A 1,071,926-nucleotide genomic window follows, 5' to 3' on the forward strand; every position below is an offset into this window, starting at 1 on the left:
CTAATTATATTTTCTTCAATTTGAAGATGTTGAGATTGCCAAACATAGTTTAATTAGCACTATGACATTATTAATGATTTGTACTTTTCCTGATATCCTGTCTACCTAGTTTCTGTATTGCTTTATATAATTATCAACTAGTTAACTATGATGACCTTTCTATTTAAAATGAAAGAAAGAAGGAAAAAGGAAGGGAGAAAAGAAGCAAGGAAGTAAGAAAGGGTGGGAAGGAGGGAAGGAAGAAAAAAAAAGAAAGAAGGAAAGGAGGGATGGAGGGAGGAACTTAATTATCAAAGTTTTTATCCTCAGATTGGTTTTTAACTTTTCTCTAAGGTACCATGGACTATTATAAACAATTAAAAATTTTACGTTGATACTTTTCAACAAATGCTTTTAAAGAGATTTAATAATTTGTCATGTTTCCTTACTTTATCACATTATGCTAATTTTTCTTAGAAAATGGGCACATCTATTAAAGAATGCTAAGTTATTTAATCTTCATCTCATTGATATACTGTGACTGTCTTTGCTGTTACTTTCTGATTATGAATAAGTAAAATATTGTTTTCATTTTTCTTTTCATCCTGTTTTCTTATCTACTATAAACCACATTGTATTTTGGATTCTAATCTTGATTTTTTTTCTTTGAAGAGATGGTGACCTCTGTAATTTGCCCTTTTCAGCAGGAATTTATCCCAAGTGAGATTTGTAGTCATTAAATACTATATATTTAAATCATGCGGGTACAGGATTTCATCTTACAATGACAAAGAAAGGACACATTTTCCAAGGCCAAGAAAACCAGTTCAGCTGCACCCTGAGACAGACAACATATCCATACAAAATGGGAGAAAAGTTTAGAAACATTATAACAAGGCCTTTAAAAATTATGTAATGTGCATTCTATGCTGCTGTGTCCATCTCTTCATGACTCAGTGGACCAACTATCCAGGGATCGTCTTGTCAAAGACACTGCGGTAATTTGCCATTTCCTTCTCTGGTGGATCGTTTTGTAAGGAAGTCAGACATAAAGTGACTTGCCCAGTGTCACACAGCTAAAAAGTGTCTGAGGCTGAATTTGAACTTATATCTTTCTTATTTGAGGCCCAGCACTCTATCCTCTGAATTACCCACTACTTCAGTAGTAATAACAACAAAAAGTTCTATATAAATGTGAATAGTAGTTTAGTTCAAAAAAAGAGAGCACAGAAGTTCTGAGCAGGAATAGAGAAAAAGAAGTTGGTTTTCCACACTAAGTTCAATACTAGTATGGTGACTCCTTGAGAGTGGGAGACTACCAAACTACTTAAGGAGGGACAAACTCATCCAGATCAGAAATGGAGCATATCAAAGCTTCCATGGAGACCAGAAATGAAAACAGTCTTGGGAATGGCTGCTGTGCTTCTAGTCTGAGCAAAATAGAAAGACCCAGGGTTCAAAACACTCAGTTCAATAAATATCACTAAGCCCCTACAATACAGATGGTTTGGGGCTAAGCACTGGGGACACTGAAATAGTTATAACAGACAGTGCTCTCAAGGAGCCAATAATTCAATATGAAGACAGACTCAGAATTTCACTAGTCTAAAGGGTTTTCTTGTTAAGAGTTCAAATGTTGGAGTTTGTTCTTCTCAGAGCGCAGCCGGTTTAGAGGCTTGGAGCCCTTCGGATGTCTCCAAATCCAAAGGTTCTGTCCTTCAGCCTCTGCCTCTGCTTTCTTCTGCCTCCAACCAAGACAGAGATGGAAGGTCTCTCTTATCTCCCTCTGGGGAGCCCAGCCACCAACTTGCCACGGAGAGAGGGCTTCTGGCGTCCAGCCACCAACTTGCCGCTGAGAGAGGGCTTCTGGCGTAGCTCCCCTGGAATCCGTCAAAAGTGTTCTCTGCACCAGAGTCGTTCCTCTCGAGTCCAGCGCGATCAGCCAGCCAAGAGGAAAAAGTGTATTCTGGAATGGCTGTCTTGCCTTATATGTGAACCTTCTGAAAGAATGGGATTATGGGTTTTCTCCCATAGTGCTCTCTGGCCCAAAGAGCTTTAAGGTGTGGACTCTCTTGAAGTTAGAAAGTGTACTTTGTGAAGCTAGCATACTTGTGGACTCCAATGAGTAAAGGTGGGAACACAAGCCTTGTCTTGATTAGTTCTACTTAGTACCTTGTTTCAGGTTCTGGCCAAAACAACTTCTTGTAAGATTAGATCAACTCTAATTACTTAGCAGTTAGTAAGGATTCCAACATTTTCTATTTCAAAGTTTGGGATAAGAATTCACTATATTACAAAAACTGCTGGAAAAATTAGAAACTAATATGGCAGAAACTAGGCATTGACCCACACCTAACACCATAAACCAAGATAAGGTCAAAATGGATTCATGATCTAGGCATAAAGAATGAGATTATAAATAAATTAGAAGAATATGAGACAGTTTGCCTCTCAGACCTGTGGAGTGTAAAGGACTGAAACTCCAAAAAGGTATGCTTGAATCAGACAACCAAACACTTAAAGCTAATTATTTATTCAATATAAGACTATGACTCTATTAGCATATGTTTGGGAAAATGGCTCTTCTCACTGTTTGGTGCTGGCTCAGTGTTTGGAGTTAAGGTAATCGTAGGCAAGGATGAGAGGGTGGGGTGATAGAGTCCAGAGACTCACTTGGCAGCAGGACAAGGGGAAAGGTGGAGATTCTGGACTTCAAAATCAAGAAGAGATCTTTGGCTAAACTCATGGCAGTTTGCCTGCTTCTCCCCCTAAAGACCAAGGACTTTTACTTATCCTGACTCTGGCTGATCCTGAGGCCTCCAGGGAGATAGCCCAGACTTAATAGTGGAGGAAGAAGGAATTTGTTGACCAAAGAAGAACTAGAGGTCATTATTGATCACAAAATAGAAAAATTCAATTATATTAAGTTTAAAAGTTTTTGTACACAAAACCAATGCAGACAAGATTAGAAAGGAAGCAATAAACTGGGAAAGCATTTTTACATTCAAAGGTTCTGATAAAGGTCTCATTTCCAAAATAAATAGAAAATTGATTCAAATTTATAATTGTCCAAGCCATTTTCCAATTGAGAAATGGTCAAATGATATGAACAGACAGTTTTCAGATGAAGAAATGGAAACTCTTTCTACTCATATGAAAGGGTATTCCAAATCACTATTGATCAGAGAAATGCAAATTAAGACAATTCTGAGACCACTATATACCTCTCAGATTGGCTAAGATGAGAGGAAAAAATAATGACAAATGTTGGAAGGGATATGGGAAAACTGGAACACTGATGCATTGTTGGTGGAATTGTGAACAAATCCAACCATTCTGGAAAGCAATTTGGAACTATGCTCACAAAGTTATCAAAATGCATACCCTCTGATCCAGCAGTGTTTCTACTGGGCTTATATCCCAAATAGATCTTAAAAGAGGGAAAGGTACCTGTATGTGCAAAAATGTTCATGGCAGCCCTCTTTGCAGTGCCCAGAAACTGGAACTGTTTTTGCTATTCTTTATATTTCCATAACTTTTCATAATGCCTGGCACATGGTAAGCACTTAATAAATGCTTGCTGATTAACTTTTTTCAGTCATGAAATTCCCTGAGGAAATCTATTATGCTACATTTAAAGGGATTCAATTTACTTGATTATACAAAATTATTATAAAGATTTAGTAATTCTTCTCCCCCACAACAGTTGTGGGAAAGAAGAAAAAACATACTCTTGTAAGTTGAAAAAAATGCTTAAAAATAATAAATACTTGCTAAATAAATAAATAAAGTCACAGTAAGGACAATAACATAATGATGATCAGCTAGGACATACTTAATCCGATCAATGCAAACCTCTAAGACAATTCAAAAGAACTGAAGAACTACCTCCAGAGATATCACTGATGAAATCTGAATGAAAATTTTCTTACATTTTTTACATCACAGTTAATATGGAAATGTATTTTGCGTGGCTTCATATGTAAAATTGTTGTCATATTTCTTGCCTTCTCAATGAGTAGGGAAAGGGATGGAGAGACAGAAAAATTTTCAACGAATGTTAAAAGTAAATAAATAGTGACTTTTAAAAAATTGAAAATCAAATTTAAAAAATAAGTGCTGTTTGTACTTTAAACTCTTGTGCCTTAAAGCAAAGCTCCATTTATCCTTTCCTAGTTATATCTCTGATTATTTTATGACTATCTTTCTTCATATTTGTACACAGAGATGTAAGAATGTAAAATTACAAAAGGTCAAATACATGGAGGACTAACAATACATACATGAGAATAATGCTAGTTAAGGAAGCTTATAGAGCTCAAAGAATTATGGCATTATAGACCTAGAACTAGGGATCTATCAGAGGTCATTTAAATCTATTACTTCAAGAACCTGAGAAATTTGAGAACTTTCCTTAGTTGCACAGCTAGCAAATGCCATTAGTAGAAATCAAGCCAGGCTGGTAGTTGGAAAAGGAGATAGAAACAAGAATCATTCTGAAGCAGGAATGCAGGACTTGAGCCACAAGCTTATACGGGAAATCTTCCTGACCTGTGATTTACTGAATGAATGTCCCAGAAAAAGACAAAAAACATGACAGTAGCACAATGAAAAGGAGACATTCTTATTGAAGAATATTTTAATAGAGTTCTTTTTCGCATGTGTAAGAAAGAATTGTTCCTACAATATAAATAGTTTAACTCCCAAATTCCAGGCCTGGTTGCCCAGATAAAACATTGTAAGAGGTGCTCTATCAGGAGAAATCAGCTTTGAAGATGATGAATACAAACTGTCTCAGCCTGTGCCAAATCATAATTCAGTTCGGGTTTTGTGTGCGTGTATGTGTGTGTGTCTGCAAAATTAATCTGAGAAAATATCCAAATAGAATCACTGTTTAACATAGAATGCTATCCTCTGTGAGTTTCAAAGACTAAGTATTAAGGTTAAGGTTATATCAAACAATAAGAATGTACTTTGGGGAGGAAAAAAATGATTAAAGCAAATCTCCCTGACTGGCAGTTTAAATCGATTTAATTTAAACCAAATCCATCCTAAATATAGTCAATTCCTGAGTAACTGTGGGTGGATTATCCAAACTGCAAATTATTTATGTATTGGAGACACCGTGATGGAGCTGGAAATGTTGTGCTGGAGCTTCAGTCCTATTTTATGGCCTTTTATTCTTTGTTAAATGTAGCATAAATACTCTCAGATTATTCACAGACATCCATTCATTAGGTAAAAGAAGGCAACTGCCCAGGGCCCCAAGTTTCAGGGTATACAACATCTGGAACTGACCAGGAAGCAAGAGAGCTGAGATGATCTAGTACAGCCAGAAAATCTAAGGAAAGGTCTGAGAAGCTTACATATTTACATTGATGGGACTTTGGAGCTAGCTACCTGGCCACAACCCCCTTCCAAACTCTCTCTTTCCTTTTTTTTTCCTTTCAGTGATTTCTTCGACGTTCATGTTAACTATCTTTCCCTGGCATAAAAATATTTAGAAGAAATAAGGAACTTTGGAGTTTGACTGAGGCCCTCACACCATTAGGGATTCATTAATGAATTCAATGACAACAATAACAAATCTAACCTAAACTTTAATTATAATGACCAAGCTTGGCCCTGAAGATCTATGACAATAAACCTCCATTCCTTCTTCAAAGGAAAGAAACAGTAGACTAGGGTGTGGAAACCTCCTATAACAAAACATCGGACTTGGATATCGTTTTGATTAGTTTAGCTGAACTGTTTTTCCTCCTCCCCTCTTTCTTTTCTATATGTTATAAGAAATGGTTCTTGAAGCAAGGTTGCCCACTATCACCATTATTATTTAATATCGTATTAGAAACACTAGCCTCGGCAATAAGAGTCGAGAAAGAGATTAAAGGAATTAGAGTAGGCAATGAGGAAACCAAACTATCACTCTTTGCAGATGATATGATGGTATACCTAGAGAACCCCAGAGATTCTACTAAAAAGCTATTAGAAATAATTCATAATTTTAGCAAAGTAGCTGGCTACAAAATAAATCCCCATAAATCCTCAGCATTTTTATACATCACCAACATAACCCAACAGCAAGAGATACAAAGAGAAATTCCATTCAGAATAACTGTCGATACCATAAAATATTTGGGAATCTATCTACCAAAGGAAAGTCAGGAATTATATGAGCAAAATTATAAAAAAGTCTCCACACAAATAAAGTCAGACTTAAATAATTGGAAAAATATTAAGGGCTCTTGGATCGGCCGAGTGAACATAATAAAGATGACAATACTCCCTAAACTAATCTATTTATTTAGCGCTATACCAATCAGACTTCCAAGAAAATATTTTATTGAGCTAGAAAAAATAACAACAAAATTCATATGGAACAATAAAAAGTCGAGAATCTCAAGGGAATTAATGAAAAAAAAAATCAAATGAAGGTGGCCTAGATGTACCTGATCTAAAATTATATTATAAAGCGGCAGTCACCAAAACCATTTGGTGTTGGCTAAGAAATAGATTAATTGATCAGTGGAAAAGGTTAGATTCACAAGACAGAATAATCAACTATAGCAATCTAGTGTTTGATAAACCCAAAGACCCTAACTTCTGGGATAAGAATTCATTATTTGATAAAAACTGCTGGGATAATTGGAAATTAGTATGGAAGAAATTAGGCATGGACCCACACTTAACACCATATACCAAGATAAGATCAAAATGGGTCCATGACCTAGGCATAAAGAACGAGATTATAAATAAATTAGAGGAACACAGAATAGTTTATCTCTCAGACTTGTGGAGGAGAAAGAAATTTGTGACCAAAGATGAACTAGAGACCATTACTGATCACAAAATAGAAAATTTTGATTACTTCAAATTAAAAAGCCTTTGTACAAACAAAACTAATGCAAACAAGATTAGAAGGGAAGCAACAAAAGGGGAAAACATCTTCACAGTTAAAGGTTCTGATAAAGGCCTCATTTCCAAAATATATAGAGAACTGACGCAAATTTATAAGAAATCAAGCCATTCTCCAATTGATAAATGGTCAAAGGATATGAACAGACAATTTTCAGAGGATGAAATTGAAACTATTACCACTCATATGAAAGAGTGTTCCAAATCATTATCGATCAGAGAAATGCAAATTAAGACAACTCTGAGATACCACTACACACCTGTCAGATTGGCTAAGATGACAGGAAAAAATAATGATGAATGTTGGAGGGGATGTGGGAAAACTGGGACACTGATGCATTGTTGGTGGAGTTGTGAACGAATCCAACCATTCTGGAGAGCAATCTGGAATTATGCCCAAAAAGTTATCAAATTGTGCATACCCTTTGACCCAGCAGTGTTTCTATTGGGCATATATCCCAAAGAAATACTAAAGAAGGGAAAGGGACCTGTATGTGCCAAAATGTTTGTAGCAGCCCTATTTGTAGTGGCTAGAAACTGGAAATTGAATGGATGCCCATCAATTGGAGAATGGCTGGGTAAATTGTGGTATATGAATGTAATGGAATATTATTGTTCTGTAAGAAATGACCAGCAGGATGAATACAGAGAGGACTGGCGAGACTTACATGAACTGATGCTAAGTGAAATGAGCAGAACTAGGAGATCATTATACACTTCAACAATGATATTGTATGAGGACATATTTTGATGGAAGTGGATTTCTTTGACAAAGAGACCTGAGTTTCAATTGATAAATGACGGACAGAAGCAGCTACACCCAAAGAAAGAACATTGGGAAACGAATGTGAACTATCTACATTTTTGTTTTTCTTCCCAGATTATTTATACCTTCTGAATCCAATTCTCCCTGTGCAACAAGAGAACTGTTCGGTTCTGCAAACATATATTGTATCTAGGATATACTGCAACATATCCAACATATATAGGACTGCTTGCCATCTAGGGGAGGGGGTAGAGGGAGGGAGGGGAAAAATCGGAACAGAAATGAGTGCAAGGGATAATGTTGTAAAAAAATTACCCTGGCATGGATTCTGTCAATATAAAGTAATTATTAAATAAAAATTTAAAATCAAAAAAAAAAAAAATAAGGAATGGTTTTGGAGGAGGTTGGGAGAGGTAATTTATTGGGAAATTAAGGTGATGTAAGAGCAAAAAAATATTAATGACATTTTAAAATTCATGGACATTTTTTTTAAATATTGATTTTATATAATTGCTTTATTAGGCACTGGAATATACAAATGATGAAAAAAACATGGTACCTACTGTCCCAGAACTTAGCATTCTACAGGGATCTTTAGCCTAGGGCCTGTAAATTTTAAGTATATGCATAATACATATGTATATACATACATGTATATGCACACAAACTTAAATGTGTATATGTATATACATATATACACAATATATATATGCATGTGTATATATATATATGTATATATAATATATATGTGTTGAAATAGCTACATTCTAATATAATTGGTTTTTTATTTTATGTTTTAGAAAGTTCATATGTTTCACTAGACTGGCAATAATGTTTACTGCCAAAAAAATAAAAGTTTAAGAAACAGGCATGTCAAAAGATATATCTGTGGTAAAGAAGAGGAAGCAACTATTACAAAAGGACTTGGACAGATAGTTTGTTTTGTTTTGCTTCTGCTATTTCTTCACATAGAAATGAGCCAATTAGGAATAATAAGAGAAACCCTATGCTGTAGTATAAAGAGGCATGGATCTGGAATTAAAGGGACAGGGTTCAAATCCAGACTCTGACACTTACTAACTTTATGGCTTTGACTTTCTATAGTTTTCCTTTTATAGCTCCCAGCTTCCTTATGTGTAAAATTTTGGCAATTGTTCTATCTAATTCTCTTCTAGGTCTGAATACTATGACTGAAGCCATATAACTTTTTAGCAAGTTCAGTTAATTATCTTCAGCAAGTGGTTCCATGTATAAGTGAAGAACTTGGTCAAAACAAGAATTGTGGATGTAGCTCAACTAACAAAGACTCCTTGAGTTTCCAGTTTTTGGTCATGACAAAAACAGCTCCAGTTCCTACCTAATTAGCTGACTCCTTCAAGACCCTTATGCTTCTTAAAGAAATGAGTCGCTGGAGATTTTTCATAGATGAGATTCTAGGGGAGCACTACATCCTATAAATAAAATTACTTAGTTCAAAATTATTCCTCCCTTGCAATAGGAGTAAGAGAAATACAATCAGATAAAAAGGACCCTCTCTCTGTGTTTGTGATCTTTTCTTGTCATTCAGACAAGTAGCAGGGGCCAAAATGTTCCTTCACCTGAGGGACAGTCCAAAATTTAGAAAATTAAGAGGTACTAACAAATTCACTTTGGGACTCCAATGATGTAGAATGGGAAGCCTTGTGCCTTCACAAACACATACACACATGTATTTGTATGTGTGTGTGTGTGTGTGTGTGTGTGTGTGTGTGTCTGTCTATCTATCTACCTCCCCAAGATAGAATTAAAAGTCATTGTAAATCCATTTCTTTTAGTGGCAAATGTTTATGGTTGATAACTTGTCCTGTAGAAAAGGAAAACCAAAGAAAGAAGAACAGATAGATATCTATCCCTGTAAGGATATGGCATTTTCCATTTCATTTTGTTTTATGTAAATTACTATGGTCTCATATTGAGTATGTATATGAGTGCTAAGGGAAGAGACCTGAGAGAATGAATCATCTCAAAATGATAAGGGGCTATCATTTTATCAATACCTGTTCTCATAGACTAGACTCAGCACAGCAATAGGTTAAATGTTTCTCAGTCAATAGCAAAGGTAGACATGGGGACAGAGGAAGGTATATTTCAGACACTTCTAGGATTTTGTACTGTCTGGTGGCTAGTGAGGAGGTTGTAGTTTATTACAAAGCAGCTAACTTACCTCTAATTAAATACCAAATAAGAAATTCTGAAACTCAAAAGAGAGATTAATAAAATTGAAACTAAGAAAACTAATGAACTAATTAATAAAACTAAGAGTTTGTTTTGTGAAAAAATAGATAAAACTTTGATTAATTTAATTTAAAAAAAAGAAAAAAAAACACCAGCATCAAAAATGAAAAGGGTGAAATGAAATTAGGTGAAATGAAAGAGAAATTAGATCAATAATTAGAAACTATTTTGCCCAACTGTTATGGCAACAAATCTGACAATCTAACAAGAATAGATGAATATTTACAAAAATGTAAATTGCCCAGATTAACAAAAAAAAAAGGAAATGCATTACTTATATGGTTCCATTTTAGTAAAAGAAATTGAACCAGACATTAATGAACTCCTTAAGAAAAAATCTTCAGGAGCAGATGGATTTACAAGTAAATTCTATCAAACATTTAAATAACAATTAATTAATAAAATATTTGGAGGTCTACCTGCCAAGACAAATCCAGGAATATAAATATAGTAATTACAACAATATATAAATTATTGGAAAAATAGGTAAAGAAGGAGCTCTGCCAAATCCCTTCAATGACATAAATATAGTACTGATACCTAAATTAGGAAGAGACAAAACAGAGAAAAAAATTACAAACCAATCTTTCTAATAAATATTGATGCAAAAATTTTAAATAAAATTTTAGCAAAGAATTAACAGCAAATTATCATCAGGATAACACACTATGATGAAGTGAAATTTAAAACAGGAATGCAGGGCTGGTTAAATATCAGGAAAACTATTACCATAATCAACCATATCAATAACAAAACCAACAGAAATCAAATCATAGTTGCAATAGATGAAGAAAAAGCTTTTTACAAAACACAGCACCTAATCTTATTTAAAAACATTAGAGAACAGAAGGATAAAGGGAGCTTTCCTTAAAATAATAAGCAATATTTATCTAAAAGCAACAGCAAGCATTGTTTTCAAGGGAAAGAAGCTAAACACATTCCTAACAAGATCAGGAGTAGAATAAGGATACCTGTTATCACCACTATTATTTAACATTGTACTAAAAATGTTGGCTTTAGCAATAAGAAAAGAAAAAGGAATTAGAATAGGTAATGAGGATCATTCTTTGCAGATGCTTTGATGACATATTAGAGAATGCTAGAAAAGCACCCAAAAGCATACTAGAAACAATTCATGTTTTAGCAAAGGTGCAGGATATAAAATAAACCACAAAAATCATCAGCACTTATATATATATATATACACATATACATACATATGTTACTGACAAAGTCCAGCAGCAAGAAATACAAAGAGAAAATCTATTTAAAATAACTGTAAACATAATAAAATATTTGGGGATCTACCTGACAAGACAAATCTAAGAACTATGTGACCACAATTACAAAACACTTCAACACAAATAAAGTCAGATTTAAACAACTGGAGAAATATTAATTGCTCATGGGTAGGCTGAGCTTATATAATAAAAATGGCAATTCTGCCTAAATTGGTCTACTTGTTCAGTGCCATACCAATCGAATTTCCAAAACTTTATTTTACAGAACTAGAAAAAATTATAACAAAATTCATCTGGAATAACAAAAGGTCAAGAATGTCAATGGAATTAATGATAAAAAAAATACAAAGGTTGATGGCTTAGCAGTACCAAACCTAAAACTATATTACAAAACAGCAGTCATCAAAACCATTTGGTGCTGACTAAGAAATAAAGTGGTAGATCAGTGGAATAGATTAGATACACTTGACACAATGATCAAGGCCTATAGTAACCTAGTATCTGATAAACTGCCAGACTTCAGCTTATGGAGTAAAACTCACAATTTGACAAAATTGCTGGGAAAACTAGAAATCATATGTCAGAAACTCAGTATAGACCACATCTCACACCCCATATCAAAATAAGATTAAAATAGGTACATGATTTGAGCATGAAGGATGGTACCATAAACAAATTAGGAGAGCAAGAGATAATTTACCTATCAGATCTTTGGAGAAGGGAGAAATTGATCACCAAAGAAGAACTACAGAAGTTTATGAAAGGGAAAATGGACAACTTTAATTACATTAAATTTAAAAAGTTTTTCACAAACAAAACCAAGAGAAACAAGATTAAAAGGAAAGTACAAAGCTGGAAAAATATCTTTACAGCCAGTATTTCTGATAAATGTTTTCTTTCTAAAATTTATAAAGAACTGTGTCAGTTTTATAAGAATGTAAGTCATTCATTCCCCAATTGATAAATGGTCAAAGAATATGAACAGATAATTTTCAGATGATGAAATTAAAGCCATCTAGAGTTATATGAAAAAAAGTTCTAAATTGTTACCATCTCACACCTCTTAGATTGTCTAAAATGACAGGAAAAGAAAATGATAAATGTTGGAGGGGATGTGGGAAAATTGGGACATTAGTGCATTGTTGGTGGAGTTGTGAAGTGATACAATCTTTCTGGAGAGTAATTTGGAACTATGCCCAAAGGACTATAAAACTGTGCATATCCTTTGACCCAACAGTGCTGGATCTGTATCCTAAAGAAATTGTAAATATAAAAATGTTTGTAGCAGCTCTTTTTGTGGTAGCAAAGAATTGGAACATGAGTAGATTTCTGCCCATCATTTGGAGAATGGCTGAACAAATTGTGGCATATGAAGGTAATGGAATATAGTTGTTCTATTAAAAATGATGAGCAAGTTGATTTTAGAAAAGCCTGCAAAGATTTACACAAACTGATACTGAGCAAAACAAGCAGAACCAGGAGTACATTGTAAACAATAACAGGAAGAATATGTGATGATCAGCTTAAAAGATTTGGTTCTTCTCAGTGGTTCAGTGTTCCAAAGCAATCCCAATAGACTTTGGATAGAAAATACCATCTAAATCCAAAAAAAAATAACTATAACACATGTTATGTTCACTACTTTTTTCTGTGCTTTTTTTTTCTCTCTCTCTCATGGTTTTTCCCTTTTGTTCTGATGTTTCTCTCTCAACATGATTCCCAAAGCAATGTGTATTAAAAATAAACTAATTAATTAATTAATAAAAAGAAGCAGCTAACTTGCTTAGGTGCCCTGAAGAACAGGGAGAATTAAAATTAATTAAAATTAAAAATTAATTAAATTATTAAAAATTAAAAACTATTACTACATGCTATGTGATGGCCATCATGTTAGGTAATGGGGAATGTATTACCAGAAATCAAACTGTGCCTGACCTGAAATAAAGGACTTATATTCTAAAAGGATAAATGTTCTCCATTCTCTCTCAATATGTATATATGTGTGCATATATATATATATATATATATATATATGTGTGTGTGTGTGTGTGTGTTTGTGTGTGTGTACATATATATAGCTAGTGATAATTTATGACAGCAAGTATATATGTATGTGTATATATATATATATATATATATATGTATGTATGTATATACACATATATCTGGAGAGAGAGAGAGAGAGAGAGAGAGAGCAAGTGATAATTTAAAATCATCACTTGCAAATTAAAATATCACTCTCCATATGTCATTGGTCCTCCTCAAGAATGAAAACTCAACAATGACAATACCAATTATGTATGTCTATGTGTGTGTGTGTAAATATAAACATAGGAGAACTTATGTAGATATAAATATATGCATGTATATGTATATATGTGTATGGGTGTATACATCTGTATTTAGAGAGAGACAGAGATGATAGATGATAAATGATTGATTGATAGATTGTATATAAGGCAGCAGTAGCTAAGGGGATAAGACTTCATAGGGAATATTGTATTTGAGCTAAATATTGAAAGAAATCAAGAAATTTAAGAAATAATGACATGAGAGAGAATAAAGAAGAATGAGGAATTGAGGATAACTATGGGATTGCAAACCTGTATGATTGTGGTGCATTCAAACAGAAATGAGAGTTCAAGTAGGGCAAAACCTCATAGTTAACTCAGGTAGCCACTGGCTGGAATTTTATCTTATTTTTTTTATATGACTACACTTGAGAGTCAATACTCCATGTGAATATTCCTTTTATTTATGGATGTTTATCACATAAAAAAGTGTTATTCTTACATAAATATAGTATGTCATAGAATTTGGGCATCAAATTTCTGTACTATATTCTAATATTAAATCATTTGAATTAAAACAGAATAGGAAGTGGGGTCTATATTGTAATAGATTGACATGACTGAACAACTTATATTGTGCATTAAAGCATCCTGGCCACTTTAAAAATGTATGCTGCTGAATCATCCCAGTCACTGCCTCCAAGAGAGAGAAGTGATTAATTGGAAACAGCTGAGAAAGAGGCAGCAGGGATAGGCAAAAGACCATGAAGAAATAGCCTGCTTTGCTTCATACTGTTTCAGAGAGGACCCTTGCTCCAGAACTACAGCCAAAGGGGAAATGGAGAGAGTTTTGTTTTTCACTGTTGAAGAGAAAAGAACATAGATGATTGGTTGCTCTGAGAACTAAGAAAGTTGAATTCTTGCAACTATTATCCAAATAATGTTAATGTAATAGTTAAGCCAAGATATTTTATTTAAAATCTTTTAGAACAAGCTGAGATAAAATGGTCCAAAGATTACCACATTCAAATCCTACAGTAGATACACTACTTGTATAACACTGGGCAAGTCACTTAACATTATGAGATCTCAATTTCTTCATGTAAATTTAAAATAAGTGACTGTCTAGACGCTATGTTTTACTTCTGTGATTGGGCTAATTGTATTGGTTGAGGGGTGATTTGGTTACAAAATGAATAAAATGCCAGTTCTGGAGTCAGAAAGACTTAAGCTCAAATCTGGTCTCAGAAAGCTGTGTGATTCTGGGTTAATCACTTAACAATGTTTGCCTCAGTTTCCTCATCTGTGAAATCAGTTGGAGAATGAAATAGCAAACCATTCCATTATCTTTGCCAAGAAAACCCTCCAATGGGGTCATGAATAATCTGATACAACTGAACGACAGAAAAAAAAATCAACTTAAGCAATGTAAAATGATTACATTTTTCTCCATTGATTTTAGTACTGGTTGGTTTATCTATTTAATATTACTACAATTATTATTTTCTTTTTACATATTTTATTAATATTAATATAATTTCCCTTTAAAGTATGTCAAATGATGTTTACATATCAATTGATTTGATCACAATGAGAAATCTCTTTTTAAAACTATTAATATTATCCTCATTTTACCAATCTCATTTAGTCTCAGAATAGGTGATGGACTTGACCAGTTCACATATAAGAGTAAGAGGCAGGATTTTAATTCCTTATCAGTGATATGATGATGATGATGATGATGATGATGATGGCGGTGGTGATGGTGATGATGATGATAAGGCAATTAATACCTGGCTTGCCTTTAATCAAAACTTTGGAATAACAATTATTTATTATCCCTTCTTAATAGATGGAGAAATTCAGGAAGAAACTATTTGATTCATACCATATTTTTTTGTATGAACACTGGTGTTGTTTTATTGCTTTATAGGTGGTAAAACTGAAGAATATATAGATAAATAAATTGTTCATATCAAATTTTTGTATGAACAGTGTATCAAATTTTTTCCTTGACAGTCTTTATCCAAATCCAAATGATTGTTGACTTCTATGTGCCTTATACTATCCAAAATTGTGGCATCCCAAATTACCTAATGGTAACAACAGAAATAAGATTCTATTTCAAAAGAAGCAATTAAAATATCTGGGACCTGAAAAATGTCACACACACACACACACACACACACACACACACACACACACATACACAAAGCTTGCTATATACTGGTTAAGGAGGGATAATTAACTGAGGTTTGGGTTCTGAATCACCCTGTCCAGAATCAATTTTTACATCTTATTTAAACCATGAAAAACTGAGAAAGCAGATTCTTCTCCATGAAAAAATACTGAGAGGACATAGAGGTGAACATTGGTCAGTATCATGAGGAATAGCATGGCAATCAACAAACAGTTGAAAGGTGCTAAGATTTTAGTGTTTGGACTGAACTAGTATTTCAGAATCATAGCCAAGTTCTACAAAAGCCAAAGAAGAGTGACTTGTTCCACTCAACCTCAAAAATCAAATCAGCTTTTGATTAAGTAGTGATTGTATTTATAAATTAGGGAGGAAAGATATCAATTTTTTTTTCCTGGGGTGTCTACTGAGAGAAGAGCTCGATAAATATTTATCAAATAATACCTATCTGCAATACTAGACTTTACAAGAGTTAAGTAGTTTTTTTTTTAAGTTTAAAGTTTTAAAAGTATAATTATCTTCAAGCAACTTAGTAAGAGTATGCACCTAAGGAAAGGAAGCAACTAGCAGACTTGTTTCTACTTTGCTATCCATTTCCTTTTCTCTTTTTTTCCAAGTAGCAATCAAGAGGCAAGATTATCTTTTTTAGATAATAGCTTTACTTACAGAATCCCAGAAAAGCAATGAAAAAAATTTGAAACAATAACTTCACTGAAATTTACAAATATATAAACAAACTCACAAAAGCTATTAACTTATTTGTATATTAAAAAAAAACACGCAGAAGCTAGAAAGAGAAAAACTATTCAAAATAATTATAAAATGGACACTATATTTGGGAATTAAATTACCAAGACACATAAGACAAATAAAACCACAGAAAAGTTATACAAATAAAGGAAGATTTTAATACGACACTTCAGAGTTTCAATGTTCCTAGTTGGGCTATGCCAGTATAATAAAAATTATAATAGTACAGAAATGAATTCATACATTTGTTGCTATATCAACCAAACCTCCTATTTGGAGTTAGAGAAAATATTTGAAAAATTCACTAGAGGAAAAAAAAAAAAAGAAAAATTCACTAGAGGAATATGAAAGAATTTTTAGGGAAATAGTAGGTAGGAAGAGAGAAATTTAAAATAAAGGACCCTAATATTAATAAAATTATAAAGCATTAATCACCAAAACTATTTGATGCAAAATTAATATACAGAAAAAATAGTTCAGTGGAACAAATGAAAGAAACAAGTTTCAGAAACAAAGAGATATTATAGCCCAATATTCAACAAATACATTTTACAATACAGCAATACAAATCATTGAGGACAAGAGTCACTATTTAATAAGAACTACTGTAAAAAAACTAGAAATCAAGTAAGCAAAATTTAATTTAGTTCAATATTTTATACCATGTACCAAACTGTATTTATACCATGTATCAAATTTAATCAAAAGGCTACATTATTTAAAAGAAATTTAAGAAACAGAGGAAAGTACTTTTCAGATATGTATTTGACAAAAATAATAACCAAATGAAGGAAAAAGGATTTCACATAAGAGCAAGTTATGATTATATAAAAATGGAAGTCCTACATGAAATATATATACATATATACACATATATTGTGTACTTTGTATATATTATGTTACATATTTATATATACATATGTTTATATTATATATTATATATAACAAGATAAGTAACAATCTTCATACTAACTGGCTGAATATCTATTATCTAAGATATAGAAAGAATTGGCATAAATTTGTAACATCAAGAGCTGTTTCCTGATTAATAAGTGGTCCAAAAACAGATTAAAAAGAAGAAATACAGATTTTTGCAAATCATATAAAAAATTCTAAATCACAAATGAAAAAAGAAAAAATATTGAAACAACCCTGAGATTCATTATCTATCTGGCAAACTAGCATGCATATACATATGTGCATGTATTTTACAGAATGTTTTTCCTAATTCCTCTTTATTCCCATGCTTTCACTTTATTAATTATTTCATATTTATATTATATGTAGGTTGCTTTTTGTGTATTTTTTTGTATGTTATCCCTTCCATTAGGCTATAAATCCCTTAAGGAAAAATACTGTCTTTTGTTCTTTGTGGAGAAAGGTTGGAAAATGTCATTACATCCAGAAAGAGAATTATGGAGACTGAATGTGGGTCGAAGCATAGCATTTTCACCATTTTCTTTGCTTTTTCTTTCTTGTGTTTTTGCCCTTTTGTTCTGATTTTCCTTGCACAACTTGACAAACATGGAAATATGTTTAAAAGGATTGCACATATTTAACCTATTTCAGATTACTTACTATCTTGGGGAAGAGAAAGGTAAGGGAGCAGAAAATTTTGGAACACTAAATTTCAGAAAAATAAAAATTGAAAATTATCTTTACATGTATTCAGAAAAATAAAATACTATTGATAATAATATTTGCCCATGTTTTCTATATATATCATATATTGAATGGACAATATATACGCACATACCTATATGTATATGCATGTTTACATATATTTATTGTTTATGTGTCATATATGTATATATACTGAGTGGTGCATGTACATATATACATTTATGTATGCATATCGCCAAACATGGTATAATTCAGAATTGTTTTAATTTGTTCTTTTGTGATTTGGAATATATTTTTATAAGATTAGTGAAAGTTTTAGGTTCTTTTCAAATTTTTTTAGTCAACTGTATTTTCTTTTTATTGTATATTTTAATTATTCATATTTTCATTTATTCAATTTTGTCTCTCTCTTCCCCTCCCCATTGAGAGGTCAAGAAACGAAATGCTCATTATACAAATGAAGTTATTCCTTCTTTTTAAATATGCTTTTTCAAATCTTTTGACCATTTAACAATTGTATGATTCTTAATATCACATATTTACATCAATTAATTCTCTATATATCTTAGATATCAGATTCATTTGGTATAAAGATGTCCCCTAATTTTATTATAGTTACATTGGTTTTGTTCATGCAAAAAGATTTTAATATTGCACACACACGCACATATGTGTGTGTATTCATATGTGTGTATATTCATATGCAAAAATATGTATGCACGTATGTTGATATATAATGTATGTATTTGTGTACATGTGTATGAACACAAAGAAGAAATTAGTTTATATTGCAGAGGCCTTAGGAAAATAGGCACACTAATGTGCTGCAGATTTAACTGTAAACTGCTTTATCAGTCCTGCAAAACAGTTTGGAACTATGCTAAATGGTCAATACCATTTTAAATCAATGATCATACAACTTAGTCTATTCTCCAATGGGACAAAAACAGAGAGAAAGACATATGTACATATACATACACATTGTGTATGTATGACATGTGTGTACATGTATAGGTATGTACACACACATATGCATATATATACACATAGAGGTCATTGTGTCTATATATTCCAAAGTACTATTGCTATTGGTTTGCTTTAGCAAATAAACTAAGGGGAAATGAGAATGTCTGAATTATTTATGGAATATGAACATAATAGAACATTATTTTTCCCTAATCAATATGACATAAAATATATTCAGAGAAACTTGGTAAGACTTCTTAGGTGTCTTTTAATTCTGTCTCATTCTGCACACTTGTGATCTATGAAATTGTACAGAGCAAACTCAAATAGAAATGGTTCCCTGAAGGCTGAAAAGTGACTTAAAACCCACAAATTAACATTATTTGTGTCATAGATGTTTTTTATTTTGTTAAACATTTCCCAATTATATTTTAATCTGGTTCATGTGATTTTGCTCACTGCTGAAGAGCTTCTAATTTGACACTATTGCGCTAAGGACTTAGGATGCAATACATGTAACTCTTGTTAAGAGAGATTGGAGACAACAGGTGTGAAATGAGGCCTACACAGTCAAATATAATCAATATCTTTTTTTGGGGCCTCACAGTACTTTGTTAGAAGAGATATTTCTATGGAGTGGAGAGGATCATTACAAAGTGGCAGCAATGTTATTTGTTTTATAGTATCAATAAAACAATTTTTAAAGTGGCAAAAACATTTTGCAGAAATGTTCTTCAACAAATGAATTATAATCCTCTCCCCCATATACTCCTGATTTATAGGATTTTGTCAAAATGATTGTTTGGTAGATAAAGATAGTGTTTCTGCAAGCTTTGGGGTTCAAGTTGAGAGGAAAGCTTCTCCTCATATATTTGACAACAATAACTTGATTAGTTGGCAAAATCTTTTTGAATATAGGTACTATTACCCAGTATAATTTTTCTAAACTATATTTAAAGGGAATAATGATTCAGATTCAATAATTATTATTATTTTGTTGATTTAATCATTACTATTGAAACTCTCAAGTAATAGAAATTATGAGTTAATTTATCATTATATTATCATAATTCTCAAGCTTGCCTAGCCCTTTGGATCACATGGTCACATTCTAAACATCACTACTTATCTACTGGGAGCTTGTCTTAGTAGGATTAAGTCTAATATATGTTGTTCTTATATCTTCATACTTATAAAGTGATGATATATCATATGGGGAAACAAGAAGACAAATATACTACAGCAAAGAAGAATGAGGCTCTGGACAATGAGGAATTATCATGAGATTTGGAATTCAAACTTACTTTAAAGTTCATCTTGTGCAACCTTTTAATTTTACAAATTAATTGAGAATAGATAGTTAATGGTGCAGCAAGCTGGTTCAGTAGAGAGGGACTAGAGGGTTTGGAGGCAGGAAGAGTTAAGTTCAAATCTGCATATTTATGTATACATTTATTTGTATACATATGTATACATATTTATACAGTTATCTTGTTGCACAAAAAAGATCAGATTTAGAAAGAAGGTAAAAATAACCTGAGAAGAATAAACAAAAATGCAAGCAAGCAATAACAGAAAAAGTGGAAATGGTTTGTTGTGATCCATACTCATTTCCCAGTGTTCTTTCTCTGGGTGTAGCTGGTTCTGTTCATTACAGATTAATTGGAAGTGATTTTGATGCTCTCATTGTTGAAGAGAGCCACACCTAACAGAACTGATCATCATATAGTATTATTGTTGAAGTATATAATGATCTCCTGGTTCTGCTCATTTCACTTAGCCTCAGGTAAGTCTCTCCAAGCTCTCTATATTCATCTTGCTGGTCATTTCTTATAGAACAATAATATTCCATAACATTCATATACCACAATTTACCCACCACTCTCCAATTGGTGGACATCCTTTCAATTTTCAGTTTCTAGCCACTACAAAAAGGGCTGCCACAAACTTTTTGCACATATGTTTTCCTTTCTCTTCTTCAATATCTCTTTGGGATATAAACCCAGTAGTAACATTACTGAATCAAAAAGTATGCAAAGTTTGATAACTTTTTGAATATAGTTCCAAATTGCTCTCCAGAATGGTTGGATCCATTCACAACTCTACCAACAATGCATCAGTGTCACGGTTTCCCACATCCCCTCTAACATTCATCATTATTTTTTTCTGTCATTTTAGCCAATCTGGCAGGTATATAGTGGTATTTCAGAGTTGTCTTAATTTGCATTTTTCTGATCAATAATGATTTGGAGCATCTTTTCATATGACTAGAAATGGTTTCAATTTCTTCATCTGAAAATTGTCTGTTCATATCCATTGACCATTTATCAATTGGAGAATGGCTTGATTTCTTATAAAGTCAATTCTCTATATATTTTGGAAATGAGGCCTTTATGAAAACCTTTAGCTATAAAACTGTTTTCCCAGTTTATTGCTTCCCTGCTAATCCTGCCTTCATTAGTTTTATTTGTATAAAAGCTTTTTAACTTAATATAATAGAAATTTTCTATTTTGTGATCAGTAATGAACTCTACTTCTTTGGTCACAAATTCCTTTCTCCTCCACAGACCTGAGAGGTAAATGATCCTATGCTCTTCTAATTTATTTATAATCTCATTCTACATGGCTATATCATGAACTCATTTTGATGTTATCTTGGTGTATGGTGTTAAGTGTGGGTCAATGCCTAGTTGGTGCCATACTACTTTCCAATTTTCCCAGCAATTTTTGTCAAATAATGAATTATTATCCCCAAAGCTGGGGTCTTTAGGTTTGTCAAACACTACATTGCTATTTTATTGACTATTTTGTCCTGTGAACCTAACCTATTCCACTAATCAACTATTCTATTTCTTAGCCAATACCAAATGGTATTGGTGACCACTGCTTTATAATATAGTTTTAGATTAGGTACAGCTAGGCCAGCTTCATTTGATTTTTTTTTTCCTTAGTTTCCTTGAAATTCTTGACCTTTTGTTTTTCCATATGAACTTCGTGGTTATTTTTCCTAGGTCATTAAAATAGTATTTTGGAAGTCTGATTGGTATAACACTAAATAAATAGATTAGTTTAGGTAGTATTGTCATCTTTACCTATCCAAAAGCACTTATTTTTCCAATTGGTTAGATCTGACTTCATTTGTGTGGAAAGTGTTTTGTAGTTTTGCTCATATAGTTCCTAATTTTCCCTTGGCAGATAGATTCCTAAATACTTTATACTATTGGTAGTTACTTTAAATGGAATTTCTTTTTATAACTCAACTGTTGGATTTTGTTAGTGATATATAAGAATGCTGATGACTTATGTGGGTTTATTTTGTATCCCACAACTTTGCTAAAGTTGTGGATTATTTCTAATAGCTTTTTAATAGAATCTCTGGGGTTTTCTAAGTATACCATCCTATCATCTTCAAAAAGTGATAATTGGTTTCCTCATTACCTACTCTAATTCCTTTAATTTCTTTTTCATCTCTCATTGCCGAAGCTAGCATTTTTAATACAATCTTGAATAATAATGGTGATAGTGGGCAACCTTATTTCACTCCTGATTTTAATGGGAATGGTTCCAATTTATCACCATTACATATGATGTTTACTGATGATTTTAAATAGATGCTACTCATTATTTTAAAGAAAATTTATTTCTTTTATTCCATTTATTTCTATATTCTACAGTGTTTTAATAGGAATTGGTATTAATTTTATCAAATGCTTTTTCTTCATCTATTGAGATAATCGCATGGTTTTTGTTAATTTGGTTATTGATACAGTCAGTTGTGCTAATAGTTTTCCTAATATTGAACCAGCCCTACATTCTTGGTATAAATTCTACTTGGTCATGGTGTATTATCCTGGGGATGATTTTCTGTAATCTCTTTGCTAATATTTTATTGAAGATTTTTGCATCAATATTCATTAGGGAAATTGGTTTATAATTTTCCTTCTCTGATTTTGTCCTACCTGGTTTAGGTATCAGTACCATGTCTGTATCATAAAAGGAGTTGGTAAGAGTCCTTCATTCCCTATTTTTTCAAATAGTTTATATAGTATTGGAGTTAATTGTTTTTTAAATATTTGGTCAAATTCACATGTAAATTGATCTGGTCCTGGGAATTTTTTCTTAGGGAGTTGATTAATAGCTTGTTCTATTACTTTTTCTAAAATGGGATTATTTAAGCAATTTACTTCCTTGTCTGTTAATCTGTGCAACCTATATTTTTGAAGGTATTCCTCTATTTCATTTAAGTTATCAAATTTATTGGCATAAAGTTGGACAAAGTAACTCCTAACTATTGTTCTAATTTCCTCTTAATTAGCGGAAATTTCTCCCTTTTCATTTTTAAGACTAATAATTTGATTTTCCTCTTTCCTTTTTCTAATCAAATTTACCAAGGGTTTATCTATTTTGTTATTTTTTTCATAAAACCAAATCTTAAGTTTTATTTATTAATTCAATAGTTTTTTTTTTTTACTTTCAATTTTATTGATCTCTTCTTTTATTTTTAGAATTTAAAGTTTAGTATTTGGAGGTTTTTAATTTGCTCTTTTTCTAGCTTTTTTTAGTTGCAAGCATAATTCATTGATTTTCTCTTTCTATATTTTATGCAAGTAAGCCTCTAGAGATATAAAATTTCTTCTTATTACCACCTTGGCTGCATCCCACACATTTTGGTGTGATGTCTCATTATTGTCATTCTCTTGGGTGAAATTATTAATTGTATCTATGATTTGCTGTTTAACCCAATCATTCTTTAGGGTGAGATTATTTAGTTTCCAATTTTTTTTTGGTCTATTTTCTCCTGGCTTTTTATTGAATGTAATTTTTATGGCATCAAAGAACACTGGGAAACGAATGTGAACTATCTGCATGTTTGTTTTTCTTCCCGGGTTATTTATACCTTCTGAATCCAATTCTCCCTATGCAACAAGAGAACTGTTCGGTTCTGCAAACATATATTGTATCTAGGATATACTGCAACATATCCAACATATAAAGGACTGCTTGCCATCTAGGGGAGGGGTGGAGGGAGGGAGGGAAAAAAAATCGGAACAGAAACGAGTGTCAATATAAAGTAATTATTAAATAAAAATTTTAAAAAAAATTTATGGAATAAAAAAAATTATGGCATCGTAATCTGAGAAGGATACATTTACTCTTTCTGCCTTTCTGCATTTTAATTTGAGGTCTTTATATCCTAATACATGGTCAATTTTTGTATAGGTTCCATGAACTGCCAAGTTCCATGACTCCATGAAAGAGTTTTCTGTCTCCTTTCACTTCTCTCCAAAGATCTATCATACCTAACTTTTCTAATGTTCTATTTACCTCTTTAACTTCTTTCTTATTTATTTTGTGGTTTGATTTATCTAGTTCTGAGAGTGCAAGGTTGAGATCTCCCACTATTATAGTTTTGCTGTCTATTTCTTCTTGAAGCTCTCTTAACTTCTCCTTGGGGAATTTAGATGCTATACCACTTGGTGTATATATGTTTACTATTGATATTGCTTCATTATCTATGCTACTCTTTAGCAAGATATAGTGTCCTTTTAGTTAGATCAATTTTTGCTTTTGCTTGATCTGAGATCAGGAAGGCTTCCCCTTCTTTTTTTTTTACTTCACCTGAAGCATAGTATATTCTGCTCCAGCCTTTTACCTTTATTCTGTACATATCACTCTGCTTCAAGTGTGTTTCCTGTAAACAATATATTGTAGGATTCTGACTTTTAATCCAGTCTGCTATCTACCTCTGTTTTATGGGGGAGTTTACTCCATTCACGTTTATGGTTAAAACTACTAATTCTGTATTTCCTGCAATCTTATTATACCCAAATTATACTTTTCTCTTTCCTTTCCTCTTTACCCCCCTCACCAGAATTAGATTTATGAGCACCACTTGCTTCATGCAGCCCTCAGGGAATAGCAATTTTAAAATTATTGAACTACCTGAAAGGCATAATCTAAATAAAAGCCTGGACATCTTTTTCCAAGAAATTATCAGAAAACTGCCCTGGTATCCTAGAACCAGAGAGAAATATAGAAATTGAAAAAAATCCACTAATGACATCCTGAAAGAACTCCCCAAATTAAAACTCTCAGGAATATTATACCCAAATTCCAGAGCTCTCAAATTGAGGAGAAAATATTACAAGCAGCCAAAATTAAACAGTTTATACATTATGCAAACACAGCATCACAGAAGACTTGATAGTTTTTTGTTGAAGGATCAAAGGGCTTGGAATATGATATTCTGAAAAGAAAATGAGCTAAGATTACAATCAAGAATAGCCTACCCAGCAAAACCAAGCATAATTCTCAAGGGACAAAATGGGCATTTAATGAATTAGAGGACTTTCAAGCATTTGTGATAACAATATCAGAGCTGAATAGAAAATTTGATCAAAAGAACACTCTAGAGAAGCATAAAAAGATTAAAATTAAATAGTAATTATAAAGGACTCAATAATGTTAAATTATTTTCATTCTAAACAAGAAAATGAAAGATATAACTCCTAATTCATTCTTAACTCATTATTATGGCAATTAGAAAGAATCAACATAAACAGAGGGCATCAATATGAATCAATTATATTGAAGCATCTCAAAAGGGAGGAAATGAAAAACAAGAATATACTGGGAAAAGGGGAAAGGGGAAATAAATGTGGAAATTTTTCTCACATAAAAGAAGTGAACATTTATTGGTGGGGTTTGGGGAACTACACTTAAAGGAATATATAAAACTCTGCATACCCTTTGATCCAGGGATACTACTATTAGGTCTGTATCCCTAAAGAGAATAAAGAAAAAGAAAAATGCCCTATATGTACAAAAATATTTATAATAGATTCTTTTTGTGGTGACAAAGAATTGGAAATTGAATGAAATGCTCATCAGTTAGGGAATGGCTGAACAAGTTGTGATATATGATTATAATGGAATATTATTTTGCTATAAGAAATGACAAACATAATGATTTAAAAAAAAACCTGGAAAGCTTTCCATGAATTGATGCAAAGTGAAGTAAGCAAAACAGAACATTTTTTCATAGTAACAGCAATGAGAAACTTTGAATGACTAGGCTATTCTCAGCAATATAATGATCTAAGAGAGTCCCAAAGGACTCTTGATAGAAAATGCTATCCATCTCCAGAGAAAGAAGTGATATTGTCTGAATGTAGACTGAAGCATATTATTTTCCCTTCCTTCCTTCCTTTCTTCATTCTTTTCTTCCTTCCTTCCTTCTTTCCTTCCTTCCTTCATTCCTTCCTTCCTTCCTTCCTTCTTTTTTCATTCCTTCTTTTTTCCTTCCTTCTTTCCTTCCATCCTTCTTTCCTCCCTCCCTTTCTCTCTAGCTTTCTTTCTTTTCTTCCTTCCTTCCTTTCTTTTTCAGTATTCTTTTGTGGAATGATTAATATGGATGTGTTTTACATGACTGCATGTGTATGACCTATTTCATATTGCTTACAAGGAAGAAGGTTAAAGAAGAAGGAAAGGATAGAATTTGGAATTCAATTAAAAAAACTGATGCAATAAATATTAAAAATTATTTTACCTATAATTTGTAGGAAATAAAATATTATCTTAAAAAGGTGTATAATGAAGAGCTTTTATTGTGGAGATGAAAATGGCATATGGTAGGAGATGACAGACAATGCTTGAATGTTATGACAATGCTCTCATTTAAATTGGTTCAAAGAGGGAATAATAGACACAGTCACATATACTCAATTGGGTATTAAAAGTTATCTTACCTGATGGGAAGATATTAAAGAAAGGAGATAAGATATATAGGGAGTGAGTAAAGATGATAAAAAGGAAGATGGATTAGGGAAGCTAGTGGTCAGAAGCAAGATAGACTTTTAAGCAAGAACAGAATAAAAAGAGAGAGAGAAGAAGAAGCAAAAGAAAATCAGATTGAAATAAATACTCAGTTAGTTAAAATAACTATGAACGTAAAACAGAAGCAGATACAGAATGGATTAGAAATTAAAATCCAATAAGATGTGTTTATAAGACACTCTGAAGCAAAGTCCTGTTAAAGCAGAATCTATTATGCATTGGTTGAAGTAAAAAAGGCATGAGTAGCAATCATGAATTCAGACAAAGAAAAAGAATATATCTAATAAAATAGATAATTTAAGAAACTATATGTGACTAAAAGTTACCATAGTCAAGGTGCATAAATCAAGAAAACAGTATTTTAAAATTATAGCAAGTTTTTCTATTAGAGACTTTATTTCTCAAACACATAGGGAACTGAATTGAATCTATAAAATAAGAGCCATTTCCTGATTGACAACTGTTCAAAAAATATAAATAGGCATTTTCAGAAGAACAAATCAAGGCTACTCATAATCATATGAAAAAATGCTCCAAACCATTATTAATTAGAGAAAGGCAAATTAAAACAAAACTGAAAAAAACTCTTCCCATCCATGAGAATTGACTAGTGCTAGAGGGAATATAGGAATATAAGTACACTAATAAACTGGTGGTAGAATTGTGAACTGCTCCAAATATTCTGGAGCATTAGGAACTGTGCTCAAAAAGGGCTATAAAATTGTGCATACTATTTGATCCAGGAATACCACTACCAACTCTGTACCCCAAAGAGATCAAGAAAAAGGAAAAAAAATCTAGATATACAAGAGTATTGTGAGTAACTATTTTTATTGTTGGCAAAAAAAAATGAAAATTGAAGGAAACACCAAATGGAGAATAACTGAACAAAGTGTAACGTATGATTTTGATGGAGTACTATTGTTATTTAAGAAATGACAAGGGCAAATAGTTTCAGAAAAAAACAGGTAACACCAATATGAACAGATGCAGAGTAAAATGAGAAGAGTAATGATGATCAACTCTTAAAGCTTTGACTATTCTGATCAGTGCAATAATCCCATATAATTCCAAAGGATTCATAATGGGAAAAGGCTCTTCTCCTCCAGAGAGAGAGAAACTTAATGAATTCTGAGTCTAAACTGATGTAAAAGTTTCTCACTTTATCATTATTTAAGATATAGTTAATCTAGAAATATATTTTGATTTATTTCAAAGAATAACGGACTTTATTTACTTGCCTTCTTAGTGGGTGGGAGAAGTGTGAGAGGGAGGGAAAAAATTTGGAACTGAAAATTTAAAAAAAAGGTTTAAAATAAATAACTTTTAAAAAAAGAAAAGGTTATTTGTGGCTTATTATTTGGATTTTCTTGTTTCTTTTTAGTTTAAGCTATTAGTCATTATTCCACAGTATTTTGTTGATAATAATTAATGTGGTTAGTGTGCTCTTCTGTAGTCCTGCCTTGGGGCAACTGTACAACCAGTTGTCATTTTCAATATGGAACAAATAAGTAAATGCCAACTAGTAATTAAATCCAAATGTCATGGATGAATGTGGACGGTGACTAGTAATGCCTGCAAGGATATTTTAGTTGCTCAGTTACCTTGGGATATCTGAATTTTTAGAAGAAATTCAAATGTTTTAAATATATAACTATATTGTGATTAAATTTTGAGATGGGTTTTCTTGCTAGTTTGAATAAAATATTCATATAATGCTAATAACTAACATTTAATGACATATTTTATGATTGGCTTAGTGTTTTACAAATACTAAATCATTTGAATCTCACAAAAACCAAATGATATAGATATTACTGATTAGTATCCCCATTTTGTAGCTGAAGAAATCTTAGTCAAAACAGTTGTGACTTGCTCAAAGTCACCTAAGTCATGGATTAGATTTGAACCCATATCTTTCTGACATCAAATTCAGAACATTATCAGCTATTCTCAAAGTGTGGCCTGCAGATTCCTGGGAGTCCTCCAAATTCCTTTTGGGCATTTTAAATTCTAATTTAGTAAATAACAATAGATGTAAAACACATAAACTAAAGTTCTTGGACAGGAATTTTCAAAAATGTTTAAGGTATAAAATAAACCTGAAACCCAAAATTTGGAGAACAAGTTCCATATACCAAGATGCCTCACAAGTCAGTTAATAAGCTTCATTGAGCACCCACTGTGTCTTAGGCACTGTGCTCAATGCTCAGGTAAGACAAGGAAAGGCAAAATCAGTTATGCTCTCAAAGAAGTGATACTCTAATGGACATCAGTATTCTGCCAATAGTTCTATTAAAGTCAAAGTGCAGTCTATTTGAACAAAATATATTTGTTTATTTGCTTGTTTGTTTTGGGGGAGCTACTTCCCTTGTAGTTTCTTTATTGAGCTATCCATCCCTCTTCCCTCAGATATAAATTCAGGTATTTTTTTTCCTCCTTTCCTTTACACTTTTTCTCCATCTCAGATTCTTGGACTCTCCCAAAACACAGGATTATGCCCCCAGTGGCTTACTTACCTCAGAGAGAAAAGGTGATTTGGATTTAGTCAGACCAGTGTCTAAATCCTGGTTATGTTCTTTATTAGTGGGTTATCAATGGTTGACTTACTTTACTCTCTCTGTTACTCCATTTCTTCATCAATAAGATGATCTTTAATAGTTCCTCCTCTTCTATAACCTGCCATTTACCATCCAGACTATTATCAATCACTGTCTCATAAGGTAGCTTAGGTGGTTAAGTGGAAATCCAACCTCAGATATATATTAGGTGAGTGCTTCTAGGCAAGTCACTTAAACCCTATTGCCTCAATTTCTTCAATAATATAATAATAATACCACCCATTTTCCAAGAGGCAACTAAATGATTCTGTGGAGAATATTATGTAGAGTCAGGAAGATTCATCTTTCTGAGTTAAATCTGACCTTTGACAAGGCATTTAACCCTGTTTGCCTCAGTTTCTTCATCTGTAAAATGAGGTAGCAAAGGAAATAGCAAACTATTCTAGTATTTTTGCCAAGAAAATCCCAAATAGGATCATGGAGAGTTGACATAACTGAAATGATTGAACAAAAAAAAATCCAAAGGTTGCTGAGAGGATGAAATGAGATGATATTTGTAAAGTACTTACTGTGGTACCCAGAACATAGTAGGTAAATTATTAACTGATATTATTGTTGTTGTACTTGTTATTGTATTTACGGATCTAGATAGAGATATAAGTATTAGGAACCTGAAATTTGAGACTCTTTGTTCATAGTATCTTTTTTTTCCCCCTGAGGCAATTGGGGTTAAGTGACTTGCCCAAGTCACACATCTAGGAAGTGTTAAGTATCTGAGTCCAGATTTGAACTCAGGTCCTCCTGACTTCAGGGCTGGTATCCTATCCACTGCATCTATGTTCAACTAGCTGCATCTCTATGTTCATAATTTTAAAGATATAAGGATTTACTCTTTAAAGATATATTAGGAAAGAAAAATCTAGCTGATCTGTGAAGAAATATTTTTGCATTTTCATATTACATTAAAATTTACATGCAAACACAAAATGACTTTTGTGAAAATTAAGGTGCCACATATTGGCAGGGATAGGAAGCTATTGACAATTATGGTCATTTTAAATATAAATTCATTATTTCTCTCACACATGCATCAAATTCTTAAGCAATATGGTGCACTGGAAAGAGCACTGACTAAAGTCAGAAATCCTGGTTTGAATTGTGTTTCTGTTTATAAATTTTTTTTTAAATCCTTCAAAACCTATGTATTTGAAATTTGAAGAAAAACAAATAACTGGGATGAAAGAAAAGAAGCTTTGCAGCAGATTTCTTGGTTAACATTTAATTTCCAAAATACTTAAGAGATTGATTCACATTTATAAGAATGAGAGCTTTTCCACAATTGACAAATGACCAAAGGAAAAGAATAGATAGCTTGTAAAGACATTCAAACTAGCTACAAGTTTATGGACAAAAAAGCTCTAAATTACTGATAATTAGAGAAAGACAAATTAAAGCAACTTTGAGCTTCTATCTCACACTCATCTAGCTGACAAAGGTGATAGGAAAGGGAAAATGATAAATGGGACTGTAGGATATCAATCAGATTAATGATCACTGGGTGGAGCTGTAGATTGGTCCAGATGATCTAAAAAGCAATTTAGAAATATGTTCAAAAATTCACTACACTGTGCATGCCTGTAAAACCTGGTAATAACTTTAGGAGACTTATACCCCCAAAGAGAATAAAGAAATAGGAGAAAGGGCCATATGTGCAATAATATGTATAGCAGTTGTTTGTGTAATAAAAATGAACTGGAAACTAAGAGAGTGCCCATCACTTGAGGAATAAACAAATTATGGTTTGAAAATGTAAAGGCTTACAAGAGTGTATTTGGAAATGACAAAAGCAATGGAGTCAAGAAACCTGAGGAAATCCATAGAAATTGTAGCAAAATTATGAAAATTTGTATGAACCAATGAAGAACAAAACCAAACCATTTACATAGCTACATTGTAAAGACAACTAACTTTGAAAGACTCAACATTTCTGATCAGAGCAATGACAAATCATGATTCTAGAGCACTGATTAGCTCCTCCCAGAGGTAATAGATTCAAAATGCAAAATAAAAAACATATATGGCATAGCCAATCTCTTCCCCTTCATTTTTGTGTCTTTTTATGATTTCCCTTGAAATTTTTGCCCTTCTTATCTCCAGGTAAATCTAATCATTTCTTGTTTTGTAAAGTCATCTTTTAGTATTTTCATTGCTAAGGCTTTGATTAAGTAATTTAGGTAATGCCTTTTTATTATATTGACTCCTCCCACCCATGAACAATTAATTTTTTACCAATTATTTAGACATCTTCATCTCTGCAAATAGTAATTTGTAGTTGTATTGATGTATTTCTTGAGGGCTTCCTGGTATATCTACTAAATACTTTATATATTCTTCAGCAATTTAATATTATTTTAAATGCAATTTTGTTTTCTTTCTCTTTTTGTTAACTTTTGATATTATATAGAAATATTGATAATTTCTGATTTTGCCACAATTAACAAGAATTCATTGAGTTGAACAGAGTTATACTGTATTCTTGCTTTTGTTCTTTTGTTTTCAAGCTAATAATTGTATGGTGGTGACATGCTCAGATGACCTTTTGCTAAACTAAAATCCATTAAAGAAGACAATTAAATGAATCATTTTTAATAGACTTGCCAACACAAGCAAAGTCTACTCACTTATTAATCACTGAAGAACATTAGTTTATAGACTATTAGAAAAATATGTATATCAAAAAATAAGATAATGAAGTTTCTGTCATGAAAGAGAAAATTGACTTAAATTACTGCAAGATGCATTCGAGTTGTATCTTTTAAAAATTATTCCTTTCCATTATTTATGTTTCATAATACATCTTTCTCCTTCCTATTATCCTGAAGATGCTCCTTATAACAAAGCATAAAATAATGGGGGAGAGGTAATTCATCAAAACTAAACTATTGAGATAGTCCGGCATTATTTGAAGGTATCATGTTTCTAATCCCTTATCACTAAATCACACGTCAAAGACTAGGAATATGACACACTGCTTTGCACTCTCTCCCTTGCTTTGCTATAAGGGATGCTTGCTTGTTCATATCTCTTTTTGTCACCAAGCTTGATTACTATATTTCACAGCATTGAGTGGATTGTTTTGTTGTCCTTTCTATTTTTATCACTATATATTACTTTCCTATTTTTGCATGCCTCAGTTACTATTAGTTCAAATAATTCCTTTTATACTTCTCTGAATTCTCTATAATCTTTGTTTCTTGAAGCACAGTGACATTCCATTATATTCATGTATCACATGTTTGGCCATTTCATAACATAGCTATTTCTTTTGGAATTCAGGTTAAATCATAGTGCCAACTAGTTGGAGAAAATTGTATTGAAGAAATATTCAGTCATAGCATCAAAGATGATCTAGTGAACACGAGGCATAAACTTTGAAACTGTTAATACACACTATCAAAATAAGTGATAACTTTCTTGTTTTATTATTCTGTGTAATAATAAAACACAGAACTTTATAAACATTTCCTTCTGTTCCTGCAATAATTCTGTGGGGTAGGTACCACAAGTATTGTATCCAGATAAGAAAACTGAGGTACCCGGAGGAAAAATGACTCCCCTAAGATCAGGCAGCCAGTAAGGGTCCCACAGAAAAAGGATTTTAAAACTCAAGTCTTCTGACTTAAGTCTCTCACTTCTTATTCTGTGGGATCCTTTTAGGTCCCTCTGTAAGCATTAGTTATTACTTTACAAGGTTGGTTGACAGATTTCTGGAAGTTAACAGGAAACTCCATAGATACAAACTCAGATGCTTATACTTTAACCCACACCAACATTTTTGCTGCCTCCATCATACTGAAATACACTTCTCCTAAAAACTGCAACATTGAGCTTTTTTGGCCCTTTTTTTTTCCCATCATGTCTTCCTCCCACCCTCCAGCTGTTCAATTGAGTTCTCTGTTAAATGTTCATACAACTGAATTTTGAGTATCTCATTTCCCCAAATGCTGTCTCCATCTCCAAAATCCATATTAATCACTGCCACTCACTTCTGTGTCTTTCCTACTCATTTACCCCCCACACATCTTAGCTATCCTTGGCTTCTACTCTGTGAGATTCTAGGCTCTATCTTCCCCGATAAGCCTAGAAAAACAGAAAAACAGATCCACAGAAAGACATAGAGTGGCAGAGAAAGAGAGGGAGGGAAGGAGGCAAAGAGAGAGGAAGTGGAGCATGGATATGATACAGAGGACATAAACATAAAAAATATGCCTTATAAATCATCTCTTGTAAATATATAGTTTTCTTTGGGAAAAATAGTCCTAGGTGTTGTTTACTCCTATAAAGCCTTTTTTTCTCTGAACCAACTAGAATAGCAGAGATTCTTAACCTAGGTACAACAAATTTGTGTGTTTTTAAACTTCAATATACTTTCATTTGTAATTTCTTATATTTTACATATTTACAAATATTATGCTGAGATAATAATATTTACAAATATTATGTATGCAGGTTTCGAAAGGGTCCAAAAACAGCGAGTGAGGGAGAGAGAAAGAAAGAGGTGGGGGGGAGGGAGGGAGGGAAGAAAGAAGGGAAGGAGAAAGAAGGAAGGAAACTTAAGAAACACCATATTAGAGATTGTGATCTTTTCATTTCTACTTTATAAGATGTAGAAATAAGAGGGCTTTATGCAGTCAAAGTTCCTTATTTAGATGAGAACAATCTGAGGCAAATAAAGATTAAATTACTTGTCCAAAGTCAGTCACATAGTAATGAGCAGACTTAAGATTTGCACCCAAATCCTGGAACTCCAAACTTGCTGATTTTTCCATGAAACCCCACAAGGGTTAGGAAGAAGGAGAGGAGGGAAAGCTTTTTGATCTATTTATCCAAAAAAAGAATAGCAGGAAGGTGTCAAGAGTGGATAGAGTGCCAGGCCAGAATCCAGGAAGATGATTTAAACTCAGAAAGAGTTAAAATTTGGCCTCATGCACTAGCTATGTAACCTGAACCAAATCACTGAACCCTGTTTACCTCAGCTTTTTCGTTTGTAAAATGATCTGAAAAAGAAAATGCCAAGCCACTCCAGTATTTTTGTCAAGAAAACCCCAAATGGAGTCACAGATAGTTGAGAGTGACAACTGAACAACAAGATTTTTAAAGAGAAAAGGTTTTTTTTTTGTTTTGTTTTGTTTTGTTTTGTTTTTTTGCAGAGGCATTTGGGGTTAAGTGACTTGCCCAGGTCATACAGCTAGGAAGCGCTAAGTGTCTGAGGTCAAATTTGAACTCAAGTCCTCCTGACTTCATTACTAGAGTTCCACCCACTGTTCCACCTAGCTGTCCCCAACAGAAAACTTCTTAAAGAAACCCTCTGTTTATTTGTATTGGTTCAAATACCATTGTTTCTTTTCTGGGTCAATGAGCTTTAAAACTTTGGGAGGGAAGGGGAAAAGCATATTAAATATCTGAAGAAGTATCCAAATCTGTTTGTCTGAAATAACTAGCTGTTGCAAAAAAGCCCAATTTTCTAATACTCTACCATATTAATAGAAATTTTTCTTTTTAGACATCTAAATTGTTTAGTTGTCCCAAGTCTGCACCATGATACAATTAAGTCTAAGAAATTTGGCAAGTATCAAAAATTCAGGTAGGTTTTGGCTAAGATAATAGCACCTTAAATACTTTTATCTCAAAAATGCTATTTTAGAATGAGTTTAGGGGTTTATATAATCCATAGTTGAACTTTGTATAAATATATAATCTCATGAAAACATGAAAGAATTGTAAAGAGAAAAATAAATAAGGCCAAGTATGTTTTTGATCCATAGTTACTTCCTAAACCAAAATGGCTAAAATTACCATATGGGGTCTCTTATTCCCACCCACTCAAGCCGCAGCCTCAGCCCTTGTATTCTCTTGTGCTTTATAAAGTATTCTTTTGTTAAATATGAACCTAATTCTCAGTAAGGTTTTGAGTGGGTGTTATAATTTGACAAGTTTGATTTCATGTACTCATATACAAACTTTAAAAGAAAATTAACTATGGATTTTTATTTTTTACTTTTTTGACTGGGTGAATAATACAAGAGAAAATTCAGTGAGAGACATGCATGTTTGTATAGGAAACTCAAATTCACCCCCTTCAATCTCTTGACTTTATCAAGGTTTAATTTGTATTGAAATCTGTATTTAAGAAAATAGTAAACAGCAGTTATTTCTGTGATTTTTTTCTACCCCTTCTTCCTACTACTTCCTCTACTCCTTCCTTCTCTCATTTTTTAGTTAGCAGCATTTTTATGAAAATTTTCAGAAATACTGTTATAGTTCTTTCTTCAAGGTCAAATCCCCTAAAGAATAATTTATTTTCCTATTTCTGAATAAAATGTTTAGGGGAGTGGGGAGTAGTAGGAGCGATCGAAGTGAATAACAAGTGATTAGAAACTGAACCACATGTAATCTACTTCACTGTGGAATCAGCAAAGGGAAATCTTTTGACAATTTCCTGCCATATATTTTTTAAAATCTTGCCTGATCTAGCAGACACTTCTCAGAAAATAAGAAGTTATCTGGGATCTGACTAAAGGCCCATTTCATAGAAATACTGTGCTGAAATTCCTTTTTTTAAAAAGCAGTTCCTTTAAGAAAAAAAATCTTGAACTCTGTTTTAATTAATGGAAAGATATATTTCTGGTTGAAGCATCAAATGATGCTTGAAATGCACATTAAAATCTATGATTACACAGGCCTAGGTGGACAAATATGACTGCTTCTCATAAAAAGAGTAACAGCCATTGTAGGTCTTCTAAATTTATTGGCCTTAATTAAGTGTTTGTTCTAAACCAATACAATTTAAATGGAATGCATTCCATAAGCAAGAGTGCACTGGATATTAAGCACTGACTTCTTTTCTGTGCAAAGAAATCTGTTTCTTAGCAAGAATACCCACAAGACCCAGCATACTTTTAACAATGTGATTTTTTTTTAATTTTAAAACAATGGTTTATAATTCATTTTGACCTTCAAGCCTGCCTTCTTGTTAACTTACATATCATTAATTACTTGCATTTAGACAGCCTCTTCAGGAATTCCTTTATATATTTATATATAAAAGGTAATCTAATTTAAGCAGTGATGAGTGGTAAATTGCCTTACAATTGATGATGTCGGGGTCCTGTATCAGGTGTCGGAAAATCAGTATTGCATCTTCTAATTTTATGATACCAATTACAGCCACCATTCAGGAACTCAATCTTGGAAAGCATTTTGTTCATTAAAAGCTCTAACAAATGTATATGAGAATTTCCAAGTGATTTAAGACCTAAAACAGAAAGTATTCTTCACTACTATATCAGGAAGAAAGAGGCTTGCTTAAGATCATTTAAAATGAAGCTAGAGTTTCTCAGGAATCCTTTTTGCTCTGCAGAATGGTAACAGCCTTAGTAGGGCCAACTGGAAACAGTTTTCTTTTCCTAAACATTATCTTATATTCTGAAGTTTTTAAATTTATTTTCTAATGAAAATAATATGAATATTAACTTCTGAGCTTCTGATAAAGCTTGAAGTGATTTTAAAAAGGGAGAGCAGATAATCTTTCTTAAAACAAAAAGAATGTAAGCAGATACTGCAGATGTCAGATCATGGATAAGGACATTTTAAATTGTTCTGTTGGCTGCATTGTGGAATTGATTTCCTAAATTACAAAAAAAAGATCATGCAATTTTTGTATCTTGGAGTACTTTCTGATCTCTTTCTAGTAATGTGAAGTTGAGCTTACCTTTGCAAACCAAAAAAACTCCCCATCAGGATTCTTTACTGCTCTGGACTTATAATCAACAGGGATGAATGTGTTGGTGAAAGCAAGAGAATTCTTTTGCCTCTAAAGAGATTATCATCTGACCTCTCCTCATAGAACTTCATGGTGGCGTATTCTCAGTGGCAGTTCATTCATGCTTTGACCAAACATGTATTTAGTGCCTGCAGTATGCAAAGTACTCTTTGTAGAAATATCTTGTTCTTGCTATTAAAGAGCTTAGAAGTGGTTGGAGGTATATGAACAGGGAAGAGATAAATACACTAGATAGATTTAGGAAAAGATCACTTTCCCAAGGACAAAGAAGGTAATGGTCACCTAACATTTATGTAAAATTTAAAGGTTTACGTTTTTTTTTTTAATTTGGACCTCACAGAAACCCTGAGAGGGCTTAAGAAACTTGCCTAATGCCATACAGCTTAGTGAGTATCTAAGACAAGACTTTAACTCACATCTTCCTGAGTCCAAGTCCATCTATGTATATAGGAAGCAGCGGTATAGAATGATGGATCTGGAGAAAGGACAATCTGAGTTCAAATCTAGCCTCAGCACTTACTAACTGGGCAAGTCATTTAAACTGCGTTTGCCTAAGGGTCCTCAACTGAAAATGTGGATAATAATCATACTTCTCTTGCAGGATAGTTGTGAGCTATTTGTAAAAAATAAAATAAGAAGTTTAGCATAATTCCTGGCTGCATATAAATGCTTCTTCCCTTCCCTTCCCTTCCCTTCTCCTCTCCTATCCACTGGGACACTTAACTACCCCAGAGATCCAAGAAGTGATAGGACCTGAATTAGTTCTTAAAGAAAGAACTTCCAGTAACCAGGAAATGTGGATTAGTACTTTGTCAAATATGTTTTCTCCAAGGCTCTTTATTGTTCTACTCAATAGGCAGCGGTCACTCTCCATTGGACCTATGTATACCTATAGGACAGTGTGTCCTGAACTTCTGGGAGATTATTATATTTTCAATATATATTACATGGTTTTCATATGAACTACTTGTGCCCAACCAGTGGTAGAGTCTTCTGAGCTCACGTTGGTCTAATCACCCATCGTTGGTTGGACATACTATACCTTGACCCCAATATAATATGTCATTTTGGTCCTCTTCTAAAATAAAGGACCCAATATGAATATTATGGAATATTATTGTTCTGTAAGAAATGACCAGCAGGATGAATACAGAGAGGACTGGCGAGACTTACATGAAGTGATGCTAAGTGAAATGAGCCGAACCAGGAGATCATTATATACTTCAACAACAATACTGTATGAGGATGTTTCTGATGGAAGTAGATTTCTTGTATAAAGAGAAGATCTAACTCAGTTTCAATTGATCAGTGATGGACAAAAGCAGCTATACCGAAAGAAAGAACACTGGGAAATGAATGTAAACTGTTTGCATTTTTGTTTTTCTTCCCAGGTTATTTCTACCTTCTGAATCTGATTGTTCCTGTGCAACAAGAGAATTATTCAATTCTGCACACATATAATGTATCTAGGATATACTGTGATATATTTAACATGTATAGGACTGCTTGCCATCTGGGGGAGGGAGTGGAGGGAGGGAGAGGAAAAATCGGAACAGAAGCGAGTGCAAGGGGTAATGTTGTAAAAAAAATTATCCTGGCATGGGTTCTGTCAATAAAAAGTTATAATTATGAAAAAAAGAGGAAATGAGGAAAAAATAAAATAAAGAACCAAAACAACCAACCAATAAATATACTTATCTAAAAGCTAATGGAAGTCTAACTAGCTAACTAGTGATAGGAAGCGTAACGAATAGGTGCTCATAAGTGACATAGAAACCTAAGCTCTATAGGGTTATGACTAGATCCACAAGTGTGATATTTAAAAACCATCCTCTGGGGAACTGGCCTGCTACTGAGAGTGGGATTTGAGGAAATAGTCAAGAGAAGATTCTACATATATAAAATAAAGAGCTGGTGTCAGGGGTATTATAAACCAAGAATTTGTTACACGATTAGGATGTACTCAAGAATTTTGAATAGAAAAGTAACATAATCAGAGTACTGTATTAGAAACATTATTTGTGTGGCAATATGAAGAGCACAGAGAGAATAGATTAGAGGCAGCAATATAGGTTAGGTGATCACTAGATTAATTCTAGCTGAGATGAAATTAAGACCTGAATCCATACTGAATTTAGATACCATATTGCATTGGGGTAGGATCCTATAAAGGTGAGAGGAGGAGGAGGAGGAGGGACAGAAAGGTAACAATTGATTCCAATAGTCCCCGTAAGAGTGTCAGTCTCTCTATTGCTTTGAAACTGCTTATAAGCAGCATATAAAAGGTAGGAGGAAAGAAGACTTTGGATAAGTGCCTAAACTGGCATGTTGAAATGTGTTTTAGAAAAAAAAAAAAAAGACTAAAAAAACTATGAATTCTCACTATGCGGCTCTGAAAGTATGGTGTTCCCTGAGGGATTTACTTGGTATCTGCCTGGGTGCCCTTGTGTGTACAAATCCTCCGGATATCTTGGACACAGTCAGTCTGTTGTATTAACAATTTGCAGTACTGGGCATAGAGAACACAGGAAGAAAAAGACTATGATGATTCATTATTTCACGAGGTCAAGGTTTCTTTATCATTGACATTACCTTCTAAGACTTCAATTTCCTCAAACATGTGAGGGTCAGAAATAGCTGCAGCGCAGCAATCAGAAGTTATAGTACTCTCAAACCTGGCACTTTTCAACTTCTACACACTACCTGAACCCTCCCTTAACTAGCTACCCCAGTATTTTCTGTCCCAGGCTCACCCTCAGCTATATCTCCACATTACTGCTATCACCTATCAAAGGAATCATGTCTGCTCCTGCATAGTCAGGAAAATCCTATTGGCTTAGTCTGTTTGAAAGAGAACAACTAGCAATTGATGTTGGGAATAATATACCAGAATGGAAGCTTTAGCTGATGGACAATAGAATTAAAATAACCTCAAGGGGGAAATGTAACTGTCTTCTAGTGACCTGATAACAGTGTGACTAGAAAGCAGAATCAGTATGCTTCCAGTGTAGGTTATATGTGGGAGCTCATTCAGGATAAATAAATTTTGAGACCTTCCCATACATCTGAGGGTATTGTTGTGGGGACTCAATGAGATAATGTATTCAAAGTACTTCACCTGGCAGGATAAGATACCATACACTGAGGTCCTTTCTCAAACTAAACTACCAAGCATTCAAACTGCTTCAGAGAGTATGACTCCACTGGGCTAGCTGCGTTGTTCTAATGCCAAATGTAGGCTGGCCTAAAAGGCTATTTTATGGAGCATTCATGTGGTGACCAGAAAAAGCAACATAAGGACATCCTCGAATTCTCTTTTAAGAACTTTAGAATTGATTACATGACATGGGAGTCACTGGCACAGGACCACCCAGCATAATATGCCCTCATCTGAGAGGGTATTGTACTTTATAAGCAAAGCAGAATTGAAATAACTCAAAAGATGCAAAATGCGAAGAGAAAGAATCCATACATGCAAAAATGTTTGTTGCGGCTCTTTTTATGATGGCAAGGAATTGGAAATTGAAGTGATGTGCATCAATTGGGGAATGACTGAATAAGTTATGGTAAATGTAAGTAATGGAATACTATCTTTCTATAAGAAATGATGAACAGGCAGATTTCAGAAAAACCTGGAAAGGACTTCTATAAGGTAATACTGAATGAAGCGAGCAGAACCAGGAGAATATTGTGCATAGATAGTTATGATCAACAGTGATAGACTTAACTCTTCTCAAGAATATCGTGAGCTAAGACAATTCCAAAAGATGAGTGATAGAGAATACTATCCACTTCCACAAAAAAAACTATTGTGTTTGGAAGCAGATGGAAGTATATTGTTTTCATTTTTGTTGTAGTTTTTTTTTTTTCCCTTTCTTGTGGTTTTTCCCTTTTGTTCTCATTTATCTTTCACAACATTACTAATATGGAAATATGTTCAAATGATTGCACATGTGTAATATATAAGATTGCTTAGAGGAAGGAAGGGAGGAAAGGAGAAAAATTTGGAATTCAAAATATTGCAAAAATGAATATTGAAAACTATCTTCAAATATAATTGGAAAAAATAAAATACTCTTAAGTGAGAAAAAGGAATAAAAAGCTTGAGAGTCTATGTATATATGTATGTGTGTATGTATATATATATATATATATATATATATATATATATATATATATATATATATATACACACACACACACATCATTAAGTTAGACTCGAATCACGATATTTCTGATTGTGACTAATCAGACCAACCTGAGCTTGGAATGCTTTCTCACAGGCTGGGCACAAATAGGCCATCTGATAGATTCTCTATCTTTGCACCTCTCATTTTTACTTATGTATATATGTACTGATTTGATCAGCCACAGTCAGACAAACTGTGACTTGGCTCTACCATACAGTGATGTCATTTTGGGCCTCTTCAGAAAAGAGGGACAACAACTACCCATCTTGAAAAGTCTAATACATGCTTAAAATATTACTGATATCTCATGTTCTTTGTTTCATTTTCACATGGAATTTTCTTTTTAAGTAGTAAGTTTTTTAAATTTTAGATAAAGGCATTTCTAAAATCACTTGGCACATAACATATACATGTAATGAGGAGCTGTCCTGAGATACAACTATGTTTACTCTTCAGTGAGGTATTTTACATTTTCTTCTATTTTTTTTTCATTCTTTTGATTTTATCTGACTTACTCTTGATTTCTTATAGAATCATTAGTTTTCAATTGCCCATTCCTAATTTTTAGGGAATTATTTTCTTCAGTTAACTTTTGTACTTTTTTTTTTTTTCATTTGGCCAATTCTACTTTTAAAGGAGTTATTTTCTTCAATGGATTTTTTTCTATTTTTTAAGGAATTATTCTTTTCAGTCAGTTTTTGAGCTTCATTTTTCAACTTGTTGACTCTTTTTTCATAATTTTCCTGCATAATTCTCACTTCTTTCTTCAATTTTTCTCCTATTTCTCTTATTTAATTAAAAAAAAATTTGAGCTTTTCCAAGAGGACTTTTGGAGCTTGAGACCAATTTTTATTCTCCTTTGAGGCTTCATATATAGATATTTTGACATGGTTGTCCTCTTCTGAGTTTTCTATGACCAGAGATATGTTTTCCTCATTTCTTCAATCTAAGCTCTTCTCCCGAAGTACAGGGGCCACTGTCCCAAGCTTCTTGAACTGGGGACTAGGAGTCTGGTCATGGGCTTTGTGCACTAGGGTCTCTGAGGCTGGTAATAGGGGGCCTAGCCTAGTCATGGCTGTTGTGGTCTGGATTCTAGGCTAGCAGTCTGCTTGTTGTGCTGTAGTTGGAGGCCTCACAGCTGGTCTGCTTTGCTACTGAGGCAGAACTCAGGGACTTTGGTTGCTGATCTGTACTGTGGCTAAAAGCCTCTCACTGGCTTACACAGACATTGCCTGCCCTGGGCTGCACTCCCTTTTTACCCAAGTGAGACAGACATTTCTTGAAGTCTTTCTAAGTTATCTTGGGCTAGAAATTGTTTCACTCCATCTTCCGGGGACTTCTGTCACTCCATAATTCCTTTGAAAGTTTGATTAACATTGTTTCTGAGGGAAAATGGGGAGAATTCAAGCAACTTATTGGCTTCTCTCTACCATCTTGGATCCTACTCTCCATGTTTATTCTCTTAAGTTTACTCTCTTAGAATTTGAACATATGGAGGAATATCACACAATAATATTCTATTGTGTTCATAATGTAATAATAAAGTTAAAAAAAATTTTAAAAGATAGCATGACTTCATAAAATACATTAGTTTAGTCCAGCAATTGCAATAGTCATTAATCCTTCTTATTTTCAAATTCTAAAGATCTTCCCCCAACTTAAGAAAGCTTGAACCTTGATGAATTAGAACCAATGGTGCCAAATGTAAATAGAAATAAGAGCCCCTAATCAATACAAAAGGATCTTTGCAAATCTCATACTGACTAACTTTTTAAATGTAATTTTTGTTTTTTATTGTATTTTTATTTATTTTACATTAAATATTTACAAACCACACTTTAATATGGAATGAAATCCCCATAATTGGAAATGTTAAAGGCCTGTGGGCCATTCTTGTGACATGGCTGAATTAAACAGTCTCAGTTCTGGAAAAGAAATAATGAAACATCTTCTCCCTTTCAGCAGGGAGGGGAGACTATAGATTTAAAATGCAATTGATAGTTAGATATGATTTCTCCCAATAGTATTTTTTTGTTATAAGAAATAATCAATGTAGGTTAATAAGGGGAAATAACCATAGTATAAAATTAAAAGAGAATAATAAAAGTTTTTAAAGTTATTCAATAAAAAATAAATTCGCAACAATTGTAGCAGAAATGACAAAGGCATTGGTGAATAATAACACCCCTTTATGAAAAGTGTAAGTTCTATAACAGTTCAATTAGACCAAGGGAACTATCTATCTTTGGAATAGGGAGAAATTTCTACAGTTATTTTTTTTTTTAGTACCTATAGATGTATGAAGAAGGGCTCACAATTTCCCCAAGTATTCTTAATATTCATTTATCCTTGTATAATATCACATGACTAGTGAGTACATCTCTTTTTTCAAAAAAAGGTGAATCCATTCTTGCTGTTTATGGCAACACAGAACTGAAAATCAAGTGGTTGATCATCAAGAAAAGAATAGTTGAATAAATTGTGTATATGAATGTAACCACAATGTCACCAGTCCATAAGGAATGACAAACATACTGGGTTCAGAGAAATTTGGTTTTAGGATACTCATATGAACCTATGCAGAATGAATTGAGCAGAAGCAGGAAAACAATGTGCAAAATTACTATAATAATACAAAGGAAAATAATTTAAAAAGAAAAACAAAAAACTCTTAATGGGACATAAACAGTGTGTCACTACCTTGTTAAATTTAATACAATTTAAAAAAATAATAATAACAACCAATGTAAATGAAGATCATAATTCCATATATAAACATCTTTTTTTTCCTTTTATTTATTGAGGTGTCTTAAGTGTAGATTATTATTATTATTAAATTAACAATATAAAAGTTTTTTTTGTTGTTATTGTTTTTTAAACCATTTTCTCTAGCTCCACCTCAGTATTCCAAATCTTGAGCCCTTAATCTTAATCCTTTGAATTTAATGCAGGTAAATTGAAGTTAAGAGTAAGGTTAAAAAGCCCTTTCTTAAGAGATGATAAAAGCCTCTTTCCCTGATCCTTCCCCTCAAAAAGTGAACCTTAGACATACTTGCCTATAGCCATCCTCCCAAGGGAAATATGAGAGTAGATAGGACCTTACTGCAATAAACTTTTTTAAAGGATTCTAAATAAGACAAAGAAAGAGAGAAGGATGAACTTGTGATTCTTGTCACATAAAACCAAATAAAACTCCAAACACATATCTCTTCCGGGATTTTTAATTGTGAAGATTTTGCAAAAGAAAGATAGTCAGAAGTAATCACATGCCTAATACATGAATCAATAAGATCTTGGTCTAATCTTTAACTTCTCAAGATTTGATGTTATTTAACTGTCAAGAAAGAAAAAAAAATCAATCTGGAGTTAAATTTGTCCCATTATCATGGAAACTGTGAAATAAATCTGCATTTCAGTAGAATTTCAAATCACATTGAAGAATTAAGGCAGTATCTATGCTAAGCAGCAAAGGCTATAGTCATCAACTTATGTGGACTAAGAAATAAAGTCAGTGAACTTGAATTAAATATCCCTAATTATACCAACAGGAGTAATAGAGAAAAAGAACACAGATCTTCCACTCAGACAGTCCTAAAATAGATCCCAAACTGAAATTTTTAAATAGTTTTTAAAGGGTCCAAAGAAAAAAATTTTAAAGGCAAAAATTTATGTCAGTAGCAACTTACAGATCATTGAGATCAGAAAGCAGAACCAAACTATCCATTCATGCTATTAAAAATGATCTTCTCTAGAGTATAATTCATGCTTTCATTTTCCTAGTGATAATTATTCTATCAAAAATCTATCTAAAGTCAAGGAAAGTTTTGATTACAAAGGACTTGGAATAGAGTTTATGAAAACATTTCTATGTAGGACAGTATTCTCCAACTTATAGATATCTATTTCTTTTCATTAACTTAGGAAACAAAACAAAAAAGTTAACTTACAGATTGGTCTGTGTTTTTTGAAAGACTGATTTATTATTTTTCTCTGTATCTCAAAGTAAGACCATATAACTTGTTCAAGTAATTTTTTTTTCCTTGGGACAATTTATCTTGTTTGACTAAAAATTAAGGGAAGGCAATGATTTGATTTCTTCTTTTTTTTTTTTTTTTGAATTGTATGTTATAATTTAACAACCTTATACAAATAATAATTCTTAAAGAAAAGATCCTCATATCTGACTAAATTTTAGGAAAGATAATGATCAGATTGCTTTTTTGGCCTGTGTACTACAATTTGATACAAAAATAAATTGAAAAAAAAATCTCTCAGGAATTAGATAGATATAGATATGAATATAATATATAGATATAAGAGGGATAAAGAAAAAAAGTAAATATCAACTAAATAAACACTTTGAGCTGGGAGTCAGCACAAATGACCAGTGAGCCCAGAAATGCTTAGCAGAGAAAGCACATGTAAGGAGACTCAAAGGAAGTCAGGGACTCTGAAAAGTGGAGGTAAGGAAAGAGTAACTAACACACATGGGGGACAACCTATGTAAAGGCACAGAGATGAAATATTTAATGTAGGGAACAACAAATAGATCCATTTGAATAAAAAATAATTAGCAAAGGAACAAGGTGCATCGTATTTGATGATAAGGACTCAACTTTTTGTTCCTAAAGCCAGATTATTTACAATTCAATAAACAGTAAATCAATCTAACATTTATGAAAGGTCTGCTATATACAAAGGCCTGTGTTAGGCTATGGAGATGCAAAAAAATAAAGATACAATTTCTATCCTAAATAGGAAGCATCCAGGTGTCATAGTGATTAATGCACAAGCCTAGGGTCAGTAAAACTCAAATTCAGCCTCAGATACTTAGATATGTGTTACCCTGGGCAAAGCATTTAACCTCTATAATGTCTGTAAAATGGAGATAATAACAATACCTACCTCACAGAATAGTTGTAAGGATCAAATGAGATAATTTGTATTAAGTACTATACATGGTACCTAGCAGGTACTTAACAAATGCTTGTTTCCTTCTTAAATAGTAATAAAAGTTGACACTTTATATAGGCCTTTACAAACCATTTTGAACACATGATCTCACATGATGCTTACAATTACCCTGTGAGTTAAGTAATGTGGCTATAACCATCCCTACTTTAGAGATAGAGATGTCTTTTTCACAAAACATCCTTCTTCTGTGAAGGATAAATTCACCTATCTAGTTGAAGTGACCTGTCCACAGTCACAGAGCTAATAAGTTTCTAAGGCAGGAATCAAACCCAGATTTGCTGACATCAGGGCCAGCACAATAACTCAAGAAATTTCGAATCTCTAGAGGTAGATTGACAGGTAAACAGACTGAGTGTGGGAACAGGTAGAGTGGGATGAGAGGACAGGATCCAGTCAAATAGGGCTCATGGATATTTGGTATCCTGGGTCATCGCCAGGAACCTTGACTATTGTTTTGTCACTGAACTCTGGTGACACTGAAAGAGAGAGTGATCCTGAGGATTTTGTCCAACTTTGCCTTATTTAAATTTAATTCACAGTCAAGTCAAGACATCTCCCTCTCTCAATACCATTGGCCCTTTTTCAAGAATGAAGGACAAACAACTACAACATCTTGGATAATTAGAGAAGTTGAGATCATTTCCATATGGGTGATGTCAGGGACTTTATAAAAGAGGTAGTACCTGAGCTGAGCCTTGTAATAGGAGATGGTATTTAACAGGCTGAAGTGAGGGGGGAGTGCATTCCACTTATTTCCTTAATATTAAGTTTAAGGCAATGATATTGATAATGTTAGTACAAAAATTTGACAGTTGATAAAATGATCAGACTGTAATCTTACCTCCATTTGGGACTCAGAAAGACAAAGTTCACCAAATAAATGAAGGTGCTGTATTTCACTTCAATATCTTATGTGTAACTCAAGATAAAAGAGGGCACTTTGGGTTACAGAAACAAAAATGCATTGAGAGCTTTGGTTAGCAATACCTCTTTCAGGTATTTCATTTGTGCTTTAACTGAACTGAGCCCTAGTTGTAATTTAGATTCATTGCTGGAGCCTTAATCTGTTCCTTTGTTTGCTTTGCACTTAATTGCTTTAATATGTTATTTCGATTATTTGTGAAAATTCCCAGGAAGAATCCTTTCATGCTGCTGCAAGACACCCCATTTACAAGGTGCTAGAAATATTTTCTTTAGTTGAAACCTTTCCATTGAGTTTCTTCAGTTTCTAAAGAAAATGGCCTAGTTTAATAATGGTTTGCCTTAACATCCTATTCCTGGCTTATATGCCTATGTCTCTTCTAGCCTTAATGAAAAGGCTTTGCTCATCTTTCAAATGATGGATAGTACAGGATTGATTCAATCCTCATTGACCAGGGTACACAACTGCGGCGGGGAGGGGAGGAAAGAAATCATGTCTTCTTGTTGTTGTTGCTGTTTGTCCTTCAATGAAGGGTGACTAGGACATCAGGGAGGGAATGTCATGATAAGCAGGTGAATTGGATTTAAATGAGGAAGGGCTGGGCAAGATCAGCTGCCTCACTTTCCCCTCCAGAGCCATCTGGATCCAGTGGCCAGATATAGGTCAAGATGACTGGAAAAGGCTCTGGATGCAATGGAAGACCTTGGTCTTTTTAAGCTAAAGTCTTTAACACGTCTCAGTTTGACTGAGGCAAGTAACTATTCAATTGGTAATAAAGAAATGAGGCAAAGGAAACAATCCATTAAACCATTGCTTCAAAATGATTCTTCAATTCAAAATCCCAGCTAAATATTCATTTCTTTATCATTTTATAGGTTTGAATGATTTTTGTCTTCAGTGCCACAGGCCTCTGTACAAAGCAGGCTTTCAGTCCACAGCTGATTGATTTGCTCCCATTGATGACACGTATAGGAATCTGATTTCATACCCAGCAAGCTAGGAATCATAATAATAGTGATAATACCATACCACTTTCCTGATGAGCTCAAAGTATCACCTCATTAATCCTTACAACATTCCTACAAAGTTAAAAGGGGAGATATTATCTCTATTTTATGGAAAGGAACAGGAGATAAGTAACTTGGCTAAAGAAGCAAAGCAGGCAAGAGGAGTCAAGTCTCTTAACTCTTACTCAATTTGCTCAATATGTCCTAGTGTGTATTTGCATGGGTTAAGAGAGAAATGTAGTTACTATATGGGAATAATATGAATTTAAATATGAAAGATATTCAAAGGAATCAGATGAGGTCATCTGAAAAAAATATTATTCTCAAGGAAAATTAACTGTTATAGCTACTTCTCCTAGAATTAAAGTTGAAATGGATCTTAGAGGCCACCCAATCCAAAATACCCCAATTGTAACTAGTGAGAAAACAGAGATTCAGAGGCCAAATGACTTGCCTAAGAGGAAATAATAGTGTTAGAGATATTGTAAACCATAGCGCTTAGTTATTTTCTGACAGGATAGAGAGCCTAAAGAGGAAACCCATAGAATAACAAAAATTTGTGAACTATAGAAAGGAGATCATTTCATTCAATGCCCACATTTTACAGATGAGAAAACCTGGCTTGGAAAATATAAGTAATGTGTATAGGGTCACAATTATTATAGGTGGTAGGGCCAGAATTTGCATCTTATATCCTCTATTTCAAATCCACGATTCTTTCCATCAAGGTCAAAAGAGTTAATAGATATACAGATTCTCTCTCTCGCTCTCGCTCTCTCTTTTTCTCTCTCCTCTCTCTCTTTTTCTCTCTCTCTCTTTCTCTCTCTCTCTTTCTCTCCTCTCTCTCTCTCTTTCTCTTTCTCTCCTAACCCTATAAAGAAGTAGCAAGAGAAAAAGGAAAGAAAAGGGACTGATAGAATAAAAGGAAGGGCAGAAACACTAAAGGGAAAGGTAAGAGAAGGGGGGAAAGGTGATAGAAGATACTTTAGTGGATATGGTATATTAAAAACCACTAATAAGAGAAGGGAGAGAGTGATAGGAGATAAGGTAGTGAGTAGGGTAAGTAAAAAAAAAAAGAAACATGACTAAGGATAGTGTGGAAAGAAAGAACAAAAGTATATAAAAGAGAGAAAATAAGATGGAGGGAAATAAAAGTTAGTAATCATAACTGTTAATGTGAATGGGATGAACTCTCATAAAACAGAAGCAAATAGCAGAGTGGATTAAAAAATAAAATCCTGCAATATGTTGTTTATAAGAAACACATTTAACACAGAGAGACACAAACAGAGTAAAAGTAAAAAGACTGGAGAATTTATTATGCTTCATCTGAAGTAATAAAAATCAAGAGTAGCAATTCTGATCTCAGATAAAGCAAAAGGAAGATTAGATCTTATTAAAAGAGATAAGAAGGGAAAGTATATCTTGATAAAGGGTGCTGAAACTAAAGAAGTAGTAATGATATTAAATGTGTATGTCCCAAGTGGTAGAGCAGGCATAATCTTAGAGAAGATTTCAAGCCATTTATAGGAAGAAATTGTTCTAGTGGTAGACGTCAATCTTCCCCTCTCAGAATCAGACAAATATAATCACAAAAAAAAAAAAAAAGAAAGAAAGAAAGAAACTAAAGAAGTTAATAGGATCCTAGAAAAACCTAGATATGACAGACCTCTGGAGAAAATTGATTAGGGACAGAAAGGAATACAGCTTTTCCTCAGCAATACATGGCACCTACACAAAAATTGACCATGTGGTAAGGAATTAAACCCTCAAAATCAATTGCAGAAAAGCAGAAATAGTAAATTACTCCTTTTTAGATCACAATGCAATAAAAATTATATTCAATAAAGAAGGCTAAAAACCAATTGGAAATTAAATAATCTTATTTTAAAGAATGATCATGTCAAACAACAAATCAGAAACAATCCATAATTTGGTCTAAGAGAATGACAATAGTGAGACAACATCCCAAAACCTATGGGCTACAACCAAAGCAGTTCTTAGGAGAAATTTGATATATAACTCTCTATATATAACTCTAACTAGCTACATAAAGAAAATAAAGAAAGAGGAAATCAATAAATTTGGCTTATAATTTTAAAAAGAACAAATTAAAACCCCCCAATTAATTACCAAATTATAAATTCTCATTATTGAACTAATAAATGAAACTGAGAGTTGGTTTTATGAAAAAACCAACAAGATAGATAAGGTTTTGGTTAATTTGATTAGAAAAAGGAAAGAAAAAAGCAAATCAGCATCAAAAATAAAAGGTTGAATGTATTACCAATGAAAAAAGAAATTAAAGCAATAATTAGGAGCTATTTTGCCCAACTCTATGGCAGCAAGTCTGACAATCTAACTGAAATGGATATATATTTATAAAAATATAAATTTCTCAGGTTAACAGAAGAGGAAATAAATTACTTAAATGATACCATTTTAGAAAAATAAATTGAACAAATCATTAATGAACTCCCTAAAAAAAAAAAAATTCTCCAGGGCTAGATGGATTCACAAGTGAATTCTACCAAACATTTAAAGAACATTTAATTCCAATAATGTGTAAACTATTTGGAAAAAAAAAACAGATAAAGAAGGAGTACTATCAAATTCATTCTATGACACAAATATGATACTGATACCTAAACCAGGAAGAGCCAAAACAGAGAAAGAAAATTACAAATTTCCCTAATGAATATTGATGCAAAAAAGCAAAGATACTATTAAAAAACAATTTCATATTTCATCAATTCAAGTGGGTATACTTATTAAATAAGTATTGTTCTGCAAGGATCACACATGAGGTCATCCTGTGGAATTTGTTCTGAGCTTGTATTCTCCTCCCTGTCAGGGAAAATTCTCATTCCTCTATAGAGTATCCTCAAATTCAATTACAATTTCAATACTAATAGTTAAATATTTATATTATATATATAAATAAAAATTTATATTATATAAATATAATATTTATAGCAGCTCTTTTTGTGGTGACAAAGAATTAGAAATTAAGAGAATGTCCAACTGATACATTGTTGGTGGAATTGTGAATACATCCAGCCATTCTGGAGATCAATTTGGAACTATGCTCAAAAAGCTATCAAACTGTGCATACCCTTTGACCCAGTAGTGTTATTACTGGGCTTATATCCCAAAGGGATTTTAAAGAAGGGAAAGGGTCCTGTTGTGCAAGAATGTTGTGGCAGCCCTCTTTGTAGTGGCCAGAAACTGGAAACTGAGTGAATGCCCATCAATTGGAGAATGGCTAAATAAATTGTGGTATATGAATATTATGGAATATTATGTAAGAAATGACCAGTAGGATGATTTCAGAAAGGCCTGGTGAGACTTACATGAACTGATGCTGAGTGAAATGAGCAAGGCCAGAAGATCATTATATACTTCAACAACAATACTATATGATGATCAATTCTGATGGACCTGGCCCTCTTCAACAATGAGATGAACCAAATCACTTCTAATGGAGCAGTAATGAACTGAACCAGCTATACTCAGAGAAAGAACTCTGGGAGATGACTATGAACCACTACATAGAAGTCCCAATCCCTCTATTTTTGTCCACCTGCATTTTTTATTTCCTTCACAGGCTAATTATGTACTATTTCAAAGTCCAACTCTTTATACAACAAAATAATTGTTTGGACTTGTATACATATATTATATTTAATTTATACTTTAATATATTTAACATGTATTGGTCAACCTGCCATCTGGGGGAAGGGGATGGGGGAAGGAAGGAAAAAGTTGGAACAAAAGGATTTGCAACTGTCAATGCTGAAAAATTTATGTATGCAATTTTCTTGTGAATAAAAAGCTATAATAATAAAAAATAAATAAATAAAGAGAATGTCCATCAGTTGGGCAATGGCTGAACAAGATGTGAATATGAATATAATGGAATGCTGTTACTCTATAAGAAATGATGAGAAGGCTGATTTCTGAAAAACCTGGAAAGATTTACATGAACTGATTCTGAATGAAGTAAGCAGAACCAGGAGAACATTGTACACATATTTTGTGTTGATAAGCAATTATAAAATTAGCTTTTCTAGGACCTGTATGTGAACAAATGTTTGTGGCAGGTCTCTTTGTAGTGGCCAGAAACTGGAAATTGAGTAGATGCCCATCAATTAGAGAATGGCTGAATAAATTATGGTATATGAATATTATGGAATATTATTGTTCAGTAAGAAATGACTAGTAGGAGGATTTCAGAAAGGCCTGGAGAGACTTACACGAACTGATGTTGAATGAAATGAGTAGGATCAGGAGATCATTATATACTTCAACAACAATACTATATGACAATCACTTCTGATAGACCTGGCCATCTTCAGCAATGAGATGAATCAAATCAGTATCAATGGAGCAGTAATGAACTGAACCAGCTACACCCAGTGAAAGAACTCTGGGGGATGACTAAGAGCCATTACATTGAATTCCCAATCCCTATTTTTTTGCCCACCTGCATTTTTTATTTCCTTCACAGGCTAATTGTACAATATTTCAGAGTCCGATTCTTTTTGTACAGCAAAATAACAGTTTGGACATGTATACTTATTTTGTATTTTATTTATACTTTAACATATTTAACATGTATTGGTCATCCTGCCATCTAGGGGAGGGGCTGGGGGGGAAGGAGGGGAAAAATTGGAACAAAAGGTTTGACAATTGTCAATGCTGTAAAATTACCCATGCATATAACTTGTAAATAAAAAGCTAGTTTTAAAAAAATTAGCCTTTCTCTGCAATACAATGATCCAAGACAATTCTAAAAGATTTGTGATGGAAAATGCCATCCACATTCAGAGAAAGAACTAAATGCAGAATAAAGCATGCTATTTTTATTTTTTTTTAATTCTTTTTTTTTTTATTTCTCTTTTTCATGGTTTTTCCCTTTTGTTCTGATTCTTGTTTCACAACATGACTAATATGGAAATATGTTTAAGATTATATATGTAAAGTATATGTTAAATTTCTTGCTCTCTCGCAGAGGAGAGAAAGGAGGGAAGAAGGGATAGAAAAATGAAACTCAAAAGGTAAAAAAAATGAATGTTGAAAATCATCTTTACATATACATACCCAGGGAAAAAATAAGATACTATTAAGTGGGGAAAAAAATATACAAAAAAAAAAAAAAACAACAACAATTCTTTAACGTAGTAGAAGTAGTCTTATCCTTATTTTACAGATGAAAAAACTGAGTCTTAGTGACGTTACCTAATTTGTCTATATCTAAAAAGTATATGAAATAGGGTGAAAACAATTTTCTCCTGACTTCATTTCATAAATATTACGGACATGCTTGTATATGTTTGTGTCTTCATTCCCATTAACAAATCAGTTCCTTGAAAACAAGGTCTGTATCTTAGCTCAATGATTGACTCAGAGTAAGCATTCCATTGCTTGATGAAGTAATAATCAGTATCTCTGAATCGTTGTAGTCTATACAGGATTCAAAGTCAGAATTAAACTGACTTAATTAATTAATTAATTAATTAAACTCTTCAATAATAATTTGGATCAAAGTATATCTTACCTAGAAGTTTAAAAATGGTTGAGATCACTACAACTTCCCTTTTATTTTTGCATCACATTCTTCTATTCTCTTATTTCCTAACACAGATAGATATTCCCATCTCTTCAGTTTCTTTTTCTTCTTTATATGCCCTGAGAAGTATTTCTCCTTTTTTGTTGTCTTGATATAGTTTTTTTAAATATATTTTATTTATTTTGTTAAATATTTCCCAATTATTTGTAAAAAAATTAACACTAGTTTTCTAAAATTTTGAGTTTCAAATTCTCTTCCTCCTGCCTTTTCCTCTCCCTTGAGAAGACAAGCAATATATCAAATATACATGTGACATAATACAAAATATATTTCCATGTTAGCCATGTTGCAAAAGAAAATACACATATACAAAATAAGAAAAATTTAATTTAATTTAATTTTAAAAGTATGCTTCCAGGGGGCAGCTAGGTAGTGCAGTGGATAGAGCACTAGCCCTGAAGTCAGGAGGACCTGAGTTCAAATTTGGCTTCAGACACTTAACACTTCCTAGCTGTGTGACTCTGGGCAAGTCACTTAACCCCAATTGCCTCAGGAAAAAATAAAGTATGTTTCCATCTTCAGATTTCATCAGTTCTCTTTCTGGAGATGAATAGCATTTTTCACCATGAGTTGTTTACAATTGTCTTGGATCGTTCATTTGATCAAAATAGCTGAGACCCTCACATTTGGTCCTCATTATAATATTGCTGTTACTATGTACAGTATTCTCCTGGTTCTGTTCACTTCACTTTACCTCTCCATTTCTTTTAAGGGACACTTCATTCTCCCTTATAAACAAAAGAATAGGAAAGATATTTCTTCATTCCTATTACTGAGAACACTCAGGAACATTTCCAAACTTCAATTTTGAGTCAAGGAAATGAGTTACAATTCTTTATTCCCTCAAACATAAATAGTGAAAGTCCAATATAACAGAGTTCATTGGTAACACAAGCTAACATCAATCTTCTAACACTATTGTTATAAAGGGGTCCCACTGTACCTTGAATCAGCAGCATTAAAAAAAAATAACAGACTGAAAGTCTTCCCCATGAGATGTTGTATGGAAACTTCTTTCCTTTGGTTTATAGAAGATGTGACTTTTTTTTTTACTAAGATCTAACAGCTGGTCTCTCAAAAGAGGGCAGTGATTGTCATGACAGTGACCTTAGAGAAGGCCTGGCTGCCTGCTCAGTCAGCTGGAGACTGAATGTTGTAAAACTGCCAGTTACTGAAGAAAGGTTGAAAAGTAAAGATCGGGGGAGAAAAAAAGAATTAACAGCAGAAGGGAGGAAATGGGGAATGACAGTGTGAGACTTTGGCAATTAAAGCTGGAAGTCACGGCATTTGCAGTAAGTGGCAGAGATCCTGCACATATTATTCCTAGGAAACAAAGAAAAAGACCGTGTATATCACCATGGAAATGTGAATGGTACCACTCTAACAAACATACAAATGTCTCCCATTCCCTTATGTTTAAACAGGTTCTTTACAGATATGCTGGTGGCAGAAAGGAGAGATCAGCCTATTGTTAAAAAACAAAAAAAGAAAAAGATATGAAAATACTATTATGTGAGTTTATTATGCAACATTCTGGTGTCTTAATGATATTAGCATTCAATGTGAAATGCAGACTTCAGCAACTAGATGATCAGAGTTTTCTCACTTTTTCAAAAATATGAAATAACTCAACTGAAAAATGTAGTCAACAATGTTTGAGGCTCCATAAATGTTACTAGCAACTTTCTTTTCCTATACTAACACTTTCTAAAAGTCATTGTTTTTAAAGTATTATTATTTTAAAATACAACCAACAATTCAAAGGTACATATTTGATAATGCAGTGTGTAATGTTAAATCTGTGTGTGTGTGTGTGCGTGTGTGCGTGTGTGTGTGTGTGTGTGTGTGTGTGTGCGTGTGTGTTTTAGAAGTAGGGACTGGGGGAGAAATCTGGTCAAAGGATAAAGGAATAGTCTGGTTTCCTGGGTACTCTGCCTGATGCAATCACCCAAATAGATGTTTGGTGAGTCTGCCAATCAATTAAACAGACTCCACAGAAGATTTTGTTGGCTTTCGACTTTCAATCCATTGAAACAAAAATTAAAAATAAACAAGGAAGGGATAAACTAAGGGCAAAGAAAAGCATCCTCAAAGGCAATGCTGAAAAATTGATCCAACCTTTATCTCAGTGGGTCAATTGCCATTCCCTCAGTCTACCTAAAGCTTCTGCATAGACAGAGCAAGATTAACCACAGAGGAGAGAGGAAAGGGGAAGGATAGGGAGGTAAAGGAGAGGACAGGAAAACAAAGAACAGGTTTGAGACAAAGGGGAGGAGGAGAAGGAGCGAAAGCCATGAATAAGGAGAGGAAAGACAGGAGAAACACGGAGGAAGAAATAGGGGAGAAGGAATAAGGAGAGAGGGAGAGGGAAAGTGAGAGAGGGAAATAAAAGAGAAGAAAGAGAAGAGAGAAAGAGATCCTTCTTTGTATGGGCAGATTGAGAGGAAAATAGAAAATAAACAGAGCCAACCCCTCAAATTCCAAAGCACCCTAAAGTTGCAAAATACTAATTGAAACAAAAAAATAAAATATAACCCTTTGAGAAAGCCCAATTGGAAGATAAAGCAGTCTTAATCTTACCAGTATGCTTTCCTTTTATATCAAATCTTCAATTAAAAACAAATAATGCAGTATTAAATGAAGCCCATTACATAAAGAATTCTAAATGTGACTAGAGTTTTAAATATTTTTTCTATTATATTACTGTTGTGATGACCAAGTATGAAGTTAGAAATGCTGTTATATTTCAATTGAAATTTATTTTATAACATTGACATTCCCTCCATTTCACATTCATTTTCTAATCCTTGTTAAGATTTCTAAGTATTCTAGATTCTGTGAAGAACCTAATTTGAGTTACTTTGAAAAATTTGTAATTTTGAAATAAATACTTAATTTAGTTTTATTAGAGTGAACTATCACATACCCAACAATGTGCTCATTCCTTTTGATATATAAATGTAAAGATATGGTTTACAGAAGTAAATAGCCATATCTGAGCAAGAGATCAAGGATTGAAGAGACAAGAAAAGCAAATCACTACCTTATTCTCCCTCTTCAACCCTTCCTCCCATTGAATGGAAATGCAGAATCCTGACTGACTAAACTAATGTCCAAGTGCTGTGGGAAGCAGATAGTTCCTTTGGAACTTTGGTGTGTATGGAGGGAGAAGGGGAGAAGGGAGTCCAGAGCCTCATCATCCTTTTGTGTATGGAAATGGGAAAGCTATTTTATTTATGATTCTCTTGTTGCTTTTGAGACCCTCCAGCAAGCCCCCACTTATAAATCAATTCAATGTCAGCACAGCATTGCTGAAAAGAAATGTGATTTGTAATTAGGAGAGCCATGTTCAAGTCTTGATTTTTGTCACTGAACGTTTCTAAGCCTTTTTTTTTTCATTTATAAAACTGAAGTAATAGTCCTTTCAATACATATAAATAATTTCGATACAATACAATAAATTCCAGTGGTTTCTCATTGCCTCCATAGGTAAATATAAAATCTTCTATTTTGAACGCCTTTAAAAAATTTTTGAAAGGAAAGTGCTTTATAAACTGGAGCTTTCCTATCATCTTAACACCTTACTCCTGTCTTCTCAGTGACTCTGGTGTCCTTTCTGTTCTTCCCACAGACCATGCCATCACCCAGTTCCTGACATTTTCACTGAGCATCTCTCTTGCCTGCAATTTCTTATATCCACTTCCTGGTTTCCTTCAAGTCTCAACTAAAATCCCACTTTTCCGATCTCCCATAATGTTGCTGTCTTCCCTCTGGGATGATCTTTAGTTTATCTTATTTATATCTTGATCATACACCGTTGCTTTTATGTTGTCTTCTACATTAGGCTATGAGCTTTGTAAGAATAGGCACTTTTAAAATCTGTTTTGTTTGTTATCTCCAGCCCTTAGCACAAGGTCTGGCACAGAGCAAGTGATTAATAAATGTTTACTTACTTGACTTTCAATACTGACATTAAGATCTTCTTGTGGGAAAAGTATTTTGTGTGATTAAAAAACTATAAATATGAATTACTATTATTCATTTTTCTTTATTAAAATATGATATAGTAGAAAAATGATTAGACAGAGTCATAAGGACTATATTCAAATCTCAACTGTATCACTAATTAGCTATGTGGCATTGAATAATACATTTAATAGCAATTAAACAACCTAACCAAGTTATCCAAAACTGGAATTGGAATAAGGATCTCTCCTCAACTATGGCTTCTCACAGATGGCTTATCCAGGTCAGAGCATATACATCCTTTCTTCTATGTTCAAAACATTCTCATTGAAGCTAATCCTCCAATATAACAGTTCTCTCCAAGTTAAACCCATTCAGATTTGTAATGATTCTCATTTATATATTCTCATTATAGCCATATATTTCCCTATAGCATGTTCTTCCCTGCTGGAAAAAGTTTCTTCATTCTGCAAACCCATCCATAGTCTCTCAAAATCCATCTCTCTTCTTCTAGCTTACTCATGCTCTTAAACCCCAAACCCTTTTTTGCTTTGACATGAGAAGAATCATTATGCCTTCATTTTTACCCATGGACTTGTTAGAAATACATTGTTCATTTTCCTAAGACGTCCTCTTCTTATTCCCAGTTTATACACTCACTCACTCAATTATTCTGCCCCACAAAATACACTCACCTGCTGGGGACTGTAGGGTTTAGTTTATAATGTTTAAGTCTTTTATTCTATCTATAATTGGGATAGGAGTCTATGGCCCCAGAGATGAAATGGCATGGCCTTTGGGAAGGAAAATGATCATGGGGAGGACAGGTGGGTGGTATGGTTGGATTGAATGTTTAGGGAAGTAATGTAATTTCTGTTACAGAGCACTGCTTCTTTTCAACATTGTTTTCCTCACAAATTGATACTTTTGAGAGCAAGGCACAGCAGGACATAAAAAAGGTATTTTATAACAAGTTCTGTAAAGGAAACAACATAGAAATTGGCTAATAGTAGTCATATAGTCATATGTACAAAACCTCTATGACTGGAATGGTTATGAGGATCATAATAATACAAATAATAGCAAGAATTATTATAATGTCGACTATGTTCCAGACCTGGAGTAAGGAAAAGTTCATGGTTTTGAACACTCACTAGCTCTGTTTCCCTGATCAGGTCATTTAACCATGTTTGCCTCAGTTTCCTCATTTATAAAATGATCTGGAGAAGAACAGAGCAAACCATCCCAGTGTTGTCAAAAAAATCCAAAGAGGATCAAACAGTACTGAAGCATCAAACAATACTGAAACACTTAAATAACAATAATAATATTAAAAAAAATACTCTTAGGAGGTAAGTGTTAATATCATTCTTATCTTAGAGTTGAGGAAGCTGAAACAGGACTTAATGACTTGTCCAGAATTATAGTTATTAAGTGTCTGAGGCTGCATTTGAATTCAGGTCTTTCTGATACTAGACCCAGTGCTCTATCCACTGTACTACCTAGCTACATGAAATGTTATGTAAATTTATAAAACATGATATAATGACTGTTAAGACAATTATTACTTTTCAATCTGCACCATTTTTAGTATTACTTCCATAATTCCATTTCTCATTTTACATAGAATTTCTTTATCTGCATTCTCATTGCTGACTTCTTTTTTCTCTTTATTTTTAGTATTTTTCTACTATTTTTCTACTAATTTAGTATACGAGTAAATACTTTAGTACTTAGTATAATATTCTAGTATTTTCAATATTTTTCCACAATTATTTCAAGAAAATTTTTAGCATTAATTTTACAAGATTTTGAGTTCCAAATTTTCTTTCTTTTCTTTCCAATTTCATTTTTTTTGAAAATGGTAGACAATTTGATATAGAGTGTATATGTTATCATGAAAAACATATTTCCACATTAGTCACAGCTGTAAAAGAAGAAACAGATCAAAAGAGAAAAAAAGTGAAAAAAGATTTTTTTTATAAAAGCTTTTTATTCACAAAGCGTATGCATGGGTAATTTTTCCAACATTGACCCCTTCATCCCCCCTATGCCCTTCCCAACCCAGCAGGCAGTCCAATACATGCCAAATATGCCAAAATACATGCCAAATCCAATATGCCTATAAATATTCACACAGCCATCTGGTTGCACAAGAAAAATCAGATCAAAAAGGAAGAAAAAGAAAAACTCAGAAAAAAGAAACAAAATGCAAGCAAAAAATAACAGAGAGATTGAGAATGCTATGTTGTGTTCCACCCTCTGTTCCCATGGTTCTCTCTCTGGGTGTAGATGGTTCTCTTCATCATTGCACAAGTGGAACTAGTATGAATCATCTCATTGTTAAAGAGAGCCATGTCTGTCAGAACTGATCATTGTATAGTCTTATTCTTGAAGTGTATAATGATCTCCTGGTTCTGCTCATTACACTCAGCATCAGTTCATGTAAGTCTCTCCAGGCCTTTCTGATAACATCCTGCTGCTTGATTCTTACAGAACAATAATATTCCATAATATTCATATACCACAATTTATTCAGCCATTCTCCAACTGATGGGCATCCACTCAGTTTCCAGTTTCTAGCCACCACAAAAAGTGTTGCTACAAACATTTTGGCACATACAGGTCCCTTTCCCTTCTAGAATATCTCTTTGGGATATAAGCCCAGTAGTAACACTGCTGGATCAAAGGGTATGCACAGTTTGATAATTTTTGAGTATAGTTCCAAATTGCTCTCCAGAATGGTTGGATCTGTTCACAACTCCACCAACAATGCATCAGTGTCCCAGTTTTCCCACATCCCCTCCAACATTTGTCATTATCTTTTCTTGTCATCTTAGGCAATCTGACAGGTGTGTAGTGATATCTCAGCATTGTCTTGATTTGCATTTCTCTGATCAATAGTGATTTGGAGCACCTTTTCATGTAGTTACAAATAGTTTCAATTTCTTCATCTGAAAATTTTCTGTTCATATCCTTTGACCATTTATCAATGGGAGAATGGCTTGAGCTATTATAAATTTGAATCAATCCTCTATATATTTTAGAAATGAGGCCTTTATCAGATCCTTTGGATATAAAAATGTTTTCCCAGTTTATTGCTTCCCTTCTAATCTTGTCTGCTTAAGTTTTGTTTGTATAAAAACTTTTTAACTTAATATAATCAAAATTATCTATTTTATGATCAACATTGATTTCTAGTTCTTCTTTGGTCACAAATTCCTTCCTCCTCCACAAATCTGAGAGGTAAACTATCTTATGTTCTTCTAATTTGTTTATAATGTCATTCTTTCTGTTTAGATCATGAACCCATTTTGACCTTATCTTGGTATACAGTGTTAGGTGTGGGTCTATGCCTACTTTCTGTCATACTAGTCTTCAATTTTCCCAGAAGTTTTGTCAAATAGTGAGTTCTTATCCCAAAAGGTGGGGCTTTTTGGTTTGTAGAATATTAGATTGTTATAGTCATTGGCTATTTTGTTCTGTGAGCCTAACCTATTGCTCTGATCAACTTCTCTATTTCTTAGCCAGTACCAAATAGTGTTGACCACTGCTTTATAATATAGTTTTAGACCTGGTACAGCTAGGCCACCTTCATTTGCTTTTATTTTTATTAATTCCTTTGAAAGTCTTGATCTTTTGTTCTTCCTGATGAGTTTTTTTTTTTTGTCATTTTTTTCTAGTTCAGTAAAATATTTTTTGGGAATTTGATTGTTATAGAACTAAATAAATAGATTAGTTTAGGGAGTATTGTCATCTTTATTATATTTGCTCAACCTATCTAAGAGCACTTTACATTTTTCCAATTGCTTAGATCTGACTTTATTTGTGTGAAAAGTGTTTTTTCTTTTTTTTTGTAGTTTTGCTTATATAGTTCCTGACTTTCCCTTGACAGATAAATTCCCAATTCCTTTATGTTATCCACAGTTATTTTTAATGGAATTTCTTTTTGTATCTCTTGCTGCTGGATTTTGTTAGTGATGTATAAGAAAGCTGATGATTTATGTGGATTTAATTTGTATCCTGCAACTTTTCTGAAGTTGCGGATTATTTCTAATAGCTTTTTAGTAGAATCTCTGGGGTTCTCTAAGTATACCATCATATCATCTGCAAAGAATGATAATTTGGTTTCATCATTACCTACCCTAATTCCTTTCATCTCTTTTTCTTCTCTTATGGCTAAGGCTAGCATTTCTAATACAATATTGAACAGCAATGGTGATAGTGGGCAACCTTGTTTCATCCCAGATCTTACTGGGAATTGTTCTAGTTTATCCCCATTACATATGATGCTTGCTAATGGTTTTAAATAGATGCTACTGAAGATTTTAAGGAAAAGTCATTTTATTCCTATACTCTCTAGTGTTTTTAATAGGAATGAGTGTTGGATTTTATCAAATGCTTTTTCTTCATCTATTGAGATGATCATATGTTTTTTGTTAATTTGGTTATTGATATAGTCAATTATGTTAATAGTTTTCCAGATATTGAATCAGCCCTGTATTCCTGGTATAAATCCTACTTGGTCATGGTGTGTTGTCTTGGAGATGATTATCTATAATCTCTGCTAATATTTGGTTTAAGATTTTTGCATCAATATTCATTAGGGAGATTGGTCTATAATTTTCTTTCTCTATTTTCGTCCTACATAGTTTAGGTATCAGTGCTATGTCTGTATCATAAAAGGAGTTTGGTAGCATTCTCTATTTTTTTCAAATAATTTCTATGCTATTGTAGTTAATTGTTCTTTAAATGTTTGGTAGAATTCACATGTAAATTCACCTGATCCTGGGGATTTTTTCTTAGGGAGTTGATTAATAGCTTGTTCTATTTTTTTCTAAAATGGGACTATTTAAGTAATTTATTTCCTCTTCTGTTAATCTGGGGAATCTACATTTTTGTAGGTATTCCTCCATTTCATTTAGGTTGTCAAATTTATTGGCATAAAGTTGGGCAAAATAACTCCTGACAATTGCTCTAGTTTCCTCTTCATTGGTAAATAGTTTTCCCTTTTCATTTTTGAAACTAACAATTTGATTTTCCTCTTTCCTTTTTCTAATCAAATTAACTAAAGGTTTATCTATTTTGTTGTTTTTTTCATAAAACCAACTCTTAGTTTTAATTATTAATTCAATAGATTTTTTTTTGTTTCAATTTTATTGATCTCTCCAATTTGGTGTCAGATTGAGTTTTTTAAACTTATTCTTTTTCTACTTTTTTAAATTGTACACTCATTTCATTGATCTGTTCTTTTCCCATTTTGTTGATATAAGAATTTCAGGAAATATATTTTCCCTAAATATTACTTTGGCTGTATCCTATAAATTTTGACCTGTTGTTTCAGTGTTGACATTATCTTTAATAAAATTGATTTTTCTATGATTTTTTTTCTTTCACCCATTTATTTTTTTAGGATTAGATTACTTGATTTCCAACCATTTTTAAATCTCTATTTCTACTGCTCTTTGCTGACTATAGTTTTATGGCATTATAAACCTGAAAAGAATAGTTAATATTTTTGTCTTTCTACATTTGATTTTGAGATTTTTATGTCTTATAGACAATTTTTGTGTAGGTTCCATGTGCTGCTGAGAAAAAGGTATATTTCTTTCTGTTCCCATTCAGTTTTCTCCAAAGGTCTGTTATATATAACTCTTATAATATTCTAATTATCTCTCTTTTTGTTTATTTTTGTTTGGATTTATTGAGTTCTGAAAAGGGACAATTGCGATCTCTCACTAGGATACTTTTTATTGTCTATTTCTTCTTCTAACTCACTTAACTTCTTTAATAATTTGAATGCTATGCTAACTGGTGCACTTATGTTTAGTATTGATATTGCTTCATTATCTGTAGTACCCCTTAGCAAGATGTTATTTCCTTCCTTATCTCTTTTAATTAGGTCTATTTTTGCTTTCACTTTGGCCAAGATCAGAAATGCTACCCCTACTTTCTTTACTTCAGCTGAAGCATAATAGATTTTGTTCCAGCACTTCACCTTTCTTCTGTATGTGTCTCTGTGCTTCAAGTGTGTCTCTTGTAAACAACACATTGTAGAATTCTGTTGATCCATTCTGCTATCTGCTTCCATTTTATGGGAGAGTTCATCCTATTCACATTACAATTATGATTACTAACTTTTGTATTTCCTACAAGCCTATGTTTCCTCCTGTTTGTCCTTTCTCCTTTCACCCTTTCTTTTGTGTTTTCCTTCTATCACTTCCTTCAATTTGTCCCTCCCTTCTGTCAACTGTTTCTCCCTTTATTTAATATCTTTCTCCCATACTTCTCTATATGGTAAAACAGATTTTTATATTCAACTGATTTTACATATTATTCCCTGAGCCAATACTGATGAGAGTAAAATTCAAGCAATGCTTATCATCCATTTTCCCATCTTTGCCTTCAGTATAACAGGTCTTTTGTACCTTTTCATGTGAAATAATTCATACCATTCTACCTTTCCCTTCCTTCTATATCCATTTTACTCTTTCTCATACATTGTTTCTATTCCCTCAAGTCCATCTTATATTTATACTCTCTATTCATTTTTTTTTTAAGAATTACAACTATCATTTTCCCATTCAGGGAGTTTCGCTCTATTGAATCCCTGATGTTTTCTTGCCCCTTTTTACCTGTTTATAATTCTCTTGAAATTGAAGTCAAATTTTGGATTTTATTACAAGTTTCTCTTTATGAAAGTTTAAAATTCATCTATTTTGTTAAATGATCATTATTTTCCTTTGATGTACTCTGTTTGATTTTGTACAGTAAGTGATTCTTGGTTGTAATCCTAGATCCTTTGCAGAATATCATATTTCATGACCTCCTATGTTTTAATGTTACAGCTGCCAAGTTCTTTGTAATCCTGATTATGGCTCCTCAATATTTGAATTGTTTCTTTCTGGCCACTTGCATTATTTTTCTTAACCTGATAGTCTGGAATTTGATTACAATGTTCCTTAGAGTTTTATTTTAGGCTTCTTTCCTGAGGTAATTGGAGGATTCTTTCAATGCCTGCTTCTCCTTCTAGTTCCAGGATACTTAAGCAGTTTCTCTTGATAATTTATTGAAAGACAATGAGGTGATTCAGGCCAGTTCTAATAGACTGGATGAAGAGCCATCTGCAACCAAGAAGAGGACTATGAGGATTGACTGTGGATCATAACATAGTATTCTCACTTTTTTGTTGTTGTTTGCTGTTTTTTCTTTCTCATTTTTGGTCCTTTTTGATCTGATTTTTCTGCAGCACAATAATGCGGAAATATTCCTAGAAGAATTGCACTGTTTAAACTATATTGAATTACTTGCTTCCTAGGGGAAGGCAGTGAGGGAAAGGAGAGAGAAAATTTTGTAATGCAAGTTTTTGCAAGGGTGAATATTGAAAATTATCTTTTCATCTATTTTGAAAATAAAAAGCTATTATAAAAATCACTTTTAAAAGTTTTTACTAAAAAAAAAAAAAGGTAATTTCTTGAAAGATGCTGTCCAGGTTGTCCTTTTGATTATGGCTTTCTGTTAGTACAATAGTTTGGATATTTTCTCTCCTGGATCTATTTTCCAGGTTTGTTGTTTTTCCCATGAGGTATTTTACATTTTCTTCTATTTTTTTTTTATTCTTTTGAATTTGTTTGATTAATTCTTAATGTCTCATAGAATCATTAGCTTCCACTACCCCAATTCTAACTTTTAAACTATTGTTTTCTTCAATTCACTTTTCTAGTTTTTTGGCCAGTTCTACTTTTTAAGTTTTTTTCTTTTTCCACATTTTGACTCTTTTCCCCCCACAATTCTCTTGCATCTTTCTCATTTCTCTTCCTGATTTCTCTTCTCCTCTCTTATATGATTTTTAATTTTCTTTTTGAGCACTTCTATAAGTTCTTTCTCAGTTGAGACCACTTCCCATTTTTCTTTGGGGTTTTGCCCATAGATGTTTTGACATTGTTATCCTCTTCTGATTTTATGTTTTGCTCTTTCCTGTCACCATAACTTCCTATGGTCAGAATTGGTTTTTGTTATTGGTTTTTGCTCATCTTTTTTGGCTTTTTTTCCCCCTATCTTATGAATTTGATCTCTGCCCTAAGGAGGAAATGACACTATTTCAGGCTCCTTGTATCAGGGATTATAGGTACTGGTTGTTTACCTGCTGCTGCACTGTTATCCTGGCAACTCTTTTATCTGGTGCTGAGAAGAAAGGGTGCAGTGGGGCTGTCAAGTATTGCTAGAGGCCATCGATATCTTGCTGCTTACCTGATGCTGAGTCTGTGTCTTAGCAGTAGTGACTAACATGTACTGAGGCCAGTGGGGTATTTCTGCATTTCTGTAAAGCTACATTGAAGTAGGTGGAAGTCTGTTGCTTTTTGCCAGGAACTACACTGAAGTTAGCGGCAGTTCTCAGGGCCAGAATCTGCCTGTTCCCCTGTCCCTGCTGGGACATGTGGGAGATCCTGCTGCTGGTGTTTGCCTTTTCCATTGCACAGGGGTTCAGAATCTACTACTGTTTTGCTTAGAGGGGTGGGCTTGCTGCTGGCTTTCTGGAATGCTTTCTGTCCTAGATTGCAATCCCATATTACTTGAATAACTCAAACCTTCCTGCCAATATTCCAAGTTTCTTGGACTCAAAGATTGTTAAATCCTATCTTTTTGCTGGATCTGCTAGTCCAGGATTTGTTTGAGGGCACTATTTTATGAATGGTTGGAGATGAACGTGGGAAAGTCGAGGTGATTTACTGCTTATTCTGCCATCTTGGCTCTTGAAAGTAATTCTCATTTTTGACTTTTTCATTCTAAACTTACCCCTTTAGACCTCAGAATATTTTGTACATTCTAGTATAAAGGAGAAGTGATTTGGTTCCCTTCCAATGTCCAGATAATGTAGTAATAAGATATAATCAGAGATGATGAAGTATTAATGTGTTAAGAAAATGTTAACACCCTGTTATACCTTTACTACACTGCCTCAATTTCCAAACTGATACATAGGGATATCCTCTACTGGTTGGCACTGCATTGCTTGATAATATGCCTCATGGGGCAACTAGGTGATGCAGTGGATAAAGCACCATCCCTGAAATCAGATGCTCCAAGTCAGGAGCACCTGAGTTCAAATCTGGCCTCAGACACTTAACATTTTCTGTCTGTGTGATCCTGGGCAAGTCACTTAACCCCAATTGCCTCAGCAAAAATAATAGTAGTAATAATAAAAATATGCCTCATGGTCTGAGTTAAGGATTAAGAGTAAGAAAAATCTATTCCCCTCCCCCTAGCAATTATTTCTTGGGGCCAGGTTCTGCCTCCACTGCTGAGCTGAACTGAATTGTCACTCTCATACTGTATCTTTTAAGTTATTTTTTATTGTCCTATCCAATGATGGTCTCTCCCTTATAATTAAATTAGAGAGGTGTTTGTAGCTTGTTAACACATTAACACCTATGTTAAAAATCATGATCTGTTATTATATCCTGGGAATATATCTAGTGATTTGAGAAAGACCCCAAATTACCTTTTCTTATACAAGGAATCTAGTTCACATTCACCTTATCCAGTTCTGGATTCCATAGCTTTTGATTGAATACTTCCAGACCTTTGTCTTAATAGACCAAAGAGTCCTGAGCTTTTAAGTCTATCCTAATATTAGTTTTCTCTGTCCTTAACCATTTTAGTTGCTCCTTTGATGCTCCTAGTTCCATCTTGTCTTTCTTTAAGATGGATGATTAAAATTGTACACAATCTTCCAGACTTGGGCACGATATAGTTTTATGCAAAGGAAAAATATATTTTTCTAGTTTATTGCTAAGTGTTCTTTTTGATGGTGTTAAATATTGTGTTTTGTTTTGTTTTTTAATTACAACAACATACTGGGTAAATCCCTTTTGAATAACTAAAATTTTATTAATTCTGTATTTTCCTAATACTACTTTAAAGAGAAGATTAAATGATTCATAATAGAGCTGGGTAAGGTAGGAAAGCCTGTTTTCTGACAGCTTGGACTTTTGTGGAATAGCAGCAACTCTAAACCCTATCAGACTGTAATAGTATTTTCCAACTCCGGAATTTTTCTGAGAGGAGTAACTCCCAATTTCAGTGCATTTACAATTAATGTGAGTACTATTTGCATTGCTACAGATTACTATAAAGCCACAACTTTTTTAACTCACATAATTGTCCACATCTGTCTCTCTACATACTTCCATATAGGATCCATGAACATGCTAGGTCCCCTTCTTTGGGACATTTTCATATTTATCAGTGAAACATTTCTTTGATAGTTCATCTGAGAGGAAAGGGAGTGAAGCCTGGGACTAGGGGTGCTGAATGAGGAGGTAAATTGGTCAGACAGAAAATACTAGCTTTTAAAATGATGAACTACCAATTAATCAGCCATTGGATTTTAAAGTAAAGCTTTCATCTTTGTCTCATAGATACTATTTCATTAAAACCACAAGAGGAAGAAAACGACATAGTCTTTATTATTCAAATTTTGAGAAAACGTTTATAGTTAAGGAGTTCCATGATGGAGCAAATTTTTTTTGCAATTTTTTAAATGAATAAAAAAGGTCTATCGACACTGTTTTTCTTGATTTTGAAAAGAACTGCCACACGGAAAAGTCAGTTCTGGGAAAAGAAATTAAGCTTCCTGAAAAGTGTTATACTCCAAGGGATCAAAGGATGTAAGAGTTGAAATGACATTTTTCTCATTGTCCACTTTACCTGTGTGATTCAACTCTACATCATTAAGTCAGGCCTGAAGATCTAAATAATTCTTAAGAAACAAATATTAAGTAAATGCATTATAGTATCCCAAAAAAATGACAACAGAAGGAGATTAAATCTATTAAAATATACATCTGCAGACATGTCAGTGTGCAAATTGCTTTTAGAATTGGGAGAAGTGGGAAACTGTACATCAATTCTACTGGGTATTTTTCTGTAAAAAAAAAATCTTTATGTTTATAACTGGGCTGGTGTGAATTACAGTACATTTCAAATTACAGGGGAAATGGAAGAATATTCCTTTGTTGTTCCAGGTCAGTGAGTGACACATCCTTTATTTAGTGTGTGTCCCTAAATTCTATGATTTATGAATAATTCAGACTGAAGATATTGCTTATTTTTTCTCAGTTGAATTTGGCAGTTTTCCACTTCTTTCTTTCCTATAAAGACATAGCCCACCTTTCTATGAATGAGGCAAAGGAATAATAACATTTGGTGTGATGGTAGTTTTGAATAATGTTAAGGAGTTGACTAAGAATCCAGGATTTCCCAAATGGTTGTTATCTAAATCTTAGCATTCACTGCCAAAGCTACTCTGTGGCTGGAAAAATTTCCCCTGGGAAAAAAGGGTCTGGCTATAGAAATTGGCACCCTGTCTCATTGGCAGACTGCTATCTTGCTCACGAAGAATTTTATTTTATTTTGTAATTTCATATGGAATTGTAACTTTATCAGTCTATGTAATTCCCAAGAACAGAATTCCTTATATTTCCACCTACTGCAACTTAAGAATTTTAAAATGTTACTTGGGGTCTTTGGAGACGAAGCAGCTCTAGATGGTATAATAGATAAGAGTGCTGAGCCTGGAATCAGGAAGACTCATCTCCATGACTTCAAATCTGACTTCAGACACTTACTAGCTGTGAGACCCTGAGCAAGTCATTTAACTCTGTTAGGCTCAGTTTACTCATCTATAAAATGAGTTGTAAAGAAAAGGAAATAGCACACTATTCCAGTATCTTTGCCAAGTAAACCCCAAATGGGATCACAATAAGTTGCACATGACTGAAAAATGACTGACCAGTAATCACACAGGCAGTATACCTCAGAGCCAGTTCTTGAGTCCAGGTTTTCTTAACTCTGAAGCCAGACTGCTTCTCATACTGAAGTCATAATTAGAACCTTAAGTATCACATTTAAATGGCAGCGGAGAGAATTGAAGGACCAGTGTAACAAAGATGGTAGCGGGATTTTCTAAAGATCTCATTGTTTTCCTCTTCTGAAAGAGATAAACATTCCTTTATTGACCATAGAACTCCTCTTGCATGGTACAAAGAAATTGTTTAAAAGCAGATTAGAAACTATCTTGTTCTGTCTCTCCAGGAGTTCCAACCTATTCAAACAACAATGCTCTACTAGATTGATGGAAAAGGTAATTATATTCTCTGCCCTCTCTTCCCTAAAGTCCCTTCAGGGCAAGCTAGCAACCTTCAATTCCTTCCCTTTTATTTTCTCTGTATTCCCTTCTCTTCATAGATGGCAAGAGTGAGAGAGGAGTTGGCTCTTTCCTTGCCATCATCACTCTCTCTCTCTTTTCTACCCAGGAAATGAGTAGAAAAAAAGACTAGTTGAAGAAAGAAAGGAGCTTTGATTGTTGGCAATTCTGCCCTTCCTATTTTTACCTTCTCAGATATAGATTGTAATTACTCCTCCCAAGTCTGGGAGAGAGGTGAATTTTCCACCCTCTAAATTTGGAATTGGCTAGGGTAAATGGTCCCTGAATGATATCAGGCAAATGAAATCTCTTCTGGTTGTGTTACTCTTCTGCCTGACTATAATATATTAGAAGTTAAGTTTCAAATGCAAAGTAATAATCTGATTGAGCTAATATTCTCTCTCTCTCTCTCTCTCTCTCTCTCTCTCTCTCTCTCTCTCTCTCTCTCTCTCTCTCTCACACACACACACACACACACACACACACAAACCCCACATCTGTATGTATTTTGTTTGTATGTTCTCTCCCATTACACTTTGAGCAGGGAGTTTTTGTTTCCTTTTTTTATTTCAGTTGGAGGTTTTTGCTAATTTAATCAGGTCAGAGTTACAAGTCTATCATTTTCAAAATATTGTATATCTAAATTCACAAACAGCTTTCACTATAATTTTTGTTTTAAAACAAATCATTCAATCTATTAAATACTTAATTTTTGCAATTTTTTTTCTTTTTCTTTTAGCACCCAAAAGATGCCAACAACTTATTTTAAATAACACTATGCATTCAGTAGAAACAGAAAAAGCAAGATGATTGATAACTTAGCAAACTCATTGACTCATCAGCATAAACACTGGTTGCTTTCTTCTACCAGTTTTCTCTAGTCTCTTTTATACATGAGCCTGGCAAGAATTTTAGATAGAAGATCGCAATACAATACTAATTTTTCTTCCCTGTTTCCCTAATGCCTTTGACTTTGTCCAATCTTTATCTTTGTATGTCCACGTAGAATATAAGTAGTATCATATATGGTATATCTTCAGTTTCTATGTACAGTTTCTGTATAGAGGTCAGAGATGAATTAGGTAAGTTCCAAATGATTGTAATTAATCTCATGATTAGTCATGTTGATCACTTAGTTCCTTTGTCTTCTAGGTTATTAGTATCTTGTTTTCTAGGCAATTGTCCATCTTTTTTATATTTAACATTTATGAACAGCACTACTTATACACATGCCATCAGCCTCAGTACTTTAAATACTAATATGGCTTGTTTGTCTACATTTTTTTATTTTCCTTTTATTTTTTTTAAATATTCTAAACTTTTTTGTGGGATCAGTCCTTTACCTCAGTTCTGTTTACTAATAAAAATGAAAAAGTTATTATAAATTGTCTGTATATATTTCCTCATCTAGTGTAAATGGGAACTGCTGCTGTAAATCCTTTTTTCATCGATAGGTACAGAGTGCGTGGCACATTTCTTAATTCATTATTTCCATATACTGTAGTAAATGCAGTATTGGAAAAAAATGATGCAGGTGTGGACACATCTGTAAATTACAATTGCAACTCCTTTGTCAAGGGTAAAAAAATCATCAATGAGCTTTGTCACAGATTGTTTGTCACAAGAATAACTGTATCAAGAGGTTCCAACTCATTGAATCTTGCATTCCCATATGCCTGAACATCTGGAATACAAAGAAGTTGTGTTTATATGCTAATAGGCAAAACAGTGGTAATGACTTCTACCTACTAGAAGTTGTTATCCATTTTCATTTTGATGTTTAAATTTTTCAAGAAAATACTTTAGACAAATCCTGATAAAAATTTGATGTCTACTTAGATTTATGGTTTATGCCAAAATAAAATTAAGATAGTCTGAGGAAAATAGGGTTTGAATGTTTTCATAAGGACAAATTTTCCCTCCTAAAGTTTAAGTCACTGCAGTAAACTAAAATTAAAAGAGTCGTACTGGTTTTATTTCTAGTCAATAAATAAAAATCATGGTTACAGTGCTAATGCAATATCAACTTTATTTCTCTGTCTGCCCCTGATGTCAATTTTTGGAAAGTCAAATAAATATCACTTACCAAGAGATAAGTACAGAGTCACAATTGATTCAACTTCTCAAGCATTATTAAGTATCTCAACAACAAAAAAATAAGATATCATCCCTCCTAGGTAATCCCCATTATCCCTCAGACCATGGGTTTATGTGTCTATAAAATTCTTAGACACTACCTGGACCTTGGAACTCTATCTTCCAATATCTCTTCTTTGCTTTTAAAAACACAGATTGAGGGATTAAAAGGACCTGAGAGACTGTTTAGTACAATTACTTCTTTTACCATTGAGTAAATTGAGAACCAGAGAGGTAAAATTTCTTGTTCCAGGTCAAACAGTAAATATGATGGGTAGGATGAATGCAATCAGGTCCCCTGACTTCCCAAGTCAGCACTCTTTCCATCCTGCCACAGTTCAGTTGCCTGAGCTGCTTGCTCACTGAAATAGAGTCTCCTACCCTTTTCAAGAATCACAGGATAAAATTTAAAGTTGGAAAAGACATTAAAACATGTCTATTCCCCCTTATTGTACAAAGAAGGCTCATACTATGATTTTGATCTCCTCCTCATCAGGTAATCTAATATCACTGATTATGTCCAGGTATTCTATAAAATATTAGAGCTATAAAGGATCTTGATGATTCCTTATTCTAGCTCCCTCTTTTACATCAGAAGTCTGGACTCAAGAGAAATAAAATATTTGTCCAAGGTCATATGATGAGCTAGTGACAAGGCTTAGAAGCAGAACTTATATCTTCTGCCTAGAAAAAATGTCTTTTTCCTTACACTACATTGCCGAAGAAGCACAACAGCTAAAAGGCTAGTTCCACTGTCCCATCCCCATAGAGTATGTCAAGACAGTTAGCATTTCCTAGAGTTTAATAACTCATTTCTCCTGCCAACAAAATTAAGCATCTATTGTGTACATAATGCTTTACTATGTTCCAAGGAAAGACACAAAAGCAATACCTTTCTAGTTGTTGACATCATGGAACTTAAACTCTTGTTGCAAGCACAAGATATATACATATACATGTACATACATGATATAACTACTCATACAAAATATTAAATCTTTGGATCAATAATCCTTCAGCACACATAGAGAAGATTCATAGGAATCTACCAATAGCAGTGTTCTAAATTGTATTATGTGTATCATACTCTTCTTTTAATGCATAAAGTAAACTAAACATATAGTTTTCAAAGTTTTCCACTTTGTATTTTTTTCTGGCTTTCCTTCTATTCTTTTTGCACACATATATACACACAATTGTAAAAATAAGAAAACAAAGCACTTATAACAAATATGCAGTATAAACAGAAGAAACCAGTATTTTTGGATATATCCGAATGTGTAAGTAATATCTGGCATCTTGAATCTATCACTTCTCTATCCAGGATTGGCTTGCTGAGCTTTTTTTGAAAAAAAAAAGTTAATCTGCACCTTATGTCTTCATTTTCTCTCTATTAATCTAAGCCTAAATAGGTTCTGGCTTTGGTCCCAACTACTGCACTGTAATTGTCCTCTCAATTGACTTTCAAGTTACTAAATCCAATGATATATTTTCTACTCTCATTCTCCTAGATCTCTCTCTAGTTATTGATTTTAAAAACCACTTCTTTGTGAAACCACACTCTCCCTACTTTTCTTCTACTTTTCTATTCCATTTCCATTTTTTGTTGTTTTCTCATCTCCTTCCTCTCCTCTTTAAGTGTGTTCTTCAAGCATTAGTCTAGGTTCTTTAATCTCCTCTGTGTATATTCTCCCTTGGCAATTACCTTCTTTCCCATTGGTTCAAACCCTTATTTAGATGACTCCCAAATTTCTTTAGCCCTGACTTCTTTTCACAGCTCCAGAGTCAAAACTTGATCTATAAAATATCTCCACATAGAAGTTCCATTAGCATCTAAAACACATCATGTCTCCAAACTGAGTTGATTATCCTTCTCACTAAACCTGCTCCTAGTTCTGACCCAAATTTCCTATATTCAGTCCTTAGAGCCTTGTTTCACTATTTTTTTTCTTCATTTCTCAAATAGTTGCAAAATGTTGTCAGTTTTATTTCTACTGCATCTCCTGAATGCATATTCACTGTTCTGTTCCCAGATCCACATTGCCACCCAATAGAACTGAAGAAATAGCCTCTAATAGACATTCCAACATCTGGTCTATGTCCACCACAGTCTACCCGTAATTTCACTACCAGAATAATATTTCTTTGTTATTCAGTTATTTCAGTCAATCCTTTTGGACTCCTTATGAGTCCAATTAAGAATTTCTTGATAAAGATACTAGAGTGATTTACCATTTCCTTCTCTAGCTCATTTTACAGATAAGGGAACTGAGGCAAACAGGGTTAAGTGACTTGCCTAGGGTCACAAGCTAATATCTGAAGCCAGATTTGAATTCAGGAAGATAAATCTTCCCGATTCCAGATCCAGTGTTCTATCCATTGAAGTATGTAGCTTCCCCTAACCTTAATATAATCATATCATCATTTTTGCCCCATAAATATTCTTTATCTAAGAAATAGAATTCAAATTCCTTTGGCTGGCAAGAATCTTTACAATGTAGCACCACCCTACTTTTCCAAAACTTATGTAATTCCCCATCTAAAGTTCAATTAATTTGAAATATTTTTTGTTCCTCAAAAAAAACTTATGCTGATAACCTGGAGCCCCTTTAGTCATATAATACGCTCAGTGCTTAGAATGGGTTCTCTTTCCATTTTTGCCTATGGCATTTTGCCTACCTGTTCTTTAAAGCCAAGTTTAAATGGAACCTTCTCTACAAAACAATCCTTCATCTCTTCAAAAGTTAATGACCCTCATTTCATTGTACTTCAAAAAAACATTTTATTTTGCAACTCAAATGCATTTATCATGCAATTGCTAATGTCCTCCCTCTTACAGTACCTCATCCTTAATTACTATACACACACACACACACACACACACACACACACATGTGTGTGTAATGGGCTGAGGCTCCAGTTGATGCACTGAGGTCCCAAGCATGTGAGATTAAATAGTAATTGGACCATACTCTATTAATATATATGCTTGGAGAAAGAATGACCCCGCCCACTCTTTGTGCAAGTCCTGATGTGTTGTATAGGAAAGGACGATTTTGGTGGGTGAAAGCAGAGGGGCAGAGAGAGGCAGAAAGAGAGACTGCTGGCTGGGTTCCTGTTGTGGCTGCTCCCATTGCGAATCCCCCTTCACCTCCATAGAGAATAAAGATGGAAGATTTTCCCTTAATCTGAATTCCAGACTCAGGCTGATTTTAAAATATGTGATCATCACACATATGTACTTAGGTATTAAAGTTATATTTAAGCTGTGTATAAAAGTTATATTTAAGCTGTGTATATATATATATATATATATATATATATATATATATATATATATATATATATATATATATTACATGCACTTGTCTTCTCCATTAGCATATAAACTTATTAGAAGTAGGGATTGTTTCATTCTTTGTTTATGTTCTCAGCAACTAACACAGTACTTGGCACATAATAGGCACTTCATACTTAGTTACTGTTTAGGGTTGCATTATTGTGAATTTTCAGCTTGGTATATGGATATAGAGATGTCCTGGAAGCCAAGAATGCAAGGCTTCAAGTCTTTCTCTAATATATAGTGTCTATGGAACACTGAACAAATAAATGAGTATTTTACAGTTTTCTAGACAACTCTTTAAGAATGTAAGTTGCAGGAAAAAAAGTGCCATCATGGACTACTGGAGGAAGTTAACGCACCTGAGAGTTTCCTATACTGATGAAATATAAGATACAATTCCTAATCCTTTTATTATCTAGTTTAATGCTTTACTTACCTATAAGACTATAAACTCCTTGAGGACAACAATCATATTTTCTCTCAACTTTGTATATCTTACAATAATTAGTGTGGTGCTTTGGATATAGTAAGCATTTAATAAATGTTTGTTGGATAAGTGAACCGATATACAAATTAATACAATATAAAATAAGACACAAGGATGTAGGAGAGAACTTGAACAGGGTTGATAATTGAGAATAAGTTGTAGAAGAAATGAATCTTTAGCAAAGTGTTAAAGAGAAGAAACATGAATTATTGGAAAGGACACAGGGGATATCATTTCAGATGGGAGTTGTAGAACAGGCAAAAGTTTTCACTCAGGTATAAGCAAGTTGATGTGAGATGGATATCAAGAAGATTATCTTGGCTGAGAATGTATGTCCAGGAGTAGTGAAAAATGAGGTTGAGTAGGGCTGGCGTTCCAAGGACACCAAGGCAAAGAAAGTTTGTACTTGACATGACTGGTAATAGGGATCCTCTGCGGGTCCTTGAGCATAGTAGTGAGATGATTAAAATGGTATCTTAAGAATGATTTTTTTTATCAGCTCTGTAGAGGATGGATTGTTATAAAGGATAAGTAGGGAAGTTATGGCAATAATTCAAGCTTCTCTCATTGCCCATCATAGAAAGGGCAAGGTGTTATATCTTATAAGATTTCTAAGTACATTAAATAATAGAAAGCACTGAACAGGAAGCCAAAAGACTTGGCTCTAACTCTATCATTATGTGACTTTGGCAGGGTAATTTTAACCATCTATAAAGCAAGGTCTTGGGCCAGATTATACCCATCATCATTGTCATCTCTAGAGTTCTATGATTCAATATCCCATTTGTTGCTGTTGTTGATACCATTGTTGTTCAGTTAATTCAATCATGTAAAACTCTTCATGGGTCTATTTGAGGGATTTTTAGCAAAGATATTGGAGAGACATTTCCTTTTCTGGTTTACTTTATGAATTAAGAAATTGAGGCAAACATAGTTAAGTGGCTTTCCCAGAGTCATAAAGTTATTAAGTGTCTGGGGCTGATTTTGAACTCAGGAAGATGAATCTAGACCTGGCACTCTTATCTACTGCACCTCCTAACTGCCATCAATATTCTATGAGGAACATAAAGCAATTATCTGATGTAAATAATATGCCTTGGATTTCTTCTATAACCTAGTGCAGTAAAATCCAATTAAGAACGCACACAGCAAAAGTGCATTATTTTGCAGATAGGAAGGCAATGTATACTATTCTCTAAAGTAAGAGCCCTCCTAACTGGTCTTCCTGATGCAAATTTTTAACCACTTTAATTCATACTGCATTCTGCGGTCAAGATATTATTGCTAAAGCATCAATGTGATCATGTCATTTGCCTAATTAAATCATTTCAGTGGGTGACTATTACCCCTAAGGTCAAATACAAACTTCTCTGATTAGCATTTTAAATCCTGTATACCATGATTCTCAACTTTCTTTTCAACCTTTATTACTTCCTTTCACCCATTCTTTAGTCTTGCCACAATGTTTTTCTTGTTTTATCTCCTAAGGGCATATAGGTGGTAAAGTAAATAAAGCTTCAGGCTTAAAATCAGGAAAACCAATCTTTCTTAGTTTAAATCTGGGCACTTACTAGTTCTGTGACCCTGGAGCAAGTCACTTAATTCTGTTTGCTTCAGTTTCCTCATTTGTAAAATGAGCTAGAGAAGGAAATAGCAAACTGCTCTAGTAACTCTGCCAAGAAAACTCCAAATGGGGTCAGGAACAGCCAAACAGGACTGAAAAATGGCTAAACAACACCAGAAATGCACAGCCTATTCTGATGTCTGGAATGTGTTCCCTCTTTATCTCTACCTCTTATAACCATTAGTTTTTGATCAAACCTCAGTTCACATATCATCTCCTGATTGAAGACTTTTCCGACTGTAGCTAATAGTGCCTTCTGTCAACAACTTGTTTTGTTGTGTGTGTGTGTGTGTGTGTGTGTGTGTATGTGTGTGTGTGTGTGTTCTAATAGAATATGGACTCACTGAAAGCAGAAATCATATATACATATATATGTGTGTATATGTATACATATATGTATATCTTTGAATGCTAATGGGTTCTTAAATATTTGCGATCTTCCACACTCCATAATGAAGCTTCCATTATGCAGTATCATTCTGTCTAAAAGTTTTCCTGGCTTCCATTACATTCACATATCTATCCTTCACCACCAGCTTCAAATGCCCACTCAGCTGTTCCTTTGTTTTCAATATTTCTTTATTTGGATTTCTCCTATTTCTGTTTAGTCTCCATCATTTTTTGAGATGCAGTGTTGATTTTTCTCCCTGTTGCTAATATTGATGTTGTCATTATTAAGTCAGACCCTGTTGCTCCTCACCTGTCTTTGCATCTAGCCTATTCTTCAAACAAGTCTTTTCTACTCAAGATTCCAACTTCCTCCTAAATTGCCTCTGATTGCTGAGAAGAAAAAAAAAAACAAAAAAAACAGCCTTTTTTCAGTTCATTCCCTCTGCCAAGGGCTACATCAGTGGTATCAAACTCAAATAAAATCAGAGACACTAAACCATATATAAGGCTCCCTATGAGTGCATATTGACTTAGAAAACCAAATATTAACATTACCTCTAGTTTGTTGTATTTTCATTTTTTTTTTTTACAAATATTTCCCAGTTGTATTTTAATCTGGTTTAAGCAGCACTTAGAAATGTGCTAGTGTAACTCCATTTTTTAATATTTCTGGGCTAAATGATATCTTATTATTACAAGGTTAAACACCAATTCTCAATCTGTTGGGGATTTCTAGGCTTTAAAATTATTCTCCTTCACTCCCAAATGTTACTTTGGGAACTGATAATTTCTTCATTATATGAATAACGTACCTAACTCTTATATTGGACTAACATGTAAAAGATATTAGTCCCATCTACATACACCTCTGATCAATCTGGGAAAGAGATATTGACATGGTCTTTTTATTATTATTTTAATAGCTTTTTATTTACAAGATATATGCATGGGTAATTTTACAGCATCGACAATTGCCAAACCTTTTGTTTCAATTTTTCCCCTCCTTCTCCCCACCCCCTCCCCTATGATAGGATGACCAATACATGTTAAATATATTAGAGGATAAATTAAATACAAAATAAGTATACATGTCCAAACAGTTATTTTGCTGTACAAAAAGAATCGGACTCTGAAATATTGTACAATTAGTCTGTGAAGGAAATCAAAAATGCAGGTGGGTAAAAATATAAGGATTGGGAATTCAATGTAATGGTTCTTAGTCATCTCCTAGAGTTTTTTTGCTGGGTGTAGCTGGTTCAGTTCATTACTGCTCCATTGATAGTGATTTGGTACATGTACATATACATATATATATATATATATATATATATATATATATATATATGTGTATATATATATATATTATATATATATATATATATATATTTACAGAGAGTGTATATGTGTGTGTGTGTGTGTGTATATATATATATATATATATATATACATATATATGCCTTCTAACTACCCTAAAAATGAAAAAGTTCTTACAAGTTAAAAGTATCATCTTCCCATGTAAGAATGTAACAGTTTCACCTTATTGAATCTCTTATGATTTATTTTTCGTGTTTACCTTTTTATGTTTCTCTTGTCTTGTATTTGGAAATCAGATTTTCTATCTAGGTCTGACCTTTTCATCAGGAATGCTTGATATTCCTCCTTTTTTCCCCTTTTAGGATTATAATCAGTTTTGCTGAGTAGGTGACTCTTGGATGTGATCCTAGCTCCTCTGCTCTCTTGAACATTATATACCAAGTTCTTTAATCCTTTTATATAAAAACTGCTAAAGCTTGTGTTATCCTGACTCTGGCTGCATGATATTTGATTTTTTTTTTCTTTCTGGTTGCTTATTTTATTTTCTTGTTCACATAGATGGTCTAGAATCTGGCTATAATATTCCTAGGAATTTTCATTTGGGGATCTCTTTCAGAAGGTGATTGCTAGATTTTTTTCAATTTCTATTATACCCTCTGGTTCTAGAATATCAGGATAGTTTTCCTTGATAATATCTTGAAAAAATGATTTCTAGGCTCTTTTTTGAGCATGGCTTCAGGTATTCCAATAATGTTTAAATTATTTCTCATGGATCTATTTTTCCAGATCAGTTGTTTTGTCAAAGAGATATTTCACTTTGTTTTCTTTTTTTAAATTTTATTTTGTTTTTTTGTTTGTTTATTTGTTTTTATTTCTTATAAAGTCATTAGCTTCATAATTCTATTTTTTGCTCAATTCTATTTTTAATGAATTGTTTTCTTCAGTGAACTTTTGCACCTCCTTGCCCATTTGGCCAATTCAACTTTTCAATGCATTTTTCTTCTCATTGTTTTTTTTCTTTTGTTTTATTAATGTACCTCTTTTACAATTTGACCTAGTCAGTTTTTTAAGGTATAACTTCCTTCAGTATTTTGTGTGTCTCTTTTATCACACTTTTGACTATTTTTCATGATTTTCTTGCATCACTCTTATTTTTCTTCCCAATTTTTTCTCTACCTCTCTTAGTTGATTTTCAAAATCCTTTTTAAGCTCTTCCATATCCTGAGGTGAATTTTTAATTTTCTTGGAGGCTTTGGCTGTAGAAGCTTGTTGTCATCTTCTGAGTACATGTTTTGATCTTCCTTGTCACCATAGTAATTTTTTATGGTCAGAATTTTTCTGTTGTTTGCTTATTTTTCCAGTTTATTTCTCAATTTTTAATTCTTTGTTAAAACAGAGCTCTGCTTTCAGAGTGGAGACTGCATTGTTTGAAGCTTCAAAATTTTTGTGCAGCTATTTTCAGAGATATTTCAAAGGACCTGTAAATTTTCAGTTCTTCTAAGGTAATATGTATGATCAAAGAGAGTTGTCCACTACTCTCCTAGTCTATGCTCAGGTCTATGATTGACCATAAGCACTCTTTTCTGCCCTTGAACTATGAGGAAGCTGCAAGTTCTGGAGTAGTAGTGCATCTTCTTGCCATTGAACTACCAGCCAAGGCTACAACCTGCTCCCAGTGCCAGCAAAGATACCTCTGTAATCTTATCATCAGTTGTTCAATCCCCCTTACTGTCTGTGGGCTAGGAGCTCTAGAAGTACTTATTACTGCTAACTCAGTGGCTTCCAAGGCCTGCTCCTGGTTTGCTAAAGCTGGGTCTGTGCTTGTACAAATCTGTGCTGGACTCTGCTACATTCTCACCCTGGCAGCATAGGCCTTTCCTATCAACCTTCTAAGTTACCTTTGGCTGAAAAATTATTTCTTTCCATATTTTTATGGATTCTGCCATTCCAGAAATTGTTTTATGGCATTATTTAAAGGTGTTCAGAGAGGTTTTGGAGAGAGTGCAAGTGAATCATTCCCTTTTCTCTGCCTCCTAACCAGAAACTTTCAAAGCTGTCCTGCTTATCTGTGATCCATTCCAGCCTTCTTTCTGTGCTTTTCTGTGCATTAAAAATGTTTCAGTGATCTTCTTTCCTTTTTCCTTTCATTTATTTTCTCCTGTAATTTAATTGTCATGGGGAATTTTTGAAGAAGATACTTCCTCTACAAATGTAGATCTTCACCTGCTCTTCAACTTAGAATCTTAGACAGTTGCCTGGGGCACTAAAAAGCTAAGTGTCATGTTCAATGTCACACACCTCTTATTTGTCAGAAACAACATCTGAACCCACGTATTGAACTCTTTGAGCATTTTTCTAGTTGATCCCCTAGGCCCAAAATGATCTTCTTCCTTATCTCCCCCTACTGGCTTCCCTAACTTCCATTAAGTCTCAACTAAAATCCCATCTTCTAAGAATGTCTTCCCTAGTTGCTCTTCTAACTTTATTTATTTCTGTCATTTAATAATTGCCTATTTATCCTATATGTAGCTTGCTTGTGCATATTTGTTTATATGTTATCTCCTCCACTAAGTTGTAAATTCCCTGATGGCATGTATCATATTTGCACCCCTTTTTTTTGTATCCCCATGGCTCAGCACCATGTCTGGAACATAGTGAGTGCTTAATAAATGTTTATTGGTTTAATTTCTTGATTACAGCACCATGTCTCTATCCTTTTTGCTATGTTGTCTTGCTATGTGAAAAGCAAAGAGTAAGAGGGTAGTCTTTTTTTTTTAATACTTTACATCTTTTCTTTTGATGTGATTAAAGAACAAGGTAATAAGATATTACTATGTTTAAAAGGTGCTGAACTAAATGTAAAGATTAATCTATTCCATATATTCCTAGACAAAATATAAACAAGTTGTTTGAATAAATTAGAACTAGAATCTGGACAATGACTGGACAAAAGCTTGGTCAGACTCTAGGTGACACTTAAAATACAATTAAGCAATTGGAAAATTCATCATTCCAACTTGGAAATTTGTAGATCTGAAACAGTTATATGGAAAAGATCTCTGTGTCTATACCAAAAGAAAAGGGATAGGTGTAGAAGAAAAATATTGTCAAAGACAAACCCCTTCCACTTATATAGAGCTAGAGTTAAGGATATTGGTAGATCTCAAGTTACTATCTGCTGATAGATCTGCAAGATAGTAATTTGGGGGGCGGGGAGAGAGAGAAGAGTAATTATCTATTCCAAAATGTTACTGATATGGTATCCATGACTGATGAGGTCCTATATAACTTTTTGGAATAGTGATGTTAGCATTACTGGTGAAAATTAAGCTATTTGTTTCATAGAGAATAAATATAAGCTACATAGAAAATTTTATATAGAAAATATCATGGGATCCACAATATCATATATCATGAAGAGTGGTAAAATTCTTGAGTTATCAAATATTAAACCTACTTACCCTAAATTTGAATTGTGAAGATTATAAGCCAAATCCTCAAGTCTTTCTTTTCTACATTACTATTTTTTAAACTTTAGTCACTTCACCTTTTTGAGATTATCTTCTTACTGTCAAAATGAATCAAAATCCCAACATTGCTCATTTTATTATCCAGTGTCTTTTCTATTGGAGATAGATCTATCTGATACCAATTATGCATTAAAAAAAAAAAAAAGATGATTGGACCTTGCTTAAATTTGGAGCAAAGAGTTCATTTAATTCAACATTTTTTGATTAGGAGTAGTGTTTTCTTTTTATGTGCAAAGAATAATTAAAAGTTTTCCTAAGTAATTTCCTTTGTTCCTAAGTGAAAATGAGAAAAGAAAAGGTAATATATTAGTAGGATTATTAATAGTGATAGAGCTTATTTCAAGATGGTGGAGCAGGTTTTCAATTAATCTAAGTATATTAGACCAAAAAAGAAAAAAAAAAAAGAGAGAGAGAGAAAGAAAAATCTCATTCTACTCTAGCTTTCAATCTTCTAGTACATTTGATTACAGACAAGTCTCATATATCAAAAAATCACTTCACTTTTGAAGTATAGTAAGTTCACCTGAATCTAAACATGTCAAAACTAAACTTTCAAGCATTTTAGATATCCAAGAAGGGACCAAAACTGTACAAAAAAAAAAATTGAACTAGTTTTTTCCAAGGGCAATTTTTGTTGTCCAATTTTTAAATCATTCAAAATGACCTGAAATGGCTAAAGGGAATTTCCCTTTGTGGCATAAATAAAACAAAGAGTCTCTAGGACCACAGTAGCAAAACAGATTATGGTGCTATTGTTGTTAAGTCATTACTCAGTCATGTCTGACTCTATGACTTTCTTTAGGGTGTTCTTGGCAAAAATACTGGAGTGGTTTGCCGTTTCCCACTCCAGCTCATTCTACAGATGAAGAACTGAGGCAAACAGGGTTAAATGTCTTACCCAAATTCATATAACTAATAGGTGTCTGAGGTGGGATTTGAACTCAGAAAGTTGAATCTTCAGATCTGACAATGTATCCACTGCATCATCTAACTGCCCTCCAAGTAGGCATTATAGTCATTTCTAAATTTAACCCTAATATTTTGGGATAGTTGAAAAATAGGCACTTGAGAATAGGAGTTTCTTGCATTTAAATATCTGCACAGAAGACGAATTTTATCCAATCTAAGCCAATCCAATAAGAATCTATTAAGTAGCAAGAGAGCTGTGTCAATGATCAATAGAAGATAGACCAGATAGTCATTTGATTGGGAATAAGAATGGAGACTATAGTGTCTTATCATTTCTTTCATAGGAAGTATTCTACAAAGACAAATGCTTTAACTCTAGCTCTTTCCAATGTTTCAGTAACTCAATTACAAACTGTTGCACAGAAGTAGTACTTGATAAAATAATACTAATTTCATTTGTTGTTCTTCCTAAGTCTCTGACCTTTCCTTCCCCATTGATTCAATGTGTATTTTATCTGCATAAAGACTATTAAAGAAGTGCTTGTTCAGGCATATACTTTCTCTCTACTGAAAAAAAAAAAAAAAAAGGTTATGCAACTTTGAAATGTGAGTTGTAGATATTGGGAAAACCAAGTGAATTTTGCATTTGTATAAATCTTTAAAATATGAACTTTAAGGAATATCCAGAAATCATTTAGTGCCTCTCCTTTCAATCATTTAGCTATTCAAGTAGAATTCTGTTTTTCTTTAGATGGCTTTAGCCCTCTTCCCTTCAGTAAGGAGATCTTTTAACAAACAGCTTCAAATGTTTTGCATAGATCAACCAAACTCCCCTGAAAAATAGTTAGGTAGAAAAGCAAGCAATAAGAAGCTGGGAGTTTCCATCTACAACTCAAAGCTCAGTTGCTGCAATGAGAAAGGACTTCATCATGGGAAACCAGGGGAGATAGGAGATAAATAGTTATAGATTCACAGTGACCCAACTCAGAGTGGAAAGATGAGACCTTTCTGAGCTTAATAAGATAGGGTATCCCTATAACCAAAAGAAAATATTCTTCTGAGTGGATGGTAGCAGTAATGGAATTCAAGCATAAAACGATAGAAACTTTAAATAGTCTAGAGGCAATTGATTCTCAAGAGTTGTAAAAGAGGTATGGGCTGTCATCAAAGAGCAATGAGCCAGGTCATCTGTTCTTCTCATAGGTAGCTTTAGTTATTTACTGCTTCTAATCTATAGGGACCATATGGACAATTCTCTTCTTTTTTTCCTAAAAGATATGCTACTCAGTTACTGCCTTTTAAGAACTAATCCTTGAACCCTTGGACTTGATGCTCTGCAAGAAATCACTAAATTGTCTCTGCCCAAGAAATTTCCCTTCTCTACTAAAAGAGGAGATTCTGGACTCACGCTGCCCAGGATATTGATCTTTAAATTGGAGACAGGTTTTGGAACATTTTTTTATGAATTCTTCTTTTAGGGCCAAGGTAAGAAAAGTGTGGCCAGCTTACTGTGCGCTTCTTGCCCAAACCTGCTCTTAATAGTTCCTAGTGGAAGTAATAAGGAAGAAATCCTCTCTTCACTCTAATATATTCCAGAAGAGAGGTGCACGGGAAGTGGTGAAAAAGCTGAGAACAGTTATGAAATCTCTTTTATAGGTCAACAAAGGCTACCGCCTCTTTCAACTGCCTCTTTCAACAAGAACTCATCCTCCCAACAGTCTTAACCAACACACTCATCTTGAGAGCAGCTTTAGTCATTGAAATCCATCCCCTAGATGCCACCAAGTGATTGCTCCAAGCATTCAGTTGTGAGTAATCTTCAGTCTTTCCGTCAGGAATTATCTTTTTCCTCTTAATATAAAAAACAAAGGGACCGTTTGCATTCCACTGGGAGAGGTGCTTTCAAAACCTCCAAAGGCACAAAAGCCTGATTAGATAAGACTCCAATCAGTCCCTCTTACACTTGTGAAAATTGTATAAGATGCTTTAAAGAGAATCTCATTCATAGACCATTGGTATTAGATGAGGCATAATGCAGGGAGGTAAGTTTGTCACTATCATGGAGACCTAACAAAAAATTGAAGATAAAGAGGAATTCCCTATGGGTCAAGGATTCTTTAAATTGGATTCATGAACTTAATTTTGTGGGGGGGGGGGGGGGGACCGTACAATATACACATATATGCATGCACAGCAAGTAAGCAACTTCCTGACCTTATCTTCCTATGTTCAAAGTTGGCCAAAGACACTCAATAGCTATGTGACCCTGAGCAAGTCAATAAATTCCCTAATTTGTAAAATAAACTGGAGAACAAATGCAAGTATTTTTTGCCAAGAAAATGGAGATCATGAAAAGCTCACAGATGAAACAACTGAATAGCAACAAATATATTACACATAGGTAGATATAAAATAATATATATAGCACATATAAAAATATGCATATGCAACATATATCATACATACGTATAATATTTTGTGTTTGTGCATATTATGATGTGTACATAGAACACTCTGAACATTTAGCATGTATATGTATGAATATACACAAACATGTATATAAACTATATTTCAATATAGTGTCACTTGTAATCCTATACATTTTATTTTATGCAATTAAAAACAACACTGAGTTCTGAGAAGGGTTCCATAGGCTTCACCAGATTGTCAAAGGACCATGACAGATGAAAGGTTAGGAACTCTTATTATACATAGTGGAGTTTTCTAGATCTTCCTATTTGCAGATAGTGTGTTGATTCAATCAAGATCCAAAAGATTGCATGAGATACATAATAACTCAAAAGATTTTGACCAGAGTATCTACATCTGGATACTTTTAGGAAAAAAATCAGATGAATTAAGAATGATTTTTTTAATCCAGAATATGATATAAAATTGAAGGAACAGCTTACAATACTCATTTGTTTTTGAAATATTGATAGATATGTGTTTGAAATCCAATAGTATAGTAAGTAAAGGTCCTCCTTATTGCTTCTTTAGTGTACTATATTCACACTACAAATACATCCATATGTGTGGATTGTATATCCTTCAGTTTCATTTTTGGTCTTTCTATTATTGTTATGATTGTTGTATATTTTTTCATTGGTTCTGGTCATTTCACTTTGCCTTAAGTCTTTCCAAGATTTATTGGTTTTTTTTTTCATATTCATCATTTCTTGTGATACCAAAATATCCCATTATATTCATGATCCACAGTATGTTTAGTTATTCCTTGGCTATGAGAATCTACTTTAAAAAAAGATATTCAACACCTGCTACAAGCTAGGCACTGAACTATGTATTAGATAAAAAAGAAGGAAAAAAAATGAATATGGTATTGCCCTCAAGAGGGTGGAAAAGATACAGCTTATACATGAATAAGTCAATGCAAGGTGATTTGAAAGAGAATCCTGGCAACTAATGTGGGGAGGGAGAATATTGGGAAAGGTTTCCCATTAAAAAGGAGCAATTGAATCTTAAAACAAGTTCAGGATTCTCAGGGGGTGGAATATAGTGGGGTATGCATTGCATGTGAATTTTGGGAAACATCCTATATTGCTCTTTGGTGCAAATATAGAGTTGATATAAAAAATGTGAAATAATCACATAAAAGTAGATGGAAACCAGATTGTAAGTAGATTTAAATGTCATATAAAGAAGAATATTTATAAGTAAAGTGGAGAGCCATTGAAATTTTATGAAAAGAGTGACATGGCCATAGCTAGATTTTAGTATGTTAATTTAATAGTTGTGTAGAAAATGTTTTGAAGAAGCCAGACAGCAAAATTTGTTTTATTTTTTCTTTTCTAGGCACTGATTGGTCAAAAGACCCAGAACACTCAAGTATTACCATTAGTAATTCATAAATGAAGATCTAATGGAAATGGTGGTACTTTTCCAGCCACTGAAAAGCATATTTGCCTTCTTGGGAGAATCTGTTAGAGATTAAGTGGGACAACAATTTTTGAAGACACTATGTGGAGCCCTGATGGAATATAGATAGAAATCCAAACTTCAGTCCTTTTCAAAAGGAAGCCTATGAACATTTTAGAGTGTCCTATAAGTTTTCCATATCTGTATATCTTCCTGATTTTAAATCCAGGATTCTGTCAACTAAGTCAGGAAGACATACATTTATATCCCACTTTTCATAACATGTGGAGAGTACTAGGCAAGTCACTTAACATCTCCCCCCATTCTAGCCTCAGTTTTCTTCTCTGTAAAATAAGGAAAGAACACTTCTAAACTCCACATTATAGAACTGTTTTGAGACTAAAATAAGATGATTTTAGTAATGTACTTCGCTTAAGATCATTTTAGAACAACATGTACATGTCAATTATGATTAATATTATTCTAATTTTTTCTTTTTCAATTTTAATGTGGCTATAAAAATAGCTACATACTAATTAAAAATTATAGCAGAAAAAAAAGAGTGTAAATATTTATAAAAATCAATGATTTGTTTATTTTCCAGTTGTGAAGGATAATTATTTGTTAGTTTCAATAAGTTATTTGAGGTGTTGACACATGAAAGTATTAGTTGAACTTGTGTCCCTGCTGTGAAATGAATGGTCCAATAAAGATCAAACATTTTTCACATCATGGGTCTAATCAAAAAAAAAAAAAAAAAAAAAAAAAAAAGTCATGAACTGCTGGAACCTACACTCAAAATCAATAAATTATGAACTTTGACAATAAATTAACCTAGACAAAATAAACAATATGACCAGCCAAGCACCTTTGTCACTATTTGACTATAGGAACATACTTCATGACTCTTGTCCACTTAGACTGTATATTTAAGTATACTAAATATGCTTAAATCAGATCAGAGAATACCTAATTTCTTTTGATAAATCATTGGTAATAGTCCTCTTATACCTCTTGTATGTATCTACTTACTAACTGCAAATTCTTAAATATTTCAGTTCACCTGGTAGAGTCAGAATAGCATTTCAATTCAATCCAACAATTCAATAACAAGTCAAGTTTCAACCCTAAAGTTAAGGAGGCCTGAGTTAACCTCCCCTCTATTAGTTGTATGGCCCTAGGTAAGTCATTTAACTCCTAGGAGTCTCAACTTCCTCATATTAAAAACATAAGGTTAATGATCATAATTACCTCACAGTATTAGGGGAATCAAATGAGAAAATGTATAGAAAGCACTTTAAAAACCTTAAATAATACTATAAATGTGAGATACAATTATATATTTGGAATTGTGCCCCTCGAAGTTTTTCCTGTTTCTTGATTTATTGAACTTTAGTAATCCCTCTAAAGTAGTAGATTTTGGGGGCAGATACTGTGTCAGCAAGAATTTCAGCTTAACAGACCCAGGAATGTGATAATGAGAGCTGATTATTAACTATACAGTATGAGCAAAAAGTCCTCAAAAATAACAAATGCTACAAATCAGTTTGATTTATTATTTTATTGATTATCTAGATTTTTTAAAGTAATAGAAAAAACAAAAATAGTGAACATTAGCCTTAAAAGAAATCTATCAGGCATATATACATTTATATTTTTTTCCTTTCAGAAAGCCTCTAGTCAAACATTTATCAGCACAGTACTAGATGGACTGCAGTACTGGTTGTATTTCCTTTCCTGGCCTACCTGTACAAAGTAATACCCAAATTAAATGTTAACAAGATACCTGAAAGGCCTTCTTTCAGTTGTTTTCAAATTGTTCTTGCTCCTTCAAGATTTAAATCCTCTTCTGAAGTACTGTGAATACTTCCATTGACAAAAAATACAAGTGTTCTTTACTGTTGATCACCACAGGTATGATAACAGACATGAAAGAAGTAGAGTTTGGTGTACGTCAGAGTAGAAACATATTGGTAATTTTTATATGTCAATAAAAAAGAAATTAAATTTGGCATGCAAAATTTCACTTTACAGAAAGCAATTTTTTCTATATTATTTGTTTTTTAAACATATACAAATTTATCAATATCACGCTAGTATTCATAAATTATTTTTTATTACATTATTATGTTTGCTGTTACCTTGTATGGAATCAACTATATATTTGTTTAGATTCTCTTTTGGCCTCTGGGTATACATGTCTACAGTTTCATAAAGGCACCACTAGATGGGGCTCGTTTTAGCAATGGAACTACACCATTAAGATCTGGAAAAGATTATCAAGTGTAGTGAAAAGCTCTTGGATCTAGAGTAAAAAGAATTTTGAATGCCAATTAATTCCAAACCTCCATTTTATCAATGAAGACACTGAAGCCTAAAAACTAATTATTTCTAATATTTAGAAATTAAATATTAAAATTAGCTTTAATACCTAAGTATATATTAATTAAACTAATTAAATATTAATTAGGATTCATATTGAATTTAGATTTAATTTTAATAACTTGCCTAAGGTCATACAGGTCATAAATATCAGAGGTAGGATTTGAGCCTAAATCGTTTCTCTCTAGAGCTTATAAAAAGTGGGAGAACAGATTTTCCCAATCACAAACAATAATAATATATTTTTCTAAAGCATTTGAAGATTTATAAATTAATTCATTTCCTATAGTTCTACGCAATACATAATAAAAATTTTATTATCTTTCTTTTACAAGTGAAGAAACTGCGTCAGAGAGATTAAGTCACTTGCAGATTAGTAACCACTAGTTAGTATAAAAGACAAGATTTGGATTCACATCTTCTAACTCCAAAATTATACATTTCACCTCTTCAGATGCAAGGTATTAAGGATCCAAAGATATTTATGAACAACTATCAGAATGTTTGTCTAAACATATTAGAAAAAAATAACTCTATTGATAAGATATAACTAATTCATATTCACAAATGAACATAGAAAAAATCATAATTTGGGACAAATTTACTAAAGAACAAAAAAGTACATATATTATCTTAAGTTCTTATCTTGTATTACACTCATTTCTTTAAATTACATATATATTTATATATGCTAGAATAACACAAATACATATATACATATATAAACATGAGTATATATGCATACATATTTATGTATATGTATGCATATATATATGTACACACATACACAGACACACACACACACATAAATATATGTTTTATTTTAGCGTAAACTTCCAGCTCCCTTTATAGTTACATCAAAGATTCTAACTCTTCTAGTCCCCAGTTCCTCATAGTTATCTCCACTTGCTTGTTGACTTATTTTTGGAGCTGAGAATGAGAGCCTTTATCTCTTAATTAGATACTTAAGATTTAATTCATTGATTAATGATCAAAATTTGAAGCCTTCCTTTGCTTGTCTACACAGCCTATAAATAAACCTTAGCTTTACATAGTATTTTAAAGTAGCCTTAACTTGCCATCTGGTCCTTCCTTCAATCAGGGTTCTTTACTATTTTTGAGTGATGGACCCTTTTGGCAGTCTGGTAAAGCTTACCTAAAAGTAGCATAGTTTTATGCCCATATTCATAATTTAATTAAATGCTAAATTTTAGACAGAGGTTAGTAAGAACAAAGATAAACTTTTCTTTTTCCTATTCCTATTTCCTATTTTAATAGGATAAATTCCTATTTATAAAATTCTCCTTTTACCACCATCCCTGCCCTGTTCCCTAGTGCAATTTAGTTCTCACTTATATCTGCTCTTTCTGTCTTAACCATTATCCAGATGACTTCCTCTTTAGCTTAGATTATTAGATCATAAATGTACACTCGAAAAGGGCCCAAGAGGTCTTCAAGTCCACCTCTCTCATTTTATAGAGTAAAGGGAGGCCCAGAGATGTTAAATTTCTTGCCCATACTCATACTCTAAGGACCCGAGACAATATTCAAACACTGTCTACTATACTACAATACCTTTAGCAAACAAAGCATCTTTCTTCAAAGAGGCCCTTTGAAGGGGATGCTGAAGGTAGCAGTCACCATTTGCCTTTTTTATTGGTGGAAATCTCTTTTTATTATGGAGGATTGAAAAGGGGAAAAAATTCATCTCCTCTTCAGTGACTTCTCCTAGACCTAATTCCACCTATTACATTTATTCATCAGACTTGCCTTTCTCCTAACATGTTTAAAAATATGAATAAATGACATTTTTGTTATTCAGTTATGTCTGAGTCTTAATGACCCCATTTAAGTTTTCATGGCAAAGATACTAGAGTAGTTTGCAATTTTCTCAAGTTCCTTTTATAAAGGAGAACACTAAGGTAACTTGACCAGAGCCATATATCTAATATGTTTCTAGGTCAGATTTAAATTCAGGAAGTTGAGTCTTTCTGACTCCCACCTGGTGCTCTATCCCCTGTGCCTTCTAGCTCCCAGATGGACCATTAAGAGAGAGTAGAATCTACTGAGTGAAAAGCCAAAGATAGTGCTATAAAGAAGCAGTCCTTCAAAGTCCAGGACCTAATCAGAGAAAAGATACCATGGCACTATGGTGTCAATTATAAAGATGATCAAACCAAAAGGTCTCTTTAATGAGGTAAGAATGAGTACTTTAAATGAATAAAAAGTAAATAAATAAATGGAAACAACACTGGAGAATTGTAGGTAAAGCCTTTTGCAAACCTCTGTCAGTTTCCTGGGACCAGGAAACAAAAGAATCTGTCAGTTAATCAATAAATATTATTAAATGTCCACTACATACTAAATATTAACTATTATTAGCTATTATTATTACTCTGTGCCAAGCACTGTACAAGTGTGAAGTACTGGATATATAATAAGAAAAAAGAAAGACTATGACCTCAAGGGACTTATAGTCTAATGGTGGAAGACAACCCACAAACAAACAAAACCTGCAAGTGGGTGGGGAGAAGGTATACAGCATATGGACAGGAGGAAGTCTGGTCCAAGGAATGCAGCTGGTAATCAAGGAAGAATTGCATAGCCAGAGAATCCTTTTTAAATGGAGTTTGGAGGAGGAATTCTTTACTCTGCTCTCCAACATACCCCTCAGAAGGTACTGATGCAATCTCTTTGGATGATATTTCCTGGTAATGAAAGCAGTAGAGTCCACTTCCATTTTTGAAGGAATGCAAATGGAAAAGAAGAAACAGGTTGAGAACATGTGGAAAAGAAGAATGGGAAGTTTCAAGAAACTATGGGGAACAGGAGATCTGGTAACGACAACACAAAGAAAAGGCACTCCGGGAAGGGAAGATGGTTGGGTTAATCCAATACTTGAACCCAAGCTTCTCTCCCAACCACCATCACAAGAATAGACAATAATTCTGTATCTCCTTTGTCTTTTTGGGCATTCACTGAAAACTTTCTTTGCTATAGACATTCCCTTTCTCTTTTTAAAAAGTGACAAATACAGATTTTTGCTAGTCTGGGTTATTTTATTGAAAAAAGCAGTAGAAAGAAAGTAACTAAGGGGGAAACATCCCCAAAGGAAAAAAGACAGTTAAGTCTAATAATGCTAAAGGATTTTTTCTTCTAGAAGCATAGACTATGTCTGATAGCTGAGATGTAACAAAAGGATAAAGAAAATTATGGATCCTTGGATACTACATCTTATAGTGGAGAAGGAACAATTTATACTGGAAAATCCATCTATGTGACAAGGTTGTCATAGAGTGAAGGGCAAACTAGAATAGTTAAACATTTCTGCTCATTACCCCATACTATCATTTCTAAACTTGAAACCACAGAGTAAAATTAAGAAAGAAGAAAGTTGAGCATTCTCTCAAGTAAAACTTTCAGATTGTGAGAAACTCAGCCAAAGATGTGGCAGGAGCCAAACAGCTTGAAGCACTGAACTCAGCAAAATACTTAGATATCCAACTGCAATGAGCAATATTTTTTTGGCAGGGCTTCGGCCTAGGTGATCTAATAGGTGTTTTCCATCATCATTTTCATGCTTCTCTGATAATTATAACTTTTCTTTCCCTTTCTATATTCTTCTCCCTATTCTGAGAGACTACTTAATATTCTTGAGTGAATTTCTGTGGAAATCAACCTGAAAGAACTTTGAGAGGAAACGAAGAATGCTGAGTTATTCAGCCACTTATGATTATTTTATTTAAAGCCAAGTATTGCTGAAATTTTGACTGGCTGTCACTGTACTATTATTAAAATTCTCCTCAAGGAATTTCAAAATGAGAGCAAGCATAAAATTGGAAAAGAGAAATGTGTGATGGTGGGAAATGCCATATCCCATAACTGAGTACACGGATGGGAATCTCTCAAGAGATTCAACTGTGGACTATACATTATCTGTCTAGATAGCAAGAGTCATGTAAAAGCCAAAATATATTCATAAATCCTTGATGGATCTTGATGCACTTTGTGACCTTATTCAGGGTTTTCATGGCAAAGATACTAGAATGGTTTGCCATTTCCCTTTTCAGCTTATTTTACATATGAGGAAACTGAGGCAAAGAGTTAAGGGACTTGCACAGGGTCACACAATTTGTAAGTGTCAGAGGCTGGATTTGAACTCAGTTTTTCCCAATCCAGAACCTGCATTCTATCAACAGTGTCACCTAGCTTCCTGAAACCTCAATAAAAGTACCTTTCGCTTTTACTATAGGTAATATCAAGACCATTTGATCAGCCAACTTAACTGAACACCAGAGATAGAGTTCCCTGTGTCCTTGCCAATGACCCAAAGATTTATTTACCCAAACAGAATCATAGTATAAACCAAATCCAATAGCAGTCTAAATAATCGGCTTCTGGTAGACCTCTCACTCAAGAGATGTGTTCCATTTTATCTTCTTGTTATTTTTGTTCTCCAGGAAATGAATAAACCTTAAAATGGGTCCAAAACAAAGGGGTTGTTTTTATCTTAAATTCTAATGCATGACCAAAAGTAATATTGTGATGATCATATTAGTTTGAGGTCCATGGGAAACACTGGTCAACACTTAACCTTTCTAAGAAAACTTTCTAAATGATATTTGGCTTAAAGTTATTTGGTTCTGTTGCTAATTGGTAGTTAGATAATTATAGCTAATACATTTATATGGTGATATACACAAATATATACATGCGTGTGTGTATATAATTTTTAACAACTCCTGAGGTGATTTATATTAATATTATTACCCTTTCATATACATGCATTAATATACATGTATATATACATATGTGTGTAGATACACACACACACACACACAAAATGAGCTTCAAAGAGCTTCAGTGACTTCTCCAAAGTCACACAGCTACTAAGTGACAGAGCTCGTATTTCATTCAGCTCTATAGATCTATGGTCATAATCAAATGAATCCTTCCTTCCTTCCTGACTCTCAAGAACTAGTTCTCCCAAAACCTTCTGAAACATATGCTATGCTTATATTCATACATTCCTTTGCTCAAGCAATTCCTTTCTCCTCCCTCTCACCACTCCCGTCTTACTGGTCATGTTTTACCTTTCCTTGAAGTCCAAATCATAAACATAAAAATGTTATACTTTCTCTGAAGCTCAGAATATGATAACCCATGAACAAATTCTCCTTCCCCATCACTATGAGAGCTCATATAATCTATGCCATTCACTTGGCACATAACAATTACTATTTTGTATGTGTATGGCTTATCTCTCTATAGCTATAATGTGAAATTTCTTAGACTACAGAGACTATTTACATTTATATCTTTATATTACAGATGAAGCAAACCTTTTAGTGGTACATGAAGTTAGAAAATGGAATGTAGAGTCTCGGAATAGTTCATGACCTGTTTTTAATGGAGTAAATAGAAAGGACTAAAGGGGAGAGCATGAACTAAGTTCAGAACTTAGGAGGTTGGGACTACATTTTGGAGAGCATTAAATACTAGGCTAAGGAATTTGTATATTATCCTAGAGACAATAGTGAGCTACTGAAAATAGAAATAATGTAGTTTGAACTGTACCTTAGGAAGATCATTTTGGCTAGTATGTAAAGAAATATAGGAAAAAGCAGAGACTGAAAGTTAAAAAAAACAAATTAAGGGGGAATTAAAACAGGTTCAATTAAAAAAGAGGAATTAAAACAGTTAAAAGACGATAAATTGCAACTAAGGGGCTTAGTGGATAGAGTACCTATCCTGGAGTCAAGAAGATTCATCTTCCTAAATTTAAATCTGGCTTCAGACACTTCTTGCTGTGTGATCCTGGGTGAGTCACTTAATACTGTTTGCCTTGGTTTCTTCATATTTAAGTTAAGCTGAAGAAGGAAGTGGCAAATTATTCTAATATTTTTGCCAAGAAAATCCTAAATGAGGTTTTAAAAAGTGGGGCATGCCTAAAATTGCCTAAACAAAAGAGGAGACAAAGGAACAAAAATGACAGGTATTATGGAGGTAAAACCCAGAAGGCTTGACAACTATTTGGATTGGGGAAAGGGTGGGGGAGAAAACAAGGAAGAATACAGCATGACCCTGAGTTGTGGAATGAGGGAACCTGGACAATGGTAGTATTCTCCATGGAAAAAAAGAGAACCTTGAAGAAGGCCATATTTCAGGGGAGAGATGGTCAATTCTCCTTTGGACATATGTAATTTAAGAGTCCAAAAGGGATGTGCAGATAGAGATATAACAAGATATTAGCAATGTGTTACTAGTGTGCAAGATTAGGGATGAATATAATGAAGTTTTACAATGATCTGCATAGAGAAGGCCAAATCCATGAAAACTGATGAGATATCAAGAGAGTGAAAAGAAAAAAAAGGGGGGGAGGGGGAGATTCAGTAAAGAGCTTTAGAGAACATGTTGCCTAAAGTGAGTGAGAGAAGTGGCTGATGAAACAGTGAAAGAAGGTGAGCAGGATCAATCACAGAAGTAGGAGACAAGAAAAGGGAAAGAAGATCCAAAAGTGTTTAACTGCCAAAAATTGCAGAGAGATTAAGGAATAAAACTAAAGGCCACTGTCTTTAGCAGTTGAGAGATTTTTGATTAACTGTGAAAGGAATGCTTCCAGTAGAATTGTGAGGTCAGAAGCCAGATGGTAAGGGATTGAAAAGAGAGTAGTGAGGAAGAAATGGATGCAGTAAGAGTAAAGAATTATTTCAAGGAGCTTAGCAATGAAAGAGAGGAAAGTTATAGGACAATTGATCTTGAGGGTATGGATGTCAGTCAGGTGAAAAAGGTCATCTGTTTTTTGTTTTTGTCTTAAGCATGGAGTGACCTCAACATGTCTGTAGGCAGTGAAGGACTCACAATAAAAAATAAGGAAAAGGGAATAAATGGGTCAAGCCTTCAGAGGAAAGGAGTGAATATGGGAACAAGAATATATAAGGGCAGGATTGGTTTTGACAAGAAGAGCCACCTCTTACTCAGAGTTTGGGAACCCAGGGAAAGAAAATAGATTATACTATAGAATATATAGTAGAGAGGAAATGAAGAGACTCATGAAAGACTAATTTTGTCAGTAAAGTAGGAGGCAAGGTCATCTATTGGGAGCCAGTAGAGTGGATGTTTCATAGAATATTTGGAGAGACAGGAGAAATTTTAGAACTGCCAACACAGATAGATGATAGGGAGTCCATCAGTGATAGCAGTAGGATCTTGGGCAAATCAATTATCCTCTTTAGATTACTTCTCCTAAAATGGAAGATGTGTTTCATCCTTAGAGAATTTATGGGAATAAATTATATTGGTAACAAGGGCATAGCAAAGTATGAAAAGGATTTTGCAAACATTATTGCAGAGTTTGCCACAAATAGATGCTATAAAAATAGGTCTGAAGCATTGATTATTGGACCAAATAGTCTTGTATGTTATGGAATTGTGTATGACTTTTGAGAGATAAGAAATGCATTTTGTTTAAAGAGTGTCTTCAAAGCTGTACTTTTTTTTTTAATATAACATTTATAAACAATAAAGTTAAGAGGATCTAAAAATAGCATAAAATTGAGTGGGGCTGGGCAAAAATAGTCTGCTAGGTCTGTAGTATTATAAAGTTCACTTTTTAAAATGCTATGTTTAAACCATTTTGGGAAACTAAGAAAAGCCTAAGTTCCTTTAAAAAAAAATTTTTTTAAGTGATAAGTGGGATCGCTAAGTGGTGCAGTGGATAGAGCACCAGCTCTGAAGTCAGAAGGACCTAAATTCAAATTTGACCTCAGACACTTAACACTTCCTAGCTGTGTGACGTTTTATGAAAGTCATTTAACCCCAATTGCCTCAGCTAAAAAAAAAAAAAAAGGAACAAGAACCAGGAGACCAGGCCTTTTTGTTTTTATCCTCCTCAAAATCTTTTTCCAGGATATTATTCTATAGGTAATTTGAAAAAGAGCTTTCCCTTTTATTATTTAAATAATTCTTCACTTTGAGGAAGACTTCTTGATTAAGTGAGAAAAGACAAGGTCATTTACCCCAATATGGAATTTTGGAGAGTATTTTCACTAAAATTAATAAACAAGTAAATAATCAACTGAGCAAATTATGTGACTAATTAAAAAAAAAAAACAACTAGATTTTGAAGGGGAAAAAGTATAACTTTTTAGGCCAAAATCATTCCCCAAATTATATTAAGCATTAAGCAATGCCCGAAGGCATTTAAGAATTTGGCAACAAAACATAATTAAAATCTCTATCATTAATCAAATGAAATGTTAATGTGTAGCTAAGCTCAATTTTGATAAGATAGACCTATAAATTATAATGATAGGGTTTAAGAGCCAAGACTTCCTTTCCTTTGTGGGGCTAGGAAAGTGGATTTCCCAGGAAGCCATTTTAATGAAGGTAGATTTTTTTTATCACCATGACTCATATACTTCAGGTCCAATCTAAAAACATTTTCAGTTTTAGAGGATAGAACCAAGATGGTGGAAAGGAGCCAGGAAATTGTCTGACCTTTCCTCAATTTCCCTCAGAAATGTTAAATCAAGTCTCTAAATGAAGTGATAGAACCCACAAAAAAACATAGTGAAACAATTTTCTAGCTTAAGACAACTTAGAAGGACTTTAGGAAAGGTCTCTCATTTAAGTAAATAGAGAGCACAGCGCAGAGCAGATAATCTCTGAGCAAGCCAGGGGGAGCTCTTAGCCACTGCAACCAAAGTCCCTCAATCCCCGCTCATCAGTCCAGCTGTATCAATATAGAAGCGTGTGGGACGGGAAGCGCAAGACCCCCACACCCAAATTAACTAGTCAGAGACATCTCAGGTACCAAGAGAAAACATTTATTTAATCCTGCAGAGAGAGGTCCAGACACACCTGGGAGTCATTCCAAGTCCACGTGTGCTCCGGGAACCTGACCTGCTTCCAGCTTGTCCAGGCCCTAAAAGCAAAATACTGGAGCCTTCTCATTGGATAGACCAACAGGATGTAACCATCCTTGACCAATGATCGCTAATGCTGGCTGCCTCCCACAGGTCACGTCACTTCCTGCAACTTCCTGTACCTCAGGTTCAAAGTTCATTCCTTCAGCGAGCAAATGACCTCCCAAGGTCTCAAAGTTCTGGGAACAGGGATCATGTGACAATACTGAGGTACACTTCATCCAATCAGAACCATTCAGAAGGCAATGTGAGCCCCAGAATCCAGCACTACAGGCTCAACCACGCCCAGTTCAGTAGGAAGCTACAAGCACCTAAAATCCCCAAAATACGATTCTGATGACAGGGCTCTGCTCCCAGAACAAGAAGTTTGGATCAATGCCCCCTGTGCCCCAGGAGCAGAGCTCAATTAGAAAAGTCATAAATTAGGCTAAAAATTGGGTAAGAAACAGAAAAGAGCCCTGACGGTAGAAAACTACTATGTAGACAGGGAAGACAGCACTGTCAAAATGACTACAAATGCCAAAAAATCCAATAATCTAAGTGAAATATATGAATATTTACAAAATATAAATTGTCCAGATAACAGAAGAGGACATAAAATACTTAAATAACCCCATGTGAAACTCAAAATCTCACAAAGATAGATGCTTAAAAAAAAAAAAAACAAACTATATATGTAATTTGAAAAAAATGATATTAAGTCTAGAAAATTTTAAAAAATATTTTCACATGAAAACTTGGTCATTGAGGTATATTTCCACGTGAATTATTGCAGTTTTACTTGTTAACTGTGTTAATTGTGTATATGTGCGTGTGTTGATCAGGGTTATAGGTAGAATGCTTCTAGTCTGGAGTAGGCTAGATGATCACTGGTCTTTTTCAACTTTGAAAATTTAAGATTTTATGTACATAACTGAGATTATGAAGAGCTCTTCCACCTGAGGGACAATCAGCACGTGTGTTAGAAAAACTTAATGCCCTGGAAGATCAGGTGTACTTCATTTTATACAATAACAAATAAAAATCACATTTTCCTGTTAATTTATGTTATCATTTTAAAGTTGTTTTAGCTTCATGTCTGGTATGCTCTCAGTGAATGGCAGCTCCTAATGCCTCTTCAGTCTTTCTGTTAAGTGGTTATTGACTTACACATGCCTAAATAAAGGCAATTTAAAAAAAAAAAATCTGTCATCGTCACCATAATTGACATTTACTCTTTTAAGGATTTACAAAGCACTTCATATTCTACTATTTCAATTGAGTCTTACAACAATCTTACAATAATAGAGATACCACTAGCCCCATTTTGCAGATGAGGAAAATTAGGCTTAAGGAACTGAAGTGAATTAAACAGCAAATCTTTTTTTGTCATTAAATGATCATCAGCCAAGTTCTTTTGCTTTGGCTCATAACTTTCTTCTTTAAAATCTGTTAATCTAAATTCCTAATCCTGTCTTGAGTTCCTTGATTCTAAATTTTACCTGTATAAATCTACAATAAGTTTGCCTCTGTGGACATGATCAGAGAGGCCCACATGACTTACAATAATTACCATTCACAATTTCTTTTTCTTTCTCTTTTTTTTTTTTTTTTTTGAGACTGGGTCTCCCTATCTCACCCAGACTGGAAATAAGAAGCCACACATAATCATAAATTCTACTAATTGGCATGGGAGTTTTAATCTATTCTATTTTTTAACCTAAGCCACTTCACACCCTCCCTAAGCTGTGTGGTACACATGACTCCCCTCTCCTGAGGGCTCACATATTTGTAATTTAGCCTATCCCAGCTGCAAACTTCTGAGCTTAAGCAAACTATCAGTCTCAGACTCCTTGATATTAGGGATTACATGCATGTGCTACCACACACATGGACACAATTCCAATTTTGATGAACACATGGAGGGTCCTGATCCCTTGCAGTCTGGCCAATCTACTGCTCAGATCCCATCATACAATTTCATTGACCAAAATTATTTTTTTTCATTAAGTACCTACTATATTTGCTGTGCTATATGCTAGGAAAGGTACAGGATTCAGATAAAACATGATATCAACATGATATTTGACCTTTTAGACAATTCCATCTGGTAGAAGACAGATATAAATTATGACATGAGCTTTTGGACCTCTTTTTTTTTTTTTTTTTGGTATTAGGCTCAGAACCAGTTTTGTAAGGCACAGTGGAGAAAATCAATCAGTCGTTGTATAATCAGAACTTAAAAAAATCAGAAACAATATTCCCTAGCTTGATTACCCACTTTATTTTCCAAACTTGGTTTCAAATTACTTTTTGGGATAATTCAGAATGTAGGCGACATTCTATGAAGATAGTTCCTTTAGATGGAAGCACTGAGTTAATAGAATTGAATCATAATTTCAGAAAGTGATTCCAATAAATGAATGGAAAATGTAACAGAAATTTGAGCCCATAAAGAATGAATTTAAGTCTTAAAAAGAAACAGCAGCTGTCCTCTCTCAAGGAAATATAGGCACTAGTAAATGAGAGCAATCCTGCTACTAGCCCAAGGAAGAAGATTGCATTTTGTTAGTATGTACAGTTAGTTATATGTAGACTTAACATGGCTAATCAGTAACCATGTCCTCTTTCAAGAACATGTATTTAAAACATGACAGGGCCTGTCTCATGATGCACCAAATATGCTGAACACTCACTATTTCTTTTTATTTACATATAAATAAATGATACAGCCAGAAAAATCCTTGAATGTATCTCTATTTGACTTTGAAGTTTTGTGTAGGAAACTGAAGCATTTAGGGGCAGTGGTGATATTTTCATTTCTTCCTCTAGTCATCTCATTGAAAGAGAAAGAAGAACATATGAAGGGAAGAGTCAGCTACCTAAATAGTTTTAAAGATAGTTATTTTTTCTATGAAAACTATAATAATAGGTTTTTGGCAAAATATAGGATGCATCTGATAGGGATCTGAAAAATTCTCATGTATATATAGTACTTTCTCCAAAGGCAAAACAGTTAAATAGTACAGTGGATAGAGTGCTGGGTCTGAAGTCAGGAATACTCATCTTCCTGACTCAGATATTTCCACACAGGAGACCCTGAGCACATCACTTAACCTTGTTTGCCTCAGTTTCTCATCTATAAAAAGAGATGGAGAATGAAAGAGTTGGACATGACTGAAATGATTGAACAACTTCTAATGAAGAAATCTAGATTAAGAGACATTAAAGCACCTGCCCATGATCACATGAATAAAAACTGGCAAGATTTCTGACTTCAAGTCTAGCATTCCATTACTTTATGTTGATATAGACTATTTGGTAGCAGGCTCACTGAGATGAACAAGAGGGCTTTAAATTGATATTTGAAAATCAAGAAGGCAACCCAGATAAAAATACAAAACAAGCTGTGCTGATGAAGAAAGGGGATATTTGAGCTGAATCTTGAAGGAAGTCAGGGAAATTCAGAGACCAATATTATTAAAAGATAACCAAGGAACAGTTCAGTGCAAAATAAAGAAAGGATGAGTATTATGTTGGAAGACCAATAAATAAGCCAGTACCACATATTATAGTGAAATCATAGAGTGAATGACAAAGAAGAAAATGCACAAAGACTGGAATGGCAGGAAGGGGTCAGATTATGAAGAACTGGAAATGCCAAACAGAGGACTTAATTTTTGATGAAGTCATAGGGAGCCACGGAAGTTTATTGAGCAAGGGATGGGGGAGAGAGTGTGAAATGGTCAAAGACTGCATCTTAGAAGAATTGCTTTTGAAGCTAATTAGAAAGGAGACCTGGAAATGAAACCAGTTAGAAGGTTACCCCCATAATTCAGGTGAGAGGTGAGGGGAACCTATACAAGGGTATTCCCTGTGTGAGTGGAAAGAAAGGATTGTAAATGAGAACTGTTGCAAATACTTATTATAAACAGCTTAAGTATAGTATGAATCTCTCCATTGTATTTGGGCCACTGAAAATCTGATTATTTGTACATCATGTCTGTTGGCTTATATATTTTATGTCTCAGCTGGATATTATCACTCACTCCCCTTTGCATTGCATATCCACTCAGGGAAGTATACTCAAAAATCTTGTCAATTTTGCCTAACTAGCAATATAGTTGATCAAAAAAATGGAGAAAAGAAAAGGGACATTATTTTTTTTAAAAAAAGTAGGAGGTAAAACAGAAAGGGAAAGGTGGAGTATGGGATGAACATTTATTAAATACCTACTACTGATGCTAAGAGCTTTGCAAGCATGATCTTATTTGTTCTTCACAACAACCATGGGAGATATTGTGATTATAAGACCCATTTTATAGGTGAGAAAAGTGAAGCAGACAGGGTTCATTGATTTTCCCAGAGTCAACTACAAGGAAGTATAAGAAACAAGATTTTAAACCAGATCTTCCCAACTCCAGGTTCAATGTACAATTTCACTCACTCAGTAAAGGTAATATAGACAAGCAGAATAACATTAAATACTTTAATTACCCAAAAAGCAAGCCTGGTTTTATAGAAAATCATGTTTGCATGTGTAATTTTATTCCACTTTTTACATAGAAATAATCAGGATTTTTTGTATTAAATTCAGAAAAAAAAAATTTTAAGTAAACAGAAAAAGAATGTATATTTTGTCTTAGCTGAACCTTGGAGGAGACCATCATTTATAAGAAAATTTATTAATTCATAAGAAAAAATTATAGAGAAGAAATTGGAAAACAAAGTTTTGGCCTCTTTTGCTATATGACAATGGGAGGTTCAATATTGCAATCGTTTGATTCTTATATCCACCCTGTATGTAAGCAGCACAAGTATTAGACTTCCCATTTTACAGATAAAGAAATAGTTTCAATGAGTGGTTAAAGTTAGGTCTGCAACCAAGTAGCCTGAGTTATAACACTGCTATATCAATTGCAACCCAATATCCTGAGATCAGCAAAATTTGTAAGGTGGGAATTTGTAAATGATACATGGTAATGGTATAGTACCCTTTGTTTAAAACAAATGTTTTAATAAGAGATAGGGAGTAGCACCATATGTTCATAAGTAGACAGACTACTGTATGGAAATCCATAAGTCTAAGGATAGAAGCACAGTGCAGACTACAAGAAGAAAAAGAAAAAAAAGTAATAGTGTTCAAATTAGCTCCATAAACATTAAGTACATATTATATGCTGAACCCAAGTTGGGAACTGTGAATGGACAGAAAGTTCAGATAATATTCATTCTGTTCTCATGAAATTTACAGACAAATTAAGAAGTATGTCTGATATACTGAATAATTATAACAAATGAGCATTTGTGATGTGTCTACTTTGTACTTAACATTGAGGATACAGATAATGAAACAATTTCTACTTTCAAGTAATTTATAGTAATATATGATAATTGCATTGTAGAAGCAAAGTTGGACCAAATGGAGAAAACTCTTGCATAAGGAAGATTATTTCTGACAGTAGTATGAAGTTTAAGTTAGAGGGGCCAGATAGTAGTGGAAGAAAGATGCATTTGGAGAATTGCAATAATTTACTTCAGTAATTTCAAGGATCTCTGGTGCCAGGTGATGCTAGTGGGAACAGATAGAAAGGCCTATGCATCAGAAGGGGTTCAGAGGTATAATTAATAGAAATTCTTGATAGCTTGGTTATGACATTTGAGGGAAGGAGAAGCATCACAAATAACACAATTCTTTTTGAGAGAATAGTTATTTCCATTGGCAGAAACAGTGCTATCATAGAGGGACCTTTTTTAGGAGAAAAATGATAAGATTGTTTTGGAAATGTTGAGTTTAAGATGGCAATAGGACTTCTATTTAGAAATATCTTATAAGCAGTTGAGAATAATAACAGTAGCATTCATACTTTAAGGTGTGCTAATTTTTTACATATACCCTCTCATTTAATCAGCTAAAGTTGTATCTCCAAAGCTCAGAAAAGATATCAGTGCTGGTGACATAGATTTGAGAGTTATTTATATACCAATGAGGTAGTTAGGAGAAAAAGCGAAAGAAAGAAGGGGAAAACAAAGAAGGGTAGTGGCAAAGGGTATTTTTTTTTACTTCTTCAAGAAAACCAATTTTTAAGCTAGGAAAGGTAAAATAAGCATTAATAAGAAAGAATTGAATTTCAAGACAGGAAAGAAAATAGCAATAGAATACCTGGCCACTTTAAATTAGTTCAAGTTTTTATTGCCTGATGAGTTATAGCCATGACAATTAAAATATTTTACAGTCAAGATCACAGCATGATTGTCAGGAATATTTTATAAATCATGAAGAGAAAATATACAAATTTTGCCTCACTTTTTTCAAAGGGGTAGAAAATGAATTTTGGAAAATAAAGACTCATAAACTTGGTATTAGCTAAATTTTAACTATAGACAGATGTTGGAGAGGATTTGGGAAAACTGGGCACTAACACATTATTGGTGGAGTTGTGAACTGATCCAACCATGCTGGAGAGCAATTTGTAACTATGCTCAAAAGGCTACCAAACTGTGTATATCCTTTGATCTAGCAGTGTTTCTATTGAGCCTGTATCCCAAAGAGAGCATTAAAAAACGGGAAAAGGATCCACATGTAAAAAAAATTTTATAGTGGCAAGGACTTGGAAACTGAGTGGATACTTATCAATTGGAGAATGGCTGAATAAGTTATGATATATGAATGTAATGGAACATTATTGTTCTATAAAAAATGATCAGGAGGATGATTTTAGAGAGCTCTGGAGAGAGTTACATGAACTGATGCTGAGTGAAATGAGCAAAGCCATGAGATCATTGTACATAGCAACAAGAAGATTATATGATGATCATTTCTGATGGATGTGGTACTTCTCAACAATAAGGTGATTCAGGCCAGTTTTAATGGTCTTGTGATGGGAGAGAGCCACCTGCACCCAGAGAGTAGACTGTGGGAACTGAGTGTGGATCACAATGTCGTATTTTCTCCTTTTTTGTTGTTGGGTGTTTTCATTTTGTTTTCTTTCTCATTTTTCCTTTTTGGACCTGATTTTTCTTGTGCAGTCTGATAATTGTGGAAATATGTACAGAAGAATTGCACATGCTTAACATTTGTCGAATTACTTGCTTTCTAGGGGAAAGGGTGGGAGGAAGGGACATAGAAAAAAGTTTGGAACATAAGATTTTGTATAGGAAAGTATTGAAAACTATGCATGTGTGTTGAAAATAAAAAACTTTATAAAATAGAATAGATTACTATAGAGACAGCAACTAATTAAAAAATAAAGTCATGCTATCAAGGAGACAAAATGGGTTCACAAAGAACAATCTATACCAAAATAAGCTCATTTTTTTTATGCTTTTATTATATTTTTAGATAGTTGCTCTTCAATTATTTTCTGTCATGTCCAATTTTTTGTAACCCAATTTGGGGTTTTCTTGACAAAGATATTAGAGTGATTTGTCATTTTCTTCTCTGGTTCATTTTAAAGCTGAGAAAACTGAGTCAAACAGGATTAAGTGACTTCTCCAAGATCACATAGCTGGGAAATAACTGAGACCAGATTTGAACTTCGGTTCTGGCACTCTTTTCACTGTATCACTTAGCTACCCTGAAGTTTAACTAAATTTAAAAGACATGCTCTATCAATCAAGTGATAACCATTCATTAAGCACTTATTATGTGCCAAATGCTGTACTAAGCAATGAGATTATGGTAAAAAGCAAAAGACCATCTCTGCCTGGAATGAATTCATAGTCTATATTACAATCTATGTCTTCATTTTAGGAAAATATTTGGCAAAATCTCATTATATGCTTAATGAAGAAACAGAGAAACATAGCACATATAATTGAGTTAGGTAAATCAGTGATTGATTAAATAACTATACCCAAAGTCAGTTGAATCTAACCTTGGGTAGTTTTTAATAGTATTCCACAAGGCTCTGTTTTTTTTCATCTATTGCATCCCATCATCATAAAAGTCATAATAAATCATAATAGTCATAAAATATCATAATTATTATAATAGATCTACAAAGAATCTTAGAAATTACTTTACTTGATCCTGTTATATGACAGTCCTGGAAAACTGAACAAGCTTTATACTAATGACTATTGAATCCATGTAAACCATAAACATCATCACTCTGTGGATAACACAAAGATAGGAAAGATAATAATTTGATTAAAACATCAAGTTCTCAATATACAAAAAAGACAAGAATAAGACCAAATCAGTAAAGAATCAAATAGGTATGAATGCACAGTCTCACTTTGCTTTAGTTTTGTTGCTGTTTTTCTTCATTTTTGAAGAGGACCAATTACTTAACAGGGTAATGCCTTGAGTTGTGCATGAATTGGATTTAAGCTGGACAGAGCTGCACAGTCATTTCTGAAATGGTTTGTCATTTCCTTCAGCTTATTTTACAAATGAAGCAAAATAGGGTTAAGTGACTTGTCTAGGGTCACACAGTAAGTACCTGAGGTCAGATTTTAATTTAAATCTTCCTGACTCCAGGTCCAATGCTCTATCAACTATGCCATCTAGCTGTCCCAATGAATGATGATACTTGCCTATAATTCTTGATAAATTTGGTAGATTGCTTGAGTTTGGGAGTTCTGAACAGCAAAAGGGCTAATGGCAATTGAGAACCCATGTTAAGTCCAGTCCAGATAGATTAATTTCTGATGTCATTATTTTTTCTTTGGGATGTGGGAGAGACGGCGGGGAGAGGGAGAGAGAGAGAGAGGAGAGAGAGAGAGAGAGAGAGAGAGAGAAGGGGAGAGAAGAAGGGAGGAAGAAGAGAAAGAGGGAGAGAAGAAGGGAGAGAGGGAGGGAAGAAGGGAGGGAAAAGGAGGGAAGGAGAGGGAGAGAAAAAGAAAGCAATACAATTTTACCCTTTTTACTTTCTGAAATTGGTTAACTTTTCAATTTTAGTCAAGAATAAGAAGTCAGCCTTAGTGCATTGATTCTAAATATATAGGGTGTGTTAACAATCATTTACTATCTTTTTCCCCTTCAAATTTAAGTCATTCAGGGCTTGTCATGAAAATATCAATGTAGAATTCTAGACTCATTTTAGTTAGGAACAGTTCTTCACAGCCTCTGGTCTATATTTTTTGTAAATGAATTCCAACAGCAAAGTAACCATGTAATCATACATTTCTAACTAAACACTCATGTAATTTAAAGGGGGTATTTTCCCATGGCAGTCATAAATTGGAATGATATATTGCATTAGGCAATTACGGTTTTGAAGAATGGATAGTGTCACCATTCAAAATGGTTACTTAGGACATATAATAGCAGTGTCACATTCATCACAGCATCCAAGAGACAAGATGCTTAAATACAGTGGAAAGGCCATTAATGTAGAAAGGTTTTAAAACTGTCATTGGATCCATTATAGCTGATACTAGTGTTTTACATAAAAATTGCCTTGCTGCAGATAAGGTAAGTTATCTAAGATAGGATCATCTGAGGACAATCAAAGAAGATAAATGATTATCAAGTATTCTACTGCTTAAGAGTACTGGGCAAAAATATATATCAATAAACGTAAGATACAGCAAGATGAAGAAGTCAAGAGAAAAGCCCACCTTTGAATGTTCAGTGATTCCTGGCAATTAGCCAAACGAAAAGGAGATCCATCTTTTAGAATAACCCTGTGTGTAATCTCATTTGTAGGTCCTAGAAAAATATATTAATCCATTTGACTATATACCGTAAGCTCACTCAATGGAAGCAAGTAATTTATTCTTTTAGCAGTTTCTGTTCAAAGCCTGTACAGGACATTATTATGGAAAATACTATGGGGAAATTGAAACATGGCTTCTAAAGGATAGCTTTCAACCTGTATCATGCTTTTTTCCTTCTTGGCATGTTTTTCCTTAGTGACTAAGATTTGCACATTGATAAAGATATGAGTAACAAGTTATAATGCGTGTCTTAACTGCCATTTTAATGTCAAATATGTAGTCAAATACATTAGCATTCAGTATAAAATTATGCCCCATTTCCCAACATTCATTCATTCCCCAACCCCCTAATCTGGCCTTTCCCTTGAAAGCCTGCAGTTCTCGAGGTTTAGACTAAAGTCTATTCCAGAAAAAGTGATCCCAGTTTTGCTCAAAGTGGCAGGACTTCATTATCACATGATCCATATTACTCAATGAATAAAGCACTGACTGGAGGAAGACTTGAATTTAAATCCTGCCTCAGATGCTAATTAACTGTGGTACCTGAGCAAGTCACAAACTCTATCTCAATTTCCTCATCTATAAAACTGGGATAAAAATAGCATCTATCTCCCAGAGTTTCTATGAGGACCAAATAAGATAATATTTGTAAAGCACTTTTCAAATCTAAAAGCATTATGTAAATGCTAGCTATTATCACTGTGGTTGCAGTTGAGGGTTTTTTTGTTTGTTTGTTTGTTTTGTTATATTTTGTTTTTATCACTTCTTTCATCTATGTTTTAGAATTGTTTTTTGAACCCTGAAGAAAAATATTTTTTAATGTGAATGTTATGGTTGTCCAAATAATGATCACGACCCATAAAAATGGTCAAGAGGCATCAACTCAAAGGAAATATTATTAAAAATTTTCTGAATAATATATAATACAACTTAGCTCAGAACAGGACAGAAAGAGTACCCTCTGGTCAAATTAATTGTATATCCCAGAGAGAGAAGCCAGTGGATAAGTGTAAAGGTATAAAAATGAGTCTAGATGTAGATGTAGATGAGTAAGACTGGAACCAGAATAAAATGTAATTAGGAAAATTTTAATGAAATAATAAAATTATAATAAAAAATAAACAAAACAACATCTTAGAACCAAGTCAATATGTAGACCATAGGGATCCTTTTGTTCAGATTAGTGGACCTTGATTCTGAGTTTGATACCATTGGATTAGTGGTTAGAGAACTGAAGTAAAGTCAGGGACTTCAAACCCTTTCTCTGATGTCTACTGGCTGTGTAACCCTGAAAAAGTCTGTTAACCTCTCAGTGCTTTCTAAGATTATAAATTGCCAAAAATATGCCAGTCTTTATTAAAAGAGGAAATTCCTTCACTTGGGATTTTTCGTTAGCAATAATATAACAGGTTTAATCCCTATCCCTCTTTCTGGGAAAAATTTCTAACTTTGATTTCCTATTTCACACAATTAGGTCTTTCAGTTTCACTCTCCCTTGTACAGTTGTTTGTTCCATACTGCAAAAGTTATTCATTTTTACCACTGAGGTCATTCTCCAGTGTTCTATTCTCTGAGCCATCTGATATTTTAAAAGATATTGCACCCAAACTACACTACAAAGACATTTTCTTCCTCTTTATCCTATTCTTTGGTTTACAAACCAGCTGAAATATTAGGCTCTTTCAGAATTAAGTCAGTAATACCCCCCAACAGTTTGACCATCTTGTTTAAAAACTCCTATGTGACTTACTATGCATTTTTGTCTTATTAGGTCATATAATTAATTGTTGGTGCTGTGACAGACCACAAGCATTTATTGAGCAATGTTTGCTATTTGCCAGGAATTGTGCAAAGAAGTGAGGGCAGAACAACAGACAAAAACATGGTCAATATGCAAACAAACTATATTTGTAAAAGATATATACAGAAAATATGCATACATATATTGCATTTAATATATACTTTAACATATTTAATATGTATTGGTCTACCTGCCATCTAGGGGAGGGGGTGAGGCGAAGGAGGGGAGAAGTTGGAACAGAAGGTTTTGCAAGGGTCAATGCTGAAAAATTACCTATGCATATATCTTGTAAATAAAAAGCTATAATTTTAAAAAAGGTATATACAGAACAGATGAAAAGTAATCTCAGAAAGAAGACAATAAAAGCAGGAAAGTTGTCCTTTCAGTGTTATAAGGACTAGAAAATAATAATAGTTGATATTTATGATGTGTTTAAAGTATTTTAAACATACTATAAATATACACAAATATACTAACACACACATACATACATACATACATATATATCATGATTTTATCAGTGTAGTAAGCCCCTTGTGAAGAATATTTTTAGCAATACAAAACAGCACCTTCCTTTTAGCTTATAACCTGGGAGAGTTGGTTTGGGTCCTAAGGGATAAGTGATAGGCAGTCTACATCAAAGGAGGAACTAGAACATAGTTCTTCATAAATCTAAGATTAGCTTTCCACCTGCCTCTCCCTTCTCTCTCTCTTTCCCTTTCCTTTCTCTCTCTCTCCCTTTCCTCTCCTTCCCTTCCTCCCTTCCTCTTTCCCTCCCTCCTTCTCCTTCCCTCTCTCCCTCTTCTTTCCCTCCCTCTGTCTCTCTCTCTCTATCTCTGCTTCTTTGTTTCTCTATCTCTGTCTCTCTATCTCTTTGTCTCTGTCTCTGTGTGTGTGTCTCTCTCTCTTTCTGTTTCTTTGTTTTTCTTCCTCTGTTTCTCTGTCTCTCTTTTTTTCTCTCTCTGTATGTCTCCCTCTCTCTGTCTCTGTCTCTGTACACACACACACACACACACACACACACACACACACACACACACACACACAAAATCTTTATTTGGTCTTCACAAAAATCCCATGAAGTTTTTGTTATTTTTCAGTCATGTCTGACTCTTGTGATCCCATTTGGGGTTTTCTTGACAAGGATACCTGGAGTGGATTGCCATTTCCTTCTCCAGCTCATTTTATAGATGAGGAAACTAAGGCAAACAGGCTTAACCTACTTGCCTAGTCCCACAGCTAGGAAGTGTCTGAGTCTGGATTTGAACTCACAGAAATGAATCTTCCTGACTCCAAGCCTATGCTATCCCCCTGTGCCACCTAGCTGCTCCTGTGAAGTCTGTGCATCCATTTCTACAAATATGGCCACTGAAACTCAGAAAAATCAAGTGATTTCTCATAGACTCAGATTCTAGATGAAATCCAAAGCCAGGTCTTACAATTCTTGAGTCCAGTGCTCTGTGAAATATGACAAATTCTAATATGTCTCCAATGAGAAGTCTAAATCTTACTAGAACTCCTTTCTATCACTTTTAACCAATTCAAATATTGTTTATTCTAGATTGACATAAAATTCGGGGAGTTAAATTGCATTAATTTATTTCCGAATTTCCATTCAACAATGATCTCCTATACAGCAAAGATTTCCAAATTCCTGCACCTAAAATAATGTGTGCAGCTAATAGAAAAGAATTCTGAGTATAGAAACTGCCTCTAATGATTCTGATCACCAGCTCTTTGGCAATTTACAATCATAGAGATTTGCCAAGGTTACTGAGAGGTTAAGTGACTTAACTGGGAGTTAGGTTTTTCTGCCTTCAAGGCCATTCTTCTATTCACTATACCTCACTGACTCTCCCATTCAAAATACTTTCTAAAAATGCAACAAAAATAATGAATTCCCCACTTTTTCCATGTTTAACTAATTTTTTTTCTGGAAACTCTTACTTGTAAATGTACTCATCTGCCAAAGGCTGAAAATACTCCTAATTTTAAAAAAAGAAAACACCTGTTTTGGGCCCAATTATGAATTGCAGAGAACTATCAGTCCTAATTACTAAATAGCTACAGGATTCTCATTTAAGTCAAATCAACTACACTTGAAAAAATAAACCTAGAATTTAAATGTTATAATCACTTATAATTCATTCTGCTCCTGTACACAAAAGCTTCAATTCAAATCCAAGCTAGAGTAGGACATGCGCTTTGCAAATCTTTCTGGATGGCCTAAATGCAGCTGACACCCAGTTTTAAAAAGTTTAAAGAGAGTGAGAGCTTCTGGGATTCATTTTTTTCTCAAAGCATATTTTTGAATTAATCTTAATTTCACCATGTCTTTTGTTTTCAATTAAGCAAATACAAACAATCTTCTCTTCAGTGAGTCTAAACAGTCTTTGTTCAAAAACATTACTATTTCATTCTATTAAGAAACTCAGTTAAATCCCAACATTTTTGGAATTTCAGGTCCTATGGTACCTACAAACTTGTTATTGATAACACTGGGTACAATTAGATCTCAAATAAATGCTACAGATATTATCTGCTACTTTGACATTAGCAGAATCAATGGTCTAAGATAATCTAAAGATAATTTATCAGGCAAAATAATAGAGGATCTGATCTCAAAAGTCCAATGCAGGTAGTTTTACTGAGAAAAACCAAAAAAACAATCTTTTATTTGAAGGTGTCATCCAGTTTCCTTTTTGGAACTCCAAATCAGCTGTCCTAAGTATGATAGCATATTGACTATCAGAAGTGTTCTATAATACAAGGACATTTTTGTTACAGTTATTCATTCCAACTCTTCATGATCTCATTTGGAGTTTTCTTGGCAAAGACACCAGAGTAGTTTCCCATTTACTTCTCCAGTCTGTTTTACAGATGAGGAAACTAAGGCAAACAGGATTAAGTGACTTGTGCAGAGTCACACCTACCTTGAGGTAGGTATCTGAGGCTGGATTTGGATTCGGAAGATGTCTTCTTGACTCCAGGCAAGGCATTCTATCTACTGTACCATCTTGCTGCCATACAGGGACATTAATTGAGTTTAAATAGCCTTGGCAATTGTACACATAGTTATTACACACTATTCAGAAAGTATACTTTCCCAAATGATTGGTAATTTTACAGTGGATTCTAAAGTAAGGTAGCATTGGCTAATGCCCACTCCTTTCCATAATTATTTCATTGCCTTTCCTATTCTTTATACACATCTGGAATATATATATATTTGCTACTATGGAAAAATATGATAATGATGAAACAACTGACATGTAGAAGGAAGGAAATAAACATTTATTATGCTCCTATTATATGGCAGGCACCACCTCACTTGATTCCCACAACAAACTTGGGAGATAGATGATATTATTATTCCCATTTTATAGTTGAAGAAACTGAGGCATTAAGAGTTTGTGATTTGTTCAGTAACATAGGAAATAAAAGTTTGAAGCAATATTTGAACTGAGGTCTTCCTAAACTCTAGGACCATCATTCTATATACTGAGCCATATGTCTGTCTTTAGCTTTAAAGTTTACAAATTGCTATATATTTTTTTCATTTCAGTTCAATCAATCAAGAAGTATTTACTAAGCATCTTACATTTGGTAGGCATTGTGAATGTAAATACAAAGAATGAAATAATCCCTACTCTCAAAGAACTTACATTCCAATGGAACCTGGAAACCCTGGGAAGTTAAGTGTTTTAGCAATTTTAACCCCTATTTACAAATGTGAATAACTAAAGAAATGGAAAAAAAATGACATGACATCATGGCAAAAACAGATAAAAGAAAGTTTACTTTTTCTCTGGGCACAGGAGATAATAATGTGCCTTACCTGGAGTCAGGAAGCTTATCTTCCTGAGTTTGATATTTGTTCTTTGATCCTGGACAAGTCATTTAACCCTATTTGACTCAGTTTGTTCATCTTTAAGAAGATCTGGAGAAGGAAATAGCAAATCATTCCAGTCTCTTTGCCAAGAAAACCCTAAATAGGGTCATGAAGAATGGAATATGACTGATGCAAATCAACTACCAAAAACGTTTTTCTGTAAAAGATTAAACATTTTTTCAGAAAAATAATTAAAATTTATACTGATGTTGCTATGCTGACTTTTATGTCCCTATTTTGAAATGACTCAAATATTCAAATAATTATTTGAATGAATACATAAAATAATCTTTATTCACTTAATACATTTAGTAAAGATATAAAACAGTTATCCCTTTCACATTGTGATAATTAGAGATACAGTACCCTCATGATCCAGAAAATTCATGTAAAAATCTTTGGCCCTCCAGAGAAGGAGCCTAAATTAATGTGTCATTAAAAGATAAAACATCTTGATATTAGATAATAATATATATATATATATGCTTTTCTGAGTTTCTCAACTTTCTGGATTGTCTACTAGCCTTTACAAATCATTTGTGGCTTCTGTAAAACTCCCCAAAATTTCTCATTTAATTTATTTTGCCAACATTCAATATATTGAAATCATGATGAGGAAAGTTGTGATGTGGAAGAAATAACTAGACAGACTATGGAGAGCTGGTCTCAAAGCCAGAACATCTGTGTTCAAATCATCTCTGACACATCCTTACTACTTAACCCTGGGCAAGTCTCTTAACCACTCAAGGCTATAAATAAGACTAAGATTATCACTAGCAGAGAAGATGCTTACCTGCCTTCACAAAGGGAAATTCCCTATCTAGAAATTCCCAGCACCAAATTGATTCACAAACCCAACCCTTTTCTCTTTTGAGATGAGGAAAGTAAGGCTATGAGAATCTGAGGGGTTATTCCATGGACATCTAACTACCAAATTGAGGCAAGTAGAGTTGAGTAACTTGCCTAGTATCATGCAGTTAATAAGTGCCTAAGGCCAGATTTGAATTCAACAAGATAGTTTTCCTGAACTTAAGCCCAATACTCTTTCCACTCCACCAGCTACCTGCCCAATGGGGCACTGGCAGATATATCCAAATATGTAAAGGCTGAAAAGGTGATCATGATGCATTTTATGGATCATTGTAAAATGATGAAATAATCCCTATAGTAATTGTCTTGTGACCAGCCAGCATTAATGCTTTACTGACTATGATAAAGGCCAATTTGGTGCCTTGCTTACAAGTTCAGTTAAACATGTTCATATCCATAAGCATAGCTTTAGGCAGAAACAGAGATAAAGGAGAGTATTTTTTTTTTCTCTAATAGGTTAAGGATTTTTTTTCCAGGAAAAAGGATTCTCTTGAAATTTATTATGATGTTGCTACACTGTCAGGCCATGGGTCTCTCTATTTTGAAGTTACTTGAATGTTGAAAAAAATGACTTGAAGCACTATGTGAACATAACCATTATTCCCCTTTGGGTACTGATGGTTTACTTGATAGGTTTAGTACTGATATAGCATTTCTATATACTTCTCATGAAATCTTTGCAATGTAAGTCAAATTCTGTACACAAGGGAGAAATGAAGTGAAGAATAAAAGCAATTATCCAGATAATTCAGGCAAAAACAAGCTCCTAAAACAAAACAGAGAAAGAAGTCCTGATCTGTTTTCATTAGCTGGCAAATCTACTGGATACTTGCTTACCTATTTCCTTTATTTTTCCTGTAGTGTATGTAATACCTGTTTTCCAATGTCATCTCTGTGTCAGAGATATCTTGCTATGAATACTCTGAATTTCTTTGAGGAAGTTGGAAACTTTCATTGGCTCAACTAAAAGCTCATTTCTCTCACTTGCAAGGATACTAAATCTAATAAGATGATAAGAATTTTTAGTAAAATGTTAAAAGCCCATTCCCCAATTGATAAATAGTCAAAGTATATAAACAGACAATTTTCAAATGATGAAATTAAATCAGTCTATAGTCACATAGAAAAAAATATCTAAATCACTATTAATTAGAGAAATTCAAATTAAAACAACTTTGAGGTACCATTTCACACTTCTCACATTAGCTAAGATGACAGGAAAAGGCAATGATAAATGTTGGAGGGGATGTGGGAAAACTGGGACACTGATTCATTGCTGGTAGAGTTGTGAAATGATGCAACTGTTCTGGAGAGCAATTTGGAACTATGCTCAAAAGACTATAAGAGTGTGCATACCCTTTGACCCAGAAGTGTCACTATCAAGTCTATGTCCCAAGGAAATCATAAAGGATTTTAAGCAAAAAATGTGCAAAAATGTGTATGGCAGCTCTTTTTGTTGTGGCAAAGAATTGGAACATGAGTAGATCCATCAATTTGGGAATGGCTGAACAAGTTCTGTTATATGAAGGTAATGGAATATTATTGTTCTCTAAAAATGATGAGCAAGCTGAATTTAGAAAAGCCTAGAAATATTTACATGAATTGATGCTGAGTGAAACAACAGAACCAGGAACACATTGTACACAACAACAGCAAGAATGTGTAATAATAAACTATGAAAGATTTGATTTTTCTTAGTGATTCAGTGATCCAAGGCAATCCCAATAGACTGGATAAAAAATGCCATCTGCATCCAGAAAAAGAATTATGAAAATTGAATGTAAATCAACACATGCTATGTTTATTTCTTTTTTCTGCTTTTTTTCTCTGCCATGATTTTCCTTTTTGTTGTGATTTTTTCTCTGCCAACATGATTCATAAAGCAATGTACATTAAAAATTAATAAATAAATATATTAAAAATTGAAGAAGTCCAACTTCTCAAAATTATAAAATTGAAAAACCACAGTTCTTCCTAGTCCTACAATATTGCTCACTGAACAAGCTCCAATTAAAACCCACTAGGTGGGTCATTTCACATTGAGTCATATATATATATACCAACATTAAGCTGATGCAGTCATGTCAGTAAACTGTGCTACACAGCTTTCTACTGGTCAGTTTGCTATCCAGGAGAGATATCCAGTCATGTTGGCAACAAAACCTGATCCTGGATGAAAAAAAAGGGGAAGGAAACAAGAATTTATTAAGTGTATATACAATGTGCCAAGCACTGTGCTAGGCACTTTACAAATAGTCTTGATGCTCACAACAATCCTGGGTAAAAGTGATATCATTATCCCCATTGTACAACTAAAGAAATTGATACAGACAATAGTTAAGTTAATTGCCCAAGTAGTATATGTTAGCAAGTGCCTGGAACTGAATTTTTTAAAATTTATTTATTTAAAAAAATCTATTATTTATGAATCATGAGAAAAATCAGAGAAAAAGGGAAAAACCATGGAAGAGATTAAAAAAAAAAAAAAACAGCAAATTGTCTTGGATCACTGAACCACTGAGAAGAACCAAGTCTTTCATAGCTGATCACTGCACATTCTTGCTGTTATTGTGTACAATGTATTCCTGGTTCTGCTTGTTTTGGTAATTTGATTGGTATGGCACAGAACAAGTAGACCAATTTAGGCAGAATTGTCATTTTTATTATATAAGCTCAGCCTACTCATGAATATTTCATATATTTTGAATTGTTTACATCTGACTTTATTTGTGTGAGAAATATTTTGTAATTGTGTTCATATAGTTCTTGGGTTTGTCTTGGCAAGTAGGCCTCCAAGTAGTTTATTTTGTCTCAAGTAATTTTAAATGGAATTTTTCTTTCTATCTCTTGCTGATTGGCTTTGCCAGTAATACAAAGAAATGTTGAAGGTTTCTGTGGGTTTATTTTATATCCTGCAACTTTGCTAAAGCCATGAATTGTTTTGAGTAAGTTTTTAGATAATTTTCTAAGATTCTCTAAATATATCATCATATCATTTGTAAAGATTAATAGTTTGGGCCATATTTCTATTACAATGTCAAATAATAATGGTGATATTGGGCATCCTTATTTCACCCCTGATCACATTGGGAATGCGTCCAGCTTCTATTCATTACAAATTGGCTTTATTGGCTGTTGGCTTTAGATACATATTGCTTATTATTTTAAGGAAAGTTCCCTTTATTCTATGCTCTCTAGTTTTTTAATAGGAATGGGTGCTGTATTTTGTCAAAAGCTTTTTCTGAATCTCTTGAGATTATCATATGATTTCTATTGATTTTGTTATTGATATGGTCAATGATGGTAATAGTTTTCCTGATATTGAATCAGCCCTGCATTCCTAGTTTAAATCTCACTTGATTATAGTTTTATCTTCTGCTGATAAGTTGTTGTGATTTCTCTGCTAATGTTTTATTTAAAATTTTTCCATCAATATTCATTAGAGAGTTCATCTGTAATTGTCTTTCTCTGTTTTGGCTCTTCCTGGTTTAGATATCTGTATTATATTTTTGTCATAAAAGGAATTTGATAGTACTCCTTCTTTACCTATTTTTTTTCTAAATAGTTTCCAAATACTTTTTCCAAATAGTTAGAATTAATTTTTCTTTAAATATTTGATAGAATTCATTGTAAATCCATCTGGCCTTGGAGATTTTTTTTTTTTAGGGAGTACATTAATGACTTGTTCAATTTCTTTTTTTCTAAAATGGGACTATTAAAGTAATTTGTTTCCTCTTTTGCTAACCTGAATAATTTATATTTTTTGCAAATATTCATCCATTTTGGCTAGATTGTCAGACTTGCTGCCATACAGTTAGGCAAAATAGCTCCTAATTAGTGCTTTAATTTCTTTTTTATTGGTATAAGTTCGCCCTTTTCATTTTTGAAGCTGGGGTTTGTTTATTTTTTCCTTTTTCTAATCAAATTAACCAATGGTTGTTCTATTTTTTTTTTCATAAAACCAACTCTTAGTTTTATTTATTAGTTCAATAGTTTTCTTAATTTCAATTTTATTGATCTCTCCTTTGAATTTCAGAATTTCTAATTTGATATTTAAATGGGGGAGCTTATTTATTCTTTTTCTAGCTTTTTTTAGCTGTATGCCTGATTCATTGATGTCTTTTTTTTCTATTTTATTCATGTAGCCATTTGGAAATATAAAATTTCCTTTAAGAATTGATTTGATTGCATCCCATAGGTTTGGGGATGTTGTCTCATTATTGTCATTCTCTTGGATGAAGTTATAGATTATTTCTGTGTTTGTTATTTGACTCATTCATTCTTTAGAATAAGATTATTTAATTTCCAATTGGTTTTTAGTCTATCTTTCCCTGGCCTTTTATTGAATATAATTTTATTACATTGTGGACTGAAAAGAAAGCATTTACTATTTCTGTCTTTCTGCATTTGACTGTGAGGTTTTCATGCTTTAATACATGGTCAATTTTTGTGTAGGTGCTATGTACTGCCAAGAAAATGGTGTATTACTTTATGTCCATATTCAATTTTCTCCAGGGGTCTATCATATTTAGGTTTTGTAGAATTATATTAATCTCCCTAGTATTTTTTTTCCTTGTTTATTTTGTAGTTAGATTTGTCTGATTCTGAGAGGGGAAGGCTGAGTTCCCCACTAGTATAGTTCTGCTGTCTATTTCTTCCTGTAACTGGTTTAAAACCTTCTCTAGGAATTTGCCTGCTCTAGCACTTGATGCATACACATTTAGTATCATTACTACTTCATTGTTCACTATATCCTTTATCAAGATGTACTTTTCTTCTTTATCTATTTTTACTTTTGCTTTATCTGAGATCAGAATTGCTACCTTTCTACCAGTTCTATTTCACTCCATCCTATTTTCTCCCCTATATATACTTTTGTTCTCTTTTTTTACCTGGTCCTTAGTGGTGTGGGTTTTTTTTTTAACTTACCCCATCCAAAAGATTATCTCCTATAACCCTTCCTTCCTTCTCTTACCTTTTTTCCTAATATTTCTGCCTTCCCTTCTATCTTGTCCCTCCCTTCTCTTTCCTCTTTATTCTCCAAGTTCTATTTTAGGGTTAGATAAATTTCTATATTCAACTGAATGATTAAGTCATTCCCTATTAGAGCCAAAACTGATGACATCAATTTTCAGACAATGCTCATCCTCCTCCCTTTTCTCTCAGTTGTAATAGATCTTTTGTGCTTCTTCATGTGATCTAATTTATCCCATTATACTTCTTCTTTCATCTTTTTCCAATACAGACCTTTTTTCAGCCCTTAATGTCTTTTTCTTTTATATCATCACATCAAAGACCATTCACAATCACCCCCTCAGTCCATGTGATGCCCCCCTCTGTATGCCCCAGTGACAGAAACAGTTCTCAAGAGATGGGACTGAATTTTAAAATCAGATCTTTAGGTCTTCAGTCCTGAATCCTTTATTTTTCCATTTGTCATTGTTTGACTCACTCCTGTTGCAAATCTGCCTTTTTTCTTCCTTTTTTCTTTTTTCTTGATAATGTGTCCACATGGGATCCAGATGGCCCAATAGATAGAGTACCCAGTATGGAGTCAGGAAGACGCATCTTTCCCAGTTGAAGTCTATCTTACTTAAAGACACTTAAAGTGACCTTTAGCAAGTTACTTAACTCTGTTTGCCTCAGTTTCCTTATTGTAAAATGAGCTGGAAAATGGCAAACACTCCAGTATCTTTGCCAAGAAAACCCTAAGTGGAGTCACAAAGAGTTGGACACAACTGGAAAATGGCTCAACAACAAAAATATCAATATTTCCACTTAACCTGGATCCTAATCTAATGCCCCTAGACTCTGTTTTGGCCAATGAATCAAACTTTTCTCCATCCAACACAAACTGCCAAAACAATAGGATGACCAACCAGATATTAGCTCAACTTGGTCACAGTAGGTTGGCTATGCCCAACACCCACATCCCTATAATTCATTATAGTTACAGAGCTGCAGCACCATTTCATCCAAATATCTTGGCTATATTTTGAGGGTGAGCATGGTGTGGTGGTTAGACTTAGGTACTTGAAGGTCACAGGCAAAAGCTTATGTCCTCCAGATGCCACTCATTGGAGATCTTCAAGCAGAGGTTAGTTGGTAATCAATGAACAAAAAAATTATTAAGTATTTACAATGTTCCAAGAACTCTGCTAAGTGGAAACAAAGAGAGAAAAAAACAGTCCCTGTTCTCATGGAGCTTACAATCTAATGGAGGTGCTAACATGCAAGCTATATAAGTACACATATATACTTACAGAGAGAAAGAGAGAAACAGAGAGAGAGAGAGAGAGAGAGAGAGACAGAGACAGAGACAGAGACAGAGACAGACAGAGAGAGACAGAGACAAAGAGTGACAGAGAGAGACAGAGACAGAGAAACAAAGCGAGACAGATAGAGAGAGAGACAGAGACAGAGAAAGAGACAGAGAGACAGAAACAGACATAGGGACAGACAGAGAGTCAGAGGAGAGAGAGCCCGTGCTTTGGGAGCTTTGAAGTATTTTACATCTATTTTTGATTGTTTTGACGTTAATCTAGAATCTAGAGCTTCTGGTAGCTATTTTTTAATGTCTTCACACCTCTCTCTCTCTCTCTCTCTCTCTCTCTCTCTCTCTCTCTCTCTCTCTCTCTTTCTCTCCCTCTTTCTCCTCCAATATCCATTTCAAACTGCAGAAATATCATGGTCACTGAATCTGTGAATATGGCCACACATATTCGCTTGCTTAGCCCAAGGCCTAGTATCCTTCCAACCTCTCTAGAATGATTTGAAGGTTCTTTTCCTAGGACCTATACTCTCTTCAACCAAGGGATCTTCAGTGTTTCTTATAGCACAATAGTTTTCTATCACAATCATATGCCATTTGTTCAACCATTCGCCAATTGATGAGAATCTCCTCAACTGCCAATAGGAATGGTTATTTTAAAAGGCTTGAAATCACAAAGGAAACTATCTCCCTTCTCTGATGAAATTCTTTCCAAAACATATTTCTAGGTATGAAAGCCTTAATGAATTTATTCATAGCTTTACAAAATTTGAGCACTTTGTGGAAGTTAGTTTTCAGAATTCTTATATAAGGGGATGGTTCTTGAAAGCCTAGGGCTTCAACACAAAGAAAGGGTTTAAAGTATGTTAAACTAACTGTAAAAGATGTAGTTTCCCCATCCCCACATGATCCCTTTCTGATGGATGAAGTAGCCCTTTAAGTGAATCAGAAAGGCAGAAACTGATAGGAAAAAGAATGTGCCTCAAGGTGAGCTTTCAGTTACTTCACTGAGTCCAAAGAGGAATTCACTTACTAATAATATGTATAGATGAAGCTCAGAGAAGGAGAATAGGAAGATGAAAGAAGTTTCACAGAGCTTGAAGGCAAAGGCAGCTGACACAAAGAAAAAGTCCTAGGAAGCTGGGAATGAAGTTATGTGGGCTGATCAGGAAGAAGGTTTATCAAGGTGGAAATATACTAATGAGAATTTGAATTATTCTTTTTTTTATACAAGTCAAATTTTTGCAGAGTCATGACTTCAAAATTGGAAGGGAGATGAGAGACATAGCATAATGTAATAGAGGGAATAATGGATTTGATATCTGGGTTAAAATCCTTGCTCTGGCATTTACTACCAATTGGCCCTAAGCAAGTCACTTCATTTCCTTAAAATGCAATTCCTTCTCGGTTAAAAAAAAGTGGAGGGGTTTGGATTAGATGACTTTTAGACATCTATAATATGTATAAGTACACATATATACTTACAGAGAGAGAGAGAGAGAGAGAGAGAGAGAGAGAGAGAGAGAGAGAGAGAAACAGAGAAACAGAGAGAGAGAGAGACAGAGACAGAGACAGACAGAGACAGAGACAAAGAGTGACAGAGAGAGACAGAGACAGAGAGTGACAGAGAGATATAATATGTATAAAATGCTTTATTTAATCTCCATATGTTGTAGACAAGAAAACTTCATTTGTTTCAATAGAGGACAATAACAGAGGAGTTCACAACAATGCAAAAGAATGTAAGGAAAAGTGGAACTAGAATTAAAACTCTGGATTTGCTCTAGTTCTATATACACTACACTATGTAACTTCCCCCTCCCAACAATTGTTCAGCTCCTTGCTTTTCTTCACCAGTGCAGACATCTTTGTTATACCGGGAGACACTTAGCTCTTCCTAGTCTAGAATCATTTTGCTCATCTAGTATAACCTTGGGTGGAGGAGAAAGGGTAATAGTTGGGGGTGTGGTGTGGTGACTGGAGTCATTCAAGTATTCCTACTTGCTCCCTCACCATACCATTAACTCATTTGGGTTTCCAGGTATAAATATTCCTCCTCAGGACTTGTATCAAAGGACCTGTAAAATTCTCTAGTTTTCAGCTGCAAACCCCCAGTAAGAGACAGTGTTCTGATAAAACACTACCTTAGTTCAAACCCTCATCATTCCTTATTGCAATGGTCTCCTAATCAGTCTCATTACCTCAGTTGTCTCCTCTTCAATTCATCTTTCACAAAGTTAGTGAAAGGAATCAGTAGGTCTGACCATGTCACCTCTCACCCTCTTCCCACTCAATTTCCAGTCGTCCCAGGGGAAAAAACGAAACATAAGTGATTGCAAGGGATAATGTCGTGTAGAAATTATCCTGGCATGGATTCTGTCAATGCGAAGTTATTATTAAATAAAATAAAATTAAAAAAAAAAATTTCCAGTCGTCCCCTATTGCTTTTAAGAAAATATAGACTCGTCTGTCAGACACAAATTTGACTACAACTTGGTCCTTTCCTACCTTTTCTAGTTTTCTTACATATAAATCTCACCCATGAATTCTTTACTCTTACTATACCAGCCTTTTTAGTGTCCATTCCCTCTCCTATCTCCATCCTGATTATCTCTTCATTCCTGGAATGCACTCTGCCTTTATCCCAACTCTTAGAATTCCTAGTTTTCTTCAAGACTTAGCTAAAGTCTTATTTTCTTCATGCTTGTATCCTTCCCCCCAAGTTGCTGTTATACCTCCTTTCCAAATGACCTTATATTAAATTTTTGATAAGTGTATCTGTGTATTGTATATGTATGTATATACATGTATACACATATATATATTTATAAAATGATGTATATGAATATATGCACATGTGACATAAGCTATGTGTATGTATTTCTATATAAATATGTTGCCTCCTCATTTGAATGTAGCCTCCTCAGGGAATTGTTTCACTTTTGTTTTTATAATCTCAGTATATAATACCATACCTGGAAAAATAGTAGGGAGTTAATACATGTTTATTGATTTATTATAATATTGGACATTTTAATTTTTTCACACTCCTAATCCATAACATGAAAGGACTGCAATAAATGATCACTTGTCCCTTTCACCTGGAAAGTTCAGGGAGTCTGTGATTTATTGAACATATAAAAAGGAAAGACTTTTAAAAAAAAAGCCCAAAACTTTCATCTAAACTTTGTATATTCTTCAGTTCCCAGCAAACTAAGAGTTCTACATGTTTATCAAATGAACAAATTGAGATTTGATTAATTATGAGCAAAAATCATAAACAAAATGGTAAGAGAGCTAGTAGCAGTTAGGATCTCTGAATTGGAAACCATGGAGCGATTTTAAGTGAATTAAACTTGAGTAGCTTTGTAATGTCTCTGTTTACACAACTAACATTAGTAATAACAGCTCGACTATTACCTATCAACTACTAGAGGGCAGCAGCTTTAGGGATTGCATTAGAGAGGCAGCAGAATGATATTTCCAGCAGCATAATGTTATTGCAAAAAGAAAACCAGTCATTTTATGGGCAGGTAACCAAAGGGAGCTAGAATTATGTAAATGCTTTCCTAGGTAGCAAATGCACTAGCAAAAGGACCTTCTTATGTTTCCCCTACATTTTAAATTCTCCTGTGTGTTTTATTTTCTTTTCTTCTTTCTAAAGCCTACAATATTATTGGAAATGCTTCAAGGCACCATAAAATCCTGCATTACATATAATACTGCAGCTAAAAGTACATGAGGTGCCCCCTACGTCAGGATGGGCAGTAACTCAGACACATAAGGTGACCTCATTGTTCATGATGTTGTCTGATAACCTTATTTTCCTAAGGCAAAATAGAGACACATTATCCTAGTAAAGACATTCCCTTTGTTTGCTTGTTTGTTTATTTTTTGGTAAAATTTCATTAAATCCCACAAGTTTTTTGGTAAAATTTCTAACCCTAACCCACAATAGGTTGTTGAGTCATTTTTTGGTGTCTGACTCTTAGTGACTTCATCTGGAATTTTCTCAGTAAAGATACTAGTATAGTTTTCCATTTCCTTCTCTAGCTCATTTTGCAGAGGAGAAACTGAGGTATAGAGGGTTAAGTGACTTGCCCAGAGTCACACAGCTAGTAAATGTCTGAGATTGGATTTGACTTTATGAAGATGAGGTTTCTTGATTCCAGGCCAAAGCTCTATCCACGTGTATGAAGAATTTTCTTCTAGATCTCTTGAAATTATATTGAATAGGTCATCAGCTTTATTTTCCTTTTGCTCATCTTTTTTCTGATTTTTCTACATTTTTCTAATGATATCCTTTGTTGCATAGTATCATTAATGAAATGCCCACCTCATTCCAAGAAGACATGGTTTCAAGATTTGTTCTGAAACCGAAAGTCTGTGAGACACTGGACAAATGAATTAATCCCTTGGTATTGTACATGGGTAACACTCTGTGACTATAAATTACAGAGCAGGTGTTAATCTCCCATAGGAATTCCCTACACCAACAAAATTATAGGTCCAATTCTCATTCCTTTTCTGCCCTTATAATACAAAATAAATAAACAGAACAACACATTACCTCAAAGTGATTACAATTTAAGTCTAGTCAGGATGACAAGTTATCTATATGTTTAAAAAAATTAATAAGAATATAATTGTCACAAATGGAATATGCTAAATAAAAAGTATACTTGACAAATACTATACAGTCATAGTTTATCAAAGATTTTACAGTCCAATGGGTGTTTAGAAATCACTTAGTCTAATTTCATTAATAATTGGAAATTTTTCATTCTGATATTTACCATGGACCTAAATAAAAAGAATATAATAATAATAATAATAATAATAATAATAATAAAACAGTTTCTATGAATATAAGACTCCAAGGTTTGTGAAGTGCTTAATTCACAACCATTTTGGAAAGCACTCAACAAAATTATTATCTCCGTTTTATGCATAAAGAAAGTAAGGTTCATAGAGGTCAGATTATTGGCCATAATAGAAGGAAGCTGATTAAATTAAGTTGTTATACTTGAATTAACCAAAGTGACTAACCAACATTCTTAATTAACCAGAATTTGTTTGGTTATTCTCTATTTTTAAAAGAGAATTTATCCAGCTGTCATGACACTGCTGAAGACTTATTTAAAAATGTGTTTTTAAAAAATACAACTGACCAGAATTTTCTAGGATTCACTACAGCCCAGTCCCCTTTACTCTCTCTGGCTATAAGACCTTATGATAGAACTGGTGTTTAGAATAATTATTTTCAGGCATTTGAGATCTTCCATCATTCATGAAAATTTTAATTATGTTTATTCTGTTTTGTTTGCAAAGGTAGAAAAGAAGATTACTAACATTTTGGGGCAAAGAACTTCAACAAAGGTTGAAAAAGAAAATATTTGTTGACTAAATCCTTGTTAATTAGAACATTAAATTAACCACAATCTGGGCTCAATCTCTAAGATTTCTTCCAATTTTAAATCCTGTGTTCCAGTGATGCTGATCTTGTAACTTATTAATAATCTTTGATATCACTAGGCAGGAGACTATTATATTAAAACTGACACATAAATTATTTAAAGTTTTAAAGAAGAATATTTGGGAACAGCTAGATGACACAGTAGATAGAACACCAGCCCTGAAGTCAGGAGGACCTGAGTTCAAATTCAGCCTTAGACACTCAATGCTTCCTAGCTGTGTGACCCTAGGCAAGTCACTTAACCCCAATTGCCTCAGGGAAAAAGAAGAAGAAGAAGAAGAAGAAGAAGAAGAAGAAGAAGAAGAATATTTGATACTATTACATCCCATTTTAATGTTGTAATACAATTACAAATGTAAAAGTGCTTGGAGATGAAGTGATGTTACTGCTCAGTTAATATCACTTCATCTCCAAGCACTTTTACATTTGTAACAGCATATACTATGTGCCATATGCTGGGCTAACCACTGGAAATACAAATACAAATACAAATACAAACCAGTTTCAAGAAGCTTTATAGTATATGCAGAGAACAAGATGTGCAAATATAAACAAATATAAAATATACAACATATGAAAGCTTGGTTGGCATGGATAGCTTATATACCACTTCCCAAAATACAGATTTTGTTTCTGCAGCAGGTATTCAATATTTTAAGGAAGCACAATAAACAGAACAAAAATACAAAACAACAACAAAAATAGCTAATATTTATATAGCCCTTAAAGTTTTCTAAATCACTTTATTTATCTTATTTGATCTTCACAACAATCCTAGGATACTATTATTATCCCCATGTTATAGATGAGGAAATTGAGGCAAATAGAGTTTAAGTGATTTGCCCAGAATCACACAGTGATTCTGTCATATTTATCAAACTCATTTCATCCTTACTCCAAGTTCTGAATATTATGCACTGTGCTGCTTAGCTGTATTTATCTATACAAATGAGAATACCAATATTTTCTGAAAAAAAAATCACATAATTCTCCCATGCATTTATCACATTCTAAATTGCTCTTGACTGTTTATCCGGTTTATCTCCCCAAGAAGGTTTTTAAGTTCCTTGAAGAAAAGTATCATATTTTATTCCTTCTGGTATTATCAGAGCCCAGCAGAGTAAGTTCGACATGAAGAGATCTTCACAATCAATCAACATTTATTAAAGGTCTGCTATGTGCCAGGCATTGTGCTAAGTGCAAGGGATACAAAAAGTGATGACTTAGTTCCTCACAATCTAATACTAAGTAGTAATAACTCAATAGTTATTCAATCAAACTGATGCATTTTTATATAAGAAATTTCACACAAGGCCCCTTTGAATAATTAGCAATTTGTATTCTTTCCCTTCATGTCCCCAGAATAATGAAAATATGATTTGACTTATGAAAATGTGATTTTTACACAACTTTTCAGGAATAATCATGTTGTATAAAATAAGACAAAACTGTAATTGATAGTGCCATTGTTTGATGTTTTATCAATAGACTAGAAGCAACCAAGGGTGAATAATTTCAGTTTAAGGGACTGATATGATATTGTAGAATCTAAGACATTGACTCTCTCTCTCTCTCTCTCTCTCTCTCTCTCTCTCTCTCTCTCTCTCTCTCTTTCTCTCTCTCTCTCTCTCTTTTTCTGGTTGAGGCAATTGGGGTTAAGTGACTTGTCCAGGGTCACACATCTAGGAAGTACCTGAGGCCAGATTTGAACTCAGGTCCTCCTGACTTCAGAACATTCTCTTTTTTTTCAGAATTCTGACCAGTCATGAAAGCTTTCCTTGCATCTACTGTCTCAATGAGAAAACTTGTGGTTAGAGTACCAGCTCCATATGATTTACCAGGCATCTAGAAGAATAGTATTCCAAGAAGTTTCAGATTCCCAAAGTTTTTTTTTCCCTTTTTCTCTTATTTTCAGAATTGAATTAAACATATATTATCAGACTTCAATATCACCTATTATTCTGTAAAATAAGCTTTCTGGGTTGAGCTGTTCTTTCTGTAAGGGCAAGTAGTAGGGAAGGGGTTAACAGTTATCGATACGGTTGCCATGGCAAAGATCTGGCACCTTAAAGAAAGGTATATGAAGAGAATGATGAGTCCTTATTGACAGAAAGTTGACATCTAACGACATTAGAGTTCAGAAACTGCTGGAAAATATCTCATGGGCTAGACATGTATAAAAGACTCAGGAGCTAGAAATGGAGGTAACTGGATGGCACAAGAGCTAAAATACTGGTCTTGGAGCCAAGAAGATGTGAATTCTATCCTTTGATCCAGCAGTGTTTCTACTGGGCTTATACCCCAAAGAGATACTAAAGAAGGGAAAGGGACCTGTATGTGCCAAAATGTTTGTGGCAGCCCTGTTTGTAGTGGCTAGAAGCTGGAAAGTGAATGGATGCCCATCAATTGGAGAATGGTTGGATAAATTGTGGCATATGAATGTTATGGAATATTATTGTTCTGTAAGGAATGACCAGCAGGTTGATTTCAGAAAGGCCTGGAGAAACTTACATGAACTGATGCTAAGTGAAATGAGCAGAACCAGGAGATCATTATATACTTCAACAACGATACTGTATGAGGATGTATTCTGATGGAAGTAGATTTCTTTGACAAAGAGAAGATCTAACTCAGTTCCAATTGATCGGTGATGGACAGAATCAGCTACACCCAAAGAAAGAACACTGGAAATGAGTGTAAACTGTTTGCATTTTTTGTTTTTCTTCCTGGGTTATTTTTATCTTCTAAATCCAATTCTTCCTGTGCAACAAGAGAACTGTTCAGTTCTGCACATATATTTAACTGTGACATATTTAACATGTATAAGACTGCTTGCCATCTGAGGGAGGTGGAGGGAGAGAGGAGAAAATTCGGAACAGAAGTGAGTTTAAAGAATAATGTTGTAAAAAAATTACCCAGGCATGGGTTCTTTAAATAAAAAGTTATAATTATGGAAAAAAAAGAAGATATAAATTCAAATTTTACCTCATACAGTTAGTGTTCATGTGACCAGGGCACCTTATTTGATCTCTTAAAGCATTAGTACTATTCCTCCTTTCCAAAATAATGGAATTGAACTTCATGTCCTCTAAAATCCTTTTGAATTTTAAATTTGGGGTCTTATAACCAAATGCTAATGGCCCTTGGAGCTGCTAGAGCCTGGAGATGAGTGGGACACTGGAGTATCTGATAATTTAAATTCAAAGAACATGAAAATAGTAGGAGACAGTGGGATTTTTTTCCCTTGAAAATTGTATACCTTTAGCAAGTTTCTAAAAATTGTCCAAAAGCTTCTGAAAGTTGTTGAATTAGGACAACTATATATATTTAGGAGATAGATTTGTTAACAATTTGAATGAAATCTTCTAGAACTGTATTATGTCTGGTTGGGTACCTGGGAAAGGACACTGGGCTTAGAGGGAGAATATCTGACTTCATATCCTCCAAGATTTACTATCTATGTGACCTTCACCTGAGAGTCTTTGTTCATCTGCAAAATGAAGATGACAATAACATTTATACAACTTACTTAAGAGGTAACATGATACATATATATGTACATATACACATATTCATTTATACATATATGTATTTGTACACATATACATTAATTTAATGATAGTATAACATTTTAAAACATAATATGATCATAAAACACTATCTGAAAAACAGTTATTATTATTCTGTGGCAGCAAGATGGTAGAGTTCTGAATTTAGACTCAGAAAGATCTTAATTAAAATCATATCTCAGTTAGTTGTGTGACCCTGGGGCAAGTAACCTAACTGCTCTAAGTTTCATCAGCTATAAAATGGGGATAATAATGGCACCTATTTCACAGGGCTATTTTGAGGATCAAACCAAATACATATAATGCTATATGATTATCATCATCATCATTATGTAAAATTTAGATAAATATGAATATATTATCAAAATATGAAATATACATATTCTTAAAGCATAAAATTATTGTATTTCTTAATCAAATTCTATTTGCTCATTGTATTAAATCATAAATTCAATTATTCTTTTTTTCTCTTCATTTCTGATTGATCTTCAGTTGGTAGTGTTCCTTAAAATGTAAACTTTGAATTTTTCTCTCCCTGGGAAGTAAACTAATGGGAATAGGAAGCTCATACCTTCACATCAAAAGTTCACTATATCCATAAAATGTTATCTCTTGTTCAAGGTATAGTAGAAGATAGTGAGAATTTTATGTGACTCCTGGGGCATGCCTGAACACACTTGATAAACAAAGGCTATTAAAGAAACATAGAATATCCAAAGAAATGAAACCAGGATGGTGAGAGATCTGTAAAACATGCCATAAATTGATTGATCGAAAAAAAAAATTGGAGATGTTTAATCTGGAAAATGAAAAATTTAGAAGGAGCATGAAAGTTTTCTTCAAATTTTTAAAGACATTTATGTGAAAGAGGATTATAATTATGCCTTTTGGGCATATAAAGCAGGACTAGCAGCAATTAGTAGAAGTTGGAGAAAAAAGAAAGAAAGAAAGCTTTCAAATAATTAAAGTTATCTAAAAGTATGATGGTAAGGAGGAAGGGGAAAGTAATATCTCACAAACACAGAAAAGTAGAAATGTTACGAACATCTTTTATAATCCACAATGCAACAAAACTTACATCTAATAGAACATCACTGAAAAGTAAAATTAAATGGAAACAAAATAACTGAATTCTAAAGATCCTATGGGTTAGAGAGCAAATCATAGAATGATAGACAATTTCATTGAAGATAATGACAATAGGACAACATATAAAAGTTTTGGGGATGCAGCTAAAATAATCTTTAAGGGAAAATGTTATCTCTAACTTTAATTAACAAAAAACAGAAAGAACTGATGAACTGTTTAAAGAAATTAGAAAACAAAAAACAAAATAGAAATTCTGAAAATCAAAGAAATTTTTTTTAAAATTGAAAGATTAATAATGTAATAAAATAACAATAAAGTAATGGATTATTAATCTGAAACCAGGAACTGGGGGAGTTGGGGGGAAAATCAATGAATTGAACAAACTTATCAAAGAACATAAATAAACTAGTTAACAATAAAATGTGAAATCGGTTAATCTAACCTTCTTTAAAAGCAAAAAAAAAAAAAAAAAAAAAAAAAAAAAAAAAAAAAAAAAAAAAAAAAAAGGACTTACCAGTATCAAAAATGGAAAATAAAAAGTCACAACAATGAATAAAGTATTAGAAACTATTTTCCCAGTTATATGTCAATAAAACTGGCAAGTAAAATGATATAGATAAATATGCAGAATTACAAAATGCCCAAATAAACAGAATGAGAAAAAGAAAACTAACTCAGTTTTAGAAATAAAAAAAATTAACAATAAGCCATAATGAATTTCTAAGAAAAAATATCCTGAGACCAGATGGGTTTATAAGTAAATTCTATCAACCATTACAAACAATTATTAAAGATTAAAATTATTAAATATTAAACAAGCTTTTAAGAAGCAGGAAAAAAAGAGTTCTTACCAAATTCCCTCTATTATATAAATATCAGAGACAAAAAATGAGTAAAACTAGAGACCAACATCATTCATGGGCACTGATGCAAAATAATAAAGAAAGAAAATGTCAGTACAGAGGCTATTGTAACATTTCAAAAAGATTATACCTAATGAGAATGAATTTAAAGTCTTCCTATAAGTTCAGGAGTAAAACAAGGATGTCCATCATCACCACTATTATTGAATATTGTACTAAAAATGCTAGCTATAGTAATAAGACAAGAAAAAAAGAAATTGAAAGAATAAAATTGGCAATGAGGAAATTAAACTACTACTTTTTGCATATATGATAGTATAGAGAGCTTTAAAGAATCAACTAAAAAAAGTAGTTGAAACAATTAACAATTTTAGCAAAGCTATAGGATATAAAATAAACTCATATAAATCATGATCATCTCTATATGCTGACAATAAAAACTAGAAGGAAAAGACAGGAAGAGAGACTCCATTTAAAATAATTTTTTGCATGGAGCCAAAATGATTGAGTAAAGCAAGAAGAGGCTTAAGCTCTCCCAATTTCCCTCTAAAACCATATGAAACCAAGCCTCTGAACAGAGTTTGATGGAACCAGTCTCCAGTTCAAAATAAACTGAAAAAGCTTCAAGAAAGGTCAGTCTCACTGGGATGAAAAGGATGTTCAGCCCAACTCAGACAAACCTGGGAAAGCTGGTAAGGTATCTTAATCACAACTAATCAGCAACTAAGATGCCCAGTAATATCTTAGTAAAGAAGTAAATCAGTGGAGCAGCCCCCAGGCCCACCTCAGAAAGCAAACTCTGGGAAACCAGACTGTTTTCCAAAAAAGAGCAGGCAAAACTATCTCTTGCAAATATAAGGGACCCCTATGCTCAAAACCAAGGCTCAGAGCTACACAGCAAGCTTGGGACAGCACCACTTTTACCTGAACAACAAAGCTTTACCTTAAAAGTAAAAAAAAAAGGAAATACCAAAAGAAAAGGAAAGAAAATGAGCAAGAAACAAAAAAAAACCCTTGATCATAAAAAGCTACTATGGTGACAGGGAAGACCAAAACACATATTTAGACAAGAATAAAATGTCCACAGAGGAAATCTCAAAGAGTGATATGAATTAATCTCAAGCCCAAAGAGAATTATTGGAATTGCTCATAAAAGATTTTAAAAGGCAAATAAGAGAGGGAGAAGAAAAATGTGAAAAGAAATGAGAAATATGCAAGAGAAAGTCAAGAGCTCATAAAAAGAAGGGAAAAAAATGACTGAAGAAAACAACTTCTTTTTTTTTTAATTTTTATTTAATAATTACTTTATATTGACAGAATCCATGCCAGGGTAATTTTTTTTACAACATTATCCCTTGCACTTGTTTCTGTTCCGATTTTTTTCCCCTCCCTCCCTCCACCCCCTCCCCTAGATGGCAAGCAGTCCTTTATATGTTGGATATGTTGCAGTATATCCTAGATACAATATATGTTTGCAGAACCAAACAGTTCTCTTGTTGCATAGGGAGAATTGGATTCAGAAGGTATAAATAACCCGGGAAGAAAAACTAAAATGCAGATGGTTCACATTCGTTTCCCAGTGTTCTTTCTTTGGGTGTAGCTGCTTTTGTCAGTCATTTATCAATTGAAACTCAGTTAGGTCTCTTTGTCACAGAAATCCACTTCCATCAAAATATGTCCTCATACAATATCGTTGTCGAAGTGTATAATGATCTCCTGGTTCTGCTCATTTCACTTAGCATCAGTTCATGTAAGTCTCGCCAGTCCTCTCTGTATTCATCCTGCTGGTCATTTCTTACAGAACAATAATATTCCATAACATTCATATACCAACCACAATTTACCCAGCCATTCTCCAATTGATGGGCATCCATTCATTTTTCAGTTTCTAGCCACTACAAACAGGGCTGCTACAAACATTTTGGCACATACAGGTCCCTTTCCCTTCTTTAGTATTTCTTTGGAGAAAACAACTTCTTAAAAAATACAGTTGGACAAAGGCAAAAAATAATCTACTGGCAAAAACAACCAAAAAGTTTCAAAAGTAGGATGAATCAAATGGAAAAAAAGATACAAAAGCCAACTGAAGAAAATCATACATTAAAAACTAGAGCAGGGGGACAAGTAGGTGGCAAAGTGGATACAGCACCAACACTGAGGTCAGGAGGATCTGCTTTCAAATCTGGTCTCAGACACTTAACATGTCCTAGCTATGTGATCCTGGGTAAGTTACTTAATCCCAATTGCATCATCAACAATAACAACAAAAAGAAAGAAAGAAAGAAAGAAAGAAAGAAAGAAAGAAAGAAAGAAAGAAAGAAAGAAAGAAAGAAAGAAAGAAAGAAAGAAAGAAAGAAAGAAAGAAAGAAAGAAAGAAAGAAAGAAGAGAAAAGAAAAGAACTAGAGCAGGGCAAATGGAAGCTCTATGAGATAGCAAGAATTAGTCAAACTAAAAAGAATGAAAAAAAATGGAAGAAAATGTGACTTCTTTAGAAAAACAGCTGACCTGGAAAATAGATCCAGAAGAGACAATTTAAAAATTATTGGCCTACCTGAAGGCCATGACCAAAAAAAAAAAATCTGGATAGCATTCTTCAAGAGATCATCAAGGAAAACTGCCCTAGTATTCTAGAAATAAAGGGGGGAAAACTCATTGAAAGAATCTATCTGATCAACTTCAGAAAGAGATCACAAGGAAAACCCCAATAAAAATGTTGTAAAACTCCAGAACTAAAGTCTCAAGAACAAAATACTGCAAGCTTCCAGACTTGGCAATTCAAACAGTTCAAATATCAAGAAGCAATAGTCAGGATTATCCAGGATATGCAGGATATGGCAGCAGTAAAGGATTAGAGGAATACCATATTTCAGAAGGCAAAGAACTTAGGTCTAAATTCAGCATTATCTTTCAGGGGAGGAAATAGATCTTCAATTAAGTTAGAGATTTTCAATCCTTTCTATTGAAAATACCAGAACTAAACAGAACATTTAACCTACAAACACAGGACTTAAGAGAAACATAGAAAGGTAAACAGGAGTTACATATACATTATTGAAATGTTAAATTGTTTACATCTCTAGATGGGATAATAATATCTGTAACTCTTGAGAACTGTATCTATCACTGGGGCAGACAGAGGGGAGCATCACATGGAATGAAGATGTGGTTGTGAATAAACTCTGACATACTGACATCAAAAAAAAAGACATTAAATGGTGGGAAAAGGTCTGTTCTAAAAAAAGAGGAAAGGGGAGGTATAACGAGACAATTAGTTCACATGAAGAGGAACAAAAGACCTATTACAATCAAGGGAAAGAAAGGAAAGGGATGAGCATTGTCTGAAACTTGATCTCATCAGTTTTGACTCTAAGAGGGAATAAATCATTCAGTTGGGTATAAAAAATTATCTAATCTTATAAAGAAGTAGGAGGAGAAAGAGGATAGAAAAGGGAAGAGCAGTACAGAAAAGAGGGCAAAAACACTAGGAGAGAAAATGATGAGAAGGGGGCAGGGTCATCAAAAATAAGATAGTAGGTGGGATGGGTTAAAAAAAAACTACTAAAATAATTTCTTGCAATATAAAATACCTGGAATTTTACATGCCAAGAAAAACTCAGGGATTATGTGGACACAATTAACAAAAAAAACTTTTCACAAAAATAAAGACAGATTTAAACAGTTGGAGAAATAGTAATTGCTCAATAGTAGTAGACTAAGTCAAGGTAATAAAGATGAGAGTGGATAGATTTATCCACTAATTTATTTTTTCAGTGCCATTACAATCAAAATACAAAATAATTATTTTATAGAGCTAGAAAAAAGTAATAAAATTCAACTGGAAGTACAAAAGTTCAAGGGAATGAATGAAGAATAAAATTAGGGAAGAAGGCAATCTATTGATATCTAGAACTCAAATTATACTATAAAGTCATAATCACCAAACCAATCTGGTAATAATTTAAAATATAGAGGAAAACCAGTGGGACAGATTAATTGTACAATACATAGAAATATATTAGTAAGTAGCCTAGCATTTGATAAATAACAAATCCCAGTGATTGGACTTACTACTCAATAAAAACAGCAAGAAAGATAGAAAGCCTGAATGCTATTAAGTCTGGCAAAATCTAGGCACAGATAAACATTTTATATCATATTCTAAGATAAGCTCCTAAGGAATACATAGCTTTAGATATAAAAGGTTACAACAAGAAAAAATTAGAAGAACAAAAAAGAAAACACCTCTCAGATTTATGGAGAGGGAAAGATTTAATGACCAAAAGTTAGAGAAGATCAAAGAAGATGGGATGGACAATTTTAATTATAAACAATTTTAAAATGTTTACACAAACAATATTAATACAGCTACAATTAGAAGGGAAAGGGGCAACAATGGAACCTGAGTTCAAACCTGGTCTCAGAGACTTAACACTTCCTAGCTGTATGACCCTGGGCAAGTCACTTAACCCTAATTGCCTCAGCAAAAAAAAAAAAAAAAAAAAAAAAAAATTAGAAGGGAAACAGGAAACCCTGAAAAAGTCATTGTAGTAATTGTTCTAATAAAAATCTCATTTTTCAGATAAAGAAGTTAAAATTCATAAAAAAATATGAATCATTTCTCAGTTGGTAAATGATCTAAAGATAATAGGCACTTTTCAGAGATGAAATCCAAGGTATCACTAATTATACGAAAAATGCTCCAAATCACTAACAATTAGTGAAATACATGTTAAGGTAACTCTGTATTTCTATTTTAGACCCATCATATTGACAAAATTGACAAAAACAGAAACTGAAAAGCTTGGCAGGGAGGAGTGACTATGGAAACCTCAGACTAGCTCTCACTGAATAGGATAAAGTGATAACCAGGTCAGATTTAAGCTTTGAGAGTTTACTTTGATCACTAAATGGAGCATGAACTAGAATGTTGAGAGAAACTTAAGTAAGGCTAATCTGAGGAGGGTTGAAATAGTTGCACTGTGGAGAGATAAGAGTTTAGAGTAGGTTATGTGGCACAGATAATAGAGTGCTACACCTGGAGTCAAGTATATTCCTTTTCTTGAGTTCAAATCTATCCTCAGAACTTTCTAGTATTTTGACCCCAAGAAAGTTGTGCCAGTACCTTTGCCAAGAAAACTTCAAATGAGATCACAAAGAGTCAGACATGACTGAAAAATGAACACCACCACCAGGTAGATAGCAGTATCAGAGGAGAAAAGGGGGGATATATAAGAAATGCCTCAAAAACAGATTCAGTAGGACATGGCAACTGATTGAATATAAGTGTGAAGAGTTAAGGAGTATACCAAGTATGGGAACTTGGATGATTAGGAGGATTTTAGTGTTCTCAAAGTAATAGAGAAGTCAGGAAGAGGAGAAGGTTTTGAGGGCAAAAGAAAATAGGTTCAGTTTTGTTTATGTTGAATTTTATGTATTTGTGGAACATTGGGCTCAAAATGTTGAATAGACAATTAGAAAAACTGGACTGGGAAAAACAAAAAATAGTTTTGTTAGTTAAAAACAAAAATTTTTTTAATCAAGTTAATTTAAAAATATATATGTATATACACATATGCATATATATATATATATGGAATATCCAAAAGTAGACATCTTCCTTTCTCTAGAGATCTTCATGTATGAATTTTTGATGATCCCTTATTAGTTAGTACAGCCGCTCAAACTAATTTTTTATTTGCCCAGAGATTTTGATATAAACAGAAAGAGTAAGTAATAACCCTTGAGTACAGCTCTTAACTAGAAAGTTACTGGTCCAAAACTGCTTGCCTAAGGTAGAGATGGTACATTTTTATACTGAGTTGCACAAAGAGATATGATAGCTATTAGAAATGAGCTACTTAACTGCCCACTGGTGACAAGGCTATTATTATATAGGAGCAATTATATGTTCACTATCATTTCCCTGAGCCAAAGGTGTGATCACCAATGGGTAAGAGTGAGATAGACCATAGATATGGCTTGTCTTCTTATGTCTTTTTAGTTTCAGTGAATGAAGATCCAATGATAATTTCTTTGTTATTCAATAAACCTAAAATGAAATCTGGTTTCCAATTAACAAATGTTCTGCACACGCGCGCACACACAGAGAGAGAAATAGAGACAGAGACAGAGAGAAAGAGAGAGAGAAAAAAAAGAGAGAGAGAGAGAGAGAGAGAGAGAGAGATTATTTGTTGTAATTTCAATCTAACATTGGATAAAATAGAAACTTTTGTTCCATGAACTAAATAGTGTAGGAGAGTAATTTTCAATTTTTTTAATACTTCAGAAATTATGAAGATCCCAAAGAGCACAAATATGTGGGTTATATCTACAGATGTTTGCCATATTAGAAATTAAAACTGATGCATTCTTAATGTTCATTCACTAGTTCATTTAATAATAATAAATTCATTACACATTAAAATAGCATATTTTATGAAAATGACTATTTTTCAAAATTAAAAAATTACTGAGAAGAATGTCATTGTTTTACATATTTTTGCAAATGTATTTGTTGTCTGGCTTAATAGAAGACAACTGGATTCTGTTGTCTGTCTTTATTCAATCTGATGTGATATGCTGTATCACAATTACTATTATATTAAAATATTTCTTACCTTACAGACTCCATGAAAAGGTCTCAGAGACCCCCAGACTAAACTTTAAGAACTACTATCCTAGAGGATGACTTCCAAATATTAGATTCTGTCATCCTTATAAATCTGAAAAAATCATATATCATTTGAAATATGTGTAAAAATGGAGGAATAGACAAAAACAAAAACTCATCATTTCTTAGAAAAATTTTAACTGTTGCAAAGTGGTCAATACAAAGAGAAGACAGAAAGAATCTAGAAGCCACCTCCGCCAACTCTTATGTCTGGATTAATTGAATAATCTATAAATGTTTAAGCACTTACTATGTCAAACATTGTACTAATGACTAGGGATAAGGGATGGAATCATTCCCTACTCTCAAGGCACTTATACTCTACTGAAGAAATCTCTGTCTCTTCTCTCTCTGTCTCTCTCTCTCCTTCCTCACACACATATCCACGTGTGTATATATGTGCATATATATGTATATGTATAAGTGCATTTGTGTACATGTAGATGTGTGCACACACATTTATACATGCAAATAAGTATATGCATACACAGATCATGAATATAAATACAGCTTAAAAGGGAAAGCACTAGCAGCTGGAGGGATCAAAAAAGATGGTTGCTGAACTCAGTTGTGAAGGAAAACAGGGAAAGGGGGAGGTAAAACATTGCAAAGATAGGGAGGTAGAATGTCATGAGTGAGGAACAGAAAAAGATTATTTGGTTAGATTATAGAATGCAGACAGGAACCTTATATGGTACAGTGAGTCTGGAAAGATAGGTTCTGGCCAGGTTGTATAGGGTTTAAAAAGCTAAGCAAAGGAATGTATTTATTTTTTATCCTAAGAAGCCACTGGAGTTAATTGTGTAAGGAGTCACAGAATGAGATTTGTGCTTAAGGAAAATGATTTTGGCAGCAGTATGCAAAATGGGGAAAGGCTTGAGGCAGAGATACCAACTGGGAGGTGAGAAGAAGGGAGAAGGTCCTGAACTAAGTGGATGAGAGAATAGGAGTCTCAAATATGCTAGAGTATGATGGAGTCTTTCAGAATAAGCAATACATCATAAATGCAGTTGAGTCTGTCTCTGAAAGGTCTTCTCTTCACATTCTAATCTTATAAGAAATTTAACTCCTTGACACTCAAGAATATCAAATGTTCCCCTTCCCTCCCTCTCCAAAAAAGATGCTTTTTTCTGACTTCCTCACTGAGACTTAGTATACTATAAAAGAGATAGAATGTGTCATATCCATGTTCAGTAGAATGCTTCTCAGTCTCCTTAGACTCATCTAGGTCTCACTCTCACTGTCTGAGGGTACCTAAAGACACCAAAATTCAATGAACTCAATTAAATCTATCAATTAGCAACTGATTTTCCTCCTTCTTAAATGTCTTAGGTCATGCTACCCCTGTGTGCTAACCCAAAAGAAATGGAATGCTGCCCACCTGTGTCAGGTCCATTGCATTTCACAGCCTACTTGCTGACCAGCCAAGTTGTTCCCCCCAGTTATATCTAATTCTCTAATAGAGCTAAGGAACTTGTCCTCTTCTCTCCCAGGAGAAAAGAGTATGATTCAGCCTCTTTTTATTTCTCTTAGAATAAAGTATCTCACACTAGCAATGGCACAAATATTCCCCGTTTTTCTTGATGTGTGGTTTCCAATTTTTTTAGTTATGTTTTGTGGATTGACCCCTTATTAACTATTCCATACAAATAAGACATCTCACCATGTGCCCCATAGTCCTTTGTTCATCATTCTCTTCCCCTATTTCTTTTGAAAGCCTGGTTAGTGCTGACAATTTAAATATCTCCTTTGCATTCTACATTCTAATAAAATCAAAAAGTTAAACTCTTATACTTTAGTTTTTCCAGCCAGGGAAGAATCTTGAATCTAAAAGTTCTGTTTACCATGGATTTCTATTCTTTCTTTTAAACAATTTCACCTGTACTTTTCTAATTCAACAAGGAGGGAGGGATATTCCTCAGTTTTTCCCCTTTTTTGGTTCAATTCCTAGCTCTATGGAAAAGACTATGTGGGGAATAGATAAGGTGAAGAATTACAGGAATGTATGAATTCTTTTTCTGTATTTTATTATTTCTGTGTCTCCCCTATGACCTGTATATGTGCAGGCTCATATCTACTTGAGCCTTGGCCAGCTAGAAACATATTTACTTAACCTGAACTGATGACATTTATTGGTATTTGACATTTATCAATATTTAGTCTATTAGCTGGACCACTGTCTGCTTGATTAAGCCTGAAGGCCTGACTTTGTTTCCCAGAAATCAGGAGATTTCAGGGAAACAGAAACCTTCCATTCCAATCTCCCCAACTAGCAACAACCAATTAGATGCCTCCCCCTCCCCTTCTCAATGCTCTCTTACTTGTGATGTAATTTCTTGTATAAAAGCTATGTATCTTTACTACTCCTTTAGCCCTCCTACCACGAGCTTATCTTGCGATGGGACGGCTCATCCTCCGGAGGTTTTTCAATAAACAACTTTTCTGCCTTCTACTGAGGGATCTCTGAGTAGTCATTTTGGGTAAGGGTCTTCTACATCCCTCACAACTAGAATTTTAACCCTTTGAGCTCCATGAGCTGGGAATTAAAATTCAATTTTCAGGCAAAAGAGAGACAACACTGTCCAAATATTAGCCCTATGGAGGCTTTATTGATAATGTCTATAAACTACCTGAACAAACTGATTCCAAATCACTCCAAAATCAAGTCAGGAGAATGGCTTTCTATCATACCAATATACCTATTGGTGGGTTTCCTGTCTGTTGTGACTCTTTCACACAATCAAAAGAATTTTAGAATCAGAAGGGATCAAAATATCTAGTCCAACTGCTAATTCAAAAGAAACCCTTATTATAACATGACAAATAAATGGTAATACAACTTCTATTTGAAGATTTCTAAGGGGGAACCTCCTAGTCATTAAAGAAGTTCATTGCACTTTAATTAGCTATAATTCTTAAGCATATTTTCCTGATATCAAGCCCAAATTCGCTTCATGCCACTTTCAACCACTGCCCCTGTTTCTGCCCTCCAGGGACCCACAAAACCAGCTTAATCTCTTGTCTATATAAGTGCCCTTTAAATACTCAAACATAACATCTTGTGCCCTCTGAATATTCTTCAAGCTAAACACTCTGACTTTTTTCCAATCCATTCTCTTGGTTGTTTCTGCTTTCCTTTCTCATTCAGGCACTTTGCCTTTTTTTTTTTAAACTGCTTTAGAGCTCTCCCTGTCCACATTGTTATCCTCAATCTGCTCACCTTGGGATTGTGGAAGTCCAATTTAAATCGCTTATTAAACAAAATATTCATTGTGGGGATACAAACAAATTTGATTGTAGCCAAATTTCCTTCCCTTATTGGCTGAAACTCTGTTCCCTCTAGCAAGTCTTCTCTGCCATATTTTCAGGATCTTTTCAGTAAAGTTAGATTGTCAACTCCTATACTTGCTTTCATCTCTATGGTTTTTACCACTTAAGGCATACAAACTCTTTCATTTAAAGGTCTTCAACTTCCCCTTTTATAGAAAAATGCCTACAGTTTCCTGTTCCAGTAGGAGAGTTTTCTGGTTTCATTCATCTCATTTCCTCCTAGTGTTTATCTTTTCCCTTATGCAGCTAAGTAAAATCAGTGCCTTCTGCCTCTTGTAAAATTAGGGGAGTAATCAAAATGAATCACATTGGCCAGAGGCATAGATAGTGCCAGGAAAGGATCTACTCCAGCCAATGACTAAAGCATAAAGCTACCTGCCTTGTATGTACTGAACACATGGTATGAGATTTGAAGGAATAGACATGCTGAGTGATAACTTAGCTATTTTAACTTGCAGGCCTTTTATTTCCTGAAGCTTTTAACCTGTGTCCTGTTTCTATCTTTTTTTAACTTTATAGTTTCTACTATAGTTACTCTGTAGTTGGTGTGTGTCTCCTTTCCCCCTTTTAGGAATCTTTTTTTTTTTTCTTTTTAAAAGGCTTTTAAGTTAGGAGAGATTTGTTAAGGAACAGCCCCCTTACCATCTAACAGATCATATGACTTATGCTTTTAGGAGATGAACATTTTGAAGTCACAAGATGATTCATTCTCAAGGTATCTGAAAGAGAGTAAGATTTGAAAAAGTGGGAAAATGGTGACTGAAAAAAAAGCAATTATATATCCCTGTGTTTTTCCTCTAAAAAATTGTCTTTTAAGAGTTGTCCGTGAATATATTAAAGATATTTATAATGATTGTATGATAAAGGGAAAAGAAAGTAAGTCTTCATAGATGATTTCCTTCAGAAGAACATAACTTTAGAGTAATACAATTGATTACATGTATTTATCAACTTACTTTTGTAGTCATGAATTTTTCTCATCTAGAGTGTAAGGGCTGTTGCATGCTTGGTCTTATATGTGCCTGTACTGTTCTTGGTATATGGCTGATGCTTAATAAATGCTTATATATCTGAGGGTTCAATTTTATTTGCATAAGACTCTACTTCTTGGTGGAAAATGGCTATTTGATGCTCTATTGCTGTTTTTTTCTTATATGAGCAACAGAACTGACAAGCATTTGAGAGCACAGAAAGCTTGGTCTTCTGGCTTCAAGCTGCAGGAAAGAAAAAAATCATTTCCAGATTGACTTCAAGAAAAGATCCCTGAAGAGTAAAGAAAATTCTGGGAAGAAGTCAACATTTAGAGAAGTTGGCACCTCCATCATGGCCCTCTCCTTAACTTAGGGGTAGTAAAATACATCACTGAAGACACTAGAGAATCTGCAGAAGCTCCCCTTGAGTAAGATCTGGATATCTTTCTTGGTTGAGCTGAGATATCTTGCTCCCAATGGAATCACTTATCCACTCTACTTTCATCTGAATAATTTCTCAGATTTCTGTTTGGTATCAGAGTGGATAAATGGGACTATTTTGTATGTGAGGTCTTTGCATAACTGTCATTTGGAGTGGGGTTAAGGCTTGGATATTATAATTTGGGACATTCATTCCCTATTAAGGGATAGCAATTAGGAACATATTTTGAAGCAAAAAAAATATTTTTTCTAGACTAGCAATATCTGGGAAGGGATATATATATTCCAAATTAATGAGAACATGATAGCCTCATCACCTCCTGCTACCTTCCTGATAGAAATAAAAGTCTTCCTGTAGGTGAAGTGGGAGATATAGATAGATAGATAGATAGATAGATAGATAGATAGATAGATAGATAGGGATATAAATATAGAGGTAGATATAAACTAAGGAGAGTTTTATGCAAAAGGGCTCATACCTCTGGTTACACTTATTGAATCAAAAGCTAATAGTAGCAAAAGATTGCACCAAGTTTATTTTTCATTGTTTTTTAAAACATTTGATTTAGTTTTTCATAAATTCTCCCCATTTCTGTCTTTCTAATTTTCATATACCATATTCCCTTTCTGTTTATCAGTGATACTGGACTTCTTTCTGTTCCTTGCAAAGACACTTCATCTCCTGATTCTATGCATTTTTACTAATAGTCTCCAATTCCTGGAACTCTATTTTTCCTCACCTCTGCCTCCTGGCTTCTTGACTTTCTTCAAGGCACTTTCTATAAGAAGTCTTTTCCTATCCCCCTTAATGTTAGTTCTTTCCTCTATTGATTATTACCAGTTTATTCTGTCTATATCTTATTTGTATATAATCTCCCCCATTCCACTGTGATCTCCTTGATATCAAAAACTGTTGTATTGCCTTTCTTTGTATCCTTAATACAGAGCGTGTTTGGCCCAATCAAGTGCTTTATGCTTGTTGACTGTTGATTGACAATCAATAGTCAGAAAAATACAACGCTGAAAATTTTCATTTTCTTATAGTCTCATGGCAGGTATGACTAAGGTGACAACTCCATTCAATGATCTGTTGAGTAGCCATACCAAGCAATTTGTAAAATATAGAAATAAGTTTATCTCAAGCGTTCCCCAGGATTATGGGAGATGTCTTGAGTAAAGTCCAAATGAACAAAGAAATCTCTATTGGTGACAAATTTCTGCAAATATTATTTATGAAGTATGATGTTGTGGGAAAAAAAAGCACTGGCACTAAGAGTCAGGAGATAACTGTGTTTAACTGTTACCTCTGATATATATGACTTGCTGGACTATGAGCAAATCACTTATTCTCTCTGACACTCAGTTTCCATATCTCTAAAATAGGTGTTGTTGCATCTGTCTAATGGGTTATTGAGAGCATCAAATGAGAAAAAAAAAAAGATGTAAAGCACAATATGCTATATAAAAGACATTTTTATTATTGTCAGTACTAATTGTACAAAAACTCAGAATCCTACACATCTTCTTCAGTGAAATACATAATGTTAAAGAAATTAATTTAATCATCTGCATAAGGGGAAGAATTAATCAAGCATACTATTGAAAATATGATGCACACATTCTCTATATCAGTAGCCCATTGAATTAGTCAGTCATTATGCATGTCATAGATAGCACATCAGATGGACATTGAGTTGTGCCCAGGATTGAGTAGGAGGAGATCAGCCTGGATCCCATTTGGAAAATTTCCCAGTACTTTCAATGATCCCAAGCTGTCACTGATGCTAAAGCCCCTCTTCAAATACCAATATTCTCCTGGTAATGCTTCATGGCTATAAATCATGGACATACTCTTGGAAGAATTAAAATGACAAATGGTCCAAAGGGCAATAGAGAGGCATATAGAATGGCGGGAAAGGGTATAAGGAAACTGGAGCAATGTGACCATCAATGACCTATGTGGGAGAAATGACATATATGTCATCTCTGAAGACATGTTTAACCAGAAGAGAAGAACTAGTCATGTTGCTAGAATTGGAGGTAACAGATGGATAGTCCAAATGGTATATGGGTACCCCTAAGATATTAAAAGAAAAATTAAAAGGTCCTGGCAAATTGGGCACAAACTCTGGAGCATTTATAGGAAACATGCACAAGAATTATGAAGGAAGAAAAGTCAGTCACACAGGGATTTCAGTCTAGAGAGTATCCACACAGATGAAATAAGGTATACATCAGATTGCTAGATTAAAGAATTAGCACTGCAGAGCTACTTCTCCATACTCCATCCTGGGAGACTTACTCTTCATCTCACTTCATATTTGAATAAATCGTGAGGCAAAATGTATACCATATGAAAGGATGAGCATCTGCTCAACAATGAAACAGTACATTTTGGGCAAATCTGCTTTACCAACAAGGCAATAATACAAAAAGCAGTTTTTTAGTTTTTTGGATTGAACAGGGGATATTATTAATATAAGAAAACATTCTCTACCAATGCATGTAAGCACTTGACCTATAACTTACAATTTTAGAGAGTTGCCCATAGTTCTAAAAATTTAAGAGACTTATTTAATGTCACACAGTCAGTTTGATTGTGCTGGAAGCAACATTTAAATATGGATCTTTCTGACTCTACCATACAAAGCTGCCTCTTATAAAAAACAATATTGGAGATCAGGGAGAGGAAAAATAAAAGCAGGGACCATGCCTTAATCTTTTTCTTTTTTTTAATCTTTCCGGCATTCAGCACGATGCATTATAGATAATAAGCACTAGATGTTTGCTATATTCTTGATAAATACATTGTCTAAGGAGAACATTTGGTACTCAAATCACAAGAGAAACTAACTTCTGCACATCCCCCATTTCATTTTCTGGTCCCATTTTAGTACTTGTCTTTTCCTTCAAACTTCATTCAATCATTTCCCCAGCAAAACAGTACACTTCTATTTTCTAAGGCTCTGTTTCCCCATGATTACTCATTGCAACCCGCCTCCACCCAACCTACCACATCTCTGAATGCTACCTGCATGATAAATTGACACTTTCATAGTTTATTTGTGTTTGCCTGCATCAACCATAATTACCTCTGAAGTATTTTGTGATATTTTTGCAAAATAAATTATATTACAGTGCAATTCGGGCTCCATTTACTTCCTAAAACAATTGATTTGAGTCCATTGCATACCAGGCATAACAATGTGTCTTGAAATGAATGTCGTTAAAAATGCTAAAGACAGTCTTCTCTAAAGGTGCCAAAATGAGTTGATGATTTTCTTTTAAAAATGCAAACTTGGCCAAATGCATAAAAGAGCTCACTACCTCCTTTTTGTATGTTTCCTGGGAAGTGGTTCTGTCATCTCTCAGAGAAGCAAATCATAGGTTGTTGGACGGGACGAAGGCTATCTTCTGTGCAGAAACAGATGGATGCCAGCCTAGGTTCAGTGAGTCATTCACTCAATTGAGTATCCTTTGCATGATTTGTCTCTGATTGGAAAATAAAACAGACGCACGTGAAATAAAGAATAAACAATGACCAAGCTGTGCATATGGCCCTGATTTTCGAGGGCAGTGTATGTAGTAGAAAGAGCACAGAAGTTCAAATGCTCTACCATTTAATACTAGTATGATGTTGTTGTTCATACTTTGTGACCACATTTGGGAGTTTTCTGGGCAAAGATACTGGAGTGGGTTGCCATTTCCTTCTCCAGCTCATGTTACAGATAAGGAAACTGAGGCAGAGTTAGGTAACTTGTCCAGGGTCACACAATTAATAAGCATCTGAAACTGGATGTGGAGTTGGGAAGATGAATCTTCCTGACTCCAGGGCTGGAATCTATCTATTCCACCACCTTGCCCAGGGTCATTCAACTTGTAATCTGAATCTGAAGTTAGATTTGGATTCAGGTCTTCCTGACTTTAGACCTGACACTCTATCCACAGAGTTACCTAGCTACACATAGATTCAAATTCTCTACCTAATTTAAAATTTATAGACAATGTGAAAGAAAGAAAGAACCTCTTCCACTTTTTCTCTACTCTATCATCATTACTTAAGCAGAAGGGGTATACATGATTAGGTCCTGGGTAGCTACATGGGATTAGAAGAGAAAGCCTGAAGTATTGATAAGCTTATAATATTTTTTGGAACAAGCAGGGAAGGGCACTGATGGGGATCATCTCAGCCTTATATTATAGTCTCACCCCTATGGAGGTCTTGGGAAACCTCACCTTACTGTATTCAATCAGAAAGTCAACATGATGTCAGACCCCCGAGGTTAAATTTCCCCTATAAATAGTCTTTGTGACATTAACTAAGTCAGTTAAATCCTCCTAAATCTAACCCTCATTCCCTAAGTAACTTTGTAATTAATTCATTTGATAGCATAGTTACTTATTTGTCTGTTTGTTGCTTCCCTTGGCCCTCTCCCTTCTCTCCTTCAAAAGAAATGTAAAATCCATATTAATGAAGGGAATGGTTCATTTTTTCATGAATCCCCAGAATATAGTCATCATTTCCTCTACCTCCCTTTCTCAGTCTTTATTTGTGTTTTTATTAAAGTACAGAGCTCTGGGTGAGGAAGTAATACCTTGTGCCAATTCAGGAAACTGATTTTAAAACAGTACAGAGGTCAAAGATGGAGATAATAGCAGATTCTTCCACATACAGTCTTAAAGTTGCTCAAAAGACTGAGAAATTAAGTGACTTTACTAATCACATAAAACTGACAGAGGCAGATCTGGAATCTCCAACATCTAAATTCTAAGATCAGCTCTCTTTCCATGAAATTAGAAATGAAGGAAACAAACTGTACTAAGTGCTTTACAAGTAATATCTGTTATAATCTTCACAACAATCCTGGGAACTAATGTTATTATTATTCCAATTTTATAATTAAGGAAACTGAGGAAAACAAAGGTAAATGACTTGCCTGCAATTACATAACCAGCAAGTGACTGGGGCTGTATTTGAACTCAGGCCTTCCTGATGCTTAGGTGCAGGTTGAGAATGTATGCTGTGTACCATCCAGCTATCTCATCTCATTTCCTTTCACATGTGAGAACATTCTGTTGTTCCTCAGTGGCATTTCACTCTTCATCACCTTATTTTGTAGGTTTTCTTGGCCAAGATATTGGAGGGATTTACCACTTCGACCTCCAGTTCACTTTACAGATGAGGAACAGAGACAAACAGAGTTAAGTGACTTGCCCAGGGTCACACAGCTAGTGAGTGTCTGAGGCAGGATTTGAACTCATGAACATGAATCTTCCTGATGCTAAGTCTACCACTCTGGCTATTGTGCCACCTAGCTGTCCATTAAACATTGTAGGTAACCTTTAATACATGTTTGTTGAAACAGAAATGAATATTAACCTGTTTCGGTTTCCTTATCTTTAAAACGGAGAGGCTGTTTTCCAACCAAATAAGGACCTTTCTCCTTTAGGACCTTTAATAGACTATCTCCTACTTATGGGATCCGTCCTTTAACCGAAGATTTGATATTTTCAGATGCAACAAAGAAGTCACATCAAAATGTCTTGGTATCTGCAGGAATACAGTTCTCATCTCTATTTAGTATGTGTTTATTTTAGCTTAACAGCCAAAGTACCTGAAGTCTTCACTTAAATAGAAGGTTATTGTGACATAAAGGACAGTCCGATTTTCAATCAACAGGCTTATTTGGTGCATCTCCCTTCCCTCACCCCCTCCACCTAAATCTATTTGTTGATTGTTGAGGAGCATCAGATAAAAATGAAGGGAGGATGCTGCTAAGGCAGTCTGCCTTGAATTTCCAACATAAGTAGTCAATATATCCTTCTTATTAATGTTATCAACAAACCACAGAGAGCTGCCTGCAAGAATAAGTAAATCTGAGTGAATTGTCCTAGTGTGGACAAGACAAGGGAGGGAAAAAACCAAAAAATTCTGAGGGTAGGAATCAGATGATCAAAGACCTTTAGATTTGGAAGAAATTCTGTGATAGTTCAGTGATATTGTTATTGTTATTATTCCTAATAAGTTAATATTATTGACATAGTAACACTATTTACAATAAGTAATACTCAAATTACTAGTTATATGCCACTAATAATGTTATATTGTTAACTATATTGTTACTTGTAATAATAATTGGTATAACATGCAATAGTGCTTTAAGATCTGTTCTCACTCTAAATCCTGTGCTATTTCACACTACATTCACACTACGTGACAAGTAGGGACATTTGGAGAATATAGTTAAAAACAGAGCGTCCTTCTCCCATTTGGACTTTACGCAGGATGTCTTCCATGACCCTGGCAGATGAGGTGAATATGTATCTTCCTGTTTTACAGCTTCTTGATATTAATACTCAACACATCAGTGAGTACATTTATCTTTTTAGTCACACATATCATGATCTGTTATAGTTTTCTTAATTTTATTGATATCTTTTGTTTTAACAATGAATTTCTGTGTTTTATATTTCATCTCCATTTTCAAATAAATCCCTCCTCCTTCTGCTAGCCCTTGTAACAAAAATTTAAGAGAAAAATAGCAGAGAAATAAGTTCAACAAAACTAACAATGCAATTTAATCTTCTCATATATTCAATGATCCATCCTCATAGTGTTCCCTTTCTGCAAAGAATTAAGGAAGGTATATTCTGTCATTTCTTTTAAGGGGCCAAATTTATTCATTATAATTATTATTCATTTGTTGTGACTATTTCAGAGGGGGGGAAGAAAGAAGAAGGAGGGAGAGGGAGCTTTCCTTTATTTTGTCACTTTTAATCAATTCATCTAAGTCTTATTTCTCATATTCATTTTTATGGAAGGATTTTTAAAATATCTACTTCTTAAATAGGGTTTTAAAGTTTGAAAAGGTCTTTACATAAATCTTACTTGATCTTCATAGAAACCCCATGAAATAATTTCTATTTTATTCCCATTTTAGAGACCAGAAAATTGAGGCAAATGGAGATAAAGTGACTTGCCCCAGAGTCACACAACTAGAAAGTGTCTGAGGCTCAGTCAGCTCAGTAAATAGAGTCAGAAAGACTCATTTTCCCAAGTTCAAATCTGACCCCAAACTTTTACTAGCTGTGTGACCCTGGACAAATTACTTAACCCTGTTTGCCTCAGTTTCCTCATTTGTAAAATGAGTCAAAGAAGGAAATGGCCAACCATCTCAGTATCTTTGCCAAGAAAACTTCAAGTGGGGTCCCAAGGAGAATACCAAAAATTTTCTGACTCCAGACTTTACTACCTAGTCCCTCTATGAGTGATATTCCATTGCAATACTACTCTGCAATTTATTTGGCTATTTCCCAATAGATAGGGCACTTCATGGGAATTTTAAATATCCACTTAAGACTCAAAGCCAAATCTCTCCTGGTTCCAAGTCTCGTGCTTGTCCCATCACATCTTTACAGAGCAGAATTTTAAGTCCCATCACTACCCTGGTCATTCTCTTTTGGATATCTTCCAGCTTGTCAATGTCCTTCCTAAAATTTGGCACTAGGCTTGAATATAATACACAGATGTGGATTGACCAGGCCAGAGTACAGTAAGACTCTCATTATCCTCATTCTGAACACTCTGCTTCTTTTAATACAGGCTATAATTGCATTAGCTTTTTGGCAGCCATACCCTTACTGCTGACTCATCTTGAGCCTATATCTCACAGAAATCCTTGGGTGCTTTCCCTAGAAATGTCTTTAGAACCAATCCTGCCTTTGAAATGAAAAGTTTAGAAAAACAGAGAAAAGAGAATAAATATAGTGAATATGAAAAAGAATTAATAAGCAGAGAAAAATAAGAAACTGAGGTAGAGGTGAAACACTTTGCTCAGGGTGACACAATTGGAAATTGTCCAATGAGATTTAGTCAGATTGTCCTGACTCCAGATTCAGCGCTCTATCCATTGTACCATCTAAATGCCTTTAGTAAGAGTTACTAGAAAAGAACAGTGTGTTAAAGGAGAAAAAGATGGTAGTACAAGGCAAAGGAACAAAGAATGAAATTAAGATGAGGTTGTAAAGAAAATAAGAAATCTAGATGCAGAGAAAAAGGGGAAATGAAAGGCAGATTTGGATGAGGTGGAGAACAGAAAAGTTATGTAGACTTGAGCAAAACTAAATGTTGAAGATTAGATGACAGATGAGTGAGGAAGAAGGAAAGGGGCAGAATTCTAAAAAGAAAAGATATATAAGTATATTCAGAGCTCCACAGACATCCTCCTCCTTAGTAACATTTTCTGGAGAAAAAAGGAGAACAGTGATAATTTCTTGCATAGTCGGGATTTGTATCTATACCCATCAGGGGTGAAGGTTAGGGAAGGAAAGGTCTAGAACCCTTCGTCTATTTCTCCTAGTCTCTTACCATTATTGCAAGTCAAGAGATTTACCAGTCTCTTGACTCATTTTAACCTCATTTTCCATGAAAATTCACCATTTCCTCTCAAACCCATGGTATTAACAATTCATTTAAGCTTCAAAACAGTAATAATGATTTGAGCAAGAAAAATTTACTTTAAATAACTTGGACTGTGATATTAATGAATTAAATCAGTAGCAACAGATACCTAGTACTTATGGCCCAAGAAAACCATTTCATTCATACTACAACATAGAATAGAATTATAATCTTATCTTGCTTCAATAATGAAATTTTAAAATCAAGCAAAGCCTAAAATCAGTCTAGAGAAGGTGAAACTCTAGCTTTCCTGTCAACACAACAAACCGAAACTCAATGTCAGGAAACCATTACTGTTTGACAAAGTAACTTCACATTCCAGAGGGAAGTTCAGTCAGTCAATTGTCTGGAAGAGAGTAGAAAGCATCAGCATTTTGTTCTTGTTAAGTTATTGCAGTTGTATCCAACACTTTGTGACCCCCCATTTGGGGGTCTTGGCAAAGATACTGGAATTTTTGCTATTTATTTCTCTGGTTCAATTTACACATGAGGAAACTGGGGCAAACAGTCAAGTGACCTGCCCAATCTAAAGCTAGATTAGACTGTTTGGGGCAGATGATGCTAAGTTTTGCAGTGGACTAATTGCTATGATGTGGCAGGAATAGAGCTGTGGGGAGGGGAAGAAAAAGCTCCAGTCAGAGACTCTGCTTTTCAGGTACAAGTTATTAATACTCCAAAGCTAGAAAGATGCAACCTTAAGTGCTCCCCAACCTTTATAACCATCCTCTCTTCAAGGCTGAGCTCAAGATCTCATTTTTGAAAGAAATCTTCCATTCTTCTCACTCCTTCTTCTACTGCTAACTCTTTCACTCTGAGAGTACCTATAAATTACACTGTATATATCTTGTATGAAACTATAGTTGCTTGTATATTGTCTTTTCCAATAGATTATTAGCTCCCTGGAAACTGTGCTGTCTTTCTTCATATTCCTAGCACTTAGCAAAGGGCCTGGCACAAAGTATATGTTTTATGAATATTTGTTGATTAGCTGAATTCCTTCCTCTCCAAGTTAGGCCTGGTGCTACACATTCAAGCATCTTCCTTCACTGGTATCCCAAAAATCAGGTCTTCCAAACATAGTTCCGGCTGAAGGCTTAGTCACCATGGGCTACCTATGATTCACTTTGGGCAATATCCTGTTAAAGCAGACAACAAAGTTGGAAATTTCATCACCACATGTAATCTCAGTACCCTCCATTCTTGCCATTCAGTTTCAGACTGAGCCAGAAACAAAGATTCAGAGTTGATAATAATACCTTTCCTCTGAATTATATCAGTATATGCATCATCAGTATATACAATTCTCAGAGTATGTATTTTCTAGTTTGTTCAATACAACAGCCCTGTATGTATTGTATGTGCTTTTCTATCTATATTTTACAGATGAGGAAATTGAAGAAGACTGAAAGGTCTCCTTCAGTAATTTAATCAATCTAGCTTTATCTTTACATGGCTAATTATAGGTAGAGCTGTGACTAGAATCCATATCTATATACTTCCTGTCTAGGATTTTTTCATGAATATTATTTATAAATGATATTAAACTAAGTATATTTTGAATTCTTTGAAAGTAGGGATTTTACATATATGCTATACTTCCATAATGCTCTGAAAATGGTCTTTTTACCCTGCTACCCTGATAAATGTTGAATGATTGTAGTCAGAAGCCTATCATTTCAGACATCACTCCATGATGTACCTATAGCAGTACAAGGTGGCAACATCCTTTACAATCAGCAATGATATCACTTTCTTGGAAGTATGAATTACAGATTGTTAAACCCTTTTTCTGGTTGGACCAAATCAATAATCAGTCTGCATCTGCAAAAACTGATATACAAAAGTTTCAAAGTAAGATACTTCCTTCTCTGTAAAGCCAAGTTTGGAAAATGTTTGACCAAACCATCTTGACAGACTAAGGGCATGGATTTGTGGAATTCCCTAGGTAATACCTAGAAGACCAGGAATTGGGATTCATCAAAATATGAGACTCTAACGTTTCTTAGCTCAGTGGATCAAGAAGTACATTAGTAGTTTATTTTACACATTTTGTTGTTGTTCAGCCCTTTCAGTCATGTTCAACTCTGTGATTCCATTCTGGGCAAAGATACTGGTGTAGTTTGCCATTTCCTTCTCCAGCTCATTTTACAGATCTGAGGCAAATAGCATTAAGTCATTTGCCCAGTGACAAACAACTACTAAATATCTGAAGCTGGATTTGAACTTAAGTCTTTCTGATTCCAGACCATGCTATATGCATTTTGCCCCCAGCTGTCCATTTTGTACAAAAAAAAATTTTAAGTACCTATTATGTGTTAGGCATTATGTTGGATACTAGAGATAGAAAGACAAAAGCATAAATAGTTCTTGCTTTCAAGATACTGAGAGTCTAGTTGATGGAGACAACACAAGCACATATGAGGTATCCCAAAAGGCTTGATGCAGTGAATCTTTCATAGCTTAAAAATGTACCAAGATTTGGGGACATCTTGTATAGACATATACAAGGTAGATATAGATAATTTTGATGGATAATCACTAGCTGCTGGGGTGATCCAGAAAGAATTCCTGTAGCAGGTGAAGTAGATAAATAGAAAACTAACTAAGTACCTAAATAGACAGAGTGACAGATAATGTAAAATAAAATTAGAAGGAAAGGAAATATAGTGTATTCTCTAGAAATTTGACGAGTCTTTCTTCAGGGGTTCTTCAGAAACTTAGAGTTTTGAGACTACATTTATCTTACATACTCTTTATAAGATGTGTGTACGTACATATATATGGATATAAATACTTATATAAAATCTACTAAAAATGCAAATATGTAAAGAAAATTCTCTTTTCAATCATTTTCTCAATCTGTTAGCCCCAGTCATAATGTCCTACTCTTCCCTCTATTGCCTACATGTTTAATTCCTATTCAAAGCCTATTCAAGCTCCACCTCCTCCATAAAGATTTTCTGACCATCCTCAGAGCCCTGGGTAATCTCTTCTGAACACATAAGATTCTTATTGTCTACATCACTCATTTGCACTTCCTGTTTTATTATTTTTCATGTTTCATTATCTGTTACCAAGACTCTTTGATTAGATTTTAAGTCCCAGGAGGACAGGGATCTTGTCTTACTTATTTTATCTCCTTAGTGCCTGCCTTATACAAATATTGGCTAACTTCTTATAAAATGGCAGATATGAAGCTTAAAAATCAAAGTTTTCTGTACAGTGAAACCATAGAAATTTGTCTAAATTACAAACAAATTTTTTTTTACTACTTTCCAGTTGACAGAATAATTCACAGAGCTAACAAAGGGAATCGTTTAGAATTTCACCTAAGCTTGTTTCTATACAATAGAGGAGAAGTGTTCATTATTAGAACAGTACTAATATGAATGAAGAAGAGTAAAGCATTTATTAAACAGAGATTATGTATCAAGCACCATATTAAGTGCTGGAGATGAAAACACAAGTAATCAAGAGAATCTCTGTTTTCAGGAAATTTATGTTACATTTTAATGGGGGAAGACATATATATACATATATATATATATATATATATATAGAGAGAGAGAGAGAGGGGGGGGGGGAGAAAGATTGTTTTATATGTAAAAGGGCAAGGAAATGAAATAGAGGCATAGTTCTGGTAAGACAAGGTGAAGACTTACCTACCAGACACCAAGATTTCAGTAGGAGAGGGATGAGGAGCATAGCCAGAATGCAAAGTGTCTGGAAATGCCCATGTATAATTAGAGTTCTTTCAAGTTCTCAGATGTAGAAATGTAATTTGTCCTCTATGATGGACGTGTCCAGAAAAGATGCGTAGGTTTTCTCCCAATCCAACAGGCAAATATATTTAAATAGAGTCTATGTGAATCCTTTTGTGAAGCACATTGTTATAAATGCTATGTTAAAAAAAAAAAGACAATTGCCTCCCCCAAAAAAGAAATTATAAAAGCCTCATTTTGTGCCAATGTCTTTAAGCATATTGATCTAGACTGGAATCTACATTCTCTTTTCCCTACACAGAAAATGATGTTTGGATAAACTCATCCACCCCACTGGAACTGTTTGGATGGAATCCTTCTGGCCACTATGTGACTTCTCTGTTCTGAACCAACTCCTAAAGTTGTGTGCAGAGCCAGCCTCATATGAAAGAGAAGAGATCTGATTCACCCACCTTCCACTCCTCTCAATCTAACAAACATCCACACTTCTCAACCCTCACTGGCTAATATATTTTACCTCTGAAAAGTCTCTTTTGCCTAATATTTGAATGTTGTATTGCCTTGAACCCCACAGAGGTATTATTTTAAACTCATTTATACATTAATAAAGCTCTGAAAAATTATATGAAAGTACATGTTAATCAGGAAAAAAGAAGGGTACTAGACATTTCACTGAATTTGGAAAGAAATTACCATTGAGCAGTATTATATTGGAGGGTAGAAATCTGAAAGACAAATGTCGCCTACTTTACAATATTGTCTAGGATTGGCCAGAAATGGGCCAGTACTAAAATGCCCCTCCAGACTGAAGTGGTAAGAAAAGAAAACAATTTCATTCATTCATTTATATGTCTGATAAATATTTATTAAATATTTGCCTACAAAGTTCAGAACATTGTGCTGATAGTAAAGATGAGGCAAATAAAGTTTAAATAGGACAAGATTTCTCTATTCAAAGAGTTTACACTTTTGTAGAAGGAAAAGTAAGATAGCAAAATTATACAGGAGAAATGGAATAGCTCCAGACCAATGATTCTACAAGTCTGAGGAAGTGGAATTGCTACTATGAAAATTTACTCTACCATGTAGTTCAGCCACTTCTTTGCAATTTAGTCTTAGAGAGTTGTTGGGGAACCAAGAGGTTCTTGGTTAAATAACTAGTCTACAATCACACAACTAGTTCATAACTACAATCCAGGTCCTTTGATTAGGCTGTTTTTCAAACATACACACAATCATTTGTATAAGGTAGGTTCTGCCTCCAGTTCTAGAAATGATGGTTCAGAATATAGGAAGCCCATAGTGAGTGACCTGGGATTCCATTCAATGGGTTTCAGTAGGGTTGATGAGTTGATCCAAACATTTCATGCATACATACATACACATATGCAAAGACACATGTTTGTATACTCAATTATACTCACATGTGTGTACATGTATTATGTATGTACATGTGTGTATAATGTATGTGGCAATAATATCAGGGAATTCCTAGAATAGCAAATTTTAAGGAAATGGTAATCTTGACTTCATACAAATTTAGTGCTTTTCTCTCCCCTCCCACCATCCTCATATAGTGATGGATTAGGTAATGTCACCAGATACTGAAAGAATATTCTGTACATTCTTCATCATTCTGACTTTTGAGGAAGGCCAGATACAGTATAGTCAATGATTTAACCAGAAAGCTGAAGCTGAGAGCTATTAGTATTTTTTTTCATTGCTGCTGGTGAAATTGGGATCCTAGATTTGAAATTAAAAGAATTTAATACCAGGGGCAGCTAAGAAGTACATTGGTTAGATCACCAGCCCTGAAGTCAGGAGGGAGGACCTGGGTTCAAATGTGACCTCAGACACTTAACACTTCCTAGCTGTGTGACCCTAGGCAATTGCCTTAGGAAAAAAAAGATAGTAGACCATCTAACTCTACTCTCTCATTTTATAAATGAGGAAACTGAGACTGAGAGAGGTTATTTGCTTGAAGTCACATAGGTAGTAAGTAACATAACTAGGATATGAATCCTGCTCTGATTTCTATTTGAGGATCTTTTTTATTTTCTCTTTTTATGCCTGGAAAAAGGTAAGAATGGTCAAAATTATCCTATCATTGTTTAAACCACATGTAAATGACTTTTAATGATTTAACCAGCTACATTTGCTATGGAAAGAGAGTCTAAGCTACAGCTAAGAGCAACCACAAGCTCACAGATAAGATTTATTTATAGAAATTTATACAAACTGTCTGATTGCTTGAAAAGATAGAATTTAGATCTATATCCTACTTAGCTCAAATTTTGGTCAAGAATGTTCTTCCAGAACTTGGGACAAAGAAAGGGAAAGGGTCATTTAAAAAAAAAATAGCTCCAATGTTCCTCTTTTCCTTATACCAAAAAGTGGTTTTCTCCCTCAGTCCCATGTTATTTAGTTATTGTAGCAACTCTCATTGAGCATTTTCATTTATGCCATGGCCAAAAGTGCCCTGAGTATTAATATGGGAAAAAAAATACTAAAGATAGGACCCCTGCCCTTAGAAACTTATTATAGGAAGAACAGACACAGAGACACGAAGCAACCAGTGGGGGGGGAGGGGGGAATAAAGGTCTATTATGTATAATATACTAGATACTATTCAATGCCACTGTGTAATACTAAAGGAGGAGACAGTAGATAAAAGTTGTGTGGCATAATGGATAGAGTGCTAGACTTGGAGCCAATAAAATCTAGGTCCAAGTTCTAACTCTGATACTTGCTAAGTGAATGATCCTAGGTATTATTTAACTTCTCTGAGCCTTGGAGGTTATTATAATAGCTTAAATTAAATAGATTGCAACCAACCAGTTAGTCTTTTAACAAGCATTTAATAAGCACTTAATATATTCCAAGGGAACAGAAAAAAAATCTTTGCTCCGTCCTCAAAGCGCTTATATTCTTATAAGGGGAACAATTTGCACTTATTTTTTAAAAAATTACATCTGAGATATATACAGTATAAGTAAAAACAAGTCTGATTGCAAGGAATTCTCTTATAAAAGCAAAAGATTTTTGAAACTTTGAGTACATAGTTGGTTCAAATTTTGACTACATTAAACAAATGATTTCACTTTGTGGAGGCTCAGTTTTTTCACATATAAAACTGAAATAAAAATAATTTAACTGCTTATTTCATAGGATTGCTTTGAGAAAAATGCTTCATAAATCTTAAGGCCATATAGAAATATGAACCCTTGAATTTCTATCAAATACTTTTTAAAAATACAAAGTATGGAAGAACAGTGATAGAAAAGTTATTTAAGGGAGTTTTACAAACCCAAGAAATAAGAGTGTTGAATTTAAACCACATTAATCTCAGACTAATTTTAGCTGTGTTTATCTCATAGGTGAAGCTGAAGCTGAAGCTGAATTTCGGTGGCTACGGAATTGTTTAGTGATTTAACAATATAAACCTAGTAGACTGGTAGACTCAGAGGCAAAGCTAATTCTCAAATTAAACATACATAAAGAATTCCATATTTTATTACATGCTACTAATTACTATTATTGGTGATGCTATTGCAAAAGTATTGTTTTAAGAAGTGAGAATACATAATATGTAAAGTGCTTTGCAAACCTTAAAGCTCTATGTAAATATCAGCTAGTAATTGTTATTGAATGTTATTGTTGTTCTTCAGCATCTCACCTAAGTTCTTTGTGATTCTAAGCTTTTAGAAAGTTACTTTCTGTCCTGATTGGTAACTGAAGTTATGACCATTTGCCTTTTCTATCTCTAAGTAAGGAACTGGGTAGGCTGGGTGTTCCCACTAAGTTCAGCTTATGAGAAGGCTAATATAGCAGTTTCCTGACAAGGGGTGGCTGAGATAAGGAAAAGATAGAACTACTCAAAAGCACAGGTAAATATTAGTGTAAATGTTGAAACTTTAGAATTTAATATCTAGAGGACTTATATCAAAGTATTGTTATTAAAACACATACAGAGAAAGAAAGAGACAGAGAGAGACACAGAGACGGAGAGACACACAGAAACAGAGACTGGGAGACACAGAGACAGAGAGAGATACACACAGAGACAGAGAGAAGGAGAGAGACAGAAAGAGAGAGAAACAGAGACAGACAGACAGAGGGGTCCATTGGGTAAAATGGTATCGTTACAAGAGGTTACTGAGGAAGATCTTAGAATATCCTCTTGGTCTCTTTAAAAATAAAAAAGGTATCCATCTACTTAGGTTGGCACATCCTACCTAAAGATAGGTGAATAGACTAAATAACTTAAATACTTAACTTAAATAACTTAAGTAGAGTCCACGTCCCAAATACGATAACATAGATCTTATACAGTACAAAATTCACTATATTTACATTACTTATGTGAACACTGATTTATGGATGTGTGTGTATGTGTAAAGAAAGGGACCAAAGAGTCCACCCAATTCAAACCCTGCTTTTTAAAGATAAGGAAACTTCTCTGTCTAGTAAGATAATTTGCATTTATGGGCATATATAGATATTGAACATAGTTTTTAGAACACATTAAGTACTTAATATTTGCTAGCTGCCTAATATCATGTTATTTTCTTTTAAAAGTAGTATATATTAGGCCAAAAAGACTGGACAGTTGAGCAGAAAAGGGTATTCCATATACAGCCATCCTTCATTAGGACCTTTCTTCCTCCTTGGGGACCAGGTAGATTTCTAGAGGGCAATGTTATAGTTGGGAGAAGTTTGGAGGGGAAACCGGAGAGCACGTGGGCCGAGGTGGTGGGGTGGGTGGGAAGATTGCAGTCAGGAGGAGTTGCCACTAGAAGTGTCAAAGAGGAAGAAGTGGAATCGCGGGGTGGCTGGGTGTGGTCTGTAGGGGAGTCAGAGAGCAAAGGGAGCGCCCGAACTGGGAAGGAAGGAAAGAAGCAGAAGGGGAGCGCACCGAGCCTGCGTCTGTCTGTGTCTGTGACAAGGGAGGAGTGGCGGCAGTGGCAGCAGCGGGTGGGAAGGGGAGTTTCCTTTTCTCGTGAAGTGGGAGCCCCCGAGCTCGGAGCTGCGCCAGGAACCAGCTGCCTCTCTGAGCTATTACAGACACCTGCCGAGTCCGGAGCCGGAGTCCGCCTTGGCCATCTTCCCCGCCCCCCTCCCTCAAGTAAGTCTAGCCTTTTCCCTTTTCTTTTCTTTCTTTTTTTTTTTTTTTCTTTTTCTTCTTCTTCTTCTTCTTTTTTTTTTTTTTTTTAAATTTTTTTTCCTGCGACTGTCACTCTCCGTGGTCCTGTCTCTTTATCAGCCTCTCTTGAATCTCTTGCTTAGGACGACACATAAAGCTCCCAACCTTGACACTGAAGCTCTGGATCTATCGTACCCAGACTCGGGGCAAGCCCTGGCTGGCAAGGGGACCACTCTCTTCCCCTACCCCAGAGAGGGAGACCCAAGACACTGCCACTTTAATACCGTTTCCGAACCGGCAAAAGCTGGGCGGCGGAGTTCTTGTCAGGGACCCTGGCCCCTTCTTTGTGTCTTCCCAAGCCTGGGGCTGTGCCCTGCCTGAGGGATGGAGGGGAAGGCACTTTAGAGATTCCTAGTCCTTGGCCCCACCTCTCACACCTCTCCCCAAATCTTCTAGGATTTCAATATGCGCCGGACTCCTCCATAAGTGATTGGAAGGAAACCAAACAAGGCTGGCTGATGAAAGTGGGGGAAGGGGGAGGGGGAATACCCAGGTTGGACTGGGGCAGGACCTTATATTCGCTTCCCTTTTCTTGGTTTGCTTTTCAGATGCGGTACCTTTAATTGGTGGGTGCAGGGCTAGGAAACGTGCCCTTTGGAAGTGGGCACCGGGAAGGATCTTGCAACCTACCTTTCCTTTTGGTTTCTTGCTTGCTTGCTTTAGGGAAAGAGTGAGGGATTGGAGGGGAGGATCAGAGGAGAAGCGCCACCCGAGCCCCGGAGCGTCCCGCGCAAGCTAGGCTGCGGGCGTCTATTCTGGGTGGGTCTCTCTCAGGGCTCATTGTTTGGCAGCGTGGCTCCAAGACTGTCAGTACTGGGGCTGGCTGGCGACTGAGCAGCCCGGGGGAGGCCGGCGCCACCGCTGCCGCTCCGAGGCTGCGGCCAACGGGTCACTACGAGGGGCGAGGCGAGGCTCGGGGATTTACTTGGAGGGAAACGGGGTGGGCCGTTCTGCAAACGGATTCCTTGGAGATGAACAGGGAGTATGAGGGTAATAGTCGCCAACAGGGAAAACAGCTCCTAAGTGGGAAACTTAGAACCTGACTAATTTACCCTAGCATCATTATGAACGCTAATCCCCAGAAACCTGAAGAGAGATTTTTGTTTGTTTTCTGCTTGCTCTTGTTTCCTTTCTTTCCCTATGAAATTATGTTCATGAGGTAGAAGACGAGTTTTAAATGTCATGATGAGCTGATTGCTTTTCTCCTATTTGTTGCAAGCACCTGTTTCTCTTTGTGGCATGTCAGCCGCCACCACCCCCACTTCCCCTGGATCCATCCCCTGTTTTTTTAGTCCTTCAATGTTATTTGTTTTAGGGTTGTTTTTTTTTTTTTTTTTAACTTTATAATAATTCGTTTGCATCTGGCTGTTTGTATAGCTTAAGGAAGAAAAAAATATTTTGAAAAGCAAAGTGCGTTCTTTACTCTTGAATGGATAAGCAAAGATACAGTCGTCCAATGCTCTCTTCTTAACCACATGCTAGCATTCATGGAGGCAGACATCTGTGTCCAGAACCCCGCATATTCCCTTGGCCTGTGTAAGCAGATGTGGAAGGCCATCAAATGTGAACTCATTTTTGGAAAGAGATATAACACTTTGGTTTAATATTTGACTTTTCCCTTTTTGGCAAATTTTAATTTCATCATCTTTCTATTTTTCTTATTGCTTGACCAGCTCCAAAGAGAGATTATGTATATGGCAAGAATGCTCACGGTTTTGTTTTGCTTTTTCTTTCTTTCTTTAAACTGTTGGGTAAGAAATGGAACCCACTTGTCACAAAAGAGAGTTGCTCATGTTTCTTAAGTGTGGCTGGTGTAAATCCCAGTGGTTACTCACACCCCCAACTGCCTAGGATAATATTTTACTTTGACAGTTCCTGATGGACTTGCTAAGTGCATCCATTTGCTGAAGCTTAGAGTTTTTTGCCCCCAGGAGAAACACAGACTAGGAACACCTCTATCTAACCACAAGTGAGATTTCAAAGGGGAAAAATTCCTACAGTGGGATTAGTGTTAAGGTTGTGGAAAGCAACTTGCTTGGTTCTAAATAAGGAATTTAGGAAATGATCTATAAAAATCATTTAACAGTCTATGAATAAATTCCTGCACAGCCTACCCATTCATAATTTTATATCAAGTACATTTTAAAATTAATTGACTTTGTTATAATCATATAAACAGACATATGTTATTTCCTAGTCTTGACTCTTCGTTTAATTGGTCTGCCCCTTAATTCATTCCACAATAATATTCATAACTATAGTATGCTTTAATTCTCACTCGTTGTTAATAATGAGCATTGAATTTATATAGTTGTTCTAAAAATTGAGATTTTGTTGGCTTTTATACATTTTCTACATTGTTCCCTGATCATGTTAATATCTGGATTGGACGTACACCATAAATCAGACTAAGTTAAAGTCATTGAATGTATTTTTATTGCAAAAAATATACATGCATGCATGTGTATGCATACATGCATACATAAATATATATGTATATATCTAGATATAGATATATACTTTCCCACTTGGTTCATTTTAGCTATTTACTAAATCTTCAGAAGTCTCCACTAAATCTTAATTTTACAAAGAACCAGACTAAATTATTTTGTTCTAATTTGAATGTTTAGTCAGCAATGTTGTGATGTAAATTTGCTTAATTATATCATTAAGATATGAATAACATAGAAAGTTATAGAAAAAAATTCCTTCTAAACTTTTTTGTTTATTGGGCAAAAGAACTAAATCCATGGGAATCCTTGATGGGATTTCAGTAAGGGATCATTGTTATTTATATTAATGAATTTACTCTCCAACTGGAAGAAATCTTATCCTGTTGTCTACAAACCAAAGAAAAATGAGAATTAGAAAAAGAATTATCGACAAAGAGTTAACCTATTAAACAAAATAGAATATATTAAACAACTTCTCCATTGAAAATATTGTTTATAAAGACAATATTGAAATCAACTATATGGAACCTTCAAGAAAATTTCCCAGAATACATATTTGAAGAATATGGTATATTCCGCAGCATATTTTTTATATAGCAAATGTCCCCCTTGAAACAATATTTTCTGTATAATTGTGAATTTAGCATGCAGTTGTTTGAAAGTATACCAAAATACATATTTAAGAATCTTATCCTTGCTATAAGTACATTAATTGTAATAGCCCATTCAGTGATGTCTTTGTGGCTTTGAATTTTTAAGCAGTTGCTGCTGAATTACAAACATTCATTACTCTACAACCACTTGCTGAAATTTCTCAGGACTCCCAAATAGAGAGTTTTTTGTACTGGATACTTAAGCATTTGGCTCTTCTGATTACATATTGGTTCTTTTTCTCTTTCTTAAAAAACGTTTTTCGGGCTTCTTGAAAAAAAAATTACTTCTCTGATATTTCTAACTCTGGTATTGATATACTTTTCATAAATACATGATAAGTATCTTCAACATATCCAGGTTTGTAGAGGTTTCTGTTGAGATATATGCAGGAGTATTATGGGGGAGAAGAAATGGTTTTGATTAAATCTTGGAAAAAAAGAATCAAGGGCATAATGGAAAAGAGGAAGGCCAAGTTTTACTAAATAAGAAAGAATTTAAAATGTTCCTTTGACCTTTAGAAATTCAAACTCTGTATGACATGGCAAAAATGTAGGTAATTTACCCTACTCTCATAAATCAGAAGGTAAAGAAATAGCATTCTAATATACATTTTGCTTTGTTAAATTTAAATAATGGTTTTATTTCAATTCACTTTTATTCATGCATAGCATTAAAAAATGCTGACTTGCTTTTTTCCCTGCAGTTTTGATTCAAGGTGCTAAATTAGTGTGGCAAAAAGAAGCATCAAAGCTCATTTCTTTAAAAACACATTTATTTTAGGACAAAAATTATATCCTTTGCACATGGTAAAAGCTAAATAATATTTGGTGGTTGGAAGGAATTCTTCTGTTTCATAATCAGCAGTACTTAAGCAGCATACTAGCTAGATGTTTAAAACAGTAAATGTAAATATTTCCTAACATTTAAGCTATGACTATGAACTGGCTCAAAACAGAAAGTGGTTGTATGAAACCAAAAAATTAATTGCATCAAATGTTCCTGAAAAAAACCTAATCAATTGTAAACTCAGTATAATTGAACAAACATTTATTAAGTGCTTACCTTGAGTAAAACACACAGAGAGATATCATAATGCAATGAATGGGGAGTTGGGCTTGGAAGTAAAAAGATTTGGATTCAGATATTGCCTCTGATACATACTGGCTGTGTGACCAAGGAAAGTAATTTACCCTCATTCTTCTAGGTAACTCTTTAAGACTATGTTACATAAAAGATGTACATAGGCACTTCTTGATCTGGATGTTCATTTTGTCAATTTCAGTGTCTTTTCAGAAATCAAATCTGTGAACTGACATCTGTAAAGTTTAAAGAGTTCTTTCATATACATTCATCTATTTTACCAATAGGTATTCATGGAAGATTTGTCAGGACAAGGCAGGGTGGGGAGCAGACATAGAATTATGATGTAGAATTCCTGTCAATTTCAGTGTCTTTTCAGAAATCAAATCTGTGAACTGACATCTGTAAAGTTTAAAGAGTTCTTTCATATACATTCATCTATTTTACCAATAGGTATTTATGGAAGATTTGTCAGGACAAGGCAGTGTGGGAAGCAGACATAGAATTATGATGTAGAATTCCTTACAGTGTAGGTGAGGAGAGAAGCCATAAGCTCCAGAAAGAGTTAATTGACAATATGTTAACAATAGTTAATATTTATAGCATCTTATTTGATCTTTATAACAATCCTGTGAAGTGGGTATTATTTTTATTCCATTTTACGAATGTTAAAACCAAGGCTGTGAAAGGTCAACTGACTTCTCCAGGATGATACAGCATCAAGTGACAGAGACAATTTCAACTCATCTTCACTTCAAGTGTAGTTAACTCTACTCACTCTGCCATTTACTTGCCTCCTTAATAACAAAATTAAATATCAAAATGCATAAATAAATAATAAATATTGAAATTAAATAACCACAAACATTAAAAAAAAAAAAAAGAAATCCAAATTAATTGGAAATTGAAAAGAGTGCTCTAAACAAAGTTGAAATACTTGAATTTGGAGCCTGGTTCTACCTCATTAGATATGTAACCTTGAGCAGGGCAGGGCAGTTAATCTTTCTGGACTCCAATTTCCTCATCTTTAAAATGAAGGATGTGAAACTAGATAAATATCTTGGCCAGTTGGTACTATGGGATCAGTTCAGAGAAAGTCACCATAGGATCAATTTCCAAATGAGAGATACTGATAGTGTTGCAAAAAAACTCAGAAAATGAAATACATGGGTCTTAGGTTTATTGGTCTTGTATTGCCATATGGGTGAGATTTAATAATCAACTCTTTAAAAAAAAAAAAAGCTACATGATTGGTTCATTCTAAACCTTTTATTAAGTGCCAAATACTACACTGGACACTACAAAGAACATAGATAAAATGTATTTCCTATTCTAATGGACTCTCCTGGTTACGCAGACCATACCCTTTCAACGATCTTATTTAAAACATAAAACCCTTTGACTTTGGATTCTCCACTTGCCCCCTGACTGGCTAGCACCAGATGCTGATTGACAGATGTGGCGATCCAAATGCCATGTATAACCACACTAGGGCAGTTCTTCAAAATTGCTGGTTCTGTAAATACAGTATTTGCACTAACTACACTACTTGAATATAGTAGTTAAGCTTAAGGACCCATAGGTTACTTCCCAATGCACTTGAATCAGCAGACCCTTTTCAGTCTGTAGGAGTAACTACCCACAAAACCTTTCATTTGTCTCTGGATGGGTTAAAAAAAAAATCAGACCAATTTCCTATCCCCTAAACTAAGAACTACATATTTAAAGGTCTGATTCAGAAATCCCCTAGCAACCTGAAATAGACAAGACCACTAACTCTTGAGTTAATTTGCTGGCGCTAACAAGCTACTTTTGTCTGTAAAGCCAATTGTCTCCTGCAAGGGAAAAAATATATAGATATATTTCATACTTCAAAAGTACAGTTACCACTAAAGATAATTTGCAGACCCAAATCAACATAAATGTTACCTTTTAAGTTGAACTGGAGCAGAATTTCAAACATAAATACAAAGAGTGAGCATTTTAATTTGACCTTAAAAGAATACAAACAATACCTTCCTTACCTGTACGTATTCCTGGAGAGAATATAGCATTCAATGTACTTGTACATTTCATGAATTTCCACGTTAATAAGTGACAAATCTGCTATAAATAGTTCATAAAACTTTAACATTTTCATCAAATTAATGTTTCACTGATATGCAAATTAGCTACTGACATCTAAGGTACCTCCATGTGATGATTCCTAATTGGTAAGTGAACCACAGAGTACTATTTATAGATTACACAGCGACAAAGCCATCAACTAACTTTCCCATTGTGCAGCTAAGTACTTCGCTTCTTGATGCTTATCTTTGATTCTTTTAATTGTATTATTTTCATATCATTTTTTGATCTATTAAAAAAAAAGTCTCCCAGGAATGAACTAGTGCAGGTACTAAGTCTATCATTAATAGCATTTAGGCCAAAAAACTGACTTCAAAGTCTCTAACAAATTAAGAAACAGTTTTTTTTTTAAATCCATGGGCATGAATAATACTAGCTAGTGTTTATGTGATGCCTCAAAGTTTGCAAAACACCCGATAAATATCTCATTTGATTCTCACAATGACTCTGGGAAATGGATGCTGTTATTATCCCCACTCCACAGATGAGAAAATTAAGGCAAGCAGATGTTATTTTCATGGAAAACAGTTCACACAGCTAGTAAGCATCAGAGATTAGATTTGAACTTATCTTCCTGACTGAAATTATTTTTAGATTCCCCCTATTTAAAGAGGCTTTGTCCATGGAAGAATGGAAATGGTGAAAAAATAGCTCATACTCCTATAGCATTTTAAAAATTTCAAGTAGATTTCCCTATGACTTTGTACAGGTAATATCAACTCCATTTTATAGATGTGAAAACTGAGGCTCAGAACACTTAAGTGATTTACTGTGCAACAAAATAGCTATGGATGTTGAAGTCAGGATTCAATGTGTGTCCTGACTCCATATTTGGTACCATTTTCTTTGTATCCTCTTCTACAATGTCAGTTTAGATAAGGTACAGGCCAGCTGAAGTGAAGAATGAAGAGGAAAGCTTAAGTAGCTAAGTCAAAATATCTCATGTTCCCCAGTAGTGAGGTTTCTCTTCTTTCAACTTTCCAATTCCCTGAGCTGATGTACAATGTACTTGGATGCAATTCACATAGGGCAAACAGTTCCAAGCAAATCTATTGTTAGAATGAACATTTTGTTCCTTTGTACATTCATTTGCAGTGTATTCACAAAGTTTACCAAAAAAAAAAAAGAGGGGAAAAGCAAATAAAATTTTTATTTGTTGATTTATTCAACAAATATTTATTGAACTTCTTCTATGGTCAGGTCACATGCAAGGCACTTTGGAGAGGGATAGAAGGAGGCAGCCCAGTGCTAAGGGTTCAAATTCCTTCCTCTTGAGGAGTTTACAGATTAATAGAGGAAATTGTAAATGAAGTCTGTCTTAGTTATTTCATCTAGAATGAACTTAAACAATAATTTTGACCAATTCTTCATCCTTCTCTTCTTTACCTACTTGTTAATTAAGAGATTATTTTTGGCATCCCATAAAGTCAGGATAGTATGAAGGAAAAGACACTGGATTTGTTAAAAGACCTAGATTCAAATTCCAACTGTGCCACTCATTATACTAATCTTATATGTATTATTGTGGCAAATCCCTTAAATATGTCCATATTTACATACTAAATATGGACATTTTACTTACAGAGTGATTCAGGGACAGTGCTCTGTCAACTTTGCAGTATTGTATGAAGATTTTTTTTTTAATTTTGTATTTAGGAATATAAAGAAAAGAGGATAGAAACAGAGACAATAAAGGGACAATATTTGAAAAATTAAAGATCCTACAGGAAAATATAATGAAATTCTCTGTAATATTATCACAATAACATAGTCGGGCAGGGTCTTTTAATTACCTCCATTTTGTATTTTTCCCTAGCTTCCATCACACAGTAGGTACTTAATGTGTATTTGCCAAACTAAAATAAGTCAAATGGAATTTTTATAATGGAGATCATTATTAAGCCCTGACAAAAGTGAAGCAGAGATTCTGAACTTTTTCTGTGTCATGGACTTTTTTGACAGTCTGGTGAAATTCGCTCTTCCCAGTAATTGTGTTTTTAAATTCATGAAATAAAATTCATAGAGATTACAAAGAAAATAATTGTATTGAAATAAAGTTGTTAAAGACAAGGTACAGTGGATAGAATTTTGGGCTCTGAGTTAAGAAAACTTAAATTTAAATCCTGCTTCAGATACCTATTAACTGTATGATCTTATGTGATCTGTTTCTTTGTCAGTAAAATGAGGATAATAATTGCACTTAATTTCTGTTGTTAATGTAAGGATAAAATGAGGATGAAATCTGTAAAATGTTTTGTAAATAAAGCTTTAGATAAATGTTGATTAGCTATTTTTTCATGTCTGAGTTCATTAACCTATTGAAATCTATCCTTCGACTTCCATTGTATATCTCAAATTAAAGACCCTAGTCTAGAGATAACATCAGTCAATGAATAAAGAAGCTTTTACATATTGGGCACTATGCCAAAAAATATCAATATAAAGACAAAAGTGGTTGATGCAGTACCTATTCTCAAGGAGGAATGGAAGATCTTTAACACCTTCATTCAGTAGGTCAAAATATCTAGTTTTTAACTTTTCATTTCACAAGATGAGGTGATTCAAAGGAACTTAGGTGGCATTTTGATTGGTTGCAAATTAATCGTTTTATCAGACAACTTACCCTAAATTTGGGGAGGAGGGAAAAGCATGGAAAGAAATCACCAAAAAATCACTTTTTTGAAACAAGCATTTTATTGTATTGTTCTGTAGTCCAACTCCCTTTTTAAGAAGACACAAATATCAGTAGGATACTGATTTATTCCTTCTTGGGAAGTTGGTTTGCCATTATATAAGCAAACTGCCATATACCTACTAGATGTTCAATAAAAATTTGATTGATTGATTTGATAGAAACATGAGTTTAAATTTTCCTGGCAGAACCTCCTAAATTTTGATTTTGGCTACATATCTATACATAGCTCTTAAATCAATATGGATTATTTTTAAGAAACATAAACTAGGACTTTTATAATAGGTAATCAAGGCTTTAAAGTGTTGCCCTAGACTGGGTCTACAACCCAGGAGAATTGGGCATGAACTGTAAAATACAATTAACCCAGTTTACTGAGGCAAATCTTAATATTACTTGCAGGGGACCTTCCAGTCCCAGCTGTGTGGTCTCTCTCTATAGCCAAGTGATAGAGAAATAGTTCAATAATATTTTATAGTCCTAATTTTATTCTTGTGGCTACATGGACCTAATCTTAAACTTTTGCCCCGACACTGTCAATATCTGAAAATAGTTCCCAAAATAGCAAATTTGTATACAATTTCTTCTTCATTACTCCCTTTTCAGCATCTAACACACACACACACACACACATACACACACACACACACACATACAACACAGAGAGAGAGAGAGAAGGATGTCCCTGCCTTTCCATTTCAGTTTTCCAATCATCCTTAGTGTCACAGAAATAATTTGCTATTCTACAAGATTAAAAAAAAAAATAGGAACCCTTTTGTTTAAAGAGGAAGTCTGCTTTGGACTATGTAGGAGTCAAATGTTTCAGGCTTCTAGGATCTTTGTTGATATTACATACAATATCAACAAGCCCCAGAAATGTGAGGGTAAAGAAGAGAAAGGAAATGGAGGGAAGAGGAGGACAGGGGAGAGGAAGGGATTCAATTTTTACTTAATACAAGTGGTTTAATTTGAAGCATAAAGAGATATTCCCAAGGAAGTTAAGTTCTAAAAGAAACGTGTGTGTATGTGTGTATGTATGTGTGTGTATATGTGTGTGTGTGTATGTAGGGAGAATTCCCGAAAATTTAATAAAATGTGGGAGTGAGGGTGGGGATGGTATGGACAGTGGAACTGGAATGAATGTAGAGGAATTGAGTTCATGAAAGGGGGGTATGTAAGAGACAAGATGGGCATCTTGGATGGATGTGCCATGGTCAGTTAAACTCAAGTGTAGGTTTGAAAGAACCATGAAAGCTAATGTGCTGTTATCTGAAGATTCTTACCCGTTCCCTGAATCAAGCACTTTTTAATTAGGAGAACAAACATTCGGTTTCTCAATGTTATTAGAGAACCTTTTTTTTTTCCTCATAAGATTAAAAAAAAATCATACATGAGACTGTTTGGACAATATTTAATGAGAGACTTTGTTTTATTTATTAAATCAGAAAGAAAATGAAATGTGATGAAAAATGCCTGACCTTGAAATCAGAAGCTTTGACTCTTGTATTTGCTTCTTGCTGTCTTCTTAAACTTGGGAAATTCAATCTCTGAGAAACTCAGGTCCCTCATTCCTAAAATTGGGATGAAAATAATTTGCTGTAATGGTCTCATAGTATTTTCATGGATATTAGATGAAATGAGGTTTATAGTATTTTGTGAGCATAATGCATCACAGACATGTACACCATTACATTGATTTATCTGTTATCCTTGCTCCCCAAATATTTCTGTTTTGTTTACTTAAAAGAAATAATAGTAGTTTACATGCATTCTAGACCTTCCTACTCAGATATCATACAACTATCTTTGCATTTCACTATTTGAATATTTGCTGTAATTTTAAGTGGGGGGGGGGGATTTGCTTGATAAATATTGCTTTCCCTGGATTCATTAGAGAACCAGGTGTAGAATTCCTGGTAAGTGTGCAGGCTTTCACAAAAAAAATATTGAAAACCAATGCAAGATTTCTAGCATGAATTAGCTAGCTTTTCATGTTAACTAGCTTTTCAAATTCTTCTTTGATAGACTCATCGAAGAAACCTCCATATGGAAATGTGCTATAAGAATAAACATGTCAGAATGCTTTACTTTATATAATAGTTGGGTTCTCAAAAGTTATATGATTTAAAAAAACCAAGTCATATATTAGAAGCTATAACAAAACTTGATTTTAAAAGGAAATCTGTAATGAAGCTTTTTATTAAATGAAAACTTCTTTTGTGCTGGAAATAATTAGTCCTGATTAATTGTTTTTGTACATCTGCATCTTTGTACAGGACACTTCTTATGCTAGAATATTCCTGTATATTATAGCCTTTTTGCTTCTTAACTTCCAAGAATATTGATTAAGTCAGTTGTTAGGTCTCATATGACATAAAAGACAGCAAAAATAAGTTTGTTTCTTTGACCAAATTCAGCCACTTTTTTGTTTGCCTGTTACTTATTTCAGTCTGACCAGTTTTTGCTTTACTTTGTTTTACCCTAACCCATTTGTAGGCTTTATATAGATAACTCTGATCTCATAGTTTCCTAGGGCAATCCATCCTTGGACATAGGATTCAACCCTTCCACAACTTCTTATTCCTGTTGAACAATCAAAACTATCTTTCTTATTTCTAACTCCTTTCCTTGAATCAAGCATCTTCTGATTAGGAGAGCAAACACTCAGTTTCTTAATGTCAGTAATTTTTTTTCATGTAGTTAAAAAAATAATCACCAAAGAGAAGATTTGATATCTCTAGAAAAAGGTATATTTTACAGGAGAATAAAATCTGTATGGCTTGTTTATGACAGGGTGCTCTTGACATACAATTTAGGAATCTAATCTTAAAAGGGGAGTAAGTTATTTGGGTACGAATTGTGCTTTATGAAGCCCTGGGAGCTCGCAGTGTCATTTTCCAAGTACTCATATACCATCTCTTTAATAGAAATTCTAGGGAAGTGGAGCCAAGATGGTAGAATAAAGGCAGGGATTCTCCTGAGCTCTTTCCTAACCCCATCCAAATATCTTTAAATAATGATTCTAAAGAAATTCTAGACTGGCAGAGTCCACGACAAAGACAGAGTGAAACAATTTTCCAGCCTATGATAACTTATAAAGTGGGCAGGAAAGGTGAGAGAGGAGTACAGTTTAGTGCAGACTACATCAGTGCACTCTTGACCACAATAAGGCAAGAGCAGGCCTCCTGGTGACTGAATCAGTGGTAGCAGTGGTTTCCAGATCTCTCAGCATACAGATGATAAAAGAGTCAAACAATGGATTAGAAAAATATTTATAGAGGTTCTATATATTAGAAGGAGATCTACAGGGGATTCTGTTGCATTGCCTATACTGGGATCTGAGTCACAGTCTTAGTCCCAGTGTGAGGATGAGAACTAGCACAGTAGAGCTTATGGTTCCATGGAAGCAGGGACACTGGTTACAGTTCCAAGGTTGAAAAGAATTCTCGTTGTTCACAAATCAGGATATGGTTCAGGATACTAGTAAACACACATCTCCCTCTAGGTAATATTGGAAGAGCAAAAAAAATTGTACAGATCCCAGAATTATCTCTGAAAATATCTGAAGATGTGCCCCTTCCACTTATGAGGCAGAATCCCATTTTAGCATAGAGTTAAAAATCAAGAAGTAGACTGGACAATGAACCAACAACAGAAAAAATTCTGACCATATAAAGTTACTATGGTGACAAAAAAGATCAAAACATGCACTCAGAAGAAGACAACAAGGTCAAAATTTCTGCATCCCAAGCTTCAAAGGAAAATATGAATTGATGTCAAGTCATAGAAATGCCCAAAAAAGTATTTTTTTTTAAATCAAGGAAAAGATGTAGAAGAAAAATGGGAAGAGACATGAGCATGGTACAAGAAAATCACAAGTTAACATCTCAGTGAAAGAGGCAGCAAAAAAATGTTTAAAAACAGAATACCTTAAAAAACAAACAGAATAAGCCAAAATGATAAAAGAGGCACAGAAATTCAAGGAAGGAAAGAATGCCTTGAAAAGCAAAATTAGCCAAGTGGAAAAAGATATCCAAAAATTCACTGAAGAGAAGAACTGCTTACAAAATAGAAATGGCTACATGGAAAAGGAGGAATAAAAACTCATTAAAGAAAAAAAAATCTTGAAAAGTTAAAATTGGGCAAGTAGGAACTAATGATTTTATGAGACATTAAGAAAAAATCAAAATCAAAGGAATGAAAAAATAGAAGAAACTGTGAACTATCTCATTGGAAAAAAAAAAAAAAAACAACTGACTTGGAAAATAGATCCAAGAGAGATAATTTGAGAATTATTGGATTAGCTGAACATCATAATCAAAAAAATGAACCTAAATATCATGTTTCAAAAATTATCATGGAAAATTATTTAGCTAATCTACTATCAGATGGTAAAATAGAAATTGGAAGAATCTAACCATCACTTCCTGAAAGAAATCCCAAAATGAAACTCCAAGGAATATTGTAATCAAATTCCAAACCTCCCTAATTAAGGAAAAAATATAGCACACATCCAAAAAGAAATAATTAAAATATTTTGGAACTATGCATAGTCAGGGAAACACAAGATTTAAAAACTTCTAGATTAAAGGATTAGAGGGCTTAGAATATTGGAGGATAAAAAAGCTAGGATTATAACCAAGAATTATCTACCCAGCAAAACTGAGTATAATCCTTCAAAACAAAAAAATGTATATTTGAAGAAATAGAGGACTTTCAACCATTCCTGATGGAAAGACCAGAGCTGAATAGAAAATTTAACTTTCAAATATAAGTATAAAAAGTTAAAAAAAAAAGTAAAAAGAAATATAAAAAGAGAAGTCATAAGGGATGCTATAAGATTAACTATTTATATTCCTATAAAGGAAAGTGATACTTTAAACTCCTAAAAACTTTTCTCATTATTAGGATAATTAAAAATAGACAGAAAGAAGAAGTGTGAGTTTAATGTGATAGTATTATTATCTTAAAAAAATAAAATTATGGCATGAGAAAGGAGAATGCATTGAGAGAATGAAAAAAAAGAAGTAGAATGTGATGAATTATCTGGCATAAAAAGCCTGAAAGAGATTTTACAGTGGAAGGGAAAATTGGGGAAATAGATAGGGAAGCACATGAACTTTCATTAGAATTGGCTCAAAGAGGAAATAATATACACAAATCTATCTTACCATACAGGAAAGTAATAAGGGAAGAGCATAAGAAAAGGGGGAAGAAAGTTGAGAGAAAGAAAGGCAATTTGGAGAAGATAAAAGTCAGAAGCAGAACACTTGAGAATGGACAGGGTACAAGGAGAGAGAGGATAAATGGGGAAAATAGGTTGGAGGGAAATACATAGTTGGTAGTGATTATCATGAAAAAAATTTATAATGAGTTTTTCTGGTAAAGACTTTATTTCTCAAACTTATAGAAATTTTTCAGTTTTCAAATATGTAGAAATTAGAGCCCATTCCTCAACTAATAAATGGTCAAAGGATATGAACAGGCTATTTTCAATCAAAGTAATCAAAACTATAGTCCAGAAAAAAATTTCTAAATCTTTATTGATGAAAGAAATGCAAATTAAAATAATACCTCATGCCTGTTAGATTGGCTAATATGATAGAAAAGAAAAATGAAAAATGTTGGAGATGTGGGAAAAGTAGAGTACTAATATACTATTGGTAAAGTTGTATACTGATTCAACCATCCTGGAGAGCAATTGGAACTATGCCCAAAGAGCATATTCTTTAATCAAACAATACAACTACTAGATCTATCTACCAAAGAGATATTTTAAAAAAAGGAAAATGGCCCATGTGTATAAAAATATTTATAGCAGCTCTTTCAGTCATTGCAAAGAGGTAGAAATTAGGGGATGTACATCAACTGGAGAATGGGTGAATAAGTTACTATATATGAATGTAATGGAATATTATTGTACTCTAAGGATGTTCTCAGAAAAATATGCAAAGATTGAAATGAATTGGTGCAAAGTGAAATGAGCAGAAGCAGGAGAATATTGTACACAGTAATAGTATGATGACCTACTATGAATAATTTAGCTATTCTCAGCAGTATAATGATCCAAAACAATTTTGTAGTATTTATACTAAAAGCTGCTATCCATCTCCAGGGAACAAACTGATAGAACCTGAATGTAGATCAAAGATACTTTTTCTTTACTTTATCTTGAGGGCTTTTGTGTGTGTGTGTGTGCTTTCTTTCACAAAATGACTTACATGGAAATGGTTTTCCATGACTATCCATATATAATCTGTGTCAACTTGTTGTCCTTCTCAGTGATGGGGTAGGGAAAGAATGGAGGGGGGGGGGGATTTGGAATTCAGAATTTGGCAGGGGGAAGAATGCTAAAATTACTTTAGCATGTAATTGGGGAAAATAAAATATAAAATTATATTTTAAAAAAACTAGACATTCTATAACATTTTCAGAAATTGAAATCAAGCTCATAGGCCTGTTTATTGAAGAATCTGTTCACGTCACTTTTTTGAAAACTTGGTTCACATTAGTCTAATTTCTATACCACTCTTCTCCTTGTTCATTTTTAAAAGATTATTGACAGGGTCCGTAGACTTTATCAAATTGTGGCAAAGATATGTCACAAAAATAACAACCCCTATCACATATCTTGCCTCTAAAAGGTCTTTCTGGAACACATAATAATTACATTTATTATCTTTATTATAATTTTGACACTTCTCTTTTCTTTTGCTATCAAAGTTTTGTCATTCCAACTGTGTTGGAACTTTCTTTAAGGTAAGCATTAATGCAAGCACTTTAATCTTTTATATAGACCTCATTGTACCTGGGTATTAACCATGACCCAACCAGTATGATGTTCTTTTGTAACAGTTTTTTTAATTCATTTAATATTTCCCCAGTTACATTAAAATAAGTTTTTACATTTGTTTATTAAAACTTTGAATTCCAAATTTTTTTCCTTATCCTAACCCCACTCTTCATTAAGAAACCACATGTTAAACTATGTAAAGTAATTCTATAAGAATCATGTTGTGAAAGAAAAAGTAAATCTCCCACCCTAATTTAAAAAAAAAAAAACCTTAAGAGAGAGAGAGAGATAAAGAGAGACAGAGAGAGAGAGACAAAGAGAGAGAGAGAGAGAGAGAGAGAGAGAGAGAGAGAGAGAGAGAGAGAAAGACTGAGATTATGCTTATGCTTCAATGTGTATTCAGACACAATCAATTTCTTCTCTGGGTATTGTTGTGGTAATGAGAATAGCAGTCATTTAAAGGTGGTCATCCCAGAACATTGCTATTTCTTTGTATACAGTAGATTTCACATTGCTTGAGTTCATGGAGGACTTTCCAAGTTTTTTTTGTTTTTGTTTTTGTTTTTGTTTTTTCTGAAAGCATCCTGCTCATCATTTCCCATATAACAATAATATTCCATGATAAGCATATAGCACAATTTATTCAGCCATTTTTCATTTGATAAGCATTCCCTCAATTTCCATTTATTTTGCCCTGAGACCTGCTAAAAATATTTTGTACATATTGGTCCTTTTTAAAAAAAAAAAATCTCTTCTGATATTCATGCACAGTAGTGGTATTGTTAGATCAAAGGATATGCATGTATATATAGCCCTTTGAACATAGATCATATCTTTTCATCATTTATCAATTGGAACATGGGGCTTGTTTTTTATAAATTTGATTCAGTTCCCTCTATGTTTGAGAAATAAGACCTTATCAGAGAAACTTGCTTCAAGATTCTTTTTACAATTGCTATTGTTAATTGTATTATTTAATGTATGTATCGCCCATTTATTCTATTTTCTCTCTCCCTTCACCCAATCTGTCCTCAAAAGTGTTTTTCTATTAACTTCTCCCTCCCCCAATATGCCCTATCTTTTGTCACACTCCCCCCTTCCCACATATAATCCCCCTCCTATTTTCCTGCAGGGTAAAATACATTTCTATATAAATATTGAGTGTATATGTTATTTCTTCTTTGAGGCAGTTCTGATGAAAGTAAAATTCACTCCCTCCCTCTCTCTCCCCCTTCTTTCCTTCCATTATACAAGCTTTTTCTTGCCTCTTTTTTTATGGCAGATAATTTATACCATTCCATTTCTCCCTTTTCCTTTCTCCCTCTCTCTGCCTTTAAATCATCAGGTGTTTTTTTTGTTTGTTTGTTTTTTTAGATATGATTCCTTCATCTTCAACTCATATCTGTGCCCTCTGTCTAAATATATAGGACTCCTTCAAATTGCCATAATAATGAGAAAGTTCTAATGAGTTACAAGTATCATTCTCTCATTTAAGAATGTAAACAGATAAACCTTATTAAGTCCCTTATGTTATCATTTTCCTGATTACCTCCTTATGCTTTCTGTTATGAACAATATCCTCAAGGACTATGAACTGTCATAACTTTCTGTCCCCTCTCTACCAATGTAAATCTTAAAGATCTTGCATATATTTTCCATTGATACAGCACATCAGTAGCAGTATGGTACAGGGAGGAAAATTATTTTATTCAGGACATACAAGTTATTTTCACAGATAATCCACTCATTCTCCTTCCCAGGCAACTCCTCTTGTCTGTTCTCTATCCAGGAAATTGGCATATATGTCTCCTCATTGTATTTTATCTCAGTTTATCTCACTGTATTTTATATCAGACTCACATAGTTTTCAGACACATGCTATGATGGATGTTTTTTAGGTTCCCTTACTCTTATTTCTCAATTTTTGGCTAGGAAGCAGAAGTTAGGGCTAATAATAGAGGAGAGAAGAAAGATGGCAGTAGTCATCTTGTGTGTGTGATATATGGTAAGTCTAGTTGTTCTTCAGTTCTTCAAATAGCATCCTCTTCATAAAGCTTCCCTGACCACTACAGCAAAAGTGATTATCATAACCACCTCCACTATCATTACAGCCTGTAGCTTTTATTATTTCTATTATTTATTTGACTTCTACTGTCTTATTCCTTGAATAGTTATCTTTTTTAAGGTTATAAATCTCACCTTCCCAATAAATAGCAACCTACTTGTGGACAAGAGCTATCTTTATCTTTTTATCCTCAGGGGCATCATACTATGATATTCACATGTGTCAAAGACACATCTGACAAATGAATTTATGAAGGAAAGGATGAATAAATGAATGAATTATAGAATTGCAGAATCATAATTGGAAGAAACCTCAGAGGTCATTAACCCAAATTATACCAGAAAAAATTCCTCCTTACAAAATTCCTGGTAAATGATTATCCAGCTTTTGCTAAAAGAACTCCAATAATACACCTCCCAAGTCTGTACATTCTACTTTTGCATACCTCTAATTATTGGACTTCATTTAAAACAAGCAGACATTTTTTCTTTTCAGTTTCTATATATTGCTTATATTTCTATTTCCATCACTCTATCATAATGGTCACTCAATTGATAAACATTTATTGTCTTTTTTTTGTGCCAGATATTGTGCTAAGTACTGAAGATACAAAGTAATGTAAACTGTCTCTGCCCTCAAGGAGCTTACTTTTTCCCCCGAGGCAGATGGGGTTAAGTGTCTTGCCCAGGGTCACACAACTAGGAAGTGTTAAGTGTGTGAACTTAGATTTGAACTCAGGTCCAAGGAGCTCCAATTTTAATGGAGAAGAAAACAAGCAAACAACTATGGACATACAACTTACATATAGAATAAAGTGGAAATAATCAACAGTAGGAAGACAGTAAAACAAATAGTTCTTTAAATATTTAAATATTTGTAATTGGTTGTAATGTATTTCTTAATTCTTTTCTCCTCTGAACTAAAAAGGAAAAATAAAAGGGTACTACAGCTTGCTAAAGGAAGCTAGATGACACACATGCTGGCTGAAAATCAGGAAGACTCATTTTCCTGAGTTCAAATCTGACTTCAGACACTTACTAGCTATGTGACCCTGGTGCAGTTACTTAACCCTGCTGGTCTCAGTTTCCTCATCTGTAAAATGATTTGGAAAAGGAAATGACAAACTACTCCAGTATATTTGCCAAAAACAAAACAAATGAGACAGACACAAGATGGTAAAGACAAGCCAGGGAATTGCTGGAGTTCTCCTCAGTTTCCCTCAAAAACAACACTAAATCAACCATTTGATTAAACTGATTAAACCATATTAAACTGATTTAGCCATAAACTGATTAAACTGAAACTGGAATGACAGAACCCATAAAAATTTAAAGTGAAGCAATTTTCCAGCTTAAGATAACAAAGAAGGACTTCGGGAAACCTGTCTCACTTGGGTGAGGAGGGATCAAGGACTTGGAGAGTAAGGAACTTAGGAGGAGGCTCTTAGGGGCAGCAAAGATCAGCAGCTGAGGCCCCTCAGTCTATGAGACCTCCAGCCTCAGTGTAGAAGAAAACTGCAAAGAAGATCACAGAGAATTGCACAAGGTTGAACAACTTCAACTTGCTATTAAAAAAAAAAAAAATTAATTAAACTTCAATCCAAGTTAGTGTTTTAGATCATTGTTGAACACTCTCCTGTATTATTCTCCTATAAAATAAGAAAACTATGCTAGATGGTACTTAGGGCCCTTTCCATCTTTAATATTCTGGCATTATTTCATTGATTTAAGTTTTAAAAGTCTGAATGAAAAGTTCTTAATCCGGTTCTTTTTTTTCCCCTCTTACCAGGAGGTGTCACTGTAACTCAGTAAGAATCATTCATAAACACTTAAGAAAAAAAAAAAAAATTACTGTCCCATCAAAGAAGTGTCCATAGCATTATGTGAAAGTTATGTTTAAGGGAAGTCATATATAAAAAGTATGTAAAAGTGTTTGTTTTTTTTTTTTTAAGGTGCTCATCTTTCTTCCATCCAAGTCTCAAAAAAAAAAAAAATAATAATAATAAATCTGTTTTTTACTTATGTGGATGAAAGAAGTGGGAATGTGGCAAGATGAAAAGTTTAATGTATAATCTAAGAACTTTTACCTACTGGAACATCAGGGAATGATAGAGAAAATATTGGACCAAGATTAGGATACCTAGTCTTGCTTTCCCAATGTAGTGTCAGGTAGGGGAATCATTTTTTATAACATGAAGGTTCCATTTAGAATATAGAGGCTAAAGGCCCAAGTTCAAATTCTGGCTATTCCACTGACTACCTCCATGAGATCCATAAGTTAGCGGTTTAGAAATGAGTAGGAAACAACCCTAGCCCAGTGGTAATTTTGCCTCTCTAACATTTCTAGTGGGAGAGCAAGGGGTCCTAGGGACAGTGCCCTTAGCTGTCCTCTAGGTGGCAGCATGGACCAGCTGTCAAAGGGAGCAATCTGTTCTTGCAGCTCACCCTCAACGCCGCTTCCTTCTGAAGTGTTCTCAGGGCTGTTGGTATCCTGGGAGTGATTTATGGTGCTGCCCAATGAACAGTGAGAGTAATTGGGCCTGCAATCTTTTGGAGGCTGGAGAAAGACTTCCTGTTCTGCAGCCCGACAAGAAGGGTTGTAATATGTTGGATGCTTTGTCCCCCTCCAACCCTGCAATCTTGCATGTTGCAGAGGTTCTTCCCCGTGGTCGACAGGTTTTTGCAAGGAAATACCCAATGAGAAGACAAGCTGTTGAGGGAGGATGAAAATGGACTGGATTCATTTCTTTTTAGATATTTGGTTCATAATGCATTCCATATCCTGTCTGCCTTTCTTGGTTTTGCTAAAGCATTCCTTTCCACCTGACTTAAAGCAAATCCTTTGGAAGGTGGCTTATGTTAATTACCAACTCCATTTTGCCAGAGCACAAATTGAAATATAGAAAATGTCTTTATTTGAGGGAGCCCTAATCCCTTTATATTGTAAGGGAGGGTATTTATAAGTAAGATGATTAGAATTTCCCGAAGTTGTACATAATTCAAGAAGACTATGAAAACTTGTTAGAGTGAAGGAATGACATTAAGCAACATGCTCTGTTTCTTCAAAATTTACATGCAGTATCAATTATAGAAAGGAACTGACAAAAGATCTTAAGCTTGCCTGGTTTTGTTTGTACGACTGCTTTCTTTTCATTTGAATTTTTAAGAACTGGGAAAAATGCCAGCTTCCCCTCACAGGAAAACGATGTCCTAGGTGGGATGTACTAATAGATTTTTAAGCACAGCCAAGGAGAAAATCAGTTATGGAATTTAGGGGGGGGGGGGAACCACTCACTGGTCAAACCTGAACAATGCCATTAGAGAAGTATGGACCACAGTTCCTCAGCTGCTATATAGCCTGTCCTTGTCGACATTATGTATAGCTGACATTAACTAGTGGCCCTACCATTGTTCTCCAGTATCACTTCTGTGTTGCTAAGGGGAACATATCCTCCACAAAGCTTGTGAGATTTCATTCTAAATCATCAAAGATGTTTCATGGCAAACTTTTGAAAGATTTGGACTAAATTTCTTTTATAGGTCATATAAGTCTGGAGACTTGCAAAACTTAATCCTAATGGATTGTCTCAGGCAAGGAGAATGTTGAGGTATAAAGAGAACAGGACTTGGAATGATAAGATCTGAGTTCAAATCCTGCCTTAGAAATATATTAACCTTGTGATGGGCAAGCCTCTTAAGCCTTAGCTTCCAAACCTATAAAATGAAAATAATGATAGCTATGGTACCTCTTAAAGGTTTTTTGTTCAATCATTTTTCATTCATGTCCTACTCTTTGTGATCCCATTTGAAGTTTTCTTGGCAGAGATACTGAAGTTCATTTTATAGATGAGGAACTGAGACAAATGGATTGCTAAGGATCACACAGCTAATAAGTATCCGAAGCCATATTTGGACTCAGAGTCTTTCTGCTTCCAGGCCTGACATTTTATGCTGTATGACACTATTTAACTATCCAAAACAATGAAAGGCTAGTTACTGCAAATAAAATGATATATCTAACATACATATTAGCTGTTGTGAGTTATAAAGTTATTTAAGGTTTGGAAAGTGGCTATTAGCGTCATCAGATACCTTAAATAGAGAATCAGACTGAATAGGCCATTAGCATATATCATTAATTACTATTATATATGCATATATGTATGGATATTATGTATATGATTAAAGATATGTGTAGATAAGCATGGGTATGTTTTTGTATGGCAAAAGACCATATGTAGGCCTAAGACCAAAGTCAAAAAAATAGAGATTGCTATTAAATATTGGTTTATTCCACTTTGTCAATTTAGTATTATTATTATTTTTGCTGAAGCAATTGGGGTTAAGTGACTTGCCCAGGGTCACATAGTTAGACAATGCCAGATAGGATCCAGATCTAGTACTCCACCTATTATGCCTGTTACTTTTTTATTTTATTATTTATTTATTTATTACTGAGGCAATTGGTATTAAGTGACTTGCCCAGGATCACACAGCTAAGAAGTGTTAGGTGTCTGAGGTTAGATTTGAACTCAGGTCCTTCTGACTTCGGGGCTGGTGCCATAACCATCACGCCACTTAGGTGCCCCTCTGCTTAGTCCATTTAAAAGATGGTATTTAGTTTTTTTCAGATTTGACTACAATAAAGATTAAAGTCAGTAAGTGAAATAAAGGTACTTAATATAAAAAAAGAACAAAATATGAAATTTATATGAGTGAGATAGTTTAATCCTCAGACATAGTAGTTTACCTGAGAGCTGTAAAAAAATTAAAGGGAATAAAGTTGCTATCTATATGACCCCCAAAAAACTGTCTTGAAGACCTCTGGATTTCTTTCCCTGGAACCACCAGCTTCTATCCCTGATGAAAAAAGTCATTATTCACCATCTCCTCTCTAATTTTATTTCTGCTCACTTTGGCATTTTACTATCTACATCTAAGAATTTAGTGTTTTATTCTATGGGTCTATGATAAATGATGCTCTTTACTAATTACTTTTTGTGTGTGACTTGTCTCTCCCACTTGTTATGGGTAGAACCCCTGGCCTTGTACATTTGTATCACCTCCAATACCTCACACATGGTTAGACATATTGGCTTTCCAATAAATACTCTTTAAATTGGTTGATTAAATCCTGTAATCTTCCCTGTTGGCCTCTTTCATTTCAAATTTTGAAACATTCATTGAGCATTGGCAATATACTATGATGGTCAAATAGCTAAGACATTCATATTGAAATCCCACGAGGGCTCCCAGTATAAGCTTGAATCCTGCTTGCAGCATAAGTACTTTGGGGGAGACTTTACCTTGAAATGGAGAAGGCACTAGATTTGGAGTCAGATAGTCTTGAATTCAAATCTTACTAGCTATGTAATTCAGGGCAAGTTACTTAATTTCTTTCTTTGTGCCTTAGTTTCCATATCTGTTAAATGAGGGATTAGTTTCTGAGGTCCCTTTCAGCTCTAAGTCTATGAAGCCATATACAAGGTACTTGTATTTACTGAGTGAGAATGAAGAATGATTGATATATGAGCAAGAAGAAATCAAGTCAGGATTATACACATGATGTGATTTTATTAGGACAACTGAGACCTGTCAAATAATGTGACTAAATGATTAGTTGCTAATATGAAACCAAATTAAAATGGTCTGGAAGATGTTATTACCTTATATATCAACAGAGAGCATCAAGATGCTTTAATTATCTACTATGAATCTCACTAGTTAGAAAACTCCCCTTACTATGAGCCAGCAACATATTCTAAGCAAGATGTTTTGCTGAACTGCCTTGTAGAGGGCATCTATTTTTACAAGTAACTAAATTGAATCAGCTTTCAGTTATCTATGAGATGATGAGGGTGCAAGGAGGTAAGGCAATCCAAAACAGGTAATTCTTTCCCAAATCATTTCTGTTTAGTTTTGGGATGTATTTTGGAACTTATAAATTAATTAAGTTGATGTTCTGGGAATTCATTTGTAACAAAACTTTTAAAAGATCCTCACAGTAAAGATCTACCTAAACCAGAACTGGAAAGTTGTCCAGTTTCTCCAATCTGACCCCCAGCTAATATGCTCCTCCACAGACATCTCATCCTTCAAATTGATAGAGATCAGTAAGATAAAGAGCTTCTCTCCCTCAAAATTGACCAGCAGTTGTGAGTGTTTAAGAGTGAGTTTTAGAGGGTGTCTCTGCTGAAAAGGCCATGTGAGAGAGTAGATATAGAACTCCACTGGGATGGAGTCAAGCTGTTTACTACCCCTTTGACCTTTCAGTTGTTATTATTGTTCAGTCATTTCACTCTTGTCTGAGTCTCTGGGATCCCATTTGGGGTTTTCTTGGCAAAGATACCTTGAAGTGGTTTGTCATTGCCTTCTCCAACTCATTTTATAGATAAGAAAACTAAGGGGTTACACAGTTAGTGTCTGAGGCTGGATTTGAACTCAGGAAGAGGAGTCTCCTTGGTTCCTGGACTAGTGGTCTATCCATTGAACCATCTACCTGCCCTTATGTGACCTTAGTCAATTTGTTTACCCTTCTTAGCCTCAGTTTATTATCATTAAAATAAGGACATTGAACTAGCTGACTGTAAGGATCCTGCCAACACTAAGGCTATGAGCTTAGCCAGAGTAGGCTGCAAGCAAAATAAACTAAAAGGCCAGTTGAGCCAAAAGGTATGAATTTGGAGGCCATATTTTCTGAGAATAAACAGAACTAAGGATAATTTATCCAGCTAACATGAGAGTTAATGGTATCTCAAACACTTAAACCAAAACTGGATACACATTTTCCTAACCTAGAGAGCTGTCTAGGTGGGTAGGTGGTACAGTTGATAGAGTTCGAAAACTCTGCTTGAGTTCAAATCTGACTTCAGGCACTTGTCAGTTGTGTGATCTCAGGAAAGTCACTTATCTTTTATTTGCTTTAGTTCCTCATCTGTAAAATGGGCTGAAGAAGGAAGTAGCAAACCACTCCAGTATCTTTGCCAATGGACATGACTGAAAAACAATTGAACAACAAAAGGACTCTCCTCTAAATAGGAACTGAAATACTTATAATGTTAAAACTAATTCAGTAGAGATGGAAAAAATCTTACTCTGGTCATGAAAAAATATGTAGCTGCATATTTTTATGTTAATAAAATCTCTAAGAGTGAAGATCAGAGTAATAATTTTAATTAGTCCCTAACTATGGCTAGAAAGGAAATGTTAGTGGAAATACTAACATTTTGCCATTTCTATTCTAATGAATTTTTGTTACGTGGTTAAGTAAAATGGAACATTTAATTCTTAGTAAATCATAACCAACATGAAGTTTCTGGGGTTTGGCCATTGAAAGTTTCAATTTAACATTAAATTAAAACTGCATATATATTTTCTCTATTTCTGGTAACTTTTTGAGACTGAGCTTAAATGCATAGTACTTTTTTAAAAATTGCCCCATAAACATTATATGAGTACACTTTTTATTTGTTTTCCTGATGGCATAATGTATTTGGGCTTGAAGGCACCACAATCTGGATCTCGTTGTTTTGAAATAAGACATAGCTAGGTGGTGCAATGAAGACCTGAGTTCAAACCCAGTGTCAAATACTTGGTAGTTGTGAGACCCTGGGCAAATCATTTAAACTCTGCCTGCCTCAGTTTCTTCATTTATAAAGTGAGCCTCACAATAGGCTATACATCCCAGGGTTATTAGGAGAATAAAATAATATTGATAAAGTGCTTTGTAAACCATATTATTATGTTATATTTATATAAATTGTATATATACACATATACACACATAACTATATAATATATTTACATATATTATATATGTATATGGAGAGAGAGAGAGAAAGATCTAAAGATTTCTTTTCATCTGAATTTGTGATTTCATCAATGTCAGGACATCCATTTTCCTTGCTGCAGATGGATCACTCATCTTTCAGAATCCCAGATATTTTGTAATTTGCCCCAGGCCCTATAATCAATATTTAAACCCAGCAGGATTTGAACATAGTTCTTTCCAACTCTAAAGCTAGCTCTGTGTGTGTGTGTGTGTGTGTGTGTGTGTGTGTGTGTGTGTGTGTCCATTATATTCATGGTAGAGTAGGCAGAGTGCTGACTTGGGCATAAGACTGAACTATGTTCAAATTCTGCCTTTATCTACCTATTAGCTGTGTGATTCTGGGCAATTCTTATTTCTACATGCCTCCAAACTGCCTAAATTTTAAGTCTTAGGGTGGAATATGCATTGGTAAAGGAAGTTCAGATTCACCACAGTGATAAAATTCCTGTCCTCTGTGTAATCACACAAAGAAGAAAATGATATACAAAAGCCTATTGGTTTCCAAGTCTAATAAAACAGTCCTCCTGATAAATCATTCAAAGTATTGTGGGGGATGGGGGGAAATCTGTCAGAGTGATAATCTAATCATTTCTTCTTTCATCAGGTCAACCAGATTTGTGTGCACGTGCTTGAAGGGGGGAAGTAATAAACTGACAAACAATCCTTACACAAGGTGGTATTGGTCTTTTTAAAGCCAAGAAAAACCCGATTTCGCCTTGTCTTTCCCATCTGTTTGGAAGAAAGCTTATGTGATTTGCATTTTTGAATGCTCATTCCTTTTAATTCATGTCCAAACAATTTGTTTCTACATTATGTTGCTTTGTTTGTAGGGAACAATACTTATACAAGTATTTCATGAAGAAAATGGAAAAACACTGCACTTGACAACATGAATTTCAAAATAAAAACCATTAAGGATGAATGACATGCATTACATAAATCTCTACCATATGTCTGAAATGGATATGTTGTACTACGCTTATTCACTAAATTCATAGCCACCAATTTATCTAGGAAATGGAATAATAATGTTTTTTAAGTCTGAGAAGAAATAGAATTATAGTAAATACTTAAGATCTATAAATGGACTTCCTTGAAGCCCTCCTCTCTGGCCTTCCTCTTGGACAATTCAGAAAAAGGAACATTAAAGGGATTATATCAATATTACAAAAATTGTTCTGGCCTCAGCAATAAATTAGTCATCACTTCCTGGCATTGGGTGGTCAAATGGATAGAATGATTTTGAACTTCTTAAAAAGAATTTCAGTCAAACCATATGAAGAACCACAGCCAAAGAATTTCTAAGTGGTATATCAGATGATACACTTAACCTCTCCAGGTCTCAGTTTCTTCAGCTATATGACGAATAATTTAAGTACATAGTCTCTAAGATTATTTCTATGTGGAAAGTCTATAATATTATTTCGGATATATCTTTTACAGTATGAAATTTTTTAAGTAACTCTTCTCATCTTCCACTGAGAAATAGAACATTTCTTTTTGCTGAAGACAGAAAATTTAGGGGAAAAATATAGAAAAATGCTTCCAGGTTAGAGATATATAATATTTATATATAGGAGAGATTAATATCCATCTTTCACATAACTGTCAAGAATAATATCCCTAAGTCTAGGTCTGATTTTTCTCCAAAATCTTCACTGATTCCATATTATTTCTAGAATAGAGTATAAGTCCCTTTCAGTGTAACTTTCATTCAACTCTCCTGTCTTATTTCACACTATTCTCTAGGATGTCCCTATGTCATGGGAAAAGAAACTATTTGCTTTGCCCTAAATTCAACATTCCATTACATTTCTCTATGCATTTGAATAACCCATGTTTCATGTCCAAGATGTATTTCTTCCTCATTTTTATCTTTCAAAATCCAGATCTTTCATTGCTCAGAAACTTTCCCGGAGTCTTTCCAAACATTTAGTGCTTCCTTCCTCATTATATTTTTGACAGCTTGCTCTGAATTCTGCTTTCACTCCTTTATCACCAAGCCTACATTATGCTTTTCTTTTTATATTAAATCCTTCTGCTAGAATGTAGGCTCCTTGAGGGCAGAGAATATTTTGCTTTTGCCTTTGTATCTTCAGTGTCTTATATATTACTTTGTATTTAGTAGGAAATTTTTTTTAATTGAGTTAAGTTGAAAATTCTCCTTTACTCCTGTGCTAATTTTTTTTCCTCAAAAGCATAAATATGCCTTTGTTATCTAAACAAATATGACTGTCTCAGGCAGAATGATTTGTCAGTCTTTCAGACCATTAAAATATTGGAATTCTTTGAATTTTTGACACTGGTTGAGCATATTCAGTTGTTTTATTTTTATAGAATTGATAATTGGACTTAGAACTCATTAATCCAACCCCCTCATTTAATAGATGGGGACACTGAGGCCCAGAGAACATAGGTGAATTATATGAAGTTACTCAGATAATAAAAGTTTGTATTTGAACTTGGATTTTCTGTTTCCAGATATGCAGCTTTTTCTATGAATCCCAGAACTTGTGTGAAAAAGTAACTTCAGAACCAGACCAGTTATTTCATTCATATTGGAAATTCCCAGTAAGGGAAATCCCTCTCCCAAGGGATTCCTTGGAAACTCAGAATTTTAACATTTTCTAAGGCAAAGATTTTCCAAAGATCACATAGCCAATGTGTATAAGAGTTGGAACATAAAATTAGGTCGTTCTATCTCTAATCCCAGCTCTCTATCCACTACAATAGAGGTATTAAAGATGGTATCTAGTGACATTCTGCAGAATGGACCAAACCAGATTAAAATATATTTGGTAAATATTTAACAAAATAGAAATCCAATAAAACATAGGCAATGTGAATTTGAGGTTTTCTAAGTCTATATATAGTCTACAAAAAAAATCTTATATATGGTCTAGTGGCTTCAAGTTTTTATTTGAGTTTGATATCACTATACTGGACTATCAAAAATGTTCACCAACACACAACCACAGAGGAACCATAGAGAGAAAAGGAATAAAAATCATTCATGCTCTCCCTTTAGGTAGGTGCTTATGAAATGTTTGCTGCAATAGATTTAATGTCACTTCAGAATCAAAATATATACTGCATGCATAAAGCTAGTATTGTTAGCACTCTTTGGTTATAACTACAATTCAGTTTTCAAGAGATTCATGGTTACTCAAAGTGTGGTTCAGTAGCACATATCCCAATAAGGCTTGAATGGATAGAATTATGTCTATAAAGAACAAAATGAAATCATTTTGCCAAAGATACTATTTGATAGTAACAGCCTTTTTTTTTTCTTTCCCAGAAGTCACAATAAAGGACTACTTGTTCTCACTATAATTTATTCACTATGATTGAGACATGTTTTAGAAGCCAAATTAAATATGAGCCTGGAGTCATTGCTCAAATATTGTTTACAATGAGGTTGAGGCTGTGGCTATACAACTGCAAACAATAAGTTGAAAAGTGAAAAAAAATCAGTAACAACAGTAGTTATTTTAATAACTATCTTCTGCTGCTTAGGGACAGCTGTTAAGAGAGTAATGTTGCTGCCATTCTTGGGAGCTGTCCAGCTGCAGATCTTGGAAGGCAGGGCCAGCCTCATGTGGCCAGGCAGAAAATTACACATGTGGCTGTAGGAAGCAGAGTGTTGCAAATTATATGAACTCTGTGGCTAGCAGACCCCTCCCTCTTCTGCTCCATTAATTCAGTATTGAACTCTTCAAATTGCCTCATGCTACAAATCTCCTTAGTCATTTCTTTGACTGTGTTTAACCATACTAATCAACTCTTACTTCTGATCTGGACATAATTTTTCACCTCTCACTTCTCACTTCAGCATGCCCACAGGAATAATAGCTACAGATTTGCAAGAGACCTTTAGGGTCATCTGGTCCAACCTCTGAGGAAACTTGAGGCACAAAGAGGTTATGTGATTTTTCCCAAATTCATTCTAGTGTTAAGTGACAGAGTTAGGATTTGAGTCCAGATTGTATGATGCCAAATTCAAAAATTCTGTTCTCTATAACAGTGGTGTCAAATTCAAACAGAAATGGGGCCACTAAACTACATAAAATTACATATTAACATTATTGATATTCTATCTTATTTTTTTTATTTATTTAATTTTTTTTCTTTTCTACACCACAATGCCAAAATTCATGGCAACTGATTTCAGCTTTGCAAAATGAATCTCCTATTTCTGACCCCTCTCTGAATGGGAAATCTGTCATCTTCAGAACACAAAAGTTTTTATCCCTAGAGAAGATCTCTATAATTACTACAGAATTTCTGCAGTCTTTAAGCTTTCTTCCTCCCTTCCTCTCCCCCTTTCTGCACACACATACACATACACATATGCACACATGTGATTAATATCATAAATACATATTTCTGTTCTATACATTCAACAATCAAAAGAGACACTATATATAAAGCACTTTTCAAATCTTAAAGTACTATATAAGTATTATATAATAATCATAATTATTTGCCCCCCCAGGGGCCATAATTCCCAGTAATGATTCTAATTATATTCAAAGTTTGTATTGGAGACCAAAAGAACTACGAAGAAAAGTAAGATAGGCCTTATATTCAAAAAATTTCCCTAGTGAGGGAGGCAAAATATGTATACAACTGGTCATCATAGAAAGAATGTGATAAGTGACCAGATGAGCTGTAAGAGTTCTAGGGAATGCTATTTCTAGAGGTAGAGGACTTGGGTTGTTTTACAGCATCATGATAGTGATGGGAAAACACTGGACTTGGGAGTTGTAAATAATAATAAATAATAAAGTTAAAGTGAAGGTCTCTACTTAATTAGTTATGCACCTACAGGTAAGTCATCTAATAGTTTCATATCAGTAAAATGGAAAGGATTATATGTGTACAAACTTCCTCACAGTGTTTAGGAGGCTGAAATAGATGTTATATTTGAAAGTAGTTTATAATCATAAATCTATATAAATTTATTATTCTGGAAGTAGCTTTTGGATTGGGCCTTTGGAGAAAAAGAAGAATTACAATAGATAGAAATAAAATTGGACAGAATTTTCCTTTAGTCAAACCATATAATATTGAGAATGCTAGCAAATTTTACCTATTTTCTTTCCTCTCCTCCAAATTCCTCATGTTGTAGGATAATGTTTGAAAGGATAACATAGCTGCAGAGAATTTGTGCAAATGCACTAGGGGTTCTCCCCAAAGTAAAATGCTCCTAATCAACAATAAAGACAGTATTTGACTCTAAAGCAAACATGAATGAATGGTTATTTGTTTACATATAAAATTATTTATTTGTCATGAACCCATCCATATACTGATCTGAAGTATATCTGAAGCTTCATGTTCACTTGTACTAATCCCTAACCTCAGAATTCTCTTTTTGTCAAATGGAAACTATATAAATCTATATGGAAGGAACCCTAGAAACTATCTAGTTCACCATACTCCCACTTTACAGATGAATATAGTGAGACTCAGGTGAATTGACTTTTCCCAGGTTACATAGTAATGACAGCTGAGATTCAAATACAAGTTCTCTGTCTCCAAATCCAAGGCTGTTTTCAATAAGCCACATTGTCTACTGGATGCTTTTTTTTTATTTGATATTTGGATACACAGTATTTAAACAGATCCCTTCCTCATAGCTCTCCAAATATTGGTATCATGATTTGATAAAGCAGACCTGGAATACATTAGCCCCCACTATCCCTACTCATCTCTCTTCACATTCCCAAGAGTCACAACCACTTGTTGTTATAGTGTTGTAGTCACAACCACTGATTCCTACATTTAAATTCAAACTATAGAATGACTCTTTTGGCTGCTACAGCTAAGTAGAAGAAACTACAGTTCCAGTCTCAGAGAGGGAAGGATGGAATTTTGTACCCAGAAATATCTCCACCTGTTCAATCATTTCAGTTGTGCCTAATTTTTCATGAGCCCACTTAATTTTTTCTTAGCAAAGATACTGGAGTGATTTGCCATTTCCTTCTCCAGCTCATTTTACAGATGAGGAAACTGAGGCAAGCAGTGATGTGACTTGCCCAGGATCACACAGCAAGTGTCTGAGGCTGGATTCAGGTCTTCCTGATCCCAGACCAGGCAGTCTGTCCATTGTACCTACTAGCCAGCACAGGCTCACCATCACACTCAACTCTCATTCTCTCCACATCTCTCACAGTGTTCTGTATTAACCTACATCCTTAAAAGGGAGGGACTCAAAGGTTATGAAGTTAAACTCTACTGTTTTATAGATGAGGAAGCCAAGGCCAAGGGAATTTAAATGGCTTGATTAAGACCATGTGAATGGTGAATACTGCTAGATTTTCTTTCTTCTCTCATGCATTCTCTGACACCAACTCCCAGAGGCTTGTCTATTACCACTGTGTTTGGCAAAATGACCTACATCAACCCAAAACATCTGAATAAAATAACTCCCCCTTAAGAATGACTGGGACAGCTAAGTGGAACAGTGGATATAGGGTCTTGGACCCGGAGTCAGGAAAACTCCCTGATACTTACTAGCTGTGTGATCCTGGGTAAGTCACTTAACCCTGGTGCTTCAGTTCCGTAACTGTAAAATGAGTTGGAGAAAGACCATTTCCAGTATCTTTGCCAAGAAAACTCCAAATGGGGTCATGAGTAAAATGACTGAACAACAACAAAGACAGCGACTGTCAATTAGGAGTAGCAGGGAGACTTGTGCATCTTCCACACACATCTGTTTGTTTTCAAACTCAAGCATCCCCAAAGAAATTAACTGAAAATAATTTTCAAAAGTCTGACCTTACCTTGCCATGTGTTTTTTTTTCCCCCCCAAGTATCACTCATGATAGTTTCAAATAGAAAAGGGCCAGTTGTTACTCTAAGATGCCCAGATTTCATTTTTAGTTAATGTAAACAAATAGCTAGACTAAATTATAATAGAACTGCAGGGCCATTGGATGTATTTTTCATTCAAAAGTGAAATATCTGTAGGACAATATTATCAAAAGATGCTATTATAAAAGAATTATTTTCTAGAGAGACAAAGAAGACTTTATGTGGCTGATAAAAACACTGTTCCAGTGATGAGAGAAATATGAATGAAAAGTACAGACAGGTAAGTGGGAGAAGGGAACAATGGAATCACTTGTATATCATGTTGAGGCAAAAAGGAGGAAAAGAGAACAAAAGGAGAGTCAAGGCAGAGAAGGAGGCCAAGTTTAAGTGATGTTAAGTAAGAGCAAACTTCAGCTGAATTGACAAAGCTCAGATCATTGTAGAGAATAAGCCTAAATCTTTATGTTCATTTCACTTTAACATATTTATCAAATGAAGTGAATGGTCCTACACACACACACACATACACACACACACACCCATACACCTTCTAAATGCATACTATTTTGAAGCTAACTCAGTTATATAGCAAAATTTCTTCAATTTTTCTCTTCAAGCCTGCTCTTTTCCACATAACCTAATTAGCCCTCACCTTAAGTCCTTCTGCTCCATGGAAGGATAGGTAGTTGGTAGCTGCAGTTTTCCATTTTGAAATTTAATTCAAAATATTTATTAGGTCCCTATGTTAAGGATGCTGTCTTGAGTACTGAGAAGACATACAATATTTAGATGAGACAGTGTATTATGATAGGTTTCTTGACCTTGATCTCTAGGCTAGAATTCTTTCCACTATACTTGGCCACCTCCAGGCTAAGCTGAATCTTTAATGAAATTTATTTTTTTTTAATGTATTTGACTTTTATGAGAAAATTCAAAGTACAATAAAACAAGCTTTATTAGGGATTTAGTAACTCACTTTTTCTTAAATGAAATTCCAGGGCATATCCTAAAGTCAGTACTGTACTTACTCAAGCCAATCAGCTATAGATTTTCTAACTATGATGTAATTGATATTAATATTTAAAATGAGTAATGCCCCGAAATAAAGATAAGAACTTGAAACATTCAAAAAAATTCAGTTGTGGTGCATGTATTCTATTTACTAAGGCAAGAAAACATTACATTTTAAAAGGATTTTGTCAATTAAGATTTGAAATGAAAAGGATTTGAGATTTACTATAACAGACCTTTACTAGAAAAATCTTGAGTTTATTATTTAGTTAGTTTTATATATTAATATTATTTATTGATTATGAAAGAGTTATATTCCTATACTATTCAGACACAATTTGTCTCAGTTCTATTGAATAAACATTTATTAAACACCTATTATGTACTAGCCATTGCACTACTAAGCACTGGAGATACAAAAAAGCAAAAACAAACAAACAAAAAAAAAACAGTGCCTGCCTTTTAAGGATTTTGCTATCTACTAAGGGAAGACAATACACAAAAGGAGCCTAGAAAGATAGGGGATTCTAGGGGGTTATCTCCTAGGCTCTGACCTACCAGTACAAATGCATATGACAACAATGCTTAGCGCCTGAAGAAGTAAGCCATTATATAAATATTTAAGAAGTGTATTATAAATTGAATCAGATCTCCTACTCTTCACCTCCATATAGTCTATAAAAATTGCCAAATTGGACTCCTCATTTATGTCTTGCTCTCTTCCCCATTTCTTTAATCTTATCCTCAATCTTTGTGCCTAAAATGCCTGCTCACTCCTCTTGCTCCCAATACTAATTTAGGATTTTGTTAAAATCCTTTGCTTCCTTAAAAATCCAACTCATAAATTTTAGGAAGATTTCCCTTATTCCTTCAGCTAACAGCTTTCTCTCATCTTTCCATTTCTCATAACATCTTGTTTCATTCTTTCTTTTGTTCATATGGTGTCTTGTAATTATATTTACATGGGACCAACACATTCTTTTCTTCCTCTCCTTCCCTCTACCTCTCTCCCTTTCTCTCTCCCTCTCCTTTCTTTCCATCTCACTTCCTCTCCCTCTCTCTTCTCTCCCTCTCCTGTTTCTCTCCTTCTCCCCCTCTCTCTCCTTTTCCCTCTCCATCTCCATCTTCTCTCCCTCTTCTCCTTCTCTTCCTTTCTCTCTCTCCTACTCTCCCTTTCTCTTTTGCCTCTCTCTTTGTCCTCTTCTTTTCTCTTCTCCCTCTCTCCTTCCTCTCCCTTCTTCCTTCTCTCTCCCTACCTCTCTTTCCCTCTCCCTCCTCCATTCTTTCCTCTCCCTCCCTCCTTCTCTTTCTCCCTCCTCCCACTTCCACTCTTTCTCCTATATTCTATTTGGGTAAGTACTGTGGCATGTTTCATTTTTCATATCCACAGCACCTAGCCCAATGCCTTTTCAAGCACTTAATGACACATGCTCACTTTTCCATTTTACTTTTATGCCTAGAAAGCCCTTTATAGGCATTGAGTTTTTTTGATTTTCACAACAGTTCATTCTAGTGAATCGTGTAAATACTATTTATTAGCTGTATCTCTGAGATGAGGAAACTGAGGGTGTGAAAAATTAAGTAACTTCCACAAGATCACACAAGTAATAAATGGCTGTCATAATTCTAAAACAGGTTTTGACCTCACATTCTATACTGTTCCTGTAACAACCTGTTACCTTTCTAATAAATATTTGAATTAAATTCAGTTGAATTCCCAGAACATTTCACTTTATCCAAGTTACACTAGATTTTATAATATATTTTATATTAATAATCATAAGTCACATTTATATGGTATTTTAAACTTTGCAAACTGTTTTCTTTACAACAACCCTGTGAAGTAGGAAGTGTTCAATATTTTCAGATGTTAGGGAGATTAAATCAGATATTTATCTAAAAGGTGGTAAGTGTCAAAACAGAAATTCAAACCAATTCTCCTGACTCTTTGCACTCTCTTCTACTATACCATAATCAAACAAAATCATCTTCTCTCCATGTCTCTGAAATATTGAAGACTGAATGAGGAAGAATAAAGATCTTAACTTATAGGACTGAAAAAATCTCCGTAGGTCTCTATTTTCTCATCTGTAAAATGAAAGAGGTTGAACTAGATGACCTCTATGGTTTGCCTCAATTCTAAAACTGATCTTATGAAAAAGAAAATGGAACATTAGAGTGAGAGCAAGGAATTACTACTGATACCCACCTTGTACTATTATCATCCTAAAGTGTTAAGAGCACGTTAGAAAGAGCCCCAACACACCAGATGGTCTCTCTACCCCAAAGAGGGGAGGAGATGAATGAGAATCACACAAAATGGACAGATACGGATGTAGATTGCCATCTGTATCATGAAAGGAAATACCCACAGCAGTGAGATTGCAAATCCATCGGGTACAATATTTATATCCTCTCCCCATCTTACTGCTGTCTTTATTTCTTTGGAATTTACACATTAGATGTTTGCTCTAAGAGCAAACTCAACATTAGTGAGTTTTCTCAATAAATTAGAACAGCACCAGTAAAAACATAGGACAAGCAGCCCAAAAGGCAAAAAGTCAGGTTGTATTCAGCCACATAAAGCTTCCACCTGGTTGTTATGTAGTTATGTCTGACTCTGTGTCCCTGTGAAGGACACATCAATACTTTCCATGACAAAAAACCTCAGCAGAGGTGCTGGAGTGGTTTGTCATTTCCTTCTGCAGTGGAGTAAGACAAACAAGTTATTTACCCAGCCAGCATCACACAACAGGATTTGAATTCAGGCCTTCCTGATCTCTAGATTCTGAGCTCTTTTCACTGAATCATTTAGCTATTCCACCAAGCTCTAAGGCTAAAACTAGAGAGTAAGGAAATTTTATGATCCATACTTACCTGTCTATTTTTCTGTGCCCTTTCTCTACCTCTAGCATCCAGTGCTCTGCCCCTATACATGGACAGTGTTAATGTTTATTAAAAATAACAGACATGTTATTAAAAATAACATAACAAGCTAGTTGGTGTAGTGGATAGAGCACCAGCCCTGAAGTCAGGAGGACCTGAGTTCAAATCTAGCCTCAGACACTTAACACTTCCTGGCTGTGTGACCCTGGGCAAGTCACTTAATCCCAATTGCCTCAGCCAAAAAATAAAATAAATTAAAAAAAAATAATAGATATAATAGATGGAGTACTAGATCTGGAGTCAAGAAGACTTGAATTCAAATCCTATTTGGCACTGTTGATCTGTGTGACCTTGGGCAGTTTCTGTGCCTCAGTTTCCTCACTTGTAAAATAAAGATAATAATAACACATATCTCATAGGGTGTAGTGGGGATAAAATGAGATAATATTTATAAAGTGCTTTCCAAATCTTAAAATAATAGATAAACACTAGCTATATCATTACTATTATTATTATTATTCTTTCTCATATTTAATGCTGGGTTTCCAAAGCCCATTATTTCTGCACCCCACCAAGGCTTGCCCTACAGTCAGATGTCCCATGCTCTACATTTAACTCTTTCATCTTCTCTTGAACTGCCAATAAAAACTCTTAATTTCTCTAGTTTTTTCATATTTACTAGATCGAGAAGCTAATAATCTAATTGAATAATGAAGCTGGAGTGAAAACAAGTTTTTGTGCAGTTAAGTAGCAGCAGTGGATAAAAGGGCCCAGAGCCAGGAAGGTTCATCTTCCCCAGTTCAAATCCCATCTCAGACAGTCACTAGCTGTGTGACCTTGGGCATTTGCTTTAGTTTCCTCATCTGAAAACTGAGTTAGAAAAGGAAATGTCAGTATCTTTAACAAGAAAATGTTAAATGGGATCAAACTGAAAATGACATAACTGCAGAGAAGAGCAGAAAAAAATTATAGAATTATTTTGGTTAAAATTTCCTTTTAAGCAGGATATATTTCTATAATTTATTATTTTTAATACTACATTTATTTTGGAAATTTTTTTAATCTTTTAGCCAATGAACCATAGCTTATAGTATTTTTTAAAAGAAATAGAAGCTTTAATAAAGCAATTCAGCAAAAATAATGATCATATTAACTGTCTTTGGCAGTGTTTGATATGTTACATTTCCAGAGGCCTCATTCTTCAATGATGTGAGAGAGATACATTTTTTTCTGTTTTTCTCCCAGACCAGTCTTGGTCATTGAAAATACAATTCAAGATTTCTTTGTTTTGTTCTTGTTTTTGGAGTTCTTCGTTCCAATTATATTGTTGTATTTATGAATATTGTTTTCCTGGTCATGCTTTTTCTCTCTTTATCAGATCAAATAAGTCTTCTCTGAATTCTTCATATGTGCCTTTTCTTATGGGATAATAATGTCATATATGTATGTTCGTGTAATTCATTAGCCATTCTTCCCATTATGGACATGTATTTTGTTTCTAGTTTTTTGCTACTCCAAAAAAGTCCTACTCTAAATATTTGAATTTATAGGGGGATCTTCTTTCTGTCTTTTAAATCATTGTTGGGTCAATTCCCAATATCATCCTATACCATCACCACTACCAGTGTGACCAATGTGACCACTTCTTTCAACATTGCTTATTTCTATAGTGAATCATATTTGTCAATTACCTTTATGTAAAGTGAACTTTCAGAGTTGCTTTTTACATTTCTCTTATTATTGGTGACTTGAAATAATTTTTATATTATTGTTACTATTTTTACAGTTTTATTTTGGGAATTATTTAGTTGTATCCTTTGAATACCAATCTAATAAGAAACGCTTCTTTTTCCTATATATTTATGTTAATTCCTTGAATGTGTTAGAAGTTAAAACCTTGTAGTAGGTATTTGACACTAAGGTTTTCCCCCTGTGAAATAATATAAATTCTTCTTAATGACATTCATCTTGTTCTTGCAAAAGCTTAGCAATTTCATGTAATTATCTATTTTATCTTCTTTGATTTCCTCTATCCTTTGTTTGGTTAAGAATTCCCTTTAGGGACACGGTTGTGGAAAATACTTGATCTAATTCTCTTCTAATTTTTTTAGTATGACCTTTTTAGATTCAAGTCATTTATCTGATTTGAGATTATTGTGGTATGTAGTATAAGACAGTGGTCTCAACCTATTTTTTGACAGCACATCTTTCCCAATAGATCCACTCAGATTGTTATGTGAATTTAATGGAATAGTATTGTACTACAAGAAATAGTGATTATCATGAGAAACATGGAAAGATTATTATAAACTGATACAAAATAATCAGATCTAGGAAAACAAAATATACAATTACAACAATGTAAATGAAAAAAAAAAAAAAAACCAACTACAAATCAAATTTGCAAAATTATAAAGAACAAGCCTGGTCCCAAAGAAGAAATATGAAATGATAATTCCTCTGTTGAGGTGGGGACATAAGTCCACAGATAGAGAACATCCAATATAATGCCCGCTTTTTTTCCATTATATTGATATATTTCAGTGAATTCTGTATTCTACTCTTCTATTTTTTCTTTGTTATTTTTGTTGTTGGTTTTCTTTTATAAATTTTATAATGTATTTGTTGTTTATTTAAATATAATTCACTTTTTATATTTGAAGGAAAGGGGTAGAATCTAGGTGATACAAACATAAGAGATGTCAATAAAAAATCACTTTTATAAAATAGTCTAAAATATGGAGCCTTTCCCCAAGTAATTGAGATTCTCATATTTATCAAACTGATATTTCCCTTTTTTATTTCCATTTTTTATAAGTTCCCTTGAGATACTAGTTCTTTGGTTTCTCCAAATTGTCCAGCTCAGAAAAGAAATAACAGGGTAAAATGTGTCCATAATTGGAGAAAACTCCAAGAAAACACAAATTCATGAAACATCCATGTTTTCAGAAACAAAAGTGCCAGGCAAGTCAAACCACCATCTTCACCTTGACCACTATCTTCTTTTAGACTCTGATGGAGACAGACCAGGATCTTGGGAATTTTTTTTTTTTAATCATCAGTTGTAGCTGACTCTTTATAACCTCATTTGAAGTTTTCTTGGTACATACTGGAGTATTTTGCCTTTTTCTTCTCCTTGACATAGCAGTGATTTCATCCCAGGATCCATAGTCATCATTGTAGGTAGCAACCTCCATAGAGATATACCTTAGCAATTGTTTCTTTAAGTGTTTTCACCACATTTGTTGAAGACCCTGAAAAGAAACTATTTGCCACCAAATTCTTTGACACCATCAAATGGTTCCATATCAAAAGCTAATAGGCTTTTTGTTAGTGGAAATGATATTAAAGAGGAAGCATCATCAATTACCTGTGGGTAAAATGAACCTTCAGAGTTGCTTTGATTTGCATTGTTTTTATCATTAATGACTTGCAGCAATCTTTCATACAGTTATTATTATTTTCAATAATTCTTCTTTGGGAGACTTGTAAAATGCTTTGGTACTGCAGCCTAAGAAGAATGCAGCCTTTCCTTCTGACATGCAGGTAAAACTTTCCCTTGTTGTCTCTCTCATTAGAATATCAAATTCTTGAGGGCAGGGTCTGAATTACTTTCCTGTTTGTATCCCTAATGCTTAATGCCATTCTTTGCATTTAATAAGTGCTTAAGAAATGCTTCATTCATTCATGATTATATAAGTAGGAAAAATGATTAAAAAAAAAAAAGTTGTTTTGAGCAGGTATTTTTTGAGTGATGTCTATGTTCAAGAGGTTGCCTCTACTAACCTATTTTCTTATTTTGATCTGAAATGTATTCCTAAAAATTATTGAAATAGCCCAAACTAAGTTAATTGGGTTAAAGAGGTAGTTTCCCAAAATTGCAGAATAAAGCTCATCGAGTGAATTAAAGAAGGGGTCTTTGGCCTAAATGAAGAAATGAGCATAGTCCTTTTCCCTCTCAATCCTACCTTAAACATCTATTAGAGAAATAGGGGAAATGGCCTTTCATTGTTATCTAATTGCTTTAGATTATGGAAAAACAAAAAACACATTTTCACCTCTAATTATTTGAAATTTTGTTTTTGGAGAATTTTTATCCAACTATATAAGATACTTCCCTAGTTGATGGTTTATTGAGGGTCTAGTAACACCTGAATATGTCTTTGTGTACATAGCTTAGTGTAGTGAACTGAAAGTCAGTTATAAGTTGATTTAGCTTTGTGGGTCTAGATAAGTCACTTATTCCCACTCAGTCTCACTTTTCTTTTCTGTAAAACTGGGATACATGTGAATAATGTGCATCGCAAACCTGGCTAATATTTGTATAGCATTTGCTATGTGCCAGGCACTGTTCTAAGCTCATAGCAATTGTCTCATTTTATCTTCACAACAATTTTCACAGCAGAACTTTGTGCCGTTATTATCCTCATTTTATAGACGAGGAAACTGAGACAAATCAAGATTAAAGTGATTTGTCCAGGGTCACACAGCTAGTAAGTGTATGAGGTTGGATTTGAACTCAGATCTTCCCAGCACTTTGACTATTGTGCTAACAAGCCTCCCCTGGTAAATATGAGCTATCATCATCATTATTTATTTCTTCAGTTTTCTAATTTGTTCAATGGGGCTGGTATTTTATCTACCTCACTGGGTTGTGGTGAGGATCAAATGAGATAATAGAGATAAAGTACTTTGCACACTTTAAAGCACCATATAAATGTCACCTCCTCGGAATAATTAGGCCTTATTTAATCCAAATTTCAAGACTTTATACAAAAGGTATGTGTACATGGGAGGGGTGATCAAGAAAATTCTCAGTGAAGTTTGTGCTCTTGAAAACCTAACAAAATAGAGAAATAAATGTGAGGAACTATTATTGGGGGAGGATAGACATCATAATTTTGGGGGAGAGAAGGTTTGGATATGGGAAGAGCTGGGAATAGTTGTAGCTCCTTGAAATAAAATGTTAAAAGATATGGCATGTGTTTAGGATAGGACACTTAACAATCTGACATATGTTACTGTTAGATGTTCATTCCCAAATTACAATCTCAGCAACTTTCCACAATCAGACATGCAAATTAATATGGGTACTGATCCATAGCCAGGATGAAATTAGGACATAGGTAAAAAAAAAAAAAAAAAAAAAAATCCAACTGTGGACAAATAAACTTTTTAAAATTTATGATGTAGACCCACAATCATAAGTACCATTATTTTCAGGGTACTGCTGTCTGATCACTTAATCTGTTATCACCACGTGTTTGAAAATGTGCACAAGATTTAGGAAAATTTATAGAAAAACAAATGGCATCCTCAATCCACTGAGCCAAGTATTCTATTTCTGACAGTGACACCATGAGATTTTCTGTGGGAAGATGGTTATTCTCTATGAATGGACTCCAAGAATCTCTAGCTTCTCTGAATAGCTCATGGGGTTATAATACATGCTTCAGTTTCACACATCACATCTATTTATATTTTCTAAGTAGCACAGTGAATAGAGAGCCAAGCATAGAGTCAGGAAGACTCCACTGGGCTCAGACACTTACTAGCTGTATGATCCTGGACAAGTCACTTAGCCCTGTTTACCTAACTTTCTATATTGATAAAATGGGCTGGAGAAGGACATGGCAAACCATTCCAGGATCTTTGCCAGGAAAAATTTCAAAATGACATCATAAGGAGCAGAACATTACTGAAATGATTAAACAAAACCAGCAACACAGCCTGTACTATCTGGGAATAGTTAATTAACTATCTTCCCCACTACCTAAAATAGTTGTCCCAAATTTTTTTCCTTAAAATTTTACAGGATGTCACCTCAGTCTGTATTTTGTGGATGAGTCTGTTTGCAGGCTTTTGTAAATGTCAATCATATCCCCTACCTATAACCTTGACTTAACTTAATCTTTGCCTTCCCAAATTGGAATTCATTTTTTTTATCTTTTATAGGCACATCCCCTCCCATCCCTCAAGTAAAGCAAAAAATGCCATTTATGTGGAGTTTTAAAGTTTATAATGCACATTACAGTTATTTTTTGAGACTTAGAACAGCCCTATGAAATAGTTGTAAAGTTATCCTCTCTCTCTTCATTTTATGGAACCTGAGGCTGAGAATAATGAAATGCCTTGCCCTTAGTCAAGCAACTAGCAAATCCTAGAGTCAGGATTTGAAGCCAGATCTTTCTGACTGTCCATTCCTTTCTCTCTTATGTCAAACTGTCTGGTGAGTGATCTTTCTTAATATTTTGGTTTCTGTTTGATGGACCTTTTTCCACTTCCAACGTATTTGCATGTGTTTGCACAGTGCTTGACACATAGTAGGCTCTTAATAAATGTGTACTGTCTTGCTATTGGTAAATTAATTCATCATTCCCACTTCAGCATTTTGATGATCTGCAATTTCCTCACTGTTGAATTTCCCTCCATCAGTGTAGAATGTAACTCCTCTATACCTTACTAGATGTCCACATTGAAAAAAAAACTCATTAGTCTTCAGGTAATGGTGTAGGGCCTCTCCAAATTAGCCCAGTTTGTGTATGTGTGACAGATATAATCCATCACTGGACCCATATTAAAGTCTTTCCAGCTTGATAAGGCCTACTACACAGCATGTTTTGCAAGAACCAAAGATCACATCTCAGCCATGATGAGTGATTTCAATGAAATGATAAATGGGTGAATAAATGAGAAAAAATATCAAGCACTTGCTAGATGCTGAATACTGAGAGCTGTAGGAAATATTTAGTTCCTGACCTCAAAAAGTTTGCAGTCTAATGGAGGAAATTATTCATAGGGGGATCATGGCCTGGAAGAGAAATGCTGGTCAAGAAAGTTAAAAGAGATTGTGAGTGTAAATATGGAAAAGTAGATTGTCTCCATATATGGAAGCATTAACAGAATTTATTTGATTATTTTTCATAGGTCCAGAACTAGAGGGAAGAAATGTCATGTGCTTCCAAATATATCTTAGACATAACTTTCATTGCCCCACCTTCACCATAGCCTATATCAATCCAAATTGTTGTTCTATAATACTTAACTTTCCTTCAACACTTAGTTTAAAAGAATATTTCTGCTTTGAAATAATAATATTGGATTTCAAATTAATTTATAAAACATAGCCAAGGAACTAATGTATAACTGGCAGAAATCTGCTAGTAAATGTTTAACAACTGGCTCTTATGGGGAATGGACAATGGTTTAATTTGCATTATTATCATTTTCTCCAATATTTTCTTAAATTTAGTCAATCAGCAAAATACTTAGTCAAGCCCTGATTTGTACCATTTGTTGATTTCCACAACATAAAATGCTCCTGCTAAAAATTTAACAATTAACTCTCCTGAAATAAGAACCAACTGTAGCATACTGTTTGACTGTTTGCTGAGGACACTCTTTTGCTTTGCTCAGTTGACTCAGGAGGCTCAGTGATAAATGCCTGCAGAATTCCATTGCCTCTTTTATAAATGCATTATTTCTGTTTGAAAGATTGTGGCCCTGTGGTCAGGAAACCATCTCAAAATTAGGAAGACTTGAATTCAGGTCCTATTTTTGATATATATCATGTAAGCCTGACCAAGTTACTTAACCTCTTAGTGATCCAAGGCAACTCTAATTTATGAATTATATGTGTATGTGTATATACATATACATATATAGATGTATACATATGTACATACATATATATATACATGTATGTATGTGTGTGTGTGTGTATTTACCTTAATTATGCAGTTTGGGGGATTAGACCAATATATAAATATGCATGTATATCATGTGTACATACATTACTTAATCTGGTGACGTGCCTTATATGACTCATCTCTAAGATCCTATATATCAGAAAGCAGTCTTTCCTCAAGAAAGGTCAGACGGAACAAATATCTATTAAGTACTTACTATGTACCAGATTCTATGCTAAATATTTTATAAATATCTCATTTGAGCCTCACAATAATCCTGGAAGGAAGGTGCCATTATTATTTACGTTTAACAGTTGAAATTGAAGTTAAATGACTTGTCCAGGATGACATAGATAATAAGAAATCTGAGGCTAGATTTGAATTTAGGGATTCCTGACTCCAAGCCCAGCAACATATCCATTGGGTGCCATTTTCCTCATTGGAATTACCCAGCTGTATTGAGACCACAAGCTTGGTCCTAGAAAGAAAAAAATGTACTTGGTGGCATTCTGTGAATGAAAAACACTTGAGGAAATGAGAAAACATGACAATGCAGAGGAACACAAATGATATCATTTTTTTAAAAAGCATAGATGTGTTCAGTCATGGCTATTATAATTGGAACCCTGAGTGGATAATGTGCATTTTTAAGAGGATTTAAGTGAAGTTAGGTGCTCTGTATCGTCAGCTGATTGCTTAAAGAATAATAATGTCTGGGCAAAGGTACACATTTTGTAACTGGAGAGGGTCAGAGACCACTTCTTAATGACAAAGACAGTAAAAGAAGCTGGAGAAATAGTATTTAGTGAAGATGAGAACCAGGCCCAAATCATGCAGACAGGAAGCCTTCCTAAAACAAAGAGGTTTCAAACCATTAATGGAAGAGGAGGAAAAGGTCACCTGGAGACTCTCACTGAAGGTCAGAAAATTGGGTCATATTGGCAGTGATGGCAGCGGGAAGGCTTGTTTAAATGAGCTTCCCAAATGCGTCCAGGGTTTTGTTTGTATGTCTGAATGATACTTTTTATTTAAAGTATACATAATGAGGGAGTTTAGCATCTGTTCCTGTCCAGTTGCTTTGCTTTAGAGGAAAGATGGAAATTCTCAGAGGCCTGTATATCTTTCAGCCCAGAAACAAGCATAACAGAAGTCTGTAAAGAAATTTCATTCAAAGGAAAGGTGCAATCATTGGTAATTATGCCTTGTTATTAAGGAAATTTGCACAGGGAGATACGTGTTTACCAGTTCTCTCCAGATAAAGCCTAATTTTATTCTAGAAAATGACATGTTGACCTAAAAACTGTTTAGAGCCTTTGACTACTAGGTTGGTGGGGATGGGGGGAAAGGGAGAGAAGGGAGGAGCAGGGAAGTTTGCCTCTTCTAACGTCATGGCCCCTTTTAGATCATTCTTTTCCTGCTGATAGCCATGAGGACTTTAAAGCCCATTAGGGAAGAAAATGTTCAGTCTATAAGCTTTGGAAGCACATGAGCTGATGAATGTTCTATAAACAGAACTGAGGTTCATTTTAGGCAGGAATCAGTTTTCATTTAGTTGGGGGCTAATTATAAATTGAAGTGTTATTCCCTTTGATGGACAATCCAGTTACATTTAAATTCAAATTAACATCTGGTGTTTAGACTTTTTATCCTGCAGTCTACCTGAAGCAGTGCAGAGCCCAAAGAGAGCTCTGTGGCTGGAAATCTTTGTTGCATTTGGGGACCAATAAAAAAAAAAAAGATTTAATTTAATAAACAGGCACACTAAATGCATTTTTAGAACTATATTCTAGTAAGACACAAAGTAAAATTGCTTTCTTGTCTCTTTATTCATTAAAATGAATGTCGCAATAACCTGAAATCATTATATTAAAAAAAATCAACATGGACCTCAGACAATGAATATTATTCTCCAGTTTTCATATTTATATCCATCTATCAAGGGGCTGAAAATTCTTGACCGTAATTACATGCCCCAAATACCTGATGATTTTACATTTGCTATGGGAATTCACGGGGATTCGTGGTGGACCATTTAAAATAAAGGAAAAAAGTGGTTCCAGAGGGTTATGACAAAGTTGTGGACATGAGCATGTACCATGAAATCCATTTATAAGTGTTTCTTTTTTTAAGCATAGAATTAACACACTGGCATTTTCCCCAAAAGTAATTAACCTGAGTTTGTAAGATGACAGAAAGCTCTTCTTATGACATGGTTGTCTAAAATTAGTGGTGATATCTTATTTAGAGCTTTCATTTGACAACTGTTACTACTCAATGGTCACTCTTAAAATATATATAAATGTCTAAGATGATTGGGGTAATTATTTGGAGGGATTTAAAGCAAATCAGCATAACTTAGCAAAAAAAGTTGGGAAAAAATTATCTGCACTCATGTATGCCTAAAGCTACTTTGAAAGACTCCCAGAGTATTCTTTGGTCTTCCAAAAGGTTGTATAATAAAGATAATTTAGTTAACAGATAGCTCTGTTGAAAACTGTAATCAGGCATAGAATGTATGACCAATATATGCCTCCAACATTTCTAATGTCAAAGAAAAGGGGTTAAAAAGAGATTTGTAATTTGTTTGGTGGTATATGAGAGATTAATTTCTCAAAGATCAAAGGTTAGTATTGTAAGACCTGGAAGGAACTTTTGAAGGCATTTAATTTTACCTCTTCGTTTTATAGATGAATGGAGTCCAGGAAATGAAAATATCTGCCCAAGATCATATAAATATTAAGCAGCAAAATCAAGATTCAAACCCAGGTCCATTGTCTCCAAATCTAGGATTATTTCTCATTTAGGGAAAAATTACTTTTGGGAGCTAGCTTTTTTAGCATTGGAAATATATGCTAAAGGATATGTTATATCCTTTGTGAACATGGGGATGTCTTACTACAACCTGTCTTAACTCATCATAGGATTGGACTGTCCTAAAACTGCAACACGATTATGATGTTGCTAGAATGATCTTCTGTAGTATCTATTAACTTACCTATTCAACAAACACCTACCAGGTGCCCCATAATACATGAGCTACATTGTGGAGTAGAAATAACAAAGCTTCCATTGACCTATGCAAGGCTGTTAATTCTTGGGGAGCTAGTATCCTATTTTACTGATTAACCAGTGATGATTTTGGGGTCAATAATGAAAATAGGGATCATGGAATCATGGATCTAGACCTAGAAGTTACCTTAAAGGCTAACTTGTCCAGTCTTCTTATTTTGTAGATAAGAAATGAAAAGCCCAAACAAGTAAGGATGACCTGACCGAAGTCACCTGGCAGAGCCAGGATTTGAAGCCAAGTCCCCAGACTCCAAAACAGAGCTCTTTCTAATATACCCTAATTATTCTTTCTCATTTTATGGATTAGGAAACTGAAGCCCATTGATGTTCTATGGCTTACCTGAAGTCACACAGGTAGTAAACAGCCTACCCAGGGTTAGAATCGTAGCTTTCTGACTCCAAATTCTACTCTTTGCTCTACTGTACATAATAGCATCTATATACTCGCGTTTGAAAAAGCTGGACTGTTGGAATCCTTACTAACTGCTAAGTAATTAGAGTTGATCTAATTTTACAAGAAGTTGTTTTCGGGATGAGGGGCCCAGCCCCAGGGCCCAAGGCAAAAAACACTTGAGAGAAAACCCAAAACCCCATGTCCAAAATGTAACCAAGGCTTTCACTGGGCTTCTAAATGTATATTGACCCAGAAGAATGAGAGGCAAGGCCCAGCTCCAAAGTATCAATCAAAGGACAGGTGGGGCATGATAGCAGCCGAGGTTACACCCAGAGAGACTTTAGAAATTCAGAACTCTGATGTCATCAATCAACAGAAAAACAATCATAAAGGATATTGACAGGTAATAGCATTGGGATGAATTGAATAAGAAAATATTCAATAGAAATATGTTGGAGTTCAAATGTTGGAGTTTGTTCTCAGAGGACAGCCGGTTTAGAGGCTTAGAGCCCTTCGGATGTCTCCAAATCCAAAGGTTCTGTCCTTCAGCCTCTGCCTCTGCCTTCTTCTGCCTCCAACAGAGATGGAAGATCTCTCTTATCTCCTTCTGGGGGGCCCAGGCACCAATTTGCCGCGGAGAGAGGGCTTCTGGCGTAGCTCCACTGAAGTCCGTCAAAAGTGTTCTCTGCAGCAGAGTCGTTTCTCTCGAGTCTAGCGCGATCAGCCAGCCAAGAGGAAAAAATGTATTCTGCCATAGATCCTTCATCGCTGGCTTTTTATCTGCCTCTTCTGAGAGAATGGGATTATGGTTTTCTCCCATAGTGCTCTCTGGCCCAATGACTTTAAGGGAGGTGTGAACTCTCTTGAAGTTAGAAAGTGTACTTTGTGAAGCTAGCATACTTGTGGAGTCCAATGAGTAAAGGTGGGAACACAAGCCTTGTCTTGATTAGTTCTACTTAGTACCTTGTTTCAGGTTCTGGCCAAAACAACTTCTTGTAAGATTAGATCAACTCTAATTACTTAGCAGTTAGTAAGGATTCCAACACTGGACGATTCAGAGGATGGAGCATTAGAACTGGAGTCAGGAGACCTGAGTTCAAATCTGGCTTCAGACACTGTGTGACCCTGAAGAACTCACTTAATCTGTTTCCTTCTAGAGAAGTAAATGACAAAACATTCCAAGTAGAACCTATAGTTTTGCTTATACTCATATGTGTTTTATATATATATATATATATCTCCTTAAATACACACACACACACACTATATATATATATGCTTTCAATGGGACTTATAATCTTAAAAAAGATTTTCCAATAAACTTCTGAAATTATATATTATTATTCCCATTTAGTAAAACCATTAAACCAAGTCAAATCATTTGCCCAAGGTCACAGTGTTTCTAAATGATATAGCCAAGATTCTAAACCTTAATACCTTAAATCTTATTATCTGACTCCCACTCTAATATTCTTCCAGGGAGCAAGCTGAAAATTGGAATCAGAGAAGGCAAGTTGAAGTCAGACAAGATGAATCACTGTTCTGAAAAGGAGACATCTTCCCACTTTCCTACCTAAAGACAGTAAATCACTAAGACAGGAAAAGATAATGATAAATGTTAGAAAACTAGGACACCAATGCATTGTTAGTGAAGTTGTGAAATGATCCAACCATTCTGGAGAATAATTTGGAACTATGTCAAAAGGGCTGTCAAACTGTGCAAACCGTTTGATCCCAGCAGTGTCTCTACCAGACTATATCCTAAAGAAATCATAAAGGAGGGAATAGCCCCCACATTTGCAAAAATGTTTATAGCAGCTCTTTTTGTAGTGGTAAGAAAGTGGAAATGAAGTGGATGTCCATCAGTTGGGGAATGGCTGAATAAGTTATAGTATATGGATGTAATGGAATATTATTGTTTCATAAGAAATGATGAGCAGGCTGATTTCAGAAAAGCCTGGAACTGATGCTAAGTGAACTGAGCAGAACCAAGAGAATATCGTATATAGTAACAATAAGATTATGTGACAATCAATTGTGATGGACATGACACTTTTCAACAATAAAGTGATTCAAGGCAATTCTAGTGGACTTGGGATTGGAAAGTACTATCCACATCCAGAGAGAGAACTGTGGAGACAAAACATAGTATTTGTACCTTTTTTGTTTGTTTGCTTAGTGTTTTTTTTTTTTTCTTTTCTTGTGTTTTTTTCCCTCTTGATCTGATTTTTCTTGTGCAGCATGAATAATATGGAAATATATTTAGAAGAATTGCACATATTTAATGTATATCAGATCACTTCTCTTGGGGAAAGGGAGAAAAATTTGGAACACAAGGTTTTGTAAAGGTGAATATTGAAAACTATCTTTGCATGTATTTGGGGATAAATACTATAACTTAAAAAAAGACAAGAAGCCACTACTTGGCACAGCAGGTAGAATGCTGGACCTGGATTCAACCTCATTTGCTTTTCTTTTATGTGATTCTGGACAAGTCACTTACTCTCTCTCTGCCTCAGTTTCTTCAACTGTAAAATAGAAATAATAATAGCATTTACTTCCCAAAGTTATTTTGAGGATCAAATGAAATGAGATTTCTACATAGTAGGTTCTTAATGAATTTTTATTCTTTCCTTCTTTCTATTCTATAGCTCCCCAAAACCATAGGTCAAGACACTGGAAGTTGGGACAACAAGGCATCCATTTATAAACTTCTTCATTGCCAACTCCTTTGAAACAAAGTATTTCATTTGTCTTTGTTTTTCATTAGATCCCTGAACAAAGAAGATACCAGTAAATATACATTGTATTTGAATTTGAAAATGGTTTTCTAGCTCTTTGGCTACTACCAAGGTGAATTTTATTTTCCCTATTATCAATTTTTTTTTCCTATCTAATTCTTCTTTTTTTTTTCTCTAGAATGCTAGAAATGAAAGGGACCATATAATCCAACCTCTTATTTCACAAATAAAGAAACAAAAGCCCAGAAAGTTCACGTAATTTGCCCAAGAAAATACTACTAATTAAGCAGCAGGGCTAGGATTTGAACCCAGGCCTCCTAATCTTGGCCTAGTGCCTGTTGCCCTCCCCCACATTGCTTATGTTTTTTCCCTTTCTACTTCTTTTTTTACATTCCAATTTTTGCTGCAAAAATTATTTAGCCAAGCAATTTGATTTTTCAGATGACACAACAGAAGTCGACATACTCCCCATTACCAAAATCATATATCAAACTGTACCACTTTCTTTGGCTTTCATAGGAATATTTTTTAAGAAGTGACATTCCTAGAGAAGTGATTGTCCCTTCATCCCTAGCTCTGAAGTTCCAGAAAGAGTAGGACAAAGGGATATGAGAAACTTGGTATTCCCCATGATAACCCATGATACCATTATAATGGTATAATTGGTATGGTGCAATGGTAAAATGGCATAATATAATAATATATAATATAATATCATAATAATGATACCATTATTTAGAGCTCAAGGGGACCTTTCACCTATTTTAAAGAGGCTATAAAATAAAGTTTACATGCTAAAAAGGACTATATTTGGGATCAGATGATCTAAATTTGAATTCTGATTCTTCTACCCAGAGAATCCTTATGCCCAGAGAGTTCAAGAGACTTGACCAAGATCTCACTGGTAGTAAATAGAAGAGTCAGAATTCAAATTTAATCTTCTGATTCCAAATATAGTCCCCTATTGTGTGTAAACCTGTTGGGTTATATGTATTAAGGACATAGGAGTCCCATTCAAAAATGATTGTGTCTGTCATGTGGGTCTGGAAATAGCAGCCAGCCTTGAAACTTAATCACCATTGTTTCTTTGGGAAAGTACATTCTGAATTCTGACCGGTTTTCAACTGGTTACATTCTAAAACTTCCCTTATAAACTGGGAGTTGTTTGTACTGGCTGTATTCATCACCCATTGTGGATGAATATACCTGTTCCTGTAGTCATGTGTCACATTATTTCATGTTAGAGTTCTGTGTTGTCAACAATTTACTTTCTCTACCATGAACAGCTCAGCCTATTGTATTTTATCAAAGGAATGGGGGTCTGAGCTAGAGAGATGCTGTGGGCCTAGGCATTAGAACAAGGGAGGGAAAGGAAGAGTCAATGTTTACAATTGTTAACTTTTAACTTGCTTAACTTGTTTATAAAAATTGTGTGAATCAGCCTGAATAGGGAAGCCAAAGATCATGGATTCTTGGTGCTGAGTCCTGCCAGACTGACTTGCTATTCCATTTGCAACCCTGTTAGATAGCTTGTCACAAAATGCAGTGAGAAATCTGTATTTGCCCTCCATGTGTTATTGTTCAGTGATCCTCTTGAAGAGGAGCCCATGATTTGTGATCTGGATCTAAGGAACAACTTTTTGGTTGATTAAAGCCATTGCTGGCTTTTGGACAGTTGACAAAGCATTGAGGAGAGGATGGAGTTAAGAGCAGGATCATATTTAATGGATACCTAGCTGTGGCTTTCTATACAGCTGAACAGTGTACAGTGTTCTGTACAGTAAAAGGGGGACTGTGCATGTCTGCCTTATTTGGAAGCTTGACTGGTTTTGCATGTGCTGCTTGTGCAAGATAACACAAGCAGTGAGATTGTAAATATAGCCATGCTACAGAGATGGAACAACAGTGGAATACATATAGGCAGTCCTCCAAAGATAACCCACTGATGGAATAAGTACAGGAGACAGCACAGTTTCATTGGCCTGGTCTTGACCCACTAACAGGCCATAGTAACTAAGATGAAGAGTGTTTTATTTCCCTATTTCATTTTTTTTTTCTCAGCTTAATACCCCTTTCAGTTAAGCGCATGCAGAGCATCTGTGTGTGTGTGTGTGTGTGTGTGTGTGTGTGTGTGTGTGTGTGTATTGGGATAAGATGAAAAATTCCTCCTGGGGGAAGTGTCTAATGACCTCTCCCACTTTTTATTCAGGAATTTTTTTTAAGAGTCTGAAAAACTGGATAAAAAGAGAAGAATAAAAAGTAATTGCCACTTAATTAACTGTGTGGCCTTTGGGCAAGCTACACATTTTCTGTAAGTCTCAGTTTCCACTTCAATAAAACAGGAATAGGTATTATTACTTTTCCCTACTTTTGATAAATGTTGTGAGGATCAAATGAGAAAATATGCTTAAACTCTAATGGTCAAGATACTAGGATGGAGCCTGGTGAATGGAAAAGAGTGTTGTATTTGAAGTCTGAGAACTTAGTCTCCAAAACCTAGTTTTGCTTCTTATTATCTATGTAATTTTTGGATAAGAATAAAACAAGCATTGCTTAAGAACCTATTATGTGCCCAACACCATATTAATTTCTTTACAAATATTATCTATCTCATTTGTTCCTTACTACATTATCAGGAGGTCAGCTACTAGATGATCCAGCTACCCACTTTATCCTCCAGCTACTTCCTAAGCCACTACTCTAAGCCTCAGTTTCTTCATCTGTAAAATGAAAAAGTTAGACTTATATAGATGATCTTTAAAAGTCTTTCAATTTATATATAAATAATTCCTTGTTCCCTATGATCCTGATTCTTAGGCCAGTGTGATTTCCACACTGCTTAGAACTAAATTACACTCTTTCTTTTTGGGCTTTGATTGTAGGCTCCATTCAGTGTCTGTGGACTCAGAAGTATTGAGTGATCCTGTTTTCATGTCCACTCCCAAAATTATTCACTGGCTCTGACATTCTATTTTTATTTGTTTTGTAAAAGCCTTGTAAAAATAAAACACTTGGATCAAAACATCAAAACTCTTATTTCATGTAGAGTCACTCTCAGCTTATCTAGGCCAACAAAGTATATTCAAGCAGCAGTCCTTAGGGACCTCCTTTTGGAATATATAAGAATAATTTGTATTTAGTATAACAATTACTTTATGTAAATGGATGCTTCTAAAGTGATTAACCTATTTAAATGGACAAATTGCTTTCAAATGTCCCCCTCCCCATGTGATCTTGTTTACATTGCTAATTTACTAAGCAAACCTTGTTTTCCTTGAGAGTTAAACAAACAAACTTGAACCTAGCAATATGCTAAGTAAGGGCTGGTATGTTGAATATTGATTTTGGCTTTAAGAGACCCGAATTCTTTTAGGCTTAGCACCGTGACTTACTAAGTGTGTGATTTTGAACAAGTCTTGTAACTCCTGACCCTTGATTTTCTCTACCTTGTAAGGGTAAGCTGCAGCCAGTTTGAACTAACTCAAGAGTCAATTGTTGAATCTTTAGTAAAAGTGTTTACAATTCAGAAATCAGTAAGATTACAAAACAAGACTGGATTTATTTTTTTCTGGTTGTTTAGATTTAAGAAAGTGCCATTGTTAAAACTGTTAATCAAAATGTTAATAATGTTAATGTTAATAATGCATATTAAACCTTAAAGCATCTTGTGGATACATCATTTTTTCCCCTAGAAGGCTGGTTGTTAAACATTAGCCAGTCCAATCCTGTTACTATTATATAACAATCTCCTCATCTTGGAAGTTCACTCTCTTCCCTTGGAGTCTTTAAAATGGAAGGATATACAATCCTTATAACCCTTCAGTCTGATTGCTTGATACTTCTAGAACTTCTGTTTTAAGGAGATTGCCTAGGGGCCATGTCTTCATTGTTCTCTGGTCTCTACTCAATTTTCTGGACTGACTCTATCATACCCCCAACCAAGGTCTTTTCCTTTTCCTTTTCTACTTTCTTTTTTGTGTTGTCTTTTCTGTTAATGAGGAATGTGAGTTCTCTGAGGGCAGGGGCTGTCCTTTCTTCTTGTATTTGTGTTCCCAGTGCTTGGCAAAGTGCTTGGTATATTCATAAATGCTTGTTGCCTTGTTAATGTGCAAATCTTCTATGCTTCAGTTTCCTTATCCATAAAATGACAAAACAATAACAACTAGCAAAAAATATCCACCATCTAAGAGCATAGGGTGGAACTTACAAAGAGACAAATTGAGGGTAATGTGAGGATAAACTTCTTTACAGTTAGAGCTGTCTAAAATGGGTTATCCCACCCAGAAAAGTGGCAGATTCCATTTCTTTGGAGTCTAAATTTTATCACTTTTCTGGTAAGTAATAGTTGGAGTTCCTTTGACTTGCAAGTTATATTAAAGAGTCACTGAGATCCATTCCAGCTCTCAAAATCTGAGTTCAAAAAGAGCCACAGGGAAGCAGGGCAATGTTGAAGCTACCAGCTGAAATTTAAGCTATCCAGAAACAACAGCAAACTGAACATTGTAGAAATCCACAGCGTCATGTGCACTCTGCTTTTTCTGTTCTTTATAAAATGAAATGTTCATGTTGATTGGTATTTCTCAGGTTTATAATAAAAAGGTTTAAAAAAGGAAAGTCATTTAAAAAATAAAAAGACACCTGTCCTGCTTTAATCCTGACATTGTTTGAGGACCATTTGGAATAATATAGCATCTATGACTATCCAAGATTACCCCCTACCTAAAATGGTCTCCTTTCTCACCTCTACCATGTAGAATCCCTTTCTTCAACCTCCTATGAGAAACCTTCCCAAATTTTCCCATTTATTAGTGGTCAGCACATGTTTTCCACTCTAGCTAGGAAGGAAGGAAGGAAGGAAGGAAGGAAGGAAGAAAGGAAGGAGGGAAGGAAGAAAGGAAGGAGGGAAGGAAGGAAGGAAAGAGTGCTATGCCACAGTCTTTTTGAACTGTTCTACCTCAGTTTCTCTGCACTAGTTTCCCTTATTGTCCTGAGTTTCCCTGAATTGTTCTCTCTCAGTTTCCTTAACTGTTCTGCCTCAATCCCCTTAGTTGTAAACTCCCCCTCTGGTCCAATAAGACTGAGGACCATTTGCTCTAAGGTTATAAATTGTCAATGTGAGACTCAAGATGAGGGGGAGATCAGACATCCTGACTCCTAACTCCTTCTGCCTTCAAGAATTTGTGACACTACCCCTCTAAAATATTCCAAAAGATAAGACTATCCCAGATACCTCATTGACATCCTTACTTTTGTTTATTCAGACGTCCTGACTCTGGCTTTTAGTAAGAATTTATGGCCTCCCCCCATCCTGACAGAACCAAATGGGTCTGTGAAGAAGTTTTCCCGCTACTTTCCCCTTCTTTGTTTGTAAAAGGTATATAAGGATTTGGGATTTTCCCATTCATCGCTGGATACTTTGAGACACGAGTCCTGTCCAGTCAATTATGCTCTCCAATTAATAAAATAATAAAAACTCTCTAATCTCTATCCTGCCTCAGTTTCTCCTGCATTACCGAAGGAAGGAAGGAAGAAAGGAAGGAAAAGAGGGAAGAAGGAAGGAAGGGGGAAGAAAAAAGAGACTTGTATTTACTACTTTATTATTGTTTTCTTTTCAATACAATGAAAATTCTTTAAGGTCAAGGGCTACTTTTGTTGAGGTTGGAAAGGGGACTCCAAAAGTTTGGGGTGGTAAACCAGTGTCAAGAGGCATCTCAAAACAATTTGCATGCTTGAACCCATTTCCTGGTCAAGGGGCAAAATTTTATTTTAATTATAAGGCCATTACAAGTGGACTAAATTCCAAGAGAATTTAGCAGAGTGCTAAGAGAGAAAACACCTTTATTCAGCTTTCTGTCATTGACATGCTAATTCCGTGGCCCAGAGGTAGGACTAGCAATGGCAATTTCCAGAGTTTGAGCCATGGAACTATCCTGAGGCCAGAAGCTATCTGACAGTCAGCAATGAATTGAGGAATGATCTATTCAGAATCAGACAGATTGCTGTTCTTAGATTGGGAGTGTGGGAAGTCCCTAAGGCAGACTCCAAAGCCAGAAGATTTAGGAATACTGACTTATTGTTAGAACAGAATCCCTCCTCCCCCCCTGCCTAAAATCTGGAGACCTCAAGATTATTGCTGTCTCCCCTAAAACTAATTATAACACTTTCTTTTTTGACTTTGCATTCCAAATTCTTAACTTAGTGCTGCCATTTTTCCTACTTCCTTTCTCTCTTTTTTTCCTTTTTATTCCTTTTTCCTTCCTGCCTTCCCTTCTTCTTTCCTTCTTTTTTCCCTCCTCCCTTCTTCCTTCCCTGCCTGCCTTTCCTCTCTATTTTCTATCCGTCCTATGAATTGTGATCTCTTTAGTATACAAAATTTTCAATGTGGAAGCTCCCTGCTGATCCTTATCTGGTATTCTTCTGCAACAAATATCCAGGAGAGTTGCCTGAGATTCGAAGGTTAAGTGATTTGCTCAGAATTAGATGTTAGACTTCAAGCCAGATTTTTCTGATTCTATCTACTATATAATTCTAGCATATCATATGTGTTTGAATAAGTGATTGTTGAATTATATTGGATTATTAATAATAAACCATGTCTGGCAAGAATTATTACAAATTCTAAATTAGGCATCCTACTTTAAGTGCTTAACTTTATAACCTTGGGCAAAGCATTTAACCTCACAGTCTCAATTTTTAATCTCTAAAATGGGAATGACTTACTAATTTGCTGGGAGGACTAAAAGAGATAATATGTCTTAAGTGCTTTTCAAACCTTAAAATACTATATATCTGTGGGCTGGGAGGTTAGAATTAGAAGTCACCAGAAAAATTTTCTAGTCCAATACCTTCATTTTACTGATTAAAAAAAAAAAAAGGCCAAAAATCAGATGGATTTTCCAAGGTCATTAAATGAATTAATAACAAATCTGAGATTAGAACTCAGACTTCCTCACTCGTAGTCAGGACTTCATTTCATCATAGATCTTACATGTATCACTGTCTGCACATGCACACAAGTGACCAATTAATAGACTTTGAATTAATGAAGTTTTACTATATGTACTGAAAATCACATATTGGATATTCATTTTGTCAATCTTCTCTATTTTTTTTTAAGTAACCTTCCTACTACAACCTCTTGTCTTTCCTATGACTTTACAAAGTTTTCATCTGTTTTTTCTCCACTTCTTTTCTTCTGAAAGGAAGAATGAGCCTGGTGCTCATTTCTCCCCAGAGGGAAACTTTGCTTCTTCTTCTTTCTTCAGTGATTTTTATGGGTCCAAAGGAAGTTCAGGTTCCCTCCAAGTCACCCGTAGCAGAGCTCTCAGTAGATGTCTGTATCGTGGTCAGCATCCGTGACAGAGGTGGAGCTGCACGTCTATCATCAAAGAAAGGAGCACATTGTCACCTTTTCGGAGAGATTTCTCCAAGTTATCCTTCATGTCTGAAGGACAGACTTAAGGATTGGTTTCCTGCACTCCTCCATGGCAAGTTATGCAGCTCAGATGGGCAGCTCACTTGCTACTTGGTCAAGGTTTGTATTACTGTGTCCTTGGCAGGTCTAATTTCCATCCAGTAAATAAAACTGTGGATGACTTGGGAGTGGCTATTATCCTGTCAAAGAATAACCTTTGATTTATAAACATTATATGAGTTGGTATCAGCGAAATTTATTTTCTCCCATTACATAAAGCTTCATCATATTTCCCTGCTCTCTCCTTTTCACTGTACCTTGTGAAGGAGAACCATATTAAGGCATGAGTTTTATCATTAAGTAACTTTGGATTTTCTTATGGAAATGGCTACAACTAAGAAGCATCCAATTTTTGAATATCCTTAGCATCTGTGACTTAGAAATCAAAATGATGGGTTTTTTTTAAGTCCAGAAAATATTTTTACCTAGAAATTACAGACTTCTCTATCTTCACTCTGGCTTCCATAGACTCCTGGGGTCTTTAGCCAAACTCCCACTCCCACTGATATGTTGAGCCCTCTAGAACAAGGCAGATTATATCCCCCACTTAGGGTTATAAGGAGGGAGGAAAGGAAGAAAAGGATTGATTTTAGAAAAATATTGAAAGACTTGCATGAAATAGTGAAGTGAAATGAGTACAACCAAGAGAACATTGTATATAGTAATAGCAATATTGTTGGAAGAATGACTATGAATGGCTAATTCATTTTGAGTATTATACTCAAATCAACTACAAAGGACCTATGAAAGAAGATGTTATTCATCTCCAGAGAAAAAAACTGATAATTAGAAGTATACATAGTCTGGGAGGTGTTTGTGTGTGTGTCTGTGTGTCTGTGTGTATATGTATCTGTCTATCTGTGTCTGTGCTCTTGTCAAATGGTGGCCTTCCCTATTGCAGGGTGGGGAGAGAAGAAGACAATTTGGAACTTAAAATGTAAAATTAATTAATGAATTACATTTAAAAAAAGAAAAGAAAGAGAGGGTGGGGAAAGGAGGGGAAAAAAAAGGGAAGGAAAAGGAAAGTAAGGGAAGGGAAGAAAAGAGAAGGGAAAGGAAGGAGAAAAGAATTTTTTTTAATGTTATTAGCTCAAACCACCATTCTATTACATTATCTCCAATCTCAATCTTAATTTGTCTCTTTAATATAATCTAATCAATGCCAATTCATATCTTTTCAGTGTTAGAGGTCCTTTGATTGGCTCCTCTTGATCAACTAGTACTAATTAACTTTTACTAAGGGATTTTTATTGACAAGCTATAGCAAGAAGTTACAAAGCATTTCCCTGGTACCTGGGGACAGTCCCCTCTCTACCACTTCATTCCTTAGGGAATTTCTCTGGGGAAAGAAAGTTGTTGGGGGCCGGGCCAGGTCACAGGAAAACGGGAAACCACAGCAGAGACTGCCTCTTCCAGCTTCCCCAAGCCTGACGGGGCTTCGGACGTCTCCGGCCCTCCTCGTGGAGACAGGAGGAGGGAATCACCAGACAGAGAGCTGAGGTTGATAAAACAGTGATGTTTATTGATGTTACAAGTCAGCCGTGTCTCCCCGAACCGTCCCGTGCCGCTCTTTTTTATAGCTCTTTTCCTTCCTCCTTGCTGTACACCAATCGGGTCAGAGAGTCCTCCCCAATCCCTCCCTGAAGGAGGAGCCCAACCTTACTGTGCCTCCCCTTTCCCCCAACCAGTCCAGGCTCCACCACGCCAGCAGTGCCAGCGTGGTAGTCCAGGGATCCGGGTTAGGGTGGGCCTGACACAAAGGCGTCTCAACTCACTCCAGGAGGGTCAGGTCCAGAGCCTCTTACAGAAAGTGAGCTCAAAGTTAAAGAGGTTTTTACATAGCACTTATCCCACCAAGTTCACTGCCAAAAGAAGCTCAGCCTCTGGACAAATCATCTCTTGCTGAAGGGGCATCAGCTCAATCCTGCAGATCATTCTCAGTGCTTTATATATTATTGCTTTTATTTCATCCAGACCGATGACTTCATTCATGAGGGGTATTTCCCAGGAAAGAAACTCTAATGCAAATCAGCAACTCTTGTGGGACTGATAAGTCTTCAGGAGTTGCCAATTAATTAGTATTCATAATAATGAATCTAAACCATCAAGAAAATTAAATTATGTGGCAGGTCCTCTGTTCAAGAAGTCAGGGACACATCTGAACCATCATATGAAGATTTTCATCCAAACTAGTTAAAATAAAAGCACTTGAGGTTTCCAAAGAGATAAGAAACTTGAGCTAATTGGAAAACATGACTTTGTAGGAGAACTTGATCTTCAGGAACTCCAGAGATCTTACTATAATTCATTCTGCAGTTTACCTTGTAAATACTCTGGCTTTTCTCAGTAGGGGCCTTGGCAGTCTTTCAGGTATTTACCAACCTATTTCTAATGGTTTGTTTTGTTTCTAAAGGACCATGCCCTTTTCTGTAAACCTACACTTGTTTGAGAGACTTCTATGTATAGGCAGAGAAGGCAAGAGCAGATGGCATCAAGGTCCACTAGTCCCAGAACATCTCTACTTCTTGGATGTGGTGCTTTCCTCAATCTTTTCTGAATTTGCTTCTAGAATGAATAATTAATGAATTTTGATTTCTTTTAAAAAGAAAAGTACTATTATCACTGGAAAATTACTTTTAAACCAATTCAAAGTATACCTACCCCATATAGTCTTTCTTGATTTAATCCAATGGCTCCTTATTACTTCTGATGAGGTTTGGCTCCCCTTGATTCCCGGTCAGGGAGTCAAAAATGATGAGGTTTGGTGCAGGGCAGGGAGTAGTGGGAACTCCCTTTTGGTCAGCACAGGTCCTTTGTAAATGAATTTATGAACCCAAAAAGTTAAAATGCAAGAGAAGTTTATTATTAGAACTGAGAAGTCAGCTTATGCAGGCTGACTTCCTTGTGTCAGGGTCCTGACAGAGAAGCAAAGATCTAGTAGAAAAATCCCAACCGAGAGGTGAAGAGGGGTAGAGTCCTGTTAGGGAAATAGGTGAGGGAGGTAAAGAAGGGTAGGGTCCTGTTAGGGAAATAGGTGAGAGAGGTAAAGAAGGATAGGGTCCTGTTAGGGAAATAGGTGAGAGAGGTAAAGAAGGGTAGGGTCCTGTTAGGGAAATAGGTGAGAGAGGTAAAGAAGGGTAGGGTCCTGTTAGGGAAATAGGTGAGGGAGGTAAAGAAGGATAAGGTCCTGTTAGGGAAATAGGTGAGAGAGGTAAAGAGAGAGTAACGCTGAAAAGAGAATGTCTTTTCAGCAGGCAGAGGGGCACAGCTTTTCAGCTATGCCAAGGAGAGAGAGAGGTTCCTTGTCATGATTCCCGTTTTTAGGTCCTCTTCAAGGGATTGAGCTGGAGGAAGCTTGTTATATAGGCAGCTCTTGGTGAGGGCTGGGAGCAGTTTGAGTTGGAATCAGAATACAGAATCTTCCAATTGAATGAGTGTCCCTGGACTAATCTCCAACTCAGTAGAGTTGAATAGAAATCTTGATCTCCAGCTCAGGCTCAGTAGGAGTGGTCTGGGATAACAGAATGAAATCACTTTATCTTGATTCCCTGGGGTGGGTCTCTCAAGGGAGAGCTTCTCTGAGGGAGTTTCCCAAGCTTCCCCCCCCCCCCCAAGTCAAAGAGAGAGAGAGAGAGTATATGTGTGTGTGTGTATTGGGGTCCCCTTATCACTTTCAAGGTGAAATATAATGTCCTCTCTTTGGCATTTAAAGCCTTTCACTGAACCCTTCTCCCCTTTCCATTCCTCTTATATTTTACTCCCTTCCATATACTCCAAGGAAGAGGCAATATTTTTATTATTCTTTGTACTACCTGTACCTACCAGAGTGCTAGGCACATAGTAAGCACTCAATAAATGTTTTTGACTGACTGACTACCAGAAAATATGAACAGCTTTTCAAATCATGATATAAACTACACCAATCACAGATACTCTCCGACTCTTGTTTTCCTCTTATACAAAATACAAGGGGTGGGGGAGGGGAGGGGGACATGCGATAGGAGAACACCTTTTTAGCTCTCACATATACAATTTTATTCAGAAATTGTCTAGAAGCTGCACAGTGACTTATTCAAGATGGTCAATTTCAAGCTATAGTAGCCAGTGCCAGTGTGAATTTTAGCTTCCCACAGAGACACATCAAAATAAATCTTAACAAAGATATAACATAAACCTCAGTGACATACCTCTCCAGCTGGCTCACACTCTGAACTGTCTTATCTAATCTCATTAGTCCTTCCCTAGACATCATAGCTTTAGTCCTTTAGCATCTCCTGCTTTGTTCCCTGACCCTTTTAGACGTCCTCTGTATTTATTGTGTTCATTAAAAACAATCCACAGGTAGATAAAGTATGGGTATGCAGTGTCTTAACAAGTAAGCTGTACACCTAGCTTAACTTATTTATCAGATCTTTAAAACACTGTTTTTCCCTTCACTTCTTTTTATCTCAGGTCTGTGAGTTCCTACTGTCTCACTTAATAATTTCTTCTTTTCTCTTCCTTCTTTCTCCTCTCCTTTCTTCTCTCCCTCCTTTCCTCCTCCTTTTTTTTCCCTCCTTTTGCCCTCCTCTTTTCCCCTTATTTTTCTCCTCTTACCTTATATTTTCCCCTCCTCAAAACATTTCATGTTCTAGCCAAATTGGTTTTATCTTTGCTCCTCAAAACACATATTGGTTAATTACCTTTTCTCAAAGCTTTCCCAACATCTCTCATGTCATCCATTTCTTTCTTTACATAGTTTCCCAAAGTCTTAGTGAAGCTTTAAGATAATAAAACTCCAGTAAGACTTTTGGGACACCCAATATATTGAATTACCCATTCCCTAAAACCCAATTCAGATACTTTCTTCTGTACAAAACCCTTGATTATTTCCCCAAAGAGTAACAATATTTCTTACTGGACTTTATGCAGCACTTTATTTTGAACCTCTCTAATATAAATATAATCTAACAATATGCATTATAATTATTTACTTTTTTTTCTTATTCCATGAGAAAAGGAGCCATATATTTTCATATATATTAGAAAACTTTTTTTGCCTATAGCAGGTGCTTAAAAATATTTATTGTTATTGCTGTCCTCTATCGTTTTTGCCCATTATGATTCATAAACACATACATGCAAGAAGACATAATCTCTAGGCATACTCATGTATGTCTTGCAAGTCATTTGGGAGAAAAAATTCTTTCTTTTAAACATAAGTATAGATATATTCAAAATCCAATTTGCCCGTTGATTACACCCACTCCATCCAAAACATTTATATCTATATTTATATATGTCTTTTGCCATACTCAGCATGACTAGTTGTACCTGACAGAATCAAAGAAGAAAAAGAAAAAGAAAGTTTTATAAGGCTAATATAATGTGCTAAATCTGCTGAAGTGAAAATTTGAAGTGAAGATAAATGTAAATTACTACACTTGTTTTCAAAAGACCAGTTGTAAAAATAGGGGAGCTGGAAGATGGAGTGAAATAATTCATGTAAAAAAAAATTCAATGTGACTCAAAGATGAGATGTAGCTTTGAAAAGAATTAATATAATCTTTGGTTAAATTAATAGAAATATAATCTTTAGAATGTTACATGCTATGGTCCTGATTTTCTCTAGCCTGGCCAGACCACAGCTGGAGAATTATAATCATTTCCTAGAGCCATATTTTTAGAAAGAGATTGATTAATTGAACACAGTCAATGGAGGGCAACCTGGATGATGAGGACATTCAAAACTCTGCCATATTAGAGGCAGTTGAAGAAATTGTAGAGGTTTAGCCTAAAGATGAAAAAGGCAATATGATGTCTAATCAAATATGGTTATTATGTGCCTGAAGCTATTGGATTTCAATGATTCTGGAGGAGAGATTGAGGCAGATGATCTTGCACAGCTCTGCCTCACTTAAATCCAATTCACTCACAAGTTAAAACATCACTCTTGTGATGTCATCCATCCTTTTCAAAAATGAATAAACAACAAGTTCATTCTGTGCTTTATTAGCTTAGAATTACACTAAGCTTTTGGAGCATCTGTTAATTAGCTATCTTCTGTTTGGCCATAGAGGGCTTTCCTCTCCTTTATTCCTACCTCCTTTCTTCAAATGATCTTTCCTGTCCTAGTTTCTAACAAGGAATTATACATAGTAGTTCCTTAAGAGATGGTTGTTGAATTGAATAAACAGGACAAAGCCTAAAGGAGCATCCTAATCTAAGAGAATTGCCTTTATATTTGTATTTCAAATTTCCTTAAGGCATATCTCTATTTTTGCTTTTAACATTGTCCTTCCTCAAGCTTTCTTTGTTTTAGAATATATAATAGTACAAAAAAATAGTCCTACTCCAGGATCTTCCTTTACATTTCTCAATTTATCTAACTAAGATGAAATACTAGACTACAAAGAAGCATGACATCCTGGTTGTGTCCCTTTGTCACAAACTCATTACCAAAACAATATAGAATTTTCCTTCCTAGACATTTTTTAAACTCATACTAAATATCATAATATAACTAAACCTACTTAGAGGAAGAGATAATTTAATTCTAAATCATGAAGTTCCCTTAAAAGCCCAGAGATTCCTCCTTTTTGTGTGTCATGGACTCCCTTGACACTCTAGTTAAACCAATGGCCCCCTTTTCAGAATACAGTTTTTAAATGCATAAAATAAAATACGCAGTGATATAAAGCAAACCAAGTATATTGAAGTAGTTATCTAAATACATTTTTTTAAGTTCACAAATTCCATTTTAGGAACCTTTGATCTAATCCAATCCCTGTATTTTAAAGACAAGTAAACAGAGTAAAAATAAATAAATAAATAAATAAATAAAGGGACTTCAACAGGTGCATACAGATCTTAAGTACTGATGCTGGAAATTAATCCCAAAAGTCCTGGCTCTCAGCCCAGTGATTTTTCCTACACAATTCATTGTAATGTTTCAAGTTTCTGTCTAGCTTTATGAATCTATAATGCTTGTGGGTTGATTGTGGGAGTGTGAAAAATCTGAGTATTTCTGAGCATTTTATATTATTTATTTTAATACTCATAGATAGCAATTTCAGTCCCAAAAAAATTGCTCAAGTTTGTATCACTAAGCTTTTCAAAGAATTTTCACAGCTATCATCTATGTTTTATCTTCTCTACACTCATACATATATGATTTTTTTTTCTTGACTAAACTACAATCATACATACATATATATATATATATGCATATATATATATTTTTTTTTCTGGCTAAATTAAAGAGTTTAGGATGTCTTTGTTGGAGGGAAAAAATGAAGAGTGCTTCAGGGTGAATTCTGCTGCTTCTCAAGGTTATAAGAGTGATTAGGCCACTTTTTTCCCCTTCTATGCGTAGGATCCTGCTGACTTGAACAGAGGATTGATTCTTTTCAGGAGGACACATAAGAATTCCTAAAACATGAACAAAGGCAGTATGATATGATTGAAAAAGCACTGGAGATTGAGTGTCAGGAGGCATTAGTTCTTGCCTCTAACTTGCCATGTGACCTTGGGCAATGGGCCCTTTCTGAACCTTCCTCTGTGAAAAAAAGGGGGTTGTTCCTTCTAGCTGTATTAGTCTGTGACCCTGGGATCTTTATGTATCTTGAATTTGCATTAGTCTGTCATAGATGAATGGGAAGAATTCCTAGAACTTGTCACCCAACTGAGTCTCCTGATACCTGAATCATCCGCCAGCCTCTTTCAGGACTTAAACGAATCATTTCATACAAATCAGGCAGGGGCCTTTAGACTTTTTGTATATGTCAAGGGTTATTGTGAACCCTATGGATGCATTTTCAGAATAATATCTTTAAATGAATAAAATAACACTCATAGCATTACAAAAGAAACCAATTATATTGAAATCAAGATATTATTTTATTCCAATTGAAGTTTTCCAATTGTCCAAAATCCACAAATTAAACTCCAGAGTAAAAACCCTTGGTGTAAATGAAGATTCACTAATGCTTGTCAGCAATTAATATTTTTCCTTTGAATATCTTGAGCTGTCTGTGTGGAGATCCTCATGAAGTCCTCTTGGAGGTCTTTGATGTCTACACCTGATTAATGCCTGGACAATGGCACCATACCAATTCAGCACAGTGGCCCCAAAGCAATTAGGCACAGATTTTAATATCATAGTCGTTGGCAAAACAGCAGGGCCTGGATGACTGCCACCCTCACTATGTATGATGCTTATCGTCTGCCTACTTGGAAGTTCCCAGATGGCCAGAAATATATTCTGACACCAGCTTTCTGGGTATTTCCATTATGTCTTCAAACATGGTCTCAAAAAGTGAGTTGAATAAGAGGAGATTCATTATGCAACCGTGTTTGCATTCCATTGGTAGTAGTGGATGAATTGGGCAAAGAACCAACCATGTCATCAAGGACTATGCTTAGGATGAATTTCTTAGAGTAGCCTTGCTTGCTTAGTAGCTATAACATCATAGATATATTAATAATGTTAAATGGTTTCATATTTTATTTAGGCTTTAGAATGTTGAATAGGGCTCTTTGTCTTTCAAAATGAACCTTTCCTGAAGTTCACATGAAAATAAAATTGTGTCCATTCTTCCAAGTTGTATACAATAATTCTAAGTAGTCTGAGGCAGTGGAAAGGATGCTGGCTTGGAGTGCTGACCTAGGACTCACTGGAACTTGAGTTCAAATCCTGTTCTGTCATTTACTGCCCATTTGATTTTGGGCAAATCACTTAACTACTCTAAATCTCAATTTTCTTAATAGTAAAAAAGTGGGCAGATTAAACTAAATGATATCCAGCATTCCTTTAAACCCTAAATCTATCATTCTATGAATGCCTAGAATCTTTGAATGCCAAGGATAATAGAAGTCATTAATCAATTAATGAACTAACATTTATTAAGAATCTATATGTTCCTGGAACCAGAGTTACAGAAACAGAACAGTGAAGTAATCTCTTTCAGGAGATTATATTTTATTAGGGGAGATGACATATATGCATGTCATCTCCCCTAATAAAATATTTTATATATATATATGTATGTATGTATATATGTATGGGCAGAATAAAAGATAGGGAAGAAGATAGTGCTATTAGTAGAAGAATGGAATTATCCAGGTTATTTTACAGAAAGAGATTAAATGACTCAACTAACTAAGGTCATACACAAGTAGTTATTAATGGCAAAGCAAGGTATAGATCCCAGGTCTCTCTGGCTCCTGCATCAGCATGCTTTCCATTTACCACACTGACCTCCCTTTTTTTTTTTTTTTTTTTTTTTTTTTTTTTTATCAATAGTGTAACTTATGCGTTTCAGAAGAATTTCTTCAGAATGTGTTTCCAGAGTAGAAGAACACAGGAATGCCATGAAGACAGAACTGGTAGAAGATAATCTCTTTGGTCCACTGACATTAACCTTTATAGTTTTAGTTATAATAAGCTAAAACTCCTTATCACATCTTTAAAATAGCCCAGGCCATTCTCTGGGCAATCTGAGCCTTTGCAACCCTTCCACAGGAAAGGTGGCTGGCAAGCTACTTTGCACAGTGATTGGAATGCCCAGAGTGTGAGTTTCAGCAGGTTTTCATTGATAATGACGATGACACAGGGACTTTGACAGCAGTGAGGTATTTTGGGTGTTGCATGTTCTTTTTCGCTGTAGTGCATTTTTATTTTTGTCATATTGTGCCAAACAATAAATAAAGACAACATTAATATTCATGAAAGGCTGCAAGAAGAAAATGTTGAGTTTATTTGGCTCTCAGGGACACAAAGTACTGAAGAGAAGATGCTGTAAATTCATAGTTGAAGAATAAAATAGCAACAACAATCACCATCATCAGCCTAATTCTCTGGGGTACATCAAAAGCATGCTGGGTTAGAGACATATGTGGATAAGGGGAGAAAAGAAAACCATTGGGAGAGTGCTTCACTGCTGTCTTCTCCCTCCAGATCACATATGATGAGTCCCCCAAAATATTCCCATATAGAGAAGGAATTTGCACTTGGAGAGAGAAGGAGAGCTGAGTGAAAGGAGGGCAGGATTGGATTCCATGGCATTATAGCAATTTTCTAAAATCACATTAGCCTTCTATCTTATACAACTTGCTGGGAATCAGCAGAGGAATGAGACTTATGCTTAAATAGTTGATACTCAGACATCCTGGGACTAAGTTCCTCCTTTATCCAGGCTCTGGCAGGTGATAAAGCCCACCTTCACCTCTGCTAGAATAGAGAGAGGGACACTTATCTTAAGTTACAAGAATCTCAGAAAGGGAGCAAGCCTTTAGGGGGAAAAGACACAGGATGACAAGAACTGCAATTGTGTTGTCTCTAGTTGCTGATCAACACTTTGGAATCCCTTAGGGATGAGGATGAGTGTTCCCACTATGTTCACCTTTCCATAAGAGTTGAAGAAGCGAAGTTTCCCTGAGGGATTTCAAAGAGGGAAACAATGTGATGTGAAGGTCTGGTGGCAAGCTAGTTTCATTATTCCCTGTGTGCTCAGAGAGTTATAACCAGCTCCAAAGGAGGGAACACAAAGGATTACATAAATGAATGCACCATCTTTTCTCATTTTTTTTTTCTTCTCACAGAGAATACCTGGAACATCTGATAAAAATCATTTACTTTCATTTCAAATAGGTTGCTATAAGTTGCAAAAAGCTTTTCTCACAACAGTTAGGTAGGAAAATGAATATTAGAGAGGAGAAATGATTTGCATAAGATTGCCAGCCAGCCAATAGCAGAGCTGCGATTTAAGTCCATATCTCCAAATTCAAATGTCCTATAGCTGCTGAGGTGTTGTTTTATAAACTAAGTACTTAGGAAATTAGGGACCTGGATATTCTTTTAACCCTCCTTCTTAATTATCTGTGTAATCTCAGGAAAATTATTTAATTTTTCCGAGTTTAGGCATTCACATCTGTAACATGTAATTCATAGTTTGAGGAAGAAGAACATTTGGATACCATTTAATATAACATTCTCATTTTATAGATATAGAAACTGGGATCACTTTATCAGAGATTAAATTACTTGCTCAAGGTCATACTAACTTGGTAAGTAGTGGAGTGATAAGATGATCTCTATAATCTTTTTCTGCTCTGAATGTCTATGAAATTCTAATTATGGAATTGATTGTGTGCCATGCTTTCCCATGGACACAAAAGGCATTGCATCTAGATTTTTTATTTCACTAGGCAATTCCTTTCCCAGCATCATATTATAATACCTTGGAATACTAAAACCTGCATTCCTATAATGAATTAGATCTGATTGTCCTAATTATTACAAAGAAAAGACAGACATCAGGAAGGCAAGTATTATGACTGCATTTGCCAAATAGTCATATAATAAATAATTAGCCATAACCAAAGCCTTTTAATTTGTTTAATGATTCAGAGGAAGCTATTTAATTATGTGACAAATTTCTAAAGTAAGAATTTATAGAGAACTTGGGAAAGTAGGATATGAAAATGGAAAAAATATATATAATAGAAGAAAATCTTTAAGCTGAAATATTATGGAAGTTTTTACTGCAATCCTTTCAAGCAATCTGAAAAATAGTGGAGAATACCATCCTTGTTCACCCACTGAAGAAATTAAGATATTGAAAGAATAAAGGATTTTCTGTCTTCCTCATACCATGTCACTGGCAGACTTAAGATCGGAATTCAAAGAGCACATCTTACATGGGCCTTTAAATTAAACAATTAGCAGCTCAAAATGTGCAATTAAAATCCTATAATTTAAAAGGTTTTCTAGTATATATTTTCCCATGTTACCTAGAAAAATCACTTTTACTTGGATGTAATAACTACTATAAGCAATGAAGATTAAATTTTTAAAAATCTTTCTGCAAGCATGTTCTGTATTTTTAAAGAAATTTACAAAAATAAAAATAAATATATTCCACTTTCAATGGATTTTAGGGTGTTCCTTAATGCCAAATACATTTTTTAAATGAGTGCATTTATAATAAATACTTTGTAGATATGCCCCTACACTGCTTGATTCTCAAAAGCTTTGTACTCAATCTATGAAATCACCATTGTTTTAGTAGATAACAAATTCTATAGACCAGATCTCCATTTTCTCTGAAATATAAAGTGTTTTCTGTAATTACCAGAAGTAGAGACTTCCACCCTTTTACATCTCTAATGGAGACTTGGAAAGGAAAAACAAAAACAAACTACAACTCATATGTAAATCCAGGCAAATGTTCTTGTGTCTTCTCTCTGTCTCTCAGTGTCTCACAATATTACCTCTGAGTCCCAGGCTCAAAGTCAGTGAATGATCTGTAGTTGATATATATAGAGATGCCACATGTTTCATAGGTACATAAGGATGCAAAAATAAATAAATGAAAGTCAAGTTGTCAACTTCTGATGACTAGTAGTCTTCCCCAAGAATCTAACAGGGAAAAATAATGAAGAAAAAGAATAAACATTTATATAGTGCCTACTATGTACTGGACAATGTACTAAGCACTTTTTACCAATATCATTTTATTTGATTCTCACAACAATCATGTGACATAGATGTTGTTATTATCCCGATTGTATAGTTGAGGAAACTGAGGCAGACAATGGCTAAGTGACTTGCCCAGGGTCACACAGCTAGGAATTGTCTGAGCCTGAATTTAAATCTTGACTGCTTGATTCCAGGCTCAGTACTCTGTCTATTGAAAAATTTAGCTGAAGAAAATGTTACTTATACTTATTATGATGTCTGTGTTAAATAAGAAAAATTTCTTAGTGACATATATATTTTACTGTTTAACCTCTTAGCTTTAAAAGTTATGCTCTCAAGTGTATTTCTGAACTCTGTGTAAAACATTAAAAACAAAAAGAATTGGGAAATATAATAATGAAACAAAACATAATGTAATAAAATATAATGATGAAATATATAAACAGAAAAAAGCAAAAAGTACATGTTATGCTGACAGGTGTATTTCAGAACAGTGTCTTAAACATTAAAAACAAAAGTAAATTGGAAAATATAATAATAAAATATATGATATGGTAGAATAGAATAATTCTTCCCAACAATGAAGTAGCCATGATAGAAATTTGTGAAGAACCTTGTTATGTCATCTTAAAGTTCACTATAGCCAAGAAAGGGAGAACTGGACAAAGACAAATATGTAAGCTAAAATTTAGCAAGAAGTATTATGTTTTGTTCTTTGTGCTATATTTGAAGAGGAAATGATGCTCAGTACTGAGTGCCATATTTTGAAAGAGAGTGAATTAAGAATGTTGTAATCAGTTGCTGTATGTAAATGAGATATGGGCAGTGAAGGGTCTAGAAGTCGTCATATAAAGAACATTTCATGAAGCTAGAGATATTTATTCTGATTAAAAGAAGAATCAAATATAGATGTGGTCTTTTTTCCAATATTTGAAGAGTTAACACAAGAAATAGGGGATTAAATTTATCTTGTGTAGCTCCAAAAGCCTAACTTAGTCCAAAGATTCACTATGGAAATGTAAATTTCAACTCAATAAAAGAGCTTACTACAATTAGAGTCAGCAAGAAGTAGGTCAGAGTCCCTTGCAAAATAGTGAACACCTTGCCACTAGATATCTTCAATCAGAGACTGGCTGAGAATGTGTTAGAAATGTTGTTTGGAGGATTTCTTTTTTTTTTTTTTTCCAACTAGAATTTTATTTTATTTTAAAGCTTTTTATTTTCATAACATATGCATAGACAGTTTTAAACATTCACCCTTGCAAAACATTGTGTTCCAATTTTTTTCCTCCCTCCTTCCTCCTACCTTCTCCTCTACACTGCAAGCAATTCAATGTATGTTAAACATGTAATTTTTATATATGTGTGTGTATATTTCCACAATTACCACACTACACAAGAAAATCATATCAAAAAGGAGAAAAAAATGAGAAAAAACAAAATGCAAGCAAACAACAACAAAAAAGTGAAAATACTATGTTGTGATCCACACTCAGTCGCCACAGTCCTCTCTGGATGCAGATGGCTCTCTCCATTACAAGACCATTGAAACTGGCCTGAATCATCTCACTGTTTGAAAGAGCCACATATCAAAATTGATCATCACATAATCTTCTTGTTTCTGTATATAATGTTCTCTTGGTTCTCTTCACTTAACATCGGTTCATTTAAGTCTCTCCAAGCTTTCCTGAAATCATTCTCGTGATCATTTTTTATACAACAATAATATTCCCTAGCATTCATATACCATAACTTATTCAACCATTCTCCATGATGGGCATTCATTAGTTTCCAGTTTCTTGCCACTATAAAGAGCTGCCACAAACATTTTTGCACATGTTGCTACCTTTCCTTCCTATAAGATCTCTTTGGGATATATAAGCCCAGTAGAAACACTGCTGCATCAAAGGGTATGCACAGTTTGATAGCTCTTTGGGCTTAGTTTGGAGGAGTTTTAAATGGATTCAAGGGTTGTTCGAGGCATCCTCTTCTGCAGTTCTAACTCCAAGACTATATATAGCATTTTAATTAGAAATGGTTTAGAGAAAAGAGGTTAAAAGTGAATCATAGAATGTTAGGTAAATATTCCTGACTCTACCTTCTGCATATCCAATCTGTGATATAGTTCAAAATTTTGATGAATTTATAGCTTCATCAAGAAGAGCACTGCCTCCAGTTTAGATGGAAAATAAACAAACAACAGCCTAACAATGCCTTTTTATCCTGTGTAATTTCTGTCCCAGCTTTATCCTTATTCTATGATCCAGAAGCTATATTAAGTTCTGAAAATACAAAGAAAAAAGGAAAAAAAGAAAAAAGATCTTTCCTTCAAATTAGGAAATTAGAAGGAAAGACAACACATACATAATAGAGGTATATATACATTTGTCTAGTCCAGCTTCTTAAACTATGCTTCACAAAGCCAGATGGAGTCTTATAACTGAAAGTGGGATTATAAAATTATGACTTTTTAATCAGTAAATGTTTGATTTGAACACCTTTTTTATATACTATATATACATCCGGGATCATGTAAAAATTTTTCAGGTGAAAATGGGTGGGAAAAGTTTAAGGATCCCTGCACTGAGGATTCATCTACCATGCTGAAGTCTTTCTTATTTGGGAATACCAGTGGTACACTGAATTTGAACAAATGTAATCCATTACTATGGCCACATGCCTGGGCCACTCCCTTATCTGATCATGTTTCCCTTATATGATATGATATATGACATGATACTTATGCCATTTCCTGTATATTGGTCATCACTGGAAATACGTTATAGTCTACCTATGCTCAGAATATATCTACCCATGAACCATTGTGTCCCTTGCAATTTAATTCTTGAGCAATTGCAGTGTTCTGAAATTCAGAAATGAGTATTTGTGTTTTTTAAAATAGATTTGTCCCCCTTCTCAGTGATTTATACTTTGAATTCTCTAAAAGCACTGCAAAATTTTTCAAATATATTCCTGCTTCTTGTTTTCCGTTTATTCGATTGTAGGCCCAACTCATTATCCATCGTCAGAGCCTGTCCCAGATATAAGTAGTAATGTTCTAACTCAGTGAATTAACTATCTACTTATCTATCATACACTGTACAACATTTATTTTTCATCAACATTTCTTTTTGAGAAGGCCCAGTACTACTGAAAACAATTAAATTAGCACACATCATACACAAATAGGAGCATCTCATGATCAATTCTATAGATTATATAGGGAATTTTTCCATTTGAAATGGGTAGAATAGTTTCATGACATTAGCAAATGCCTATAGTGATCATAGAATTTTTCTGTTTAATGTCGTGTGCTATATTTTACCATGATGTATTTTGTTTTGTTTTGTTTTGTTTTTAACATATTTGGTTCCTTCAAAAGGATTTATCAAATAATTTTAAGTAAATGTAACCCATATACAACATTTTCTTCATACAGCTTTAAAACTGAATTTTATTCTATTGAGTCACACTCAGGAGTAGAGAGGTGATAATCAGAAATAATAAGCAAAGTGGAATCTTATATTCTCAATAACTTTCAGTCAATTGGAGATCTGTAATGATGTGATCATCTACAGGGAATATTTTGGAAAAACATGCTATTCTCTTATATTTTTATCAAGAATATCCTCACTGCATAGGTAGATACATAGTTAGATGATGCATAGATAAATAAACAAATAGATATAGACATACAGAAGAATATATATATATACACATACAATATGTGTAAATATAAATCTATCATCCATCTACTTCACAAAGACAATAAATTGGAAAATAAGCCAATGGAAAATGCATTATTGATGTTTTGATATTTTTTAATCTCCTTTTGAAATTAAAAATGCTGTGTGTGATTTTTGTTCATTCTTTGAGTAACTACTCCCCCAAATCGCTAGCAAAACTATTCCTTGGTATTTTTAAAGTTATCTCCACTACAAATTTCACTGGTATTTATCTGCCTTGCACCAGCCAACTTCCCACTTTGATCTTACCTCCCACTTCACTTTCCTTATATGGAATATCTGGAATTGAAGCATTAGAGTCCAAATGTGTTGGTGAAGATTTTATCACTGATGATATAAGGCGAACATTATGAAAGGATTGACAAATGCATTACATTTTCCATCTAGGTGGTGCCTTCTTGTCAGCTTCCTCTATGAATTATTTGGGTTTGCTACATTTCTTTTAAATTCACACTCCAAGTATTCTCTGGACTAATTTTGTTTCCCATGACTTTTTACTGTTTTATAAGACGCTTCTGTTCATTATCTTTCCTGTCCTCCTTTCTAGTGCTCACAGAAACCCTCACTTCCCATTGACACTGAAAGAATGGATCTAATAACAGCTTGCATTGCAAAAGCTGTACAAGTCACCAGGCAGTACCCTAAACTTGAGCTGTTCTAGATGCCTTTCACCTCCCATGTGTAAAGAGCTTTCAGATATCAATCTTAATCAATTTCCTCACCTCCAATGAGCATGCTCAAACCACAACATCACCATCCTCCTCCAGCAGTTTCTTTTCCTGGAATCTTATCTAATCTAAAAGTTTGATTTAATCCCATCAAAATTCATAATTCACTTGGCTGGTGTTTGTTCCCATCTCACTGGACCTTAATCTCTTTCCAAACTTCAAATGCCTTGAAGGGATTACTTACTCACATATTGATTAGACTGCATTTACTGAATGAAATCAGAAGTGAAAGGTACCTTATTAAAATCTGAAGTCTGTAGTAAGCTATAGCTATTTTCCAACTTCACTTTTATGTTCTACCTTTTGGCACCATCAATAATAGGAAGTGAACAACAAAAACCTATATACCAAATGGTCCTCAGTCTCACAGTCATAACGATGGGAAAAGAGGTGTTTTTTTTTTTTTTTTTCTGCCAGTTCCTGTTTAGACTCTTTCACTGGGTGAGAGTTGGTTCCACTGACATTCCTTTAAGGACAACATTCTCTTCTTGTTCTTTAGTCTGACAAAACTTAAGAGTCAAGAGAAGTGGTTACCTCAGTTGAGTATCTCCTCTTAGGGGATACTTCCCAAACCCTTAGGAAAGGGCCAACTATGAATAGCCTGCATTATTTATATCTACATTAGTGTATTCATTATGCTTATTGACCTTTTCATAAGTTACCTAATACTCGATGGTAGTATTTCTAGTTCCCTCATTTAAAATGTTCTAAACGCATTTAATTAAAAAAAAAAAAAACTATTCCTATAGCTATAGGTATGTTTTATTATTGTTGTAAAAACCATAAGGGATTCAAACATTATTGCAGAATTTCACTAGCATTGGATTTTATTTACTAATTAGTAGAGTTTCAAAAGCATATGTTGGGGCAGTAGGATGGGTTGGAAGAGGAACCATTTCCAGAAGTTCATGAGGAAGAAGTTCTTTAACTTCCCATTTCCTAGTTTTTTTTTTGTATTTGCCAGAATTGTTTTTGAATAGCCTGAAGCTGTGAGCCTTTTCCTCCACTGTGAGAACTTTGCTGTTCCTGTTGGAAGAGATAGGATGACAAATTGGGCTGTGCTTATTTAGAGATGCTTTCAGGACCCTACCTTCTCCAAAATGACCTTTTTTTTTTCCGTTCTCACAAACAATAAAGGAATTTACAGGTTGTGCTAGGAGATCCTCATTGGTACTAGTCTTTGTTCTCTCTAGAATTTTTCATGTGTCAACAAATATAACCAAGGCAAATGGACTTAATTCAGCAACTTTATGCACAAAAAACCACTAATTTTGAAAAAAAAAAAAAAAAAGGCTAATCTACACCCAGAGAGAGGACTGTGAACACTGAGTGTGGATCACAATAAAGCATTTTCACTTTTGTTGTTGTTTGCTTGCATTTTATTTTCTTTCTCATTTTTTTCTTTTTGATTTTTCTTGTGAAGCAAGATAATCTGTATAAATATATATGCCTATATTGATTTAACATATATTGGATTACTTGCTATCTAGAAGAGGGGTTGGGGAGAAGTTGGGGGGGGGAGGGAGAAGGATTGGAACACAAGGTTTTGCAAGGGTTAATATTGAAAAATTATCCATGCATATCTTTTGAAAATTAAAAAGCTTTAATAAAAAGAAAAAGAAAAAAGAGGCTAGTCTAAAGAATATCATTTAGAAATAGTGTTTGACTCAGAGTCAAAGAGATCAGACTCTTATTATCTGTGTGGTCAATTGACATTTCTTAGCCTCTGTTTTCTCATCTGTGAGAAGGGTATCATTGCATCTACTTCACAGGGCTATGGTAAGGAACAAGTAAAATAACATATGTGAAGCCCTTTGCAGGCCTTAACACATTATATAAATGCTGGCTATTCTTCTTCATTCTTTCTACCCGTTAGCCAAGGTTCTGTGCTCGGCCATGTAAGATGTAAAGGTGGCTATCAAAATGAGTCAGTTGCATTGCCAAATCATCTAGCAACTTTTTAATGTCTTAGTCAGGTGCACATGAACAATTCTTTTTCAGTCATCACAGTTGGTATCATGATGTATTAACAATGAAAGATAATTGAGCAGCATAAATCTGTGAGTGAACGAGCTCTTGCAGCCCTCCCTGGTTCAGCAATATCATGGCATCATTTCATTAATTCCTCATAAAGTGCCACTTGTATTTAAATCGAAATAATTAGCTGTCAAAGAAGGGGGAAGTAGTGTGTGTGTGTGTCTTGGATGTGTGTGGTGTCTATAGCTGCTTGTTCTGTGGGATGGGGGAAGGGAGAGGGGTATTCTTCCCGTCCGAGGCTCCCTGGCATGGAAGGAGCGGAAAAGCAGCGCGCTGACCCTGGTAGCCCGGAGTGGATGCAAGCGAAAGCTTCGGGGAACACAGTGCCCGCTGAGCCGTGCACAAAGCCCCCATTATTGCCGAGCCCAGGGCTCTGTTTTCATCGCATTGAAAATGTCGCCCAGCACATCAACATAAGCAATTAAAAGCTAGAGGAAAAACATCCGCCTTCTTGTTTCAGATGCTCAGCAAAGGAAGGGAAGCTTGCGATGGAGGAGAAAAGGGAAGTTCAGCATTATCAAATTCCACCTCCACTCGCCCTCCTCCCCCACTGCCCTCTCTTGAAACTTGTCTGTACATTATTATTTTTTTTTTAACTTCAAATCTTTAAAAATGGAAAGAAGGAAGGCAGGGGGAAAAGTTGTGAAAGGATCATTGATGTCTGTCAAGATGTGGGTTAATGCATTTTAAGTCAGTACATAAAGAGATGAAATTGTGGTTCACTAGGTATAATATAATTCTGAAATAACCTGAATAGAATGCATTTCACTTAGAAGAATGATCCCTAGATGTACACAATCCCCTTGTGAACTCGGTAAATCTACGATAAATTACTATTGATACAAAAACGAAGCAAAGAGATATGAAATAGTGGATATACCACTGGATATAGACTTCGAGGATTTGACTAGATGATTTACTACTTTTATGATCCTGGATAAATAATTTAACCTTTTTGGACTTCAATTTTTTTATGTGTAAATTAAGAAGTATAATGCTTGTTTCACTTGGGGGTTGTGAGAAAAATATTTTCTATCAAATAATATAGATAAAACTTTTTGTAAATTTTAAATGATATATACGTATTAGCTATGAGTATTGTAAATAATTATAAAGATATAATTGTTATCATTCTGTCGTGTCTGATGGTTCATCACTCCATTTGGGATTGTCTTGGCAAAGATATTGTCATTTTTAGACATTTTTATTACTTTTGGCCCCAATTACTCACTAACTAGTTGTGTGATCTTGAGTAAAAGACTTTTCCCTTCTGTGTCTCAGTTTCCTCCTCTCTCTGCTTTCCCCCCTTTTTTCCCTAAATTAGAAAACTGACGCCCAAAGAGGTTAAATTATTTGGCTCCAATTATATAATATGATAATATATAATAATAATCCAGTACCAGAAATTGGATTAAGGCAGCATTTTTTTCTGTGTTCCTATGACAGCTCTTTAAAAGAATAGAGAAGGCTAAAAAGAATGACAAATCAGGAACAATCCTAATCCGTTTAACAACTCTACAAAGTAATAATTTTTTTTATAAACTCAGTTAGGTCACTTGAAAGGTTGTAGCTAAATATGTTGAAATCTAGTTGGTCAGAAACATGTTACAAACTGCAACTAGCTCTATCCATTTTCTAAGAACCTTCATGCCTTAGAGAATTGGAAAGGGAAATGTGAAGATTTTGTCCCCATCTTTGTTCAGATAATATCATCATGTGCTAATCAAAAAGAAATCTTAGAATTATTGATAAACCCTCTCTACTGATGACTTCCAAATCTGTATATCTATTTCTGTACCTCTTTTTATCTACGTATATTAATATCTTTGCATTTCTTTCATCTTTCTCTTTTTGTTTATATTTATCTTTCTATAGCTACCTTTCCATCTGTCTTCCTACCTATCTATATCTTTCTCTTCATCTCCTTCTGAACTTTAGTCCCACATTTCTAGCTCCCTTGTAGATGTAGCCATCAGAATATTTTGCTGGCACTAATATTCAAGCTGAATTTATCACCTTAATTCCAGAACAGCCATGGTATCTATATATTCTCAGTCATCTGCTTTCAAAGCCTCAGAATAACTTTTATTTCATTCTTCTCTTATACCCCACAGTTTATTAATCACTGAGTGTAACTGGTTCCTCTTTTATATCTATTTTCCTTAATCACACTTCAAACACCCTTCTTCACCTCCAGAAAGATTATAATATTAATTTCTCAGTGACCTCTATCTAGTGTTCCTCCTGTTCTAATTCATTTGGCAAAGTAATCTTTCCAAGGCACAAATTGGATTATTTTTTCTCCCTTGCTCACAAACCTTTAGTAGCTCCCTATTACCTCTAGAATTAGATGCAAACTCCTTCACTTGGCACTTAAAACCTTCCAAAATTGATCTTCAACCTGCCATTTTGCTATCACTTTAAAATTCCACAAGATTCCTGTTCGCATACTCTACATTTCAATCAAATTGAATGAGCAGCTGTTTCCTGAAGTCCCCATGCCTATCTCCCATCTGCTTACATTCAAGCAAATTATCCCTCATTGCTGAAAGATGCTCTCATTTTTTCAGAATCCTTTTTCTTCTAGGTTCCATTTAAGTGCTGCCTCTTTTAGAAAACTTCTCTCTGACCCTTGTACTAAAGCTTTCTCTCTATCTAGTTTCCTGCAGTACTTTCTAGATTTTCTCTTGATCCTATTACAATTTCCTTTGTATTGTACATGCTTGATGACATCACTTCTTGATAGAATGGAAGGTCCTTGAGGCCAGTGAATTGTGCCAGTTTTCAGTCCTAGAATAATACTTTGCACATACTAGTTGCTTAATAAATGTTCGGTTAAATTGATTTCATCTTAACATAGGATTTTTCAAACTCAATAATATACAGGGGAAAAGAGGCTATAAAAATCTTCAGATTGACACAGTTCTTTTTTCTTTTTCTAATTTAAACTTTATTTTTACCATGAACTTAATAATTTAAAAAGATGAATATTTCAATATAGAAAGGACAAAACAAAGAAAATATTATGTGAGAGACATGAATTTTTCTTATATGCAGTCATTTTATAAAAACATATAAAGCAGAACTTTAGGGGTCACAAAATGCTTTACATATGCTAACTCATTTGATCCTAATAATACTGGAAGAGAGTTGCTATAGTTATTCCTATTTTACAGATGAAGAAATTGAGATCCAGAGAAGTAAGTAAAGTGAGTTACCTAGGATCACACAATTGGTAAGTGTCTGAAGAAGGATTGAATTCAGGTTTTCCTGACCCCCTACTTCTGGGCTTTTTCCACTTTTTTTTCATTTAATTGCCCACCACATCCGGAGTCAAGAGTTCAATGGGAAGATATGCTCAGCAGCTCATGCTCCTGTTAGAGTTCTTATCTACTCCCTTTCACCTACACACTTGTTCTCTTCCTCTCCAAGGGCTAATTAGGATTTATATGACACTCACCTTACTGTATCCCTAAAGCTTTCCTTCACTTTTTTTCCCCTTGTGCAAGAATAAATAAGAGAGGCAATGTGCATAATGGTATTTACACTTAGAAGTCAGTAAACTCCGGATTTGTATCCCACCTTATACACTTACTAACTGTGTGACTTGGAGTCATTTCATCTCTGTGCCTCAATTTCTCCAACTATAATAAAGAGATTGGGTTTGATGGCTTGTAACATTCCTTTAAAACTTTTTAAAATGTCTTAATAATTATATTTCAGAATAATTGGTTGACATTGTAATCTTAAGTACTTTATATTATACATTTAACATTTTTATTCTGTGTAAGAATTTAAAAGCTTCACCACCTTTGCCAAAGGGCCCCAAGTTACAAATAAAGCTAAAAACTTTTATTCTTATTCCAGATTTATATTTTTTCTCCATTCTCTCTTTATTGATTGTCTAGTTGCACCTCCTCCAACTTTTTTTTTTTTAACCAATATATTGCAAACAAACTAGTTATATTACTACTTTAATCTGAAAAAGATTCAAAGGAATCTGTTAGATATCTTCAAGTATTTGAAGGGATCTTTTGAGAAGGGAGTGATCAGACTTCTTTTGTTGGCCCCGGTGGACACTGCATAGAAAAACAAGTATAAACTACAATCAAGTAAGTTTGGGCTTGACATTAGGAGAACCTACTAACAATTAAAGCTACGCAAAAATAGTTTAGGCTGTCTGGAGGGGTGATGGGAAAGAGAAGTATAATTGGATGTCTTTAAGCAGTCTCAACAACTGAACAATAGTATTTTTTTCAGTTTTATATTTGATTAAATGATACTTATAACTCTCAAATTTCATGGTTATTAGTTCTCTTCCCTCTCTGATCTTTTGATTGCTAATGATCAAAATCATATAATTTTGGGATTTTAGACCTCAAAAATCTACATAGATATTCTATATTCTAACCCTCTTGCTTTATAGATGAAAACAGGGACCTAAATTGACTTGACCAATATCACAAGGGTAGTAGTGAAAAAGGTAAGATATGAACACAGGTTCTCTCACTGCAAATGCAGCTCTTTCTATTATATCATGCTCTAATTCTAGTCTTCATTTTTCCTTAGCTGAACTTCCATAATAACCTCAACCCTTGGCTTTCCACTTGGAATATTATGCCTTTCCAATCCATCATACACGCTGCTTTCAGCATGTAGCTCTGCTTGAATATGTCTCAACATACTTACACTGATAATCCATTATTGACCTTCCATTGCCTTCCCAAGAAATGAAACACATTAGCCTTCCTGTGAGTAAATTCTGCCTTACTAGCCAATTACTGTTTTTCTTGTACATTCAATCATAACTCCAACCAAAAAGAACCACTCCTAATAATTCAAGCATGGCTTGTACTTTCCCAATTCATTGTCTTTTTCTTACATTAAATGTTCTCTTGCATTAACTAATCTACAAAGTCTAAATTCTAGGCATTTAAAGCCCAACTTACATGTCACATCTTCCATAAATGCTTCTCTTATAACCTCTACTGTGAAATAATCTCTCTTTGCTGCTCACATAATCTTTTCTACCTCTTTTTAACATTGGTGGTATTTTCCCATAAGTATATTTGAAAATTTGATTTCTTTTGATTTCTCAACTCTAGAATAAATTTCATGGAGACAGACACAATGTTTTGTTCTTATTTGTACATACCAATTTACCTGGGACAGTGCCTTGCTCATTTTTCTTTTCTTGTCCTAGAGCTGATGATTTTATTAGTGATAGGAACGTTTTCTACCAACGCCAATTGCAACTATTCAGCAACTTGTTCTTTTAATAGCAACTCTTAAGGCAACAAGAAGTTAAGGAATTTACCCAGTATCACTTGAAGAGTAAGTTTTAGAAGCAAGACTGGAACCCAGGTCTCTGTAAGGCTGACTCTATCCTCTATTCTCTTCATTATCTGCCCCTCTTTCTTTCACAAAATAGATATTTAATTAATGCTTAAGTATTGACAATTAACAGAATGTTCAATTATTTAATGAGTCTTAAGTTCAAAAGTAAATGTAATAAATAAATTAAATAATATTAATAAATAAAATCAAAGAAAAAAGAAAAGCTAAAAAGAACTTTGTTGCAAAAGGCACATAATTTTTCCAATAATTAGTTTCAGAACTCTTTCTAAGAAGAGGGAAAAGTAAAACAAGAAATTAAAGCAGAAAAGTGCTGCTATGAGAGTTAACAATCAGGAGAGTTCAAATGAGAAAGCATCATAAGGATAAAAGAATGGGGACCAATCAGAAAAGAAATGGGTAGTTAAACCATTCTAGATTCACATTTCTGTGAATCTCCCAATAATCTGACCCTCAAGGAATAATTCCCTTTCCTTTTCTGTCTTTGGTATGAGATCAATAATTGAAAGCCTGAGGCAAGTGGAAGGCTTTCTACTGTGTGGTACTCTTTTATATATGGGTATGTTACCTTGAGATTTTTTTTTATCTGAATACTTAGAGTGTTGTTGACATCAGGTTGTTGAGCAAACTTTCTGTAGGTCTGTATCTTTTTGCCTTCTTATCTCCTTGTGAAGAATTTCAGTCTGGAAATGATGAGTCAACCTACCGGAACAAAGTTGTGATTAGCTCATTGATTCTTCTAATAGTTTCATATTAGTTAGCCATATCTTTCTGTCTGACATTGATAAGAGCCAGTTACCACTGAGATTAATTCATAATTAATCTTAGGGCCAGAAATAGCCATGCTTCAGGCTCCTTTTTATGCCAAACTCAATTTTAGAATATGCATTACTCTAGTTTTATTTTTTTTAAGAAAACAAAAGTTTTATTGTTTGAAACTACAGAAAATTAAAAAGAGCAAAGATTAAAATCATGATGCAATCTTGGACTTGGATAGAAGGAAACAAGCTTTTGCAATGTGCATATTATGTGCCAGGCACTAGATAAATATTATTTCACTTGATTTTCACAACGACCCTGTATGGTAAATGCTCTTATTATCCTCTTTTTACAGTCGAGGAAGCTAAGGCATACAGAGTTGAAGTGACTTGCCTGAGGTCACACAGCTAATAATTAGTATCTGAGATCAGATTTAAATTCAGATTTTCTCAACACCAAGCCCAGCACCATCCTCTGAACCACCTGTAATTGTGATCTTGGTAATCTGTAATATTTGGCATCATACAGAGAGAACTATAGTTGCATGATAATTATCTAATAAAAGTCTATTACTTAAGAAATGCACACAGAGAAAAAAATAAGCAAGTATAGGAATCGCCATTATCATAAGTTGTAGTTTATCTGGTATGTTTGTGGATTCTCTGAAAGCTGGGATGGGAGTTAGAGGATTTTTTACATCATTTTTCAACTCCATTGCAACATAAGCCTAATCTCAGAGATAAACTTCTATAATGTGGTGAAAACTTGAAATCTAATTATCAGTTACTGATGTTTTGTATTATTTGCTTCTGATTATATCTGTTGTGTCATAGAATTCCACATAGGTTGAATGTCTGAATTCTTATGTTAAAAGCAAGCTAGTCTGCATTATTTTGTCTAGTTCCTATTTGGATACCCAAAGCTCAGTTGATTCGGTAGCATTATATGAATGTGTTTTGTTAGAAATAGAGAATGGCCTTTAAATTCTATGGGATGCACAAAAATTGCCAATAGACAAAATCAATACAGAATAGCCAGGATTAGATTTTTCTTTTGTTATGTTTGTGTCATTATCTTAGAAAATCAGAACCAAGGCTAGCATCTAGGTCTGCCCATTCCCAGGCTAATGATGTCAATACTGCCTGTGAACCTATTTTTCCTTTTATGTAGCCTCTCCTCCACCACTCACTAATTTGAAAACAAGCAATACTATGATTTTTCAGACCCAAAATGAGAGGCACTAGTTGTTTGTCCTCTATAATCACCATCATCAATATAGTGCCTACTATGTGCTAAGTGCTTTACCAATCCTATTTTGTTTGATCCTCATAACAGTCCTGGGAGATAAGTACTATTATTAGTTCTATTTTAAAGTTAAGAAAATTGAGGTAAAGGTCACACAACGAATAAGCATCTAAGGACTAGGAGAAGCTTTTCATGGTTCCTCTAAGTTATTAATATTCTACTTACTCCCCCAAATCACTTAGCATTATTTCGAATTTTTATGCATATACTGTCTTCTCCTATCACTGTTCCTTGAAGAGAAGAACTGTTTTATTTTTGTCTTTGTATTTCCAGAACTTAACATAGTATCTGGCATATGATCAGTGCTTAATAAATACAGTACTTAGTGAAATAAATGATCCCAGAGGGATTTATTTCTAATAGTAGTCCAGAAACTGATTTGTCTTTAAGCCAACTTTTATCTCAGGTTGCCAAGCTGTCAATGACATTTATAGTTCAGACAAGGCCCCAGTTCCCTCCAGATTCCTGTTGCAGACTTAGACCATTGGAATCCTCTCTATGAAGCAAGAGTCTTTAATCTGTTTTATGTAAACTTGATTTGTTTGGATGATTAAATTTATTTTGATAATTGCATCTCAATAGAATTGGTTTCCCTTGTGATACCATATTTTTTCTTTCTGTATTTAAAAGAATTAAACTTAGGTGAAGTTTGTAGATTTCACCAGTCAGCCAAATGGGTCTATCACACACACACACTTAAGAATCCCTGTTGTAAAGGTATTGTAGTGTCCATAAAACAGAGACAGATATTTATGAAATGTATTTATTATATGAAGGTAATAGTAGCACCTATCTTGCCAGATTGTTGTTTAGAACTATACCATGTGTTGGGCAAATAGAAATTTCAGGTAAGACGTAATGCTTGCTACTTAGGGCTAGGCAGAAGACATAATCTCCTACTATGAGGATGAGCCTCCCGTCTTGCTTCTTGAAGTAAGTACCCACTAGAATATTAATCTAGATAAGAGGCATTTCTATTCCGTTTCTGCAGTCTGTGGGAGAAGCTCCTCTCCTGTAACTTGCAGGAGTGGACATGGTGCTTCTGAGCTGCCATACGACCAGAAGAGGGCTTGAGATTCAGGACATGAATAAAGCAGTACTTGGAACCCGTTGAATGCCGTTGAGAACCTATATAAACTGCAGAAAAGAGAGCTGGATTGGAGTCAGGGGTGTGAGATCTGACTTGGCTTTGATGCATACATCTTGTGTGATCCTGAACAAGGTATTTAAATTCAATTTCCATGTGATAAAATGAGTGGGTTGGACATAATGATCTCTAAGGCATCTGCTGATTGTCAGTCTATAATTCTCTGACTCAAGGGGACACAATCAACAGTCATTACTAGTGGCAGCTTTGAAAACCACACCTTCATCTCCAGCTCTGCCAGGAGAGGGGTCCAAATGGGAAGGGCTTCAATCCACTCCAACCTGTGCATGTCTAGGTAGTCTGCCTCCTCCTGTACTGCCAATACAGGGTCTAATTAAGTCAGGCAGATTGGCCACCCCAGGTACCTCATCATTTCCTCGTGGTATGACATAGAGAGAGCAGCAGCAGAAGGATGTGGGGGTCAGGGGTGAGGAGATACAGTAAGGAGAGTCCCAGGTCTGAACTTAGAACAACTGCATCCAAATTCTACTCTCTAACACAGATTACTTATGTGACTTTGCTCTGTTTTCTTATTTATAAAATGAGAAGACAACCTCAGGGATTAACCAGTTAGTTAATGAATGGTTCATAGCATTGACAAGGGATGCAATGTGGACCAAGGCAATATGCTAAGCCCTAAAGATGTAAAGAAAAACAAAAATTTGGTTGGAACTCAATGAGCTGCCAATATAAAAGGGAGATAACGCAGATACACTTAGTAGGTACATTGTTGTTGAGAGTCGTGTCCAATTCTCCATGACCCCATTTGGGGTTTTCTTGGCAAAGAAACTGGAGTGGTTTGCCATTTTCTTCTCCAGCTCATTTTACAAATGAGGAAACTAAGGCAAACAGGGTGAAGTTGCCCAGAGTTATATGTCTGAGGTGGGATTTGAACTCATGAAGATGAGTCTTCCTGACTCTAGGCTCAGTGCTTTATCCACTGCACCTCCTTGCTGCCCATAAACCCAGGACTTTTGTGTATTTTGGCTTGTCTTCCTCTAGATCTGAAAATTTGAAAGAGAAGAGATCAACAACCCGTGAAAATTGTAAAGATTAATAAAAACTCAGTCCTGGGTGCAATTTAATACATATATGGTTTAAATGTGAAACAGAGTCTTCCACAGACATTGCTAAACCATTTTCTTAGTTATGTTTCATTCCTTTTTTTTTTTCTTTTTAAATCACCACTTAAGCACAGTTTCTTGTCTTTCCTATCAGAAATGGACTCTGGATCCCAAAGTGTTCTAACAATGAACTCCTTTATCACTTTGTACTTTCAACTTCCCTTCAGGTGCTTTTAAATGAAAAGTCCTGAAATCATGAAATTAAACTTTTGGTTATTAGCGATGATATTTCTGATCACATACAGTGAGTGACTCCTTTTCATATTGCATTTATGATAGGCAGTTTCTTGCATGAATAATAGAAAGAACTGAATGAAATCATATCAGCTTTGCCTCCGGGGGGAGAGGGGGAGGAACAGCTTGGATTTGGCTGGATAACTCTTAGTGTGATCCTTTGCCTGTTGACATTACTTTTAAACTTTTCTTCCTCAGGCTCTGGCAATGTGTATTAAATAAATGATAAACACCATTTCTCATACAGAGTGTGGGAACCATTCAAGCCACAAAGGATGTTTTGCAGGTATTTGAGAGGTTAATGTCTTTGAATTATTGATTTATTATAGTTGGTGGTGAAAAGTTACTATGTTCATCCTAGTCATTGCTAGAAAGAGAAGGAAATATATAATATAAGAGATGATATATCTTCACATAATTTGAAAAGTAGAAAAACTGTTTTTAGATGGACAGGCAAGTTTGTCACATATCCTGAGACACGTAGCTGACTGAGAAATAATAATAATAATTCAGATCTATAGGGCTTTAAGATTTTAAATCACTTTTCCTCAGAAAAATCCCATGAAAAAGGCAGTATAAGGATTATACCAATTTTACAAGATAATATAATTGAGAATCTAATAGATCACATGACTTGCCCAAGTTCCCATAACTGGAACATAGCTAAGGCAGAATTTGAATACCTTTCTCTTAATTCCTAGTCTAAGATTTTTACCATTATGTTACATTAGCTCTTGAATATTAAGAATACTGTAAAAAGAGCTCTTAATTATGCATAGAAAGGTTTCAAAGGTCCCTTCCAACTTTTAGATTCTTTGGGAATCATTTTACTCTTTCCTTTGAACATGAGATAAAAGGAAGAAATGAGATGTAAAAATAATGAAGTAAAGAAAAGAGGATTGTTATCAGTATCATTCTCCTTTAAATTGTAAGCTCCTTGAGAACAGGGATTATCTTTTGCCTTTCTTCATATCCCTTGTACTTATCACAATGCCTAGCACATAGTAGGTGCTTAATACATACTTATTGACTTAGTGCCTATTCCAGAAGGATTCAGACTTGAGATAAAGCACATTGTGTACTGCTCTGCCTCAATTCTTGTTTTAATATGTTTATACAGGCTGAAATCTGATTAATGAGAATATCAAGGAAATCTTAAAGGGGTAAAGATGAAAGATTTATCCCAAATGTATGATATGCAGCCCAAGGGGAAGTAGGTGTTTTTGTCAAGCTTCCAGCCTTAGATTTGCTTCTTTGTGTCTTCTGGAGAATTGTGGAACACACTATCTTCTTTCTTCTTTCCCTAGCCACTTAGCTGGTCTACGTGGTAGCTCATGTGTCCTGTACCACAAACAATATGAACCACTTTACATTTAAAATGAGTTTCACTCACCATGCTCACTCCAAACCAGCTTCTTTCCCCAACTTCTATGTTCCCATCCATGTCACCAACATCTTCACAGTCATTTAAGTTCAAAGTCTCAGAAATGTCATTGACCATTTTATTCTCTATAACCAATCCCCAAAACATATTGTTTTTCCTTTGAAATAACTCCTCTACCTTCCTTTTCCTTTATTTCTACTGCCTAATATTATAATAATCCTCTGCTTGGTAGACAGATTAATTTCCCAGTCTTTCTAAAGAATAATTTCATCAGGTCACTCTAATGCTCAATATAACTCAGTGATTCCCCATTGTGAAAGGATAAAATACAAACAGGTTAGCATTTAAAGTCTTCAGAGTCTGACCCTATCCTATTATCCCATCTCATAGTCCACTAGTCCAATCTCATCTAATCCAATCCAAAAGGCATTTATTCAGCACCTGCTATTTACAAAGCACAATGTTAAGATTTAAACAACAATCACCACCAGTCCATGTCCTTAAAGAGCTTATATCCCCCTCAAAAGTCTTTAATACACTGTTTGCTAAATATGCCATACTCATGCTTACATTAAGCTTTAGTTCACAAAATTTCTCCTCCCCCACCACAAAATGCCATTTATGCCCATTCAAATTCTGTCCATTTTTCAAGGTCCACATCAAATTCTATCTCCTCCACAATGAACAAATGCTTATTGAATTATTCATTCATCAAATCACACTCAACCCACACTATTTCTTCCATGCCTGGACTCCAGTGTACTTCCTATCAATGTCATTTAATCATATACCATTTATTGGGATGTCTTTTTTTTTTCTTCCATGTGTCTATCTTGTCTCTACTATTGGATTTTAAACTGGACTATAAACTGGAGAGTTTACTTTTTGTTTGTTTCTTTCAGCATCTACTGCAATTTTGAGCATATGATAGGAATGAATGAAGGCTTACAAAACCCTAGGAAATCAGAAGGTGGCAGGTGCTATTACATAAATGGAAGATTATGGAACCTTAACTAACTATTCACCTAGCCAAACCTTGTACTATTTGGTTATGAATATTTAGTTTTCAAAGGATATAAATGTTCTTCTACCTGTATACTTCATATTTCATGCTCTTATGACATCCCAAGTGTGACTGAATATGCTGGCACTGGAAGAATTCTGATTGAGAACATATTAATGTTTCCTTCAATTAGTTTCCTCCAGAGTTAATCCCATTTACTTTTCCTGTTTGGACAACCAGCTGTTTGAGGTTGCTGGGCAACCACTATTTGATAGGAGGGCAAGTGTGGGAGAAAGATGTTGGCCGAGAAGCTTCAACCTAGGTGAATAGTCAATAAAAATTAAATGTCACAAAGGATTTATTGGGAGTGTGAAAAATAATTATTTATAAGTGAATTTTAAAAATGTAAACAGAATTCATTTGAGAACATTTGTTTTTCACTATGTATATTCTTAATTCAATCCAGTTTTTATTCTGAAATACTATGGCAAACAAAGAGAGTCAGAGGATTAGAATGTTAGTGAAAGGGGAAAGCTGTGGCTTCAGGGAAAGCTGGCACAGTTCTGAGATGGCAGCCCTCCTCTGCGATATCTGTGGTGTTTTTTATAAAAGTGGATTAAATAACATCGTATGTACGATCCTGCAAAATCTTCATAAGCACAAAAGAGAGAATTGGAACCAACAAGAAATACTAATGTTGTGTCTAGACAACACACAAAAGCACCTCAGGAAAGCAAAGGAGTAGTGCATGCAGCTCAGAGCTACCTGTTTTCACACCAAAAATATCATTTTTGATACCAAGCAGGTTTAATTTAGACTATTCAAACCACAGCCAGAAAGAAATTTCAGTCAGTTGAAAAATGCAAACATTCATCTGTCCTTTGCTCTGATAATAACCCTCTGTCCCATAGAGATGCATCATTATAGCTGTGACTTCATAACTTTAGGTTGACAAATTTGACTTTGCAGAGCTTTATTTCCCTCTGAACAAACTGATTGGGCAACTTTTTAGTTTAAGGAAAACTTTGTTTACTGTTTTGTCCATACTATGCTCTCAACTCTAGTTTCCTTCCTCTGTATAGAACATAAGTAACAGAACAGCCTAATAGTGTTGTAAATGACTCAGCATTGAAGCCCTCTTGTAAGTTTTTTCTTCTCTCCCCTAAAAGGAAGGAGTTATTTTCTTTTCACCTAAGTAAAGCAGTGAAAAAAAAAAAGTCATTTCTCTTTCCTTTCTCTGGCCAAAATTGCTTATTTTGCTGATGATATTAAAGACATACATTTGTTAGCTTTGGGTGGCTAAACCCTCCTTAGCAAACTTCGCACAATGAGTAGTCTAATAGTGTAACAATACTGGCATTATAGAGCACCTTAAGGTTTGTAAGATTTGTAAAAAAAATGCATTATCATACATTATTTAGACAATGAGGGGTTAGGTGGCTCAGTGAATAGAGGTGGCTCGGTGAATAGAGCTACAGTTAAGAAGCTCTATCTTCTTGAGTTCAAAATCAGCCTCAGACACTTTCTAGCTATGTGATACTGAACTAATCACTAAGTCTTATTTGCCTTAGTTTCTTCATCTATAAAATGGGAGAAAGAAGAAAATGGCAAACCAGTCCAGTATCTTTGCCAAGAAAACTCCAAAGGAGATCACAAAGAGTCAGACAACAACAAAATTAAGACATTGGCTTCAGTTAACAAATTAAAGAACACATAGAATGCAATATTTTCTGGGGAGAAATTGAACTGATTTTTATTAGAGGAACAAGCAAAAAGTTTTTCATTTCTCTTTGCTAGAAGGGAGCCCTATGAGATGGGATGGAAAATTAGTTTTCTGGCTACTATTCCTCAAATATCCAGTGGTCAGGTGTTCTTTGCTGCTTAACTGACAGATGCTGAGCCAAAAGTGATCAAGAAGGACTTTATAGGTTATATGCTTCTCATCATGGTACCTTAAGCATAACAGTCAAGGAAGGAATGAAATGAATACCTATTTGAATCATTTTTTTTCCCTCCTTGAAGACCTGAAGAGTGGTATAAACTATTTGTTTCTTCACTGAGTGGTAACATCTGTGCTGTATAGATTAGCATGAAAATGTTTTGGACTAGAGTGCTATAAATAATCCCAAATTGTTCTGTTGCATAGACATGGCCTGATACTTAGAAGCTTCTGGCTGCTTTACCATTGGATCACTTATCAACTATTTTTTAAAATTCATATGCTATTTATGTTACTAATCCATTCAACCCATTTGAATTTATAAAAGCTATACCCCAAGATAACTCCCAAGCCCATAGACATTTTAATGGTGAAGTTTCTAATGTCATCACTTCAAGGATTCATAATTTCAGCATTGCTATTTCTTTGTAGTAGGGCAGCAAAATGGCCCAGTGGATAGAGTGCCAGGTCTGGAGTCAGGAAGATTCATCTTCCTAAAGTTCAAATCAGGTCTCAGATACTTACTGGCTATGTAATCCTGAATAAGTGAACTAATCTTTTTTTTGCCTCAGTTTCATCATCTGTATAATGAGTTGGAGGAATAAATGGCAAACACTCTTGTATCTTTTCCCAAGAAAACTCCAAATCAAGTCATGAAAAGCCAACACAATTGAACAAAATTACTTTACATCAATGACATGTATATGTCAAACTTAGTAGGACCAAGGGAAAGCATTGCCAGGTTGTCAGAATCCTAGATGTAAACCTCTATAAATTTAATTAAGTGGGTCTTTCGACCACAGCTACCCCACCCAGACCCCAAAAGCTTTTCCATCTTTGAAGGACTGCTCAAGTTTTAAATGATATCATAGACTTGGAGAATACAAGGTAGCATCCATGCCATAAGAGGACATCAGTGTAGGACCTTAAAAAGTACAGTAGTGTTGCTAATATTATTTTAAATTTATATTGGGAATAAGGAATTTTTTTGTTATTGGTTGGTTGGTTTTGTTGTTGTTGTTGTTGTTGTTTTGTTTTGTTTTCTTTGAGAATGAGTCTTCCCATCTTATTCAGATTGGAACTGTAGTTAGTGATCACTCACAGATCCAGTCCCACTACTGAGGAGCACAGGAACTTTGGCCTGTTTAAACCTGAATTGTTGTTTCACTCCTTTGTAGTATTCCTGCTCCCAGTAGATCACCATATTGTTTTCAGAATTAGTGGATACATCTATTTATCTTTAGTTCTACTGAAAACTCATAACTTCTAAGCTCAATAATCCATCAACTTCAAGCTCCCTGAACAGCAGAGACTGTTAAGAGTGAGCCACCAAATTTGGTGGCGTGTGGATTTCAGTATATATATATATATATATATATATATATATTTTGTGTATATATATATATGTATATATATATATATATATATATATGTATACATATATATATATATATATATATATATATATATATTTTTTTTTTTTTTTTGCTGTGGTAAATGGAGTTAAGTGACTTGCCCAGGGTCACACAGCTAGGAAATGTTAAGTGTCTAAGATCAGATTTGAACTCAGGTCCTCCTGACTTCAGGGCTGGTACTGAATTTCAGTATTCTTGAAGAACATTAACATTAGTGGGAATGACTATTTTAATAGAACAAATCTATTTCAAATTTGGATGTTGTGTTCTGTTGCAAATCTGGTTGGCGGTTTTAGTAAGATGTCACCATATAAGGATACAAATGTTCTTATTTCCCTGGAAAATACAGGAAGATAAAAGAAGGCCTACAAAGATATTTGAGAGATGTCCAATTTAATATATTAGGAGGTGGATGAAAGGCTAACAAAGGAATCAGGAAATAAGCAATTAGAGAAATAGAAAGAGAACTAGGGCAAGAATACAATGTTATTGGACCAAAAAGAAAAAAGAACTAGAAAAGGCTATTGGATGTGGAAATTAGAAGATTCTTGGTGATTTTTAAAGAAAATAATTTCAACAGAGGGAAGAGAGATTGAGGAGAGAGTGGGTAAGGAGGAAATAAGTAAGACTTGGGTTTAGACTTATTGTTCCAGGAAGTTAATCAATGAACATGGAAGAGAAAGAACAGTTGCTAGCTGGATGGAGCAAAAGTAACAAAAGAAAGAATTTTTGGAATTGAGGACATCTAAACATAGTTGTAGGAAGTTGAGGGAAGGAATCAGGTGAAAGGGACAAATTAAATATGTATAAGAGAAGAATAAAGATAACAGGAGCAGGATCCAGGAGAAAGTGGAAAGTGAGATCAAAGTCCTGGGAAAAGTTATGAGCTTTAGTAAGGAATAGGGATCGTGTTGTGACTGGAGAAAAGCAAAAGAGCAAAGGTAATAGTAAGATATTTTGGAAAATAGAGAAAAAGTAGAATCAGATTTTAGGCTATCATTTAGATAGCCTCAATTACACCAGAACTGTCATCTGTATGACCTTGTGCATATGATTTAATTTTTCAAGATCCCACTTTTCCTGTGTATAAAATGAGAATTGAGTAACTGGGATCTATGGAGCTAAAGTATATAGAGCACTGAACTTGGAGTTAGAAGGAACTACATTCAAATCTTATGTTTCCAATCTTTTTGACTTTTGTCCTGTCACTGGACTTGGGTAACTCTGAAGGATAACCTATGGCTGAGGATTTTGTGCATCAACTTAACTTAATCCAATTCATGTGCAAATTAAGACATCACCTATGATGTCATTGACCCTCTTTGAGAATAAAAGACAAATAACTTCTGAAACTCACCACATGATCCACAGTAAATCTGAACCTCTAAACCTCACTGACTCTGATTTTCCCCAGCTATACAATAGAAATAATAAGAGTTGTTATTGAGGTTAAATAAAATAAGTTATTTCTAAAGTGCTATAAAATGCTAGCTATTATAATAATAATTATTATTGTTGCCATTATTATTCATTCTAGCTCTAAATATTGTAAACAAGCCTAATGTCTCCAAAACTAATTATAAAGGTAATTAGTGCCAGAATCTGCACAAGCTGAGGAAATGGATAAGAAGTTCAGTAAGATGGGCAGATAGAGTGCTGGTCCTTGAATCAAGAAGACCTTATTTCACATCTAACCTCAGACACTTACGAGGTGTGAGGCTGGGAAAATCACTGAACCCCTGTTTGCCTCAGTTTTCTCATCAGTAAAATGGGAATAATAAAAAATCATCTACCTTGGGTTTTGTGAGATTCAAATGAGATAATAATTGTAATTTCCTTCTCCAGCTCATTTTACAGATGAGGAAACTAAAGCAAACTGGATTAAGTGGTTTGCCCAGGATCAAATTGTAAGTGTCTAAGGCCAGATTGGAAATCCCAGGTATCTCTAACTCTAGGCTTACTACTCTCTTGACTGTACATACAGAAGGTACTGTTAAATGTTAATTTCTCTCTTTGATAATAAAGGAAGGTTCATTTCAGGTCTCATTTACCTTCTGTGCCCTTCATCCTTCTCATCCCCCTACTAGTGTAATCACAAGAGTAACGAATCTTTCTGGATCCATATCTGATAATCATTTACTGACCTTTGATGAGAATATGATGGAACTTTTAAGAGTGAGTAAAAATGGCTGGATTTACTCCTCACTTGACTTATTTAACATGAAAAATATTAAGAACAAACGGTTAATAAAAGTTGGCAATCTAAAAAGTGCTGATTTTTCCATCCTAATAATGACTTAGTTATTTGCTCATTGAGGTAGAGGAGTGTTGATTGATTCAGTTTTCACTCCCTTTATTTTTTTTCACCAGCTAATACTATTACTCTCATCAATTAGCACACCCCAAAAGTAACTATCGGCTCCATATTGGTCTATGGTATCCAGGCTCAGATCCAGATTTGGAAACAATGCATCAGTGCAAAGGAAATGATATTTTCCTCTATATTTGAGCCCCAGTGCCATACATGTTAGACAGCTCTCGCTTGCTGTATTTCAAGGGCATTTTGGTACTAATGTGCTAGCCTTTACTCAAAAGCAGAGCAAGTAGAGGCCCCTTCATCCCAAGAGGACTAAAATGCATGGGCAAGGCAGGCCTTTTTCTAAATCCTGGGGCTCAAGTTTAAAAAAAAAAAAATACATAGTCTAGGAGCCGTTGTCTAAAGGTGGAGAATGACTCTTGGATTCTAATTTCCATGTGATCTTGGACAGAAATATTTTTTTTTCCTCTCTGATGCTTCTGTAACCCATCCACAATACAACACTTACTTGACAGGGAGTATTTTTCATCACAGTAATATAAAGTTACTTTCAAATCTCTGGTTAAAGGCTATACATAACAGAAATTGCAGACATTGCTGTAAAGATCTCAACTCAAGCTAAATTTCCAAAGCCCACTGAGGTCATTCTGTCACCTTTGACATGCAGGCACAAACCCAGATTTTGAAAACAATACAGCAGTGTATTTCCTGGAAACGGAATGAGAATGTTCAAGACAAGCTCTAGTCAATCCCATGGGTTCCTAGTAGCCATCTCTCCCACTGAATTCTTTTGAGATAAAGATAGGCAATTACATATGCATATATGCATAGTTTACATATTATATGATCTATCTGTCCCACACATGCTTTAATGTACACATGCCATACATATGTGCATGTAACCATGTATACATATATGTATATATTGATATGCATGTGTGGATAGTATAAATAACTTTTTATATTTCATGTGTTATATAGAGTTAATATATGCATGTACCTTTATGTATGTATGTTTTTACATATAAGTGTACATATTCACGTGCACATTCATGTATACACATTAGCACACATGCTCATTCATATGCAAATTTATATACATGAATGTGTGAGCATGATGTACCTTATATACATGTGTGTGCTGTTATGTATTTGTAGGTACAAGTATTATCTAAACATAGTGCGGGCCTTGCATTTGTGTGTATCAGTATATACATAAATATATATGTGTATATATGTATATATGTTATTTATAAATGTGGGCATGTATGTGTACACACACAGTATCCCATGCTTTTTTTTTGTAATTAAGAGTTTTAGAACTCCCCTTACAAGCTCATCTTTCTACTTATCCATTATCACATATACAAGCAGCAGTAAGGGGCAAAGCTAGGAACTGTGTCTAGATGCTCTGATTTCAAAATCAGCATGTTTTTCCTGCTGGAATATTGCCCATAAAATACATGTGGGAGCAGCTAGGTGGTGCAGTGGATAGAGCTCCAGCCCTGGAGTTAGGAAGATCCGAGTTCAAATCTACCCTCAGACACTTCCTAACTGTGACCCTGGGCCAACCTTAATCCCATTGCCTCCAAAATAACAAAAACAAACAAGTCCATGTATTTTGCTTGCTGCAGGAGAAACTCTATAGAACTCAGTAGAATTCCAGCATATAAGATTGAGGACCATATAGACATGAGAATAACATTTGAGAAATAAAATATGTCTTACTTTTGTTATTAGTATTGCAACTACTACTAATGATAGCTCACATTTCTATAGATTATACTTTACACTTAAAAATTATTTTATATCATCATCTCATTTGATCTTCATAACAATTCTATGAAGTAAATGCAATTAAATTCTCAAGAAATCAGGATGATTTAAAAACTTCCATAGCTTATTTAGTGAAATAATATTAATAGGTTCTTTATTATAAAACTGAAGTTATATCATCTATGTAATAATTCATCTTGTTACTATGATTTTCGTAATTTAGTTAAATGGTAATTGATAATTAAGGACAATTCAAATCATTTTACTTTTACAACTCTTATCTGTAGTACAAACTAGTGTACTGTAGGGGGAGAGTGAATGGAATTTGTTGTATGGGATTATTTATTGCAAAAGATTTTTTAAAAGCCAAATCTAAAAAAAATCATGTTATTCAAAACCATCTGTTAAGCCTTGGAAAATGCTTTGTTTTTTCAGAATTTTCTTTGTAGTAGTTTACCTGGATAGAAGGGGAGGCAGCTTTGAACTCAATACCGAAAGGGATCTTTTAACAACTAAAATTGTTCCTAAATGGGACTGCCTTCTGAGCCAATAGATGTCTCATCCATGAGGGTTATCAGGCAGATTTTTTTTTTTTGGGGGGGGAAAGAAATTCTGTGAAGTAGGGAATAGTCAAGCGAGCCTTTGTTCATTCTGGAATTATGAATATGTTAGCTACAGGCAGAGTTCTGGATACATATGAACCTATCTGATATCCAAGTATCCTAGAATTCTGGAGACTAGAAACAAAGATGACCTCCTAGTAAAATTAAATTACAGTAAGTGTGAAACCAAAGGGCATTACTCTGCATTTACCTGCAATGCCTATACAGATAAAAGATGAACTGTGACTTGCTGAAGATTAATTGTTCACCAGCTTGTTGGTCAATGTGACTGCTTTACACTGAGAAAATTAAAGAGAATGGGAAAAGAAGCAAAATCTTGTTCCAAAACCTATTTTCCCTGATATTTTGTAGTACTGCCTATCACTTGCACTCTACTCCAGCCCCAGATCTTGTTTTCATTGTTCCCATGCCTGAAATGAAATGTAAGCCCTTTGAAGGCTAGAATTGTCTTTTTTTTCCTTTCTTTGTACTCTCTTAGTATAATACCTTGCAGAGAGCAAATGTTTAATAAATGCTTGTTCACTGATTTCTTCATCTCAGGATCTTAGAACTTTTATTTGCCTTCATCTCGGAGTCCATCTCATTCTTGGAAGCTTTTTTTCCTCCCTTAATTGATCCCGACATCCACCTTCTCAAAGGTTCTTGCTCTAACTTACCTCTAGAGTTGCACTTTATATCTCACCCCAGTAGAATTTAAGCAGGGTGCAGAGTATGGAACTCTGGGACTTTGGGGGGGGGGGGAAAGCACTTTCCCTGGTCTCAGATAAACTCGGTGTCAAAGCTTACCTCTGATCTTCATGATCTGTGTGATCTACCAGGAGGCTGGTGGACAAAGCCCTGGGCCTGGTCAGGGAAATCTAAGTTCAAATCCAGCCTCAGATACTTATTAACTGTAAGGCTCTGGGAAACTCCCTTTACAACTTTCTCAACTGAAAAATAGGGATCATAACCATACCTATCTTTCAGGATTGTTGTGAGGATCAAATGAAACTATACTTGTAAAGTGATAACCACAGGGTCTAGCACATGTTATTCAGTCATTTCAGTTGTGTCTGAATCTTCGTGATCCTATTTGGGATTTTCTTGGCAAATATACTGGAATGATTTGACATTTCTTTCTCCAGCTCATTTTACCGAAGAGAAAACTGAGGCAAATAGTTAAAGTGACTTGTTTAGGATCACACAGCTAGTAAGTGTTGAAGGTGAGAGTTGAACTCAAAATTTCCTGACTCCAGACTCGGTACTCTTATCTATTGTGCCACTAGCTTGGCACATAGTAAGCACTTTTTTTTTTCTTCCTTCCTTCCTTTCTTTTCTCTCTTCTTCCTTCCTTCCTTCCTTTCTTTTCTCTCTTCTTCCTTCCTTCCTTCTCTCCCCTTTCCCTCCCTCCCTTCCTTCTTTCCTTCCTTCCTTCCTTCCTTCCTTCCTTCCTTCCTTCCTTCCTTCCTTCCTTCCTTCCTTCCTTCCTTCCTTCCTTCCTTCCTTCCTTCTCTCCCCTTTCCCTCCCTCCCTTCCTTCTTTCCTTCCTTTCTTCCCTCCCTTTCTTCTTCTTTCTTTTTTGGGGCTAATTTACCTATTCTTTCTTCTTTCTTTTTTTCTATGGGTTATTTGCCTCTCATCCCAGACCCACATTTCTTATGAGAAATCTAATGAGATAAAACTAGAACAGTCCCTGGCACTTAGTTAAGCATTTAAATTCTTGTCCCTTCTACCTATAAAATGAAAGATGAGATCTATTCAAAGGCCAGAGATGGTCTCTGAGGTCTTTTCCTTCTCTCTATGAATCACACAGTGTCTGTCATTGTTTCCCTAGTGTCTGTAATAGTGTCTGGGAGACAACAGGTACTGGTTTTTGAGTTGGAAAGTGAGAATAAGTTAGAGCAGGAATAAGTATGACAACTTCCTGCTAGTTGTTTCCTTCTGTCTTCTCTATTAGTGTAAATAATGCCTGCGAAAATCTTGATTTTGCTATTAACAAAAAGGGAAACCTTTCCAAATCTTTCTTTGGAAAATGCTGAATTATATTCTAAGTGCCCATTGTGCCCAGGGGTGTTGTGATACTCAAAAGACATAATGTTCCCCAATTGATAAATGGTCAAAGGATATGAACAGACAATTTTCAGATGATGAAATTAAAACTATCTATAGTTATATGAAAAAATGTTCTAAATCACTCTTGATTAGAGAAATGCAAATTAAAACAACTCTGAGGTACCACCTCCCACCTCTCAAATTGGCTAAGATGACAGGAAAAGATAATGATAAATGTTGGAGGGAATGTGGGAAAACTGGGACACTAATGCATTGTTGGTGAAGTTGTGAAATGATCCAACCATTGTGGAAAGCAATCTGGAATTATGCCCAAAGTGCTATCAAAGTGTGTATACCTTTTGACTCAGCAGCACCATTAATGGGTCTATCTCACAAGGAAATCTTAAAGCAGAGAAAAGAACCCACATGTACAAAAATGTTTCTAGCAGCTCTTTTTGTGATAGCAAAGAATTAGAAAATGAGTAGATGCCCATCAATTGTTATTGTTAATTATTGTTATTGGGTGTCAGAGCAGCTAGATAGTGCAGTGGATAGAGCACTGGAGTGCTCTATCATCATGAATTCAAATCTGGCTTCAGACAACTAGCTGTGTGAGGCTGGACAAAGCACTTAACTCTGTTTGCCTCAGTTTCTTTCTCTATAAAATAAGGTGGAGAAGGAAATGGCAAACTATTCCAGTCTCTCTGCCAAGAACACCTCAAATGAGGTCATGAAGTGTCAGATACAACAAATATTGGTTATTATTATTATCCTAAACCACCAAGCTTCCAGTCCAGTGATAACTTTATTCCTTTTACATTCTACTATGATGAACCCACTACTGAGCTTAAGCACTGTCTGTAAAACAAAACATGGGTCTGGTAAATGTTTTACAACAGGCCTTCACACAAATTGACATGTATATATGTGTATGCACACATGCTTTTCAATTTAGCTTGCATTTCTAACACTTTCTTAAGTCTAGACAATCAACAAAACAATAAAGCCAGTCCAAATTTGTAATGAATGCTGATTTCTGAGGTGTAAATGCTCAATGAAAATTAAACAGTTGGTTTGAGTGGGTTAGAGCTAGCTGCCAAAGACACCCCTGAATGTGCACCATTGTTGCATTTGTCTATGGATAGTTCTACCAGGTTTTTGTTTTGTATGTCTGGGGTTTTTGCATCCCATTCAGCAGCCGGAAAAAATTCCAGTGACAATTAAATAATTTTGTCAGTAGACCTATTTATATGCTTTCTGAGGATGCTGTTTTTTGTGATCTAGTCCCCGGAGCTCCAACTAAATTGTAGAATCAGTGGTGAGAGCTTAATATGAGCTTATTGACAATTCTGAGACTGAAGTAATAATGATAGTATTATTTATTATTATCATCATTGTTTCATATTGAAAGAAACGGCTTCAGAATCAGAATCCCATGTCAGACTCTGTGCTGACTCTGTGAACCCATATACGTTATTAAACTTCTCAGCACCCCCAGATTGCCCCCTTAAAACTATAAACTGCAGCCTAATTGTCCATCTGCATTAGTACCAGGAGTTTCCTCTGTAGGACCTTTCGGTACTGTGTATTGGAGCCAGCTCTTTGCAAACTCCATAAATCAGGGCTTGCCGCTCATTATTTTATTGATTGTCTAGACTTAATGAAATGATAGAGAAAATGTTAGTAATGCAATTCAAACTTAAAAGTCTAATATATGTTTTATTTGAAGGGAGAGTTTCTTATTAAACATTTGCCAGCACACAGCTGAATCTTACACCAATTAAAAGCACGTGTCACAAAAAAATAGCTACTTTTAGAGAAGTTAATCAAATACTTTCCTCATACTTTTGTTGTTCAGTCATTTTAGTCATATTTGACTCTGTGACTTCATTTTAGGTTTTCTTGGAAAAGATATTGGAGTGCTTTGTCATTTCTTTCTTCAGCTCATTTTACAGATGAGGAAACTGAGGCAAACAGGGTTATGTGACTTGCACAGCTAGCACCACAGGCTGGATGAGAATTCAGGCCTTCCCAATTCTAGACCTAGAGCTCTACACACTATGCCACCTAGCTGGCAGCTATATATGACTTCATGTAATTTTTTTTCTCATTTGTTGCTCAACTGTCCTATAAGGTAGGTAGTACAACTAATAGTTGTTTTTTGTATTTTACAAAGTACAATTTACACATTATAAATACTATTTTACAAATAGAGAAACCGAGAACTGGAGAGATGCCCAGAATCATACCATTAGATAACTGGAAAAGCCAGGATTTGAACCTAGTTGCGTTCACTTGAAATCCACCGTTCTTTCCATTTATACCACTTTTTTGTTTGCTTGTGCAGTTGATTGGTTGGTTTTGTTGTACAAATTTGTGATTTCATTAATACAAAGAATTCATTCTACCAATGTACCAACTTGCCTGGGACATTGAGAGGTTAAGTGACAAACAGAAATGTGCAACATTATTATCATTTTGCTGATTGTACAGGCATAGACTTATTAATTTTAGATTTTATTAATTTATATTAATTTAAGATAGAAGAAAAGGGAGAGGGAGATTGGAGAGAGAGTATATGTTTGTGTGACTATAGGGATGTTTGGATTGCAGTGCTCTAGGGAAGAGCTCTGGAGTACCACTGGGATTCCATAATGAGCACAAAGTCAGATCTTTATGCCTATTGCCCCATTTCTCATCTTTCACTGACACTGCAAAAAGCCCCATCAATAAAAAGGGAAATGGGATTAGAATTTTCCTATAGAAAACTCTATCCTTTTTCTCCATCCTTCCTAGATCTTTATTCATCTTGCTCCTTCAGATGCTTGGAATAACTTATTTCTATGGAGTAATGGTTTTCCTCAATAGGAATTCATTTATTTTTACCTTAGCTTGAATCCAGGAGCCTTCCTGAACTTGTCTCCCAGCACACTTTTGTTCTATCCTGACACTAGAACTTGCCCTCAGATGGTTCTACTTCCCTTCTCAAAGGGAACCTTTCCCCCACACACATACCCTGAAACGTATATACTCACACAGTACATGTTACAGAAACAGTTATTACTAAATAGCAAATATAATCAGCACGAGATAGTGGGAAATGAGGGATGGCTTTGAAATTACAGTTTCAATTTTGGAAATTAGTTTCCAAACCCATTAAATCACTTAAGTCTTCCTGGTCCCTCCCTCTTCTCTCCCCTTTTCCAACCACTTGAACATTCCCCTGCACTAACCCCACAAACGCTTCTTTGTGTATCTTGTATTAACCTACTTATTTACATTTCTTCTCTGCCATTCATGTGTAAGCTCCTGGAAGTCAGAAACTGTTTTTGTCTTCCTTTGTCGTGGCACAGTGCCTGGTACATAGTAAATACTTAATCAGTGCTTGTTGACTGATTGATTATCAACTTCTCTATCCTCAGTTTTTTTTTATTTATAGGAAGAAAATGAAAGTGAGATGGACTCTGTTGTCCAAAAGTCTCCTTCTAGTTTTAAATATATGAAACCATGAATATGCAATCTTTCAAAAGCTTGCCTAATTAATGTTAGTGTTAGCTGGCTATTATCTATTTAATTCATTCTTTCTATTCATTCTAGCTATTAATGCATGCATAAAATTCCTATGACCACCAGTCAAAGCTATATGTGCAAAAGAGGACAGGGAATCATATCCCCAGTTCTCTTGTTAAAGCCAAGTTAACATGATCTGCATTTTAATAACTTCTGTGTAAAGAAAACTACGTGTGTATTTTTCTCAGACACTCCGTGTCTTTTCCAGATAACCTCTTTAGGAAAGTCAACATTACATGCTATAATTCATAAATAAATTGAGCTGTAAGATTGAATTTGCAGTTACTGGAATTTTCTTTCAGGTTTTTTTAAGTCAATGAGTGAACATTTGTTGAGTAGCTACTATGTTCAAAACTCCGTACAAGGCACAAAGGGGGAACATAAGAGAAGTTAAAGTATAAATGCTACCTCTTGAGGAATTTGCAGTTTGGAGTCTAATGTGAAGCAACAAAAACCCAAAATATAATCGTGGACTACACTGTACTTAGTACTTACTGGCTGCATAAAATTGCTTTTGGACCATCTTATAGTTCCTCATAAAACAAAGACTTAATAACTTTCCTTGGCAGTTGACAGGCAAAGTTTAAAAAAAAAGTCAAAGAAGCTTGTTTTGTTTTCCTTTAAACAGCCATTGGCATTTTCTTGTTTTATTTTAAGCAGATGAGTTCTAAATACAATGATTACATCTTGAAAGAAAACTCCAGATGTTGTTTGATGATGCCCTTCATTTGCAGGAGGTGGGTACAGAGGTATGACCTGTAACCCATTTCAGCTCTAGAAGACATAGAATGTTTTCCTGCAGGAGAAAAACAAACAAATAGACAGGAGAAGGGCAAACAATCAACCTTACATTTGTTTGTTTGGTGAACCACAACAAATCTTGTGCTGCTGAATAAAGACTGGCATGTTGAGCCCATGCTCCCTGGGCTCCATGAACAGGAAGGGCAATGATGAGTGACCAACTTTATAGGGAGAAAATGTTTGTCATTAATTTTGATTACTTTTTTCATGAAAACACGGTTTCCTAAGTCAATTGGGATTCACATTCAAACATTTGTTGCTCATTTCAAGTTTTTTTGAAGGCTCTGTTTCCTTTACACTTCAATTTGTTAGCCTACCCAAGCCCTCCTCTACAAAGAGAACTTTTGGTGGTATTTTTTTTTTTTGAAACAGAAAACTGAATTTTTTCTTGCATTTTTTTTTTTTTTAAGGTTACTACATTCTAATCAGGATCCAAATTCAGAATATAAAAATTCTGTATTTAAAAAATGTGATGATGTAATGCTGGACACAGATAATTTCTGGTTCTAACAAAACTGGATGTGCTCCTCAAGAGAGATGGGGAGAAGAAGAAAATAGAGAGAGGTTCCAGATTGCTTGTGTCCAGATGTGTCTTTCCTCCCCATCCTCAGCAATAACAGCCTGACAGGTGCTTTCTGCCCTGAAGCTCTTCACTCTTCCTTCCATCTGTACCAAATTTTGGCAGCTGCTTCCTCTCTCTTATCACTTAGACCTTCTAATATATTCCTACCGGGCTGTCTTCTCCTATCCGGATGCATTTTTTCTTTGTGAGCAGATTGGTACAAGTTCACCACTGTCCCCTAATGAGTAGAGGTAGTGTAGTAGCCTGGGCACTGATTTGACAGAAACTAGATGTCCTTGGGACCATGAGTTTAAAACCTGGCATGACTGATGATAGAATCCTTTATTTGTCTATGAGGAATAAACTTAGTTGTTTCTTTATATGTCAGGGTTTTCTTTGTATAAGACTTCTGATGATGAGGGGAAAGTATATATGTATATTTCACTTCTATGTATTATTAATACCGATAGATGCTTAGTTTACAAATGCAACGGATAGTGTCCTAGCTGAGATTGCTTAGGTCCTCACAAAAGTACTAGTTTAATGCAGAACATGCGAATAGCCATCTTTTGACCAATGTTAATTTATTCAGAAATTGTTCCTGCAGAAATGCCCAATTTACAGTAATTAAACCACTGAAGATATTCCATTTGGATTTTGCCCTGACACCATTGTGCTCAATTTTTCCCCCATGTGAGGAAGCGTGTTCAATTAAATATTGCATAAGGACAACTTTGTCAGTCCCTCCTAGGAAGTTGCTTGTGGTAGTGGTGGTAGAATTTATTCTGCAGTGTCAGCAGGGATCGTGAGCCAAAATGGAAAGTGAAGATTGCAGTGGAAGCAACATTTGTTGTTGTTGTTTTGTTCACATTCCAACAACTGACTGAAAAGAAAAGTTGGAACCATAAGCTGAGTACTGAGAAAGAGCCCTCTTCAGACCCCTGGATAAATAAAGAGCAACTTCTGGGGATGGGACTGTGAGAATCTCTTTCTCTCTATTCTTTCGTCTTTTCTTTCACCCTCACCTTTGTATCGATTTCAGTCAAGCTCAAGGAATTGAAAACACCCATAACAATAGAGACCCTCATCTCTGGCCCCTCCCGGAAAACCCCCCTTCAGCCCACCCCTACCTTGCTCTCAATCCCACCCTGTGTTATGTCTCCTGCGGCCACACCTGGCCTCCCTGCTTTTTGTAAAACATAAGGCTGTTCTGCCTCACACAGACCTAAAATGACTGGTCTGGCATTCAAAGACCATCCCCAGGGTCTCCACTTGCAAGTCTGGACCCACAGGCTTCCCTCTTTGGAGGCCTCTTTTCTAATCTCAGGCTGAGAGAACAGGCACTGGATGGAATTCTATTATTGCTTAACATTCTACTCTTTTCTTCCTGTCAGTCTAAATGTTTAAAGGGAGATCAAGTTGGTCCCAGGTTTCCAGAAACTGAACACTTTAGAGGAGTGATTTATAGCTACGCTGTGTGTTTGATTCCATGATACTCCCTCACCCACTGTAGAAAGTGCTCCTCGCCAGGCATTTCTCCTTCAAAGGGAACTAAAACTTGCCTTTGTTAATTTTCTTTAAAATTTCATAATATTGGAGCTACCTCAAGGCTATTATGAATTCAGGGCAGGGAGCCATTTTTCTTATAATACCAAAATGGTCTTTGGATCTCTATTTCTCCCTCCATCACTCTGTGCCAAAGGTGAGATTTCTGATCCCTACCCTGGGCTCATTGATTCAGAGTCGGAAAGGACCTTGGAAGTGATTAATCCAAACATTTCATATTACAAATGAGGAAACTGAGGTACAGGTAAATGAAATTACTTTTCCAGGATTATACAACACACAATCAGCCTATCTGAGAATCAATAGCAGAGCCTCTGGCTTCAAATATTTATCACTTCTGGCTCTCCAGTTTTTGTTTGTTTATTCATTTGTTTTAGTCTTCCTTGTACCTCTAACAATTACTACCACAATTCCTATCATAGAATTTACAATAGCTTGAAGAGTAGTAAGAATGATTTAAAAAAAAATCTGCAGTCTAGTTGTCAGTTACTGATTACATGGAGAAAGGGAAAAGGAGAGGAAGAATGAGGGGATGGGGGAGAGAAGGAGGGAGAGAGACAGAAAAAGAGATAGAGGGAGAGAGAGAAACAGAAAGAGAGAGATAGACAGACAGACAAAGAGAGATAGGGAGAAAGAGAGAGACAGAATCAGAAAAAGAGACAGAGAGAAAATCAGAGACAAAGAGAGAGAGAGAGTTAGAGAATCAGAGAGAAACAGAGAGACAGACAGAGCCAGAGAGACAGAGGGAGAGACAGGGACAAAGAGAGAAAGAAACAGAGATAGAGACACAGAGACAGAGTCAGAGAAAAGAGAGCAAGAGACAAAGACAGAGACACAGAAATTTTAGATATAGATATTTCTAAGACACAAAGTCTCTAAATTTCTGTTTCTGCATTTGTAAATTAGGAATAATCCCACTTGATTTAGCAAGCTCACAAACTACCTGTTTATAAAGCTTAAAAGACCTTACAAATCAGTTGCTGTTTTGTTTTTGTTGTCTTTGCTTAGTTATTTCAATGATGTCCAACTCTTCTTGAGACCCCATTTGGTGTTTTCTTGACAAAGATACTGGAATGGTTGGCATTTCCTTCTCTAGCTCATTCTAACATATAAGAGAATAAAGGCAGAATTAAGTGATTTGCCCAGAGTCATACATCTAGTATTAATATTGTCCAGATTTGTCATATTAGTATAGGGAACTCCCAGTGTGGAAACTCCTTCTACTACTGCAACTCACATGAGGGTCTCAAAAATAAATGAAGTCTATAAAATTACCATTTATTATCAGTAAATGTTTGGTTTCTTTATACCTGTTTTACATGTCTATATATCTGGGGCATGTTAAAAATTTTGGGGCAAAAAGGGGTTGTGAATAGAAAAAGATTATTAAATCCTGTAATCTGAACTGAGAAGCTGGACCTTTGTCCTCTATTGAGGCAGCTAGGTAGTTCACTAAATAGAGTACTGGGCCTCAAATCAGAAAAAAACATGCTTTTAAACCCAATCTCAGATACTAGCTGTGAGATCCTGGGCAATTCTCTTAACCCACATCTACCTCATTTTCTTCAGTGGAAAAATGGGCATAATAATAGCCTCTATCTCCCAGGGTCCTAGTGAGGATCAAACAAGACATTGGTAAAGCACTTAGCACAGTGCCTGGAACATAGTAGGCCTCTGATAAATGTTTGTTTCCATTCTTTCTATCTATTGTTTAAGGAGAAGCAGAAAGAAAAAGGAGGAGGAAGGGGGAAAGCGACAAATGAGATCATGGATGTGAGAGTGCTTTGAGAAATCTGAGGGCATTTTTGCATTCTCATCCATAAAGAGAACTCCAGCTCCCAGAGAGATGTTTTTGATTTTACAAATCTGAAGTTCATGAAAAAAAATGAACTCTTTTCTCCTATCCTCTTAAAAAAATTTCCCCCTTTTCTCAATTCTATGCTTGTTGATATTTAATCATTTGCTGCCTATCTTTTATCTATCTACAGAATAACTGTTTACTTACTCTCAGAAATATTAAGCCATATCTAGGAATGAGAGTGTTTGGGGCAGATTCAGAAGTCATATATTTCATTTTGCATTCCATATTTAGATTCTCTCCCAGAAGAGAAATAAAATAAGCAGTTGCCAGATCATAGATACTTTTCTCTACTCTGTACAATACATGTGGGCATCTTTTCAACATAAGCTTAATTATCTGCAAACCAAAGTACAAATTCACCAGTAACCACTCCCCTCTCATCTGTGGATCTCAAAACACTAGCTGGACCTCACCATGTGTCTATTTTGTGGACTGTAAAATGATCAAAACCTCGTTAAGGCATTGATGGGTTTTGGGTTGCTCTGCCTTCAGAGGCCTGGGATCAGAAGGATTGTAGAACTATCCCTCCTTCAATCAACAAGCATTAGTTAAGCCAGTTAGGTTGTGCTGTAAAACACTGGCCATTGAGAAGGCCTGAGTTCATATAAAATCACTTAATCTTTCTCAACCTCTCTTGACTCATGTGTAAAATGACAATTATGAGAACACAAATAAGGAAACTGGATACTGGAAAGAAGTGACTTCAATAAGGTTAATTCAGAGAGTGAAGAAAGCTGGGATTTGAATCCAGTCCTCTGACTCATATTTCATGCTATTTCCAATGTGGATATAATTCCTACTGAAATTTCTGGTATCCCTATTAATTTTTTAAAAATAATTATTCTCTCTCACATATCAAAATTTGAATTTAAACAACAAATTGGAAAAAGCATCTAATTGGAGAATTAGGACAATCTTGGTTAGTATAACAGACTGCTGGTGGCACATTGGCTAGAGCATTGCACCTAGAATTAAGAAGATCTGAATTTAATCTGGTTTTAGACACTTATTAATCATTTAACCCTATTTGTCTCATTTTCTTCATCTGTAAAATGGGGTTTATTATAGTACCAGGGTAGTGGTGAGGATCAAATGAGATAATATTTATAAATAAGTACTTGGCACATAATAGGTGCTATATCCATGTTTATGCACTCCCAGCCACAACCCCACTCAAGCTAAGGAGGAGAAATGGGAGAGGGGTAATGGCTATTAATGATTTCAGTCTAGATTTGTTTAAAGTACTAAGTTTGATCAGTCTTAAAGTTAAAATCTGTTCTGGCTATGTTCTGCCTCCCCAGTTGAAAATTGTCCAATTTAGAGCAGAAATGTTACCTAGTGACTTCTTTCTATTTTCGCTAAAATTTTCACAATACTCCCAAGTATCTTATTGCCTCTAGTCATGAAGACCGTGATCCATCCTTGCCTGTCCTTCCTGTGAGATTTTTGTCTAGTTTTGCTTATAAGTTCAGTATGTGGGATACATCCAACATCCTCTGGGGTCTTGTTTATGTTGTCTTAACAACTTAAAGGATGTTTCCTTCCCTAAATCTTGAAGATTTGATCTTGATTTGATCAAGATTTGATCTTGAATTCCTTTTCAGAGCCACAGGCTTAGAACTAATCATTGCCATGATCTTTTGGTTGCTCCACTAATTCAGTGTTGATAATATAGTCCTTTCTCAACTCAATTAAAATTTATTCCAGCAATTAGGTGGCTCAGTGGATAAAGTGTAATATTTACTAGTTGTATGACCTTCAGCAGGTCACTTCCCTCTGACTTAGTTTCCTCAGCTGTCAAGTTCCTACCTCCCCAGGTTGTTATGAGAATCAAATATGATAATATATTTGTAGAGCTCTTAGCACTGTGCCTGGAACATAATATTAGGTTCTACAGGAATACTTGTTCCCTTCCTTTCTTCCCTGGAATTGGATCCAGCTCCTTCATTTCCAATTACAGTGTTCTTTGCATTTTGCTTTACTGTTTTCTGCTTTCATGGAGCTTATACTCTAGGTTTTCCAGTCTTGTACTTTATACTACCCCATTCTCCCACAGTTTTCACTGTGGATGTAATACTGACCTCGTTGGTTCCCAGAACAAGACACTCCTCATTCCAACTCTGCTGTCCCCCCTGCATGGAACACAGTCCCTCTTCATTTTCTGACTTCCTTTGAGGTTTGGCTACGACCCCACCAAGGCTTCTTGATTATAGTGTCTTTCCTTTTCAACTTATACCATAAATGGTAGATTTGCACATAGTTGCTTGTATGTTGTCATTTCCATTAAACTATAACTTCCTTGAGAGCAGGGACTACCTTGACTGACATAGAGTTAACACTTAAGTGTTTATTGACAGATTGTTAAGTGACTATAAAATACTAGGGGATGATACATTAAGAAATTCCTTTTTTTTATTTAAAAAAATAGTTAAGTAGCTTTCAAGACAAACTAGTCTTATTTTTACTTTGTCTTAGAGGAACCAACTAGAAGCAATGGATAGAAATCACAGAAAGGCAACTTTATACTTGAGTTAAGAAGGAAAACCTTTCTGGCAATTGGAACTGTCTAAAAACTGTGATAGGCTGGCTCTGGAGGCAGAAACTGCTCCCTCACTTTTTGTCTTCAAGCAAAACTAAATTGTCCTTTTCTTTTCCAATTCTGTGATTCTGTGTATTGAAGGTAGCATTTTAGGTGAACACTATTGCCACAGAATCTTGGGAAACCATCACTTTGTATGCAGCAGAAAGAATCCTATTCAACTATCCAGCTGGCGTTTATGCAGATTCCTACTTAGGAAATCTATGTAGGTGAAATAGAAAATAAACAAAGAAAATGTTAACAGAGAAGTAAACTATGTGCCCAGGCATAGTTTAAAATAATGTAGAACTGTAAGTCTGTTTATCTTGTTGGAACCAAGAGTTTCCTTTGCAAGGAAAGGCAATAATATAACAGGAGGATTTTATCAGGATATTAAACATAGAAATTTCTTGTCTTTAATGGGACAAAAATTGAACCATGTGGATATCCACAAAAAATGACCATCAAGCCTAATATAGAATTGACTTTGGGGCATTTTTCCATGTGAATATGTGTTTGCTATGGGGGAAATGGTAAGCCACAATAGCCATAAAAATGACCACCAAGCATAATATAGAATTGGTTTCAGTACTTTTTTTTTTTTTTCTATATGAGTGTGTGTTTTCTCTGCAGGAAAATGGTGGGCATGCAAGCTGAGAGAAAGAAGAAAAAATTTCTAAAAGTTATCTTTGCTTCTTTCTCCATATGATTAATATAAACCAGGAACAGTGTTCATCCTTAGAAGTCTCACAGATCAAATGAGAGCTCATATCTATATTTGGGGATTTCATTCCTAATAATCAAGATTATAAACTAAGAAGAGAGTGATCTCTCCTGATGAAGATAGCCCCAAATCCCAGACAGACCTTTCTCAAACTAATCTTGAAACTAGATCTATGTCTGCATCATGCACAGTGGGATGACTCCATATATAAATCTTTTTCTAAGAGGTCAGATAAAATGTCTTAAAATATTTAATGACCTTGGAAAATTAGAGCAGAGTCTTTTGACAAATCCCTAATACTAAATACCATAATGAGACTTAAAGGAGAGCATACTAACTGGTCTTTGACTTCTACTCTCTCTTCCCCTTTCATATCAACAACCATAATAATAATAATATAAAAAGTTCCAAATCATTAATAATAATAAAAACTCAAATGTAAACAGTTATGAGATATCACCTCACACCCATAAAACTGGCAAAGATGGTATTCACATATTCCAGAGAGACCCTTATCTCTTTAATTTGGTAGTTCCCCTTAGTAATAGAGATTACCATTCATACAAATCCACCCATTTGATACCATCTTTGTCTGTGTCCCTCCAAAAATTTGCCAGAAGGTGTCAAAATAATGTGATAGAAGCCTTCCTTACTTTCTTCTGACAACAGGAGGGTACCAGTGGAACATGCTATCTGTCTAAATGTCATTAAAGGAAACTAGGAAGAACAGTGGACAAAATACTAGACCTAGATTCTGTAAAGCCTGGAGTTCAAATCTAGCTTCAGTACATAGTAGCTTCATGATCCTGGGCAAGTCAATTAATTTCTCTTCTACCTCATATGTAAAAGAAAAATAATAATGCTAATTGCTTCCTAAGTTATTGTAAGGATCAAAAGAGATGATATTTTAAAGTGCTTTCCAAGGAGGATTTGTGGATAGTTTAAAAATTGTGTAATTCTTAGCAACCACTGCTCCTTTTCCAGCCACTGTTCCCCTATCATTGCAGAAATGGAAAGGGACCACACAGGACTCAAGACCATCTTTTTATTTTTCTTTATTTCATAGGTTGCCATAGATAAAATAAATAAACAAATTCTATCACAAGTTGGCCAGTCTACTACTGGTTAGTGATGGTCATTTCTGTGCTTGTTGTTTTTGTTTAATCATTTTCAGTCACGTACAACTCCTTGTGGGTTTTCTTGGAAAATAGACTGGAGTGGCTTGCCATTTCCTTTTCTCATTTATTTTACAAATTAGGAAACTGAGTCAAACAGGGTTAAGTGATTTGCCCATAATCATTTTGCTAGTAAGTGTCTAAAGCCAGATTTGAACCCAGGAAAATGTCTTTCTGACTCTAGAGCTGATACTCAATCCACTATGCAGCTTAGTTGCCTATCTCTGTGATTATCTAATGGATTTTTAGAAAACAGATTCAATCTGTTCCTTGGGCAAAATGGTTTAAAAAAAAAAAGGAAATGATCAACATTGTATTAGCTGTGGAATAACAAAACCATTGATTCACTGCTGGTAGAGAAGTAAATTGTTCCAACCATTCTGTAAAACAATTTGGAATTAGGATAGAAAGCTTATTATACTGTTTACACACTTGGATCCTGTAATTTCATTACTGGGTTTATTGTCCAAAGAGGACATTGACATACAAGTCCCATAAGTGCCAAAATATTAAAAGGAACATTATTTGTAATAGCAGAAAATTGGGGACAAATTATGTGCCAAATAATTTGGAAAAGGCTGAACAAAATGTGACATATTGATTTAAATATGGATTGATTTAAACAAATTGTGATATATTGACTTAAATATTATATTTAATCAAATATTATAGAATAATTGTTGTTATTGTGAAAGTAAGAAATAACTAATTACGAATTCAGAAAAAATAAAAAGATTCTATGAACTGATATAAAGTGAAGAAAGCAGAGTCCAAATTAAAATATATAATACCTTTACACAATAGAAGAATGTCCTTATTATTTTGTAATAAGGAACTCCCAGATGGATAAACTCCCTTTGCTATTTTATGTTGCCACTTTCTTTGCACTTTATAATATTAGAGACTGCAATGTGTAGGATATTGAGAATTCAGGTTACTTGCCCAAAGTTACACATTTAACATGTGACACAGATGGTACCTTACTCATATTTCTTTGTCTACAAGGCTAGATATGCATCTACTAGGCTTCCTTCAAATTGCTTCTCATATAATGCCTATAATAAAGTTAATTAAGAAAAAATTGTGAGGGTGCAGAGTCAAGATCAAATATGAAATGGTGAACATTAGTTCTAGTTGACAAAAGTAAAAACAATCTTCCTTTCTCTCAAGAAATGGAAAATTATAAGAGTGGAAATGTAAATCTGTTATAGTTATAATCACATATTGCACAACTTCCTACTACATTTTTTTTAATGGAAAGTATTACGGGAAGATTGTGATTGATGAGTCAATAAAAAGATGTTTTTTTAGAAAAAACAGAAACTAGCCTAGATATACCTAAGATCGTAATCAGAATAAAGTAACTTTTTTAAGGCATCATGTTTTCAGAAAAGGTTAGCTAGGTGACACAATGGATAGAGTGTTGATCCTGAAGTCAGGAAGACACATTTATCTCGCCTCAGACACTTATTAGCTGTGACCTTGGGCAAGGCAAGTCACTTAACCTATTTGCCTCAGTTTCCTCATGTGCAAGATGAGTTGGAAAGGGGAATGGCAAAACATTCCTTTACCTTTGGTCAATACCTTTGTCAAAAAGACCTCAAATGACATCACAAAGATAGGCCATGACTGAAAGCAAGTGAACAACAATAACATTTTCAGAAATATTTACAAATTGGATGTGTGATTCTTTTGATATAGGGAATTCCCAAGAGGAAACTCATTATACCAGGAAAGATTGGTACCTTCTCTGTAATTTATAATCTCAGAAAGTTAATGACTTGGCCAGTTAGTTTAGAAGAATGTTCTTGTTAAAGTTAAATATATAGTCATTAAAATAAATTTAACCATCTACTTAGGGATAAAAGTTGTGTAGGTGGAGGGAATACTATTATCAATCAAAATTCACAGATTTTACATATAAGCAACATTCTGTTTTTAAGTCTTTAAAAAGAATACAGTCATGTGCTCCCTTCTGATGTGTAATATCATATACCTTCAGGAATTTAAAAAGTGAAAGAATTCCCCTCTTCAACAAACACACCTACACACACACACATAAACAGGGATGGGAGTAGGGAGAGATAGAGAAAGATAGACTGAGAGATAGAGAAAGACAGAGAGAGTTTATTGAATTCTTGATCAGACAGGTGATAAGGTTGAGTTAGGAAGGAACCTGAATTGCCTTGCTTCACTTCTGCATAAAGACACTGAAGACTTCCTTCTGTGAATTTATATGACCTTTATGTTTTATCCTAGCTAGAAGTTTGAGGATCAAGTCTTATAAGACTTAGGCATCTTCTCTGAGTTATTTGGTACTTCAATATCAATAAGCTATATTTCTTCCGGTCCCCAAAATTTTTAATCTAGCCTCAACTATCAGGAAACTAATTCTAAATCAATAATTCTATGGCTTTTTTAATGCAAATTTCATTCCTTCCTCTTTCAAACTCTTTCCCCACCTAATCTAAACAACAACAACAACAACAACAACAACAACAAAAAACAAAACAAAACAAAAAAACAAGGACAATTTAGCCATTTTCTAATTCCTCTCTAGTCAGAGTTCAGAACTTCTTTCTTGTTCTGGTCTCCCCCTCTTATAACCTTACCACTCTCATTTTCTATTTCTTATTATATGTTTTTTTCCTTCCATTAGAATGCAAGCTCCCTGAAGGCTTGTATTTGTATTTCCTGGACTTATCACAAAACCCAGCAAATAGGAGGCACTTAAAAATGTTCCTTGATTAAATGATTTTCAAATACAGACTTCTCTAGAAAGTGAGAGCATTGGTAACACTAGCAACATTTTTTCTTCTCTTAGGAGAGTGATAAGGACCTTAAGAGAGCAGCAAATTTGATGAACTTAGGATGTGCAGATAGTGATTATATAAAGAGACAAACCACTGGGATAAAGTTGGAGGAGAAAGTGGTACTAATGGGCACCATCAGACAGCTCTACAACTAACTGTAAGGTTTGATTCTCTATGGCCCACTTGGAACTATTTGAAATCAAACTTAATGTAGACTATAATATTTTTCCACAGTGGGAGAACAGCTCTTCAATACAGGGGGAAGATAAAATGTGATGAAAAGACTAGTGCTTGGGACAATTTTTAGCATGTGTCTATCTACTGGAAACAACTATCAATGTGGAACCAAAAAGTACATAAAGTTCTCAGTAATAAGTTAGCAATTAGAAATGGATTTGCTTCCATGTGACATTTGCATCAGCCCTAATGAGGAAGTTTTCCCAATCTATTGATCCAAGAAGCCCAATAGTAGTAGTAGTAGTGATGATGGCAGTGGTTATGGGAGCCCCAAACTCTAAAATTCCTTGAAGGACAAATCCTCCTTGAATCCTACCTCTGAAAAGACTCCACCAAGGACAGACAGCTTCATTCTGTTATCTAGCCTAAGCTGGAGAATTCCAACCTTATTCGATTGAAGATTTTCTATTCAATTCCAGCTCAAACTTCACCCACCAGCCTCATCAGGAAGGGGAGCAGGCCTTGGCTTGTAGCCAAAGGCTTCTATTAAAAAATGCAATTTTAAACTCACTCCTTGCAGAGGAGCTAATATGCCATTCCAAGGAAACTCTCTCTTCCTGGCATATTAGAAAACTGCCCGCTGGAATATTCTCCTCCAAAGCTACCCTCTCTTTATCTTTCTCACCTATTTCCCTAAAGAGACTTTATATCTCTCTGTCAGGATTTCTTACTAGAGACTTTACTTCTCTGCCAGGATCTTTCCACAAAAGAATTCAGCCTTTCTATTCATGCATAGCAAAGGCTAACTTCCCAATGCCTATAATGAACTTCTTTTTATCAGTTTAGCTTTTTGAGTTCATAAAGGAATTTACAAAGGACCTCTGTACCGGCAGAAGGGGGTTCCCACAACTCTCTGCCTTGCGTCAAATCCTAAGGGATTGATCTGATGGAAATGGATCTCTTCAATAAAAAGAGCTAATTCAGTTTCAATTGATCAAGGATGGACAGAAACAGCTATACCCAAAGAAAGAACACTGGGAAATGAATATAAACTGCTTGCATTTTTGTTTTTCTTCCCAGGTTATTTATACCTTCTGAATCCAATTCTCCCTGTGCAACAAGAGAGCTGTTCGGTTCTGCACACATATATTGTATCTAGGATGTACTGTAATCTATTCAACATGTAAAGGACTACTTGCCATCTGGGGAAGGGGGTGGAGGGAGGGAGGGGAAAAATCGGAACAGAAGCGAGTGCAAGGGATAATGCTGTAAAAAATTACCCTAGCATGGGTTCTGTCAATAAAAAGTTATTTTTAAAAAATTCTAAGGGATTGAAGGGAGCCAAACCCCAATCATTTGGTTCTCTGAACCCTGAACCAACCACTAACCTCATCATTTAACTCCCTGACCACCAAAAGCCCTAATATCATAGCCCAGATTTGGATTTAGGAAGAGTAGTATTCTTGGGTCCAGGCCTGGCATACTATTCTTTCTACCCCCTAGTTCCCTCTGAGAATAAGAGAGTTAAATAACTTGCCCAGAGTCACTTAGCTATAACTATCTAAGGTAGGATTTAAACTCAAATCCTCATGACTTCCTTTGGTGACATTCACCAATTAATTTTTTTTTCTTTTGTCCCTTCGTTTTTCTTCCCTAAATGCATTTGGAAGATAACAACTTCTAGTTGCTTTATGTGTAACAGTAGAAAGAACTGGATGGGAGTCAAATGCCCTAGTTTTTAGTCCCAGTTTTGCCCCACAAACTAATTGTGTGACCTTGAGCAAGCTAACAAACTTATCTGAGTTTTAGAGTTTTCATTTGCAGAACAAGATGCTAAAATATGAGGCTAAAATCCCTTGCAGTCCAATCATTCAAAGTCTAATCCAAGATCCAACCTCACTCTTCTTCCATATTCCTGGGGAGAGATAATTCAGACTTCTTAAACACTTGCCTGGGGAAATAGGTAAACAATTTGGGCTTTAAGGACTAGATCAACCACTTAAGCCAATTGTTGTGCCTGCTGATTATTTTATTTGTCCCACAAAAAGCCACACAAAACAATCATTTGGGTCCAAAATATCCAGACTGTCTACAAATGCTTGAATCACATCAAAACATTCAAAACTTATATTCAAAACCAATTCTCACTACCAGAACTGTAACCTTCGAAGGCTGATTTTACCCGAATTAAAGAGCAAATGGTCCTCATCCAGTTTTTCATTCACTGTAATTTTGGATTCCTTAGGGGTATTTACCTTTGGCAAGAAAAGTAAAGCTAATCTGCATGGCCAATAAACAACAGTTGTTTCAGTCTGAATTGGCCTGGAAATCATTAATAAGCCCAGCATAAATCAAAATATTTTTATTATTCTTGAAGACAAAATATACTCATGATACAAATGAAAGATGGAGAGGTTTTTTCTGTACTTGAATAACCTGTGCCCTTTATAAAGATGTTTTTCTCTTATGAACTGCTTTTAAACAAGACCTGCTGAAAAACAAGTTTTAAAGAATCAGTCTGGAAAAATAAAAATGTAGATTTTTAATTGAAACACAATGTATGTATATGTACACACTGACTTGCACAAACACATATGTGTTTGTAAATATATGTATACACACAGGGATTTGGAGAATATTTGTTATTGTGTCAGTTTGTGTGAGAGTCAGACATGGCTGACTCTCCATGATCCCATTTTGGATATTTTATTGGCAAAAATTTGAAGTGGTTTGCCATTTCCTTCTCAAGCTCATTTTTCAGACAAGGAAACTGAGTCAAAGGGGTTAAATGTCTTGCCCAGAGTCATATAGCTAGGAAGTATCTGAGGCCGGATTTGAATTCATAAAGATGAAGTTTCCTGATTCCAAGCCCAATGCTCTATCCACTACACCAATAGCTGCCCCATTTGTAGGGAAAGAACTAAATCTATGAATTCATTGGTATAGAGCAATGATATCAAACTCAAATAGAAAAGTAGGGGGTACTAATCTAAAAGCTAATATTATCCATATTTTATTTTACTTATATTTACATTGTTAAATATTTCCCAATTACATTTTAATCTGGCTCTGACTCCATACTGGGGAATGAAGGATTTGCATATTTCCTAACTGTATTATAGAGAACTCCTAAGTGAGGAAACTTTACCAACCAAAGTCAAAAATTTTTCTGCCAGTTAATCTTAGAAGGCTTCTTGGAGCTCTGAAAGGATAAGGCATGCACCCAGGATCACATAGCCAAGCGTAGGTGATAAGTGGAATTTGAACTTAGATTTTTCCTGTTTCCAAAGCCCGATCTCTGTAACCATTGCTGAATGCTACCTCTCTCCCTCTACATGGCCACATAGAGTTAATGTAAAGAAATAACCAAGATATTTCCATTAGCTCTGTCTTTAACATACTGTCAGCAATTGTCTCTATGTAAGCCCTTCTCCATAGTCTAATGACTGTGGGTGTTCACATTAACGGATTAGCATAAATTTATCCTTCATGCTGCTATTAGGTGAGCATGAGGCATCCTCTGAAGATTCAAAGATTCTGATTAATTCAAGGAACCTTGGATAATAATCAGATCATCAGAACTTTGAGAACAGATGTGTTCAAGCTCCACATACTTCCCCAGGGGTTTTGGTACCTCCACTTGCCTAACACTCAGACTGAAGACCTTTTTGAAGCAAAATTTTTAAAATCCTACTTTTCCAAGCTTCAGGGCATTGAGTTCTTGGCTGATCACTCTCATATTGTCTATAGTGCCAGGTGAACCTGGACCACTTGAAAAATCATGGAAAGGGAAATGAGGGATTTTGCCGACTTTGGATGCCTGACATGCAGGCCTCCTTCTCTCTTAGGATCCCTTGATTTCTACTTATACAGCTGCAGGTCTCTTAATTTATATAAATGCAATTTGACATGTTGAAAGATTTCTCTTGAGGTTTCTGTTTTGATACCTGTGGGTCTGGCTCTCCTGTATCTTGATGGTGCATATTTGAGGATGTGGAAAAAGTCAACCAACTTTGCAGATTGTTTTAAAGATCCTCTTTAATTCCAATGGGATATATATCTCTGCGTAGTACTATTCACCAATTATTTGGTTGCTTTTTTCTTCTGTACCCTAGTTGCCTTTCCTATAACACCCATAGGCTCTTTGGAAAACAGAACTTCTAGCAGTTTTTTCCCCTAACTACGGATATTCCATAATGGCATATCTTAAATTCCTCAGTGCCTGATATATTTTCTGATGTCCTTCTCAAGCAATCAATCACCAAGTATGCATTGGATGCCTATGGGCTAGTCACGTGTTAAGCATTGCACAAAATCAAAAGGCAAACAGTCCATGTTGGATTTTACAGACTAGGTGGGCGAGACAACATTTACATGTATTTTGTTGCTGTGGAATAATTTTCAGTTGTGTCCAACTCTCTGTGACCTCCCTTGGAGTTTTCTTTTGGCATTTCCTTCTCCAGCTCATTTTACTTACAAGGAAACTAAGGCAAAAGGATTTAATGATTTGTCCAGGGTCACATAGCTGTTAAGAGTGTGAGTCCATATCTATCTACTGTACCATTTAACTGCCTATATGCATGCTGGAATTTATATAGTGTTTATAATGTGCCATGCTTTATGCTAAGTGCTTTGCTGTGAGGACTGAATTAGCACCCTGGATACCTTAGAATCAGTCGGAGTCAGGATAAGCAAAAGTCCTTGATCTTTATTCTTGGTATTTAGGGGTAGAAGTAAACAGGATGGACCCAGGACCTTCCTTCTCTTCCTCTACTACCAAAAGTGCCCTGGCTTGTCTTACTCTACCCCCTGATCCTTCCCACAATTCTCTGTATACACCAAAAGATTGAACCACCACAGAGTAGTGGGAAGGTCATTTTCCAAGCATATGCTAATAGAGTATTGTCCAATCAGTAATTAGCCTTAAGTGCTTGGTTGTCCGTCCTCAGTGCATCAACTCAGAGTTTCATCCCTTTACACTTTGCAATTTTTATCTCATTCATCCGCACAACAATCCTGGGAGACAGGTGCTATTATTGTGCCTTTCTTACAAATGAGGGAAAAGCACCCAACAGAGGTTTAGTACCAAATAGGTAACGTGTCTGAGGCTGGATTAAAACTCAGGTATTTTTGATTCCAGGCCCAGGTTCCTAAACACTGTACATGCAAAGTAGGCGCAGAATAATTGGGGACAGAAGGCATTAGCAGGTGAAGGAAACGGGTAGAATATTTCCCTTGAGTTAAGACTTCAAAGAGACTAAGCATTCTAAGAATAGATGAGTATGAGTACTTTCCAGGCAAGGAAACAGAGCAGAAATGGAGTGTCATTTAAAGAAGAACAACAAGGAGACTAATTGGCTGAACCATAGAGTATGTGAAGAGGAGTAGTGGATAACACTGGAAAAGACGTTTGGAAAAGGTTTCAATGACAGAAAGAAATTTTATATGTGGGTCAGACCCCCTTTTAAAAAAATTACTTTGGCAGCTGTGAAAGGTGTTTGTGGGAAGGCCATTTAGAAGTCTATTGCCATATTCTAAGCAAGAGGTGATGAGAGTCTGAACTAGAGTGATGGGTATGTGAGTGGAGATAAGGGAATAGATATAAGAAATGCTGAGAAGATAGAAATGGCAAGATTTGGTCACTGATGGACTATCTAACTAGGTGGAAAGAGAATAAGAAATTGGGGATGACTTTAAGGTAGCATGAAGGGATTTCTTCACAGAAATAGGAAAGTTTAAAAGAGGGGAAGTTTAAGGGAGAAGATGATGAAATCAATTTTGGATATATTGCACTTGAGATGTTTATGGGAAATTTCATTTGAATTATCAAATATGCAATTAGTGATGTAGGACTGATGCTAGGATGGCTGCATAAATATGGAATCATCTGCATAGAAATGAAAATAAAACTCATAGGAGCTAATGAGATCACCAAAAGAGAGGAAAAAAGACGACCCAGGATGGAACCTTGGAGAAAACCCATAGTTAGAGAGCATGATAGTCCAGAAAAATAGAATGAGGAATAATCAGAACAGGTAGGAGGAGGAGAGCCAACGTATTCAAGAGGAGAGAATGGTCAATAGTGACAAAAACTACAAAGAGACCAAGAAGCAGTAGAACTGAGGGGAACCTTTATCCCCAACACCCTTCTCCACTACATTTAGCAGCTAAGAGATCATTGGTAATTTAGAAGAAAATAGATTTAGTTAAGTGATGCAGTCAAATTCAGATTGCAAAGGGTCAAAGTATGGGTAGCTTTATCTAGGATTTTTTTTGTGTCCAACAGAGATGTCACATAATATAGCTTACAATATTCCTGAGTGTCTTTGGAACCAAATTAAAATGTAATTGGTATGTATTTAAGATATCAAATAAAAATACAGTAGAACATAGATAATGTCAGTATGTAGTTTTCCAAGCCAAGATGTGCCCCCACCAAGCTCCTTAATTATGGTTAGTGGTTCTGTTTCTGTTTGAATTTGACACCACTGGTGTGTAAGAAAAGAGATATAAGATATAAGACTATTGTTTGAAAACATAATATGATTTAGTGAAGGCTCAGAATGACGGGTCTTAAAGATAAAAACTTTAAAGAAAGCAGGGGGCTTACTAAGTTGATAAAAAGATTGGACATATCAAGGAAGATGGTGATTGTAAGTACAATTTGTTCGAAATCATGGGAAGAGTTGAGATCAAACACATATATTAAGATTTTGGCTTTTTTTTAGCAGAAACTAGAAGAAAGGAAGAGAGAATTAGTGAAAAGTAACTGAAAGTTACTGGCTTTTTAAATTTCTCTCACTTTCATTCCCATCTAGTGTTTTGCTTATTCATTTGGACTACAAACAGTTGTTTGTTTCCTCTCTTTCATAAAACTAGTTTTCTTCAGTGCTCATCCATCAGGATTATGAACCCAAGTAACAAAAGCATGAACATTGATATCAATAATAACCTAGGGACAAACTCTAAATAATTTTTAAATGCATGAAAGGCTTAATAACTTTGATTACAAGAACAAACTGTCTACCCAAAATCCAATGAACTCAATTCCTGATTAGAATATGTAGGGCTAAGATTTCTGAAGGTTCGGTGACAACTTAATAAATGAAGGATGTCCTCGAGGGGGAGTGCCACAACTTGTTGCTGTAGCTTCTTGTTCCATGTGCCCTTTCTCCTTGAAGAAGTGCCCAAAGGATGGATGGGCTGAACTGTTCTGATCTTGAGTCTCACTTGCTCACCTGAAACCACCATTGTTGATGCTCACTGCTTTGCTTTGACCTTCCCAAGCACCCACAAGATGTGCTTCCCCTCTTTTCCAGGTGATGAACAAAAAGTGACAACCCTGACTCTGACTCATATGTTCTATTGCCACTTTCCCTTTGCACTTTGGACTAAGGAATAACCTCAATTTATTCAATTCATTTCAAAAAGCATTTATTAATCAACTACTGTAGACAAGACACTGTGCTAGACATTAGGGATACAAAGACAGGATGTTTCCCTCAAGAAGGTGATATTCACCTAGGAAATATAGCAATTGCCCAGATAAGTATATGCAATAGGACTCCGATAGGGTTTGTAACCTTTTATGTGTCATGAACCTCTTAGACGGTCAGATCCTCTTCTCATAATTGAAGGAAACATTAAATTTTAGTTAGAGATAAGTGAAAATAAAGGTGAATATTTTTCCATCTTATTTAATAAAACAAAACAAAACCCAGGGAGGATTCTGGGAAGATGTTCTCCAGATTTCTCCCATAGACAAAATAATTTTGCACCTCAGGGCAAGCAGAGACTGGGAAAACACCAAGAAGACTTGAGGCAGAACAGGGGTCCTCCTGGCATAATCCAAAAAAGACCCAAAGAAAGACCCAAGCCCAGGGATTAACCTGGGTGAAGTGCAAACACCTCCAGACTAGGTTGGAGAAACACAAGTGGAGAGCCCTGGGGCAAGCTGGATGTGGCTGGAGTCTCGGCAGGAACCACAGAAACTTTTACCTTCTCCCCTCAACTGTTTGTGATGTTGGGATCTAAATCCAGGAAGACTGAGGGAACATAGGCTGATTAGGAACACAAGGCCCAGCTGTGTTGCAGAGCTGGGGCCCTGGGCCAGAAGGAACCAGCGCCTCGGTGAGTGCAGGGGCAGTAGGTCAGGGATTTTACTGGCTGTGGACACTTGCAGAAGTGGGGAGCTTTTGGTTTAAGCTTCCAGGGCACAGGGGCGAGCTGAAGTGAAGGCTGCGGCACCCTCTCCACCCCACTATTAGAAGTGTCTACACTAATACTTCTTATTTTAAAAATGAACAGGCAAAGAAGAAAGAACCCCACCATAGAAACTTACTCTGGGACTAGGGAAGACTGGGGTTCATCTTCAGAGGAGAACAGTGAAGTGAAAAAAGCTCTTCTACCCCAAAAAGTACTGTTAAATGACCCCCTACCCGGAGAGAATTTATAGAAAGATTCAAAAAAGATTTCAAAAATGAAACAAGAGAGTTTAAGGAAGAACAAGAACAAGAACCATCTAAGAAAAATAGGAAGATTATTTTTAAAAAGGTAAATAACTAGAAAAGGAGATACAGTGTCTTAAAGAAAATAATTCTTTGAAAATTACAATAGGGCCAGGGGAAGCCAGTGAAACTTATAAAAGATCAAGAAATAACAAAATAACAAATAAATAAAGTGGATATACAATACATCTATAATGTATATACATATATATATTCACACACACGCATATATATATATACATGTGTGTGTATGTGTGTGCTTAATTGTAACCTGCTTGGGGGAAGTAGAGTGGATTAAAGATAAAAAAGAATAAAGTAAAAAATGCATAGCATAGAACAGAACAATAATTTAAGAAAAAAAAGATAAAAATTCATGAATATAATCTCTTCCATTATTATATATGCTTTCTTGAAATCCTTCCTGGTGGTCTATAGAGTACACAGAAATGCTTTCTTTAAAATTTTCCTTTTCTATCTTTTAAAATTTGTCTTCTTATTTTATATTTAATTTTAAATAAATAAGTATCAAAATAAACAAAAAAACAAAATTACTCCATGGATTCCTTGAGGGTTTGTAGACTACAGATTAAGAATCCTTGAAGTATTTCTAAAATGTTTTGTAAACCTTAAAACAATATACAAATGCTTGCTTTTTCAAGAGACATAACTAGAGCTGAGCCATGAAAAAAACTAGAGATTATTAGAAACGGAAGTAAAGAGGGACTGTATTCTAGACATGGGGTATCGCTGGGCTTTTGCAATTGTATGGAATTAGAAATAGAATGTCTTTTTCAGAAAAATGGCAAGTTGTCCAGTTTGGCCAGAATATCAAGCAAGTGAAGGGGAATAATGAAAAATAAGTCTGCAAAGGTAGACTGGAGGCAAAACTCAGAAGCTGGATCCTTTGACCAGTATCTAAGTAGCCAGTATCATCAGCTGTACTTCATGACCAAGGAGATACTCATAATGCCCCTTCAACCTTACATTTCCTTCTTGACCTTCATTCTGACCATCTCTAGCACTTGCCCTCCCCTACTTCTGTATTTCTTTTACTGTTTCACAGGAAGTCTTTCCTCTCCCAGGAGTCTCTCTTCTCAGGGAGCAGGTGAGAATCACAGGCAGGGCTCCATGTGCATTATATTCTATTCCTGGCCCTGACTTAAGTAACAATTTGCTTTCCTTTCTTCTTCCTTATTTTTTCCTTCCTTCCTCTCTTTCTTCCTTCCTTCCTTCCTCTCTTTCTTCCTTCCTTCCTTCCTTCCTTCCTTCCTTCCTTCCTTCCTCTCTTTCTTTCTTTCTTCCTTCCCTCCTTCCCTTTCTTTCTTTCTTTCTTTCTTTTCTTTCTTTCTTTCTTTCTTTCTTTCTTTCTTTCTTTCTTTCTTTCTTTCTTTCTTTCTTTCTTTCTTTCTTTCTTTCTTTTCCTCCCTCTCTCCTTTCTCCCTCCTTCCTTCCTCCCTCTTCTCACTCTCTTTTTCTTCCTTCTTTTCCTCCTTTTTTGTCATGACCCACATTGGCCTTCTGCTGAAGCCAGAATAATATTTTTAAAGGAATAAAATAAAATGCACGGGTTTACAATGGATATTTATTATATCAAAATGTAGTTGTATATATATATTAAAATTTTTTTTCACAAACTTGAGTTTAAGAACCCTTCCTTGCAAATCTAGCATTAGCTAGTTCTGCCAGACAATTGCTGACTATGGAACTTTGGGCTTAACCTCTTTCTCAGAAATTTTTGGATTAAGGTATATAATACCCAGGAGTAAAAAGGTGAGAGTTCTGTATTCTGCCCTGGTCAGACTCCATCTGGAGGGCTATGTTAATTTCTGAGCTCCAAATTATAAGAAAGATATTGAAAAGACAAGTAGTATTCAAAAGAATTCAGAAGTCAGAGGAAAGGGCCTCAAGTCTGTGATATATGAGGACTGGTCTAAAGTAGGGCTTCTTAAACTTTTTCCATTCACCACCCCTTTTCACCCAAGAAATTTTTATGTGAGCTCAGGTATGAAAGTATATAAAATAGATAAACAAATCAAACATTTACTGAAAATAAATCATAATTTTGCAGCCTTTTTTTTCAGTTATAAGACCCCATGTGAGATCACAACTGACAATTTAAGAAGCTGGGGTCTAAAGAAACATAGATGTTGAACTTGGGAAAGATAACATTTAAGGGGTATTTGCCAGATGTCTCCAAATGAATAAAAGTTGTCATGTGGAAGAGAAGTTAGATTTGTACTATATGGCCCTGATGAGAAGCACTAGGAGCTTGGAGTTGGATGCTGAAAATAGATAAATTTTGGCTTGAGTCTACTTGAGGTTACTAAAGCTGTCCAAAAGTGTAATGGGCTAATTAAAGAGATCATGATAATTAGGTGGTACAGAGAATAAGAGTGCTGGAGCTGGTTTCAACAAGACCTGAATTCAAATCTTCCCTCAGATACCTACTAGCTATTATTTAATAGGGCAAGTCATTTACTAGGGCAAATCATTTAATCGCTTTCAGTTTCCCCCTGTTTAAAAGAGGGATAATAATTATACCTATCTTCCTGGATGTTGTAAGTATCAAAATATATAGCATATAAAAAGTCCTTTGCAAACTTTAAAGTACAATGAAAAAGCTAATTATTATTGTTACTATGCTAATATTAATTATTAGTATAATTATGATTATTATAATTATAATAATAGCCTCTCTCTTACTAAAGATTTTCAACAGAGGTTGAGGGACCATGTGGATCATTATAGAGTATACTTCTATTCATGTTTTTATTTAATTTTTCAGTTGTGTCTACCTCTCCATGATCCCATTTAGTGTTTTCTTGGCAAAAATGCTGGTGTAGTTTGCCATTTCCTTCTCCAGCTCATTTTACAGTTGAGGAAACTGAGGCAAAGAGGGTTAAGAGATTTGCCTCACACAGGTAGTAAGTGTCTGGAGGCTGGATTACTGTTCAGGCATGAGTTAAATTTAACAGTCTTTGATTCTGTGTTTCAATGAATGCATTTCTTATACCTTGCATCTACTGTGCCTACTTGGGGTTTAGTGTGGGTAGTGTAGAATAACAGAATAAGAATCAGCCTGGATAATAGATGTGCAAGTAAGTAGCAAAGTGTTTCAGCAGGAAACAGTAATTAATGCTGAAAATTTACCCTTTTCTTCCTCTGATTCTTCCATCCCAAGTCTTGGAGAAAAATATGTAATGGCTCATCCTAGCCCAGTTACCAATGGTCTTTCTTGTATAGCTCTCTAGGAATCTCAACCATTCATGAAGTTGAAAGGGGAAGCAACCAAAGCTTTGGAGCTAAAAGCAGATAATATAGTGACAGGAGTTATAATTTGAATGCTGTCTCCTTCAGGCAGAAAGATCAGAGATAAACTAGTCAGGTGAGGTGAAAGTGACAGAGAGATGCTACATGAATGCAAAAACCCTCAAAGATCAAAATCTCTTCTAAAGATTTCCTGAACTATAATTTGATCTTCTCCCCCATTCTCAGATTGTCTCCTCATTTCCTCCTGAATAAAAGACAATGACTGACTGTTACTTGCAAAGTGGCAATTATCCTAATTATGCGCCACCATTTAAAACTATCTTCAGGAAGATGATTTACAAGAATTACATAAAAGAGATCTATATGTGATGACACACTTGCTTGTTTGGCCTGAAGCATTTTATGTTTTCTAGCTTAATCAGAATTCTTGTGATGAGGAGAGAGGTTCTAATGAGTTTCTACATGTCTTGTGTCTAGAGAGATTAAAAATTGACTTTTTTTTTTTAAAAACTGTTGAGGGTCAAGTCATTTTATATTAGGTTGAATAAAAACCTGAGGTATATATTGTTGAATTGGCATGTCTGAGAGTGAATAGTTAGTTGTTACATTAAAGTATCTTCAAAATATGGCCACAAACAGCATCAACAACTAATATTTATTGAGCATAGGCTCTATTTGTAAGCAGCCATGCTTGATGTGGCCAATGTGACAAAAGTCTGCAAGTGAATTTCTAAGGAAGGGGTTCATCCTGTTTAAATCAGTCTAATTGCAGTAAAAATATCAGTTTTGGCTTCCTAGAACATCTCTATGATTTTGAAACCGTGGGCACAATATTGGAAAACTTCAGAAATTCTTTCTACCATAATTTTTGTTTCAGTGCATCAAGTACACTTATTCTACATAGAAGCATAACTGGCAGACACATAAGAGTTTGGGTCTTATGAAATTATGTAAAATTCCTTCAATGATCTATGAAAAGTAGTTATGCTAAAATTGCATGTTTTCTTTGTATTCAGAAAGATTACCTTAATGAGCCAAATGGGCTGAGTGAAGAAAAAAATTCCATCCATGAATTTTAGTAGCTCTATAATGAATGAATCTGGTAGCAACTAAAAAGTGCAGTGGATAGAGCACGAAGTCCAGATTTTAAGATTCATCTTTATGAGTTCAAATCTGGCATCTGATATGTGACTCTGAGCAAGTCACCTAATCTCATCTGCCTCAGTTTCCTCATCTGTAAAATGAGTTGGAGAAGGAAACATCAAACTACTCCAGTATCTTTGTCAATAAAACCCCAAATCAGGTCACAATGACTTGGACAAAACTGAAATGACTGAAGAACAATCACAGAATGAGCAGAGCCTTTTGGATTGTTACAGTGCTCCTCAACCAATCTATGTACAAACATACATCACACACACATACTCACACATTTCCTTCTAGCATTTATTTGAAATCACATACATTGACATAGCAATTATTAAGAGAGACAGCTTCCAAATCTCTTTTTTCAATTTTGATAATTATGTGTCCATACTAACATTAATTTGCTTGGGGTTTGCTTCCATCATGGAATATTGATAAGAACAAGCATCAAGGCAGTGATGATAGAGTTTCTTGGAGATGATCACTGACAGACTGTCTACATGAGAGCATACAACAGCAGCCTTCACTTTAAAATCTTTTCAGATATCTTCATCTGGATAATCGATTAAAGAGCTGAAGAAGATATCCTTTCATTTTATTGTGTAGTTCAGTTATTTTTTAGTCCTATCTGACTCTTCATGACACCATTTGGGGTTTTCTTGGCAGAGATATTCATAGGACATTTGTCATTTCCTTCTCCAGCTCATTTTATAGATGAGGAAAAAAGGGTTAAGTGACTTGTCCAGGGTCACATAACTAGTAAGTGTCTGAGGCCAAATTTAAACTTAGAAAGATGAATCTTCCTAACTTTAGGCACAGGACTCTTATCTCCTGCACCACTTAGTTGCCCATATCCTTTTATAACTTTCTTGTTTTTAATTACAAAGAGATAGTTTGACAAAATGACTAGACAGCTCCATTCTATGTCAAGAAGAGATGAATTTTAATCCTAACTTATATCTATTATCTACACACTTAAGGCAACTTGACTCAGTTTCCTTTTCTATAATTGGCATAATAATAGTACTTACCTCATAGGTTTTGAGGATCAAATGTGATAATATATGCAATGTCCTTTGCAAATCTTAAAGTATTATATTAATATTAGTTATTATTACTATTATTATTTCCCTCAATAATCCCCTGATCATGATTTTAAAGTATATGTTTAGGAGGTAGGAGTATGAAAAATGCACAATGACTGGTAAGAATTATTTTTTTAATTATGGGATGATATTGTACTAAAGTGGTGTGAAATGATTTCAAATATGGTTCACATTACTTGCAAGCTAAATGGCATCAAAAGGAAAGTGTCAGTAATAAGAATATGAAATTTTGTAGCAGTAAGAAGCTGAGGATCATTGGAAACAATTGTATCACCCAAATGATATGCTGGATAAACTCATGCTTATTCAACTGTGGGTACAACTCTTGTTTTTTATGCATACATAATATAAAACTACTAAATGAAATAATTAAATATACTACTAATCTAATTCCATTTCCCAGTCTGGGCAATACTGATTCTTTATCCACTTGTTTTTTCTGTTTGGTTTGCTTGGTCAATATCTTTTCAATTGCTATAAATTTCAGTGAAGAAGCCCTGTAGTATTCCAGAGTTTGATGCAATCACAATGGAAACAAAAAATTAAGTTTTTCATTGGTAGGGGGAATTCTTAAATGACTATCACAAGGAAGATTGTCACCTTCTCTACAACTTAAATCTCAGAGGGTCACCTGGAAAATGGGAGAAATTAGATGACTTATCCATGGTCAAAAAAACCCAACATATTATTTTTCTTTTGTTTTGTTTTGTCCAGGCTCATACAGCTAGGAAGTATTAAGTATCTGAGGCCAAATTTGAACTCTGGTCATGCTAACTTCAGAGACTGTGCTCTATTCACTGCGCCATTTAGCTGCCCTAAAACCAACATATTTCAGAGGCTTGATTTTAACCCAGTTCTTTTTAAATCTAATGTCAATTCTCTTTCCACTAGTTAATTTGTCAGTAAGCATTTATTAAAGATAAACTGAGCTAAGCATGTTGAATACAAATAAAAACAAAAATAAAGATAGTAAAGTTTACACACTAATAGGGGAAGACAACACATAAAAGGAAGCTGAAAGAGATTCAGATAGGAAAAGGCAGCTGGCTTAGAAACATTATGGAGACATACAGAATCATGCAGCCTGGTAGGTAATAAAGAGATGCTGATCTGGATACCTCCTTGAATAGAAGATCTAGAAATAGCTGTTTAGTCAGAGGGAAGAATGGAGGGCACGTCTGAAATGTAAATTCCAGGGCTAAAGTGATCTGTCAGGTTGCAGAACTTTCTGGGGCATGATAGAAAAGTCCAGAGGAATTCTTGGTGAGAAAAAATGACAACAACATTCCACTATGATATCATTTTAAAACAGAAACAACTATAGGGAATCTTTATTCCATTTAGACTCTCACAGGACAATTTCCAAGACACTAACATCTCTGTCAAGCATATGTCTTATTATTTTATGCCTCATTTGATACTGACACACAGGGGGTCATTGTACAGCATTGTCTTTATAGTTGTATCTATCAAGACATGCTAAATAATTTTAACATATGCTTTGGAAAAAGCTTGTTGGAGGAGAGCCTTTTGAGGTATATTTTGCTCTACCTCGTCTTTTTTTTTTTTCAATCAGCAAAAACTAAACATGGAATTTTATATTTTCTATATCCTTCAGTCAGTTTCATGGTTGTGGAAAAAGGGAGCCTTCTGTTTTTTAAAAAGAAATCAGCTATAAAATCAAATCTATAAATTAAAAAATCATCTTTAATCCCATCTCATATTATCATCAAGGAAACCTCAATGCATCCACAGGATATCCTAATAAATACTTTATAGAGATGAAAGAAACTATTTTGGAAATTGTCTTCTCCTTTGCCTTTTCCCCCCCTTATAAAAATATTTTCTGTGATGGTTTACATTTTCTTGGAATTATTCTCTATTTTGAGATTTCTTTAAAACTGATCTTTGAGTGCCTTGGCAATTTTGCCATCTCTGGGTCACACTCTCCTTTCATGTATTTGTTCAAACCAGCTCATTCTTCCCCCTTTTACCACTTGTCCTAGTATATCAACCATTGGAGTGGTAGAGTTCAGTTTTGATAATTCTATTTTCAATAATGATCAACATAGAACATATAACAAATACTGGCAAATCTATTCTATTTTATTATTTGTTGACCTTCCAATTTGGTGTGCAATTCTATTTTAATAATATATCTTATTTGGGTCTCAGACCAGCTTTTTACATGATCATTTTCTACTTCATTACTTTTCCATGTTTGTGAGGTAATACTGTATGAAATCTTCCATACTCTTCTTTCTCCAGAATATTTTAAAAATGAATTCAAACCAAAAAACAGTATTGTCCTTGACCGTCATGCCTCTCTTCTGATCAAAGAATTAATATTTTTTGACTAGAAGAGTTTATTTGAGGCTCATTATAGTATCTATTTTATATCAGTTAAATTCTATAATAAATGGTGATATTTATAGGCAATATCCTTACTTCCATTTCTCATTTTCAAAGTCTCATTTTAAAAGGTTGCTTTGGAGCTACTCTACTTGCATGTAGAATTCTCTTTTAAGATTTACATTCAAATGTGGTGATGATTTTTGCCTTTGTTCTGACCACTTAGTAAACTGATTGAACATAGGTGGCTCATTTTAAAAATTCTTACCACTCTGGTAGCCAATCATTTCTTTTCTTTACAATTTTTTAAGAATTTAGGTATTGAAATATATCTCAAAAGGCCAACCTGTATCAACTAATGCAATGAACTCACACATATTAGAGATAGTTGGATAATTTTTTCCCCAATAAATAATTATATCTGCTTGCAATTACTTATATTTACAGTTTATTTTCAAGGATGGGAGAAATTATTGTAAAATTATAAAATTAACTATAAAAATTATTGTATCAATTGATCCATCTGATCTTTCTAGTTTAAGATTTAATAAAATTCATTTTTGTGTTATTTGATGTCCATGGTGTCAAGTATCTTTATGCTCTCTCTTTGAAGAAAATCTTCATGGCATATATAGGAGGCTCCTGAGTTGTTTGCAGTAGTTTTACTTTTGTTTAATAATTTTTTCTATATTTTCCAGTAGAGAGCTAGGTAGCACAATGGATAGAGCTCAGAACCTGGAATCAGAAAAACTCTTCTTCTTGAGTTTAAAATCTGGTGTCAGACACTTACTACCTGTGTGACCTTGGGCAAGTCATTTAGCTTTGTTTGCCTCAGTTTTGTCATCTGTAAAATGAAACAGAAAAGGAAATGGTAACCCACTCTAGAATCTTTGCCAAGAAAATTGCAAATGGGGTCACAAAGAGTTAGACAGAACTGAAAAAAAATGACATAATCAAACTATATTTTCCAATATGTTTTTAAAACCATTCTCCTTTCTGCTTTCCTTTATTCATATTTAGATATATATTGATTTGGTTTAGAGATCTTGACACATTCTTGATAATATTTTTCTACTTTCTTGTCCCTATGGCAGATATTGATGAATAAGCTGAAATTATCTTCTTGTTCTATTTGCTTCCATTCATTATGGACACTGCAAGGCCTAGTGACCAAATTCTCTGCAATAGAATGTTTCTTATTGCCTTTGGAAACATGATGAAACCAATTCCTATATTCCTCTTTTGAAGGAGGGTTTGTAAGCCATCTTTCTACTTAACTAACTTTTTTGTGTTGTCTAGTTTCATTTATAGAGTATGGCAGTATTGATATGGTTCATTTCATCTAATATTTTGCTGAGATTAGATTTAATACATTAGAAAGGAACATTTAAATAAATGTTTGTAAATTCTTTAAATACTTTATGATTCATAGCATCCTCTAACTACTTTTCCACCATTTCTACATTAACACAATGAAAGTGAAAGTGGAATGCCCAGAACTGAAATGCTATCTTGTGTTTCTATTTCTTTCTGTTTCTATCAATATGTTTTTATTTGGTCAAATTCTGATAATGTTTTTCCATGTTTAGCTATCCTAATTCTCAGGCAGTCAATATACATAAACCCTCCACAAACTGACTCCACAAACACTTTAAAAACTTTGCCATAGGCTATATCAGTTGTTGCCAAGTTAGGGCAGCTCTTAAGAACCCATAGTCATCTCCAGGCCCTGATGAAGCCTTAGAGCAGGACCATTGAGAACATTTGCAGCCTATCAGAATTAAGTAAGTGCTCCTGTGCTCTGCACAGGTGGGAATATGTAAATTAGTTTCCCCTCCACAATGCCCTCACTTATAAATCCATGGAAAGATTTCTTCCACAGGCTTATGCAAGGCCAGCATTCTGGCTAATGACTCACTTCATTCATATTACAGATGCTTTACAATGTTCTATTCACAGTGAAAATTTTGAACAAAGGTGTTCTGAAAATGCCTCCCTGAAAATCCTGAACAAAGACATAAAGATGGCACTTTTGTTCAGAATTTCAGTAAAAGAGCCAGTCACCAAGAACCGCATCATTCTTCAAGCTTTAGAACGGCATTACGCCTATTTGGCATTCCCTGTAGACAAAATATAGTCTCAGGGACCAAAGGTCTGATGATTTTGTGTTACATTATCCACACCCACTTGTCCTTTATTCTAGACACTGAGACAAGAAGTGTTCAACATGTGGTCTTCCATGGACTAGTTTCTCTATATAAATAGGATCTGATTTTTGAGATACCCCACTTGACACTCTTTATAAGAGCTAAGTTTCTTTTTAAAAGAAGGCAAGATATGTTTACTGATATTATCACTATCTCAGAGAGAAAGTCTTCATAGAGTATTTCTCACCTCTTGATACTTGAATATAATCTACACTAAAGCCAAGAGAGAATCATGGAAAGACACTAAAATGAAGGTAGAGGAGAAATAGAATTTTAACATATTTTCCCATATATTCAATTCTAGAATAACAGCAATATTTACACTGAAGAAATAAATGTATTTTCATTTGTTTTACAAATTAAAAGTGATCTTTGAGGCTTAATTTTTTTTTTTTACTTTTGTTCTCATTAACAATTACTTTGCTGAAAAGGGGAAGGAAAATCTATATTTAGCTCTTCTTTTAGACAGCAGCTAACAAAAAAAGTCAAGAGATACCCTAAGCAGATCACATTTCTATCTTGCCTTGTGGGAAATATATTAATCTCTCTTTCTCTCTCTTTTTTTTTTTTTTACTGTGTCTACATGAGATAAACCAAGTATCAGCCATAGCTAAAAGCCACAGGTGACAGCTCCTACTGATGTGCCTTAATTACAGACTCCTTTCCAATGATCTTGCCATTTCTGAAGTCATCTGTCTGTAAGAAGTCATAGCATCTTGCCAGTTTTTCCTCCAACGAAATGTTTAAACTATACTTGTTAAGACAGGAGAAACATCTGGACCATTCATCCCTCTTGTCTGTGGTAGTGTTCTGTTTGACCCACACCTGGATGGTAGACAAGTTAATTGCAGTTGTCAACAATATTCCTTCCTTCCTTCCTTTGTAATGTCTTTTGCATTCACCTTTTCCTCTTTGTTCCCATTGCCTCTCTCAAAACCCAGATTTTCATCAGTTCAACCCCAGATTACTCTATCAGTTTCCATGCTGGTCTCCCTCCCTTTTGTCAATCCTCTACCACACTGTAAAACAAATATTCCTTGGCTTTGGAGGGCAGAAAAAGTAATGGAATTGGAAGTAAAAATTGCAAAGAAGCAGAGTAGGTCTTGACATGAGACAATACTTAGTAAAAATTAGAGCTGCCCAAAGTATAATTGACTACCTTGAAAAACAGTGGCCATCCTTTCACTTCAGGTTTTAAATGAAAATGGAATGATTCTTATTGCAAAAGCTATAAGTTAATTTCTTCTAATCATCACCTGATATCCATTCCTTTTAACTCTGAGATTCTGTGATTTCTAGAATGCCACTTTCATGGAGTGATTCCCTGATCAATAATCTCCAATAGCTCCTATTTCTGTTACATCAAATCCAAACTTCTCTGCATGATTATATGGATTTTCAGCATGCACTCTCTGTCCCAATCAGTCATGTCCCTGTACAATCCACTGTACATGTCAGACTTGTTCCCAGCTACTTGTATTTGTCCATGACATTAACCCCTATTCCTTGTTCTATGTCCAGCCTGTATTTTCCTGTTTCTTCCTTCAAGACTTCATTTCTTCAGTGAAGCTATCTTGGCTGGTACTATCTTGGCTGACTGATTTCTCCATCTATTGCATTTCTATTGTACTTATAATCAGCTATACACAATTTAGCTTTAACTGTTACCTAACTGTTTTATATATGTTTGCCTTGTCTGTACACCTGGATTATAAACTTCTTCAGCATAGATCTTGTGTTTTATGCTTCAGTAGTTTTCAAAGTATCTAACATAATATGGAACACATAGTAAGTGTTTATTGAATCCTTATAGATTGATCTCTCATTAATCCTTTGCTGCTCATCAAAGTTGCTCCATCTGCTTAGTTTAAAGAAAAAAAAAACTTTTCCCACTGGCTAAAAATGTTGTAACCCTCTTAAAAGAATTTTCTATTGAGAAGGTAGTTTGGTGTTTTAATAAATTAGCTATTTTAATTGGTCATAAACCTATGTGGCCATTGTCTGTCCTTTCATAACAGACAAAACTGAATTTAGGCTATTAGCTTATTCAGAACTCATAGGTTGGTTGTAGATGCCCAGAGAAGTGGAGGCAGCTCTTGATGCTTGATGATTCACCATAGTATAGTTGCTTTTCTGCTTTCTGGACTCTGGAGCTCTTCCTATGAAATCTGCCTCCTTGGGACTCGACATTATTCACACAGATTCCCCTTGACCTCCATGGACCCAGAGTCAAACCCAAGAGGAAGGCAGATGGAAGAGCTTCTTCCCCTCCTGTCTCCAGCCATCTGGACCCAAAGGGAAGGGGGGGGGACTACTTCAGCAAGTTGACATTTTTTGCAGAGCAGGCAACTAATCTCACTTTCTGTGCCTTTACACCGAACACACAACTCATATATCAGGATTGTAAAGGACCAAATGCTCAACCCACCTGTGCTGCACTCTGTCCAATTTTCCATCTGCCAAGTGCATTGATTTCATCTTTCAATCATGCATGGGTGTGAGAACCTGCTGTGTTCCTTGTGCCGCATTTATATTTATCATTGTCATTGGTGGTCAACAGGTCCCAATATTTTGCTGAATAAGCAGCCCTGATGAATCCACCGCTGCCTGTCAATCAGAAGACAGGCAATACTGCTTCCAGAAATGCTCACTCAGCAAACTGAGGGCAAGGAGCATAGTGCTACTGGGTGGAAGTCGGGTATGTGAAAATTAAGGAATCCTTTTCAAGAAACAATGAAATAAGGTGTTACAAAGGATGGAGGTAAAGATAGAAACAGATTTTAAAAATTGCAAAGAGGAAAAGGGAACGCATTAAAAACTATTTAATCCCTTTTGCTTTAATCTAAAGCTAGTTTTACTCTACTTCATAAAAGTTTCTCGAGAGGGATTATTTAATTCTATGAATTTGTATCCCCAGCATCTAATACAATGTCTTGTACATAGTAAGTACTAATAAATATTTGTTGATTAAATCACCCATTTATTGGCATTTTGCAGTTCAAACCTCTGATAGCAGGACTCTATGAAGGATAAAATCAGATACAGAAAAGAAGAGGCCAAAAAAAGCTTATTTATCTCCTGTGATCAGCCTGATTAGGGGATAGATAACATCTACTCAATGAGTGAAAAACAGACTCAATTGGAGTACTCTCAAAGTTTTTTGACCATCCTGGATATACAAATTTTCTCCTGCTCCACACCTTCTCTTCCTTTTCATCTTCTTCTGAACCCCCTTATTGCTATTGAGTTTGCCTAATTTAATTCTAGAAAATTAGTGTTTTGGGGAGATCTCAACTGCAAACTACCTTACTCCCACTGACAACTTCCACATGCTGCTTCTGGTACTAGTTCCATATTACTTTATGCCCTTTATTTAATCACTTTGATGAAAATAGATGAGGTTCTATCCCCATTTTTCTTTAGATTGAAGGCATGGGCTGCTACCTCTCAAATCCAAGTTCTGTTAGTTTGATTCTTTTATCAATATCCTAATAATTCATGACTGTCACACCTTTAAAATCAATTACTGACCAAGTTTCCAAATGGCCAAAGCAAAAGGCATTTTGTATGTCCTTAAAAAAAAAAAACTCTTATTTTATTTCTCAGGTCACAACTTCTTGTGGTCCTTAACAGTAGTTTCATTCTTTGTATTTATATAACTTGCAACAAATAAAATGCTTGGAATTTAATATGCATTTAAGAAATGCTTGTTGCTTGATTGACTGATAGATCTTGAGGGCCTGTGTGTTTGGTATCTATATTATCTACTTCCTAAAATCCTATACTCTAATTCTCTCAGGGCCAACCTTGAGAATTGATAAATCTTTCATATTTTACATTATGAAATTTCATATGAAATTGTATGTTTAAATCCAGTAGAAAAAAAATATTTGCAAAGGACAACAATTAGAAAAGAAGAAAGGAAAATACATAATCAGTGAACAAGCATTTATTATATGTATGCAAAATGGCAGTGATTTCAAGAAACTCTAGAATCATGAAAGTCAAAAATAAGGTCCCTGCCCTCTAGAAGCTTAAATTCTAAAAAGACTGATACCACTGAATCATAGAATATACATAGAAGAATAGGGCAGAAGACTGGAAAGGGAAAGAAGAGACAAGCTGTGAAGGATTTTGAACACCAAACAGAATTTTCTATTTCATCCTAAAGGTGAGAAAGAGACATCAGAGTTTATTGAGTAAGGATTGACACGTTCAGACTTTGTACTTGGGTATAGGATGAACTGGAAAGGAAAGAGATCAGACAAAGAGAACAATCAATGTTTATTATAGTAAGGGCTATCTGAATGGGATGAGGGGAGGTATATAAGAGGTGTTTTGAGATAGAAATAATAAGACTTGCAAGATTGGATATGGGAGATTGGTTTTTGTGAGATAAATATGATTGAGGAATCGAGAATAACTGAAATCAAGACTGATGCTAGTTTGAATGAATGGGAAAGTGAAAGGAGAGAATTTGTCAGGGGGAAGATAACGAGCTCTGTTTTAGAAATGTTGAGTTTGAGATGCTTATAGAATATCCAGTTCAAGCTGTCCAAAATGCTGTTGTTGATGTGAGACTAATACAGGAGAGTGGTTAAGGCTGGGATATATAGATTCTGGAATTATCTCCATAAAACTCATTATTGAACTGTTGAGATGCCTAAGGGGAGATGGCATAAAGGGATAGAGGTTCCAGTGTGTCCTAGATGAAGGTCCAGCAAAAGAGACTGAGCAGTAGAAGTCAGCCTGGGAAGAGGATTATCAGAAGAGAAGAATGTCATGAAAACTTAGAGAAGAAAGAGTGTCTAGGAGAAAGTGATCAACAATGTCAGATTGCTGGGAAGTCAAAAAAGATGAGGACTGAGAAAAGGTCATTAGACTTGGCAGTTAAGAAATCATTGGTATTAGTAATCTGGGACAGAGCAGTTTCATTTGAATGATGACATTGGAAGCCAGATGTAGAAGATTTAGAATCTGAGGAGAGGAAAAAACGTAGCGCTATCTACTATAGATAGCTTTTTCAAGGATTTTAGCTAGAAAAGATTTTAGAAGAAAAGAGAGAACTATTAGGCATGGTCAGATAAAATAGGGTCTTTTTGTTGTTGTTTTTTTAAAGATGGAGGAAGCATGGAACTATGTGTATAGGTAGCAAGAAAGTAATGGATAGATGGGGAAAATTGAAGATTAGTACTAAAGAGCAATCTGCTGGAAAAGCTAGAATGGAAAGGGATCAAAGGAGTATGTCGAGTTTTGCCTTGGCAAGGAACAGTCTTCCCTCTAAGTGATGGGGTGAAGAAAGTTGGATTATGACATCCGAGTGATATGAGATAAGTATAAGGAGAGAAAAAGGAAATCCTGCAAACGGCCTCAAATTTGAAGTCTGAAGCACACACACACACATACACACACAGAGCTAATTGAATTTCAGTTCATAGGAAATTCAGAAGGTTTTCCAGAGAAGTAGTTACTATTAAATTACTTTGAATATTAGGAGTCCAAACTAGAGCAGCTGGTCATTCTTTATTATGAAAAGCCTCCATAAGCAGTGTAGCATCAGAGGAGAGTGATTTCACAAGGAACCATTAGAGAGAACTGGGCCTCTAATGCAATTTTTACTAATATCTTTGCTGCCGGGCAGGAGAATAACTGGAACTAAATTTTTACACAATCACACTTAAAATCTCAAGTCAGCAGCAATTGTCAGGGAGTTCCAGCAATAGCATAATACATGCTATTCCATTTCACTCACATTGTAATTGCTACAACTCAAATGGAGCATCAAGAATCATGCTGATCTGTATGAGAGAGAAGGAAAAAAGAAAGAAAGAAAAAAAAGGAGTATTTTTTTTTCTGTTTAGGGGTCCTGTGGAAAACACCTAAGAAACAATTGGTCTTTGATTCGAACTATTTGCTTCTTTAACAAAAAATTCATTCATTTGACATAGAATTGAAGAATTAGGATGGTACCTGAGTTTCCATGATATTCAAAAGAAAAAAAGTCCCATTCCTTCTGCCTCTGTTGTGTCAGCCATCCCTCCTCCTTCCGCCCCACCCCCCTACACACAAGAAAAGAAAAACATAAAACTTTCAGTTGGCATGCAGACTGATTTATATTAAAGGAGGGTAGGACAGAGGGAGGCCAGCAAATAGTGTTGCCATGCAAACCTTGCAAAGGACTCTGAAAAAGAATCTAGAGAGTGCCAAACTGGAGCTGCAATATTAGAATGGGAGCCTGAAAGTTACCAGTTGTGCTCTTATTCAGAATGGGGTATCTTCTTGAAACAGAGATAATTTCTTCTTTGTTTGGCTTTTTTGGGTCTCAGTTCCAAGTACACACTGCTCAGCACATGGGTGGGCACTTCAAAAATATCTGATTGATCTGTAGAGGCTTCCATAGACTTAAAAATTAAAATTATTTTAAATTTATTTCTGTAGTTTTTCATGTTGGGGAAGACACGTCCCACAACCTCCTCCTTCTCCCAAGGTGTCCCTTTAATAGTCATTTAATCTAATAACTGTACTGCCATCCATCTGTCTGAAGTGAATGGGCCCTCTCCTCCAAGGACCAGGCTAACTCAATCTTTTGAGTTTTTTGTAAACTTAATTTTAACACTGAGTAACTACAGACAAAAGCCAACAATGACATATATAAATGTTTTTAACATCACATTTGAAACCAGAGATTATTGTTTAGAGTTTGATTTTCTTAAAAATATGTTAACGTTACCAATATAATATATTGCCTTTGTTGCGATGTCTCATTCTGAAAGGGTTTTTGTTTGTTTGTTTTGTATGTTTTAAAATCTTGTTGCTGTTAACTGATAATTTTTATATAGTTCTTCTACATCAGATGCATGGGGGAGGGGAAAGGGAAAAGGAAACAGTGGTGGGAACTTTGTTAAGCATTTTACAAATATTATCTCACTTCATCTAGGGTTGCTATAAATCCTGAATGGTAGGTGCTATTATTATCCTCATTTTACTGTTGAGAGAGTTAAGGCAGGCAGGGGTCAGTAACTTGCTCAGAATCATAGTTAGTAAACTAGTGCTAACACTCTCTCCTGTACCATTTATCTACCTATAGATATATTAGATTGATTACTGACCTTGGAGCTAGGAAGACCCAAGTTGATGCATGTCCCACTTCTGACACATGGAGGCCATATGATCCTGGGCAAATCATTTCATCATATATTGCTCTCTGAAAAATTCTGAGTGATTTCCTCATCTTGTAGCTGCCTAAACTAATAAAATCACGCCCAATCTCTAAATCTATTAATTAGAATATTAGAATATCTTCTTTATTAGTAAAAATATTGCTGTAGCAAATGATTATATTTTTTCTTTAAATTCTTGGTTTAAGTATTTTTTGTAAGAAAATATAATATACATACACACATATATTTATGCATATATATTTATACACACATATACTATATATATGCAATAGGGAATAAATTATATATATATATATATATATATAAATAATAAGTATTTTAAAAGGAAACATGGAAGGATGGATGAAAACTGACCTTGAATTTGTTTCAGCTCAATTACTTATCTGAGTCTTTGAGTAGATTCTCCAATCCAACTTGATTACATTGTTGAAATCATAGGTCTGGACCCCCATTCTGAAAAGAAAGATTATGTATATGATATAAATATCAGATAATGCTAATATAATATTAATAGCTAACATTTATATAGCAGTTCAGAGTTTCAATGTGCGTTTCAAATATCTCATTTTATCAATTCTACTGAAAAATTCTGTTTTCATTATGGAAAAAAAGAACTATGAACAAGTACAAATCATGCTATTCTCTTTTGTTCAGTAAATAAAGACTATGGAAGGAGTGTTCTTCCCTCAGCTAGGTAGCACTGTTCTAAATGTCTGATTGTAGGCACAGAGACTACAAGGAATGGAAAAAAGTAAGCAATCTATTCATAGAATCATAGATTTTAGTGCTTGAAGGAAATTTAGATGTCCTCTATTCCCTCATTTTAAAGATAAGGAAGGTAAGTCCCAAAGTATTGAAGCGATTTGTCCAATGTCACATAGCAATAAATAGTTGAGCTAGAATTTGAACCAAGATCCTTTGCTGTTAAAAGCAGGGGGTTTCCCACTTCTGACATCCATGTACCTATAATACATCATGCTGCTCATCTTACAAAATTCACACATGTGAAATAAGAATAAATGTCACAGAGGTGGTTAAGAGGAAGCATCTTCAATTATTTTTCTGCCAAAATTTTTCCTGTACTGGGAAACATTAGGAAATGGAAACTGCTGATTTTCTCCTATTTTAACAGCTCATTTTGTCCTCCTCTTTACTCCACTGATATTTAATTGAAGAATCCATTATAACCATATATATAAAATTCATTATAACCATATATATAATCAAGCCTACTTCAGAGTAAGTCAGTGTCTTTGGCATAAATCTACCCCCCATGCTTCCCTGTCACCATAGAAACTTTCTATGGCCAGGCTCTTTTAGATTGTTTTTTGCTCGTTGTCCCAGCCTATTTCTTGACTATTAATTTTATATTAAATTTGAAATCTCTGTCGATGGAGGGGGCATTCTCTGAAGCTTCAGGTTTTTTGTGATGTTGTTTTCAGAGCTAATCCTGGGAAAGTATAAGTTTTCAGTTTTTCCAAGGTGGTATGCACTAAAGAAAAGTGTGAGCACTTCTATCCTGGTCAATAATGACCACAATTACTTTTTTCCACTCTGGAACCTAGACCTGGGTCCTCAATCCCTTGACACTACAAGCTTTGGTGTATTAGTGACTGCAACCAATATCTGAGTACTATCAATGCAACCGAGTCCTACACTCAGTGGCAGCAAAGGGACCCGTATAATCTCCTTCTGACCACTTGTCCGGTACCCTGACCATCTATCTGTAAGCTCCATGAATTGCTGCTTCTGATTCTGTTGTCTCCAAAGCTTGCTACGCCTCACTAAGGTGTAGCTCTGTATTGTGTCCTCCTCTCATCACAGGGAGAGAGACCTTTCCTGTCACCCTTCTAAGTCGTCTTGGGTTGGAAAATTGTTTCATTTCATCCTTTTTTTGCATCTGCTGCTCTAGAATTCATTTCAGTGTGTTATTTTAGAGTTGCTTGGAAGAGAATTTGAGAGAGCTTGGGCAAGTTCCTGCTTTTAACTCTGTCATCTTGGCTCCCTACCATCATTCTACACTCTACTTTTTGAGGTGACAACTCCAAGGAAAACTCAATTAAAATGTTCATACAATTCTGTTCCTAGCTACATATTATATTAAGCATAAGCATCTGGTAGTTTCTTTCTTGACTACCCATTCCCCTTATTATAATTTTTTCACCACCCACCCATTCTCTTATTCCCCAATAGTTTTTATATTATTTTTCCTTTATCTGCTCATGTTTTTCTTTTTGTCCCCTTTTGTGTTTTTATATGACCTTGGACATTTTATTTATATATATATATATATATATTATATATATATATATATATATATATATATACATATATGTATACACACACACACACACACACACACATAATTGAGTAGTTACATTAAGCATATCATGTACTTTGGTGATTAGTAAGATGAAAGCTTTTTGAGGACATGGACTGATTTGCATTTATCTTTGTATCCTTAGCAACTAGGATAGTGACTAGCACATGATAGATAACTTAATCAATGTTGATTGATTGTTTGGATTATAGGAGCTGAGGTTGAATTTTTCTTTTTTCTATGTCTAGGATGAGGCAAACAACTATAGCTACCTAAGGGAGGATTTTTCAGTAGGTGAAATAATGAAAGGGAGGCCTTTAATATCCAATGGAAACTACTGCCATTACTAAAATGAATTGGATCCTTCAGTTTCCTGCCTATTTGCCTTTGCACTGACCATACCTCATCCCTATAATACTCTTTTCCCCACTGCCTCTTAGAATCCCTGTCTTCCTTCAAGGCCTGATTTATTTGGCAATTATTATTCTGTTGATGTTCTTAAATTGTTAGTATTCAGTGACTACTCCTCAAATTATCATGTATATACTTGACACATGGTAAAAATCACTTTTTTGCCTTTTTCATTACTAAAATATTCTACATGAAAAAAGACCATAAAGGAACAGTGTACCTTATACACAGTTATCTGCTATAATGCTAAATGTGCCCTATCCCTGTTTCTTCTCCAATCCCTCACTGCTTTCCTACTATGAAATCAGGGAAAGATGAGATTTGTGTGTGTGTGTGTGTGTGTGTGTGTGTGTGTGTGTATTTTTTTCCTGAGGCAATTGGGGTCTTGCCCAGGGTCACACAGCCAGGAAGTGTTAAGTGTCTGAGGTCAGATTTGAACTCAGGTCTTCCTGACTTTAGGGCTGGTGCTCTGTCCACTAGCCTAGCTGCCCCTAAAGATGAGATTCTTAAGTACAAGAATTATTGTTTTTTATTTTTATTTTGCATCTCTCATATCTATCTCAATACCATCTACTTAAACGGCACTTTATGCATGTTTTTGGACTGGACTGGATTTTTACATTGGACTTTAGATGATCAGAATAGAAGATTAAGAAGGACAAATTCATGGCAAATACCTACATTTCTTCCCCTCTGATTCTCACCTAAAGAAAAGAAACTTGGCAGAACCGGGAGAAGTATGGGGTGGCCCAAATATAAAAAATATATTTTTTATATTATATTATTTATATAGTAATATAAATATATTTTTATTTTTATAAATATAAATATAAAACATAGGAGGACCCATTTTCTCAATTGCAGGGAGATGGCGCCTTGCATGTTGATTGCCTCTAACCCCCCTGTCTCCAGCATAGTAACTTGCTCCCATTTCCTTTCCAGTTGTGGCACTGACATTGTGAATGTGTCATGCCTCCCAGAGATGAACCTAGACAGAGATTGATATAACATAGATGCTTTTTAAAAGCAGACTTACTATATGCAAGCATTGTGCTAAGTACAGAAGTTAAAAAAATACAATTAAACAGGACAGAATCTACCCTCAAAATATTTACATTTTAATGGGAAAAATATCATAAGAGGAGAGACTAATAATGAAGAGAAAGTCAGAAAGTAAATCAAGGTCTGAGTGGAGTGAAGTGAAGCATGGATGGGGCTCCTCCTGAAATAGAAATCCAGGGAAGAGAAGTGCCAATCAAGAGAATTAGGCCTAAAGGTCAAAGTCTTCAGAATGGGAAATTAGAGGTTTGGAGAAAGAGGAGGAATACAAAGAGTGAGCCAAGTCTGTAACTCATGGGCAACTTCCTTACCGTTACTAAATTCTTCACTTGATATATTTTCTTTAAAAAATAATAATAATTGATTAATTAATTAATTTTAAATTATTCATGTTCATTCATTTTTTTTAACATATTTCCATATGAGTCATTTTGGAAAAGAAAAATCAAAACAAAAGTGAAAACAATGAAAAAAGCAGAAGAATAAAAAAGGTGAAAATAGTATGCCTTGATCCACATTCAGTCTCCACAGTTTTCTCTCTGGATGTAGATGTTATTTTCCATCCAAAGTTTATTGGGATTGCCTTGGATCACTAATTGCTGAGAAGAATCAAGTCTATCATAGTTGATCGTTGCCTAACCTTGTCACTGTGTACAATGTTTTCCTGATTTTGCTTGTTTCACTCAACATCAGTTCATGTTAGTCTTTCCAGGCTTTTCTAACATCAGCCTGTTCATCATTTTTTAAAAATAGAATTATAATATCCCATTACTTTCACATACTTGATGCATTTCTTAATACTTCAGCAGTTGCCAAAGTTAGCACTGGATATGTGACTTCCCTATGGAGTTACCTAACCTTTGGCCTGGCCTGTCTTACTGCTCGTGATTCCTTAAAACTAATATCAATACACTTTGATTTGATCAACAAGCTTACAACTGTTTTGCTCTGCAGCTAATTAAAAATTTTCCCATTTGATCTGTAGCCATTAGATAAACATACAGAACATAGCCCACTAATCTAATAATTTGAGAAAATCGTGTTGTTTTGTGATGACAGCCGCAATATGTATGTTTACTGATTAATTTATAAGCTTGGGCATGAAGAATGCAAAGAAATAATATTTTCTTTGCTATATCCATTATATATGACTTTGTCAAAACTTTTGCCTCTTTCCCCTTTGGCCAAGTACTTTAATTTTCAAAGGCCACGAATTCAAAGCACAAATTCTAGCCTTTCTATTAAACTAAGTAGGCTCCAAGCATGGCTCCTGTCATATAATGTTTTTTCTCTTTTTTGAGAATTAACTTAGCTAAGTTTGGATGGGTTATTACCTCCTTGACTAGGAGAAGGATGCTTTTCTCAACCAACGCAAGCCCCAAACTATCTGCTGAGCTGTTATCAACTCACAATATGTAGCAACATTTGGAGGACTTATACCAACAAAATCACAGATACTTGAGGCATTGAACTCAGTATTTAATGGTGTTAGTTAAGATTATTGTATAAAATCTGCTTAAACTAAATTTGTTTTTACATATCCTCATCAATCAGTCAACAATTATTGATTAAGTTCTCTTTGTGTGCCAGGGGATGTGCACGCGCACACACACACACACACACACACACACATATATATAGAAAAAAGTCCTTTAGCTTATCTTCTAATGAGGGAGATCACTTGGATATGTGCATGGTATATATAACTTTAATGAAAAGGTATCTTAGCAAGGAAGTTACTAGTAGGTAGGGACACGGGAAAAGGTTTCCTTCAAAAAGTAGCATTTGAACTAACTCTTAAAGAAATAAGGGATTAGGAGAATAATTATATAAATAAATTGTTTCCATTTTTATGGTGAGTATAGTTTCATGTTATGGGAAATAGAAAATCACCATCTAATTTTCATATTCCAGTGAGATATATTATAACATAATGGACAGAGACCCAATCTCTAAGCCAAAAGATTTGGGTTCAATTTTGTCCTCTGACATATACTAGTTGGGCAACTCTAGGCAAATCACTCAACCTCCCAATGTTCTACGAAACTCAGTAAGACAATAATTTGCTGACGATATGCCAGCCTGTATTGATAGGAAAAGTTTTCTCACCCAAGAATTCCCTATGCCCACAAAATTACAGGTCTGATCTCTATCCACATATATATATATATGTATGTATATATATATATGTATGTATATATGTCCACATATAAACATATCCAAATATCCTGAAATAAGAAATTGACTTTGATAAATTTTTAAAAGAAAAGACTAGAAATAAAAGAATATATATATATGTGTATATATATATATTTACACAGTATATAAATAAAAAAATATATATATATATACATATGTGCATATATATATCACATATATGGCTTTCCCCCCTGAACTTTTAGTGGTAGTAAAGAGTTTAAAAGTATGAAATGGAGAAGTAAGTCTGTGAAATGAACCTGTGAGCAAATATGGTATACCATAGTGATGTCTATGTTCTGGAAGGTTTAGTTTTAGACCAGAGAATTTTTTTTAATGAAATACATATATGAGTTAAAAACTTAACTCAAGCTAATGTGGGGGCACTCAGTAATGATTCTTTTTTCTTTTAAAATTAAAGCCATGGTTATGCTTTTGTTCTATCCTGTAAATCTTAAATACACTTTGGATGTAAATATAGATATTTTTGCTAAGTCTATTTGAGCTGTAAGTAAATAATAGTCTTCTCTTTTGGAATTTGATCATTTAAGAATGTCCCTTTCTCCTGTGGGCTAATATAAGTAAGGGTCTAATTTTCAAAAGGCCAATTCTGTTGGCTCAGTGAGTAATGTCAAGAAATTCAGGATTATGTCTCTATAGGGCCACTGACTCACAGAACAATTCCAATTTCATACTGTTACTCACTGAAATAATATATAACATAGACACATAATCCTTTTGAGTGACATGGTCAGGGACCTTTGGCATGTTGTCACTTCATAATTACCAAACATTCAAAAAAAAAAGATTTATTTAGAAATCTTCATTGGAAAAGAGTTTAATAGATGGAATCTCTTTTACCACTAAGATACAGGATAGATGGGACACAGATTTAGCAATGATCAATAACTGTTAATGATTAGTTAATAGGGCACCTAATTGTACCCAAGATTTAAAAAAAAAATTCTTTCCATTTTTTCCAATTTGTGTATCTATTTTTTTTTAACATAGTTGGTAGTGATGGGTCAATATTTTATGTCATTGTTTGATAACAATTTTTTTTTTGCATTTTAAAAATGAGTACAAAAGCTTGTTAATCTGTCTTTCACCTAACCAAACTCATAAAAGTATGGAAGTTCACATTATGAGCTGTACTGAAGCATCTACTGTGTGTATATGCCCACATGTATACCTATACAGGTATGAATATATATATATATGCGTGTGTGTGTATATATACACACACATACATGCATACATGTAATACATATGTATGCATATTGGGTGTGGATGAATGCATGTATTGCATTATGTATATAATGTATATTCTTGTATATAATCTGCATAATAGGATAATACACTAATTCAGAGTATCCATGATTTTTTCTATCATTGTGTCAACTCTTCCATAATTTAGTTAACAACCTTCACCTTGTAGTCAACGCTCTATTACTTTATTGCCAACATTCTGATGATGTATCTATCTACAATAACCTGAACTGAGCCTCAAATGACAAACAACAAGGAGGTTTTCAGAATCATTTTCAAGTCCCCTTCATCATCCTTTTGGTTAGCACTACTAATTCTTTAAAGTATATATTGAAAGCATTCTTATATCTACTGTAAAAATAAGAAAAGTAGAATCAAGAGGTTAATTTTGCTCAGGCTTACAGAAGCAGTAAAGAGAAGAACTGGGATTTGAATCCAGGTATTATGATTACCACTTGCCTCTTCTGCAATTCAAAATTACCTGCCAAACATTGTGAAGACTTTTATACAGAGAATATACTAATATGTAATAGGAAATTTTTGTTGTTATAACTTGTTTCTCCTTGACTCCATTTGGGCTTTTCTTGGCAAAAATACTTGCCCATTTCCTTCTCAAGTTCATTTTACAATTGAGGAAACTGAGGAAAGCAGGGTTAAGTAATTTACTTAGGGTTTTACAGCTAATAAGTGTCTGAGGCTCGATTTGAACTCAGATAGATGAGTCTTCTTGACTCTAGTCCAGCACTCTATCCACTTCATCACCTAACTGTCAATGTAAAATAGGAACCCTAAATAGATAAATATAAGCTCATGATTAGTTTTAAAATTCAATTTCTCAAGTACAAGATGTATAGATAGAAGTTAATATGAAAAAAAAAATTCTGGGAAAGGAAGTTAATGAACAGCCAGTGCAATATAAGTGAAATGTGATAAGACCCTCTCTTCTAAGCATCCTATATCATCTGAGGGTGCATTAAGATTATCCTGAATAATGAGGTGGTGCTCACACTGTACCTTGCCCTAGTCAGAACACCTCCAGTATTGTGCAATGTTCTAAATACTACATTTTAAGAAGGGCATTGAAAAATAAGAAAGTGTCCATTAAAAGGCAAGCAGGATGATGAAGGACATTGACAAGTATATACCATAAGATGATCAATCAAAAGATCTCTAGATAGAGGCAGATTAATGGCAGAGTGAATAGATCCCTGGCTCTGATGTCAGGAGGTCATCAATTCAAATCTGGCCTCACATATTTACTAACTGTGTGACTCTGGGCATGTCACTTAATCCTGATTGCCTCAGAAAAAAAGAAAAGAAATGTGGATATTTAGCTTGGAAAAGAAAGGGAAACTTGGCAATTGTCTTCAAGAATTAGAAGGGCAGTTATGTGAAAGAGGACTAGACTTAATTGGCCCAAGAGAAAAAAAATAGGAGTAATGGATATGATTCACAAAGAGATAGATTTAAGGTTTGATAGGAAGGAAAAACTTCCACTTGGAACTATCGAAAGGAGGAATGGGATGCTATAGGAAGAAGTATATTTTCCCATGCTGGCAGTCTTAAGGAAAAGATTGAATGACCTTTTTTTTTTTTCAAGTAAATTTTTAAAGAAGATTCTTTTTAAGTATTGATTGTGCTACATGGTCTCTCAGGTTCTTTCTGGCTCTGAGATTTTCTGAGTCTGTAATTCTATAAAAGCAGCTTATTGGATCAAGAAAAAGTATTCCTGGCCTGAAAAACCAATTTTGACTATAACTGTTGATAATCATGGAAGATTTTTGAGGAGCCTTTAATTGTTCAGTCATGTCTGAGTATTTGTGACCCTATTTGAAGTTTTCTTGACAAAGATACTGGAATAATTAATTCTCTTCTCCAACTTATCCTATAGATGAAGAAATTAAGGTAAACAGGATTAAGTGACTTTCCAAGGATCACATAGCTAGTAAGTGTCTGAAAATGGATTTAAACTCAGGTTTTCCTGACTCCAGTCCTAGCTCTCTATTCACTATGCCATCTTCCTGACACTTGAGAAGGTTAGCCATAAATTAGAGGCATCTACTGATAGAATCATATCAGGAACATGAAATTCATACTAAAAAATTTTTTGTTGGAATTGAATTATACAGCATTATTTATATTTAACAAATTTCTAATTTGCTATCTTCATTTTCTTAGACTTCTTTATTACAATTTAATTATTTTATTTTCTGTATAGAATTTCTCTATAGAGAGTAAATAATACAATGCCCTAATAGATCTGTGACCCGTACTATAGGTATTCCTTCCAACAATGCAGATAGTCACCCTTACTTATTCTTTGCCAATACAACACTTTTATTGAGCACAAGGCAGATCCCTTAGTTTGACACTGTGGGAGGTACACAATCAAGCCTCACTGCATTGCTCATAATATAATAGGAGAAAAATATGATACCACAGGTAGTTACTTGTCATATACAATATTAAGATATTAGTGTGTTAGAAAATTTTGAAACAAAGGACTATGGGAGATCTGAAGTAAATAAAATTCTTCACTGGAGGAGCTGAGAGGGACTTTCAGTATTTGAAATGAACTTCAAAAATTGGACCAGAATTCCACAGGTGTTAAGAGGAAGGAAAGGCATTCTGGATATAGAAAACATGCTAAGTATATAGAAAACATAACAAGCTATAGAAGCAATAGGAACATAGTGTATTTTCAGGAGATGGAGAGTTGTCCAATCTGGCTAAAACATAGAAAGCATGGATGAAAGTAATACAAGATAAAGCTGGAAAGGTAAAGTTTGACTTGTATATTACAGAAGGTTGTTCCCAGGAAACATTGTGCTCTCTGCTCTGAAAGCATCAGTGTCCAACCTGGATGCCATCAGCATCTGGTGCTGGTTTTTCTGCAGCTGATTAAGGGAATATGCTTCTTACAAAGGAGATGCTTGAGAGGCTAACTCGATATGCAAGGCCCATAGCCCAAGGCCTAAAAGATATTGGTCTAGGAAGAAGAGAAATGAAATTACAACGAAGCAGTGATCTTAATATAAACGAAGCGTGACTCTCTACTTCAGATTTCAAATGATTATAGCTATGGGTCCAAGCTACATTGCCTTGGGATTAGAAGAGTGAAAAATGCTGCTAAAATATTGTGATCTCATAGTTTGACAACGATATGAAGCAAGGATACAAGAAATAAGACCTTATTTTTTGACTTTTCATTTAGTGTTTTACTTACTAGAAAGGTGACACAGTACGATGGGAAGATCATTAATTCAGGAGTCATAAGTTCTGGGTATAAATCCTGATGCTGCTCCTTACTATTACATTAATTTGGGTGGGTCACTTTATTTTCCTTGAAATGTTTCCTCATCTGTAAAATTAAAATGTTGGAACAGATAGCCTTATTTCCTATTCTACATCTATGATTTGCATCAGTGGTATCAAACACATGGAATTTATCTGATCTACAACACTTCCAAGTGAGCTTGAACCAGATTAAAATGTAATTGAGAAATATTTAACAAAATAAAAATACAATAGAATATATATTATATTAATATATGATTTTTTTAAAAAGTTGTTAATATTTTAGGGATCCTTATGGCTATTTTATTGTTTGCTATTTTATTTGACTTGAATAGCACTGATCACTAGGCTCAAGATTTGGGAAGAATCTTAGAGATCCAATTCTGTCATTTAACCTGACTGAGACTTAGGCAGGTTGCAGAATATGTGCCGAAGCTACATATTTAATAAGCTATAAACAGGATCCCAACTCAAACCCTCTGTCCCAAACAAAGTGCCTTCTTTGTTGCTTTGTTGAATTGTTCCGAAGACAGAAAAATATCATCTGAATATACTCTACAAAGATATAGGCAGAAAATCCTAGTTACATTCTGTCTAAGATGTCAAAATTATTATCAAGAAGCAAATTATTGGTGTTTCCAGAGATTGATGATGTTACTAAGGATACAGTTAAAGGCTGAGGATAACTTCCCTGCCACATACCATGTTACCCTTCACCCCACCCCTCTACTTCTCCTATCCCTGGAATTCTTAAAAAATTACTCAAATTTATTTTAATGCAGCCAAACCCTGATTAAGCTAGTCAAATCCACTGAAACTGTACCATGTTTCCTCCAGAATACCAAATAACTTTGCCCTTAACTTCATGAAAGATTCTATGTATAATACATTAATTTCAGTTGGTTGAAGAATGAGATCTTTAACACTGTTGAGTGAAATTGTCTTTGATTCTTGGCACAAATTTTTGGATGAATTATTAAAGGGATAGTTTGTGAGAGCTTAGGAAGGAAAACAGTGATCAGTGTAGATTCATTAACAAGTCAGAAAAGGGGAAGCTGGAGGCATAATATTCCTAGATTTAAATCAAGCATTTGACAAAGTCTTTCATGACATTCTTATGGGTAAGACAGAGAGATGTAGACTATATAACTGAATTTGGGTGAGTTTGCATCTAGTTGACTGACTAAATCCTAAGAATATTGATTAATAGATTGGTGTCACCATAGAGAGAGTTCTCTAAAGACATTCTCACAGGTCTCTGCCCCTTTCTTTGACATTTTTAGTAATAATTTGGATGAAAGCATCTATATCATGATTATCAAGTTTGTGAGTCATATAAATAGTGGAAGGTAAAGATAATATTGGCTGGAAGATATAGCAGGGATTCAGAGAGACTAGAGAGGCTTCAAAAATATACTAAATCTTGCTCTATATTTAAAGTCAGGGGCTCTGGGTTTGAATTATATTTTTACTATCTATTTGACTTGAGATCAAAACATTTCATTTCCTTATGCCTAAGTTTCTAGATCTGTTAAATGATTGATGAGGTTCTTTCTGGTATTTGAGCACAACAGTTAGACGTGAAAGTGAGTAGATTGTTGGAGTTGGAGTAAAGAAGAAATGAATTTAAATACTACTTCAAACATTTATAACTGTGTGAATTTGGTTAAACCCTTAGTTTCTTCATCTTTAAAATGGTAGTTATAATAGCATCTGCCTTACAAGACTGTTATGTGAACCAAATGAGCTAACCTCTGTGAAATGCTTTACAAACTTTAAAATGTTATATAAATTCTACTTATTATTATCATTATTCCAATTCTTTAAAACTTTTGTGATTGCCTCAATATGAATATCTTTCTGCCAACACTGCTTACAATCTATTTATACTGTAGTAGACAATTTCATAATTTGCTATGGCTACAGTAATTGTCAACTATCTGATTATGAATTTTTCTCAACTTGGTTAAGCCAGTCTGCAGATAACAGTCCATTGTTGGGTTCCTCTTTGTAGCCATTCCAACGTGATAGGACCTGCCAATGCTTGCCTTCTGCTATCACAGGCTTCATTAATTCAGGGTCACCTCCATACAATGAGAAAGCATCAGAATATCATGAAAACAGAGATCAAATTTTATCTTATATAATTTAAGAGCAATCTGAATGTCCTGCACATTGGTGTGTGTGTGTGTGTGTGTGTGTGTGTGTGTGTGTGTGTGTGTGTGTTTTTAATCAACTGCTTAAATATATGATGAGGGGGCCATAGTTAGAAATCACTTCATGTAATAGAGATCTGGGAATTATGGCAGAATGCAAGCTCCATATGAATCAACAGTGGAATATGATAACCAACAATAATATCCTTAAGCTGCATTAATAGAAATATTGTGTTCAAAATAAGGCAGATAAAAGACCTCTTCTAGTTAAACCACATATAAAATATTATGTCCAATTCAGAGTATCAGTTTTTTAAACTTTTTTTTTTAATTTATTTTTTCTGGTTATATATGTACATTCATTTTTAAAACACATTTTCTTATGAATCATGTTGACAGAGAAAAACCAAAGCCACGAGAAAAAAAAAACCAGAAGAAAAAAAGGGGAAAAAGTAAAAATAACATGTGTTGATTTATATTCAGTCTCCATAGTTCTCTCTCTAGATGCAGATGATGTTTTCCACCCAAAGTTTATTGGGATTGCCTTGGTTTACCGAACCACTGAGAAGCACCAAGTCTGTTATAGTTGATTATCACACCATCTTGCTATAAATGTACAATTTTATTTCTGGTTCTGCTTGTTTTGTTCACCATCAGTTCATGTAAATTTTTCAGGCCTTTCTAAACTCAACTTTTTCATCATATTTTATAGAATAATATTCCATTACTTTCATATACCATAATTTATTCAGCCATTCCTCAATTAATGGACATCTATTCATTTTCCAGTTTTGTGCTATCACAAAAAGAGCTTCTACAAACATTTTTGCTCATATAGGTCCTTTTCCTTCTTTTGTGACTTCCTTAGTATATAGACGCAGTAATGACACTGCTGGTAAAAGGGTATGCACAGTTTTATAGCCCTTTGGGCATAGTTCCAAATTCCTTTCCAGCATAGTTGAATCACTTCACAACATCACCAGCAATGCATTAGTGTCCCAGTTTTCTCACATTCCTTCCAAAATTTATCATTGTCTTTTCCTGTAATTTTAGCCAATTTGAGAGGTGTGAGGTGATATCTTAGAGTTGTTTTAATTTGCATTTCCACAATCAATAGTGATTTGGAGCATTTTGTCATAAAATTATAGATAACTTCTTCATCTGAAAATTGTTCATATTCTTTGACTATTTATTATTTGGAAAATGATTTGTATTCAAAGGATCAGGTATTACAAAAGACACTGGCAAAATTGTTGAGGGCAAACCAGATGGTAAGGGCAAAATCAAGAAAGAAATGGCACATTTATTCTAGAGAAGATTTGGTAGAAAACAGGAGTAGGGGAGACACAATAGTTGTCATTGAATATAGGAATGTAGAAAAGAAATTAGACTTGTTTTGCTTGATACAGAAAGCAGAATAACAAATAGTGGGAACTTCAGGAGATTTGGGGTCAACTATAAAGAATAAAGGTCCCAACCATATGAGCTGATTAGAAGGAGAATGGAATACTTCAAGTTGATAATGAGTTTTTCCATCATTATAAGACAATCTCAGACTGATTGATCACTTGTCAGACTGTCTAGAAGGCATTTATGCTTCAGGTTGGTCTTGGATTTGATGGGGTCTGAGACTCCTTTGGCCTCCTTCTTCACTAAGAAGTTGTAATTCCATGAATAAATTCTCTAAATATTGCAAGTCAAGTCCTTTGAATAACAAAATATTTTCATTTTATCCATTTTGTAAATCAAGTTTTATATTAAATCTTTTCATACTTCCCTGTTCATTATGCTACTTCTTTCTTCACTTATATTATTGTATATAGTACAGCTAAGAGATAGAATAGCATATAGCATAATAAATTCAAAGTCAGAAAAGCCTGAGGTTAAGTCCCACCTCTTTGGTACATTACTGATTATGTACCCTGGGTAAGTCACTGGTTAAAAACTCAAAAACACTAGAACTTAGTATTCTAGACTCCAATTTCTTAAACTGTGGGTTGTAACCCTATATGAGATCTCATAACTGAATATGGGGGTTATGAAATTATGATTTATTATCAGCAAATATTTGATTGGTATGCCTATTTTATATACCTATAATATCCTCAGGACACATAAAAATTTCTCAGTTGAAAAGGATTCTCAAGTGGAAAAAGTCTAAGAAGCCCTGCTCTAGAGAGCTTTCTGAGACTGTGATTTGTAAACCTAATTGGTAGAAGTTCTCTCTCTTGGGAATTCCTTATCCTAAAGAAATTATAGATCCCTTACAGCTATTACTCCAAAGATCATTGAAGTCCACAGGGCTATTTATTATCATACTGAGTATTATTAGACTGATAGTTTTTTTTTTAATATTTTTGACTCTTGCTGCCTGCTTGAGGTAGCACTTCATTTCTTTCCCTCCTTGTAATCAGGAATCTAGAAAGGGACAAAACCATTGATCCTAACTTGTTAAATTTTATACACGATACTAAGTCAATACAAATACACACAGACATTACTAGCTGTGTGACCCTAGGCAAGTCATTGAATCCTGTTTGCTTCAGTTTCCTCATTTGTAAAGTGAGCTGGAGAAGGAAACCACTTTAGTATCATTGCCAAGAAAATTTCGAATGGGGTCATGAAGAATTGGACATGACTGAAAAAACTGAACAACAACAACAAAAGGACTGACTCAAAAGTGGTTATATTTCTCTACCCCTACATAAAGTACAAGAGCTTTGTGGACAGGTGTTTTCCTTGATATTTGGAATCTTTTAAAATTTATTTTCTATTAAGTATCTATCTTCCAGATGGTTGAGGAAGACAGTGAGCTGACTCTCGGATAAGTGGGTGTAACTATATTAAGAAAGCTGCTAGAGTAGCTGTAAAGAATGTTCATAACTTTAGATTTAAAAAAAAATCAAAACTAAAGCTATTCTAATTTAGAAAGAGAATAATTACAATGACACTTTGGAGATACAGTGAGAGAGGAGAATAAAAGGGTTTGTCTTTTCATCCTACATTTTCTTTCTAAATAGTTTTTAAAATAGCCATTCTCGGCTAAGAATTTTTGAACCATACCAGATTTCTGTCTTAAGTGAATTTTTATAGTTGTGTTTTAAACACTGAAAAATGTGTAACATTGACACAGCTCTAACTACAGCGAAGCTGGTGTCTGTATAATAAATGACAGCCTCCACTTCCAACATAACTTCTGTGATTCACCTGAAATTTATTACTGAGCAGAGCTGCCTGTTACCTAAACTCACTGCTTCATTGTTTGTGAAACTAGAGGATAGCTAAAGAAAAAAAAATAATTCTTATTCTTTCAGACACACTAAAGATTTAGTTGGCAGCCAATTTTGAAAGCTAACCAAAATATGTTCCTCTTACCCAATGTGGCTCTTTGGCTCTGAATGTCATGTGAATCTAGGGGTCTCTTAGTAGGCAGATTCTGTGGGATGGTGAACATCTGTAATGACTGTGGACACTAAATAATCACAAGGGATTGAAAACACTTTAACAGGTCTTAAATATAAACGAGCCTTTCTAAGGTTAAACAGTTTGGTCTCCTTTTTCCATGCCTTATTTTGTAGGGTAGTGTTTGTAATAAATGTTTCATATCCAACCACAAGACCAGCTGTAGACAGTTTTTTAACTGTGGGCTGTCTATGGAAAGCTTACTAATCTTCCCTTAAAAGCCTCCTTTCAATATCCTTCAAGAGGCTTCTCACCTTCTCCAACTGCCTGAACTCTGCCTGTTGGGAGAAAAAAAAAAAGAGTCTGATTACTCGCTAATATCTTAGTGAAAATTATTTGCGTTTGTTTCATCTTCAAAAATCATGGTATTGCAAATTTAAAGCTGAAAAGGAGTATAAAAATCAATTAGTATAATCCTCTAATTTTGCAGAAGAGAAAACTGAGACCCAGAAAAACTTACATGACTTGCCCCAAATCACAAAGGCACGAGGTATCAGAAGCAAGAATCAAATCCCAATTCTCTGATTCAAAATCCTATGTTCTTTCTACTACTCTACTTGCCTGACACCACATGGGCCATAAAGTTGTGAGATTTTAATGGAAAACTGAGGAAAACATATCCAAAACATTGAATGTTTAATCACAGATTTTCAGATATTCAGATGATATGAAATGGGAGATACTTTTTGGTAAGGATTTAAATGTCTCTTATTTAAATATATTAGAATTTTTTGAACATATATTATATTGCTTGTGTCTAGGGGAGGAGGTGGGGAGAAGGGAAGGAAAAATCTGGAACACAAGGTTTTTCAATGTGAATGTTGAAAATTATCCATGTATATATTTTAAGATAGAAAACTTTAATTAAAAATTAAAATATATTTTCTTTTAAATTTAAATATATTTACTTAAATATATATTTATTACTTTTTACTTATGTTGTTACTATTGTTCATTTATTTATTTGTTTTATTTTTTCTTTTATTTAAAATATATTTTCTTTTAATTTAAATGTGTTTGTTATCATTTATTATTGTATTATTTATTATTAAATTTATTTAAAATGTTTTTCCAAAACTACATGTTAAAACAATTTTTGTAACATTTGAGTTTATTTTAAAGTTTTGAATTACAAATTCTATCCTTTCTTCCCTTTCTACCTACCTTTTCCCCTCCCCGAGAAAGTAAGCAATCACATATGGGTTATAAATGTGCGGTCATGTAAAACATTTCCATATTAGTCATTTTGTACAAGAAGACTCAAATAAAAGAAAAAGAAAGAAAATTGGAAATTAGTATGACAGAAATTAGGCATTGATCCACACCTAAGACTCTATGCCAAGATAAGGTCGAGATGTCATGATTTAGACATAAAGAGTGGTATTATAAGCAAATTAGAAGAACAAAGGAGAGATTACCTCTCAGATCTATGAAGAAGGAAGGAATTGTGACCAAAGAAGTGGAGTATATTATTGAATACAAAATGGATCATTTTGATGATTAAGTTAAAAAAAAATGTGCAAACAAAACCAACGCAGACAAGATTAGAAGGGAAACAATAAATTAAGAAAACATTTTTACTTTCAAGGGTTCTGATAAAGGCAACATTTCTATAATATATAAAGAATTGACTCAAATTTATAAGAATTCAAGCCATTCTCCAGTTGTTAAATGGTCAAAGTACATGAATAGACAATTTTCAGATGAAGAAATTAAGACCATTTCTAGTCAGATGAAAAGTGCTCAAAATCATTATTAATCAGAGAAATGCAAATTAAGACAATTTTGAGGTACTACTACACACCTCTCAGATTGGCTAAGATGGCAGGAAAAGATAATGACAAATGTTGAAGGGTTTGCAGGAAAACTGGGACACCAATACATTGTTGATTCCAACCATTCTGGAAAGCAATTTGGAACTATACTCAAAGGGTATCATACTGTGCATACCTCTCTATCCAGCAATGTTTCTACTGGCTCTGTATCCCAAAGAGATCATAAAGGAGGGAAAGGGACCCATATGTGCAAAAATATTTGTGGCAGCCCTTTTTGTGGTGGCCAGACACTGGAAACTGAATGGATGCCCATCATTTGGAGAATGGCTGAATAAATTATGGTATATTAATGTTATATGGAATAATATTTTTATTCTGTAAGAAACGACCAACAGGATGATTTCAGGAAGACCAGAAGAGACTTATATGAACTGATGCTAAGTGAAAAGAGCAGCACAAGGAGACCATTATACGTGGCAACAGCAAGATGATATGACAATCAATTCTGATGGACATGGTTCTCTTCAACAATGAGATGATTCAGACCCTTTCCAATGATCTTGTGATGAAGAGAGATATCTGCATCCAGAGAAAAGACTGGGGGAACTGAATGTGGATCACAATACAATATGTTTACTCTTTTTGTTGTCGTTTGCTTGCATTTTATTTTCTTTCTCTTTTTTTTTCCTTTTTGATATGATTTTTCTTAGCATATTATTCATGGAAATATGTAGAGGTAAAATGCACTTGTTTAACATATATTATATTGCTTGTGTCTGGGGGAGGAGGTTGGGGGAAGGGAAGGAAAAATCTGGAATACAAGGTTTTTTCAATGTGAATGCTGAAAATTATCCATGCATATATTTTAAGATAGAAAACTTTAATTAAAAAATAAAATTATACATAAAAAAGAAAAAGAAAGTGAAAATTTTCTTACTTTAGTCTGTATTCAATCAATATTAGTTCTTTCTCTGAAGATGGATAGTATGCTTCATGATTAATCCTTTGGGATTTTCCTGGATCATTGTATTACTGAGAATAGCTAAGTCATTCACAATTCTTCATCAAACAATCCTGCTGTTACTATATATAATGTTCTCCTGGTTTTGTTTACTTCATTTTGCATTAATTCATAAAGTCTTTCCAGGTTTTTCTGAAACCATTCTGTTGTTATTTCTTATAACACAATAAAATTCCATTATAGGTTGTTCAGTCATTCTCTAATTGATGGACCTCCCTTCTATTTCCAATTTTTTTTTTTTGCATTTCCAGAAAGGTTAGATCAGTTCACAACTCCACCAACAATGCATTAGTGACCCAGTTTTCCCACATGCCTTCCAACATTACTCATTTTTCTTTTCTGTTATCTTAGCTAATCTGATAGGTTTAAGGCGATATCTCAGAATTGTTTTAATTTACATTTTTCTAATCAATAACTATTTAAAGCATTTTTTTTCACATTACTATAGATAGCTTTACTTTCTTTGGCTGAAAAGTACCTGTTCATAACCTATAATCATTTGCCAATTGTGAAATGACTTGTATTTTTATAAATTTAGTTCTCAATACATTTAAGGAATGAAGCCTTTTTTAGACATACTTATCACCAAAAATTTACCCCAGTTTTCTGCTCTTATAATTTTGGTTGCAATATTTGTTTGTTTATGCAAAGCTTTTTTAACTTTATATAATCAAAATTATCTATTTTATATTTGGTAATACCCTCTACCTTTTACTTAGTAATAAATTTTTCCCTTATCCATACCTCTGACAGATAAACCATTCCATGCTCTCCTAATTTACCTATAGTATCACCTTTATGTGTAAATCACATACCTATTTGACTTTATCTTGCTATATGGTATGGAATGTTGGTCTATACCTAGTTTCTGCCATATTGTTTTCCAGTTTTCCCAGAAGTTTTTTTTATGAAATGAGTTTTTGTTCCAAAAGCTTGGATATTTGGGTTTATCATATATAAAATTACTATGATCATTTACTATAATGTAATTTGTATCTAATCTATTCCACTGATTAACCACTCTATATCTTAGCCAATACCAGATTGTTTTGATAATTATTACCTTATAAATAGTTTGCCATCTAGTGTGACAAGACTGCCTTCCTTCACTTTATTTTAATTGATTCCCTTAACATCTGTGACATTTTGTTATTATTTTTAACTCTATAAAAACATTTTTTTTAGTTTGATAGGTGTGGCATTGAATAAATACATTAATTTAGGTGGAGTTATCATTTTTATTATATTGGTTTTGCCTACCCATGAGAAATTACAATTTTTCCAATTGCTTAGATCTGACTTTGTATGAAAAAGTATTTTGTAGTTGTGTTCATATAGTTCCTTAGTTTATCTTGAGAGGCAGAATCCCAAGTATTTTATATTGTTTAGAGTTATTTTAGGTGAAATTTCTCTTTCTAGCTCCACAATATTTGAATTGTTTCTATTTATCTACTTGTAGTACTTTCTCCTGGATCTGTGAGTTCTGGGATTTGGCTGTGATGTTCCTGAGAGTTTTCCTTTTGGATCTCTTTCAAGTGGTGATCAATGAATTCTTTCAATTTCTATTTTGCCCTCTAATTTTAGTATACACACACACACACACACACACACACACACACAGAATATATATATATATATTTATAGTATAGTTTTCCTTACTAATTTCTTTAAATATTTTGTCCAAATTTTTTTTTTATCATGGCTTTTAGGTAGTCAAATAATTCTTAAATCTCCTGGATTCATTTTCTAAATCAGTTATTTTTCTAATGAAAACTTTCACATTTTCTTCTAATTTTTAAAAACTTTGGGGATTTTATTTTAATGTATCTTGATGTCTCATGGAGTCATTAGCTTCTATTTTTTTGATTCTAACTTTTCAAGGAGGTTTTCTAATTCCTTTTCCATTTCTACATTCTATTTAAACAAGTTATTTTCTTCAGTGAATTTTTGCATATCTTTTTGCCTGCCATTGACTGTGTTTTCATGATTCTCTTGCAGTGTTTTCATTTCTTTCCCCAATTTTTCTTATGCTTCTCCAATTTGCTTTTAAAAATCTTTTTAAGCTCTTCGGGGAGTTCTTTTTGGGTCTAACACCAAATGGCATTTTTCTTTGAGGTTTCACATATAGCCATTTTGACAGTATTGCCTTCTTCTAACTTTGTGTCTTGACCCTCCCTGTCACTACAGTAATTTTTTATGGTCAAGTTCTTTTTTTGTTTTTTGTTTTTTCTTCAACTTTTCTGTATATTTAGTGATTGGTAGTTTTCTGCAAGAATTGGGCTCTGGTCCTTTACACTTTTTGTGCTGGGGCTCAGGGTCTTGCTTTTGGCTTTCACTGAGATTCAGGAACTAGATACTTGACTGTACTAGAGGGCTCACTTCTTTCATGGGGTGTAATAGGAGGCGGGGCTCCTTGTTGTCCTTCACAAGCGGTGAGGTTTCTCTGCAGACCTTTCCTGGAGTCCAGTTGCTCTGAAAATAGTCTTTCTGGGGTTGTCCCTGAGGAAGGGGTCTTGTTGCTGGTTGGCCCCAGGCATGAGGGTCTACTGGTGGGCTTTTGTGGAAAGTCTTTCTGTTCATTGTAGCTGGGGAAGGATTTTGTTGCTGGTCACCCCCTTCCTACTACGAGGCTGCTATGGAAACTTGGCTGCCCCAGAGATGGGATCTCACTGTTGGCGCTTCTGGGGAAGAGCCTCACTACTGGTCAGCAAAGGAATCAAGGCCTGGCTAGTGGATTTTGCTATGGTTTAAGTCACTGAGATGATGTCTTGCTCTGCTACAGAAACTGCTGGCTTGCCTAGGGGCTGCTGGTTTGCAGGAGGGCAGGACCTTACTGATGTATTACCCCAAACTTGAAGCCCTACAGCAAGACCCGTCCTGTGCAACTGGCTACTCCTTTTCTCTGAGCTCACTACCCTTCTTTCCCCTAATTCTAGCTTTGCTCCCAGATCACTTCTGAAGCAGCTTTCAGGTATTAGGAACAGGATTTGGGAGGCCTTCAGAGGGTTCCTTTATTATTCTGCCATCTTGACACTAAAAGTCAACAGGGCTTTCTGAAGGATATTCAAATTATGTTATGTAAGCTACTGGCTAAAGGTAAAATTAGCCCTGTCCAGATTCAGATAGTCAGTAAAGAGGTATTTATTAAATGCTTACTGTGCTGAGAGTACAAACAGCATGTTCTCACCCTTTGTTGTGCTATTCTTTTTTCTTCCCACATTAAATATGATTCTAGTGGAATCATGTTATCTACCTTAGTCAGAATGATTTCCCCTTGCATCCTAAGCTCCCAGACTGTAGTCTTACTTCAAAGGGAAAGAAAAAGTTTTCCACTGGGAGAGATGTTTAGAACTGGAAGGAACTTCTGAGGTTACCTAGTGCAATTCCATTTTATAGGTGAGGAGATAAAGTGCAGGTATGACTTGATATCCATGTCTTTCAATTCCTGAGTTGATGTAATTTACACTTTTATCACTTTGTCTTCCTTCCAAATGTTATGGAAAGGAAAGTCCCAGTATTGGACTTAATTATGTTTTTAAAAATATTATCTATTATGTAGGGGCTGCAGTAGATAGAGCAGCAACTCTGAAGTCAGGAGGACCTGAGTTCAAATCTGACCTCGGACACTTAATACCTCCTAGTTGTATGACTCTGGGCAAGTCACTTAACCCTAATTACCTCAGAAAAAAAAAAATTTTCTTATTTGCTCCTCACAACAACCCTGACAACTAAGTGCTATTGTTGTCTCAATTTGAAGGACAATTGAGGACAGTTGAGGAAATTGAAGCAAATAGATGAGTGACGTGACCTGGATAGTTAAATGTCTGAGACTACATTTGAGACTACAATGTCTCAAGGCTTCCAAGACTCAATGTTCTGGGCTCTATTCATGATGCTTTTGCCACCAGCCCATCATGTAAATCCACCTTCCCTTTCCCCCACAGTCTTCCTTATGGCATCGCAAGCTTGAGACATCATGTTTTCCTGTGCTTCAAAGGCCATCATGGCACTCTCATGTCAAAGGACCTCACCCTCACACACCCATTGTTCCCAGTCTCCAACGTCATCCTTCCTTTTCTAAGCCTCAGATTATGCCCCATCTCTCAAACCTGGGAGAAAAAGGATGATAGGATGCAAAGGAGAATGGAACTGCTTTACTGCCATCCTACCAGGGTCAACCCATGATGACTTGACCTATAGTCATTCAGCTTAAACAGCTTTGTCCGGCACAGAAGGGCAGATCACCTTTAGCAGCAGCAATAATACCTTCCATTTCTTTACTGCCTCTCTCCTGCAAATCTCCAAGCCCCGTTAGAGATTTAATTTGATTTTATTTTATCTTCTCAGAATTTTATCTGAGCTTTCACAAGAGAATCGTAATGGCCTTGTGAGACAAAGGGAGTTTTGTTTCTTCACCCTGGTGGGATCAATGCCTAGATCTCCATCATTTTGGCCCAGGGCTAAGGAGTATAAAATATTTTATAAACGGGAAAAAACATCATCCCAGGATGATACAACCCTAAGGTCCCTTCTCTTATTCTTTGTAAATTCACATATTTTCTTTTTTTTTTTTAAATGTTGTGAAGAGATTTTTAATGAGGTATTACAATGAACTTTAGAGACCCATGGATGAGTTTAGTCTTCATCAAAGGCGATAATAACATAAAATGAAGATTATTATAAAAGATACTCTGTTATAAGAGGTACTGTGTTACATAAATAAAGATTTATATAACTGCCTATAGTGTATTGCAGGGTGGTTTTGTTATTACTGTTTTAAATATATATATTTAAGAGTAAAATGTGGCCCTGATCATATAGCCATCTGCCTGCTCATCTAAGTGACATGAAAGTTAAAGACATCATAGAAGAGTAGAGCATAATATAAAAAAATATAACTTGCAATTATACAATGCCTACTCTATTCCAGCATTGTGTTAAGAACTTAATGAATATTATTTCATTTAATCCTTACAACAACCATGAGGTTGTTCATGCAAAGTTGTTCATGAGATGTTATTATTTCTATTTTGCAGTAGACAAAACTGAGAAAAAAATAGTGACTTGCTAGAGGTCACACAGTTAATAATTGTCTAAGACCACATTTAAACTCAGGTCTTCTTGTTTCCAGGCCAGACTTTTACATATTATGGCACCATCAAATAGCCAAAGAAATACTTGAATGAAATTGGAAAACTTAGATGGCCTAATGCAAAGTGAAGTAAGCAGAGCCAAGACAACAAAATACACAAAGCTGCCACAGCATAAATACAAAGAACAAGCACAAAATAAACAAAATCAACAAATAAAATAAAAACTGAAAGCTAGGTAATTATAATTTGGCCCAGTTCTTCTGGGCCAGTACTGAGAATACACTTCCCTCTTATTTGCAGAAAAGAGAATTAATGGGCCTAGCATGATATATATGGTGTTGGTTTTAATGACCTGATTTTCTTTCTTTTTAAAAAATTATATTTGTTAAAAAAGATGGCTTTTTGGCTGATGGAGGGGAAAGGTTACACTAAAAAATGAAGGTGATGTAAAACCAGAAGATACCATTAAAACTTTAAAAACCTTCAACAATTTCTCACAACTAGAAAACCTTGCCTTCTTACAACTACAGTTACATGGTACAGAATATAGAATATCATTCCTGAAGTCAGGATAATCCATGTTCAAATCTTGCCTCAGATACCATGTGATCTTGGACAAGTCACTAAACTTGTTTATATCAACTTCCCAATTGTGCAATTGGGATAATAATCACACTTCCCTCCTAGGGCACAGGGCATGTCTGGTGGAATGGGTGGCAAAACCCCTTTCAGGGCTAGTCATCCCTCTCTGATGTCCACCTGTCACCCAGCTCTCACAAATGGTTCCAAGAAACTATAGCATGCACAGCAGCCAGACTGTCTTGGTAGGTCATGAACTGGCCATCTTGATTTTTGTCTTGCCACTGGATTTGGATGACTCTGGAAGAGAGAATAAGGCTGGCGGCTTTGTGCAACTCCGCCTCACTTAAATCCGATTCATGAGCACAATATCATCGTCTCTCTTCGAAAATGAAGAACGAACAGTCTTCCGTAGTTATTGTGAGGATGAAATGAGAAAATAATTGTCAAGAGCTTAGCACGGTGTCTGGCACAAAATCACTGCTTAGGAAACACTTGTGTCTTTCACAATGGAAAAACAAGTTTAATACAATTAGGCCTCCACAGATGGTTGAAGGCTTCATGAGTCAAGAAAGACAATAATCCTTCTATATATATTGTGGTCTCTCAAACCACATCTGTGATGTTTTTCTCAGTTCTGGGCACCATACTGTAGGAAAAACATTGACAAGTTAGAGCAAATTCAAAGGAGGATGACCAAGTTGTTTTATATAATGGAGATTGTGCTATATGAGAATGCCCAGAAGAGACTCAGAGTGTTTAACCTATATTAAAGGAGAATGGGTGCTAATGGGACAGAGAAATATGTATGATAGCTTACTTCAAATATGTGAAGTTCTGTTCTATAGAAGAAAGATTAGTTTTGTTATGTTTGAGGGAAGAACTAAAAGTAATGGATAGAAATTGCAAAGAGGGAAAGAATGTATAAATAAATGAGTGAAAATGCATTTATTAGATATTTACTGTGTTCTAAGTACCATACTGAAAAAAAATAAGGAAAATTTCTAATAATTAGAATTGCCCAAAACTAGAATGGGCTGTTGTAGGAGGTAGTAGAATCTTCTTCACTGGAAGTTTCCAAGAAAAAAAGTAGGAGGCTTTTTCTTGCTGAGAATGATATAAAATGAATTCCTGTTTAAATATAGGTTTTTGGGGCAGCAAGGTGGCACAGTGGATAGAGCACCAGCACTGAAATCAGAAGAACCTGAGTTCAAATCTGGCCTCAGACACTTAATATTTCCTGACTGTGTGATCCTGGGCAAGTCACTTAACCCCAATTGCCTCAGGGGAAAAAAAAAGGAAAAAAAAGTAAATATAGGTTTCTGAGACTGAGATTCTATGCAGGAGATGTTATCCTTGATAACATTTCCAAAACTATTCCCTCTGCCTCTTTTTTAAAGATATTTTTGTTGTTGATATATTTTATTTTTGCAATGCCTATACTTTCCACTGTATTCTTTTCTTTTCCACTGGCCTTACAGTATTTTAAAAGGAAAAGAAAAAAAATGGAGTAAAAGAAAAGAGATCATAAAACCATTCAAAATATGAAAAGAAATATGATGTTACATACAGAAGTTTCTACAGTACTCTTCTGAAAAGGAAGTAGGTCCGACCATTCATACAAAGTAAAGCATTTCTCAGTTTCCTATCTTTTGAAACAGAGTGCTTTGCACATAATTGAGCTTTTTCTTGAAGGCTCAGGGTTTTTATTTAGAGTATCAATTACATTGTGTTTTAATAATATTCTCACTTCTCTTGAATATGTAAAGTTCTTTGTCCTTACACCAGATGACCTCAGACTGAAAAACATGTGTTATTTGAGTTTTCACGTCTGTTTTTTAAAAAACAGTTTTTAGGTCTTTTCTGCATAATTTGACTGCCAGCTGTTGCTTTTTCTTGCCTTTAGAATGTGTTCCTTTAACAGCTCTTTCCCCAACCTCTTTAAATATGTGGCTACTAATTGGATGTGAAATCAAAAGACCAAATTTGTTAAAATTGTTCAAGTTTGCACTGTTTAATTGCATACAATATCTTCTTTTCATCTTTATCTTGTGTTCTTATTTGCTTTTGATCTTTGCCTCACCAAGTCAATGGTCTGGTGTATGCAGACAGCTGATGTGGAAATGATTCCTATAGTCATTTCCCATCTGCTAAAATATAGTTAGTTGCATTATTTGTTATTAAGTACTTGTCGTGTCCTTTGCCTTCCAACACACTTCATTTTTTTTAATGGATTTTCTCCATTTGTATGTGTGTTTTTAACATTTTAATTTATTATTTATATATTTTAAATATTTTTTATTTTTGAAATTTTGAGTTCCAAATTCTCCCCCTTCTACTCTGTTTTCCACTCATTGAGAAGACAAGCAATGTGATATTAATTATATGTGAAAGTATGCAAAACATATTTTCATATTAGCCATATTTTTTTAAAAAGCAAAAGAAATAAAGAAGATGAGAAAGTTATACTCTGATTTGTATTCAGAGTTAATCGTTCTCAAGGATAGCATTTTTTCATCATAAATTCTTTGGAATTGTCATGAATCACTCTGTTGATCAAAGTAGCCAAGTCTTTCCCAGTTGAATATCATTACAAGATGTCTGTAACTGTATACAATGATCTGGCTTTTCTCACTTCGCTTTGCATAGGTTCTTATAGTTCTTTCTATTTACAGGGAGAAGGGAGAGTTGGAATTTTTTTTTTTCTGAAATCTCTCCCACGCTCATTCTTTCTTAGAGCAGAGTAGTACTCCATCATAATCATATCCCATAACTTGTTTAGCCATTCCCCAACTGATGAACATTACCTTGATTTTCATTCTTTGCCACCACAAAAAGAGCTGCTACAAATATTTTTGTATTTATAAGTCCTTTTCCTTTCATCTCTTTGAAATACAGATTTAGTAGTGATATTTCTGGGCCAAGGGTGTGCAGTTTTATAACCCTTTGGGCCTAGTTCCAAAATAGTCTCCATAATGGTTGGACCAGTTCATTATGCCACTAACAATGCATTAGTGTATCAAATTTTCACTCATTCCTCCTAGCATTTGCTATTTCTGATAGGTGTGAGGTGCTTTAATTTGCATATTTTTAATCAATAGTGATTTAAAGTATTTTTATATGACTATAGATAGCTTTTATTTCTTCTTCTGAAACCTTTCTTTTCATAAACTCTGAATGGCTCTCATGTTTATAAATTTGAACCAATTCTATACTCAATATATATTTGATGGATAACGCCTTTATAAGAGAAACTTGTTGTGAAAAGTCATTGTCTATAGTATATTTTATCATAATGTAGTTTCCCTGATTATATCTTTTATTTTGATCTCTTTTTGTTTTTTCTTTGTCTGAGATCATGATTGCTACTCCTACCTTTGTTTTTTTTTTATTTCAGCTGAAGAATATTAGATTTTGCTCCAGTCCTTTATTTTAATTCTGTGTGTGTGTCTATTTTTAAGTGTTTTAAGTTTTTAAGTCTTGTAAACAACATATAGTTGGATACTAGTTTTTAATCTAGTCTGCTATTTGATCTCATTCTATTCACATTCATTTTGATTACTAACTGCATATTTCCCTCTTTCCTGTTTTCTTCTGTTTCTTTCCCCCTCTTCCATCCTGTCCCTCCTCAAGAATGTGGCTTTTAACCACTGCCTCTCTTAATCTACCCTCTTCTTTCTCATTCCTTCACTTCTCTTAATCCCTTCTCTCCCTGTTTTGCCGTTGGGTAAATTACATTTCTCTAAACAGCTATATGTTTATGTATATTCTTCCCTCTTTGAATTGATTCTGAGGAGAATGAGATTTAAGTATTGCCTGCCACCCCCATCCTTATTTTCTCCTCCATTATAAAAACTCTTCCTTGTGTGCCTTTTTTATGTGAGAATTTTTCCCCATTCTACCTCTCTTTTGCTTTATTCCACTACATCCCTTTTTTCACCCATTCATTTTTTTTGAGATCTTTCCAACATAATTAACTTTTTCCTATGCTCTCCATCTAAAGAAACTGCCTTTAATTATCATAATAATATAAAGTTCCTAGGAGTTTTATATATATATATATATCACTTCATTTAGGAATGTAAATAATTTAACTTTATTAAATTCCATACGATTATCCTTTAATGTTTACTTTCTTATGTTTCTCTTGAGTCTTGGATTGGAATGTCAAATTTTCTATTCAGCTCTGGTCTTTTCATCAGGTATGCTTGAAAGTTTTTCATTAAATGTCCATTTTCTCCCTGAAATATTATACTAACTTTTGCTGAATAGATTATTCTTGGGTTGTAATCCTGGCTCCTTTACCTTTTAGAATATCACACTCCATATCTCTGCTTCTTTAATGTGTAAGCCATTAAATTTTGTGTAATCCTGACTGTGGTTCCATATTTGAATTGTTTCTTTCTGGATGTTTCAAGTATTTTGCCTTTGATCTGGGAGTTCTGGAATTTAGTTATAATATTCCTGGAAGCTTTCATTTTTGAGATGGATCTCTTTCAGGAAATAGCATTGTATTATTTCCATTTCTATTTTACCCTTTGGATCTAAAATATCAGGGACATTTTCCTTTATAATTTCTTAAAATATGATGTCTAGGCTCTCTTTTTTCAATAGTATTTTATTTATCCAAATATATGCAAAGATAGTTTTCAGCATTCATCATTACAAAACCTTGTGTTCAAAATTTTTCTCCCTCCCTCCCTCACCTGCCCTTTCCTTAAGACAGCAAGAAATCTGATATTGGTTAAATATGTACAGTTCTTGTAGACATATTTCCATATTCCTCATGTTGTGCAAGAAAAATTAGATCAAAAAGGGAAAAAGACTGTAAGAAAGAAAAAAAGCAAATAATCAACAACAACAAAAAGGTGAAAATATTCTGTTTTGATCCACATTCAGTCTTCATACCTCCCTCTCTAGATGTAGATGGCACTTTCCATCCCAAGTCCATTGGAATTGTGCTGATTCATCACATTGTTGAAATGAGTCAAGTCCATCACAGTTGATCATCTCATAATCTGGTTATTACTACGTACAATGTGCTCTTGGTTCTTAGTCTCCTTTTTTGATCACAACTTTCAGATAGTCCAAAAGTTCTTAAATGTTCTCTCCTTAATCTATTTCCTAGGTCAATTATATTTTGGATTAAATACTTCATGTTTTCTTTTCTTTTTTTTTTCTTTTTTTTTAGTTTGTTTATTGCTTCTTGATATCTCATGGAGTAATTAGTTTCTACTTGTTCAATTCTAATTTTTAAGAAGTTCTTTTCTTCAGTGAATTTTTATGTCTCTTTTTCCATTTGACCAATTTCTTCTCTTTTTTTTAAGAATTCTTTTAAGAATTTCTTCTCTTTAGTATTTTTGTACCTGTTTTATCATAGAATACCATTCTATTTTTAAGGTATTTTTTTCTTCAGTATTTTTTGTGCCTCTTTTTACCAAACTGTTAATTCTCTTTTCATAATTTTCTTGCATCACTCTAATTTTCTCTCAGTTTTCCCTTTGTTACTTTTATCTCTTTAACACTTCCAGAAATTCTTGTTGGGTTTTGGTTCACTTAATATTTTTCTTTGAAATGTGCTGTATCTGTTTTCACATTGTTATTTCATAACTCTTACGTTGTTCTTCTGAGTTTACACCATATTTATATTTTTCATTGCAATAAGTTTATTTATTTTTAAATACACATTGCTATATGAATTATATTGGGAAAGAAAAATCAAAGCAAAAGGGAAAAAAATGGGAAAGAGAAAAAAAAAACTAGGAAAAAGAAATGAATATAGTGTATATTGATTCATTCAGTCACCTTACTTCTCTTTCTGGATGCATATGGCATTTTCTGTCCAAAGTCTATTGGGATTGCTTTGGATCACTGAACTACTGTAAAAGAACCAAGTCTTTCATAGTTGATCATTGCACATTCTTGCTGTTCTTGTGTACACCGTATTCCTGGTTCTATTTGTTTCACTCAGCATCAATTCATGTAAATTCCTTGCCACCAATAATTTTTTTTATGGACAAGTTTTTTGTTGTTGTTGCTTGCTTATGTTTCCAGCCTATTTCTTGACTTTAAACTTCAGATTAAAGTTGAGCTTTGCTCACCTAGAAATAAGCAGCCTTTTTCCTGCTATTGTCTTCAGAGCAAGTTCTGTGAGTCTGCATGTTTTGGCTCTTCCAAGGTGGTGTGATGCTGGGAGAGCTGCGGTCACTGCTTCCTTGATCTGTGTCCCTGGTCCCCTGCAGTCACAAGCACTAACACTCCTCCTTGCTTTGGAACTAGGACGATGGACCCTGATCCCTTGTGACCCACCCTCAGTACTCCTTTCCACCTTGGATCCATAATCCAAAACTGTTTATAAGCAAGAGTATGGCTAACCAGCACCACCTGCACCCAGTGCCGGCCCGAGGTCCCTGTAATCTCTCTCTGATGGTTTGCTGACCCCCTTGCCATCTCTGGGTCGAGAGCTTCCAAAGCTGCTGCTGTTGTGGCTACTATTGGGCTACTGCGTGTGTGTGGACTCTGAACAGGCTGCAGAGCTTAACTCTTAATTTTCTCAGGCCAGAAAAAGGTCTCATCCTTACTTTTTGTTGGCTCTGATGCTCCAAAATTTGAATTGAGGCATTATTTTAAAGTTGTTTGGAGAGGAATATTGGGAAAGTTCAGCTGGATCGCTATTCATAATACACCATCTTGGCTGCAACCCCAACTCACTTCTAGAAGAGACTAGGATACGCAGGTATACAATTTCTTTGCATTTATATATCTCTGAACTTGTTTCTTGACCTTAAGTCATATTTTCCAAAATATTTTACCATATTTCCCTAGGCCTATTTAAAAAATGTTAACGTTATTAATAATAATGACAATAAAATAATAACAATCATTACCTTTATATTGAATTTTAATGTTTGCGAAGCACTGTACATATGTCATCTCATTTTATCCTCATAACAACTCTGAGGAGAGGGCACTATTAATTTCTTCATTTTACAGAGAAGGAAACTGAGGCTGAGAAAGATTAAATAATATGCCCAGGATCACACAGCTAATAAATGCCCGAGGCTTTAAATTCATGTTTTCCTGATTCCAAGCCCAGCATTCTATGCCACCTAGTTGCCTAGATATTAAATATTAAGGCTATATGTTGATTTAATCTGGAAGGCTTTACTGAGATCTTCAAAAAATTTCTCATCCTTTGCAACAGATGTTGGTACATAAGGTTCAATGATCTTCAGTTTAGTCCTTTTTATTTAATGCTCATTCTGGGCCCTGTAAGTGCTCCTGTGAAATGATGTTTCTTATTGCCTTTGCCTGTATGATGAAACCATCTCTTTTGTTTGCATTTCAGAAGAGAAAGACCTTGTGAATGACACTGAAATGTTCTTTTATCTTCGGGCTTCATTGATCATGAGAATGTCAATATTAATATGATTTAGTTCTCTTCAGTAGTATGTGGTGGGGATACTGCTCATCAGACAAGGAATTCACTTTTCAACTTTCAATGTTCATAGGCAGTAAAACAAAAATCAAACAAACAAATAAAAAATAAAAACCTCTATGAATCTTAACACTTCTGCCCCTTTTCTATCACTAAGTCATGATCACTGAAAAAAAAAAAAATTGAAAAGGGTCAGAGAAATAAGAAATAATTTATTTATTTATTTTTATTTTTTTATTTTTTGCTTCAGACACTTATTAGTGAGATCCTGGTCAAGTTACTTATCCTCTCTCAGGATTGGTTTACTCATCTGTGAGATGGAGAAAATAATTGCATTTAACTCATGGTATTGCTATAAGAATAAAACAAAACAATATTTTTAAAAGTCCTTTGCAAGCCTTAAAATGACATATAAATGCCAACTATCATTATCATCATGATTATTATCATTCTCTATACTTAGTCTAATTCCCATATGTCAGGCTTTTGACATTTCATGTTTATATTTTATTTATTATTTCAAATTCAGTCATTACCAAATAGTAACCAGAACATTTCCATATATGTTATAATTTAAATCAAAATCCTCATAGCCTAACATTCAAGAACTACCCCTAAATCCTCATCCCATTCTTTTAAGCTTTGTCTCATACTATTCTTCTCCCTTATATACTGTAGACTTTATTCAAACTGAACTGTTCATGCTTTCTGAAACACATCCATGCATTCTACTTCTCCACTTTTACTCATTTTATTCTATCTAAAATATCTTCCTTCAACTTCCACATCTATTGAAGTCATAACTATCCTTCAAGACATTCAAATTCCATTTTTTCCTTTTCTATTTCATTTATTCCCTCATCTTGAGGCTGAGGCAATCTCTCCCCTCCTCTCTGCCAACAGTTCCCAAATACATGTTTTGTATTCTCTGTTCCTCTTAGAATGTAAGCTCTATTATTGGCTCTATTGATATAGATTATCAACATGAAGCTAGACTCAAGGCATTGACATCAGTGGGATTTTTAAGAGGACTAAGATCTGTATGGTTTCTTTACCTGATTGCATACACTCCCATATGGGATACTCACTTTGATAAGCTTTCTGTACCCAGAGTTTAAATGAATACTATAACATACATCAAATGTCTATACAATTAAGACCCTTTATCTAATCTTTCTTAAATCTTCTTATGTAACTGATGTTTTGGAAGACAAAGACACAACACTAAGTTCTGTCTCCACAGAACAGAAAACATATGGAATCAAAGGATCTATGTCATGAAAGAACGAATTAATATTTATTCCTCTAATCTTGCTGAAAATTGATAGGACTGGTCTTCTGAGTACAAAGTAAAATCCTTTAAAATTTTGTGAATTCTGGGTGACAAATGAAAATGTTATAGTTGGAGATTTGTTTCTTCATGGCAAATAAAGATCTGTAAGAGTGGCTAAGATTATTACAAATATTAGCTATTGTCTAAGTAATTTCAATATCACTTTGGTAACTATGGAAAATAATAAAAATGCTGATTTTTTTTCTGTCTTTGTGATAAAACCAAACACATAGGGTACTGAATGATTTTTCCATTGCTATTCACCCAGATGTCTGTCATTACATAGACACAGTCAGTTTTGAAGATAAGAGGAAGTGTTAGAGATAAGTTATCTTATCTGGAGATTATTAATCTTTTTTTTTTTAATCTTTAACAAGCTTCCTTATCTATACTACCCTGCCTTAATACTTAAAGGGATAGTGGATGTGTGTGTGTATGTATAAATATGTACATATACATATATATGAAAGATGGAAAATTAGCTGGAATTACAGTCTTAGTGATGAGTTTATGGGTGGGAGTAATATTTAAGAAAATCTCTTCAAGTATTTGTCCTGTACTTTTGAGCCACCAAGCCGCTAAATGGTAGAGTAGATAAAGTGCTGATCCAAGGTCAGGAAGACTCATTTTCCTGATTTTAAATCTGGTTCAGACACTAACTAAATCGGCAAACATGAACAAGTCACTTAATCCTATTTGCCTCAGTTTCCTCATCTGTAAAATAAGTGAAAAAAAGAAATGGCAAACCAGTTCAGTGTCTTTGCCAAGAAAATGCCAAATGGGGTCTTGAAAAGTCAGACACAACTGAAAATGACCGAACAACAATCTTAGCTATCACCTTCTCTGATCTTTTGTCCATTGGCAGTTGATAACTATGATTCAATTAAGGTTTTCTCATCCTCAGCTGATCCTGAGACATATAAAAGAGAAGATGGGAATTGAGTTTAATGACTTTCATTGTTGTATCCATAGGATACCCATGCAAATGTGGGTATGCTCTAAAACAGCCGTAGGAAATTCCCAGCCCACAGTTCCTAAGTTTTTGGTCCAATATTTCATGAGAAATATGTGATTCTGCCACTGAGCTACAGTCCCAAGGCCCAGATACATATATATTTTTAATTTCTGGACTTATATAACTTTTTGATATCATGTTACACACTGTAAGAATGAAATTAGCTGAAGCTAGTTTAGGCTGTAGGTTGCTAGTGCTCACAGCCTCTAGAACAGGCACTTAGTGAGATTTGTGTTGATGTGGTAAGCTTCAGGGTCTTGATTTGATGCTTTTGTTTGTAGCCTGACACTTCATTAATGCAGTGTTTACCAATCAACAATTACACAAAGACAAATGTTCTAGAAATTGTTATGCTGCAACCTCCCATAACACCTTCTGCCTCCTTTTATGCCTCAGGTGGCAGGAGGTACATTTCCATTATGGTTTTTGTTGGGGGTGTAAATGATGAGGAAGAAGAGGATGGGATTTAGCAGTAAAAGAGAGCTCATATTGTGGAAAGAGGAATATCTACCAGAATTCCCTGCCATGCTGCTTCTTTTCCTTAAAAGGTATTGAAATTGTCCTCAAGATGAAATTGACTCAGAGAATTAAAAGCTTGTGTCATTGATGTCATTTCCTGATCACCTGAATATAAAAGACAAAAATCTCTTATTCTTCTCTAGTGTTCAACTGGTAGGTTACCATGAATGATTCAGAGGCAGGAAAGCTGTAGCCTTTCAAGAAGTCAGTAAAAAACATTTATTAAGCAACTACTATATGCCAGGAACTGTGCTTAGAACTAGGAATAAAAAGAAAGACAAAAGATATTCCCTGCCCTCAAATAGCAAATAGCCTAGAGGGTAAGACAACATGCAAAAAACTATGAAAAAAAGATAATATAATGAATATAATCAATAGAGGGAAGCTATTGAGCAATAAGATTGTTGGGAAAGGTTTCTTGTAGAACGGAAGATTTTAGCTAGGACTTGAAAGAAATCAGGGAAGTTAGGAAATGGAGATGAATAGAGAGAGGATTTCCAAATATGGGGGGGCCAGCCAGTGAAAATAATGCCAGGAGATAGATTGTCTTGGGTAAAGAGCAGCAAAAAGTCCAGTGTCATTGCTTCACAAAGTCCTTGCAGGTAAGACGTAAGCAGACTAGAAAGGGAGGTATGTTATTAGGGGTTTTGAATGCCAAACAGAAGATTTTACATTTGGCATGCAGATATTAGGGATCCAGTGGAGTTTATTAGAGTCATAATGCTATTAGACTTTAGGAAGAACACTCTGACAACTGAATAAAGAATGGGTTGGAAAAGACTTAAGACAGGAAGACCAAAGAGCAGGATGTTGCATTAATACAGGAGCGAGGTCATACAGAATTATACCAGGGCGCTAACATTGTCAGAAGAGATGTTATGGAAGTAAAAATCAGACATTGGCAAGAGATTGGATTTGGGCTATGAGAAATGGTGAGGAGTTGAGGATGGCATCTATGCTGCAAGTTTGGGTGGCTGGGAGGATAGGGTACCCTTAATAGCATCACTAATAGAAAAGGAGGAGGGTATTGGGGGAATGATAATGAATTCCCTTTTGGACATGTAGAGTTTTTTAATACATACATACATACAGCTCAAGATTTCTAGTTGGCAGTTGGAGATAGAAGAGGAGAAGTGGAGATTAAGATTAGGTTTGGATAAGTGCATCTGAGAATCATCAGCATGGAGACAGTAACTTGGGAGCTGAGGAGATCACCAACTGAAATAGCATAGAAGAGAGGAGAGGATCCAGGACAAAAACCTGTGGAACATCTTCTAGTGGATATGATCTAGATGAATATTCACCAAAGGAATCTGAGAAAGAATGGTCAGATAGTTAGGAAGAAAACCAGGATAGAGCAGTGTAATGAAACCTTAAAGAGGATATATTAAGGAGACAAGGGTAATCTACAATCAATGACTGTGAAGATGTCAAAAAAGGATGACGATTGAGGAAAGGTCATTAGATCATTGGTAACTTTGGAGAGAGAGCTTCAGAAGACTGATGAGGCTGGCAGCCACAGAGTTAAAAAGACAAAGAGAGAAAAGAAAACGAAGGTATTGATTATAGGTTGCCTTCTTGAGAAATTTAACCACAAAAGGAAGAAAAGATGTCAAATGATAGTTTTTTTGGGGAAAGGGGGTATATGGATGGATCAAGTGAAAGTTTTTTGAGGGTGGTTAAGATTTGGAAACAGAACTAGGATTATGGGCATGTTAGTAGACAGTAGGCAAACAGTCTGTAAGACAGGGAGATTGAAGATAAATGAAAGATTGTGAACAATAAAAGAGACAATCAGCCAAAAAGACATTGTCCTTTAGCTTTAGCAGCCATAGCCTTAGGGAAACACAGCACTATGGCTAAACAAGTCTTTTTGTTGTTGTTGTTGACTGTTAGATGGATTATAAGTGTCTCATTTCATTCTAATCTCAAAAATAAGCTACAAGGGGAGAAGCATTATCAATAGGAGACATCAATCACCCAGCTCATCTTTCCTATTTTTCATATAAGAAAGATGAGGTACCTAGTATGACATGACTCACCTAAAATTACACAGCTAGTAAATAGTTGGAATAGAATATGAATGGAGCTGCTTTAACTCTAAATCCAAAGGTATTTATATCACAGATAATCCCCAAAGCCTTAGACAAGTTTACAGGTTCATAAATTCCAAACTAAATGGCCCATCTAATCATCTAGTACAACTCTTTTATTTTACAAATAATTGTATTTAAAACCCTAAAAAGTTAAGCCACATTTCCAGGGTCACACAGTGGCAGTTTTGGGATTTGAACCTATCCCTCTGATTCCAAATCATTTTTTTTTTCTCTAACATAACACATCCCATCAGCTTCTGTAGTTAACAATCTCAACTAACCAACTTTTTCTTAGATAGTTTCTGCACAAAGCATTAAGATTCAGAATAGAGTTGGATAGTGGATAGAATACTCAGATCAAGAAGACTGATTTCAAATCCTGCCTTATAACTCTGAAAAAGTCACTTGTCCTCTCAGTCTCAGTTTCTTATAAAGTAGGGATAATACTAACACCTAACATAGAATATTGTAGTGAAAATCAAATGAAGTGGGATTTGCTTTACAATAAATGCTATATAAGGGCTATCTATTATCTGTAAAATGGGGATAATAATAGCACCATAGTATGTTGAAGTGAGGATCAAATGAGGTATCATTTGCTTTGCAAAACAAAAATGCTATATAAATGCTATCTATTATTATCTCCCAGCCCTCTTACTTGTTATTTCCACTGAGCTCCAGAATAATTATAGTGACGTATCTCAAGCTGGAAGGGACCTCAAGGACTAGCCAGTCCCCCTTTTTCATTTTATAGCATTGAGAAAACTGATTCCCAAGGGAGTTAAGTGACCAAGATCATATGGGTAATGATTATCACAGACAGGATATGAACTCAGATCCTCTGACTCCAAAGTCCATGTTCCTTTTCACTGTATCAAGCTACCTCCAAAATATGACATTTGTAATTGTACGCTCACCAGATGTGTTTCAGCCAAACAATAATATACCTTGCATGTGCAATGATTTGAGAAAAGGATAATTGATCGTAAACTCTCTTCAGTAAAACTGAATGTACCAGTATGGGGGAAAAAAAAAACAAAAAAACTTAATGATACATTTCATTCAGCAGCTAGATCTCCCCACACTAGCACATTTAATACAGGTCTTTTTTTTTCTTTGCCAAATATTTATTTGATGTCTTAGAGACATAGGCTTAGTTGACCATATTTCAGTTTTATAAGATGTAAAGGCTAAAAAAAGCTCTACATACATTGTATCATTTGATTGTGATGTAGTAGAAAGACCATTAATTCTAAAGTTGGAAGATCTCAAATTCTAGAATGCTACTTAATTGTGTAACTTTGGGCAAGGCATTTAATCTAGGGACCTAAGAATTCTGAACTAAAAAAAGAATGGATTCCATGGCTTCTGAGGTCCATCCTATCTCTATATCCATGATCCCTATAGTCTAGATATGGGCTATAATGCAGCTGTGTATCAGCAGAAAGAATATGGGATTTTGAATCAGAAATCCTTAGTTCAGATCTTGATTTGGATACCTATTATACCTGTGACCTTTAGCAAATCATTTTACCTCTGGACCTCTGTCTCTTCAGCTAGAAAACATGAAGGGAATAGATGTCTTCTAAGTCTCCTTATAAATATAAATATACGACTCTATAACCCTTGGGAAGAATTCAATGATTTTTGTCCACTACTGGCTGACTACCACTGTCAGAATTAAAACTCAAATGCAGGTCTCTTGACTCAAATTTGCCATTCTTTATATATATATATATATATATATATATATATAGATATAGATATAGATATAGATATAGATATAGATATAGATATATGGATATATAGATATAGGTAAATATATAAAGATATATGCCAAATTTATATGATAGGATGGACTGGAAAGCATCCTTAATTTTTCTTGATCTTGTCTTATTCTTCTGAAGTTTCTTCAGTATGTTTTCTTCATTCAACTTCAAATGTGGGGTTGGGGCAAGCACTGTTTAAGTTGGAAGGAATCTCAGCAGCCTCTAAGATAAACCTCTTCATTTTACAAATCAGGAAACGAAGGACCAGGGAAGTGAAATCCCAGGTCACATAAGTAGTGAACATCAGAGGATCTGAATCCAGGCCCTCTGTCTCCTGAGCCTGTATTCTTAATCTCTGCACCATACTATCCCCCAACTACTATGTCTGTGTCTAGCTGGCCCCATACCTTGTTGAATACTAGGACTGAAGTCAGAAAGACCCCTCCTTCTGAGTTCAAATCTGGCTGCTAACACCAGCTGTGTGACTGAGCAAATCACTTGACCCTGTTTGCCTCAGTTTCTTCATCTGTAAAATGAGCAAATTAAGAAAATAATTCCATTATTTTTGTCCAAAATAGAGTCACAAAGAGTCAAACACAATTGAAATAACTGTATAAATGCTCCCTAAATGCGGGGAATGGATTGCTGATATATTTGTATCCCAAGTGCCTAGTACATAGCTGAATAAAGGCTTATTGATTGAGAACTTTAAAAACAATCTAGTGTTTTAACTATGTTAAAACATACATAAATTTTGGTGGTGAAAGAAAATTCAGGCACAGTTCACTTGAGCTGAATTCTTAGAATTGGAATTAGCACCCAAAAAAAGGCAAATTGTAAAGGAAGGACTGTTAGTATATATGAAGAGAGTAGATAATTACTCATACAAAAATAATTTAAGGGAGCATGAATCAGATACCACTAACCAAAAGTACCTCCCTCATTTGGGATCACCATGCTGGAAATTCTCCTTCAGAGATGCAGGCCATTGCTTTGGAGACCACATCCTACATCTCCCTTGGCTCATAAATACTTTTAGAAACGGTGATTTAAAATCAATCACAGTTAAATTCACATAATAACAGAAGCAAAGAATCTTTGAGTTAAAAAAGGTCCAGTGGCCTTCTAATACCAATGTTCCATTCAACAACACAACAATAAACACATTGTGATAAACTACTATGTTGTCCAATCTAATGATCATGTGAAAAAAAAAAAAAAAGATGTGTGATTTGTCTGGAATGACCTATTCTTTATAATCACTGCTTTCTTTTTAAGACATTTATCAACTATAATGAATATACTTTTAATAATATATTCTATGGTACATATATTATCAGACACAGTCAATGTTCTCATAAGTTATATGTAACTTTTTTCACATTTATTTTTAATCTTTCTAATAAGGAATGATTCTTTATATTGAGTAGAAAGAAATAATCAGAAATGAAAGTCATGGAAAAATAAAAATTACCATCATCATCAACAACAATACAACAGCGATACATTTGATGCTGATATCAGTTGATGATACATTTGAGTAGTTTTCCAGGAATTAAAGCCAAATTTACTGACCTTTAATTTACAAACCCACAATCACTTCCCTTTTTTGAGAATCAGATCAATGTTACTTTTAACCTTAAAGCAGCATTCCCATTCTTTATCATCTCTTAAAAATTAGTAACATTTACTGATATCTTGGCCAGAAAGAGCTGAGTTTCTGATGAGAGATGACTTTAGACTGGGGCACACAAAGGGACTATCATACAAGAAATGATTTTTTCTTACCTTATAAATTCGGTTAGTATGGACCATGTAGGCAAATGAATCCTTCTAATCCTAGAATTTCTGTGGTTACATTCATTCCAAGGCTTCTCATTTCCTACTGAATGATTCTGATGTCCTGACTTCCATGTTCAACACAGTTTCTACTGTATCAGCCTGCCTCCCTGCTTTGTGAAGATTACTCCTCTCTATTTAGGTCAACACAGTCAGAAAATTCACAATGACAACTATAAAGAGCATATAATGAGAACATAAGTAGTTAAAAAAAAAAAGCAAAAGTCCTTACAAAAACATACATTAAAAAGAACCAGTTTAGGAAAAAAAATTATTCTGTCTGTTTCTACTGGATGCTTGAAGTATTCCCATTGATGAGGTCTCTTTGTTTCCATTTTCTAAGGCAGTTTTTTTGCTGCCTTGGCATCCTTCCATAGCCCTTTTGTGCTCTGATGCTTTTTTATAAAAGTCTTTTTGGAGGCTAACACCTTTTGAAGATTCAAGAACAAAATGACATGAAAACATGCGCATCTCCCCTGTTGTATGTTACAGTGTCTTCCAACCCCAAGTAGAAAAGGTTGGATCAATCATTTTTAATTCTTTTTCTAACTTGAATTGAGTAATCCTCCCTTAACTCTAACTTTACCATCTTTTCTTCAGACTGTTCATCTTTCTGTCTAGTACTGAAAAATGCCCAATAGAGTTGTTTATTTTAAAAAAATTTGTGCAATTCTTTTAATTATATTCCCATATTTGTCACGTTGTGGTAGAAAAATCAGACCAAAAGGGGGTAAACTATGAGAAAGAAAAAAAAAAGAGCAAACAACTACTAAAAAGATGAAATAACTATATACTTCAATCCATATTCACTTTCCATAATTCTGTCTCTGGATGGATGCAGATGGCATTTTCCATCCCAAGTAATAGGGCTGTTTCTTTTGGAAGAGACTTGGTAGAAAGGGATGGGGATAAAGTGAGGGAGCTGTACTTACTGATCAAGGATTGACATATAGCAATAAATGACATTGTACTGAACAATTGAATAGTGGAGTAGCATCTTTCAGTGTCCAATCTCATGGTTCATCATTCTTAGGAGAAAAAAATTACTCTGCCTCATTCTGCCCTTATCTTTCTTCCTACAAATGCTTCACATGGTCAAAATCACTTTTCTTTGCTTCCTGCATTATTTGAACAAATTCAAGCATAATGGATCCTCATAAAATCAGTAAGCCCAGCACTGAGATGGGTAGAAGGTATAACTTCTACATTATTTCCAATCTTGCTCTGCTCAATCTGAAATATACCATTTTCTGAGAAGGAATATCAGCTGCTATCCCCAAGGCCTCTTGTTTGCAGGAAAGGTTCTTATAATGACATAAAGAAGGTTAATGTTTTCATCAGCATTGCTATTATTATTATAATATATTATAGGCTTTTATTACTTCTTACTTTGATCTATGACTCTAGTATTCCAAAGTACTTTTCACAGAGATATCATTTTGTCCTCAGAATAAAATTGGATGAAACACTCATCCACTCTGGAGTTTTTTACTTTCCTCAACAATAAAACAAAGGTGTTGGATCACATGCCTTCTAAGTTCCTTTCCAATTTTAAATTTATCATCCTATGAACCTTGTAATTAGATCAGAAGCATCAAACATGCAATGGAGGGCTGCCTAAACCAAATTAAAATGTAATTGGGAAATATTTAGCAAAATAATTTAAGATACAACATAACATAATGTTATCATGTGTTTTTCAAAGTCAGTATACATCCTACAGAGATGCTGATTTAGAATTTAATAATTTCTGTTTCTATTTGAATTTGACACTACTGATATAGATAATTTAAGTTGCATTATATCTATTTTTACATACGAGGAAAGAGAAATTGAGACAACTGGACAGGTCTTTTGCCTAGTCACCATATAAATACTACTACTGAGAAAGGGTCTAAGCATTGCCAAAATAATCAGTTAATTCAAGAAAACAAATAGGACCCTGGGCCCCACTGAAAAAAAAAGGAGGGAAAGAAAAGCTTTTTTTTGTTTCTTTTAAACACTTCCGTCATACACTTAAAATTTTCTGAGCACTTGGCAACATGTAAAATTAATTTTCCCAGTCCCCACTAAAGCAGTTCACTTTTGAAGGTACTGTTCATCCAGATCTGGTTGCATATTTTTTGACATCCAGCCCAGATGGGGGAGGGGAAAGTAGTTCAGCCTTTATTGGGAAAAAGAAGTCAGGATTCTACACTGAATCAAAAAAAAAAAAATTATCCTTTTCCACTGAAAAGCTTGGCTTTTATTTCTTCCTCTCAGTGGGAAGAGTAGTGAGGGGCAAACTAGCTAGATGGTTGTCATCAGCAATGAAGGCACATCGTAGTTATGGTTAAAAATGGCTGCTTGCCATTCTGTCGAAAAGAAACTTCTGTGGTTTACAAAAGGGCTGGCAATCCCCATTGTGTCTCTATTGCTGGCAGCATCACTACAGGAAGAAAAAAGTGACAAAGTGGGTTTATTTAACAGTCTTAAGCTGCCTAAAATGTGTGTGTCCGGCCCCAGGGGACAAAAACATTCAAGGATCAGGTCGTGAATTTGTTCCAAATGAATTCATGAGATTTTCTGCATGTTCTTTAAAAGCAATTTAGGAGAAGAAATAAGAGGCCAGGAAGCAAAGTCTGAATATGTGATTCAGGATGGCAAAGGTTTAGGTTTTCCCAGCTAAGCATCAAGACCTACCCTCCTACCATAGTCACGGGACAATGTTCTCAGACTTCCTTCTCTCTGGCTAGCTTAGTTTTTCTGTATGCTCCCCATGAGCATACATATACTTCTGTGTACCAGGACTAATTCGTCAATAGATAAATAGGAAAAGAAAAGAAAAGAATTGATTAATAAGAGAGGTGCAGCTCAGTATGAGGATAAGGAAGTTATTGACTTGGAAAAGGGAAAAAATCACAGCAAAACAATAAGTTGGTAATTAAGACTTTTGCTTCTTATTCATTTCTCCCTCTCTTTTCTTTTTCTTCTGCCTCTCTTCTCTCTTTTTTCTCTGCCTCTATCTCTGTTTTTCTCTGTCTCTGTCTCTGTATCTATCTCTGTCTCTGCCTCTGTCTCTCTGGATGTGTGTGTGTGTGTCTGTCTGTCTGTGTGTGTGTCGTTCTTTTTCTGTGTCTCTCCTCCTGATTCCATCCTCCTTGTTGGTCTTTCTCATCTGTATTCTTCTTTGTATCTCTGTCTCTCTGTATCTGAATATGTTTCTGTCTCTCGATCTCTATTTTCTCTCTCTCTCATGCTAGAAATAAAGAAATGAGGAATGATCTTCCTCCAAATAACCTTGCTTAGGAAGATCACACAGGACCCAAAGGTAAGAGCCAGGGAGACAATCCATATTAGATCATTGTCAGAATAAAGCCTGACAATATTTAATTCCCGTATCTAACTCTGTGACTTGAGAAAAATATTTATGATTCTAATATATTTATGATTTCAGTCCTATGACTGTCAAATAGCTGCTTGGTTAGCTCTTTAATCACCCACACTATTTATTTATTTATATTATATTATATATATAAAATCATAAAAAATATATAATTAATATGTAAAAATTATAACTATATAAGTATTATATATGTATACACATTATTCAGTTATACACATAGTCACAGCATTGTGACCCTCTCTTTTCCTATTCCTCTGAATTCTCTTAAATATCTTTATAATGAACTTTGAGGCATGTACCAGTAAGAAAGTATTTCTAGGAGGAGGGAGTGGTAGGTATTTCCTCATGACTTACCCAGCAGATCATACTGGAGCAGACCTTCTCACCAGGAAGTCATGTAAATGAGATGTCCATGAAACATGTTGTTCCACTGCACAAGTAATTATAAGGACATTTTTAGGGGCAACATTTTGCAGCTTTAAGTTGCTCTCCCAAGTTTCTGTTTACAGTACATTTGTAGTTTAAGTCAACATGATGCAGTAGAGACCATGAGGGGCAAAAGAAAAGAAAACAATAGTCCAGGTGTCTCTCCTCCAGGGAGAGCTTAACCCAGAGGGAAACAGGAAGATCCTTAGGAGGTCCAACTCCTCTGTGGAGCCTGATTCTCATTATTGATCTGACCTTCATTTCCTTTCTTCCTAGATGGAGAGGGGGTCATTTTCACACTTAGCTACAAGAAAATTCCACTGTCATCTTAGGCACACTCATCTTTAATACAGAAGGAGCCTTTCCAAAGACTCCTGCGATCATAGAGTTGAGTAGGTTCTCAGCAGTCATCTATCTAATCTGTCCCCCCCATTTTACAAATTAAAAAAAAACTGAGGCCCTGGGAAATTAAGCGGCTGACCTCCAACCTATCTGTTTATAACATTTCTATGTAATTATCTGTATGTTGCCTTCCACAATAAATTGTTAGCTGCTTCAGGCAGGGCATGTTTTTGCTATTTTATAAATATATAAAGACAGAGAGTCAGAAAGACAGACAGAGGCAGAGAAAGAAATGTCTGAGAGACAGAAAGAGATAGAGTTTAGCACAAGGTCTGACAAAAGATAAGAGCTTAATAAATGCTTTCTGACTTGCAGGTTTGACTCTACTAGACCAGGATCATATATTCAGAAAACATCAGCGGTAGGATGTAAACTCAGATCGTTACTTTGCAGATGAAGAAATTGAGGATCCAGAGAAATTATAGGATAATATAAGTCATAGAGAAATCTGGCAGGAGAGAATCTGACTTGAGGGCTAAATGGGACCTTAGGAATAAATCAATTTAACCTTCACGTGAAGAAACTGAGACAGTGAGGAAGATGTATTGGAAAAGACCTTAGAAATGATCAAGTCCCACCATCCCCATCCCATAATTTTTGCAAATGAGGAAATCAAGGCTGGGAGAGGCAAAAAATGTGTTCAGTGTCACCCAGCTAAGCAGGATGACTACCCAGATCTCCCAATATCTCACACCAATGATTCTTAGACAAAAGTTCCTGTTTTGTTTTATTAGTCTGTAATCAGGAAAACACTTTCCTCTCCATGGAATGAAAGGGAAGGAAGGTGTAATTGATTTAAAATGGACAAATAATTCCTGAACAAGTTAGATTTGCATTTGGAGTGTTTTTGACTTGTTTGTTTGTTGTTGTTTTGTTTTGTTAGCATTGATATTTGAGTTATAACTGCATCTGATGTTCTGGGCAAAATATTTCAAATAAAATAAGAAGACCACACTGGGAAGGGCTGTTTTCAGAGGAACCTAGGAGTGCTTGCATAACCATCTGCTCTGTTTATCTATCACAAAAACAGAAGCCTTTCCAATCTCTTCACAAATTAGCAGTGACCTTCTACCAACTAGCCACAAGCAATACTTGGAATGAGGATTCTTGTCCTTAATGGAAAGGCACCTAGTATGTTGTCCATGTCTAATGTTGTCCAGTTGTCCTTAATGGAAAGGCACCTAGTACTGGCTTTCACTGATATATTTTAAATTAAACAAATTCAGTATCTCAAATCAGAATAAATACCAACTCTGCCTATCCATAATCAAAATGGGATCTTTACGGACCTATGCTATTCCCCTGGATTATATACCTTAATGATAGCTATTGGGAGGCAGGCTATCTGCTTCAGTGGTTTTCCACATATTGATTGGCACTACTCCAAAAACAACCGGTCCATCTGCCTCTAAAAGCACAATTGCTGCTATCCCATAATTAGTAGTCCCTTTACCTGATCCTTTGGTTCTTGTAAGTCAGTGCCTCTGTGTGGTCTCTTACTGTTCTTCTTTAGTCTATGGACAACTATAACCACCAGATCTTTTTCATTTATCTCAGTGTTTCATTAGTCTGTGCTTAGCTTTCTTACCTCTTTAGGATTTTTCTCTCCTACTGTATACATTGAATATTTTAATATGATATATCTAATAATTTATGAGGGGCTTCTTACTCTATAATCGCTTCATTATAATGATTCTACTTTGTAAATTTAGGAGACAATATACTCTTCTTAAGGAAAACAAAATAAATTGAAATGAGAAAAAATCTGGCTCCTATTCTCAGCTTTGGGAAAGCACTTTATCTCTGCATTCTTCTTTTTCCTCAATTCTAAAATGGTTTTAATTCTACTTTACCTAGAGTCTATCTCCTAGGAATAGGAGTATTAATAAAATAATGATACTAATTCTACATACTGTGGATTAGAGATTGGGGTCTCAGAAATCTTATAGGAAAGTCCTCCCCTGATCTATCCATGGAAGACAAAAGGTACAGAAACTTTACACTTGCACCACCTTATGGTATCTTTATGGTATCTATTTTCAGAGCAGAGGCCACTTACTTTTGCATATCTTTGAGGGGAGGGGGTCTCATCACAGTCTTTAAATGGCTACATAACACTTCACTCATGGCTCTCAAAAGGCACCCAAAAGTTTCACAGTTGGAAGTCACACATAAGATTTCTCATGTATGCGACATTCCAGCCAAACTGACTGACCTGCTGTTCTCCAGATGAAACCGCCATGCTTCTATCTCCTATGTTTGGATTGCCTTCCTTCTCGCTTACTTCCTAGAATCTCTGGCTCTTTTCAAGTCTCTGCCCAAGTCCTGACTCTAACATGAAGCCTTTTGTTTTTCTCTTTAAAGATCATCCTTTGGCCTTCTCCTTGAGATTATTTTATATTTAGTTATATATATTTGCATGTATATTCACATTTACATATTTCATCTATATTTCTACATAGTATATGTATATATTCAAAAATATATAACTATTAAGAGCAAGATAGTAAGAGACATATCGATCTGTATATGTAGCTATCTCCCATGACCATGCTTTTAATTTTGTGTGTATACACATACATACAAATTGTACATACGTACATGTATGTGTGTATATATGAGTATGTCCCAAATGTCTTATCTTAAAACCACACTTGGACTTTTGGGACATCTGTATATTGTGTGTGTGTGTGTGTGTGTGTGTGTGTGTTCAAAATGTACATGGGAGGATGTACACCCATAGAAGGCAAGCTTCCAGGGGGTAGGAACAATGCCATTTTTGTTTTTTTTGTTTTATTTTGTTCACTTCTGTATTCCCAAGAGCTAGACCAGTGACTGGAACATTGTAGGCACTTAAATGCTTGCTGAATTGAAATTAATAGTAAATGATTCTCTCTGTGAATTCCAAAACAGACTCATCTTTTGAAAGTAATGGAAGGAGGACAAGGGATGTTTCTTTCTTTCTACTCTTTTAGAATCAAGCAGAATGAGTTTGAAGAACTTTGAAGTCCAAACAAGAAAAGTGCTTAATAGGATATAATAAAAATGACCTCTCATCATGCATTTCAAGGGAAGGGAGTCATTTCAAAAATTGGAATGGATAGTTTCTTCCTCCCAAAATGAATATCCCCAGGAATTAGATCTCCACTACACAGTAGAATAAAATATATTTAAATTGGTTATCACATTCTCCTTAAGTTGTCATGACTTCTTTTTCAGTAATTCTTTTCCAATTAGTTTCATTCCTGAGAAAAGATTTAGCTGAAATACTGTGAAACTTAGTATGTTTAGAGGACCAAATAAAGCTGTCAGAAAAACATACTGAAGCCAATACTAATGTGTCTGGATTTTTTTTTTTTTTGAGGATAAGATATTAAAATGTGTGAACGTGTCCAGAAATCTCTGAGTATCTTTGTGTCAAAAATGCTATATAGAAAGCTTTCTACTATAAGTTTTCTGGTTGTTTTAGATGGCTCCTAGTGATGGCCTTTGTCCCTTTTGATTTCTTTCTTTCTTTCTTTCTTTCTTTCTTTCTTTCTTTCTTTCTTTCTTTCTTTCTTTCTTTCTTTCTTTCTTTCTTTCTTTTCTCTCTCTCTCTCTCTCTCTCTCTCTCTCTCTCTCTCTCTCTCTCTCTTTTTCTCTCTCTTTAACAAACTATTACCAATAAGATAATTGGTGAGTGAGTATAAAGCTAGTCTTGGAAATAGAATATTGTGAATCCTATCTTTAAGAACTATTAACTCTATAATAATAGGCAACATATTGAGCCTCTAAGGGTCTCTCAAGTAACTCCCTTAGACTTCAATTGCAGATAAGCTGCTGAATTTGCATCAATGGAATAAACTTCCAGAGAGGAGGCTTTCTATGTTGAAAAGAAAAAAGGGAGAGAATAAGTATTTTTATAGTACCTCTTATGTTCCAGGCACTTTGCTAAACTCTCCACAAATATTATTATTTATTCCTCACAATAACCCTGGAAGTTGTGCTGTTATTTTTCCCATTTTATAGTTGAGAGAACTAAGACAAGAAGAAATAAAATCACTTGTCTGAGGTCACACAACTGCTAAGTGTCAGAGACCATATTTGAACTCAAGTCTTCCTAAATCTAAACTTGGTGACTGTCTATTGCACCACTTTGTTGAATTGATTAAATCACAGTATGGACAAAAAATAATAGATGGATAGATTGATAGATAGAAACAGACACCTATCTGTATCTACATCTGTGTTTCGAGTTATATGTTGTTTGTCCTTCATTCTTGAACAGGACCAATGACATCAGGAGGTTGATGTTTTGATTTGTAATCAGCTAATTGAACTTAAGTGAGGCAGACTCATCCTTTCTTCCCAAGTCATTGAGTCCAGTGGCAAGACATAGATTGAGATGATGGAGATGGCCCCATTTGCAAAGTTGGCCTTTTTTAAGCTAAGGTTTTATTTTTTGTTTATTTTTTTCTAAATCTCAGTTTTCCTGAGACAATGTCCATTTTGTAATTAAAGGCCAAGCACAAATTGAGGCAATAGTTTGCTTTTATAAAAGGATCAGACTCTAGGAGGGGAAGATCTTCTAGCCAGAAGGCAATAAAAGCAGCCTGACTCGAATGTCAGAAAACTTGATGCTTAGTAGTTTTGTTACCCTAACCAAGTCATTTAACCTGTCTCAGCCCCTAAATAACTCTTTAAGGATTTATAGACTCTTTATAGGTAGGTTTTAGTCTGCTTGTATTAGTGAAAAGAGTTCCAATACTGGGAACATCCTGTCCAGAAGAAATGGCATTTTCTTATGTATAAACAAGGAAATAAATTTCAACTATTTATTCTAAGTACTCAATAAAATTGGATAGATAGTACAGTAGATAGTGTAGTAGATAGAGCACTGGTCTTAGAATCAGAAAGGATCATTGGACAAGTCACTTTACCCTGCCTGCCTCAGTGTCCTCATCTGTAAAATGAGCTGGAGAAGGAAATGTCAAACCATTCTAGTACCTCTACCAAAAAAACCTCAAAATGGGATAACAAAAGGTCAGACAAAATTGATATGACTCAACAGTAACATGTCCCATATCAAAGGGCATTTTGGCCATTAGTGAGGATTTTTGAAGTCCAATTAATGATATGTAGATATTATATAATTTATTTTGCCAGATAACTTCTTAAATTGGTGGTATATGTGAATTTCAGAGTTCTTAATTGTTTTCTTGCTTTATATGGTACTCTGTAGGTGTGTTTAGACAGATCGAAGGGATTTGGGGATGTTTTCTTCTTCTAACTTGGTATTCACAATGACCATTTCTTTTTGTCCTACTTTGGGTTCCTGTCACCTAAGTCTCCAATGGCAGAAGACAAAAGTTTCCAGCTTTTCCTCTACCCTGACATAAATGGAATATGCAAACAATTTTTCTTTCAGGTTCTAAGAATTAGGTTTTTTTTTTTTAATTAAAGTACACCAGTCACTAGAAGATAATCACCCAAGTTTTAGAAACACTAAACTTTCATGTGAATGTGTAGGAAGTGAGCTTTTATCTTTTATGACTTGAACTTCTTTTAAGGGGCTATTTGGATTCTGGTAGGCAAAGTTACTAAAACAGCAAAGCTGTTGGCTGCTTCTTGTAGGTATACTTTGTACTTCCCTTCTTTAAGAATGGGCTTTAGTTCAGGAAGAAATCCCTCACTCTAGTATCCCAAAGATTTTTTTCTATGGGTTTCATGACATTCAGTAATGTGTCCCTTCAACTTGTGAAGTTTTATGATTCTAGAGCAAGAATCCTTAACCTGAACTTGTTTTATTTTTCTTTTATTTTTTAATGTTTGGATAGTTGTATTTCAGTATATTGGTTTGAGGTTTTGGCTTTTTTTTTTTTTTTTGGATAATTTTGTATACTTTATTTTATGTATAAAAACTGTATTTTGAGAACGGGACTACAGTTTATACTTGTTATTCAATCACTCCAGTTATATCTGACTGTTCATGACTCATTTGGGGTTTTCTTGACAAAAATATTGGAGTGGTTTGCCATTTCCTTTTCCAGATTTTTTTACAAATGAGGAAACTGAGGCAAACAGGGAAATAACTTGCTGAGGGTCACATAGCTAGGAAGTGTCTGAAGCCAGATCCAAACTTAGGAAGTTGAGTCTTCCTGACTATAAGCCTGATATTATAGCCACTACACCATATCCATGATACTGTATCCATGATCATGTATCCATGATACATGAAAAAATTAAAAGCATTTCTAGTATATGCAAAGGTGCTTTAAATAATTATTACTCAGAGAAATGCAAATTAAGACAACTCTGAGGTACCACTCAGATTGGCTCTCAGATTGACTAATATGACAGGAAAAGATAATGATAAATATTGGAGGGGATGTGAGAAAACTGGAACACTGATACATTGCTGGAGCAGTTATGAGTTGATTCAACCATTCTGGAGAGCAATTTGGAACTGTGCCAAAGGGTTATCAAACTGTGCATACCCTTTCATCCAACAGTGTCTCTACTGAGTCTATATCCCAAAGAGATCTTAAAGGAGAGAAAGAGTCCTACATGTGCAAAAATGTCCCACTACATTGCCAGCACGAAAGGTCCTTGCAGGTTAAAGGCTTCAGGAAATTCAAGATCCAAAGACCACACAGATTTAACAAATGAGAGAAAAGAAAGAAAGAAAGAAAGAAAGAAAGAAAGAAGAAAGAAAGAAAGAAAGAAAGAAAGAAAGAAGAAAGAAAGAAAGAAAGAAAGAAAGAAAGAAAGAAAGAAAGAAAGAAAGAAAGAAAGAAAGAAAAAGAAAATTAGGAAGGGAGGGAGGGAGGGAAGAAAGAAGGAAGGAAAGAAGGAAAAGAAAAGAAAGCAAAGGATTCCATGGATTCTTGAAATTCACAGCCCTCTTCCACTTCTTCAAATCACTGCATCTTACAGTTCTCCTGATTTTTAAACTCTTTTGCTTCTCCTACCACAATTTGGGTTGTGCAGTATCTAAGAGTTGGATTAATTGTTGCTTTATTCTTCTTGACGGTCTACTCAGATGCCTCATCGAGGTGAGGTAATGACCTTGTGTTCTCTAAAACTCTATCAGTGAAGTACAGATCCTGGCAGGTCCTACTAAGCCAGAAAATCTTGAATAATGGACTGTGGGTGTCCATCACCTGAGAAGCAGCCTAATTAAGAATCATAGGAAGCACTTAATAAATTCTTGTTGGATTGGAGCAAATTAAGTTCTGAGAGGCATATCACTATCCACAAGCCGATGTGCTTCTTGACCAGAGAATGGACTCATTTGGAGAAGGATGGTAATTTACTTCAATGGAAGTAGTACTCATACTGATGAAATCCCAGTTCCTTGAAGTAGAGGAATATTTATTCAGTACCTAAATGCTTTGGTATCATGTTATATGTTATAGTGGATAAGAAAAAGGACAGAAATGTTTCCTGATTTCAGAAAGATCACAATATATAGCTAGAGAGACACTGTTTATAAATTTGAAACAATTCAAGGAATGATGACATTTTGAAAATAAATGTATTGAGATCCAGAGAAAGGAGGAATCAATATTAGGTGAAATACTGAAGAATACTTCTTGTAAGACACTAAATATAAGCTTATCCCTAAGGGATAAATAAGATTATAAGAAGCAGAAAGTAAAGGGGAAAGCAATCAAAGTAGGGGTAAAAGCATGAACAAAGATGTAGAGTCAAGAATAAGTATGATTTATTGGTCCACACTTTATTGGAGGCACATGTTAGAAACTAATAGAAAATGTATAGGAAGGACTAGATTTTGGAACTAAGGAAAGAAATTTAGGCTTAACACAAGATGCAGTACCAAGCCATTTTAGATTCATGAGAAGAAAGAAGTAACATCATGAAAATAGTATTTTAGAAAAACAATCTAGATAGTATTATGATGGATGAATTAAGAAGGGAGTCATTGAATGTAAAGGATTCTTTTTTCTTTTTTCTTTTTCTTTTTTTTCTTTTTCTGAGGCAATTGGGGTTAAGTGACTTGCCGAGGGTCACACAGCTAGGAAGTATAAGTGTTTGAAGTCAGATTTGAACTCACGGTTTGTTCTCTATCCACTGATCCACCTAGCTGCCCTGAATGTAAAGGATTCTTGTAGTAAACCAAATTCCAAGTATTGAAGACCTAAATTAGGGTATTACGGTAGGAATAAATACATTTATACATATATACATACATATGCACATATGTGTATTTAATCATTTCCAGTCATACCTGACTCTTCATGACACTTTTTGAGATTTTCTAGCAAAGACAATGGAATGGTTTGTCATTACCTTCTTAAGCTCATTTTGCAAATAAGGAAAGCAACTTAAGTGATTTTCCCAGGGTTACACAGTTAGTAATTGCCTGAGGCTGGATTTAAACTCAGGTATTCCTGATTGTAGACTTGGCACTCTATCCACTGCATCACCTAACTTCTCATATATAAATATGATTAAATATTTGTTTTTGTGTGTGTATACATATATATATAATATATCTAATTATGAATAAATAAATACATACACATATGTAACCCCACTTCCAAATCCATTGCCATGAAACCCTTCCTTTATTTGTAGTGATGAAGGCCCTGCCCTTCAAGAGGAGAGAGGATGAATTAAGAAAGCTACAACCTTTAAAGTCCCTTTTCAAGTTCCAAAAGAAGCTAGAGTAAAGTTTCAGCTTTGCCACTTACTACACATGACTTAATCTCTCTGGCCTTAGTTTACTCATCTGTCAAATGAAAGGGTTGGACTAAATGATTTTCTTTTTTTTTTTTTCATTGTCTTCATTTTTCATTGTCAGATCAATAAGGAAAAAAACTGAGAAAAAAAAAACAAAATGCAAGCAAACAATAATAGAAAGAATGAGAATGCTATGTTGTAGTCCACACTCAGTTCCCCCAGTCCTCTCTCTGGGTGTATAAGGCTCTTTACATCAGTGAACAATTAGAATTAGTTTGAATTATCTCATTGTTGAAGAGAGCCATGTCCATCAGAATTGATCATTGTATAGTTTTCTTGTTGCCATGTACAATGATCTCCTGGTTCTGCTCATTTCACTCAGCATCAGTTCATGTAAGTCCCTCCAGGCCTTTCTGAAATCATCCTGCTGGTCGTTTCTTACAGAGCAATAATATTCCATAACATTCATATACCACAATTTACTCAACCATTCTCCAATTGATGGGCATCCCCTCAGTTTCCATTTTCTGGCCAATATAAAAAGACCTGCCACAAACATTCTTGCACATGCAGGTTCCTTTCCCTTAAGATCTCTTTGGGATATAAGCCCAGTAGTAACACTGCTGGGTCAAAGGGTATGCACAATTTGGTAGCTTTTTGAGCATAGTTCCAAATTGCTCTCCAGAATGGCTGGATGTGTTCACAACTCCACCAACAATGTATCAGTATCCTAGTTTTCCCACATCCTCTCCAACATTCTGCATTATCTTTTCCTGTCATCTCTCTTTTTTTTTTTTCCTGTCATCTCAGCCAATCTAAGAGGTGTGTAGTGATATCTCAGAGTTGTCTTAATTTGCATTTCTCTGATCAAAAGTGATTTGGAGCATCTTTTCATATGACTAAAAATAGTTTCAATTTCTTCATCTGAAAATTTTCTGTTCATATCCTTTGACCATTTATCAATTGGAGAATGACTTGAATTCTTATAAAGTTGAGTCAGTTCTCTATATATTTTAGAAATCAGACCTTTATCAGAACCTATGACTGTAAAAATGTTTTCCCAGTTTATTGCTTCCCTTCTAATCTTATCTGCATTAGTTTTGGTTGTACAAAGACTTTTAACTTAATATAATCACAATTATCTATTTTGTGATCAGTAATGATCTCTAGTTCTTTGGTCACAAATTCCTTCTTCCTGCATAGATCTGAGAGGTAAACTATCCTATGTTCTAATTTGTTTATATTATCATTCTTTATGTCTAAATCATGAACCCATTTTGATCTTATCTTGGTATACAATGTTAAGTATAGATCAATGCCTAGTTTCTGCCAGACTAGTTTCAAATTTTCCCAGCATTTTTTTTTGTCAAATAGTGAATTCTTATCCCAAAAGCTGGGGTCTTGGGGTTTGTCAAACACTAGATTGCTATAGTCACTTACTATTTTATTCTGTGAACCTAAACTATTCCACTAATCAACTGCTCCATTTCTTAGCCAGTACCAAATGGTTTTGCTGATTGCTACTTTAAAATATAGTTTTAGATCTGGGACAGCTAGGCAACCTTCATTTGCTTTTTTTTTTTTTTTTAATTCCATTGAAATTCTTGACTTTTTGTTCTTCCAGATGAATTTGTTGTTATTATTTCTAGGTCAATAAAGTAGTTTCTTGGGAGTTTGATTGATATAGTACTAAATAAATAGATTAGTTTAGGGAGTATCATCATCTTCATTATATCCAGCCTATCCAAGAGCACTTGATATTGTCCTAGTTGTTTAAATCTGACTTTATTTGTGTGGAAAGTGTTTTGTAGTTTTGCTCATATAGTTCCTGATTTTCCCTTGACAGATAGATTCCCAAATATTTTATACTATCAAGTTATTTTAAATGGAATTTCTCTCTTGCTTTTGGGTTTTGTTAGTGATATATAAAAATGCTGATAATTTATGTGGAATTATTTTGTATCCTGCAACTTTCCTAAAGTTGTGGATTATTTCTAATAGTTTTTTAGTTGATTCTTGAGGGTTCTATATCATATCATTTACAAAGAAGGATAATTTGATTGCCTCATTACCTACTCTAATTCCTTTAATCTCTTTTTCTTCTCTTATTGACAAAGCTAGCATTTCTAATACAATATTGAATAGTAATAGTGATAGTGGGCAACCTTGTTATACCCCTGATCTTATTGGGAATGGTTCGAATTTATTCCCCTATAATGCTTGCTGCTGGTTTTAAATAGATGCTACTGACTATTTTACAGAAAAGTCCATTTATTCCTATACTTTCTAGTGTTTTAAATATGAATAGGTGTTGGATTTTATCAATGTTTTTTTTTTCTGCATCTATTGAGATAATCATATGATTTTTGTTAATTTGGTTAGTCATAAAGTCAACTACTTTATGCTGCTAGTTTTCCTAATATTGAACCAGCTCTGCATTCCTGGTATAAATCCTAGTTGGTCATGATGTATTATCCTAGGGATGTTTTTCTGTAATCTCTTTGCAAATATTTTATTTAAATTTTTTGAATTAATATTCATTAGAGAGATTTCTTTCTCTGTTTTCATCCTACCTGGTTTAGGTATCAGTACTTCATTGGTGGAAAGTTCTCCTTTTTCAATTTTCCTCTTTCCTTTTTCTAATCAAATTAACTAAAGGTTTATCTATTTTGTTGTTTTTTTCACAAAACCAACTCTTAGTTTTATTAATTAATTCAGGTTTTTTAAATTTTGATTTTATTGATCTCTCCTTTTATTTTTAGAATTTCAAGTTTGGTATTTGATTGGGGGCTTTTAATTTATTCTTTTTCTAGCTTATTTAGGTGCAAGCCCAGTTCATTGATCTTCTCTTTCTGTATTTTATGCCAGTAAGCATCAAGAGATACAAAATTTCCCTTTATTACCACTTTGGCTGCATCCCAAAATTTGGTATATTAACTCATTATTGTCATTCTCTTGATGAAATTTTTGATTGTGTCTATGATTTGCTGTTTCACCTATTAATTCTTTAGAATGAGATTATTTAGTTTCCAATTACTTTTTGATCTATTTTCCCCTGGCCTTTTTTTGAATGTAATTTTTACATTGTGATCTGAAAAAAAATTCACTTATTATTTCTGTCTTTCTGCATTTGATTTTGAGATCTTTATGTCCTAACACATGGTCAATTATAATGTCCATGAACTGCTGAGAAGAAAGTACTCCTTCCTGTCTCCATTCAATTTTCTCCAACAATCTAATATATCTAGTTTTTCTAGAACTCTAGTTACCTCTTTAACTTCTTTCTTATTTATTTTGTGGTTTGATTTATCTAGTTCTGAGAGAGCAAGGTTGAGATCTCCCACTATTATAGTTTTGCTATCTATTTATTCTTGCAACTTTACAAGATGTATTTTCCTTCCTTATCTCTTTTAATTATATCATTTTTTGCCTTTGTTTGACCTGATTCATTCTGCTATCTGCTTCCACTTTATGGGAGAGTTCACCCTATTCACATTTATGGTTAAAAATACTAATTTTATATTTCCTGCCATCTTATTAACCCCAAATTATACTTTTCTCTTTACTTTCCCCCTTTCCCTCCTCCCCAGTATTTTATACATGAGCACTAATTGCCTCAAGCAGTCCTTCCCCTTAGAGACCCTCCCCTTTTTTTATATCTTCCCCCTACTATTTCTGTTTTCTCTTCTATTTAGCCTACCCCTTCCCTTTTCCCCTTCCTACTTCTACTTTTCTATAAGGTAAGAGAAGTTTCTTGGTGAAACCAAATATGGCTACTATTCTTTCTTTGAGCCAAATCTGATGAAAGTAAGATTTACACAATGTTCATCACCCTCTCTTCTTTCTCTGTTATAATGTTTTCTTTGCCTCATTCTGAGATGTAATTTCCCTCATTTTATCTCTACTTTCCCCCTTTTATTGCAGTGCAATCCCTTTTCCACCTCTAGTTTCTTTTTTATATTATAACAATAAAATCAGATTATACATGCATTCTCTATGTATATGTATTACAGAAATACAAATTCTTAAGAGTTCTTTTCTTTTTTTTATTTTTATGCTTTTCTTGAGTTATATATTTGGAGGTCAAATTTTTTGTTTAGCTTTGGTCTTTTTATCAGAAATAAATGGAATTGACCTGTTTCATTGAATGTCCATCTTCTTCCCTAAAAGAAAATGCTCAGTTTAGCAGGATGATTTATTCTTGCCTGCATTCCAAGTTCCTTTGCCTTTTGGAATATTAGATTCCAAGACCTTTGATCCTTTAAGCTGGAAGCTGATAGGTCCCAAATAATCCTTATTGTGGCTCCTTGGTATTTGAATTGTTTCTTTCTGGCTACTTGTAATTTTTTTCCCTGGTCTGATAGTTATGAAATTTAGCCACAATATTCCTAGGGGTTTTAATTTTGGGGTCCTTTCAGGAGGTGTTCAGTGGATTCTTTCAGTGGTTATTTTACCTTCTGATTCTATGATATCCGGGCAGTTCTCTGTGATGATTTCCTGAAAAATAGTGTCTAGGCTCATTTTTTCATCATGGTTTTCAGGGAGTCTAATAATCCTTAGATTGTCTCTCTTAGATCTATTTTCCAAGTCAGTTGTTTTCCCAAATAGGTATTTTACTTCTTTTTTTTTTTTCTATTTTTTTATTTTTTTGGTTTTGCTTGACTGATTGATTTTCTTGACTTTCTCAATGAGTCATTCATTTCCATTTGTTCAGTTATGAATTTTAGTGAATTATTTCCTTCATTTACTTTTTTTAAAAAACTTCTTTTTGTATTTGTCCAATTGGATTTTTGAATGAATTGTTTTGTTCTATGGATTTTTTTTTCCATTTCACAAATTCTGTTTTTTAAAGAGTTTTTTTCTTTTTCTGTTTCACAAATTCTGTTTTTCTGGAGGTTGTTTTCTTTTTCTATTTTGTCAAATCTATCTTTTAATGAATTATATGCCTTTTACATACCATCTTGCAGAGTTTTCCTTTTCTTACTCCATTTTTCTTCTAAGTCTCTTTTTAAAATCCTTTTTAATTTCTTCTAGGAGAGCCATGTGTGATGGGGGCCAAGATATATCACCTTTTGGGGCTTCATTTGGAGACAATTTGCCTTTAGTCCCTTTAGGGTCTAATATCTGTTCTTCTCTTTCACCATAGAAGATGTCTATATTTAGAGTCCTGTTTGCTTTTTTACTCATTTTTTTTTTAAAGTTGAGATCTGCTTTTAGGGTGGGGGAGGTTTTCAAAACTTCCTCTATATGTGGGTGCAGCTGTGTTGGGTCAGTGCTGACTCGCTCCCAGTGCTGGATGGACGTGCCAGGTCCTATGAGATTCTGGCATTTCGAGGTTCACTATTGATCTTTTGTATTTGTGGTGGGTGTTTTATAAATTCTCTGCTGAATGAACTACTGGCTTGTAGCCAGGGGAGAGTGGCCAACACTGCTGTAGATTCTTGAAGATTCCTCCCCCGTAGATTCTCTGCCACACGGAGCTCCAGGACTCTTGTGCTATCTGCATTGGTGTTTGTGCTCAGCTGCTTGCACTTGGATCGTCTCTCTTTGTTTCCGATTAAAACAGACCTTTTCTGGGGATCTTCAAAATTATCTTCTGCTAGTAATTTGTTACACTCCCAATATTTGTGGCTTCTGCTGTTCCAGAGCTAGAATTAGTCTGAGGTTGTAGGAGAAAGTCAGAAAGAAATGTGTGTTCTCTCTGCCATCTTGGCTCCACCCCAGACTAAACGATTTTCAAAGGTTTCTTCTAGCTTCATCTCTATGAAACTAATGTCCGACAGTGTCATCCTGTAGGTAGCTGGTGATGTGAGACAGGATTTTCACTTATGTGATGTGTTATAGAGAACATTCTCACCCAGCTACTGGGCAGCTAGGGGGTTCGGTGGATAGAGTAGCAGTGTCTACTCTGCCAGTCCCAGAGTCAGGAAGCTGCATCTTCCTGGCTTCAACTCTGGCCTCAGATACCTGCCAGCTGAGCAAGTCACTTCACTCTATCTCCCTCAGTATTCACATTGAACTGGAGAAGGAAGTGGCAAAGCACTTCAGGATCTTTGCCAAGAGCCTCCCAATTAGGGTCAAAGAAGAGTGGACATGACTGAACAGGTATCAGTTGTAATTGATATCTTCAGGGATCCCATCAAGTTCAAAACACTTGTATTCTGCAGCCTGCATATTGTAGGGATCAAGTATTGCCAAGTAAGGATGTATGAAGTAAGGGCATGTTTATATTTAGGAAAGTTACACTCATATCTAAATATGCTTACCATACCAACACTCTGTCCCCCTTTTACTGATGATTAAAGATCCATCCTAGTCAACTGTGCAAAGTATTTCACTAAATTATGAAATTAGGGTACAGCTCAGAGAGGTAGTTTGTGAGAATAAATACTTCAGCTTTTCCCGGTATATAAGATGGTTATCTTTTCCATGTTAAAGTTCACTGTCTAATTTCATTCTTATAACAATCTGTGAGGCAGGGAATAAATTATTAATCTTGTTTAGCAAGTTAAGAGATAAAGCTCAGCCCATAGTTTTTTTTTTTTTTTTAATAACAGCTTTTTATTTTCAAAATACATGCAGAAGTAGTACTCAACATTCACCCTTGCAAAACTTTGAGTTCCAAATTTCTCTCCCTCCCTTCTCCATCCTGCTTCCTCAGACAGCAAGTAATCTAATATATATTAAACATGTGCAATTCTTCTATACATGTTTCCACAGTTATCATGATGCACAAGAAAAATCATATCAAAAAGGAAAACAAATGAGAACGAAAATAAAATGAAGCAAACAACAACAACAATAACAACAACAGAAAGGTGGAAATACTATGTTGTGATCCATATTCAATCCTCACAGTCTTCTTTCAGGATGCAGATGGCTCTCTCCATAACAAGTCTCTTGGAAATGTTAGCCCAGAGATGTTAAGATCACAAACTCAATCAACAAACATTTATTAGGCACTATCTGCTCTGGGTATTGTGCTGAGTGATGGGTATATAAAAAAAGACAAAAATATGGTCTCTGCCCTCAAGGAACTCACATTTTAATGGGAGAAACAATTTGTAAACAACTAAGTATATAAAAGATCTATTCAGAATATATGAAAGGTCTATGATATTAGAAGGAAAACGGTAACTGTAGGGGACTAGGAAAGGCTTTTTATTGAAGTGAGGGATAGGAGCTTTTTTGAAGAAAGCCAGGAGGCAGAGGTGAAGAGGGAGAGCTCTAGCTGAGACCAGATAGAACCCAGACTCTCAGAACGTCTGTCCCCAGGGTCTTTGCCCAGACTACAGCTACCTCTTCTCTCATCATTTCACTTTCTACTTCTGTTTTCTGTCTCTCACTGATTCCATCCATTAGTATCTCTCCCTTTCTTTTTTTTAGACATTACCCTGCAGCCCATTTTATTCTTTAATCTTTGATCTTGCCTTTAGAATACCAAATTATACACAATTCCCAAAAAATCTTTGTTCTATGATTTTTGGGGAACACTAACTTAGAGGAAAGATTCTACAATGAGTGAGAAGCTTGCAGCTGGGATCTTGAGGGTGTGGGAGATGGAGGGGAAAAATCAGGACTGTGCTATATAATTATCTCCACAACATTCTTATCAAAAACTTCCAATTTAATAGATTGACCAAGATTTAGAAACATTAAAACAAAGATGAGCTTGTTAGAGTAAATTAGGCTTCATAAATATGTTCCTGTTTATTACAAAACATTGATTTCCACAGTTACCTTCTCTAAATTATTGAAAGCCGATGGACTGTCTAATTGACAAGTAATAATGCCACCACAATCCTTCTCATAGCTGTTGAAGGTAAGAGGGCAGAGAGAGACAGAGAGTTAGCGAGAAAGACAGAAAGAGAGAGAGAGAGAGAGAGACAGACAGACATACAGACAGACAAAGACAGAGAGACAGAGACAGCGAGAGAGAAAGACAGTAAGAGAGAGAGAGAGAGACAAAGACAGAGAGACGGAGACAGAGAAACAGAGAGAGAGAGAGAGACAGAGACAGAGACAGAGAGACAGACAGAGACAGAGACAGAGATAGAGACACAGAGAGTGGGAGGGAGGGAAGAGAGAATGAGGGAGGTTAGTGGGGGAGAGGAGAAGAGGAAGTAGGAAGGTACAGAGCTCTCAACATTATCAAGTATTGACAACTAAGAATTTCTGGGAAAAGAACAAAAGATGATCAGAAGCTTGTGTTAGCTTCAGTAAATCAGGATAAGCAAAATAATAACAAAGCAGCAAATTAACAGACAAATAATGAATCTATAAGGGATATTTTCCGGGTGTATTTCTCTCTTTCCTACAATTGAAAGAAGGGAAGAATGAGAGCATTTTTTTCTGTTGTTTAGTCATTTTCCAGTTTTCATGACTCCCTTAGGTGTTTTCTTGGTAAGAATACTGCAATGATTTGCCATTTCCTTCTCTTATTTTACAAATGAGGAAACTGAGGCAATGAAGGGTAAATGGCTTGCCCAGAATTACATAAGTAATAAGTATCTGAGGCTAGATTTGAATGTAGGAAGATGAGGCTTCCTAACTTCAAGCCCAGCACTCTCTCCACCATACCATTTAACTTCTCAGAGACATTGAGCTGACAGGGAGAAAGTCACAGAGAAAAATAGAGAGAGACATAATGATAGAGAGAATTAGAGAGAGAAAGGAGAAAGACATAGGAAAAGACAGAGAGAGATGAACAGAAGACATGTATGTGTGTGTCTCTGTGTATTATTATATATGTGCATGTACACATGTATGCACACACTATATGTAGAGAGAGACAGACAAACAAACAAACACAGAGATAGAGACAAAGAAAAAGAAAGAAGGGGGAATATAAATAAAGAAAGGGAAAGATAAAAGAGAGAGGGACAGAGACAGACAGACAGACAGACAAATGGACAAAGACATAAAAGAGATAGAGATAGAGAAAAAAGAATAAATAAATGGCTTAGCCCAGAATAGAAGTCAAAAGAGCTGACTATGACTTTTGGTTTTTTCACTTTTGATATTTTTTCAGTTCAGTCACTTTTCCTACTCTGTGCCTGTTTCTCTGTGTAAAAGTATTCATCACTCCTGTGCCTCCTTTACCTCACAGGGATGACTAAAAGAAATCTGCTATGTGCTTTGTGCTTCTTAAAGATCACAATAATCAATGTGGAACATAGAACATAATGGCACTCTCTGGAGTCTCAGCTACAAACACAGAAGTGTAACAATGGCTTGAGCAGACTTTCAATAATTCTCCCAAATGAATAGTTGGATGTGATGGATGCTGTGGGAGCTTCGTTGAGCTGAACCCCCATTCCCAACACACTCATTTTCTCTCTTCTTTACTTATTGGGTGATCTATATGAACAGGGCAGAAAACTTCTCTCTCCTTCTCTGTGTATGGATGTGTGTGTGTATATATGTATGTATATGTGTGTATGTGTACATATATACACTTGTGTATATTTTGGGATGTTTGGATGTGATGGATACTATGAGCTGAACCTCCATTGTGAGTGATCTATAGAAAACTCCATGTGTGTGTGTATTTTTGTGTGAATATATACATATATGTGCATGTGTACATGTGTGCACATGCATGTGCATATGTGTCACTTCAAAGGCAAATATCCACAAGACAAATATTCCTTCAGAAGGTCAGACCTATGGGATGTGGTCCAGTGGAAGTAGCCCTGTCTCTTGAATCAGAAGACCTGGATCCAAATTCTGCTTCGGTCACTTTAGGCTAGTCATTTAGATTCCCCCAGTTTGGGTTTGCTTGTTTGTAAAATGGCAGAGTTGGACTCAGCAGCCTCTGTAGTCCCTTCCAGCTTACTTTCTGAATATCTGTACTTTTCTGTACCTGAGGAAGATTACTTGGAAAGGCTTGTTCAACCAAGGAGTCCAGTCACTGCTGGCATGACATCCTATAAATGGACAGAGATTTACTTCCTGCTAACTCACAATCAATCTGGCCGAACTAGGGCTGTGCTTTCCATCAGTGCTGATCCAAGCAGGCCCACCTTGTAAGACTCTATAGCAAAAGTCTAATAGGACATCTTTGTGTAGGGAAGAAAATTGGTAGGATGGGGGGGGCTATCTATGAGTCTTTGTGGAAAAAATAATTTATAAAATCACAAATTAAGAAATTAATTGGACTGCAGAGCTCACCTTATCTAAACCTATGATTTTACATATTGATAGAAGAGAAACTAAGGCAGAGATGAAGAGACTTTTGTGTGGCCGCGAAGGTAATGTCTCAGCTGCTGGTTTTGCACCTGGATTACCTAACACCAAATAATTTCTAGTAACACATTAATGTGACACAAAAGTGATTACTCAATACAAGGATATCATGGCAGCATCCATTACTTGAATGATGTATGAAGTCAAGGAAGAGCAGTCTGAGGAGAGATTTGGGTTCAAATGCGCCCAGCGCTAGCAATCTACTCAATGTCAACATATATAATATCGAAGAAGGAGCAGAGTAATTACCATTATTTATATCCTTGTGCTTCTTATTCAGGATTTAAGAGTAGCTGTAATTTGATTTTTTTTTAATGTAACTAACCTCTAACAGGTTCCTGGGCATTGAAATATATTTGCTTACATTTCAAGAAAAAACTAATCATCCTTCTTGGTAATGCATCCCCTTTTGCCCCTTCTTTTCTACCATGTTCCTCTGCCCCTCATCAGCTAGTCTTTACTCTGATCTCAGGTGCCAGCTACCTCCCCTTTGGGCCATCCCGGAGCAGGCGTTGCCTGGGATTGGTGCCCTTTGGACTGTATCTCAATAGGACTTGGGCACATCTGGTTGCACAGTAGGAATGCCTCTCTCCAAAGTACAAAAATAAACCCACAAAAGATCAAAAGAAAAGCATTGCAGGCAAGAAATTACCCTTATCTTTATCTCTGCAGTCGCCATCAAGTACAAGCATCTGATAGATGGCAAGCAATAAGATAACAAAAGAGGAGCTGGGAGAAAATTAAAACCAGCCTATCATTAGCACTTCAGTAGCCCTCGTAGTCCTGAGAAAGGCCTACTGAGGTTGCCAAGTGAGGGATCCATTAGAAACAGGCTTGAGCAAAGTGAACATCCCACTGCTTCATCAGGGCAAGTGGAATTAAAGTGAGTGATTACAGCTGCAAGCAGTTACATTAGGTTAAGTAAGGGAAACCTGGCTTTATTTGCACCCTGTAAGCTATATAGTTTTCCTCTTTTGCACAGAACATGTAATCTTGCCTTTTCCTATGGTTTTGATTTTTGGGTGGAATAATCTCTCTGTCTCTGTCTGTCTCTCTCACTCTGTCTCTGTCTGTCTCTCTGTCTGTCTCTGTCTCTCTCTCTCTCTCTCTCTCTCTCTCTCTCTCTCTCTCTCTCTCTCTCTCTCTCTCTCTCCTTATAAGTACCATCTTGTCCATGTATCATGTATCTCCTAGGGGTTGATTACCCTGATGAACAGTCCCTTTCATGTGATAAAAACTGATGCCTAAAACTCTCTTAAGAATTGTAACTAATGTCAGCATCCAGCTGCTTGTATAGAAGAGGTAATTTCACCATTTTGATTAAACTGAACCAGACTCATATTTATTCTAATCTAAGTATTAAATAAAGAAACAAGAGTAACCTGAGATCCATAAGTCTTCTACCATTTTGATTTAGGATGTATATCATAGTCAAAGGTATGATTCCATGTTCAATTGCCTTCCATTTTTGTCACATTAAGCTAACGTTTTAATTCTGCATGGGAAGATCTGACTGAAACGCCTCTTTCTGGAAGTTAATTAAGTGCTTTTGTTTGCTCCATTTTAAGTGTGTCCCATTGGCTGTGCCTTTTCACTAGGTCCCAGAACATTTTATTGGGAGTTTGCTTTCTGGCTTCTTACCATATTTTGTGGTGGTTGTTGTTCAGGCATTGGATCCTGTCAGTCTCCTGATCCCGTGGATCATGCTGTCTATGGAGTTTTCTTGACAAAGATAAAGGAGTGTTTTGCCATTTCTTCTCTAGTGAATTAAGGCAAAGATTGAGTGACCAGGGGAAATGTCTGAGGTCAGATTTGAACTCTGGCAGTTTTCTGCCTCCACCCAGGGTTCTATCCACTGAGCCTAGCTGCCTCTTTTGTTGATGTATTACAGAATGTTTTTTCTCCCGTATTTTCCTGCTATTTTAGATAAATATGGCTACCAAAAGTAATTAAAATTCTGACAGCATAATTAGTTTGAACATAATCCATCTATTAACATCCTCTTAACTTTACTGTGACCAAATTGTGGATAAGGAGACCAAACACCATGGTTCAATGATAAATGTCAGTTTGGTGTCTATACAGCACCAAAAAATTGTTTGAAAATGGGAAAATTCAGGAAAGAAAAGTAGGTTTGGTGGTATGACTTTGTATACAAAATTGTCACTTTGTTTTTTGTTTGTTCCCACTGAATCTACTGTTGTTTTTGATGTTGAACAGACATGAATTTGAGACAGAGAAAATGGCTACTCTTCATCACTCTCCAAGGGTTTTTATTTTGTTCAAAACTGTTGAGGAAAAAAAAAATATTTTAAGCTCTTTGAAAGGGAAATGCTGGGAACAGGACCTGTTAATCTGGGCTTCTGCCATGGTCACAGCCTCTCCTTTGCTTTAGTACATTTTCTATCTTGGGCAAGTAATGGTGCAACCCCTGTGTTGAGGCTGACAACACAGAAATCTATTTAACATTTTAATTAAATGATGCTGGAGCAAGTCTTTCTGTTTCTCTGATGACAAGACTTGGCTTGTAGTCAACAGCTCCCAGTTTAGCTCTGACAAGATGAGGATACTTCTTCTGAGAAAGCAAAAGTCCCCCGTAGCTTCATGCCCTCTTTCTCTCTGCATGGGAATGCTTGCCATGTGACTTGAACATTATGTTTGAGCTTGGCTTAGAACAATAGAAGAACAGATCTTTTTAACCAGCCATTCAAATCTCCCTCAGAAGATGCCCCCAGCATTTCTGTGAGGAGAGGTCCTATTGAACTGATGACCTCAATTCATTGTACCTCCTTGGTACCTCTCTGGAGACTGTTTAAAGATATCAATCAACCTGGCCCCTGAGCCTTGGAGGTGCTGGTTCTGCTAGACAAGTGAAGGAAGAAGTGGAGGTATCTATGGGTTAGGAAGATACATAGAAAGGAGAAAGCAGTACTAAAAATGCCCTGAGACATAATGGTTCCAGCTATTTGAAATATATTTCTTCCTTGACTCAACCTCCCAGAATCCCTTACTTTTATGTAGCACAGCCACCATTATTTACATGAGGCTCTTCCTGATCAATCCCACCCAACTTTTAATATTCTTTATCTCCCCAAACCTTGAATTAAACCACTTTTCATATATTTTTGTATTAATACAATAAAGGGGGCTTTCCTGCCTCCTTTTGTATTTTGTCTCCCCCATATTAGATTATAGACTCTTTGAGGGCAGGGACTGTTTTTCTTTATATTAATTGTATTCTTATCACTTGGCACAGTGTCTGGTATATACTAGGAACTTAATAAATGTTATTGAATTGGGTGTATTTGATGAATTTTATATTTATGCTCCCTTTGTAATGTCAGATCACTGAGAATCATGATTATCTCATGATACGTATATTTTTATACCCAGTATCTAGAACATAATAAGTGCTTAATGAATTCTTATTGATTGATTGTCCACCACCATCACCAGGAAGAGAATGCCCCCACAACTATATGTTCCTTCTTGATAAATGCCTAAAACTGCCATACTGTGACATTTATTTTTTTCTTCCAAGACTTCTCCTAATATTCAGTTAAACTGATTTCATCTGGATAAAAATATTGGATTTGTGGGTTTCTCAATAGGACTTATCCTAGATTTCTAATAGCTGTTATGTGCCACATTAATAGGCTCATAAGCAGAATTGAAAACCTCAGGTTTAAATTCATAGAATGAAAGATTTAGAAATGGATGAGTCCTCAAAAGCTATTGAGACAATCCTCTCCTTTTACAGATAAGGAAATCAAGGCTCAGAGAGTTTAAAATGACTTATACAGAGCTAGGCAGTGTTAGAGACAATATTTGAACCCAAATCCTCTTGATTTCAACTCTGCTGCTCTATCCACACTACCCCTGAGCTTAAATCCATTCTCTAAAATACCTGACACGTGTTAAGACTCTAACTGAAGATAGCCATAGTGAGGAATTCTCTAGCACACCAAGCAATACATTCCATCTTTAGATGACTTTAATAATTAAGGAAATTTTTCCTTATATTGGTACCAAAAATGCTTCTCTTCAACTTTTATTCACTACTTGAACAATCCTCTTGGGCTAGAAAGAATATCTAATTTCTCTTCCATATAAAAGTCCTTTCCATTCTACTGAAACATATTGAAAATATCCACAAAAAATTTCTTGTCTCCATGTTAAACATCTCCACTTTTTGCAGTAGATACCAACATGTCTCTCTAGATATATTTCCAGCTGGCCCAGTCATTCAGTCAATAAAAATTTAAGTTCTTCCTGTGTTCAAGAACTTTTAAGTGGCAGGCACTAAGTATTCAAAGAAAGGCAAAAAATGGTTCTGCTCTCAAAGAGCTCAAAATGAGGGATACAACATGTAAGCAAACACATACAACAGGCTATTTAAAGGATAAACTGAAAATAATCAGTATCAGAAAGATCTTAGCATTAATGGACATCAGGGGAATGTTTCTTATAGAAGATAAGTTTTTTGGGGCTTGAAGAAAATCAGGGAGGCTTCAGAGATGAAGGAGAAGATTCCAAGCATGGAAGATAACTAGCAAAAATTCCTGAGTTTACCTGAGTAAGATATAGGATGTTAGGAAAAGTTGTGAAGAAGGAGATGGGGATGAGAAAAGAAAAATGGGTTATGAAGGTTCTGAACACCATACAAAGATTTCTTTTTTTTTTATTTGATCTTGGAAATAATGGGGAAACATTGGATTTATAAGTAAGAGCAGAACTAAGAAAGAGAAGTGTCCTGAAAAAACATAGAAAAGAGAGTATTAAGGGAAAAGAGGTCATTCAGTATGTCAAAGGCTACAGGGAGATAAGGAAGAAGAATGGGGAAAAAAAAAGTATTAGATGCAGCAAATAAGTGATCCTTAGTAACTTTGGAGAGAATAGTATTGATTGAATGATGAGATTGGAAAGCAAAGTGTAAAGTTGAGAAAATAGTGGGAAGAAAGGAAATAGAAGTTCCTGTTGTATATGATCTCATGGAATTTAGCTTCTAAAGGGAAGAGAAATGGGACATTGTCTAGGGGGAATGGTAGGATTAAATAAAGGTATTTTGAAAATGAAGGAAGAATGGGTATATTTGTATGTTCAGTACATATGCTTCCTCAAATATAGCTCTGAAATGAGAAACAATACCAGAGAATTGGATATATTAATCATCCCTCTTTGAGCCTCTTTGTTCCTCTCTCTAATATATCTTTCCATTCCATGATCTGACACATATCTCTCCATCTAGTTCACAAAGCTCTTGTGAAGCATTGTCAAATACCTTGTTGAATTTCAATCATATTATGATATTTACATGATTTGTCAGGTTAATGATTCTGTCAAAAGAGGAAATGAAATCAGTATGGGATGACCTATTCTTCTTGAATGTATGCAGACTTTTAATGATTGTTGTAGAGTATGGGCTAGCTCTCTAGAGGGCTTCAGGGTCAGCCAGAGTCAGGATAAATTAAAGTCCTTGGTCTTTAGGGGAGAAGTGAAGAAAGCAGGCAAACTGCCATGAGGCTTGCCAAAGATGTATCCTGGATTCCTGAGTCCGGAATCTCCAGCCTCTCTCCTCCTTGTCCTGCCGCCAAGTGCTTCTGACCCTCTCCCTCCGCCCTTCAATCCTTGCCTCTGATTATCTCACTACCAAACATTCAGCAAGCACCGAGAGTGAGGAGAACCATTATCCAAATCTATGCTAATAGAGCCATTGTCTCACATCAGATAGGTAGCCTTAAGTACTCTCTTGTTTGATTCAGAGTTTCAGCCCTCTACAGATTGTCACTCTCCCTTCTAAGTGCTACATTCTTTAAATATTTTATCCTAAATAACCAAAATTCTGTTCTAGAACCCTAAAAATTATATACTTATGATGCTAAGAGTTCAATTCTAAAAGTTCCATTCTAATATTCTTAGAGAGGAAGAAAGAATTACTCCAGAATTTTTCCAGTATAGACATTCACCAGGCTATCATTATTACTGGAAGACTCTAATTTTCTCATTCTGAAAATTAGTACATGTCTTTAGTTCTACAACTTCTCTTGTCGTCTCCTGAATTTTCAATTTATTTTTGTATTTCATTTATGTCTGAAAATGTTCTTACTACCATTCTCCTAGATAGAAAGACTTTTCATAAAGATTAGAAAAGAAAAATGAAAAAAGGGGCAACAAAACTGACACATCTACCACATCTGATTGTATATTTTATTTCTACAACATAGTTTCCCACCTCTACAATAAAAAGAGGATGTTGTATCTATTCATCTCTTCTGGAAAGTCAGGCTTAGTCATTATAAGTATATAGTAGTCAACTTAATTTTATTGTTTTTTTCATTTCCATTGTTATAATCATCATGTACATCCCCTCCCCCCCCCGCTACAATTCAGCTTTCTTACTTTATATCAATTTGTATATTTTCAAATATTTCTCTGACTTTTTCATATTTATCATCTTTATTTATCAATATTATATTACATTTGTGTAACTTTAATTTTTTAGTTATTCTCCAATTATGGACTTATCAAATTCAGTGTTACTAAAAAAAAGTCTGCAAAGAATATTTTGCTAGACATAGGAAATTTCTTTGTCTTTAACCTCAATGGGGCCTAAATGTGGGATTTTGTGGTCAGTGTGCCCAGACAACTTAGTTATGGAACACTAAAAAAATAGCTTTAAAAATAATAACTTCAGCAAAGTTGCTGTTTATAAGATAAACCCACATAAATTATCAGCATTTCAGTACATTCCCAACAAAAAACATGAGGAAGAGAAAGAAAGAAAAATTCCATTTAAAATAATTTACAGCATGCATAAAACAGCTGAATTAACCTGCCAAGACAAAAGGAATATATGAATATAACCACAAACACTATTTATACATATAAAGAAAGATCTAAATAATTGGAGAAATATTAAATGCTCATGCGTAGGCTGAACCAATATAATACAAATGATAATACTAGATAAATTAATGTACTTTTATTTAGTGCCATATCAAGGGATTATTTTGTAGAGCTAGAAAAAATAATAACAAAATTTGTCTGAGAGAACAAAAAGTCAAGAATTTCAAGATATTATTTCTAATGAAAAAAATAGGAAGAAATGGAAACTGGCAATGCCATATTTCAAATTATATCTCAAATTATGTTATATAGAAATAATTATTCAAGTGATTTGGTATTGGTTAAGAAATAGAGAGTTTGATCAGTAGAACAAAATATGTATTACATAGTATATATAATATACAGAAGCAAGCAACCACAGTAGCCTAGTGGGAGTAGTAGTAGTAGCAGTAGTAATAGTAGTAGTAGTAGTAGTAATAGTAGAGTATTGTTATTAGTATTCTTCATAGTAGTAGTAGTACTTTTTTGGGTTATTTTTGTTATAATCAGAGTTATTATGGGAAGATTTAAGAGGAGATTCTCCTTCAATTACATGACTTCTGTTCTACCCTGACAACTATAAAAGACTTTGAATAAAGTTCCTTCTGTCTCTAGATTCTATGGACTCTCTTACTTTAGGTAATTTTATACTAAAATTCTAAGTATTAAAGTCATCTGCTTTGTTAGCAAAAGAAAAAGAAAAGAAAAAGAAAAAAATGAGAGTTGAATATTTCTGCCTCTCTCCATTATATTATCATTGCACTATCTTTCTCAAGCAATGGTTCTGTCCCTTTTTTCATCTTCCTCTTGCCCTCCTACATAGCTAAAACCAAATCCTACTTATTCTTGGAGTTTATCAAGAAATCTTTAGCATTCATTTCAATACTCATTTCCTTCTGTTGAGTTCCCTTCTAGCAATTCTGACACTATTATCATATGACTCTGTCATCCTTTTGCCTTCATCCTTGGTTACCTACACTTGCTTCCATCTTCTTCAGATATAAGTTATTCAATGACTTATCTAGGAAATCTGAATTAGTCTTTTGAGAGAGTATACCTTGTTTTTTTCCATTGAATCACTTGTGTTTATATTATTTTTTTTAATCATTCATATTTATCACTCTTGTGTCTCTGCTGGAAGAGAACCAAATATAACCAATGACTTTGGAATGGAGCCATTGCCATGGTAGCCACGGTCAAAGAACAGGTGGATCGTGCCTAAGGACTTGAAGAGGCACCTGCTTTCCTGGCAAATCAAGAAAAATTCTCAGTGGCTGCACTGACTTGAGGACATAATCTGCCCATCTTTATACTCAGCAATTGCTGCATCATGCTATCCACTCTCTAGAGCAGGGGTCTTCAAACTACGTCCTTCGGGCCAGATGCAGCAGCTGAGGACATTTATCCCCCTCACTCAGGGCTATGAAGTTTCTTTCTTTAAAGGCCCACAAAACAAAGTTTTTGTTTTTACTATAGTCCGGCCCTCCAACAGTCTGAGAAGGGTGAACTGACCCCCTATTTAAAAAGCTTAAGGACCCCTGCTGAGAGTCCAACATCTTCATCTCCTTCACAGCAACTTTCAGCCCTCTTGCCTTGGTGAGGTTTTGCTTTATCTTGCCTGAGTCAGGACTCCACAATATTTCCCAGTCATTTTCATACCATGTAACTGCAAGCTCCCTTCCTGTTTACTTTTAGGAGCTATCTTGTCCTATTAGATTATAAACCTCTTGAGGGCAGGGACTGTCTTACTTGTTTGTATCTCTATCCCTATCCCTAACACTTGGTACAGTACTTGGCAAATGGTAAGAACTTAATAAATGATCTACTTCACTACATCAACATAATTTTGTTCTTGAGAGTATTAAGAGTTCAGTCCAAATTCCCTTATGAATCCTAGATTCTGGGAGCCTGCCTATCATTTTCTCAAACTCTTTAAAAATCTGCTCTCCCTGAATCAAGTTATACCTCGCCTATTTTTCTTTATCTACTAAGAATTCTGAGGTGGTGATCTCAATTCTTGGTATAGTTCTGGTTATCTCTACTTCAGCAAGCAGTTCCCAATTTTTGGTCAGACTCAATTCCTAAAGAACAATCCTCGTAGTCACTTCTTTCACTTTACAGTATACAACAATCCACAAAGGAAGTCAAGGGTTTTAATTTTTTTTTTAAGTGAGTTAATTACTTCCTATCCCCACCCACCCCCTGATATCTGGATAGCTGAAATTTCTATTCTGTATTGTGCTTCTATGTCAGCCTTTGTTACCAATTTCTGACTGCCATGGAACCATGACCTCTAGCACAAGTATTGCAAAAGATCTGTTTTCAAGACTACAATCATTACTGATATTGTGACATATCATTATGATTCAGCCTTGTGATGTAGATAGTTCAAGACTCCAGACTTCCATGAAACTCTCCTCCGAGTCACATCAGATACCAAGGAGTACAAACACAAATGGATAGAGAAATCCATAAAACTGACCCAATTTCCTATTTTTTCCTACTTTTCCACAAAAGAAGTTTTACACTCCCTCTCCTTGACATAATCAGAAAGCTCTGTAGATTATGAGTCTCTTTAGGAACAGTGGTTAAAAATCAAGCTCCTTGACAGCCTGAGAAGAAAAGAGAGATTAGTACCTGGTTCAGGATCATTAGCAATAATTTCTGCCTTTCTGTCAAAGTCAACTGTTCTGTCTTATTGATGTAGTAACCATCAGTTTCCAGGATTCATCATCCATTTCTTCCTTCTGGACAGCTGGTCTGTAAAATCATCCTCCATTCAGCCCAAAGTGATTTTCCTGAAGCATAGGCCCTATCATATCCACTTATTCACTTAACTGCCCTGTCTCCCTATTGCCTCCAGAATCCAAAATCCTTTGTTTGGTATTTAAAACCCTTAATTATCTCCACCTCTACCCAACACACACACACACACACACACACACACACACACACACACACACACATTTAATCTTCTCACACCTAACTTTGTACCATGTACTCTTTGATCCAATGACATCTTTCAGTCCCAGGCATTTTCTTTGACTGTCCCTTGTCTAGAGAACTATAATGTTCTCTTTCCTCATATCTATACTCTATGACTTTTCTGACTTCCTCCAAATCCTAGATAATAAAATCCCTCTTTTTACAAGATCTTTTCTAATCTCTCTTAATTCTAGGGCCTTTCTTCTTTTAATTATCCCTTTATTATTTTATTTTATTATTTATCCTGTAAATAGCTTGTTTGTTCCTATTTGTTTACTTGTTTCCCCATTATATCATGAGGTTCTTGAAAGCTGGCACTTTCCCCTTCTCTTTTCATATCCCCAGAACTTAATATAATGCCTGGAAGAGAGTAAATGTGAGGACTGATCACAGTATTGTACCTATCTGGTTTTCTTTATTTCCTATTAGTCATCTAAGTTTTTGGAGAGCAGAGGCCATTTTTGTCCCAGGGCTTAGTACAGTACTTGGAATATAATAGTTACTTAGTAAATGCTTATTGATTGCCTAAATGTGCATCTGTGTCTACACATCCTTTCTGGTGAATTGATGAGCATCTCCCCTGTTTTTTTCCTTATATCATACCTGATATTCTCTATGGTCTCTGATTAATTGACAAGTGCAATGAGGTGCTGGATCTAACGCATAAGAATTGTTTGCTAAATTTTTAGTGTGAGTATAAACATTGCAGAAAACAGAAAATACTACAAGTTAGAACTTGATGTACTTTTTAATTTTTCTAGACTTTAAGTGGTGGATAAAAAGTCAATGTGTTCTGCATGTTTTTGAAAATCATTTGTTAAATAATATTCAGTATACCACTGGGTGTACATAGTAGGTCTTACTCTCCACTTCCATTTTTAGTTGGAAACTCTTGTAAATAGATCTTTAATTCTCTTGGAAAATCATTTCCTTAATCCTTTTCAGGTACATTGAATCATTAGCCAAGAACCAAGAAACCTAATGTCAGGCTTCAGAGCTCCATCTTATAGTACCATTTTTCTAAATACCTTGTATTCACTTCCTAAGTCCTTTTTTATTCTCCAAACACCTATTTTCAATTGTTAATATTTATATTGCACTTTGAGGTTTGGAAATCACTTTACATATATTATCTCATTTGATTCACTAGGAGTGAAAACACTACCTGTACCCCTAAGGTCTTTAGTTTCCCACTCAGGGCTTCTTAACATCATAGAAAAAGAACCAAAATCATCTCCAAATAATATGTAATCTATTGGTAGGAAGTAAGTATTGCTGCCCCTATCAAAAAATAAGATGTATCTGTTTTTAGACTTGGAGGGTTTTATGCAACTTCTGTGAATTGTGTGACATTTTTATAATGTACTAAGCATTTCAGGGGGAAAAGACAATAATAGTCTGCAAGAGAAGTAACACCTTAGAAAATTGTCTTCCGTATCTCTCCATTATCACTGATGTTTTCTTTACTGTGTTGTAGGCTTAGCCTGAAAATTCAAGTCCTAGTCTGTTATCATGGTTTTAAATCCTTTTATTAAAATTCAAAAGTTACAATTTTCCTCTTTCCCCCTGCACTAAAAGATATCGTTTATGCAGAAATGAGGTTCATTTTTGAACCTCATGGATCATTATTGTATTTTGATGTATACATAAAAGGTTAGTACATTAGAAATGTGTTGAGTTTTCAGTCCCTGCTAAAGTACATGTTATTGACATAAGGATAAAGGAAGTTCCTGCTTAAAGAAGGAATCTTGAAACTATAAAATATTGTTATTTTGCTTTAGCCTTATCATAAAGTGAGTATGAAAACTAAGCTGTTTTTTGGCCCTAGATAATCACCCAAAGATATTATTTTCTAACAGTGGGATGAGATTCTAATTTACCCAGAGTCTTAGGAGGAGAGTAAATCAGAATAGTCTATACAATACTGATTGGGTAATTGGCTACTTCCTCCATCACCACCACCACCACCACTACCATCATCATCATCATCATCATCAAAAAATATTTTCTACACAATTGTGTAAATTGTACCATGCCAGATACTACTGAAAGAAACTTAAGTTCTCATGATTTTCACCCTAGAAGTCCTTCCAGGTTATTGCAGTATTAGCCCATATAAATCATGCAGATTATGGAAAAATTCAGCATGAATTAGGACAGTAAATCATTATATGTAATGTGGTAGTAAGCTTAAAATAGAAACGTTAAAGCCAAATGACTTACCTTCTACAAGAACCTTTCCCAGGCCTCCTTAATCTTAGTGCCTTATTTTGAAGATTACTCCCTATTTACCTTGTATGTATCATTTTAAAACAATTTCTCTTAACTTTAATTTAATGTGATTGCACATGAAACTGCAAATCTGTTTCTTTAAAATATATAATAAAGCTATATAATAAAGTAAATCTTCCCCCCCTTTTTTTCTTCCCTCTCCTAGAGACACACATGTGCATATATGAAAAATCATTCCATGTATACTTCTATTTATCAGTTCTTTCTCTGGATACAAATAGAAATATACCTTTAAGAAAAAAGTTGACTGTCATTTTGACTATTAGAAATACCCAAATTAACTACAAAGGACATGTAAAGGAAGAACCTCTTCATATGTTATTTGCATATAGCCATTTGCATGTTGTCTTGTTTGGTCCTCACCATTGAAATATGAGTTCCTTGTGTATAGGAACCATCATCTATTTTTCTTAGCATTCCCAGAGCTAAGCACAATACCTAGCACATAGCACATAAAAATTAATAAATATTTGTTAACTGGCCAGTAAATAAAAAAGGAGTTTCATGAACTTCATGTTTTGCCTATGATTGGAAGAGAGTGGATTGGCTTTAATGACCAAAAAGACATAATTACTTCTCTTCCAGTAATTATGGAAAGTCCTCATGGGGGAACTGATATTTAAAGAAGTATTTGAAAGAAGAAGTAGAAGATAGCATAGTTTTTGGATAAAGAACCAGGAAGACCTGAGTTAAAGTCCAACTGTGTGAACTCGTGCAAGTAACTTAATCTCTCAGTGCTCTAGGAAACTCTCTTAGATGAAAAGTTGCAAAGAAATTGCTGACTTTTGATGGTAGAAGGAATTTTCTCACTAGTGCATTCCTTCTAGCAATAAAATCACAAGTCCAATCCGTATCCCTATCCTTTGAAAGAGAAATAAGAATGTGATCAACTATGTGGGCTTGAATGGGGGTTGGGGAAAGCTAAGAATAGAATCCCCAAAGAGAAAACAGATAATAAAGAAAATGTTCATCATGTATCTGAATCAGGATATTTATGTCATGTCTATGGTTAACAATGGTTTGTAACCATTATCTTCTTTATCCTCACAACTAGTTAGATATTATCTCCATTTTTACAAATAGAAAAACTGAGATTCATCAAAGTTCATAAAATTGTGACAACCCACAATCCCACTTTTAAATTCTTGCCAGTGTTATTTATCAATATTTCTTTATTTACTAAGTATTCTTTGAAGGACACATGAGACACTTTTAAGGCTAAACAAGATAAAGGCCAGAAGAAAATCAATTTGTATTTAATATTTTAATAAAACAACATAGTGAATTGTTATATGGCAAGAGAGACAGAGACAAGAGACAGAGAGAGAAAGCCATTCAATTTTTGGCCCCATATCTCCAGTTATTTACTCCCTCTGGAAAGCACATAAATGTTCTTTCTGCTTTCACCCTAGTCATGTTTTCCCTTGAACATCTTCTGCTGCTAATTCTGGTCGATAATCACAGGAGAAGCCAGGGTCATTTTCAGGCTTAAGGCAAGAAATAGACCTCAGATTGTGTGTCACAAAAAATATAACTTTAATTCCTAACTCCCAATTCCTTGATGACAAGGTCACCAAGTACCATCCCACAGTCTTTTTTGTTTTTTCTCTTATTTTTTTCAAACAGCTCAGGAAACAAGAATTCTACCAAGAATACATGCATGGAAAATGAAGTTCAGCTTTTGTTTTCCGGTCTGGTCATCACTGGACTTTTAATATCTCATCAAGTGCAACAATTATTTCCTTAGTACCTATTGTGTGCTGGCACTATGCTGAATGCTAAGATTCATCGACCTAGTCCCTGCCCTCATGGGGATTAGTCTAGTTGCCTGCTGTTACATGGGCTCACTAGATTTAGATTTGCATTTAGATGCATTTTCAGGTATAGACTGTATAACTAGCCTTGAGTATAAATGCAGTTAGTGGCCAGCCATAATATAAAAATATTATAATGTTTAGTGGTTTCAGGAAACCTGTCTGTCTCCCACATGAGCTGTTTAAGGAAAAATAAATTTTATTTCTTCAACTATTTCACAGCATAAGTTTTTTTTTTTTAAATATTTTGTAGCCATTGGACATGAGGCTTAAAGAAACTTGAATCCAATTTGAAGTATTCCCAAAACCTGTTTTCTGATGCTGGAAATCCCATTAATAAGGAACAATTAGAAATAAAGCTTGAAGTTCAAAAATCCCTGGGAGAGGTAAAATTGTGACTTACATACACAATAAGATGTAAATGACTCCTCTCCTCTCCTTTCCTGAGAGCAAGTTTGAATAGGATGGGATGGAAAAGGAGATGGAAATCACATACTGCATAGGCGCATGGAAGTGAAAAAAGGCCAGAGGTGAGAGGAAGAGTAAATATGGGGGGGGGGAAGGGAGGAGAAGGGAGGGAAGCTATATGTATCAAAGACAAACTTAATTTTGTTTCCTTAATGTAGCAATAGGTTGGTTTGTGATGTTTCTGAGAATGCTGCTTCTTGTTTGTTTTTGTTGGCTTGTTCTCAGATTATAACCCAAATATAAAGAAATGAGATTTAAAAAAACAAACTAGGAATTCCAGATTTTGATCTTAAAGGGACCTTGGAAGTTATCTCATCCAATTCCTTCCTTTTACAGATGAGATCCAACAAGATGAGGTGCACTCAAAGTGTCACAAGTGATAAATGGTCAAGCTGTGGTTCCAGTCTAGGTTTTCTAACTCCTACTATAGTGTGCTGAACTCTGCACTACACTACTTTCCCAGCCTCGAGAATGGTTAGTGAGATTGTATCCCCACTCTGGGAATCCCTTGCTCAGCTCCCACCAATCTAAAAGTCTTCTTATTCCTTCCAGTTCCTCAGCCAAAATGTCCCTATTTACCCAATATTTTTGTCTCTCCTGTATACGTTCTCAACAAGACCACATTTTTTCAATCTAGAAGACCTCATTTGTATCCCCCATGGAACTACCTGGAAGCAGTCAGAGGGGCGGCCCTAAATCTCTTTGCCATAGCAACTACCAGGGAAGGACTAGCAGCTTCCCAACACAAACCAAACAAGACTGGGTGAGTTAAGGATGAGATAGAATCATGCATCATGGAGCAAGCATGGAATGGACTTGGTATAAAAGGCTCACTCTTGTGATCCCATAATGTTGGTGACCTCCTGAATGTTGGTATCCAGGAAGGCCTTCAGAAGATAGAGGTGGGGTTAGGAAGAAAAGAGGAAATATCTCAAGTTCCATGACTTATTCTTTAAAAGTTTCCTTGATTGTACCAATCCCCTAAGTGGGTCTCTAAATTCTAGTAGCCCATATAGTTGACTTGCCTCCACCTGTTTGATTATTTACTGATCTATATCACTTTCTATGGGATGGTAATGAGAAGGTAAGAATAATGTAGAAGTGAGAGCAGAAAACTCCAAGGGGTCAGGAAGTGTAGTAAAAAGTAGAACTCAGACTAGAACTAGGCCAAAGCAAGATTTAATTCAGCAACAACTATTAATCACCTTCTATGTCCCTCTGGACTTATCCACCACCACAAAGATCACAAAGATACTCCCCCAAAAGATCATAGATATAAAGTAGGAAGAGATCCTACCAGTCATCTTGCTCAAGTACCACATTTTACAGATGAGGAAACAGGCTCAGAAAAATCAAATGCTTTTTGCCAAGGCCACAGAGATAGGAAGAAGAAAAGCCTTTGTACAGGTATTTGTATATTGGAATGCTGACAATAAACACTTTTCCATGTCATTATGATGGCTTCTTGACTTCAAAGAGTTTGTATTCTACCGTAGGGAGGGAGTGGGACAGGATGACATATATGTGTTATTGTTTGGCTGAGTTCAATTTTCTGTGACCCCATGGACCATAGCACACCAATATTGTCCATGGTGAGGGCCCTAAGACTATAAAGGTCTGCCCAAGTTGACTCAAGAGCATGAATTCTAGATAGTAAGGACAGAATAGTAACAAGTGGCAGTGAAGATGCAATACTAAGTTAGATAGATAACTAGGAGACCAATTTAGCTGGAATATAGTGTGTATGTGTGTGGCAGGGGAGTACTGGGGAAGAGAGAGATTTGAAATAAGTCTGAAAAAGTAAATTGGAGCCAGACTGTCTGGAGTGAGCATTTCAAATACCAGGCCAAAAAGTTTGTATGTTAACAAAAAGGCAAAAGGAAGCAAGTGAAGAGTTTTGAACAAAGAAATAATATGGTGTCAGTTTTAGGATCATTATTTTATCAAACAGTTAATTGGAATGGGTAAATGACAAGTCTTGGGAAGACTGTAAATTGCTACAATAGTTTTGGGAGAAGGTGGTAAGGGTCTGAACTAAGGTAGTGGTCATTATGAGTGGGGAAAAAAAGGAATGAATTCAAGAGTAGGAATAGATTCAAGAGCTTGGACAATATAGTAGTATGGAAAGAATATGAAGGGTCTTGGGATGTTCTTAGTCTAGAGCAGTGGTTCTCAAACTTTTGTTCTCAGTATCTTCATGTTGTTAAAAAATCATCGAGGATCTGTTCAAAGAGTTTTTGTTCACATAGGTTATATTTATAGCTATTTACTATATTAGAAATAAAAAATGATTTTGAATTTGTAGACCCTCTGAAAGGGATTCAGAGACCCCAACAATTCTTTGGACTACACTTTGAGGACCACTGGTCTAGAGAATTGAACTCATTAGTTATTCCCTTGGGATCCAAGACTCTTCCTACTCCATTCTCTTTTCTTCTTCTTCCCCTTCCTTTTACTTTCCTCTTCTTCTTCCTTTGTTTTTCCTCCTTCCCTTCTTTCTTCCTTCCTTTGTCTCTCTTCCTTCCCTATTTTGTAGAACCTTCTAAATACCTCAAAAACTAAAGTAATATTTTCCTTGGTAAATGCTATTATCATTTTCATTTCCCTACTGCAGTTATGACCTGGGAAAGATTTTCTTTTATTATTGAAGCTTTCTGTATTCAAGTTTTCTAGAATTTTCTTCAGGAAAAAAAGATATTACTTCATCCTAACTCCACTATCTCTTATTAAAAGCCTTTTAAACTTCTCTCACCCAACTCATCTTTCTTTTCATATACCTATACTCTCTATGTGGCTAAAAAATTCAGTATAGACCTTATTTCAAATGATTTCTATGTTGACATTTAACCTTTGTTCTTTATTTGCCTTCATTATTAATCAAATATCAAATGGCCAAGGTAAATATAGACATTAAATAGAGGTTCATTTTTAGCTGTGGCTTAACATTCAACTGTTTACATAAATTCATTGGGGTATATCATTATTGCCTCTCTTAAGTTACTTAAATGTCTAAAGGGAATGAATAATACTACATAGACCTAGAAATGAGAATTTTTAAAAAGAGAGTCTCAGTTTTGCAATATTTCATCAAATATTGAACCTACTAAAATAATGACAATTCCATTCCTTCAAGACAGATAAGAATATGGAATGACTTAGAGAACTTGATGTCAAATTAAATTACTGCAGATAAATATCTAATGTAACTTTGTTTTGAGGTGGTGATTATTTTACTGGCTAGAGAATACATTAAAAATAGTTTCAAAGGTGGAGATAAGTTACATATTCAATTTTAGGTCTTAAATTACTAACAGGATAGAAATCAAGAAAAACCAAGTGTTGGTGCCCTAAGTTAAAAAAAAGGAGGGGGAGAAGGTCATTCTCCCCCTGGTGTTTAGATAACAGCATTTCTAGATTGAGGTTGAATCAATTGATAGTATGTTTCTCCTGGATGTACTCGCAGCTGAATTTTTATTAGTAATCACTTAAATGTGGCACAAATAAAAAATAGCTATTGTTTAAAATGAAAATTCAGTATCCCTTCCTAAAGCAAGTAAACAGATTTTTGTTCAAAAGGAACACAAAATATTTTTATATTTTAAAAAAAGGAAATATATTTAACACCTGATCAATTTACTTCAAATGCCAAGAATTACTGGTAGACAATTAAATAGATGAATGATGCCTCCTTGCCTGACTCCCAATGCCTTTCCCACAATTTTCTCATTCTGATTTTCATTTGCCCTTGCTTTGACAAATACATGTTTCTAGGGTCCTTTATTATAGTTCTTTCCTTCAACATAATCTTCCTGTTAATATTACTAATTATACTTAAAGTTCAATTCTAAGCATGGCAGGAAATGCACAACAGCCCTCCACCAATGCAAACTGACTCACACTTTTACAAATCAAATGCCAAACTGGTTTTACAATGGAGATGTTGAGCATAAAAGTTGGCTCTAAAATAAGGTCCACCCGGTGGTTATGTGAATGAATGTTTATAACTCATGTTCAGCTTTCCAGCCAAATACTAGTGTCTCCTAAAATTACTACTGCAGGAAAACCAAAAGCTATTTTGCCAACCCAGACTATTCATTTGAGTTTTGGAAAGATGTTCTTCTTTCTGAATAGTTAGCTAAAGAAACATAAACAACTGTCCTCAAACAATGGGAAATTTGGGAGCAGAGCTGCATTAGTAGGTTGTGTGTAAGCATGGAAATGGAAGTACATGATTGTACTTTAGGGAACACTGGGATTCTTTGGGAATAACATTAAAATAACATTGTTTCTATGATGATCCAAGTTGACACTGTAGGGCAACCTCTAAGGAACTGACCAACTGATTATTTCATCTATATTACAAGCAAATAGGGCTTAAAAGGACCTCAAAGAATATTTTGTTCAGCTTGGTTACTTAACTTATTAGAAAACTTAGGCTCAAATATTTGAAGTTTCTTGATCAATGTTAGACATATAAGAAAAATAACAGCCAGGATTTGATTCCAGACCATCTACTTCTAAGTCCAGTCCTCTGGGCTTCTCACTACCACTCTAGATGTGATCTTCAATTTTGTTAGTAGTTGCAAACTGTAATGATAGTTGAAACCAATTTGATCTGAAAATGGTTATTAGTTGTTGCCTGTAGCCACAGTGACCCAGTTTTCTTTCTTAATTATGTGCCAGTGATCCTTATTGACTTCTTGAAAGATGCATGTGAGTAGGTTACTGCATGTGACTTGTAGCAAAGTTTCATTGAAGGCTTTGTATTTATTTTTAATTTGTGTTTGGGGTCACAATACAGTCCTAAATAAATTTTTTGAAAAAACATTTATTTAATATGCTTGAAATTATTAAATTTCGTGTGAACAAATTAACAGTGGAATCTATCTGGAACAATAATAGCTATTTTTTCCCATTTAGTCTGGATTTTGAATCAATCACATAATTGATCTGCAATAATAAATTTGCTACTTAATAGAATCAGCTTATTTCAGCGGAATGCCATCCTCTTGGGGACCATGAAGCAGTCAGTATATGTGGCCTTATGGAGACGCATGGTTATTATAGGCAACATACTTAGGAAGAATTAGCCTATGGTAATGGTGGCCCATTGTATTCTGACCCAGGTTGCAGGATAAGAAATATGGAATGATGCTTGAAGCAATCCTATTACAAAGAAAAGGTAAATATGGAATGATGCTTGAAGCAATCCTATTACAAAGAAAAGGTCAAAAGCAATAGCATTCAGTGCCCATTGAATCCTTGCAATGAAAAAGGACAATGTGTTGGAAACAGTATGTGGAAAGTAGAAATCATTCATTAACTTCAAGGAGAAGCATGAGCAGAAGTTGTTCTATTGTATTGATTGTCTGAATAACTTTTACATAAAGCTTTTTGTGTGTCTCATATTTTACATTAAAGAAATTAGATAATATTGCATTCAAAAAGTGAGACTTCATCTTAGGCATGTGATAGAGCTGGTATTCTTAGATTTTAGTGTGAGGGATGTCTCAGGCAGTTTGAAGAAGCCTGTGTGCCCCTTCTCAGAATAAAATTTTAATTGCATAAAACAAAATACACTTGTGTTACAAAAGAAAAAAAATTACATTGAAATATAGTTCTCTCTATTTATATCCATGGATATACACATGTAAATATATATATATTGCTTATGTATATGGATTTAATCTATATCTCTTTGAATATAGAGATTATTTACATTTCTCTAAATAAAAATGTTTGAATATACAAAGAAATATATTTCTATATATACACAGATTTTATACAAATATTTCTATAGACAGAGAAGTATTGAAAATTTATAGAAAGAAAAATAGAAATATCTCCATATTTCTATATATGGAATATTTCTTTGACATATAAAATCTATATAAAACAATTATATAATATATGGATATGACACCTAATTTTATGTTATTTCTGTATTTTTCTCTATATAAATATATTTATATATCTATATTTAAATAACTATTTCTACATATAGAAATATAGATATGTCTATAGTCAACAAAATAGATATACAGATATAAATACAGCTATAGATATAATCTAGCTATATACACATGTACATTATGTGTACATATACATGTATATCTAACCATTTATACATATATATATAGATATATATAGGGAAGGAGAATATATACATATATAAATATAGAGATTTGTATATTCATATAGATATTTAAACACACTCATATACCTTATGATACATGGGGAACAACCATTAAAGATGCCTGAGACCAGAAGATGGAGTACCGTGGGTAAAGAAAAGTCTGGTTAACTCCTGTAATTGATAGCATAATTTTACCAGTCACAGACTCAATCATCTTGCTAAGTGTGTTAACCTACATGAAACTTCATCTTTTACCTTAGTTCCCAACATGGTTGAACCAATTAGCTAAATGAATATAGAAGAATATTTGGCAAAGAAAAGTCACCACATACACTAAATGGTAAACTATGGCAAGAGAGGTGAACATGTTTGAATCAGGTTGGTATTTCCATATTATGGTTGAATGTTAAGCAATCAATTCATGACTACAAAAAACTGAATCTCCTAATACAAATTTCTGTACCTTCGTTCCTTTGCTTTTTAATCAGTTCTTGTCCACATTACATCAGGAATCTTCCATGCAGGATGGTATGAAAGAGTGAAGAATGTATGGCCAATGTCCTTTCCTTTGGATAAAGTATTTTACATGGGTTATTTCCCCTATTATAAACTGCTTCAGAAGAGAGATTGTCATATTTATAAATATTTGTGTTTAATGTTAAGAGTGGCCTTCTGGAGAGACAGTTATTTCATTCAGGGAAGTACTGATGATGGAGGAAAAATAGAATTTCAGTGCTAGGCAATATTTTAGAGATCATCTACCCCAATCACTTCATTTTACAAATGGAAGAACAAATCCAGAAATAGGAAGTCACTCTCTAAACATCATATAATTGATTTGCAACAAAAAGTAGAATTAGAACCCAGTGTTTCCCAACCATTAAAGTCCAGTAGTCCTCTCCTCCCATTGGTGAGGCTCCTCCCAGAGCCTTCATTTTGAGGAAAAGCCTAAGCCAGCCATTCTATAGACCCCTCCTGGATTTGCTTCTTACTTTTCACCCTTTTCTATAGTGCTCTTCATAGGTACCTTCATTTACCCCATCCTTGTTTTTCATTCACTTTTTATGTTAGCTTTCCACCTCAACTCCATGAGAGTAGGGTTTTTTCCCTTGTGTTTGTATCTACAGCATATAGCACAGTGCCTGGCACAAGACTTACAAACCCCTAATAAATGTCTATTGCCTTGACATGACAATGAGGAATCAGAGGATCATGATATTCTCTTCTTTAGTAATTCTTACCATTTCTCAGACCCATGATTCTCCTTTAATAGTATCCTTGATCAAGAGTCCACACATTAGTTTCTGAAATCAGAATGCTAAGATCTTGCCTCAAGGTCAAGTTTCTCCATCTAATCCTTCTCAGACAGTTTGCATACCCGAAGATATAAGATATTAACTATATTGTCAGAAAATTGTTCACGTACAAATTATAGACCACTGGAAGTGGCAGCTAGGTGATAGAGACCAGGCCTAGAGTCAGAAAGACTCATCTTGTTGATTTAAAAATCCAGCCTCAGACAGTAGCTGTGTGAACCTGTTCAAGTCACTTAACCCTGTTTGCCTCAATTTCCTCATCTGTAAAATGATCTGGAGAATGAAATGGCAAAACACTCTAATATCCCTGCCTAGAAAACCCCAAATAGAATCACAAAGAATCAGGCAAAACTGAAGTAACCAAACAGCAACAAAATCGAATTTTATCACACCTCAAGTTTCTGATTATATCACTTGTACCTGTGACTTACGTTACTTACTAATTCCATTCTTAATACTTTGTTTATTTCAACCCCAAATGATGCCATCTGCCAAATGCCACTAGAATTCCAAGAGTTCTCTCTCTCCTCCATCCATTTGCTCTATTCTATATCACATAACATATTTCTTTCATATTTTTACATATTATGCCTCATACTCTGCTCTAAGATCAAGCTAGAAGCAGTCTCATTTGTCACCTGATTTTTTGTTCTCAAGAGAGAACATATACTTTGTTTTGCCTTCCCTTTCCACCTACTAAACACTTACACTGCAGCCCAGACAGAAGTGCGATCTTTCCTTCACTGCCAGGTAGTCCTCCAAACTCCTCTTGAAGACCTTTAAATATGGAACACTTTGCCTTTTGAGGGAGTCAGTTTTATTTTTTGTATGTTTAGTCATTTTCAGTTGTTTCTAATCTTTAGTGACAAAATATCTTGGCAAAGATACTGGAGTGGTTTGCCATTTCCTTCTCCAAGTCATTTTACAGATGAGAAAACTGAGGGAAACAGGAATAAGTAACTTGACTCGGGGCACACAGCTAGGAAGTGTCTGAGGCTGGAAACTTGACTCCAGATCTGGTTCCTCCCTCCTTGGATTCTAGCAGGACAAGTCATTCATTCACAGTTTATCTCTTCAGATAGCTAAAGATAGTTTTCATGCCTCTATTAAATATTCTGTAGGCAGCTAGCTGCTGTTGTTCAGTCATTTCAGTCATGTACAACTCTTCCTGATCCTTTTTGGGGCTGTTTCATACCTTGGTGGATGGCATAGTAAATAGGCCTTAGTTTTAATCCTGTATGACATTTCCTAAATCTATGATCTTCAATGTTAACTATCTCAACCTTGGTTTCATTTTTAACATGGGGATAATAATAGCACTTAGTTTAAAAACTTATTTTGAAGATGAATGAGAGAATGATATGTGAACTTTAAAATCCTATTTAAATGCTAGTTGTTGTCATTCTATTATTGCTAATGATGTTGCTGCTACTACTATAATCGTTACCCAGTTAAACATTCTTAGTTTCGTCAAACCATTTTCTATCAATGTTAGTTTTCCTATTAGTTAGCAAGCATTTATTAAGTTCCTGCTGGGTTCCAGGTACTATGTTAGCATTAGGGATGCAAATACAAAAGCAATACAATCTCTGCCCTCAAGGAGCTTATACATTTCAAGAAACTATAGTCAAAAAAGGCAATTTTAAGTCTGGGCAATCAAATGTACTCTGAATGGACTATAGGCCAGTATAACAATGCAATATTAGATTCAATCATTAAATTTATCATAGATTATTAATCTGTGTATGCTGGAAAGGGAGACATGGAGGTGAGATGGGAATAGAGGTCAAAGAAGAAGTAAATGATCCTTCTATACTGAAGTGCTGAGATATTCAGGAGATCTGTGAGAGTTTTTAAGAAATAGGGAATGGGGAATTTGTGGTTCTCCCGAGTCACAAAACATTGGAAGCTTCCCGCTGCCTCTGCCTAAGTAACTAGGCAGAATGAAATCTGAGCTACAACTCAGTAAAAAGTAGAGCACACAAAGTTATCCCAAAGTGGGATGAGCACAAGGAGTTTGGACATAGAAGTAATTCTAGATGTTTATGTTATATCATCTCATCAATTTTTTTTCAGTACTTTTTTTTTTTTTTGGTAACAGATCTATCTCACTCAAGCTAGATACACAGCACCCAATCATGGCTCCAACCCCAATGCCAATTGGAATAAATTTTTATCTCCTTTGCCTCTTTGTTTTCCCAATCTGGGTCTATTCTCCCTTCCTTAGGCGTTCTGGGAGTCCTGTGCTTCCAAGGAATCACCATATTGTTCTAGACTTTGTGGAGAAATATCATAGCCCACATATAAAGTTTCCAGATTAAAGAAAAACTAGTATAAGCATTTATCCCTACTGAAGTTTCGGAATCCTGAATTCAAACAATCCAGTATCTTCAGCTTCTCCAGCATCAGTCTATAGATATGTACGTATATATACTTAGAAAGTAGCAGACAGGATAGGACAATAAAAACATGAAGATTTATCAAAAGATTTTATAAATAGAGAATACAATTTAATGACCCTAAAGACAATACACATTTTTAAATGGACAGAATTATATTTCAGGATGCCTGAAACAGCTAGCTATAAGCATGTACTTAGCACCTAAAGCTCTACTTTGGCTAGAAGCATAGGAATACTTACATTATTTCTGGGGCTGGGATTGTAGAATTAACTAGGCTAACTAGGGCAGGAATGCTGGGTTATTCAGAGCAGATCCCTGGAATGACTTCACAAAATAAAATAAAAGATAACGATAAGGAACTATTAGGATGCAGGTATGTTGAAGCCACTAACTAGAAAAAGAGAATAACTCCGAAATAATTATTAGCAAAGCCTCAAAAAAAAAAAACCCTCACAAACCTGCAACTCATAGTTTACTTCCAAGATCAGTTAGAATTCTTAGAATAAATGATACAAGGGTTAAAATGTTTTTTTAAAATATTTTTTCATTTAATTTTTTAATATTATGAAATCTTATAAAATAATAGATGTTCAGAAATTAGAATGGATCAAATGGAAATCAATGACTTCATGAGACAAATATTTTTAATTATCTCAAAGGAGCGAAAAAAGAAAACCAGGCTCTTCAACTATATCCAACTCTTTCTTCATCACCTTTTTAGGGGATTCTTGACAAGAATACTGGACTGGCTTTTCATTTTCTTCTCTAGTTCATTTTACAGATGAGGAAACTTAGGCAAACAGGAATTAATAATTTGTCCAGGAGGACACAGCTAGTAAATGTCTGAGGCTGGATTTGAACTCAGGTTTTCCTACTTCCAGTTCTAATACCCTATCCACTATACTATCTAGCTACTCAAAGGACTGGAAGGTATCTCATATCAAAAGCAACCCGAGAAACAATATAAGAATTATAAGGACTAATTAAAACCTGTAACTAAAACAGAGTCTGGAAATCATTGTTGAAGAAATCACAAAAGAGAACTGTACAAATCTATTAGAACTAAAGGGGAAAAGTGAAAGTAGAAAGAATCCATTGAACCCTTCCTAGAAGAAAATGCAAAATGAAATTTCCCAGAAATATTATAGCCCACATATAAAGTTTCTAGATTAAAGAAAAACTAGTATAAGCAGTCAAAGAGAGAGAGAGAGACAGACAGAGACAGAGAGACAGAGATAGAGAGAGAGAGAGAGAGAGAGAGAGAGAGAGAGAGAGAGAGAGACAGAGAGAGAGAGACAGAGAGAGAGAGACAGAGACAGAGAGAGAGAGTTCAAGTAATAAGGAACTGTATAATCAGACTCAAATAAGATGTAGGAGCCACTATTCTAAAGAATAAAAGAATTTGGAATATGACATTCTATTCCAAAAGGCAAAAAATGAATATTGGTTTACATCCTAAGATAATTGAGCCAAGTTATAATGACTAGCATAACTGTAAAATCCTGTAAGGGGAAGGAATCAGAGCTGAATTGAAACTTTGAAATACAAATACAAGAGTCAAGAGAAACATAAAAAGGTAATTATCAGTCAGCATTCAGAAGAGACTATATTAAGTGTTTACAATTAGCGGAGGGGGGGTGGAATGAAACATGTTCTTCTTTAGAACTCTAATATAATCAGAGACCATCTAGAGGGGGTTAAATTAGGCAGCAGGTTTGGGAGCGCTTTTGTTATGTTTTAATGATATTTTTAAAAAAGAAAGTAAAGGGGGATGAATACACTAAAGAAGAAAGGAAGAGGGGCTAGAGAACTTACTCATATAACTGAGACTACAAGCAGAGGACTCTACAGTGAAGGGGAGTGGGCACCTCTAAAACCTCATTTTAAAGTGAAAAAAGCAGAACAAGAATAATTTATACCATAAAAACAGCATTATAGAAACTAACAATTTTAAAAGACTCTGATCAACATAATAATCAGGCATAAGGACTAACAATTTAGAATTCGGCCTATTTCCTGGCAGAGAAGTCATGAACTAGATTATGCAGAATGAAACATGCATTTTTGGACATGGCAAATATGGGAATTTGTTTTGCTTGATGCTGTGGTTATTTGTCTCCAGGAAAAGGATGGATAAAGGGCAAAGAGGTTAGATTGCTATTATTGAAAAGAAAATAACATTTAATTACACCTGACAAAGAAGTGATGAAGATAAGGTTCAGAAAAGACTGACACTTTGGGGCTTGGCCACTATGTGGAATAAATTTTTCTTGACTATTTATTATAAATTGTGGAGTTTTTTCATTATGTTGTTTATCATTGGGAGAAAGGGATGTCCAAATTGTTAGTGATAGGGATATACAAATGAATTATTATTGGAAAAATTAATAAGCATAAGAAAAATAGGGGAATCCAGAAAGAAGAAAAACAAGATGTTTTTGAAAGTCACAAGTAAAATTTATTACAATATAATATATGTATGATAATGATAAATAACAAATATAATAAACATGTATGATGTAAATATATATTAAAAGGAAGTGAAAATTAGTCTCAGCATGTGCAAAAAATACAGTTAGTAGAATACTGAGAGGTATTAAATGGATACACACAGTTTCATAAAGATTCACATCTTCTTGTGCTGCTTTGTATATGGAAATGTTCTTTTCGATGGATGATTAAGTTCAGATGATTTGGGGGAGTAAGGTGGGGAAGGGAGACAAATAGACCATAGAGGTAGAATGCAAAAAGGGAACAAGAGAGGAGAGAATTGGTCTGTCCTGGAAGGGAGCCAGATCAAGAGACACCCAAAGTTAACCCACTACTATACTCTGCTTGCCAGAAAAGACAGATCCAGAAAGTGAAAGGGCCAGGTGCTATCTGGCCTGGCCCAGAATCAAGCCTAGAGACAATTACACAACCCCTGGTTTGGCCTTTAGAAAAGAGAACAGAAATCTTGTGTATCTCTTCCTATCTTGTTAATTATATCTGATCTAGTCAAATTGTGTGTAATTACCCTTCCCTTTGCTAGGACCTATTTCTTGATATTCTCCTAGCGTAAGAGTGGGGGAGGATCACATTTTCTGAATTTTAAGCTTTTTCACATTTGGTAGTCATTGAGGGTTGTCTTCCTTTTATAAAAAATTTAAGACAAGCTAATTTTGAATATAGATTGATAATGGGAAAATATGTGCTCAAATCAGTTATATGAACCATAAATGTCCCCCTTTTCAAATTTTATTATTTTGATTTGAGCCAGGGATGAATTAACAGAGGGCATATCTTGCTATTTAATCTTCCCTTCCAAATAGTGAGATAGTGGCAGGTGCCAATTCAAAATTACTATTGGCATTAGGACTTTTAAACATACTTGTCAAGTAATTTAATGAAAATTATATATGCCAAAAGTAAAGTCTGGAATAGAAAAACTTGACTATCCTTTTCAACTCTTAAGAATCTATTTGACATGTATATCTAATGAGCTTTGGTACCTTTTGTGATATAAGAAATTGAGAAAACTATCAGTGGATTTTTATTCTTTAATTCATAAAAGATGCTTTTTAAAAGGTAGCTGTGATAATATTTGAAAACAGAGAGAGTTCCAAATGTTTCTTGCCTAAATATTTCCAATTGACTCTCCAAAAATCTTGTTGTTTTGAGCTGTAAGACTGATTCATTTCCTTCTCCACCTATCCCCATCCCCCTCAAACATCTCTCTCAGCTTCTCATTCTCTCCCATCTGTCTAGAATTTCTATTTTACTTTGAAATGATTTCTCAGCATGTTGACCTCTCAGTATTCCATCAACCTCACTCTCTTGCACACGCTGAGACTCATTTTCACTAATTTGTGCAATGAGCAGTAAATAGAGGCCAGCTGAAACTCCGCCTGGAAAGGGCTAATCAACTACTGACTGCCTGGTGTTAAAATATCTGTGTGGAACCCTCAAAACTTTTCTAAATCAATCAGAGAGCTTCTCCCTGCCTCCCTTCAATCTTTTTGAACTTGAATAAGTGGTATGAAAGAAGGCATATTCAGCCCTGAGTCAAGCTTATTTTTGTCACCACTACAATTCACTGCAGTATATAGTTCTTTCCCCATTTATCTATTTCCAAATTAACATTTGGTTACTAAAGTTATTTTCTGTTTTAAAAATATGTGTTTCCTTTAGAGCTTTGGCAGATCATTTGATTTTTTTCTGCTTCTCGCCTGTGTATTGGGAAAATGAGCGAAGGCTGATTTTTAGCAGTGGATATTACACCGCTTAGTTTCCCATCAAGGTGATAAATCAGTTTGGGTGCCTGAATAATTACATTCATGGAAGTGGACTGTAATATTTTATCTCAAAATTCATGAGGCAGTGCTCAGACTCATTATATACAACAGTTTTCATAATTCATGTAAATATTGTACCCAACTTTAAGGTGCATAGAGGGGTATTTTTAGGAATTCCCATCAATATTTAATAATGCAATTTGCACTACAAACAGGACTCCGAAAATAAAGAGTTCAAGAATGAATAAGTGCTATTAAGTCAAATAAGGAATTGCATGGACTTGTTTCCATTTGCAGTACCTTGTTTCAAGGAAACATGAACATATATTTTTCCTCAGTCACATTTAGAGTTCAGCTCTTCCTAACTGGTATGGAAGGAACCAACTCTATTCCAGGAGTTGAGATCAGTCTTCTGGCTTTCTCTTCTTATTTCTATAACCCTATTCCTTCCTAAACTTGAAAAGAGTTGATTTCTCTCTCATTTTGAACAGAGAAAAATACTACTGGTCTTCTGCTTTACTTAGGTCAGTTTATTTTGAGACACTTTGGGACAATATTTTTGTGTCTTTTAAAGGAGATGATAGTAACCCACACAAACAAAAATGCCACATTATTTCAGATGTCCTAAACCAATGTGAGGGTGACAGACAGATCCCTAATTGGATGGGGAGTTAGAGGACTGTCTTAGGAGCTTGTTTTGACTTAATTTGGAGAAATAATATATCTATATAGCCACAAAGACATTTAGATATATATGTTTTGAGTTTCTATACACACAGTCATATAAATATAAATGTGTATTGTGTGTGTGTGTGTGTGTGTGTGTGTGTGTGTGTTCTCATAACTCAACTAAAATCTTCCACTGGTGATAACTCATTATACAAAGATGACCCAGGGCTTTGAAAGAGTTGTTAATTGAGCCAGATTCCCAACAATAAATTGTGTATGTTTTATCCTTCTTGTGTGTTCCTTCTCTCACAAGTAGAATATAAACTTTTTAGGGACAGGAAATATATGTATGGTTTTTGTTTTCATGTCCCAAGCAAAGTGTCAGAATAAAAATCACAGAATAAAAAATAATAAATGCGAATTGAAATCAATTAAGTTAAATTATTAAATGTAGCTAAATGCAGACAAAATAATAATTAGTGATCTAGACACAACAGATCCTAAAACATGGAGTTATAATGAATATATCCATATTGATGAAAAGATGGATCATACAGGCATTACAATAAGCATATATTCACACATAATGCTGCATGGATGCCTTTTGAGAAGAGATGATAAAAATACCATATTCAGAATTTTTATTTATTCTTAGAAGGAAGGAAGAATTTATTAAGCACCTTTTATATTCCAGGCAATAACAGCTCATTTGTTTCTCATAACATTATTATCCACATTTTATGACTGAAAAAGTTGAAGCAAACAAAAGTTAAATTAATTGTTCATAGTTACATAGCTATTATGTATCTGAGACCCTATTTGAACTCAGGTTTTCCTGAATCCAGGCCTCGGATTCTATCTACTGCACCACCTAGTAGACGCTAGGAACTACAACATCTAACAACAACAAATAAAGATTATTCCAAAAGACTTGAAGGCTTAAAACTGCACTAAGACTTTTGGGATACCCTGCATTATTTCATTTGATTCTCGTAATAAATCTCTGGAGTGGGTGCCTTTATTAGTTTCATTTTACAAATGAAGAAATTGATGCCAACTGAAATTAAGTAACTTTTCCAGGATCACAGAGATGGTTAGTACATGAGGCAAAATTTGAACTCAGATCTTAAGAGTCCAAGCCCAGAGCCCCACCTACTGTACTACCCAATTGTCTCTCTTTGCAAGGAGCCTGGTTCCATCCTTCAAGGAGTTCATAATCTGGACTTCTAGAGGTGGAGCCAAGATGGCAGAGGAAAGCCAGGAAACTACTCAAGCTCTCCCAATTTCCCTCGAAAACCCCATGAAACCAATACTTCGAACAGAGTCTGACAGAATGAAACCATCCTCCAGTTCAAGATAATTGAAAAAACTTCAAGAAAGTTCAATCTCACTGGGGTGAAAATGGTGTTCAACCCATCTCAGATAGACTCTGGAAGAAGTTGATGAAAGGTCTCAATTATAGCAAATCAGCAACTAAGACCCTCAGTTCTAGTCCAGTAAAGGAACACAGTAGGGGAGAAGTTTCCAATTCCAGTTCAGAAAGAAAACTCTGGGAAACCAGGCTGTTTCCTGAAAAGAGCAGGTAAAGCTACCCCTGCAAACAAAAGGGGCTCCTCTGCTCAAAGCCAAGGCTCAGAATTGCCCAGGAAGCAATTCTGTTTAGGTGCCCTCTTTATCCCAGGTTCAGAGTTCAACTATAAAAGTAAAAAAAAAAAAGGAAATGCAAAACAAAAGGAAAGAAAATGAGAGCAAGAAATAGAAAAGATCTGTGGTGACAAGTCAAACCAAAACACAAACTCAGACAAAGACAGAATGTCCTCAGAAGAAATTTCAAAGAGTGATATAAATTGGTCTCAAGCCCAAAGAAGTTTCTTGAAAATGCTTATAAAAGATTTCAAAAGGCAAATATAAGAAAAAAAATGAGAAAGGAAATGAGAGGCAAACATAAGAGTGTCAACAGCTTGGAAAAGGAAGGGAAAAAAAATGTCTGAAGTAAACAGTAAAATTACCTTACCTTAAACAGTAGAATTAACCAAATGAAAAAGAGACAAAAGCTAACTGAAGAAAATCACACATAAAAAAGTAGAACAGGACAAATGGAAGCTAATAACTTTGTGAGACAGCAAGTATCAAACTAAAAAAAAAATGAAAAAAACAGAAAAACATTGTGAAATACTTCAATGGGAAAACAACTAACCTGAAAAATAGATCCCGAAGAGACAACTTACAAATTATTGGTCTACCTGAAGGCCATGACCAAAAAAAGAACCTGGATAGCATTCTATAAGTGATCATTAAAGAAAATTGCCCCAATATTCTAGAAACAGAGAAGGAAATACTCATTGAAAGAATCCATGGATCACCTCTGGCAAAATTATTTTAATGGGGGATCTCAACTTTCCCCTCTCAGAATTAGACAAATCTAATCACAAAATTATCAAGAAAGAAACTAAGGAGGTAAGATTCTAGAAAACTTAAATATGATAGACTGCTATAGAAAACTGAATAGATTCAAAAAGGAATTCACCTTGTTTTTTTTCCTCAGTACATAGCACATACACAAAAATTGATCATGTATTAAAAACCTTACAGTCAAATGCAAAAAAAGCAGTAGTAGCATTATAGTAAATGATTTCTTTTCAAACCACAATGCAATAAAATTATATCCAATAAAAGGTCAAGGAAAGGTAGACTAAAAATCAATTGGAAATTAAATAATCTAATTTTAAAGAAAGAGTGGGTCAAACAACAAATCATAGAAACAATCCATAATTTCATCCAAGAGATTGATAATAATGGTATAATAATACACAAAAACCTATGGAATCCAGTCAAAGCAGTTCTTAGGGAAATTTTGTATCTCTAAATAGCTAAATGAATAAAATAGAGAAAGAAGAGATCGATAAGTTAGTCATGCAACTAAAAAACCTGGAACAAAAAAAAAACAATTAAAAATCCCCCAATTAAATACAAAATTATGATTTCTGAAATGCAAAGAGATTAATAAAATAAAAAGTAAGAAAATTATTGAACTAATAAGTAAAACTGTTTTATAAAAAAAAAACCAACAAAATAGATCAACCTTTTGTTAATTTGATTTGAAAAAGAAAAGGAAAAAAACAAATCACCAACATCAAAAATGAAAAGGGTGAACTGATCACCGATGAAAAAGAAATTAAAGCAATAATTTGGAGCACTTTTGCCCAACTGTATGACAATCTTAACTGAAAAGGATGAATATTTATAAAAATATAAATTGCCCAGGTTAATAAAAGAGGAAATAAATTACTTAAATAATCCCATTTTAGAAAAAGAAATTGAACAAGTCACTAATGAACTCCCTAAGAAAAAATCTCCAAGGCCAGATGGATTCACAAATGAATTCTACCAAACATGTAAAGAACAACTAATTCCAATACTATATAAACTATTTGAAAAAATAGTAAAGAAGGAGTCCTGCCAAATTCCTTTTATGACACAAATATGGCACTGATTCCTAAACCAAGAAAAGCCAAAATGAGAAAGAAAATTATAGAACAACCTCTTTAATGAGTATTGATGCAAGAATTTTAAATAAAATATTAGCAAAGACATTATAACAATTTATCAGCAGAAGATTACACTACAACCAAGTAAGGAATACCAGGAATGCAGGGGTGCTTCAATATCAGGAAAAATATTACCATAATCAACCATATCAATAACAAAACCAATAAAAATCATATGATAATCTCAATAAGTGCAAAACAATCTTTTGACAAAATATAGCATCTATTTCTATTTAAAAAACACTAGAAAGCATAGAGATAAAGGGAGCTTTCCTTAAAATAATAAGCAGTATCTATCTAAAACCTAAAGCAAGCATTATTTGTAATGGAGAGAAGCTGGATGCATTCCCAGTAAGATCAGGAGTGAAACAAGGATACCCATTATCACCACTTTATTCAACATCATAATAGAAATGTTGGCTTTAGCAAAAAGAAGAGAAAAAGAAATTAAAGGAATTTGAATAGGCAATGAGGAAATAAAACTATCATTCTTTGTAGATTATATGATGATATACTTAGAGAATCCTAAAAAATTATCCAACAATCCCTCTAAACAATTCACAGCTTTAGCAAAGTTGCAGGATATAAAATAGACCCACACAAATCATCAGCATATGTATGTATTACTGACAAAGCCATGAGGAAGAGATAGAGAAATTCCATTTAAAATAACTGTAAACAAAATAAAATACTTGGGGGTTTACCTGCCAAGACAAACCCAACAATTATATGAACACAATTACAAAACACTTCTCACACAAATAAAATCAGATCTATACAATGGGGAAAATATCAATTATTCATAGCTAGGTTGAGAAAATATAATAAAAGTGACAATTCTTCCTAAATTGTTCTACTTATTCAGTGCCATACTAATCAAACTGCCAAAACATTTTATAGAACTAGAAAAATAATAACAAAGGGAATTGATGGAGAAAAAATACAAAGGATAGTGGCTTAGCAGTACCGAACCTAAAACTGTATTATAAAGCAGCAGTCATCAAAACCATTTGGTACTGGCTAAGAAATAGAGTGTTGGATCAGTAGAATAGATTAGATATACACAACACAATAATCAAGGTCTATAGCAATCTAATATTTGATAAAACCCCAAACTCCAGCTTCTGGAATAAGAACTCACAATTTAACAAAAATTGCTGGGAAAACTGAAAAATGATATGTCAGAAACTTGGCATAAACCTACATCTAACACATCATACCAAAATAAGATCAAAATTAATACATGATTTGGAAATAAGGGAGGATACCATAAACAAATTAGGCAAACAAGGGATTTTGAAGCAGGGAGAAATTTATGACCAAAGGAGAACTAGAGAATATGATTAAAGACAAAATGGACAACTTTAGTTACATTAATTTAAAAAAGTTTTGCATAAACAAAACCAACAGAAACAAAATTAAAAGGGAAATACAAAGCTAGAAAAATATCTTTATAGCCAGTATTTCTGATAAAAGTCTCCTTTATAAAATATATAAAGAATTATGTCAATTTTATAAGAATACAAGTAATTCCCCAATTGATAAATTGTCAAAGGATACGAACAGATAATTTTCAGGTGATGAAATTAAAGCCATCTATAGTTATATGAAAAAAATGCTCTAAATCATTATTGATTAGAGAAATGCAAATTAAAACAACTCTGAGGTACCACTTCATACCTCCAGATTGGCTAATATAATAGGAAAAGATAATGATAAATGTGGAGGGGATCTGGGAAAATTGGGACACTAATGCAATTACTGGTAAAGTTGTGAAATGATCCAACCATTCTGGAGAATAATCTGGAACTACGCCCAAAGGGCTATAAAATTGGGCATATCTTTTGACTCAGCAGTGCCATTATGGGGTCTGTATTCCCAAGAAATCTTAAAGAAGGGAAAAGGACCCACATGTGCAGAAATGTTTGTAGCAGTTCTTTTTGAGGTAGCAAAGAAGTGGAAAAGGAATAGATGTCCATCATTTCGGGAATGGCTAAACAAGTTGTGGTATATGAATTTAATTGAATATTATTATTCTATAAAAATAATGAACAAACTCAATTTAGAAAGGCTGGAAAGATTTACATGAACTGATGCTGGTGAAACAAGCAGAACCAGGAATACACTGTATACAATAATACAAAAATCAACTATGAAAGTCTTGGTTTTTCTCAGTGGTTCAGTGATCCAAAGCAATCCCAATAGACTTTGGACAGAACATACCTTCTGCACCCAGGAAAAGAACTAAGGAGATTGAATGTAAATCAACACATGCTATGTTCACTTCTTTTTTCTGTTTTTTTTTAAATGTCTCCCATGGTTTTTCCTTTTTGCTCTGATTTTTCTCTCCTAACATGACTCAGAAAGCAATGTATATTAAAAATAAATAAATTTATTATAATAAAAAAGAGTTAATAATCTGATAGACGTGATCAGACATGCATATAGATAAACATAATACAAATTAGTACAGATGATTTTGTTATGGAGATCAAATAAGATTACAAAATCATAGGAACAGAGACTAAGAACTTCAAAGGGTCTTAGATTTACCCAATTAAAAAAAAAAACCTTAATACTCCTCTGATACACTTATTTGATCTTCCTTATAAAATCATGAAATTGGTAAGCCAGGAATTTTTTATCTTAACATTCACAGAGGAGAGACTGAGGCTTACCAATGATGAGTGACTTACCTAGCCATTAATAGTTGGCCCAGAAGTGGAGCTCAGTATCATGCATGATTCCTGATTCCAAGCTCTCTCCATTATATCTTGCCTTCAGGGACTGTTCTATTCATGGTTTAATAGGATTGGGGAGAAAGAAGATAGCTTTTTGCTTGTGTGATTTGTTCCTCATGAGTCTGAATAATTCCATGGTTAAAGAGTCCCTTAGTTCTGTTGTTGGCACACAAGAGTAAATACAATGTATTATGGACTAGAAACCACACAGTCAATCAATCAGGAAGTGTCCCCAGTGTTGGTGAGAAGACAGCAGGCAGATAGAGTTGCCCTAAAGTTCTCAGTTTGAAAATGAAATATAGTTTTCTAATGATTGGAAAATTAACACCGAATTATATGTGAACTTGCTGATCTATTTACCTAAAATTGAATTGCACATTTTATAAAAATAAAAAAAAAAAACAGAAGATGAAATCTTGATTCAGAAACATCTATTGAATTTTTTCCCAAGAGCTGTGTTGTGTAGTAGTTCCTCTATAAATGCAATTTGAGTTGAATAGGTGATAGAACATTGGTAACTTAATGGAGTATGCACCACCATTTGTCTGCTACTTAGAAAAGTTAGCTAAGAATGAAGGTATGGACTGAAGCGGGGTGCATCATTAGGCAAGGTATCACTCATGGTCATTGTTCTCCTAGATTCTTTCTCCCCTCCTTCCTTTGATTCATCTCTATATTTGCTTCATCATATGTCTTCAAACTACCATTGCTCACACTTGATTTATTTGTGGTCCATGAGTCCCATCATAGTTGAATTCTTTCTTTGACTTGAGTTCAAAACATGAATTCTTTTGGATGATAATTTAGCAGTTTCTGATCCAATTGCTTCCACACAGTTAAAAAAATTGGAGTTTCTAAATTGCACTCAAGTCAAGGCATTCATAATAGCTAAGTTTGATAATATATGCAAGAAAGAAACATCACTGAACCAATAAATAATCAGGAGAAAAATGATTAGTAAAACCACAGAAAACCATCTCAGCTACATTTCTGTGCATCTACAATTACATTCCCTTTTCCCCTCCCACAATATTTAGGGAAACGAATTCCTTCAATAGATTCAGTGCTTTAATAGGATAAAGCATGGTCAAAGTCTCTGTGTAACATCTGGGAAAGGAGAGAACTTCACCCACACCGAACCTGCATCACTGCTGAAATTGCCAGTCAATCTCTCTGTGCAACAAAAATGAGGGGGTTGAAATCTTCAGTGTCAAAAGCCTTGACATTTCTGCTTGAAGATTGTTCCTTCTGGCATAGTACTAATCATCATTTGCCAATTGATTCATCTTTACTGTACTTCCTAGCTTGGTTTGATTCAGAATATTCTTGTTGTGACCAGGCAGAATGGTCTTCATCCTGCTTTGACTTATCTTTCTTTCCTGGTGGTTAGAAACAAGGACAGAGACTTCTGTCACTCTTTATCTCATTGTCCAGTTATGGGATGGAGGAGGGAAACACAAATTCTTTCCTTGTTGCCTCAAACATATATACGTGGGAAGAAGATTCTCTTTTACAAAATGAAGGAAGTGTTCTGCACATAGGCCAGCCCTGTGCCCATAGAGCTTCTCCCTATATGTTACTACAAATAACCAAATTGTTATTAGCAAAAGTAAAGATAAACACTCTTTTTCAGAATGAGAAAGCCAGAAGTTTCCATCTTCCTCCACCAAATTCTGGCAACTAAGTTTAAAAATTGCACACCATTTGCTTTTGATTTTTGTCGGAAGTAGTTTACTCACCCAGAGTTCACTACTCTAGTCAAATGACAGGTTTGGATGCCCCATTGCCTTCCTGCAGGTGTGCGCTTGTGAGAGAGAGAGAGAAAGAGAGAGAGAGAGAGAGAGAGAGAGAGAGAGAGAGAGAGAGAGAGAGAGAGAGAGAGACAGAGACAGAGAGAGAGAGAGAGAGGAGAGACAGACAGAGACAGAGAGAAGGAGAGAGAGAGATACAGACAGACAGACAGAAACAGAGAGACAGAGACAGAGTCAAAGAAGAGAGAATGTTTTACAAGAGCTTTCTTTAGAATAATTCTGTTAAGTTTATAGTAGAACCACTGATATTCCTATTTTAAAGAGGAGGAACAGAGTTCAGGTGAAGTGACTAATATATTCTACCTTCTACATGAAGCATAACTACTACATTTTTTTCCTGGGCTATTTCTCAACTTATAACATTTTATGTTTAACTACCTTGTATTTAATTTAATTTAATGTATTATATCACATACACATACACACGAAATATATACACATATTATTATTGTTTAATCATTTCAATCATGTCCAACTTTTCATGACCCTATTTGGGGTTTTCTTTCAGATCCTGGAGTACTTTGCCCTTTCTTTCTTTAGCTATTTGTATAAAATTGAGGCAGGGAAGGTTAACCCAGAATCACACAGTAAGTGTCTGCAGCTACATTTGAACGCAGGAAGATGAGGTGTTTTTTTGACTCCAGGCCCTTCTTTCTATCTATTTCTCCCCCAACTGCCTCTTCATCCCTAGAAGGTCTCAATATAGCCCCACCCTCCAAATGTTACATAATACACAGTCAAAAATCCAGGCTCAAATTTGTCAGAAAGTTTCTTTTCCTTCCAGTAGGTTATTCTGTATCCTCTTCATCTTTGCCAAGTACGGTTTGTGCTTTTTGTCACAGCCAAAATACCTTCTGATGGGCCGCTGTGATACAGAAGTTATGTCCTCTCTAGGTCCATTGTACAAGTCATACAAATGGTCACCTTAGCTAAACACCATCTGAGTGCCATAAGGGACACTTATCAAACAAAGGATGGGAGATTGCACAGGCTCAGCTCTTCAAATGTAACCTGCTTTTCTTTAATGAGGAAACACAAAAGGATATGTGGTTATATTGACACTTTCTTAATGAAGGGGAGGCTTTTGGTAAAACTGTGCAAAATCAAATGCTGGCTGACTTGAGACAGACTCTGGACTAATATCAAAAGAAAGAGGAGCTTTCATTGATGGGTGCAGCCTTTAACTTCATGGGCAAAACTCAGGATTAAATGCAGGGCATAGTGAAGGCCAACTATATTCACTAATCACTCTCACCACAAAGGAGACAGCCTCCATTGCTCACTGACATCAATAGGAATACTAAATCACTCCATAGAATTTCGGCTTATTCCTTTCACAGCAGGACCACTATTGTCTCACCTCGTCTTTGAAATCCTGGAGTACTGACTACCATTTGGTCCAGTTATAAATGAATGACTGTCTAAACCAACAAGTGGTAAATCTCTCTCGGTGATAATTTGATTTAAATGAGCTTACCTTGGAAAACAGACCTCTACTCATGCTAATTACCATAAAGCATCAGCCTTATTTGGAGATTTGCATAATTACATGAGGGAATATGAAGATGTTACTGTGAAGTTGCAACCTGTGACTTGTGTGTGTGTGTGTGTGTGAGAGAGAGAGAGAGAGAGAGAGACAGAGAGACAGAGAAAGAGAGAGAGAGACAGAGAGAGACAGAGAGAGACAGAGAAAGAGACAGAGACAGAGAGAGACAGAGAAAAAGAGAGAAGAAGGGAAGAAATGAGGAAGAGGAGGAGAGAGAGAGGAAGAGAAAGCAATTTTGTGTATTATGTGCATATGTGTATAAGAACAAAAAACAGTAATTTCACCTTTCTTCCCTACTGCCATTTCAATTCTGAACCCAGATTGTTCGCCATCAAACTTATAGAAACCGTTTTGGAGATACCATCCTTGAAATTTTCTCTCCTTGACTTTTATTTAAGCACCAAAAAATTATGAGACTTCAAGGTAGGCATAAAAGTGGGTCACAGGGATATTTCTGAATTTAGGATTAAAGATAAAGGAGATTTTGACACACCAGAAACTAAGAGGGAGAGCAATTGAATTAGTTATACTTTGGAAAATAAGCTTTATCATTTTTTTTCATTTAGTACTCTGAAACTAAAGAAAGAGTTTCACAAAAGAGCATGCTCTGAATGTTATACACACTTTTGGCTTTTGGGGAATCATGTTTTTAATGAGTGGTTAGGAAAGGAAGATGCAAAGTAATAGACACCTTTGATAAAAGTAGATTTAAATAATGATGGCAAACTCTTTCCCTGAAACAGTAATCAGTCAGTCAACAAATAATTATTAAGCAATTGCTTATGCCGGACACTGTGCTAAGAAATACAAAAAGAAGCAAAAGACATTCCTACTTTCAAGGAGCTTACATTCTACTGGGGGACATTACAAGTCAAGCAATATTTAGCAAGAAGCTATGTACAGGAATAAATAGGAAATAAATACGAGTGGGAAAATTTGAAGATTATTGGAAAAGGCTTCCTGGAAAAGATGAGATTTTTAGTTGGGCCTTAAAGGAAGTTAGTGAAGCCAGTGGGTGGAGATGAAGCAGGTGAGCATTCCAGCAATGGGGGACATCCAGAGACAATGACTAAGATTAAGAAATGGAATGATTTTTTTCATGGAACAACCAAAAGGTCAGTCACTATATTAAAGAGTGCTTATCCTTGCTTTGAAGGAGATGGTTATGGTGAATTTTGAATGCCAAGCAGAGAATTTTGTACTTGATCCTGCAGGTGATAGCTACTAAAGTCTGTTGAGTAAAGACAGAGGTTAGGGGAGATGGCACTGTCTAGCTTGCATTGTAGGAAAATCGCTTTGATGGCTGAATGATGCATGGGGCATGAGGGGATGAAGGACTCAACTACAATGGTGGCAATGTCAGAGGAGACAAAGGACTATATGCAAGAAATGTTGCAAAAAAAAAAAAAGATTGAGATGTAATTCTTTCCCATTCCTTGTCTCGGGTTATCCCCCATCTCCATTCCTTCCTATCAGTACCAGAGTTCTCAGAAGCAAAATGTGACTTAATATGCTTGCCATGTGACTTTGTAGATGGCAGTTCACCTTTAGCCAATTTGGTTTCCTCATCGGAGTTCCTTGTACTATCTACCTCATAGGCTTTAGGGTCAAATGATATAATGTCTATAAAGTGATAAACCTTAAACCTCTTTATAAATATGAACTATTATTTCCTGGCCCGATTCCATGCATGATGAACAGTCCCTAGAGAAATATGACTAAATTGGTAAAGGATATAAGGAGATCCCAGTGATGCTAAATTGAACCACCATGCCGAAATCCCCAGCAGTGGGATAAGGACTTTCACATTACTAACATATGATCTATGTAGGAATTAATACTTAAATTCAAGTAATTTTTCCCCTATCCAGTCATATACTTATGCTATATCACTGTACTATCCTTATTCCTTATATTATAGTATGAACTCTCTACCAGAATAAAACTTTTAGAGCTCTCCTTTCTCCCTGAACTTTGAGTAAGGTGCCAAATCAATAAGTATCTATTAAGTGTTTAGTAAATTCCAGGCATTGCGCTAAATATTTGGGTTATAGAGAAGAGAAAACAGCAGCTTCTGTTTTCAAGGAGCTCACGTTCTAATGGCAAGCAGAACAGCAGATACAAAGGGAAGAAGTCACTTAACTTTAGTTTGCTTCATTTTCCTCAACTGAATAAGGATGATAATAACTATCTCCCTCACTGATTTCTTGCATTTTTAAAGCACTTAGCACAATGCCTAGCACAAAGATGATGCTATATGAATGGCAGCTATTAGCATTAGCATTACTATTGCCATATTATATAGAATATATAGAAAGTTCAAATCTAAAATCTCAAAATTAGGCCCAAAAAGTTAGAGGCCAAATTAAGGGAAACCTGAATTGACATAACCCATTTGAGAAATCTTAGCAGTTAAAGGATACAAATTCTCTGATATGAAACCAGGAAATAGGAAGGGCAGGGTAGTTATTTAATAATAATAGTAACTAGTAGTCCAATAATATGTTGAGGTTTGCTAAGCAAACCCTTGCAAAATTTGTCTAATTCTATTCTCCCAGCAGAATATCATCTGGCAGACAAGTATCACCATCATCCTCATTTTAGAGTTGAAGAAAATGAGACAGATAGAGGTCAAGTAACTTGCCTAGAGTTACATACCTACTAAATGTCTGAACCTGGATTTAAATTTAGATCTCCCTGATTCCAGGCTCAGCACTCTATCCACTTTGCCTCAGCTACAGCCTCAAAATGAACACACTGGAATTCAGATGCTGAAAAGGTTACTGTAATCTTAGCCTGAATTAATAGAACTTTAATGTCCATTTGGGACTATACCATGGGGATGTTTTAAGAAAGAACTATTTGTTCAGAAATATTTATAGTAACATTATCTGTAATTGTAAACAAGCAGACAAACCAAACAATAATTCAAATGTCCAACAATAGAAGAATAGTTAAGTAAGTTTTAGTGCATTCATATAATGAAATAATATTATGCAATTAAGATAGTCACAGGATGATTATTTTTTTAATTTTATAAGATACTTATAAAGGCATAAAGCCAAAATTAGAAGGAAAAAAAGCAGAACCATAGAAATAGAGTATATATTAGTTATGAGTTTTTCAAAGTTTGATCCAAAAAATCCTAATAAAAATTCAGAATGTTTGATATTATGGATATTTTAATGTGTTAAAAATTGACTTACCCCAAATGTAAATTGTTATAAGTTTAATTGGTCTTTTCAATTTTTCCATTTATGACAAATCCTCAATAATAAATAAGAAATACAACAGGAAGACCTCATAAATTAAAATCCCTGTTGTTTTTCAGCCTTTAGAATACTGGGACCATTTCCAACCCCATTTTGGATTGTTTTATTTCTGTTATAAAATCCCCAGCATCCCGCATAATGCTTGGCACATAGTAGGCATTTGTTGAATGATAGGTCTTTTCTGATTGATGGAGTGAGAGAAATTAATAAACTTAATAAATTAAAGAGGAGGGCATGCAGAATGAGGAAAGCTGAGAAATTACATCATGGGGAATAACATATTTGGAGCAACTGGGCTTGTTAAGCCGGCGGAAGAAAAGACTTAGAAAAAATATGATTGTTATGTTCACATAATTCAAAAATTAACATGTATATTTATTCTATCTTACTCCAAAAGTAAAAAGCAAAAAACAAAAGATATTTAGAGGAAGATTTAGAATTATTATCCAAGAGGAGCACAAATTGCTCTATAAAGAAGTAAGCTTCCTGTTATTGTATGCATTTAGTCAGGACTTTATCATCAATACTTTTTTTCAAGATTATTTGTTGTTCAGTTGTATCCAACTGTTGGCTTTTCTCATCAAAGATACTAGTGTGGTTTACCAATTCCTTCTTCAGCTCATTTTACCTGAGGCAAACAGGGCTAAGTGACCTGTGTAGGGTCACACAACTAGTAAGTGTCTGAGGCTGGATTTGAACTCAGCTCTTCCTGAGTCCAGACCTGGCACTCTATGCACTGTGCCACCAAGCACTGTCCCAATGTCTTCATTGGGAAGGAGTTAAAGCCCATCCATCTCTAATATTCTAAGTGAGAAGCAGTATGCTATCGTATGGCTTTATTACTGTCACTAATTATTATTATTATTATTGAATGAATTCTCTTTGAAAACCCTTTCACATTTTCATCAGCTACTGCAAATTGATGCACCATATAAGCATACAGGTGGAGTTTCTTGTTATATTCCTGTATGTAATTAATGAGCTTGTTTCCATGCTTTCTGTTATGCTAATTAAGAAAATTCAGTGTGTAAAAGATAATTCACTCTTGACACGTAAAACTTAAGCATTTTCTTAGTCCCTACTGCTTGTCATTGCAGAATTTTATAGCATAATTATGATATCATATTTCCATTATTCCAAGTGAGCCATATAAACAATTTCCAGCAGTGGTTTACCTCACTATTTGTTGACATTTGGTTTCTCTGGAAAATTCTTCCAGTATTTTTTCAATTCCTTTAAAATTATGAGAATAAACAAGTAAAAATAATGTCACAATGTCTTCACAATTATGTCTTGGATGGCCCAGTGTTTCTCTAAATTCTAGCATCCTACTATTAAACATACACATAGAGGTCTGTGCTTACAAGATGTTACTGCATTATACCTGTGTAAGCATATACACAAGTGTCCACATGTAAGGAAAGCTCTTTGGTCTGTAGCATATATGTAATTTAGAAAATCCCCTACACACACACACACACACACACACACACACACACACAATCATAGCTTTACAGCTAAAAAGGGTCTTAAATATCATGCTGTCATTTATTAATGAGGATATTTTTGCCCTGTCATCTGGACATCACAAACCTACTAAATGAAAGAAGAAATATTAGAATACAGGGCTTAGCACACAAAATCCAGCTCTGTTTCCAATATTCTCATTTTCTCTCTCTCTCTCTCTCTCTCTCTCTCTCTCTCTCTCTCTCTCTCTCTCTCTCTCTCTCTCTCTTTCTCTCTCTCTCTCTCTCTCTCTCTTTCTCTCTCTCTCTCTGTCTCTTTCTGAATAAATACACAATATAGTGTGACAAAGAGTCAGACATGACTGAAAATGACTGAACAATAAAAACATATGCAGAGATATAGATAGAAATAGAAATATATATATTATATACAAAGACATGAATTTCTGCTTCGTGTCAATGTTTTAACCCCAACTAGGGCATTTGTGCCTGGACTAATTATTGAAGTCCAATTAAAAATGATTAAAGATCTTTCCTCTCTTTGCCAAACCTCAGGAAGTGTTCTCTTTGTTCTCACCTATTTAATCACCTTCGCAAGTCATTTCCAATCTAGTTATAGTACCTTTGACACTTCCAAAAATAGCCTTTTAATTCTGCCCAGTAATATTCTCTTTCCTTATCTCATCTAGCACTATCTTCTGCTTTATTAGATGCTATCAAAAATATCTGTTTCAATTACTTAAATTCATAAAGACCTGGCTGTTGATTTTGCATTCCTTCACTCAACCAACTATTTCTTGTCAATTATTTTCAGTGAATACCATTCTGGGGGCCCAAAGTCCAGAGGTCCCTGGGTTCTAAGGAGTCGATATATATAACATAAAATGAAGAAAAAAAATTGATACAATAACCTTGACAAAACTTCCTTTCCTCAAGCAAATACTCCATCCTCCAGCAAACAATACCATAACCACCTTGTCCCACAATCCTTAGACCAGACCACAAAGAAAACCCTGTTCCTGGGGAAAAGAGGCATGGTTCGACAGAGACAAAAAAGTAGGTATTACAGATGTGGTCTGACAAATCAAACAAGTTTGCTTATTCAATCATTTATTTATTCAATCTATGAAGAAACATTCTCTATCTCTGTCTCTGTCCCTATCTCTGTCTCTCCCTCCCTCCCTCCCTCTCTCTCCTTTCTTCCACCTTCCTTTCTTCTCTCTCTCTTTTCTTTTCTCACTCTCGCATTTTTTCCTTTCCCTCCCCCATTTCCCACATGCATAACATTTATAGTCCTTCTCTTCCCAATGAATCATCTAAGCACAACCTCTAGAAGATTATGAGGAAGAGCTCCTTAAGGAGACATTAATAGCATCATTCATGTATAATTAGTAAAAAGGAAAGAAAAGGAAGTCTTTCTTTGTGCAGATTTAATATAGAACTTTCCTTTCAATTGCTTGTGCATCTGTTCCTCAATAAACTTATAAATATATAAAGCAAGTTTCCACATACCTTCACCCCCATACTGCCTTGTATCCTGTAGAATCAATAATCAGTACTACTCAGAGAGGAGAATTAAGATAATTAGATCTTGGGCTTAATAAATAAGCTTCCTTCAGAAATACTAATAACAGCATGGGCAAAATTATTTTTCCTCAAGCAGTACCCCACTCCCAGATATCTACTAGTACTGATAATTATATACTTCTGAACCCCCCACATAAGTTTTCAAGGTCCTATTCGTGCTCAGGTCATAATTGGGTAAAAACATTAGGAAAGCAACAATTTGATGGAAAGTTACAACAGTACAAAGAAATTTTTTGTAAAAGGACCAATATAGTCCTAAGATCTTAAATTTGGAGCTTATAGGTACCTAAGAAGCCACCCAGTCAAGCAACAGGGGACTTAGGAATGATCTCAAAAAGTATGGAATCAGTCAATAGGATGTCTACAATCAGTTGTTATAGGTTTATGCCAAATGCAACCACATCTTTCCTTCACTTATCATACTTCTCCCACCATTATATAAGTTCCTATCCTCCCCATTTACCTAAGCAAGTGAAGATGAAATGATTTGCTCAAGATTACATGGGTAATGTCAGAGATGAAATTTAAATCCAGTCATCTGACATCAAAGCTCTTCTTATTATACAATGTTGCCCACCAAGGAAGGGTTTGACCAAAAACTAATTGAGGTAAAGAACTATAAAGTTTAGGGGCTTTTTCCCTATGGGGCTTAAGAATAATTCCAAGGATTCTTGCTAATAACAAAATAAGCCCTAGTTACTTGAATGGCTCTTGGGCTTTTTTATTTTTGCCATACATCCAGGATGGCTGATTGCCCCCTCTTCTGACTGGAATAATTTACCTGGATAGCTGAGTACCTCAACTAAACACTGCAGTGCTGCTCATATTTCATTGTCATTTTTGTCTACATTGCATCTTTCTCTCATTCATTCTTTATAGCACAGAGTGTCATCTAGAAGTGTTCTGTAGCTTGCATAAATGAGTTTCGAATCTCTGTGCTTTCAAGAGGGCTAAAAAAAACCAACCCAGACAGAACCTGGCATATGGTATATCCAAAGTGTGAAAAGAACATTATGCATATATATGCACACACACATACACACAAATTCACTTTCAGTGTACTTACCACATTCTCCTCTCACTCATAAGTGCCATATTTAAGAAGAGCTAAGGAGCTCAACTATAGGAAAGAAAATTGCTTTTAACATTTTCTTTTTCCAGGTTCCTGAAAGATATTATAAGAAAATCATACCAAGTATACATCTTACGTATTATACACAGCTGCATATATGTCAGGTAAATGCCTACATCTACATAAACAAGTTTTAAAAGAAGAAGAAATGCAGGCTATTTCTATGCACATAAAGTGAAAAAAGAGGATCATATAATAATAGATCTAGAGCTGGAAGAGATATTGGAAATCACCTAGTTTAATTATCCTCCTTTACAGATGGGATAAACTGAGACCCAGAAATATTAAATAACTGTATTACAAATTACTATAGGTATTTGAAGAAAGAATAATGAGGGAATTTTCTTTTTGTCCCTAAAAATTAAATTTATTTCTCATTTCATGTTGGATTCAGGCCAGTCACAGGAATAGCTGGGAGGGAGAGGAAGACTTTGTCTTATCTCCTCTCTCTTTCTCTCTGTCTCTCTATCTGTCCCTCTCTTTGTCTCTCTTTCTCTCGTCTGTCTCTTTCTGTCTCTTTCCCTCTTCTCTGTTTCTCTGTGTTTTAGCGTCTGCCTGCCTCTGAAATATCATCTATACATCCATAATTTCAGGGAGAAGTTTTGGTATTGTACTTCAAATGCTGTTTAGACATCTCCATGCCTCACTAATATCTAACCCATGATGTCCTGAATTAAACTTTTAATTTACCCCCTAAAGTTTTCCCCATCTTCCATTTTTCTTAGTTCTACTGATGGTACCATGATTGTGTCAGTCACCTAGTTGAATCATTGGAGTCATCATTGTCTCTTTCCCCTTTCATTCCTATATAACTAACAACTCCATAAGTTCTGTAGACACTCATCCTCCATGCTATCTTCTGAATCTGTGACTCTTTTTCATTTTGCATATTGTCTTTGTATCCGAAGTACTTCATATATTATCTGACACATAGGAGATGCTTAATAAAGGTTTGTTTATTGATTGATTCAGGAGCCATGATAGGTATTCACCTTCTCCCTAATTGAAAGTAACTCATACCTCCTAAAATCACTTGAAGTATTTTTTCTACATCTCTTTTTTCTAACCATTCCCCACCTTGGATCATTCTTTTGAAGCAAGTTTGTATCAACATTGTGTTTGTGTGTAACCATAATTCTTCCCAAGATTCCTATTTCCCTTTCCAGAGAGCTATTGTAGACAACAAATATTAAAAAAAAAAAGGAAAAAAATGCATAACTGATTGATATGTTGAAAAAGCAAAAAAAAAAAATGTTTAACATGCAATACTTGTAGATCTCTTACCTCTGCAAAAGGGTGGGATGGAAGTATAGTCTAATTATTTTAGGACGCAATTAGAGTTAAGTGATTTAACCCAAGACCACATGACTAATAAGTGTCTGAGGTCAGATTTGAACTGAAGTCCTCCCAACTAAAGGGCCAGTGCTCTATCCACTGTGTATTCACTACCTCAATATTTTTTCTACATACTTTTTTGTTATAATTTTGTAACATTCATCTTTTATTTGTGAGTGTTTGTGCATGTTGTTTCTTTCCATTTACATTGCTATAAATATTGTATATTGTTTTCTTGTCTCCTAACTTCACTGTTAGTTCATATTGTTTTCTTCATGGTACTCCATATTTATAACATTTATAATTTCTTACATCACAGTAATATTCTGTTATATTCATGTGCCACAATTTGTTTACTCATTCCCCAATCGATGGACATCTATTTCATCTTTAATTCTTTGCTATCATAAACAGTGCTGCTATAAATATTGCCATATATGTGGGAACTTTCTTCTTATCAATGGTCTCCTTGGAAGATATATTTTGTAATGGACTCTCTAGATCAAAAAATGGTTATGACAATTCACAACTCCACCAAAAGTGTACTAGTTCCTCCAGTAAAGATTCTTTCCATTTTTGTATCTTTAGCAATTAGTTACACATGACATTAAAACCTTAGGGTTGTTCTGATTTGCATAGATATGCTATTTATTTTTGTTGGTTTATTGTGTAGGCTAAAATTTGGATGAAATTATTCATTGCTTTAATTACTAGTAGCATTTTTCAACTTTTCATAGGATTTTTTAGGCAACTCATCATGTCAACAGCAAATGGGATAATTTTATATTCTTTTCACTTATCTGTATGTCTTTAATTTCTTTCTCTTCCTAACTGATACTGTTAACATTTCCAAAATTATATCAAATAATGTGGGAAGAATAGACATCTTTCCTTTACTCCTCTGTTTATTGGGAAAGTCTATTGTATCCCTATTACATATGCTGTAATATATGTAGATATAATATAATATATGTAGATAGATATATACTTTTATGATTTTAAAATGGTCTCCATATGCTTGTAATTTGTAGAGTTTCTTTTGCATAAATGGCTGTTGTACTTTCTCAAGGGCTTTTTATTTGTCTATTCATGTAATTACGTAGTTTGGGATGTTTTTGTCTTTAAAGTGATCAATTATGTTGATAGTTTCCTAATGTTAAACCATACTTGTATCCTTGGTAAAAATCCAATTTGATCATGATGAATGATATCTTGAATGAATCTCTGGAGTCTGACAAGTTTTATTTAAATTTTTTGTAATCAATATTCATTAATGATATTGATTTATAGCTTTTCTTCTATGCTTTATACTTCCCTGGTTTAGGTATTAGGACTAACTATATTTGTTTCATTAAATGAATCTGGTTGAGTGCTCTCTTTCTCAATTCTTGAGAACAATTTGCATTATAATGGTACTAATCATTCTTTAAAAGTTTAATAGAATTTTTCTATGAGTTCATCAGACCTAGGAGTTGTTTTGTTCATTTATTTGTTTTGTTCTTAATTTGATAGTCCCTGCTATATGCAAGGTTTCAAAAATAAAATGAAAAACAATCCCTGCCTTCCATCCCCAAAAGATAAGAATGTATGAAAGATTTGAATATATAAGGTCATGTCATAAAAGACTTAGAAGAACTAGGTTAGGTGCATGGCTGAGAGAATACTTAACCAAATATGAAATAGAAGATATGATGAAAGATAAAATAGAACATTTTGATTATGGGATATTTTAAATGATTTTCATAACCATAATCAAGACAACTAAGACAAAAAGAAGAATTAGTAGAAAATTTTTGTATTAAATATCTTTGATATATGCATTTGATATCCAATGTATAAAGAGCTATTATACATGTATGATTAACAACTATCCTTTTGATAGATAAAAGGTCATAGGATATAAATAAATAGTTTCCAAAAGAGGAATTGCAAATTATTAAGCACTGAATGATAGAATGTTCCACATTAATATTAAAAGAAATGTAAATCAAAATATTTCTGACATTTTATCTTATATTAACAAATTGGAATAAATAACAAAAGATGAAAATAGTTAACTTCAGTGGCACAGTGGAAAACAGGCATGCTGATACCCTGTTAGTGGAATTGTGAATAAGCTCAACTATTCTGGAAAGCAAGTGGGAATAGTGCTAAAATGGTTATTAAAATGTTCATAGAGTTTAAGCCAGAGATCTTACAATTAGGCATACCTACTAGGGAGAATGGATAGAAATAAATGTTCTATATATACCAGAATATTGACAGCAATACTTTTTGATAGCAAAAAATATTTGAAATAAATTACATGTGCATTGAGTGGGGAATGCCTAAACAAAAAGGATTGCATGCATATACGTGAATATTACCATACCACAACAGTGAACATGTTTCAGAAAACTATAGAAAGACTTATGTGAACTATTGCACAGTAAAGTAAGAAGAATTTGGAAAATAGTATCCTCAATGTCTACAAGTTAAGTGGAATAATAAATCTTTGATTTATAATGAACAATTTTGATCCCAGAGCAGAATTGAGAAAATTTGCTTTATTGAAGAGAAAGTTAAGTTTCAGGTATGGAACACTGTGTGTATTGTATGATAAAATCAATATGTCCTTTGATTTTGTTGAACTCTTTTTTTAAAGATTTTTTTTCTAAGTCATTAAAAAAGATGACTCTGGGAAGGAGGAATATTCAGAAATTAATATGATCTAGCAGCAAATGGTATTGATATTTTTTAGAGAGAATTTTAAAAAGTCTTTGGTTTCAGAAACTTAACAATTGAAGAGTGACTAAAACCACATATAAACTTTAGCTAAGTCAGTAGGAGAGGATGTGAAAGGACATTGATTACTTTTAAGGCCAGGAAAATTTTCCCATAGCAGGCAGAACCCAAACTCAGACTAGGATTCTGGGAAGTAAAAACAAGGTGGAAGCATAGCCCACTTAGCAACTTATGCTGGAATATATACATATATACATGTATACATGTATATATATATATATATATATATATATATATATATATATATATACACATCTGTAACATATGCATGTATATATGTGTATGTACACACATATATACAAATATCCATGCAAGCAAATGCATATATATATATACATATATATATATTTTTTTTTGTAAGTATATACACAGAGAGACTTAAGCAAATAAATAAGACAGAATCTGAAGCATGCTGGTACATGTTTAACAACCAGCTCTCTAAAAGAAAAAAAGATTAGGTATGACATGCTTTTGCATTTAATCTCCATTGTTAACATTTTCTCCATTATTTTCTTAAGTCTAGAAAGTCAAAATAATACATAAAACCTTAATTTGTAGCACTAGCCAATTTCTGAGGTATAAATGCTTACACTGAAAATTTAATAATCGGCTTTAGGATAGCCTGTAGGAGCTACTTCTACTATATTCCTGGATTGAATACTAGATTTGAGAAACAAAAAGTAGAATTATTTTATTAGAATATGGAATATAAAATGCACGAAGGAATACAGTATGACATAAGCTTGAAAAGGTAGATCAGAGCAAGATTTTATAGTTTTACTGTAAACACCAATCTATGGATCTTATATTTTATGCTAGAGGCAATAAGAACCACCATCCAACATATTTTCAAATTCCCTGGTCTGTGTATCAGATTCCCACTTCTTATGGTTCCAGACTTCCCCAGGCAGTTTCTACTACACACCGTAAATCCTTTCCATAAACTAACATCTAGATGGAGAATGTGTTGTGTGCACAAAAGTGCTGAGGATAAAATTTAAAAAAAAAAAACCAAGGAGCTTACAAATTAAAGGGGGCAAAACAATACATAAAATGAGGCTGAAAGTGGGGAAGAGAGCCAGAAGAAGGTACCTGTTGCGGGAGGAGCAGGATATAATGATGATGGTGATCTCTAAGTCAATCACATTAGCCAGCAGATGAGATGGCTGGGATTTTGAACCCTCTATAAAGAGAGGATGTGTGAGGAGTTTTGTTTTTTTTTGTTTTTTTTTTTCCCCTCCACCCTCCAATCAGAGGGGCAGAAGCTAGTGAGGCTATTGATGAGGTACCAGTAGCAAGAAATTTCCATATTGCCATTTCCTGGGCCAGACATTATGAAGATGATTGGAGTTAAAACCAAGCAGAGCAGATGGTGGCAAATGAATGTGTCCCATTAACTCATGTGATCAGACCCTTCGGTATCAGTCAAAAAGCATTTATTAAGCCCTTACTTTGTATCAGTCACTGTGCTGAGATTTAAGCAGCCTAGTTTGTGGTCTGAACATAAAGAAGGAGTAAAGAGAGTGGGAATTTAAGAGCATTAGAGTATTTCTACCATTAGAAGGCCCAGAACCTGTCATTGGGGAATTCATTTTTTAGCTTATAGAAAAACTTCTCCTTGGCTACTGTACAATTAAGCATACAGCGGTGACTGTGGGCTCATTTTTCTCCAAAGGTGGTTGGGCATATGCTGGCTGCAGCAGAGAATCTGGATGACAGCCCATCGATGCTCTCTCTTTTTTATCTCTCCAGAGCCCACATTGCTGTTCCCTCTTATAAGAGCAGAGAATAATCCATCACAATGTTCTTTCCAAAATAGTGAGTCAAAGGAGATTTGAATAGAGTTGAAAGATACTTGAGATGTCATTGTATAGTATCAATCAATCAATAGACATTTATTAAGCACCTACTATGTACCAGGCCCTGTGCTATACACTAGTAGAGTGGAGACTTAGGTTTTAATTATTATACTACCGGAGATTAACTATATGATTTTAGAAAAAAATCATTCATTTAATTTTCTTAGCTAAGAAAATTTCATTATCTATAAATGAGTAGGTTGGAAAATGATCACTAAAATACTTTCTAACTCTAAAATGTGATAGTTTTTACTATAGAATTATTTATGTTTTACCAAAAAAAATTCTACTAATATAAGTTGCATTTTTTAAAAAGCCAAACTATCTTAAAATAGGGAAATTGTGTTTTAAGAATAAAAGTAAAAATGGTTTGTTAAGAAGCCTGAAGAAGAGACTTAGGATTAACATATTTATATGAGGAAGAACATAATTTTGTTTTCACAATTTCAATTTTATTGAAAGTATTTTCAAGCTATTCAAAACTGGAATAAGTTTGAGTTTAATATCTGCCTTCTAAATAAATGCTAACACCTGACTTCTTGGTATTTTGATTTTTTTTTCCTTCAAAAAAGTTTGTGTTCCTTTTAAACATGACATTTATTCTTCTTGTGTATTATTACTCAAGACCAAACCCCAACTAATTTCTGCATTAGTTGGATAATCTTAATGTTATCACAGTCTAGATAATGTTGAAGTTTTTGAGATACCAAAGGGATTTGATCATTAACTGAGCTTAGAGGTATTAGCCACATACGTGACTAATCTTTAATAATGCTCTTCAATAATGATAATTCTATGATAACAAGATTTCAAATTTCAAGCTTTAAAATGAGTGAGAGATTATACTTTATAACATTTTTTTGTTTTGGATCCCTTTGGAAATCTATCTGGTAAAACCAATGGACTCTCTCTCAGAATGATGTTTTTAAAGTCATAAAATCAAACACAGAGGACTGACTACAAAGAAAATCAACTATGTTGAAATAGTTTTCAAAGTATTTTTTTTAAATCATAGACTCCAAATTAAGAACCACTACTATATGGTAATAAGTATATTAGTGTCCTAAATACAAGAAAACTATATTCAATTCCACAAATATTTGACTGCCTAGTGTTTCCAAACTTGGTTAGGAACTGAAAGGCAAAGTAGAGAAAGACAAAATGTCCTTGCCCTGAAACAGATTGAATAAGTTATCAAATTGTGTAGATTTTTACAATGATGTGTGAATAACTATTGGAACATTTTTATTTTTATATAAAAATCATACATATCTATATCATCTCTCTATGTAAATTATAAAAATAGTTTTAAAACAGCAAATAGTTAAATAAAAAAAAACTTTTCTTTTTGAATTAAAAAAAATCACAAACTAGGGGAAGTAATGTGATTCACAAGAAAGAATTCTGAACTTGAAGGCTCGGGACCAGGGTTCAAATCTTAGTTCTAATACTTGAGTGATTTTAGGCAAGTAATTTAACCTCTCTGTACTTTGGTTTCGTCATCTATTAAATGAAGGGATTGGACTAGTTGAACCTTTCCAGTGTTGAACCTATGATGTTGATAATGTTCTAGATTGGTGTGTGTGTGTGTGTGTGTGTGTGTGTGTGTGTGTGTGTGTATAAAATTTGTGACAATTAACAGAGACCTTAGAACTCATTTAGTCCAATTCCTTCTTTGTTTAGGTAAGGCAACTGAGACACAGAAAGAGTTTAAATTACTTGTCCAACTTTATCCAAGGATTATGTGACAGAATTGGGATCTTAATCCAGTCCAGTTTTTGTTTTGTTTTGTTTTTGATTGGTTAATTGGTCATTTACCCACTATATCACATTCAAAGGGTTTTTGTTTTGTTTTCTTTTTGATTGCTTGGTTATTTACCCACTATATCACATGATTTCCTTCCTAGGTTTCATGAGCCAGCTTGGATAGAGAGTTAATTCATATCGATAGATAGATAGATAGATAGATATAGATATAGATATAGATAGATATAGATATATATAGATATATATATACATATCTACATATATATACATAGACACATAAATACAGATATCCTTTGATGATTACAGAGCCCATATTTTGGGATTATATCAACACAAAACTATGGTTTAAAAAGATGCTGAGTACAGGATGAGGGTCCCATGCGGTCAATCTATATTCTTTCCCATGACATTTTGGCATCCCTCTTGGTGTGTGACCAGCCAATCCTTGGACTCTTTCCCATGCACCAGGGTGTTGGGCACCCCTACAAGGCTACCAATTGTGACTGTACCATTGAAGTGTAGTTTTTGGTCATCTTGGATTGGTTACCTTTTTTTCTCCATTGACTATGTCCCTAATGTCGTTTATTAAAACTAGCCATGCAGTGCACTGTTATTCCCCCTGCTTGCATTCATGAATGGACTGGTTCTCAGTATGAACAACCATGTGGAGATCAATAGTCAGACTCATAGTTGGGACAAAAAAAGTCAATGCTTCAGTGCACGGCATTCAACTCTGTTTAAGAGTCTTATCATTAAGGCAGCAGCAGGCATTCATAAACCAAGCTTGCTGTCTGCACTGGACAAGCATGATTAAAATAATCATCCATCAGGCTCTGTCTTATAAATGTTTTCCTCTGACTTTTGGCAGGATCACCAACCTAAGCATATGCCAGCTTAGATGGGAACATTGATGCCAGCAATTTAAGGATTTTTGCCTCTGACTGCACTGGTGAGTAAGATCTGGAGATGTGGCGAGGAGAATATTAAAATATTATTGTCATCAGCCATATTGCACTAAAGAAGATCTTCTAGAGGAGGGAGCATAATTCTCCTTTGACTACTTTGAGGTCTTCATCCAATTGTCTCATAGGTCATAATACATAGGGGACAGATCTACAATATATAAACATTAAATCCTGTGTTTGGGTAATAGTTTTGAAAAAGAGGAACACAAAATGAGGATTAGACTTCTTTATTTCTGTACTGTGAAAAGAGTGTGGGGTAGAATGCAGGTAAAGAAGATGGTTCCTTTTGTGACAATGAAGCTGTTTTCTTTTCAGAAGAAATTTAATTATTGGAGCATCAAGAGTCATATGACGTGGTATCCTTGGGGAAAAAAGAGAGGGGAAAAGAAAGAGAAAGTCTCAATTCCATAGAGGCAGAATTAGACAGGCATGAAAATTAATATGAGTCCAAAAGCCCAAAACCTAAAAGAAGTCAGGCTTCGGTCAATTAAAGGTTTTAATTGAATGAATTAAGAATGCATGCCCCTGCTGCCACTTTACCTTTACTGACCTTTGGAGGCTTGCTGTCAGCAGATGCTCATCATGGTGCAATCATTTCATGGTTTGGGCTACATTGCTGAAAATATTGTAGTGTGGATGGACTAATGTTACGTGGTCAGAGTGTCCTGCCGAAGAAGTGATTAAAATGATGTCTGTCTGTTAGCTGAGATGGGCCATTTAAATAGCTAGGCCAGATTGTTCTGATCCACAAGTGGCTTCTTGGATACCCAGAGGGTCCATTGTGGCTAAATAGAGACCTGGCTTCCAGTCCATCATAACCCCCTTTCTAGACATGGATCTTCCCAGAATAAGAGAATCTGATGAAAACCCATCTACTTTTCTGTAGGCTGGAGTGGCCATGTCTGTTCTGTCTGGTATCTCTGGTTCTCCACCACCAAGTTTGTCAGAGTAGAAAAGTTCATGGCCAGTGTATATGTAGCTTCGCGCATTGTGTTTGCCCATGGTAGTGCTGACTAGATGTGACCTGTGTCTCTATTAATTCTCTAAAGGCCTATTTAGGTAATTTCAATATTAATATTTACTTTTGTAAGTACATTGGCCTTAAATTGCCATGCCTCTTTATCTAGTCGTATTATTATACTTTGCTTTTCATATAACAGCGTAGGTTCTCAAAATCCATTTATGGAACAATGGGAGAGTGATTGCGAAATAGCTTGGAAGATGCATTAACTGAGCTGATACCTGGAGCTGACTACACAATTCTGTGCCTTTTTACATAAGAAATCAAATGAAAGTACCCCTTATTTTTTCCTTTTTATTTGACTATTGCAATCCCTATTGATAATTAAATCACTTTGCACTTCAGTAACACTTTTCATTTCATGATTTAAATGGGCTTTCCAAACACTTAAGCCTTACCATAGTTCAGTTGGATGAGTCCTAGTTTCTGATGTGTAAATTGAAGCACAAGGAATCAACTATTAGCTCACAGAGCCATTAAATCACTGCTGTAAAAAGGACTGGAAAGAAATGGGGGAAGAGCTTATCTAGACTCTCAAAAAGGCAGCATCCTGTTTCTGTGAAGAGGGAGTGTGGTCTGGAGAAAGCAACCTTCATTTGCCTCCAAGCATAGCATTAGAATCCCAAGGAAAGTTTTCAGCCTATAGCTCATTTCTTTTTTATCCATCGTCTGTTGATATCCAAATTATGCTTTCATTAGCAGTCCTGGGAAAATGCCAGCTAACCCTGATAGATAGTGCTAAGACAGTTTGCATTGTTTGAGAGGATGAGGGGAGATTGCCCTAGAATAAATACTAGCATTATTAATCCTAGATCTAGCCAGTGTCTAGAATCCTGCTATATAGCACTGTGCCATGCCCAACAATTAGCCAGGTTCTTTTGGTGGTGAAATAGGATCAGGGACATAGGAAAAAACATGCCGGGTTTGGCATTAAGAAGTCATGAATTCAGATCTTGCCTGGAATCCATATTAGCTGCATAATCATGGGAAAGTTATTTAACTTTTCTAAATGTCATTTTCCTCACTCTTAAAATGATGAGACTATATAACACCTACTTCATTGGGTTGTTATGAGACTCAAAGGAAATAATGATAATAATTAATAATAACAACATGTTTATTTGCTACTTTAAGATTTGAAAAGTGCTTTGCAAATATTAACTCATTTTATTCTTATAACAATCCTGTAAGATATTTGCTATTATTATCCCCATTTTACAGAAGAGGAAACTAAAGCAGATAGCAATCAAATAATTTGCCCAAGGACATGGAGCTATAAGTATTCAAGGTCAGTTTAAAACTGAATCTTTTTTGACATAGGTTCAGCACTCTATGCACTATGCTACCTAATTGACTTAGGAAATCATATCTATGGAATATTTTGAAAACATTAAAGCACTCTATATAAATATCAGTTATTACATAAGAAATAGAACCAGACTGGCAATCAGGAAAGCTTAAATTAGAGTGCCGTGACTATTACACTTAGTTGGGATATAATCACAAGCAAATCATTTAACTTCTCTGAGTCTCGATTTTCTTATCTGTAAAATGGGTGTAATAACCATACCAAAGACTGTAGTAAGGCTCAAATGAAATTAAACATGTAAAATATATTGAAACATTTAACATGTTATGAGAATTTCAGTTACTGTCATAGAAGAAAGAACACTAGCCTGGGAGCAAGGAGTCCTTTGTTCTCATCTAAGATCTACTGCTGCTAATTATTCATATGAAGCAGTTTACTGTCTTGTCTGTAAATTGGGGGTTGTAATACCTATCTACTTATATCTTGGGACTATTTTGAGGATAAAATAAATGATAAAAATGAATGCACTTTTTAGTATTTACCATAAGACTTTATTACAAAAACAAAAATCAAGTGAAACATTTAAAAATCCAAAAATGTATAGAGGAAATTAATGTTATGATCCAGGAAGAAAAAGGAACAGATCTGGGTTTGTTTTGTTTTGTTTTGGGGGGAAAGGGTTGATATTTTGATTTGGTTTTGCTTTTGTTTTTATTTGTTGTTTTGGGGCTTGGGGATTGTTTTGGGTTTTTTGGTATTGTTTTTTATTTGTTGATGTTTTTAGGCAGGGGAAAAAGAAAATGTATTTTCTCCATCCTCTCAAAGGTTAAGGGTCTGCATCCAAAATTTGCAGAGTAAAGTTGTGTTATGAAAGACAGGAATATTGATGCTTTAATATTAGAGTTTGACTGCTCTGAGAAGGCATTTTAGGAGAAAACCCTGTGTAAATTCATGTGTCCTCAAAAGGAAGGGAAACTTCCAGGGAAGCTATGTCCTGATTCATCCAGTTAGGCTCATTTTACATGGAAAATACACATAAATTGAATGAGGACTTGTTCCTGACCTAGTGCTTGAAGACTTTCTATTAAGCTGGTAGTAGGACCTTAATCAGCTCACATCTAAATCTAGGAAGAATTCAGTTGAGAAGAGACATAAGGAAGCCCAGTGTGGAGGACAGCTCCTCTGTAGGTGTAGTCGCACCTGAAAGAAGTGGACTGAGCCCAAAGAGTTCATCCTATAAGCCTGAGAGAGCTGTCCTCAGGAGCAAGGCCCTGGGGCCTCCTCTGGCCAAGGGCTATGGTACAGGAGGCACCAGGTTATTGGTAAGTAAAGTATAGGAGAGAAAAGCAGCCCATCACCCAGAGGATGATGCCTTAACACAAAGCCTCCTTGGCCCCCGGTGCTAACTGATGGCTTTGGTAACTGGTCACTCAGGGCAGGTCTCTGTTTTATGGTGGTTTGGAAAGGAAGGCAAGATGGCAATGGACTGGAAGAAGAGAATTTGACAGCAGTAAGGAACCCTGAAAAGATCCATTTGGAAGGAGAGACACAAAGGAAGAAACAGGACCCTGGAGAGAAGCATTAACATAAAACCAGCCTTCTCCAGCTTCCCTGGTAGTTTTCAGATTCAGTCATTGTGCTGAATATTTTCTGCTCTTCTTTCTGCCCCTTATCCTTCCTTGTTGCCTTTCTTTTCTCCTTCACACCTGAGAAAGTCTTTTTTGTTGCTTACAATTCATGGTGTTTTTTTTTTTTTTAAGCTATTGACCCACAGCTCTCTGCTACCATAAATCCTGCTTTAAACTATTTGATCCACAAGACAAATACATCCCCACCACCCAGAGTTTACTCTCTGACTCCGTTTCATTACAGACCATGTAGACAATCAATATGGAGTAAGGGAAAATGTCTTGGGTCAGAAAGCACAGTATGCTTGAATATACTGGACTTTTGTAGACAAAGCTTCAATTGTCTGCAGGACTCACTGGTCAGATTGCCCTGGAATGAAAAGCTGTGATACAGAAATAAGTGGCCAAACTGATAAGCAGGAATTGTAATAAGTGAACACAACTGGAAACATCCTGAAGAACCTCAGATCCAAGGCACTGATGTTATAAGAAATCACAGATAGAGCACAGTGCCATGGAATGAATGGAATTAAATATAGATTATCAGAGTAATGGCTTGATGTAATGGGTCATAAAAACATCTTGTGGGTCAAAGGATGGGAGAGGCGAATTCACTTAAAGCATGAAAAACTGAAATATCCCTTTTGTGTTACTTAAATCCTTAATTCCTGGGGATCTGGGCTCTTACTGGTGGTTTTTTGCCCATTTTATCATGAACAAAGAAATTGCTCCACTTTCCAGCATTTCCAGTCTGTCCTGCCTGCTCTGTGGTCATCCTTCTCATCGCTCTCTTGCCAGAATCCGTTTGTACCCCTGGGAATCTGGAGTCTGATTAGGGAGATTTGTCTTCATCTTGCCTGGAACTAAGATATAGCATTTTCCTGAACATTCCAAAACATGACACAATGTGTATGACCCTATATTTCCCTACCTTCATATCTATTTTATGCATTGTCTTCTTTTATTAGATACAAACTCCTTGAGGTCAGGGACCTTTCAGGGGTTTTGCATTTATTTTCTGGCACTTAGCAAAGTGCCTGATATTTTTTCCCACCATGCTTTTTTTTTTTAAATTAATTTATGTACCCTTTTGATCTTTAAGTCAGACAGTCGGCCTACATAAAGTTGGCTTACCAAAAGAACAGGTCAGCATTATATAAATTTTATGCCTAAGTTGTTCTTTCACCCAGGGCAACTGTCAGTGGCTGCTACCAACTACTTTTGTGGCCAGTGAGATATCTGAGCAGATTGTAGCAACAGTACACAGAAAACAGAGGGAGGGGGGCAGTTGTATAATAGGCAGAGGGACAGTTTGTTCCACAGATACCTCCCTGAACCAATGTAATAATTAGAAGGAATAAAATAGACACACACAAAAAAATGCCATGATGATAGGATTGAAAGATAGGGTCAAGAAGGGAATGGCCATAGAAATCACTGGATCATTAGAAGGAAGCACCCCTACTTTAGTACAATAAAATATAATGCCCACAAAAGATAAGGGTGATCTTGTGGAAAAGGAATAACATTGGTTCTGCTTGATCTCAAAGGACAGAACTAGGAACAATTTAAACTTTATATAAAGACAAATTTAAAAGAGACAAAAAGAGACACATGATATGAAGAGAAAATCACTAATATTTAGGACCAGTCAAAAGTAAAATGAGCTCTCTAGGGAGGATCTTAACAGAAAGACTGAACACTCAGGAACAGTGTAAAGGTTTAGTCATCTAGGTTTAGGGCCTCTGAAGGCCCTCCCAACTCACTGAATCTGCAGGGAAAAGCAATGTTAGACAAAAGGAACCTATGGCAAGTTTTATTCTCCTAACTGACCTCCAATTATATATTTTAGGAAACTATACAGCCAAACACAAAGGAATTCAACTTGATTGGAATCACAGAATAATCTTTACAGTGGAAGTCTCTGGCCTGAGAATCTCAACTTCAGAATGGCATTTTCCCTTCCTTTCATCTGTCATTATCATAAACTTTGAGGATGATCAGAGCAATACTCGAGTAAAAACAGAGCTTAGACCATAGGCTTATCTAATGCAGTCCCATCTATCATTCAGAAATTTTGGGTGCAATAAAGTCAAAACTGAATTTTCTTATCTTATTATCAAGTTTTGCATCTGACAAATGTCATTAGAGCACAGTGACTTATGGAAAATTGGACATATTGAGAGCTTTTGATGAAAGGCAATCTTTCCATCAGGGGAAAGAGTCTACTGAACTTAGAGAAGAGGAGACATTGCTTTAAATAATAAGATGTCTCTGTCAGAGGTCCATGAAAAATCTAATTAAGTGCTTAATGGCTTGTTCTAAAAGACCATTGTAAAGATGGATGCAACATACTTCTGGTAAACTTTTTAAAAGTCTAAAATTTATTATTGTTTGTTGTGGGATGTAACCTTAAGAGACAGTGAATTCAGTTAGACTGACATACTCTGGCTCATCTACTTATTATGGCTCATCTACTTATTGTGGTGTGACTAAAGATTGCTACATCGTCAACATTCTGATTTCACTCACTATGTGACACTGAGCAAGTCGTTTCTCTTGTGGATCTAATTTCCTCATCAATAAAATAAGGAGATTAGATTATATGATGTAATAGGTCCCTCTAACATTCTGTGTTTTTTTTTTCAACTTTGCTTGTCTTTATTAGATAATTCTTCAACTTTTTCACTTCACTTTTCCTATAACATTCTGTGTTTGTAGAATGAATGCCTCACTAAAGGTGAAACACATGCCCCACTGTCTAGCTCAGCCATAACTGTAGATCCCATGATTTTACTATAAAAATAGCTGACCCATATACAGTATTTATATATTTATAAATTCTCTTTGCCACATTGTGAGATAGGTAATGTATATATTATTATCATTTTGAAGCTGAGGAAATGGAAGCTCAGCGGGATGTATTTAATTCCTCAAAAGAATAAACTGACTTCCTCAAAATTCATATATTTAGTAAAGTGGCAGAGCCTCTGTTCAAATACCAGCTCCTGTGGATACATAGGATCTTGTGACTATCAAATTAGTGAAAAAGGCAAGTTAAAATAGCACGGTGTATTAGATAGTTTGAAAATATGGGTTCAAATTCTGTCTCAGATACTTCAGAGGAGAATTGTGTGATTTCAGGACCTCAGTTTCTTTAGATATAGAATGAAAGTAATAATTCCAGCACTACTGACCTGGCAAAACTAGTTATAAGGAAAACACTTTGAAAACTTCAAAGATATTGCATGTGTATACATATATGGTATGCATGTATTGTATGTACATGTATAAATAAATATATGCATATAAACAGACTATGTAAGTGTGCATGTATGTATGTGTGTAAATGTGTGTGTGAAGCTAGATATGTATATGTGTATATTCTTTCATTTCATTTGTGCCTGACTCTTTGTAATTTGGGGTTTACTTAACTAAGTTATTAGAGAAGTTTTCCTTTTTTTTTCTTTCAGTTCATTTTACAGATGAGGAAACTGAGGCAAACAGAGTTAATTGGCTTATCCAAGTCATACAGCCTGTAAGTGTCTGAGGCCAGATTTAAACTGAGATCTTCCTGACTTCAGACCTCAACACTATCCACCATTGTATCACCTCACTGCTCCAAATATGTTTAATCTATAGCTAACTAGACAGACAGATATGCACTTGGGTGTCACAAAATTCTAAGAGTCCTAGACTTGTAGTAAGGAATAAGGAAGGAAGAAATAAAACCAATTTTTAATCATCTACTTGCCAGACACTTTGCTAAGTACTTTGCAAATATTATTTCATTTGATCCTTACTATGACCCAGTGGTGGGGGGGTAGGAATTATTATTATCCTTGTTTAATGGTAGTTTAAATTGAGACAGAAAGAGGCTAAAAGACTCAGTATAATTTCTGAGGCAGGAATTGAGCTTATCTTCTTGATTTTAGGCCAGAAGGCTCTATCCACCAAGTTACCCAGCTGCCACATATATGAGTACATATATAATGGACAACTAGATGGCACAACTAGGTGAATAGAGAGCTGAGACCTGGAGTCAGAAAGTCTCATCCTCATGAGTTCAAATCTGGTCTCAGATACTTACTGGCTATGTATTCCTGGGCAAGACAATTTCTGTTTGCCTTAGTTCCCTGGAGAGGGAAATGACGAGCCTCTCCAGTATTTTGTCAAGAAAATCCCAAATGGAATTATGAAGAGTCAGATATAATTTCAAAGCAATTGAACAATGATAAATAAAAAATGAAACCACCCCATATTTAGCCTTTCTGTTTACATAGTACTAAAAATAATGAATAAAGGAAAAGCAGGAGGGAAAAATATTGCTAAGGGAGAGAAAATTGATAAGACCATAAAGATCAATTAATTCAATCCATTCATTTACTAGATGACAAAACCAAGATTATTTAAGTAATTTACAAAAGTTACATAGCCAGCAAACCATTTATTAAATAAATATTTTATAAATTAAATTAATGATCTTCAAAACTTAACATTAATTATTTCCACTATTTTTTTGCTGTAGAACTCAATCAACTAGCATGACTGAAAAAATAATAATTCATTACAATAAAACCAGTGGTTTCCATGCCAATATTAAGTCAAATATTATTCTCTCAAGACATTTGTCTCTGCATCATGTACACAGAGGTTTGATTCTGTTTTGATTTTGCTGAAAGACAGTGGTTTCATTGACCACTTCATTATTCTTGGGCTGACAGTAATAAACTCAAATTGCAAGGTAAAAAGACCCATTTGTTTCTATTTCTTGATTAAGGAAAACCAAAATCCATTGGCAAATGAAAATAATTGAAATTTATAGAGAGCTTTTATATGTTATCTCATTTGAACCTCATAACATGCCATGAGGCAAGTAATAAACATATTTTGTTGCTATCTTAATGAGAAGAAAAATTATATTCATTGGAAAGAAGTGACTTGCCCATTGTCATGGAAATATCAGAGAAAGTGTTAGATGTGAGACTTGAACCCAACTCTCTCTGATTACTAGTCCAATATTCTGAATCCATGTTTTCCTGACTTCAAATTCAGCACCATAATGCCTCTCAATAAGCTTTACATCTTTTAACATCATATTTAATACTATTTGAAATTCATAGAAGGATTGGGCTCTTTAACTTACTTAACTGAATGGTAATCAAATCTAAAATTCCTGTTGCTTAAGTGACAAAATATGTACAATGAATCTCCTTACAGAAAAGACAGGCTTAACAGATAAGGTTTCAAGCTCAATTTCTTTATTGTTACTAATTAAAAAACAATAATTAGGTATTCTATGTCACTAAAACAGGAGAGAATGAAGGAGCATGTTCTTCCTGACTAAATTTCTTTGGTCATCTCTTCACACTCCATTTCAGCCTTTATCCAACTTTTGTATTCGCACTTTATTGTATTTTCTGGAGGCAAGAGGAGACTTCAATAAGGATGTGATGAATGTCCATATTAAATTAGATCTCCCTCTTTTTTAATTAAGTTCATCTAAATTTAATTTTGTAATTTTACTTCAGTAAACCCATCTGACTCCAGATGTTGGATGTGCTCTTTCCTATTTCTGCTCCCACATAATTGTACCTGTAAAAGATTTATGACTTCAAGAGACATTCCAGAGCCCTTTAGTACATTTTCAGCATATGCCTCATGGATGACTAGTAACATGAGCAATTAACATCCTAAAATGTTCTTCTGCTCCCAAGAATACTTTTAATGGGATAAGTTATTTTTATTAGCTTGAACTTTAAACAAATAATCATCTTAAAGGAAACCTTATCATCAAAATAACTCAATTGAAACAGTGGGCCAACCCTCAAAGGAAATTCTTAAAAGCATAAACTAAGATCCTGGGGCCAGAAGAGATTTTTTAACAAAGACATATAATAAAGATGAAAAATGGGCTTTCATTAAAGTGAAAGCTGGAAGCAGTATTCATGTCAAATCTAGTTGGTTGCAAGTTAGATAACAACACTTGTATCATAATGGACAGTATTGTGGAGGATCACCAGCTTAGATGAGTGTTGTTAACTCTGCTGTTAACACAATATGAAATAATAAAAAGTGATTGAACTATCACTAAAGTAATGCCCACATTGTAGAACATCCACCGAAGCAAGATGGTCCTTTTCAAGAGAGAACTACAATAAACTAGGTCTCAGTTTGTGCAAATGAATCCTCTGAAGTGATTGAATTATTCCAATATATACTGAATATGTCCATTAGTTTAAAACCAAATAATGTGCTTGCATGTAATTTAATTTTAAATATTTGAATTTGAACAACGTGACCACTTCTTTGAATTTTCTCCCTACTAACTGGGACCTAGCTTTAAAAGGCATGTCAAAAAATTACTGCTCTAAAATTCTGTGACCTCTTATCTCTCCTATAGATCATTTTTGTTTTGTAATTAAGAAGTGATAAGGGAGCAGAATCAGGAATACATTGTATACAATAACAGCAAAAATGTCTGTTGATCAACTATGAAAGACTTACTTCTTCTCAGTGGTTCAGTGATTCAAAGCGATCTCAATAGACTTTGGACAGAAAAATGCCACCTACATCCAGAAAAAGAACTAAGCTGAAAGTAAATTAACACATGTTATGTTCACTTCTGTTTCTGTTTTTTTCCTCTCTCCAATAGCTTTTCCCTTTTGCTCTGATTTTTCTCTCCCAACATGATTCATAAAGCAATGTGTGTTAATTTTTTTTTAAAAAAAATAAATAAGAGGACAAGGTAGGAGGGTGATTCTGAGTATTTGCCTTGGGAGCCCAAATTTCAATCTTATTGCATTGATTAAAAAAAATTCTTTCAATCATTTCCCATCATGCTTTCTTGACCACAAAAATTGCTGATAAATTGTCTCCCTTGTCACAAGAATTATTTGAAATCCTACAATTGTTCTGGTTCTGCCTTCTTGCATCCTTAGTCAAAGCATATCTAATAGAATATTTGATAGTACACCTGGGACCCTACCTAATGAAACCCTGGTCCTCATCAAAGAAAATATACTACAATTAAACCTTTAGATGGCATGATAAAGAAAAACGACAAGTACAAGTCCAAAGGAAAACAGAATCAATTCTTTTCCTCAAGTGAGAAATTAGACTTCATGTTTTTGATATACTGTGTTTTGTCTTGATGTATTTGAAATATTCACCATTGTAGTAAACAAATTAGTCTATAGATTTTTTTTCTCAAGACTTAAGATTTCCAGGAAGCAAGTTCTATTTTTATATTCTCAGTTTTATTCTACCTTAGCTTGGTGGTTTTGCTCTGTTTAGTTTAGATTTCTAAAAATACCGTCTTGGTTAGTATTGCTGTCCCAAAGTTCTTTTCTTTCCTAGACTTTGAAATATGAATTTAAAATGTTTTTAAGTTCATTTTTGTCTTTAAGGCTATCTCTGTTAAATATTGATAAATTTAAAAAAAAACCTCACAATTCAGTTTTGATGGAACAAAAGAAACATGAAAATGTGACTCAAAATGCATTACTAGTATGCTTATATTTTTAACATGGAATATTAGAAGAGGCCTCCCAAAAGAAAACAAAATCCAAATTACCAAATGACACATTTTATATATCATTGTTAAATTGTCAAGATGCTTGATTTATTTACTGAGATGCTTACTGCATTGGTGTGTTTTTCTCAAAGATACTAAGGGAAAGTATTCCATCTAAACTCTAGACTGTAGAGAAAGCGTAATGACTGCCTACCAATACAGCTGAGCCCTGCTGGGTAATGGGGAAATGCCTATCTTGTAAATATAAAGGGGGAGGGGTATTTAGGAGACCCAGTGAGCTGCACATTATTGTTAAGATTGTAACTTTAAAAAAAAAGTGAAATGAGTTGAAAAGACAGGACATGCATTGGTTGTGGAAGAAATTCTGAAAATCATTTGTGAGACACAAAAATACATCTATAACAGACCTACACATTCCTAATTAGGTTTTGTGTCTGCCAATGAACCATTTTCTAACATCATTTTGGTTGGTTGATTCTCTGCCCCTCCAACCCATCCAGAAAGAAACACTCCTCGTGTATGTAGGTTAAAGAAATCTCTTTTCTCCTAGTTCTTGCCATATTGTCTCCCTAGAGGTAAACTCAGAGGAAGAAAAAAGCTTGTCCTAATGATGACAGCTCCTCTGCAGCCACTAGCTCTAGAACTTCTGAAATGACTTGTATTACTTTGTCCCTGTTTTATATTTACTTCTCTGTGTGCATGTGTTCCCCTGGGGAAATGTAAGCTCCCCACGGGCTTAATAAATGCTCATTAGATTTGAATTAGATTGGATTGGAGTGTTTACCTTAGAAAGTTGTTTGCTAACCTCTAAAATGTAGAAGCAATTACCACATTTCCTTTAGAATACACTGGAGTGTTTCTGACCTCCCCATTCTTTCTGGATTAGTGATATAGGGCAGTGATACCTAGAAAGTCTGGGGCCAAGAGATATGGAATAATCTCCCACTACAAGAAGTTTATACGAACCCAGTTTTTGAACTGCATATTGGAGAATTAGGCTTACAAACAACAGGATGTTTAAGACTAGCATCAGAAAGAATTAATTTTTCTATATAATGGTAGTTCCCATTGCGCCAAGAATTAGGTGCAAATGGAAAGATGAAATAGATACCAGCAAGCATTTTATTTCAATGGATTTTAACCATTCAGAATTTTCCTCTAATTGTTGAATTATTATCTTGCATAGAGACATGCCCAAGATCTTTTTCTGTATTATGAATACAATTTCTATACTTTCCAGTATGTAGCCTCAAACACACTATGTTTCCATCTCCAGCCACTGGACCTTTACCTAGGATGCTTCCCTTCTTCAGAATGTGCTTTGTTTTAACCCACAACTCTTAATATCCCTAACTTTCCTCAAGGTCTAGTTTATATGTCTTTTCTAATGGGAAACCTTTCCTGATCATCTTATTTCTTAGTATTCCCTTCTTCCTATTCAAATTTTCATATATATGTACATACACACATATATAATATAATGTATATCTATATGTGTGTATACAAAATACATGTGTAAACATAAATGGATTTGTATGTAGTATCTCTCCCACCCCCCAATAAATTGTAATCTCTTTCAGGGGAGATACTGGTTTTTTTGTTTGTTCCATCTTTATGGGGAGAAAGAAGGAAAGGAATAAGTATTTATAAAGTGCCTCTTATGTAGAGGTACTGTGCTAATATATCATATCTCAGCCCTGATCATTAATGACTGAAAAAATTGATTTATATTGATCTGACTCATTACTCCCCAGGTTTTAAAGAACGTAATCCTTAATTAAAGATTGATGATATCACTACAAAACCAATTACTGCATATACAGAAAGCTTTTTAACAATGTCTCCCAATATTTTATGGGCCGGACCATAGCAGAGTTAATCTACTCATTTTGGGTATCATAATTGTACAGATAGGCATGAAATTGTTTGAATCACAAGTAGCAACATCTAAAATAAAGATAGTTGAAATTATTGGATTTGTGGGTCTATCATTGAGAGTTTATTAATTCCATCTTGGCAGAAAGAGTAGGTCCATTATTGATAAGTTGATCTTATTTAACTTTTTGATGAAAAAGGATGGAAATTCTAAAAATAATACATAAGGATGATCTTTGGCCCATTTTATTGATACCTATTCTAACTTTTTAAAGCAAAACATTGATTGGTAAACATTACAATTAGGATAGAGACACTCCAATTTTTTCAAATACATGCAAATAAATACCACCCTGTAGCACTTTTATCCTAAGTGGAATCTAGTGGCAAGGAGAAACAATTTTCAATTTGTTTTTTAAATTTCTTAGATTTGTTGCAATTTTTTTTCTATGACCAGTTTCTTATCATTGTTGTAATAAACTATAATTTACATGCTTCTTTGCCAGAAGCAAGTGCTAATTCACAAATATTAAAAGAGCATTTTTTTCTTAAAACAAAATAATTATCATTTTTACCCTTAAGCTTCGAGTGGTAGATATGTCAATGCATTGATTAAACTGTTATAAAAATATTAATAAATACATGACCAAATAGGATGTAAAATGCTGGTGGGGAATAATGTAGTGTATCTGCATATTCTCCCTTAATCCCACTGGATTAATGCTCATTGTAAGTATTAGTCCAGTTTTATTAAATGTAAAACAGAGTAGATGTAATGCAAATGATTTTGAAAGAGAGAAGTGGAGACATAGGAACTGTTGGGAGTTTTGATCTTTTAATAAAGATGCTTTCCCAAAATGACTCATCCTGCTTTGATTTTAGTTTTTCTTCTTACAGAGATCCTTCTTCCTCTTGTCTTCTGAGTCAATAAACAATGGCAAAATGATTTTTTTCATGCTTCTGATAGGGAACTATCATTTTTTTATAAGAACAGATGCCTTCATTCTGATATTATTTCATAGCCATTGTTTCATGGAGATAAAAGAAATTTGGGACCAAAGGATTTAGTTACAATGACTCTTGCTTTGGTTTCTAGAATCCATACCCATAATTATAGAGATTCTAAAGTTTCTTCAGAGCTATGTCAGAGTTTGGATTGCAGGTAGCCCAGGAGCTGGACTGAGAATTAAATAGTGGTAGGAGAATGGACTTGATCACCTTTGGGGAAAAAGCACAGTACATTGAATAGCACACAAAAATTTCTCCCTGAAATGAGATTTATCTTCCCAGTTTTCTTTCTATGTGAAAAGATGTAGAGAATTCAAGATCCTCCTATGCCTCTTGTTTGTTTACAATAAAATTGAGTAAAAAAGAATATTTAGTCCAGTTACTGGCACATAGGAAGCACTTAATAAATGACTGGCCAATCCAGCAAGTTAAATGTCACCTTTTAGGTTGTCTCCTAATAAAGCATCTCTGGCCTCCTCACACTTTGCTATATATAGTGCCCTACCACTAAACCTTCATGATCTCTATACTTTTTTACTCACCATGCAGTTGAAGCCTTCTATATATGATTTTTCCCTATTAAAATGTGAGTTTCCTGAGAGCTGAGACTCACTGAAACCTAATTAGTATCCCTTACACATAGCACAGAGCTTCACAAATTGTTTATGCTTACTAATTTTTTTTGGTTAATTCATTCAATTATCCTCATGCATCTGTCAAAATTATCTGAGATTCCTTAAAAGACATAAAAATTAGGACAACCTTTTCAGTGAACTTCTGACTATTAATATCAAGTCAGGCCTAAAACAGGAAAATTTATACTTGTCAGAAACATTCACCATTGTGGAAGAGATCCAGTAAATAATCAATCAGTCAACATGTGTTTATTAAGTATAAACTGTATTCTAGTCATTGGATTAAATATTAGGGATTGGAAGAAAGGCAACAACACAGTCCCTGCTTAAAATATGCCACTCCAGACTGATCATAATCTGATCAGAACAGAGTTCAGCACTGTTAGCTTCCTAATTCAGGACATCATATCTCTCTTAAAGTAATCTAAAACACATCTGAATTCAGAAGGTAAATGATTTCCATCAGATTTAAAGTTGACTGTCTTGTACCTGACCAGAAATATGGAAATTTTGAAAGATAAATTTTGAGGTCATCTCTTGGCCTTTTCTTTGCTAAGGTAACTCCTCAGGATAGCCAAAAGATTCTGTTCCACCAATTTTCTCCAGCAGATTACTCCCTCTATAATCCCAACTTTTCCACTAACATTTTATTTTTGGGGGTCTGCTGAAGGATGAGGTAGGCAGGCAATAAACATATGTTATATGCTAAGTATGCACCAGGCACTATGCTAGCAGATTTATAAATACTATATCATTTGATCCTCACAACAACCCTGGGAGGTAGATGCTATTATTATCACCATTTTATAGTTGAGGAAATTGAGGCAGACAGGGGTTAAGTGCCTCGCTCAGACTTGCAAAGCTAGTAAATATCTGAGACTGGATTTAAACTCAGGTCTTCCTGACTTCAGCACTAGCACGGAATCCATTGTGTCCTCCAGTTGCCATTATTCTAACTACCTTTACTAAGTGCTTTCCTATAAACATGTCCGTGACTCCATAATCCTCAACAAAAACAACAATAAAATAAAATAAAACAAAACCTTCACTGGCTCCATCTATGCATTCATCCCACATCTCATATTCTGGCAGCTCAACTTGGGGTTTGTTTGCATTCTCTGGTTTATCCAGGGTCACACAGCTAGTAAGTGCCTGGGATTGAATTTGAATTCAGATCCTCTTATCTCTAGGCTGGTATAATCTCCACTGTGCCACCTAGCTGCCCCTACTAGTTTAACTTTTTGAGAAGACTGCTTGTAATCTGTAACTTCATTTTCTGTCATTCTCAACTCATCATTCAACCAAAATTACCTTTCTAAGGCTCCCAATGATGTCCCAATGGCCAAATCTAATACCTGAGATTCAAAGGGACTTTTCTTCAAATAACCTCATGATTCTCCTTATTTTTATTTTTTTTGAGCTCATGATTCTTAATGCCATATTTATTCATTCACTCAGTGGCAGCTGCTGACTGGGACTTGATTAATTATTCCAGGTCTTTTCTTTATCTCTCTCTCTCTGTCCGTCTCTCCATTTCTCTTTGTTTCTCTCTGTCACTGTCTGTCTCTCCATTTCTCTCTGTCTCTCTTGTCTGTCTCTCTCCATCTCTCTCTGTCTCCGTCTCTCTGTGTGTATGTTTCTGCTTATCTGTCTCTTTCCATTTCTCACTGTCTGTCTCTTTGTCTCTCTATTTCTGTTTCTCTCTCTCTCTCTGTCTCTGTATGTGTTTCTATGTGTGTCTATATGTGTGTCTCTCTGTCTCTATTCTCTCTGTCTCTGTGTCTGTCTCTGCTTATCTATCTGTCTCTCATATCACCAGGTTAGTATTATGTGTAGGCAAAGGGGGTGGTCACCTGGGAATTTCCTTCAAAGACTATCACAAAAGCCCTTACTTCCTTTTTTCTTCTTTCCCACTCTCTTCTTCCCCTAAACACATACACATACTCATTAGTCTGGCACAATAACTGAAATGCCTACCACTTTGGGTTGTCATTGAAAAAAAAGTCCCTGTAGAAATGCAATTATTTCTTAGAAGGGATTAATCAATTAATTCCTTTTAGCACATGAATTGGGTAGGACAGTTCATTTATTAGGTCAGCCATCACCTGGTGCAGAAAAGATTCTAAGGAAATGGGACTCAGGACAGATACGTTTTCATGGAGTTTAAAGAGAAAAAAAATCTAGGAAGTAAGATGCTTCAAGAAAAAATCAAATAGACATGTTCATTGCTCAATAAACCTTGAGTAGGTATGAGGTATGAAGAAATCTCAGGCTGCCCATGAAAGAGCAGTAAAATAGAAAAAGGAAATTCCTTTGGAAAGATGAAGATTGTTATGACAAGTTTTATCTGACTTTGAATTCTACTCATCACCCAACAATGATGAGTTAGGATGTATGACATATCGTTAGTATTCCCCAGAAAAAAGTCCAGAAGGACTGTGAGTGGAGAAGTATTTCCCTATCCCTCAAAGCATAGAATCAAAAAGAGTATGTGAAGAGTAACTAGGCTCCAGTAGTAAAAGAAAAATCAATCATTTACCTCCTCTGGTATTTTATGGAGGGTTTCTCTCCATGGCTTTCCATGAGTTCCAATTTTTATTATGTTATAGAGAAATGAGCTCGGTATTTTTGAGAAGATAGAGAGAAGATGTTTTCTCTACATTAGAACAGGTGACCCTGAGACACTGTGGATCGTCAAGTTTTATCCATCCTAATGCAAGCTACCAACTATAACTTATTTGATTTTGTGTTTGCAATGACTCAAGCAGCAGATATTTAGTACTTTTGTGTTTTAACATCCATTCTACACAAAGAAAGGATATAGGGAGACAGGAACATGTTAATAATAATAATAGACACAAAATACATAACAGAAAATTCATCTTTGGAAAAGATGATAATGCTATGTATGACTCACTGTGCCATGTTATTAATAAGCAAAATCCTCTTCTGATTAAAAGTTTGATTTAATTGTTTAGTTGAGCCCATTGTGTCATATCCTATTAAGAAGCTATTAAGCAGTTAAAATGGTTAATTAGTTTCTTTTAAGATATGGAAAAAGCCCTTTCTTTCCCCTCTGTGACATCATGGCCACATAATAGACTTGTAAACACAAATCTAGGCCTATAGAGGCTAATTTTTTTCCTAGTAGGCATTCTGTTTACAATTCCAGTAGTTGTCATCAGGTAAACAATAGAGTTGATTTTATAGCCTTAATGGCAAGCTTATTCCAATGTGAATAGCAAAGAAAGCATCACACATAATCCAGACAGTATTCCTTTATCCATAAAAAATATAACTCTTTGTATAAAAAACAATAAGATGCAGCTTTTTATTGCAGATAGAGTGCTAGGCTCCGAGTCAGGAAGGTCTGGCTACAGATTCTAACACTACCTGTCATTTCTCTCCTCTGTGACTCCTGTAACACCATAAAATTTAATTGCTCCAGGATAAGATTGCAATCTGAGCCACTGGAGGGAGTTTCTATACAGGAAGTTCTCTATACTAATGAAACAACAAATTATTCATTTATAAAAATAAATTTAAAATATAAAAATACCACAGCAGAGAAACATGTGAAAACATATAAATTCATGTAGAGGGAACTAAGAAGAACTAAGGGAAAAATACCCCAAACCACTTATGTTTTCATAATCTCCCATTAGATTTTATGTTTTCTGAGCACAGAGACCATACTCAATCTCTCATATGATTCCCTCAGCCTCGCACATAGTACATGCTTAATCTGTTTTGTGAAGTTGTAGTGAACAGTGATTTTTATGTTCATTTAAGAATCCTTAAGAAAAAAAAAGATTTAGGGGAAGTTTAGCTTTTTATCTTTCTCTGGAATTAGGGGGTTAAGTGACTTGCCCAGAGTCACACAACTAGTAAGTGTCTGAGGAAAGAGTTAAATTCGGGTATTCCTAACTCCAGGGCCAGTGATCTATTTACTGCACCACCTAGCTGCCCCAGTTTTAAAGATCTTTGATGTCATGGATCCATTTGGCAATTGTGTAAAGCCTACTGAATCTTTTTTGAAAGATGTTTTTAATGCATAAAATAAAATTATAAAGAAAACCGATTATATTGAAATACAATTATCAAAATAATACCAAGTTAAGATTTCCCAAATTAGGAAATAAATATCACACAATTACTGAGAGGTGTCTTGCTTATGTTAAACTCTATATGCTATCAATCAACATTTAATTCTATTTTTTTCTTTCTTCCAAAATTATCTTTCCTTTGGGGCAGCTAGATGGTACAGTGGATAGAGCATTGGCTTTGGAAGGAGCTGAATTCAAATCAGATCTCAGGTCTCTACTGACTATGTGACCCTTGGCAAGGCACTTAATCCCAAATGCTGCCCCAAAAAATCACTAACAGAATTATCTTCAGTTTCCACCAGAACGTCTATTTTTCTGCTCACAGCTTGAATTGATACTTTCTGGTTTTTGTTTGTTCGTTTGTTTTGGTTATGGCATCAGCTCATTAACAATCTCCTTGAATTAGATGTTCCCAACATTTCTGAGGATGCTTCCTCACTTGAAGTTAGACGTTGAATCACAGTTTGGAAGAAAAGATATTGAGGAGAAGGGAGATAAAATGAAGGCTACCACTCTCCCTTTCTACACAATTGCATGCTCTACTCAACAAGATTCAAGGAATATGACAAATATAACACCTTTTAGTCATTTATCTGCGGGCCTTTCAGTTGGGAAGGAGTTGGTAGCAGCAAGAAGTTCAGTCCATACCATCCTTCTATATGCAACATGATTACAGGAAATCCTACAAAAATTTGGATTAATAATAAGGAAAGTCAATAATAAAAAGTCCACAAGGCAGATTGCAGAAGGAAATAGCAAAACAACCCAGCATCATTTTCCCGAACCCCAAAACAGGGTCACAAAGAGTCAGAGACAAATGAAACAACATGGGCTGGAGATATTGTTAAATCATAAGAAAGGGCTTTGGCCTTGGTAGCCAACCTGGATTAACCAAGGTGGGCTTCATGATCAGTTGCTCAGTTTCTATCAAGCTACTGTGCCCCTGACTTAAAATTTCAATGAAAGGTATTCACTGCTTTCTTATTCTTTTTTTTTTCTCCCAAGATTCCCTACTTTACTATTCCCACAGCGGTTCTTCTAAATGGTACAAGTGTTCTAAATCTTTGTGTGCTTTATCTTATGTTTCAATCAAAAGTGAGAAAAATGTGCATAAATTTTAATTTCTCCCAGTTTAGTCTCATCCCAACAAGGAAGATATTACTTTTGACAACTAACATCTATATCATTCCCTGAACTAATTCATTCTAGACTCCTATCTTGAAGTTGCCTATTTATGTCCTTTTATTTTTAACTGAAATAACTTTTTTTTTTTTTTCCTTCACTTTTCTTTTTTTTTTTTTTTTTTAATTTTTTATTTAATAATTACATTATATTGACACTCATTTCTGTTCCGATTTTTTTTTTCCCCTCCCTCCCTCCACCCCCTCCCTAGATGGCAAGCAGTCCTTTATATGTTGGATATGTTGCAGTATATCCTAGATACAGTATATGTTTGCAGAACCGAACAGTTCTCTTGTTGCATAGGGAGAATTGGATTCAGAAGGTATAAATAATCGGGAAGAAAAACAAAAATGCAGATAGTTCACATTCGTTTCCCAGTGTTCTTTCTTTGGGTGTAGCTGCTTTTGTCCGTCATTTATCAATTGAAACTCAGGTCTCTTTGTCAAAGAAATCCACTTCCATCAAAATATGTCCTCATACAATATCGTTGTCGAAGTGTATAATGATCTCCTGGTTCTGCTCATTTCACTTAGCATCAGTTCATGTAAGTCTCTCCAAGCCTCTCTGTATTCATCCTGCTGGTCATTTCTTACAGAACAATAATATTCCATAACATTCATATACCACAATTTACCCAGCCATTCTCCAATTGATGGGCATCCATTCATTTTCCAGTTTCTAGCCACTACAAACAGGGCTGCTACAAACATTTTGGCACATACAGGTCCCTTTCCTTCTTTAGTATTTCTTTGGGATATAAGCCCAATAGAAACACTGCTGGATCAAAGGATATGCACATTTTGATAATTTTTTGGGCATAATTCCAGATTGCTCTCCAGAATGGTTGGATTCGTTCACAACTCCACCAACAATGCATTAGTGTCCCAGTTTTCCCGCATCCCCTCCAACATTCATCATTATTTTTTCCTGTCATCTTAGCCAATCTGACAGGTGTGTAGTGGTATCTCAGAGTTGTCTTAATTTGCATTTCTCTGATCAATAATGATTTGGAACACTCTTTCATATGAGTGGTAATAGTTTCAATCTCATCCTCTGAAAATTGTCTGTTCATATCCTTTGACCATTTATCAATTGGAGAATGGCTTGATTTCTTATAAATTTGAGTCAGTTCTCTATATATTTTGGAAATGAGGCCTTTATCAGAACCTTTAACTGTGAAAATGTTTTCCCAGTTTGTTGCTTCCCTTCTAATCTTGTTTGCATTAGTTTTATTTGTACAAAGGCTTTTTAATTTGATGTAATCGAAATTTTCTATTCTGTGATCAGTAATGGTCTCTAGTTCATCTTTGGTCACAAATTTCTTTCTCCTCCACAAGTCTGAGAGATAAACTATTCTATGTTCCTCTAATTTATTTATAATCTCGTTCTTTATGCCTAGGTCATAGACCCATTTTGATCTTATCTTGGTATATGGTGTTAAGTGTGGGTCCATGCCTAATTTCTGCCATACTAATTTCCAATTATCCCAGCAGTTTTTATCAAATAATGAATTCTTTTCCCAGAAGTTAGGGGCTTTGGGTTTGTCAAACACTAGATTGCTATAATTGACTATTCTGTCTTGTGAGCCTAGCCTTTTCCACTGATCCACTAATCTATTTCTTAGCCAATACCAAATGGTTTTGGTGACTGCTGCTTTATAATATAATTTTAGATCAGGTACAGCTAGGCCACCTTCATTTGATTTTTTTTTCATTAATTCCCTTGAGATTCTCGACTTTTTATTGTTCCATATGAATTTTGTTGTTATTTTTTCTAGATCAATAAAATATTTTCTTGGAAGTCTGATTGGTATAGCACTAAATAAATAGATTAGTTTAGGGAGTATTGTCATCTTTATTATGTTCGCTCGGCCGATCCAAGAGCACTTAATATTTTTCCAATTATTTAAGTCTGACTTTATTTGTGTGGAGACTTTTTTATAATTTTGCTCATATAATTCCTGACTTTCCTTTGGTAGATAGATTCCCAAATATTTTATGGTATCAACAGTTATTCTGAATGGAATTTCTCTTTGTATCTCTTGCTGTTGGGTTTTGTTGGTGATGTATAAAAATGCTGAGGATTTATGGGGATTTATTTTGTAGCCAGCTACTTTGCTAAAATTATGAATTATTTCCAATAGCTTTTTGGTAGAATCTCTGGGGTTCTCTAGGTATACCATCATATCATCTGCAAAGAGTGATAGTTTGGTTTCCTCATTGCCTACTCTAATTCCTTTAATTTCTTTCTCGACTCTTATTGCCGAGGCTAGTGTTTCTAATACGATATTAAATAATAATGGTGATAGTGGGCAACCTTGCTTCACTCCAGATCTTACTGGGAAAGGTTCCAGTTTTTCCCCATTGCATATGATGCTTACTGATGGTTTTAAATATATGCTCCTGACTATTTTAAGGAAAAGTCCATTTATTCCTATGCTCTCAAGTGTTTTTATTAGGAATGGATGTTGGATTTTATCAAATGCTTTTTCTGCATCTATTGAGATGATCATGTGGTTTTTGTTTGTTTGGTTATTGATATAGTCAATTATGCTAATAGTTTTCCTAATATTGAACCAGCCCTGCATTCCTGGTATAAATCCTACTTGGTCATAGTGTATTATCCTGGTGACGATTTTCTGTAATCTTTTGCTGCTAATATTTTATTTAAGATTTTAGCATCAATATTCATTAGGGAGATTGGTCTATAATTTTCTTTCTCTGTTTTCAGCCTACCTGGTTTAGGTATCAGTACCATATCTGTGTCATAAAAGGAGTTTGGTAGGACTCCTTCAATCCCTATTTTTTCAAATAGTTTATATAACATTGGAGTTAATTGTTCTTTAAATGTTTGGTAGAATTCACATGTAAATCCATCTGGTCCTGGGGATTTTTTCTTAGGGAGTTGATTGATAGTTTGTTCTATTTCTTTTTCTGAGATGGGACTGTTTAGGATATTTACTTCTTCCTCTGTTAGTTTGGGCAAGCTGTATTTTTGGAGGTATTTTTCTATTTCATTTAAGTTGTCGAATTTATTGGCATAAAGTTGGGCAAAGTAACTCCTAATTATTGCTCTAATTTCCTCTTCGTTAGTGGTGAGTTCTCCCTTTTCATTTTTAAGACTAACAATTTGATTTTCCTCTTTCCTTTTTTTAATCAGATTTACTAAGGGTTTGTCTATTTTGTTGGTTTTTTCATAGAACCAACTCTTAGTTTTATTAATCAATTCAATAGTTTTTTTACTTTCAATTTTATTGATCTCACCTTTTACTTTTAGAATTTCAAGTTTAGTGTTTGACTGGGGGTTTTTAATTTGTTCCTTTTCTAGCATTTTTAATTGCAAACCCAATTCATTGACCTTCTCTTTCTCTATTTTATACAAATAGGCCTCTAGAGATATGAAATTTCCCCTTATTACCGCTTTGGCTGCATCCCATACATTTTGGTATGATGTCTCATTATTATCGTTTTCTTGGGTGAAGTTATTAATTATGTCTATGATTTGCTGTTTTACCCAATCATTCTTTAGTATGAGATTATTTAGTTTCCAATTATTTTTTGGTCTACTTCCCCCTGCTTTTTTGTTGAATGTAATTTTCATTGCATCGTGGTCTGAAAAGGATGCATTTACTATTTCTGCCTTACTACATTTGAGTTTGAGGTTTTTATGTCCTAATATATGGTCAATTTTTGTATAGGTTCCATGAACTGCTGAAAAGAAAGTGTATTCCTTTCTGTCTCCATTACATTTTCTCCAGAGATCTATCATATCTAGCTTTTCTAGTATTCTGTTTACCTCTTTGACTTCTTTCTTATTTATTTTCTGGTTTGATTTATCTAATTCTGAGAGTGCAAGGTTAAGATCTCCCACTATTATAGTTTTACTGTCTATTTCTTCTTGCAGCTCTCTTAGTTTCTCTTTTAAGAATTTAGATGCTACCCCACTTGGTGCATATATGTTTAATATAGATAGTGCTTCATTATCCATGCTACCCTTTAGCAAGATATAGTGTCCTTCCTTATCTCTTTTAATTAGGTCAATTTTTGCTTTAGCTTGATCTGAGATCAGGATGGCTACCCTGCTTTTTTGACTTCACCTGAAGCATAGTAGATTTTGCTCCAACCTTTTACCTTTAACCTGCATGTATCTCCCCGCTTCAGGTGTGTTTCCTGTAAACAACATATTGTAGGATTCTGGCTTTTAATCCATTCTGCTAACCGCTTCCTCTTTATGGGGGAGTTTACCCCGTTCACGTTTATGGTTAGAATGACCAATTCTGTATTACTTGCCATCTTGTTAACCCCGGTTTATGCTTTCCTCCCTTCTTTCCCCTTTCCCCCCTTCCAAGTATTAAGCTTGTGAGCACCCTTGCTTCTCACAGCCCTCCCTTTTTAGTGTTCCTCCCCCCGCCTTAGAGTTCCTCCCCCTATCTTACCCCTTTCCCTCCCAGTTCCCGTATTCCCTTCCGCTTAGCTTATTCCTTCCCTTTCCACTTTTCCCTTCTCACTTTTCAATGAGATGGGAGAAGTTTCACCATAGATTGAATATGTCTTAAGATTTTTCACTTAAAGCCAATTCTGAAGGCAGTAAGATACCCACTATATTCATCCCCCTCCATTCTTTCTCTCAGATATAATAGGTTTCCTATGCCTCTTCATGAGATGTACTACCCCCACTTTACCCTTTTTCTGGTACAATGTCCTTTCCACATCAATTTCTAGAACAAGGTATACATGTATTCTTTATACATCTATATAGTCAAAATATAGTTCCCAAGATTAATCTTTACCTTTTTAGATTTCTCTTGAGTTCTATATTTGTAGATCAAACTTTTTGTTAAGTTCTGGTTTTTTCATCAGAAATAGATGAAATTCGCTTACTTCGTTGAATGTCCATCTTCTTCCCTGGAAAAAGATGCTCATTCTCGCTGGGTAAGTTATTTTTGGTTGCATACCAAGTTCCTTAGCCTTTCGGAATATCATATTCCAGGCCCTTCGATCTTTTAATGTGGATGCTGCCAGATCCTGGGTGATCCTTATTGTGGCTCCTTGATACTTGAATTGGGTTTTTCTAGCCGCTTGCAATATTTTTTCTTTCATCTGAGGGTTCTGGCATTTGGCCACTATATTCCTTGGTGTTTTGATTTTAGGATCCCTTTCAGTGGGTGATCGATGAATCCTTTCAATGTTTATTTTTTCCTCTGTTCCTATGACTTCTGGGCAGTTCTCTTTGATAATTTCCTGGAAGACCGTGTCCAGGCTCTTTTTTTCATCATGTTTTTCTGGGAGTCCAATGATTCTCAGATTGTCTCTCCTGGATCTGTTTTCCAGGTCTGTTGTCTTCCCCAGAAGGTATTTCACATTTTTCTCCATTGTTTGATTTTTTTGGATTTGCTTGACTGATTCTTCTTGTCTCCTCGAGTCATTCAATTCCACTTGTTCAATTCTGATTTTCAGTGAAGTATTCTCTTCACTCACTTTTTTAAAATCTTTTTCTAATTGTCCAATTGAGTTCTTTTGTTCTGTGGAATTTTTTTCCATTTCGCCAATTTTGTTTTTTAGAGAGCTGTTTTCTGTTTCCAGTTCACTAATCCTATTTTTCAAGGATTTTACTTCTTTATCCACTCTCTCTTTAACTTTCTCCAGACTCTTTTCCCATTTTTCTTCTAGCTCCCTTGTGAGAGCCTTTTTAATCACTTCTATGAGGTTCATCTGTGCTGAGGAACAGACAATCTCCTCCTTTGGGGAATCACCTGGGGACTGCCTGTTTTTAGTCTCCTCAGGATTTAGAGTCTGCTCTCTATCTGTATAGAAGCTGTCAAGGGTTAAAGTCCTCTTCAGCTTCTTGCTCATTCTGTCTATTAATCAGAGACAAACTACCAAAGAAAAACAGAAAAAACTGGAGTCTTTCTTGGGGGGGGGGGGCTGGGTGTGTTATCGAGCTTCCTCTACAGACTGCAGGGGGCAGCAGTGAGGCACTAGCAGGACTGTGCTGCGCCTGCGCTCTGAGATCCCAAAGCGTGCTGAGTCACTGAGGGGGGGGGAAGGGGGGGGGGCGGCCAGGTCCTGAGAGACTCCAGCTGTTTGCGGTTGTGTTCTTCAGCCCCGGTGTTTTTAGCTTCTCTGCTGGGCTGTTGACTTGCTGCCGGAGGAAATTATCCAAACCTGTAGCGAAGCTCTCCCCGCAGAGACGGCTACGATCACTCCCCACCCCCTCTCAGCTCTGCTCCCGTGCTCTCACTGCCGCTGCCCTCAGCCTGCGCCCGATCTAAAACCGCCCCAGCCCTCCAGTAAAGACAGACCTTTCTTGGCGGATCTCAAGGATGGCTTCTCTTGGTAACTATTTGTGGGTTTTTTTCAGTCAAGCATTGATTCAGAGGCTTGTAATGAAGTGGATATTGAGAGAAAGCGCGGAGCTTATGCAACTGTGAGCCTCCTCTCCGCCATCTTAACCGGAAGTCAACTGAAATAACTTAAGATGCTTTAAAAAATCCATTGTTAGAGCTCTTTTCCCATTTTTTTTTTGGCTTAAGAAACTGTACATATTTTTCTCCCCAAAGTTCCAAAAAATGATATAAGCACAACAGAAGTTTTTTTTTTTAATTGATTACACCTCAGTCTCCTCATGCACACTTATAAATTCTCTGAGATGCACCCTAATTGTTTTGTGAAGCCTCCCTTAATCCCCACAGCTTAAAGTATTTCTTCTCTGGTCAGTTTTGCCAGAGCAGTTTGTCAGCATCTCTTCATTATCCTCCACACTTTTTCCTTTATTGTACTTAACTGTGTAAAATCATATTCTTCCTAGTAGATTGTAAACTCCTTGAAGGCAGAAACAATGTTATTTTTTATTTTGTATCTTTAGCACTTAGGTTTGTCTTGCATAGTAAAACTTTCCCATGTTTGGTGACTTTAATCGAATTTTATGTCTTGACTTAGGAAAGGAATATCAATGACCTTTTTGGCTCATTTGATAGCAATATTGCTTGAAAATCTCTTTGTTTTGAATTGCCCCCCACTCTTACCACCACTCTTCCAGAGCTTTACTTTTTATCTGCTCAAAAACTACTAACACATCATGGCTCCTATTTGCTCAGAAAATCTCATCTTCTAGATGGGGAAGAGAATGGAGCCAAGTAGAAATAATTTCAAGATAGGCAGTGGGGAAACTTTTTCTTTCTTAGGAACTAGCATCTGTACAGGAGTGAATCATCCTGGCCCAGTGCCAGCCAGGCACAAAAACTACTCCAGACTGATGGACTGATCATTTGGATATGTATAGACCAAACAAACTCCCAATATGGTGACATTGCAGATGTTCCTGCCACACAAAGGCATTCTCTGAGGCAAAAAAGATGTCTTAACATATCTATTATAGTAATCAGAATAGTTACAGATAAATCTTTCATTCTTTTCATTATTCTTTTGTGCCTACACAATGAATTAGTATTCATTAAGACATACTTGAAATACATTAAAACCTTCAATGGAATCTTTTTTTTTTTCCTTATAAGATGTCCTGCTCTATGACCCATTGTGTCACTGGGTGATGTCCCAGAGTTGAGTGTATTTCATGTTGGCTGTTCATGCTCAAGAATTTTTTCCGCCTCCCACTTAAGAAGAGGAGAGTTGTTTGTTCACAAAATCATTAATGAGCACAAAAGAACCAAGAGCTATTTTAGACCTGTTAAGGTCCTTCTTGAAAACAACTGGCAGAATAACCAATTTTCATTCCATAAAACAACATAGATTTGATTCTTACATTAGCTGCCTTTTCAACATAGAGATAAGAAGAGAGAGAAATTTTCCTGAATAAACAAACCTCAATAGAGATAAATGAAAAAGAAAGTTATATTTGGACTCTATGATGTTCTGGGGGGGGATGGGTTTCCTATCTAGTAGAAAATATTTTTTTCTGATTCATATATATTAGCATAAGCTCAGGGAAAAAAATTTAAAAAGAGGAAAGGAGCTTGATGTGATTTGCAAAGTAACTGAAATAAAGAGAATATCATGAAAAGAACACATACCACCTGTCTCTCATGTTTGGCTTCCCTGTCTTTTTCTAAATCCAAATTAAATTGTTTTCTATGAGAGGCCTTTCAGAGGGAGGGTTAGTTTCCCTCACTAGCCACCAGTACTTGCCCTCTGAGATTACCTTCCACTTACTACATATGTGTGTATATGTACACATACACACATATTTGCACATTTCTCCCTCAATAGAACATGACCTTCTTAAGGGAAAAGCCCATTTGTTTTTGGTGTCCTTAGCACTTAGCATAGTCCCTGGCACTTAGCTTAACAGTGCTCTCCTCATATAATTAATCCTTTGGCCGTCTCTGGTAAAGTTGTGGCATTTATCACATTAGAATGGGTGACATTGCAGAAACAGGGCTATAGGAATCCTACATAAATTTTTACTAATGAAAAGAATGTTCACTTTAAGTTACAGAGAAAGCTAAATTTTGGTGATTTTAAAAAAGATTGTAACTTAATTACTTTCAATCACACAGTAATTGACACTAAGTCTATAGAGAAGATCTTCTTTTAGAAGAGAAGACCCTCTTTAAGTTAATAGATAAGAATAATTTATAATTAGCATATAACTTGTTTGTGAAATTTTCCTCAAGTATTTAAAAAGAATTAGCTCTCTTAAGTGACAGATATATCTTCTCCCTCCTGTAATTTCATTTACATTATTTAATTAGAAAGCCCTCTCTAAATAAATAATAATAATAGATACACTTCATTCTGTCATATCCAGATAATCACAAATTGCTAATTTGTAGAATATTCTTTATAATATTTTATAATTTGTAATATTTTATAATTTCTTAGAACATGGTAGAGAATCTTATTAAAAATTCTTTCTGACAATAATTTTTAATGACATGAAGAGTAAAAATCAAAATAGCATTCATTATAACCAGATATATTTTACTTACATTTTTATTTTTTTCCAAAAAAATTGAATTTTGACTTTAATTCAAACATGACTTTCATTGTTAGATAGAAAGTTTAATTTCCTCTTGTGTTTTATATGTCCTCTGATTTATTCTCCTTGAAAATTTCATGCCAACATTTCCTATTAAATCTTTTCTGTTTCTTGGATTTTTGTTAGCATGGACTTGCTGATTAGGTCTTAAGTGGAATTAATCATTGAACTTAGAAAAGCAAGGCACAGACAGGGTTATTTTGACAGAACCAAACAAAAACACAACACAGGCTTTAGTCCTTTCCATAGCTATTATTCTGTTTCCAAGACATTACAGATTAAGCAAAAAATCTGGGTAGAAAGTCTCTATTTATTCCATTTTAAGCCCTATGGACAGCCAGAATAATAGATAATTAGGGTTCTATAAGTCATCTATTTGTCTACAGCTGTTTCGGGCTATCTAAAAATGGAAACAAAAATAAGCTTGCATCCATTACTTCAAAATATTGGGGTATCATATTTAACTTAATAAATGTGTTCTTGTATTCCATTATATTGAATTTGTTGCATTAGTAATGTTTAACTTCATTAAAGATGTTTTTGTTTTCCTGAATGTAGTTATTCTCCTGTAAGATTCTGAATAACAGTGCACAATGTTTGATTCTTCAGTTGCTTAGAATATGGAGAAATAGACCAAGTCATAGATTCATATTCTATATTAGCCAGTTGTCTTCCACAGATCAAAAACTATCTAGTAGCCATAGATTGAACATCCAGGCCTGACAAATTATTTCATTGATCTTAATTTGTTCTCAACTATAAGAGATAGTTAGGATAATGCATATTTATTTTCAATTCTGGGGAGATAGTTCAAAGTAAATGTCTAGCAGGCAGGGAATTAGTAGCAGTGTTGTCCTGAGGAAAGAGAAATTCAAAGGACCTAGGTCCAAATCTTATCTTAGAGAGTTGCAGCTTGTATGTTTCTGGGCAAGTCAGTAAAGTTCCCTAAGACTAGATTTCCTGATCTACAAAACGGAGGAATCAGCCTCTGTTGTCCCTGTTAGCACTATAGTTATGCTCTTATGGTCTTCTGCATGTGGAGAGTATGTTTTGATCTTGTTTACAAATGGATTTGCACATTCTTACACACAGGTCTTATTTATATATAGTTTCCCCATTCTGGAGTCACACATCCTGCAGTGTCCATTCTTATCGAAGCATAAACTCATCTCTAGTCAATCCAGAGAAGTTTCATGTAGAGATGGAAGTTTCGATTTAATTTTCAAGAATAACAGGAGGAATACTATCTCAGATTTGAGAAACGATCTAAGAGATTATTTATTCCAACTTACATGCAGACAAGAATCACCTTTAAAACATGTACAAGTTGGGTTCTGTCAATAAAAAGTTATTTTAAAAAAAACATGTACAAGTATTCATACAGCATATAGAAAATATAGTAAAAAGTAGCTTTTACTTGTAGACTTCGAGCTTCAGCCTCCACAAAGAGTCAATTTTTCTTTTGGATAGCTTGAATTTTCAGGAAGTATTTACTTAGACCTAGCCTAAAAGGCATATCCTGAGACCTAGAATCAAGCCAGTGACCAGCCAATCTCCATAAAGTAGTTTACTACTACGTTACGTTCCCTCCTCATGCTACCTAATGAGCCATTGAAGAGGTCATAATAGATTATGACCTGCATGCCATCATGAAAAGCTTACTGGACCTTGGGTCAAGAAGTTATTGGTCTAAATCCCACCTGAAATAGTAATGAGTTATATGACCTCAGGCAAATCATTTAAATTCTCTAAACTTTAATTTCTTTATCTATAAAAAGTGTCAATAATAACACTGACCTGCCAAAGTAATTGGATCTAATGGAGCAATGTGCTTATAGAGTCTTCAAGTAGTATGCAAATATGATATCTTATCCCACTTTGATTAAGGTCATTTTATTTTTCAAAAAAAAACCCTAAAAGTTTAAAGATGATAAATATGTTCTCTATCTTATTAAACAAGGTAGACAATTGATCCAGTGAATGGAGAAAATAAATGTTTCTTTACCCACAATAAAGTGAACAAATGTGTGGTTTTAGTTTCCTATTTAGTAAGGGAGAGATTCTTACTTACAGTCAATAGCCTGTTATATTTTTTTTTAATCATACAAAAGCAAGTGATATGTTTTTAAGGTTATTCCTACCTAGAAGCTATGATTCAAAAGTCAATGATAAGGTAATCTTTAATTATAAAGCATACCCCATTACATTGCCTAGGATTTTACAAGTTTGAGATTTATTTGGGTTAACAAGTTCTTTAAAAATATAACTCTATCTGGCAAGGTTATGATGCTACCCCAGTCTCCCTCTATGTCTCTACCACTCCTTCTGTCTTCCTTTCTTTCTTCTCTTCCTCAGTCCTGATTCGAGGGCCTGATTATTTGCATTCTTCACCTAATAGCATTTTCTCAACTTCTGCTCTTTAGCTTTCCTTCTTGTTGCCTCTTGTAATCCTCTTCTTCCTCTCTAAACATCAACTTTTGGATGTCAGAATTGGAAACAAAGGACAAAATTCAACTGCCTCACCATGTTGCAAATATCCCATTGGGTTTATGTTTGGGGAATCCTTTTTCCCCATTCATGATAGATTTCTGTAAATAACCACAGGTAGGTAGGAAGCTGGGCCATTCTTGATAACAATTGAAAAGACCATTTTTCTGGACTAAGAGGGAAATAGTAGAGTCAATACTTCAGTGTTTCTTTGAGGCATCTAATAATGGAAGCTGCATTGTTTTCATGAAAGTTCAGTCTAAACTTGTCAAACCCACAGGTTCAGTTCTTTAACTTAAACATAGTAGACTAGAGATACCTAATTTGGGGTCTATAAGCTCGTTTTGTTAGTTTGTTACTAATGTTGGTAGTTATATTTCATTGTAATTGGTTTTCTTTGTATTGTTGTTTAATCATTTTGAGTCATGTCCACTTGGGGTTTTCTTGCAAAGATACTTGAATGATTTGCCATTTTCTTCTCCAGTTCATTTTACAGATCAGGAAACTGAGATTGAACAGGGTTAAGTGACTTGTAATTTGTAATTTTATGTATTTAATAATACTATTCTGAGAAGGAATTCATAGTCTCCATAAGACTGCAAAAAGGCCCATGACAATTTTAAGAAAACCTGTCACAGACACTCCAGGATATGTATTGTCTTGCTCCATCGCCACATTCCACCCACACTTCCTAAAAGCATAACCTTATTATAGACCAGTAGAAACTACTTTTGGTCACATTTTTTATTGGTTTTGTATTTTGCATTTCAGATGGTAGTTTTTGCTCTAGTGAACAAAGTAGAAGTCAGTAGGGTAAATCTGATGGTCCTTGGCTCCCTGAATTCATGAATTGAACCAGTTTCTGCTCAAATCTTTTTGTTTTAGTAGGTGCTGGGTTAATGATGGGCGCAAGAGATTGTGGGTCAATAATTGAAGGATAGAAATTATTTGACAGGTTTAGAATGACTCATATATGCTTATATCAAACAGCATCTATGGCTGACATTAGAATTCCTATTTTGGAATGGGAGGGAATCCTTGACACTAGGGTTTACTTATGAATGGTTCAGACTATGTACAAGTCTCTACCTTCCACTCTTTCTAGAAGGGATTCTAATGGAAACAGATCTCATCTGTTTAATTCCTGTAGTTCCTTTATCCGTTAGTTTTTTGAGGTCCCATGATGGTTGATTCAAGGGATCATAGATTTTAGCTCAACTGGAAGAGACCTTAAGAACCATCAACACAATGCTTCATATAGAAGTTAAAACAAAAATTAAGAGACTAGCTTAGATTCTCATAATAAATGCCTGAGGCAACATATGAACTCAGGATTTGCTAATTCCAATCTTAGCACTCTACCTATTCTATCACCAAAGAGCAGCATAATGAAAATAAAGGCAGAAGCCATTGAAAAGGGATAAAGAATACTCATTTATATAGTGCCAGACCCTATACTAAGGGTTTTACAATTATTATCTCATTTAATTCTCACAGCTCCCAGGTGAATGCTATTATTATCCCCATTTTACAGTTTAAAAAATTGATGCAAACAATTTAAATGATTTGCTCAGTTGGTAAGTATGTACAGTTAAATTTGAACTCAATTCTTTTTCCTTCCAAATCTAGTGCACTATCCACTGAGCAGCCAGCTACAGATAGGAATAGAAGGAAGGTAATTTGGGGTAGTTTTATTTTGTGGGGTGATATTGATTTTGTTTTGTTTTTCCAAACCAGGAATACCAAAAGTGAAGTTACTTAACATTAAGTTCTGGCAGAAACAGACCACTACATACCCAAGTATCAGTTAACCTTCAGAAGATTTGCCTGCTGATATTAGTCCTCCTCTATTCTGAGCTACTCCATACACCCACACTAATCTGAAATTACCCTTGGAGAAACGGAGTAGGTGGTAGTTAGCTCAGATGATAAAAGAAGTGATCTCTCACCTGAGAGACAAACCTCACTGGCTGGCTGATAATCAATTTCATTTAATTTGAATTAAAGCAAACTTCCTCCAGGAGAGCAGGAGACCTGTATTGCATTGATTTGACTGAGTCATACCCCTGGTGCTGATGATTCATCTAATTTGCTGTAATTACAATTTTCCTTCTAAAATTTATAGATAATACAGCCCAGAGCTCAAAATCCTCTTCCTCATGAGCAACATACTGGTTTTCCTATTTCTTGCCCTCGAAAAACTGAAAATTAATCCCCTAGAAAAGCCTTTTGCTCTTGATTTACAGACCTGATATAAAAAGTCTGGTAGTTAGGGTATATAGTTATCCCTCTACATCATGACTTCCCCATTGGGATTTCAACATATCACGAGTCCGCATAAGAAATTAAATGGGAATTTGGGAAAGTTTTACAGAAGCTGCAGATGAAATGCCTTTGCATGCCAGCAGAAGACATAGAAGTATAGAAACTTGGAAATGCATAAAATATGTTTAATATTATATATCAACATATTTTATTTTTAATACTATAATAATTTAGAATTCTTCTCTGGTATGAAGTAAGATCAAAAAATTTTATGTGGATTTTCCAGAGTGGGGAAGGGGAGCTGTTTGCTGTACCACGGATTTTCCAGAGTGGGGAAGGGGAGCTGTTTGCTGTACCACGGATTTTCCAGAGTGCGGAAGGGGAGCTGTTTGCTGTACCACTAACTCCTACAGTATGGAAGGGATAACTGTAGTGGAATAATCACTAGTCTCTAAACGAGAATACCCGAGTTCAAAGTGAGCCTCAGTTTCCTCATTTGAAAAATGGGAAAAATACACTTGCAATATCTATCTCCCAGGTTAATGTAACAAAGATACAAAGAGCAGAAAGAGTATTTGGAGTCTGGGGATCTGGATTCACATCCCTGCTCTATTGTTTATTACCAGTGTGACCTCAGGCAAAGCTCTTTACTACTCTTTGCTCTCTGTTTCCTTACCTATAAAATGAATGAGGAGGAATTTGATGAATTCTGAGTTCCTCATCAGTTCCAAATCAAGGATCATAAACCATAATGTATCATATAAAAGCAAGTTATTATTTCTTTCCCATCTGAGCTTTATTTTCCTAGGAAATGTGGAACATTTAGGAGTCCCACTCCCCAGGAGCTTGATGGTATAATTACAGCAAAGGAATATCTTGGAGTATAGGAGCAGTAGCTGATGTCATTGATCTCTTAACTACCGGCAACTGGTACATACAAATAGGCAAGAACTTGATATATACACATATACATACACATACATACATATATATATGCATATATATATATACACACATAGATCTGTGATGTATATATATGTGTATATACATGTTTATGTAGATATGTGTGTATACATATACATGTAGATATAAATATATTTAACTCATTTATGTATATGTGTATGAATGTACAAATATATTATTTTTCTAATTACAGCTTAAAATAATTTTTAAAATTTGTTTTTTTTAAGTTTTGAATTCCAAATCTATCTCTCCCTTCTTCCCTCCCCTCCTTTTACATCTCCCTGCTATAGTAATCAGATATAGGTTATACATATAAATCATAAATCATTTAAAACATTTTCATAACAGCCATTTTTTTTCAAGAAGAATCAATAAAAGAAAAAAGAAAGAAAGAAAGTAAAAGTAGCATGCTTCAGTCTGTATTCAAACAATATCCATTCATTCTCTGGAGGAATATAGTATGCTTCATCATTAGTATTTTGGGATTTTCTTGAATCATTTGTATTGCTGAGAATAGTAAATTATTCACTGTTCTTCATAGAACAATATTATTGTTACTACATATAATGTTCTCCTGTTTCTGTTCACTTTGCATCAGTTTATATATGTCTTCCAAGTTTTTCTGAAATCATTCTTCATGTCATTTTTATAGCACAACACTATTCCATTATAATCATATACCCCAGATTGTCTAACCATTCCCCAGTTGGTGGGCATCCCTTTGATTTCTAATTCTTAGCCACCACAAAAAGATTTGTTATAAATATTTTTGTACAAATATGTCTTTCCTCCCTTTTTTGATATATTTGGAATATATCTGGCAGTAGTATTCCTGGATCAAAGGGTATGCAGTTTTATAGACCTTTGGGCATACTCCAAATTGCTCTTCAAAATGATTGAATCAGTTCAGAACCCCACCAAAAGTGCATTAGTGTCCCAGTTTTTTCACATCCCTTCCAACATTCATCATTTTCTTTTTTTTCATATTAGAAAATGGCACTGATTCTTCAAGTAGAGATGAATGCAAAGAAGCTTGGAAAGAAGACCAGGAAGCTATCTTGAAGATTGTAGATCATATCATCATCATCATCATCATCATCATCATCATCATCATCATCACCATCTAGCACTTATATAACACTTTGAGGTTTACAAAGCAGTTTACAAATATTGTCTTACTATATCTTCCCATCAACTCTGGAAAGTAGGTGCTTTACAGCTAAGGAAATTGAGGCAATCAGGGGTTAAAGAACTCACCCAGGATCACACAACTAGTAAGTATTGAAGACCAGCTTTGAACACCAATTCCTGGTTCCTCGTCTAGCACTCTATGCACTGCCTCGCAGAAATCTTTATACTAACAGCTAACATTTTTATCATATAATTCACAGAGCATTTAACTTATATGATCTCACAATAAGCCTGAGACATGGAGAGAGGGCATAAGCATTTACATAACACCTACTATTTGCCCAGTAATGTGCTGAGAGTTTTACAAATATTATTTTATTTAGTCCTCACAACAACCTTGTGTGATTCTTCTTATTATCATTCCCTTTTTCATAATAATGGAAACTAAGTTAGGAGGACAAGTGATTTACTCAAGTTCACAGAGCTAAGAATCTGAGGTCACATTTGAACTCAGGTCTTCCTGCCTCCAGACATAGGTGTTCCTATCCCCATTTTGAGAGAGTCTGGGGAATTTTCCAGGTTAGTAAGGCAGAATTGTAACTACTTTTTCAGACTCCAAACCCAATGCCCTATTCATTCTAACACCTGGCTATATCACTCTAGACTTGCCATTTCTTATATCTGTATTTTGAAGAATTAAGAGGACGTTAATCGCCTTGACTTCAATGCCACACTAGAATTAGAGCAATAAGGCAATTAATTGAGAGTAAACTCAAGAGAACAATTTGTTAGCACTGCATTACTTAAAAAAAAAACCTTCAAACAATAGTGATGCACCATGTAATGAGTGGTTTGTGTACACAATTTAATAACATCGAGAAGTTAGTGCATAGCTATAAAATGAGCATCTACATAAACTCCATCCTTAAAAGGCGGTGTATTTATACAGCTCAGGTCACTAGGAAGCCTTAATTATAAGCTACTCAAAGCTTCCCTGCCTATGTTTATATGGTTACTAGAAACAATTGATGAAATAGAGCTTGTATTCAACAGCACTGTTTCTGGGATGTGAAGCAGTATGAACACTCCTTTTATAGACATCCTTTATCTTGTGACCCTATTGGACCATGAGGAATATTTCCATTATGGGCTTTTTCAAGGAGATTTCCTTCCCATTTCCTAACCTTGTCATTGTTCAACCTGTCCATCATGTATGACTTTTCATGACCCCATTTTGGGTTTTCTTGGCAAAGACATGAGTGATTGGCCATTTCCTTTGCCAGCTCATTTTATAAATAAATAAACTGAGGCAAACAGGAATATGCTTTCTTAAAGAGCATGTAATATAATTTGATAGAATAGAAATTCATAACAAAGGGCAAAAGATTGAAAATTACATGTAGACGAGTATCAATGAGTAATCTGTAAGAGTTGGTACTGGAAGAGATCATAGGGAACACTTAGTCATTTACACTGCAGCTAATTCAAATTTAGTCAGTCAAATTTTGTTGTTGTTCAGTCATTTTCAGTCATACCCTCCTCTTCATGATTCCATTTGGGGTTTTCTTGGCAAAAACACAGAAGTGGTTGGTCATTTCCTTCTTCAACTCATTTTACAGATGAGGAAACTGAGGCAAACAGGATGGAGTGTCTTGGTGAAGATCAAACAACAAGAATGTCTAACTCAGAAAGTTGAATTTTCCTGACTCCAGACCTGGCATTCTAGCCACTGTGCCAGCTAGTTGCCCAGCTTCTAAGGGAAAGCTAAGGGAAGAGGTTCAATGCTTAACTCAAGACTGAAGGTATTCTCACTAGAATTTTATAATCTGCTTTTTTTGTCCTCGGGGCTGGAGTCCAGCAGGCAATAACAAAGATCTTGGCTTTCATGTATATTTAGCTTTAGGTGTTGGCAGGACAGTCAAGTGACAATGGGCTGCAGACAGCAAGAAATATGGAGCTGGAGCTGGAGATGTGAGAAGCAGATGCAGACATGGAATAAGCAAAGGCATATGGGGGAGTTGAAGTCACCAAGGGAGTGAGCATTAGAGAAAAAGAATCAATGCTCCAGATTCACCTTTAGAAGGGACATTGAGGGTGTTCTGCATTCCTGAAGCAACTGTTACAAGCACAGTGATGGAAAAGATGCTGTGAGATATATTATAAGACAGATGGATAGGGGTGTGTGTGTGTGTGTGTGTGTGTGTGTGTGTGTGTGTGTATTTTCTTGAGATTATCTCTTCCAACATCGAGATCTGGGACTCCTGATGGTAGTTTGTTTATGACTTTATGCATACAGATTAGGGATCTCTTAATCTCATTTTCAGTATTATATGTGCCTTCCCAATAGCCATCTTTTCTGATTCTATATTTGTTGATGCTCTTTTCTCTTTCCTCCAGAAATGATTAGTTTGTATTAATTTATTTATGTATCCCTCTCTCATATATATATATGATTTAACCCAATAGCGTCCTAGAGATGATGAAGTTTTTCCTTTTTACTAGTATATCCCCAAACTAATGATTTCTCTCTATATGAAACAATGAGGGTTACGGGGTTCAGTGGATAGACTGCTTATAAGGTGAATATCTTCAGCTCTGAGTTAAGCATTCAACCTCTTCCTCTTACTTAAGAAGTGGGTGATTAAGTGGCACAGTGGCTAAAGCGCCAGGTTTAGAATGAGACTCATCTTCCTTTGTTCAAATCTGACCTCAGACACTTATTAGTTATGTGATTCTGGGCAAGTCACTTCACCCTGCTTGTTTCAGTTCCTTATGTGTAGAATGAGTTAGAAAAGGAAATGATAAACCACATTACTATCTTTGCTAAGATACTCCAAGTGAGGTCACAAAGAGTCAGACATGACTGAACAACAATAGATTATGGAGAGGGAAATTTCAACTCTATAATTATATATAAATTCAATATTTTACTGTCAGATTATATAACTTGAGAAAAAACAGAGAAGCAACTTCTTAGCTAAGGTCATTTATTGGTATCAGGATTCAAATACAGCTCTTTCTGATTCTTAGACTAGTCCTCTCTTAAACCATCCTATGCTTCTACTGCTATTTTTAAATCTTTGTAGGAGATTTAGACACAACTAAAATGATTGAACAACAAATCCCCAGGATTTAACACCATCTAATTTTTTTTTTGTTCTGAATATTATCCACAGTCATTCTGAAACATCTGAAAGTCCCACCATTAGTATGCACTATTATGATTTGTAAAATGATATTTAATTTGTTCGTAGTATTTAAATTATGAAAACAGTAGGGGCATGATAAGCAGTACTACAGTAATAATAATAATTAACCATTTTGAAAAGCCAGTTTATATTTTTATAATAATTATATATGTATATACAATGAAAACACAGCAAAGCTTTCTGTTACATAAATCTTAATTATCTGAGCTGTAGTCACTACTTGCTAACAATTTATATACAACACCTGCTAGGACTGACATTTGATTTTTTTTCACCCACAAAAATATGGTTGGGTTTTATATTATTATAGAAATCATCTACATTATGAAATCTAATCTTACCCTTTACTTAATATGTGAATTCCCTTTCTAGAAGCCACACATCTGACTTCTAATACACATCCAATGATAGGAAACTGATTTATAAGGGACACATTCCATTTTTGGAATGTTCTCATTGAATCTTCCCAGTAGAGTGCAAGCTCCTTGAGATTTTCAGCTTGTCATTGTATTGTTTTATTATCAGTACAAGTTAAAACAAGCAATTGCCAGCTAAACAGCAATGGGTGTTAACTAATATAAGTCCCTGCATTTCTAGCCTGTACATGATAGGAAAACTGAGAGATGAAGGAAGGAAGCTTCTGAATAACTGCATTTCCATCTCTTCTTCCACCCTGTCCAAGATACAATATCTTGTTTTACAAAACCCTGATAAATACCTCTTTTACTATGTCTTCTCTAAGTGATGACGATAACTTATTTAAATAACAATTTAAAATGTAAACAGATTTGTCCATATATTAGCTTACTTGAGCCTCACAACAGTTGTGAAAGGTAGCTACTATAGGCATTATTGTTCCCACTTCTAAAATGCACAACTGGGGCTTATTGAGTTTAAATAGTTCACTTGTGACCTCTCTCTTATTAAGTATTAAGGTATTAAAAACAGGGTCAGAACATAGGTTTCTTTGATCCTAGGATGTGATCACTCTAATCAGCATGTTATATATGTATCAAAGCATAGTGAATTCAAAGCCATAAGAACTGTTTACTGAACATAGCACTTCATAAGAACTTTATCAATGCCTGTCTGTTGACTGATTATGGGCAGCTAGATAGTGCAATGGATAGAGTGTGGAACTAGAGTCAGAAATACCTGAGTTCAAATCCAGTCTGAAACACTTACTCGCTGTGTGACCATGGCCAGATCATTTCATCTTGATTGCCTCAGTTTCCTCATCTGTAAAATGAGCTGGAGAAGGAAATGGCTAACCACTCCAGTGATTTTGCCAAGAAAATCCCAAATGGGATCATGAGGAGTAGGACACAGAAGATGACTGAACAAAAACAAAAATTAACTAACAAAATTTGAATCCTAGATCAGTTGCATTGAGCAAGTTGCAATGACAGCTTCTATGGGCTTTTTCCTTCTTCCTTATAAATGACTAAGTATCCCCTATGACCTCTTCCAGTTTTAAGTCCTGTAGATTACTCATTTGTAATATATTATTTTCAATCTTTTGCCTTTTATAAGTTTCTATTTTATCAAACTATGTTATATGGTCTTTAAGAAAGAATATTTCTGTTTTTAGTCATTTTCCTTGTGTCCAGAAAAATGCAGCATAGATCATTTGTGTTAATGATCAAGTTGATATAGTTTTTAAACAAATAAATTAATGAATATTATGTAAGGTAAAAGGCCAGTAATATAGGGAGGCAAAATATTTGTTCTAAATGGCAGAGAATAGAGCAACTGACTTTAGCCAATAATATTTTGGAATAAACTAAAGAAAAAAGAGGTCAGATATAGAAAGAGATTTATGATGGAAGGAAAGAGGCTGGAAACAAGGAGTGAGTCCAGATGAGATATGAGTCACACAAAAATAAAGTAGAATATCTATGTTCCAACAGGTAGGACAAATGCATGCATATCACAGGCTCAATATTATTTATATGAGCATTTTTACATACTGCTTATCATTTCGATGTTTATGGACAGGATTTTTTCAAAATACACAGCTGTCCTTTTGACCATATGAATTACATATTTTCTGGCAACATCTGATCCCCAGATGACTGAAAATAACTAGCCTTCAAAGAATCCATATCCTGAAATGTATTTATGGAATTAGAGCCAATATCTTTTTAGAGGGAGTTGATGTTGTCTACATTCCAAGTCACAATGTACTATGAATATTTCTTAGGTTGAAACTTTTCAAGTTAAGGAAACAGGCATAGAAATATTCTTTTTTAGCCTAAGTAATTGTTGATTTTACACTCCTCATTTAACTGTGGGGGTGTCTAAGTTGCTGTTCATTTTCACAGAAGGAAAAATGAGCTTACAAGAGAAAATTTGCTAAAGATAAGTCAAAGATCATCAGTACTTTGGAAGGGAATATTCATTGTCCATGAGCACTCCACCTGTCTGGTGAGGCTGTTTTCATGGATGGAGTACTGAACCAGGAATCAGGAAAATTGAATTCCAATCTTGGGTTGACCACTAGAATTCAATGTGACCTGAGAAAGTCAATTTATTCCTTTATTCCTCAGCTTCCTCATCCATGAAATGGGAATATGAGTTTCTGCTCTACATAATGGGCAAATTATTTGTGAGGATAAAATGAGATAATGATTATGAAAGCACTTTGATAGTAGCGCTTGGTAGATTAATGCACCTTATTAGCTAGATAAAGAGTTTAAGACCCAAATAAGTTTATTCATTTTACCAATATTGCTCCTCTTAACCTATAGAATCATAAAATTTCTCTGGATATTGCCTCTCAGAACGAAAACTTCTTCTCTGGGCAACAGGAGCCAAGTTGACATCCAGCTGTTGTTCTCAGGTGAAAAGGACTTTGATATAGTGCAGTGGCCTCAGAATCAATTGGAAAACTAATCAGTAAACCATCCATAAGGATCCCTGCCTGCAACATATTGACTAACATTATCTATGGTCTATCATATATTCAAAAAATTTCTCAATTACATTTTAATTTGCATTGGGAAGGTTATAATGCAGCCAGAAAGTAAATGGTTGACAGTAGAAAGGGAGTTGGTCTCAGAGGCAGGAAGATCAGGGTTCAAAATGCTTCCTTCAAAATATATTGACTGTTCCAATAGACTTGGGATGGAGAGAGCCATCTACATTCAGAGAAAGGACTATGAGGACAGAATGTGGATCACAACATAGTATTTTCACATTTTTGTTGTTGTTTGCTTGCTTTTTTTTATCTTTCTCATTTTTTTTTCTTTTTTGATCTGATTTTTCTTATACAACATGATAAATGTAGAAATATGTTTAAAAGAATTGCACGTGATTAACCTATAATAGATACTTGTTATCTAGGAAAGGAGGTGGGGATAAGGGAGGGAGAAAAATGTGGAACACAAGGTTTTACAAAGGTGAATATTGAAAACTATCTTTGCATGTATTTTGAAAATAAAAAGCTATTTTTATGAAAAAAGAATATATATTGGCTGTCACCTGGGTACGTTATTTAAACTCTTAGTATTAGTATTTAATGTTAGTATTAGTATTAGTACCTAGTATTACTATAGTCTTAGACAACTCCCCAAGTTTGTAAATTTCAGAGAAGGGAATAAGGGAAAGGAAGGAAGCAAGCATTTATTAAGGGCCTACTATGTTTCAGGCATTGTGTTATAGCTTTTCAGCTATTATTTCATTTGATCCCCACAACAATCTTGTGAGGAGGGTGTGATTATTGTCTGAATTGTTTCACGTCCCATAGCAATAAAATTATATGTCCTGTCAAAACACTTATACATGCAAGCACACGCACACACACACATACCCCAAAAACATACAAAAGAAAGATGGAACCCAATTTTTTTCCAATAATCTTTGAGTGAGGATATAGAAAAGAAAGGAAAAAAAGAAGCCTTTTCTACTTTCTCCCCCTTAAAGCCCAGAAAATATGGGGTATTTTATATAGTGATACCCTCCTGAACCAGAATGCTCATTGTCATCAAGAAAAGTTATAGATTGTTTATTTAAAAGTAGGACATGGAATAGAAAATCAGTCCTTTTCAACATGGAATGCTTTTCTACTTTTCCAGAAAAAATTATTTCTTAGTCAGCAAGTTAATTTGCCCACATTTCTGGATATTAAGAGGAATGCAATGATATGTCATCTGCAAAGGATATTAGTATAAATCTTTAAGAGCAATTCCTCTGAAAAGAATTCTACCAAGATATAATTGCCAACTATTAGTGAGCTCAGTAGTCAGTCTTTCTGCATATTTTCAACTTAAAATATTTTTAGTAGAAGCTGCAGAGATTTTCTAAATTTGTATGTAGACATATATATTCTCTGTCCTCTAGAAATATTAGGAAGTAACCTTTGAATCATAACTCATTCTCAATAGACAGCTTTAGGAAAGAATTTTGAAGTGTCTTCCACACTTCAAAATATCTGTAGTTTTGCTGGTCTTTTCCAACATTTCCAATATTATAGCCCTTTTTTTCTTTCACCAAGGGCTCTTCTAGAGTTTCTGTGATCCAGAGCCTTCATTAATGGATGACCAACCTTGGCAAAGAGACCTATTAAAAGGATGTAACCATAGTCTAAGTGAGAGATTATGAAATACTAAAATAAGATAATGGTCTTGTGAGTGAAGAGAAGGGAAAAGATACAAGAGATGTTAGAATCAGCAGAACTTGACATTTGATTATATATGGGAAGTGGAGGGGGAGACAGATGAGGAAGGGACGATATCTAGGTTACAAACTGGAATAACTGAATTTGATGGAAATCAAGTTCCTCCACCAAAAAAAGGGAAAATTCGGAGGACAAATAGAGGTAACAGAAAAAAATTAATATGCTCCATTTGAGATATACTGAGCTTGAAGTATGAGGGGACGTACAGGAGTTAGTACAACAGGCAATGAATGAACAAGACCAGAGTCTCTGAGCAACATGGAGAGATACAAAAAAGTTGAAGGAATGGGGCCCATTCTCATAGACTTTATGGTGTTAACAAGAAATAGATATTTTAATCAAAGTTTCTGAGATAGGAAGGTAGTGAGCCCCCTCTTGCTCAGAGCACTACTTGAGGTGAAGCATACAATGCACAGAGAAGGTTGGGGTGAGGGAGAAAAAATAGGAAATGTAGGTTAGAATCAGATTATAAAGGGTATTAAATACCAGGCTGGGAAATTTGTACTTTGCTTTCTAAGCAAAGAAGAGAGTCTTGGCACTTTGTTCTTTCCACCTAGTGCCAATATGCGAAGATGTATCTGAGAGCCTCAAGAGCATGTTTGGTTGTTGGATCAGATGACCTACACTTATTAAGCTGGAGAGGTTCCCATGATTGCAGACGAAGTATCCAGGAATACCAAGCCATTTTTGCTTCTGAATCCCCTGGAAAAATGGGAGGAAAGAGAAGACAAGCTACTTTAGAGGGATGCTAATTGCTTGCTGGGTAGTCTAACAATATGTAATATTCAATATGAAATAGTAAAATATGGACTGATAGATGCATAGATACAAACATATATGCACACATATGATATTAAAACCAAGTCATGTTTTCCTTTCTCCAGTTCATTCCCCACCCCAAATTCTCAAAAACAAGCTCCACATGCGATATTTAGGAGTTATGAAGGTCACCATTTTCAAAGGGTAAGATGTCTTATTTTTTTACATTTGGAACTAGTCTACTCACCTCAGCAGCAGCAGCCCCAGATCAAGATAGATAGAATCTAGAATTTTAATCTAAAAGAAGTTCTGCCTCAGTAAGAGCACATACTGATCAGCTACCTTCCTTTCTTTTTTTTTTTTCCAAAGGGAAATGTCTGATCCTTGTGGAGGAGGAAATAAATAACTTTGCACATCTGTTTTCCTTCCTACATTTAAATTTCATCAGTTCCTTACCCCACTCTCTGCTCTTCACAATCTCCATCTGTTTCTCTGTGATCTGCCTTACTGGCACAATGCCTGACTTTTTTTTCCAACCCTTTGCCCCTTTTCTCTGTCCCCACTCCTACCAAATGGAACCAGGGAAGTCTGAATCACAACTTGGAAAGTTGGGTGATTGATTCCCCTCTGATTCTGTTTCTAGGCAAGCCCCCTGAATAGTCAATATGTTGATAGGTGACATTGGCGTGAATCATTGTATTTATATGTGTCATGCTTTGCTCAGAGAGAAAAATGAGTGTGTGTGAACACAAAAATATCCTTATATTAAGCTATATCCTAACAGATGACAAATTTCTTCACATTAGTCAATAAAATATAATATCAGTACTGTTCTCAATAGTGACCCAGAGATAATTCATTCATATTCAAATCCTTAATAGCAATTAATACTAGCTCATTAAAAGAACCACTAGACTCTAGACAACCAGGGTTAAATGAGGCAGCTAATATCTGAGTCAAATTTGAACTGGGTCCCCCAACTCCTCCCAGTGCTCTATCCATTGTGCCATCTAGCTGCTTACTATTCATGCTCTCCTAACTTAGTCTTCCAGCTTCCTCTGTTGTATTTATTAAACTAGAGACATTTATTAAGCACTTACTGTGTTCTAGACAATACATACTGAGCACTAGGAATGGAGGAATAAATAAGAGAGCTGAACTAGATAATCCCTAAAGTCTCATTCTAAAAGGTTGCGATCCTTTAAGCCTAGAAAGTCCTTTCCCCGGGAATGAAGTTGACTGGCTTCTGAACTTCGGGGATTAAAGACCTGCACTTCCCTAGGAGAGCAGCCCCCCTGGAGCCCTCCTTGAGGCAATGATCAGATATAAAAGTTCTCTTCCTGCGCAGATCCTTGCTGACCCTGGTTTTTCCTAACATTGGATCCCGCAGGCTCTGTGACCTTGCATTCTGCTTCGTCTTTTTTCACAACTGTGACTCATACCGACTGCTTACCTCAATCTGTGCTGACGCCAGCCAGCTTGAGAAGCAGGAAGGGTAGTGGGGAGAACACTGGGTTCTGGCTTCGCAACCCAGCTCTGCATTTATTACTGCCCAGGTAACCAGGGGCATTCCCCCGCCTTGTCTTGTCTCTCTTGGCCATGTATGACATAACAGGACTGGACTGGAGGGTCTCTGAGACCCCCACCCTAAATCTCTTCCCTGCCCGTGTGATTTTGTTTTGAGTCCCACTGGCCAGAGTTTGGAACCAAACGCTATACCAGCATTATTTAAAACCACTGGGCTTCAGCTTTGGTGACTCTTAAACCATTTTTGTGGGTGTGGATCATGCAACCCTTGGATAGTTTGGTGAAATCTTGGCCCTGTTATCAGAATCACGTTTGTTGTCTATATTACTTATTGAAAGAAATGCTAAGTTTTAGGAAGAGGTTAGAAAGAAATTAAGAGGACTTCCGGTTAAGATGGCGGAGAGGAGGCTCACAGCTGCATAAGCTCCACGCTTTCTCTCACTATCCATTCCATTACAAGCCTCTGAATTAATGCTTGACTGAAAAAAAAACCCACATATAGTTACCAAGAGAAGCCATCCTTGAGATTCGCCAAGAAAGGTCTGTCTTTACTGGAGGGCTGGGGCGGTTTTAGATCGGGCGCAGGCGGCGGGCAGCGGCAGCGAGAGCACGGGAGCAGACTGAGAGGGGGTGGGGAGTGATCGCAGCCGTCTCTGCGGGGAGAGCTTCGCTACAGGTTTGGATACTTTGCTCCGGCAGCAAGTCAGCAGCCCAACAGAGAAGCTAAAAACACCGGGGGTGAAGAATACAACCCCAAACAGCTGGAGTCTCTCAGGACCTGGCCGCCCCCCCCTTCCCCCCCACAGTGACTCAGCACGCTCTGGGATCTCAGAGCGCAGGCGCAGCACAGTCCTGCTAGTGCCTCACTGCTGCCCCCTGCAGTCTGTAGAGGAAGCTCGATAACACACCCAGCCCCCCCCCAAAGAAAGACTCCAGTTTTTTCTGTTTTTCTTTGCTAGTTTGTCTTTGATTATTAGACAGAATGAGCAAGAAGCTGAAGAGGACTCTAACCCTTGACAGCTTCTATACAGATAGAGAGCAGACTCTAAATCCTGAGGAGACTAAAAACAGACAGTCCCCAGGTGAATCCCCAAAGGAGGAGATCATCTGTTCCTCAGCACAGATGAACCTCATTGAAGTGATTAAAAAGGCTCTCACAAGGGAGCTAGAAGAAAAATGGGAAAAGGAGAGGGAGGCTTGGCAAAAGGAGAGAGAAGCTTGGGAAAAGGAGAGGGAGGCTTGGCAAAAGAGCCTGGAGAAAGTTAAAGAGAGAGTGGATAAAGAAGTAAAATCCTTGAAAAATAGGATTGGTGAACTGGAAACAGAAAATAGCTCTCTAAAAAACAAAATTGGCAAAATGGAAAAAAATTCCACAGAACAAAAGAACTCAATTGGACAATTAGAAAAAGATTTTTAAAAAGTGAGTGAAGAAAATACTTCACTGAAAATCAGAATTGAACAAGTGGAATTGAATGACTCGAGGAGACAAGAAGAATCAGTCAAGCAAATCCAAAAAAATCAAACAATGGAGAAAAATGTGAAATACCTTCTGGGGAAGACAACAGACCTGGAAAACAGATCCAGGAGAGACAATCTGAGAATCATTGGACTTCCAGAAAAGTATGATGAAAAAAAGAGCCTGGACACTATTTTCCAGGAAATTATCAAAGAGAACTGCCCAGAAGTCATAGGAACAGAGGAAAAAATAAACATTGAAAGGATTCATCGATCACCCACTGAAAGGGATCCTAAAATCAAAACACCAAGGAATATAGTGGCCAAATGCCAGAACCCTCAGATGAAGGAAAAAATATTGCAAGTGGCTAGAAAAACCCAATTCAAGTATCAAGGAGCCACAATAAGGATCACCCAGGATCTGGCAGCATCCACATTAAAAGATCGAAGGGCCTGGAATATGATATTCCGAAAGGCTAAGGAACTTGGTATGCAACCAAAAATAACTTACTCAGCGAGAATGAGCATCTTTTTCCAGGGAAGAAGATGGACATTCAACGAAGTAAGCGAATTTCATCTATTTCTGATGAAAAAACCAGAACTTAACAAAAAGTTTGATCTACAAATATAGAACTCAAGAGAAATCTAAAAAGGTAAAGATTAATCTTGGGAACTATATTTTGACTATATAGATGTATAAAGAATACATGTATACCTTGTTCTAGAAATTGATGTGGAAAGGACATTGTATCAGAAAAAGGGTAAAGTGGGGGTAGTACATCTCATGAAGAGGCATAGGAAACCTATTATATCTGAGAGAAAGAATGGAGGGGGATGAATATAGTGGGTATCTTACTGCCTTCAGAATTGGCTTTAAGTGAAAAATCTTAAGACATATTCAATCTATGGTGAAACTTCTCCCACCTCATTGAAAAGTGAGAAGGGAAAAGTCAAAAGGGAAGGAATAAGCTAAGCGGAAGGGAATACGGGAACTGGGAGGGAAAGGGGTAAGATAGGGGGAGGAACTCTAAGGTGGGGGGAGGGATACTAAAAAGGGAGGGCTGTGAGAAGCAAGTGGTGCTCACAAGCTTAATACTGGGAAGGGGGGGAAAGGGGAAAGAAGGGAGAAAAGCATAAACAGGGGTTAACAAGATGGCAAGTAATACAGAATTGGTCATTCTAACCATAAACGTGAACGGGGTAAACTCCCCCATAAAGAGGAAGCGGTTAGCAGAATGGATTAAAAGCCAGAATCCTACAATATGTTGTTTACAGGAAACACACCTGAAGCGGGGAGATACATGCAGATTAAAGGTAAAAGGTTGGAGCAAAATCTACTATGCTTCAGGTGAAGTCAAAAAAGCAGGGGTAGCCATCCTGATCTCAGATCAAGTTAAAGCAAAAATTGATCTAATTAAAAGAGATAAGGAAGGGCACTATATCTTGCTAAAGGGCAGCATGGATAATGAAGCACTATCTATATTAAACATATATGCACCAAGTGGGGTAGCATCTAAATTCTTAAAAGAGAAACTAAGAGAGCTGCAAGAAGAAATAGACAGTAAAACTATAATAGTGGGAGATCTTAACCTTGCACTCTCAGAATTAGATAAATCAAACCACAAAATAAATAAGAAAGAAGTCAAAGAGGTAAATAGAATACTAGAAAAGTTAGATATGATAGATCTCTGGAGAAAATGTAATGGAGACAGAAAGGAATACACTTTCTTTTCAGCAGTTCATGGAACCTATACAAAAATTGACCATATATTAGGACATAAAAACCTCAAACTCAAGTGCAGTAAGGCAGAAATAGTAAATGCATCCTTTTCAGACCACGATGCAATGAAAATTACATTCAACAAAAAACCAGGGGGAAGTAGACCAAAAAATAATTGGAAACTAAATAATCTCATACTAAAGAATGATTGGGTGAAACAGCAAATCATAGACATAATTAATAACTTCACCCAAGAAAACGACAATAATGAGACATCATACCAAATTGTATGGGATGCAGCCAAAGCGGTAATAAGGGGAAATTTCATATCTCTAGAGGCCTATTTGTATAAAATAGAGAAAGAGAAGGTCAATGAATTGGGTTTGCAACTAAAAATGCTAGAAAAGGAACAAATTAAAAACTCCCAGTCAAACACTAAACTTGAAATTCTAAAAATAAAAGGTGAGATCAATAAAATTGAAAGTAAAAAAAACTATTGAATTAATTAATAAAACTAAGAGTTGGTTCTATGAAAAAACCAACAAAATAGACAAACCCTTAGTAAATCTGATTTAAAAAAGGAGAGAGGAAAATCAAATTGTTAGTCTTAAAAATGAAAAGGGAGAACTCACCACTAACGAAGAGGAAATTAGAGCAATAATTAGGAGTTACTTTGCCCAACTTTATGCCAATAAATTCGACAACTTAAATGAAATAGAAAAATACCTCCAAAAATATAGCTTGCCCAAACTAACAGAGGAAGAAGTAAATATCCTAAACAGTCCCATCTCAGAAAAAGAAATAGAACAAACTATCAATCAACTCCCTAAGAAAAAATCCCCAGGACCAGATGGATTTACATGTGAATTCTACCAAACATTTAAAGAACAATTAATTCCAATGTTATATAAACTATTTGAAAAAATAGGGATTGAAGGAGTCCTACCAAACTCCTTTTATGACACAGACATGGTACTGATACCTAAACCAGGTAGGCTGAAAACAGAGAAAGAAAATTATAGACCAATCTCCCTAATGAATATTGATGCTAAAATCTTAAATAAAATATTTGCAAAAAGATTACAGAAAATCGTCACCAGGATAATACACTATGACCAAGTAGGATTTATACCAGGAATGCAGGGCTAGTTCAATATTAGGAAAACTATTAGCATAATTGACTATATCAATAACCAAACAAACAAAAACCATATGATCATCTCAATAGATGCAGAAAAAGCATTTGATAAAATCCAACATCCATTCCTAGTAAAAACACTTGAGAGCATAGGAATAAATGGACTTTTCCTTAAAATAGTCAGGAGCATATATTTAAAACCATCAGTAAGCATCATATGCAATGGGGAAAAACTGGAACCTTTCCCAGTAAGATCTGGAGTGAAGCAAGGTTGATTATTTAATATCATATTAGAAACACTAGCCTCGGCAATAAGAGTCGAGAAAGATATTAAAGGAATTAGAGTAGGCAATGAGGAAACCAAACTATCACTCTTTGCAGATGATATGATGGTATACCTAGAGAACCCCAGAGATTCTACTAAAAAGCTATTGGAAATAATTCATAATTTTAGCAAAGTAGCTGGCTACAAAATAAATCCCCATAAATCCTCAGCATTTTTATACATCACCAACAAAACCCAACAGCAAGAGATACAAAGAGAAATTCCATTCAGAATAACTGTTGATATCATAAAATATTTGGGAATCTATCTACCAAAGGAAAGTCAGGAATTATATGAGCAAAATTATAAAAAAGTCTCCACACAAATAAAGTCAGACTTAAATAATTGGAAAAATATTAAGTGCTCTTGGATCGGCCGAGCGAACATAATAAAGATGACAATACTCCCTAAACTAATCTATTTATTTAGTGCTATACCAATCAGACTTCCAAGAAAATATTTTATTGATCTAGAAAAAATAACAACAAAATTCATATGGAACAATAAAAAGTCGAGAATCTCAAGGGAATTAATGAAAAAAAAATCAAATGAAGGTGGCCTCGCTGTACCTGATCTAAAATTATATTATAAAGCAGCAGTCACCAAAACCATTTGGTATTGGCTAAGAAATAGATTAGTGGATCAGTGGAAAAGGCTAGGTTCACAAGACAGAATAGTCAACTATAGCAATCTAGTGTTTGACAAACCTAAAGCCCCTAACTTCTGGGAAAAGAATTCATTATTTGATAAAAACTGCTGGGATAATTGGAAATTAGTATGGCAGAAATTAGGCATGGACCCACACTTAACACCATATACCAAGATAAGATCAAAATGGGTCTATGACCTAGGCATAAAGAACGAGATTATAAATAAATTAGAGGAACATAGAATAGTTTATCTCTCAGACTTGTGGAGGAGAAAGAAATTTGTGACCAAAGATGAACTAGAGACCATTACTGATCACTAAAATAGAAAATTTTGATTACATCAAATTAAAAAGCCTTTGTACAAATAAAACTAATGCAAACAAGATTAGAAGGGAAGCAACAAACTGGGAAAACATTTTCACAGTTAAAGGTTCTGATAAAGGCCTCATTTCCAAAATATATAGAGAACTGACTCAAATTTATAAGAAATCAAGCCATTCTCCAATTGATAAATGGTCAAAGGATATGAACAGACAATTTTCAGAGGATGAAATTGAAACTATTACCACTCATATGAAAGAGTGTTCCAAATCATTATTGATCAGAGAAATGCAAATTAAGACAACTCTGAGATACCACTACACACCTGTCAGATTGGCTAAGATGATAGGAAAAAATAATGATGAATGTTGGAGGGGATGCGGGAAAACTGGGACACTAATGCATTGTTGGTGGAGTTGTGAACGAATCCAACCATTCTGGAGAGCAATCTGGAATTATGCCCAAAAAATTATCAAATTGTGCATACCCTTTGATCCAGCAGTGTTTCTATTGGGCTTATATCCCAAAGAAATACTAAAGAAGGGAAAGGGACCTGTATGTGCCAAAATGTTTGTAGCAGCCCTGTTTGTAGTGGCTAGAAACTGGAAAATGAATGGATGCCCATCAATTGGAGAATGGCTGGGTAAATTGTGGTATATGAATGTTATGGAATATTATTGTTCTGTAAGAAATGACCAGCAGGATGAATACAGAGAGGACTGGCGAGACTTACATGAACTGATGCTGAGTGAAATGAGCAGAACCAGGAGATCATTATACACTTCGACAACGATATTGTATGAGGACATATTTTGATGGAAGTGGATTTCTTTGACAAAGAGACCTGAGTTTCAATTGATAAATGACGGACAAAAGCAGCTACACCCAAAGAAAGAACACTGGGAAACGAATGTGAACTATCTGCATTTTTGTTTTTCTTCCCGGGTTATTTATACCTTCTGAATCCAATTCTCCCTATGCAACAAGAGAACTGTTCAGTTCTGCAAACATATATTGTATCTAGGATATACTGCAACATATCCAACATATAAAGGACTGCTTGCCATCTAGGGGAGGGGGCGGAGGGAGGGAGGGAGGGGAAAAAAAATCGGAACAGAAACGAGTGTCAATATAAAGTAATTATTAAATAAAAATTAAATTTAAAAAAAAATAAAAAAATAAAAGGCAGAATCCTAAAAAAAAAAAGAAAAGAAAGAAAGAAAGAAAGAAATTAAGATGTAGTTAAGATGTAATTTTTCCCTATCCAAGTTCATAGACTCTTTGAACTGCCTTAAGAATACCTGCTCTGCTACAATTAAAAAAAAAAAAGAAAACAGTTACCATCTCTCTTCTTCATTTGGTGTTTAATACCAGAAGTATCAAAAGTGTTGCCCACAATAGTTCTTTGGTGAGGTCCACAAAACTCCGGAGTCCAACCATAAACAATGGGAAAATATTTAACAAAATACGATAAAAAGAAATAAAACTGATTTATTGTTGTTCAGTCACATCCAACTCCTTGTGAACCCATTTGGGCTTTTCTTGGCTAAGATAGTGAAGTGATTTGTCATTACTTTTCCAGTTCATTTTACAGATGAGGAACTGAGGCAAACAAGCTTAAGTGACTTATGCAGGGTCACATAAATAGGAAGTAACTGAGGCCAGATCTGAATTCAAGAAGATGAGTCTTCCTAACTCCAGATCTGGCACTGAGCCACTTAACTGCCCATAAAATAAATATTACATTTCAAAATTAAGTTAATATGAAGTCCATAAGGATCTTATATTTGGATCACTGCCCCCCGATTTTTATTGAGTTTAATACTACTGTTCTATACTGTAGACTTGGTTTCTAAGAATCATTCGATAACTTCATTTCTATTCTGATATGCTCCTGTTGTTGGATATATTGAAAAAGTTAGGGGGCTCATACAGCCATTTTCTGAATCCCTGGGGGAAGATGAGCTGCATTAGCCTCTCAGAAGAAGAGCCCAAATAAGCCTCTGTTCTGATCTCTGGGCAAGGCCAGGGTAGAATTTCTCTCCCTTCTCTCTGAGAGTCTCAGATGAGTCTGTGAACAGAACTGGTCTCATGCATGGCCTAGGCAGCTTCAGATTCTGCTAATTTCCCATGAGCATAGAGGAATTACTGTGGAGAAACATGAAGAAAACTGTCCCCAGAGTGGGAGCTAAGGCTGAGTGAGGAGCTGTATAAAGACAGAAGGGAGACACATGGAGAACCATCTCCTTCGATGAATTGGACTAGTACATGATACCATCCCTGCCTTGTCAAGTTGTGTAGGCTTCCTATTAAAGGCTATCATAAGCCTAGACAATTGGACTCATGGTGATTGTATTTGCACATTTACTGAGATGAAATCTGAGCATTTGCGTTGCATTATTTATGGGAAAAACCAAGGTACCCTGGGATCCTGACTATACAGACTATGTCAACCAGGAGAATAGGGCCTTGGATAATACATGGAATTTGAGCTACCACATGCCTCAGTGACACAGTTTCTTATTACAGCTTCTTATCAGACATCAAAGTCTATCAGGTAAATAGCATGAATTTTTGAAGAGTACTGAACACATATTACACAACAGACCATAACCCTTCCACAGAAGCGATTACAGAGTTCTTTATGTCTTGTAAGATAATCCCTCAATACCTATTTATAATACATATTAGAAGTCTCTAAATACATATTCAGATGATAAAGTATGTGTTTACCTGTCCCAAAGTACTTATTTGAAATGTTACAAAGAATTAGGAAAACTCCCTGAGAAATATCATATTTTTCTATACTAATGAAATAGATAGGTATTGTTTTGAGAAGTGTCTCACCTTTCTTATACATGAGGGATTAATCTAATTGTTTTTTTAATAAAATTAGAAATAAACTGAATAGAATTTATATTCAATACCCAGGACTCAGTCAAAGGAACTCAAGAGACTAGCATGCCTTAAATACATTTCTAATAAACCAGAAAATCCTATTCAAACAGAATCTGCCATCCTTTGCTTTCCCTAGGTGCCCAAGTTGTGTAAATGAACTGCTCTCTGCCCCAACCTAGTAATGGTTCTGCAACATGCACCAGTAGTATAGTAAAATACACAGGGCACCTGTGCTTTTGGCAATCTCCCTGAGAATGAAAGGAAAAAGCCTGTTTGGGGTCAATTAATTTTAAAAAGCATAGAACCATTTGCTTGCTCGGTCTCCCTGAAAAGAGCAATTTGTTTCAGAAGACCTCAGGTCTCTCCCTTCTTCGTCTATTCTATCATAGAGCTGCCATTGGTTTTCCTTAATGGCAGATCTAATCATGTCACTCCCTTCATCCAATGCTTCCTTATTGCCACTAAGATAAAATATAGATTTCTCTGTTTATCTTTTAAAGCCCTAAACAACCTGGTCTCAACCTTTATTTCTAGCCTCATTGTATGTTGCTCCTCTTTCCACATTCTCTGATATAGCTTAAGTGGTCCTTTCTCCATTCCTCACACAAAGCTTTTTATCTTCCATCTCTGCATTTTCATTGGTCCTCTCCCAAATCTGGAGTGCACTTCCTCTTCTATTTTGTGCCATAGTTGTCCCCATTTCTTTCCAGGAAGAGTAGTTTAAATATCATTGCTTACACAAAGTCTTTCCTAATTCCCCCTATTAGTGCCTGAACCACAACTACAATATTTTTTCTTTTACCTATATCTATCTTGTTTGTCTGTCTAGCTCCAGCTTTCCTTCTATCCATCCATCCATCTCTCTATCTATTCATCTACATATCTATCTCAATTTATTTACCTGTCTATTCATCTATCCATCTCCCTGTTTCTCCATTAATGTATGTATTTATGTATGGATACATACATCTATCCATTTACCATCTCTAGTTATATCCATCTATTCATTTATCTATCTGTCCATTCATCTATATCTATATGTATGCATATATCTATCTGTTTGCCTGTGACATTTGTTATCTTCCGGACAAAATGTAACCTCCTTGAGAGTAAGGATTGTTCCCTTCTTCATATTTTTGTACCCCACCCCAGCACCTACCATTGTACCTTGCAGAGTAAGCACTTTATATTTCTTTTAACCAATCACTTTTCTAAATCATAGCCCATTTTTGTTGTTCTCCTAATGTTGCTCCCTTTTTAGGTAATCTCAGCAGGTTTAATAGGACTCAAGGAGCCATTGTTTTCTACTCAGCTATGAGCCCCAATCTGTGGTGATACATTGTCCTAACATGAAAGCCCTCTATCTCCTACCCAAGGTCTCCTCCTCAGTTGAGCTATGACCTTCTGCACGCACATCACTCCATTCTCAGAACCCAAATTTTCCCCTGTGTAAAATGGTAAGAAGCATCCACCCACATCACAAGGAAGCTGCAATGTGTTGAGAAACTGTAAAGCACTTTGCAGACAGGGTGCTAATGTAATTCTTAAAAGCCTTCTTGAGTCTTCTCACATAATGTGATATTCCCAGTAGACTTGGGTGAGTATATGGATAAGGGATGCATTGGACAATGTTAGAATATGACTTTAATTCTATCTGTGAATATCCATCAAAACTATCAGGTCAAGGTGTATCTGTAGGCAACAGAGAAGAGGGAAGTGTGTGTGTATGTGTGTGTGTGTGTGTGTGTGTGTGTGTGTGTGTGTATGAGAGAGGGGAAAAGATAGAGACAGAGACAATGAAAAAGTTAAAGAAGAGAAAAGAGAAACTTAAAGAGAAAAGAAAAGAGAGAAAAAAGGAGAGACAGTAAGACAAAGACAGAATGAGAACTTGGGGAAAGAAGAATAAATATCCATTTTTAAGTGGATGAATTTTAAGTGAGTTGGCCAGTATGGTATGATAATCTTCTATGTACTCTATTTTTAAAAGTGTTCAGAACAAACCTCTACCCAGCACCCCAATTTCTCCCCAGCCATGTATAAAAGTCCATATATCACTTAGTCACACAATCTAAAATCTATCCATTAGAGATTTCTATCCATTAGAGATTTATTTCAACCAAAACCCCTCTGTAAAAGCAAATACCCCAGGGGAGGATAAAAACCACCAATTTATTCTTCAAGATGCTGTTTTAGGATCACAAGATTATATGCTTTGAACTGGAAGGATCCTTAAAGGTCATCTATTTCCAATCCCTTTATTTTACAGATAAGGAAACTGAGGCCCAAGAGATGTTCTCTAGGTCACATTGGCAGAAAATAACAGGCAGGATCTGAGGCAAATTCCTTGGATTTCTTATCTTGGATCTTTCCTCCTGTTTCATGCTTCCTCAAACCTCAGATGAGACAGCAGCTCTGAAGAAATGAAAATTTATATTTTTGGGGAATAGAGAAGTGGAAAAAGATAGAGATTTTAAATCAGTAATTACTTACCATTAGTTAGACCATTAGGAGGCTGGGTCTAAGTATGAACATCTTGAGAACTCTGGTCATTGAAGCCCTAGAATGAGAAAGGGACAAAACTAAACTTTCACATCATATTTTTGCCCAAGGACAATTTTGGGAATAGAGAGAATGGGCAGGGGATATTATGGGAACATGGAAGTGGAGAGTACTGTATACAGTTTCAAATAAAACAGGAATCACCTCTGCTTTTATCCTCTAGTTGTTTTTATATCATCTCCAAATATTACCTGCTCCTAATCTGGGACTGTGCCACAAGAAAGACTAGATACTTCTCCTGAATGTCTGGATCTGTACTGTTCCTCCAGATGTGGAAGAGGAGAGTAAACAGAATCTTGTAAGAAGCACACGGATCTCCCTTGAACATATCTTGTAGATATTATATCCAAAGGAGAGAATTAAGTACAGAAAGGAGGATCGAAGATTCAGATTTGGAAGGGACTTGGAGGCCATCTGTCTCAACACCCTCATTTTCAGATGAGACAAGAAAGGTTAGATTATTTTTCCAAAGGCACATATTGATAAGATCATAATTTAGAGCTAGAAGAGACCCTGGAGATCATTTCTAATTCAACCTCCTAGCACTTAGTGCAGTGCCTGTTATATAATAGGCATTGAATGAATGGTTATTGATTAATTGTACAGATGAGAAAAATGAGATCCACAGAGGTTGTGATTTGCCCCATGTTACATACAGGTACATGATAGAGACAGAATGTAACCCAAGTTTCCTGATTCCAAACTTAATTTTCTTTCTATAGTTCCACTATGCTTCCTCTATACTTATACACATATATTATGTCCCATGCTGATAACTGCATTAAGAGTTTTGGAACACCTTGTACATGAAATCTTATATGTATGCTTGTATTACACACACACATATATAAGACATTTCTTGATAGATCTGGAGGGGATATTGGTGACTACTATCCAAATATACTCCTTATTTTTACCAATAAGTTACTAAGGCCCAGAGAAGTGGCTTAGCCAAAGCCAAAGGAGAATGGAATGGTTAGACATAGCAGAGATAAGCACAGAATGTTATTTCCTGATGATTCTTCCACCTAAGCCTTAACAGGTAAGCAGAGTAGGCATCTGACTATGTGATCTGATTGCTGGATCACAATGAGGGTATACTCTGGTTCCAAATTTCCACCATGATGGACTGAAGCATCTTTAATCTTTGATTCCCTATTTGAAATAAAACATCCCAAAGAAGGGTAATAAACTATAGATGTCCATATCAGCAAAGGCCTTAGTGGGTAATAGCTGATGGTTGCCTGAAAACAAAATAGGCACTAAGAAGGGACAAAAAAGTAAGAGATAGATAAAGATATTCCTTTTATTTCCTTACCACTCACTTTCCTCCAGATACATCTATGCACTTCTGCAACCAGAAAGAGAGAGGAAAAAAAGATAGGAAAGAAAAGAAAGAAAAGAAGGAAGGAAGGAAGGAAGGAAGGAAGGAAGGAAGGAAGGAAGGAAGGAAGGAAGGAAGGAAGGAAGGAAGGAAGGAAGGAAGGAAGGAAGAAGGCAAAGAAAAAAAGAGAGTTTGAGATGTCCCCAATCACTAAGCATTATCAGGTGATAAGATGCATACATCAAGTGGAGCCATGACCCACATTTTCTTGGATAATTCAGACCTTGTTAAAAACGTTCACTACTTCTTTTTCCTTTTCAAGTGGTTTATAAAATAGAAACTACCTTCATAATAATACAAAGATGTTTTGATTTCTAATATGGTATTCACAGATATAACCCACACTAACAAAGGCTCTTTGGGGAGATGGGTCTTCAATAAATTTAAGAGTGTAAAGAGGTCCTGAGACCAAAAATTTGACAGATGCTGTTGGAAATCAAGAATTCTTAATCACCATAATATTGTGTACCCCTTAGGCAAATGGTAAAGTTTGTGGACTCCTGCCCAGAATAATCTTCGTGACCTATATTCATAATTTAAGAAAATTTTAAATTTTAGTTAGAGATCAGTGTAAATTAACATCTATTTTCCCAATCTATGTTCACAATCCCACTGCTGCCTTGAATATACATAGACCTCATGGTAAGAACCCAACTTCTCAGCACTCTGCCATACATTAGGCTAGTCCTTGTGGGATAAGACCCACTCAATGATGTATTGGAGCTGTATCCTAATAGCTCCTGAGAGCATTCAATTTTCAATCTGAGCATTTTTATTTCAGAAATTGGCAAACTACAAGTCAGGGATTAATTTATTGGTTTGTTGATTTTCTAGCATTAAGAAAGTGATAGAGAAAAAACTAATAATACAGAGAACAGGTACTTATCACTTTAAGCTTATGATATGCACTTCCTAAAAATTTTTCATTCATACAAAGTAATTTCAATGTTCATCTCCATGAGAAATGGGGTTCAACAGGTTTCCTGCTTCTGCTAGCAAAGAATCTATATACAATAAGTCCAAGTTCCATAAATATTGAAAATAATCAAGACTCAAGTAGGAGAAAAATCTGTGGCTAAGGAAACCTTTCCTTATCCTCGATAATGTCCTTTGAGAGCTCTGCTCAGATCTCTTCAGTGACTTCTAAGATAAAATCTCTGTTTCTTAGCCTGATATTCAATGTCAGCAGAAATCTGGTCCCAATGTATCCTTATTTCTCTTATAGCATCTTGTCTATAAAAGCATAAATAGATAGGTAAATAGAGAGAGAGAGAGAGATTAGCTATAAAATATAGTAGCTACTAAAGAAGTACTTATTGGGTTGGATTAGATGTTATTTATTGTGAAAATTATATATTAAATTTATTATACTCATGTTTTTGAATATATTAAAATAAACATAGCATTAAATATATTTCATATAATATACTTAATATGTCATACATCTATACTTATTATATGGTCATATTATGTTAAATATTATATGATATATCAAAATGAAATATATTGTATATAATGCATATGGACATGTATATATACATATATAGATATACATATCTATATATGTACATAAAACATCTAAACCAAACTAACAAACGCTTTCTTGGTAATTGCTGTGTACAAGTCTCTGCTTTAAGTGAAAGATACAAAAAAAAGAAAAATAATGAGAAATAATCTCTTTCCTCAAGGCAGTAAATTGTAAACCTTATTTCTGCATAGAATCATACTGACATACTAAGCCATAGAAATGTCAAAATATCCAAATGTAGAGGGTCAGGTACTCCCTGGAGCCTTAATAATGGCTTTCTTGCAAAACTTTGTTATTTCAAACCTGCTAAGAGATTTTGAAGTTGCATGAATTGCAGTAAATAAATCAATGAACTACCTTTCATGAGTCCTGGATTTGAATTATGGCTCTGAATCATAACATCGGACACATTTTTTGGTCTCTCTGAGTCTCAATTTCATCATCTCTAAAATGAGGGGATTGGTTTAGATGCTGTCTGAGCCTCCTTCTCACTGAATGTTCCCTTGAACTGGTTTTATATCTGCTGAATCCTAGGAATTCTTCATTTAGGGCCATTATCAGTAGATATAAGCTTCAAGTCAGCCTATGAGAGAAGATGGAAAATACCAACATGCCTGGATGTTCAGATAGCCCCTGTTTTCTTCATTATGCTTTAATCAAATAATAGTCTTTATTTAAGCATTCACATTTATAAACTACTATTTCTTTTTTTTTTCTTTCCTCTTTTAAATAATTATAACTTTTTATTGGCAGAACCCATGCCTGGGTAATTTTTTACAACATTGTCCCTTGCACTCACTTCTGTTGCGACTTTTCCCCTCCCTCCCTCCACCCCCTCCCCTAGATAGCAAGCAGTCCTATACATGTTAAATATGTTGCAGTATATTCTAGGTACAATATATGTTTGCAGAACCGAACAGTTCTCTTGTTGCACAGAAAGAATTGGATTCAGAAGGTAAAAATAATCCGGGAAGAAAAACAAAAATGCAAATAGTTTACACTCATTTCCCAGTGTTCCTTCTTTGGGTGTAGCTGCTTCTATCCATCATCGATCAATTGAAACTGAGTTAGATCTTCTCTTTATCAAAGAAATCCACTTCCATCAGAATACATCTTCATACAGTATTGTTGTTGAGGTATATAATGATCTCCTGGTTCTGCTCATTTCACTTAGCATCAGTTCATGTAAGTCTCGCCAGTCCTCTCTGTATTCATCCTGCTGGTCATTTCCTACAGAACAATAATATTCCATAACATTCATATACCACAATTTACCCAGCCATTCTCCAATTGATGGGCATCCATTCATTTTCCAGCTTTTAGCCACTACAAACAGGGCTGCCACAAACATTCTTGCACATACAGGTCCCTTTCCCTCCTTTAAGATCTCTTTGGAGTATAAGCCCAGTAGAAACACTGCTGGATCAAAGGGTATGCACAGTTTGATAACTTTTGGGGCATAATTCCAGATTGCTCTCCAGAATGGTTTGATTCGTTCACAACTCCACCAACAATGCATCAGTGTCCCAGGTTTCCTGAATCCCCTCTAACATTCATCATTATTTTTTCCTGTCATCTTAGCCAATCTGACAGGTGTGTAGTGGTATCTCAGAGTTGTCATAATTTGCATTTCTCTGATCAATAGTGATTTGGAAAACTCTTTCATATGAGTGGAAATAGTTTCAATTTCATCATCTGGAAATTGTTCATATCTTTTGACCATTTATCAATTGGAAAATGGCTTGATTTCTTATAAATTAGAGTCAATTCTTTATATATTTTGGAAATGAGGCCTTTATCAGAACCTTTAACTGTGAAGATGTTTTCCCAGTTTATTGCTTCCCTTTTAATCTTGTTTGCATTATTTTGCATGTACAAAGGCTTTTTAATTTGGTGTAATCAAAATTTTCTATTTTGTGATCAATAATGATCTCTAGTTCATCTTTGGTCACAAATTTCTTCCTCCTCCACAAGTCTGAGAGGTATCCTATGTTCCTCTAATTTATTTATAATCTCATTCTTTATGTCTAGATCATGGACCCATTTTGACCTTATCTTGGTGTACGGTGTTAAGTGTGGGTCCTTGCTAAGCTACTATTTCTTAACAGTACTGGGCCTAAATCACAATTGTTGCTCAGAGGAGTGGGTAGGGGGAAGAGAAGAGATAGCTACATGAAAAAAAACTATGATTATTTACTTTTAAATATTAAAGAAAAATTAGATACTTTTAGGATCTGTAAGGTCTCTAAAGTTTTTGAAGTTATTCAAGCTTTTTAAGAAGAAAAAAAATGCCTTCTCAATTTTACCATTATTCAGGATATGAGGGAAAGTCAATGTTTGCCAACTAGAAGATAAAATATTAGAAGAAGAAAATTGTATTTCCAAATATCCAAGAGGTCATTCTGAAGCAAATGAAGAGGGCACATCTAATCAATTTCATTTAAATCAAAATGACTTCAGCGTCCTTTGGGAAAACGTCATCAGTTCTACAAATGCATTTTATAAGCAAGTGACAAACTATGTATTTGAAAGTAGATATGAACAAAATAAATCCTATTTTCTGAGTCCCTCATGGTCTCTGAGAAGGATATAACAACAGAGGCTTACAAGATAAAATAAAATAAAATAAAATAATTATTAGCCCAGTGAACAGAAGTTCAGTCTTACTGAAGAAGAAGAGATGGAAAATTACATGTCTGGATGAGCACTATTCTTGGGATAAGTTTGGACTACTTATTCAAAGAGGTTTAAACTTCAAATGGAAGCAAATTTTGTTAAAAGAACTAAAGTAACTCTGGTCCACAAGTAATCAGAGGTAAAAAATCTTTTCCAAAGGGTCTGATTTATCACAGCCAGCAAAGTTTTTGTGGGAAATGCTGCATAGTCCCTCTTCAGAAAGATCACAAAAACATAGAATCAGGGTCTGCAAAATGAATGACTTCCTTTCCTTAGCCGGCATTTCTAATGTGCCAGATGAATTCATGAATATGTGAGGCTGTAGGATGGTTTCTTGGGAGATTAGAAACAGACAGCATACAACTGTGATTCTCACATGGTTTGAGGATGGTACTAGCTAAGAAAATCTTTTTGCAAGTCTCTTCCTATCTTATCTCTCTCTATTCTTCATGTCACTGAGCATCTCTTTGTCATTGGGCATTAATAATCAGTCAACAAGCTTATAAGCCATGCACTGTGCTAAGAGTTAGGGGTATAAATACTAGCAAAAAGAAAGATGATATCTGCCCCAAAAGAACTTACAGAGATATGAGGGATTACCACTCGGATGTCTTTTCCAAAATGAAGGCTCCCAGAAGAACTCAGCAAGGGCCCTTCAGGAGTGGAGGAAGAAGGCAGGTGTGTTAGTCAAAAAGAACAGAGAATGAAGGATGGAAGATCTGGGTTCTTCCACAAAGGGGAAATTCTAAGAAATCTATGCTAATGGGAGAAGGGGCCACAGATGTAGATGAAGGAGGCCTTGTTTTCATAATAGCCAGCATTTATTTTTAGATTAGCAAAGCATTTTACATGTGATATCTTATTTCATTCTCCCAATAATTCTGAGAGGTAGATTCTGTATTATGTCCTTTTTATAAAGGGCTCAAGTGACTTTCCTAAATTCACATTGCAGGTAAATAACTGAGACTAAATTTGAACTCAGTTATTATTGATGTGAAGTCTAGCACTCTAGCTGCCCAGGTTGCTATATTTAATTTAATTTAATTAGACATTTAATTAGCAATAGCTTATAACAATCCAGAGCAACTGAACTCCAGTGGTCCACCAGCTTCAGCCTCCCCAGAAACAGGAAACCCACCATGTCCATCTCAGAGGCAATTTTACAATATCTGTATTACAATATCTGTGGTTTCTCTTCTTCCCACATAATGCTTATTTATTTATTTTTCTTCCTCTTCACTTTGGGATTTTATAATAGAACATGGGCAGGTAAAGAGAAGCAAAATAAATCTAATATTGGTTATGAAGAGAGAAAGAAGCCAGAAGTTAATGATTAAAGTGAAATTTTTGACAGTGTTGTATTCCTATTTCTTTGAATAATGGAAGTCCCCAGTATCGTAGACAAAGGATCTCTAGATTAAAGATAATAACATTTATGGTTTATGAAGCATTTTCCTCATATTATTTCTAGGAGGTAGCCACGATGTCTCCAAAAAATGTTCATACAGTTCTCTATTATGAATGCATTTCAAAGTTGCAGTGATAACCCATAGTAACACTGAATTGTTGATACAGAGTGAATTCTGTTAAAAGTGCTTATATAAGTGATGAATTTATCTCTCTGTCAAAAGAAAAACAAACAAAAAACACAACAACAATAAATACAAAAAACCCCAAAACTTCCTAGCTCACTAAAGCTAGAAATATAGCAGCCATTCATTAGTCCAATCCCACTACTGATTGACATGGGAGTTTTTATCTGCTGTTTTAGTCTTAGGCTGATCCACACTCTCCTAGTGATTATAAGAAAGTCATTTAAATCCTTTATAAACTGAGTATAATAACACACATCTCATGATAACATAAAAATAACATACTTCTCAGGGTTACTGGGAGAATCAAATGAGAAACCTTATATGAGAGCCTCCCAACTTTCAGAAGTTTACCATATTGGTGCTAGACTTAGTAAAGACACCTGATAGACTTAGTCTACTGTAACTCAGATGTTCTGAGCTCAATAGCCTCCCCAGTATTAAGAATTACAGATGTGCCCCACATCCAGCTATTTGTCTATAATAAAGGTTGCAAGAATGGGATTGAGGAAGAACAAGAATTTGGGGAAAACAGAGAGGAGGGACTAGGAGAGAAATAGTTTCCACTATAGGGAGTTAGCAAAGGCAGGGGGTTAAGTAACCTGCTGGGCTTCCTAGCATCTACCATCTGTGCCCTTGAAGACAGCTTTCTGGCTGGAAAAAATTTGCATGGTCATTAGCTCATACTCTGGTTCACATCTGGCTTTGAGACATACACACACACGCACACACACACACACACACACACACACACATATATGGAGAGAGAGAGAGAGAGAGAGAGAGAGAGAGAGAGAGAGAGAGAGAGAGAGAGAGAGAATATATACTCTGGAGGGGTATACTCTATGAAATTAAGGATTTTAAAGGAAAAGGTCTCAGGATGGAGGTTGGAGGGAGCACCTGGAATTCAGAGAGGGAAAGGGAAAAAAAAAGTAAAAAAAGAGTGAAACAACATATTGGAAAGATGGCAAATTCAAAGTCAACTTTCCTCACTGCCTTTTCTGGAATCAACTATATTCATATGGAAATATAGTAATATTAAATAAAGTCAAAATTTCCAATAATTTTAAATCCTTTCTTTTTTCTCTTTTCCTTTTTGTTGCTACAGCTCTGTAATAATGTCTAGAAAGGAAGGGTATTAGTTTCTCTTTGCTCCCTCTTTCTTCTTCCTTTTTTCTGTCCCATATGTATACTACGTGACAAACACAATAACACTTTCACCCAAGAAGTACTGACACCTCAGTGAAGAGATTTTTCCTCATGTTCTTCTCATGAAAACAGAGATTGGGGTTATTGGGGTTATTGATGATTCATCCCTTTCTATCACAGCTACCCTCTAAGATTATTCACTTCCTGCTTTAATATCCCCAAACATGAGTCAAGATAGCAGGAAAAGAATCAATGCTATATTTGAAAGAACATTTAATGAATCTGTGTATTTACCCTGGTTTTCTACTCCGAAATGGAGAGCTAGAAATATCTTAAAAAATAATCCAGTCCAACCCCCTCATTTAGCAAATAAGGAAGTTGAGACCAAGAAACATGCCTGAGCTTATAAGAATAACCATGTTTTCTTGAATTTAATGAGCAGTTTCAAGAATCAAAGAATAAAAACTTGCATAGAAATATTCTAGTCCAGCCTTCCACTCAAGGTAGGAATCCTTTCTGCAGCATGGGGGTAAGGAGAAGAGAGATGAAAGGGGGATTATTCAATTCAGTTCTACACAAAACATCATGTCATTTCACTGTTTCTCATGTCTAGTTACCCAATTTTCTGAAGACAGCTACCATATCTCTACAAAAAAAAATCTAATTTTCTCTAACTAAAAAATCCCTGTATTCCTTAAACCACTTCTTTTTATATGATTTTAAAAATCTTCACAAAGCTGGTTGCCATCCTTGCTTAGGACTTGTCATTGACTGTCATAAATAATCCAGAACTGAATATAGTACTCTCAGTTTGACCTGATTGGTACAAAGTACAGCGGGACTATTATTTCCTTTATTCCAAATACTATATTTCTACAGTTTAACATTTTATTAGCTTTCAGAGGTAACCACATTATTCTTTTGGCTCATTTGAGTTTGAGGTCAATTTAAACCTCAGGACTTTTTCCACTTCAACTGCTGTTAATCTAGCTCTCTTCTATACTTAATATTGTTAATTTAGGTCTCTTCCATCCAGTGCTATTGATTATTTAAAAAACTAGATCTGTCTTACATTGATCCCCATTTTCTTTCATCTTTTTTGTCTGGGTTTAGAGTTCTAATTTGTGAAGGTCTTAATTCAGTTACCTATCACACTATATGACATCACACTGGATGAACTTTCACTTTACATCTTCAACAAATTATTGAATTGTATTGAACCTTATGGCACATGACATGTCGTATTTGATGTCAGTCCATTAATAAATATTCTTTGGTCTCTATAAATAGCCAAGAATCCCCTAACTGTATTTTTTCCCATCACATTCATGAGGATTCCACAAAATGTTTTACCTAATCCTTTAGTGAAACTTAGGTGCACTATTCCCTGGATTCCATCCCTCTTTGACTCAGTTTCCTCACATGTAAAATGAAAATTATAATGCCATCCATCTTTCGGATTGTTGTGAGGATCAAATAAGAAAATATTTTTAAATGTTTTAGAAAACTTTAGAGAATTATATAAATGCTAGCTAGCAAGCTAGATAGGAAGGTAAATAGTAAAAGGAGGGGAAGAAGGAGGAGTCATTTTTGTTGTCTGGAAAAACTTAAAATGAAAAATGAAAAACTTAAAAATGAAACCAGATTAATACCATGTGACTTATTCTTAGTGAATAAGTTACATGATGCTGGTTCTAAATGGTCTTACTTTCCTTTTTGGAGTGTTCATATGTTTAATAATTGGTTCTAGTAAATTACTAGAAAGCAGAACAAGATTTACTGACCTACAGGTAGAATTAACTGTAGAATTTAATTTTCTGCTTTTGAAAATTTCCTATTTGGTCTTCTGGAATCTCTTTCACTCTCCAAAAGTCCTTCCCAAGATTACTGATGGTGATACTGCAATCCAGTCTATAAATTCTTTCCAACTTTAAAATATCATTTTGGGGAAATATTCAATCCTGACCTCATCAGTAAGAAGAAATTGAAACTCAAAATAGGTGAAGAGAATAAGATGGCACTGAACTATTTCAAATGGTTGCTCTACCCTTCAAACTTTCTTAGGACCCTTTTACACTTTGAAAAATTATCAAGGACTCCAAAGAGTTTTGCTTTTTGTCAGTCAATATTTACCATATAACAATAGTAAACCAACTACACTTTAAGAAAAATAAGATTTAAATGACAGCTATATTTTCCAAAAGAAAAAAAAGTTGTGAGAAGCATGACACTGCTTCAAATGTTTTTTTGCAAATCTCTTTCAAGGTATGCTTTAATAGAAGACACCTGGATCCTCCTTTCTCCTTCTGCATTCAATCTGTTGAGATAATGCTATTTTAGATGAAATATATGAAGAAGACTTCGCAGATATGTGATTGGAAAAGCGAAGAGTATTTTAAGCAAATAACATCTTAGTATAATTTTGGCCTCACAGACCCTAGAAAGGGTGTCACAGACCACACATTAAGAATGTCTGTCCTCCTCTAATCTGAAAACAGATCACCTTGATTGACAAAACAGAAGCAAAACAAAATAATTCTTCTCTAATGTCTATTACCACTGTACCATCAGCCCCAAGTAATAGGTTTTGCTTGTTGTTATTTGGGTTCTTTTTATTAAATATAGCATAGAAATGGCTTTTTATTATTCCTGGAACTTTTTATGTGCCTTTCCATGCTCTAGCTTTCATCATACTATTTTTTTTATAAGAACTTCATTTATGGGGTTATGCTCTCTTTCTCTGCCTCCCATGCCACCCACCATCCTTTCCCACATTTTACAATAGGAACAAAGAAGCGCTTTGCAAACCTTAAACTACTACATAAACATTAGCTATGATTTGTAGTTATAACATCTTAGTTCAAAGAAGATACCTAAGCAGCCCACACTAATTCTTTTAGATGTCTCACCTTTTTTTCCTCTTTGGGATAACATCAATATTATCAATATTTACTTTTTTATATTCTTGCAATTTCTTATCTTTTCTTAATAATTTGATAACTATATTTCAATATGATTAATTTCCTTAGTAATCCTATGTATTTTACTTTATGCATTTAAAAACATTATTCTGAGAAAGATTCCTAGGCTTCATTAGATTGCCAAAGGAATCAATGGCACACATAAAAAGGTTAAGAACATTGACTTTACAGTATTGTATCTAATTTTTCTAAAGTCCTCCCAAATACCTCTAAATTAAACTATGTTTAATGTCCCTTTCCTTGCCCAACAAAATATCCAAAGCAACCCATTCTCTTTTTCCCCAAGGTATCATTGCTTTCAAGTTACTAGCACATTCTTGGTAGTTGGTCAGAATTAAGTCCAAGGTAGCAATTCCCCTTGTTACTTCTGTCTTCAAAGAGAAAATTTCAGCATAGGAAGCCAAAAATTTAACACATGCTTAACCAGTAGCAGACTGAGTAGAACCATAACAAGGAAGTGGCAAATGGGGCTTTCCCCCAGGATACCAAATTTAAGAGCTGCTTAAGGGTCAGTAATGTAGAAACAATAGAGCACAGTATCTAATTAGCAAGAATAATCACTTAAAATTGGAAGCTAACAGATGGTGGGCTAGGGTGAGCTCCCCAAGCATGCTTCCTGTCATTTACCCAAGGTGAAGTTTGGTTTGCCCTAAGAAAGGAAGGAAGGAAGGAAGGAAGGAAGGAAGGAAGGAAGGAAGGAAGGAAGGAAGGAAGGAAGGAAGGAAGGAAGGAAAGAAGGAAGGAAGGAAAGAAAAGAGGCATGAAGGGGATAAGGAAGGAGGGACGGAATGAGAGGAAAGAAAAAAAAGAAGAAAGAAAGGAAAGAAGGAAGGGAAGAAAGAAGAAAATGAGCTAACAATATAAAAATGCCACTCCATCTGATGTCTAAAAAATAATATTACACAGACACATAATTTTAAAATAGTGAAATAAATATGATATTCCATAAAATGCAATATCAGAGAGTACCTTGGTAGAAAAAGCTCAATGTGTGTGTGTGTGTACATGTGTATGTGTTTATGTGTAAGAGATACACAAATTATTTTAATGACTGACATTTTCTCCAACTGCTTCAGCATGGTTCTAAATAAAACATACATGTACTAAAATTCATTCATAACTGTACATCAGCAGATATTTATATTTAATGTCAATGAATATTTATTTGCTAAACTTCAAGACTACAATATAAACAGAAAGAAGGAGAATGCCTATCCCCCAGAAGCTTACATTCTAATGGGGTAAGATAACACATACCAGGAAACTGGAGACATTGGGAGAGATGTTGAAAAGAAAATCCAAGAGGAATTTGGACACTGGTGGCTCAGGGTTCCTCCTTAAAATGGAAGGAGTGCTGGATTGGAGAGTACTTTCAATATTCAATGCATTGAGCTTTCAAAGTCCCTATGAATCCCAGTATCTAAAACCCTCACACAGGGGCATCTATCAAATGGCGATTTTTTCTTATTAGCCCTATCAGTTTTTTAAAATTCTTCTGAATTAGCTTGATTTAAATTTTCCTGATTTTCTGTCCCACAATTTTGTCCTTTACTCATAAGCATCCAACAAAAGAAAGGAAAAATTTTCCCACAGTGAAAACCAGGAAATTTCTTAGAATCTAAGTTTTATACCCAAGGTACCCACTAAGAAAGGACAAGACTTAAAGGTGCTTATCAGAAAGTACTTCTTTTTTCCCCTTAAGACCTCCTCCTCCTCTCATCTCTAAGGCCATTTCTGATAAACTATAAAGATTTGAGTCAGCTAGAGAAAAAAATCGTTGCAAGCTGTGATCAATGAGACCAGGGTAGGCAGGCTGATTCACACTATTGCCTAAGAAGCCCTTTTTCAAATGACCATATCTTCCAGGATAGAAAGTGACCTCCTAATGTCTGCTATATATGATTTGAAGGGTAGGACGTAAAATAAATACCACACTTTATAATAAAAGGAAGAAAAATGTAAACTTTTGCAACAATATTATCTAAATCTAAAATAAATTCTTGACTATTACTTTTCAGTGGAGAGGGAGGGCAATAGATACACATGGGTTTTACAAAATATTAGCTCTGATGCTGTCAGATGCACATGCTGCTTCCTGGGAAATATGGGGAAATGGGACAGCTCCCCAAGGCATACTTTGTTCATCAATCAAGCAATCAATCAAAAAACATTTGTAAATGTGCCAGGCATAGTGCTAGGCACTGAAGACACCAAGACAAAAATGATTCTCTGTCTTCGAGGAATTTATATTCTAAGAAGAATTAACATATATACATAAAAAAAAAATTCTTGTTGTTGCTTTCCTCATGACCGACTTTTTGGTTCCTCATTTGGAGTTTTCTTGAGAAAAATACAATGTAATTTCAGCTGAATAAGAAATCTAAAATCTAAGAAAGAGCAATATCATGAAAACTCAGTGTATTGAAAAAAGAGGGCTTGTTCAATAGTTTCAAATGCTATGGAGAGACTGGGAAGTATGTCTTGAAAAAAAAAATAAGTTAACATTTATATAGCGCTTACTATGTGCCCAGCATTGTGCTAAGCACTTTGCAACCATTATCGCATTTGATCCTCGCAATAATTCTGGAGTTAGATGCTATTATTATTCCTATTTTGCACTTGAGGAAACTGAGGCAGACAGAGATTGAGTGACTTGCCCAAGATCACACAACTAGTGTTTGAATGAACTTGGATTTAAACAGGTCTTCCTAACTCGAACCCTGGTGTCCAATCTATTATTCCCCTTCACTGCCCCTAGGATTTGGCAGTTTTAAAAGATTATTGGAAACTTTAGAGAGGGAAGTTCCAATTGAATAATAATGTTGAAACATATATTCAAGCTGTTGAGAAGGAATGGGTAAAGGAGAAAGGAAGGTAACAAGTACAGAAATCATTTTCTATGAGTTTGACATTAAATTGGAAAAGACATGAAGATAATCAATATCTTAAGGGGATGATAAGCTTAAGTAAGACTTTTGTAGTTGGGTTTTTTGTTTTGTTTTGTTTTGTTGTTTTAAGGCAAAGATGTTTATAGGCAGTAGAAAAGAAACCAATAGGAAAAGAGTGAAGATTAAAGAGCTGAGGGTGGTGATTGTAGTGATAAGCAATTAGAGGAAAAAGGGGAGGACTCAACTTCTACTCCCAGGACATCATGCTTCCCCTATCATAAGGACATCACCAAGAATCCCACCATTATGGTGGTGGTTTTAGCTTTAGGATTCAATATTTCCTTGGTACCATGAGGTGCTTCTCCCCTATAATTGGAGGAAAGAACAAAAGATTCCTCTCAAAGCCTCTCTTTATAGAGGGTTTAGAATTGCTAAGTCTCCATTTCTCCCCAGCTATTCTCCTGGCACCTCCCAGCTCTTCCCTTTCAGCTTCTTTTTATTATTGTCTTCCTCCACTAGACTGGAAGTTCCTTAAGGACAGAAACTGTCTTTTTCTTAAGTGTAGTCTTTAGCACAGTGCTTGGCATTGACTTTTGATTGTCAGTGGTACAGATACACTAGAAAGGTTAGCTTCACTGTAGAGAAGAGGTACCTCTTCATAGGAGACCAGAATACAGAAGAGGGAATGGGAGGTAATGTTGAACAATTTTGAGAGGTAGAGAAGAAGAAAAGAGGGAACTCACAATGAATGACTCCAATTTTTTTTAATAAAGTACAAGGCCAGGTTCTTCACTTAGTAAAAGAGGTAGAAAAGGAAAAGGAAAAGGTTTGGAACAATCACTATAGGAAATGTAGAATCAATTAAGAAGTGTTTAAATAACATAAATTCGTAGTGTATGTCAGATGTTAAATTTATTCTTCTGGCTATACAAATACTGCCTATTCTTGAAAACTTTGCTCAGGCTTCATATCCAAAGATTTTTTTTTCTGATCATTCTAGCCTAAAATTATTTCTTCTTCTCTGAAATGCCCCAAGGTAATGCTTACATTAGCATGTAAGCATGATAGCTCAGACCTATAATCTAGTTATTAGGGATGCTTAAACTGGTAGATCTCAAGTCAGGAAGTTCCAAGCTGTAGTGGGCTAAGCCACTTGGTCATCCATTATAAGTTTGGTGAGCCCCCAAGAAAGAGAACCATTAGATTGTCTAAGGAAGGGAAATCTGGTCCAGGACATTAACAGGTTGGGTAAAAGGTCCTGGGTTTGTCAGAATGCGACTAGGTATATGAGCAGCTTCTGTCCTTTGAATCTGGGTCAGATACTATTTTTAACTTAGTTTCTTAAGGCAGGGGTTGATTTGTTTTTGTCTATTTCCTCAGTGCTTAATATAGTACCTGATCAGCAAGATCTTAATACATGCTTGGTTATAGGATCCCTGTGGCAATTATTTTCTGTGCAATTTATTTGGCAGTGACTCACATACTATTTTTTTATCTGTTCTATTGTTGCTTTGTATTATAATTTAAATATTTTGTTGTTTTAACTTAACTAGAGGTAGAAGATTACAGAGTTAGATTTTAGAGATTGTCTAGACAGTACCCTAATGTGATTTATATAATATCACAGATTCTGGAACTGAAAGTGGCATAAATAACATTTCCATGTCCCAAAATGAAATTTCCAAGTCCCTGAGAAATTGTCACTAAGCTCATACAATATGTATACTCTCTTATGGAGAATGAACTCTTGATGGGAGAGGACAACACAAAAATGACTAATATAGAGTTGAAACCCAAGTAAGAAGATAATAAATGAACAATGAATTACTCTAGATGAGTTCAGGTCCACCTGAACCAGATGATCTACATACTAGGTTAATGAAAGAATTGCCAGCTATAAATGCTAGACTAACTCTAGTGATTTTTGAAAAATGGTAGAGAATAGAGGGACATCAAAAGATTGGAAAAATGCCATAATTTAAAAAAAGATAAGAGAGCAATCTATAAATAAGAAACCATTAAGTTTGACAACAATCTCTGACAAAATTCTAAATATATTTTTAAAAAGGGAAGAGGTATTGATGAATTTGTTAAAAGGATAATGTTAAAAGAGCCAGATTAGCTTCATCAAGAACATTTTAGGGCAAATTATCCTTTTTTTTTTTCCTTTTGTTGATATGCTTTCAACAGTTAGATAAGGGAATTACTACAAACATAGTTTACCTAATCTTTTGGAAAATATTCAATAAAGTGTTTCAATCTAGTCTTTTGGGAGAGATAACAAATGTGAGTTAGATATTAATACAGGAAGGTGGTTGAATGACTGGACCCAAAGAAGCCCATGAATGATTTGATATCAGCTTGTAGATTGGTCTTCACTTGAGTTCCCCAAAGGTCTGTGCTTGGCTTTAGGTTGTTTATTATTTTTATTGGTGATCTTAATTAAGTCAAAAAGCCCTTGTATCTTGATAGACAACACAGTAGAGAACTGAATCAAGATACAAGGGGATCTTGACAGAGACTAACGCTGAGCATAATCTAAAGAAAAAACAAGGATAAGTGTAAATTCTTACACTTAGGTTCAAAAATCATGTTCAGAGGCAGAAAACACTAAATAGAAAAATCAAAACATTGTGCAAAGATTTTTGGGGGGACAAGAAATTCAACTGGAATCACAAGTGTGGTATGGCAGGGAAGAAACCTACTGCAATATTACTCTATTCTGAGAGACATGACTTTGAGGAATAAGGAGTGACAGTCTCACTTTATTCTGACCTAGGTAGGCTGTGTTTTAAAATTGTTTTTGTTTCTGAGCACATTTTAGGTAGGGCACTGGTAAAGGTAGAGTAGATGAAAGAAATCAACCACAATGACAAAGATCCTTGAGTTCATGTCATTTAAGGATCATTTTAAGCAACTAAGGACATTTATAGAATGAAGAAGAGGAAGAATACTTAACTGAGACATAATGGCTTTATAGCTACATATATATACATATATGTAAAGATATATATAGCATATATAACTATATATACAATATTCCACTATTTCAAGGGTCATCATAAGAAAGACAATTTAGATTTGACCATCTAGCCTTACAAGGCAGGACTAGAATAAGGGGTAGAAGTGAGAGAGAAGCAAATTTAGATTGGATGTGGGGAGAAATCTTCTTGACAATGAAAACTAAACAAAAGTGGATTGGGCTACTTCAGGAGATGATGGGTTCTCCCTCATAGTTTTCAAGCAAAGACATCATGCTTGTGAGATATTGTAGAGAAGATTCTTATTAAGGTATCAGTTGGACTAATTGGAGTGCCCTTCCAACTCTGAAATTGTGTGATTTTGTGATATTTTGTCTTTTTTAAAATAATATTTCATTTACCCTCAAGTTGCATGTAAAGTCAATTTTTAACATTCTCTTAAAAAAATTTTGAGTTCCAAATTTTCTCTCTCCCTTCCTCATTTTCCTTTCCCTGAGACAGTAAGCAATTTCTTATAGATTATATATGTTCAATTATGCAAAACATTTCCATATTAGTCATGTTATAAAAGAAGACAGAGACCCAAAGGAAAAAAACACAAAAAATATAGGAGATGAAATATGGTATGCTTTGATCTGTATTTATATTCCATCAGTTCTTTCTCTGGAGGTGGATAGGATTTTTCATCATGATTCTTTTGGAATTATCTTGGATCATTATATTGCTGAGAATATTTAAGTCAATCACAGTTGATCATTGTATAATATTGGATGTTATTATGTGTAATATTTTCCTGGTTTTGCTCACTTCATTTTGTATTCTTTCATGCAGATCTTTCCAGGTTTTTCCTAAAAACCATCCGGCTCATCACTTCTTAGAACATAATATTCCATTACAATCATATACCACAACTTGTTCAGTCATTCTCTAATTGATGGGCATCCTTCAATTTCCAATTTTTTGGAAGAGTTGCTAAATATTTGTAAAGATAGGTCATTTTTCTTTTTTTTAAGATGATATCTTATCTTACCAGCCAGCCCATGAGGTCTTCAGGATGGAGGTACTATCTTTAACATGTTTGTATCCTGACATTGTACCTTGCATGATGCCTTGCTAGGGATTGTTATAGACAGAATAAAATGAGAGATGCTCAATAAATATGTGTTGATTTTATTTGATTTCTCTTTGTGGTCCAAAAAAGTTAACATATTTCCCACAGCAGTGTGTACCTAGGGACTACCTCCTGCATCTATTCCTCTATCACTTCTCAGGTGTGTAATCTATCGGTGTGTGGAATGAAAACAAACTCCTTTTACAGACACAGCAGGCATTGATTCACATGGAGGCTGTAGTTTCCATGGCCATCAACATATTTCTTGTTTCTCAGGCTTCTGAGATTAAATCAATGGCCTTAATGAACTATTCCAAAAAGCTGTGAGTTTTTTAGGGCCTCTGACAAAATGAAGAACACATTTGTTGTGGTGGATTGTGTTTGATGAGATCTTGGTTTTGTTTTGTTTTGTTTTGTTTTGTTTTTTCAATTTCTGTGAGCCATGTGATTACTTTGTTTACAATAAATAGACTAAATGTCTTCTCTTTTCCATTACTGAGGTTAGGAGCAAGCACCGGTAATTTTATCTCTTATATAGAACATTATTTAATTCACCTTTGGGGTTAGAATAAAGCTGAAAAATGTTCTTAATAATGCTGCCTTTGTAGCACTTAATGTTCATGATTGAGCTTGTTCACTAATTCTCTTGGCTAGGAAAAAAAATGGCATTAAAAAGGACACTTGAATAGAAAGAAAATGTCCAACTACAAGATGTGACTGGAAGGCCAGCGGGAAATGAGTTTCAAGTTAAGAAGGACTGCTTTCTTTTACTCACAGAAATGGATCACGCTACCTAAATAAGGACACAAACACACTGAACAAGGTCATTGCAGAATTATCAATGAAACCCACAGGCTAAGTAAAATGAGAGTGTTCTTTTAATAATGAACTTTCTACTCCCAGGCCAGTGTATTCAGTGCTTCCCTAATGCTACTTTCCCTTTCAGACTTTCAGAGCATTGTTCCTTTTGCTGTTCCCAAATGAACTTCGATTAACAACATGAATGCCTCTCATAATCATGTCTGACTCCTTTCTATTCACAGCCACCACCTCAGTTCAGACACATTGCCTCCAGCTTAAATTATTGCAACAGCTCCTTAATTGGTCTTAAGGCAGGCTCGGCTCTTCCCACTCTTGTTCATTCAGCACATAGCTACTATATTATTTTATTTAAGCACAAAGATGATTGTACTCTTCTACCCCCAAAACTAGCAGCTCACTATTGCATCTAGGATGAAATATAAACTTTTAAAGAACTTCACAGCCTGGTCTGGTTTCATTTTTCCAGCTTCATTGTATATTACTATATTCATATACTCCTTTCCCACACCCCAACTTTGCACTCCATGCTCCAACTAGGCTGAATCTCACACAGCACACTCCACCTCCAAAATATGTACATATATACTGACCATTCTCCAAACGTGGAAGATGCTCATTCCCTCTTTACCTCTGCTCCTAGAATGCTCCTACTCTTTCAAGATGCACCTTAAGTATCATTTCTATCATAAGTCTTTCCTTACCTGCCCCCCATATACTAGTGCCCTTCTTCCCAAACTGCTCATTATTTAACTTTTTATTTATTTATTTCATATTTATTATTTATATCTGTAATTGATGTCTCCTTCATTAGAATATAAGCTTCTTGCAAGTAGGATTTGTTTCATTTGTTTTATTTGCATCTTTAGTGTCTGGCACATAGTAGTTGCTTAATAAGTGCTAACTGATTGATAATCATAGAATTGGAGAATTGGAAGGACTTAAGAGGTCATTTAGTTATAGTAGAAAGAAAATCCCTGTCAACAATTAAAACTAGTTGGTTGATTGTTGTCCTTTGTCCTTGAATGGGAATGAAACCACACCAATAAGAGCTCCAAAGGCTCTACCACCAGTCAAATAGTTCACTTGAACATTTGTGCATCTAATATTTCTTTTGAGCTACTTCAGTTCTACTGTGCTCATAGTGCACAGTGCTCTATGAAAGAAAGCCACTGTCAATAATTTAAATTATAAGCTAATAAACAGGTTTTTTTCATCTATAGTTATAATTCAAAGCAATGTGAGATAATGGAAACAATACCAGTATTGGAGTAAGATAGTTTTTTTCTTGTATTTTGCATTGGCTAAGAAATAACTGGTGATTCAATGGAATAGATTAGGTACACAAGACACATTAGTCACTGACTATAGTAATCTACTGTTTGATGAACCCAAAGACTCCAACTTCTGGGATAAGAACTCACTATTTCATAAAAACTGCTGGAAAAACTGAAAAATAATATGTCAGAACCTACGCATAGACCAGAATCTCATACCATATCCCAAAATAAGGTCAAAATGGGTACATGATTGAGGCATAAAGGCTGATACCATCAGCAAATAAGGAGAGCAAGTAATAGTTTGTCAGATTTGTGAAGAAAAAAGAATTATGAAGATTTTTTTCCTAAAAAAGAAATAGAGAACATTATGAAATGCAAAAATGGATACTTTTCATTACATTATATTCAAAAGTTTTTGTGTAAATAAAATCAATGCAACCAAGATAAGAAGGAAAGCAGAAAGATGGGAAACAATTTTTACATTGTGTGGTTTCTAATAAAGATCTCATGTCTCAAATAGAGAACTGAGCCAAATTAATAAGAATAGAAGTCATTCCTCAATTTAAAAATGGTCAAAGGATATGAACATGCAGTTTTCAGATGAAGAAATTAAATCTATTGATAGTCATATCAATGCTCCAAATCATTATTGATTAGAGAAATGTAAATTAAAACAACTTTGCAGTATGACCTCACACCAGATTGGACAATATGACAGAAAAGGAAAATGATAAATATTAGAAAAGATATGGGGAAATTGGGATGCTAATGTATTGTTGCTAGTGTTGTGAACTGATCTAACCATTCTGGAGAACAAATTGGAACTATGCCCTAAAAGCTATAAAACTGTGTATATCCTCTTTGATACAGCAATACACTGCTAATTCTCTATCCCAAAGAAAGAATTGAAAAGGAAAAAGTACCTACACATACAAAAATTTTATAGCAGCTCTTTTTGTGGTAGCAAAGAATTGGGTATTGAGAATGAATGTTGATCATTTGAGGAAGGGCTGAAAAAGTAGTGGTATATGAATGCAATGAAATATTGTTGTATGATAAAAAATGAGGAGCAAGTGGATTTCAGAAAAAACTGGAAAGACTCACATGAGCTAATGTTGAGTGAAGTGAACAGAAACAGGAGAATATTGACAGTTCCAAAAGACTTGTGATGGAAAAGGTTATCCACCTCTAAAGAAAGAATATAAAGTCTAAATGTAAATGGAAGCATGTGATTATCATTTTTGTGTTTATTTTTTTATAGTTTTTCTTTTTTGTTTTGTTTCCTTTCACAATATGATTAATGTGAAAATATGTTTATGTGATTGCATATGGATATTATATTGTTTGCTGCCTTGAGAAGAGAGATGGGAGAAAGGGATGGGAAAACAAATTTTGAACTCAAAATCTTATAAAAAAATAAATGTTGAAAATTATCCTTGGTACTGGCTAAGAAACAAAGTAGTGGATCTTAGAAAAAATATATGACACAATAGTCAATGACTATAGTAAATTAGTGTTTGATAAAATCTCTAGATTCTGGGATAAAAGCTCATAATTTGACATAGATGGAAAAAACTAGCCATTGACCAAAATCTAACACCCTATACTTTAAAAAAATTGAAATGGATTCATGATTTTGACAAGAAGAGTGATACTAAAAATTAGGAGAGCAAGAGATGTTGTACCTGTCAAATATGTGGAAAAGGGAGAAATTTATGACCAAAAAACCCTTAGAGAATGTTGTAAAATGCAAAATGGATAATTTAGATTATATTACATTAAAAAGTTTTTGCACAAACAAAGCCAATGAAGCTAAAATTAGAAGGAAAACAGAAAGCTGAGGAGGGAAATTTATAGTCAGAGTTTCTGATAAAAGTTTCCTTTCTAAAATAGAGAACTGACTCAAATTTATAAGAATACAAGTCATTTCCCAATTGATAAGTGGTCAAAGAATATGAGCAATTTTCAGACCAAGAAATTAAAACCATTTCTAGTCATACAAAAAATGTTCTAAATCACTATTAATTAAAGAAATACAAATTAAGACAACTCTGAGGTAGCACCTCACATTTCTCAAATTGACTAAGATGACAGAAAAAAATAATGATAAATGTTAGAGGGGATGTGGGAAAACTTGGAATGTTACTGGATTGTTGGTGGAGTTGTCAAACAATCCAACCATTCTGGAAAACAATTTGGAACTATGTCCAAAGGGCTATAAGATTAGGCCTACCCTTTGATCCAGCAGTTTCTCTACTGGGTCTACATCCCAAAGCATCATAAAAGAAGAAAAAGGACTCACTTTTGCAAAAATATTTGCAATAGCCTTTTTTGTAATGGTGGGGAACTAGAAATTGAATGGATATATATCAAGTTGGGGAATAATAATGAGCAGGTGAATTTCAGAAAAGCCTGGAAAGACTTACATGAACTGATTCTGAGTGAACTGAGCCGAACCAGGAGACTATTGTACACAGTTTCAACAAAATTATGCCATGAACAATTGCAATATACTTGACTCTTTTTAGTAATGCTGCAATTCAAGACAATTCCATTAGACTTGGGATGGAAAATGCCATCCACATTCAGAAAGAGAATTATGGAGACTGAATTGAATCGAAGTATAGTATTTTCACTTTGTCTTTTCCTTTCTCATGGCTTTTTCTCTTTTTAATCCTATTTTTCTTGCACAACATGACAAATATAGAAATATGTATAAAAGAATTGCATACATTTAACCCATATCAAATTACTTGCTGTCTTGGAGAGGAGGGAGTTAAGTGAAGGAGTGAGAAAACATTGTCTTACATAAAAGAAGGGAAACACTCCTTACTAAAATAAATGCTGAAAACTATCTTTATACGTATTTGTAAAAATAAAATACTATTTTTTTTAAAAAAGAAAACTATCTTTACATGTAATTGGGGAAAAACACAATTTATTAAAAAATAGTTATTGTTGTAAATCATGTCTGACTCTTATGATCCAATTTGGGGTTTTCCTGACAAAGATACTGCAATGGTTTGCTATGTCCTTCTCCAGTGTATTAAAACAAATAGAGGTTAAGTGACCAGGCCAGAATCACCCAGTTAGAGATTTAAATGCAAATCTCTCTTACTCCAGGCCCAGAATTGCAGATACTGAGCCATCTAGCTCTCTGGTAAGAATAAGGTAGAACTGTCTACAAGTCTTGCTTCTGATTGTATGATACTGAACAAGTCACTTAACATTTCAATGCTCTAGGTAACTATTAATGATTATAAAATTGTAGAGAAAGTATCATACTACATTGGTATAGGGATTTTCCTCACCTAGGAATCTGCCATGTAAAGTACATTGTACCTATATAATTAATGTCTTTTAAATATGAAGCAACTTAGAGATGTAAAAAAAGGCAAAAATTATTTTCATGTAAACGACAATATGTTGGTTGACAAATGAAATAAATCATTATTATAGCAGATAAACATTTTGATAACTAAAAGTAGGGGAAACTATTTTAATCAAAAAGTGTACTTGTGTATGTGTGTGTGTGTGTGTATGTGTGTGTATAAAAACACACATTTCAAATATGATTTGAGCAGTGAAATCATAGATTCAATCATTATTCTCATCCCTGTTTAACTTGTATGTTCCCAAACCCCCCAAACTTTATATTCATACTTGAGAACATTTTGGGACATATCCACCCCTGGCATGTGGCATATATTGCCAACTTTTGAACCTGAACTTTCTGTCTCCCCTGTTGGGTAATACAATACAATCAATAAAGTTGCTTATGCTAGCAATTTCAACTTACCCTGCATTGCACCTTTTGATGGTTTTAATTCAATCATAATATGGTGTTGGAATCCTTACTAACTGTTAACGAATTAGAGTTGATCTAATCTTACAAGAAGATGTTTTGGGCAGAACCTGAAACAAGGTACTAAATAGAACTAATTAATACAAGGCTTGTGTCCACACCTTTACTCATTGGAGTTCAATGAGTTCACACCTCCCTTGAAGTTCTTTGGGCCAGAGAGCACTATGGGAGAAAACCCATAATCCCTCTCTCTCGTATACCACAATTCCTCCCTCTTGTATAAAAGAAACAGACACAGAGCACTTTGGGGGATTTTCACCGGAATGGCATGAAGACTGGAGCTGGCTGGAGGCTGAAGAAAGTAGAGGCAGAGGCTGAAGGACCAGACTTTTGGATTTAAAGACATTTGGAGAGAGCTCTTGGAACCAAGCAGAGAGATAGGCCTCTAAGCTAACCGGGCTAGAAGAAAAAGATCACCACATTTTGGCGCCTGAACAGGGACCGATTCAGATCCATCTGAACTAGATCACAACATTTTGGCGCCCAACGTGGGGCTAACAGACCCTTCAGTGGATTTCAGTGGAAAAGCTACGATCCTGATTCAAGTGGAAAAGCCTCTGATCCTGATCCAGTGGAAAAGACTCTTCAACCCAGAAATTAGAGTGAGTACAACAAAGAAATTTTGTTAAAAGAGTTAAAGTATAATTTCATCTAAGATGGGACAGATATTTAGAAAACAGCCTGTTTCTGTTCAAGGAAAATGTTTAGAGAGCATTGTCAAAATTATGGAAAGCCAAGGTTTAATTATAAGTTTACAGCAAATCACTGAACTTTTACAAACTGTAAAGGACATATGTCCTTGTTTCTCTCTTGATAAGGAATTAGATCTAGATGAATGGAAATTGGTTGGAGAGGATCTTTGTCAATTCTATGATAAAAATGGGCCTAACTCAATAATTAATACATATAATGTAATACAATTGGCTATAAGAAGTTATTTAAGTGATAGAATGATGAAAAGGAAAGTACAGGAGGAAGAATTGCCAACTTTACTAGGTGAAAAGGAGGACGAATCAGATGAGAATGGAGTTAATTACAATTCTGAGTATGATACTTCACAGCAGGAGGAATTAAGTGATTCCACATCTCATGACCCTCCCCCCGCAATTAACCGTTCATGGGTGGAACAAGGGGGAGGGAGGGAGACAGAAACACAGTCAACTTCTCCTGTAAAGAAGAATTTGACAAGATTAGAAAAAGCATTAATTAAAGCAAAAAATGAAGGAGAAGATATATCTGATTTTATAAATGCATATCCTGTGATTGAAGAGCTCAACTCCTCAGGTCAAAAAGAGAGAAAATACACTCCTTTTAATTTGGGACGCAATAGGCAAACAGGAGCTGTTGTACAAATCACTTTTGACCAACTAGCTGGTGAAGGTCAGTATGCAGAGAGTTCAGAACAGATTTATTATCCCATAACAGTCTATGAGCAAATTTCTAAGGCTGCAATAAAAGCCTGGAATTCTCTCCCTGGACAGAAAGATGGAAATAATGCTTTCACAAAAATAGAGCAAGGTCCCAACGAACCTTTTGCAGATTTTGTGGGACGTTTACAAACAGCTGTAATAAGAACCATTGGAGACAATGCAGCAACAGAAATAATGACTAGACATTTGGCTAAGGAAAATGCCAATGAGATTTGCAAGAGAATTATATGGGGGCTAGACAAAAATGCTTCTTTAGAGGAAATCATAAGACGCTGTGCCACAGTGGGCACAAATGCTTATTATGCCCAGACTATGATGAACATGGAAAGACAAGGTCTTTCTTGGCAGAGGAATTCTAGAGAAACTCGTCGATGTTTTAAGTGCGGAAAAGTTGGCCATTTGAGAGCTAATGTTGAGTGAAGTGAACAGAAACAGGAGAATATTGACAGTTCCAAAAGACTTGTGATGGAAAAGGTTATCCACCTCTAAAGAAAGAATATAAAGTCTAAATGTAAATGGAAGCATGTGATTATCATTTTTGTGTTCATTTTTTATAGTTTTTCTTTTTTGTTTTGTTTCCTTTCACAATATGACTAATGTGAAAATATGTTTACGTGATTGCATGTGGATATTATATTGTTTGCTGCCTTGAGAAGAGAGATGGGAGAAAGGGATGGGAAAACAAATTTTGAACTCAAAATCTTATAAAAAAATAAATGTTGAAAATTATCCTTGGTACTGGCTAAGAAACAAAGTAGTGGATCTTAGAAAAATATATGACACAATAGTCAATGACTATAGTAAATTAGTGTTTGATAAAATCTCTAGATTCTGGGATAAAAGCTCATAATTTGACATAGATGGAAAAAACTAGCCATTGACCAAAATCTAACACCCTATACTTAAAAAAAATTGAAATGGATTCATGATTTTGACAAGAAGAGTGATACTAAAAATTAGGAGAGCAAGAGATGTTGTACCTGTCAAATATGTGGAAAAGGGAGAAATTTATGACCAAAAAACCCTTAGAGAATGTTGTAAAATGCAAAATGGATAATTTAGATTATATTACATTAAAAAGTTTTTGCACAAACAAAGCCAATGAAGCTAAAATTAGAAGGAAAACAGAAAGCTGAGGAGGGAAATTTATAGTCAGAGTTTCTGATAAAAGTTTCCTTTCTAAAATAGAGAACTGACTCAAATTTATAAGAATACAAGTCATTTCCCAATTGATAAGTGGTCAAAGAATATGAGCAATTTTCAGACCAAGAAATTAAAACCATTTCTAGTCATACAAAAAATGTTCTAAATCACTATTAATTAAAGAAATACAAATTAAGACAACTCTGAGGTAGCACCTCACATTTCTCAAATTGACTAAGATGACAGAAAAAAATAATGATAAATGTTAGAGGGGATGTGGGAAAACTTGGAATGTTACTGGATTGTTGGTGGAGTTGTCAAACAATCCAACCATTCTGGAAAACAATTTGGAACTATGTCCAAAGGGCTATAAGATTAGGCCTACCCTTTGATCCAGCAGTTTCTCTACTGGGTCTACATCCCAAAGCATCATAAAAGAAGAAAAAGGACTCACTTTTGCAAAAATATTTGCAATAGCCTTTTTTGTAATGGTGGGGAACTAGAAATTGAATGGATATATATCAAGTTGGGGAATAATAATGAGCAGGTGAATTTCAGAAAAGCCTGGAAAGACTTACATGAACTGATTCTGAGTGAACTGAGCCGAACCAGGAGACTATTGTACACAGTTTCAACAAAATTATGCCATGAACAATTGCAATATACTTGACTCTTTTTAGTAATGCTGCAATTCAAGACAATTCCATTAGACTTGGGATGGAAAATGCCATCCACATTCAGAAAGAGAATTATGGAGACTGAATTGAATCGAAGTATAGTATTTTCACTTTGTCTTTTCCTTTCTCATGGCTTTTTCTCTTTTTAATCCTATTTTTCTTGCACAACATGACAAATATAGAAATATGTATAAAAGAATTGCATACATTTAACCCATATCAAATTACTTGCTGTCTTGGAGAGGAGGGAGTTAAGTGAAGGAGTGAGAAAACATCGTCTTACATAAAAAAAGGGAAACACTCCTTACTAAAATAAATGCTGAAAACTATCTTTATACATATTTGTAAAAATAAAATACTATTTTTTTAAAAAAGAAAACTATCTTTACATGTAATTGGGGAAAAACACAATTTATTAAAAAATAGTTATTGTTGTAAATCATGTCTGACTCTTATGATCCAATTTAGGGTTTTCCTGACAAAGATACTGCAATGGTTTGCTATGTCCTTCTCCAGTGTATTAAAACAAATAGAGGTTAAGTGACCAGGCCAGAATCACCCAGTTAGAGATTTAAATGCAAATCTCTCTTACTCCAGGCCCAGAACTGCAGATACTGAGCCATCTAGCTCTCTGGTAAGAATAAGGTAGAACTGTCTACAAGTCTTGCTTCTGATTGTATGATACTGAACAAGTCACTTAACATTTCAATGCTCTAGGTAACTATTAATGATTATAAAATTGTAGAGAAAGTATCATACTACATTGGTATAGGGATTTTCCTCACCTAGGAATCTGCCATGTAAAGTACATTGTACCTATATAATTAATGTCTTTTAAATATGAAGCAACTTAGAGATGTAAAAAAAAGGCAAAAATTATTTTCATGTAAACGACAATATGTTGGTTGACAAATGAAATAAATCATTATTATAGCAGATAAACATTTTGATAACTAAAAGTAGGGGAAACTATTTTAATCAAAAAGTGTACTTGTGTATGTGTGTGTGTGTGTATGTGTGTGTATAAAAACACACATTTCAAATATGATTTGAGCAGTGAAATCATAGATTCAATCATTATTCTCATCCCTGTTTAACTTGTATGTTCCCAAACCCCCCAAACTTTATATTCATACTTGAGAACATTTTGGGACATATCCACCCCTGGCATGTGGCATATATTGCCAACTTTTGAACCTGAACTTTCTGTCTCCCCTGTTGGGTAATACAATACAATCAATAAAGTTGCTTATGCTAGCAATTTCAACTTAGCCTGCATTGCACCTTTTGATGGTTTTAATTCAATCATAATATGGTATATGTTTGTCATATTGATGTCCAGGTTGTCCTTCATTTTTGAAAATGTCACTGCTGACAATCATCTCTATCACTGGGTTTTTCCCATGGCAACAGCATTTGGCTAATGTAAATAGCAGTAATTGATATGTCCAAATTCTTCAGTGAGAGGGTTGACATTTTAAACTAGAATTAAAAGTATTTTAAGTTCTGGTATCATCAGTCTGATGCTTACACTTCTCCATTCTCTGAAGGAGACCTTCTAAGGCATCTGTCAAAGGCTTGAATTATATCTGAGACATTAAAAGATCCTTCAATCACTCAAAAAATAATCATTCTATAGATGTTTACCCTAAGTTGTTGGGTGAGCCTCTGATTTCTTAACATCCTGGGTTTTTGTGAAAAACAACAAGAACAATGGGAGACTCAAAGCTCTGGGATTACTTGGGTCAGACAGAATCACAAGTTCAGCTTTAAATTACTGCCTTTCAGTCTTTGATTCCTATTCTTCACATGATGGTCAGGAATCTGAAGGCAAGGCAGCTGTCATGACATTTGTAAGCAACAACTTGGTTCCTAGAGCCGATTTTGGATTTGGCTTAAAGAGATAAGCCTAAGATCCCTATGTCTGACATTCATCATCTGGACTCTTCTATAGGAGTTCCAGACTTATAACAGTGGGGTGTGAATTTGTCTCAAGAACAATATACCTGGCAAAGCAATTACTGTCACTCAGTATACATTTTGACTAACAAGATTAATTTCTCCAAGGACTATAGTAGCACTAGGGTGTTTCCATCTGCCATTGAAGGTTGTAATGTCTAAATAGAAATAAGTTGTATAACAAAAAGATAAGTTATACTAAGTTTAGTACTAAGCTTAAGATTTTAATTCACATGAATATATTTATACATATTTACTTTATATGCATATGTATAGTACATATATGTCCAGACCCAAATTGTATATGTCCTTGAATATTATATATTATTGAATGTATTGTGTATTATTGAATATAAATCTATATGTTAACTAATGTTTATATTTTATGACATGACAAAAGCTACAAATAATGCAATACAGAGCAAGATTTAAAACAGAAAGGAAACTCTAAGCACATTTATGATGTTCTATCTTATTCATTTATTTTTTTCTGATGATTAATGTCCAAAATCAAGTTTACGTACATTGCTAGCTTAAAATTTCAACTCATTCAGCAGTTGGCTTGAAGCTTGTAGGCTAATCAGTCAGAATCCATTGTTGCTGCTTGAGTTTGAATTCCCCTGATGTTGCTAGCAGGATTTCTATTTAATAGTGAGTTTTAGTAACTTAGATGCCATGGACTTTAATCTCTAAAGTGATAGTCACTAACCACACAACAGCTATTATTGTCCAGCTGAGCAAGTAGAATTCAATTCAGTTCCACAAATATTTATTGATAGGTTTTTTTCCCCTTCTCTAAAATTAAAAACTCAAAAGCAAGATCAGTCACCACATTATATATGGACTCATATATCATCATCCCTTTATCTTTAGAATAATTAACTTGATGATTAATTAACATGTCTCATATTTCCTATAGTTTTCTTTTTCTTTATATGATAAGAACTAAGATTAATAATATAGCTGGTGGATATACAGTCTTTCTTGATAAGATTAAGCTCCTTTAGGAAAGGTTCTATTTCACTTCTGTCTTTTTATCCACAGCCCCTAGAATAGTATCTGGCACATAGTAGGTGCTTGTTAAATGCTTCTTGTTTTATCATTACTTTCCTAATTCAAGCCTTGGTGAATGTGTGTATGTGTTTAAAAGTCTATTAAACTTTTAATTTTATTCATTTATTTTTATTTATTTATTTATTTGGCTTTTAGGCAAAGAAATTTTATTTGGATCACTGGAGGTGACTTTGATAGCATCTCAGTGATAAAAGCCTAAATTTTCACTGAAGTACAACTTGCTTCACAGCAGATGGCAAGCTCTTGACTACTTCTTTCAGAGAGGGTAACTTGTAAAATAGGTTCGTTTTAAAGATAAGAATCTGAACCAAATAAACCTTGTGTTAATGTGGGAATACTTTTAGATTTATGGCCTAGGCCTGAAACCACCCAAGTCAGAACAATAGGAAAGATTGACATAAGTAGCTTCCTTCCCACCAAATCCTTAAGCAGATTGTAAATGGAATAGTGATTGGTACCAGCATTTCTAGCGCTTTGGAAAACACCCCTTACAAGGTCCATGCCTCAATGAATGGCAATTAATACTCTGAAAAAAAGAAAACTTTCCATAAAAGAACTCTAATGAGATGCGTCTTTGGGCCTTTTGCAGCAAAATGGCTTCCCAGTCTATACAAAATGCTTCTCAGACTCTTTTCTAGGAAAGAAGAGTTTGCTCCAACTATCAACAAACAAGGGACCATCATGATTAAGCTTCTGGAACATGATAGTTCTCTTTTTTCTAGTCTAGATTTTTTTTTAGCCTTCCCTTAAAACCTCTATTAGCCATCACTTGTGTCACTGGATTTGTAATCTCCTCAGCCCTGACTATCAAGTAAGGAAAGCAGCCCTGCTGGCAAGCAGACAGGGGTCTGGGAAGGCCTTCCCATTCCCAGCTGGCCAGTGGAGCCGGAAGCCTGGCAAGGCTGTCTACGAGCCGTCTGGCGAGGGAAATAGGAGAGGCGAGGAGGCGGCTCAATTCCCAGCTGGCAGGTCCTCTGGAAGGTGGGCTCTATTCCCTTTGGCTTGGAAAGTGGAGCAGGAGGCCAAAAAATAAGGTTTAGTTCCTGTCAGCTTGTCAGCTTGCTTATGGGCTTCCTTAGTTAACTGAGGCAGGAAGATGGGTGATGGACTACAAGCGACAGGCTGGCAACTGAGCAGTAGGAAAAGGCTGGGATCAGACTGGTTCTGGCTGGCTCCACTGGGGTCAGAGTCCTGTTGCCCAGTGCCTTTCTCATTTCAAAGGAAATAGATGAGGAATTAGGGTATGTGCAAAAGGGCTATTATTTGTGGAATTTTATTTTTTTTGCTATTTTGTGTTTCATTTTTTTCCCTTCAGGAAATAACTATAGACTCAAAGTGTAAAGATTTGCATTTCAAAGCTTAGCAAACCTCCCCTTTGCAGTCTTACCTAAGGATAAATGGCATTAGGTCTTAAATTTAAGTTTTGATTTCTTTTTTTTACAATAGGCACTCTGTGCTTTTTTTTTTTTTAAGTTGGTTGAAATGAATAATATTTTAAATTTGAAAAGGGACCTGTGTACCTTGAAGGAAATATTCACATATACATGTAGTGTGACTTTAATGAGTGCCTGTTTTAGACAAGCCATCTAGTAAATGTATAATCAACTCTCACTTATTGAAAGAAAAAATATGCCTACAGTGAGACATAGCAAGGTAACTCTTACTTTGAAGTTTGTTGACAGCCAGTCCTCCTTTTCATTATTTGCATTGTTGGAGCGTCAAACTGCACTCTTTACTCAGTTCTTGTAAGCAACCTGAAGACAAACGGGGAAGCAAATCATTTGAAACCCAAAGCTTTCCAGGAAGCAGTTGCGAGGAAGCAGCTCTACTTAGGATGGTGCTTTGCATTAACCTGAAAGATGAGCCTCTGTTTCTTGCAGCAGGTAGATTAAAATGAAAAATTAAGCATGCTTCAAATGGGAACTTTTTTCCCTGAATCATATCTTTACAATGTGCCTTCATTTTTTAAATGAATTTCTCCCTCAAAACAAACCACTATTCAAAATTACAGTGCAACAAAACCAAATCCTTAAATGATTTTTATTGAAATAACTGTAATATTAGTACTTACTTTAATAGCACTTTTAGGTTTACAAAGTGATACACACATACACATATATGCCTATACATATATTTTATTTATATGTATTTGTGTGTATATATGCATAAAATTTGTCTTACAATACCTCTGAAAGGATGTTTGTATGTGTGTATACACATATTTATTTATATGTATGTGTATGTGTGTATATATGTATATATATGTGTGTGTATGAGCCTTACAACATCCCTGAAAAGGTATATTTATATATATATATATATATATATATATTTATATGTATATTGAATGTCTATGTATGTAAATATGAATATATGCCTACATACATATATATATATATACACACATATATATCTGTGTGTATATATATATGTGCCTTACAGTACCCCTAAAAGGGTAGGTCCTTTGGGGGGACAAAGCAACCTGTGCTTTCATATGTGAACCAAACTACTAGTATGGGAACTGTCTCCATCCCTCTATGGTGCAGATCAGTAATTCATCTGTAATTTATAGTCTGAGAGAGTTGCCTGGGGGTACTGAATTCCTTACTCAATTGAAGACCATGAAAACCTGTTTTAGCAAAGGATAAAACAGCTGTGGGGTGGAGGTAGGAAGTACAGTCTTTCTGTTTAAAACAAAGCCTGGTAAAATTCTGATCGGATTTTCCTCCCCCTCATAAGCCTGTAAACAGCTGCACTTTCAGGATCAGATTCTCATTTTGGGTAACTCAATCTTACATTTATTCCTTTCTATAACTCAAAACTTTAACAGAAAGAACAGTCTCTTTAAGTATATTCCAAAATACTTTTTCATCTGTATAATTAACATTTAGATTAAACTAGAATTTTAGAACTATAGACGCTCATGGTATGGTTGGGGCAAAGGGGACTTTAGAGATTTTTCTGGTTATGAAAATAAAAAGTCACTGCCCTGAGGCTAAAACATGTCAAGGCTTCTCTCCTATCCATTTAGATCAAGTGCATCAACAAACGTGGATATGTTTTTTCTAGACAAATTATGTGCTTTGGTCAGAGAATACTCTAATTTGGTTTCTTCTAGTCAAGGCTGCCTTAGTCTAGAGGACAATCAATTCATTTTATTAAGTAAGTATTTATTGAGCAGCTATCATATGTTAATAATTCTATTCATTCATTTAAGTAAATGCATTTATTTAAACGTTTATAAAGTGTCTACTGTGTTCTAGGCTCTGCTAAGTCTCAAGAAATTAAGACAAAGATGGAAACAATCCTTGACCTCAAGGAGCTTGCCTTTTACTGAGGCTTATTTGTAAAGATAGCATTGGAGGGGAATTGGGGGTTGGAAGGATCCAAAACTATGATTTAATTACTATATGAAATCACTCCATCAGTCTCCTTCATACAAGACATGTTATCTCCACGCTAAATACTTTTCCTGAATGTTCCCCATGCCTGGGACTTTCTCCCTCATCTCCATCTCTTTGATACCCTAACTACTAAAATCACACAAGGAGCACATAACAGAAGGAGGACTTTCAGATCTTCCTGATTCCAAGATCAGTCTTCTGCCTATTTTACCATCTTGCCTCTTGAGGCACATATTACCATTTGATTTAAGAAACTGAGTTTCAGAGAGCTTGAGCGCTTTAAGCATGGTCATTTTGTCTTTGGGTAGGGAAAGTAGAATTCAAATGCAGAGCCTCCAAATCCAGGTCCAGCATACTTTCTATAATATCATTCTGTCATTCCAGGTTGTCCTCCATCCAAACATACTGGAAAACTTTTTACAATCAGGTCTCCAGAAAAAAATTGTGAACACTGAAAATTTAACAATCAATTCTCTAGAGCCAGTATGACCCCATCCTAATATCTTCTCCCATTAGTACAAAAAATTAGGATATATTGATCTTCTTTTATCAAATTAACATTTGCAAAAGAGTTCTTATGAATAGGAACTTTACCAGGCACTGGTGGGTATATAAATAATCTCTTCACACTGTAGAGCAAAGAGCACATGGACAAAATATTGCTGATATCACAAACATCCTGTTGGATTTAGTTCCTTTTTGGTATTATAGTTGTCTCACAAATCCACTTGATGCAATTCTCCTGGGTTCTTCCAACTGCATCTTTAGGTTCTTCTTTTCCACTTTCCTGTATCTATTAAAATTAGAGTTTCCTTTATATTATGACTTAAAGAAAACAGAATGGGGGTTTTATTTTTTTTTTAAACTGAAAGGGAATTTAGACATCATTTAGTCTGACCCTTTCATTTTTCAGATAAGAAAAATGAGGCCCAGAAACTGTAGAGTGGCTTTCCCAAAGGCCCACATAGACAAAATGCTGGTCTTCTGCTTGCAGATCAGTGTTTTTTCTGCCAGTCCAGATGGACCTCCAGATATTCAAAAAAAAAATATGTATGATGCTAAAAGTGGTAGCAGAATCTGATTTGCAAACATTTCATGCTTAAGGGAGAAAGATTTGAAAGGGGAATGATCTGTATACAAATCAGAAAACAGTTTGGTAATGGAAAAGACATTAACGCCGACATTTATACATAGCATGTCCTAAAAATCTTGTGCAGTTTTAATCTTAAACAGTTTTAAACTATAGTAAGACTTGGAAACACCCTATATACCACTTTTTTTTGACATGTTATTTGGGTCTCAGGAAAAAAAGTGAGAGGTATTATCATCCCAATTTACAAAAAAGGAAACTGAAGCCCACTGATTTTAGGTGATTTTCTAATAAGTGTCAAAGGAAGAAAATGAATCCTTATCTTCCTGGTTCCAAGTACAATACTACAATGGAATAATGCCATGCTATATCTCCAAGAGAGTTTTACTTATTCTTCTACTGTAACTTGAAATGAATTGGTTATGTTTTTCAAAAATTTTCAGGAAAATGAATTTTTTGTACTAAAACTTGAAATTGAAATTTTTTCCAAATTTTTTTCCGCAATGGCACATGATCTTGAGAACAGAAAAAAAAAAATAGATGGGGAGAGAGAGAGAGAGAAAGAGAGCAAAGGAGGGGGAAGAGAGGAAAAGGAAGAGAAACAGAGAGAGGGAGAGGAAGAAGGAGAGGAAGAGAGAAAGAGACAGAAAGACAAGGAGAGAGAGAAAGAGAGGGGGGAAGAGGGAGAGGGAGAGGGAGAGTAGGGAGAGGGAGAATAGGGAGAGGAAAAGAGAGAGGGAGAAGGAGAGAGAAAGAGAGAGAGAGAGAAGAAGAAGAGGATATGGATACATAAATAGATGATAAATTAGATGATCACATCTGTATTTTTATTGGCATAAGCATAAACTTTTGCTGAGGGTACAGATCAGTATTTGCTTTGCAATCTAAAGACTTAGAGAATTGTTGGGGAAAACTCAAAAGTTAACTGATACACCTAGGATCACACAGCCATAGGACTTCTGAAACAATATTATAATCCAAGTCTTCCTCACTAGAGGACCAGCTCATCTTCTAGTAAGAAAAGCTTCTTTAAACAATTTTGTATCAACAGTCAATGACTATAGTAATATAGTGTTTGTTAAACCCAAAGACTCCAGTTTCTGAGATGAAATTCACTATTTAACAAAAAATAGAATGGCAGAAACTAGGCAATGACCAACATTTAACAATCCATACCCAGATAATTTATTTATATATACCCAATATATATGAATTCTATATATTATATAACCAGATCATTTATTTAGACATGAAGGGTGACAGTATAAGCAAATCAAGAGTACTAGGGATAGTCTACCTCTTAGATCTGTGGAAAAGGGAAGGATTTGTGGCCAAAGGATAACTAAAGAATATTATGAAAGGCAAAATAGATAATTTTCAATACATTAAATTAAAAAGGTTTTGCACAAACTAAACTAATGCAGCCACTATTAGTAGGGAAACAGAAAACTGAAAGAAATTTTTTTTTACAGCCAGCATTTCTAATAAAGGCCTAATTTCTAAAATGTATAGGGAATTGACTCATATTTATAAGAATACAAGCCATTTCCCAGTTGAAAAGTGATCAAAGGATATGAACAGACAATTTTCAGATGAAGAAATTAAGATCATTTCTAGTCATATGAAAAAATGCTCTAAATCACTATTGATTAGAGAAAGGCAAATTAAGACAATTCTGAGGTACCATTTTATGCCTCTTGATTAGCTAGGATCACAGAAAAGGATAATGATGAATGTTGTAGGGGACATGGGAAAATTGTGACTCTAATGCATTGTTGGTAGAACTGTAAAAGTTCCAACCATTTTTGAGGATAATTTGGAATATTCCCAGAGAGCTATAAAACTGTGCATACCCTTTGACCTAGCAATGTCTCTACTGGATATGTGTCATAAAAACGGAAAAGGACCCACATGTGCAAAAATGTTTGTAGCAGCTCTTTTTATAGTGGCAAGGAACTAGAAATTGAGTGGATACCCATCAGTGAAGAAATGGCTAAATAAGATATGATATATGAATATAATGGAATATTATTGCTCTATAAGAAATAATAAGCAAGCTAATTTCAGAAAATCTTGAAAAGATGCATGAACTGATGCTAAGTGAAGTGAGCAGGACCAAAAACAACAAGATTGTGTAATGATCATCCGTGTTTGACTTGGCTCTTTTCAACAATGAGGTGATTCAAGGATATTCCAATAGACTTTTGAGGGAATGTGCCATTTACATCCAGAAAGAGATCTATGGAAACTAAATATGGTTCAAAGCTAAGTATTTTCACCTTTTTTATTGTGTATTTGCTTAGGGATTGTTGTATTGGGTTTTTTCCTTGCCTTTTTCCTGTTTTTTCCCCTCTTGATGCGTTTTATTTAATTATTTATTTTTGTGTAGTATGATGAATATGGAAATATATTTATAAGAATTGCACATGTTTAACCTTTATCAGATTGCTTGCTGTATTGGGTAGAAGAAGGGAGGAGATGAGGGAAAAGAATTTGGAACACAATATTTTGCAAAGGTGAATTATTAAAACTATGCATGTTTTTAGAAAAATAAAATACTATTATCTGTTTAAAAAAACAATTTTGTATCCCATCTTAATAATGTGGGCAGTTTACTAAGGGGATTTGCATATGCAGCTAATATGGCATTCACTCAGATGAATCGCTTAATTTTATACAAGTTATATACATTGCTTTTCATGAACACAGAATCCACCTAATGCTGGTCAGTCACCTGTCAAACAGAGGTCATATGTAGATGGTTAAGATTTTTTAATGAGTTCAATATGACCACATGAAATATTATTGAAAGAAGGGAGTAGGGAACAAATAGTTATTTTGTTTGTATTTTTTATTTCTAGGACATAGAAGTGTACCATGAATATAGTAACTTGATAAATGCCTATTGGATTAAATTCTTGAATAGTGAATTCATAGTATCTTTGCCAAAAGACAGTGTAATTGTAAGGGCCCCGGAGTTGAAGCCAGAGATGCTGTTTTGGAGACTGAGCTCTTCTACTTATTAACTGTATGAATTTAGAGTCATTAGCTTTCCATGAAGCTTCAGTTGTCTCATAAATACAGTGAGAAGAATGCCCTCCCCTACTCATCATACAAGACTATTGTATCAAAGATGCTGGAAAAGATCCTGGATTTGACCTCAGAAGAGCTATGCTGAATCCGGCTTTGCTGCTCAATATATATAAAAGATTAGTTAAGTTACTTACTGACAACAACAAAAAACCAACCACAATAACAATGCTAATGGGAGTTGGAATGGTGGAGGAGGAAGAGGAGTAAGAGAAGGAGAAGGAGGAGGAAGAAGAAGAGGAGGGAGAAGAGGAGGAGGAGGAGCTGTAAGAGCAGGAGGAGCAAATATATAATGCCATAAAGTTTGCAAAACACTTTACATATAATATATATCTTTGTTTTATAAAGTTTTTTTTATACTCACAATAACACTAAAAGTAGGTAATATTATAATTTTGTTTTACAAATGAGAAAACCAAGGCTGGACAGTTTAGGAAACTTGCCAAGAATCATTTAGCTAGTGAGATCTCAGATTTCAAATTCAGATCTTCTTGAATTCAAGTCTAGTGCCTTGTATGACACAAGACAAGTCACTTCACCCCTATTTGCCTTAGTTTTCTCCTCTCTAAAATGGGGATAATAACAGTACCTACTTTCCAGGGTTGTTGGAAAGATCAAATGAAATAATATTTGTAAAGCACAGTGCCTGGAACATATAAGAGATATATGGGAGGTGCTATATAAATGTTAATCATTATTATTACTAATAATAACACCTAGCTGTGATATAACTGAGCTTCAGTGTCTTTATCTACAAAATAAGATGATTTAATGAGATGACTTCTAAAGTTCTTTGTAACTCTAAATCTATGAATTATGTATAGAAAATGCTTTGTAACTATAAACTGTTGTATACATATAAGCTATTATTGCACAAAGGACTGTTATTACTGTTATAAATAAATCCAGATTCTATTTCATTTTTAATGAATTACTTTCTAAATATCTAAAGCATTCCACTGAAAAATGGCCAACTCATTGGCTGATTTTTTTGGTCTTTTAACTGACCATTTTCTGCACAATCAATCCAATTAGGCATGTCATCGATCTTTGTTGTTGAGATGACAAGAAAACAGTGGAACTACCATTTTTAGTACCAGGTATTTCATCAAATTGGTATGACCTATGACTTTAGATGGTGGAGCAATTTTCCAAGCTCATACTCAAATCGTAGAGGTAGATTGATGACTAGTTATAGTTTATAGTTATAAAAAGCCACATTAAAGTTCTTATAAAATGGAATTTTGACCTTTAGTGTTCTGATGTATTATAGACCTACTATGTGTAATATAATATGTTTAATAAACTACTGAGGAAATGGGCATGTAATTTTATTTAACAAATATTTATTAAACAGATACTGTGTGCCAGGCACCATACTAGGTGCCAGGAACACAAAGATATTTGGTTAGGTAGATAGAAGCATTATTTTCAAAAAATATATAATCTTTATCAAGAAGTTAATAATTGTGTGCTTTAATAGATTTTCATTTTAAGAACAGAGGTAATCACTCATAAATATTTGATAATTTATAGATTATGATAATATTATTCAATAATTTTTATAATTTAGATTTTTGTTGTGTTATATAGCTTTCCATCTAACTTCTCAAAGCTAACCCAAATTCAAATTCAACATACTTTGTAGGTCACCATACACACTCAAAAATTCTCCCTGTCCATATTTCATTCTTTTTTTTAGACAAACTTGAGGACACATCGTTTCTAAGTAAAATACATTTAATTAAAGAGAATAGTAAACAAAATGGCAAAAAAAAAATTCCCTCCAAAGATCATACATGTAGGAATTGGTTCTCTCAGGAGTTACTATGCCATTCATGGGGAAGAGAAGTATCACATGGGAAGAAAATATGGAGAGTATAACTGCAGAGAACCTCTATAATCAGGAAAATACATGAAGAGACATACATATAAAAATACAAGTGTCCAGGAAACCTGTATAACTAAGGCAATTCTAATTTCTAATGCTTTAAAGAGTTTAGTCATCTGATGTGATTGTGCTACTCTTAGTTACTGCTTGATGAGTATCTCTGCTGACTTCTTGACTTCTAGGAAACATCTCTGATGGACATCTACACTGAGATACTTGCTGATCTTCCAATTCAACACAAATTTTCCCCCTCCAAGTTGTTTTTGTGTCCTTTATGCTGCCACTTTTTTGAGTTCCTAATCCTCTCACCTGTGATTAACCATCTTCATTTGTGATGTAGGAGAAAGGTTCTATCACCTTTTTTAGTTTATAACCACAAGAGCTGTTTTTAGCTCTTTGTTGATGCAGACCTTCAGCCACCTGAACCCAACTAGCTGGTTAGAAAGAGTCTTAGTAATTTAAAATGCTTGTTGAAATATTTTGATTCCATATGAGCTGCCACTTTATGAATTCAAATACTTACTTGATTCAAGAATTAGAAAGTTATGTTCTCCTTCTTTCTATTTCCATAATGTCAATCAGAGCCAATGCAAATCCCCATACTGGATCTTCAAGATTGGAAAGTCGGGGAATTATTATTGACACTTTTTTTCTTTTACCCCACTCCAGCAACAAAATCACTTATATGACTATAAGATAATAAGAGCAGCTACTAAACAGCTTCTATTTCTAAAACTATTTTAATTTTTTTCTATTTTGCAACCTACATAGATATTCACACATGACCTAATTTACAAATCTGTTAATTACTCTTCTATTATCTTTCAATCCTAATAATTATGGAAATAACTAAAATTTATTAAGTACCTACCATGTGTCAAGCACTGCTAAGCACTTTGTAAATATTGCCTCGTTGTGTTCTTACAACAACTCTGGGAGATGAGTGGTATTATTCCATTTACAAGAAAAAAACTGAAACAGACAGTAATGAAATGGCTTGCCCATGGTGAAACATATAGGAAGCATCTGACTTTGGATCTAAGTGCTCTGTTCACTGTGCCCCTAGCTTCCCTGTGGTTTGTATAAGTACCATTTTTTGTTGTGATCATAGAGCATTTTATGGGAAACTCAGTCGATAGTCAATAAACATTTATTAAGCACTTATTATGTACTAGACATTGTGCTAAGTTCTTAGGATACAAGATAAAGCAAAAATACAATTCTTGCCACCAAGGAATTTATATTTTCATGGAAACAACAACATAAAAACAACTATCTATATACAAAATACATACAAGAGTAGATGGAAGCTAATCCTAGAGGAAAGGTATTAGCAGCTGAGAGATGGGGTTGGGGAGGACTAGGAAAGGCCTCCTAATAAAAAGTGAAATTTGATCTGAATCTTGAAAAAAGTTAGAGAAGCTAGCAGATATCAAAAAGAAGGGAGAGCATCCCAGGAACAGGAGAAAGCTAGTGAAGAGATGCAGATGTTTTATGCATAGAACAAGAACAGTTGTGTTGGATCACAAAATACTTGAAGGGGGAGAAAATATAAGACTAGAAAGGTAGAAAGAAGGGACAAAGTTGTGAAGGGCTTTGAATGTCAAACAGAAGCTTTTATATTGTATCCTGGAGGTAACAGGGAGCCAATGATATTTATTGAGTAGTGGGGTGACTTGGTTAGATTTGTACTTGAGGAAATTCACTTTAACAGGTGAGTAAAGGATGAATTGTAATGGGGAAGAACTGAGGTAGAGATGAATCATCAGGTTTTTGCAATAGTTCAGTAATGAGAGGCTTAACCTGGATGATAGCCTTGGAGAAGAGAGAAGGGAATGTGTATACACACATTATCTGTATGTATGTGTGTGTGTATATATAGTGTGTGTATTATATGTGCATTTTGTATATAAAACATGAGTATATATACACATATATTGCATTATTGCATAATATCAGGTAATGCAAATATTGCATTAGATGTATGTACATATAAAATGTGGGTATGTGTATATGTATGTAAATACATATACATATACATATGACATGTGGAAAATGTAGAAACAACAAGATGATAATAAGGTGGATATGAATATGCAGACTGAGTAAATTAGAAGTTGAGGATGACACCATCACTGTGACCCTGGGTGCCTGGGAGAATGGTGGTACCCTTAACAGCAATGAGAAATTTGGAAAGAGAGGAGCGTGTTGGGGAAAAGATATTGAGTTCTGTTTTGTACACATTTAGTTAGAGATGGCAATGGAATATCCATTTCAAGATATACCACAGCTCAAGAGAGAAATTAGGAATTGTTATGTAGATCTGGGAATCATTTGCATAAATTGCATGTAATTCAACACAAGGGAGTTGATAAGATAGTAGAGAGGGAGAAGAGAAGAGAACTGAGAACTCACAAGGTTGATGGATGTGAACTAGATGAAGACCTAGCAAAGAAGACAAAGGAATGGTAGGATCTATATAAAAGAAACAGGATAGAACCATGTCCCAAGGATCTAGAGAGGAGAGAGTAGCCAGAAGAAGGGGATCAACAATGCCAAAATTTGCAGAGATCAAGAGGGATCGGGATTGAGAAAAGGTCTTTGGATTTGACCATTAAAAGACAATCAGCAACTTTAGAGAGAGCAGTTTCAGAGGAATGGAGAGGTCAGAATAAGATTACATTCGATTTTTAATCAGTGAGAAGAGAGGAAGTAGAGATTTGAAAGTGTTGACTTGAACATGGCTCTTGTGAGAAAAATAAGATTTGCAACTTTAAACATAATTTATCCTATGAATGGTCACTAAGGCAATCATAGCATCTTATTTTACTTATGTCATAGATTTAAAGTAGAGTAAGGTTAAGTAAATAATTAGATTTCTTGAAGTGTAAACACCAGATAATTAAGGAACTAGCTAAACTGTTCTCTATACTCCTTAACCCTAGGAGAATCATGGGGAAAAAATATAATTTGGTGGTGATCCTAGATAGAATCCAATGGTTACTATCAACCATTCCTGAAAGAAGCAGTAGTCTTAAAGATAATATTTATATTGCTACATCAAACATAAGTACTATAACTTTAGTAAAGATCTCTTTAAAGTACTTGCAGGGAGGGAAGCCAAATGCAAAATATTTTTGAGTTTTGTTTGTTTTTTAAGGATAGAGATCAGAAGTCTGAGAGAGGAGGGACTTTGAAAGGAAGGAAAGATTGAAGAAGGCAGTACATTTCAGGAAAGACAGGCTAATGAGGATGGTACAGATCTTGGTGATCATACTCTGCTGGTGTCTGTGAGAGGAAGATAGGCAAGACATGATAGCCATTCCCAAGTGTTTGAAGGGATATTATCTAGTAGATGTATTCTATTTGGTTCTAGAAAAATAAAAATAACCATAGGGAAAGAGGTAGAAGTTGTAGAGCCTTGTTTTTTTTTTTTTTAAATAAAAAAGTAAAATGAACTACCTTAAGAGGTAGTGGTTTCTCCTTCTCTGCTAAAGGAGAATAGAGAGAAGAGAGAAAGAGAGAAAAAGAAGAGGGGGATGGAGTTGGAGAAAAAACAGAGATAGGAAAGAAATAGAAAAGAAAGAGGTTAGGAGAGAAAAATAGAGACAGAGAGACAAAGAAAGGTGGGAGATGAGAGAGAGAGAAAGAGAGAGAGAGAGAGAGAGAGAGAGAGAGAGAGAGAGAGAGTGTGAGAGAGAGAGAGAGAGAGAGAGAGAGAGAGAGAGAAGAGCATTTAAGAGTTTACTATATCTCAGGAATTATGCTAAACACTAGAGATATAAATGCAAGAAAGCAAAGAGTTTACTTTCAGATGGAGGGAACATCACTTTCTTTGAAAGAAAGATAAAGGGATAGGAAGGATTTTCCCAATTTTTCCTAAATAATCCACCTGATTGTTGTTTCTTTTCTTCAAATTTCTACTACTCTGACAGGACATTCCACATACTTAGCATCTTATGATATGCATCTTGTTTGCTAATTAGTTAATGAAGTTGACATATTTTATACTATAAAGGTATAGCAAGCTAATGTGACCCAGAAAGCTACTGACCAATCTCCTTAATTCCCTCTACTGCTTTTAAGAGAGCCAGCATTGCCAAGGCAAAGGGAAATGTGGAGCTAGTGTCCCAAAAATGAACTAAGGATAGATTTTCCCATAAATGCAGTATTACAAAAGATCTTTAGGTTTCAATGAAATAGAAATACATTCTAGGTACAATAGGAGTGCAATAGGTTTCTGTGAGTCAATTTAGGACAATAATCCTATCCACATTTTATAATATCATTTCTATGACGAAATGTGTTCTGATTCCTAAACAACAGATTTACAAATTAACCTCCAAAACAAAACCTATTTACACACGAGAGATGTGGCCTGTACTGCTGATTACTTGATTGACAATAGATTACTCCTAGAGCCTGCATGCAACACAAAGCAAATATGGTCATTAGAGGTAAGACATATGATGAGAAAAAAGAAAGAGAAAAGTGAGGTGGGTAAATTGGCTCTGGGCCATCAAACCATGAAACCCAGGTTCCCATCACTGCTATCCCTGTCCTCTGGCCCACCTTCCAGGCCACTATCATGTCTCCTTCCTATGACCTTCTCTCCTCCTCCCAGGGATTGGCCATGCTATAGTGATGAAGGACAGATTCTCTGAAGGTTAAGCTGTACCTTTTCATTGGGTGATTATTCCTGTCTAGGGCCAAAATACCAAAAAACCTGTAGCACACATTTCACATAGACTTCTGGCTCACAGAAAATAAGCTGAGAACCTCTGTCTTTCCTCCTATCTCTACAAAAAGGGTGGAATCCTGGCTTTTCTCCTCCAGAATATTTTGTCCCAGAGCTTACATGCACACCCCAGTTCTATTTGGATTTGGTATCAGAATTTCTAGTTACAAGTCTGAATTTAGCAGGATGAGAAGAAAGAGAGACTGATTCAGGCCAAATTTCACTATTTCTTGAGGCGAACTCCTAGCATATAATACTTCCAAGCTCCTGGTTTTAAAAATAAGTTCAACCCACACTTTATCATCTTATGCTCCCAAATGGTCACTGTTTGTAGCATCAAAGTAGGCTAGCACTTAGTGCTTGGGGAGGGTTAAGTGCCTTTGGTAGATTTGAAAAGAGTTAGGGCAGAGTGAAGAAAGTAAGAAGCATTTTAAGCTCTTAAGGCTTTTTCAGACACCTGCTTCAATTATTTCCAATAGGACATTTTCCCATTGTGTCTTATCTCAAACCCTTCCAAGAGCTGGAGGATATGGAGGTTTGATTTTACTTGCAACTATTTTCTTTTCCAGACACCTGTCTCAGAAACCAACCTCCTGCTGGTTCTCAGGTCCATTAAGCTCCTTCAGTAAATATACAGGAGCTTGCCTGAATGGAAATGTCCATGCTCCTCTGGTCAGTCAAGCTATTGAGACACCTTTCTGAGCTCCCACTGTGTGTAGAACACATTACACTTGTTGCCGTGGAGAAATGAAAAAAGAGCAGGACCATGCTAGAGATGAAGAACACTTTTACAGAGCAAAAAGTGGAAAGTAATAAAATACAAATTGATTAAATAAGCAGGGAAGGTTTTGTTTTTGTTTTTGTTTGGAGAGGGGAACAGAAGAAGAAGAGTTAAAGAAGTGAATAGGCAGATGAAGTGAATCATTAAAGGTTTTCTGGAAGAGGGTTTTTTTCAACGGGTAAGAGAAAATATTGGGGGAATCTTCCTCATGAAGATCAGAATATTCAAAGATATGGAGGCAATATTAAACAAGGCATGTGTGAGGGATGAGAAGCAAATTGATTTGGCTAAAGCTGTTGAATTGCACAAGGTGGGGGGAAAGGAAAATATGACTATCTAGAAATGAAACTGGTGAGGTAAAATGAAGCTGTTTGGAAAAAGAAATGACTCATAAAACCTGAAGTTCCATATGAATAACTTGGAATCTTTGTTTTGTTTTGAGGTTTCCTTAATGCTAATGCCTTCCCTCTGTTGATTATTTCCAATTTTATCATTTATATATCTGGTTTGTACATAATTATTTCAACATTGTCTCCCTAATATTTTTAGATGACTTTTTACTTTTTTTAACTTTTTTTTGTATTCCCTGTGCCTAGAGCAGTGACAGGAACATTTGTTATTCAATTATTTTTAGTAGTATCCAACTTTTCATGACCCCCTTTTGGGATTTTCTTGGCAAAAATGGAGTGGTTTTCTATTTCCTTTTTTAGTTAATGTGACAGATGAGGAAATTGAGACAAACAGGGTTAAGTGACTTATTCTGAGTTGCACAGCTAATAGGCGTGTAAAGTCAGATTTGAACTCAGGAAAAAGAGTTTTCCTGACTGGCACTCTATCCACTGAGCCACTTTACAAACACTTGTTTTTAATTTTGTTTCATTCTATTCATCTTACTCAACAGTAGTTCAGATAGAAATGATCCAGATCATCGATTCAGAATTGGGAGGGTCCTTAGATTCCAGTGAGTCCAGCTCCCTTCCTTAATTTAAATAAGAGGAAATGGAATATGTGAGGGAATACATGATTTTCCCAGAGTCACATAGCTAATAAATGTTTAAGGCAGAAATTGAATTCAGGTCTTCCTAACTCTAAGCCACGTCTATCCACTGTACAACCTAATCTTATGATTATTCTATTATGTTCAATGTCTTAAGGACTGTTGCTCAGTTGTATAAAATGATTACTCTTTTCAATTGAATAAATGTATAGAGAGGGTTTGTCTTCTGAAAACTCATCAAAAGACTCTTCAAGAGTGTACTAGTCTCTAACAGAACGATGATGATGATGATGATGATGATGATGATGATGATGATGATGATGATGATGAAGATGAAGAAGAAGATGATGGTGGTGGTGATGGTGGTCATTATTTTTATCAGCAGCATCATCACCATCATCATACCTAAAAAATCTCCCTCCCTAAGGTTGTTGCCAAGATGACATTTTGCAAACTTCCGAGTGCTATATAAACACTAACCATACATCCTGCAGTGTCTGTCCTGAATCTGCATGATGGAGTGGTAGGTTGCTTATTGAAGCCAATTCTCGTGTTGTGTAAAATGCACATAAGGTTACTTATATCAGGTTACCCAGGAAAAACATGTCATAAGTTGGAAAAGAGTGGTGATGTGTGAATATTTATTAAACCTTCACCCTCAGAAACTACTGAATTTACGGCCCTTTTCCCCAGTAAAAGAATTGGACTCAGCAAGTACTTGGATGACACAAATGCCAAGTCTATACCACCATGACCAAATTGGATGTGACTAAAATATATGGCCAGAATCTGATTCACTGTGACTAATGACAATGGCCTTGTGAATAGAACCCATATTTCTGGATCTCTGCCACATTAGATAGGTCATGGTGAAGTTAACCAATTACATCTTCTTATCGTGTTCAAGAATGCCCTGAACATATAGACTTGGCCGATGTTGGGTAAAGGAACTTGTATTTTTGGAAGACAGAAATAAAAACAAATTAACTGTCACCAGCTAGGGACCTAGCTGATTCTTTTAAAAGGTTACTACGTACTGGGAACAAATACCAAGTTATCTGCTTTATTCCTATGCTTTTATACTAAGTATGAAAAGCATTGTTCAAGACTGTATAACTGAATACCAAGTGAACCCTTCATAAGTTCAGAGAGAGGAAGTATAGGTTTTTACAAAATTGTCTTTGAATCCATTCAATTGGGCAGCATTCTTATCTGATGTGGCTCTAAATGAGCAAAAATTTTAAAAAAATAATTAAAAGGAAGAACAGAAAAAATCCAATCCATCCTTTGGAAATCTTGCAAATATATGAGTCACAGTATAACCTACCCAGCTGTTTGCACAGTTCATCAGTATCACCTATCAGCCCCTACCTTACATACATAAAAAGAAAGGTTCACCATCCTGGGAGATCTTGATGCTGCATTTCAATCAGCATCAAATTAGTTTGTTGCATGGAATTAGATCTTTGCAAAAGCTGCTTGACAACCAGTGGGCCAAACAGCTGCTTTAAGCAGTGCTGAAGCAGGACAACTAAAAGAATGATGTTGGATAGAAGGAAGGCTCTAGGGGCCTTGGGATACTCTGAATTAAATGGTATTGCAGTGCTAAAGGCCGTTGGGAAACGAGGGTTTCCTGTTGGGCTGTAGTCAGAGGGTGAGATTGCCCATTTTGAGGGAAAGCATTAAAAAGAAGACCCTTGTATGGGAGTCGGAGACACAAATAGCATCGACTTGAAAATAACAGCTGCAGTCAATGTTCCTGCTCACATTGTCTGTCCGTGTGCTGCACGGATTTTATGGGCCCCCATATCAAGGAAACATGCGGATTGCCTTGCCAGAGGAAATCAGAGATCCCATATAGATTGGATTATGGTCGTGTGTTTTTATGTGGGTTCTGCCAGTTCCAAAATAATAACTTGAACATTATGTTGAATTTCTATTTTGCTTCCTCCACCAAAGTTCTTCTTTCCATGCTCCACCATGGTGTGGAGCTGAGCCTGGGAGCTTCCAAATGGTTCCAGTGAAACATGAGCTCTGGTGGTTTCTTCCAAATTGGAAAGGCTTCTAAGGGAACCAGTCACGGACTCTCTGTCTGTCATCTGAGGGCCAGACTAGCTATTCAAGAGAGACCAACTCAGTAGGAGAAAGTTAGCCCCAGGGGATCAGGTGGGATGGGATAGAGCAACTCCCAGAGACCATTTCCCAAACCCTAGAGGGAATTGCAATTTGCACTGATGGGTGAAATCAGAGATTGATCTTTTGATGCAGGAAAGAATTGCTACGCTTATTATATGCTGTTCTTTATGAAGAAGGAGATCATAGGATCATAGAGGGGGAACTGGAAGGGACTTCAGAGGCCATCAAGTCAGATGCCTTCATTATAGAGATGACAAATCTGAGATTTCTCAGTGAGATTGAGGGACTTTCTCTGGATCATCCTACTACAGTGTCTGAGACAGCTCTTGAACCCAGATCTTCCTACTCCAAGTTTGGTGATCTAGATATTATGCAACATTGTCTCTTAAATGACATGATAGATGTGAAAACCTTCTAAAAACTGCAAAATATTTTATTAAAAAATGTTGGAATACACAGAAGCTGTTGGAATACATGGAAGCCACCTGACAGTGGCTGCTGGAGTTCCAACCCAGAATGGATCTCCTCTTGTGAGAAGATGATACAAGGAGACTGAGAGGCAGTTGCTGTTCTCTGACCGAGATACTATCCCATTGTCTGACCTCTCTCCTCTTCCCTCTGCTTCCAATTTATCTTATTCCCAATCCACAACACCTGTGTCAGCAAAGGGTGTGTTGCAACTCCTTCAGATGCTATGATCCACAGCTGTGGAGGCTCTCAGAGAACTGACCTGCTCCTTAACAAAAAAATGCAAAATATATCCATAGATACCAGTGGTTTTAATGAAAGGAGGCTGTTAGTTCAAACCAACAAATATTAAGATTTTTAAAATAGAAATAGAAATCAGATCCTGTTTTGATTAATTAATGTCCAGTGTTTTATCCATGGGGAATCTATAAGAATTCACCATCCAGAAGTGAGGGATTTAGAGTTCCTTTCTATTTCTAGAGAAGGATTTGCATTGACTCGGCCATGTTTGGACTTCTATTATCATCACAAAACACCTAAGCAAGAAGCAGAAAGTAAAGGCGGGGTCTTTAAACATGTTCAATCAATAGCGCCCGCTCCATTGAGACCTTTCTCCAGTAATTCCTTTATGTAGCCAAAGGCATCTAGGACTTAGCAAGTCATCTCATGAATGCTAGTTATTGGTGTCTCAGAATGAAGAAAGATATTAATTACTACCCAAATAACCCTCTTATAGATAGCACATCAGCCCTTTACTTTACAAGTCTGCTGCCTTTGCATAGAGAAGTCAGTTCTTAATCAACCGGGGGGAGAGGTAGAATATAAGGAAGTCAAGAACTTGCCTTCAAATGCAGAAATGAGCAAATTCATAAAATCCAAATTCTATTTATATTGCTTTTGTGAAGAATAATCATTTGCCCTTCCAGTGAAAGCCTGTTAAGTCCATGGGTATCAGTATCCACAGAGTGTTGACTAAGAATCTGAGATCTTTCCATGAGTTACCATTTCTAACTAAAAATGCAAACAAACCCTATTATAATGAAAAAGTTCTAAAATAAGTATCAAAAAACACAAGTTGAGTTCAAACAAACTTTTACAGTTGTTTTAACTATATGCAAGTCCCTTATCATCTCTGAGCTTCATCTGTGAAATGGATATAAAAGTACCTACATTATACACTTTACAGAACTGTTGTGAGGAAAGCAATTTGTACACTGGAAAACAGTCATTGTAAAGTTGTGTATATATATGTATGTATGTATGTACATAGGGCAACTAAGTGGCCCAGCAGATAGAGTACCAGGTCTGGAGTCAGGAAGATTTGCTAGTTGTATGAAGCTGGGCAAGTTGCTTAACAATCTCTTACTCCTGTTTGCTTCAGATGTTTCCTCATCTGTAAAATGGCAAATTATCCAAAAGAAAACCCAAAATGAGGTCACTAAGAGTTGAACATGACTGAAACGATTGACAAAAACAAGATATACATAATATAATATATGTCTATATGTATATAAGAAGTAGCTAGAGTAGGTATTATCACTCCCATTTTATATATAATAGGAACATTTGTATACTGTATATAGAAATAGACATACGTATCTATATATGTATATCCATATCTATACATATAGGCATAGATATAGATATAAATAACTATGTATATCTGTATCTATAGATGTCTCTCTATAGATACCTATCTACATCTAATATAGATAACTATGTTAAATATCATACATAGTGACATAATATCTATTTGTATATATGTTTATATATAGCTACCATAGACATTACATATGTGTGTGTGTGTGTGTGTGTGTGTGTGTGTATGTGTGTGTGTTTGTCTTCTGGTACATAGCCCAGAGAGCAATGTATATCTATCTACATATGCATAGTCATAGAAACCATAAATAGCTAAGTCTATATATAGATGTAGTCATAGGTGTCTATATCTACCTATCAAGTTTCCTATCTGGCTAAATATATTCATATATATATATATATATATATATATATATATATATAATATATATATATATATATATATATATATAATATATGTAAAATACATACACGCACAGTTACCATAAATAGTCATGCATATCTATTTCTTTCCATACATAGTACAGATAACATGCATATTTATATCTATCTATAGCTGTCTATATTTTATATAGATATCATAGATAGCAATGTATATTGATATATGTCTATCAAAATATATCTATCTATTCATAGTTATCATAGAGTTGTGTATATCTGTGTCTGTCTTTCCATATATAGATAGAACAGATAACAATATTTATCCATATATACATGTACAGATAAATAAGTATGGGTATGTTTATCTTTCTTTCTACACAGATGCTGCTGTTGTAATATATAAAGTAGAAAAAACTTAAAAAAAAAAAAGTTTTCCAGCTACCTTTTATGATTGTTTTGTGAGTTCAGTTTTTACTGATGTTTTTGGGCAGGGTGGAGGGCAGGAAGGGAAAAGGAACTGAACCTCTAAATTCAGCAGCATAATTTCAAGAAAAGAAATTCTCTCTATCAATGAAGACATGCATCTTCTATGTAGCTTGCTTAGAAGTTGAAAACTGACCAAGGCACTGAAAAGTTAAGATTCACATAGCTAATTTGTATGAGAAATGGGGCTTGAACTCACTCAGGTTTTCACAACTCCAAGACAAGAATAGTCCTTAAATTTATACATAAAATTATAATGACTCTCCAGTCTTCTTACACTTTGTTCCCCTCCACTTACTCTGTGATCTAGGGGTATAGGCTTCCTTATTGTTCTTTGAATGAAATACTCTAGAGATACTCCAACTCTGAGCATTTTCACAGGCTGCCCCCTTGCTGGAATGCTCTTCTTCCTATTATCCATCTCCTGGTTTTTCTGGCTTCTTTCAAGTACCAGTTAAAGCCCCTTCTTCTACCAGAAGCCTTTCCTAACCTCTCTTAATGCTAGTGCCTTCTCCCTTTAGTTTATCTACCATTTATTCTGCATGCAATCTATACATATTTATTTGCATGTTGTCTCCTCCATCAACCTGTGAGCTCCTGGAGAAAAAGGACCGGCACATAGCCTTTGTGGACATAGACTATCCACTCTAGCTATCATGCTGAACTGTCTTCTAAGTAAGACAAAAGGTGAAAACCCTCTGAAAATTATGAAGTGACATTTAAATGTAAAATTTACCCATGGTTTCAATGAAGATACCAATAGCTTCAACAAAGGAAGAATGTCTTAGTTCCAACAAACAAATGATTATGCTTGTTTAAGGAAATATAAACAGAACCTTACTTTAATTAATAAATGTACTAGCTATTTTCCCTACATTGAATGTTTGGTTTTAGTCACAACACATAGAGTATTTACAAATATTGCATAGTCCTGACTACATTTTGATCCACATGATTGTTTTACCATCAAATCTTTAAACTCAGTATACCAGAATCTTTTCAGTTACAAATAATTACTTAAATCTGGTGTTAATCCGTTTCAAAAGGAACACCTATTTCTTTGAAATGTGTTAAAAATAATAATTAGCTATGTTGTTTTGGAGTTCAAAGTATCTTTTATGGAACATTCTCTTATGCTTGGATTCTTAGATTTTTTAGAGGTTCATAATTTAATATTAAACTATTATTGCTTGGCAGATGATTTGTAAAACCTAAGTAAGAAGTTAGTGGGGCAGGGCTGAGGGGAGCAACAATCTCACTTTATTTGAAGCATCACAAGTTGAGACCAGTACAGTGAGACATGGGTTGTAATGAACATTAAGCAAGGAATAGAAATATTTGAAGCTTTTGATGTTTCCTTGACTATCATCCATTTCACTGTCTTCCTATTTGCCAAGTAAGATTCTTTTGAAGTCCTTGAGGGTTTTAACTTTCTCCCTATCAATTACAAAGATACCCTGAACAGGGAAAACAAAGAAAGAAACCCACTCCCAACTCTAGCCTTAAAACAGGTTTTAAAACAAAACACACTTGGATTTCAAATCAAAAAGGATTGGCTGCAAAACAGGAATTGAGCTGTTAGTATAAAAATCAAGCACGACAATCAGGTTCACTAGGCCTTCACTGAAGCTCAATTCCCTGTAAGAGGTTTCTATCCTTCACATTTGGCACGCTGTAACAAGAGCAAAGGAAAAGCTCAGTTGACTGAGCTGGTGAACAATAGCCCATTTGCAGCATGCTGCACAAGAAAGAATAAAATATGGGCCTCCCATAAACATACTTCTGCCAGTGAAACCCATTGTGAGGCATTTCAGTGGCAAACCCAAAACAACTCCTGTCACTCTGTCTTTCTGATGGCAAGGAAAAGCATCATTGACATCAGTTGTAGAGGCTCTGTTTTAGAATGGAAACATCATATGAAGGCAATAGCCCAGACAAAATATTTTATTGTAAAATGAATCTCAGTCAGTTACCTATTTCTGGGTTTATATGGCAGTTTCACTGTACCCCCTCCCCCAAGACTCACTTAACTCTCTGAGAGAGAAACATCAGCTCAATAAGCTAAAAATCTATTGGGGGAAAGAATCTATTTTTACAGAATCCCTAAGCTAGAAGGGACCTAGTCCAGCTCTCTTCTGGACGAGTGGTCATCCCCATCACTTCCCAGCTACCTCTACACCTTGTATCTAAGTACCATTCCCTTCAGCTTTCCTATATGTGTTGTCTTCCCCTAGTTCAAATATAAGGTCCCTGGGAATAAGAACTATTATATCTGTTTGAATATTTGTCCTGGACACTTAGCACTATATCTGCCACATATTAAATGTTCTAACTGTGTAATATATATTTACTTGGAAAACTTCAGTGAGAGGAAGTATTCCTGAGTATGTTTCTCAAGGCAAGGGAAAATTTCTGTTTGGACACCCCTCCCCAAACCCTTCTTTCCTTTACTGAAGCTTTTTCCCATTCCCAACAAGTGTTTGGGACTTTCCAGGAAATAATATTATTTCTATACCTTATACATTAGTATAAGGCCAAAAGCAAGTTCTGGAATGGATACTTGCTTTTTATGCTTTACCTTTCATTATAGAAAGCAAGATTATCTCTGCTGAGAAAATTTCAAACGTCAGCGGACAGGTGAAGAAATTTGGGGAAACCAAGCAGAAGCCTTCCTCACAAGCCTGAAATCATAGGCATAGATCATGGCTCTTTGAAACATAAGATTAAAAAGAAGACAATTAAAGTTGCAAACAGAAGACCCGAACTTCACATTAGCCTTTGGCCATTCTTAAATTAGAATGGACCTGTAATTTAATGGAAATGCTATGACTCCAATCTGCCTGTCTTCTCTGATGTAAGATCAGTACTGATAATAAAGACAATCTAGCTATACCGAGCGCCAAGAAATTCTGTTGGGATAATGTTTCATTTTCTATAATAAAGATTGGCACAGTGGAAATTCAGAACATCAAGGTTATTAGTTAGGTGATCCTGGGCAAGTAAGTGTACCTCTGGGGGCCTTATGTTCCCATTTGTAGAAATGGGGGAATTGGACTATAGATACTCTATAAGTTTTCCTTCCCACCATAACATGCTGCAATGATTCTCCAGTTGATTCCATTCCAAGAGGTAAATGATGCTGCTGAGTGGAGAAAGAATTGTGAAGCTGTGCCCGTGGATTCAGGTCCATACACTTACCTCTGGCTACATGCTTTTCCAGTTATTATAGAAGACCCCAACAGTGATCTTAGCATCATCCTTAATTCAAATCACAAATGGCTGTCAAACAGCAAAAAGTAAAAATTACTCTAAATAGCAATGACTCTGTTTGAATGGCAATAGCTTTCTACATTCTAGAGATGTAATTTCACACACTACCTTAAAATTGGATATGGCACATGAAGTCTTTCAGCCATGCAGAAAGTAAAAATGTATATTATAGAGATCTTTGCTGTCTGAAAAACAGCTGATGAAGACTCACAAAAGGACTTTTAAATTCTCTCAAAGAAATCCCTAGAGGCATTAAAGTCACAGATAGCAAACCTGCCAACCCGTGGTGGATAAGAACTAGCCTTCCAAAGTTTTATCTTTATACATCACTGACATAATATTTTAACGTAAATTGAAGGAATTTATCCCCCTATATTTGTGATTAGCGAATAGTGACTCTAACTTCCTTTACAGCTGCTGAAGGATTTACAAATATCTTCTTCAAGTATAATTCAAAATGTCTGGATTGATTATTTATTTTTCTATTTCTCCCCATAAGTGAAATAATCTTCTGTATGTATACCACTAATTGATGGGTCCTTCTACACATGAAATACCATCTAATCATTCTGATTATAAACATTAAAATTTGTATTTAATCCTGAATACAGTAAGATGTGTTGATAATAGTTTAATCACTTGTGGGGAAGATCACAATTTTGGCTTTTGGGATTTGGGGTTTTGATTCCCCATTGATCAGAACTTTGTTTATGTATAGTAGATGATTAATAGAAGCTTAGTCAGTTAAATTGGTTTGAATCAATCAAGTTGACTTCTTGCAGTAGTTCTCTGCCATCAGTCCTAGTTTCTTGGAAGGGAAAAAATACAATGGGTAGTCAGTAAAAAATACTAAATTTTGAAAAGGTCATTGACATTACGGATAAAGACTTTGATTCTTCACCACTTTCATTATAAAGACTATGCTAATTTGGAATCTGTATAACTTAAATTTGTCCACAGAACCAGTGAAGGAGAAAAGGGATTTTTCACAAATAGAAAAGCATTTTTGTTATGAGCAGGCTATCCAGGGAAATTCTATCCTTTTCCTTATTATGAATTATAAATGTATAAAAATATGAAATAATTCAGTAACTACTTATGGGTTCTATTATTCCCAGTCACTAAGCCTGTCCTGAAAGTAAGTTTAGAGCTTACTACATTATGGCAGGGAGGACAATGAATGGTACCCTGATGCTTGAAAAGTAAATGGACCTCCTTAAGTGCTGATCTTGGACTGAGAGTTAGTTAGTATTTCCCTAAGTACCTCACTTACTGACTCAGTAAGTACCTCACATACCTAACTTAGCTAGTGGGAAGAATACAGTGCCTGATTCAATAGGAAATTTTAGTCATTTCTTCTCTGAAGTCCATTACTGTTTATGCTGAAACTCTTATTTCTAAAGTCTATATCACTATGGCTTTTTATCTGCCAGAGTGCATAGGTATAGTAAGCTAGTGCTTTTCAATGAATTGAAAAGAAAAATAAAAGGTGAATACTCCATTGCCTCATTTTCTTTTTTCTGCTCCTTTCTTACTTTATTCCTTCCCCTCCTTGTCTTGTATCCTCCTTTTCCCCCTTGCTATTCTCTTTTTCCTCTTCTTCCTCTATTTTCTCTTCATCTTCTTTTTCTTTTTCTTCTTCTCTTTTTTATCTCTTGCTCTTCCTCCTCCTTTTTCTTTGCTTTCTTTTTACTTTCTGTTCTCCTCTTCTTTTTCATCTCTTTTTTATTCACTTTTCTCCTTTTCCCTCCATTTTTTCTCTTTTTTATGTTTTCTCTTTTCTTCTTCCTCTTTCTTGTCTTCTTTTTTTCTTTTACATCTTTTTTCATCCTCTTTCATGGACATTTGCACAGAAATAAAAGCTGGGACAAAGCTGAAAATAAGTCATAGAGAGATAAAGTAGACACTTTTCAAGCTTTCTGTTGTCTGAAGAGATGAACAGGAGGAGTGTAGAATCAGGCCAGTAAAGAAAATAACATGGAAGGAAATGAGGGCCAGGAACCAAGATCAAATGTGACTGAGCAGAGGAAAATGACATCAGCAGAGTAAGCCTAAAAGAGAAAGCAAAGAACCCAGTGCCAGCGGAGGTAATGCTATTTCCACTATCAGTGGGCCAAAAGCTATGATTTAAAGGTTATCCATATTTTACTTCCAATGGATCCAAATTTAGTGAACTTGCTAACTGCTGAAATTTGGAGATAAAATATGATTGGAGCTTAAAAAGTAAATGGCTGGAAACAAAAAAGAAAGGGAATTAGCTATGAAGTTTTTATAGACTAGCTGAAATGTTTTACAATAGGGGGAAAATGGATCTTAGATTTGGATCATCTTTAGAGTGAATCAGGAATAAATAGCAACTGGAAAGATCATAGAAAAAAATAAAAGGGAATTCTTTTACTTTTCCTGCAGAAAACTTCTATCCATCCTCATATGTAGGACCCCAGTCCTTTGAAGCTAGTAGAATCTATCAAGTTCATTCTGAATATTAAGCAAAACTTATTATGTCATGACTCCATTATGTCAGTTATATCAAAAAGGATAAGACACAAGATACAGTGGGGATAGGGTATATATCACATGCTGAAACTTTAAAGTACAGTATTTTACTTCATATTTTACAGAGTACTCCTACCTTTCTGAAGTATTTACAAGGTGCCTTTCATTGAGCATAAAAGTACTATTCTACCTTATGCATTCTAAAGATATATCTAATGCTCTTTCAAAGGTTAATCAAATTTAATGAGATTGTTAAACTAATCAATATTTGTTTTATAGACACATTTTTCACTTGGTCTCCTAAAGGAGAGTCTCCAGGGAGACAGCAACAAGGTTCAGCAGGAAAATGGATTGTAATGAAAACACTTGGGAATCACCTCTGTTTTTCCATTAAACTTCCCTTTTAGAGGTCTGATTACTGATGCTAATATATCCTAATGGAACACAGGGGCTAATTTATTATACTTTCAGATTCAATTCCCCTTTCTAACTGGACATAACTAAGAACTATGGTATATTTTCATGATTTAGCTGATTAGGCCCAATTCTCCTATTGTTTATCTCCAAATGATTGATGGAGGAGTTCAGAGTTGCAGTCCTGGGTCTGTCCCTGGCTCACTTTATAGAACTGGCCAAAGCAATTCTCCTTTAGACTTATTTTCCTTTTTTCCAAAAATAGTTTCAGAAAAAATAATTTATCATATCAGAAAAAATACTTTTCACAATTTCACAGAATTTTACATTTTGCAAAGTGGTATTGTTTGGATTAAATCATTTTATTGACCATGATAGGATTTCAAGCTGGATGGCAGGTCAGGAAGCAACTAATTTTTCTTTACAATGAAAACATGGAGACTACTAAGGGAAATGCCCAGCCAGTGCCATAGACAGGAGAACTGGGATTCCAATCCAGGCCTCTGACTACAATTTTTTCTGCTATGAGAATGCATACAACTTATATGATAACTTATACTATCACTATATAATAACACTATATCTATATCTATATCTATATCTATATCTATATATCTATATATATCTATATCTATATCTATATCTATATCTATATCTATATATATAGATAGATAGATAGATAGATAGATAGATATAAACCAAGGCAATATTTGTGAAGTAAGCAAAGCTTGTCATTGATGCTCTCATAACTCCTGTTCTGTATATCTTTTCTTCCTCCTTCCCCCTACCTCACTTCTAATATCCTCATGTAGTTCCTTGGCTTTCAAGTGTTCATTGTGGTACTCTACTGAGCCCTGTCCTGAACCCTCCTAAAGTATTTTCTAAAACTTTACCTTTTATTCCTCTTATTCTCCCACCAAAAAACTATTTCTACTATCTCTGTTAGGTTGTTAACTGTTAATCATCCCAATTATTTTATTAAAACAATGCAGACTAAATTTCAGATGATTAATAGGTTTATTCCACTTGGGAGTATTGGAATTTTAAAATAAGCACTCAAGTAATTCATATAAATCTCTAATTGGTCACCAACTCTGAATTCAGGAGGACTTGAGTTCAAATCTGGTCTCAGACACTTAACATTTCCTACCTGTGTGAACCTGGGCTAGTCACTTACCCCCAACTGCCTCAGCAAAAACAAACAAACAAATAAAAAACCAAGCTCTGGTAGATAGTGTAAGGAAGATATTCGACAGGATTGAATCTTATTTTTTGGTTTTGTTTTCCCCCCTTGCATTTTCTGGACCTAGTGCACTCATAAAGTGGATAGGAAAGACATTTCAGAGGCCTAGTGAGTTTATATGACTTCTCTAGAATCACACACAATAACAAGTGGCAAAGGTAGGGCTTTAATAGGGTCTTCTTACTCTAAGTTCAGAATACTTTTTTGCTCAAAGATGTCTCACATTGTCAATATTCTCACTCTATGGAATAGATGAGGACACATGTCAAATAAGTCACTGAGCTAGTACACCATGTGGAAGCAGAAGTTTTACTGGGAGATTATAGGGAATTATAATATGGTTCTAGATAATATAGAACTAGAAGTCATGGACATAGGGGAAAGCTAGTATAACTAGTTATACTTCTGATATGGAAGTTAATTGACTTCCATTAACTATTAATTATTCATTCCCTAAGGCACCAAGCTTTTCCTTATATGATTTTGTTACCTTTATAATCTCTAATAACGCTTTGAAAATTGCAAAGGTACATAATTTATGCATGAGGAATATCTAGTTCAATGATGTGATCTCCAAGTTAAATAGGTGTGCTATATATTGATGATATAAATGTTTTTATGCAATTCAGTCTATTTGTTAACTCACTAGGATCCCAAGTTCATATTTAACCCAGTTCATCATGAATTGGCAACCCATGGCACCATGCCAAAAGCAGCATTAAGAGCACTTTGCCAGCATCCTGGGAGTTGTAGCAAGTAGGGCTCAGAGCAAAATTTGCAAGGTAAGGTCTTCTTACCTTTCTTTCTGCAATAACCTTTCCCTTCTTCTTACTTTAGGCATCCACTGTAATTAATCAGTCCTCTGTATATTCTGTGCTTGCACTGTAATATTCACTCAGATTTTTCTTAGCTTTATTTTCTAGCTATTTTGTCTTTTTCATTTCCTCTCATATCCTTCCAGGGGTCCTCAAACTACCGCCCTTGGGCCAGATGTGGCAGCTGAGGATGATTATCCTCCTCACCCAGGGCTATGAAGTTTCTTTATTTAAAGGTCCACAAAACAAAGTTTTTGTTTTTACTATAGTCCGGCCCTCCAGCAGTCTGAGGGACAGTGAACTGGTCCCCTATTTAAAAAGGACCTCTGCCGGTGGTTTAAACCATACCCACACAAACTTGCTTTCCTACTATCTTAGGTGTTAGGCCAGTGGATCAAACACTAAGTAATAAGCAATCGTTAAATACCTACTATGTGAGAGCTACTGTGCTAAGTGCTTGGGTTTCAAAGAAGGGGGAAGAGTACCTACTCTCAAGAATTCTCAATCTACTGGGGAACACGCCATGCAAATAACAATTTACAAACAAGATATAAACGGGTTAGTAAGTGGAGGAAAGACAAGCATTGAAAGGGATCAGAAAAGGCCATTTGATTAGTGGATTACAGAAATTACATTAGGAATGACTAATATATTTATGCTTCACATGGCCAATGACATTTTGAAATAGGAGCCCAATTAATTTAAATAAGTAAAATGGTATAAGAAGGATTTGGACGTTAGGTGGTACAGTGAATAGAACACTGGGCATGGAATCAAGAAGATTCATCTTCATGAATTCAAATTTGGCATGAAATATTAATGTATGATTCTGTAAAAGTCACTTAATCCTCTTTGCCTCAATTTCCTCATCTGTAAAATGAGCTAGAGCTGTAGATAAAAAATCACTCCAATATTTTTTCCAAGAAAATCCCAAATGGGGTTACATCTGAACATCAATAATAAAAGGGATATGTTGGAGGGGAGAGGCAGATATCATCAAGAGAAGAATCATCACGTACTTTAGACACTTGTTAGCTATGTGATCCTGAACAAATCACCCAATTTCCCTTCTCCTCATCTGTAAAAGAGGAGATTAGACTCAAAGTCTCTCATATTCCTTCTAGCTCTAAATTTATGATACTTAAGAGTACTGGAATTTTAAAAATTAGAACCCAATTAACTCATATGAATCTCTAACTAGTAGAATACTGTAAGGGAAATATTTGAGAAGTGGGTGGTGGTACAAAGTCTCATGTATTTCCTTTGTCTACTCTAGGTCCAAGCCATCTAAATTTTTCTACTCATAGCCTTCCCAGAGAAAGAACAGAAGTCCTCTTCAAAAATAAGTTCATTGATGCAGACCTGGAAAGGGTCTTTGAAGTCCTCCAGCCCAGTCTAATACTTTTATAGGTCATAGAATGATAGAGTTATAACTGAAAGGGACCTTAGCATCCATCTACTTCAACCCCTTTTTATTTTACAGATGAGATCGCTGAGGATGAGAGCCAAAATGATTTGCCTAAAGTCATATAGGGATTCAGTACCAGAACTGGGATTTGAATTTAGGTCTTCTAATTCCAAATCCATGGCTCTTCCATTAACATCTTGCTGCCCCCCCCCAATAAAAGTCCCTAATTCCATGATATTCTCTTCATTTGCCCCAAATTTTAAAAAGAGCAGGTACTTCGAATCTGTTTTGCTAAAGGAGAAATTGGAATATTGTAAAGCCAGGAAATGAGCACAGATGTTGCTATTTCCAATAAGAAGGAAGGATACCCTCCACCATTGTCTCCAATAGAGAAATTTGTTTGTCATCATTGATTGTATTTGCATTTCCACTGGATTATTTAATATGAGAAGGGAGGAAAAAGACCACTAGTGTGTGATGAGAAACTTGGCAGATACAGAAATTGATTGTTATTTTGTTACATGGAGTAAATACAGAAAATGTATTCTTTGGAATAAATTTGAGCAGAAACCAGTAGAAGCCATAAGGCACTGGGCAACAAGAACTTGCAGGGTTGTCCTTGGGTCCCCATCACTGTGTTTCCATTATGCTATGAAGTCATGGGGGGAAATATTAATGTCAGTCTATGTTTGCAGAGTACTGATTACTCACATATCACTAACAGTTTGTTCACAGACAAATAGTTATTGGTGGAGGCCAGACTCAAATGCACTTCTTAGGATTTTCAGTCTGTTCCTGTTCTTATTATGCCATACTATATAAAACGAATAAGCTGTTATATAATTTCTAGGTATAAAAGGATTAAATCTTTATTAATTTTTAATTTACCAAGCTATAATTTGTGAGTAAAAGTTTTTATAAGGCTCTTAATTTTATTATAGCATTTAGTCATAAAGATCTTTTTTTATGAAATATAATTATCACATTTTAGTCTTAGATCCCTCTCCTCCCATTTTCTGTAGACATCAATTCAATACTACAAATCTTTATAAAGTACCAAAGAGATACAACATGCCCTTCGTTCTACCTATATTACTATGAAAAATACAGGGTAGTTCCCACCCTCAAAGAACTTATACTAATATTTGAGAAATGTGATATATATACACACATATACACACACACAAAGTAAGTGTCATACAAGGTAAAATGAAATAAGGACAAAGGAGAAATTCTAAGGATTTTAAGAAAATTTGAGGATGGAAGAGTCATTGGAAGGCTTCATAGATGAAATGTCATGTGAGCTGGATCTTAAAGGAAAAGAATGGTTTCAAAAGACAAAGATGCAGAAGCAGTACATTCTAGGCTTGGGAATTGAGCTTCATAAATATATGAAGGCAGGAGAATTTAGGAAGAGATCAGAGAATATATAATGGGCTAATTTGGCTAGAAGTTAGTAAAAATGAAAATGAATGCTCAAAATAAGGCTAAAAAGATAAACTAGAACCAAAAAATAGAAAGCTATAAGTGTCAGACAAGAACTAGACCTTAATCTACAATCACTGAAGGGAATAACCTGATTCCATGAAAAAAATATGAGATTCAAGTCAAATCAACTACCAGGACCTCTATTCCCTTATCTGTAAAATGAAGGCACTATAGTAGATTACCTTGGGTGTGTTGTGGCTCTAAATCTATGGCTTTATGCTTTGTTTATTTGGGAAATTATTTTGGCAACTGTATGAGGTATAATAGTTGGGGGTAGAGATAGGACCCCTCAGAAGCAGCTGAGGTGAAAATGATGAGGCTAGTACTAGAATTGATGGCAATAACACTCCCAATGGTAAAAATTAGGGTACCTGTGAGAAATACTGCTGAGAGAAAATCAACAGAACTTGGCAACTGATTAGATGTGTGGGATAGGAAGAGAAAAAAATTAGAGGTATCTCTGAGGTGCCAAACCTGAGTGACTGAGAGAATAGTAGTATCATCAGCAAAAATAGAGAAGTTGGAAAGAGAGGCAGGTTTTAGAATAAATGCTTCTTGTTACACAATTTCAAGTTATGTGCTCTTATTCGGGAAAGGCTTAAGCTAGTTGCATAAATTGTTTTGAGATTTCTTCAAAAGAAGCAACTGTTTAAATCAAAAGTAGGCTTTGCCTCTATAGACCTGCCATTTGGGGACCTATAGTCAGCCATATATGGCCCCCCACTCAAAAAAAGCCAATTTTGGCCAGGTAGCTATATTTTAGTCAGTGTGCTCAAATAGCTATGGGAATGAAGATATTAGTTGAGTGGAATAAATAGTTATGTCTTTATAATTGAAGCACTTAAAAGTATGAATACCTCATTAAAATTAAGTAATGAATACCTAATTAATAAAAAAATTAATTAAGGTGGGAACCTTTACTTAGATTCACTATTTTGTTTTGTTTTTTCCATCATCCCCCTCTCAGAATCCTTACAGAAGCATGGTTTTATGCCTAGTGGTTTTCTTTGGTTCCCCACACACAGCCTCAGGGTTTAGATCAGGAGCTTTCTAATCATATGCCCAAATTCTCCTTTTTCACCTTAGCTTCCATCTCCTTTTGAATAATCCGTCTCCCTGGTTGCTAGGGAAAGCTCTTGTTGGCCAGAGGCTCTTCTAGCCAATCAGAAGAGAAAATCTGGTAAACAAGAGCTGCCACTGATGCAACTGAAAGTCTGATTGGTTAGAAGTATATTGACCTCTAAAATTATCTTTCAGTCTTGGAGTTCACTACTATTCTAGTTCTATAAATGTTGTATCTATTCAACAAATTAAATGGACAATGAAATTATAAATTGCCCAAACATGAAGTCACTGGAATCTGCCTGCCCATTTATTAATAATATGTTTCCCTGCCCTATAATTGGGATTTTATCGCTTGCATTTGTATACGAAAAATAATTAAAGCTATAAATGTATGGAATATTCATAAATTCATTTCACAGTTATTTCTAATATAGCAAAAACTTCATTTTCCTGGGGGAGATGGATTAATTCTATTTGGATTTCGTTTGCATGGACAAATTATGCACTCGGCTTTTAAATGTTTCACCATCTAGATTCAACTTATAAAGCAGATAGAAGAACAAATGGATTGTAACTGTGTATTTATTTAGAAGTCAACTGTATAAGATTTACCTGAAGTAGATAGACATGACTATATGCATATAAAATAAATAATTATATTTACATGGCATCTTTGCACAGAGCCTTATAAGACTGGCTAATAAAAGTCATCAATCTTGGAGTCTTTATCAGGTTCCATTATTGACTTTCCAGATAAGATTGTGAAACTGTTAATAATAGCTGACATTTATCTAGCACTTTTAATTCCTGCAAACTGCTTTACATACATTATCTCATTTGATTCTCACAATAATTTTATAAGATAGAAATTACCTGAATTGTTCTCTTGATTTTACAGATGAAAGAAACTAAGGCTCAGTGAGATTTAGTAAATCTTCCAATATCACATAGTTAACAATATTCAAACCCTGTAATTCCTATAGCACACTTTCTACCATATAAATTAACCTACTATGTCTCCATTTCCACATCTGTAAAATCTATAATACACTTCTTTTTTTGTGTTTTTATTAAAGCTTTTTTTTTCAAAATATATGCATGGATCATTTTCAGTATTCACCCTTGAAAAATCTTATTTCATTTTTTTTCCTTCATTCCCCCTACTCCCTTCCCTAGATAGCAAGTAATTCAATATATGTTAAACATGTACAACTCTTCTATACATATTTCCACAATATCATGCTGCCCAAGAAAAAATCAAATCAAAAAGGAAAAAAAATGAGAAAGAAAATAAAATGCAAGCAAATAACAACAAAAAGAGTGAAAATATTATGCTGTGGTCCACACTCAGTTCCCAAAATTCTCTCTGGGTAGATGACTCTCTTCATCACAAAATTATTGGAACTGTCCTGAATCATCTCATTGTTGAAAAGAGCCATATGTATCAGAATTAATCATTGTATATGATCTTACTGTTGCTGCGTATAATGCTCCTGGTTCTGCTCATTTCTCTCAGCATCAGTTCATGTAAGTCTCTCCAGGCCTCTCTAAAATCATCCTGCTGGTCATTTCCTATAAAATAATAATATTCCATAACATTCATATACCATAACTTATTTAGTCATTCTCCAACTGATTGGGCATCTACTCAGTTCTCAATTTCTAGCCACCACAAAAAGGTCTACCACAAACATTTTTGCACATGTGGTCTTTTTACTTCTTTTAAGATCTCTTTGAGGTACAAACCCAGTAGAAACACTGATGGATCAAAGGCTATGCACAGTTTGATACTTCTTTGAGCATAGTTCCAAATTGCTCTCCCGAATGGTTGAATCAGTTCATCATTCCACTAACAATGTATTAGTCTCCCAGTTTTTCCACATCTTCTCCAACATTGGTCATTATCTTTTCCTGTCAACTTAGTCAATCTGAGGGTTTTGTAATGGTACCTCAGAATTGTCTTAATGACTTAGTAGTGATTTAGAGCACCTTTTTAATATGACTAGAAATGGTTTCAATTTCTTCATCTGAAAATTATCTGTCCATATTCTTTGACCATTTATCAATTGGAGAATGGCTTGAATTCTTATAAATCTGAGTCAATTCTCTATATATTTTAGAAATGAGGATGATACTTTTTTATAACTGATTTTGGTAATTAAAATAGTCTAAAATTATTATAATAAGGAAATAGAATCTTGGGAAGTATGTGCCTAGCCTTTCCAAAAAGACAAAAGAAGCACATTAAACTATTTTGTGACCATTCAGAGAACTCTTTCTAAAAAATGCCATCTTTACTCCAGGATCCTACATAATATTATAGCCTTACCATGTTATCCTAAGGGTTTAGACACCCCTTAGAAAGGAAACAATCTTGGTACTACTAGAGTATCATCTTTCACTTCACCTCCATTCCCATAGTATTACTCTAAGAGGTAGATCTAGAGGTAAGAGAATGAACTTGAGGTTGGCAACCACCATCTCCATTGAATCGGTGGGTTCACTCATGAAAATGTTAAATCCATGTGGTTCAATTCTCCAATTGATAAATGGTCAAAGGATATGAACAGACAATTCTCAGATGAAGAAATTGAAACTATTTATAAACATATGAAAATATGCTCCAAATCATTATTAATCAGAGAAATGCAAATTAAGACAACTCTGAGATACCACTACACACCTATCAGATTGGCTAGAATGACAGGGAAAGATAATGCGGAATGTTGGAGGGGATGTGGGGAAACTGGGACACTGATACATTGTTGGTGGAATTGTGAACACATCCAGCCATTCTGGAGAGCAATTTGGAACTACGCTCAAAAAGTTATCAAACTGTGCATACCCTTTGATCCAGCAGTGCTACTACTGGGCTTATATCCCAAAGAGATACTAAAGAAGGGAAAGGGACCTGTATGTGCCAAAATGTTTGTGGCAGCCTTGTTTGTAGTGGCTAGAAGCTGGAAAATGAATGGATGCCCATCAATTGGAGAATAGTTGGGTAAATTGTGGTATATGAACATTATGGAATATTATTGTTCTGTAAGGAATGACGAGCAGGATGAATACAGAGAGGACTGGAGAGACTTACATGAACTGATGCTAAGTGAAATGAGCAGAACCAGGAGATCATTATATACCTCAACAATGATACTGTTTGAGGATGTATTCTGACGGAAGTAGATCTCTTCGATAAAGAGAGCTAATTCAGTTTCAATTGATCAAGGATGGACAGAAGCAGCCAAAAGAAAGAACACTGGGAAATGAATGTAAACTGCTTGCATGTTTGTTTTTCTTCCCGGATTATTTATACCTGCTGAATCCAATTCTCCCTGTGCAACAAGAGAACTGTTCGGTTCTGCACACATATATTGTATCTAGGATATACTGTAACCTATTCAACATGTAAAGGACTGCTTGCCATCTGGGGGAGGGGAAAAATAGGAACAGAAGTGAGTGCAAGGGATAATGCTGTAAAAAATTACCCTGGCATGGGTTCTGTCAATAAAAAGTTATTTTAAAAAAAATCTATCAAGAAAATTCAAAAAAAAAATCCATGTGGTTCAATCCTTTGATTTGTGGATCAATTACTTGCTGTTCCTCTAACTGCAAGACTGGATCTACTTTTTGTCAAGAATCTGACATTGTCCAGGGACTCCCTCTTCTCACTATAGAAGGTTGGGCTCAAAAATTTTTAGGAATTCAAAATGCCCCACAAACTTTTCCATCATCTCTCTAAGAAGTTGGGTCCAAAAACTTTAGAAACTTGATATTGTTCAGAAGATTCTTTTCCTCTATCCAGATGTCTGATTACATTTTCTCCAGGAGTCATAGGATTGAAAGGACCTAACACTGTGGTCTATTAGTTATACTTCTGGGTTCACATGGGTTATTGCAATTAAATCATGCTTTGACTCCTACCTCCTCCAAGACTGTCAGTAGTAGTTCCTGTGAATAGATATGTGGAGAGATGGGTGGCTGTATGCATGGATGTTCAGGTAAAATTGTAGGACTTAGATTTGTTTTTAATCCTTCTGTAGTTTGCTGTTTCAAATTTTTCAAATTTCCTCAGTTTTTTCTGTATCATTTTATAACTCCAATAGAAAAGTCTAGTTCCAATGGATAATATTTTGAACTAATCAAATTGTCCACATTCTATTGGTATTCAAGAGATTATCTCAACCTTCTTAGACAGAGATTAATGGGTATGTTAGTGTCCTTCATAGAGAGACACAAATTCCAAGTCCTAAACAAGGACTTCTTTCCCATGATCAATCTACTACAGAACTGATTTTTTAAACGTTCCTTCTCTCCAGTTCTCCTGTATGTTCTTAACTAGACTCATCTTTCTCTAGTACTTTCTTTTCTGTGATCGCTGTTCTTCCCAAGGTCACTCAGGATATAATATAGACTGAAGCACTCCTTATGGAACTTGTCCAGAACTTTCAAGTAAGGTGAGATATGAGTGGAGGAAACATGGTCATATAAAAATAAAAACCTTTCCTAAGTCTTCTGAGAGGATGATTTAGCTCTATCTTTTGGAGATAAAGAATGGTACCAATTTTTTTTTTATGTTATCATCATGAAACTCAAGGACTAATTCTGTAACCAGGTCCATAGTGTAATTAATTAACTCTTGGTGTCAATCTTATCCCTGTCTGAATGAAGTCATCAGAATGAGAAATGGACAGAAGGTGAATGATGGGAATCCAGAAATCATTAGCAAAGTTAACCAATTAGTTGGTTACAAAGACTTAGAAACTTAGAGATTCTTTTTAATCATTTTTCACTCTGTAAAATTATGGAACAATGTAGCAAGGTTATTAGGAAAGAAGAAAAAATGTGGTATGTTAGCTAGAATGTTGGATCTCAAATAAGAAAAACTTTAGTTTAAATCCTTCATTAAATTCTTACTAGTTGTGTGACCTTGGACAAGTCACTTAACCCCTAACAGAGCTATTTGAGAATCAAATGATACAATGTAAACAAAGTGCTTTGCAAACTTTAAAATGTTATAAATGTTAATTCATGCTATTATTACATACAACTTAAAGTGAAATATTACTGTCAAACAAGAATGAAATTTTAACTGGGGGGACACTTCAGTACAGTCTATTGCTGAAAAAGTTTTTACATTCTCATAGTATAAAGCCACCTGGTCACACCACTGTTGTGTTCAAGAGAAACCGGACATTGAATCAGTTGTTCCCAGCATCATTGCCACACCTTGTACACCTTGGCTTATTCTAGCACTTGAGTAAAAAAAAAAACATCATGTTGCCTTCAGTTAGACTTTATGTAGAATAAAGAAAACATCTCCCCATGGCTCCATAATATTTATTACCCACACTAACAACAATTTCAATATTTACCCAGAGACAGATAAAATAATGAGCCAAGCCAGCCTGTTCAGTACATGTATTTCAGCACTGACCATAAAAAGACATCACACACTTATCATATTCAGCTCCGTTCCCAAAATACATTTTTTGACAGAAGACAAATTAGATAGTCGCACTGCATGGTGATGGTACCCATCTCTCTACAAGGGTTTGATTAAATGCTTCTGACCCGTGTCATTGACCACGGGAAGGAGAGAGAGAATATAAATAAATTCTGTGATTTAAATGTGCACTACAAAAAGTAGTCTGTGTGGCATTACTGGATATTTGCTGAATAGAACCTCTACTTTTGCTACTTTGCCTTGCCTCCTGGGGATTACTTTCCTAGCAGGGGGCCACCTCTAAAAGAAGAAAGAGACTATCTTTCCACCTCTGCCCTAAAGCAAGTTGGTTATAAAAATACTCAGAGAATAAAAATCTTAATGAATATGCAGTAATTGGAAGAGTCCATGGTCTAGACTGTTGGAATATGACATGGGGAGTTCATGTATTTTTCTTTGAAAACAAATTCCAAAGACAATGCCATGATGCATAGTAGGGAAGGAGACTAGTGTGTGCATATAAGTACATACATGTTTTATGTATGTATACATATGCATACATGTGTATGTGTGTATATATATTCATTCCTTTTTAAAAATGTAAAATAAATGAGGAAATCACTATAGATTTGATCCCTCTAAGGGGAGCCAAAATCAACTTGCTCTTCTCTAGATATCCTCAGCTCTAACTCTTTAAATCATCAGACCAAGAACATAAACATCTGGTTCCAGTAAATATAAAATTCCTTTATAATCAATGAATATCCATCAACAGTTTTTAAATAACACCTATATCGTGCTCATCAAGAAATGAGAGTGATGGGTAGAGGATGTAGATAGAAGTCCTTTGGGATCCATTACTTGTTTCCCAAAGCTCCACCTGCATTTTTTTCCTAGGCAATAGAAGGTCAAGTGCTTGTATTCATAATGATACCAATATTATTATGGACTTAAGATAATGTCCTGTACATAGAAATACTACTAACTTTTGTGTCTAGAGTAATGTCTTCTAGCTCTTCTTTTTTGAAAGTAATATTACAAAATCAAAGAATTAATTGGCAAATTTTAAAATTCTTCACCATTCTGGTCTTCATCTTCTGGATGAGCTCTGGTTTTACTATGGCCTTTCTAAAATGTGATACCCAGAACTAAGGAGGAGACCAGGAAAAAGTAAAAAATGCATCATTTCTTTCTATTTCTGAACACAAGGTTTCTAAGGCACACATTAAGAACATAGGAGCTTCTTTCCTATATTATAATTGTGTCATGCTGCTGACTTTTATTGAGCTTACTGTTCAGTAGCTAGAGTGAGAATGACCTCCCTACCCCAGAGATGCCAGTAATCTAACCCATACTCCATTTACACCTTTTTCACATGAACTGTAGTCAAGCTATGTCTTCCCTATCCTGTGCTTTTGCTTGAATTTTTGAATTTTTGAACTATACCTTGATTAAAACATTTGGATTTATGATGTCATTGATTGTAAAGTTCCTTTCAGTTGTACAGCTCAGAATTCATTCAAGTTTACTTATTTGGTACAACTCTCATTCATGCTCTTCTACTAATTCTATACAGAGGATCCTCCCATCATGCTAGGGGCCTTCTTCACTTACTCCTAATATTGCCTGAGTGCCAGGAGAACATTTTGGTCATCCATTTGTCATCTCTCAGTCTTGGCATGTGACCAGAGCACCTTTTTGTCCTGTTACAGAATTCCCTGAAGACATATATTAGCTCTCCTTCTTAAAACCCCTCATTAGTTATATGTTGCAGCCTTCTTATATCCATCATGTATCTCTCCACTGCTCACTGTGTAATATTCATCTGTAGTTCTCCAAAGGCAATGCTATTCCAAGATTGATTGTTATATAGCACCACTGGTAAAATGTTTATATTGCACACATAAGACTTTACTATTATCAAAAAGCTTGAAGTCAGTAAAAATTATTTAAAATTTCCCCAAAACAATTTAAACCATTCTCTACCTTTTTCAACTCTGAGCCCAGCTCATTATTAATTTGTATTGTGTGTCTCAGATATAAATAGTATTAGAAAAGATCTATAGGGTTTTCATTCTGATCCATTTTGAAATTTGATCAATTTTATCTTTCCTTTGTGAATGAACAAGCTAGATTGTTTCGAATAATTATAGTCATCCAGGAGACTCTGCAATAACTTAGGGCTTGATATAATTGACACAATGGCATCTTCAAATGGGATCATCTGGAGGATGATTCCATTCACTGTGAATCCTTTCTCCAGACTACACTGGATAGCCTTCATTATAGCTACAGATAGTTTTTGACATGTAAATAATTCCCTATTTTATGCTTCACCTGATATTTATTGTCAGAGGATCATTGAACAGGTTTATTTCTTCTATTAGATCTTCCCAAGTATCTTGAATAATCTTAATATTTATATGGGAGACATTTTGTCACAAAAGAACTGTAGGGCAATGCTGAGCCAATTGCTTTTTCATAATGGACAATTTGCACAATAAAATCTTCTATTCTCATCTTTCAGTAAGCTGTGAGATGGTCAAAATGTGGTCCATTGTTGAATACAATTTCAAAAAGCCTACTTGTTTTCTACAAATGCACTGATCAAAGATCAATTCCTATATAGGTGGAAGAATAACCATATAAGTCAGTCTTTTACTGATGTTCCTTTCTGTGATTATCTAGGCTGGTACTTTGGAACTAGATACACTCTGTTCCTGGGGCCATACCCAAAAGTTTTGCTGGTGTGGAAGCACCTTCCAGAGCTTTTACTCCACTCAACCCATTTTGGGAATCCAGGGTTAATGGGCATTAGGAATTTTATGGATTGACTTTATAATTATCCTGATTAATTTTCTCTTTTATATTTATCCTATCATCTCAGACAGTTGAGGTAATTGTGTGTCTTTTTTTCTATCAACCATTGTGTTTATTGTCCCTCCTAGTTTTGTTTTATCTAAAAATTTGATTAATCATTCATCTGTGCATTCATCCTGTTATTGACCAAAAATGTTAAGTAGAAAACCAAGGACAAAAACCTTTGGTACTTCACTAGTCAAGTCAGTCAATAAACATTCCGTAAGTGACTACTATATAGCAAGACCTGTTCTAAGCTCTGAGGATGCAAAGAAAGGCAAAAGACAGTTCCTGTTGTGAAGGAGCTCACAGTTTAATGAGGAGTTTAATGAGGAAGACAATAGGCCAACAATTATATATGAACACGTTATATATAAACAACTGAGGGAAGGCACTAGAATTAAGGGTGGCATTTTAGCTAAGACTTGAAGGAAGTCAGGGAAGCTAAGAGCAAGAGATAAGAAGGGAAGGCATTCCAGTTATGGAGGAAAATCAATGAATATGACTGGAATCAGGAGGTAGAACATCTTTTCAAGAAACAGTAAAGGAAGGACAATTAGGTGGTGCACCAGTTAGAGCACTAGCCCTGGATTCAGGAAGACTTGAATTCAAATCTGGCCTCAAACATTTATTAGTTGTGTCACCCTGGGCAAATCACTAAACCTTGATTGCCTTTCACCAAAAATTAAATAAATAAAATTACACCTCCCCCAAATTGGAAAAAGCAGCAAAGGAGGCTGGATCATAGAATACATTGAGAGTGCAAAGATGTGGATAAGGGGTAAGAGCATTGAAAGTGTAGGGGGACAGATTATAAAGACTATTGTATGTTTGATATTGGGGATGATAGGAAGCAAATGGACATTTTTTTTTCTCCAGATTAACACTGATGTATTATTGACTTCTCTTAGGGTCTGATCATTTCAACAATTCCAAATATGCCTAACTTCACCATTATTCAGGCAACATCTCTCCATCCGGTCCACAAAGATACCATGAAAAATTCATGTCTTATTAAATGCTATATCTGCCACATTCTTCAAATGTGGCAGTCCTACCAGAAAAGGAAAGGAGGTTGGTAAATAGTGATTTATCTTTGATGAAGCCATCCTGGCTTTTCATGCTCACAAATTGTCCTTTTAATATTTCCTTTTAGAATTTTGCCAAGAATTTGAGATCCCTAGTCTAGAATTGACTACCATTTTAAAAATTTAAAATTTTAAAATTTTAAAAATTTGGATATTTGCCTATTTCCAATATGTTGCAAGTTTTGGGGGTATTCTACATTTTTTTCAAAAATCACTCCCAGTGACTCGGTAATAGTTCTTTCAGATTTAGTGACATGAACTCATTGAAAGGAGTTAGGTGTTCTCTTATTCTGCCCTCACTTCTCTTCAGTTTCAATTCCCTATTAATCATTTTTGTTCTTTCTAGTCTGAGAAAAAACATTCTCTTTGAGATAGAACACTGGAGCAAAATAGGCAAGTAGTTGTTTCTTCTCTCCATTTTTCTTTATTATTCTGCCATCTACTCTAAAAAGCAGTTCCACCTTTTCTTTGACCTTCTTTTCCTTTAAAAAAAAAAGGTCCTTTATCTTGTCTTTAGCCTCAGCTTGTTTAGAGTTTTAACACTCTTAAAATTATTCATATGTGACCTTGCCACTCTTTTGTATTCATCCTGAATTGTTTGCCCTTGATTCCATCTTCTAGAAATGCCTTTTAAAAATCTAAATGGTCGTTGAATTCTCTGTGTATTCACATTAGTCTTTTTAGACATAAGTCCATTTTTTTCCTCTTCATTGGCATCATTTATGCTTATGTAATCAAAATTTTGTTTTTGAGGACATCCCATCAAATTCTTTCTGTAGAATTTTGGGGCACAGCCTCCCAACCATCATTTCTTGGAATGCTTGGAAGTTTATCATTCCCAAATCGAGGTTCCATGTCAAACTATGTCTAGCATTCCCTCACTTATTTTCAGAAACTTTAAGATGCTATGGTCACTTACTCCTTGGTTCCTATCATTTTCTTTCAGTAACATCTCTGGGTAAAATCAGATCTAGAATAGCAATTACATTTGTCATTTTCTCTAACTTTGCAAAAATGAAACTATCATCATGGCATATAAAGAAATGATCATCTTTGCTTCTTGTAAAAAAAAATTTCAATATGTTTTCAGTTATGGAAAATCAGAAGGTATAGTTCAAAGTGAATTGGAATTTAAATCAACAGACCCAGGTTCAAATGGTAGGTTCGCCTTTTTGTTTCTTGTATGTTGTTGAACAAATCACTATTTCTTTGGATCTAAGTTTCCTTATTTACAGTATAAAATACAGAGTTTGACTCAACAACCCCTAAGATATATCTCAACTCTAATTATATTACCACCATTACTACTATAATGCTTCCATTCAAGTTTTATAATCTATTTTCTGAACTCATCACCTGCTTCTTTCTTCTCACTAGAAGTATGGTCATCTTCTCAACATTCTTTTACTTCTATTGAACCATTCTTCTTAAAGTATTACAGAATATGAGTTAGAAGGGATCTTAGAACCCAGAAAGTCTAACCCCCTCATTTTACAAAGGAGGAAACTGTGGCTAAAAGAGATTAAATAATGCATAAATTGATATAAATTTTTGCATACCCTTTAACCCAGTCATAGCATTAGTAGGTCTATATCCTAAAGAGATTTTTTTTTTAAAGGAAGATGATCTATTTATACAACAATATTTGTAGTATCTCTTTTTGTAGTAACAAAGATCTGGAAATTGAGAGACTGTGTTTCATTTTGAAAATGACTAAACAAGTTGTGGTGTATTATTGCCATGCAATACTATAATACTATAAGAAATGACAAACAGAATACTTTCAAGAAAACCTGGAGAGATTTACATGAACTGATACAAAGTGAAGTGAGCAGAATCAGAGCATTGCACACAGCAACAGCAATATTGTATGATGATCAATTGTAAATGACATTGCTTAGCAATATAATCATCCTGGATAATTTCAAATCACCTTTGATGAAAAATTCTATCCATTTCTAGAGAAAGAAGTGATGGAATCTGAATGCAAATTGAAGCATACTATTTTTTTCACTTTGTTTGTGTGTGCATGTGTGCAGTTAGTCTGTGTTTTCTTTCATTGAATAATTAATATGGAAATATATTTCACATGATTGCACATGTATATCTTATATTAAACTGCTAACCATCCTAAGGTGGGGAGAAAAAGAGAGGAAAAGAAAGAATTTGGAATTTTTTTAATGTTAAAATTCATTTTATATGTAATTGGAAAAAAATAAAATATTATTAAAACATAAAAGAGGTTAAATGTTTTGCCTAGGGTTCACAATAGTAAATGTCTAAGGTAGGACATCCATTCTGTTCAACATCTACCTTTCTATTATGCTTTTTACTTCATTTTTGTGGGGTTTTAATGTCATTCTACCAATCCTTTAATTTAATCTGTGCATTTCAAATAAGATATTCCTTTCTATTGCCATATTCCCATCAAGAGTTACAGTTTTTCATGTCTTAGTAATATAGTTATTAAACTGAGATCTTCATTTTTTATAAAGGCATGAACTAGCCTGCTGTGTTTATGAAGTAGATAGTATTATCTATCGTTATATATTTGCATATGGATATCTCATGTTATTGTGAGATTAGTTTTTTTGTTTGTTTGTTAGTCTTGTAGGAGTAGTTATTAATAGAAAGAACTGGAGCTGAAGTCATCAGAAACCTGGGTTCAAGCCATACCTTAGTTGTACGAGCCATTGCTCATCTCTCTGTCTCCTAATTTCCTTATCTATAAAAATGTAGATAATGACAGTTTTATTTCCTTACTCCTAAGATTTGTGTGATCAAACTGCTTCGTAAACTTTGGAGTCGTAGTTAATGTGATTCATTACTGTAGCATGTCTATCATTGTGGGTAGTGTAGGACTTAGCTGATGTATATGAGATTTTTCCTCCTAGCTCTTGCATTTTATTTTTAAAATACTTTTGGTCATTTTAAGTCTACAGGTAATATGTTTTTCCTAGCCCCTACCTTCAACTGGCATGCAGGAATATTGAAAACACACTGACTATCCCTAGGATCTTCAATTTCTTGACAGACTCAAATTCCTTAAATATGCATTCTCGGTTTCTAGTGTAGAACTGGTCATGTCCATTCAACGTAGACCTGATAACTCTCAGAAAGGAAACTCTAATTCTCATAACTTACCCTTTTTTTTCCCTGTGGTCAGATCTAGAGCTCCTTTTCTGGTGGCACCTCTATGTCATCTTTCTGTGGAACACAGACAACTGCTTCCTCCTCTTAGGATATATCTCTATCTTAGGAAGGTCACCTTTACTTAGCAAAGATGTTTAAACCTAATGTGTGAGGCATCCCAAAAGTCTTAGTATAATTTTAATTATTAAAACTACAAACTGCATTATAGCTTTTATGACACACTGAACTGTTGGATGTTGTGACATCCAATAGTTCAGTGGTCCTTCTTTGATTTCTCTACATCAAATGATTGACCAAAAACATTTATTAATATTTACTTTGTTCAAGGCTCTTTGCTAAGCACTGGATCATCCTCCAATTCTCTATATCAAGCTTATGATATAGGGCTGGATTTTCCTTACTTCATCATCTAGGTAGAAGAGTGAATAGAGTTCTAGGACTACAGGCAGAAAGGCCTGAGTTCAAATCCAGAAACAAGCTTTATGACCCTTGTTAAGTCACTTAACCCTATTTCTCTCATTTTTCTTATCTGTAAAATGAGCTAACGAAGACAATGAAAAATCACTCTAGTATCTTTATCACACAAACAGCAAATGGAGTCATAATGGACAAACTCAAGTGATTGAACAACATTCCCTGTGTTTCAAGGTCTTTTTACTCAAAGTTTTCTTTTTAAAGCATTTCTGTTCTTTCTTTTAAAAGCTTATTTTTAAACTGAATTTCCCTATTTTTCTCTGACTTATAATGCTACTCATAAGTCCAATTTCACTGATGATCACTCCAGAAGCTTTGATCTGCTCTGTTTTCCTGATTTAAGTCAATTCCCTCTTTTCCCACACATTCCACTGGCTCTCTGCTTCTAGAAGTTCATCACAATGGCTCTGAACTTAGTGCAGATATGCCATTATCTTTAGCCCAACTTTAGCTCAGATCCTCTGAGCTCAAATAATCCACCAGCTCCAGCCTTCACCAGTAGCCAGGTTTGCAGTTGTGTTCTACCATGTATGGTGTCCTGCTCTTCAAAGAATATTTCTTTTTCTTTGAAAAGCCAGAGTAGAAAAGTTCTACTTTACTGGAGGTTAAGTGTTAGCCAAAATAGAATCTGAGTCAAAACGACCACCATAATCAAGCCCAAAGAGACTTATAAGAGTAGAGTTCCAAGGTCGACTAGTAGATTAATATCTTAGTAAATCTAGTGATTTACTGTTTACCTGGAGAACCCCTACTGCCACTGTCTTCAAAGTTCTTCATCACAATGGTTAGTTAATTCAATGTAACAAAAAAGAAGCATTCTTCCAATTCTTTCACTTTCTCCTAAAATGAGGAAAAATAATCTGACTTTTGTACACATTTAGTTGTCATTTAGGATGAAAAGGAACACAAATATAGCATAATCTCTTTAGATCACTGAAACATTCCACTTCTCTCCATACACACTGAAACTGAGATCCTTGAGTCTTTGGCACTCAAGAAAGTTAGGAGGAGCAGTGGATAGAGCATTCAACTTCAAGCTGGGGAGACAGGTTCAAATCTTGTTATAGACTCTTGCTAGCTATGTAACCCTGACCAAGTCATTTGACTTCTCCAGCCTCAGTTTTCCTTATATGTAAAATGGAGATGATAACTGTATTACCTTGTTTTGAAGATAAAGTGATAGTTTTAAAATATGAAGCACTTTATAAGCTTAAAAAAGGAATAAAATACTTGCTAGCATCATCATCACAGACAGCTACTACAGTAAACAGTATCATATTTCATAACATTGTGAGGGGCTCATGAGTAAGGCTTTTCAAGGCAATCTTTTTTTTCCTTTTCTAACATCATCTCGCCTCTTCTTATTTATATGTATTTGAAGATTTCTGCCAGCATCCAAAATAAAAGTATTAACTGCTCGTCACTGTGAAAAAGTTCTCTATAAAAATACAATTCTTACCTCTTCTTTATTCTGCTCTGAAATTAGCAAGACTAAGACATCAGTTTCTGACAACTTATATCTACCATTTTACCATCTATTTTTCATAAAATTATATATGCAGTATCCATTCTGGGATACTCTATCAACTCAGCACTTAACTAGTTTTCATGTTAAGTCCCTAGATGATTGAGGTTGAAGGGATACCTTGTCGATACTCATTCCTTTTGCCAAAGCTCACAAGCCCTACAAGTGTAAAAGCTCTCCCTTTAATAGAGAGATGGTAAATACAATGAGCTACAAAGCATTCCTACCATAAATTATACTTTCTCCATCAACTATACATCATGTCTATGGGAAAAATAAACTCAAATTTAGAGCACAAGTGTAGTCAAACAAATATATATGGAATACATACCATCCCCATGTCCTTCTCTCCTAATGAAATTATTATCACTAATATAAATAATATATATACCACCTCCTAGGCTTTACAGGTGACTCAGCAAGACTTCACAGATCTGTCCTTTAGAGGCTGCTGTGATACTTCTGAGACCAGGGCTACCTCCTTTCTTAAATCCAAAGCCAGATCTCTTTTCGGCTGTCATGATTCCATTCCTGGAAACAGACAGGAAAGCCTCTCTGTATGAATATCTCTCTAGGCTAGAGTGTGTGTCTTCTCATTACTGAAGACAATCTCTTCTCCTGGAAAAGTGGTTCCCCTTCAAAATTGTGTGGCCAGCAGGACAAGAGAGAAAAAGAGAAAATCTGTCAATCTATCCCTCACTCTTTCTTAAAACTGGTTCCCTCTCAGGAGGTGAGTTTTTCTTCCACCTCTTACTCCTTGACTGAACTGGCTAAACAGTTAGCAGTTCATTAAAGGCTCTCAGGACATGGCCAAATATATAGTCTAATTGAATCTCAAGTTGCTTCTTAAATATTAGAAATATGCATTTATTCACAATTTGCAAAGGAATCACTGGGTGTTTATACCTTCTTAACAACTCATCAGGAAATCAGGAAATTTAATATAATATAATATTATCATATAAGATTAAACTATCTAATTCCCTTCTATTTAGCACTTTGGGGATTTCTCCTCATCATGTGGTAATTACATTGGAGCTGTTTGCATTGGACACTGCCCTGTTGGGTTAAAAGGCCTGTATTCTCCCCAACAGTAATCCCTTGATGCTATTTCATTAATTTTCTATTGGTTGATCATGTAATCTCTTTGTGTATGATAACTTTTAGTCTGATATATTTATATAATAATATAAAATATAATCATTTGTGATTATATTTCTTACATATGGATTATAGATGTTATATATATATATGTGTGTGTGTACATATATATATATATACATCTATATAAATATAATAAGGAAAATATTAGGGGCATTAGAATAATTTTATGCTGCTAGAGTGACAGTGTAACATTCTTTGTTGACTCATCAAGATCTTCTAAAATCAGTTTCTCATTCACAAATCTGATTAAAATCTAATCAAAAGTCTTCCTGAAAGTCCCCAGAAATTTACTCAGAGTCACTAACCCAACTAATTTTTATATGATTTGTACAAAACACTGAATAAAATCTGCAATTATTTCAAGCAGTGTAGTCACACTGCCAGAGGTGTGTTAGAGCCAGTTTACACTATCTCTGTAGCTCAGTCATGTTCTGTATGACCAAGAATTAAGGCTGCACAAAAGTGGGCAATGGACAGGATCTGACCCTCAAGTCATAGTTAGCTGATTCCAAGTCAAGACCTGAGAAAATCTAGATAGAGAGATGTGTCAATAATTAAGTTTAAACTTGAAGTGTATCCTATTTTCATAGTTTTGTGTGTGTGTGTGTGTGTGTTTTTTAGAGAACCAGCCATTAAACATTTTCCATCAGACTAGTAAAGAAATTTAAGATATTTCTCCCAAGGGGAAAAAAAAAACCACACACACATACATACACATCCCCCTTATTTTCCTGAGTAGACAAAATAATATTTGTGTGTGATGATAGAAGCTCAATAGAAATAAAGTGAATTGTAAAAAGAATAGAAGTTATGCATTCTCATCATAAACTTAGAATCAGAAAAAGCCCTAGCATTCATCTGATCTAATCCCTTCATTTGTTCAATGAAGAAGGCTGGGAACCAGCCAAGTTAAGTAATCTGCACAGGAGAAAGGGAGAGAGGCTGGACTGAAACCCAGAAACCTCTGGCCTCAAATACAGCACTTTGTGTGATCTATTGCACATCTCTTCTTAAAGCTAACATTAAATGATGCTTTCCTTCTTTAGGAAATTTACATAAATATAAATTTCAGTAGACTGTATAACTCATAAAAGTAGGGTTTGGAATATACAGCTTTAATATGTCAGAAATATCATGCAAATACGCCAAAAAAAAGTTTGTAATTCAAATATCTTCCTCTCTGCCCATACCATTTCAGGATTTGTTCATTCAACAAACATCATTAAACATCTATGATGTAAGATTATTGTAATAGATGCAATAAAAATGTGACACACAGTTCTCAATCTTATGAGATGTTTACTGTACAGACTAATATGTTATACACACAAATAACTGTAATGCAAAATAACTTGTGATAAATGTTATTTGAATGGGGAAGAGGGTGAGGAAGGAAATATATGAATTAGCAACTGGAAGAATCCCAAATAACTTCATAAATATTTGAACTGATCTTTAAAAGGCATGTAAGAGTTCAAAAGGCAGATGAAGAGAGATTATGTCAAGCATAAGAAAGTGTATGTAAAATTAGTAAAATTAGTAAAAAAAAAAAAAAAGTAAAATTAGAAAGGCAGAGAAACATAGAAATTGGACAAGGTATGGAAATCAGTCCAATGTGATTAGAGTGAAAATTACATGGAGGAAGGGAACATGAAATAAGACTGAAAAAGAATGTTATGACCAAATGGTAGAGGGCTCTGAATACTAGGCTAGGGAATTTATATTTATCCAATGAGTTATTTAGAAAGCTCTTAGCACAGTGCCTGGCACCTAGGTACTTAACGAAGGTTTGCTCCCTTTCCTCTTCCCCCTTAATAGAGTGGAAAAAATAAGGAGCCATTGAAGGGTCTTGAGCAAAAGAGAGACTGAATTTATTTTGGAGAAAGATTAATCTGACATCCCACTACATGCATGTATGTGTGTGTTCACACATAGCTGCTTAGGCCTAGAAAGTGTAATTCATCTCCTTTCTATTCCCACACTCAACAACTGCCCAAACACTACTGAAGATAATTTAAATGCTTACAGATGCAAGTAAGCAAGGGACTAGAGATTCCAGCTCTTGTACATACAACCACTTCAGCATTTTCTTAATGGCAAATGGGTCATTTTTCTTAGTCATCTGACAGGACTTCTTTTGTCCCTAGCAAGGACAACCTTAGTCATCTTCTGGTAAAGAAGCTGGCATTTCTCTGGTGAGTCTGGTAGGCACCTTGAGGCTTGGTTTCCATAGCAAATGCTTTTGAATTTGGCCTCAGAACACAGAACACTCTGCAGCGCCTGTTATAGTCCAGTGACTATTCATTTAAAAGATCTGAGATAATGAATCATCCAGCATCATCAAGGAAGTTTACCCTTTCACTAGAGGAAAATATAGAGAGTTTAAAATGGGCTCTTTCATTTCTCCATTTTTCACTTTCTTACCACCTGGTCTCCAGACCCACACTGGCTTTCCTTTCCTCTTCCCCTACCCCCACTCCAGTTCCCTTCCAAGAAATAGCCTTCCTTGCCAGCTGGCCAGAGTGCAGCAACAGATAGTTGGATAGATTGATCCCCATTCCTAGCCCCACACCCTCCCCCCCACCCTACCTGAATAGCCTGGAATTCAGCTTAACAATAAGCTTTGTCTTTCCTTTTCCCTTTTGTCCTCTGAGGAGAGAAAGCAAGAGAGTCAAAAACATGTGGTGTTCCATTATTTTTAATGCCTCAGTGGACAGTTTGGCTTTCCTCCTGATGTCTAGCATGGGGAAGCTAAGAAACTGTCATGGAGATAGAAAGGAAGGAGGGAAGGAAAGGAGGGAAAGAAGGAGGGAAGGCTTTTAGACTGTCCCATTTCTAGTGAGGTGGATATGAGGGAGCAGGGGGGATTGTCCAACAAAGAGGCCAATCTCACTTCTAGGGAGATACTATTGAATATGATAGGAAGAATGCTGCTGAAAGTCACCCTTGAACTTAGCAAGGACTCCCCTTGTCTCTATCTAAAAATATAAGGCAAAAATCTCATTCCTGGTCCCTGTATGCCAAAGGCACAAATTTTATATCTTATTTATCAAGGCAAGAGAAAGGCCAATACTATTTTTCTGTTTAAAGCAAAACCCAGTACAAGTTTAATGCCATTTTCTCTCCTTATGTACCTATATACAGCTTCCAACATCACTTTGAAACCCCAACCCTTAGAAACTCTTCCTGTTTCTCCCACCTAAAAATTTCACTGTTTATTTTGCACATATTTAAATAGGTTCATTTTTTTTTCTCCCAATGAAATGCAAGTTCCCTGAGAGTAGGGACAATTTCATTTTTTCTTCACATCCCCAGCTTCAAGCATGGTACCTGGTAGACATTAGGCATTCAATAAATGTTTGTTGATTGATTTACTGATAATCCTTTGAATTGACATGACAACAAGTGTGTTAAAATGAAAAAAGTTTCTCTTGGTGGAGAAATCACAAATTAAGCCATCCTACACTAAATTCCACACTTAGTTTACCAAATTAGTTTTATTTACTTGCCCAGGCCCTGAGAACAAAGGAGAGGGAGATAAATATGTTTTTCTGGCTTAAAAGAGGTCTAGATAGAGCTGAGGCATGGTATGCTGCTAAGGAGAAAAATCAAAATAGTAAGTCAAAGGGATGTTAGGAGAAGCTTGAGCCAAAGGAAAAGCAAGAGGAAGAGAAAGGTGCTGAAAGAAAAATGCAGGATCTACCAAACAAATATTTCCGTTTTGCCGTTGTCCAGGCCTGCTGGGCAATAGTAGACTGAATGAGAATAAAAGTCCCCAGCAGTCTCTTGATGTCCCTACAGCCCCTGATAGGAAGATTCACCATTTTTTGTGAATTTATTGTCCTCATTTTTATCTAGTCATCTATTAAAAAATAATCTAATTTAGAAATGGAAGGGACCTTGGAGGCTTCATGCCAAGGATTTTAGATTTGAAGTCCAAATATATGCAACATATGTCATATTGTAGCTTGACAATTATCTTAACCTCTAGTCTAATATCTTGCCTTTATAGTTGAGGAGACCAAATCTCAGAGAGGATTGGGTAAGTATCTTTTTTTTTTTAATAATAACTTTTTATTGGCAGAACCCATGCCAGGGTAATTTTTTACAACATTATCCCTTGCACTGGCTTCTGTTCCGATTTTTCCCCTCCCTCCCTCCACCCCCTCCCCTAGATGTCAAACAGTCCTATATATGTTAGATATGTTGCAGTATATCCTAGATACAATATATGTTTGCAGAACCGAACAGTTCTCTGGTTGCACAGGGAGAATTGGATTCAGAAGGTAAAAATAACCCGGGAAGAAAAACAAAAATGCAGATAGTTCACATTTGTTTCCCAGTGTTCTTTCTTTGGGTGTAGCTGCTTCTGTCCATCACTGAGCAATTGAAACTGAGTTAGATCTTCTCTTTGTCAAAGAAATCCACTTCCATCAGAATACATCTTCACACAGTATCGTTGTTGAGGTATATAATGATCTCATGGTTCTGCTCATTTCACTTAGCATCAGTTCATGTAAGTCTCTCCAAGCTTTTCTGTATTCATCCTGCCATTCAATTCTTACAGAACAATAATATTCCATAACATCCATATACCACAATTTATTGGGTAAGTATCTTGCTTGAGTCCCCCAAGTAGATTCATAGATTTAAAACAAGGCTTCTTAGACTTGCTGTGTGTCTTGGGGGAAAGAAAAGGAAGAAAGGGGAAGGGAAGGAACAAATATATATTAAGTACCTTCTATATGCCAAGCACTGTGTTTTACAAATATTACTTCTTTCATAAAGAATCCCTTAGGCAGTCTGGTAAACCCTATGGACCCTTTTTCAGAATGATATCTTAAAAGACATAAAGTATTTGGGATTATAAAGGAAACTGAATGTATTAAAATTCAATTATCAAAATATTTTTATAAATAAGTTTACAATTAAGTCCAAAGATCTATAAAGCTGCATATCCTTTGATGCAACAATAGTACTACTAGGTCCATATCCCAAAGAAATAAAATGAGGTGGGAAGAGGACTTATTTATACAAAAATATTTATAGTAGCTCTTTTTTTGGTGGCAAAGAACTGGAAATAGAGGAGATGTCCATTGAATGAAGAATGGCTGAACAAGTCATAATTTATGAATGTTGTATAATACCAGTGTTTTATAAGAAATGTTAAACAGGATGTTTTCAAGTATACTTGGAAAGAGTTACATGAAATAATACAAAGGGAAGTGAACAGAACCAGGAAAACATTGTACATAGTAACAGCAATATTGTAGAAAGAACAACCATGAAAAACTTAACTATTCTCAGCAATAAAATGATCTAAGACAATTTCAAAAAACTAATGATGAAAAATGCTATCTACCTTCAGAGAAAAAACTGGTGGTATCTGAATACAGATCAATTATTTTCTTTCTTTCTTTCTTTCTTTCTTTCTTTCTTTCTTTCTTTCTTTCTTTCTTTCTTTCTTTCTTTCTTTCTTTCTTTCTTTCCTTCTTACCTTTCTAATATGACAATGTTTTAGATGATTACATATTTATAATCTATATCAAATTACTTACTATGTTAGGGAGGGAAGGATAGAATTTGAAATTCCAAACACTTTTTTAAAAGAATGTTAAAATTGTGTTTATATGTAACTGAGGAAAATAATAAAATATTATTAAAAAAATAAAATTCACTGACCGTAGGCTAAAAAGATTACCTACTTTCATTTTAAAGAAAGGGAGTCTGAGGTCTCTGGCATTTTCAAAGTCCCATAGAGAGTTAAATAAGAGAGTAGGTATTCATGCCTGCGCCCAGTGACTCCAAATTCATTGTCCTTTTTAACCACATCATACTGTCCAGACTAGTTGGAGTCCTGAATGGCATGCCTCTGGGATTGTTTAGGCTCCTCTCTGAAATATGTCCAATAAAGTATATGCATGTTAGATTTACAAACCATTTTGTTACTTTGGTGGCACCAAAAAGACCTTTGCTAAGTATAGTCTTGTTGTTAATTGGAAAACAGAGAGCATGTTAAGCTTCAGGCTTAAGCAGAGATCTTGGCAGAATCCCAAATTATGGCATCAAGTTGCTATGGCTTTAGAAGATTTGGGTTCTTCTTTTTTTGTCTTTAAACAGGGGGAAAATCCTTTCCTGACCTAACTTGGTTTGACTTGATACTTTGTCATTTTAACCTCCCAAAGCTCTAAACTTTGTCTCCCCAAAAGATCATGTTCAACATTCATGCCTCTTTTCAAGAATTCCCCAAATACCTGCTTTTATCAATGACAAGGCAACAGAGCCCAGGAATAGTAATAGGGTTAGCAAGAGTGTGTCTCTGGTTGACATTACACTGGAGGTTATTATTATATGAAGGGCCATGTATAATGACATGACATACAGATTTAGAAGAGGCATTTACAGCATTCTTAGTTCCATTAGTGCCAGGGCTACATTATTCCTGTTGCCATATTTACATCCCTTTAGAGCCAGACAGCTACTGCAGCTACAATAGACACACTCATCCTCTAATCCAAGTATAAAGTAGGTCTTTCAAGTCAAGCTTTAGGCATCTACACAGCTGTATCTAATTCTACAGTACCGCTTGTATTTAAAGGAAAAGAGAGCATCGCCTGAAATATTTGTCACTCAGAGGCTGTCTCAGTTCATGAAAATAACGTGAAAAAGGCATTGTTCTCATCCTTCTACAGCCATACTGGGACTCTTGAAACATACATCATCGAGGCTTTCTGGATCCATAAATGAGGTTCCCCCACAGCCAATCTGGTCTGAGAGAGGGATAACAAAAGAGAAGCAAGGAAGAATGGGGACTGGAGTAGATGAAATAAAAAGAGAAATCATAGCTTTTCCTTTCCTTCATACCCCATAGGGTCACATTAGTGGATGGAGTGAACCATTAGGACTCCAGTTCATTAAGGATGGTCTTCTCTGAACTAGTTGATTGAGACCATATGTTGTTGGAGTCTGGATCCCAGGATTGGGTTTTATCCTTCTATTCCTAAGCCACCTTCCCACTTAGTTTCCTATGTCCCAGAAATAGAGTAGTAAAATTTCCCTCAAGTCACCCCCCCAAAAAAAAATAAACCCAGGTCCCAAAATAACATTGTTCCCAGGCATGGGCATAGAGGAGTATTTATCATAACAGGAGAAAACAGTAATAGACCAGAACTGTCTGTTTGTTCAACTCCAACTTGAATGATACCAAAGATTAAATCTCAGTTTCCAATTGTTTCATGCCAAGGCTGTTATATTTAAGGTCCAAATATGTGCAGCATATGTCATACTGTAGCTTGACAATTACCTCAACCGGCAGTGTCAGACAGATGGTAAACATTACTACCAGGCATACGTACATTTAGAATTAGACATTTAAATAAATTCAGCCCTGTCTTAAGCTTATTAGAAGGCTTTCAGGCTGTGAAGCCCCTTTGAGCATTGGGAATAAGAGCATCCCTGAAGAGGCTGCTACATCCTCTGAAGGCAGATGTCAGCTCCTCTAAGCACCTCTGGGCGACAAAAAGCCAGTGACAGGCCCCATATCTGCAATTAAACCAACGGTACCAATTAAATGAAAAGTAAAGATATTTCATTGTTGTTTTTTTAAGACAATTAGGTACCCCTGTCACCACACTGACAATCAGAGCACCTCAGAATATCCGCGAGACTCTCTTAAAAGCTCCTACACTTCATAGGGAGATAGGAAAGCTAACAAAGGTACCTGCCGGAGGACCAATTCAGAATGTCCCAAGTTGAAAACCTTAGTCTGTGAAAGACTTTTGACAGGATTCTCAAAAACCCCTAATAAAGGCAAACGTCCCTGCCTGAGGATTGAAGGAGCATTTCAGATGAACACGTCTTAAGGTTTTGTGTTTTTTTTTTTTTTCTCCAAACTACTTAAAAGGCACTCTTTGCACTCCTTTAGGGCTTTTGAATCATTTTGGCATAACAACAAGCTTTGGAATGGATTGTGATGCGAAACCAAATCAGGTTACAGACAGGGATTTGGAATTTGAACAGTTCCAAGAAGCAGCCAACCTGTGAGGGAACACAGTTTCCCCATGGAACACACTGATCTTTTTAAAGACCCAGCCTTATATCCATAGTGAAATTTCCCCTTAAAATGTATGCATTTTTTTTTTTTGGTTTATTTGTTTGTTATGTATGTGACTATGTTTCTTGCTTACAACATTTTCTTTCTTTTTTCTTTCTTTTTTTTTTTTGTAACATCTCTGATTTAAAAAATAAGAGCATATTTAAGGAGCTGGGAAAGTGTCCATAGAATTTTTACTCAATGGAAGAAACAAATTTCTTTGCCTGAAGGATAAAAAAGTTCCTGGTAGTGAGGATGGAAAACACTATCTTTCTGGTAAGGGCTTGATACCACTTTCCTCTTCTGACAAGCCCATCAACAGTTGCACACTCTGAATCAGATTCTCAGTCTGAGTAACCCAATCTTAACAATTATTACTTTCTATAGCTCAACACTTCTTCAGGATGAAAAAAATCTCTCCCAGGATCTTCTAAAATGCTTCTTCACCTATAGAATTCATCCTGAGGACCAGGATATAACTACAGTACTATAAACTTCCATGGCTTGCCTAAGAGAAGGAATATTTGGGAGGTGATATGAAAGTAACAATTAATTAAAATAACCTTAGTCTATAGCCCATTCAGGACTTTTGTTCTATTTTCTTAGATGAACTACAACAACATAAGCATGGAGCTTGTTTGTAGGACATGTACCTTCATCAAAAAGAACAATATTTGGATTTTGATTGCCATCGTAAGAGCAAACTGCTCCAAAGTAGATATCAACTCATTTCAGTTAAATATGTATTTATTGAGCAATTAGCATATGCCTATTGCTAATTTTTATTTCTATATAAGTTGTTTTTAAGGGACTGGGGCAAGGAGAATACTTATGTTTTTTTCCGGAATAGAGAATTTCCAGAATGCCTAAATTCTCTTTATTGATACAGATTGGCAAATTGTCTGTGATTTAGTCTTTAGAGGATTGGCTGGGAATACTGAAAAATATAATAACTTGACCATGATTAATGTGTGAGGGACAGGAGTTCAACCCAGGATTTCTGGACTCTACAACTAGCCTTCTGACCACTATGCCTTTCATATAAATCATATCTCCCCACTATTAGATTATAAGTTCCTTGAGGACAAAGTCATTTTTCACCTTTTTAAAACCCCACAGTGCCTAGGAAATTCCCTGGCACATAACATTCTTAATAAATACCAGTTGAATTGGATACAATACTTAATAAAAGAATACAAAACATTTTCCCTACAAATCTAGTGGAAGGAAGGAAACAGGTACTGAATAAGTAGCTACTATGTGTCAGGTACTGGGCTAACTGATTTACAAATTATATTTCATTTGAACCTCACAATTTGGGATTAAGGTGTTATTATTAGTTCCATTTTACAATTGAGAAAACTGAGGCAAATGGGGATTAATGACTTGCCCAAGGTCACACAACTACTAACCATGTGAGACCAGATTGGAATCCAGTTCTTCCTGAAGCCCAGAGTTCTATCCACTTCACCACCTAACTGCCTTAAGAAATAGGTAATACCAAGATCTCCAGAGGTTCTAAATGAGTAAACTAAGGCTCAGGAAGCTTGTCTGCTTTGTCTGCAGTAACACTGATACCCAGAGACAGATTTTGAAGTTTGATTTTTCTTGATTCCAAACTCTTCTTGACTGGCACAAAATTAGATTGCCTTAATTCTAGCAATGAGAAAAGATAGGCTATGATGCAGAGCTTACCCTTAGAAACCTTAAAAATCTACTTATGGAGACAACACTTTTACACTGAGACAATTAGAGAACATTACAAGACTGTACATGATTTAAGCTAAATGTAATGTAATCTGATATCTAAGTGAGTGACAGTTTTCCACAGGCAATCAGGCAGGAGAAAAACCTGTGTGTGCTGGAGAGGTTTTTATACTGGAAGGGGCATGTGAGGAGAGGGTGTGATATTCATTTCAGTGGTACTGAGGAGACCTCGTCACTGTGTCTTACATTCAGCAAACTAAACACTGAATCATGATAAAATGCAATTACAGATCATCTTGAGCATCCCCTTCTACACAACTGCTTTCAATTCCTGAAGTGTTCTCCTCTCTCGCCTCTACTTCTTTTGAACCTTTGCCACCCTTCAAGACCCTACTGCCATCTTTTGAATGAAGCTTTTGCTCTTTTCTATACCACCACCACCACTACCACCCTGCACCCTTCCCTTCAAGGTACTCTGAATCTGCTTTTTATATTGTATACATATACATACACACATACATACATATATAATACACACACAATATTTACATATGTGTATTGTATATATTTATAAATCTATACATTATCTCTTTCACTAGAATATAAATCTGTGAAGGAAAGAATGATTTCACTTTTGTTCTTGTTTACTTAAAACCTAGCATAATGCCTGATATGGAGTATGTATTTAATAAATGATATTCAAAGGGAGAACCAAATCCAAAAATATTTTACTTTTATGACTCAGATAAATCTAATCTTAAAATCTAATTGAAAATATCCATGTATATTTTACTTCAATAGATCAATGGTCTTTTATTTTGTTGGGGGTGAGTCTTCTTTCCATCGAAGAAGATTGCAATCTTTATGTAATTTAGTGGATTATCAGAGTTTCTATGACAAAAAGGAAGAAAGAAGGAAGGAAGGAAGGAAGGAAGGAAGGAAGGAAGGAAGGAAGGAAGGAAGGAAGCAAGGAAGGAAGGAAGGAAGGAAGGAAGGAAGGAAGGAAGAAGGAAGGAAGGAAGGAAGGAAGGAAAGAAGGAAGGAAGGAAAGAAGGAAGGAAGGAAGGAAGGAAGGAAGGAAGGAAGGAAGGAAAGAAGGAAGGAAGGAAAGAAGGAAGGAAGGAAAGAAGGAAGGAAGGAAAGAAGGAAGGAAGGAAAGGAGGAAGGAAGGAAGGGAGGAAGGAAGGAAGAACTACAGCCAATTTGGTAATGGCCCTCTCCAAACTCAGTGGGTTTTTGTAGGAGGTACACTTTTTAAAACCCCACAATGCCTAGGAAATTAATTCCCCTGGCACATAACATCCACTAAGCCATACTTGAAGTTTTAACAAGTTGGTAGAAATTACAAAAAACTGATTTCCACTTGCCCTGCTTTCTAGAACTACCATCATCACCACACCAAAATGAGGGGAAAGAGGAGGATTTTAGTAGAAACATCTATTCAATAAAATTATAAAACTGGCTTGTTATATCAGATACCACAAATACTACCTTCTGAATTGATGTAGTGTATAATGATTCCCATTTCCCCAAGATGTTTCAAGGATGCCTGTGTAATGGCCCTTCCAATGATGTGTCCTGTTGTTTTATTAACTACCTTACAAATTTTAAGTGTATTTACATTCAGGCCCTCCCTGTACAAAATAATGAAGTTGGTAAACCTAGTTTGGATATCTGCTATCTCTCCTTCATCCAATCTATCACTTTAGCCCTTTTTTGCCTCCATTCACTTCCAGTGGATAATCAATATCCACCACTGTGGCAGTTCACTCAGCTCTACCTTCCCCAGTAGTTCTGACTTCTTCCTGGCCTCCATGAGCATATCACATTTAATGTTTCCCTACTTCAAAACTCCTCTGTCAATTATCCCATCCCTTTTGCTAAATTACTAGTTCCCAAATAATCCAATTTGTTATAATGTCCAATTTAATAAGCATTCATTTTGTGGCTATTATGATACAATACCAGGTGCTATAAGGAATATAATTAAGATACCATCACTCTTTTCACTTATCCTGCCAAGCACAACGTCATGCCATCTTCATGTATGTCATCTTCTTTCCTTCCTCCACTTCTGGTCCACATTGAGCCTTTAGTTACTATAACCCTCCTGGGCTCTGAATGTTTGAGGGAGCATTCACTTTCTCTGCACCATCTCAGCCCAACCATATCACTTTCCTGTCATTTCTGTGCCATGCCATCTTCTCTCCAATCCCAATTGCTGATCCAGACTCAATCTCCCACCCATAAAATCTTAGGTTTTGATTAAAGAGCACATGTCTTATTTTGCCTGGTTTCAAGTCTACTACACCTCTCCCCACCGTTTGTATGTCATGCTGCAATTTTAATGCTTTTCTCAGCCCCTATTTTCTAATTCTAACTCTGAAGAGAAATTAATCAATACTGCCTTTCCTCAAAAGAACATGTCAATTGTTTATTCTAGGATTCCAATCATTTTATCTGTATTCTCTGTTAAAAATCTTTCTCCCTGGCTACCACTTTCTTACATGTACCGTCTTCCTACTAGAGGATAAGTTTGTCAAAGGTAGGGATATATTTTTATATTTGAATACCTGGCACATAATATAATCCTTGGCACATTTTAAACACATAACTCATTGATAGTCATTCTAGGAGTTTATAACCCAATAATTGATGCTATTTTTCCCAAATAGAATTTGCTGATATATGCATTAACCCAAGCAACTCATAGAATTGTGAAATCTATGAATTTCAGAGTTGAAATAAATCACAGAGGTAGCATGGTATAGTAGAAAGAGTTCTGTCTTTGGAGTCACATGAGCTGAGTTCAAATCCCATCTATGACAGTTATTATATATATTGTGTGATCTTAGATGCCTCTCTGGGTCTTGGTTTTCTTTTCCACAAAATGAAGGAACTGGATTAGATGATTTATGAGGTCCCTTCTAGCTTCTCAATCCATGAGTTTATAATCCCAAATCTCTTATTTTACCAGTGGGAACTGGTAGTAAAAGAGTCAAAAGTATTTGTTCAAGGTTATATACTTATTTAGCAGCTTAGGCAGAGTTATAAGCCTAAGTTATAAGTTATAACATTATAAGTCAGTTATAAACCTGACACTTAGGGGCTTGTTGATGAATTGATTGGAGGATAAGAAAAAACTTTGGTGCTATTCAGATCATTCACTCGCTTATGATGGATTACTCCTGTATTTCTTATGGAAAACAACTTTTATTCTCATTCATGCTATCTTGAATGAACAGCATGCCTTATTTAATACAAATCACAAATGATTCTCTCCCAAGATAATATTTTTAAAAAACCTCTTAATAATGAGAGAATGATATGCAACTCTCTCCAAATCTGACTTTAATAACAAATTCATTTGAAGATTTGGGACAGTTATATTTAATATACCTAAATTTTAATAGTATCAAAGAGGCTATACTGAGCAATGTATACGGATAGCTATTTGACTTGCCACATAGGTAATCCCTCACTTTCATAATATCAGACAATGTTGGATGTTAATTATTTTTCTTATATCTTCCTCTTGTGTGAAGAGTTATCATCTCCATTGCAGCTTTCAAGTGATACATATGATGCTTTGTCATCTAGACTGATGGAACTTGTTACCTCAATAGATGAGTCAGTCTAAAAATATAAATAGTTTTCCAAAAGACGTAGATAAATTCGTAAATGGTTTTCCTTCTTACTAAAATTAAGGTGTTTGTAGTTATATGTCAAACCCTTTGTGGTTGATGTCAGACAGGATTATCATGCTTTTTTCTTCATTGCAACCAGGAGAAACAAAATAGTGATCATGAAAGATCATAACACTGAATTTAAGGGTCAATCTTTGTTCTTAGGTCATTGATATTCTGAATTTGTATTTGTTCATGTATATGGTGGTACTGGGGCCAATTTTTTATGACTCCACAGTGACATATTAGCTATAGCAGCATAAAACAGTTTTTATCTATGTAGGGGAAATCAAGTTGCTATATACTTATACTAATTATTCTAATAAAGATTTAGGCTGTTTTATGCTATCAGAAAAATAGGTATAATAATAATAATAGTTAACATTTACATGGTCCTTTAAAATATTAGTCATTTTATCCTCACAACAATCCTAGGAGGTAGGCACTATTATATTATAATACCTATTTTACAATGAGGAAACTGAGGTTAAGTGACTTGCCCAAGATCATATATATGTGTGTGTGTGTGTGTGTGTGTGTGTGTGTGTGTGTGTGTGTGGTGTCAGAGACCAGATCTGAATTCAGACTTTCCAGACTCCAAGTGCCAATTAGCTGCCTCATTTGTCATTACTCCCAATATCTGCATTGCTTCAAACACAGGCATGCCTAAAAAAATAAAGTCTCAGAATGTAATGTTTAGGAACTAGCTGTGTTTAACATTATTTCAGAGTCATCACTGCCTAGTCTGTGCACTAGCCTCTGTATTGGACTTTTGGAAGCTTTATCACACAGCCTATAACACCAGTTCAGAAACATGAGTGAGTGAGTCCTCTTCTCACTTTTATGTGCTCTCCACAAAGAGAGAGAAATAAAAAGAGGGAGAGATGGAAGCAGAGAGAGAGATAGAGAGAGAGAGAGAGAGAGAGAGAGAGAGAGAGAGAGAGAGAGAGAGAGAAAGAGATGCTTTAGTTTTCTCAACCACAAAATGGGGATAATAATAGCAGCTACCTGCCATCATTATTGTGAAAATCAAATGAGATAATATTTGTAAAGAGCTTAGTACACTGTCTGGCACATAATGGATGCTTAAAATGGTACATATTAAACAAATAATAAATGCTTTTTTTACTCATTCATATTCATTCTATTCATCATTCTTTCCTTCCTTTCAGGGATTGGAGAAAGCATATTAAAGTGTATTTGGATAGTACTTTTGGTAAGGTAGTTGAAAAAATATCATGCTTTAAGAATATGAAAAGTGAGCTTTGTACAAAAATTTAACTAAAATGGTAAATGTTGAATTTAAAGAGAGATTATTTGCTTTACAAAGATTCCAAAGATGAGCAGCATCATAGCATGACAGAAAAAATTCTGACTTTGGCAATAGGAGGGATCAAGTTTTGAATCACTTTTAAAACACTCACTTGCTATAAAAATGGCGCTTATCCTTTCTGAGACTGTTTTACTATATATAAAAAGTGAATAATACCCCAACTTTTTACACATTTAATAGATTTTTTTGTTGTTGTTGAACTGAATACACATGTATAAACAATTGTAACTTCTTGGAATAATATTGCTTTTACCTATCTTATAAAATTGTGAGAATCAAGTTAAAATTTTGAAAATTATTTTTTAAAACTTAAAATACAAAATTTCACCTGTCATCCTTTAAAATGTTCATCTTTCATGTTATTAAAATGCAATTAATTTTAGATAAATTAACTTTATAAGCAACTTCTCAGAAGCCTTTCTATATATTGTCAAGTTAGGGCAAATAAGCAATAAATCACTGCAGGCAGAGTGTGATATCTTTATATTGTCTACATGGCATAGACATGGAGAGAAGGAATGGTTTCTTTTTCTTTACTTTTTTATTTTAAATTTCTTTTTTTAATTTAAGGAATAAAACAAGCATATCCATAAATCCGCAAATCAATTATGTACAACTTGCTATTTTTTAAATGTATAATAAAGTTTTCATATAAATTTCTTTTTTCCTTCTATTTCAATTCATTTTTCCATTCTATTTCTTTCTTCCCTCTTTCCCCATCATAGAAATGGCTACCATAGACAGAGATAAGTGGATAGATAGATAGATAGATAGATGATAAATAGACAGGAATTTTTAGACTTGAACATTTAAATAGAGAGCAGGATAGTTAGTGGAAGGCTTCTTCAGTATCCTTTTTTCCAGAGCGAACAAAGAATCTTCATCCAGAGTTTTAATCCAGAGAAAAGGGAATGGAGAAAGTTTTGGGGTTCCATAAGCAACTTGTGACCATCCAAAATCAATGAAGTGTTTTTACAATTCCTTCAACAATATAATATACTGTGGAGATAGGGCAAAGCTGGGATATAACACCTAGAATGTCATGTTAATAAGACTTCTATACTGTGTGTGGGTATAGGTGGGGATGAGTGGGTGTATGGGTGTGTAGTTGTGTAATTGTTGTTTGACCTTCTTTCTCAAAGAGGACCATAACCTCAGGGAGATAATGCCATGGCATAAAAAGGAATTGGATTTAAGTGAGGGAGCGCTGAGCAAGGTCATCTATCTCACTTTCCCTTCCAGAGCCATCTGAATCCAGTGGTCAGATAGAGATCAAAACAACTGGAGATGGCCCTGGATGTAATGGGAGATGTTGGCCTTTTTAAGCTATCCATTCAGTGATTAAGGCTCATTGAGTCACACACATGCTAAATAAATAAATAAATAAAGCAATCTAAAGGGAAGACTTTCAAGGTTTCTGGCCAAAACAGAAATGTTTGCCACTTACATTCAATCTGAGTCATATATGTGTGTATATATGTATGTATGTATGTATATGTATTTTTTAATTAAAGCTTTTTATTTACAAAACATGTGCATGAACAATTTTTTCCAACATTGACCCTTGCAAAATATTTTATTCCAAAATTTTCCCTCCTTCCCCCCTTCCCCTTCCCTAGCAGGCAGGTAGTCCAATACTTGTTAAATACATTAAAATACATATTAAATCCAATATATGTATACATTTTTATACAGTTATCTTGTTGCAAAAGAAAAATCAGTTCAAGACAGAAAAAAAAAAAACTGAGAAAGAAAACAAAATGCAAGCAAATAACAATAGAGAGAGTGAAAATGCTATGTTGTGTTCCACACTGTTCCCACGGTTCTCTCTCTGGGTATAAATAGCTCTCTTCATCACTGAATAAGTGTAACTGCTTTGAATCATCTCATTGCTGAAAAAAGCCATGTCTATCAGAATTGATTGTCCTATAGTCTTCTTGTTGTTTTATATGGTGATCTCCTGGTTCTGCTCATTTCACCTAACATCAGTTTGTGTAGGTCTGTCCAAGCCTCTCTGAAATCATCCTACTGGTAAACTTAGATATTCCATAATATTCATATACCATAATTTATATTCAGCCATTCTCCAATTGATGGGCATCCATTCAATATCCAGTTTCTTCCCACTATAAACATCTACTAACATCTTAGTTTTATTTATTAATTCAATAGTTTTTTTTTTTTTTTACTTTAAATTTTATTGATCTCTTTTATTTTTAGAATTTCAAGTTTGGTATTTGATTGGGGGTTTTTAATTTGTTCTTTTTCTAGCTTTTTTAGTGGCATACCCAATTCATTGAGCTTCTCTTTTTCTATTTTAAACCAATAAGCATCTAGAGATATAAAATTTTTCCTTATTATCACTTTGTCTGCATCCCACAAATTGTGGTATATTGTCTCATTATTGTCATTCTCTTGGATGAAATTATTGATTATGTCTATGATTTGCCTATTCATTTTTTAGTATGAGATTATTTAGTTTCCAATTACTTTTTGGTCTATTTTCCCTGGACTTTTATTGAATGTAATTTTTGTTACATCATGATCTGAAAAAAAAATGCATTTACTATTTCTGCCTTTCTGCATTTGATTTTGAGGGTTTTATGTCCTAATATATGGTCAATTTTTGTATAAGATCCATGAACTGCTGAGAATAAAGTGTACTCCATTCAATTTTCTCCTAAGATCTATCATACTTAACTTTTCTAGTATTCTATTTATCTCTTTAACTTCTTTCTTATTTATTTTGTGGTTTGATTTATCTAGTTCTGAGAGAGCAAGGTTGATATCTCCCATTATTGTAGTTTTGCTATCTATTTCTTCTGGCAACTCAATTAACTTCTCCTTTAGGAATTTAGATACTACACCACTCGGTGCATATATGTTTAATATTGATATTGATTCATTATCTATGGTACTCTTTAGCAAGATATAGTTTCCTTCCTTATCTCTTTTAATTAGATCAATTTTTGTTTTTGCTTGATCTGAGATCAGGATGGCTACCCCTGCTTTTTTAATTTATATTTCACCTGAAATATAATAGATTCAGCCTTTTATTTTTACTCTGTATGTATTGCTCTTACTTGTAAATAACTTATTGTAGGATTCTGGCTTTTAATCCAGTCTGCTATCCACTTACCCTTTATGGGAAAGTTCACTCCATTCCCATTTACAGTTAAAACTACAAATTCTGTATTTTTTGCCATCTTAGTAACCCCAAATTATACTTTTCTCTTTCCTTTTCCCTTTTCCCTTCTCCCCAGTACTTTACTTATGAGCATTACTTGCCGTAAGCAGTCTTCTTCCTTTAGAGACCCTCCTCTTTTCTTGTATCTTTTCCCTACTATTTCTGTTTTCCCTTCTATTTAGCCTGCCCCTTCCCTTTTCCCCTTTCTCCTCCCACTTTTCTATAGTGTGAGAGAAGTTGCTTGGTGAAACAAAATATCTCCTTTCTTTGAGCCAAATCTGATGAGAGTAGGATTCACGCAATATTCGTCACCCTTCCTTCTTTTTCTCAATTATAATAGATTTTTCTTTGCCTTGTCCTGAGATATAATTTCTCTCATTTTACTTCCACTTTCCCCCCCTTTTTTTTTACAATCCCCTTTCCACCTCTAGTTTCTTTTTTACATTATAACAGTAAAATCAGATTTTACATGTACTCTCTATGTATACCCATAACAAAAATACAGTTCTCAAGAGTTTTATTTTTTTCCTTTTTACCTTTTTATGCTTCTCTTGAGTTTTATATTTGGAGGCCAAATTTTTTGTTTCGTTCTGGTCTTTTCATCAAAAATAAATGGAATTCAACAGTTTCATTGAATGTCCATCTTCTTCCCAGAAAGAAAATTCTCAGTTTAGCAGAGTAATTTATTCTTGGCTGCAATCCAAATATCTTCACCTTTCAAAATATAAAGTGGAAGCTTCTATGTCCTGAGCAATCCTTATTGTGGTTCCTCAGTATTTGAATTGTTTGTTTCTGGCTGCTTGTAATAGTTTTTCCTTGATTCAATAGTTCTGAAATTTAGCCACAATATTCCTTTGGGTTTTAATTTTGGGGTTTCTTTCAGGAGGTGTTTGGTGAATTCGTTCAATGGTCATTTTACCTTCTGATTCTATGATATCCAGGCAGAACTCTTTGATGATTTACTTAAAAATAGTGTCTAGGCTCTTTTTTTCCTCATGTATTTCAGGGACTCCAATAATCCTTAGAGTGTCTCTCCTGGATCTATTTTCTAGGTTGATTGTTTTCCCAATTAAGCATTTTACATTTTTTACTATTTCTTCTTCTTTTTTTTTTTTTTTTTTTTTTTTTTTTGGTTTTGCTTGACTGATTCTTGTCTCATTGAGTCATCTGTTTCCATTTGTTCAGTTCTGAATTTTAGTGAATCATTTTTTTCATTTACTTTTTTTTTTTTAACTTCTTTTTGTATTTGTCCAATTGAATTTTTAAATGAGTTGTTTTGTTCTATGGAACAAATTCTAATTCACAAATCCAATTCACAAAAATTCTGTTTTTCTGGGAATTGCTTTCTTTTTTCATTTTATCAAATCTATCTTTTAATGCATTATATGACTTTCCCAAATCCTCTTGCAAAGTTTTCATTTCCTTTCCCCATTTTTTTCTTCTGGCTTTCTTTTAAGATCCTTTTTAATTTCTTCTACGAGAGCTTTGTGTAATGGGGATAAATTACATTGACTTTTGGGGCTTCATCTGAAAACAATCTGCCTTTAGCCTCATCAGGTTTTGAAATCTTTTCTTCTCTTTTACCATAAAAGCTGTTTATTGTCAGAGTTCTCTTTACTTTTTTACTCATTTTTTTTAAAGTTAAGGTCTGCTTTTAGGTCAGGGGAGGTTTTCCAGGCTTCCTCTACAAGTAGCAGCTTCCTCTATAAGCTGCGCTGGGTCAGTAATGACTCACTCCCAGTGCTGGATGGGTTTGGCCAGGTCCCCTGAGATTCTGGTATTTTGGGGTTCACTATTTATCTTTTGTGTTTGTGTTGGATGTTTTCTAACTTCTCTGTTTATCTACTGGCTTGCAGCCAGGGCAAAGTGGCCAATATTGTTGTAGATTCCTGTAGATTCCTCCCTGATCCTCTGTCCTGGGAAGTCTGCACTGCCCCGTGGAGTCTACACCACCCAAGACTCTGCACTGTCTGCCCTGGCATCTATGCTCAGCTGCTTGTGCTTGGCTGCCTCCCTTCCGTTTCTGATTGAAACAGACTTTTTCTAGTCTGTTTCCTCCCCACAGATTCTCCACTCTGTGGAATCTACATAGCCCCTGGATTCTGCACTGTCTGCACTGAGGTCTGTGCTCAGCTGCATGTGCTTGCTTGTCTCCCTCCCCTTTCCAATTGAAACAGACCTTTTCTAGTGATCTCCAAAATTATCTTCTCCTGATAATTTGTTACACTCCCAATATTTGTGGATTCTGATGGTCCAGAGCTAATTCAGAGGCTGGATTTGCTAATTAGTCTGAGGGTTTTAGGAGAGGGTCAGAAAGAAATGTGTGTCTTCTTTGCCATCTTGGCTCTGCCCCCAGAAGTCTTGTATTTTTAATATAAATGTAGAATTATTTTATAAAAACTTCTTTCTCTGGATGCAGATAGATAGCTTTTTCAAATATCCTTTATTTTTAATATGTGTATTTATAATAGTTAAAATGATTTAGTTCTTAAAACAATTATTCTTAAAACAATCATTATTGTTACTGTATACAATATCCTCTTGGTTCATCTTACTTTGCTCTTCATCATTTAGTGTAAGTCTTTCCATGTTTTCTAATATCATTGAATTCATTATTTTTTATAGCACAATAGTATGCCGTCACAACCATAAACCACAACTTGTTCAGCTATTCCAGTTTATGGGCATTCCTGTAATTTCCAGTACTTTGATAACTGGACCTTGATTTCAGAGAAAAAACAATGATTACATCCCTAGATCCTCTTTAATTTCTGAAAAGTTATTCCAGGGCCCTCCGGTCACCTTGGAGAGCTTCAACTTTTGTCTGCCTAAACACAGCCCCAGAGGAAAAAATAGGAATTTTTTTTTTTTTTTTAGCACTTCAGCATTTAAATATAGAGCAGGGTAATTAGTACAAGGTCTCCCTCTCTCCAAGATAAACAAAGAATCTTCATTCATTTAGATGATGAATCCAGAGGGAAAAGGGAATAGAGAGGAAACTTGGCCTCCAGAGGCAACTTGTTACCATCCAAAGGGGTTTTTCAGTTCCTTCAACAATTGTGCTATGGAGATAGGGCAAAACTGGGATATTCTCCTAAAATATTGTGTTAATAGGACCTTTAGGCCAATCTGTCCAGGCTTCTTTAGTCACCAAGAGACAGAAAGCATGACAGTAATAACTTTTTAATGAAACTGCATTTTCTAGGTCACTTTGACCCCATGAGCTAGACTTGGTACAGATTCTAAAAATGATGTAATAACATTCTAATAAAATAACTTTCCATCTTACAATAATTCTTTCAATCTTTTTTCTAGGTCAAAAATTTAATGTAGAAAACTCTAAGGTACATGGAAGAAAAAATATTTCTTGTAAACCAGAAGTTTAGTATAAAGGAGCTAAACTCCCTATTGTTTTTGTATCTCTGGTGCCTGACACAACCCTTGGCCCAAAATAAAGGCTTAACAAATGCTTGTTGATTAATTGATTGGCAAAATGAACTTGAAGGTTATGAACTTTCAGCTTTTTCTCACCTATTTGCTTTCAATTGAGCTACATTCCCTTTCATAAAAATCTTGTTGTTCAGTCATTTCTGGAATGTTTTACCATTTCCTTTGCCAGCTCATATTACAGATGGGGAAACTGAGGCAGAGTTAAGTGACTTGCCAGGGACCACATGGTATCTGTGGCAGCTTTTGAACTCAAGTCTTTCTGAGGCCAGGTCCAGCACTCTATCCACAGTACCATCTAGCTGCCCTTCATCATAATAATTTCCAGCATTTATAGTGTACATATATTACCCTATCTGAGCTTCATAATGACTTTATGCTCTAGATACCATCACTTTTATTATATTCATCTTCCAAATAGGAAACTGAAGCTCACAAAAGTTAAATGACTTGCCCACTAAAACATAGCTAAAAAGTGTGAGGGGCAGGATTTGGAATAGGACCTGCCTGACTCCAACTCTCACAAACTAATCTGTGCCTCACTGCCTCTCCTGAATGGTGTGACTGGGATTGGGAATATAAGTATAAAGATTCCCCAGGCACTGAACTCAGGAATCAATTTTCCTTTTCTTTTTTTTAATGGATAATGTAAGTTAAATTTTCTCCCAGTTCCTCAAGGTAGTGTTGGCTCATCATAATACTATACCACCCAGTGGCTGAGCACTGTTCTCCTGGGGAAATGGTAAGGATCTCTAAGTAACCCAAATGCAATTACTAAAGGATTCTCCAAAATGAAATGGTACTTTGTCCATTGGAGATGTGATGCTATTGATGAGCTGGTTTCAAATTTAACCATTAGCATCAAACTGGGTTGATTTAACAGAAGTCTAATTTACTATTTTTATCAATTTGTTGTCCTTTCCAAGCACACAGAGGGAGGCTCAGAATCCTAACCACTCAGAACTCTTTCCCCATAGCTGTCCCACTGAATGCAAGCCAGGAACATGAAAGTGATTCTCCCATTATGGGAAGACAGTACATTCCTGTGAATCATAAACTTATGCTTTGGGCTGTATCTCAGACATGCTGTGAATGGAACTGTCCCTCACTTTCTTAAAAGAAATTAGTCTAAAAAGAGGCATCATTAAATTGATAAGTATCGATGAATTGTAAGACTTGTTCATATAAAATAATTACCAAGTGCCAATTTATTCTCTAGGCAGCCGGGGAACCTCAGAACTTGTGAAGGTTGAAACTCATAGGTGACTTCAGAATAAAGCATCTTTCTTAAACGGAAAAAAAGGAAGGAAGAGAAAGGAAAAAAAAAAAAAAGAAACAATTAAAAGTTTTTAAACTTTTTTGAGCCAATACAGAATGAAGGCTTATGCAGTGATGTGCAGTAATGAAGCAGCTTGGGGGGATTAAGGCTTGGTTTAGATCACGACCTCCTAGAGAAACTCCACTTTCAAGTTTAAGTGTTGTACTCAGAGCTCTAGTCTTCCAGCTACACCCAGGGGGTATTGGGTTCCTAGGACAATAGAGTTTGCACTTCGTTTGCAAGTATAATTAACTAAGAATAAAACTCCTTTTTTTTTTTAACTTTCAGAAATGTTGGGGAAAAGAATTCTAGCAGGAGCATTATATAGCTTTGCTAGAACAGAGCTGGATTTTCTTGTGTGGATTCATTATTTAGAGTTAGAGGATGAAGAGACCATTAGAGGGGATGTACTCCAATACTCTTCATTTGAGGAAAATGAACCTTAGTCCTATCGAACCATTCATTGTCACACATGCAGGTGGGTCAGGATTTAAGCACAGGTGTTTGAACGCCAAGGCCAGCCGGCTCTCCATTTCTCATACTGCTTCCTGTTTGCTTACTTACCAAGCTGAGTTTTTTGATTAGGACAACTAGGATTTTTTGGAAATCTATAAAAATCAGGAGACAGCCATGTGGCTCAGTAGCTAGAGCGCTGGGCCTAGAATCAGGAAGACGCGAGCAAGACTCTGGCCGAGACACCAAACCTCTGTTTGCCTCAATCCTCTGGAGAAGGCAATGACAAGCCACTCCATTGTCTTTGCCAAGAAAACTCCATGGATGGTGTGGTCCATGGGATCACAAAATACTGGGTAAGATAAAAACAACTAAAAGTTCCATTCTGCAGTGGTAGGATTCCTGCCTGTCACTTTTGTTACCATTTGTAGGAAAATCCTTTTTTCTACTTATCACTCTGTGTGTGTATTTTATGTATATTAAAGGCCACAGATATAACTATTTATATGTATATGGGTATATTTATATGTATATATATGTATATAATATATATTATGCATATATTATATATGTGGATGGATGTATGGAGAGATAAAAGAGATGAATGGTTAGATAAATAGATAAATAAAAGAATAGACTGATAGAGAAAAGGAGAGAAAGAGATGGGATGGATAGAGACAGACAGATAGATGTGTGAAGGAAAAGAGAGATAGATAGATATATAGATAGATAGAAAGAGTGAGTGAGTGATTATAGGTCTTTAAAGAATTGAAATTGATATGTACCCAAAGGACAATAAAGAGGAACATGAGCAGCATGTAACGCAGTACATACAAACAAAAATTTGCCCAGAAGAAGAAACTGAGGTAAGAAATGCCGTCAAATAAATAGTGATCCCAGGAGGAAAAGGGGACAGCCACAGGGAGAATTTAAGAAAGGCTCCCAAAGTCCATTTTTTCCTTAATCTTATTTAAACAGCTATCATATCTCACCTCTTTACTATCAAACCTCTTATTGACAATTCTCTCCTCAATGACTCTGATTCCTCACTCTTTTTTACCTTGACCCTTTACATCCTGACTTCCGCTGCTCTCATCACTCAGAGAACTCTGAAAATCTTTAAAGATTATTGGCAATGGAAAACAAAATGGGACCTCATAGGTTAATCTAGCCCAATCTCTCATTTAATAGAGGAGGAAATTGAGGACTAAACATGTTAAGTGATTTGTGTGATGTTATCCAGAGAGTACCAACAGAGATAAGAATGGAACTCAGGTTCACTGATTCCAAATCTATTACTTTTTCCACTGTAAGATGTTTGTTCTAAGGTAACTGATGATCTTCTCTTCATCCACTTTAATGTGACCTTTTCCTCTAGACTCATTCAATTTCAGCACTCTGGATTATCTTATTCTGTTGACTGGATTCTGTCAGTTTTTCATTTGTTTCTGACTATGTTATCCCATTTGAGATTTTCTTGGCAAAGATACTAGAATAATTTGCCATTTCCTTCTCCAGCTCATTTTGCAGATGAGGAAACTGAGGCAAACAGGATTAAGTGATTTGCCTAGAATCACACAGCTAGGAAGTGTCTGAGGCTGTATTTGAACTCAGAAAGAGTAGACTTTCTGACTCAAGACTCAGCACTCTATATAGTGTACCACCTAGCAACTATTGACTCTCCACTCCTTGAAATTCTTTCCTTCTTTGGTTCCATAGTCATCACTATCCACTTAATACAAGATGATCTCTCCTCTGAACTACTACAAAACTTATTATCTGTATGGCTCTTTTCCATAGATAGCTTTAGACCATCATAATAAAAATCTTTTAATGTATTTTTTCTGTCTCCCTGAAAGGAATATAAGTTTCTTAAGAATGAAAGTCTGTACCTATGAAGTCCCAGTTCCCAGACAACTCTCTATCTCACAAGACAGGCATTTGTCTGTAATTTTTATCCGCAAAATTTGGTTTACCCGTTATGCCTGATATTTGGCTTGTTTGTTTGTTTGTTTGTTTGTTTTTCATTTTGTCTTGTTTTGCTTTTTTTACCCAGGGTTTGCCTTTCCTTCATAACTGGGTTTCCCATCATTCAGTTTAAGGTGTGGAACAAGATATATTCTTTTACCTTTCTTTCTTACTGTGAACCCTGAAAATAGCAATATCCTTTCTTTAGTTTTTTTTTCTTTGTTTTTCTTTGGTTTTTTTTCTCTTTTCCTTTTTGGTATAAAGAAAAGGAAAATGTATTTGGAGTAGAAAGACTAGGGTTTGGGTCCCAATGCAGCCAATTACTGTGTGACCTCAGGCAAGCTGTTTAATCTCTCTGAACTTCATAAAATGTAGATAGTCATTGTACTACCTATCTCACAGGGTTTGGGGGAAGATTAAGTGAGATAATATATGTAAAGCACTTTGCAAACCTGAAAGTGATCTATATACTTAAGCCTTAAAGCACCATAGAATATGATATATCATTGTTACCACACACAATTAAGACCTGTGTACAATATGGCACTGTCAGTGAAATGATAGATTTAAGAATCAGAAAGACAAATTCAAATGCTATCTAAAAAATTAATCATGTAACTTTGGGCAAGTTATTTAGCCTGTTTTTTAGTTTCTTCATCTGTCAAATGGGAATAATAATCCCTCATTAGGATGAGGTAAGAATTTTATGAAATAATGAGATGTAATGTGCTTTGCAAGTACCTTCGACATGTTATAAAGATGAGATATAATTTTGTTTTGTTCTGGGTTGTTTAAATTTTATCTGTGTAGAAAACTTTTGGTGTGGGAAAGGCCAGCCCATGTTATCTATAATGTATTATCTGGGACACTGAGAAGTTGGATGGATTATCCATAGTTTCAGAGCTAGTATGTATCAGATGCAGGATTTGAAACCAGTTCTAAGAGGAAGGGAAGAAGGGAAGAAATATGCATTTATATTGCACCTACTCTGAGCCAGGCACTTTGCTAAGTGCTTTACTAATACCCCGCAATTGTGTGGGGTAGATAATGATGTTATCTTCATATTGGAGTTGAAGAAATTGAGGTAAACAGAAGTTAATGACTTGTCCAAGGACACACAACTAGTACACATCTAAGGCCAGATTTAAACTTGGGTTTTGCTAATTCTGGAGTCAGAATTCTACATCATCTAGCTTTCAGATCAAAGATTCAAAACTCTATCTACTGTGCTATGCTTTATCTCTATTATTATCATTATTATATATTAATTATTATCATTTGGGAAAAGAATAATAATAAAGCAGGAAAATTTAAGGATATTAGGATTTTACAATTTCTTAAATGATTTTTACACAATAATTTTGGTCTATGCTACCTATAAAAACAAACAAAAAACAGGCCTTATTTCTTTCATAATCATAGAACTAGACCTGGAGAGGTCTTCACAGGCCATACAATCAAAGTCCTTCATTTTATGGATGAGAAAGCTGAGACCCAAGAAAGATGAACAATTTGTCCAAAGTCATAAAGATAATAAGTGGCAGAAGCAGGACATAAACCAGGAATTCTGACTTCTCTTTTCACTGGATAGTTGTGTAACCTTCTTCAGATCCTTCTTTCTGGGAAAATAGAGCACTGGCTAGAATGCTGGACCTGGAGGCAGAAAGATTTGAATCCAAATTTTCTCTCTTAGGTACTTACTTGCTCTGTGACTCTGAGTAGTTGACTATAAAGAGGGAATGATGATAATACTACCTACCTCCAAGAGTTAGTGTGAGAATTAAATGATATGTTTGCAAAGGGATTAGTACAGCACCTGGAACACAGTAGGTACTTAATAAATGCTCCTTTCTTTCCCTTCTTCCTCCCTCCATTTCTCTACCATTTCTTCTTCTCTCAGTTGCTTCTTCCAAACCTGTTTTATTTTTGATTCAGCACTGTAATCTTCCTTTCCCCATCTCCAGACCTAGGAATAAAAAACCTAAAGCCTTAAGTTATCAATCTTTTTCTTCAGGCCTTGCAATTCATTCTCTTGCCATGGACTTCAGACTTGGAATTTACTAATCCCAGATTCACCAGTCAAGTATTTAGAGATGTCTCCCATTTTAATCGCCACCAGTTCTAATGTAGTTTCTTCCTTCATTTGTGAGAATAAAAAGGCAAGACAGCTCCACCTATGGTGGTAGCCCATTAGGAAGTGAAGTGACAAGGGTCCCGACTAATTAAGCAGGACAAATTGCTTCAGGTACTTTGTAACTGCTCCAGAACCTTCTTCTTGACCCACCTTGTTTCCTGTCTTGCAGATTTATTGTCTGGGACCAGGACTCTGAATTCCATCTACACTGCTAAGTCCCATTGTTTCCAGGTCCTCTGTCTCATTTCACCATGTGATGGACATAATCCACTTGTCACTGACCCTTGCAGCTAAGTTTTGGCTGATCTCTTTGTAGTGAGCAAGGTCAAATTCTTCCTTCTCTCCCTATTGATTTCAGTTAGTGCTAGCGTTGTTACTCCACACCAAGTTGTGTCTGCTGACACCTTGAAAATTTCCATACCAATGCCTCTAAAGCCATTCCCCAGGTAGATAGGGCAGCTCCCCACTTTGGGCTCCCCAATGATAAGAACTTCTTTCTGTAGCCTAAAAGCTATCTTCCTCTTTGGCCTTAAGACTCCTATCCCCTTCACCCATGATGCATCTTTTCTTTTTGAGGGGATTTTAAGCTAGTTTCACAATTGCTTTTTCCATGTACTTTCCATATTTACAGCATACCTTTAGCTCTGGGACTATAAGCGTTACTTGTCTGTTTCTTCTCAAGCCTACTCTCCCCCTACAACACTGCTTTCAGACAAGAGATTGATTCCTTTAGATGGCGTTGATTCAAATTCTATCTCCTGGTAGAGTCATCCTTCTCAGCTACCCTCCAATTGGCTGAACCAAAAAGATTTACTACTCTTATAGTAAATACATATTAGATTCTTGTTCTAGTTTTCATCTTACTGGTTTCAATCTCATTTCTTCTCTGCTCACCAGATTCCAAGCTGTTAAAATAATAACAATAATTGTATTTATAATAATTAATAATTGTGATAAAAATTAGATACGTAATAAAATATTTTGTGTTTTATTTGCATCTCAACTTATTTATAAGTAAATAATATTATTTTAAAATAATTCCTTTCATAGAAAGGATATATCAGTATAATAAATATATTCTAGCCCTACTTTCTTAGAAGCCTAGGGAATTATATCACCCTTTAGGGCTCCAGGGTACGCAGAGGATTTTATCTATTTTCCCCAAGTTTAGCTAAAATTCCCAGTTATTTCCTTTTGTTAGGAACCCAGTGTCTAGCAACCCAGTTCCATTTAACCATTTATCATTGATTAGCTTTCAAAAATAAAGTATTTATTTAAAAGATATAGTAAAAATTAGCACATAATCATTTCCCTGATTCCCTTTGGAATGTACTCTTTCCTATACCACTTCAGTCTCTGAGGAAGTATGCTCAGAAGTTAGCTCAATTCCTATATTGCATTTGTCCCAAAAGGTGCCATTGGTGTCAGGTGAGTCCCTAATTCAGCTTTTGTCAGCACGGATCCAGAAGACCACTCTTAAAATCCCCCCTTGTTCCTAGGGACACTAACACTGAGCTAGATATGAAACTTGGCCTAGAGTTTAACTCTCTTATGCTTAATTCCCCCTAGCAAGAAAGAAACTCTACTCCTTGTCCTAGAATAAAAAAGGACAGATGAAAAGGGCAAAGACCCTCATCTGTTTCTTAGGGGTTTTATGGTCTTGGAGCTGAAGAAGGCCCTGAGGCCTTTCCTTTTATAACAGTCTTTCACTGGAGGTTGTAAGTGAAGAAATCATTGAAATCCATCAAATGTAAATGGAATAAAGCAGAGATGGCCAAAGCTGCTTTGGGCCTTTTTGAACTCACTGACCGTGGCAGCTACAGCCAATGGAAAAAATCTCCTTACCCATATGTGTGGTAGGCCAGCCAAACCAGGGGCAGAATGTCCTCTCGTGCTCCGCCATTTCTCCATCATATTTCCTTTAGATCACAATTCTTATGGAAGCCATCTCTAGAACCTTTCCTTGTGGAGAGATTGTACCAGTCAAGCAAATGTAAGCCACTGGGGACCTGTACTTATGTTAGACCTCAGCAAAATTACTTTATCCATAGGCATAGCACTGGGCATCACAATGACACATCCAGGTGTATCTCCAGTCCTTAGTATGGAGCTCGTGTGCTAGTAAATGTTTAGCTGAGTAAATATTTGATGACAATAGTAATATAATAAAGTTGTGACTCTCTTTGAGTTGTAGTTAACTATGTTAACAGTTAACTGTGTGTTAACAGCTGTGGGCTGTTAACTGTGGAAATATGAAATGTCAGATATGTGATTATTTATTTTTGTAAACTTAAAATGGGGCTGGGATTTGAATTAGAGGAGGGCATGTTTTTTTTTTTTTTTTAATAGAGAAAAGGGGGATGTAGGGAGAGAAAAAAGTGGAAAAGACCAAGAAAAAAACAGAGGAAGAAAAACTTTTTTTGGTTTAAGATCACAAAAATACATGGAAAAATTTGAACGATATAGAACAGAAGATTTTTGTCTAATTTTGTTTTATGACTAAATATAGAGGGATGGCTGAGAATTTTTTTAAGTTATTTTTTTTTTAAACTGGCAATAATGCAAGAGAGGTCAGGAAAAAGCACTCCAAAATAGAACAGTAGTAATCTAGCCCAAACTTTGTCACTAATAAATTGTGTGGTCCTAGATGAGTAAGTCCCTTTTCTCTCTTTTTTGAGAGAATTTTTCTCATCTGTACAGTGACAAAGGCTGAGATATATGATCTACAATGCCTGATTCCAGTTCTAAATTCTGTAAACTCTATTAATTTCTTCCAGCTCAGAAATTCAGTGAGTCTTGTGAATTCAGGTGACAGAGTTCAATGGTAATGAAGCAGAGTTACAGGTGACAATCAAGAGGTTAGATGGAAATGAAGTAATCACTGGTGTGAAGAAAACAGGATTTTGTGTGGTCAAGAAAACTGGGATGGCAAAAATGACTCTCATAATAACAGTTTTGACACATGCTAATCAGTGACAGATGGCTGTCCAAAAGACCATTTATGAAAAATGCATGCTCTAGCAAGCCTAAAGGTTTCCAAGGTGATGTAACTCACAGTCCTGGATGGGGCCATGTCTCTCCCCCAACTTTCATTGTAATTACCATTTGGTTACAAGAAGCAGTGAACAATTTAAATATCTCTAATTCAAGATGATGGTTTGCTAGGCTGTTGCCATTTGCATCAAATTAGTGCCTGCCCTCTTCCTTCCTCATGGGGATATGCAGAGGATGGATAATATGGGTCTGCAAAACACTTGCTGCTCCTTGGACAAAATACAGATTTCTGTCATTACCAATATCACAAAATAAATAAAAATATTCTTCCTTCCAAGACTGTATTATTTCATATTATGCCAGATCTTAGGGGGTTTTTTCCCTGTACTAGTCACAGGCTACTTTGCTGTTGCTCCTCTAGAACTTTTTTCTTAATTGAATTTTGTTGATATATTTTGTTTTTACATCAACTAGATTAGTTTGTCAAACTCAAATAAAAATGGGTGACACAAAACCTTTCATAAAGATTTCTGCAGGCTGCTTATTGACTCAGTTTTAAAAGGTAATATTATCTATGTTTTATTGTATTTTTATTTATTTTATTAAATATTTCTCAATTACATTTTAATCTGGTTTGGCAATATTTGGGAGTGTAACAGATGGTGTTTGACATTTCTCGCCTAGATCTCCCTCTATATCCTTCCCCCTCTGCCTCTCAAAAAAACTCCCCTTGTAACAAGTATGTTTTTCTAAAAACAAATGAGAAAGAAGGAAAAAATGCAGCAAAATAGATCCATACATTTTTTTAAATTCTGACATTATATGCAATGTTCAACACCCATGTATCTGTACTCCCCTTACCTCTATGAAAGATCAGGAGAGGAACAGAAATGCAGGACACTTTCTAATGGAATTTCTGGTAGGAGGAGAAAAACATTTCCCCCTCAACTGAAAAGCAGTTCAGCAGAGTAGATGTTGTGCTCCATGTGATGTCAGAAAGACCTAAATTCGAATTCCTTCCCTGAGATATCTGAGACATGGTCCTCTCTGGACTTCAATCTCATCATATGTAAAGTGAGATAATTGGATTTGGTGACTTCTTGGGTCCTTTTCACCTCAATTTCTATGTTCCTGAGACCATATTAAATGAAAATCTCCATTTGTTTGCAGGGATGAGATCCATTTCTTCTCTTCTCTCTCTCTTTGGGATAAGTGAGGATAGAATGTCTTTACCATATCGCTTTCCCCAAGGGTGATAGCCATAATCTCAAAAATACAACAAGATTATTAATTACATACTATGTGTTTTTGGATCATGAAACTTATAAAGCTGAGAACTTTGTCTTATGCTCAGAGCTATCGCTAGAGAAACAGAGAGGCAACAAAGACCAAGCAAATCCTTGTACCCACCTATTTATACATCCACCATCACTATCACCATAACTAATAGCAACAACTGTGACTAGGTGAAAGAAAGTTAAAATGTAAAAGCAGCTTTGAAAGGGAGAAGTCACCAAAAGCCAACATACAGCTTGAGGGCTATCAACATGTTCATGGGGTTCATTCTCTCTCTCTGTCTTTTTTTTTTTTTTTTAAGCACATCAGAGGATCATAGATTTAGAGCTAGAAGAAATTTAGAGGTGAGACCCAGGGAGAAGATGTGAATTATACAATTATTCAGGGTCTTGATGCTCAAGTCCTCTGATTCTAGATCCAAAAGTCTTTCCCCCATATTAAACCATCTCCTTCTTCCCCCACCCCATCCCTGACTGTGTCCTTTAAGATTATAAAGAATTCAGGCTCCCACAATAAACAAAAGGCCTCCATATCTCAGGGCTTTGAGCAATCCCTTCTACTGCCCATGCATTAGCAATGGCTCTCCTTACAAAGAATGTGTGAACTCTCCTTTTGGACTATTGCACAGTACTAGCCCAAGAGGAGATGAGATCATTCTCTAAATGTCAATCTACTATAGACCTTCCTTGGAGTTATGGGAAATGATGAGATGTTTTGATTTAAAGGACTTTTTTAGAATGATATTCAAATATTCCACATCTCATCTGCAATGCAAATCACTTTCTTGCCCTTACCTAATAACTAGGTTTGTCACCTGGAGTGAGAATCCTAGTTAGGTAATGTCATTGCAGGAAATAGATTTGTAATATAGCATTGGGCAAAATACACATTAAGTCACAAAGGAGGGGAAAAGCATATCTAGGTTAGAGGAAGATCCACAATTTCCTTTAATGTCCAAGGCCTAACCAGATGTCTGTGATAAATATTGCAATTTTTAAACTATAGCCTACCTCAGAGGTCAGCAATCTTTTAAAAGTGGTGTGCCATGATGTCTAATTGCTGTTCTACCAAGCTCCTGAGAGGGAAGAAGTTGGAAAAGGCAACTCCAGCAATAGTGGGGTACAGAATAAATGGCAATCAACATGATTTTCCTTGAAATTAGCCTTTCTGCTAAAGACTCTATATGCTGGCTTATTTTCTTTCCATCCTCCACTCCATTGGGATGACCAGTTGGATGCTGTAAAACATTAGTATAAATACATATAGATATATGTAATATGATTTTATGGAGGGGAAGAATAAGACAAAATCACCATTTCCCACCATGCTTGAAAACTATAGTACTATAAGTAGCATTGCTCTAGTAAAGTATAAGCTCAGTGAGGGCAGGCACTAATTTTTTCTATCCCTACTGCCAACAGCTAGGTGATGCAATGGATAAAAATCAGTCAAACATATCTTCCTAAATTTAAATCCAGCCTCAAACACTTCCTAGCTGTGTGACCCTGGACAATCACTTATCCCTGTTTGCCTCAGTTCTTTATCTGTAAAATGGGCTGAAGAAGGGAATGGCAAATCACTTCATTATCCTTGCCAAGAAAACCCCAAATGATCTCATAAAGGGTAAAGCACAACTGAATAACAACATCCCTGATGCCTAAAATTCTCCTTATGTACTTGGTAGGTACTTTAAAATATTCACTGTTTTTGCTATTATTGCTGGCAGCACTGCCAATACACACTATGAGCAAAATGGGCTGTGGATGAGCTGAAGCTAGTGAAGGTTTGGAAATGTCCTCCTTGAGCCTAATAGATATTTAGTGAATTGAATTGATTATGAAGTTTCCCTGTATTTTCTCCAATTCTATAATCTTTCTACACCCCTTTTCTAATAAACATTCGGACAGCATTTGGGTTATAAGCAATGACTAGCATATTCTGCAATTTCTGACTAGAAGGATCATGGGAGGGGTCAGAGAGAAACAGAGAGAGACAGACAGACAGAGACAGAGGGAGAGAGAGAGAGAGAGAAAGAAAGAGAGAGGAGGAGAGAGAGAGAGACAGACAGACAGAGACAGAGGGAGAGAGAGAGAGAAAGAAAGAGAGAGAGAGACAGACAGAAAGAGAAAAAGACAGAGATAGACAGAGAAAGAGAGAGAGACAGACAGACAGACAGAGACAGAGGGAGAGAGAGAAGAGAGAGGGAGAAAGGAGAGAGAGAGAGAGAAAGAAAGAGAGAGAAGGAGAGAGAGAGAAAGATACAGAAAGAGACAGACAGAAAGAGAGAAACAGAGAGAGACAGAAAAAGAGAGAGAGAAGAGAGGGAGAAGGGAAAGAGAGAGAAAGAAAGAGAGAGAGAGAGACAGACAGACAGAGACAGAGGGAGAGAGAGAGAAGAGAGAGGGAAAAGGGAGAGAGAGAGAAAGAAAGAAAGAGGGAGAGGGAGGGGGAGAGAGAAAGAAAAAGAGAGAGAGAGAGAGAGAGAGAGAGAGAGAAGATCCTAAAGAAGAGTATTTTTCAGTAACAAAGTAAAACCGCACATATTTTTGTTTCCTCATAAACTGATACCATGACTTAGTTACAATATCTCAGCAGGTCTCTGTTTCTTTCATTTACTCCATAAAACACACACCCCTTTCACCCTTAGGAGGACTAGGTTTATACAATGGCATCAGCTGACTCATTTAAAAGCAGCTCCTCTTAAAGGCAGGGTCCCTTTCAAAGGGGCTCCTCTTCCATGGACCAACTTAGATCGTTCCCAGACACCCCTTCTCTGATGACTGTCATCTACTCTCAAGGATGAAAAGAGCCCCAATTTCTGTATATTATTTTCAAATTGCTTCCTCCGCAGGAAATTGTGTCAATTCATTTGGACTTTTGTAGTTGCAGCGTTCTCCCCGGGCCATTACATCATTATGTGGTAACTCAGAACACCAGTGGCACATTATCGGGCAGCAGTTTATTTCTGGAAGCCAGGAGATAACAAACCAGGAGCGTCTTCATTTGGCCCATAAGCATGCTAAACATCCTAGATGGAGGAAGCCTGAATACAAATAGGCCTTCCTACTGACTTTTTATCAAGGAGAGACGAGGGATGCAGGAAAGATATAAATTGTGTGTGCCCTGCTTCTGTGTTGTATCTATCATAAAATCTATTGCCACAGATACCAACTGGAGTTGGTGTATAATTTAGCGGCAGCTTTGTGCATTATGTCTCATGGCTGACAAGATTTCCACCCAGCAAAGGCTGCCCTATCTGTGCACCCGTAGAATCGCCTGAAGACTTAAGCCATTTTATTCCATCCTGAATTAACATGCTCAACATAATCCTCAGCACCCCAGGAGACTGAGAATTGTGCTGCCTGGGAAGGGACATAACTCTCTTAGTGCAGGTGGCTGAGTCCCACGTTTCCACTTGCCTGTATACCATTCCCTCTTGTGTTGCTGGAGATTGTGAAACTTACTCTAAGATTAATAATTTGAGCTATATCAAGAAAGGAAAAAAAAACAAATTAATGAGGCTTCTGCTGATAAAGGAAATATAATAGGCTTACTTTCCTAAAGATGCCTGATACTGGGGATAAATCACAGACAAATAGAAAGCCCGTTGTAGTTCATGACTAATTATAAATTACTTAATACCTAGGCAAACCCAAAAGATTTGAAGGTGTGATCATTATAAAACCTAATTAGTTATACAGTAGCTTAGTGTTGTGGTACCTAGACAATTACGTAAGCTAAGAAAGTTTATCTTTCCCATCCCCACATTTAACTATTTCTTGGTGGTCAAAAAGAGTACTGATTATAGCATCATAAATTTACAGGTCACCCAGTCCAATACCCTCATTTTACAGATGAAGAAACTGAGACTCAGCAGGTTAAACAACTTGCATAAGATAACACAAATAGTAAGTCATGAGGGCAGGATCTTGCTTAATAGAAGACTTGGACTGAGGTTATCAAAATATCAAAATATATTGGTTAATAATTCCTTAATGTTTGCTTTATTATCTATGATACTATGAATCAAATCAAGCCAGAAATTAAAAGTTATAGAATCATATATACTTCTAGAATTCAGAAAAAATCCTAGAGGTCATCAAGTCTAATTTTCTAATTTTACAGATAAGGAAACTAAGGTACAGGGAGTTTAAGTCAACTTAATCAAGGTCATACAGGTAGTAAATATCACAATCAGGATTTGAACCAAAATCTGGTGTCACTATTCATAGAATATGTGCTCAAGGTTAATCCTATCCTTTAAATTCAAATGTTGTCTGCTCTAGGACAGAAGCTCCTACTTCCTAAACCATCCTCTTAATCACCACTAGTCATTAGTGGTCTTTTTTTCTTTGATCTAACATAGCGATCTAGTTGTACTTTTCAATGAATTTAGATTTTATTATGGATTATAATTTTCATCACATGTGCCATATATTCCTAATAAAGTGGTAGGTAGTGATTATGGCTTTTCTATATTTTTCATTTCCTCTAGTACCCTGCATAGTTGGTGTTTGCTGAATCATTCAGCCCAATTTTACAAATTAAGAAACTAAGGTCTACAAGATAAGATCAAAATGTGTTCATGATTTAGGCATAAAGGACGAGATTATAAATAAATTAGAAGAACATAGAATAGTTTACCTGTCAGATTTGTGGAGAAGGAAAGAATTTGTGACCAAGAAGAACTAGAGATCATTATTGATCACAAAATAGAATTTTTTGATAATATTAATTTAAAAAGCTTTTGTACAAACAAAACTAATGCAGACAAGATTAGAAGGGAAGCAATAAACTGGGGAAACATTTTTACATTAAAAGGTTCTGATAAAGGCCTCATTTCCAAAATATATAGAGAATTGGCTCTAATTTATTAGAAATCAAGCCATTCTCCAATTGATAAATGGTCAAAAGATATGAACAATTTTCAGATGATGAAATTGAAACTATTTCTACTCATATGAAAAGGTGTTCCAAATCATTATTTATCAGAGAAATGCAAATTAAAACAGCTCTGAGATACCTCTACATACCTGTCAGATTGGCTAGGATGACAGGAAAAAATAATGACAAATGGAGGAAGGCATGTGCGAAAATTGGTGGAGTTGTGAACTGATCCAACCATTCTGAAGAGCAATTTGGAACTATGCTCAAAAAGTTATCAAACTGTGTATACCCTTTGATCCAGCAGTATTACTAGTAGGCTTATATCCCAAAGAGATCATAAAGAAGGGAAAGGGACCTGTATGTGCCAAAATTTTGTGGCAGCCCTGTTTGTAGTGGCCAGAAACTGGAAATTGAACAGATACCCATCAGTTGGAGAAGGGCTGAGTAAATTATAGTATATGAATGTTATGGAATATTATTGTTCTGTAAGAAATGACCAGCAAGAGGATTTCAGAAAGGCCTGAAGAGACTTACATGAACTGATGCTGAGTGAAATGAGCAGGACCAGGAGATTATTATATACTTCAACAACAATACTATGTGAGGATCAATTCTGATAGAAGTGGATATCTTTGGCAATGAGAGGTTGCAATTCAGTTCCAATGAACAACTACACCCAGTGAAAAGAACACTGGGAAACGAGTGTGGACTACTTGCATTTTTGTTTTACTTACCAAACTTTTCTAAATTCGATTTTTCTTGTGCAACAAGAGAACTGTATAAATATGTACACATATATTGTATTTCATATATACATTAACATGTTTAACATGTATAAGCCTGCTTGCCATCTAAGGGAGGAGGTGGAGGGAAGGGAGTGAAAAGTTGGAACAGAAGTGTTTGCAAGGGTCAATGTTGAAAAATTACTCATGCATATGTTCTGTCAATAAAAAGCTATAATTAAAAGAAAAAAGAAACTAAGGTCTAGAAAATTAGATCAAGAGCAACTCTAGAATTTTACATTCATGTGAAACACTGAGGCCTACCACCTTCCATTCCATTCTGAATAGCTCAGAGTACTTAATAAATGATTGTTGAATTAGTGCATAAATGAACTATGTTTAATATCAACTATCTTGCTACTCAGAAAAGATCAATTAGGTGTTTTTTTTTGCTTCTTGAAAAAGAACAATTTCCACTGTTTGGATTTCAGGTAAACTGATAAAACTGGTAATTGTAATGAACTTTATGTGTCAGAGAACTGTTCGGTTCTGCACACATATATTGTATCTAGGATATACTGTAACCTATTTAACATGTAAAGGACTGCTTGCCATCTGAGGGAGGGGGTGGAGGAAGGGAAGGGAAAAATCAGAACAGAAGTGAATGCAAGGGATAATGCTGTAAAAAATTACCCTGGCATGGGTTCTGTCAATAAAAAGTTATTTTCAAAAACAGGACCAATTTTGTCTTGCTTTTAGAATGCTAAAGGAGAAATAAGCAGTTGAAAAGAATACTTGGGCAATAACATTCTAGATGCTAGGTTTTATGGAGAGGAAATCCTGAGAAAAACAAACAGCAAACCTTTTTTAAAATTTTATTTATTAATAATTTTACGGACTCATACCTGAGAAAATATAGGAAAATACTAAAAATGGATTTTGGTGAAAGAGGCTGCTAACTAAAACATTTCTGGAAATTTCAAAAAGCAAAAATAACCTAGCACTACATATATAGGCATATATTTTACTATACATATGTCATATATGCACACATCTATCTAGATATACATATGTGTTTTATGTATGCAGTGCACGTGTGTAATATGCACATAGATACATACATATAAATTGTGTGTATAGAAACCCATGGCCCAGATTTTTCTCTCCCAATATAGATTCTGGCTTTAGACTAAATGAGACAATTCAGTCATAGGAGAACCTACCCCTAAAGGAGGTCATTATGATCCTGCTTAGGAGTACCAAGGAAAAATCTCTTAGTAAAAATTTAGGTATACTTTATGTTAAGGTCTTCACAAAAGGTATTAACAGTGTCCCTTCTCGAAGAATTACTCAGTGTGTAAAGGAATAAATATCAGTGATGGCTGGCTATTTTCTTTATTATAAAAGAAATGTTTAAAGTGTAAAAGGCTCATAAACATATATTTAAATACTTAAAGTATAAATGAATATCTTCTCTTATACTCTCCTAAAAGTTAGGAAAGATTCTTGAGAACCTTATCAGAATGCTGAACACTTTCCTCCAAGTCTTCACTATTTAAGTAGCAATCCAAGGTCCAGTCCTTTAAAGCAGTTAGGGCACACAGCCCATCCCCCTAGTGACAGTCATCTTCTCTGAGAGGACTGTACTTTCAAGAAATACCTGTAAATGCTAATATTTCCAAAAATTATAGCCTTCTAAGTATTTTGCCATCATGCTGGTACCACAGAGTGCCAGCAATTTTTTTATTTTAAAAATCTTTACCTTAAGAAAAAAGAAATCTGTTAGCTTCATAAATATTTTCTGAGGGAAAAAAAAAATGTCTGGGAAGACAAAATCCTGGAAAATGTGTGTGGTTTTTCTGATGAGAATTTCTGTAAAGTGACCCTTTGATGAAAAAAGCTAACATCTGTTTTGTTAGATTTTTTTTTTCCCACACTCTATAATCCTCAGCAGGTAGGATAATCCTCTGTAGATTTCAAACAATATTGCATTTCAGTGTAGTAAAGTACAGGCTTTTAAAAAATTATTATTATTATTTTAATGCCAGGTTTTCCATATTATTTCAACAAGAAAAGTTCCTCTACTATATAAGTGAATACCTATTTCCCAAATGACTAAAGGTAATAGCAAGACCTTACAGGTAAGAGGTTGACCATGTATATTGCTGTGTGTTTCTGTGTGAAGCCTGGGTGACATATTCCTGAGCTTCTATTAAAAACTTTAATGAGGACTTCAGTCTTGAAAGACTGATTTTTCTGAGCCCACTGCATTAATTCACAGGCAGTCAGTCCTGTTCCTTCCTTCCATTCAATAAATAACTGGTGAGACATCAAATCCACATTTCTCTTGTTTCCTTCTTATCCTGTCTCTTCCAATATCTGCAAAAGTACAGCTTTTGAATTCTTTGTCAGAAATCTTTAACAAGAAAGAGTCATTTGAAATAAAAATGGAGGAAAGATTCCTTTATTTCCTCCCTATACTCTTTCCTCCCCTCCATATTTTTCTACCCAATGCTCTTCCATCTCCTCTGTCAAAATCTGCAGATAACAAAGAAATGGGCAGCCAGACATTTACAATTTAATATGAATGTAAATCAAATTACACATTTGAAGGAAAATTTGCATTTTTTCTGGTCTATGTTTTAAGTATAAATGAGATTTATTCCCTGTGAGAGAAACTTCTGGTATAACCTATGAGGTGGGGGAAATTAGTTAATCAGTCAACAAGCCTTTATTAAGCACCTACTAGGATGTCAAAAACAAAATGGAGTTTAGTTTTGGTTTTGGTTTGTTTTTTGATGGTGGTGGTTTTTGTTGTTTAACTTTGTTTTGTTTTTAAGCAGAGCTATAGAATAGAAATGCAATGCATTAGTGAAACAAAAAAAGAAAAAATAATAATCCTGTAGTTGTGTCCCATTACTACTCTCCACCTCAAAGCATTTGCTAGGCCTATACTTACTAAAGTCATGATTTATCTCTAGGTTCCTTCATCTCTAGATTATAATATCCTTGAAAGTGGAGTGTGTATATTAATTTGTTGCTGTTTGATGTGTCTTGCACAAAATAAATGTTAGTTGAACTGAAATGATTTGAATTGGGGTTCTCAGAACTTGAAGGGTTTCTGATCTTGAGGACCATTAGCCTCTCTCTAGAGTATATCTTTATCACTTTATTTTCACTTCTTCCTCTGAGAATTTTACCTTGCTGAAAGATTTATTTTGTGCATTTCTACTTCCTTTGTCCTTTTCCTGATCTCTCTAGTCAATGGGGTTCTTTAACTTCTCAAATATTACTAAAGAATCTGATCTAGATCTAGCCTTTATTTCTATCAGTCTTTCTGTTATAGCATTCAACTTCTACTAAAAGGAGCATAATTCTGATAGTTTGGCCATGTTTGAAAGGCAAATATTTGCCTAAAAGTTTATTGTACAGAGAATTCAAATGATCATACAGAGAGCTCCGAAACAGTGATACAAGGACACTCTCAGGTATCTCTGAAGATTTTTGGAATCAATGATGTGACAAGAAAGACTGGTACTGGACCATCCAGCATGGCATGCCTGCATTAAAGAAAGCACTGTGCTCTGTGAGCAAAGCAGAATTGCAGTAGCTCAAATGAAATGTAAAATGCACAAATTATGCCCCTCTACGCCCCAAATGTTGATATGAACTATTTCCAAGCTCATATTGGCCTGATCAGTCACAATAAGACATACTATACTTTGATTGCAGCACAATGATACCATTTTGGTCCTCTTCAAGAATGAAGAACAACAATCAGATATCTGTGAATATGTCCCATCTCCATCACCATTACCCACACATTTTATCAAATGTAATTATGGGAAAGGACTGTTTCATTTTATTCCCTATGCCATCACTTAGCAAAATACCAAGATATATCAGTCTTAATTTGAAATGAAGGACGTCATTAACTTATATAATACCTTCTCTTCTATAAAGAAGTGTCATTCTAAGAAGCTGCACTGTGTTGAGATTTCATCCCAACCCAGTTTTGCAAGACACTTATTTCCTTAATTTATAATCTTTTGTGAACAGAAGATGATTCTTTTATTTTTGCTAATTTATAAAAACTAATCAATCTCTAAACAGATCAGTAACTACATAGATATAATGTCTTTGGAATATTATTTTTAACACAGAATGGAATTTGCCATCTCAGAATCAATTTCTAAATCAAGGTCATAAAAATTGCATCTAAATTGCAAAAGAAAATGAAAAATTTGAAGTAATATTCTAAAATCTCAGTCCCCTAAATCTACTAACACATTACTTTTTAAGATGATGGACAAGTGTTAAAAATGATCTCTACTGGCATTATAAGGTAAAGGAGAAATGAATCTGAAACTATGAAATACTTTTTCCACTTAATTTGAGTGTTACATGATACATGAGTGAAGGAAATAGAACACATCTCCCCACTGAATTGGACTTCTTCCCATTGCTTTCAGACTTGGAATCTGCTGGTTTGGTAATGATCCCATGCCCCGTTTGGTAAATCACACCACAAAATGGGAAGGTTGAGAGGGGAAGAAATTAGCTGGGTCTGGCAGGCACCACTGAGGTAATGGAGCAAAAGAATCCTAATTTTGTCTAATTTAGAAAAGATTTTTTTTTCTTTTGAAAAGTTTCTTCTCTCTTCTCTTCTTGATTGGAACAAATGCCTTCAGATAAAATATATAACTTCAAACAACCTAAAAGGACAAAAGTAAATGTATTCCCATACTTCATCCTGACTACTGAATGCCTTAATTAGAAACATCAAAATTAAGTATTCATAATTATCTAACTATCCTTTAACTAATGACATTAGTGCAACAGTTATTACTAAAAACATACCTACTTATAAATTATGCCCCCTCTTCCCCCAGCTAAAACTATTGTTAAAATTAAGTTTGAAAATAGTTATGTGATTCATTGTAACATTAAGAAGAGCATTCTAGAAGACATTTTAAAGGAATTGGAATGAATTTTGCATGTCCTGGAAGGATATAGAGCATTTCTAAAGGTCACCAAGCAAGGAACGATGTTGTTTTGAAGATCCCATTTCCCAGAATACAAATCCAGGTTTTAATAGCCTGCCCTTATGCAAGATAGATATAAGGCAGTCACCAGAAAATTAGAAGTAGCGCTATCTGAACCGAAACAGGATATCCAGCCTGCTTTTGCACAACCCAAACAAGATCTAAATGGAAACAGGAGCCAGTCAAGCACATGCATGTACTGTGGGTACTTGTGTGAAAAGTGTCCTGACCAGGTTAGGTCTTAGTTGAGAAAAGTATATGCCATCAAAGCATCTTTGGCAAATATACTCTTTCAAATTATATGGGCATTATATCTGTGCAACATTATGGTTAGGATTTGAAGTTGACAGAAGAGCTCTAATCAGACTGAAAATTCTTTCCCTAACCTTGCCTCTGACCCCTTTGCCTGTATATGCACAAATTTGTTCAATCTGGCCTTTCATTACATGACCACACATTGGGAGCTTGTTTAAGGAACATAGTATTTGCCCCAAATGACCATATATTAGGAAGGAGCCAAGCACTTGGAAGATACTAGTTTAAATTGCATTTTTCTCCTATTGCATACATTTTGATGTAATGCCATATCTCTTTGTTTATAGCTATATCCACTTCCATAGCTTCTTTTCCCCTCTTCTTCATTAGTGAATTTTATTGCTTATCTGCTTATGCACAGTAGATGGGGAAGAGAAAAAGGAATAAGCATTTATATAGAGTCTACTATGTTCCAGGCACTATGTTAAGTGCTTTTTGCAAATAGTTTTTCACTTGGGAATCACAACAACTGTGGGAGGTAGGTGCTAGTGCCATTTTCATTTTACAGTTAAGGAAACTGAGATTAGACAGAGATTAGATAATACATCTTATACTTATCTGAAGTTAATTTGAAGTTGCCAAGTCCAGGACTCTATCTTGTGCCTTTTGGCATTGGAGCTGAGTCAGGAAGACTTGGGTTTAAAGACAGCCTCAAACACTTCCTAATTGTGTAAATCTGAGCTAGTCACTTAACTTTTGTCTGCCTCAGTTTCCTTACCTCTAAAATGGGTATGATACTAGTACCTACCTCCTAGGTTTGTTTTAAAAAGAAAAATGGTATACTATTTGTATAGTGTTTTGCAAATTTCAAAGTATTCTGTAGCTATTATTGTTATTGTTATTATTACCTATTTTCAGTAGGATTTTACAATCTCTGTTTTCATGGTAAGTATTCATATACAAACTCCCTCTGAAGAAAACAGATGTGGTAATATTTGTCCATGTTAAATGTATATTCTGTATATTTGTTCTATATTGAGAGAGATGATTATTTCTCTCTCAAATTAATAATCAATTTTTGAAACTGGAGAAAGCCCAGCTTTTTTTTCCCCCTGTCCTATTTTTTTTGTCCAATCTCTGAAGGACAGACCTTTATTCTGGGTATCGCTACCCTCATTCTCAGCTCCTCACTGAAGTGAACTGACTTCTTTTTTGCAATCTCACCTGCCATTGGTTGTTAACCAATCAGAATTGATTGTCATCCTCTGGAACATCCCTCTTCCAAGGGCATATAAGCCATAAACTTGCTACCATAATTGTCTTTAGTAAATCAGAGTTCCACTAACCTTTTATCGAAAATGCTGGCATTGTTAATAAAATGATTAATTACCCAGAATTAATGAATCTTGAATTTGTTAAATGTCAAATATGTATACATATGTACATATACACACATATGTTTGTATGTATGAAAAATACGTGTGTATGTGACATAAGGACTAGACCTATGATTTTATTGGCCTAGCGAACTCCCAAAATAAGGAAATTCATTCATCAATTCAGTTTGGCACTCTGTCTTCAATTTACAGTCTCAGAGAGCTACCTATAGTCCCGAGACACAACCCTAATGTCATAGAGCTAGTATGAGTTAAAGATGAGACAAGCTCATGTATGTGTATGTGCGTGAGATGTAGTTTAATAAAAAAAATCCCAACAAGTCCAGTTCTTAGCCCATATAACTATATATGTTTATGGGATATACATAAGTTATACATGCTGCTATGAATGTGGGTATTATATATTTTCCATTATTGTAACATCATTCTTTTGGTTTTCAAGAAATCCCTTTCAATATTAATTATCAATCAATACCGTATTAGAAAATAGTTAACAACTTGCAGAAAGCCAAAAAATAAGATATAGGCCACATATACATGGGTTGTAGAATAACTGAGTTAGTGGGAGGAGTAGCACCTAGATACGAAAGGGATACAGATAGCAAAGTAGGAAGAAACCTAAGACCAACTTTCCCTCCTTCCTAATTTAGCCAAGGCCTATACCTAGGTGTACCATTCAAAATTACTTTGCTTTCTTCCTTTGGAACAATTGTCCATGGTAACTGCTACATTAGAGTTATCTGTTCATTCTAAGGTATAGTCACTATCCTGACACTCAAAACATCACTGACAAAAGTTGTCTCTTGCTCAAGAGCTATTCTCCTCCAAAACTGTCTACGTCCATTGATCAGCTCTAGCCCATCTGGCCTTTTAGTTTGTCTGTTTCCAAGAATTATGGTGAAAATAGAATTTTTCATTATTTATTATATTGAAAACATTTACCATATTTAAAATGTTTCTGATTTAATTAGAAAATTACATATGATTTCTGCAGTCATCATAAAACTAGCTTCCCATCTTTGGAAAACTTGAGAATTAGGCTCTCAGCTTGTGACTCAGAACCAAATAGATAAGTACATTAGGAACACTCTTGCAGGGATGAGTATACTGAACTGTGAGAGGAGGACCTTTTTCTGTGAAATAGAAAATATGACTAGGGAAAAGCTTGATTGAGTTAGAAGGATGCTCATCCAGGATATAACTGAAGCTAGCCAATAGATTAACATGAGGTTTTGAGGATATTAGCTGGCTAAAAGTAAGGACTAGTTTCAACCTTTAGTTCATCCACAATGTGGCTTTTACATAAACTTGGGTGACAAATTTCTGCCCTCCCACTCCCAACTTCAAATTAAAAGAATAAAATCAATTTGTAAAGTACCTGTGATAGTCAGAAAAGTTAACATAGTATGTAATACAGGTTCTATACCAAGAATTAGTCCATCTGAAAATTGGCAGATAAGGCATGTCTAAGATGAGAGAGAACAATGTTTGCAGACGTAAAATAAAACAAAACAAAACAAATATGTATGTGTGTGTGTGTTGATAGCAGATTATATATTCAAAATATGTTAATACACTGTTGTTTTTAGCTTATTACATTTGAATTTTTCATTAAAATGTCAATTTACAGATGTGTCAATATCTATAAGACATTAAAACACAAATATAAATTCGAGTCAGACATCAGTTTAGGTTTTAATTTATTACACAAAAATATAGTATTATTGTTTTAAGCAGCCAATATACGAGTCTTCTGTATTCTGTTCAACATGGCTAAATTCTTCCTAAGAAATACACAAAATCTAAGGAAAAGCAACTTCCAAATAAAGCTCCAAATTCTTAAGGTGAAGAAAATGCCATTCTTCCTATTGATTACTAAGGATCTTCTCTTGGTCTTACATCATATTCCTTTAGTTTATAGTTGTTTATTTGCTAAATCCAGAATACTGAACTCATAGCTACATTCTGATTTTGTTAGATACAAGCTGTGTGACCTTAAAAAAAGTTATTTAATCTCCCTGAGACTCAATAATTTTATCTATAAAGGAAGGCAAATAATATTTGGATTTTCATAAAAAATCAAAATATATAATTTATACAGAGTATTTGTCATCATACTATATATAAATATAAGTTATAATTTTTCCTTGACATAGCAAATATCAATAGGAATTGTGCCATTAACCAGAACTCCCATACTTTTCTTGGATACTACTAATAGTTAGAATTCAAAAAAATCATGATGGGCTAGAAAACTGGACCAAAAGTAATAAGACAAAAATTAACATGCAGATCTTTATTCCAAAAATTCAATTTCACAAGTATAAGATGGAAAAGTAGCAATTCATCTGAAAAAGATCTGGGGTTTTTAGTGGATTAACTCAATGTGAGTTGACAGTATGATGTGGTTGGCAAAAAACCTGGGTTTTCATTTTCTGTACTCTGCCCTGGTCAAATTCCATCTGGACTATTCTGTATCGTTTTCACAATTTGGGAAAGAGATTGATGACCTGGAAACTGGCCAGAATGGGGAGGATGGTGAAGGGCCCCAAGTTTATGTCAAATGGACATCATTTGAAGAAACTGGGTTATTTAATGTAGATGACTGGGGGGTAAGAGAGGGAACATGATAATTATGTCCAAGTATATGAAGAGCTGTCATTTGGAAGAGGGATTACATTTGTTCTTTTTGGTTCTAAAAGGCAGAAAACAGATGTAAGGAATAGAAAGCTGTACCAAACGAAATTTAAATTTAATATAATAGAAAAGAATTCTAATAATTAGAGTTATCCAAAAATGAAAAAAAATGACTCGGGAACTAATAGATTCAAACTCATTGAATATTTTCAAGCTAAGGCTTTCCTGGCATGCTTATAAGGAAAATTGTTCATCAATTATTGGTTGGATTAAATAAACACTGAGATCCCTTACTACTCTGAAACTCCATGCTGTGATTGATAAGTAATTGACTAGCTCCTTACTACTGATTGAATTCAACATTCTTTATTTGACATTCAAAGCCTCCCACAATTTAAGGTCACCCTACTTATTTTTTAGTTTTACTTCTCATAATTTATATTCTCTTCATTTTTAGTATTAAGTTTCTGCTAAATTTCTGTCCAGTCTTTTAAAGCTCAATTTAAATACCAGCCACTTCCTCTATGAAACCTTTACCAATAGTAATGACATTTCTCCTTAAATCTCACAAAACATTTTGTTTAATGAATCATGCTTTATGACTCACATTATAATTATCTGTATTTATTTCTATCTATAAGTCTGAAAATTCTGTGAGGTCAGGGACAATCAATCATTCAAATTTTCTGTCTTCCTCAGCATCCAACAGGAGCTCTGTTGGGTACTCTGAATATATGTGGATAATTTAGAAGATATGATAAGTCTATAAGTATTTAATATCATCATAATTAACCCAATTGAGGAAAGATTAAATTGTGTTCAATAAAATTTTCATGTCAGATATAGTTTTAACTCATTTTCCCCAGAGATGCAAGAAAGAAGCAGCCATTGGTCACTCTTTTAGCTTAACCTAAACAAAAATATAAACATGATAGAAATGAATGCTGTAGAGTTATGCTTTTCCGACCCATGAAACAATCCTATCCCTGAGAGAAAATCAGGACAGCCTCCTTTACCAGATACATAAATCTAAAGATAGCTGTACTCTTGAGCCTTTCATTATAATGACCACTTATATCACTATTGACAAATAAAAAGCTTAAATTCATTTCTCCCTTTGAGCTGTAGGAGGGAACTGTAATGAATCTTTCAGGGCCACAGATAGGAAACGAATTTCTCCTCCCCCTGCTCCTGTATTTTCCTTGGTGGGGCAGAGTGGAGAGCTTAATGGTTGACAAATCAGTGTGTTGAAATGGATGGCCTTGAGTATAGGTGTGTTGATAACAAGCAGATGAGAACTGACAAAAAAAAAATACATGCTCTCCAGATACCACATGGTCTCAATCAAGAAAAGGAGTGTAGAAATTAAACAGAAGTTCTGATGAAAGAGTAAAGATCATATGAGTTTATGTATCTTTAAGACAATCTTTGAGCCATGTTCCTAATTATGCTGTTGTATTAGATTTGTCTTCTTGGGAAACATGAAATGTTATTTAATTCATTAAATATGTTTATTTCTTTTTTAATTCAAAAGGTTTTATTAAGTTTTATTTTGATACTTACTAAGGTGCCTAACGTTGAAAAAGAATACTTGTTTATAACCCTCACTGAAAGCTTCAGAGTATAAGACAGGATATAAATATTATTTAGGAGTTTTCTGTTCCTCTGCTTTCATGAATTTCTTTCTATAGCATATTACAAAGATCATTAAATGGCCTCATAACTTTATCTTTTATCTATTTTGTCTTTGGAAACATATTGTAGAGACATAGCAGGTACCCCAAAATAGTTCTAATTAAAAGGCAAGCCTGATAGAGGAGATCCCATTTATGGGAATTGGAAATAAGGAAGAGAGAAGACAGAAAAGACAAATTCTGGGACTCTCCTTATTCTTTACAGAATTTAAGTTTGTTTCTCAAAAATATCATAAGCTACTAGTAGGCAGGAATGATATTTTGCTTGTTTATTGGGGTTGTTGTTGTTGAACAATTTCTTAAGAGTAAACAAGCATATAGTCCATGTTCAAAGTATAGTGGGTATAGACAATTGCTTGTTTATAAACATCAATTAGCTAGCAGCAAGCTAGCTTTAATTTCAGCTCTTCCCTTCCTTCTGCACACTTTTGCCCTAGGGAACTCTTTAGTCATTGATAACCTCAGATAAGCAACTGACATAAAAGAATTCTGATAGATCTAGTCAAATCTGATTTGGAATAGATTATTATGTTTCTGTCTTCTGCCTCTATTTTCTTTCTCCATGTGTAACACATAATAAATATTTATCCTTGAAAAGATGGCTAGAGGCTAATAATGAGATACATTTTTTCCTTTGGATATCATTACTTATTTCTAGTCAACTAACAATTTTCCAAAATTGTCCTTCAGGGATGAAAATTCATATGGTTTAAGCCTGGAAGCAAATGAGAATATAAAGATCATGAATATTAGCAGGGTCATGGGGAAGTAAGTTTGATCAGTTTAGCTTAGCAAGGGAAAATCAGTCAACTGAAAATTCCATGTATATATATACACATATACATAGATGGTACAGTGGATAGAGTGAGTAGAATGCCATGAGTTCAAATCTGGCCTCAGATTTGCTGTGTGACCATTGACAAGTCATTTAATCCTATTGCCTTAGTTTTCTCATGTGTAAAATAAGCTGAAGTAGAAAATGGTAAACCACTCCAATATCTGCCAAGAAAACTTCAATTGAGATTATGAAGAAACAACTCAACAACAACAAAAACAATTTATTCAAATTTGCATATATGTATATGTACCAAATACATACTATATACAATTAAATTTTATGTGAATATATGCATACATACATATAAACCCATATACACACATATGCTCCCTTTCTTATCAAACTCCCTTGGTTATGTAATTTGCAATATTCCCAGATTTCAGTTCTATGTGACATAATAATAAGGATTACTGGATCAAAGAGAGAGGTACAGTTTGGATGCTCTTTAGGCATAATTTCAAATTGCTCAAGAGAATGATTGGATCATTTCACAATTTCATCAGCAATGCATTAGTGTTCTAATCTTTCCACGTCCCCTCCAATATTTATCATTCTGCTTTTTTCTCATATTAACAAATCTGATAGGAATGAAGTGGTATCTCAAAATTGTTTTAATTTTCACGTCTCTAATCAAAGTTATTCAGAGCATTTTTCATATACTTATTGCTTTGATTGTCAGATTTATCAGTGTATGGTCGGGCAAAATATTTCCTAATGATTGCTTTAATTTTGTTTTCACTGGAGGTGATTTCACTTTTTTGATACTGGATATTTAATTTTCTTCTTTCTTTTTTATTCATTTTAATGAAATTATTATTTCTATTATTTGGTCTTTGCTCTACTTATATTTTAGGATTATATTATTTAGTTTCCAATTAATTTTTAATTTATCTTTCTACTCCCCTTTGTTGAATATAATTTTTGTTATAAGCCTCAAAAATACGTTTAATATTTCTGACTTTTTATATTTAATTTTGGGATTTTATGCCCTATTTCATGGTCTATTTTTGTGTAAGTGCCATGGGCTGCATGGTATATTGCTTTCTATTCCCATTCAATTTTCTCCAAAGATCTGTCATATCTAACTCTTCTAATGTATTTATCTCCTAATTTTTTTTCTTTTTTGTTTGGATTTATCAAGTTTCAGAGAGGATAGCTGAGGTCCCCCATTAGTATATGTTACTGTCTATTTCTTCATACAGTTCAGTTAATTTTTCCTTTAAGAAGCTTTTTCATTTGGTAAATATATTCATAGACAATGTTCATTGTCTGTGATATCTTTTAGGAAGATGTAGTTTCCTTCCTATCTCTTTTAATTCGGTCTTTTTTTGCCTTTACTTTGTCTAAGATCAAGATTTGTATCCCTCCTTTTTTTTTTTTTAATTTCAGCTAAAGCATAACACATTCTACTCCAGCCCCTTATCTTTATTCTATGTGTGTGTGGGGGGGGGGGGGGGGGGGGGGGGGTGGGGGGTGGGAGAAGGAAGGGGTCTCTATTTCAAGTGTGTTTCTTGAAAACACCATATGGTAGGATTCTGATGTTTGATCCACTCTACTATTCCTTTTTGTTTTATGAGAGAAGTCTTCCCAGTCACTTTAATAGTTATGGTTACTACCCGTGTATTTCAGTCCATTCTATTCTTCCCTCCCTGTTTATCCTCTCCTTCCTTTCACGGTTTTCCTCCTCACCAGTGTCTATCACTCATCAGTGATAGTATTCTATCACTCCCCTGCTCTTCCCTCCTTTCTTTCAGTCCTCTATTTCCCTTTATTTAGTCCTCCCCTTCTCTCCCATTTTCCTGTTGGCTAAGTTAGATTTCTATATTCAGCAGATTGTGAATTATTCTTTCTTTGAGCCAATATTGATGAGAATGTTTCAAGCAATGCCTATTTTCTCCTCCATTGTGATAGATCTTTTCCATGTAAAATAATTTATGCCATTCTTTCTCTCTCTACCTTCTGCATCTTCTCATTGCCTAGTATTGTCATTCCTTCAAAATCATCTTGTATCCATATCCTCTGTATGATTTTTCCCCCATTTATCTGAAAGTTCTGGATTTTGGTAATGACATTACTAGGATTTTTTGTTTTGAGATTTCTGTCAAGAAATGGATCACTGGGTTCTTTCTATTTTTACATTGAGCTCCTATTCTAATATATCTAGTTAATTTTCTTAATGATCTCTTCAAATATGACATCCAGGTTCTTGTTTTTATAATGGGCTTCAGATAAAACTATGATTCTTAATTTCTCTCTCCTTGATTTGTTTTCCAGTTCAGTTGTTTTCGTAATAAGATGTTTTTTCTTCTATTTTCTCAATGTTTGATTTTGTTTCTTTGATTTTTATTGTATCATGGAGTTATTAACTTCTAATTTGATTCATTCTTATTTCTAGAAAGTTTGCTATTAGGTTAAGTTTTGATACCTTATCTGTTAAGCTATTGATCCTTTCCCCAAATCTCTCATATAATAGTTTTCATTTGTTTTATAATATATTTTAAGATTGTGTATAATTTCTTTAAAGAATTCTAAATTTTCTTGTAAGAAAACTGTTTTGTTTTTTGAAGTTCTTATTATAGGAGGGTTTTTTAAAAATTATCCTCCTCTTTGGGGTTTGTGCATTGTTCATCAGTGGCATCATAAAAGTAGGTTTTTAAAAGTGTTTACTCACTTTTATAATTGAAACTTCAAGAACTCAATTCTAATTGAGTCCAAAAACTGATAGTTTTATTATGGCTTGAAAATGTTGTAAGAAAAAGAAAAGGAAAATATTTTAGGAGTAAATGAGCAAAATATGGCAAATGTATTAATTAATATACATAATTGGAACTATGTATAAACATAGAAGATATTGAGGAATGAGAAACACTTAAATTTCAAATTCACCTAAACTAATCAAAAGAGGGCAGAACATATATATAAGGTTTGGAATAAGAATATATTTAACTCAGCAAATATACAAATATGAACAGGAAGAAGGGAAAGAGAATATAAAAGGAAGAGTAGATTCAGGGAGGGATGTCATGAGCATAATAAACCATAAGCTTGGAAAAGGGATAATGAAAAGAAAGTTAAAAGTAAAAAAGGGGTGCATATCAACTTGAAATAAACCATGAGGAAGGCAGAGCCAAGATGGCAACAAAAAAGACATATTCCAATATTCTCTCCAAACAATTCTGAAATATCAATTCAAATACAATTTTAGGGCAGTAGAGTGAGTGGGTTAAGTAAAAGGAGAGCAAAAAGGATAAGAACAGGGTGAAAAAGATACTGAGGAAATAGGAAGGAAGAAAATAAACATATAATTATAGAATGTGAATTGAATGAATTCACCCATAAAATGGAAACAGATAGTAGATTAAAAATTTTAACTCAACAAAATCAGGGTGAGACTTTTTTTTTTTTTTTTTTTTTTTTTTTTTTAACACAAGACAACTTTAGGAGGAGAAGAGGAGAGTTCTATGACATTAGGGTGGGTCATAGCCCAGAATGTACTATGGCTGCAATATTAACTAAAAAGGCAACAGCAGCAACAACAGCATCAACAGTTTCAGAAATTTTCATGGTCCAGAACAACTTAGAAGTGGACAACTGCTCAGAAAGGGATTATAAGGCATCCCCCTGTGTGGGCATTAGGTATGGGACCAGACTCAGATGACCTCTCCATTTCCCATGATCCATTTCTGAGTTTCAGTGCCAGGGCATAGAATACATTTAGAATTACAAGAAAATGGGGGTCCTAGTCTCTAGGGAAGAAGAGAGAGCAGGGACTTTAGTCCCAGAAAGTAGTTCTAGGATGGATAGAAGAATACCAGTAACATCAGGGGCCTTTCCTAGATAAGGACGAGAAGAACAGTAACTATACTTCTCTCTGAATCACCACCTTGACAACATGAAAAATATAGGCCCTCTCCCACAGAGGAAAAAGAATAAAAAAGCTTGTAGTTTAGGACATGATCCCACATCTTCAAAAGGTGAGTAGACCCCAACTATAACATAAAGTTCAAAGTCAAGAAATAAACTGAAAACTGAGCAGGCAAACAAAAAGAACCTGACCAAAAAAGAAGCTATAATAATGGGACTTTGAAGACACAAACCAGTAGAAGACAACAATGTAAATATGTCTACAGGCAAAAACCTCAAAAAAGCATATTGGACACAAGCCCAAGAATCCAGGATGAGCTAAAAGAATTATTTTAAAATTCAAATATGAGTGGTAGAGGAAAATTCAAGAAAAGTAAGCAAGGCAAGAAAATTATGAAAAGAGAATTAGCACCTTGATAAAAGGGGCACAAAAAATACTGAAGAAAATAATTCTATCAAAAACTGAATTGGCCAAATGCTAAAAGAAATACAAAACTTCACTAAAGAAAACTCCTTCAAAAATAAATAATGAACAAGAAGTATAAAAAAGAAAAAAGTAAAAAGAGTATAAGATGAAATTATAATTGTGAATGTGAATGGAATGAGTTCTTCCGGAAAATAGAAGAGGTTAGAATGGATTTGAAATCAAAATTATCCAGTACATTGTTTACAACAAATAAAATGAAAACATAAAGACTTATACAGAGTTAAAATAAAATGTTGGAGAGAAATCATCAAACTTCAACTGAACAGGAAAAAAAGTTGATACAATTATGATTTCAGACAAGAAAATAGCAAAAAAAAAAAAAAAAAAAGAGAGAGAGAGACTATTAAATGGGAGAGAAACTATATTTTGCCCTGAAGGTGAGTGAGGTAAGAAGTAATTTAAGTACCTAATATATATTTGCTGAATATATATATATCACAGCTTCTAAATGCTTAAATTAAAAAAAAAAAAACTAAATCAATTAAAAGGAGAAATCAACAGTGAAACTATAATAGTGGTGGCCCTCGATTTGCTCCATCAACACAAGATAAATCTAAATTCAAAATAAATAAGAAAGAAGTTAAGGTCATACATAGAATTTTAGACTATTATTGACTGTGCATTGGAAATAGAAGAATATATTATATAATATGCATGTATACATATAATATATGTCTACATATATACATACATATATGTATGTGTGTGTCAGCTATGGATGGCACCTTTGAAAAGGTAGAAACAATATACATATCTTTACTGAACCTAATAAAAAATTTTATTAAACAAAGATCACTGTAAAAATATTAAAATTTAACTGGAAACTAAATAACCCAGTCTTAAAGAACTGTTATCTGAAGAACAAATCATAGAAACATAATAGATAATTTCATTAAAAATAATAACAATAGTGGGCTTAGGACAAAATTCAAAAATAACAGTAAAAAGGACATGAAGCCAGAGACACCATCCCCCACATCCCAGAACTAGAGCAAGCTGCTATATTTTTTTAGTAATAAGGCAAAGAACCTTTAAACAACCATAGATGTTTATTATGGGAGGAAAGATTAAGGTTCATCTTCAGAGGAGGAGCCTAGAGCCAAAAAAAAAAAAAACAAAAACCTTTTATTACCCCCCAAAGTAATGGTAAATGGTTTGTCTGTCCAAAAGAGTTCATAAAATAACTCACAAGAAGACATTTAAAATCAAATAAGAGAGATTGAAGAAATTTTTTTAAAAAAATAAAAACAATTCAAGAAAAACAAGATCATGAAAATAAAGTCAACCAACTGGAAAAGGAGATCCAGAATCTTAAGGAAGGATATAATTCCTTGAAAATTAAAATTAGGCAAGAGAAAATCAGAGAAGTTATGAATCCAAGAAATAATAAAACAAAATATAAAGAATGAAAAATAGAAGAGAAAGTAAAACATCTCATAAGAAAAACAACAAATCTAGAGAACGAATCAAAAAGAGAAAACATAAGAATAATTGGAATGCCTGAATGATATGATTTTTCAAAAGAATCTTGATACAATAATTCAAAAATAATTCAAGAAAATTATCTTGAAATGTTAGAATAAAAGTGAAAAGTGAAAATGGAAAAAAAAAATCTACCAATCACTACCTGAAAGAGATCCTAGTAGGAAAATCTACAGGAGTATCATACCTAAATTCCAAAATCCCCAAGTTAAGGAGAAGATGGTATATAAGCAACAAGGGGGAAAAAACAATTCAAACACAGCAGAGCTACAATGAGAATTACACAAGACCTATCAGCACCTATACTAAAAGATCACAGGTCTTGTTATAGTATATATCAAATTGAAAAAGAATTGAAATCACAGTTGAAAGTATCCTACCTAGCATAATCATGAATGAAAAATTAAAATGGACAATTGTCAAAGTTCCAGGACCTGAACTCAATAGAAAATTTAACATTCAAGAACCAAGAGAAATATAAAGTAAACATCAAAGATTAATTATGAAGGACTTAATAAAAACAATTTATGTCTAAGGCTGTCATTAGTAATTACATAGTTTGAGAAAGATAGCAAAACCATGTAGGAAAAAGGTTAAAAGCATAATCTCATATAAATGAAGTACAAGAAAAAGAACTGATACAGAGGAATAAGATAGAATAGGACTGACAATTCCGGAACCCTACTTTATTGTAACTAGGTTAAAGAGGGAACAATACAGACAGATAAATGGTGAGTAGATAGATAGATAGATACATACATACATAAATACATATATACATACAGATATAGAAAGAAGGATATAAAAGTCTTCTAAATTCACAAAGAAATGAGAAGGTAAAAGTTAGCAATAGGGAAGAAGATAAGGCATTTTTAGAGGAAACCCTTCTCATATGCATTTAGAAGGAAATAAAAGTCTTCTAGATTTACAAATAAATAAGAGAGTAATGGAATAGAATGGGGGGTATAAAAAGGCATGTAGATTAACAGTCATGGGATAAAGAGGAAACAACATATATATTTGGAAGAGTATAAAAACCTTTTAAATTCAGATAGAAACAAGAGAGCAAGGATATAGGGTGGGAAGAGAGGATAAGGGAGGGATTCTTGAAAGTGAGTAGGTTAAGTAATTGGAAAGCAAAAAGGATAAGAACAGGGTGAAAAGGATAGTGAGGAAATAGGAAGGAAAAAATAAACATATAATTACAGAAAGTGAATTGAATGAATTCACTCATAAAATGGAAACAGATAGTAAATTAAAAATTTGAACTCAACAACATGTTGCTTTCAGGAAATGATATAACAATGAGAGATACATATAAACATAAAATAAAAATCAGGAATAGAATTTATTATGTAAAAAAAAAGCAGGGTTAGTAATCATGATCTCAGATAAAGGTAAAGCTAAAATAGATCTGAGCAAAAGTGAAAATAGAGAAACTACATTATATGTCAGCCATATTAGTCAATATTGCTTTAGACTATTTAAAATACCTAGATACTCTAAGGTTGGAATATTGCTGTAGTGTGGAAAATGATGAGTTGGTGGATTTAGAAAAATATAGAAAGACTTCAACTTATTAAGGACAAGTAGAAATAAGCAGTCATATATATGCATATCTATGTTTATATTTATATATGTGATTATAGATATTTATATGTGTGTGTGGATGTGTGCATGTTTATGTGTGCGTGTGTATTTATACACTTAATTGTAGTCTTCTTGGGGAGGAAGGGGGAAAGGAGAAAAAAAATTAAATAAAAAGTGCACAGCAGAGACCAAAAGAAAACCTACAAGGAAGCAAAGATGGAGAGTTCTGAACACAATTATTTAGTATTTATTATATAGGCTTTGTTGAAATGAAGATTTACTGCTTTATATTTTGAATCCTCTCATGTTTTGCTGTGTATATGGCATTTTTCCTATCTTATTTTGTATTTAAATTAAAAATTTTAAAAACTCTTCAAAAATGTTATGAATCATTACTTATTAGAAAAATGCAAATTAAAGCAATTCTGTAATTCCACCTTATATCTATCTTGCTAAAAATAATGGCTAAAAATGAAAATGATAATATTACAGGGAATTTGGGAAAATAGGGCAATTGATGAATTGATGTGCTCCCTTCTTGAAAGAAATTTGAAATTATATATGAGTTACTGAACATGTCCTTTGACTAGTCATCTATATTACTACTATATCTATATTCTCCCCAAATCAAAGAAATAAGCAGTTCTTTCTGTAGTTCATTCATTACTGGTTCATTCTTTCTGTAGTAGCAAAAAAAAAAAAAAAAAAAAAGCCAAAAAAAGTTTAGACACTATAAGAATGCCCATAATTAAATGAATGGCTAAACAAATTATGCCATATGAATGAGATGGATTAACTATTGTCCTTTAAGCAAAAATTGATTTCAAAGAGACATGGAAAGATTTATATGAACCTGATTCAGAGTAAAGAGAACAGAATAAAGTAAATTTTGAAGACTCTCAAAACTGAAGGACGAAATAAACAGAAACAAAAGAAGATTGCATACAAAAAACAATACTGTGAAGACAAACTTTGAAAGCTCTAAGAACTCTAATCAATATCATGACCATCCATAATTCCAAAGGGCCAGTGATGAAACATGCTTTCCATTTCTTGCCAGATTCAAGATACAGAAGGAGATATATATTTTACATATCAAATCATATGTCATATATTTATGTAACATATTTATTTTATATTTATCTAGTATAAGTATTATATTTTGATGTTTATTTTATTTATAATATTTAAAACCCAGTAATATTTTTTAAATATTGTGTTTATTCCTCATTGTAATAAGAATATTCTTTCTGTATGACTGTATTTTTATTATAAGGAATTTGTTTTTCTTTTTTTTTCCCAATGGGATTTTTGCCAATTAAAAAACAAGAGAGTTAGTAGCAGTATGCACTTTCATATATTGTTGCTATATTGCCAGTTTTGCTTAATTGTGTTCTTTGTTATGAAAGAACTCTCAAGAAGTGGGACAGTCTAGAAATGTTTTTTAATGTGAAAATAAGCCTTATTAATAAAACTTTTAAAAAGACATTAATTCATCCGTCACTCATGAAACTTTTATTAAGTGCTTAATGTATGTCAGACCCTGTTTAAATGCTTTGGATAGGGAAAAAAAACAAACAAAAATAGTCCCTGTTCTCAAAGTTTTTACATGGTAGTGGAAGAGAAAGCAGGTACAAAAAAGATTCATGCAAGACTACATATAGAAAAAAGATAATCTTAGTGGTAGACACAAGCAGCTTACAGAACTGAAAAAGACCTGCTACAGAAAATAGTTTGGGATTTTAAGAGCAGATAGATGTAAGGAGCAAGAATATTCTAGACATAAGAGATACCTAGAAGAAAAGAATAGAGATGGGAAATCAATCATGTATGAGGAACAGCTGGTATGGTCAGACTATAATACCTCTGGGGAGTTTTATATATTTATAGGAAGTTTGGAAAAATAGGGAAGGACTATTAAACCAAAAACCAGGGTTTTACCTTATAGATAGTTGAATTTAGGCAAAGGAAGTTACTGATTCTTCCTTTCCTCCCTACCACACATAATAAATTTTTTCCTCACCTATACTTACCAATATCTGAAAATCTTTCCACAAACATTAAGTGATTAAATTGGTAAGTCTTGGTCCTTGTTGAAATTCATATATTTCTAGGAGGGGGAAATACTTAAGTTACCAAGAGTCATTTCTTTTAAAGTATAAATGAAATATCTAAGAGGTTTTGCTAATATTGAATACTGGGCACCGGGGAGTAAGGGAATGGTTGTCCCTGAAGGAGTGAAAAATGAAAAATGAAAGGTTGGGCAAAGCATAGAAAAACTCCATCCATTTCATGACCTAGCCTAAGGAAAACCAACCCTTTGTGGAAACCATCTTTCCTTGAAATTATCTTCAATAATTTTAAATATTTTAATTTAATTTTAATAATTTTAAAAAGAAAACTTCCTCCTTCCTAAAATGCTTTAGAGGCTCAAAGCAACATCACTCCTGGAAAAGTCCACAAAGCCAAAACCGATTTACTAGTCTGCTGATTTGTGTAGTTGTACCCATGACCTAAATTAAGAATCATCAAAACACTGCAAGAGAATTTGGTTGTTTAAAACAATAATTAATAGGCTTATGTCAGCCAAGTTTTAATTTAATGTTCTAATAAATAAGGCCTTTGTAATTGAGCTTCATATAACATTCATAAAAATCCTTTCCAAACTTTTCAAGTCATCATAAAAACTACATAAAATCATTCTTTGAAGTCAGAACTCTGATGAATGGGAAACTATTAGCAAAAATGAAGAATGTGGAGGTTGGCTATTTGAAAATTAGGGAAGGAATATTGTAATAACCCCTTAGAATTATACAGAGAATTATAATACATTTATAAAACATTGTAAAGTTTACAAAGCAAATTCCCCATTGAGGTACAGATATTATTGTGTGTTATTAATTGATTTTTCAGATGAAGAAAGTGAGTTTCAAAGAGGCAAAAGGAAAAGTCACCCAGCCAGTAAATGAGAGAGCAAGGATCCATGCTCATCTCTCCTTAAACAAGATGTTCTCTCTTCTCTCCTCATTATCCTCCACCCCCATTCCCTCCCAATGTTCTTTTCATAACTATACTAGGCCCCTTATGCAAACACTCATGAAGAAAATAAATTATTTCCCTAGTTCAAGTAGATCCAGTTCTAAAGACCTCACTGGGACCCTAGGGATAAAATTAGAGGAAGGAACATGAAGACTGAAATTCAGGCAAAACTCTGTACAACTGTGACTAAATCTTCAGGGAAACTGATAAGTACTTTCTTTCTAGACAAGGTGTTAGAAAACATACTGTAAGAAAGAAAAAAATCCTGACTTGATTAATTACATGATACAGCAAGATGATTTAGAATACAAGACTCATCATTTCAAAATTTTCCTTTATATTGTGATAATGTTGTCATCACTTTCTACTGCCATGGAAACCTCTAATAATATGGTAACAGGACTTAGCAGATACCTACTAGATAGCTAAGTGACAATTAGCACAGTTGATTTATTCTTTAAGAGATTTGGCTGCCTTTTTTTTTTTTTTTTTTTTTTTTTTTTTTTTTTTTACTATTTTTTGAAGATCTTTTTATTCATTCATTACTTCTTCATTCATTCAAGATTAAAAGATTAATTTAGCAATTATGCTCTATTTGTCCTTCTCAAAGGAACTCTTCTCAAAGAGGTCCCAAGGAGACGCCATGACATGCAAGTGAGTTGGACTTAAGTGAAGGTGGGCTATGCAAAATCCCTAGCCCCACTTTCTCTTCCAGAGCCATCTGGAATGGCAAGATATAAGGTGACAGGAAATGGCCCTGGAAGTAGTGGGAGCCTTTTTAAGTTAAGGTTTTTTCCAGGTCTCAATTTGACTGAGGCAATATCCTCTCAAGGATTAAGGGTAGGTAAGAATTGAGGCAAAGAATAGCCCCTTTTACCTCATCAAAAAAAAATATCCAATCTAGAAGGGGAAGGCCCTTAGGGTTTCTGATCAAAACAGAAACAACTGCTATTTTGATTCAGTCTGAGTCAATCAGAGCCCAAACAATAACCAAGTGGGGCTTGACCTGGGACCTGTTGTTTGCCATTCCATTAGAGCCTTAGAGATTTGGGTTTAAGTCTTTGTCCTTCAGAAAGATATCTTGGGAGGGGTCAGTGTTTAAAAAAAATAAAACTACATTCCTTTGTTCAGTCTACCCTGGCTTAAATCCCCTGTCATGACAATATCTCCCTGAAGTCATGGCCCTTTTTGAAATGGAAAGACAAACTACAATCAATTTTGTGCTAATGATAATAATAAGGCTAGGTACAAGAGATACAAAAACAAAAGCAAGAATAGTCTTGGTTCTCAAGGATCTTACATTTAAATGGAGAAAGTATTATGTGCCTCAAAAGAAAATACATACATATATGTGTGTGTATATATATATATATATATATGCACATATGTGTGCTCATGCACACATGTATGTATGTGTAGATATAGTGTGTACATAAGTATACACATATACATGTGTATATTGATTGTGTGTGTGTGTATAATTAACATAACAAGACAGTATGGCTTCATTGGGTTGAGAACAGATTTTGGAGTCCAGTATCCATTCATTATTCATGGTTTTCTCATATGCCTGCTTTTGTGACTCAACTTCTCAGTACTCCTCTACCCAATTTTTTGACTGGACATCTGACTGATATCACAGAATCCAGTTACATTTTGTCATTAACTAGCACTATGATTTTAAGGAGATCCAATGTCATCCAACAAGCACCTACCACATGAGAGTCATTGTCCTAGGCAGTGGAGACATGAAGATAAAAGCAAAGTGGTTTTTCTCCACAGTGAGCTTACTTTCCAATAGGGGAATAAAATCCATAAAGGAAAGTAGTAGTCAGGGAAAGAAGTTTAGATCTTGTCAGTAACTGGGATTATAAGGAAAACAGTAGTAAGCATCTGTCTCAGGATCAAGGGCACAAGATTTTCTTGGGCTAAATGCAAACATTGTAAATTGCTAAGTGCATAAAACAATCTGAAAATGGAGAAAGCATCATCCATTTTACAGAGCTGTGTGTGTAACCCTACCTACTCTGTAAAATATGTAGAGAATTTATTATTAGCCCCATGTTATAGTTGAAGAAACTGTACCTTATAATTTCTAGCTTTTTTTCATAGTTCAACTCACCTACCCACTAAAATGGGAAGCCATTCCTGAGTGTCTTTAGTTTTTGAGTGAAATAATATATGTGTGTGTATGTGTATATATATCAATTTTAAACATATATGTATATATACATATAGATAAATACTTTACCTGTGATTTCATTAGTTTAAGAAACATATCAGGTGAAGAAACTTCCTCTTTGAATTCAGGTGAGCACCTTCTCTGAAATAGAGGATGTCCCAAAAGCCCTGAGCCAGTTTAAACTGCATTGTTTCCTAGAACACAGAGAAGATAAGGTCTTTGCCAAGAGGTCAGTCACACTTTCAGTATATGTCAGAAATGGAACTTTAATTGTGGTAGTCTTCCAGACAGTTCTCTCTTCTTTACACCAAGCTACCTCTCAGGAAATAGAAAGGGTTATAAAAATGCAGATTATTATATGGACGATCCCCCCAAATCATTTCTATTTGGCTCTGAAATATGTTTTTATACTTATATTTGCATATGGATATATCCAGTGTTCTGAGAATTCACAACACTTCAAACAACATAATGAAGCCATACTGTGAAGACTTAATTAGTTTAGATTAGGTGCTAACTCTTAATAAGAACTTAAAATGAGACTTGTAGTGAATAATCCATAATTTCTGAAACTCACTCATAGGTAGCTGAGATTTCTTTGTGGTGTGAAACTCTCTCTTGGCTTTCCAATTCCAACCCCTTAGCTAAAAGAACATTTGAAGGGCATTCCTGTATATCCCAGCATATTTTAGGGGAAACTTTGTAACTCCATTTACATGTGTTGTTTTCTTCCTGGTTTATGAAAGAAAAGTTTTAAAACAAAAATGAATTTTGCTGTTTTATTGTCTAGTCCTCTAGGTTTCTAAAGGATGGAGAAGAAAGAGAAAGAACAAAAGAAATAATTAAGCTATTAATAAAACAAGCATTTATTTGGCACCTATGAGCCAGTCACTGTGCTAGGTGCTCCAATATGTAAGCTACTGACTCTAGGGAAGTTCCAAAATCAAAAAAAGCTCCATTTATTCTAATCTACCATCTATTATAATAATAGATCCATAACTGTTTGAGCTGGAAGAGACCTTAGAGACCATCTAGTCCAACCTCCTCATTTCACAGATGAGGAAACTGATAATAATTGCTGGAGCCATAACTGGCAATTTTTACAAGCAGAAAAAAGAAACCCTCAAAGGAGAAGGGACAGATATGAGCAGTCTAGGAGGAGGAAGCAGTAAACACAAGGACCCTGAGATTAAGAAAAGCTAGATAGGTGAAGAATACCAGTTAGTTACTTTAGTTTTAGTAATTATCCTTTTAAACTAAGTACTAAATTCAGTTTCAATGCTGCTAAAGGAGTGAAAATGCTATCAGCCAGTCGTCTATAATCTGGTTGCCCCTGATAAAATCTCTACTCATTCTCATTACATTTTAATAATACTTTATAGCTACAAAGAAGGCAGCTGGGCAGCATAATGGATAGAATAAAGGGTCTGGATTCACTGTAAGGGCAGAGAAACTGAGGCAAGATAGAGATTGGTATTGTGCAGAGTTTAGGCTAGCCAACAGGGATGGGACTCATATCCAAAAGTCATTCCAGCCCTGAGAGACTGAAGCAGGGAACTTTTATAGCTAACTAGGGTTTGCAAACAGAATAACCTGAGTATAGTATCTTATAGAGGAAATAAAGGCAGATAAAAGGGGGCAAGGACACTGGGTGAGTGGACAAGCCATAATCCCAGGAAAGAATCATAACTTAGTCCCGACAGGACAAGGGTCAAGATAAGAAGGTCCAGGGCAGAAGACAGCAAGGTGAGGAACAATACTCAAAAGGAGAGGCAATTATCTCAGCAAGGATTAAGATATGACTCAGTGGTATTTCAAGGCTTTTTTTCTGACTCAATTTTCCCAGTCCTAATATCAAGGAGAAAGGGAGGGCTATAATAATTTTATTCAGGAATAACATCATGAAGACCTGAGTTCAAATCTAGGCTCATACACTAGCTTGTGATCCTGGGCAATCTTGTTTCAGTTATCTCAATTGTAAAATGAACTGAAAAAAGAAATAGCAAACTGCTATAGTATCTTTTCAAGAAAATTTCAAAAAGGGAGTCAGATATGACTGAAAACACTGAATAGCAGCTACCAATACAAGGCATTTTTATACATTATTCTGAGAAATTCAGGAAATATGCATTAAACATCTACTATATGCAAACTATTTGTCTTATTTGCTAAACTGGCTGTGAACTATTTTTATCACTTAGGTGATTTGTCTATATTATCTGCAGATAATATAATGACTAAAGAAAAAGCTAACACATAGGATATAGAAAATTCTTTTTTTTTCCAAACATAGAACATTTATTTAATGATTAAAAAAAATACAAGAATAATTATAACATCAGAGATATACAAAGATAAGGGAAATGCCTGGGTGCCTTTCCCATATTATAGTTTTGGGGAAAGGGGAGCATATACAGAGAAATGTAGCAAGGAGTCACATAAATCAGGACAGTTCATGTGTATGGGACAACTTACAAATCTGGAACTGCAGGTATTGATATGTTTGATACAAAAATATTCTTAATTAAAAGGCATTTAACTAAATTGAAGAAGATCCCAATTAATAAGGAGAAATGAAATATCATATACTTGAGTTCAGATAAATTCAACTTCTCAAAGTATAATGACATAATCAAAATAAAAAATGTCTGAAGGAAATATAGAAGTCATAATGGAATATAAGTCAGCATTGTGTTGTTTTAGCAAAAAAAAAAAATATATCAGCCTATATTTAAGGAGGTATAATTTCTAGGACAAAGGCAATGTGTTTTAGCCAGGCCATATTTGAAGAATTATATTCAGTTCTGGGTGCCAGTATATAAGTATTTATAAACTGAAGATTACCAACAGAGAACAAACAGGGTGTGGTAATTTTTGTTTAGTAGTGAACAACTCTTTGTGGCCCCATTTAGGGTTTTCTGGCAAAGATGCTGGAGTGACTTTCCATTTCCTATTCCAGCTTATTTTACCGATGTATAAACTGAGGCAGAATTAAGTGACTTGAACAGGGTCACACAACTAATGTCTGAGAACTAACTTTGACTCTAAGCCCCAGTATTCTATCCATTTCACCACATAGCACCACATAGCACAATTGCAAAGATCTTTGATTCTGTGTTGCATGAAGACAGAGACTGAAGGAACTGACAATGTTTATTTACCAAAAAACACACAAAAAAAAAAAAAAAAAACCTGAGGGAATAACAGAGTAGTTGTCTTCAACTGTCTTAAGGTCTGTCTTGTGAAAGAATCAGTCTTATTATTCTGTTTGGTCCCTGAAGGCAAAACTACAAGCATTAGGTGACAGTGGGAAAGAAATGAATTTAAGGCTTGTTGTCAGGAAAATCTTCTAAGAATGAGCACTGTCCGAAAGGGGAACAAGTTGTCTCAGGAGACTGCCCCTCACTGGAGATTTCCAAGTGGAGAGTGGATGACCACTTGTTAAATATGCGAGAGTAGGGTGTGCATTGGGTTGACTACAATAACTTCTAGGATCCATTATAGCTCTAAAATTCTGTGCTTTTGTGACCTGCCCAGAATTGAACAGCTAGGAAGTAATTTCTGGTTCCAAATCTATTAGATCACTTTATCATGCAAATATTTTATTTAAGGAGATCTTTTGCCTACACTATTTTTTGAAAACATGCCCAGGGAGGTAATGCATCCTTCCTATTGCTTCAAGGGGTTTTTCCTTCCCAGAAATCATCTAGGTTACCTGTTATGAGTCAGCAGATCAGTGCCACATCTGAGTTTCACTTTGTCCATGTTGCAATGCTCCCAAAAGTGACTCCTATTGAGAATTGTTTAGAGATGCCAGCCAGGAGAGAAATGGCATGAAGGGGTGTCCCGGTGTCTGGCTTTTCTGCTGAGATAGATATGGTCTTTTCCCCTTTTCAAAATCTCATCTGAAAACAAAAATACATCAGCAGATGATCCAGGGGAGTAAGCCAGCTGTGCTCTTCATGTATGCACCTAACTTATTTCAAGGGTGTTTTTGTTGTGTTTTTACAGCTGCATAGTGTTAGCTCCCCCGAAGAGCTGGCCAAGAGAACTATCAGAAGAATTAGCTTAGGGCTGGTTTTTCATGGTATATTCAGGGTTGTTCTAAATGAGTTCCCTGTGCAGTTTCTGAATACTCTGAGAGATTAGAACTGTTTCCCAAACATAGTTGGGATAGTTATTCCTCCATTTTGCAGCTGGTTATTTCATAAAAAGGCCCTTCATGAGATTTTTGCATTCCTTGAAATATTATTGTATATGCTGATTGTATGGTGAGAAGAGTAACATGATTGTTTTAATCATGGCCACTGTAGATAGCACCATTCAGTGCAGTCCACAAAGAATGGTCACAGGGCACAACTATAGATCTCTCTTATTTTGTGGAATGGGAATTTCAAACACATTTCTGTAAAATAAATCTGCAGTTTCCTCATCTCCTAGACTTGTTCACTAAGAATTTTTTGATAAGTAAATTATTAAAATATGAATCAGAACTATGATATGATGGCTGTTAAGGCAGATTGCTTTGTCATAATGTTTCAAAAATGCTTATTGAATTGAATTGGCAGTTTCATAAACTTTCTAAAACTTGGTAGCATTTTCCAAACTCTGGGATTTCCTCTCTGTTTTTTCCTTTATCTTTTTTGCTATTGGTTTTGGATCTACAGATCCCCAAAATAATAATATCTCACATTTAGTTAATAATTGAACATATGTTATCAAATTTGCTCTTTACAACTACACTATCAGATAGACTCTATTATTATTCCCATTTTACAGATGAAGAAACTGAACCTAGAAGAGAATAAATGGCTTGTCCAAGGCCACAAAGCTAATTAGTATCTGGGGAAAAATTTGAACTGGTATAGTAAGTGTCTGAGATAAAATGCTTCTTGACTCCAAATAAGAACTTAGTCTTTGTTCTTTTTCCATTTTATTGGAATATTTACATGTAACTAGTATAAAGTTCCAGAAGTTGCCAGTGGGTTCTGCCATTTAATACCCAATGTATTCATTTCACCTTGAAAATGTCCTAGGTAAGAGACTTCCATTTTTGTAAAGTGAAATAATGCCTTGTTTGACCTGCTTCCTAAATCCAAAATTCCATTTGATTAGAAAAGGCAAGTAATGGAATAATTATTTAGTGAGTCATTTAACCTCCCTTCATCTATAGAATGAAGGAGTTGAATGAGGTGATCTCTGGCATCCCTGCCAGCTCTATATCTTTGATCAAATGAAAATATAATCATTTGTGGTTCATAAGATTGTCCCTCATTGCCAATGTCCATAAAGCACAAAAAGAAATAGTAATTTTGGGGGCAGCTAGACAGCACAGTAGATAGAGCACCAGCCCTGAAGTCAAGAGGACCTGAGTTAAATCTGGCATCAGACACACAATACTTACTAGTTATGTGACCCTGGGCAAGTCATTAAACTCCAACTGCCTTACCAAAATAAAAGAAAAAAAAATAGAAATTTTCCAGTTGCTCTAGTGAGTGTAGTCAGACAAATTAAATAATATGTGTCTTAGGATTTATGTTTTAGACTTAATTATTAAGTAGAACTGGCCAGCAGATCAATTTAACCAAGTAATTTCTAAATATCTGCTTTTCTTAGTGGAATATAGTTCACTTATTTCATTAAAATGACTGTTTATCCATAGCATCATGAAATAGGGCTCTATGATCATGAGATTAATGTTAAGGGTTATTTGAAGTGATCAAGCTCTTCACTTCATTCTCCAATATTTAGCAGCAAAAACTCTCTGAATAAATAATTATGTAGCAAGTATTATCCCCAGACTACTAAAATTAAAAAGCAAAATCAACATAAAACTCGCACATTCTGGTGCAATTTGTTAAAGGGTATGTGTTATTATAAATGTTATGGCAATTGTAGGAACCAAGTAGATGGATGGTGAGTGCTAGGAATGACTCCTCACTGGGTATTTCCAAATGAGAAACAAAATCTTTAAGACCTGTGGTAATTTTTTGATTATTGCATGGTGAAACAAACAGCACTCTCCACATAAAGGTCACGGGCCAAATCTTTAGAAACAATTGGCAGACTATATAAGAAAGAAAAAAAAATGTTTTGTAACTTAAGCATGCAAACTTGTGAGGTCAAAAGAATCATGCTTAAAATAAACCTTTTAACTCAAAATACAACCAACAAGGATTATAGCAAACCAAATTAAATATAAAAAGTCTACCTAAGAAAGGAGTGTCCCAAAATAAGGATTTTCCATTGGGGTTTAAACAGACAAATAATTAGTAGTAGTAGTAGTAGTAGTAGTAGTAGTAGAAGTAATAGTAGTAGTTGTTGTTATAAATAGGATAATGGCAATAATATCAATGATAATAATGATGATAATAATAATTAACCCAGATATAGCAATCAATGAAGATTATTCAAGAAAAATATTCAAGAAGAAACTGTGTAACACATCACTGCAAGCTGCCAAAATTTAGCACCTAACCAAACATAGCCTAAAATAGCAATATTGCCTATCAAAAACTTACTGTCTTTCATAGACTGACAGATAATACCCCTGCTACAAATATAGTCCTCAAAATATTCCAAGAATACAATCAATATACTGTGCTTGAGCCAAACCATTATCACAGACTAGACAAGTTACCCACAATCTCCTGAAGATAACATTGATCCATTAAAAACTTAAGAACATTTTAAATAGATATCTCTATGCTTAATACTTATAATCTCCAAGCTACATGAGTGAAAAAACTCACAAAATACATTGGAGCAAATTCACATTACATAAAAAAATCACTGCAGAATGGTTCACTTACATAAAGCAAGAATTGTCAATAATAATAATGATAATAATAATAACTTGATCCATCATTTAGCCTCACTTCTAAAGATAGAAAATAGAAATTGCCTTGAATTGTTAGCTTATTCACAGCAATCAAAATAAGGCAATGGCTAATTAAAAGAAAAAAAAAAAGGCTACCCAGGAAAGATAGCCATTCATGTCTGTAACTACAATAATCTTGTTTGGTATGATTTACAGGGCATCAAAAGAGTCCCTTACCCAAAACTATAATCCCCGCTGACATAATCCTTAAAATTCTTATCAGGAAAGAGAAAGAATTTAATAGTAACCAAAATTAAAATAATTCATTTATATAATACTTTAAGATATATAAAGTACTTTCTTGACAATCCTTCAAGGCAGATAGAGCAAATATTATTATGCTAAGAGAACAAGAAAATAAAGGCTCCAAAAGGTTAAGTAATTGGTCTGTGATCACACAGCTGTCAAATTTTAGAAGCAAGATCCAAATTCTGATTTCTGTAGGTAGCACAAGCAAATAGAGTATCAGGCCCTTGAGTCAGAAAGCTTCATCTTCTTGAGTTCAAATCCAATCTCAAACATTTACTAGCTGTGTGATCCTGGGCAAATGATTTAACCCTGTTTGCCTCAGTTTCTTCATTTATAAAATGAGCTGCAGAAGGAAATAACAAACCACCCCAATATCTTTACCAAGAAAAACCCAAAGGAAGTCACAAATGGTAGGACACGACTGAAAAACAAGAACCACAAAAATACATTTTCAGGGACAGCTAGATAGCACAGTGGATAGAGTACCAGTCCTAAATTCAGGAGGACCTGAGTTCATAGCCAACTTTAGACAATTGACATTTTCTACCTCTGTGACACTGGGCAAGTCACTTAAATTTTCTTAATGTCTTAAAATGTCTTTTAAAAAATCAAAAATTTTTTCAACCATGATTCCTCACTAATCTCATTGATCAAAATATAGATTGGCAACTTCTTTACCAAAATCTCAAGGGATCAGAAAATTGGATAGGTAAGCTTTGATTAGTAGCAAGGAGGTCAGGAAAGGTTCAGAATATAAATTATGCACTTCCAGGAAGACAGAGTGGGCTAGGATACCACTGACACTTTGCCCTGGACAATGCAAGGCATTGATCCCCTGGCTGAAGCTTGTGAAAAAAAAAAAAAAAAAAAAAAAGAGGAGACGATTGGAGAGAGTTTTGAGGCAATATTAACTCTTCCTTCATTCTCTGATGGAGGAATATAGGACTTCTATATTACAGAATTTCAGAAATGGAAAGGATCTTGTCTAGTCAATTTGTATCTGATGGAGAATCTTGATTTGGGGTGATCTAATTCTCTCACCAAAGCAGTGGATTGCCATGGGCTCCCAGGCTGGCTTAATTCTATTGATACTTGCAAGTGTCTGATAATATTAAACAGCACCCATGAGCACACATTAAATACCACTTCCTCATCAGAGGAATTAAATAATTTGCCATATGGAGCACCTTACAGAGAAGGGAAGCAAGGGCTATGGTCACCAGGGATAGAGGACACTACCAAGGAAAATTTCCATTCTATTGAGGACTGATCACTCCTGGCAGGGAGAGGACAAGAATACATACGTCATGATGGGGAGCAGGTGGCTCCAAGCCCATCCCTCATTGGTACTATTAGCTTCCTCTAAATTTGACACCCTAGTTCCCTCCCAATAGTTATGACTCAAGCCAGCATTGTTTCTTCTATCCTATCCTTGTGCCCTCATCATTTAGTTCTCCATAAAGCAGCAATCGAGTTGAATTCCTTTGCTAAGGTGAGGTTTCTAGGTAATTGATGCATACTAATGATCTCTTAGATATACTATAAGCCCTCTTTAGGTTTCCTTAATATGACTCATCAATTGCTTTCTTAAACTTTCTATTGGAAACTCATGTACAACCAGCAAAGTTCTGCCCCCATACCAATATTTATTACTTCATTCCTTTACTTAGGGCCAGCATTGGACACAGCTACAGCCTAAGGAAAATGCCTCTTGTCTACTGATTTGGATCTAGTAGATATTAAATTATGTAAATAGTGGTATGGGACAGAGAATTTCATAAAAGTCAATATCTTCATCTCTACGGGTAAAAATCAAAGCTCAGACAATAGCGAATTGTCAGTAAGACTGATTTATCCTGAACTATTCTAACCATTCTGTCCAAATCCATTTCTTCAATAGACACAGAAATGTTTACTTGAACCTTGTCATTTGAGCATATTTATATATCATCAAAGCAACATATCCATACATAACTGAAATGTGCCAAGGATAGATCTACATTTATCAAGAGATTGAGTTTTATTTCCAAAATAAATGGTGTTTTGGGACTCTGAAGAGAGAACCAGAGTGAGGCTTTAGTCAACTTTGACCCAAAATTGATTAACACTTTGGGGGAAAATGTGTAGCCAATTGAATTACAAATTAAGGTGAATTAAACCAGGATGCTATGTTATCCATCACTAAGTGAAGAGAGTGGACACTTATTGATGAGCTCTCTACCTACCAATACCTATTCTGGATTGACTGTTCAATAGTCAAGGCATTAAGTGACCCGTCTTTAAAGAGATATTATTTAGGTTTTAATGTTTAGTCATATTAGGGCTGCCTAACACTACATCAAATGATGTTATGGTCAATTCATTTGCCAATATGACTGAAAAACAGGGATATATTATGGACAGTGGGAAGAAATTGCATTTTCATGAAAGCAATCACTGAGTGCAGAAAGTCAGTATCCATTCATAGTTTGTTCATGTTTCATAGTGAATTCAGTTAGGTAGTTTTCTTTAAGCATATATAAATATACTCTATTTTTCAAATGAACAAATATCATTACATATTCATACGAAAGAGAAAAATGTAGTTGACTAAAAGGATAAGAATATGAACTGAACTTCTAAAACTTCACTGAAAGCATTTTTAGTAAATCTCCAATAGGAGACAGAAAATGTATCTAATCCTGTTCTCACATGATTTGATTTCTTCTGCTAAACTGATATATTTTGTGAGCTTTTTGCTCCATGTAGTTTAGAGAGCTTAAGTATTTGGTATGGTGAAAGCAAAGTGACTGGCACTTAGTAGATGCTTAAAAATGTTTATTGATTTGAAAAAAATGTTACTCTTCAGTTTTTAAGGATCAGTTACATAGGGATAATTGTGGAAAAAAAATAGTTCAGGTTGGAATAATAGTTGGATTCCAGTATAATTTGTTGGTTGAGTGCTTTAGGACATATTGAGGTTTGAATGTGTAGTATGGAGATTTGTCATCTGTCAGTCCATGAAAAATAACAAGCTTCTGATGTAATATAGTTCTACCCTAGTTTGTTGTTGTTGCTATTCTTGTAAATTCTTTATACCACTGAAATCAGAAGCTCACTCTCTATCCCTATTCCTAGAGTCGAAGGATTTTTCTGGTTATAGAGATGGGAGCAGAATGGGAGAGGAGTATGCACAGAGTCCTTTGGACCTTTGAAAAAGATAGAGTATTAAGGATAGTTAATACAAATAGTTGGTAAATTGGCTCTAGGTCTTCTGTTCTTTTTAATCGCTATCAGTATCGATGTATTTTTGTTATTCAATTATATTTAGAATTAAAGAAAACAATCAACATTGACAAGAGAATATGTGTGACTGTACAAATATGATGCTAATTTTTTTCCCACTTGTTTTTCCCACTTGTGAACAAGGGTCATGTATAGAATAATTATTTTACCTATCATTAATGTATCAGATTTTTCTATTGTAAGATTTATCTCATAACAATAAATAGTTTGTGTGTGGAATTCTTTTTTTGCTCACAAAATATTACCATTTAGACATAATTTTAAGAATTTAAACATTGACCATTACATCTGCTCACACACCAAATAGGATGGTATATCCTAAAGCATAAATAGTTATAAGCACATTTCCTAAAAGTACATAACACACTCTTATTCCAGCCTCAAACCCAAATGAAGTTTACAAACAAGTTATTAACTACTGAACAGAGGTATATATTTCATTTACAAAATGTTTTATTATTTTAAAAAATCATCAAAAACAAAACAAAAATTTTCAAAATACCAACCTTCTGACATTGATAATATTTTTCCCTTCATATTTTATATAAGAAAGAAATTGAGGGCCAAGAAACTTTAAGCAAATGCCCAAGATCCCACAGATAGTAAAGAATCAGACTCTACCCTGATTTCTCATCTGTAAAATAAAAAGTTTAGCTATGTGACTTTTAAGGTTCCTTCCATCTCAAAATCTATGATGTTGTATATGTCCTTCACCCATGCATATGCAGTTTTTCTCAATATTCCTGATAGATAACTATGAACCATCCAAACTTTTACCTAGCTTCCTCTTAGAAATAGCAGCACATGTGCTCCAGACAAGATTATCAGAGTCCAGGAACATGCCCTGTGGCTGCAGGACAGAATATTCACTGCCAAGTTATCTGGGCTGCAACCTGCCACTTTGGCCTCTATACATCCCATGATTTCACTCATCCTCAAAGAGTTCATGAATGATCCAGAACAGAAGTGTATCTGACAGATAATATTCCACTCCCAAGTCAACCTTTTCTTGGGGAGAATCAAGTGGTGGGTCATTGCTGTTTTGAAAACAATAAACAAATATCACAGTAATTGTGCTATGTAGATCTGGATTCTTGTTTCTCTGGGTAGCCTGGTATGTAAGCCTGGGGAGCCATCCCAATCTCAAAATTCAGAAGAGATTATTAAAATGCACCTGCCAAAGTCGGGTTCCACTAGAGCCCATAAAAGCTTGAAGCACAAAAGCACCCAAAGACTGCCAGGAAACAGCAACAGCAAAAACAGTTTGGAGACTGAATTATTGTTATGCACACTGCTTGCTCCTCTCTAACACTGAACTTTAAAAAGGTCCTTTTTTCAAGATGAAACATCTATCTGTCTGTCTATCTACCTGACTTCCCCTTGCTCCCCTTCACTACTTTGCAAATGATTTCTGCAGTGCCCAACAAGGTTACTTTTTAACAGATTTTAAAAATGCATATTTAATAATATTGCTTGGCTTCCATTGTTGTAATGTATGTGTTTTTAAACTATTTTTTACTTGTAGAATTCAGCAAGTTCCAACAAAATGAAACAAAGCATGTTCTTCTATCTTTGCTCTTTCTTGAGACTCACCTAAGTCACAGGGATAGCAATAGGTAAAGAAATCAAAGCTCAAGAATATATCAAAGTGTAAAGAAATAATGATAAACCAACCAGATTGATCTCAGATGCTATAAAATCCTCATAGAAACTTATGTCAGGAATATTATTAAAATCTCCCACCAACATAGAAGCAATAAAAATGGAATCTATGGATTCCACATGCATTAGAGAGGTAGCATGCATAGTGGAAAGAGCATGGAAACAGGATCTTGGGAACCTGGATTCGAATGTTAATATTTATTGGTCGCATAGGTGTGGGAAAATCATTTTACCTCTCGGTTTCAGTATCCTCATCTGTGAAATGGGCTTAATAAAGCACTATATAAATGTGGACGATTATTTTGTTTTTTTTAAGTTATAGGTGCATTTTACTTGGCTACAATAAACACTTCTTAATAAACACCCAAACAAACCCATCTGAAAATGTATATTCCCCAAAAGCAGTCAATCAAAGTTTTCCACAATTTTGATTTTGTAAGAGATTGTCAATTTCTACTTTTGCAGTTTACCATTTGTTCACAGGTAGGAAACATGAATGCCTTAAAGCTGATGTTGTCCCAATATTGGTACCACATCAACCAATCAATATATGGAACTAAAAATAATACCAACTTTTTTTTATCCATGCTTTTTTATTACCTCTTGGTGTTTACTGTATTCCTCATTTCTCAGTCCAAAACTGGAGTACTGCGCTTGGTTCCAGTTATCATATTTTAGGAAGAACATTGATAGCCAGAGAAAAATCCAGACAAAGATGACCAAGAACTTATCTTATGAGAATCAATTAAAGGGTGTTATGAGAATAGGAGTGTTGAGCTTAAAGAAGATATATGAGAAATGTGACAGCTGTCATCAAATATTTGAAAGACTGCCTAGAGGGATTAGACATTTTTCTGGGCCCTGGAAAGTTAGGAGCATTGAGTAGAAGTTTCAGAGGGTCAAATTTAGGTTTGATATTAGGAAAAAGTTGCTGACAATTAGAGCTATCCAAAAGTGGAATGGGCTACCTTAGAGGGTAAAAGGTTCCCCTTAATGAAAAATTTCAAGCAAAAGCAGAATGATCACTGCCTGGATCCATTGTTGTATAGATGAGTCTTGTATTAGACCAGACTTATTTTTATTATTGTAGTGATGGTGTGTTTTGTCCTTCTGGCTGATCTTTCTTCGGAGTTCTATTAATGCCAACCAAACAAAGGTGGAGAAAAAGAGACTCACATTTTTCTTGTGTATCTAAATGGAATCAAGATTTCTCTGTCATAAGTGCTTGGGTTTTTATTTTATTAAAGCATTCACTGACTGGAGGGTTTTTTTTCCTTTCCCTGGATTACATTTATCCTGTGCTTTTGTATACAGAAGCTCTTTGAAATAAATAAAATTCCTATTTTCATCTTCTAATTGGAGGAAGTACTTATGGGGAAATGTGCTTTACCTACAGTAGTTGATGGGAACTGGGATAGTGATGAGAAGCTTTTCAAACTCTCCAAACTTGATAGTTGGGAATCCCCGGGGGAGTACTCAGCTATATGAAGATCAAATGGCTGGAAACCCTGTTGTGGGTCCTCATGCTAGAAACTGAAAGCATTGCCAATGAGGGGTTTAGTAGAAAACGTGTAGAGCCAGCTGTTCCTCAGCTGAGGAGACTGCTGGTTGCTACATGTTTTTATTATCATAAATTCCTCCTACCTGCCAGAAACATCTCTTTTTGGAACAAATTCATCTCTTTCTTGGCCCTTTCCTTTCTGGAAGCAAACTCAGAGGTGGGAAAAGGTACAAAAAAGAAGTAAAATGATTTGTCCATATAAATACTTACTGGAAATGTCTACTCTTCTTTAAATTTTACTTTCCCTTGAATAATAAAATCTCTGGATGTTTAAGTTATTCCCTGGACATACTTTGGGCCTTTTAAAAAGATCTATTAAGATTTTTACAAGGTTGGCACTTAGATGAAGAAGGTTGGTGATGGATAGGGCAGAGTGGGGATGAGCACAAAAGGGGGAAACAAGGATTTCTTCAATTTCAATGCCACCAGATCCTAAACTGATAGTCCTAACCAAGACCCTCTTCCTTCTGAAATTCCTCTTTCCTTATATTTGCATTTCCCTCCAAAAGAATGTGAGCAATGTTGGCTTTTGTTGTCAATTCAACAAAGCACATAGAACTGAAATAACTGAAGTTTTTATAATTTTTTTTAAGTTTCAAACTTAAATACAAAATGAGAAAAGGAAGGAAAAAAAGCATTGCCATGTACACAGTTGAGTATAAGAGAGGATTCAAAATAAAACAATAAATTTTCATTTCAAAACCTATAAAGAAATGTAATACATTGTTTTCAAAATTGCCTAATTTATCTTTGCTTCCTTGTTGTTTTATTTTGATGAACAATAATATTCATCTGGAAGAACAAAAGGTCCAGAATATCAAGAGAATTAATGAAAAAAGAATTCAAAGGAGGGCAGCTTAGCCACACCAGATATAAAACTATAACATAAAGCATCAGTTATCAAAACATTTGGTGCTGGCTAAGAAAGAGTGTTGGCTCAATGGAATGCATTAGACACATAAGACATAACAGTCAATGACTAGAGTAATCTAATGTTTGATGAACCCAGTGACTTCAGCTTCTGGGATAGAAACTCATTATTTGACAAAAATTGCTGGTTAAACAGAAAAATAGTATGGCAGAAACTAGGCATAGACCAACCTTTTACACTGTATACCAAGGTGGAAATGGTTTCAGGAAAGCGGTGAGCTTTTCCACCCAGTGTATACTGCCTATCCCCTGCCTCCAGGTTGGGTACCACTTTCTCTCTCTTTTAAGGTTTTTGTTTTGTTTTGTTTTGTTTTGTTTTGCTAAGGCAATTGGAGTTAAGTGATGGCCCAGGGTCACACAGCCAGGAAGTGGTTAAGTGTCTGAGGTCAGATTAGAACTCAGGTCCTAATGACTTCAGGGCTGGTGCTCTATCCACTGCGCCATCTGGCTGCCCCCTCTTTTAAGGTTTTTAACCTGCCACCTCAAAGTTTGCCATGAATGATGATGTTACTGCTCTCACTGTTGACATTTGCTATGGAATATGCAATGCTAATTTTGTAAGAAACAATGACCCTCAGGCTGGCTTTCCTTCTGTTGTTGGGTGCCCCAGACATAAGGATGTGATGGTGGATATGGGCCAGATAGCTCCTCGGGGGATGAGACCCAGGGCAAGAGAGACATAGTGACCTTGAAGTACCACATTGAATATGGTATTGTCACCAACTGAAATGGCAAGGAGGAAATCTGGCATCATACTTTGTACAATGAGTTCTATATGGCCCCTGAAGAGCATCCCTTGCTTCTCATGAGCCCAAGGCAACAGAGAAAATGACTCAGATTAAGTTAGAGAACTTCAAAACCCCAGTCATGAATTCTGCCATCCAGACTGGGCTGTCCCTTTGGTACGGTGACAGAATCAGTCCCAGTGTGACCCACCCTGTGCCATCTATGAAAGCTGTGCCCTTCCCTATGCCATCCTCTGACTGGATCTCTCAGACTATCTCATGAATATCCTGACCAAAGGAGGGTACAGTTTCACTGCCTCAGCTGAGAGGGAAATTGTAGGTGACATCAAGGAGAAGCTGTGTTATGTTGTCCTTAACATTGCTTCATCTAGCTCTTCTCTGGAAAAGAGCTATGAGCTCCCTGATAATCGGGTTATTGCCACTGGCAACTAGAGATTCCATTGCTGAGAAACTCTCTTCCAACCATCTTTTTCATGAGGAATCCATGAAACTACCTTCATCTTCACTTCAATCATGAAGTGTGATGTTGACATCCATAAGAATCTGTATGCCAGTCCAGTATTGTCTGGTAGTACCCCCATACATCCAGGCATTGCTAACAGGATGCAGAAGGAGATTACAGCCCTAGCCCACATCTATGAATGAAATCATGGATCATTGAAATGAATGAGGTCAATTGATCAATGAAAATCAAGATCATTGTCCCACCTGAGCACTTTGTATGGATTCATTCTAAGGTCTCATTCTACCTTCCAGAAGATCTGAATCAGCAAGCAGAAGTATGATGAATCTGGGCCCTCCATTGTCCACCACAAATCCTTCTAAATGGATGGTTTATGTTTTTCTTCTTCTCAAAGGGTATGAGAAGAGGTCTGTCCTTCTCACACACACACCCCAAAAGAGAGAAGGACAGAGATGAAAACTGGCATAGCTTTATTCATTCATTTCTTTATTTTGACTCAAAATTAAAAAAAAAAAACTGGAACAGTGAAGGTGATGAGTCTATTGGAGGCAAATATCCCCAAAGTAAAAAATTTAAAAAATAAAATAAGAAAAACTCCATTAGTTTTCTTTGGCTCATACATAGAATATAAGCATATTAAGAACAGGAAATATTTCATGTTATCAGTATTCCCCAGTCTAGTATATGGTAGATATTTAATTAATAAAATTTTACTGAATTCAATCAGTTATGATGTGTTTAATACACCACAGTGGTAGTTTAGAAAATGGTAGATTATTCCATATCATTTGAACAATGTAATGTATGATTTGATGATGCTACAACATTACACAGTAGTCCAATCAAGCATGGAAACTTCATCCACACTAGATTATATAGTCTCCTTCAACTTCTGATCTGATACTCTCAGATTCATAGCTCCCCAGTCCTCTATCACTAAAAATCTGATACAAGCTATTTTTCTAACCTATTCTGAACAAAGTCCAGTGCAGTACTGGGAAAGCAATGAAAATTATTTGAGTTTGCTCAGAAAGGTGAGCCTGCCTCTGAATTAATCCCAACCCCCAAAGCTACCCTAGAATAGAAAAGAACACCATGGACAGCTCCAGATCTACCCACCTTTCTGGAGTTTTTTGGAGTAGAGATGAAATAAAACAGTGAGGACTTTCTTGTGACATCAATGAGAATTTCCAGTTGTGGTGATAACATCTGGAAATAATGCATATAGACAAAACTTTAGAGCTAAACAGGCATTTACACCAGAGATCTAAGAAACAGCATAATTCTGGCAAGATCAGAAGAGATAATTCATCCAACCTTCATAGATCTGTTTGAAATCAGAGTTGTTTTTGAGGGTTTTAGTAACCTATCTACACTATAGTATTTGGAATGGAATTATACTCCTGGCCCAAATGTATTTGTCTGCCTAAAATGAGGATATTCTATAAGACTAGCAAAACTCCAGGCAGATTGTAGAATCCATCCTTATCACATCTGCTGTCATGAACATAGTCACTATCCCTCTGAAAGTAGATTACAATTCCTCTCCAGGCCATAGAGCACTTAGAATTGTAGCTAATTGAGTGATTGGGGTTTTGACCCAAGATACTGACATCTATAGGGAGGACACCTTTTTTCCTTAGTGCCTCATGATCATCCACCAGCCAATCACTGGGCATTAGCTATTAAGGCCCTACCCCTTGCCCAGCCACATTGACTACCTCTTTCTTCCAAGCCTAAGAACCCATACCATGTGTTTCTAGGATCAAAAGCAATAGTGAGACACATGTTGACTTCCCTAGAAGCTGCTTTATAGTCTCTGTCTCCCCATCACTACTCTTAGCTGAATTTGCTCCTATTTATGACTCTGAAAATGTTATTTTATAAAATAATAAGCAAACCAATCACATTTTTTGACTTGAAAAAATATTTATTTAAATCACTGCTAAACAACCTATAGGCATTTTGGCATACCTGAAATATTAAAAGAAGAAAGAAGCTTACAGTAAACTAGGTAATCTCCAATAAAGAATTTGTGGGAGATAATAAAGAAAAATAACCTACGACAAAAAAAAAAGGAGAAATTTAGAGCTCATATTAGTGGGAAAGAGTATCCACACTATTAAAAATCATCAATCCACTAAAGAGCCAAAATAGCCTTAATTAAAATAATTTTCTTGTTTTTAATTGCATAGAGAAATACTATAGACCAAAATAAAAAGCCCTTTATTTGATATTTAATACTGCTTCAATACCTATCTTTTCTAACCTTATTATATGTGATTCCTTTTCACACGTTCTTTAACTCAGTCAAGCCACCTTCTCACTATTTCTCTATCCCATAACATCTGTGCCTTTGCATAAGCATCCTCCCATGCCTTGAATTCACTCCCTTCTTATCTCGTCCTCTTAGAATTTTGGTTTCCATTAAAGCCCAGCTCAAATAGCACTTCCTAAGAGACAGAGGAATCCTCCATAGCTAATAGCACCTTCTTTCCTGAAATAATCTTGTATTTATTTTGCATATATTTTGTACATACTTATTTTGTATATACTTTTATGTATTCATATTATCCCTTTTAATAGGATGTATGTTCTTTGAAATGAAGTTTCTTTTTGTATTCATATTACCAGTATCTACCAGATGCCTACCACAAAGGCTCAAAATAAATGATTGTTAATTAATTGATTGAAATATAAAGAGGTAATAGGATTTTTGTGCTACCAATTGATGTGAACATCCATCCCTATCTACTTTGAACACTTATAAAAATATATAAGTAGGTAATTTGCTCTTCAAAATGTTAAAATTAGAGAAAAGATCACAAGCATTTTATCATCATTGAATATTTTAACTCCAAAAATATCAGGAGAGGGAGGTTTAAGGAAGCTAAAGGGGAATGAGAATTACATAAGCTGAGACCATTCTAATGCTATCCTGGACAGCCTTCATTAATTTTTAATAAATGGCTCTAAGAAGTTCAGAGAACAAGGATGCCCCCAAAGTTACACAGCAATTAGTGGCAAAGTTAATTAGCCTCTAGATCTCATAACATTTGTCCCTTTCAGCAATTCCTTCATTTCCTGAAAAATGCGACTTAAGGCAAAAACAAGCTCTAAGGAAAGAATTGCCATGGAGAAACTGTGTGGGGTAATGTCAGGAGGGGTGTGTGTGTGTGTGTGTGTGTGTGTGTGTGTGTGTATAGACATGTTTTGGGAGAATACTACTTTGCATTTGTTACAGTTTTTTATACATTTCAAAACATTTTCATATTTATGATCTTATGAGAGATATAACAGAAGAGAATATACAAAATCCTCTGCAAAGCAACTGAAAGTCATATTTTACATTTAGATTTTATTTTTTTTGTTTTAATTAATTTTTTAAAATTAAGAAACATTTATTTTTCTCTTTCACCTATCCTTCCCAATGGGAAAAAAAGGAGAAAGAAAAAAAATCTATGTAATAAATATGATAATCATAACAAATTCCCATACTGTACACATCAAAAAATGTATGTTTCTATTTGCATAATGAGTTCTTTGTCTCCCTTTAAGTAAATGGGTAACATTCTTCATCATTGCTACTCTATAATCACGATTATTGCATCGATCAAAGTTCTTAAGTCTTTCTAAATAGTTTGCTTTTCCACTGTTGTTATTATGGCATAAATTGTACTGCTTCTGGTCATTTGTCAACCCCTCCTTTCTTACTAAGCTTCAGCTTTGAAATTTAAGTATTGTTGGGTAGGAAAGAAGGACTTGGTAGGAATTATGGATAAAGTTCACTTTTCAATCACCTTCCCAGAGAAATGAGATGTAATGGGAATTCAAATAAAATGCCCCAAAACTAGTAGAGACATAGACATTTCAAGGAAGCCAGGAAAGAGGCAAGAGAAGTGAAAGATGACTTACTGCTCCCTTTCCCTGCCCCATTTGACAGAAAACAGTTCAGTGTACATTGGTTCTCCTTCGACTTAACCCTTTGTCTAGACAAAAGTAAGCTGATTTTGCCTTATGCAAAATATTGTCCCTTATAGAAAGCCCATGTTATATAGAGAGGAAAATACAGGCTGTATTCTTATCTAGATTGCTCTGCCTCTTACTGTGAAAGTGATGTTACTCACGTCCCCTGAGGAGCTTTGTCTGACAGTTGTGGTTGCAGTTTTAAAGCAGAAAGAGGGAAAATGTTTCTTTAAATTGTCTTCCCAAAATGTAGGGAGAAGGATTAGCTAGGAGGAGAGTACAGTGAGGGCAGAAAATGCATAATACATATGTTATTATTCCTATTATAAGTGCATAGTGCTACAAAATGGACATCAATTATTCATAACAAAGGAAGCATGGGTGCAGCAGAAATAGCACTAGACTTAAAATCATAAGCCCTGGATTTGAGTTCTGGCTCTAATGCTTACAGCTTTGATTTGGGGAGAATCTCTTAACACCTTTGGGATCCATTTCTTCATGTGTAAAAAGGAATACCGCTATTTGCTGTTCCAGTTGCAACAAATCGAACAACCATTTAGCAAGTGCCTACTGTGTGCTGTTGTTATTGTTTGATTTGATTTGATTTTTTGGTTGGTTGTTTTGTTGTTTTAATTAAGTAAAAGAGGCCATTCTTTTCCTCATTTTTATCTAACCTTACTCATTTAATGGGCACTGTCTCATTCAAATTGAGATCTGGGAAAGATCGGAATTTAAAAGGACCAATATCTTCTACTGCATCCAAGGCCATCTCTATCTGATGGATGGAAATCTTATCTGGCCACTGGATCCAGATGGCTTTGGAAGAAAAAGGGAGGTTGGTGACTTTGCACAGCCCTCCCTCACCTCAATTTTATGTCATGATGGTAATGTAAAATGATGGACAAACAATAACCCGTTATTAGTATTAGCCAGTATTTATATAAGACCTACTACATGCTGTGCATATACAAATGTAATCTCATTGTCCTTAGGAGAACCCTGGCAAGGTGAAGAAAGTAGTAGTATTATCCCCATTTTACAGATGAGGAAACTGAGGCAAATAGCAGCTAAATAACTTGCCCAAAGTCACACAACTAGGAAGTGTCTGAGGCTGAGTTTGAATTCAAGTCTTCCTGATGCAAGGCCAAAAATTCTGTCCCTGTGCTACGTAGGTAACCCAGTTAGCTATCTGTAGTGTAAAATGACTGGAAAAATAGAAGGGGACCAGATTAGGACCCCCCTTTCCTACTCATTACTAAGCCTTTTTTTCTAAAAGATTTTTAAAACAAGACAAAATCTCCTTCATTTCCTAAATGTGTCATGTTTAATTCCCACTGTGACACTTGATGGCATTGCAATTCTGATGGGACACTTGTTCCCTCTTTCTTATTAAAATATAAGCCCTCTGTCATCATTTAGCCTCTTCCAAAGGCTCAACTGCATTTACCTTTCTAGGTTTCTCATGACTATAGAATTTATGTTTCAAAGTTTCTACCCAGCTCTGATCTTTTCATCCAAAATGTTTTAAAAAGCCTTCATTCCATTAAAAATCCTTGTCAACTTTAGACTTATACTCAAATTTGCAGCCTTATTTATTCTTGGTTTTAACATTATCTTTTATTTTTTCAAATATCATATTTCAAAATTTTCTTTCTCTTATGGAAATAAATAGCTACCATGTCTTATGTGATTTTGACTGTGGCTCCATGTACTTGAACCTCTTTGGCTTCTTGCAGAATTTTTTCTTTGACCTGGAAGCTTTGCTATTTCTGGGAATTTTGAATTTTGGATTTCCTTTCAGGACATAACCAATAGATTCTTCCAGTTCTGCTTTGTTCTCTGGTTCTAATAAAGAGTTTTCATTTATGATTTTTTTTTTGAAATATGGTGTCCAGGCTTTTTTTGGTCATGCTTTTTTGCAAGTCCAATTAAGTTATCTTCCTTTAATTCATTTTCAAGGGAAGTTATTTTTGATAGTAGATACCCTAGATTTTCTGTGTTTTCAATCTTTTGATTTTTGTGCTAACATTTCTAATCTCATGGAGTCCTTGAGTCTGGTTTGGTCTATTCTAACTAATCATGTGAACAGTTAATTCTTTTTCTACTTCTTTTTTGTAGAACTCATTTCACTTATGATTTCATTTTTTATCTCTTCTTCATTTTTTCTTTGTATTCTTGTACTCTTAGCAAAATCATTTTTCCCTCATAACCTCTGCTTGTAGCTATTGTGGAGTTACTCTCTTCATCTCTTGACCAATAATGTTTCTTCTTAGAAGTTGGCACCTTCTTCTATTTTCTCATTTCTCTAATCTCAGTTCTTCATTTGGAATTTACATCAGGGCTAGATGGTCCCTTCACACACCCCTGAATTGGATGTCCAAGTCCTACACTTTCCCAAGTTCCTGCCACTAGCTTCCATTTCCCCCAGTGTATTTATGTTCTATGTATGATGAAGTTTCAGTGAGCCCAATCAGAGTTCCACATTTTGCTATCCAAGATCAATGTATTACCCTAGTCCTTTATCTCCCTGAATATTCCCCCACTGTGGTGTTGCATGGTCTTCTGTCTTGCCTGGAATTTTTCTGCACCCTCCACCCCATGAGACTTCCTCTCTCCATTAAGGTGTTGCTATGGTTAGCAGCATGGAGGAGTTTATCAATGTGTCTCTTTGGATTTCTTAGTTATTGTTTATTTAGGTGGCCTTTTGAGATTGCCACAGGAGTAAAGAGGGAGATCTGGGTTACTTGGCAACATTTCACAGGACCATCTTAACTGGAAGTCCTAATCAGACAGTTAAAAAAAAAAAAAAACCCAAAGAGAAACATTACTGGCTATCAAAGGAAAAGCCCATTAAATCCTAGAAGAAGAAAGACAAAATTCTATCTTGATTTGCCTTAAGCTCAAATAGTAACTGTTCTAATGGCAGGAGATTTTGGTTGTGAGCACTGTGTCTTCAGAGATATTATAGTAGCAATAAATTCTAGAAGGATGAGGAGGAGGGAGACAGGTTTGATTTGATTCCACCCTCATCACCTATTTCAATTTTATGCTTTTAGCTGTAGAACTAATCTTTCCAAAGTTGCAGGTGAAATTACTTAAAAATCTGTCATACTTCACATGGCACTTGTGAAGTTTTTAAGAACATAAATATTTTTATTTTATCATATAATTGCTGCTAACTAGAGGTTAATAAAAATTCCATGCCTGTAAAAATTGTTTTCTAAAATGATAATTCCCCAGTGAGACTGCATAAAACACTTTTAGTCCACACCTACTACCTATCACACTTTCACTTTTAGGGGTGGATTAAAACCGTGTTAATAGTATACTTATATTTTCTGCCAAAGGGAACACTATTAGTGTGCTGAACACTGATGAACATTTCACTGAAAAGAAAGAATATTGGAATGGGGTACAGAAGAACAGGAGATCATTAAGAGATAAGAAATAAAAATAATAACAGCTAGCATTTCTATAGTGCTTTGAAGTTTCCAAAGCTTTTTACATATATTATCTCATTTGATTCTTACAACCTACTATGAGGTAGGTATTATTATCCCCAAGATCAGAGGAGAATCAGGCTTTGTTCAATGTTATTGAAAGAGGGGAAAAAATCATTCATTTTATTTGTTTATTTTGAAACACTACCACAGTCTTCTCATTAGAGAGGTGGAGAATGACATGATATTATTAATAAAAATCATAAAAATATGGATGCAGAGATGAAAAGGATCTCAGAGGCTATGTAATCCAACATCTTAATTTGAAAGAGAAAGCTGAACTACAAGAAAGTTTACTTGCCCAACGTAGAAAAAGATATTAAATAGAAGAGCTGGGATTGGAATCTGGATCTTTTGAATCCAGATTTAATCACTATAAGTCAATTTTCTTCTTTACAAAAGTGAATTTTGTACTTTATTCTCTTATGATCTTTTTAATGTTCTTTAATCAATTCAGTCATGTCTGACTCTCTGTGTCCCCATTTGGTGTTTTCTTGACAAAAATGCTGAAGTGGCTTGCCATTTTCTTCTCCAGTTCATTTTACAGATAAGGAAAATGAGGCACACAGGGTTAAGTGACTTGCCCAAATTCACACAGCTATTAAGTGTCTGTGATATAGGTCTTCCTTACTCCAGGTCTAGCAGTTTGTCTACTGCAACACTTAGCTGCCTATGTTCTCTACTGAGAATTAATATTATTCAAAATAACTTTAATTTTAAAACCTGATTGCAATTTTGTAAAAAGGACAGCACCCAGATCTCTGTAGCCAGTAGGACCTATTTGGAATACTATGTTACATGTGCCAGTAGGATGTGGTAAGATGGTTTGAGGAATGTGGAATGTTGATGTGTTTGAGAAAACTTGCTGGGACAGCACAATGGAGATAGCACTGGAAGACCTGAATTCAAATTTGACCTCAAGTACTGGACACTTACTAGCTGAGCAAGTCACTTAACCCAGATTGCCTCCCCCTGCCCCTGCCCCTCCCACTCCATCCAAAAAATCGTGTTTTAAAAGGAATGATTAAAGAAAAGAAACAAGAGACATTTGACTTAAAGAAGAGAAGCCTAAGAGGAGCTGTGCTCATTCTCTTTAATATTTTGAAGAGAGTGAGCATTTCTGTTTGACTCTACAGAGAAAATCTAGGAGCAGTGATAGAAGTTACAAAGAAAAAAAAGAAGAAAGGACAAATTTCATAACCATGAAAGGCATGCAAATATGGAAGGAGCTGCCTCTGAATGTAGTATCCCTCTCCCCTTTCTGGAGTTCTTTAAATTAAAGATTGAATGATTACTTAGGTAGATTGTAATGGAGAATCTCCTTAGGACATGGATTTGCTTAGATTCTGAGGTTTCTTCCAACTCTGAAATGCTGTGGTTCTATGAAGAGTGAAAAGGGGAATTAGCCATGATTGAGGAGGAATAATGATTTAACAATTTAAGTTATCCCTAAAAACCCTGCTTTCTTGAGGTAAGATGAAGGATTTGGAGAGAGGGACGGGACTAACATCCTTGTGGATCTTCACACAGAGGTAGCTACATGACCACTCTCCTGGGACTGTATAGGAGGTATATTCACCTGTCAGGTGGGGTTTAGCATAGATTACTTCACAACTCTAAAATTCAATAATCCACAGATGTACCTTTTAATTAAGGATAACATATAACCATGAAGATTACTTATAAGAAATTGGCTATTTCACAAGAGAAAGCTAATTTTCATCTGAGTTCTTTTAGCTGAAAAACTTCCTCTCTGGCCATACACTGTCTTCATTATGAGCCAGCAACTCTCATTGACAACACCAGCTGCTTATACTCAGACTTTTTTTAAAAGTACCTTATGTTTTAAATACATTTTTAAAGATGCTTTCTCTATCCAGAAATAACCAATGAAGAGCTGTAGTGCATTAATTAGGATTTAGAAATGCTTTTTATAAAGAAAATTAATCACATATTACAGAGTAGAATGGTCTTCACCAAAATTGTTTCTTCCTCCTTTATCCATGGTCCCTGCCAGGAATAAACTACATTCATATACAAGCTCTTCATTACTCATTAGGTTTGCAGCTGTGTAATTAAAAGGAAGAGGGCACATTCAAGACTTTTGTTTCTTAAAGAGAAGCTTGAAGATGGCCAGAAGATTTGTGGGGTGAGGCAAATATGATGCCTTTTCTGGAATACAATATTATTATTATTCTGGAGCATCTGGAGGCACCCTCCCAACTCACAGTTGGTTCCTTAGAGAATGGCTACCCCAGGTTCAAGGTACTATGTGGTTCCACGCTGTTAAAACCATAGCTCATGATTTCCCACTGATGTGGTTACCTTTAATAGTCAGCTAGAGGACAAAAGTAGTTCAAAGCAAAAGAATTTAATGAAATGGCATAGTAAAAATAAAAGTAGCAACAAAACAATCTCTCATACACCTAGGGTGCAACCTCCCAAACATAAACATATCAGTGGAAAGATAAGACAGATAGGAAATGCATATAGCCAGGATATACATATGAGATGCACTCATGTAGGGAACATATGTGAGGAGGATAAACATGTGAGGGGGCAGTCCATACTTCTAAATCTGCAGGACCACTGATATCTTCTAGTGATATCACATGGCTATGGCCAGGCTGATCCTCACACTGTCATTAGATATAGGTTTAAAGATATAGATATAGGGACATTCACTATATATCAGTCATCTATATTCCATATTCTCTATTGGACCTTGCTCTCCCTCAAGCTTCTAGCTTAGCCAAAATCTGAAGTTATCTCTTCCCCAAGGGAAGAACAGATGCTTTCATTTCGCTTACAGTTCATATTTAGGCATTCTCCCACCCAAATAGCTCTTTTAGGAAATGTAGAAACCCTTGCATGGGACCAGCAAAAAGCTTCTCCTCAAATTGTTCTACCTTTTTTTCCCTCAAACCCTTGACAACTGAAGTATCTCCTCTTCTCTAGAAGGACATTTTCAGCCCCAGACCTCAAGCTTTCTAAAAAAAGCAGAGGATCCCTTTGGCTAGCTAATTTTAGATTTTTCTTTGAAATCTCTTCTTGGTCCAGGAGGCCAGTCTCTGTATCATAGATCTCAGTCTAGATTATGATGAACATTTGTTTCACTATTCTAATTTCTGAAGACAGCGTATAAGCCAAGTACTTTGCTTACAAAACAGTCCAGGGGGCTGGAAATTCCATAGTTTTGTGAGCCCTCAGCCTTGCAGATAAAGCCAAATCTAGGAACAAGTGATCATCTTTTCTACTTGCTCATCCCTATTTCTTTCTTTGCATGGTTAAAGGTGAAACATTACAATATATCTTTATATCAAAATAAATGGGATCCCTATAAAGAAACTTCTGTACTTTGAGTCCCCCAAGCCAAAAAAATCTCTCTCCTGGTTCTTATCAATCAAACTTATGTTGGACCTAGATAATAAAGAACTAAATATCAGATCTTAGGTTATTTGAATGCTGGCCAGGAATGGCCTGTTCATTTCTTGTTGAATTCCTAACCATCCTTTAAAAGCCAACTCAAATGCCATCTTCCTTAAACCATCCATGATTCTCTTATGTCAGCAAAAATCTCCCCCTGGAATATCACAAAGCACTTTATTCTTTAATTGTATTTAATGCTTTTATATATTATTGTAGATTATAATTTTCTTTGTGTCATATCCTCTTACAGAACTGTAAGGTTTACAAGAGCAGGAACAATGAATGTCTTATCTACACTACATCTACACTATTTTCCCAGTGCCTAGCAACATATTCTGCACAGAGTAGGTGAATAATGTTGACTGGATGAACTAATTAATAAATGGAATTTGAGGTGATATAGTATAGCCCAACCAATTCCGAACCTTCTTGCACTTGGGTTTAATTTGTGGGGAACTCTCAATGATAAATCACCTGTCTGGATCACTTTGCCCTCTACTCAGTTTGAAAATTGAAAACTCTTAAGGTGAACTCAGTTCTCAATATTCAATTTCTTAGGCTAGGTCTGAAAGCCACAGGTGGAATTTATTTAATACTTTTTTGAAAAAGAAAGCTATATATGATAGATATCTTAAGTTTCTTGTTCTACTCTGTATATATAGAAGTAATCATTTTATATAGTGTTAAAAATAAAAATAAATAAAATGTAAAATATTCCTTTATTTATCATGCTAACAGGCCAAAGTATAGAATATCATTGAAAGAGTAAAACATTTAAATGATACAGAAATGAATAATCAGTAAAATAAAACAAAATTAATAAAATAAACTATTACAATACCAATTTCCAGAATGATTATGATTTCTTCCTCCAGTGTAGTTTGGGAAACCATCTCTTTCCATAAGAAAGAGTCTCTGCAAGCATAATAAGGCATCACTGGAGGCAGCCTTCCCTACTTGAGAATTGCTTCTCTAGCATCTGTGGCTGAACTGATCCTAAATTTCATGCCCCACATAGGTTGGTTTGCTTTAGGTACTACTTACCTCATCACTCATTGAACTATTCTTAATACCCATAAAGCTTTTGGTTTCGTTCCCTATTCCAAGTATCCTTGAACCCACAGAGACCTCTATTACTCTTCTGTCTCATTGTTGTGTTTCATGCAATCAATTTGTACCATGAATATGCATCTCTCAGTGAAATGAATCTTGGTTCTCTCAATGAGTCTTCATACTCTGAATCCAGCTATTTTGGGGAATTTATTTTCCATTTTATTGTTGTCTGTTGTATATTGACCAGGCATTCTGGAAAGTGGAATCCTTTTCTTTCTCTATATAGAATAAAATAATAAAAATAACATTCATCATGGAATCAGAAAGCCAGTGTTGAAGTTTGGGTTCTAAAATAGCTGTGTGAGCTTGACCATGTTTTTTGATCTCCATTATCAATAAATATTTATTTAATCCACATTGCATTTAGAGCATTGTGCTAGTCTAACCAACTGAAAGGTGGCCAGGTATATAGACGACTCAGTTCAGAATTAGAGTGAGCTTGCCTTAAATCTTGCCTACTATCCTTAATAGTAGTATAAGTCAGAGAGTAAATAATCGTTCTTAATCTCAATGACTTCATCTTTAACACGGAAATATTAATAACTATTTTTATGAAACTTTGATATTTGAAAGAAAATAACTTTGCCTGTGTTATCTCATTTAAACTTCATAACCCTGTGAGTTAAGTGTTAGCATTATTCCCGTTTTATGGATGAGGAAAATGATTTTTTCTAGGTTCATACAGCTAATGAGTGTCTGAGTCAGACCTCAAACACAAAATTTCCTAACTCTTAGAACAACCTTCTATCCACTAATTGTTACATCATAGGATCATTGCAGTTCCATAGAAATTATATACATATACACATATTAGATATGAGATGTATATTATGTTTAATATAATATATATTGTGAAGTCCTGAAACCTCAGAATCAGCCAGAGTCAGGATAAGCAAAAGTCCTTGGTCTTTAGGGGGAGAAATGAAGGGGATGGAGCTCTCCACAATCTCCCTTCTCTTCATCCACCTCCAGTGACTCTGGCCAGTCTCATTCCACCCCTTAACCCCTTCTTACAATTCTCTTAACCCCAAGCATTGAGCTAGCATTAACTGTGAGAAGAGAGTTATTGTCCAATAGTAATTAGCCTTAAGTGCTTGGTTGTCTGATTCAAGTGTACCTATTCAGAGTTTCAGCCCTTTACAATATACTATATAATAATGTCTATATCATAATATATTATATTGCTAATATATTATATCATATATAACATGTATGATATATAATATATTATGTATTATATATTATATAATGTCTATATTATAATATATCATATTGATAATATATTGTATATATTGTACAATATCATTATTATATTGATAATAAATTGTACCACATATTGACTTAATATTTAAAATGTAATATTATCTATGTTTTATTATGTTTTTATTCATTTTGTTAGATATTTTCCAATTACATTTTAATCTAGTTAAGGTCCAAAGGGGAGTACTATGGCCACACACACAGTACTTGGCACTTTTGCCTCAAAGCATTTGGAGGAAAAAAGTCATTTATGTTTATTAAAGACCTTATGGAGACAAATGCATTCTAACTGGCTGAAAACATTATATTCTAGGTCTGGCAGCATATTATCAGAGGAATCTGATTAACCCCCTATATTTCACTGTCTTCAAACAGAAAGTCTCTTTTTAAGAAAATTTAAAGTGGTAATCCTGCCAAAATAGAAGAGATAAAAGGTCAATTTTGAATGGGGGGAGGGGAAGCACATGTTTTGTTCAGCACTACAGTGTAATGGAGTCCCAACAGTCCTTGAGGGCTGGAGAAGATGAGGTCCCAAAATGTATCAGGCCAAAAAGTATTTCGGATCAGAGGTGAGGGTGGGGGGAGGAGACCTGATTAGGAAAAAAAAAACAAAACAAAAGTCTCACTTAAGAGAAGTTTAAATCTTAGATAGCCTTGGACTAGATCTGGAGAGACTTATGAGAGAAAGTGAATGGAGGAACTGTGAATTTACAAATATTTTTTTTCCTATTTAATGCTTAAGAAAGCAGTTTCCTGTTTCTTGCTATCCTGTCATCTCTGCGTACTTTTTTTTTTCCTCTCTGGTTAACAAGAGACCAAGAGATGTAGTCAAGTGCAAAGATACCTAGAGGTAACCGACTGTGAATTTACATGCAGGCTATGCAGACACATAATTCCTTAGTTGTATTTAGCTGCCTGTGAGGTAACATATTTTGAGAAACCAACAGAAGGGCTTTGTTTTGGTGACATAGCTTCTGTGTATTTCTCCTACAAACACCATGGGGAGAAAGCGCTGGAGCGTGGAGGTCCGCATTCTTACGGGGATTACTGCGCTTGCTAGGAGAAAACGGTTTTCTTCAGGTTTGATGCAAGATAAAAGATTTACAAGTATAGATCAGGAATGATTATACTTGTACATAGAATTTAACATTTTATGATGATTGCTGTGAGCAAAAATAACATTATCTTCTGGAAGAAATGCATGCTTCCCAGACAACAGGGTAAGCTTATACTGGAAATTATTCTCAATCATTAACCCGTAGATTCAGAACTTTAAAGCCAGATGGGGCCATCGATGAGATCATCTCACCAATCCCTTCATTTTACAGATGAGGAAATCCATGGCCATGAGACATCAGGTGCCTTCCATAAGGTCTCACAGCTGGTTAATGGGACAGTTAGCACCATACTCCAGGTCCCCTGAGTACTAATCTAATGCAAGCCAGGTCCACTGTATTGCATGACCTCCCTAACATCAGCTGTCCCTGTAACTAATTTACATTTAAGAAATGAACACATTAATGAATGACAAAAAGGGAAGGGAATTTTTAGATTAATATCCTGAAGCAAAGTTTTACACTAGTTTCATTCACATGCAAACACATTAGAAAAGCTAGAGAAGATCTTCATTACTAATAGCTAGCATTCCATGATAAGGTAAGATTTGCAAAATGCTTAACATTTCAATCGATCCTCACAATAACCCTGTAAAATGGTGCTAATATTAATCCCCACCTTACACATGAAGAAATTAAGCATGACAGACATTAATTGATTTGCCTGGGTTCACATAGCAAATCAGTGTCTAAAGAAGGATTTGAATTGAATTTCCTATCTTCTAAGTCCAGGTCTCTATCTATTCCAATACCCTCAGTCTCACAAAATATAAACATCTCATCTTCCCCTTTTCAAATATCTCCCTCTCGAAACTATATTTGTCCAGTGTCATCAGGATGGATTCCCACTCCCTCATAATGCTTGTCTCATCCTCATCCTTCCAAAGCATAACTCATAATCTATTTATATTTCTATTTATTCATGTTATGTCCTGTCCTCAAAACTTTGTTGTATCTAATAAATCGGATAAACCAGTTATTGTTAGAGTTTTAATGGAGAATAATATTGCCCAGGCCCAATTGTTTATTAGGACATTATCTACAAAATTTGATTCAGTAAATATGTAAATGCAGTTTTGTATTTTAATGGTGGCCTTCAATGCCTTAAGAAAAGCAATAACAATTCACATTTATTTGCACTTCGGGTTTTGCAAAGCATTCTTCTAACATTTCTGTGAGATATGAAGTATGTGTTCTAATATAGTGTTATCATGTGGGCCTCCAAAACAAAGGACAACAACCAACCAACCTACCAATCAATTTCTATTACAGCTCTCCCCATCCTATCCCCTTAAAAATAAAGTAATTTAGGCTGAAAGATTAAGTAATTTCCTTGGGATTAAAGAGACCCCAAGTGAGAGTTAAACTAAATTTGAACTGAAATCTCCAAGTTCAGCACTTTCTTTCCATTTGTCATTCAAACTCTCCCAAATAAAATCAACTCATGATCTCATGTTCCACTTCTATGTAAAATGATTCCTCCCTCTATGAATATTCATAACATTCAATTGAAATCTGTGAACATTTTTCCCTTTTGTTTTTAAATATTTTATTGACAATTGTTTCTTAATGTTATCTTCACTTCCCAGTGACTCCTCATATCTTAAAGAACCAACTCTTGTTAAAAAAAAAAAAAAAAGTAATAATGATGATAAATAAATACATCAAGCAAAGCAAATCAGTACATTGACAAATATGAATATATTTTCTATTCTGTACTTGGAGTCTACCATATCTCTGGTAAGAAATAAGAAACATGCTTTATTCTTAGTCCTCTGAAGTCACAATTGACATTCCATTTGATCATCATTCCGAAGTCTTTCAAAGGTGTTTTTCTTTACATTGCTGAGATCATGTCAAACAATCTATAGTTCTACTTATTTCTCTCTGTATCAAATCATAGAGTATTCCCAAGTTTCTCTGGATCCATCACATTCACCACTTTACACTACAAAAATATTCCATTATATTCATATAGCCATAGTTTTTTCAATCACTCATCAATTGATGGGTGTCCATTTTCTTTCAAGTTCTTTTCCTTTGCAAGGAAAAAAAGAGTGCTACTTCAAAAAAAATTATATAGTTAATATTTTCCTCTCTGTCTTCAACTAGAAATAGGCTCATGGTAGTATCACATAGGATCAACTCATAGGCACATCTTTATAATTTTTCTGGCATAATTTCATATTATTTTCCATAATAATTAAACCCATGAATATTTCTACTACTATGTTTAGGAGTGACTGACCTTCCATCTGCAGTTCAAAATTTTGTCAGTTTGCTGTTTTGTCATAATTACCAATCTGATAGAAAAGAGATAAAGCTTCAAAAGTATTTTTATTTTCCTTATTTTTAGTCATGGAATGTTTTTTTCATATAATTGTTGATAGGGAACATATTTTCCTCTGAAAATTGTCTATTTCCCAGAGAAGAAGGATCTTCATTTTGAAATAAAATTTAAATTTAAAAAGAAAAATAAGTAAAAACTGCCTATTCATATTCTTTGAATATTCATTTGTTAGAAGTTCTTATACATTTGTAACAACTACTTAAATATCTAGGTAATTAGACTTTTATCAGAGATGTTCAATTTAAAGATTTTTTCTCAATTAACTATGCTAAGAACTTTTCCACTCTACTTTGTTTCATGATAATATTATTCATATTGTACTCCACCTTTTTCAACATATATTAGCTCATTTAAGTCTACACATAGTAGGCACCCAGTAAATTAGTGGCTATTTGAGAACTGAATTATTTATATGTGATCTTAAAACTATTTCTACCACCCATTTGGGTCAGGGACACAAACCCACTCAAAAGCAAAAATTATGCATACATAACTCACTGGGGTCTCTAGAGCTCCTGGTTTGAGATACTTATGGAAACTAATGCTTCCCTCCATTAATTAATACTAGATCATTGGGAATTCACCATATCTTGTGAAAGAAGGAAGGAAAACAGCCCTGGAAGTAAAAGTAACATCAATGATAAGAAAAATCAGATTTACAGTTTCTGTTTCTATTAGCATTATCCAACACCTCATATATTTTATTTTTAATTGGTGTTTCCTGATATGTTATTTTAAAACCCTATGAATTAACATACAAAAATAACCCTGTAAAATAGGCTAAGGAAATAGTTAGAAGGACAAGCCCACATAAAATGTGTTAATTTTGTGTGACATACAGTAGAGTTGAAAATAAAATTCATTGCTTTAAAGGGATATTTTCCCCACTTTTGTGCTTCATTTCATACTACAGTTGCATATAGGCAGCAAAGTGAATACTGGCTAAACAAATCATTTTCTAAATAAAGAGTTATCTCTCCTCTCATCAGCAGTCAGGGAAAGGGGTCAGGGCTAAACAGAGCTCTAACAGCAGGGCAACCAGGTATTTGTTCCAGAACAGGAAGTTCAAATGAGTCACTTCCTCCCTTGTCTCATGGTCCACTACAGGCCCACTATTATATGATGCATCAGCTTTTGGATGTCCACATCCAGAGTCTCATCATTATGGCACACCTACCCCAATTCTTATGGGAACAAGGGCCATTCTCTCTGGAAGACAGTTTTCCTTCTCTCACAATGCTATTATACATAGGACCAGCCTGGCCCTTACATCACTGCTCACTTCATGACATCCCCAAATGAATTTTCCCATGTACGAGAATTCCAAGTTATCACCCCACGGATGGTAAACTTGATGAGTAGCCAGAACAACTATTTATGATATCAGGGATAAGACTGAATGTCAGAACCAGGAAAAGGGGTGAAATTGCATTCAAAAATAAGAAACATCAAATAAAATTTGGAAACAGTGAGAATTACATTAATCATTCTAAGAGTACCACAGAGTAAGGTTCTAGGAGTCATGATCCGATCAACATGTAAGAATACTCAGTTAGTAATAAAATCCAGGAAGAATCTATAAATTCAGAATCAGGCTAGAGTTATAAAATCCATTAGAGTGAGACCAAACCAAGAGTTTAGCCTACTCACAAACAAAATGACAGTTTGATACATTCAACTCAGCGTTCTGGGCATTTAACCTCCTGCTTCTCAAAGGGGTAGTCAGAATGCCAGAAGCCAAGACTTGAAATAAATTGAAAACTCAAGATTAGGAAGGTTCAAGGTGAGTACCTGTGTTAAAAGAAAAATTCTTCTTTCTGACTTTTGCCCTGATTCATGAGGCAAAACTCAAAAAAAAAAAAAAAAAAAAGGAGAACTTAAAGGAGTTTATTAAAATATGTCAAGCTAGCAACATGTTGATGTGTAGATTACTGGAGATCAGCAAGGGATTTAAGACAGAGTGCTCTTTTATTGACAACTTTCCTAATAAAATAAAGATAATTTGGATAGGTCCACTCAGATAAAAGGGGTGGGACATTACATCTTAAGTTTCTCTATTTGCCTATATTTGATGTTTAAAAAATAGAAACAGGTATAGGGCACCCTTCTGTATGAAGAATAATAGGTAATACAAAAAGTGCAGACTGGTTAACACTTTCTCCAATACTGATGGACAAGCAGAACCTGGGAACAATGAGTCACTCTGTCAGCATAACTTTCAATACTTGACATGTCAAAACCTAAAGTTGTTGTTTTATTGTGTCTTTTATTTAAGGTTCAGATATTTGGAAATATTAGCAGCGCTTCATCCTCAAGCTTTAGGAGATGGTATTCTCAACTTGGAGTCCATGAACTTGGGGCAGGATATTTTTAATATTTGTTGATAACTGTATTTCAACACAGTCCTCAGACAGCTAGGTGGGTAGAATGGGTAGAGTGCTGGACTAGAAATTGGAAATATCTGTGTTCAAAGGCAGATTCTTGTACTTATGAGTTGTCAGATCATGGGCAAATCAGTTAGTTTCTCTCAGAGTTCCCTCAGCTGTAAAATGGCGTTAAGGCAATCTAAAACTGCACAATGACTTTTGGGACGCTTTGTCCAAAACATACTTAGCCAGCCTCTGAGCACTATATAAATGCTATTATTATAAAAATTGGTTTCCTTTGAAATCATATATATTTTGTGCACTTGAAAACATTCTGAGCAGTAGGTCATGGACTTCATTTCAATTCCCAAGGAATGTAAGACTTATACACATGTAAGAGGTTAAGAACCCCTCTTTAGGAGACAGATAATGAGTTGAAATCTGACAAAACTATGTGGAAAAGACAAAGACAAAGCTATGAAAATGAAGGCTATGTATTGCCCTCATTAAGTGGAGCTAGAATAAAGCTTGAATTAACTGAATAACATGGGGCTGGATGCCAAAAGCAGGAAAATCAGACTGAATTCCAGTCTTTATAATAGATGAACCATGGGTTTCCTGTTGCCCTCATCAAGAAGCACACCGATGTTGTCATTAAAGTTTAGGAGCTGCACACTTCACATGTTGCTCAGTGGGCTGCTTCCTCTCAGTTTGGGTTAAGAAAATCAAATCGGGTTTGCATTTCTCGTTAAGTTTTGAATTTACTTCCTTGTTCAGGGCCCAGTCAATGCTTTGGAGTCTATTAACATATTCCCATCAAAGGAAAAGCCAGGGTCATTAGACCTGGGTAACTATTGTGTTTGAATGGACCAGTTAATTTGTTACCCTACAATGAATGCAAGGTCAGCTGTACTGCTCCTGGGGAAAGGACTTGCATACAAATCAATTTAGAAGAAGAGGAGCTAGAAACAGGAGAATACACAAAGTTAGAATTTTTTGTAAATGAAAAACTGTCTTGAGCATGAGCAAAACCCTAATTCAATAGCCCCTACTCTGCCCCCTGCTGGCACCTGGTACTGAAACACTTTTCCCAGGCCAACTTACTTTTTACAAATGGAACTCTACCAGAGAAGCTTGTGTTTGGAGCTGAAAGTGACCTTAGAGCCTCCTCGTTTTACAGATGAGGAAACTGTGACCTAGAGACAAGGGGTTTGCCTAAGATCACATAGTAAATGGCAGAGCTAAGATAGAAACATTTCCTGACACATAATTAGTGTCAAATAACGCCAAATAAAGAATTGTTTCCACTGTACCAAATTCTAAAAGTGTAGGAAGTTTTAGTTACAAGGGACTTTAGAGATCACTTTATTTTTATAGAGAAAGAAAAGAAAGACAAGCATTTATTAAGCACCTACTTTGATGTGCCAGACACATAATAAGAAATAAGGACACAAAAGAAGGTTAAAAGCTATTATTCCCTGCTTTAAAGGAGTTCCCAGCATAATTGAAGAAAATTGAATTTTCCATGGGAAAACTATGTACAAACAAGATGTGTACAAGATCAATTTGAGATAATCTCAGAGGAAGGATTGGAAAACATAATTTTGCAGAAGATTAGACTTGAGTCAAGACTTGAAGGATGCTAAGGAAGAAAGGAAGGAGAGAGTTCTAGAGGAGGGAGAGGATTCTAGGCACAGGGGACAAGTAGTGAAAATCCTGAATCACAGGATAGAATATTATCTGGGAAGAATGGCAAGGAGAGGAGGGCTGAATGGTAATAATGCTGACATTTCTATGGCACTTTAAAGGCTGGCAAAGCACTGGGGTTAGACTATGTTCTTTGATCTGCACAATAGCTGTAGGAAGTCATTGTTGTAGATATTATTAATTTTACTTTACATGTGAGTAAACCGAAATTCAGAAAAGCCTAGTGGATTACCCATAATCAAAAAGCTGATGAAGAACGATTTGAAGAAGTTCATTCTGATTACTAAATCATCAAATCATACTGCCTAGCCCATAGTTAGTATTTTCTCTGTAAGATCACAGAATCATAAATTAATAAACCAATATTCAATGCCTACTACATATAGACAGGATGCACCATGAGTAAGGGGAAACTAAACAGAAGTAGAACCCATGGAAATTATGTTTTTAATGAGAAAAGAGATTTCAAATGAATTAAGTAAGTCCTTCTAGGCAACATAGAAAGCAAAGCTCAAGTCCTATTGCAAACGCCCCCAACAGACTTGTTCTGTCCTTTATGTCAAATGTTAAGGGGTGAAAATAGCTGAAATTGGGAACTTGGAGTAGTAGAGATCAGAAATGTGTATTTTGCTTCATTGGGAATCTAATAAAAACAAAAACACTAACTTCAAAGGCTGAGATAATAAATAAAAATAAATGAAAAACATTTTACGTTACTTAGTTTTTAAAAACCCTGTGATACCTACTATGCTACTATACTACAAGATAGGTACACATTGTATATACATATTATTATGTATATTATATATATATCTATAATACATGCATGTATTATAGATACATATTGTCTTCCCTATTGGAATGTTGTAAACGCATTGAAAATAGAGATAGTTAATTTTTTAACTTTGCATTCCCTGTACCAAGGACAAAGCTTGCCACAAAGTTGGCACTTATAAATGCTTGTTGATTGAACAAATAATTGACTGTATAAAGTTGATTCTATTTTGCTTGGTTTTAAGAAATTTAATCTAACTTCATCATCTACCTGTACAATTTTATTTTCTGTAATCCCCAATACAAATCTTCAACTCTTGTCAAATGGTTTGACCATTCCTATCTCTCTCTTTCATTATATAAATACATATTATTTCCTAATTATTAAAGGGACAGTTATTAAACACATAGAAAAGATACCAATTTATTTCTTTTTCTTTTTAAATATATGGGATATAGTCATAAATTAAAGAGATATAAAAACAAAAGTGAAAACAAGATTTTCTTTTTAAAAGAAAGGGAAGCTACAATCACAAGGAAATGTCATCTCTTTGTCCTAACATATAGAGCTATTCAAAAGTAGAGTGGATTGATTCAGATGATGATGAAATCTCCCTCCCTGGAAAACTCCCAGCAAAAGCTGGAAATGGCTTACCTGGTATGCTAGAGAGAGAATTTTTTTAATATTAAGAATTGGAGTAAGTGACCCTATGCGATTCCTTCCAACTCCAAAGCTCTATGAGTATTTGATTACTACCTCTATGCCCACAAATGCCTTCTCATCTTTTCCCTATCTAAATAGATCCTAGGTCATCATTGCTTAGTACTCCCCCAGGTACTATCTTGCAAATGGGAATTCACAGGCAAGCTCAGCCATGCTCATGATTTAGATAAGATGAACTAGACAGAACCTGACTTTGCAGCTCTGACACAGGTGTGGAGGTAAACACTGAGAGCAAAGCCACAAGCTCCAACTGAAAACACATCATCTGACCTAGACTTCCTTATGACAGGGATGTCTGGAGAATGGTTTCTAAATGCTGCTTCAATCACCTAAGGAATAGATAAATACCCCATAAGGTTGTCTCCATTGTTTATTTTGCCATGATTTTAAGGGGCAAAGCTAAGGACTTCTGAATGAAGAGGCTGGTTTAAATGGAACAGAGATTAACAGTAGGGAAACCATTTGGAAAGCTATTGTAAGCCTAGCTACCAGCCATTTTCCTTGGGTTGGAAGCCCTGATTATCTTTCATCTGAACTATTGCATATTGTTGATGCCTTCAGACTTTCTCTTCCTCAGTTCATCTTCTAAACAATTGCTGAATTGAAAAATGTTAAAATGCCGATTTGACCATGTCACCCGTGCCCTACTCAAAAAACTTCAGTGTTTCCCTCTTATGCGTTGATAAAACACAAATTCCTCAGCCTAGCATTTAAAGCCTCTTAATATGGCTCTCATCTCCTTTTCTCCTCTCATTTCATATCACTCTCCTTCATGCACTGAGCATTCCACTCATCTGCTAATCTATTCTTCATTGACATTCTGCTGCTTGCCTGATAGTCTTTGCAAAAATGGTTCCTTAGATCTTCGTTATCTTCACTTCCCAGAATCTAAAGCTTCCTTCAGAGAACAACTCAGCTGATGTGATGTCTCCAAAATAAATTTGTTTTGTTTTGTTTTCTAATTTTTCTAGCATCCTTTCTCTCAAATTACCTTGATTGTGCTTACATATACTTACTTGTTGTATCACAGTAGGTTGTAAACTCCTTGAAGGCAGGGATCTGTTTTTTGTCTTTGTATACCCATTACCTAGCAAAGTTCCTTTTACATGAGAGGAGCTTAGAAAATGTTTTTTTTTTAATTAAGTTAAATCATAAGAATATACAGATTCCTTAAGGATTTAATCCAATTGTTACTTGACTGAAAGGTACCGATATACTTAGTGAGGTATTGCCCCATTTGGGGATACCTCTGCTCTAAATTCAAGTTTCCCAACATCTAATGGAAAAGCCAAAAGATGTAGAGTCAGAAGACCTGAGTTCATATTCCGACTCCTCCAATTCATGACATGAAGTTGACTTTGAGCACATCTTTTAATCTCTCTACCTTTACTCTCCTTGTTTATTAAATGAGAATAACACTCATATGACTTGCCTCTTAATATAGTAAGGAAAAGAACCTTGTAAACCATTGCAGCATAGAAATTTAAGCAATTACTATTTCACATGCCCTCTAACTATTTTGGGGGCCCAATTAGTGGAAGTTTCATGCACATAGCCCTTGTGCCTGAGGCGTCCTTCCTTCCCCTCCCAGACTCCTGGTGGTTATAGCTCTACCCCTATCTTATCAGTGGCTTGTTTGGGTTTTTTTCCCCACTTCCAGTAAAACATGTTCCACATGGTCCTGCTTCCAAGAGGCTATCCCTTGGCAAGAGACAAATTAGGATAGTTTACAGCTCTTCCTAGAATGCTCCTACCCAAGTGATTAAGTTGGTGCCAAAGGGCTCAGTGATGTCCTACCTAATGTTTCAGCTGGTCTGAGAGAGGTCAGTGGAATCCAAGTAATTGAATTGGAGGATGCTGAGAGAGTGGTCCAATATGCTGCAGCAGCTCTGAATGGAGTTGCTGAGGCACAGAATTTTTGTAGGCTGCCAGATGGGAGGGTTTCAGCCACTCTGGAGGGATCCAAGAGCTGATGTTAATTTGACTCTATGTACAATTTGGAATAGTCCGAGGTGATGAGCCTGAATTGAATTTTCCCCTTCTTTTTTCTGTCTACAGACTGTGTATTAACATATATCTTATAAATTCAGCATTACCTTTTTAATTGACAAGGTCACAAGTTCATTTCCCACTGGGACTCACTTCTCAACCCACTTACCTGAAATATCTTTGAGGCTAATATTAGCAGCGATACTATATTCATTCTACTCTGGGGATAGGGGAAGGGAAAAAAAAATCCACCAACCAGATCTGAAAGAAAGCACTTAAGAACAAAACAAAGAGTGTTGGAAGAGGCCGTGTTCCTGGAATTCATAAAAACAGACTCTCTGGCCAATGGCCTTGAGAGTGCAGATTACCTCTTACTGATTCAATGCGGGCTGGGAGCTTTCTGATTAGAAAACTCGAGTTTAAAGCAGTCCATTAAGTCAAAGGGCTAGGCCTTTGCTCTGTGCTGAATTTGATTAACCATCTAAAACAACATAGTGTACAAGTACAGTGATTAAAAAAGCCTATGACAAAGATTTCTTCCAGACCCAAGAAAGCCAGGAGACTGGGGCTGTGAACTATTTTGTGACTAGGATGTTTTCCCAGAAAACAACATTTCGGAAAATACTCTGTTATTTTGCTTAAAAGCTGTGGTTTCCTGATTAAGTGCTTTTATCACATATTCTATCATAGTCTATTTTCCAGATCCAATGATGTCAGATATAGCTAGGTTTGATATTATCTTCTTTCAGTAAGGAATAGGAAATTGATCAAATAATGATAAATAATTAAATTTTAGGTTTTAAAGTTAGATTGGGGATTAAACATTATGTGCACAAATAGTGTAAGTTGTTTTTTAATAAAAGAAATATGAAATTCGAAGCTATTTGTCTGAATTTATTCTCTTTTAGAACTGACCAAAAGATATTTGTTCTCCTGGCAGCAAGTCCTTGAAAAACAAAACCTATGATTTCCTGTTTGAAGCAGTATTTCTTACGCAGTATTTTGTTCAGAATATCATACCAATAGAAGTCAAATCACACATTTTCCTAGGTTGAAATCAGTTTTGCTCTAAGATATTAGAGAGATAGAAATGTTCCATGTAAGATGTACCTTCTGATCACAGGGTAGTATATGCCCATTAAAAGCCAAGGTCACTGGTCCAAGACACATTCTGTGTCATAGAATAGTACATATTACTGCTGGAGATGTGAACTCAAGTGGATTGGTCTTTTCTAATTTTGTCTAAGCCAAATGGTCCAAACCAGGAATAAATCATTTTATCTGACATGGTCCAGAAAAATTATTGATTACTAACACTGGCTGACAAAATTTAGATCAAATGGAGTTGGGGGTGCAGTATGAGCTTTTTAAATTGGTAGTGAAGCTTTTTGTTTGTTTTTTTGAGGGCATTACTTTCCTTTAATTGCTATTGACTATTAAGTTTTGGTTTTATTTCCTTTTTTAAAAAAAAGATATTAATTTTAATTTTATTTTACTTAATGTTTAAAATTTCAATTTTGGGTTAAAAATAATTTTTAAAAATTAAATTTTAATTATAATTTTAATAAAAGACCTTTTAAAATAAAAACTAAGAAAACCAGTAAAGAGCTTTTTGTTTTTAAACCTTGCCTGGCTTTTTTCATGTCTTACCCTCAGCTCTGCTCTCTGTAGAAAGCACTTGGGCCTGTGGGGCCATATGTAGTTCATCATCCCTGGGCAAAGCAGGAGAAGGAAGACTGGCATCATTCCTAGAAAGCTGAGTTTAACATTAGGTTTCTTGAAATCTAGATTTTAGTCACCAAACCATGAAGCTCTCTGTTTCTTCTCCCTAGGCTTTAATATTCTTATCTGTCAGCAGTAGTCAATGAATAGAACAACAATCCCTTGAGGAGAGGAACTATGTCATTTTTGTCTTTGTATCTCCAGCACTTAGCCCAATGTCTGACACAAATAAGGAACAATTATCAGTAATTGAAAAATCAATGATTAGCAAATGATGGTAGACTTAAATAAGCTAGATCTAGTTTTCCCTCTACCTAAGGGATATATAACCTTTTTGTTTGTTTCATGAGCCCCTTTGGTAGTACAATGAAGTCTATGGACCTATTCTCAGAAAAGTGTTTTAATGACTAAAACAAAACAAATAGACTGACAAAGGAAACCAATTAAATTAAATATTTGTCTGGTTTGTTTTTTGTTTTTTACATCCATTGATCTAAAGTCAAGACCCATGTCTAAATATTGGAATGTAGTAAGATAAGCAGTAGATTTGAAGGCAAAGACTTGAATTTGAATACCATATTTTTAATCAGCTGAATGGGCCTGGGCAAGCCATGAAATTGCTCTAGGCCTCTGTTTCTTCATCTATAAAATTAAGAGATTAGTCTACTATGAATTATTTTTGAGGTCCCTTCTAGCTCTCAATCCTACCATCCTATTGTTTCTTTTTGCCATCATCTGTCCCAACTTGTTCAACAGTGAGATCCTGGATGCCTCTGACCTTTCTGATTGTGCCTCCCTTTCTAAATTTGGATTTTATACAGGTTACTTGGCTCTTCTGTTGGTAACAAAAGCCAAGTTTCTCTCTTAAATCTGCTTCCATTGTGACCTGCTTATTTTTAGATGGACTATTTAGATGTCTCATCTCTCCACCAGTATTAGCAAATCTTTGTGGAATTAAAAAAAAAAAAAAAAGATCTCTATATGTATAGTAAAAAAAAAACAGTTCAACAACTGTTTAAATTCCTACTGTATGTTAGGAACTGTGGATAGGAAGATAAAAAATTTTCAAAAAAATTCTTATCTTCTAGGGACTTTCAGTGAGAGTGTAATTGATGAATATGTGACACCAGTTTCAAGATTAGAGTGAAGTTCAAAAAAGTTCTCTGCTTCTATATTCACATGAACTGGGTTCAGTCCTGAGTGAGCAGGGAGGCATTCATGCTAGTTTTTTGTTTTTCTCTCTCTCTTTTTTTTTAAATTTAAATTCTCTATCTCATTATGCTCCCTCCTTAAATTTAGGATGGGAATCTCTCACACAAAGTTTGAGTTTAATTCATTTCTAGAATCTTCTGATAAACAATTAGCAAGAGTCCCTTCTAAAAAGGAACTAAATGCAAAATATAGATATCATCTGTAGGATTGTTGTTTAAATTCTTCTATCACAAAAGAAACATTTAAAATACAAGGGGCTAATAAGAAGACATTAATACATTGGTTTAAATATAAAATACTAACTCATTACTCATATCATACTCTCCTAGAAAGGTTTTTTAAATAACAAATTGTAAGATTGATAAACATTTATTTCACATTTCCTTTTGATCTGAACTACCTGAGAAACTTATAACATCTACATCAACTGGCAAGCCAGGGGATGGTGTAGATCTTCCCTTATCCTCTGAGAAATTATTGCAGAAATTACTTTCTGTTGAGCATCCACAGAAAGACATGAAAAAGAATCACATGGATAAGGGGTAGATGGTTTATGTGGATTGGCACAATGGAAGGAATACCCAAACTGGAGAGATAGCAGATTCCTTAAAATACTGAATATGTGAGTGACCTTGCCTGAAGAACTCAAAACCTGTTGGTCAGTCTAATGATAATGAGCTGATTCATACTTAGATGCTAAGTTGGAGACACAGCCTGTTGCCAGGACTATACTTGCTGCCTCTCAAACTTGGTTAGAACATGTTAGAGGTTGCAAACCTGCCAGAGCTTTTGAGAATAATTTCTGACTATGGATAGACATCATGTATGCAGCAAAAGAAAATGATTTTTTAAAAAAAATTACTACATCTGCTAGATTTATCCAAGGGAAAAAATGGAGACAAACACACATAACACACACACACACACACACACACACACACACACACACACACACACATATATTACTGTTTTCTCAAAAGATATTGAGATATACTATAATCCTTGAACCATTTTTTTTTTCAAAAAGTAAACACTTTAACAAAAGAAGAATATTGGGGGAGTGTTTTTATAAATTCAAAAAATGAACCAAATGTTCAAAAGCAGGAAAGTATTATTTTTAAAAATCCACAATCAATCCATAATCAGAAATTTTCTTGGATCCTAGCTTTGCACAAAGCACTATTTTGGGTTCTATGGAAGATATAGAAAATTATTAAGACATACTTCTTGCTTTCAAAAAACTTGTAGTTCATTTGGGGTGGCAAGCCACATATAGTTTTAACTATTTTCCAACTATGTTTATTAATATGTGTTATACAAAAAGAAGTTGTGCTTTCTTAAAGTAAAAAATAAAAGTCTGATAAAAATCTTTTATTAAAAATAAAAGCTAACAGTAAATTTTAAAGTGATATTTTAATTATGAAAAAAAGGTAAGAGGCTGACAGCTCATAAAACACTTATTGGTTCTAAAAATGCTCAAATAAATTCAATTAAAGTTCATTTTATAAAATTGGGAAGAATTAAATGAAACATTTGAAAAATTAAAGCACACATTCTTTACATGTAAAAATCCCATAATGATCTTCTGAAGATACCTCAGTTATTTTAATCCAATGAAATTTGCTTTGATGAACCTGTAATTTCACATTATGAGAATTCTCTTTTAGCATGTTTGCAACTCCTCCTGTATTGCTTTCTTGTATGATTCCTACCCATACTTTTCCATGAATCTTCTTATTCTGAATCTACCAAATCTAATAAATACTTTAAAGAGTAGTACAAGAAGAACCAAATTTAAAGAGACACAAAAGGTTGACTCTATTTTTCTCACTATGCTTTGGAGGGTGAAATGGTGTAAGGAAAAATTGTACATAAATTGCATGGTATGACCTTAAGTTACCTAGTGCAGACTTTGATTATTAGTAGTGCATCCATCTATTGATGGGATTCTCTCCTGAATTGACTAGATATATGTAGCTAGCAGATGAAGGCACTGGGGAGACAAGAGAAATAGGAAAAATGACAAGTGTATATAAATGACAAGTGGAGGGCATGTATGTGGACTGGGAAAGTCAGGCTAGCGTGGGTGTATGTGGCAGACAGGTAGAATGAGATGCCCAGAACCAGGATATGGTCTAAATATTCTGAAACTCCAGTTTTAAAGAAAAATGTGGTCATTCAGATGGAAAAAGAAATGTCTTAATAGAGAACTGTTTTCAGGATTCCAGTGCTATGAATTTGAACTGATATTTCCCTTCCCTTCTATGCCAGGGAGATACAGGGATTCATCGAGGAGATGTTTATAGCCTGATTCAATTCCTTATTATTTACTGTATATTCTGTTTTAATTAAATGTCTTCTGCTCTGATTCTACATATCATCTGGAAATAGTCTGGCAAAGAGTCATTGAGTAGGGTTTATGGGACTGAATAAATGATGGTCCAAGACATTACATAAAATCTAAGTATCAAGGGGTCCCAGAACTATGTAAGGAACCCATAGGGACCTGTGCTATCACAATTAATAGCAAGAATGGTTTCATTTTTTCCTGCTAGTCTTTAATTGCCATAATAATTATCTCAAACTTGATCTTGTGTGGATACTTCATTGGCATATTCCTGACATCTTAAAGCCCTTTGTTAAGAGACAAAATTTTCCCATAAATTATTAATTATTCCAGGGTTTCAAGTTAATATTCCTCAAACACTGGTAGTTTCATGGTTTTTTTTCCCAAATATCTATGACTGTTTCTAAGAAACCAGAGGAAAGATTTCCTGTCTTCCCAATATCCTTAATCAGCTCACTCAGTTCTGAAATTGCCTTTTTCCCATATTTATGTTCCTTAGTCTGTTTCCTCTTATTAGGGCTAAAAAATTGGTCATTGAGATGTGAAGTAACATCATATATTGGAAAGAATTCTGAATTGGAAAGGAGAGATTGTTTCAAATCCTGTCTCAGGAATTCTTTTGTAAAATGGTTATAATAATACCTGCACTTATGTTGCCAAGTTGTTGTTTAGTTAAGATAATATGCATATACTGAGTAGAGACAATCAGGACATCCCTAATCAATTGATTCCTACTCTCATTAAGCCAAGCCAGTTAAACTACATAAGAATTAGGTAACAAAGATGTCAAGGTTTCCATATATTATATTTTAAAATACAGCACTAAGGGCAGCTAGGTGGTGCAGTGGATAGAGCACCAGCCCTGAAATCAGGACAACCTGAGTTCAAATGTGATCTCAGACACTTAACACTTCCTAGCTGTGTGACCCTGGGCAAGTCACTTAACCCAAATTGCCCCAGCAAAAAAGGATAAATAAATAAAATACAGCACAAAGTAACGCGAACAGTTTTCAATTTCTTGACTCTTTAATAGAAATATGAAAATACTTTCCTTAATTCAATCAGAAGAGTAGCTAGTTAAGTTACTAGGTAACTAGGATAATTTATACCTTTGATATAATTTTTTTTTTAAATCTTATATTCCCTAGAAAATCAGTGAAAGTGACTCCAGTGAGTATGATTGACTCCTGGTAGCAGAGAAGAGAGTCAGCTACAGTTTCAAGAAAGAATTAACCATAGCTTTTGGGTTTTAAGCTGAAGAAAGTAATTGCCCAGAGAAGCCAAGTGAACAATTTGCCAATTTTAGACACTATGTCCACAGTGGGGAAAGGGAAAGTTGTATCAAGAACAGGAAAAGCGGGAACAGTGTAAAGATACCACAGGAAGAGAAGGGCATTAGAATTATGCTGAAGGTATGACCTTGGTCATATTTGTTCCCTTAAGAAATGCTTCACTATTGAAATACCCATTCTTCCTCTTCCTATTGATGTTTTATGTGGATGGTGGAGATTATGTCCCAGATTTTTGATGGTTGGGATAGAGGGGATTTTGATAATTACTATTCTTACTATGCCATCTTAGTAAATCTCTTTGCTTTGAATTAATTGTTCATATATGCAGACTAATGAGCACTCTTCAGCTTTAATTTTAGAAATGAGGAACCTAAGAGTAACTTTGAACCTGAGACTAGTTGTCCCACTGGATATCCAACTTATACCTCATGAATAGTGAGGAGAGATGAGGTGATAGCCCAGAAGGGATACTACATATGTAAAATGCTTTGAAAAACAGCCTACAATGCTATTTAAATGTCAGTTTATACTATTATCATTGCCATTATTATTATTAAATGTCTAAAGGTGCCAGGATCATTCTCTACTGAGAATGGAATATGGAAGCTGATACTGCAACTCCTTTTCCTTATTCCTTTTTCCATGCTCAATAACTATTTGAGTAATAATAAAATGAAAAAAATACAGTTCTACAAACTGAAATCCCATGATAATGCTCCCCTTTCCACCTAAAAGTTGAAGACATTCAGGAAACAAACAGCTTAAGAATACTAGAAGAGCAACTCTTACTCATAAATACCTTCACCACCATCACCACCAACCCAAATTACAATTAGGAATGGTGTTATTTATATAATTACCATCTCTAATAAGGATTAAAGGAACCTGCCTCTCCCAAAAGAAATTTGTATTTTGCCAAGATTTGAAGTCAAGCTTATTGACCTATAGTTTGTGAAATTCTATCTTTTTCTCTTTTGAGGAAACTGGGTTATATCTACCAGCCTTGTGACATTTTTTTCATTCCATGGGACTCTTTTTTTTTTTTTTTAAGATAACTAGTTCAATAATCATATCCATTAGTTCTTTTGTATTTTGTCTAAACTTGTTAATTTTAATTCATTGAAGACAGTCAGGTGTTCTCATACCATTTCCCATTCATTTTGAGTAGCAATTCTTTGTTAATCATTTTTTACTTTATCTTTCATAGCTTGGAGATTTTTCTTCTTGGTAGGAAAAAAAAGGATGAAAAATATGAGATGAGTAATGCTGCTTTTTCTGTATTACAATCCTTCTGTTCACCTAAGCAATGGTTCTATCCCCTTTTAGATCTCTTCATCTTACTTCTCTTATTAAAAAAATAAAAATTGCTTTTTTTTGTTCTTAGCATTCACAGCAGTCTCAACTCATTTTGAGTTTCAGCACCTACCCCTATTCTCAGAGGTTTGTGGTACTTCTTTGCATTCTCCTGTAAGCAACTGGGTCTTACTGTGAGCCGGTTATATGCATACAATGGTTCCCTTGACTACCAGTTTTCTTTATAGCTCTCTCTGATAGGTTTTTCAAAAATGCCAGATTATAACAGAAAGTATTTTCTTAAAAAGCAAATTTCTCTTAAAATAGTGTTTTGAAATGATTTGTTCTCTAAAAGAGAAAGGATTTTAAAATAGATATAATTTGATCACAATTCTAGTCTCTATGTGTCTGCAAAATTTGGTGTTTTATTATATTGTTTTGTAAACATAGGGGCAATTTAATATTACCTTTTTTGGATCAAATGAGGTAGCAAATGTTACCTCAAACCATAAAGCTTTACATAAACATATGTTATGACTATGATTATTATTCAATAATTATTTGTGAATATCTTGTCTCACAAACTAGATTGTAAGATTCTTAAAGGTAAGAATTATGTTCATATTCTAGCATGAAACTAAGCCCTAAGTAAGTTTTTCAATTAATGCTTCCTGATAAAATGAGAATTTGCCTAACACTTTGACTCATTTCATTGGTTCAAATGAAATGCCTGACCACTCTGAATTTTAACTACATTCCTATCTTAGTTATAATAGGCAATAAACCATTAGTTTTTGGAATCAAAAATTTGGAACATGATCATTCAAAGTCAGATATCTTCATTTTTACTAAATGGGAGTCCATTCAAAGGAATTTGATGACATTACATGTACAAGCAACCAATTTTTGTCCCTGAGAAAACAAAAACTACTGAAAGACTGGAAGTAAATCTGACTATCTCTACCCAGTGCTCTGAAATAACTTAATCAGACTAGCTATTTAGGTGCACCACTCATTTGTTCTCATCTCTAATACTAATTTGGAAACATCTATCCTGGTTTTAAGTTCACTCATCTCTAAAATGAAGAAGCTGGACAAAGTTCTATTCCAGAGATGTCTCTTTGACATCTCCCCTTGCTATAGAGTAACAGGGTTGGGAGTCATTGGTTTAAAACAGCTTCCTTTCCATTCTACTTTCCTTAATGGAAGAGATCATTGGATCATAGAGTCAGAAATGGAGGCTTGAAACAAAAGGTAAATTAAGAGAAGTATTTGAATGAATGAATGAATGAATGAAAAAAATCATTACGTGCTTATTATGTGTCAATACTGTGCAAATCATGAGGGACATAAAAAATAGTCCTTGCTTTTAAGGAATTAACATTCTAATAGAGGAAACCACATACATTGGGGAACTGATGCCCAGAAATTTACTAGTATAATAAATGGGAGGGGCAATTGGAATAGATCAATACATCCTATTCAGGAACAATAGCAAAGTTGATTTATTTGTGTATGGTTTATGGGTCCAGAACTGGAAGGAGAGAAAGGTTAGAGTAAGAATAGAAATACAAAGCTATTTGCAAGATGGTTGTGGAGAGAAGGGAATGAAGGAAAGCATAGCCTGGCTTTCCAGAATGGTAGGAGATAACCACCAATTAGGAGAGCAGGTTAAAGTTTCTCCAGGAAATGATCTCTGGTGTGGGCAGTGAGGGGGCTACAGAAGAGGTTATTAGAGAAGATGCAGAGAAAGTGTCTCATATGTTTTTTTCAGAATACTGTTGAGTGTGTGTTTTGTCTTTAAAAAAAAAAAACAAAGAAACAAAATGATACACAGGGTTGTACTTGAAATAGTGATTTCCCCTAAGTTCATTTAAAATATGATCCATTCATGTATTGTATAAAATAATATATACTTATATTTAGTTTTAATTGGAATCTAACTTGTGAAATTTTTACAACCAAGATTATAAGAGCTTGTAGAAATGGAGCAAAAGGAGCCCCAGACTGTGTCAGATAAACAGAAGGCAGATTTGTTAATTTTTTTTACCCCAAACTGCATTTGTATGTGAGAGGAAATATTTTGGCCAGTATGGGGAAAGCAGGCGACCTGCCACTCCCACATATAGGAGCTAAAGAAACAAATGTCTGCATTGATCCTGCACCAAGAACTGAGCTAAGTTCCAATGTTAAGGTACTAAGAAGTCCATTGAGAATTCAGGTAAAATTGCCTGATACATGTGCTATATGAGGCATATTAGTTATAGATAGTGGTATGCTGGTAAACATTTAACAATCATCTCTGCAGGAAAGGGGAAAGAGTAAGAAAGTTATACCCTTAAGGTTAATGTGCCATATTAATATTTTTCTATCATTCTCTTAAGTCTAGACAATTAAAAAAAAAAAGCAATTCCTGATGTGTAGAATTTTGTAAACTTCTGAGATGTTAATGTTCACATTGAAAGTTAACAAACATCTGGTTCATACACTGCTGATTAAATGCATGTTGGTTATAGGACCATATTTTCTTGAATAGTAGTTAGATCAAAGAGTAACCCTGTAGTGACTTATGTTTCAATACAATTAAATTCATAGGATCAAAGAGTTATAGGGAACTTAAAGACCATCTAGTCTAATCCTCTTATTTTTCAGAGATGGAACCAAGTTCAGAGAAATTGACTTGTTCAGGATCACATAGACCACATAAAAGTAAACCTAAGATTTGAATATAGATAGATCCACTGACTTCAAGGGAGCTATATAGCTCAGTGGATAGAGCTTAGAGTCAGGAAGTGCTGAGTTCAAATCCAGTTTCAGTCACCTGCTTGTTGTGTGACAGTGCACATGTCACTTGAGCTCAGTTCCCTCACATGAAGTGATGAAGGGAGATGGTTTCAGAGAAATATGAGAAGATATATGTGAATTAATACAAAGTGAAAAGAGCAGAACAGAAGAACATTATAGGCAATAATAGTTATATTGTAAAGACAGACAATCTGGAAAGACTCAGAAATGCTGACCATACAATGACCCACCATAATTTCAGAGGACTAATGATGGACCATGCTTTCCACCTGTTGATAAAGAGGTAATATACCCTGTGTGTGCACGCACATATGTGTGTGTCAAATATATAGATGTATGTGAATATGGCATGGTCAATGAAGGAATTTGTTTTGTTCAGGTATTCATGTTTGTAATCAGAAAGTTATTTTTCTTCCTTTCTCCTGGTAGAGGAAGGGCAATAGGAGGGAGAGAATGCAGATTTTAAAAGTAAATTCCAGTGAAAGACCAAAGTCATGATACAAGTGTATTTCTGAGAGATAGGCAGAGAGATCATTTACATGTGACTTAAAGGTGATGTGTACATGTAGGATTATCTTTTAGGTTTCTATCAAAAATATCTTTAATTCCAGGAAAAGAGGGATCAGACAACTGTTCCATAGCTTACCACTCCTGACTCCTAACAGGATTAGAGATAATACTGAGGGACATAATTCCCCTCTCAACCAAAAGAAGAGGAAAACAGTTTCAGTCAGATCTCATTCTCCTTTGCTCACCCAGTTGCCTTTTGTTCAGTTGTTTTTCAGTTGTGTCTGATCTTTCCTAACCACATTTGGAGTTTTCTTGACAAAAACACTGGAGTGGTTTGTGCTTTCCTTCTCTAGCCCATTTTACAGATGAGGAAATGAGGCAAATAGGGTTAAGTAACTTGCTCAGGGTGCCATAGCTAGTAAGAATCTGGATTTGAACTCAGGAACATGAGTCTCTCTGACTCCAAGCCTGGCACTTTATCCACTGTGCTACCTTTTATCCTCTACCTTTTTTATAACTGTATGTAACTAGGTGAAACAATGAAAAAAGTGATGGGCCTGGAGTCAAGTAAACCTGAGTTTAAATCTACCCTCTAACACTTGCTTTGTGATATTGGTAAATATCTATCTGTTTCTAGATATCTGTAGATATCTAGAATCTATCTGTTTCAGTTTCCCCATCAATAAAATGGAGGTAATAATAACATCTCTCTCCCAGAGTTATGATGAGAAACAAATGATATAGTATTTGTAAATCACTTAGCACAATAACTGAAACATAACTGGTACTATATAAATGCTAGCTATTATTATTATTATTCTTGTTCTCACTAGAAGCCAGTGTCTACCTTTTTCAGGCATTTTGTTTCCTACAATAAGATTTTTAATTATTTTTCCTACAACATTTCTCTTTTTAAAAGTTTGATTGTCAATAGTCATTTTCAAGAGTGAAGATATAACAGTAGTAAGGAGGGAAAATGTGGCTATGCTCATTTCTTTTTTCTTTTTTTTCTCCCATGGTTTTTCTCTTTTGCTTTGATTTTTCTCTCTTAACATGATTCATAAAGCAATGTGTATTAAAAATAAATAAATTTTTTGAAAAAATGTATGATTTCCTATACATAAATAGATCATCATTTAAAAGCATATATTCATTCAGTTGTACATCCATTTACTTAAACATATTTTATTGAGCACCTACTATGTTACTTTCCTAGGTTATATAAATAAGCTTCTGAATGCAAATGCACAGTAAGGTACTCTTAAGTGAATGCATTTAAATCAATAGGTATTTATTAAGTGCTTATAAAAAATTATGCTCTGCTGTTCGTTTTAATTTCCCCATTTCTTTAGCAATTTCACTATACAGACACATATAGAGTACATATATTCTCTGTACATGAGTGTGTGTGTGTGTGTGTGTGTGTGTGTGTGTGCACATATCACTGGGAATCAGGATCATAGGTTTAGACAACCTTAGGGATTATCTAATCCAAAAGTTCTTACCCTGGAGCCTACGAATTAATTTTAAAAATATTTTGATTACTATGTAATATAATGGGTTTGTAAACTTTGTAAACTTACTTATTTAATTGTATGCATTTAAAGATATTATACTGAGAGAGGGTTCAGTATTTATAAGAAAGCCCAAAGGGTTCATGGCAGAAAATCATGTTAAGAGTCTCCAACCTAAATAATAAATAGCTAATTGAGGAGAATGGAGAAAACATTCAGTTCATAACAATATGCAGTCATAACAATATTGTTTTAATCCTATTATTTCTTAGATAATGAAAGCAGATTCAAGGTGCCCAACTGGTTTGCCCAACTTTACACAAGTTAGCAAGCAGGAGAGTTGGAAGATACAGGTTTGGGGTCTAGCTCTGGTCAAATCATCTAACCTCCCTAGGTTTTAATTTCCCCAATGGTAAATGAGAGAATTGAATTAAGTGGTATCTTGAAGTTTCTTCCAGCTCTAATATTCTAAGGCCTTGTGTGTGTGTGTGTGTGTGTGTGTGTGTGTGTGTGTGAGTTTATGTATTGATATACAGATATAGAATGGGTGTCAATAGTTATTGCCCTTAAGAAGTTCATCATCTTATAAAGCTTGTAACTACAATAATACTATAATTTCCATAATTTTATGCAATTGTTATATGACTAACAACTATAAAGCATGCATGCATGTATAGATATATTTTCTTGTTCAGTCATTTTCATCATCAATGACTCTATGACTTCGGTTGGGATTTTCTTGGCAAAGATACTGGAATGGTTTGCCATTTTCTTCTCGATTATTTTACAGATGAGGAAAATGCAGTAAATGAGGTTAAGTGACTTGCCCAGAATCATACAATGTATCTAAGACTGCATTTGAACACAAATCTTCCTGACTCCATGCCTGTTGTTCTATCTACATGATCTAGCTGTTCATATGCATACAAACATACACATATTCTTACTTGTATCTCTTAATCCTTGCATCCTTCAAAACACAACTACACACACACACACACACACACACACACACACACACACACATACACTTTATATTACTCAGTATTTCTGTATTTGTGCACATGTTGAAACAGTCTGGTTATTCACTTTATTTAATCCCCACTTCTATAGGTATGCTGGCTAGGGCTAGTAAGACTCTCTCAGGGCTCTCATGGAAGACAGGCTAAGAAATTACCCAACAGGAGCTTATAAAGATACAGAAGTGATATACTCAGAGTAGTGCATTTGGGAAATCATGAAGGGGCTAGTGCAAAAGAATGATTGGAGGTAGAAAATCAGATGAGAAGGCTATAATAGTTGTCCAGCCAAGACATAATTAAGATCTATACCCAAGTGGTACTTGTATACATGGAAAGTCAGGGATGACTTTGAAATATTATAGAGGTGGATTTAGCAACTGATTAGATATAGAGATTGAATAAGAGGAAGGAATAAAATATAATTCTGAAGTCCTAAATGTACGTGTGTGCATGCACCTATGTACAGGAATGTATTCTATTTTCACTTTTTTGGTTTCCCTTGCTTCCTTCAAAACACAAGTCTACCTACATGAAGTCTCTCATGATGCCTTGAGCTCTTAGCATGTGCGCTCTCTCTCTCTCTCTCTCTCTCTCTCTCTCTCTCTCTCTTTATGTTACTTAGTATTTACATAGTTATGCATATGCTATATGTTTGCAGATAATGTAAGGTCCTTGAAGGCTAAACTGTTTCATTTTTGTCTTTGTATGTATATCACCTAGCAGGGTGTTGCACATACTTTGAACCTAATAAGCATTCTTCAATGTAACTGTATTATATACAAATATAACTGTAATACATACAACTAATACATAATCACCAAAATCTCAAAGAAAATAAATGAAATCCAGAAAACCTCAGGTAATAAAAGCATGATTAACAAAATTGAGACATACTTCCTCCCATCCACTCTACCCCACCCCATATATATATTCTATAATCTTAAAGGGTAAAGAATTAATTGGCTAAAGATCAGACCAAAGGTTTGCATCTGAGAAAGAGAATTTATCTCTTTTTCCTTTGCAAGATGCACCATAGTTTATCATTTGAGGCTTATAGTACCTTAGTGGTAGTAAATGCATTAAAAATGAGAAGGATTAGAAAATGGCTAAAATAATAGAGCAGTGATTTGTTCTTGCTTTGGTTTCCTATTCCCTGTCCACAAGGCAAGGTAACTAGCAGTTTGTTTCCCAGAGAGAGGCACGTAATGCTTGTTCTCTTGACTTAAATGACAATTCACAGCATCAGTTTTGCTTGGTAAGTGGCATGTGACTACAGAACATAGTAATTACATGTTCCTGAAGACTACTTGGTAATTTGCACTTAATAAGACCAAAAATAATTACCCTGTACTCCAATCTAGAAAATATAAATAATCGTAAATATATGGTATTCACCATGTAATTACTTTGCCACTCCATGCTACTCTCCATAAGATTGAATGGTAACTGAGGAAGTAAAGAGTCATAACAAAATATTCCCTTCTTTTGCTTGATAAACTAAATCAGCACAAATACACATTTGCATTTTGAAGTACAACTTCTTAAATCCTTAAACACTGAATGCAGCATTATCTCTTTTCCTTCTCAAGTATCCCTGATGTGTTCTTGTATTTAATACATACTCTGCTACTACCTAACCTGTTGACCTTGAGTAGGGTGTTTCGTGAAGATGAATAGCATAAAGAGCATTTGATTTTAAACCAGGTCTGTCTGTGCACAAGGAAAGGCAAGTTACTTAACCTCTCTAAAGCTTAGTTTCTTCATCTGCTAAATGGGAGTAATTATGCATACTCTATATAGAATTATGAAGAAAGCACTTCCTAAACCTGTTAAAAAACATCAGTAGCAGAAGGGATGGCTACAGGGCTTTTCCAGTGTGTACTAACCTCCTAACTTTGAGCAAGTGATTTGGTTTCTTCATTTCCTCCTCCTTAAATTGAAGACATTGAATAGATGACTTCAAAGGCTCTTTCCAGCTTAGAATCTATGGGTCTATTTCATTTCTTAGACTCAGTTTCTTCATCTGCAAAATGGGAGTGATAATTCTTGTGAATTGTTGTGAAGAAAAAATTCGATGCAAATAAACCTTCACTCTATAAGTCTAACTTAGTCTCAGAATGTTGCCTGAGAGACCAACTTGCCCAGAGTCACAACCATTAATACATTTCAGGAATAGGACATGAGACTTTGCCTTCCTCACTCTTGAGCCAATTCTCTCTCCACTCTACTATACTTTCACATGACCCATAAACATCTTAAAACAAGAGTACTGCTGAACTATCTACCTACAAGCATCTAATATTGTCATATTTCCATGCAAGGTAGGTAGGAAATGTAGGATTCATTCAACAATTAGCACAGTTTTATTCACCGGGAAGGTTAGTAGCATCTCACTTTGAAGTCTGATTATTTGCAATTTCCACTTGTAAAATTACAACCTGGAAAAAAGATACTCTGTGGTATGACTCTACATAACAATAATGATAGCTTACATCCCTGTAATGCTTTTTATCTTACTAAGTGTTTTAACTCCTTGCAGGTTAGATAGTATAAATTTTGCCACAACTATTTTACAGACAAGTCAACTAGAGTACAATGAAATTAGGATTTTTCCTCCAAATTTCATGCTAAAAGGGTCAGGGGTAGGACTCAATATAAGGCTAAATGATCATAAGTCCACTGATCTTTTTTTCTGTATTGAAGAATGTAGAATATTGTAAGGTAGCAGCTCAGTAAAATTGTAACTAAGACAGAATGATTGGATCTTTGTCCCAGGATACCAGAAAATTTAAAGAATAAAGACAGTACCATTTTAGAACATTCCACTGCAGATCATTCCTAAGGTAAATTCCTACTTACCCAGCCTCACCCTCAGCAAGTCTTATTTATATCCAGCGCCTATACCTCCAGTACTCCTGCCCTACAACTCCCTAGCTATGGCCAGTCCTTTAGAAGCTGATAAATCTAGCTGTGCCCTTGGCCACCACTTCTTCATTCTCCCAAACACACACAGGTGAACTCACCTTTGGGTCTTCCTACTTTCCTGCTCTTCTCTGGGCTCTTGCCCTGGGCACAAAAATCTCCTAGTTGAGCATAGGCTTCTGGGTTAGTCTTCTCAAATATGCTCACAATATTTTTCAATTTACTTTATTCAAAAAGAAGATTGAAAATTATCCTCATGGAAGTACAGAGGGAAATGAGTTCACTAACAACAATTCATCTTCAAATTATGCCATCGTAATGGATATCAGGAATTATTAGTGCATTTTACAAGTATCACTTGTGAACAATACAAAGGGTTACGGTTGATAAGCATCTCGATGAGAGAAATAAACATAACTTGAACATGAATGTTAAATGAATCAGTCATTCTCTAACTCACTCACCTTTCAGGAGCATTAAGCAGTAAGTCTCCAGATTATAGCCTTTTCATATGTAAATTACTAATGAGGTCTGAGCAAACTTCTAAAACTCTTAACTTTGGGTTTTGAAACAACACATACACCAACTAAGGAAATGGGAAATACCAGAGAGATCTCCCTACAAAATGTTTCTGTACCTTTCATATTTAAAAAGTCATAGAAGATAATATATCTTAGGTTGGACAAGTCTGCGTTAGCCATATCCGCCAGCTTCGGCCCTCTGGTGAGAGGGAATGGGTCTGACAAAGTCTCATGGACCGCCATGATGCTGGCTAATTGCCTGGGGCACTCACGTTTGCTACTTAGCCACCAGAGGCCAGGACTACAGATGAAATGGGAATGTCTGTGCCAGGTCTAAGAAAATAGTAGAGACATCTTGCTGCTACTCCCTTTGCTTTCAGTGTATCTGACATAAAACAGATTAGACACATGACATGAGAATTTCCTGACTGTCAGAATTATTAGGCTCAGCAGTGAGTAACTGAAAGAAGTGGTAAGATCTCTTTCTCTCAATAGATAGACACCTGGTTTAGATATAGACCTGTCAAGAGGCAAGGGAGTAGATTTGATTTCATGAAGTGCTAAGTACCAAAGCGAAACTGCTTAGACAATCTGGTCCCATGTGTGGGAAGAGGAATTTCCTCCATGGTATCACCTGAAGGGCCAGATTCACCCCAGGGAGAAGCAAGATGAAAGTTTACTGCCCAGAACCGGAGTTTGGTGCTGGGGAAGTCCAATAAGAGAGTAGAATGCATGCAAAAGAGTAGAAAAAGGAATGGAGTCAGTAAAACAAATTTGGGCATCCCAGGAGTCTGGGATTGCAAATGATCAAGCTAGAAGTCTAGCCTTGGAAAGAGACTTCCAGAGAAAGGAAGGAGTAACAGGAGGTAGTTTAAATTCTAAGGTAAGTGGCCAGGATATCCACAGGATAACTTGCAATGTGCAACTTTCATAATTGAATCACTAAGAAAATCCAATTGAATATTAATGAGATTCTAAGAGGTCCCAATAAAGTTAGGAAGAGTGAAATTTATAAAACACTTTAGTTTAGGTCACTGTATTTTCTTTAAAATCAATGGGGAATTGGAGACTAAGCACAATTAGTCTTTAAATGACCTATAAAAATCAAATACATCTTCACATTGGGCAGCTAGGTAGCATCGTGGACAGAATACCAGGTCCAGAATCAGGAAGATTCTTCAAATCTGGGCTCAGTCTAGCTGTGTGACCCTGGCCAAGTCACTTAACCCTCTTTGCCTCAGTTTTCTCATTTTAAAACTTATTGGAGAAGGAAATGGCCCATATCTTTTCTAAGAAAACCCCAAATGGACTGACTGATGTGTACAACATGACTGAACTGATTGAACAATAACACTTCTTCATTATCTGATCTTGAAACTTATTTTGGAAAGAAAAGGAAGTTCAGTAATAGTTTTCAATCAATCAAATTAATACTTCCCAAAAAATCCATTGTAATATTTTCAAGAAGCCTGCTTGGAATAAATCTGAGATGTCTATAAGACAGCTTACATTTCAGTAAAAGTAGAGGCCATCACAGTGTTAGAACTAGATAGAAGAAGGCTATATTAGAAGATCAATACAAGAAGGTCCAGCCTGCCTAGCCGGGAAAATTAATGATTCATGTGGAATACTAGATAGGGAGTTGAAAGAGAATAGTGGAAGAAAATATCCACTTTCATCATAATTTAGGTGAAATAAATCCCTGCCCATTAAAGTCCTTTTAGAATAGAATGATTTGCATATGACAATATGCAATGACAATAGAATAGAATAGTTGCAAATGAACTAGGCTCTTGATATACAGGTACAAAATAAGGCTGGGCAGCAGCATATATGTATACACATTCATGTGTATGAATACAGATGCCTCAAATTAACACCATGCTAGAGATCCCTCAAAGCCTCAGAGGTCTAAGGAAAAATATAAGAGTTGAAGCTGACTTTTTTTGTGACTGATGGGGCATTAGTTCTGGGAATCCCAAATCCAAACTAACTTTCCTCCCTCTACCAGGCCTGTCCTAGAACTGGTCAGATCTTTCAGCCCCTTAGAATGAAATCTTTCTACTTCTTCCTACCATGTCTTCCTCTCCATCTTTATTGCCAGAGCCTTAGCTCAAAAAGTGGTCTTCTCTCATTGCTTTTCCCAACTAGCATTTCGAATGCTTCTAAATCCTTATTAGTCCTGCTGAGTTGCCTCCTTTCAGGGAATGCTTCCTTCAACAAGGCGTAGTTTTGTACAGTAAACAAAGAGCTGGGTTTGGAGTTAAAGGTCCTGGATTTGAATCCTACATCTTCCATTTAATACCTATGTGTTCTTAAGATCTCTTAACATCTTTGTGTCTCCTTTTCCTTATATGAAAAATGAGAGGTCAGTCCTTGGCAAAAATTTATTAAGTACTTATAATGTGTGTTATGCTAAGTTCTGGAAATATGAATAAAGGCAAGAAAAAGACAGTTCCTGCTCTCAAGGAGTTCATGGTTTTTTTTTTTTTCATTTTTTTCAATTTTATTAAAGCTTTTTATTTATAAAACATACACATGGGAATTTTTCAATACTGACCCTTGAAAAATCTTCTGTTCCAAACTTTCTCCTCCTTCCCCCTCACCCCCTCCCTTAGATGACAGGTAGTCCAATATATGTTAAATATATTTTAATATATTTATTATGTTAAATATGTTAAAATACATGTTAAATTCAATATATGTATACATATTTATACATTTATCTTGCTGCACAAGAAAAATCATATCAAGAAGAGAAAAAAACCTGAGAAAGAAAACAAAATGCAAGCAAACAACAGCAGAAAGAGTGAAACTGCTATGTCGTAGTCCACACTCAGTTTCCACAGTGCTTTCTCTGGGTGAAGCTGAACATGACTGAATAATTGGAACTGGTTTGAATCATCTCATTGTTGAAGAGAGCAAAGTCCATCAGAATTGATCATCGTATAGTCTTATTGTTGTCGTGTATGATGATAGGAGTTCATGTTCTAATGAGGAAGACAATTTATAAAAGGAAGTTAAAAAGCAAGTGTGGGAAGAAGGCAGAGAAAAAGGGTAAAAAATTAAGATGGAAAAGACTAGAGGATTATAGTCAAAGAAAATGAAAAGATATCTGCCCTCAGTGCCTTCCCTAAAGGGAGGTTATAGGAAAAGCCCTCCTTTCTCCAATCAGAAGGAGGAATCCCAGGAGTTTGGACTAAATGACCCCAAAATTATCTTCATTTCCATGGTATCATTATCTTATGGATCAAGGATACAATTTTCAAGCTAACTTCAAAAGTGAATTGTCCACTTCTCTCATTTCCATTATTCTATCCATACTCTCAGCTCATCCTTGATTTATTTAATTTAAATTATTTTATCCAATCACCCTAGTCCGCCAGAAAGCTTTCAACCAACCATTGTACAATTAATTCTCCACATATCATCACTCCCAACCCAAAGACTATCAAGTTGCGTTATTTCCACAGTACTAGTGGTCAGAGTTATCATTAAAATGGGGTAGGGGCTTTGCCCTAGTATGACATAATTTGTAAGGGTCTCTATAGGAACCATCCCCAGAGTTCTCAATCCTCTGAGACCTTTATAACCCAGTTCTTTCTCCAGCCACATCTCTCAGAGTCTCATTCCTGCAGCATCTCACTCCCAAACCCTATCTTTCTCTCTGCAAGCCCAGTCTCACAAGGGTATGGGAAGAACTCTGAAAAGGGGGCTATTCCTCTGCCTCTATCCCCTGTACTCCAGCTTAACTCAACTATTTCTGCCCCAGGCTAAATAATTCCTGAGTAAACTCTTCCAGTTGTCCAACTTCTACCGCAAAACCAGTAGTATTTCTCTTTTTCCCTCCTCCCCATCATCTTGAAACTTGCATGTTAATCAGCCCCCATAATCTACAATAACTGCCTTTTCCCCATCTCCTGACTTCTCTTATACCTCATTTGTCTCATTATCCTATAATGTGGTCCCTTGCTAAACCAGAATATTTGTGGTCACATTGCATCTGACTTAATCATTCCCACGTGAATCCCATGGCCACCTCAAATACCGCTCACTCTTCTTCTTCTCTGCATATCCAATACCCAATGCCTTCTCTTCAAAACAGCTCAATATTCACCTTTTTCAGGAAGCTTTCTTTGACTAAGGTCACCACGCTCCAATTACTTCTTGACACTGTATCCCCTGAGTGAGGGTGCATTCATGTCACACTCTGTCTTCTGTCCTTGTTAATAGTTTATCCAACAGTAGTCCTCCCATTATTTCATTGTGTTTGCTCTATTCACTCAATTAGACTGAAAACTCCCTAGGGCAGGACCTTCATCCTCCATTTTTTTAATGTAGTAGCCATCATTTCAAGCCCTCAAGACAAGCTGCACACAACAGGTTCTCAAATGGTGGCCCCTAACTACTCTTCCTGCCTAGAAATAATGTGCTTTTCTAGGGTGTGTATGAAACAAACTTCCATGTGCGCAGCAACTTAATTTGGTGTCTGTGTTTATTCTCTAGGTTAGCCTTATTCATAGATGGAAGAGAAGGCATAATTTGAAGGGCAGAAAAAAGTGTGATTTCCTTCTTTCTACCCCCCCCCCACTGAACCAAAGCATCTCTCCTAGAAACCTCTCATGCTGCCTGAAATAGAGATTTATTCCTTTGAATTAAACATCATCTTTTTCAAACATGCAAATATTCTTGGAAGGGGGAATAACACCTTCAGCTTGGGTTTTTTTTTTAAGTTTTCTGTATATTTTATATAGATTATTTTGTCAAATCACTTTTCTTTGAAATAATTAGTTAAGAGCAAAGCACTGAGGGAAGAGCAATGTTGAAGGGCAAAGGAGGGATAATTAGTGAATACCTGGTACAGTTCTCAGGAGATTATCACTGAGCAGGGAACTAGAGAACAGAATCTTGAGTGTTCTGAACAGCTGAAGACTGGCTAACGGAAGGGGAGGGAAAGAAGAGCAGGGATTCGAAAGAAAGCCAGGAATGCCATGTGTTAGCCCCATCAGGACTATCTATCTTGAGCTAAACATTTAGCTGGGGCAAGAAACGAGGTTCACCCATTACTCAGCACTGGGCAAGAATGAGGTTCGCCCATTATTTGGTACCTAGTCAATACTGCAAGAAAATAATCCCTCAAGAAAAGATTTTTCATTATGGAATCTTAGAGATAGGAAAGACCTACCTCTGGGATCATCTAAACCAACCTTACCTTAAACATTGATTCCTGCTACAATAACCTTGGGTCTTTTGACCTCTATTTGGAAATTTCCAAGGAAAGGGAAATCCCCTAACTCAGAAGGCCATTCCATTTTTAAACTTCTCTAAGTGTTAGGAACTTTTCCTTATATTGAGCCAAAATGCCTCTCTTTGTAGTTTATAATCATTGGTCTCATTTCTGCCCAGTGGGATCAAGGAATATAAATCTCTTCTCTCTACATAAAAATTTTATAAAATTTAAAGATGGCTCCCTTCCTCCATTCCAGGTTTTTTTTTTCTTCTCCAGGGTAAATATCCCCATTTTCTTCAACTTATTTTCATTTGAGTGTTTTCCTCTGAATTGGTTGCCTTCCTCTGAATTCATTCTAACTTATCAATGTTCATCTTAAAATTTAGTGACCAAAGAGGAGAGAACTCCCTAGATTTAATAATCCTGGATTAGGGGTGATTTTGAATAAGGCTCTAACCCCATGGTTCATTACACATTATACTATCCTCACCCAGTTTTCCCCTACATTCTCCTGTCCCTGAAGCAGACCTTTAGAGACTTGATAAAGTTTGTCATTTGTTAAATAAATGTTGATTGAATACCAGGCCACCTTGCCATAAATAATCACCTTGACATTATTAATAACAGACTAGATGACTTCATAAGGTCTCTCACATTGCTATGGTTCTAAATTTTGCTTTAAAATTCTAAGGTTATTGATGAGATAATGTTTAAAATTCCCTTGAGCTCTACAGATATAGAGAATATAAATGCAGAGTGTCTTTATATCTACTTTGTTATATAAGCATCCAGCGAAATTGTTTTAATGCAGAGAGATGTGCATTGTTTGACTCTGTTTATGTCAACTCTAATCTTTTTTCAGATCCCACATGCAACCTGATGTGGCCTGACATATTGCAATGTACCTGTCACCTTGTCACGTGTAACCTGAACAAAGGTCCTACTTGGCATTTTAATGCATGAAAATAAGAATTATTCATTATTGAATTCATCATATCTAGGCATTATAGAGGCAAATTTCACTAAATCAGTTATATTAGATTTAATAGAAAGATTTTAATAGACAATCAGCATTCTATTATCTCTGTGACTAAACTTGAGATTTATCCTTTTAATAAATGGGTGAGGACTGGACCTCTAATTTCATAGGTTTAATAAGCAACTCCTGGGTGTAAAAAGTCTCTCAATCCATACAGGTCTTAGCATTTTCTGAAACAGTTGCCTGTGCACTGAGTTTAAGAGTTACGCTAATGTATGTCAGAGGTAAAATTTGAACTCAGGTCTTCCTAGTTGCAAGATCAGCTCTCTATCCACTATGTTATTCTTCTACTATTTTTTTAATTTAAGAAGACAACCTTATTTTAATATGTTTAATATTAATAATATAATATTTAATATGCTAAACCGAATCGAGCATAATTGTTTTCAAGTGGATTACATGCCCCATATTCTCCTAAACATTCCCAATTCTTGTGAATTCATAGAAACCTTGAAAAAGTAATGTTAGTTAGGGCTTGTTTCTAGGGTAAGACAGACAAAAATATAGTGTATTGGGAGAGCAAATAGAAGGCAGAGTTTTTCTGCTAAAATATTGGACTTTTGCACAGATGTAAAATCCCAGTCACAGCTCTAGCCATGTGTTTGTCCTTGTCATTTGCCCTTCGTTCTCTAAGAAGACCATGACATCAGGGAGGGAAGGCCATGGCATGAAAGTGGTTTGGATTTAAGTGAGGGAGACAAAGTCACCAAGGTCTTTTTACGCTCAGGGCTTCAACAGGTCTCAAAGTGACTGAGGATGCACCCATTCAGAGATTAAGGCTAGGTAGCAATTGAGGGAAAGAATCTCCTCTTTCACCTGGTCTAACAAATCTAAATAAATAATCGTTTCCTAAAATACGATTTCTATTCCTAAATCTATTCCTAAAATAGATTTCTAATTGAGGCAAGAGGGGGAAAGAAAGTATAGATAGATCGATAGATATGTGTATATATACACATATCTATCGATCTATCTACACACACACACACACACACACACACACACACACACACACACCCCTCATCATTTTCCAACAATGAATTCAAAATTTCTCATAGTCTTTTGTCTATATCTATCTATTTTTTATCTGGTACAATTTGTTTCAACAACAATAATAAAACGGGGTATTGTTTTCATTGACTGTGATGACTCCTTACTGCGCTTCTTGAAAGGATAAGGTTTTGGGGTTTTTTTTAATTTTTTCTTTTTTCAGTTAACAAGATCTATTTTCTCTCTCTTTCATCTCTCTTCCTATGGGAAAAAAATAGGGAAGAAAAGCAAAGCAAATAACAAATATGTATAATCAAGCAAACATAAACTTGCATTGGCCACATCTAAATAGTATATGCTTCATCTATCAGCAGGTGGGTAATATGGTTTCCTGGAGTCCACTATAATTAGAGTGTCATTATGCCAGAGTCTTTAAATCTGTCAATCTTGTATATCTTTACAATGCTGGTGTTGTACAAAATTGTTCTTTTGGTTCTGCTCATGTCATGTTTCATCAGTTTATATAAGTCTTCTCAGGTTTCCCTGAAACTATTTCCAAAAGGAATTAACCTGAACTGTAGTATCTACCCTACTGTCTTTCTGATTAAGATACTGCTCCTCTTACAATTTGAGGAGGCATCTCTTCCACTTCTTAGTGAAGTGACAGATTGATAGACTATAGGTGCAAAAGGAGATATATGTATGTGTGTGTGTGTGTATATATATATATATATATATATATATATATATATTAGACATAACAAATTGCAACACAAATCAGTTGTGTTCATTTATATTTTTATTTTAGGAGAAGATTTTTTCATGAGCAGAAGAAGAATAGAGGGTAGTAATGGTGATTTTTAAAAAGAAGATATAAAAGTATCAATGAAATGTTTAAAAATACACCAAAGAAAACAAATGGAAATTGAGAAAAGGATATGAACAAGCAGAGTAATGTTGAAAATATCACATTAAATTTAATATATATGTTTTAGAAAAGCAAGTTCTACTTCATAAATTCACTGTTTCATATGTAATAATCATGTTCATATATTAAATGGTCATATTTGTTGATAAGTTTCTAGTTTATACTTAAAAAAGATGTTAAGATGCTTCCCCTCGATGCTCCAAGAGACTCTAATAAGTCAACATATAATGAATATTTACAAATAGAATTGCTTCAGTTACACTCTCTACTCCTGGGAGTTAAGCAACCCTGACCACTAGTTTCCCAAGAGGGAGACTAAAAAGTTATAATGATAATTGTAGTTTTGTTCATTTTACAGAGAATTATTTCATATGAAACTCAGACACCTCTATGCAATGCCATTTGAGTTATATCCTCTCACTTGATATAAGTACATTAAAGATGTTACTTTTTTTTAATCTTTATATAGCTTTTAAGGGTCAGCTAAGTGGTACAGTGGAAAGAACGCTGGTCCTAGAGTCAGAAAAATTCATCTTTGTGAGTTCAAATATGGTTTGAGACCCTGGACAAGTCACTTAACCTTGTTTGCCTCCGTTTCCTCACCTGTTAAATGGACTGGAGAAGGAAATGGCAAACCACTCCAGCAGCTTTGCCAAGAAAACCCCAAATGGAGTTTCAAAGAGTTGGACATGAAAGAAAAATGAACAAAAACAACAATCTCTCTCAAATCCTAGCTTAGTATTTTATTCAGACTGCTTAATGAATCTTTGTTGAATTAAATGCAGGAAATGGGAGAAGGGAAGGAAAGAGCCTATGCTGTTTCTATTCAGATTTTCTTCTGGCCAGATTAGACTTGGCATCTCAGGTGTAGTGATGCAATAAGAATATTGGATGGGGCTTCAGAGGAACTGGATTCAAATCTTGTTTTCACTACTTGCTAACTGTACTGCTACAGTTACTTAATCTCAACTTCCTCACATGCAAACTGAGAGAGATGATTACACAATCATAGATCTAGAACTGGAAGAATACTTACAGGCTATTAAGCCTACTTCTCCCATTTTACAGATAGGGTAACTGATTGACCAAGAAGTAAGTAACTTACCTACAGTCTCACAGCTATCAGTATCTTGGCAAAGATCTGAATTTAGTTCTTCCTGACTCCAACTCTAGTGCCATATATATTATAGAATTCTTCTCCAAGGATCCTTCTGGTTTTAAATCTTAAAAATCTTAAAATTGAAACAAGAAGCTAAGTGTGGGAGCAGAAAAAGTACAAGAGCTGGAGTCAGGAAGACTTGCCCTCAGAAATTTACTAGCTATATGATCTCTTACTCCCTCAGTTTTCTCAAATGTAAAATGGAGATAATAATTACACCCACCTCTGAATTATTTATTGGTGTGTGATCCTGGGCAAGTCTTTTAATTTAACTGCCTCAGTTTTCTTATCTGTGAAATGGGGGGAATGGCAGCATCTTCCTCCTGGATAAAATAAGATGATATTTGTAAAGCACTTTGTAAACTTAAAGAGCTACATAAATGCTAATTGCTATTATTAACAGTATTAACTTTAATTAACAATTAAATATTACTAATTGAACAATACTTTAATTAAATGTAACAGTAATAAACAACCTTAACATTAGAATTGGAAAGGACTCTCATGTTCTTATGAGGATATACTATATGAGGGTAAAATTACTTCTGAATAAATGCCATTTTACATTGCTATTTCCATAACCCTTCAGATGACCCATCTTATCAGTGCTTGGTTTCTCTGGTTAAAATGAATTCCTCCCAAACGCAGCATTCTATAGAACAGATGCTTTCACAAGTCCTGACCATGCAGGAGGCCATCTGTAAAGAAAACTTTGTTTTGGTATTTTGGTTTATTCTCTAACTGTATTTAAATGCAGCGTGAGATTTTCAAAATAAAATCTGACAGGTTTTGTACGAAATATGTCTGTGTTTGTGTTCTCCCTGTTTTCTCTAGAGTGCTTCCAGCAGGGCCTGGAAAGCTGTCAACAGGGGAGGAGGGCAGCCTAGAAGCTAGAAGTCTCCAGGGCTTTAGGCCTGAACATGCAGATTGAGGAAGTGGAAGATTTTAGATAAGTTATAAAGTCTGAAACCAGGTAAAGGAGAGGTCAAGAGTCAAAAGCTGGCACAGAGTAGAACTAAGAAATTTTGTTTCTGGGATAAGTAACACAAATTATTCCCAGGGCCAAAGGTGCGAAAGGCACCCTCAGGGTTTGTGGGGGGAAGAAGTGGAGGGGGACAGGGATGAGAAGAACTGAAAGAAGGGGACAAGACACTACCCCATGCCAGGAGATAGAGGGGAGACCATGAGAGTTCTACTAGAAGGCTGCCCTTCCCTCCCTCTCCTTACTTTGAGGAATCCAGCCATTTGGTACTTCCTGTTTAAACTAATTATCTATCACTAGGTGCTAAGATGATTTTTTTTTCTTCACATTTGGAGTTGAAGAAGTCTGGTTATTAGAGAATTTGAGATACATTGGTCATCTTTACAGAAAACTAATATTTTAGGAGAGGGAGCTTAAAGACAATACTTCATTGCCACCAAAAAAACAAAAACAAAAACGAATGGTATGAAATTCAAACTGGAAGAAACGTTAGATTTTAAGGACGACCTACTCATGGAATCATTGAGCTAGAGCTAGAAGGAATCTCAGAGGCCATCTATTGTATGTTTAGATGATGGTGGCAGTGGGTATTGCCTTTAAGCCCTCTTTTAAAATATCCCCATCATTTTAGGGGAAGGGAGGGAAAATAAGCATTTATTAAGTACCTACTTTGCTTCTGGCACTGCGTGCCATTAAGCATTTTACAAATATTATTCCTTTTGATCCTCACAGCAATCCTGGGAGGGAGGCACTATTATTATTATTACCACTTGACAAATGAGGAAATTGGAACAAACAGATATTGAGTGGCAGGAACAGAATCCACAGCTAGGTAATTCCCGAGGCCCAATTTGAAATAAAATGGAAGACACTTTAAAATGTTTTTCTTTCTTTTTTTTTTTTTTTTTTTGGTTTATGTGTATGTTATCCTTTGCAACATGATTAACATGGGAATATATTTTGCACGACTTTATATATGTACTTGATATCTTATTGCTTGCCTTTTCAAGGTGTGTGGGAGGGATAGGAGAGAGAGAGAAAATTTGGAATTCACATTTGTTAAAAAAAAAAAAAAGAAGAAGAAGAAGAAGAAGAAAAAGAAGAATGTTAAAGAAATTTTGCATGTGATTGAGAAATATTTAGTGAAACAAAAATATATTTTTTAAAAATTTGGCCTACCATGGGGGCACACATGAGGATACCAGCTGTTTAAAGCAGTTGTCCCTAGTCTTGTGATTCTCATTAAGCAGCTGAGCAAAAACAGGGCTGCCCTTCTATCATTTCAGGAATAACCTGGTCTCTGTTTGCCACCCCCACTGTGTTTAATCAGTAATAATATTAAAGTTTCAAAAGAAAGAGAAACCCCAGGGAAGAGGAAAGCAGAGGCTTTTCCAGGCAGGTAAGACTTCTTCCCCCTCTTTTCTGGGAATGTCTTCACTTCCCAGTGGCTCCATTTGAAGTTCACCCATTCTCTTATATCATCTCTCTTGCAGCAGATCATGAAAAGAAGTGTCAGGAAACGTCTAGGCTAAATTCCCTTCCCAGCACACAGACTAATCTCAGGTCAAAGAATGTTTTGAAAAACAAAAGAAGGCAAAACTTCTTTCTTCTTCTTCTTCCTCTTCTTCTTCCTCCTCCTCCTCCTCCTCCTCCTCCTCTTCTTCTTCTTCTTCTTCTTCTTCTTCTTCTTCTTCTTCTTCTTCCTTCTTCCTTCTTCTTCCTTCTTCTTCTTCTTCTTCTTCTTCTTCTTCTTCTTCTTCTTCTTCTTCTTCTTCTTCTTCTTCTTCTTCCTTCTTCCTTCTTCTTCCTTCTTCTTCTTCTTCTTCTTCTACACTTTTTTTCCAATTGCAGATAAAGATATTTTCAGCATTCATTTTTTATAAGATTTAAGTTCCAAAATTTTCCCCATCTCCAACACCTCAGCCCTCTCCATGACAGCAAGGAATCTGATATAGGTTAAATATGTGCAATCATGTTAAACATTTCCATATTAGTCATGTTATAACAAAGAAACAGAAAAGAAAGGAAAACCAAAAACATTAAAATGGCATGCTTCAATCTGTATACAGTTTCCATAGTTCTTTCTCTTGAGGTATAATGTTTTCCATCACAGGTGTTTTGGAATCGTCTTGGACCATTGTATTACTGAGAAGAACTGCCTCATAGTTAATCATAGCACCATGTTGCTGCTAATGTTTACAAAGTTCTCCTGATTCTACTCACTTCATTCAGCAGTAATTCAGAGTTTTTCGTGAAATCCCCCACTTATTATTTCTTATTATACAATAGTGTTCCATTGCATTCATATACCACAACTTTAGCCATTCCTCAACAGATGGACATACCCTCAATTTTCAATTCTTTGCCATCACAAAAAGAGCTGCTATAAATATTTTTGTGTGTAAGTCTTTTTCCCTTTCTTATGATCTCATTGGGATACAAAGAAAGTAATAGTATTGTTGCAAAGAGTATGCATAGCTTTATAGCCCTTTGAGCATAATTCCAAATTGTTTTCCAGAATAGTTGGATCAGTTCACAACTGTACTAACAATACATTAATGTCCCAATTTCCCCACATCTTTTCCAAAATGTATTGTCCTTTTCTGTCATATTAGCCAATCTGATAGGTGATAGGTACCTTAGAGCTACTTTAATTTGCATTTTTCTCATCAGTAATGATTTACATTTTTTTTTTAATTTGGCCATAGTTTTAAATTCTTCATCTGAAAACTGCCTGGTCATATCTTTTGACCATTTATCAACTGGGTAATGACTTTTATTCCTATAAATTTGACTCCATTCTCTATAAAGAAGGCAAAACCTCTTTGAAAAAGTATTTTCTAATCAGAAATACTAGCTGTGAAAATTGTTTCTGCTTTCCTTCTAATCTTGGTTGCATTAGTTTTGTTTGTGCAACAATTTTTTACTTAATACGATCAAAATTATCCATTTTGCATTTCAATAAGGTTCTTTATTTCATCTTCCCTTATCCATAGACAGGACAGGTAAACTATTGTCTTTATGTCTATCTCATGTATTTTGACCTCATCTTGTTATACGATGTAAGATGTTGGTCTATGCCTATTTTCTGCCATATATTCCAGTTTTCTCAGCAGTTTTTATTAAATAATGACTTCTCATCTGAGATGCTACAGCCTTTGGGGCCATCAAACAGTAGATTACCATAGTCAGTTACTACTGTGTTTTGTATACTTAATCTATTCCATTGATCCTTCACCCTATCTCTTAGTACCAAATAGTTTTGATGATTGATGCTTTATGATATGATTTTACATTTGGTACAACTGTGCCATCTTCTTTTGCATTTTTAAAATTAATTCCCTTAATATTCTTGACCTTTTGTTCTTAATAAAATTTTTTTTTAGCTTTATAAAATGCCTTTTTGATAATTTGATTGGTATGGTCCTGAATAAGTAAATTAACTTAGATAGAATTGTCATTTTACTGTATAAGCTCTATCTACCCATGAGTAATTGACATTTTTCTAATTGTTTAAATCTGACTTTATTTGTATGAAAAATGTTTTGTAATTATATTCATATAGTTGCTGGGTATCATTCTAATTCATTTTTTTGTTTTGTTTTGTAATTGCCACTACTTATCTTGTTCATATGGACATAGAATTAAATTTGGAAAGATCCATCCTTCCAGTCTTCCATATTTATTATCTTAACATTATTCTCAATTCTTTCCTTCCTAGTAATAGTTTAAATATCAGAGGTCCTAGAGTAAGGGGGGATGCAGTAAGATAAGGGGGATAAAGGAAAGGAAAAGTTAGGAAAGTCATGATGGGAAGCAGATTACAACTGAAAGCTTGAGAGGTTTGCTTCTTCACCTCCATATTTCTCATCCTCTAAAAACTCCATTCACTAATCTCTTGGTTACAGGTAAAAATCTTTAATCTTTCTTGAGACCCTATGAGACTAGCTATTGAACTTCTCCATGATTCCCTTTCACATTGGGAGTGTGATAAATCAGGACTTCCTTCCTCTGCCATGCAATTGGGCTGTTTATTTTTCTAAAAACCAAAGTTATTGTCCCCAAAAACATAGCACAGAGGGCTAAGATAGAAGCAAGTGTTTTCGAGTGGACATGAAGTATATTAAAGCAACTTCATATTCAGCTAAAGACATAAAAAGTCTTGTTCACATGGACTCCAGGCCCTTCAAACTCAGCAGATATTTTAGGACATATATTTTGAAAGTTGGGCCACCTAAGTCTACTAGAATTGAGAGCTGAATTTTTGTTGAGAATCCCTTTTATGCCATAACTAAATTAACTCCTGCTGAATGATCTACCAATGTTTCATCTCATTTAAATATCAAGGAGACAAACATGAGTCAGGATAAGCATGCCACAGGGATAGGATTATGGATGGGGTATTTCTGACTCAATAGACCAGAGTCCAAATCATGGTCACCTTAATCTAGAATTAGCAGCTTAGTTTCTCTCCCAAACACCTTATCCCTCTAATTCTCCTCCATTCTTTTTCCTATCACTTTCCCCTTCTGTCACTTCTATCGCTAGAGTTCTAAGACTTCAGCTGCCAACTTTTCCCTTATTGACAACTTTCCAAAGGCCGACTGTAAAGCACCATTTGTGAGAAAGCAAACTGAATCAAAACATAAATATATTCTAAATAAACTCCTATTTATTTTCATTTATTACTCTGCAATAAAATAGCCTAACCAGTACCTTCTTTGGTGCCCCAGAGTAAGAGAGATGAATTGTTATTTTGATAAAGTGATTTCGATATTCTATTAAGTTTCTTACAATGGGTTTCTTACTAGACAGATTATCTAACAGACAAGTAAGAGAGCAGATGTCAATATTTTTAAGGATATATCCTAAAATTCTCTCCCATCAATAAAGAAATACATCTACTATATTTAAAAAGCAGTGGTGATAGGTTGAGGGAGGAAACTGTACATGTGCACAACACCAAACCATTCTATTATTCTTCCTTTTCATTTTTTTTTCTTTCTTCCACTTTTACTATTTCAACCATTATATTGTGAGGTCTTTGAGAGAAGGGGTTATCTTTTGACTTTGCTGTCCAAGGGACTCTCAAAAGTCTTCTCTAGCATCACAATTTGAAAGCATTAATTCTGTGGTGTTCAGCTTTCTTTATAGTGCAACTCTCACAGTCACACACGGTTACTAGAAAATTATAGTTTTGACTATATGGACTTTTGTTGGCAAAGTGATGTCTCAACTTTTTGGTATTCTGCCTATATTTGCCATAGCTTTCCTTCCAAGGAGCAAATGTGTTTTAATTTCATGACTACAGTTACCATCTGAATTGATCTCTGAGTCTAAGAATATAAAACTTGACACTGCTTCCATTTCTTCTCCCTCTTATTGCCAAGAAGTCATGGAACCATTTTACAAGATCTTAGGTTTTTTAAAAATATTAATCTTCAAGGCAACTTTGTATACTCTTCTCTTTCACCTTCATTAAGAGGCTTCTTAATTCTTCTTCACTTTCTGCCATCTGAGTGGTATTTTATCTACATGCAAGATATTTCTTCCAGCAACCTCAATTCCAGTTTTTGTTTCATCTAGCCTAGAATTTTGCATGATGTACTCTGCATATAAGTAAAATAAGAAAGGTAACAATATGTTGAACTGCTTTTCCAGTCAGTTGTTCTATATTCAGTTCTAACTTGCTTCTTGATCTGCATATAATTTCTTCAAGAGACAAGATTATCTGATACTCTCGTTTCTTTGAAGATTTGACACATTTGGTTGTGATTCCACACAATCAAAAGCTTGAGTTTAGTCAGTGAAGCTGAAATAGATTTTTTTTAATGGAACTGCCTTGTTTTCTCCATAATCCAGACAATGTTGACAATTTGGTCTCTAGTTTCTCTTCCTCTTCAGAAACCAGCCTGCTCTTCTGATAATTCTCTCTTCATATATTGCGGCAGAACCTTAAGCAGAACCTTGCACTTATGTGAAATGAACACAAGTGTTTAGTAATTTGAACATTCCTTGACGCTGGCTTTCTTTAGGACTGAGAATGTAAAGTGATCTTTTCCATTTCAATGAGCCACTGTTGAATTTTCCGAATTCACTGACATATGGCCTGCAGCCCTTTAACAGCAACATCTTTTAGGATTTTTAATAGCTCAGTTGGAATTGCATCATCTCCATCAGTTTATTGTTAGCAATGTTTCCCACCCATTTGACTTCATACTCCAGGCTGTCTGGCACTAAATGGGTAATCACACCATTGTGGTTATTGGTAATATTAAAATTTTTCTTGTTCTTTGGAATATTCTTGCCATCGCTTCTTAATCTCTTCTGCTTCTATAAAATCCCTATGTGCACATAATAAATGCTTAATAAATATTTATTGATTGATTTGGTAGAAGAGGGAGATGATATGCCTTAATGAAGAGAAAGAATCAGTGTAAGCTGGACTGAAGGCATCAGGGTAAATTGGTAAAAACTGAGGCTTCCTGCCTTCTAAATTAGTTCTTAACTCAGACATCAAAAGCAACATTTCAAAATAAACTCTGTCTCTGTCCCTCTCTGACCCCTTAGCTAGTGCCTTTTACATGGCAACTGCTGCTTTGGAAAGTCTAAAATATTCTATCCATAACTCACCAATTTCTCCTTCTCAGATTCTGGGCAAGCTAAGGGGATGCCCATAAACTGGTAAGGGGCCTAACTGTGTATAAAATGCAGCAGAATGCTTTTGTGCTATAAGAAAAAAGGCAAAAGATGTCTGTAAAGAAATGTAGAAACATATAGGAATTTGTACAGAGTGAAGTGAGCAGGGAGAGATGAACAATTTGTGACTATAACATCAACATTACAAAAACAATTTGGAAGAATGATCATATACGGATAGGCCATGATTCCAGAAGACTCATAAATAAGAACACTGCCCACCTCATGTCCTAGAGATGATGGACTAGTATATAGAAGAAGAAATGTATTTTTGGATGCAACCAGTATAAAAATATTTTGCTTAACCCTGCTTTTGAAGAAGAGCTCTGTTTTTCTTTTTTTCTCTCTTCCTTTTCTTTATTTAGTCCTTCTTCCTCTCAGTCCTTTCCCCATTTCATCTTCCTCCCTTTTCGCCCCCTTCTTTCTTTCTTTCTCTCTTTTTACTTCTTTTCTTTCTAAAATGGGTAAGAGAACTAGGAGAGCAAAAAAAAATTAATGATTGATAATAAAAATCATATATATATATAAAAAATAAAAAATATATATGTGTATATATATATATATATTCATGTATATACCAAACTCTCTCTCTCTCTCTCTCTCTCTCTCTCTCTCTCTCTCTCTCTCTCTCTCACACACACACACACACACACACACACATACATGCATGCATTTATTCTTTTTTCCCCCTGACACATGGACAAGGATGCTGGATTTCATGATCCATTCCTTGTAGTTATAAAACTGTCTTATATCTTTCTCTTCTGCTCTGCCCCATATCCTGAACTAATGCAAACTTTGGCTATCCAAATGCCCTACCTCTGCTATCCAGACCTACTCAGATCTAGCCTCCCTCCTCCAGCTTCCCATCCAGTGAATACTACCTTGCTAGGAATTGATCTGATAATCTGCTTAAAGTAATTAATGTGAAGGTGCAAATGAGACTTATCCTGAGGGGGAGAGAGATTTGCATTTTTAAAGAGAATCTTATTAAGTCAAATTAATATGTAATTACTGTCCTCATATTTTTAAAGTCTCTAAGCTTTACAAATTACTTCCCTCACTCCCACCTTGTGTGGAAGATAATTACCATTTTATAGATGAGGAAACTGAGGTTCAGGTAAATTAACCAGTTTACTCCAGGTCATATAACTAGGATCTAGAACTTTCATCTCAGATATTCTGACTCCAAGTCGAATGTTTTTTCCACTCTGACACACTACCTATAAATAGGTATAGGGCTTTGTGAAGGAGGATATTTTTGACTCTGTGTTCCTTGCCCAGTCAGACCTCTGAGGAAAGCCCCTAATTACAAGGGAGTAAAAGACACAGAATTAGCATTGCAGTCTCCTTCCTTCCATCCTTACCTTCTTTATCTTTCTAAGTAAAGCTCTTGGTGATCAGTAAGAACAAAAATCATCTTTAGGGAACTATCTGTCCTTGGACTATGAATTACACTTGTTCAGAACTGTAAATCTGAGAGGTCAATAAATCTCCTATTTAGGCTTTTATAATCTCAATTCAAACCTAGAAGCTGGGCCAGATATTCTCTCAATGCAGGAGAAAAGAAGCATCCCTGGAAGAACCTAAGTGCAGGGAGATAATGGTTTCAAAGCCAGTCTTATCTAGGATGTTTAGTATTTTTTGGTTGTATTTGGGTAGTTTGGAAGTTCCTAGTTTTAGGACAGAAAAAGAACTTTGTAATTTTTGAGTCTTATATGCTCACACACACATTTTTAACATGTGGAGAAATTGATGCCCAGAGATGCCCAGGGTGACTCAATTAGTAAATGCTTTAAGAGGGATTCACACCCAGGCTTTCCTGGCTGCTATATCTACTATCCCTCCTTCAGAAACAGGAATCCGATTGGTATAGTTGAAAGAGTTCTGGTTATGGAATCACAGGACCTGCACACATCTGGCTTTCTTTAATGCTAACCACAATATAGGTGAACATGGGTAAATCACTTGACACCATCCCTTAATGTTCTTCTTTCTGAAGGGGAGGAAATTGGACTAGAGGCCTCTGAGCTCTTTTACAATTAAAGAACTGAATGCAATAATTTAATACTTCAATGTTGTCAAAGTGTTTTTTTTTCATTACAACTCTGAAGTAGATAAGATATTTCTCATTTTTTAATTATAGCTTTTTATTTACAAAACATATGCATGGGTAATTTTTTACCATTGACCCCTGCCAAACCTTCTGTTCCAAATTATCCTCTCCTTTCCCCCATGCCCTCCCTTAGATGGCAGGTAGTCCAATACATGTTAAATATGTTAAAAATATATATTAAATCAAATATATGTATGCATATTTATACAGCTATCTTGCTGAATAAAAAAGATTGGATCAAAAAGGAAAAAAACTGGGAAAGAAAAAAATGCAAGCAAACAACAGAAAGCGTGAGAATGCTATGTTGTGGTCCATACTCATTTCCCATAGTTCTCTCTCTGGGTGTAGCTGATTTTCTTCATTACTGAACAATTAGAACTGATTTAGATCATCGTATTGTTGAGGAGATTCACATCCATTAGAACTGATCTTCGTATAGTCTTCTGTCATTGTACAATGATCTCCTGGTTCTGCTCACTTCACTTAGCATCAGTTCATGTAAATCTTTCCAAGCCTCTCTGTATTCATCCTGCTGGTTGGTTCTTACAAAACAATAATATTCCATGACATTCATATACCATAACTTATTCATCTGTTCTCCAATTGAGGGGCACCCACTCAGTTTCCAGTTTCTTGCCACTACAAAGAGGGCTGCCACAAACATTTTTGCACATGTGGGTCCCTTTCTCTCTTTTAAGATCTTTTTGGAATATAATCCAGTAGAAACACTATTGAGTCAAACGGTATGCATAGTTTGATTGTTCTTTAGACATAGTTCCAAATATCTCCAGAATGGTTGAATCAGTTCACAATTCTACCAACAATGTCTCAATGTCCCAGTTTTCCCACATCCCCTCCAACATTCATCATTATCTTTTCCTGTCATCTTAGCCAATCAGAGAGGTGTGTAGTGGTATCTTAGAGTTGTCTTAATTTGCATTTCTCTAATCAATAATTTTTATCCACATTTTACAGAAGAGGAAACTGAGCTCAGAAAAGTTATGTCTTGTTAAGTAAGTCATACAACTATAAATGAGGAGGTTGGACAGGATGACCGCTAAGGCCCCATCTAGCTTTAAATCCTGTGATTCTATTGCCCAAAACAGAATCCACCCTATATGTTATCATTCCAAAGCCATCATGCTATCGATTCTAGTTCAGCAGCCTCTGAGGAACAATCCCCAGAGCCCCTAGACAATGACATTTGTTCTTGTTTAATTGTCTCTGACTCTTTGTGACTCCACTTGGGGTTTTCTTGGCAAAGACACTGCAGCGATTTGCCATTGCCTTCTCCAGTTCATTTTGTAGATGAGGACACTGAGATAAATAGGGTTAAGTGACTTGTCCAGAGTCACACAACTAGTATCTGAGGCTGGATTTGAATTCAGGAAGGGTCTAGACCCAGTAATTTACTCATTGTACCACCTAGATGCCATAGACAAAGAATTGCTAAGACATCAACTCTTTAGTACTAATTGAGTTATTTTATAAATAAATACTAATTAATCTAATAACATAGTAGAATAATCAGCTAGTATGATATAATCATAATATAGTAATAACCCATCAACAAAATAGCCAGTTGGCACAGTGGCTAGCTCACTTAAGAAGACCCAAGTTCAAATCAAGTCTCAGACACTTACTAGCTGTGTAAATTTGGGCAGACCATTTAACCACTGTCTGCCTCAATTTCCTCATCTGAAAAATGGAGAAAATAATAATTACTACCTCCCAAGAATCTCATGAGAACAAAATGAAATAATATTTGCAAACCTTGAAGAACTTTATAAATGTTAATTATTGGTTACTATTATTTTCAGTAAGGAAAATGGAGACCCAGAGAATGACTTGTTCAAAGTTCATAGGCTCTTTAAATTTTCTTTGTTTGTTGTAAACTTAGTATCATTAACAAACATGGACATTTCAATATATTTTTAAAAGAGGCTCAAATAAGGAACACATTTAATAAATGTTTGTTGATTGACAAATTTAACAAGATACCAAAACTACTGCAAATTTTTTTTCTTCTATTCATTAAAATGGTCTTTGGGAGATATCTATCACTATCTACTAAGCTAACACACACACTCCCAAAAGATCTCCCTTGAAACAAATATGTCTAGTATAGCAAAACAAATAAACACATTGGGTATTTAAAAAAAATCATGAATAGATCTATAATTGTGATGGACTTTCAATGATGTGGTAATTCAAGCATAGCCTTGTGGTGGAAAGTAACATCCACAACCAGAGAGAGAACTATGAAGACTGAATGTGGATCAAAGCATAGTATACTCTCCTTTTGTTGTTGTGTGTTTGCTTATGTTTTTTTTTTTTATTTCTCATGTTTTTTTCCCTTTTGATCTGATTTTTCTTGCACAGCATGACAAAGATGGAAATATGTTTAGAAGAATTGCATATGTTTAACCTATATTAAATTGCTTGCTGTCTTGTGGAGGGGGAAGGGAGAAATAAAAATTAAGAACACAAGGTTTTGCAAAGGTCAAAGTAGAAAACTATCTTTGCATGTATTTGGAAAAATAAAATGCTATTTAGAAATAGCATAAAATATAAAAATGTGTATATATGTAACATAAAAGTATATATAAAAAGTATTTTAAAAGATCTATTTTTGCATTTCTAGTTCAATATTTCTCTGTCAAATGGTGGGAAATATGTTTTGTTGCCAATTTCTTAAAGTCATTTTTCTTCATTGATCTGTCTGACCTGTCCCCAAAGTGTAACCTAACATCAGTACCCAGAGTTAAGACTACTTGGACTACAAGGAGTACCTCAACATAGAGTTTGAAACCCTAAAAGAGGATGAGAGTTTGGTGGTGTTTTTTGCTGGGGGTGAGGGAGGGAGTTACTATTGTTCTGAATAATTTTGAAAATCCTTGCTAGCATTTCTAGACCTAAAACTGGTCCCTCTCAGTTCCTGACAGAGCTCAACTTAGCCATCCTATCCTAAGCAGAGTAATAGGAGAAGAGGATTTGATCATCTTCTATTAAAACACATGTTTATATAAAGCAGCATCTCAGATATCTTTGTCTCAGCCTCCATGTCTCTCACTGTCTCTCTGTGTCTTTCACTGTATTGTCTTTTTGTCTCTCTATCTCTGTCTTTTTTTGTCTCTCTCTGAATTGCCTCTATCGCTATCTCTGATTCTGTCTCTTTCTTGTTTCTATCTCTGTTTCATGTCCCTGTATCTCTTTCTGATTTTATCTTTGTCTCTTTGACTAGTTTCTCTGTCTGACTGTGTGATTCTTTCTGTTATGTTTGTTGCTGTTCTGTCTCTGACTCCTTTTTTCTATCTTTAACTTTTTCTCTCTGTGTCTTTGACTGTCTTTCTATGTCTCTGTCTCTCTATCTCTGTCTTTGTGTGTGTTTCTTTGTCTCTGTCTCTCTCTTTCTCTCTATCTTTCCCTCTCTTAATCTCTCTCTCTCTCTCTCTCTCTCTCTCTCTCTCTCTCTCTCCTTTTCTCTCTCTTCCCTTCTCTCTCTTCTCTCTCTCTCTGTCTCTCTGTCTCTCTGTCTGTCTGTCTCTCTCTGTCTCTCTGTCTCTCCCTCTGTCTCTGTTTCTCTCTCTCTCTATCTCTCTCTCTGTCTCTCTCTCTGTCTCTCTCTCTTTCTCTTTCTCTCTCTCTCTCTGTGTCTTTGTCTGTCTATCTCTCTGTCTCTCTGACTCTGTTTCTGTCTCTCTCTCTCTTTGTCTCTCACTCTGTGTGTCTTTCTCTGTCTCTCCCTCTCTTTGTCTCTCTCTATCTCTGTCTCTCCCTCTCTTTGTCTCTCTCTATCTCTGTCTCTCACTGTCTTCCTTTGACTTACACACACACACACACACACACATTCAACAGTCAAAAAATGACCTTCTCTTCTTTTGAACATTCATAACAAATTGTTCTTCTGTTCACTTATTACATTCTCTTTTGTTTAAGAGTAATATATGTTTGTATACCCAGTTAGGCAGTAGATAATGGGCAGCTGTGGAATTTTGCAAGACCTGCCCTTAACATATACTAGCTGCTCACCTGAGGGCAGGTGACTTAGCTTCTGGAGCCTCATCAAACCCTCCAAGATGAGCTATAAATGAATTATAAGTCTGGGAATTCACCATGCTGATGACTCACAGCTTCACTTTCCCTACTCCCTATCTGCGCTCAGTGGATGATAAGCTCCTTGAAGTCAGGGACTGCCTCTTATTTAACCTTATACTTCAAGAGTGTCTAATATAAATGTAACACAGGAGGGGGCTGATAAAATTTTTGCTATTTAAGCATCTTGTGACCTACAAGAAAGGGTTAAGTAGGAATGAGACGGTGAAGAATAGTGCAGTTCTATCACCCTGGTGGGATTAAAAATAAGATGTGTCCTCCTGCCAATGTCCCACTCAGAGAGAAACCAGCAGTCTCCGTCTTGCCCTTCTCTAAAGCAGCAGTGAGTCAACTGCTATTTAGAGTGAGACAAGGCCTGAGGTTATACATTTACTTTTGGCTCAGACAACCTGGACTAATTCTGAATCATCCTTTGTGGTTGGGTCATCTTGATGAAACTGAATTAGTGGGAGAAAACAAAAAAAGGAGAAAAATCCTTGTTTTCTTCAGTGCTAATTTCTACCATGTTAAATATGGCTGTCCTAGCCAATGATCATGGAGTCTGGTGTCTATGATTAGCCATTTAACTGTGTGGTAATTGCGAGCTAAATAGAGCAGTGTTTACAACAAACCCCTCAGTTAGGAGAGGGAGGCTTCCTCCAATTACCTTCTATGAAAGTGGAATAAATAAAAATTTGCTTTGGAGAAGAGCCCTTCAAGAAAATTATACATAGATGATTGGGAATTCTCTCCTTTGCCTATGGACTAGGTCCCCTGCAGTAATGGCAATGTAATTGTAGTGATGGTCTGTAATATTTTATATCTTACTACTATTTATCCAAACCGTATGGTACATCACTTTGTTCTTTATTAAAGGTAACGATGTCTGCTTCTGACCGTTATAAATTTCACCTTGACAAGCCTGTGACAGGACAGTATGATGAGTGATGATCTCCCAGAATATAAGCAGGCCTGAGATCATTAAAGATAGGGTCCTGGCAGCATAGAAATCATAGATAAGGTTGGCTTGTCCTCCGGACATTCTGGCCTCTAGCCAGAGCAGTACCATTCTATGCTGTGATACGTCCTTGTCTTTAACCGTTCTAAAATGTCTGGGCACCCCTCCCATACCTCCAGGCCCTACAATGGATAGAGTGCTTGAAGTCAGGAAGACCTGAGTTCAAATGTGACCTCAAATATCTTACTAGTTGACTATTACTTAACCTCTATCTGCCTCAGTTTCCCTATCTGTAAAATAGGTTTAATAATAGCCTTTACTTTGTAAGTCTGTGTTCTAAATTTTAGAAAAAAAAATAGTCTTTGCCTTCCAAAGTTATTGTAAAGATCAAATGAGATAATAATTTAAAATAATATATGTCTGTGTGTGTACAAAAATACACGTATATTTATGCCTGTATCTGTGTATGTGTATGTTTATTATCATAATCTGCTATTAAAGAGATAGCGTGGCAGTGATGTTAAGGATGTATGGGAGGTGCCAAGAGATTAGAAGCAGAAAGACCAGTTAGGTCAAAGAGGAAGGGGAAAAGCATTTAAATAGCACTTAGTATGCACTAGGCACTCTGCTAAATGCCTTTATAAAAATCATATGTATATATACTTATATATAATAATATAAAAGTATATACACATGTTTATATATGTGTATGTGTGTGTATATATGTATATATACATATACATACATACATATATATATATATATATCTTTCCCCTGTCCATATTCTAGAACCAGGCAGGAAAAGATTTATACCCTTGAAACCAATCAGGTCATTTACATGAAAAATTCTCCAAATCAGGAATGCTTCTTAAGACCTTGGGTCTGGAATATTGCTTAAAGACACTTGAAAAAAACAATCTCTTCCAGAGTCTTCTCCATATTTAGAATAAAATGAAGCTAAGCAAAGCTATGCCTGAGGAAAGTTAACTTCGTGCAAGCAGTTTTGCTATCTCCTGTTTGGCAAGAGGAAAAAGATGTTTTTAAGACTTCCCAAACGTTGAAAGGCAGTATTTGTTTTTGCAAAAAAGCTGATGCAACCTCATTACCTTTTTTTGCTCCTACTGCCTAACACATAGTTCACTACCTGAACTCATCTAGGATGCTCCTAACTGGGACAGCTGGTGGCCCTGGTTAGAGTACTGGCCCTGGAATTAGGACGACCCGGATTCAAACCTGACCCAACTGTATGATTCTGGGGAAATCATTTAACTTTGATATGCCTCAGTTTCCTCAAAAGATGTAATAAATAGTGTAAAATCGTGTTGTAAAATAGTGGTGATAATATTGGTACCTCCTGGCAGAGTCGTTATGGGGAACAATTGAGATAATTGTAGAGCACGCAGGTGCTCTACAAATGCACATTCCTTTCTTGTCTTCCCAATGGTCTTTCTGCCTCTAATCTCTTTACCTTCTCCAATACATCCTTCACATCACTGCTGCACTATGTCCTTGATGACATGATGTCATGATACTCCCTGTTCAGAAACCTTCAGTAACTTCTCATTGACTCATTGCCTACTGAATTAAGTTCAAAATCTTTACCTTGACATTCAAGCCCTATATAGTCTGGGTCCCGGTAGGAGTATGCTGGCAAATGTTTAATAATCTCATCTCTGGAAGGAAAAAAAAAATGTGTATGCCCGATACTTTTAGGTTTAATTTGTATTTTTTCATTTTTCTCCATTACTTTCTTAAATATAGACAATTGACAGAAACAATAAATCAAACTCTAATTTGTAGCTTTTGCTGATTCCTGATGCTCACAATAATTATTTAATAAAGATCTGACTCTAGTTTATCTTTTCAGCCTTAATTCACATCTTCCATTTTTCCCATTCCATATTCCAGGCACTACTCATTGTTCCAAGATCCCTTTCTCACCTGTTTCCCTGTACTTTCCTCCATTCCTAAAAATTAACTCCCTTCACATCTTTACCTGTTGAAATCTTTACCTTCATTCAAGGCTCATTTCAGGTGCCATTTTCTTCCTGGTTATGCTGGCTAGAAATGATCGCCTCTTCTTCAACTCTCTTTTGCCACTTTATTTATGGTAGATTGGTAGATATATTCTAAATTGTAAAATGGTTATTTGTGTACAGGTCTTATAACTATACATTTAGATTTTAAGTCCCTCAAGGATATGGACTATGAGATTTTCTGTCTTTATGTCTTCAGTACCTAGCACAAAATAACAGCATAGCTTGTACATAATAACTACTTGATACATGAAAATATACTAAACTTAAATACACTAGAATGGAATGGACAAGCAATAGAACAGAATAAATAATTGTTGTTGTTTAATCAATTGGTCATATTTAACTCTTTGCGAGCCTATTTGGGATTTTCTTGGCAAAGATACTGGAGTTTTACTATTTCCTTTTCCAGATGAGGAAACTAAGGATTAAGGATATGCCCAAGGTCACACACAGCAAGTGACTGAGGTCACATTTGAACTTAGATCCTGCTGATTGCTTGGCAGCACCTAGCTACACCTATAAAATAAATAATAGAATTCAATATTCCCAATTTTCCTTCCTTGTTGGGGCAATGGGCAGAAATACTTTTGCTTTAATCTGTTATTCTAATTCATTTGCTCCTTTTTAGACTCTAGTCCCAGAATAAAATTGCTGTTCTGAAACTAATAGGTCTAACACATGACTCCCAAGTTAAAAATTTCTACATATATGCCTCTCAGGAATAATGTGAATGCTCCCAAGACAAGGACTCCCAAAATAAAGATGAGTTGTTTATAAATACATTTTCCTGCTTTTATTAAATGTTCCGCTTATATACATTTTAAAGATGAATCATTTACAGGTCTGTGCACACTGTCTCTTGCCCTGTGGAAGAAAAGTTGCTAAAAACCTTATGATGGAAAAACAGAATAGTGTATCCATGGGCGAAGTGATTTTGTGGGTTTTTTCCCTCATTCTTTACTGTTATATCAAAATGAATTTAGTTCAGTTTATACCTTAAGAACATACTATGAAAAACCCCTCAAACACATGGCAAAAAGAAATAATGTACAAGTCATGGGCTATATAAAACAAGGGATGATGACTAAACTATCAGAAACGAAGAAAGGGATGAACTTGGAGAGCTACAATGATCAGTGTTTGAAGCTACAATCCAAGAGAGAATTTGGGACTAGGGAAGAGGATGGGAAAGATAAAGACAGTGAGATAGAGAGGGAGATTGATGGAGGGGAAGGAGGAGGGAGAGACAGAGATAGAGGGGGAAAGGAAGGATAAAGAAATAAAGAGGGAGGAGGGAAAGAGAGTGTGTGTGTGAGAGAAGCAAGGGAACAGGGAGAGGGAAGAAGACAGACAGAGGGAGAGGAAGAGAGAATAAAGGAGAGATGGAGAGAGAATTGTCATGACAGTAGAGTCATCAAGCAGAGGAGGAGTTCAAGTCAAGTGGCACACAATAGTGGGCAAACATGAACAATTACTAGAAAGAGTATAAAGTGATGGGATGAGCTAAGGTAAGAAAAGGAGAGTGAAAGACTGAGAGCATGATTCAGAGCTATACACTGAGTGACAGGATCCTTCACTCAGCATACTCCAACAAAGATTTGATGGAGCAGGATTTTGCCAAACACACTATCTTTTCTTTTTCAAAGGAGTAAATAAATGAGACGTTGAGACTGATATGGAGTTAGAGATTGTCACAACCCAGAAAACTAAAATTATATAGATAGCAAGATTGCCTACATGTTCTTTCTGGCCCCAAATACCAGAGCCATATCAGTATTGTGAAGTCCCAGGTTACTCTCTAAGAGAAGAAGGAAGAAAAGAATTTCCCTTTTATTTCCCCACTTACTAGTATTTTATTTTTTCAATTAATATAAAGTTAGTTTTCAACATTCATTTTTGCAAGATTTTGAATTACAAATTTTTTCTCCCTCCCTTCCTCCTTTCTTCCTCCCCAAAATAACAAGCTATCCAATATAGGTTATACATGTGGAGTAATTTTAATTATTCCCACATTAGTCATGTTGTGAAAGAAGAATCAGAACAAAAGAGGAAAATAATAATAAGAAAAAAAAACATTTTTTAGAAGTAAAAATAATATGCTTCATTCAATCTACATTCAGTCTCCATAGTTCTTTCTCTAAATGCAGATGACATTTTCTATCTCAAATTGATTGAAATTGTCTTGGATCACTGTACTGTTGAGAAGACTGACCATTACACAATGCTGCTGTTACTATATCCAATATTCTCCTGATTCTGCTCACTTCACTCAGCAGCAGTTCATGTAAGTCTTTCCAAGTTTTTCTGAAATCTACTTGCTTATCATTTCTTATAATACAATAGTATTTCATTACATTCATCACAACTTATTCAGCCATTTCCCAATTGAAGGATGTTCATTCAATATCCAAGTCTTTGCCACAACAAAAAAAAAAAAAAAAAAAAACTGCTATAAATATTTTTATATATGTGGATCCTTTCCCCTTTTTTATGATCTCTTTGGGATACAGTGGTGTTGCTGGATCAAAGGATATACAAAGTTTGATTGCCCTTTAAGCAGAGTTTCAAATTGCTCTCTGGAGTAGTTGAAGCAGTTCAAAACTCCACCAACATTATGCACTAGTGTCCCAATTTTTCCATATCTTCTCCAACATTTATAACTTTCTTTTTCTCTCATCTTAGCTGACCTGAGCAGGGAGAGGTAATACCTTAGACTTGTTTTAATTTGCATTTTCCTCATAATAGTAATTTAGAGATTTTTTTAATTTGACTATAGATATCTTTAATTTATTCATCTGAAAACTACTTGTTCATATCATTTGACCACTTATTAACTGGAGAATGACTTGTATTCCTATAAATTGGACTTGATTCTCACTATATATTTGAGAAATGAGGTCTTTATCAGAAATACTGGTTGTAAAAATTGCTTACCAATTTCTATTTTCCTTCTAATCTTGGTTGCATTGGTTTTATTTGTACAAAAACTTTTTTTATTGAATGTAATCAAAATTATCCAATTTGTATTTCATACTGTTCTCTATTTCTTGTTTGGACATAAATTCCTCGTTTCTTCAATGATCTGACAGGTAAACTATTCCTTGATCTCCTAATTTGTTTATAGTGTCACCTTTTATATCTAAATTATGAATTTATTTTGACCTTCATTTTGGCATGTGTCACATGTTGGTCTATGCTGAGTTTCTGACATACAATTTTCTAATTTTTCCATCAGTTTTTGTCAATTGGTGAATTCTTATATCAGAAGCAGGAGCCTTTAGGTTTATCAAACTGTAGATCACTATAGCCTATTACAACTATATCTTGGGTACCTAATCTATTCTACTGACCCACCACTCTGTTTCTTAGCTAGTACCAAATGGCTTTGATGACTGCCACTTTGTAATACATTTTTATATCTGGTACAGATAGGCCATCTTCCTTTGCATTTCTTTCATTAATTCACTTGATAATCTTAACCTTTTTTTCTTCCAGGTGAATTTTGTTATTATCTTTTTGGCTCTGTAAAATATTTTTGGCAATTCAATTGGTATAGCACTGAATAAATAAATTCATTTAGGTTGATTTGTCCTTTTTGTTATATTAGTTCAGCCTATCTATGGGCAGTCAATATTTTTCCAATTATTTAGAACTGACTTTATTTGTGAGAAAAGTATTTTGTAATTGAAGTCATATAGTTCCTGAGTTTATCTTGACAGAAAGACACCCAAATATTTTATATTGTCTACAATTATTTTAAAATGGAATTTCTCTTTCTTTTTCTTACTTTTTTTTCTTACTGTTTTTTGTCTTGTAATAAATTACTACAATCTCTTTGCTAATATTTTATTGAAGATTATTGCAACAATATTCATTAGGGAAATTGGTCTGTAATTTTGTTTCTCTGTTTTGGTTCTTTCCAGTTTAGGATCAGCACCATGTTTGTTTCATAAAAGGAATTTGTCAGTACTCCTTATTCACTTATTTTTTTCCAAATAGTTTATGTAGCATTAAAATTAATTGTTCTTTAAGTATTTGGTAGAATTCACTTGTAAATCTATCTGACCCTGTATATTTTTCTTAGGGCATCTCTTTGGGATAGCTTTTCTTATCTTTTAAGTGATGACTTGTCCAATTTCTTTCTTTTTCTTTTTTTTATTAAAGCTTTTTCTTTTCAAAACATATACATGGATAGTTTTTCAACATTGACCCTTGCAAAAACTTGTGCTCCAAATTTCCTCCCCTTCTTCTCAACCGCTCCCCTACATGACTAGTAATCCAATATATTAAACACATGCAATCTTTCTATACATATTTCTACAATTATTGTGCTGCACAAGAAAAATCAGATCAAAAAGGAAAAAAAGATAACAAAAATGAAATGCAAGCAAAAAAAATAATAACAAAAAGAGTGAAAATACTATGTTGTAATCCACACTCAATACCCACAGTCCTCTTTCTGGATACAGATGGCTCCCTTCATCACAAGACTATCGGAACTGGCCTGAAACATCTCATTGTTGAAAAAAGCCATGTCCAACAGAACTGATCATCATATAATCTTGTTGCTGTATACAATGATGCCCTGGTTCTGCTCATTTCACTCAGCATCAGTTCATTTAAGTCTCTCTAGGACTCTCTGAAATCATCCTGCTGATCATTTCTTATAAAACAATAATATTCCATAATATTCATATACCATAACTTATTTAGCCATTCTCCAACTGATGGGCAAACCCCCACAGTTTTCCAAAGGTCATTTAGTCCATTTCCTTCAAGACTGTTTCTTCTTGAACCCAGGTTTATCTCATGTTAATGAAACTTCAAGGAAAGAATATCTTCGCTAACCTCCAATAGCTTAGTATTGTAGAAGTCCTTTCTTTTAAACAGTTTTTGTTTCCAATTCTTGCCACTACAAAAAGGGCTGCCACAAACATTCATGCACATGTGGATCCCTTCCCCTCCTTTAAGATCTCTTTAGGATACAAACCCAGAAATATTTCTGGATCAAAGGGTGTGTACCGTTTGATAGCCCTTTGGGCATAGTTCCAAATAGCTCTCCAGAATGGTTGGATCAGTCCACAATGCCACTAACAATATATTAGTGTTCCACTTTCACCACATCCCCTCCAACATTTGTCATTATCTTTTCCTGTCATCTTACCCAATCTGAGAGGTGTGTTGTGGTACATCAGAGTTGTCTTCATTTATATTTCTCTAATCAATAGTGACTTTTCATATGGCTGAAAGGGTTTCAATTTCTTCATCTGAACATTGTCTTCATATCCTTTGAACATTTATCAGTTGGAGAATGACTTGAATTCATATAAATTTGAATCAATTCTCTAGGTATTTTAGAAATGAGATCTTTATCAGAACCCTTAAATGTCAAAATTTTTCCCAATTTATTGCTTCTCTTCTAATCTTGTCTGCATTGGTTTTGTTTGTACAAAAAATTTTTAACTTGATGTAATCAAAATTATATATTTTGTATTCAATAATGTACCCCAATTCTTTGGCCAAAAATTCCTTCGTTCTCCACAGATCTGAGAGGTAAACTATCCTTTGTTCCTCTAATTTGCTTATGATATCACCCTTTATGTCTAAATCATGAACTCATTTCAACCTTATCCTGGTATATGGTGTTAGGTGTGGATCAATGCCTAGTTTCTGCCATATTGATTTCCCATTTTCCTATCACTTTTTGTCAAATAATGAATTTTTATCCCAAAAGCTGGGGTCTTTGGGTTTATCAAACACTAGATTACTATAGTCATTTATTACTTTGTCCTGTGAACCTAACTTATTTCACTGATCAGGTACTCTATTTATTTAGCCAGTAACGAATGAATTTGATGATTGCTACTTTATAATACAGTTTTATGTCCAGTAGTGATTGCTAGGCCACCTTCATTTGCATTTTTTTTCATTAATACCCTTCAAATTCTTGACCCTTTTTTCTTCCAGATGAACTTTGTCATTATTTTTTCTAGATCTGTAAACTAATTTGGGGGAGTTTGATTAGTATGGCGTTGAAAAAGAAGATTAATTTAGGTAGTATTCAATTTCTTTTTCAAAAATGGATTTATTTAAGAATTTTATTTTCTCTTCTGTTAATTTCGGAAATTTATATTTTTGTAAATATTCATACATTTCACTTACATGTCAGATTTATTGGCATACAGTTGGTCAAAATAGTTCCTAATTATTGCTTTAAATTTTTCTTCATTGGTAGTGAATTAACTCTTTTCATTTTGGGATATTGGTCATTTGACTTTCTTCCTTCTTTTTTCTAATGAAATTAACCAAAGCTTATTTATTTTATTGGTTGTTTTCATAAAACCAAATCTTAGCCTTACTTATTAATTTAATAGTTTTCAATTTTATTAATCCTTTGATTTTCAGAATTTCTAATCTGGTATTTAATTGGAGGAATTAATTTGCTCTTTTTCTAACTTTTTTAGTTGTATGTCCAATTCACTCATCTCTTCTTTCTCTCTTTTATTCATGTATTAGAGATATAAAATTTCTCTTAAAAACTACTTCAACAGTATCCCATAAGTCTTTGTATATTATCTCATTATTGTCATTCTCATGAATGAAATTGATTGTTTCTATGAATGATTTCTTGTTTGACTCATTCTTTAGGATTAAATGATTTTGCTTCCAATTAATTTTTGGCCCATTTTTCCATGGCCTTTTATTACATGTAATTTTTATTGCATCATGATTTTAAAAGTATGAATTTAATATTTCTGCCTTTCTGCATTTAATTGAATTTCTATGTCCTAATATATGGTCAATTTTTGGGTAGGTTCTAGATACCACTGAGTAAAAAGTATATTCCTTCTATCCCTATTCAGTTTTCAAAAACAGAAAGCTTCATGAATTTGCGTGCCATGCCTGTGGAGTAGCCGTGCTATTCTTCTCTGTATCATTTCAATTTTAGTATATGTGCTGCTGAAGAAGCATTCCTTTGCCCTTTATAATCCTGTGGTTTATCAGATTAATATATCAACCTATGAACTGGAAAATTAGGGTCAAATACTTAATATTAATTGTGATGGCACAATGTATAGAATACCATCTCCAGATTAGGAAGAACTGAGTTCAGACCTGGAGACCCACAATTACTAGCTGTATGACCTTGAGCAAGTGACATAACCCCATTTGCCTCAATTCATCTGTAAAATAACCTGAAGAAAGAATTGGTAAATTATTACAGTGTCTCTACCCAGAAAACTCCTAATAGGGTTACAGTCAGACATAACTAAATTCATAAAGCAATAATAACAAAATTATAGTAGTTTTTCTGATACATAAAAGAGAATTCTGTATAACAGTTAATCACCATTTATTTATTAATCTAATATGAGCCAGGCACTGTGCTAGACACTAGGGACACAAATAAAAAAATGAAATATCTATATTTTCAAAAAGATTACATTATGAGGGGAAGACAACAAGTATATACCTGAGTATATAAAGAATAACTATAAGTAAATCAAAAAAAGTGAAAGATAAGGTGGGGGGAAGGCACTTGCATTTGGGAGGAGGGCAGAGATCAAAAGAAGTTTCATATAGATGGTACTTACTTTGTGTTTGAAGAAAAAGAGATTCTATGAGGCAGAAGTTTGGAGGGAGTGCATTCCACAATGAGAAATGACCTATTTAAAGGCATGCACCTAGAAGATTGGATATTGTGTTTAAGGAACAGAGAGGACTCATTTTATGGGTTACAGCATATGGGATGGGGAGTAAACTATGATGAGGCTGAAAAGAAGCCCATTTTAGTATAGAAATATACATAGATGTTTCATTACCCTTAATAATATTAATTTATTAATTCATGCAAGAAATTGAGATGTTTGTGCTGTCACAAGCAAAATAAGAAAACTATGAATTAGTTTAAAAAAAAAAAAACCCTAGAAAAAAGTAGGATGCCACAGACCCATTTCATTATCATGTTTCTAGCTAAAAACATAAGGTTCATGATTAATTCTGTTTACTTGTAGAAGTCTCTTTATTTTCTTGATTTTTAAAGCCGAAAATTTGGGGAAGGGGATAGATTCTGAAGGCAACTGCTCCTATCTACTCCCACTCTCCTCAAACGTCATTAATCTTTAAGATGCTCACCCCCTTCCGCTTGCTTACCAAAAAAGACAATGTGATTTCAGGCAAATCATTTAACCTCTGGGAATTTCTTTCATCATCTGTAAAATGAAAGTGTTGTGACATTCCACCAAAGATCCCTTCCAGCTCTGTGATTCTATGACTCATACAGAATCACACAGCAAGCTGGCCCCACATTAATTGGAATCAAGATCTCTTCATGTTTACATCCTTTCTTGTGCAAGTCCTTGGCACTTGGAGCAAAAATACTGCTTTTATAAATACACTCCCCCCCCCCCAACCTTTTCTAGACAGAAAAGAGAGAGGAAGATAAAATGTGTATGTAAAGGCCTTTCCCTTATAGAAGAAAGAAACCTCTTTCCTTTCAAATTTCAAATTTCAGTCAAACTGAGACCCATTAAAGACCTTCATAAAAGACCAAGGTCTTCCACTGCATCCAGGACTATCTCCAGTTATCCTGGGATACAAACATGTGCAAACACACACACACACACACATACGTGTGTATTATGTATATGTATATATGTGTGAATATATTTGTTTGTTTGTTTCATATATTACTATTAGAGCCAGATAGCTCCAGAGGAGAAAGTAAAGCTGACAACTTTGTACAGCCCTCCCCCCCAATTTAAATCCAATTCATTTGCATGGCATGGTACTACCTCCCTCATGTCTTGGTCCTTTTAAGAAAGAAGGACAAAAACAAACAAGTCAATTAAGTTTTGATAAATAAAGTTATTTCAAAATACCTTTTGCCCCAGAGTATAAGGGAAAAAACACTAAACAAATTAGTACAATACAGATAGTACAGATCGTTTCTTTACATCTTCTCAACAGATTAGAAGTATCTTAATGAGGTTGATAATCCCACTGTCAGTGACAGATAAAAGGAAAAGTCTATGAAACAACTGGGTGTGGTAGAACCATAGATGATTGATTTTATCTATTCCCTTTATTCCAAACAATGACAAGCAGTCTGTTGTTCCTTTAGGAAAGTACCTACTCCTTAAAGAAGTGTGGGCTGGAACCATAGAACCAATCTAAAATAGAAGGGAGAGCAGAAGGGTGGCATTTGAAGCATTTTCTTTACTTCAAAAAGCGTATGGGAATGGGGGGAGAAGTGTGACTTCATTATTTACCTTGAAACCTTTCTAGCTAAGATCAGAAGGCACACTATAATTACATGTTTTCTTCCAAAGCAGAAACCCAACAAAAAGAGAGTAATTTCGGTATAATTTAAAACATACCCTTTACTATTTTTAAATAAGTAAAAGGATTTTTTATATATCCCTATGTCTTCCTTTTTTTCTCCCCAACTTTTGCAGTTCCCTGTACACTTTAATGCTAATTTTGCTTTAATCTAGACTAATAATGTATACAAAGAATGGCTTCTACCCCTGAAGTAAAGTATGCTCCAGGTAAAATTATCAATATGTCTTTGCATGTGACAGAAAGGTACTAGAGTAAAAAGCATTCTAACTTTTCTGTTGTATTTAATCATTGTTGGCTAAACCTAGATTATAAACCAAAGTAAAACACTGAAGTGAAATCCATTCTTTCAGCCCAGGGAGAGGAAATGTTTCTAGACCTAAAGGAAGTATGGGACATCCTGGAAAAACAAGCCCAGATGCCAAGAGTCATAATGAACAGCTGAAGCCTACATTATTACTATGTGTATTATTTTAAATTAAATGTATGTATCCAGGGTTAGAAGGCACACAAATTTAAAATAAACATTCCTGGATTAATGTTTGTTTGAAAGGCACATCCATAAACAAATTTGGCATCTGTATAATTAGAAAGATGAAAATAAAGAAGTATCTGTACAAGGAGTCAGTATGTGAATTCAAGTCCTGATCTCGCCATTAACTGTGTGACATCACCCCTGAGCCTCAGTTTCCTCATCTCTAACTAGCATAGATGATCACCCCATAGATTTAAAGTTGAAAGGGACCTTAGTGAGCATCTGGTCTAAACTCTTCATTTTATAATGGCCAACTTCATCTTTCATATAGCCTACGTGATCTCCAAGACTTCTAATACTCCTAAATTTCCTTGATAACTTTTAAGTTCCTTTTTAGGTCTCTGAAATTCTGAAATGTAAGAAATACAAATATATTTTAATAGCACTTATAATTAGGCATATTTATTTTATAAATGACATTTATTTTCCAGAGCCTGAAGCAGAAAATTTCAGGCTAAAATATTCGTGTTATATAGCAACACCGAAGGTAAAAGGTGGTATTGCAGCCTACCTTTACATGTCCTGTAGTTACTATGAATTCTGAGGATATAAATAAAGGAGCTAAATTCAATGAACTGAGTACTGAGGCAGGGAAGAAATTTCTTTGACCTGGGAAAGGAGAGATAAAAAACAAGGCAGAGAAGAAACCCTCTAGTGACAAAGTGATAAAACTTATCCTTTCATCTGTACCTGTATTATGTCCTTAACCATTAAATTATTATTTATTTCTGGGCCTTATGTGATGGTGATCTGGATAGAAAGAAAATGATAAATTCAAACAAAGCTCATCATTGAAAGCCTGAGAGGCTTTCAAAAAAGGTTTTTGATAAGATAGGGAAGGGTATGAGAACTATATGTAGGACTTTGAGATTCAAGCTTGTTTTCACATGTAGGGAACTGAGACAACTAACAGCTGCTGTTTGAGCCAAGCTTTCTGATTACCACCAGATTTTGGGGGGCAAATGATCACTGATACTGCAATGGAATTGCTGGGTTCTCACAAAAAAAAAAGTCCAAAGTAGCTGGGACTGTGGATTGTAGCTGCAGCTACTCTAACATGCCCTAGAAGTTCCATTTCACTGTGCTTTAGGCCTTTCATGGCTGCACTCAGAAAACTGGGAAGATGCCCCTAAATCAGTTTGGGAAAATGTCCAGAGGCTGCATGTAGGAGCATCACTTTTTAAAATTGTATTTTTGTTATATTTAATTAACTTTTTATGTAAGTATATACATATGTATACATATATTTTTAAGTCCTGTGAATTTTAACCATTAAAAAAAAACAGTCCAGGTAGAGCTAGCCTTTGAACACCATCCACATGTGGAATCATTGGTTATAGCAAATGGAGAGGTTTTGAACACTGTGGATATGTTTGTTTACCTTGGCAGGATACTTTTCAGAGATGAACACATTGATAATGAGGCTGACACATGCATTGCCAGAGCTAGCTCAGTGTTTGGGAGGCTCCAAAGGAAAGTGTGGGAGAGCGGAAATATTGGGCTGCCTACCAAACTCAGGGTCTACAGAGCCTTGGTGCTGACCTCATTGCTGGGTGCATGTGAAATCTGCACAGAAAACTGAATTACTTCCATTTAAATTGTCTTAAGAAGATGCTGAAGATCACCTACAAAATCAGTTACTAGATTCCAAGGTCCTTTCTCAAACTAAACTGCCAAGCATTCAAAGTCTCTCTCAGAGGGCACAATCAGATGGCTGGCTTGTTTCAGTGTCCAATGAATGCTCACCCAAAAGACTATGAGCTCACATGGGTCAAGTGCTTAGATGATAGTGGAAAGAAGGGATACAAGGACATTCTCAAGGTCTCTCTGAAAAACTTAAGAACTCATTGTGTGACATGGGAGACAGGACCACCCAGCCTAGCATGTCCTCATGGGCAAAAGAAATGCACAATGTGCAAATTTGGAGCCATCTCTACCCAAAATGTTCACAGGACTTTGGGGGCCCAACTTGAGATGGGTATTTGTCTAATCAGTCACAGCTGGACACATTATAACATGGGGATGTCATTGTGATCATCTTGGAGAACTAAAAACAACCACCAACCATCTAGATATTTAGGAATCACACTTCCTATCTAAGAAAAAAATCACAAATAATGCTTTAAAATATGCAAAGCACTTCACATACATTAGCTCATTTAAGTCAACAACTCTATGAGGTGTATACCACAGTTATAATACCCCGTTTTAGAGTTTTGAGTAACTTTCCCATCTTAGGACATATTTGAACCCAATTCTTTATCATTCTATGCTTAGCACTCTGTCCATCAAATCATATTGCCTTTCTTCATCTAAGGGGGAAAACATCTGCTTATCTTTTTCTTAAGCTTCCATAGTAACAATTTTCAACAATCTATTACAGAAGTTGCTCACTTCTTGAAAATATATATACCTCTAATTTAATGGTAGAAATAAGTGGGAAAATATCATATGTTATAGAAACTAATTTTGTGAGAAACTTTGCTGTAACATACCTAATCCATAAATCAAGGGATGCCTGCAATTGAGTCACTAAATTAATTTAATATAACCAGTTAATAAGGATAACTTACAAGTATGTATATATGTACTTTATGATAACAATATGTTTTATATACACAAGTATATCAGGAATAAGGTATAATAATAAGAAACTAACCTGTTTCTATTCGTTCTTTCCTTTTTTCTTCCATAGATTTTTGACTGGTCACCAAACCCAGGCTCCTACAAGGTAAGACCTATTTTTCTTATTTCTCAATTGAATAATGAAGTTGCTATACTTTTTGTTGTTGTTTATTCCTATACCTATATTATCATTGCTCTTGGGAGAAAATCCTTTCTGATGATGAAGATCTGCAACTCACTGTCAGAGAAAATTGTCTGAGGTACTTGGATAAGTGACTTGCCCGAAGTCACACAGCCTGTATGTGTCAAAGAAAGGACTTGAACTCAGTTCTTCCTGATTCAGAGGTTTGTTCTCTATTGCTATACTGCCTTGACTTTTGCCTTTTTTTTTTCCCCGTTACGGCCTTTCACTGAACCCCACATATATTAGCATGACCTTCGGAAGATGCTCAGAGTTGGAGGTTTTGTCTGTGGTATTTGTCAAGTGAGGAGCCAGGCAAATAAAACCTGAGTCCAGGGATTCCTAAGTGAGAGCCAGAGAGAGGAGACAGCTTTTTGTCTTTGGGTTTCCAGCCTGATTAGCCCCTTTATGAGGCAGAGGACAGCATGTCTCTGAAGCTGGATCACATGAGACACATCCTTTGTGAGCTTCTATGGCAGGACACTACATCGTCCTCAAAGCCTTTTCTGGGAAGGGAAGAAAAAGTGGTTTACGCCTGCCTCCCAGGCCTGCTGCCCCACTTCCCACATCAGGGACTCCAACAGAAATCCGATGAAGATTTTACAGAGGTCTTCTCACCACCAGCTCAATTAACCAAGTTGCTCAACTTTCCAATAGTATCAGTCAAACACTGTGATTGAGGGAGCCCTAATCTCATTAAGAAAGACAATAGGAACACTCTCCTATCTTGTTAGGAAATCGGTTTCATTTGATGGGAGACATCTGCTTTGTAAATTCAGGAAGGCTTTTTTTTTTTTTCTTTTCTAATTTTTTTTTTTTTTTTAGGATCTAGTTATAAGAACTTCCCAGGTCTAAATAGAAACACAATAGAAAATAGAAACAGGGGACTCCTCTCCCCATTTCCAATGCTTTTTTTTTTTTTTTTATGCATTCAGGACTGAAGGTACAAATTCTATACTAAATATCCCAGGAATAGTTACCCCCTCCCCACCAAATGCAAGTAACTGTCAATTAAGGAATGGAGGCATGGGAGGAGGAAAAAGGATAGGAAACTACCAAACAGGCCCTGGATGCCCCCAAAATATATCATTGTGGTTACAGTCTTTGCTGGTCATAGAGAGGAGGGAAGCCAGTGATTATAGTACGGGCTCTAAACCCTAATGATTCCTTGGATACATTTCAAGGGGCCTATTGATTTGGGGGGTAGATTATATCTTTTTTCTCCACCACTTTCTAACTGAAAATTAGCTTTTAAAATATGTGTATATATACATATGTACATATATATGTATATGCATGTATCCTAAGAAGAGAAATCTATTGGCTTCATTAGACTGTCAAAAATGACATTACAAAAGGTTAAGAACTCTTGAGCTAGAAAATGATTGTGGCTACGGCAATTTTACCATCATGTTTATCAATTCAAAATGAATTCTAATTTGCTGTTTTCTGCTACTGCTTAAGCCATCTGCAATAAGGAATTTTAGGACCTCAAAAAATTTGCATCAGATTCGTTCTGTGTTATTGTTTTATTTTTTAAACTAAGAAAGACTTTATGGATGCAATAATTCTACTGAAATATAATTATCAACACAGATAATAATAACTGGCACTTGTATAATGTTTTAGAGTTTTCAAAGAGATCCACATATATTATCTCGTTCAAACTTCATGATGATGCAATAAGTTGGCAACAGGGTTATTAATATTCATGTTTGATAGAGATATTGGAACTCAGAGATTCAGTGATTTACCCACAGTTATAGAGCTAGAAACAGAATCTGGACCAAGGTTTGTTTTCCTGACTGTGGCCTGCTCCCTAATCTCTACTATTGCTCTCTCTGATTACCAGTTCCAGTGTTCTGATGAGAGGAGCCCTATCTGATTAATAGGTAGTGAAAGAATGCTGGGTATGGAACCAGAGGATTTGAGCTCAAATGTGGCCCCCTAACCTTTTATTACTTGTATAACTATGCCCAAGTCGCCTAATGTCTCAGGATCTCAGCTCCTTCCTCTTTTGGACTAGACCTCCAGGATCCCTTCTTGCTTTTATTTAAATGGTCCTTTTATTTAAATAAATAAATAAATCTCCCTGCACTGTAGTTATCTTGCTAAACATACAGTTCTGCAAATTAATGCCTTTGAATCATAAAAGCTACTTCAGATGAACAATTCTTTCAGCTCCTGACACTTTTTTAATTCTATAAATTGCAAACATGATTTGTATAGCAAATACTCTGCTCTTCTTAACCTGATTGTAATTGGAAGAACCTACCAGTATGTATTCCACAAGTCTGGCATATATGGAAGATGGAAACATAATTACAGTACAGACAATCTCATCTATGGTAATTACTGTTGTCTCCATCAATCCAATTAACCAGGATAGCTAACTCTGCTAAGCCACAGTTACAAAGCTTCCTAGTTAAATCCAAGCTTCTGTCTAGTTGGGGGAATTCAATTGCTAAAATATTAAAGAAATAGATAACAAATTGTGTTGTGAAGGTGACACTAGATCCCTACCACATTAGTCTTAGGAGAGGGATGTGAAGGTGACCGAGAGTTGCAGAAGGCTATAACAATGGAGCACAGGCTCTTGCAGGCATTATTACACTGGATAGGTCTCAAATATGTGTTAGATAGGTGTCATTCCCAAAACTGGTTTTCCTAAGGGGAGGAAATGACAACAGGAAGCTATCAAAATATATGGAGAGAGAGGGGAAAAGGAAAAAAAATGGGAAAAAACATTTAACTTATAGGATCATAGATAGGGAACTGGAAGAGACCTCTAGTCCATCCTCATTTTATAGTTAAGGAAATTGAGGCATTAGGAAGTTAAATGGCTTGCTTAAGGTTAAACAGATTGTAAAGATCAAAGGTGGCAATTTGAATACAACATTCCACAACTAGTGATCTTTTCATATTGTTCTTTGGAATAGTTACTTAAAAGGGAAAAAAGTTACTCATGGGTCAATTTCTTGTTAAGAAAACAAATCACCATAAATGTCTTTTGAAAGTTGAACAAAGCACAGTGGTAATCAGAAGCTATGTATTCTGATCTAGAATATGATCTAGAAAATAACCCACTGTTTCTTTCAGCCTTCCATGATTTGTTCTTATTTTTAAAGTATACTTTTTTTCCAACTTTCTCCCCAAACAGTGGCAGAATTGACCTGCCCGGAACATAAATTATTCTGGTTCATATGGTGATAGGAGGTGGAAGGTCATCAAAGAACTACATAAATCATAGCACAATGAGAAAAAACAATGTACTTTAAAAAGCAAATGCCAAGCCTCTATATGCATGATAGAACCAAGAAATTGATTTCCAGATCTGTGCCAAGTGTTGAAAGAAATGAGGGAAGGGGATGATGTGAATCAAAAAGTGGACCTAAAATAATTTGATTTCCCTGTTTGTATTTTTAGTAATTTTTTCTTTGGTTTGCTTTGCCAAAAAGCATAGTGTAATGTGGGAACTTTAAACAGATAGATGTGGGTGCTGTATGAGATAAACTGAGTAAAGATCTCACATGGGAATGTGACTTTGAACTATGCTCTAATTGTGACTTGAGACTTCACAACAAACAGGTGAGCGATACCTTAAAAGTTGCAGGTGTTCAATTGTCTTGGATGAACATTTCTCCTCCTGTTTCCCCCCACCTCTTAATTAGTATTTAAGTACATTTTTTAAAGGTGATGATGGCTTTGAGAATTCAGGTCACAGAATTTTCTCATCCAAGAATATCTGCTTGTACAACAGTTCTTTAGGGAAATTTAAATGAAGAGTTTGTTATTTACTAATATCCTTTTGTTTCTGGGATAGACTTCTGGGTTTAGTGTGTAAACCTGGATTCCCCCAACCAATGGGAGGAAAGGTGGAGGGGGAAGAGGACTTTTCAGGTCTATTTAATCTTGTGTTTTGTAGTTTGTGCTTTGCACTCTTCTACTGACACCTTGTCTATTGGGAGTTGCCCTTTCTCACCAAGATCATAATAAATCCCTTTTTTTGCTTTTCTACTTTGAGAATCTCTCATTTTAATTTGGTTAAGGGTCACTGTTCCACACAGTACTCACTTAACCCAATTTCATAGGGAGTAAGAAAAAGATAGGAATGTCATCTCTTTAGGTCTTAGCTGTTAATCATTGAGAAAGTATAGAGGGAAACTGATATCTCCCAAAAATGTCATTTTGCATCTCATTTTTTTTTATTTTAAATTTTATTTTATTTAATAATAACTTTGTATTGACAGAATCCATGCCAGGATAATTTTTTTTACAACATTATCCCTTGCACTCGCTTATGTTTCATTTTTTTCCCCTCCCTCCCGCCACCCCCCCACCCTAAGATGGCAAGCATTCTATATATGTTAAATATGTTGCAGTGTATCCTAGATACAATACATATTTGAAGAACCGAACAGTTCTCCTGTTGCACATGGAGAATTGGATTCAGAAGGTAAAAATAACTCAGGAAGAAAATCAAAAATGCAAATAGTTCACATTCATTTCCCAGTGTTCCTTCTTTGGGTGTAGCTGTTTCTGTCCATCATTTATCCATTGAAACTCAGTTAGGTCTCTTTGTCATAGAAATCCACTTCCATCAGAATATGTCCTCATACAATATCGTTGTTGAAGTGTATAATGATCTCCTGGTTCTGCTCATCTCATTTAGCATCAGTCCATGTAGGTCTCTCCAAGCCTCTCTGTATTCATCCTGCTGGTCATTCCTTACAGAGCAATAATATTCCATAACATTCATATACCACAATTTACCCAGCCATTCTCCAATTGATGGGCATCCATTCATTTTCCAGTTTCTGGCCACTACAAACAGGGCTGCCACAAACATTTTGGCACATACAGGTCTCTTTCCCTTTTTTAGTATCTCTTTGGGGTATAAGCCCAATAGAAACACTGCTGGATCAAAGGGTATACACAGTTTGATAACTTTTGGGGCATAATTCCAGATTGCTCTCTAGAATGGCTGGATTCATTCACAACTCCACCAACAATGCATCAGTGTCCCCGTTTTCCCGCATCCCCTCCAACATTCATCATTATTTTTTCCTGTCATCTTAGCCAATCTGACAGGTGTGTAGTGGTATCTCAAAGTTGTCTTAATTTGCATTTCTCTGATCAATAGTGATTTGGAACACTCTTTCATGTGAGTGGTAATAGTTTCAATTTCTTCATCTGAAAATTGTCTGTTCATATCCTTTGACCATTTATCAATTGGAGAATGGCTTGATTTTTTTATAAATTTGAGTCAGTTCTCTATATATTTTGGAAATGAGGCCTTTATCAGAACCTTTAATTGTAAAGATGTTTTCCCAGTTTGTTGCTTCCCTACTAATCTTGTTTGCATTCGTTCTGTTTGTACAAAGGCTTTTTAATTTGATATAATCAAAATTTTCTATTTTGTGATCGGTAATGGTCTCTAGTTCATCTTTGGTCACAAATTTCTTTCTCCTCCACAAGTCTGAGAGATAAACTATCCTATGTTCCTCTAATTTATTTATAATCTCGTTCTTTATGCCTAGGTCATGGACCCATTTTGATCTTATCTTGGCATATGGTGTTAAGTGTGGGTCCTTGCCTAATTTCTGCCATACTAATTTCCAGTTATCCCAGCAGTTTTTATCAAATAATGAAATCTTATCCCAAAAGTTAGGGGCTTTGGGTTTGTCAAACACTAGATTGCTATAGTTGACTATTCTGTCTTGTGAACCTAACCTTTTCCACTGATCAACTAATCTATTTCTTAGCCAATACCAAATGGTTTTGGTGACTGCTGCTTTATAATATAATTTTAGATCAGGTACAGCTAGACCACCTTCATTTGATTTTTTTTTCATTAATTCCCTTGAGATTCTCGACTTTTTATTGTTCCATATGAATTTTGTTGTTATTTTTTCTAAATCATTAAAATATTTTCTTGGAAGTCTGATTGGTATAGCACTAAATAAATAGATTACTTTAGGGAGTATTGTCATCTTTATTATATTCGCTCGGCCTATCCAAGAGCACTTAATATTTTTCCAATTATTTAAGTTTGACTTTATTTGTGTGAAAACTTTTTTGTAATTTTGCTCAAATAATTCCTGACTTTCCTTTGGTAGGTAGATTCCCAAATATTTTATGTTATCAACAGTTATTTTGAATGGAATTTCTCTTTGTATCTCTTGCTCTTGGATTTTGTTGGTGGTGTATAAGAATGCTGAGGATTTATGGGGATTTATTTTGTATCCTGCTACTTTGCTAAAATTATGAATTATTTCTAATAGCTTTTTAGTAGAATCTCTGGGGTTCTCTAGGTATACCATCATATCATCTGCAAAGAGTGATAGTTTGGTTTCCTCATTGCCTACTCTAATTCCTTTAATCTCTTTCTCGACTCTTATTGCAGAGGCTAGTGTTTCTATTGCATCTCATTTTTAAGTTTGACTTTTAAAGGAAATTATTTTTTAAAGTTAAGATGAGTTAAATTTTTGTTAATTTATGTTAATAATGATAATGAAAGAAAGAATGAATAAAGGAATGAATGACAGAATAAAAGCATTTTAAAGCATGTACTATGTACCAAGCAGTATGTTTAAAAAAAAAAAACACCTTCCTTAAAATCATTTTAATTGATAAAACCACATCCTTGTGGGAAACCAGGACTTTGATGGTGAAAACTTTGTTTCTAATTCTTCGGTACCTTTAGTAGCTGAGGAAACAGAGGTTTCATTCTCTTTAAAAGTAGTTATCATCAGGAATTTTACAAACAGAAAAATTTTTCCACATATAGTGATTGCTGGGGGTGGAATAGATGAAAGACAGGTGATCTGCAAGGCACTGTTCTTCAAGGGGCTTTAATCAAAGAGTCCTGAGCTATTACTCCTCGTGCCTCAAAGGAGGTGATGATGGAGAAGGTAACAGGGGGTTTGATAAACTATTTCTTGTCCCTCCCTCAGGATTCCTAGCTGAAATAAAAACGATGTTCTTTGTGATTGAGACTTCAGTAAAGGTTCACTCTAAAAAAATTAAATTAAATTACCTATGTGAATACCCTAATGAAATGACTTGGATATACCCTATAGTAAATTTCCTTTCTCCTGACCAGGACTGATCCAATTTCTGTTCTATCCATTTCTTCCTTTCAAGTGTGCCTCATTCACTCTCATCCTCATAAGATTTTCATTCTCTTTCCCCTTTTTTTGCAAAATTATCATTAGCAAATTTAGCACCCCAAGGAAAAAAAATTAAAACATGTCATGAAATCAAGTCTTTAAAGACAAATTCAATTTTGAGGAGAGAAAGGGAGATATTCTATTTCCCAAGACCCCATGGAAAAAGAAACTGAGATCTTAAGTCACTGAGAGACCATTGCTGGAGAAACTTTTGACCGACAGGCCCAATGGAAAGAAATTTACCTGAGATGGCCATTGCAAAAGAAGCAAGCTACATAGCTTGCTATTTGATTATTCTTATTGGCTATGCACTAAGCTCAATTTTTTTCTATGCTATCAATGAAGTAAAAATTTCATAAATGCCCTTTTGTGCCTTAAAGCAAATCCATGATTGGTCATGTCTTGTTACAGCTCTGACTTTGCCTCTTTATCAGTCCAAGAGAAGCTTCATTTTTTGAGCCCAATAAGAGTGTCAGGAAATGAAGTCAACATCCGTCTAGAAGCATGGTGACCATAAGATGATAAAGATGATGACAGCAACTGGCATTTTATATAGCAATTTATGATTTAAAAAAATGTTTTACATGCATTATCTCATCTGGACATTTTTCTCATCACAATCTCATCTTGCAATCACATCTTATCATTATCTCATCACAACACCCTTGGTGCTTCCAGTTACAGTATAATTATTTTTGTCTTCAAGTTGTCTTGTATTTATATTTTGCCCACTTCTTCACTGGATTATAAACCTTTTGAGGAAAAAAAAGTCTTTGTTTTCTTTTCTATATTCTATTGGTACAATGCTGGCTAAACTGAAGGTCCTCAAGGAATATTTATTGAACAAATGGAGAAAGACCAGTGAAAATATTGGTGTTGAATCAAATTCTCAAGGTTCTACCAAATTTAAAAGCTATTTTTTGGTATGGGTTTCAGGAACCTGCATTAGTATAGTGATCAAGTAACCTTCAGAATGATCATTTTCCAAAGTTTTTATAATATCCTTTTTAATATATTTTTTATACACAACACCTTAAAATACTTCTATTGCTGAGCATTAGTGATAGAGATAATGGCAAGTTGGAGTACTAAATAGAAAGCTAGTCTTGAAGTTGTGATATGTTGGTTCAAATCCACTTTTTAAAATATTACTATGTGACCAAAGGCAAATCACTTATCATCTCATTTAGTGCACTCAAACAAGATTTCATATTATAGATGAGTGGGAAGTTTTTATCACATTTATAGTTCTCTACAATGTATAGAATTACATATTGTTACCTGCCTGTTCTTCAAAATTATGAACCTAGAGAAGGTGGAGGAAAGAGAGGGAAAAAAATCTAGAACACAAGGTTTTACAAGGATGAATGTTGAAAATTATCTATGCATATGTTTTGAAAATAAAAAGCTTTAATAAAAAATGTAAAAAAAATTATGAACCCTACACAAGAGAAACATCCACAATGACTAACCTTTTTTTTAATCTAACAATGTTTAAGCAGAGGTTCTTAGCCTGGCTTCTGTGAACTTTTTTTTGTTGTTGCTAAGTAGTTTTATAGTTGTATTTCAATATAATCAGTTTCCTTTATAAACTCATATATTTTATTTTATACATTTAAAAGCATTTTCCTAAGAAGAAATGCATAGATTTTGCTGAAATGACAAACACAAAAAAGTTAAGAACACCTGCTTGAAAAGAAACAGAGGCTCATGGAACACAGACTGAAAAACTCTAGCAAAGAGCATTACCATTGGGCTAGATTTGCTGGAACCAAGGCATTTATTGGATGGCCTTTGTGTTGACATATAAACACATGAGCTGATGAAACAGAAGGATATAACTAGTTCTCACTGCATTGCTACAAGAGCAGGGGAGAAGGGCTAAATTTTCCAACTTAATCATCCCCTGAAAGAACTATAACAAAGATTGTTTAAACATTTCCAGATCTTAAATGCATCAGAATCTTCCCAGACCTTAGTCTGACTTTCTTAATTTGAGGGTAGAAGCTCTGGAATGAGACACTCATGTAGTGGGTAGAATGACAGATCTTTTCAGTGATGTCATTTTTGATATTATTAAATCAATAAGTGATTCAGAAGATCACATGACCAAAGACTTTAAATATTCTGGGACACTATCCTTCAGATTAACTCTTAACACATTTCTTGCTAATTTTCCAAACATCATTTAAAAAACAGCCTAAAGAATAAATCTACAATGAAACTTTCTCTCATGCCCAACTGTCTATAAAAACAGTGCTCCCGACATAGCATTTTATTTTGTATATCTTCATCATGGAATGTTGTATAATTTTCTGTGTATGTATTTTATGTACTAACTAAAATATAATCTTCCTGAGGACAGAGATGTGTCATATATATATATATATATATATATATATAGCACCTCCATCTCCTTTACTTCAATAGTTCTCTCCTCAAAATAGGGGCTTAATAAATGTTAATGAAATTGCATAGGAATGCCATAGCTCAAAGTCACTCAAAAGATCCTTAAAGATCATCTAATCTAGTAGCTTCCAAAATGGATGCTGTGAGCCTGTCATTGTAGGGCTGCCAAGGGGTATATGATCAAACAATCATAGGGTTAGAAGAGAATTTTCCCTCTTCTGAGATGAGCATTGACCTCTCAAGAAAATAATGACCTAACCCCTAAGGACCACTACCAGCAACAACTGCACAGGTAACAACAAAATTCTGCCTGTCCCCTATCTCCTATTCCCACCTGTAGCATATTCAGCTTCTGCTCTTAGATGATCAACTCATGGTTACAGCAGAAGGACTGAAAAAAAGATGGCCTCTGTATTCCAGGGCAATGATCACTCCTCCCCCTTTTGTTTTGGGTAGAATAATGTCATAGAATGAATAAGAATGACTGGATTGTGATCTGTACCAGAGTATTCCTTCCATCCATTTTTATTGTCAAGGACACCATAATCCCTTCTACCACTCAGATATCTTCAATGCAATCCTCAACTTCTAACTTTCCCTCAGAGATCAGTCTCTGCTTCTACCTTTCTCACAATGGCCCTCTTCTCTTTCATCATAATCACAACCCTATTTCAATCCCTCCTCATTTCTCACCTGGAATATGGCAATAGGATCCTAACTGATCTTCTTGCCTCACATCTCTCCTCACTCCAATGTATTCACTATATAACTGCTAAGATAATTTTCCTAAAGCACCAGGTGTGTCCATGTTACTCTCCGATTGAAGAAACTCCAGTGATTTCTTATTGACTTAGAGTCAAATTTTATTTCATGCCTTTAAAATTTGAATTTTTGTAATGAATGTAATTATTAATATATAAATACATATGCATATTTTATAAATAAGTAAACACATACATATTGGGTGCATGCTCACAATATTTTTTACTGATTGGGTACACAAGTTTAAAAGTTTAGAAACCATTGATTTACTCTTCCATCATCCCAATACCCCAATTTATAGATAAGGAAAGTAAAAAGGAATATGTTATGAGAAAATAATGAATTTGGATGTCCAGAATCACATAAATAAATGACAGATGTAGGATTTGAACCCAGATTCTCTAATGTTAAAGACATTGTGCCCTCCATGACATCACTAAAATGTCCATGATACACTGTAAGTTATAGACTTATTAGCTAGAAGGCACCTTCTTCAAGGTCACACAATTAACTGATAGCAAATCTGAATTAGAACCAATTCTCCCTAACCCACAGTCAAATTTTCTTTCTACTCTCTCTGCATGGTTTTCTTTTCACTGGCATAAATAAATCATTGTCTACTTTGAAAAACAGGTGCAAAAGGATGCTTGACTCCAAAGGTGAAGTTACAGTGCTTTAAAGAAAACATTCATTGAACACTGGGCAGGTGCAGTGACCTTTGCTTAAGCTATCATTCTTTGTTTTCCATAATAGACCTCTGGGTAATAGTGTCTTTATTAATAAAAGGGCAGCCTTGGAGGATGGAGGGAGATGGGCCATTAACCCTATTGACCTCTTGCCTTTTGACACACTTTATGCCCAGCACTAATAAATAGTGTTAATGAAGTATTGGGTCCAGTGTTCACTGGCATTTCTCAGCCAACAAAGAAGTTGGCTGTGGCTGTGCAATAGCTTTGTAGACCTGCTGGAAGACTATGAAATGGGTTATAGGATTATGTTGGCTTATGGCCAACCATGTCTCAGACTTCTCTGCTTCTTATCCTTTCTGTTTCTCCCTTCCTGTTCTTCTGCAGAGCTCCAGGCTCTGTGCATGAAATAATTGAGGTCATAATTTGGCCCCTGAGAATGATTTTCCCCCCAAGATTATCATTTAAAAGTTGTCCGGTATGAATGTAAACAAGAAGTCTGTTCTTTCCACAGTCGAGATAACATTACAGAAGGCTTGTTGGTGTGCCAAGTGGGAAGGACCTTGAATTCTCTGCTATTTCACTTAAAGGAACTTAGTGGAAACTTATTTGTCCAAATGATGGGAAAGGTTTAGAGTCTGAAATTCACAGAATAGTCCTATTCATGAACTCTCTATTTGCTGATAGTTGCCATTTTAAGAATAACAATAATGATAGCTGACATTTGTGTAAGCTTTTAAGGTTCTGTGAAGAACTTCGCATACATTATCTCATTTTATCCTTCAACAGCCTTGTTAGTTGGGATCATAGGATTACAGATTCAGAAGTAGAAAAAAAAATTTAAAGATCTATTCCAATCATTCTCATTTTACAGATATGGGAATTGAGGTCCAGAGAGGTTAAGGTATTTTTTTTTTTTTCAGGCAGCGAGTAGCTACCGAGGCAGCAAGTGACAAAGATAGAATATGAACACAGGTCCTCTGAGATACCAAAAATAATATTATCCCAATTATGCACATAGTAAAACTGAGTCTATGAACACACAGCTAGCAAATACTGGAGTCAGGATTTGAACTCAATCTCAAACAGCTAGACTAAAAAATATACCAACTTTCTTTCACTGGAGAAATGGAATACTATGGATATGGGACGTCATATGCTATTAGACATGGTCAATATATCAGTTATTTTGCCTGAATTACTTTTTTAATGTTTTACAAAGGAAGAAAAATATATTAAGGAATGTCTATGATTAAAAACCAAAAAGCATCAATAAAATCTAAAATGAATAAATGGAGTTCTCCTTTCCAATGGCATTTTACATTGATATCATTAATATGCATTACATAATATCATATTATAAACAGAACCTATGATAAAATCACAAAACCCCTTCATAATGTTGTTCAGACAGTCACAAAATGTATTGTTTGAAAATCATTCTGATGGAATTATATGGATCTTGTAACATCATCCCACCTAATTTCACCTTTTTGTGTGTGTGGAACAAATTAATGACATTAGACAAGTCAGACCCATAACTGCCCTCAGGCCTACTCTGAACCCGCCCTCATTTAGTAATAAATAAAGACAAGAGTAATTGCATGTAAGTTAGATAGGATGCTATTTTTCAGCAGAAGCTTTCCTTTTTATCACTTGCGATTAGAGAAAATAAAATACTATTTGTTTTGTTTTGTTTTTAAGAGAAGTGAGTTGTACAACATGGTAGGTAGGATTTTTTTTTCAATTTTTGTTTTCTATTAACTCACAGGACCTGGAATCATGTGTCCTAAGTTCAAATCTGGCCTTAGACATTTATTAATTGTATGATTTTGGGCAAGTTATTTAACCTGTCCCTCATAAAACAGGGATAATAATAATAATATCTACTTCCCAAGGCTGTTATAAGGATAAAATGAGGTAATATTTATAAAGTATGAGGCAAACCTCAAAGCACTATATTAGTAGTAATAATAATTAAAATAATCCTTGTTATTGTTATCTATTTTTCCCCATTCAAAAGTCCTACTCTAGCCCCATTCATTATTACTTAGAAGGTGCCCTAAATTCTCAAAGTCCATAATAGTGGTGCCTGCTCTCTGGATTATTTTCTGCCAAATTCAAAAGGCAGAATAGAAAGTCAATTAAAGTCTGTCGTCTGAGGACAACTTATCTTAGCATGGAGAGGTTCATTCTCAAAAAGTTGTGAATTTGTTTGGTCCTAACAACCTATGAAATAAAACAAAAGAATAAATTTGGTTTTGGTTCTATATTGGCCCTATTTCAGATGCGTATCACCATCTTCCCAGGGATCTAGACTTGAATACTCTGCTGACCAAGCTGGTGATACATTACTAGAGAAATGAAACTATTTCCAAATGAAAATTCTTGCTATATGTGAAAGATGGCCCCATAAAGAGGTAGTCACAAAATGGAATTATAGCTCACAGATTCTTCCCTGAGAAGATAATAAAAGTGAGTTGTTTTTATCTGGTGAAAAGAAGTATTATTTCATGGATCTCTTGGCCATCTTCCTTTGCAGTCTTGATGATGAGCATAAGTTGATGGACCACCATAATTGCAATTTATATGCAGTAACATCTTTTACAAAGAATGATGAATTTTTAAGATGTGAAAGAGAAATTATCAATATCTCCAAAGCAAAATCAAAGTATGCCTAATCCTAGATGGTTTCAATGAGAAGATGGGTCTCAAAGGGTCTCAAAAACTAGTTGGAAAAATATGGTTTAAGATCATGAAATGAAAAGACTGTAGTTTTGTGGACAGTTCAAAAGCCTCACACCTGCTCATCATTAATACTTAATTCAAGAATGGAGTCTGAAGGCATGGGATATAGAGAACACCAAACAAGATGAAAATAAAAAATAGTTGAGTATGTTTTAATGGAGAAGAAATAATTATTTACAGATGTAGCAGTTATTCAGAATTTGGACCATAGGGCCATAGATTTAGAGTTAAACAAACCTCAGATATTATTCAGTTTGACCCCTTTATTTTATAAATGAGGAAACTAAAACCAAGTTTCAGATTGAATGACTTGTTGAAAGTCACCCATAGGAATTGGAATTGGATTTACAACTCAGGCTTTCTGACTCCAAATCCAGCCCCTTTTCACTGATCCATGATACTATCTATGTACATTTAAATCATAAAATATTTAGAGCAAAGGTCAAATTCAAAGTTAAATTTTAAAATGGAACAAAATGAGAAGACAGGGTGGATGATTGATCATTCTTATCTAATCTGTTAAACAAGTTGTTGCTTCTGAAAAAATGGGAGATGAACAGGAGTAAAGACAATAATTTTCAGAATATTTAACCCTAAAGGATGAAGAAGAAAATGTCCAGAAATCACCTCAACCTATAATCACTTGATCTCCTTTCCAAGAAGAAGAGACACATGGAAGCCCAGGCCAACACTGCTTTAGAGTACAAAACAATACCATATAAGTTGATGGAGGATTAAAAGCATTATTGACTTGAAAAATGAAAAGCAATGAAACTGCAGAGAGCTTGATATGAGAAGAGCTCCCAAGAGATCCTCCCAAGAGCATTTATACATAGATTGAAAGGGGGACAACTAAAAGACAACCACTGGAGAAGATCTACAGATGTTTTAGTAATAATTATCATTCCTCAACAGTAATAAAGAAACCACTACATGTAGATTCAATCTTCTCAAGACTCAATGAAGAATGAGGAAATGGTGATCATACTGATAGATGCTTATGGATTGATATTCAAAATATCTCAACAAGGGAAAAAATTATCACAAAGGACTGAAAAGATCACTGATAATACTCCTATAAACTAACAAAGAAAAAGATGTCTAAGAAAGTATTAGCAACCATCCTCCTATATGCTTATTTGCTCATGTCAACAAAACATCAATGAGAATGATCTATTCATACAACAAGGCTATGACTGATGAAAAAATAATATGTGAATAAGCAGATTTGGGGGTAGAAAAATTGTTACAATAAAATTCTTTGGAGTCTTCAATAATTTTTAATTGTATAAAGGGTTCCAGGTACTGGAAAGGTTGAGAACCATCGGTATTGAGAATTCTCAGAAAAGGAAACTCCTCGTACCATTGCAGGATAGTACATTATCTGCAGATTGTAGTTAAAGAGATTTGCTTAGGACACTAAGAATTTTACCTACAAGAGGACTTAAACACAAGTCTGCGTCTGAGGCTAGCTTTTTATCCTCTATACCAGGGCTTCTTGAATTTTTTCCACTCGTGACCCCTTTTCTCCTGAGAAATTAGATAAATAGGTATATAAAATAGGTACATAAATCAAACATTTATTGTTAATAAATCATAATTTTAGTTACTCATTCCCCCAAACACTACAGTATATCCATTATGCATTCTACCAATGAACACAATTACAAAATGTTAAGTTGAGATTTTCCTTGGAGAAAATTTTGCATCATTTCCATTTCTCCCAAAGCATCTATCTTCAGCTTCCCTGAGGTGTGTGCATTTTGAATTTCACTTTATCAATTATATGTGCTCCTCTTGTCTGCAAAGGGAGCACCTGTAGATGGAATCATTTCCTACACTGACTTCTATTATGAAGTTCAGACATGTTGTAGAGGGAAAAAAACACATGTTTTATGTAAAATAGTAAAAATGATACTTAGCCTTCACATTTATTGCATTGAGCATTCTGCTTTGCCAACCCTGTCTGTGTATATTTAATTCTCTCCACAACCTATGCAGGAAAAGTCAGCCAAAAGAATAAGACTCGTAGAATGGATGAGATCCATATGACCATGAGGTACTCATTGAGAACATATGTATAGTGAATACCACATATAGTTCATTCCCACTTCCTTGAGGGTTCCAGGGATTCTCTTAGTCTTTGAAAGTTTAACTGAGCATGTTGCTGATGCCATTGACCCAGGTAGTAAGGAGAACTATTAGCAGACTAAATGCTATGGTTGTGTTTGTTTGGTTTTTTGTTTATTATTGCCTTTTGTTTTTATGTCATGATCATTTTCCCTGAACCATTCTGCCACCATTATATGCTCTTTATAAAGAAGAAAAACATTTAAGAAAAGCTGACACAGTAACTGAGTCTGGCAGTGAATGATATTTTACAACTGAGATCTTCCCTACTCTCTATTGAGAGGAGGTATAAGTTTTTCAGTATGGATTCTCTGAGCCTAGATTGTTGCTTAGATTTCATCAGAGTTTGACTGACTTTTTAGCACTGCTATTGTTTATATTATTATAGTCATCTTGTATATTTTCCTCTTGGCTCTACTTATATAGCTCTGAATCCATCCATATAAGACTTCCCAGGCTCCTTTGAATTCTTCATTTTCTTGGTTTCTTGTGGCACAATAATATCCCATTACATTTATATGCCACTGCTTGTTCAATCATTTCCCTCATCAATGGTAGAGATGTTTTTTGGATAGAACACACCAGTTTCCCTGGATACCATACAGTGCTTAGTTTTCAATTGTTTATTGTAGAATGTGAAGAGGGATGGATCTTTTAAATAATTACATGTAAAATCCAAAACCTGTTCAAAAGGCTTTTTAGAGCTAGCTCTCAATAGTTAGCTATACCCATATTAAGCCAAGTTGTCATTAAAAGACTGCTTAGTTTAACATTTGAAGGTGCATTTGCAGGTGTTAATTGACCCCAGAGGGGGTCCTTTGAAGTTCATTTTACTTCAAGAACTTAGATGAAATTTGATTTTTACTCCAATAAAAAATTGTGTGTGTGTGTGTGTGTGTGTGTGTGTGTGTGATATGCTATATGGACACCTAAAGTCACTGATTTAATTGATTAAATGCGTATTAAGTGAAAATGGCCAAAGCAATGGAAACTGATGTGTTCATATGTATAATCAATATATAGTGTGCATTATACAAATATATAGACATAAACACACATAGTACTAAGGGGGTGTGAGAAAGTTTTGCTACTTTCTCATAACTTGTCAGGACTATGGGTACAATGTATCTTAGCATCCTCCTTGTACAAGACAAGTATTTTTGTTTCTCTTACTCTGGACTGTGAGGAATTATTTCCTACTTCATGGGGTTTATACATATTAATTTATCCATTCCTATATAGTCATTTACTCTTGGTACCATTTTCTCTCAAACTCATAAAACAAATAGTGATCCAGTGCCCTGCAATAGGTATGAAGGGATTTTTCCCCTAGCAATTGCTTCCTTTTTGATGTCTGTAGAGCACCGTTTAAATAAATATGGAAATACAAATAATGGCAGTTTCAAAACAACAGCTAAAGTGAAAAGCAGAGTGAAAGAAAATAGGGCAGAAGAAGTAAATGACAAATCTTAGTGCTTGTCCTCAAATAGATTTACTCTTTCCAAAAAGGGGATTATATGTTATATGGCAACTAAAAACACTTAAGAACAACTTGATGTGACCAGAGGTGAAATCTTTGTATGGTTGATAGTTCAACAAAGTCAAGGCTTTTTCTGCAATCCTTAAAATATCAGTTATTAATAGCAAAGAGCTCCTAAAGTTTGAGAATAATGGAAACTCAGAAAGTATTGGAGTCAGTTTGGTACTATATTATAATAATAAAAGCTTATTTTTATATATGATTTTGAGATTTACATGTACTTCTAACCCAGTGAGGTAAACAATACAAGTTTTATCCATATTGAATTCAACAAGTATTTATTAAATGTAGGCAGCTAGGGGGCAGAATGGATAGAGGGGAGTCCTAGATCAGAAAGATTCATCTTCCTTAGTTCTGGATTCAGTTACTCACTAGCAGTGTGACCCTGAACAAATCACTTCACAATGTTTGCCTCAGTTCCTCGTCTGTAAAATGAGCTGGAGAAGAAAATGACAAACCACTCCAGTATCTTTGCCAAGACATTCCTGAATAGGATTACAAAGAGTTGAACAAAATTGAAAACAACTAAAACAAAAATAAAAACAAAATACCCTACTGAATGTAAGACACAATGGTAGGTATGGAGATTATAAAATCATTGCCCTCAAGAGCTTACGTTCTCTTGATATTTCCACTTGGGAGGGGGGTAGAGGAATGTAATCCGATCCCTTCTCCTGTTGTTCAGTTTTTACCCCCTTGGAAATGAAAAAATGCTAAAAATTGGTAGGAGTAAGGATCAGAATAAGAATTCCTGGAGAAGATGATAGTTGAGCTATCTTTGAGGAAGATAACAATTCAGATAGGTAGAGTTTAGGAAGTTCATTCCAGACTTGAGGGAGGAAGCATACAAGTATAAATTGATAAGAAATGGAAATTCCAAATTGAGGGAACATTTTGGCTTGAATGTGAAATATATGAAGCAATATAATATGAAATCAGAACAGAAATTGATGGCTGGAGTCAAACTGGGGAGGCTCTTAAATACTAGATTGAGACATGGGAATATTATTTTCCTCGTTTTATAATGAAAAAACAAAGGCTGAAAGGTTAGATGACTAACCCATAGGTAATATATGTCTGGCACAGAATATAAACTCCTCTTAAGTCCAGTATAATCAATCTTCTTACTATGCGCCTCTCCTTGGTGAACTCCATTCAAGAGTTCTGACTTGTTCTTGGTAAGTGAAATGTTATCACTTCATTTGGATTCTTTCCTATTTGATTCAGAAACATCTGTCTGAAATCTGCACGTTATAAATAGATGTAAAGACATGAAAAAATGACCACAAATTTTGTTTCCCAATTTGAAAATGTCCTCAATTATTTCTGATGCAACAAAACAGAACAGGACGTTCCAAACAGGTCTATTTACATGAAAAGACCCTGAGAATCAGTGTCACATTTGAATCAATACTAAGATTGAGGCAGATCATTGAGGTAACTGTATTTCAGATTACTCAATAGAGAGGATGTGGATAGAAGTTCAGGTGGATTCACAGTTCAGAGGGCAAGGGAGCTGGGCTGGGATGGAGATGTCAGGAAGACATCTCAGGAAGAACAAGGGGAAATCAACAAAAGGAAAGAGGTGATAGAACGTAAGTAGTGGGCCAAAGGAGATGACAATTGCAACAACAAACATTTACTAAGGGTTTAAATGTGTATAATGTTCTACATTCTGGGGTTACAAAAAAAGTAAATAAGATAAAGTGTTCATTTTCTGTGAAGTTACAATGTGGTAGGGGGGGGATGAGCCTGACTCTTCATGATGTCATTTGAGATTTTCTTGGCAAAGACACCAGAATAGTTTGCTATTCCTTCTGCAACTCATTTTACAGCTGAGGAAACTGAAGCAAATAGGTTAAGTGACTTGCCAGGGTCAGACACAACTAGTTAATGTTTATGGCTGGATTTGAACTCAAATTTTCCTGACTCCAGGCCTAGACCTCTTTATCCACTGTGTAACTTAGTTGCCTCCAAATGAGACATTGGAATATAATAAATTCCTGTCTCCAAACAACTTACAAGCTCTATGAAATGCTCAACTTGCAGTCAGTAGACCAGGGTGTACAAATACTACCCCTGACACTTAGTTCTATGATACTAGTTATCCAAGCCTCTATTTTCTAATCTGGAAAATGGGGATAATAATATATGCACTACCTACCTTACTGAGTTATTGTGAAGAAGGCTCTTTGCCAATGTTAAAATGCTATACTAATATGAATTGCTATTATTTAACTAAAATAGCACTTCTATCTAGCATCATTAAGGAATGACATATTCTTTATAAGCAACTTTTCCAGATGACTGAAGCTTACTCCTCCAAGTGCCGAAACTTTTTTTTTTATTTTAATTGTGACCTTTTTTTAATGGAATTCTTTCCGAAATGGATTACCACACACTTTCCTGTCTGCTTAAGTAGAGCTTATTGAACATATTTTAACCTTTTCTTGATGAGTTGGAGTCATCAATGATTGTACTGAACTTTAATGCACTGATGCCCTTAGAGCCTGCTGAGGTTTGTAGGACTGTTAGCCCCTGTACTAAAAGGTTCCAGACTGTTGCTCATTTTTAGTTATGAAATAACTATTAAATAAATAAATAATTGAGTCTGTTTTTAATATCTTTTTTGTATCTTCACTCACTGTCAGTCTTTAGGAGTCACTTCTTAAAGTGTCCAATGGCTATCTTTACAATAGCCTCCCTCCTTCTAATGTATTAGAGAGCCCAGAAGACCATATGACCAAATTTGTTAGCATTGTATCTAAAATAAAAGCAAAGTGACTTAAGTCTTCAAGGATTTTCCTATAACTTTGTTTTCTACTACTTCTACTACTACTATTGCCACTACTACTACTGCCACTACTACTATTTTTATCTACTTTGCTTTCTAAAGGACTCTTTGCTTACTCTCACATTCTCAGCTGTGTTTCAGATTGATAAATTACCTCTTGGATAAGTGAGGTGATACTGTGCATCATCCCCATTGAAGCTTCTTATGATAAATCTACTTTTTACAATCTGCCTTCTTTTCTAAGACTTAGATTGACAAAAACATCTTAGACCATGTCAGAAAGAGATAAACCACCACAACAAAAACACCATATTTAAATAGTTTTATTTTAACAGATTAAAAATAGTTTACTGACAGTCCCAATCAGACAATAATCAAGATTGTCTCAGGCAGATGCTTATCATAACCAGAACTGTCTTTTTAAATATTGTTGTGACAAAAATGAAAAGAAATGGTGCTCCTGATTATGTAAGCCCAAGTAAACATTGGGACAGCATGGCATTCAATGAAATTTTTAGTCCATAAGCAAAAATTTCAAAAAAGAATCTTCTAGATATAAAATAAATAGTTCTCTCTGCAGGCTTCCTGCAATGCAAAGGTTACTTGAACAAGGTTTAACTGAAGAAGGTGTAATATGTAAATGTAATGTTCATAGAGCCTTAGAGATTTCCAATAAGTTTATGGGAAGCCAGTGTATTTGAGAAATGTCTAAGCTGAGTGCATTTTTTTTTTTATTTAGCCTTAGCAATTCTCAAAGGCTATATATATACTAAGGCAGAAAAGGGTCACTATTGGTGTCAGTGGAAAGAGTATCTTCACCAGTGAAATCACAGATCTTTAAAATTATTACAGAAGTCCAATTGACACAAAGAGACACATAGTATTTTTTTTCAATAGAGTTTTCACAAATTGTAGAACGTCTGAATTGAAAGAGACTTTGAAATGATCTGATCCAACTCTTCTTGCTCATTTTTGTGTGTATTGTGGAGCCTTTTGGCAATCTGATTGAAGCCTATGAATAATGTTTTAAAATAGATATCATAAAATACATAAAATTACAAAGAAAATTATATTGAAACACACTTATTCACTTTTTTTTTCAAAATAACAAGTTCAGAGATCCTAATTTAAGAATTCTTGGTCTAGTCCAACTATCTCATTTTACATATAAGGAAACTGAAGATCCCAAAAATGTGGATGATATGTAAAATCTCACATCAAATAAGGGGCTAAACCTAAATCTTCTGATCTTCAATCTAAAATTTTCTACCATGCTGTGCTTCCTTTCTGAATTTTCATTCTTACAACAGAAGAAAATATCATGTTCTGTAAGAAATGATTATCAGGATGAAAACCAAGAGGCTTGAAGAGATTTACATGAACTGATGCTAAGTGAAATGAGCAGAACCAGGAGATCATTATACACTTCAGCAACAATACTGTTTGAGGATGTATTCTGATGGAAGTGGATTTCTTCAACAAAGAGAAGATCTAATTCAGTTCCTATTGATCACTGATGGACAGAATCAGTTGTAAAATCCAGACTAGCTCCCTGGAGGCCTCAGAATCAGCCAGAGTCAGGATAAGCAAAAATCCTTGGTCTTTAGGGGGGGAAGTGAAAGGGATCAACAAAACTGCCACATGCTCTCCACTGACTGACCTCTCTTCTCCTCATAGTCCTCCAAAGTGACTCTGGCTTGTCTTACCCCACTCCCTAATCCCTCCTATGATTATCTGTATACACCAAAAGATCAAGCCAGTACAGAATGGTGAGAAGGGCCATTTTCCCAACCATATGCTAATAGAGTATTGTCCAATAGGTAATTAGCCTTAAGTGCTCTGTTGTCTGATTCCAGTGCACCTATTCAGAGTTTTAGCCCTTTATAATCAGCTACACCCAGAGAAGGAACACTGGAAGATGAATGTGGAGTACTTGCATTTTTGTTTTTCTTCCAAGGTTATTTTTACTTTCTGAATCTGATTTTTCTTGCTCAACCAAAGAACTATAAGGATCTGCACACATATATTGTATCTAGGATATACTTTAACATGTTTAACATGTATGAAACTGCCTGTCATCTAGGGGAGGGAGTAAAGGGAGGGAAGGAAAAGTTGGAACAGAAGTAATTGCAAAGGACAATGTTGAAAAATTACCCATGTATATGTTCTGTCAATAAAAAGCTATAATTTTAAAAAAAGATAAAAAAAAAGTCCTCTGAGTCCAAAAAAAGAAAGAAATATCAAATTCTTTATAAATTCTAGCAATTGACTGATTAGTGCACTTATGGCAACGTGGCCTCTAAGAAATCCACAGAATAAGTATTCCAAATATTATACTGTCAATATGGATTCCAAATTTGTAAAGAAAGTTAGAGATGATTCCTATTAGCTGTTCTTTCCTAGTTCACCTTGCCCTCCATGCTGACTAATTTCCAAGCACATCATCATGGTTTGTGAGAGTTACAGAAATCAGGATATGACTCCTCCCCTCCTTTCCTCTCCCCAAAAGAGTGAGAACAATTATAATCTTGCTAGTAGAAATGACTAAACATTGAGAGAATATGTTTTATAAAGTGCTCCAAACTCTATCTTGAGTTTGCAATCATGAATTAATCTTTCTCATTCATTTCCCTCTTCCTCTATATAACTTCCTGATCTCTTGGGAGGGGAGAAGATATAATGATTCAAAGTCATTTAACCTCTAACAGGATTTGGGAAAAGGAAATAGGATATCTGAGGCAAGAAGGTAAAACCAAGAATTGTTCTAGTGAACATAAACTATCTGGTTAGCTGAGATAGTGGAAAAGAATCATGGGATTTAAGGCTGGAAGGAATATGGAAAATAATCTCATCTAAACCAAACCAAAAATCCCTTTTTTCTAGATGGAGAAACTAAAATTTAGAGTCTAAATGACTTGGCCAAGACCACACACAAGGTAATAAATATCAGCTATAAATCAAACCCAAATCCTCAGGCTTTAAATCCTTTCTTCTTTGTCCTTTTTTTTTTTTTTTCACTCAGTGAATGTCAGTTTATTATAGTTATGCTTTTCTTTTCATATTTATACCAAATAAGTCTATGCATGTGCACACACACACACACACACACACACACACACACACTAAAGTCAATAGAACCAAGAGAAGACTATCATAATGTTAAGAAAAACAGCTTCAAAGAAGTAAGAACTGTAATCAATTGTGGATAAATAGCAGCAGTTATATATTGTTACCATTTCATTGACCAATCATGATTTCAGAAGACTAATGATGTACATACTTTATACTTCTTGGCAATGAGGTGATGGGCTATAAGTTCAGAATGAGATATAGATTTTCAGATGAAGCCATTGTGCAGATTTGTTTTGCTTAATTACACTTAACTGATTCAAAGGAGAGCTACTATTTGGAGGTGGAGAAGATAGGAGGAGGGCATTGGCATGTAGTTATAGTAATGCAAAAAAAAAATGAAAGAAAACAAAGAGCACAAAAGAAACATTAAAAAATACACAGATGAAAGTAGAAAAAAATTCAGAAAGGAGCAAGGGCATGCAGGACTATTGTTTGGTGATTGTGGTGGTAGTTACATCCAGCTTATTCAAAAAGAACCAAAGACATCAAGATGTTGGGATCAAAGCACAGTTTGTTGTATGTTCTACTGGCTGGTCAATCTAATATGAGCTCAGAAGGCTCTATGACAGATTGGGCACAAAGAGTCCATTTAAATATTTGGGATGGAGATGTTTAGATTTGCATATTTCATGTTTCCTTTTTGTTACTGAAATTTTGCTTTGCTTAGAGAGTACAGCCCCTTCTCTGATACACAAATGCTCTGCTGGACAGTCCTGTGCCAATTGCCATGGCTCACAATCAATACTAAAGTTCTTCAGTGAGACCTTGAGAATGTCCTTATACCATTTATCCCTGGAAGTGCTTGCCTTCTGCCAAGTTCTCTGCAAAACACTCTTTTAGGTAAACATATGTTTGACATCCAGGCTATGTGAGTACCCATTAGAATTGGGCTCTCTGCAATAGAGTCTGAATGTTTGGCAGTTCAGCTCAAGATAGGACCTCAGCCTGTCAGTTGAGAAGCATTTATTGAACACCATCTATGTGCCAAATATTGTACTAAGTGCTAGAGATGAAAGGCAAAAGACAGTTTCTGCTCTCAGGAAGTTCAGTCTATGGGCAGGGGAATAAGATACAAATAATTCTGTATAAAGGCAAAACTGGAGATAATCAACAGAGATGGGTACTAGTATTAAGGGATATTGGGAAAGGCTTCTTGTAAAAGATAAGATTTTAGCTGTGACTTGAAGGAAGCCAGAGAACCTGAAAGGGAGAAGATTCCAAGTATGGGGGATAGCCAATGAAAATATATAAGTAGAGATTGAGAAGAAACAATAAGGAGATCTCAGTGTTATTGGATCAGACTACATGGTGTAGGTAAGAAATAAAAAGACCAGAAAATCAAGATGGGATCAGGTTATAAAGGACTTGGAATTCCAAATTAAGGAATTTATACATGACCTTTTAAGTAATTGTAGTTTATTGAAGGACAGTTGCAGGTGGCACAGGAAGTCATGAGCTTTTAGGAAAATCAAGCAGAAAGTAGATAAAAGAGAGATTTAAAACAGGGAGAACAATCTAATGTGATAGTATAAGCATGAGGTTTTGAGAACCTTCATCAGAGTAGTAATAGTATCAAAAGAAGAATATAGAAGAGATGTTACACAGGTAAAATTAATGAGAGTTGGTGATAGATTGGATATAGGGGATAATAAAGTAGGGATTCAAGGATGACACTTAGGCTGTAAGCCTGGTAACTGGAAAGATAGTGATACTCTGAACAGAAATAAGAATGTTTGGTAAAAGGGAGGATTTGAGGGGAAATAAATTGAGTACAGTTTTGCACATGTCTATTAGACCTGCAGTTCAAAATGTCTATTAGGCGATTAGAAACCAGAGGCCAGAAGAGAGGTTAGGGCTGGATAGGTAGATCTGAGAACCATCAGTAGAGTGATGATAATTGAATTCATGAATGTTGATGGAATCACCAACTGAAATAATATAGGAGACAAAAAGAGAATCCAGTACAAAGTGCTGGAGGCCCTGTCCACAGTTTATCATTGCTGGATAAATCCAGCAAAAGAAATTAAGGAGAAGCAATAGACTAGAGAAGCATCAGGATAGAAGAGGTCACAGAAAACTAGAGTGAAAAGAATTAAGAAGAGATCATTGGTAACTGAAAAGAGCAGTTTCATGAATGATGACGAGATTCAAGATTGTAGAGAGTTAAGAAGAGTGAAAAAAACCTATCATGTTAAATTTGACATATTCTTTAAAATTATATAATAATGACCCACAATTTCATGGGCAATTCTTTTCTGCTTTTTTTATTAATAGGTTTATGTTTGTTGATGTTTGTCAAGTTCATAATAGAAAAGAAAATTTAAATTTAAAAAAATCCTCACAATCCAAGACACTTTCCACCATATCACATTTGTTTCAAATAGCTGTAAATGAAACATCTTCTAAAATCACAGAATTGATAGGAAAGAGGAAGCACTGGTTTAGCGATGATAAAAAATAATTGTAAAAACAGAGTTCAATCCTTACTAGAGCTCTACCTCCGTCACTCACTGGATATAAGAAGTAGAATTATAGTAAACCCATTGTCTAGCAGAAACACAAAATGTAACTCCAATCAACCTCAGTACTGTTATGCTCACATCCTTTTATTTATCCTCGTTGAGTTCATACTTTCCTTGAAAAGGAATTATGTCTCATTTCTTTTATGTCTCCATTGCCTTAATCACAACACACACTAACCCTGCCCCCAACATTCTACATAATATTCAAAAAAGTTTCACAAGTGGAAATTTGACATTGTTTAGATCTCAGAAATGAGACACTATTTTCCCACAATTCTATAGACTTCAAGGAAATCACATGAATAAAATATACCTTTTGGAGTTTCCAGGTAACAGAAATTTCTGGTTATGCTTCTGGTGGGAAGACTAACTTGGCTAAAAAGTAAGAAGGGCTAAAAACAATTAGTCAAAGAAGTCTAAATAATGAAATTATTGATGGGATCTTGAAAAGAAAAGTCAAATATTTCTCTTGTATCTCTCAAATGAAATTCAGAAAGAGATAACATTTTTTCTCCATATTTTATTTTTCCCCTTATCCTTGTATTTACCTTTGTCTCTACCCATCTTCTTCTCCAAGCATTCAGAGTAATTATTTAAGTCAAAGATTAGAAAATAAAGTAAGGTTCCAGAAAGTATCATGTGATGAAAAGGCTACACTGACATGGTGTCAGAAGAATTAGATTTCAGGGCCAATTCTGAATTATGAGTAAGCCACTCAGCTCATTCATTTTTCTCATTTATAAAATGAGGAGTTGGAAAAAAATTCTAACTTCCAATTCTAATAGAATTTATTATAAACCTCCTAGCTATATTATAAATGCTTGTTAGCTATGGACTTGCAAGCTCAATATTGGTTCAACAGTATAATATGGCATTCAAAAAATGTGAATGTGATCTTGGCTCTATTAAAATATAGTTTCCAGAAATGAGAAGGAGATTGTCCTGTTGTATCCTAACCTATCAGACCATATTCCCCAAGTCTGTGATCAGTTCGGACCACCCATGGCTTAGTAAGGACATTGATAAGCTGCAGAATGTCCAACGGAAGACCATCAGAAGGATGAATGAAAGGCCTCTCTTGAATTTAACTACATAAATATCTGTTGAAAGACCCAGGACTGCCTTGGAGAAGAGGAAAATGATAACTATCTTTGATTATTTGAAAGGATGTCATATGGAATATGGACTTCTGTTTTGTTTGCCTTATTTAGCCTCATAGGAAAAAATGAGTAATCATGAATGGAAGAACTAAGAGTGAAATATAGTATCTGGGTAGGTAGCAGGTTTTCAAAGACAGAATGACCCTTTGTAACTTGTATTATATAGCAGGGGATCCTTTTGGAAAATAGGTTAGACTGCTGAGACTATTTTCAATGCTAAAATCTGTGATTTTATATTTCTAGTTCCTAACACAGGGACTCACATTTGCTAATGGTTTTGTTCTTGAATTTGTCATTCTTAGTATCATCAAAAAATAAAAATAAAAACAATACTTTTGCACTTACTTGTCCTTACACCTATGGTGGAGGTCACTTACCTAATCTGAGCTTCATCCAGCTCCTCCTCCTTCTCCTTCTAATTATCTCCCAGAACTTTTCTGCACTTGGTATTTCTTCTTTGATCAGACTGCTAGTAAGAAATAAGAAGGATTCTAAATCAAGCAATTCATATGCATCTCTGATACCAGAAACAGTTCCATTTGGGTGGTCCAGAAGTAAGATTTTCACTAATAATGGCTAAGTGGTCCTCTTCAATAGGCCTTCAGGCAAAAGAAAAGAAGCCTTTTCTAAACCCTTTCAATATCTGATATGATAAAGACCCTCCTGATGCTTTAGGGCCCTCCTTTAAGGAAAAGGGAAAGCAGGAGTTTTGTGACCTTAAGCAATACTAAGTAGAACAAAGTGTTAGTTCTTTAAAATGCAATATCCTTAGTGCAGAGATTCTTTTCCTTTTGATTTTGTCTCTCCTTATCACTTATGGCATATAGTCCATGTTTTTATAATCAATCAATAATCATTTAGTAAGCACTTATTGTATGTCAGACCTCTAGAATAGACTAAGCTCTGGACAGGAATATAAAACAAAATAAAAAGCAGTCTCTTTCCTCAAAAAATTTTCATTCTTTCATTTTCCAGCTTCTAGCCACTACAAACAGGGTGCCACAAACATTTTGGCACATACAGGTCCCTTTCCTTTCTTTAGTATCTCTTTGGGGTATAAGCCCAGTAGAAACACTGCTGGATCAAAGGGTATGCACAGCTTGATAACTTTTTGAGCATAGTTCCAAATTGCTCTCCAGAATGGCTGGATGTGTTCACAATTCCACCAACAATGTATCAGTGTCCTTGTTTTCCCATATCCCCTCCAACATTCCACATTATCTTTCCCTGTCATTCTAGCCAATCTAACAGGTGTGTAGTGGTATCTCAGAGTTGTCTTAATTTGCATTTCTCTGATTAATAATGATTTGGAGCATGTTTTCATATGTCTAGAAATAGTTTCAATTTCTTCGTCTGAGAATTGTCTGTTCATATCCTTTGACCATTTATCAATTGGAGAATGGTTTGATTCAATTGGAGAATGGTTGAGTAAATTGTGGTATATGAATGTTATGGAATATTATTGTTCTGTAAGGAATGACCAGCAGGATGAATACAGAGAGGAATGGCGAGACTTACATGAACTGATGCTGAGTGAAATGAGCAGAACCAGGAGATCATTATATACCTCAACAATGATACTGTTTGAGGATGTATTCTGATGGAAGTGGATCTCTTCGATAAAGAGAGCTAATTCAGTTTCAATTGATCAAGGATGGACAGAAGCAGCTACACCCAAAGAAAGAACACTGGGGAATGAATATAAACTGCTTGCATTTATGTCTTTCCTCCCTGGTTATTTATACCTTCTGAATTCAATTCTCCCTGTGCAACAAGAAAACTATTTGGTTCTGCACACATATATTGTATCCAGGATATACTGCAACCCATTCAACATGTAAAGGACTCTTGCCATCTGGGGGGGAAGGGGTGGAGGGAGGGAGGGAAAAAATCGGAACAGAAATGAATGCAAGGGATAATGCTGTAAAAAATTACCCTGGTATGCGTTCTATCAATAAAAAATTATTTTAAAAAAATTTTTCATTCTAATGGCAGAGACAAAATATACAAATCAATTTTTCAGTCATGTCTGATTCGCCCTGTCCTCATTTGTGATTTTCTTGGCAAAGATATTGGGAATGATTTGCCATTTCCTTCTCCAGATCTTTTTACAGATGAGGAAACAGAGGCAGAATTAAGTGACTTGCTTAGGGTCACATAACTCGAAAATGTCTGAGACTGGATTTGAACTCATGATGATGAGTCTTCCTGAGCCACCTACCCCATAAATCAGTACCCCATGGTAAATATAGAGAACATGGAAGGGGACATGAGAAGAGAGAGTCTGCAGACACTTGATGAATGGTTGATTGTTGCTTACATGAGTGGCCTGAATTTAAATCCTGCATCCCCATTTCACAAACTACCTAAAAGGGGAAGGGGGAAATAAAGCTACAAGCATGCTGATGCTCCGACAATTTCCCTAGTGGCTGCCCCTGCAGTGATGGTGACATATGGCCCAGAGCAAAGCCATACAATGATCTAAGAGGTTTAGCAGGGGACAGATTTAGCTTTGAGCTTGAATTTCCTAAAGTTGCCTTGGTCCCAGATTACTGCCTCAGGATCTCCTTCTAAGGCCTACTCCAGCTGCTTATCTGAAGACTCAATGGTGTGACTTTCTTCAGAGGAAAAGGAAGGGGAAATGGGCAGGGACTTGTTCTCCACCCTATCTAGCAGAGGAAGTCGCAGTCAGCCAGAGTCAAAGCCCCAGGTTCTAGTCCTTAACCCACCACCCAATTGCTGTATGTTCTGTGCTTTATACATCCTTATTTTACAAAGATGAGGAAGCTCCTGGTATAATGTTTTTGTAATCTCAAAGAATATCCATTGTAAAAGAGAACAAATAAAGGAGAACCAAAGGATCATGAATTCTAATATACTTAAGTATTTGGCTCCAGGATCTTTTTTGGCTTTATCAGCCCAACCAATAATAATAAAAGGAAGAAGAATGATACACAGTGGAGGGAAAATGTGTTTTATTTAACACTCAATTTGGGTCTGGGTAAAAATATTGAATTACATTTCCTCTTCATGGAAGCATTTTCATCAATAAGGCTAAATTCTGAGAATGATTTTCAAATATGTTTCTGTAACCCATACCAAAGCTGACCTCAGATTCTGGTATTTCATAGACCAGGTTCAGTCTCAGAGAACAGACCCCAAAAGCAACTCTTCATCATTTTGCCCCACCCACAGTTATTTCTGGGAAATCTTTGAATATACTTCACATATTGTACACATTTAGGTTGTTACCTATGTAAGTAAAAGAATCCCCAGCTCCCACATCAGCACTCAAGGGTGCTTTTATTTCACCCCACAGAATAATGAATAAAATGCATAAAGGGACTCACAGTAGTCTATAAACATCTATATAATTCTTTTCCCTTTTGGTGAGTCTCACCTTCCCTTCATTGCTCATAGTATATTTAAGACTCATAGTACCATATTGTGGTTTGGGCTTCCCTCAAGATGGAAGCAAACTTGGAGATGTCTAAGAGTCAACCCTCAAAGCTCTCCTGAGGTTCATTTTCATCCCAGGATGCACACAAGTCCACAGCCCTTTGGTACTAGAATAAGGATTTAGATTACCCTCTAGAAAGAAAAGGAATTTCAGGTTTCTAGAAAATCAAACCCATACCTGTCAGATCTGTACTTAACTCATAGTATTAACAGAGGGCAAATTTTGGGTCTTTTGTTTTCCCCATGTCATAGTTTAATCTTTTCTTTGCTTCTCCTCCATCTACAAACTCATATGCTGCATTCTCTTTTTCTTATGACATGAAAACTGCTTAGGAATATTCTCTCTCTCTCTCTCTCTCTCTCTCTCTCTCTCTCTCTCTCTCTCTCTCTCTCTCTCTCGTTCTGTCTCTCTCTCTGTCTCTTTCTGTCTCTCTCTCTGTCTCTCTCTTCCCTTTCTCTGTCTTTCTTTCTCTGGGATCCTTTCTCTTTAAAAGACTGAGACTCTTGACAAGCTTGTCCCTTCTTGATCCAGGAAATTAGATTTCAGAAACTCAGCCTGTCTAGGACATTTTTCCTTTTCTATCCAAGAGGTAGAGTTCTGGAATCCGGGTTCAGAAATTCTCCTCTCTGGTTTCATGAGTGAGAAAATTTACAAATGCAAAATATTTCTGCACTCTTGATTGGGGTCCTTAGGATCCTTATCCACATTTTCCAGCATCCTCAATCTCTCTTAGTTCTGTTACTTTCTCAGGATTTCTTAGAAAAGGAACAAAAAGAAAGAAAGCTTATCTGAAACAGATACAGAACAAATCAAGCAGGATCAGGAAAACAATTTACACCATGACCACAGGATGTAAAGAGAGATAATTTTGGAAAGACTGGGATCCTAATCAATTCAGTGAGCAGTCATGGCTATAGAGGGTAAAACAATGAATGAATCTGTGAGTTTCTTGATAAAGAGAAATCCTAGATAAAGAAATCCTTACTGTCAATTCCGTTCAGCACTCTCTCTGATCTTACCCAGGATCATATATGGCCATGAGCACTAAGAGCAGTATCTGAACCCATATCCTCCTGGCTCTACAGCTGATTTTTTTTATTCATTGTCCCCACTAGTCATAATAGAAGTTCTTCTATCATTATTGTTTATTTACTAACATTGCATCAAAGTCTTAGAGTCACAGAGGACTGATAATTAGGCCTGCTTCCCCTGTCCAGAAGAGAAATGTATGACTATAAACATATATTATTTTCAGATTTGGCCAGTGTTTTTATTCATTTTGCTTGATTCTACTTATTTATCATGAGGGACAGTTCTTGGTTGTGGAAAGAAGAATCCAGGAATCATTGAAAAGTGACTTTGATATACAAAAAAAAAAGAAAAAAGTAGCGGTCAAATTATTATTTTAAAGAGGATGTACAAAATGAGCTCATTCTACTCCATACTGGCCGAGAGATCCTAGGCAACTCACTTAATATCTTAGTCCCCCAGGTAATAATCACCTGCATTGGCAAAGAGAATATTTCTTAGGAAGTCCCTCATACCAGGGAAATCACTAGGTGAGTTAGTTCTAGAGAGCTATTTAAGACAAGGAGAAATTGGGCGACTTATCCAAGCTCACTGAGGAAGTGGGATCTGAACCTGCCTTGTTGATTCTAATCCTAATGCTTTAGCTGTTACAGCTGTTTACAAGCTGCTATGTACCATCTCTGTCCTTCGCTGTTTGTCCTCGTTCTGGCCAATGTCTCCCACTGTAACCTACGCTGCAGACGGCCAATTGTTAGACTTGGAGTCAGGAAGTCCTGAATTCAAATCCTACCCCAGCTATTAGCTCTGATTAGTACTTTAACTTCACTTTCCCTTTCTGTAAACAATAGCACCTATTTCACAAGGTTGTTGTGTGGATCAAATGGGATAACAGATGTAAAGTGCTTTGCAAATCTTAAAAGCATTGTCTAAATGCTAGCTATCATTATTATGAAGCACTTCCCTAATGGAAGATAAGTAACAGAAATAAAAGGCAATACAGCCAGCATCCCCCCACCTGCCTGCTCCTTGCCTTGCGTTTTCAGGAATGAAGGCTTCTGCCTCTCACTTCCTTTTGGCTGTTCCACAACTTCCAGAAAATGCCGCATCTTATGTTGAGAAGTATTTTTGTTTCCCAGCTGTTTTGAATGGAAGAGCTAAAAGCAGCTGATTTAGGCACAACTGTGCTTTTTTTGCACCTAAATTTCTACTCGCATACTAAGCCCAGGGCCAAAAATTCAAGCCAGCAAATTTAGCTCCAGAGTGTAAGCATTAACAAGAAGGAGCTGTTACCACCTATGAGCTCAACCCTAAGGAAGGAGCCTTTGCACCTTGACCCCATACTCCCCAAGGGGTCAGTCCAAATTCTCCATCTAGAAAGTCTGAAGCCGGTTAGTGCTTTTTCACAGCTTTTCCTGAGGTCATAGAGAGCCAGTGGAAAGAAGGGCCGAAATCATGGCCTCCAAGATGCTCAGCTTGGAGCCACAAGAACAGGGGATTAAAAAGTTGAAAGAACTGATGGAGAGCGAACTATCCTTTCTGGTCCATTTTCTCCACTCTGGGTTTTCAGCATATGCTCATTTTGGTATGTTCTTGATAAGATGTCTGTTCTAATTCCTGACTGTTCATTCTTAATTGAGTCTGTTCTCAAGGTTAATGCATCCTGATCGATTGTACCCCAGTGAAAGGGGAAAAGAGTCAGTTCAGAGAATATTCAGGCTGTGAGATCTAATCTTGGCTTTGACGCTGCCGTGCTGTGCGACCTTCCCTTCCCTGGGCTTCGGCCCTTGTCGGTGAGATGGGGATAATCATGCTGACCTTTCTTTGCGGGCCGTGGGAGGAACTGCTAACAAACAAGCAGCAAAGGGTTTTGTGAATGTGAAGCCTTTGAAACACGCTTAGTAATTAAAATGAGACAGAGCAGCCAGAGAGATCCACGAGAACCACAGGGAATGGGCGCAGGTAAGGAGCACCTGGGCCTGACCTGGCCAAAGAGATCTGAGAGATCCACCCTGAGGCAGCAGCTCGGGGCAAATGCTCTCCATTATTCAGAAAGGAAAATTGTGTGTGTGTGTGTGTGTACATCTATATGTGTAGGCGTGTGTATGTGTACATGCATGTATATGTAAATAAGTAGAGATGTGTGAACAAATGTGTACATACTACATGCTTATGTGTATTACACACATGCAAGCAGGCAAGTGGGTGTGTGGGTATATATTCAGGCATATAAGCATACATGTATATATGTGTGCAGATACACATATAACTTCGTGTCTGCTTATTTATACACATGTGCATATATGTATGTGTGTGTGTATACATGTACAGATACATAAGTGTGTATCTCATACTTGTCTACGTGTATTTAGTATTTTTGCAGTGAGATGTACAGAAATTTCATTTCAGCTAAACTGCACTCCATTGTATTCTATAGTTCTCTATAGTCTATAAAACAGAGAAACTCAGAATATATATATACATACATATAGTCTCCTTCCCTTCCTCCCTCCCGCTGCCCTCCCTCACAGCTGATGTCAAGATTAGCTCTGGTTTTGAATTTAGAATATTTATGAATGAATTCCAGATAATGAATAAGTGACTATATTAAAAGTGAAATCCTATGCCTATTTATAGAATATGTATCATAGAATATACTATAAAATGCATAGAATAGGCTATAGAATGTACAGGATTGTCCATAGAAAATCACAAACTATAATGGAGTATAAGTCTTGCTGACTTGAAAATTCTATAGCCTTCCCTTCAAAAAATCAGACAGCTCTCTCTGTCTCTGTCTCTCTGTTTCTGTCTCTCTGTCTCTGTCTCTGTCTCTCTGTCTCTCTGTCTCTGTCTCTGTCTCTCTCTCTGTGTCTTTCTCTGTCTCTGTCTCTCTCTGTGTGTCTCTCTCTGTCTCTCTCTCTGTCTCTCTCTGTGTCTCTCTCTGTCTTTCTGTCTCTCTCTCTGTCTCTCTGTCTCTCTCTCTCTCTCTGTCTCTCTCCCCTCCATATATATATACACCTATGCATACATGTATATACACATATGTGTGCATATATATTCTATATATAGAAAATATTTTTATTCTATAGACTAGAGAACCATAGTTCTCTATATAGTCATTCTGTCCATATATATGTAGTTGTATTATATATGTACATATATGTATACATACACATATATAACATATAGAGTCAGATATATACTATATTCACAAATGTGAAGGGGAGGTGGGGAAAAAGTATTCTGTGGTTCTCTATATGAAAATAAAGAATATTGTTACTGCTCAAGCTCCAATAGAGTGCAGTTTAACTTAACTTCTCCAGTTCTGGGTCATTAAGGAAGTCCTGAATAATTATTTGGATGAGTTATTATTTTGCAAAGTGGGATTTTGAACTCATTGATCAGACAGAGTACAAGTTCCTTGAAAGCGGGATTATTATATTTTTGTCTTTGTATCACTGCTAACAGGGAAGCAATTCTGAGTTACAATGGACTAAGGCATCTAATGGGGTTTCCTTGAAAGGTGGAATTGGATAGTTGGTGCAGTGAATAGAGAGCTAGGCCTGGAGACAAGAAGATCTGAATTCAAATATAGCCTCAATCACTTAATAACTATATGATTCTGACTCTTATTTGCTCCAGTTTCCTCATACATGAAATGAGTATAAAAAGATTATTGAGTAGAGACAAACGGGGTACCATGTTACTTTTTAAATAAAATATGTTTTGACAACTTGGTGAAGGATGAATTGGATTTGAAAAGATATGAGTCAGGAAAAACAATTAGAAGACTAGGGTAATTGTCCCCATCTGCCAGGGTTGCTATAAGGATAAAATGTGATAATAAATTTTAAAGTTCTTAGCATAGTGTCTGGTACATAATAACTGCTATATAGATATTAGTTATTATTATTGTTAATGTGTCAACCAGCAGGTTAAAGCTACCATGATGGTCAGTATAGGATTTAGAGGCTCCAGAGAGATAGGGACATCCGGTCATAAAAAATAATGAGGAAGATGTTGTTGATCATGATGATAATAATCAAGCTTTAACTAATTAGCTAAAGATAAATTAATCTCCCAGGGGTGACACTTCTGGAGTTAGGGTTACAGGAACTGAAATATTCTGTCCTTAGGAACTTCACGGGGAAGAAGGGTGAGAAGTGGGTGAGAAAAATGAAATTCAGCTCAGAGACATTGATGTCACCATCACCACCTACCTATTCTACTCTCAGACTGTTCTCATCACTACCCAAGCCCCACCAGGAACCCTCTGGAGAAATATAATGTGGTGGAGAGAGTGCTGAAAATAGAACCAGAAAGAGCTGGATTTGAATCCTTCCTCAGACATTTATGAGCCACGTGACCATAAATAAGTCCCTTAACCTTTCTGAGATTTTCTTATCTGTAAAATAGGAATAATAATTGTACCTGCTTGGTGAGGTTGGCATGAGAATTAAATGAGATGCTATTTTTTTTTAAGTTCTTTTGAAAATTTTAAGGCTTTCTGTCAATGTGCACTGTTATCCAATCCAGTCAGAGGCCATAGCCAATACAAATGTAGGAGTGGAAAAGAGAAAAGAGGAGGAGAACAGAGAGAGGGAAGAGGGAAGAGCGAATAAAAGGGACAAAGAGGGGGAGTGAGGGAAGGGAAGAGAAGGTGAGGAATAGAGGAAGGGATAGGGACAAGATGAAGGAAAGAGGGTGAGGGAAAGGGAAGGAGAAAGAAAGAGAGAGTGAGTGAAGGAGATCAAGAGAGACAGAGACAGACAGAGAGACAGACAGACACACACGGAGGGGGAAGGATGAGGAAGAAGGAAGGAGGAAGGAATGAGGAGAAGAACAGAAAGAAGGAGGAAAGGAGAGAGTAGGAGAGAATATATATGGGAAAGAGAAAGAGAGGAAGGAGAGAGAGAATGAAAAAAGGAGAAAGGGAGAGAAAGAGGAAAGGAAGGAAGGGAAGAGACAGAAGTCAAAGGGAAGGAGAATAAGAACTGTAGGAAGAAAGGGAAGAAAGAGGGAAAGAGAAAGAGGAAGAGGGACAAGGTCAGAGGGAGAGAGTGGGAAGGCAAAAGGGAGGAAGAGAAAGATAAAAGGAGGAGAGGGACTAAGATGGGAAAACAGAGCAAGAGAGATAGAGAGAGATTAGGGAGAACTTTTTTTGTTATTTTAAATTTTTCTTCTGGTTACCATCTTCTCTCCCTTTAGTTGATCTGTTCATTTATGTAACATTTGACTGTTCAGATTATATGGAAAGGAAGGATGCCTCATGGGAACAAGAGTGACTATGAATGTGTCACCAGGGTGTGGAAGTCCAAGTTTGGGAAGAACCATTAATTTCCTGAAAACCAGGAAAAGAGCTTGGAAAGGCACAGCTTAATTCAAGCATAAACTTGGTGCTTCTTCATCCTAAAATCCCCAGCAGTGACTCATTTCTTTGGAATAATAGCAAGGGCAGACTAAGGGCATTCATTTCTTTTTGCTTCTCTCTTATCAGGCCATGAGTTCCATTGCACCCCGGGCTCTTGCCATCTCTAATGATGGCTATCTCTCAGGATCCTAGAGTTTCAGTTTCTCTTTGTACAAAATGGACCCTAATCTGCTCTGCTTTCTTCCCAGGGGCTACTGAAGGAGTTATTTGCAAAAATGTCTTATAAGCTATCAAGTAATTCAGGAAAATAAGGTGTTATAATAGAAAAGGAAATAGAAATTTGAGATAATTATCTGGAAGTCTCAAGTCATATATACATGTCAGCTCTTTACCTGCCTTGTGCTTTTTTTTGTTCAAGTATATAACTTGGGTTTTGTCTCCAAGTATCCTAATAAGGAGATGAAGGAAAATGCATAATTTAGTTCAGTAAATATTTATTGAGACCCTACTACAATGTCAGACACTGCATTAGATTCTAACATACAAAGAAACAAGAATTATAGTCTACCTTCAAATTTCATTTTCTTTTAATTACTCATGAATCCTTCCACTGTAATTAAGCAGGAGGTAAGCCCCATCAAGCACCAAGCCCAAGGCCACTGCCACATCTGCCATAGTCTCAGTTCTATTTGTATTCTCTCCTTTAATCTCAGTTGTAGGGTCTTCCAATTCTACTCCTTTAGAATCAAGGATAGTGATGAAATAGGAAAGAATCCTGAAGGGAGAGGACCTGTTGAGATGCTGACTTTACCACTTACAGGTAATAAGTGTATACCTTAGCCAAGTTAGCTGGTGTATCTCTCTGGCCTTAGAAAAGTCTATTTACAAATACCATTTGTAAAAATGTCAATGGATCATATGGCTTCTGAGGTCCCTTTAAGATAAAAACTATGCTAGATTCTCTAGGACTTCAATAAAGCCATAAGTGATATTATTTTTTTTTTAAAAAAAATCAAATTTGCAAGATGACACAAAATAGGAAGGCACCTTAAACTCAATATATCCAAAATAGAAATTGGCTTGCCCCCAAACCCTTCCCTCTTTCTTATTACTATCAAGAGTTATATCCCCCTCCCAATCACCCAGACTTGAAACCTTAGAGACTCCTTGATTCATCAGTCACACTCCGTGCACAACTCCAATTTGTTGTTAAATCTTATGTCTTTGATCTTCATAATCTCTCTTGTGTATATAACCCTTTCTCTCTATTCCTGGAACTTACCTTTGTAAGGACTCATATTACCTGTCCCCTGGACAATTACCAAAGTCCTCTAATCCAATCTATCCTCCACCAAGCTGTCAAAATATATATATTTTTAAAAAGTAGTCCAGTCATGTCACCCCAGCCCCCTCTATTCAATAAACTTCAGTGACTCACTATTAACTTAAGGATCAAATATAAAACCCTCTGTTTGGCTTTTTAAGAACTTTCATACTCTGTTCCCTTCTCACCTTTCCAGTCTTACCCTTTATTTCCCTCTACACACTTTATGATCTAGCTTTTGTTGTTTAGCTGTCTGGCTCTTCATGACCCATTTGGGGTTTTCTTGGCAAAGGTATGGAAGGGCTTGTCTTTTCCATTCCAGCTCATTTTACAGATAGGGAACTGGGCAAACTGAGATTAAGTGACCTGAGCAGGGTCGCACAGTTAATTAGTATCTGAGGCCATCTTTCAACTCAGGCCTTCCTCATTACAAGCCTAGAAGTCTATCCACTCCACCTGAGCTGCCCCTAAGCTCCAGCTGTATTCACCTATTTGCTGTCCCTCAGGCACTACTCATGACTCCTTGCATTTGCACTAGTTGTCTTCCATGCTTGGAATGATCTCCCTCCTTATTTCCAACTCTCGTCTTTCCTCTATTCCTTCAAGACTCAGATGAAAGTCCATATTCTCCAAGAGGCATTTCCCAGTTCCTCCCACTACTAAGCTCTTTCCTCTGAGATTGCTTAATTTGTATTGTATGTATCTTATATGTTATTTGCTTGTTGTACCCCCATTAAAATATCAATTGGAGATTGTCTTTTCACATTTATTTGTATCCCCATGCTTAACACATTTTTTGGCATATAATAAATACTTAATATAAAAGACTATTGACTGAAGATATCACAATGAATGACAAAATTAGCATCCAAAAACTGGAATCACCAGGCTAGATTAAGGGGTTAAATCTAAGATTAAATTTAATAAAGAGAAGTATACTTTTATGCTGGGTTCAAAAAAAGAAATTTATATATATAATTTTGGGAAGTGGAGAGGGACTGGAGAGAACTATACTTCAATAATACTTCAATATACGACAATACTTCAAACAATAAAGGACATTTTAGTGAACTCCAAAGGTAATGTGTCAGGAAAATGACATGGTAGTTCTTGGAATAAAATCCAACTAGTTCTGGATTTTAAGAGAGTCACTGACCAAATGTTACCCAGTAGGACAATTAGAATGAGGTATCTAAAATGGAACACAATCCCCTAGATATGATCTGACTGGAAGGTCAGTCGACTACATTTGATAAGTTTCTACAATATACCAAGCACTAAATACAAAGTGGGAATACAAAGAAAGACCAAATACAGTCTCTGCCTCCAAGAGGTTTCCATTCTAATGAGAGAGACAAGATGCAAACACTTATGTACAAACATCTGTGTACATCCAGAATAAATTAAAGATAATCAATAGTGCCTTGGAATTGTCACCTCCCTTGATTTGAATATCATACAATTATTAATTATTAACCCAGTCTAAAATTAAAGTAACTTTTGTTTTATGAAAAAAAAAATAGCTGTGTCCTATAATCACTAGCTTATTTTGTTTGTCTTCAATCAATTAAAACCCCTTTCACTCCTCATTAAAGCCAGGTCTCCACCATCTAGTACTTGTGTTTTTGTTTGCTTTTGGAGCCTTTTAAAAGGACCAAGGCAAAATGCCAACTATTGAATTGCCTTAACCAGGATAAGATGTAGAGATCATCCTAATTGAACCATAATTTCTAGAGTTCATAGGAACTTCAGAGATAATCTAGTCATTTTTCATTTGAGGAAACTGAGTCTAGGAGAGGTTAAAGGTCTTTCCAAAGGTCAGATAAATTGGAAGGCTCAGAGCTAGAGTTTAAACCCAAATCTGATTATAAAATAGTTGCATGTTTGATTTTTTTCCTTTTGTTAATTTTCTCCCCTTTTTCCCTAAGATCTCTTAGGGAGAAGAAGCCTCAGACTTGATAAAGATGGTTGAGATGCAGTTTATGAACTGGCTACTTTTCAATCCAAAAAAATAAACATTTGGTCTTCACGATAGTTTACTTTTACAGAATATTTTTAAAGTTTATAAATTGTCTACATAAATTATTTCAACTAATCTCTTCATTATTACTATGAGATAAGAGCTATTTTCATCCCCATTTCCAAACTAGACATGGGCTCAGGAAGACCTTAGTTGAAATCTTGCCTCAGATACTTGTTATATGACTCTGGTCAAGTCATTCATCTCTGCCTCAGTTTTCTCAATTGTAAAAGAAGAATAATAACAGTACTTACTTCCCAGGATTGTTGTGAGGATCAAATGGGATATTATTCATAAAAGCCTTTACGCAGTACCTGAAATATAGTATGTATTTAATAAATACTTATTTCCTGCCTTCCTATTTACCTCAGTTTATCTGTCTGTAAAATGGAGATAACAATATATATTTCCCAGGATTGTGAGGATCAAATTAGATAATGTATGGAAAGAGTTTTGAAAACCTTAAAGTGCTATGTAAATACTAATTGTTGTTGTTGTTGTTATTGGTATTGCTGTTGCTGTTGTTGTGTTAGTGTCTGAGATAGGATTTGAACTAGGGTCATCTTAAATCCAAGTCCAACATTCTCTACTGGAGAGCTGGTTGTTAGTGTTCTCAGCTGTAAATTGGGGGGATTTTAGGGCTATATTACATGACCTCAAACATCCCTTCTAACTTTCTCAGAAATTTTTGCTATAAAGAAGGGCCAGGATCTGACATTGTAAGTCATACTAAAAGTTTCTGAGCAACCTTTTTGTAGGATTTAGAACTGAAGGAAGCCTTAGGGGCTAATTAATCAACCAAGGAGCTTAGAGTAAGCATCTACTGTGTCCTAGGCGCTGCCCATTACAAAGGCAAAAATGAACTGCCCTCAAGGAACTGGTGCTCTATCAGACCAAGGAGTTCAAAAAACCCATTTTACAAATAATAACTCACCCATGTAACTATTCAGAGTTTCCCTTAATCACCTGAGACGGGAGAAATTAAGTGATTTTTCTCCAGGTCACATAGATAGTCCACAGCAGGACTAAGATTCAAATCATTAACTCAGACAATGAAAGGACCCTGCAGACTTCATCTAGTCTCCTGTCAAACCCCCGCAAGGATCCAGTCTACCAGACTCTGAGAAACTGCTTCTCTGGTTATAGAAACAGACCACCAGACTGCTGGGGCCGCCCAACGGGACCTAAGATCCAGCCCATTCTTCCCCACCCCAACACTGGGGGAAAAATGCATGTGGGAAAATGGAGGCCTAGAGAAATTAAATGACTTACCGAAAGTCACTCAGGAAATGAGCAAGGGAGTCAGGATTTCAGCCCCAGTCTTTTAACTCTAGTTCCAGCGTGCCCTACCCCCTCCACCATGCTGCTTTAATTCAGAACTCCCCAGGCCCAACAGTCCAAGAGTTCGTGGAGCTTCTGCCCCAGGTCACTTTATAGTGAGGGCTGGGAAATGTGCCCCTAAATTTGGCCACAAAAGCAAAGCTCCTGTAGCAGCTGCATGGTTCCAGATCACAGGAAAGAGAAAAGCTCTAATATTTAAAGTTTAAAAATTAAGATGAACACACTGCCTCTGGTTACTTATTGATCAAGTCCAGAGTTATTTTTAAAAAGCAAATCAGCCAGCTGTGCCCAACAGTCAGTGTATTCATCTTCTCTCCTTCATCATGCTGTCACCCCACTGTGATCTAGTGTGTACTAAAAGCAATAAATTAGGGGGTGCTGTTCCTGCTATCAGCTCTGGCCTGGGAGTGTCTGTGTGTGTGCAAGCATGCGCGTGCCCGCCGTTTGCTGTGTCTGTAGTTATCTCTGATGTCGTACATAATGGGGGGTGTTGTTCACTACAGGAATGAGAGAGAGCACGTTTACCTGCAGGCTGGAAGATGACTCCTCTTCTCACCTTGCTCTGGCGGATACGAGGGCCCAAGTTTGCCATCAACCTGGCACCGAGGTTCCCCCTGGCATAGATAGGGAAGAGGAAATGTCCTTAGCTGGGGGGGATGAAGTGGGTGGGTGGATCACATGGCTTCTCCTTACAGACTGATTTTCCTGAAAGCTTTCCCATGCCTGAGACCTCCTGTGTGGGTCAGAGAACCCTCAGGGCTCCCTGAAAACTGGGTTTGTTTCACTTTTGTGTCTGTAATCTGAAACTGGCACATGGCACGGAATGGAAGGTTGCCTGTTAGCAGGCCACAAATCCTTCTTCAGTACCTACTGCATTTCCAGGCACTTTGTTAAGTGGCAAAAAATGACCCCAAAATGAATGTGTGCTTTTGTATATTTATATTGTACATAATTACATACATAAGTCATAGAAATACAAATATATAGATATTCTCTGCTCTCAAGGAACTCACAGACTAATGGGAGACAACATGTAGACAATTGTGTTCCAACAAGACAAAGATAAACAGGAAATAATCAGCACAAGGAAGGTACCTGAATTAAGAGGGTTGGGAAAGACTTATAGAAGACCTTAGCTAAGACTTGCAGGAAGCAGAGATGAGGAGGAAAAGAATTCCCAGCATTGGAGAAAGCCAGTGAAAATCCCCTAAGGTCAGGAGATGGAGTATGTTGTGAGAGTCACAGCAAGGAAACCAGTATTACTGAATTGGAGAGTGCATAGGCTGGATAGGGAAAAGGGAAGGGTAAATAGAAGACTGAAAAAAGCTACTTTTAAGTTTATGTGAAGTACTGCCTAAATGTTTGCTTTCCTTCAGAGTGCCGACTCAAAAAAGAGTCTTCATACTCCAGGGCCCAGCATTCTTTGTTATATGAATTTTGAAAGTTTATCTCAATAATCTAGAACATTATCATTTAGTTATCTAATGATAATCCCCATTTCCTTTATGTAAGGATGCATGCAAGCAGATGCAGTCTCTTTCAATGAAATGTGTTGAAATCTCTACCAGCAAAGAACCAACTCTGCTTAGCAGCATTATAAATTACTATCTCTAAATTGAAGAAGAGTGTTCCTATAAAGTAGGCCAAAAGGAATAATGTATCTCATAAAACTCTGTCATGGCCAGAAACGCGGTATCAGATGGCTTCACTGTTATAACCTATGCGAGTCCAGACTCCTTCTGGACGTTTTTAGCTGAATTAGCAAGGGGTGTTCTAACCTCATAGCATTTGAGAGTCCGAAGAAATGATTCACTTTACAACTGCTTCACAATTCCTTGGCAAGGACAAAGAAGTGTAGCTCAGCCCAGTGCTAAGCCAGGCAATTCCAGGGACAGCCAGTCTAGGGCTGGCAGGGAACCAGGGAACCCTCCCAGTTCCTAGACCACCCAATCCACAAGACATCTCACCTGCAAGTTGAGAATAGGGACTTTTTTGTCCCTTCCTACTAGCAGACGACAGAAGTAATTAAAAACATGCTCCTCCCTCCGTCACCCAAAAGGAACTGGTAACGGCCACAATGGCAAAAGGTAGGGCAAAAAGCCATTGGGAGACCTGGGTTCTCATTGTTTCTAGTCCCAGCAGCGGAATTACCTGCTGGAATGATCTTGGAAATTTCCTTTCTCTTAGAGCCTCAATTTCTTTATCTATCAAATAAGTAAAATAACAACTCTTCATACTTGGCGGAGCTGTTATAAAGATCTAAGAAGATTCTACTTTTCAAAGTGAAATTCTACATAAATGTGAGGATGTTTTTTAAGAGTTGAAGAAGAGTAGAATGAGTTTGGATTCAACAATTTGCTTTGGCAAGCTAAAGCTGGAAAGGTGGATAGAAGAAAGGTTATATAGGCAATGTTGTTCTGTAGGTAGTAGGGAGCCATTGGAGATTTTTGAGCAGGGGAATAATGCGATTATAGCTGTATGTTAAGAATATTAACGAGAAGTTGGAAGTAATATGATGTGTTGTAAAGACAGCCGAAGTTGGGGCTCTGAGTGATGGTCACAGAACCTGATTTAACCTTTCTGCACTTCTGTAAAATGAAAGAAGTGGAATAAATGTCCTCAGAGCTTTTTTCTACCTGTAATTCTATGATCCATTAAGTTTCCATCATCAAAGCCAACAGTAGAATCAATATTGTTGTACCAATGAAATTTAGGAAACTTTACATGGGGTCTAGAGTTCTCTGGGCATACTATTTCAAGGATGCTTTTTAAGTTAAACAGTGAATAGAAAGTATTGATCCTAGAATCAGGAGGACCTATATTCAAATCCAGCCTCAGAAACTTTCTTACTGTATGACTCTAGACAAGTCACTTAACCCTGCTTACCTCAATTTCCTTATCTATAAAATGAGCTGGAGAAGGAAATGACAATCACTCTCGTATCTCTGCCAAGAAAACCCCCAATGGGGTCAAGAAGTATTGGACACGATTGAAATAATTCAACAATAGGAACAAATAAATTAAACAGTGAGACTCTTGGAGAAAAAAAAAAAAGTGCAGTCAAATCCAATTATTCCTTGGCCAACTATAATTCCCTAATTGCTCAACCACCATTATTCACAGGGGAATTCAAAATCTGAAGAGGGCCGTTCCAGGTTATGAAATTAACACTTGCTGACTTTGAAATGGCATTGAAGCATCACCTGGTGCTCCCTGGGTTTAAGCACCTAGCCATTTGCTCTTTCTACTATGCTGCTCTGAATAACCCCGGGTTCCAAAAGACAAGGAATTTGGAGATGAGGGCTTTTCAAAAAAAAAAAAGTAATCTCCACACTGAATAATTGTCAAGTTGCTAAGAAGCTGAAGTTTGTTTTCAGTGCCCTATACCCAACTCCTTGGGAATACCTGGCCCTTCTCCTATTTTCTTTCTCCTAGAACAAACTATCCCATGCTCCTAAACTAGGCCTCTTTCTTTCCTCACCCCCACTGGCTTAGTGCCCTGTTTTCAGCTAACCATACAACTACTTAAAATCTTACCCTTGACACTCAAAGATGGTTTTTACTAAATATAATTTAAGCTTTAATTGAATATTAATTTAAATAATTTAAATTTGAAGAAGTGTGAGAACTGTGTACAAGAGCTTTTGGGGAGCAAAGAGTTCCCCCTTAAATTAGACCTTAAAATCAGAGCTCTTTGTAAAGTCAGGTTTATTCATAACACACTAGAAATTTTCACACAATCACACACACACACACACACACACACACACACACACACACCCCTTAACCAAATCCTTATTCATCCTCATTCAGTAAATGTTGTTATACAGGAATGGTCTGAATTCCTTAAAGATGGCTTTAAAGCATATGTGTGACAGCAGATTAAAATTTAGCACTTCTTCTTTGAAGTGTCATCTTTCCTTCTCTTCAGTCAGTCTTTGGTCTGGGTTTTCTCTTTCAGGGAATAATGTTGGCAGTTAGCTAAGCTTTATAACTATGCCTGTGGGAGAAGATGTACTCTTCCTCTCTCATTGACTACTTGGCTCACTCCCTGCATCTTTGCTTGAAACATTCTCCTTTCTCTTCACGCTTCTACCTCCTCTTACCAACCCCCCCATCTCATTTACAGCAGATGACCTCACGTCTGTTTTCACTTAGATCTCCACTTCCACTTATCTGTGATCCTAAATTTAACCTTTTCTTCTTTTGCCTAAATCTGAGACATTTTCTTCCCCTGCTCCGAATACCCTCCAGCTGTATAATTCATAATAATAAGAACAATAATAATTATTATTTAGAGAGGATTTTAAGGTTTGCGAAGTACCGTACAGATGTCATCTCATCTGATCTTCCCAATAGTTCTATGAGTTATCTGTTGTTATTGTGCCTATTTTGTAGATAGGCATAGAGACTTGGTCAGTCACATAACTATTAAGGGTTCAGGGCAGGATTTGAACTCAGTTTTCTAACTATAAGTCTAACATTTTCTTCCCTTTACCCCCTCGCTATTTCATTATGAAGTTAGGTTAAATTCTATGTTTACCCTCATTCCAATACTTTTATTCTCCTCCTACAGGCTCCTTTCTTTCCCTCTTTTAACGTAAGGGGGAGAGGAATATTGGTTGTTGTTCTTCATGCTCAAAGATGACCAAAATGACATCCCTAGGTTGGGGTCAAGGTATAATGTCTTTGCCTGGGGCTGAGCAGACCAACATGAGCTAAGACAGCTTTATCCCAAGTCAGATACAAATTGTCCACATATACGTTGGAGTGGAAATGTATCTGCATTTACACATCCTGAGTTTCTTTTGAGCTACTGCAATTCTCCTGTGTTCATGGAATATAGCACTCTTTTAGAAGCAGATATACCTTGTCTCCTATGTCTCACAATTGATTACAAAGTTTTTAGAGAGACCTTGAGAGTGTCCTTGTATCACTTCTTCTGATCTCCATGTAAGTGCTTACTTTGTGTGATTTCTCCATGAAATAATCTGTTAGGCAATGTATATTGGGCATTCAAACAATGTGGCCAGCCATAGGCTCCTTTCCTTCTATCTTTCTATATAAGGAAGACATGGATGTATATAAAAGTAGAAGGCAGAATTATTCAACTTCTTTTATATCCTATTTTCTCTAGCAAGGAAAGAGTCATCAGCCTTGAAAGGATCCAATGAAAATGGCTAATAGAAAATTGCAACTAAGATGGGCAGGAGACAAGAGAGCACCCAATTGTCCTAAGTGAATACATGTGATCTAGAAAAACTTTTAAGTTAATAGCTGAACCACAGTTACTAATCTTTGAGCAATGAGAATAAGCATAAGATGCTGAAGATGATCAATTATCCTAATATTTTTTTAAATGGGAAGAAATTTGGTAATAAAACTGATAAATTTGGCATATATTTCTGACAAAATTCTAGAATAGATTATTAAAGGAATAACTTCTGAACCTCATAAGGGGGAAAAGAGGTGATAATATTAAAAGCCAGCATATCAAGAACAAAACAGTGGTTTGGTGGGGTCAGAACTGGCATAATCAATCTGCATTTATTAAGTACCTACTGTGTTCCAGACATTTTGCACGAACCCAAACAAATTGTTGCTTCAAATTAATGGAGGGATCTGAGATCTCTAGTGGAGTGCCAGTAGAACTCTGTCCTTGTACCATTCCATTCAACGTTTTTGTCAATGACTCATATAAAACAAAGATAACATACTTATAAAATTTGTGCACTGTATGAAGCAAAGATGAATACCTAAAGTAGCTGATGGGATAACTGGTATCTAAAAAGAGGCTACCAAGAAATGTAATATGAGTAAATAAAGAATCTTTTGGATGTGAGTTTAAAAAAATCAACTGTATAAGTTCAAGATAAGAGAGAATATTCCTAGATGACAGTTCATATGAAAATCAGTTCCATTGACAGAGCCAATGAAGTAGAGAAGAGTAAGTTATTTAAATGGGAAATATAAAATATAGTTTTGAGCAGGTTGAGGTTGAAATGACAATGAGACCTCTAAGCAGATATACCTGACATCCAGTTCTACTGTGTAACTAGAGCTCGGTTGGAAAAGCTATGGCAATTCAATTAGCATTTATTAAGTAGTTGTAAGAATACCAAGTACTGTGCTAAAGGCTATATGATCCCCCATGAAGTCACATAATTTCTATGTTCCTCAGTCAACTCACTAGGGCATGTATATGAAAGTCATAGATGGCTTAAGATTTCTTTGGGGGAAGGAGCCCCTCTTACCCATTGACTTCTCCTTATCAAAATCCAGAAATTTTGTGGTTCTCTGATTTTAAAAAAGAGTCCCTTAAAACAAACCTTCTTAAATTGTAGATTGCAACCCCATATGGGATCCCATAACTAAATGTGAGGGTCATAAAATTATAATTTATTATCAGTAAATGTTTGATTTGTATACCTATGTACCCAGGATTATGTAAAAATTTCTTAGGTGAAAAGGAGTTGCAAGTGGAAAAAGTTTAAGAGGCCCTGCTTTAAAAGATCCATAATTTTTACATTTCATTCTTTGTTTCCTTTGAGACTTTTAGTCTGCCAGATGACATTTTATATATGTTAATATTTAGACAAAATACAGTACAGTTTTCTACTCTTATTGGCAAAACTTAAGAAATGTACATTGTTACTTGTGGATTTTTTTTTAAGGGTGAGAATGGGAAAGTGGGGTGAAGTAAGAAACTATGTATTCCAGATGAAGGAAATTTTTCAGACATTTCCTCTCTCATTCGTCCAAGAAAAGTTCAATTGCTCTGAACTTTTGGCTCATGTAATATGCATAAACCTTGATGTTTTGGTGGAGGGAGATTCCACCACACCTGGAGATCCCCAGATGAGGAAATTACAGCTCCTTCCTGGGTATTAAATTCAGTGGGAGTGCTTATAATCTGAATGTAGGAATAAAATCCAAAATTATCTGGATAGGTTGAAATACTTCTGTAAAAACAGAATGAAATTTGAAAAGACAAGTCACTGATTATATAAAGAAAAGGGAGGAAAATTTTACCTCTCTCAGGTCTAGGATGGATGGGCTCAAGTATAGAAGAAAAAAAAAAAAGGGAGAAGAGAGGATAAAAATTTAAAAACACTGGTCATATCTGACCATAAGCTGAATGAGTCAACAGTGAGATCTCCATGGTGAAACAAAAATGATATGTTCCTCACATTTATCAAAAATACTATGAAATAGAAAAGTTGACAAGGAATCATTAAAAGGGTTCTGATTAAAGCAATGTTATGTATATTTTTACCACCATACTTTTAAAAAAGAATATGGAAAAATGGGGAAAATCTTCCAAAAATAATTATAATTATCAAAAATGGATCCTATGAGGGAATGCCAAAGGAATTGAAATTGTTTTGCCTAACAGGAGAACTGTTCGGTTCTGCAAATATGTATTGTATCTAGGATATACTGCAACATATTTAACATATATAGGACTGCTTGCCATCTTGGGGGGGGGGGGTGGAGGGAGGGAGGGGAAAAAACGAAACATAAGCGAGTGCAAGGGATAATGTTGTAAAAAAAATTATCCTGGCATGGATTCTGTCAATACAAAGTTATTATTAAATAAAATAAAATTTAAATTAAAAAAAAAAAAGAAATTGTTTTGCCTATAGCATAAAAGAGTAAAGAGATTAAATAATGTCTTCAATTTTAAGAAAAGTTTTTATGACAAGGCTTTTGAAGGAATCATAGTTAAGTATGAGTTGAACATGCCAGCAATGAGGTACCATTATGGAAAAATAACAAAGAATCCTTATATTTATTCAAGAGAAGACCATGGTGATCTTAGAAGAAGCTGCCAATGAGGATTATAGGATTTCAACATTCAAGAAAAAAATAGGCAAAGATTTGATTGAGATGGTTCAACCATTGAAAAGCTCAAAATTCTCCAAAACATCTTGAGATAAGAAAACACAGAGAATAAGAGATATGTGAAACACAGAAACAGAAAAACAGATATAAATCCAGGGTAATTTTGGTCTTGGCAATGTTCAAGAGTATTATTTGTATGATGGCAACTCTTGCATAATAGTAGTTATATCTCTATTTACAGTATCTACTTAAAAAGTGAGAGCAAATGAAGATAGAGCTTGGATATGTAATTTTACAAATTTAAGGAACTTCCAAGTGAGGAAATTCCCTCTACCAAAGCAAATTGGCACCTTCTTTGAAAATCAGAATGTTAGAGAATTGCCAAGAGCCTTGAGTGATTGTCTGGAGTCATATTACCAATATATGCCAAAGGAATGCCTGGGACCCTGGTCTTCCAGTTCCAAGGCTATTTTCTCTCTACTTCAACATGCTTTCTTTCTGTACAGCTAAACTGCACAACTAAGCATTTTAACCACTCTTCAGTTCATTCACATTCCATGTATAGTGGTAAAATTGAACAATCCCTTGGAATAAATCATAATGACAGTAATGATTTGGTGGAGAGAATTCCCATAATATTTGGAGTTTTCCAACTGAAGAAATCATAGTTTCTTTTGGCTATTAAATTGGGTGAGGTTCTTATATTCTAGAAACTATAATAGAATTTAAAATGGCTTGGATAAATTGAAAAATGCTTCCATAAGAACAAAATAAAATTATGTCTTGAAAAGGGACAACAAATATGAGTTGGGCTTCCATCTAACTATTTTAGGAAGGTATGATAGCACACCTTTCCCTCCAAAAGAGAAGCATTGATTGACTAGACCATGCTTCTTCACTTTTCCTCTCAGTGAAACAATGTACCAAGCAACCTATTTCCCTTTCTTCTCTCCTTTCAAATTTGGGAGAATAAGGAAGAGAAGCATGGCTAACCTTAGGGAAATGACATCCTTGAGTCATGTAAAAGGGGAACACTTAGAAAGGATTATAAACATATATCCTATATATTTCTTCTGTCTGGACTTGAGATGTAAAATTTTGATTCTATGAAAATTTTTAAGTTTTGTTGGGATATGTTGGGAGTCAGGGAAGGAAAATAAGGAATAAAGTAGAAATTTAGAAGTAAATCACAGTAAACGCAATATTTTTTAGCAGATCTCTTACAAAGTTATTACTTTCTAGTTGGTTTTGGAGAATAAAAATTGTTATACTACTTTAATCTCAGATTATCATTAAATTTATTAAATTTAAAGGGATAATTTTTACTTAACAATGGTTGATTTGCCACTTGAATTTATTCTTAATGTTAATTTTTAAAGTTTTGTGGTAACTATATTCAATGTATTATTCAATCAATAATATATAACAAATAATCATAAGCTGCTGAACTTTAAGGAATCCAATATCTCTTAATTTTTGCTGGTTTATGAAAAGACAGGCCAGGCCTTGAGAACAGAAGAAACATCTAAGCACTCTTAAAGTGCCAAGAGCAATCCATCATTTCATAAGTGTGCCTGCTCTCTACATCCTCAAAGAGTGCAATCCTACTTCTATTTTTTGTGCTATGTAACTTTTGTCTATGCTTTTCATAGAGTTATAGTTTCAGAGCAGAAAGAAATCTTAGAGGTCATGTATTCCAACCCTCTTGTTTAACAGACAAAGTAACTGAGGCTAAAAAAGCTAATTGATTTGTGCCCAAGGTCACAGAGATAATAAGTGACAGAGATATGAATTGAACTGAATTACCCTTAAATTCTCCAGAGACTATCTACCCAATAAGTGTTGGGAGCCTTCCTTTGTTTCACGGTTTCCTGGGTACCAGTGCAATTCCTAGACTTTCTATCTATTATTATTCACCTTTGTCACATGAACAGCCTATCTCCTTTTGCAATAAGAAATGTCTTTGATGCTTCCTTGAAGCATAGTGGACAAGAAAGAGACGTGGGTGGAGTCAGAGAATCTGTTCTAATTCTGGTTCTCCTACTTCCCATATTTACACAAGCTTCTAAGGATTTTTGCCCTAATATAAAATGGAGATATAGGAGGTAGTGAACCAGGTGATCCTGAGAGCCTCTGAAGAATGTCATCACTTGGGGCCATGGAAAATTATTAAGTAATATGCTCTCCGTGATGCTAAGGAGTCCTCTCAGAAAGGCAGATTTTCAGAAAAGGAGATAAGGTTTATAAGCAATGAGAGTAGAGAGGAAAATCCCTCAAATGCCTTTAAAACACATTATCCCATGTTGAACTTTGTCTAATTCGGTTCATTTTCTGAGCTAGCACTATCCACAGTTTCCATTGCTTCTGAGGCTTCTCACCTGCTTTGGATTCCTCTGTCTTCAGCATGTGAGAGCTATTAGTCTATATTTGGAAATGTTCGTGCCAAATCAAGAAATAAACCATCATGTGATAGAGTAGGGGAGTTTGTTGCAATTGAGGCAAAGCTTAGGTTTTCAGAAGTCTGTGAAGAAGATAAAAATGGAGCAAGAGGAGTGAGTCTGTGACTTACAAAGTTCTTGCCTCCATGTTTCAGGAGGAATGTACCTGGCAAGATCCCAGTCTGCATTCCTCAACAAAATACCTGAGAATTTTTTTCTGCTCTAAAACACTGGAAATCATCTTTCTAATATTTAGCAAATGTTTGTTATTAAACACCTACCACATATAGGGCAGAAACAGCCAGGTGGCCCAGCCTGGAGTCTGGATGGCCTGAGTTTAAATCCAATTTCAGAAACTTTATAAATAGCAATATGGCCCTCTTAACCTCTCTTTGCCTTAATCCAGTGGAGAAGGAAATGGCAAATCCCTCCAGAACTTTTGTCAAGAAAATCCCCCCAGGGACCCAGGATAACTCAGACAGGACTGACCAAGCAAGCTACAACAACATATGTATAGAGCTCTTTGCCAGGCACTACAGATGGAAGAGTGAAATAATAATAGTTAACATTTATGCATTGCTTTAAGATTTACAGTTACTTTACATATGTAACACTTTGTGGGGAAGAAGGATGGCACCCACTTTTAAGAAATAATAGGGGATTGGTCCCTATATGTCACTAGTAATTTCCCTCACATCATGAAATCCCAGCTCTGAGATCCTGTGGATAGTAGACTAGGCTCTGTATTATGACAAGTAATGACTCCCACATACATAGTAAGTATATCACCACCTTTCTGGTTTGGGCTCACTTTCCCCCCAAGGGATTATCTTTGCCAGGTACAGGAACATGTATATTTATACTATTCTCTCTCTACTTATAGGCTGTCTTGTTTATATAAACTTGTGCTTGGCCAGGGTTCTGATTTCTAAATGCCTCCGTTGTGGTTGGAGTTCGTATTTGTTCTTCCTCCCCTCACACCTCACACTCTATCATAATAGAGTTATACCTTTGATCCCGCTAAAGAAATTCAACTTTTCCCTTCATCTCTACCTGCACAATCATCAATCACTCTGGGCAAAGATTTAGCAATTGCTTATTTTTCTCTTATACAAATGGGAATAAAATGATAGCACTGAAAGGATAGTAAGCAATGGCGGGGGTAGGGGAGAAGAAAGAACTATTTATTATAAAGGAAGCATCTGGAGACTCACACTTCTTGCTATAGAGAAAGAATCAACTTCTATTTTTCATATTTCCTCTTCCTTTCAGGAAGGGAGGAGAATCAGAACTTGGGTAAACTTAACAACTAATGAGGAAGCTCCTTCTCCAGGAATGGATATCGAGGATAAGAAAATGTTCCAGAGTAGTGATTGTATTGTCTCACCAAACATCACTCTCAAATCTCAGGAGGCTCCCTGGTACCTCATTACTCTGATTGTTTTATTCAGCAATAGCAGTCCACCAAAAATCTCAAAAGGAGGAGATAAGACAGGGCATCTGGAGATCAGATCAGACTCAGTTCTTGACCCTGCCCCCTTATAGTGTATAAGATGGAGAATGAATTATCTTTTCCAGACTTTTCTCTCCCAGAATTCTCTGACACAGAGACCCCAAAAGCCAAGTTCAAAAAGCATCACCAACTAGTGAGCTTCAGGATTATATGTGAGCCTCTTGTTTCCATAGCAATGCTCTCTGGGATGGAAGCCCTGAATGCTTACAACAACTCTGTGAGGTGGGTGTTGTAGTATCCTATTTTATAGATGAGTCTCAGAGATATTAAGTGACTTCCTTGGGGCCACACAGCTCATTTGGGCTTGAGACAAGATTTGAATTCCAGTCTTCCTGGTTGTAAATGCTGTCTTAAATAAGCCAGGCTGCCTCTTAGAAGCAGAATTCCTGTCCCTAAGGAACTTAAAATCTAATGTGCACAAATATACACAAAGAAATAACATGCCAGGTGACCTGTGATAAGAACAAAGGAGAAGTCTAGACAAAATGCTGTAACTGTTTTGTTGGTTTTTTTTAGGGAGGGATTATTTTCATCTGGAAGGGGTTGGAAGAGGAGGGGAAACCTTCAGGGAGGATGTGACACCTGAGTTGGGCCTTAAAGAAAAAGAAAGGGAAGGATATAGAGGCTGTGTTTCTGGCGTGGAGAATAGTTTGTGCAGATGTACAAAGGCAGAGAAGCTAAGATGACATCGAGGACTACATGGTTTGGCTGCATGTAGAAAATGTGGAGGATAGGGGAGTGAAATCAAGGCTGGAATGGGAGCCAGGTCAAGGTCAAATTGTAAATGCCTTTAAACACTGACTGAAAGGAAGGATATTTTATTCTAGAGACAAGAGGGGCCCCATGAGGTTTTTGAGCACATGAGTGACTTGGAAATTAGAAAAAATTATTTTAGTATTTGTGTGATTAGAGATGGGAGAGACAAGAAGCAGGGGATCTGAACAATTTTCTAAGTGAAAGGAAATGAGGGATTAGACTAAGGTATTAGCAATGAGTAGAGGGAAAGGAGGAGATGAAAGGTTCTATTGGTGGGGTGACTAAGACCCCAGTAAAAAACTCTAGGTCCTTGGTAGCTGGGTAGGTCATGAGGAGGAACATTAATAGGAAAGGCCAGAATTGCTATCCAAGCTACTCCCTGAGGCAAGCTCCCTGAGAAGCCCTGACAGGATTATCTCCTTAAGTGGACCTTTTGTTATCCTTAAGTAGGCTTTCATAGCAATAGGCCTTTGTTGTATTCCTTGCATTGACAAAATTATCTTGACCCCACACTTGCAGCATCTAATCAAAAAGCCACGTTATGATACCAATCCCCAAAGTTACTTTTCTCTACTAAAAGAACCTACTGATACCATACATCTTGCCAAGGCCTTTTAGCCATCACAATGGCTAGTTTACTGGAAATTTAGCAGGCTTTATGGTGTCTTCCCCCTTGTTAACAGTGAATTCCACTAGGGAAATTAATCCATGTCTTTCCCCTTGTTAATCACTAAAACTCCCTTTTAGAAATGTTCCTGCTGTCAATAGCATAATAAAAATTTCTATTCTTGATTTGGAGGTGGTCTAAACCTACAAATTCTTTTGAGAGACCTCATGACACTGGCCTAAAATTCCAATATATTTTTGGGGTCCAATCCCTGAACTTCAACATTTACAACATTTTGTCCCATAAGGGAGAGTTCTGAAACTTTACTTCTGCACTTCTGCAGCCACATACACCATTGTAAGATACAATATAATGAAGATGTCTGTAAATTAATTCATTCCTTCCAATGCAAGTGTGAAGAAGGTAGATTGCCATTCTTAATTCTGAGGTTTACAAAGATAAAGCCATACATCTTGAAAGAGAAAGTGCTTTCTTTGGGATGATAATCAAATTAGTGCAATGGATAGAGAGTCAGGAAGATCTGAGTACAAATTTGTTCTAAGACACTCAATAGCTATGTGGACAAGATCTGGGCAAGTCACTTAATCCTGTTTACCTCAGTTTCCTCATCTATAAAATGTAATTTCTCTGGTTCGGTTTTCTTGGGGTCTCTGGAAGCAGCCTTCATTTCAGTTCAGCAATCACTACAAGAGCAGCCAGATGTTAAAGTCCAAATCCTTTATTATCTCCTTGCCTGGGGCTGGGCAGCTTTCTAGAGAGTCTTTCAGATCGGCCTTGGTCTCAGTGGAGAAATGTAGGAGGAGAGCCTGTCACCAGCATCCTGATTGAACATTGAATGAATCTCTCTCCTTGGTTCTGAGAGCTTGAGCTCCCACCTGTCTTCTCTACCCTCTGAATGAGTCTAGCTGAGGCTCCTAGCTTATATGTTCTACCCTGAGTATAAACCAATCATTCTATCACTAGGAAACCATTATTTGTTGTAAGATTAAATCAATCATACTGAACTTGGAGAACTATTAAGTACCATGCTAAACTAGATAACCATTGTCTCATCAATTCCACTTAGTACCTTGTAAGCATCCTTGTTTCAAGTTCAGAGCTCTAACCCATAACAGTAAAATGAGCTGGAGAAAAAAAATGGCAAACTATTCCAGTGTCTTTGCTAAGAAAACTCCAAATGTGGTCGTGAAAAGTTGGACATGACTGAAAAATAATAATACTATAGAGCTAGATTACAAGAAGTTGCTAGAATTCATGGAAGTCAATTGACCTAGAATTAAATCCCACCATTATGTAAGGGCCACTTAATTTCTCTGGGTCTCAGTTTCTTCATCTGTAAAATGAGATGGTTAGATTACATGATCTTTGAAGATGTCTTCCAGCTCTGAATGTTAGATGTCATGGATAGAGCCATATGTGAGCTGCATTTTATGGGTTGACATTAATTTTGTATTTATAAGTACATAAACTATATGAAGAATCTGATAAACTGATACATAGCAAAGTAAAGAGAACAGGGGAAATAATATTGTTGTGCCACAGTTTCCTTTTATTGTTCTGCCTCAGTTTCCCTAAATTGTTCTGCCTCAGTTCCTTGAATTGTTCTGCCTCAATCCCTCTGGCTGCAAACCCCCTTCCTAACCATTAAGATTGGGATAATTAGGATTGGTAACCCTGACCATTAGCATTCCATAAAGCCATAAATTGCAGATAAGTTATTTAGAGATATGTAAGCATATCTCTTGTTCCAGACTTTCTGTCTCTAGTTCAACTACCCCCTCCACTCTCAATATAGCAGAAATTATGGTCCTCACCCCTCCAACCTATCAGAACCGGATTTATTGTCCAGTCCTGGAAATTCCCGCTCACCAGTGTTTGAACTCATCTTCTTGCCTTTGTCTCCCCTGATCACTAGAGCCATATAAAAATCATTGAAATCTCACATTCAATGCTGAATTCTTTGAGACAAAAGTCCAATTCAGCCCTGGGGGAAAAATGGATTCTGATCTGCCCCCCCCCCCCAGTCAATCTCTCCCTCTCATAAATTCAAATAAAATATTAAAAATTCTCTAATCTCTATCTTGCCTCAGTTTCTTCAGCATTACAACATACACAAGGGCAACAATTGGGCAAATGAAAAGAAATCTAAAATGAAGCCCAAGGCTATATAATTACAATGTACATTCTCGACCCTAAAAAGAGATGAGAAAATGAACCTTCTTCCTTCCCCTTCTTTCCCAACCAGAAGAAGTCAACCTATGAGTGCAAAATGTCATATAAGATATCATACTTCATCATTATTTCTTGGACTTTTATTTAATTGTTTTCTATGTTATAAGGAAGACTAAACTGAGTGGATCATACCTGAAAATCTGATGTTTTTGTTTGTTTTTTGTAAGTCATCTATATAATTTTAATTTTAAATTTTAAATGGAAATATATAGAAAAATCTCAAAGTAATTGAGTTTACTTAGGCCATTTGGCAAGAAGTATAGGGCAAAAAAAAAAAGTACATCCACTAATATCTTTTAAGGTTCTCATCCTCATCATTGCTTTACAAATATTCTTATCCCCACATTAACCCATGTAGATACTATTATTATTATTACCATTTTTGTAGATGAGGAAACGAAGACAGAGGTTGTATCTTTTTCAAGGTCATACAAGTAGTAAAAGTCTGAGACTAGGCTTGAACTCAGGTCTTCCTGACTTGAGGTTCAGGGTTTACCCACTAGGTCACCTCTTCAAAGAGCTTTGCAAATACCCCCAGAGAAAGTCTTTGCCCAGTACAGTAGTCCTTATACTAGTGGGCATTTTAAAGTCCTTGGTTTTTCCCGATTCTTGAAGGACTTCTTTGTTTTACAATAAACTCTCAAAGAACAATGCCCCTTTTGCCTTCATTTTAATGAAGAGTCTCCCTGTGACTATTCTTTCTTTGTTTTCTTTCTAGTTCTTTCTGAAGACAATAGCCTAGATTTGAGCAGCTCTTACATAATAATAGCTTACACTTACATAGTACTTTACAAAGGGCTTTGCTTCTGTTATCTCATTTAACAACAGCCTGAAAAGGAGTATCATTATCTCCATTACACAGCTCAGAGACTTGGGCTTTGAGAAGTTACCTGACTTAGCCAAAGTAATACCACCTATAATCCAGGTCTCCTGACTCTATTATCTAAGCTTCTTTCCACATATTTTATTTTTTTGTCTTTTCTTATGGAGTTTTTGGAATTTAACTACAGTATGATTAAATTTATCCCCTTGGAGGTATATCCAATTAAAGTAATATTTGGCTATTTAGCCATTATTCAACATTGAACAAATATATATTAAGATTCTTCTATGAGCAGCACTTTATGCTGAGCTCCTAGAGAGAAGCAAAAAACCCCCCAAAATTCTCTAAGTGTAAGTGAAACCAGATGATACTTCTATGTAAAGGATCATGGAAAAGATTCATGCAGGAGGCAGCATTTGCCCTAGTTCCTTAAGGTTAGGTATAACTCCAACAGGTAAAAATAGAGGAGGGAAAGGAATAGTGTCACAGAGACAAGAAATTAGGAAGCCTTCATAGCAAGTGTTAATCAGCAAATCAAATATTTCCCAGAATGGAATGGAGAAAGGAGATTAAATCACATTAAATCTGGAAAAGGCATGATATTTTCAGTATTCTTTCTTTTACCAAGCCTTTTTAACATTCTTCTTCTTGATAGAAACAGCATAGGATAGTATAGAGGATAGGGTTCTGGGATTGGAGTAAGAATTCATTGGTTTACCTTCCACTTCTAAGATAGTTGTATGTGCATGGGCAAATCACTTTGCATGTATGAACCTCAATTTGTCTATGAACCTTAAGTTTTTCAGCTGTATATGAGGGTAACAATATTGGTATAATCTATTTCATACATAATAATATTTGTATGATAGACTTCTGAAGCTTGCTCAAGTAGGCAGACTGACTTTGCATTCCTGAAACTCTTTTTATCGTGTTCCAGATGATCTGCAAGGCAGCTGGTTAAGAAGCAACTATGATAGAAAATTCAAAATTCTAGGTGACCCAAATAGTCACAGAAAGATTCATGACAGATGGAAGTAGTACCAATAATGTAATTGATGACTCATAGACTAGACATGCTGTAAATGAAATGTGATCACAGGAATGAGAACTGAAAAGGACCTCAAAGATCTTGCAGATCAATTCCTTCATATTATCAAAATAATCTGGTACTGGATAAGAAATAAAGTAGAAAAAATGGAATAGATTAGGTGTACAATACACAGTTGAAAATGACCCAAGTAATTACTGTTTGATAAACTCAAAGATTCACCTTTTTGGTGTAAGAACTCAATATTTAATAAAAATTTCTGAAAAAGCTGGAAAGAAGTTTGGCAGAAACTAGATAAAAGACCAACATCTCAAAGATCACAATGGATAAGTGATTTAGACATTAAGGATGATATTATAAGTAATTTAGAGGAACTTGAGAAAATTTAACTATCAGATCTTTGGATAAGGGAAGAATTTATAACCAAACAAAAAGTAAAAAGGATCATAAGAAATAAAATAGATAATTTTGATTACATGAAATTTTAAAACTTTTACATAAACAATATGAATACAATCAAAATTAGAAGAAAAACAGGAAACTGAAGGGGAAATTTGCAATAAGTTCTTCTGATAAAGCCAACAATACTCAAATACAAAGGGAACAGAGCCATATTTATAAAAATAAGAGCCATTCCCCAATTGATAAATAGTCAAAGTATATAAATAGACAGTTTTCAGAAGAAGTAAAAGTTATCAGATCAAATGAAAAAATAATATAAATCACTACTGATTGAAGAAAATGCAACTCTGTGAAACAATTTAATACTGATTAGATTAGCTAACATGACAGAAAAGGAAAATGACAAATGATGGATTGGATGTGGAAAAATTGGGACACTAATATAATTTGTAGATTTGTGAACTAATCCAATCATTCTCAGAAAAAGTTGGCTATAAAACTTTTCATACCCTTTCACTCAGTAATATACTACTAAGTCTATATCCCGAAGAGGTTTTTTATAAAAAAGAATTAAAAGGACTTATTTATACAAAAAAATTTATAATAGCTCTTTTGTGATGGCAAAAAAAAAAAAAATGGAAATTAAGGAAATGCCCATCAATTTGGGAATGGTTAAACAAGTTGTAGTATATGATTGTGATGGAATACTATTGTGCCATAAAAAAAAAAAATAAACAGAAAAGTTTCAAAAAAAAACTTGTTAAGATATATATATTCATATATAGATAGATATAGGTATACATATATATATATGAATTGATGCAAAGTAAAGTGAGCAGAATCAAGAGAACATTAGATACAATAAGAGCAATATCATAAGAATGATTAGCTGTGAAAGACAACTACTCAGAAAAAAAAAAACAAAAGATAGTTACTCTGTTCAAGACAATGATCCAAAACAGTTCCAAAGAACCCATCATGAAAAATATTATCCCCTTTCACAGAGAGAGAACTGATGAACTCTGAATACCAATCAAAGCATACTTCTATTATCTTTATTTTCATTGTTTTATTTTATTTGTGTCTCTTTTTGCAGCATGGATAGTATGGAAATGTTTTTCATGACCTGTATAATTGAAGTTATATTTCTTGTTTTCTCGAGGGTGAAAGAGGGGCATGAGGGAAAGAGAGAATCTGGAATTCAAATTTATAAAAAAAAAAAATGATTACTAATGTTTTACATCATTGGGAAACATCTGGGAAAATAAATACAAATTATTTTTTTAAAAGATAGATGTAGAAACTGAGGCCCAAGGGATATTTGTCCAATATTGCCTAATAATCAAGGCAGACTTTAAACCTTGGTCTTCTGATTCCAATTCAGTATTCTTTCCTCTACAACATATACCTTTTGAATACAACATATACAATTGGAAAAGAAGGTAATCTATTCATGTCACAAAGAAGAAGATAACCAATGAGTAGTCTGAGTATTTCCCTGGCTTCTGCAAAATCTTTAAACAATTACTGGATGATCTCTTGTTTATTGTGTAGATTCTCTATGAAGGAATTATAGGAAGCCATGGGCAAGAATCCTGCAGGATAAGGTACAAAATAGTTGCATTTCATACTAGTGGAGGAAGTAGCTATATGAATGAAATCCATAAAAAAGAAAGGGAAGTATTTTCTGTAGGGTTTCACATATTTGACAACTGCTCTACTCTGCCAAGAGTATATTCTTTCTGGTTTCCAAGATCTTGTTAACTACTGGTCTTGTTATCCTGAAGTTTATGATTCCCTTTTCCTGTGTATTTGTTCCTTCATCTATAAACACTGCAGTACGCAGGACTTCATCGATTCTTCCTTGCAGATTCCATTACCTGGCCATAATCGGAGTCTGAAATAGACTTGCTTAAAGGATGTCTGCTGTGCCGACAACTTGATGGGCTTAGTAATTTTAAACTTCCTGTCATGATGCATTTTGAATTATTAGCAATAACATTCCAAAAGATTATACTGCTCTTACAGGAGCTCAGGCATATTTTTCTCCCTGATCTTAAGGTATCTTCTGTAAATGTAGCCACTGATATTTTCTGAATTTTTCTGTACACTATTGTTTATGATATTTAATGACTTAAGCATTTTAAATGTGCAGTCTTCTCTGATGATACTGATGTGACAAAAGCAGTAGCACAAATAATCATATACTCTAGACTTGGGAAGAAACCTAGAGGTCATGTAGTCCTAATTTTTTTAATAATGAGAAAACTAGGACCCAGACAAGTGAAATGATTTGCCCCAAAATGATATTGATAGTATACTTATTATATGCTATGTAATATAATACAAGTAGTTCCATAATGAGTTTCAGAATCATACCTAGGGGGTTCACAATCAAGTTTCCAAGTCATCACTAATATTTATATAATGATTTGAAAAGTACTTTGCTCACCTTAGTACAGGTATTATTTTCTTTACACAGATGAAGAAACTAAGGCACAGAGTTTATAATGTCACTGATAGGATTCAAACTCAGATCGTTCAGATATGTTTAGTACTACTTGTAGCATTTGGAACTGCTTGTTTCATATTATCTTGTTTGAGAACTATACCCCAGAGGGCCTTTTTTCCCCTCTCAGAATAACTTAAAAATAGTTCTATGATGTAGGAAGTTTATATTATCATTTTTATAAGGGAAAGGGAAAAAATAAAAATGTAGCTTAAATAGACAAATTAATTATAATATGTGTTCATCTAGTAAAATAACATGCACTTAGAATTAACTATAAGCAATTTCCTAGCCTGTTTTTTTTTTTTTACCTTCCTACTAAAATTGGGTGAGTGGTTTTGTAATCATCATCATTATAGTTATAGTAATAAGCATATAGTACTTTGAGTTTTGCAAAGTTCTTTTCAAATATTATTTTATTTTATCTTTATAAAAGTATGTACCCTGGAGGTACATGCTATATTATCCCCATTTTACACATAAGAAAACTGAGGATGAGAGGAGTTCAGTGTCTTATCCGGGATCTAATAAATGTCTAACATTTGATTTGTATTCAAACCTTCCTTTTTTTGAAGTTCAACACTCTATTCATTGTGCCACCAAGCTGCCTTATACCATAAAATGTTGGCTTAGTAGGAATTCAATTAAATTCATTATTTTTGCTTGTGTGGACCTGTGATTTTATCAGTGTAAGAGGTCCCATTGGGTACCTACTTTTACCAATACAGATTGGTAGTTGCTTTGCTACTTATATAGTCTTAGAGAGTTGCTTGACTAGTTAGAGGGCATAGGATCATAGCTAAAGAATTGGAAGATTATCAAAAGCTAAAGTTATCTAAGTCAACTCTTTCATTTTACAGATGAGGAAACTAAGAGGTTGTATGATTTCCTCAAAATCTTGCAAGGTGGGAGATCTGGGATTTGCCCAGGGTCAAATAATCAAAATATGCCAGAGGCAAACTTTAAATCCTATCCATCTTGACTGGAGGTTGACTCATTCTCCATTGCTCTACATAACTCCTCTATGATCTATACAGATGATGCAAAGGAATTATTGCATTTCTTTTTTTTAATTAATTATTGTTATTCTGTACTTAACAATATAAGATGTGCTTTTCTATATACAAAACAAAACAAAATTAAACTGCCCATGTAGCCACAAATATATGCCACATAGAGCTCATTTTTCTCTCTAAGCTTGCAACATATTCAATATGTTATTTTCAACACTTTACCACTTTGCCTATTTCTTACTGACCTTCCTTCTGTTCTTTTCTTGGTATTTTAATAAGTGGTTCACAATACAATGATCAAAGACAATTCCAAAAGGCTCATGATGGAAAATGCTATCCACATCCAAAGAAAGAAATATGGAGTCTGAATATAGATGGAAGCATATTATTTTCACTTTTTTGTTGTTTTTTCTTTCTTGTAATTTTGTTCTTTTGTTCTGATTCTTCTTTCATACCATGATTAATGTGGAAATATGTTTAATAAACTTATACATATTTAATCTATATCAGATTGTTTGCTGTCTTACGGAGGAGGAATGAGAGAAATTGAGAGACAAAAATTTGGAACTTAAAAATCATAAAAATGAATGTTGAAAAATTTTAAAAATTAAAAAACAAGCGTTTCAATTACCTTTTCTCACTTTTACTTTTAATTTATTTTTTTAATTTTGGTAACCCAAAATTAAAAAAAATTCCTCTTCTTTCTTCCAAACTCCACCCTTCAAAAAAATTGACAGACAGAAAAACAAAATCTTTATATTAAATATGTATTGTCATATACCAGGAGGTGGGTAGCATGTTTCATGAATGATCAGAGGTCTTAAGTTTTTGGTAACCACTTTTCATCATAATATAGTTATTGTAAATATTTGTCTCTGGGTTCTGCTCAATTCACAAAGCATCAGTTAACTCAAGGATTCTTTAAAATTGTCACTTTCATAATTTGTTATAGCCCTATTAAATTATATTTCATTCATAGTCCAAAATTTATTCAGTTAGGTCCCAATTATGCTATTTCCATTATAATTATAATTTGAATTAAGAAAAATGGAAGTACTCATCTTGTCATACAGAAGTATACCTTCCTTCAGTTTCTTTGTGCATCCCAGGATCTCAGTACTAGGAAGAGTCAGGTTCCATCTTTCTTCCCTTCCCAAAGACCTTACATTTGCTCTGATTCCTTTCTATCTTGCACAGTGTGAATAAATAAGATGTCAAAAGAAGGACTCTACTATCAGCATGTTCTTTAAACATTTAGCACAAAGTAATTTACTTTGCTGTAACACAGCAAGGATATACAAAAAAGTATACAGTGATACTTACATTTCCTGAATGCCCACACACACACCCTTCTTTTTTCCATCTGGAAATATTGCTGATTAGCAGAGTAGATAAGGTTAATTCAGTATATTTCAGAAATTTATCAGGTTGGAAGGAGCTCAGTGTGGCTCGGACTTTTTATGGCCTTAAATTGCCAGAAAGTTGAGTTAAAGAAGCAACAACTAATCAAGTCATGTCCTAACTAGCAGGGATGTGCTGGCACTCGCTTGAGCCAATTTAAAGTTTTCATTGTGAGCATTCATACCTCAGAAATCAGTAAATGTTCCAAGTCAGTTCTTGATTAAGTGTTTTTGTTATTGTCTAAACTTAAGAAAGTGGTGAAAAACTAATAATGAAGATTAATCTGAAAGTGCATCATATATACATTTTCATCTCAGAGGATTGGTTGTGAAAATTTATCAGCAGTTGGGAAGCTGGGGTCAATCATATAGGCTGAGCTGGGCCTAGGCTCAGTCTCTTTTTAGGTAAAATCTACCCTTTTGATTGGTGAGGGGAAAAAAATGCATACAAAAGTGCTGGTTCTTATCATACAGTGTGATTGACTCCATGGATCTAATTCCCACAGAGCTGAATGTATATTATTGTCAATGTCCACTCTATTCACAATTCTTTGAGAAGAATAGAGACATATTTTTTAGGCTCTAGATCAAAGTCAACAAGAGGAAGCCTAGAAGCCAAGAAGGCCCAAAATCCTTTTTTCCTCTCCTTTTGAAACTAATAATGTATGTTTCTTGTGTGACATTTTACATTTGAGTTATACTGAAGTGTTTGTTCTTTCTGTGTATGAGAATTAGTAACAATAGATAGCATAACAGAAATCTCCACAGGATCTTAAGCTATAAAGGGGACTTGGAAGTCATCCAATTCAAAAGTACAAATAACCTCTAAAATATCCCTGAAAAGTGGTCATCTAAAAATTATCAGTAACAGATAACTCGCCAATTCCTGGGATAACCCATGCCACTTTTGGACAGATCTACTTATTTGGCTGTTTCCTGAGCTTGAATATATTACTTTTTTCCATTTGTCCTTATTTTTTATCCAAAGCCAAATAGAATAAAACTACTCTTCCTCCCCCCCCCCCATATGACAACCTTTCAAACAGAGAATAACAACTAGATCAGACCCTTAGAAAAGGAAACAATTCTATGAAGGAACTTCCTCTACAGGTGAGCTTCCTTTCTGTATTTCATAATTTTTTTTAAAAAAAATTATTTAGTATTTTATTTTTTCCCAATTTCATGTAAGAACAACTTTTAACATTCATTTTTAAATTCTGAGTTCCAAATTTTCTCCCTCTCCCTCCACATTGAGAAGACAAGCAATTTGATATAGGTTACACATGTGTGTTCCTGTATTTCCATTTTAGTCATGCTGTAAAAGAAAGCATAGACCAAAAAAATAAAATAAAATAAACCAAGAAAAATAAACTTTAAAAGTATGTTACAATCTGTCTTCAGACTCCATATGTTCATTCTTTGGGAACAGACAGTATTTCTCATCCTAAGTCCTTCAGAATAGTCTTGAATCATTGTATTTCTTAGAATAGCTGTTATTCACAATTGATCAACTTAAAATATTGCTATAACTGTGTCCAATGTTCTGTTGATTCAACTCATTTCACTTTACATCAGTTCATGTACGTCTTTCCAGGTTTTTCTGAGAGCATCCTGATCATCATTTTTTTATAGCACAATGGTATTCTAACACAAAAATATGCCACAACTTATTCGACCATCTCCCAGTTGATGGGCATCCCCTCAATTTCCAATTCTTTGCAACTAGAAAAGAGGCACTACAAGTATTTTTGCATATGTAGTTCCTTTTTCTTTTTGTTTCTTATCTCTTTGGGGATAGAAACCTACTAATGAAAACCACTAGGTAGGCATAATTTTATAGCCCTTTGGGCATAGTTTGAAATTCTTCCATATAATGGTTCAATCAGTTCACAACTCCTTTAACAATACATTGTCTCAATTTTCCCACATTTCCCATCAACATTTGTCATTTGCCTTTTCTGTTCTATTAGCAAATCTACATATTTTATAGTGAAAGAAATCTACACATTTTATAATCTGAAGAAAGCTGAAGCATAAAGAGATTAAGTAATTAGTGCAAGGTCACATAGCCAAAAAGTGTCTCAGGCAGGATTTGAATCTAATTCTTCCTAGCTCCAAGGCTGGCTCTCCATACTTCAAAGATCTGAATTAATTAATCAAAATTTATTAATTGCCTGATATATGTCAGGAACTCTGCTGGACACAATACTGTTCTTACAAAAAGTATATGGGGAAGATTTTTCTAAGTCTTTATTTTCCTCAATTCCTCCAAAAGATTAGTTATGTTCTTGTATGATAGTTTTTAGAAATCATTTTGGTAGATGTCAAAAATAAATATATAATATTTTATTCATCATTTTAAAATATCAAGCAAAAGTTTACAATTTTCCCAATTATAGAGGAATTAAGAAAAGTTCCCTGAGGAAAACATATACAGAACATGCTGAAAAACACAGGCACAGACACCTTTTTCCTGAATTTTAATTTCCCCATCACCCAGACTCTCACATGTCTATTGGCACATTAATCATCAGTTAAACATTCAAATCCCCTTCCGGGTTAAACAAATCAGAAATCAGTTTCTCATTATCTACCCCCCCCCCAAAAAAAATGTCTTTCATGATGGAGACTTTCCAAAACGCACATACTTTTTTTGTTTTGTTAGAGGGATGTACAGAATTTAATTTCCTGACACTTAAAATCATTTGACTGAGAACAGCAGGCTGGAAAGAACAGTAACAGGGGCTACATAATATGAAACAAGAGAGTGAAAGAGTTTCTTACTGAAAAGGTTTAATTCTGAAAAAGTAACTTGCGAGTGGGGGATGTAAGTTACATAAAGGCAGAATTATTACCGTGTCCAAGCTTTCCCTATTTGGCACAAAGACTGCGATTTGTAGCTGGTTGCCTGTCTTGCATTCAGAGGTGAAGGCACTTGACTTGCTTAGCAATTACTAAGTCATCCCTCCTCCAGTGAGATGGGACCAGGGTAGCATAGGCTCACATAGAAGCACACAGAGAATAAATTCACCTTTGTCTTAAACATGATTACTTTTTGATCCCATTAAACTAAAAGCTGCCTGGAGACCAATCTAGTTTTTTAAAGGAATGTCATTGGAAGTGTCAAAATGTATTGAATGAGCAAAGTTTGTGCTGACATGGAATAAACCAAGGAAAACAAACCCTTGATTATACCAAAGAGTGACCCTGTTTTTGATATGAGGGACCTTGACTCTTCTGCCTGAGCCCAGATAAACCACCCAATTGTTTTAGAGAAGTTTTATGGGGGACTCCTCAATTCATTTATTGTCATTGTCATTGAAACCGCATTTTGTGATTTTTCTTTTCACTTGGGATTCTCATTTGGGCCTTCCCTTGGAAGTTAGAAACTTCAGGGATATTTTAATCCAAAGTGAAACTTTTTTTACTCTTCCTATATAATAATGTGATAGATTTAACTATTGGACTTAATAGAAGACTATTTTAATGAATATTTCCTGTATTGTTTAGATTCACAAAGGCAAATAATAACAGGGGGGAAAAGGTAGATTTTATTAAAATCTCTTTAGAAGGAAGAATAATCCAATCCTGGTCTCAGTAATATGAACATAGCACCAGGAACTATTTGTACAAGTGCAAAGATAAAACTAGGAAAGGACAACTTGCCTTAATTCTAGTTCACCAAGGCACTCTTCCTTTGGCACTCCACATCCTCATCACCTCCCTCCATTCTGTTTGTGGTCAGTCCTTCAGAAGTATTGAAGCCGGGCATCCTGGGGAAGATTTCCTTCTTCCAGTGGGGATCTCTTTCTCCACCATCCTCATCCTCCATCCACTGACACCTCAGATGCACAAGTTCCCAGGTAGAGCTCAGAGACACACTCACTGTCTGGAGTCCTTTGCTCCCTTCCAGCCTCTGCTCCCATCACACTATGTTGATCTAACAGATGAGCAGTTATGTGGTGTGTAATATAACATGTGGAGTGTATTTGCACTACCAAGTCTCATGATTGGGGGCAGATGTTCCATGCCCTTAGATTCCCCTTTGGGAAATCTTTATGCCATTTAATAACATGTCTAGTAGCATGCTCCACAACATCAAGCCGGCCAGAGAAGGATCTCTTGGGAATTCCTATATCCTCTCTGTCCATGAGATATGAGCAACCCAGCCAAATGGTGCTGACAGCAGGATACCTTTTATCCTATGGTTATTCTGGGATGTTGCCCTCATCTGGCTTTTTATGTGAGCTATTTTGAGGTGGGAATATATATATATATATATGAAATCAGTCACATGTACATGGAAGCAAAGTATATATTTCACAGAACAAAGTGAGTACCACCATGCAATTATAGTTCTGATGGGAGGAAGGAGCCTTCCCCCAAGTGCTTTTCAGAAATTTTAAGTAAAGTAAAACAAAGCAACATCAAGATGATTAAATGAGATAATACTTGTAATGTGCTTTGCAACCCTTGGTATTTAAATAATAACGTATTATTTATATAAAGTTAACTTATTATTATTAAATAAATTATTTCCTTTTTTCTCCATGGAGCAATTATTTATTGTTTTGAATAATTTTTTTTTTTTAAAGAACTGTAAGATGACTGGGGAGGCAACATGATACATTGGAATGATCCTTGAAGGAACCAAGAGCAGGGGTTTCCATCCTGACTGCCATAAATTCACTGTTACCTTAGGGGAATTTCCTTATCCGTCAAAGAGGAAATTGTAGCTAAGATAATCACTTAGGACCTTTAAAGTTCTGACATGCTAAAAGTTCTATGTAAAGTTTTTACACCTCTGGATCTTAGTTTACTTATCTGTAAAGGAGGGATTTGGAAGAGATGATCTATAATCCCTTATAGACCCATTCATTCAATGACCATTTAGTAAGGAGAAAGGCACTAGGAAAACAGACAATAAAACAATGAGGAGGCAGGATTCAAACCCAGGAATGCCTAATCCAATCTTAGCATTGCTATCCATGATGCAAGTTAAGCAGGTATTATTATAGGTAATATATGTCTGTCTTTTTGATGCTGACAGCATTAAAAAAAATTTTTTTTAAAGCAAGGTCTAGCATTTTCCAACCAGCCTCATGGTGATTGTGCAGAATTTTGATCACTGAATGGGTACAGCCTCAGGAAAAACCGAGACCTGTTGAAAATCTGAGCTTAGAAAGGTGAGCGGCCCCCACTGCACCCAGGATCACGTGGCTCCAGTTGTCCTTCCTGGCCCCTGGACCTAGATGCTCTGGAGGGGAAAGTGAGGCAGGTGACCTTGCACAACCCTCCTTCATTCACATCCAACTCATTTGCATGTCATGGTATCACCTCCCTGATTTTAAGGTCCTCTTCAAGAAAAAAGATAAAAGCAAAATAATCTCTGGATTTTAAGTGACCTTTGAGCAAACATCGGTGCTTTGTTGTATATTCAGATTTCAGCTAAAAATCCCCCTTCTTTTTTTTTTAATTATAGTTTTTTATATACAAAACATATGCATGCGTAATTTTTCAACATTGACCCTTACAAAAACTTCTGTTTCAACTTTTCCCTCCTTTCCCCCACCCCCTCCCTTAGATGGCAGGTAGTACAATACATGTTAAATATGTTAAAGTATATGGTAACTACAATATATGTAAACATATTTGTACAGTTATCTTGTGGCACAAGAAAGATTAGATTTAGAAAAAAGGTAAAAATAGCCTGATAAGAAACAACAAAAATGCAAGCAAACAATAACAGAAAGAGTGGAAATGCTATATTGTGGTCCATACTCGTTTCCCAGTGTTCTTTCTCTGGGTGTAACTGGTTCTGTTCATTACAGATCAATTGGAACTGAAAAATCCCCCTTCTTACTAAAAGGTTTTTTCCTGCCTTGCTTAATGCTAACTAGTGTTTTTCCTCTGAGGTGACCTCCAATTTTACATTGTCCATATACAAAGTTGTTTCTGTCTGCCTTTGTATGCTCAGAGCTTAAGACACTGCCTGGCACATAGGAGATATTGGATCAATGCTTGTTGACTGACTAATAGTGTTTTCATAGTGGGAACTTGGGCAGCAGCCATAGAATCTAGGGTAAAATCTTGGTTCAACCACTTATGTGACTTTGGACAAGCACTTAACCAAGCTGGGATCAATTCCTTCAATTATAAAATGAGGGAATTGGATAGGATGGTCCCTAAATCCCTTTCAGCTCTAAATCTATGATCCTATGATCTTACTTTGTTGTTGTTTAGTTGTTTTTCAATCATATCCCACTCTTTGTGACCCTATTTGGGTTTTCTTGGGTTTGTCATGTCCTTTTCCAGCTCATTTTACAGATGGAGAAACAGAGGCAAACAGGGTGAAGTGGCTTGCCCAGGGTCACATACCTAGGAAGGGTGTGAGGCCGGATTTGAACTCAGGGAGATGAATCTTTCTAACTCCAGGCCCATGTATAACCTAGCTCCTGGATCAAATCCCAACTCTACCATTTATTATCTGTGAGACCTGACAAGTCTTATTTCCTTATTTATAAATGGAGAAAGATGGACTGGACAATTTCTAAGGATCCTTTTAGTTCAAAATCTATGATCTTTTGAATTTAAGAGTAGGTAGGAGAAAAATAGGATGGTGTGGTAGGCTGTTGTACAGATATTTTGGGAGAGGCAAGACCTTTTGGCTTCTCAAATCACACTGACCAAGCAGCTGTCCCCTCCACCAACATACAGCCGCAGCATTGTCTCCTCCAAGTCTGCTCTTATCCCCTCAGGGACTGAACACATGATGTTGACAAGCCACTCTAGCCAGCCTCTCTTTGCTCGGTTTCCTATATAGCAACACAACCAGCAGAATGTATGCCTTGTTTAATCCACAAACATTCCACACCAGTGACAAATATCTCCTGCAACTACCTAAGAGAGAATATCATGTCTGCTATCCAATGACCACATTGACCTTCAGTCTTTAGGCACTGTGGCGTAGGAGACCCTGGACTTGGAGACCAATACTTACTAATTAAGTAATTTTGGAGTTTTCTCCCCTGTATACCACAAATAAATTTATATCCTGATACTTCCCAGTGGATTGTATCAAATGAAATAATGGGTATGGTGGATCTTTTTTCATAATAAATATTTACTTCAAAAGTATAACAAGAACAAACCATATAACATTTTTTCCCCAACACCTTCATGAGGTGCATAATGTCACTATACTGCCTTAGTCTTTGGGGAGGGAAATGGATTAGATCAGAGTTCCTGCAAAACTCACAAAGTCCCAAATCCACTTCTCAGAGCCATAGGGCTTGGGAAAGGAGATAACCTTCAGACTCTGCCTTCTCCATGGTGTTCTTCCTGTGAGTGGAGTCTTTTTACCCCTGGACACTACCAGAAATTAAGGTATTGTGTTTTGAAAACTCTAACTAACACACTCTCTCTCTCTCTCTCTCTCTCTCTCTCTCTCTCTCTCTATATATATATATATATATATATATATATATATATGAGGTTTTATTATTATTATAGAAAAAATATCTGTCACCAATATTGAATATGGTAATTTCATTCCAAGTGAGGAAGACAAAAGGATTCCTGCTAATGGGGAAAAGAATGTTCTCTTTTTATCTGGGTTATTTGGAGTGGCTGGCTTACCTTTTTTTTTTTTTTTTTTTAAATTTAATCTTCATAGGATCATAGATTTAGAGTTAGAAGGAGTACTTAGAAACTTCTTCTTTTTCAGATGAAGAAGTAGAAGCCAAAAAAGGTTCCTTTCTTTCTCAGGTTATTCAGCTAGTATGCAGTCTTTAGACCTCAAGTCTAAAACTCTCTCCACAATGCCATTAATATCTCACTAAGAGGAGTGAAATCAATATTCCTTGTTGAGCCCAGAAACAACCCCATGAGGTTGGTATCATGAGTATGATTTTTATAGAAGAAACTGATTTGTCTATATTCACACAGTAGTACATGTTAGAGATGGAATTAAAACCTAGGTATCTGCTTGCCTCTGGTTCCCCCCACCCCACATTCTATCCATTACCCCAGAGTTCCTCTCCAATGGGAGGGTATATTTTCCTACTATGTACATAGCTGGTAATAGCATTCTGTAACAAACAGTGTTGTCCACAAATTACATTGAGATCCCTAAATGAGAAGGGCTGCTGAGCAAAAGATCATTGCAATACATTCCTTTGCCTTCTGTGGTCTTCAGTAAACTTGATTTTTGTTAAAAAAAAAAAAAAAAAAACTATTAGAGTTACTCAAAATACTACATTCATAAACAGGCTTAACACATCCCTTTAACAACATAACTAATGTGTATGAATCTTTTATATAATTTTCCTTGTCAAATGATGTTTGACAATAATCAGATGATAATGAAATGTATAATTAATAATAAAAATGCCAACATCTGTTAGCTTGTTAATACAAGCTGATTTCAGTGTACTATTTTGAATGTGTCATCATTAAACTTAATTTATATTAAAATCCGTTAAATACAATCTGCTTTCATTAGTTGTTAATTTAGGCTGGCGCATGACACTGAGGAGGAAGCTTTTTCTCTTTACCCTTCTTCTCCTCCTCTCCTATTTCCCTCCACCCATCTCAAACTAGCATTTTCCCCCAAATGTCTTTAAAACCTGCTGCAGCAGCTCAAATGTTCAGTGGGCAGATGGATGAGGTTTGCTGGATGGTTTGCTTGCTCTCAGCTGTGAGTGATTAGCCTGCTGATCCTGAAGAAGTCTAACTTTGTCTCTGAAATGGGCCCTGGCCTCCTGGTACCTTCCTCCATCCGTCCAGTGGTCAGCTTCCTCTCTCAGTGTCCCCGCCGTGATGCCATCAGGAACCAGGAGGCCTCCTCAGCAGTGATGGATGAGAAGGCCTCTGCATGTTTGGAGCTCATTTTCCAAGCTACCCAGATGTAGCTTTTAAACCCACCAGACTACTTCCCAGCTCAGTCCAAGGCCAGAGGCAGATTTCCTTAAAGGGGTGACTGACCGGTGACCAGATGTCCTCTCCAAACGAGAACCATTTGTTATTTTCCCACACACACATCTAACTACAGAAGTATTGGTCACAGGGGATAAGTTATTGTGTAGTGAAAAACAGGCCAGGAACTGAGACAAGATTCCATGCAAAAGTCATCACACCATCTGCAGGGAAAGACCTCCATATGGGCCTAACTCCAAAGTCTTCCCAGAAAGGGAAACCTATAAAGGAAAGTCTGCTGGGCTTTTAAGATGCAAATTACAGTCTTTCTGTAGAAGTCTGAAAGTTCTCTGGGGATTGTCAATGGCTATCTGAAAGCAACTAATTCTTACCATGACCCTATGAAATCATCTCAATTGAAGATCTCAAAGGAATATCATCTTATGCTGTCCTCCCTAGTGGAGCCAGGCAGGTGGAGAACACTGGTGGTCTCTGTTCTAGTAGTTCTCCTGGGGACAGAAGTACAGGGCCATCATCAAAGGCTGGAGGGAAAGGGCTCATGACCCAAGCCACGGGACAGCTAAGATGGCAAATACTAAGAATATTGCAATGGTAATTATTCCATCAGTTGTGACAGGGGGTCTGACCAATTACCCCTCCCTTACTTAAGTATTAAGCAACATGCATTTATTAAGGACTCATGATGTGCCGAATACTGTGCTGGGAACTGGTGATAGAGAGAAAATAACTCTTTTTCTCACAGAGATTATAGGAGGAAACAACATGTAGAATATAGGTATCACAAAATATAGCTTTTTTAAATTTAATCTCTTTCTATTTGGTGTCTAATGAGAGGAAGATTTCATCACTTCTAATGTCTTTCATTGTAAAATCACCCATAATCAGAAACAGGAATGGCAGCTTTGCTCATATTCCATTCAATCCACTGTGTGTATATGTATCTATAAATAGTCACATATATACATATATGAGTATGTGTATAGATACATACACACAAAATAGATGCAAAATAATTTGGAAGGAAGGCACTAGAAGTTGGGGATGGATAAAAGTTTCATGTAAATAGTGATGTTTGGCTGTCTTGAAGGAGACTGGGAGTTCCAAGTCCAGAGATGAAGAGGGAGTGCATTTCGGGCAGGAAGCCACATCATAACAGTTTGGCTGAACTTGAGAATAAGCTGGGCAACCATATATAATAAGGTTGAAAAGGTGGATTAGAGACGAACTGCGAGAAATCTCAAATGCCAAACAAAGGAATTTATATTTGGTCCTGGGGTAATAGGGAGATTTAGGTGAAAGCCCATAAGGTGAATGCTTTCAATATACTCTTGTATTAGCAGACCCAACACATTAGTCTGTTCCTCTCCTTTTTCCTTCATGAGCACATTGAATAGCCTGACTCCCACTTATTGTATTCAGTAGAAGAAGTGCTGATAGAGCATGTATGTTGTTAAATAACACACTTCACAAGTCAGATTAACTAGTCACAAAAACATCCTAATTATCTGCACCCAAAGGAACACAATATTAACATTAAATATGGCCACAAGCTGGTCAGGAAGAAAAGCTGAAAATTACCTCTTCCTTTCTCTCTCTCTTTTTTAATTAATGGAAAGATCACTTTAAAATGGGAAAATGGGGTGCGACAGCATAGACTTACACAATGCTTTAGATTCAGAGCCTCAGAGTGCTTTACAACATATTCTTCATTGCCAAAGAGTTCAAATTTCATGAAGTGATTGGTACCAGCATATAATTTGATTCCTCAATAGAATGACTTTTGAGGGGGGAGGGCCAAAGCTGAAGGGCCTGGGTCTAGGAGGATGCCCAAATTCTTAAAAGGCAGCTTCTGGCCCAGAAAGGCCCCTATAGCTACTTTTTTTTTCTTCTCTGCTCCCTTCTCCTAGACTTGAATTTCTGGATCAATATAAAGCAATGGTTAGAGGCAACAGAATATAGTTTTTGAAATTAGGAAAATAAACAGTCACCAACTCTGGTTCAAGCCCTCAACACCTATTATCTGGACAATTGTTAGAATCTGCTGAATTTTTGCTTCAAGTCTTACCTTAATTCAGTCCATTCTTCACTAAGCTGCCAAAGTAAGTTCCCTAAAAAACAGACCGGAACATGTTCAATCATTTTTTTGTTGTGTCCAACTCTTTGTGGCCATATTTCTCCCCCCTTACTCAACAAACTGCTATGGCTCCCTATTATCTCTGGGATCAGATGTAAAATCTTCTTTTTGGTTTTCAAAGTCTTTTAAAATGGGCTCCTCATTACCTTTCAGGTCTTTCTTCCTCCCTGGAAGTAGTCTTCCAGCCATTGGCACTGACCTGCTTTCCCTCACCCACGACATACCACCTCCTACTTCTGCATGTCGCTGTCTGTCCCACTTTGGGAATTCTCTTTCTCCTCACTTCTGCCTCTTCACTCCTCTGGCTTCCTCCAAGACTCAGCTCCAACTCTACCTTCTGTTGGGGCCTTTCCTGATCCCTCCCATTTTCCTGAGATTATGTTTAAAGATAGATCTTTGTGTCCCCAGTAATTAACACAGTGCCAGGCACACAGGAAGAGCTTAATAAATGCTTGTCAACTGATTGACCTAAGTTCAAACCCCACCCTTGACAATCAATACTGGTAAGACCAGTCCAAATCACTTCTCTAAGCCCCTGGCAGCTCTCTAGTACTGATATATTGTGAATTTGATAGGGATTTGTTTTGATGATGGGAGTTCCCTCAAACTGACAAAATCTTAGAAACTTTCCATCTTTGCATATAATATAATGACAGGATCATGGGCAATATCTTGTATGTATTTATTTACATGTCTCCCATTATAATGGAAATTCCTTGAGTACAGATTAAAACTATATATCTCTGAGGTCTGCCTTCTTAATAACTAAAACAAAATTAAATGGATGGATATTATTATATCTATATTCATATTGATGTTATTGTTTTTGTTCAGCTGTGTCCAAATCTTTGTGATGCCATTTGAGGTTTTCTTGTCAAAGATTTTGGCGTAGTTTGCCATTTCCTCTCCATCTCATTTTATAGATGAGGACCTGAGATAAACTGGTAAGTGACTTGTCCAGGGTCACGCAGCTAGCACATGTTTGAGGTCAGATGTAAACTGAGTGCTCTAGCCACTGAGCCACCAGCTGCCCCATCTATATTGATACAGTACAGCATTATTTATATCTACATCCACATCATCTACATTATGTATTAGATTGTTGTTCTTTAGTCATTTATTTAGTCAAGTCCAATTCTTCATGAACCCCTGGATTATAATTCACTCATACTGTCCATGGAATTTTGCCATTTCCTTCTTCAGTGGATAAACAGGGTTAAGTGACATGTCCAGAGTCACAAAGTTAATAAGTGTCCAAGGCCAGATTTAGACTCAGATGTTCCTGACTCTGGGCTTAGAAATCTATGTCCCGAGTCACCTAGTAGCCTCCACAACTATACTGATATTAAGATCCATATAATTATCTATGATCTACATCTACATCATTTACACTGATATTGTCCTAAGTGAAATTTAACAAATAGATAAACTGAGGCTCTGTTATAACTTCCTAGTGACCCTAGACAAGTCATTTTATTTCTGTGATCATCAATTTCCTCAACTGGAAAATGATGAGTCAAAAGAATCAGAACTAATTTCAAATAACCCCTTTTCCATTTATTTCCTATGTGACCTCAAGCAAATCAAGTGACTTTCTTAAGCCTCAGTCTCCTTCAAAATGACAGTGCTAGATTATATAGCCCTCTCTAGCTCTAGATTAAAGTTTTCTAATACTTTTAAGATAACTATTAGCACAAATTAAATTAAGTAAGGTTCAAAGGAGAGCTGTAAAGTATTATGAGTGATTCCATGCAGCAAAAATTTCTCTAAGTTAATGAAGGTTTTATGGAGGGGTATGTATTTATATCATAACTTTAGGTCTGGAAAGGACCTTAGATGTTATCTAGTCCATCCTCTTCATTAGATATACAAATTAGGAAATTAAGACCAAGAGATGTTAAATAAATTGGCCAAGCAACATTGGGTTCAATCCTAAATCTACTCATTTCAAATTCAGCATATTTTTTATTACTATGCCAACAAGGATCCCATGATGCTATATGTTATGTGTATACATGAATATATATGAATGTATATATATATGTATATGTATATATATATATATATATATTTCTGTATGATATACATATCTGGGTACATGTTTATAAATATATATACATATATATGTGTGTGCTTGTGTATGTGTATTCACACATAAATTCATTCCCAAACTGCTCTGATTCTTGATTTCTTTCCATGTGCAAAAGTGACTTTTCATAGCTTTATTAAAATGGAATTACCTTCTAATTGCATATTCATCAGTTTTCTTTTTGAGAGAGATGGGTATCATGACCTCAGATCCAATCATATATGTCTAGCTTACCTGTCCGATTATGCACACAAGCACACATGTACACAAGCATATAGTTACATGTATGTATATTATATGCGTGTATATATGTACATTTATAGGACCAGACCTAAAATTTCATTGATAAAGGAAATCCCTCTACCAATCAGACCCAAACCTGTTCTGCAATTTATATTCTCTGGGCACTAGGAACTTTAAGGACTTGCCCAGTATCCCCAAGTCAGTATTTTTCAGAAGATTTGCACCAGGTCTTCATAGGTCACCATACTATGTTCTATCTATGGTTATATACATATCAAAAAAAAATCCTGTATATGTGTACCCCATTGATTCCCCACAGTGTCTCCTCTTCACACAAGTTAATTTAATGGGGAGTTGTCTTCAGAATAATGGCAAAATATATGCTGATCTATTCCAACCAGGAAGGATAGTTTAAGACCTTGATACCCACCTAAAAGTGAAACACAATTGATGCACAGTTGAAAAATAATTCCATTTTTAATTAAGTCACAAAGAACCATTTTCAAACATGGAACAAATCAAAAAAGGAAGCACCATCAGGAATGAAAAATCCTTCCTTAAATGCTTTTTCTGGGATTTTCACACTGGCAAAGAAGAAAATCAGATTTCCTCAGCTAGGTCTGAAATGTTCCGTGGGGGGGAGGTAGTTGGAAATATCTGTGAAAAACCTATCTCAGATGTGGCATTGGATTCTATTCTAAACCTCAAGGGCTGTGTGTACACTGATCCGTATTCATACCTTGGACCATTACAAACATTCGTCTGGATGTGATTTCAAAGGCAGCCAGGAGGTCAAACTTTAGAAAAGGAGCTGAAAGAAATGACTGCCTGTGTGCATCAGACTGGATTTACGTAGCCATTCACCAGGCAAACATGGCCCCTTTGGCGAAACATGTCACCAGCTGAAAAATTTATCACTGTCTCCCATCTTCCGCACAAGAAGACCGTGATGAACAAACTGCTTAAAAGAGAGCGATTTGGGGGGATTAAAAAAAGGTCTTTCTTTAGTTTTCATCAAGACTGCAGCTGTGACCGAAAATAATCACGCAGAACTGTAGTTAATTGCGCAGTAACTGACACCACACTCCGAGCCCCTAAAATTCCCAGGTGAGAGCTTGTCTCATCACTGCTGATTCAATGACAAGCTCATCTTCAGTTTGTGATGGGTTGTGCAAAGACCAGACAAAGCAACATTTGCTTGGTGGTGTCCTCTGTCACAGAAATCTTGTAATTACAATTTTCCTAGGAGGGCAATATTTTGAATAAAATGTGTACTTTACAATGTATTGGATTTTTAACAACCAAGATATACACCTTTATAAGTAGTGGCCATTAAAACAATTTAATAGTGTGTCGAGGAGTACCCATGTGTACATAAAAACAGAATTGTTGAGTTTGTTTTAATACAGTACACCAGTCCTGTCATGGTCCTGTCAAGTGCTATTGAGAATCACTTTGGACTAACAGGATTACATGATTGGAATAGTGTTCAGGGAAAGTCTTAATTCTCTGGGCTAACACTGAGATAAAATGCTCCATGGTTCCTGGACAACAAACCTAATAAATGTGCAGTGTTTATATGCGAATACAGGAGGTTTCTGGGATTTTGTCCATGTTGGGAATTTCTGGTGGGATATTTGTCTATCTGCATAGATTACACCCTTCTGAGAGTCATAAGAACTACTTAGGACTGGAGGAGGAATAGTGTCTTGCTTAGGCTCACGAACTTAACATATATATATATATATATATATATATATATATATATATATATATATATATATATATATATATATATATATATGTATTATAGACATTGATAGATAGCAGGATTTGAACCCAAGACTTTCTGATTATGTGTTCAGCACTCCATCCCATGCCTCGCTACTTTAAAAAAATATATAAATAGATACACATACCTATTTATTCAAAGACAAGCACATATCCATTCATCCAGCAACAGATTTTTTAAATAACCAACAGATATCTCTGCAGACTTCCTCTACAGCCAGACTGGCTAATTGCAAACAATTTCATCCAGGCATTTGGCTATCTTGAAATCTACTCAATGGGGTTTTCTAAGATCAGAATTCATGCCTAAGTATGCCCCAGTGTGTGTACAGAGAATTGGCACTGACAGATATTCTAGCACTGCAATTAAATGAACATCAGAGCAATATATTCTAAACTATACTCCACATTGCGAGACTGAAGCAGTTTATCCTGTGGAATGACTCAGAAAAAGCAGCACTGAAAATAGTGGTTGAAGGTAGAAAACAGATTCAGTTTTTCAATCCAATCTCATTTTTTCTGTAACCAAACTGATAATTTACAATAGTTTACAACTGGATACTCAAAATTTGTAAGATATTTAACAGGGTTTTAGAGATGATCTATTTCAATCCCTTCATTTGACAGATGAGGAAAAGGGACTGCAGAGGTTTATTAAGTTGTACAAGGTTATAAAATTAGGAATCCTGTTTTTAACTGGTAAAACATGTCTTAGCAAAACCAGAATTTGAACCCAGTTTTTCTGACTTCAGATCCCATGCACTTTCTGCTAAATCATATACCCTGTATTTTTTAAAAACGTTAGACAAACATTTTAGAAGTGGGGTTGTATACTACAAAGGAAATAGTGTGGAAACCACTTATAAAATGAACCAAATGGTCAATTATATATCTTTATATGATAGGTTATATGAAACGAAAAAGAAAGAGAAAATGGAAAGATTCGTATGAATAAATTTCAAATGAAGTATGTACAACCAAGAATATGGTAGCATACACAGTGACTACAATGAAAATACAAATAAAGAATAAGTATGACTAAATGCTATATCATAACAACCAACTTTAGGCAAAAAGAAAAAAAATGTGATAAGACTATTGACATAAAATGTTTTTACTGGAAGACTGCATCATTTTGTTGGTTAGTTTAGTTAACTTTCTTTTTTGTTGCTTTTTTGGTCATTGTTATAAGGGAAGGCTTGAGGGATATAGCAAAGGACAGGATTTATTTGGAAATATATCTGATGGGAAAAACAGAATGAATTGTTGAGTATGGGAGTATACTATTAAGGGACACAGTGAAAGAGGAAGAAGAGAGCATCTGTGAAATAAAATGCATCCAAAATAAGATCCAGCAAAAATTGTTATTGAGTCATTCAATACTCAACTTCATAATATTTGAAGTATAAGAGTATAAGGGGTCCATCTCTCATTTAAAAGTCATCATTTTTGTTAAATAAGAATATTTTTTGTTTGAATCAACCAGAGTTGAGTGTGAACAGGACCTGTACATCTCCTTGAATCAATCAAAGCCATTGTATAAGGGACTTTTTCTTGTTTTAGGAACTTATATAAAAAGGAAGAGTACCTCAGAACCAGAACAGAAATTCCTAAAGTCCAAATGAAGAGAAGAAAGAATGGTATCATAGAAAACCGTGCCAGAAAGAGCTATCAGCCCATAGGCAACCAGTAAAAGGAGAATGAGAAAGCAAAACTTAGCTATGACAGAGGAGGATATTGAGAAGGGCCATTGACCCTCCTGGCAGCTCAGAGCAAAAGACTTGGGCTAATGCCATGAACTGTGTATTCACAGTTACTGCTGCTTTACTACCCAAACATTTCCAGCAACATAAACTGTACCTCAAACTATAAAAAATCCATGTGTTAAATAGAGATAAATATAAATATAAATCAAGGCACAGGGCCAATTTTGTGGCTTAGTGTTAGAAATATTCCTAACTGGGGCTTCAGTGTAATTGTGACTGTACCCATAACTTTTTACCTAAGATAAATTCCTTAAAAGCATGAAAAAGGAAACCACGTGGACTTTAGGGGTCAATATATTGCATCAAGGCTTAAAACAAGTTAATTAATATTACAAGGTGTTACAGGAGCAATCTCAATGAACAGGCACTCATCCATATTGTACTGGCTAGGCAGGAAGGAACATCCTTCAAAGACTGTTCAGAGAAGCATAAAGGATAATTCTTAGGCAGGCTCAAGTTATTAGACCAAAGGATTCTGACTCTCATAGACATACAATGGAATGAGCACTGGACAAGGATTCAAAATATCCAAGTTGGCCCCTTCACCCTTCCATCTCATTCCACTCATGTGGCCCATCCATATGACCCTCAAGCATGTCATTTCACCTCTTGAGGTCTCAATTTTGGGATTTTTGTAATGAAGGGATTGGACTAGATAAACTCTAAGATCCTTTTCCGTTCTTCCAGTCTGTGACTCTTGCCCAAATGCTCGCAGAATCAATCGATGCCCATTAGCTTCCATAGGAAGGTGTCTATAGCTTTTAAAATACTCTACAGAAAAATGTTGAATATCATTCTATGTTCTTAATGAATGACTTGGGGTCACTTATGGCCATTTAAAATTTCTCATGCCAAATTCAATTCATAGTTTTAAAAACATTTGAATGGAATGGAATTGTCCAGTATTATCAATTCCAGGAGGACAGGGATTGTTTCATTTGTCATATTTTACCCCCAGCTCCCATCACAGAGACTGGTGTACAGGAGGCATTTTATAAATTTTGTTTAACTGAGTTAAGTCAATATGCATTTACTAAGTGTGCTAGATAATTATCTCTAAGTGCTAAGTACAAAGACAAAAAAGAAAACTATTTCTGTTCTCAAGGTATTTGCATTCTATCAAGTAAGACAACATATATCCATACAAATATATATGAAATATATTCAAAATAAATTAAAGGTATTTAACTAGGAGAGGTGTGGGAGGATATTATGCAAATTAGGGAAAGTCTCACTGACTTGAATGAAAAGTAACTTTTCCATCCCAAAGAGAGCAAATTCAAAAATTTACCAAATAGTTTTAAAGTATTGAGCTCCTATTAAGAGCAGCACACTGTAAAAAGCATTATCAGTTCATGTGTTGATTCGTTTTGTTGACCTGTTTTCTCTTTCTATTTTTCATTCTTAGTTACAAGGAATGCCTCTCTGAGTAGGGATGGGAACAGGATGTATTCAGAAATGAAGATGGTACATTATAAAAACCAGACATAGAGAGTTTTAGCAAAATGCTTTTGGTGTATTATGTCATTCAATCCTTACAACAACTCTGTGAAAAGGATTCTATTAAATCCCTATTTTACTGATGAGGAGAATAAAGCTTAAAAAAGATTAAGGGGTAAAGAAGTCATTCCAGGGATACACAGATAGTTAGTGTGATAAAGAATTTGAATTCAGGCCTTTCTGACTCCAGGTCTAGCATTGTACTTATTTCAACATCTAGCTGTTTCCTAGGAAAATGTAGCAGCAGAGTAAATGATGTATTTGGTAGAAAAGAACTTAAAAGCACTGAGACTAGTTAAGAAACTATTGCAGTGCTTCCAGATAAAAATAATGAGGACTTGAACAAGAATAATAGGAATAAGAATGGAAGTGAGGAGTTGAGGTAGAAAATAGTTTAGAGTGAGAACTTGACATCTGATTAGATGTGGGCCAGGGTCAAAATAGAGGAAGAAAAGTTTAAAATGGTCCTAATGTTCCCAGCGTTAATAAATGGAAGACTGGTAGTGCCATCCTAAGAAACAGGTGAATAAAGAAATTTGAGAAGGTAAGAGTCGGGCATGGTTAATTCAATTTTTTATCTTGAAAAGCTAGTAGGACATCGAAGCATGATATCCAGGAGGCAATTGAACACATACATCTCAGTACTAGAAAACAGGTGAAATCATGAGAAAAGATGAGATCACTAAAGGAGACGATAAAGATTAAATAGAAGTTGAGAGTTTCTTGATCTAATCTTAGGGAAGTGGAAATAGCAATGGGAACTTGGAATCTAGTGGACATGAATTTAGATCTTGAATCTGCTATTTACTATATGCATGACCATTTAATCTCTCAAAATTTTAGCATTTTATCTTTAAATAAGGGAGTTGGATGAGATGATTTTGCTTCCAGTAATAGATTCTTTGATAGGGCTACTCCCCTCCTGATAGAAAGGTGTTGCATTTAGAAAATAGATCAAGACAGTTTTTTTAAATTTCTGGACCTGGCCATTATAGGAATTTATTTTACTTTACATGTTTGTGACACTGGATTTTTTTCTTCTTGCCTTTGAAACTTTGGGAAAGAAAGAATATGCATCCAATAATAAAGTAAAATTTAATTTAAAAATTAATCAAATGATAGCAGTTAGGGATGTGAAGTTGAGGGCACTGAAGATGAAGTCAACAAGAGCTGAGCTTGGTCCCTTGACAAGGGTCACACAGAAGGTAAATGTCAGGTGTAGAATTTGAACTCAGCTCCTCCCCACTGATACTTGTACTCTATCTGCTAAGGTATATCTCTAAGGTAATATTCACTGGAGGTATATGGAGTATTCAGAGGGGACTAGCATCTGTAGTGTGAGGCTTTGTGGGACTGCCTTTCCACCTTTGGGGTCCACCTGTCACTCAGCTCTTGCCTGTGGATCCAAGAAGCTGAAGCATGTGCAGCAGCCACTTCCCAACAAAACCTTTTGGCAGATGGATTGTCAATCAGACCAAACCAGGCTGCAATCTGGATGGCCAGAGCCAACCAGAGCAAGCTGGAGACAGAAAAGGCAGAAATCAAACAGAAGTTTAATTTTAAAGTGAGGGAAAAGCAAGGGGGGACAAGACTGGAACATGGCAATGTGTCCAAGCTTGTTCAGTGCTTGTCCAAGCTCTAAGCGCACCTGGTGCTGGTCAAAGCAGTGCAATAATTATGTGATTTTGTCAGAATGTGAGATCATCCAGAGGTGAGCACAAAGGATTATTGTTATGCCATGTTCAGGGCACAGCCTGCTTTCTGGGCTCTAGCTCTGGAAAACAGGGTGTCTCCTGAGCTCTTGACTGGCTAAAACCAAATTGAAAGAGTAACCCACAGACCTTAAACCCATCAGTGAGGTAGAGGGGTGTCTACCCCAAACGTGTGAAGGTGTCCCACCATGGAATGGTTGGATGAAAACAATTAGTTCCAATTATCATGAAGGAGGCTGAAGTGGGAACAGCAGAATACTTAAAGCTTGGTCACAGATGGAAGATGGCAAGATCACCCATTGTATTTTGGGCCAGTCATCCCGATTTATCTTGCCATTGGACTTCAAGCACTCTGGAATAGAGAGGGTAGCTGACGATTTTGTGCAAATCAGTTCATGCATAAGTAAAGATATCAATCTCCTTCAAAAATGAAGGAAAAATAATCACTTTTCAGCTTTTTTGTTTATGTTTATTTGTAGTTTTCTTTACCAATTTCTTCATTTCTTCCTTATTTCTGATTTAGTAGCAAATAACCATGGTTCATAATTCTTAAATATTTTGGTTTCTTACTTTTTGGTCTTTTTACCAAATTCCAGGCCAAATTGTAGTTTGTGAGATAGAGCAAAATCAGCTTCAAAAACAAAACTAAAAACTATGACTTCCTAAATTTTCCTCAAGATAGAAAAGTAATTCCCAAAAATCAGTGTTTCCAAGATAGGTTACTGAGCAGTGTTAACAGCTGAGTGGGCAGGGTCTTACCCCTTCTCTCCTTATGTTCTAGGAAAATACTACATGTCAGTGGATTTACTCAGCTCCTTATCAGTCATTGTCATTTTTTATACTCAATATGATCTTTCCAAGTCCAAACATATCATTCAAAATTATTGCCCAAAGAAAGTCCATTTCCAGGTGTTAAGTGTACTGTTACAACCCATGAATAGAACCTTTAATGAGCATTTGGTAAAGGATGTGTAATAGAATATAGAAAGAGGGCTGACCTTGTACCTGTAAGAAGAGTTTGAATCCTGGCTCTGCTACTTATTATCTCTATGTCTTTAAGTAAAGCATTTACCATCTATGGGCCTTAGTTTCCCCATGTGAAAAATGAGAGCTTCGCACTAGATTTCATCTGAGCTCCCTTTCATCTCTACACCTAGATGTATGATCCTATAATCCTGTATTCCCAGTGTTGTTATGAATTTGTGAGTATAGCCTTTCTCTTCCTGGCTTTGCTTAAGATAGAAAGGGGAAAAGTACTTATCTGCTTCTCTGGTGACCCCCATCTTTTATCTTCCCACAGGGTAGTTCTTACTTCTCAGTTATTGCCCATCTCTCTTTATGGGCAGTGAAGAAGGGAAGGAAGGAGGAGGGAGGTCACATCTGGACAATCCAGCTCTGTCCTGGACAGCAAAAATGGCATTCTGCCTCATTTTTAGTCTATGAAAAAAGGTGAAAAACCTCAAATCCAGTTTGGTTTTATCTTTTGGAAAGTATATAAAAATGATAATCAATATTATAAAGTTCTCTCTTATTTTTAGCTCATAGTCTCCTACGGAGAAATACTAGTCCTTGGAGGGATCAGGGCTCACATTTGGGTCCTCTCTGTATCTCTGTATACCAATTTCCAAACCTTGTTTCTCTCTATTACAGTCCCCCCCCCAACACTCCCACCCTCCCCACTCTCCCCTACTCCTCCCACCCCGCCTCAGGTCACCAATAAAACAATCCAGAGGTCTGCAGCAATTAAATTGATTATACTTGTCTGGTGAGCAAAAGAAATCCAAACTGCTCAAAAAGAAACTAGCAAAGTAACTTTGCAGAACCAAATAAGCTTTGGAATCAACTTCTGTCTTTCCCAAGCAGAGGGAGAAAGGAAGGGAGATCCCACTTCACAGCCCCCTGCCTAGTGTCCCAGATGGAAAGTTAGCATCTACTAGTCCATTACAGCAGTCCCGTCATTACTGCCTTGGGGGCTCTAGCAGAGACCCCAGAGCCTCTTGTTACACCTCCATGCTCAGGCAGGGGTCTCATAGGAAGCTTCTCCTCAATGCTTGATTCCCCAGTCTCCAGTCTCCACCAACTGCTCTTCCATTTGTTCATTTGCTCACAATTGCTACCATTTCTGGTGCTGCTGTCTCTGCTGCATGCTTTGTTTAAAAACTCCCAGAAAACTCCTTCTGACCATTCAAGCTCACACTCCCCCAGCTAAAGACCCTTCTAGCTCCAAGTCTGATTCCTTTGGATGCTTTTTAATTGTCTATGCAGCCCATAGAATGTGTGCTACATACCCACAAATACTATAATTATTTCTGCATGTCTCAACTCCTCAAATAGATTATATGTTCTTGGACTATATCCTTGGACTATGCAAAAAGTATCAAAGATGCAACAGCCAGCTGGCGTTGCAGACATAAACACTTCAGAGGACAGCCTGAAACAAACTAAAATGCAATGGGGAAATATGTTTTAAATAAACAAAAATACAATAGAATATAGATAATGTTACTATTTAAGTCAATATGGGGCTTACAGGGACCCTTATATGCATAGTTTGATTTCATTGCTTTTGTGTATTCTCTGTACACCTACATATAACACTCCTTATTTTTGATTGAGTAAATTAATTACAGTAAGACAAGGGATGGGAAGAGAGGAAAGGATTTAAAATCTATTTATTCTATCCCTGACTCTATATTAGGTACTAGTCATATAAAGATTAAAACTAAATAGGTCCAACCTTCAAACTTATTCTGTGTCTACCTATTACTCCAAATTTCCTTGGCCCGAGAAAGGGATATTTCTGTCTTCTTATGAGATAAACATGCTATGCACCTGGCAAAGTATAATTGAGGGTGGATTAGTTTACAAGAAAAATGCAAGATAATAATAAATTCTAATGAATCATGACTGAATTATACTTGAAAGGGAAAATTTCCAGTGGTACTTGAACCTAAAGTAGTTAAGTATGTATGTTTTGAAAGTGCAGTTGAATATAATCTCTCTGAACATAATAAGAAATTTGAAGCCATAGAAAACAAGAAGTACCTTCCACCACACTGTAAAAAGACAGTCACAAAGGCTAATGTAGAGAACTTCCACAAGGTACCCCTTTCTTTGGTACTCATTAAATTATTCACATTTTCACAGGTGGTAAAAATGCCCATATCATTTATCATAAGGTCAGCAGAGAAAAGTGCTAGTACTACTGGGTTTTCTTTTTATTATTTCATGGATAATTCTATGCCTTTCCCTGTCCCCCTTTCCTTACCCAAATTTTATTCTTCTTTCATGGTTCAGCTCAAGACCTATCCTCGGTGAAACCTTCCCTAAGAACTCCCACCACAATGAAGCTTTCCTCTTCTAAGGCATTTCTTCTGAGGCATTTGGTGTCTATTCCACTTAATTTGCATTTAATAACTTATCAACTAATATTGCCTTCTGATTGTTCCATGTCTGTCTTTTGTCTCCTCCAATCAATACATAAGCTCACTGAGGATGGGAACCATTTATTATCCTTGCCTTATAACCCTCACAATGCCAACTCGATGAATAATTGTTGAATTAATAATAAAGATTCTACACCCTTTAATCCAGAGATTCACTTTTAGGCATCCATCTTCAAGGAAGTCATGGCTAGAAAAAAAAATTTTGAATCTGTCAAAATATATTACATATTTATATATATACACATATTATACATAAATATATAAATAGCAGGACTTTTGTGGTAGCAAAAAACTGGGAACAAAATAGAAGTCTATCAGTTGGGGAGTAGCTAACAAATTGCGGTACATTAAAATAATGTAATACCATTGTTCTATAAGAAATGCTCAGCATGGAAAGACCTATGTGAACTGATAAAAAATTAAATAAATAGATCCAACAAAATAATATATAATTGCCACAACAATGTAAGTAAGGGATTCTTCATCTTTTTGTGTCATAGAACCTTTTGACAAGATGGTGGAAACTACGGACTCCTTCTAAGAACAAAATTTCACCCTAGAAAATAAAATAAATACTAATTTTATTAAAATGCTGTTACCAAAACATTTTTTAAAAAACAAGTTCATGGACTGCAGTTTAAAATCCCCTGATAAAAGGAAAGAACAATAACCATCAACCAAAGATAAATATTACAAAATTATGACTTAGCTTAATGCCAAAGAGAGATATGAGAAAACATCTCCCTTTTTGTTTCTTTCTCTCTACCTCCAGATGTTATTACTTACAATAGTATTACAAAAAATGTCAGATTTTTTTCTAAATATTGAACATTTCTGAAAATATTTTTTATTCTTCCTTTTCCTTTTTTTTGTTCTTTTTTTTTTTAAAGTTCTCATAAGGTTTGGCTCTCCAGAATGGGAAAGGGTGTGAGTGGAAATATAGGCAATATAAAAGATAAACTATATCAATAAATATCTATTTTTTAAAAAGAATAATGAACATTTATGTAGCACATTAAAGTTCGCACAGAGTTTATGTATATGAGCTCACATGAGGGTCACAACAACACCATGAAATAGAATAAATTGTTTTTCTATCATGTCTGACTCTTTGTAGCTCCATATGGGTTTTCTTGGCAAAAATATTGGAGTGGTTTGCCATTTTCTTCTCCAGTACTTGTACAAGATCATACAGCTAGTCCTTGTCTGAGGCTGGATATGAATTCAGGTCTTTCTGACTCCAGGACCAGAGATCTATCCAATGAGTCATCTGGCTACCTCAGTTTAGGTCCTACATGTACAGATGAAGAAACTGAGACTTAAAGAAATTAACTTGCCTTTAATTATACCATTAATAACAATACAATTGATAAGCATCAATTAAAAAGACCCCAAGTCTTTTTGACTCCAAAATATTACATCTGCTAACCAATGCCACTTCTCTGTTCTTCATTAATTCAACTAAAAAGAGGCAAGGAGACATCTTCATGAATTCTGCGCCATAGTAATTAGCTATGTACTAGCTCCTGTACTCAAGTTCCCAAGCACAAAGAAAGCTCTAATCATTTGTACAATCAATTAAGTGAACATGAGTCTCTAAAGCCTTTGATACCCTGATCAATGGGAGTGAGAAAAGCCAGAATTCCATTGAAACACCTACTGTGTGTAAGAGCTATGCTGAATTCCCTAGGAAGATAGAAAATCAATTCAATTTAACAATCATTTATTAAAGGAGGGCTTCTAAGAGGGAAATTTACAAGCAGAAAACTCAAAGTTTCCTTTTCTACCTATCTCTCTTTGGAGCCTAGATTTTAGAGTTACCGTTCTCAACCATTTTTGTTTCATGAATCCCTTTGGCAGTCTGGTTAAGAATTTAAACTCTTTCTCAGTGTAGTGTTTTTATAGGCATAAAATAAACTACATGGGGGCTATAACAGAAATCAAATATTAGCATGAAAAAAAGAAACACACATATACATATATATAGTTTCTTATCTAAGTTCACCGACCTTTTAAAATCTATATATAGACCCAGTGGTCCTTGCCTTGAACCCTAGATTAAACCCTCTTGTTTTAGGGCAAGCCCTGATCTGCCAGCTCCCTATGTACTCCTCGGAAATTCTCTTTAGTTTTACAAGGTTCTGCCAAACTAAACAAAAAGCTCACCCTCTTGCTAACAGCAAACATATCAGAAGGTGAAAGCTCTATATAGTCAATCCAGCCCAACTTATTCCTTCCTACCATAAGATCATAGATATAGAACTAGAAGAAATCTTAGAGATTATTTATGAGTCATTTTATAGATCAAGAGCCAAAGACCAAATAATTTGAATGATTTTCCCAGGTACACATCCTGCTCCTAATAATAATAGCTAGCATTTACATAGTGTGTTGTTTCATAAAGTACTTATGTGTTACCTTTTTTGAGCCTTAAAACAGCCTTGTAAGATAAGAGCGATTATCATCCCCATTTTACAAGATAAGGGAACTGAGACTGAAAGAAGTTACTGACAAGATTCCATCAAGGAAGATACTTAATTTTGTTCCCATTTTACAGATGAGGAAACTGAAGCTGGAAGAGGTTAAGTGACTTGCCCAGGGTCGCGCAACTAGTAAGTGTCTGAAGTAGCATTAAAGGTCTTCCAGAATTCTATGCAAAGTGCCACCTTTGTGCCCTTGTGTGCTTGTTTGATGTGTACTCATAAGGTAGAAGATAAGAAGGTACCTAGTGGAGACAGAGCATAGAGTGCTGGACCATAACAGCTTCCTGAGTTCAAATCTGGCTTCAGACACTTACTAGCTGTGTGACCTTGGAAAAGAAATTTAACCTTCTTTGCTTCAGTTTCCTCACTATAAAATGAGCTGGAGAAGGAATGGCAAACTGCTCTAGTATCTTTGCCAAGAAAACCCCAAATGGGGAGTCCAACATGGCTAAAACAACAAAACAACAAGATAAGGTTTTAAAAAAAGTGGGAAAAGGATATCTGTCCCATAACTTTGCTGGCAGGGAGAATTATTCTCTTTCTTACCAATCTTTTCTTGACTCTAGTAAAGTTTATGCTTTTACACTATTATTTAACCTATTTTTGCACTCCTATGAAAGCTTACTATAGCTCCAGTTCGGAGTCAGAAAAGATTTTACAAAGCAAGATATATAGGGGCCAGCAAGGCTTGACTCTCAGGATCAGACAGCTGGGAAGTGCCTTATGGTAAGAGCTATGGCTTAAACAGCACTTTTTAACCTCAAGTTCAGCACTCTAGTCACTAAACCAGGCCACCTCTCTCTCTCTCTCTCTCTCTCTCTCTCTCTCTCTCTCTCTCTCTCGCTCTCTCTCTCGCTCTCTCTCTCGCTCTCTCTCTCCTCTCTCCTTCTTTCTCTCTTTTCCACCTTGTCTATTATATGATTATGTGTCCCAAATGTTTTCTTCTTCCCTTCCTTAAAGAAATTTAAGTTAGTGAGGTAAGATATAGGCCTACAGTGATTAATTTTGCCATATGTCTTCTTCTCTGACACTAAGTTTCTTGAGCAATAAAATCCTTATCATAATCATTGTTCCTTCATACATACCTCCTCAGAGGGAAGTAATGCATACATAAGAAAGTGTTATTAGTAATAGCAGCCTTCTTGGAAGAGGTTTGAATTAATTTTAACAAGTATTTATTAAGCTCTTACAGTACCTTGCCCTGTTGATACAAAGATAGATGACATAGATACTTTCAATGGCTTTAATAGCAATAATAATAATAATTTTTAAATGGTGTTAGCTAACATTTATACCTCAAAGTTTGCAAAGTGCTTTCTTTTAATTATCTCATCTCAATAATCCCATTGATTAGTAGATGGGAAGCACTACATATATATATATATATATATATATATATATATATATATATATATATATATATATATATATATATACATATCTTTCTAGTGTTCTTCATATTATTCCCTTCTCGATACTCAACAATCCATACTTGCTTGCTTTCTGTTCCACATGAATAACACCCCATCATCTGTCTCTGCACCTTTACATTGGCTGTTCCTGAACTGTTCTCTCTCTTCTCTTCCACCTCTCAAAATGTTTCTCTTCTTTTAAGATGTAGCTTAAGTACCTCCATCTGTATTAAACTTTTCCAGGTTCCTTCCAAAGGCTAACACCTTCCCCACTAACGTCGCCTTGCATCTACTCCATGTATCATAAGTAGTATATTTAATATGTGTCTATATTCATGTCTTCCTAATTACAATGTAATCTTTTTAAAAGTAGGGACTATTTTCATTAGTTTGTTTTGCCAATGTTTATTGCAGTGCATGGTACGTAGTAAGCAACAAATAGATACTTCTTGATTGATTGATTAATGAAGAGCATAAAATGTTATGAGAGACCTGAGAAAGAGATCATTTTCAGGGAGATAACGGTCAAGGAGAATTTTGTGGAGAAGGTACCTGAAGGAGATAGAGAGAAGGTCATTCTAGCAATAAAGAATAATAAATAAGCATTTATTAAGTGCCTCCTATATGCCTATGCTATGGGCTGGGGATATAAAGCAAGACAAAACACAGGTCCTTGAGATGTCACAGTCTATGAACAGTTTGTGCATAAATAAAGGCATAAAAATGAAAAGATCAGGACAATAATGATGGGCAGAGAGTAGAGTATTTTGACCATAAATCAGAATACATAGAAGATATTACATTTGATAGAGTTGTAGCCATGAATAGATTGGAGTCAGATCAGAGCTAGATCATGAAGGGTTTTAAATGCCAGATATAGGAATTTATACTTTATTCAGAGGCAAAAGAGAATCAGTGAAAGTTTTTGAGTAGAAAATTGATGTGACCAAGCTAGTACATGACAATGTGGTATAATGAATGGATTGGAAACAAAACAGGCTAGATGTAAGGAATCCAGTTAGGAAGCCATCCCAATTGACACCTTGAAAGAACATGAAAGCCTGAATTAGGTTGATTGGAGTGGAAATGAAAAGAAAGAGATGGGTGTGAAAGATATTGCTAAAATAGAATCAATAGGAATTGGTAACCAATTTGACTTAATGATTCAAAGACAGTAAGATCATCAAAAACACAAAAGTTAAGAGAAAGGATTGCTTTCATAGGGAAGATAAAAAGGACAGTTTGGGATATATTGAGTTTGAAAAGTCAACAGGCTATCCAGATGGAAATATCCAAATTGGAAATGCAGAACTAGGGCTCTGGGGATAGGAAATATAGTTTGAAGAGTCATTAAATCATCTGCATGGAAATGAGAATTGAAGCCATGGGAATGGATGACATCACCAAGAGAGAGAAAAGCTGGCTAAGGACAAAACTTTAGGAAACACCAAGCTTTAAAAAAAAAAAATTGGAGGAAGATGAGGAGCCAAGGAGACAGAATAAAAACAGGGAAGTAAGAAGAGGGTCAGGGAAATGCATTGTCATGAAAGACAATAGTAAGAAGAGTGGAGTGAATAGGATAAAATGCTACCACAAGGAGAATAAGAACAGAGGAAACTCCTGGATGTAATATAATATAATATTGGATATAATAATGAGATCGCTGGGGATCTCAGAGGAAGCAATTCATGGTGGTTGGGGTGAATATCAGGCTGTGAAGAGGTGAGAATGGAAGGGCTGGTGAGGAAGTGCCACATTCATTCCCCATGTAGAGAATGAAGGAGGAGGAAAAGAATGAACAAATGAAATTAAAAGTGCATATTAAGCACTTACTATGTTCCAAATACTGTGTTAAATGCTAGAGACACAAACAGAAAAGATGAGACAATCTTTGCTCTCAAGGAGCTCTTGTTCTATGGAGTTGTTGATTTCCATCTTATTCAAACCCGAGTAATCAAACAATTCAGGCAAGGGAGTAGGACATCCCCGTAGCATTGGCTTTTCTTGCTACTAGATGGGAACTAGGGTCAGGGGAGAAGAGGGAAGAGCACTAAATTTGGACTTAGGAAGACTGGGTTTGAATTCCTACGCTACAATTTACTGTGTAACTATAGGCAAAGCAATTAACCTCTGTTCAGATCCAGTTTTCTCATTTGTCCAAAGGCACACTTCCCACAAACTCTCTGGCTCTGGACAGGATTTAACCCTGAAGAAAGTTGAACCCCAGAGAAGAGTGAGTCAAGCTTTTTTCATACTCTCTGGTTTATTATGCAATCACCCCACAGAACAATTTTAGGAAAAATCTAAAATAGAATTTAGGTTTGACTTTTGTCAAAGATCTGCCTAAATAGTAGGAATAAAATTAATTCTAAAAAAGTACTCACGTTACAAAACAGTATTAAAAATACTTAGAAAAGCTTCATTAAGTACATGTAACATCTTGTAATAATAATTAGCTCATTTTATGAGCTAGGAGCTCATAATGCCCCTCAGGTCCACAGAGTTCCTTTTTTTTTTTTTTTTTTTTTTTTTTGCTATTTTAGATTGTTATAGTAAATGAAAAAATTAGAAGTTTCAACCCCCAGTTAAGAAATAAATTGAAAAAATTCAATAAATTGAATCAATTAGATTCCTTGTTAGGAAAATTCCTAACATTTAGGACAAAGTTTGGCTTTTTGGCTTAATTTCCATTTATATTTATCTCTTGCTAATCCTGTCTTTGTGGTTGAAGCAAAATTCAGGTTACTGGAAATATTTGGGTGAAAAGACAGCAGTGTCTGTTAATAGACGGGCACCAGAAGGGGAAGTTAGGAAAAGAGTAGACATATTCTTGGAACTTCTCTTCGTCCTTGAATAGCTGAGTGGCATCAGCCCTGGTTTTCTGCTCTGAGAAGCCTTTAGGGCTGATGGCCCCTCTTGATTCCTTCATTTCCTACCACAATTCAGTCCTTTCTCCTTTGACTGGTTACCCCCATGCTGCCAATTTTCCTTGTTCGGAATGTGACAACTCCAGTCCTTCTCTGCCCCTCTGCTGCCAGCCCTTCAAAAGTCTCCAGTTTCAAGCTAATTTCTCCTTTTAAAGAAGCCCCACAGGGCATCATCAGCTTCCTTACACAAGGTTATCCCCTCTCCTTGCACCTAATTGAAAGGTCTTTGATAGCTTATTCATTACTAGTAAACAATCTGGATGTGCCCTCCTTCCCCAGATAAGTGTGTCAGGGCTAAGTGGTCAAGATGTGTTTTTACCTGGTAGATATATCTAAGCAATTAACTATTTATTTGAATGGAGTGGGAGGATTTAATTTATTCAATCTCTCCCCTTTACACAGTGACAAATACTTAAACATTTACTTCAATGCTTAAATACTTATACATTTAACTTACAACATTAAATAATAACCCATCATTTCTATCAATGTGTGCTGGGAAGTAATGACTCCTAGGAGACTTATAGGACTGTTGAAGAAATATTTCATTTTCAACTCAGCGCTGTTGTTCAGTCATTTTTCAATCTGACTCTTCTTCATGACCCTATTTGGGGTTTTCTTGGCAAAGATACTTGAATAGTTTGTCATTTCCTTCTCCAGCTCATGTTAAAAGATGAGGAAACTGAGATAAATAGGGTTAGGTGACTTGTCCAGGGTTACACAGATAATAAGTATCTGAAGCCAGATTTCAATTTGGAAAGAAGAATGACTTCAGATCTGGTTCTCTCACCCCAACACCTTTATCTTAGCCATTCATAAAGTCCTAATCTATTGACCAACCAGGTATGACTGGGACTTTTTTGATCCTTTCAATTGTAATATCCTCCTGGGTGGTCATCTGGTTTGGGAAGAGTTTAGTTACAGGATGCCCCTTTCTCTAGCAACCAGCCCCAACTCAGCAACTCTGAGACCTCTAACCCTGGCAATGTAGTTTACAAGAATGGGAATATCTTCAACAACAGTACTAGATGATGATCAATTCTGATGGACGGGGCCCTCTTCAGTAATGAGGTGAACCAAATCACTTCCAATAAAGCAGTAATGAACCCAGGGAAAGAACTCTGGGAGATGACGATGAACCACTACATACAATTCCCAAGCCCTCTATTTTTGTCCTCCTACATGCTTGATTTCCTTCACAGGTTAATTATACAATATTTCAGAGTCCGATTCTTTTTATACAGCAACATAACTGTTTGGACATTTATACTTACATTGTATTTAACTTATACTTTAACATATTTAACATGTATTGGTCAACCTGCCATCTGAGGGAAGGGGTGGGAGGAAGGAGGGAAAAAGTTGGAACAAAAGGATTTGTCAGTGCTGAAAAATTACCTATGAATATGTCTTGTAAATAAAAAGCTATAATAATTTCTAAAAAAAAGAAAAAAAGATAAGAATGGAAGTATCAATCTCTCAGGATCATGTCTGAAAAAAATTCCCAGGAAAATAAATATAAAGCAGAGGAATCATTTAGGCACTTGAAAGCCTGTCCGGACTCAGCTAAGCAAGCCCATGTTCTTGTTACCATGTGTTTTTAGCAGCTGTAGTTTCTGGGGAAGAGGAAAGGTGGAGAAATTCCTCCTCCCTTGGCCGGAAGTCCAGAAAAGAGTTTGATAGTGTCCTAAGCACATTCCCCAAAGAGGGAAAGATAAAGAAGTTGTTTTTCCTCAATTCTGCTTATCATTTACTCAGTGGGTGCCTCCATTTGCCAACCATCTTCAACATAATTCCCAGTCTTGGTGACACACTAAGGAGTAACCATTAGCTGCTATTTGCATATATGCTTTAGAAAAAGCCCAAAATGTGGTCTACCACAAGGGCCCAAGGTTTAAACTCAACTCCACCACTCCTTTACATTTAGGACAACAGTGGGGATAATAATACTTCTCTGTTCAGAGGAAATTTCTTTGGAAAATATAAAGTGACAAACAATATAAACTATGGTTTTGATAATGACAATGAGAATTTTGGCACTGTAAGGCAATAAGAGGTGGCAGGAATACTGTGAAGGAAACATGGTCAAGTATAGTTCATTTAAAGGCATACAAGCTCGGGGAAGATCATAAGATGATGCATCGCTTTATGGCTGAAAGGGATCTTGGAAGTCACTAAGTTCAGCATCTTCATTTTACTGATGAAATAATGGTCTCAAATTATTATTATTATTATTATTATTATTATTATTATTAATGGCTAATAAGAACCAGAGGTGGGATTTGACCCCAGGTTTTTATGTCCCCTCATCCTGTGTCCTATACATTATGTCATACTGCCTCCAGGTAAATAAAGATACATAGACTGATATAGATATATATGGGCAATTATGTAGAGATATGGATTAGAGGTAGAGGGATATGCTACTTATCTCAAAAGTCTTGGTGCAGTTAAGCTTTCATAATTTTAGATCTATAAATGTTACAAACAGACAAAAACAACATTTCAAAGGTCAATTATTTTAAAATATTAAAATATTGATAAGTTTCTTATTAAAATTCAACATAATCATCCTCTTGTGCTATACATGACTCTAGAATTTTATAAAAAAAACTTTCATCAGCTGCTGCTCAGTACTAAAAGGATTGCATTTGTAATTATAGCATTAAGATCTTCCAAATAACAAGGTTTTGATGCAGACATGAACCACAAACAAAAATTTAATCCAGAAAGATCCGGTGACTGAGATGGCCAAACAATAGGACAGGTCAGACAAAAGGTCATCCAGAAACCATTGCATACATAATGCATACTCCTATCCTATCTGGATAAAATTAAATTTAAAAATGAATTACTCATATTTCACAAAACTTTAAAAAGTATAAAAATTTAAATAATATAATTTATATTTACATGTTTGTACAAATATATACTTCTATGTATGTATTGTGTGTATATTATATATATATATTCATACATATACATATTATATACATATATGAATGCACACACACATACTTTTTTTTCCAGTCCTTTCGGTCACGCCCTACTCTTTGTGATCCCATATGAGTTTTCTTGGCAAAGTTACTAGTTCAGTTTGTCATTTTTCTTCTCCAGCTCATTTTTGCAGATTAAGAGCTGAAGCAAACGGAGTTAAGTGACTTGCCAAATCACACAGCTAATAAGTGTCTGAAGGCAGATTTGAACTCAGGAAGATAAGTCTTCTTGACTTCAGACCTGGCACACTCTATCTGCTATGTCACCTAGGGAGAGAGAAGGAGAGAGAAAGAGAGAGAGAGAGAGAGAGAGAGAGAGAGAGAGAGAGAGAGAGAGAGAGAGAGAGAGAGAGAGAGAAGACAGAGAGACAGAAATGATAGATGTATATATATATGATATATATATATTTACAAATAGATATGTGTTATTATATATATACATGTATATATATATATTATAAATATATATTTATATATGCAAAAATCAATAAATATAGTTCCTGTCTTCTTAGAGTTTACAAGGGAGGAAGGGGAAATGCACAAATAAATATAAAACAAAGTAGGATAAATGTGTAGGCAAGGTACACACAATAAACTATACAAAATTTAAGGTAGGAAGGGCCATTTTCAACAGTGGGTATCAGAGAAGACTTCATGGGTAAGTCTTGGATATGTCTAAATGAACTGAGCTTTAAAAGGATGGATAGGATTTTAGCAGGCAGAGATGGGGATGAAGAGGCCCTCCAGGTATAGCTCAGATAAAGCCAATAGAAGAACTCCAATACTGAGGTCAAGCACCAGAGAATGAGTTTTAAATGCCAACTGCAAAGGATTATTTTTTAAAGTACAAACTTATTTTCAGTATATCAAATACATCCAGACAAGACCAATAAATTGGGAAATGAAGACTCATGTTTTATAATTTTTCATTTTACAAAATATCCCTTTAAACCAATCTATAATTGCTAGGAAAATTAGCTTTTTCATGTGAAATCTGAGAGGCAGAGGGAAAGAAGCAAGAGAGAGAACAGGCAAGAAAAGAATGAAAAAAGAGAGAATATAATAACAGTAGAGATCAGCAATGGTGATGGTAGTAGCAGAGGCCAACTGGGAAGTCAGATTTAGATGTGTTTGTCTCTATGTATGCGAGAAAAGCTGCATTTATAGGTATGTCACTATGCTACACTGATTTAAAAAAAAAAAAGATGAATTCTTCCCTCCAAATAAATATGTGTATGTTCTAACAACTGACCAAAATCTCTAGGCATGTTAAGAATAGTGTGGACCCAAGTGATGGGATAAAGAATAAAAACAATGTGGTCCCACATTCCATTTTGTCATCCACTATCAAAACATTTCTTGTACAAGGAGTACATTATGAATGAATGAACACTGAACCTAGAACACTTGGGCTCAGGTCTGGAATCTGCTATTTATTGACTGAGGAACTTTGCACCAGTTGCTTAATCTCTCTAAGACTATTCCATCCTCTCTAAAAATGGGGATTGTAACACTTACATTTTCTGTCTCACAGACTTGCTGTGGGGGAAGCATTTGTAAACCTGAAGGAAGCATAAAAATGACAGCTGTTATCACATATGTTAACACCAATCTAGGATCTGCTAATGATAGGCTATGGCCAAAGTATAAATTCATCAAAGTGGATAAATTCTGTGGTTAAATGATTCCTTCTTGTGGGAGGCTAGGAGGTTAAAAATAACTTCTTCATTGAAATTCTGAAGCCCCTTTCCCAAAAGGATTGATGCTTTCTTTCTCTCCCAGCAACTTCACCCAAACTCAATAGAAGTCTTAATTTTCTTCTTCAAACCCTGAGCCAAATGTGAAAAAACCTTAATTTGTAAACCAAGACAAGTTCATGATTGGGTTCAAAACTCCCAACACTCCACAAGAGTGTTATCTCAGTGATGTGGGTATTTTCTCCAGTAATTCAGAGTGCAATTTATCCATTTCCTGGCTGACCCTTGTCTGCATCCTTTAATTTCACAGAGGATCACTTAGGCCTTCTTCAATTTCTTTTGACATCACCAGGATACTAATGGATCATTATGGAAAGAAAAATTCATTGAAACAAAATAATAGGATCATCATTTTAGAGCTGAAAGAGACCTTAGTCCAGCCCCCTCATTTTATAGATAGGAAAACCCAAGGTCTGCAAAATTATGACTTGCTCAAAGTTATACTGTTTAGTAAAAAAGCAAAGTTAGGTTCCAAATCCAGGTCTTCTGATGCTATATCGAGCAGTTTTTCCATTATATCAGCTTACTTCCCCAGGAGGTATTGAGTTATAAAGCTACAGTGATTCTTTTTTTTTTTTTTTTTTTAATTTTAAGCCTGTGCCAACTTCATCCTCACAGATTTCTTCTTGAATTTTGTTCAACCTTTGTTTTGTCAATGGCAGATGCTAGGGCACTTCCAAATTTCTCTTTTCAGTAAGTCAGGTCCTGCATATACAGCCTTTCTCACTGAGCTAAGAAATTCTCACAATCTTTAAAATTTTTAGAGACTCTTCTCTTAAATTCCCATCTTGAAGGAAATCAAGGACAGGCCCCATGGAAAGCTGAATCCACCTGTGAAAAGGTCTCAGTCCTGCTCAGCATGATCACTTCCTGCCTTCTTAATTAATCACAGATCTTAATCTTTCCAGCCTTTTGGATGGGTAGAGGTTTATGATATTGGAGTTCTCACTGTTTTGGCTTTAGCTCTGAATAATTCCATTTCCTAAATGGTTAATCCAGTCTCTGAAGTGTCACATTTTGGAGTTGGTGTAGTTGATATAGGAGAAATAAGATGAAGGTAGGGTATACTTCATAATAGCAATAGTAATTATTAAAATCACTTTGCATAGGTCTGACCCTATGCATTCCCTGCTCAAAAATCTCTAGGGTAAAATATAGACCCTGTTATTTGATATTTAAAGCTTTTCACAATTTTATTCCAACCCTCCTCTCACACATGTCATAATCTAATCAAACTGGTCTATTTACTGTTCCTTATACATGTTCCTACAGGAGTGTGGTGGTGAATTTTTAGCACTCTACTCTCAGGACAGAAAGAGAAAAAAAGAAAGAAAGGAAAGAAAGCAAGAAAGAAAGCAAGCAAGAAAGCAAGCAAGGAAGAAAGAAAGAAAGAAAGAAAGAAAGAAAGAAAGAAAGAAAGAAAGAAAGAAAGAAAGGGAGGGAGGGAGGGAGGGAGGAAAAAAAAGAGACAGATTCAGAGAGAAAGAGAGACAGCGGGGAGAGGAGGGAGAGAGACAAAGACAGGGACAAAAGGAGAGAAAAAGTCGAAGGAATGAAAGTAATAAGCTCATAATACTTTTAACTTTAATCTATTATTATTAATTATTAACATATTCTCCAATACTTTTAAAGCCTAGATAATCAATAAAACAATAAACCAAACCTTGATTTGTATCATTTTGCTCATTTCCCAGGTGTAAATGTTCATACTGAAAAGTAACAATCAGTTCTTATGAGCTGATGAGAGTTAACTCCAGCACCATCTGTTTCTACAACAGTAACTTTGCACAGACTTTTTTCCATTGCTTAAAGATAATTCTCCTTTCTCACCTCTGCCTTCTAGAATCCTTATCAAGCTGAATACCATCTCCTACATGAGGTTTTTGCTGATTCCCTGCTCCGTGTTGGTGCTCCCCTTCCCACCATCCCAAGTACTTTCAATTTACTCTGTGCATGTTGTATTTTTATTTATCTGTATACTCTCTGCTTTCTCCAAGTAGAAAGTAAATTTTGGTTTTTCCTTTTGTACTGAGTACCTAGCATGTTGCTAGTACTCACAAAGTAGATCCAGATTTTAAAGATGTGTTTTGAACTGAAAACTACAATTCCTGTCTACTTCTCTGAATATTTCTTGTTTTCAAGTTGAAAATGAGCTCTTGAGGACAGAGGCTATTTCCTTTGTTCTCCTACACTAGGACCTAGCCCAAAGTCAGCCCTTAACGAATGATTGTTGAATTGAATCAATTGAATTCATAGGTTCATAGATTGAGCTTTGAGGGATTTTGGAAATCTAGCCAGAGAGGGCTAGAAACTTGCCTGGGAAAGCAGGAAAAGTCATTCTAGAGTTACCTCATACCTGCTTCACAGAGCAGATTGTACAATTTTTTGGTTTGAACGTTTAGATCCCAAAATCAGCAAAGGCTGAAAATCAAGGCTTGATCGATTGTTTTCTTGATTCTCTTGACTTAAGAAAGTGATGGGGAAAATGTTAATAAAGGACATTAACCTTAAAAGCAGGTCCCTGGGAAGTTGATGGTAGGTCAATAGAATCCAGAAGTAGATACATGGAAGACTTGATTGAATGGGTGCTCCACTTATGGGAATTAAGAAAAAAAGTCCAAAAGATACTTACTGGAATCTATCAGGTAGACTGAAGATAAATGACTCTGGATATATTAATGGATCCTCAAACAAACTGCAGCAATTTAGAGCCTACAGTGTCTTAGCCACTTACAGATATCATTATTTATTTACAATCATTCCTCCTTTACTGATGTGTATTTATTGATAGTGACAGTTAAGTGGTGCAATGGATAGAGCATTAGGAAGTCCTGAGTTCAAATTGATCTTAGATATTTACCAATAGTACCAAGACAAATCACTTAACCTACGTCTGTCTTAGTTTCCTCATCTGTAAAATGGGAGTAATAATAGCATCTATATCCCAAGGTTATTGGGAGAATCAAATGAAATAATATTTGCAGAAGTGATTTGGATTAAAGCATTATGTTTTAGGCTAACTATTCTTATTAAATGGTGACACTTAAATCTTGCCTGACAAGTGCTTTAAAATCATTTTAACAAATATTTGTCATTTTTTCTTGTATCTAGGTAGGAGGAAAAAAGGGTCAGAGGGCAGTATTATCCTGTGTTGCTTTTGATAGCTTTGGTCATGTTCATTCACCCTTATCCAAAATGACCAGCATCCTTTTGTTTTCTCTTATAATCTCCTCTCTGCCAGATCTGATCTGCCCCTCCTTTCATTTCCTTCTGTCACATCCCAGCTTTCCTCAAACAGCAGATGGACAGGGCTTTTGAAAACAGTGTGAGGGGAAAGGTGTGGTTGGGATTTGGTGGGGAGAAGGTGACCCATTCTGATCCTCCCCCCCCCCCACTGGCCCCAAACTGAATTCCCTTCTAGCTTAGTATTGTTATTTCTACTTTGACAGGAGAAGAAAAGAAAACTCAGGACATTTTAGAGATTTGCTAATAGCATATGGATAACTAGTAGGATCAGGATTTTAAGAGCCCTCTCAATTCATTCACTCATGGAGGCAACAGAGATTTTTCAATAAACATTTACTGCATCCAGGCATTGTACTAAGAACTGGGACTACAAATAAAGCAAATAAAGGAGCCCATAGTCTAATGGTGGAGGCTGCATGAAAACAACTAGGTACATAGAAGATAATGTAAAAGGCAGGTAAATGATGCAATAGATAGTGTGCCTGGCCAGGAGTCAGGAAAATTTATCTTCATTGGTTCAAATCCGGCACTAGCTATGTGAGTCTGGACAAGTCACTTAACCCTATTTGTCTCAGTTTCCTCACGTACATAATGAACTGGAGAAGGAAATGGTGAACCACAGTTTCTTTGCTAAAAAGTCCTCTGATGGGGTCACAAAGAGTTGGACACTATTGAAAAATGACTCATAACAACAAAAATCTCAGAAGCAAGGGGGTTAAGACGAGGAAACCAAAAAATACTTCTTATAGAAAAGAGCATTTTTGAGCAAGACCAGGAAGATGAGTCACTGGTGAGGAAGATGTGTGTGTAAGGGATAAATAGCTTAACATTTGATCCCAGAGGTAATTGGGAGCCCCTGGAAGTTTAATGAATAGGGGGAAAGGGTTGGTGGTCAGATCCAAGCTTTAGGAAAATCTCTTTGACAAATAAGTGGATGATGAATTGGAGTGAGAAGAGAATTAAAGCAGAGAGACCAGTTCGAATTATTACAATAGTCCAGATGTGAGGGGCTGAGATGCTGAACTAGGGTTGTGGCTATATGGTACAAAGCTAGAAACAAGATTTTAAAACAGATTAAATAGGTGGGGTGAAAGTAAGTGAAGCTTCTAACATGATGCCAAGATTTTGAGCCTGGGAATTGGGAAGATGGAAGTATCTTTGACAGTAATAGAGAAATTGAAAAGAGAGGGTTTGGGGGAAATGTGATACATTCCTCGGGGAAAATTAACAGGATGATAAATGGATTTTGTAGGATGACAGCTCCTTTTCCTATAGTCTTTTGATTTGCATGCTAGCAAAAAAAAAAAAAAAAAGATTTCTACTTGCAGTTTCTGATTCAAAATTTTAGCAATTTGCAAGGAGTTACGAGGATATGGTCAGAGGACCTCAGCATCATAGATTTAAAGCTAGAAAGGAGGGACCTTAGAGTCATTCTAATCCTTTCTGGATTTAATATATTCTGCAAGAACAGTTGGGCAGAATAAAAAGCTGGTCTGAAGGACAAGAGGACCTGGATATGTATAATGCTTCTGAATTTAGTTGCAATGTGACCTTGGGTATGTCATAATACCTCTGAAAGTTTCCATTTACTCATTCATAAAATGTAAATGATACTCACAACTCCTTGTTCAGGAATTATCATGAGGCTCAAATGAAGACAACATACATAAAGTATTATATAAACCTCAAAATGCTATAATAAATGTCAGTTATGATAATGAAGCAATTTGTCCAAAAATCAAGGCAAAAGGTAACAAAATTGATCCTTTGAACCCAGATCCCATAATTCCAACATTTTTTCCCTAGTAATCATGCTGTCTCCCTTCATCCATATATATATATATATATATACAGAAGAGATAAAGTCTTATTTTCTTTCCCTGTTCTATCCAAATGTGGGAGATTAGCCTTGTGGATAGTATAGGAAGAACTCAGCAAGTGGAATCAAAATGCAAAGGCCAAAAAATATCAGTTATAATACCTCCTCTCCTTCCTTTTGTGGTCTCTTTGCCTCTACCTGGACACCCCCCCTTCCCACCTCAGCTTTCATTCCTTCTTCCCTTCTTTCCCCACTAAATCCAGATTCCTTTCTTGTTCTCAAATGTCAGATAATCCCAGCTCTGAAGGTTTCTAACCTAATCAGGGTTTAAGACACCCCCCTTCTCAAGAGACCTTTGCATTTTAAAGAGGACTCTGCCTCTGGAAGGATTTTTCAGTTTTCAAAAGGATTTCAGGATCATTACAAAAGACAGTATTTGTGAGTTGGAGATGGGGGGGAGGGGTCTGGTACTCTATAAATCATACCACACATTTCCCTTGAGGCCATCTGACTAAGGAGTCAGAGTTAAATCCAGAAAGTGTGAAGGCTACTCACGCGGTCCAAGCAATCTCCTCCCTCCTCTCTATTTGTATATGAGTCTTTCCTTAGTCAAATGCAGGTGCAGGTTGAATTTTGATGAATTGTAATGATCATTCTCCATCTAAGATAAGTAATAATGAAATACTTTCTTCTTCTCACTAGAGAGATAGGAGACTTAGGATGCTGAACACCATTATACTCTGTCAGAGTTTACTGGGCCTTTTGGGTTTTGTTTAAATGTTTTTTCTTTGTTATTATATAAGGGGAAATGTGTTTAAGAGATAAGCAAAAGGCAAAAAGGAAACTTTTTCTGAGGTAGTAGGGGTTATGTGACACTTTAACTCAGGTCCTCCTGATTCCAGAACTTGTGCCTTATCCACTGCACCACCTAGCTGCCCCTAAAAAGGAAACTTTTTTTATTTTCAACACATATGCACGGACAATTTTCAAAATCCACCCTTGCAAAACCTTGTGTTCCAAATTTTTTCTCCCTCCCTTCACCCTACTCACTCCCCTAGATGGCAAGTTATCCAATATATGTTAAGCATATGCAGTTCATATTTCCATAATTATCATGCTATGCAAGATAAATCAGATCAAAAAGGGAAAAAGTGAGAAAGAAAACAAAATGTAAGCAAACAACAATAAAAAAGGTGAAAATACTATGTTGTGATCCACACTCAGCTCCCACACTTCTCTCTCTGGGTGCAAATGGCTCTTTTCATCACAAATCTACTGGAATTGGTCTGAATCACTTTACTGTTGAAAAGAGCCATGTCCATCAGAATTGATCATCATATACTCTTCTTGTTGCTGTGTACACAAGTAGCAATAATCCCATAGTCCCAGTTTCCTCTAATATGAAATAAGAAACTGAACTAACTGATCTCTTTTAAATCTGCTATTATCCCTGCATTACACTCAAGAAAGCTGAGATGCAAAGAGAGGTTAAGCAACTTGCTTAATAAGTGATACAATTATTAAAATTTTGAGGCAGGTTTTCCTGGGGTATGCCTCCTGGTTCTGCTCATTTCACTCAGCATCAGTTTATGTAAGTCTCTCCAGGTCTTTCTGAAATCATCCTGCTGATCGCTTGTTATAGAACAATAATATTCTGTCACATTCATATGTCATAATTTATTCGGCATTTCTTGCCACTACAAAAAGGGCTGCTACAAACATTTTTGTACATGTAGGACCCTTTCCTCAAAAGGAAACCTTTTTTAAAAAAGATTTTTAGCTTAAAACTAGGTGGTGCAATGGACAGAGAGCTTGGTCTGAAGTCAAGAAAACCTGAGTTCAAATTTTACCTCAGATACTTACTAACTGTGCAACCCTGGGCAAATTATTCATTTCTTATTTGTCTCAGTTTCCTCATTATTAAAATGATCTGGAGAAAGAAATGGCAAACTACTCCAGTATCTCTGCCAAGAAAACCCCAAATGGGACGATGAAGAGCCAGCCAAGACAGAAACAATTGAACAACAACACAAATTCCTGCTGTTAGTGTCCACAATCAGCTCCTGAGAAAGATTCACTTATTATATTCTTTTCTGGACTCCTCTCATACGCAGTCATTCAGTAATGTTTCTTGAATATCTGTTTTAATATTTGTTTGTTTTTTATTCCATTTTATTTTATTCTGAACTTAACAAACACTGAGTAAATGAACATTTCCATATATATAGACTAGGAGAAAGGATTGTACATGAAATTGTGAGGCACTTTTATGTAGAGCTTACTTTTCTTTTTAAGTACATCATAAATACAACATGTAACTTTTGAAGCTGTCCTGTTTATCTATGATTCCTCCAGGCCTTCTCTTTTCAGTTTTGCTTCTTGTTTTTTTTTTGTTTGTTTTTTTTTTGGAGGAGGCAAAAAATCCTTTCACCAGTTCTTTCCTTCTGTTCCTCCCCCTCCCCCATTAAATTTTTTTTTAAACATAAAGAAAATCTTTGGAATAAAATATACATAATCAAGCAAAACAACTGAATATCTCTTCTGCAAAAAGCATTAAGCTATTATGCAGAGGGAAATATAAAAAATAGGATTTTCCTATCACCAATGTGCTTAGAGTCATAGAGTTCAATGGAAAGGATCCTGCATTTGGAGACAGGAAATGTGGGTTCAAATCCCACCCTTGACTCTTATTGTGTGACTCTGCACAAGTAGCAATAGTCCCATAGTCCCAGTTTCCTCTAATATGAAATAAGAGGCTGAACTAACCGGTCTCTTTTAAATCTGTTATTATTCCTGCATTACAAACAAGAAAGCTGAGATGCAAGGAGAGGTTAAGCAACTTGCTTAATAAGTGATACAATTATTAAATTTTTGAGGCAGATTTTCCTGGGGTATCACCACTGCAATTATTAATATTGAAAATATGTTATTATTGTTGACTTTTTCCCTCTTCTCAAACATAGGTTAGAAACTCAAATTTGTTGTCTTAAAATACAAGGAATAAAAAATCCCCACTAGATTTAAGCATACACACATTTGACATAAAGCTTTCTTCTAAAACCAGGAATTAATGGGACATAAAGGGTGGAATCAGCCGACATGCTCTTTAAATAAGGTTTTCTCTGCATGAATCTAGTTCACTCCACCACTGCATGACCCTATAAAATGTGTTATCAAGAGAAACTCCCAACAATTCCACATCACTTGGCTGAGGGTAGATGGGTATCATTTCCCCATGACTGGCACTGTATCTCATATACTAATTTAAGACTTACAAAGCAGTTTAGAGGCAACTGGAGGTCCTGTGGATAGTGTTGTGAGCCTGGTATTATGAAGACCTGAGTTCAATTGTGGTCTCCTACACTAACTAGCTGTGTGTTTGGGCTTAACCCCTTACCCTTTATTTGCCTCAGTTTCCTCAACTGTAGGATGGAGTTAATAGTAATAGCATCTAGCTTGCAAGGTTGTTGTGAGGATCAAATGAGATTTTTTTTTTTAAAGTACTTAGCCCAGTGCCTGGCATATACTATAAATATAAATTATATTTATAAATATAAATATAATATAAATGCTTTTTTCTTTTCATATACTTTTCTTTGATCCTCACAACATTCCCATGAATTAGGGCATGTTCTCATTTTGCAGATGAGAAAAATTGAAACTCAGATGTTCCCAAGGCCAAATTGTCAATAAGCACTTATTAAATATTTCCTGTATGCAATGTACTGGGCTAAGCCCTGAAGATATAAAATTAATTGAGGATTTAGAGCAAAGCTTCTTAAACTAGGTTGCAACATTATATGGGGTCACATCATGGATGTGGAGGTTGCAAAACATTTGGCAACAGTAAAAGGTTTCTGAAGGTGCAATGACTAAAAATTAGTTGAAAATCAAGCATGTAAAGAGTCCGAGGTGTTTCTGGCAGAGCTTGCTTGGGCTGCGTGGTGCTGTTTCACTGCAGCCTTAGTTCTGAGCACATTCACGAGCACTTTGCCCTGTGCGTGGCTCTCACGTCCGCCACATCAGTGAACTCTCTGGAAATACTTTGGCTCAAATTTGAAACCAGGTGGAGTAAAAATTTCTTGAGTGAAAAGTGGTCATGAGTGGGAAAAGTTTAAGAAGCCCTGATCAAGTTGAGTCTTGAAGGAAATCAGGAAATGGAAAATCCAAAATGGGGAATGAAATGCCGTCCAAACATGAGGGACAACCTTTATAAAGTCATAAAGACATGAACATGACATGGAAAGATTAGAAAATAGGTCTATATGGCTCAGCCACAGAAGTCAGAGAGTACTTTGTAAAGTCTGTTAACGTATCTAAGTGTATGAACAGACATATGACCGTTCTTAAGGGAAGGAACCTGGGATATCTACATCACAACTAATTCAAGAAATGCAAATTAAAATGATTCTAAGACTCTGCCTCACAGAGCAGAGAGGCAAAGATGATCATAAAAGGAAAATGATAAATGTTGATGAGACTGAAAAAACAGGCACAAAGGTAGAATTGTAAATGGATATAACCATTCTAGGAAGCAATTAGGAATTATAAACAAAAAAGTTTAACAGTGCGTTCCCTTTAACACAGCTCTACTGCCAGTCCTATACTCAAAAGGGATCAAATAAATAGAAATTTTTTCTACGTGCAAAAATATTTTTAGTGGTTCTTTTTGTGGATACAAGAAACTGAAAACTAAAAGGACTCTCAATAATTGAGGACTTGATGAATAAGTTCTGGTCTGTGAATGTGATGGAATACTATTGTGCTATCAGAAATGAAGAAATAGTTCATTTCAGAGACATGAAAAGACTTCTATGAACTGATCAAGTGAAATAAGCAGAAACACAATAATTTAAAGGATAACATCAATATTATAAAATGAACCATTCTGAAAGCCTGTATAGACTAATAAAGAATGAAATTAGAGGAATTTTTAAAATGTTCTATAGGCACAATTATATGACAACACTGTAAAAACTATGATCAACACAATAACCATTCCCATTTCCATAGAATCAATGATGAAATATACTATCCTTCTGTCAATAAAAAGTTATAATAAAAAAAAGAAATATACTATCCATTATAAGAATAACAGAACTAGGGTACAGAATGAGACATATGTATATATTGACATATGGTCACTGAAAAAACTAGTTTTGTTTGCTTGTGCATTTTCATAAGAAATCTTCCTTTTTTAATAGATGAAAATAAGAAGTAGAAAAAATAGCTTTCTTTTTATTTAAAAAAATTTTTTTGAGAAGTAGGGGTATGTGGAATTGGATTCTACAGGTGTGAAATGTATGAATTTCCAAATGAGGTCACAATATTATTAATTTCACTTAAATGTGTTATCTTGTTATAAGAGATCTCTTAGTGGGAGTAATGGCTAAATGTTTGCAATGTCAAAACAAAACACATTAATATAAATGAAAATGTAAAGAAGCCTGAAAAGGTAAGAAGTTTTCAAGAGAGTCAGTTCCGAACTCAGAAATTCATACTTTTTCCTAGAAGTCATAAGGAGTCACAGGAGTTCATGGCGGGAAAGGAGAAGGAATAGGAAGATGACATAGTCAGTACTGGGCTGTAGGAGCAGGACTTATGAAGAAAATGAATAGAAATGGGGAGTATAGGGAGAGCAAATAGGAAGCAATTGCATGGTCCAGGTGAGACTTGATAAACCTAAGCTAAGATGGGAGAGATGCTGTGGAGATAAAAACAACAAAACTTGGCAGTTGATTTGATATGTGAAATAAACTGATTGTGAACCTGGGTGACTAGGATAGTGGTGCCTATAACATTAATAGGAACTTTTAGAAGGGGTATTGGTTGGGGTGATTGTGGAGGTTGTGTTTTGCATACGTAGAGATTATATTATATCCAATAGTGACCAATAAGTAACTGTTGATGTGAACCTGGTGCTCTTAAGAGAAATTAGAGTTTTATAGTTCTGGGAGTCATTTTCATTTGTTCTTTTTATTTCGGCATTTTTTAGTTGTATTCTACTTTTCATGACCCCATTTGAGGTTTTCTTGCAAATATAATGAAATAGTTTGCCATTTCCTTTTCCAACTCATTTTAAAGATGAACAAATTGAGGTAAGCAGGCTCAAGTGTCTTACCTAGGATCATACAGCTAGCAAATGTTTGAGGCCAGATTTGAACTCACAAAGATAAATCTTTCTGGCTCCAGGTCCATCACCTAGCTGCACTGTCATTTATTTGGAGGTGGCAATAAAACCATTGGGAACATGTTTCATGATGAAAAATGCTATCTACCTTCAGAGAAAAAAACTGACATAGTCAGAATACAGACTGAAGCATACTATTTTTTTTCTTTCTTTCTTTCCTTTTCAATTTTTTGTCATTTGAGTTTTCTTGCACAAAATGACCATTATGGAAATGTTTTACATGACTGCACATATATGACCTATATCAGATTCCTTAATGTCAAAGGAAAGGGGAGGGAAGGGATAGAATTTGGAACTCAAAACTTTTTGTAAAACTAAGTTAAAAGTTGTTTTTATCTATAATTGAGAAAAAATAAAACATTATTTTAAAATACCACTGGGAACACATGTAGTCACCAAGTAAATGAGTGAGATTAAAAAAAAGTAGGCAAGTAATAACTTTCTGAGGCAGTATTTCAACCAAATCATCCTGCATCTTAAGTCTAGAATTCTATTCACTAAGACAAGCTGTAGACAATAGGTACTTTTCAACATCCGATGAAAGGAAACCCCCCTCCACATTCATATTGTCTCAGGATCTTATTATCACAAACACACACACACACACACACACACAAGAACATGCACATTCATACACATGTAGATTTTTCTCCCTGCCTTATAATAATTTTTTCAGAAAAGTATTAGTCTAGACTCTGAATATATTTGACTGAAGCAATTTTTATGAAAAACACTTTGGAAAAAATAGCACCTTTCAGAGTCAACCATAAAAAAAATTTTCTTCTTTCCCTCATATTATTACAAGTCTATTCAACAGGTTATTCAGATGTAGTATTTCTGTGACATTTTCACTGATTCCATTTTCCATTTCACAAACCTCAATAACTAGGATCAACTGTGTTAAAACAATGAGCTTCAACATTGTACGGCATTAAAGACTTTCAAATCACTCAAGTTATTTCTTAGCTATACTTTAAACACCAAGTTGATTTTAAGCTAGCAGAATTTAACACTCTTGAAATAGTCTGACATAGTCTGACATACTTGGCCTTGGCAACATGATCCCCACACAGGTTAGCTTATTTACTACTCTTTTCCAACATTTTATTCATAAACAGCTGGAATACGTGTGGCTATGTGGTCTTTGTATTGATTTTAGTTTCTTATTCCAGTTTAGTTACGCATCTCAATTCATCATCTATCAATGAAAACAATTGTACTCATGTTATACTAACTACCATGACATTCATGCCCTAAAAAGCCAGGTGAGATTACATTTCACTACTCCCCTAGACTTCTCTGATACTTTTAAGAGGATTTGGAGATGTCTAGGATCTCTGCAAATTACTCCTGCTCACCGAACCAATGATATTCCTCCAATTGTAGCTGGGATGGGAAAATAGTGTAGGGAAATGGGAAGAGGGTCTGTACTGAAAGTCCATTTAGTTATTAACAATGAAATTCACTTTTGCAAAGAAATGTTTGTTCCAAAAGATATAATCATAAATTCATAAACTTATTCCCTCAACATGTGGGACTTAATCCTGCTCCTGGTTTATAGCACCTTGGTCTCTGGGGAGGGGAAGAAGATTAGATTTATAGTTTAGCTCAATTTCTATGAAATACAGTCCCAATTCCAAGTACATTTTCCATCACTATCTTCTTCCCTCCAGCCTAGACATCAGAGAGGCAAAAAAAAAAAAAAAAAAAAAAAAACTATAGTCAACCTGTGGTGAAAAAAAAGCTAAAAGTTTATAAAGAAAAAAAATACCTAACACCTTCATACACAGCCCTCTTAGACCTCCTCTCAATTCTACTCTTCCCACACTCAGGGATCTGTGAATTGTCCCCCACTGTGCAGTCTGGTAAAGATGTTCCCTTTTAAAAAAAAAATTATTTTTTTTTAATTTTGTTTTTTGCATCAGTAGAATTTCTCCTTGTTATTTCTCTCCCACCTCTCTCCCAGAGGACCATGATATATAACAAATATTCTTAAAGAAGAAAAGGGAGGAGAAAGGGAATCAGGAAATCTGATTTTTAAAATCTGAAAATCTGCTCCATCCCATGGAGTTTCCACTTTTTCAGAGGAATAGGTTAGTATTATGCTGTTATATCCCTTCTTTGGGACTATAGTTTTTCTTTGTATTTTGCAGTATTTGCTTTTGATAGCTTTGTGAGTGTTAATTCCATTTTTTATTATTATAAGCATTGTATAATTGTTTTCTTTGCTTTCTTAACTTTCCTCTGCATCAGATCAGGTCAGCCTACTTATGTTTTCTATTTTCACCATATTTGTCATTTATTATAGCTCAGGAATATTCCATTACATTCACATATAATTTGTTTAGTCATTTCCCATTTTGTTTCCAATTATTTGCTAAAACAAAAAGTGTTCCTATAATTTTTGTTATTAATGTTATTATATTTAGAAATTTTTATTTATTAATGACCTCTTTCCTAGGTCATTAGGACCTCTAGTTCAAAGAGCATGGAAATTTTAATAACTTTTACACAATTCCAATTTGCTTGCCAAAATGCCTATTCTGATCCACATCTCCACTAGCAATGCAATAAAATGCCTATCTTCTCACAATTTCTCCAGTATTATCAGAGAATACACCTTGATAATAATTCTTTTATGCTATTGTGGTTTTGAATAATAGATACTTTTTAAAAAACTTCCAATATTAGAAGTCATTTTTTTCATGCATCTCATGGTTGTGGAACAGATTTATTACTCTGTAGTAGAGGAGAAAGCATAATAGAAACTGCATATCCAGGATTGAGTTCTAATTTTGCCACTTAATGGCTATGTGAATATCTCTGTGGGAATAGAAATGGTTTCATTCTTTATATTTTTTATCATTCCACTCCCACATCCCACCTAACACAAGGTAGGCACTTTGATAAAGACTTGCCAATTGACTGATCTGCGCCGTCATATCTCCTCAAAATGAGTAGGTTAAACTGAATGATTTCTAAGGTCTTTCCAGCTCTATCATTTGATGGGAAAATGTTTCCTAAATTCCAAACACCCAATTTACTTTTGGCATGCAACCCAACCATAAGTTATGGACTATCCATGCACATTGTACTTAGTAACCTTCAGAATAGTGCTTACTGGAGTTAAAAAAATAAAGCTGATCAAACTAATTGTTTCTAGATAATTTCTGGACATCTGCTATGTACTCTAAAACTTGTTAGGGGTTAAAGGGAACATAAAAGAAGGTCATAGCAAAATCCCTTCCTTTGGGCTAATATAACTCAAGTAATAAGGTAAGACATATAAGCTAAGTAATTAAGTAACAATTCAAGGTATTATAGGCTTAAGTGCCCTGTGATTAGTAAAGCTGAAAATATTGTGGTGTTTTTTGTTATCTAATCTTCTTTTTGAAGAAGACTAAGGGAATGGTAATGTCAGGAGATGCAAGTGAATTGGAAGTGAGGGAGGGCCTTCTCACTCACTTACCAGTCTCACTTTCTCCTCTGGAGCTATCTGGTTGGGAGGCAAGATATGGATTAGGACATGAAACGAAAGTGAAGAAAGGAGAGATGGTTTTCAGATCTCCTGTGATATTTAGAAAAGATCTTTCAGAAGTGATCGAGCCTTGAAGATAATAGAAAGAAACAGATTCAAACACTTAGCCATGGTCATCCAACCAATCAACATTAAGCATTTATTTAAAAGTTATTTTGTGCTCAGGCTTTCTTTCCCTTTAAGAGTTTCAATGACACATAATTATTTTTCTTTCCTATTGAAATACCATAATTAATATATGTGGCATTTACTTTATTTTAAATTCTTTGCTACCACAAATGCTATAAATATTTTGGTAGATATGAGGACTTCCTTCTTCTTAATGATTTCTTTGAGGCAGATACCTAATAAAAAAATCTCCTGGTCAAAGGAGGGTATCTTAGACACTTTATTTGCATAAAAGTCTTTTAAAATCTTTAATATTTTATTTTCTCATTACATATAAAATATTTTAAACATTTATTTTATAAATTACTTGAGTTCTAAATTTTCTCCTTGCCCACCTTCTTTCACCCATTATTAACAAGAAAAGAAATTTGATATGCTAAACATATGTTCATATTAGTTATGTTATAAAAGAAAGCATTAAAAAATAAAGATAAATATGTTTTGAGCTACATCAGTTCTTTTTCTGGAGAAGGATAACATTTTAAATCATAAATCCTTAAAAACGGTCTTGAATCATTGTATTGCTGAGAATAGCTAAGTTATTCACAGGTAATCATCCTATGATATTGTTGTTTACTATATACAAGGTTCTCCTGGTCCTGCTCATTTTACTTTGCATCAGTTATGTAAGTCTTTCCATTTTTTTTTTTTTTCCTGAGAGCATCCTCCTTGTCATTACTTATAGCATAATAGTATTCTATCACAAGCAGATATAGCAATTCATTCAGCCATTCTTTAGATGATGGACTTCCCTTCAATTTCCAATTCTTTGCCAGAGCCTTTTAGAAGAGCTGTTATAAATATTTCTGTACCTATGGCCTCTTTCTTTTTTTTATTTTTTCAGAATATAGACCTCGTAGTGGTATTGTTTGGTCAGACAGTATGTGTGGTTTTAGAGCCCTTTTGGCATAGTTCCAAACTGCTCTGCAGAGTGGTTGAATCAGCACACTATTTCACCAACAGAGCATTAGAGAATGGCAGATAATTAATTCTCCAGTATGGCTTTGGACAGTGCTTTACCCTGAACTCCCCTACTTTGTCTCTGAAATAGAACTATTATCTGTGAACTTCTTCCTTTCACTCTCCGTGCTGGAGCTATAAATGTAAACCCACTTTTCTGTTTATGTGATTGTGCATTTCCTGGTTTCTACAGTTGCTAAACTCAGGATCCTAGTTAATCCGACTTAGAGTAGAAGTCTCACGATAGCGTGTTTGGCTTCCATTTTTTTTATGAAGAAAGGTAATCTTTAGACAGGGAAAAGGAGAATAAAAATTATTTCCAAGGAATTGAAGCCCCAAAAGAGTGAGGAGGTAGTAAGACATTATCCAGCTACCCTTGATGAGGCCCAAATGAGACATATCACTTGGATGTAATTACTGCAGGGAATTTTTTGTTGGGGGGTGGGGGGAATGTAGAAAAAGAGAGAAACCATGGAACCAGAAGAAGGTAAAAGTTCTGCTCCAGATCAGGTAGATGACACAGTGGAGAGAGCACTAGCCCTGGAGTAGGGAGGAGCTGAGTTCAAATTTGATCTCAGAAACTTGATTTTACTAGCTAGGTGACCTTGAGTCAGTCACTTAACCCACTGCCTCACCAAACAACAACTACAACCAAACAGGCAGGTAATGAATGGACTGTGAACTTGTTCCGTGAGGAATAACTTATAAAATTGAGGGAGATTTATAAGCAAAAGAGTCACAGTTTAACAAATTTTGGAACATAACAATTCTTGAAGACCATCTACTAAGTTGTACAAAGGTTGTCATCTGCCTTAAGTGAGGAAGTAAACACACCCATGAAATGTCTACTTCTTAAAGCTTTGAAGTATCCAAACACTAGATAAGTCAATTATGGATCATTCATGTCCAATCATGGACATGAAACACCTAGATTTCCCAAGAAACTTGAGAAGATCTCCAATGATAGAATTCCAGAAGACAACTTATCAAGTATGTTGGAAAGAAGAAAGTTAGTTTCAGATACAATTCATATACAATGACTTCTGTAGTCCTTTAAAACAAAAATTCTGATATTAGTTGTTGTTGTTGTTGTTGTTGTTTTTAAATCAGGAAAAGTGACTGGTTTTGTTGTGAGGGTGAAGATTATAGTTTTAAAACATGTGACCCAGAGGAAATAGAGGAAAATGCATGGAAAAATTGTCCAGGGAACATTTGGATACATATAGCTAAAGTTTGGAGGAGAGGCAAAGATAGATAAAATATTTAATCACCATTTGTAAAGATTTTAAAGCTGAGAATGGAAAAAGATGAGTAGAGAGTCAAGAAACTATAGAAAATGTTATTTTACTCTTGTAAAATAAATATGTAAGCATATTTCCATAATTATTTAATAAATGATCTATTCAATTGATATCAATCAATAAACATTTATTAAGCACCTACTATGTGCAAGACATTTTGTTAAGCACTGAATCAGTAAAACTTACTCATTTTTTAAAATGAGTGGCTATGATTGTGGGTATTTTGGATTGGCTGAGGTATAGGAGTAGAGGGGGTAGATTATTATTATATAAAATGTGAACTTTTATAATGTATAATTTGTGCTTATTTTTAAATGTCATTTATATCATTTTAAATTTATAAAGCACTATATAAAAATTATTTCATTTCATTCTCACAATCACCCTAAATGGTAAGTGTTGTTAGTCAACAATCAGTCAATAAACATTTACTAAGTGTCAACTACACGTTAGGCATGGTGCTAAGTGCATTTTACAGAGGAGGAAACTGAGGCAGACAGAGGTCCAATGACTTGTCTAGGGTCACACAGCTAATAAGCACCTGAGGCTGAATTTAAATTCAGATATTTTTCCTTTTAGGTTCCTCCCCTATGCTACTTAGTTGCCTCAGATGTCAAATATTAAAAATAATCAAAAATTTAAAATATTAAAAAATATTTTCAATTATGTTATACTTCAATGGGCCTTATCAGTGTTATTGATTCATTCTGTATGAATCTTGTCCACATTTTTCTATAAATCTCATATGCAAATAGAGTTAGAGCAGGAAAAAAGCTTATACACCAGGTAATCCAACTCCTTCTTCAGAAAACAGAGACCTATAAAAAAAGGTAGGATTTGAATTCAAGACTTTAGCAGTGGACTACACTGCCTCCTCAGAGATCTTCCTCTGGTTCTTTTAATATTTCTCAGATATCAGTGCAATACTGACACTGTCCATTTGCTATCCTCTGTCTCCAAGAACAAATTCTAAGTCCTTATTATGTATCTTGAATTATTTTGAGATCATAGGCCATAAGATTTAGAATGCAAAATGACTCTCATGATTGCAACTCTCAGATTTTACAGATAAAGAAACCAAGATCCTTGAATATGAATCAATTGCTGGGAATATGCTGCAGCCTATGAATACTCACTATACATCAATCCATTCTTCCTTTGATCCTAAACAATATTTTTCCTTTAAAAACCTAAGGATCAAGGTAGATATTAATTTCGTTTGCAAAATTTTGTCAATTTCTTCATAGAGTTTCTCTACTTCTTTCTCTGTTACATTAACATATAATCTATAATTATATTGATTTGTTTGCTTATCCAAATTATGGGGCCAGAAAAGCAAGATGAACAATAGTTCAATGAAATGATTTTTCTTTCATTTCAGCACATAGCAAAATTTAAATTACCAAGATTGTTATTCATCTCTCTAAAGAGACCTATCTGCTGTCTTTTTACTTAACTGAAACTTCTATATGTCTTCTGGCTCCAGATAATGAAAGAATATGAATATGGATTTTTTTTTGGTTCTCAATAATATGTCATCATCTTAGTCACTGAGCAAAAGTGAGTAGTATAACAATATTTCTTGGAAGTTATAATGATAACTTCTGTTATCTAGTAGTCTAATCTGCATTTTTGTGAAAGTTTATAAACAGTCATAGAACTATATGATTCTGAGTACTGTTTCTGCCAATGTTCCTCCAATGTGGAAGGGGTTCACAGAGGAATGGGGAATGAGAATTGTTTTTTGTTGTTGTTTTTCTACTCTTCAAGGGTCACTGTAACCCTCTCTCCATCCCCCCTAAAAAATGTTTTGTAGTCAACTTTCTGATGAGTCAAATAATCAGAACTTTCCTCAATTAGTACTCACAGCCTTTCCAGCTTCATTAAACCTAATGAGAACTTGTTCTTACTGGAAGAGCTTTTGAGAATTATAGCAGTTGAGTGTCATAATTATAGAGTGATGAATTTGTCAAGAAGACCTAACTTCCCTAAAACATTAGATGACCCTAGGCAAGTCATTTAATCTCTTTTAACCTCAATTTCATCACTTATAAAATAAGGATAACAATGGCACCTACCTTACAGGGATGTCATGAAGATCAAATAAGATAAATGTGTAAAATGCTATGCAAACCTTAAAATGCTACATAATAATACTATGTGTCTATTATATTATATATTAATATAATAACAATAAAATAATATATAATATATAAATAATAAAAGGAAACTTTTAAAAGACATTTTCATTTTTACTTATAATATAAAGTTTGTTTGGGATTTATTAATAACATCACTAATTTTTATTCACGTTAGAGTGATCTCTTTTCTCTTTCAAAGCTTCATTTTCTTGTTTGTTGTACTAATAATCATAGAATCATAAATCATTCAAACTGGAAGGGCTCATTTTTCTATGAGGAAATGAGGTCTGTGAAATAAAGTTACTTGCCTGTGATCACACAGTAAAGAGTAGATTGAAATTTGAAACAAGGTGCTCCAAAATCAATGTTCTTTTCATTATACAAAATAATATTAAGAAGATGTGGAGACAAGATAATAGAATAAGACAGGAACTTGCTTGATCTCTCCCAAATTCATCTCCAAATAACTATTAAAATAACACCTCAAAACAAATTCTGGAGCAGTAGAACCTACTGTCGAAAGGACAGGGTATAATGGGTTTCTATCTCAGGACAACTTAGATCAGCAAGAAACATCTTTCTCACTGAGATAAAAGGAGAGCACATTCCAGCATAGACAGGTCAACGCAAGCCAGCAAGTGTCTGTCCCTCTCCTTCCCCCCAGCAAGCCAATGCAAGGCCTTATATCCATAGAACAGGCCAGCAAGGTGGTCCATGTTCCCCAACTCATGCATGCCATCAGGGAGACCCCCATCCCCTGAAGATCTCATGGCTGGTTCCACACCTCAGATGCAAGACACTTGGAACAGTGTCTTTTTCACCCCAGGATCATACCCAATTTTAATATAAAATTAAAAGTCATGAAATACACAGGAAAAATGAGCAAAAAATTGTTATACTGGTGACAGGGAAGATCAAAACAAAAACTCAGAAGAAGACAACACTGTCAAAAATGCCCATATGCAAAACCTCAAAGAAAAATGTGAATTGGTGCAGACCCAAAAAAAAAGAACTCTGGGAAGATCTCCAAAAGGACTTTAAAAATCAAATTAAAGAGATAGAATAAAAATTGGGAAAAGAAATAAGAATGATGTAAGAGAATCATGAAAAAAGAATTAACAGCTTGGAAAAGGAAACAAAAAATGTGAAATGTACAAAAATTAACTAAAGAAAAATTTTTTAAATTACAATTGGATAATTGGAATCTAATGACTATGAAACATCAAGAAACAATTCTTAAAAATCAAAAGAATGAAAGAATAGTACAATATAAAATATCTCATTGGAAAAATAACTGATCTTCAAAATAAATCCAAGAGAGATAATTTAATAATTATTGGACTCCCTTATGAAAGCCCTAGTAAAAAAAATCATACTTTAAAAATATTATTATATTTCTTATTGCACTGTAAGGAATTATAAAGGAAAACTCTCCTGATATGTGAAAATTAGGGAGAAAAATAGATATTAAAAGAATCACTTTCTGAAAGAGATCCTAAAAATGGAAACTTCCAGGAATATTACCAAATTCCAGAACCCTCAGATTAAGGAGAAAATACTGCAAGCAACAAGAAAGAAACAATTCAGATGTTGTAGAGCCACAGACAGGATTACATAAGATTTAGCAGCTTCTACATTAAAGGGTCAGATGGCTTGGAAAATAATATTCCAGAAGGCAAAGGAGCTAGGATTACAACCAAGAATCACCTATCCAGCAAAACTGAATATAAGCTTTCAGAGGAAAAAAATGGGTATTCAATGAAATAAAGGACTTCAAGGCATTTGTGATGAAAAGATCAGAGGTGAACAGAAAATTTTATTTCCAAAAACAAGACTCAAAAGAAGCTTAAAAAGGCAAACAAAAAAGAGAAAACATAAGAGAGTCAATAAAGTTAAACTGTTCATTCTGACACAGGAATTCTTGTAATTCTTAAGAGCTTTTATTGCTGTTGAGGCAGTTGGAAAGAATATCCATAGACCCAGGGTATAGGTATAAGTTGACTATGATGGTATGATATCCCCTCCCCCCCCAAAAAAAAAATTGGGTAGAAAGAGGATTGCCTTGAGAAAAGAGGAAAGGGAGAGGTAAAATGGCCTGAAGATGTCATGAAAGACTTATTACAGTGAAAGAAAAGGAAAGAAGGGAGATGGGGATGGACAACATTTGAACCTGAATTGGCTCAAAGAAGGAATAATATAAACATTTAGTTAGTTATGTATAGAAATTTGTCTTATTCTATAGGGATACAAGAAGGGAAGAAGATATTAGAAAAGGGGAAGGGAGACTGATAGAAGGAAAGGCCATTTGGAGAAAGTTGGTGGTCAGAAGTAAAATAATATCAGCATACTGATTTCACTCAGTTTGGACTGCTTGTTGTTGCTACTTTTTTCAGTTCTAGTCAGCTTATTACTAATAATTATATATATTAGTAATACATAATAAATCTGACATCATTCTTAATAATACTGTGCCATAAACTTGATGTCATTTTTGAAATGTTCTTTTAATTGTAGAAATCTTTTGTATTAATAGCAACATAAAGAACTTTCTGATGGGATTTTTATTGCATGCTTGTTCCTTCAGTTTTCAGTGCCAAAGGCAGGAAGATTAGTTATTCCCATAGTCTGTCTAAAACCCAAGAGGATGACTTTCTTTAGTGGCATCTGGCCCTTATTAGATGGACACAGACCAGCAGCTCTTCTTCAAACAATACTCCAAATCCACTGGTCAACTATCCATTTGGGTCACGTCTGTCCCTAAGTATGTCTCCATAGAAAAAACGAATAAAAGCCAAAGTATTTGTTGGAACAGAATCTATACTCACTCACAGAAAGCCTGAGGCTAAAAATCTGGTGTACACTTTTCCTCTCTCTCAAATAATATTAAGTTCAGGCATATGTAATTATACAGGAACTATCAGCCTGTGAAAGATGAGAAAATATAGCACAATTTTCTCTTCATGAACCTCAAGTGAAATCTGACAGAAATCAACAGGAACTGTGAATGCTCTCCCCTCCCTCTGCCTTCAAACTGCTTTCCACCAAAAGCCATGACTGGAAATATTACCACAACTATAGTAATATAAACTGCTTTGCCAACCTAGGAAAGCGTTTGAGGGAAGATGGTCTTTTCAGATCAGAGGTGAAGTTCTCAAGAAAAACATTATTGTTAGTACTACATAAAAGTAAGCTATCAGGACAAGGTAACCACTGCAATTAGTTATCTGGGATCCTTTCTTCTAAACAAAAAGCTTCCATGACCACGGGCTATGTACGACCAGATATGCCAGTGGATTCTTAAGATTCTCTTCTTGTAATGGAGTCATTACTAAGAGGAAAGAAGGCATCTGAGGGAAGAAAAGGAAGGGAAAAGACGCTCTTATTAAAAAAACAAAAAGCTAGAATCATTTCAGAGATTAACAAGAGATTAGACAATAGGATCCAAGATGTGAGGGATATGAAAGAGGAAGAAGAAGAAAGAAAGAAAAAGGAGGAGGAGGAAGAGGAAGAGAAGGAAGAAGAGAAGGAGGAAAAGGAAAGATAGGAAAAGGGACTGGATTAGTGATTTTATTCATATAGGAAACTTCTTTCTATCAATACAATTCAAGGTATTCTCTTTAATTTAAAACAGAATTGGTTTAGACATTAACAAATCAAGTGATCCATAGATGAGGTGTGGGTTTGTGTGTGTGTGTGTGTGTGTGTGAATTTTGGTTGTCTAGCATATCATTAAACTAGTAACAAAACCAATTCCAAATAAGAATTACAGGTTTCTAATGATTAAGTCGTTTAAAATTCTGGCATATTAATAAGTTGGAGAGTGGTTGGGAGGGGAAAATAGGAATATAGAAAGGATATATGATTTCTCATCATTACCAAATATCAATGGGATAACCATTGAGTCAACAACACTATATTATGCCCTTGGCAAGTAACCTGAAAAAATCCAGGGATTTAGGAAAATTGGATTCATATTGGGTACAATCCATTGACTATCCTGAAATTTATGAGAAACAATCTTGACTTGAAATTTTCACCAGCTGGTTTTTACCTCCATTAACGCTGTAGTCTCTTCCTCTGTTTACTTCTACTCTGCTTAGCATAGTCAGCCCAGGGGAAAGATATTTGAATTCCTGTTCTCACATTTTAGGCTTAGCTATGGAGAACTGACTTAACTATATCCCCAGGGAAGGTTGACACATGGACAACAAGCTTAGAAAGAGTCTCCAAATAGAGGGACACAGTAGTATCAGGGATCCATGTGTGTACTAGCTTGTACAGTTTCCTTCTTTACTATTTGTTTGATTTGGCTGCTTTTCCCTAAAAATCCTCCTTATTGAAATTTAATTGGGAGATAGGTTATGCAAAAAGATAATGAAATACCTAATAATTCCATTATTGGGACTATTCCCTGGTAGTGATATCAAGAGTAAAAAAAAGCACTATTGGTTCAGACATGTTGTATCTGTTACATGCAATTTCAAAAAAAAAAAAAATGGAAGTAAGCTATATGCCAACAACAGGAGAATGACTAGATAATCTGTGGTGTCTTGTAATGAAATCTTATAAAGCAATTGAGATGAACAGAGGAACACAAAGAAATCAGAAAGGCATTTATGAAATAACGCTCAAGCAGAAAAAGCAAAAACAGAAACAGGGAGTAATTATAGCAGGGGTGGAGAATGAAGAAAAATGAGCAAAGAATTTTGATAGTTAGAGGGAGGCATTGGAAAGTGTCTTGACACATTATGCAATGAAATTAACAGTAGTGTAAATAAGGAAACTAAACAAGGAAAGGTATTTATACTGATGCCTAATGCTTCTAATAAAGATACTTTTTAAAAATTTTTAATGAAAGGAAAAAAGAACTAATACAAAGTAGACTCTCAATGATCATATTTAGTCTGAACTGTGTTTTGTAATTCCCTGTCAAAACCTAAAAAAGACCATAAATGTTAAAAAGACAGGTTTCAAATATAAACTGTAAAATGCACAAGCCAGTTAGATAGAATGGATTTTTAGATTATTTACTCTTTTGTATCATTGTCCCAGCTGCTCCCTTCCATTTGCATAGATAATCAAGGGTTAATTCACTTTCCTGATTCCTTTAATTGCTCTTTTCCCAGTTTCTCCTAAAAAACAAACAAACAAAAGCAAAAACAAACCAAACTATATCTCTTAACTCTCTATCTCTTAAACTCTGATCTGTATATGGCCAGTAAAATCAGGCAAGTTTTCATCACCAGACTGCAGTGATTTCAGGGATTGCAAGTGTCTCTCCAATCATATCTAAGCAACAGCCTTCCCTGAAAAGACTATCTAGTTCTTTCTGAGCAATAAACCAAAACATCTTCCCCCAACAAACCTGTTCCATTATGGACAGCGTGCCTACCACCTACAAAGTATCCACCCAGGCATTTCTATAAGAAACCCAAGCAGTACTCTGATACAGGCATCTAAATTATGAGGAATCTTGTCTCACTATATATGTGTGTGTGTTATGTGTGTGTGTGTACGTACACACACACACACACACACACACACACATTTATATATGTATATGTATAATTGGTCACATTACTGGGCTAAATAAAGAGATTGCCAAGGCCCTGAGCTGCCCTTCCATTACAGCCTTAAAAATACTAAATGATTGTTTGGTCATAATGAAAAGTGGGACCCACTGTTGAGATTAAAAGGAAGGTCAGCTCTATAACCCTAGTAGGTTATTCTAAGTTCTGGAAGATGACATTCTAAGATCTTGATCTCATTTAATTATCATTTTAAAATTTTTGTTGAATGTATTTTATTTTTACAAAATAGTCATTTTTAGACTTTCTTTCTTCCCATCCTCCCTGAGAAAATCCTTTTAACAAAGAAAATCATTTGAGCAAAATCAACACACTGGCCAATCTTCTCTTTTAAAAATGGAGCATCTCTTTAAAAAGCCAGAATTGGTCATTATAATTTACCAGTAGTAGGCTTAATTTTTGTGGTGATTTCATTTACATTCTTATAGTCATTGTGTACATTACTCTCTTGGTTCCATTTATTTTATTTGGTGTAACAATAATAATAATAGCATTTATATAGTATCTACTACATACTGGGCACTATGCTAAGTAATTTATAAATATTAACTCTTTTAATCCTTACAACAATCCCAGGGAATAGAAGTTATTACCCTCCAGTTTACAGATGAGGAAACAATCAGACAAAGGGTAAGTGATTTGCCTATAATCATATAACTAGTGAATGTCTAAGACTGGATTTGAACTCAGATTTTGTAATTTCAGAACTGAGATTCTATCCAGTCTACCACCTAGCTATAAAGGTGACTACATCAATGCTGGTGATCCAAAGAATCAAAGGTCATATCCACGATTTCGCCATATATTTTTTTCTTTTAGAATTTAATTATTTTTAAAATTCCCCAAAAGCATCAAATAAAATGAGCATTTCCACATATAAATTAGAACCACAAAAATATTATTTATGAAAATGTTAATTTATTTTACACATCTTTCCTTCTTAATATATTATAAATTAAATATATAACTTTCAGAACTGTCCAATTTATATTTCCTTCTGGATTTCCTTCCATTACTTAGTTTTTAAATAGAAACAAAGATAAGATTCAAGATATTATATGGTCAAAAATGATCCCCATCGATAGACCCAATTTTTAAACTTCTAACAAGACAGGCTTCATAATTCTACTTAATTAAAACCTCCTATTTGGAGAAAGAATATAAAGTAGACTTTTTTATTCTCTAAAAAAGATTCTTTCTAAGAGCAATAATATCATCCTTGGCACTTCAAAGCTTTATTAAGTATATATTTATGTATGTAAGTATATATTTCACTATCCTAAGATTTCAATATTTTTTTAAAAATTGACTTTGTTTCAATTAAACATTACCTTCTCTTCATCCCCTCACTGAAAACAAAACAAAACAAACAAAGAAACAAACAACCCTATCACAAATATGTAGTCAAGAAAAAGATGTTTATATTGACTACATAAAAAAGATAAAAATATTTGTATGTCTATAAACACATATGTATGCTTATCTATATACACGTATCTAGATATAGCATAAAACAATGATCAGACTAATGATGAAAACATGTTACCCAAGTAAACATAGAGATAGATAGATAAATAGGTATAAAATAGAGATAAGGATGCATATATGTTGATAAAATACTATATAAATCTTGTCTAACATTATTATTATGAATTAATTTGCAGGGTTTTTCCCCTCCACAGGAAGTGAAGGAACTGATCCAAATAAACCTCCCTTGCACAGACTGGCAATATTGTTCTATATTGCATGGTGAGGGAGCAGGTGCAACTGGCAGGACTGTGAGGAATGCCTTCCTCACAACAATTCCAAGATATACAATACAAATGCTTGATATTGTTGGTCGGTCATTTTCCAATCATGTTGGACTCTATTACACCATTTGGGGTTTTCTTGGCAAAGATACAGGAGTGGTTTGCCATTTCTTTCTCCAGCTCATTTTACAGTCGAGGAAACTGAGGAAAACAGGGTTAACTGACCTGCCCAGAGTCATACAGTTAATAAAAGTCTGAGACAGATTTTATCTCAAGTCTTTGTGACTGCAAGTTAAGAATTCTAAAGGGAAAAGATAATGTTTTAGCATACAAGAGCAAGTTATATTATGATAGGAATCTCAGCCACCAAGGAGGGCAAATCTTTTAAAGAATATTTTAAGTTTTATAGTTCTCCTCAGAATGTTATCTACTTCACTGATGCACAGAGATAATCATGGTGGTGGGACTGATGAAGACACATCCAAAATAAAGGTAGAATCTGAGAGCTCCTGCAAGACTTTTCTCTGCTGCCAGACAGTGGTTTAATCTGGGACAAGTTGCCTAATTTATGTGAGCCTCAGTTCTCTCATTAGTGAAATGAAGGGATTGAACTTGCTGATCTCTAAGGTACATTTCAGCTATGTGATTTTTTTTTTTCAAAGTAATTGCTTTAAAGAGTACTCAGCCTATGTACTATGAGCCAAGATTCAGGCTTGTGACGTTTATTTTGTTTCTTATCAGAGGGGAAGAATTTGCCTTTTGAGATATGTGCAAATCTCTGGCGCTAGTTTTGGTATTTTGCCACTTAAATATTCTGGTCTCAACCAATTAGAACATTCCAGAAAATGGATGCCAGAATCTCAGCCAATAATTACTGTAATCTCCAGTAAACTCACAACCTACATTCTTATAGAGAGGTCAGAAAACACCCATTATTTATTTCTTCAAATTAAAAAAAAAAAATAGACATAGTAGTATCAATAGCCTTTTTTTTCCTTCTTTCTTTTTAAAAATAATGTTTTATTTTTCTAATTACAGGTAGAGGTAGTTTCCAACTTGCATTTTTTTTTCATAAAATTTTGAGTTCCAAATTTTTCTCCCTTCTTCCCTTCCATCCCTCCTCTCTAAGACAGCAAGCAATCTAATATAGATTATATATGTACAATATATTTTTGGCATATAAGTATATTTCCACATTAGTCATGTTGCAAAAGGAGAAACAGAATAAAAGGAAAAGCTAAGAAAAATTTTTTAAAAAGTGAAAATAGTATGTTTTGATCTGCACTATGACTCCATAGTTCTTTTTTGGGATGTGGATAGCATTTTCTACCATGAGTCTTAGAATTATCTAAATTCCTTGCATTGTGGAGAAGAGCTGGATCTATTATAGTTGATCATGATACAGTGTTACTGTTTCTGTGTACAATGATCTAAATCAGCATTAGTTCACAAAACATTTTCCAGGTTTTTCTGAAATCTGCCTGCTCATCCTCCCTTAGAACATAATAGTATTTCATTACATTCATATATTACAACTTGTTTAGCCATTCCACAATTGATAAGCATTCCCTCAGTTTCTAATTCTTTGCCACCACAAAGAGAACTGCTATAAACATTTTTGTTCATGTAAACCCTTTCTTCTTTTTTAAGATCTCTTTAGGAAACAGATTTAGTAGAGATATTTCTGAATCAAAGGGTATTTATAGTTTGATTATCTCTTGGGCATAATTTCAAATTGCTCTTTAGAATAATTGGATCAGTTCACAATTCCACCATTAGGTTCCCAATTTTCCCACTTCTCCAATATTTATCATTTTCCTTTTCTGTCATTTCAGTCAGTCTGATGAGGTAGAACCTTAAAATTGTTTTAATTTGCATTTCTCTATCCAATAGAGTTCAGAACATTTTTCTATATGACTATAGATAACTTTAATTTCTTTATCTGAAAACTGTTCATAACCTCTGACTACTTATTAGTTGGGGAATGAGTTCTTATGAATTTGAATTGGTTCTCTATATATTTGAGATACGAGGACTTTTTCAGAAATACTTGTTGTAAAAATTATTTTCTCTCCTCCTTTCCTTTTAATCTCAGTTGTTTTGGTTTCATTTGTGCAAAACATTTTTAATTTAATGTAATAAAAATTTGCAAATTTAATTTGCGTATGGCATTATCCTGTATGTGTAAATCATGTGTCAATTTTGACTTTATATTGGTATAAAATGTAAGATATTGGTCCATGCCTAGTTTTTGCCATATTACTTCAATTTTCCCAGAAATTTCTTTCAAATACTGAGTTCTAATCCCAAAAGCTAGAGTCTTTGAGTGTATCAAATAGTAAATTGCTATAGTCATTTAATACTGTGTACCTAATTTATTCTACTGATTCACCACTCTATTTCTTAGCCAGTACCAACTAGTTTTGACGATTGCTGCTGTTTAATATAGTTTTAAATCTTTGACAGCTAAGCTACCTTCCTTTGCATTTTTCTTCATTAATCCTCTTGATATTCTTGACCTTTTTTGGTCAAGAATTTTGTTATTATTTGTAAAGTTTTATAAAATAATTTTTGATAGTTTGATTGATATGACACTTAATAAGTAAACTGACATAATTGATGTATTTATTATGTTAATTTGGCCTACCCATAAGAATTTATATTTTTCCAATTGTCTAAATCTGACTTCGTGTGAAAAGTGTTTTGTAATTGTGGTCATATAGTTCCTGGGTTTGTCTTGGCAGGTAGACTCCAAAATATTTTGTATTGCCTACAATTATTTTAAATGGGGTTTCTCTTTTTAACTCTGGCTGCTGGGCTTTATTGGTAATATATAGAAATGTCAGTGATTTGTGTGAGTTTATTTTATATCTTGCAATTTTGCTAACATTGTACTGTTTTGGTTGATTATCTAAGTATACAATCATATCATCTACAAAGAGCAAACTTTTTTTATTTCCTCATTTCTTGTTCTTATTCCTTCTATTTCTTTTTCTTATTACTAAAATTAACATTATTGGTACAATACTAAATAATAGTGGCAATAATGGGCATCTTTGCTTGACCCCTGATCTTATTGGGAAGGCTTCTATCCCCATTACAGATAATGCTTGCTGATGATTTTAGATAGATACTACTTACCATTTTAATAAAAGCTCTATTTATTCCTATGTTCTCTGTTGTTTTTAATAGGAAGAAGTGTTGTATTTTGTCAAAAAGCTTTTTTTACATCTATTCAGATTGATTTCTGTTGGTTTTGTAACTGATATGGTCAATTATTGTAATAGTTCTTCTAACATTGAACCAGTCCTACACTCCTATTAAAAATTCCAACTGATCAAGGTGTATTATCCTCATGACAAAATTATTATCCTCAAGATAAATAAATAAATAATGTATTATCCTCGTGAATAAATCTCTTTGATAATATTTAAAATTTTTGCATCAATATTCATTAGGGAAATTGGTTTATAATTTTCTTAGTCTGTTCTGGCTCTTTAGATATCAGCACGATATTTGTGTCATAAACGGAATTTGATAGGACTCCTCCTATTTCTCCAAATAGTTTATATAATGTTGGAATCAATTGTTCTTTAAATGTTTGGTAGAATTCACTTGCAAATCCATCAAGCCCTAGTGATTTTTTTCCTTAGGGAATTCACTGATGGCTTGTTCAGTTTCTTTTTCTAAAATGTGGTTATTTAAATACTTTATTTTCTCTTCTATTAATCTGGAAAACATATTTTTGTAAATATTCATCCATTTTACTTAGATTGTCAGATTTATAGGCATACCACTGGTAAAATAACTTCTGATTATTGCTTGAATTTCCTCTTCATTTGTGATGAATTTACCTTTTCATTTTTGATACTGGTAATTTGGTTTTCTTTTTTTCTTTAAAAATTAAAAAAAACCCCAAATTAACCAAAAGTTTATCTGTTTTTTCATTAAAGTTTTATTTATTAGTTCAAGAGTTTTCTTACTTTAAATTTTATTAATCTTTCCTTTGATTTTCAGAATTTTTTATTTGATATTTTGGAAGGATTCTTAATTTGTTCTATTTTCTTCAATTAGCTTTTTACCTTCTTTTCTATTTGGCCAATTATACTTTTAAAGGAGTTGTTTTCTTCAGTGGATTTTCTTTTCTATTTGTCTAATTTTATTTATTTATTTTTTGTTTTTGTTTTTGAGAGGCAATTGGGATTAAGTGATTTGTCCAGGGTCGCATAGCTAGTAAGTGTTGTGACTGAAACTAGATTTGAACTCAAGTCCTCCTGACTCCAGGGCCACTATTCCATCCTCTGTACCATCTAGATGCTCCCAATTCTATTTTTAAGGAGTTTTTGTCCTTCCTTTTCCAAGCTGTTGACTCTTTTTTCATAACACTCTTGCACGACGCTCATTTCTTTTCCCATTTTTTTCTACCTCTCTATTTTTAAAATCCTTTTTGAGTTCTTCCAAGAGGACTTTTTTGCCATTGCGAACAAGTCATATTCCCCTTTGAATCTTCGCATGTGGCCATTTGGACATTGCTGTCTTTTTCTGAGTTTGTATTTGGATCTTCCCTGTTGCCACAGTAGCTTTCTTTAGTCAGGGCTTTTTCTAGGGTTTTGTTCATTTTTTATAATTGAGCTGTGCTCCTGGGGCCTAGGAAGCACCATCTTGCACTGGGGGCAGGGGTGTGGTCACTGGCTTTGTGTGCAGGAGCCTTTGGGACTGGGACCTTGCCCAGAGACTAGTCTAAGAGTGCCTACCTGCCCTGGGTTCTGGGGCTGGAGGGCTCACAGCTGGCCTGCTGTAACATTGGCTTGCTGAGCCAGAACCACCGAGGGCCTCTGATGCTAATAGCCTCCCATTGGTTTGCCTGGAACCACCTGTGCTGGGCTGCCCTCCCCATTTACCCAAGTGAATCCTAAATCCTAAATTATCTTAAAAGGGGTTGCTCTCTATCTTTTTGTGGATTCTTTTTAGAGGCTTAGTTTAATGTTGTTTCTGAGGGAAACTGGGGAGAGCTCAGACAACTTCCTAGCTCTCTCTGCCATCCTGGCTCTGCCTTTTCTGAACCTCCTTGTCTCCTGTTTGTGTAATTCTGTTTAAAAGGTCTTTTTACTAGTTTCTGCTTCCTTCTCCGAGCTTTTGGTAGCTCATGATCCAAGGTGGCTTTGTCAAGTCATTGTAGTCAGAGTGATTGTAATGTAGTCATTCTGTAGAATGTCTGAAGAATACAACTGATAGAACAAGTTAGATCTCTGCATAATTATGCAGTGAGAAAGAACCACAACCTGGACTTATCACCCCTTTTTTTCGGGCTGTTTTTGAACCAAAGCTTTGGCACAACTGCATGATGTTGAATAGGTCAATTTCAAAATTGAGGGTTTTTTTGGTCTCAGAATAAGACTAGACTATTTCATCTCTAGAGTTCCTTACCAGCTTGCATATCCATATATAATTATTATTGTTATAAATGTATCATATACATTTTATTTATACATACATGTGCATACATTCTATATGGACATGTGGTATATGTATATCAAATTCCAGAATATAGGTTCCTTGAAAGTATATATATATATGTATACACACACACATACATACATGTGTATGTATACATATTTATGTATATATGTATATACACACAAATGCATGTATACATATATAATTATTAGTGTTATAAATATATATATGCATATGCATTTTATTTATATATACATTATATATATACATAAATTCCAGAATATAGATTTCTTGAAAGTAGGCACTATCCAATGCTTTATTGGTGGTAGTAGTTCGGTGAGGAGAGGCAGGGTGTTCAAAACTGTGATTTAATTCACATGAAGAATTCCTGTTGTAGAAACTCTCTCCATGTATGCAGCTCACTTGTCTATAAGTTAAAATCTTAGAAGGCAGCTTATGAGAGAGCTTGTCCATGTTCAAAGGTATGAATTAAATCCAAGATTTCTTGACTCCAAGGGACAGCCCCATCATCTACTACTCCGGGCTGCCTTTTTTGTTCCTTGTTATTGTTCAGTTGGCCTGACTCTTTGTGACCCCATTTAGAGGTTTTTTTTTTGTTGTTTTTTTTTTTTGTTTTTGGACAAAGAAATAGGAGTGGGCTTACTATTTCCTTTTCCAGATAAGGAAACTGAGGCAAACAAAATTAAATTACCTGCCCAGGGTTACACTGCTAGAAAGTGTCTGGGACCAGATTATTCACTAAGATGAGTTTCCCTGACTTCAGGCCCAGCACACTATCCACTGTTCTACCTACCTACCCCTTCTCTCACCCTAGTAACCACTTAATAAATGCTTACTAAATAGAATAGAATTGAGTTTGACTTATTTGAACTATCAGCCACAAATTTTCTTTGGAAGAGAGAATTAAAATAGAACCAAGACAACACAAAGGCCATCTGAGGTAAAGGGTAAAGTCTTCATTAGTAAAAGAGCAAATTTTAATACTAATATTAAGTATATAAAAACTGTTGATTGATTTCCTGAATATGGTGAACATTATCAGTTTAATTCACGTAGCCTACTGAGACTCCAAAGAGTAGAACATGAAGGGAAAGGATCAAAATGTGTAACAAGCATTTTTCATACTTTGGGAATGACAGAAAAGTTATGATATACAGTTCTTTCAAATAAATTCAGACTTGAAAATATTTTGCAGAAAGTTAAAAGTCCTTAAATTTCCATCATATTTTAAATTATTAGTCAAGCTTTGCATTTCAAAGAAAAGAGCACCTTCTGGAATTTGTCTCCTTACCAAAGCTTTTACATGAATATGTTCAATGTTTCTAATTGCATGATCTTTAGTACATCTTTTTATTTTTTTGCAAACATCAACCTTTCATACTTTATTTAATTTGGAATGATTTTTTTCCCCTGCCCTTTTATAAACAAGACATCACACATCTGGATACACACAAAATGATTACTTAAGTGACAATTTAAAAATAATGGGTGCACATTAGCAGATATGAATGATTAATTCTCCCTTGTGAGACCAGGCATCTAGGCTATGGCTGGGTAAAATATTGATGGTACAAAGGAAATGAGCCATTTCCTAATTTAGTTTGGTTCTGGTAATGTGTAACTAATGTTGTTTCTTTCTAGCGATCTGCATTTAGTGACCCTTTTAAATTTTTATATCTAATGATAGCAAAACTAATAGCTGCACAAGGTTATAATGAGACAGAATTCTTAAGTGCACAGATATTTTACACCAATTGATATGGGGTCATCCCAAGAATGGACCAGATACATTGGCCTTCACACCCAAGCAGTTTTGGTGGAAGGAGAGTTAAATTCCCTTTTGCCACGCCAGCTGAAGAAAAGCAGTGTTGCTGCAGGTCTTTGTCCAAGATTTCCTTGAATTTTAACATTAGAGCCAATTCTTGATTAAATGGATGTGGTTTATCTGGGTTTTTTTTTCCTTAGCAAAATTATAATCACAGCCTGTCTTCCCCACAGAAACTCCATTATTCCCAGTTTCTACTTCCTGGAATTCAAACAAATTTTAATATGATCCCAAAGAAAAATGATTGGATAGATAAATCTTTCATGTTCAATATGTTCAATTGAACTCAATAATTCATTACAAACATTTGTTCAACCATTTACTTACTATGTGAAAGTATTGGATTAAGTGCTATGGGGCCAAAGACAGATGAAATCTATCCTTGCTCTCTAGGAACTTACATTCTACTGCTTTGTGTATTTACTATATGCATATACATAATCTTCAACTTCATTTATTGAAGTACATATTATGTGTTTATGATATAAGCAGTGATAATTTATTTTGCCACCTTAATCAGTGAGTCTGGATTCATTCATAATTTGGATTCTACAATTTCCTTATTTTCTCCACACAAAAAAGAGATAACTACACAGACATTTATAAGATTGCTATTTATAAAGGAATTCCTTTTTCAAAATTATGTATGATTTGGTACATCTATAGATTTAGACTTTAAAGACACCTTGGAATTCATCTAGTCCTATTCACATTCCTTTGTTCTTTTTTTGGAAGAAAATTGGGGTCACACACCTACTATGTATTACGTATCTGAGATCGTATTTGAACTCAAAACCTTCTAACTTCTGGGTTGTTGTTCTATCCACTACGCTATCTGACTGCTTTTTGTTCATATTTCTTTAAGAACCTCAGAAAGTTTAAGTTGCTTGTTCAAAGCCATAGAGGTAGTAAAAGGAAGAGTTAAGCTATGAGTTCAGATTCTGTGATTATAGGTCAACCTAATCCACATTGTTTTCAATAAAACTATGTTCAGTTTCCACTAATCAGAATCAAATGATTATCAACATAATAATGAGAAAATTTCACCATAAAAGCCAGACCAAAAATAAAGTATACATTTCAAAGAAAGCATTGTGTTCATTTCAAAGTTCTGTTCAGATGGCTTTATCCAATTTTGTGGATTATTGGAGAAAGGGGATAGCATGGTAGATTTATAGTGTATTGATATTTTGATATGTCCAATTAATTATTTTGTTCTATTATGGGAGAAAATGCATTATGTGGAACATAAGCAAAGATAAGGTTTTGTCTTGTGGTAGAAAAATTGTTGGCTTCTATAATCAAAAATAAGGAAAAGATGGTCAATATCTATTAGTTATACACTATATTTTGTTTGCAAGCTCATTTAAACAAAATCAGAAATAGCTAGCATTTATACAGAGTGTCCCAAAATTCTTAGTGTGGTTTTAAGAACTAAGACCATGTGGGACATCCTATAAAGGGTCTTGAAGTTTGCAAAGTTCTTATCAGGATTTTCTGACTCAAAGTCCAGCACTCTATCTATTGAACAACCTAAAAACTTTTAAATGAATAACTGAAGATATAGGCCTAGAAAACAGGGAATATGAAGGATGATTTGGAGCTGATCAGGGAAGGAAAGTCTAGATGTAAGGACTATAGGAAATGTAAGCCCTGGGCAATAGTAGTTTCAGTGACTTGACCACCAGTATATCTCCAAGTCAAGCTGTTTCAGTTTTGTTTAGGTCAGTTCATCCATAACAAAAGTACAAATCAGAGCTGAAGTGAGAAAGTGTTGAATTGATGGTAACTGAAAAGCAAGCACTTTTGGTGGAAGAATGAGGTGCTATCAATCAAGCTGAAAACCAAAGGCAAAGGATGATAACTTTGAAGATCAAATAAGAGTTTATCTTTGGGGGATTCAAAAGTCAAAGGAAAGGGGAAGAAGACCACTGGGAAGGACAATTCTACAGATCTTAGTAAGAAAAAGTTCCTTATTTGGAGTAAGGACAAGAAGCTAAGGAAGTCAGTTATAGCCTTTACTTCCATCAATCTCATTATTTAATACCCTTATGGCATGAATCCAATCCCATATGATCCAATTCAACTTAGATCCTATTCCAGAAAGACCCAGAACTAGCCTGATCTCTCCAGGGTTCTGGGAAACAGAAATGGCCTCTAGATATTCAGTCTGAAACTATGAGTTTCCAGAAGCATAAAGCAGGCCTATATCCCAGAGGTTGCCATGGAAATGTCCCTATATCCTCAGAATCCTTTGAACTGCAAATGTATGAATCTCTCAGCATTTCTCCAGAACTTCTAAACTAATTTGATTCCTAATGTTCAAGGCTAAGGAAAAACTGGACCAGCTAAGTCAGAACTGAATTATGAGATAGATGGATCAAATGGTGAATACCCATTCTCTGGTCCTACCTAAGAAACTGAGCTTTGAAGATTTAGGTAGATGTGAGGGAGAAACATCTGTTAAGACAATGTAAGATAGTGGAAGCATCACTACGGAAAGTCAAAAGTCTTTAATTCTTGTCCTGCTTCTAAGGAACTGCATTGCTTTGAGTCATTCTCAAATTTTCATTGAAAACTCTACCATATGTATATATGTCTATATTTATTTATATATATCAATGTTTACTATATTATAAATTAAAATATCTTCATATTATTTTAAAAATAGTTTTGACCTCATGTGCTTCCCAAAAGATCCTTAGGAACTTCCAGGAGTGTCTGGACTACACTTTGGAACTATTGTCTTAGAGTAAATTTCTTAAGTTATCTGGGTCTCAATACATTTATCTGTAAAATAAGGAAGTTGAAATGGGTGATTTTATTAGGCTTTTTCCTTTGATTCTATGAGCTTTTACATTTAAGATCAAATAAAATCTCTTCTGTTTGGCAATTAAAGTCCTCTACAAGCTGGTTCCAATCAAATTTTCCAGGCTTACTCTCCAAGCCTTCCCTTCCATGCCTGGAATTTAGTCACTCCTAACCTCTACTGCTTTCAATTCTAAGTGGTCTCAGCTCAAATATTACCTCCACTCTGAGGCCTCTCCTGATCCCTTTCTCCCCCAACCCTCAGCATCCTTCTTCACATTTCTGCGTATTTATTTTATTTATGTGTATATGCACAAGAAAAATCAGATCAAGAAGGAAGAAAAAGAAAAACTGAGAAAGAAAACAAAATGCAAGCAAATAACAGAAAGAGTGAGAATGCTATGTTGTGTTCCATACTCTGTTCCATAGTTCTGGGTGTAGATGGCTCTCTTCATCACTGAACAAGTGGAACTGGTTTGAATCATCTCATTGTTAAAGAAATCCATGTCCATCAGAGCTGATCATCGTATAGTCTTCTTGTTGCTGTGTATAATGATCTCCTGATTCTGCTCATTTCATTTAGCTTCAGTTTATGTAGGTCTCTCTAGATCTCTCTGAAATCATCCTGCTAGTTGTTTCTTACAGAACAATAATATTCCACAACATTCATATACCATAATTTATTCAGCCGGTCTCCAATTGATGGACATCCACTCAGTTTCCAGTGTCTTGCCACTACAAAAGGAGCTTCCACAAACATTTTAGCACATGTGGGTCCCCTTCCCTCCTTTAAAATCTCTTTGGGATATAAGCTCAGTAGAAACACTGCAGAGTCAAAGGGAATCCATAGTTTGATAATGTTTTGAGCATAGTTCCAAACTGCTCTCCAGAATGGTTGGACCCATTCACAGTTCCACCAGCAATGTATCAGTGTCCCAGTTTTTCCACATCCCCTCCAACACTGGTCATTATTGTTTCTTGTCATCTTAGCCAATGTGACAAATGTAGTGATATCTCAGAGTTGTCTTAATTTGCATTTCTCTGATTAATAGTGATTTGGAGCACCTTTTCATGTGACTACAAATAATTTCAATTTTTTCATCTGAAAATTGTCTATTCATATCACTTGACTATTTGTCAATTGGAGAATGGCTTGTACTATTACAAATTTGAGTCAATTCTCTATATATTTTAGAAATGGGGCCTTTATCAGATCCTTTGTATGTAAAACTGTTTTCCCAATTTATTGTTTCCCTTCTAATCTTGTCTACATTAGTTTTGTTTGTACAAAACCTTTTTAACTTAATATAATCAAAATTATCTATTTTGTGATCAATAATGATTTCTAAATCTTCTTTGGTCACAAATTCCTTCCTCCTCCACAAATCTGAGATGTAAACTATCCTATGTTTTTCTAATTTGTTTATAATATCATTCTTTATGTCTAGATAATGAACTCATTTTGACTTGATCTTGGTATTTGGTGTTAGGTGTGGGTCTATGCCTACTTTCTGTCATACTCATTTCCAATTTTCCCAGCAGTTTTTGTCAAATAATGAATTTTTTTCCCAAAATCTGGGGTCTTCGGATTTGTTGAATATTACATTGTTATAGTCATTGATTATTTTGTTCTGTGAATCTAGCCTATTCTAATTCTCTATTTCTTAGCCAGTACCAAATGATTTTGATGACTGCTGCTTTATAATATAGTTTTAAATCTGGTACAGCTAGGCCACCTTCATTTGTTTTTCTCTTCATTCATTCCTTTGACATTCTTGACTTTTTGTTTTTCCAGATGAATTTTGTTGTTATTTTTTCTAGGTTAGTAAAATAGTTTCTTGGGAATTTAATTGGTATAGTACTAAATAAATAAATTAGTTTGGGGGTATTGTCATTTTTATTATATTCTCTCAACCTACCCAAGAGCACTTAATATTTTTCCAATTGCTTAGATCTGACTTTATTTGTGTGAAAAGTGTTTTGTAGTTTTGCTCATATAGTTCCTGACTCTCCCTTGGCAGATAGATTCGCAAACATTTTATCCTTTCAACAGTTATTTTAAATGGAATTTTTCTTTGTATCTCTTACTGTATGTAATGATGTATAAGAATGCTGGTGATTTATGTGGATTTATTTTGTATTCTGCAACTTTGCTAAAGCTGTGGATTACTTCTAATAGTTTCTTAGTTGATTCTCTAGGGTTCTCTAAGTATACCATCATATCATCTGCAAAGAGTGATAATTTAGTTTCCTCATTACCTACTCTAATTCCTTTAATCTCTTCTTCTTCTTCTCTTATTGCCAAAGCTAGCATTTCTAATATAATATTGAATAGCAATGTTGATAGTGAGCAACCTTGTATCATCCCTGCTCTTACTGGGAATGGTTCCAATTTATCCTTCTTACATATGATGCTTGCTGATGATTTTAAATAGATGTAGATTTTAAGGAAAAGTCCTTTTATTTATATATTCTCTAGTGTTTTTTAAACAGCAATGGGTGTTGGATTTTATCAAATGCATTTTCTGCATCTATTAAGATAATATGATTTTTGAATTATGCTAATAGTTTTCCTAATATTGAACCAGCCCTGCATTCCATGTCCAGATCATTCTGCAGAAAGATCTATCTCAGTTTCTACCCCATTGTCCACTTATATTCAAGATTTCTAAATTTGACCTTTTCTAAAAATGTTTGGGTTTTTAATTTCCATTTCTAATCCCTTTATCTGATTTTCAATTTTAAGTTGATGAATTCTGGCTTGTAATAACCTGTCACATTTGGACAGGACTCCTGGGGAACATCCCAAGAAGGCTTTGAGGAACCAGCATTTATTTTGTATTCCAGCTCTGCTGGGCTCCAGATTACTTTGTGAATTAGATCTATATTTATGATGGCAGTTCACACGGAAATTTAATATATTCAGCAGTATGGTGACATCTTGGATAATTAGGGGTCCCAGCCTGGGGAAAAAGAACTTTCTAGTCCAGTGGACTGGCAAAATGGAGGTGAGAAATTTTGAAGGAATAGTTCAATTCGAGACTTAGATTATTCAAAGATTTTTCTAGGCTTCATTCTGAGAATTTGCTGCCCTTCAAGTTACAGTCATATTGGCTTTCTTGTTCCTCTCACATTGTATTTTATTTCCTGTCCCTATGCCCTGATACAAGTGGTTCTCTTTTTTTAAGAACCACTCTCTTAATCTTTTCATTTCTCCCCTCTTAGAATCCCTATCTTCCTTCAAAACTTCTTTCAGTTATCTGAAACTTTTCTTAATTCCCTTCATCCTTTTGATGGCAGGGCCTTTTCTCCCAAACTTTTCTTGGATTTATTGTGCAAAGATCTTGTATATGATAATAATATAATATAATACAAAATAACATAATGTAATATGACATTATGTAATACTATGTAATGTTATATATCATGGTATAGTATATATCACTATATACTATATAATGTTATATTGTTATGCTATACAATACTAATATTATAAGGAAAGTGCTATTTCATTTTTGTCTTTGTATTCCCAGGACATAACACTGTACCTGACATATAGTGGGCATTTAATAAATGCTTGTGGTGTGAAGGACTACGGGGAGAGAGAGGATGCTCTACACTTGACCCAAAGACCTCAGTAGTAATTTCTTTCTCCTTACCCATGTTATAGCCCAAATACTTTACTTAGGCCACTCTAGACAATGCAGAGAAGAGAAGGAGCTAGTCTCTCATCTTTTCAAATACTTGGTATTCTGATCCCATCCCTCAACCCTATTCTTTCCCCCTACTAGCCACAGTCAAGAATTGACCATTTGATTGATGCTTTCAAACACATTTACGCTGTTCTGCATAGCTTAACCCTAGACTCCTGGGCAGACCAAGTGGGTTACATTTTCTGGGGCGAAGGTACTCCATTTCCTAAATATTCTGCCAACTCACCCTCTTCCCACCCATTATCACCATTTCTCTGGCAGTCTCTTAGTTCCTTTCTCTTGAGGCTTGACTTCCACAATAGTCTGATGAAGCAAGTTTGCTGGGACACAGGGCATTTCAGTATGTCTTGCTTGTATATTGTTATCATTTTCCTGTTCAAGATTCCTGGGGGATTTCCTGGGCACCAAAAATTTTTGGCTGCAGAATTGGAAAAACAGGAATTTAGAGCAAAGTGTTTCCCTGAAACATAATAGCTGGGCAGCCGGGTTCTATTGTCAAAAAGCATCTCCTATGCCCATAGGCATCTATTTCTTTCTTAAATGGAATGGTACTGTCATATGGACAAAAAGAAAAAAACAGACTCATTCTATCAATTAGATCCTGTGCTGCCCATCTGCAATGGTGGCATAGTGCCCATGTATGAGGTTAGAGGCCAGCTGCAATTGGAGATGGGTACCAGCTATCCAGAAGCCTATAAAATAGAGGTGATCCTCCATGAAGGTTTTTCTTTCAGCATTGAATTTTTTAAAATAAAATTTTAATCACATATTTTATTTTTACATTCTAGATTTCCTTTTTAATCTTTCCTTTTCTTCCCTTCTAGAAATCCATTCCTTCTAACTCCTTTTTTTAAGAAAAGAAAGAAAGAAAAAGGAGGAAAACTTGGAAGGAAATTCAGCAAAAACTAATCACTATAATGAAAAAATTCTGATACTATAGAGCATATTCTTCACTTATAGACCTCAGCCTTTGCATCATGTTTCTTCTTTGGAGTCAAACTTTTTTTTATTTTTTTGTAATTCTGCAATATTCAGTTAAGAGTGATTATTTTGTGGTAATTTTTTTTTTTCCATTTCCATGCTGTAGTCACTGACTATATTGCTTTCCAAAGTCTGCTTATTTCACTCTATGTAAATTAGTGTAAATCTTTTTGTCCTTCTCTGTATTTATCATGCTTGTCATTTTTTACAACACAAGAGCAATAATAATGAGCATTTATATCATATTTTAGAGTTTGTGAAACTTTCTACTAATAATAAGACACTGTCTTATTTGATTCTAACAATAACCCTGGGAGGTAGGTGCTATTATTATCCTCATTTAACAGTTAAAAAAACTGAAACAGGAAGAGGTAAAATGATTTGCCCAAGATCACACAACTAGTAAGTATCTAAGGTCAGATTTAAATGTGGCATTTCCTGACTCAAGGCCCAGCACTCTAACTGTATCACAAATTATTTAATCATTCCCTGGATGATGGGCAGCTATTTTGTTTCCTATTCTTTGCTACCACACAAAGTCCTGCTTTACATATTATGGAGAAACACTGAAAACTGACCTTCCAAATAATTATTCCTAAATAATTCTAAACTGCTCTTAGATATATGCTTAGAGAAGAAAAATTCTTTAATTAGTTTTATTGGATGGATTAAAAAAAACAACAACAAAGAATTGTCTCTTCCTCATTTTCAGAATCCTTTCTGCCTTCATGTTTCTGGCAGAACTTTTCTTAAAATCTTAGGAAATAATTCATTTATTAGGTAGGTACTGTGACCTGGTTCTTTATGGCAATCAGATTTATCCACAGTTCTTAGTACAGTGTTTGTCAATTTTCCCTTGAACATTTTTGAGATCCAGGAAAGTCAAATTATGATTTCTTCTCCATTCAAATGTGGAAAGATCCATAGATCCAACACTGAAAACTCATGTTTTTTTAAAGTTATTCTTATTCCCTACTGTGAAGGTAGAATACAAAAGCCAAAGATATCACAAATATGAGTTTCTAGCATCACCAACCCAAAATAGGCAGAATTCCCAGTATATAAACAGGTTGCATTCTCAACATTATTTTGTAAATTGGGTATGTGGAGTTCAGGAACATGGTTTCCAATAGAAATGATATCATAAATATGGTTAGAGTCTAAGACTAGCCCACAAAAACTCTATATAATCCATAATGTAATTGAAATACATATGTAACAAAAACAATGGAAAACAATGTTATCAGAAAAAGCAATTTTTAGTGCGGAAAATGCTTTCAAAGGAAAAATTTCAGGAATCTTTATCATCTCTTTCCCCGCTGCACCAATTGAGTTGAATTTGAGATTTTCAGGGAACTAAAGGGATTTAAAGGACTGACTAAGGAAACTTAGGGGGTGGGGAAGAGGAAGAAAAGGAATTTGGATAGGAAGATGGTCCATATAGACTGACTGACTTCATCCCTCCCTCCCCCTACTCCTGTCATCCAAACCCACCACCACAGGAGAATATATCTGCTCTCTATACTCAGTCACGTGCCAAATCACTATTTGGTTCAAGAAATGCTTCTTGTTCTTGAGGTTATTTGTGTGGGGTGGTCATAAATAGATGTTTTTTAGTTATAAAAGGCAAATACTCAGCACCACAAAATTTCAGAAAGCTTATGTGCATAAGATATTTTGTGCTATACAGGGTTTCTCAGTACTTGACAGTGAACCCCTCCAAAAAAAATCAACTACACATTTTGCCCCTGATATATTAAGATTGGGAAGCAAAAATTCCATCTCTGAATTATTTTTAAAGTTGTAGTTTTCTATGATTTATTCTATTTAATTTTTTCAGCCACGAGCATGTGAACATATTAATGCTGCATCCACATTTCATTCTTTGATTTCCCTCTTTTTCTGAGCCAAATACTGTTCAACGGACCTAGTAATGATCTTGCCAAGGTCCACTTGCCAATTATGCAATTTGCTCTGCTAGAAGTCCCTAGGCATGTGTTGCAAACGTGGCATACCTTTAGCCCAGAGAGTTCATCTGTGAGACAAGATTGTCTAGCATCTTAAACAGTGTGATATTATGTGAAAAATACATTAAGCCCGATTCTCCATCCCTTGAAGTGGAAAAGTGAACCATGTAAACCTATTGAGTCAGGTCTTCCCATAATGGGCAAGAATCGGTACATGTTGAATGTTCAGGGGATGCTCGAGCTTTCTTTGGGTAAAGTGACTTTGTTTTGAGATATAGGTTAAAGTAGGGTCTGGCACTGAAAGACCTCTGGATAAGATTTACCTTTTTAACTTCATTTAATATCTCCATTTCAGCCAAACTGGACTGTTGGCTGTTTCCACAAATTCCTAAATTCTGAACTTAATTTTTTTCAAGCCTCAATGGAAAAGCTGTCTCATCCAGACAGCTTTTTAAAATTCCCCCTCCAAATTCTTAGAGCACTTTGAGATCTCCTGGCCCCCTTCCTTTTCACTACATATCCTGTGTTGGAAATGTACAAAATAAGAACTCTTCAATAGAAAGGAAACTCCTTGAAGGTAGGGGCTTCTTGTGTTGTCTTTGTATCCCAAAATCCCAACACATCCCAGCGCATAGTTGATGGTTAATAAAAGTGAATTATAATGGAATATCTGCTCTTCAGGAATTCTTCTGGTCATGGAGACTGCTGTGGATTCATTTAGATCAGATATTCTTAACCTAGAGTCAGGAGCCCCAAAGAAGTCTATGAGTAGATTTCAGGAGTGTTTGAATTTGAATAGAAAAAAACCTTTATTTTCCATACCTTCTTTCCTTTCTTTTCTTCCCTTCTCTCTCTCCCCGCCCCTCCTTCTTTCCCTCCCTCTTTTGTCTTTCCTTCCCTCTGTCCTTCCCTCTCTCCCATCTTCTTTCCCCCTCATTCTGTTCATTTCTATGTTATCAGTCATATAGAACTTGTCACCATCAGTTTTCCCATGTGTCTTATCCAAATAGTTGGATCTGTTACACAATCTCTAAGATCTCAGAACTCTGATAGCTTGATTAACATCTAATTACAATTTAGTAATTCTTTTCATTTTGAATGAAGACGATAAACCCCAATGATATTAGTGACTCATCACTCTCTCACCAATATTTTCAAATCATATCATAATTGTTGTGGACATCTTGAAATATCACTTATACTTCAGTTTTACATATATGTATACTTATGTATAACTATATCAAAAATTTTAAATATGTTGACAACTGTATTTCAGCATAATTGGTTTTCTTTGTAATCTTGTGTATTTATTTTATTTTATACATTTAAAAATATCCTTCTGAGAAAGGCTGTCACAGGGGTCTATTACAAACACACACACACACACACACACACACACACACACACAAACACCCATTAAGAGCCTACCAAGGGTCCTCAAACTTTTTAAATAGGGGCCAGTTCACTGTCCCTCAGACTGTTGGAGGGCCGGACTATAGTAAAAACAAAAACTTTGTTTTGTGGGCCTTTATTTTTTTTTATATTTTTTTATTTTTTTTAAATATGGAACGCTTCACGAATTTGCGTGTCATCCTTGCACAGGGGCCATGCTAATCTCTGTATCGTTCCAATTTTAGTATATGTGCTGCCTAAGCAAGCACTGTGGGCCTTTAAATAAAGAAACTTCATAGCCCTGGGTGAGGGAGATAAATGTCCTCAGCTGCCAAAATGGCCCGCGGGCCGTAGTTTGAGTACCCCGGTAAAAATAAAGACAGTCTCTTAGAGGATGGTTCAAGTGAACAAAATGCTAGGCTCGGGTTCAGAAAGACTAGAGTACAAATATAGCCTTCAATACTGACTAGTTGTGTGATCCTAAGTCACTTAACTTCTCTCTGACTGCTTCCTCCTCTGTAAAAACTGGGATAATTATAATTCCTACCTTACACAAACCTCACAGGGCTGTTCTAAAGGTGGAGTGAGGAAGCAGATCTAAAGTGCTTTGCAAACCTTAAAGTGTGCTATAGCACTTTATAATATCTAGCTATTGTTGTTATGAAGACCATGAGAGAAGGCTGGAATTGAGACTTCAGAGGACATGAGGTACACTAGAATGATTCTCTCCTGTGAATGTGGCCCATCTATGAGGAAAACCAGAAGAGGATCCAAAATTTGGTAAAGTGGCTGGCTGGGGGGTAGTTACAGACCCTTCTTATTTTTCAATATAGCTCTGTTTCAAGTTCCCAGAGTTGGAGGGAGAATCAAACCCTTGAAAAAATGGAAAATAAAAGCTTACTTTCTTCTTTTGTTCTTCAGTTGCTATACTGTTACTGTACAATCTGGAGCCTGACCACGTGGTCCCAACAGAAATTAGGTTATCAGAGTTCTGAGATCTTAGAGATTGTGCAACAGATCCAACTTATTGGAGAGACACCTGCGAAAATTGATGGTGACAATTTCTATCGGATAGCAGAAGTGGAGGAGGGAGGGAGAGACAGAGAAAAACAGATAGAGACAGACAGAAAGAGAGACAGAGAGAAGAGAGACACAGAGATCCACTCACAGGAAAGGGTGGGGGGAGAGACAGAGAACAGAGGAAGGAAGGAAGGAAGGAAGGGAGGGAGGAAGGAAGGAAGGAAGGAAGGAGGAAGGAAGGAAGGAAGGAAGGAAGGAAGGAAGGAAGGAGGGAGGGAGGGAGGAGGAGGAAGGAAGGAAGGAAGGAAGGAAGGAAGGAAGGAAGGAAGGAAGGAAGGAGGAAGGAAGGAAGGGAGGGAGGGAGGGAGGGAGGAGGAAGAGGAAAGGAGGGAAGGAGGAGGAAGAGAGTGGAAGGGAGGAGGAGGATGAAAGGGAAATACAAAGGGATAAAAGAAAAGAAAAAGAGAAAGAAGGAGGGAAAGAGGAAGGAAAGGGAGAAATGAGGTTTTGTGTTAAAATTTGCTTTTAGATAGTTGCATGAGTTTAAATTCAAAGACACCAAGGAAAATTTTTAGAACCCTTCCCTCCACTTATGATGGCTGCCAAATGCAAGGGCTACTTAGGTGGTAACTCTGCCTTGGGACCAATGACTATCAAGCATTCAGCCTGGGACTCTGTGTGTGCACGTGTGTATTTGCTAGCCTCACACGGATTCCAATAATCCAGCTGTGAAAAGATCAAGGCATGTGTCTGTTGTAGTCACTCGACTGCAAGTTATTTTTTTACAGCAGGGCATGAAGAGACATAGGAAGAAGACGTCTAATTTCTAAAAATCAGCATAATCTTTTTAGATGGAAGTGGCAAAGATGAAAAGTCACCACAGAGGAAGTCAGCAGTTATGGTACATATGGGGCCAATTACAACAAGTGTAAGAATTAAGGAAGTAGGCTGTGATTTATTTAGATGGACACAGGGTGGGGAAGGAAAAGCATAGCACCCAAACCAGGTAGCCTATTGAACTTTGCCCTAAGCAATAATTTAAATCAACATTGATGGTTTTTATTATTTGCTGAGTTGCTAACAAGGTCCTAAAGTTGTACAGATACAAGCCAAATGCATTATGCATCCAGGTTCTTGTGGGATGGGGGTAAGGAGGGCAACAGAGTTGATGTTCTTCTATGTCTGAATGGAAATTGTTGCAAATCAAAGTGGGTGCATTCCAGCTGATCCCATTGAAGGCAAGCCCCCGAATTCTGTTTTTAAATACGGAAAATGAAAATCAAGTAAGCAATGTCACTGCCTATTAAATGTGCCTGCAGCAGCGGAGTGTCAGCCATGAACCCTTCAGTTCTGGGTTGGTCAGGCACTAACAGGTATAGATGTAAACATCACAGAAGGAATTTGTCATTGCTGTCCCTCTTGGGAGGGATGATGGTTCCAGCCAAAATCAGCAGGAAGAGATTTGTTCACTAAGGCTCTGCTGGTTTGAGCTGTGGCCTTCCATATGGTTACAAATTGGAGGGGGTGGGGAAGGGTGTCCTGGGAGTGAAGAAAGGTAAAAAAAGAACTTTTCACTCAATGAGCTACTTCAGGCCATTAGATGTCCTCTTTTTATAATAGCAGGCAACACTTCTTCCTGCAATTGAAACATAGGCCTTGTTGTTTATTTTCTATCTCCCAATACCAAAATATAAAATGTTTTTAAAACCCCAAAGCACTAGGGTTTGTAGCGTAGGAGGGAGAAGAAAAGAAAGACTCGTGACAAAGAGAAAATGCTATCAGAATTTAACATTTGTATGGGATTTAAATGCGGAGACTTGACAGCCTGCTGGTTCACATCAGATTTTGTATGTACTGACACATATAATGGGATATCAACCTGTTGAAAAGCTAATTTAACTTCCTTGTAACCAGCGAACATTTGGCACATCTGGTAACCACTAATGTCTACAGCCAAATGATTTAATCAACTACTGGTAATTTTAGTACCAAGTTTTGTAAATACTTGAGGCAAAGAAAAATTGAGTAAGATTTCCAGTCATTTTTATTTTCTATTCCCTGATCTTGTGAACCTAGGTTTCCTGAATGTCCAGAAGAGAAAAGCAACTTCTATCCTGCCCATTACATTTTCTCCTTGAGTTTAGGTGATGAATTGGAGAAGAAAACTATTCTTTCATAGCTAGGAACTGAGTTCTTCCACAGGACTCAAATGTTTTTTGAAAATTTTTGAAAAAATATTTTTATTGATATCTCTTATATTTACATTGCTTAGGTTTTCCTCCTGTACCCATTCCCGTGCCAGAAAGCCATGTCTCAAAACAAACAATTTTTTAAAAAGGGGGGGAAGGAAAGAAAAAAAAAGTAAAGATAATTTTCTTTTCATGTGAGCAAAACACACAATCTGCTTATGATTTTCTAGAGACATTACTAGAGAATTACTATAGAATAAGTGTAATCTCTAGGGTTGTAGAAGAACTGGACAAGGTGGGGAGTGAGGAAGGGAAACCGGACTGAAGGGAGTGGGTCTTAGGGAAAGAACTGAATGATTATCTGTGAGCTGAGAATATAAAATTCAGAACCCTTCAATCCCATAAGCCTTGGGAGAGTTTGCCCTTGATCTTCTTAGGACGTTAAGCTGGGTTTTGCTGAGATCTGGCAGGATCTGTAGTCACTGCTACTTGTGCAGATACTGCAGAGAAGCAGTTCATGGAGCGTGCACAGAAGACCTAGGTTTGAGACCCGGTTCTGTCATCTCCCAGCCGATGGACCATGGGCCTAACATTCCACACTTTGGGGACTTTATCTTTTCCTTTGTTAAAGGAGAATATTAGAGGCTTGTCCCATGTAGTTGCTGTGAGGTGATCAGGAAACATCAGTACAGCAGGAGGCTACTAGAAAACTGCAAGAAGCACAACAGAGGTCCGTCAGATTCTGACTTTTGGGGGAAACTAATCAGAGCTGCTAGTGGGGTGGAGTGGACAGAGGGCCAGGCCTGAAGTCAGGAATACTCATCTTTCTGAGTTCAAATCCAGCCTCAGACACTACCTGTGTGATTCTGGGAAAGTCATTTAACTTACTTAACTCAGTTTGCCTCAATTTCCTCATCTGCAAAATAAGCTAGAGAAGGAAAATGGCAAACCATTACAGTATCTTTGGCAAGAAATCCCTAAATTGGGCCATGAAGAGTCAGACACAACTGAAAAATGACTGAATCCATGGTGGGCAGGTGGAGGTTGGGAGTGTGGGAATTGGTTCTATTCTGTCAGTTAGGTGATGGGGGAGTGATTACCTGAAAATGAAACCAGTGAAAAAATCAAATATATCATTAATTTTTAAAAAATTGTAAATGAGGATGTCTAGATGATCTCTTAGATATAATCTAGCTCAAAGACTAGATGATATCCATAACTATCTCGTATGCTTCAACCAGACATCCAATCACAGACTTGGAGGAGCTGGAAGACAATGATATAGTAAGGATTTGCAAGTCACTGAAGGACTTGTTCACTTCCAGGGAAGACTCTATCTCCTGATCTAGAATATTTGCATTTCTTCATCCTGTTGTTCTAAGCTCATGATGATGCTAAAAATAAAGTGAGGTGATGGGGAGCCAATGACATGTGAAGATCACTAGTAGGAATGAGGAGAAGGGAAAAGGGGGACAGCCATCTCTTTTATTTGCTTTGGATGAAGTCAGGATGCCATGGCTTTGCTCTAGTGAAAAAGCACATTGGACTTGGAATCAGAAAACTTGGATCTGACACTTTCCAATTAGGTGACTTTGGATAAATCATTTGATCACTGAAGCTCAGTTGTAAAAATGAGAGCATTAGATAAATTGATATCTCAGGTCCTTCCTGCTCCATTTTTTTTAAACTTTTGCTCAGAAGAACAAGAGGCATCTAGGTGGTAGAGTGGATGGAGCACTTAACCTGCAGCCAACCTGAGTTCAAATTCAGCCTCAGATGCTCCCTAGCTGTGTGACCCTGTGACAAATCACTTAAACTCAGTTTCTTCTACTATAAAAATGGAGATAATAATTAGTACCTGCTTCCCAGGTTGTTGTGAGGTTCACATGAGAAAATATTTGTAAAGCTCTTAAGCTTTTCACATGTCTCACATGTAAGTACAATGTCTCGTTCCTTTCCTTCTTTTCCCCCATTAGGTAAGGGACTTGGTAGTAGTAGTGGGGTTAAGAAAATGGCTTAGATGGCAAGTCAAGTCGAGGTGACTGGGGAAGTATAAGCCAAGAAGAGAGGCTCAGAAGTCAGGTAAGGGATACCTTTGGGGCAAGATTGAATTGATGCAATGGGCATGTGTGAATCAGGCAAGAAATTAATCCACTTAAAGAAGTACCTATCCTTTGTGGGAACAGGGATCTAAGCCCACATAGATCAAATGTTTTGTTTTGAATTAACACACATTAATTCATTTCTTCTCACTGAAAATTTCCCCTCAATTCAGAAGAATGAAATGGCTTCTGGGTAGCACAGTTTTATAAAATGTTTCCTCTGATATTATTTTTGATCATTAAGACATGCCACTGGTACCATATGAAAAGTTTCATTTTTCCTTCAACTGGTTATTTCCCCTCATGTAGATATATGTGGTTAGTGTGTCCCTTTGGCATTACATAATTTGTGCCCAATCTACAAAACTTGGCACACTAACAGGGTTCAGTAGGAGGACAGTGAACATTTAAATGAAAACTCTTTCAGGTGTTGAGTCTCTAATATTATATGACTGAGGGAAGGAGTGAGCAAACAAAAAGGAAAAAAAGGGGGTCATTTTGAACCTTGGTATTATTTAATAGAGGAAATGATTGAACTTTCCAAGGGCAAGCATGAAATTTTATAAACGATTTATGCAGTTACTGCAAAACCTCTACAATAAAACTAAAATTCTCTTAAGACCCTTTTCAAGGGACCAGCTACTAAAATCTTCTTACCATGGAAAACTTCTTAGAAGGAAAATGAAAAACTGTTGCCCTAGAGATGGGAGCTAAAACTTTGATTCTCTTTAATGAGAAACGTTTATGAACTTGATTCTTACCTTAGCATCTGGAATCTGTTACACATCCCCTCTCTCTCCATCCTTCTCATTGCACTTTTTTTTTTCTGCAGTGCACTTAAGGTCAGAAGGCCTAAAAAGTTTTCCAGCCTACCTTCTACTGGGATTTACAAAGCAATTTCCTGAGAAGTAGGCAATGTCAATAATCTCCCCATTTTATGGATGATTACACTGAAGTTCAAAGGTTAAGTGTGAGGGCACTGTCTGTCTCTCTGCTATTTGTGCCTAGTATGGCATGTAGTAGGCTTTAATAAATACTTGTTAAGCGATTGCTATTGTCTCCCATCTTGTAAGTGAAAGACTGCATAGACAGAATATGGACAAAGAATAAAATAAACAGGAGATGTCAATGATCCATACATCTAGATCTCTCTCCCTCCCTCTTTCCTTATCCCTTTCCCTCCCTCCCTTTTCCCTCCCCTTCTCCTTGCTTCCCTCTTTCCTTCCCTCTCTCCCTCCCTCCCTTTTTACTCTTCCTCTCTTTCTCTCCCCCTCTTCCTCCCCTCTCCTTCCTTCCCCCTCTCTTTCTCTCTCCTTCGTCTTTCTCTCCCCTAACTCTTTTTTTCATGCTTCCCCCCTCTCCCTTCTTCCCTTCCTCTCTCTCTTCCTCCCTCTTTCCTCCTCTCTCCCTCTCTCCTTCCCCCTCCATATCTCTGTCTCATTCTCTCTCTCTCTCTCTCTCTCTCTCTCTCTCTCTCTCTCTCTGTCTCTTTCTCTATTTCTGTCTCTATCTCTCTGTTGTCTATCTCTCTCTGTCTCTTTCGCAAAAGATGAAAAAGATAATGAATTCTTGGTTAGCCTTAATGATAATTTCTTTCTTCAAAAATGACGGAAGCAAAGACCTTGCCTTTCATTAACAAGAAGCCCTTGACTATTAAGATAGAAATACTGGGAAACTTAGGGTATGGTGACCATTACTTCATAGTTTGTGATGATTAATCATTCAGCCAATCAGCATCTATTAAGTGCCTGTTATTTGCCAGAGGATGCAAAGAAAGGTAAAAGACAGTTCCTGATTTCAAAGAACTCATAATCTAGTGGGGAAGACTATATGGAAATAATTATGTACAACACTAGTCAACAGGGAGAAAGCACTAGGATTATAGGGGATCAGAAAAGGTTTCCTATAGTAGGAGAGATTTTAGCAAAAACTTGAAAAAAGCCAGGAGGTGAAGATGAAGGAGAATGCCAAACATGGGAAACAGCAAGCAGAAGGGAGATGGAGTGTCTTACGGGAGGAACAGCCAAGAAACCAGAATCATTGGATTGCAGAGTAAGAAAACTGGAAAAGTAGGAGAGAGGCCAGGTTACAAAGGACTTTGAATGCCAAACAGAGGACTTTATATTTAATCCTGGAGATAATAAGGAGTTATTGGAGTTTAATGAGTGTGGGCAGTGGGATATGAGACCTGGCTGTAGGAAAATCTATCAGTTGTTGTCAGTTGAGTGGAGGACACATAAGAGAGCAAGCTGACCAAGGAGTGGGTGAGAGTCCAGGCTGGAGGTGATGAGGAGCTGAATCAGAGGGAGGGCAATGGAAGAGGAAAGAAAGGGGAATGGACAGAGTGTTATATGAGGAATGTTATAAAGGTAAAGCTGACAGACCTTGGAAAGAAATAGAATATGAGAGATGAGGAAAGTCAAACACAGTATGACCTGAGCCCCAGATTTTTAAATAAGCTTTAGCAATATCTTTTGTTTTTCATCAGTCATGTAAAAAATAAGTCCACCCACCCCCATTCCTTGTAACAAAGTAAAACAATTCTATAAAATCAAATAATGTGTGTGACTGTGTATGTAACATTCTGCATCCACAATTCACCTCTTTACCTAGAAGAGGGAAATGATTCTTCATCTCTTCTGTGGGACCAAAATTGGACTCTAGACTTTAAAAGATTAGATTTCAAATATTTCAGAGAAAGAGGTAGAATCCCAGGGATAAAAATTCTTCACAGGGAAGTCAGCCCAAGAGGCATAAAAAGTTCTGAATAATGAAATGCTGAAGGTACAAAAACAGTTTCAATGAGGAAGAAAAATAAAGAACTATCAAAAGCTATTTTTGTGGATATGTTGAGAGCTCATCTGAAAATTTAGAGTTTTTTCTTTATTTTAACTTAATACTATTTTATTTTTTTCCAATTATTTGTAAAGAGTTTCCAACATTCATCTTTATAAGATTTTGAATTCCAAATTTGTCTTCTCTTCCTCCCTGGCCCAGACAGAATGCAATCTGATATAGATAATACATGTACAATTGTGTTCAGCATATTTCCACATTAATCATGTAAAAAAGACTCAGAACAAAAGGAAAAAACCATGAAAAAGAAAACAACAACAAGAACAACAAAATGACTGAAAATAATATACTTTGATCTGCACTCAAACTTCATAATTCTTTCTCTGGGTATAGATAGCATTTTCAATCAAGAGGCCTTTGATATTGTCTTATATTATTGCATTATGGAGAAAAGCAAAGTCTATTATACATGATTATCACACAATGTTGTTGTTACTGTATACAGTGTTCTGGTTCTGTTAACTTCATTCAACATCAGTTTATGTAAGTCTGAAAGCTGCCTGATCACCATTTCTTATAGCACAATATTCCATTATATATATATATGTAATCCTAGTTGTGATATGCTGGATCAAAGGGTATGCTCTTTAGATGTAGTTCTAAATTGCTCTCCTGAATGGTTGGATCAGTTCACAATTTCACCAACAATGTGTTACTGTTCCAATTTTCCCACATCTTCTCTAACATTTATCATTTTCCTTTTCTTTCCCATTAGTCAATGTGATAGGTATGAGGTGATACTTCAGAGTTGTTTTAATTTGTATGTCTCTAATTAATAGTGATTTAAAGCATTTTAAAATATGACTATAGATGGCTTTAAAATCGTCATCTTCATCTTAACTATGAAGTAATGGTCACCATACCCTAAGGTTCCCAGTGTTTCTATCTTAATAGTCAAGGGCTTCTTGTTAATGAAAGGCAAGGTCTTTGCTTCCCTCATTTTTGAATTTAAATTCATCAACTGCCTATTCATAGCTTTGATCCCTTGTCAATTGGGGAATGACTATTTACTTACAAATACTAATAAACAAATTTACTTATAAATTTATTTTTAAAAAACTCAATTTTCTATATATTTGAGAAATGAGACCTTTATCAGAAACATTGGCTGTAAAAATTGTTTCCCAGCTTTCTGCTTTCCTTCTAATGTTGGTTGCATTTGTTTATGCAAAACCTTTTTAATTTAACATAATCATTAATGTAATATAATTTTGCATTTCCTAATATTTGGTCACTTCTTCCCTTTTCCATAGATCCAACAGGTAAACTATTCCTAATTTGCTTATGATACCATCCTTTAAGTCTAAGTTATATATCTACTTCAATTAACAATTCAAATTTTTAAGCAATGTATAGAAGAAAGAAATAATGGCAGGTTATGAAAAAGACATGTTAAAGATGTATTGCTTCAATTATAATTTCAAAAGTAGAAAGAATAGTACCTAAATACAGAAAAAATTAAATTGAATGAATGCCAACAAAAAAGGTTTTTTAAAATAGCTGTATTGTTTATACACACACACACACACACACACACACACACACACACACACAAGATTCACAAAGGGATAGGATCACTACTAAGCATGAATGGGATGATGACTGTAGACAACAGAGTCAGAGAATCAGAATTACTCAGCTTCTATTTTGTTTCTAACACAGTGCCTAGCCCATAGTTGACAATAAATATTTAACTGCTTCTATTTTCTCTGACAAGAATGATCATAGATATGTGGTGTAATAGTTAGACAGTGATAATCTTAGAATCAGGATCTTGTTGCTCATTTGTGTCCGACTCTTCCTGAATTCATTTGGGGTTTTCTTGGAAAAGATACTGGAGTAGTTTATTTCCTTTGAAACTGAGGCAACCAGGATAGTGACTTGCCCAGGGTCACACACATGTAGTTACATGACCTGCAAATTCTAGACTGCTAAGCTTATTTTTAATTTTATTTTTAATTATCTCTTAAAGATATGTAATTTACAGACATCTGAAAAGTCACTAAAAGCTAGAATGGCTTCATCAAGAAGAAGCCATGTCATTCTGATTCCTCTTCCTTTTCTTGACAAAGTTCCTAGACAAATCCATAAGGGAAATCTTATAGACACTGTTTATCTAGATATCAGTGAAATATTTGAAACAATAGTGTAGAAGATATAATGAGTTTATTGTGACATTTTTGTGAATAAGATGCAAAAATTCCACTTCTTCATGAAGTGGAATTAGAACCGGTCAAATGATGAGACCCAAACAGTAGTCATAAAGTCAGCTTGGAGGAGATAGGTATCTAGTGAAATGCCGAGAATTTCGGCTTTGGCACTCTGCTGTTGGATGTTTTTATCAGTGACTTGAATGAAAGCCTACGTGGCATATTTATGAAATTTGCAGATAACACAAAGCCAGGAGGGACAGCTAATCGGATGGATGATGGAATCAGTATCCAAAACGACAAGCTGGGAGCACAGATTGAATGTAATAAGATGAAGTTTTGAAGAGCTAAATGTGAAGTCTTATACTTGGGTTCAAAAAATTAACTTCACCAATATATTATGAGAGATGAGGCAGGTGGGATTTGGGGGGGAGGGAGGAAGGGAGAATGTGGGTGGACAGAAAGCTTAATATGTACCAAGAGCGCAATGTAGCAGCAGAACAGCCCTGTGACCTTGACAAAGTCACTTAAATTCTTCCATGCTCAGTTTATCTATAGATTATATAATGGAGTTAATAATAACAATAATGATAATGACCACCCTTTATATTATGGCTTAAGTAGCACTGAAAGGCAGGTGGTGGAGCAGTAGATAGGATGTCAGGCCTGTAATCACAAAGACTCATTTTCCTGAGTTCAAATGTGACTTCAGACATTTCCTAGGTGTGAGACCTTAGGCAAGTCATTTAACAGCCCCAAGGAATCGGACCAAAGCATAATACAGTAAGATTGTTACCTCCTGTGTTCTGGATCTACCTTTTTAAATTCTAAGAATCTGTTTGCTTAAAACAACTGAATAACAACCACCAATAAACTGGATCAATGACCATTATTACTGGATGTAATCCTCAAGTGAAAGAATTCTGGGTATCTTCTGCCTCTGCTTTGATCGAATTAACTTGTATTTAAATTAAATGAGTGGTAGATGAGGTAACAAAGATGGACTATACAAGGGTAGAGATAAGATACTGGAGTAGTTTGCCATTTCCTTCTCCATTTTATTTTACAAATGAGGAAACTGAGGCAAAAAGGTTAAGTGATCTGCCCAGGGTCATAGACCCATACCTGGAGTCAGACACTCCAGGCCTGGCACTCTATCCACTGTCCCACCTACCTGTCTCCTAGCACATAATAGATGCTTAATAAATGGTTATTGACTATATATATTATATAAACTTATTTTTTCAGTATTAATGGTTTTCTTTTTATTTTATGTTATACAATTTTATGCACTTAAAACATTATTTTGTGAATGAGATCCATAGGTTTCACCAGAATGACAAAGGCTCCATGACTCAAAAAAGTTAAGAACCCTTGTTCTAGATCTCTTGACATTTCCTGTCACATGGCCTACCAGTTATTCCTTGCTCTCACTATATCACAGCCCATTTCTTTTGGACCATGAATCATCTCTTTGATGATACCTCACACTACTTATCCTGAACAATTAAGTTGGAGATGCATAAATATAAGAGAAAAAATACATTTTGTGGAATTTTCCAAAAGCACTTAAACTTTCTGGGCCTCCGTTTCCTCATCTGTAAATGATAACATTGAACTACATGATCTCCTGGAGTGCTCTTCAGTTCCTGATCCTGTAATATTTGTTATATTTCCATTTATCCATTGATGAAAGGGGAGAATTCCAATCTTGTCCCGAGCAGGTATAGCCCTGGTCTCAGATTCCTTCTTCACTACAGTTTTTCAGAGAATCTTACAAGATTGAGATGGGGATGTAGAAATCTTATTTTTCTGCCTCTTTCCAACTTAGAGGATGAAAACATTAAAGAAAATTCAGCAGAGGCAGATCAGCAATTCAATTCGTGCTGAAACTGTCCCCAGATCTCATAGCTAAAGTGGGATCTTGAGAATTCTCTGGCATATTAAAAATTCATCAAAAGCCAAGAGCAACTTTTCAACATTTGACTGAATAATAAAAGTAGATTTGTCCCATCTCTTTACCCACTTACAGAAAGCACTAAATTATGGCTCTAATGAAGGCAGTTTAAAAGAGAAAGAAAAGAATTCACTGAGGTTTGTCTCAGACTTTCATTTTCTTTTAATTCAACCATAAACTAAACAGAATCATAAAATGTTTATAGAGGGTAATAAAGTGATTTTTTTTTAATACAAAGGTTGCTATTTGTAATTAAGCATATATTCTGTGACATCCTATGTAATTTGAAAGGGTTTGTGGAAACTTAACAAATACTCTTATCTGTTAAATTTTCCTACCATTAGTGAATGATTAAAAAAAAAAAAAGAAAAGATATATTCCTGCCAACACATGAACCTGCAGTTCAAAAAATGAAACTGCAGATGTTGCTAAAGACTTTGTCTTGGAAGTGTGCCATTAAATTTAATTAGTCTTTTCTCTTTTTTCCTTGCTTTTCTCTGTCTCCTTTTACTCTAGATGTTAAGAGCAAACTCCATCAAATAAGTAAATGCCATAAAATAAACGGAGAAGCTAATCACCATAATAGAAAAGAAAGTTTCTTTCCTTTCTGTCATTCCTATAGATGTTCCTATTATGAGATCCCTTCAATGTACAATTATTCAAAGTGCAAGTTGAACATTAAAGAATGCTATAGTGTCCATGGCACTTTTCTTACTCATTTTTCAAAACCTTTTTTTTTTTTTCCCTTAAATGAAAATAAGGTTTGGTTTGAAGAATGAAAACCGAACTTCTTTTTAAAGATTCCTCCTTATAAAAGAATTGGTATTACTAAATCATTGCAATTTTTACTGGCTCCAAGTCAAGATGTCTTTTCTCACAGCAAAATGAAGAATATATATTGGATTTCATGTAAAAAAATTTAAAATGAAGCAGAATGAAGATATTCCTGTTCCCTGAGATCTTTGGGAAAAGCACTAAATATTGTTTTCCCAATATTATGCAGGCTTTACGAAGACTTATTCCCTATAAATATATGTTACATATATATTTATATTAATATAATATAATAATATAAAATGTGTAATAAAATTTCCTATAAATGTGATCACTCTACTCTTTAGGGGCTAAGGTTGATGAATTTTGTATTGGATAAGGGATCTTTTAAACAAGTCTTTTCAAATATCTATCCCTTATACAGTAAAATTTGTCATACAGATTAAAAAGATATACATATATACATACATACATATATATATATAATACATGTGTCTGTGTCTATGTATATCAGATATTGTTGTGGTCCAATGACAATTAATTTATACTCTATTTGAATCCCTTTAATTTTTGTTTCTTTAGTTTTCCTGTAGTTATATACTTTTTCCACTTAAGTCCAATAGTAGCAATAAATAGCAAAATAAAGTTCATTTGTATACATATATGGAAAAACAAACTTATATATACCTTCCTTCTCTGAATTAAGAAAGAATAAAGCCAGAATCAATTCCCTTTGCAGTTAATAAATACTGATTTCAGATAATTTTACAAAAAGTTTTAATGGCATAGATCAGCATGTTTTGAGAAAGTAGGATATTTCAAAGCTGCTACAGAGCAGTTATTATTGAACATGTGATGAAATACTATAGCTGCTTTTTTTTTTTTACCCTGAGGTAAATGGGGACAAAACTATGTGCTATTTCTTTATTCTTATTTCATTTCTAGGTTGTACAGCTCTTCAATCTGATTGGAGTCAAGATTCCAAGAGTATCTGGACAATGAAGTGTTTCTTTTCCTCAGTACCCGAAGGGCATTTTGTTAGCTTGCTCAAGAGGGCAGACAAATTAATCTCACTAATTAAACAGAAAAGTTAATTTTTTAAAAAGAAATTTTAAAAAATATTACTTTTATATGTTAGCAGTGCAAAGGTCTATAGGAACCATTTAGTGAGTCCACCCCACTCAAAAACTCACCCTCCCTCATTTGATAGATGAGGAAATCTGGGTCCAGAGAGTTTTACGTGATTTGTCCTGTATTCATAAAATCATAAATTTAAAGCTAGAAGGTACTTTAAAGGTAATCTAGTTGAACAGTTTAACAGATGAAGAAACTGAGATCTAGAGTCACATAGCCACATAATACAGAATTTGAATTCAGTTCCCTTTTCCTTGCAGTTCTAAAATACATTAGCAACAATAAAATATCTTACAAAGGAAATTAAAGCTGAGAAGAAAGTCAGAACTCTTTAAGCATTTGGCTTTTTCTTATTTAGTTGTTTTAGTTTTTCAGTCCAGTTTGACTCTTTCAGACCCTATTTGGGGTTTTCTTGGCAAAGATAGTTTGCCATTTCTTTCTCTCTGCTTAGCCCCTCCTAAAGCTCGGCACAATCCCTTTCTTTGCAGATGCTCAAATGCCTTTAGGTAGCTTGGAGACAAACTTAATTATACTTTTACTCAACTCTTACTGTGGCAAAGGTAATCTAGTGGGCTTTGAGGATACAAATACAAAATAAAACAACTTCTGCTTTCAAGAAACATCCTTTCTACTGGGGTAGCCAGTAATAAATAGCCCCTTGAAAAGCTGTGGTTTCCTCTCAAAAGTTTGAATTATCACATGCTGACAAATAGCTTGACCCTTTATCCATGTAAAGAGACCATCTATTTTTTTTAGGGTTTTGATTAAAATTCTGATTGTGAGGAGGCTTTCTGACCTTGGGCCATGTGTCTCATTTTCATCATCTATAAAAAGAGGTAGTTCAACTAATGGGCTATGCTCCTTATTACTTCAAAAGGACCTCTTTCCCAAAGCTCCATGCCTTGCAAATGGTCCTCATAACCTTCTTTTTTTCTTTTCTTAATTTTTCCCCATTATTTTTATTTCCCTCCACCCCTCTCTCTTATCCCCATGAGAAACTTCTCTTGTGACAAATAAGAGTTGTGATTGTTGAGTTGTTCCAGCCAAGTCTGACTCTTCATAATCTCATTTGGATTTTGGGGAGGTTTTGGCAAAGATACTGGAGTGATTTGCCATTTCCTTCTCCAGCTCATTTTACAGATGAGGAAACTGAGGTAAACAGGCTTAAGTGACTTTCCTGAGATCACACAGTGTCTGAAGCAGGATTTTAACTCAGTTCCTCCTGTTTCAGGTTATAGCTATAGTCAAGCAAAATATAATCATGTCTGAAAAAGTATGTCTCATTCCTCAGGTGGAATCTAGCATTTCACTGCCAAGAGGGAGAAAGCATTTTTATAACTGTGGCAAAAATATATATTCATCTGGTGGTCCAACTTCTGATGATGAGACCCTCCAGCCAAAGGTGGTGTGGTCTTAGCATAAGCCTTCCCTTGGCCAGACTCAAAGCACTTTCCAGCTCAATAGAATTAGCCAGCTCCTCAATCTGGAATTATGCCCAAAAAGTTATCAAACTGTGCATACCCTTTGATCCAGCAGTATTACTACTGGGCTTATACCCCAAAGAGATACTAAAGAAGGGAAAGGGACCTGTATGTGCCAAAATGTTTGTAGCAGCCCTATTTGTAGTGGCTAGAAGCTGGAAACTAATGGATGCCCATCAATTGGAGAATGGCTGGGTAAATTGTGGTATATGAATGTTATGGAATATTATTGTTCTGTAAGAAATGACCAGCAGGATGAATACAGAGAGGACTGGCGAGACCTACATGAACTGATTCTAAGTGAAATGAGCAGAACCAGGAGATCATTATACACTTCGACAACGATATTGTATGAGGATGTATTCTGATGGAAGTGGATTTCTTAGACAAAGAGACTAACTGAGTTTCAATTGATAAATGATGGACAGAAGCAGCTACACCCAAAGAAAGAAAGAACACTGGTAAACGAATGTGAACTATTTGCATTTTTGTTTATCTTCCCGGGTTATTTTTACCTTCTGAATCCAATTCTCCCTGTGCAACAAGAGAACTGTTCGGTTCTGCAAACATATATTGAAAAAAAAGAATTAGCCAGCTCCTACTGATGGTATAATCTTTAAAAACCCAAGGCCATCACCTTCAGACCACAAAGAGGCATCAATGCAGAAGAAAAAGGTGGAAGAAAAAGCATCTTATTTAGGAACCAGTTGAATCCTCAGAAGAAGCCCTCTAAAATTGTGTGTGTGTGTGTGTATGTGTTTGTGTGTATGTGTGTGTAGCAGTTTCAAAATCAAAGTTAAACCCAATACACATAATCCCTTGCTATATTATTGGAAGGAAAAACTGCAACAATGGAGAAATTTCACCCATTACATAAGGGATAGGACAATTAAACAAATTATTGTTATCAAGTGATCAGAATAAAAATAAAGTCTTTAATTCAATCAAGTGGCATTTTGACTATAATGCTGAAATCAGTTTGGCTGATTTGACCTTTTAAAATTTACTTACATCCAACTTTTTACTTGACATTTTATAGACACCTTATTTATCTTCTTAATCCCTACCACTTCTCTGTGAGGAAGATGACAAGTATTATTTTCCTTCTTTTAACAACATCAAAACTATGGGGTCAAAGACTTTCAAACACAACATTGCCTCCAGCCTGTAGGAAAAGGTCTAAAAAGACTGGGTATTTCTTTAGAAAACATACTTTTGAATACATTAACAATTACCAAAAATCCCTAGTGCTTTAGTAAGTAACTGCATTATTGGAATCCTGAAAAGCAAGATGTAAATGCCCTTATTCCAGTTGGGGTTTTTGTTTGTTTGTTTTAATCTAAATTTAGGATTTCATTGTAATGGGGAACTCCCTCTACCAATACAGATTAGCAATATAGTCATAGTTTACAAAAGGATGAGATGATTCTCTTTGGATCATCCAAGCCATCGAGGCACAAAACAAGGACCTGCTTTGTGTCAGGAATCATACTAAGGGGAATACAAAGAAAAACAAAACAAAACAGTCTTACTCTCTAGGTAGTCACAGCCTAATGAGGGAGACTGCACACAATTATACACAGGCAGGATATATAAGGAATCACAGAGTACATGGACCCAAGTAAGTTATCAGAAGCTGGAAAGGTATGGGGGAGGGGGAGCTACTTGATGAGGGGCTTTAAAAGTAAGCAGAGATTATATTTAGATCCTGGAGATAATATGGAGCCAGTGGAGGTTATTGAATAATTATATATCTGAGGCAGAGGCTCAACATCTGGACTTCCTCAATCAGAAGCTAGCTTTGTATCCACCATGCTCCTCTGTCTCTCATTCCACTATTAGGAATATCAGTGGTATATTTTAGTAACTTCTTTTCCATCTCCATTTCTTCATCTATAACAGGAGGGAGTTGGATTTTATAGCCTCTCACATCACTTTTAAGTCTAAATTTGATATATTTGATATTTTTTAAAGAAGAGGGAGAAGTTGTGTAGAATGAAGAGCATATAGATTTGGAGTCAGAGGAACTAGGTGGAATCCCCACTCCCATGCTTATTGCCTGTGTGACCACTTAATAAAGCTGAATAAGTGGTGGTAGGTGATCATGGTGGAATATTACTGTGCTATAAGAAATGATGTGGGATAGTTTTTTTTTTTTAATTTATTGCTTTGGGTTTACATGTACATTCATTTTTTTTACAGATTTCCATATGAGTCAGATTAGGAGAGAAAAATCAGAACAAAAGGGGAAAACTAAGAGAAAAGAAGGAAAAAAAGATGAAAACAGTGTGCTTTGATCCTCATGCAGTCTCCATAGTTCTGTTCCTGGATGCAGTTTATGGGAATTGCCTTGAATCATTGAATTGCTGAGAGAAGTTAAATCTATCATAGTTGATCATCACATCATCTTGCCGTTGCTGTGCACAATGTTCTTCTGATTCTGCTCACTTCACTCAGAACCAGTTCACATAAGTCTCTCCAGCCTCTCTGAAATCATCCTGCTGGTAGTTTCTTATAGAACAATAATATTCCATTACTTTCACATGCTATAACTTATTCAGTCATTCTGCCATAGATGGGCATCCTCTCACTTTCCAGTTCTTTGCCACACAAGTAAAGCTACTGCACACATTTTTATACATGTAAGTTTTTTTCCCCCTCTTTCATGATTTCTTTGGGATACAGGCCCAGTAATAGCACTGCTGGATCAAAGGGTATGCACAGTTTTATAGCCCTTTGGGCATAGTTATAAATGAGCTCAATGACTTTAGAAAAACATGGAAAGACTTGTGCAAAATAATGAAGAATGAAATGAGCAAAACCAAGAGAACATTGTAAACAGTAACAGCAATATTGCTTTAAGAATGATTTTGGGTGACTAAGTCAATTTGACTGTAATGCTGGAGAAACTGAGGCAAGATTGAGATTAGAGAGTATTTTAATAATTTATTTGAAAGGGAGAGATTTCCTGGAATCAAAGGGATCCACGGTTTGGTCCCAGGGCTGAAACACTCGTCTCCAAGAATCCAGCAAACGATCAGAGTTCTCAGTGACATGTATACAAGTGGCTCAGACTCAGGGGATAGACTGAGGCGGGGGGGAGTCAGAGTGCTGAGAGTGGGAAGGGGAGTCTGACAGGGTGGGGCGAGCCACCGGAGATGGGGGGAGGCATCTTGCTAAGATGGTATCTGATATTCTGATAGCTTGGGATGGGGAGAGGCATTCTTTTATTCTAAAACATAAGATCTTTTATCCTTATCAAATATTCTGATTAAGAGGAAGGAGTGATTTTTCAGGATTGAGCAGAACAATTATAAACTGAGGCAGAACAATTTAGGGAAACTGAGTCAGGATAATTAGGAAAACTGAGTCAGGACAATAAAAGAGAACTGTGGCATAACAGACTTTTTACAAAAAGCCAGATTAACTATAAATGATCAGTGAAGGAAGACACTATCTGCATCCAGACAAAGAACTGATAAATAGAAACAAGCATAGAATGATTTTATACACACATAGACACACACATAGATATGTACATTTTTGTATTTAATGGTAATTACTGGGGAGTAGTAGAGAGGGGGAAAAAAGGGAAAAAAGTTACAAGAGAGCTTCTTTATATATTTAAAAGGAGTAGAAAGTTGTGTACAATAGATTTGCAGTTTTTTCATGTTCAATCTTTTTAAAATTCTACTTTGTTATAGAAATGCTTGTTTTACTTTTTGAGTTGATAATATAAAAAAACTAAAGAAGTAATTACTAATATTTAGTCATGTGAAATCTAATTTTTAGTAATGCTGTCAGGTTGACAAATCACTCTTTTTGAATCATTTATTATCACTTTTGATTATCACTTTGGACCACAGTCTTCTCTATAAATTGGTTTCTACCAATAGTGCCAAATTAAAAAAAAAATAGATCCCTGAAGGCCATAAAATGACTTAGAAAGCAACAAATTAACATTATCTAAGCTGTATTTTCATTTATTTTGTTTTTGTATTTATTTTATTAAACATTTCCCCAGCTACATTTTAATCTTGTATGAATTTCATTGGGCAGTAAATTTGATACCTCTGGCCTAGATTATCTCCAAAATCTCTTACATTTTAAAATTCATTAATTCTCCATTCATGAAGTAGAGAACTAAATAAATAAAATTCTCATCCAAAGACTCCTACAGGAAAATAGAATTGTATAACACTGGTTGAATATATAACTGTTATAGTAGCACTGTGTAATTTAGGCCAGCTACCTCATTTTTTGGGGGGAGGGTGAAGAAACAGAAGCTGAGGTAGGTTAACTGCCCAAATTTACAAAATAGCAGCGGTCGATTGCCATTTATTAAGCACCTACTGTGTACAGGCACTCTGCTGAGCTCTGGGGATACAAAAACAGACAAAAGATGATTTCTGCCCTTGAGGAGCCCAGTGGGAGGGACAGAATGCAGACAGTGGTGTACAAACAAGATATAACCTGGTGTACATGTGTCTACATGAAGGAGGAAAGTCTTCTGGTAGAAAATGGGATTTTGGCTGAGACTTGAAGGAAGTTAAGGAAGGCAGGAAGAGGAGATAAGGAGGGAGCTCGTTCTAACCAGTGAGGACAACAGTGAGACATCCTGAAGTCAGGAAATGGGAGTGTCTGGGGTGAGAGATGGCAAAGTTCAGTGTCAATCATCCTGGAAGGGATTATGGGGTGAGAAGACTAAAAGCTGGGGTGGGGCTGGGATGGGAAAAGGGATGTTATCGAGACTTTGGACAACAAAACTGAGGGTTTTCTATTCTGTGGGATAATAGGGAGCCACAAGAGTTTACTTGAGTATGTGTGGGGAGGGGGATGGTGAGAAGGGGGTAGGAAAGGGGTGACATGATCAGACCTGAGCTTCATGAAGATGTAAGTGAGCTAGAACTCACTTTTGAATATTGCAACAGGATTTAAACATCCTGGTTTTAAAAGATATGTAATGTGGTCACAGAACACAGAATTGCTAAAATAGTCCTTCTGCATCTATCCTGCCCCTGAAGTACCCTTGGCTAAGCTTCCTTTTCTCTAAATTTTTAATTTAAACACAAATTTAGACAATAACAAATAATGTGAAGTTCCTTCTTAGCTATTCCTTCAGGATATAAAAACTAAATTATCTCTTTCAGTCTACCTTATGATCCAAGCTCCCTCAAGAATGCTACGATGAACTTCACCCTGTACTATATGGTGCAAATTAGCTGAGTTTATTTTTAAACCGGGTAAGCTGGTTGTTATAAAAATTTATAGGTCTCACTGTTTCTTTATTTGCCGCCTGGACTAGTATGTCCAAAGCCTGGACGGGTCTAGAAAACAGAGGGAGATATCTACCAATATGGATATCTAGCAATAAATCTCAACTCAACTCCAATCTCCAACTTGCTGGCAACAAATAAAAAGCCAGTGATATCAGAACCAGAAAAGGAACTTTGTCTGCTGTCTCATACTTCTTTTTGCACTGCTGACTCAGGTGATACATTACCTGAGGCCCAGATTTCAACATCAAGGTTAGTAACTAAAAACATTTTGCAAAGATATCAATGGGACTTGATTTTTCAGCCCAGTTTAATTGGGCATAAGGGGCTTTGGACAACCCTCTTTATTATATCTGAGCATCAATAGGGTTTTATATTGATTTTTATCTTAAGCCAAAATGTAAGATTTTTTCTATTCTCTCAGTTGCTGACTGATTTTTTTGGAGACTGTCTATGTAATGTAAACACAAACTTCAGTTTAACAAAGCATAAGGATAAGCATCTTTTCTTGTATATCAAAAAGATGAACAAGCAAGACAATGGAAATGAATTTTGAGTTTGGAGATCTGCTTCAAATCCCTGCCTTGCCCCTTGTTCTGTGTGTAAGCAAATACTTTGATACTCAGTATCCTCAACCCTAGAAAGAGGAGGTTGGGCCAGACAAACCCTTGCAGCTAAAACCCTTTCCAGCTCTAAACCTCTGATCTGCAAATGATTTGGTCTTTTTTAAACTTTTATTCAGAGATTAATAAATTACCCAAAATGCCATTCATTTCTTTTTAATCAAAAGGGGGCAGTAGTATGAATCAATCATCTCTGGTTATAATTATAAATAAATGTCTTTGCATATATTATTCAATATCATCAGACCTCTGGACATGAATAGAATATTTAGTCCAAACAAATAGTTTAATTTTAATACCATTTCTATGTGATGAAATTAATTCAATACTACTTCTAAAATTCTTATAAGGGATTAGAGTTTAGTCCAACTTGCAAAGACCTCTTAAAAAATTAGAAATCTGAAGAATTACTTAAAGACAATTCTCCCTTATTTAGATGTGCATTTTTCATTTTGCGGATTATTTGCTATTCATTTCTTTTAATCCCAAGCCACATTCTCTATGTCTCATGGTATATACTGACAGGCCCCATCAGTTTTAACTTTAGTACTAGCCTAAGCAAAACATAATGAGGAAGGCAAATATGATTTTTAAAACATTTTAAAAACATATTAATTTCCAAATTAATTTAAAAAAAATTATCTACCACTTTTGATCATCAGCATTATTGTACTCCTTCCTTAGGTTAGAGCACACATTTAGTCAACATATTAACTTAAATTCTTTCTGCTTGAAAAGCTTTGTGCTAGGAGAGATCCAAAGGTAATTGAGAAGTATTGTTCAGCCATTTCTGACTTCTGATCTCATTTGAGGTTTTCTTGGCAAAGATAATGGAGTGGTTTGTCATTTTTTCCTCTCACTTATTTTATGGATGAAGGAAGGAATCGAGGGAAACAGGGTAAAGTGACTTGCTCAGAGCCATATAGCTAGAAAGTGGCTGAGGCCAGATTTGAATTTAGCCATCTGAGTCTTCCTGATTTTCGGGCTGGCACTCTATTCACTGTGCTGCCCTAATTGAGAAACAGACCTTCCATAACTCAGTGTGATGACCAGGGCTTTGTGCCATATGGTGCTGATACCAGCACGAGGGAGAAAGCTGAAGGTTGTCTCCATGCCAGCCTTCCCCCAGTGCCATCCCCACCTTCTCTCCCTAGTCCAGGTTCAGGTTATCACTCCCCTCCTCTCTCTTGTTGACATAATGCCTTTCTCTCTAGTTTTTGGTTTTTTTTTGTTTTTAACTGCCACACCAGTGCAACCACCCTACCTTGTGCTATATTGCCAGTCTTGGAGGCCTGTGCCATGGAGGATGACCAGGGTCAGAGACCATGTGTGCCATCCTCCCAGCAGAAAGCCTCAGAGATCTGTCTCCTTCTGGCCCACCTCTTTGCTCAACTAAATTTGCTGTCTGGTGCTGCAATTCCTACTTATGGTTCTCCTCCCTGAGCTCTGAGGGTTTCCACCAGCAAATCAAGAATTGTGCATTTCTCAGATTATTAATTTCCTCTCAATTATTAAAAGCCAAAGGTCAGATTATTATAAATTCACAGAGGGAAGTCATTTCCTGGGTTTTCCACCAGGGTAGAAGACAAAATAGCTGTTTCCTTCCTATCAGTATATGAAATTGAATCCATATATATATTTAATATTGCCTTTTAAAATCCTATTCTGAGAAAGCAGAAGTAAATGTCCATTTGGTGCCCTCCATCCCAAACTGCTTTTGTTTATTTTAAAAGAGGGACATTTTGGCCAGCCATTGAGTTTATTGCTTTAATTTATGGATTTTTTCTACAATTATAGCCAGCCCCTTTCCAATATCTCTCTGTTCTTTTTTAAGGGGCTTGCTCTGTTAAACTGCTTTAAAAGGCAAGATTCTTTACTTTTATGCTGAGCACCATCCTCAGTCTTCTTCATTGAGTCCCAGCTAACATGCTATTTTTTTTATTAAAGCTTTTTTATTTTTCAAAACATATGCATAGATAATTCTGCAACATTAGCCCTTGAAAAACCTTGTTTCAGTTTTTCCCACCCTTTTCCCACCCCCTCCCCTAGATGGCAAGTAGTCCAATATATATTTAACATGTTAGAAATATATAACATGCGATTTTTTACAAGAAAATTTTACCACTCTCCCTTAATGTTGTACTTTCCATCCAAAATAATCTCCTTTATCCTCTATATATCTAGTTTGCACATAGTTGTTTGCCTATTGTCTCTCTGATTAAACTGGGATCTCTTTGAGGGCAGGAAGTATTTTTTGCTCTTTTTATATCCCAAAGCCAGACATATAATAAAAGGTATAAATATACATGTTGACTTGATTCACTATTGGTTTGATGACGATAGAAAGAATATAAAAACAATCCATGCATTTTTTTTTCTTTATCACCGGTTTTCTTTAATAAGGCATACCACTAAGAATTATTCATGTGAGAGCAGACAAATTAGTTTTCTTCAAAAGCCTAGCCATTTCACAAACAGGTATAGCTACATGAGTATGCTCTCATAATACATACTAATAGTAATAAATTATATCAGCAAAATCTGGAGGCAGAAGATTTAAAATGACAAATTATTTTTATTAAGTTGAAATATCTTGGCAGAGTCATTTTCATATGCAGACTACAGACACAGTGTGGCCACTTGTGTCAATACATTTGCAGAGTTTAGAGTCTGTATATTATTAATGATTTATTATGTTATATGGGGCTGAGATTAGTTTTTAAAGAACTCCCTTGCCACAAAAAGCTCTTTCTTTAATGTGCATGCACAAGTAATCCTGTATGTGTATTCCAAATTAAAATAATCACATGAGCTGCAATCACCTTTTAAATTTAAATTCCTTGGTAGTTTTATTTTGGAAAAATGAAATATAGGTCCCAATCTGTGCTAGTCATTAAATTCTTTTAAAAAATCTTCTTTTGCATCAAATAAAAAGAAGAATGCATGTCCAAGGATCTTTAAAAAAATGTCCTTATTGGTTAGGGATTCAGCACTTCAAGGATCCGTGGTCAGTAACGGTGGCCCTGACTGTATCCCCTCTGCACTCTCATCAGCTCTTTCCATGATGTACTGTGGCCAGAAAGTTCATCATCTTGTAGCCATCTGGTCATGGTCTTTAGTTCCGAGAGCAGACACAGTCTGTCCTTGGCTGGTATTACCAGCTTGTACAGATGGGTAGGACTTGCCAGTTTGTACTCAGCACAGCTTTCAGGAATTCTCACCGCATCTCACCGAGGTGTCAGAGAAGGACATTAGTAGAGGAAATCACTAAAAATATGTACTACTATAAGTATGAAGGATTCAACATACAGCTGTATTTAACTTGTCTGCCTCAGTTTCCTTACCTGTAAAATGGGGATAAGAATAAACACAAATGGGTTGTTATCAGGCTAAAAATGAATTAATAATTGTAAAGTGTTTGGCATTGTGTCTGGCACAAAGTAAGTATATTAATGTGAGCTATCATTTAGTAGTAGTAGTAGTAGTAGTAGTAGTAGTAGTAGAGGAAGAAAAGGAGAAGTTAGAGTTAGGGATCTAGAAAATATATATATATATATATATGAAGTTTTGGCCCAAACCTCCTATCTGAGAAGAAATCTGAATTGTTAAGGAATTAAAAGAAAAAATATACTGATGAGATCTTAGATCACTAGGTGGGATGGGCAGAAAAAACCGTGAAGTACTGATAAGATTACCCCCAGAAGCAAGTAGTAAGAGCATGGATCAGCATCAGCTCAGCCTTACAATTCCATCCCTTGTGGAGGTTACTGTACACTATCAAAAAGTCAAGTTATGATGTCAAACCCTCAATTTGATCACTCAATCTCATCATTTTATATATTACTGTACACAATCAAAAAGTCAAGTTATGATGTCAAACTCTCAATTTGGTCACTCAATCCCATCATTTTATATATATATATAATGCTTTTATGAGTTTCTAAATTTTTTCTGTATCATCAGTGGCTTTTACAAAGTTCCCTGAAAATTCCCAATTAATTTCTTATGCCTATCTGCAAAATGTTGAGACCATTATATGAAAGAGATACCTGTAATAGCAGCAGCAGCAGCAGCAGCAGTAGTAGTAATGGTGGTGGTGATAGTACAGTACTTTGCAAAACCATAACTTGGATAGGAAAATGGTAGTTTTTTTTTTTTTAGGCATTCTTTCTGTAGTTTGTAGCAGCAGCAACAGCAGCAATAGTAGTAGAAGTAGTACATAAACTACTGCATAGGAGATTGCTAGTTTTTTTTTCTTTTTTTAGGCATTCTTTCTGTAGGTTGTGGCAGCAGCAGCAACAGCAGCAATAGTAGTAGAAGTAGTAGTAGTGGTAGTACATAAACCACTGAATAGGAAAATGCTAGGTTTTTTTTTTCTTCTTTTAGGCATTCTTTCTGTAGTTTGTGGCAGCAGCAGCAACAGCAGCAATAGTAGTAGAAGTAGTAGTAGTGGTAGTACATAAACCACTGAATAGAAAAATGCTAGGTTTTTTTTTTTTTTCCTTTTTTAGGTATTCTTTCTGTAGTTTGTAGCAGCAGCAGGAACAACAGCAATAGTAGTAGAAGTAGTAGTAGTGGTAGTACAAAAACCACCGAATAGGAAAATGCTAGGATTTTTTTCTTTTTTTAGGCATTCTTTCTGTAGTTTGTGGCAGCAGCAACAGCAGCAATAGTAGTAGAAGTAGTAGTAGTAGCAGTTGTAGCAATAATAGTAGCAGCAGGACATAAACTACTACATAGGAAAATGCTAGTTTTTTTTTCTTTTTTAGGCATTCTTTCTGTAGTTTGTGGCAGCAGCAACAGCAGCAATAGTAGTAGAAGTAGCAGTAGTAGTAGTACATAAACCACTGCACAGGAAAATGCTAGGTTTTTTTCTTCTTTTCTTAGGCATTCTTTCTGTAGTTTGTAGCAGCAGCAACAGCAGCAATAGTAGTAGAAGTAGTAGTAATAGCAGTAGTAGTAGTAGTAGTACATAAACCACTGCACAGGAAAATGCTAGTTTTTTTCTTCTTTTTTTAGGCATTCTTTTCTGTAGTTTGTAGCAGCAGCAACAGCAGCAATAGTAGTAGAAGTAGTAGTAGTTGTACATAAACCACTGCTTAGGAAAATGCTAGGTTTTTTTTTTTTCTTTTTTAGGCATTCTTTCTGTAATTTGTAGCAGCAGCAACAGCAGCAATAGTAGTAGAAGTAGTAGTAGTAGCAGTAATAGTAGTAGTACATAAACCACTGCACAGGAAAATGCTAGGTTTTTTTTTCTTTCTTAGGCATTCTTTCTGGAGTTTGTGGCAGCACCAGCAACAGCAGCAATAGTAGTAGAAGTAGTAGTAGTAGTAGTAGTACATAAACCACTGCACAGGAAAATGCTAGGTTTTTTTCTTCTTTTCTTAGGCATTCTTTCTGTAGTTTGTAGCAGCAGCAACAACAGCAATAGTAGTAGAAGTAGTAGTAGTAGCAGCAGTAGTAGTAGTAGTAGTAGTACATAAACCACTGCACAGGAAAATGCTATTTTTTTTTCTTTTTTTAGGCATTCTTTCTGTAGTTTGTAGTAGCAGCAACAGCAGCAATAGTAGTAGAAGTAGTAGTAATAGCAGCAGTAGTAGTAGTAGTACATAAACCACTGCACAGGAAAATGCTAGTTTTTTCTTTCTTTTTTTAGGCATTCTTTCTGTAGTTTGTAGCAGCAGCAACAGCAGCAATAGTAGTAGAAGTAGTAGTAGTAGCAGTAGTAGTAGTAGTAGTACATAAACCACTGCACAGGAAAATGTTAGTTTTTTTTTTTCTTTTTTAGGCATTCTTTCTGTAGTTTGTAGCAGCAGCAGCAACAGCAGCAATAGTAGTAGAAGTAGTTGTAGTAGCAGTAGTAGTAGTAGTAGCAGTAGTAGTAGTAGTAGTAGTAAATAAACCACTGCACAGGAAAATGCTAGTTTTTTTTTTCTTTTTTTAGGCATTCTTTCTCTAATTTATAGCAGCAGCAACAGCAGCAATAGTAGTATTAGTAGCAGTAGTAGTAATAGTACATAAACCACTGCATAGGAAAATGCTAGTTTTTTTTTCTTTTTTAGTCATTCTTTCTGTAGTTTGTAGCAGCAGCAACAGCAGCAATAGTAGTAGTAGTAGTAGTAGATAAACCACTGCATAGGAAAATGCTAGTTTTTTTTTTTTTTCTTTCTTAGGCATTCTTTCTGGAGTTTGTGGCAGCAGCAGCAACAGCAGCAATAGTAGTAGAAGTAGTAGTAATAGCAGTAGTAGTAGTAGTAGTACATAAACCACTGCATAGGAAAATGTTAGTTTTTTTTTTTCTTTTTTTAGGCACTCTTTCTGTAGTTTGTAGCAGCATCAACAGCAGCAATAGTAGTAGTAGCAGTAGTAGTAGTAGTAGTACATAAACCACTGCATAGGAAAATGTTAGTTTTTTTTTTTTCCTTTTTTAGGCACTCTTTCTGTAGTTTGTAGCAGCATCAACAGCAGCAATAGTAGTAGTAGCAGTAGTAGTAGTAGTAGTAGTACATAAACTACTGCATAGGAAAATGCTAGTTTTTTTTTTCTTTTTTACGCATTCTTTCTGTAGTTTGTGGCAGCAGCAACAACAGCAATAGTAGTAGAAGTAGTAGTAGTAGTAGTAGTACATAAACCACTGCATAGGAAAATGCTAGGTTTTTTTTTTTTCTTTAGGCATTCTTTCTGTAGTTTTTGGCCACAGCAGCAACAGCAGTAATAGTAGTAGAAGTAGTAGTAGTAGTACATAAACCACTGCACAGGAAAAAGCTAGTTTTTTTTTTTCTTTTTTAGGCATTCTTTCTGTAGTTTTTGGCAGCAGCCGCAGCAGCAATAGTAGTAGTAGTAGTAGTAGTAGTAGTAGTAGTAGTACATAAACCACTGCTTAGGAAAATGCTAGTTTTTTTTTTTTTTTCTGTTTAAGGCATTCTTTCTGTAGTTTGTAGCAACAGCAACAGCAGCAATAATAGTAGTAGAAGTAGTACTACATAAACTACTGCATAGGAGAATGCTAGTTTTTTTTTTTTTTTCTTTTTTAGGCATTCTTTCTGTAGTTTGTGGCAGCAGCAGCAGCAGCAGCAATAGTAGTAGAAGTAGAAGTAGGAGCAGTCGTAGTAGTAGTCGTAGTAGTAGTCGTAGTACATAAACCACTGCACAGGAAAATGCTAGTTTTTTTTTTTTTTTTAGGCATTCTTTCTGTAATTTGTAGCAGCAGCAACAGCAGCAATAGTAGTATTAGTAGCAGTAGTAGTAATATTAGTAGCAGTAGTAGTAGTAGTAGTACATAAACCACTGCATAGGAAAATGCTAGTTTTTTTTTTTCTTTTTTAGGCATTCTTTCTGTAGTTTGTGGCAGCAGCAACAGCAGCAATAGTAGTAGAAGTAGTAGTAGTAGTAGTAGTAGTAGTAGTAGTACATAAACCACTGCACAGGAAAATGCTAGTTTTTTTTTCTTTTTTAGTCATTCTTTCTGTAGTTTGTAGCAGCAGCAACAGCAGCAGCAGCAGCAGTAGTAGTAGTAGTAGTACATAAACCACTGCATAGGAAAAAGCTAGTTTTTTTTTCTTTTTTAGGCATTCTTTCTGTAGTTTTTGGCAGCAGCAGCAGCAGCAATAGTAGTAGTAGTAGTAGTAGTAGTAGTAGTAGTAGTAGTAGTACATAAACCACTGCTTAGGAAAATGCTAGTTTTTTTTTTTTCTTTTTAAGGCATTCTTTCTGTAGTTTGTAGCAACAGCAACAGCAGCAATAATAGTAGTAGAAGTAGTACTACATAAACTACTGCATAGGAGAATGCTAGGTTTTTTTTTTTTCTTTTTTAGGCATTCTTTCTGTAGTTTGTGGCAGCAGCAGTAACAGCAGCAATAGTAGTAGAAGTAGAAGTAGTAGCAGTAGTAGTAGTAGTCGTAGTAGTAGTCGTAGTACATAAACCACTGCACAGGAAAATACTAGTTTTTTTTCTTTTTTTAGGCATTCTTTCTGTAATTTGTAGCAGCAGCAACAGCAGCAATAGTAGTATTAGTAGCAGTAGTAGTAATATTAGTAGTAGTAGTAGTAGTAGTACATAAACCACTGCATAGGAAAATGCTAGTTTTTTTTTTTTCTTTTTTAGGCATTCTTTCTGTAGTTTGTGGCAGCAGCAACAGCAGCAATAGTAGTAGAAGTAGTAGTAGTAGTAGTAGTAGTACATAAACCACTGCACAGGAAAATGCTAGTTTTTTTTTTCTTTTTTAGTCATTCTTTCTGTAGTTTGTAGCAGCAGCAACAGCAGCAATAGTAGTAGAAGTAGTAGTAGTAGCAGCAGTAGTAGTAGTAGTACATAAACCACTGCATAGGAAAATGTTAGTTTTTTTTTTTTTTTTTAGGCACTCTTTCTGTAGTTTGTAGCAGCATCAACAGCAGCAATAGTAGTAGTAGCAGTAGTAGTAGTAGTCGTAGTACATAAACCCCTGCACAGGAACATGGTAGTTTTTTTTTCTTTTTTAGGCATTCTTTCTGTAATTTGTAGCAGCAGCAACAGCAGCAATAGTAGTATTAGTAGCAGTAGTAGTAATATTAGTAGCAGTAGTAGTAGTAGTACATAAACCACTGCATAGGAAAAAGCTAGGTTTTTTTTTCTTTTTTAGGCATTGTTTCTGTAGTTTGTAGCAGCAGCAACAGCAGCAATAGTAGTAGTAGTAATAGTACATAAACTACTGCATAGGAAAATGCTAGTTTTTTTTTTCTTTTTTATGCATTCTTTCTGTAGTTTGTGGCAGCAGCAGCAATAGTAGTATAGTAGTAGTAGTAGCAGTAGTAGTAGTAGTAGTACATAAACCACTGCACAGGAAAATGCTAGTTTGTTTTTTTTTTTTTTTTTAGGCATTCTTTCTGTAGTTTGTAGCAGCAGCAGCAACAGCAGCAATAGTAGTATTAGTAGCAGTAGTAGTAGTAGTACATAAACCACTGCATAGGAAAATGCTAGTTTCTTTTTTCTTTTTTAGGCATTCTTTCTGTAGTTTGTAGCAGCAGCAACAGCAGCAATAGTAGTAGTAGTAGTAGTAGTAGTAGTAGTAGATAAACTACTGCATAGGAAAATGCTAGTTTTTTTTTTCTCTTTTAGGCATTCTTTCTCTAGTTTGTAGCAGCAGCAACAGCAGCAATAGTAGTAGAAGTAGTAGTAGTAGTAGTAGTAGTAGTAGTAGTAGTACATAAACCACTGCATAGGAAAATGTTAGGTTTTTTTCCCTTTTTTTTAGGCACTCTTTCTGTAGTTAGTAGCAGCATCAACAGCAGCAATAGTAGTAGTAGCAGTAGTAGTAGTAGTAGTAATAGTAGTAGTAGTAGTACATAAACTACTGCATAGGAAAATGCTAGTTTTTCTTCTTTTTTAGGCATTCTTTCTGTAGTTTGTGGCAGCAGCAACAGCAACAATTGTGTAGAAGTAGTAGTAGTAGTAGTACATAAACCACTGCACAGGAAAAGGCTAGTTTTTTTTTCTTTTTTTAGGCATTCTTTCTGTAGTTTGTAGCAGCAGCAACAGCAGCAATAGTAGTAGCAGTAGTAGTAATAGCACATAAACCACTGCATAGGAAAATGCTAAGGTTTTTTTTTTTTTTTTGGCATTCTTTTTGTAACAGCAGCAGCAGCACCAGCAGTAGTAGTAATGGTAGTAGAGTAATTTGCAAAACCATAAATCTCTACATAGGAAAATGCTAGGTTTTTTTTGTTTTTGTTTTTGTTTTGTTGGCATTGTCTCTATAGATTATAGCAGCAGCAGTAGTAGTAGTAGCAGAGTACTTTGCAAAACCATAAATCACTGCATAGGAAAATGCTAGTTTTATTTTTTTTCTTAAAAGACATTCTTTCTGTAGATTGCTGTATTTTAAAACCTTGGCGTCTGAATGTCCAACTGAGAAAAATCCCTTTGGCATGCATTCTTTTAACTTCTTTGAAAAATGGCAAGAAAGAGCTTAATGATAAAATCAATATTAACACTTAAGTACATGAATAAAAAAGGTTTTCATAGAATCTTTGATAATGAAACTTGTTTAGCAAAGATTGACCTGCTTTGTGATGGTGTAAAGACTGCTGGATTTAGAAGTTGGAGGACCTGAGTTTGAATATCAGCTCTACCATTGGTGATCTCAGCAAAGGTCTTGACCTCAGTTTCCCCATAGGTAAAAGGAGGACCAGGTCCTTTTTCAACCCACAACTATGTCGCCACATTGCTTTTGATGCATGGATTTTTATGAAATTTGGGTATCACTTACAGACTTTTTGTTACATTCATATTTCTTCGAACTATATAATTGAATGGCCAGTTAACTGGTATATACAAGTTAGTCAATGAAAATAGAGGCTGATAATGTCAATATGCCCTCTGCAACAATATTCTCTGTTGAACTCCTGGGGATTTTTTTCAGGGAATTCTCTTCCATAGACAGCTATGTGATATCATTGAAACTCATCATGATTTCAGCCCTATGCCAGAGATCTGATGATCTTGATTTTAAAGCTGAAAGGGACCTTAGAAGCCATGTATTCCAACTCTTTCATTTTCCAGACAAAGAAACCCAGGGAGATTAAAATGAGGTTAAAGAGGGTAAATAATCAGTCTTGCTTTGTACCCAGGTCCTATAAGTTCAGAGGCAGTCATTTTTCCATTGTGCTACACTGCCCCTCCAAAATTTAAAATTAGTTCTCTACAATAAGATTATGTGGTCATCAATTCTGATGGACTTGGTTCTTTCCAACAATGAGATCATTCAGATCAGTTCCAATGATCTTGTGATGAAGAGATCCATCTACACCCATAGAGAGAACTATGGGAGCTGAATGTGGATCCCAACATAGCATTTTCCCTCTTTTTGTTGTTATTTGCTTGCATTTTGTTTTCTTTCTCAGTTTTTTTCCTTGATCCGATTTTTCTTGTGCAGCAAGATAACTGTATAAATAAGTATATTAGATTAAACATATTTTAACATATTTAACATGTATTAAATTACCTGTCATCTAGGGGAGAGGGAAGGAGGGGAAAATTTGGAACACAAGGTTTTACAAGGGTCAAAGTTGAAAAATTACCCATGCATATGTTTTGTAAAAAAAGCTTTAATTAAAAAAAAGATTAAAAAAATAAAATGAGTTCTCAGCAACAGATTATGAAGCTGGGAAAAACTCAGTTTAAACCTGGCCTTAGACATTTGCTAGAGGTATCACTTTGGGCAAATTAATAAACCTTTGTCTACTTCAGTTTCCTCATCTTCGAAATGAATACCTATTTCTTCGAAATGAATACCTATCTAGGACCTTTCTTTCAGAATTTAGAATAAAAGGAGATAATATTTATAACATTTATAAAGTACCTACCTAAATCGCTCTATAAATGCTAACAATTATTATTATTATTATATATTATTAAATGATGCCTTAGGGTTTGCAAATCACTTTATATACTTATTTGATTTATTCAACATCTCTGTGAGGAAGAAATTACAGGTGTTATGCTCTTTTGTAGATAAGGAAACTGAGAGGTCAGGATCAGACAAATAGCAATTATTTGAGGAATGATTTGAACATATTATTTCTTAATTTAGCACTCTATTCAAATTCATGCATGAAAAACATGTCATTTTGATGTCTGTTAAAAGCACAAGGATATTCCTCCTTGGACACTTACTACCTATGTTACTTAACCTCACTGGTAGTCACTTAATCTCAATGGACTGTATGTTCCCCCTCCCTAAAAGGACAACATGTTTTCTGAGGTTTCTTCCAACTCTGAAACTTTGGTCCTAGCATGCTTCACTTCAGAGTTCAGGTCTTGAGTGAAACTTTAATTCATTCCCACCCCTTTCCCACTGACAGAAAAGTTTTGAGCTTCTACAAAAGGAAGAGGGACTCCATAATCTTTAGGTCAGAGGCAAACTTATTTCCAAGACTTTCCCCTCTTGGCACATCACAGAAAGACACTGGATCTGAGATCCAGAATGGTGTTTGGAATGAAAACATCCCAAAATCTTGGCTTAAGATGATCCATTTGGCCAAGTACAAAATCAGGAAAATGTTCATTATTAGATTTAGGATTCTAGTTTGGACACCCAGAGAGTGGTCTTTGGAAAGCAAAAAATTCTAGATTTTAGAAGCACAAAGAATTCAGAAATATCTAGTGAGCTGAACCTTTTTTGCTATTGCAGCCACTCTGCAAATTACAAGCTTTCTGCCCTCGGGTTGGCAATTTGATTCCTAATCAAGCCAATAATCACCTCCCCAGCATCTTCATGCAGTGCACAGATTCCTATGCCTACAGTGGGGGGTGGCTCCCTTGAAGGAGAAAATAAGGAATGACTGGATACCAGGAAAGCAGGCACAACTTTCTGGGTCAGGAATTGGCTGTGGTGGGGCTCTGACTGCCAAGAAACTTGCAATGATGTCAGAGCCCTCAACCCAGCACCACCAGAAAACACGAAGGATCAGAGGACTCACAAAAAACTCCAACAAAACAAAACAAAACAAAACAAAAAAGCAAGCCCTAAATTTTAAGTCCTGTATTTCCAAGCCACAAGAAGAGCACCAGAAAGAGATTTTTATATTTTATATTTGGTAAGTTCTCTTTCTTTGTCTCTCTCTTTGTCTACCTCTCTCTTTTCATCCTTCCCTTCTCCTCCCTTCCTCTTTATCTCTCTTTTTCTCCCAGTGTTAACTACCGATTTAAGTAGAACAACTTTCTGCAGGAGCTCTTAGCAGCTCAGTTCCTTAGGGTGTATTCTCTGAGTTTTGCTTCAAGGCTGCCAATGAAATTTCAGAATTGGAAGGAATAAAGCTAGCTCCCCCTTCTCAAATGCAAATATATAACTTAGTTTTCGAGAGGAAACAGAAAAGAAATCCTTTAATTTTTTATCTTGTAGAAGTATAAAAAGAAAATTTAAAATCTGGAGATAAAGTCCTTTTCATTCCCCCTCCCCTTTCAAACAGGGGTCCAATTCTTTACTCAGAGCACCAGTTCACTTTGAGCCTTGGACGATTCATAATTCAACTGAAAAATTAATAAAACATCCGTTTCTGAGAACAAATGTGTAAATTTAAATCCTCTTGTTTTGAAGTGTTACTTTTCCCTCCCTTTTCTTTCTAATACTCTTTTTAAAAGATGTCACTTCAAGGACATTTTCATTTCTCCCACAACATTTTACACGAAACACTTGTCTGTAAAACTGGCTCATTAGCCTGCAAAATTATACTGTACTGAACGACTTTCATTCAAAGTAGAAATGGGATTTTTAGTAGGCAATTTCTGTATTTTATAAAGATAAAGCCATGTTTGATTGCCTCTTCCCAGCTGTTTTGCTTAGTGGTTATAAAGAGACAGTGTGTATGTGTTTTGGGGGTAACAGCTGGGGGTGGCTGTGTGTGTTAAAAATGTCCCTTACCTTAGGAGGGGAAAAGGGGAATAAATCCAACAACTAAGCCAGAACTTTATCCAACGACTGCGCAAGCAGATCCATTAGGCAGTAATGATTTGTCCTTAGGATGCCTGGAGTAAACCCTGAATAAAGAGAGGGAAGGGAAGAGGAAGCGAGACTGCAGCATAGAGAGAGAGGACTGAGGTGCTCCTGAGTTGCTGGAAGGAGCTCTTCGGTGGAGGTGGGGAGGGGAGGAGAGGCCAGGAGGCCAGTGGAGGGTCACTGGGCGCCCAGTCCGAGGGGGCGGGGGCGGGGGCGGGGAGAAGGGGAGGGGGCCTTTCCGAGGCAGCGTCGGGCTCCGCCAGTGAGGGCGTGCAGTCAGTCCCAGCCTGCGTCTCTTTCGTGCTTGGGGGTGGGACTGGAGCTTCAGTGCTGTCTGATTGTTGGGAGGGAAAAGCAGCCTCCCTGGCTCTCTGGATGGATTGACTGGAGATGGATCGAATTACACCATTTGCCGTGCTTGGGTTTGTTTTGCTCTTGCTCTGTCCCGCTGCTGAAAGGGCTGGTGGCGAGTTTCGGGATTATACCGAGGAAACCAAAACCTAAGAAGACCGGATTTTTTTCTCCCCTCTTATTTTTTTCCCTTACCTTGGTGGGTTTCAAGCTTCCTTGCCAGCTTCCCCCCATGAGGTAAGTGCTTCCTTTGGAAAAGAAAAAGAAAAAGGAAAAAAGAAATCTTCACTGTCCAAAAGGCTGGGTGGGTAGGGGGACCCCCGGACTTGCAGCCGTGCATCTCTCTCTTTGCATGTGTGTGTGCAGATAGATAGATGGATATTTATAGTGTCGCTGGAGAGTTGATTTCTTTTGCGAGGAGCCCTGTCAGCCTGGCGTGCAAGGAGCACACCGAGTCGGAGTAGGGGAGGTTATTTGTACTCGCCTGTGGCCGGCTCCCCTCCTTTGCTTCAGATTTTTTGGGGGAGGGGAAACTTGGAACAGGAAGAGGTACTCTTCTCTTAGCGCACCCGCTACCTACTCTCTCCCCCCAAAAATAAAAGGCAGAAAGGGGGCAAAAGTTGCTTGCCCGTGGTTGAGTCTGCGTTGGTCCCCGTTCTGCCATCAGTCGCGCTGGGTTGTTTGGGGTGCCTGGCCACTGATGCTTTCTCCAGCGATGGACTGAGTGCCGGGACTGGGGTGGGGACTGGCGACCCCCGTGCTCCTCCTATTCCTCCTCCCCACCCTGGGCTCCCAGGCGGCGGTGGCATGGAGGCTGGGACGGGGAAGAGCCTGGAGGGTGGACGGACGCACGGACCCTCGAGCCTCCGCCAGTCCCCGGCCCGGCAGCCAGCCTGCAGCCCGGACCCGCGGAGCCAGTCTCCAGACTGGGGCTACCTGTTCGTGCGGCCGGAGCGCTGCAGCCCAGGCTGCTGCCGCCGCCACTGCCGGGCTCCCGACGGCTCTCAGAGCCTGTCTGAGCACGCCCGCGGGCCCTCATCGGAGAATCCCTGGGGCTCGGACCCGCGATGCCGGAGTGACCCCCGTGAGGGGCGGCGGGGCCACAGCCCCTCCTCTCCAGCCTGCCTTGCTGCCCGAGCCTGCCGCAGCGGCCGGGACTACGGGTTGGGAGGGGGGGTGTCATTCCCCTTCGGTTCCTATGCCACCCCAGCCCATCCCTTCTCCACTCCTCTCTAACTTTCAAGGCTTTGTTCTGCTCGAAATGATTTACCGAAGCTTCTTGGACGGGGCCTCCGCTAGGCTGTAAGAGCGCGGCACTGGGATGTGTTAGGTTTCCATCTACCCATCAATTATGAATGGAAACAAATAAGGAAGAGTCAATTTTACATGAGCCCCTTCGCGAAGACTGGGGGCGTCCTCCTTCCTGGAGCCGCCTCTTCTTCTGAAGGCAACTAGCAAAGGTGGGTGGGAGGGAGACGAAGGGGAGGGTGATGGAAGAGTAGAAGATAGGAAAACTTTCTTTCCCCTTTCTTTACGGTGATTATCTATTTGTTCCAGCTTTGCAGAAACTGATACAGCAGCTCACACTGGGTAATTTGGAAGGACTTAAATAAGGCTTCTCTATTATTTATAACTCTTGGATTGAAATGAAAGGTCACAGAGGACTTGGAGACGTAGATGAGCCCTGGGTTTGAAAGATCCCTCGAAAATTGACTCCCAGAATCTTTGCTGTCAGGTGACTGAACATAATTTTGGACTTAGGAGAGAAATGTCATGGAGCGAGAGGGGGAAAATAAGTGTGCATATTAACTGGATCCCTTCAGAATATCATTTTGACCAGCCCCGATGGTCATCAGCTTTTGAGCAATGCCATTTCGTGTAGTACTCCCAACCACCTAGTAGTACTCTCACGGTATTGCTCCGTACTACTAGACATCGGAAGCCCAAAGGGGGAAGGGGTGGGGGTGGGGTGCAATTCAGAACGCCTGCTTTTCGAAGCAGAGTGTGCAGTTGGTCACAGGCAAAATTGGATGGGGGAGTGTGGATGGTTCAGGGCAAGTTCATTCCCACTTAATGGAAAAACATCTCAAAGCCCATGACCTACTGACTGTAGGTCAGTAGTGGCTTCTTGGAAGGAGACATTAAAATTTGTAAATGTGTAGATGGAGGGAGGGGGAATGACTTAACCCTTACTGTATTTTTAAAATATACTTTTGTACATACATGCAGAAGTGAGTGGTTGTATTTGGCGTGTTTACACCATGCTGGGGGAAAAGAGTGATGAGTTAACCCAAGTTTAAAATCATGGCCCTGACAGAAAGTATCTTTGTGACCTTCCAAAAGTCTCATTGCTGGGTTTTTTGGGGGGAGAACTACAGATTTTTACAGATTTTCATCTGTAAAATGAGATTGCCTTAGTTGATCTCTAAAAATTCTGTGATTTCAAAACTGTCATGACATTTTCTGAAGATATCTTTTCCTACCAAGAATCCTGAGTTGTTTGTTTGTTTGTTTTTAAAGAAAGTATCAGTGCTTTGCATATCTCCTACCTTTTGGATAATAAAGTTGGTTCTTCCTTGATTTCAGCTTTTGGATCTTCCTGAAATACATCCTAAGAATATTTGTTTTAGAGTATTCTTTAAAATTCCTTCCTCTTCTTCTTGAGGAATCTTATCTCAGGAAGCCCAGTGTGAGAGGGTTTGCTATTCTTTTGTGCACTAGAAAGAATACAATTTTATGCTGCTTTATTCATGCTGGGAAAAAAAAAAAAGAGAAAGAAATCTACCCACCTCCTTAGTGTATGTATCTAATTCAGCAAATTAAGTTGTATGTAGTCAAGTTTAAAGTAATGAGTGACAGGCATATTATATCAACATTTACTCTGGCTTAGATAAATAGAACTTGCCAGTTGAGTTCTGCGATTTTGGTCTAAATTAATTTAAATCTTTTACAGCAAATTCATATATAGTTCATCTGTAATGAAGGTGTTGAGAAGAAAAGATTTGTGTAGAATTTATGCTTTGAATTGTCTCTAAAATGTCTCTACACCTATCTCAAAGGAATGGTACTTTGAAAAGGACAGACATAAGGTAGACTAAAGATTTCCAAATATTTTCTTTAGGAGACTAGTCATTTCTCTTTGTATCTTTATTTATCCTAAACAACCATACTTTTTTTTTAATTTTTAAATAAAATCATTTTCTATTCTTGTTTCTAGTAAGGTTGCAAGGTAGTTCATCATCCTCTAAGTCTAAAACATTTCAGTGATGCGGGAGAGTGTGCCAGGAATATAGTGACTGCCCCATCATAAAAAAGGTAGTTCTCATTTGATTTAAGGTTGTTTCCTTTCTCCTCCCCCCTCACAACTGGACCATCTGGATCTTTCTTATTGGATTGAATGCTCTGAGATGACAATAAACTCTTTAGTCCTTGGAATGATTATGGTTTAGGTATAAAACCTAAGAAGCCATAAGAAGTTCATGCCCTGAACTGGGATGAAAGCGTATGATCCTCCTTATTTGTATTTCTTAGTCCCTTTACTGTATTTAGTGGGTTATGCTGTAGTTTGTATGACTATAGCCCTTCCACTAATATATTCATTGGGCTTTATTACTAGAAATGCACAAAACTGCCTAAAATGGATCTCAGAAACTTTCATCTAAAGATTGTCACTGTTACTGCCTATTTTACTGTAAGTTGTTAGTGATAATCCTTGGGAAAGTGTGTTCATAAGTAACTTAGTCATTGTTCTTGAGGAAAATATATGATTTTTCAATAAGAAGCAGGAAGGGAAAATATGAAATCAGGTTTGTTTCCAAACTACATATGGAATCTTCCAACAGTCATTAAACATTTATTAAATACCTACTATGTGCTAGGCACTGTACTAAGCACTAGGGATACAGAAAAAGGTCAATATAATCATCGATCTCAGTAAGTTCACAGTCTAATAGAGGAGACAACATGCAAACAACTATGTTTAAATAAGTTATGTATAGCATAAATTAGAAATAATCAGTTGAGGCACGACAATAGAATTAAGGGACATCAGGAAAAGTTTCTGGTCAAGATGGCATTAACTATATACAGCTCCATATCTTCTGTTGGAATTGCCATAGAAAGTCGGCATAATCATTATGGCATTGCAGGTGAAAATGATATCCTTTTTTCACACACATACACACACATATGCTACATACACACATATTATTATATATATAAATTTAGTCTGGACCTATCATACACAGACATACTATACATATATACATATACACACATTATATATATAATTTATTATATATTATTATGTTATATATTATAATATAAAATATTACATATATATAAAATTTGGTCTGGATCTGTCATATACATCCACACATATACTACATACACACATATTTTACATATATAAATTTGGTTTGGACCTGTGAATTTCATCAATGAATGGAACTCCTTGAGAGGAAACTCCCAGTATTAATTCAAATTGGCAATTGATTTGCACAAGTCTTGAGTTTCTGGGGAGTATAATGACTTGCCTAGAGTCACACTTCTTCCCCACCTGACAAGTGATCCTGGAAATGCAGGTCTCCTTTAGCCACTGTGGCAGGTGGCTGTAAATTAATGTTCTTCATGAATAGACATTGGAAGGTGTTAATCTTTATAAAAGGAGGAAGGAGAGTTTGAGACCAGCAGAATCCATCAGTCTCAAAGGCATTGTACTAGAGAGTGGGGTTGGATAAACAATATTTTTTTTTTTTTTCCTTATCTAATTGATAGTTGGCAATCACATGCTGACCTGGTCACATAAAGAAAAAGTACATATATCTCTTCCTTTTGAGTCACATGAGTATTTTATCTCAGAGTAGGACGAAAGCAAGATTGAAGTCCTAGAGGAGCATGCTGATGGACTTCATGAACTCGCAGATAGAAGATCTAGGTTAGAAGTCAGCCTCTGCCACTTATTTTTTGACCCTGGCAAATTGTGGCACTTTGGAGCCTCAGTTTATTCATCCATAAAAATGGGGATAATAATACCTACCTCACAGGCTCCTCCTGGAGGTTTTCAACCCTCCCTAGTAAAACACCTTTGTTCTTTTCATTATGAGAGTTGTTAAAACAGGTGTGCTCTCTTTTCCCAGGCTCTCATAAGCTGGTACATTTAGAGTTAAAATCTATCTGAGCCATCTTTATTGAGTTGTTGCTTGTTTTGAGAACGGCTGCCGGCGTCCAATTCAGAGGAAAGTGTGTTCTGATTTGCTCCCATGTCATATGTAAGAAATAAAAATCATTTTACTATATCAATCCGACAATACCGTCCTCAATTGCCGCAGGTACTGCCCGAGTTTCTTCCTCAGATTCTGACAACAATGGCAGTGCAGTGAAAATTGAGTTACTTCCATTGGGTCAAATGGGAAAATGGCTATTTTCTTTATTTTCAAAAGCAAGTGTTATAGAAGCAGTGAGATCAAATCCAGGACCCCAGTATATAGCCCATGAGGTGTCCTTCTTTCTCAAACTTTTCTTTTCCATTAGGCTTTTGTTAACTAACCCAGATTAGCATTTTAACAACCCTGAAGTGAACTTCTGCCATTCTTTCGACTTGGACACAGTATGTATATCATCCATCATTCTGTCCTTGGCCACAACAGGCTACTGGCTCCATAACCATTTGGAGCTCCACAGAATTCATCCGACTGTGAACAGCACAGCTGGCTGTAGCAATTTTTTCTTCCACACTACTGGCATCATTGTCTGGTTTTGGTAACTAAAGTTAACATCCAGAACGGGAAGTTTCTTTTGTTTGCCAAACTAGCCCAAGCCCCTCCCTCATCCAACTCAGGGGCACACCTACAGACAAGTCATAGTGGGGATTGGGAGTAACTGGGCAATTTTTTTTTTTTTTAATAGGGAATCACCCTACCCTTAATATAGATTCCTATGTAGCCTCTTCAGGCTTGATTATTAAACTACTTGAGTAATGGAATTAGAAGGAGCTGCTCAGATGCCACTCAGACTGGACTTTGAGAATACCGTATATTTTGAAAAGGAGAAGAAAAAAATTAAAGTAGTTTATAGCCTGCAGTTCCACTTGACAGAAAACAGAAAGAGCCAGGCTAATTCTTTGGTGAACTACACATGTTATTGCTACATTATTTTTTTTTTTCACAAAGGCAAACATGTGATTTAGCTCCATGTCTAATAGTTGCACCAGATGCTTTCTGCAAGAAACTTTTTTCCCCTTTTTGCAATAAAATGACATAAAAGTAAAAACTTATTACTTGTTAAGACATGAAAGGCATGAATTATTATAATAAAATTGGCTATCTGTAGGTTGCTACTCTTTTCTTACCTATGTTTTTGAGTTTTTTAAAAAAAAGTCTTCTAAAATCTGCAAATTCTGTCTGTTGAAGAGAATATCTGTCAGCAAATATTTTTAGATACCTATTGTATCTGTGCTAAGCACTGAGATACTAAGACAGAAAAGATTTCTCTAAGAAGAAGTGCAGATAGCATGGGTGCATATATAGTATATGTATTATACTGTATGAATATACCATATCCATACAAATGCCTTATATATGCTTTGTGTGTAAAACATCTTTATATGTTTTATATGTGTATATGTATATTTTTATGTGTGGCAGAGATATGATTTAATGATGCTAAGACTACCATATAATATGTGCATATATTTGTACATATATACTATCTTTTCCATTAGAATGTGAGCTTGAGGGGGAAATTTTTTTTATTCTATATTCCTATGTCATTGTTTAACACAATGCCTGGCATACAGTTAGTGCCTAATTGATGCTGATTGGCATTTTTTCTCTCTTTGTGTACATATACACACACAAACATTCACATAAACATATACACACATAAAGACATTTGCATTGGCAGAGAGGGCAGGAAAAGTAAGGAGGGGAAAATACCTCAGACGGGATGAACATTCAGTGCAAAGGGATGAAGATAGGATATGAAATAACTTGTGTGAGGATCAGTGAGAAAGCCAGTAGGGCTATATTGTAAAGTGTGTAGAGAGAAGTAATGTATAAGACATCTGGGAAAATGTCAAACAGGTCATTATACTTGATTCTCGAGGTAATTAGGGGCTGTTTCTTTGGGGGAATGGGGGAAGTCCTGTGGTCAGACCTGAACTTTAGGAAACCCCATTTGAGAGCTGTGTGGAGGATGGTTTCTGGAGTGCAGAGAGAATTGGAATTGCAAGAAGTCGATCATTTGTATGTTAAGATTAGATTTCCTTGGCAATTGCAAGCACAGAGAAAACTGTATTTAATGATTTTCTAATTATTATCATCAAGAAATACATAAAATTAGAAGACATATGCCAAAAGTGTTTCTTGACTTCATTCTAGGATGACCTGCACAAAATCCATTTGAAAGGATTTTCAATAGAGGGTGGGGCCTTTCTTTCAGTTACTCCTATTTGTGGATGATTTTGTGCTTTTTGCATCAAGCTCCAGAATATTTACAAAGCTTTCTAACTGATATCTCAGATTATTCAAAAGGAATCAGTCTAACAATCTAAATAGGAAAACAAGGTGGATGAAAAATAGCCATTATCCATCTATGGCATTCAATTGGGTACCAATTCATAAAAATGGTACTGCGTATATATGAGTGAGTGGAGGTGTCGGTATGTAGGTGTGTATGTCTTTTAGATAATGCAAATGGAATATGAGTTGGGGTCAGAATTGAAGGAGGGAAAGAAGAGAGAATAAAGTAAGACTGAGTTGCATTTGGAAAACACCATAGATCTTTGAACAATTTCTAGACTGCATCCAGATTCAAAAGCCATTTCTTTTTTAACCCAAGCATTCTCCCAGCAATGATGTATGATTATATATCATGGAATACCCCAATCTACAAGTAATCAGAATTGCTAGTGATCAAAGGATAACAGAGAGAATACATGCTAGGGAGTAACAGATGGACAGCCCTAGTTCTTTACTAATGCTCCAATGGTGCTTATAAAATGTAAAAGAATTTGAAGAAGGCAAAAACATCCTCTATAGAGGAATAGTTAAAAACAAATACAGAGTCACACTGGATGGAAAGTCATGCATGATTTGCCATTTACACCAGTGTATAAGATCACAGATTTGTTGAAGTATGAAGATATTGAAATAGAGAAAGGAAATGCAATCCTAGAGTCAGTAATATTGGTACTTATTATTTGAAACAGGCAGGCGACATTTCTTTCTTCATAAAAGTTTACATGCTAATTTAGTCCCAAAGCAGCTTTGATAATAAGTATCTAACTTTACCATATTCTAGTCCCGTGGTCTTTCTGCCATCAAGGAGAATAAAGATATTTTTATAACAAATTCATATTCCATAATACAATATATACAGTGTATACAGAGGTATCAACATTAAATAACATATCTAAGCCATATTCTTGCTTCCTGTCCTTCAGTTTTCCCCTTTCTGTCCCCCAAATTATGACATCTTACCCCTTTTCCACTATGCCAGATGAGTATCTTATCCTGCAGTTTTTCTCTTTGTTACGGTTCCCTGTCCAAGAATATAATGGCACAGGACAAATGGCGTTATTTATCACTCTCCTTCAAAAAGTGTTTTTGCTTCTGGTGTGATTGACATTCATTTCCCAGTTCTTGGCAGGTGAAGATCCATTATGTATCCTTGTCCCATTTCCCAAGAGTATTTTATTGGCCCCATCAGCAAAGACAGCAAGGGCTGCAGATGTTCAAGCATTAGTAGCATCAGCATGGAGAGAGTAGTACTGTAGTTTCACTCTGTTACAACATGTATTTTTCTGGGTTATGGTTGAATGAAAGCGTCCTTCTGCCTGCATGAGTAATCAGATCCATCTCTGAGAAATTGCCAACTAGGCTGGGGGATTTTGGGGGAAGAGGGGGCAGAAGAGGGTACTTTTAGAGTAAGTTAAATCTTTCTATATTAAAGGTTTGTATTTGGAAAATAAACCCTAACACAGAATGCTGACATGTCACACAAAGTTCTTCTTAAGTACATTTTGGGAAGAAAACCATGGGTTAAAAAGTCCTGGGAGTCTTATATGTGTATATAATAAGACCTCAGAAAAAGCTGCAATTACTTTGCCTATTACTGTAGTCTGTACTTAAATTTAAAGGAGGGAGTTGAGCTATACCATGTGTCTCCTTTGGCATGTAGCAGGAGAAGGAGGAGGGCACCCATGATCTGGGGCAGATGAAACTCTGACCAAAATAACATATTCATTTTCTAGGATTAGGCTGTCAGCAGCCCAGCAGATAAGAACACTGCAGCTCCTGCTGCTGGCCAAGGACTCTCAGTGCTATTAAAAGGGTTTTTGGTAGCTCTTTTTAGTTTGTTCTTTGCTGTCATTTATCAGTGGCGGAGTTCCTGAAAATCCTGTGGGTTGTTGGTAGGGCAGGCAGAGGCTCTGTCTCTGTGGTACAGTAAATGCAATGTTTGCCATTGATTCCCTTTTTGCAGCTTGCCTTAATGGCTAGTCATGGAACAGCAGGCAGCAGAGGCTTTGAAGGCATACTATCCTTAAGGCAGAATTAGTAGGATCGACATTAGGGTGATTTAGTTTTAGGTGTTATGATGGTTTGCTTGGTGATTGGCAAACACAATCCCAAACCAGCTGCCATTTGGTGCTATATATAACCATAGCAAAAGGTAACATTTTACCTCAAGTTACCAGTTAGGACAACTACTAATGTTGATGTTTCCTTCATATATAATCTCTTTTTAACTTGGAAAGACCAGAGATATAGGTATTAAAGTAAACCAGTCAATTAACTAAAAGGTATTTTGTTAAGTCTTTAATATTCCAGGCACTGGGCAAAGCACTGAGTGGTACAAAGAAAAAGTTAAAACAGCCTCTGTCCTTCAAGAGCTTATGCAAAACAGGATATATATATATATATGGAAGAAGAAGAGAGGGGGGCCAAAAAGGAAGGAAGGAAGAAGAAAGAAAAGAAAGAAAGAAAGAAAGAAGAAAGAAAGAAAAGAAAGAAAAGAAAGAAAAGAAAGAAAGAAAGAAAGAAAGAAAGAAAGAAAGAAAGAAAGAAAGAAAGAAAGAAAGAAAAAGAAAACAATGAGGGAGGGAGGAAGGAAAGAAGAAAAGATCAATTTACTAAGAACTTGCTATTGTGTCATTTGATACTAATAAAAACTGTGAGGTAGCTGGTTTTTTATCCCCATTTTGTAGATGAGAAATCTGAGGCAAGCAGAACAGTTAAGCAGCTTATCCAGGGTCACACAACTAGTGAATTTTGCACTGAGCTAGATCTTTTACTCTGCTAAATTGCCTCTATAATAAAACTTTAGAGGAAATATGTTAGCTAGCAACTAGGAGAACTGAGAAAGGCTTCCTGTCTTTTGGATGGCAACTCAAGATGGCTCTCAAGTTGAGTCTTGAAGGAAAGTCAAGGATTCTAAGTGATGGAAATAAGGAGGGAAAGTTTTCCAGACATAGGGGTAGAGACGAGTAGTCAGAATAGAAACTGCAAAACCTATACTTATAGATTGTCTTTGTTTTTGTTTTGGGAAGAATTCTAGCACAAAGAAATCTTGTGAATTAATAGTATTTGAATAGTAATAGAATAAGGTTTACACACAAAAAATTTATATCTATTTACATATATACATATATTTATATTTATATATTTACATATGTGTATATATGTATACACACAAATGTGTGTATATACATATATGTGCATATATTTTCTCATTTGATCTTCACAGCACGGTAAAATAGGTACAATTACTATCCATTTTATAATGGAGGGAACTGAGGCAGAAAGTTTAAATGATTTGTCCATAGTTACATAAATAAGGAAGTATGAGGTCTTCCTTACCTCCACATGCTATCTCCTGCACTCTGCTCCCTGTGTGAAAGTTAAATATATTTATAATTTGAATGCATTGCAGATGTGGCTCACCATGGCCCCAAATTGTAATTGATGAGAATTGGATACTTTTCATTTCTCTGAAATCCAAGAGTAAGAACCAGGTTTGGGGAAGAGGAAGCCTTGAAGGTGGACATCTATCTTAAGATCTACTGATTTGGGACCCTTGTGATCAGATTCTTCTTGGAGACCCCAGAATGGGAATGCTCAGTATGGAGAAAAAGACTGGTGAGAAAGAACATGCTGTACAAAAAGAAGGAAAGTTGGAATGTGTGGCTTAGAAAAGAGAAGACTTAGGCAGCTGGGAACATAATAGCAGTCTTCAAAAATTTCAAGGGCTGTCATGAGAAAGAGGGATTACATTGGTTCTGCTTGATTTCAGAAGGCAGAGCCAGAAGCGATGGGTGGAGGTTAAAGAGAGACAGATTTTAAGCTTACGGAAGATCTAGACATGGAACCAGTGATCACAGAGAGCAAATATGGTTTTACCAAGAGTGGGTTATGTCTGTCGAGCCTCATTTCCCATTTTGACAAGGTTATAAGACTGATGAATCGGAGGAAGGAATACAGGAGATAGAGTTTACCTAGATTCATTTATTTGTTCATTCATTTATTCATTCATTCACTCATCAGTCGGCTTAGCCATTTCTTCATTCATTTATTTGAATTTGCCTAGATTTTAGCCAAGCATTTGACAAGAGTTTCTTGTACTTTTCTTGTGGATAAGATGGAGATCTGTGGGCTAGTGTTATCAGGAGGGGATTTGAAATTGACTGAAAGTCTCAAATCAGGGGGGGAAAAGTCATTGGTGATTCAGTATAGGTTTGGAAAGTCTCTTTGTCAGAGTGCTGCATGAATCTCTGCTATTTAAAATTTGTCAGTGACTTAGATAAGTTTATAGATGGCACACTTACCAAATTTGCAGATGATACAGGGCTTGGGGAACAAGCTAGCTAACACGTTAGATGTCAGGGAGAATGGATCCAAAAATATCTTGACTGACTAGAATGTTGGGCTGAATTTAATAAGATGAAATTAACTCCAGCACTAAAAAAGGATCTGTGATCTCACTGAAGTGCCTGCTCATCCTCTATGTTACTCTTAAATATATTCTCACGTGAATTCACTACATCCGGTATGCTTGGAAATCTTCCTCATTTACTTTTTTATCACCATGAGGATACCAGTGGTGTATTCAGAGTATTCATCACTTATTTCACTCCATGTTTGTCCCATATTCTTTTTTGATTTAACATTTATTTGGTATCCTTTATGTCATTTTTCCTGGGTAAAATCTCATTAGTAATATCTTTTCAACTTGGTCTTGTCCAGTCAATCATCATTCAATCTACAGGTATTTATTAAATCCTTACTATATGAATCAGACACTAAAGGAATACAAAGATGAAAAAATGAAATCTCCCTTTATCTTGAGGAGCTTTTATTCTGTTGGGATATATATCTTTATTGCCCTTTGAGTGAACCTAATTTTCATTCTGTAGAGGCTTTCATATTCTATGACTTGTAACCATACAACATCACCATCAGAATGGTGACATTAAAGAGATTTTCCTATCGATATAAAATTTTTATACACCCATAGAGGACTTTCTTGATGAGGCTATTAGAAAGGAATGAGCAAGATTTACTGAGCAGTATTCCACAGTGGACCACATCATTACCAATTACCATCAATTGATGGAGAGGGGTAGGGAATAAAACCACACTGTGTCTTGTTTGTTGGCTATAAGAAAGCATGTGACTCAGTCAAGTAAAATACTTTAAAGCTAGTCTTCCCCCAAAGTGTCTTGCATAAATATGTCAGAATTTTACAAGAGTCCTCAAATGATATGGTGGACAACCCTTTGATCATTAATAATGAAATAATCACTGATAAGCAGGAAAATTTCCAAAGAAGTGTGTGACCAGAATGATGAAGAACTTGGCAGACATGCAATATGAGAACTGGTTGTAGGAACAACAGATATTTACCCTGAAGAAGAGAAGGAAGTTTGAGGGGTAGAAGGAAGATGGTGGTAATATAGATAAGTAGATAGATAGATAGAGATATAGATGAATAGAATTATATATATTTATGTATTTTTCTTGATCCTTGAAAGTACAAGTAGGAGCCACAAATGGAAATTAAAAGAGGAATATTTAGACTCTATGTCATCATTAAAAAAAAATTCCTAATATTTAGAGCTGTCCCAAAATAGGATGGGCTACCTTTAGAAATAGTGGATTTGAGAAGCCTTTAAACTAAAATGGAGTGTCTGCTTTTCTGGGTCTGCTATAGAGGGGAGTCTTTCCATCCACCAAGGATAGATACTCATAAAGCTAGTCTAGGTTGACATAATAAGAGGATGCTGAAGGTGAAAGTCTTGAGTGAGGAAAGAAAAGAGAGGGCTGCAGTTCCGTGACCAGGAGTGTGCCTGATTTTCAGTGTATACATTTAAACCTCAGAAATTGGCAGACACTAAAAATCAGGGCTTGATTTATTGTTTTGATAATTGTTTAAACTTAAGAAGATGTTAATAATGCAAATTAAAATTGAGTGTGCACGTACTTTTTTTTCTTTTCCTAGAAAACATGGTAATTAAACATTTATAAGCACATACCTATATTATTCTATAGTCATTTCTTGAGCTCAGCAGGAATGTAGTAGAAGATCCAAGTAACGAAGACATTATCAGACCAAAGGTCTAGACTAATGATAACAACAACAACAACAATATCAACTGTACTTTGTAGCACTTTAAAGTTTGCAAAGTGTTTTATAATCATTATCTCATTTGAACTCCACAACACCCCTTCATATGCCTCTGTTTCCTAGATAATGTAGCAGCAGCTATATTTTTTAATTGAAGCTTTTTATTTTCAAAACATATACAAGGATATTTTTTCACCACTGACCCTTGTGATTTTCAATTTCCCTCCCTTCTCTCCACCCTCTCGCCTAGATGATAAATAATCCAATATATGTTAAACATGGTAAAAATATATGTAAATCCAATAGAGGCAAATGTATTTATACAGTTATCTAGAACAGCAAGCAATTTTGATGGGCCAGTAGGCATGCTTTTTAGATGTATGAATAGATGTAGATTTTGGATTATTGTTCAATAAGTTCCAGTCTTATTTTTCTTAATGCCTAATTAGGGGCCTCTGCTTCCTAGAAATTGTAACAACCAACTTTCATAGGCCAGTAGATATAGCTTCAAGATCTAAGTATAGATCTAGTCTTTGGATTATCACATTAGGTTCTAGTCTTATTTTTCTCAATACCTAACCAGGACTCTGCCTCCTAGAAATCGTAACTGTAACAACCAGTTTTGATGGGCCAGTAGTTATGGCTTCAAGATGGATTATCATTAAGACTCTAATCTTATTTTTTTATGTGACTTTTTTTTAAGTGACTTGCCCAGGGACACAGCTAGCAAGTGTTAAGTTGTCTGAGGGCAGATTTGAACTCGGGTCCTCCTGACTTCAGGGCTGGTATTCTAACCACTGCCCCATTTTCTTAAAACCTAATTATGTCACTTCTATGTCAGAAGTGATCAGTAGTAGTGGTAGTAGTACAAATCTTACCAAATTAGAATGGAAGGAGTTACCTTTCCCTAATATAAAAACTGTTTTAAGAAAATTCTGTGTAATAAAAATTAATTTATAAAACAGGTAAATTAGGGGATAATTACTTAAACCATCTGCTTTGCAAGTAGTATATGAGCCTAGAGTGCATTTTAAACATTAGTTCCCCAAGTTCATTTTTTTAAGACCTTGAAAAAATCCTTTACTACTTGTCAGAGGCAGAGAGACTCTTATAGAATGTTAGAGCATTTTTTACAGATGAGGAAGCTGTGCTTTGGAGGTCAAGGTCACATAGTTCTGTCAGTTCAGTGGCCGGTCTTAGATAAGAACCCAAGCCTCTTGTCTGCCAGCCTTGCCTCTAGACGGACTCTGCTGCCCATTTGTTGAACCATCGTCAAATAAAGATCAATCAGAAATGAAGACAAAGCTTCTCTGAATTTATACAATAAGCCATTGGAGAAATAGGATACTGTTTATAAAAATCCAATATAGGCAGCTTTTCAGGAGCATGTCTATTGTACAAAGCAAGGTACACCATTGTCTCTTAATGCTCCCAGTTAATGGTGCTCAGCACAGCGTGAATACCTGTTAGATTGATTGACTGACTGCCTCACCCTCCCAGAAGGAGAATTCCATTTCTAGACTGGTCCTGAAAAACAGACCAGACTGGTATAAATTTTCACCCCCAGAAAAGGTCTTGAACGAAATCAGCTTGGGAATGAGGAAGGTATATGTGTTTGTTGAGGAGGAGGAGACAGGACACAAGTGGATTTTTTTGTTTTTTGTTTTTTTACAGATTACTTTCCATTTCTCTGAAGCTTTTAAATGACCTGGGTGGGAAAGAGACTCTGACAATAGGAATACGTCACTATTATATCATATTTTAATGTTTACAAAATGCTTTTTCCTCAAAACAACCCTGCAAACCAAGTCTAATCATGCCCATTTTACAGATGGGGAAATTGTGTCTCCAGGGTTAATTGAACTCGTATCTATGGTCACAAAGCGGGAATTAGAAATTAACCACAAACTCTGGATCTTCTGATTCCAGATTTAACTTTTCTGATGGCTCCCCCATACTTTAAAAAGGCAAAAACCAAAAACCTCAGATCTTTGATTACATTAGTAGTGAATTTGTAGAAAACTCCCTCTCCTAACCTGAACCAGCATTTGTTCTTCATGGATACCCGGAGGTTAAAGCATTTGCTGGGGATTACACAGCGGGTATCAGATGGCACTCAAACCCAAATCTTCACCCAATTGAAACAGAAAAGACAGTGTTAGTAATGGTTCTCTCTTCCGATCTTATATTTAGCAGGGCTTTCTGGACAGAGGCGACGCTGCAGGCTGATAAAAGGCTTAATAAAGGGGTCAGAATTCAGAGATTTTCCTTAAGCTTCTCTGGTCAGGACTAACACTTAGTTCCCTGGGCCCCTGAGTTACCATCTTCATTGATTCATGCAGCAAGATAACTAGCAGATAGGATGCCTGTTGCTTTTAACTAACAAGGAGAACAGTTATAGGAGAGAAAACATCCCTAGCTGTCTCGGGAGAGAGTGAATCAAGTAATAAAGCCCGCTCCAAGCTAAATGGTTTCTTTCAGTTCGCAAAGATCTTCACAGGGAAACAGAAATTAAGGAAGCAAAAGGGCAGGCGCTTGTTTCTGCTGACTAGCCTGTATAATTTCATAAATGGAGTCCTGGGCCAGTATTTATAGCAACAGTTTTTGATTTAATGATAAACTGAGATAAGGGTAATCAAACTTCATGCTTCAGGGCATAAGGTGATTGTCTGCCACAGTCAGGATGGATTTTTTTTCCCTTTATGCTTTGCCCAATTGACTAGATATATTAAAAAGCATAGTTAGCTCCACCCTATAGATCTGGGACTAGGAGAATCCCACCTGTTAGGATGGAACTATATCGGGGAAGATATTTTCCAGGAAGAGACGTCCCACCATTATTTTATTCGACCACATTTTAAGAGAGACATAGACCAAATGGGTTGCATGTTTGTGTATGTATACACATTTACAGATATATATAGGAATATATATATGCTATGGGTATATATATATATATGTATATACACATATATATATATGCACATGTATATTCAAATATACATGAGTATCCACACATCAAGTCCAAATGCTTATATTTTGAACTATGCTTTTAAAAATTACTAGTTAATAAAATTATCTGCTCATTTGAATCAATATGGGGAAATGAAAAACCATCTGCATATTATTGCATTTGGGGAAAAACTTGCTCTCATATTAGAATCATGAATTTTGGATTTTGGAATCAGAAGCAGCCTCCAAATGCAGGTGGTAAACACTTGGTTAAGGAAGCTTATAAAGTAATCCCTCTTCATGTAGGGGGTACTGGAGATAAAGAATTGTTAAGGAATACAAGGGTTCAAGCTTTGTCTTGAAGCCAGCAGGAGCAAGATCCTACCAATTTCCTTCAATAAGCTATCATTGCAGAATGTTGACAGAGGAAGTAGCCCAGTGGGTAGGGTACAGGATCTTACTGGCTTCTATGAACTTGGGCAAGTCACTTAATTTCAATTTCCTCATCTGAAAATGAGGAATTAATGTCCAATTTTAAACCCACGATACGTGGATATTGCTCCTTTGTACCAGGGCTCTACTCCAATTCATACTGTATTTCTAGCTTTAAATTGAAAGATCAAACCACTGTTGCTGGACCTGGTTCCCTGAAGGCCAGCTGGGGAATCAAAGGAACATGGCCAATGGGTCTGATCAGTTTACAAAGGATCTCAGCACAAAGTTGTCTGATGTCTTTTAAGGTGTAGTACCCCGATGCTAGTATAGTTCTGAAGTTCAGAATGTGAGACCTCTAGTAAAATGCTTTTCATGTCTCCATATAATTGAATTGGACAGTTAATAGCCTCAAATCCCACAGTGATTTTAATCTTTGGAGCCCACTGCATACAGCTACGTGGTCAAACTTTTTTTTTATTACTGTATATTTTTATAACCCCCTTGTGGTGAATTTCTGGGAGAATTTGGACAAATGTCCCAGAATGGGCAAGCATAATAGGCTTTAGTCCACATCATTGGAAGGAATGTGCATATCAGTGACATCAATCAACCAGCATTTATTAAACTTAAGATGTGTTGAGCACTGTTTTAAGTGCTGAAAATACAAGGAGAAGCATGTTTTTGTTTACTTTTCTTCTTTTGGTCTGATTTTTCTTGCACAACCCAACAAATGTGGAAATATATTTTAAAGAATTTTACATATTTACCCTATATCAGATCATTATCTTAGGGAAGAGATAATGGAGAGGAGAAAAATTTGGAACACAAAGTCTTAAAAAATGAATGTTGAAAACTATCTTTACATATATTTGGAAAAATAAAATGCTGTGGAGAGAGAGAGAGAGAGAGAGAGAGAACTAAAAAACTAAAAGAAAAAACTAAAAAAATACAAGAAGTCAAAAACATAGTCTCTGCCCTTATGGAGATTAGATTTTAATGGGGAAGGACAATACCTAAGTTAAAAATATATGCAACATGTTATCAAGAGTTGATGGAAGGTAACCTTGGGAGGGAATTAAGGAAGACTTCCTACATAAGGTTAGGATCACAGATCCTTTTGGATATGAAACTAGTTCTCTCTTCTTGGAGTATATGGTAAAAGAAAAAAAAAAAAGAAATATAAAGGGCAGTTAGATGATGTGGATGGAGTACTGGCCCTAAAGTCAGGAGGACCTGAGTTCAAATGTGGCCTCAGACCCTTAGACCCCAGTTGCCTCACACACAAAAATTGGAATATAAGGAAACATGTTGTTATTGATCTTATCTTTTGTTGTTACTGTTCAGTCATGCTAGTCATGTCCAACTCTTTGTGACTCCATTTGGGGTTTTCTTGGCAGAGATAATGGAGGGGTTGGCCCTTTCCTTCTCCAGCCCATTTTACAGATGAGGAAACAGAGGCAGACAGAGTTAAGTGACTTGGCCAAGGTCACGCAGCTAGGAAGTGTCTGAGGCTGGATTTGAACTTGGGCAGATGAGGCATCCCAATTCCAGACCTGTTACTCTGTCCCTGTGCCATCTGCCTTAACTATCTCCTCTATGCTTTTGTAACTCCATAGAACCTGCTATAATAGACCATTGTACTTATAGTGTCTTAATGACTATTTTTGAATCAATTAAAAATAAATTAAATTATATCAGTTAAAATATATCAATTAAAAAAATCAGCTGGGCAGCTAGATGGCCCACTAGATAGAATAACTGGCTCTGGAATTAGGAGGACCTGAGTTCAAATGTGCTCTCATACTAGCTGTGTGACTCTAGACAAGTCATATAATTGCCCCTCCGAAAATAAACAAAAATCTTTTATTAAGTGCCTACTTAAAAATGAATCAATTCTTAGCTTCAGGGAGCCTCCTTCCATTGAGGGAGATACCATGTATATACGTAAATAAATATGTAAATACTTATAAACAATCTTACCACATGAATACAAGATAATTTTAAGAGCCAGGGCAATGGGATAGAAGGAGATCAGTCAAGACTTTCTGGCAGAGAAGGTCATATTTGATCTGCATTTGAAGGAAAAGTAGAGGTGAATAATAAGGTGGAAGTGAGGAGGACAACATTTCAGACCTAGATAGTCAATGAATGAAATTCAGTGCTCTGGGAAGGTTTTCAAGTGGAAACCACGGCGTTTCTCTTGGAATTCCTGGACTTAGCCCATCTCTGTCTCCCCCCCTTTGCTCACCCCCCAGATCCCCATAATTTTCAGTTATGTTTGCCTGAAGAGCAGTCTCCTGTAAGTGGTAACATTGCACTTACTGTCTTGTTCTGAGATGCATAGCTCCCCCATAGCAATCTCCCCCACTGGGGTGATAAAGAGTTATCTTACACTGAGGTGCCACCTGGGCTAAAGCCCAAGCCAAGAGCGAGGAAGGAGGGGGCTCGAGTAATCTTCCCCCCGAGAAGACTCTTCCTGGCTGCCCTGGATGAGAAAATCATAATGATCATTGTACTTAGATCTTGCCATAGCTTGTGTGTTGTTATGGGTGGTATGGGGAGTACAAGGAGCAGTCCTGCCATTTTTACTTTCCAGCTATTTCCCAACATTTTGCAGCAGAATGCAGAAAGGTTTTGTAAAAATATATTTAGCAGTCTCTGTACCCATCGAGGTGGTTTGTCTTTGGGTGTTCATGCATACATGTATGCATGCACCTGGGTATGTTACTGAAGCATGTTCATGCATGCAACTTGTAAAAGGAGAAAATGGGATCCAAATGTTTGGTGCATGGCTTGGAAGAAATGTTTTTCAGCCTTTATGTGAAAATTTAGTGTGACTGGAACAGAGTCTGTATTTGATTAGGAAAAGAAAATTTTTTTTAATGTAAGATTCTTTACACTTAAGGGCGGTGCTTCAAAGAACTGCATAGAACATGTTATAGAATCAGTTTGCCTTCACCAGGCTTCCATGTTCTCTACAGTCTGTCTTAAATGAGAAAGAATGACCTCCTTCTTTCTTCCCCTTTCACCTCAGCTTATCACTTTATAAATTCAGGCATTAATTTCAGAGGCGTTTTCGGGAAGCGTGAACATAAACTTAATTTTTTTTTAATCCTAGTAAACTTTTCACTATGACATAGTGAAAATAATAATTGCAGTATGCATTTATTAAGCACCTTCTGTGTATCTAACACTATAGCTTGGTTGCTTCAAGAATCCTGTTTTTTTTTTTAAGTTATAATTTTTTTTTTTGGCTACATTGTAAGTTCCAAGTTGTCTTCTTCCCTTCCTATCCTACACTAGAGGCCATCATTTTATGCCTGCGTGAGTGGGGGGGATGTGAAACCATACTATACAGTGCCTTCTTCTATCAGTTCTTTCCCAGAAAGTAAATAGCATTTTTTTCATAGCTCCTTTGCAATTGATTTGAATACTCTTGAAACTCCAAAGGCAAGTATATCTTACATTTCAGTTTTATTAATTTTCTTAATCTCATCCCCATTAGGAAATTCCACAGATCCCTTTCCTGCCCCATCATGAGTGCTGTTTGTGTATAATCTATCATAAATTATAGCTCATGTAATTTTTAAAAATAGGGTTTTAAAAGTTTACAAAGCTGTTCCCTATGGTGTGAGGGTTGGATGAGCTGTCACCTAGGAGGCGTGAGGGATGGAACACTGGCCAGGAGTCTGTCTCCTCCCTCTCAGAGTTGCTGTAAAAATTAAATGAGATAATGTGTATAAACCACCATCGATGCTAGCTGTTATATTAGCTCATAACAATCTGGCGAGGCGTACTGTGCAAGTATTATCCTACCCATTTTATGGCTGAGGAAACTGAAATCCAAGGGTTAGTGCCTTTTGGGATCACACAGCCAGTAAATGGCAGACTCCAGGTCTGATGCACTGGCATTATGTGATTTATTTGGGGTGTGGGTGTGTGTTTTTACAAAGAATCCCACCCTTCATCCCATTCCACTTTCTCTTTTGTGTCAAGTTTGAGATAAGACATCCATACCTAATTCAATCCATTTATACTATCTGTAAGTCCTGGGGCATTGTAAACTCTGTGGATGGAGATAGAACTTATCTATGCTTTGGGCTACAGCAATGCAATTCAACAAACTTTTCCTGAATTTCTGCTAAGTGTGGGGCTTTGTGATAGACCCTCAAGGAACTTATAATCTACTAAAAGGGACAAAACATGTACATAAATACATATAAGATAGGAAGAAAGAAATACTACAAAAAAAAAAAAAAGAAAAATACTGGAGAAGTGAAGAAAGTCCATGTTTCCATTTTCTTTGCCAGAATTAGCCTTCAGTCTAGCTTTATTTAAATACTCTAGAAGACCTTAAATCTCAAAAAAATGTAGAGGTTCTCTGCAGCTATCCATCCGTACCTATTCATCCCATGTCTTTTTAATTAATAAAAACAATAATTTATATAGTACTAGCTATATAAATAGCCAGGCACTGGCTAAAAACGCTTCACAGTTATTATCTCATTTAATTCTCACAACCCTGGGAGATAGGTGCTATTATTATTTTTCTTTTACAGATGAGGAAACTGAGACACCCAAAAGTTAAGTGACACTGCTAGGAGGGGATTGAGTCCAGTTTGAACTTGAATCTTCCTGGAGGTAGTGTTCTAGTCACTTTTCTGTCTCATGAATTCACCATACAGGAGTCCACCCAGTCTGCTGAGGGAGAAAGGGAAGGCTTTCCATGCTTTCTTTTCACATTAAGCAAATACCAGGGGAATCTACTCATGATTCCCATTGGTTGTCTCCTCCCCTAGCTGCTAACCCAGTTTACATTTCTTTCATGACTTTTTATTCTTTATTTTAATAATATATAATAATATCATTTTATTATTAATATATTATAATATTGTATATATTATTAATATTTATTATTATAATATTATTTATTAACACATTTTAATATGTTACATCTACATGCCCACTATGAGTCTTTCCTTTGCCCTCTGGCTGTACAAAATTATGATATGACTATTCCAGGCAGAAAAGTTTAAAAACCTTTTATTGCCCCTTCCTTACTACCCCCACTCCCCCCACTCTCCCCAAACACTGGGAAACTGGGAGCATTAAAAAGGAATTCACGAGAGCCAGTAGCTTCCTTATTACAAGAACCTTGCAAATAGCAGCTCTTTCTTGTGTATCTCACCACCACGAATGCTAGCCCAGCACCCTTGTCTTTCTTCCCACCGGAGACCATTAATCATTTCCAAATAGCTGACTTTTTGAAATGGAAAGAAACCAAGGCGATCAGTTGTAGCCGAGTAAGATTTCATAGTGTCCAGGACACAGCCTTTGATCTCTCTGGGCGTCCCTGGATTGGGAGGACATAAGAGAAAGCCCACTTGGCCTTTGCTCTCCGCATTCTCTGAAGCCTCAGTTTCCCACCTCTGTGGAGAACTAGAGGAAGAAAGCCCTGGGGAAGGCAGCTTTCAAATCAGTAACTGCAGCAAGCTGCTTCCTCAATCCAGGACCTGCCTTTGTGTCTCTGCTTCTGGAGCAGGACCTTGCCTTAAGCCAAAATCACTCTGACTCAGACATTGCCCAAAGATAGATCGTACTCAAACCCCAAGTGGTCACTCTTTGAGTTCCAGATTGAGTAACTATAAATAGAAATCATTTCTGTTTTTGTTGGAAACCTGAGGGTCTTTCCCTCCTTGATTAATTTATTCATTTAGTTTTTTTTTTTTGTTTTTTTTTTTTTTGACTAGGTCTGGGAGGCCATTTTTTGCCTCAATTGCTACTTATCTGTAATCACTGAATGGGTGCAGCCTCAGACAAACAAAATCTGTTGAAGGCTTAAAAAGACCAATTTCATCCAGGCCCACCTCCAGTCCTGATCTGTGTCTGGCCACCAGACCCAGAGGGCTTCGGAGGGGAAGGTGAGACAGGTGATTTTGCCCTGCTCTTCCTCTCTTAAGTCCAATTCAGTTGCATGTCATGGCATCCCCTCCCAGATAGCTTGATCTCTTTAAGAAGGACAAACACAAGTTCTGGAGCACCGATATCTGTCACTGGCCGGGTGGCTTTGAGCTTGGGAATCCCAATATTGAAACGACATCAGTCTTTCTTTTTTTCCTTTTCAGTTTACTTATCCTTTTGATTCTCTTTTTCTCTCTTTTTTTTTTTCTCTTCCTTTTCATTGTTAAAAGAAAAACAAAGCCCTTGTGATAAATATGCATAGTCAAGCAAAACATTCCCACCCAAGCTTTTACAAACATTTATTAAAGGCTACAGGACCAATATTATTCTATAGTCTTTAGATGTTCAGTGCTGCGAAGGACGTCTGGCTGTTTTCTTCCGCAGTTTTGTTGTCCAGCTCTCTGATTTTACAGATGAGGAAATGGATGTCCGGATAGGTTGGGTGATTTGTGTAAGATCCTACCAATAGCAAGTAATCGTGCTAGAATTTGAATCTTGATAATTAGAATCCAAAATTAGGCTTCTTTAGGGCAAGTCCCACTTTTTACAGGGGTGATGAAACAATATCGATTTTTGTAAACTGCTAAATGCTGAGGATCTTAAAGGTGGCCTCTAACTTATGGGCTAACCAAGAAGTAAGAACAATTCAGGGATTAGAATTGATTATTTCTCATCCACTGAATGCCCAGTGGAGCTTACCCAGGCCCAGCCAAGGTAGTTATCTACAAGACCCTGTGACATAACCTCTGTACTCCAATCACCTTAATCTAGCTGTGCTGTGTGGCTGAATTATTTTTTAAAGCTTTTTTCAAATCATGGTGCCTGACTTTTGCTTCTCAAAGGTTATGCCAGTAATGCAAAAGCTTTAGATAGACTGTTCTCTGGAGACCAGGCTACCTACGTTCAAGAAGTCTAATCAACAGAAAGTTAGCCACCAGGTGATTTTTTTTTTTAAAAGGTATGAGGCAATTACAATCTATATTGGTTCAGGGAATACTCACCCCAAGGATATCACTAATCATTTAAAGTGTTGAAGTAATATACCTGTCAATAATCAATAAATATATATTGTTCTAGGCACAGTGCCTAATGCTGGGGTTAAGGAAAAAGGTAGCTAGCTTCTGCTTTTAAGTAACTCACAGTCCTAATGGAGAAAACATGTTCCAAAAGACAGGTATATATGCACACATACACACACAGAATATCTGTGTATATATGTACCAGTTCATATAACATGACAGGAATAGATGGCACATCGCAACATACTATATGGCACAAGTATGTTATGCATGATATAAGTTCTTATCACACATGACACAAGTGTGTGTATGAATATATAAATATACCATGTGAGTATGGTATAGTATATAGGTGTATATCATATATTCTAGATAGAGATATTTATGATATTTCTGTGATAAATTGGAAATGATCAGTAGAGGGAAGGCACAGAAATTGGAAAAGGCTTCTACAGAAGGTAGCATTTTAGCTGGGACTTTAAGGTAGCCGGGCAAGCCCAAGAGGAAATGACCATGAGGAAATGACTAGGGAAAATGCCCAGAGTTAGGAGATGGAGTGTATTGTTCTCAAAACAGCAAGCAAAGTAGTGTCCTTGGATTGTAAGAATAGAAGATGGTATATAAAGTGTTAAGAAACCTGGAAAGTTGGAGCTTTAAATGCTAAATAGAGGATCCCATATAACCACATAGACCCAACAATAAAAAAGCATCTTTCTGGGGATTCCAAAAGAGCTACCCAGCATTTCCTGAACCTAAATGGATAACTTAACTAAAGGATTCCTTAGCTTTAGTGGAGTAGAAAACTATAGATTTGGAATCAGGGAATTGGGGCTTGAATCTTTTATCAATTCTACCTGTGTGACCTCTTTCTTCCTCTCTGTGACCCCAATTGGGGTTTTCTTGGCAAAGATATTGGAATGACTTGCCTAGGATCACCCAACTAATAAGAGACTGGGGCTGGATTTGAACTGAAGAAAATGAATTTTCCTGGTTTTAGATCCTAGCTCTGTCCAGTGCACCACTTAGCTCCCTTAGGTAAATCACTTAACTTCAGAACCTTATCTAGAAAATAAACATTTGATAAGATGATCTGGAAGGTCCCTTCCAGTTCTTGATTAATGAGGCTGATGAGACGTGATATGGCTGGAAAGAACCTTTGAGGTCATCCAATTTAACCCCCTCATTTGACAAAAGAATCCAAGACTCAGAGAGAGGTTCTATTTCTTTGTCTATTTTTTCACTCTTTTCCTGACTTGAATCTCAAGCCAAGCTGGACTATTATTCACTTTTAACTGATCTTATTCTCCTCTTGCTCACCTATATTGTTGTTCACTTCATATGCTTTATCCCCCTTCCCCATTTTACCTGTAGAAATCCCTGTCCCTTGACCCAGCCCACCTCTCCCAGGAAGCAGCATTTGATTTGGCTTTATTGATCAATTGGTCAACTGCCAATAGACAGGTGAGCCCATGTAAAAAATCTCTATTAAGATATATAAATATTAGAGAAAAGAAAATTACTTGAATCCTAGTTAGAAGTAATCTATCCTTTCATAGTTTGTATCTCTCAATTATTTCCCATTTTGAATCTGTGAACATGTATTAGCTCTCCTACTCTAAATTCCTTGAGAGTAGGGACTTATTTCTTGGTACCTATTTCTCAGATATTAGCAGTTATGTTTCATATTAAATATAGATGCTTATCAAATTTTAATTTTTTTTTTGGAAGGGGAGGGGTCAGCTGAAGTCTCTCAAGGTCCCAAAGCTAGTTTCTGGAAGAATGGAGACAAGAACTCAGGTCTTCTGACTCTTAGGCAAGTGTTTTGTTTCTGCTATAACATGATTTTTTAACAGTAAAAAAGAAAAAGGCTCAGAAATTTTTTGTTGTTGATGTTTGCAAGTGACCTCAACTTGAATGAAAACAAACAAGTATTTGAGGTTTAGATATTCCATGGAAACAACCACATAATCTCTTTTTAGAACATAATTACATTTATTTTTAATTAGCTAAAATAAAATTTCTTTCTCTACTTCCCCCATTTAAAACTTTTTTTAAACAATTTTTTTTTTAAGAAAATCTTTTTTCTCTCCCTTCTACTTTTCTTCTACTAGAAAAAGAAAGAAAAACCTTGGGTAACAAATATGAATCATCAAGCAAAATGAATTCCCACATTGAATTTGTCCAAGTAATATATATGATTTAATCTGCTCTATCACCAGAAGGTGGATAGCATGCTTTATCATGGGAACAGTAATAGTAATCAGAGTTTTTAAGCCTTTCAAAGTTGCTTTTCTTCGCAGTGTTATTGTTCAAATTTTTCTACTCCAATCTGCATCAGTTCAGAGAAGTCTTCCTAGGTTTTTTGAAACCATCTCTTTTATTATCCCTTACAGCACAGTAGTATTCTATTATAATCACATATTGTAACTTGTTCAAACATTGCCAAATTGATGAACCAGCCCCTTAGTTTCTAGTGCTTTGATGTACAAAAAGAGCTGCCAAAATCTTTCTTTGATATCTTTTAGGTATAGACCTAATAGTAGTACTGTTAGGTCAAAGGGTATGCCCAGTTTAGTAACTTTGGGGGCCTAGTTCCAAATTCCTTTCCAGAATGACCTCACTAATTCACAGTTCTACAATAATGTGCAATAATGTGCCTGTTTTCCCACATTCCTCCCAAAATTTGTCATTTTCTCTTTCTGGCAACTTTATTGATGTAATAGCAACGAAGTAGAACTTCAGAATTGCTTTAATTTTCATTTCTCTAATATTTATATATCTTAATAGAGATTTTTTACATGGACTCAACTGTCTATTGACAGTTGACCCATTGATCAATAGGATTAAAACTGCAGCAAGAGTATCTTTCCTTTATGAACTCAAACTACTTTTACCTATAAAGTTAGATCATAGATTTAGAGATAGAAGGGATCTTAGACATAATTGAGTCTGTGCTTATTTTATATATAGATGAAGAAATAGAGGTTTAACGAAATTAAGAGTTACATAACTGAAATTATATAGTTAATAAATATTAGTGGCAGGATTTGAGCCCAGGCCCTTCTCTCAGTTTAGCCCCGCTGTTCTCTAATTTAATTAATTAAAACACGCAGCTAGATGACATAGCAAATAAAGCTCTGGGCTTAGAATTAGGAAGGTTCATCTTCATGAGTTAAAATCCAGGCTCAGGCACTTACTAACTGTATTACCTTAAGCAAGTCACTTAACCTTGTTGCCTCAATTTCCTCATTTGAAAAATGAACTGGAGAAGGAATTGGTAAACCACTCCAGTATCTTTGCTATGAAAACCCCAAAATTGGGTTATGGAGAATTGGAAAAGACCTGCCCATAATAGGATAAGAGGGCAGATGGTGCTATAATCTAAATCTTGACTTGTAGCCAGTGTTCTCTACACTAGATAACCAGATTGGATCTTGATAGTTTTGCAATATGATATCAAATTGATCGCGCGCTGGAATAATTTTGCTCATTTCATCTGGATCTGTCCTTTCTTCTCTGTAGATTTAACCTTGATTTCCCAGGGGAAACTTAACTCACTACAGTACTTTTGCCACAGTTAAAAAATAAAATAAAATCTATATCGAGGACTTTAATATAAATGTCGGCACCTTTGAGAAATTTCTGGCTTAGAAGTTTGGTATATTCCTCTGTGAACTTGATTTCTACTAAAAGATCCAGTGTTTCTTTATTTGAAGCCCAAAGATCTAGTCATCTGAGAGTATGGAGGGACTAGAAGCATCAATTGATGCACAAATTTGCTTAATTCTTCCACATATTCTTAAAGTCTAGTCTTTCTAGTAATGAGCCTGTGTGGCCAATTCATTTAATCTGGCACTTTAGCCGAGCCTATGTTTTAAAAAAAAAAAAAAAATCTCTTTTAGAATATACAACTGTTTCTGTGGCAGATCTAAGCCTCAAATACTGGCTTGTTTTCCTTCAAGTTGAGGTCACTTGCAAATTGCAACATGAAAGCCATCTCTGAGGAAATAAGCAACCCCAAATTAAACAAGATTCGATTATCACAATCCTCACTTTTTTGGACAGGCCTCCCTTTCTGCCTGGAGCCACCTTCTACTTCAGCAAATTTTAGAACACAAGAGAATTCAGTCCTCAAACTCTCTAATCATCCACCTAAAGCAGTTTGCATCATTAAAAGTCAGCCACTCGACATTACAAGCATTCTGTCAGCTTGTTTTAGGGAAAGGGAGGCCAGCACTTTCTGTAATGTTAAAAGCCTGCAAACAACTAAAGTGTAGCTAGCTGAACCACAAGCCAATTAAGATCAAAGCTGTGATACTTAGTAGGAAGGTTTCATCACTTAAATATGAAGGCTTTTTTTTTTTTTTTTTTTTTTACTTTGACACAGATCAGGAGGTGTTAATGCAAATTCTTTTAAACAGTCAAATAGTTTCATTTTATAGAGTGCAAGAATTGTAATTTTTTTCTTTCTAAGTCAATTAGTATTCTGCTTGTTGGTATCCCCAAAGCACTCTGATTTAGGGGTTAACAAAATTTTAGTGGAGCACAACATGGCTCCCTTCTGTTTTTTCTGCTTTAGCAGTGGGATGCTTAGAAGCCTTGGAACCCAATGGGAGTTTACATTGCAGCCTGTAAGATATTTCTTCAGCTCCTAAGCAGTTGGCTGACTGATAGATTTATATTTGCCTTAGCATCAAGGAGGCTGATTTCAAAGAGGGCCACAAAGATAGTTTAAAATCAGAGGTTTGTTGCCATAACAACTAGATGCAGCACTATTCTTATCCCCGTTTTAGTTTATAATTAGCAAAAATGGTTGGATGGTCCCAAATTCAGAAGCAGATTTAGTTTTTCAGTTAGGGGCTTATTTTCAATGTAAATTATAAAGAGCTCAGCTGTAGAAATTGGTGTGTGAACACTCCCATTCAGCATTTAGTTACTGAGCCAAATAAAAATTCCCTCAGAGCCAACATTTTCACCTGTTTCTGTCCCAGATGTTTCTGGCCCCACAGAAAAGGGTTAATCCAAACTCTTTTTTTTTTCCTTCTTCCTTTCCTCCTCATTCCACCAAGAAAACTTGGAAAATAAACAATTCGGGACTTTTATTAATAAAGTTATTGCTAATTTGCCAGTTGGCTCTAAAGCAAAGTTGGAAATTTGTGAATTGATTGATGAAAAATATTTTGATGAATAAGGCACAAAAGTAGTTATTTTTTACCCGCCCTTGAAATAATTCAGATAATTACTTCAGTTTTTCATTTCTTTGCCATTGGGGTAGAGGATGGCCTCCAAGTGTGAAGAACCACAGCAAAATCAATTCGGCCTTTCATGTCTTTCTCAGCCTCATCACCTTGAAGCACAAAGTCATGTTTCATTTATTTGGTTTAAGAGGATAAGACTTTGGGTATAAGTGACAGAAATCTTTGTTGGTAAATCTACTTTAGTAATGAGAATATTGAAAGGGGTGTTTTTTGGGGGAAAGGAGGGGTGGGTATAACAGGAATCAAAAATAATGCTTTTTACTTTGTTTTAAAAATCATGGAGGAAGAGCTAGAAGGAATCTCCAAGGATATCTGGTACCTCATTTTGTAGATGAGGAAATAGTGCTTTGCCCTAGCTCACAAAGGAAGTAAATAGCAAGACCTGGAACTTGAATCCAGCTTCTCTGATTCCCCCAAATAGCACAGCACTGCTCCCATTTTAACAGAAATATTTTAAATTACATGATTGATCATTGAGCAGTCAGTGTGTGAATACTGAGCTCTCCCATAACAGAGCTCTTGTTCTCTGGATCTCCAAGAGTCAGTAGTGTTGTTTATAACAGCCTGGGTGAGTAACAGGATGTTAGGAATAGTGAAACAGCATATCCCCTGCAAGTCACAGACCAGTTCATTTAACTTCGTATATAATTTCTTAATGGCAGAATGGGATTGACCCATCCAGACATTTCAGGGACAATTACTGGACTGCTTGACACTCACTTATACAATATAAAGACAAAAGGGAATTGTTAGAACTTCTGCCTTTTAATCAAAGGCTCCCTGTGGCTACTGAGTATGCTTAGCTCCGACAGCTAATTTTAAGCTACTGTTGGGCTTAGCTAGGAGAAGAGATAAAAAGAAAGGGGAAATTCAGGACAATGTAACTGGAAAAGATGAGGGCAGAGCATATATATGGGGGACTGGAGGGTATCCTCCTGTCTGATGAGAGGCTTGAAATCCAGTCCCTTGCTTTTCTAGGGGAGTACTGTGAAATCTAGGACAGTAATATCATCTTAGATATCTCCTTAGAATCTGACTCAGTCCATTGTCCTGATGATCACACCTAATTAATTGCCCAAATTCAGCATCCCCTAATTAGCCAGTGACTTCTAGAATTATATTTTTAATATTATTTTTTTCCAAATATTTTATTTTTCCAAATACATACAAAGATAATTTTCAACATTAATCTTTGCAAAACCTTGTGTTCCAAATCTTTCTCTTCCTCTAGACAGCAAGCAATCCCATATAGGTTAAATGTGCAATTCTTCTGAACATATTTCCATATTCATCATGCTGTGCAAGAAAAATCAGATTAAAAGGGGAAAAAAAGGAAAAAGGAAGAAACCCAAGCAGACAACAACAAAAGATGAAAATGCTATGCCTTGATCTCCATTCAGTCTCTGTAGTTCTCTTTTTCCATCACAAATCTATTGGAATTACTTTGAATCACCTCATTGTTGAAAAGAGCCAAGTTCATCACAGTTGATCATCACGTAATCTTGCTGTTGCTGTGTATAATGTTCTCCTGGTTCTGCTCACTTCACTTAGCACCAGTGTAAGTCTTTTCAGGATTTTCTGAAATCAGACTATTTGTCATTTCTTATAGAACAATACTATTCCATTACATTCATATACCATAACTTATTCAGCCATAGAATCATAATCTAAAAAAGAGTTGGAAGAGATGTGCAGCAGATAAATGTGGAAATATGTATAGAAGAATTGCACATGTTTAACATATATTGAATTACTTGTCTAAGGGAGGAGAGGAGGGGAAAAAGAGGGAGAAAAAATTGGAGTACAAGGTTCTGCAAGAGTAAATGATGGAAACTATCCTTGCATGTATTTTAAAAATAAAAAGCAATTATTAAAAAAAAAAAAGGAGTTGGTAGAGAACTTACAGGTCATAGAAATCCAGAACAGCTTTTCTGAATGTTCATCTAGTCTTTGCTTGACTATCTTCAGCAAAGGGGAACTAATATTAAAAACTGACATTTATATAAATATATTTTGAACCAAACCTATGATTTTGTTGATATACAGAACTCTTAGTGAGGAAACTCCCTCTGTAGATGTAATTTCCAGAGTGAGAGAGCCTCTTTGGATACTGAAAAGTTAATGGATTTGCCCAAGATTATGATGCCAGCAGGTGTCACTTTAATATAGATTTTTTTGACTTTTAAGACTAATTCTCTGTCCATTACGCCACAATGTTAGTCTGGAGGAGAGAACTCCAGTTTAGGTAAAATTCTCCCTCAGAGACTCAGTACCAGTGTGAAATTGGGCAAGTCAATTAACTTGCTGGACTTAAGTGATGTTTTTCTAGCTCTCTAGGTCCATGATCCTATGATACGGTGGTATTTCCTCTCCATAGCTATATACAAATATTTATGTATTGTTTAATATTATACACTATTTCAAGTTTTTGCTATAATATACACATATTTATATGCTATCTCAAGGTTTGCAAAATGTTTTACACATAAAGCATCTCATTTAAATTCTTGCAACAAATCTGGATGGGTAATTACAAATACAATCTCCATTTTAGTGATAAAGGAAGTGAGCTTCAGAAAGTACTTGTCGGGGTTACACATTATAGTAAATGAAAGATAGACAGGGGCAAAGTTGGATTTGAATTCTGTTCTGTTGTCTCCAGGTCCAATATTCTTTTCACATTCCCGCCTCATGATTGTTTTTCCCAACACCTGCAAGGACCCCTGGCACATTCCCCACTCTTCACTACTGCTTGAAGAGTATATGTACAGGAAATATCAAGGAAAACAATCTCCTTATATATGTTTTGTCATTTATATTAAGCCTTTTTTTTCTGCACATATGTGGCTACCCCACATTGGAAAATTCTGCCTCGTTACAGATTTGGAGAATTAATGTCTTCATCCAAAACCAGGGATCTGGATGTTGGCCAGAGAAGGAGCATTTTTCTCTTTCTCTTTTCTTTTCTTTCCTTTTTAAGTTCTTCCTTTGACTTTAATTTTTTCATAGTCAGAAACCCAAATTTTTATGTTGGCCATATTGAAAAATATGTCTTATTCTGCATATTAATCTTTCACCTCTCTGTCCAGATTTGCCTTTCTGGGGAATAGAGCAAATGTGCTATTAGACCATAAATGCCTGAAGAGAAAAATTGTATGGAGAGTAGACGAAAGAAATTTCATAATAGAATACTAGACTTATAAAGCTGGAAGGGATCTAAGAGGTTATCTCACTCCATTTCTTCATTTTACAGGTGAGGAAACTGAGACTCAAAGGGACCCTAGAGATCTTTATCATCTAGTCCAATCTTTTCATATTATAGATGAGGAAACTGAATTCCTAAGTAGGGAAGCTGACTTGCACAGCTCATTAAGTTAATGCAAAAGGTACATAGTTTAAAGGTTGTCTGACTCATGACCTCTGAACCATAGCACATCTCCACCATCTCCCAAGGGATTTCCAAGCTCATGTTCATCACCCCATCTGTCCATCACATCCTGTCCATCTCTTTTTTATTTTGCCTTCAGTCTTTTCCAACATCAGGGTCTTTTCCAGTAAGTCCCATCTTCTCATTATTTGGCTAGAGTATTTAAGCTTCAGCTTCAACATTTGTCCTTCCGATGAAGAATCCGAATTAATTTCTTTAAGTAGTAAAAATGAACCGTCACATCCTTTTTTCCCTTCGGGGCACAGAGATGCATTAGTTCTTGGGTGTGGAAGGAAGAGGATCTCTCTGGGCATTTTCATAGCACTTATTGACTGCTGTTTACCATTAGCACTGGAAGTACATTCCAATTCTTTTTGCTTTCTTTTTCCATCTGTATAATGGGATGATGTCTATTTGGCTAGATTTAATAACCAACAGTTAAAAGGTGTTGGAAATCATGATTTCATGCCAGAGCTACTGAGAAAGAAGCTTCCCCTACACATACACTAAAGGCCTCATCATGTGTTTATTTTGCGGCTTCCTGATAAACTTATTGTGCATTATTTAGTAGTGTACTTATCTGAAAAACAGAGAAGTGTAATGGCTAATGAGCTGAACCTCAGCTAGAACCACCTGGGTTCTGTTCCAGCTTCTGATCTGTGATCTTAAGTCTTCAGTCCCCTTAGCAATTTTCTAAGATAATTAAGTTATCCCATATGTTACAGATCTTCATTAGTAAAGGGAGTTCCTTTCACCTCTGAGATCACCGTTTTGGTCCCAACAAACCAAAAAACAATTGTATGCATCTTTGCTAGTTGCTCTTATCCAAATGTAGGGCCTACTACAGTGTTATGCACATAGTAGGTGATTGATGAGTTTTTGCTGAACTAAATTATTGAAGAATATCAAAAATGTTACTCAGCATCTTTTACCCTTAAAAAGGGAAAGGAAATTTCTGGAGACAGATAGTTTAACCTGCTTCCTTGCTTTTGCTTTTTTGCTCTTCTCAGCAGCTTCTTGTTAGTTATGTCTGGCTCCTCATGACCCCCTCGATTATATCACGTCAATATTGTCTATGGGGTTTTCTTGGCAAGGGTATTGGAGTAGTTTGCCATTTTCTTCTCCAGTGACAGAGAGCTTAAGTGACTTGTCCACCATCACACACTTAGTGTCTGAAGCTGTATTTGAATCCAGACTTCCTGACTCCAAGCCCAGTGCCTTATTCACTGAGCCATCTGACCACCTCCATCTACTCTGCTCTTCAAAGGGTATTTGGAGGATTCTAGAGGGATAGGGCTTGGGACCTCTGAGGAGTCAGAATGTAAATAGCCCCTTAAATAGAATTGAGATTTGGGTTTCAATGGATCTGAGGGCCCAGAAGAGTTAAGACTAAAGTAACCTTGTCCTACCTGACACCTCCTATTCTCTTGGTTCACTTATAACATACGATTGCACTCATCATTTTGTTTTTTCACAAAGGCTTTTTTGTATTCTTGCTGCCTTACTAGGTGGTGGAATTAAAAGAGGGAATCTGATCTATTTTTACCTTAATCATTAACTCTATTCTTTTGTAAACATGGATGGAAAGACTACCATGAGGATACACAGTGTGCTTTATAAGTAATCTGGGGATAAGTAATCTTGGGGATAATCCATGAAATCTCAAACTCCACCTGGCAGGTAAAGGGAGTGGAGAGAACAAAAACACAGAGGGAGAAAAGCTTCAGGAGAAGGAAAAAGATCACGTTTTATTGTATTGTTAGATTACAAGAACAAGGAAGAGTTTGAGATAATGGCAGAAAAGACCTAGGATAGCAGCAGATGGGGGAGGACCCTGAATGGCAGATCCAGAAGCTTGAACCTCAGTAGACAATAACCAGCCTTTGAAGCATTTGTAGTAGAGTCCTGGACATGGCCCACTTAAGGAACTGAATGTGTCAGCAGCATGATGACTTGGAGGAGGGAGAGATGAGGTGAGAAGACCATTTAGGAGACCATGGTACCATATTAGCAGGTATTTTATTTTATTAGTGGCTATGAACTAGGGATTTTCTCCATATGAAGTTAATTGGATCATTCAGATGTTAGCTACTAATAGCAAGGGGATACTTTGGAACACTTGGTCTAAGAGGTATCAATAAGGGACAGTCTCTACCCACACATAAATGTTGAGGAAACCTAGGAACTCCTTCTATCATCTTAAGGATGTATTTTGAATCAGAAAAGGACTAAGATGGATCTGGGCTTGTCCCAAAACATTTTAGATTCTGAGCATTGGCAGACCAAGTTATATTTCCTTATACCTTGTTCTTTTTCCCTTTTCTCCATGCCTCCCAATAGATCATAATCTTGAAGTCAGGAATTTGTAACTTCCATGTTACATGTTTGATTGTATGGTTAAGCCTATAAATGGCTTCTCAGAATAATGTTTTTAAATACATAAAATTAATTTTTAGGATAAAAAACAATTATTTTGAAATATAGATGTATTTTTTTTCCTATCCAAGTTAATGGACTCCCTGAAATCTATTTACAAACCTCTAGTTAAGAACATCTGCTTTAGGGGAACCCAAGAATCAGTTTACGTGGGGGACTGTCATACTAAGAAGTAACATAGACCTAAGGAACATTTATATTTTATTTATTGTCTGTCCAGTTTATCCTGTCTGTCCAGTCAGTCAGCAAGCAGTTTTTATTAAGTCTCTACTGTGTGCCAGGTACTGGACTAAAGTGCTGCATATAAGGAAGGTCTCATACAATTCACAAGTTAATAGGGAAAACAACATGCAAATAAATATGTACAAACAAGGTACGTGTGTATATATTTGTGTGTGTGTGTATGCACACATACATATATATATATATATATATATATATATACAATTCACATTATGCATATATGTGTATGCTTATACACAAGATACAAGTTTTATAAACAATATGTATGTTCATATATATATATGTCTATGGATAGAGATATGAATATAATGCTCTCTCTCTCTCTCTCTCTCTCTCTCTATATATATATATATATATATATATATATACACACACACACACACACACACACACATACACACACAGTTGAATTTATTTCCTAAGGAAGCTATCAATAAGAAAGTCCTTATATATACCAAAATATTTATAGCAGCACTTTTTGGGATAGCAAAGAATTGGAAGCAGAGTAGATGCCTATCAATTGGAGAATGGCTACATAAATTGTGTACGTGAACGTAACAATATTAATGTGCTGTAAGGAATAATACGTGTGGTGGATACAGAGAAGCATGGAATGATCTGTATGAATTTTTGATTCAGAGTGAATTGAGCAGAGTGAAAAAAGCAATATTCATAGTAACTACAACAATGTAAATGGAAAGAATAATTATACATCAAAAATTTAAAAGTTTGAAGAGATGAAAAGAAATCCCAACCTACCCTATTGTGGAACGGGGAAGTTCACAGGTATGTTCCATGTTTTCAAATTTGTTCGTTGTATTGATCAATTGGGATTGTTTTAAAAAATATATATTTGTTTTTTCGGATGACTCTGGAAGGGAGAAGATGGAGGATACTGGGGATAGTTATGGTGATGTAAAAAACAGAAGACAGCAATAAAAATTTATTTTTGGGGAGGGGAAAAAAGGAAATGTTCAGCATTAGGAGATGGAGTTCTAAATTCAGGAAAGAACAAGGAAGCTATTGTCACTAGATTGAGAGTAGTGGGATTGAAAGGGTAGAAGGCTGAAAGGGTAGGGGGCTAAGTTGTGGAGGGCTTTAAAAACCAGATTTTCATCCTAAAAGTTTAGCATTAGGGTATGGCATATATAGTAGAAAAAGAATTGAACCTAAATTTGAAACTTTGGTTTGAATCTTAGTTTATTAGCTTTGTGACTCTGGGAAAAAGAAAGGCTCTAGTGGTTTCCTGTTTTTTGGATTTTATTTTTTAAGATAAAATACATATATCCTTTATAGTCTGGCTCTAGCCCATTACTTGCCTTTCAATACTCTTTTCTAGTCCTTTATCTCTTTTAAAAAATATTCTTTGTTATATGGGATGACTGGAAGGGAAAAGGAGAAGGATACTGGGGATAGTTATGATATAGTTATGATGATGTAAAAAACAGAATACAGCAATAAAAAACTTATTTTTTGGAAGAAAAAAAAGGAAACGTCCAGCATTGGCAGATGGAGTTCTAATTCAAGAAAGAACAAGGAAGCACTGAGAGTAGTGGCACAGTGGGCAGAAAACATTTGAGGGCAGAAAATAATTTTGTTTTTCTTTGTATCCCCAGCACCTAGCACAATAGCTAGGCACATACAGTAAATGCTTAATAAGTACTCATTGATTGAACGAAAAGTTTCTTTTCTGAACTTCCTTTTCTTCTGTAAAATGGGAATAAACAAGTATGGTATGGTGACACACTTCTGTAATCCCATTTGCCCAGCAGACAGGTCTAAGTATCTTGGACGGCTGCACTACAGGTTCAGCATTAAGATCATTGCTAGGATCAGGGGTACACCAGACTGGCCCAAGGCACAAAAGAGCAAGTTTCCTTGCCAGTTACAGTAGGTTTGGATCCATGAGTAGTCAGTCAATAAACATTCATTAGGTGCCTACTGTATATGCCAGGCACTGTACTAAGTAAGCACTGGGAATATAAAGAAATACAAAAAAACAGTTCCTGGTCTTAAGGAACTCAATCCCATGGGGGAGTATAAACGATTATGTACAAACAAGGATAAATCAGAGATAACAGAAACAACACTAGAACTAAGAGGATCTAGAAAGAAAAAAAGGTGACTTTAGCAAGGACTTGAAAGGAAGTCAATAATTAGCTCCTATACTTCCAGGCTTGGTGAGATAAACAGACTCTATATTCTAAAATAAATAAATTAAGAAAGGAAGGAATAAATAGATAAATAAATAGATAGGATAAAATAAACATTTTATCCTAAAATAGATAAATAAATGAAGTGGGTCATCATCATTGCAGCAAAAACCAGCCCAAACATTTGTGCTGTTCTAACCACATTTCTGCTAATAGCACCACCGTGCCAAAGCTCCATCCCATAAATACCAGAGGAGTTGTTATTGTTGTTCAGGCGTGTCCAGCTCTTTGTGACCTCATTTGTTGACCCCCATTTGGGGTTTTCTTGGCAAAGATACTGGAGCAGTTTGCTGTTTTCTTCTCCAGCTCATTTTACAGATGAGGAAACTGAGGTAAACAGGGTCATCCAGCTACTAAATGTCTGAGGCTGGATTTGTACTCGTGAAGATGAGTCTTCCTGACTTCAGGTCCAGCAGTATGCCATCAAACTGTATCCAGAAGGAACCTTTCAAGTAAAATTTTAGTGTAAAACCCCTTTGAATTTTGGCCCTGGAGATGGGAGGCTATGTCTGTAGGTATTATACTCACCCTGTCTTAGAAAACTAAGATGGAGAACAGGTACCTCTGCTTTTAGGGGAGCTCTGGCACTTCAGAATAATTGTAAGTTTGAATTGGAAATGACTATATGTTTGGGGTGGAGCATTGTATCTTGGTCAAGTCCATGAGCTTCTAAAATTGTTTTTGTTCTTGATGTATTTGAGCTAAGATGAATGTTGCTTTAGACTTTTGGGGTGAGCTGAGAAGAAATACGGATAAAGATGGCACAATAGGATTTTGTGAAACCAGGATAAGTGCTTTCCCCCCTAAGAGCTAGGGTCCCCACATGGTACCTCCCTGTAGGATTGCTTTCTGCCTTGGGGTACTCCTTAGTGCCCTGTGCAGAACTGTAAAATCCAGGTGGATACATTGTCTCATGTCTCATTCCCATCTTAAGCATATCTCAAGAAACTCTACTGCTTGAGACTTTGGTCTCATTCCTATTACTATTGATGGAACACTCAATTTTGGAAGCATGTGCTCTCAGAGTCACTCTTGCTCTTTAATACTTTTTCTGGCCATAGAATTCAGTCTGTGGCGTTCTTGGTCAAGGATCCATTTTTAGCCTGCAGCTTGGGCTGAGCTCAAGTTGATTCTTCCATTCGTACTTCAACAGAATTCCTCCTTCTCGTTTAATCTTGACTGTAACCCTGGGAAGTAGGAGTTATTGTTTTTCCCCATTTTGCAGGTGAGAAAACTGAGGAAGACAAATGGTTAATTACTTGCCCACAGTCACACAGCTAGTGTTGAACTTGTGTCATCCTGATTTCAGGTCCATTGTATTTTTCACTGGCCACCTAGCTGCTTAGGGTGTGGTCTGACAACAAAACAGTTAGTTTTTAATGAACATCTGATGAATTTTCCTTTTGAAGGGGCAGTGATTATTGGCTGATGATTATAAGGACAACTTTAATCTTTTATATATTTTGGATTTTTATTGGAAATTTTTTTCCCCTGAAACTTCCTATAAAGCACTAGGAGGCAGCCACAATTCCCATTTTTATGGGATGTGAAAATAGAGTTACATAGCCATTTTTATCACAGGGAATATTTATGATGATTTCAACTTTGCCTTAGCTACTTATTAACTGAGTTAATTAATTAATTTTTCCTAGTCTCAGTTTTCTCATCTGGAAAATGGAAGTAATTAATAGCCTCTATTTCAGAAGGTTGTAATGAGGATTAGATGGAATAATAAATGAAGAGTTTTTGCAAAACTTAAAGCACCATATATATAAAAGCTAGTGGTAGTAATATTAGGAATTGGCAACACTGAAATTTAAACCTTGGATTCTTGATTTCCAATTGGGAGTGGGAGTATGTTCTCCTGACATACTTTACATAGTGCCAAGTAATTCTAGCCTGTTGCACCAAAAGATATGGCTTAACATCCAGCATTCTCTTGAAGAGTCACATGTGTTGGTGAATTAACTGCTTCTGTATTATTCAAAGTAGTTCAGTTCAACAAGGTCAACATGCTATGACCAGTGCATAATTCTAGTCACAAGGGACACAGCGGCAAAGATGAAACAATCTCAGTCCATAAAGAACTTACTTTGTTTGGGGGGAGTTAAATATGCAGAAAATTAAATAAAAAATAATTTGAAGGAGAAGAGGTCATTAGCACTGGAGGTGATGGAGAGTTTTATATGTGGAGACTGTCTTTGCTAATGCTGATAAATATTGGATTCTAGATCCCAGGCTCTTGAGTCCACACCTAAATGGACATCACAATCCTGTATCCCTTTCTTGTTTGGGATTAATATCATTATCCTATTTTGCAGATTTTGCAAGAGGGGAAAATCCCTGGGAGAAAAATGTTCCTGTACAATGAGTGAGCTAGGCTAAGGGTTTGTTTAGAGACTGCATCAGTCAATCTGGCAGAGTTGGTATGAACACACACCCTGCTTCTGTCATCTCAGCATAGAGAGCAGAACCAGGGATGGCACCAGAGCCCCATTATCCTGAACAGAATGTCAGCCTTGGCCCATATGGCAATCCCAGCAGGTCATTTGGCCCACTAAGGCAATGTTCCAAAGACAGACTTGAATCTCTTGGCATCCCATTCATACCTTGGAGTTTCAAGCTAATTATCTAGAATCACTCAGTTGCTTGGAAAGCCCATGGGAGCGGTGGGGAGGAGGTGTTCTGATATAAGCTTGAAATAAGAGACAGGGAGAGGCGTGTGGAGAGGGAAGGGGAAAAGAGCCGAAAGAGGGAGGGAGAGATGGAGAGAGAGAAGGGGAAAAATTTAATTCCTGTAGTCAATAGGTAACCTTGAAAGACCTTCTGCTCTTCACAGAGAAAAGAGCAGATAAATCTGTGTTCACTTCTGTCATAGTATATATCATGTCCTTCTTGGGGGAGAAGAGATTGCAACTACTTTGTAATGCTTATTTTCTTACAAAACTAACCTTGAGCCTCTGGGGTCTCCCTAGAAATGAATTTGTCATTTTTTTCCCCTAATAGGAAGTGCTTTTCAAATGAGAAGGCCATCTTACATGAGGATCATTCTCTCATTAGTTTCCCACATTATTTTCACTTTAAATCATACTTCATTTTCAGGACACTTTAGCTCCAACACATTTTCTGACTTGAATTTGAGTGGACAGGCAGAAACTTGTACGAGCCATGTCATTTGTAGTATGTGTGTGTGTGTGTGAGTGTATTTTATCTCTAGAGCCACTGTTCAGAATTTTTAGCTCCTTGGCTCCTCTGGATTTTGTGTTCAGCTTAGAGAGAACTAGTCACATCTTGCTCTAGGTCTCTTTTTTTGCCTGGATAATTTAAATTCAGTCTTGTTATCCAATGAGTCACTGACATGTTTTCCTAAAAGGGCTGATAATTCTAGAGTATAGGTGTTTTTGCTTTTAAGAAAACCTAGTATACAAAAATCCTGGGAGTGGAGTAGGTGGTTATTCACTTTACCAATGGATCTTTCAGTTTATAGTTTAAGTACATTTTGTTAAGATTCTCTGTTTTTGCATCACCTCAATGCCCTCCCCCCTCTTGTACAGAATATTTTACAGTTCCTTTAAATGCCAAACTTATACAATTCTTTTAAAATATAATTAGAGTTAAGGAGAATTCAGTTTATTCACAACTTTTGTAGAATCTCTCCATTACAAAAACATTACAAAGAGATTGGGCCAGCTCCAAACCAGATTATAAAATAAGCAGAATTTGTCTCAATGGCCTCATCTTTGGCATAGAGTCTTAATCCTTGAATCCTCCTTAATCAGTCTATAGATAGATTTAAGGGAGTTCTGTAATCCTGGACAAAAGGAAAATTATATTGTTATTGTCACCAACCTTTGGTTTCTTTTGTAACTCTACATATTTTATTTTATGTAGTTAAATTACATTATGCTGAGAAGTTGTCCCTAGGCTTCAGTGGGCCACAAAAGGTGTTCAGATCCGTTGACAACAAAAAGATTTAGAATATCTGTTCCATTGTAGTCTTCTTCTCTACATTTTCTTATGGCATGTAGAGTACTCATGTTCCTCAGTACTTTACAAACCCTTTCAAAATGGTCATTCAATAAAGATCCTTACTACTTCTGTTGGGTGATTTCTTCTCTATTTAATCTTATAACATTTAAGTATTTAACCATATTCTAGTTTGTGCCATATTTATCTCTGTACAATTTGATCTTTCCTAGCAGATGGTAAGCTTCATGAGGGAAGCTACCTCTTAGGGTATGACCCTGTTCTGGGGGCTATTTGTACAATGTGACCTTGATGTCTCAAGTGAGATGGGGATTAACTATCCTTCTTCCCAGGAATGTTAATATTTAAACAAAGGAAAAAATATTCAATCAAAGAAATGGATCTCAGTTCAAAAAATTTACTAGTAATGTGGGACAACTGATGGGCTGTATGTGGCCAGAACCCTGAAATCACACCTTCAGGCATCTGCTGCTCATAAGACTGGCCCACAGATGTTGTTGCTTTGGGCTTTGTGGTCTTGGAAAGGCTTTGAAAGGGGAAAGCATCTCAAGAGGGGAAGCAAGAGATAGTGTGTTTCCTTTTTGTTGCCTTTTGGTTCAGGGCAAAAGAGCAATTTATTGATTTGATTTTATGTGCTATGTTGGGTACATCAATTCAACAAATATTTGTTAAATGCCTACCAGTGGTGAATCTTGGTGCTCAGAGCTTAAAAAGAAAGACTCAAAGATAAATAAGATTTTCTGGCTCAGTCTCAATTTGGGAAAATAGAGTATACTTTTCAAGGAGGCTTTGCCACAGTGACGATGAAATCCTTTGTCTTACCAGGCTTACTGATTTTGGGTTTGGAAGATGTAGTCATCCCTAAGAACTCTGATCAACACTAATGACCAAGTATTACTTTATGTATGCTGCCCATCTCCTAACAGAGGTGATTAATTCAGGGTACAAAGTGAGATATCTATTTTTGGACATGACCAATGGAATTTGTTTTACATGACTCTGTATATTTGTGACAGTGGCTTTATTTTTCCTTTTTTTTTTTTTATCGCCAAGGGGAAGAGGATGTGAGGGAGAGAATAATCAATTTTTGTTAATTGAAAAAAATACAATTAAAATATGGTCACTGACTTTGTCAGTCAAATATGCAAAGGGCAGTCCTTAATTGTTTATTTTTAAAATATACATAGCACTGAAGAAATTCTCTCTTTAATTTACAGTAAGATACAACTTCAGAAATTCAGATATACCAACACTGATTCATGAAATATTCGCTCAGCTCTTACAGTGTATATGGTGTAGTAACCCTGTGCCATCTGCTAGATTAGAACCTAATTGACCTGGGGCTACAGGCAGTTTATTAAAGAGTTAGGGTAGAATTCAGTTAACATGGCTAGAAATCAATGAGGGTCTTGATGAGTGAATAAGGCTTATCTTTTGTCAACAAAAGCTAGGGCAATATTAAGGTCCTGGTCTGGAACAGGCAGGCCCCAGAATTCATTCAAGTTTGAGGTGGGGTCTACATGTTAAGACCCGCAGAGATGATCAAAGGATGAGTGTGAAGGATGCTTCCTGCATATAGCCTTATGCCTCTGCACTGCCCTCCAGGTGAGTCTCGGTCCTGGGTGAGCCACAGGTGTGTTCCTGAGGCAGCAGGAAGCACCATGCAAGTGTTCTGGGGGATGCTTTGCCATCTGGAGGGGGCAGGAAAGACTTGGAGATGGTGCAGTGAGAGGTACAAACAGAGATGTCTCATTTGTCTTTGTGTATCTCCCTCGACACCTGGCATAGACTATTGCACATACATAGCAGATGCCTAATCAATATTTGTCGAATTAAATTATTGAATGGGAGTTCAGAGAATGGAGATTAAAACACTGATGGCGCACCACAGTGCCTCCTGGCATATATAATAGCGTGTGAGCCTTGTTGCTATTCACAAAAGTGGTTCTAAAAGCCACATCTTTTATGTGGTAGAGAGAGCCTTAGAGACATCAAGATGCTTCTTGTGGCATCCAAAGGCTGTTACTGGCCCGGGGGATGCCAAGGGGAGGCAATAAGCAAGGGGAAGATTGGTTGTTGCAGAGTAGACTGCAGTTGTTGTGGAAAGCATCCAGGATGGCACGATAGAAATAACATTGGACTTGGGAGTCTGGAGACCTGGATTCAAGTCACAGCTGCTACATTTTCTAGTTATGTATCCATAGGCAACTCCTATTTCTGTAAAATGAGGATAATACAAAGATATATATCTTTGTTTTTTTTTAATAGCTTTTTATTTACAAGTTATATGTATGGGTAATTTTACAGCATTGACAATTGCCAAACCTTTTGTTCCAATTTTTCCCTTCCTTCTCCCCACCCTTTCGATGACCAGTAGATGTTAAATATATTAAAGTATAAATTAGATACACAATAAGTGATATATATCTTTGTAAACTTTAAAGCTCTCTGTTTATTATTAATGATAATTCTGCCATTATTATTATTATTACCAGTACCATTATTATTACAAGTACCATTTATTATTAATATTATGTATAAACTTATATAGTAACACATTTATTATACATTATTACATTTATTATACAATGCATTTATATAGTAATATATTTATGTCATGGTTATGTTGTTGTTATTAGGAAATCACTTTGTAAACATAGACCAGCTGGCTGATCCTGGACAAGTCCACCTTTCAGTGCCCCGTATTAATCCTCTAAGACTACAGATTGCAAAGCTGATCATGGCAGAAGGCATCTCTTTACTGGGAGTTCCTTTTACCAGTGACAGTGCAAGTCACTCACCCCTCTTTTCCATCTATCAGTGTGAGTTGTTATTTATGGCAGCTGGAGCTGACCAGTAGAAACCAGAAGGTGAAGCCCCCATATATATATAGTTGGATACAAAACACAAATGGCCCTGGACACTCTATTACCTATTTCTGGTTTTTCTTCAGAGCCTGTGTGTGTAGTGGTCTCCAGACTGGTGTCCTGTCATTCTAGAGGCTCTGGCTTAATTCCAAAGGGTACAAGACCAACAAATTAAAGAGTTGGGATGGACAACGGGCCTTAACTTACCTTCCCCAGGACGGCTTATTGGAGCTTGTCTCGACATGACCACATTCCCACACCTCTTCCTCAGCTATTCAAACATCCAGTCTCCCCCTATACACTGGACACTCATACCAGAATGTGTCATAGGGAAAATTCTTCCTTTCCTTGTACTCCTTGGTTTACCCATATTCTGCCCCACAGATCACATTGGGGTGGTAGGTTCGTTAGTACCCCCACACATTTTTTTGTTTGTTTTGGTGGGACTTAGTGACTTGCTCAAGATAAGCAGCTGTGTTGCAATCTGTATTCTAGATCTCATTAAATTATTTATTTAACACCTCCAGTCTAGGATTTCTCCATTACCATCAAGGATTCCATCTTTTTTTCAATATACAACTTCAGCGTCCTGCTAGATTTCTTATTATTACTCATCCCTTTCATCCCCACATTTATCTTTCTCCATACTTATACAACAACTCCCATAGTCCAAGGCTGTTTTGTGTAGAATTATCCATTAGCTTGCTAGTTGGTCTCTATACCTCAAGTCCAGTTTGTCCTCCATAGATATCTTCATTTCCTAAATGCAGATCTGACTGTGACACCATTTTACCTCAATAAAACACTGTTGTTTCCTAAGACAATAGGAAAAAGTATTATTTCCTCTTTATCTCATTGTTTTTTAATTTTTGTGTGTAAGCTTTATAATATATTTAATTCTTTAGTTACAGTAGTATATGTTTTATAAATAAGTAAATATGCATAAATTAGGAAGGCAGACACAACAAAATTTTATTGATTGGAATGTTTGAACTAAAAGGTTTATAGACCACTGACTAGTTTTTCGGATGGTGAAACTGCCTCTGATAATTTCTAGCTGTGTTCTCTGGACAAATCATTTGACCTTTCATTGCCCCAGGCAACTAAGAATAAAAATCGGAACAGTATGTGTTGACCTTCTTTGAAGGTTTCCTAATGGGAGCTCTTCTATACTAGTGATTCTTAGTTTGTAGGCTGAGCCCCAAGATCCTTTGAGGAGTTCATGAGGTCAAAACTATTTTCATGATAACACAAAGACATTTTAATTTCTAAATGGTAAATAATGATAGATATAAGCCACTTAAACAAAAGCTCTTGAGGAGCTCTCATAGTTTTTAAGAGTATAAATTAGTCCTAAAACTACAAAATTTGAGAACCACTGTTTTATTTCAGTGAAATCACAGGTCCAGTTTAAAAAATAATAACAAAAAATCCTACTCCAATAATGTGATAGATGAGTTCTCTCCTTCCTTGAGGGAGCATTTTTCCCCATTGGTGTTTGGGTCCAAAAATTAGGAATCTGTGATAATTATAGAATATAGAATTAACTATTATATTATTATAGAATATTGTAGGATATAAAGCAGAATAATATAGAATATGTTATAAGATATAATATAGACTATTCTATATATTCTATAACATAAAATGCAAATAACTTATTACTAATGAATAAATATAGAATAACTATTAATGAATCAATGTGTATTTACTTTGCTATATGTTAGCAAATACAATGACAAAAATGAAAGTATGTGCTCTCAAGGAGCTATAGTCTCTAGGACTAGAAATGTGCGCTTTTAGATATTATAAAATATATACCAAGTAAATAAAAGGTAATTTTTTAGATGAGAGGGCAAGCCCCTTAGCTGTTGGAGGGGATCAAAGGCTCTCATGTAAATAGTGGCATTTGAAAAGAATTTTGAAAAAAACAAAGGGGTAGGATTGAGAAAGGAATACTCTTCTTCAGGTGTGGGATGGAAGTAGGAGATGAAATATCTGTCATATGAAGATTAGCAAAATGTGGCCAATTTGGCTGGATTAAAGAGTATGTGTATCAAAATAATGTATAATAAATAATAAAGAGTGACCCCTCTGCCTTGAGGACATCTTATAAGTGATTCCTAGCTCTCAAGAGTAGCAGCTTTTGGTTAAAATTGGTTAAAAATTTCCTAGTAGGGAATGAATGGATCTGTCATGAATGCAAACAAAGAATAATCTTATATTTATATTTTTCTACGTTTAATGTTTAATGTTTGGTTTTTTTCTTCTTTATGAAACACTAGTACAGGGAAGAAATAGGATGAAGCCTGTAAGACATGTGATTGCCTATGCTAGACTGTTTGCTCACTTCTGCCACATATCTTTCCTAACTAGTGTTTCTTGGGGGCATAGCAAGGCATAGAGAAAATTTCTTCTGAGGGTAAAGAGAAAATGTTTTCTTCTATCTTAATGCTCAAAAGTTACTTAATTTCCCAGTATCAGTTTTTCTATAAAATGAAAATAATAATAGTACCTAACCTCACAGGGGTGTTGTGAGGATCAAATGAGATCACCTATGTAAAGCAGTTTGCAAACTCCAAAACACCATGTAAATTTTTTGTTGTCCAACACTTTGTGACTTATTTAGGATTTTCTTGGCAAATAGCTCCAATGGTTTGCCATTTCCTTTTCTAGTTCATTTTACAGATGAAAAAATTGAGGCAAACAGAATTAAGTGACTTGCCCTATCTGAAGCCCATTTGAACTCATAAGATAAGTCTTAAGATGCTGTCTACTCTGCCACTTAGCTTCCTGCCCTGTGTAAATGTTAGCTACCGTTATTATTGTTGTTGTAATTAAAAGGGCCCATGTCCAAGGCTCATTGTTACTTGTAGGATGCCTTCAGAACTTTTCAAGAGTAAACCAATCTCTATCTCCTAACATGTTTCTTTGAATTTTTCCATCATTATCAGTCCAAGTTCTGATTGGATATATTGAATTGTTTTGCTTAAATGTCTTATGGTGAGAGTCAGAGAAACAAGGACAGAGAAAAGACACAGAGAATGGGGAGACAGGATGAGAGAGAGACAGAGACAGAGATAGACAGAGAGTGAGACAGAGAGACTGAAACAGACATAGAGAGACAGAGACAAGAGAGAAACAGAGAGACAGAGAAAGACAGAGAAAGAGAGAGGGAGAGACAGAGACAGAAACAGAGACAGACTGAGACAGAGAGACAGAGACAGAGAGAGAGAGAAAGATAGGGACAGACAGAGAGAGAGAGAGACAGAGACAGAGACAAGAGAGAAACAGACACAGAGACAGACAAAGAGAGAGGGAGAGACAGAGACAGAAACAGAGACAGGCTGAGACAGAGAGACAGAGAGAGGGAGAGACAGAGACAAACAGAGACTGAGACAGAGAGACTGAAACAGACATAGAGAGACAGAGACAAGAGAGAAACAGAGACACAAACAGACAAACAGAGAAAGAGAGAGGGAGAGACAGAGAGAGAAACAGAGACAGACTGAGACAGAGAGACAGAGACAGAGAGAGACAGAAAGACAGAGACAGAGAGAGGGAGAGACAGAGGCAGAGAGACAGAGAGAGACAGAGACTGAGACTGAGACAGGAATAGGGACAGGGACAGGGACAGAATTTAAAGATGACTTTGTGCTGTGACCGACAGGAAGCATTGGTTCTGTTGGGAAGAATGTGGTTGTTGGAGGGGGGGGGGGGTTGTAATTTGAAGAGAAATCACTTTATGCAGTGTCAGATGAATGAATTACAGGAAATGATAGCTCACTAGGCAGCTAGCCTCTCTGCTATGAGTCAGCACTGACTCAGTCTTCAACCTTGATGCTAGGGTCACAACTGCTGAGAAACCCTTTCCAGGAAGGTGCAGGGGTACCCGGTCTGACTCTGTAGGACATCGAGTCCCTCTCTACATGATACCAGTAGATTCCTGGACAAAATATTGCGTACTTGGCAATTTTTTTATCCTAAGGCCCCGGGGCTAAACATTATTTCATCTTTAACTCATCATTTTTAAATTTCTGTTTTTGTTTAAGCTTTATAATGCATTTAATTATTAGTTTCAGTAATATCTGTATATACTTTATACTTAGTGGCTTGGTTCCTTCATGAAACACTAGTGCACAGAGGAGAAAGAGGATGTAGTCATATAATGCATGTGATGGCCTGTGGTGGGCTATTTCCTCATGGCTATCAAAGAGCTTTCCTGACTAGCATTTGTTCATTAAGATGTTTGTAAGTATCCAGATAATTGGAAAGATTTTTTTTTTCAGTTTTTATCTCATTGTATCAAAAAACAGCATAGAAATTTCCTTTTTTTTTTTTCCTTCCATCATAGTAGTACAGGTCTTAGTTCTAGTGCCCTAGCATAATTTAATCATCACCAGAGCATCTCTTATTTACATAATGCTTCACCTTTTCAAAGGGCCTTATAAATTCAATAACCCCCTGTGAGGGAGGTAAGGCTGGAAGAACTTACCTCGGTAGATGTATAAGACCTTTAGAGGTCATTTTGTTCAACAGTCAGGCTCACACAGTATTATAAGCATAGATTAGCCCCAGAGCAGCGGAGTGATTTTTGCTATAATTTGAGGAAGCCATTGACTGACGTAGGATTCAAATTGTAGGACGTGGGATTTCCTAGACTATGGGCAATGGTGGGTAAGCTTTCCTAGCAAATGAGCCATATTAGGGGATTGTAGTAAAATATTCTGGGCTCCCCCCATTTAAGAACTGATGCGGTCCTTTTGCCAGAGACCTCGATCTTGGGACTATGGCCTTTTATCTCTCAGCTCAATTTGAAATGAATAAAACACTGAGCCTTAAGAGTCAAGAAGCGTCAAGTTCAGATCCACCTTTAGATATTTGGTAGCTATGTGACTCTGGATAATTGACTCAGCCTGAATGCCTTAGTTTCCTCAACTGTACAGTTAATTCTATTCATGGTCAAACAACTAAGTATCAAAGTGAACATTTGAACTTAGGGACCCGTCTTCTAGGATTTTTGTGAAGATCAAATGAGATAGTATTGGTGAAGGGCTTAGCATAGTGCCTAATACTTACTAATGTCTTTAGTACCACTCACATTCATCCAATTAAGTTCACAACTATTTCAACAGTCCATAAGGTGCACCAACCTTGGAGGCTCTCAGTTTAATTCCTGCTTCTCTTACTCCCCATCAGTATAACCGTGAGCATGTCACATTCTTCTCTGGGCCTCAGTTTCCTAATCTGGGTGATGAGAGAGGACTACAAGGTCCCTTTTAGCTTTACTTTCTGTGCTTAGATACAAATCTATATAGATATAGTAGATCAACAAATAGACAAATTGTAAGCCCCACTTAATTTTTACTCAGTTTGATTTAACTCCTTTTAACGGTCTAAGTAGAATTTTCAGTGACTATTATTCCTCATTTTATTAATTTTATATTAAAATATATTAAAGCATTTGAATATGTTTAAATGTAAAATAAAATACTTATTTTCTGTCACCCTAGAATTCATCTAGCACATTTATTATATTTAAATTATATTAAGATATTTATTTTGTATTTTAAACATTTAATATAGTTAAAATAAGGATATATTTTATATTTTAAACATTAAAATAGCTTAATAGAGTTAAAAGAAATATATATTTTTTGTTTTTTGATATTTCCCCCCCTAGTATGCTGCTCCCTGATCCCTCCCCCCAATTGTACTCTTAGCTCAGATAAAAATTTTTAAGTGACACTGATTAAGCAAGATTCTCTTTGCTGTCCATTATATTCATATTCAAGACTAGACTGGATTCAGGCAGTCTCCTTACCTCTTGCGCAGTATTGTTTTCCTAGTCTTGTACTTACAGACATCTCTGGTCTAGTTTCCTTTTTCCTGGTCAGATTTTATAAGCTGATCTTTGCTCTCCTTCTCAAGTCAAAATAATCATCCTGATTTCTGACCTTCACTGCCCTGCCTCTCCCCCCACCTTAGTTTTTTTAAAACACGTTACTATTTTCATCTCTATCTTCTATTTAGGAAAAGCTTTTGGAGGCTAGGATACCTTTCATCTGAGCTTCAGTATATTTATTCCAGAATTGTTCTCTCTTTACAATGTCAGCATTCCTCAAACTCACATTTACATGTATGATTGTTCTAAGAACCATGTAAGAAGCAATCTTGTTGCCTCTGGCCGAGAGGTTGGAATTCTCTTGTAGTTGGAATGATCTCATGTTTTCACTTCAGCTTTGCAATAGGGAGAAAATCCAGATATTTTTAAATAGTAGATGGCAATCCAACGTGATAGAAATAGTCTGGGCAAAATAGGGTCTTTGGAGTTTTATGTATATACCCATCCATCCTGTGGAGAGCTATCAAAAGGGTAGAGTAGGAAAGCTGGGGTTTTGGTGGCTGCTTTGTTTTTTTAATTAATTAAGTTTTAATAACATCCTCTAGATTAAACGTTTTACTTGGTGAATTGTAATCTTAAGGCCCATAGGGGAGATATGTGGGGTTCAATCCCTGCCCATTGGATTACCTCAACATTCCCAGCAGATCATCCAACCTGTTTTTATGTTGTAAAAGGGGGAGTGGGGAAAACACAAGAATTTAATTAATTTGTTTCTATGTAAAAAGTACAGGATTTGATATCAGAATCCCACTTCTACATTTTACCTCCTTATTTGAGATATTTAATCCCTCTGGACCTCATTTTCTAAATCTGTTTTTAAAAATAGGGTGAAGAAGAGAAGGGACAAAATGACCTTGTAAGATTTGTTCTAATTTTCAATCTAGAATTCTGTATAACTTGATACATGTCCTTGAACAAATAGTTTATTCTCTTGGGGCCTCAGTTTCCTCATGTGAAAATTAAAAAGCTGCATGAGATGATCTTAAAACTTGGAGTAAAATATTGTAACTTATAATAAATTAAAGTTATAACATAATCATATTTTATTAATATAATATGATATATATTGTATATAATTACATTATATATCATTATTATATTCTAATATTGTAAGTTCTAATATCACATTTTAATGTGGCATGTTTCTGAGGGCTTTAATTAAAAAATATTTATACCTGGATGATCTCTTTATCAACTCAGCTATTTAATCTCTGCCATTTTTTTTGCTACATTGTATGGAAATTTTTTTTTCCTATTAGTTTTCTTTTGCCAATCTCACCTGTCTCTATATTCTAGGGCATCTATTTTATGGCTGTTAACATGTTGATTACTGCCAAGTTCAGAATAAATAAAACAAAATAACAACAAAAACTACTCACAGATTTGGGGTTTAAACTCCTCATTATGCTTACAGCAATAGCATTACACCATCTTCAGCCAATAGGTTACTAGGGTGACGGCTGTCATTATCTCTCAGGATATCTGTGAAGGCAGTTTAGGCATTTTACGAGATGGAGGGAAATTCTGTATTGAATGCTTTTCAGGGGGTTTGGGGGAAGGGAACGAAATTGCAGTTTAATTAAAATTCTAATCCCAACTTTCACCATCTTCTTGCCAAGTCAGCAGCCTGCATTTCTGTCTATGGTTCTTGTGACTTTGCTGTGATGACATACATAGTTACCTCCAAAAAAAAAAAAAAGCTTGTAAATTTGCCTAAAAAATTCACAAACATCCATACGCTTCCCAGATGCTAAATTTAATCAGTTCTGGAATGCTGCCACCTTCTCTCTGTGTTTGTAAAGGTGCCTCATCCAGATCTGCTAGCATTCATGGGGAGGGGAAGAAAGGGGTGCTGGTGAAATTGAGCTGATTACAAATGAGAAAACAGTTTTATCTCAGCACAGAAATCTTTTCAACCTGTTTCTGTTTTTCAGGTAGCTAACCAGGATTTCTAAGGAAACGCTGCTCTTTTTCCCCTCCTTGGCCAACCATGAGGCCCCCCCTGCTTTGTGCATATATACTTCTAATAACCATCTCCCAGTTGAGGGCAGTCAGCTTTCCTGAGGACGATGAACCTATCAATACCGTTGATTACCACTGTAAGTAAGCCATAAAATGATTCCTTTTTCAAAAGAAAGAGGCACTTTGGTTCTCAATTCCTCAGCATATTTTGTAGAGATAGGAATTTTTATTTGCTTTTTCTTTTTTTAAAGATATTTTAAATTTTGAATTTGTCCCTAATTATTTCTTGACTTCCTTCCTTCCTTCCTTCCTTCCTTCCTTCCTTCCTTCCTTCCTTCCTTCCTTCCTTCCTTCCTTCCTTCCTTCCTTCCCTCCTCTCTCTCTCTCTCTCTCTCTCTCTCTCTCTCTCTCTCTCTCTCTCTCTCTTCCTTCCTTCCTTCCTTCTTTCCTTCCTCTTTTTTTTAACCCCCCAACCCCCAAGTCAGGTGTTTTGTTCAGGTGTTCTTTTCCAAAGCAATCAAAAATAAGTCATGTAATTTTGGTATAAAAAAGACCATTTGCTGACATTTCCCATCTTTTATTCATTTACATTCAAGACATTACTAGAGGAATTTAGTTAAAACCCTTCTACAACTAGTATATACAGCTAATCAATGCTGTCTATTGATCTTCCAACTCCATAATCCTGACTGATGGTGCAGGCCATTTTTACTTGCAGATTCAAGGCAATATCCAGTTTTTAGAGGACGCCCTTCAGGCAATGAATCTCAGCACAGGCTGGACTTTCAGCTGATGTTGAAAATTCGAGACACACTTTATATTGCTGGCAGGTAATTTTCCTCTCGTTGGTTTATTAGATTAAAATTCTTTTCTCTAGTGGGGCATGCTTTAATGCATCTAGTTCATGAAAAAGCAATATGTAGATAGCGATCAAAAATCAGAAGTAGGCAGGATAAAAGGGGTATGGGGGGAAACCAAGCTACCCAGAAAATTCCCAGAGTTCTGTAGCAGGGAAAACAGCAGAGACAAAGCATTCATCAGCACTTTGTTACTATAGCTGTTAAGGTCTCACACTTCATTGTTCTTTCTGAAAACTAGAGAATAGCTGGAAAATAATTCTTCCCTATTTCTTAACATGGAATGAGCCAGCTGAATATCACAAGTATGTTTATGCTCATACTTTGAGCTACCCTGATAATACTCTCTCTCTGAGTAGGGAAGCGATCCAAAGGTATCTTACCAAGGAAAACATGCCCTTTGTTTACTAAATTGTTTCCTTAGGTGAGCAATCTCTAAAGACTCTACAACATAGTAGAGAGGCAGATCTGTAAAAACGAACAAAAAACAGCAACAGGCTTTCATTTTATGTCTTCTAATAACATGTCCTATTCTCTTATTTCCAACAGAGATCAAGTTTATACTGTAAATTTAAATGAAGTCCCCAAAGCAGAAGTGATACCAAGTAAGGTAAGCAGCTCTTTTTAATGAAATTGATTTAAATTTACCCATCTCTATCTCCCCCATCCTTCTCCCTTCTCCAGGAAAATATTTCCAAAGTAAAAAATTAATCCCTTTTTTTATTTGATTAAAACAGAAATTAACATGGAGATCAAGGCAGCAGGATCGAGAAAACTGTGCCATGAAGGGCAAACACAAAGTGAGTTCAACTGTGGAAAGCTTGGAGTAGTTGAAGTTGGGAATGCTATCAGAGAGCCATGTGAAAAATAAATTGTTAATGTGTAACTTGATTTTTTTTTTTTAAGGATGAGTGCCACAACTTTATTAAAGTGTTTGTTCCAAGAAATGATGAGATGGTTTTTGTCTGTGGCACAAATGCATTTAATCCCATGTGCAGATACTATAGGGTAAGTACATTAGATATAATATGATTTATTTGTTATTGTTATAGACTTTTAAACCTTCACTATTTCAGTGTCAGAGTTGAGTTTTCTAATCTGTACCCTAGTGACTTGTTTTTTCTCTAATGCTAAGGAAAAATAGAGACAGAGACAGAATTTGTCATTTAGAATTATAACAGAAGTCAAACATAGTTGCTTTCAAACTGGTACATAGAACAGATGTGATACCTGCTCTTTATTCTCCTTCTGCAGTTGAATACTTTAGAATATGATGGGGAAGAAATCAGTGGCTTGGCAAGATGCCCATTTGATGCCAGACAAACCAATGTTGCCCTCTTTGCTGGTAAGATCTTTTTTAGTCATGATGCCAAATAACTATTGACATTAAAGGGGATGAACAATTTTTTACAGGAAAGCCAATGGCCACTTGGTTAGCTTCTTTCACACAGGTGTGCTGAAAATCAGATCTTTAAATAGGTTTCCAAAGACATTGATGGAAAGTGAAATTATTTCAATGAAAGCTATAATAATTCCAAAAGAGAAGTGACTTGTCTCTCTCTTTCTCTCTTTCTCTCTCTCTCTATATATATATATACATACACACACATATATTTTTTTCTGTATATATATATATATATAGGAATATATATATACACACACATGTATATATATACATACATATATACATATATATGATAACAAATTGTATGTATTATAGCAAAAAGATTGCTCTATATGAAGCCAGGAGAGCTTGTTTCTAATCCTAGAAGTTAGTGATACCATTTAATTAGCTCTGTGAACGTGAAAAGCAATTTTCTGTGTCTCAGTTTCCTAATTTGTAAAATAAAAATAATGATACAATAGGGACAGAGTAATTTGGTTGTTAAATGATTTTTATGATAGAACTAAATTCAAAAAGCCCTGAATTTGAATCTAGTGTATGATACTAGCTATATGTGTTCACAGAAATTCATTTAACTTCTCTGAATCTATTTCCACATCTGTAAAATTGGTATAGTAATACTGTGAGTACCTATATCATGAGATGCAATAAGGTATAGTAACTAGAAGCCCACCATTGGAGTCAGAAATAACCGGATTCAAGTGCTGCCTTTGATATATACACTAGATGAATGACTCTTAGTAAGTTACTCAGTGCTCCAAGGAAAGTCTTGTAAGATTTTTAAGTTATAGAGGAGTTGTTGATTTGCATCTTTTGGGGAAATTTCCTCACCAATATTTCCTCACATAGATACAATTACAAGTTCAAATAAAAGCGAAAAACCCCCTCTACCTCCCAACATTGTTGGGATAATTAGATGAGATAAGCATGTAAACTGTTTGCAAATGCCAATCCCTAAATAAATGCTAGTTGTTAGTATTTGCTCTGATTATCTGGAAGGATTTTTGTGTGTATTAACATGAACTTATAACTTAGAGACTATTTGAGCCAGCCACTGTTTTCAAATGTGGACTCTGAGGCACAGAAAAATCAAGAGACTTTCCCCACATGACAGATATGCAAAGTATTGTTATTGTGAATACAAGATCATAAGCTCTCTGAGGAATGGAAACCTCTCTTAGTTATCTTTGCATTGACCCTTGTGCTTGCCTCTGCCCTTTGCTTCATGTTTTGTTCACTCGCTATACCAAATCCAGAACTCTTGTTTCAGATGGCAAACTGTACTCTGCAACAGTAGCCGACTTCCTGGCAAGTGATGCAGTCATTTATCGGAGCATGGGTGATGGATCCGCCCTACGGACCATAAAATATGACTCCAAGTGGATAAAAGGTACCTTTGAAGAATGGGGGCATCTTAGAGCCTAGGATGACCCAGCCAAGAGCCCTGGGAGGGAGGAGGTTCAATGACAGAGCACTGTTTATTTAGCTGTATCATAAAATGCTTCTGGCAGGGTCTAGGGAAGGGAGCTCTGGATTGGCAATCTGACCTCAACCGGGCTCTTTTTCTATATGATCTTTAGCACTTCCTTGCATTTTTAAAATATCCTAGTGGGGATGAATGTGATAAATGTGTAGAGATGTAAGAACTGAAATAAATGAACTTGTTATTTTGGGCCTGGAATTCAAGGTTTTATTTCGACTTTAAGAGTTTTTCTTTCCTAGTTAAATAGGTTAATGAATAAATCTGTAGAAACAAAGACCTTTGCTGTAGCATAATTCCCTGTAGGCCTTTTTACAGTCCATTAGCTGACATTAAAGACTTTTAAGTTCATTGAAGCTTGAATACACCCATATTTGAACTCCTTAAAATCTTTGGCATATCAGAGTTCCTGTTGACTTGTTTGTATGTAACTAAGAGACATCTGTCAGTCATTCATAGCACTCAGTGTCTAATACTAATTGAATTCTCCTTTAGATACCAGTTTGTCTTCAATTTTTCTTTCAGAGCCACACTTTCTTCATGCCATAGAATATGGAAACTATGTTTATTTCTTCTTTCGAGAAATTGCTGTAGAACATAATAATTTAGGCAAGGCAAGTATATGATAACAGACGTGTTATGTGACACTGTGTGGGAGTAAGAGGATGATCTGGGAAAGTTAGTGATACCTTTCTCCTGTATGGGTGTATCGCATATAGTCCAAAAAAGGTCTTTTTGGCTCTCTTGAGAAGAGTATTATATTTAGAGTCAGAGTTCAAATCCTAGCTTGCTTTGCCTCTTACTAGTTGTGTGATCTCAGGAAAAGCACTGGGATATTCAGTAAACCTCTTTGCATCCTTTCTAGCCAGACAGCCATCAACTTGGGGGAGTGACTCCTGGGGAGGCTTGAACAATGTCCAAAATAGAAACATCAGCTTTGAGATTCTTTTTTTCTCTCTCTTCATGGGTCTACAAGAGTTCCTGGTCCTTGCTAGTTTCTTAACCCTCTAAATCTAGTCTTTTTTTTTTCCTGAGTGACACAAAGCTATTTTAAGAATAGACTACTTTAGAAATGAGTATTTCTATAATAACTGACATATTATTACTTTCCACCACACCCCCATATACACATGTATGCACACACACAAACACATAAATGCACACTTTTCTGCCAATATTAGATTCCATGGACAGTATGAACATCTGGAAAAACATTAGATCATGTCTGGGAGGGGCAGCCAGGTGGTTCAATAGAGTGCAGTATCTGAAATCAGGAAGACCTGAGTTGAAATATGACTGCAGATACAGCTGTGTGACTCTGGACAAATCACTTAATCTCTGCCTCAATTTCCATCTCTGTAAAACGAGAATAACATTCGTATCTGCCACCCAGGGTTATGGGGAAATTTAAATGAGATAAAATTTATAAAGTGTTTTGTGAATCTTAAAGCACTATATAAATAAGTGCTAACTATTATTATTAAAATAGCCCTTCTCTCTGATTTGCTTAGTCTGGTGTAAACTCTTTTTGTAAAAGAAAAAAAAAAGGTTTTTTCTAAATTAGACAGTCTTCCCATCTTGTATTGATCTATTACAAAACAGCTTTCTTTCTGCTGATTCCCCCCACATTCACATCCCTGCTATTCTTTTTTCTTCACTTGGACAGGCTGTGTATTCTCGAGTGGCCCGTATATGCAAAAATGACATGGGTGGATCCCAGCGGGTCCTGGAGAAACATTGGACTTCTTTCCTCAAAGCCAGACTCAACTGTTCTGTCCCTGGGGATTCGTTTTTCTACTTTGATGTCCTTCAGTCCATTACTGACATCATACAAATCAATGGCATCCCCACTGTGGTTGGCGTGTTTACCACACAGCTTAACAGGTAAGGGACTCAGTGCCTGACCTTCAGAAAAGTTCTTGGCTTCCTTGCTAAAATCTCCCAGTTAATTTTTATTTCTTTCTCTCTTCTTACAGTATCCCTGGTTCAGCTGTGTGTGCTTTCAGCATGGATGACATTGAAAAAGTATTCAAGGGAAGGTTTAAAGAACAGAAGACCCCAGATTCTGTCTGGACAGCAGTCCCTGAAGACAAAGTCCCTAAGCCAAGGTAAAAAAAAAAAAAAAAAAAAAAAAAAAAAAAAAAAAAAGGAAGGTGGGAGAGAAGAAGGAAGGAAGGAAGCAAAAGAGAAAGGAAGAAAGTGAGGAAAAGAGGATTGGATGGAGGGAAGGAAGGAAAGAAGATGAAAGGAAGAATAGAGAGAGGGAGGGAAAAAGAGAAGAATTTTAGGAAGGAAGGAATGAAGAAAAAAGATCTGAATTAGGAGGTCTTATTCCTGACACAGTAAAGAATCATAGAATTGTAGACTCTTACCCTTGCAAGAGAAAAAAGGAAGCTTCCAATTCCAACTTTCCACAAAGTGCTGAAATTCCTTCTTCAATTTCCTTAATAATTTGTCAGTAAAGTTGGTTTGTGAATAACACTTTTGCAAGTTATCAAATATGGAAGGATAGTCATATAAGTGGAAATAGCATTTCTTCTTTGTGTCTCTTCAGCACTCCCCTGCCTCTCTCTATTGTCCTTTCAGAATCATGGAATCATGCAATCTCCCATTTGGAATAGGGACGGCTTCTAAAGCCATCTAGTCCAGGAATTATTATTTTTCTCACTTACAGACAGACCCCTTTAACAACCTGTGAACCCCTTTTCTGAATGATTTTTCAGTGAATAAAATAAGTTATTTAGAATCACAAAGGAAACCAATTATATAGAAATATAGATGTAACTTTCCCCAAGTCCAAAACCATAAACCTTCTAACATCTATTGACAGACTACTTCTGAGTCTCTGAACCCAGGTAATTTCCCCTGAACTAATCCATTTCATACCTAAAGCTTAAATATTCTCTGCAACATATTGCAAGTATTCATATAGGATCCATTTGATAATCTCCAGTGACAGGAGAACTTGTCCTTCTTGAGACATCACATTTCACTTTTGGACAGTCTTAACTATTAGAAAATACCTCCTTATTGCAAGCGTCAATATGCCTCTCTGCCTCATGCATCCATTGCTACTGGTTGTGCCCTCTGAGGTCAAGCAAAATAAATATATTTCCCCAAATAAAGATGACACCCTCATTTCTCTATTACACATTGTGTTACTAACTTCATTAGCATGCTAGAACTTTGATTTTAGTGAAAGAAAAATTTATTGGTGTTGGTCCTTTCAGGCCTGGCTGTTGTGCAAAGCATGGCCTTGCAGAGGCTTACAAAACTTCAATTGATTTCCCTGATGAAACCTTGTCCTTCATCAAATCACATCCATTGATGGACTCTGCTGTCCCGTCCATCATTGAGGAGCCCTGGTTCACAAAGACTCGAGTCAGGTAGGCTTGCTCAGGAAATGACCCTTGGGTCTACTAGAGCCATTGTCTGTTGGCTCAGCGCTCAACTTGACCACATCATTTTCCTTCTCCTTGGGTAGGTACAGGTTGACTTCCATCGCAGTCGATCATTCAGCCGGACCACACCAAAACTACACAGTCATTTTCCTTGGCTCAGAAGCCGGAGTGGTACTTAAGATCCTGGCAAAGACTAGTCCTTTCTCCTTGAATGACAGCGTGTTACTGGAAGAAATTGATGCTTTCAACCATGCGAAGTAAGTATATTTTACAAGAACTCTCTTCCAGCACTGCCTCAACATTTTCAGTGCTTTCCCTCTAAGTTCCTCCTGGGGATAGGTCTAGCCTTGAACATTTACTTATTATTTGTGGGACTATGGGCAAGTCACTTACCCTGTTTGCCTCAGTTTCCTCATATGTAAAATGAATTGGAAAAGGAAATGGCCAATCCCTGCAGGTTCTTTACCAAAAAACAAAACAAAACCACATGGGGTCACATAGAGTTGAGTGAATAAAGCAATCTGTCCTCCTTGATCTATAAAGTAGTCATGGTTTGGTATGGGAGTATCTTTCAACAAAGATGACCCCAGATTTGTCAGTAAGGTGAACTACTGAGCAGGCTAAAAATGCATCCACTCTTGATTTCACCCAACACCACTCCTATTATATTGCAGAGATATTTTAGGATGCCACATGCTAGCCTACAATTACAAGTGGAAAAAAAAAAGAATTTTTACACATCTGTTTCAGTGTTTTCTTTAACTCCTCATGAAATAAGATCCTTTGGATCACCAGAATAAAAGAGTTGGATAAAAAGCATTGCAAAGGATGCTTTTACTATAGCAGTGTGGGGATTCAAATCCAGATCCATTCTTCTTTCTGTCTTATCATATTGCTTCCCTTCCAAGATGGAAGTAATAAATATATTGAAGTATAAACTCCTTTCCTTGTTTCCCGTAAAAGTCATGTTTCTCTATTGTGCATTACCCAACTCAAAAATTGACAATCTTTAAGAACCTTTTAGCCAGCTTTAAATTTGATCAGGCTTTTGACATCTATTATCATTACACACACACACACACACACACACACACACACACACACACACAGACTCTTTGAAATCCTTGAGGGGAAAAAAACCAGCAAAATTATCTGATCCTAAGACCAAGTTGACAATACAGATGAGATCCCCTTTTCTCTCTGGTGTATGGACAGAGGTACATTTCCCAATTTGTTCTGTGACATCCTTATTGGTTTTTCTTTTGAAGGTGGCTCTAACTTTTTCTAGTTGAACTGAGGTTCGATATTATATTACTGGGGCCCAGAAACATTTATTAAATTGTCCAATATGGTAACATAGATCAAGTGGTAAAGTTTTGTTTCAAACCCAGAGCCTCTGAATCCTAAATCTGACACTTTTTCAATATTCTTGCATTCATAGGAAACTGTTTGTCCCAAAACATTGTGTTCTCCCTTTTAAAAGTAGAAATTCTGATTCTGTGTCTATTAGATACAGAATTCTTTTCCTGACAGTTTTTAGGAACTGTTTATCCAGCCTTAAACTGAACTTGCTTGGGCTCAATCTTTCTCCAAGAAATAAAAGATTGAACATGTGAATTGATATTTTTAAGAGAAGTTATCTGCCCAGATTTCTGAAGACCCACCTGGTTTCAGCAGATTGATAGAATCCAGATGCTTGCCTTCTTCTCCAGTTCATGTGGGGTCTGACTTAAAACATCAAAATGTTTCCTACCTGAACAGGTGTAATGCTGAGAGTGAAGAGGACAGAAAGGTCATCTCTCTGCAGCTGGATCAAGATCACCATGCCTTGTATGTGGCCTTCTCCAGCTGCATTATTAGAATTCCTCTCAGTCGCTGTGAGCGTTATGGGTCGTGTAAAAAGTAAGCTGATGTTCTTGTTTTCACCTTAACCTGGAAGCTGCCCACATGGAGACCTTTGGGTGATTGAAAGAACCCAAGTTACCTTCTATTCTCATTTTTTATACAGATCTTGCATTGCTTCTCGGGACCCTTACTGTGGCTGGCTAAGCCAGGGAGCCTGTGGCCGAGTGAAACCTGGGATGCTGTAAGTGCCCATTGTAACATTAGGCAGAATTTCAATTGTTCCATTCGATGGTGTGTCGTCCTAAGGCCTTTAATTCTAGCAGAGTTGTAAGAATTTGTTTTTCCACTCTTATTGAGCATGGACATAAAGACAAGGACAGGAAAAGCACAGTCAGAAAAGGGAATATATATGGGTGGAGGAGGAAAAACTGAATAACTGTTCCATTATCCTAAGCATCCTCACTAATATGTTATTCAGCATATACATTCACTGTAGCAAGGGGATATTTGTAGGTAATACTGTTTGCTGCTGCTGCTTTTTTTTTTGGTGAGGGGGGACTTCCCCTCTCCTGTATTTGCTAACCAATTTTATGTTCTTGGTCCTGCTTTGATTGTCACTTGTATTCCTATGAAGGTTGTTAACTGAGGACTTCTTTGCTTCCCATAACCACAGTGCTGGAGGATATGAGCAAGACACAGAATATGGCAACACAGCACAACTTGGGGACTGCCATGGTAAGACGAGATCATTTGGGCCTCTTGTGCAGTTCTCAATGGCCACATTCGCATGTGGACATTACCTGATGATTGACTTTTTAATAAGGACACTGTTCACCTTACCACCTAGCATTTAACTTAAAACTTCGCAAAAGCCAATTTATTTGGTCTTGGGGATTCAATAAGGAAGTTTTCCTTTTTTTTTTTTTTTTTTCCTCTTCACCTCTTAAAACTGCTTAGGAAATCTACAGAAAAGTGTTGGAATAGGTTTTTTTGTTTTTTGTTTTTGTTTTTTGAATTGGCAGTCTTTTAGTTTGACTTTTTTTAGTTATATAGAATTTATAAATTTTTGCTTTCTTTTAGTTACTTTGCACTGATTACTTGTTCCTTTAATTCTTTTAGAAATTTTGCCTACTTCAACTACACCAGATTACAAAATATTTGGCGGTCCAACATCTGGTTAGTTTTTTTTAATTTTTTGAATTAATGACTTTTTCTTTCCTTCAGTTCAGCATTTTCAGTCCCTCTTTCTCCCCCCTTTTGCGCAGTTTGGCAGCCCTTCATTTTTGTGCTTTGACTCATAATCCCATTGATGGTAGTGAGAGACCTTTTGTCTTTCTGGACACATTACTTCTGTGTAGCCGCATGTTAACAGTTTATCATTTACTAAGACACATCCTTTAAAAAAATAAATTTTTTTTTAAAGAAGTCTAATTAACATAGACTGCATCTCAGCTGCACGCAAGTCAATCTAGCTTTTTTCCCCCTTCTCCTGCATTGTGAATGCTTCACTTGGCCATCTATGCCCATGGATGGCAGATTTCATTGCCTTTCCCCCTCTCTCTTCACCTTTCTTAAGACTTATAAAACAAATACGCATTTGCTAAAATGTGTATTTACAAGTTTTAGAAATGTTACAGAGTGTTTTGTGATCATAGAAATCATCAGGCCTTTTAGCCTGATGAGGCCTTTAGTTAATTGATTACAGAAACCAAGCCCTGATATGTTATAATATCAGTGGGCTGTTTCCAGACTTGCATTTGTGTCTTGTCACAGTGGATTGACCTGGGACCATTTGCACCCATTTGAAATGTAATCCTTGAGGTCTTTACCTAAAAGAATTTTGATCTTTTATTTTGTTTTGTTTTCTAAACTTCCAGAAAATCCATTTAGCTGCTTTCTGTTCTAGGCATGCTAAAATATTCAATGGTTTTTGTTCCGACTGGCACTTCTAAAACTCCCTGGCATCTTCATTTCTCAGAGTAAAGGGTGGCAAATTTGATCCAGGAAGGCATGTTTAATAGGGAAGCAGTCATTGGTTTGCTTGTTGATTCCATTTCTTTTTGCATGAAACTCTTAATTCTCCTGAAGACATTTCCACAGGGATTTGGGGGAAACTTTGAGCAAAGTGCATCCAGCACTTCCAGCTTCGGGGTTCTGTCATGGACCATGATCTCTCTGGAGGGAGGGGTGAATGATCTGTAAACCTAGAGTTTTCAAATCTAACAAGAGCATAATCAGAACTTGTAGATGGGGCCAGCTAGGTGGTGCAGTCAAGGAGGATCTGAGTTCAAATCCAGCCTCAAATACTTAACACTTCTAAGTTTTGCGTGACTCTGGGCAAGTCACTTAACCCCAATTGCCTCGGGGGAGAAAAGAACTTATGGGTATCCTTCATTTCCTGGGTCAAAAATCTATTTTTCAAATGTACCTGATCAGCTATTTTCTAAGCAGATTATTTAGCTTATTGCTCAGAATATATATTAGGCTTTCCTAAATCATGTATGTGGCACATAATATGCATTTAAAAACTTTGATGAATATGCTTTTAAAAAGAAAAAAACAGGAGGAAATTAAATAGCTCTCTAAAGGGAAGGAAATAGAAACTAAATAGAACTATGATTTTTTTTTTTTTTCCCCTCTCCCGGGATAACATGAATGGCCATGGGGTATTCAATGGGAACTTCCTGTGTTTGTTTATTTTTGAAACCTGTTTAATGTTGTTTCATAAGTACTTTTTTATTTTTGTTCTTCCCTTGGAAGGGAAGGGATTCAGCTTAGTTTCCTCAGATGCGTTTGTGTGAAGAGCTGGAAGAAGCTTTCTTTCAATATCCCTTCTAATATGCTAAGAAATGCCACAGACTAGTGAGGGGGGAAGAACATTCCTCTTTCCCCTGTACACACACATTAATAAAAATCTGTTTGCCACCACAGACATGGAGGTATCCTCATCTTCTGTTACCACAATGGCAAGTATCCCAGAAATAACACCCAAAGTGATTGATTCCTGGAAACCTAAACTGACGAGCTCCCGGAAATTTGTAGTTCAAGATGAACCAAACACTTCTGATTTTACTGATCCTTTATCAGGTATCCCAAAGGGTAAGGCCTTACCAGGGAATACATTACAAACTGAGTGGAAACCTGACATTTGAAGGCTCCAAGTGCAGGGACACTTAATTTCTGAGAGTGCCTTAATTCCTTTTACTTTTATGGCTTTTGAGAAGTGACACTGGCAGAGTTTTATGTATCATTGCTTACACAGCTTTTCCTCTCAGGCCCTTGTGTCTCCTTAGGTTAAGTCTAAATGTGTCCTTTAACAGATCTTTCATCTTTGGACAATTCATAAAGAGAAGACTGATTAAAAAAAAAAAAAAACAGCCATGAAAGTGATCCTGATATGGTAGATTTCTCTCAGAAGGAACTAATGGTCTGAGAGACATTGGGCAAGAAATTGGAGGGCCCTTTAAGCAACACCAGAAAATAGTGTTTGCTATTTGGTGCCCTCTGAATTAAGGACAGTTAAAGATTGTGTCCAGCAGCCCAGACTACAATTATTTTGTCAAACATACATACTTATTCACTCACACACACACATGTTTTGTCTTTGCTGAGGATATTCCTACTTGTTAATGCTTTATAGAAATAAAAATATTTGTGTGTATATATGTACACACATATATATATAATACATAAAATACATATATACGCACACACATATTTTTTCTTGCTTATGATAACCATACTAGTTAATGCTTTATAGAAATATATATGTGTGTATGTTATACACATATACATTTACTTATATAGATGTATAGAATATTTTATATATTAAATTACATAAAAATAAATTTACTATATTAATATAATTGAGCATATAATATAAATTAAATAAATAATACAAAATATTAAATTGAATGAATGAATGAATATATAGGTATCTATATACATATCTATATATACACATAGGCATATATTTATTTGCATAAAACATTAACTGGTATGGGTATAATAAACAACAGAAAATAGCAACTATTTTTCTACATCTGTCATTTTTATTATAAGAAATAATAAAAAAAAGTTTGCTGGATCTTTTTACTAGATAAATTATACTGGAAACAAATACACACTATACTATTTATCTAACACGATATCAGGTTTCCAAACAGTTTTTATTTTTTGTCAGTGCATTGTCATTTATGATTTCTATTTGTTGATTTGGGATTTTATGTTTCTTTTTATTCTATTATTCATAAGTTTCTTTTTCTTTTTTTCTAGTTTCTTTTTTTTTCTTTTGTTTTAGTAGTCTTTTCATCCTTCCTTTTCTCTGAGACTTACACAATGCCACTGAAATCTATAATAACCCTGAACATTGACTCCTAAACTAATATTCAAAGGCCTTGGCAACTAACCAAAAGCAAGCAAATCTCAAAATCTTATTCTTATTTTCACCCACTCTGGGATAGTTGTGTCTATTGCATGTAACAGAGCTAGGTTCCTCCTTAAACTAACGTTGTTTTGACTGTGGGATGTCTGTGGTTACATTAAAAATTCCAACAATTACCAACTAATCCACTCTTCTTCTAGGTCTAAGTTAAATATCTCTCCGATTCTTGTATTTTGTTGCCTCACTAGTATATTTCACTAGACTGTGGATTTTATAATACATTTCAAGAGTGTTCCTCAGGCAGGAAGGGAAAGAAAAGAAATAACTGTAGCAAACGCACTCGGGGAAACTAGTGACTCACAGCTACCCAATGAATGCTTCTAGTATATGAACAAAATATGTGTGACTATATTAAAACAAAATTCTAGCAAATTGTCAAGATTCTATTAGCATGGTGTGTACATTTATGTTACTTCATACATTGTTTATCATAATACCAGCTGCCCTTTGCTGTGGATTTGTGGGTTAGCAAGAAAGACATAAGACAAATCCCTTTGCAATTGACGAGTTGCCTCGCTAGACAGAAAGACACCTTCTAACCCCAATTTTCTGGCAGAAATCCTTAAAGTTACTAAGAGTATCTAAACTGCTTATGCTATAAATAGTGAGGTGTTGAAGACTGGTAAACAGACAAGCACTCAATCGTTAAGGAAGCCTTGTAACTAAGGATAGGCAGGGATGTGTAATTCTGATAACAGCCCTTTCAGCTGTCACCATCCTTTCACCTGGGAATTCTGTAGTCAAGTTGTGGGAGCTGTCCCTCCAAACCAAGCTTGTTAACCCTCTGGAAGTACTACTGCTTGTAACATTACGATAACGACTCTTTTCCAAAGCTGTTTGCTGGAAGAGTGACTAAGCCCTTCCTTTCTTTTCCTACATGTGTATTACAGGTGTAAGGTGGGAGGTACAATCTGGAGACTCCAACCAGATGGTACACATGAATGTTCTCATCACGTGCGTCTTTGCGGCTTTCGTTCTGGGGGCCTTCATCGCTGGCGTGGCAGTTTACTGTTACCGTGACTTGTTTGTTCGGAAGTCCAGGAAGATCCACAAAGACGCCGAGTCTGCTCAGTCCTGTACGGACTCCAGTGGCAGCTTTGCCAAACTGAATGGTCTGTTCGATAGCCCTGTCAAGGAATATCAGCAGAACATTGATTCTCCCAAACTGTACACCAACCTCCTGACCAGCCGTAAAGAGCTCCCGCCCAACGGAGATACGAAGTCCATGATCATGGATCACCGCGGCCAGCCTCCAGAGCTGGCTGCCCTTCCTACCCCCGAGTCCACCCCCGTCCTTCAGCAGAAGACCCTGCAGTCCATGAAAAGCCAGGCTGAGAAGGCGCATGGTGCTTCAAGGAAAGATGCCCCTCAGTTTTTCCCTTCCAGCCCCCCACCCCACTCTCCACTAAGTCACGGGCACATTCCCAGTGCCATTGTTCTTCCTAATGCTACCCATGACTACAACACATCTTTCTCAAATTCTAACGCTCATAAAGCTGAGAAAAAGCTTCAGAATATTGATCACCCTCTCACCAAATCCAGCAAAAGAGATCACCGGCGTTCTGTTGATTCCAGAAACACTTTCAATGATCTCTTGAAACACCTTAGTGACCCGAGCAGTAACCCCAAAGCCATCATGGGAGATATTCAGATGGCTCACCAGACCCTTATGCTGGATCCAATGGGAAACATGTCCGAGGTTCCACCTAAGGTCCCCAACCGGGAAGCATCATTGTATTCTCCTCCTTCTACTCTCCCGAGGAATAGCCCCACAAAGAGGGTGGATGTGCCCACCGCCCCCGGGGTTCCCATGACCTCTCTGGAAAGACAAAGGGGCTATCATAAAAACTCCTCCCAGAGGCACTCCATCTCAGCCATGCCTAAAAACTTAAACTCACCCAATGGTGTTTTGTTATCGAGACAGCCTAGTATTAGTCGTGGAGCTTATGTGCCCTCCTCAGGAGGTGCGAAGATGGACTACATGCAGGGGACGCCGGTCAGCGTTCACCTGCAGCCTTCCCTTTCTAGACAGAGCAGTTATACCAGTAACGGCACCCTCCCGCGGACGGGAATAAAGAGGACACCATCCTTAAAACCCGACGTGCCCCCCAAACCCTCGTTCGTCCCTCAAACCCCATCAGTCAGACCGTTGAACAAATACACCTACTAAGACTGGCGCGTCCTGCTCCTGGGTGTTTTAGCTGTGCTGGTTGTAGGGGGGACGTGGGAGGTGGGGACCTTAAGACAAGAGACTCACTTGTATTTAAAGAGAACCAAGTGGCCAAAGAAACTGCTTGACTTTGGCAACATCTGAACTTGCCACATGTAGCTACTGCAAGGCTTCCAAGTACTTGCTGAAAACAAACAAACAAACAAAAAAAAAAAACAAAGGAAGGTGCTGGTCATTCCATTTCTTTTGTTTGAAGTTAAGGAGGTGTAGCAACGGGGCTACTGGACGGTTATAAATAAATAGCAAATACAGTACTCAGAAGAATCTGTAAGCAAATACTTGAAAATGGGTTCATTTTAGACTGCCGTGTTGTGTGGTCTTCCCATTAAATGTGAACATTTAATATGTATGCATTCACCTTGCCTCTTGCACAAATGTCAAAAAAAGGATGGTAATGTCTCCAAGAAATGAACTTCTAGGTTACCGAGCAATTTGCTGAAAATTCAGTCTCTGGCCCAACTGTAGCATTTTTTTTTTCATGGTTGGCATTTTGTTTGTGCCGCCGACAAATTGTTGTGATTGTGTGCGTGCGTGCGTGCATGTGTGTATGTGTGTGTGTGTGTTATGTATACACTAGAACCTACTTAGGTACCCATTGCATTTTTTTATGCTATGGAATTGTTTACATTGAGCATGACTGAACAACAGACCCCGATGTCTTTGTACAGCAGTCCACTGGGTTGAGTTTTGGGATAGAAAATGGAGCCAGGTTTCAGGTGATTAGCTGGAATGATGTGGGACCCAGTGCCAGAATGTAAAAAAAAAATCCTAAGGAACCTTGTGCTGCTATTCATCCGACCTTCAATTATGATCTTGTCAGTTTTGAGGGAAAGAGGTATTAAAAATGAGTCCATAGTTTTTCCACCAGTATTTGGTAGCTCGAGCTGCCTGTCCACTGTGAATCCAAACCCCAGTCATTCTCACTTTGGATGTACCAAGGCAAGCTTATGCTTTGGTTCTGTCCAATATTACCCTGTAGAAAAATTCTCCCTATCCTCTCCCCCTGTACCTCCATTCATGTCCCCCACTTCCCTTTTTGTTAAGTGTGTGAGAAAGTCAACATCAATTGGCCTACAGAAGCAGTCTGAAAAAAACTTAACAGTAGTGCAATCATTTTGTTTATGTTTGTGTTATGTGAAGATTTTTCTCCAAAGTCATGCAGGTTATGACAATTTGCTGTAAATATTATGTGTGGGTTTACCTGAATCTGTGCATTTTGTGCCTTATTCATGAGAATGGTAAAAGTACTAGAATCTGTCCGGTGTTCTCACTATCGCACATCATTTTCTGAGTGCCAGTTGTGTATTTCTCAACCAGCACCTGAAAAGATTTTTTTATTTTAAAAACAAACCATACAATGATCCAGAACAATTAATGGTTAAAACTTACACACAGACACACAGAACCAGTCCAATCATACGGCTGCGGCCTATCCTTTGCCATGATGAACATTCCACTCCTGTTTTCCTCCAGATGAAACACTTAGAATGTGAAATTAAATGAGGTTTCCAGGGTAATGTGACACCTGCCGAGATCTTGTAAAAGATCATTTATGTGGTTTTACTGAAACCACTTGCAGTTGAGGATGTGCCTCACCGATGACTGTTTTAGTTAACATGTTGCTTATTGAAACTAATGTAGAAAGAACCAAGGCAGAGAGCACTCGTGGATTATTAGAACAAAGAAAAAAAAATTCAACTGGTATCTTGAGAATAAAGCTGATTACATTGCAGGGGGTTGGGAAGGAGAATTTGCTGAAGGCCAAGGTTTTTGCTTCTTGGTTTTTGCTTTTTTTACACACAACATAGAATAATGCAATTATTCTTTTCCCTTAAAGGATATTGCTTTTTAAAGAGCATTATTTCCTGAGAACTCTGGAAACCCCAAAGCTCTCGTCTTTGTTCTTAAAACACTTCAATAGTGCAACTAAATTATTGTAGATTAATAATGGATTAAACAATCACCAACAACAAACACTGCTCAGTTCACCCACAACAAATGTTTGTTTGAATTCACTTTACCAATATTAATCCTGACTTGTGTAAAACTGAAACAATACTTGTGCGTGAGCCCTGATAACTTTCTGTAACATTGTGCTGCCTTGTAGAGTGTAATGTGAGTTCTATCAGTATTTATGTTGAAATTTCTAACATTCAATCTAGTCTCAATTCTGTTAATTTAATTTTTTTAAATGCTTTATCCATTTGTGCAAAGGTAAACACAGATTGTATCTTTTTTAATGGTACGGCATAAAAAAGTAACCCTAAATTGAAGTTACTCTATACTGTTTTATAGAGTACTTTAACATGTATAGATATCTTGTAAACTTGTATTGTGGATGTGTAAATACTATGTACTTTGGGTTTTTAACACCGCATGTAAAGTCAAAATAAAATATTCAACTCGATTACATCCTGCTTGTTATTATTAAAGGGAATAGGAACTGGACCTGTGATATCATTGATTGAGAGTGAAGCTCCCTCTGTCAAAGGTTAACCAGCACCTTCTCTGTGAGTATCTTAGGGAGCTGCTCAGAATACTGTAAGATTAAGTTACTTTCCCAGGGCTACACTTGGTCAAAAGCCTAGTTTTTCTTGTCTCCAAAGCCAGCTCTCTATCCATTACCCCACACAACTACTCAGTGGTCATCAAACATAGTTGTAATGGATCTGGTCCAAAAAGTACTTTCAAACAAAAATATCTTGTCATTGTTTAACTCTGCATATATTAAAAGTTTAGCCAACGGTTTCCTTAACTAGGAATATTTACTATCATGCTGAATGAATGTTACTGTAACCTATCATTGTGTCTCAGGATCCTACAGATATCTTCTTACTGCCTAACTTTATTCAAAGGTCTAAACTAAGCCAGATATATTATGCAAGCATTACAGTGAACCATGGGACATGTCTATAATTATATAGACATTTTAAAAGACTCAGGCTTTCATATTCTCATACCCTTTTTAAATTTCATTTCTAAATTACAGCTGGCCAATTGGATTCCTGTGAATGTTACCTATGTGGAGGTACCTTCTAGGCAAATGAGAGGTTGTGGTAAAAATAAAGATTTGGAAGTTATTTGCGAGTGATTGATTTTGTAATTAAGAATGTGTTTTGGATAGAGATTGGAGAACTATCTTTGACTTTACATGTAGAATAATACTGGAATCTACTACTAGGGTTTGTGTGGATGATTTCCCCAAACTCAAAGAGTTCAAAGATTTGCTTTAGTACTCTATCTCCAAGTCTAATTCTGTGCTCCAAAGAAGATTTCTGGCCTTAGCTTCAAGGCTCTGTCACTTAACCTGTGTAACTATGAACCATAGGTTTTGATATCTATATCTATTAAAAGGAGGGGGTGGGAGTAGATGGTCTCTAAGGTCTCAACCAGCTTTAAGCTGATTGTCCTTGTCTCTTGCTGTGTGACTCCAAGAGCTACACTCAATCATCTGTCAATTAACAAGTATTTAAGCTTCTACTATTGCGGGGCACTGCTTGGCATTAGGGATACAGTGACAAAACTAAAACAGTCTTGGTTCTAAGGAGCTTACATTCTATTGAAGAAAGCAATAGTCACCCACATAGCTGCCTACAAAGTTGCTAGGCAGTGATGTAGTGGGCGGAATATATTAGGAGCTGAGGAAGGTCAAGAAGGGTTTCACCTAGAAAGTGGCATTTGATTGAATCTTGAAGGAACTAGGACTTCTAAGAGGCAGAGGTGGGGATGGAGTGTTTTTGAGAGTTGGAAATGACCAGTAGAAAGCTAGCAAATAGAATGTCATATGAGGTACACATGTCTGGAAACAGGTTAGGGTCCAGGTTGTGAAGAGCTTTAAATGCCAAACAAAATAGTTAACATTTCTTCTTCTTCTTTTTTTTTTTTTTTTTTTAAATTTTTGCTGGTAATTGGGGTTAAGTGACTTGCCCAAGGTCACACAGCTAGGAAGTGTTAAGTATCTGAGGTCAGATTTGAACTCAGGTTCTCCTGACTTCAGGGCTGGTGCTCTATCTACTGCCCCACCTAGCTGCCCTGTTAACATTTATTCTTAAAGGTAATAGGGAGGAAACTCAAGTTTATTAATGAGGGGAATAACATAGGCAGACTAGCTCTTTAGAGAAAATGCTGGAAGCTATGTGGAGGATGTCTTGAAATAGGATAAAAACTGAGGAGGGAAAATCATTTAGAAGAATATTAGAAGATAGAAATTGAGGGGGGAAATCATTTATTTTGTTAAAATGGTCCACATTGTGGGGATAAGAGTTTAAATTATGTGTAGGAATTGAGAAGGGGATAGAAAAGAGATACCATAAAGTAGAAATGACAAGCTATTCGGGAAGAATGAATGAATAAATACTAAGTCTTCAATGTTTGCCAACACTGTGTTAAGAACTGAGGATTCGAATACAAAAACTAAACAGTCCCTGCCCTCAAGAAGTTTATATTTTAATAGTGGAAGTGAGTACATAGGAAAGCCATACCTAGAAAGGGGAAAGATGAGAGATATCATAAAGTAGAAAAGACAAGCTATTTGGGAAGAAAGAAAGAATGAATAAGTACTAAAATGATCAACATGTGCCAAACAGTGGTAAGAACTGAGGATACAAATATAAAAACTAAGCAGTCCTTGCCCTTAAGAAGGGGACAGTGCATAGGAAAGCCATAGCTAGAGAAAGGCATTTTGGTCTGGAAAAACAAGAGATGGAGCCATTGGGGAGCCATAAGGGATTAAACAATTGACATGCTTTTCGGAAGGAATAATAATATTAATTTAATTCAAGTCCCCAGAATAAGAGGTGGAGGGATATGTCCATATTAACAGCGGGAGTGGCAAGAAAATGGCCAGTGTGGGAGCTGGAAGCATAGTCCAAAGGTCTGAGTCTGGTCAGCTCTGGTTGACTATGCCAAGTTTGTGCTCATTGATTCATCAATCCAGACAACTGGGCCCTGGAATAAGTAATTGTTCCAAAGAGTTCTCTAAGGAAAAGTCATTGGTAGAGAAGATGGCAGCAAGATAACTGGAAACAGTAAGAATAAAGATCTGAGGACATCACTGGAGCTGTAAAGTTTGATTACTGGAATGATAGTAGTGCCTATGGATATAATAGGGAAGTTGGGGGCAAGGTGTGAGTGTAGGGGGAAACAAGGAGTTCTGTTTTAGACATGTTACGTTTAAGATGCTCTGGGCTATCCAGTTTAAAGGACATACACCATGGGGAGAAAGCAGGTGCTTAACCACTTTGTTCTGTCTTCAATGCTAATGAACTACTGATAGACTTGAACCATATTTTGTGAGATTCACAGCACAAGAACAGTCTAGCAGCAAAAGGCTCTCAGAAAGTTGGGGCAGCTTGTGGTTGTCTGGGCTTCCTCTGCCTATTTCCCCTAGTCTTCTTGTGGGTGGCCCGGCTGCTGGACTGTAGGAGAAAGCAATCCGGAGCTTGGATGGGATGCCTCTGCTCTGCCAGGTGCCTATGGGTGGCCCACCCTTATAGCTTGAGCTTCACCTGGAGCCAAGGCAGAGCACATACACTGAAACCGTGGCCTGAGAGTTAAGGTAGGTGATGTAGCCCAGCCGAAGCCCAGCCTGACAATGGGAAAGATTGCCCAGGTGGGGTGCCTTCATGGGAAATACTCCAGCTTTAGCCGAGCCCACTCTTCCTTCCCTCGTCGTTGTGGAAGGAGACGTCTGCCATTTCCTTCTCCAGCTCATTGTACAGATGAGGAAACTGAGGCAGGCAGGGATAAGTGACTTGCTTAGGGTCACCCAGCCAGGAAGTGTCTGATGCCAGATTTAACTCGGATCTTTCTGACTTCCGGTCTGGTACTCTGTCCACAGTACCACCGGCTGCCCAGTGTTTCCACCTGTTTTTAAGGGAAGGAGAGAAGAGAAATTGGTTTTTCTTGCCTATCTTCCTTTCTCAGAAATAGGAAGGAGACCAGTTGTAGAGTATGTGGAGGAGAGCAAAGTGTAAGAATATTGGAAAGATAAAATGTTTTCCAGGAGGCAACTAGGTAGCACAGTGGATAGATAGAGCACCAGTCCTGAAGTCAGGAGGACCTGAGTTCAAATCTGACCTCAGACACTTAATTCCTGGCTGTGTAACCCTGGGGAAGTCACTTAATCCCAATTGCCTCAGCAAAAACAAAACAAACAAACAAAAAAAACCCAAAAAAACAAAAAAACAATGGCATCGACTTATGAAGTAACAAGAGATTCTTTTCTGATATTCAGCTCAACTCAGTTCAACAAATCATTAATTAAATTCTTAAGGGCAGCCAGACTTCAGAGTAGGTAGAATGCCAAGCCTGAAGTCAAGAAGATGACTCTTCATTAAGTTCAAATCCGACCTTAGATACTCTCTAGCTATATGACTCCAGGCAAGTCACTTAACCCTGTTAAACCTCAGTTTCCTCATCTGGAAAATGAGCTCATGAAGGAAATGGCAAACATTTCAGTATCTTTGCCAAAACTACCTCAAACAGGGTTGTAAAGGATTGGATAGGACTGAAATGACTGAATAATAACAATGTACAAGTCACTATGCTGAGTGCTGGGAATATAAAGCTGAGAAACAAGTAATTGACCCTGCTGTCAAGGAGCTTTCATGCTCCTGAAGGAAACAACCAGTACAAAGATAAGCAAATAAAAATTATTTCAAGGAGAGAGGGAAAATGTAAAAGTCCTAGTGTAGAAAATGACAACTAAGTTATATTTTGAAGAAAACTAGGGATTTAATGATTCAAGGTGACATTCCAGACATAGGGGACCACCTGTGTAAAGAATCATAGGCAGGAGGGAAGTATTATGGATGGGAAATGGCTAGCAGACTAGATTTATTAGAGCAGAGTATAAAAAGGACAAATAATATGAAATAACTAGAATGGGAGCCATACTTCAGAGGACTTGATTTAAAATTGTACTTTGTTCTGGCACTTCTGATGCCTCTTCTCCTCAGTTTTAGTTAATATAGTAAGTTTATAATTAGCTAATATAAAGGGGTAATAGCAGGAAGTAAGATTGCAAAAGGAAACCTGTAAGTCATGAACAAACTGTTCCAAAGATCAAAAGGGCATAATTTACAAATTATATAATATATTAACCAAAATTCACATTCTGCTAACATGTTCTCTATCAGGGAAGCCATCTGGGTATTGCTATCAGGGTCTTTTGGTCTTATAATATGTAAATCCCAGACAAATTCCAGACGGTAAAGCAAATCACCAAATTATACTGATAATTTTGAGGTGATGTGAACTTGTTAATTTACTCACAACTCTGAAAAGATTTGGATGCATGTCATGGCAACACTTCCCTGATGTCATGGTCCCCTTTGAGAATGAAGGACAACTACCACATGTTGTTGAACTAATCAGATAAGAGTCAGTTTCCTTCAAAAAAATTATATGAAAGTAAGATCTCAGATTTCTGCCTATCCCTAGCCTTCTTGCCTCTGCTTCCAGGCCATGCTGGCTAGTGTTCCCAACTTTAAGCCATGGGTATAAGAGTGATGATCACTGCTTCTCCCCTTCCTCCAAACCTTCTTCTTCCCCACCACTGCTTGCCTTCTTTCACCATCTAAATCCCTTACCCCAAGCTGTCTGCCTCTGTACCCCTTTACCCACTCGTCAGTACTTTCTGTGCCATCTGCCTGCTCTGGGATTATTAAAATGTGATTTCAGTTCTGTCTTCCACTCCCGTCAAGGTCTTTCCCAGCAAATACCCAAAGAACAAGGTGTGCCTGCTCCTATTTCATAATTTCATAAATTAATTATCAATTCAAAGCTTAAATGAAGAATTGGAATTTTATCCCAGAGCTAGCAGAGAGCCCCTTAAGTTTTTTTTAGTAGTTTTATGAAATCATTCTCCTTACTTGCCAAACAGGTGATGATAAAAAACAAATTGTGGGGAATATTAATATTAAGGTGGCAGAGGTAGAATTTAAGTTGTCATGGTTATAATTATAGACTTCTCTTATTCAACAATTTCTATTTTTTTAATTCTACAAAACTCTTGCAACTACAACAACAATAAATATCGTGAGCCTCCAGGCTAATTTAATATAGGACTCAATATTATTTTATACTTATTCCCTAAGGACTTACAGTTAACTATAATAGTAACTTTTTCTTCCCAAAGTAAAGCATATATTATGTAATTATAATTATTTATTCTACCTACAACTATTAAAACTTTAAATATAAAATTATGAAACTTTAATTATAAAACAATTATGAATATTTTATATAGAATATTCTATAAGAATTAAGAACATTACAGTAAGATATCAGTATTATTTACAAGGCTGCACAGTAAATTTCTTCATTTTACAAGTCTTGCTAAATATAAATAACATTTTGATGAAGTGAGTTACAATTTGGAAGATGTTTAATATAAAATAATTATCACATTTAATTTGATTTCAATGCAGAACATTTCTAAAGTATGGCTCAAAGTGAGACAAATGCAGTCTTCAATCTGGTTCTGCAGAGAATTCTTTTTTTTTTAAATCTAAAACAAGAATAAAGTGAAAATGTTTGCTCACACAAATATATGGAAGAAAATGGTAGGTAAATTTTGCAAGCTGAATTACAGAGATATATAAAAAAAAAACTTAGTCACCTAATAAAAGAGAATAAAGAGAATGAAGTTAGGTAATAATGTATTAATTTTTTAAAAATTATTTTATCTTTAAAAAAAGAATAAAAAAAGAAAAACATAAAGGAATACAAAAGAAAAGAATATTTCCATGTGTCCAGCATAATATCAGGGATAATTCAAAATTTATAGGAACAAATTGCTAGTTCAAGAAAGTATATTTATCTATCCATCTATCTATCTATCTATCTATCTATCTTTACTTCCATTGTATCCATCTTTACTTCCTTGTAAAGTGTCCTTTTGTTCTCTGCTATGTATCTTTTTTTTACTTTATTCCTTGTTTCCCCCTTTCATTCCTCCTCCTTACTCCCAGCAGGTTATAATTAATAATAGGATATATTGTGTATACATATGTAGATATAATCATACACATATATATACATATACCCACCTCCACCCCCACACATACACATACACATATCTTTCTCATGTCTGCTGACTTTGCTTTAATTCTGTTTCTTAATTTGCTTTGCTATGTCTTAAACTTCTCCACCCATGGATCCCTTCCTTGTTTTCTTCCCTCACTCTTTACTTTGCTGTCCACCCATCCCTCCCTCCTTATTTCTTTATAGATTTTGAAGGGTGCTATACCCTTCATAGTATTTATGTAGTGTTGCCTATTTAATCCATTCTCGATGTGAGTAGGTTTTCAGAACTATGAGCCTTCCTCTTCTTCTAATGCTTTTGGGTCTATTCTTCCCCTGAACATCATTTGTATAAAACAATTACTATTTTTACCTTAACTCTGCCCCAATTTTTCTTTTGAGGTACCCTTTTATTGATAGCAAACTTGAACATATGATCTTCATTTCCCATGTTAACAAAACAAAACAATTTGTCTATATTGAGTTCCTTGAAATTGATCTTCGATACTGGCTCTTAATATTTTAATTTTCTATTAAGTTCAAGTTTGGTTGATAGAAAGTGCTGAAAATCTGCAAGTTTGTTGAATATCCATTTTTTTCTCCTTCAATATTATAGATAATTTTGCTGGCCTTGTTGTTTTGATTGTCAATAGATATGATTCCAGGACTTGTGTTTTTTTCTTGTGGCTACTGATAAATCCTGTACAATTCTAACTATAGCTCCAACATACTGAACTTTTTTTCTTGGTTCTTGCAAATTTTTCTCTTTGGTCTGAGGGTTTCAATATTTGTCAATATTCCTATGTGATTTTCACAAAGGATTTTGTTGTGATAGTTATCAGTTTTTTTTTCTATTTCTACTTTCTCCTCATGTTCTATCATTCCAGGACAATTTTCTTGGATTATTTCTTGTATTATTGTGTCAAGGCTCTTTTTTGGTCACAACTTTCAGGCAGTCCAATTATTCTTATATATTTTCTCTTCTTGAACTATTCTTCAGATCTGGTATTTTTCTTATAAAGTGTTTTACATTCTGCTCTAGTTTTTCATTCTTTATAATCTGTTTTATTATTTCTTGGTCTCTCATAACTTAACTGGCTTCCCCTTGCCCAATTCTAATTTTCGAAGAATTATTTTCATCTTTGAGACTCTGTACCTTCTTTTCTAGGTTAACTTTTTTTTTATAATCTTCTTGTTTTTCTTGAGTTTAAGAAAAAGTTTTCCTCAATGTCTCTCATTTGATTTTTAAATTCTTTTTTGAGTTCTTTTATAAATTCTTCTTGGGCAGGGATCCATTTCACATTACTCTTTGGGGTAGAAGAAGCTTTTTTACTTAAATGTTCTCCGTTGAGGATGAACCCCAGTCTTCCCTGTTTTGTTTCTGTAGTTCTTCTTTGCCGGTTCATTTCTTTTTTAAATAAGAGGTTTTGGTGTAAGCACTTCTTTTTTGTTTGTTTGTTTAATTTTAATAGCCTTTTATTTACATGTTATATGTATGGGTAACTTTACAGCATTGACAATTGCCAAATCTCTTGTTCCAATTTTTCTCCTCCTTCCCTCCACCCCCTCCCCCAGATGGCAGGATGACAGCAGTTGTTAAATATATTAAGATATAAATTAGGTACATAATAGGTATACATGGCCAAAACATTATTTTGCTGTACAAAAAGAATTGGACTCTGAAATATTGTACAATTAGCCTGTGAAGGAACTCAAAAATGTAGGTGTGCAAAAATATAGGGATTGGGAATTCAATGTAATGGTTCTTAGTCATCTCCCAGAGTTCTTTTGCTGGGCGTAGCTGGTTCAGTTCATTACTGCTTCATTGGAACTGATTTGGTTCATCTCAGTGCTGAGGATGGCCAGGTCCATCAGAATTGGTCATCATATAGTATTGTTGTTGAAGTATATAATGATTTCCTGGTTCTGTTCATTTCACTCAGCATCAGTTCATGTAAGTCTCTCCAGGCCTTTCTGAAATCATCTTGTTGGTCATTTCTTACCAAACAATAATATTCCATAATATTCATATACCACAGTTTATTAGCCATTCTCCAATTGATGGGCATCCACTGAGTTTCCAGTTTCTGGTCACTACAAAGAGAGCTGCCACAAACATTCGTGTACATACAGATCCCTTTCCCTTCTTTATGATCTCTTTGGGATATAAGCCCAGTAGTAACACTGCTGGATCAAAGGGTATGCACAGATAACTTTTTGAGCATAGTTCCAAATTGCTCTCCAGAACGGTTGGATGTATTCACAATTCCACCAAGAATGTATTAGTGTCCCTATTTTCCCACATCCCCTCCAACATTCTGCATTATCTTTCCCTGTCATTCTAGCCAGTCTGACAGGTGTGTAGTGGTATCTCAGAGTTGTCTTAATTTGCATTTCTCTGATTAATAATGACTTGGAGCATCTTTTCAGATGGCTAGAAATAGTTTCAATTTCTTCATCTGAGAATTGTTCTGTTCACCCCATGTTGGGCGCCAAAATGTGGTGATTTTCTTCTTTTAAAATATAAGTTCTCTCTGGCAGTGAGCAGGTTTCTCAGGGAGGTTTTCTGGAGGCAGCCTAAGTTTCAGTTGAAAGTAATAATCACCTCAAAATGCAGCCAGCTGATAAAAGTTCAGATCTTTTATTTCCTCCAATATAGCCTGGTTAGCTTAGAGACCTAGTTCTCTGCTTGGTTTGAAGAGCTCTTGCAGCTTTTGCCTCTTGGTTTCAAGGACTCCCTCCAAATGTCTCCAAATCCAAAGATTTGTCCTTCAGTCTCTGCCTCTGCTTTCTTCAGCCTCCAGCCAGCCCAAAGATGGGATGAATCTCTTGTCTCCTTCACTTGGGGCTCGGCTAGCTTTCTGGAGAGTCTTTCAGACCAGTTTGGTCTCAGTGGGGGAAGTGCAGGAGCCCAGCCACCACAGTGGTGTGAGATGAAGATGAATCTGGTTGCTCCTTAGAAAGAATGCTTCTCCTCAACTGAACTGATGCTCCCTTCTCAATCTTCAGCTGAACTCTGTCCGAGAGCCTCTGTCTGTTTTCTTATATATGAGAGAGAGGAATTGTGGGATACAAGAGAGAGGGATTATGGGTTTCTTCCCAGAATGCTCTCCGGCTCTAAGAGCTTCAAGGTTCTTTCACAAAGTTACACAGTTAATTTTGTGAATCTCCCATACTTGTGAATTCCAATGAGTAAAGGTATAAATACAAGCATTGTATCAATTAGTTCTACTTAGTACCTTGTTTCAGGTTCTGGCCCAAAACATCTCAACTCTAATGACTTAACAGTTTGTAAAGATTCCAACAATATCCTATGACCATTTATCAATTGGAGAATGGCTTGATTTCTTACAAATTAGAGTCAATTCTCTCTATATTTTGGAAATGAATCCTTTATCAGACTGTAAAAATATTTTCCCAGTTTATTGCTTCCCTTCTAATCTTGTCTGCATTAGTTTTGTTTGTACAAAAATTTTTCAGTTTGGTATAATCAAAATTTTCCATTTTGTGATTAGTAATGATCTCTAGTTCTTCTTTGGTTATAAATTCCTTCCTCTTCCACAGGTCAGAGAGGTAAACTATCTTGTGTTTCTCTAATTTATTTATAATCTCATTCTTTATGCCTAGGTCATGAACCCATTTTGACCTTATCTTGGTGTATGGTGTTAAGTATAGGTCAATGCCTAGTTTCTGCCATATTAGTTTCCAATTTTCCCAGCAATTTTTGTCAAACAGTAAGTTCTTATCCCAAAAGCTGGGGTCTTTGGATTTGTCAAACACTATAGTTGCTATAGTTATTGATGGTTTTGTCCTTTAAACCAAACCTATTCCACTCATCAACTAATCTATTCCTCAGCTAATACCAAATGGTTTTGGTAACTTCTGCTCTATAATATAATTTTTGATCTGGTACAGCTAAGCCACCTTCATTTGATTTTTTTTTCTCATTAATTTCCTTGAAATTCTTTACCTTTTGTTTTTCCATATGAATTTTGTTGTTCTTTTTTCTAGGTCATTAAAATAGTTTTTTGGGAGTCTGATTGATATAGCACTAAACAAATAGATTAGTTTAGGTAGTACTGTCATCTTTATTATATTTGCTCGCCTTATCCAAGAGCATTTAATATTTTTCCAATTGGTTAGATCAGACTTAATTTGTGTGAAAAGTGTTTTGTAGTTTTGCTCATAAAGTTTCTGATTTTCCCTTGGTAGATAGATTCCTAAGTATTTTATACTATCAGTAGTTACTTTAAATGGAATTTCTCTTTGTAATTCTGACTGTTGGATTTTGTTAGTGATATATAAGAATGTTGATGATTTATGTGGGTTTATTTTATATCCTGCAACTTTGCTAAAGTTGTGGATTATTTCTAATAACTTTTTAGTAGAATCTCTGGGGTTCTCTAAGTATGCCATCATATCATCAGCAAAGAGTGATAATTTGGTTGCCTGCTCTAATTCCTTTAATTTCTTTCTTAACTCTTATTGCCAAAACTAGCATTTCTAATACAATATTGACTAGTAACAGTGATAGTGGGCAACCTTGTTTCACTCCTGATCTTATTGGGAATGGTTGCAGTTTTTCCCTATGACATGTGATGCTTCCTGATCGTTTTAAATATATGCTGCTGATTATTTTAAGGAAAAGTCCATTTATTCCTATACCCTCAAATGTTTTTAAAAGGAATGGATGTTGGATTTTATCAAATGCTTTTTCAGCATCTATTGAGATGATCATATGGTTTTTGTTAATTTGGTTATTAACATGGCCAATTATATTGATAGTTTTCCTAATATTGAACCAGCCCTGCATTCCTGGTATAAATCCTACTTGATCATAGTGTATTATCCTGGGGATGATTTTCTGTAGTCTTTTTGCTAATATCTTATATAAGATATTAGCATCAATATTCATTAGGGAGATTGGTCTATAATTTTCTTTCTCTGTTTTCAACCTACCTGGTTTAGGTATCAGTACCATGCCTGTGTCATAAAAGGAATTTGGTAGGACTCCTTCATTCCCTATTTTATCAAATAATTTATATAGCATTGGGGCCAATTGTTCTTTAAATGTTTGGTAGAATTCACATGTAACTCTGTTCTGGTTCTGGGGATTTTTTATTAGGGAGTTGATTAATAGCTTGTTCTATTTCTTTTTCTGACATGGGACCATTCAAGCAATTTACTTCCTCCTCTGTTAATCTGGGAAGTCTATATTTTTGGAGGTAGTCATCCATTTCACTTAGGTTATCAAATTTATTGGCATAAAGCTGGGCAAAGTAACTTCTTATTTCTCTAATTTCCTCTTCATTGGTAGAAAGTTCTCCCTTTTCATTTTTAAGACTACAAATTTGATTTTCCTCCCTCCTTTTTCTAATCAGATTTACCAAAGGCTTATCTATTTTATTGGCTTTTTCATAGAACCAACTCTTAGTTTTATTGATTAGTTCAATAGTTTTTTTTTTTTTACTTTCAATATTATTAATTTCTCCTTTTAATTTTAGAATTTCAAATTTAGTATTTGATTGGGGGGTTTTAATTTGGTTTTTTTTAGTTTTTTTTAGTTGCAAGCCCAATTCATTGATCTTCTCTTTCTCTGTTTTATTCAAGTAAGCCTCTAAGGATATAAAATTTCCTCTTATTACCACTTTGGCTGCATCCCACAAATGTTGGTATGATGTCTCATTGTTGTCATTATCTTGAGTGAAATTATTAATTGTATCTATAATTTTCTATTTCACCCAATCATTCTTTAAGATGAGATTGTTTAGTTTCCAATTACTTTTTGGTCTATTTACCCCTAACTTTTTGTTGAATGTAGTTTCTATTGCATCATGATCTGAAAAGAAAGCATTTACTATTTCTGCCTTCTTGCATTTAATTTTGAGGTCTTTGTCTTAATATATGGTCAGTTTTTGAATAGGTTCCATGAACTACTGAGAAGAAAGTATATTCCTTTCTGTCTCCATTCAATTTTCTCCAAAGATCTATAATACCTGATTTTTCTAATATTCTATTTACCGCTTTAATTTCTTTCTTATTTGTTTTGTGGTTTGATTTGTCTAATTCTGAGAGTGCAAAGTTGAGATCTCCCACTATTACAGTTTTGCTGTCTATTTCTTCTTGCAACTCTCTTAACTTCTCCTTTAGGAAGTTAGATGCTTTATCATTTGGTGCATATATGTTTAGTACTGATATTGCTTCATTGTCTATGTTACCCTTTAGCAAGATATAGTTTCCTTCCTTTAATTAGATCAATTTTTGCTTTTGTTTGATCTGAGATAAGGATGGCAACCCCTGCTTTTTTGACTTCACCTGAAGCATAATAGATTTTGCTCCAGCCTTTTACCTTTACTCTGTATGTATCTCCCTGCTTTAAATGTGTTTCCTGTAAACAACACTTTGATTTTTGATCCAGTTTGCTATCTCCCTCCTCTTTATGGGAGAGTTCATCCCATTCACATTTACGGTTAAAATTACTAATTCTGTATTTCCTGACATCCTACTATCCCCAGATTATGCTTTTCTTTTTCTTGCCCCCCAACCCTCTTTCCCCATTTTAAACTTATGTGCCCCATTTGTATCACGACGCTCACCCTCCCTCCCCCCTTTGAATCTCTTCCTCTTTCTTGTACTCTTCCCTTATTACTCTTTTTCTTTTCCCTTTTCCTCTCCCCCTTTTTAATGAGGCGACAGAGGATTTTCTCTAAAACAAGTATGTCAATTATTTTCTCTTTGAGCCAACTCTGATGTGAGTAAGATTCACACAATGTTCCTCCCCCTCTCTAAATTCCCTCAGATATGATTAGTTTCCTTTGCCTCTTCATGGGATGTGGTTTCCCTCTTTTTATGTCCCCTTTCCCCCTTTTCTGCCATTATCACTTTTCCATATCTACTTCCCTTTTTTATGTTATATCACTAAAATCAAATTATACATGCAGTCTTTTTGTATATCCACAATAGAAATACAATTCTCAAGAGTTCCTTTTACCTTTTCTGCATCTCTTGAGTCCTATGGTTGGAGATCAAATTTTTTGTTTAGTTCTGGTTTTTTCTTTAGAAACAAATGGAATTCATTTGTTTCATTAAATGTCCATCTTCTTCCCTGGAAGAAAATGCTCAGCTTAGCTGGGTTGTTGGCTGCATTCCAAGTTCTTTTGCCTTTCGGAATATCAGATTCCAGGCCCTTTGTTTCTTTAATGTGGAGGCAGCCAGATCTTGGGTGATCCTTATTGTGGTACCTCGGTATTTAAATTGTTTTTTTTTTTTTTTTTTTTTTTTTTTTTTTCTGGCTGCTTGTAAATTTTTTTCCTTAATCTGATAGTTCTGAAACTTGGCTACAATATTCTTGGAGTTTTTATTTTAGGGTCTTTTTCAGAAGGTGTTTGATGAATTCTTTCAATGCCTATTTTAACTTCTGATTCTATTACCTCTGGACAGTTCTCTTTGATGATTTCTTGTAAAATAGTATCTAGGCTCTTTTTTTCATCATAATTTTCGGAAAGTCCAATAATCCTCAGATTATCTCTCCTAGATCTATTTTCCAGATCTGTTGTTTTTCCAAGTAGATATTTCATGGTTTTTTCCAGTTTATCATTTTTTTGGTTTTGCTTGACAGATTCTTGCTGTCTCAATGAATCATTGATTTCTATTTGTTCACTGATTTTTAATGAATTATTTTCTTCATTAGCTTTTTTACTTCTTTCTGTATATGTCCAATTGAGTTTTTAAATGAATTGTTTTGCTCTATGGAGTTTTTTTTTCATTTCACTAATTTTTTTTTCAGTGAATTATTTTCTTTTTCCAATTCACAGATCCTACTTTCTTGCGAATTCTTTGTCTTTTCCAATTCACAGATCTTACTTTCCAGAGATTTTTTTACTTTTTCCAATTCACAAATTTTGTTTCCTTGTGCTTCCTGGGAATTTTTTATCTTTTCCAATTCATATTTCAGGAAGTTATTGCTCTCTTGCAAAGCTTCTCTTTCCTTTCCCCATTTTTCTTCTAACTCTCTTTTGTGACTTTTAATGATCTCTTCTGTGAGAGCATTATGTAAAGGGGGACAGGTAGCATTCCTCTTTGGTGTATTGTCTGGTGACTGTTTACTATTAGTCTCTTCAGGATTGCAGACCTACTCTTTTTCTGTATAGAATCTGTCAATTGTCCTTTTCATTTTTTTACTCATTTTTTAAAAGCCTTTAGGGTCTGCCTTCAGGGCAAGGGGGTTATCAACTTTCTCTGCAGAGCAGGGTGAAATGTAACCTGGCTTCCAGCTCCGAGGTGTGGAAGTGCTCTGAGTGAAAGTTTCCCCTTCCCCCAACCGGAAGTGATTCAGCACTGGCCGAGCTATGGAAGTGCCCAGTGGATGGTACCTCTAGCTTCACTTGAACTCTTCCCTTTGACCTGGAATCCCAAACCGAGTTCCCTCCGCCAACAAGTACCCACAGCCAGAAGGGTTCCCTGTATTCACCAGGCGCTAATTCCTTCTCACCCAGGGCTGTGTCCCTGCAGCAAGCTGGTAGTCCTCATCAGACACGGTTCCCTTAGTCTTCCTAGATTCAGACCCCAACTCCACAGTGCAGGAGGTCAAAGTTTCTGTGGTTCCTGCCAGTCTCCAGCCAAAGGCAGCTCCCCCAGGACTCTCCACTTGATACTTCTGTGGAGCTATCCCTGAGATGTGTGTACTTCTGACAAGTTAATCCCCAGCCCTGGGTCTTTCTTCAGATCTTCTTGGGTTGTACTTTGAGGACCCCCATTCTGCCCCAATTTTTCTTGATTTTTCATCAGTCTATGTTTGCCCTGAAGCACAAATTTGTTCTATTTGTGAGGGAAATCTGGAGAGCTTGAAATTTACCAGCCTACTCTTCATCTTCCCAGGATGCTCCCCATGTATTTACTTTTCAACTGATTAATAACAAGAACTACATAAAATAATATATTTAAAGTTCAATTGCATATATTGCTGTATTTTTAAACAATTTTTCTAAATAAATTAGTTTTTGTAAGGAAAGAATATCTTCAGACATGACTTTCTTCTCTTCTACTGTAATCTCACTGGCTATACTTGCATTGTAACTCTACTGAATAACTGAGCATTGTTGCCAACTTATTCATTCAAAAATCCATCAGATAAAAGACAGTAGCATAAGTAGAGGATAGATTGGGGAAAAGCCTTAATACTTCAATAAAAAGCAATATAAGGTTTGTTCCTACAAAATTATTTGTAATAGTCCAGAATAATTTCAAGATGGTTTAGAATATACACATGCTCCACATAATATTTATTTGCTTATCAAGAACACACATATTCATAAAATTTTGAACGTGTGATTACACACAGCTGATGAGGTATGATAATACTCTTCCAGAGGAGACTGAGGGAGCTACTCTGATGTACAGAAAACAAATGATGTGTTCATGCATCTTACCATCTATTGGAAATTGGTCTGCACTTGAACATCGAATTCTTATGGTAGTTTGGAAATAATTTGATGACAGGTCAAGAACCTGCAAGAACACAGAACACTTTGTCACAATCTGCCAATTTTATATAATTACTGAACAAACACTAAAAGCTTTGTACACATACATCCTCATGATGATTTGAAGTCATTTCAAAAACAGACTTATAATGTTTTAAACATATATATGTTCATTGCCTCAGAGGGAAAATATATTTGTAATTAAGTTAGTCAACTTTTTACTGCTTAAGGCACTATTAAATAATTTTTGTAATTAACCCCTTGGACCATCATTACTAAATAAAAACTATTATTCTTATTGCATGATATTTGAGTCAGTATAGTTTTCCTAAACAGGGTCCAGAACACTTGGAATAAGAGATCTCAATAAACTATTTGAGGGCTGCAAGTTACCATTAAGAGGCTGAGTACCAGAACTTCTAAGATATCTTTTAAAAAAGGAAATGGATTGGTTGCCAAGATTAATGGACCATAACTATGATTGTCCATACACCTCTTCCATAGATCATTATTTCCTATGAATGCATACTCTCATAATGAGCAACAAAGGTCAAAACTTTGGGCATACGTTCAGGAAAATGTGAAGAAGGTTATCTAACAACTGATTATCAGCATGCTTATTCCTATTCTTTGTCCACATTAAAGAGAATGTAGTGACTAGAGGGACATCAATGACATAATGACCTAAAACTACCATCCATTGATCTTATTTTTGATTCCTTAGTTCAGACTAGAAGAAGCCAATACATTCTAATACATTCTAAGTTGCATTTATGTGGGATTTATAATTTGATGAGAATTAGAGCTGTTGTGAGCATGAAGTAAGATAACATTTGTAAAGTGTTTTATAATCCTTAGAGTGCCATATAAATATTGGCTTACCATCATCATCATTATTATTGTTATTGTTATTATTATTGACTTGATGATTGCTGGGACTATTTCTAGCTCTAATTAGATCAATACCAAGTCTGGGGTCTGATCCAGGGAGAGCATGCACAGTAGCTATGAAGTAGATGAGAGGCAAATCCAGACCACTACAGCCAAGATGTTGCAAGTTTCTTGGAGACCCTTGTTGCCATGCATTCCCTCATCTTCCCATGCAACTTTGCAGATTAGTGATTTTGATGTTATCAAATATACAGGGACTATTGGACTCTAGAGAACTGATTCACACCAACCAAACTCATAAGGGGTTGCAAATGAATAAATTGGCATCCGGCTTTATCAATCAATAAAAAATGCAATTGCCAAGTAGATAAAAATGTTTTTGTCAGATGATCAGCATCTTTTTTTCCCAGCAGGAAGGAAAATAGACTTCAAAAATTCAATTAATATCAGGTTGCTTTTTGAGTAAGTTCAAGTAATGGAATTTGAATGGAGAAGCAAATCATCACAGCCAGAAGTATCCTTCAAACAGAATATTGGAGGTGAATTCAATTCCTGGATAACTTTGAAAAAATGGTGACAATTTCATAATTTGGGGCTGCATTTAGTCTCTGTGCAAACTACCACTTCCCCATTTATATTTGTCATTAATGTTATATAATTTTACATTTACCTTTAGTTTTTGTTCATTTCAAAATGGTCAAATATGGGAATCTAGAGATGATATTATTTTTGTAAGTGTTCAATCTCATCAATTTTATGTTGATAATTATTAGTTTCTTCTTAGATTTTTCAAATTTGCCCTATAATTCTGGGATATTCCTTTTTGGGTGTCTTTAACCCCTCATGCAGCAATATATTACAAAGAATAAACTCCCAAACCTTTGAAAAATTATGTATTTATGATTTACAGTTATCTTAGAGGCAATATGCATACTCTTTGGGGCCAGAAGTTTTTCTATAGCAGATTCATTTTCATTTAATTCTCCCCTTTGCTATAACAAAATAAAGCATCTGTCTTTGCTCCTGAATGTGAAAGGAAGCTGGTGGTCTATGTTGTATTATTCCTTCCTTTCATATTTTCTCCTTTCTTCTCAGATTATATCCTGAATGGAGAAAAGTTACTAACCATTGAGCTTGCTCCCAATACAGCTTGTTGCCATAAACTTTCCTATAGTGGGTTCAAATTTAATAAATATGTGTCTTAGACTGGTTGCTCTGTGAAGACAGGGATTTGTTTTTATTATTTATGTCATTCTACAATGCTTAGAACACATGAGGGATATACTATGTGCTCAGTAACAAGTTGATGAATTGTTTAATTTTTATTCTATATTTCATATGCATACATGATAGCAGAATCGCATTTATCTTCCATTGCTTCAAATGCATTTGTCTACATCCTCTCTTGTCCCATACAAATTTACACTCTGTAATTATGGCATATACCTAATTTGTGTTTTATGTAAAAAATAAAAAAAACTCCAAATCATTTGGTGTCTTCTTATTTTAAAATAAGATTTTCCAGAAGAGACTCACATTACTGTTAGATGATACACCAAAGGGATAGATACAGAATGGCAGAATTATTGCTGTTTTTTCCACATTCATCTTGAGCTTTCTTCCATCTTAATTCATATGCCTTACCTGTCTATAGTGGTAGAAATGTCACACATAATGGCATCATACCCAGGCTCAGAGAAAATGCAATGATTGCATTGGCCAATGATAATCCAGTCCTTAGGGAATGGCTGATATGCCCTTGACTAGTTCCATGGAAGCTTGGTGAGTGTGATAATGAGTAATGAAGATGCCTTTGCCCTACTTCAGACTATGCACAAATGTCTTTGTTAGCTTACTGGATGATAACAAGAAACCTTTATCTGACTGCTAACTGGAATTGTGTGCCCATCCAAAAGGAAACAAGCAGATGAAATCTTTCCCCTGGTGGCTTTTGAGGAGGAATAATTGCTGTGTCAGGGTTGGAGGTAAAAGCAGCAGCTTCAGTTGTATTGGTTCTCTATCTGGCTGCCATGTATCTGTAAGGCAGACTGCCTTGGTTCATGGCTCCTAATCTTCCATGAATAAGCACTGGCAATAGCCAACTCTGAGGAAGAGATATTGCTGCAGCCACAAAAAATAACCTGGTTGACCAGTCCAACACGGGGCCAGCCCCATCTGTCCCTTTCTGTCTATTCCAACTGATATTAGCCTAACATATATATTCATTGACTCTTATTTGGATTATCCTAATACACTCCTAACAGATCTCATCACCACTTTCCCCCATCTCTATCTTCTTTTCCCTTCTATACCACATCACTTGGTGATCTTATCACCTTCCATGCATTTATCTCCAATCCTGCCTTGAAACTCTCAGCTGACATCTCCAACTGCCTTTTAAGCATCTTGAACTTGATGTTCAATAAAGATCTCAAACCAACATATCCAAAAAAGGACTCATTATTTTTTCTCCTAAGCCTTCCCTCCCTACCCCCCTCCCCCATTTTCCCTATTACTATACAACAGCATCCTCCCAAACCCTCAGGTTTGCAACCTAGAAGTTATCCTGCACTTCTCACTGTCTCTCACCTCTTGTATCCACTATTTTATTGCCAAAGCCTGTCAACTTTACCTTTGCACTTATATTGTGTAGCATAGGGTCTTATTTAGATAGCTTTTGAAGTAGGAAAAACAATGTAAATAGATTCATGGCAAGTTGAATCAAATTATCCAGAGTCCTCCTGCGTGTCTCAGACTTTACAAGACCCCATGAGGTGTCTCAATTATGCTCCCTTCTTCCCTCTGACACTGACATTATCTTAGTGTAGGCTCTCATCGGCTCAACCTTTACTATTGAGACAGCCTGCTGGTAGGTCTGCTTAATTCAAGTCTCTGCCCATTCCAATCCATCCTCCAAATGACCATCAAAGTGATTTTCCTAAAGCATAGATCCACATATACCACTTATCTACTCAGTAAACTTCAGTGGTTCCCTCTCTCCTCCAGGATCAAATACAAAACCCTTTGTTTGGCATTTAAAGCCCTTCATGACCCAGCCCTTTCCTACCTATCCGGTTTTCTTACTCCCCAACTCGTACTTCGATCCAGTGACGCTGTCTTTGCAGTTCCATGAACAAGACATTACATCTCTTGGCTCTGGGCATTTTCTCTGTTCATAGTTGTCTCCCATAGCTGAAACACTCTCCCTCCTCATCTTTACCTACTTTATCCTTCGGGACTTCCTTTAAGTCTCAAATAAAATCTCATCTTCCACTGGAAACTTTCCCCATTCCTCATTCTAGTGCCTCCCCTTTGTGCACTATTACTGTTTTCATTGTCTATAGTTTGTTTGTAGATATTTGTGTGCATGTTATCTCCTCATTAGACTGTTGGCTCCTTGAGGATAAAGATTGTCCTCCTTTGGTATTCCCAGCATTTAGCACAGTATCTGGCTCATAATAGGTATTTGCTAAATGTTTATTGATTGATTGTATTAGATGTCATTACTCCCTACCCTCATGAAGGATGAGCAGAATCACCATTTCTGGATTTAAGTGACCATATAAATGGAAATTTTGAGGGTCCTGCTTTGCTCTCTCTATAACTCATTGCTCATCGGTTTCCATTTTATATATCTTAAAAATCTGTAATGCAAAGTGATTTGGGGAAGGAAAAGCTATGATAACGTTAGAATATGAAGGTCCATAATTCTGCACTCCAAACATGCCCAGAGTTCTGCCATCTTTGAGCCTTTCCTAAAACTGCATCTGAAATAAACTTTATTTAAATCAGGGAAAAGTCATGGCTTTGCTACTAACAGAAAATCAAAATACTTCTCCATGCCTCACTTCCCTCATCTATAAAATGAAAAAGCTGGATTAGGTGACCTTTAAAATCAACCCAATTCAGTTTAATAAATGTTTTTAAAATGCCTACTCTGTGCAAGGCACTATGCCGGATGTGGGAAGCAAAGGTACTGACTGACATTCTGTGATCTAGGTAATGAATCCTGACATTTAAAACTAACTCTTTTAATGGTTAGCTTTTTATGCTTTGTGTGTATGTAGGAAGCATATTCTGGGCTAAGGTGAGGGGGGTGGTGTGTAGAAGAGATTAGCAATAAAATTAGATATGTCAAAGAATGCACTTTAAGCCATCATTTGACTCTTGTATGTAGTTGGCATTTCCCCTCTTCGCATAGATAACCTATAAAACATTTCAACCTTTTGCCAATGTTACCTTCTTTGTCAAATAAATGAGATACTGTAAAGCAAGGTGGAAAACTTCCTTTAATAAAATTCATCTTTAGTTTTCAGTGGGGGAAAAAGTTTGCTGTCTTCTTATGCTTTTAGATCATTAATCAACTAGCATTCTCATATAAATGTGTATAACACACTGGCCCCTGAAGAACAACTGAATCATTCTTTCAAATTAGGCATAAGATATTGTTTAGCAAATCTGCTCATGATGCGTCGTTCCACATCTCTTCTGATGATTCCATCTGGGGCTAAGAAATCATTATATACACTAAATATGAGGGCTGCAGTTGATTTTTTCCTTATTTACATGAAAATATCAGACCCAAATGCTTTGTAAGGATTGCCTTGAGACCAGCTAGCCATGAGAATTGTGCAAAGGTTTTGTATGAAAATCAGTTACTCTGGCTGTGCTAGTAGCTGTCACTGATCAGATTGTGAGTGCTGAGAATGCTTTTTCCAATTGAGTTGATGTTCCTTGGGAGAACTGGCACTCATTGGTTCTAAGAATAGTAGGACATTTCTCTTTCCTATGTTCTCTACCACAGAGTTCTATGTAACGCTAGACACATAGTAGGACTACTTGATTTAACTTGCAGAGAATCTAACTGTACCTTTTTCTCCTCCCCAAAACAGATGTCTAAATAAGGCCCCATGCTAATCAATAACCATTTATTAAGCACCTACCATGTGTTGAGTACTGTGTAAGGCCTTGGAAGGGATTAGGGAAGAAAAGGCAGGGCAGTAGTGTCTACTTTGTCTTAGGAACTATGCTAAGTGATTTACAAATCTTATTTTATTTGATCCTCACAACAATCCTGCTAAGTAGGTTCATATACACATTCATACACACAGAATATTTATTCTGTATTTACAAGGCAGTTAAATTTCAGGTTGCCTGGGAGGGAGGTCACTAGCAGTTAGGAGAGTCAGGAAAACCTAAGGAAAAGAGAGATTTGATAAGGTAGAAATAAGGAGGGAATACATTGCATAAATGGGTTATATGTACTGTTATAGAGAAAGAAGATGAAGTACAGAGAGAAGACCATTAAGAGGATTTCCAGCCCCAGGAAATCATTAATTTTTTTCTAAGTATGTAGAAGTTTATTTTTTACCCTCCTGAAAAAGTAGGGCTCACCTACTGATGGGCCTGAATCAGTTAATTCTCAAACTGACCTTAAGAAGAGATATGGTTTATTCTTTCCATTTTGTCTATGGAGAAAATGAGGTTTGAAACTAAGACCTAGAATTCTTAAAACCACATAAATCAGAATCATCACCAACACAAATCACACATTCAGGGGTGGATGGGACCATAGAGAAAATTTAGCTCAATTAAGGAGTTGATTGATAGGTTTTTCTTGATGAATTTGATTTGATGAGGTTCCAAACAAACAAGTAGGTTTGATAAGAACATTTCCCTTTTCTGTATGGGCATGCCTGTTGGCACCTGGTTAGCAGTACGAAGACAACTTCTGCTTGGTTTATGATGATTGCATCTGCCCCCAAGGAGATTTGGTTGTCTTGGATTCACAGGTAGGCAGACTTTGGCTGTAGAGATCACTCTTCTGTGCCAGCCTGTAAAGAGAATAAGCAGCTGTTTATCATCTCTTTCCATTTATCTTTCTTTAAAGTTGGGTGGGTCTTCCCCCAAAAGAGTCATCAGTGTCTGTCTTGTGTCAGAAGCACATGGCGAACTGCTCAGATGACCCGAGAAGGAATTTTTGAGCCTAAACTTCTAGTTCAACTTTTGCTTATATTTCCTCTCTGAATGCAATTAAAGACTAGAGGTCTCCCAGACCAAATGACTGTAACAATATCTGGGGAAAGCAGAGTATTAGATCTTAAAGTACATGGTAGAGGCAGCCATGTACATACCCAAATGACCCAAGAAGCTAATTTATGAGCAATATTCTTGAACTCCTAAGTCTGTGTAAAATACAAAACAACTGTTTCTGCTGGCATTGTCCCCAGACTCTAGCCTTCCAACAAAGAAAGAAGGTTTTTTGGATAACAATATTGGGGAGTACCTTGAGAGTAACCTCGTCAAGAGTTTATAAATCTGACTTTCAATTTAGAAAAGGAAAGTTCCTAAGTGGCAAAGGCTTCTTGGAGAAAGACTGTCCAAATGGCCAGTGTGACTGGAAATCAATAACGAAATAAAGCCACGGGATATAGAAGTAGAATTCTTGTACTTAGTTCCTTGATATTTTAATAAGTTACTAGAATAGTGCAGATTCTATGCGAAAGGGGCTTTCATCAGCAGCCCCAGAGTATGTTTGCCTTTTAGGAGGAATCCATGCCAGAGAATAGTAGTATTAAGATCCTGGAAGAAATAGTCTATTTAGAATCCTGTGGAAGAGTGAACTTTCACTGGAATATCTGGATATTTTCCTATTGACAACCCCAAGTTCATTCCCCTTCCAGCAAAAGCTAAAGTAAGTGTTTTATGTATTTGCTGTGTCTATTTAAGGGGTCCCACAAATCCTTTGAACTTTCTGCATTTTAATGGGGTGAAGTGAAGGTTGTCCTCCATCAAATATGTAAGTTGCCTTAAGAGCTTATAGAAGAATTTATATTTTGGAATTCATGAAATTCATATTTGGAGATTTCACAAAATAAAATCTGTATGGGATCATATGACCCAAATGAGAAAATGATCCTTTAGGGTCAACCCCAAAGATTGGATCTATTCTGTGGGAACCCTTGGATTGGGGATTTGGGAATGCCCTGAGTCATAAGCCACACATTGATGAAGTCTAAAGAAATCAAATGACTTGCCCAAGATCAATTTGATGGCAGATCCATCATTAAAATCCATGCTTCCTGTCACCTAGTCCAGTGTTCTGTTTATTAGGTCATATTTCCTTAAAGTCCCAAGATTTCCATATTTAACTTCTATATACAAATTCAAGCACTTTGGTTTAAAAAAGAAGTTGTAAAGCAAATTGTGTTGTCAGAAACTATGGCCCTTTATGGTACTTCATGTATAATAAATAGAAACAATAAAAGAACAAAATGTTATAAATAATTATAGTAGCTGGGAGTCTACGTCAAATATTAAATAGAAAAGTCAAGAGTTAAGTTGAATCATTGGTTTATCTTTAGAAGCCCATCAAACTAATGACATAATGTTATTCAGCATTAATTCCATCTGATTTTTAAATAAAAATTAGGCAAATATGGGGCTGTTGATATAGATATTCAATTTGACCAAATTTTCTTCATCCAGAAGAAGAAAATGGCAAACCACTTTGGTATCTTTGCCAAGAAGACCCTAAATGGAGACACAAAGAGTCTTTGATGTATTTCTTTCATATTATCATCATTATTGTTTAAAAGAAGCAGGGCATATAATAGATGCCTTAGATGGACTTGGTTTCTGATACATACCAGCCATGTGATCCTGAGCAGGTCACTTATTTTCTCACTACCCAAGGAAACTCTAATATTATAAACTACAGAAAAAGTATAAACTTGTACAAGTAAAAAAAAATTCCCTCATTTCCTATGCCAATTAAATCTCAGATCCAGTCATCATCATCTTCTTCATCACCATCATCATCATCATCATTTATTATAATACAGCTATAAAGCTTTTCCACAGTTTACAAAGTGCTCCTCATCTCTCTTTGTCTCTCTGCTCTGTGTGTCTTTGTCTCTCAGTCTCTCTCTCTGTCTCTGTCTCTGTGTCTCTCTGTGTCTTTGAGTCTGTGTCTCTCTGTTGATATATGTCTGTCTCTGTCTCTGTCTCTTTTTCTCTCTGTGTGTCTCTGTCTCTATCTCTCTCTGTGTGTGTCTCTGTATCTCTCTTTCTCTGACTCTCTGTCTCTATCTCTGTCTCTCTCTGTCTTTTTCTCTTTCCATCTAAACATACACTCACTTGGGCTTTGCAAGTACTCTTATGTTAGACAGAAGGTATTTTATATTTTACATGTTATGGATGGGAAAAAGAGGTTCAACAAGAGTAAATGACTTGCCCCAAATCACATAGATAACAAGTTGTGGAACTAAGACTTGAACCCAGTTCTTATGATCCTAGTCTAGTGCTTAAGAAAATATGTCCTAGGGGTCTGTGCCAGGCTTAGGAAACATGAAACAGAAATTTGGAAATATGGAGCCTTCTGTCAACTTTGAAAAGCAACCTAGTTTTTAGGGGCAATTAAAGTCCCATCAGGCCAGGATATAGGCTCAAAGTTTGGGGGCTGTAATCTATTTGCTCATTCCAGGTAATCCATATGTCTGTCACTTTGTAGGCATGTATGGAATAATCAATGTGGTCCAGGCTCATCTGTTTGATTTAAAGGAGGCTGATAGACACAACACATACAGCTGCCTGAGACAGCCCCATCTGATCCCTCCATCTGCAAAGAGAGGAGTCCAGGGAGCTTTGGTTGGTTGGTTCCAGGGAGCTTTGTCAATTAAATGGCAACCCTCAATAATTGTTGAAAATTCTATTTCTTCCCATAGTGGCAATTTGTCTTCTTTAACAAATTATTTTCCCCTACTGATATTAATAGGATCATAGGCTTAGAACTGGAATGGAATCATCTAATCCAGTCACCTCATTTTATAGATGAGGAAACTGAGGTTCAAAGAAATTAAATGATTTGTTCAAGTCATAAAACCAAATAACAGAGCTAGAATTTGCATCCAGGTCCTCTGAGTAACTCTTGGGGCAGCTAAGTGGTGCAGTGAATAGAGCACCAGCCCAGAAATCAGGAAGACTCATCTTACTGAGTTCAAATTCAACTTCAGATACTTACTAGCTATGTGACTCTGGGCACATCCCTTAATCCTGTTTGCCTCAATTGTCTCATCTGTTAAATGTACAGAAGAAGGAAATGGCAAACCACTTTGGTATTTTTGCCAAGAAAACTCCGAAGAGTCAAATATGATTAAAACAACTGAATAATAGTAACCTATGACTAAACTCCACCCTCAATTCATTGTACAAAATTGCTTCCTAATTAATGGTTTCTCTTTCCTTTGTGTTTAGGGATTTACATAGGCATTTCTCACAATAATCCAGCCAGATTGGGAATAGGAGTATTATTATCACCGTTTTTATTAAAGTTAGAACTGAGGCATTAGAATTTCAGGCAAACTCCAAATCTCCTTTACAAAGGGAAAAATCCAACAAGGGAAGTAATTGTAAATAAATAGTGTAGTAAAGAGAAGATCTAGGTTTCAAATTTTAGTCCTCAGATGCCTCCAGACTTCTGTCTAGTTTGTTTTCTTCACTGAATCACACTCAGTGAAGAGATTGGAAGTTCACAAAAATTTGAGAGATTATCCCACAGTCCTGCAAGTATTGAGGGAAGGGGAGGAGTCAGGAAATGAATGTAGGAGCTTTTGGCTCCAAATCTACTACTTTTTCAGGTTTATTGCCCTCCACAAAACCTGTCTGAAGGCTGGAACTGAAACATGCAAGTTCTTCTGAGGGCAGGACTGTTTCATTTTCGTCTTTGCATCTTCAAGGTCTATGACATAGTAGGGTCTCAATAAGTAAATATTTTTAAAAATTAGATTAAATTATTTTTATTTAAAAAAGTTATTTGTTCAGGGCAGCTAAGTGGTACAAGTGGATAAAGCACCAGCCCTGAAGTCAGGAGGACCTGAGTTCAAATCTGATCTCAGACACTTAACATTTCCTGGCTGTGTGACCCTGGGCAAGTCACTTAACCCCAATTGCCTAAGCAAAAAAAAAACAAAAAACAAAAAACAAAAAAATACATACACACACACACACACACACACACACACACATATATATATATATTTCATTTACTCTTAGTGATAAGTAGCCCCTCATAAACACCCAAGAACAGTTCCAGGCACTGTGTACATGGTAGGCACTGTGTACTTAATGAGCACTTCTTTTAATCTTTTATATGCCATTTCAAAATGTGGTTCCTTTAGAGAAGCACTATGATAAAAGTTGATGATGTCATAGAGGTGTGATATGACACTTTAGAGCTTTAGAGAGCTGATTGCAAATTTTTCAGTTTGAATGCATTAGGAACTGATTTGCATTTTATTAATTGTGGAGACCAGCGGTATCAAACTCAATTATATACAGGGTCCATTGAACCACGGGATTTTTTCATGCCACATATTGATTTAGAGAACCATATATTAAAATTATCTGTTTCACTGCATTTTTAACTCATTTGTTAGTTATTTCCAAATTATATTTTAATCTGATCCAAGCTGTATTCAGAAGTGTTGGAGGATATGTGTTTGACCCTTCTGAACTAGATTTAAGAAAGTGACAGAGAAAAAAAAATGTTAATAATGCAAATTAAGCTTAAAAGTATATTGTGGACTTTTGGTGAGTTGACTGTTTAAACATTTGCCAGTACACCATTGGTTTAGATTTTGGATTTGAGGGGGAAAAAATCTAGAAAAAGAGCAGCCAACTTTGTCTAATTATCTTGTCTTAAGGCAAAAACTTCTTTAGTCACCATAGAAAATAAAACAGCAGAAGCTTTTATCAAATGAAAAGGAATGGTGGTGATTTTCATTGACCTTGAATGTACTTCGTATTTTTAAGTGTTTGAGTGGAGTATTTATGTATTTTTTAGTCTGGTTTGAACTGATGGGAAATGGAAATTGTGGGGAAAATGCTGAACAGCAGAAAAGAGGTTTTACTCAAGGAAAAAAAAAAATGGACAGGATGTGACTGGGGAGTAAGAGAGTGAAGGCGTGTCTTAGACTCCAGAAAGTTCAGCCCTGGCATTCAGCAGAGAAAAGAGACATCAAGTTTATGCTTCCTCTGGTCTCAAGTGGCAATAAGAGAAGAAGCAATGAATTCCCATTTCCTCTTTTGTCTCTTCTTACCTTGGCTTCCAGAAAATGTAGGGGGTGTAGGGAGGAGAGTTGAATAAGGAAGCAAGTGCCTGCGTGGGACAATGAGATTGTTATGGTAATGACGACTTGTGAAAATACAAGGTAATTAGTACAGCAGAATTCTCTCTTCCTTGACAGCATGCCAGTTAAGGCTGTCAGAGAAAACAACACACTTTTCCAAAAAATCTCTGTGGATTTTTTCCCCTCCCAAGGAAATATGTTTATCGCAATTTAACTCTTCTCCTGGAAGAAGGGTACAGAGGAAAGAACGTTGGATGGGGAATCAGAGGACCTCAGTTTGAATCCCAATTTTTCTACTAACTACTTTTGTGTTCCTGGACAATATGTTTCCTATTTCTACATCTCGAAAATGAGAGAGTTGATCTAAATAATTCCTGATATCCTTTCTAGTTTTAAATCTGTAAAACTTATGGTTAGGTATTGTATTGAGTATTAGGTACAGTATTATAGGTATAGTATATATTGATAAAGCAACCAACAATTTAGCTGGATATATAAAAGGTCAACTGGTTAATTTAGACCCTAAGTAGGTATTTGGGAAGTGCTTTTTCAATGGTTTTGATGGTTCAATCCATCAGTTATCAATCAGGCACCATGCTAAGTGCTGAGCATACAAAAAGAGGCAAGAGATAGTCCCTGAACTTAAGAAGCTTACAATCTAAAGGTTGAGAAAGAGCATCATCTGGGAAGCCAAGAAAACCTAGATTCAAGAACCAGCTCTGTCCCTTACTGAATGAGAGCTTAGAGTCAGGAATCCATGATTCAAATGCCACTATAGATACTGGTTTGATATGCCACATTGGGTGAGAATTTAAGTTTTCTGAGTATTTATCCGTAAAATGGGGATAACTATAATTCTTACTTCACAGGGTTGTTATGAGGTAAAGGATGTAAAATGATTTGTAAACCTTATATGCAATATAAATATTAACTTTTATTATTTTAAATTAGCATGTGACCCTAAATCATTTCAAATATTTTTGAAAATGCCTTTTAGTTTCAAATGCCATGATCATGTGGGTTCTTAAAAGAAAAACCAAATTAGGAAGTTGAATGTGATGGGAACTCAAGCCAGCATGCTCTACCTAAGACCAAAATTCCTTAATCCATTCTGAAATTGTTCCCCCAACTCTCCCCTGACTTTGTTTTCCCATATTTTGTTTTTGTCCATCAAGTATCTATGAGCTCTCCCCCTGATCTTATCCTTCAATTAAAACATCTCCCCAGTCGTTTGTCAAAACTACTCTCCTGGTTTCTCCCCCTTCCTTCTGTCTGTAAAAATCACCCCTTCCCAAAGTATGATGCAAAATCATAATTGGATTTTGTCTGAGACCTTTACTCATTAATAAAGGTACTTTTTGTCAGGGAAAAGGCCTTGTGATTTTCACAATCTTTGTGCCTCATCTTTGCTCTCTCAACCTCATAATGTGACTACATCAATTGATCCTATCACATAAAGAGATGAATAAAACACCAGATATTTCATGAGAAACCAGTACTTGTGCCTAGACGAACTATTGTTTCTTTTTCCAAAAAATTTAAGTTCTTAGTTAACAAAAGTCTATTTTTTTCTCTCATCTCTGCCCCCTGACCTTAAAACTTTGGAAAAAAAGAAAAAAAAGCAATACAAAAGCTCAGAATAAGTATGCATAGTCAAACTAAATTTCAACAATGTCAAAAAAGAACTATATATTTTATTCCACACTGTATATAATCACCTTTCTGTCAGGAGGCAGGTAGTATGCTTATTATGTCTTTTCTTTTTTTTTTTTTAACTTAATTAAAATTTCAAGGTTATACGTATAAATTCATTTTTTATACATTTTCATATCAGTCATGTTAGAAAAGTCAGAACAAAAGGGAAAAACCATGAAAAAAAAAGCAAGACAGAAAGGGGAAAAGGATGAAAATAGTTTGTTTCAATCCTTATTCAGTTTCCATAGTCTTTAGATACAAGTGTCATTTTCCATGCAACATTTATTGAAATTGTCTTAGCTCATCACATTGCTGAGAAGAGTTAGCTCATCATAGTCAATCATCACACTATTTTGCTATTGCTTTTATAATGTTTTCCTGGTTCTACTCACTTCACTCAGCATCAGTACATGTAAGTCTTTCCAGGTTTTTCTGAAATCATATGCTTATTATTTCTGACATAGCATGGCAATAGGAAAAAATCTCTAGTTTTATAATTACATGACATAGGTTTGAATTCCCATTCTTAGTGGGTTTCTTAGTAAGTGTAGATCTCTTTTTATTTTAAATAAAATATATTCGTTTTCTCAATTTACTGGGTTCAAGGCCTTTAACCTCTTCAAGTCTTAGTTTACTCACATATTAAAAAAGAAAGGAAGGAAGGAAGGAAGGAAGGAAGGAAGGAAGGAAGGAAGGAAGGAAGGAAGGAAGGAAGAAAGGAAGGAAGGAAGGATGGAAGAAAGGAAGAAGGAAGGAAGGAAGGAAGGAAGGAAGGAAGGAAGGAAGGAAGGAAGAAAGGAAGGAAGGAAGGAAGGAAGGAAGGAAGGAAGAGGGGAGGGAAGGAAGAAGGAAGGAAGGGAAGAAGGAAGGAAAGAAGGGAAAAGGAAAGAAAGAAATAATTAGGACATTTGCAACATGATATAGTCTTCATTAAGATGAAAAGTTCTCTGAGGTCTTATCTAACTCTAGAGTTACAAATCTATCATTCTAAGAACATATCACATAAGCTTAGTGCTGGAAAGGACCTCAGAAACTATCCAGTCTATTGCACATCTGAGCACCAAACCTTCTACAACATACCTGAGAAGTGTTTCATTCTTTTCAAAGAAAACCTCTCCAATGAGGGGTGGAGTGAAGGGAAATGCTGTTGACATTGGATGGGTCATTCTTCATGAAGTGGGGGGGAGAAGAACCAGTGAAAAGGACTGTGTCTTAGGAAAGCTTCTCAAGGCATGATCTATGATCCTGTGACTACATCATTGTTCATTTATCTCTGTTTCAGATTGATGTTGAGCCACAGAGAGCCACATTAATTTTTTTTTTTCAAAATGAAGAGGAATGACTTCATTTTCCTCGACATCTTCAAATTAGTCTAGTGGGCAGCTTTCCTTTATAGATTTCCAAATCCTCTGTAGCTGAATTTAGTAGGTTACATTGCCAATACCCAAGTTGAAACTTTTTTGGAAACAGTATGCCTCTTAATTGTTCTACTCATCATACATGACATATTGGACAGCGGCCACTTTTTCTGATCTTATGATTAATTTCCTTTCAACTCTTTCAGTTGCTTGGACTTGTACTTTGAGAATTAATGTTTCTTGAATGAGAGAATCTAGGAATTCAGGATTTAACAATTCTCATCTATGGGATCTTGGCAAATGCACATCTAGCAAGAAGCAAACAGGGCTTTTCTCAAAGCTGCTAACATAGGCCTGTCAAGCTTCCTTCTTGAATTGTTCATTCCACCATGTAGCATAATCACCACCAGGTCATTCTCTCCAAAGTCATCCCCTAGTACACACCAGTATCACACTGGCACCGTGCTCCTTTTATAAAGTCCAGGTTGCCTTTCAATTCCCTTCTACTTGGATTGTCCTCCATATTTCTCCTTTTTTGCCCCAAACAAAACAATTCCTTGGACAAGTCAGTTATCTGCTGTAGCCTTACTTTCTCTATAAAATGGTTCTACTGCTAGAGTTTTTTAAAATAAAATAAATCTTGTGCTCTCTAAAGGCTTCTATGAGGACTAACATAAAACCCCAGGAGAAATCCAAAGAAAACCTGTCCCTAAACTGAAGCGCTTTATAAATGTGAGTTATTATTATTGACATATGCTTTTGTTCTGTTCCTGAACGTGTCAGCTGCTCATTGAAATCGATTCTGACAGACACAGCTACTGCCTACAGGTCCTTGCAATGTGAAGGAGACTGAGGGAAAAGATGAATATGAAAATGCATTTACTCAAAGCTGTTTTCTCAAAGGCTTTGACTTTCTGACTTGGCTAGCTCCCCCAACCCCTTTCTGTGTTTTTGGCTGCTAGGGATGGGAGAAGAGGAAGAGCTTTGCAGGAGCAGGAGATTTGAGAGTGAAACTGGAAACGAAAGAGCTTGTGGGTTTAAAGTTTTTATGTTTCTCTCTATTTCATTCCTCTAGGGAGTCTTTGAAAAGGAATGTGTTAGAACTTGGAAGAATACTAGTTTAATTTCACTCTTCCTGTACTTCCATGAGCCTTACTCCTACCCCAACGTACCTTCCTTCCTTCCTCTAAAATAGGAAAGAATTAGAAACAGAAAGCAACAAAAAGGAGGAGAAAAAGAGAAAGACAGACACAAAGAGATAGAGAAAGAGACACAGAGACGGTGGGATTGGAAAGAATTAGGACTGGATAATAGTAAAGAATTAGAAAAATGATCCAACATGAAGGTGATATCCTTTTCCTCTTCCTCCTCCAGTTTCTTTTTCTTTTCCTCCTCCTCCTCCTCTTCCTTCTCCTCCTTTTTTCTTCTCCTCTTCCTTCTCCTCCTCCTCTTCTACTTCTTCCTTGGAAAACAAGTCAAAAAGAAACAATTCAAGAACAATTGGACTCCACAAAAACCATAATTTTAAAAAAATCTAGACACTATTTTCAAGAAATCTTAAGTGAAAATTGTCTAGATATATTAAATTCAGAGGAAAAATATGAAGATGGAAAGAATTTATCTTCTAGAATTTCCATGTCAAAGAAAGAATATAACAAGCATCAGCTACCAACTAACCACAATCAAGAGTAACCAAGAGGTGGTAGCTTCTAATATAAAGAAGGGGGAATCTTGGAATAAAATATCTCAAAAGCAAAAGACCCAGATTATAATTAAGAAAAATATGCCCTTACAAAACTGAATATAAACCTATATTTTATATAGGGAAATAGACCTTTAATAGAGAATTTTCAAATATTTCTGATCTAAAGACCAAAGCAGAATAGAAACTTTGAAATGCAAATACAATAATCAAGAGAAATTTAGAAAACTAAATTTATTGGAGCAATTGGAAGAGCTTGTATGATGTGGTGTTCATCTAAAAGAAAGGAAAAAGTGTACTTTGAAACCTAAATGTTTTTAAAGGATACTGATGAAGTTAAATAAGAAAAATAGAGCACTTTGGAGTAGATTGATTTTATTCAAGTTTTAAGAGGGAAAAGAGAAAGGTAGGTTAAAAAATGAATGTACTAGTGTAGAAAAGAGGAATGAGCGAATGGAAGTTGCTATTTCTCATAACTGTGGTAGCTGAAAGTTTAAACATAAAAGAGGGAGTATGGGGAGCAAACATCAGATGAGCTCTCTTACATGACTGACAAATTAAACTTGCTTTCTCTCTATCTCTGCTCGTCTATCTATCTATCTGTCTATCTCTCTCACAAACACTTAACTATATACACAAATAAAAACAAAAGATCTACAGGAAAGCAGATGGGAATAAAAAAGGGCAGAAAATACAAGGAGTGCATACTGAAAAGCAAAACAATTCTTCTTCATTCTGAAAAAGGAAGAGGGTTAAAAAATTTTTTAAAGAAGATAAGTGGAAACTAAAAAGATACTCGTAGTGGGCAAATAGCTGAACAAGTTTTGAAATCATAATGTAATAGAATGTTACGGCACCAAAAGAAATAATGAAAGATGATTTGGGGGAATCCTAAGAAGTAGAACCTGACAAACAATGGAGTGAGCAGAACTGGAAGAACAATTTATCCATGAAAACATTGTAAAGAAAAATAACTTTGATCAAAGCAATTACCAACCATGTTTTTTAGAGGACTTAAGATGAAACATGTCTTCTACTTCCTGACAGAGAGAGATGGTATGTTCGAGGTACAAGACAGAGACATACTTTTCTAAAAAAAAATACAGCAGTTTAGATTTGCTCTCCTATACTTATTTGTTACAAGTTGTGGTTTTTGTTTTTGTTTTTGTTGTCTTGTTTTTAACTCTTAATTGGAAGAGGTTGGGAAGGAGAGGCTAGATTGTCAATGATGATGTTCCCTCACTGTCTCTCTCCAAAAAGGTCATTGAAACTTTTTATAATGCACAGAAAAAAACAGAAAAAAGTTTTATGGAAACAGATAAGAAGGACAATTTTGAAAGTTATGTGTGGAATTTGGCATATACTTTTAGATTTTTTTTAAAGCAAGAAGAGCGAAATGGCTAGTTAGTTGCATATATAATCCTCTTGAGTTCTGTTGTATATATGGAAATGCTACTTTTGTGTTTAAGTTCAAAAGAAAATAAGAGTAGGAAAAAAATAAGAAACCTAGATTGCAAAATTTAGGACCAAGATAATGAAGAGAGTGTTGTATCACTGGTAGAGCTGTAAAAGATACTAACTCTTGTGGGAATTGCCAACTACAGTAAATGATTTTTTTGGCCACCAACATATCACGAGCTTACTTTAACTATCAGAATTCACAGAGCACTTCCCACTTAGTCTGCTAGGTATATGTTTTATGGGCAATATAAACAGTTACTATCAATAAGAGCTTTTTATTTTTGACTGGAGTGCTGATGGTGGGAGTGCTCTGATCACTTTGATGAATTCTCAGAGTTTGAGCCTGTGCCTGAGGTTAGGAAAGCAAGTACCTGTGGAGAGTATCAGAGTTGCGTTTTTTGTGAGAGGCTAGGATTGGTTTACCTCAGTTTCTTCATTGTAAAGTAGAGCTTGTGAAGATCAAAATGAGACATATTTGTAAAAGTATTTACCACAGTGCCTGGCACATTTTTGTTATTGATATTTAGTCATTTCAGTCATGTCTGATTCTTTATGACTCCACTGATGTTTTTTTGGCAAAGATACTCAATTGATTTGTCATTTGCTTCTCTAACTCATTTTTCAATTGAGGAAACTGAGGCAAACAGGGTTAAGTGATTTTTTCAGGATCAACAGTTAGTGTTTGAGGAAGATGGGTCTTCCTGACTCCAGGCCTGGTGCGCTATCCACTGGCCCACCTAGCTACCCATCCTGGTACATGGTAAGTACTATATAAAAGCTTATACCCTTTCACCTTACATTTCATTTAAAGTAAGAGATAAGATACTTTTATGTTTTAATGAAATGAGAACAAGCTTCAATCACTTAAACTTGAGATTGGGGTTCTAATCTTGTTGATGAACTTCTGAAAAAAACTGATAATTAGTTCCATTATAATTGGTTTCTTTTATAAACTTATACATTTTACTTTACTCATTTAAAAAGATAATTCTGAAGAGTCCATAGTGGTCAATGGCACAGTGGTCAATGATGCAAAAGGTAAAGAATCCCGACTTTAGGTTGTTGAATAAACAAGAATTGTGTTTGCATAGGTCATGCCTTGAGGGTCATCAGTAAAAATATCAAACTACATAAGAAGTAGGGTTATTCCCAAGAAGAATTTCTTGGAAGGGAAAGAGAGAGGCCTTAGCTTTGGCCTTGACTTAGGCCTCTTTGCTGCTCCCTGACCCACTTGGCTGACAGAGGACCTTTCAAGCCTTTGAAGGGCCTGAAGGATTCTGGACTTCCCATTTTCTCATCAGCAGCTTGCACTAATACCCATGGGATGGCAGTGGCTGGCAGTAGTATCTGCATTAAGAGCCAAGGACAAATTAGACACAGATTCACAGTTCTATAAAGAACCCAACATAGAAACTACCCATGCTTAAGGGCAAGTTCTTGAGTATCCCACGTGGAAAACCAATTTCAGAACCCAAAAGTAGTGATTTACCACTTTGTCAATGTGTTCTCTTAGCTTGAGCCCACTTTTACTTGGCCTCTATTTATATATGAGTCAGGGATTTTTGAGGGGATGTTTTATATTGTAGCAAATTATAACAACTATTATTACTATAACATCTTATAAATACCCTTTAAAAAACCTACTGAAAGCTGACAGATTAAATTGATTCTTAACTAATAATTTTGGGAAAAAAAGCACACCAGTGGGGGCTTATGAGTTATAGCCTTAGGAAAGATGCCTTCCATATTCTCAGGGCTACCCATAAATGTCTGAGGAATCATAGCAGCCAAACTCTGGGACCTACTTCACCAGGAGCAGTGGGAATTGAATTAAACACCTGAGAGCGTCAGTGACCAACCTTGAAGAAATGATTGACTGCCAGGGTTAAGAGGATAGAATCTTATTGAAAGAGCCGCCTTTTTGGAAGGAATGGTAAGAGTGACTTTGACAGATCTGTCTAGCCCTTCTTCTGGACTCTTTTTCATTTTTTTTTTTTTTTCTGGAGGAGGGAGCATGATTGAAAGGGCATTTCAGAATGCATCAGAAAAGACCTGTTTTCTTAGGGGAAGAGAAAAGGAAAGTTGGCAAAGAATCTGTGTTAATACATGCTTTCTTCCTCCAGAAATGGAAAAATGGCAGCCTTGGGGCAAAATCACACAGGAATTACATGTGTTTATCCATAACTTTCTTACCACAGGACAGGGTCTGGAGACCTAAGAGTGGATTTTTCAATAGAGTTCCCAAAAAAGGAAGCAGCAGATCTATGCTTTTGCTCTCAGTCTAAATGATATTTCATGGACAATGTAACTGAAATCTAACCCTCTTTGTTGAGTGGGGAAGGGTTGGTTTCCTACACTGCATGATCCTAGAATTTAGCCCCAGAATTTCTGGGGTATTTGTTGGGTAGCAACAGTTTTGCAGGTTGCCTGAAGAATAGCCTGTATTCAAGAATTCGATGACTTATTTTTAGAATCACTTTCTTTCTTAGTGAAAGAAAAAGGCTTAACCATATGTCCTTAGTAATTGGAAGAGCCCAAAAGTCATAACTTGAATGGCGCAGAATTAGAACCATCCTCTATTATCTGGGCAGTTGGAGGTTTGATAGAAAGGGAATTTCCATCTAGCAGCCCTAAAGTGTGTTGGCTTTTTTGGGGAGGTGAGAGGGATTATGGATGAGCCAGGGAACTATCAGAGTGCCAATTCTGTCCCAGCAACAATGTCAAGTTTGGTACCTTCTGAGGGGAACTGCCATGAGTTCTTTCAGAGTAGTATTTATTTTGAGGGAGTAGGAGGAAGGTATAAAATAAAGGTAGTCCTGTACCTATTATGCATGTTACCTTGAGTATTTATACAGGATTCAGGAAATCTATAATCCATATTTGTGTTCATCTAGACATAAGCTATATATAACTTATAGTTGGACATTTTCTCACAATATACTCTGGATGAAGGCTATAAGCCAAAAGAGAAAATGACACTTTTTGGATAGCCCTCAGCATCAGAATGCAGGCAACATGAATCCTTTAGGGCAGAGGTATCAAACAAATAGAAATGATGGGCACTAAACTGAATATATAAGGATCCAGGTGGGCTGTATATTGACTTAGTTTTAGAATATAATATTATCTGTTTCATTGCATTTTATTTTCTTTTATATTTTTCAATTACATTTTAATTTAATTTTGGCTGCACCCAGGACCATATGCATACTTGATATTTCTTCTTTAGAGCTAAGTACATGTTTAAAAAAAAAAAAAAAACTTGTCTAAACTATTGAGTTAACATTCTGGAAATAGATCAGTTTTTATGGATAGTAAATTCTGTAAGCACAGGGATTCATATATTATTCTTTTTTCAGTCTCTTCCCATGCCTACCACAGTGCCTTGAACATATGAATGCTATATGTTTTTGAATTGAATTGGTGAATCATTGCAAAATTTATCTTTTCAAGGGCAAGATCCCTTTCTATCTAAATCTCCCCTCATCTTTTCCATTTTCTGTTTTTACAAACACCTAATATGTACATTCTATTGACAATAACTACATGGTGTACCTCCTTCATGGATTACAGTAGTCAAACTCCATTATGGTCAGGCTTAGAGGACAAATTTTTGCAGGAAATTTTCATGTCATTTAAAAAATAATGGATGAAAAAATATAATAATGCTGAGATAATAGATTCTTGAAGTGTCAGGATAAGCTCCTTAAAATAAGCTTCTACAGATACTTAGAGCTATTCCCTATCCTCTGGATGCTTACTATCTAAGACCTTTATATTTATATTGCAAGAGAGAGAGAGTCATTGGCTTCTATGACCCATCTTTGAATGTCCAACTCTCTTCCTCTCAATAGCACATGTTGGTTTCAAAGGGGATGCTGTTCAAAGATGTGATGGGTTGGGTAGATAAGAATCATAGAACATTAGTACGGGAAGTGAGCTTATAAATATTCAGTCTAATAGCCTCGTTTCTTTGTTCAGGAAACTGAGTCACACTTGATCAAAACTAGACAGTTTAGTTAAAAACAAACAACAGAAGCAGACACTAAGTCTCCTAACTTACAGTATAATCCATTTAATATTTTAATTTTGTTGATGCTTTGTAAAAAGTCACTTGTCACTTCTCAATAATTTTCTCTCTTCTTAATAATCATCTTATTGGGTAGCTAAGTGGCACAGTAGATAGAGCACCAGCCCTTGAATCAGGAGAACCTGAGTTCAAATCCAACCTTAGACACTTAAGATTTCCCGGCTGTAGGAGGATTTCAGAAAGGCTTGGAGAGACTTACATGAATTGATGCCGAGTGAAATGAGCAGAACCAGGAGATCATTATATACTTCAATATCAATACTATATGATGATCAATTCTGATGGACGTGGCCCTCTTCAACAATGAGATGAAACAAATCAGTTCCAATGGAGCAGTAATGAACTGAACCAGCTACATCCAGTGAAAGAACTCTGGGAGATGACTATGAACCACTACATAGAATTCCCAATCCCTCTATTTTTGTCTGCTTGCATTTTGGATTTCCTTCACAGGTTAATTGTATACTATTTCAAAGTCTGATTCTTTTTATACAGCAAAATAACTGTTTGGACAAATATACTTATATTGTATTTAATTTATACTTTAACATATTTAACATGTATTAGTCAACCTGCCATAGCAGGGAGAGGATGGGGGAAGGAGGGAGAAAGTTGGAACAAAAGGATTTGCAACTGTCAATGCTGAAAAACTACCTATGCATATAACTTGTAAATAAAAAGCTATTAAAAACAAACATTTCCTGGCTGTGTGACCCTGGGCAAGTTACTTAACCCCAATTGCCTCAGCAAAAAAAAAAAAAAAAATCATTATTATCATCTTATCTCTAAAACCTTTTCTTATAGTAAACATAATTAAGCAAAAATCCCCCCTCCTCCAACTATATCTGTCAAGGTAGATTTAGAACATATCATCTTTATTTTATTGTACTTTTATTTATTTTGTTAAATATTTCTGAATTACATTTTAATCAGTTTGGACTGCACCCAGAAGCATTATGAACTATATATGTGTTAAAACAGATGTGCATTGTACATATTGCATGTCCTCTGCCACCAAGACTGGTCAATATATTATTCTGAATTGTGATTTCTCTTTTTATTTTTCTTTGTTGTTGTTTGTCCTTTGTTCTACAAGAGGACCATGACATCAGGGAGGTGATGTCATAATGTGCAGATGAATTGGATTTGAGTGAGGGAGGTTGGGCAAGGTCACCTACCTCCCTCTCTCTGCCAGAACCCAAATGGGCAGTGGCCAGATATAGGTCAAGATGACTGGAGGTGGCCTTAGATGCAATGGGAGACTTTGGCCTCTTTAAGCTAATGTCTTCCACAGGTGTCAATCTGACTGAGACTACACCCATTCAGTGATGAATGTTAGGAAGCAACTGAGGCAAAGAATCTCCTCTTTCACCGCGTCAAAAAAAATCTAAATAACTAAATGAATGAATGAACGAACAAATCTGAGAGGAGAAGACCTTCAAGGTTTCTGGCTAAAGCAGAAATGATTGCTATTTATATTCTATCTGAGTTAATAAGGACCCAAAAAATGACCAAACCTAGCTTGGTCTAGGGCCTATTCGTGGCCAATGAGAATCAGATTGGTTTTGGTTTAAAGCTTAGTTCTTAAGAAAGAAATCTATCCAGTAAACCCTAAGATATCTTGGGAGGGTTCAGAGATGCAAAAGAGAAAAAAAAATGCCATGGTTCCTCTTCAATAATAAAGGACAAACAACAATCTCAATGAGTAGAGCTGGCCTACAAACTAGGATTGGTCATCTGGAAGACTCCTTCCTTCCTTCCTTCTTCCTTCCTTCCTTCCTTCCTTCCTTCCTTCCTTCCTTCCTTCCTTCCTTGCTTTCTCCCTCCCTCCCTCCCTTCCTTCTTTTCTCCCTCCCTTCCTTCTTTCTTCCCTCCTTTCCTCCTTTCTTTCCTCCCTCCCTCCCTCCCTTGCTTCTTTCCTTCCTTCCCTTTCCCTCACTCCCTCCCTTCTTCCATTTCCTTCCCTCTTCCTTCCTTCTTCCCTCCCTTCTTTCCTCCTTCTGTCTACATTTGATACCATACTCTTATCTACAAACGCTCTTAAAAATATTTTTCTTTATATTATTGGGAACATTGGAGAGTTACTAGTTTTTTGTTTTGGTTCTGTTTTCTTTGCTCAAAATAAATTTCTACTAGTCTTTCTAATTTTCTCCGAATCCTGAATTCCTTATATTCACAATTATTTCTTAGGTGTCTAATTGAATGATTAATAATAATATTCTACTGATTTTAAATGCAACAACTTGTGGAAGCACTTTTAATTGATGGGTAATCAGTTTGTTTCCATTTATTTTTATGTTCTACAAAAAGTGTAGCTATAAATATAGTGTTATATGTAAGTTCTTTCTTTCTTTGATAACCCTTGGGGATATACTCCCAGTCTTAATAACACAGCGTCATAGTGACACATTTTAGTGACTTCTCATTATTCCAGATTGTTTTCCAGAAAAGTTAGATCAATTCATAGCTCAGCCAACAGCATATTATCATATCTGTTTTTTCATAGTTCCTTTAACATTAATTAATTTTATATTTTGTCATCTTTGCCAATTTACTGACTATGAGGTGAAATCTAAGAGTTGTATTCATTTGGATTTTTTATTACTAGTAATTTGTAGTATTTTTCCATATAGATTGTTAATGATTTGCAATTCTTTTGAGAACTATTTTTTACATTCTTTGATGCCGAATTATATTTTTATATCAATTCCTTATATATCTTGGATATTCATCTTCTTTGCAGAGTTGATGCAAAGATACCTCCAACCCTACCTTAATTGACAATCTCTCTCTCTCTCTCTCTCTCTCTCTCTCTCTCTCTCTCTCTCTCTCTCTCTCTCTCTCTCATGTCTGCCTCTCTCTTCTTTTATTTGCATAGATTTTGTGCATGGCAAGAACTTTTTCATTTTTTATTAACAAAATCATATATTTTACCTCATATATTCATCCTTATCCTTTATTTGTTGAGAATTCCCCTAGATATGGTTGTGAGAGTTCTTTTCTATTCTCTATTTTTTAAATGACATGACTTTTCATCAAACTGATATTTTTTCCACTTTTGCTTATTTTTATCTAATTTTGTTCTGTTTTTAATATAAACCTTTCTAAGAAAGTGAAGTATTTATACATATATACATAATATACATATAAACACGTGTATATCTGTGTGTAAATGTATATATGTGTATGTGTTTATGTGTGTGTTTGTGAAATCCTCCTGATGGCCATGCAAACAAGAATATAATTTAGCAATATATTGTTATTATCTTGGGTAGCCGTATGCTAGCCTAGATACTCTGGAGACTTTGTTCTGGTTTAAAGTCCAATTCCTATTCCCAGAAAAAGGTTGCTAACAGTCTTCCAGTTGTGAATCAGAAAATCTGGCTTGACTTTTCTATTTCTCTCTAATCTATTTCTTCCAGCTTTCCCCATGTTCTAATGCCAGCATAGTTGCTAACATCATCATGTCCAATTCAATTCAACAAATATTTATTAAATATCTATTATGTGTAAGACACTGAGCTGAGCACTGGGAATATACATTCACAAGGGATACTTTAATTCCTTCTCTATGTTGACCCAGTTAAAGAAACATCATTTCCCCTTGACAAATCCACAAGCAGTTGCAAAAACAAAGAAAAACAACCAGACTATATTATTAGTTAAATGTGATGGATAAGGCACAATAAAGGAATCTATATTGAGCACAGTTTTTCATGTTGGTTTTGATGATAGACCCAAGTTTTTTTCAGCTTAGATAGGTCTCAGCTATCAATGTTTCTTGGACAGGTAAGATAACCTTTAGACCCTCTTGGGTACTGACCTGATCTCTTCTCCTTGGTCTTAGAAGGAACATTTTTATGAGAACACCTGGGCTTCATGTCATCTTGCCCTGACTTAGCAAGACACTTGTCTACTAAGATTCTGTCATTCCTGGATCTTTCTACCTCATCAACCTTGTTATAACTTTATTTCCCTTTGAGTATTTTTCAATATTATTTTATTTTTCCAATACATGTAAAGATAGTTTTCAACATTCATTTTTGTTAAACTTCATGTTCTAAATTTTTCTCCCTCCCTCCTTTACCTTCCTCCTCCCCAAGATAGAAGCAATCTGATATAAATTAAATATGTACCATCCCTTTAAATACATTTCCAAATTTATCAGAACAATAAGAACAAAAGGGAAAACACACAAGAAAGAAAAAAAAAAAGGTGAAAAGATTATGCTTTGATCCACATTCAATCTCCATAATTCTCTCGCTGGATGTGGATGGTATTTTCCATCCTAAGTCTATTGGAATTGCCTTGAATCACCTCATTGTTGAGAAGAACTAAATCCATCACAGTTGATTATCACATAATCTTGCTGTACTGTGTACAATATTCTGCTTCTGCTCACTTCACTCAGTTATCAATTCATGTAAGTCTTTTCAGGCTTTTCTGAAATTTGCCTGCTCATCATTTATTATAGAGCAATAATATTCCATCATATATATATATATAATAACTTATTTAACCATTCCCCCAACGAATGGGCATCTACTCAGTTTTTCCTTTGATATTTATACACTGGTTTGTTATTCCTCTCACATGACATTACATCTCCTGATTCTGTACCTTAATCCTTGTCACTCCTTATGCCTGAAACATTTTGCCATTTTACCTCCCCTATTAGTTTTTCTTGTTTCCTTCAAGTCTCAGATTTTTCTCTAACTTAATCCTCCCCTTCCTTTCCCCATTATCTTCTTTCCTTCAACTTTGTATACATCTTGAAAGTACATAATTATTTACATGTTATCTCCTCCATTAATCTAGCCTATAGAGAGCCAGTCTTTGTAATCCCAGCACTTAGCATAAAGCCCCACGGATAGTGAATGCTTAATAAATACTTGTTGATTGATTAACTGACTCTTCCCTTGCTCCAAGCCCATTCCTCTATGTCATTTCCATAATGAAGCATAATCATTAGCCCATCACTAAAGTTGATTTTACTCCTCTTTAATATTAGATTTCTTTTAAAAATTCTTCCTTTTTCTTATGAATTTATTATCTACAAAATCATACATTTTAATATACAAAGAAGGGGATTGTATATGAAACCATGAATTTCTATTTTCCAGATTATACATTAAATTTAACATGGTAGTAGCAAAATTGCCCAATGCTAGGTTTCTTTATCAATTATTGTAATCTAAAACTTTGGCCAAAATTCTATTGAACAATATGACCCTGACAGTGAGCACCATTTTTATTTTTCACATCGTATCAGTTGTAGTGATATCCATTTGCCATTTCAAAGTCTATGCTTTCTTCAGGATATCTGAGAAATGTTTTCAGGCCTAAGCTCACCGGTAGAGCAGGTATTATTATCACAGGATTTAGGACTGGAAGGAATCTTAGCCATCATTCATTCTAACCTCTTCATTTAATAGATGGAAAAACCAAGACCTAGAATCACTGGGGAAATAATTGGCAGAGCCAAAATTTGAAACTACTTGCTCTAATGCTAAATCCAGCGCTCCCTCCTTGACACCACTCTTCTAAGTTCTAAGATCAAGTTCTGTCATTCTGCCTACAGTGAATTTGAGTTTTTTTTTTTAGTTTAAAATTTACATTAATATTTTGCCATCTTTCTTTTATTTTAAAAAATTATTTAGTATTTTTTTCTCCCAAATCCCCCTAAAATATAAGCACCATGTAACAAAAACCATAAACAGTATAAATATCTGTTATGTTCCTTAAACAGTGTGTATCATTTTGTATATTAGTCTATTAACTACCAGAAAAAGGGTTACATTCTTCATCATCAGTCTGTTGGATTCGGACTTGATCATTTGATATGGGGTCTTAATTTTTTCAAAGCTATTTGTTTTTACAACATTTATGTTAAATAAATTGTGGACTTCATTCTGCAGCAGTCCACATAAGTCATCTGAAACCAAATCTTTCTACACTTCTTATAGGACAATATTCCATTATTTTCACATATATAATAATTTAGGCAACTGTTCCTTAATTAATGGTAGGTACCCCCAGCTTCCAGTTCTTTGTCACTAGAAAAAGGGCTACTGTATATATTTTTGTACATTTAGGACATGTTCTTCCTTTTTTGATTACTTTGAGGTATGGACCTCAAAGTGTTATTGCTGGATATCACAGTTAGCTTATTATAAAGTTCTCTGATTACTCATGAAACTAGATGCACTGAGTAAAGAGCTCTTCAGAATTCTAGTCCCAGAGTAGTCCCACAAATATTTTAAGGATGCATTAAAATTCTGTACAAAATCCCCAAGAAAAAAAGAGAAGGATCATTCCCTTACAACATCTTCATCATCTTCATCTCTGTTATCTTTACCGTTAATTATTTTTTCCCCACTTGGTATTTTGTTTTTCCCCATTACATGTAAAAACAATTTGAACATTTATCTTTAATTTTTTGACTTCCAAATTCCCTTTCTCCCTCTCCACCCTCCTTAGGCAAACGATTTAATGTAGGTTATAGAGGTATCACTATTAATCTTAATCAAGAACCAAATCACATACAGAAGATACATATTCAAAGATATATAGTGTTAAGTCTTCTTCAGCCCACACACACTTACAGAATCCTAGAGTTGCAAGGGAGTTTAGAAGCCGTGTAGTCCAACCCATACATAAACAATAATTCCTTTGAAGTGGAAGGAGGCTGGATTTGGAATGAAAAGACTTGTTTTGGTCTCTTAGCTCTAACACTAATTTCCTGTGCAAACTTAAGCAAGTCAACTCACCTGGACCTCAGTTTCCCTGTCTGTAAAAATTGGGGTTGGATTAGATGATCTATGAGGTCTCTTCCTATAAGTGTGTGTTAGGAGGTAACTTCATGACCTCTTCAACAAGTATTCATCTCGGTTTATTTGTGGCACCCAGTGAGAGTTAAGATTTATGTATTTAAGAACCTAGTTGCTTGGCTTAACAAAAAGAGTCTAAAATGGATTTTACTTAAGGTACCTCTTGGAAACCAAGTAAAGACCATGTAGAAAGAGAATAATTAGGAGACTTGGTTTATAATTCTGCCTTGGCCACTAAATTTCTTTCTTTCCTTTTTTTTTTTTTTTTTTCTTAAAGCTTTTTATTTTCAAAACATATGCAGGGAGAATTTTTTTTTTTTTCCTGATGCAATTGGGGTAAAGTGACTTGCCCAGGGTCACACAGCCAGGAAGTGTTAAATGTCTGAGGCGAGATTTTAACTCAGGTCCTCCTGACTTCAGGGTTGGTGCTCTATCCACTGCACCAACTAGGTACCCCCATGCATGAATAATATGACAACCCTTGCATAGCCTTGTGTTTCAGATTTTTCTCCTACTCCCAGCCCCTCCCCCAGAAGGGAAGCAATTCAATATATTTTAAACATGTTAAAATATATGTTATATCCAATATGTATAAACATTTATACAATTCTCTTGCTGTACAAGAAAAACCAAATAAAAAAAAAAGAAAGTAAATGATTAAAAAAAAATGCAAGCGAACAACAACAAAAAGTGAGGCTGGTATTTGTGATCCATACTCAGTTCCACTAGTCTGGGTGTAGATGGCTCGCTTCATCACAAGATCATGGGAACAGGCATCAATTGTTATTGGAAAGAGTCACGTTCATCAGAATTGATCGTCATATAACAATGATGTGTACAAAAGTGTGGTCCCAGGTACTGTGACTCCGAAGTCAGTTCTCTTTCCACTGTGCCATACTGAGGGCATCATAGTAATGAAAGACAGGAAAAAATAGCGGAGAGGAAAGAGAGGAGGAAGAAGAAATGGAACCAATTAGAGAAAATGAAGGGATTTTGAGGTCTCTGAAGCTCTAACCTTTGAACCTATGACCACTAGCGGATCTCTCAAGTTCCTTCCCAGCTGCATGATTCGGTGAACCTCCATGAAAACTTGAGAAATGCAGCTCTGATCTCTAGGAGGTTTCCAAGAATAGGAAGGTGACACAAAGCTCCTCATTTGATGAAGTGAGGAAAAAAACGAACTGAAAGTAACTTCTCACAGACTCCACATACACTTCTTGTTTTACAGGACACAGAAGCCCTGGGAGCTACACATTTTCCACTCATGTGATGAGACCCAAAGCTACTAGTCTTATCAGGCTTACTCTGAATAAGATCTAAGATCTCTTTGTTCTGGCTAAACAAACAAGGCGACCCAACCCTAAGAGAAACAAGTCTTTGTGTGTCTGTGTCATTAGGTGCCCAAAATAAGCATTTCAATTAGATTCATTAAGACAGTTATTACTTGGTAATTGAATAGCAACAGATTGCTAAGGAACACTTATTGAGGCCTAATAAGTATGTAAGAGAGAAATCTTTTTCTCCTGTAATTCTATCAGCTATAAACTAGTATAATTAGATTCTTACTAACTCATTCAAATTGAAGGGAATGTTGAGGCATATAATTGGCACTTAGGAAGGTACCTGTAGTAGGTTTGGGCGCTTTCCATTTACATACTTATTAAGTGTCAGTTTAACTTGCTAAATAATTGAGACTAGTGGACAGCTGATAAGTTGGTTAAGGGTAAATTAAATTCTAAAACATATTAATAAATCAGAAACAGATATAGTTTTGAAATTTAAAATGCATAATCATTGAGCTCACTTATTATACTTTATAATTTCTTGTTTTTCAATTCAATTCAGCGAATATCTTTTTAGAGGTAGATAGATGATACAGAAGATAAAAAACTAGACTCGCAATCTAAGATCTAAAGTCAAATCTAGCCTTGGACATTTATTAGCTGTGTAACCCTAAACAAGTCATTTAATCTCTTCTTCATTTGCCTTCTCTGTAAAATGAATCTACTGTTGTGAGAATAAAATGAATTAATAATTATAAAGTACTTTGAAAAACTTAAATCAATGTTATTAGTGTTATTGTTATTATTGTTGTTCTCTAAACAGGGCAGGAAGGAAGGGTAAGACTAGTTGTGAGATCCTCTGGTGTCTAGATCAGTGAGTATCCAGAGATCCAGTCTCTAGAGCTGAATGGATGTCACACTTGGCTCAAGCTCTGTATATTCACTCCAGTACAGAGGCTCATTTAATAGATACCTTCAGGCACCACATATACTCAGCTTTTTGTCTTTGGCAGTTGCATGACCTCACATGGCAGAAGGCTTATGATGCCTCTGGCTCTCAGGGGCTTAGGATCTCCAGGTTTCTAAGATGTAGGCCCTGTCCCCATAGCTTCCAAACACAAGGAATCTCTCGGCTTTCTCAGATTCCAAAGAGGCACATATTCACTAAGATTCTGATTTGGCTCTGCTAAATTTTCTTTAAGGGAACTTTCTTGAGAAAATAGAAGGTTCTGAATAAGTCTTTCCAAATATAATATTTTGTGCTTTGGTAAGAAATCATTGCTGCTCTTTTTCTTTCAGGCTCCACCCTCTTTGGAGTGTTCCAGTTTCCACCAAAGACAGTTAGAAATTATGTCCCATTCTAGTTGTATCAGAAAAAAAGGACTAAAGGTGTCCTCTTACTTTTTGTTAATTGCGAGATAAAAGGCTCTCCAGGTGTTACCTGGGTATCCCTTACTTAAAGTGTTATCTGGGTAAATAAGGGATTTCTAGATCCTCAGATAACCTTCTTTAAAGCTAATATGTTTATTTTGGGAGAACTTAAGCTTAGCCTGCTTAGCATTAAGTGTAAGCCAGGGTCTTTTGGATCTAATTTTTATTCTGGGAAGAAAAGAATAATTTCTTTCTATATATCATCAAGCTCACCCTACCTGTCTCTCCAATATAGTTTCAAAAGAGAAAAGAGAGAAAGACAGACAGAGATAGACAGAGACAGACGCACAGAGAGAGAGAAAAAGGGGAAAAAAAGTCTGCTGTAAACTTCAAATTTATTATTCCTGTGGATTTGAACTGTGTCAAGAGAGCAAAGAAAATAAAATTTCTTCATGATGGATGGCATAGATGTACTCAGAAGCCTAGGGGAGGGAGGATAGAGAAGAAAGGACTCTGGATTCAAACATATTGAATTTAATCCTGCAGGTTTTGGCCCCAAAGAGGAAGATCACATTTCTTTTTCCCTAGTTCTACCTCCATCCCTGCAGGGACTTTAGGGAAAGTTTCTAAAATAAGACGTATATATGGTTCATGTCTAAGGTCTCCTCATAAGAGGGTCCCCTCTACAAAAGATGTTATGTGCAATATAGATACAAGGTAGAATAGAATGTGTAAGGTAAATAACCCAGTGCAAGAATAAATGCAGAAGGAATTTCTGTCCATGATTGCTACATGGATGGAAATAAGATCAGCTCTCACACATCTATATCAAGAAAAAAAACCAAATACCACACAAGATCAAATTGTGAAAATGGGAAACTACATAGTAAGCTGCTTAACCTCCAAACCACTCAAAAAGTTAGTCAGTTGCTCACAGACTAGGAAAGGAGCCTCCAGCAAAGACAGTGACAACTTATGTAAATAAATCTGCATCCTCCCAACATAATCAGAGATACTGTAGTCTCAATGTAGTCTCAGGACATTGTGTCCAGAAGCAGAAAAAGAGACTAACTTCTTGATAAAAGGCCCAGAAACCCATTTTGGGTATGTTAGAAATTATTAGGAGTACTAGTAACTACTGTGGCTGCTCATTACTCATATTGGGATACCCCAGTTCTTAGATTCTATGGTCCCTAGCACTCTAACTAGAGAAGCTATAGAATACCCTGAAAATATATCACTCTAAACCCCAGTGATCTAGGGGAGCCTAACTCTAGCAGGAGGAAGTCATTGAAGGATCTTGGGTGACCTAAGGTAAGCCTAAGCAGGATTGACCACTCCACTCTAAAATGCTACAGGAGGAACAATCTAATCTTAATATAAAACTCCAGTTCAAGGAAGTACAAGAAAGATGAGCAGATCAGAGATCCAGAGATGGTCAAAAATGCAAACTAGGAGAACATAACACTATAATAACTGCAGGCAGAGACTCAAGAAGAAGACAAATGGCTTTTCTACAAGGACTACATGCATACCCTGAAAGAAATAAAACTAGAGATTAAAAAAAAAAAGTCACAGAGGAAATAATTGGAAGAAGAATAAATAATTTATAACTGAGAGAAGTATACTTTACCTATGTAATAAAGTTATAGAAAATTAGAATAAGTCAATAGAAATCAATAATTCAATGAGATAGCAAGAAATATTAAAACAATCAAAATATTGAAAAATAAAATCTTATAGAAAAAAAAAAAAACTATTGACCTGGGAAACAGATCAAAGAGATACAATTTAATAATCCTTGGACTCTGAAAATGGTTTCAAAAATTATGGACACTATTTCAAGAAATCATAAATGAAAATTGTCCATATCTTTTAGAACCAGAGGGCAAAGTGAGACTAGAAAGAATCCACTTATAACCTCATTAAAGAAATCCTAACAGGAAAAGTCCAGAAATGTCATAGCCAAAATCCATAGTTTTTTATCAAAGAAAAAATATTTTAAACAGCCAGAAAGAATTAAAATACCAAGGAAACACAGTTAGGATCACACAAGATTTTGTTGCTTCAACTATAAACAAGAGATCTTAGAATATAATATTCCAAAAAGCAGAATTCATGACCTTACAACCAAGAATAACTTATCCTGAAAAGCTGAACATAATCCTGCTGGAGGAAAAAACAGACCTTCAATGGAACAGGACTTTTAAAACATTTCTAATGAAAAGAGCCAAGCTGAGCAGAACTTTTAAAAACTAGAAAGGTACATTTATTTGAGCAGTGATGATTTAGGGCTAGCATTCTACTACAGGGATAAGAAACAAATGATCTTTCAGAATTGTGAAGGTTTTAAGGGGTACTGAGAGAGTTAAATAAGAAAAACAGAAGACCTAGGGATAGATTGTTTGAATTACTTAAGGAAGGACTGGGCAGCCTGTCTTTGTTCAGTCATATTGACCAGAAAATCTTTCCCTCTCTGTCTCTTTGTCTCTGTCTCTCTCTGTCTGTGTCTTTCTCTCTCCTTCCATTCTTTCTCTGTCTCTCTCTGTCTTTCATTCTCTTTCTTCTGTCTCTCATTCTATCTGTGTGTGTCTGTCTCTCTTTTAAATTGGAGACAGGATTAGGAAGGAAAGAACACTAATAAGAGTGTTGTCCCCTCCCCCCCAAAAAAGACCAATAGTGGAAAAAATGCATAGAAAACAAGAAATTTCAGAAGGAAGCAAAGACAAACAGATCAAGTTGAAAGCAACATTTAACATATGTTACAAAAATATGTAGCACAAGGGTAGCTAGATAGCATTGGAGTACTCGAGCTCTGGGCCTGGAGTAAAGGAGACTCACCTTCCCGAGTTCAAATCTGGCCTCAGATCCTTATGAGCTGTGTGACCTTGGATAGGTGACTTAACCCTGTTTGCCTCAATTTCCTTACCTGTAAAATGATCTGGGGAAGGAAATCACAAGCCACTCCTGACAAAGAGTACTAAAAATGACTGAACTATCAATATTTAAGAAGCAAATGCTATAAAATGAAAATTCCTATATAATCCTCCTTTTATGTTCTGTGTATTTGGAAATGTTTGTTTTCTAGTTTTAAATTCAGAATCAAATTTTTTTTTAAAAAGAACAAATATATAAGATGTAGACGTCAACCTGTTGAATTCATTTTATTCCCTATTCCCTCCTTCTTCCTCAAGGGGAGCAGGAGGAGGGAGATTTTCTGGGCTTAATGAATAGTTATTTCCCTTTCCCTTCAGATCTATTCTGCCTTAACAGAGATTCAGTTCAACCAAGATATGGTCTTCTTTAGTCATTTGAGCTAGAGGATGCCCCTGGCAGGGGGGATCTCCTTCCTCTGTGTGTAATTATGGAAATCTCCATCAGTTCAACGGATGCCTGAATCCAGAATCTGGGAACCCTGACCCATAACTTTATCATCAAAGCTAATTACTCTTATGATTCCAGGGAAAGAAACAAAAAGCAAGAAGACAGTGAGAGAGATTCAAGGTTCTGTCGCAGTTTCATGTTTCTGCTGCAAAGTTGCCATTGTCCCCTGGGAGCAGGGCGGGGAAGATGGGCAATAGGGAGCAATGAAATCTCTTTCCTTCCTTTGCTGGAAGTTCAAGGGAAAGAAAGCCCTAGAAGAATGCCCTAAGAGGTCAGACTGTTTCTGCAACTCTTTTTCTAGTCTTGGGGTAGGAGGGAAGTTTTCCGGACAGAAGTCCATCCTTTTAAAATCTCAATTGCCAATCTCTGGGGACTAGTTAGAAGTTGTTCTCATTTCTTTTCTTTTTCTTTTTTTTTTTTTCTTTTTTGAAGTTGTTCTCATTTCACTAAAATTCTTTTGTTAAAAAAAAAAAAGTCAGAGTCTATATTCGTTTCCATGGGAGGTGACCCAATTTAGCAAAAAAAGTTCTCCTTATCACCCGTTATCTCCCCCAACCCCCCCAAAAAGTTATGAAATACTCCCATGAAGTAAAATTTTTTCTGTTAAAAAATTCTAATAGGAAAAAAAATAAATCAATATTCTTAAGGTATATGAACAAAAAAAAATCATCAGAATTTATTAAATAAAATGCAAAGAATGTTACTTTGAGATTACAGTATGGTTTTATTCTTTGAAATTAATGTTTTCTTATTTCTTTTCTTTTTTCTGCCATCTCCTTTCCTGGAAGGAGGCGAAACAAAGGAACTGTCCTTTTCAAAGCTTTGATTTTTACTATTAATGATCCTGGTGATCCCACTACTTGAGCTTTATAAATCCAGCCCCTTATCTTCCAGGCTAACCTTTCTCCCTCCCCTCACTGATACAGACACTTTCATCGCCTCTTCTTTCATGCATGCTATCACTGGTCCAAATCTGACACTATCCTTTCCTCCTTGTCACTAAGAAATGAATGTCACTTTGCTTCACCACTCTTCCACCCCCTTTACCCTGCTACAACATCTCTAACACTATTTTCTGCTTTACCCTATCTCCAAAACCTTTGCCAATGTTTTATCCTGTATTGCAACCCAAAATAGACTTAAATGACAGCTAAGGGGATTTATCTTATATGTAAGGAAAAATTTCCTGCCCACAAAATACTAGGAAAAAGCTCTTGAGGGAATCTGGGGCCATATTTAAGAATAAGATAGATTGACTTTGTGGGGAAAAAATGATTTTAAATTTTCTGACCCCAACTTAATCCCTCTGCTATCTATGCTTATGACATAAGATTTCTCCTCAAAGGATATAGAAAAAGAGATGATTTCATCTCTTCCTCTAGTGTTGTTGCCCAATTTCCATTCAGTTTGACTTAATTTTTTTCATCCTAAAGAACTTTTTTTTTTTTTTTAACAAGACCAATCATTTCTTTGATATAAGAAATTCTTTATGAGGATATTTCTTCTACCAATTCAGATCAGCTTCTGCTCTGCAATTTTAAGGTCTTAGTTATTTCAATCATATCCAACTCTCTGTTAATGCATTTTGGAGTTTTCTCCGCAAAGACACTGGAGTAGTTTGCCATTTACTTCTCCAGCTCATTTTAAAGGTAAAATAGCTGAAAACTAACAAAGTATCTTAGGGATTACAGGCTAGATTTCTTATTTTTTTATGGACCATGTCTTTAACCCAATCACTCTGACTCTCTTTGATTAGCCAACAATAAGTCCCAGGCAATGTTTGTATTCCTTTTTTTTTTTTTTTTTTAATTAAAGCTCTTTATTTTCAAAATATATTCATGGATAATTCTCAACATTCACCCTTGCAAAACCTTGTGTTCCAAATTTTTTCCTTCCCTTCTCCCCACTCTCTCCCCTAGAGAGAGGATTATAATCCAATACATGCTAAACATGTGCAATTCTTTCTTTCTTTTTCTTTCTTTCTTTCTTTCTTTCTTTCTTTCTTCTTTCTTTCTTTCTTTCTTTCTTTCTTTCTTTCTTTCTTTCTTTTTCTTTCTTTCTTTCTTTCTTTCTTTCTTTTTCTTTCTTTCTTTCTTCTTTCTTTCTTTCTCTCTCTTTCTCTTTCTTTTTCTTTCTCTCTCTCTTTCTTTTTCTTTCTCTCTCTCTTTTTTTTCTTTCTTTCTCTCTTTCTCTCTTTCTTTCTTTCTTTCTTTCTTTCTCTCACTCTTTCTTTCTTTTTCTTTCTCTCTCCTCTTTTTCTTTCTTTTTTTTCTCTTTCTTTCTTTCTTTCTTTTTTTTTTTTTTGCTAAGATAATTGGGATTAAGTGATTTGCCCAGGGTCACACACCTGGGAAGTGTTAAGTGTCTGAGGGCAGATTTGAATTCAGGTTCTCCTGACTTCAGGACTGATGCTCTATGCCCTGCAATTCTTTTATACATATTTCCACAATTATCATGCTGCACAAGAAAAATCAGATCAAAAAGAAAAAAAAATTGAGAAAGAAAACAAAATGCAAATAACCAAAAGAGTGAAACTACTATGTTGTTATCCATACTCAGTTCCCCAGTCCTTTCTCTGGGTACAGATGTCTCTCTTCTTTACAAGACCATTGGAACTGGCCTGAATCTCAATGTTTGTATTCCGATGACTAAGAGTGAGTATAAATAGCAATTGTTTCTGTTATGGCCAGAAAACCTGGGGTCTTCCCCTTTCAGATTTTTTTTTTAACTTGGTAAAAGATGTCATTCTTTGCTTCATTTTTACCTAGCCTTAAACACTGAATGGGTGTTGCCTCAGACAAACTGAGTCCTTAAAAAGACATTAGCTTAAAAAGGCCAAGGTCTCCTACTGCATTCCGGGTCATCGCTAGTGTCCCTGATCTCTATCTTTCCACTGGACCAAGATGGTTCTGGAGGAGAGAGTGACTCAGCCCTCTCTAACTCAAATCCAATACAATACAAGACACCTTCCTGATGTCAAGGCCTTCTTCCATAAGGGAGGATTAACAACAACAAACAATAATAACAAGGACTAAGTTAACTGCCTGGAACATGTCCAGATTAAGTGACTTGCCTAGAGTTACACAAACATTTTGTGTCAGAGGCAAGACTGGAACCCAGGTCTTCTCATATTGAAACACCCCTCAGACCTATTCAGTGTTGCCCCTTTAGTCCCAGTGAGTTTTTTCTGGAACGTCATTTTGAGGAAAGGGCCAGGCCAGCCACCCTTCATTTCTCTCCTGCTCAGTTTCTAACTCTGGACTTTGCTCCTCCACCATACTCCAAATCACACCCCATACACCTCTTTCAGTTCTATTTTATTTGATATCTTTCTGAGTTAGAATGTAAGCTCCTTGAGGGCAGGGACTATCTTTTTTTATATTGTATTTCCAAACTGAGAGAATAATTATAGGTTCTCTGGCAACTGGATAATGTGATAAAATTGCAAATATTCCACAACTCTCTGTTTTGTTTTTCCTTTGCCATCTTAGCCAACTGAAAGAGAGCTGAGGTCTTGTGGTATGAACTTCGCCCCATGTTAAGCCCTACTTGAACTAAATATAAGCCAGCAGTTTTAGCTGAACATTGGAACCAGATTCAAGTAAAATCACTCTATGGGCATCTCTTATAAGTTCATGTTGCCAGTAGGGAAGGATTATCTCTGTCTTACTGCTCTAAAAATCATCAGATTTTTGCCTTTAGAACAGAAAGAACTATGAATCACTGAACATCATATCAGTGCTCTAAGCATAGTGCATCAATGTGAACGCCCTGGGAACCAAATTGAAAAAGGTGTCCTTGGCATTCTTCAGAACCTGGATAATATACTAAGATAATGACAGATCCCAGTTAGGAACCTTTCTTGGAACAGAGCATGAGAAAGAATAATAAAAGGGGAAGACTGGGAAAATTCTCCTGGAAAAAAAAATTAATAGAGAACTGAAATGCTGAGACCCTCTGTAGATTTGGAAAACACCTTTGTGGGAGAAGAGATAATGAATTATTTCACAATATTTGCCATATCCATACCCTTCTCTGTATTCACAGAGTAGCTACATATATTGTGGCCCATATTGACCCTCAATAGGACAATTGCAATAACTTGCTAAAAGGGCTCTATGCGTCAAGTCTCTCCTCACTCCCATCCATTTTCACCACGCCTGCCAAAGTAATTTTCCTAAAGCACAGGTCTGAGCAAATTACCTCCATACTCAATAAACTACAGTTGCTCCCTAGTGCCTCTAGAATCTGATATGAAATAATCTGTTTGGCATATAAAGCTCTTTACTACTGGGTTCTACCCTATATTTCGAGCCCTATTACATATTAATATGCCCCATACCCTCTACTGTCCGGACAAATTGCTCTTCTTGCTTTTCCTCAATCCTTCATCTCCCATCTCTGCCTTTTCACTGGCTGTCTCTTGTGCTTAGGATATTCTACCTTCTTCACTTTGCCTTTTGGGATCCTTGCTTTCCTTCAAAACTCAGCTCCCGACACCATCATGTAAAGTCAGTCAGTCAAGTATTTATTAAGTGCTTGCAATGTGTCAGGCTTGGTACAAGCATCAGAGATACAACAAAAGGCAAAAAAAAAACTTCTATCCTCAAAGAACATCCCATTCCAATGGGAAAGACAGTGGGTAAATAAATATGTACATACAGAACATATACAGAGAAGATGGACAGTAGTCTGAGAGAAAATTCTCAGATGGCAGAAGGAAGGGTGGTGGTGGAAGGGACTTAAAGAAACTGAGAAATGCCTCCTACAGAATGCAAACTTTGAGATATGTCATGAGAAAAGTCGAGGATAACCAAGAGGTGAGGGGGAGGAGGCAGAGCTCTCCAGGCATAAGGGAGAACCAGTGCAAAAGCATGGAGATAAAAGATAGTGTCCTGTGGGAAGAACTACAAGAAGATCAATATACATATATCACAGTGCATGGAAATGGAGGGGGAAAAAGTGTAAAAAAAGACAATTGGAAAGAATATTATTTGTGAATAACTTTATTTTATTTTATTTGTTGTTTATTTATTTTTATTTTTAAAATTTATTTATTTAAAACAAATACAAAATAAGAAAAAAAATAGAAAAAGGGGTAGGAACATTGTCACGTACCCAGTAGAACATCAAGAAGAATTAAAAATATATAACAATAAATTTCCATTTCAAGAAAGTATATGTAGTATTAGAAGACATTGTATCCATAACTGTCTATTTTTGCTTCCTTATGGGTTTTCTTTTGTTCTCTCTGTATACTTTTTAGTTTATTTCTTTTCCTTTCATCCCTCCCACCTTCCCCCTAGCAGGCTACTGTTAAGCACAGATGTATTTATATATATATATATATTATATATATATATATATATTATGTTATATATATATATAATATATACATATATATACATATAACCACATGTACACATACATATATTTATATGCACACACATGTACCTACCTACACACATATACATATACATATATACTTTCATAGGCATGCATCTAAAATAATATGAATATGGCTGACATATAATGTACATTTCTCTCTTGATTGAATCTTTGTTTGACTTTGTCTGAGATAAATGATTATTAGCCCTCCTTTTTTTCGTAGTGAATTCTACTCCTGATCATTTTGTGTTTCTGTATTTCTTATTTTCTATCCCGTTAACCCTTCTACTTTAGATCTATCCCTTAATTTTCTCACTTTATTTAACTTCTCCTTCTCTCTTCTCCTCTTGGATACCTCTCATTTTCTCTCTTCACCCTTTCTCTCCTTCTTTATCCCATTCCCATTAATCTACACATTTTCTTCCTCTCCTTACATACCCTTCTCATACTCTACCTTAACCTATTCCTTCCTGCTCCCTTATCTAATGCTTCTGTGTTGATTCTTCCTCTGCACCTCATTAATATAGCACAATTACTATTTTTATCTTTTCCTATATGGTTTTGTCTTTTAGAGTCAGATCATACTCAGCTCTGTCCCAGTCTTTCTTTTGTATTACCCAATTACTCATGTTAATTTTAGACATATGGTTTATATGCATAATTTGCCCTTATTGAGGCCCTTGAAAAGAATCTTTTATTTGCTTTTTAGATGCTAAATTTTCTATTTAATTCAGGTTTGTTTGAGACAAAATCCTGAAAATCTGAGTTCATTGAGTGTCCATTTTTTTTTGTTCAATACTGTACTTAATTTTGTTGGATATAATATTTTTGGCCACAGGCATAGTTCTTTTGATTGTTGATATGTACTATTCTAGGACCTGTGATCTTTTATTATGGCTCCTGATTAATACTGTACAATCCTAATTGTAGCTCTAGCATATTTGAATTGGTTGTTGTTGTTGTTGTTGCTATTTGTTTCTTGTAAAATTTTCTCTTTGATTTGGGAATTTTGATATTTAGCAATAATATTCCTATATGTTTTCCTTGTAGGATCTTATTGAAATGATCATCAGTTATTTTTTTTTACTTCTATTTTCTTCTCTTGTTCTATCACTTCAGAACAATTTTCTTTCATTATTTCTTGTATTATTGTGTCAAGGTTCTTTTTTTGTTCACAACTTTTAAGTAATCTAATTATTCTTAGGTTTTTCTATTCTTGATCTGTCCTGTTATTTTTCTTATGACATGAGTCATATTTTTTCTATTTTTTTTCATTTTTTTGTATTTTATTTTGTTATTTCTTGATCTCTTGTAGTTTCAGGTTTTCTTTTGCTCAATTCTAATTTTCAGAAAATCATTTTCTTCTTTAAGACTTTTTTAGTTGGTTGACTTTCTTTTCATAATCTTCTCATTTTTCTTGGAGGGGCCTTTTTGTTTTTTCTTTTCCTTCATCTCTCATTTAATTTTTAACTTTTTTGAGTTTTTCTATAAATTCTTTTATAGGGAACAGGGACAGAGAGCCATTACTCTTTCAGCATTACTCTTTAGGGTAAGAGAGACTTTTTTTTAATGTCACTGTTTTCCTCTGAAGATGAACCTCAATCTTCCTTATTTCCACAATAAGTTTTTATGGTTGGGTTCTTTCTCCTTTGCCTGCTCATTATTATTTTTTTAAGGAGAACTTATTAGTGTAAACACTTCCAGGCTTGGGATGGAGATGGGGATGGAGGCACAAATTGCTTCCCTTCAGTTCTCCCCTCTGGCCTGGAACCCCAAACCAAGAGCTCCCTACTCATACAGGTGCCCATAGCCAGCAGCATCCCTGCCCTGCTACTTCTGCACTCACTGGGTACACTGCTTCCTTCTCTCCCAGGATAGCGTCTCAGCAGCACAGCCAAGCCTGGCATTCCTAATCAGCAAAGGTCCCTCATTTTTCCTGGATTCAGAGCCCCAAACTTCCCCAATGATCAGGAGATGAAAGTTCCTGTGGGGCTGAGGCAAATTCCCAGCCCAGCTAGCTCCAGGGTTCTCTATCTTTGGGCCTTCTCAGGTTGTCCCAGAAGAAGCCCCTTTCTACCTGGAGTCTTATTTGTTTTTCACTGATCTCTACTCACTTTCAGGTTCAATTTTGTTTTATTTGTTTGGGAAATCTGGAGAGTTTGTAATTTTCTGATCTATTCCTCCATCCTCTCAGAATCATCTCCATGAAAAACTTTAAATGCTAAAGAAAACTTTTTGTATTTGATCATGATGGTAATAGGGGAAAAGTGGAGTTCAATGAGCAAGGGAGTAACATGGTCATGCTTAAATTTGAAAAAATAAATCATTTGGGAAGTTGAATGGAGAATGGACTGGAGTGGGGAGAGACTTGGGGCAAGGACACCAAGCAATAAGTCATTGTAATAGTCCAATTGAGAAGTAATGAGGAACTGAATAAAGGTTGTAGCTATGATGGAGAGGAGATGTATATGAGATGTCATCAAGATAGCAATGACAAGATATGGCAATAGATTTGGATATGTAGATGAATGAGAACGTAATGTTGGGAATAATACCAAAGTTGTCAACCTGATGGCTGGGAGGATGGTAGTGTTCTTAATAGTAATAGAGAATTTCAGAAGACAAAAAGGTTTAGGGGAATCATGATGAGTTCTGTTTTACACTTGTTAATTTTGAGATGCTTAAGAGACATCCATTTTAAGAAGAAGCAGGTTGTATCAGGAAGTCATGCTGAGAGAGCCTGTGAGATAAGGAGAGAGATAAAGAAGATGGGGACAGTGAGGGAGGAGAGAGAATAAAGGTGAGACAGAGGCAGAGAAAGAGAGAGAGGCAGAAAGAAAGGGAGAGAAGAAACAGAGACAGAGACAGACAGAGAGAGAGACACAGAGACAGACAGAGACAGAGAGACAAAAAGGAAGAGAGAGAGAGAGAGAGAAAGAGAGAGAGAGGGATAAAAAAAAGACAGAAACAGAGATAAAGAGAGACAGAGACAGACATAGGGCATTTTCAGTTGAATAATAAATTTAGAAGCCTAATTAGAGAGGGTTTATGCAAGAGGGAGAGTAGAAACATCATTAAGTATAGACAACTTTCTCAAGGAATTTAGCCTTGAAAAGAAGAAGAGATAAAGTATTCTAGTTAATAGAGATGGTAGTGAAGTGAAGAATTTTTAAGGATGGGGGAGACGAATATGTTTGGAGGAAATAGGAAAATAGTAGATAGGAAAAAATTGAAAATGAGAGAGTGGGGAAAATAATGGAGACAATTTGCTAAGGAAGTCAGAAGGAGATGGGATCAGAGATGATTGTAGAAATTTGAATCTGGCAAGAAGCCGATTTACCTTTTCATCTGAAGCCAGAATAAAGGAGGAGATAGGGCTGTGGGAGTGGGAATAACATAAATTTGTGGTAGATTCAGTCAACATAGTTTTGTGATTTTCTTCTACTTCACCAAGTAACCCATCTCCTCTTCTTCCTCCTCCTCTATTTTCAATACTATTGGTTTTTTTTTTAGCTAAATTGTATATAATGACTGGTTCACTAATGTTTTGAAATAGAGGATGAATAAAAGTATAATTAAAGCAGGTCTAATAGTCTGGTAAGAACTGAGGGATGGAATAAATGTGGTTCAAGGTAAAGATGGAGAACCAGGTCAGAGATCAATAAGATAGAGGAAAAGATGGAATGATAAACAAATGTAGTGAGGATTCAGAACATTCCTAGTCTACTTAATATGGTGTCACACACATGAAAGATGCTGAGAATCCTGCTTCAAGGAGAATGGAGTACTAGAAAATCAATGGAATTTTGTTTTGGCTATCATGTGGCTAGGATCAGCTCTTTTCCATTGGCTGCATAGCTTGAACTGCTGCATCTTTAAAACTGCCAGACTGAGCACAGTCAGAGTTTATCCTGTATTCATGTCCAGGGATGAAGGATTTTTTCACCCATAGCAAGTGATACCATATGAGGAGGGTCTGAGACCTGCTTTCTGCCCAGTCCCTTTTAGGTCCAGAGAAACTGACGTGGGACTTTGTCCTTTTCCATTCTATGTGCAGGCAGTGAGTTTCTAATCTGAGACCTCAAGTCATAGGGATCCAGGCTGGGCATTCATGCCTTAAGGAGCACCAGTCCAGAGCACAAGCACAACAGAAGGCAGCACTGTCAGTTCTGGATTTGAAAATGGTGGAACTAGTCTATGTAGAAACTATGAGTTTAATCCTCCTATCCCACCCCAGCTCCACTCAGAAATGGAGGTGGTATAGAGAATGGATTGTGCCTACAGGATCTTGGGGAAAATATTTGTATGTTTGGTATTGTTTTATATATATGTATCTGATCTGATATATATGTATATGTATGTATTTACACACACACACACACACACACACACACACATATATATATATATATGTAAATAAAGCTGGTGTAAGTGGCTGCATGGAACTGAGATGCTGGTCACTGGGCTTCTAAGAGGAGAACACAATTGTTGGGCAGTCGAGCCTATGGCAGAGAAGAGAGATTTTCCAAATTCCTCAGGATACCAGAGAACCTTGTGGGGGAATAAAATGTAGCAGGTCTGGTCTTAAGAGAGTTGGGCTTGAGCAACCTCTGTTACATGGTTCTGATCAGATGAGCAACTTCAGAATTCATAAACAGGGAAGTAGAACCTTCGTGGGTGAGGGTAAGATAAGGGGTGTCTCTCTGTGTGTAGCTAAGACAGAGTGGAGGAGTAGGTCATGGGAAGTGAGTAGATAAGGGAAGGACATGGAGAGGAGGAATACTGTAATGAACATGAGGAAGAAAGGGGAGTGCCCTACAAGTCTGGAGATAACAGCTACTAGGACCTAGATTGGATGATAACTTTGGATAGCATGAATCTTAATGATGAAAGGGTTGCTTTGGTGAAGATGAAAGAGAGACAGAAACAGAGGCAGACAGGGATAGAAAGAGGGAGAGAGAGAGAAAGAGAGAGAGAGAGAGAGAGAGAGGGAGGAGTCTAGAAATGGCAGTGGGAATCAAGGAATATTCTGGATCTTCGACTTTGATATAGCTAGTACTAACAAGACCACAGAGGGAAGCACTACAATCAAGAGGAAGGCCAGAAAATGGAAGGACTGAGAAAGTAAGAGCTTTAATATGAAAAGAAGCTTGTTAATTAAGGAAAACATATTCCACAGGAGAATGTGAGAGATTTGGGCAGATTGGAGTGGGGCATGTGGCTATGGATAATGTTGAATAGGATGGGTATGAGGATATGGTTGTGGAGGATGGAGACCGGTGTTTATATAGAGGTAGCAGAGGATTCAGAACCATTGAAATTGAGTTAGTAAAAGGAGATGAATATTTAAAGTAAGTAAAAGGAGAAAGTATTCTAATCATCTAAATAATCTAACCATTTAGCTACGAATTCAGTCACATTATAAAGGCTTAGAGAGATTTGTTGAGGGAGGCAAAGTCTTCTCTTAATGTTCATTCTCCTGGCAGATGGTAATGTTGTGTCCTATGAAATCTTAGAAAGAAGATTTGATAGAAGACAGAGGGATAGGAATCTGCTCAGGAGATAAGGGTGCCTCATTTGCCCTGGAGAAATGCCTTAGGGAAGAGCAGAAGAGGACTAAATGTGGTCTTTCCTCATCCCCCTTGCTAGTGCCTTCCTATCCAAGATTATTTTGTATTTGCTCTGTATGTGTTGTGCATATACCTATATGTGTGTAAGTTGTCTTCCTTGTTAGAACAAAAGTTCCTTCAGAGAAGGGATTATATTGCTTTTGTCTTTGTATTTCAGAGCTTTTTACTGTGACTGACAGAAAGTAGTTGCTTTAAAAAATGCTTATTGATTGATTGAATTAATGAATGTAAAGAAAAAAGGCAAAATTAAATTACTATAATCCCTCTCCTCAGAGGCAGTGCCATGGAACATTGGTGGAACTGGAAGATGTTTTTGTCACAAGTACATACACGTTTTATCCTAAATTCTTCAAGTTTATGAGGATTTTTAATTTGAGATTAAAATTTCTTCTGAGAAGGTTGTCATATAATGAGACATTTAATCAATCATCAATAAGCTTTTGTTAAGTCATTATGTTTCAGTCATTATGCTAAATGTTAGGGATATAAGGAAGCAAACAAAGTCCAAGCCAATGAACTCACAAGTTCAGGCTGCAAGAGAGGAAGCTAATACAAAAGGGAGAGTGATAATCCAATCAAAACTGAGGTATATCCGAGAGAGAATTTCTACAGTTTTAGCATTCTCTGAGATATCCATACCTTAGACTACTTTTGAATCTGTAGAGAAACTTAACAAGGAAAAGATTCAGAATCAGAATGAAACAAAAGCTAGTGTTTTTCAGGAAATCACATATCCAGTACATAGCAGCTATCCAAAATTCCAGCTGGTAGCAATATCATATTTACTAGTGTTTTCCTTTTTATGTGGTTTATTTTCTCATAGTTTAAAAACATTTTTCATGTCATTCCTGTCCCTGTATCATCACTATCATCATCATCATCATCATCATCATCATCACCATCATCATCATCATCATCATTATCATCATCATCATCATCATCATCATCATCATCATCATCATCATCACATGGCATAGTGTCTAGAGTGCCAGGCTTAAGTTCAATCAGAAATCTCACTTCTGATACTTAAAATATATGTGATCCTGAACAAGTTGCTTAACCTTTATGTACATCAGGAAAATCCCTAGTATTTATCTACTGTGCCATAGTCCAGTTGCCACTGCGTTGGTGGAGAGAGTTTCCACTCAGGGAATTTCCCAGCTGATGAAATCCTTTGGGTATTTCCATACTTTGAAACAGCAACTGCTGTGGCCAATAGAGACTTATCTATGTGAAATATAATTTGTTCTTGCCAGAAAAATGACTTAAATGAAAGGAACTGGGAGGGGATTGTCTCTCATTTGAGGGAAGATGATAGGAAATGAGAAAGAATAAATGAAGGTAAAGGAAAGAAAGAGAGAAGAACTTTTTAACAAAAACTAATATTACTGTCCACATCCATCTTTTTTATTTTTATCTTTCTTATACTCAATGTAATCCAATCTTATAGAGATCCACTTCTCCCAGAAATATACACATTTTTAAACCTTTTTTTTTAAATTTGTAGAATGAGAGATTTATTCCCTTAGTCAAAGAATTTTAGATATCAGAGAGCTGATGAAAGTGTTTGGGAGAGTCATTTGGGTAACTTTGCTGTGCCCTTGAAATCATACCAGTAAGATATCCTACATTAATCAGTTAACCAAGGAGATACTAAATAACACAATATCTTTTTTAATCTGATAAATGATGTGTCATTACTTTGATTCAACTTTCAAACTCTTCTTGCTTGGTCAGTGGCTCCTTTAAGCTCCTATTAGGACACCCCAATACTGACAGGGCTTTCTAAAGTATCTATAAATGATCATCACATAAAGAGCTAATCTTTTTTCTTCTAATATCTATTTTAGTGTAATTATTGGTTCATTTGCATGAAATGGGAATGAACTTAGAAGAGTAAATGGGATAACTTTCACTGAGGGGATCCTATAATATTTTAGAAGTATTGAATCTCCTGGGGAACACAGGACTGCAGATATATTCTGATTTGGGAAAGACAAAAGTAGAAGTACTGTGAAATTGTGGAAGTTAGAGATGAAATCTTTTCATCTAGTTTAACTGACTTATTTTACAGATTCAGAAACAGAGGCCCAGAGAGATGAAGTAATTTATTCAAGGAAAATTTTTAAGCTTAAATCTTAGTTGTATTAGCAAAGATTATGACTTAGAGGTAACCACATAGTCATAAACTCTTAGAGCAGAAAAGGGTTTTAAGTATCAGCTAATCTAAATCTCTCATTTGAGAGATGAGGAATGTGAAACTCAGAGAGGTGGAGAAGGAAACATTGATTTTTAAAGCTGTGCTCAGAGCGATTACATATTAGTCACTGCAAAAACCAAATTTAAAATTCTAAACCACCAGATGACTAGCAATGGCAGGAGAGAACAGAGAATTGCAGCAGAAGTGGAACAGAAATACTGGTCAGGGCAATAAAAATGATGAGGCACGAATAGAGATGAGAAGAGCTTCCATTCCAGGGATGCAATGGTCTCTATGGTATTTGGACAAGAAGAGTAAGATGCAGAGGGCAGCCAGCGCCCTGGGAAGCGCTAAGAATAGCTCCAAGGACAGCTGCAGGCTAATTGATCAGAAGTTTGCATATCAAGTTGTCAGGCTTTTTTGTGGCATGATCCCAACTCACTTGGCAGGGAGAAGGTCTTGGAAAAGCTTATAAACACTTATAGCAAATAAATGTAATACATTCCAGAGGATGTGAAAATAAGGAATCGATCAAAGTCCTTCTTTTTTAGTAGTTATTTAAAAAAAAAAAAAAAAAGATCACAGAATATCTATCACCCTTCTCCACAAAGGTTATTTTCATCACTTAGAACATGATGAGTGAGAACTCTTCTCTTAGTGCGGGTGGGAGTTGTCCATATTCCATATACACCCCATAGGGTGTAAGAAGGGCATAGGGCAAATCAGCATTTGGGAATCCTAAGAATCTCAGACTTAGAAGAAGGGACCTTAAAAATCATGTAATACAAACTGTTATTTGGAAAAAGATTCTCTTCATATCATCAATGGCAAATGCCTCATCCAGCCTCAATTTGCAGACCCCCAATATTACTTTTCTTGAGTAGATTCCCTTTTATCAATAAGTTTAGATAATGCAATAAGCAGAAAATTAAAACAACAATAATAATATGTATGCTTTGTTCCTTGAACTGTTCTTCTTACTCTATTTCATTAAAGTAAGTAGGTGGCATAGTGGGAAATGCATCAAATTTGGGAAGCTCTAAATTAAAATCCCACCCCAAATACTTACTAGCTGCGTGAATCTAAGCAAATCAGATAATTTCTTTGTGCTTCAGTTTTCTCATCTGTAAAATGGGGATAAGAATAGTATCCATCTCACAGTGTTATTGGTAAGAATCAAATGAGTTAACATATTGAAAAACCTTGCAAGTTTTAAAGTGCTATATAAATGATAGGTATTATTATTATCAATTATTATTATTGGTTTTTACAGCAATTCCAAAAAAGGGGTTACAGTATTATCTTCCTTTTTCAGATGGGGAAATTTAGGCTTAGTGAGATTAAATGACTCACAGAATCATAGAACTAGTATGTGTCTGAGTTAGGACTCAAACACATCTATGTCATGCTGTCTCTCCTGAATAGAATCATGGAAATATATAATTTTGGAACTGGAGGAGAATTTGGAGTTTGCCCACTTATAGGAAATAATTTACAAATGAGAAAACTGAAGCTTAAAGAAATTAAGGAGTCTGCCCAGTGTCATGCTATATATAAGAATACACTGTTCATGGTTATAGCAACTTCCATATATTTTATTAAATGGACTCGAAGAAATTGGAAATGGACAAAAGTAAAGACATCAACTCTGATCATTATTTCTAAAGGAAATTTAATTGATGCAAAACATATGCTCCAGTGGGAAGACAAAAATGTCTAGAAACTATTTCAGTGAGCAAACTTTTTATCTCTTTGTCAAGCAGATATATGGCAGCCAAGAATACTAGTTCAGAGTAAAAGTTCATTTGTAAAATATTATAAAGCGAAATGACAGATTATGAAAAATACCTCCTCATAAAACTACTCAAAAATAGTTGAGGAGGAATGAACCTGTGGACTTGGCATGGGATTCACAAAGGCCAGATCATTGAAGAACATTTGTAGATGAAACTAGAAAAAGCATACTTAACATAAAAGAGAATGGATTTGTAGGTTTTTCTCATTGGTGATGGTAGCAGAATCACTTCAATTGGATTTTACCACCTTAGTATTTAATGTTTTATGAATGAGGGTGGCATGACATTTATAAATATGAAAGCAGAAAGATAATGTCCCTTGTACCCAGTAAATGCTTAATAAATGTTTACTGAACTGATAAAGAGAACTGAACTTGACATAAAAAAGAAATACATTTTGGAGATAACTCCATTTTTAATTCCATTTTTTTTCTTAATGTGAACTTGACAAAAACCAACAAACATGAGCATTTCCATATAAAAAGAACAGAAAAAAATGAATAGTGAAACATAAATCTCCATTATATCTAGCTTGTTTTCACTAAAAGTAAAATTAAATGTTTATTAAATAACTATGAAAAAACATTTACTAGTTTAATAAATAACAAATTCAACATGTTAGCTTCAAAGCTATTAGTCTTTGTCTCCTTCTGAATTCCATTTTATTCTTTTCTGTGCATCTTAAATATTTCACTGACATTCTTTTTTTCTTTCCCTCTTTTTTTTGCCATCACTATCACGAGTTCCCCTCTCCTACCTAATTCACCATTCACAAAAAAAGAAAGAAAGCCCTCCTTTCTAACAAATAAACTTAATCAAACAAGACAAATGCAAGATTGGCCATGTTATAACATGTTTGTCTTATCTTGTGCCTCTAGTCTCTCACCTCTCCATCAGGAGATGGGAAAGATGCTTCATGATCACTTGTATGAATACATAGTGGTCATTGTATTGGTCAGAGTTCTCAGTCTTTTAAAGTTTCTCCTCCTTTTCCTCCTCTTCCTCCTCCTCCTCCTCCTTTTCCTCTTTTCCCTCTTCCTCTTCTTCCTCTTTCTCCTCCTTCTTCCTCCTCTTCTTCCTCTTCTTCTTTCTCTTCCTCCTCTTCCTCTTTTTCATCTTCCTCTTCCTCCTCTTTTTCTTCCTCTTTCTCCTCTTCCTCCTCTTCTTTCTCTTCTTTGTCTTCTTCCTCCTCTTATTCCTCTTTCTCTTCCTCCTCCCCCTCCTCCTCCTCCTCCTCCTCCTCTTCATCCTCCTCCTCCTCCTCCTCCTCGTCCTCCTCCTCCTTCTCCTCCTTCTTCTTCCTCTTCTTCTTCTCTTCTTCTTCTCTTCTTCTCTTCTTCTCTTCTTCTCCTTCTCCTTCTCCTTCTCCTCCTTCTCCTTCTCCTTCTCCTTCTCCTTCTCCTTCTCCTTCTCCTTCTCCTTCTCCTTCTCCTTCTCCTTCTCCTCTCCTTCTCCTTCTCCTTCTCCTTCTCCTTCTTCTTCTTCTTCTTTTCTTCTTCTTCTTCTTCTTCTCTTCTTCTTCTTCTTCTTCTCTTCTTCTTCTTCTTCTTCTTCTCTTCTTCCTTTTTCCTCTTCCTCCTCCTCTTCTTCTTCCAATGTTACCATTCTATAAATTGTTTTCCTGATTCTATTCACTTCATTCTGCATCAGTTCATTCAAATCTTTCCAGGTTTCTATGAAGTACTCATTTTCATCATTTTAAAAGACACTATAATATTCCATTGCATTTATATATAATAATTTTTTCAACCATTTTCTAGTTAATGGAGGAACTCTTAGTTTCTAGCGCTTCAGTTTTTAGAAGCATTTATATGACTATATGCAGTTTTGCATGTTGATGATCAAAGCAATTTCACAGGAGATTGAAGGAAGAGGAAGTGGGAAAAACTTTGACAACATCTATTGCCATCATCAACTGTCAATTTCAGACTGTTGAAAGACCAAGTATATATGTACCCACTCTCTTTCAGATATGAGGATCAGCTGAGGATCAGAAAGCGGCCAAGTAACTCATTATCTAAGGAATTAATCACACCTGAATCATGAGAATAAGACTGGGAAACTAAATACCAGGAACTGAATCAGAGCAACCAGATCGGGAGAGAGCCAGACAGGATGGCTGCTATTAAGCCCTGTAGGCTTAGATTTTCTGATGTCTTACCAGCCATTCACCAGGTAGGGTCCATGAATGCCTCAGCTAGAGGCAAAGAGCAAAGGGATGAGGTCAAGAAATGCAGGCAGACACTTCTGTCAAGTCTTGTATTGCTCTCCTGTTGGAGCTCAGGTATCTAGCATCATCCACAGTCATCCTGATCTATATCTTGCCACTGGACCCAGAAGGCTACAGAGGAGAAAGTGAGGGTGATTTGTACCGTCCACCCTCACTTTAATCCAATCCACTTGCAAGTCAGGGCATCCCCTTCCAGATGTCACCGTTTCTTCAAGGAGAAAGGACAATTTTTAACAAGTTCAATGTCCTTTGAAATCATTATCTCATCTGCCTTCAGACCTGCCTGGGCAGTAAGCAGGTGTGCTTATCCTTATAGGTCTTTTGTTCAGACTTGCTTTCTGAGACTTGGTTCCAGTCTCAAAGGTTTGCATTTATATTGGCACACAAGAGCTGAGCTAAGATACTATTGTTGTCACTTGGGGCTTTCAGGCTTTGTCACCCTCTGAAAATGTGTGCCTTATCATGAATATCAGACACCTGACAAAAGTGCCTGAACTATTTTCTCCTTAGCCAGTCCAAGATGATAAGCAAAAGTAGAAATAAGATTTCAGGGCAGTCCTGACTGCTCTAAGTTTACCTCAAGTAGAATGGGGAGTGGGGATATTATAAATATTGGTATGAAATTCATGTACTCTGCACAATAGAACAAAGTAGTAAGTCACACCACTAGGAAAAGGTGGAGCAAGGGGAAAGGGAACAGCGAGAAAGGAGGTCTTTTTTTTTTCCTCTTAGAGCTTCCAAGAATCAGGAAAATGGCTTTGGAATTTTGTGATATGCCTTTCATTTGTTGTTTTCTGAAGTAGAATCACACAGTCTAAGAAGAATCTCACTGATGGGGTGTACTACAGCCAACTGACTCATAATTGTGAAATTTTCAGTGTGAACATTTTTACCTTAGAAGTTGGCAAACACTACAAATCAGTACTTGATTTGTTGCTTTGTTGACTGTCTGGACTTAAGAAAATGATGGAGAAAAATATGAAGAATGAAGATTAAAAGTGTTTCACAGTACATTCCTCTCCTCCTCAACCCCTGCCCCGGTGAGCTTGTTATTAAATATTTACCTGCTTATAAGCCATTCAACCCAACCTGTATCTAACCAAAGATTCATCTAGTCACACACATCCAGTGAAGAGAAACTCACCATCTCTAGAAGCTTCCTATTTAACTTTTGGGGGACTAATTTTTATGAAGTTTTTTCTTTTTAAATAAAATAAAAATTTCCCTTTCTGCAACTTCACCTACTCCTTTTGATTCTGCCCTGTGGGATCCAAGTAGAAAAAGAAATTAAATGTGTTTTCTTCATAAGAATCCTTCAAACATTTGAAGACATATTCTAATGAATATGTCTTCTGTAGAAGAATGAAAAGACTAAGTTAAAGGGAACTATAGATGAGGTGGTTAAGAAGAATCAGTGGATGTAGTACTAGATTGGAGATCAGCCTATAAATACCAAAATGACCTATCATTAGGACCCATGATAATATTATCAGTTCCTTGGATGCACAATAATTGTAAGCTAACAATGACCTCTCTCATTCAAAAAGGTAAATTTATTTAGCATAAAGAGTGGTGGGCCAAATCACAAATCTTAGATTGATGAACCAATTCTTGTGTGTTTATAGGCATATCTATAAATTTTTCTATTCATTTTCTTAATAATAGCTGATATTTTTGTAAATTTAATAGTTACAAAGTCCTTTCTTGTGATGACCGCGTATTTAAAACCAGCCAGAGTTAGGAATTCAGGTTAAGGGGAAAATCTTCAATCTTTATTCTCAGTAGAGGTGAAGAAGGATTGAGATAGCAATATGGGCAGCTGTGACAAGAAGCCAGCTAGCAGAGGGGGATCGGAGGTGAAGGGCAGTCTTGATAGCAATGTGAGCAGCTGTGACAAGACACCAGCCAGCAGTCTCTCTTTCTGCTTCCCTTTCCACTCCCCTGCCTCCACCTACCAAAATCATCATTTCCTATAAAACACATCAGGACTTGCACAAAGAGTGGACAGGGGCCATTCTTTCTCCAAGCTTATATTTTAATAGAATATGGTCCAATTACTATTTAGCCTCATGTGCTTGGGACCTCAGTGCATCAACTCAAGCCTCAGCCCATTACATCTCCTGCTTTCTTTTGTTTTAGAACACAGGTGCTCATGCCATCCCTAACTCCTCAGGGAGGTCAGAGCCCTCAAGGGAAGGTGATCACGACCCCCCTGACTTCTCAGGAAGGGAGATGAAAGCACTAAAAAGGAGATGATCACACCCTCCCTGACATCTCAGGAAAGGAGATGAAAAGCACCAAAGGGAAGTGAGGGTTGCTAGCAGTTCTCTGGGCTGAAGGGTATTATTAGAAACAGGTATGCACAAACCCGTCAGCATGGGAGGTATTACACAAGCACATAGCAATAACGCAGAGGCTATTAGTGATAACCCTCCCCACAGTCAGTGCAGGCTTGATGTGGTGTAACAAACATGATTTGTACATGCAAGTAACAGTATAACAAACAATATAAATCAACATGGTGTTGTAAAAGATTGCCAGAAGTCCTAGAAGGAGAGCATGTAAAAAGCAGTCACGCATATGCCTTCTTCAGCAGCCAAGAGATAGTCCAAAACCAATCTATTGTCCATTGCTTCATATGTCAGGAAATCCACTGATCCCTCCCCAAGTTTTTGAAGTCCTGCAAAAGTCTTTTATGTGGTAGGGAATCCAATGATTCCAGCAGATTTTGAAGTCCTGTAACAGTCTTATCATTTCTCAGAAAATCCAATGATTCCTGAGGGCTTTCAAGTCTTATGTCTCAAAGAATCCAATTATTCCTGAGGATTTTCAAGTCCTACAACAATCTTATGTCTCAGAGAATCCAATGATTCCTGAGGGCTTTCAAGTCCTATAACAATCTTATGTCTCAGAGAATCCAATGATTCCTGAGGGTTTTGAAGTCCTACAATTTTCTATGTCCATGAGTCATACACCATAACTGCCACTTTCTTTCAATGGTGAGCACAATCAACAACAGAACCACCCGATATTTCTTGGGTCTTCTTCGTTTCAAGGGTCTGCTCCATCTCTCTGCGATGGACAAGGCTAATATGGCTCATTGGCACCCATCTGATTCCTTCTCCTCCTGTAAAAATATAAGCAAACCCTCTTCCCCAAGCAGTTAACCTATCTAATTCCCTTCTATTTACCACTTTCTGGATCTCTCCACATCACCTGGCGATTATCTAAAGATAGTGGAGCTGTTTGCACTGGACACTGCCCTGTTGTGTTAAAAGGCCTGTAACCTCCCCAACTGTAATCCTGATTGCTTTTCTGTTGGTTGATGACATCAGAGTCCTGAATTTCTAAAGACTCTCTGGGTGTAACCTCAGTTGCTATCATGCCCCACCTCTCTTTTGATTGATACCTTGGAGCTGGGCCCTGCCTCTCATTTCTCTGGGTCAATCTATATTCAGTTACATTTTGGACATGGGTTTGGGTTTTATTCTCTCACCCTGTCTTCTCATTCTATCTCCATATCTACAATGAGCTCTCAGATGCCCTACTTTACCACACTGAAAGCATCTACGAATTTCTCTAGAATTCCTTTGTCAAGAAGGACCCTGTCTTCCCATGTTGGGATCTTGGGCAGTCTGCATCATAGCCTGGCTATAAAAGGCATTTGTGCCCACTGTGGCACAGTGTCTTATGAGCTTCTCTAAAGGAGCATCCTTGTGCTGTCCTAATATAATTCTTCTGCAAACCTCATTAGCATTTTCCTTAGCAAGTTGCCTTATCAAAATGTCTGTTACTGCATTTTCCCCATTAGTTCTTGTGATAGTTGCCTTCAAATGTCCCACAAAGTCAGCAAAGGGTTTGTTTGGCCCTTGTGTTATTTTTGTGAAGGCCCCACCCTTGTCATCTTTATTGTGGAGAGAAGCCCATGCTTTAATAGCATTAGCAGCAATTTGCTCATATGCTGCTATGGAATAATTAATCTGTACTGCGACGTCTGCATAAGGACCTACACATGTTAGTAGGTCACAGGTGATTGCAGCATGAACTCCACTTTGACTATTTTGTTGGACTTGTATCCTACAGAACTCACTATATTCAGAAAGCCACAAGTAGTTTTGTCCAGGTTCTAGGCATATCCTTGCTATAGATTTCCAGTCATTAGGGGTCAAGATTTCAAAAGCCAAATTCTGTAATGACATCTTAACATAAGCTGATGTAGCCCCATAAAAAGTACAAGCCTTTTTCAGGTCTTTGAGGATTTCTATATCAAAAGGAGCGTATCTTCTACTTTCTTAACCTGAAGAATTAAACTGTTGAATTACAGGAAAAATGTGGTGTTGAAATTCCGATACATCTCTGCCTTCCGCTTTGGCCTTAATTAGTCCCTTTTGCAATCTAGTCATAGGAGCAGCTGAATGCTGGGGGGGAGGTACTAGTGCTGTCACTCCCCCCCCCACCCTCCAACTACTTTTCCTCCCTCCATCCCGGAGAGTGGAGTTGATGGAGGGGAGTCAATTACCTGCTCCTCAGGTGGGGCTGAAGCTACCTCAGATTCACCACACCCTTGAGCCTCACTTAAGTCTCCATGCCCTGTGGGGATATGGTCATTAATCTGTTCTTTGTCTTCCTCATTTATCTCAGGGTTCCTTATTTGGCCATTCCTAGAGTTTTTTCCTTTTCTTCTAGAACTTATACGATTTCTTAAGGCCAACTGTATTATATTGTATAAATAGAATGCCTCGATGGAAATTGAATGAGGACCGTTTTCATTGTAATATGTGGAGAGCTGTTGCCCAATTAATGCCCAATTATCTGGAGAAATTTGCTCTTCCTCTAAGAACCAAGAGGAGGTGCGTTTTAATGTACCCAGAAGTCTAGCTGTCCCCAAGTTATAAGTAGCCCTTGATCTTCTATCAGCTTAAGCATGCTTTCTATAGCGCCACTCCTGGGTGGTGGTGGTGGGGGGGGTTGGGGTGGGAGATGGAGAATCTTTAGCTAGGATCTGTCCCATTTCAGCCAAAAAAGGTTACTAGTTTAGTCTTTAAGAAATAGACCTGTTTGTCTATTACACTCACCTAAGTTCCTGGTCACTGGAGACTTCTTCAGTGAAAGTAGGGTCCTTGGTTCCCACGCTTGGGCGCCAAATGTGATGATCACGTATTTATAATCAGCCAGAGTCAGGAATTCAGGTTAAGGGAAAAATCTTCAATGTTTATTCTCAGTAGAGGTGAAGAAAGCAATATGGGCAGCTGTGACAGGAAGCCAGTTAGCAGAGGGGGATTGGAGGTGAAGGGCAGTTGCGATAGCAATGTGAGCAGCTGTGACAAGACGCTAGCCAGCAGTCTCTCTTTCTGCTGCCCTTTCCCACCCTCCTGCCTCCACCCACCAAAATCGTCATTTCCTGTACAACACATCAGGACTTGCACAAAGAGTGGGCGGGGGCCATTCTTTCTCCAAGCATATATATTAATAGAGTATGGTCCAATTACTATTTAGCCTCATGGGCTTGGGACCTCAGTGCATCAAAACTCAGACCATTACACTTTCTCTATATTAACTCATTGGAAGTTATTGGTACTATTGTAATGGTACAAAAATAACTCTAAAACCTGTCTGCTTTGGGGATCTGGGGAAACTAGACTTTCTTATAACAGATTACTTCTCTAAGTCCTAACCCCTTCTTTCCATAGCACTTTTGCCTGACCTTTGCTATAATCTGTAGTGCTAGAAGCATCCATGTTTCATGCTTCTAGAATAGCACAGAGATCCATTTTCTGCCTCACCACTTGTGACACCAGATATTCCAGAAATCTGTTGGGACTGTTAAATTTTCTTTTTTTCTCTCAGTAGGATTTCATTTTTTTCAAATACAAAAACAAAGGTAGTTTTCAATATTAATTTTTTGTTTGTGTTTCAAATTTTTCTTCTCTCTCTTATCTTCTCTCCAAGACAGCAAGCAATTTGATATAGTTTAAACATGTGCAGTTCTTTGAAACATATTTCCATATTTGTCATGTTGTACAAGAAAAATCAGATCAAAAGAAAAAAAAACACAAGAAAAAAGCTAACAAACAAAAAAATGAAAATACTGTGTTTTGATCCACATTCAGTCTCCATAGTTCACTCTCTGGGTGTGGATGGCATTTTCCATCCCAAATCTATTAGAATTGTCTTGAATGACCACATTGCTGAGAAGAGTCAAGTCTATCACAGTTGATCTTTACATAATCTTGCTGTTACTGTGTACAATGTTCTCCTGGTCCTACTCACTTTACTCAGCATCAATTCATAAAAGTTAGCCTTCTCATCATTTTCAATGTTTCAATTATTGGTTGTTTAGTCTTAAGGGAGTGATACAGAAAATGTTAACAATGTAAATTAAATTGAAGTGTAGCATGTATATATATATATTTTTGGAGAGCTGATTATTAAATATTTACCAACAAACTCATGGACATGCCTGAGTGAGAATGTACAATATTCATTTGGAATAAGAAGTTGCCTGGGTCATTGAGCAGTTGGTCCAGCTGCATCAGCAAGGCATCCTGAGGTATCCCCTGCACTTAGTATAATAATTTTTATGTAGTAAGCACTCAATAAATGCCTTGTTCTTTCATTCAACTTCTCTATTTAGAATTCTATAATGTATCTCTTCTCTACTTTGGTTCTGAAGGACTCAGCTGCTGATCCCATTTTGGTGATGTAAATTCCTTCCAGAGTTATTTGATTCCCTCATTTTGATGTTTGGGTTAAGCCTTGAATTTTACTTTATGTGAATTAAACCACTTGCAATAAAAGACCTACTGCATAAAGCATTCACAAGTGTGTCAATCTCTTGTGAAATTTCCTTTATGTCCCTAAATGGCTGCAATGATCAAGTTTATCATAAGGCAGAAAGCCACTTTATACACTTGGAAGGGCTGTATAAATAGATAAGTCATTTTTAGAGGAGCTCTAGACAGTTGTTTGATTTATGGCATATATGGAAGAGCTATAGGTACCTTCATTATTGCTTATAAAAATCCTCAAAGGTGAAATCAATGGGACAGACCTTTGCAAATAATTAACTTGACCACAATAGTGAAGAGAGAGAAAGAAAAGAGAAAGAGAATTAATTTTGTGGATCATGGGGAAGCATGAATGAGAAGACAACAATAACTCCTAAGCAACATTACTATTTGGAAAAGAGGAAGGAAGGATATTCTGTGATGGAAAGATAGGAAAATAATAAATGAAGTATGAGGAAGGACATATGGAAAGAAGTATTCCCAGGTACAGAACTAATCCTTAGATTTAAGGCTATTGACTAAAAGACACAGGGTTAACCAAATAGTTGAATCAGCACGGTAGAACTCAAAAACAAGATGCCCAGCATTGAGCTATGGGGAAATCTCTACTTGCCGCGACATGCAAGGTCTCTATGACATACAGGCATGCCCTAATCCACTGGTTGAGAAATAGGGCACTAAAATGTCAGATGCTTGAGGGCAAAAATAATATGGCATCCAAACAGAACTGGGCCAAAATGGCCTTCTGCAGTCCCACATCTGATTGTGGTGCTTGGTCAAAGCTGATGATTAGGACAGGGGACCAAGAACATCAGCCTTGGGCAAAATTGTGAAGGAGACAAAGTTTAAGTTAAGGCTTTCCCATCTACCCTTATAGCGTATTCCCGTTTCTCTCTTCTTGAGCTCACAGTCTCCACAAATCCAGGATGTGCCCAATGTAGCTTCTTTTTCTTCTCTCATAACACATCATGCTCTTAATATAAGTAAACATACTGTTGGAGGAACTGAATCTAATCTAGTTTGACAGTCTTAATATAAATGAAAACAGAAGACAAAGCAGCAATTATGGTGAAATGGAAAGGTTAACTCCAGATTCTTGTTGGAGAGTGAGATGAAGAAATTGGTAGAACTGACTTTATAATTTCCTGGTCACCTCATATTGTATCGTTTATGAACAGCATTTGCAAAAAAAGGCTAGCATGAAATAGTTGCAGCATTTATGGACCAATGTATCCTGGAGAGGAAGGAATCCAGAAATTCTATAGACTATCTCAGTAAGACTTTCTGTATTTAACATATATTTTTTAACTTGGTGACAGCCCTTGAGGAACATACAATCTAATGGGAAAGACAATTATGACAGAATTATGTATAAACAAGCTGTATGAAGAATAAACAGGAAATATCCATCAGAGGGAAGACACTAGAATTAAGAGAGATTGGGAAAGTCTTCATTTAGAAGGCTGAATTTCAGCTGGGACTTGAAGGAAGCCAGGGAGCCTAGGAAGAGATATGAAAAGGGGGAGAGCATTCCAGACATAGGGGACAGACAGAAAATGCCTGGAGCTGAGGGATAGAATGTCTTTTTCAAGCAAGGAGTCAGGAGGCCAGTGCCACTGGATTACCAGGGGGCACCAAGGTGAAAGCATAACCCAGTGTACAATTCCTGTATTCAAGAGGGATGTATTGAAAAATATGTTACAGAGACTGGAATTAAAATAGCGAGCTCTGGTGACACAGCTGCTGCAAGGCTGACTCAGATACTTCTAGAAGAGACTTCATGTCTTCAAATCAGAATAGTCTCTGTTCCCCTACCAACTGTCGGTGCTCCACTACAAGAACCAGTGTCAACGGGACTTCTGTGGTATAAATTTGGGATTCAATTCTTCTCTAGTTTGTGGAGGAAAAGACCTTGCTTGGGATGTGTAATTAGCAATCTCTTGTATTTGATCAGTCCATTGGCAGATTAGCCAGAGTATGAACTCATGTGTGGTCTTTCTGAATCCAGGATGTACTTTTAAGGCTATTTGTCATTCAGAAATTTTGGCCATTGTCTCCCAAGTAATTTTATTTGTATAATAGGAGGCCTTCATAGAGTACGTGTTTCTCTCTCTCTCTCTCTCTCTCTCTCTCTCTCTCTCTCTCTCTCTCTCTCTCTCTGGGTGTGTGTGTGTGTTACAACATTCTTATGGATAACCTGGGAGAAGACTGGGAGGTCTATAGATCTCCCACCTATACACAGGTATATTAGAGACCCCAAGAAAGAAAAGAAAAGAAAACAACAACAAAGAAAAGAAAACAAAAACAAAAACAAATCCACTGAACTTTTTTTTTTTGGGGGGGGCGGGGGGAATGATCTATTGTGATACCAGTTGAGGGATCTTCCATTATATAAATTCCCTCCACTGATGAAGATTGACAGCTACCTTCAATTTATGGGCTTGGAGAATTGTCTGAGGTACTGAAAAGTTGACTGACTTGCCCATGGTCACAAATCCATTATCTCTTTGAGATAATTTGGATCCTTTCTAATTCCAGAGTTATCTCTCCAACTACTGTTCTCCCTTACTTGAACTTTTAATAAAAAGCAGAAAAGTTACAAGAAATTGTAATATATTTTCCAAAAAAATCTTCAGGTTTAACCAGTAAGCAAAAAGGTTATGACATTCTTCACTTAATGAAAACACTTCTTCTATTAGAGTTGATAGGTATGTTGGTTGATAGATAGTGTTGATAAGGGTATGCTCAAAATAGGAATCATGTTGCTTGGCTACAGTACACATAGCAATAAATGCATCCAGTGCAAGATAGAGACTTCATTCAGCAGCTAGCTTAAAGCCATAGATAGACATCTATATATCAGTGGCAACACATTGTGATATGCACAAAAGCAATTATATAAATAATTATCTGTAATATATGATCTGTAATATTGTTTGTTTATAATCAGAACAGTAGTGCAGAAATAAAAGTCAATACAAAATAAAAGAAAGAATAAACATGATAAGAAAAGGGTACCCAATTGAAATAAATAGAATTTGGTTTATTTAAACAAACTATTTATACTAAAAGATAAAAACACAGATATCAGAATAGATTGACTCCATTTCTTAAGGAAATTGAACTAAAAATCTATCACCAAAATGAAAAGATCAGAGAAAGCCTAGAAACTAATTCAGACAGTAAACATTTAATCTCCTCGCCAAATGGAAAGATATAGATGCCAAAAGCAACATTGATTTAGACTATAAATTTGCTTATCCAAATCTTATAAAAATGGTTGTTAGAAAATTTTGAGTAGTATCATCTCATGAAACAATGAGCAGCAGTGGAAGGGGGTGGGATGGGAGCAAATCATCACAAGGCAATTAAAGGATGAAAAACAAATGAAACTAGGAAAAGAATTATAAAGATTTCTATAACACATTTTCTTCTCCACCCACAACAGTACAACCACCTTATTTGTATTCTAATAAAATAGTCCCTGATGGAGACAGCTGATAAGAGTAGTTGTAAGTCTACACATAGGTGTACTGAAGGTGACACAATTTTAGAGGTCTGAAGAGATTGATTCTCAAGGTTTCTGAGAGAAAGAATATCAAATGTCAGGTGGCAATAGCACCAGGAGCTTAAGCAGGTGGCAATACTAACAATATTAACAGCAAGGAGAGTCAGTCCCAAACTATTACCTTCTCCAACATGATATAATGGATATGGAGGAATATATACTTGATGGGAAGGAGATTTTGGGACAGAAACTAGTGAATCCTCACTCATCTGGAAAATACATAATTTGAATTTGTCAATGGCACCCACAATAAAGATAACTTTAACAACTCTCCAGTCTTGAAATCTAATAACCCTTGAAAGAGTAACCTCCCTCAAGCCAAGAAAGCAAGTCAGAGAAATCAACTTCTTAGGTCTTCCAGTAAGAGTTCCACTTGCTCACCTTGAAAACAGGGAAAACCACCATCTCAAAAGTTAATCTATAGCTACCCATCTTCTCACAGAAAAGACTAGGAAGTTAAAGAAAATAAAATGTGGTTGAACTTCAAGAAATATACTGAGATTTCCCCCTCCACCCTTCCACCAGGACTGTAGTATCTAAATACTTATTTTTAATTTCCCTAACTTCCATCCTTTGCAGAGTCTAAGTAATTGTGGCTTTACCCACAGTCCTTAGTGACACCATTGTGGATTGAAGAATTACCCTTTCTTGGCTAAGGGTGAAGGAGGGGAAACAGGTCATAAAGCCTTTTCTTCTTTCCTTCACTTTTTCTAAGTCTCAACTTTCTTTTCTACTCCCCAACAAAGGAACTATACAATTATCCTTCTTACCAACTTTGATCCCCAACTTTAAGAAAATAATTCTATTACTCAAAATGTAAGCTTAACAAGTGTTTGAAAAAATCATGGACCTTATTTTACAAAGCTAAAATACCTCCCATCATTATATGTGTTGTAGACACTTTGAATGTACAGGGAGTAGATCTTGAATTGAATAGAGTAGGCTATATTGCTTTTGAGAAATTAGAAAATGCTTTTAGTGACCTTGAGTTTTCCTCCAAAACAAAGCATTATTTTAGCATTATTCTTTTCCCATCTGAATCACAGAATGCCACACTCTCTAAAAAATTTAAGTTACAGAATCATCAATAGGGCAATAATTGCTAAAGAGGGACATGATTAGAATATAATATATCAGTCAGGACATTTTTTAGGAGAAGTATAATGGATATCATCAGGGAAATATATGACTAGAAAAGTTAGTTATCAAGCATTTATTAAGCACTTACTTTGTGACAGATATAGTACTAAGTACTAGGGAAACTAAGAAAAGTAAAAATATTTCCTGCCTCAAGAAGTTCACATTCATTTTTTGAATTAAATTTTATTTTCTTCAATTAAGAAACATTTGTTTTCTTATTAAAAAACACCATTCTCACACTGGAGGAAAAAATAAAAACAGAACCTTTATAATAAATATGCATAGTCAAGCAAAACAAATTCTCACATTGCCCATGTTTAGAAGTGTGTCTCCTTTAGCATATTCAGTATATCACATCTCTCTCAGGAAGTGGATGGCATGCTTCATCATTCATCCTTTGGAAACATGGTTGATCCTTTTGTTGCTCAGAGCTCTTAAGTCTTGCAAAATCATGCAAAATCATTCATTTTTTACAATATTGTTATGGTATAAATTGTCCCTTGGTTCTGCTTGCTTCACTTTGCTTCAGTTCACATAATCATTCCCAGAAACTTCAAGATTTCTTTAGTATGGACTCATAAAGGACCACAGATAGTGGGAGAACTCTGAGCTGAAGGGTCTTATATCTTACTCAGAGTTCTCCCAAGTGTATGTGTGTGTGTGTGTGTGTGTGTGTGTGTGTGTGTGTGTGTATGTGTGTGTGTGTGTGTGTGTGTGTGTGTGTGTGTGTGTGTGATTGTTATTTATATACCCTCCTTCTAGGACTTATGGAAATCTTTTATAATCTCAGGCTGACTTGCATGTATTATTCCTCAAGTTGATTCATGTTGTTTGTTACATCACTAGTAGCCTGTGTTATATTACTACATGTTTGTGTAGTACCTCCCATGCTGATGGATTTATGTATACTTGTTTCAACTAAAACAAAAGAAAGCGGGAGATGTAGAGGGCCTCAGGTAGTTGAGGAACTCTGGGTAAGGTATAAGACCCTTCAGCCCAAAGGGAACCTGCTGACAATGTCTGGTTTGGCTCCCCACCTCCTTTTGGAGAGTCTGACCCTTTCTGAAAAGTCAAGGAGGGCGGGGACCACCTGTGTTCTACTTGAAGCAAGGGATACTTACAGTAAAGAGGAATTTACATATCAATAGCAGGGTGGTTATAGTCATCACTTGCTCAGAGTGATGATATAATGGTTCTCTAGTTGGCACATGCTGAGTGTGCTGTAATGATGTAATCATACTGAAGTATTTAAGGGCTGAGAGGACTGGAAATGAAAGACCCCATCTTTTACCATCCTGGTGCCTCTCCTGCCTACTTTATTTCTTCATTAAGACCAAGATCCTCCAAAAAGCTAGTCTGGACATTACAGGCCCAGCAGCTGTTGCAAGATTCTAGAAGAGGGCTAAGTCTACTGTCCCCTCTTCCCTTTTATTATGGATCCAACCACCAAGGCCCTAATTCAAGTGTGTGTTGGCATTTTCTCCCTCTACATTCTGGGAATCTCCCTCCTTTTCTGCTTGCAAGTGAACAATGGCTATCAATGACACTTCCTAATAGGTTCCCTTGAGAAACTAATGCATCTTTTCTTTATTGGTCAAAAGGGATTCTCTCAAACTCTTATTCTTTGGCTAAAAGTGGCAAATGTCAAGATATTTGGAGAGAACAGGTTTCCTAGAGCTAATGCCCAGCAAGCAGACTGTGTCCTGTGCTTCACATAAAAATGATCCCTAAAATATATTGCTTTGACCAGCACCAGATGTTCACTGCCCCTTATTTCCCAGGGACCATTTATCACACTTCGTGACATGCTTACAATCCCTGCTTCTTGTGACAGCTAAGTGAACCAAACCAGGTACTGCACTGCTATTCCTGCCAAGCTAACTGCTTCTTTGTGTGTCTGTGAGATAATCAACTTGGAGATTGTTTCCACAGGATTCAGGAACACTAGCCTTGTCCACTCATGAGCATGCTAAGGGAATAGTTAAGAATAATTATGTCATGGTCCAGCTGACTTAGGCATATATAAAGCACTTTCTTTGCCCTAGTGCATTAAGCCTCCTCATCAGGAAGACTTATTCTTGTACACACGGTCCTTAATTAAACTTTTGCTTGATCTTCAGCTCTCCTGTCTCTATCCAATTCAGTTCAGCTCTGGTCACCTACAGATTAAAGGCTGGTTCTAGTCCAGTTAATAGCTATAAGTAGTTGGATTTATCCACTTGAAAACATCCTATTCTTACCCTTTAATTAATCAATTGGCAAATAGCTTTTTATGAATTGAAACTAGTTACTTATATATTATGGGAATGAAACCTTGTCAATGAAACTTGCTGAAAAGATTTTCCCTAAATATTTGTTTCTTTTCTAATCTCAGCAGCTTTAAGGTTATTTTTTGTGTTTGTGTGTAAAAACTAAAATTTTATGTATTTAAAATTGTTGATTTTATCTCTTGTAATCCTCTTTCTATTCCTTATTTGAAGCTACAAACAAAATCTCAAAGAAAAATTGAATACAAACTCAACAAAAATTCCTGAAAAAATTTTTTAAATGATTTTCAAAATCAAATAAGAATGGTAGAAGAAGAATTAAGAAATTAAGGAAAAAGAAGAAAGTTGTAAAAAAAAAAAAAAAGAAAAAGAAAAAGACAATAGCTTGGCAAAAGAGGCACAAAAATACTGAAGAAAATAATATCTTAAAAAAATAGATTTAGAACTTCCAGGAGCAAGATAGTAGACTAGGAAGGAATTCCCTGAAGTCCTACCAAATTCTCCTCCAAACAATTAGAAAAGTGCCTCAGAAATGATCTCGTAACTTATCAGCATAGGGGAACAAGGTACAAGACCAACATAACCAGTCAGATTTATAGCAGGGGACCAATATCAAGACTATAAGCCAATTAGCCAATTCACCAGTCAGGTCCAGATCTCCAGCAAACCCTAGGCAAGTGAGCAATCTGTGTAGTGCAATGAAGCTTCACATCCCCTCCTCAATATAAAACACTAGTAAGGTCTTGCCCCATTGCTAGCCAGTATAAAGCCCTGTCTTGGGTCTGGCCAAAAAAAAGACCTCTGTGACTTACTAGCAGAAAGAAATCCTGTTTCCATAGCAAACCAGCAGCAGGGTTCCACTCTTGGAGTAAGTCAGCAGCTAAAATCCACAGGGGAGGCCCACAGAGATGCTCCAACTCCCAGTACAATTTGGAAGAGAAGATTACTTTCCAGAAAAAGCAAGCAGCTAGATCCTGAAGCCTAGTGAAAGAGAAAGCCAGCAGTAAGACTAGAACCCTAACACAACAAGCTTGGGACAATGCAGGTCCAAAGCCCAGCTATCACATAAAAACACTAAGTCACGCACACCCACAAAAGGCAGAAAAAAATGAGCAAAAAAGTCAACAACATCAAAATATAAAGTTACTGTGGTGATAAGGATAGCATGAACTTAGAAGAGGACTATAGTATCAAAATAGCCACATATGAAGCCTCAAAAAAATATAATTTGGTCGCAGGCTCAAAAATAATTCCTTGAGGACTTAAAATGGATGTTAAAATGCAAATTAGAGAAATGGAAGAAAAGTGAGGAAAAGAAATTAATAATATGAGAGAATCATGAAAAAGGAGTCACTACTATGGGAAAAGATATTAAAAAATTACTGAGGAAAATAACTCCTTAAAAATAAAATTGGACATATGGAAAAGAAAGTTCAAAAGCTCTGAAAAAAATAATTCCTTAAAACTTAGAATTTTACAACTAGAAACTAATGATTCTATAAGACATCAAGATACGATAAAATAAAATTCAAAAAGTTAAAACCTAAAAAATAGATCTAGGAGAAATAATTTAAGAATTATAAAACTACCTGAAAATTATGATCAAAAAGCCTGGACAACACTTTTACTTTTTTAAGTAATAGCTTTTTATTTTCACAATATATGCAAAGATAGTTTTCAACATTCACCATTGCAAAACCTTGTGTTTCAAATTTTTCTTCCTTCTTCCCCCCCCACCCCCTTCCCTAGACAGCAAATAATCCAGTATATGCTAAAAATGTCCAATTTTTCTATACATATTCCCACATTTATCATGCTGCACAAGAAAAAATCAAATCAAAAAGAACAAATGAGAAAGAAAAAAGAGCAAGCAAACAACAACAGAAAAAGTGAAAATACTATGTTGTGTTCCACATTCAGTCTCCATAGAACCTCTTTCAGGTGCAGATGGCTCTCTCCATCACAAGTCTATTGGAACTGGCCTGAATCAGCTCATTGTTGAAAAGAGCCAAGTCTATCACAGTTGATCATAACACAAATTTTGTTACTGTTGTGTATAGTGTTCTCTTGGTTTGACTTACTTCACTTAGCATCAGTTCATGTAAGTCTCTCCATACTTTTCTGAAATCATCCTGCTGATAGTTCTTACAGAACAATAATATTCCACAACATTCATAAACCATAATTTATTCAGCCGTTCCCCAACTGATGGGCAACCACTCAGTTTCCAGTACAAACAATATTTTTTAAAGAAATTATCAAAGAAATATGCCCTGATATATTAGAATCAAAGGGCAAAATAAAAATTGAATAATTCCAGAGACCATTACCTGAAAGAGATTTGAAAATGAAAATTCTCAGGAACATCGTAGCCAAATTCTATAGCTCACACATCAAGGAGAAAGCATTACAAACAGCCAAAAAGAAATGACTCAAATATTATAGAGCTACAGTCAGGTTTACACAGGATTTAGTAGCTTCCACATTAAAGAACTAGAGATCTTAGAATATCATATGCCAGAAGGCAAAGGAATTAGGATTACAACCAAGAATCACCTACCAAGCAAAACTGAATATAATCTTTTGAGGAGGGAGGTGGGGATAGATACAATGAAGTAGAGGGCTTTTAAACATTTCTAATTAAAAGATCAGAGATGAATAAAAAATTTGACCTACAAATAGAAGACTCAAAAGAAACATAAAAATTTTAAAAAGAAAAAGAAAGAGACAACATAAAAAATTCAATAAGATCAAGCTATTTGTATTTCTAAATGGTAAGATTTGCAACTTAATAATTTTATTACAATAAAAGTAATTAGAAGTATATATGTAGACAGGGGGTGTAAATATAAGTGACTTTGATGGGGTGATACAACTTTCCACAGTTGAAAGGGTGAGAAAAAGTTACAGTGGAAGAAGGAGGGGAACGATTTAATGGAGTAAATTATCCTAAAAGGCACGAAAAAGCTATAATAGAGTAGAAGATGAGAGGTGGGCATGGTGGGCAAAGTTTAAATCTTACCTTGATCACAATTAGTTTAAAGAGAGATAGCATACACATTCATTTTTCTTAACCTATAAAGAAGTTAAAAAGGGACAGGGATAATAGAAGAGGAAAGAGGATTGATAAAAGGGAAAATTGATAAAAGGGAAGGCATACTGAGGAAGTTGGTGATCAAAGTAAGACACTTGTGAGGAGGGAATGGGTAGGAATAAAAGAGAGAGGGGGATAAACAAGTAAAACATATCATAGAGGGAAATATACTATTATCAAAACTAAATTTGAATAAGCATGAACTCACCCATAAAACAGAAGTAAATAGCAGAATGGATTAAAAATCAGAATCTTATGTTATTTACAAGAAAGATATTTGAAACTGATTCACACAAGATAAAGCTAAGGGGCTGGTGCAAAGTTTATTAAGCTTCAGCTGAAGCAAAGAAAGCAGGAGTAGCAATTATGGTCTCAGATAAAGCAAAAGCAAAAATAGATCTAATTAATAGAGATAAATAAGGAAACTATCTTCCTGAAAGATACTTCAGATAATGAAGTCATAGCAACATTAAACAACATATACACACTACATAGTACAGCACCTAAATTTTTGAAGAAGTTGAATGAGTTACAGGAGGAACTAGACAATAAAACTATGCTAGCAGGGAACTTTTAACTTTCCTCTCTCAGAACTAGATAAAGCTAACCAAAAAATAAACAAGAAAGGGGTTAAAGAAGTGAATAAAATTCTGGAAAAGTTAGATATGGTAAATCTTTAAGAAAATTGTATGAGAATAGAAAGTAATATATCTTTTTCTCAGTACTACATGGTACCTACACAAAAACTGACCAAGTATCAGGACATAAAAACCTCACAATCAAATGCAAAAAAAGCAGAAATAGTAAACACAACCTTTTCAGATCATAATGCAATAAAGATTACAGTCAATTATGGACAATGGAAAAGGAAATTAAAAATTAATTGGAAATGAAATAATCTTTTCCTAAAAAAAGTAGATCAAAGAACAAATACTAGAAACAATAATTTCATTAAAGAAAATGATAATGAAATAACAAAATAAAATTTATGGGATGCAGCCATTATATAGATGTACTTGCTTATATCAATAAAATAGAAAAATAGCAGATCAATAATAATAAAAGCAGACAATTTAAAAAAATTCAAAATTCCTAATTAACCACCAGATTGAAAATCCTAAAAAATCAAAGGAGACATTAATAAAATTAAATTAACAAAGCTAGAAGCTGGTTTTACAAGGGGGAAAAAATGATAAAATAGATAAACCATTGGTTAATTTCAGAAAACCAAATTACTAGCATAAAAAATGAAAGGGGTGAATTCCCCACCAATGAAGAAGAAACTGATACAATTGTTAAGAGCTATTTTGCTCAATTATGTGACAATGATTTTGCCAATTGCCAATTTGGATGAATATCTACAAAAATATAAATTGCCCAGATCAACAGAGGAAGAAATGAAATACTTAAATAATTCAGTCTTAGGGGAAAAAATTAAATAAGTCATCAATAAATAATCAATAAGTGATCAGACAGGACCAGAGGGATTTACAAGAGAATTCTACCAAAAAAAATTTAAAGAATAATTAATTCCAATACTACATAAACTTTTTTTTGTGTGGAAAATAAGCAATGAAGGAATCCTACAAAATTGCTTTTATGATACAAATATGATGCTAATATCTAAATCAGGAAGAGCCAAAATAGAGGGAAAAAATTTTAGACCAACTTCTCTAATAAATATTTATGCAAAAATTTTAAATAAAAAGGTAGCAAAGAGAGTGCAACCATGTATCACAAGAATCATATACTATGATCAGGTGAGATTTATGCCAGGAATAGAAAGTTGGTTCAATATTAAGAAAACCATCAAAATAATTGGCTATCTCAATAATAAAACCAACAGAAATCATATGATTATCTCAATAAAGAAAAAAAAAAACTTTGACAAATATGGCACCTATTCTTCTTAAAAGCACCAGCGAGCATGGGAATAAATGGAGCTTATCTTAAAATGATAAGCAATTATCTAAAATCATAACTAAGCATTATATGTAATGAAGATAAGCTAGAAGTTTTCCCAGTACAATCAGGGGTAAAGCAAAGTTGCCAGTCATCACCAAAATTATTCAATACTGTATTAGAAATGTTAATTATAGCAATAAGGGAAGAAAAATAATTAAGGAATTAGAATAGGCAATGAGTTGATATGGTGGTATACTTAGAACATTCTAGAGAATCAACTAAAAAAATTGAAATTATTTATGACTTTATCAAAGTTGCAGGATACAAAATAAATCCATATAAATCATCAGCATTTCTATATATTACCTACCAAGTCCAGCAGCAAGACATAGAAAGAAAAATTCCATTTAAAATAACTGTATCATCTATGTATAATACTTAGGAGTCACTATATGAACATAACTATAAAACATTTTTCACATAAATAAAGTGAGATCTAATAATTTTTCCCAGAAAAAAATAATTAATTAGTTGGCTGAGTCAGTATAATAAAAATGACAATCCTATCTAAATTAATCCATTGATTCAGGGTCATACCAATCAAACAATCAAAAAATATTTTATAGAGCTAGAAAAAATAATAAGAAAATTCATATGGAAGGCTTAAATTTCAAACATATCAAGGAAATCAATGAAAAAAATGTACAAAAAGATGGTTTAGCTACAGATCTCAAACTGTATTATAAAGCAGTAATTAAGAAAACAATCTAGTACTAGCTAAGAAATAGAGTGGTGAAGCAATGGAATAAATTAGGTACAAATTACATTGTGGTAAATAACTATAATAATCCAGTATATGATAAACTCAAAGATTCAAGATTGTAACTGCTCAAAAAAATGGAAAATAGTATTGTAGAAATTAAGTATAGACCAACATCTAACACTGTAATTCAAAATAAGATCAAAATGGATGAATGATTTACATTTAAAGGATGATAATATAAGCAAATTAAGAGAACATGGAATAGTCTGTCTGTCAGGTTTATAAATAAGAGAAGAATTTAGGACCAAAGAAGATATAGAGAACATTACAAAATGCAAAATAGATTATTTAAATTATAAAAAAAATAAAAACTTTTGCAGAAACAAAATCAATGCAACCAAAATTATTAGGACAGTAAAAATTGAGGGGTGGGTGGGAATTTTTGCAATAAGTATCTCTGATAAAGGCCTGAAAAGACCATAGCCAAATAGAAAGTTTTACTTTGAAATATAAGACTCACATTAGCATTAAAAGATAAAGATGAAAAAGAAATATTATAAGAGATTCAATAAAGTTTAACTTTTTACATGGAAAGATAACAAATCTTCAAAAAAAACTATTATTATTAAAGCAGCTAGGAGGATTCTATATAGAAAGAGTTTGTTATTTTGGCATAATATAAATAAGTGTTGTGTGTGTGTGTGTGTGTGTGTGTGTGTGTGTCTGAGAGATACAGAGAGATGCCTTTGTAGAAGAGAAAAGGGAAAGGAAAAAAGATTAAATTTTCTCACATAAAAGGCATGGAAAAAATAGGCTTAATACTAGATGAGAAAATGGTGCAGGGAAGGAAAATGCTTGAACCACACACATCTAAATTGGTTCAAAAAAAGGGAAAATAAACACAAACATATATTCAATTGTACAGAATTATAATAAAAATATCTTTTACCCAATAATAAAGGAAGAAGGGAAGGTGGTAAGAGAAAGGGGGAGAAATAAAAGGGAATGAGAACAGATAAAAGAAGTGGTCAGAAGCAAAGTAGACTTTAAATAAGGGATAGGATAAAAAGAGTAAGAGAAGGATAAATAGAAATAGAATACAGTTAATAATCATTATAAATGTGAATGGGATGAACTCACCCATAAAACAGAAGTGGATAGCAAAATGGATTAGAAATCAGAATCCTACAATATGTTGCTTACAAGAAACATACTGAAAACAGAAAGATATACAGTTAAAAATAATTTATAGCACAAAATCATTCTTCAGTTTAAGTGAAAAATGAAGAAGTAGCAATCATGATTTCAAACAAAGCAAAAGCAAAATAGATTGAATTGATAAGCAGGATAATTACATTTTTTTACAAGGAAAAACAGACAATGAGGTAATGTCAATACTAAACATATATGTACCAAATGGCAAAGCATCCAAATTCTTAAAGAAAAGTGAAATGAATTATAGGAGGAAATAGTAAAACTATACTAGTAGAGGACCTCAACTGTCCCCTCAGAGCAAAAGGAAAAAAGATAAAATCTAATAAAATAAATAAGAAATAAGCTTAGATGAATAGAATCTTAGAAAAGTTAGATATGACAAACCTCTGAAGAAAATTGAATGAATGAGTGGGAATAGAAAATAATATATCTTTTTCTCAATTGTATTTGGCACTTTTACAAAAATTGATCACATATTAGCACACAAAAACCTCACAATCGAATGCAGAAAAGCAGATCTATGAAATAATCCTTTTTCAGATCATCATGTAAAAAAAATTCAATAAAGGGCCATGGAAGCTTAGATAAAAGCTCATTAGAAACTAAGTAATATAATCCTAAAGAATGGATGGATTTTGACCCTATGAGAAAATCATAGAAATAATCAATACATTCACTAAAGAGAATGACAATTAAATAACATTCCAAAATTTGTGGGATGAAGTCAAAGCAGTACTTAGAGGAATTTTTCAATCTCTAAATGCATATTCAATAAAACAGAAGAAAAGTAGCTCAATGAAAAAAAAAACAGAAAAAGAACAATGAAAAATTTCCACTTAAGCACCAAGAAGGAACTTCTACAAATCAAAGAAAAATTAATAAAACTGAAAGTAAAAAACTAAGCAAGACATTGAATTAATAAATAAAATTTACAAAGGTGCCAATAAAATTTATATGCCATTGCAAAAGTTGATTTTTTCTTAAAAAAGAAAGAATAAAAACAATTTTTATTGTACAAAAAAAATGAAAAAAGTGAATGCATCACCAACAAAGATGGAGTTAAAACAATTATTTGGAGTTATTTTTCCCAATTATATTCCAATATTACTAGCTACCTAAGTGAAAATGTTGACTATTTACATAAATATAATGAATGTTTAATGCTTAAATAATCCTATCTTAGATGAAGAAATTGAATAAATAATCAGTATTTTTATACACTAACAACAAAATCCAGGAGGAAGAGGTAGAAAGAGAAATTATTTTAAAAATAAAAGTAGACAATATAAAACACTTGGGAAGTGTATCTTCCAAGACAAACTTAAGTATTATTTATATATATACATATATATATATATATATATATATATTATATATATATATATATATATATAACCAGCAACACTTTTCCCACAAGATACAGATGTATACAAGTGGAGAAATATTAATTGCCATGGCTAATCTGAGCCAATATAATAAAAATGCCGATTCTATCTAAGTTATTTTACTTATTCAATGCCATACCAATCAAATTATCAAAGAAATATTTTACAGAGCTATAAAAAAAGCTACAAAATTAATCTGGAAGAATAAAAGATCAAGAATATCAAGAGAATAAATGAAAAAAAATGAGAAAAAAAGGTTCCAGATTTCAAACTATATTACAGTAATAATCAGTACTGGCTAAGATACAGAGTGGTAGATTAGTGAAATAGATTAGATAAACAATATGTAGTAGTAAATGACCAGAGTATTTGATAAAACCAAAGAACAACCATTGACAAAAATTGCTAGACAAACCAGAAAGAAGTTTAGTACAAACTAGTCATAGACCAACATTTACACCATGTAGCAGGATAAGATCAAAATAGATAAATGATGTAGACATAAAGGATGATAGGACAAGTAAATAGGGAAGCATGGGAAAATGTATCTGTGAGATCTGTGGATAAGAAAAGAATTTGTGACCAAAGAAGAGATAGCAAGGATCACAGGAAGTAAAAGAGGTTATTTTTATTAAATGAAATTAAAAAGCTTTTGCACAAATAAAACTAATATAGCCAAAATTAGAAGAAAAACAGGATACTGGGAAGGCAGGGGAATTTTTATAAGTTTCTCTGATAAAGGCATTATTTCTCAACTATATAGGGAACTGAACCAAATTTATAAAAAGAAGAGCCATTCTTCAGTTGATAAGAAGACATTAAAGCTATCAGTAATCACATAAAATATGCTCTAAATCACTAGTGAATAGAGAAATGTAAATAGAGACAACTTTGAGGGATCACCTCACACTTATCAGTTTGGCTAACATGACAGAAAAAAACTGACAAATGTTGGTGGGGGGGTTGGATGGAGAATGTGGAAAAAATTTGGACACTAATGTGCTCTTAGAATTGTAAAGTGGTCCAACTGTTCTGGAGAATGATTTGAAACTATGCCCCACCCTTTCACCCAGCAATATTATTTCTAGGTCTATGTCTCCAAAGAGATAAAAAAAGGAAAAGGACTTGTTTATACAAAAATATTCTGAGCAGTGCTTTCTATAGTGGCAAGGAATTAGAAATTGAAGGGATGTATATCAATTAGGGACTAGGTGAACTGAAGTATATGATAGAATACTATTATGCTATAAGAAATGATGGGCGAGATACTTTCAGAAAAACTTATGTGAAGTTATGTGAAGGAAGACTTATGTAAACACTTGCAAAAATGAAGCGTGCAGAACCAAGAAAACATTATGTATTATAACAGTAATATCATAAATATAACCATTTGAAAACCATAGTTACTATGATTAAAACAATAATTCAAAATAATTCCAAAAGACCAAAGAAAAATTCTATCCACCTCAAGAGGGAACTGATGAACTCTGAATGCAGATAGAAACATACTTGGAAAAAAAAAAAAACCAACTATTTTTATTGTTTTATTTTGTTTGCATGTTCTTTTGCAACATGACTAATATGGAAATATGTTTTGTATAATCTCGTGTTTATAATCAATATCAAATTGTTTGTCTCCTCAGGGAGGGGAAATAGTCATGGGAGGGGAAAGAAGTTGAAATGCAACAATTTTTAAAGTGTTAAGAATTCTATTTCTTGTTTGATAATGAACTTTCCTTTTGCCGCAAAACTAAAATATAATTTTTCCCTTGCTCCTCTAATTTGATATTATATGTTATATATATATGTAATATTATAAATCACCATTTATAGTTAACATATATTCATTTGAATCTTCTTTTGTTATATAATATCAAGTACTTATCTAAACCTAATTTCTGCCACACTGTTAGCTACTTTTTCCAGCAGTTTTTGTCAAAGTAGTGAGTTCTTACCCCAATAGCTAGGGTTTTGGGGTTTATCAAACACTAAGCTATTCAGTTTATTTGTTTTTGTAGATTAAGAACCTAATCTGTTCCATTGATTAACTTCTGTATTTTTTAAACATTACTAAATCATTTTGACAATTACTGTTTTGTAGCATGTTTTGAGATCTGGCTCCTCTGTTTGGATCATAGGGCTTCAAAGGGACATTGAAAATCTTCTAATTCAACTTTACAGTTGAGGAAGCTGAAGATAAAATGACCATGGTCCCACAGACAGTAACAGAGGCAAGATGTAAATGCACATTCTCTTCCTTCAAAGTCAGGGATCCTTTCACGTTGTTACCCTGCTGAATGGCCAGGGTAGAAGACATGGATGGGAATGTCCTTCACAAGGAAAGAAGCCCTAAGGCCGGAAAGAGATGAGCTCTACTTCTTCAAAGATCAATTTACTTTGATGAAAGTGTCAATAGATTTCAGTCAATAGTAAGGGTTTGGGAATCAGGGGATTCAGAGCCCAGAATATTAAACCACTGGAAGTCAATGCTGTTGGAAGACACAAGTGGGAAGTACTCTAGGAGCCACTTTCCTTTTCTACTTTTCTCCTTCCTCTTCCATTTCATAGAAAACCAGTAGCTGATGTTTACTTTCCTGTCTGCCTTTTTGAGTAGCTGCTGTAACCAAACTCTAGCTTAAAAGGCCCCGCCAGTGATTTAAAAGAAAGAGAATACAAATCAAGTTTTGTTGCCTTCTACAGCTCATAAAGTAAAAGTAAGCAAACTTGATTATGCTAATGGAATGCAATGCAGCGTGACAACAGCCCCAATGTCCTGGCATTTTTGAAATCAAAAGCACATCTCCCCCTCCCTCCCCACCCCCCGCTCCCCGCCTTTTTTTTTCCAGCCTTCATCCCTGCTACTTACAAACTTCTCTATTTTTTTCAAGTCAACCTTAAAAAGCTCATGGATTCTTAATTTTTAATAAATGAGATATTGATTTATTTTTGCCAAATACCCCAGCAGGTAAACTTTAATTGACTGCTTTTAAAGACCCATGCTTTTAAAAGTCTTCAAATCCCATAATTATTCTTTGGTTTTCTCTTGCTTCAGGAGGTTTTAGAAAGCATTCACACCTTAGAGACTTTTTTTTTTTGGGGGGGGGGGCGGTTAGCTTACAAAGACATCCAGAGGCTTGCTTCCTTCCCAGAGGCTTAGACAATGGAGCACTGACCTGTCTCCTCTTTAGCCATCAGAAACTCCAGCTTGGTTTGAATCTGCACTCCATGCCGGAACACACGTGGGGAAAAATAGCTCGTTTTCTGGGATTGAGTATTTCGTGCTGATCAAGGAAGGGGCAAAGTTACTGAATGTAATGGGCTGTCAACTGCCTTCCAGGCAGTCCACTTCAACTGAAATCTCTTCAAAAATGATGCACAATAAGAGCCCTAACTATGGTGGGTGTAGCGGGGGCCCTAAGACAGGGAATTTTGAGGACACAGAGCTTTATGGATGCTTCCTTCCCTGTAATAATGGAAGCAGGACGCCCATCCCTGGGATTCCTTCTCACCCTCGTGGTCTGTAATCACCCCACCTCACATCCCCCCATTTCAGCAATATCCTAAATGAGCCCGTATTGCCACCCTTTGCCCCAAGTGCAAATATCATTAGTTACAGCTGTGGGATGCATAATCCCATCCTTGCAGAGGGAATGTTGGAAGGGCTTGCAGGCTCGTTGACAAGACAAGTGCACCGAGTGGGTGGGAGGGCAGGAAGGCCTATTTGAGCCTTTCATTTCAGTCCAGGGTATATGAACTATGTTTTCATGTGAGATAATTAAGCATTAACCTCTGACATAAAAATTAAAAACATGATTATTAATCTAACAGAAGAGACCAACAAGCTAAGCAGAGAAACCAATTTGTAGCAAGAATCTTGGTCTTTGAGCTACACCTTTGGGTTTGTAGCCTGACCTGGGCCTTTCATTTTTCAAAATAAGGCAGCAGCCATGGCTTCTCTGTCAATAGAATATAGAATATAGAATGTAAACATCTCATGATAAAGTCCATAGGAAAAGCTAGGAAGTTTCACATTCAAAATGCAGTAAAAATCAAAACGGCCTAGGCTTTGCTAGTGGCAGAATGCTCTGCAGACAACCTGATAGGATTAGCAGCCCTGTTTGGTGATGGTGCAAATGCTATTGCCTAGTTACTGTTCAGCTAATTTCATTACCAGTTGTTTCCCACCTCCCTCAGGTTTGTCCTACCTACTGTAATAATAGTTATCCTGTCAAAAGAAATTATTTCCTGCTGCACAAAGATAGAGACAGGAGAGCATATGGTGCTATGCAAATCAGGAGGGATGATGAAAATCACTTCAAGTGGAATTCATGTTGGGGAATCTCAATGGGAAGAGAGGCTCTGACCTCATTATCGGACCATTGTAGTCCCATTCACCAAAATGTCCAACGAGCCGATTGCTATTTCACATTAAGCAAGACTGGAAAATTATCCAGGATTGCGGGGAAGAATGGCGTGAAAGAATATCCAATGAAAGATTAACACCAAACATTTAAATTTTATTCAAACAGTAAACTATCCTGCAGATAAATTCCCTCTCCATGGATTGTCTCACATTTTCATGAGTTATTTATTCTGTGTAATTGTAAATTTTGCGGGAAGACACCCAAGAATTTGTCAGCACAGGAAGCTTCTGGCATGGGAAGTCCTTCCACCAGCAGTCAGAATATAATATAAAAGAAAAAAAATTTTTTTTACAGTGCTTGAGGGAATGAAAATGATGTGGCTTGCCCAGAGTCAAACAGCAGATAGATATCAGAGGGGGATATTTGAATTCTGAATTCTAATCATTGTTCCATTCTATCTCTCTAATTGCAATTTATATAGATTTAAAACGTACTTTTTCCCATTCAGAACTCAGTATACATTCAACTGTACTGTATATCTCTCTCTGGAGTTATCCTTCTCAAGATCATTTACATCCTAATAGATGACTCTTAAGATATCAAATTCCTTTTGTGTAATAAGGAATGAGGCCCTAATAGTAAAATTTCAGAAAATAGTGATGGGAAACATATTTTAGGAGAGTAAACCATGTTGATATTTACTAGCTATATGATCCTGGGCAAATCATTTAACTCAGTTTGCCTTAGTTTTCTCATCTGTAAAAAAACTGAAGAAAAACTGAAGAAGGAACTGACAAACCATTCTAGTATCTTTGCCAAGAAAGTCCCAAATGGGTCATGAAGAATCGGACATGAATGAACAACACCAAAAAAAAAAAAAAAAGTACTTTTCAAATAATACTGGGAAAGCTGTATTATTTGTATGGCTATTCCTGTCTCTGGTTTTTGCCAAGAGTTTGAAGAAGTGACTCCCACAAACCCAGAAAATTTCTTATGGGAAAAGAACATTATTTTAGGGGATCAGCCCCTTTTGAGTGTATATGAGAACTCCCAGAAACAGGTGGTGGGAATGAGCTAGCTGTGTATGTTGTATATGTGCTTTCAAGTATTTCCTAGGAATGGAGAGGAAGAGGAGATGAGAGAGCTGACCTTTCCCTACCTGTGGTTCCATTTAAGTGCTACTCAAACTAGGCGTGAACACCAAAACTGGTAGCCTGTTCTTGCTAAGTGATTCTCTCCTAGAGCCCAGAATAAGTTCTATTCAAGAAGAGAATAGAAATGGGATAGGACCAGAGAAACCTGGAGAACTGTGGGGTTTTTTTTCCCCCTTTTTATTCTTGTTCAGAAAAGCCTTTACCCACATAGTTGTAGTAGTATTCAAAACATAAAGAGACACTTTGGTTCAATTTTGGTGTTATTATTTTTATTTTTTTCTCCACTATTTGTACTGGACAAATGTGGTATGAGGAATCCCAATGCAGATCAGTATCTTCCATTCTTCAAGTTTCTTAGCTACAGCCTGAGAAGACAAAAGCTTAAGAGATAGTTGTCCAGGGTCACAAAGCCTTGGGGTCCTTAAAACCAGAGTTCAGAACTGTTTTGCCTCTCTATTTCAATATAGTTGATTTTCTTTGATCCTACTTTATTAGTTTGTTTTTAAAATATATTTAAAGACATTAATCTGAGAAACGGAATAGGCTTCCTCAGATTGTCAAAGGCATCCATGGCACAACTAAAGTTAAGAACCCTTGGCAGTATATTGTAAGAGACAGGACATGAACCCAGTCCTTTCTGACTCTGTATTAGCACTGCCCTATGTCAGTTCCCAAGGCTTCTTTTTTGCATGATTTGCCTTTTTTTGGGGGGGAAGTTAGGGAACAATATTAGATCTAAGTTAGCCACCAACACAAGAGAAGACTTTAGAAATTTTTTTCATCTCTGTTACTGCTACTGTCTTAATTGTCATTTTAATGATTAAAGTGAAGGAAATGCTGCTTTTGGTTTTATTCATTTTATTCCAATATTCCACAATGGAACTTCTTGAACATAGAAAGAGGCCAACAGATTCCTTGCTCTGGAATTTTACTGCCTGCTCATCTGTTATGCAGAACACTTAATAGTATAAGAAACCATCCATGGTAACCAAAGATGCTTTTCTTTCTTTCTTTCTTTCTTTCTTTCTTTTTTTTTTTTTTTTGCCTTTCTCCATCTTTCTTACTCTCTCTCTTCACTCGCCTACTGTTCCCCAGCTTGTCTTAATATTTTATCCCCTCCTCCCGGATGGCTTTTTTAAAGCTGTGGGCAGATTGCCTGGTCCTTATAAACATTGTGTTGGGGGGGAAAGGGGAGAGAGACAATGACTGTATGAACTCATATTAGAAATTTCCTATATGGCTAGTTAATAGTAATGATGGTAGTCAGATTTTCTGGGACAGATGTTTTTAGATCTTTGGGGAAGAGGAAACAATACACCTGGAATACTGCAAAGATCCCAACATGAGGACTCAGGAGTTTTAGTCCTGACTATACACACCAGTATATGATGTTGGACTAGTAACTTAAACTTTCTGGCTTTGATTTCCTCAATAGTAAAAAGAAAGGAATTGACCTCAAAAGTTTCCCGGCACAATCTGTTTCTCTATAATGTCATTGTTTAGAATTAGACTCATTCTATTTCCAACATTTTCCCAGAAGGAGAATACCATGGTGGGGAAGCATGGAGTGGGAATTCAAATGATTCATTTCCTATTTTTAATGGAAGAAAAGATTCACCAGAGGAGAAACATACACATGCTTATTAATTGATGTCTGGTTTGAATGAAACTTTCCATTCTTGGTGGGAACCAAGCAGAGAGAATACATTTGATTTCTGCTAGCACTTAACCCTCAATTTTTTTCTGTCCACTACCAAGGGTATTTAGTGGAATAAATATTGAGGATAGAGTCAGGAGACCTGGGTGTAAAACCCAGATCTGCCACTTACTACTTCCCTGCATGATTTTGGACACATTTCTTAATTTTTCTGTGTCTTGGTTTCACTATATGTAAAATAATGATAATATACTAGATAATCTTTTAGACTTTATTCAGCTCTAAGTCTATGTTGCATGAATTAATCATAATTAGTATTTATCATTTTACATGTTATTTTGCAAGACACTTTCCTGTTTGTCATCAATATAAAGAAAAAATAAGACTGTCTCTGACCTGAAAGAGCTAAATTATTCTAATAGAGGGAGGTAACACATCTGAGGAGATGGCAAAAGAAGGGGATTTTTGTTTGGAGAGTCACAGGAATAGTGAGTATGTCTACTGTCTGTCATGTCCTTTAGAGAAGAATTGGGAACAGTGATATTGAGAATGGGAAGATAGCCCAAGATATCTAAGACAGATGAATATGAAAGTTAACCAAAGGTTGACTTGTTAGATGGTATCATCACCATCAGATGGATGAGGCAATTGAGACAGAGAAAAATTGGGCAAATCTCTTCATTTCTCTCTATCTCAGCTTCCACCATCCATCAGTCAGCTAGTTTGGATTAAGACAATGCAATATACCAGGCACTTTGATAGCCACTGGTGATGCAAGTACAAAGAATGAAGCAATTCCTATTTGAAATGAGCTTACATTCTAATGGAGAAGTACAATGAAAATATATATAGCATAAATATAAAGTTAATGCACTTTATATTATAAAGTTAATTACATATATTCAAAGTAGCTAAATGCAAGGCAGTTTGGGAGGGAGAGTCCTAGCTGTTGGGGAGATCCTGAAAGGTTCCATGCTAAAGATGGCATCTACATTTCCTACTAAAGGGAGGGATAAGCAAGAAGTATATTCCACATATGAAGAATGGCCAGTGAAAACATATGGAGCTGCAGTAAGGACAGTTTATCTGGATCACAGAACATGAAAGAGACACTCACGTACAACAAGAATGAGAAGATAAGTTGAAGCTAGATGGTGAAGAACCTTAAAAGCTAAACAGAGGAGGTCATATTTTGTCCAAGAGGCAATAAACAAAACCCTGGAGTTGGCTGAATAGGAGAACCATATGGTCAAATTCGCATATAAGGCACACTTTGATAGAAGTGTGGAAAATGGACTAGAGCAGCAAGAGACTTGGGGCCTATATTACTTCTGTTGCAATAATATAGGCAAGAGGCAAAGGAGGCTGAACTAAGATGGTACCTGTGTGAAAGGAGAGAAGTCGTATTTGAGAGAAGTTATGAAAGTCAAAATGATAATATTTGGCAAAATTTGGAAAATGAGAAGTCTGAGATAACTTTGAGATTAGGAAATCTAGACATTAAAAGGATGGTAGTACCTTAAACAGAAATAAGTATGCTTAGAAAAGAGAAATATTTGATAGGGCTGCAGCAGAGAAAGGGGAGAGAGAATAATGAGTTTTTTTAGACATGTTGAGTTGAAAATGTCTCCAGAACATCCAGTTTGAAATTTCTTAAGGACAATTGTTGATTTGGGACTGGAGCTTCAGGGAGACTGGGGCTGAATATATAGATCTGGAAATCATCAGCATAGAGACAATAATTAAACCTTTCGGAACTGATGAGGTTGCCAAGAGAGTAAAGATTAGACCGGGTAATCCTTCTGTTCTGTCTCTCTGATTTTATGATTTGCCAGTTATTAAAAGGGTCACAAGTAACATTTAGGTCTCATGATTCCCCAGTTCTTTGCTTTTTTCATTAAGCCATGCTGCCCCACTAGATCATGTTTATTATTGATCACAGACTGCTGGGACTGGAAAAGATTCTAGGAGTTCATTTAGGAAGGATGGGAACAAGCCATTTATCAAGTACCTACTACGTGTTAGGCAGTGTACTAAGGGCTTTAAAAATAATATCACATTTGAGCCTCACACTAACAATCCAAGGAAACTGGTGCTAATATCAGCTCTATTTTATAGTTGAGGAAAATAGAGAAGCAGGCGAAGATGAAGTGGCTTGCCAGGGTCATATAACTAGTAAGTGTCTGAGGCCAGATTTGGACTCAGGGCTTCCTGACTCAAATCCAAGTCTCAACAATGTCATCTAGTACATTTGTCTGAAAAACAAAGAAACTGAGAGCTGGAGAGATGAAATTCCCTTGAACCCAGATCTTGCGTCAGTGCTACTTTCTCTTACACTTTAGTAACATTAACTCTCAACATTTAAAAATATTTAGGGTGACATGTACATGGAAATGCATGCATAATTGGATATTGTGTGTATGTGTGTGCGTGTGTGTGCTGCACACATAGACACACATATTATACAAACTTTTCCTCTGGGCATCTGTCATCACACAGACAGTCACAGAACATGTAGTCAAAACAATGTCCTGTTTTTTTGAAGAGAACACTGCCCTAATTGTGAAATATTATGTGTGATGTCTGCTTTTGAGCCTCGTGGACTTTAAAAGGCGTCCCCAAAGATCTTGCTGCCTTTTTAGTAATGTGGATTCTCATCCCACTGTCTCAGGACAAGAGAAGAAAATAACATGAGGAATATGAGTTTTTAAAAATTCAACTGATTCTGGCTGCATCATAGAATAAGAATGGAATGCCATTCATGTCCTAATCTGTCAACCCGGTCTCCTGAACTGTATTCCAGCCCCTTCTCTCAAACTTCATTGCTTCCTAAACAAGCTAGAGACCCTCCAATATTCAGGCCTTTAGCTATGGCTTTGGTGCAGCCTTTCAATACCTTCTAGAGTAAATGAGGGTAGAACAAGGTATAAAATATATTAATCTATACTTTACAGATGCTGCTGATTTAACTCCAGACCATTGCAACAAAGCAAATATTGCAATAAAATGATTCACAGAAATTTTTTGGTGTTCCCAGTACATGTAAAACCATACTTACTCTATTCTGTAGTCTGTTAAGTGTACAGTATATTATGTCTCAAAATCTAAATAAATTAATTTTAAAATACTTTATTGCTAAAAAATATTAACCATCATCAGAGCCTTTGGAGAATTGTAATTGTTTTGCTGATGGAAGGTCTTGTTTTAGGGCTGATGGTGATTGATCTGGGGGTGGTTGCTGAAGATTGGGGTGGCTGTGGCAATTGTTTAAAAGAAGAAATGTAGGTATAACTGGATGTGTAACAGCAAACAATGAAGTTTGCTGCATCAATTAACTTTCCCTTCGACTTGACCACTTAAAGACCACAATAAGGTTACTAATTGGACTCATTTCAATATTATTGTGTCTCAGAGAATAGGGAGGCCTGAAGAGAGGAAGAGAGAGATAGTGTGGTCTTCAGGATACATACAATATTTATTGATTGTCTGCCATCTTATATGGATGTAGTCATGGTGCCCCAAACAATTACAATGGTAACATCAGAGATCACGGATCATAGCTAACCATCAACAGATATAATAAAAATGAAAAAGGTTTAAAATATTAAGGGAATTATAAAGATGTGACACACAGACACAGTGTGAGCACATGCTTTTGGAAAAACAGCGCCACTAAACACTTGACATAGGGTTGCCACAAAAATTCAGCTTGTATAAAATGCAATTTCTACACAATGTAGTAAAAAAAAAATTGCAATAAAACAAGGTATGCTTGTATTATTTGTAAATAAAGAATGAAAGTACCTTATCTATTCCAGTATTTTCTCATTTCTGAACATATACCCTTTTGGTGTAAATAAAATGAAGGGTGCTTAACCACTGTTAATACTTTTATCAAGCTCTCAAAATCTCTTTCTTGAAGGAGCTTCTACTATTGAAAAAAAATAGGCACAGCAGCTTACTAGTAAGGGAACAGTTCAGGGTAATATATAACAGAACCATGCTTCTTCAGTGTTGGGACTAAAAGAAAAATTCATCATCATCATCATCATCATCATCATCATCATCATTGTCATCATATAACCCCCTTTCTAGCTGTGGAATATTGTCCTAAAAAAAGAGAATTTGACACTCAGACTTTGTTCCTCGACTCACAGCTTTGCAGCTGAAAGAGTCTTTAGAGCTTGTCTAGTACATACATGCCAATATTCTAAGGACCCTTCAAGGGTAGAACAGATGAGCTCTAAGGTCCCCTCCTCCTCAAAAACTTTGACTTTAGCCTGGATGTCTGACTCTTCCACATGTATACATACATTTGTGTATATCTTTGTATGCATGTGGATGAGATAATCTCAAAGCTATATAGTCACGGTATCTGATTTATTGATTCATACATGCACACACACACACATATGTACTTACAGAGAAGAAAGAGAAATAGAGAGACAAATAAAGAGAAAGAAGGAAAGAAAGAAAGAAAGAAAGAAAGGGAAAGAAAGATAGAAAGGAAGGGAAAGAAAGAAAGAAAGAAAGACAGAAAGAAAGAAAGAAAGAAAGAAAGAAAGAAAAAGAAAGAAAGAAAAAAGAAAGAAAGAAAAAGGAAGGAAAGGAAAGAAAGAAAGAAAGGAAGGGAAAGAAAGACAGAAAGGAAGGAAAAGAAAGAAAGAAAGAAAGAAAGAAAAAAGGAAGGAAGGAAGGAAGGAAGGAAGGAAGGAAGGAAGGAAGGAAGGAAGGAAGGAAAAGAAACAAAGAAAGAAACAAAGAAAAAGGAAAGAGAAAAGAGGAAAGGAAGGAAGAAGGAAGGAAAAGAGGAAGGTAGGAATGAAGAATGCAAGATTTTAAGGAAGGACTAAGAGTTTTTTTCAGGACTATTTATCTATCGTTGGTGTCTGGTCATCAAATTTTTACCTGTGGCTACAAGAGATTGTAGCCTGCATAGCAGCCAAACCCTATAAACTGTCTCAGCAAATAGTTTAAAGGTAAGCAACAGGCCTTAAGCCCGTTGGTGAGTTAGAGGGATGCCCACTCCAAGCATGTGAAGACCTTCCCTGTAGAATGGGTGGATGAGGACAATTCATTCCAGAAATCATGCAGGCACTTGAAGCAGGCTTTCTGCAGGGCTTAGAGCTTTGTCAGGCTTCAGAGATGCCAAGGGCATCCAGGACATCCTTCCTTGGTCATGAAGTTATTTTGATTTTTGTCTTGCCTTGATCTTCAATGACTCTGGAAGAGATAGTAAGGCTGATGATTTTGTGCAACTCTGCCTCACTTAAATCCAAGTCATGGCCAAGTCAAGATATCACCTTTGATTTCACTGATCCTCTTCAGAAAGAAAAAACAATCCAGAAAAGAAAAGGAAAGCAACAAAATATATACAATCACACTTATTATACACATACATATGTGTGCATGTGGACTGGCTGAGCTCTAAAGTCGTTTCTACTCTAAAGCTGGGATTCTAGGACCATAATCAAGGTGTCTAATTATTCCTCTTTTGAGGAAAAAAATTATAATTAGAATGGATATTTTTGGTATTCTGAGGGACCTTAGAGTGCCTCCTGCTCCAAAGTTATGATCCTAGAAGCTTAGACTGTCCAACACATGCACACACATACATAATCCCACATGAATGCACAATTTCTGAATATATAGAATATATATACACATATATGTGTGCATTTACATATATACAAACATAAATATAAAATTATAAATATAGATATCAATATTTTTACAGATTTATGAATATGTAGTATGTTTTTTGGAGTGAGAAGGGTCCCTGGAGCTACCCTAATCTTATAAACACAAATATATGTATGAATCACAGGGTTTGATCAATCTCGCAAACATTTTTTCAGACAAACACAACAAACCCCTCTACTTCTCAGTCTCTTATTGACTTGTTACTTTGTTAATTTCCTCTCTCTCTGGATTCACAAGGCAATCTAGGGCTTTACTCAAAAAACTACAGAAATTAGAAAAAAAATTTGTTTCAAATTTCCATTCTAGTATATAAAACTGGAGAATTCTCTCTTCTTATGAGCTATCTTTCTTCACTCTGGTCTCAAACTCCAAATCTACAGACTTGCACAAATATTAGTTACCAAACATGAGATTTCATTGGCATTTAATAATAAAGAAATATAGGTAAACATTTAAATAATACATTAGTTATGATGAGGATCACAACTCAAGTCAACTTAGAGAGGGGCCAAAAAAGGCTGACTAGAATTTCTTTCGCCAATCATCACCAAGTGCAATAATCTAGTTCGGTCTCAGGTAACCTTTTCTCTTCTTGCTCTCTTTTCTGCAGTCATTTTCAATCTCATCTGCTTCCTTTTTTCCATCTCTTTGCTTGTGGTACGCTCATCTTCAGCCCAGAACTGCCAACTGCCGCCTGTCCTCAGAACTGTAAATAGTCAAGCCCTAGGATTCTCTAAGAGCTTTGAAATGTTAGTCTAACACACAATTTTTGTGATAGCTGAGAAAGTCATGGGATTACAAATCTAGAGCTAGAAGGAGCCTTAGAAATTATTGAATCCAATCCTTTCATTTTACAGGTTAGGAAATGGAGGCCTAAAGAAGCCCAGGGATATATATAGGGCCATGTAACTACCTGGATCAGAATTCAAACCCAGGGCTTCCTCACCCCAAGTTCATTGCTCTTCCCACATATCTTTGCTGGTTATTTGCAGTCTCTGTGGAAAGGACCGTTTAGACTGGATTAAATGCATAGTGTGTTTGTGTGTGTGAGTTGAGGTTGGTAGTGAATTTGCATTTTTCAGATGAGAAAATAAGAATTTTACAGAGATTAAATAACTTATCCAGTTATATAGTTTGTGAAAAAGAAGGATAAAACTAAAAATCAGGTCTCTTGTTTCCATGTCCAATGTTCCTTCCCTGACATCATGCTACCTCATGCCTTCATGTTGGGATTGGGTTTTTTATTTGTTTATTTTTGTTTTTCTTAGACTAGATTTATTATTTTGTTGGTATAAGGAAGTCCTATGGACGGAATCCCCTGCGCTCATAGATGAGCACAGCCTAGCAAGTTATAGTCATGGCGAGCCGCCCAGGGAACTACCGGGTAAGATGACTAAGTGTCAGAGGCAGGACTTGGGACCAGGTCTTTCTGAGTCTGAGTTTGGCCCCCTATCCACTACAACAGGATGTATGGAAAATAAGGTATCGGAATCCTGGTTCTCTGATTATCTTGTGGGAATTTGATTCATAGCTAGAATTTGTATGGCATGCTGATGGAGCCCTGGGACTTAGTTACAAGGATTATTTCCATTTTATAGATAAGAACACCGAGTCTGAGAGAGAAACATCTTGCCCACAGTCACATTACTGCTAAGTGTGAACTCTTCTCCAGGCTCTCCAGGCCACCTCGACACCTCCAGCAGCTTGCTTGTCCTCTGAATGACAGGGCTCACATTCCCTAGTCCCAGAAGCAAGAAGGGCCTCTTTTGTCCATTATACCAAGCAAAGCAGAGACTAGATGGTTGTCCCCACTGCATGTAAAAGTCAACTAAGTGTTCTCTGCTCTCCCTACTGAAAGCCCCCTTTGATTCTCCTCCAGCCCTATACTTAGCCCTAAACAGTCACAAATGACATCATCGAGGCTCTGGTCAGTCCACTGTTCCAACCCAAACCAGGACTGCTTTGGGACTTAGGTGGGAGAGAGTGAAAGGGTTTTCCTGGCTGAGAGAGTAGCGTCTAATGATGTTCCCTTTTCCGTCCCACACATGTGCTCACTCGACTAGCTGATATTTTTACATGAGCTTGAGAAAGGGAGCTCATTGGGTCTGTGTTAAAGCTCCTATGACAGGAGCAGCCTCAGGCCCTGCCTTCCACTTCAAGGAGACCTACATGGCTATTTCTCTATTTCTACTAAAAGGTTATCTTGAGATACCCCCCTCTAACCTGCTTCTATTTTAGTGTAAATTTCTATCTCCTTCTCAAGCTTCCTGAATCCTGGTTGCAAAATGTACTCCCTGCTGAATTGGCACCTGGAGTATGTGACATACAGGCGCAGGAACCTGCTCTGGAAACCTATGCAAATGTAACTCCCAGGTCCTCTGTGAACAGCCTGATGAGTGGTGGTTACCTAGGTACCCACTGTTTTTCCTGGCACTTTCCTGGAGACAGCTGGCCTTCGAGGGAGGGAGGATGGAAAAGTGAAAAGGGCACTGAATTAGGAATCACAAGTCTTGGGTTGTGTCACCTATGGCCAATCATATCAGGTTCTTGATTTCCCCTCCTGTAAAATGAAGAGCTTATTCTGCATAATTTCTATATTTTCGTTAATTTTTAACATTTCATGAGTTCCAAAATTGTTAATTATTTCTAGAATAAATTAATAAAATACTTCATTC

The 1,071,926-nt window shown here is 35.4% G+C and overlaps 1 protein-coding gene, 1 long non-coding RNA gene, 2 other non-coding genes and 1 pseudogene across 6 annotated transcripts; 2 read left to right on the forward strand and 3 right to left on the reverse strand.

Moving 5' to 3' along the window:
- The first annotated feature begins 420,853 nt into the window (after positions 1-420,853).
- SEMA6D (semaphorin 6D) lies at positions 420,854-965,708 on the forward strand. 3 transcript variants are annotated; one of them, XM_051980589.1, is made up of 20 exons: positions 420,854-420,920; positions 715,590-715,625; positions 947,612-947,776; positions 948,358-948,469; positions 949,046-949,106; positions 949,234-949,296; positions 949,403-949,504; positions 949,751-949,841; positions 951,172-951,291; positions 951,907-951,995; positions 953,048-953,265; positions 953,358-953,489; positions 954,612-954,767; positions 954,866-955,039; positions 956,544-956,684; positions 956,791-956,868; positions 957,262-957,362; positions 957,747-957,803; positions 959,559-959,714; positions 961,962-965,708. In XM_051980589.1, the coding sequence occupies exons 3-20, from the start codon at positions 947,668-947,670 to the stop codon at positions 963,239-963,241; spliced, it is 3,240 nt and encodes a 1,079-aa protein (XP_051836549.1). In that variant the 5' UTR covers positions 420,854-420,920; positions 715,590-715,625; positions 947,612-947,667; the 3' UTR covers positions 963,242-965,708. The 3 variants fall into 3 exon arrangements, with proteins under 3 accessions (XP_051836549.1, XP_051836550.1, XP_051836551.1); XM_051980590.1 differs by lacking the exons at positions 420,854-420,920; positions 715,590-715,625; positions 959,559-959,714 and adding an exon at positions 894,622-895,588; XM_051980591.1 differs by lacking the exons at positions 420,854-420,920; positions 715,590-715,625; positions 959,559-959,714 and adding an exon at positions 894,623-895,588 and having other exon boundaries at positions 957,301-957,362.
- Positions 634,615-635,995, forward strand: LOC127551118 (actin, cytoplasmic 1-like; annotated as a pseudogene).
- Positions 709,884-709,989, reverse strand: LOC127552581 (U6 spliceosomal RNA). The gene has a single exon (XR_007951451.1). It is a non-coding gene; the product is annotated as a U6 spliceosomal RNA (small nuclear RNA).
- LOC127552542 (U6 spliceosomal RNA) lies at positions 860,132-860,235 on the reverse strand. Its single transcript, XR_007951418.1, has one exon. It is a non-coding gene; the product is annotated as a U6 spliceosomal RNA (small nuclear RNA).
- Positions 883,897-886,888, reverse strand: LOC127551119 (uncharacterized). The gene is made up of 2 exons (XR_007951013.1): positions 885,578-886,888; positions 883,897-884,872 (listed from the first exon to the last, which is right to left on the reverse strand). It is a non-coding gene; the product is annotated as an uncharacterized LOC127551119 (long non-coding RNA).
- Positions 965,709-1,071,926: the final 106,218 nt, after the last annotated feature.

The sequence above is a fragment of the Antechinus flavipes genome, chromosome 2 (genome assembly GCF_016432865.1).
Source record: "Antechinus flavipes isolate AdamAnt ecotype Samford, QLD, Australia chromosome 2, AdamAnt_v2, whole genome shotgun sequence".
Lineage (NCBI taxonomy): Eukaryota > Metazoa > Chordata > Mammalia > Dasyuromorphia > Dasyuridae > Antechinus > Antechinus flavipes.

Excerpts from the sequence above, each read along its gene's own strand:
- SEMA6D (XM_051980589.1), top strand. The coding sequence starts at position 947,668 with ATGAGGCCCCCCCTGCTTTGTGCATATATACTTCTAATAACCATCTCC. Across the intron at positions 947,777-948,357 it reads CAATACCGTTGATTACCACT|ATTCAAGGCAATATCCAGTT; the intron begins GTAAGTAAGCCA and ends TTTTACTTGCAG. Across the intron at positions 959,715-961,961 it reads TTTTACTGATCCTTTATCAG|GTGTAAGGTGGGAGGTACAA; the intron begins GTATCCCAAAGG and ends TGTGTATTACAG.